This window comes from Rousettus aegyptiacus, unplaced genomic scaffold, assembly GCF_014176215.1.
Source record: "Rousettus aegyptiacus isolate mRouAeg1 unplaced genomic scaffold, mRouAeg1.p scaffold_m13_p_6, whole genome shotgun sequence".
In the NCBI taxonomy this organism is placed as follows: Eukaryota; Metazoa; Chordata; class Mammalia; order Chiroptera; family Pteropodidae; genus Rousettus; species Rousettus aegyptiacus.
This window is the reverse complement of record NW_023416309.1, coordinates 12,426,258-13,446,957: the sequence shown is the minus strand read 5'-3', so window position 1 is coordinate 13,446,957 and position 1,020,700 is coordinate 12,426,258. Positions and strand designations below refer to the sequence as shown.

The window sequence follows — 1,020,700 nt, the reverse complement described above, 5'->3', positions numbered from 1 at the left end:
GAGGCAGTAAAGGTAGAGCGTAGTTGTCTCAAGAGTGAACTTTGGAGTCAGACTGCCTGGCTTGGATTTCTGAGCAACTCCCTGACAAGCTGTGTGACATTTGACAAGTCATTAATATTTCTGTGCTTCTATTACATTATCCAAAAACTGGGAAGAATAATAGTATCTGCCTCACAGGATTATGAGTATTAAGTGGGCCTAGTACCAGGAACCTAATTAGAACAGCGTTAGCTATTATTATTTGTTTAATATTTGCCTTCCTGCTAAAATTGTAGGCTCCAATAGGACAGGATCTCTGCCTCCTTTGTTCACTGTTGTATGTAAACTGAGCTCCAAACCCTCAGTAAATATTTGCGGAATGGACTCCTTGGGGTCCTGACAGAGGGACATACCATCCCTTCTTCTGTCTCCACTGTAAGAAGATGATAGGACCCAGGCACATAACTGTCTTGGTGGAGGAGAAACGGGCTGAGCAGGTTCCTGACCAGCTTGGGCCTCTGTACCCCAAGTAGGGACCAACTGGGCAGAGTGAGCTCAGCCAAGTGCTGCAGCTCAGTCTCGATTACAGCAGGACACCCTCTGGGAGTCATGCCTCCATTGTCAGCAGGCTGGCTCGCATGGAGAAGGCAGCTAGGAGGCTGAGAGGCATCCTAGCCTTCCAGGGCACCTTCCTGAGGGGGTGGGTAGACCAAAACTCCTTGAGAGTGCTCCCCTCCTTTCCTTACCCAACAGCTCTGGAAAGCTGGCCCGAGAACCAGACTGTCCAGTAAGGGTGATTAAGGGACTAGAAGACGAAAAGCATTAACAGGTTGCCTGAGAGGAGGGCAAAGAGGGCCAAGAAGGAAAAAGTTGAGGTGGCAGAACACCATGCCCCACCCCTCCCCAGGGCAACAGGAAGTAAGGTGCTGGTGAGCAAGGCCACTTCCTATCTTGAAGCACTGGTAAGAACCTGGTTACAGCTCCCGGCATGGGTCAGGGCAGAGAGATTGTATATAGCGGGATAACAGTAAGTCTTGAGTTTCCGTCATCCACCTTAAAGGTAGAGTAACAGCTAACCTGCACTCCAGAAGTAGGGGCTGCATATTAATTAATCGTCACTGTGCCCTTCCCAGTCCTCAAGGCAATGTGGTTCCTGACTTTCAGATGCTGAAACTTATATTCATTATCATAGGGTAGAATGGGAGAGAGGTCAGAAAAGCACAAGCACAGTCAAGGGCTGTCATGGAGTCCCCTGGGGTGTCCCAGGAGAAATGTAAAAACAGGACTATATCCCTGACTTTTCTCGTGTGCCCACTGTGGGAGGGGATATGTTCCCAGCTGGGGGTGAGGGCTCTATACTAGATATTTTAGAGTAACCATATAAAGCACTTTGCATCTTTGCATTGAGTTTCTTGGTAAAAGGATAAGTGATGAGAAAAATATTGGGGAGAAGCCTCGGGGATGACTCAGAGTACTGTGTAAGTGGAGCTAGCCTCCTTTCAGCAAATATTTATCACCTACCTACTATGTGCTTGGCACTGACCCTTTCTGAAACATCCAAATAGAGTGGAAAATTAGAATTTACACAATTAGAAGGAAACTCAAATCATTCTCACCTTTTTCCTTTCTATGTCTACCTTACTCTCTCCCTCCCTCACTTCCTCTCTACAGCTCAGACTGATGTGGCTGCAGTAGTAATTTGGGGTCTATAGACACCTTTGTGTGCACACAAAAACACACACCCTCACACATCCTCCTCGATCCCCATTGCTATAGCACCCACACAACCTCCAGCTACCCCACAGCAATTAGAGGGAAGATATATTTAAATAATAAGGGAGTTCACTAGCTCCCTGAGCATCAGTATCCATGGCAACCTCATGGGGTCTGGGAGCTGTGCTGTTCCGGTTGCAGCCAGTCCCTTGGGCAAAACCAGCACTCAGGCTGTGCCCATAGAGCGGGGGGAACAGGGAAGTACACAGGAAATAGATGCACTGATAATCACCAGACGGCCCCACTGGGTGGGATCCTCCATCATTTTGCTGATCTTTCTCTTTGATGGCTCTGAAAATTACACCATGGGATTGCCCCTTGAACGAGAGAAGTTTCCCTCCCTAATTTTGGAACACAATTTTAGAGTATGAAGGTACTTATTCTTCAGACCTGAGGAAAATGGGGCAGTTGAAAGTGAGGTATTTAAATGCAGGTGGAGTGACGCTCTTGGAAACAAATAGATACTTGCTTGTTAGGGGGTGTCGTAAAATGAATTCAAAGAGAATTCGATCTTGTACCCATGAAGGGTTTTCAATCCATAGTGCACAGAACCCTAAAAGTTAAATCATCACACCTCAGCAGCTGCTCAACATATATATTTATTGGGGTTCCACATAAGGTTTTATTGAAGAAAAGAGTCCCTGGCTTAAAAAGATCCCCGAGAGAAGTTTGAAAGCCATTGGACCAGTGGCTTCTGAAGTTCCCTTCAACTCTGATTCTGTGACTAGTTTTGGAGGATTCAGGATGATGAAATCATGGCCTTCAAGGACTCTGAGAAAATTATTTTTGGTGAGGCATTTGAAACTAGTGAGACGATATGATAAGGGGGGTAGGAAAGAGAGGGAAAGACAAATGAAGCATTTCAATAAGCAATTTCCAAACTAGGGGGGGGTGAAGGATGTCCCCCTCTTCCTTAGAAGACACATCAAGTCACACCATGCAAAGCAAAATTGATATGCCCTGTCCCCAGTGAGAATGACTCCCGTTGTCCTTATTGGGAGTGTTTCCCCATCCCTCTTGTGTCTAAGAGCTAAAAAAAAGTGGGGGTAGGGAGAAGGGGGTGGGGTGGTGTTAAGAACTACAGATTAAATCAATGACTGTGGTATTTCTTGAAAAAGAAATTGAGATATTAAGGTAAGGAGCTGAGGTCCTGAAGGATTGGGCATAGGGGACAAGATTTGGGGGTGAGAGGCTAAAGATGTGGGGTGAGGGCTAAAGCATTTGATGTGAGGAACTAAGGTGTTCGAATAGATTAGTATGTTTGAAAATATTAGTCCCTCATGGAATTTACATTCTTAGAACTTCAGGTGATTTGTAGGAGTACGTACAAATATGAAGAGAATATGAGGAGCTAAGGCATTTGGAATGATGGGCTAGAGGCTGGCAGGGAGGAACTCCCTTCCATTTTCTAGGTGGAGGGCTGGTTCTAAAGGGGCAGTGTGATTCCCGCCTTCCCACCTCTAAGTCCAGGTAAAGGCTCCCTCTGCCTCTGGACCTCTCCACCATGCCCCTGTGGACTGTGCACTCCTTGAAGACAGAGGGTACCTCATCTTTCTAGTTTCTTCAATACCTAACACAAAGCCTGACATGTAGTAGGTGCTAAATAAGTATTTGTGGAATGAATGAAGAATTGAGGGCAAGAGGCTGAGATATTTGGGGTGAAGAGTGGGCACTGGTGGAGAAGTGACAGTTGTCAGAGGAAAAAGGGAAGTACTGAGGTGAGGGGCTGGCTGTCTGCTGGAGCAGGAATGACCAGGGCAAGAAGAGCAGTGTGTGAGGCCCCCTGCTGGGCAGACCAGAAGCGCACTGAGTGTTGTGAGGCAGCAAGGGGAAAGTAAGACTGTGAATGAATGACAGAGAGGTGTGGTGAAGATAAACCAGGGCTGTAGCTAAAGTTTAGGGAGCGCTTGCTATATGCAAGACACAGGCACTAAGCATCCTACCTCGGCTATTCCATTTAGCCCTCACCACCACCTGGTGAGTATAGGAGCCTCAGCTCCATTTTACAGAAGAGGAAACTAAAGTTTAGAAAGGTGAAGTAGCTTTGCTAAGGGCAAATAGCTAATGTGTAGTAGAGATAGGGTGAGGTAATTGAAGGGAAGCGAATAGAAAGAAATAAGGGAAGAAGGCTTAAGTGGCATGGGGGTTCAATTCAGATGTGTTTCTACCATCAATGGGATCTAAACCCATTGGGTATTTATCCCAATCTAGTTCCAGTCCTGAATCCAGGCACTTAGTCAGAGGGGACAGACACTCACTCATTCATTCATTCATTCATTCATTCATTCATTCATTCATTGCATTTTATTGAGCACGCCCCTATTCCAGTCACTTAGGAAACAGAAGAGAACAATCTGACAAAATTCCTGCCTTCATGGAACTTAATATTCTTGTAGGCAGGCAATGGATCTAGAAAGCGGTCATTTTAGACTAGAGTAGGTTCTACAGAGAAAATAAAATAGAGCAATAGGATAGAGAGCGAGGGAGATGTGTGGCAATAGAGAAGTCCTTTAACTGAATTCTCAGACAGGGCTGCTCAGAAGCTGACTTTTAGGGAAGACCTCAGGGATGTTAAGGAGGTAGTCATTTGAAGATCTGGGACAAATTCCTGGTTGAAGAAACAGCAGCAAAGGCCTGAGGTGAAAATGGTCACAGTAAATTTAAGGGGTGGAAATAAGGCTGGTGTGGCAGGAGCCAAGTGGACAAGGTAGAAAGCAGGAGGAAAATAGAATCTAGAGGCTCTAGTAAACCCCATTGTTCTGGTACAAGCACCCTAGTGCCCCTTCTAAGCTCTATAGGTCACAGGGCGCCCACGAGGGCAGGCTACCTCCATGCTCACAAAGGCATGAGACCTGAAACCTCAGCTCAGTGCCAGAAGGGACTATTATCAAAGGCAGACATAAATCTGGGCCTGGAGCCAGAAGTGATGCTGTTCTTTGGCTACAACAAAGGAGTGTGGTGGAGATGGGCTCAGGATGACCTCTCAGCTCTCCTGGAGCTCTGGGGGCGGTGTGCTGAGAGATTCCACGGACATAGCCAATGTCCCTTCAGTCTCTTTAGATGACTACCTCCCTGCTCTGGGTAAGCTTCAGTCCTAACTCCTATAGGGAATCTTTGCGCAAATGACTGCCTCCCCTCTGCCTATCCTCCAATTCTCTCCTCAGGTGTCACTTACTCATAGTAGCTCTCCCTGGCTTCTTGACCAGATCGGATCCTGGTAAAAATCGCCCTGAAGGTTCCGTCCACCACTTCTTCAAAGCACTTGTCCCAAGAGTAATTATACATGTGTTTCTGTGGCTATAGACCTCACGAGGGTAGGGTCTATGTCTATTTATGTTCATCCTGGTATTATCCTAAAGTACTTGGGTTGTGGTAGGTACCGTAGAGATTCAGAACAGGTCACTCCCAGATGTGCCTCTCTGGTATGCGGATTATTCTGAGCTAAAGGCAACTGAGATCCTGGGGGCTCAAGAGAAACTTCTGCCTCACCCCTTAACTACCTAGAAGAATCTGAATTAGAGGCTTTGCTCATAATAAGATATTATCAGAGATAACCTGTTTTGACCTATCTTTAGGGCAGGGCAAACTACTAATTACTGAGCATCTGGACATCCGGTCTCCTGCAATGACCCTTTGAAGCCCAAGGCACCTTACCTCATCCTTAGCTCAGAATGCCATATGTACCTCATTTTAACTTTCTGTCCCTGAATCTCTCATGTACATGAGTGGGATCTCTGACTCATTTTTTGTGGGATTCTCATATGTATGTATATAATTAAATGGTCATTTTCTCTTGTTAATGTCTTTTTAAATTTTAATTATTAGATCAGCAAAAAGAACTTTGAAGGTAGAGGAAAGCTTCTTCCTCCCCCACAGTACTCAATAAATGTATGGACAGTAAAAACAAAGTACTATGGGAATTTTAAAGGGGAAGCAATCAGATAACTTGGAACAATCAGAAAAGACTTAAAGGAGAATATGGACGGAATGAAGGACATTGGCAGATGGAGGTGAAGGTAAGCAGGCACTGCTGGTAGAGAAGAGAGTGTGAATCAGGCCCTGAAATACTGAGGACTTGGCGGGTATTTGGGAAACAGTGGTCAGGGGAGCTGGAAGGCAGGGTATAGAGAAAGGGAGACACAAGACATAAAGCTGAGAACCAGCCAGACATAAATAATGTTTGGCTGTGAGTGGGCTTATAGGCCAGGCAGAGAGGCCTCAGGAAGGACCAATGTCCAAACTTCTGGTTTCAAGTGTAGGTCCAGAGGCTCTTAGATCCAAGACTCAGATTAAAGGTGATTACCTACCAGATATTACCACTTGAATGTCCTGTTGTTCCTGAAATTCAACACGATCTAAATCTAAATTGATCGAACCGAGAGGCAGTATAACATGGTGGTTAAGAATACTGCAGCCAGTCTTGGCTCTGCCTCTTACTAACTGTGGGAAACTGCAAGTTTCATAACTTCTTTGTGCCTCAGTTTCCTCATCTGTAAAATAGCAGTAATGATAGTACTCATCTCACAGGGTTTTATGAGGAGTAAATTATTAGTACATAGGAAGAGTAAAACAGTGCCGTGCATAATAAGGCCTCAATAAATACTAACTATTATAATTATTCCCCTTGCTCCCCTTGACTAGTTTTCTTCTCCAGTTCTTTTGGTTTTGATGGTGGCACAGCTATTCTGCCAATGACCCAGGTTCAGAATCTTGCAGTCAACTTTGACTCATTCTTTATCTCACTTAGGGGGCAAAGCTAGCCTTGAATTTTGCTGCTTACTAGTTGTGTGGCCTAGGGCAAGTTACTTAAACTCCCTGAGCTTCATGTTCCTCAACAGTAAAATAAAGATGCCATAGCTTTCACTATAGGGCTATTATAATAATTTAATGATAATGTTTGTAGGTGAATGTCTCAATGCTTGATGCTAAGTAAATAATAGTTATTATTATTACCATCCTGTATATCATTGGGAACCAATACCAGGATATTTTCCCCTTTAAATGTCTTTGTATTCATTTCATCTTTTCCACTTCCCTTCCAGCATCCTAGACTAGGCTTACCTCACCCTTCAGAGTTACTGCAGTAGCCCTCCTAACTTTGTCAACTCCATTTTATGTTCCCTTCCTTCCTTCCTTCCTTCCTTCCTTCCTTCCTTCCTTCCTTCCTTCCTTCCTCTCAAGTAATATTATTTGAACACCTACTTTTTTCAGGGCACTGTCTCAATGCTGGAGGTAGAGCAGTGGACAAAATAGATGCTGTCCCTGCCCTCAGGAAGCCTACCTTCTGGTGAGAGGGACAAACTATAAGCAAATAAATACTTCATATGTGAGGTGGTGATAAGTGCTATGAAGAAAATTAAATCAGGAGAAGGGGATGGAAGTATTATTTAATATAGGGTGTTCATGGAAAGTTCTTCTGTTAGGGTGAATATATCTTCAGGAAATAATATCGCTTTCAGTAGGTCACATCTTTGCTGAAATGCTGTTTCCTTTATAATTGAGTATAAATGCTCATGTACAACTTTCTAGATCCTCCGCAATTTTAGTCAATCTTGTGATTTTGTACCACTCCCAGAATGCTCCTGCTTCTGCAGCCATGCTCAATGTGCTTAAGGATGTACATTGTTAGATTAATAGTACTTATGTCTGATAGTGGTATTAGTGTGAATGTTTTTCTCTTCCTCAAATGTGCTTTCTAAATTTTTTTATAACGAACATAGACTGCTTGAATAACAAAAACAGTAACAACATATTTTCTCCCCATCATCCTATTTTAATCTGTATTTATATAACCCTGCAAGGTAAATATTATTAACCCCATTTTACATATGAGAAAACTGAGGCACAAACAGGTTGTGCTGATTCACTGAGCTCAGCTCTTCTAATGTTTGGCAACTGATGATGAGCTTGCTGTTTGATTTTTTTAATTTTAGTTTTGTCTTCTCAATTAGATCATAGGTTTCTTAAGGACAGAACACTTGTCTTATTCTTTTTTTAAAAAAATTAAATTTTTCTTTATGGTGACATTGGTTAATGAAACCCAGTAAGTTTCAGCTGAACATTTTAACAGTAAGGCATACATATATTTACATTGTTACATCCCATAGTTAGATTTATTTCTGTCACCACATATTTGACCCCCTTTACCCTGTCTATTTCCCACACCCCACGCTCTAGTAACCACTAGTCTATTGTCCATGTTCATGCGTCTGTGTTTGTTCGTTTTGTTCATTTGTTGCTTTCAGGTTTACATGTATAAGTGGTATCATGTGATTTTCAATTTTTTCTGTCTGGTGTATTTCACTTAGCATGATTATCTCATGGTCCAACCATGTTGTCACAAATGGTAGTATTTCATCTCTTCTTATGGCTGAGCGATATTCCATTGTATATATGTACCACTGCTTCTTTAGCCAATCATCTATCTTAGGACACTTCAATTGCTTCCATGTCCTGGCCACTGTGAATAATGCTGTTATGAACATCAGTGTGCCAATATCTTTTTGGATATGAGTTTTCAAGTCTTTGGGGTAAATACCCAATAGAGGGATTGCTGGATCATGTGGTACATCAATTCTTAGTTTTTTGGAGGAACCTCCATGCTGTTTTCCATAGTAGCTGTACCAATTTGCAGGCCCACCAGCAGTGTATGAGGGTTCCTTTTTCACCACATCCTCTCCAACATTTGTTATTACTTGTCCTATTGATTATAGCTATTCTAACAGTTGTGAGATGGTATCTCATTGTGGTTTTGATTTGCATTTCCCTAATAGCTAGAGATGTTGAGCATCTTTTCATATGTTTGTTGGCCATTTGTATGTTTTGGGAGAAGTGTCTGTTCAGGTCCCTTGCCCATTTTTTGATTGGATCATTTGTTTTTTGGTGTTATTGAGTTGTATGAGTTCTTTGTATGTTTTGGATATTAGGCCCTTATCAGAGGCATTGCTTGCAAATATATTTTCCCATTCGAATGGTAGTCTCTTTACCTTGTTGACAGTTTCTTTTGCTGTGCAGAAGCTTTTTAGTTTGATGGAGTCTATTCATTTATTTTTGCTTTTACTTCCCTTGCCTTTGAGGCCAAATTCATAAAATCCTCGTTAAGTCCAAGGTCCTTGAGTTTAGTTCCTATGTTTTCTTCTATGCATTTAATTGTTTCAGGTCTTATATTCAGGTTCTTAATCCATTTTGAGTTAATTTTGGCATGTGGTGATAGGTCTTGTATTCTTCTTTTTTTAATAAATAATTCCTGTTTTATTTTAAATGTTTTAATCTTTAAAATTTTATGTATGTATGTATGTATTTATTTTTAACACCTATAGCACCTGGTATTCCTAGGTGGTCTTCCATGTAAGTACCAACCAGGCCCGACTCTGCTTAGCTTCTGAAATCAGATGAGATTGGGCATGTTCAGGGTGACATGGCTGTAGACTTGTCTTATTCTTATATCTCTCTCTCCCCTCTCCTCATAGTTTTCATCGGAGTACTATGTACCATATATAATGGATGCTTTTTAATGGGTTGATCTGTTGTATGGCTGGTCTATTGTTCTGATGGCCTATTATCTTGCTGATAGTGCCATCTTGTATGCTCTTGACCCTGGGTCCAAGGATGGAGACCCTGGGAGCAAAAAGTTAAGTAAGTGGGACCTCCCCCCCTAAAAAGCAGTGATTCTTCTTGGCCACTAGAGGCCGCAGTAGGCCCGGTTTTAGAGAGCAAACAGGGTTGTGGATTACTCAGGGGACCCCACCCCAGGAGTCATTCCAAAGCCAAGTCTGTCATAGACCCCAAGGCTCCAGAGTCAGCCTATCACTGTCCTTGACTTCAGTTTCTTCCAATAGATCATCAGATTCCCAGACTTGGAATGAGTTAGCTAGATAGCAAGAGTATACTGGCAGGTTCCAGATGCCCCTTAATTAACCAAATCCACAAATGTGCATGGAGCACCCTTCTGAGAGCCTGCTATGTATAATGCAATGAGTTAGACTCTAGGACTAACTAGGTGAACAAGGCAGGTTCTGTTCCTGCCTACCCAGCTCTTATGAACTAAGGAAGTATTGTATTGTGTGTTAAGTGGCTGACATGATTTCTGTTCCAGGGTTAGTTCTCCTTGGATCTCATTTTGCTGGGAATTATTCCATGGGATAACTACCTGCTTTAGAAAAATGCAATAAAAGAGAGAGGCAGAGAAAAGAACTTTGCCCACATTTGGAGAATCATTGCAGAGTCCCCTGCTCTCTTGAGATGGAAGAATTCCCAAAGGCTCCTGGAAGATCTGAGGGCATCTGGGGTTGGGATGGGTGCCAGAGGCAAGGAAGTGCTAGGTCACTTCACCACAGCTTTTCTGCTTTCCTTTCTCCAAGCAGTTGGGAGCCTTGCTTGGGAAGAAAAGCGGATTCCCCAGATTTGGGGATGTGACCCAGACTGCTGGCTTTCTCACTGTTTCTCTTTTCTTTTTCCTTTTCTTTGTTCTTTTTTTTTTTTCTCAGATCATCAGTCAGTCAATATATTTATCAAATGTAGGTTTAAGGTAACCTTTTTATACCCAGAAGCATGAGGTTAAGGTAGTTACAACAGTTGGGGAGATAAAATAGAGAGGAGTAGAGACAGACTGGAGCAATGCAGCAGACAGTCATTGCTGGGATGGATCCCTCGGGGCTGAGGTAGTCTGGGAAGGCTTCTTTCCTGGAGGAGGTGACCAGGGCCTTCCAAGATGAGCCTTCCATGTGCCCCATGGAGTGTTTCTCTGGAAGAGGTATCTTTGGAGATGAAAGAAGAGAGTAAAACACCTTCCATGTCCCAGCTGTTCATTCCACTGTCCCTGGACAAGGGGCTCAGAGGCCCATGTGCTCAACATTCCTGAGAAGCAGCTTCTGAGTCAGAGCCCCAGAAACAGCTGAGGCAGCTTCAGGCTGGAGTCTTGGCTCTTTTTTCCCCTTTTCTATCCAAAAGCAACTCCCTCCCCAGCTATTTGGATGTGACCAGAAACCCAAGCAGAGCTCTGGGGTGGGAGCCTGGCTCAGCCAGTCTATAAAGTGTATTTGGTCCCTGCATCCCCCTCCTGGGGTGCAGCCTTCAGGTGAAGGTGTGTACCCTATACCGTTGGACCAGGAAGTCCAAGGAGTGAGGGAGACTCACCTGTGCTTACAGCTCCCAAAGCAGCCATTATTGGGCTGCCTCCAGGAAGGGGGTCTTAACTAGGACTTGGCTTGAGTTGACAGCAGCATTCCTCAGGCAGTCTGCCAGCACCTCCTCATTGCCTGGGCGTGGGGCCCAGGACATGCCAGGGCAATGCCAGAGAGCTGACTCAGGGGGCGGCATGAGGGGAACAGAAAAACTCTTTGCACCCACCAACTAAGAGAGGAGATAAAGCTGCCCTAAAGTCTGCTGTGATCTCCCTGTAGTGCTAGACCATGAACAGGATCTGTGGATGGGGCTTCCCACATATTTTCTGGAGCCACCCACAGAAAGCCAAGGCTCCCCCTCAGGTCTCCCTGAGTTCCCCTTTGCCAACAAAGACTTCTAGGTGTGCAAGTCTAGGCTTGCAAACTTATGTCTATAATCGATTTTGGCCCTGCCATTGGCACTGTCTTAAGATTGTGACCTTGGGCAAATCACTTCCTGGGGTATCTTAAATTCCTTACATTTAAAGTGGGATGAATAATACCTGCCTGCCTCATAGGACTGCGGTAAGGATCAAATGAGATCATGTCTATAAAGGTATCTTGTATATTATAAAGCACATTTATTATAAAGTATTATTATTGTCATGGTTATTCCTGAGACAGGAATTATAGCTGCTGGCCACTGAACCTCAAAGTCCTCCTCTTTGTCTCTTTGTCTGACAAGTTGCTCTGAAGCCAGTACTAGAATCCTAACTCAAACCTGAGCCTCACGAGCATTCACACCAGGCCCTCCTGCCTGGAGCTACGGTGCCAACTCAGAGAAGAAATTCCCCACACCCCAGCTCTGTTAAACCAGTTCTTTCCCTTCTAATCAGACTCCTCCAGTCCAGTTTGCCTGCAGTGATGACAAAGGAACCTAAAATAGCACAGGCTCTGCAAACACTGCTGGAGAAAGCTTGGGGCATACGGTGCTGCCTGTCACCCGTGGGCCTGTCTGGGCACTTCAGCCAGGTGCAGCCCTCCATCCACCAGGGCCTGGCATGTCTTCCTCTCTGCAGCACCAGGATGACAATGCCTCCTGTCAGCACTTTGGGTGGCTGAATTGGATGACTACCTAGAAAGCTGGCTTGGCTCGAGGTGTGGCGGGGTACTCATGGCGCCCCCCACCAACTCCTCACATTCATGATATTGGGACCTTTCCTGGCACTAAGAGGCTAAGCAAGGGGCCTAAGATCATGCAGAAGAGCAGGTGTCTCATGGCCCCAGGAAGGGTTGTGGACTGGGAACCAGAAAAGTCTGATTCTGAGGACCCTGCAGCATGCAGGCCTTGGCTTGTCACTCTTGCTGCAGAACCAGTTTGGTGTGGGCGGCTGCTGGGTCTGTCTGGTTCTGAGACTTCCCATGGGGCTTTCATGTGACTTACCCGGGTGGGAGTGGTGGCTGCTGAGGTCAGATTCAAAGGAAGAGGCTTGCAGCAAGGAGCCATTGGTAGGGCTGTCATTCTTGCAGTAGCATTCATCATTGCTCGGTTGCTCTAATTCCTGTATTTTAAGCAGTGATTTCCATGTGGCACGAGTCTCAATCCTTAAAACTTTCTCATTTAGCTCCTTTAGCAAATTTATTGCTCAGAAAGACAGATAAAGTCTTAAACTATGCCAGGAATCCCAAACTGATGGTCCATTGGCCAAACCAGCCTTTAAACCAGTTTCTGTTGACATACACCATTTTAATTGGGAAGTTTTAACATAAAAGTTAATCTAGATTTCAAATATTTCTTAATTTTTTTTTTTTTGGTCCAGCTGGAGCTTAATTCCCCTGGGGATAGTAGGGAAACAGTGTAGAACATTTGCCTCAAATTTATCTCACCTGAAAGGCAAAGGCATTCACATATTTATGCACCAAACCCATCAGTCATTGGTTGGGAGCTGCTGCAATGTGGGAAAGGAGGGGTAATAGTGGTGTTAATTCCTAAGGAACATCCAGCCTGCTGCATAGTGGGGAAGAATGGGCTCCAAAGGCCAGAAGAAGCTAGCACTGACAGCATCTGCTACAGTATGGAAGACCTAGCAAAGCCAGTCCTCAGTTCCCACTTGGGAACACTCAGTGGGAGCTGAATAGCAGTTGCCCCTTTAAACAAGATAAGAGCTCTCCAGTCTGGCCCGGTCGCTACTCCCTATTTCCTACATTCAGCCTGCTTTAGTATTTACATTACCTGCTTAGCCTCTAGGTTGTTTGTGTTTGTGACCCTTGATTTATGTTTATATTTATGTGTAGGCTACACCACTATAGCTGTGAATCCCATTCTCTCTGTTTCCAGTAACTAGTTTCTACTCTTCTTTGCATCCCATGGGGCAGCTAGTCCTGTGATTCCAAAAGATGTTGATTGATTACTTGTTTCTTTAGCCCTATCCTCTGAATTATTTAATTCCCTTAGTCTCAGACCACCTTACCTTCATGTTGTTACATACAAGGCGTCAGAATACGTGGAATAGGTCCTCACTTTGGGGACTGACTTGGGGAGCCCCTTTGTATATATCTTTGACATCCCCAACCTGATTGGCTTTCAGTTCCTGAGATGCACTGAGCTCCTTTCTGCCTCATGTCAATTCCTTTGCGTGGAAAGTTCTTTTCCCCTTTATGAAAGCCTATCTCATATTCACCCTTTAGAAATCAGCGTAAATATCACCTCCTCAGTGCAGCCTTCCAAAGCATTCTATGTCCCTTCATTGTATGTTCTCACAGTACACTCTATTCCTCCTTAAAGTATTTTTTAAAGATTTTTATTAAAATATAGCTAACATAAAATATTAGTTTCAGGTGTACACCATAGTCAGTCAACATTCATATACCTAAATAAGTGATCACCATGCAAATCAAGTGGTCCAGCAAACCACTTGACATGGTACGATGCTATCACAATATTATTGGCTATATTCTCTATGCTCTACACTACATCGCCATGACTTATTTGTTTTATACTTGGAAATTTAAATGTCTTATTCCCCTTCACCTTCCCCACCCCACTTTTTGTTGTCACAATTACAGTTGAATTCAATATTATTTCATATTAGTTTCAGGTGTATAGCATAATGATTAGATATTTATATAATTTTTGAAGTGATCCCCCTGACTAGTTTAGTACCTACTTGGCACTATACATAGTTATTACCATATGATTGACTATATTCTCTGTACTTTACATCCCTGTGACTATTTCATAACTACCAGTTTTCCTTTAATATTGGTATAATTTGCATTTACATTGGACTTCCATCATTAATGCAGTTAACTTATGCAAAGCCAACTATACACAGTCAGCTAAAAGAGCAAGAAACAACAAAAAAATTCCTTTATTTAAAGTCACATTCAAGCCAGATCTTGACATCTACTGCCCTAAGGTCGCACCCAAAGTACAAGGAGAATGATGTTATTTCTTGTCTTTTGTGTTTCTAAATGCCACGGTCCTGGTGACTTAAAGGATTTTTGAAGAATAATTTTGTAATCTTTGCCTCGTGAACTGATTTCAGAATCTACTACCACCACCACAAATATGCACACATGCAGAAGATGAAAACTTACTGTATTATCTGTCTCTCAGAATGCAAATCCATGAGGACAGACGACATGCTGACCTACATCATTGCTGGACCCTCAGGGACTAGCACAGTGCTGGGCACATAGTAAATACTCAATAAACCTTTGTTGAATGGATGATGATAGATGACGGGTGATGGAGGACGGATGAGGAGAGCTGTGAGAACCAGCGCTGCGCAGGATGCACCTGGAGATAGGCTGATACTTAATGTGACTTAGTTACCTACCAGATTGGAGCAGGGTGAGGGGGTGAAGGATGAAGGAAACGAGGTGGCTGAACTACTGCAGTTGGACTGTCTGCCTAAAGGACTGCACTTCTGCAAGTCTCTCAGGACTTGTTAAGTCTCAACTCTACTTTCTCCGAAGCAAGAGCTCTGGATTAGAGCCGTATGCCAGGCAATGCTGCTGCCTCTGAGTCACTGCACAGCGCAGTTGTATCCCTCAGGGCTCAGACAGTGCACACTATCCTCTTGGATTCCTAGCCCAAACCAAAACCCCACCCGAACCCCTGCTGTGACCCTGCTCATAATTCCCTTCCTATATTGGCCAAAACTTTGCTTTAACCCCAATGCCAACCCTGATCTTGATCACAATCTTTTTTACAGCCCTGGCGCTAATCTCTGCCTTGAGTCTCATCTTGACTCTAACCGTAGCCCAGATACATCCATGCTTCTGATCCTGACTACATTATTCATCTGTATTTATGTTGTTGTTATTATTTGTAAAGCTTTTATACATATTTAATTTGACATTTACAACTCTGTCATCTCCATTTTACAAATGAGAAAACTAAGACTCAGTGTGAAAAATGCCCAAGGTCACACTGCTAAACTGGGGAGACTAGATCAGATTCAGGTCTTTCTGTTCTAAATCCAGGGCTACAGGAATCCGGGTTACTGAAGCTCCAGATATAGGTCTCCACTGCCTTTGTGGCAAAGTGATCCTAGGTAATCAAAAGATCTCAGAGTACTAATAATAGTGGTGATAATAATAATAACCTTAACTTACTGTGCAATTTCTTTGTAACAAACAAAAATGCTAAGAAGCATTTTAATACATTATCTCATCTAATCCCCCCATGGCTTATCTGGAGGTTAAATAACTTGCCCAAGGTCACAAGGCTTGTAAGAGGCAAGCCAGAATTTAAACTCAAGTATCTTTAACTTTAAATGCAGTTCACGTCAACCTTTACGAAGAACTGTGATGGTAACAGGAAGCAGCTAGGATCCTGGGTCTTGCAAACATGTTACCACCATACTTTTTGAGCTATAGTGCCAAATTCCAGGGTATTGTGTTTAATTACCAAAACTGGGTCAAAAATGAGTCAAGCCTTCATAGGACTGACTCACTGTGGTGTCTCTCAGCTCTAAAAGGAGACAGGAAGACTCAGAGGGCAACAGCTAGCTGACCACTGCAAAATGGACGAAGGTCCCAGAAACATTCATCACAAGCACTGTGGAAGTTACACACGGAAACCCACATGCCTACGAAAGGAAAGACCCAGATTTAGGACTCATTTGTAAAATTAGACCTGCCAATCCTCATTTCCTTCTCCATACTTAGTCCTACTCCTTATCAGAGTTCCATTTGGGTCTCGGCTTTTCTGTGTCTCCTTTCTGACTCTCACACTTTAAACTTTCCCTCATGGACAGGTTTTGTTGTCTCTATCTCAGTCCCCCATCCCAGTCTCAGCTCATGACTGAATATTTTTGCTTCTACCTTCTCACGGCCTAAGTTTCTCAGTCTTTTTTATTTGATTTTTTCTGAGTCTTATTCTCAGCGCCTGGTAGATCCCTTTGTCATGGGATTCCTCCCCTTTTTTGGCAATTATTTTTTTTTTGTAAAATATACATAACATGGACCATTTTAACCATTAAGATATTTTTTTAAAATTTATTTTTCATTGTGGTAAAGTACGCATAACATAAAACCTAACTTTTTGTATTAAAAAAAAGCATTTATTGGGAAAACAAAGACCACTTATTTGTTTCATAGTGATGACATAATTGTGGAGAAGAACAAAAGGGGACTAGACTTAAATCCCTTTGGGTGGAAGGTTCAAGCTGCCCAGAACCCTTTGTCCCTCCCCACTTTGGGCACTTGGAGGTGGGGGTGGAGGAGGGAAAAGGAGGAGGCAGGGCCATGACTGATAAAGCTGATGAGTAACAAAAGGCACTGGTGGATTTCACCTTGGACCTGCAGGAGGGGCTCTTTGATATTCAGGCCTGGCTGCTTGTCCTTTCCCTTCTGTTTCTTGGTTTTGGCCTTGGCTTTGGCCTTGAGGGTGCTGGGCTTAGTCATGCTAAGGTCTCCTGGCCTGGGCATTTACCGCGCCTCTCTTAGGGTGTCTTGGTGAGCGTTGGTGCCTGAGCCCTCATCGCACGTCCCCGGTTCTCAAACTTGTACTTGTACTCAGCTCCAAACTCCTTCCAGTGGCATGGGCACCCTGCACCGGATGCTCTGAGTCTGGGCCCCACAGGCACCTGCGTGGAAGCCCACACGCAGATGTTGATGCTGGGGGTGCGGGGCCCCCAGGTCCACTCTGGGCTCTCCCTCTCCGGACAGCCTTTCTTCACTCTGTCTTTCTTTTTGGCCACTGTGGAGGTGAGCCCCCGCTGGGGGAGGAGGGAGGAGGGCAAGGAGGGTGAGGAGGAGGAAACTTCCATGCTACATCTTGCTTGTGCACCTGCTCCAGGGCCCCAAACCCACTTTTTAACCATTTTTAAAGGTACAGCTCTGTAGCATGAAGTACATTCACATTGTTATGCAAACATCACTGTTATTTATTTCCAAAACTTTTTCATCATTCCAGACAGAAACTCTGTTCCTATTAAACAATAACCCACACCCATCCTCAACCCCAAGTAACCTCTATTCTACTTTCTGTCTGTATGAATTTGCCTATTTTAGGTATTTCATATAAGTGGAATCATATAGTACATGGCACTTTGTGTCTGATTTATTTCACTAAACATATTGTTTTTAAGGTCCATCCATGTTGGAGCATGTATCAGACTTCTATTCCTTTTTAAGGCTGAATTATATTCAGTTGTGTGCATATGCCATATTTTGTTTGTCCATTCATCTGTCCATGGACAGTTAGGTTGCTTTACCTTTTGACTATTGTGAATAATGCTGCTATGAATATGGTCATACAATATCTGTTTGAGTCCCTGCTTTCAATTGTTTGGGGTCTATATCTAGGAGTGGAATTGCTCAGTCATATGGTAATTTGATGTTTAACTTTTTGAAAAACTGCCCAACTATTTTCCACAGTGGCTGCACCATTTACATTCCCATCAGCAGAGCACAAGTGTTCTAACTTCTCCACATCCTCACCAACACTTATTATTTTCCATGTTTTTGACAATAGCCACCCTAGTAGGCGTGAAGTGGTATGTTGGACCCCTTTGGAACAGCGTTTCACAAGCCCAGCTGTTCCAGATCTGCGGGGTCTGCTCCACCCTCTGGGCAGGAGCCTTCCCTGGCTCTGAGAATTGGCATTTCCCTGTGACAGAGAAACCACCATGGCTGGTGAGCAGCCAACACACTTCTTTCTCCTGTACCCTCTGGTCTCCTTTCCAGGCCCTGAAGAGCTGCTGCCATCGCTCTGCCATTTGCTTATGAAGAGTTGGACTAAGAAATAATACAGACTCTGGGAAGAGTACAAATTCAATTTCTTTAGGTCTACAATCTTGTGAGCTCCTTTTTCCATGTAGTCTTCCAGAGACAACTGTGCTGACTCTATGGGGACCAACTTTATGGCTTTGACCTGCCGCTGACCCCAGAACTAGAATAGCATCCAGAGCCTAGGGGAAAATTGTTTCCTGGTCTCATCGAGACCCAACGGCACAGTTTATATGCTAGCTATGACCCCCAAGCTATTTGAATCAAGCCTCCCTCTAGCCCCTTCCTTTGGTGAGGTTTACATTTGGTGGTTTAGATCTCCGAGACAGATCCTGGGTGTGGTGATTCACCTCCTTCAGGAACCTCATGACTCTTCGAGGGGAACTTGGAGATCTGGAATTTTGGTCAAGATTCCCTGTTCATATTCCCAGAACCCAGACTCTCTGGGGCAACATTTGTTTATCTGATTTAATACTTACGTCCTCTCCATGGATTTCTGATGTCAAGAGCAGGGCGAGTCAAACCTGGCCCCTACGTCCTCAGACATTCTGGGCTTTGCTTCAGCCTAGGCCTCACTCCTTTGCTAAAAGGTGCCTGATGTAAATTTCTTTATCTTCAGCCACTTCTGTCTTCTGCAAAAGCAGGTGGAAAAAAGTCTTTCTGCATTCTATAAAAGAGAAAACAGAGGCCGACAGAAGGAAGTGACTCACCCAGGATCACAGATAGAGTTAGTGACCAAACTGAGAATGTGGCTCTATTCTCTGACTCCAAAACCATAGCTCTCACCACAGGCAGTCACCTCTTCCTCAAGAAAAAGCTCTCAGCTCATACTCAGAGATGTGGCCTTTGTACTTGACAGGTGCTACTGGGATTGGGCAGTGGGGCTCTCTACCCTTAGTGTTCCCATTCTAATCCAAGAGATTATTGGCCTTCAAACATGGATTTCATGGTACAGCCCCGTAATGGAACTTTCTAAGGCTCTTTGTAAAGCAGAACACATGACCCTGAAAGTTTGGAAAAACAAAAGCCCTTAAAAAATATGAACAAAGACAGCTGTGGGAGCCTTTATCTATTCCCTCGCATTGTCACTTCACCTCTGGTGTCCTCTCATTTCGATTCTGACCCTCACTAATGTGCCCAGCCCCAGGGGTTTATCATTTTCTCATTCCCTCCAGCCCAAGCTTTACTCATTCTTCTTCTTGTGATGATGTGAGATGTGATGAAGTGAAAGGATACAATGCCCGCAAGATGAGGTGAAGCAAGGGAAATGACATAGGCATTGTGATATAGGGTTAGGCTGCCACCAACCTGATGATAAGGGTTGCTCAAACGTAAGCACTGTGATGCTACTAAGTGACTAACGGAGGGTAGCATATGCAGCCTGGAGATGAAAGTGTGATTTCCGACCCAGGTGGGACAGAGTGGGACCGCTTGAGATTTCATCATGCTACTTGGAATGGTGCAGAACTTAAATCTTATGAATTGTTTATTTCAGGAATTTTCCATTTAATATTTTTGGACCCTATTTGACCCCAGGTAACCAAAACTGCAGAAAGCAAAACTGTGGATAACAGAGGGACTACTGTACGTTGGATACCTCTCTATATAAAAGCATAAATAGAATCATACGGTTTTTGTCTTTTTGAGCCTGGTTTATTTCATTTAGCACAATGTCTTTGAGGTTCACCCATGTCGTAGCATGTGACAGAATAATTTTCCATTGTGTGTATAGACCATATTTTGCTTATCTATTCATCTGTCAGTGGAACTTGGGTTGCTTCCTCTTGGCTATTGTGAATAATGCTGTTATGACAGGAGGGTGCAAATATTTCATCAAGACCCTGCTTTCAATTCTTTTGAATATATACCCAGAAGTGGGATTGCTGGGCCATTTGATAGTTCTATGTTTAATTTTAAGGAACTGCCGTACTGTTTTCCATAGCGGTTTGGACTATTTTACATTTCCACCAACAGTGCACAAGGGTTCCAGTTTCTCCACATCCTTGCCAACACTTGTTATTTTCTGGGTTGTTTTTTTGTTTGTTCATTTTTTATAGTAGCCGTCCTACTTAATGGCTTTTTAATTGTTTCGTGTCCATTTTATTTGTCTTCCTTACGAGATTTTAAACTTCTTCTGGGCAGGGATCGTGTTTGTTTTGTGTGCCCTTTGGGCCTAGCTAGGTATGGCTTAGGTATTTGAAAGTAATTTTTAGTTGGTTGACTAAAATTAACAGTTTGTGTTGAGCTCAATTCTTTTACTTTTAGAATTGGGGTAGAATTTTCTTTACAAATGGAAGAGACTGATTGCCATGATACAGAATGAATAAATCTTATTCTATGGAGCATAGAATCTGCATAGGGAGAGTATCACTACTGCTTTCTACTTGACAAGAAATGCAAACATCGTTGTCACACCACGGGCTGCTGGGTCCCTTATTGTTGGGGGCAATTCCCATCCTCCCTGCAAAGGGGAAATGCTCTGGAAACCCAGATCTATTCAGGTGGAATCAGAAGATCCTAGGGAAAAAATTAAGAAGCTTGGGAAAAGCTTTTTCAAGCTCAGAAGGGGGCCAGTACAGGAACTGTGAGGAAGTATCCCAGATAGAAAGGTACTAGTAAGTACAGGTATTCTCAATTCTTCTTTGTTCTTGTCTCTACTCAGCTTCTCCCAATTTGCCTGAGGTCTTGAGAAGCCAATTCCTTATTCACTGCCCTAACTTCGAGGGTTAACTTTGAGGGTTATCTGATTCTCTAAGCTCTTTTAGTCTCTTTATGGAAAATTCCCTCTATTAGCCATCCATTTGGCATTTTAAAAATGAAACTATCACTAGGATCTAAAAAAGGAACAACTCCAAAAGTGTTGAAGCAATTAATTCAGAGAACAGAGCCTTTAGAAAAGTCGCCTCAGGGTGGCTAGGTTGGCACAAGGCTCTCAGGTGTACATTCCCTTCTTGATTCATCCCTGTCTGGGAAACTCTGCCCAAAAGTTTGCCTTCCAGCCCTGGACTTTTCTCACCCCTATATTCTCCTCTGGCCCCTATCCCAAAGATGGGGTTGGAGTAGAAGCCCCATCTTCAGTGAATAGAAAGTTTATAATTTCATCGGGCATTCCCAGGTGAAAAAATAAACCAACACTCTCTAAATATGCATTGGCTGACATTTCCACAAAGCTTGTTTGGTGGTAAGAATCCTCTGGGATGCATCTAAAAGATCCGATTCCTAGGTCCCATCCTGGACGTAATGAATCAGAATTTCCAAGGAAGTAATCTGAAATTCTGTATTTTTTAAACCTTCAAACTAGGTAATTTTATTATCAGACAAGACTGGAAAAAAATAACATTCATGAGTACTTGTTGGAACAGATTCTGGGACCTAATCAACAGGGTACTTCCCCCCATTCCTCCTCAGGAGAGGGTAAAGGGAAAACACTATCATAGTGATTATCAACTCAGGATTTGAGGTCAGAAACTTGGCTTTGACCTACTGTGTATTGGCTTGACTGTGTGACCTTAACCTCTCAGAGCCCTGATTTCCTTACCCATAAAGGGAGATGATATTTTACCTCCCTCATTGAGGGTTAAATGAGATAATGCATACAGAACTGTTACTCAATGCCTACCAAATAAAATGCACACTCAACAAATGGACACTATTGTTATTTTCCCACAGAAGAGCCATAGGGTATCCTAATCATACAAATATGGGTGAATAATGGTGTGAAAAAGGAAGACTGGCCATTGATGATTTGAAGGATCCACAGAGATAATAAAAGTGTAACCAGAAGACCACTTCTCTGACTAGACCCAGCAGACAGAACATTTTTATCAAAGTCTGGCTTGAGCAGGATAGGTGGGAACCAACACAGACATAACTTGGGGTTACCCAGGGATGGCACCATGGGTTAGAAGTAGGATGATTCCCAGGTATAAGGACAGGCACCCTCATCTTCCTGACTGAATGCAATACTGCCTCAGAGACAGTTCTCCAATTAGACCTGGTTGATTCCTGGAATCAATTAGACCTGGTTGATTCCTAACTCTGTCATTTACCTATAGTGTGACCTTGGGCAAACTGCTTAAATTCCATGAGCATCAGTTTTCTCATCCCTAAAATGACAATATTAATAATACCTTCCTTAAAGTTTGTTGGTAAGATTGAAAAAGAAAATTAAAAAGAAAATAAAAGTTGGCTATTATTATCTATCTTTAACAAGGGATAGATTATAATATCCTGTTGGGAAGAACAGACTTCCTCTACTTTAATTCCTGTCACACTTCCCACCACCACTGTTCTCAAAGTAAACAGGACCTCCTGGTTAGATTACCTACATATTGTTCCTCCAACTTATTCTGCATATATACTTATCTCAGGGGGCTCCCTGCTATGTCCCTGTTCCCTGTTCCTACAGACTTCCATCCATTTCGTCCTAGGCTACCTTTGAAAAGGAGACTGACCTCTCCCTAGGGCTTCATCACACTGCTATCAGTCTCTGCTTGGAGAAAGGAAGTACCTTCTGCAGGTGGGTAGGAAGTAGGAAGACAAAGAGACTGAGGGTGGGGATTGAGGGTGGTCAGGAAGGGAGGGGTAAGGATTCAGAATAGGAGGAGAGAGGGTGGAAATGTGTCATGAGGTTCCTCAAAATCGGTGATTTCTGAATCTCATCATTTTCAGTGAATGAACACAGATGATTCACTTCCCTTTATTAGCCCTCTATTTTCCTCTCTGTGCAATGGAAAGGGAAGTGCTTGCACTTGCTTTAAAAACAGAGACGCAAACAGAATCCAGCTTGGGAGAGCCATGAGCGCATGAGATAACATCATATTGGCTATGAATGTTATGTGGTTTTCTTCTGAACAAATTTTTGAGACTACTAGCTCTTGGTTGATTGTATTTCCTTAAATGTCCTTGATTTCTTGGTAGTTTTCAGCAAACCCATCAATTTCTGGTTTCCCATTCCAGCCCTTTGTTCAGGGTATCCCCTTCAGCTTCCAGTTAAACAGCCATTGTCATCCAACATGGTAACCGGGGCTCGAGCAGAGGTTCTAGGGTCTGGTCTTAGCTTTGGTTCCTAGTGGAGGACTCAGAATCCAGAAGGTCTGGAAAGCTGTGACCAACACTTCTTTCAGGTAATAAGTTCCTGACTTAGTCAGTAATTGGGTTTAGGCTAGGAAGAAAGAAAAATTTGGCCAAGCTTAAAATATTCATGCAGAGGTCTGAGCTGACCAGCCTGGGTGGGGTTAGAAACTGGGCCAGAGATGGTGAGGCAGGAAAGGGAGAGAATGCGTGGGGGGTGGGGAGCATGGTTAAAACTGTAGGGACCAACTTGGCCCCTCTGTTCATACTGCTACTGATGACAGAGTATAACCTCAGGATGCAGCCTCTGGGCTCTTTGCTTTCGATGAGTAAGGAAGCAAGTATGTGGCTTCCCCCGCCTCACTCTTTCCACAGGCCACTGGGGGCCTAGCAGCTCCAGCAGCTCCCTATCATGTTACAAGCCCAAGATATGGCTTTCAGTGCCTGCTGTGACAACAGCATCTTCTCCCTCAGCATTAAACATGCAGGGAGGAGTCCTCAGACCTAAAGAAGCATTCTGTGCCTCCTTTTCAGAACTACAGAGGAGTCTGCCTGCCCCAGGTGTAAGAGGGAAAGAGAAGAGCTGCTGGCCACAGACAAGGGAGAAGAGAGGGAGGGAGAGAGTAGGAGCGGGGTGGGGGGGGGGGGGTGAACAGTACATGCAGCTGGCCAGTTGCTGGGAACTCTTTCCCAAGGACATAGCATCCCCGCTTAACTGGAATCCTGAGATGGATTCCAGAGAATGCCCTGGTCTTCTGGGCCAGTACAGCCACAGTAAGGAAGGCAAGGCAGGCATTTTAGGTAGGAATTATAGTTTATGAAGTTCATCCTTCTATCTCTAGCATCTAGAAATGTGCCTGGCGCATATAGGTCCATGATAAATATTGAATGAATAAAGGAATGAAGGAATGCTTTCACCACATAAGCATGATCTCATTCAATCTGCAAAGTGAGGCACAGGCAAGGCAGGCTTTGCCTCATCTTGCAGATGGGGAACTGAGATCAAGAGAGTAAGTATCTTGCCTAAGTTCATTCAACTTAGATGTGACAGACCCGAAGCTAGGTCCCGTGCACTTTCTGTAGTACCATGCTGAACAGTCTTGGTATGGCAACCTAGGAATGCATCCCGTGAAAGGACGTGAACTTCCTTTTGAGCCGTGCTGGTCAGAAAATAGCCTTTCAGGGGCTCGGTTTCCTGGACATGGTCTCAGGACCAAGTTCTGACATCCTGGTTTTCCTTGCACACCTGGTATCCGCCTGTTATTTTGTGAGCAGCTCCAGGGAAGGGGCCCCCTCCATTAGTCTCCGTTGCCACATCTGACTTAGGAGGTCTAGACATAGAGGTAGGGGGCTGGTGGTTTTACTCTGGGAGTAAGGAATAGAATGAAATCATATATATTTAGTTCCTTATTCTCTCACTCTTGATAGAAACTTCAGATAGTCTAGGCCACCAAGTTAGTTTCTGGAACTTGGGCAAGCAACTAACTCATATATATAGCAAGGCTTTCCAGGAGCTCATAGCTTGACAAGAATTTCTGGAAGGAGATCTCCAAAGCCAGCAGAGGGCTCCCCTGAACTTCAATATCTTATATCACCTTGCCCTTCTCTTCACAGCATTCTGTCTTGTACTCCTCTCTTATAGAGGCAGTGAGGTATAGAACACAGGAGCAAGGATCAGAAAACATGGGATCTGATGCTGGCTTCGCCATGCATCAACTATGTATCTTCTCTCCACCTCATTTTCCTCATCTGCAACATGGGAATAATGATCCCAGCTACATAAGGCAGCCGTGAGTTTAAAAGGGAATGATTTGTATCAGTGTTTTTTGTTTTTGTGTGTGTTTTTTTTTTTTAAGCATAGGACAGAAACAATGCTAGTACTATTTTTATGGCAAGAAAAAAAAAAAAAAGACAGAGGAGGGAAACTTTCAAGGTGCCCCAGAGCTCTCTATTCCCATTTGTTCACTGTTTCATTCGTGATACAGCACCTACGTGAACTAGAGACGCACACGTGCTGAGGGAGAGACAAAGATATTTAAGATGTAGTCTCTGCCCTCAGTAACTGAAAGACTAGCACAGACTGTGCACCAGAAGATGGACACAGAGATTTCAGATAGTGAGAGAGATCAGAGTGGAAGGGAAGTTCTGTGAAGAGTTGAAGGCTCTAGGATTGTTCAACCAGGTGAAGAGGCCTCAGAGGGAAGGAGGGGGAAGAAGGGTGTCATGCTGCATAACGGTCTCCAAGCCTCTTTGTTGGGGAGGAAATGAAGTCATCCTGCTCTTGAAAATCAGCATGACGGCCTCCAGCCAAGTAATCTGGAGTCATGAGAGCTGCTAGGGGGAGCTCTGTGAATCATGAAAGTCTGCTGGGAATTTCCTGATAGATAACCTAGGAGTTTCGGGGTAAGTCCTCAGGCTGTAACATCTCTGTTTACATTTTGATCACGTTTATTTACAATTAATGAGTTCTAAATCCAAACAAAACATTCTAGGCAGGCTCTGGGACTTATAGCACCTCTGACTCAGTCCATCCCCTGGGAGGCTGGCAGCTCAGCCAGACAAACTCTTGAAGGACAATGGGTACCTGCCTCCCCAGAGCTGGATGGTTAACTTGCACTTCCCCCAGGCAGAGGCTGGTATCCTGAGACCTCTGGCTAGAACAGAGCAAAGAGGCTCTCCTCTTTTCTATCCTCCTGGCACTCTCCCTGCCCTCCTGGTCCTCTCAAATAGACCCAGACCCAAGGTCCAGGTTTCCTAGGCAGCAAAATGCTGTAGGCCTAGGCAGGGAGAGAGCTCAAGCCTTGCACCCGGCCTTGGCCCCCTAGTAAATTACAGCGACTCGGCCTCTTCCCCACCCATCAAGGAGGAGAGACTTGCTGGGTGGAATCTAAGTGACCCCAAGTCCTGATTCCTAGCACTAGGGGAAAGGGATGGGGGTGACTGAACCCCAGAATTCCTGCTGTGATTTTTCAGCTTATGCCTGAGGGACGTGTGTGTACATGTGTGTGTGTACACAACTGTGCATTCATTATCAGGCAGGAAGAGTGGGTTGAGTCCTTTACATATGATCTGTCTTTCTGGAGGCCTGTCTTATTAGAAACAAGGCCCCGTGATGAAGTAGAACACTAAATACATATGCATTTAAAAATCTGTAATTATCTTTTTTGAGTGGATGATACAAAATGTGTTTTTAAAATTTAAACAGTGTCAATTCTTTTCCTCCAGCTCCCCAATTCCTCTCCTCAGAGGTGAAAACAGAACTTCCTACTCCTCCACAGCTTACTGTTTGTCTTCATTAATAAGGCTTTACTATTGCTTTGTTTTTATTAACTAACTGTACTCTAGCCAAGGCAAATGAATGGATCGTTCATTACAGGAACTTTCTGAAAGACCTATCAACGCTTCAATAAAAAGCATCAAAAGTTTGTGCCCTAAGACTTTGTTCTCACAGTACTACAAGATTGTATCACGACCCTTTCTAATCTTTATCAAGCTCTCATTTTCAAAGACTGCCTTTAAACCAAACTACAAATTCTTGATAAAATCTAACTTCTCCTTTCCCCCTTTCCCATACACTACCAAACTCGTTTAAGGTGGTAAGCAAATTATCTCAGCTTTGTCTTATCCACTGGTTGTGTTGTTGATTTTTGGGGAGCTGGCATTTGATAGAAGCAGGCCCCATTAGCAGATTTCTTGTCTGTATTTTCAATGAGTATGTGTCATGTGCATTTTCACCTTGAGAAAAAGATTTCACAGCTATATGAGCTGCGGACTGTACCTCTATACCCGGCACTAGAGGAGCTGAGGGTTCTCATGCGCTCTCCTAGGCAGTTGCGGGCGGAGGGTTGAAAGATTGGGGAAGAGCCGATTTGGGGCATCTGAGGGGGAGGCATCAGAGCTGGACCTCGGAGAAAGTCTCCCCAGCGCCTCTCCACTCTGCAGTTGGGTGGGTAGTGGGTGGGCTGCACTGGAGCGGGCCCAGGCCGGGAGAATGGGAAGAGGGGCGGGGAATTTAGATGCTTCTCTGTCTCTCAGTTCAGACTTCGTTTGTCTCCTTCGCTGGGTACTGCTCAGCTCCACATTCTTAGTCTTAGTTGAAGAAGCACGCAGGGTCCGGTCGCTGCGAGCTCCAGAGAAGGGGAGGGAAAGGGAGTGGACCAAGCGATCCCCGGCCGGGGCGGGGCCAGGGCGTAGGCGGGTCTTAATATACAGCCGGTGCCGCGGGCTAGCAGCACAGCGCGGAGACTGCAGCTCCAGACCCCTTCCGAGAGCCAGCGTGTCAGCCTGTCTCGGCCACGCCGGCCCCGCGCCCCTCCCGCCGCAGCCACTGGTGAGTGCGGGGAGCCCTCGGAGCTCAGGGCGGATGCGCAGCGGTTCCCAACCTTGCGGGCTTCCGTTCCCCCAACTCTGGTGCCCCGACTGTACAGCCACTGCTCCCCGAGTCGCGGCTCCGCGTACCCAGGCGTCCCGCTGCGGGTGCGGGTCCAAGCTGTGCCGCGACCCCTAAGCCCCAGAGAGGAGAGACGACGGCGGGCTCGACTCGCAGGTGACCTAGGGGCTGCTGCCCTGAGCTGCAGTAACCCGCTCGGCCCGCCTTCTTGCTCCTCCGCTTCTTCCCCTGACTTCTCTTTCCCTTGCAGGGCCGCTGTCTAGAGCTCCAGCCTCGCCACCATGAGAGTCCTGCTGGTGTGCCTGCTCCTTTGTGCCCTGGTCGTGAGCAATTCCAAAGTGAGTGTCTTCTTTGTTTTGATTTATGGTGGCGGGAAGGGGCTTGCAAGACCCCTGAACAGAGCCAGGGGAAGAAAGGGACTGCATAAGGAGCTGGAGTCCTGGATTCCATCATTAGCAGGGCTAGACTCTCCGGGGAAACGGGACAGGTGTGGCAGTGGGGCCTTGAGAACCAAGGGAGTTCGCACTTGCGGCAGGGGAGGAAGAAGCCCCTGGGACTGCGCCACCCTGCTGGCGCCTGATATGTAAAGCTTGCTTGAGTCAAGCTATTTCTCCTTGCTGGAAACCTATGATCTTTCATTTGCTGGCTAGTTAGATCTGAACATGATAAAGGGAAAGGGAGCTGGAGTAAAGGATGAGTTTTGGGATTAGGGCCAGTTTATCTTACCCTGGAGTCCCAGGAGCATGGGACCTTTGATGAATTTTCCCTCTCCTCCTGTCTTTTCCAGGGAAGTCATGACTTTCATAGAGTGTCTGGTGCAAGTGAGTATTCACCCCTTACACAATACCTGGCTGCATAGACATTTTGTAAAAGCCTCAGGAGGCAGCCCTTCCCTGTGCCTGCTCGCCCCTTGCCTCCTCCCATGGCCCTTGCTTACCCCTCCCCCACCTTTGTGCTTTTCAGAGAACTGTGGCTGTCTGAATGGAGGAACATGTGTGTCCTACAAGTACTTCTCCAACATTCAGCGATGCAATTGCCCAAAGAAATTCCAAGGGGAGCACTGTGAAATAGGTACGGGGATCCTGTCTCTAACCAGGAGGAGGGCACACCAGAAATTTGGGGGCAGGGAGAGAAAGGTGGGATGTAAGGGCAGGTAGGAATTAAGAACTGGAAGTAGAGTAAGAGACGTCTTCATCCCCATGTGATGCACACAGTCAAACACACACATTGTCTCATGAAGCTGTGGCTGCACAAATGTGTGGTAGGATGGAAGGAGACCCTTTCTACTGTCTTCTGCCAGGTCCAAAGTCATATGAGGTCTGGCAAGATCTCTAAAATGCCTGTCTGAACTTCCTTCTATTTCTAATCTCTAAACCTCACACTCTTCCACAGATACATCGAAAAACTGCTATCAGGGGAATGGTCACTCTTACCGAGGGAAGGCCAACACCGACTTCATGGGCCGGCCCTGCCTGCCCTGGAACTCTGCCAACGTCCTTCTGAAAACGTACCACGCCCAAAGACCTGATGCCCTTCAGCTGGGACTGGGGAAACACAATTACTGCAGGTGAGGTGGAGGCAGCAAGGACCTTCCTAGGGCCTCATAGAAGGCCTTATTGCCATTCTCTTCTCTTCCAGAGTGCTGACTATAGCACAAGAAAAGCAAGGCCTCTAGTTGAGTCTGCCTTGGTGGGGAAGGATGCAGGAAACGCATTCGGTGTTGAAATAACCCCCTCCCCTCTATGTTGCCAGGAACCCAGACAACCAGAGAAGGCCCTGGTGCTATGTGCAGGTTGGCTTAAAACAGTTTGTCCAAGAGTGCATGGTGAACGACTGTTCTTTTGGTGAGTGTCACTGACCTGTGTATGATGGTGGGTAGAAGGGGACAAACTCATATGTCCTTTTATTCCATTATAGAAAAGATGAGGAAGGAGGCCTGTCTGGGCCCCCAAAACTGGGAGGTCAGAGAAGAAGAGAAGGGATATTTTATCCTACCTGCCACCCTACAACATTCCTCTCTTTCTCCTCCAGGAAAAAAGCCCTTTTCTCCTCCTGGAAAAGCAGAGTTTCAGTGTGGCCAGAAGGCTCTGAAGCCCCGCTTTAAGATTATTGGGGGAGAAATTACCACCACCGAGGAACAGCCTTGGTTTGCAGCCATCTATAGGAAGCACCATAGAGGACCTGACGCCTATGTGTGCGGTGGCAGCCTCATCAGTCCTTGCTGGGTGGTCAGTGCCACACATTGCTTCATGTACGTCCCTCTGTCTCTTCTCCCTGACCCTCCTGCCCTACCCCAAACACATCCCTTTCTCCTACCTAGCAAAAGATTCCACTTTAATTCCTCCCCCTCAGCCCCTCTCCATGTGGGTATCGCCTTGGGGACAAGTCATGCTCTGAGGTCACTGTGGTGGAGAGGGAGAAGTGACAGGATCTCGTGAAATCAGACTGTCTGACAGTAATTACCTTCCCACAGTAATTACCAAAAGAAGGAGGACTACATTGTCTACCTGGGTCGGTCAAAGCTCAACTCCATTACACCTGGAGAGATGACATTCAAGGTGGAAAAGCTCATCTTGCATGAGGACTACAGTGCTGACACACTTGCTCACCACAATGATATTGGTGAGTGGGAAATCCTCATCTGCCATCATGATGCTGCCTGGAGGAAGAAGGGTTCGAGAAGAAACTCAAGTGGGAGATTGAGATTATAGGGGAACTTGAAGACACTACACAACAAAGGGAGAGGTGGGGAAGGGTTCAGAGTGACATACATGAGGAGCCTGGTGCTCCTCTGTAGAGTCTCTGAATTTTCAAACAGGTAGCCTCCTCAGGGTGGCATTGGCCCCATGGGGCAGATGGCTTGGGTTGAAATGCTTCTTCTTTTGTTGGATGTAGACTCTGTCCCAGGACGTAGAACCTGGAGAGAGCATTGGACTGGATTTTAGCCCAGGTACCTCAGCCAGGGCTTTTTGCAGGAAAAAAAAAAAAAAAAAAGTACAGCTGTATGCAGTAGCCCTGGCTGTCCAAGCCTTTGTCAGAAACTGGAACAAAGCCCTTGAGGCATAGGACAGGGGAGGCTTGTTTCAGATGACATCCTATCAGAAGACCTCCCAGGATGACTACTGACCCTAACTGACCTAGGGATAGACAGCCGTCTCTCAGCATTTGGAGGGGGAGAGATGGTGACCACCTGACCAGGTGGTGATCTTTATCCTCTGACCCCTTCCCCCTCCCCCAGCCTTGCTGAAGATCAGGACCAACTCAGGCCAGTGCGCAGAGCCATCCCGGTCCATACAGACCATCTGCCTGCCCCCAAAGTATGACGATGCTCGTTTTGGTGAAAGCTGTGAGATCACTGGTTTTGGAAAACAGAATACCAGTAAGTGACCTTCGGGGATGGCTGAGAGTGTCATGGGGGAGCGCTGTAACCTGGAAGTGAGCTAAGCTTGATCAAGGGAGCATTGTGGAGGCAGCAGATGGGTCCAGGAATGGAGTGTGGAGCATTGTTTAGGGAATGATGGGCCATAAAGGTAAATAAATGGGGAATGAGGGACTATAGTGGGGTAAAAACTCAGATTTAGGTGGAAAAGGAATATGGGCTTTCCCCAGTATGAATGCTTTTTGGTTCCCTTCCTGGTAGTCCCATTGGAAAAACTGGACAGACATATCTGAATGTAAATTCTTCAATGTTTCTTCCATCTAGCTGACTATTTCTATCCAGAGGAACTGAGAATGACTGTTGTGAAGCTGGTTTCCCACCAGGATTGTCAGCAGCCCCACTACTATGGCTCTGAAGTCACCACCCAAATGCTGTGTGCTGCTGACCCACAGTGGAAAACAGATTCCTGCAAGGTAAGAGTTCTAAGTATCTCCTTTCATTAATCCCAAATCTCCTTAGGGCTCTTGAGCATGTTTCTGCCAGCTTTGGGGAGTCTCTCTCTAGCCAAAGCCCCAAGAAGCCAGAATCAGAAGCTCAAGTTTTAGAAAGTTTAAACCAATCATTAAGTCTTTGCCAAACGTTAGACATGAGCCTGTGTCTGTGCTAGGCACTCCAGACTGGGGGAGAGAGGGGGACTAAGAAGAAACAATAGGAAATAATACAACTCAGTGCTCAGGGTGTGGTGTGAATTATGAATGATCAGCTGTGTAGGAGAGGGAGGTGAGTGACAACTAGATGATCATGGAGGGGAGGTTTTAAAGAGAATGTGACTCAGTACGGATTTGAGGAGGCAGAGGGAAGAAAGGAAAACATTTCAGTTGCAAGATACAAAAATGAGAAAGAGCACAGCATATTCCAGGATGGGAGGAGAAGTAGGGTCTGAGAATGTAAGTGAAATAGTTAGTGGCAGATAACAGGGCTTTGAAAACCAAGCAGGGGATTTTAAACTTCATCAGGTGGTAGGATCAGATAGCCCCCTCCTAACTTCTCGTAGAGCTCACCTTTTATGTCTTCGCTTAACAGGGAGACTCGGGGGGACCTCTGGTCTGCTCCATCCACGGCCGCCTGACTTTGACTGGGATTGTGAGCTGGGGCAGTGGATGTGCCATGAAGGACAAGCCAGGGGTCTACACGAGGGTCTCACGCTTCCTCACCTGGATCCACACCCACGCTGGGGAAGAGAATGGCCTAGCCCTCTGAGGGTCCCTGGAGGCCAGGGGAGGAGAGGGTACCTCCCACGCTGACCAGTCATTTTCACAGCAGGGCCATTAGCATCACCTATGTACATGAAAGAGACTGAGGAAGATAGGCTCTGCAGAGATGGTTTTGCTTGTGCTGCCCGCCAGGGTGAGTGACAATAGCTTTACCCTCAGATACAGGCCTGGGTGCTGGGCGCCCAGATCCCCTCTGGCCAGGATAGAGAGATGGTCCTGACCCAGGATGGTATGGACCAGTAGTTTGTCTTATTCTGGACTAAAGCCTCCTGGAAATAAAAATAGCATCTCCTGTACATGGGTGGAAGGAGAGCCAGCTCCCTCAACAGTGGGCATCCATGAGACCTATTGTTGGGAAATGAATCATTTCCCAATTAGGAAGTGTAACAGAACTGAGGTCTCTTGTGGGAGCTTGGCCAATGTGGGAACAGGGGTTTGGGGAGTAGGGACACTAATAACTTGAGGGAAGAGCTCTGACATTCCATGAATGTATCAAGAGCTATTATATATACATGTGTATGTTTGCACATTTGTGCACAGGCTGTGAGTAGTCACTGTGAGTAAGTAAGAACTTGTGTTCCTGTGTCTGGCTGTAAGTCTAGATATTTCCCTAAACTGTATGAACTGTGGTACCACATAGTATGGTCTGTCAGGAAGACCCTCTTGGGTCTTCCATGTGATGATGCCTATGAATGTGTCATTCTGGGGCATGGCCCATGACCAGCATTAAAATTTGTTTCACTTTCACTTAGATGTCCCTTTCTTGGCCAGTTATCCCTTCTAATGTTCCAGCTAAGTTCCTCCAATCCTCACTGAGTGGGGCGAGGACCACTCCTGTACACTGAATATTTAATAAGTCTGCTATTTTTATTTATATCTATTTTTATAATTTTGAATAAAGATTAATAAAATGTGATTTTCCTGAAGATGTTGTTCCTTCTTAACTCGTATGAATTAGGAAGCACAAAAAGTAGAAAATAAATGTGGCACACACCATGTTTGTTTCTTGTAGGGCTGCATCTCTGAACTTACTGGGGCTTTGGGAAGTGGAAGCTAGGAGAGTTCTAGGTCAGGCCCTGTGCACCACATAAGGTGCAAAAAGGTGCTGCAAGCCAGGGGCTTGTGGCTTGGTAAGTGGTATGCAGGCTGGGTGTCGACTCGCAATTCCCTCCTTAGCCTCATGCTTTGGTGCAGTGCACATCACGTACAACTGTACATGGTGACACTCTTTAGGATTAGTTTTCACTCTGCCCCCAACTATCCCTGGGCTGACCTCAACCAAGAACACTTGCATGAGTGGTAATTTCTGATCCAAAACCCAGCCCATCTTTGAATCTGTGGCATTCAGAGAGTGGAAAACAATTTGCCATTATCTGTGTGTGATGCTGGTGCTGAGTTTGCTTGATTGCTAATGGAGCTCACTACCAGCCATTGCTATCCCTAATGTCAGGCAGCTCAGAAGCTGCAGTTGGGTGATATTCTAGTGGAGGTGACCATGTAGTTTGAACCAAACATCAGCTTCTGAAGAAAGGTGTGGAAGACAGGCTAGGAGATATAGTTAAATGCCAAAATGTTGGAGTTTCCAAGCTAAGTTAATGGGTTTTGGCAGTGTTTCTTAACCAAGTCACCTGAGGACCTTTTAAAAATATCTGAATGCCTATGCTCCACCCATAGAAATTGTGATTCAGGTTTGGGCTGGTACCAGGGCTCATGGTTTTAGAAAAGCTCCTCAGGTGTTTCTGATAAGCACCCCTGATTAAATATCTTTTGGGGACAATTGGCCAGATTATGTGAAGGGCCCAGTAAATTCGAGATGTGGTCAGCATGTATTCTCTGCATGAACAATTTTCTGAGTGGCAGCTGTGGTGCAAGGTCTCCTGAGCTTTCTGTGCAGAGGCTCGCTAGATCATGGGCCCCTGGAGAACAAGGACCCAGAGTATTCAGCTTTCAATCCCATATTCTAGCACGTCGTCTTATTCAGTATGACGCAGTGGTTTCAGAGCATGGATTTTGTTGTCTGGTATCCTGGGCTAGAATCCTGGCTCTAACACTACCTGTGTGACTTGGGAAAGACTCTTTACCTCTCTGCGCCTCAGTTTCCTCAGCTGTAAAAAGAGATAATATCTAACTCCCAGGATCGTTATAAAGATTCATGAATTCATAAGGCTCTTAGCATAATCCTGGTACCTAATAAAGGCACAAAAACAGAAGCAATTATTACAAAACCATGTACATTCTTGTAGAATTGAATGGGAACCCCCTCTCAACTTCCACCCCAGGACTACACTGGTGTGTTTTGTGGTATCTGAAGCTTGCTACAAAAGAAAAGACATAATGTGAAGTTAAGGGGCCCAGCCCAGACTGAGTTGCTGCTCGGCCTCTGCCTTCCCTCCCAAGGGCCAAGAAAGATCTGTTCCAACATGAGCAACTCCAGCATCAGGGCTCGCAGACACCGAAAACAGGAAATATGAGCTCCACTGCCAGGGTTGAGCAATGACACTACTAACTCTCATCAGACCATTTCCCAGCCACCACCCTCGACCCCCAGTCAGCTGCTGTCTTTTCTCCGAATTGTAGATTTTACAGAGATCAGCCACTTCCCCAGAAACCAGTTTCACGGCTCCAGATTACCTTGTCACTCACTTTAGGGATTGTCCTCTTCACATATTATCTGGTGTAATTCTCATAACAATCTATGAGAAGGGTGCTATTATTAGCCCCATTTTACGAATTTGTGTGTCATCCTTGCACAGGAGCCATGCTAATCTTCTCCGTATCATTCCAATTTTAGTATACATGCTACTGAACCAAGCACAACTCCATTTTATAATAGAGAAAATGGAGGCACAAAGAGATCAAGTGACTTGCTCAAGGCAATGCAGCTGGTCAGTGCAAAGCCTGGTTCCCAGGCAGCTATACCTAGGCAGCTGGCTCCCCAGGGCACAGGCCCAGCACTATGACTTTCGATGTTTCAGCAGGGCCTAAGGAGAGCAGCCCCCCTTTCAAACTCCCTACTTCAGGGATACTGGGTGTCCAGGGTAAGTTTATCAGAATTTTGACCTTGGCCTGGATTATCGTTTTTTCCTCTTCAAAGATTCCCAGACCAAGTGAGGAGACCATACTCAGCCACCAGTTTCAAAGTAAAACCACCCTTCTCAAGCTAACCTCAGCCTATTTTGCTGAAACCTGGTTTCATTGAAGTGGTTTCCGTTTTCACCAGAACCCTTCCTTCTGAAATATTCTGTGGCCCATTCTATTATCAGGACCCAACTTGATTTCCACTTATGCTCTGCCTTTCTTAAACCAACCCCCCATAACAACCACACCTCTGCATATACACCTCCACACTCACCCCTGTGTGTCCACCATCCTCAAGGGCAGAAAACATTTGAGCCTTTTTTTTGAATCAGATACAGTGAGAGGACTGGCTCAGATGTTTTTTAAATACTAGGATATAATTCGCATACCATAAAATTCACCCATTTAAAGTGTATAACTCAATGATTTTTAGTATATTCATAGAGTTGTGTAAACTTGCCATTATCAATTTTAGAACATTTTCATCACCTCAAAAAATAAAACAGAACAAAACAAAGCCCAAAACCTATACCCATTAGGTGTCACTCCCCTTTTCTCCCCAAACCCCTCAAACTTTCTGTCTCTATGAGTTTGCCTATTCTGGACATTTTGTAAACATAGAATCATATATATGTGGTCTTTTGTGATTGACTTCTTTCACTTGCTATAATATTGTTCAGTTTCATCCATATCGTAGCATATATCAGTACTGTTGCTGAATTTTAAGTAGCAAATTGGGAGAAAAGATAGCCTAGGCTCCGTTCTGAACTTGTAGTCCTATTGAGGGTCATTCTACAACTTCTAAAAAAATTTTTTTTTAATAATACCTATACACCAGGCACTGTTTTAGTTGCTGAGGATAAAAGAATAAATAAGATTTATTAGCTTATCCTAAAAATAATGTGGAAAAAAAAGAATAAATAAGACATAATCCTAGTTCTTGAGGAGCTTACAATTTGTGAAAGAGACAGAACTATGGCCATAATTCAGTGTGATAAATGCTATAATAAAATTATGTATAAAGTGCATGGAACAATAATGAGGAAGCAATTAATTCTGCCTTGGGAAGTCACGGAAGACATTACAGAGATGATATTTTACCTGAGCCTTCAAAGATGCAAAGAAATTTGCCAAACAAGGAGAAGAAAGGCATTCTGGGCATAGAACAAATCATAGACATGAAAAGGCAAGGAGTTCATAAGAAATGATGGATAAATTTCTGGGGTAGAGAAAAGAATTTGGGGGGCAATGAGCAGGCAGAGAGTTTGGGGGCGGGGAGTTGCTGGTGATATTTAGCTGGTGAGGACTCTTAGGCAGGGTTGATACTTAATAGCAGGCACCAGTACTGCTCAATCACTAAGTAGCTGCTGTCATAAAATCCTCTCCATGTGACACCTGCCACCCAGCTTTTCTCTTCTTTACAATTTAGCAGCCATAGGGTTAATGCCTGGCAGCGGGCCCCCAGCAGGGACCTCTGAGACTCCTACTTCCCCTAACTGCCTTCAAAGTGTTGGTACACTGAAGTCCTGCTTGTTAAATATTTAGGATATCACCTCTTTCCCTCGAGTACTATTTTGCAAAATCTAGAAAGTTAGTTAAAGTCAAGGAGTCATAGAAAGTTTTTCCTTAACTAGAAATTTCCACCCAATTGTAAAAGTAACCATGAAAATAAAATGTTTCTATAGCATTCCCCTGCCATTTTTAAGAGTGGAGTCTTGATGGGCAAATATGGAAGGGAGAAATGACTTCTGTCTCTGAGCAGAAAACAGAGCATGTGCAAAGACAAGGAAGAAGAAGGAAGCATGAGGCACTCAAGGAACTGTAGGTTGTTCAAGTGGATAAGGTATAGGGTTAGCTTTGGAGAGGTGATTTGGCTGGTGGGATAGTTAAGGGGTGGAACCTAAGGGCCCAGAGGACCTGGCCTGCCATGTGAAGGACTTTAGAATTTATTGTAATGGGGAGTCATTAAAAAGTTTGTAGCATGTGACAGCAGTGTGAAAGATTTATTAATAGAAGACTCTTGGGACTTTTCCACGTGGCTATGAATACTGAGTTCCCCAAGGCCTGATCAACACCCTGAGGAAAGAGTAAAGGATAAAATGGAGTCACTCTGGTCAAATTGCTAAAATTACTAAAACCAAGTAGGTTGAGGCATGAGATGATTTTACTCTTCCTTCAACTAGCAAGAAACTTACTTTTGAACTCTCCAGTTATGCCTGGAGATATCTTGATCTCTATCTCGACCTAGATATAGGTATCTCCTATAGATAACCCTCTGATTACTTGCCGAAGGACTTAGGAAAACAATGTTCACATATTTGAACTGCCTGATTGTCATTATCTTGACCACCAGACACATCTGGAAGATTGTCATCTTGCACCAATCCAGAGGCTAAGAATGCAGGACTGATTCTTCTTAAGAATGTACTTTTTACTATAACAACTCAGCTTTTCTTTCTTCTGCAAGACACTCTGGGTATTACTTAGGTGTATTTTCAGTTTGCAAAGCCCAAGACCCTGGAATAAGTCTTTACCATTTATTTCTAGCCAAAGCCTCCTGACTCTCTTATGACCTGTCAACAACCTTCTTCTCTTCCCACCCTAAACTTTCTCTCATTCAGTTTCATTCACACCCAGGCCTAAATTACCACCAACAAACAGTTGACTTACAAGTGTTTATTTCTAGCCGGACCTCTCATATGAACTCCAGATTCTTATTTTCCATTGTCTACTTGACATATCCTATTGGTTGTCACATATGGGGCACCTGCCCCAAATAGGCCCCGTCTTCAGGCCCCAACCTGATGGACTTCTTCAATCACTTTCTGTCTCAGGTGATGGCACCACTTCCATTCACAAATAGAAACCTGGGAATACTTATGATCCTCCTCTCACCCCCCTCATCCCATCCATCACCAAATCCTGACAATTTGCTTAATAGCTCTTGAAGTCTTCCATTTATCTCCATTTTTACTACCACCGTTAGTTACGCCCAATCCACAGACAGCTTTTGCCTGGACTACCACAACAGCTTCCTAATTGGCCTCCCGCATTGACTCTCTCTCCTTCCTCTCCCGCATGCCGCCAATCCATTCTGCTCACTAAAAGGAGAAATCTTTTGAGAGTACAAATATGCTTAATAATTCCCTTTGCTCCCAGCTGGATGGCTTGGGCAGGGTCTGGCCCCTGCCTCCTCTTGATGCTAGCTCTACTTAGCATCAAGCTCTCCTAGTCTTGTCCTGTTCAGCCATTCTCTTACTCCACAGTCCCCCTCTTATACCACAGGGCTCTGGTTCACGATGTTCCTTCTGCCTAGGACTTTCTCTTTGACTTTCTTTAACTAGTTAAGTTCTCCCTCTTGCTTCAGAAATCACTTCTTCAGGGAAGTCTTTCCTGGGCTGCCTACATTTATACAACACCTTATTATTTTGTCTAAGTCTCGTTATATTATGAGACTATTACCTCTTTAATGTACTTGTCACTGTTGCAAATTTACCTTTGCTGCATCGTTAATTAATATTTACTTTACCCCACTCAATGAGGAACAGTGTGTTTTTGATCACCAGTTTATCCCTAGCATCTAGCATGATGTCTAGAATATGGCAGACATTTAATAAATATTTATTGAATGAATGCATTCTGATGTATTTCTTTCCTTTTTTTTTCTGTACTGCTTCTTTTTTTACATAGTTGTATGCACCCTCCATGCACAATTTTGTATCTTGTCCTTTTCCTTTGACTATTTTGTCACTTTTCTTATGTATTACAAATCTCTTCAAGCCTTACATGTACAATGTAGTTAATTGTGACACTCATCCAACCTACCTTTATGGATTGAGGCATCATAGATGAAATATGTGAAAGTTCTTTATAAACTATATGTACATATGAGACAGTATTATTTGCATTTGAAAGGAAATATGGGTGAAGTTTGCCCCTGGTGCCCCCTCCATACTTGTCTTTATACCTCTTTTCCTTGGGCATTTTTCCAGTGCCCTTATTCTGTTTCATCACCTCGTTATGGTCTAAAACAACTCATTAACTTTAATATGCTACCAACCCAAGGACATTTGCACTTTTAAAAAGGATTTCTAAAAGAAAGGCATTCAGGCTACGTTGATGAAGTTTGGGGACTCAGGATATTCATCAATCATTGATTCATCCTTCACTCATTCAGGTAACACTCATTTAGAGTTGGTCATAGGCCTGGCACTGCACTGTGTACTGGTGTGGAGATGAAAGCCCCAGTCTCAGCTTCAGTGGGCTAAAGGTTAAGGGGGGGGAACAGACAAGCAAATGAATACATTGAGAACATCGCTATGAGGAAGGTGTGCAAGATCGGTATGGAGAGCTAAGAGTAGAGTCTTGATGGGCAAATATGGAAGGGAGAAATGACACTCAGAGCAGAAGACAGAGTGTGTGCAAAGATAAGAAGGAGGAAGCATGAAGCACTCAAGGAACTTCAGGGTGTTCAAGTGGATAAGGTTTAGAGCCAGATTTGGAGAGGTGATTTGGCTCATGGGACGGGCAAGGGCTGGAACCTAAGGGCCTAGAGGCCTGCCTGCCATATGAAAAACTTTAGACTTTATTGTGATAGGGAGTTATTAAAAATTTTATAGCATGTGACAGTTGTGTGAATGATTTATTAAAAGCAGACTCTTGGGCCTAGATGAGACTATGGGCAAGGAAAACAAGTTCAGAGACTATTAAAACTAGCCAAATAGGAGCCGAAGTGTCTGAACTAGGGCAGTGTCTGCGGAGTGGAAAAGGAGGGTACAGATATGGGAGCTTTTGTGGAGATAGTATAGACTTGGCGCCTGGCTGAAGGTGAAAGGAGAAGGAGGTATGATTTAGTTTAGCCTTCTGGCTTCAGATAAGTATAATACTGCATAATTTTACAGTAGAGGTTCTACCATAAATGATTCCCCTAAATCCATGTCTAGTAGGTAGTTGACTAAGCCAGTTACTACTGGTGAAATTTTGGGCCACCCATACCTTGGTGACTTCCCCCTGACGTAATCATCAAGTAGTGATGTCATCCAAACCTTCGGGGATTTATGCTTGTTCCCTAAACATACCAGGTTTACTCAGCCCTGTGACCATAGTTTTGACTCCCTAAATCTCCCCTCAGTTCTATTATCTACTGTCAGTAATTTAGTGGATTGGGCTGCAGCATGTATAAGAAGATTGGCAGACACTAGATCTAGCTGTTTGCCTTATGGCTTCCTAGAACTGAGAAGTGACTTCTGGTGTTTGAGTAGGTCATATGCACATAACCAAGTTCCACATGCAGGGTGGGAAAATAAAGTGGACTTTGTAAGAACTCTGGCTGGTGGGCTTAATCTCTCCATCTGCCTTTTCCATGGTCTTTGAACTGCCCACAATTTTATTCCTTCTTATTATAAAAAGAAAGGGAATGACTTTCCTCTCTTACCTGGCTCTTCTCATCTTCACTTTTCAGTCTCTTTAGCTCTGTCTCCAGAGCATGTGTGTAAGCTGGTATCAATGTATTCTATAGCTCCAGCTTGGCTTTTCCCATAATTAGCTTGGTGACAAGGGTTGGCCCAAACCTCTGGTTTTCTCTTAATCCTCACTATACCTGCACCTCCTTCACCATCGCAGGCTAAAAGGCTTGCGAGGGAAGCTCTAAGTAAGCTCTTGAGTCCCAGTGGGGATGGATGTATATGTTGAGTTAACAGCTATCAATCAGATAACTTGTATCCTCTACTGGAATTTGGCCACCTTCCCAAGCCTTGGAGTGCTATTAGAATTATGCCAGGATGCCCCAGTGGTGATCTTATCAGAAGCTCTTCTCTGACAGCCCCTTCTGCAGCCCTTTGTTTAGAACATAAATTGGAAGTATGAAAGCACAAAAGACCCCAAATTGCCAAAGCCATTCCAAGAAAAAAGAACAAAGCAGAAGGTATTACACTGCTTGACTTTAAATTATACTACAAAGTGACAGTAATCTAAACAGCATGGTATTGGCAGAAAAACAGACACACAGACCAGTGGAACAGAATCAAGAGCCCAGAAGTAAACCCATATTTATATTGACAAATAGTTTTCAACAAAAAAGCCAAAAACATACAGCGGAGAAAGGAAAGCCTTTTCAATAAATGGTGCTGGGAAAACTGGAAAGCCACCTGCAAAAGAATGAAACTAGACTATTGTTTATCACCACACATCAAAATTAACTCAAAATGGATTAAGGACTTGAATATAAGACCTGAAACAATTAAATGCATAGAAGAAAACATAGTACTAAATTCATGGACCTTGGACTTAGAAAGGATTTTATGAATTTGATCTCAAAGGAAGTAAAAGCAAAAATAAATGAATGGGACTGTATTAAACTAAAAAGTTTCTGCACAGCTAAAGAAACCATCAACAAGGCAAGCAGCTGAATAGGAGAAGATATTTGCAAACAACGCCTTTGAGAAGAGCCTCATAATCAAAATATACAAAGAACTCATATAACTCAATAACAACAAAACAAACAATCTAATTTAAAAATGGAAAGAGGACCCAAACAAACACTTCTCCCAAGAAGACATACAAATGGCCAACAGACATATGAAAAGATGTTCAACTTCACTAGCAATTAGGAAAATGCAAATCAAAATCACAATGAGATGCCATCTCACACCTGTTAGAATGGTTATTTATCATCAACAGGAGAAGTAATAACAAGTGTTGGAGAGGTTGTGGGGAAAAAGGAACCCTTATATACTGCTGGGTGGGATTGCAAATTGGTACAACCACTGTGGAAGACAGTATAGAGGTTCGTCAAAAAACTAAGAATTGAATTACCTTGTGATTCAGCAATCCCTCTTCTGGGTATTTACCCAGAAAACTGAAAACATCTATCAGAAAAGACATATGCACCCCGATGTTAATAATAGCATTATTCGCAGTGGCCAGGACATGGAAGCAACTGAAGTGTCCTACGATAGATGATTGTATAAAAAAGATGTGGTATACATATACAACGGAATTTTACTCAGCCATAAGATGAAATACTGCCATTTGCAACAGGATGAATGGATCTTGAGATAATCATTCTAAGCAAAGTCAGACAGGAAAAATTGAAAACTTCATGATATCACTCATATGTGGGATATAAAGCTTAAAGCAACAAACAAACATGACAAACAAACAGAGACTCATAGACATGGACAGTGGATTAGTGGTTACCAGAAGGAAGGGGCTGGTGGGGAGGTCAAATATTTTGTGACGGAAAGAAATCTAACTATGGGCGGTGAATACACAATGCGATATATGAATACAACATACTTTTGAATTGTACACTTGAAACTCATTGGATTTTGTTAATCAATGTCATCCAAATAATTTTTAATAAACAAACAAACAAACAAACAAAAATAACGCGGTGTTTCTCCAAGTATGATTCTCAAATCAGCAACTCCGACATCATTTGTTAAAAGTGAAAATTATTGGGCCTCACCCTAGACCAACTGAAACAGAAACCATGGGGTGGGGCCCAGCAATTTGTGTTTTACCAAGTGATTCTGTTACACATTCAAGTTTGGGAACCAGATTTCACACTGAAGTCTGAGGCATTGAGTCTCAGACTTCAATATACATCTCAACCATCTAGGGAATTTGTTAACCATAACCTGGTTAAACAAAACTGGACTGTTGTTTGGGCAATTGTATTTTTGGCAAGCTCCCTAGGTGATTCTGATATTCATCAAAGATCAAGAATGATTGATCTAAGGAATTCATAGTATCAATTAGCTGAGTCTCCTGGGGAGGGAGCAGAAAGAGGGCTGTGGAAATGTCTCTGAAAGTTCCAAACACCACCTGCATCTTAACCTCTGGGGAACTTGTTAGAAACTCAGAATCTGAGTATCAGATGTATTGAATCAGATTCTCTGGGCCTGAGGCACTGACCTTTAATTCTCCAGGTGATTCTTATGCATGTCAAAGTTTGAGAACCTTTGAGCAACAGATTGGCAGGTGTTCCCAATGATGGATGCACCTGGGGACTTTTACATTGCCCTAATACCTGAATAAGCCCTTCCTCCAGAGAGCCTGATTTAATTGGTGTGCACTGGGGCTTCAATAGTTTTTACAAGTTATCCCTTAATTCCCACCCAAGTGATTTTAATGTGTGGTTCGGAACCATCAGGTAAAAGGATGATACAGCTCTGGAAAGGGTCAGGAAACAGGAGAAAGTGAAGGAGTGCCAAGGAAATAATTGACGGAATCCTGTGTGAGAGGCTTGTTAGAAAAGTCAAATTGGAAGCTCAGCCAGAGGAGAGAGAAAGGTAGAAGAGACCTCAGGTGCATGAGTGAGTAGGTTAGCTTGAGTGATGTGGAGCTTGGGGTAGGAAGAGAGCTAGTGCATTTTATTTCCTATTGCTGCTGTAACAAATTACAAGTTTAGTGACTTAAAATAACACAAATGTATTATTTTACAATTCTGGAAGTCCAAAATGGATCAGCAGGGCTGTGTTCCTTTTAGAAGGTCTAATGGAACAGCCATTTCTTTGCCTTTTCCATCTTCTAGAAGCTACTCGCATTCTTTGGCTCATGGTCCCATATCTCTCTAACCATTTTTTCTGTCAATTTAGTTCTCATTCTATTTCCCTCTTATAAGGATCCCCTTATATATTGTGATTACATTGGTCCCACTGAGATATTCTATTACTTTCCCCATCTCAGTATTCTTAACTTAATAACACCCGCAAAGTCCCTGTTGCCATGTAAGCTAGCATATTCACAGCTTGCAGGAGTTACGATGTGGATATTCTTGGGCATCATTATTGAGCTTACCATAATCTGCCCTCTGGGCCCCAAAGATTCACATTTATCTCATATGTAAAATACACTCACCTCATTCCAACATCCCCTCAAATCTCAATCCATTAGAGCATTAACTCAAAGTCTAAAATCTCATCTAAATCTCATCAGTTTAAGAGTTCCAAATCTCATCATCTAAATAATGTAGTTAAATTATAGTTAAGGCACTGGACGTAATTCATCTTAGGGTTCATTTCTTCTCTGTGAATCTGTGAAACTCTAAAAACAAGTTATCTGCTCCCAGGGACAGGCATAGAATAATACAGACATTTCCATTCAAAAAGGAAGAAAATGGAAGGAAAGAAGTCACTGGTTCCAAGAAGTTTCAAAATAAAGCTGGAAAAACTCCTTTAGGTTTCAAGGCTTAGAATAATCCCCTGTGGCTCAAGGCTCTGTCTTCTGGACTTGCCCCTCTTCTCTCAGAGCCATTCTTCCTTTTTCTTGAAGGGTGACTAAAGTTTGCAGTTCAGTAAATTTTTCATCCTGTTTCCTGTCTATGAAATGTTTGGAGTCTGACAACCTTCTTTCATTTTGTCTTCCTTCTGCCCCCTTCGACCTAAGCTGGCAGTGTTTCCACTGGTATAAAATTCTCCAGAACCTTGTGGGTCTCCTGTGTATGTCACAGGCATTCACTCCATTAAACAAGAGGATCCTCATATTTTTCCTGGATGATTCCATCTCTGTTTCTGGATTCTGCTGAGATGGTTGTGGGGTTCCGAGTCACATGCTTAATCTCTTCTAAGAACACACTGTGTGAATGAATGAATACTCTGAATCTTTTGATCCTCCCAAGACATAATCAAAAGGTTGTTCAGCCACACATTTGGCTTTTTTTCCAACATATTCTTTCCTGACAGTGAATCTTCTAATTTTATCATCTTTCCAATCTATATAGGCTGAGAATTTCCCAACTCACTAAGTCCTGGTTCCTTTCTGTTTATAGTTTATGCCTCAATTTATCTCTTTCCTCTCACATTTTACAATAAAGAATAAAATTAAACCAGGCTTCACTTTCAACACTTTGTTTGTAAGTCTCCTATGCAAAATATTTAAGTTTATTCCTCATGAGTTCTTCTTTCCGTGTAACTGCAGGATACAATCCAGCTTAGTTGTCTGCCACTATATAACGAAGATTTCCCTTCCCCCAGGTTCCAATAAAATATTCTCACTTCCTCCAAAGCCATCGCCAGCAGCACTTTTAAGTTCATATTTTTACTAACATTCTGTTAAAGATGATGTAGGTATTCTCTAAGACGATGTAGGTTTTCTTAATTTCTTGTCATTCTTTACCAGCAGAGTTTTTAACAACCACCGTTCTAACACTTTGTCCAAGGTCATCTAGGCTTTTTCTATCGCATTTAAAAAAATTCTTATATATATTGCCCACTGTCCAATTCCAAAGCCACTTGGTTTTTAAGGTATTTGTTATAGCAGCACTCTATTCCTGGTACCAAAATCTACATATGTTTCCTAGAGTTGCTGTAACAAAGGACCATAAACTTAGTAGCTTAAAATAACATAAATGTATTAGCTTATATTTCTAGAGATCAAAAGTGCAAAAGGAGTCAGCAGGACTGGAGGCTTTAGGCAGAATCTGTTTCCTTGCCTTTTCCAACTTCTAAAGGCTCATGGTCTCACATCACGCTGACCTCTGCTTCCAACACGACATCCCCTCTTTTCACTCTGGTCATTCTGTTTCTCTCTTATAAGGACACTTGTGACTACACTGGGTCCACCTGGATAATCTAGAATAATCTCCCCATCTCAAAATCCTTAACTTAATCACATCTTTGCCACATAAGGTAATGTATTCATAGATTCCAGGTATTAGGGTATGGATATCTTTGGGAGGCCATTATTCAGCTTACTGCAGTTAGCACAGCTTAATGGGAGTGAGAATGATTGCTACAGGAACAGTGAAAGTCATACAGAAGTGAAGATCACTAATCTAGAATCCAGCCTCTCCTAGGTTTGGGTTGGTCACCAATGGCTGGCTTCAGGAAGCCCTTGGCATAATGAGATGTTTGGTCAGCCACCGAGGCTTCCTTGGGATCAGCATGTTTATTGGTGCTCCTCGGGCCCTGGGGTTTCTCTTCAATTCAGAGAGAGAAGGGAAATAACATTTGTTGAGATTCCACCAATTGTCTGGGACAATGGAGGCTTTACCCATGCCCCCTCGGCAGGGTTGTGGCTTTGCCCACTGAGGTACTGGGAGATGCAGGCCAGGATGGCTGGTTCCCCATGGGTAGAGGTGGTTGAGAGAGGAGAAAGCAAAAGGTTTTAGACAAGCAAAGGAGCTCTGCACTCTCAATTCTTCACTCCAAAGCCTTGCCCTTGGCCCAGGACTCCAAAGCCCCTTACAGAGCAGCAGGGGTTCTTAGGACCCAGGCTAGGACTTGTGGTGGTCATTATAGTCTCCAACGGCTAACCTCCTTTCTGGGCAGACAGATGTGTCGTGTCAGGGCAGCACCTCTCTCTCCCTGGCACCTGGTTGGTGACTCAGACTCCCAGGTAAAACCCAACCTATGGGAAATGACTAAGCACTCAAGTTTACTTCCTCTTATTGGGGAGGAGGGAGGAAGCCTGAAGCTGGGCTTGACCCTCTCCCTCTCTTAGATTTCTTAATGTAGTGAGGGAGAGGGTGGGGCTTTGCAGGTGACAGTGCTCCAGGGGACGTTCCCTAGAGTGTCCTCACAGCTTCTCCTTTTACACTTTGTGCATGCATGCATACATGTGTGTGAGCATTTATGTGTATGTGTGTGTGTGTGTGTGTGTGTGTGTGTGTATGTGTGTGTTTGTGTAGATAGTTTAGGAGATTTAGGGATGGTGGGCATGCTGGGATCTACCAGATTGTCCTCTTTCTGACACCTCTGTCCTCTGCCACCTCCTACTTTGCTGCCTTTGAGGACAGTCAAAAGTTTGTTTCCTGCCTCCAATGAGTTTATTTTCTTAAGCATGAAAAGTGGAATTTAAGAAATGGGGAGGGCTCTTACAGACTTCCCATTCCTGATGGTGGGGCAGCACTTAGGAAAGCCCATTACTAAATTACAAAGGCTCCATTTAACATTCATAGTTAGTCTATCTCTGGAAGGTTGCATGGTACTGTAATTCTTCCAGGAAGGGAAACTCGGTGGCTGGAGGATGAGAAAGGGAGACTTACTCTTTGATAACTTTTAAATTTTATTCCACTTGCAAATACTATCTATTCAAATGGAAAGAATACATGGTTACCTGGGAAGAAGAGATAAAGAGAGTTCTTTTCCATATCAGTTCTAAAGCAGTTTATAAAGTTAGTTATTGACTGAACAAACTATAGAGTCCTCGTTGGACGTCAGGCACCATGCTAGATTCCGGACATTCGACCCTGAGTAACACAATATCCCTTGCCTCACAGAGATCCCAGTTGGGAGAGCGATTCAGCCAGAGAGCCAGGCAGTGACTACATAGTGTCGAAAGCATGATGACAGGGACCAAACAAGCTGCAAAGGAGGCTCTTCTGCTGAGATGCAGTGGGGCGAAGCTTCCTGGACTTGGTGCTATCCAAGCTGAGCCTTGAAGGGTGCATGGGAGTTAGCTGGGGTAGGGAAAGTGAGTTCCCGGCACAGGAAACAACATGACATTTGCAAATACTGCAGGGGCCATAAAATTTTGGCTGCTTTCCTGAAATTGCAAGCAGTCAATAGGTCTGGAACATTGAGTTTGGAGTGGGTGTTGGGGAAATGAAGTTGGATAAGTAAGGTCAAATTGTGAAGTGTCTTACAAGCAAGTTTAAAGTCAGATAGCGGTCACATTGAAGGAAGGTGTAGAGCCCTGGGGGGCAGGGATTAATAATAACCCACAGGTAGTAGAATGCTCTTTTGTGCCAAGCACTATAATTGTTTACATGAGTTACCTTATTTAACCCTCCCAACAAGCCTATAAGGTATTTACTATCATTTTTTTCTATTTTATGAGTGAGGAAACTGAGGCTCAGAGACGTTAAATTCAGTCAGCTTTATTGCAGGATCACATAAAAATGGTAGAGATGTCTAAATACATAGCAAGACCATGGTGGAACAGAAGTCTCCCGTAGGCACTCAATCTGCCATGATACTTCGCCATTCAAACAGAGCGGTGGTTCTCAACAGGGGTGGGGATTTTGCCCCTCAGGAGACATTGGTAGTGTCTGGAAACATTTTTGATTGTCACACTGGGAGGATGCTACTGGCATCTAGTGGGTAACATCCCACCAGGTACAGGAAAGCTACACACGGCAAAGAACTATCTGGCTCCAAATGTCAATCATGCCAAGGTTGAGAAATCTAAGCTGTAGAGAGCAGACACAGGGAGGTAGTCAGAGGGTCAGTGTGAGAGTTTTGGAAGGGACATTTTGAAAAAGGCCTGTACTTAATGTACTTATAGCAGCAAGACACAGGAGTCAGCTATAGCAAAGCCCAGGATGGACTCAGCACATCCTTTGCCCAGCATGGTCCTGCCGCTCCCATGCATCAGCTTTAGGAGCTCAGAGAAAACAGCTAAGGAATTATCCTAGAGTTATTTAAGCTCGAAAGAGCTTCTTGTCACCTAACAGGCCCAGGACTAGCCAAGATGGTCACCTCCTTACAAACATATTCTGACAAGACAGGGCTCCCAACTCTGGTCCTGCTTACACATGGTACCCAAATCCAACATTTTTGGTCAGTGCATAATTTTAACAAATGATAACATCCAGTGATCAAGAGGCCAGAGATACAAGAAATATGTTGGATACCCTTATTGCTTGAAACTGCTATTCTCAGAAGTACCTTAGAGTCCCTTCTCCCTGGGTCAAGAGAGGACATCTGGTGGGTTGGTTGCCTGCTCGCTGACTTAACACACCAGCCAAGAGCTCTCACTTATTTTTCTACCTGTAAACTCCACAATGGGTGCAGATCCTTACAGAAAGCATGTAAAAGCTCACAGGATGAGGCAAAATGTTGCCTTAGTTTCCAGAATTCTTTGTGTTGTGTACTTGGACTCTTGAGTGCTTTAAATTCTGCAAATCTCTTGGTTTCTGATCTTTAGATGAAATTTTAACCATTTCCCTCTTGGTTCTTGTCTGGCTCTCTGGTTAGACTCTTGACATATGTGTCTGTCCTAATTGGGTTTTCCATCATGTCTTGGACCCACATGAACCATTGAAGTCTTGCCTCAGTCTTTGCTATTCTAGCTTTTCATCTTGCCCAGAGTCTTAGCCCTGAGACTAAGGAAAAACTGTCAGTAAGGCCCATGATCTAAAAGCTCTGAGGAAGAGTCACCCCTTTCCTACATATGAGAGCCCAACGTTAGTTAAATTCCTTAGACATCCCATTATCCAAATGGAAATTTTGTGAGATGTTAATGGACATAAAGTGGAACAAAGGTTTAATAGCCAAATAAGTTTGGGAAGGCTCTGTGAGGTTAGTTTCTCATCTACGACAAGATTTCTCAGAGCCCTTTAAATGCTATGGACAGGATAAATTTTCATTAAGGGGATTTATACATTTCACAATCTAGTACCCCAAATCCTTGGGACCAGATGTATTTGGAATTCAGAATTTTCCAGATTTTAATAGGGTAACATGGTGAATATGCTGTTTATTCTATAGCATCCCCAGCAGAATGAGATAGGCCCTGTAATCACGTATTTCTGCAGCAAAGCATATGTTTATGCACACTAACTAGGTTCAGTAAAGAATCTGAAAAACTGCACATCTATTTAGGTCAGGTTTTGCCCCTGAGTTATAAAAAAACTTTTAGTTTTCAGGACTTTTTGCACTTAAACATGGTGGATAAAGGATTGTGGATCTGTATATGGTATCCCCCAAACATATTTGACCACAGAATCCCCTTTTTCAGGAGCCTTCAGTAGAACTAGCTCTCCTTAATTTCTTTAGGACACCCTGAGCTGTTTGTCTATAATGCAGTCTTCCCAGGAGTCAGAACACACTGCAGTCCTTGCCAGCCATTCATATTAGCCTTATCATCTCCCGTGACACGCAAATGAGATGGGGATTTTGACAGTTGAACAAGGAAGAGGAGATTGAGAGCACCGAGCACTGACTAGAAACAGCAGATCTGGTTGGGAAATCACGATGCTCAGCCTTTAGGTCCTGGGTAAAAAAAAAAAAAAAAAAAAAGGGACATGAAGAAGAGCAGCATTGTGAAAATAGGGGTTATTGTTGTTTTCTTCATAGCACTCTTCCACATTTTCAAATATTCTTAAAAACTTCAAAATTTTCCCCATTATGTTGTTTTCTATACTGAGTGTGTCTGAGGAGGCGAGGCAGGCCCGGGGCTGTTGCCCACCCTGAAGGCAAGATGCTGGGCCCTGGGAAGACAGCTTCCTGTTGTTCTGGCCTTGGTCACCCAGCCTAGAGCTGAGGTGGGGTAGGTGTGGTGAGGTGCATGCCTAAGGGCAGTGTCCCCTGGGTAAGGAGGAGGATGTTGAATTTCTGGAGGACTTCCAGGAAGACTTCCTGCTCTGACAAAAACAACACAAATACAGGAAAAGGCTCTGGGACCTAAAGGAAGGGAATAATGGACTAGAGTGGAAACTTTGGAGATGAGGCTCATACAGAGTACAGCCAGGAGCAGAGAAGCCTCCTTTTCACCATTTAGATAGCTGAGAGCATTTCTCCCCTTAGGTTGACAGGTTGGGATCTAAAAGAAGGGGACTGGTAACTTTTGAATCCCCCTTTCTTCTTCTCCACTCTGTACTTATTGTTGTATTTCACTGGGGCCCAGTCCATGAGGGTTGGGGGTAGAGAGTGGGCAGTGAACAAGGAGGGCCATTTGGCTAGGGCCTTACATTTGCAAAGGGTCTTAAACACAAACCTTAAATGTATGGGGTTGAGTATCCATCAGTAAGCTACACATCCTCACTTACTGGAATCAGCAGAAGACATGAACCCAAATTTGCCCCATTACCAGACCATGCCAACTGTAGTGTGCTATAAATTATTATTTTCATATAGCTTGCGAATTGCACCATTATGTTGCATTTGTGTGTGTGTGTGTGTGTGTGTGTGTGTATGTGTTTGGTTAGTTTGTGTGTGTATGTGGGGGGTGGGTCATAAAGCTTTAATTTGCTACGTATAAACATTTGAAGTAGACCACAATTTTAGTAACTGTCTTTTGACATTTAAAGAAAAACCACATCAGGAGCCTTAACATAAGTAGTAAACATATTTTTAAAATAATAAAATGAATATATTCTCCCCCTATCTCCACCTCTGAGAAGGTTAAAGAGAGCTCCAAGTGGGAGGCTCAGAGTGCCTGCATTAGCTGGGTGCTAGCTTCAGGGCTTCTGAAGGACAGGGTATTATGCCTGCCCCTGGGCCCTATGGGAGCCCTCTCTCACTGCTCCTGCAGACTCTGGTTTCATCTGCATCACTTTAGCGGCCTCTGCTGGGCTGGGGGTGAAAGGCGATCCAGGATGGTATAGCACCCAGAACTCTGGCTAGGAAAGGAAAGGCTGGGTGGGATGGTCTGGTGGGCAGTGCGAGGACTTTGCCATCAGAAGGGACTCATAGAGGACAAGCTCTGACTACCTCAAGGTCGTTTATGCCACACTCTGGGTTTAAGAAATTGTTCTGATAGTGGTGATGAAGAAGTAAGGCAAGTCCAGGTCTGAGGGCAAGATGACTGAGCCCAGGGAGAAAAATATTCAATTGTTGGGTAGGAATTAATGACCCAGGTTCTTCTCTTCTGCTTCCTGCCTCGATATGGTGATCACAAAGGGCGTGGACTCTCTGAGAAGGGCAGCCATCCTCCTCCATGCAGCCGGTTGGGTCATGAACTCTCTGAATCAGACAGAGGGAAGAGGAAGCCTTGATGAGAACTTCTGGTCACAGCTGAGTTCTTTGACCCAGCTTTTACTCAAGAACCTTGTTCTGAGGGTGTGCAGGCGCCTTACCCAGATAGGTAATAAAAACTGCTTCTTCTTGCAGTGAGGGAGATGGTAGCATTCAGTCCCCCAAACTCTTCTCTGAACATACTGGTGACCCAGTGGGTCCCAATGAATATTTGGGATAAAAATAACACACGGGAGCCCACAGCTTAGTGCAGCTGCTGTGGCTAGTGACAGGGGCTGGTATCAGGTTATTGGGAAAATAGAACTTTTAGAAAATAGAACTGGTGAAGGCTCACCTCGAACAGATGGAGGTTTTAGTTGTCATGAGTAAAGCAGTTTATGCCACCACAGCTTGCTTTTTCCCCCTTCACCCTGTTTCTCATTCAATATCGCAGGTGGAAAATTTAAACTGAAAAAGCAGCTTAGTTTCATATGGACTAAGAACACTTATTTACGAGTGGTAGCAACCTCCCCAAATTCTGCCCTCTTTCTCTTGTTTTGTATGTTACCCATGGTCTTTGGAGAACTGTGGCAGAACTAAACCTTTAGGTTCATGAAGGAGGTTCAGGGGTTCCTAAAAGCATGACCTCCTTCAATTGTGTGCCTTGGTCAGCCCCAGCTGGTTGATTGACAGGCACTTGTCAGGGTTGTGGATTTCACAGGACAGAGGTTATGGCTCAACAACAGGGGAGTGGTTGGTTTTATAAATGGACAGTAGAAAGGAAAAGCAGCTTTTTAATCATTAAAAAGCCCATTTCTTGAGCAGACTATGTCTAGGAATCAGGTTGGCTCAGACTCAGAGAGAAACTGGATTTGTTTGAAAAATAGGTTTTGGTCTTGCAATCAGAGGGGTAGTGGAAAAATGAAAGGTAACTGAAAGACATATTTTAATCTTTTTATTGTAAAATAAAACACAGAAAAAGAAAACCATGCAAATAAAACATATAGCTTAATTGATTATTTTAAGGCAAAACCACCCAGGTTAAGAAACAAATGTTTGCCAGCCTCCTAGAAGCTCCTCCATGTGCCTGTCCCTATCACAACCCCCATTCTTCTCCCACAAGCAACCACTAGCTTGAATTTTATAGCAACCGAGATGGATATTTTAGAGGACAGTCTAGACAGAGAAACACAACCTAATACTTTTAACAAATGGGCTCACACAAAAAGGGGATACTTCAATTGTTCCTGGATCAGGGAGGGTGACCAAGGCTTGAGAGATTTAGAGGAGAATGAGAGGCTGGATCTCAGCAAGTGAATTTCATTGAGACCCTGAGAGCGAGCTCAGGCCCAGGAAGATAGGCCCTCTCCAAGACAGACTGTGAGGAGATAAGTGTAATGTCTAAAGCTAGCAAAGGATTTATATCTGGAATGTACAGGAAACTCCTGCACAGATCAACCATAAGAAAAAAAAAACCCCAAAAATTCAATGGAAAAATGAGCAATGGATAGATTCGAAAACAGAAGGGAAATCAGAGTGGCTGACAAGTGTGTGAAGAGAAGCTCAGCTTTAGAAGCACTCTGAGCAACACAAATTAAAACACGATATCACTCTATGTTCATAGATTGGCTAAAGTTAGACAAGTCAGATATTACCTACCAACTGTTAGCAAGGATGTGGGGGAAAGGGAACCATTATTGGTGGGAGTGTAAACTTGTAGAGCAGTTCTAGAAGCCATCTGACTCTATTTCATGAATTTAAATATGCTATTCCCAAAGATCCAGCATTCCCACTCCCTAGTATGTTGTCTGGGGAAGACTCTTACACAGGTCTCTCATGGGAGATAAACAAGCATATTTGTCAGAGGACTGTATGTGGAGGCAACGGAGGTTTTTATCACTGGAGAAATGGAGAAATGTAATGTGTGGACACATGCTTTGCAGTGCTGTGCAGCAGTCAGATGCAACGGACCAGATGTGTTGAGCCACACAACAATCTTAAAAGCATATGTCATATAAAAAGAAATACAATAAGATCTATGGTATAGGACTATTTATGTAGGCTGAAGGCTGAAGTCACATCTATCCACAAAACAGCACTGTTTATCTTTTAGAAATGCTTATATACCTGAGGACAGACCTTAAACGTATTCTAGCAAGTGACTCTTATGGGGTAGGGAGAAGGATAAATGGGTAGAGGGAAGAATAGGAAAAAAATAAGAGGGCACCTACTTACCAATGATGAAATGTTGTACGATGAACTGAAGAGATTTGTCCGACTTATCTGAGTCAGAGAGGGAACTACGAGCAGGATTTGTTTGACTAAAGCAGTCTTTGGAGAGATTTCATTTCTATGGGTCCCCCAAAGCAGTCTATGGATAAGCACATAAGAAAAGCAAACATTAGCCTGAAAGCAAGGAGATAGAAAAATGAAGGGAGGCACTCTGACACCACATTAGTGCTGGAGCTACTTAAGAAATAGGTGAAATTTGTGAAAATTTATTTGCCTAAATGCAACAATATATCCTGGAACAGAAAAAGGACGTAAGTGGAAAAATTCGAATAATGTCTGTATTTGGGTTAATAGTTCTCTACTAATGTTAATTTCTTAGTTTTGACAAATGGATCATTTTTACGTGTTTGCAAGGTGTTAATATTAGGGCCAACTGGGTGAATGTTATATAGGAATTCTCTGTACTATCTTTGCAACTTTTTTGTAAATGTTAAATTAGTCCAGAACAAAAAGTTGATAAAAGTAAAAATCAGCTATAGCTCAAAGACATTGAAAAAGAATTAAAAATAGATCAATATATCAATCAGGTGTATATAATATATAAGATGCGCTCGTACAAATGTGTTTATATATGTGTGAATTTTAAAGTTTGGAAGAACTTATGTCAACATGTTATGTGTGATTGATCCTCTTCTTTATATTTTTTGTATTGTCCGAATATTTCACAATAAAAATGTGAGTTTTATACTTATGAGAAGAAAACTCATTGGGGCCTGCCTGAAAGAACAGGGTGCCAGACTCAGAGGACTCCTGAAATCCCACACAGATTAAAATCCCTACTGGTCCTAGGCTCATTCTCTCCCATGGCCAGGTTTGAGCTAATATCAGGTTGATGAGCAGCTTTCTTCTCCCTTTGAGAGGTCCACAATTAACAAAAATGTGTGGGCCTGCAGGTGTTCAGGGGAAAGCTTGGATGCTGTTACCGGTGGTCAGGGAGCTCTGAGCATGTTTGTGTGACACCTGTTACTGTGCACGTGTGCATCTGTACGGTATGGACTGTATGTATCAACTGACAGTATTTATTCTTCCTTTCTTTTTGATTTTTAGTATTTCTTAATTATAAAAGTAACTAATATATGTGTACTGTAACAAATTCAGAAAATATGAATGTGTAAACAAAACGGTTGAAATCTCTCATATGGCTCAAGGGCTTTTTTTTTTTTTTTTAAATAGACTTCTTTAAAGACAGTTTAAGTTTACAGCAAAATTGAGTGGAAGATACAGAGATTTCCCATATACTCCCTACCCTCTTATACACACAACCTCCCCAGTTACCAACATCGCACTCTAGAGTTGTACATTTGTTACAAGTGAAGAACCTACACTGACACATTATTATTACCCAAAGTCCAGAGTTTACATTAGAGTTCACTCTTGGTGTTATATATTTTATGGGTTTTGACAAAGGTATAATAACATGTATCCATCATTTTCATATCACACAAAGTAGTTTCAGTGCCCTAAAAATCCTTTGTGCTCTGCCTATTCATCCCTCTCTTGACATTTTTCATATCAGTAAATGTATATATTGCTCATTCTTTTGAATGTTACATAGTATTCCATTGAATGATGTACCATATGTAGGCATTTTCTAAATATTTGCTAATACAAATAGTGTGTCCATGAATATACTTGAACCTATATCTTATTGCAGTTCTGCTATTTCTGTAGGATAGATTCTTTCAGTAGGATGGCTAAGTCACACAGTATCACATTTACTATTTTGCAGAGATTGTCTTCTACAGGCATTCATTCATTCAACAAATATTTATTAGGTACTAATTTGTACTAGACATTTACAAGGCCCTGGGAATTCAGCTATGAACAAAACAGACACGGTTCCTAGTGGAGGATAGTATCACTAAACAAACAATCACAAATCATATATTATTGCAGTTGTGGTAATTTCTCTGAAGGAAAAGAACAGTGCCATTGGAGAATGTAGACAGAGGAACCTAATTTATACTGGGCATTCAGAGATGGCTTCTACTAAGCTGAGAATTAAAAAATGAATAGGAATAGACTAGAAGATTAGAGCTCTGGGGGATGACTTGGGGAGCCTTCCAGACAAAGGAAAGGTGTTTGTGGAGGCCCTGAGGTAGACAGTTGCTGAGTTGGGGAAACGCCAGGGCCAATGTCAGGGAGAAAATTGGGAAGCAAGTCTAAAGAGGAAGGCTGAGCCAGGTTGCACTTGGCCCTCTAGGCTGCCTGAGTTACAGCCTCCTCAACAGAGCAAAAAGGGTTCTATTTCCTGCGCCTTTGAGACCAGCGATACTTAGAGGTGTTTTCTTCTCTCCATTTTATTATTATTACCTTGTGAACATTTTTCGATTGTGGCCATTCCTTGATTTTCAATAAAAGCCTTTTTGAGGAGTGTGTAACAGCTCATATTGAGGTTATCAGACTCAAAATGTACATAAAATTTACTTTACTATGTTAACCAAATTCACCAAATCCCTGTGCAACCCAGCATATTTCTTCTATTTTAGGACTTAAAGTATGAGAGAAATTTCCTGTTTCTGCAAAATCAATTTGTTCATCTAAAGAAAACTGCTTGCTTCATTCAGTTCACATTCTGGAAGGTCCCTCTAGGGTCCTGGATCCTGTCTTGTTCTATCCAATGAAATGCAAGGCCTGGGTGGGAGGGAAAGTTCTGGGAAGCTGGCCTTTTAGTTCATGCTTTCCAGTTCCACCCTCAATGCTGTGGGCGCTGTCAAATACAGGCCACCCAATCTCTGTGCCTCCTCTGGGCTCCCACAGTATCCTGAGACGAACTTGTCATTGAGGCTCCCATAGGAGCTCAGTAAGTATTTATCAAATGGATAGTGAATGAGGGTTAGAAAACATCTAAACCATGGTACATGATTCAATGGAATACTATGCAAGCATCAAAAAGAATGAGGTAGATATATATTTACTGATATAGAAAGATGTCCATGTACTATTAAGTGAAAACAGCAAGTTATAGAACACATACAGTAGTCTTATTTTTTTTAATTGTATATACATATATACACACACATATGGAAGACTTCTGCCTTATTATTTATACATTTTTGTATTGTCTGAATTTGTTATACTGCACAATGTGTTATGTTTGTAATTAAAATGAATGAAGGAGTGAACGAACATGGGACATTTTAGGGTTCTCAGAGGGGTGAATAGAGAAGTTTTTTGCCCTGACCTGTTTACCAAGTCGGAGATCTGTTCTTTCAACTCATATTTGAATAATGATGATGGTAATAATTATAATAATAATAAACATTTCCAAAGGGTGTTCACAATATAAAAAATAAAAAAACAGGTTCAGAACAGTATGATCCCATTTTTGGAAAAAAATGCGTATGTATAAAAAAAGGTCTGCAAGAAAGTTGCTAATGGACTATCTTTGGGTGTGGGGTAGAATAGGGGAAACCTCTACTTCTATTGCTTGAATTTTATAATATGCATATATTTCTTTTACTATCAGACAATAATGAAGGCTTAATTTCATTTTTTACTATTCCTATATTTCCTTTTCATTCAATATTTATTCATTCATTCAATATATGTGTTATTGAGCAACTGCTATCAGCCTGACACAATACTAGAGTTTTTCTTCTTAAGAAACCCACAGTCTGGTGGGGAAGACTCACGAAAAAACAAGGCAATGTGAGAGGATAACACCACGTAGTATCAGGCCGTCCATCTTCCAGGAGAGCTAAGGAATCGCCAGGGAAGACTTCACAGAAGAGATGTTGCTTATACACGTAGTCTTGAAGAATGAAGTGTTTGCCAGTTGGATTATATGAGGAAAAGAATTACAGAGAAAGAGAATACCTTGAATAAAAACATCTTTTATAAAAATACAGGGTGGAAAAAAAGACACCCTGCTCTTGAACATTAAATAGGTCAGTGTGGCAGAAGCATAGGGCACATGTGGAGAAGATGGGCCAGAGAAATAGAAATCCTAGTAAGAAGCCTTTGAAGAACCTTATGGGAGAATGCAGCTCAGACATTGTTGCCCCATTTAATAGCTGGAGAAAACTGAGTCACAGAAAGATTAAGTGACTTGCCCAAGGCCACAGTAGGGGATGAGGCCAAGCTGGAACATAGTTCTAGAATTTCTGTGCTTTAGACCACAGTGCTCTCTGGGCTAGGCTGTGTCGTCGAGAGCCCTCTGATGTTCTGGCTTGAACATCAAGGGCAGACCTCACAGTAGGCTCTGATCACACTGGCCACACACTTGGCACATCCATGTATCAGAAGCCACACAGAGAACTTTGTGCAAAAGAGCTTTTCCTCATAAATGACATATACACACTCAATCTTGAAGTTAGTGGGCACCCTTAGAAATGATGGAGGAGGCAGATTTCCTGGCACCAAGCTGTTCTGGGAAGCCACTTTCCATCCTTTGCTGCCAGCATGTGAGTGGTACTTCAGCTACTTATTCCCATCCAAGGCAGAGAGCCATGGATATAGGAGGATCCTACATTCTTGAGAGCTTTATGATTCTACATAGGCTTTGGAATCAGAAAGAGCTGATTCTCAGAATCAGTCTAATGGATAAAATGAAAAGACTGACAATCCATGTCTTGGCAAGGATGTGGAACAACTAAACTGTTTGGTAGTATTTTATAAGGTTAACATATTCTTACCTAAGAAGAATGTTCATGGCAGGGTTATTCAAAATAGTCTAAAACTAGAAACAACCTAAATATCTATCAACCATGTGGACAAATCCTAGATACATTGTATCAAGCAAAAGAAGCCAGATAGGAATATGATTCCATTCATATGAAGTTCAAGTATATGTATGTAAAACAAATCTACGAGGATAGAGTCAAAATATTGGTTATCTTAGAGTTAAGGGCAGTAGGTATTTGCTGTAAAGGGGCATAAAGGAACTTTTGAGAGTGATGGAAATGTTCTAATTATGATCTGGGGCGGGGGGTGGTAGCCACATGGGTGTGTACATATTTAATGTATATAAGCGAGCCCTCAATAAAGTACAGAGAGAAAGAGAGAGAGAGAGAGAGAGAGAGAGAGAGAGAGAGAGAGAGAGAGAGAGAGAGAGAGAGAGAAGCAAGTCTTGATTTTGGTTCTCAGTTCTACCACATAACCCTACCCCACCCCTGACACACACAAATTACTTAACATTTCTGATTCCCTTGCCTCATCTGTAGCATGGGGATAATAACACAACCTTTCTCATAAGGTGTTTTTTAAATTAAATTTTTATTTTCATCTTATTGTGGTAAAAACATTTAACATGAGGTCAACCCCCTTAACAGGTTTTTATGTGTACAATACAATATTGTTAACTGTAGGCATGGTGTTGAATATCAGATCTCTAGAACTTATTCATTTTGTGTTACTGAAACTTTAAACCTGTTGATTAGCAACTCCCCACTTCCCCCTCCAGTCTGTTCCTGGCAACCACTATTCCAAGCTCCGCTTGTATGAGTTTGACTATTTTAGATTCCCCATATAAGTAGAATCATACAGTATTTGTCCTTCTGTGAATGGATTATTTCACTTTGCATAATGTCTTCAAGGCTCAACCATGTTGCATATTTTTAGAATTTTCTTTCTTTCTTTTTTTTTTTTTAAGGCTGGATAATATCCCATTAGGTGTATATACCAAATTCTCTTTATCGATTAATCCTCCGATGGTCATTAAGGTTGTTTCCACACCTTGACTATTGCGACCGGTGAAGCAATGAACATAGGAGTGCTAATATTTCTTCGAGATCCCGATTTCAATTCTTTTGGAAAAATACCTAGAAGTGAGATTGCTGGATCATATGGTAGCTCTATTTTTAATTTTTTTGAGAAACCGCCACACTGTTTTCCATAGCGGCTGCATCATTTTGCATTTCCACCAACAGTGTGCAAGGGTTTCATTCTCTCTACATCCTCCCCAACACTTGTCTTTTGCATAAAGTGGTTTCAAGAGTCATATGGGATAGTGCACAAAAATCTCTTAGTCCAAGAGGCTGAAAAATACTGAGAGTTCGGTAAAAGTTATTCTTGCTGTTGGTCCCTCACCTACCACCTACGCCACTGGAACAGGCCTCACCCTGAAAGAACAGTTCCATCCCTACATTATGTCAGGTCTTCAGGTGGAGCTCCTAAGCTCCACATCACTAAATGTTGTCACACTTGCAGGATCCATGAGACTACAGCGACTAGAAAGAAGTTTCATAGAATTCTGAACAGGAAGCAGCAGTGGCAGCTGATAATCTGTGACCTGAATATAGTTATCCACTATCTCATTGTGGTTTCTTGTTTCCCTGACAGAGGAAACACCCACGGCTTTCTTGAAGTTATTCTAAACACTCAGTTCCTTTTTTAGCTCTGGCAGGATACTGTTACCCCTGGCACTCCAGTGCTATGGGCTGTGGCCTCCCTGCCAGGCTGGGGCACCCAGCTCAATACCCAACATGTGGGGTAAATGTCCCCTCTACTTGGGGGGAGTGGAGTGACAGAAGCATACCAGGAAAGAGGCCAATGGTATCTATAGCTGTTGGAAGAGAAAAGAAAATAGAGCAAGAAACCTTAACTATAATATTCACTTTTTGTTCCTCTTCAAGGAACCAGCCAGGCAGAACTGACATGCTGGGACGAAGTGTATCACCAGTGTCTTCTCATCATCCCTAGTTCCTAGTACACTCCTTCTTAAGTTACTTCTAGTTTTGGTTCTGTTCTTCTCAGAAAAGCAAAGCTGCCCTCCTAACTGGTCCACCTTTCAGGAAAGGAGCATGGCCCAGGCCCAGGCCTCAAGTTTGAGCAGAAAAGCCCTGTTAACTCTTGTTCTTGTAAAACTCAGAGAACAGAAGGTCTCAGTCAAATTGCAAAGTAAGCAAAGTTTGTGTTTCGCTTCTCTCCCTGGCCACCGCTGCCCAGCCTGCTCTCTGCCGAAGTGTTTTATGATACCAGATCACTTATCACTGCATCTGGGGAACAGTTTCTTCTGAAAAATTAAGGATTGTATGTGTTACCTCTCTCAGTGGTACCAATATTTTAAAAAAGAGTTCTTGAGATAGTAAGGCTTAAATCAAAGAACTACATCTCTAATTGGCATGTGGGGAGCTGTATTTGACAAGAGGCCTTAGGATTCTCTCTGGCCCCCTGGTGGCCATCGCTTTTCGGTCAGTTCTCTGGATGTAGATGACACCGCATGACTCCAGCTTTAAAAGACTTTTCTTCCTGAAGAGGAGCAGCAGAAAGATGGGACTCCTGAAATTTGGTCAGAACAAAATGGGGAAACTGTAAAAGTAGGTGGCTGCAAAGCCCAGGAAAACGTGTTCAAAACCTTCTCTCACAGGCTCAGAACTTGTGCTCAGAGCAAGAGGGCGCCCAGGAAGGATGGAGGAATAAAGGGTCACTCAGGGATTCTGAGATGCAGTGAAAGTAATACCAGATTAACAGGGATGAAACCAGCCTTCTGAAGGCTCTACTTTGCCACTAGCTAGGAGAGCCCTGGGCAGTCTTTAATCTCCCCAGGGCTCATTTCAACTGAATTTTCAACTGAAATTTCCAGGCAGAAAGAATGCACATCGAAATGTTGACAATGATCCTCTCTGTGTGTGAGATTACAGGTGAATTTAGTTTTCTTCTTAATGCCTATATCGGTCAGGGTTTAATCAGAGAAGCAGAATGACAGAGTAATGACAGAGTAAGGTTTATTACAGAGATTTGACATTTATGCAATTTTGGGAGCTGGTTAAACAGCTTGTATGTGACTGTTGCTTATGCTTCTGGTGCTGGACCTGAAGTCTGGAGGGCAGGTAGTCAGGAAGGAGGAATATACATGAAGTATGGGAGAGCAAGGGCAAACTGGAACCTGCAAGAATGATGTGATGCCTACAAGGGTGAATTGGGCTTACATCAGTCTCTTGCTGCCTCCAAAACCTCCAGCTTCAATGATGTGAGTAACCTGCAAAAGGAGCTGCATCCTTTTTCATGTAGCTAAACTTGGCCCAGGAGTTGAAAGCTGAAGAATGAGATCTGAAGGTGGGAACTGAAGGAACTATGGGCCCAATTGCAGTCCCATGCCAACAATGTGAGTCGGTGGATTTGAGTTGCAATTGCGCCTGACTCTGTACAAACCTTCTAAGCATAAATAATGCTGCTTTGTTCTGCCCTCCAAATCCTGAGAAAAATTTTTTTGTGGTCAAATCTAGCCCAGAAGCAGACAAGAAAAGGAATTTTGAAAAGCATAGTTTCAGTTTAGCTAAATTGACATAGCATAAATCTATCATAATTCCTTCTTCAACTAACATATATTACATTAATTACTGGGGAAAAATGTAAAAGCCCCTAGAATATTCGAATGGCTAATGAATTTATGAAAAGTTACTCAGTTCACTAATCATCAGGAAAATGCAAGTGAAAAGCACAATAGGATATTCCTACACGTTCACCAGAAAGGCTGAAATAAAAAAGACAGACTACACTAAGTGATGGTGAGGATATGGAACAACTAGAATGCTCATACACTGCTAGTGGAAGTATAAATTAGTACAACCACTTAGAAAAACTGGCAGTATTGATTGAAGTTAAACATATGCATACCCTGTGACAAGTGATTACATTTCTAAAAATACACATGTTTGACAAAATACTATTCATAGAGGCCCAAGAATATTCTTAGAGGCACTATTTGTAATAACTAAAAAACAGAGACAATTCAAATGTCCACCAACGATAGACTGAATAAATAAATCATGATGAATTCACACAAGGGTGGGAAAAAATAATCTATAACTACATGCAACAATAAAGATAAATATCACAGCTACAACATCAAGTGGAAGAAGCCAGACACAAAAGAGTACATACTAATGATTCCATTAATGGGAAGTTCAAAAACAGGAACAATTATTGATACTTTCAATCTTGGAATAGGGATTACCACTGAGAGACTAGTGACTGGGAGGGATTGCAAGGGGGCTTCTAGGGTGCTACTGATATCCTGCTTCTTCATTTAGGTGTTGGTTATACGGGTGTATTTGCCTTTTGAAAATTTATAGAGCTATACATTTTTGATTTTTGTACTTTTCTGTATATGTAATACTTCCAGAAAAAGTTAAAAGAAAAAAGTTAGTAATTCCTGATTTAAAGAACAAATTAATGATAAGCACTTTTATTGCAAATTGAGGGGATCAAATGCAATAATGCATATTACAGTGCTTGGGGGGAAAATCCTGAGGAATATATAGACATAGAAATGAAGAGAGAGAATAGAATATTTAACCTGAGTTGGTATTGTTAAAATTGTTATAAAATATGTATAACATAAAATTTACCGCTTTATAATATCTTAATTATATATATATAATTATATGTGCATATATATATAATTAAATATATATATTTAGAGAATGTGTGTGGTTGTGTGTGTGGCAGGGCAGGTGCTGGTTAGCGGTAGGTAGGAAGAAAAAAAAGGTTTCCTGAGTCCCTCTTAGCTTTTGTCACGGTCTGCCTTGATATGACCATTGCTCTGATGGCCAGGTAAGTTCTCATGACCAAGCAGAGAAATGTCACTGCCCCCAGACTCGGTCTCTTCATTGGCTCTGTGTGATTCTGCAGCTCCCTGAGATCTGGCTGGACCAGACGACAGGAGCTCCTACAAGTTCCAGAAGTGCCACTGAATCTCGGTCCTGCTCTGCTTCCTCTACTCTCACAATACACTCATTCAAGCTCATCTGTAATTATCTCCGCCCTCAAACTTCTCTCCTCAGCAGCCATGAGAAAGATTAGGATTACAAATGCAGCAAGAGCTTTAAATGACAGTCCTGGGACAGAAGTAGTAGCATTAATTTTGCTCCTCAAAGTGAAGACATGTCTGCACTTCTAGGCTCATTGGGGCAGTTGGTTATTTGGCTCCAACACCAACACCAGCACCAGCTGGGGAGAGAAGGAACCACACAGCTCTTAAATACCTACACTGGAGCAGTGGCCAAGGATCACAGAAGAATCTGTCCCTGACAATACCACTGGGGCAATTAATTGAGTGTCTATAGTGTGCTTGGCATGATGGTCCCAGCAAGACACCAAGCCTTTTGGAGACAAGAACAGAGGGCTCAGGACTCAGCCAAGTGCAGTTTCCCTGAGCTTGAGCTTTTCAAGGGAAAGAGAATTCTGAATAAATGATATTGGGTGACTCATTCTTCCTTTTCCTAGAAGCCCAACTAACCCCAGATTTTATTTTACTAAAATTATGTTAAAATAAACACCATGCACATGTATGTAAAAAGAAATCTGGAAGGACAATAGCAGTGGTTATCTTTGAGTGGTGGATTGGCGTTGATATTTCTCTTTTCCTTGTACTTTTTAAGGCAGCATATGTCATACTTAAGCACATAGTCTTTGAAGAGCAAATACTTAGGTTCAAATCTCACCTTTGCCTGGTACTAGCTATGTAACTTTGGTCAAGTTACTTTATCTGTATGAACTTTACTCTTTATGTCTGTAATCTTTAATTGTTATCTGTGGATGATAATAAACTTACTCCATAGGGATACTATGAAGTTTGAATAAAATGATGCACATTAAATGATTTACTATAGTGTTTTATGGAGAAAAAATGCTCCATAAATGGGAGCTGTTACTGTAACATTTTTTTAATTAATAATCTTTTATTTTTCAGTTATAGTTGGCATATAATACTATATGTTTCAGGCGTACAACATAGTGCTTAGACATATATATAACTCACAAAGTAATCACCCCAATAAATCTAGTGCCCCTCTGACACCGTACATAGTTATTATAATATTATTGGCTATATTCTTTATGTTATACTTTCTATCTCCCTATTTTGTAACTATCAATTTGTACTTCTTAATCTTTTTCCCTTTTTTCACTGACCCCTAACTCCCCTCCCATCTGGTAACTCTCAAAATGTTCTCTGTATCTATGAGTTTAGTTCTGTTTTGTTTATTTTGTTCTTTAGATTCCACATATATGTGCAATCATATGGCATTTGTCTTCCTATATCTGACTTACTCCACTCAGCACACTACCCTCCAGGTCCCTCATGAAATATCTTTTTCCAACCCATTACTTTTAGGTTTGTGGGTCTTTTCATCTGAAGTGAGTCTCTTGTAGGCAGTACATGTCAGGGTCTTGTTTTCTTTTTCATTCAGCCACCCTAACTTTTGATTGGAGATTGAATTCTTTTTCATTTGAAGTACTCGTTGATAGCTATGTAGTTATTGCCATAATTTATTTAGATTTTTGATACATAGTTTTTTCTTCCTCTTAAAGAAGTCCTTCCAACATTTCCTATAATACTGGGTTGGTGGCGATGAACTCCTTTAACTTTTTCTTGTCTGAGAAGCTCTTTATATGTCCTTTGATTCCAAATGATAACTTTTCTGGTAAAGTAATCTCGGTTGTAGATCCTGAGTTTTCCTCACTTTGAATATTTTGTGTCAATCCCTTCTGGCCTGTAAAGTTTCTGTTGAGAAATCAGCAGACAATCTTATGGGCATTCCCTTGTATGTAATTAATTGCTTTTCTCTTGCTGCTTGTAAGATTCTCTCTTTGCATTTAACTTTTGACATTTTAACTATGATATGTCTTGGTATAGCCCTCTCTGAGTTCATCTTGTTTGGGATTCTCTGGACTTCCTGGGGTTGTATGTCTATTTCCCTCACCAGGTTAGGGAAGTTTTCTGTCATTATTTCTTCAAATATGTTTTCAATTTCTTGATCTTTCTTTTCTCCTTCTGGTGCCCTATGATGCAAATGTTGTTAAGCTTGATGTTGTCTCAGAGGCTTCTTAAACTATCTTCATTTTTTTTTTGGATTTTTTCTCTTGTTGCTGTTCCACTACTCCGTCCTCTATGTCATTGATGTGACCTTTCGTTTCATCCATTCTGTCGATCCTCTCTAATGTACTCTTCATCTCAGATATTGTAGTCTTCATTTCTGACTGACTCCCTATTATGTTTTCCATTTCCATTTTTATGTTTTTTTACCTTTTTGTTAAAGTTCTCACTAAGTTCATCTACTCTTCCCCCTAAGTTCCTTGAGCATCCTTATAACCAGTGTTTTGAACTCTGCATCTGGTATATTACTTGTCTCCATTTTTACCATAACATTTCTATACTATATATTAAAAAAACTCATATATATATATTTTTAATAAAAACAAAGATTTTTTTTTTTTTTAAAAAAAGAATAAAGACAGCCCTGAAGGGGAAGAGAGTTTGTAAGTGGACATATGGAATGTCAGGGGGATATGGGCAGAAGGAGGGAGGGGTTCAGCCATGGAGTGGCAGTGGTGAACAGGACTGTGAGGCCCCTCCCCTTTTTTTTTTTGGCTTCCTGCTTAGGAGCCACCTCTTTCTACTCTGGGATACTGTTCCCTGCACTCTTATCTCAGACATGAGTTCAATTGCCCCAATTAGCTCTACCCTGGCAACATTTCTAATTCTCAGAGAATCCTGTTTTTTTTTTGTTTGTTGGTTGGTTTTTTTGTTTTCTGTTTTTTGTTTTGCCATGATCTGGGTCCAGGGTGACCTGACCAGCTCAGCAAAGGGCTGAAATCATTTCATCTCTTGTTCTGACATGCTGTGTCCGTGAGCACTGCTCTAAAAGCCTCTAACGGCTGACCCCTTGATGATGTTTCTCTTCAGTCCCTGGAGCTGGGGATGCATTTTACTTTCAATGAGCCATTCACTGCCATGACATCATCATAGAAAAGGGTCATAGTCCTTAAGAGTTGTGGCCTGCCTCCCCTTTCCTGAGTTGTTCCTTTTCCTTTAAGTGGATACTGGCTCTGGCTCTCCAAGCCTTGCGCTCAGCATATTCCATGGCTTTTGCCTTTTGTCATACTGAGCTTGCCTCCTGCAACCGCGGCTGAGGCACACATTCTCCCATATTTGGGAGTAAGCGGAGACTCAGCGGCATGTGGGTTTCTGTTTAAAATTCCAAAGCCAGCAGGGCGTATATTATCCATTTCCTCAAATCCAACATGCTGTAAAGCATGAGTCAGAGTCAGATAAGCTTCTTCCCCAGGGAAGTGTGTCAGTTGGTTAGTGGATGTAATTAAACAAGGATAATGTTCGCTGGCATTAGCTGCAGATTAATGCAGAGGAAAACGAAATCTCCATCTTGAGTTTACAATATTCCTGCCCAGATAAGACAACTTCCCCAAGTATCCCTGATCACAGAAGGTAATTCAACCTTAATATAATTTGAGAGGCACAGGAGACCTCTCGATCAATAGTCTCCTTCCACATAAATGAATAATGCAGATATTAGGACCTTTGAGGAGGGAGCATGTATATTCTGATTATTATAAGGCATTTGTGTAAAAGGGATTACATGTTAGCAAATATCAGTGAAGTTTATTTTATCTGATTTAGCCATCATCACCCAGGGCCAGGTGATTGAGGGGAGAACAGATTCTGGGAGAATGAAACAAGGGACAGATAAGATTTGATGAGCACTGGGGAAGATATCGGGCTTATTGTGCTTTGCATAGTGATGGGTCCTTTGGGAAGTGACTCCAGGAAGCCAGGAAGAAACACTAAGGCCCTGAACTCCAGAAGGGCTGAGGGCATGAGGGTACCAGGAGGGAAATTGGGAAGTGAGGGCTAGGTATAGAGGGCATCAGAAACCCATGGTTTCTATCACACACTTTAGCCTAGACAAGCCTTTTTCACAACAGGGAAAACATAAAATTGAAAGCCAGTTCTGGAAAGGTCATTTAGTCCCTCCCCTCCTCAGTGAAGAACAAACCGATGTCTACCCAGAGAGGTTAAGTAAATTGCCCAGTTCACCCAGCATTTAGTGGCAGAATTGAGGTTTGACTGAAGTCTCCTCTTTGCATCTTTCTCCTAAGCTGCTGCCCGCAGAGTTTCCAGAAATGACAGGAATCAACACTCAGGCTGACCCCACTGTCTTATCCTGCAAATATCTCCATGGGCCTGACTTCAGGTATAACCTGTGCTCAGAGTGAGAGAAACAATGCTAAACCATATGTAAGAAAGTATATTCTCCTGCCACTCAGGTCCTTCCCAGTTTCAATAGCAAGAATAATTTCAAAATGTGTATTTTTCTTAACTCTATTTAGTAAGAAGTGTGCTAAATTTTATATAACAGATTAGAAGCATATTGCTAACTAGCTTCTGGGGTTAAAGGAAAAGGGATTGGTATGAACGTTCTTCTAACTCTACGGTGAAGCATACACCTCCACCTGCCCCACCCCCACTGCCTTGCACTTGAGCAAAGTATTTGAAATATACTGATTTTTTTTTTTTTTGGAATTTCTATGTTTTTTTGGTTTCAAGTGGCCCATCTGATGTAGGTCAAAGCATTTTGTTTTTCTTAAATGAGAGATTGTATTCTTTCTGCCCAAATAGGATGGAAAAGACTTTTCCAAATAAGGAAGTTTTGCTGGAGTGCGTGTGACCCAGGCAGCAGCAGTTGCTGGAGTCCTAACTTAGTCAAACGCAGTAGCTCTACCAAGCTGGGAAGCATTTGCAGACTCATTAGCACTTCTGCACAGCCAACCACTGGGGGTCGGGGTTTGGGGTTGCTGCCAGCAAGTGGTTGTGGCAACCAGGGACATACTAAAAATTTGTAGAGAAGACGAAGTTTGACTTTGGTACAGTCTCTCCTTCCCAACCGCCCCTGCCCCTCCCCCGTGTCTGTTCTCTCTTCAGAAGAGAACCAGGGGCTCTGATTTTTTTTGGACTCAAATAGATTTGAGTTAAAATCCCAGATTTCCACATACAATCCGTATGACTTTCAGTAAGTTACTTAACTTTTTGAACCTTTTTCCTTTCTTTTAAAATAATAGTGTTTACCTTATGGAGTTGTTATGAGGAGTAAATGGTGTAATAAATATAATGTATGTACTATGTCCTAAATTCCCTTTTTTAGGCTCTAAAATTACTCCTTTTTCATCCCCTTTTTAGTACCTCCTCTACTATCAGAATATCTTAGTTTGAACCAATGTACTTGACGAAGGGCTAGGAGGAAAGTGTGATTGTTAAAGTAATTTGTGCTAAGATGTGAGTGACTAAATAAAAATTTTTTAGATCATATGAACTTCTGACTTCTGTAACCAGGGGTTTTGTGAAAAGAAGAATTTCCTTGTGATAATATGGACATGTTTTCTTTTACAATTCCCCTTAGTTTATACCATTACGCCTTGCTCCACTGCCCCTAAAACCTACTCAGGCTGTTAGGGTGAGAAGAAGCAAGCGTTCCATAAGAGTCTATAGAATTCTGGAGATTTGATAAATATTATTCTTTTTCTTTCCAGACAGAAGAATGCTAATAATCTTATTTTAAAAACTGTTGAGAATGCAAACCCTTTTGATGGCTAAGTTCGGATCATAATATAGTGAGAATCATTGACAGAGGTTTCTTACCTGAATGACAGAGGCCTGTTCCCAAGGCCATACGCAAATGGAACAACAATTAACCCCATACCAAGTAGATCTTAAGATAACCTTGATGTAAAATGGCGCAATCACTTTGGAAAATAGTCTGGCAGTTTCTCAAAAGGTTAAACATGGAGTGAGCATGTGACCCAGCAATTGCACTCCTAGGTATATACCCAAGGAAAATGAAAACATAGGTTCACACAAACACTTGCACATGAATATTCGTAGTAGCATTACTCACAGTAGCTAATAAGTAGAAACAACCCAAATGTCCATCCACTGAGGGATGGATAAACAAAATGTGGTACAATGAAATATTATTCAGCCATAAAGGGAATAAAATACTGATACATGCTACAACATGGATGAACCTTGAAAACATTATACTAAATGAAAGAAGTCTGACACAAAAGGCCTCATATTTATCACATCATTTTTATGAAATTTCCAGAATACGCAAATTCATAGATACAGAAAATTGATTAGTGGTTGCCCAGGGTTAGGAAGAAAAGGGGAGTATTGTTAATGAGGTTTCTATTTGGGGGTAATAAAAATGTTCTAAAATTGATTGTGGTGATGGTTGCACAACTCTATGAATATACTAAAAACCATTGAATTGTACACTTTCAATGGGTGAATTATATAGTATATGAACTAAAGCTCAATAAAGCTGTTGCATATAGACACAAAAAGATAGCCTTGAGTACAGTACTTGCTACCAAAAATGCAGCAGTAGGTACTTTCAGTTTGGTGAGTTGAAAGGCTATGGGTCTCCTGAGGTCTGGAAAATGGCCTTGATACCCTGATTGGAGATCCTGATGAGTGGCCACTCGTTGAATGCAAGCATGGATGAGAGAAGCCAGGGTGAAGGCCTCATAAGCCCATCGTTCTGTACTCCTGTTCTGACCAGAAACGTGAATAAGGCAGTAGAAAATAGGCCAGAAAATGGTTTGTCGAGTACATTTTAATAATTATTTCTAGTATTGCTATTTTCTCTTAAAAATCTAATTTCTTTTTAAGCCCTATAAATAGAACAAGATTTATTGGAAGGATATCATTGTTTAAGATAGGAGTCACTAGAGAAATCATATAGTTACTAATTCTACGGGCAATAAATTGAAATGGAATGCTCTAATCAGCTTTAGGGAGAGAAGACAGGATCTTTGGCAAGATGCTGGATTATTGAAAGTTCTTTAGTACTAAAACCAAATGCCTTGAGGGTCAAAAAGAAATTTAGTTAGAATTGCTTTGCTTCAAAGATCCAAATGACCAATGGAATAATAAAAGTAATTCTGTGTAGACTAGAAAATTTAATATTGTTAGTATTTGTTTTAGGATCAATTTCGGTTTAAATGGCACCACAGCTTCATGATTTTTTTTCTTTTTTTGCACTGAAAATTCTCCCTCCTTGATTTATAAAATGCAAAAGAGTAACTAAAGCCAATTGAGACCTTAAGTCAGCAGTCTCCATTTCCTCAGTTAATCTAAAACACAGACACCAAGGAAGCAGGGACAAATCTCTATTTTCCAGCTTAAAGTATGATTTTAAATGTGAGAATGTATTTAAAGTGGTAAACATGCAAAATTAAGGTTGACTTCATATATTTTTAATTATTTTTAAAATTTCAAAAACAATGTATGTTGTTATAAAAATGTAAAAATTCAGCAGTGTATAAATTATTGATAATAATTACTAACAATATACATTTACAATGTGCCCAACACTAGGGTTGGAGGTATCTAATTTAATCCCCATAACAATTTTATGAGGTAGTTATTGTATTTTCCTCAAGTTGCAGATAAGGAAACTGAAGCTTAGAGAAGTTAAGTAACTTGCCTAAGGTCATATAACTTTTAAGTGGTAGAATCAGGATTTTAAACTATGTAGTTACACTTCAGTGTCTAAGCATTTAAGTTCCTTTATACTCTGAGTAAAGGGCTCTTCAGCTTCTCTAATCCTCTTCCCCTAAAATTAACTATTATTTACAGTTCACTATATATTAGAAAGACGAAGTTTAATTACTGAAAAATAACCACTAGCTTTCTCATAAAAATATCAATGAATCAGGTATATTATAAAATATATTAAATTAATTAAACATATAAATATTGGAATTATATAATAACTAATTAAGTATATAAAATCAATTAATATATAAAATCAATATATTATAAAATATATTAAAATATTAATGGACCTGAATATTAACCCAAGAAATGAAAACACATGTCCATACAAATATACATACATAGATGTATATAGCAGCATTACTAGCGATAGCCAAAATATGGAAACAATTGAAATGTCCATGAACAGCTGATTTGATAAACAAAATGTGATATACCCGTGTAGTGAAATATTTATTATTCAGCAATAAAAAGAATGATGTACTGATACATGCTACAACATGGATAAACCTTGAAAACGTTATGCTAATCGAGAGAGGCCAGCCACAAAAGGACCATGTATTATATAATTTTATTTATATGAATTGTCCAGAGTAGGTAAACCAATGGAGACAGAAAGTAGATTAGTGGTGCCTAGGGCAAGGGCTTGGGGTAGTGAAATTGAGAGTGACTGAAAATAGGTAGCAGGTTTCTTTTTGGGGCGATGAAAATATTCTAAAATTTATCGTGAAACAAAAATTGATTGTGGTGATAGTTATACAACACTGTACACATATGAAAAAACATTGAACTGTATATTTTAAATATATGAATTTATAGTATTTAAATTATATCTCAATAAAGCTGCTGAAACTTCAATTCATCATAGTGGAAGAATATTATGATCAAAATTCATTTGGTTATTTCAGCCTATCCTTGAAATCTACAGGATTAATAAAAATATAATCAAGAACACCTTCATAAATCAAGGTAGCTAGTCTACTGCTCACATCTGACAAGGTTATAATGAGAAGAGAGAGCAGATTTTTAAAAACCACAATAAACAATCACAAAGTTACATACTGGTCAGATAGAGGAAAGAAGAGGTAACTTAAATAAGAATCTATAGAGACTATAGCACATCTCAGATTTAATCTATTTTACTTTGGTTCATATTTGGTTTTTAAAGACTGCTTATTGAATATGATTTTAAAATATAACAAATTTCTGGCAAGGAGACAGGTAAATTAGCTATGGTGGCATGGTAGCTAAGCTCCAAAGGTGGCCCTCGATACTGTTATTCATGCTTTTTTGTAGTCCCCTCCCACACAGAATCTGGATTGACCTTGTGACAAGTTTTTAAAATTACTAATAATTTAAATTAGATTTAAAATATCATACAAAATTTTGAAGATGGATAATGGGTTTATGAAAGCTCATATACGTTTTGTATATTTGAACAAAACATATAATGAGATGTGCTATAATCTCTATAGATTCTTATTTAATTTACCTCTTCTTCCATGTGACCAGTATATAACTTTGTAGTTGTTTATTGTGATTTTTAAAAATCTGCTCCCTACTTTTTTGTTTTCTTTGTTTCATTTTAACCAATAAAATACAGTGAAAGTGGCATTGGACAGGTTCTAGACCTAAGCCTTAGGAATACTGTAGTTAAGTTTTGGGTGAGTCAAACTTATACATGGATTTTTGACTTCATGGGCGGGTCGGCGCCCCTGATCCCTGAGTTGTTCAAAGGTAACTGTACTTGGCAATTTTGAAAAGAGTCCTAAACTGCCATGTAAGAAGCCTGCTTGTCCCGCTGGAGAGAGATCATGTGGAGAAGTGAATTAAAGAGACCCTATAGAAAAGAGAGACCCCGAAACTGCATGGAGAAGAGGCCTGGCCATCCCAGGAGCTGATCTAAGCCCAGGCTTCCAGCCATTCTCACCAAGGCACCAGACATGTGAGAGTACCATCTGATAACATCACGTGGAGCAGAACTGCCCAGCTGAGGCCAATCGATCCATAAAATCATGACAGATAATACGATGAATTCACTGAATTTTGCAGTGGTTTATAATGAAGCCATAAATAATTGAAATGAATATTTTTGATTTGTTTTCCCTAACCTTCTAATCCCATAGGTGTTTGTGGGCTTTGCTGTTCTTAGAGCTCTGTGGAGAAGAAACTACCAGTTTTTCATGTTTAAACTTTTTATTTGGAAATAATTTCAAATTTACAAAAAAAAGTTGCACAACAGTACAGAGAGCTTTCATATACCTTTCATCTTGATCCAACACTTAACTATTATTTAGAATCATTTGAGACTAAATTGTAAACATAATGCCCTATTACCTTTTAATGTTTCAGTTTATATTTCTTGAGTGCAAGGATACAGTACAATAATCAAAATTAGGAAATTAACATTGATCCAGTAATATTATCTAATCTAATTTAAAGGTCAGCTATTGTCTCAATTTTGTCTCTTACTGGTCCTGGATTTGATCTAAGGTTATGTGTTATGTTTAGTTGTCATGTCTCTTTAGTCTCCTTCAATCTGGAACCGTTCGTTACTCAGTTTATCAGTTATCTTTCATGACCCTGATGGTTTTGAAAAACCCAAGCCAGTTGTTTTGAGAACGTTCCTCAATTATGGGGTTTTGTTGGATATATCTTTATAATTTATACATTTTGGCAGGAATATCACAGTAGTGATGCTGTACTAGTTTCCAGGCATATTATATAAGGCATATTATGCCAGTTTGTTTCGTTAAGGTTGATGTTAACTTTTACCACTTAGCTAAGAAGATGTCTGCCAGGTTCTCCATTGTAAAATAATTAATAATTATTTTGTGGAAAGAATCTTTGAGATCATGTGAGTATCTTGTTTCTCATCAAATTTTCACTAGTTTTAACATACATTAATGATTCTAACTTGAATAAATCATTACTCTGATGATTACCAAATGGGGTTTTCTAATCCTATCATTCCTTCTAGATTTATTAGGTAGGATAAAGTTTTCCTTTCTCCCTAATTAATTAATTAGTATCAGTATGGACTCAAGATTTCTCTATTACTCACAGGATTACATTTTGTTATTATTAGTATTTATTTGGATGTTCAAACTATCCTAAACTTGGCCAGAGGGTGCCCCTTCGAGCTGGTTACTATGTCTTATAGACATGTCCCCATCATTCTTTGAGATCTTTTTTACTTTCTGATGTCATAAAATGTTACAAACACATCTTGTATTTTCTCTTCTCCAGCTCTGGAGTCAGCCATTTCTTCAAGGAGCCCTGGTTCATTTTTTTTTTTTAATTATTATTATAAAAAAATTTTTTTAGTTTTTTTTTTTAGTGGATAATGGTATCTATAAATAAAGATCTAAATTTGCTCATTGCTATAGGAATACATAATTGCTTCTAGACCCTCTCAGTAAACAGAGCTAGAAAATACACACACACACACACACACACACCACTATATTTGTCTATCTAAACAGACCATGATACTGATTTCATTAATTACTATGTTACACTCGGTATATTCTAGACTTCCCAGTTTCCATAGCTGTAACTCCTTTCTCTGACAGTGAGAAATCTGTATTTATTTATTTGTTTAACCCCAGAAACGCCTCCCTCCACCCCTTACTGTGTACCAGTGGAAATCTTGGCTCCAGTGAAAGGGAAGATGAGAAAAGGCTTTTTTTTTTTGGTATGTCAGAAACATAAGCAATATACTGCAAACATTTATGTATATTCAACTATTTTGACCAAGCAGTTCACAGACCATTCATTTTCCTACATAACAAAAAGGAAGGATAAGCAAGTTTGTTTAAAGCTCCACATATTATCATTAACAAAGATTTTAGCAAACTAGTTTTTCAGTGGCATCTCTGAGAGCAGTGGAAAGACGAGATCATGAACTAGAAGAAGCTGCTGGGTTTAATTTCTGTCTCTAAGACTTAATGGAACGACCTTGGGTTAATTCCCTAATTTCTCTGAAATGCAGTTTCCTCTTCTGTAAAATGGAGATAAATGAAAGACGTTATTGTTTTTAGGATTAAATGAAACAATGTATGTGTAATGGATTGTCTTGATACAGACTGAATTTTGAGATTTTTAAAGCTGGATAAAATCTGTTACCAAAAGTTACAACCAGTTTTTTCCTGCTAAGAACTGCAGATTTCGATACACATGAAGTCCTTTGCTCTCTGTTCTGGAGAAACCACCACTTTGCTTTTAAATTATGCAAATATAATTGTTCTTGGGAGAAAACTGAATACAATAAATGAATTCAAATATACTGGTTTTAGATTAAAAAATTATGTGTTTGATCATGTAAATTGGGTGTATCTTTTACTGATTTAAAAGGGAAACCTGTTCTTTCCTCTGTGAGGTTAGGCTGCACCATGCCCATAAATTATTGCTCAGCAATGTCAGAGAGTTTCCTATCTATGTTTTCTTCTAGAAGTTCTATAGTTTCAGGTCTTACATTTGTCTTAAATCCATTTTGAATTTATTTTGTATATGGTGTAAGAAGATGGTCCACTTTCATTTTTTTGTATATATCTGTCTAGTTTTCCCAGCACCATTTGTTGAAGAGACTGTCTTTACCCTATTGTATATTTTTGCCTCCTTTGTCATAGATTAAATGACCATATAGGCATGGATTTATTTTGGGCTCTCTATTTGTTTAATTGATCTATGTCTTTTTTTATGCCGGTGCCATGTTGTTTTGATTATTATAACTTTGTAGTATAGTTTGATATATCTGGTAGTGCAATACCTCCCACTTTGTTTTTCTCTCTCAAGATTGTCATGGCTATTTGGGATCTTTTACAGTTTCATATAAATTTTCAGATTATTTGTTCTAGCTCCCTGAAAAATGCCATTGGTATCTTGATAGGGATTGCATTGAATCTATATATTGCTTTGGGTAGTATGGCCATTTTAATGATGTCGATTCTTCTGACACATGAGCATGGTATATGCTTCTATTTATTTGTATCTTCTTCAATTTCTTTTTTCAACGACTTATAATTTTTTGAGAACAGGTCTTTTACCTCCTTGGTTAATTTGATTCCTAGCTATTTTATCATTTTTGATGCAATTATGAATGGGAAGTTTCTTTAACTTTTCTAAGTAGCAGGTGGCTTTAACCAAAATCTACATAGGCAAGAAGAGAGAATAAAGGCAATGGTTCATGGTTCTCTTATTGACTTTATCCTTCTTGACCTGGAGAACAGAACAGAGATAGAAAGGAAGAGGAAAGGAAGGTAGACATTTCATTTGCTCTCCCTTCTTTGGCTTGCTTAGTTTTAATGAAAGAAAGGAGTATTCCATGGGTGGTCCAAGAGTTCTGAACAGCTTTGGGCTGAGCGGCCGACAATGGATAAGTACTCGGGTACAAGTGTCTAGTGAAGCTGCTCCTTTTCAGGTGGCTTGTTTGCATCAGTTATGCACTCAATAGAGAGTATCCACAAAGAACAGAATCTTGAACTACTATAGGTCCTAGATTCACCTAGGGTTGTGGGAGCAAGTGTCCTATCCCTCCAATCTGTCTGTGAGACTCTGTTTTTTGCTTTGGGCCCCTGCCCTAATAAATGGTTCTTACATAACATGACAGATAATTTTATCCCTTGGGCTTCATCTCAACTCCAAACATATGCTTAACACCTTTAGTTAATATCTCATGGCAACACTGTTAGTTGGTTAACCTAACCACCATTCTTAACTACTCTTTCTTTTACCTCCCTCCCATTACAGAGGCTGGAAAGCAAACTGTACTCACTTTACAGCCTCCCAATTCAGCTAAAAGACTTAAAAAGAATTCTCCCGAGAAGCTTCTGGGAAAGTTTTCCCCTCACTAACACATGAATAGAAACATTTTAAGAAAAGACCTCCTTGAGGCAATAAACATCAAGATGAAAAGTTCAAATATCAAGTATGGCAGAATGGAGATAGAAAAGAGCTAGAACCCTTGAAGACTGATCAGCTGAATTAAAGTCACCCACTATCAATCTCCAATTATTTTGTTATGTGAGGAAAGTAAATTCCTATTTGTTTATATTTTCCCACATATTTACAATACAGTTATCCCTCAGTATCTGCAGGGCTTGGTTCCAGGACCCCCATGGATACCCAAATCCTCAGATGTTCAAGTCCCTTATATAAAATGGTGTAGAATTTGCATATAAGCTACGCAATCCTCCAGTATGCTTTAAATCATCTCTAAATTGCTTATCATACATAATACAAGGTAAATGCTATGCAAATGGTTGTTATATCATATTGTTCAGGGAATAATGACAAGAAACAAAATCTGTACATGTTCAGTACAAATACAACCTTCATAGGCCTAACTACATAGTATATAGCACATGTCAGCAACTATGTAACACTTTTTTTCTGAATATTTTCAATCCATGATTGGTTGAATCAGTAGATATGGAACCCACAAATATAAGGGGCCAACTATACTCTTTATTCCTTTGTATAGATATCATTTCCTTCTGTCTGAAAAACTTCCTTTAACATTCCTTGTATGCACATCTACCAGTGAAAGGTTTTTCAATTTTCATGTGTGATGAAGTTTTTATTTTGCCTTCATGTTTTATTTTTATTTTTCATAAAAATTATTGGGGTGACACTGATTAACAAAATCAAATAAGTTTCAACAGAAAGTCATATATGTTGCATTGTGTGTTCACCACCTAGAGTTAGGTTTCCTTTTGTCACCAAATATTTGACCCCTTTTACTCATATTTTAAAAATATGGAATGCTTCGTGAATTTGCGAATCATCCTTGTGCAGGGGCTAATTTTCTCTGTATCATTCCAGTTTTAGTATATGTGCTGCCGAAGCAGGCACCGCCTTCATTTTTGAGAGGTGTTTTCACTGAACATAGAATTCTATGTTGATAGCTCTTTTTTTTTTTTTTTTCAAGTAAAGATATTACTCTACTAATTTTTGACTTACGTTGTTCCCAATTTTGATGTTATTCTTAGCTTTGTTCCTCTACATAAAGTTTAATTTTTCTCTGGTTGCTTTTAAGATTTTCTCTTTGTTACTAGTTTTAAGCAATTTGAGTATCATGTATCTTGGTATAGTTTTCCCTATATTATTTTTACTTGGGGTTCATTGAGCTTCTTTGATCTGCAGCTTTATAGTTTTCATAAAATACGGAAAAATTTTGGCTTTTATTTCTGCAATTTTTTCTGTGCTTCCCCCCTTATTTCCCCTCCCCATTCTCACATATCCTTCAAGGATTCTAAATATACATATATTAGGTGGCTGACAGTGGTTCCACACCTAACTGAAGCTCTCCATTTACTTTGTTTTTAGCCTTATTTCTCTGTGTGTCATTTTGGATAGTTTCAGTTGCTATGACTTTAGGTTCACTTCAGGTTCTTTTTCAGTGTTTAATCTGCTGTTAATCCCATCCAGTGTATTTTTTAAAATCTCAGACACTATATATTTTTTATTTCTAGCTATCTGTTTGGTCTTTTCCCTGTTATCTTCCAAGTTCTAAATTAACATGATTATGTTTTTCTCTACTTAAGTTTGTAGATTATAGTTATAGTAATTGTTTTAATAAGTTTATTTACTAATTCTATTATTTATATAATTTCTTGGTGGGTTTCAATAAATCGATTTTAGACTTTTATAATATACATTAGACATTTATGTAGAAGGTGTTCCATTTTTCAAAGAAATTTTCCCTATTTCCTTGCCTTTGCTAACTTCTTCAGAGCACTAAACAGTAATTACTACTTACATAGATAAGCTGCTCCATGCGTTGAGAAGTAATTATAACTTTATGTTTCAAGTCAATATCATTTCCACAGTGTCCCTTTAATTTTATTGCACTGTCTCACTGAATTGTTTCACAGTAAAATTGTACTCTATCGAAATTCGAAGAGCCTGAACAAAAAAGCTAGAGGCCCAAGGATGTTTAGGTACTAATTTAGTAACACTGTCTACTGGCACGAACCTTTTATTTATTCATATTGTTAAAACTTCAATAATAGAAATAAAGCTACTTTAATTGAAAAGGAACTCAGGAATGAGATCATTAAGTATAACTAAATACATTTTAAATATAAATACCATGTACTTCCTGATTAGTATCAGGTGAATGTTTAATTATCTATCCTGAATTCTGGTGTCAGAGAAAAAGGTCAGAAACAATCACAAAGAAAGTGCTTCAGATTATCAGGTCCATTTTGAAAACAATGAAGTACTCTGGGACAATAACTTTGGTCTTTCTTTTTATCAGAAATTTTTGTTGGTCCTTTTGTTGGTAATCCATTTATGTCTGCATCCTTATGGTCTACTTTGCTTTTGCTTTTATCATTGGATTCTTGTATTGCTTTTCTAGGCCACATACAACTAACATAGGGGAAAATCAGAAGGTAGATATATGGCTCCAGGAACTTTCTGTAGACCCAAAGCAGAACTAGAATGACAGTACAAGGAATGCACACCATTGTCCCAGGCTTGAGTTCCTCAACTGAGACCACCAAGCCCAAATGGTGAACTGTTTTTGTTGTTGTTGTTGTTATCATTGTTGTTATTGTTCGTTTTTTAAATAGGCTGTATTTTCCTGCTTCTTTGCATGCCTGGCAATTTTTTAAATTAAATGCTAGACATTGTAAATTTTATCTTGTTGGTTGCTGGGTATTCTTGTTTTAATTTTTTTTTTTGTGTGTGTGAGCTTTGTTCTGGAATGCAGTTAAGTTACTTTGAAAGAATTTGATCCTTTCAGGTCTTTCTTTAAGTTTGTTAACAACTTAAGGTTGAACAACCTTTAATCTAGGGTTAATTTTGGCTCACTACTGAGGTGATACCTTTTTGAGTATGCTACTTGATGTCCCGTGTATTATGAGATTTTTCCATTTTGGCTGTTGGGAATATGAACTATTCCCAATCTTGTGTGAACTCTATGAATTATTCCACCAGCCTTCGGTAAGTTTTCTCACATGTATATTCTGAAGAGCAGCCAGATGAAGAAGGTCATCTTCTGTCATCTCCAGGGCTCTCTTTCAGTGCAGTGGTCTCCTTTCTCATACTTTTTCCTGTGAATTGCAGACTCTTTGACTTCCATGTACTCACAGTAAAATCTTCTCAACTCAGGGAGACTGAACTTTTTGAGTTCCTCCATCTTTGGCACTGCTCCAGGTCATGTAGTACCAGTTATCCAATATTTGAAAATGTCGTGTTATGTATTTTTTTATCTTTTTTTTTTTTTTAGTTTTTAAGCAAACGGGTAAATCTGGTCTTTATTACTCTGTATTGGTCAAAATTAGAAGTTAACCTTCTATTTGTTTCTGCCATTCTTAGGATTTCTCTTATTTTCAGTTAAAAGGTTTCTTAATAAATACATACCTCTCTGTAATCATTTAGGTGGCCAATTTTCATTCTGACTAAAACATAATCTTTACCATTTATCAAACAAAGAGTTAAATCATTTAATTGGTGTCATATTAAAGTAATTATCATTAAAAATGAGATGACTATCATTATCACTATATATGACATACTGAAAGTTTTAGCTAACACAGTAAGATAAAAAAATAAAGTATATGAAAATAAATATTGGAAATAAAGTGGCAAAGTAAATTCGATCTTTTAAATGATATGATTGCACAATAAGAAAACCTAAGAGATTATCAAAAATAAACCTCATTAATGATAAACCTCATTTATGATTAAAAAGATAATTTATCTTATGGTAAATTTAAGAATGGTTTTTCTTTAAATTACAAATAACTTCCTGGAAAGAGTAATTTAAAAAAGTCATTCTAGTTGTCAACAAACTGTAAATACCTAGAAATAAATTTAATAAGCCAGGAATATCTGCATGTGAAAAAATAAATACATTTTATTGAAAGAACCCAAACAAAAACTTTATAATAATAATCAGAGCATTCTGTGTGGAGCCTAGAAATTTGTATTTGTATTTTGATAGAGCTCCCTTTAGACCATTCTGAGGTATAGCCAAATTTTAGAACTATTGACCTAGATGTCTAGAAGACTCCATGTCCCTAAATATTTTGCCTGTTGCCCTACCACAATACATGAAATTCTAATGTTACACTTAAATTGATGTGCAAATGTTATTAATGTATACCAGTGACAGAGGCCTAACTTAAACAAACTGGCTAACACAACTGAGAATAGGGAGGGGAAATTTTTCAGTTATGGCTTGCTCCAATGATTCGAATGATGTTATCAGGGATTGGGTCTTTTCATTTCTTAGCATACTCTCTCCAATTAATGGGTAAGAAAGCTGTTTTCAGGCTATAAATCACAATTGTGAACCAGGTAGGGAGAAGAGAGAGAGGAGAGAGAGAGAGAGATCGAGAATTAGAATTTTCTAATAGATTAGCGTAATAGTTTCCAAGAATCTCTTGCCAATCGTGGGTCACATGCTTATCGCTGAGTAGGAAAAAAGGTGTGGTTAGCCTCACCTGAATCATCTTGAATAATTTTTAGAAGTGTACAGAGGTCCTGAGAACAAAAAGTTTGAGAACTGCTGGCATATGCAAAAGTTAGCTATTATACAATTTTGCTATGTAGTGGTTTTACTTACTAGGGTTAATCTGGGATCTGTAAAAACATTACTGAAAGAAGTATTCTGTGCATAGAAATCTAAAAGGACTTAAAGTTCCATTTGATGGATTAAGAAAACCCATGGGAATGAAGGATATACAAAAAAACCCTCATCTTTTGTACAACTAAGAAAATAGAATGTCCTCTGATTATTCCTTTATCATCATAAGTACTTAAAATGTACTAATTAAAGTTTGTTGAGAAATGTTTAAAAGATATAATTGAGTGTTCAGTTATTTTCAAAAGAACAGCAGGACAAGATAATACATAAAATAGAGTAGGTAGTAGCATGGGAAAATTAGAAGCAGCAAGACACATTGCATTAAATAAATGGATTCTAAGAAAAATGAGTATATATATTCAACCAAAAGACATATATGATTGTTCATAGATGTTTTATTTATGCAGCCATATTTTTGAAAAAATTAAATGCCCACCAACAATAGAAAAGGTAAATTTTTGTATATTCATGAAATGAAATACTATACAGCAATAACAAAGGACAGACTATTGCTAGACGTAAGTATACAGATGAATCTCACAGATATAATGACTAGTGGAAGAAGCCGGGCACAAAATATATATTCTGTATGATTCCATTTCTGTAAATTTCAGGAACAGGTAAAATTAATCTATAATGGTAGAAATCAGAGTAGTGGAGATTTATGGGGGAGGGGTATATTAGATATCTATTCTGTGTAACAAATTACCCCAAATTATAATTGCATAAACAACAGAAAACATTTAGTATCTCATATAAAATTTCTCTGGGTCAGGGCTTCAGGAACAATTTACCTGAGTGGTTCTGGTTCAAGATCTCTTATGAGGTTTCAGTCAAGGTATCAACCAGGCTGCAGTCATCTAAATGTTATGTTTAATAACATTTTTTCAAAAAAACAATGGCCTTCATACACATGTTGCTATACTGGAAGCTCTGTCTTATTCATTATTTCTATGTACCTGGCATATAGTCTGACACACAGTAAGTGCCCTATGTCAATTTAGCCTCTTTTGATTGCAAGTGAAAGAAAATCCAATCAAACTGGCTTAAACCACAGGAGAGTTTAATTTGTTCCATATACTGGTTTGTGTCAACTGTAGGGGGCCATGGGATGCCCAGACATTTGGTCAAACATTATTGTGGATTTTTCTGTGAGGGTGATTTTGGATGAGATTAACATTTAAATTAATAGCCTGAGTAAAGAAGATTGTCTTTCTTAATGTGCGTGGGTCTCGTGCAGTCAACCGAAGGCCTGAGTTGAACAAAAAGGGTGATCCTTCCCTGAATAAGAGAATTCTTTACTGCCTGACTGCCTTCCAACTGGGATATCAGCTTTTTTCCTGCTTTCAGACTACAACTGAAACATGGGCTTTTCCTGGGTCCTGAGCCTGCCAGCCTTTGACAGGAATTACACTGTCAGCTCTCCTGGTTCACAGGCCTTCAGGCTTGGACTAGAACTAAACAATTGCTTTCCTGAATCTCCAGATTGACAATTCATCCTGTAGATCTTGGGACTTGCTCTCTTCCATAATGTCATGAGCCAATTCCTTATATACCTTTGGTTCTTATTGGTTCTGTTTCTCAGGAGAACCATGACTAATACACTCAGAAATTAAAAAATCCTGAGGTCTGCCTGGCTTTAGGTGAAGATTGAGTCTAAAATAAAAATTTAGATGTCTCTCACCTGCCCTCATATAGCCTGCAAATTCGAGCTTCTTCTGATGTTCCTCAGAGCTCTGGACATCCCATTATGAAAGTAAAATGGCTGCAGATTCTTCCCATTTTCACATTATACCTTGAGGGGAAGAGAAAGCATGTCTTTGGTAGCTCCTACGCCTGGGGGTCACTCTTTCTCAAATTGGATCAATTGCTCATTCTTGAACCAATCACTATAAGCAGGTGGATAGACTATATTGATTGGCTCATGCCTACCAAGGACTACCCCTGCAGTTGTGCTCTTGTGCATCAGAAACAGACAAGCACAAACATCAGGAAGATGAAAAGTTTTTAGGTCTCTTAGCTTAGTTTTATTGGGTAGAATTTATTACTTGGTTATCATAGCTACAAGAGAGCCTGGGGAATTTAGTATATTTTGCTTGAGTCAGATAGGAGGAAGGGGAAATAAATTTTGGATGGACAGCTGGCAGTGTCTTCCATACTAACAAGAAAGAATGAGGTGACTATACAGACAAAGCATCGTTCATCCCTTAGGTTTGGGTAGGCGGCCACCTTCTCTGATAATGTTTGCCTCCTCTGACAGATTATATTTTCCAAATGTTCTCTTTAAATATGTGACGTTGATACTCCTCCATCAAGTAATGGGATTTATGTTCCCTTCTTGGAACCTGGGCAGGCCTGTGTATGACTCAGGTGGGAAGTAATATTGTAACTTGCAAAACTAAGTTAGAAAAGGTGATACAGCTTCTGCCTAGCTCTTGATCTCATAGGAGATGTACTTTTGGAGTTCTGAGCTTTATATAAGAAGTCTGGTTACAATCAAGCCTGCATGCTCGAGAGACCATGGGAGGGACCCCATAGAAATAGAAAGAGATGCTTGAAGAGCTCCATCATTTAAGCCCCCAGCTCTTCAAGTCTTCCCAGTCTGGGTATCACACATGATTAAAGAAGCATTCGAGATGACCTCAGGTATAGCTGCCATCTGACTGCAACTTCATGAGAGATTCTGAGCTAAAACATCTCAGCTGAGCCTCAGAAAACATGAAAGAGAATAAAGGATTATTGTTTTGGAGTAATATATATGCAGCAACAGATAACTAATATACTTCTCCAAAATGTCAGATTCTATAATCTAAGGATGAGGAGAGAATGTCTAATAAGGAGGCAACCAATAGTGTTTGCCCCTCTCATAAATAATAAGTATGTTAAAATAATTCAATGCCTATAAAAATAAATATGTGAGGCTATTTTTCAAAGCATTATTTATAATAATGAAAAGTTAGAGACAACCTGAATGTTCAATGAAAGCAAGATGCTTAAATAAATTGTGATTCTTGTACACTTCGAATGTAATATGGCTATAAATTTTGTATAAAAATAAAGTTTTGAAGGTTATTCAGTGTCATGGGCATATGTTCTTGATATAATAATGTTAAGGTGAAAATAGAAGACATAGAAATTGAATATTATATTTTAAAAGAATGAATTTTAAGGTATGTAAATATCTCAGTAAAAAATATGAGGAAAAATTGCATACGCACATAAAAATGTACATGAACAGGAAAAAGGCTGAAAAAGGATATATTAGTAGCTATCTCTAGGAGATGGAATTTTACAAATAATTTTTAATAGTCTTTGTAGCTTTCTTACACAATGTAGAAGGTTGAAGTGCAATAAAATGTGAGAAAATCGGAAAAAAGTGTAGAACTGAAAATAGCTTAAATCCTTATAGAAGTTTTTTTTTAAAAAATATTTATTTTATGTTGACATTGGTTAATGAAATCCAATAAGTTTCAGCTGTATACTTTAACAGCTGTGTTCACCTCCCATAGTTAGATTTCTTTCTGTCACCACCTATTTGACCCCTTTTACCCCCTCTACTTTTCCCCTCCCCTCCCTCCCTTCTCCCCCACACCCTCTGGTAACCACTAGTCCCTTGTCCATGCCCATGAGTCTCTGTTTGTTTGTCCTGTTCGTTTGTTGCTTATGAGTGATATTGTAGTTTTCAACTTTTTCTGTCTGGCTTATTTTGCTTAGCATGATTATTTCAAAGTCCATCCATGTTGTCGCAAATGGCAGTATTTCATCTCTTCTTATGGCTGAGGAATATTACATTGTATATGTACCACCTCTTCTTTAGCCAATCATCTATCGTAGGACACTTTGATTGCTTCCATGTCTTGGCCACTGTGAATAATGCTGTTATGAACATCGGTATGCCAATATTTTTTTGGATATGAGTTTTCAAGTTTTTGGGATAAATACCCAGTAGAGGGATTGCTGGATTATATGGTAGATCAATTCTTAGATTTTTGAGGAACCTCCATACTGTTTTCCATAGTGGCTGTACCAATTTGCAGTCCTACTAGCAGTGTATGAGGGTTTTTTTTTTTTCCTCCACATCCTCTTCAACACTTGTTATTACTTGTCCTGTTGATTACAGTTATTCTAACAGTTGTGAGATGGTATCTCATTGTGGTTTTGATTTGCATTTCCCTAATAGCTAGTGATGTTGAGCATCTTTTCATATGTTTGTTGGCAATTTGTATGTCTTCTTGGGAGAAGTGTCTGTTCAGGTCCTCTTCCCATTTTTTGATTAGATCATTTTTTGTTGTTGTTATCGAGTTGTATGAGTTCTTTGTGTATTTTGGATATTAGGCCCTTATCGGAGGCATTGCTTGCAAATATATTTTCCCATTCGGACTGTTGTCTCTTTACTTTGTTGATAATTTCTTTTGCTGAGCAGAAGCTTTTTAATTTGCTATAGTCCCATTGATTGATTTTAGCATTTACTTCCCTTGCTTTTGAGGTCAAATTCATAAAATCCTCTTTAAGTCCAGGATCCTTAATCCTCATTGAATTTTTAAAAAAGTGGTCAAGGAAGAAGAGCAGAATCATATGGTAGTTCTATTTTTAATTTTTTGAGGAACCTCTATACTGTCTTCCATAATGGCTGTACTAATTTATATTTCCAAAAGTGTATAAGGATTTACTTTTATCCACATCCTTGCCAACACTTGTTATTTGTTGACTTTTTGATAATAGTCAATCTAACAGATGTGAAGTGGTATTTCAACCTGGTTTTGATTTGCATTTCCCTGATGATTAGTGATATTGAACACCTTTTTATGTAACTGTTGGCCATTTGGATGTCTTCTTTGGAAAATACAATCCTACTTTTGAGCATATAGCCAAAGGAAATGAAATCTAGATCTTAAAGAGATATCTGCACTCCCATGTTCATTGAAGTATTAGTCATAACAGCCAATACAGGAAATATCCTAGGTATCCGTTAAAGGTTAAAGAAAATATGGTATATGTATACAGTAGCATATAAGTCAGCCTTAAAAAAGAAGGAAATTCTGCCATTTGTGACAACATGGATGAACCTGGAAGACATTATGCTAAGTGAAATAAGCCAGACACATAAAAATAGATACTGCACGATTTCTCGTATACGTGGAATCTAAAACATTTAAACTCATAGAAACAGAATAGAATGGTGGTTTTCAGGGCATGGGGGCCTGGTGGGAGAAAGGGAAAGATGTTGGTCAAAGGGTAAAAACTCTCAGTTATAAGCTAAATAAGTTCTGGAGACCTAATATACGGTATGGTGACTATAGTTAATAATGCATTATATACTTGAAAATTTCTAAGAGAGTAGATCTTAAGTATTCTCATCACACACACACACACACACACACACACAAAATGGTAACTATGTGAGGTAATGAATGCATTAATTAGCTTGATTGTGGTAATCATTTCACAATGTATATGTTTATTAAATATCATGTTGTATACCATATATAAACACATATACACATATAATTTTTATTTGTTAATTATACCTCAATAAAGCTCAGGAGGGAGAAGAAAAGAGCCACGTTGTTTTCAAAGTGACAGGGGAAGTGGTTGTGGTTTTGGGTGGGGGTGGAGAGTGGAGTGTGGTATACTTGCAGCATCTGAGGAAAGAAAGGAAGGGCTACTGATTGAGCCACTGTGCAGTTCCGATGTGGGGACAGTGTGGAGAAGGGGCTGGTGAGGTGGTCTACACACAGAGAAAGTACATCTGTGGTGAGTGGGGAATGCAGTGTGTGCATGTAAGGTTTAGACTCACCCACGTGGGCTTGAAGTGTACTGGAGTGTATTGAGAAGGTGGAATTCCTTAGACACATAACCAAGATAAAGCAGTCCAAACAGTAATCAGCAGAAGAGCACAGAAACTGGAGTAAAACTGGAGTATATGTAGTTAGCATGCCAACTAAATATATAAGACTCAGGTTTTATATTCAGCTCTATCCTTGACTAAAATTTCCACAAACTGCATTCACACTGATAGTTGCTATGATGTCTCAATTTCCTAGTCTGTGTAATAAAAGAGAACTATATTTCTTGTTTTCCACCTACCTCAGAGAATTGCTATGGACTTAAAAAAATCGAAAGTTTCCTATGTGTATAATGATTGTCATTATCAAAAACTCTTCCTCAGTTATTTCTGACTGAGAATGCTAATGTTTTTTTCTTCCTATTTTACAGTGTTTCCTATCATTAGCGGCCTTCAAACTAATTACATGGCAAAGAGTAATGTTGAGTTAGCCACAACCACGAGCAAATGTCACACTGTCTTTACCTCTGTATGTTATAATCTTGTGGAAAGTTACCTTTTCATCCTTATCTTTGAGTTGTGTGAATATTCGCTTCAGTCTGACTAATTTAATCACTGTTCCAGGACGTACTACCACCTCCAGGAATGTCTGCCTTCTCTTGTCTGTCTAACCAAACATTATTCTTCTTCTGAGGCCAAATTTAGTTTCACTGTCCCACGAACTCTTTCTTATCCTCAGCCCATGGTGATTTTTTTCCTGCTTGGAATTCGACCACTTGGGCTTCACCACATTATTTGTGACTTAGTTCTATGATGGTTCTTAGTTTAGTGCGGGCTATAAATTGACCTCTATCTCTCTGGTAACTTTTTCTGAATACCTATTATGTGCTAAGTCCTTTCTATTTAATAAGATTGAAACATTATTATCTTCCCATTTAGAGATGAGAAAATTGAAGATTTGTAACTTGCCATGTGTCAAATCGGAATCATGTGGCTAAGTGCCCAGGTATAAATCTGGGGTTCTATTACTGCGTAGGAAGAGCAGAACAGATATTGAGGGGCATCTAGCATTCTCTGTCATAGACAGACAGGGGAGAAATGTAAAATGGTCACATAATAGAAAGACAATTGTGATAAGTGAAGGAGAAAGAATTTATATAAGCAGTCTTAGCCAGGGCCTTGTAGTAAGAAGTCAGAGATAAAGGACTAGAAGAAGTGAGCCTAGAAGATATATGTTTTAATATTCTATTGATATGCTTCTATCGTTTAAATTACCTCACAACACTCATTTATTATTTTGCAAGAGTATAGATCAGAAGTTCTGCATAGTATGCCTTGGTTCTCTGCTCAGTGTCATGAGGCTGAAATCCAGGTGTCAAATGAATTGAGTTCTCATCAGAAGACTCTGGGGAAAAATCTGTTTCCAAGATCATTTTTCTTGTTGGCAGAATTCAGTTCCTTGCAGCTGTAGGAGTGAGGTCCATGTTTCCTGCTGTCTGCCAGCCAGGGGCCACCCTCCTTTATTCCTTGACATGGGGACTCCTGCAACTTTAATTCAGCAATAGCTTGTCAAATCCTTCCTGTGCTTCTAATTTTTAACTTCCTCTTCTGTGACCAGTTGAAGAATATACTGTCTGCTTTAAGGGGGCTAACGTGATTAGGTCAGTCTTGTCTGGGTAATTTTCTTATCTTAAATTCAACTATGTTACATAATGTCATCTAGTTACAGAAGTAAAATCCCTTATATTCACAGTCCAGGGGATTATACCAGGGGTGGGAAATCTAGAGAGACATCTTAGACTTTTACCTACCACAGTAAGTGAAATTTAGACAAGCAGAGAGGTCTTTCTAGTAGGGCAGAATATAGGCAAAAGCTCCATAGTGGAACTCCATTAGGGATTTTTGGAGATTGTGAATATGTCTGTGACTGCTCTATCAATAATAATAATAATAATAATAATAATAATAATAATAATGAATTTTACTCAGGGTCACCTGGGTGCTTTATACAAATTCATTCACCAATCCTTACATCAGCTCTATGAGGGTCATCTTATTCCATTTTTATAAAGAAAGTCAGGTAGAGAGAAAAAAAGCCAGTTGTCAGAGTTCTATCTCAATCAAGTTGGAAAGTTGGAGTATAGCTTGAGCTCTGGATGACCCTGAACTTGTCCTCTTTGCACTGTTTAACCCACCTATCTGTGGGTCTGGTTGGGGAAGCAGAAAGTAAGGTTGGTCTGAGCCCAGACTGTGGTGGGCATTGATGTTAATATGTGTTAACAAGTGCCACAGAAGATTTTAAAGGGTACATGTGAATGTGTTATTGGGGGACAGAAGTGGATACGGATGTGGATAGAGGGTAACACATGGCCTGGACATGCAGTGTGGTACAGTAAGTTTTCACTTAACATCACTGATAGGTTCTTGGAAACTATAACTTCATGCCAAAGGACCTATAACAAAACCAACTTCACCATAGGCTAATTGATATAAATTAGAGTTAAGTTTCTACAATATATTTTTGGTCACAAAAACATCGCCAAACTTCTAAATAAAGCCTCTAATATTTAACATTGAAATAAATGTGAACTCTACATATATTTAACAAAGATTAATAAAAACAAGTAAGATAATGATTTTCCAACCTGCTTATTCAGGTCAGGTTCATCGGCGAACACAATTCCAGCAGCTCAGGTTCAAGACAGGAACCCAGCCACACATTCATGCTCACTCAGACTGGGACAATTTAGACATGTTGAGTAACCTAACTTGCACATATTGGGGATGTGGGAAGGAACCCGAGGATCCAGAGAAAACCCACACTGACTTGGAGTGAACATGCCAACTCCACACAGATGGTGGTCCTTAATGGAAACAATTTTTGTTTCTCAACATTGTAACAAAACAACCTTGAATGAAACGATGTTGTTCAAGGACACGCTGTATTTTAGGAGGTTAATATGGCCAGTCATGAGGAGCCTGGATTAGAAGACTGGAGGCAGGGGTAATGTTACAGCTAAAAGACTGTATGATCAGTTCTCTGAAACTTGTTGCCAATTTATAAGAAATACATAGGACAGAAGACCATGTTAACCTGCACATATGTATATAATCAGCCTAGTGGAGGCAGAGTGAAGATTACAGGAAAAAATTATATATAATTCCATCACCCAAATATTACTACATTTGTACCCCCCTATCCTTGGGGGATATGTTCCAAGACTCCCCAGTGGATGCCTGAAACCATGGATAGTAGTGAACCCTATACTATGTTTTTTCCTAAGCATACATACCTATGATAGTTTAGTTTATAAATTAGGCCCAGTAAGAGATGAACAACAATAACTAATAATAAAATAGAATAATTATGAAAATATACTGTGATGAAAGTTATGTAAATGTGGTCTCTCTCACAATATTCTATTGTATCATACACACCCTTCTTCATGACACGAGACAATAAAATGTCTATGTGTTGAGATGAAATGAGGTGACTGAGACATTAAGTAAAATAAGGGTTACTTGAATTCAGGCACTGTGATACTACTACAGTGGATCTGATAACCTTCATGGCTACTAAGTGACTAAGAAGCAGGTAACATATACAGTGTGGATACCGGACAAAGGGATGATTCATGTCCTGGGCAGGAAAGAGCTAAACATTGAAACATTGTGAGATTTAATCACACAACTCAGAATGGTGCACAGTTTAAAACTTATGAATTGTTTATTTCTGAATTTTTCGTTTAATAGTTCAGACCTCCAGTTGACTATGGGTAACTGAAACTGTAGAATGCAAAACCGCAGATAAGTAGGGGGACTACTGTATTACTAATTGAAACAATGAGCATAGAAAACAGCTTTGGGAGCCATGACGGGACTAGCCAAAAATTGCATTAGTTTTGAGGAGAATCTCCAAAAGGAATGGGAGTTCCTAGGGAGCTGTTAAAAAGTTAAGAGTCGGTCATGGTCACACCTGAGTTACCAGCTATGTAACTAGGGCAAGGCTCATGGGTGCATGATCAGTTTAGTTAGTTATACAGGGCCTGCACTGAGAAGAGCTTCATATTTGGGGTCTAATTCTCTGCAGTTGCTGTCTTCATTCTTAATAATTTTAACTTTGACTTTGTATTTTAGAAGTCCAATAGAAAATGACGCATACACTGAGGACTTGGAGCCTCAGCTTTTGCATGGTCCTGCCTCTAACCATCTCCCTTGGATGGGTTTTCAGTTGCTTGCTCCCCAACCTCTAGCTCCTGACTCTGACCCGCCTAGTGACCACTGTTGCCCTCTGCTCTGCCTTGGACAGGGTTCCATGTATACTACCAATGGTATCCAGGGGTAAGGCATGGAGGTGGCCACTCTCAACCCAAGCTATCAATACCACAGCATTTTTTGCAGTTGACTTGATGTGGGTGAACCTCTTGTCCTCTCTCGATGCAGTAATTGAGAGAGTCTCAGTGTGAAGGCTACAACACCTTAGGCGATCACCTCTTTGTTGTGGGGTGGGGAGGCAGGCCTGCAAGAAGAGGAGATGCCTGGTGTGGCTTTCTTGTCCCTAGCAGGGCACAGCATGTGGGTCCAGTAGTGGGCAAGAAGGGGCTCCAGGCAACCAGTGGTTCCTGGGCCCCCAAGTTCCTATAGGGGGTGGTATTTACCACAAAAATATTCCCCTGTCCAGGGAGTGCCACATTAAATAGCAAATTAAAAAATACCATGACAGGTTGAGAAAAAGAACACCAAAGAAAGGAACAAGCTTTACATTTTAGTATCTTTAACAGCATGCTTTCTTGTTTTTTGAATAAGAGGATTCACATTTTTATTTTGTGTCAGGCCCTACAAATTGAATAGTTGATCTTATGTGTAATCGTAAGATCAACTAGAACTTAGTAAGTACTAAATAAATGTTATCTTCAAATGGAATTATAGAAATCCATCGCCTATAAGACTGGAAGCAATTAACAAAAAAGTGACAGTATTATGAAAAGTACAGGGTTTGGCAACATGAACAGCAGAAACAGGAGATACATACTACTAGACAAGAATAGTTTCAGAAAATATACAGGACAACACACATACAGTTTAGCCTCTAGCAAAATGTGGGCCCTTGAGAAATATTTTCATTTGACTTGAGCATCTTCTGCTTGGAGGTATTATTGAAAATGCTTCATCTTGGAATGTGGAAGCTTGGGCAAAAGAGAATTTAAGGTAAGAAAAATAGTAAGATGTCTTATACAGAGTGCACTGTGAAAGGAATAGGTAATTTAGTTTCATTTATCAAAATATAAAATGTATATACTTTTGTTGCATTTTCACTTCATTTCTAGGCATCTGTCCCAGATAAATGAACATGTGCACAACAGAGTTAAGTATGATGATATTCACACAGAATTTTTTTTTAAATGGTGAAAAATAGAATCCAACCTAAATGTCCCCTACTATGAAATTGTTCGATTTCATTTAATGGAATACCATGCAGCCATGAAAAAGAATGAGGTAGAAAGATAATTAGGGAATTTTAATCAGGAGGAAAAAATATCAAGTTCCAGGAAAATGTGTAATTTTATTTAGAAAATACATATGTACCAGAACACGAATAGGCAAAGGTCTTCAAGACTATAACCAAACTGTTAACAGTGACTATCTCTGAGGGGAGTGGGTGGAGTATGTGAATCAATGGGACACTAAAGTGTCTTTGTGCACTTCTGTTCTTTAAATGTTTTATTAAAAACGTTTCCATGTGTCACTGAAAGAAAATGGAAAGAGTATTCTGAGGGTGTCGTGTTAAGGGAAAAGTTCAGAGGGTACAGGGAGACTCATGGCTCCTAGGTTTCATTAGACTCTAGCGTCGCTGGAGGTGAGACTCCGCCCAGCTGAGGTGATTCTGCAGAGGGGCGGAGCTCGGCAAAGCCGAGGAAGGAGGTGGCCCCAGTGGGCGGGGCCACCGACTCGAGCCGCACTCTCCGCTCCCACCATGCCCGTATAAGGAGCGCCCGGCGTTAGGGCTCGGGAATCCAGTCGCGATCCCGGCGGCTCAACTCCAATCCCAAGCCCCTCCCTTGGGAATGGGGGCGGGGCTGGGCGGGGGCTTGGCGGCGCGGGGGCGGGGGAGGAGCATCTCGAAGTATCACCAATAGGAGTGGCGGCCCGGGTCTGAAAGGCGCTGCCATTGGAGGCAGTGACGAGAGGGGGCGGGGCACCAGCGAGGTGGTTACGCCGAGGGAAGCCCGGACTCCGTAATCGCCGCTTCGAGTCCGTCTGTTTGCGGGTTTCCGACTCCGCCGTTCCCGGTTCTCTGTAGCTCGCGGTTCGCCGCCCCACTCACCGCCACGATGCCGGTGTTTCATACGCGCACAATCGAGAGCATCTTGGAGCCGGTGGCGCAGCAGATCTCTCACCTGGTAATCATGCACGAGGAAGGCGAGGTGGACGGCAAAGCCATCCCTGACCTCACCGCGCCCGTGGCCGCCGTGCAGGCGGCAGTCAGCAACCTCGTCCGGGTGAGCGCGCTGGGCCTGGGGTGGGGAGCAGGACTAGGAGCAGGAGAAGTACTCTGGGTCCCGGTCCATGTTGTTGTTCCTCTTTGCGGGGTTGCTGCCTGTGGCTTTGCCCGTGAGCTCTGGAGCAAGGCGGCTATGGGTTCGAATCCAGACACCACTCGCGCTGTGACCTTGAGCATGCTCCAGAGACTCACTGGGTCTCAGTTTCCTCATCTATAGCATGGGGTCAATCATAATAGTGCCTGCTTGTGGGTTTGTTGTGAAGATTCAACTAGGTCGTATTATAAAGTGCCTAGCACAGTGTATGACCCATAGTAGGTGCTTAATATACGATAGTTGTTTGGATGTCTGATGGCCCTTCTCCCTCAGCAGGCTGTCGCCCCTCGCCTTGACATCCTTACTCTCAGCACCCTTTATAGGCCTCCCGAGTCTGGCCTTTGGGCTGACGGGCTCCCCTGCAGATTCCTTGCCTTTCCATGCAGGGATTTTTATTAAGCCACGTTGTTCTCCTTTCTAATACATCTGCCCCTTATCCTTAGACCTACCTCACTCACCCACAACCCTTTCCTGCCTCCTTCCTCCTTCCTGCGCTCCCTCCTTCCTGCCCTTTTGTCCCCTTCCTTGTCTTACTGGCCATCGTCTTTCTGTCTCCTTCTCCCTTCCTGGGCATTCTACTTCTGCTTACACCTCTGGCACTCCCAAATACCGGTAATTTCTTCATGTGGTAATTTATGACCACAAATCCCTCTTCTCCTTCCTCTTAACCCCAGTGCCTTTCATTTTTTTCCTCTCCCATGAAGATTTCCACCTGGTTTTACCTGCTGTCAAAAGGCTTCCCTCCCACTGGGGCCTTAACAGACTGGGTGTGTGTGTGGGGGTGCTTCTCTGCCACTCCTCCTGGCAGAAAGCAAGATGGAGCTGCAGGGAGAGGCCTGTGGAATCTGGGACCTGCGGCCCCTGCCGGAGAGAAGGAGGGGCAGTCTTCTCCCCAGCCCACAACTTTCCTGCGTGGCTGAGTGGCTCTGCAGATCCCTGTAGCCCGCAGCTGTGACTAATAACTGAGGTGATTGTAGTAGGAGGCAGAGCCCACTTTTGAAATGGGAAAAGGGGTGCTGTGACCAGTCTTCTGACACTCCCCTGGCTAGTAGGCTAGTATCACAGTTTTTTTTTTCTCATCCTGGGTGGGTGACTCAGACTGCTGCTGCCTGTGAAGTACAACTTTGGGAAAAGTTCATATCGCTCCCCCACTGAGCTGTGTAAATAGTGTGTGTCAGGGTAGTTGGGAGGCAACTGTGGGCCTGGGTGGGGTTTGGGTTACTTATCTGATTAGAGCACTTTAATGGACTAGAGGCACTTCAGCAGCTGAGTCTTCCTCAGTCTTCAGGGGCCCCTCAACTGTGTAAGGCAGTTCAAAAGATTGGGAATAAAGAAGATGGGGAGAGACACTATTGACTGACTGGTTTCTGATCTGCCTTCTGTATAGATTTACTAATTATTCAGTAAGAATACTGTGTTCTTTCAAAATGTCTGGTTCTACATTGTTCTTGTCCTTTATATGACTAATTTTAATCTAAGACTCCAGAGTACATTCTTGTGTAGTGTTGTCTAACATGGCTGCATTCCAGGCCTCCATTTTTCAACAAATAGGAAACAATGTAAAGAGACAAGGTAATAGTGTCCCTCCAAGGAGTACTTCAGGAAATGAAATCTTAAAACCATATGTTGCACTTGGAACAGAACTAGTGTAGTCTAGGGGTTGATATCTGGTTAGACTATTTAGACAAAAGTTATTTATGAGCTTCAATGCATTAATAAGAATTGAATGTCTGCTGTATAGGGAACATTGTAATAAATCAGTGGTTCTCAGATTGAGATATGCATCAGAATCACCAGTGGGGCTTTTGAGAAATGAAGATGTCCAGCTCCCACCCCAGACTTACTGAGGAGCTTTCCAGGGGGTAGGATAAAGACCTTTGTATTTTTAAGGGGCTCCATAGGTGGTTGAGATACACCCCCTCATTTAGGAAACACTGTTATGGATACCATGAGACAAATACTAAAGAAATAAGGTTAGTCATAAGCCGAAAAAAATTATGTATAGTTACATACTTCCTGACACATACAAAAGAAGAGACTTGAGATTGGTCGTAGATATGAATTAGAAAATGGGGAGAATTATGATGACAACTAGTCATGAATAAAGATACTCGTAAGTCACTTCCAGGTTATAGCTAGTAGATTGTCTTGATTAGCTCAGGAGGCAAATTGGAGAGAAACTGGAAGTGAGTGGGTGCATGGCATATGTGCAGTTTAACAGAAGACCTTATCCAACAAGATGAACAAAGAGTGGTAGGAAGAGGATGACTAGTATGTGAGAGAGACTATAGATTAATATGTGTTTTGGGGAGGCCAGAGGACTTAACCATTGCTTGGAATTCTTGGTGTCATTTGTGGCCCTTATATGTATGCTGCTGAGTGTTGTGATCAAGTCAAGTTCGCAACTAGATTGGTTTAGGAGAATGGGGCCTCGTTTGATATTTATATGCTCCTCAGTTCCTACCCTCAACATTAGTGCACAGGACGGCTCCATAAATATTGTTGAAGGAAAGAAGGAACTGTGGGAAGGGAGATAAATTAGGAGACTTTTTAATTTGGTTGGTCAGGAAGAAAATGAAGGTCTGACTTCGGGTGTTGTGGGAAAAATGGAGAAGGAATTAGTACTATATTAGAAATACGGTAGAAGAATTAGTAGTACTTGATAATAAAACTCTCAGGAAAAAAACATATGGTGTCACTATAAAATAATGAAACTGATTTTTGAACAGATATTCTGGAATTTATATCATTCAGGTTTCTTTCAGTTACTCTGGGCAGTTATTTCCTTATTCCAGTGCTTTTGTTTCAGAATTTCTTACAGATTATTTACATACGTATGTCAAATCAGTCTTGCTTTTATTTTGGTTAAGAAAATTTTATCCGAAGTGAGCATTCCTTAAACCTCCTACTTCCTGGACCATTTTTGAGTTTAAATGACTTTTGGATATTTCCAAAATTAAAATTTACAAGCTGAAGATAAAATTCTCAATTGTTAGACAATCATCATCCACTTGTCAAATAGATATTTGTGGAGGCCCCTTTTAATGTCAAAAAATAAATTGATACAAGGCAGACTAAGTATAATGCTGGATCGAAAGTTCAGAGTGGCTCTGTGGAAGTGAAGTACCATGGAAGTTCAGAGAAAGGTGAGATTACTTTTCATCAGAACATGGGAAAGGCCTTGTACAGGACGTAACATTTGAATTGGCCTTAATGTCAGGTGAGAATTGAACATTTAAAAATGTGGTAAGAAAGATTTTATAAGTAGAAAGAACTATCTAAATAAAGGTACAAAATTATTTAGACTCTGAGGACTAAGTTTTGACTTAGGGCATCATTAAGGTAACTACTTTTTGTGGGGTTGAGACTCATTTGGATTTGTAATTTAATGTATATTTGTTAAACAAGAGTAGTCTGGTCACTTTATATATGTATCTTATCACAGCTGACTTATCCCTTTTATTCCATGCTTAGGTAGGGAGGGGTAGTATGGGATTGTTTGTTTAGATGTACTTTTTTCAATTTAGGATCCTGAACAAGATTTTTTTTTAAATAGCCGCGTTGAGTTGTAATTCACGTAACATATGATTTGCACATTTAAAGTGTATAATTTAGTGTTTTTTAGTATATTGACAGAGTTGTACAATATCACTACAAAATAATTTTAGAACATTTTATCCCCTCAAGAAACCGCATGCCTTTTAGCAGTCACACGTTCTCTCCCATCCCCACCTCCCTAGCCCTGGACAGCTACCAGTCTACTTTCTGTCACTGTAGATTTGCCTATTTTGGACATTTCATGTAAATGGAATTATAAAATATGTTGCCTTTTGCATCTGACTTCTTTCTCTTAGCATAATGTTTTCAAGGTACATCCATGATATAGTATGTATCAGAACTTTGTTCCTTTTTGGAGCTAAATAATATTCCATTGCATTGAATAAGGCCATTTTATTTTTATTGTATTTTATTTATTTTTATTATGATGACATTGGTTAACAAAATCCAGTAAGTTTCAGGTGTACAATTCAACAGTAAGATATATATATATATATCTATATATATATAGATATATATATATATCTCGCATTGTGTGTTCACTGCTCATAATTAGATTTCTTTCTGTCACCACATATTTGACTCCTTTTACCCCATCTACTTCCCTCCTTCCTCCAACCCTCTGGTAACCAGGAGTCTATAGAACATGTCCATGAGTCTCTGTTTGTTTGCCTTGTTTGTTTGTTGCTTTTAGGTTTATATCATACATATAAGTGATATCATGTGGTTTTCAACTTTTTCTGTTTGGCTTATTTTGCTTAGCATGATTATCTCAAGGTCCATCCATGTTGTTGCAAATGGCAGTATTTCATCTATTCTTATGGCTGAGTAATATTCCATTGTATATATGTATCACAGCTTCTTTAACCAATCATCTATCGTAGGACACTTCGGTTGCTTCCATGTCCTGGCCACTGTAAATAATGCTGCTATGAACATTGGTGTGCAAATATCTTTTCAGATATGAGTTTTCAAGTCTTTGGGATAAATACCCAATAGAAGGATTGCTGGATCACATGGTAGATCAATTCTTAGTTTTTTGAGGAACCTCCATACTGTTTTCCATAGTGGCTGTACCAGTTTGCAGTCTCACCAGCAGTATATGAGGGTTCCTTTTTCTCCACATCCTCTCCAACACTTATTATTACTTGTCCTGTTGATTACAGCTATTCTAATAGGTGTGAGATGGTATCTCATTGTGTGTTTTTTGTTTTAGGTGAGGCAACCCTTGGTTGACCTCACAGATTGCAAGACCTTGTCAGCTTAGAATCTCTTATTTTTTTATTTTTTACTTTTTACGCCTACAGCACCTGGTCTTCCTAGGTTGTCTCCCATCCAATTACTAACCAGGCCTGACCCTACTTAGCTTCCAAAATCAGATGGGATCAGGCTTGTTCCGGGTGGCATTCATTGTGGTTTTGGTTTACATTTCCCTAATATCTAGCGATGTTGAGCATCTTTTCATATGTTTGTTGGCCATTTGTGTGTCTTCTTGGAAGAAGTGAATAAGGCCATTATAAACACAGATTCTAATGTGATAATAAAACAAGGAGAGGGGCTAGGAGAAGAAAGAGTAGCAAAATAAAAACAGATGTACAAGAAGTTCCAAAGACGGGATTCAGTAAGCAGTGTGAAAAAATCAGATGTCTTAGGCTGCTTGTCTTGTAGTATGATATATAAAAATTTTTTTTCCATTGAAGTGGCCCATAGCAATCTTACACTCATGCCAGTTTTGTTAACAGGGCTTTAGACACTTTGCTTTCTCTGTTGCATCTGAGGGCATGTGTTGTAACTACTCCTTGAGTTCATGAAATATTTATTTCGGGAGTTTTTGTGGCTTTGACGTTTATGAGCCTCACCCATATATCATACCCTGTTGGGACCAGCTTTGGGACACATGGCAGCATTGTTTTTAAACTGATGGGAAAGACTGTTCTGTTCTTAAAAAGAGATCAACAATTAATTTTGTCGTTTATAATTATCATTGTTAACATCTGAAAGTACTTTTGCCTTAACTTCTTTTGGTTGATGTTATATTTATTTTGGTTGAAATAAATAACAACAATGTTTGGGTGATAAGCCTGTGGGTGATTTTTTTTCTTCTTAATAGTTTTCTGCATTTTCCAGTTCTTAAAATGAACATATAATTCCTATATGAAGGAAAAAAATCAAATAAATAATAAGACCATTTGTATAATCCTTTATTGTTTATAAAATGCTTTCGTATATATAATTTCATAACAATGCTTTAAAGTATTGTCCTGATTTTACAGGTGAAGATAATGTAGATCAGAGAAATTAAGTAACCTGCCCATGGTGGCACAGCTAGTTAGTGATGGAACTTGGTCTCAAAATTTGTTTCTCTTACTGTGGATCCTCTGCATTTTTCACTCCACCATTCTATAACCACTTAGAGCAAAGTTGTGAAATATCAGTGTAATTGTTCCACCTAGAATCAGAAGCAACAAGAATGCTATTAGTCATAGAGTTTTTATTTGTCCTAGGCCTGGCAAGATTATTTGTTTAAAGCCTGGGTTTGGCATGGCCTACATGAAGGGCCTATTTGGATTTTAATACTTCTTGTATATTTGTTTAAAAAGTCATTTTATATATTTATATAATTACTGATTACTTATATATGTATAAAATGCTTATGTTTCATATGTGTCTCAACTGAGAAGTTCATTATTTTAAAAGCCTTCTGACAACTTCTTGGTCTTTTACTGCACACTTAGGAAGGGAGTAGGGTAGGAATAATTCTCATTATCCACAGCCTACAGCCCAGCACAGCATGTATATACTCTCTTGTGACATTCATCGTACTTAGTATTTGTCTTCTCCACTAAGTTGTAGGTTCCTCGGTGGCAGGGACCATGTCTGTTGTATTTACTCCTTTATTTCTAATGTCAGGCTGGTTATGAGTATGCAATATAACTTATGTTTTTCTTTCTTTCTTTTTTTTTTTAAAAACAATAAACATACACATTGCATTCATTTTTTAGGTATAAAATCTTGTAATAAGAATTGTTTTGCAATGAATATTTTCCATCCATAGCTTTCAAACATCTGGTACAGCCAAATTTAAACAGTCTCATCAAATTTATAATGAGCTTTGAAACAAGTAGAATTTGGACTAAGAAGGAGAAATGAAGGGCTAACTGCCCATTGTTTGAGATAACAGTGTTCAGGCTATTTTGGGTTGTGGTTCTCTGTTTCAGAGTCATTTCAACTATGCAGGCCACTTACTAAATTCATAACACGAGAATATATTGCCTCCTGTCTGAAGGTGGCATTGGGATTTTGTATCCTTTTTAAATTAGGAGTATTTTTTTTTAAATTTAGCAACTTAGACCAGGTGTCAATATATTTATTTGAAGCCCTGCTGGTTACAGTGCAGTATCATACTATGATTTATGAATTCCTCATTAAAAGATCTTTACTTCCTTGAAACACATGGCAGGAGACAAAAATAAGAGGTTGATCTGCTTTTTTTTTTTGGCTTTCTGGCCGATCTGAGCCCAGCCTTCCCATTGAACCTTATGTCATGGTCATGACAGTGGGGTATATTTTTACATTATAAGCCCCCATTAGATCAGTATCAAAAGAAGTAGCAGTCCTTAATGAGCTCATGTCAGAAATTAGCTGATATCACAGCAAAGTTTCTCTCTAGAATAATGTTCTGTGACATTCATTATCAGGACTCTTGCTGAGGAAGGGTCATTCTGTCAGTTGATGTTACTTTCAGGAAGGTCTGCCCTTAAACCTTCCCTATATATAGATAAGACTGGATGAAGAAAACATAAATTTAAAGCTTTTTAACATTTTTTACACCTACCGCACCTGGTCTTCCTAGGTGATCTCCCATCCAAATACTAACCAGACCCAACCCTGCTTAGCTTCCAAGATGAGATCGGGCACATTCAGGGTGGCTTGGCTGTAGACACTTAAGGCTTTTTAAAGCCTTCAGTGCTATGTAGTATAAATATTTCATAGTGAACTTATTTAAGGGGTAAAGTTCACATCTGTAATAAGACTCTGAAACACTCAGAGAAGTTGATATATTGATGAAAGGACTTCCTATCAGAGGCTTTCATCTGTCTTTCCCTTGTGCACTGTCTTACCTGTTTCTCCTTAACAGTTTACAAAAAGGTTTATTATGGAGGGAAGTTGAGGTTAATATATAAGTAGGGAATCTTTATTTATATATTTATCATCATTAAAATGTTTTATCTTTCATATAACACTTAAAACAATTTTTATTGAATAGTATACTATTAGTAATCACTTTTTGTCATGCTGAGCCTTCACAGTCTTTCAAAAAGAACAGAATTAAACTTGTTACAAAAGTACTACGTTTTTATTGTTGCTATTTAGAAAGCCTGTCTTTAGTCACAATCTCAGTGTTTCTCAATCTTTTTCAGTCTGCTTGAACTGGGTTTGTCTTTTACTCTCTTCGTCCATTTTTCTCTACTCCTATTTCTGTTTCCTTGGATATTACTACAAACAACTATATCTTTTTCATCATTAAATCAACCCCCCAAACTTCCTCCACCCCGCCCCACTTAATTCACTTTTCTGCCGAAGAATTTCAAGTAAAAGTGAGGAAACCCAGTCTGTTACAACATTCAAGACTTTATCATGTGCCGTTAGGGAGCTATGTTCTATTGAGCTAACTGCTGTTTCAGTAAGTGTGAAATGAAATAACTTCAAAATAACTTTTGAAGAACTTCTAATCCTGACACACTTATTAAAATATGGGATCTTTAAGTCGATTAAATATATTTAACTATGCTTATTATGTGCAGACAAAGGAATAGAGTATGACAGAGTAATGGACAAAAGGAGACATATAATTAGACATAGAAGTTGAGGACTCATTTCCTTCCTTCCAGTCCCTTGGTAAAAGCTTTGTGGATTCTGTGTTTTTGCATGCTAGGTCATCAGTTTTGGGATGATTGATTTGATTGTAGCTTTTCTTTCCCTGCCCTCCCTATTCTCAAGTATCTCCCTTTAAGACTTGGTTTCTGAAGGGCAATGACTGGGTTATATTCTTCTCGATGTTCCCAGTTTTGGGCTTATCCCAGTCCTTTGCTATTGGTATTCCTTCCATATGCGTATAGTGTTTTGATACTTGTATTACCAGCTAGTCATTCTAGGCTATTACATGATGAACGAGTGGTGATTCCTTTTTTCTGCCCTCAAATGCTACTGTATACAAATGCCTAAGTAATCACAAAGGAAAAAAAGATTCATAAATGATATTATTGTTTGGTTACATATTGAGACTTTTAGATTTCAAAAAATTCTATGTCACTTATGTTAGAAGTCAAGTCATTCATTAGATTGGTATGAGTGTGGGATGTGTGTGTGTGTAGAGGATGGCAGGTAGTGAATCTTAGAACTAAAATGTTTTACAAATATCGTTAAGTTGCAGAAAATAGTCTTTGGCCCTTAGAGAATTTCACACTGATAAGATTTCCAGTTGCATGAGTTTTAAGGGGAAAGTGGCTGAATTTCATTGCAGCTGGCCACAATCCAAGTTAAAGTCATTCTTTCTTTTGAAACATGCTTAACTTATTCCCACAAGTAAGCTTTCTGTGAAGAAAGAAACAGCACATTTGTTCTTAGAGTTGAGAGTTGAGGAATCTCTATTATCTAGCTTCTCTATATTTCCAGGCCTCTCTCTGTTCCCAGCCCCATCTCTGGAGAACTGAACTGGCTAATCTTTAAGATGGATAATATATTTTTATTCATACAGTTACAGTAAGTAAGGGTATATGAATGGGCTAATAAATCTTATATAGAAAAATGTCGTCTAGGCAAGTAACACTTAAATTCTTATCCTACGTCTCTTCTCTCCGAATAGCAAAATTAGTTATTAGACTCTAGCTGTTCACATTGCTAGGTGTTCTGAATTATAGTGGGATACATAATGGTCTCTGGCCTCAAGTTGTTAAAGTATAGATGAAAGTTATAATCTTATGATTTATGTTATCTATATCCTCTCCACTAATGAAATTATTGCAGAATTTAAATTAATCATTTTAAAGGGCTATGTGATAGTACTGTAAATACAGTTTTTGTTCCTTGGAATCATGGAGAAAATGTGAGCAGGTCAGCAGCAGAGTGAGCAGGTCATGGGCCGCATAGTTAGAAAAGATCTTTGAGCATTGACCTCAGTTGCCCTCTTCTCGCGGTAGTCCAGGCACAGCGGGTTTTCATTTCTTTCAAAGTACAGTGCTGCTTGTGGGCCTTCACACATGCTGTTCCCTCTGCCTCAGCCACTCTTCTGCACTTCTTTCCTGGGTAATTTCCTCTAATCCTCGACTTCCATATTAAGTATCAATTTTCTAGGGATACCTTCCCTGATTCTTACCTCCAAAACTAAGGGAGGTCCCTCTGTCATGTGATTTCTGCATTTTTTTCTTGTTGTGCTTGTCACAGTTGTTCGTAATTATTTGTGTAATTATTACTTGTTTAACATCTTTCTTCCCGCTAGAGCCCCAGGGGCAAATATTGGCTCTGATGTATTTGCTCTTGACTTTTCAGACCTGTCATAGTGCTTGGCACATAATAAGAGTCTTGAGGAATATTTGTTGAATGAACAAATGGGAAGACCATTTGCTGCTTCCCAACCAAAAACTGTTTTATGCTTCTTTGGAAAAACATATTGTGCTGTGGGTGAATCTTGGTGCAACTGAACTGCCAATTAGGAGAGTAGCTCTAAATCATTGCTTAGCACAGGGCATTGCCTGTAATAGGACTATCCAGTTCATGTTTCCTGAAAATAAATTCCAGGCATTAAGTCCTGGGATGCAGATGGGGATAATCCTGCCCAGTAAGGACTATGCAGAGTATGTAAGTGTAAATAAAAATATAATATGGATTTGGAATCTCTATTAGTTTTGATTTTTCGCAAATAAATAGAATAGCCATTTTTGGCAAAATGCACTAGTATGAGTTATGGAATACCAAAGTCAGACTTTAGATGTAGATACAATGCAAATTAGCAGACAAACATGACAAGACTCTTGGGAGGCAGTAGAATGTATTGGTTAAGAGTAAAGGCTCTAGAGCTAAACTCCTTGGGTTTAAATCCCACCATTTATTGACACCTGTGAGGTATGTAACATTGGGGAAGTTATTTAATCTGTTTCACACTGTCCTCTGTAAAACAAAGCTAATCTTAGTTCTCGACTCATAGTGTATTATTGTAAGGATATATGAGTTCATAAAGATGTGTAGAACTATGCCTGACACATAGTTAGGAGCTCAATGAGTGTTAGACATATTAATATATTTTCCTATGATTTTAAGTCATATTTTAAATGTTAGTCTAATGAAAAAACAGTGTTGATATTTTAAAAATGTCTAAGCATAACTTCTAACTTTTATTCAACAAGGCAAAATGCCAGTGAAAGCTTTCAGTAGAATTCCATATGTTGTGGAATATACAGTTTTAACAAATGTGGGAAAAATATCACTCACAGTTTAGATGCCTGAGCGTTTTGATTGCCAGTTTCTCATAATTAAAATCGAACATCTAAATTTTTCATTGATAACTCTTTTGTTTGTGAGGGGAAACGTGTATTTTTTTTTTCAATTTATAAGCAAGGATTGGGGGTAGGATTTGGGATTTATCCCAAGCTTCATTGTTCTGTTTTCTGAAAAAGAAAAAGAAAAAGGAAAAGAAAAAAAAACTGAAGGGGTAGTTAGGCCACTCACTAAAATAAATAAGATGGAATCATCCTTTCAGGTAGAGTTGAGAAGTGTGATGCATTTGTGAAATAGAATTCATCTTTTCCTGGAACAGCCAAATTAATTTAACAAATTTTTAATGACTACATACTGTGCCAGATACTGGATGAGCTTAGTATCTCTCGCCTGAAAGGAGGGTTAGACTGCCTCTCAGATGTGCTATCAACATAGGAGTAATAGAGTTAAACGTGTAACTTGTTTGGAAGGTATACCTATTATTTCTAGTCTTTCAGAGCTTTTCTGGAAAATTTGAACTTGCATATTTAATTTCAGAGTCTTTAATTAGCATCTTTACTGTCTTCCTGGGTAATACAAAGATTGTAAAATACTGCTAGTTCCATTGTCCCCTTATATGTGGTTGTCTAACATTTTGTTTCTGTCTCGATTTTTTTTTTTACTCCATAAATTAGACATTGTTGTTTTCTTATACAGTTATTTTTTTCCATTTACCCACCTTTACTATTTTTCTTTGAGATGTTAGAGAAATGATTAACAGAACTTCCCTTCTTGATAAATTCCCTTTCTTCTTGAAGTCCATCCCTTGCCGGTATCTTTAGTGGAGTCTTTGAGTGGAATACACTCTTACGTTCTTATTTCTCTGAAGAAATATTTTGTCTTATTTTTTGAAAGATGATTTCATTGGATATCTAAATCAATCTAGGCTGATAGTAATTTTTTTTCCAGCACTTTGAATATATTGTTCCAGTGTTTCTGCATTCAAATCAGCTATCAGCGTAATGATTATTTTGCTATAGATGACTTTTCTCCCTGGGGTTTATAAGACCTTATTTACCTGTCTTGGGCTTTTTTGGGCTCCCTAATTTTGAGGGTTGATTTATCAATCCTAAAACATTTTTAGCTGTTATCTTTTTGAATTTTGCCTCTCCCCTTATTTTATTCTTTCCCTTTGGAACTCTAATTAGAAAAATGTTACACTTTCTCGCTCTTTCATGTCTCTTAACAGTTTATATTTTCCATTTGGTAATTTCTCTAGCTCTTCCAGTTAACTTATTTTAATTATACAAATGAGCTCACTTTTACATGCAAGGCAGAAGACCTAGAGTCCTTATCAAATCTAAAACATGTCAACAATGATTTTATTGAAGTTGTGTATTAAATAAGTCATGCCCATATCTTTTTGATCTCATGTGGAAGAAAGAAAAATTAAATATGGTGGCTAGTAGCATGGATCCACCTATAGAGATCTTCGAAGAAAAAGGAAAGATCAAGTTGAAGCAGGAGCTTGAAGGAAGGTCTGTAAGGGAAGGGCTGTACTTATTCATGAACTCAGGAATGCCAGTGCTTTTTAATCTTTCCAATATGTATTCCAAGCTGGCATGGACAGAGAACTATGCTGTTAAGATGTTATGCAAAATGAGTAGGGGGATATGTTTAGAATGATCCATTTTGTATTATCCAATATGTGGAAGAGCATATTACTAAAATGTGGTAGGATTGAATGGTGGGATTTCAGGTTAAAATTTTTCTTTTTTCTTGTCATAATTCATATTATTCCTCTCACAATGAACATATACCACTTTTGAAGTAAAAAAAAGATAAGTCCAATATTTTCCACGTCCTTTAATTGTTATTGTTTGCACTATTCTCAGTGCCTGGAATTACCCTTCCTCTCTTGTTAAAATGGGCCCAATGTTGATGTCACTTTTTTTATGGAGTTCTTTCCAGACTGCTCAGTTAAAATTATTCCCTCTCTTTGCTGCATTTTCATAAGGCTTGACCATATTTCTTATCAGATATTATTATGAGTTAGAACTATAGATGTGCAGGTCTCTTTGCACCCCTCTTTCTTCTGACCCCAATCAGCTTTCAAATTTGAGTTCTAGAAGGCATGTAGCGGCTCCCAAAGAGTGAGATTACTTGTACTTGGTAGATATTCTAAAGTTGAATAAGTTGTATTTGCAGCACAGCAGTTTTTTTCTTTGTTAGAGCAAGAAAAGATAGATATAAATTCTGAGTCACAGTCAGCAGAGTTATTTTAAAATTCCGAGGGCAATGATATATGTATGTACACCAGATGAATACTTTTTCCTAATTGAGAAGGCTGCCGAAAATTCTCTGGCATAAAAGGAGCAATAAATAAATAAACATCATCTCTAAAACTACCATCTATTGCACCTCTAAAATTAAAACATGAATGCTACATTTTACTTGACATATACCATAGAACTCTTATCCTTAAACTGGAAGCTCCAACTTGGGCTGTTTGTTCTAAAGCTTCCATAAAGAGGCAAATTCCCCTATTAGTCTACTGCAGTCATATACTGTACTGATGGCACTGAGAAGTGGGGGTGCAAAATCACCTTTTCCCCTCTTCTTGTCTGGAAAGTGACTTTTTAAAAAATTAACTTTGCCAGATAAATAAACCTTTTTCTTTTCTTTTTTTTTCCAAGTAGCATTTTGTTGATCTTTCCTTCCATATCTTTTTCTTCTCCTTCCTTGAAGCTACTAGTCTCGATTGGGCTTGAATATTATCTTCCATTGATGGTTGACTACTAATCTCACTCCTATCCATTACTGCTAAGTAGATCTAAGTACAGCCCTGATCTCAACCTTTTCTTGCTCAGAAACCTATACCTCCTTCCATTGTCTTCTAAATTAATCTACATAGCTCTTTAAAAAAATTTAATATATTTTACACATAATATTGTATACATTTAAGATATACATGTTTCTTTGACTCATTTAAGATATACATGTTTCTTTCTTTGACTCATTTATTATAATATGATTGTCATTGTTACAATATTTATCATACATAATTATGATACAATATTGTTTACCTTATTCTCACTTTTGAAGGCTATCACAATCCTTTCTGTTTTCTATGGAGTGGAGAAGTCAGCTAACTACAGCTGGTGAGCCAAATTTTGTGCTGCCTAGGAGCTAAGAATAGCGTTTACATTTTTAAATGTTTGAAAAAAATCAAAAGAATAATATTTTGTGGCAGATGAAATTATATAAAATTAAAGTTTCAATATCCATAAATAAAGCTTTATTGGAACACAGTCATTCCCATTCATTTATATATTTTCTATGACTGCCTTCAAACTATAATAGTGTTGAGAAGTTGTGGTAGAGACCATACAGCCTGTGAAGCCTAAAATATTTACTTAGTTGGTCCTTCATAGAAAAATTTTCCAACCCTTGTCCTAGAATTATAAATTTATAAAGTTGTAAATAGACCTCAGAGATGTTCTGATCCAACTCTCTCATTTTAAAAATGGGAAAGTGTATTCTCAGACATAATTAACAGTGTGTCTAAGGCAGCTACCTTTGGCAATGGAAAAGCTAAAATGTGAGTTCGTCGCTGGTCCTACCTCACCATAGGACCCCTCCCACAAAGCTTATACCAGCCCAATGGGATTACTTGGCATTTCATGAATAAACTTCATCCCATACCACTTTTGCTTCTATGCACATACTGCATTTCTTTCTATCTGAGATGCCTTCTTCCCAACAGAAATTTTACCCATGCTTTAAGGCTGAGGTAAAATACTGAAGACTGCCCTTATCTCAGCAACTCGTTGAGCTCTCTGTCCACTGCTGATCTTCAGTAGTGCTAAGTTATATCTCCGTGTTGGCAACCATCAGAGTCCTTCATATAGTCTTGATGCACCTTTGTGTCACCTGAATAAGTGTCATCTGCACATTGCCCTACATACAGAATTCTAAGGACATAATTTAAAGAATGAGTTAATCTAAAGATGTCAGGATGTAAGAGACGCTGTCAGGATCTCTAGTTTACTTCTATTAAAGAAAATACAGCACCACTGAGTAATATTTTTGGTAGAATCATCTGTACAGATGAATCCATAGGACGTTCACCTACACCATACACCCTGGGAAGAGAACTTGGATTTGTCCTAAGGGGATTACCTAATTGTGTGATGATTATTTAAGCCTATTTATCAGTTGCTAGGCTTATAGAACTTTGCCTGCTAAGGAAGGGATTTACACTTTAAAATCAAATTCAACAATGAAAACCTTCCAGATTCTCTTAATCTGCAGTTACATCTTTCATATAAACTCTAAATTTGAGATGGTTTCATTTATGAGCAAAATATAGACTTGTGTTCTGATAATGAGTCATCAGGAGTGAACTTGACATTTAGTAAGGACTGAAGATGAAAGGGTTGTAGTTTAGTGTTTAGGTGCTTTGCCAGCATTGTCTTTAATATTTAAAACAATAACAATAACAAAAACCTAGATAGATGATTGGGCTTTCATTATAGTGTGATTTCCTCAATTCTAATTCTGCTTCATCCTTTTTCCAACTAGAAATAAGTTACCTAAGATGGTAGAACCAGAACTTACTAATGAGTTTAGTTGTCTGTGGCAGCTGTTCAACATCTAGACTGCAGTATTGTCATTTCATGTTAGTAAGCAAGTGAAGCAAAGGAAATAAAAGTCTTTCCTGATTAGACCAAGTTGTGTCTCATCTGTTTATGGTATATGAAGAGCAGTGATGAGATACAATCAGCAAAAGGCACAAACACAACTAGTGTTGCTGGGGATTGTCAACAGCTTTTTCTGTCTGTACATCTTGGTCAGTTTGGTCTGGCTGAGTTTGGTCTGGCTGTGCAGTAGCTGTTCTCTCATTTCATTTTTCAGCAAGTTTAGTACTGAGTCTTTACTTGCCCATATCTAGTCACACTAAATTACATATGTAGTAGTTGAGAAGACAAAGTAAAAATATTAAGAAGCCTAAAAGTAAAACTTTCAGGTTTTTTATAAGTATAGGTATCATAAAATAAGGGGTGTTTTTTTTTTTTTTTTGAGCATTTTAATTGGCAGTCTTAACCATTTGACACATTAATATTACATAACATTGTATTTCCAGTTCTGAGTGCTTGTAAGTAATATATTTGTAGCTTGAGCTAGGAAATAGTGATTTTGCTTATGTCCCTAGTTTAATGGGTTAGAGTGTCTAGAGCCAAATTCCATTACTGCAAGGAATAACCTCCAATTGATTGGCAAGCAGTATGCTCCCAGAATTAGTAACAATACTTAAAGTCTTCAAGTGAGCCTAACCCAACCCGACTATAGGAACCTTCCAGCTTCTGGGAAGGGAAACCAATTGTACATTGGTTGGTTAGACTGCATCCTGATGGTTTACATTTGTCTATTGTGAGCTTGAAGTTTTTCTTGTCCTTCTTGCCATCTGACAAAACTTTGGATATCATTGAATTATTCTCTATATTTTTAAAACAAATATAGTAAAGTGGCTAAAGATTAGAGCATGAGTGTGCCGATGTCAACATCACTATCGAGTGATTTTAGGCAAATTAGTTAACCTCTGTGCTGCTATTCTTTATCTGTAAAATGAGACAGTAATGGTACCTACCTCTTAGGGTTGTTATAAGGATTAATGAGATAATGAAAAGCTCCTGACTTAGAGCATGTGCTAAGGGAAAAATACATTTTTAAAGGAGAAAATGGAATTTGCAAATGACTGCAATATTCTGCAATGACAGAGGGAAAGAAAAAGGCACTAATGTTATTTAGCACCTTTTATCTTCCAGGCTCAGTTTTAGGTGATTTACATATTACATTCTGAGAGATTTTACTTTTCCCATTTTACTGATAAGAATTTGCCTAAGAATACAGAGATAGTAGTAGCAGAGCAAGGAGAGGTTCATTCTGAAGTCCCAGTTCTCTTCCCCTTACTCCATATTACCTTCAGGGTAAGGTCTAGGTACCAGTTTTCCTAAGATAAAAATGGATTGCTTTTCAAACATTCATTTACAAATTGGTTTGGAGTTATTTTTCTATAGGGACAATGTTACAAAAGGTGGTTACCAAGCCTTATCTGTAAAAGCTACAATGTAATTGAAATTCTGCCTATTTGTAAACTAAAACTGTTAAGAAAAAGTGTTTGCAATTTAACCTATCAAAGCAGAAAAACAAACAAAAGGTATCTTTAAGTTCTGTGGAATGATAGTACTTTGAGAAGAGCAGATTTGGTTAGAACACAATGAGGAAGAAGATGGAGACTATTTAGATGCTGGTGGGGCCCCGGGATACTTTAGTGGACTAAACATTTATATAGCACAGAGATATCCTATATTTGATAATACTTTATGGTGTACAAAGCACGTTCACATGCATTATTTCCTTATAATCATGTATGACACCGAAAGGACAGATGGTAAAGTCGATCTAATTTCCCTTAGCAATATTTAGCTTTTATTCATGTTTTTATCCATGACTTTTTAAAATGACCTTTGGGAGCCCAGCTAGTCACCTTATAGAGTCACAGAGGATTAGTGCATAGGTGTATTGAAGAAAGAATGAAAATGAAAGAATGAAGGTCTTCCTGAGTTATTTGTGCAGGAATAGAAAGAATTAGAATGGAGTAAAGAGTATATGTGAACAGATATGAAAATGATAGAGTTAAATGTTAACCTATTTTATTAATTATATTTCTTTATCATTTACTTATTTCAGTTGGCACTTATTTTCTGGGCGCTTATTATGTGCCAGTCACTGTGTGTCATGGCTATGAGGGAAAGAAGTTCAGACCCTACCACTAAAGAATTTGTTCTCTACTTGAATCATCTACTAAAGATTTTATTCAGATTATGCAATGATCTTTTCCTTCCACCAGTATTTATGAATATGCAGTAGTTATTTAATTATGAAATTAGTGGAACTAATACTGAATTCCCAATTAAGTAACCTTTTTAATAACTAAAAAATTGAAATAAAAAAAAAAACTAAAGGAGATTGAGTGAAAACCAATCCTTTTATTTTCCCATAATTATTGCTTGAGTTTCTGGCACTAAAAGTAGAATTAAATGGTGAGAATTGGGGGACCTTTTTGTTCTTTTATGCAGCATTTATTTATATATGTTTGAAACCAAAATGAACATCACTTTAAATAGGGTTTGATATACTCTACATAAATGTAGGAATGTTTGTCACTTAACAAAGTATTGCTTGCAGATTAGAAGTGTACCTGGAAACTAAGGAAGTGGAGCCTTGAGGCTGGGATTCAAATTCTAGTTTTGCAACTTTCTTAGATAAATACCTCTCTGAGCATCATTTCTAAAGAATTTGGATTAGATTGCCAAATTCTTTTCCCCTCTGAAATTCTCCATGAAATGGAAGTAGTTATATCTTGTCTTCCATCGAGAAAGATAGGGAAAAAGTGGGTGGTGGAGATAAGTTCCTTGTATTGACTACCTGCTTTATCGTTGAATTGGTAGCCATTCATAATACAAGTTTAAGTGGTTATGAAGTCCACAGAAGAATCCTGAGTTGAGGGACAGAATGAAGTATACACAAATTGGAGGACTGCCCATAGAATCTTCATAAATAGAGATCTTGTGAGTAAGGCTACTCTGCTAACATTTATTTAGCCTTAACTGATACCCTATATCTCATATGGGGTTAGAGTAAACAGCTGCTGCCCAGGCAGCTTAACACTGGTTCTAAGGAAAGTATGTTGCATCAAATGAGCTTATAAAATTTGTCACTTACATGGTTCATCTTCTGTTTAACCCATCCGATTGTGTTCTCATTGATGTCCATGTAAATTGTTTGGCAGTTGGTCAAAATTTGAACCTTGCAGGCACGGGTGGTTTCTCATTACTTACAGATCATTTACTAAGAATATTGTTGATACATTTTAGAAATTTAGTCAATATTTTTTTACTATAAAGGCAATGCACACTTACTTTTTTAAAAAATAGGAAGCACAGAAAAAGATTAAGGAGAAAATAAAAATCATCTGAAATTTGACTTTCTGTGTTGTATTTTCTTCCAGTTATTTTTTTTCAATATGGTTAGGGGAGAGTGGGATGTGAAATTATTAACTGTTAGTGAAATAGCTGAGGCATATGTAAAATTTCACATGACACTCATGATATTGGAGAATTTGCCTAATGCACTGTGCTAATTAACATTGAATCTTTTCGTTAAGTCAGGTGGCACAAACTCAGATGCTTGTAGGGCCAAATAATTAATAAGTGAATCTGGCCAGTTATAGGACACTAGGGAGTGGTAGAGACTGTCTGGTAAATGAAAAAAATGCAGGCTGTGATTGAAGAAAATCACTGCTACCTGCAACTTATTGTTGCCGTGTGGAAACAGGGCTTCGTGTTACCAGATCTTCCTGATATTTAACAAAATCTAGAAATCTTTATTTCTTTTGAATGTGAAATTTCCCATTTAAAAAAATACTGTGCAGGTCAAACAAAATAGATCTGTGGTCATTTGGTCCATACACTGCCATTTGGTCACTCCTGGCATAAGTACTTCTAAGTCTTTCTCACAGTTCTCATAAGAAAAGTATATTTATAAAAGAAAATACTTAGGAGTTTGATAAGAAATTTCCAGGAGATGCTGCAGGAACTTTTTACTCTGTATAAACACTGAGAGGGTTGCCTAGTATAGGGATGACGCTCACATTCCCACAGGGACTGGGCAGTGACGTAAATGAGTGAAAGGGTCTGGATGCTAAGATTATAGTGAGTGATGCAGAGAGTACATTCCCCATGTGGGACATTTGGGTTCTAGCAGATGGTTTCCTTGGTGGAATACAGATGATCTGACATAACCAAATCTTTTGATATTTCAAGAGTTGTCAGAAATTTGTATCTTTGTGAAATTTCTTGAATTTAACAATAGAGGGGGCAGGATACAAAAACCACCCTTGGCCCAAATGCTGTACAAAGACCAAGTTTGTAACTCGGCATAGATCACTTTTTCTCTAAGTATATTCTACAAATCCTGATTACATCATAGGTTAATAGGTGTTGTTAATAAATTAAAAATTCGGGGATTCTGGGAAACATGGGGGAGTAAGAGATGTCCTCAGACCTCTCTCCTTAAAACAACAATAAGCCAGATGTCTAAAACTCAACAAAAAACACCCAAACTGCACTCCTGCATGTCTGAATATGAAATCTGTGCATAAGAGTTACCACAGGTTAGAACTTCAGGTATTGGGTGGTGGACTGGGATAAATAAAGAAACTGCCTTTTGCAGCCGCCAGAGCTCCCTGCAGGAAGAGGGGGAAGGAGAGAAGGTGAGGCAACTTTCCTGAACAGCCCTGCCCAGAAGTGCTGTGAGTTCCACGCAGCCGGTAGCAGGGCCCAGTCATCAGGGCAGAAGGCAGAGAGGCAGGATGGGACCGCAGAGAAATAACAGTTGATTTTTACTGGCTGTGGTTGCAAAACTGAGGCTGAGCCACAGCACCCAACTCCCAACCCAGAGGGCTCCTCTCCCCATACACTCTGAGACTGATCACCGCGGAGCCCCAGGGGAATCTGAGCAAATGCTGCCGAGACCGTAGCCAACACTGACAGGGACTGATACTGAGGATAGTGACTGTAATTAAATATCTATGAGAAAATGAAAAAGGCATTATTTAGGCTTTATATAAAGCAGGGACCCAAGAGGCTTAGATGCTACTTACTGGAACCAAAAGAAAAGCACCTTCTTGGCAGCAGGCTAAAGAGAGACCTTTACATTTCCATTAAAGCCCAGGTGGAGAAATAGTCCATTAAACACCATCATCAACCAAGGTGACAAGGCATCTCAGAAAGAAAGAGAAAAATCTCCAGAAAATAAGCTTACAGACATAGAAATATGCAACTCATGTGATAGAGAGTTCAGGATGGTATTTCTGAAAAAACTCAGTGAGTTCAGAAACAAGTCATATCAACAATTTCAGGAATTGATAAAACAACTAGATGAGCAGAACAAGGAGATTGAAACACTCAAAAAGACCAGAATAGATATTCTGGAGATAAAAATCACATTGCAAGAGTTGAAAAATGAAATAGCAAGCTTGGGAAATAGAGTCGACCAAATGGAGGAAAGGATCAGTGACATCGAAGACAGAAATCAAGAAATAAATCAGAAGGAAGAAGAGAGAAACCAAAAATAAATAAATAAATAAATAAAATATTGAAAGAGAAATATAAGAATTAGCTGATACCACCAGGAAAGGAAACATAAGAATAATGGGCATTCTCGAAGGGGAGGAAAAGGAGCAGGGAATAGAAAGCGTTTTTAGACAAATAGTGGATGAGAATTTCCCAAATCTAAGGAATGAACTGGAGCTTGGAATTCGAGAAGTCAACGGAATATCCAGTTATCTCAGCCCAGAAAGGCCTTCACTAAGACATATTGTATTAAAGTTATCAAAAATCAATGGCAAAAATAGAATTCTCAGGGCAGCCAGGGAAAAGAAAACGGCAACGTATAAAGGAAAACCCATTAGGTTATCCTCAGACTTCTCAGTGTAAACCTTTTAAGCCAGAAAGGAATAGAATAAAATTTTAAACTATTAAGTGAAAGGAACTACCAGCCTAGAATAATGTATCCAGCTAAGCTCTTCTTTAGATATGAAGGAGAAATTAAGACCTTTCCAGACATACAAAAATTGAGGGAATTCTCTACTACAAGGCCTGCAGTACAGGACAGACTGAAAGGGGTCAGCTCACCTAAAACAAAATGACAAAAAACAAACAAACAAACAAAAAACTCAAAACATAATTAGGAGTAAAGTGTGTATCAGGCAAATAGAAGCAGAGCAGTGCAGTCCTTACTAAGAACAGGACATTATAAGCTAAAATAGAGGAGAATTGCTATAGCAAGATAGTAATGAACATTTAGGATACATAGGGACAAACTGAGATAACAATGACTGAAAAGGGGAGGATTCAAAGATCCAAATTCACAACGGGGATGAAGATAAGGCACGCACAGAAGAAAAGGGATGACTGTATCTATGTCTATATGTGTTTATGTGTGTGTGTGTGTGTGTGTGTGTGTGTGTAACCTTTTCACATTCGTAATGGTAACCATGCACCAAAGATTCAGAACTGAGGTATATAACATAAAACAAGAAAAACCAGAGGAAAAATCCACAAAGCCAACCAAAATAAAGAAAACAGAAACACAAGGACCAGGAAGCAATGGAAACACCAAGCTACCAGAAAGCAAAACATAAAATGGCTATAAGAAGACCTCATATTTCAATATTCACCCTAAATGTGAATGGACTGAACTCAAAATACAAAGGCACAGAGTTGTAGATTGGATCAAAAAACAAAACCCAACCATATGTTGCCTCCAGGAGACACATCTCAGTTCCAAAGACAATATAGACTCAAAGTGAAAGGGTGGAAAATGATATTTTAAGCAAATGGCATTCAAAAAAGTGGGAGAAGCGGTATTAATATCAGACGAAATAGATTTCCAAATAAAAAGGTAAAGAAAGATAGTGAGGGACACTTCATAATGGTAAACGGAATCATGCACCAAGAAGACATAACACTGATTAATATCTATGCTCCCTCTCAGGGAGCTCCGAAATATGTAAAGCAATTACTAACAGAACTAAAGAGAGAAACAGACCAAAGCACTATCATAGTAGGAGACCTAAGCACCCCACTGTCGGATATGGACAGATCATCCAAACAGAAAATCAATAAGAAAATAACATCCTTAAATGACACATTAGATCAGCTGAACATAATGGACATATACAGAGCCTTCCATCCCCAAATAGCTGCTTATACATTCTTCTCTAGTGCACATGGAACATTCTCAAGAAGTGACCACATATTGGGACAGAGAGCTAGCCTCAACAAATACAAGAGGTTTGAAATCATACCAACCATATTCTCTGATCATAATGCTTTGAAACTGTAGATCAACTGTAAAAATAAAGCGGGAGGAACCACAAATACATGGATATTAAACAACATGCTACTGAAGAATAACTGGGTCAGAGAAGAAATAAAAAGAGATCAAGAAATACATATAAACAAATGATAATGATAGTACAACATATCAAAACTTTAGGGACACAGCAAAAATGGTCTAAGAGGAAAGTTCATATCATTATAAACCTATCTCCAAAAACAAGAATGATCCCAAATAAACAACCCAATACTTCATCTTAAAAAATAAGAAAAGGAAGAACAAATGAAGCCTAAAGTCAGTAGAAGGAAAGAAATCAAAATTAGAGCAGAAATAAATGAAATTGAAAACAAAAAACAGTAGGAAAAAATAAATGCAACAAAGAGTTGGTTCTTTGAGAAAGTTAATAAAGTTGACAACCCCTTGGCTAGACTCACTAAAGAAAAAAGGGAAAGGACACAAACAAAATCAGGGATGAAAGAGGGGAAATTACCGCTGACGTTGCAGAAATACTGAGGATCACACAAGAATACAATGAAGAAGTATATAATACCAAATTTAATAACCTAGAAGAAATGGACCAGTACTTAGAAAAATACCATCTTCCTAGACTGAATCAGGAATTGGAAAATCTAAATAGACTGATTGATCAGCAGCGTGGAAATTGAAACAATTATCAAAAACCTACCAAAAAGTAAAAGTCCAGGACTGGATGACTTCACCAATGAATTCTACCAAACATTCAAAGAAGATTTAATACCTATTCTCAAACTCTTCCAAAAAAATCAAAGAGGAGGCAATACTTCTCATTTCATGAGGCCAATATTACTCTGATACCAAAAACCTGGTAAGGATAACACAAAAAAAGAAAACTGCAGACTAATATCTCTCATGAACACAGATGCAAAAATTCTAAATAAGATACTAGCTAACCAAATGCAACAACATATTAAAAAAGATTATACACCACAATCAAGTGGGCTTCATCCCAGGGGCACAGGGATGGTTCAACATATGCAAATCGATTAATGTGATTCACCACATAAACAAATTAAAAAGTAACAATCATATGATCATATCAATAGATGCAGAAAGAGCCGTCGACAAGATACAGCATCCATTTATGATCAAAACTTTACAAAATCAGTATAGAGGGAAAGTACCTTACTATAATACAAACCATATATGACAAGCCCTCGGCCAACATTATACTTAATTGTGAAAAACTAAAAACCTTTCCTCTACCATCAGGAACAAGGCAAGGCTGTCTACAATCACCATTGTTATTCAATATAACATTGGAGGTCCTAGGGAGTGCATTCAGACGAGACAAAGATATAAAAGGCATCCTAATAGGAAACGAAGAAGTCAAACTGTCATTATTTGCAGATGACATGATTATATAGAAAACCCTAAAGTCTCCACAAAAACACTACTAGAAACAATAAGCAAATACAGTAGTTTCTCGATACAAAATCAATGTTCAAAATTCCGTAGCGTTCCTATACTCTAAAAATGAAGTGTCAGAAAAGTAGAAAAAATAATTCCTTTTACAATTGCACCAAAAAGAATAAAATAGGAATAAATTTAATGCAACTTGCGAAGGACCTGTATAATGAAAACTACAAGACCCTATTAAAAGAATTTGAAGAAGATACAAAGAAATAGAAAGATATTCTGTGTTCTTGGATTGGAAGAATCAACATAGTTAAAATGACCATATTACCTAAAACAGTATGCAGATTTAATGCAATCTTCATCAAAATCCATTGGCCTTTTTTAGAGAAGTAGAACAAAAAAAAAATCATCAGATTTATATGGAAGTATGAAAGACCCCAAATTGCCAAAGCCATTCTGAGGAAAAAGAATGAGGCTGGAGGCATCACTCTGCCCAACTTCAAATTATACTAAAAGTAACAGTAATCGAAACAGCATGGTATTGGCAGTAAAACAGACACACGGACCAGTGGAACAGAATCAAGAGTCCAGAAGTAAACCCATATTTATATGGGCCAATAATTTTCGATAAAGAAGCCAAAAACATACAAGGACAGCCTCTCCAATAAATGGTGCTGGGGACACTGGAAAGCTACCTGCAACAGAATGAAACTAGACTATTGTCTATCACCCCACACCAAAATTAACTCAAAATGGATTAAGGACCTAAATATAAGACCTGAAACAATAAAATGCAAAGAAGGAAGCATAGGAACTAAACTCAAGGACCTTTGACTTAAAGAGGATTTTATGAATTTGACCTCAAAAGCAAGGGAAGTAAAAGCCAAATATAAATGAGTGGGACTATAGGAAATTTTCCGCTCAGCAAAAGAAACTGTCAACAAGGTAAAGAGACAACCATTCAATGAGAACATATATTTGCACACAACGCCTCCAATAAGGCCTAATATCCAAAATATACAAAGAACTCATATGACTCACTAACAAGAAAAAACCAAATAATCCACTCATAAAATAGGCAGAGGACCTCAACAGACACTTTTCCCTAGAGGACATACAAATGGCCAGCAAACATATGAAAGGATACTCAACATCACTAGCTATTAGGGAATAACAAATATTGGAGAGGATGCAGAGAAAAAGGAACCGTTATAAACTGCTGATGGGACTGCAAATGGGTACAGCCAGTATGGAAAACAGTATGGAGGTTCCTCAAAAAACTAAGAATTGATCTACCATATGATTTAGTAATCGTGCTGGGTATTTACCCCAAAGACTTGAAAGCTCATATCTGAAAAGATATTTGCACACTGATTTTCATAACAGCATTATTCACAGTACCTTGCTTGCTTCATAATCCATATCTTATTTCCTGCCTCCTTTCCTTCATCCTATCATGCTCAGTTTTATCCTATTTAAACAAAATAATAACCCTTATACCTTATGTAAAAATGAACTCCAAATATTTTGTGGACCTAAATGTAAAAGTAGTTTAAATTCTTAGAATAACATATAGGAGTAAATATTCATGATGTTGGTTAGGCAAAACTTTCTTAAATACTACAGCCATGTGACCCATAATGACATTTTGGACGGTGATGAACCAATGATGGTGGTCCCATGAGGTTATAATGTAGCTGAATTTCCTATAAGAAATAGATGTGTGGTTTGCTAGAAATTTTTTTCTTTGACAGGAACAATATCTGCCAGTTGTTTTTGTTTCACTCAGCATTTTAGTTTTGAGTGCACAGATTACATCCCAATCAGTCAGCCACTGACCTGTTTCAGCACAGGGGAGCTGGTTCCCCCATCAGTACATTTTCAGAGGGTGCTATAGCCTTCCCAGATCTAGTTTGATAGTCTTCAGAGTATATTGCTATAAATACTTTGTTGAGGACCTCAGATCCTGTACAAGGACCAAGGTCCTCAGGAGCTACCTTAACAAGTATTTAGTACCACTACCACTTTAATAAAAGCTTTCTGTGGTGGTATGGATCTATCCTGTCCCTATACTTTTAAAATATTTTCAGGTCGTAATGACATAAAGCATAGATAAGTTTTATTTCTTCCATCAGTTCAGTGCCAAAGAGAGCCTTCTTTGCCAGATATAATCAATAGAACCAAAACCATATTTGGAAAGTCAAAATATTGAGTTCTCTGTTCTACACCCTCTCTGTTAAACACTGCTTTTTAAAAATAAATACCACAAAGTTCCATAAATTAACCACTGCTCTAACATGCAAGAGTCAAAAACCACATTGCCATGACAATCCCCTGTGTTTCTTTATCTCATCTTGTTTTCTTATTGCTGCTAATCCTCAGGCCACCTTTCACTCCCTCCTGACAGTCACTATTAAGGTGATCTATGCCTTATCCAGTCAGTTAGTTTCTCTTTGATATTTCCAATCAATGTGCGCACATCCCTGTCATAGAGCAGCATTGACTTCTGACTCTGTAGGAAGGAAGGAGGGGCGGGCTGTGGGGCAGTATTCATAAAGGCCCCAGTAGTGCACAGTAATGCCCTAGGGCTTCACATTCACTCAGCACTCAGTGACTCACCTAGAGCATCTTCCAGTCCCACAAGCTCCATTCATGTTAAGTGCCCTATACAGGTGTGGCATTTTTTATGTTTTATACTGTGTTTTTACTATATGTTTTCCGTGTTTAGATGTTCAGATATAAAGATACCATCATATTACAGTTTCCTATAGTATTCAGTACAGTAACATTGTGTACAGGTTTGTAGCCTGGGAGCAATAGGCTATACCATATAGCCTAGGTGGGTAGTAGGCAATTCAATTTAGGTTTATGTAAGTGCACTCTACGGTCTTTGCACAACAATGAAATCACTTAATGATACATTTCTCAGGACATATCCCCATCATTAAGCAATGCATGACTGTATACCAAAAGTACAAGCAAAAAAAAAAAAATAGATAAATTGGACTTCATTCAATTAAAAACTTTTGTACTGTGAAAAAATACTTCAAGAAGGTGAAAGGAGAACACATAGAATAGGAGAAAGTATTTGCAAAATACACATAACCTAATTAAAATATGTGTAAATTATCTGAATTTCAAAGGAGATATACAGATGATCAATGAGCACGTGAGAAGATGCTCAATATCATTAGCTGTCAGAGGTATGCAAATCAAAATCAGGGTGAGACACCAATGTATCTAGGATGGCTATAATTTAAAAAGAAACAAAACAGATAAGAACAAGTGTTGAAGATGTGGAGAAATTGGAAACTACATTGCTGGTGGGAATGTTAAATTGTCCAGCCTCTTTGGAAAATAATCTGGCAGTTCCTCAAGCCATTAAGCAGATTTACCATATGGGTCAGTAATTCTACCCCAATAGACATGAAAACATACATCTACACAAAAATATATATACTAATGTATAAACATTCATAACAGCCAAAAAGTAGAAATGATCCAAATGCCATCAACTGATGAATGATAAACAAAATGTGGTATAATCATACAGTGGAATATTATTTGGCAATAAAAAGCAATGAAGTACTGATACATGCTACAACATGATATAAGCCAGTCACTAAAGATTGCTTATTATATGATTTCATTTATATAAAATATCCAGAATAGGCAAATCTATAGAGACAAAGTAGATTAGTGGTTGCCTGAGGCTGGATGTAGGGGGAGAAGGATTAGGAATAAGAGGAGAGACTGCTAATGGGTTTCTTTTGGGGGTAATAAAGAAGTTCAAAGTGATGATTGCACAACTCTGTCAATGTATTAGAAACCACTAACCTCTCTCTGGCAGTTGACATTATTGACTGTTCTTTCACTTTCTTTAAACTGTTTCTTTGGCTTTCGCGAAACAATTCTGCCATTCCCTCTGCTTCTTTCAGATATTTCTTTCTCAGCTCTTTTCACCAGCTTGTTCTTCTACCATCTTACTCTCCCACTAGCTGGTTATCCATTGGTGGTGGTGGGTCTTGGTTTCATTCATTGTCCAATATTTTTAGAATCACCTTATTGCTTGTTACTATCCAATCTATTTGTTCAGCCCAGGAAAGTAAACTGAGGAACCATCTATTTAGGTGCTTATTGAACATTTACTTATTTACATCTAAATATTCTATTGAGTACTAACTAGTTTTCTTCTCAGATAGATCTGGTGTTCCTCCTGTATTACCTGTACTACCAAGTCACTTGAGTCAGGAGCCTGGGAGTCATCCTAGATTTCTCCCTCTACATGGAGTGAGTGTCACAAAGATACATCTCTTACATCTACCTTCATTTCCATGTATACTGCTTCTTTAGTTCATCTTCGGTTTATCTTTCACTAAGACTCTAATCTCCATAAGCTCAGGGGCCATGTGCGTTTTCTTCACTGCTGTCTGTAATTCCTGGCTCATGATATGTTATATCAATATTTGTTGGTTGACTAAATGAACTAAGAAGTAAACTTTTTCTTCCTACCTTTCTTCCCTCTTGTTCATTCTTGCTGCTGAATTTTTCTTGTTGAAATGCAAGAAAATAATGTTTTGCTTAGAATCATTAAATAATTTCTCATTGCTTAGAGAATAAAGTCTAAGCACATTGCATATCCTTCTTCATGTGTCCTCCTTCTGCTTCTCCAACTTCCTTTCTTCTCCTCCTCTCCTCTCTACCCAATACCCTGTGTTCTAGTCATGTGCATCTGTATTCCCTTAACTGGCCATTCTCACAAATATGTTGCCCCACTACTCCTTTCTTCCCCCAATCCTATTACTTCTGGAGCACTCTTATCGGCCTTCCTAGAGTATCTTTTCTTCTGTGAAACCTTCCTACCTCACTGATACAGAGCCAAAACTTGCATGTAACTCTATAGTATGCTATACTCAGTAACAATAATTTCAGTGTTTTCTTGTCCGTGAAGGGCAAGGACTGAGTCTTGTTTTTGTATCCTCATCCTCAGGGTTGTACACATTTCCCACCACATAGGAAGTACTCAGTAAGTGCTTGAGTAAGTGAACAAGTAAGTTGGAAACCAGAGAGGTTAAGAATCCTTGTTTTTCTGGAATGTGGCTTTTTAAACACCTGACTCTGGCATATCATCTGTGAATGATCTGAAAGGTACCAGTGAGAGGGTGGATGGATTACAAGTCTATCACCACTGCAGGAAAACAAAGGCGTTGCTGATAGTAGGTCACATACATTATTACTCTTGTATGGACACAGTACATATCAGAATGGCTGTTCAGTATAATGGATTGATCAGCTTCATACTTATGCCATAAAAAACATTGATTTGAGCCAGACTGAGTACAGGCAGATGGATACACATTCCCTTGTCTGGTCACAATCAATTGGTCACAGTCAATTTGCCCTGTAGCTTGGCCCACTATAACTTTAACTGCGAGTTAGTCTTGTGTTTTCATTATTTGTATCTTTTGGTCCAAATACATTAAAAACTCTATTGATTACCATCTCCCTGCCACCCTTCGAATATACTGCTCTATAGTTACCACTTACACTGTACAAATTGGTAACACAAGTCCTCCCTGCTGTGTTTCATCTTCCTGTTTTTTTAGTCTAGCTAAGGGAGACATCTATATTAACATATTTTTTAGTCCAGATAGTGACTTGAATCAGCCAAACTTTTTTTTTTTTTTTTTGCTGGAGAGAAACCAAACCTCTGTATATTACTGAACCAAATCAAATAGATTGTAATAAAAGAAGTGATAATAACAACAGTGGATGACAAAAAGCCTCTCACAGAGAATTTTGAACTAAAGTCACAAATTGAACAAAAGCTATTTAGATTAAGCGCGGAACAAAGTAAGAGCTCTTCAAAAGGAACAGGGCTTCCTGCCAAGCCCCTAGAAATGCCCGCAGGCCTCTTACTCATTCACAGTCATTATTTCAGTTTATGTCTAAGGATGGTTTATTTCTTGTATCATTCTCTTCTCACCATCTAGCGGGCACATAGTTGGCACTTGCTGGCTCTTTATTGAGTTGAATGGAATTGGGCTCAAGAGTGAGAGGTAATTTTCTGAAGAAGAAAATAAAAGAGGAATAATGTTAGCAGTGAATAGAATCAATAAATCTGAGTTTCAGCAATGGAATAAACTTTGGAAAAAAAATAAAATGAATCTGCTATAAAGTTAGATTTCTTTGAAAGGGTTGTTCTTAAATGCTGACCTGGAAAACCTGCTCAGAGCTTAGACTATAACTAAGATCTATATGTCATTCTTCTCCCTCTCACCCCCACTGCCTCACCCCGCTGTGTGTATTGTGTGTGTGTGTGTGTGTGTGTGTGTGTGTGTGTGTGTGTGTGTGTTTTAACCCTTTCGTATAACAGACCTTTTTTTTCAGAGGGAATAAGATTTATTTTAAGGTTCAGGCATCTAGTTTCAACTTACAGTCATAAAATGTAAAATATACAGGAATTAAGATCTTTTAAAATTTATATTTATTAATCATTTTATATGTGTTCTGTTTCCAAAAAGAATTTAAGGTAGGAAATGAGGACTTAAGGTAGAAAAGGTAAAGGTGAATTTCCTTTATCAGAGAGCTAAAATGGAGTGTGGTCAGCCCACAGTAGTTAAGTGAGGAGACACCTAAAGAGGTCACATAGTGTAGAAGAAATATTTGAGTAATAAATAATTTATGGTCACAAGGCCATTTATTAGCTAGATTGAAACTAGAAACCAAGTCACCAAATTCCCATGTGTGGGCTCTTAACATGTATGTAGCAAAAAAATTTGGCTTAAGCAGCTAAGCGTTTTGATGACCTGGTATGGAACAGGTTCAAGAACCATCTGTCAAAATTATTATCAACCTGCTTGTTTTCAGAGTTGTAATTTTTTAGGAATCATATGCTCCTCTATACCAAGGCTGACCTCCAGAAATAATGTTTTTCCACAAGCCACGAAGATTGCTGCTAGTTAACAAAGAGCATTTTGTAAATTAATCCCTTTCTTAATTATTCTACTCTTTTTATTAGGAAAAGGTGAATGCTATAGATGGTGTGGGGAGGGAGGAGGAAAGTACATTGCCTGTGATCTCCTGGTTGATGGCTTAAAAACATGAAGATTGTCTTCTGCACTCCTAGATATGCTTGGCCACGTGTTCACAAAAGAGAAGATTTTCTGGTCCTGCTGTCTCTAGAAACTGGCTTCTTTGGAAGCTCTTGACTTGATACTTCAGTGATAGAATACTGAATTGGAAAACTCTAGAACAGAGGGTAACAGCCTTTGAATAAATGGGCAGTTTAAGTTATGTAATTCTCTCTTCCTTCATTTGGCATAATATAGCCCTTCCCAGGCTACTCAAGCTTTCCTTTTGAGCCTCATTTCCTCTGCTGAAGCCACACCAGCCTTTCTTTCTTGTCTTGTTAATTATGTGCTCAAACACATCTGAGCCTTTGCCTGTGCTCTTCTTTCTGCTTGGGCTGTCTGATCCCTCTTTTCTACTTGACAACTCCTGCCTTTCCAGGCTCAGCTCCTTTCTTTTATGAAGAAACCATGTAGCAAAGGCAAAAGTGAAAATTAATCTAGCAGCTGTGTGAAGAGCAGATTAGAAGAAGGAGATGTCTAGAGGCAGCAAGAACAGTTTTAAGAGACAATTAAAGTCCCATAGACCTGAGCGGTCCAATATGGTAGCCACTAACCACATGTAGTAATTTAAATTAAAATTATTTGAGAGAAGTCAATCTGAAAAGGCTACATACTGTATTTTTTCAACTATACCACAATTTGGACAAGGCAAAACTATGGAGACAATAAAAAGATCGGCAGTTATCAGGGGTTTGGGGACAGGAAGGGATGAATAGACAGAGCACAAGATTTTTAGGGCAATCCTCTGTATAATACCATAATGATGGGTACATGCCGTTATTTGTCAAATCCATAGAATATACAGCACCAAGAGTGAACCCATCATAGTAATGTAAATGATGAACTTTGGGTGAATATGATGTGTCAGTGGTAGGTTCATCAGTTGTAACGAATGTACTGCTCTGGTGGGAGATGTTGATAATGGGGGAGGTTCTTGGTGTATGGGGGCAGGTTCTTGGTGTATGGGGGCAGGAGGTGTTTGGGAAATATGCGTATCTTCCCCTCAATTTTACTGTTAACCTAAAACACTGTAAAAAATGGTTTTAATTAAACAATTTTAAATTAATTAAAATTAAATAAAAGTAGTTCAGCTCCTCAGTTGCACTACCCACATTTAAAGTGCTCAATAGCCACATGTAACTAATGGCTACTGTATTGGGTAACACAGTTTAAATAGAACATTTCCATCATAACAAAGTTCAATTGGATAGCATTGCCAAAAATCAACTCCACAAGTAAAAATGGCATTCATTCTACGTAATCATGTTTATGTATTGTATTTTAAAAATGGGACCATTCATTGTACTTGACCTAATTCTATACCGAGTGTATTGAAGATTGGAGCATTTGTGGATATTGTCACTGCAAGTATGAATGTGGCTTAGAATAATAAATCAGAGTTAGTGCCCATTACTTAAATATTTAAAAATAGCTTTTAAATAGGTAGCCCTTGAGTATGTTTTATTATCTATTTCTCTTTACCTCTGCCTTTACAAAAAAGACAAAGTAATTAAATAAAATTCATTCTTTAGTGATTACCTCTACTGAAGTCAGAATATTTGCTATTTGCAAAATTGTTTTAACAGTTTTGCCTAGTGTACTCATGGTGGTTGTATTTTTTCATGAAAAATCTTTGCCATATATTGACCATCTAGCATTGCTGTCTTTGCAGACATTTTATTTAATTGACCTGCAAGTTATTTTTTATTTTTCTTTCCCTCCCAGCCCCTGTCTACTCCCCAGGCCCTATCCCACCCAGCCCAAGAGCAAGCCCTGTTCTTCCTCCAAAAGAACTAATTCTCCCTTTCTCCCCTTTCAGGTCTTACTTTAAGTCACTGTCACCTTTCCTCTGGATGACTGCAGTAGCCTCCTAACTGGTCACCCTGCTTTCCCTTGCCTACTAAGATCACTTCTTGTCACAGGCAAAATGACCTTTTAAAAAGAAAGTCAGATGATATCAATCTCTTGTTTAGTACTCCTGCTTCCTATTGTACTTAGAAAAGATTCCAAACACCTTAACTTGGCCTAAAAGGCTCTTTGTGTCTGGCCTTTGCTTTCTTACCCAACATCATCACCATACTTTCCTCCTCACTAAGCTTTAGCCATGCTGGCCTCTTTAGGGTTCCTTGAATATGTATATGTGTTCGTGTGTGTGTGTGTGTGTGTGTGTGTATGTGTGTGTGTTTGTGTGCGCGCACGCGCGTGTGTAGAAATAAAAGGACTCTTCGTGTATCTAGATGTGAATGTCCCTCTAGGCCCTTTATACTTAATGTGAGCTAGTGACTTTGTTGCTGAACATTATTTTTTACTTCATGAAATTATGGCCAACAGCTTTTTGGTTGATTTTAGTTGGAAAATATGGTGAACAATGCATCTGGAAATATTCTGTCATGTTTTGATCTGAGAAACTACAGAACCAGCTGCTGATTTAAAAGGCTTTTATTGTGATACAGACAGTCTGTTGTCTACAAAAGCACTGGCTATTACACAGTGGTATATGTGTGTTGCTCTTTTTCTGAGCTATTAAATTGAGAGCAAAAAACTTGTGCTCAATAACTTATGCATGACTTGTATTCCCTGAGAATAGTTTATTGTGTTATTTAGTTGCTTTACTGTGCATTTGGGGACTTGTTCTTACTTTTTTCTTCTTTAAACTTAATCAAAAGTTAAATGGTTAAATAGTAGGATTTAGAAAATTTCACAGATTTCTGCATCAAATGTGGTTTATATTTATCATTTAACACTCTTAGGTAGCTTTATATTGATAAAATTGTGACTTTCATCATTCACTATATTAAAGTTTACTTTTTCTAGAATACTTTATAACATGTAATATAGTGAAAGAAAAATTGACCTCCAAGCCTTACATAGGAATAATTTTGAAGAAAGTGTGTATGTGTACCATTTGTAGTATAATAAATACATGTGCACATACACACAATCTGGTTTAACTTTTAATATTTAAATATATTTTTAATTTATTATTTTTATTCCTTTTAAATGAAATATGTCAGAAAATTTCCCATAGTGCCGTCTTTATAACCATTGTTTTAATGGCCCCATTGTACTCAATCTAAAGAGACATCTTAATTTACTTAATTGTTCCTCATTGTTGGATATGTTATTTTAAAAACGTCTTAGCTTTCATAACTAACATGATAGTGAATACTTTTGTAAATATTGTTATTACCACATTTGGTATTATTGCTTATAGTGTGTAGTTTCATAAGTGGAATATCTGGGAAGATATGACATTTTTTATGTCTCAACATGCATTAACAAATGATTTTTTAAAGAGAATATACCAGTTTATATTGCTGCTAGCAGGGTCTAAAACTATTTTGTTGCAGCATTTAGCATTATATATTTTTTCTTTTTAAATTGTTCTACAACTAGGGAAAAAATTTGTTGATTACTAGTGCAGTTGTGTATTTTCATATGTTTGATTTTAGTTTCAGAGTCATAATTGCTTCACATGTCTTTCCCAGTTCAGTAACATCAATTTTTTTCTGTATAGACATTTTAGCCTACCCTACTTGATTCAAGTACTTCATGTAGTCTTTTAGAGATGTGGCAGTTTGTTAATTAAATGTACATACATCACAGATACATAGTCTCAATGATGAATTTTTTTTTTTCACTCACTGTATTCAGTGATGCCTTTGTATTAGTTACTCTGGAGAAGGGTTAATGCACTGTGTTTACTCCATATTGTTATCCAGGTATTTTGTGGAAGCATATATGGGAGCAATCTTGGTAATTTCAAAATATCCAGAAATTTTATTTGAATCTAGAAACTTCAGTGATAGAGTTCCCATAAAATGTATGTTTTAAATATGTCGAAGTAATAGTTTTAAGAGTCTGGGAATTTATATTCGAATTGCGAATCTTTCTCCCCTGTAGGTTGGAAAAGAGACTGTTCAAACCACTGAGGATCAGATTTTGAAGAGAGATATGCCACCAGCATTTATTAAGTGAGTAATTATAACATTTTTCTATTGCTAAGCAGAATAATCCTCTTCTTAAAAAAGAAACGTAACTGATTCTGAGAGCAGTTGTTGTTTTTTTTTAATGTAAGGCTGTGTTTACAATTGAAATTTCAATTTTTCATCTTCCAGCATTTAGGTTTCTTACTGTTGATTTTATTCACTGGTGTCAGGCATTTTAAACGTAATTATTTTTAATAAAACCATGACTTCTGAGTTGTTTTCCAGAATGGAAAGAATTCCGAAATATTCTGATCTTAGCATGCATGAATCTGAATTACATACTAAACACCTTTGCTTGGTGATAAGAGATTAACAGTTGATAAAAGCTTTAAAAAAACAGTTGCATTTTAAATTTAAATTAAATTTACTTATCACCTAATTTTCCTACAAATAATTTTCAGGCATTTGTCCTATCCTGTATATAGGTAGAGATACTAACTTTTGATTAGTTAAAACTCAGGTTCTTGATTATATTGTGTTTGATTAATAGCTTTGTTCTATATGGCAGTCAAGTCCTAAGTAAAAGTAAAGTCTGATGCGTAATTCAATTAAAAAAAAGTAGAACCTCTACAGGTCAATAAGAATGAGGTAAGTATTCAATTACAAAAAGGGGGCAAAAGATTTTTATAAGCAGTTCAAAAAAGAGGAAATCCAAATGACCAATAAACCTATGAAAAGGTAGCCTATCTCATCAGTGATCAGCAAAATGCAAATTATTCTATTATAAGCCCCTAAATTATGAAGTCTGATAATATCAGTTGTTGGTGAGGATATGAAGCAGTTGGAACTCTCATACACTGCTGCTGGGAATGTAACTTGGTGTAGCCTCTTTGGGGAGGAGTTTGGCATTAATAAAGTAGAAAGTCAATTTCACTCTCAGTTATGTTCTGTAGAGAAACTTATGTCTATGTATACTAGGATCCATATAAGAAAATATTGATATTGCTGTTGTTCATGTTGACCCCACTGGTCTATCTACAGTAGAATGGATAAAAACAGTCATGGTGTGGTCATAAATTGGAATATTAATAAAGTAATAAAGGAATGAGAATTTTTTGCTTTTGAATGATTAAATGAATTTCATTTCAATTAGAAAAAAATGACTAAATCTCGAAAAAATTGATGGTGATAGGTTCCATTTATTCAAAGTTCAAAAACATTGTAGAAATGAACTGTGTTGTTGGGGATGTCTATTTATTTGGTAAAATGATAAAGATGGGTAAGGAAATAATCATCATAAAAGTCAGGGTAGTGATACCTCTGGGAAGAAGGAAGAGGGGTATACACAGAGAGAAGAAGCACACAGGCTTCTAAATTGGTACTAATGTTCTATTTCTTGACTTATAGTGTTGAGTTACATGAGTGGTTGTTTTATAATTATTCATTATATTTTACATTATAAATATATTTTGTGTGATATTCTGTATGTTATATATCACAATTTTAAAGTGAGAACTGTTCCTTTATTTTTATCTTCCTTATGTTCTATTATTTTCATTTAACAGATGCAAAATTTCACTCATATTGATGTCTTCTTATTTCTAACTTACTTGAGTGGGTGTTTCTATAGAACCATGTTTCTGTTAGTTCTGCAAAATGTTCTTGTGTCAGGAAGTAAGGTACCAGAAGCATCTGCTTTTTGTAGAGCCTGTTTTGTGGGAATATCTTTTTCAACTTGTTTTCATTGAACTTTGTGACTTCCAGGGTGTCTTATAGTTCTAACCAATACGAACCTATTTTGTTTATATGCCATTTCATCAGGATGATAACATTGAGAGGAATCCTATATCAACAAACATTTGAATTAAACTTGTATTTACCTTACATGAAAAACACAGCTTCGGCTTGTACCTGTTTGCCCCTCATCCGCTGGAAGGTACAGAGGGTGGTAAGATAGCATACAGGAGGTTTTAATATCAGGTGGGAAGTTAGACTACATGACTCTACAAAAACTTCTTTTAACTTTGACATTCATGTCTATGAATATCATTGGATTGGTAAGTGAATTTCTTCAGTAAATTTATTCTGCTCATTCCCAGAGATATACTCTTAAAATATGCTATGTGCTCTCATAGGCTTCCTTGGGGACTTAGAAAAATTAGGAAGTGTGCCCTAATTGTGATAACATCTTTCAAAAAGTAGGTAACTTTAAAACAAAACAAAACTTCATTGATCACCCTTGGTGGTAACTAAGACACCAGCCTCTTATTCTGATAATTAAAAAAAAAGAATTAAGCATTTATCCTGCTTTTCTAAAGGTTCATCAAAAAATTTAAAATAGAACTACCATATGATCCAGCAATTCCACTTTTGAGTATTTATTCAAAAGAAATGAAATCACTGTCTCAAAAGATAGCTGCATCTGCATGTTCATTTTTTTTTTTTCTTTTTAATAATAGCCAAGGCATGGACACAACCTAAGTGGTCCATCAATGAATGAGTGGGTAAAGAAAATGTTATATAAAAAATGGAATATTATTCAGCCATAAAAATAAAGGCATTCCTATCATTTGCAACAACGTGGATAGACCTTGAGGGCATTCTGCTAAGTGAAATAAGTAAGAGAAAGACAGATGCCATATGATCTCACTTATATTGGAATCTAAAAGAACCCCCCCCCCCCCCCCCCCCCGCCAAACTCATAGATACTGAGAACAGATAGGTAGTTGCCAGAGATACAGGGTGGGGTGTAGGGTGTGTGTGGATGAAGTGGGTGAAGGTAATTAAAAGGTACAAACTTTCAGTTATAAGATGAATAAGTCCTGGGGATATAATGCTCAGCATGGTGACTGTTAACAATACCGTATTTGAAAGTTGCTAAGAGAATAGATCTTAAAAGTTCTCATCACAAGAAAAAAAATTTGTGTAACTATCCTGCCTTTTCTGTACAGACTATATTTCACTGTAGCCTAATAGCCCTAGTTGATGAGGGTAATTCTTACCACTAAATGTGGAATAAATGACAGAATTAGAAAGTCGTTATTGTGCAACTTTTAACAAAACCACTGATTTTGGTAAGTGTCATTGATGGATAAAACTGTTCTGAGGTTTTAACCTATATCGTACCATGAGGAAAACCCTAGTTTCCTTGGGGAGTCAGGGAAAAATATTGTTATGATAAATTAAAATTTTACTGAGCAGTGTTTAAAAAGTACATAATATGCTATACTCTGAAATGTTACCTGGAAATAGCCTTGAGTACAAAAACGATATGGCTGTTGTTGTCAGACATATCTGGGGGCATAGAAATATTCTGCAATTTAAAACATGATGGCTCTTAATGCTTTTCTTGCTTTTCTTTAGAATGCAAAATGGAGGAGAAAATAACTTTAATAGATGCCTTGACTGGGAGGGGGAGGGGACAGAGGGGAAACAGATGGAAGCAATTAATGACATCCTTGGAACTGTTGAGTAGGACATTCTTTTGGGCTGTTTGGTTGATGTTTGGCAGTTTCCAGGGCAAGACAGACTGAAGCTTCCTCTGTCATCCACTTTTACAAGGATTTTTAAATAGTGTATGCTTTGGCAACACTAAAGAATAAAATAAGTTAAAAATTTTTATTCTTAGATTAATCTCAACTCCTAGAATGTTAGAATGTCTGGGCTACAGAAAACAGAAGACTTGTGATCTGCAAATAGACTCATACCTTAGAAATCTGACATATGATTTAGATACTTTTTAGGAAAGGTTATGACATTTTCAGAAATTTTGACATTTTCAGGATTTGCAGGGGGTGGTCTCAAAAATCTATTTGTGTGACTGGTAATTAAGGACATTTTGTAATGTTGGAGAATGGTTTAATATCAGTTAAAGATTACATATTTGAGTTGTAATTGTTGATAAGGAACTTCCAATGCTTGGGCAATTTCTTATTGTAAAAGTGAGAGCCATTTTAATATAGAACGAGATTTGCATGTCACAGGAAGATTTTTTCTTGAGGGAGCAAAAGTTATCTGATCCCTGACTGCACTGGCAGATCAGAGTTTTCAGTTTACTAATTTTACCCAAGATTTCATTAATAGCCACACTGTTGCACAAGAGGTGTAGGATTGCATGATGATTACTGTAGAAACTGCATCAATCTTCATAGACTTCAGGAGTGCTATATTATTAAAATATTGGTTTGACTCATCCTATAAGAAGTCATTTGTTCCTTTAGAGATTATCAGCAGGGGATTCAGCTACTATACTCCATGTTTGCATTTTGCAGCATTATCATTGATCATCATCAGGCAATAGCAGTAATATTTATATGCATTTGATTGATTAATTGCTTTCTATGCGTTTAGCATGCTAAGTGCTACGTAGAATAGCAGTTCTCAGCAGTATATTATGAATGATCACTGGTAGCTGTATTTCAAGTTATTTTTTAATAGTAATAAGTGCCAAAGTTTGTAAATGTGTTATTTTACTTTTCTAAAAAATAAATTGAGCATTTTCAAGGTCACGTTTATAATAACATCCCTCTCATTCCCAGTCTCTAGATATTTTTTTCTTTTAATTTTTACTGAAATGTGATATATTCATTGGCTTTTTATTATAGTTTCTTTAGTGGGAGAAAAATTAGTGGAATTACCGTTGTTGTGGCTAGAAATTGTGCATAATCCCAGGTACACCTGTGGGGGTATGCCATATATGTGAGTTTTATTCTTCTGTGTATCGTGGAGGAGCAAAGGTGAAAAACTGTTGCTGTAGAGAGATATTTTAAAAATCCCTTAAGAAGTTTCAAATTAAATAGCTGTAATACAGACTAACTTTATAACAGGAATTCAGAGAAAGGGTGCTATCATCGTAGGTAGGAATAGTAGTAGAAAGAGGCTTTGCGTAGGAAGTGGGATGATAGATGCTGGAAAAAAGAAAAAAACTTTGGGTGGGGAAAGGTATGAGGAGACAGGAAAATACTCTGGGTGGATGAATGGCATGAGCAAGTCATGGGGGCCTGTGAGGAGAGGAACAGTCAGTCATGTTGGGGAGTGGCAGGACCTAAGATGGGTAGCTTGGGCCAGGTGATAAAGACTCTTGAAAGCCAGGTAGAGGACTTGGGCATTGGGCATGAGAGAAGCTTTGCATTTCTTGAGCAGTTGAATGACAAGGTGAAAGTGGTTTTTGAAGAAGATTCATAACCAAATACAAGATGAAACAGGTGCTAGTGAAGGAAAATAAACTATATGTCAAACTGAGCAGATTAATTTCTGTCAGTGTGGATTTGTGTCAGTTTGATTCCTCAGAGGTAAAAATGTTTATGGCAAATTCTTTGCCTTGGAGAAATTGCTATTGCAGTATGCAATGCAATTTCATTCTTATGTGGTGGAGTAGAAATGAATAAATAGAAAGCAATTCTTGGATGTTATTCAAGGGTGTTCAATATGTGAACATATCAAAAGGTGTCACTTGTGAGGTAGTCTTATGGTATGAACTCAAAAAGGGCATAATGTGCTTTGTCTGTTGGCAGGCAAATGACAATTTCATTTAGAACTGTAAGTGTTGTTACTTTGTCTCAGTGCTGCTATGAACAGTCTGCTTGAAATCATGAAACTTGGATTGATTCACTGCTTGGACTATTTTTGAAACATATTGTAATGTCTAGGCCTATCGAATAAAAGAATGTTCCTAAAATACTGTGTGAAAGGGTGTATGTACTATTGGCAATCTACATAATTGCTCTTTATCATATTTCCTAGGAAACTGCCTTGTTTTAACCCTTAAACTTTATTAGTTAAGCATAGTTACCTTATATATTTGTATAATTTTCATCTTGAATGATATTCATGTACAAAAAATAAGTTTAAAAAAGAATTCAAACATGCTTAATTTAATTTAGATCTCTTTTGACCTAAAGTAATAGTGTCATATTTTTAGATCACTAGCTCTTATATTTAGCTTTTTCTTTTCTTATGTCTTGAATTCTCAAAATATTTTGTGATGAAAGTTATATTTTTAGACACTCTTCTCTGTGAAAGTGCCCAGAATACCGTTTTTTTTTTGTTTGTTTTTTTTTGAAATAATTCTTTGTTCATATCACCACTAAATGGACTTTCCTTGTGTGGGACTAATGTGTGATTCTGATTTTTTTTATTTGTTAATGAGTTTTTTGTGATCCTTTACATTGCTATTTTTGTCTCTTAACTTAGATAACCAAATTTCTGTGAGATAATCATTCACATCTGGCAGCTGACGTGCTGCATTTGTGACCTAGAGTAAGCACTCGAACTTTTTAAATTGTTCACCTTTGAACTTACCACATTATACATAGTTGGGTAAGACTGTTTTTTTACAGACTTTCTCAAACAAAAATGATTTGTTAAGTTTTGAGTCTTCTCAGTGATGACTCTAAGTCTTTTTATTAACTTGCAGAAAACTTCTACGTCGTTCGGCAGGAAATTAATTTTTAGTTTACTCTGTTATACCCTTCATGATTAATAAATAAACAAATAAAACATTAAACATGCAATACTTTGGTTTCCATTATCTACAATGTAATCAAAATCACACTATTGAAAGGAACTCAAGGGGCCAAGGGAACTCACGTTTATTGAGTATATATTATTGGGCCAGGTCCTTATATATTTTCATTTTTGGATATAATTCTGGGAACACAAACATATAGGTATTAATATATTGTATTTTACAGGTAAGAAAACTGAGGTTTTACAAACTTTAACTTACCCAAAGTTGCTCAGCTAATAAGTGGCAGGACATGTTTCTTGTTGGTGGTCTCCTGGCTTTTAAGTTGATGTTTTTTCCATAGTTTGACCTTGCAAGAAATCATATAGTCCAGCCCTTTCTCTCCAGACCGTACTACCTTTATATCACTCTTAGAGGATAGCAGTTTACACTTTTCCTAAGTATTCTCAAAGAAGGAATATTACAAAAATACTTTGTGATGTAATTCAGTGTCTTGTAACTATTAAGCTGTAAAGAAGTTAAAATCATAACATTTTAAAGTTAAAAGGGATTATAGAGATTATTTGATCCAACTGCTTTATTTTATAGGAGAATTAGGGTCATTTGGCTGCCCTAATCCTACCCTGCAAAAATGAAGAGACACTAAAAGTAATTAAACCACAAGTATTTCCTTAATTATTACTTTGACTCTTCTCATATAGGTCCAGTCCCAAAATAAGAAGTTTCCAAGGTTAAAATTTTTCCCCCCATTTACTTAAGTCTTAATTGTTCTTTTGTTAGTAGAAGCAAATTAACAACAACAACAACAAAAACAAAACATAAAACTTATTAAAGCAGCTCCATTTCTTGAATACCTTTATGAGCAGGGTTACTTACATTGCACTGTTTTATCCACCTCATCTTGGATATGAGGAAGCTAAGACTCAGAGAAGCTCAATAACTTGTTAAATGTTACCTAGTAATCAATGGCAAAGGTAGGATTCAAACCCTGAACTGTGTGACTCCCTGGGTGGTGTTCATTCCATTTGCTAAGACTCTTTCTCACCCTTCATTATAAGAATTTCTTCTTGTAGCGTAATAGTTATTGGGAGACTTAAACAAGTGAGATAATGTATGTGAAAGAACCTGAAAAAAAAAAAGGACATTTCGTGGTTATTAGCTTCCTTCCTTAGCTTTGCAATCTTTCCTTAATTGTTTTCTTCAAATTAACTCAGTTAGTTTTTAAGCTTTTCTCATAGAGAATTTCCCCCTAATTTATTGTTTCCTATTGGAAGAATTTTTATATTTTTAAATTATGATTGCTGCTTTTATTTACTGCTCTTTCTGTATCTGTCAAGACGATCGTGCAATTTTTATCTTTTACTCTGTAAGGTAGTCTCTGGTCTACTACATGAATATAGATTTTTTGATCTTTGCATTTCTAGGATAAACCCTATTTGTCTGTGATTTAAAAAAAGGACATACAGTGCTAACTTCAATTTGCTGATATTTTAAAGGATTTTGCTTCTTTGTTCATGAGGGTTCTTGATATATAAATTTCTTTTGTTTTGTTCTTATCCAATTTTGGTGTCAAGGTTATTTTGACCTCGTAAAAAAAGATGTTTTTCTAGTCTTTGAATAAACGTTATCTGTTTTTGAAAGTTTGACAAAACTTGTATCTAAAACTCTCTCGGTCTGGTGTCTTTTGGAAGAAGCAACTTGATTACTCATTCAGTTCCTTTTATTTTCTAATAAAGGTTTTAAATGAATTTAGAGTCACTTTTGATAATCTGATACTTTCCTAGGAGTTATCCCTTTTATTTATCCTTTTTTGTTTGGTATTACTTATTTCTGCCTTTTTTCCTTTCTTATCACTCTTTTAGAGATTTATGTTGTATTATTTTTTTCCCCTTTGACTTTTCTCACAATGGCAATGACAGGAGCAAAGCGTACTGACTAGTACTGTGATGCCGCAGAATGAATCTACTTCATTAAATTCGTCTCATATTTAGTATTTACTTTCTTAAATTCGTTACTTGAATTCCTCATTTTTAATATTTTAATCTTTACGTTTAGTCTTTCTTTTTTTTAAATAATATATTTTAGACTCTTAGTTTTGCTCTAAGTCCTGCTATAAGTTTAGAAACAGCTATGGGTGCTTTAATAGTTGTTCAGCCCAAAGTATTTTGTAATTTTGGTTGTGAATTCCTCTTTAACCATATGTACTATTTAAAAGTGCTTTTTAAAGATTACAAAATTCTTTTTACTGTTTTTATTGTTATATTTCTAATTTAATTACAGTGCGCTCAAAAGGCATGGTTAGTATATCAATTCTTGGAAATTCTTTTGTGACATAATAAGTGGTCAGTTTTGGTAAGTGTACTAAGAGTGTTTGAAAAGAAAGTATATTCTCCTTTGCTTTGGGGTATAGGGTTCTTTTTATATTAATTAGGTCAACATACAAATATTACTGATTACACTTTTTTATAGCCCTATATTTTGTCTGTTTGAACTATCAGTTTATGATTGAAGTATGTTAAAATGTCTAATAATTATAGATTTGTCAATTTTTCTTGTAATTGTTGGTTTTAGACATATTTCAAAGCAATTTTATTAAGCGGTTACAAATTTATGATTCTCCTGCATCTTAAATGCTAATTATTTTGTTGTTTATTACTCTTTTTTAGAACGACTGTTGATTGATGTTAGCCTACTTGTATCTTCAGATTTTTTTAACCATATCCTAGTTTTTGGAAGTTTTCTTTGTAAGGAAAATATTCTCTTATGTGTCTGTTCCACTTTATTTTGTGTTTAGATATTCACACCTTAAACTCATTCATTACATTCTGCTGTAGAACAGTGATTGTCAACTTTTTGCGGTATGAGGACCTTCAAATAATAATAGTGAACTCTTTATTATTAGTTGATTAGGAATGTATAAGAACAAAAGAATTTGTAATGTTTTAAAATACATTTTTATTTTGTTAAGCAGAACAGTGTCAACATACATTTGAAAACTACTAGCATCTATAAGATACACTTGGTTACACATTCACCTGGTTCTGTTGTAGCCCTGGCATGACATGGGGGAAGGAGTATAGGAACTGATGGACATGTAGGTACCAGAGTTCTTGGTTGAACCTTGCAGGCTTGGACTCTCCTCTCTCTTCACAGATGCCAGATTTGAATAGGGGGTGAAGGAAATGGAGAGAAAGAGACAAAGGTTGTAACTCATACTCTACCTTTCAAATAAGTTGCCTTCCAAGACTTGAGGAGCATATAGCTTGGGCAGCAGTCGCACTTTTAACTCTCTCATTCCCCATATGCTACTCCCCCTTTAGTTTTCTCTTAGCTCTGGCAGAATTTTATTTTGTTTGAAGGTGAAGTCAAAACTGGCTGCATACCCTCCTACTCTCATCTGAAATAAAAGAATTTAGTGAGCCCGTGCTGTTTGTGTGTTTTAGCTTTGTTATCTTAATGTGCATATCCTAACAAAAAGAATTTGGCTTTGATCTTACAGAGTTTCGAATGATTCATTCTGATTTTTAATTTTGGTTTTGGGTATGACATGCAGTGTCCTATACTATCACCGAGTTAGGACAGGGTAAGGAATTTTGTGGATGAGTCCTGCAGGCTCTTTAAATCTAGGAGCATAGGCTTGGAACAGCATGTTTTAGTGTTATCACAGTGTACACACAGAATTGGTGCTCTACACTTGCTACTTGACTAGATTAAAGCAGGACATTGTACTCTGTGTTCCTTACTCCTTCCTAAAACTGTAATTGCTTGCGGCCTTCACTCAGGTTTCTAGATGACTAATGGCTAAGGAGCCTTGACCTTTCTCAAAATGGCAATGCTGGGAGCAAAACATATTGACTAGTACTGGAATGCCACAGAATGAATCTACTTTTGCTATTTTAAAGTAAAGTAAAAAAGTCTTTATTTTTACACATCTTCCTAGTCTTTTGAAATCTTCCCATATATTGTTGTTATTATTTTTAAATCATATGTCAGAAGATATGAGGGTGGCATGAATTGATTATATTGTTTCCTATTTGAAGGAAACAAGAAAGGCTGAACTATCAGTTGCTGATTCCTGAAATTTCGCTGGAGCTCATTTCTCAGGTTAACAATTTAAATACTTCTTCGTAAAAGGGGAAGTTTTGAGGTCTCAGTAGTCATTTCACTTATCAGACTTTTGGCTAAGTGTAGGCTCTAAATTTGGGAAAGCAGAGAGAGTTTGAGGGCCTGCCCCTTCTTCCCACCCCCTGGCTTCTCACTTAGGCCTGGGCTTTTATGTTATCTTCAAATGATACCATATATGTAATTATAGAGAAAAAGAGGGAGTCTTAAGATCTCTATCATGCAATTAAAATGATTAAATATAAACACCTAAGTTTACCACCATGTTTATGACCCTGTTTTGATACTTCTTCATTTTTAAATATGATGGGCTACTCAAATGTGGAAGTGATCCAGGCCTTTCTTAATCTCTGAGAGATCCCGCCCAGATAGGAAAGGAAGAAAAGTCTCAGGCAAGGGTTACAAAGAGAGCAGGAAATAGCCCTGCCAGTCAGTTTTGCCTGCCAAGTAATTATACCAGGGCCAGCTTGGTTGGAAATTGGAGGTGCTGGGTTCAGTGGCCACAGTGGGGAAGGTCTTATCTTCCAGCTGATTGTGTTCTCTTTCCTCTTTCCACCTGTTTCCTTCCCGTTTCCCAAGTGTTGTCTGTGCTTTGATCAGATATGCTTGTGGTTGACCAACTAACTCTCTTGAAAGGACAGGTCCCAACACCTGCTGCTTTGGGTATGCTCCAGGGTTTTTCTGTAAATCCAACTTTCATGAAATCAGACTTTCAGGTGTTCTATTCCATAGCACTTCAGTCTTCAGCAAACAGAATGCCCCTTTTTTTTTTTTTTGGTGACAGTATTTATAAACTAAAAGGCTACACTGTCTAAGGTCAGGTTTTATTAAATTAGTGAATTTGATATAGGATAGCTTCCCCCACCCCTCTAACGTATTTTTGCGGTGGGGCAGGGTAAAAGTTTAACTTGTTGAATGTTTTAGAGAACTTTACAGTTTGAAATTTTGGAGCAGTGTAAGTCTAAACCAGCCTATGAGACTATCTCCTTTACATACTCTGTCCAAGCTCGCTCTCCTTTCCTCAACTAAATCAGTGAGCTGAGATATCGTGGTTGATTTTTATAGAAGCAGATTGAGATTGTTTGGTTTCAGAGTGAGTGAGTTACCTGTACATCGTGATAGTAGACTGCCCTCCCTAATCAAACCGGGACCATTACTAATGCATGTTATTTTTCACAGAAAGGACTCATGTGTATGTGTGTGTGTGCATGCACGTGTGTACATGTGCATGGGCGGGGAGGGAATTATTCCATTGGCATAATCGAAGAGATACTGTGAAGAGAATTATCTTTACAAGTAGTGCTGAGCTTCTGAGGGCAGGAGTAATATTGTGTTCACTTTCTCCCTCACAACTTTCCTAATCTCTCACTTAAAACGACTACTCCCGCTTTTATGTCCCCTTAGCAGGTTCTGAATGCATTTATAAATACTAATTTGTATTTGTTTGTTTACATGTACACCTCCTACCATGGTGGTAACCTCTTAAAGCTAGGGACTTTAAAAAAGGCCTTTCTATTTCCAGGACTCACATAGCGTGTAGTAGGTGTTCAAAATGTTAGATCAGCGGTCCCCAACCTTTTTGGCACCAGGGACTGGTGCTCAAAGAGCATCTAATGCCTGATCGGATCAGAGGTGGAGCTGAGGTGCGGCTGCACATACAGATGAAGCTTCTCTCGCTGGCCCGCCACTTACCTCCTGCTATGTTGCCCGGTTCCTAACATGCCATGAACTGGTACTGGTCTGCTGCCTGGGGGTTGGAGACCTCTGTGTTAGATGAACAAATATATGAAAGGATTAAAATAAAGGAATTTAAGATTAGTAACTCACTTCTGGATGCAGTCTAGAAGAATGTTTAAAAATGACTTGTGGCAATCAACCTTTATAACCTTTGGATTGGTTTTCTCCTTATTTTTCTTAAATAAAAATTTTAGCATAGGCTTGTTTCTTGATTAGTGATAATTGAAGTCACATGGAGCCGAATTTGGAAGCTTTATATCTCTTAAATTATATCAAGTCATATGTGGTAATTCTAGGTAGAATCGATTAGTAGATTATGAGTGAACATATTTTGGGTCCCATGAGGCTGTCATTGGGCCATTGATCTAAACTATTAGAATTTTCTATTAATTTAGGTTGAAGACTCAAAGGCAGAGAGAAGCCTTAAGTGGTGCTAGTTGACTGATTTAAAGTATCTAAATCAATATTATTAGTATATAGCCAAGATATATAATTACTTATGAAGTGGACCTTATCCCTGCTCTTGTTTTTAAAAATGCTTTGAAAAAAAAAATCAGAGGTGTTAAAAAATAGAAGATCATTTTAAGAGGCTAGGCAGCTTCAATGTTTAAATAAAATTTCATTTTCTATAGATAAGACAGACTCCTTCCAGCTTCCGACTATTGGTTAGTCATGGTGGGATTCGTTTGGCTTTTATGAATGACATTAAATTTTAATGCACATATCAGATGTCTTATTATGGAAAAAAATGGTGCAGGGTCTGTTTTGGTCCTGTCATTTTACCACACAAAGCAACCATTAATGGAGAATCAAATTAATTCTTGTAAAGCTTTTCCATTTCATCTTTCTTTGTTTCCTTTATCCATGATGACTGTTCCTAACTTTAATTTATTTATTTATTTCCACCCCCAAATTTGAAGCACTTGTGCAATAACTGGATCCTTGCAGATAGGTGTAATGCAGCAGTTGCATTCTGTGATGCTTATGTTTGCTACAATTTAATAAAGGTTCGTTTTACTTGGAAATGCAATCAAGTTTGTGACTTTTTAAAGTCACTGTTTTCTATGGGCCAGATGATTTAATGATTAATTGTATTTGTTAAAAATTCATTCATTCGAATATTTATTGAGCATTTATTATGTGCCAGGCCTTCTAGTCTGTGAATACATTAATGAACAAGATAGACAAGGTCCTTGGCCCTGCTGAACTTACAGTCCTGTGGAAGAAAGAGAAAACTGAACTGGAAAGGTGTGATTTATCTCATGAGAACACAGAGGAGAAGTACTCATTGATTTGAGATCGTTTCTTCAAGGAAGAGGCATATAAAAGCGGAGTCTAAGAGAACAAATAGTTAAGCAGAAGAGGGAAAGAGAGGGAGATGTTTCAGTTAGAGGGAATGGCTGTAAAAAATCTTGAAGCAAGAGGTAAGTGGTCTTCAACTAGTGGTCCTCGATGAGTGACTGACTATTCCTAAAGGGCTTTTGAACTACTTCTCTTGAATATTGCAAAGCTTTCAATTAAACGCTTTAAAATCATAAGTTTAGTTGCAAAGCATATATTTTGTGCCATGTTGCATATTATATACATGTTGTAAATATGTTTCCATGTGAATTTAGCTCATTAAATTTATAGAAAACATCGTCCATAATCATTGGCAAAGCCAGTCCTAATTGTCCAACTTACCCTGTCAAATCAAATTTACTTTTTAAAACTTCATTTAAAAAAAAGTTCTTGCTCCAATCAGTCAATTATATTGTAAACATATTTAAATAATAAGGAAAAAAGTATTTTTATATTTATCTGTGTAGAATACATTTTGTGTTCACTGCTTTGCCCCACTTTCTGGCTTGCATTGTTTCCAATGAGAAGCATGTTGTTATTCTTATCTTTGTTCCTTTGATTACTCAAGGGTATAGGGTGTTTTTCTGAGGTGATGAAAAAGTTTTGACACAAGAAAGAGGTAGTGTTTGTTCAATATTGTGAATACACTAAATGCCACCGAATTATACCTTTAAAATGACTAAGTGTATGTTATGAGAATTTCACCTCAATTAAAAAAAACTATTGATAAGAAATTTTGGTCTGTTATATTGATGAAAATACATATGTTTAATTACACACTGAGCTGTTGAGGCTGTGAGGAAACAGATACTCTTACCCACTGTGGTGGGGATATAAACTAACTTCAGTGGATGGCAGTGTGGCATTTGTCAAAATTACTAATGTCCATACCTATGACTCAGCAGTTCCATTTCTAGACTATATCCTACAGATCTACACATTTAAAGATGACATGTGTTCAAAGTGATTCATTGCAGCAGGTTAATAAATTATGGACTTGTTATGTAGCTATATAAGAAAATGAGAAGGCTCTTTATGTATTTTTATTAGAACATCTCCAAGTTAAATTAAGTGAAAAAAGCAGAATGCAGAGAGTATGCATTTGTGTAAAAAAGGTAGAAGCCTGTTTGTTTTATATGCATAAAGTGTCTTTTTTTTGAAGAAAACAGAAAACTCATAACTTTGGTTACAAGTAGATGAAATTTGAATACCTAGAAGATAATGGAGTGAAGGAGATTCTTCAGTCTATGCCCATTTAGTTTTATTTATGTGTATATGTTTATGTCATATATGTATATATATGTTATATAATTTAAATAGAAATTTTGATTCGTCAGTTAAAAAGGAACAGAAAACAACCATTCATCTGAGTTGATCAAAAGCCACATCAATGAGATCTCGCTCTTCACGGATATTTATTACATACTGCCTCATACTGCTAATGTTTGTGACCCAGCTTAGTAAAGTATGCATCTTGAGATTAGTGGTTTTTTTGCATCTCTATATGCACACCATAGTGTTTCTAGCCCAATGTTTTTTCCGTAGTTTCAATTCATGTGCTAGTTTAATTCTATTAAAAGTGTGACATTGTTTTATACTTTAAAGGCTTACATTATTCATTTGATCCTCAAAACAACCCCATGAGGTGGGCTTTTATTTGCATGTGACATTTTAAGAATGTATAATTTTGGCTAAATATTTTAACTTTAAGTGATTTGTTCCATGTCTTTTTAAGTTATAAGGTAATAGCATAATGGGTTTATTGAATATAAGATTAGAGGAGATGCTCTGTTAGGTCCTTTTTAATTCTGTATGGATAAATGAGTGAATAAATGAATGAATGAATACATTTTAGTAGTACAAGAGGGTCAAGGGGAATTCTTGGTGTATGCATTTGAGGTTCTTCTTTAAATGAACTCCCTCCTCCAAAAAAAAAATTACACCTTTGGGTGATTAGGTCATCTATGTTATTAAACTCCATTTATGTTAAAACTGTTAATAACTGGTTCAGTTATTAATGCCAGTGACATTTTAATTAACAACATAGTTTTGTAGTGGTGTTTTCAAAGAGTCCAATGGATTTGTCAAACAATTCCATTTAGCTAGATGAATGAGAAATTTATGCATTACCTCATACTTTCTCTTTGTGTTTCTTTCTGTTCCTTTGTTTCATCTGGTTATTAAATTTCACTTAACACAATGCTTTGGTATTTTATTTTCAGATGCTAAATCTGAAACTGTTGTCAAAGATTTCTGTTCTTGGCGTAGTATCTTTTAACGGCAATGCATATAGGGTGAGGAGTAAGGAAACAAAGGAGTAACAGAGATATAGCAACCTCAAGTGAAAAGTCTAAAATGTTTCCTCATCATTTTTTGTTGCCAGAAAGTAATGAAGAACAAGGGCTTGGTGCAGTGAATTAATAAATATGCTACCCTAAAATGTAAATAAAAGCTAAAAACTTAGGTTCTTTTATAAATTGGTCTTGGCTATTTTCCATGTGGGGAAAAAAAATGTGAATTTACATCCATTCTTTGCATTTTGCATGTGATATTCTTCTGCTTGGTTCTGCCAGTGAGATAACTCCATGTTCCTCCCCACAGGGTTGAGAATGCTTGCACCAAGCTTGTCCAGGCAGCCCAGATGCTTCAGTCTGACCCTTACTCAGTGCCTGCTCGAGATTATCTGATTGATGGGTCAAGGGGCATCCTCTCCGGCACATCAGACCTGCTCCTCACCTTTGATGAGGCTGAGGTAGGCAATCTGAGGTCCATGCAGCACCTCTTCCAGGCAAAAGCCTGTTTTGTTTTTGTTTTTTGACAAAAACCTAGTCTTAAAGATAATAATAGAGGATTAATAATTGTTCAGAATGAAGAAAATGTTGAATAGCTATACATCTTAATTACCATATTTTCTGCTTATTGTTCACTCAATTGACTGAATACTCTAAAATATATTTCCAGGTTCGTAAAATTATTAGAGTTTGCAAAGGAATTTTGGAATATCTTACAGTGGCAGAGGTGGTAGAAACTATGGAAGATTTGGTCACTTACACAAAGAATCTTGGACCAGGTTAGTCATATCCAATTTTTATAATAAAATTTTTATAGATTCTCCATGTTTGATTAAGAGGAAAGGGGCATTTCCCTGTACTTTTTTTGTAGAAGATAGGTAATGATGCATTGGACTTTATGTGTCTCTACTTTATTGATGGAACCTATGCTGTGCCTCTACTGAGAAGAAATCACTGTCTCTGAGAGCCAGATTGACTTTCTACAAATCCTGGCCCTGTCTGATGAATTAAACTAGACATTGCAAATGTTGTTGGAGAATGTAGGAAATACTTTTCTATGATTGTAATGCTTATGGCCACCCTGAATCCTGACCTCTCTATTCCACGTTATACAGCATTCCTTCACTGTCTGCCAGCTGGCCTGTAGCTCTTTATGACCTCTTAGCTTTCTAATTAACCCGCCTACTATTATGGATTCATGCCCTAGCCCGAGGCTGCATAATATAATCAGACCTAGAAGGAGAGAAGAGCTTCTATGCCTAAATATCATTTTGAAATGATTGTTTAGTTATCTGAGAATTGAAAATTCAAAATACATAACATGTACAAACTTTTGTTGTTACAGACATATAACATGAACTTGAAGGTCCTTAAAGTATGAATGAGACAAAGGACAAGATACATCATATGTTTAACTTGTCAGTATTAAAGGTCACATACCACCTTATCAAATTCTTTTGTTTTATGTGAAATGATTTTTATTTAACAGTATTTTCATGAGGTTCCATTGCACTCATTCCATAGCTTATGGCAGTTAAAAATTTTCCTGATCCATCACTGAAGCTTTAGAGCTTGTACTCTTTAAATTTTCTCATAGCACTGGAAAAAATTTTATTTCTTCAAATGAAATCTTATGCAGAATCTCAACGTATAAAAGACAGAAATGGAGCTTTACTCTGGATGAAGCAGGGGCCACCCTATCTTTTCTACCCACCTTTTCCATTCCCTTTTAGTACTCCCTAACAGTCTGTGAAGCTACTTAAGAAATCCTAAGAGCAGTTTGAAAATTCAAAGCTTTAGAGAATCACATAGCATCTTTGAATAATACCCAAAGTAAACAAAAAGTGCTAGCAGGCTGATTCCAAAACACCAGATGCTTTCAAATGCTGTCATCACTATAATTATTTTTATAATATTTCTATTTGTTTCTAATTATAAACATCATACATGCTTATTTTAGACAAATTGAAAAGTACAGAAAACATAAAGATGAAAACAAAACACATTATTTTAATTCTTAAGATTTTTTTCAGCAACTGGATTCTTAGTACCAAGCTCACACAAGATTCTTACATAGGCACAGTGGCCAAGTACATGGTGTGAAACCTGTAAAAATGGTAGCCAGGCAAGATATGTTTCCCCTACTTGTGAAATTAGTTTTTACAAATACTTTTTTATTTGTAAACAAATATTTTATTCATTTTGACCTTTTAAAAAAATATTTGTGAATGTCTTTATGTCAAATATGTGGCAATTATGTCACATTTAGGATTAAGATTTAATAAGTTACTTTTAATGAAAAAGATAAAGTTGTATAGTTATAACTGTGCTGAAAAATTCTCTATCATAAATGCTAGAGTTCATTGATAGTGTCTGTTGCTTAAGTGGGCACTGAGTTTGGACTTTCATAGTAATTCATAATGGTTTTAGGCTCAGAAAGCCAGACTCTGGACTGTTTCACTGCTCACCCTGCACAATTTATTCCTTATGCCCCAGGAATGACTAAGATGGCTAAGATGATCGACGAGAGGCAGCAGGAACTGACTCACCAGGAGCACCGAGTGATGTTGGTGAACTCAATGAACACAGTGAAAGAGTTGCTGCCAGTTCTTATTTCAGGTATTTTCTACCAATACTTTATCTTACAGGGCGGCGGGGCGGGGGGGGGGGTGCGGTGTGGAAGTTAACATGTTTTAAACTCTGATGTTCATTTTCTTTCATTGCCTAGTTGCATATCCTTCAACCTGGGTAAAAATGAGACTGGATAGATTGCGTATTACCTGACGGCTACAGCTGATTGGCTAAGAACCAGTGTTTGTCTTTGCTAATGCTCTCCTGTTCTTTGTTTGAAACTGCCCTTCCTGTTGCCTTGTTCTGTTCTCTGGAAGTTCTACTTAGCCCTTTTTCTGGGCTAAGTAGAACTTCCAGTTCTACTAAGTTCTACTTAGCCCTTTTTCTAGTTTTGGACATATGGATTTTTTAAAAATGCCTACAGCACCTGGTCTTCCTGGGTGGACTCCCATTCAAGTACTAACCAGGCCCGACCCTGCTTAGCTTCTGAGATCAGATAAGATTGGGCACGTTCAGGATGGCATGGCTGTAGATGACTGTATGGATTTTGACACTTTTACTTGTGTTATAAAAGAATGGTTAGGAGCTAGAATGGATATTGTAGAGCACTGTGGGATGAAGAATTGAACCCAGAGCCCTTTTCAGTGTTGTGTTAACACAGTATTTTTTTTTTTTTTTTAAATATTTAACTGTTCTCTACATTGTATAGCTGGCACTCTTTGCCAATTGGGACCACTTTCCCATTGGGCAGAGCCCAGAAGTGCAAACATGGTGGCTCTTCTCTCAACTAGCAGAAGGGAGCTGCTCTTATTAAGTATCTAGTATGTACCAGACACCTTATGGTTTATGTAAGTTATCATAATTAAGTCACAAGTTTGTTAAAGTCTCAGGAAGCAGCTTTATTTTCAAAATCTTATGAGACATGTCACTGTGATTCCTAGCTACTGCCTTCCTGCTTTGGTAATAGCAAAAAAAGGAGATATGAGTGTAAGGGTTTAGAAAGCTCTTATATGAACTAGAAAACAAGTGTTGGTAAGTAAGTCTTGTAATCTCTGTGGGAAATATGTTTTTGAGCCCAACTGTCTGATGTGGCAGAAAGATTGCTGGGAAGAAGATTTCTTTCTAAACTACGTAACTCAATAAGGAGTTGATGAATCTTTGTTTTTACAATTTTAGTTATTTTATAGGAACATATTCTCTTTCTACAGTGCTTTATATTATTTATTTATTTATTTTTCACTTTTAGGGGCTAGAAAGTCCTTTCTACATGTCGAGAGAAATTCTGGCAGATAAACTCAACACTTTGGGGTATTCCATTAGGATTAGGGGCAGCAGGATTCTCCAGTTGCAGTTTTACTGTTTTCTTCTTGTCCCATTAGGTTTGTGTTAGGTGAGGCCAGTGTCTAACTAATTTAGAAGGATAAATTGGACATTTTGTGATTGTGGGTAATCAGTATATGCATGTTAAATTCGTTCCCTGATCATGTTGTGGTGATGTTTTGTACCTTCAGCTTTCTTTATAGTGAAGACTGCTGATATCTGAACTTGACTGGCAGATTTGCAGAGTTTGTTTTCATATATTTTTTTAAGACCTTAGAAGCCCAAAATGTGTTCAAGGTGTGGAACATCTTGTGTGAATATTGTTATACAGCAAAATTCAATTCCTAGTTTAGTTTGTAATCTTTTGTTTATTTACAGCTATGAAGATTTTTGTAACAACTAAAAACTCAAAAAACCAAGGAATAGAAGAAGCTTTGAAAAATCGCAATTTTACTGTAGAAAAGATGAGTGCTGAAATTAATGAGATCATTCGTGTATTACAACTTACTTCTTGGGATGAAGATGCCTGGGCCAGCAAGGTAAATGTTATTAGGAGATAAATAAGCAAAATCCTAAATTCTCCCCTCCTGGGAGTTTGATTATCTCACATTTTATATTGTAACTGTGTAGCATAAGACTACTCAGATATTGTGAAAGTAATTTCTTCTTCACTTTTGTTTCATGGGTTACTTGCTGCTTTTCCTTTTTTCCAAGGTAAAACAATAAATAGGGATGTGGGGTGAATGTTGGTTGAAGGCTGAGATGTGTAGCTTTTCCTTCAGGCTGTAGTCTCACTGATGGGGCTGGTGGAGAAATTCTGGTGTGGTGTATACTCCCCGCATGGGAACCCTGCCTTTTATGTGGGCTGTTGTTGCTAGGAGACTAAGTAAGAGACATAATATGCCTATGACTGAATTTTATGGAAAACTTTTCCCATACTGACCTTTGACCCAGAGAAATCTACAGAGGAGACTTGGCATTTCTAGGTGTATGCCTTAATCATTTCATTTTCCCTAAGGAAAGCTTAATTAAAATACTAGTTTTCACATTTGTCACTTAGTTTGAGTGGTCCTTTCACTCTTCAGAATTTAGTCTAGAATTTCTTCTAGACTCTTGAAAGTTTGGTGGATTTCTTCCATAGCCCAGCAGCAGTGGTTTTGTGCTACTGCTGCTCTAACCTGCTTGTCCCTGCCTAGTGACTGTTTTGGGGGGACAGAGACACTTGGGTTTATACTTTCCTTGTAAGAGCCCAAGGTACAGGCAGTAGGGAAAACACACACTCCGGCATTTGGCTTCTCCACGTGTGACACAGATGTTGTCTCCAGGGCCAGCCAGCAGGCTGGTAGCAGACTAAATGGGGGATTTTGTAGTGTGGCTTCCACTGAGTATCCAGTAGGCCTGTTTGTCTTCCAGGTCACCTTTAAGGTAAGGTCAAAGCTGGGGCCTCAAATCACCAGCTCTCTCTTGTTGCCCAGAAAATGACTAAATATGCGGAAGAAATTAGTCCGCTTATCTTAATTATCAATTTGTTTACACAGGTACAAGATTCTTGAATAAATTCTAAGACTGTATTTTAAATCTGTATGGTAAAATCATTTTAAGTCTTTGATTTTATACTTAATTTTGCTTTTGCATATTTGACAGCTTTCACTTCCCTGTTATGACTTCTTTATGCATCTTTTTTTTGTTCCCTTGTTTGTTTTATTCTTTTTTTCCCTCACGTTTAGAAGGTAAGCTTTCTCTTGCCCTCTAGTTTTTTTTTTTTTCTTTCCTCTCTCTTAAAAAGTGAAAAAGCATGTCTGTGAGGTTTTCTTGTGCTGTGTGCCATGCCTTATTCCGTGTGCCGGTGTGTAACACTGTGCTCGAATATGCGTCAGAATGTGATTTAATATGGGCTTCAGGGCTGTGCTGGGCAGACTGGTTCATCTTGAGCTGTTTCTTTGGGGAAAGCAAAAGGAAAGACCATTACTGTGAGATATCAGGCTTCCTATATGTAGTGAGTCCTTTCATTTTTTTGGGTAGGCTCCTGAGAACTATTTTGGTCTGGTCATTCCTACTCACTTCATTTGAGTGATAGGTTTCCCCAGGTAGCTGGGTGACCCCTAAGTTATTTGTGGACCCCACTCTTAGGTAAGGAAACTTCTAGCTGATGCTGTCTCTGTATTTGCTTCTCTTACCAGTCTCCTTTGCAGGCTCTGGAATTTTGTTTTTGGAGGTGTGTCATTGAGGTTTTAAGGTGTAATGAAAATGGGTAGGCTAGAGAGTTTAGATGGGAATGTTTGTCCTTAACAATACTCCTAGCCTTCAAAATCAAAAGGAAAATAATAAGGTATATCTAAAGTTCTTCCTAGCTTCGGTCCATGGCTCACTGCATGTTCTGCTGTCTAAGCCGTGAATCAGCCATAGTTCTCCATGACCTCATGTTCCCCTAACCTAATCTCCTTCCTTATTCTCTCCTCTTTGCTTCCAGCAGATGAGAAATAGTAAAAAGGAGGAGCAGCCATTGCAGGCTTAATGTTTCTCTATTTTCAGAGAGAAAAAGTCACCCATCATTTAGGAAATAGGTGATACTGAACTTTATTTTGTGCAAGTGTCATTGAGGGCTACTTTTTAAAAAAGATGTGGTCAGTTGAATTTTTCAGGATGAGGATTAGGCACTTGGGGAAATAGACCTGGTTTACTGTGTAGGCTGGTCCAGTCTTACAGCTAGCTGTCTCAATTTTATGCTGATCTGGAAGGAACCAGACTGTTAGGATGCTGCAAAATTATCAGAATGAAAGAAAGTAAATAAAATTAGTTCGGCCAAAAGAAGCTCAAGAACATTATAATGACGATGGAATGAGCAAGAAATGTTTTATTTTTAACTTCATTTTGCTTTTGTTTTACATTTACCTGGTTCAAAAATCAAAATGCTATAAAAAGATATACATGGCAAATCTCACTCCCAATCCCATCCTCATGTACCTTACCTTGTCTTACCCCATAAGACATAATCATTTTTATTAATTGCAAGAATATTTAGAAAAAAATTTTACCTCGGTAATGAGGGTTTTGGTTATTTTCAGTTTAGTAGCATTTAGCATCTTTCATTACTCAACTGTAAGCAGTGATTTAATCAGACCTTGTGTCTGTCTGTGACCCCTGGCTTCCCATTCTGTTTAATATATATGGTATCTTTTACCTCCTCCTCCCCCTACAAATAATTAACTTTGTCTTACCATACTTGTTTCATGCTTCCCCATTGGTGCAGTTTTCTTCTGGAAAGTGATGGTTCCTCTAGAAAAGTGGGGGAAGAAAGTAAGTGGAAAATTCTTGGTAAAAGTACGTCTTACTGAATAAGTTAAGATTTTAAAGAGGCAATGCAGGAGCTGATTGTTTTACCTCTGTACCCACATTCAAATTGCAGATTTACAAACTTAAAAGTACTTTGACTTTAAACACTTCATTTTATTTTGAAAGTAAAAATTTCCCCCTCTGTAAATCAACAGCCATCTTATAAATAATAATTTAAAATTATCTTAGCATTTTTCCTGAGAATTCATTATGAAACAAAAGAATTTTTGAATTAAACACAATTCTAATTATACCCCTTGTAAATTTAGCAATCTCTCTCTTTTTTTAATATTTATATTACTTATATTTTGATGCATGCATGCATGCTGAGAATTAAGAGGAAGTGAGAAAAATTTTAAAAGCCTTTTATTGCTAAGAATTTGTGAATTCACATTGATGCTCCTGCAACTGCACCTTGAGCCATTAGATACTATTATTCAGAAGTAGTTCCTGTGGGAGGTCTCCTCCTACTGTGGTAATGGTTAAATGTAGTGACTGACTCAGATATCTTGCTCTTCTCAACCAAAGGAGATACTGGTTAGAGCAGTGGTCCTCAATCTTTTTGGTACCGGGGACTAGTGCTCCTATGAGAATCTAATGCCTGATGATCTGAGGTGGAGCTGAGGCGGTGATGCTAGTGCTGGGGAGCGGCTGCAAATACAGATGAAGCTTCTCTTCCTGGCCTGCTGCTCACCTCCTGCTGTGTGGCCCAGTTCTTAAAAGGCTACTGACTGATACCAGTCTGCGGCCCCGGGGGTTGGGGACCCCTAGGTTAGAACATGCACTCCTGTAATACTTGCCCTTACTGCAGACTATTGGAATTTAAGGGTTGATTTTTATTTCATTTTTGAAAAAACAAGATTGTGTGTGAGCTTTTTTGAGTCTTTTAGTGTTTTATTTTAGCAGATGATATAACAAAAAATTGATCTCTTAGAGTTTGAGAGAGTTAGTTCAGGCATTTATGATATTTTATTCCCTTCCCCCAAACAGAAAAGCCCAAAATGTTAGGAATTGATGCTTCCCTTCTGATCCCGTTGATCTAGGTGGTACATGTGATTGTACACTCATAGATGACAGAATTTTAGAGCTGGGAAGGTGTTCTTAGAGATGAGGAACTGAACCCTGTGGTAACTTACTTGAAGTCTCAAGGCCAGATGACTTTCTGTCATCACTTAAATATAGTTTGTAAGGCTTTGTTCTACTGCCCAGTTTATTCTTTCCAGAAATATCTTTGCTCTTAAAACATTGATTCGGGGGTGGAAATGTGGTCAGGCGTGGAATGGAGCGTTAGTGGAAAAAGGAAGAGTAGGTCGGGCAGTGAAAGAAAGGGGGTCCTTAGTTCCATATTTACAATTTTCAAGAGCCTGGGATTGCAGTACCTCACTTTTTCTACCACAGTTCTTGATTGTCTACAGGAGGAACTCAGTGGTACTCATCATTATTTTCTGTTCCGTAGATCTAACTTTATATTAAATTTCAGGAGTGTTTCAGTTCCTGCAAATGCATGTAAAAAGGAATTCTTTTAGTTTGTCCTTCCACCTTTTGGTATGTGGGGGAGAGTGCCAGGGCACTGTGGTTTTTCATTTAAAACATGAACTCATAAGAGTTTCACGGTAAAAGAGACCAGAGTGGAAGGGGACCAGATCCCTGCCTGCTGTCCCCAAAGTTACATGACTAGATCTGGCATTTTTAATACTCATTCTTTAAAAAAAGTAGCCAAAAAACTCAGAGAAGAGATTAGTGGAGACTTTTCTCTTTCCCAAATTTGAGGTTTGATAGAGATAAGTACTCAAATGAAGGTATAGTTTTTTTTCTCTTCTATTTCACATCCAGATTATACTCTGGGTACTTAGATTTACATGACAAGGCTTAACTAAAAGTTTTGTGGTACATAGTATGGTTGACACAAGGTTATGATTATTTTTACCCTTTATAAATATATCTCTAAAGTGACTTCTAGTCCTAATTGTTCAGTGAATTTGTTTATATCACATGTAGTGTTTATATACTTATGTTGTTTATGACAGAATTAGAATTCTCTCAATTCCATAATAAGTACTGCCCATCAGAAGAAATATACATGAAATTCTTAGGAGACCAGAATAATTGTTCCCATAAACATTTTTGTTTTTAATAGATAACGATATTTAAATGTTGTATTTAAATGATTATTTAAAATTGCCCTTTTCCAGAAAGAATTTAAGGTGGCCCTTTCAGTGACTATTTTAAATTTACAAAATTGTTTAAAACTCATGGTTTTAAAAACTTTAGAAACTAATTGAAATTTCCAGTTTAAAAATGCAGCTTCATTCTAAATTTGCCATTAATTCTTTTCAGGGGAAATGAGCATCTCTTAATTTTCACTTCTTGATGTCACATTTCCCACTTAGGAATAAATTACTCACTTTCTCAGAATTAGATTCTTTCCTTAAAGTGCAGTGACCATGCTTTAATATGGAGAAAAAAAAGCATTGATTTTTGAGGATACTAAATGGAGCAAAGCCAGTTTTTGTGTTTGAAATCATTTTTAGGCAATGGAGAATAAAAGCAATCGTTTATGTTAGAGAGGGTTATGAATTTGATTCTAGAACTTACTTCTTGAACAGTATGGACCAAAGCCAAAATCGATGAGGCAAAGATATGCTGATGACTGTTACGGCAGGTTAGTGGATTCTTTGGCAACTCTTTTTGGTAAAAGAAAAAAGGTCTTGAGTTTTATTCAATATAAAATAATGAGGTTTGTTGTCAACAAACCTGAGACCAAATTCAGTTTCTAGGATGAAGCCCCTGTCTCTTAATTTGTAAAATTAAATTACATTTAGCTTTGAGGTTCAGTTGAAGTAATGAGGGGGAAAAATGCCTAAAACAGAACCTAACATGCAGGAAATGCTCAAAGTTAGTTTTATAACTAGTAGCCTTTATTGCTAGAGCAGACACTAAAATTTTTTTCTAATCTTCGTTTCCCCATGAATTTAGACTTCTGAACTGTAAGAAATACTATTTTCACTGAAATATGTGTGTTAGAGAAATGGTTATTAATAGATTTTTAAATGTATTTTTACATGGGTCTGTCTCTTTTTCAAAGTGTGCACATACTTCCTAGATGAGAGCTTGTGAATTTTTTTTAAAAATCTGTATCTAGACAAAGTCTTATCACTTGTGTTAGACCCTAAAGGCTATCTAGCTCTCTGAGGTGAGGAGTTGTTTAAAACTCCCTTTGAAAAGATGTTGATTTGGGCCTTGCTAGTTTGGAATTAAGCTCAAGTGACCTTTGTATTACTTTTCAAAACAGGGTTTGCTGTACAGATTAATGCACAACAAGGTAGAGAAAGAGCAGATATTTAAACCATTTCAGAATCAAAGGCACTTTAAAAATGTCACTTGTCTACTTGTACTAATTACAAATGGATTTTTGAAATAGATCCTGTTACGACTCTTTTATTGATAGATAGCTACCATAACTCCATGTAATTTCAGAATAAAAATATTTTATTTCCATTTTTTTCAGTTTAGTTCACTGCTCTTTAGTTGCTGTGGCTGAGAATTTGCTCTTTTAGAGACTTAGATAGCTCAGGTTGCAACAGGAGAATAGTCTATCTGCTTAGATGGGGAAGGAGAGAATCCGGACCTGAGAGGCCTATAATTTGAATAGGTAACTTTGGAAAAGTGTGGGATCATGCTTCTGACTTTAAGCCTAATGATGAGAGAGCTCTAAGTGCTTATTTGTACTCCTGCTGAGTCTTGCTTGCATTGGAAGTGGTGGTGGTGGTGGTGGTGGTGGTGGTTGCGGGGCGGGGGATACTTTTGGTGCCCCCATGTGGAAAACTGGTGATACAACACCTTTAGAAGCCAACTTTTGCAGACTGGAAATTGAAAAAAAAGGGATTTAGGACATTGCCTAAAATTTCAAAGTCCTGTACTTTGGTGGATGAACTCTGTAAGAGTCAGTTCCCTAGAGCAAAAAGGATATAGGCTGTCTTTTCAGATGTTAAATATAGACTTAATAGGTGGCCGATCTGTCAGTTTTGAGAATGGGTACATGGGTATTGGTTATATTGTTCTCCGTGTTTTCTTATATTTTAAAAACTTTATTAAAATACAGATATACTTTGAAAGTGACTAGTCTGTTGTTTCACTATCTTATGATATATCCTGGGAGATTTTATGCTAGTTTTATGTTAGTCATTATGAGTCTTGATTTTTTGTAAACAATAAATTGAGACCCACTTATTTTATCCTGCCTCTTATCCATTAGCGATGGTAAGGGAACTAAGGATGAGGAGTGGCAAGAAAGGCCAGAAAAATGCTTCTTTCTTGTATTACATTTGGTAGTTTATTTGTGAAATTAAAACTGAATTGCTAGATTAACATTTTCATTTTTTTCCCAGTCAGTCATTTCATTTTTCGGAGTAATTTAAAATAGTGAAACATTATCCAGTGTGTATGTGTTTCCAAATAAGATGTAAAAGAAGTGTGATTTGTGGCACCACATGCTAATGAGGCTTCCCTGAAGCTGGGAGGGCTTTGGCAGGGCTGCAAACGAATGTTGACTACTGCAAGGGCTGATAATGAGGCATGCGACAACAGGGCTTTTTCCTGCTGAAGACATTAAACATCTTTTGGCTTGAGCAATTTTACCAGTTTTCACAGTTTAGCAATAGGGAGATCAGGAAACAGAATAGAATTAACTGAGGATTTGCATGCAAGATGCTGCATTTTGAGAGAAATAAGCATTATGGTGTGATGAGAATATTTTTAAGGCTTTGTAGGACTACCTTAGTTATTGAATGTTAATGCTGTCACTTCTTTTCTGTCTTACTTTGTATCATAGTTACCTCAATTTTTGCAAAGAAAATAATTGTATTTCTCTTCAAAAGGACACCGAAGCCATGAAGAGAGCATTGGCCTCCATAGACTCCAAACTGAACCAGGCCAAAGGTTGGCTCCGTGATCCTAGTGCCTCCCCAGGTAACCATCTGGTGCTACTTTTCTGATCAATATAACAGAAAGCGAAAAACCCAGCTAACGAAAGAAAGAAATCTTCCCAGAATATCATAATCCTGAGATAACTACTGCAACATTTAGGGTCATATACCATTCCATTAGTTTGATGAATTCAAGCATTACTAGGTGTTAAAAGGATGAAGAACACAGATTAATCACCTCTTGTCATGGAGAAATTAACCAAGCTGAACTGGGTATTCTTTGCCAGATTTTTGGTTCACCTCTTCCCTGAACCAGAAAGATGATTATTTGAATAAAAGCTTTTCTCTTCTTATTCTCATTGGGCATATTTCCATTTATGTCAACAAAGTAATTAAGCAGACTAAATGTTGATGCCATTAAGAATTGGAAAGCAAAGGTATCTAATATAAAGATCCAAATAGATTATTAAGCCAGGCTTATGGATTTTCTAATCTAATATTTATTCAGTTTTAGATTAACATTTGAACGAATATGAAAAGCTTAATGGAGAAGTGCTAGGGACTATCAAATTGGTGGAGCCTATTTTCGTCCAATTCTCACCACAAGCTACTTATTATCTCCAGATGGCTATGGTTCCAAGGATCTTATTTTAGATGTATCTGTGGTTGAAACCTCACCCTAAAGTTGTAAGGGCACTGCTTGGCTGTAAGCTATCAGATGTATTGCCTTCTATTTGCTTGTCTTGTTCTTTTGAAATCATCTGTTCCTTCATGAATGAAATGACTTGTAAAGTATCCTCTCTAAATAATTAATGTGTTAACAATGTAGATATTGGATATCTCTTTATTTTAGGGGATGCTGGTGAGCAGGCCATCAGACAGATCTTAGATGAAGCTGGAAAAGTTGGGGAACTCTGTGCAGGCAAAGAACGCAGGGAGATCCTGGGAACTTGCAAAATGCTAGGGCAGATGACAGATCAAGTGGCTGACCTCCGAGCCAGGTAAAATTCTTCTGCTCTTACCAGAGCAGTAGTAGGTAACAGATAAAATCTCGCTCTTGACAAAGTGACTCAGAAAGCAAGTCTTCTAATTTTACTGTGTTCTCTTTGGCTAATAGATAACATAGATATTATATTCTATTAATTTTCTGTTTTTGAGGATGAAATGAACTTTTCCTTTTGCCAAACTTTTAAAATGTGCAGGTGCCTTGAAATAAAATCGAAATTGAATTAGAAATCTGATATCCTATCTTAGTTTCTAGCCATAAGCTCACAAAAATAAGGGGCCTTGGTCTGGCATGGGTCGATACCTTTTATTGAAATTATTTCACGTCATTTTAAAAATCAGTTAAAAAATCAGTTAAATAGGTTATTCTTTAAGTTGGTCATTTCTAGGCTCTTTTGAATTTCTATTTCATCATTATTCATTTGGTTTCATATTTCTTCTACTTTTCTTTATTATACCGTAAGTCTTGGCTTTTAGGACTTTTTCTCCTATAAATTAGATATATATAGTTTACCATTAAGAAAACTTGGTATAGGAATTGCTTTGTAAATTATATAAATGTCTAACCACTATGCTGTACACTTGAAACTAATATAAAATAATATTAATGTCAACTCTAATTGAAATAAAAAAAGAAAACTCAGTATAATATAGGTTTGTTTAGAATCCATCCATAGAGTTAATGAAGTTCTTAAAGATCTGAGTTTTTATTGCATTTTATAGTATGGACATTGAGAAAAATTGAAGTATGATGAGATCCTAGTGTAGATGACGTTTAATTTTGCTTAGACAATGTCATGAAACATCTTGAGATAATTGGATGTACAGGGTTTCCATACAAATGGGCCTCAGAAACACACCTTAACATGTTGCACACCATGACACCCGGTCTCGAATGTATTAACATAGTAGATTGAACGACGAGTAGTTCTAAACCTTTTTTGGACCAAGATCATTTTTAAAGTCTGACAAAAGCCATTAATATCTACTTAAAAAGAGGCATAAACAATATTACACATAATTTCCAGAGGTTTATGGATTCACTGCAGCCCTGGCAGCTCTAGGGGCTTCAGGTTAAGAGTCTCTACTTTGAAGGGGGCACAGAACAGTATAAATAAATGTTAGCTCATTGAACTCAGTGAGCCTTTTTCTCCTGCTGCGAAGCAGTGTCCTTTGTCGTGAGCATGACAAGGACTTTATAGAAAGGACAAAAAGAAGTTCTGTTCCCATTCGGAGAAACGCCAGTGCAGTTGGACAAGACTCCTGGCTCTTCAAATTTCTCACTGCTGGCTCTTTTGTCTGCAGCCTTTCACAGCGTGGCAGACAGTCTTCACTTGGAATTCTCAAATATACAGTTGTATGTGTTTAGAAAAAGATGAATTTGAGCAAAACAATGAGGTAGTTGCTATGTAGATGGGATCGACCATTAATCAGTAAAGAGAAAAGGCCAGGACAGTGATGAGCAGCTTTGCCCCTGCTTCACTCTGGAGCTTGCAGTATCCCCTCACAGGGAAAGACGAGAAAGCCACTCCCTGTTATTCTTTCTTAAATATGCCCAGCTGTCTAACATTTTAGTGGCTAGAGCTCAGTAACAATTTTCTCTTTGATATTCCTCTGTTTCAGTCGCCTAGGGTTTCAAGGTTGTAAGTATATATCCCCCCCACCCATGGGACTCAGTAAATATTTTATTTTTAATAGGAAAAACTATGTAATCCATAAATAGTTTTACTTTTTCAAAGTTACACTCTTACCCAAGAGATTCCTCATCATAAATTGGTATATTTGAAGGAAAAAAAGCAAATTCATAAAAAGTATGTTTTCCGAAAATCTTCCACTACTCTGCCATATAAAAGGAAAGCCTCAAGTACAGGTAAAAAGTATAAATATCTTTTATAAACCTTGCATTAAATATTGAGTTCATTACATCAAGTATTGGTTTAGGTGAAAAATAAAGATAATTTTAAAAAGAGGGTGGAAAAATGAATGACAGATCCATACTATTAGTAAGTGAAGCAAAGATTCTTGTAGTTTATCCTAAAATCAGAAACAGAGATTAGCATGATCAGCCATGCCATTCTTCTGAATGATAAAGTTACCACCCCTGTCATTGAGTTTACAAAATCTGAGCTGGTAGAAAAATGGAAATTTTTTATTTTGTTATAACTTGGAAAGTGTCTACAAAGGGAAAACAGACTTCTACTAACTCACATTATTTTTTGTAGTAGTAGCAGCCTACCACTTCTCAGGAAAATAGTGAAATTAGTCTTTAGGAACTTGATGAGAAACAATGGTTTCTTGTCACCATGTGCTTTTTCCCCCTCAGTACTAACTGTTTTTGATATTTATAGATGGTATAGGAATAGAAGATGGACATTTAAAATTCTCAGTAGGTTCATTATAATAATAATAATAAATTTAATAATAATAATAGTTATATATGTGTATCGCGTTATTGCCAAAGTGTTTTCAAACATGTCTTTTTGCCTGAAGCCACACCATTTGATAAGCAAGGCAAGCATTGTTTATTACCTACCCATCCCTCATTCTATAAGTAAGAAAACTGAAGCCCTAGTGAAACAAGGTTTCATGGGTACCTGGAGCCATAATTTGAACACAGATCTGCTTCGTCCCATTGTGATGTGCTTTCAGTATGCATACTACCTCTTGAAACATTTTTAATGTATACTTGTCCATAAAAAAGAAAATCTAATGGGTTGCTTATTTCTAAAGCACACATTAGTGTGGTAACAAAACCCTCCAAAGCAATAAGATCACAAGCACATTTCCCCCCTGAGGTTTAGATTTGATTATGTAATCACCACCAAGCGAAGAATCATTATTACCTAAATTCGCTGGTCTGGTCTTTAAAATGTTTATGCACCTCCACAAAGCTAATGTGAATTTTCAAAAGCAAAGGAGAAAGTAGATGGTTTAGGTGTTTTGTTTATCTCTTTGTTTTCTTGTGTTATCTCAGACTTAACTGGAGAAAAGGAAAAAGACAAGCATGTTAACAAAAATGACATATCCTATGCTTTTAGTAATATTTTGCTATTAAGTATTTGAGAAAGTACAATGACAGCATCTGTCTGTTTTGAGTAGAGGACAAGGAGCCTCACCTGTGGCCATGCAGAAAGCTCAGCAGGTGTCCCAAGGTCTGGATGTACTCACAGCAAAAGTGGAAAATGCAGCCCGCAAGCTGGAAGCCATGACAAACTCAAAGCAGAGCATTGCGAAGAAGATCGATGCTGCTCAGGTAGTAATGATGGTTTTTAGGAGGGGTGGGAAATAAAAGTGAAAGAGAAATGTCCTATAAATACCCTGTGTCCATCTCTATCTCTCTTCCCCTCTCTTCCATTAATGTGGGTGGATGATGGGTGTTTCTAAGTGATGACTAATTTCCCAGTAGTTATCAACATTTACAGCTCCTCTACCGCCACAGATTTAGACTAACATTTATCTATATTTTGAAATAAACAGCTTAATTTTGAATACTTCGATTAGTTAAAAGTAAGCACTCTGAATACCAAGAGAATCCTAGTTCCTGATATAGATTACAGTATACTAAAACTATTCTTCATCTCAAAATTCACAACTGTATCTGGCAATGGCAGTGTTAAAGGCCTAAAGTTTTCTGAACCTACTCAATTGTAAAATGATTTCATTTCACAAAGAAACACAAACATTTGAGAAGCTGAAGAATGAATGAGATGCGTGTGCTTCAAAGATGAGATAAAGCTTGTGAAGATATTCTAGTGGGAAAGAAAAAAGCATTTTTAAAAAGATGAGGGATTGATTGGATTCTACTTGAGCTAAGAACATATGTTAAAAAATAGTGATCAGCATTATAAAAACAATTACTGGTGTGTCTTGTGGTTGCTTTTAAAATATTTCTGATAGCCTTGTTAAGTTTAATATAATGTGGTTCATGAGTAGATCACAGCGTGCTTCTTTTCCATTTCTATATGTGTAGAATTGGCTTGCAGATCCAAATGGTGGACCAGAAGGAGAGGAACAGATTAGAGGGGCTTTGGCTGAAGCTCGGAAAATAGCAGAATTATGTGATGATCCTAAAGAGAGAGATGACATTCTTCGTTCTCTTGGAGAAATAGCTGCTCTGACTTCTAAATTAGCAGATTTACGAAGACAGTATGTTATCATTTAAATTGCCCTTTAATTTGTCTCTTCCTCACCAAACATATATAATTGAATTCTGTAAGTTAATGAATCTCATTGATTCCCTGTGACATGATTAAGTAAGATATTACTCTATTTTATCATTGGCATAACTGAAGTTTAATGATTTATTGCTGATCGTATAGTTTTAAATTAATTTAGGTCGATAAGAACACCTTTTTTGAGATCTATACTTTTCATTTCTAAGGTAGGCCTCTTTCTGGTGCATTGTGTTTGTGACGTATCTGTTTCCCAGGTCTATGAGGACAGTAATTTTTGTGTGTAGGTATGATGTTTCTTGGGGGAGGGGGAGAATTGAGGGAGGCATATGAAGATACTTTCTTCCTTCCCCAGAAATGTTATTTCTTAAGTAGCAGCTATAAGACATGGCTAAATACAATGTCCTCAACCACAGCTTCTCTTAAAGGCTTTCATGACTCCTACTTTGAGTATATAAGAAAGAAGTGTTGCTTTTTTTCTTTTGAAAGATATTTTTCTTTCTCAAAAAAACGAAAGAACCCTACAGCATATGCTAAGGGAACATGAAGAAAGGGTACAGCGCCAAAAGTAAAAGTTGCTTCTTTCCTCCCTCAGTTTTCCAGCCACTTCTCCAGGGATAACCATAGTTAAATGTCTTGTGAGATTCTGTTTTCATTTAACTTGATTGTTTTGTTTCCTGTTCTTTCATGGGCAAGTGCCTAACCTTTTTCCAGCGAGAGGTGCTTTAGAGTTCTTTCAAGTCTTATATTAAGAGGGTAATGTTGGTTAAGAAAGCAAACTCTTGCCGAGGACTATGAAATAGGAAATGGGTGGGAGCAGGGTAGACATACTGTAGGCAGGAGGTTGTGGTGATAGAGATCAACTGAGGTCACAGCTGACATTTGATTGTATGTCAATCTCAATCATTTGGGGATCTCTGTTTTAGGCCCAAATTTTGAATTATTTAGGTTGGGAAAATGTATAATTCGATATTTGTGAAATATGATGTCTATACAGTTAGATCAATGTTTACTAATATTAGCCCATTATTATAGTTTGTTTACATGCATTAGATTTTAAAATAACCAAAGGTTGGGACTCTATATTCTTAGCACCCTAGCACAAGTCCAAATATATACATTGCAGGCACTCATTAGTGTTTCTTAATGATACAGAATTAATGGTAATGGTGAGAATAGCAGATCCTCCTGTGTGGTCACTCATGTCATTATTACCGTATCATATGTATGTACATATACATATGTACACATACACAGTCATGCCGCACTTAATGACGGGGCTATGTTCTGAGACGGCATCAGGTTATATGATATAGCCTATTGCTCCTAGACCTGTATAGCATATTACTGTGCAAAACAACATAAGATTAAATCAAGCATGGGAGGAAATGATGCGATCAAGATCTGAAGTAAACGAGATGTATGAAGCTGCTGCCAGTGTAACAGGCATACTATTTTACAACAAATTTTTATAAGTTTTTTAAAATAAGTACTACTAGTTCTACTATAACTACTTCAGTGACTCCTATACAATAAATATGGCTACTTGGGTCCACCTAGTTCCTGAAGACACTAGTGTTTTCAGAGGTGGCAGGCTGACTTAGTGATGGTTGATTGAGCTCAGTCTACCAAATGGTTGAGCTTGACTGAGCTAGACTGACCCAAACTCATATTTCATGTCTTAACTGGGAAAAACTATCTGAATTTAAATGATTAATTTCTTATTTAAGGGCCAAATAGATAAACTATACTTCTTTCAAACCAAGTTAATAATAATCATTAGCGATTTGACATCTCACTAGCATTTGTATCAGCTGTTAAGTCATCCCAATATAAACAGTGTCTGTGTGTACCAGGGTGGCTGTTTTTTTTTCTGCAGGGGGAAAGGAGATTCCCCAGAGGCCCGGGCACTGGCCAAACAGGTGGCCACAGCCCTGCAGAACTTGCAGACCAAAACCAACAGGGCTGTGGCCAACACCAGACCCGCCAAAGCAGCTGTCCACCTGGAAGGCAAGATTGAACAAGCACAGCGGTGGATTGATAATCCCACAGTGGATGACCGGGGAGTCGGTGAGACTATCAGTGCACTTAACTCTCATTAAACTCTGTTCAGTGAAAATAAACAAGCTGTTATAGAGATCCTGTATCATTTGTAATTAGGCGCAGAAGGGATTCTTCAGCTTCTGGTGAAGATTTCTAAATGTAGCCAAGATTTCTGTGATTTAATCAAGGAGTCTTAGTAAATAATTTTACTATGAGCAAATAGCAAGGCCCTCAGGTTGGAAGTGAAACTTTGAACTAGTTATTTCCAGCCTATGTATACCTCCATTCTGTTATATTTCTGTTTTACAGCCCTTAGAAAGTACCCAGTTAAATATAATTTTAGAAAATAAGCAAAAGACACTTAACAACCAAGGTTTTCTTTTTAGTTGGGAGGGTTCTTGTATTATACAGCCACTAGTAAAATTGATAACCTAAATTTTTCAGTTTTTGGAGATTTTAGGAATGAATCTATAAGAATATAAGTCATATTATGACAGCAAGCCTGCCGAAGCTGAAAGAGCTATTTACTTCATTTATTGTATTCACTGGATAAAAAGATAACTTTAAATGATTACTTCATTTGTTGTATTCACTTAAAAAGATAATTTTTTAAGTGTTGGGGAATCAGTCGTCAAATAATGATTCTTAGTGTTTGGGAATCAGTCAGACATATAATTTACTAGTGGAGGAATAAATTGGTAATACCGAACTTTCTGACCGACAGTTTGATATTATGTGTCAAGAGCTTTAAAAAAGTTCATACCCACTGACTCAGCAATTTGAATTATAGGAATTTATTCTAAGAAAGAACTAGAGATGTTTCTAAGGCATTACATACAATAATGTATGTAACAGAATAAATGCTAAATAACAAGTAAATGGCCAAATAATTATGGAATAATTGTGGTTAATAATATAAAATATCACATAGATTTTAGATCATGACTTTTGAAGAAAATAATGTGGAAAAATGGTCATCTTAAATGAAAAGAAGCAAGGAAAAAAGTTAATGTATTGTATGATCTCAGTTTTGTAAAAGAGAAGTATTAGTGTGTATAGGAACATGCAATGCAGTGAAAGGCACTGGAAGGAAATAATCAAATATATCAATCTCTGAGTGAGGGGATTATGAGTGGTTTATCTATTACTTATACTTTTCTGTATTCCCCCCAGTTTTTCTATTGTTAAGGGAAATAAAACCCCACTAAATATTATTTATTATTAAAACAAACAAACAAACAAACAAACAAACAAACAACTTACCAGATGGCTCTGCAGTTGCCTTCTCCAGGTCTTTGTGAGTTTCAGTGTCTTCCTCTTGGTCCAGGTCAGGCTGCCATCCGGGGGCTTGTGGCCGAAGGACATCGTCTGGCTAATGTCATGATGGGGCCTTATCGCCAAGATCTTCTTGCAAAATGTGACCGAGTGGACCAGCTGACAGCCCAGCTGGCTGACCTGGCTGCCAGAGGGGAAGGGGAGAGTCCTCAGGCGAGAGCACTGGCATCTCAGCTCCAGGACTCCTTAAAGGTAGAACTCATAGAACTCAGAAGCACATATCATTCATTACATTTCTTATGCTGACTATAATTGAAAAACTAAGGAGGGAGAGTTTCTTAAAATATGTAATTTTTTTAGTCTAGAGAAAGTGAAGAGTATGACCAAGGGTATAAGGAAATTCAGAACTTATTAGGGAAAAGCTCACCAGTGTGTGACAGCAACTAAAGTTGTGTTTCTTGTTTCATTCATTCAAGAGTTCTTTCAGGATATTTGCCCTATTTATATATCACCTGCACTTTTTAGTCAATATTTTTCTTAAAATGGATTCCATTTATTTATTTATTTATTTATTTATGTATTTATGTATTTATGTATGTATGTATGTATGTATTTATTTATTTATTAAAAGCCGACAGCACCCGATCTTCAAAATGGATTTCTTTTTTAAACTTAAGTAAATTTATTTAAAAGAAAACTTTATAATAATCCTGAAATCATGAAGTTGATGAACTACTTATATTTTCTCTAATCTTTAAAAGAAACATAATTATTAAAATAATCAAGTATCACCAGCCAGTACCTGCCACCTGCCTTGAGAAACACTGGGTGACTGAGACTTCTTTGGGTAAATGCAGAAAATTTAGATTGGACTAAGTGTGATGACTATGAAGAAGAGTTTTTGAGGACTTCTAAGAATTCTATTCTCGAGACCCATCATGTTAAGAAATGGATACGTACATTGATTATCAAGTTTTTCTAGAAACTCATTTGTAAAAATCATGTATAAAAAAATTTGCTTTCTTTCTTTCCTTTTAAGAAAATGCTTAGAAATTTGGCACTGCCTCTACCAAACAATCCTTTCAGTTACTGTGATCATTATCAGGCCCCTCCAGCACTGGGAATAGTCAGGAACTCTCTCAAGGCCTTCTTAGGGCTCAACCTCATGATTCTCACTATCATTTCTTAGAGGCCACCAAGAAAGGAAGTAAGATTCTTGAGTGGATAGAACAGTCTCTAGGGAAATGTGGGTCATGTGTTACCTCTTCTACTAGACACTAATTGCTTTGAGGACAGGATTCATATCTTACATCTACCTGTTCCATGCTAGCTTAGTGCTTTGTACATAGTTGGTACTCAACAGATTATTCAATGAAAGACTGAATGAATGTATCAGTGAAGTGAGGACATTGGCAGATGTGATATTTAGTAGATATTTTTGGAAGTTTTCATTTGTAAACAATGTTTTTAAGGATCTGAAAGCCCGGATGCAAGAGGCCATGACTCAGGAGGTGTCAGATGTTTTCAGTGATACCACAACTCCCATCAAGCTGTTGGCAGTGGCGGCCACTGCACCTCCTGATGCACCCAATAGGGAAGAGGTAGGTATTTGAGGTCTTCCATTTCTTCTCTTGATCAGACACACACACACACACACACACACACACACACACACACACACACATTTATTTGCTTGTAAAGGTAAAATGTGATCACAGTATACATCAGGGGCAGTGGTTGGGATACCATGGTTGAAAGGTGGAAGGGTAGGAGAGGGAAGGTCCTACCATGTCTATTTTTAGTCAGAAAGTATATCAATTAAGAATGTCTTTAGGACATGTTTTTAGTTGCAAGCAGTAGAAGACCTGCATATCAGAGATGAAAACAGATGGGTTTTATTTTAATCACACAAAAAGAAACATGGGAGTGGGTAGCCTTGGCATTGGCTAAGCAGCTTGACACCATGAAAGCTGGCATCTCTGTGATTTTCTTGGTCTTCTCATGGTGTGAGATGGCTATTGCAGCCGTAGGGATCATGTTTAAGGCAGTAAGAAATAAGGGATGGGGACATTCCTGCCACAATTATCCCTTTATTAGGGTACTTTATTCTCAACACAGAAGTAAGAGTGATCCTTTAAAATCATTTGATGTTCTTCTATTCAAACCCTTCTGATGATTCCTTCCTGACCCAGAGCGAAGCCAAAGTCCTTAGAAAGAATAACAAGGCCAGTGATTTAGTTGTCCAAGAAAAAGCCCCCCAAAACAAAAATCCCTGATTCATAATGTTTGTTGATTTCCATGATGTAAATACTCCCGTCATGGCAGTTTTAATGTGAAGTCTCTGAAAGTAGAGTTGGGAGGAGATGGGCACATTTGGCACTGGTGAGCTGGGGTGAATTGGTACAAACGGCTTCAGCACACCACAGCATCTAGGCCCCCATGTACTCTGACCTCATTTGCCAGCACTCTTCCCTTCATAGTTCTCTGTCTGCTCTGACCTCCTTGCATTGTATTCCCAGTATTGCTTGTTTACATTTACATGTTCTAACCTTGGAGCCTTTGTACCTGTTCGTTCTGGTCTTCCCATAGGTATGTATTATTCACTCACTGTTTTTAGCTTTTTGCTGAAATGTCTGTCTCTTTTGGGTCATCGCCTATGATAGCAACCCCACTTCCACTCCGAGGGATTTCCTAATCTCTATATCCTACTTTTCTCCTTAGCATTTATCAACATTTGAGATATTTTTCTCATTTTCTGTTTGTCTTTTCCCCCTCACATTAGCATGAAACTTCCATGTGGTCAGGAACTTTGTTTGTAGTTACTTTATTCTCAGTTCTTAGAACAATGCCTGGTACATTGGTGCTGAACGAATGGAAGGAGGGAAAGGAAAGGAAAGGAAAGGAAAGGAAAGGGAAAGGAAAGGAGAGGAGAGGGGAGGGGAGGGGAGGGGAGGGGAGGGGAGGGGAGGGGAGGGGAGGGGAGGGGAGGGGAAGGGAAGGGAAGGGAAGGGAAGGAAAGGAAAGGAAAGGAAAGGAAAGGAAGGCTTTCCCAGAAATCCTCCAGGAGACTTTTTCTTATGTCTCGTTGGCTAGAATTTGTCACATGGCTACCCTAGATGCAAAAGAATCTGAGAAAGCAGGTATTTGGTTTTCTAGCCTCTCACACTGGCAGCAAAGGAAAAGGAGTTGGGTCAGGTACCTAAGACAGTGTAGAACTTGTGGGTGGAAGTTTGTGTTATGTTTATTTGTTAATGACCTCTATTTTGTTCTTTTGCCTAGATTACTGGGTAGTTCAGCTCTTGGTCCCCTTAGGCCAGGGTGTTTGCTGCTTTTTTATTCCCAACATCTCTGAGTTTCAGACTGGTAGATCTAACTATCTGCTGGTCCTCTCCACCTAGATGTTTCATAGGTACTCCAGAATGTGTTATCCTTTTTCTGTTCTTTCTCTTGGAAATTCGTGAGTTACCATTGACTGTTTCCTTTTATTCATCTTCCCACACCAATAAATTATGGCCAGCTAATTTGATTTCACAGATATTTTTTGAATTCTATTTTCCATTCATGTTGCTGCAGCTCTAGTTCTTTATTTATTTTTATTTTTTTAAATTTTTTATGCCTGTAGCACCTGGTCTTCCTACGTGGTCTCCCATCCAAGTACTAACCAGGCCCGACCCCGCTTAGCTCCCGAGATCAGACAGGATGGGGCTCGTTCAGGGTGGCATGGCCATAGACACAGCTCTAGTTCTGAACCTAGTCCCCTGCTGCCTGTATGACTGCTCAGCCGTAGTCTTCTTTGAATGTCACTAGGCCACAAATAAAATAAAAATATAGATCTGATCCTGATATTTCCTTGCTTAAACCTTCAATGGCCTTTCCCTTTTACATAGGAGGAAGCCAGAGCTCTGTGATCTGGCTTCTAATACTCTCTCTATACCTGTTTTCTACAAACCACTGTTTCTCAGTTCATGTCCCAGCTATGCTTAATTGCTTATAGTTTCCTGCATATTCTTTAGTTTCTCCCTTCCATGTCTTAGTTCTTTTTGTCTCTCTGCCTAATTTCTTTCTTCTTTTTCAGTTAATTCCTATTTATCCTTTATCTCATTATCCCTCACTTCCTAGATAGGTTAAGGCCTTTCCTTTCATTCCCATGATGTCAGTGCTTAGCTTTAGTATTGTTCATAGCACACACTATTATGAATGTCTGCTTATGAGCCTTTTCTATTTTACTTGGGTATGAACTCCTTGAGATACAGAAATTTTATCTTATTTGTTTTTGTAGCTTCAGCTCCTAGCCCAAGGTCTGGCATGTGGTAGGTGTTCAGTAAATTTTGAGTGACAAGAACAGTGAGCTAAGCAAGCAGTCAGTTTAATCAGAGGCAACAGCAGACATGGCCTGGGATTGAGATGATCAACCAAGGGGGACAAAAGCTGTGTAGATCCAGAGTGTGGGAGACCAGCCAAGGAAAGAAAGAAGAACTAAGGCTAGGCAAAGGGGATTAGGAGAGCAGAGATTTAGGCAGATATTCTGACCATTAAATGGCAAGAACCCAAGTAGCTGAATCCAAATAAGAGGCCAGAATGGGGAAGAGACTTGAGTGGGTAAACACAGAACCTTGGCAATGAGAATGGAGCCTGCTATTGAACCAATACCTTTAGGAATTATCTGCCAGAACCAGGACTAGTCGGTCTCTAATTATGGGCAGGTAGACCCTCATGGAGAGGCAAAGAAGAGGATGGATTCTGCCAGGCAATTTCTGACATGTTCTGTATAGTATAAACCTGTCCCAGCATTGTCTGGAATACCTTGGCTTTTCCAAGCATCAGTTACAATAATGTTATTCAAACAAATGACAGAAGAGCTTTTGTCATTTTATCTAAGTTGAATCATCCCCTTATGGTATGCAACCTTGCATAATATCCATGTCAAAAGAAAAGTTAACTATTAAAAATTTGAGAGCCTAATGAACTGTTCAGTAAATGTTTTTGCCTTTGGCAGAGTAAGTCAGCCATCCTTATCATTGTGTCAGGCCTGAGTGTGAACACCAGCTATCATTTTTATCCCATGGAGGTCAGGGACAGAGTATTTACACATGAATGGCAATGGGGTGCATGAAGGATGCTGCCCTGAGGAGGCTGGAGTTCTGTTTAGGACTCTGGATATTCTTGGCTTTTAATGTACTCAGCCACCCACACTGGTGCCTGACGTGGGTTTGTCTGTCTTCTTTAAACTAGAGGATAAGCCATATGGGAATGGGGATTAAGTCTTTACATTCTGTGGAGTTCTTGTACTGCATGTTTTGTTTGCACTTGGTAAACAGTGTTCGAACTGAAATTGAAGGGTGCAGGGATGCATGTACATGCACACACATTCACCATATGATGCTATGGCCAAATCACGGAGGAGATATAGCAAGGCCAAGACTGGGCATTTGTTGTCTTACTAGGGTTCGATGTCCTTTCTAAAGCTTTTGCTTGAGCAGCTGCTGCCTCTGTTTAAAGAGAGACTTTTTTCTTTGGCTGCCTGACCTATTTTATGGAAATAAAATTTCTTAATGTCTTTGTTTTTTTCCTCAAGGTATTTGATGAGAGGGCAGCTAACTTTGAGAACCATTCAGGAAGGCTTGGTGCCACAGCAGAGAAGGCAGCTGCTGTTGGAACTGCTAATAAATCAACGGTGGAAGGCATTCAGGCATCGGTGAAGACGGCCCGAGAACTCACCCCCCAGGTTGAGTTTTGTTCACTTTTCATCATCTTAATACTCACCACATAGTATTCAGTAAAGAAGGGTAATTACAGAAGTTTATATACATTTTTGAATACTTACTGTAAAATGTTATGAAAAAGCACACATACCCATAGAGTCAAAATCATTTCATATTGTTTGAATTTTTTACAATGATAGTAATTTAGTTTTGAAAGCAGCAAAAACTAGTAAATCCAACACACACACGCACACATGCTCACGCACACACACACACACACACACACACACACACTTAAGGAAATAGTTGGATAATCTTGAGAGCTTGCTTTGTTTTGATTTTAGAACTTATGCCTTTCCCCACATTCCTTGGAGGGAATTTTTAAAAAATTCTTTTGTGTCCGTAACTTGTTTTCTTTTTTCTACTTAATTTTATAACTAAGATATATAGCTAGTATGTTGTGAACAGTATACTGGAAGAGTGGAAATAAAAGAGAACAAAGTGGACAGGAATTAAAGTTCTAATAGGTGATCTTAAAAAATATCAGTTCAACATATTTTGTGTGATGTTTGTGTACTTTTTCTTCTAAGCAAATTATAGAAAATTCTTTATTTTTTCATTCATTTACTCAGCAGGTGTTTACTGAGTGCCAGTGATACATTAGGAACTGTGCTGGGCTTTTACAAATCTATGATACTTGCTTTGGTGGGAACCTGCAGGGAGAGACAGGGACTAAGCATATCTTTTAATTGTCCAGTGTTTGTCCACATGACATGTTAGCAAGTTTGAATCTCTCAAAAAGTCACACTTGTCCAACTTTTTAAAAAAAACTTCCATAAAATATAAATGATTTTCCTTTAAAAAATTTCTTAAAACATGGAATATAAAACACAGGATTTTCGTATAAAACTAAGATTTCTGAAAAAGAGAAAACTACATAATTCAGACAGAGAAGGACAAATACCATATGATTTCATTTATATGTGGATTTTAAAACAAAATGACCAAAACAGAAACAGACTCATAGGTATAGAAAACAAACTGATGGTTACCACATGGAAGCGGGGCTGGGAGGCTGGGTGAAAAAGGTGAGGGGATTAAGAAGTATAAATTGGTAGTTACACAATAGTCAAGAGGATGTAAAGTACAGCTTAGGGAGTATAGTCAATAATATTATAACTACGTATCATGTCAGATGGGTACTATGGGGGGGATCACTTTGTAAATTATGTAAATGTTTAACCAGTATGCCCTACATTGAAACTAATATAATAGTGCCAACTGTAACCATAAAATAAAAATTAAAAAAACAAACACCAACTGTAGACTTTGAAGTGAGGTTTTAGAGACAAATCTGGAGTTGAATTTTCTTTGACCTCGAGTTTACTTATCTGTAAAATGCAGATAATTCCTTCCTAATGGATTGTTTTGAGGATTAAGATGATGAGTGAATAGCCTGTAACTTAACCAAATACTCAGTAAATGTTTATTCCTTCCTCAAGTGCTAAAAGTGAGTAAGTGGGAACTCTTGAGCAAGGCACTTAAATTTCTGAGTCTTGGTTTTTGCAGCTATAAAATGGAGATATTGCCTGTCTTGTCTATATCACAGGGTTGTTGTAAGGACTCAGTAAGATATTATAGTTATGAAAGCACTTTGTTAATTGTAGACAGTTTTTATAAATATTCATAAACAAATTTTGAGTAATTTTTGATATTTTAATGGTGTTTCTTAACATGGAATATTTGACACCAAGGGCTTAATATATGTCTGTTTCATGTATATTCTGAAGTATCAAGTGAACACCCATTTACTTTGTTACTTTTTTACCTTCAAAAATCAGGCTGTGACTGGTAAACCTTTTGCCAGGGCCCATCCTAGGGACTTCTTGATGAGACCCAACCTAATGTGCTCAGTCTGAAAAGAGACTTGCTGATTTTTGACTTTCTAGTGCCATCTATAGGTAGAGATGAAAAAGCTTCCCTAAAGGTTTGTATTTGGGTGGAAGGGTGCTCTGGTTAAAGGTTGTTTTGTCATTGTCAGGTCGTCTCAGCCGCTCGCATCTTACTTAGGAATCCTGGAAACCAAGCTGCTTATGAACATTTTGAGACCATGAAGAACCAGTGGATCGATAATGTTGAAAAAATGACAGGTAGAGTTGTATGCAAAGTTCTTGTCTCACCCATGAGGAGTGAGTTCTGAGAAACTCGAGCAGGACCAGTTATGTTTCTCAGCTGTAATTGGATAAGGGACAGTCATGTGCTCAATAGTGCACTTGGCTCTGATTAAGGCTGCTGGACAGCAGCGGCTTCTCATTCAAGCCTTGCAACTTTGTCCGAAAAGAGACTCTTTGAGTCTCTTTTATTTTAACGCCGCCCTCCCGGTGTGATGTTTATTGTTACAGCTCCTATCTTCTCTTTGAATAGTGTCTTTGCTCAGGCTGAGGCAGAGTTTGGTTTCAGAGGCTAGGAGGCGGTGTTTGTGGACACAGTAAGTGTCCCTGTCATTTTCAATGGGTTCGCATTTCAAGGAACCACAATAGCTACCATTTAGTAAAACTTGTCTCAGAGTTTCCTCCAACTTATCAACTACGTAGTTTTAAAAAAAGGAGAAACCAGCCACCTACAAACCTGTGTCTGTGCAGCTGAAGTGGTACCTCGGAATCTTCTTCATTCTCTGGAAGGAGGGATAGAAGCAGAGGGAAGAATGTAGGCTCTTTCGCTTCCCTGCAGAGCCTGCTGTGACAGGGGTCCATAGCAGCCAGAGATGAAAGCAGAGCTCCTGAGGTGCCTGAGGAGAGGTAATAGAAACAGGAAACAGGCTGTTAGAGTTATTGGAATCCTCCGTGTGGCTCATCTTGGGTACTACAAGCTGCCAACAAGCAACAGATGGCTGGGGAATGAGATGGAAAGGCAGAAACATATAATGTGGTGAAGGTTTCAGACACAATTCTTGTTTCCTCCTGATGTTGCTGCATTTTTGGTTGTTTGTGGTAGATAGAAGAAGGCTAGTGACCACAGAGGGTATAAATGCTGTGAATCCACGTGGCCTCCTGGGTCACATCTTTACTTTTTCTCCTGTTATATTCACCTGGAAGCTTTTGATTGTATAAGAAGGACTTTAAGCTGAAGGAGAGAATTCTGGGTATTGTACTTCCACATGAGAAATTTGGACAACAAGGTTTTGGAATCTCTGTTCTTCTAAAATAGAAACTAAATTCCATTTCTGTTCTTCTGACAGGGCTGGTGGACGAAGCCATTGATACCAAATCTCTGTTGGATGCTTCCGAAGAAGCAATTAAAAAAGACCTGGACAAGTGTAAAGTTGCCATGGCTAACATTCAGCCTCAGATGCTGGTCGCTGGAGCAACCAGCATTGCTCGCCGGGCCAACCGGATCCTGTTGGTGGCTAAGAGGGAAGTGGAGAACTCTGAGGATCCCAAGTTCCGTGAGGCTGTGAAAGCCGCCTCTGACGAACTGAGCAAAACCATCTCCCCAATGGTGATGGATGCAAAGGCTGTGGCTGGAAACATTTCTGACCCTGGTAAGCAATGCATGGTGTGGTTCACCTCAGCTGAGAAGTTAACTCAGGAATCTGACAGGGTGATGAGAGAATATGCACCCCACAACCACCACATACAAAGTCTGGGCACAGAAGCTACAGATACTTAGCTTGAGAATGCTAGATTAATCTTTTTCTGTCCAAAATAATATTGGACAGAATATTTTCTGAAATATTGGCAGGTTCATTATAAGTTAATTTCTCTGGACCAATTTCTCTGTACTTTCTGATGTCGTCTAACATAGCTCCTGGCCCTGTTTAGTCATTATTTTGGAAATCTCTCAAAAGATGCATGATAACCAATCTTCCAACTCTTTAGCTTATGTAACTGGTGTAACTTCTGCTTTTCTTAAAATGCTTTTTCTCTGTAAAACGTTCTTTATTTCTGTCAAATCTGGAGGGTTTAAATAGACCTTTGGGTCTCCTGGTCCTACACCAAAAAATATGTTTTTTTTTTTAACTAAATTTTTATCATATTTTCAGCACCACTGAAGATGTTACCACTCCTTTGGTTGGAAACATCTGGATTCCTTTTTGTTTTGAGCATCCAATGTTTCTAGCCTTGTCTACGAGTGGAATCCTGCCAGTGTGAGAGTGGGCAGGAGGAGCTACCCTATTCATCCCTCGCCCAGGTGGAATCTTTCTAGAATCTTCATCCCACCATAACTAAGATTGTGCTCAGTTTCCTAGTTGGAGTTTCTAATAGTTTGAGTAGATTCCTGAATTTGAGGTAGCCGGACACAGTAGTGATGGCTGCTCAACATAGGGGTTAATAGGCTGAATGCCAGATGGGGCAAAGGAGTAGGGAGAAAGGTAAGAAGTAATCCAGGGAATGTATGCATCTGACACTGACATCTCCCCTGTTCTGAGTTGGGCAGGCTTATCTCTTGACTGCTTTATCAAAAGAAAGGTGATGAGCACCAGCTGAGCCCACAGTGTTCATGCCCAGGAATGTCCCGAGTACTTTTCAGTTGTAGAGGCAAGAAGGCACCCTGAGCACTTACGGGGAGCAGCTAGTTGGTGACACTTCTGACTCTGTGCAGGCCCCAGGGCATCTGCCTTGCTCTTACCTCCCTTACCCTTCAGTCACTGCCTGCGATGCTTACTGGCAGCTTCACATCCAGCTTTTGTTAATGTAAACCAGTTCTTCTGCTGGACAGACTGTGCTTCAGGGCACTGACCTGCCCAGCTGAAAGTGAGGGCATCTTGTGTTTAGGCCTGCAAAAGAGCTTCCTGGACTCGGGATATCGGATCCTGGGAGCTGTGGCCAAGGTCAGAGAGGCCTTCCAACCCCAGGAGCCTGACTTCCCACCTCCTCCGCCAGACCTTGATCAGCTTCGTGTAAGTAAACTCAGAGAGATGGGGAGCATCGAGCAGCAGGGAGCGGGACTGTAGCAAGAGAATGGTAGACTGTGTTCTGGAGCCTCAGTCACCAGGTGCCTGTATGCAGCTTTTACTTGACGCTTAATCAGAGGCACCACTTGATTTCAGTCCTAACCCACTGCTTCTGCATAGGTGTGCTGGGTAGATGGGGGTCTGGGGTGTTGGCCTACTATGATGGGGAGTAACTGGAGCAAAGCAGCTGGCTTTGCTAAGTGTGGATGTGATGAGTGATGAGTTAATGAGGAGTGGGAAAGTAATCTGCACAGCTTATGGTGAGATTTTATGTGTCCCCAGTTGATAATAGCAAAGCCAAGGTGGTTAGAATCTTAGTAGGTTCTTCTTTTACTTTACTTTTTTTTTTTTTAAGGTGAGGCAATCCTTAAGACGAGGACCTTGTCAGCTTACAATCCCTTGTTTTTTATTTTTCACTCCTACAGCACCTGGTCTTTCTAGGTGGTCTCCCATCCATGTTCTAACCAGGTCTGACCCTGCTTAGCTTCTGAGATCAGACGGGATTGGGCTGTTCAGGGTGGCAGGGCTGTAGACTACTTGACTTTTTTTTAGTAACAACACTAATACAGTCTTTTTTGTTTTAAGTTTTTTCTCCAACTATAATTTAAAATCTTCTGAGGCCCCCCAAAGAACCATGAATTTATCCTTCTATAGGAAAATGGTTTAGGAGGCTAGCTGGGCAATATCTTACAGATGCAAATCCTAGAATCAGAAATAGTGATTATTTTTAGACATTTACTCTAACAGTGTTGGAAATTGCTTGATCTTCGGAATAGCTTATCAAGGCAACAATTTGATTTACTCTCCTCAATTTACTTTCTCATATTTAATGTCAGTAAAAGATGTAAATTTCTGAGCCAATTGAGAAAATTGAGTCATTGTGAAAATTGAGTCATTGTGCCCATAGCTAAGAAACAGAGCTTTCTTAGCCTCTAACACTTCATTTGATTCTTTCCAGCTGGGTTGTTGGTGGGTGGTTAGGGCCAGGGAGAGGTCTGTTTTGGGATGGCTTATGTGATCAGTAGAGTCATGACATTTAGAATCAATATCTTAGAGGTCATCTGGTCTAGCTAGCCCCCATTTTCACAGGAGGAGTTATTTGCTTATGCAGCTACCCCTCAGCAGAGTCAGGATCAGAACTTAAGTCTTCTTTGAGAATCCTTGGTTTGGTGGTGCTATGTGTGCCTCCGTGGGATATGTCTAAAACAGTAGTGGCTAGCTTTTTGTGGAGAAAAAAGGAAGAAAATATGCTTCTGTTGAGACCAAAGCAGGTGGTCTTATGTGGAGTGAATGTAAGTGGCTTTTCTGGGGATGCTTTTTAGAGGAAAGGAAGAATTCTAGGAAGGGGGGAATAGTTCCAAGGGCTTTACTTAGAACCTGGTAATTCTTTCTTAGCTGACAGATGAGCTTGCTCCTCCCAAACCACCTCTGCCTGAAGGTGAAGTCCCTCCGCCTAGGCCCCCACCACCAGAGGAGAAGGATGAAGAGTTCCCTGAGCAGAAAGCTGGGGAGGTGATTAACCAGCCAATGATGATGGCTGCCAGGCAGCTCCATGATGAAGCTCGCAAATGGTCCAGCAAGGTAAGTAGTGAAGTTTTTTGTTGTTATTGTTGTTATTGAGAAAGGATGAAGAACCATGCATAACACCCAGGAAGAAGAGTCTGTCTGGGAAGCCACCCCCTTTTTCTGCTTTGGTTCTTGTTGTTGGCAATAGCATGATCCTCTTAGCTGTCGTTTAGTGAGATGTTCCTGGTACTCGATGGTTTCTTCTAGCAGCAAAAGTGAGAGCTAGAATGCCTATGGTTTGAGAAGAGGTTCTGTCCACTAGAATATAAGGTGCCTGACACTGGATATTTGGGGTCTTTTAGAGATTGCTTTTCTTTCTTAGGATTTCTGAATGTTTTTAGATGCTTTCTTGCTAATTATCAGCTCTCCAAACATGAAAATGTCTTCTGTGGGCTCTGCTACAGCTGCATGAAATGTTTACATTTTCCTTCTATTTTTTCATAAAGGCAGGTAGGTTGTATCTTAGGAGCCATGTGCTTTTTCCTTTTCTCAGAATCTTCTTACCTCTCAACTCAAGACTGCTCCAGGCTAACTCCAGCTCAACAAATCTGAAAGTATAAATATTAATGTGGTTGGTGAAAATTTGGATGCTGTCGTAGCCATGCCCCATAAATAACTTTTGCCTATTTTCCCCTGAATGATGAAAAGTGTTATCTAGCTTTTCTAGATAAGAGCTAAATGTTATTGCTAACCTTGCAGCGAAATATAGTTCTAATTCAGTTCTAAACTCTTTCTAATAGGACCCTAGATCTTTATTCCCGCCATCTATTTGCCTTTGTTCTATTCACATCCTCAGCCATCTCAAGCTCTTGCACTGAATATAGTTCCCCAGGGTCCTACTGCACTTGTAGCCAATCTTGTTTTTTTCAGGCTGAGAAATTGACCTTGGTTTTTAACTCTGTATTTTTCTGAACTGTTAGCTCTGAGCCCAAGTGCTAAGAAGGAATGGAATGATGATCTTGCTGGTGTTGGACCTGACCTGTGGAATTATTTGTAATAGTATCTCTCCAACTGGGGCATGCACACCCCTGAGACCATTTGCAGAGTGTTAGTGCACGTTGGGAGTGGTGGAGTGGGGATGACCATGAAGGTTGGTTTTACTTAAACATTTTAAAGGGAATTTAAATTTTATTACATTAAACCCAGATTCATTGTGCAGCAGAACATAAAATATACTTGAATTGTAAAGATAAAGATAAAACTAGGGGGGCAGAAAGTATTGGCCTACATGTGAATGCACTTCACCATTTGTGGCCAGAATTCCTTAGGCCTGACTCTCTTTGGAGGTTTGGAGCATCAGGGGATTACTGACTTTGACTTATGTCAGCTCAAGAAGTCAGGAGTTACTTGAATCATGTGTATTTGGTGTGGTGGTGGTGGTATGTGTTTGTGTGTTTGTCTGTCTGGGATTCTGAACCCCAGCAGCAGTGATCTGGCCTCTCCTCTAAGGCATGGGGATGAGTCCTGATGGAGACAGAGTGTAGGCGAAAGGATCTAGATGGTACTCAAACCTTATGTTTTCCCTTAATCCTCCAACTTTGTTGTCACTTTCTGAAGATAGGTTTCTTGTGCAGGATAAGACTTAGGAGTAATAGCAACCTCAAATAAAATTCTACACAAATTCCTATTTTTTCTTGGTTAGAGATGTTCGATATAATTGATCAGGTTCACCATTCTTTACTGAGGCAATTCTTTTTATTCCCCCCACCGCCTTAAGCCTGTTTTCAGTACCTGACTCCCCTACCTCTTCCCCTGGCATTTCAGAACCCCCATCCTTGGTAGTAAATTCATTCTCTCCCTCTCATGGGTCCTGTTCTCTCAAGGCCACCAGTTTGGGGCTCCTCTGAGCTCAGCCTGGGTCACTCGCCAAGTCCATGCATTATCTTATCTGTGAAATATGTAAATTGAGTGTGGAGTGAATGAGAACCCTATTTTGCAACAGGAGAGATTTAGGTTGTACCCAAAGAATGGCTTCTAAGTTAGTATGAGCAGTGGTTGCAGTCTGAAGACTTTGAGGGTTAGAGAGAGCTGGTCTGAAGTGTGGGCTTTCCTGAAGATGGGAAACTGGATAAGGTGTCTTCTAGAGATTCCTTTCAGCTGAGTGGTTGTGGGATACTTGATAAGTCCTCTTTACTCCCCATTGTGTTTATTTTCTTCCCTCTTTCTGATTTGATATCCATTGCCTCTGCCGTGTCATTTTTAATTCTGGGATATTAACTCCTGAAGGAAATATTAATCTTTGTGTGGCCGCTGCAGAGCTGACCTAAGTCACCTCCGGTGTGCAGGATGATATGGAACAGTGTCCATATGAGCCAGCAGAGTGTTCACTTTGTCCCGTTCAAAGCGGGTTGTGTGGCTACGTTTACCTTTTCTTTCTGGATTCCTTTTAAAGGTAATGATTGTCTTGTTTGGTAGTTTGGCTCCTCAACAATATTCTGACTTGAGAATTTCTCTTGGCAAGTTTAATTTTGGTAGTAAGTGTATAGAGAAGGAATGCCATTTGCTTTCTTAGTGTAAATATTTCTCTGGAAACCCTTTGCCACTGGAATGAGTTTCTTTCCTTTACTCACTGTGAATAGGATGTCTTGGGCTGGTGCTGGAGGCTGAGAATTCTCCCTTCTGTGGAGCTCGATTCATCTGGCTCCTGGAGAGTATGCCATTTTCCTTCCCATCCTAGGCAAGCTTTGGTTACTAAACCAGCTGCAGCTCAGTTCCCCGAGTTCTGCTGCTCTTACTAACACTTTCCCTGTTTCTCATCCTTCCTGCCATCGTTAAAGCTGGGTAACCCAGCTGCTCAGGTGGGTATAGGTGTTGTAGCTGAGGCAGAGACGGCTGATGCTGTTGGGTTCCCTGTCACCCTTGACATGGAAGACGATTACGAACCTGAGCTGCTGTTAATGCCATCCAATCAGCCGGTCAACCAGCCCATTCTGGCCGCGGCTCAGTCATTGCATCGGGAAGCTACCAAGTGGTCTAGTAAGGTACTGATTAGCACCCCCATTGGGGCTGCTCCATATGCATCCGGCCATGTGCAGCCTTGACACATTGCATCACTCATGATCTGTGCGGGTCCTGTGAGTCTGGGCAGGGCGGGCATCTGTCTTGCTGCACCTTGATGTTAGGGCTGGCTTCACAAGTTTGATAGGTCTGCTAATGCCAGATCAATGGGATTGCATTTTACGTTTGGGGACCAGCGAGAGATGGGGTCACTTTTAGAAAGGATTCCTTTTCTTGCTGACTTTGTGGTCACTATTGGAACCTTATACCCCTTGGAAAGCTATGGATGTGTCTCTAATGACTCGCAGGTCAGGAACCATTGTAGACCATTAAGAGGTCACGTGGCCTGACCACTGAGCTTTGCATATATCCCGCCTTCCCCCACTGACCTCTCACTGATGCACTGATGGCTCAGCAGAGTTGATCAGGGTGAGTGAGAAGCAGCTTTATATAGTGGGGTCTCTGGGGAGGGCTGCTTGCTGTCCTGCACTGGGCTGTATGGCAGATGCTGGCCTTAATGAGAATCCACAGGGAAGGGGCTTCATTGACTGCTTGTCCAGGTTTCAGTGGGAGGGGATGGGGGCGTGTTCCAGGCTGTAGGACAGGCAGCAATAGAGCTTGGGCCTTGGATACTGAACCAAAGTTAGTTTGGGGTGTGGGGGATGGGAGTGGTCACTTTTTTCCCTTTGAAGGTGGCATGTTGCAAGAAGAAAGGGGTTGAAGAGTAATGGGTAATAACTAACCCTGGCACTACACTGTCTTCTAACCAAAGTCATGAAGTTTTAGAATAATCCTAGGTCTACACTAGAAGAGATGGGCCCAGATGGCCTTGTCTAACATACCCCTATTCTCATGACTTCTTCCCATGTCTGTATTCTCTCTGGCCTCAAATATTGCCTGAGATGTTACACGCCTTCTAGCATAAATGATCAGCCACTTCATGGTGCCTGTGGAGGTCTTTCACAGAGTGCCCTGCAGTGGCATGGTTTGTGTATGCCTCACTGCATTATACAGAAATTGAAAAGCATGAGGGGAAAAATGAGTATGGCCTGGCCTTTTGGGTAGTTTTGAACAGTGCAGCTATTTTGGGGTATTTTCAGCCAAAAAATAAGCCTTTTGAGAGCATATGGTAAATTACTTGTACATTTCTTTATTATGACCCATGAGGGTTTTAATGAACCAAAATGCCAAATCTCAGATAAACTGCTGTTAGTTGGAGTGCGGGTTCCACTTACAACTTGAGTTTTATTTTCCAGATACCTCCCCCAGCATCCTTTTAGCTGAAGGTTTCTTTAATTGAAGCAATTTATCTGAGGGGGAAGAATTGATTCTTGGCCTTTTTAAATGTGAAAAATTAAAATAATATGTTCCTTTACGCTGACTCAACAGACAAGAGGCAGTAGAAGTCTAGGTCACAAACTATATATATATTTATCAAGGCCGATAATGATTACTTGGGTTTTAAATTCTAGTTCATCAGAGACAGTCCTTCGCTGCTATTTGCAACAAGGGTAAGGATGAAGAGGATGATTTCAGCATCTGGAAGGGCTCCTCCATATTTTTCCCCTCAGGCCAGGTTTACTTGTTTTCCCCTATAGAAAGGAAAATGCCTGTTTAACCAACTTCTTGGCCCTGTCCCCATTTTATTGACATGATTAACCTGGACATGCTGAAGTGCTTGTTTAGTGCTATGCCTGGGGCACACACGTTGCCCTTTCAGACTAATTTCCAGTTACTTGTTTTTCAGTCAGGTGATATTTCTCGATATTTCTCTTCCCCTCCTCTCTCCTTCCCTCCCCTCTTCTCCCCCTTCTCTTCTCTTCGCCTCGCCTCGCCTCTCCTCTCCTCTCCTCTCCTCTCCTCTCCTCTCCTCTCCTCTCCTCTCCTCTCCTCTCCTCTCCTCTCCTCTCCTCTCCTCTCCTCTCCTCTCCTCTCCTCTTCTTCTCCTCTCTTCTTCCCTTTGTTTCTCCTGTGCTATCCATATCACTCAAGAACAGTCCCTTTATCTTAATCTTATCCTTCCAGAGGGCTGCTAGAAAGCAGCAGGTTCCCTTCTCTTTTCTCTGTGCTTCTCCATCTTTCCCTAACTTGGCCAGAGTGTGGGTTGAGCTCACACTGTATATTTGCTTCTCTCTAGGGCAATGACATCATTGCAGCAGCCAAACGTATGGCTCTGCTGATGGCTGAGATGTCTCGGCTGGTAAGAGGGGGCAGTGGTACCAAGCGGGCATTGATTCAATGTGCCAAGGACATCGCCAAGGCCTCAGATGAGGTGACTCGGTTGGCCAAGGAGGTTGCCAAGCAATGCACAGATAAGCGGATTAGAACCAACCTCTTACAGGTACTCAGAAGTATGTGCGCGTGTGTGTGCGTGTGTGTGTGTGTGTTAGAGTTGGCGGGAATGTGGGAAGGAGAAGAGCAGGAGAGAGAGAAGTAAATAAGCAAAGAGGAGGAGGAGGCACTTCAGAGTAGAAATAAATAGCAGAAAGGGGAAATATACGTATGTATTTGGAAAAGACAGATTCAGGAAAGTTTATTTCTCAATAAAATGAAAGAATTTTAATGCTTCCAGTTTTGGACAAAGAGAATATACTGATCCTTAGGAGAAAACAAGTAGAATCCTGCTACTAATTTGTTGAGTGCCTTCTGCATGCTAGCCACTGGGAATCCAGAGATGGGTAAGTCTTGCCCTCAGAAAAACATAGAAACATAGTAACTTAAACTTTCTTTTCAGGTATGTGAACGGATCCCAACCATAAGCACCCAGCTCAAAATCCTGTCCACCGTGAAGGCCACCATGCTGGGCCGGACCAACATCAGTGATGAAGAATCTGAACAGGTATGTGCCTGTTGCTTCTGGTTTCTTACCGGCAGCTTTGGTGCCACTTTATAGCAATTTATTTCAGCTTTAGGGAAATTTTAACTGTGAATCAAGGATTCAGTATGTGGGATGGAGTCTTCAAATCTTTCAAAAGGGCATCTGTCTTGAAGAGATACATCGGAAATTTAGAAGGGCATGTAAAGCTCTTGTGCAAGCTTTTGTCATTTTACAGCTAGGAGATTGAGGCCTAGGGAGGTTAAGGGTCTGAACCGGTAGCAGTTAGGACTCTACTCAATTATTTTCCTCCTGGTAATAGGTTTGGCTCCCTCGAGGCCTCTGGTGCCTGTTCAGTCTTGCCTTATTTTATCTTTTTGGCTGGAGAGAATTTCTGCTTCTTAGCTGTCTGGGTGATAAGTACCTTAGGGAGGATGACTAGTATAGGCTTTCCAGGGACCTGTGCTGAAGCTAAATGAGCTTAGAGGAGGTACTTCTCTTTTGGCTTCCTTGACAGGGATTAAAATAAAGATGGTGGGAGGATTCTCTTGAGCAATGCTTCTTGTATGTACCTCGGCAACCATTTCTTAGAGCTTATCCTCCTTCCCTGCCTCCTGAAAACATCACCCAGGTCTTTGGGAAAGCCCTCATTTGAGCACCTCATCCTCTCCTCATCTCCCCACTTGTAGGCTTTCCGTAAGCCAGAGTCCCAATTTCTTCTTATGGTAGGTAGAATATCTTTTGTCCAACTGCCCAGACAAGGCTCATCACACATGGTGGTATGTGTGTGGCACTGGATTAGGCACTATATAGGAGAGTTTAAAAAATAGACACAATCCTTCCTCTTAGGCAACTCACAAATAGTTTAGGAGACTAGGCCAGGGGTCACTTTAGAGGAAACAGGAGGCTACTCTTCTTGGTGCCCGTAGTGCTGCTTTTACTAACATGTTTTAATCCAACAGCTCTCACCCTAACCCTATCTTCTCTTAAACCATGGGAACTAGATCTTTGCCCCTAACTTTTTTGTATTCTAGGCAGGCTTTAGACACGGGGCTGTTTCCTGTCATGTGATCTCTTGTGCCCCAAGAAAAAAAAAGTGGAAAAAACAGGATAGGAAATATAAGGCTCAGAGTTTCAGACTTCATCATTGAGTTAATCAATTAACCAATAAAAATGTATCCCGGGAATATCTAGTATGTTCTATAATGTTCCAGTAAAAAAAAAAGGTAGACACTGAGAATGTGGTAAAATGGAAAAAACACTGGATTGCAAGTCAGAAGTTATGAGTCCTCATCTTATTGTATGAATATGGTTGGCAAGTCTGCGAACCTCTCTGGGCCTTAGCTTTTTGTTGACCAAGTGAAAAAATTAACTGTTTAGGAATTCTAGCCCATAGAATTCAGAGCCCATGAACCCTCTGAAATTGCATGTACAAATTTTGTGCACGTGAGCATTTTTCTGAGGAGAAACCACTGCCTTTATCAAATCTTCACAGATTCTGTGGTTCAAAAATAGTTAAGAGTTAAAAAAAAAATTGTGCTAATGGAGCAGTAAATCCCCTTTCTATGGTGGAGTACCCATGTGCTCCCAGTCCTGTCTGTTTGTATTTATATTTACTTAGATTTTCATAGATTTATAAGGTGGTTGGTTTGTTCATTTAATTATTTTTTTTTTATTCACTAATGAAATATTTATGAAATACCTCATATGTGTCTAGCACTGTCCTAATATTGAGGTACAACCGAGCAAAACTGGAAAAAATCTCTGCCCTCATGGAACTTAAATTTTAGATACGATCAGATAAAATATCAGATAAAACAAACATCCTAGGTAAAATGTATAATACAGTTAGCGATGATAGGTTCTATGATGGAGAAAAATGAAAGAATTGGAACGGGAGGAATGCTGGGAGTCGAGAAGGTGATTTAAAATAAGGTGAGTGGGGAAAGCCTCGTCAAGGTGACAATTGAGTGAAGATCTGAAGGAGGTGAGGGGCGAGCCATGGGGACCTGGAAGAAGAGCATTTCAGGTAGAGGGAACAGCAACAGCCAGAGGCTGGAGGTTGTTTGAAGACTGGGAAAGAGTATGTGCTAAAAGTCAGTAATGGATCAGTTTTGGGTTCTTTTTGGTGATCCATTTAAACCAACCAGTCATATGACAAGGATGGGAGATGCCAGGTACAGGTAGGGGAACTGCAATCCATTCTTGGCTTAAGCCAGTTTTGGAGGCAGGGCTGCTGTGTCAGGGACTGTGAGTAATTGGAGAACTCCTCTTTCCTTGCAGGCTACAGAGATGCTGGTTCACAATGCCCAGAACCTCATGCAATCTGTGAAGGAGACTGTTCGAGAAGCAGAAGCAGCTTCAATCAAAATTCGAACAGATGCTGGATTTACACTGCGCTGGGTTAGGAAGACTCCCTGGTATCAGTAGGCACCTGATTGAACCTGGCTGGCACAGAAACCCCTATTAAACAGAATGAAAATGATCAGAGTTCCAGGAGCCACCCAGAATTGCTGGGGGGTTGAAAGCCACATCCTGGCTTGACATAACAGAAAGGAATAGGGCCTCTGTGCATTAGAAAACATTTATACTCTTATCATGGACACTTTGAAATGTGTCTGTATTCTCAAACACAGTTATACTTGTGCACACTCTCCCAAGAGGCAGATTGGGTTTCTAGCCCATGAACTTCACATAAGCTCAGAATCTAAAATTGAACACTAGCCAGACACCCTGCTCTGCCCCTGTTCCTTAGGGGACAGTTCCCTCTCTGTGTCCTTTCCTAGCCCCCCATTCTCCTCACCAGACTCCCAAGACTCAGGGCCCAGGCAAGTCAGTTAAGAAAATCACTGTGCCTCCAAAATTTGTTTTGGGATATCCATGTTGCTGCTGACCCTGCCTGCCTTCTTTGGCTGTGTTACCTGGGTCCCTTTCAGAAGTGAGTTTCACTTCTGTAGGGGAAGTTGGCCTCTGGGGGAGCCCCAGTATATGGGGCCTGGATTCACTTCCTGCTCTTCTCCAATTTATACCTTCTGGTTTTCCCACAGTATAAAACCAAATTTCAATTTGCCAGGAGGAAATCACAGAATCCCATGATTCTGTCTTTACCTTGCCCCTGAGCAATGTCTGTGCCAGAGAAACTTCCTGTCCCATTTCTTGCCTCGGCCTGCTAAGGTAGCCCTCCCATGAACACACTGTGTGTCCTGGTGCTCTCTGCCACTGGAGGGGCAGAGTAGCTGGGGTATCGCCTTGCCTATCATCCCAGCAGGGCCACTCCCAGGCACTTTAGTGCTTTGTCACTGCCTGCAGAGGTCTGTGCTGAGGCCTTATCACATTCTTAGCTCTTATTGTTCTTTCTGAGCTGAAATGCTGCATTTAATTTTTAACCAAATCATGTCTCCCATCCTGGCTTTTGTATTCATCCCCACACCCTCCCTAAACAAGATTTTTAAAGATATATGTTTGTTCATCTGTAATTTTGAAAGAGCCTTTTTATCCTTTTGCAGTTCAGTCCTAAGTATTGGTGCTTGCCCCCCAAGAATGTTTAATGGAAAGGCAGTCCTATCTGAAGGACACTTCCTACCTAAGGGAGAGTGGTACTTATAGACTGGAATTCTGGCGCTGTTGGGGATGAATCAATGGTAAATAGTCCTTAGTAATTCCTGCGTCCCACAACCAGCAACAACCAAGCCCCTTGCATCCTCTATCCCCTCCCAAGTACTTTGTTTAAGAGAGTAATGAGTGTAATATTTAATTATCATCATGTTTCCTGTTAGCAAAGTGAGAAAGACAATTTTCCCCTTTTTTGGGCACTTATCACTGCTGTCTAAGCATTCCCCAGCACATGAAAGCATATTTCTTCCCAAAGCCAGAACTGGATGAGTAAAGGAGTAAGAACCCTTGCCTGAATGTCCTTCCTTCCCACCTCTAATGTGTGTTAGATCCCAACATCGAATGTGTAAAACTTGTCTTAAGTTGGTACTTTACACTCAGGCTTCCTCTGTTTCTTTTAAACTGATTACTTTCAAGGCCCTCAGCATATTTGTATAGTTGCTTACCTGATATAAATGCAATATTAATGCCTTTAAAGTATAAATCTATGCCAAAGATCAACTTCTGTTTTACTAAAGATTACTTAGAGGAAATAAGAAAAATCATGCTTGCTCTCCAAGTTCTTCCAGTGTTTTGAGACACTGGTTTACACTTTGTGCCGATGTGCTTTTCTTTAATATCAGTGCTCAAGACACAGTGAAACAAATTAAAAAAAAAAAAATCCCTGAATGATAATTAGTGACATTACCACTAAAACTACATTTATAAGCTAGGATTTGTTATATGCAAATATTTTCTGCCTCCTCTTTTGTTCTGTTTAAAACAATAAAGTGCATTTGTATAAATAATGCTTTAAATCATGGGTATGTTCTTTTAGTTAGAACTTTTAGATCAGTTTTCTCCTATGTTTTGAAGAATAGCCAATAAAACTAAAGATTTTTATTTAATCCAAATGTTGTACTGGAAGTAGTAGAAATCAGCAGTAGTATACTTAACAAAGATCTGTGTAATAAAGGACAATTTTGGGTATTGTATACTAGAAGGAGCAAAAGTGACAAAAGTTAACAGTATGAAGCAAGCAGTCGGAGGATTTGGATCATCCTCTGGTTGAAGTAGTCTGTCATCATCTTAGAAGATGCTAGCTATTCGTGGAGACCATCACTATCCCCTAAAAAGCTGTAGCTGTTACATGTGTGGGAATACCAAAGGTCTAGTTTTCGTAATCCAAAGCCCAACATAGGACAATAAGGTTTCAGGGATCCACTAGGGCCATGAAGCAGAGCTAGCTTTGGGGGACATGTTCTTGCTTGAGGAAGCACTCACTAAAAGAGTAGGAGCAGGTTCTTGAAGTACGAGTTGGGACATCAGTTTTTGCCTGATTTTCTAGGTCTGAAAGGGGTAAATATCATTAAAAGGTGATAGTGTTGCTTTAATTTAGAAAAGTTGCTGAGTAGGGAGGCAGATTTAAGTCTGTTTTAAGTTAAAAGGGAATAGTCAAGGCTACTGAATTAACTAAGGAATATCTGAAAACAGTATTCATGGTCTCATTTTTGCAACTCAGCCTATGTTCACTGGTGCTGCTTTCCTGCTATATTAGAACTTAGCAGTTTTCTCAAATTGTATGACTCTGAGGACAATAAGACCAGCATCTTACAAGGGTTCTTCTGTAGCAGCACTTAAGGAGTGAACCATCACATGAATCCCCTTTGAATAAAATGGTGACTCCTTCAGCAGAAAATGAACATCTACTTCATTTGCTCTTGAGAGATACTCCTTTAAGAATTTAGAAAACAGCTATTCTGGGATTAGCTAGAATTCTGTGCTTGAAAAATATTCTAATGTTAAGTATTGATGGATGTTTGTTATTAATAGGCGGTGGTGGTATTAGGGAGAAGAAGCTTTGATCAGTCTTTGGCCAGAACGGTGATGATTAGAGAATATATACATGACTGTTACCATACTGAGGTTAAGAGAGGAGGAGCACTTGGAAGTGCTTTACAGCAACCGTCACACCTCATAATACAAAACAATTATCTGATCATGTTCTGCCTGCTCTGACAGTGAGGCATGCCCCATCTGAGAATGCTCAATCAATAGTCAAGCTAAAAAATCAACTTGTTGGTTTCATCTTTTATTGATAGTATAGCCAGAGCTAGTTTACTGGATTCAATCAAATTAATAAATACAATAATTTAATTATAAAGTGAAATTATCTACTTGGAAGTTTTAGCAGAAATTGCTAGAGGCATGGGACTCTTGGCATACAATCTGCTTGTTTATAAGAGAAGACAGCAGAGAAAGAAAACTGGATAGTCCAGGTACAGATGGCTGATTAGGGATTTGTAGAAGTAAAAGCAAAAGTACTGATTGCTATTTGAAGTATGAACTCTGAAGAGTAAGACATTAAATATGAAAAGCAATTGAAGTGGGTAACCAATCTTAAGCAAAGGGAATAAATATTTGACAACAACTTGATTTTAGCTGCCAAGCTGATACTGGTTACCCTAGAAATTTCAAAGTTGCAGTAAGCGACCTTTCCTCTAAGATGAAAGGCATGCTGTGTGTCCTAGGCAGGCAAAGGTAAGAATGTTACTGTAAAGTGGGCTCCCTGTACCAGCACCAACCACTAGTCCTTGACAGCAGAATGGGATGAGTGTCAAGGCTATCTTTAGCATGATAAGGGAAAGGGAGTTATAAGCTGAGGAAAATGAAAAGAATGGAGTCATAAGAAGAAAACTAATAGCATAAGTACAAACAAGAGGGAAACATAAAGAACACACACTTGTATTTAACTTTCAGCCTTTTTCCATTCTTCATGTCTAATGAAGCAGAATAACTGGGCAAGGACTTCTAAGCCAATAAAGTTGAGTAAAATGATACAACCGGAGACTGACTTGCTGACCACGATGATTAATAGTTTCATCAGTGTTACCAAGGATTTTGTTTCTGCCTCAGTATAATGTACTTCAACGTACCCTGTCAGTACAGTATAGGCATTTTAAGTACTCCAGTGACAATTACAATAGTTCCAGGAAGGAATCTATTGCATATAGCCTTGGGAAGCACACAATATGAAAAGGAAGCTCCCCCTGAAGACAAGGTATGCAGGCAAATTCAAGCCCTTAAGAACAGGAAAAAAGAGGTGAATACGCAGGCATGTGTTCCTCCTTTTGCTGAACTAGGGCATAAGGCCTTTAGGCTAACTATGATTTAATTGGTGTTGCATAAGCTTTATAAAACATGAAGATGGCAAAGTTCACTTAATCTCTTTTACTTCTTTAATTTGCTTAAAAATCTCAAATGCTCGTACTTGCAATAACTTCCTAAAACTAGTAGTGTTCCCTTTTATTATCTTAATAAAGCATTTGCCCCTTTGATACAAATGGTTTTTACTGTGCTATTGAACAGCTGAACTGATGGCACAAAACTGAGATGGTACTAACTGCAGCAAGGTCCCGGTAAATCAAAATCTGAGCTTTACATAAAAATCTTATTTATAAAAAATATAATACCGAGTACAGTGAGAATGGAGCTTGGAGCATCAGTGCTCCTGGCCAGAGCCATGTGTAAGTGGCTTTTGCTACAGTGCTTGCTTAATGGCACAAGTGAAAAGCTGAATAAGGCAAACACTTGAAGAGGCAGTTTTTTTGTTTTTGTTTTGTTTGTTTTTTTGTAAACTTCTTGGAGTGGGGGGAATTTCTTCTGTTGGGACAGATGCTGACTTGGGATGGCTAAAATCAGGTGTGACATTTAGCTGCACTTGATACATCATATTACAGATTAAGAAAACTTCCTGCTGGCTGAGACCAGTTTACTTGTTTTAGGAGAGAACTTAACACTGTAGCCTCTGCCTTTACTGTTAAAATGTGCAGCCTCCAAAATCACCTCCAAAATCTTCCTAAGTGAAAAGATACAAAATAAGCCAAGTCATTCAAAAGTTACCTTAGCTTTAAAGCTCCTTAAGAACCCTATGTTGATTACTAAGCAACTCTGTTAGTGGTGCATAGCTCCACCCAAATACTTTAACTAGAATATGTGTTCCCACCCACTTGGTACCTAATCGTAATAAACTTTAATTAAACACTTGAAAACAGACGATCTTGAGAAATTTTGGCCTCTTCTCATGTCCTCACTTGGAACTTTCCAGCTTTTGTGACATATTTGACTCCTTTAAATGGCTTATATTTCTCCCCATACATGTCCAAGCGGTTTACTTTTAAGCCTGTCAAAAAAAATAAGTGAGGAAAGGGATAATTATTATTCTGGTCACACCAATACAATATTTGTTTAGCAATGAGCACTACAGAGTAAATTTGACATTAACCAGTGTCCCTTCCATCATTTGGAAGCCATGTCCCTTTACCATTCACAAATTATAGCACTGTGGGGATATGATTTTAGTTCAGATTCCCATGTGGGCAAGGAATATCTTTTAAGGATAATTCCACTTTCTGTGAGTATGAATGATGCCTTCTTTAGTGCTTGAATGAGGGGTGGGAGACGGTGAAGGGAAGCTGTGTGAAATAGGGTGTTCTCCAAAATCACTGTAGCTGAGAGGTTGGCTCCATATACAGTGTGAAAGGCAAACTGGAGCTGTTGCTTTTTCTAGAGAATAAATACTACTCTTCTAAGCGTCTAGTCATTGACCTCAGTTTAATTACTCTTAAACACAAGTGAAACTTATTCTTACCCGAAATGGCAAGCTGCTGGATCTTGAACTGTATGTTGAGGCTTGGATTCTCTTCTGGCTTGGGTGCTCCAGACTGTAAATTTACCAGTCCTTTAAGACTTGGGAGCTTTTGTGGAGTAATTTTCCCCACATCCCATGTTAGTACCTTAAAAAGACATTAAAAAAACAAAAACAACCTTAACCATTTAATAAAGACAAATGTTCGAAGACAAGGTTTAAAGACACCATAAACTTCTGTACAAAATGAAGCACAGTGTCTTGGAAATGAGACCTGGGATATTCATTGAATTTACCACTAATTAATTCTGTGACTTTGAATGGAGAGTGAATAGAGAATGAACATCTACTTTTGGATATAATATGCACTGTGCTTAGCACTATTTGCATGTTATCTCATAGCAGTCTGTGATTTAGATTTTGTCTTCTTTTTACAAATGAGGAAATTAAGGCTCTGAGGTCAAATGACTCACTCAAGATCACACAGCTGGTTAGTGACAAGACTGGGTTTGATCAAACCTAAGTCTATTTGATTTTAAATGTCCTTTCCATTATACTACCTTCATTGTTTCTGTCTGGGCCTCAGTTTATTTTTCTATAAAATGAGAAGACTGACCTAAACTGGTATTTTTTAAAAATGTTTAGCTATGGTACCCTTTGTTCAAATGAAATCTTTAGTGTGGAAACTCAGTAACAGATGAGAAAGTGAAGCTATTATAGTTGAAGCTGGGGTGAAGGGCCAGGGATCTGGAGCCCCCTTCACTTCTCAGCCCTGGGTGGTCTCTGGGGAGTTTCCTCGACTACTTAGAACTGGGTTAGATGATTTTTAACATTCTGTGACTTTTCTTTAAGAATATGCCTTTTCATTTTTCAGGCAGCTCAATGACTCTAGTGTTGAAAAGAATATTTTTCACCCAAGCAGGAAGCTAAAAGAAAATCATTTTTTATAGTTTCTCTAAAAAATCCCGATAGAGGCACATTTATCAAAGGGTGGGGAAGCAGCTTTCCTAGCCAATACCCACTATGGAAAAGTATGAAACAATGCCTTTAAATTAAAAAGGAAGAGAAAGGTCTTAATGATCAATTCCTACAGAAAATTTAACAATAGACCATTATAATATCTTTTTATATCCACATAATACTTTTAAAAAAAAGCTTTCATATCTTCTTCCTCATTAGAAAATGAGTGGGTCTCTGAATTATCGATGGATTAGTAAAAGCATTCTGAAGTACAGAATGAGTCTTTTGTATTGTTACACACAGTAGCAGATGCAGGAACCCTTCACAGTCAGTGGCAGAAGCACAGCACAGTGTGCTCTCTAGGTTTTGTTAGAAACTAGTTTTAACCAAGACACTAAAATCTTCCCTCTACCCTCCCTCTGACCAAATCACAAAATAAAGGTTGCAGAAACACTTGCTCACTCTTGATTTGAGGTAGTTGTACCTTGGTAACTGGATCAAATGTATAGCTGCCTTGTGTTGGTGTCAGGTTCATATTCAGCACAACTTTTGGCATGTGAACTGTCACTGTGATTCCTTCAATAGTTTTTCCCATATTCTGTTTTGGTCCAATTGTAATATCAAATCTGCCACAAGAACTGTTCTCCTTAAAGCTGATGCTATGTTTCACATACACTGGTATTGCCACTAGACTAAAAAGATAAAGAAAAACACAAAAGCACAAACATACCAATTAATGACATGAGACGGCTCAGGAGGTAGCTTTTGAGAATCTCACACTAGAGTATCCTACCCTGCCTTTAACTCCACTATAGGGCCCTATAACTCCAGAAATGCAGACTCTGCATCTGCATCAGGGGTTGGGGTATGGGGAGGTGGTGAGCATAGCACAGTGTTCAGGTACCACTGCACTAAGAATTACACAATTTCTGAGCAATAAGTATACAAATCAAGATAGAAATCTGAAGCTTAACTAGTATAAACAATTAGGGGCAAATAGCCCTGGTTTAAAGACAGGAAATTAATATACCACAGAAAGATAATTTAAAATGATATGAACTAAATAAAACAGTTCCTATATGGTAAGAGCCAAGAAACAATTACTTCGCGTTCAGTCCTGTCCTGATGTTAACCAAATAACTTTTGATATTTTTCAAGGGACAAACCAGCTACAGTTCACAACACTAAATCATTCATTTACACCTTAGTGCAGAGAAGAGTAACTTGAAGCCAGTTAGTTGAGGGATGTCTTGGGAAGCTGTAGGTAGATCTGTCTCCTTTTAGCTGAAGTCTACAGACTACAGTAAAATTATGAGGTAGGTTCATGGTTTTGCCCAAGTTATACACAGTCTCAGATGCTTGCTCTCAGGTACATATTTTACTGTAGTCTCATTTACTACAATTTACATGACACTCTTAGATTCGAGGTACACTGATTATTTTAGACACATAGTTTCACTAGTTCTTGGTTCTCTAGGTGAACCATGGCTAACGGGAGCAATGATGAATTCAAGTATCCAACTGTAAGAATAAAACAGGGACAAGTCAGTTCTACCCGGCACATTGATATTTGATGGCAGTATCTGCTTGATGCATCAACATACTTTTGTGAGCTGACACGGTATGATATGAGTCGGAAATTTCCATCTGGAGGAATAAATGACAAAACTCTTTCAGATTCCCAGCGCTTGAACCGGATGCAGGGGTGGAAGCTGACATCATCTAGAAGCCTTGGGTTCTGCCAGGAAAACAGAACACAGCGATATTCACAAAGTATAATGAATATGGCAACTCTACTCATATTATGAGAAATTAATATGCTCCCTAAAGATGCTCCCTAAAGATAAAGCAGTCATCTAAGAGTTTTTAACTATGACTACATCAATATAACCTCATAATTTCACAATTCTTTAAAAGTTTGTAAATTTTTATATATCTTAATTTTATTTGAATTTTAATAAACTGCGAGGTAGAAAATATAAGTAGTATTATTTCCATTTTATAGATAAAAAAACAAAAAACAAAAAACTGAGTTTCAAAGAACTCAAGTGGCAGGACAGCACCAGAACTCGGTTCTCTTGATTGTTCTTAGTAGTGTGTCATGCTGAGTCCAAAATGATGCAAAAGATCAGTGCACTTTCACATCAGCAAAGCAAATAATTCAGTAAAAATAACAATGCAGATTTGCAGAAGCCAGCCAGCCATTTAAGCTACGTCTAGCACACCTAGGCAAAGATCTCTCCTCATCCTTTCTGTAAAGACCATACTCATCATGTAAGCTATTTTCTTGGGAGGTTGTGCAAAGAAAATTTCTTAGATAATTTTTTGCAATCTAAGATACAAATGTGTCTCAGTAGTTATCATTTCATTTAGTACTTCATGCAAGGAACTACAGAACAGGAGAACAAAAAAAACCTACCATGAAAGAAAGGGAAAGGTCAGGCATTCCAGATAGCTTAATACAAGCATCGATGACCCCCTGAATTTCTGCAAAGACTGTAGATCCTGAAGAGAGAAAGAAAAGGCTGTTAACATCACTGAAATCTGCATCTTTACTAGAGCTACCACTATATTTGAAGTAATGGAGATACCTCCTGGGTGTCAAACATACTTGAAGCTTTGCACATTAACTGGTCAGTGGACAGAGGTCCATTACACCAGTTCAGACAGTTTCTTCACTGAGTGCCATGGCCCATACCTAACTCTGGCTGGAATATGATAATTCTAAGGAAAATTAAACTTGTCTAAATATAGAGTCAAACCTGTAAGACTGCTGGATATGAAGTTAAAATATTTTTAACAGAATTTAAAAATGAAGCAAGTTTCTCACAAAATGGACTAAGCAACCTATTTTAAGAAATAGGAGCCATTATTCTGTAATAATATAGCTATTATTCTGTACGATGGAATTTTATAATGAAAAGGGCACTTACTGAAGAAAAAGATATTGGCTATAATTCACAACAACTCATTTTCACATACCAACTAGCTGTGTTATCTTGAGCAGACTACTTAACCCTTCTGAACTTCAGTTTTCTTATGTATAAAATGTGAGGGCTGGACTACATGTTTTTTTAAAAAAGTATGATTCTAATAGAGTACTGTTGTTTTGTCTGGGGTCTTTACTAGAAGTACTGCACAAAGAGTGGTAGCAAAAGTATGGTGTATGATAGATATAAAATGTTGGAATGAATAAATGGCAAGAGGGAGAGGTATGTAATGTAAGACAGCATAAGATCTGATTTACAAGGTTTGGCAGATCTCAACTAGTGGTTATGAAAATTATATATAATTTCTGGGCAAAATAAACAGATTTTTAAACAATTAGAAAACAAATGCCTTTCCTCTGAAATCATACTGCCAAGGGATTTCAATTTTCTATTCAGCTTATGTCAACTGAACTGTTTTTTCCCCAAATAAGACCACATGCACACAATTACCTGATTTGTCTATAATTGCATCTATTTCTTCAACGACATCAAAATAGGCTTCATTATTTGTGTATTTTACTCCTGCTCGGCGCCACGGGATATTGGATAGCTGCCCAGTGGGGAGTGTGTCCCCAACATTACTACTGCCTAGAACCCAGAAAAAGAAAACGCAAAGCTAATGCATAAAATGATCATCAGAAGAGCTATTAACAGAAAAAAAGAAAAAGAAAAAAAAAAAAGAATGCTTTAGCAGCTTCTTTAATGTTTGGGGTTTTCTTCATTAAATTTGTGGACTGTTCCAGAATTGCTGGGGACATATCCATACCAACATGATCAAATTTCTAGAAGACAGAAATAGGCCATGTGGTCCTCTATCTGCCAAACCAGGTTAAATTCATTTACTTATCTTTTGCTTCCTGTGTGTTAACAGTGACCTAACCTAATTTTAGCTGGCTCAACAGAATCTCATCCTGCTGCCACTGATGAAAAAAGAGGCTGGTTGTTTCAAAACCTTCTGCTGATAAAAATGTCTCCAGTGAAAATACATAGTGATAACTAGGACCTTTGGTATTCAGCTTAGATTCTACATGAGATGTTGCCAAGTAGGCCTCAGAGGAGTAACTGGAATGAAGAATATACTCTGGCCTTTCTCCATTTCAAGGTCAGCATACCCATCTGGTTACAATACAGCTAATGTTCAATAGCTGGCTAATTTCCTGGTAAATTGGTATAGGTCTGAAAGTAAACCTGGTTGTCTAAAACATATATCCTTGAGCTATGATATATTTAACATTTTGGCTAATTTATATTTCCAATTGAAAAGTAGTACATGCTTAACAAAAACAACACTTTCTAGTGTGACTATATCATCTATAAAGTATGAAATTGCTTTAAAAAATCTTATACTGTTATTTATGTATTTTAATTTGTTTTCTAGTCCCCAACCCAGAGTGTAAGTTTTAGGAGCACAGACAATTCATCTTATCTTTCCTTGAATTTCTCCTGACACTTAGCCTTGTTTAGAGGATGAATAAGAGCTATGGAATCATTTTCTTACATGCCTCTCTAACCCCATTTTTAGGTCAGTGAACTTGGAGAGGCATTTACAATGGTGGACAGTGTAACTGATGTGGCATGTAACATTTCATAGAAATCTTCTTCTAGAAGTCTTTAATAATTTCAAAAAAAATATTGTCATCTGACTGTACCTAATTTCTAGCTCTACTGAAGAATTAAACCAAAATTGGAAACTTAAAACACAAGTACAAGGCCCACAAAGCAAGAAATTTCACAGACTAATTTCCTATCTTTTTGTTTTATTACATTTTTTACATGTATAAAACAGAGTTGGGAGGAGATAGCACATATTATGTGGTATAGAGTTTTAAATTTTCCATACTTTAGTAATTGTAGGGTAGCAAGATAATGTCAGTTTAGTAATGCTATTTTTTATTTTCATTTTTTCCAGCTTTATTAAGTTATAATTCACATATAACATTGTGTTAAGTTTAAGGTATACAATGTAGTGATTTATGTATATAAATGATTACTACAATGAGTTTAGTTAACATCACAATATTGGCTTCTTTAGGATTAACTGGAATAATTTATTTAGTCTTATTATTTAGTATTAAATAATAGTAATAATGTTGTTGTGGTCTTGTAGAAAACCTATAATAAAAAAGTAATAAACAAAAGCTCCTTATCATTTACAACCTAGCTTCTTCTCAAGAAAAAGAAGTATACTACCCATTTTAACATTATTACTAACTTTAATTCTAGCCAATTGGACTACTTTAATAATCTGACAGATTGTATGCAACACTGAGTTGTTTATAAAGTTTTAATTGCTCAGTCCTAATAAAGTATGTTTTCACTTTACCTGTAATAGAGTTGACGACAGAACGTAGAATTGTTGGTGGTTTAATCAGTTCTTTCAAAATGTTTGATTCAGTAGCCAGTGGGAATCCATTGTCTAACATTTCTTCCAAGAGCTCATATACTATGACCACATTATCCTTAATTGCAGCCTCCGAACACTCACCAAAGTAGTCCTAACAAAATGTACATAATATTGCACAATGGAAGGCATGAAGAAAGGCTGGCTAAATACTTTGTTATGAAAGATAAACTTACAGTAGAATAATTCATTGTTTAAGATGAATGTTAAAACAGGAAAAAAACCACTTGGTAGTTCTATATACTATTCCTCAATATTTTCTTAATGTTTTTAGATTGATTGAATTACTATTACATATCATGCCAGAAAGTACATTGAAACATTAAATTAGAATGTGAACTATAAACTTCCTTTGCCCTGATTTGGTGTTCCACACACACAGATAAATTTTAAATTATTTGGTATATTTGGCAATACAAGAGAAAATAATGAAATGTAAATATTAGAAGACTTTTTAACCAATAAAAATCTTGGGACCACTTAGAGAATTTTATGTGGAGGGCACTACTATTTCCTGATGACATAATCTGTAATACATATGAAAAATAAGGCTTCATGACTATGAGGCTGTTCAGTTCTCCTAAACAGTGAGTGGAGCAGTCAAGTGTGCTATTGTACATCCTACAAAAAAGGGTTTATGAATTATGCTTAGTAGAAAAGAAAGAAGAGAGAGCATACCAAAAGCTGGGTAATTAAAAAATATAATAATGTGTCCCATCTCCAACTAATTTGGGTACATTAAGTTCAAAAGAGTTGATGAAAAACCAACCTGAAAAGTGTCAGCAACTCGATGTAAGAACTCAATTACAAAGAGAGGTGGCACTTCAGTCTGTATGACAGAGACAAAGAAGAGCTTATCCCGGTAGATACTGATGAGGTAGTGGTGAGGTGTTGAAATGACAGGTGGCACATTTTCAACATCAGCAGCTTTCTCTTGAGCTTCAAAGAAATAATCACAGACAGACTGGCTCACAACACTCTTCCAGTGCTTCTCTAGAAATATGTCACCGGAACAGTTTATGAGAAATAGACTGTGGATCATTTTCTGGGGAAAAAAAGTTTAAATTTAGTATACATCAAAATGTACCCTTGTATTATCTTGACACCAAAATCAGACAAAAGCAATACAAGAAACTATAGACCGTTATCACTTAAGAATGTAGAGGCAAACATTTTGAGCAAAATACTAGCAACTGAATCCAGCAATGTATAAAAAAGATGTGAACTATAAACCAAGTAGAATTTATTCCAAAAATGCAAGGCTGGTGCAACACATGAAAATCAATCAACATAATACACAATCATCATAAAAGACAAAAACATAATTCCAAAAGGTACAGAAAATCATTTGGCAAAATCCAACACCCTTCTATGATAAAAAAAAACCCTTCACAAACTAGGAATAGAAAGACACTTCCAGAAACTTCCTCAACCTGATCAAAAGCAACTATGAAAATTCCATAGCTAACATCATATTTAATGGTTAAAGATGAAACGCTTTCCTCTTAACATTGAGAACAATGATGTCCACTCTTACCACTTCTATTCAACTAACGGTTCTAGCCAAACCAATTTGGCAAGAAAATGAAACAAATTGGAAAGAATTAAAACTAGCACATGCGCATGCACGCACGCACGCACACACAATTAGAGCTAATAAAAATGAGCAGCAAGGTTGCAGGATACAAGATAAATTTAAAAACACTGTATTGCTAAACATTAGCAATGAATAATCTGAAAATAAAATTTGAGAAAACAATTCCATTTATGAGTAACAAAAGTATGAAAAAATTTAGGATTAAATTTAATAAAAGTGCAAAACTTATACACTGAATATTACAGAACATCATTGAAAGAAATTTAAAAGACCTAAAAAATGGGAAGACATTTCATGTTCATGGATTGTAAGATGTAATATTGTTAAGATGGCATTACTCCCCAAACTAATCTACAGATTCAATGCAATTCCTATTAAAATGCCAGCAACTTTGCTTTTTTTGTAAAAACTGACAGGCTAATCATAAAATTCACATGGAGATAAAAGAGACCAAGAAAAGTCAAAACAATTTTGAAAAAAAAAAAAAAACACACCGAAAAGCCTTGGAAGTCACACTTCCTTATTTCAAAACTTATTACAAAGGTACTGTGTGGTACTGGCACAAGGATAAACATATAGATCAATGGACTGGAACTGAGAGTTCTGAAATTAATCTTTATGTATATGGTCAACTGAGTTTTAAAGAGTGCCAAGGCCATTTGCTGGGGGAGAGAATAGTCTTTTCAACAAAAGATGCTGTGACAACTGGATTTCCATATGCAAAAGAATGAACCTGGATCTCTACCTCACACAATATAACATCAACACAAGATGTATTGAAGGTCTAAATACAAAGCTAAAACTATAAAACTTGAAAAAACATATGCCTAAATCTTCATGACCCTGTATTAGAAAATGTTTTTTTTTAGATATGATACCAAAAGCACAGCAATAAAAGAAAAAAAGATAACCTAGACTTGTATCAGAATAAAAAATTTCTGTGCTTCAATGGACATTATCAGGAAAGAAAAAATCAACCCAAAGAATGAGAAAATATTGGCAAACCATTTATTTTACAAGGGCCTACTACCGAGAATACATAAAGAACTCTAAAACTCAAAAATAAAAAGACAAATAACCCAATAAAAAAAAATGGGCAAAGAATTTGAAAAGATATTTCTTGTACATATAAACAGCCAATAAGCACATGAAAAAATGCTGAACATTTTTTAAAAATATAAATCAAAATCACAATGAAATAACATTCCCTGCCTACTAGGCTAGATATAATCAAGAGGCAGACAGTAAGTGTTGCTAAGAATGTGGAGAAACTGGAACCCTCATAATTGCTGGCAGGAATGTAAATTGGTACAACTGTGGTAGAAAACAGTCTGAGTTCTCAAAAAAGTTACAGAATTACCAAATGACTTAGCAATTCTACCTCTGGGTATATACCCAAGAGAACTGGAAACATGTCTATACATGCATCTCTCAGCATTAATTCATAATAGCAAAAAAAGTGGAAACAACCCAAATGTTTATCAACTAATGAATGGATAAATAGTAAATATCCAAACAATGGACTATTACTCAACCATAAAAAGGAATGAAGAACTAATACATGCTACAACATCGACCAACTTTGAAAAGATTATACTAAGTGAAAAGAAGCTAGCCACAAAAGGTCACCTAGTATATGACTTAATTTATATGAAATGTCCAGAATATTCAAATCCATAGAGATAGAAAGTAGATAAGTGGTTGCTAGGGGCTGGGTAGAGGGGTAGGAATGGGGAGTTGCTGGTTATGTTTGGCATTTCTTTTTGAGGTGATAAAAATCTTCTGAAAAGAGACGATGGTTACACGACTTTGTGAATATACTAAAAACTACTAAATTGTACACTATAAAACGGTGAGTCTTATGGTATGTGAATTATACCTCAATTTAAAAACAGTATTCTTAATACCTTATGACACACAAATCCATTCCCAGGTGGATTAAACAAAAAATGTTACTATGTGCACCAAAAATATGTATAAAAGTTCATTTGTAACAGTGAAAACCTGTAACAACTCAAATGTTTATTAATAGTACATGGAAAAATGGTAGTGTATTAGAAAATATCATACAGAAATGAAATTAGTAAACTATTGCTACATGAAACAAATATGGATGAATCTTACAAAATCAGTATTGAACAAAGACAGACACAAAAAAATACATGCAATACGATTTTATTTATATAAAGTTCTAGAACAAGTAAAACTATGCTTGAAAGATCAAATGATTTATTTTATGGAGGAAAGTGGGGGTAGTAACTGAGAAGGGGATTGGGGTGGTCTTCTAAGGTGCTGGTAATATTTCTTGATCTAAATATGGTTACAAGCTGTGTTCATTTAGGGATAATTCATTGGACTTTGTTATGACTTGTATACTTTTCTGAGGATTAGTTATGCTTCAAATAAAAAAGTTTACTGTTTTGCAATATGGGAGACAGTGGAAAAATATCTAATTACTTTAACTTGCTCTTTTATATGGATAACATCAGTATCACGTGTTTAGTATAGTGGTCCATTCATTCAAAATGATAGTACTATATGATAAATGTAGCCTAAGGAGAAAGAATTTAAAACCTATGAATACAGTTTCTATGCATGTAGCTATATGTCAAAGAAGAAAAGAAGACTTTCCAGAATGGATTCATTCAATTCTATTGACACAGAAAACAATGACATCAACCTCATCTGTTTTTTTAGAGGAAGTCATTTTATGAAAACAGCTGACATTTAGATTAGTGATAATTTCTCCTTCCCATTTAGCCAATGTTCAATAGCTATCAAGTAAATAATACTAATTACTAAGATGTGTTTTAGTAATTACTGTATTAATAAGGTTATGAATGCTGTTAATAGTTTAGGGTTCCTATTTATTAGAAACAATATTTCTTTGTTTAAAGCCAACTGTTTAGCAAGCAATCAACTTGAGTTGGCAGCAATAAGCCCTAACATCTTTGAACCTACTAAATTTTTCTAGATTAATACCTGAAACCTGCTAAATTTTTCTACTTTATCTAGTCAGATGCTTTGTACAGTACATTTGCTTTGTGTTAGCCTTACATTTTTATTTGGGTGTTAAAACAGCCATTGGAATACAAAGACTTGCTATACAGAACCTACTGATATAACCTCTGCTGATAGTTTTCTTTTAAATGAAACAGGATATCCAGAAAGATCTGAAACTAAATTTATATTGATACCTTTCCTTAGAATAACTACGTCATCTGAAATAGTGTGGTTTAAAGCGGAACACTGTAATAAATTCAATGAGACCCTAATTTGCGCACTTCATGTGAGCCAGCTATTGAATATAGCATCCTCTGCAAAAATTAATTTTACATGTTACATTGGATTGGGCAGCAAATATGCTGTTTGAGCTTATAATTAAGAGGAAGAGTTGGAGGATACCTTTCCTGTTAGAAGCCAAAATGTGTTCTAATAAATTATTTAAAGCAGAAATTCTACTTAAAAAAGCTGACATTCATTATCTTTCTCAATCACTCATCCTGTAGAAAGTTTAGTTCACAGGATCTGTAGCACACCATTGCTATAATACACTCTAAAAGAGCTGCCTGTTCTTGAAGTCAGTGACTTCTTAGTGTATTTTTAGAAGCCAGATTCTTACTCATCCTCTTAAGCTGGTGAAAAATTCTTTCCAGGAAAAGTTTCCATCAAAGTTGTTTTCATTGGCAGTAGTTCAGGTCTCAGAATACAGTAAGTTAAACTGGCCATCTGGATTTATTGTTGTTATCCTTAGTGCTGAGATGAAAGTATAATACCACTTGTAGCTTTCAACAGTGCTTAGCTTTAAAACCCATCTTAACCTTTTATTGTAGGAAAAAAGAGCTTACTTCTTCTATTCATATTATGGCCAAGGGCCTGACACATATAACAATTATGTAAATACCACATGCAGCCTGTTTCTTCAATTACTTAACCTTTTAGTAACTGTGGTTACCTCGTTTACTATTTGAATTAACTTCTTGAGAAAGCTACACACTCACCATCACAACTATCTTTTTGTTCTTAGTGACTTTTGAGTCAGAATTCCCCCAGCTTATTTTAAAGCTGTTTGAGAAAGTATTCAGAGGCAGTTCCATCAGAGCTTTGACTGCAGCTTACATACTTCATAAATCACCTTTATCAAATATTGAACATACTCATGATTCATAAGCAACACACTCAAAGTAGTCACAATATCCTTAGAAAATAGTGTCTAAAGAAATAAAATGTGTTCTTTCTGTATGTAACAGAACACAGGCATGGGAGGCAAGAGGTGCATATACAAAGTGAGAGAATGCGACCAGAAAAAAAATATAACTCTCCTGATTCTCAGTCAATATTTTGACCATTTATTTATACAAGTAGTGTGAATATGTTTTATATATTAAGCAATGGGGATACAAGGGTGCACAAATTAAGAGTCCCTGAACTTACAGTGTTTAGAGTTCAACAAAGGCAGCAAACAACTTAGTACATTAAGGTGTAATTCCTATTTTGATAGGGGAAACACAGTGTGCTGTAGAAATTCACGAAGCTTTGAGGGGAGAAAGAACAAAAGACAAAGAAATCTGGTACAAATTTGGCAACTTTAGAAGGTTGAAGGAAGTGGAGAGATGAGACTAGAGAATGAGATAAGCAGAGATTGGTTCACTTTGAGGGCAATGTAAAATCATTTTTCTATGGTTTTATGCAGGAGATTCATACAATCCAATTCCAGTTTTAAGAAAGATTGCACTGTGGAATTTGCATAATAGGGCAACTAGGTATTGTGACATCAGTTGAGAGACGTGTGATTGTGGTGACCTGAACTAGAGTATTTACAGTAGGAAGTAAAATGAAAAGATGAGGGAAACATTCTGGCTAGAAGAAAGAATAAGGAGGAGGGTGGAGAGGGAAAATTCTGACCCAATTCTGGATATATTTGACCCAAATGGATATATTCAAAAGATTATTGTATATATAGGCCTGGTGCTTTAGAGAGAAGTCAAGTTGGAGATAGATTTGTGAGTAATCATGATTTTTTGTTAATGGAAACTGTAACTATCGGAAGACTAAAACTACAATGAGAGACTGTGCATAGTAGAAGAGAGCCTGTGGAAGAAATTCCAATGGTTAAGAAAAAATTATTTTATTAGCTTCAAGTATACTGTACCTTTATTAGACATTTTTATAGTTTATAAAACGATCCCCCTAATTGCTCTTTCTCTCCTCTGGCTCTCCACCTAGCCATTAATGATAACTGCATTCCCTATGCTGTGCTCCCTATCCCTGTGACCATATATAAGCTTCTAATTTGTACTTCTTTAACCCTTCACCCCATTCTCTCAGCTCCCCAACATTCCCTCCCCTCTTGCTATCACAAGATTGTCCTCTATATTTGTCTGTTTTTGATTAGTTTGTTCTTTTTGAGGAACTCCAACATTTGAGTAGCAGCTAGGTTAAGTAAGTGGGCCTAAAAAAAAAACTGATAAGATTTGGCTGAAGAGGGATAAAAAAGGAGGGTGAGGGTAATGCTTTCTAGTAACTAGAGTGTATTAGTGTGTTGCTAGAAGAGTGGAGTACTAAACATTTTATATGACACAAAGAATTCAAGCTACAAGAACTGAAAATGTCTATTTAACAGTTACTTAACTTTCTTTTTATTACTACCTGCTAAAAGGGCTTTTTCAAATTATCCTTCAATCATTTCTCTCCCTCAGATAATTTTAATACTACATAATACATATCTATATATACCTTTATGTACTGTAGATATATCTATGGTTTTTATATATAGAGTATGATTTTTTTTTTTTTTTTTTTTTGCTTCATAAGAGGCAATTTTTGTCCCCACGGAGAATACATGATTTAACACATAGAAGACATCAGTGATCATGGTAAAAGTAGTTTCAGTGGTAGTATGAGTGGAATATACAGCAGTGAGTTGAGAAATAAATAGCAAGAAGTGAGAAAAACAGAGATAAGGTGAGTGGATGATGCATTTAAGAACTCCAGCTCTGAAGGGGATGAAAAGACAGGAGAATAAATGGCAGTAGTTCATAAAGTTAAGAAAGATATTTTTAAATGCTGAATGAAAGGTGTGGGTAGAGGGGGAAAGGCTGATAATGTAGGAGAGGGAATACTGAAAAAAAGAAGACCCTTGAGACAGTAGGAGGATAGTATTGGGGGACTAGGTGAAAGGATTTGCCTTTCATAAGAAGGAACACTTTTTCCTCTTTAAGCAAAAGAGGTCTGTAGTTGGTTGCAGGAAGTTGGCTTTTATTTTCTGTGTGTAATAGGAGGGAAGGTCATTTGAAGAGGGAGAGAGAATTCCACTCTCTCCCTCAAAATATCACTAGCTACCCATGAATTGAGATATTATTGAGCTACATAAAAATATCTAGTCTGTAAGGAGCTCCAACAGTGTATTATCGTGAATGTTTAGAAACACTGTAAAAATCCTAAGATCCACTAGGAAAAGCTAACCTTATCGCAAAGAGAGCTTTCTTAAAGATATGTAAGTTTCAGGTAATTCTTCATTTACCTTATTCTTCTACTTTTGCTATGGTTTCAATTGAGAGTGTCCTCCTTCTTTCCAAAACTAATTCCTCCACTTTTAATTCTGATGGCATTCCCTTCCCTCTCTTCCTCGGTCTTTATCACTTCTTTCTTAAATCTTTACTCTTATACACTGGTTACTTGCTTGTTGTACCAAAACATAATGTGTCCTGTATTCTTTAAAACAAACAAATCTCAAACTCTTAAGGAATCTTGTCATCCTCAGCAATTTTTCGCTTCACGCTCCAAAGGAAGGATTAAGTCTGTACTTGCTCTCTCCTCAGTAACTGACTCTATTAAAGGAGCTCTCTCAAATGGCCCCTTAACTTCCTAATCATCAAATCCAACAACCTATTCTCAGACTTTGACCCTTGCAGCATTTCATGTCACTGATAACATTCCCCAAAACAAAATGAATACTTCTTACCCTATTATATGAAACTTGTTTTGGTTCTTACCTCGAAAATCTCCGGTTTACTTCCCATGCTCCTCCCCCCTCCCCTTTAATCTTTCTATCATTTCTTTAAACCACTATTTCAAACTTCATATCTCCCAAGTTCCACAAAATTCCTCCCCAACCTGCCACATCGCTCATTACTTTTCCATATTCACTCTCTTCTGAAAAACTGCAACGCCCTCCTCTCTGTATTCCCCACCCCAGACAAGACATCAGCTCAGATCAGTCAGGGGTTTTGCTCTACAAAAAAGCCTGGAGTCATCGGTACTCCAGCTCACTGTGGGTGACAAGACCTCTTCCCCTGCGCCAGAGAACGAAGAGTGGCCCCAATGAGCTTGAACCTCTCGGTCTTGCGGCCTGAGAACACTGGGAGGCAGGTGCACCGTTCCCTTCCGGCCCTGCTGGCAAGAAAGCCCGGAAGGCCGAGGGAGGCGCAGTGCCGGCCCACAGCACTGGAGACGCTCCTGCAGCTCATGCTGAAGTCCGGAGCCCCAACTATTTAGCTTACTCCCCAGTTGTCGAGCTGTAAGCTGACAGCAGACTCCTCGCCCCTCACACTCACCCCGACACCAGGGTCTGTCAGTGATTCGGCGCCGGGTCCTCTCCGGACCAAGGCTGAGACAGTTGAGAAGGCAGTGAGGACCCCACAGTTCGAGTGTCCAGTACATTGCCTGACTAACAGCTTCAAAAGAACCAACTAGATCTACAGATTTGGAAATATTAAATAAGCGGGAAGACGTTGAATGAGAAGAAATGCGTTTCTTGAGGTTTAGAATATAAATCGTTTAGCGCACCCAGAATCTAGAAGAACGGGGAGGGGATTTCGCACTATCTGGACTCAGGCGTTAATCCGCAGCCTAACTCAGTCTGGGGTCCCCCTATAGTCTGATGGGCGGGATCAGGAATGTATGTATTAGCCAATGGGTCGAGCCGAGGGGTAGAGCCAATGACTGTGGGTGGGAGAGGCATGGACTGGGAAGAGTCTGGAGGGCGGGGTTTGTAAAAAAGGAGGCGGTGAGACAGGGAAGGGGCAGGGCTAGATAGCTGAAGGGGTGGGGCGCACGCTGGAGCCTAAGTGGGGTGGGATCGCGAAGATGGCTGCGACTGAGGAGGAGCCGAAGCCCAAAAAGCTGAAGGTGGAGGCGCCGCGAGCGCTGAGGTGAGCGCTACCCTACGTAGGGTGGAGGGTTACGGCGCCTGCTGCTAACCAGGGACCGCATGTAGTTGCATAGTCCCGGCGCTGGGTGGTGCCCTCACTCCCGGCGTGTGGCCAATGCGCAGGACCCGCTGCTCGGGGAGCTGCCTGCACGGCTGCGACCTCTCGCCGGGTGCCCGCCCAGTTTGGCGGAGTCGCCTCATCTTTGGAGCGGCTCCGGCCGCCCTTGACCAATCAGAGCGTCGCCTGAGGGTGGCCGAGCCGGCTGTGGGCAGGCGCCACGTGGGAGCACTCCTCAGCTGGGCTGGTGAGACCCCGAAGGACCTGGCCGAACCGGAGCAAAGTCACACGCGGTCATCTCCTTTTCCTTGGGGGTTAACGAGGAGGAGGTCCAGCGATTGCTCTGGGGGCAAAGACAGAATTCTTGGGAATTTTTCGTAAAATGTCGCGGAAGGGCGACTTGACCTTATTTTTCTTACACAGTCCGTGTGCTGGGACCTTTGAAGACTGCCAGGGACCCAGACCCAGCCTCCGAGGCTTGGCGGGGGCAGTGTTTGGCTGAATGAATAGGAAAGGCCGATTTTTCTTTTTACCTTTTAACTCTTTGGCAGCAGTGGGGACAGTTGTACGCCTAACACCTGCCTCACATGTGATTGATGTTGCAACTTTATAAGAAGTTGTTTGTTAAATATTCCTTCCAATAAATATAAAGTGCAGTGTGCACAGTCCTTGATGATTTTGCAACGTTCCTTGGAAGGCAGTGATTTTTCTAAAAATAGACATATCAAATTGATTTAAAACTGTTGGGACACTCTGATTATACAAATCTCATTTCTTCCAACATCATACTTCTTTACCTCCAAAAAAATAAATCATTCATAATTGAAAAGAAAAGGTCACTTACAGGCTTGGTGGTGTGTTCATACTGTTTTGAATGGATGATGACTAAATCCCTGCCTTTAGTGTATTTCTACTACCCTCTGAGGGTTAGTGTGCCTACCTCATAGGAAGAAAGTAAACATTTTTTTTTTTTAACAACTCAAGATGTTCATTTTTATTTTAAGTTTTCAAACTATAGAGTAAAGCAGAGACTTTTGACTCAGACCTATCTGGGTTCAAGGTATGTGCTTTCCCTATTCAGCTCATTCTAAGAGTATTTACTTAAAGGGCATCTCCTTCACAAAGTTTCCTCTACCAAAGTGGAAGACAGATGCAACTTTTCCCTACTATCCTACTAAACATACTGCCCTTAGATTTCCTTATGCTAATTCATTTTTAAAATGCTTTCCTATTGTATAGATAAGGAAATCGAAGCCCAAATGTAACAGTTAAGGAACTGAAATATGAACCCAGAGCATGTGGGTGCAAGTTCATTGTTGTTTGGCTCTACTGTGCCTACTTTTATACAACCACCCAAGATATACGTCTCTGCCTATGCATCCTTAAAACTAGTGATAAAGAATGTCTAATACTTAAGTATATATGTTCTAGACACTATTTCAGTATTTTACCTTTTTTTTTTTTTTTAACTCATTCAATCTCACAGCAACACTACCAAAGAGGAAACAGGCATAGAGAGATTAAGTAATTTATCAAGGTTACCTGTCCAGTAAGTTATGGGGTTGTGATTTTAATCTAGGTAGTCTGATTCTATGTCTGTATGCTTAATTACCATGCTACACTTACTAACTTAAAAGTATTTATCCAAAAATCCTAGTGACTTGTTAATTCAGTTTTTCTCTACTAGTTTTGCTTCTGTTTTATTTATTTATTTATTTATTTATTATTATTTTTTTTGTGGTTGTTGATTATAACAATGTTGTTGCAAATATGTAGGCATATGATACAAAGTAATTCTTAAATACATAATGTATTTTATATGTCATTAGTGGCTATTTAAAACTTGTAAAGACTTTAGGCAACTAAAACTCATTTTGTATATTAGTTAATGTCACCTGTAGACTTGAAATTAAAAGATTAAACACTCAAGTACTGGAACAAATCAAATCTCTTAATTTCGTAAAGATGTTTTGGGATTGGCTGTTCCTACCTTCATTATATTAGTTTGGCTTTAAAGGTCACAGTGTGATAATGCACTGAGTGGTTAGATTGTGTGCGTTATCTATGATGACTTGTTTGACAGTTCAGAGGGCTAGCTACCAGCTTTGGTTAACTTTTAGGAAAAATGACTGATAAAGTCTAAGATTAAATTAATGTAAGTCAGTGGGTAACAAATAAATTTATGAGATATTCGTAGATGTCAGGGAAAGGATTTAGGCTTTTGTGAGAATTTCAGTTAGCTCTGGAGTAGCAGTTCTCATCTATTAAAACACCCTGTAATGCTCAGGAAGCCCCCTGCAACGAAAGAATTATCCAGTCAAGATTAACAATAGTGTCGAGATTGAAAAAACTCTGCTCTATGGAGAATGACAAGTCTAGCCTCCCTTTCTCAAATGGCCATTATTTTTCTCAGCTGGATTGCTTTTCAGGGTATAGCAGTTAGCAAAGTTGCAAAAAAACAGCCACTCTAACATGTTTTCACATTGAATTTGGGAACATTAATTGAATGCTGGACTTTATACTAGGTGGTGCTTTATATATGCTCTCTCAATCTTCACGACAACCTGTGAGGTAGGAATAATGATCCCTGTGTTACAACTGAGGTATTTAGGACTGAAAGAAGTCGAGAAGAATTTTCGAGAACTTCTCTCTAGATGAAGATGTTCCACAATGATTACCCATATTTAGGACCTATTCGTTTTCTTTTTTCTCCTTGGAAATCTCATCCAAGTTCATTTCTTTAGCAGTCACCTCTAAGAGGATACAATTCCTTCCAAAGCTTGTGTTGAGCACACGCCAAGTCTGTTCTTTCAGTCTTTCAAGTGCCTGCTATTTTTAGTGTGGTGCTAAAAATTAGCTACTCGTGTATAGAGAGGGAAGACCTAGGTACTGTCCCTCTTGGTGGAAATGAGTGGAGTTTGGGAAAATGATACCTGAGCATTCTGAAAGACGACAAGAAGTTAACCAGGTGTGAAGTAAGGTGTCTGGCTTTATAGGAAAGTTTGTTTAGAGGTGGAGATGGGAGAGAGCTGCCTCTTGGAGAACTACAGATGTTTTGGTCTGGCTGAAGCAGATGGTGTATGGGGTCCAGGCTTTGTACTGGATGCTTTCATATGTGCGATTTTTCTCTTTATATCCTTTAGTTCTCAGACCCTAATTTTGCTATCTGCTGAATATCTCCTTTTGAGTGTCTTGCTGACACTTCAAAGTCATATATATCAAACTAAATCCATCTGTTGCCTTAAATCTGCAGTTTTTCCATGCTTCTGCATCTGTTAATGCCACCACTAAAGTCTCTTTCTCTAAAGTTTGGAACCTAAATACTTGATTCACTTTCCATCCACATAATGTTATCAAAGTTGGTCTTTTCTTCCTCAGTAATATCTCATAAATGCCTTTCCTTTTCATTTCCTGCTGCCACAACTCAAGTTTAGATTTTATCTTTCTTAGACTTTGTATTGCCTCCCAACTAGTCTCTCTACCTCCACTCACAAGTTGTACCTCTTCTTCTTCAGGCTTAGCTCTACTTATTCATCATAGCAAATATTTGTAAGCTCTGAAGTTGGTTAGGAAGGGTTCAATCCTGAGAGCCCACATTGTAATTCTCTCTGAATTAGCAATTACAGATTTTTCCGGGTCGTGACTTTGAATAATATTAAAAGGAAAGAAATGACAATTTTCCGATCAATGAATATTGATTTTTTCTCAACGTATTGCTTTCTAATCATTTCATGTTCATGGACTCCTTTTATTCTCTCAGTCCATCTCCTCATTAAAGATCCCGTGTTTTAAAATTGCATAGTAAAACTAGGAAGAAAAGTCAATAAGTATATTAGGTAGCTAAGCAGTAGCTTCAGTAACCCTTTCTAAAACATTTATTTCTCTTTCTGGAAAACAAAAGTCTCCTGAAGTACTTTGTATGAACACCTTCATAAGATCCTTTCCTGGGCATTGTATACTAAGGTAGAGCAAGGATGGTGAAGAGCCAGAGGAAAGCCTGTAAGGCTGGTCCTGGGTATCTAAGGGCAAGCACCAAGTGCTTGGAGCCCAGGGAAAGTGGGATGGGCTCTGGGTAAAAGAGAGGTATTGAAAACTGTGTTTCTGATTTTAGGTATAGGCCTAAACTAAATAAAACGTGAGGCTGACAATGCTATTTTCTACCTAGAATATGGCTCTACTTCCTTTTCATCAATTAAAATCTTGCAACATGTTCACAGTTAAGTAGAAAAAGAAAAAGAATTAAAATTATAAAGAGCATTCTGGTCAGGATGGAAGCCTGAGCACTGGTTAGGAGCATGGTGTCTGGAATCAGATATGTGGTTTGACTCTCGGTTTTTATTAATTGGTGATCTTAGGAAGATTGCTTATTGGCCTCATGCCTCTGTTTTTTCACTTAGGAAATGGATGTATAATAATAGAACCTATCTCAATAGATTGTTGAGAGGATTTAATGAGAAAAACCAACAGAATTGGCACATAGTAAGTCTTCAACAAATGTTAGCTGTTATTATTATGATTCTGTTTATTCTGCTTCTGGCTCCCCCCTGCTCCAAATGCAGCAATTACAAATTTAAAAAATAAAAAACGATGTAGGTATATCCAAGAACAAGATAAATATTTCCAGGGACTAAAATAGAAAGGAAATATACAGCTAGACTCTGGGTTCAGGAGCTGGTGGAAATAACTCTGTGCAGGGAAACTGGAGTTAGATACCCTATATGAAACTGGGAGCTGGACTGGTGTTGGATAAAAAGAAGGCTGAAATCTTCTGCTCTAAGCTGTTGCTTTATGAAGCTCCAAACCTGAAGTGGTGAAACAGAAGTGGCCTAACTGCTCAGAGTTGGGAACCATAATTTCTCCACTGTCGCCTAGTACAAGAGCACTGAGCTTGGAAAGGGTGTGGCCAACCTCAAAACCACTGGATAAAGGAAGAGAAGTCTGAGCCTGCAAACATATGAGGAAGACCATTACTTACAAGATAAACACAAGCACCAGAGGATATAGATACTCAAAATCTAATGGAATTATTAGAGCAATTTCAAAATGACTTTACATATTTTAAAGATCTTAAAAAAGATAAAAGTAATAATAGCCATTAAAAATATGTTATGAATAAAAAATCAGTAGATATGAAGTAGGTGGCTTTGTAAAGAAAAAATAGAATTATTGAAATTAAAACAAAATATATGTTGGTTAAACTCTAGGCAAAACATATTGGAAGGGAAAATTAGCATATTGAAAGATATCCCTGAGTAATTCACACAAATGTAGCACAAAGAAATAAAGAGAAATTAAGAGATGTGAATATAAATTGAGAGGCACCAACTTACATCTGATTGAGTTCCAAAAAGAGGAATTAGTGTGAATGGTGGAGAGGCCATATTGGAAGAGATGATGGCTGACAATTTTTCAGACTTAGGAAAGATCAAAGTCTTCAGGATGAAAGGGTATTCCAGGTACATAGTAAGATAAAAATAAAAAATCCACACTAAAACTATGGAGATTTTCATCCTAATTATTATATTAATGTGTATAGACAAAATCTGAACATTTAGACACCCCAAATTTAACAGTGGTTATTTATAAATGGAGGGATTGTAGGTTATTTTTATTTTATTTTTTATTTTTGTATTTTCCAACTTCTCTGTATTGAATATGTATATTAGGACTCTTGATTTTAAGCTGGAGAATCCTGATGTTCATTGAATACATAATTTGGCTGAGTACTGAGTGGCTAAATATCACCATTACAAAATATACCACTAAGCTACTAAGTAAATCTGGGACTTTGTAAAAAAGTATTATGATGTTATTATATGTTATAATTTTTTTCATCTATACTTCTGAAATCCCAAAAGCTCTGAAAACTGAAAGTTTTTAAAAGAAGTTTGAGGTGAATTAATTTGATAGCAAAACTTGTACTGATATGAGACTCTCTATAGTATTTATTTGTCTGACACAAATGTATATGTTCTGCTGTAAAAAAATCATCTATTAGTTTATTTGTTAATGGCATGCTGCATGAAACCCTCTTGGACAGTTTATAAAATATAAAATATACCTTCCTGAAATCCATAAACTTCTGAATTCCATAAAATTCTGGTGCCAAAATATATCTTTCCCCAAGGAGTCAACAAAAGGATGTGATATTTATTAAAATTTTAAAGTCAGTTTTTAAAGTTTGCTATTGTACATGAACAATAATTTTTCATCAGTCATCGGTTGCTCGATTTTTCCTGCAGTACCCATTCTACATTTTTGTGATACTAAATATATGCTAATTTCAAATATCTCTTTGGCTAGCTCTACCATTATACTGTTACCAGTTATGTTATTGAATTAGTAGGCTTTTCTTCCTCTCTACTAGTAACTGACTAAGGTAAAAAAGTTCACTTCAGCTTTTGGACAGGAAGATTGGGAAGGCTTTCACCGAAGTGGTCTCACAAAGTGAAGTTTCACATAGTGCTTGAGGAGGATACTTTTTGAATATTTTCTGAGGCACTTTTGAAGTTATTCCCTCACATGTTTTATTTCCAATATTTTTGTTAGTACCTTTTTGTACTTGTGGATTCATACAGTTTCTTTACAAAACATGTTCATCTAGAAAGCAACGTAGATGCGTTCTACATGAGTTTCCATTTGCATTTTGGCTTTCATTGCATGCATACTGATTTCAGCATATTCTCTAGAATAAGAAAATATATGTATAGCAGTTACATAAGAAATTCTTACTTTCTCAGGGTACATCCATTTGGTTACTTTATTAACAGGGTCTCACTATTCTGTCAGCAAGCCACATTTATTTACTAGGGAGTCCTGATAGTTTGCTATATTACTTGCAAATAATAAGATAATAGTTATGATGGTAGACAATGTGATCATTGATCACTGACAAAATTATCAGAAATGATACCGAAGGGGTTACTTGGCTATTTGCCTTCTAGAGGCTGAGGCTGGACTTTGATGCATCATTAGTAGAAGCATTTCTAAGTCTCTGAGAGACTCAATTACTAGCATAACTGGGAGGTCCAGCCAAATATGACTCATCTAGGAGTGCCTGTCTTGCCTCTGTTGTCCTCTGGCATTGGATTTATTTCTCACATAGGCCATTTCAATGTAACAAGAAAGATGGCATTTCTTAACCTCAAGCCAAAGTTTCATGAACTCGAAAGGAGAGACTTTCTATGTCCATGCATCGGTTTTGAGAATACTCTCTGGTCCTACATACCCAGCACTGAACTAATTACTGTATCAGAAGTGGAGATTTTGGCCAGTTACTCCTCATCGTGTGTTGTGTGCGTGCACACACATGCCACTGTGTGGGTGTGGGCGTGGGTAGATGTGTGAACCAATGGTATTTATATATGTGAGGGAGTAGGTGGTTGTTGGGGGGACACTATAATCACCAATTCTACCAGGACCTTGTAGAGTAAGGGAGGTGGTATCATTCCCTCAGCAAGAGAAAAGTCAGTCCCTTACAGCATTTATAGAAAATGTTTATGAAATACACAGTTGCCACACTCAAAACCTCATTCCTCAAGGTCCAGCCAAAGTTTGTCTTTATAAAACTTTCCTGGCTGTTTGCACTTTATACTTTGCATTGTTGCTACATATAGTACAAACATGTTTTATCTCATCTACTGCTATGTGAAGCCAGGAAACTAGTTGAGTAACTCTTGGTGCCTCATAATGACTTTTTTGCAACAGAACAGGTTCTAAATTTTTATTAAATGAATGAATTCTTAGCTCTTTAAAGATATTCAAAGTTTCGTTTGTACTACTCATTGGTGCAAAATGGTTTCACGTATCAGCTATAAATTCTTATCTATTCATAAGTTAATCAAAGGAAACTTTTCTTGAAAACACATCTTGTTTCTTGGACTTTTCATTTTTCTCATTACATGGAATGAGATTGTATGTGAAATAAATCTGATAGTGGAAGAAAATAGAGGCAGGAGATATAGTCCTAGATTGCATTTCTGTTCTTGTGACTATAGTGAGCTTTGACTATAATAATCATTTCTTGCATTTATGTTATCAAACAGTAAGAGTTTGTCCACCCAGTGCTAGCAGAGCCAAACACTAAACACTGAGAAATGCAGTGGAGTAAAATTGGCTATTTTATTATGAATGGTGCCACCCAGAAAAATGGGAAGCTAATGCTCAGAAGCCCAAACTCCCCAATGGCATATTGGTTACAGATTATATAGGGCAAAATCACAAGACACCATGGGTTAGGGGGTTCAGGTCCTGCTGAGAGCTGATTGGTCAGAGGTGAAGGGTAATAAATGATTTCTTCAGGTCTTGAGGACAGTTCTAAGGTCTGCTTCAGTGGTGTTCCTCTGTCTAGTTTCTTGGGAAAGTAGCCAGGGAGTTGTTCCACCAGGAGCTGAAATATAACAGGTCAAGATGTTATCTTTAGACTACCAGAGGTACTGACCTTTTGACTATTAGTTAGGTCCCAGCTACTGTCTTCTGCATCAGGGGTTGTTGATTATACAGGGAAAGGCTAGGTCTCTGAGGAATGTCTGTCTGTCTATCTCTATCTATCCATCCATCCATCCATCTATCTATATCTATTGATAGATATATGTATATACAGAGAGGGAGAGATGATTTCTGAGCTAGGAGTTAAAGCTAAATTTAATCAAAGTCATAAGGACCCTCGATTTCATTTGTCCATGGGGAAAATTCCCTCAGGATAAATATACTTCTCATATATGAACAGCAATATTTTATTAAGCCCTGTGGTCAGTGTTTTCTTTTTCTTTCTTTTTCTTTTTCCCTTTTACAAATATATTAGAATTGCTTATTTGATAGGGGAATAAATTTTCTTAATTTACAAAAATCACTGTGACCTATCAGAATGATGAATTTTTTTCCTGTGAATTAGCAAGTTCTTAATTAGTGGGGCTCCTTGCAATGTAATTAGAATTCCAAAAGCATTGAAAGTCAGTAATAATGTTCTTAATTTTGTAGTGTATTGTGTAACATAATTTACTAAGTTACCAACAGATAATACCATAAAATGGTCTTTTAAAGAAATTTATCTCTCTTGACTCATCCAGGAGGGGTAACATGAAAACAAAATATAGCAAAAAAATCAAATTCAGAAGGCTTAGGTTTTCTCAAATTCTTTTAAGCTAGCTATGGCAAAATAAACTGTTTTACTCTCTGAGCCCTAGAGCTGAAGTCTGAAAAACTGTGTAAATTTTTGACTAACCAAGTTGAAATACAAGAAAATTATCTCCTTTAAAAATAAATGGTTGAAGTGTTTTGTCTTCACTTCCCCCTAAAATAGTTTTTCAGAAGTTCTTTTTCCTAAACTGAGCCGAGAACTTAGTTGTCATTTTTAGTTCTTAGTTTTATGGAAGATTAAAGCTGTAAAGCTTCCACCTTTGGTTATGTCTGTGTCCTCACACACAGGATGAACTGATTATATTACATTTTAGCATGTGATAGCATGTTATTGCATGTTAAAGTATGCTGAAAAAATTTTATTTGTTTTACTTAGCATTTCTTATCCAAATGTATAGAACTGGATTGTTTAGATTTGAAATATTACAATAAACCATAGTTACATTGAATTCAGTAAATAGTACTAAATGTTTAGTATTAAAAATAGTGTTTTAGTAAAAAAATAACTAGAAAGATTTGTCTTTTTTCAGGGGAGATATAGGTTCTTCTCTGCATGGTAGGTTTGACTTCTTTGGGTGTATTTATCCCTTAGTTTGAATATTGTAAGGATACTCTGGACTTTCTAGACTTTTACTTATAGGTCCTTAGAATCGGGAGGGATCTTAAGTTATCTTTGCCTAGCCTTGAGTTTCTTTAGCACTCTTCTTTTCCTATTTGTGTAGCATTCCTCCTCTAGATTCAGCACAAATAAGGGAAGAGGAGTTTCCACTAATGTAAACACACACACACACACACACACACACACACACACCTACCTTTGACCTCAGTTCTGTGTGAAGCTTGAATAAACTACATTCCTGAGAAGACTTGTTAGTATCCTCTAGATAATCAGATTCAGAGCTCTTTAAATGATTTCTTGTTGGCCAGGATGTTGCTTTTTTGTATTCATAATACATGTTAAAATAGTCTCTCCTAGCCTTTCCCTTTGAGAAACTACTTTGGTATTTCTAGACTGTGAATGCTGGTGGGAGTCAGGGTAGGAGGAGGTAGGGGGAGATGGCTAAGAGAGTGCAAATTCCCAGGTAGGGTGGGATCTCCCAGAGTTGAAGTATCCTGCACATCATGGAATTAAGGTATGAAAACAACAGCAAATTTCACCATCAGCCAGATGTAGCTTTCAAATGGTAGTTCACAATTTCACAATTTCATGTGATTTTTGAAAACTGAGCATGTTTTAGACTCTAGCTTGTTAGTACCTGATGAGGTACTTAAAATCAGAGTCTTATATTTACATTGTATATTTGAGAGAATTGAAGCCCAGAGAGGTTAAGTGGTATCAGTCAAGTAACACAGCTAGCTATTTAAAGCTATTAAGTATCTGAAGTGAGATTTGATTCCAAGTCATATAACTTCTCATTGTACTATGTTCTGGATCAAGAAATGAAATATCAATTTTCTTCAAAGTTTTTTTTTTTTTTAAAGATAACTTTTTAAAAGAATATGTCAAGCATTTTCACTTAGCTTTTCTTATTGAACCTCACAAGAAAGTGAGGAAATAGAACCAGAGAGGTTTAGTCCCTAAGTAGTGAGCACTCCTTTCACACCCAGGACCTCTGACTCACATTTCTTGCTGTTTATATTACATACACTATGAAGACACAAATTGAGAACTTGTCAGAATGAATTCTGTATGTGCTAGATAAGCACACTATTTAAAGAAAATCTGTGGCAATGTGTTTAGTAACCTTGTTTAGATTTTTGTCGTTCAAGTTCTCTTATTCACACATATGTAGTTTCCCCTTCCAAGAATAAATATTTTCTCGTGGGGTATATTTAATGGTATGCTTTGCAAATGGATTAACTCATCGAACTTGAACTTTGATCAGTTTGTGTTTTCTAATTTTCTAATTAAAAGCCTTGGGCAAACCAATTTTGCTTATGTTTAAGAGTTAACACATTCCAGTTAAGAGGACAATTTCTAATAAATTTTAATTTACTTTGGAGATTTTGTGCTTTCTCCTGATACTAATAATTTGAATCTTATGACTTTAGTGTTATTATAATGAGATAACCATAACTATTCATAGAGTTTAATGTGTCCATCCATCCTATTTTTTACACAGTAAGTGAAAGAAATAGGATTCAAACCTGAACTGTCTTATTTTAAGTTTTTTAGTAATTACCTGCAATGTTGAGGTATTGTATAAACGACAGCAACAAGAATCAACACTAATTCGTATGATTAAAAAAATTAAGTAGGACTTTGGCTAAAAAAGTATTTGCATATCAAACACGAAACAATTACTGATTAAGTAGCTATAAATCTTTTAATACTATTTATAATTTAAAATCCTACAAAAATGTTCTACCAGATCTAAGATGGCAGAAATAAGAACTTTTTTTTTTTAATTAAAAATGACCTATAGTTACAATTAGCCTTGGACCTCATACAAATAATAAAAACCAGCAGCCTTTTTAAAGAAATGATGAAATATTCAGTTAGCCTATTTTAAGAGTAGGACTACAGCATTTCATTAAAATTCAATTGATGGAGGTATTCCTTGCTTTTTGAAAGTTTGCTTTATAGCACTTTGCTTTTACGAAAGACCTACGTTAGTACTTGTTTTTAGCTAACTGAAGGAAATCCAAAGAGGCTTTTCACTTTTATGGAAAAAAAAGACAAAAAGCAAAAATAGCATTCAGAGTTTGTTTTGCAGCGAGGTGTTCTAGAGACAGCACACCGAGCAGTGAGAGTGGTACTGCCAAGCTTTTTCTGGAAACTATACTCAGCATCTCGGCATCAAGCCTTCATAGCTTTGAACTGTGTCTGTGAGCATTTGTGCTTTATCTGTATTTATTTTGTATATCGATTAGCAGGTTGTATCCTAAGGTAATTGCTTCTTCCCTTTATGCCATTTCAGCTTATGAAAGGTTTCATAGGAAAACTCTCCTGTTGGATAGCAGGGAAACCTGTATTTAAAATCTCAATTTCATAATGCTAGATAACCACAGGAAAAAGAAAGTAGGGGGAGGGAAATATATATTTGTAAACAGGAAGGGAGAGGTAAAAGGAAGTGTTAAAAGGAAAAGGCTCAATTCTTGTTAGCTATTGCATAACCTCCAATCAGACATCTCAACTTTTCAGCTTTTCACTTAGCGCTGATGTGTGTATGTGAGTTTGTGAGAAACTTGTTATGAACTGTAATACCTATGGGCTTTTAGCATGGTACAAGGAAAAGAGCTTTGGACTAGCAATCAAGACACCTAGGTCCTTTTAAATTTGTGTCTAGATGTGTGTGCACCTGTGAAGTGAATAGTATAGACTAAAATACTTTTCAGACTACATCATGAATCAATTTGAGTGAAGCACATCTGGTATTTTATAAAAAGAAAAGAGAAAATATAAGTGCACTGAATATGGTGAAGGTATTTCTTTGTGAAATATTGTTTCAGTTATATATGTATAGAGTACTGGGTTGCAATGCAAAATGTATTTTTCACAGTGATTTTGGTTTTCTATTCCAAAATTTAGTGGCTTAAAATATCATTTTTTTTATAGTTCATGATTTTGTGGGTCAGAAATTCAGACATGGTTTGGCCAATTGATTCTTCTGTTCCAGGTAGTATTGACTAGGATCACTTGGAGATATTTAGCTGATAATATGTCTGGTCTTTACTTACTTGCTTGGTACTTTGGAGAGAATGGCTAGAAAGCTTGGCTTAACTGGGCTTCTCTCCCTCTCCCTGTAGTTTGAGGGCCTCTCCATATGGTTTCGGGTACTTTGACTTCCTACATTGCAGCTCAGGGCTCCAAAAGACCAAGGCAAGAGTTGGCCAGCCTCTTAAATGCTAGCCTGGAATCTGACATAGCATCACTTCCATTATATCTTATTGGTCACAGGAGTCATAGGCTAGCCTAGATTCAAGCAGAGAGGACATGATTCTTGTCTCCAAGAAACTGTAATTTTTAAAATGCCTGAATTATTTTGGAATGATGGTAAAATAATTTGAAAAACATGACTAAATTGTATATTGAAGCTTTTAATTCTGTTATTGTCCTTTGAAAGATGAATACTTTTAATAATCCCGGCATTGGAAAAATGTGTCTATTTTTGGTTTAAAAGTTCAGAGTTTAATTTAAACATATACATCGTTTTTGTCAAAACTGAGGGTTTTCACTATGCTGCACCCCTGAAACTATTATAAAATAATATTGAATGTCAACTGTAATTGAAAAATTGTGCTGCTGAGTAATTCTGCTTTGCCTATGTCTGCAGACAAATGTTGTGTTTTTTAGGTAAAACACAATGCTCCTTCACCTAGGAAGACATGAAGATAGTCAAGATTTCTTTCAAAGCATTTAAGGAGGAGAATGAACAAATAATAAAGGTTTAGAACGAAATTCTGGGCATTTAAATGCCAGCATTTTAAAATAAATATTAAAACATACCAAAAAAGTAAAATGGGAATGAGAGAACTTAAGTGTATTTTAAATTTATAAATAGACATTGTGAGGATAAATATCCCAATTTCTAGCAAAGTGATGTTAAGTTATAGATGCTTAGTTATACCAAAATAACAATTTTTGGAATAATATTACATATACATACATATAGACATACAACATGTACACAGTATGAACACTAATTTGGTAGTCCCTTCACATTGCATTTCTCAGTTAATGTTTTCTGTAACCATTGAGGCAATCAAAAATTCATTTTTAATGTCTTCATGTATGATTCTCTCAGATATGTAATGAATCATTAGGAAATCTTCATTGCAACACACCCCAAAAGCTAATGACCCCTTTTTGACTAGAGACTATATGATCCCATCAGGGAACTATAGGGTGAAGTAATCCATACTGACAGTACTCTAAGGAGTGCTGTAATGTATATAATATATACTATATTAATATCTATAATTTTAGTTTACTTGACTTAGAATGTCTGTTATGCTACATAAGGAAAAACACTTCAAAGATTACATTTTACAGTTTTTGTGGGCTCTTCCACTTCTTTCCCTCCATGTTTCCCAGTAACACTGAGACTACTGTCACTACCACCTTCACCATCATCATCACCATATAAATCTCCAAGTCTTTCAGTTTTAAATACCTAGTCATTGCAGAAGAACCAGCTACCTTATTTCCATATATGGAGAGGCTTTGCTCTAAATATGTCAATCTGTTTCTCCCTGTACCCTGAAATCCAATTTCTGGTCAGTCTTTAGGCAGATATGTCAGTGCCAATCTGGGTCCTGTCCCACAGATTGTGAGAGAAGATGGGCCTCTTCCCAAGTAGAATAGTGAAGATAAGACTCTCAAATCTAGGTCAGTCCTCATCAGTGGAGACTATGGAATTGCTGGTTCCTGCTGTTACCCTCTCAAGAAAACTAGAAACAAAACCAAAAACATTAAATAAAACTTTTTAGAAACTAGCTCTATCATTCATAAAACAATCATGTAGAAATGATTATTAGGATATTTTTCAGATAAAACTATATATTCAATTTGAGAACATTTTTATTTTTATTACTATATAGAAAATGATAGGCACTAGGAGTTAGAAAAAGGATATACCCAAGGAGTACTTAAGTAGTTGTTCTTTTTCCCCCCACAGTGGAATTTTTTGTCAATTTTGTGATTTCTCCTTGAATCTTGAAAGATTTTGATACGAAATAATTTATAATTTTACTGAAGCCTAATGTTGATTCACACAAGCTGAATGCTAGGATGGAAGATTTACTTAGCTTGATAGTAGAATTAGCTACTTGTTACTTGTTCATCATGTGCCCCTAAATTCTTACGCAGTGGTAGAAAAATGTTTTTTATTTGTCAAAAATCATGACTCTTGTGATTTTTGACAGAAATGAAGTTGAAATTTTAAAAAATGAAGAGGTTTAAGTGATTCTTGGTGACAATTAAGAGTTTTGGCTAAATTAAAGATGAAAATAGTATATTGATTGGCTGCTCAGATTTAATCAGTGAATGAGCATATATAAAAATAAAAGAAGCAATTTCTGAAAGTATTTCCTATGGAGCTCCAGCTAATCAGAAAACTGTCATGGGTGACTATATTTTATGGGTGAAATAGTGTGGTGTTCTGAAATTTCAAATTTATGAAAATCTCAGACTCAACATCAGACTACCTTGGACTTACTCTAGTGACAATGTGTAGAGTAGTAATTAGTCTCATTTCTGGAGTCAGACTATCAGACTTTGGATTTTTGTTCTGTAATATGTGATTTTGGGCAAGTTATTTAGCCTCTTGGAGCTTCTAATTCTTCATCTGTAATATGGCAATAATAAAATATCTCCTATTAGGGTTGTTGTAAATTCCAATGGGATAGTACTTGAAAGATACATAGCATTGGGGCCTAGCACATATTAAGCACTCAGTTAATTTTACCTACTCTACTTACATACTTACCTGCTAGCAGCTGACTGCTGAGGCAGAATAGTTCCCCCCTTAGAGTGTTGTTCAGATGAAATTACATATACATTCTGGATGTTTATTTTTAGTCTATTAATAGAAAACAGTAGGCAAGAATAAGAAAGAGTTCAAAGAAAAATTTGTTTCACGTGCCTATCTCCATCCTGATGTCTCCTAGAACTCTTGCCTTCTCCATTTATCTCAGTAAATATTAGCAGTATCCTTTACACAATTTAGTTCAAAATCTAGGAGTTACTCTTGATTCTATTCTTTCATTAGTACCCCATATCTAGTCCATTAGCATGTCCGGTCATTCTACCTCCAAAATGTCCATCTATTTCTATGTCCACTACTATCTTCATGGTTCAAACCAGTATTATTTGTCTTTTGTATTACTACAAAAGGGTTCTAATTTGGTGTTTCTGCTTTCATGATCCTGTAGTCTGTTCTCTACACTATAACCAGGGTTATCTTTTAAAACAAAATTAGATTATGTCATTCCTCTGTTTAAAACTTAATTACAGTGGCTTCCTGTCATAAAAGCTGAGGTGATCTGCTGCTTGCTCTGACTACAAATCTTTCTTCTCTCCCTCACCTTTTTTCACATTGGCCTTCCTGTTACCATTTTAGTGCTGTCTGTCAGAAATGCCCTTCCTCCACCTGGCTCTTCGTGTCATTGAGTTTTCTCCTGCTGGAGGCCTTCCCAGACTACCCAATCTAAAGGAGACTTTCTCTACTTTGATCTGCTTTTTTAAATTCTTTGTGTAGTACTTAAGATCATTTGATGTTATTTGTTTATTTGATTACTCATTTATAACACCTCAGTAGAATGTAAGTTCCATAAGGGCAGTACATGTTTTTGATTTTTGTTGAATCTGTAGTGTCTTGAGTAGTGGAGTAGATACTCATTAAATATTTGTTGAGTTAATGACTGAATGATTCCTGAAAGCTTGTTTGTGAAGTACTATAGACCAGGTCTGTGGTGAAGTAAAAATAAGAAAAATGTTACAAAGAAAATATACTTCATAAGATTACCAGTACCAGTGATACTTTGGGAAGGTCTGTTCTTTATTCTGTGATGCCCTTCATACATTTTTATGTTCAAATGTACTTTTATGAAATGATAGTGATGTTCAATTGTATAATTTAAAAATATGCTCTTGGCAGCATAAATAATTAGGAAGCACTGTTATTCTGTACTTTTAGATTGGAGGTTTTCTTTGAGTTTTAGAGATTTGTAGTTCGCTGAAAATAAAGCAGCACTGTGTAGGTGTTCCTGGGAGGGAGTTTTTCTTACTAAATAAAGTTCAGTCAATCAAATATTATTATATTCTTCAAATTCTCCTGGTGGGTAATAAATTGTCAGGTTCCATTTAAAGATTATATTCCATTTGAATATGTAATGTTAAAGTAAAATGTGACATAAGATTCCACAGATAATAAAGGAAATAAAAACAGTAGGCCTCTTATAATATCTTTTGGAGAAAAGGATTACTACATTTAGCAATGTTTCTGTGAATAACCTTGTCCATAATGAAAGCTAATTCAAATTACATGTGTTAAAACTGATCAACTCTATTAAACAACCCAGTTTATATTGGGACACAGGTAGTGGGTTTTTTTTTTTTTTTTTTTAATGTTCAGGAAGAACCAAAAGGGACCTGGGATGTCACCTATAACAAACTCCCTGTATTTCAGATAAGGAAACTGATAGACAAAGACCATAATGTTATTTGGTAGTTTCGGTATTAAAATTCCAATCTTATTCCCAGGTTCTTGAAATTTATAGTATGACACACTACTTATTTTAGGGAGTCAAGTCTTAAGAAAGTTCTCTTTTTGGAGTATGAAATAGATTGCTTTAAAATATTATTTTGATCAGTACTTTAATTCATATGAAATAAGGAGATGTATTTTTTAAGTAACATGCTAGGAAGACATTCCACGTTCAGTGTTGTGACAGCTGGCCTCTTAAAGGCTATGCAAAGCTCTAGAAGTGGTATTGATGCTTTTAACTTTTGTCGAGATTTAAAATTAACCAAGAAAATCATAGACATTTTTATTATTTCTGTCTTAAAGAATCTTTACACATGAAAAGATGAGACATTTATAAAATAAGCCCAATTCCTCTAAAAATAAGGATAGTTTTGATGTTGTGATTTAAAAAAATGTTTTAATAAAGAGCAAGAATAATTTTTACATTTTTAAAGCATTTCAAAAAGAATTAAATTTTAATAGTAATTACAAGTATTTTATGCTAAAAAATGATATATAGTAGAAAATTTATAAGCTAGATCAATATAAATAAGTAAAAATTACATATAATTTCACTTGCCAGAGAAACCAATAATAACATTTTGGTGTGTTTCTTACCAATCATTTGTTCTATGCAATTGTGGTGCATATATATATGTGTGTATGTGCGTATATATCTAATTTTTTAAAACAAAGTCAAGATCATACTCTATTTCTTTTGTTTGTTTTGCATTTTTCATTTAACATTATATCATGAGCATTTTTGTATATTCTTAAAAAGTCTATAGAAACATTTTGTAATTGCTCTATAACATTCTTATGTAATATATTTAACCATTGCCCTATTTTTGGTTACTTAGGATATAATAAATTTTTGCTGTTATTAATGCTAAAGTGAGTATACAAAATCTTTGTTCACATTGTTCTATTTTATTTATATTTGCCTAAACAATGAAATTGTTGACACATACTGTTGCAAAGCTTTCCAGAAATGTACTAATTTCAACTCCTGCTAACAATGCATGAAAGTGCTTGTGTTATTGTGCCCCTAACAACAACTGGTTGTATTTGAAAAAGACTTTGCTGTTATTCTGGGACTTGAAAAGATTAGTAGGATAGGTCCACATGTTTGTTATACTCTCCAGAGGCACTTAGCATTTTGGGTTTAGCTATCTTTGTTTTTACAGTGGTAGACTAACTGCATGATTAGATAAAGTAGATAGAATATTTTCTTACCTATCTTCCCAAAATCAAATTATTCTCACTCACTTATCTTGATTCAACTATTTCAGTTGTAAGGTTAATCAAGTTTAAAAATTTCAATTGCTACTTTTCCCTAAAGTAAAAAGAGTAGAGTTGAAATAAATTGCTTAAAAATTGATCAGTAGAGTTTAAATAACAGTTACTTAGTAGCCAGCCAGTGTGTGTGTGTGTGTGTGTGTGTGTGTGTGTGTGTGTGTGTGTGTGTGTGTGTTAAGAAAAAGCATGACTGGCTCAGGAAACAAAGGTTCTGTGAATAAAAAGAACTTCTGCCTTAACTTGAAAAAACGACTTCATTTTTGTCTCTATGTGATTAACTTTGAAAGAGCAATCACACATGAGCCCTGTTTGCTGAAATAACATTTTTGTGTCTATACCTGCTAAAATGAACTAGTACTGAAATACATTTTAAAAAAATAAACTTTTTGCAAGTTGTGTTGACTGGTTATGTAAAAAGTACTTGAAGTTTTAAGTTAGATGCAAAGTGTCACTTTTCAAAATAAGTTGTTTTTTAAATCTTTGAATGTGATATGGCTTTGATTAAATACTTGAATAGTGCAGGACCTTTTCTTTCCTTAGTGACACAGAATTTAGTATATATATTATAAAAATAAAGATTCGAGTCTAGCTGTTTTGGTACCAAAATTAGTTAAAAAAAAACTTCCTTGTTACAAATCAAAAGTGGGAGTTACTAGTATATTAGACATGAGCAAAATGCATTTATTTTTCACAGGGCCAAGTTCATGTTAGCTATTGTATCGTGCTTCCCAGAGATGTAATTTTACTAGCGTGATAATAAGAAAGTAATAATCACGCCATGTGCCAAGGACTCTGTTAACACTTTACTAGAATTAAATTTAATAAAAAATAAAAATAAAAAAATGTTAATCTTCACAATGCCCTGAAAGTATGTAATGGGTAAACTGAGGGACAGATAGCTTAAGAACCAGCCTAAGATATTAGTTAGTAGTAAGTTAATGGGGGGGAGGGGGCAGGGTTCCAAAACCATGCATCTTGCTACCTTTACAACTTTTGCTACTTTCCTTTACAACTTGCTACTTAGCATGGCCCACAGACCAGAAGCAATTTGTGGGATCTGGGTACAAAAAGTACAAATTCTTGGCCATAGAGACCTATTGAGTCAAACCCTTATTTTAACAACATCCCTCAAGTGATGTGTATACATATTAAAGTTTAAGAAGCACCATACTACATCCCATATTAAAAGTTACATTGAGGTTTTAAAATCCTTTCTAAGGATTATTCCTGGTTTGACTTTTAGTTCTGTGTGTTATCAGCATTTTTCATAAGAGGAGGGAAACTGCTGAATTAGTCAGTGTCTCCACCACTTCAAATTGCTATTCTTCTACTTCTTTGATTTAGATCCTGTTTAAATCCAGAGGAACAAATGACTAATTCTGCTTGTTGATGCTTGATCAAAGTCGCAATCAGCTAAGTGTAAGCTGTTTTTTAACAGCTATTCCTCATGGACGGAACACTGTCAGATTTATAGTTCATGGTTTCATTTTGGATAGCCATTTCCTAAATTAAAGAGAATATGCTTTTAAAAAAAATAAGCTTTTTGAAGGAAACTTGAAATCTTTTGAAATATTTGATATTTTAGACAGTAAGGAACCATAGATCTGTATAAATTGGTGTCCCTAATGATTTCATTTTGTGGATATAATTATTTGGTTACAGTGCAAAGTAAAAGAAAAAGCGAGGCTAACTTAGTAGAACAGCAATATCCAGTAGAAATATAATGTAAGACACATAAATTTTTCTAGTAGCCACATTAAAAAAGTAAAAATATCATTTAAATTAATATATTTTATTTAACCCAATATAGCAAAATTTTATGCCAATATATAATCAATACAAAAATTGTTAATGAGACAATTTATATTTTTTTTGCACTGTCTTGAAAAATCTGTTATATTTACATTGCCTCGGTTTGGATTAAAAAATTTTCAACAATTAAAAGGTGAACTGTAGTCCAAGGAAAACCAAATTGTGTTTAGGAAAAATATTTTACATTGCTTTGGTTTTAAAATGTAAGCAAATTAAAATTAAATAAAATTAAACATTTAGTTCTTTTGATCACAATAGCCACATTTCGACATCACCTGATGTTGGGTTGCGCTTCTGTGATTTCAGATCTATGGAATTGATCACCATCTTCTATAGTCAGTAAAGTAATGACAATGAAGGTTAGAGTATGTTGATAGAAATATTATTGGAGAATAAAAAGGGGAAAAAAGAAAAGCTATTTAGGTAATAAAGCATTTACTGACCCCTCCTCCTTTCCTTCTCACAGTTGGAATGAACTTACCTGTCTTTTATTTGTGGTTCAGAATCAGTTTATTAACTCTTTAACCACACTAAATTGTGAGAGGACTAGGAGTTAGGTTAGAGTACTTCCAGCTTTTCCCCCCTATGGCGTTAGACGCTTGCTCCAGAGCGCTGCACACTTTTGAGAAAAGTGGGTAATCTGACAGGTGTGGCAAGCAGGCTTGTTTGGCCAAGAGCTTTTGAAGGTTCGCTAAAAATGCCAGGGTCCAGGCCTCTTCTAGCTTCTGAATTACAAAATTTACAGTGAGTCACGGACACTTTCATATTCTTTAACTGTTCAAAGTGTTTCTGAAGTCCAAGAATGTTTGGAGACCACTGGATTCAGCAATTGACAAAGACTGTATGTTCGAATTTAACACGTGGTGCTGCTGTTTCTACACGTTTTATTTTCCCCGGGCTGAGATTTCCCAGGCGGTTGCCGCTCTTCTGCTGATGGGTTTTGCGAGCTGTTAAACCCCATCTCCGAAGGTTGCCCTGATAGCGTCCTTGTCCCAGGTCCCGCTAAAGCGACCTGAGTTCGCCGAGGTGGACCATGGCCATGTGACTAATACACCACTTGCCAATCGGGGCGGCCATTTTTGAGGCGGGCACCCGACCTCATGCCCCGAAGCCGGGAGTAGGGGAAACGTTGTTACCAGGACTCAAGATGGCCCCTGCGCCCGCTAGCCAGCCCGCTAGCCCGCGCGCTAGCGAGCGGGCACAGGACGCTTCCGCGGCTCTTCATGGTCCGCGGACCCTGGCGCTCATCTCCGGCCGCTGGCGGGGAGCGGAGCGTCCGCCCCCTGCGGGCGCGCCCAATCAGCGCGTGGGGCCGACAGGGCGGGGACCGCCCGCGCACGGGGTGTGTGAGGACGCGCTTCTGGTCGCTGAGTGCCTGAGCAGAGGAGCAGTTGCTGTGGTACCTGCTGCTGCTGCTGCTGCCGCTGCCGCCGCTGCCGCCGGTGCAGACGCAGAGCATCGGTCGCGAGTGCTGTTGCGTGGGGCAGGAAGGTGAAGCCATGACGTCCGCCAGGTAATGAGGGCGACAGCCTAAACTGCTCGCTTTCTGGGCATTAGCCTCCCGATTGCCTTAGAACTGTCGCCCCTTTCCTTGGGTAGTCTGGAGCCTCCCTGTGTCACCTGTCTCCCTCATGTTGCAGGTTATCTCTGCACTTTTCATTTGGTCATTTCTGCTTTACTCAGAAGTTTTTGGGTCTGTGACACATGGCGGAGTCTTGTAAGTAGCCGCACCACTGCGGTTATCCTCGCCCGGATTCCAGGGTTTGAAGCTTGCTTGTATGTGCAATGAATTTCTCATAAAAAATGTAGCTACTTTTCCCCCAGGGGTGACCTAGGGCCTGAGGAAGTGCTCCGTGCTCCGTGCGTGTCCATGCCTGCATGTCATGCCTTTTGACAGAACTTCATTGGTGGCCATGAGCAGACCTGCAAAGTTGGCCCTTCTCTGATGCAGGTAGATTGTCCCCAATTTACGAAATTGTATGTTTCTAAAATGTTTGCTTGTGACTGGAATTAGTAGTCTGATTACCGAAGGCACCATCTGTTTACCTACTTTTTATCTGCCAGTCACAAGTGAAATGAGTTTAGTCAGATAGTAGGTATGTAAGGAAAGCAGTGAACAAGAGACTCCCCCTATTCCAGAGTTTTGAAGGTTCTTCTTTGTTAATGGCGACAGGATAATGGGCCTATCCAATTTCTGCGTGTATCATTGAATGTTTAACTTATGCTAATACAGTTATTTATAAAAAGAGATAAATTGCCACAGTTGCACAGTATTCTGACCTCCCTCTTTTAAAGTAGACCTTGGCTTTCATTGTCCCAGAGAAAGGGAGGCTCCAGCACAAATGTGAAGAGAATAAGTTAATGTTGTTTTGGTCTAAGCTTCCGGCAGCCTAAGTCTTGGTGATTTAACAGGTTCTCAGTGGTTATTTTGACTATACAATATTTAAGAGATGACTTGAGAACCTCACTCTCAGGTAAGATAAGGTAAGATGCGACTGTGCTGAACTTGGATGCAGTTTCTTTCTTAAATTGCATAATTCTGTCTTAACATAGACAAAGAGTACTTACCTCATGCAGAAGGAGAAATTCAGATGCTGAAACAGAGAGGTTTTACAGTAAATTATATTGAGATATATAAATCTAGCTTTTAATGCTAGCAGTATTTTAGGATGAGTTAGGAGTATGCTGTTAAACCAAGTTAATTCCCTCTCTTTCCACTTCCATTTCCATTCCCATCATTGGAACTTGCTGCTAGTTAGGTGTGTAGGTCAATTACTTTTTATGTTAAGAATTAATTCTTATGTGGCCTCAATTTTAATTGACGATTGTCTTCCTGGCTCCTCTTCATTGGAGAAACACCCAAATCTCAAGGTTCGTCTGCTTGGCAAGTGAGAGTAGGATGCCTCTTTAATGTAGGGTTTGAATGATTGTTTTGTTCAAAAGACTGATTGAAAGGTTTACACCAGCCTTATTTGACTGATTATGGCAGGATAGATAACTGCTAATAAAATTATATTTATGCTTCTTGCTTCTTTCTTCAGATGTTAGCAAAACATTTTACATATGCATTTTACATAGTCATGTCACTATAGTGACATGAATTGAAAAAAGATTTTTAAATGTTATCCAAACCAGCTCCCACATTTTACACCTAAGGAAACAGACCAAGAAAAGTGGAGTGCCTACTGCAAAATCAGTTAGTGGCAGGGTTAGCAATTGAATCTAAATGTTCATGATCTGTTTCTCTGTGTTATGCCTTTATAGAAACAAGATACTACTTAAGCCTCCTGAAAAAGCTGCTTCTATGGATAAAAATTCTGAAGTATTGTGAGAACTGCTGTAGTAACTTTTTTGCTTTCCTCTAGTTCTCCAAGGAACTTGATAATTTAGGTTTAGGAGTAGGCAGGGAGACTACTGAAGCTGAAGCAACTATATGTGTGGTGACAGTTTTGAATGAGTTGCTAATCACCAGCCAGTTTCCAGTGAGGACTGCATTTAATGAAATTATGTCATACTTTAGTTTTCACAATTATGTTAGGCATGTTCCTATTTCGTGCTCAGTCGAATAGCCCAAAAGATAGGTATTAATTGACCCTATTTTACTGATAAGGAGAGTGATCTAGGTTACATATAAGTTAACAAAATCTGACTTCATGTCTAATGTTGTTTTTCACCCCAAACTTAAAACAGTTGTTGCTAAATATAGTATTATGTGACTCTTTGCACTGACTGGGACAGGACACAGGATTGGAAACCAATGAGGACCAGTGGTCAACATATCTGTATTCTAGTTGAGGGTCTTTTCCTGATCTTCTTTTTCTCTACTTCTCTGGACATTTCTTTAATGAAATACTCAGTGGTGGTGATACTAGTATAGATACCACAATGTTTTGAGTAGGTATGAAAGTACTTTTAAATTTTAAGGCATTTTATAAATGCAGTATTCTCTTCTTGTTAAAAGCAAATTGAGCCCCTTAGAGAATGGTGTCATCTGAAAAGAAATGTTTAAATCTTAAATTTTTATACAGGTAGCAAATTTACCTATTCAGTTCTCTCATTTTACAGTTGAAGAAACTGAAGCCAAGAGATATTGTGATTTGTTCAAGTTCACAAAGATAGTTGCATGTCTTGAACTAGAACCTTGATCTGTAGACACCTGGTTCAATGCCCTTTCCAGTGTAGCACTCAACTATTAAGAATTACTAGGTAATGATTTAAATCAAAAGAGATGTTTTTTGTTTTTATTTTTTAACTTAAGATCGGAATTTGACTGGAGATAGTCTCTCTTTGAATTTTTGTTATTTGTATTCTTCATCCTTACTAATGAAGAGTCTAATTTTCTAATTTACAGCCTCTAAAACCAATTATCCATGAATAACAACTTTTATCCTTTGGCATGTTAGGTCTTCATTTGGGAAATGATAGAACATATATGATAAATTGATGTTTTTATCATTTTTAATTAGTCCAGCAGGAAAGCTGGTGCTTGAGTTAAATACAGGAGACATGAAAATGTAGAATGAGAGGACTAGAAGAGAATCTTAGCATTTTACTTTTTCTTTATACTGGATCTTGAGGCCCAACGTGAAATGAAATGTCATAGGCAGTGGTAGAACTTAAGATATGTCTTCTGACTCCTATTTTATGCACTTTTCACTAAGCAACAGTATTTCAAAATATCCCTATGAATGTTGTCTTGTTTTTTTAATGTCTGGTTTTGAGTTTTGCTTGCAGCTTGAGTTTGTTCTGTGGAAGACTGTGAAAATGAGGTAGGCAGACAGGGAGAGTGTTTGCTGTAGAGTTGAGGGGCCTTATCCTTTGGCTTGCTCAGACAGTTCAGATTTGGTCAAAGACTATTCTGGGACTGGACATGACTGTGCCCTACGTTATGATTCTGGAACCACTTCTGTGAGTTGGCCAACACTGGAAAATTTATGTGGGCTGTGGGTGGGGTCTTGGGGTATTTTTCTCCTAACACTCAAGACTTTTTGAGGTGCATCCAACAAGATCTGCCAAGCCACTCAGATGGAGAACATTCATATGGAAACCAGAATCTGGCTAAAATTGAAACTGCCTTACTTTATTGAGTTGATTTCTTTAGAGCCTTTAAACAGAATTTTCAAAGTAATTTCAGGACTTATGTCTTTTGCAAGAATTTGTAAATTTTAATTACTACACAAACTTTTTTATGCTTTGGAACTTCTTAGGCAAATGAACTTTTAAGATAAAATGAAATTGTTTCATTTATGAAATATTTTGAAGAACTAAAACAGGAATCCTTCTCTTACAGAACTGTGCCATGTTGTCAGCTGTTAATACTCATATTTATAAATAGGTCATCTTTGTTTGAAAAGCATTCAAGTTTTCTAACTCCAAATCTTGCCAGCCACAGTATTGCTACATTAAGCAGAACTGTCAAAGATAAAATGGGTACCAAAATGATTATCTAGACTGAAAGTTAACCCTTTCCTGTACCATTGGTTAACAATCATGTCTCTTTACCTCTTCATACCTCCTTGTTTTAAATTATTAAAAAAAATACTGTAATAAACCATAAGTTTGGATTCTTATTTTCAAATAGCAAAGTGAGCTTATAAATAGGATGACCATATGTCCCGGTTTACCCAGGACAATCCTGGATCATGCCTGTTATCCTGGCATAATTATTAATAGCTCCTCCTTTACTCTCAAAAGTGTCCTGTTTGGATAATAAATCATCTGGTCACATAGTTATACGCTATAATAATTTTTTTTGCAGTAGATCTTGGTTGTTGAAATGCTATTTCATTTTTTATTAAGAGAATTCTGAGTATCTAAATGTAGTGTATTGAATAAAAAAGCACATACATTGAAGTTAGAAATCACTTATTCATTGTTTGACCTTTGGCAAGTTATAAAACCTTTCTGAACCTCTTGTTTTTGTTAAGCAGAGATAATAGGAGTACCTACCCTATAGAGTTATAGTGAAGAGTTAAAGGCGATAACATATATAAAAATATTTTATAAGCTGCAAATTACTATATAAATGTTAGTCATTATTATGTCACATATGTGCTCCTGAAAATTGAAATTAAAATTTAGATTAAAATGAATAATTTTTATCGAATTTAGGGGAACTTGCTTTTTAACAGAGCATAGACAGTGTTTTAGAAGTGTTTTACTGTAATGGGGAGTGGGGAAATAGTATTTGGAATGTATGTGGAGTTGAGGTTTTTGGGGGGAGAAGGGCTAATATTTCAACATATTTGTGTGCTGAAAAGAATGATCCAATAGGCAGAAAAAATATATATAATGCTGGACGGAGAGATTTTTTTTCTTTGAGTATTCAAGAAGGCATAGGATCTAGAATACAAATGGAGGGATTTTTAGCCTTACATAGACACAAATATTTTCCTAGACTGTTAAATTAAAAAAGTGCTAACAATATAATTTACATACAGTAAAATCATGGATACTAAGTTCACTGAGTTTTAAAAAAATATCAGAAAAAAAAATTTATGTAGTTATAACCCAGGTCAATATACTACACCTGTTCATCTCCCCAGAAAGTTCTTTCTTATCTCTTCATTCCCTGCTCTACCCGTAAACCCTTTTCTGACTTCTCTTGGTAGCGATTAGTTTTGCCTATTCTAGAACTTCATGTAAATGGGATCATGCAGTGAATACTGTTATGTCTGATTACTTTTATCTGTTTACTTTTGTTCAATAATAATTTTGAGATTCATCCATTTTTATGTGTGTATCAGTAGTTTGTTTGTAGTCATTGTTGGGTAATAGTCCATTATATGGAAATAGCAACAATTCTCCTGTTGATGGACTTTGGGTTGTTTCTAGTTTTTTGGTTACTATAAATAAAGCTGCTATGAACATATTTGTATAAGCCTTCATGTGGAGTCGGGTAAATAAATACCTAGGGTTTGGAATTGCTGTACCCTAGGATAGAAATCATCAAACTGTTTTCCAAAATGGAAAACTAAACACATTTGAATTCCCACCAGTGATATTATAAGAGTTCCATTTATTCTACATTCTTGACAATGTTTGCCTTTTTTGATTTTACTCATTTTGGTGGGCGTGTAGTTACATTTCATTGTGGTTTTAGTTTGCAATTCCTTGATGGCTAATGATGTGATTATAAGTCATTTGCTTACCTTTTCTTTTGACTCTATGTTCAAGTCTTTACCTATATTTCAATTGGGTTTTTTATTATTGGTGATTTGTAGTTCTGTTTATATTCTAGATACAAATCGTCAGATTTTACACCCAGACAGACAGACACACACACACATACACACACACACACACACACACACACACACAGTTACATATGTAGCAAATATTTCTCCCTATCTAGCCATGTCTTTCTGTTTTCTTAACAATATCTTTTGGGAGAAGTTTTAAATTTTGATTAAGTCGAATTTTGATTTGATTTACTTTGGTCTGATTTATTTTATGGTTACCGTTTTGCGTTCTTAGAAATCTTTCCTTACCTATATCCCAGAGCTGTGAAACTTATGTTTTTTCCTAGAAGCTTTATAGTTTTAGCTTTCACATTTCACATTTAGTTTTTTGCTATGAGGTAAAGATTTCTCAAAAGTTTTCTCAATCAATTGATTAGAAAGGTGTAGGACTTTTCTTGGACTCTGTTGATCTGTTTGTATATTGTTATGCCAGTACCACACTAAATTATTGTAGCTTTGTAGGATTGGTACTGTTTATTTAAATTTTTGATAGAATTCAGCATTGAGGCCATCTTGACCTGGAATGATTTTTGGGTGAAGAGGTGGAAGGTTTTAAAATACAAATTAAATTTCTTTAACTGATATATTATTATTCAGATTTTTCATTTTTTGTGTGTGTCAGCTTTAAGAAGTTGCATTTTAAAGGAAACTTGTTCTAAATAGCTGAATTATATAAAATTGATCATAATATTCCCTTAATATCCTGTTTTTGCCTGTAGGAACTGTTTTATGCTCCCCTTTTCATTCCTGATATTAGTGCCTTTTTTGTTTTATGAAAACAAACAAACAAACAAAAAAATCTTTTCAAAACCCAGATTTTTGTTTTGTTAAACTGTTATTTTGGAAATATATTTTCTAATTTATTTTGGCTATTATCTTTATTTCCTCATTTCTACTCTTTTAGATTTAATTTGCTCTTTTTCAAGTTTTTTTTTTAGTTAGAAGTTTAGATCATTGATTTTTAAACTTTTCTTGTTTCTGAATATACATTTCATATATGAAATGTTCCCTTCTAAGTTCTTTTTTAACTGTATCTTAAAAGTTTTGATGTGTATGTTTTTTAAATTATTTTCTAATTTCTATTGTGATTTCTTGGATTCACAGCTCCTTTAGAAGTTTGTTTTTTAATTTCTAAATATTTGAGGATTTTTTAGTTATTTAGATTTTCAATTAAATTCCATGATGTTTGGAGAATATATTGTGTATACATTGTAAACACATCTGTTTTATATATGTGTGTGCGTGTGTATATACAACACACACAGAATATATTGTTTATGGTTTCATTCCTTTAATGTCTACTGAGGTTTGTTTTATGGCCTCGCCTGTAGTCTATTTTGGTGAATGTTACAAGTATTTTTGAAGTCTTTAATTTTACTCAACAGTATTTTGAGGTTTTCAATGTAGATGTTTTGTACATCTTTCATTAAATAAATGAATATTGTAATTGTTGGGTATAGTGTTCTACAAATGTTTGTTTTGTTTACTTATCTTTTGCTAATTATTTAATTGAGATATAATTCACATACCATAAACTTTACCATTTTAAATTGTGCAGTAGTGTGATTTTTAGTTTATTCATAAGTTTGTATAACCGTCACCACTATCTAATTCCAGAACATTTTCATTACTTCTAAACAAAACCTCATATCTGTTAGCAGTCACACTGCATTTCCCCTACCCATCCCTGGCAATTGCTAATCTACTTTGTTTCTGAATTTGCCATATTCTAGACATTTCATAAGTGGAATCATATAATATTTGGATTTTTGTGTCTGGCTTCTTTCATGGGGTATAGTTTTCAAAGTTCATCTGTGTTGTTGCATGTTATCAGTTTTTTCTTATGGCTGAATAATATTATTTTGTATGTATATACCACATTTTGTTTATCCATTCATCAGTTGATGTATATTTTTATTTTTACTTTTTGTCTTATGAATAATGTTGCCATAAACATTCATGTTTAAGTTTTTGTGTTGTCACATGTTTTCATTTCTCCTTGGTATATACTTAGAAGTGGAATTGCTGGGCGAAATGGTAATTTTATGTTTCTATTTTTTTTTTTTGAATTGCTGCCAAACTTTTTTTCAAGCTGGCAGATGATTTTACATTTCCAATAGCAATGTATGAGGATTCCAGTTCCTTTACTTTCTTGCCAATACTTGTTATTGTTTCCCGGTCTTTGCTGAGAGGCTCCATGTGCTTGGTTAGTCATATCTTCAGTACTCAGCCAGACTTAAAATTCTGCCATAGTCCTTATTTCCTGCTTGTGCAGAGCCTCGTGCTCAGAAATGATTGTGTAGAACCTTTTCTAGTCTTGAGCATGCCCACAGCCCTGGGCACCTGTAGATGGCATTCTAGCTAATCAGGAATATGCAGAACTTTCAAAACCCATTATGGACTTCTTATGTCCCCACTTTTCCTTTTAAACTTTATTTTATTTTATTATTTTATTTCATTTTATTTTATTTCATTTCATTTTATTTTTTTATTTTGCATTCGGAATCTTTTTAATAACAAGGCGGGATCCAGGGTTCATTTTTTTGTAGCCTCTGGCTCGTTCAAATTCCCAGCCCTTGGAGGGAACATAGTATTTGGTGTGGCTGTGCAGGGTTTCAGGGGCATTGCCGAAATGCTTGTACACCTCTTAGCCCTTGCTAGGATCAGAGAGCAGGACGGTGCCACAGCCTTTGGGGGAGTCCTGGGCCAGCTTGGTCAAAGGTGAGGATCTTGCCCTTCACTTTAAGGATGTGGCTCCGGGCACGGCTGCTTACACGAAGAGCACCCACCTTCAGTTTGGGGACCGCCTGGACACGCACGTCATCAGTTACTGTCCCTACCATCACAGAAGTTTTGCCCTCTTGGCCAGGAAGCTTCATCTTCTGGATCATCCAAGAAAGGGACAGAAGGGATCTGTTGGTGCAACTCATGAACAACCCCTTCAGCACCACCTGGTTGAAGGTGGACATGGTTCATCTGGTTGGAAACCTGTACAACTTGACCAGCAAGCTTAGGTAGATGTCTGGGTTCTTGGGCTCCTTTCACGGAACCTTTCCGTCTTTGTTGTGGCAGATGTCGACTCCCATGATGGCGCCTTCTATTCCACCAGGTCCAGAAAGAGCCTTTTAAAACTTTTTGGTTAGGTTCTTTTTTGCTCCAAATGCTTCAGACTGCTGGGATGTTAAACAATAGCAGCTGATTATTTCTGACAAACACCACTGGAGAAAACACTGTTAGCACTGGGAAATTCTGAGTCAGATCAAATAAAGAGAAGCCTTGGGAGTGGGGTTTTTAGGGAACTGCCAGTAAGCTCAAACAATAGCAGTTCTCTGAAAATGGGGCTTTGAAAGAACTCTAATCCTGTTCTGATCCCTTCAGGGGCTGCTAAGGCTCCTGGTTTCACTGTGTTTGTGGGTCATTGCTTTTTAAGGCTACCATGGAGTTGGGAAGATGGAGATGAGATAGAGCAAGTTAAAATGCCACAAGGCTTGCTCTTTTTACTGAGATTCAGCCATTAAAAAAATATAAATGCTCTTTGGGTTGTTGCAAACATATTGTTTAATATTTAGAGTTCTGAAAAAGTTGGTTTTACATTTTTTTAGTAATGTTTTTTTATTATGGAAGAGAGGAGTTTTGGAGGACCCTTATTCCACCATTCCTGGTGATGTCACCCTGATTGTTTTTTAAAACTTTTTTATATCCTTTTTCTTTCTTTGGAAATACTTTAAGACACACAAAGTTGCAAAAATAGTATAGACAGTTCCTGTGCACTCTTCACCCAACTTCCCCCCCATGATAAACTTTACATAATCATAGTATATTACCAAAGCCAGGGAATTGATTTTGGTACAGTAGTACTAAGTAGACTACAGATGCATTAGAATTTCTCTAGTTTTTGCATACACTTTTTTATTGGTGTGGTGGTGGTGCATAGTTCCATGAAATTTTATCATGTCCAGATTCATGTATCTATTAGCACAATTAAGGTACTAAACTGTCACCACGAAGAATCCCCTTTGTGTTATCCCTTTAAAGTCACATCCACCCCCTAATCTTAACCCCTGGCAACTACCGATTTGTATTCTGTCAATGTAATTTTGTCACTTTGAGAGTTTTATATAAATGGAATTAAGTAGTATGTAACAAGTAGCTAAGGCTTTTATTTTCACTTGTGATACATGCAAGTTGTTTATCATAGTTCAGTCCTATTTATTGCTGAATATCAGTCCATTGTATGAGTATGCCACAGTTTGTTTGCCTATTCACCTGTTGAAGGGTATTTTGATTCCAGTTTTTTACTGTTACAAATAAAGCTGTTATGAAATTTGTGTACAGGCTTCTGTGTAAACCTGTTTTCATTTCTTTAGGAAAAATATCCAGTAGTGTGATTCCTTACTTATTTTTGTATTTGTCTGTTTTACCAATTATCGAAAGGAAGGTGTTAAGATTATGCATTTATCTATTTCTTTTGTTTTTCTTGTTTTATTCTCCCCTCAAATAATTTTTCCCCCATTAATTCTTGATGAATTGACCTATTTATTTTTATGAAATCTTTTTCATATCTAGTGATAACCTTTGTCTTAAAGTCTACATTGTCTGATATTACTATAGCCACTGCAAATTTCTTATAATTATTGTTCACATGATGTAACTTTTTATCCAACCTTTTATTTTCAAACTCTGTGTCCTTATATTTAAAATGTATCTCTAGTAAATAGCATTTTTTAAATCTAGTTGGATAATCTTAATCTTTTAATTGGAATATTTAATCTGTTTGCATTTAATGTAATACTACTGTGGTTGGGTTAAAGTATACCATATTTTAAAGTTTTCCATTTACTCCGTATGTTGTTTGTCTTTCCTGTCTTTTTTTCTAAATCAAGTATATTTATATTTTTTATTTTTACCCTCTATTGGATTTTTTAGCTATACCTAATTGTATTATCATTTAGTGATTGCTCTAGGAAGTGCAATATTTATTTTTAACATCACACCTGTCTTGAATTAGTGCTCTATCATTTCACCTTTGATATAAGTACCTTTAAAATCTGCTTTACTCTAGACCCAGCCCTGATAAATAGGAGCCTGACAGAAGTAGCAGTTTATTGATAGAAGAGGTCAGAATCTGGAAACAAGATCACCCAAATCCCATTGAGAGTACAAATGTAATTGATTTAAAAAAATCTTTTTTTTATTATTATTTATTATTATTTATGCCTACAGCACTTGGTCTTCCTTGCTGGTCTCCCATCCAAGTTCTAACCAGGCCTGACCCTGCTTAGCTTCCAAGATGAGACATTGGGCTTAATCTGGGTGGCATGGCCATAGACTATGGACCTTGGACCTTGGCTCCACTGGGGCATGAGATTTTAAAAAATCTTTACACTTTATGTCTAGCTGATTAAGATGAGTTGATTGAAATAAAGTACAAAGCAACCCCTAAAATCAATTAAAAAGTTCATCAAAGAACTTATATAACTTTGGAGGAAGGAGTGAATAAAGCTTTGGGAAGGAGGGCAGCAGTGACTTACTTACTACACAACTCTAGGAGCTCTCTTTCACATTGTGAACAATGCTTTCTGGAGTTATGCAGGTGACAGCTTGTGCAGCTTTACACTGGAACTGTTGGGTAGAAGTTGGGCAGAGAAGATTTCCTAGGAGAGGTTGCATATGAGAAATTTTAAAAAGATGAATGGGAGTTTGCCAGGCAAAAGAAGTAGGGGAAGAACTTTACAGTCAGAGTCTTTTTTAGGGATCAGTGAGGTATCCTGATTAGAAAATAGATCGTCTGTATTAGAATGATGATAGATATAGTTGGAGATGTTTCAATGATTTTGTAATATGCACATTTCTTTCCATTTTAACATCTCTGAAATTAGCATGCATCTTACTGTATCTTGCAATCACCATGAAAAATTGGAATGAATCTTAAATAGATGGCACCTCAGATTTGATGAAATCTGATAGATTTGAGCTAGATTCAATGTCCTTTTGTTAAAAAATGTAAGGCCTTTGGATTTTATTCTATACATAATTGGAAGCTAAGCTGACTTTAAGTAAAAAATGTAATCAGATTTGTTTTAATAAAGTAATTCTGATGATATTGTACAGGATTCATTGTGGCTAAAAACAATTAATAGCAATGTAGGAATTTAGGCAAGGTCTCTAGAGGGTCTAGTTAAAGGCAGTGGCAGTGGAGATGTTGTGGCAGTTCCTGGTACAAGAACTGTGTTATAAAACCAAGAAGATGCAGATACTGGGAAGGTAGTGTTTGTTGATAGAGAAGAATCACATAATGAAGCTAAGATTTCTGGATTTAAAGAGAATGAATTGGTATAACAGTTAAGGACACTCATTATTAGTATTCTGTCACTGTAGTGTAACTGAACATTTCTGCTGGCCAGAGGGCTAATTGACATTAATATATCAATAGCTAAGAAAACTTTTTCTCAATATCTATATTGACTGGAGGCCTGAATTATAAGACATTTAAAAATTATAGACCAAAAAAAAAAAAAAAAGGATCATTTGGAAATCTTTCACCCTAGCATTCATTTCCAGCATTCAATGCAAATATTTGCAACAAACATAGTAATTTCAGTATGGGTCAGTCATAGTTTTCGGCCATAGTATACCCCAAGTTGTTCACATCTAGTAAAACAGGATCAAAATAAATGCTTCCTTATATAGTATCTTCATCATTTAAAAAAGGTAATACATGTCTTAGTAACTGGTTTGGACATTATAAGTATTTGTATTTAAGAAGCTAACCAGTTAAAACCATTTTTAACAGTTCATTCATTAGAATGAAATTATATAGTATTTTCTCAGTATGTACAATGATGGAGAGGAAACATGAGTAGTTTAAAGTCATTTGCTTTTATAAATGTATAATTTTTACTTAACTTACTGTATGAAGACATCTCTTATGTGCTACTTTAAATTCCATTGTCCCTACCTCTTACACAGCCACTGTTGCTATAACAGGTTCCACATGGGCTTTAGACAATTGCAACTTGACACCATCTCTAATCAGGGCCCATGCTGCATACTTTTTGCAATGGGGGACAGTAGTCAGTGTATAAATTCTTCCTTTTTTGTCCTTTAGACATCCCCGATTTGAATCATATTTTATAAGGTTTCCTGAAAAGTTTGAGTACTATTCACCTAACATATATTTCTTACTATAAATCACAGTATCACATCCAGATATGGAGTGAGGGGTGGTAGATATGAGCCTCCATGTCTTCTCTGGGTCTGCCATGCTTACAACACCTAACTGTGTTTAATTAAAGTTCTGTACCATCCTGTTATTTTAGGTTTATGTTAAAATTTGATTTGCATCTGCTAGTATGTTGAGTCATTCTTGGGGAAGTAGGCTAGGTGTGCAACACAAGAATTAGAAATTATAAGTTAAGACACAGGAGCCTGTGGGTGTGAATAAGTCAGAATTTAAGTATATAAAACTCTAATATTACCATTTATTAGAAGTATACAAAGCACATGTCAAATATTGGTTGAGCATAGTTTCCAAGCTCCACGTTTCTCTGACAGTAAAACTAAAATTCATATAACCCTCCCCACCAAGGAGAAGAAATCAAGAAATCTTCTTGAGAATTAGTAAGTTAAAAACTTTAACCTCAGAGGAACTTAAATTAATGGAACGTGGATTCATAATGCAAATACTAACAACCTCGTCTGTATTATAGGTTTATAATGAAAATCCAATACAAAAATAAAACGTTCACAAAATGAAATATGACAATTTGTATTTGTTAGTATATTTTCAGTTGTAAGTAATAGAAAACCAGCCTCAAATTGGAATAAACAAAATTATTAACCTACAGGTAATTGAAAAGTCTATAAAGAGGCTATTCAGGTAAAGCTTAATTCAGTAATCTGACAACTTCATTAATGACCAGGTTTAAGTTTTTCCATTCTGCTTTCTGCAGCGTCAGATTTATCCCAAGGAAGCCACCTTGGGACCTTGAGGTATTTAATGCTGTGAGCACCTTCTGCACTTTATTAAGAAGGAAGATGTTCTATATCTGAGCATTTCTAGAAAAATGCTTGGGTTCATTCTGATTGAACTGGCTTAGGTTACATGCCCATCCCTAAATGGGTCATTAAGGATGGAAAAACAGCTTTGTGTTGATTGGCTTAGGATTCGCTGTGCTCTAAGGTTAAGCTAATAAGACCTGCCCGCCCCTGCTCCCCATGAACTGGGGTCGAGCAATTCCTCCTAGAACTCTTGGGTGAGGAACTTTTAAGGTGAAAGAAGAAAGATGGAAAAGAACAGATGAGAAGCACACAATTTCTAGTTTATTATGAGCATGCCTTTAAATGACCTTAACTGAATTGTAATATTATTTGGTAATAACAAGTTAAACATTGTATTATTATTTACTTATTAACAATCATAAAAGAATAATTTACAGTTAAAGTTTTTCTAATCATTATTCCTAATAATAAATATTATTTCTAGTCTTAAGTTTGAGCAATTTAGTCCCAGCAGATTCTTATTCTTTATATAAATATATTCTTGTTCATTTACATTCAGAAAAATCTTTTGCTGGACAAATAAGTTTAGAAATATAGTTTAAATGTGGTTACCGTGTGCTCATCTTTCCTCTATATCTCTTTGACTATAGAAACCGTAGGCCCAGAGAGGGTGCATTAATTTAATAATACTGTCTTTGCTAAATTTTCAAATGGAGTGCAGTAAACTATTTTTGGGAATGCAGGAGATGTTCACAGGATCGATTTCTTAAAAGTTTCTCAATTATAGTCCTTAAAACCAAGAGGGGATCAGTTGGGGGTAGGGAGATTGACATGGAGGGCAGGAGGATCCTTTTTTGTGGTGATGGAATTATTTCATATTTTGATTCTGGTGGTGGTTACATGACTATCTATACATTGAACTGAACACTTAAAATGGCGAATAAAAAGAAACAGCCAACCAGTGCAGTAGCACTTCCCTCCTACTTAAAAAAAATGTTCTAGGAATTTTTATTTGAATAATGATACACAAATTAGGCTGAGAAGTTTCTAACAAAATAATAGTCAAGTTTTTCTGTATCTGCCTGTTGATTCTTCATCTTCTAAGTACTTCAAAGTATTTTCTTTTTTATATCAGACTTAATTTTGATCATAATGTGACATCAGTGTGAATAAATAAATGTATTATCTTTTAACCCTTTTACATCTAGCTTTCTTTAAATATGAAAGGGACAAGTGTCTGTTGTATATTCAGTCATACTTGCCCAATCTTTTAATAAGAGACTGTAATTCAGTCTCTTAAGTCATTGTAGATTATAATTGTAGGCTATATCTCTTTGTCTGAAAGAAACCCTGAGGTATCAGCCCTATCGATGTTACTGATAATTTCCAAATGGTGAGGATGATAACTTGTTTGGAGGCAACTGGAAGAGATCTTTAGCAAACTAGAGACCAATGGGAAATTACAGAGGTAAATTTTATTGAATAAACTAGAAGAATACTTCCAACTGAGGCTGACCCAACCATGGCCATAGGTTCATTTCTTGCTGTCAGTTGGACTCCTGTTTAAGACATCACTTGTAGTGGGATCTTGTCTTTCCCTGTTTTTTTTTTTTTTTTTTTAATTTCTTTTTTCTTTTTTTTTAGGTAAGTTTATTGGGGTAACATTGGTTAATACAATTATATAATTTTCAAGTGTACATTATAATTTGACATCTATATATTCTATTGTGTTTTCCCTTGTTTTTGAGACATATTATGATCAATTATGTAAAACAGACTTCCTTAAAGCCTGTTAAATGTAATTGAAAATTACTCCATTTATGATACTTATTGTGAAAGCCCCACCAAGGTCACTTATAATTTGTCAAGTGTAGGACTCTTGCCTGGATTCCTCCAGAACTTGTTTCATGCTCCCTAATAACTTTTGGTAGTTGAGTATCTTACTAGAGTTTATTTTTGTTTATTAGAGTATAGAACTTTGTCATAATAGATCTTTAAAAATATTGAAATTAATTAACTTCAGTTATTAGCTGTCAAATGTTCTGAAAAAAATCACATGATCTGGTTTCTTCTTTTGTTATATTTCATCCAGTTGAAGAATCATCCTTTCTGAGTGGTTTCGTGCTACCTCTAAAATATTGTCCTACATTTAATAGGCAAATCAAAGGTTTAATAAATTAGTATGTAAAGTATATTTTCAAGATGAAGTAAAGATACTCGTGTACATTATGCACATCAACTTTCAGAAGTATTTCTAACTTGTACTTATATATATATACATATATGTTTTCGTTTTTGTTTTTTAGTGAAAATATTCTCTTTGGAATGGGAAATCCTCTTCTTGACATCACCGCTGTAGTGGATAAAGATTTCCTTAATAAGTAAGTATTAAACTTTGTGAAACATATTTGAAGAGAAACTGATGAGAACTTCAGAATTGAATTTACTGTCTAACACCTTCAATGAGAGGAAAACTTAGGAAATTTAAACCTGTTAATTGCAGGTACATTATCGTTATTTATTGAGTAATTGACCACAATTTCCCCTGGGAAAACTCAGGTACATTTGTTCATCTCTGCTGTTATTTTCACTTAAAAGTTATTTTTTATTTTTTGCAAGGAAGAAGTATGTATGATTTACCTAATGATTTAATTATCAAATTTCAGATTCCAGTATTCCCCCAATATTTAAATTACTGTCAGTGAACTACATCAATAATGGTACTGTAACATAAATGAGAGAAGAAATAGGGTTAAAGAGGACAGGAAGAATATGCAGGACATAATTCAAAGGCCATGAATATCTACTCTTTCCCCTTACTAATGACTTTTGATGTTGTTAACTTAGCTGAGAAACCAGTTTGTGTTTATTTATCTGGCTTTTTGAGACCAGTTGGTACTTGGAAAAAATTTAGTAAAAAAGCATTAATAATTAGAAAGTAACAACCCTTTTCCCTTGCACACCCAAGTTCTGTCCCCAGGGGCAACCAATTTTTTTCTTTCTTTTTCTTTATCTTTTCCTTTTCCTTTTTCTTTTCCTTTATCTTTTCCTTTCCTTTTTTCTTTTCTTTTGCTTTTCTTTCTTTCTTTCTTTCTTTCTTTCTTTCTTTCTTTCTTTCTTTCTTTCTTTCTTTCTTTCTTTCCTTTCTTTCTTTCCTTTTTTTTTTAACCACTTTTGGGGTAAAATTAACTTAATATAAAATTCGTAATTTTAATCATTTTAAAGTCTACAATTCAGTGACTGCCAGTAGATTTGCAGTGTGGTACAACCATCACCACTATTTAACTTCAGAGCGTTTCATCACCCCCAAAGAAACCCATACCCACTAAGCCCTGATTTCAATTTCCCTGCTTGTCTCCTCACTTCCCCCATCTCCTGGGAACTGTTAGTCTGCTTTCTGTTTCTATGAATTCACCTATTCTGGACATTTTATTTCATATAAATGGAAACATGCAATGTATGGCCTTTTGTATCTGGGTTATTTCAATTAGCATGATGTTTATTTACTTTGTAGCATGTATCAGTACTTTATTCCTTTTTATAGTAAAATACTATGCCATTATGTGGATGTACTGCATTTTGTTTATCCATTTATTGGTTTATGTCCAATAAATGGATAATACATTTATTATCCATTTAACATTGGGTTGTTTTTGTTTTTGGCTATTATTAACAATGCTGTTATGAATATTTGTGTACAAATTTTTATGTGGACGGATTTTCATTTTTCTTGAATATATGCATTGTATTAGAATTGCTGGGTTACATGGTTATTCTGTATTAACTTTTTGAGGAACCACCTGTGTTCTGTACTGCTTGCATCATTTTACATTCCTATGAGCAGTAAATGAAGATTCCATTTTATTGCCAGAATTTTTCTTTTTTAAATTATAGCTATCCTAGTGGGTATAAAGTGATATCTCATTGTGGTTTGACCTACATTTTTCTCATGACTAGTGTTGAGCTAGTCATTTGTTTGTTGGTTTTTGCAAAAATGTCTGTTGAAGTTATTTGCCCATTTTTTAATTGGGTTGTTTGTCTTTTTGTTGTTGAGTTGTAAAAGTTCTTTATATGTTCTGGATACTAGACCCTTATCAGATACCTGATTTGCAAACATTTTCTCTCATTCTGTGGATTATTTTTACTTTCTTGATAGTGTTCTTTGATACACAAATGTTTTTAATTTTGATGGTTCACTTTATTTTGTTGCTTATGTTCTTGGCTGTGATATCTGAGAATCCTTTGCTAAATCCGGGCTCACAAAGATTTATTCCTATGTTTTTCCTCAAAAAGTTTTATAGTTTTAGCTCTTAAATTTAGGTCTTTGATTTATTTTGAGTGACCTTTTGTAGAAGACATGTGTTAAGGGTTCAACTTCATTATTGTTCATGTGGAAATCTAGTTGTCCTAGCACCATTTATTGAAGGGACTATTCTTTGACTCACTGAATGGTTTTGGCACTTTTGACAAAAATTGATTGAGCACAGGTGTGTGGGTTAATTTTGAGATTCTCAATTCTAAAAATATCTGTCCTTATGCCAATGCCACACTGTTTTGATTACTGTAGCTTTGTTATATTATAAATTAAGGACATGTGAGCCCTCCAGCTTTGTCATCTTTCAGGATACTTTTGGCTATTTGGAGTCTCTTGCAAACCATATTAATTTTAAGATCAACTTTCTGTAAAAAAGGCAGAATTTTTATTGGGTTTATATTGAATCTGTAAATCAGTTTTGGAAGCATTGTCATATTAATAATTTTAAATCTTCTAATTCATGACCAAGGGATGTTTTTCCATTCATTTAGGTCTTCTTTAAATTGTTTTAACAGTGTTTAGTACTTTTCAGTGTACAATTCTTACATTTCCATGGTTAAATTTAATCCTATGTATTTCATTATTTTTGACACTATTGTAAATGAAACTATTTTCTTAATTTCGTTTTTGGATTGTTCGTTGTCAGTGTATAGAAACACAACGGATTTGGGGGAGGGTATAACCATTTTTAACAGATTTTGTTTTCTAATGTTTTTGAGATTGCTTCTATAACTTTTTGGATAAACTTATTTCTATAACTCTTTCTTGGATGGACTCAAATATTAGAGGATCAGGTGAAAATTTGTAAATATATAGATTTGGCTTGTTGTAACAGAAAATGGGTTGCGGGGCCTAGGACAAACTGGAGGATGTGTCTTAGCCTAAAAAATTCAGCTACAGATTTTGAAAAAAACACTTCGCCAATCAGAAAACATTCCTGCATACGATTACATTAATGATCTCAGTTCTTTTGGTTACCTTGTACTTTTAAATAATATACAAAAATTTATTAGAATTTGTTTTACCGACTTTCAGTAGAATCCTTTTGCTTCTCATTATGTAGGATGAAGTTACCAGTGTCCCTATTCTTCCCTTGGTTACTTCTTCCCTCTTTTTACTTCCTAACTTCTGTTTAAATATATTTTTTTCTATTAAGGTTGATATTTTTCATTCTGTTATCTATAATTAAATCTTACCAACTTTGAATACAAAGTGATAGTGAAAGTTGAAAATCACTTACCCACATTTGCACTGCTATCATTGTACAGATTCTCCTTGACTTATAATGGGGTTATGTCCTGATAAACCAATAGTTAATACTTAGAAAATACTCTAAGGCAAAAATGCATTTAATACACCTAACCTACTGAACAGCATAGCTTAGCCTACATTAAACATTCTCAGAACACTTAGATTAGTTTCATCTCAAGAGTAGTTTCCTTTCTTTTCCTCTTCCCACCAAAAGCAGGAGACACAGATGGGTGGTTTGTAGATATGGGATGTGAAAACACAAAACACAATATTCAAAAAATGCTGGCAACATGGTACACTGTAGAGTATTGGTTGTTTACTCACTGCCACTGCCTAGTATCACAAGAGAGTATCATACTACATATTGCCTATCCAGGAAAAGATCAAAATTCAAAATTTTAAGTATAGTTTTTACTGAATGTGTAATGCTTTCATAGATAGCATCATAAAGTTGAAAACTTCTAGGTCAAACCAGTAAGTTGGGGACCGTCTGTTTTATCACTTATTGCAGAATTAAATAGTGTACTAGGAATTTAGAATAGGTTTAACATTTGGAATGTAGTTAGAGTAATAATCACTATATTAACAAACTAACCAACTAAAAAAAGACATCCTATAATCATCTCAGTAGCCACTGCAAAACCATTTGCCAAAATATAATATGTTTTCAATAAAATATAGTAGTCTAGGAATAGATGGAAATTTCCTTAACTTCATAAAGGTTAGGTTAGAGAAAAGCCTACTACTAACATAATTCTTAATGGCAAAAGACTGTATACTTTCCCTTAAGGTCAGAAATAATTCAAGGATGTTAGCTCTCATCTCTTCAAAATGTATACATTGGTACTAGATGTTGTAGTCAGTGCAATCAGGCAGGAAGAAATAAAAGACATCAGATTGCAAAGGAAGAAATAAACTATTATTTCAGAAGATATGATCATCTATGTAGAATATGTAATGGAATCTACAAAAAAGCTGCTACCTGATTTTAAGAATTATTATGAAGCTATACTAATCAAAACAGTGATATTGGCCTAAAGATATTGTTGGCATAGAAAAGAAAGTCAGTGAGTTATTGTTTATTACTTTCAGTTTTATGTCCCACGTATGAGTGAAATCATATGGTTCTTGACATTTTCCATTTGGCTTATTTCATTTAGGGTGATATTCTCAAGATCCATCCACATTGCAAATGGCCATTATCTTCTTTACCAGTTATCTATTAGAAGACACTTCAGTTGTTTTCATGTCTTGGCTACCATGAACAATTCTATAACAAACATAGGTTTTTTTTTTTGGGGGGGGGGGTAGATACCTAGGAAAGGGATTGCTGGGTCATATGCTAACTCTATTTTTAATTTTTTTTTGTAGACACAGACAGCAGTGTGATGGTTACCACAGAGAAAGGTTGGGGGAGGTAGAAGAGAGTAAAGTGGGTCAAATATATGGCAACAGAAGGAGACTTGACTTTGGGCAGTGAACACACAATGCAATATACAGATGATGTATATAGATCGTACACATGAAACCTATATAATTTTATTAACCAATGTCATCCTAATAAATTTAATAAAATTTAAAAAGTCCAAGTAGACCCACACATAGATGGACTGATTTTTGACAAAGGTGTGAGGCAGTTCGGTGGAGAAAGGATTGTCTTTTCAACAAATAGTGCTGGACAATTGGATACCCAAGTGCAAAAAAAAAAAAAAAAAAAAAGAATTTGGATCCATATTTTGTATCATATACACAATTAACTGAAAGAATTAATTTTATAGTCTGAAACTATAAAACTTCTAAATGATAACATAGAAAATCTTGGTTTAAGCCAAGATTTCTTGTATAATGCCAGTAGCATTGGTTAAAACTTGATGAATTTGATTCTATCAAAATAAATTTCTGAGAATTAAAAGACAAGCTACAAAAAAAAAAAAAAATGGACAAGCTATAGTCTGGGAGAAAAATCTTAGCAAATGTATGTTTGATATAGGACTAGTAGTCATAATATATAAGGAACTCTCAAAACTCAATCAGAAAAGAAACAACCCAATAAAAAGAGTAAAAGATTTAAATACTTATCAAAGTTACATGAATGGCAAACACGCACATGAACCTCTTTAGTCATTAGAGAAATGTAAATTAAAGTCACATGAAATAATATTCCACATTTGTTATGGATAAAGTTTTAAAACCGAGCATGCCATGTGTTGGCCAGGATGTGGAGGAACTGGAACTTTCTGCTTATGGTAATGTAAAATGCTGCACTGAGTCTGACAATTTCTTAAAAAGTTAAACATCCATCTAGTATTTGATCTAACCATTCCATTCTTAGGTATTTAACCAAAAGAAGTGAAAGCATATGTCCATGCAAAGACTTTGTTTTCATGGTACCTCTGTTTTTAAATAGTTAAAACCTGGAGGCTACCTAAATGTCTATGAACAGATGAATCATTAAACATATTATTACCCGTACTGTGGAGTACTAGTCAGAAATAAAAAAGAATGTGGTATATGGATTGGATGAAACTCAAAATAATTGCGTTCATTGAAAGAAGCGAGACAAAAAAGAACTCATATTGTATAATTCTCATATATACTCGTAATTTATATGAGATTATAGAAAATTCAATTTAATCTATAGTGACATAAAACAGATCATTGGTTTCACATGTATTGACCTGGGTGTGGTGGAATGTGGGAATATTACAAAGGGACAAGGAGCTTTTAGAGGTGTGTTTGTCATTTTGATTATGTCATGATTTCATAAGTATATACATATATCAAAATTTACCAAATTGTATACTTTAAATATCTATAGTATATGGTTTTTCAGTTTTACCTTAAGAAACCTGTGAACAAGAAGTAAAATCAATTGAACATGAAATCATGGTTTTGAAGTTTGCTTTGTTGAGATATTTTGTCCAGGAAGTCAACTAATTGATGGTCACTATTTAAAAGAAAAATCAAGTACCAGATAAAAATACAAAGAGGAACTACAAAATTTGAAATTTTATGATACATGTAATCAGTGTTACTATTTTGATAAACATGCCTCCAGACATATCTTAGGCATATATAACCTAGAGAAATATGTTTGTGTTTATGGGATAGTACTATGTGTAGTCTTAGGTAATTTGCTTTTTTCCCCACTCTGCACTATGTTTTAGATGTTAGTTCTTAAAAGTTCATTCAAACGTGATCAGAATGATTATGATCTGGCAGCTATATGGTGACACTACTGGGAGCTCAAGTAGTTTCTTTGCTTTTTAGCTGCTACTCCTGAATGGCCAGCTGAATTTCTATTTATTTTTTATTTTGGGAGTGTTTTAATTTTTAACCATGATTTTTGTAATCAGTACTTGGAGACAAAAAGTGAGTTTTTGGTTGGACTTTAACTCATAGTAGGTGGAGACTTCTCTATTCTTATATCCTTGACCATTTCTTCCAAAATACACTAGCAAGTGTTCCTTATTATTTCAATAGACTGTGTTTAGCTTACATTTTAGACCATATTTAGATAAGTGTTTTATTTTTGAACTGTGTGAAAATAAATTATCCAGGAATAGTTTGTTAGGTACTATCAAAAAAGAAATATATACTTATTAGTATGATACTATGAAAATGAGTTCACTATCAAAATTATTTTGATAAAATATTGTTTTTCTGTTCTGATATTTTTTAAAAAGCATTTGGCTTTTTGAATAAAAAATCAACGTAAAACTAGTATTAGTTAAAAAACAAGCTAGTATTGAATGTTTGTAAGGAAAAATGTTGGTCTTTTGCTGCATTTTCTATCCCTGCCCTTGCATTTTCTGTTCCCCGTAAATACTGTTTTTCCAGAAGAAACCATTTTTAATTCTGTTGCCTGTTTTTTCCTGGTTTCTGCTGATTTTTAAATAATATTCTAATACATATTGCTATGTATGATTTTCATAAGGGTGATTGGACAGGCAAAGACTAAATGTTCCTTTAATGTAAGGAAAAGATACAAGAATATGATTCCTTTAGGATGGCTTCCATAACAGAGGACACAGCACTTCATGTGGAGGGACACACTTGGTCTTCAAGTCCCTATGGGGAGAGATCACCATAATTGTTAAAAACTTTTAACAATTATTATCTGATAATGATAACATTTATTTGACATGTATTAGGCGTGCTTTTATATGGTATAAGTTTAGTCCTCATGACAACTTTATGAGGTAGGTACCCTCAAAGAATAATTTAGAGCTTAAGAAATTTGTTCATAACCAAAAACATATCAATTATAGTACAGAGATTTGAAATACAGGTTTTTTTTTTCATTGTGGAACCTGTATTCTTTATTTTCTGCTACCTTAAAATGGAAATATTAATTTAAAAGGGAAAAACTCATATATCTAGACATTTTTGGTATAAATTATGGTAAATATGAAAAGATTTATAAACTTAAAGAAATTCTATTTTTCAGTTATAGGTATGGGTAAGTGAGAAAATGTGTGTAATTTGCTCCAAAAATTATTAATATTTAGTTTTTTAAAAAAATCATTTATTTTAATTAGTTTCAAGTACACAGTACATTGGTTACACATTTATATAGTTTATAAAATGATCCCCCTAATTCCTCCTTCTCTCCTCTGGTTTTCCACCTAGCCAATATATTAATGCTAACTGCATTCCTTATGTTGTGCTCCCCATCCCTGTACCCATCTATCAACTACTAATTTGTACTTCTTTAACATTTCACTCCATTCTCCCAGTCCTCCAATCCCCTTCCTCTTTGCCGTCATCAAATTGTCCACTATATTTGTGAATCTATTTTTGATTAGTTTGTTCCTTTTTGTTTCTTAGATTCCACATATAAGTGAAATCACATGATTTTTACCTTTCTTTGACTTATTTCACTCAGCATAATAAGTTTTAAATAGTGTGTGAGAGTAGATTAATAAATGCTTTGTGAGAGATTGGAAGACTCAACAGTTCTCTTCTTGACTAAGTTTTCAAAATAATGCTCCTTGTGTTGCGTGGTTGGCATGTTCCTTACAATTGACCTATTTCCAGAATAGAGCAAGCATTGCCATAATTGAGAACTATCAATTAGATAATTACTTACTATTCAGTTTAATTCAATTTGATAGGGATGGAAAAGGGAGAGAAGGAATATGTAAAACAAGTTTGCCTTGATTTTTTCTGGTACCAGATAAATACCATTGAAGTGAAAGGAATGAGAAGATTAATGAAATAGTAATTGGGAGATAGCCATCATTAGACATGAAAATACTCAATTTTAAGAAGAGAAGCTGGAACAGTTGAGGAAATATATGTTTTTCTCACAGATCTAAATCTTTAATAATGTAAACATACAAACCGGAGGTAAGTCTTAATTAATGTAACTGTGTATGAAAGATATTAGTTAATATTCACTTTAAAAATACTCAAAGTAATGATAGCCAGTTAAATTTTCATGCTGATTATTCAGTGCCAAAAATATACAGTAATGAATTATTTGTATAAATTAAGATGAATTACTTCTTTTAATGAGTGGATATTAGGTTTGAAGGGAAACAATATTTGGAGTGTCAAGTGAGACTCGTTATGTAATGTTAAGAGCTATAATTGTTTTAAAACTAATTGTGAAATGCTCTGACACTTTTGTAGTTAATTTTTTATAAAGCTATTCTGAAATATTTTCTTCTACAAGTTTTAACATTTTGCTTCATATATTTAGGTCTTTAATTGACCTGAATCAATTTTTGTAAATGATATAAGGATCCAGTTTTTCAAAAAAAATTTTTTTTTATGGGGAATCAACTCATGTCACCATATTGTGAATAATTCAATCTTTACTCACTGATCTGCAATGCAAATTTTTATTTATCTACAGCTCAGTATCTAGGTTGTTAGTTCTTTTTGCTGGTTTATTTGTCTTTGAATTAGCGCAGCCCTATATTTATTTTAATGCCAAAGCTTTACAATAATTCTTGAAAGTCTAATAGGGCAAGTCCCTATACTTTGTTCTTATTCAAGAATTTTCTTAGTTATTTTTGGGTTTTCTGTACATAAATTTTAAATGAGCTTGTCAAATTCTATAAAAATTCTCTCTGGATTTTTGTTTAGAATTGCATTACATTTATGGATTAATTTAGAAAAATGAGATTTTTCCCATGGGATTTTTAAAAATCTATGTATGTATTCGTCCATTTAAGTATTATTTTATATATTTCAATAACACATAGGCTCTAAGAACATTAAATACAGATTAAATACAGGGTTACAAAGTGGTTAGGTTTTTTTTTTTTAACTTACACTTATGTAGTGATTAGTGCCGAATGTTTTAAAAATTATAAAAATAAATGGTTTTTGGGAAAAAAACCATGTAGAAGTGATTAAAATAAAAACAAAATCTCAGATTAGTTTTTATTTTTATAGTTGTGCTGTATACTAGAACTTTCTGTGATGATAGAAATGTTATGTATATGTGTTGTATAATATGGGAACCAGTAGTCAAATTTAGCTTTGAATATTTGAGGTGTGGTTAGTGCAATGGATAAATTGAATTTTAAAATTTTGTTCAATTTTAATTAATTTAAACTTAAATAGTCATATGTGACTAGTGGTTAAAATATAAGAAGACAAGGCAGCTTAGGTCTTATTGCAAAATTTTATAGTTTTCTCCTTAGGAGTATATTTCTTTGTTAGGTTTATTCTAGGTATTTAAAAAATTATTGCTATTGTGAGTAGAATATTTTTTCAACATTTTCTAGATTATTGCTAGTATTTAGAAATATTGCTGAATTTTGAATATTTAATGTAGTTCCTTGTGACCTTCATTAAAAGAAAAAGAATTTCTGACCATTATGATTCTCCCTTTTAGATTTAAAAACTGGTATTTGATTCTGAATCTTTGTATTTCAAATATGAAGTGATTGGTCTTGAGTTGTTCTGGAGCTTCCTTAAATAAGACCTAAATTATGGATACTAAATGACCACAGACCCATCTGTGAAATCTTCACTTTGCCCTAGATATAGTTAGATGGTGTCCTTGTAGATTCTCTAATGTTCAGACCTAACTTTGAATATTGAGGAAAATGGTATTCCTAAGGTTTACCTAAACATGGATCGATTTTTAACAGTTCATTTAAGATCATTACATATTTTTGGGAACTTGTTTTGTGGTCAGCATTTTCCCAAGTATTGGAAATACAATGTTAAGTAAGTTTCTTGCCTTTAAGCATCTAGTAGTCTAATTGAGGAGACAGATGTAGAAAGAAGTCACTTTATTACTGTGGCATTATAGAATAAAGGTTAATTAAGAGTGTGCTTTGGAGCCACTTACAGTTGTGGGACCTTGATTATGTTTCTTAGTTTATAGAAGCTGTTTTCTTGTGAATAAAATAGTTGTATTACAATAAGAAAAATAAATATTATAATGTGAGCATTGAATGAGCTAATTTATGTATTTTCCATATGTTAGCTAATATTATTTAGCTACTAAGAAGCTTTAATATCTCTCATGTTCCTGTTATGGCCAAGAGAGTTTAAGTAGAAGGATGATATGGTTGGATTCATATTTAGTGTTATATAGATCACTATGTCTGCAGTAGATCAATGAATTTGAGAAGGTAGATTAGAGGAGGCTATAGTGATAGGCCTATTGAGAGATGGTGACCCGATCATTGTGGTTTGAATAGAATAGTTGGGAGGAAGTTAAATAATATTTTACTGTTATAAAGGTAAGACTCGATGATCAATTTCACGAAGAGGGCAAAGGAACCAGGGATGATATTGCAACTTTTGGTTTTGGTGACTGAGTGGATAGTGATATTTACAACCCAGAGAGTATGAATGGAGGACATGTTAGAAGGGATAGAGAAATCAAGTTCATTTTGTTTATGCATGAGATGAATATATGATATTTAGGTGGGCATATTTAAAAGAGAGTTTGACTTATGTTTTTGGTGGGTAGAGGAGTCATGGGTGGAGAGATGTATAATAAATGTTATATTTAATTGTAATTTTACACCATGCCATTCAATAAATGTTAGCTGCTATCATCATCATCATCATCATCATCATCATCATCATCATCATCACTGTATAGGTGGTATTTAAAGCGACCAATAGATGAGCCTTTCTAGAGAAAGGATATAAAGTCAAAGAAGTGGGCTAGAAGCTAGAACATTTAACGAATAGATCGATGAATTTTGAAAGGAGATGGAGAAGAAAGAGAGAACTAAGACAGGGTCTCATGAAGTTTAGTGAGTTTGTATGACAGAGAGGTTAATAATATTAGATGTAACAGATGTCTGATAACATAAGGCCTACAAGAATCCAGTGGATTTGACAGTAAGATGTCAGTGGTGATCTCAGCTAGGTAAATCACAGTGATGTGATAGGGACAGAAGCCATATTAAAATGTATTTAGAGGTAAATGGGAGGTGGCATATAAAGTGAGCCAGTTCTCTTGATGTGGCCCAAGAGCCAAGCAGTGACATATCACAAGTACTGAATTTTTAAAAATTCTTTCATGAAAATACATGGCTAGTTCAATTGAAATGATTATCAGTTTTTAAAAAATTGAAGGCATAAAGAAAAATTTAAGAATATAAAGTATAATTCTGTTTGTTTAGGTTTAAATCTAGTTTGTTTTTCCTTCCGTTTTCTCTAATTGAATTTTTTTTTTTTTTTTTTAGGCGAGGCAACCTTTGGTTGACCTCACAGATTGCAAGGATTTTGTCAGCTTACAATCCTTTATATTTTATTTTTTATGCCTACAGCACCTGGTTTTCCTAGGTAGTCTCCCATCCAAGTACTAACCAGGCCTGACCCTGCTTAGCTTCCGAGATCAGATGGGATTGGGCTTATTCAGGGTGGCATGGCCATAGACTCTTAATTGAATTTTAATCCTCTTCTAATTTACTAATGAGAATTTAAAATATAATTTTTTTATAATCCATGTACTTTTGCTATTATTTTCATTCTAACCCTGTAGTTTACTCTTAATCTGTTTCTTTATAAGCCTCTTAAATTTCAGCTTGAGTATAAAACATTGTTATGGTGGTTAACACTTTTGGTCTCCTCGTTCTTCCTCTCTAGTATGTTTTAATCAACTTTTAGTTTTCATTCCAAGAGCCAATAAACATGTTTAAAATATTACTGCATCCACACTGTCTACCTGGTAGATTTTGCCAAGTCTTTAAAATTTTTCAGGACACTATTAGGATTCTTTGGACTATGTGGTAATGTTTGTAGATTTCTAGGAATTTTACTTGTTTAATTCTCAGAAGGCAAAATGAATTGCAAATACGTATGGAGTAATTTATTCTCACCCTGCTATGTAGCAAGTCTTAGCTTGGCATTAATATAGTGGTGAGTATGGCATTTCACTCATGACAGGGCTGTTTTTGGCTTCACAATCTCTTTAAGGACATTTCTAGGCCTTAGATTCTATGTTATGTAGATTTTCAGAAAAATAACACATTTAAGTAAATAATGTTTGTCTCAGTCTCTTATAAAAGGCCCAAACTTTGTTTTAGTACTTAGTGTACATTACTGCTGTCCTAGCATATCTTAATAGTTATCTACAATGTATTAATGCATTTTATTTATGTGCTCTGATATTAAATTATAAACTTGAATAACAATAACATTTTCCCATTTCCCATGGTGGGAATGCCATTAATGGATTTTACTCTTTATTTGTTATTTATTTATTTTTTTGGCTTCAAGCGTGTCTTACTTCAACAGCTCAGACTAGGTTGAGAAAAGTACTCCTTTTTCTCCTCTTCTACTTCTCTACTCCCTCCTTCCCTCTCCCCTTTTTCCTACTTGTCACCTGTTGTTGTCAATATTTATTCAGTAAAATATTTAAATTAATTTAAAATTTTTACACAAGAAAAGTTTTGAACTAATCTTTGGAGGCTTACATGTTCATTGGTTGCAAGCTTTAAATGAGAACTGTATCCAGATGAATATTATAACCACATTCTAAAGTGTTACATGTTTTTGTTTTTAACATATTTTTCTAATTTCAAAAATAATTTATTATTTATGTTTTGAAAAAGCACAAAGAAGAAAATAAAAAGCATCTGTAATGTTACATAATATTTTTACATGTATGTTTCCAATTCTTTTTTAGGAGGTTATTGAGATTTTTTTTTTAACTCAATATTGAATCATTTCCCCATGGTTGTACTATAATTTGTTTATGCAATCTGCTGCTTTTTGGATGGTGTGCTTGTTTACAATTTTACTTTTTCATAAATAATGCTCTAATTGACATCCTTGTATACAGCTCTTCCATTTTCTTAGTGGAAATTTGTAGTCATGCACTTGTTTCCAGACAAGCAAACACTTTAAACCCCCCTCCTCCAATTTTGAACTAATCGAATTATTCATTTTACAGAAGTAGAAGCATTCCAAGAAAGGGGGGAAGGATGAGTATTTATTACGTGTATATGTTTGGCACTTTTCATATATTATCTTTTTTGATCCATATGACAACCCAGTGACATAGGTAGTTTTGATTTCCTTAGAAAAATTAAATCACTTGCCCACTTCAAAAAGCTAATAATTAACGGCAGAATCAGGACAATAACCCAGGGCCCAGACTTTCACTCTAACATTCTTTCATTCCCTCAAGAGATTCTCTTCCTGGAGGCTAGCTGTAGGATAAAGAGGGCCCTCCTGGTGCTTTCTCTTGCTTTCTCATCTTCTGCTGTTTGGAGTATATGTGTTTTCCCTCTGATAAATTCAGGCAGAAAAAAGGTTGAGGACTACCACATTTTAACTTACATAAAATTGTTTTGATAAAGAATTATTTCCTCACTCATTAAGTTAATATTTATGAATTTTTATTGTAATGGTAAATAAAACTGACAAATCACTCTTTTAGTAGACTAAATAGCATAGTGTTCTAATTCCTATCATCCATTTCTAAAAATACGTGAACATGCTTTTTTTAACATTAATAAAATTATGTCTATTTAAGTTTATATTTCTATTACACTTTGCTCCACCAGATTGTATCCTTAAGTAATGTATTTTTATGCAAGAATTATATTTTGCATATAATATATTATGACAGTATATTTTGTTTATTAAAGTCTTTCATGCATATCAATCACCCTATCATGTCTCTTCAACAAATATATATTAAATTCAATTAAAAAATTTCTCCTAGTCATTAAATTGTAATTAGCAGTAGTTAATAAAGCAACATAAATGTATTAAAATGTTGTTAAATAATTATGAAACAGAAGAAAATAGTTATTGGAAATACATCTTTTGATGACATGAGTGAAGCTAGTCTTTTTTTTTTTTTTTTAGCCCAACCTTTCATAGATAAATAATACTCATTGTTACAATAAGACAATGTTCAGCATCATTTTTTTCCCTTTTTTCTTTTAGAGGTGTAAGTGCTGAGAAAAAGTTCACATAATTGAATGGTAATGGACAGATTTTTGTTTGACCTGTGCCATTCAATTATTTGAATTCCTCTATCAAATGATCTGTCATCAAAAATTATTTTTATCTGTTAGCTGATAATTTGATTAGGTCCTTCATTTTGTTGGAAACAAAGAATTGGAAACCACCCGACTTGCCAGTTATCAGAGTCATTAGAGACATTCTGGGAAGTATACCAAAAAAAGCTTTATTAGGGCTTCTTAAATAACTAGTAATTATATCTATTAGCATTTTACTTATATGTTTACCTTAGCATTTCAGGAGGTGCTAGAAAAAGTTAAATATTGTTAATTTTAATATGCCTTTTTCAAAAGTATCTTTTTTGATAATATGTATTTATCAAGTGTCTTAAATATGTGTTAGTCAAAGCCATTTATTCAGTTTAAGGCCCTCTGCCTTGGACCCTTATTGGCAAAACTGGTCTTTATTGTCAAACCAGTCAGATTTATTTTCATTACACAAAGTGTAGCCTCATTTTGCAATTCAAATAAATGGTTTGATTCATGTTTCTGTGACAACCGTCTCCTGATATTTAATCTGTGGTAAATGAAGTGCAAAGAGCCTTGTTTTAAGTCTGTTTCCTGGAATAAGTAAGTTGACAGTATCTTTCTTGTTTCTTATTGGAAACTCTCTTTGCTTCACAATACTCTTCCTGAAAAGTAATACATTCTTTGATGATGATCATGGGATGGAAGAGATAAAAGTGTTTAGATGAAAATTATAATCAACTTCTGTCCCATTCTATAATGTATCTGCAAATAGAACATCCTGTCACAGTTCCCCATTTATAATTTCTGGCTTCATTCTTTATAGAAAAAAATGTATACAACAGCAATGTGCTCCTGTAGTCTGTTTGTGGTATTAAAGGCAGGTTTGCAGACAAAATATGAATCCTTGTCTAGTACTTCAGTGGTTTTTACACTCTAGGCAGTACAATACAGTTCCATTCAGGGTGGGTGATAGGTAAACTGTTCTTTTTATAAAGTGGGTAAAGACACTTATGAAAGAGGAGGCAAGAAAGGAGAAATCTATGTGGTCTCTTTAGTTGGACCTCTGATCCGTTGTCAGATAGGTTGGTTTTAGGAAAGTGTTGAATACAGGTGGAAATTAAAGATTGCAGAATTGCTCTCTTTCTTTTTTCTTTTTTAAAACATGTTTTAGCAGTGTATTCCTTAGAAAGTCTGTTTACCTTCAGCAGTAATTTGAAAGATCCCTGTTCTAATATTTATAGCAACCTCTAATTTATAGACAGGGAAACTAAGACTTAGGCAAAATAATTTTCTGTGGTCATTAAGCAAGTAAATAGTTCAGTCAAGAACTTAAAAACTTATTTTTTCTCCTATGTCACACTAGTACATAGTCTGGTACACAGTAGGTGTTTACTATGTGTTTAATGAATGAGTGACTGATTTTTTATTAACTCTTAAATACTTACCATTGTAGTAGTTTTCTGAATTTTGATCTGCTGGGTGAGAGGAACATGTACAGATGATTCACTACAGAAGACTGAAGGTATCTTGTGTTATCTATCAAAGCATGGTCAAATTGATCTCCCTCCACTTCTTGGGGTGGTGTGTGGGGTAGTGACTAATGGAACAGCAAAGAACTTGGGCATTTTTTATTTTATCAATTAAAACAGACCTGTAACAGTATTGTTGTGCTTTTTGATAGTTGTCAATTGCTGATACTACAGTCAGATGTCCATGAGGCAAATGTATTTGTATATGACCTGTATATTTTTGTTTTGTGTTATAGATATGCTCTTAAAGCAAATGACCAAATCTTGGCTGAAGACAAACACAAGGAACTGTAAGTGTATAAAATCCGAGGTTGTACATAGTTTATTCTGTTTATGGAGTAGATGTGCATAAACAATCTGATTTTCAAAATTATATGAAATATAAAGATATAATTAGCACTATGACTTTAATTCTAGCAGGATTATGATATTTATGTTACATAAGGATAACACAAGAAATAAGTGTTCCTATATGTACATTAACATATATTAGTATTGTATTACATTATTTAGACTAAGGGTATATTGGGAAATATGTCATTTCATTTTCCCCTAGATAAAATATTAAATTGTCAGTGTTAATTTTTGGCTCTTACTTAGTTGACTTCCCTACCCTCATGCTTAAGGTAGAGAAATATAATTTTGTTTTTTGTTGCTTTATGAGAAACTAAGTGCCTAGTTATTGTTTAGCCATAAGGTAAAACACTTTAAATAAAAATATTGAAATGGGAATAAAATTTTGTTCCTTTTTAAAGTTTTAATGTTTTGGGGGTTCTATCTTCTAGATAAAAATAATTGTATAGATGGTTCTTGGATAGCTCCATTGCTATTTTTCTGCTCTACACTAGTATTTAAAAGAAAGAATACTGTCTCATAGAAGCTGTGGAATTTTTAGTTAGAAATTACTGGGTTGAGAGTTCTTTAAATTCATTTGAACCTTTTCAGTATCATAAGATTGTCCAAAGAGGGAAGCTAAGAAATTTTTGTATGTTTTTATTTTCCAGCTAGTCCACATTTTCCCCCTATTGTGGTGTAAGAAAGTTCTGATAACCTTAATTATTATGCAAACAAAACACCTCATGTCGGATAATACTGTAGAAAAGAATTTGAGGAATTTGAGGCTAACTATACCTTTAGGTTGGACCACACTTGATAATACTGTAGTCCTACCTCATCCATGGGGAATACATTATAAGACCCCCAAACCCTTATATGTCATGTTTTTTTTTTTTTTCCTGTACCTATGTACCTCTGGTAATGTTTAATTTATAAATTAGACACAAGAGATTAACAACAACTAATAATAAAATAGAACAATTATGATAGTATAGTCTTAATAAAAGTTACATGAATGTGGTCTCTGTTTCTGTCTCCTTCTCTCAATATCTTATTGTACTATACTCACCCTTTTCTTCTTGTGATAATGTGAGATGATACAGTGCTTACATGGTGAGTTGAAGTGAGGCGAATGATGTAGGAATTGTGACATAGCATAGGCAGGCACTGTGACATAACATTAGGCTACTGTATGGGTTACTTGAACACAAGCACCTTGATACTGTGACAGTTGATTTGGTAATCAAGAGGGCTCTAAGTGAGTAACAGGCGGGCTGCTATACAGCATTAGTATAACATGGATATGTTGGACAAAGGGATGGTTCACATCCTGCGTGGGATGGAGCTGGATAGTGCAAGATTTCCTACTACTATGCAGAATGGCATGCAATATAAAACTTACAAATTGTTTATTTTTGGAATTTTCCATTTCTATAACCAGAAAAAAGAACTTAATGAAATAAATTCTGAATTCACTAAATTTAAAGTATTAATATCCTTCTTTATTACAAGCTGAATGTTTTCAACTCTATAATCATAACTGGTGGACTAAGTGAGAAAACATAATGAATGTCTAAAGGTTAAAAGAGCACTTTTCTTTTTTTTAGCATAACATGAAGTCTCTTTCTTCTTAATAACTAGTGTTTACATAGCAAGGTTCTTACACTCTCTAGTATTGCCACTTGATTGATTTGGCATTAGTTGATTTTTCTTTTGGCTGCTGGCTCTCTGCCTAGTAGTTTTCAACCTATACACTAAAGAAAACTAAGTTGAATATGCCCCCATAAGAATAGAAAAGAATATTAGAAAAATTCAACCCTAATCCTTCATGAAAGCTGCTCATAAGTAATCTCATTTGTATCTTTACCATTAAAGTAGCTAAGATCTCTTTGTGGTCAAGACCAAGCTTTTTAAAATATGAGATATAGCTATAAAATAATTTAATTATACAATTAATAATTTCCCGCTTTGTTCTGATAAAACATTATTGCTTCTTAATTTTAATTTATTAAACAGTCTTGATTCATCATAGTATTGTAAAAATGTATTGTCACCAACACATTTTTGAAAATGTACCTTAATTCTGCATGTAACAATAAGATTACAGTGATAACTCTAATTATCTTGATAATACTTTATGTGGTAAATACTAACTATATTCATTAAAAATATTCTTAGTTCCTAACATGTGATGATTCAGATTCTGTATACACTTAAGTCACTCTTGCTTCACAAATGTACTTATTATTTCTCTGTCTGGGGAAGACTGACATGCAGCAAGAAAGATTGGTCAGCAATAACAGTGACACTTGTTTCTGTAAGTAGAATGGTTTTTCTCAGGTTCCTCTTTTCTAATATTCTACATGCTGAAGATTCTGGTGGATGATTTTAGGTAAGGGAAGCCAAGTAATTAGATTTTTGATGGGATTAATCCAAAACTGGAGTTTATGCTTTGCTCTATACACAGTCCAATAATGAACTGGTTTCATTAGTATTCTGTAGATTTTTCTCAGTTTATCAGAGTTTTAGTTTTTTAAATGGAGTAATTTAAAATAAATTAGGAAATCCTCACTGTTTTATTCAGTAAATATTTTTTTCACTCACTTATCAGTCACCATACTAGGCACTTTTTAAAGAAAAGATACTTCATTTATAAATGGAGACTTAATCTCCAAATTAATATCACTTTACATTTAAAAAGTTTCATGATTGGAGATTTTGTAATTATGGGTTTTCTTTTGGACTATGTACAATTATAGAAGATAGAACCATTTTGTTTCCATAAATATCTGTTCACTTTATAAATATCTAAATTATATGTTACCTTGAATAGGATATTAAAACCAAATCATAGAGGTTCAGATAAGGAAAGTTAAAAGTTGACTGAAGTTAGGACATATTCTAAAGGTAATATAAATAAAGTCAGAAGTATCCATGCCACTTAACACTGAAGTAACTTGATACATAAGGATCTTTCACGGTTTGCAGTATTATGTAAGGAGTGGGGGAAGCCTCTGTAAAAGAGATTCACATTTATTTACTTGGCTTTTCAAGATAGCTACCAAGATAAAGGTGAATTTTTATAAGCAGTGTATGTTGTTCTAGATATGAAGTATATTTTTCCTTCTGATGTTGAATGAATTCTCTTTAATGACTCTTATGTCAAAAATTATTTTGTCAGAATTACCCTCTTAAATTTAAAAGTTTTGCCTTGTAATTATATTTAAGTTTTTGTTAATTTAGGATCCTGATGACATGGGAGAAAATAAATGAATGAATTATACAAGGAATATGAAGCAAGAGTATTGGAAAGGACACTGTTAGACCTTGATCTTTGGTTCATTGTAAAAAAATTATAATTTCTTAGAGAACAGTCCTCAATTTCTAAACTAGCAGGGGAGATTTATAAGTGTTTAAGTGATTGTTTAAAAATATGTTAAGAACAGTAAGAGATAATCAGTAACAACCGATTATCATTAATGTTCTTACTAAGCAGTTCTTTGTAAACATCAAGATTGTTTTGTAAGAATAATATAAGAACTCATTGCCTTTAAAGCTAATAAATTTTGTTTATGGGAAAATGTATTTACTTAATGCAAAAGAGGAAAAAACTCAGTAAGCAGAAAATGAAAAATTGAAATAAAGAATATATAGGAGAAGGTTAAATGGTTAATATTTTTCAGTATTAACAAATAAGGTACAACATTTAAATATGGACATTTCTATGTCCTCTTTCTCAAGGGCCAGTTTATTTCATATCTTTAAAATTACAGAACTTTGATTATAGAAATGAATTTTGGAACTGATATCTGTATTTTATAACGACTTGAATGAGGTTCACAGTGATAAAGTGACTTGCTACAGGTTACACTGCTATTTAGTAAACCATGCTGGACCAGAATCCAGGTCTGTTGATTTCCATTAAAGCGCTTTTCTGTTGTACCAAACATCTCCCTAAGGATGCAGTGATTTTTTTTAAATAAAAGTGATTAATATCATTGCAAGACTCAGTAATTGATTATAATGAACTCAATAGCTATATCAAGACTCAGTAGCTGATTTATTTCATAATATTGTATTATGGTTTTAGCAGCCACCTCAAATCTATAGTTTCTAATGAGTGAATTGAGGAGAATTATCAAATACTATGTTTGCCTGACTTCCAAATGCAAGACACTTCCCATTCTTCCAAGGAGAGGGTATAAATACAAAGATTTTTGGCCAACTTGATTCTAAAAGCTTTTAGAGATATTTATGAAATAAGTTATATTTATACTTATAATTTAGTTTAGTTAGGTAATACTTTTTGTAACCACATATGTGGAATAATTTCTAAATACTTTTTTTTACCCTCATTTCCTTGAACATTCATAATCTTTATCATTGCCATCTTTGTCACCACTAGAACCCTTTTCTCTAGAACACAACAATCTGTGATCTAAGTTGTTTGACTCCATGTACGACACTTTTATTGGACATTTCCTCCAAAGCCAGGGGTCCCCCAACCCCCGGGCCAAAGACCAGTACTGGTCTGTGGCCTGTTAGAGACTAGGCCACACAACAGGAGGTGAGCAGTGGGCCAGTGAGCGAAGCTTCATCTATATTTGCAGCTGCTCCCCAGCGCTAGAATCACTGCCTCAGCTCTAAGTCAGATCATCAGGCATTAGATTCTCAAGAGAGAGCGAACATTATTGTGAGCTGCACATGCGGGGGATCTAGGTTGCCTTCTCCTTATGAGAATCTAATGCCTGATTGGTCTGAGGTAGAGCTGAGGCAGTGGGGCTAGCTAGCTCTGGGGAGTGGCTGAAAATACAGATTAACATTAGCAGAGAGGTTTGACTGCACAGAGACCATAATAAATCAGTCACTTGCAGACTCATATCAAAATTCTATTCATGAGTGGCAAAAGACAATTAAGCTGCATGTGGTGGTAGGCTTAATAGTGGCAAGTGAGTTGATGTGCTTCAGTTGTATAGCTGCATCTGGTGGTATCCGATTCTATATTATGGTGAGTTGTATAATTATGTATTACAATGTAATATTAATAGAAATAAAGTGTACAGTAAATAAATGTAATACACTTGAATCATCACAGTCCCTGACCACCACCCCGGTCTGTGGAAAAATTGTGTTCCGCGAAACCATTCCCTGATGCCAAAAAGGTTAGGGACTGCTGTCCTAAGGTACAAATGCCTTACTTGAGAAAAGTTATTTTTTTTATTTTTATGTATAGTCTGATCTTTGGAAGGTAACTATTAACTATATTGCTTTTTAAATTGATCTTTAAAAAGCTCTTTATAATAACGTTCATCATTTTTGCTTATGGGGTTGTACCTCCAGGAATAAGTACTAAATGTTAGATTTCTTTGCTCCATTTTAAACTAATACCATAAAGTGACTTCTTTGAGAACCTCAAACTAGCATTGACTTAATTTTTTTCAGGTTTTTATACAGATTCCATAAATGCTTCTCAAGTAGTCTATGACCAGAGTTCATGCTTTTGGGTGGACTTTTGACTATCCTCCCACTTTGAAATTCTGGGACTTCAGTTTTTTTTCTTATTACAACTGGATTATGAAACTTCTCAAAGGTTTGAGTAGATATTTTATTGTTTAAAAGGAAATTATTAACCCCATCATAAATTAGAACTCATTACATATTCATGCATATATGATAAATGAAAAATGTATGTCCTTAGTGGTAAATATTAAAATTCTTAAAGGATTTAATCCTAACTTGCCATTTTCTGCTTTTGAAGACATGTATGATGCCTGGACATTAGAAGAAACTTAGTTTATTTATGAGTTTTATCACAGACTGTAAGCTTGGTGTATCAGTTAGGTTTCAATTCCACTACGAGTATTGAGAAATAAGGAATTTATTAAAGGAGTTAAATTTTATTCATTGTGGGAAAAATTAAGTACAGGTCCAAAAAAGATCAGAGAAAAGTCACTAACTACTCCTGGTATAGGTTAATGAATTTTAGAAACAGCTAGGCATGTCTAACTGCTGAAGTGAACTGTGAAGGAGGTGGGCAGGTTGTTGGCTCTTTGCAGCTACCACTTCTATGGGTTTTCAGTGGACCATCTGGTGATAGGCTTGAAAAGTGATTTGGAGGTGGAGTGGGGATAAGTAAGGACACATTGGAATTCTGCCCATACTTTTCTATCTTTCACTATCTCTAACCTATAATTATGTTTGGAGTGAAATGTCAGCTGCTTCGCTTGTAACCCCCAAATTGTATACAAATTTTTCTTGTTAACCCTAACCTGAAACCATATAGGAAAGGAAATTCTGGGAAATGTAGTTCTAGTTAACACAGTATCAGACTATATCACTTGGTTTAATCACTTAATCTTCTTAATTTAATGTCCTTATTTGTAAAATAGTGATAATTTTATTTTTTCTTATTAGGTTTAATAAGGATTAGATGAAATTATATATATGAAAATGTTTTGAACTACGAAGAACCATGTAAAGGTTAGTTGTGATATAGGTTTTTGTGAACACAATGATGTTTATTAAAAAACTCTCTTGAATTGTCTTTGCTCTTAGAAATGAAGTCTGTCAGATATTGTGGGTTTAGATTAATGTTTTGCTGTTATCTATTAAGCAAATGATTTCTTTAACTACTTCTCTTTTAGTCTGTTCAGTAATCCCTATGAATATAGTTCCTGAGTTTCTGGTATAAAATTCCTTAGAAAAGAAAAAGCGTAATGATCTTTGCTCTCTACCTCTGATTTTTTTTTGGGGGGGGGGGGAATTTTTAGTCTTTATTAACAGCTGATCTAATTCTTGAAAACATTTTCTCCATTGATATAATTATTGATTTCTTTTTTTGAAAGTATTGAACAATTAAATAATATATTAAAGAACAAGAAAAGAGCATTATTTTAATTGCTTTTATGCTCTAATTTTCACAGCAGCCTTTAGAGGTAGATATTATTCCCATTTTATAGGAAGCAGGCTTAGACTCTAGCTCGTTTTTTAGTAAAAGATAGACTGTAATTTGATTTCACATCTTTTTTTATTGCTTTCCACTTTGCCTAAGTTCAGTGACTTGGGAAAAAGAATATTTTTTACTTTTTTTGGAGGAATGATACTATTTAAAACAAATACACTTCACAAAATGTTTAAAGGTATTTGAGATGGACATTATATTTTATAAATTTTAATATGATTTACTAGAAATATGCCATAGTTTGTAGGTAATACTGTGTTTTGGGGAAGTTGGCTGATGGTAAAATCTGAGCTCATGTTGATGAATAGAAAGCCAATATTTCCAACAGACTGTCTTCTTTTGAAGTTCTGTGTTACAAATTTATTCTTTGTGGTGCTAGCTCCCTCTGTAGAATTTCATTAAGATTGCAACTTGGTTTTTTAAATTATTTACTGAAGTGCTTGAAACATTATCTAGAATAGGTTTTAAATTTTTCTTGTAGAATTTTCTTTATATCTTAATAACTTCCAAGAGTTTTTCTTGTGAAAATGTTACCTTTATAAAAATGTCTCAATGCATATACTAAATTTTAATACTATATGTGAAATGAAACCACCTTACTCAAACATTCCTACTACTTTAATGCTTCGTTTGGGAAGGCCAGGGAGACCTGCGATTTCTAGGTCAGTAATTCTGTGTTGAGTAAGACCAGAGAAGGTAGAAAAAGCCTGATGGGAAATTAAAAAAAAATGTTTTGGAGTTTAACTGGATTCTATATATCATATTTAAAAACTTCCTTTTTTCCCTAGAGTTTTTTTTAAAAATGGTGAGTTGGATGGGAAAATGTTCATTAATTTTTTCAGAAAAGGGACAGAAAATTTCTGCATGGTAGAAAGAGCAAAAGAAATATTTTAGCAAGATCCCAAAACTGAACAAAGAAATGCAGAAAAAAATGCTTCACTTACACAATTTGCATAAATTTATGCTCTTGCAAGGAAAACCCTTTGTTACCAAACCCTACCACCAATTTCCCTTTGTGGGAGTTTGGATACTTCTTTTACCACCAGTTTTTCTCTTTTCTCCCCCAAACTATTTTGTATTTAAATATTAAATCATGTAATTAGCTCTTCGAAGATGTTTTCCCTACTAGAATGAGGGCAGATGGTTTTTAGAAAAATGGGCAAACTGATGTCAACCATAAAGCTATGGATTACATATAACATAATTGTGAGGATAGACAAGAACTAAAGTTTACATCCCCTTTTAGTTTATAAAAATTAATATTCTTTTCTAAGTAGGATTGAAGGATATTGTTAGGATCATGGCATGAATAGGATTTTAAACAATTTTGTTAGATAATTTTTTTGAAGTCTTTAAAATATCATTTATTATTCTGTTAAAGTATGATATAGTTTACACAAACACTGGCATGCATTATGGTGGCAAAATAATTCAAGGATGATTCTTATTTTTATATTTGTTGACCTTGACTCTGATATCAAAGAATTGTTTAAAAGAATAGAATGGAACCAGTTTTTATAAAATATATATCCATCCTTCATTATTTTAAAGCAAGTATGTCCTTGAAATAGTAATATTGTTTTCTTTTATCAGTAAAATGTTTATATCAATAAATATTTTGCTTATAGTTTTTATTATTTAATCAGTTACCTTCTCACAGTCTTTAATCTATCTTGCATTAGGCTCTGGAAGAAAGCTAGAGCGGACTTCCTTTACATTATTATTGGCTACTTAAGTCCATGTCATTTTGAATTTGGTTTAACCTACATGTCACATGTATAGTAGTGAATCCCAATGTTATTATTTCCTATAATATTTAAAGTTTTCTTTATGTTAACTTAAAAATTAGCTTCATCTTATTAATACCTGTGAAACCATGAGTTTTATAAATTTATTTAAATATAAAACTATCAAAGTAAAAAATGGTTGCCACTTAAAATTGTCTCAAGTACAAGTTGACATATGCTTTCTGATTTGATGCACAGTATAGTATTCTTACCTAAATAAAAGGGCAAATTTGATTGAGAGGGAAACATTAGACAAACCCAAATTCAATGAAACAGCTGGCTTGTACTCTTTTTACAAGAGTTACTATCGTGAAATATTAAGACTGAGAAACTTTTCCCAATGTAGAGACACCAAAGAAATGTAACAACTAAATGTAATGCATGATCCTGAAATCCTGAATTGCATCCTGGGAGGAAAGATGGGTATTATAAAGGGCATAACTGATAGCTGGCAAAATTGAATATGGACTATAGGTTAGGTAATAGTATTGTAAAAATGTTGAATATCCTGAATTGATAAATGTACTGTGGTTATGAAAGACAGTAGTCTTGTTTTTAAGAAATACTACATGGGGTATTTGGGGGTAAAAGGTGTTGATGTCTGCAATATACTCAAATGGTTCAACAATAACAATGAGTAATAATAAATTATTTATTATTAGAAATAGTAATAAATAGTTTATTATTAGAAATAGTAAAAATAAATTTGTATGTTTTACCATTTAGTGGGTTATTCACAATAATTTTGATTATTCTTGGTTTTAAGAATAAAATAGATGGTTAACTAAACAGTCTTTTGATTTTTATATCTAAGTTATGTCTTCATCAGTGTAAATCCAATTTAACAGTAGATTCCTTTAAGAAAATGAGATAGACTCCTAAGATACAATTCAGTGCCTCTTTCATTATTTCTTAAAAATTACCAACTTAAGTTTTCTTAGCAAAGAACAAAATACTTTGTTTTTTCTTTAGTATTTGGGTTGACTATGTATGAATGCCTCTAATTCTTGGAGCCACCTAGTGTTAGTGATTAAGTTTGAAATAATTTCTGTGACTGCCATCTTAGGCCTGGATTCTGGGAGAATTTTTTTTAATGCCAATTTTAGATTTTTTTTCTTTTTAAGTATGTAGTAGATGAGAGTATAAAATTTTTCAGAACTAGATCTCTGTAAAGTCAGGAGATTTATATATTACTTGTATTATGATGCCTTTGTAACAGACATCTAAAACAAAATAATCTATAAATGGAAAATTTTATTATTTAACACAATCAATCTGTATGTAAAGGTTGGTTAATTCAGTGTTCCAGGAACATCATTGGGGAGCCCTGGATCCTTCTGTTTTTCTGCTTACCATCCCCAGTGTTCTCTTAGGCTGGTACTCCTCATGGTTACAAATGGCTATTGCAGTTCTAGAGGTCTGATGTATTTGACAGTATCTGGAGACTCAAAGGAAAGTCTTTTTGTGGTCCTTTTTAAGATCCAGAAGAGCTTTCCCAGAAATAATCTGGTAGATTTCTCCTTACCATTAACTTTCATTATATCACCTGACCATTTCTAAACCAGTGACTGGCAAAGACAATAGAATTATCATGATTTGACTTATTCTAATAAAGAATCATTCCATGGGGTAAAGCAGAAGGCCCTTTAATAACTGCAAAATTTAGAGTTCTAATGGAAAAGGGAAATGGGTGTTGGTTTGGGAACTAACTCACCATGTTTAAATAAAATGGTCAGATTTCCCTAAGAACACAGCAACCAGGGCTATACCTACAAACTAGCTCAGTGAGAGATTTCCTAAAACTATTTTCTGTTATCTTTATTCTTTATTATTGTGCGATTGAAGGAAATTAAAATTTTTTAAAATTAAAAGTTTAAATCCATTCACTGACAGTAACCAAGATATAAAAATGTGTGAAATTGAACTGGTATTTTTTAAAGCATGGAAGATTTTTGCTCTCTTCAGATTGAAAGGAATGTTTGCATTTATGTGGCCTCATAGGGGATATTGCTTCCTTTTGTCTTGACACAGTTTCCAGCCTCTTCTTTGGTTTCATCTTCAACAACCTAGCAGGATACCTTTAAAAATAAACAAACAAAATTATTTACTGCCTCTAGACCAGGGAAGGTACAAAAATACATTCAGAAGAATTGTATACAGTATAAACTGCTGCTTTGGTTAGTACTTTATGTTTGAGAAGAGATGCTGCATATTTTTAGGGGATTACAGTGGGGAAGCTGGTCACATTTCTACTGCCTCCTATCAACATCATTGTAGTACAGTAATGTGCCACATAATGACAATGATGTTTCCATCAATGATGGACTCCCATACACAATGATGGTCCCATAAGGTTATAATGGAGCTAAAACTTCCTATGGCTTAGTCACATCGTAGCTCTTGTAACATGTTACTCAGGTTCGTGGTGATGCTGGTAAAAACAATCCTACTGTGTTGCCAGTTATATAAAAGTATAGCACATACAATTATGTACAGTACATAATACTTAATGATAATAAACAGTTATGTTACTGATTTATATATTTACTATACTTTTAAATTATTTAAAAATTTTTATTTTTCAATAAGAGTTGACATTCAATACTATTTTGTATTAGTTTCAGGTATACAGCATAGTAGTTAGACATTTATGTAATGTATGAAGCGATCTCCTTGATTATTCTAGTATCCACCTGACACTATACATAGTTATTACAGTATTATTGACTATATTCCCTGTTTTGTACTTAATATCCTTGTGATTATTTTGTAACTACCAATTTGTACTTAATCCCTTCACCTTTTTCACCCAGCCCCCCGACCCCCTTCACATCTGGCAACAACCAGATCGTTCTCTGTATCTATGAGTCTTTTTCCATTTTGTTTGTTTATTTTGTTCTTTAGATTCCATATATAAGTGAAATCATATGGCATTTGTCTTGCTCTGTCTGACTTATTTCACTTATCATAATACCCTCTAGGTCCATCTATGTCATTATGAATGGTAAGATTTTTTTATGGCTGCGTAATATTTTATTGTATATATGTACCACATCTTTATCCAATCGTCTGTTAATGGGCACTTAGGTTGCTTCTGTATATTGGCTATTGTAAGTAATGCTGCAGTAAACATAGGAGTGTACATATCTTTTCAAATTCGTGTTTTGGTTTTCTTTGGGTAAATACCCAGAGTGAAATTGCTGGGTAATAAGGTAGTTCTATTTTTAATTTTTTGATGAATCTCCATACTGTTTTCTATAGTGGCTGTACCATTTTGCAGTCCCACCAACAGTGCACGAGGGTTCTCTTTTCTCCACATCTTCACTAACACTTGTTTTTTGATTTATTGATTATAGCCATTCTGACAAGTGTGAGATGATATCTCATTGTGGTTTTAATTTGCATTTCTCTGATGATTAGTGACCTCGACATCTTTTCATATGTCTCTTGGCCATCTGAATGTCCTCTTTGGAGAAATGCTTATTTGGGTCCTTTGCCCATTTTTTAATTGGATTTTTTTTTTTTTTTTTGGCATTGAGTTATAGATTTTGGATACTAGCCCCTTATCAAATATATCCCTGGAAAATATCATCTCCCATTCATTATGTTATCTTTTAAATTTTGTTGATGGTTTTTTTTTTGCTGTGCAAAACCTTTGTAGTTTTATTTGTTTATTTTTTCTGTTTTCGTTCCCAAGAAGATATGGTAGAAAAATTATTACTAAGAGCAATGTCAGAAAGTTTAGTGCTTATGTTTTCTTCTAGGAGTTTTATGGTTTTGGTCTTACATTTAAGTCTTTAATCCATTTTGAATTTCTTATATATGGTGTAAGATATCTGGTTTGATATTCAGTAGTGCGATCCTCTAATTTTGTTGTTTTTTTTCTCAAGATTGCTGTGGCACAGGGTTTTTTATGATTCCTTACAAATTTTAGGATTATTTGTCCTAGTTCCGTGAAAAATGCCATTGGGATTTTGACAGGGATTGCATTCAATCTATAGATTGCTTTGGGTAGTCCGGACATTTTAACGATGTTAATTCTTCCTATTCATGAGCACGATACATGCTTCCATTTATTTGTATCTTCAGTTTCTTTCCTCAATGACTTATAATTTTCTGAATATATGTCTTTTATCTCCTTGATTAAATTTATTCCTAGGTATGTTATTATTATTTTTTAATGTAATTGTAGATGGAATGTTTTCTTAATTTCTTATTATTTTTTATTGGTTAACGAAACTCAGTAAGTTTCAAGTGTACAATTCAACAGTAAGGCATATATTAATTTTTCTTTCTGATAGTTTATGGTTGGTGTATTAAAGTGCAACCAATTTCTGGCTATTAATTTTGTATCCTGTTACTTTACATGATTCATTTATCAGTTCTACCAGTTTGTGTGTGTGTGTGTGTGTGTGTGTGTGTGTGTGTGTGATTGTGTGTGGAATCTTTATGGTTTTATATATATGGTAGTCTGTCATCCGCAAATAATGAGTTTTCTGCTGTTCAAATTTGGATGCCTTTCATTTCTTTTTCTAGTCTGATTGCTGTGGCTAGGACCTCGAATACTATGTTCAATAAAAGTGAAAGTGGACATCCTCGTTCTATTTCTGATTTTAAAGAAAACACTTTTAACTTTACCCTATTGAGTATGATTTAAGCTGTGGGTTTGTCATATATGGCCTTTATTATGTCGAGGTATGTTTTTTCTATTCCTACTTTGCTAAGAATTTTGTCATAAATAGGTGCTAGATTTTGTCATGCTTTTTCTGCATCTATTGATATGATCATATAATTTTTATTCTTCAATTTGTTCATGTTGTGTATCACTTTAATTGATTTGTGGTTATTGGACCAATCTTGCATTCCAGAAATAAATCCAACTTAATCATGGTTTATGATCTTTTTAATGTATTTCTGAATTCGGTTTGCTAATGTTTTGTTGACAATTTTTGCATCTATGGTAATCAGGGATATCAGCTTATAATTTTCATTTTTTGTAATGCCTTTTGTTTTGGTATCAGGTAACAGTGGCCTCATAAAATGAGGTTGGGAGCCTTCCTCCTCTTGAAATTTTGGAATAGTTTGAGAAGTATATGTCTTAATTATTCTTTGAATGTTTGGTAAAGTTCACCTGTGAAGGCATCTGGTCCAAGACACTTATTTGTTGGGAGTTTTTTTGATTACTGATTCGGTTTTGTTAGTATTAATTGGTTGGTTCAGATTTTCTGTTTCCTCTTGACTCAGTCTCTTGGTAGATTGTATGTTTCTGGGAATATATTTATTCCAGATTGTCTAATTTGTTGGTGTACAATTGCTTGTATATTTTCTTATAATTCTTTCTGTTTCTGTGGAGTCAGTTGTCACTTCTCTTTCATTTCTGATTTTATTTATTTGGATCCTCTCTCTTTTTTTCTTGATGGATCTGGTTAAAGGTTTGTCACTTTTATCTTTTCAAGGAACTAGCTCTTGGTTTTATCGATATTTTGTATTGCTTTTGTAGACTATTTTGTTTATTTCTGCTCTGATTTTTATAATTTTCTTCTTTCTTCTTACTTTAAGCTTTGTTTTCCACTCTTTTTCTAGTTCCTTTAGGTGTAAGATTAGATTTTAAAAATATATTCAAACGCCTTTACCCATGTCTATCCTACTACTCCCTTTCTCTCTGGTAACCACCAAGCTGTTGTTTGTGTCTATTTTTGTTTATTTGTCATGTTCATTTGTTGCTTTCAGTTTTATATCCCACATATAAGCGAAATCATATGGTTCTCAACTTTTTTTAGGTTGTTTGAGATTTTCTTGTTTCTTGAGGTAGGCTTGTATTGCTGCTATGATTTTCTTTCTTAGGACTGCTTTCAGTGTGTCCCATAGATTTCAGGTTGTTGTATTTTTTATTTCTTTCAACGTATCTCTTGATTTCTTCCTTGATCCATTGTTAACCCATTCATTGTTTAGCCTCCAGTGTTTTTTTTTTTTTTTTTTTTCAGTTTTTTCTTGAAATTGATTGTGGTCAGAGAAGGCACTTGGTATGATTTCAGGCTTCTTAAATTTACTGAGACTTGTTTTGTGGCCTAACATGGCCTATTTTGGAAAATGTTCCATGCGCGCTTAAGAAGAATGTATATTCTACTGCTTTGCGGTGAAATGCTCTAGAAATATCATTTAAATCCATCTGGTTTAGTGTGTCATTTAAAGCAACTGTTTCCTTGTTGATTTTCTGTCTGGAAGATCTGCCTATGGGGTGCTGAAGTTCCCTGTCATGACTCTATTACTGTCAATATCCCCCTTTATGTCAGTCAGTATTTGCTTTTCATATTTAAGTGCTCCTGTGTTAGATGCATAAATGTTTACTAGGGTTATAGTCTCTTGTAGGATTGGATTGATCCCCTTATCATTATGTAATGTCCTTTTTTGTCTCTTATAATAGCCTTTGTTTTATTGTCCATTTTCCCTGATATTAGTATTGCTACTCCAGCTTGTTTTCCATTTTTATTTGCATGAACTATCTTTCTCCATCCCTTTCAATCTGTTTTTCGATCCAAAGTGGGTCTCTTATAATAAGACAGCATATATATGGGTCTTGTTTTCTTATCCATTCAGCTACTCTGTGTCTTTTGATGGGAGCATTTAATCTATTTACTTTTCAAGTGATTATTGGTAGGTGCATAGTTATTGCCATTTTATTATTCATAGTTATGTTCCCCCCACTTCTTCTTAAAGAAGTCCTCTAACATTTCTTGTAATACTGGCTTGGTGGTGATAAATTCCTTTAGCTTTTTCTTGTCTTGGAAGCTCTTTATTTCATCTTCAATTTTAATTGATAGCTTTGCTAGATAGAGTAGTATTGGTTGTAGGTCCTTGTTTTTCATCATTTTGAATATTTTGTGCCAGTCCTTTCTGAACTGCAGTTTCTGTTGAGAAATCAGCTGACAGTCTTATGGGAGTACTTTTGGAAGTAACTAACTGCCTTTCTCTTGCTGCTTTTAGGATTCTCTCTTTGTCTTTTACCTTCGTTGTTTTAATTATGACATGTCTTGCTGTGGGCTGCTTTGGATTCGTCCTGTTTGAGACTCTCTGCACTTCCTGGACTAGCATATCTATTTCCATCACAAAGTTAGGGAAATTTTCAGTTATTTCCTCAAGTAGATTTTCAATCCCTTACTTTCTCTCTTCTATTCTGGTATCCCTATGATGCTAATGTTGGTACACTTAATCTTTTCCCAGAGGTCCATTAAACTATCCCAATTTTTTTGTCTGTTCCAATTGGGTGTTTTCTACTATCTTATCTTCCAAATCACTGATTTGATCTTTCGTTCCAGCTAATCTACTGTTGATTCTTCCTAAGGTATTCTTCATTTTTGTTATTATATTCTTCATTTCTGATTGGTTCTTTTTATACATTCTTTGTCTTTTTTTTATGCTTACTATGTCTTTTTTAAAGTTGTCACTGAGATAATCTATTATCCTCCTAAGTTCATTGAGCATACTTTTAATCAGTGTTTTGTACTCCATATCTGGTAGGTTACTTGTCTTTATTTCATTTAGTTCTTTTTCTGGAATTTTCTCCTGTTATTTTATTTGTGACATGTTCCTTTATTTTCTTATTTTGGCTGCCTCTCTGTGTGTGTTTCTATCCAGTAGGTAGATCTGCTACATCTCCTAGTCTTAGGTGAGTGGTCTTATGTAGTAGGTACCCTGTGTGGCCCATTGGTGTAGTCTCCCTGATCACCTGCATCAGGTGCTGCAGGAGCGTCCCTTGTGTGGGGTGTGTGTGCCTTCCTGTTGTAGTTGAGCCTTGATTGCTGTTGGTATGTCAGTGGGTGGGATTGAGTCTCAGGCTGATTGCTTGTGAGGACTGCCATGCCCACAGTGTATGAGCTGCTGTGTGTGGGCTGTTCCTATACAACAGGATTTATCTTAGGGTGCTCACATGCCTGTTGAGGCCACCTGTTGGATGTGCCACTTGTGGGGCTAATTCGGTGGGGTGCTATTGAGTCTGATGTCAACTTTTAGGCGTGTTGGTGCTGAAGTCCCTTGGGAGGGGCTCCCATGCAGGCCAAGGTCAGCTGCTACCTGTGACTGGCTTGGGGCTACCTGGTAGGAACTACAGAGCTATCTGCAGTTGGTCCCTGCCTGTACTGGACTTGGAGACATGTGGGAGAGGCTACATGGTGGCTGGAGGCCCGTTGCCACCAGTACCAGGCTTGGGTCAGCTTAGCAAAAGGCCCAGGGCACTCCAAGGCCTGAGGCTGCCTGCCTGCTGCCTGAAAGACTTAGCAGCTGAAAGGTCCTTGGGTGGTATGCAAGTTGGATGAGGCAGGGTTTCAGGGAATCATCAGGGTGGTGCAAATTGTATTTCCCATCTTAGTGCAGATGCAGATTTGGTGCCAGTACTGAGCTTACGACCACTTGCATTAGTTTCATATCACACCAAGGTCAGCTGCTGCCTACTTCGGACCCACAGACCCCTGAGATTTGTTCAAAAAATACTGAAGCTTCAGTTGGGGCTAGTGGCCTACCACCAAAAGTGTCTCCTGAGGTACATGAGCTGAGGCCTGTTGACTGCTGCTGAAGGAGCCTCCTGCCACTGGCAATTCACAAGTTGGATAGAGTAGAGTCTCAGGGATTCACTGGGTGGAGGGAGTGGAGCTCACCAGGCTGGTGCAGATTCAAATTTGATTCTGTAGGAGGATGGCTTAAAACAGGTAAGATGGCACCCGCCTGCAGGTTGCACAGGAGGAAGAGTCAATACAGGGATAATGGTGACTGTTCCTCCAGCCCTCTCCCTAAAGCCACACAACTTATCTTTCCCTGGCTGGTTGGTATCCCCACTGATTTTTATGGCCAGATTTTATGTGGACTCCTTTTCTTGGCATTGGAACCCTGGGATGAGGAGCTGTAGTGTGGAGCTGGGGGCCCTCACTCCTTCAGGGGGACCTCTCAAGATCAGATATCCCTCCAGATGCTCAACCACGACATTTGGGTGTTGGACCTGCCTATTTTGTGTCTTCACCCCTCCTACTAGTCTTGATGTAGACTTTTCTTTATATCCATAGTTATAGGAGTTCTGTTCAGCTAATCTTCAGATGGTTCTCCAGATTAATTTTTCTATAGTTTAGTTATAATTTTAATGTGGTCATAGGAGGAGGCAATCACAGCATTTACCTACTTCTCCATCTTAGGGTTCTTACTTTGATCGTTATTTTATAGTGTAGCCTTTCTGCTTATAAAAACAAGTTTGTAAAACAGTATGCCATGTTATACATCTTGTGTTTACTGCATCTCTTGATTGCATACTTTTCTCTTGTGCTTGATTTAATCTCATGTTATTTTGTTCATCATGGACCCTAAGTGTACAAAATTCACTACTAATGCTGCCACTATGGGGCCATATTGAATGATTGACTTGGAAACAAAATTCAGTGATTAAGGACTGCAAAGGTGGAAAATCAGAGATGGTTATTGCTTGCCAGTCAGGTGTGTCCCATTTCACTAAGATTAATTTATTATTGAAGAGAGAAAATTTTTTTTTATAAATCTAGTGTAACCTTAGTATATAGTGTTTATAAAGTGCACAGTAGTATACAGTAATGGCCTAGACCTTCTCATTCACTAACCACACACTGATTGACTCACCCAGAGCAACTTATAGTCCTAGTCTTGCAGGCTCCTTTCATGGGAAGTGCCCTATACAGGTATCTCATTTTTAAAAATCTTTCGTATCATATGTTTACTGTATCTTTTCTAGGTTTAGATATGTTTAGATATACAAATATGTACCATTGCATTAACCATCACCTACAGTATTTGGAAACAATAAGCTATACCATGTAGCCTAGGTGTGTAGTAGGTGTGTAGTAGGCTGTACTGTCTAGGTTTGTGTAAGTGCACTCTATGATGTTTGCACAATGATGAAATCACCCATCACGTTTCTCAGAACTTATCTCCATTTTTAAGCTACATACACATGACTATATAGTTTATTTGTTGTTCATTTTTTATTTAAAATCTTAGTAGTTTGGGGAATTTTATTTCAGACTATTATAAATTATTTGTCAGTAACTTCTTGTTTGGAATTATTTTATTGAGTCACTCAATAAAGATGGTGTTACATCTTTTCCATAAAGTGAAGAATATATCTCCTGTGCAAAGAGGTACAGGTTAGTCATGGATGAAAGTGATGACTATGGGTCCAATCAACCTTGAAGAAAGAATAAAAGCATTATATTCTTATATTCTAGGACTTATTATGTTTAAGATTGTTTAATGTTAGGTGGTTATATAATTAAAATATTCTAATTAATATATCTGTCAATTAGTTTGTAATAACTAAAACAAAAATTCAATTTGCTTTGTATATGAAGAACATTCTAAGTTCTGCCTTAATTTTTATAATATTTGTGTATCTTTATTCTTTTTATTTCTCTGCAAAGCTTATTTTGTTAATATGTGAGACCCGGAAAATAATAGTATTAATGTAACAATTCCTTAAAGATTACAATACTATCTAATTTTACAATATTCCTGAGGAGTGGCTAATTTTAGCCTCTCTTCAAGACTATCATGTTATTTTTAACTGTTATCATTTGTATCTTTCTTTTTTGTTTCTCTTGTTTATTCTAATTATGCCCTCAGGAATTAACGTAGTATAAATTCATAATTTTTTCTATGGGACTCCTCATCAGATATTTGAAGGTGATTAAACATTTTTGGGATAGAAACTGTCCTTTATATTTCCAGGACTTAGTAAGCCCTTATATTTGTTGACTGACTTGATTGAGAACTTAGTGTATAATATTTCACTGTCTTCCATTAGTTTATATACCTGAAGGAATTTTCTATTTTTACTTTAGATTCGTGGTCTGTAAAGTATACTCTAAAATTGTATGTATTTTTTTCATAATTGTTTTATCCAGACCTATGTAAAGTAAGTGTTTATTTTAAAAGTGTATTAATTTAGCCTTGTAAATCCATTGTTATTTGGAAAAATGAATATGGTATGATATGAAGCACCTTTATTGCTGTTTTCAGGTTTCAATACTGGGAAAATGTTAGGTAAAAGTATAGGTCTGTTACCTATCTTCTTTATTGTGTCTGAAATGATTTATTGATATTGTAAAAAAGACATCAGTAAGACTGTAGGATTCTGTAGAATTCTGAGAATCATCTCAGTAACTGTAACTGGTATTGTTGACAGCATTGTTACTGTTATTAATTATTATCCTTTGAACATCCACATTTATTAGGCAGAGTAAATAAAGCCATTATTACATTTAATTTCAAAAATGGCTTAGCATACAGTTTAATGCCAGTCTATAGGAATTTTGTTTAAAACCTTTGTTTTTAAACTTAGAGTATTACGGTTCTAAGGCCCCCTGCTTATGACCATTTTATGTGCAAAATTATTGGCAATAAAAATGGTGTTTTATCAACTTCAAATGAATGATTCCATTTCTCATCTACAAAGTTATTCAGAAGGTATTATTTAATGCTTATTTTATGCCTTTCTTCTCTTATAGCAGTAATGAAAATGTCCCTTAGGTTCCTGAATATTCTCAGCTGTAGAAAACATTTAGTATCATTCCTTTAATTTTACTAATGAATAAGATGAAGCATAGAAATCACAATTGGCAGGGAAAAGACTATTGCTTAAGTCTTCTTTTTAGTCCATTGTTCTTTTCATTTCACTAAATCGTGTTTATTTTCCCAATATATGCATTATAGAAGCATATTGAATTTTGAATTGATTTGCTTGTTTTCAAAGAAAAGGATTTGTTCTTTATTTTCCAACCGTGGCTTTTTAGTTTCAATACAGGTTGAGAAAGCTTTTATGTTAGAAGAGTTATTAGATTGTTTTGTAATTCCCTGTTTAGTTTTTGTTTGTCTCCTCTAGATTATGAGCTACCCAAAGGCAATGCTATTTTTATCTTTGTATCATTAGGGCTTGGCGCTATGCCAAGCATATTCTAGCAGCTCAGTACATTTTAAACGAATAAATATTATGCTTAAAGTCTCCAACTCTGCTCATTCCTTTTATAATTCTTCCCCAGATTGTTATAGTAGCACCTCATATGCTTACCCTGCCTCCATTCTCACCCCTTCTTCTATCTATACTTTGCATTCTTCTTTTAATGTTTGTTGTGTTTTTGTTTGTTTCTATCCTACTGATTGTCTCCCTTTCTAAAACATCAATTTGTCCCATCACTTGATCAAGTTGTTAAAACACTTTAATAGTTTTCCATTGGTTATGGATCAAAGGGGTTCAGAACAAACCTCACCAAAATGTGCTACTTCGGCATGTGGAATATTTTGAGCTGAAGGTAATCAAGACCTGGTGGGCTCAAATAAAACTTTTACCTCTCCCTTAAAGAATTTAAATTGAGGGGCTTGCCCATTATAAGAGCTATCACCAGAAATAACTTTTTAAAACCTATTTATAGGACAGGAAAAACATTTAATTTCCAGACATCTGCCCTCTTGTTGTCCTGTGAATTATCCTTCTCCCTGCTGAAGCCTCAGGTGCCTTACCTCATTCTTATGCTATATAGACCTCATTTTTACCATTCTATCTTTGAATCTCTCATGTATGTGGAGTTCTCATACATACGTGTATAATTAAATTTGGTTATTTTCTTTTATTAGTCTCATGTAGATTTAATTATTAGATCAGCTGAAAGAACCTAGAAGGGTAGAGGAAAGTGACTTCTTCTTCCACCACAGGATGAATTTCAGATTTATCATCAGCGTGAGTTGGAAGCAGTTGGTGGTCTAAATATGGCTTTCCCTTTTAACACCATCCCCTGCCAGTGGCCTTCTACCTTGAGCCCCCAGTAAGGCCTAATTGCTTATTTTTGTACGTGTCTTTTCATGTGGCTGCCCTACCCCTTCTCAATCTTATCTGCTTGATAACTTCAAAACTTAGCTGCTTCTTCCAAAAAAAGTTCCCTATCCACTTCTCATAAATATGTTTCTGTTGTTGTTAGAATTAGTTCTTCCATATTAGATCTAGCTTCTTGAGGCCTGTGACTATTTCATATCCAGTTCTTCTTGTGTATAGCACATAGATCTGTTGAATCAAATTAAATGCCTGTGAATTATGGGGCATTACTTAAATTGGAAGATAAATTTTAAGAGAGTGATGTTTTAGGAATTTTAGGAAAATGATGTTAGCTTTTAAAACATAAATCAGAAATTTCTGAGTCTTTTGGCGGTTCTTCACATAAACTGATTTGCTTCTTATTTCTTTCTTCTCTTCCTCTTCCTCAGGCTTTGGTTTTAGATTTTCTTTTTCAGGCCATGGTTTTCAGGTTAAGCCATAAGCATTTCTGTTATTTTAAAGACTTCAACATAATATGGACATTTTTCACCAAATGTACTGTTGGGAGTTTAACGTCACTTTAGGGCAAGGGCAGAGATGAACTTTGCCTTACATCTTTTGTGTTAAAGCAGAAGTTAATAATGGTCAGCATATTTGGCACATGTACTAATTTTTCAATTTATACAATTCTTTTACATGAGAAGAAGTGCTGCATCTGTAAGGTGCTAGTAATGGGGAAAAACGAGAGCTACATTTTAAGTTCCAGAGAGAATGGATTTATATCTTTGTATGTTTGTGTTTGCTTTCCGTTATATACATAGTGTAACATAGTGTGTGGTTAATCAATAATTATGGGGAAAAATAGTATGTAATTTTCATTTTAGATAAAAAGGCATGCAAGAAGTATGCTACCTTTTTTTTTGGTTTTAGTATTTTGATCCTGCTTTCCTTCTGCATTTCACCTTTAAGAGACTGTTATGAAATTTACCAAAATCAATAACCTTATTTTTGATTTTGTCTTTAGTTTGTTTATATTCTTTTTCATAATTTTACATGTTTGTTTAGCTCATAAAATTATAGCCTAAGTTATGTTTTGATCATTATCCAGCATACCATTAGTACTCAGAAAGCTTTTATTGTTAATAAACTTGAGATCAGCCTTACTAATTTCAGTTGATTATTTAGACACACCTATTAAAGAAAAAACAACCCCCAAATAAACAAGTAACAGACAACACTATCTTTGTGAAGCTTATGTTCATATCTCATTCCATTATTGAATTATATCAAAAATATGTTATTTTTGTATTAAAATTTAACATGTCTTTTTTTAAGCTTAGACCACAAGGTTAAGTTCTGAGGAGATTTTATCTTTAATGCCATTAAAAATGTGGTTAATTTCTCAGTAATTAAAAAACAATGCTGCAACTTTGGTTCAGTTTTTAAGTATATATATGCTTGCTAATCTAGCTACTTTTCATTTATTAATTCATAGTACTTTATAATAACTTCCTATTGTGCAATTTTAAAGAAGTACTAATATAGTAAATGTAGAATATTATTTTATAACTAAGGTGATATCCACCAGATGGTGCTATTTAACTTGTTTTGTCTGTGGAAATAAAGAAGATAAATGAATAAAGAATTTTAAAAACATGTATGGAAGATCTCCTAATAATTTTGGAAGTAATGGAATTCAGTGGAAAGAAGTATCAAAATGTAAACTTATATTCAGTACTGTGTGTTTACCTTAATAAAGATAGAGTCCATTGTTAGAGTTAATAGCATGGTGGTGAATCTTTTATTTAGTCTAAAAATATTAGAGATTCTTCTTTTTCTTTTTCTTTTTTCCAGCTTTATTGAAATATAATAGACTATAAGTTGCTCATATTTACATTGTACAATTCAATGTGGTTTTTTTTTCCAGTTATAGTTGGCATACAATATTATATTAGTTTCAGGTGTATAGCATAGTGATTAGAGATCTGTATAACTCACAAAGTGATCACCCCACTAATTCTGATACCCCTCTTCCCCCTTATGTATTTATTATAACATTGTTAACTATTTTCCTTATGCTAAACTTTAATCTCCATGTCTATTTTGTTACTACCCATTTGTACTTAATCCCTTTGCCCTTTTTCATCATCACCCCAAACCCCTCTCATCTAGTAGTCCTCAAAATATTCTTTGTATCTGTGAGTTTGTTTCTATTTTTGTTGTTTATTTTGTTTTTTAGATTCCACATGTACATGAAATCATGTAGTATTTGTCTTTCTCTGACTTACTTCATTCAGTGCAATACCCTCTAGGTCCATCAAAACAATATCTTATTTCATTCTCTTTCTCTTAGTCTGTGTGTGTCTTTTAATCTGAAATGAGTGTCTTGAAGGCAGCATAGTAGAAGTCTTGTTTGCTTATCCATTTAGCCACCCTATCTTTTGGTTAGAACGCTGTATTTTTTTCCATTTGAGGTACTTGTTGTTAGGAATGTAGTTATTGTCATTCTTTATTCCTGTTTTGATACATGTTTTTTCTTCTTAAAGAAGTCCGTCCATTTCCTGATAAATTCCCTTAGCTAATTTTTGTCTGGGAAGCTCTTTATCTGTTCTTCAACTCTAAATGATAGCTTTGCTGGATAAAGTATTCTTGATTGTAGATCTTGGATTTTCATCACTTTGAATATTTTGTGCCAAGCCCTTCTGTCCTGCATAGTTTCTTTTGAGAAATTGAAATGTTCAGTTCATTTACACGAGAAGAAGAAATGCTGCATCTGGAAGGTGCTAGTTAATGGGGAGAAATGACAGCTACATTGCAAGCTCCATAGAGAATGGATTTATATCTTTATATGTCTTATGGGTGCTCCCTTGTAGATAACTAACTGCTTTTCTCTTGCTGATTTTAAGAATCTCTCTTTGTTTAACCTTTAGCATTTTAATTATATTGTGTCTTGGTGGGCCTCTTTGGGTTCCTGGGGTTGTATGTCTATTTCCTTCACCAGATTAGGGAAATTTTCCATCATTATTTCTTCAAGTAGCTCTTCAATGTCTTGTTTTCCTTCAGATACCCCTGTGACATGGATATTTTTACATTTAATCGTGTCCCATAGGTTCCTTAAATTATTACAGTCTTGGCATCTTTTTTTCTTTCCATTCTGATTGAGTGTCCTTGGTTTCCCTATTCTCTATATCGGTCGTTCGATCTTATTCTTCATCCACTCTATTGATTTCCTCTAATATACCCTTCATCGCAGATAATATATTCTTCCTTTTTGACTGGTTCCCTTTTATAATTTCCATTTCCACTTTTTTGTTTTTTATTTCTTTGTTGGAATTCTCACCGAGTTCATCTACACTTCCTCTAAGTTCATTGAGCATCTTAATAACCAGTGTTTTCAACTCTGCATCTGTTAGATTGCTTGAATCCATTGTTCCTGGATCTCTGTTCTGTTTTCTCATGGTTTCTGCTTCTTTATCTTCCCCTTTTGGCTGCCTTTCTTTGTCTGTTTTTATGTACTAATCAAAGTTCCTAAGACTCCTAGTCTTATTAGCATGGCTTTGTGTAATAGGTGTCCAGAGGCACAGTACTGAGAGGGGTTCAGCTGCAGGCCAAGTTTAGCCTGCCCCAGCTTTTGGCCCTCTGGGTCCAATTGGTTAGATTTAGCAAGCAATCCACAAATGCTGTGCTTATAGTTGCCTCAAGAAGCAATGACAGAAACCTAGACCAGCTGCCACCAGTGTGGGTCTTGGAGCTACTTAGCAAGACGCACTCGGCTGACCTAGGATAGAACTGGATATGCCTTGGGTAGGGCTGCGATTTGGGGGAGACAGAGTTTCAGGGAATCCTCTGAGCGGAGGACTTGTGTTATCCAGTCTGATGATGTCTCAGCTATGGCAGTGTTGCATCCACACACTGGGAGCGGGGACGGCTCAACAGAGGAATGATGGACACCTTCAGTACTTCTGCTCAAGAGAAAGCCTCGCCTCTTGCCCTGGCTCCAACAACTCACTGTTCCCCTGTAAGTCCCTGGTACTCCCAAAGCAGCTGACCTGGTGCTGGTGCTCAGAGCAAGCGAGTCTGTCACCGTGAAAGTCCGGTCATGGACATAGCCCGTTTAAGAGAAGTCTGCAGCTGCTGGCTGCAGCTGCTGTAGCCTTGTCCCACTCAGCCACTCAGGACTAGACAGCTTCATATCTTCACCCCCATCTTGCCTCCTTCTGTTGCAGGGTGATGTCTTATTTCTTTCCCTAGTTGTATTGCTTCTGTTTATCTAGACCCCAGGTGCCTCTGCTTGCTCTTTGCTCCATGTTTTCATTACAACTTTGATTTGGTTGCAAGAGGGGATGAACAAAGCCTCTATCATCTACATCATTTTGCCTGGGCTATAGATAGAGATTCTTTTCAAGGTTGACATAATACAAATCCTATTAAATATCTTAACTCCATATGCATGAAAAATATAATTATTTTTAAGAGAAGGTATGTTACCAAAAGTCATGTTTCAGTTTTATTTACATTTTTAAATAAATAATACTAATATTATAATCTGAGTTACAGTTATTTACAAATTAAGGGAAACATTGATTATTTTATGTGTTCTTTAATGTTTCTCAATTAAGGAGAGAAAATTAGGCTTGAATTCATTATTTTTAATAAGGGAAAGTTGCTCTTCTAAATTTGTATATTAGGAGGAAAGCAACTATGTGGTGCGCTATTCAATTACATGTTGCCGTTGAATGACTGACCATCCATTATATTAATATGGATAAATAATGAAACATAGATACTTTTCAGTGAAGAATGAAAGCTTCAGTCAGTGTTGCTAAGATTTTAAAGTACTTACTTTTTTTGATCGTGCTATCACTCCAGTTGTGGTTGTGTCTAATCATGAGATTGATGCCTAGTGTTAAAATTACTTGCCAAAGTCATTGTCGATAGTGCCGATAACGATTTTATTGCTATCTGTGAAATTAGAGATTAAATTTGCTTTTATTTCATACATTTGAATTTTTCCTCTAGAAAGGTACATGTATTACTTTGAATTCAGTGAATGAAAGATATCTCTATAGGCTAGTATATATAAAGATATATTTTCTTGTGTTCCTCAACTTTGTGAATGAATAGTATAATCATAATTATATTAACATCATCCTCATGACACTGTTAAGATTATGAAACACCGTACTGCTTTATCTTGTTTCATAATAGTTGTCTTTTTTTTTTTTTTTTAACTTTATATTATAGTTTCGGAGTATACATCAGATCTCTCCTGCAAGACTGAAGTTTTTCCTGGTTGGTTTCCCTCATTCCATTTAGCATAGTACTTTACTTATAGTAGAAGAGCAATTTTGTCATGCCAAATATTATTAGTAGCGTTATAATACAAAGGAAATTATTTAGATAGCTTTTCCTCCTTATAGAAATTTCATAGTAACAAAGAGTTATCTATATTTTTTATCTTATACTTTACTGAGATGGCTTTTTATAGTTTGTTTAAATAGGACCATCTCTCACTGAAATTTCTTGGAATCAGAATAGTGACACATTCTGTCTTGGTGGAGATAAGTGTTTAAATTTTTTAAAAGTCAGAAATCTTGTCATCTGTCCAGTTTCATACGGATCTTGAGAATTAGAGATGGCCTAGTCCAGCAGTTCTCAAAATGTGGTTCAGGGTCTCTTTGGTTTGTGGGGGTTATGGGGTGGGTTCATATGACTTTTTCAGGGGATCTGGGAGGGTACAGCTATTTTCAAAATGATACCAAGACATTGTTTGCCCTTTTTATTCTCATTCTCTCATGAATCTAAGTAGTTTCCAGAGGTTATATGACTTGTGATATTGTTGGGACTGTGTAAGCATAGGGGAATCTAGCTATCTTCTAGTAAGCCAGACATTAAGGAGATTTGCAAAAATTATAAAACAATGTTAACTCTTATCGCTAATGTTTTTTAGTTTGGAAATAGTTATTTTTTATAAAGTGTTATTTATGTTGACATTTAATGGTTCTATTATTTTAAAAAATAAAAATGCACATTTAACAAAATTTTTTTAAGCTCTAATAAGGTAACCAGAAGTAGATATAAAAGTTTTTTGAAGTACTTAATACTTTTTTTAAATCTAAAGAGTTCCTGAGATCAAAGCATTTGAGAACTTCTGATCCTAATTCTTTATCTTTATTTCACAGATTAGGGTACTCCGAGGCCCAGAGAGGTTAAGTGTTTTAGTCAAGTACACTCAGCCAGTTTTTGGCTGATACTTGTATCACTGACTCTGACTGCTTTGATTTTACTTATTGTTTCACTTTTTAGATATTCTGAAACTTAATACCAACTCCGAACTCCTTAAGCTGTTTTCAGTTTGATATTTTAACTATATACTTATAACTAAGTATGTGAATAAATTGAGAATATTGACCTAATTTCACCTACAAGAAAAAAAACCCACATAAAATGTCTAGTATAACCTTACTGTAAAGTATAAACTTTCCAGCAGGAAAAGGGAATTAATACGTGAATAGTGTAGCCTTAGTGTCAAAAATGTAAAGTTGAGGGCAAAGAGGTAGCCTCATATTTTACAGACTTATTTTTACTATCTTATTTACCTCCCCCCCTCCCCTTCCAATCAACATTAAAACATTGGTTACAAGCTTCCCTGGACATATATGGTAGTCCACTCATAGAAGAACAAGGTATCCTATTCGTAGATTGCATAAATTAAAAGGATAATAACTCCATAGTACTCTTTTGGTGGATATGCATTATTTCTCATGTTGAAACTCATGGTTGACAGAGTGGATTCTAAAACATTCCCTTATTATTTTTTTTAATTATTAATGGAATTTAAAGCCAAGTCATGAAGACAGATTGAAAACCAGATAGTTTTAACTTGAAGAAGGAGAATCAGGATATATATGATAGCCCTCTTCATTTGAAGGCCTTCCTTCATATGGAAAAGAAATTAAGATTTATTGAATTATTTGTGAAACCTCAGGGATAGAAGAACCAGTATGTAGATGAAACAGACTGAATAATTTTAGCTCAATAAATGAAAACTTTCTAGAAATAAAGAAATGCGAGAATAGAATCAGATTGTTTTAGAAGTGTGAGTTCTCTTTCTCAGGAGATGTTAAAGTATACACTGGATTACTTGGTAAGAATATTGGTGAATGAATCAAGGAGGTAGGGTTAATTGGGTTAGATGACTTTTAAGATTCTTTTATTATTATGTGTTTGAGTATAACTTGTTGACAATAACTATTTTCATGATAAGAGTTTATTTTTCAAAGGCAATTGGTTTACCAGGTATATTTCACTTTTTATATCAACTAGTCAATAAACCTGAAGACTTTATGGATCTATGGACCCGCCATGAGGAATATAATTGATTCTCCTAGGAGTGTGTGTTTTGTTCCTTTTCTTGCAAGAGATGATGGATTGGTAGCAGAACTTTGGAAGAGAAAGGAATAATAAACATTAGAAAGGAAGTAAAGAGCCATTTTGAAGATACACATTGAATAGATGATGTTTTGGGGTGTATTTTCTTATTTGCTTATGATCACAAATATTTTCTGCCTCTAGTTCCCACTGTTTTCCTGCCTACTCCTTTTCCATATATTCCAACAAAGTAAATTATTCTACAACTAATATTTGTGTGAAATTTTCCTCAGTTGGTAATTTCATAACTAGTAGGGCCCTTTAATATAATCACTAAAATGATGACTGCTTTAGAACATACCATATTGTATAACTTATTAATTTAATAGAATGTTTACAGGGAGGAGGAGGGAAGGATCTAGCCTAATATCTTAAACTCTTTTTTTTTGGTATACAAGAGGGAAGTACATGTTCTTACTATTACTAAAAGTAAATGGATTATAGCAAAATATTTGGCTTTATTTTCATTTGCTAGTGGGTGTTTGTATTTATGTGCTTATACATGTATCTTTGTATATCATTTATATTCTTAATACTTTAAAAAATTATTATTGTATACACACACACAGAGTTTTATTTGTTCACCAGACATTTATTGAAGGCCTAGCATAGGAGTTAAGTTAAATTACCACAGGTTCAGGAAGGGAAGAAATGAATGAAGCCCTGTAAAGTCTATTTTAGATACTGGAGGACAGATCAGACAGTAATTTTCTTTCAGTCATAGTTTACAGTCTTAGGGTGAAGACAGATTTGAGCATTAAATTTCTTATTTGATAGGTATATTGAAAAATGTAAAAAAGCTTAGAACTTGGAGTTTTATGACTTGAGTTCTTATTCTGCCACTATTTATTCATTAAGTTAATGATAGTAAATATTTATTATACATACCAGAAATGTAGAGATTCATATGATATAATCCTCCCCTGAAAAAATTCACTTTTTCCACTTATAGACAGACGAGCAATAACTAGCTATCATACAGTGTGATAACTGCTATGAGTCATAGAAGGAGAGTTAGGAGAAGGAACTGCATGTGTAGGTTGTAGCCAAACTGTGAGTGATTTTATATACTAAGCTAAAGTTGTTGGATTTTTTACATTAGAGGTATGTGGGACCTGTGGAAAATTGTTAAGCAGGCAAACATACTTAGTTTGCATTTTACAAAGATAATTGATAGAATACAGGATGAAGCGGAGAGAAGTTGAGGCTGGAGGCAGGTATATTAGTTTGAAAACTCTTCATAATAGATATGAATGAGATAGTGAGGATCTCTTATAGGGTAGCAGTAATGACTTTAGAACTGGATTCAAAAACAGTTCAGAGTCTATGGCCACGCCACCCGGAACGTGCCCGATCTTATCTGATCTTGGAAGCTAAGCAGGGTCGGGCCTAGTTAGTACTTGGATGGGAGACCACCTAGGAATATCAGGTGCTGTAGGTGTAAAAAAAAAAAAAAAAGAAAGAAAAAGAAAAATAAATATATATATATAAAATTCAGAAGTTGAATTGACAGGATTTAGTGACTGATTGATAAGAGAGGGCTTCCAAAATCCAGGAAGATTTTCAAGCTTTGTCTTCGGAATCTGTATAGATAAATGGCGATGCTACTAACTTTTGAAAGAAGCAACATAATTTGGGGGAAGTAATGAATTTAGTTCTGTGATGTTGAGTTTCGAGGAATAAATCTAAGGGAATGTTGGAGATATTTAAGTTGTAAGTGGAGGAAATACCTGTTAAAGAGAAGACTTAGAAGAGATAGCTATTAGGTATGTCATGAAATCTCTTAAATTCTCAGCTTGTTATTTATAAAATATGGGAGGTGGAATCAGTTGTACTGGTTTGGAAATAAGCAATGTTTTAGTTATTACAAGTTCTAAAGTAGTAGTATAAAAATTACAGTAATTCTGTAATTGTAGACTAATAATACTTGTTAACATTGAGTGAGTTAAACTTTATTGATTGCTTCCTATGAAGCTTAGCTAAAATGCTAAGCATTTTACATTCATCATCTTATTTCATTCCCGAAGCAGCATGAGTTAAATATTACTGTTATCTGGATTTTCAGAAGAGAGGGTGTCTTGATCAAGATTTTACAGTAAATAAGTGGCAGAATGGGTATTTAAACCCAGGTCAGTCTGACTTTAAAACCAGGTTATTAACCACTATGCTTTTTGCTTGTCTTATAGAACATGAGAGCCGTAATGGATTTAAAGACATCATCTAACCTGGCCCTATAATCATAGCTAAGTTAACTTAATTAATATCAAGATAAGCTATCCAATTTACTTAATACAAAGTTTACCCAGCAGGCATTCATAACCGCTGTCATCCTTGTGGGGGATCCTTCGCACGTGTGTGTGTGTGTGTGTGTGTGTGTGTGTGTGTGTGTGTGTGTAGGGCAGGGCAGGGCAGGGCTTACTCCTCTACCGTGTGACTTGAGTAAATCCTGATTAGTTGAGGCCAATCATAGTTATCCCATTTTTTTTGTGCTAGTAATCAGCGAAGACATGGGCATGTGATTCATATCTGGCCAATGAGACATGAGGGGAGATTTGATGAGGACCTTCTAAGAAAGGGATTATTTTTTCTATTTCTGGATGTTATCCATCTTGGTGGATGCTTTGAATTGTGGGAGCTATTTTGTAATCACATGAGGGCTGGTTGAATTTAAAAGAAAACACTGTATGGCAGAATAAAAAGATGAAGAGAACCTTTATCTTTAATGATTTTACTGAGCTGCTAAATTACCCAATCCTAAAGCTAGCTACCCTGCTTCATGACTAAGTCTTACATGAAATTAGAGGAAATTTCCTAGGCTGTGTGAAATAGGGAAATTTATTAGGCCATTTTGAATTGGATTTTTGATTTTTTCATGTTTACCACTGAAAGAAAACTCACTGGAATCTAAAGTGTTTATCCTCGATCTGAAGTACAATGGAAAGCCATCATTAGGCTTGCATTACTGTTAAGTTATAACTAAAACAGGAATAGTAGATATTCTTATCTATTCATAAATTCATTCTGATTCACTGCATGCAAGAACAATGCAACAAATTCATGTGGTACACTATTGAACTTGTTGCTTTCCTATGTTTTTAATTAAATCAAGTTTGAAATTCTTCTTCATCCTAGTAGGTTGTTGTCAGTGGTAATAAGCTCTTTCTATTTAACAATAGAAATTTCTTTCTGGTCCTAATCTAAAATAATTTATTCTGTTTGGGCATCAAATTAAATGTAATCATTAATTCACGGCTTAAAAAATAGAAATTTTATATAAATGTTTTCCTTTAATGTTTCACATTTCAGACATTAATCATGAAATGTTTTTACACGGATAAATAAGAAGTTTAAAACTTCAAAACTTTTCATTAATCATGTTTTCTTAAGTAAGCTTGGGAACATATAGTAACTAGGGTGTTTACTTTTATGTTTTATTTACTGTAACATTAATGTCTTTTGATATCCTTGGGTTTGTCTGACATATTAAAATATACCATTACTTGTTCCCTATAAGTTTCACATTCTTAAAGAGTATTGGAAATAATCAAATATGCCTATTTTGTCCCTCAGTTTTTCAACATTATTTGCCAGATGAGATTTTTATTCACTTGAATTTATTCATGCATGTCATACTATCCCTTCTCCTTAATATTTTCTTCTCAACAGCAGGAATGTACTTTAATATTGTATTCTTTGTGGGTATGTTTAGTTCCAATCTCTGAACAAAATATTTTAGAAAGTCGGCTATTCACTGAGCTTCCTTTCATTACATTAACAGCTATTATTACATCTTACCCTTGGGAGTCGGTGGAATTTCTGTGCTAAAGCTTTATTATATAAAACAGTGATTCCCACCAGCTCTTTGTTAGCAGCCTCCTAATTTTTAAGATTATGTCTACTCATTTCCACTCATATTTGCTGTTCCATCACTTATAATCCATGTAAATATTTTTTACTTTATATTGCTCAGCAATGCACATTGTCATTCGATAAATGTATTTAAACCAGTTGTATGGGAGGTTAGAATTTCTACAATACAAAAATCTTACGTTAAATGGTTTCCCCACATGTATCTGACATAAGTTGAAAGAATTCCTATCAAGTTGGGTCATGAAATTTGTGCCAGACTAAAACTGAGAAATAAACACTTTCTTGATATCCTGTAGTAGTACAGATTTTATGTAATAGTATATCATTGCTGGAAGATACTGTGTTTAATTTATCAGCACTTTCATTATTTAAAAAAATGTACTTTCAAAAAATTACATTCTCTGTTTCCACGTTGCAAAAATTAAAAATATGTTCATTGGCTATGTGAGTCATTTTCTTTAGCTATGAGTTAGGCAACTAAATGATAACAAGAATGACTTAGAATTGAGCTGACTTTGTCTTTTTCCTTTCTCTGAAAATATTTCAGGAATGTGGAACATGCTGTTTTTCCAAGTGTCTTTACTTCTGAAGATTTAAATCTTTCATTTACAAAATATCACTATAATAATACTTAGTTTATAATTTTTATTAATTTTTTTGCACAGTATTTTCAGTATTTACCCTTACAGATTCAACAACTGAATTCAAATATACCTCTTTATTTTTTACTTATTTTTTCTTAAATCTGATTTAATGTCAGTTTGCTTTTGATTAATTAAAATGTTTAATGTTAAATTGTTTTGAACTTGAAAACTGTTACTCTATACTGCACTTCAAAAAAAGAATTTTTAAGGCAAAACACAGTTGACGCTTTTATGCCCAATGGATAATAATTGTTCCAAACTTTTTATAACTACAACGAATTTTGTTACGATAAAACTACACTATCTAGTATTAGCCCTCCTATTATGGTGATGGTAAAAGTGAACTACCAAAAAATTAGATGTGACATCAGTGATCAAAATATGAACAGTATATTTTTATCTGATGTATATATCGACAACATTTCTATTTACTTAATGCCACCCCTAGAACCTTGCAAGCTACTGGAATTAAGTAAATCTTAGCTGAATAAGTCTGGGGAATGAAGGAAGGAAAAATGAACTGAATGTCATATAACTTCAGTTTTATTAGGATTGCCATCAACTAATTGACTCTAGCTTTTAGATATTAAAAAGAATTCATTGAGAAAACTTTTATTGAAATTATACCTTCATGAATTGTCTGGAGAATTATTCTTCATTTATCAAAGCATATTTTTTTTTCTTTTAACACCACTCATTTGGCACTATGGAATGTTATTTATTTTTCTAGACATTTATTTATTTATTAGCCACTAAATATCCAGTGCTAGGGATTCAGAGGTGAATAAGACAGTGTCTGCTTTTGAGGAGCTCATAATCTAGTCAGCGAAAGAACAGTCATTGGATCTGTGGAATCAGTATTGAGGGAATACAGAATTCTTTGGGAGTTGTGGTGATCAGAGTCAAAAAAAACTGCATAGTTGAGATGATTATAAACTGAAGTTGAAGGAAGAGCAGTATTTCATCAAGTGGAGGTGGCAGAGAAAGAACTGTGGTGTGGACAGCATGTGAAAAAGCAGGGAAGCCTGGGTGCAACATATTTATAAGTTTTGTCTTCCTGGAGCATTTTGTAAGTTGTTTTGAGTATTCTGAGATGACAAAAAAGCAGGCAAGGGATCATTTTATGGAAGGCAATGATAAGAAAATTAGAAGGTTTTAAGCATGATTATTCAAATTTACAGTTTTGAAAGGGTACTTGATATTATCCTGGTTATACTTTTGGCAGGTTTGTCAAGAACTGATTGTTTTGATTGATAATTAATACAAAAAAGGAATTTCGAATGCTGTTCATCTTCAAAGACCTTCATGAACATTATCTAACCTATCTTTGTAACCTACTTAGTGAAGTAGATATCTTTGAGGAAAAAAATTATTTTTGAAGTTTTAAAGATTTAAACTTTGCAAGGTTTAACTTTTTCAGATAATTGGGCTAATGAATTTTGAGCAGAGATGAAATGTGTTTTCCTGGGTGGGAAGACCATCCAGAGCTCTCTTTTTCCATCTGCTATGATGACTGGAAGAGTGTGAGATGGTAATTGCTCCATCATCTTGGGTGCTGAAATGAAGAGACATGGAGTAGAGCCTGTTTAGATAACCCATGAACAGTGTAAGCCTAGAACAAGACCTTATTGTTTTAAGCCACCGAGATTTTGCAGTTTCACCTGAACCTTACCTGAACTGTTTTCATTGATGTAATCTGCATATTAAAAGTTTTAGCTTAGAAATAAAATTATTTTAGAAGGAATCATTGTAGAAGTATAAAAATTTATAGAAAAAGTTTATCTGATTTAATGATAGTGAAGTCACAATTATTCATGTATATAGTGATGTAAAAGTTTTCATACTATATGTACATTATGAGATGAGTTATTGCAAGTATCTATAAGTAAGTCATTTTCAAAGACTTAAATTACCTTATCTTTACTTTGTTAACATAAATACAGCAAGCATGATATAAATTAAGTACAAACTGTATAAAAATTGAAGACAACTGCATTTTATAGGTCGCTGAATTTAATCTTACATTTGATATTATTGTACATTAAGTATTTACATAATAAAGAACCTAAGTGGATCATTTATACTTTCATATTTAAATTTCCAATATAACTTGTATGTACACTTTTAAATAAGAAATGTGGTGACATTAAACTTATTTGAAAATATGAGTTACTAGAGCTATTTGTAATTTATTGATATCGGTTAATCATTTTGGGTAATCATCATTATCCAATATCATTAGGATAATTATATCAATATAGGTACCTTTCTACAAGACATTCTTATGATACTGTATCATTATAACTAATTATGAATAAGTAAAAATTATGCTACAAGTGTACAAGCCAATATATGCTTAAGATTATCGTTTACTGATAGTAAATTAGATTTCTACACTAAATGATTCCTATTTATCTAGGCAATAAATTTAAACTAGAAAAAATGCAGTGTAACTTGTACTGTAAATAAACTATTAGCAATGAGCATCACAGTGAGAGCTGGTAGTATATGAATTATTCACTGCAAACTTATTTTCTCTGTCATTAGCATGTAAGATAATGAACCTAATTACCATGGCTTTAAACTCAGGGGAGTTAGCAATTTATGTGTGGAACTTTCTAGTTTGTAGTTACCACCCACAAGGGTATTGAGAGAACTAAAGACATTACTTCTCTGTTTTGTTGCTGAGATACTCTTTTTTTTTTTTACTTCTTTGTTGTAAATTAATTTTTGTTTATTTTTAGAGTAAGACTATGGGATTTTCCTTTGTTGGAATACTTTTTAAAGGCCTCATGAGAAATATTTAGTATTTTAATGAATTCTTTTTAGTGTATTTTAGTGTCGTAGATAGACAAAATATTATTATTTTTTTTAAATTAAGTTCTTGGAGTAACATTGGTTAATACAATTATATAATTTTCAGGTGTACATTATCATTTGACATCTGTATATTCTGTTGTGTGTTTACCACCCAAAGTCCAATTTCCTTCAGCTACCATATGTTTGATCTCCTTTACCCACTTCACCCTGCCCCTAACCTCTATATTTGACATCCTTTACCCCATTTACCTCCTCCCTCCTCCCCCACCCCACTAGTAACCACTAGTCTATAGTCCATGTCCATGAGTCTCTGTTTGTTTATCCTGCTCATTTGTTACTTTTAGGTTTATATCCCACATGTAAGTGATATAATGTGATTTTCAACTTTTTCTGTCTAGCTTATTTCACTTAGCATGATTATCTCGAGGTCCATCCATATTGTTGCAAATGGCAGTATTTCATCTCTTCTTATAGCTGAGTAATATTCCATTGTATACATGTACCACAGCTTCTTTAACCAATCATCTATCATAGGATACTTTGGTCGCTTCCATGTCCTAGTCACTGTGAATAACGCTGCTACGAACATTGGTGTGCAAATATCTTTTCAGATATGAGTTTTCAAGTCTTTGGGGTAAATACCCAGTAGAGAGATTGCTGGGTCGTATGGTAGATCAATTCTTAGTTTTTTGAGGAACCTCCATACTGTTTTCCATAGTGGCTGCACCAATTTGCGGTTCTACCAGCAGTGTATGAGGGCTCCTTTTTTCCCCCGTATTCTCTCCAGCATTTTTTATACTTGTCCTGTTAATTATAGCTATTCTAACAGGTGTGAGGTGGTATCTCATTGTGGTTTTGATTGGCATTTCCTTAATAGCTGGCAATATTGAACATCTTTTCATATATTCATTGGCCATTCATATGTCCTCTAGGGAGAAGGGTCTGTTCAGGTCCTCTGCTCATTTTATGATTGGATCATTTGTGTTTTTTTTGTTGTTATTGAGTCATATGAGTTCTTTGTATATTTTAGATATTAGGCCTTTATCGGAGGTATTGCTTGCAAATATATTTTCCCATTTGGGTGGTTGTCTGGTTGTCTCTTTACCTTGTTGACAGTTTCTTTTGCTGAGCAGAAGCTTTTTAGTTTGATGTAATCCCATTGATTTATTTTAGCTTTTACTTCCCTTGATTATGAGTTCAAATTCATAAAATCCTCATTAAGTCTAAGGTCCTTGAGTTTAGTTCCTATGTTTTCTTCTATGCATTTTATTGTTTCAGGTCTTATGTTTAGGTCCTTAATCCATTTTGAGTTAATTTTGGTGTGTGGTGACAGACAACTGTCTAGTTTCATTCTTTTGCAGTTGGCTTTCCAGTTTTCCCAGAACCATTTATTGAAGAGGCTTTCCTTTCTCCACTGTATGTTTTTGGCATTTAGTTGAAAATTATTTGCCTGTATAAATATGGGTTTACTTCTGGACTCTTGATTCTATTCCACTGGTCGTGTGTCTGTTTTGCTGCCAGTACCATGGCATTTTGACTACTGTTGGTTTGTTATAATTTGAAGTCAGACAGAGTGATGCCTCTAGTTTCGTTCTTTTTTCTCAGGATGGCTTTGGCAATTCGAGGTCTTTTGTGCTTCCATACAAATCTGATGATTTTTTGTTCTATTTCTTTAAAAAATGCCAATGAGATTTTGAAGGGGATTGCATTAAATCTGTATAATGATTTAGGTAATATGGTCATTAACCATGTTGATTCTTCCAATCCAAGAACACAGGATATCTTTCTATTCCTTTGTATCGTCTTTGATTTCTTTTCAGAGGGTCTTGTAGTTTTCATTATATAGGTCCCTCATATGTTTTGTTAGATTTATTCCTAGGTCTTTTGTTCTTTTTGTTAAAATTGTGAAAGGAATTAGTTTTTCCACTTTTTCTGACACTTCATTTTTAGAGTATAGGAATGCTATGGGTTTTTGAACATTGATTTTGTATCCAGATACTTTACTGTATTTGCTTATTGTTTCTAGTGGTGTTCTTGTGGAATCTTTAGGCTTTTCTATATAGAGAATCATGTCATCTGCAAAAAGTGACAGTTTGACTTTTTCGTTTTCTATTTGGGTGTGTTTTATCTTGTCTGATTGCACTTGCTAGGACCTCCAATGTGATATTGAATAACAGTGGTGATAGTAGACAGCCTCGCCTTGGTCCTGATCTTCTAGGGAAAGTTTTTAGTTTTTCACCATTAAGTATAATGTTGTCTGAGTTTGTCATATATGGCCTTTATTATGTTAAGGAACTTTCCTTCTATACCAATTTTGTTGAGTTTTTTTTTTATCATAAATGGATGCTACATCTTGTCGAAGGCTATTTCTGCATCAATTGATATGATCATTTGATTCTTATTTTTAAATTTGTTTATGTGGTGAATCACATTAATTGATATTTTGAACCATCCTTGTGCCCCTGTGATCAAGCTCACTTGATCGTGATGTATAATCTTTTTAATATGTTGCTGTATTCGGTTTGCTAGTATCTTATTTAGGATTTTTCTTCTGTGTTCATAAGAGATATTGGTCTTTAGTTTTCTTTTTTTGTGTTATCCTTACCAGGTTTTGGTATCAGAGTAATATCGGCCTCATAAAATGAGTCGGGAAGTATTGCCTTCTCTTCAATATTTTGGAAGAGTTTGAGAATAGGTATTAAATCTTCTTTGAATGTTTGGTAGAATTTTCTGGTAAAGCCATCTTGTCCTGGACTTTTCCTTTTCAGTAAGTTTTGATGATTGTTTCCATTTCCATACTGCTGATCAGTCTATTTAGATTTTCCAGTTCTTCTTGATTCAGTCTAGGAAGATTGTATTTTTCTAAGTACTGATCCATTTCTTCTAGGTTATTAAATTTGTTATTATATACTTTTTCATAGTATTCTTGCACGTTCTTTTGTATTTCTGTGATGTCAGTCATATTTTCCCCTCTTTCATGCCCCCTGATTTTGTTTATTTGTGTCCTTTCTCTTTTTTCTTTAGTGAGTCTAGCCAGGGGTTTGTCAGTTTTATTAACCTTCTCAAAGAACCAGCTCTTCGTTTAATTTATTTTTTCTAGTTTTTTGTTTGTTTGTCTTCAATTTCATTTATTTCTGCTCTAATTTTGATGATTTCTTTCCTTCTGCTGACTGTAGTCTTCATTTGTTCTTCCTTTTCTAGTTTTTTAAGATGAAGCGTTATGTTGTTCATTTGGACTCATTCTTGTTTTTGAAGTTAGGCCTGTAATGATATAAACTTTCCTCTTATGACCCCAAAATTTTGATATATTATACTATCATTATCATTCATTTCTATGTATCTCTTGATCTCTCTTTTTATTTCTTCTCTGACCCAGTTATTCTTCAGTAGCATGTTGTTTAATCTCCGTGTATTTGATTCTTCCTGATTTATTGTTTGCAGTTGATCTCCAGTTTCAAAGCATTGTGATCAGAGAATATGTTTGGTATGACTTTAGCCCTCTTATATTTGTTGAAGCTATCTCTGTGTCCCAGTATGTGGTCAGTTCTTGAGAATGTTCCATGTGCACTAGAGAAGAATGTATAAGTAGCTGTTTTGGGATGGAAGGCTCTGTAAATGTCAATTATGTCCAGTTGGACTAATGTGTCATTTAAGTGTTATTTCCTTATTGATTTTCTGTTTGTATAACCTGTCCATATCCAACAATGGGGTAGTTAGGTCCCATATTACAATAGTGTTTTGGTCTGTTTCTCCCTTTGTTCTATAATTGTTTTACATATTTTGGGGTTCCCCCATTGGGAGCATAGATAATAATAAGTGTTATATCTTCTTGGTACATGATTCCTTTTATCATTACGAAGTGTCCCTCAGTATCTTTCTTTACCTTTTTATTTTGAAGTCTATTTCATCTGATATTCGTACCGCTACTCCCACTTTTTGCTGAATGCCATTTGTTTGAAACATCATTTTCTGCCCTTTCACTTTGAGTCTATATTTGTCTTTGGAACTTGGATGTGTCTCCTGGAGGCAGCATATGGTTGGGTTTTGTTTTTTGATCCATTCTGAAACTCTGTGCCTTTTTATTGGTGAGTTCAGTCCATTCACATTTAGGTCTTCTTATAGCCATTTTATGTTTTGCTTTCTGGTAGCTTGGTGTTTCCATTGCTTCCTTGTCCTTGTGCTTCTGTATTCTTTATTTTGGTTGGCTTTTGTGGGTTTTGCCCTCTGGTTCTTCCTGTTTTATGTTATATACTTCAGTTCTGAATCTTTGATATGTGATTACTATTACAAATATGAAAAGAAAAGTTTTATACACACACACACACACACACAAGTATATACATCTATTCATCCATTTTCTTCTGTGCGTGCCTTATCTTCATTCCCTGTTGCGAATTTGGATCTTTGAATCCTCCCCTTTTCAGTCATTGTTATTTCAGTTTGTCCCTATGTATGCTGAATGTTCATTACTATCTTGCTATAGCAATTCTCTTATTATTTAAGCTTATAATGCCCTGTTCTTAGTAAGGATTGCACTCCTCTGCTTCTATTTGCCTGATAGTCACTTTACTCCTAATTATGGGTTTTTTTTTTTTTTTTTGTCATTTTGTTTTAGGTGAGCTGACCCCTTTCAGTATTTCCTGTAGTGCAGGCCTCATAGTAGAGAATTACCTCAATTTTTGTATGTCTGGAAAGGTTTTAATTTCTCCTTCATACCTAAAGGAGAACTTAGCGGGATACATTATTCTAGGCTGGTAATTCTTTCACTTAATAGTTTAAATATTTGATTCTATTCCTTTATGACTTATAAGGTTTGTGCTGAGAAGTCCGATGATAATCTGCTGGGTTTTCCTTTATAAGTTACTGTTTTCTTTTCCCTGGCTGTCTTGAGAATTCTCTTTGTCATTGATTTTTGATAACTTTCATACAGTGTGTCTTGCTTGGTGAAGGCCTTTTGGGTTGAGGTAATTAAGTATTCTGTTGACTTCTTGAATTCCAAGCTCTAGCTCATTCCTTAGATTTGGGAAATTCTTATCCACTATTTGTTCGAAATGCTTTCTCAAGTCCCTGCTCCTTTTCCTCGCCTTTGGTCATGTCCTTTATTCTTATGTTTTCTCTCCTAATGGTATCAGGTAGTTCTTGTATTTTCTTTCATTATTTTTCATTCTTTGGTTTCTCTTTTATTCCTTCTGATTTGTTGCTAGATTTCTATCTTCTATATCACTGAACCTTTCCTCCATTTAGTTGACTCTATTTCTCAAGCTTGCTATTTCATTTTGCAACTCTTGCAGCGTGTGTGTATGTGTGTGTGTGTTTTAATCTCCAGAAGATCTATTCTGTTCTTTTTGAGGGTTTCAGTCTCCTTCCTCTGCTCATCTAGTTGTTTTTTCAATTCTTGAAATTGTTGATATGACTTGTTTCTAAACTCACTGAGTGTTTTCAGAAGTACCATCCTGAAGTCTCTGTCATTTAAGTTGCATATTTCTCTGTAAGCTTATTTTCTGGAGGGTTTTCTCTTTCTTTTTGAGATACTTTGTCACCTTGGTTGTTCATGGTGTTTAATGGATTTTTTGTCCACCTAGGCATTAATGGAAGTGTATTCTGCTGTTTTTCCGGAAAGAAGGTTTATTTTATAAAGGTCTCTCTTTTGCCTGTTGCAGAGAAGGCGCTTTCCTTTTAGTTTCCAGTAGGTGGTGTCTAAGACTCTTGGATCTCTGCTTTATATAAAGCATTAAAAATGCCTTTTAAAAAAATTTTCTTGTAGATATTTAATCACGTTCACTACCCTTAGTTTCTTTCCCTGTCAGTGTCAGTGACAGTCTCTGCAGCGTTTGCTTAGATTCCTCTGGGCCTCCGTGGTGATCCCTCTTGGAGAGTATGGGAGGAGGGCCCCTTTGGGTTGCCAGTTGGGTGCTGCAGCTCAGCCTCGGTTTTGTAACCACGGCCAATAAAAATCAACTGTTTTTCTGTCATCCTGTCCTGCTTCTCTGCCTTCTGCACTGATGACTGGACATTGTCACTGGCTGACCGTGGGGAGCTCATAGCTTTTCCAGGCAGGGCTGTTCAGGGAAGTCCTGGCACCTTCTCCCCTCCCTCTCCTGAAGGGAGCTCTGGGGTTGTGAGAAGCAGCTTCTTTGTTTCTCCCAGTCCACCACCCGACACCCAGGGTTCTAACCTATGGTATAACTCTTATGTGCAGATCCCATGCTCAGATGTGCTGGTGTTTAGTTTGAGCGTTTTTTTGTTGAGTTTTAGATGTTCAGCTTATTGTCGTTTCAAGGGGAGACATCTGGAGATGTCTCTCACTCCACCATTGTTTCTGCAAAGTCCACCCTTTTTGCTTAGGGTGTTTTTTTTTTTAAGGAATCAAGTTAAATGAGGCTGTGAAAGCCCTTTCTAAGCAGAAAAACACTAGATGTAAAGTATTCCAAAATATATAACAAGGAACATGAAGGTATAAATGTGTGGTGCATTAATAACAATTGACTCTTATTAGTAGTCAGTGAGATAGCTTGGAAAAATGTGGACTTTCAGGTCAGACCTGGATTCAAGTCCCCATTCTACCATTTAGTGTTATTGTTATGTACTTTTTCATTTAGTGTAAATTATCTGTAATTACATATTCTAATTAAAGTTAGTAAATCTAGAACTGTTTCAATTATACACTAATCACTTTTACACTAATTTAATTCTACTTAGCAGGGTACAATATATCTTTAATTGGTTTCAGGCTTAATACAACAGATTTAGAAGTAATCAAAAATTGAAGCATTATATTTAGCTGGGAAAAAGCGAATGATTATAATGTCAGGTAATTCACCTATCAACTTGGGTAAACTTAAGAGGTTTACTTCTTTAAAAATGAAGGCATACAGCTGCTGTTTTTGTTCATTTTGCGTGCTGTGGGCTCAGATGGTGATTTTATAATATCTTTAGATATTAATAATAATAGTTTTATATTCTACCTTTAAAAAAATGTTTCTTTTTAAATGTTAAAAACCAAATTATTTCCCATAGCGTAGTTGTTTAACATATATCCCAAGGATATACTTTGATTCATTCTCTCGTCATTGCCCGCACAGAATATTTATTAATAGTTTGTTTTGAACATGTAAATACATGCTTAAGTGCATTTTTTCCATAATTATGTTAAAGAAATAGGTTATTACATGTAATTGACTTGAAAATCTTTAGCAAAGTGATCTTTTGTTAAGGTTTTATTTTTGTTGAGGTGGTGACTTAAGTATGCCTCAATATTCTTAGGGGTGCATTATGAACTCAATGTTATAATTTTTTTGAATTAACTGATCTTTAAATTAAATGATTTAGATTAAATTTCATTATTCGTTTTAATCTACAAGTTTATATTATTGGGAATACTCTGCCTTGCTTAGCTTTCTTCTTAATAAATTAGTATTTTTTTGTTCACCTATCTTGTATTTCTTTATAAGAATGTTCTAGATGAGGGTTTTCTAGGTTGTGAAACTATATTAAATTCATTTTACCCCTTTGAGAAAGTTATTTTTGGTAACAAGTTTCAAGGAGCCCCACCGGCTTTTGATCCATTTATATCTCTGGGCCACTTTTTAAAAAACTCAAAGGTAATGTATGCACATGGTTAAAAATCAAACGGAACAGATGGTCTTATAATGAAAAACAAGAGAAATCCTGCCCCACATTTCCCTTTGCCACTCCCCCAAAGGCAACCACTTTTAACTAATTCTGTTTTGAATGCTTAATGTGGTTATCTCTACATATAGTAGGATTATGTTTCTTTATATTTATGCTCTTCTATGTTCTTCTATGATTAGATGAATCTTCATCTCATACCATCTTTACCTTTCTTAACCCTTCTTAGTTTTGATCATTTTCAGTTCCTACATTGTCTATTTTATATCTCCAAATAATAGACACATATTTCATGTTTTATTAGCTGTGTTCCCTGCTAGTAAGCTGTCACTCAGCTTCTTTTAATCTTAACATCAAAGTTGGTAACACTAGGAACTTTTTTGTATTAAAGTAATTATTGCATATGAGTAAAAAATCGATTATTGCCAAAAGATTTATAATAAAAGCAGTCTCCTGCTCTCCCTTCAGTTCTCTAGAAACAACCACTTTCAATACTATTAGCTTCTTTCTTCTGTACCTTATTTGTAAATAATATGCGTATTCAGCCTTTCTTGATTAAACAATTTAGATGTTATCTACTGACCTTTTCATGGCAATTCGGGATTCATATTGTACACCTACTCCTTGAGTTTTGAAAAGTTATATAATTTGATTAAATCTATAAATAATTTATACTTAATATTTACAGTATAACAACCATGTAAGTATTAAATAACAATGCATTATATTATATTCATTTACTTAAATTTTGTGTCCTACCTTCCTCTCATGTTATTTATTGCCTCACTTATTCATTTCCTTAATTTTCTATGGGCTAAATTGCTAATTTCCCCCTCTGTTTGAACAGATCTCTCAGGTACTGTTCATTAATTTTTTTCTAAGTGCTTTAATATAGGGGTAAAAGTCAATTTATCCTTTTTTTCTGGAGAATTCTCTCCCTCAACTCTCTATTCTCCCTCAGTCAGGGGTCTCCCCCCCCACCCCCCAGTTTTTTACAGTTTTTGATCCCATGGCTTTTCTCTCTTGCTCTTTTGTTGGATTATTTGCTTTTTGGTTGTTTTCCTTCTTATTAGTTTATTCCCTCATTTTACTGAAGCATATTCTCCAGAGATTCCTGAGAAAAGAATGGCTGGAAAATAAAACTTTCAAGTATTTGCAAGTCTAAAATGTCTTTATTCTGCCTTCACATTAGATTGGTATTTCAACTAAGTATGGAATTCTAAGTCGAAAATAATTTTTCCTCAAAAATTTGAAATGTTTGCTCCATTAGTAGCCAGTGTTGCCTATGAGAAGACCAATATACTGATTTCTGAGCTTTTATATGTGACCAATTCCTTCTTTTTGGAATCTCTTAGAAAAGATCTTCTCTTTTTCTCTGGTATTTTGAATTATTTTTATACGATTTTTGTTTTTTTAAGTATGGCTCCATTTTCATTGTGCTAAGCATGTTATTGACACAATTTGGAGAAGATAGTGTCCTTCCTACCATTTTTGTTATACATTTTTGGTAATTTCCTTTCTAAGATTTTCTCTGTTCTTTCTCTCTAGAACTGTGAATTATTTTTATTAACTAATTTCCTATTAATAAACTCTTCAGATTTTTCTAGATTTTCACTACCAAATCTACTCATACTTATCATCATTTAAAAAAATTGCATCAGTTTTTAAATTAGATATAACTAAAAGGAATATACATTTTAACTTTTGAGAGATTTCAAATTGTCTTTTATAAATGTTGTATTAGTTACTTATGATAGAATATAGTAGTATTTATTTATACAAGCTACCAGTGTAATAAGTAGAAGTGTGATATTTAAAAGTTATAATCCACTGTCTTTCCCTTCATTATTACTGAGGTTGAGAGCATTTTTGTTTTATAGGCATACCTCATTTGATTCTGTTTCACTTTATTGAGTTTTGTAGATACTGCATTTTTTACAAATTGAAGGTTTGTGACAATGCTGGGTTGAGTGTCTGTCTGCACCATTTTCCCAACAGCATTTGCTCACTTTGATTCTCTGTGTCACATTTGGTAATTCTTGCAGTATTTCAAACTTTTTCATTATTATGATATTTCTTATGGTGATGTTTGATGTTACTCTTGTAACTGTTTTGGAGTGCCACAGACTGCTCCCATATAGGACAGTACACATAATGGATAAATGGGCGTGTTCTAACTGATCCACTGACTGTCCATTCCCCCATTTTTCTCCATATCCTCTGGCCTCCCTATTCCCTGAGATACAACAACTGAAATTATGCCAATCAATAACTCTGCAATGACCACTAAGTGTTCAAGTAAAAGGAAGAGTGTCTCTCATTTTAAGTCAAAACTAGAAACAATTACACTTAGTGAGAAGGGCACGTCGAAAGCTGAGATAGGTCTAAAGCTAGGATTCTTGTGCCTTATAGTTAAAGTAGTGAATGCAAAGGAAAGGTTCTTGAAGGAAATTAAAAGTGCTACTTCATTGAACACATGAATGATAAGAAAGTGAAACAGCCTTATTACTGATTCTATAAGCTGTTCTAGTGGTCTGGATAGAAGATCAAACCAGCCACAACACTTCCTTAAGCCATAGCCTAATCTAGAGCAAGACATTAACTTTCTTCAATTCTGTGAAGGCTGAGAGAGGCAAGGAAGCTTCAGTAGAAAAGTTTGAAGCTAGCAGTTTGGCTTAAGGAAAGAAGCCCTCTCCATAACATAAGTGCTAGATGAGCCAGCAAGTGCTGATGTAGAAGCTACAAGTTATCCAGATGATCTAGCTAAGATAATGAAGGTAGCAGCACCAAACAACAGATTTTCAGCATAGGCGAACAGCCTCATATTAGAAGAAGATGCCATTTAGGACTTTCATAGCTAGGAAGGAGAAGTTAACAGGTGGCGTCAGAGCTTCAAAGTCCAGGTTGACTCTCTTGTTTGGGGCTAATGCAGCTGGTGACTAAGTTGGAGCCATTGCTCATTTACCATTTTGAAATCGCAGGGCCCTTAAGAATTATGCTAAATATACTCTGCTTGGGTTCTATAAATGGAAAAACAAAGCCTGAATGATGGCATATCTATTTACGACATGGTTTATTAAATATTATAAACCCACTGTTGAGATTTACTACTCAGAAAAAAAGATTCTTTACAAAATATGACTGCTTATCCACAATGCTCATGGTCACCCAAGAGCTCTGATGGAGATGTACAACAAAATTAATGTTATTTTATTCCTGCTAACATGGCTTTCATTCTGCAGCACACAAGTTTTTGATTATCAAGTCTTATTATTTAAGAAATACATTTCATAAGGCTACAGCTGCTATAGATAGTGATTCCTCTGATGGATCTAGGAAAAGCAAATTTAAAAAGTTTCTGGAAAAGGTTCACTATTCTGGATGCCATGAAGAATATTTGTGATTCCTGGGGAAAGGTCAAAATATCAACATTAACAGGAGTTTGGAAGAATTTGATTCCAAATCTCCTGTATGACTTTGAGTGGTTCAGGATTTCACTAGTGGGAGTAACTGAAGATATGGTGGAAATAGTAAGAGAATGAGAATTAGAAGTTAATCTTGAAGATGTAACTGAATTAATGGACAAGGAATTGCTTCTTATGAATGAACAAAGAAAGTAGTTTCTTGAGATGAAATCTACTCTTGGTGAAGACACTATGCAGAATGTTGAAATGACAACAAAGGATTTAGAATATTACATAAACTTAATTGATAAAGCAGCAGCAGGATTCAAGAAGATTTACTTGTACTTTTGAAAGAAGTTCAATTGTGGGTAAAATGCTATCAAACAGCAACGCATGCTACAGAGAAATCGTTCATGGAAGAAGTCAATTGTTGCGGCAAATTTCAATGTCTTATTTTAAGAAATTACTACAGCCACCCCAGCCTTCAGCATCCACTACCCTCATCAGTTAGCAGCTGTCAATATCGAGGAAAGACCCTCTACTAGCAAAAATGATTATGACTCACTGAAGGCTCAGATGATGGTTAGCATGTTTTAGCAATCAAGTATTTTTTTTATTAAGATAGGTACATTCTTTAGACATAATGCTATTACATACTTAATAGTCTATAGTATAGTGTGAACATAAACTTACATGCAGTGAGAAACCCCAAAATTCATGTGGCTTACTTTGTTGCAGTGATCTGAAACCAAATCACTATATCTCCAAGGCATGCCTGTACTAGCCGTTTGTAATCATATATTTTGCAAAGGCTCCTTTTGTACTCATTCTACAGGCAGAGCTTTTTAGCCATTTTCTCTTACATTTATAGTCTGATATTGGTCTTTGCAATCTTAGCATTCTAATGGGGGAGAAACAACATGAAAGAATTAATTCAGGGTTAATGGGTCAAGGAGAAAAGATCCCTTCTCCTTTAGGCTGTGAGTGGCTGGCCCCAAACCATTCACTTTAAGCCTTTCTCCTGGCTTTGTTGGCAGAGGGGTTGTTCTCATGCATAAGTTGCACTAGCCAGATGAAGCACTGAGAGAAGTCTTTGCCACAAGCCAGAATTTTAACCTTAAAATCAGAGTTTGGATTTCACTCTGTTTATCATTGATTTATGAGAGAGATGGAGGGTTGGGTATGTAAGGCAAGGGGAGGAAGAAGCTTTGAAATTCTCCTACTTGAACTTCAGATTCTGGTATGAAGCTCCAACATTAAGTTAGAATTGCTTTTTAAAGCATGTTTATTTCTAGATTTTTATATTTTCTCTTATCAAGTCACAAAGCATAACAAACCAACATGGAATGCATTCGATACTGATGCTAAGTTCATTGATCATTTACTTATTCATTCAGTCACATTGTGTTAGTCTTTGGTGAAACAGTCGTGACACTATATTTGCTCTCGTGGAACTAACAGTCCTAGGGATTGGTAGAAGTATAATTGATGAAACATGTATTTTGTACTTTTCAACAATAGAAAGATTGACTGATTCATGAATCAAAGACAAAGTTTCTTTAACTGGAATGTGATGTTTGCTTGTCTCTATTTTTATGAACGTTTATTAGCTTTGATTTTTAAAAGTAGGAGGGAGCAGAATGTCTTGGCAGAAAGACCTAATATGCCATTCTTATGAGTTCTTCAATTGTTACAAAACATAAACATTTAATAAGGGGTTCAGCAAAGTAAATTAAATGTTATATAAAACATATGTCATAGTTGACCTTATGGCTAAATGGTCTGGTTCAGGAATCCATGAATTATTCCAAGGATAATTACTATACATTAGAGTTTTTGTTTTGTTTCGTTTTTTTTTTTTTTTTTTCTTCATGCTGAAATAGTTGATTTTCGCAAATACTGCATGGGGGAATTGAATAAGAAGTCAAAAAGTCATAAGAAAAAGAAAAATCATGCCTTTTTACTGCTTTTACTAGGAAGTAGAATACAACTATTTTTAGTGACAAGCTATGCTTCATCATGAAAATACAGTTGGGTATTTTAGGCCTTCACAAATTTGATTTTATTCTGTTTGGTGATGTTAGTAAGCTGAGTGAGATGGAGAGAAATTAAAGAATAAAAGGGACTCTGAAACTTTCAAGTGGTTGTGTTCTACAGTTTGTAGCATGGATTTTCTTGTTTTTAGATTTTTAAATTAATATTTAAAGTTTATAGAAAAATTCAACAATACTAAAATAAACACATGTACCCAATATCTTAACACTGTTATATTTGTTGAAAGCTTCACTGTGGTGGGGACAGGGAATAAGACATTATAGATGTAGTTAGGGGCTTCTGTATACCTCTCTGCGGTCCCATTCTAACTCTTATTGCAAAGGTCACTAGTATTTTTAGCTGTTTTTGGTGTTTTTAGCTGTAATACTTTTCTTATTACTTAGACTGTGTGTGTGTAATCAAAAACTATGTGAGATTGATTTGCAGGTTCTAAAACAATCTGTAAATGCTGTTTTACTGCGTCTATCCATGTTGCTTTTTTCATGCAGTGTATATATTTTTGAGCTTCATATATGTTAATATATAAATGTATAAATGTATGTGTGAGTATATATACATAAATTTATACTGTATAGTACTATTTGAAAATGTCACAGTGTATTCTTTGGTTGAGGACTTAAAAGTTTTTCATTATTGGAAACATTACTGCATTAAAGTTCTTGTATGTTTATGTAAAAGATCTCTCTAGGATTTTGCTATTCAATACAGTAGCCACTAGCCACTTTAAGTGAGTCTTTAAATTTAAATTAATTAAAAGAAAAAATTCATTTTCTTGGTTGCACTAGCAACATTTCAGTTACTCAGTAGCCAGATGTAACTAGTGGAAATATATTGGGTATTATAGATGCAGAATATTTCCATTATTATAGAAAGCACTGTAGGACATTGCTGCCTGGGATTTGTACTTGTGTGTGGAATTGTTGGTCATGCATTTCTTGCATTACAGATATTGCTTGTTTTTGTCAGCAGTATCTTAATGTTCCCTTTCTTCATTGTCTTGCTAAGAATTGGTATCAATAGAACTTTTAGTTTATTTCTGTTTTGATAGATGTGAAACACATCTAATTGTGGTTTTAACTTGCACTTTAAAAATGTTTGCTGAGATTGAGCCTATTTTCCTATATGTCTATTTGCCTAAAGGCTCCTGTTTTGGTATTGCGTCTTAGTGTCCTTTGCTCATTTTTTTCCCCTATTAGAATTACTAATTTATAGACGTTCTTTATATTTTATGGATACAAAGTCTTTGATTGTACTTATTGCATATATCTGTCCTCTTTGTGTTACTTATCTTTAACTTTGTGGTGTCTTGTTTCATAGAAGTTTTAAACTTTAAATAATCAAATTTATCCATATTTTTAATTTTATGTGTTATGCTTTTCTAAGAAATATTTTCCTACCCAAGGGTCAAAGAATTTCCTGTATGTTCTGTTTAAAGTTTGATCTTTCATCCAGTTGAATATAATTTTTTTGTGGGTGGTGTGATGTAGAGTTGGAGGCTGAATTTCTTTGCACAGGGATAACCAGTTATCCTGGCATAATTTTTTGAACAGTTCACTGTCATATATTGGATTTTCTGTGTACGTTTGAGTCTTTCTGGGCTCTAATTCTGTTCTATTGGTCCGTTATCCTTATACCAACATTTCATTTGAGCTTTCTTAAAATAAAAATAACAATAGTAGATAGATCTAAATTCTCCTCCGAAATTGATTTAACTGGCTTGGGCTACATACCTACTCCTGCAATTGGAGATGGAATTAGCACTGCTAGAAATTTATAGATTAAGTGTTGGAGGGATGGTTCCCCAAAAGCAAATTTGGAGTCTTGTAATGGGAATAAAGAATGGTTGTAAAATGACAGTCATTTAAGAAAATTGTGTTAAAAGTACTTCCATTACTTTGATTTTATTTTACTAGAATTTGTTTTTACTTTGATTTCATCTCTGCTACTTATTAAGATTGTAATTAGTAATTCAAAATATTAGAAAACGAAGTATTAGTACAACCAGCAGAAGTGAAATAGAACTTTTTTTGTGTGTTATGGTATTTGAGGAAATCTTGGCGTAATTTTTTGAGTAAAAAAATGGGTGATAACTTTTTGAAAGTCAGAACTTATAGACACTTTTAAGAGGTGGATTGAAACTAAATTATTTTAAAATCTAATTTTCACCTTAATGCCATTTGTTTTCTCCTGAGGTATAGCTGAATCACTTATCACCATTTTTTAAAATTGTTTTTGTGGTTTGGCCATAGTATGAAAAGAAGAATTAAGAAAAGGCAGCAGTAGTCTTATGAGTAGTAATTAAGCAAACGGGTTTTGGAGTCACGCTTCCTGTCCAATGATCCGTGATCTTGGGCATGTGAATGGGATGCTCCGTACTCATAGTAGTAACTTTACAAAGTGCTTGCTACATTAAGCACCAAGTATATGGCAAAGATCAAGGGCATACTAAATAGGTATTCCTAAAATAACTGGACAGTTGTTGAGAGAGAAATGGGAGGGGATTTAGGACAATGTATATACATATGAATAAGAAAGTAATGGATTTTGGACGAATTATTAAAGACGGAACAAGAGGAGACTACTAGCCTGTGTTCATTAGCAGCAAAGGGAGGTAGAAGATAGAATCAGAAAGTGACCAGTAGAGGACACTAGGTGGTGCCATTAGCCTGGACTGCTTATTCGATGTTGTAGGAGGCCTCAGGGTAGAAAGAAAGATAGAAAGACAGTCACAAATTAAGGAGTTTGTCAGGAATTGTTTGGGTATTAAAGGTATGAATTGTTTTATAGAGCCATTTCAAAATAATATGGTTCTTGATATTTTCTCTTCCAGAGATCATTTTGAAAACTTTCCTGTTTTAAAGCAGTTTGTCCACCAAATTATATTTTAAAAGTAACTGTGTGTTTCTAATTTAAATTGAAAGATTATATATAAAAATGTATTTCAATTTCGAACCCATATTAAAACAAGATAACAAAAACTTTTCATGTTGAAATGATGCAGTCGGAGGAACTTGTTTTAATAAGCTATAGTGGCCTTATCCCAGATCGGTGTACAGCTCCATTAAACTTTTTGAAATACTGAAAATTGTTCCTTGATCCTGTTAATGTTTTTTATATTACTGATTGAGAATAATTAAACACATAATTTGATTTCTAGAGATGATTTACACCACTAAAATTTTATTGATGGGTGCATTGCACAAATGTCAGAAACCACAACTCAAACCGGCTTAAGCAAATGACAGTTTATTGGATCACATAATTAAAAAGATCATACTATGGCTGTTTTCAGATGAAGCTTGACCTAGTGGCTCAAATAATGCTTTTTGGACTCTCTTGAACTGTTAGCTCAGTTTCTTTTGGTATTGGCCCCTTTTGCAAATAGGTTCTCATCTCCTGGAGGTAGAGTAGCTGTCAGCAGCTATAGGCTTATATCCTTCTCACTTTTTTGCATCTGTTCTAGTGGCTCCAAGAAAAGTTGTGATATTAGATCATATTAGATCTTGCTTGGCTTGGGCTACATACCTTCCCCTTGCAGTTGAAGATGGAATTTGCACTGCTGGAAACCTATGGATTAAGAGTGTTGGAGGGATGGTTCCCTCAAATCAAATTTGGACTCTTGTAATGGGAATAAAGAACGGTTGTAAATGACAGTCATTTGAGAAAGTTGTCTTAAAATTGTTTTCATTCTTTTGATTTTATTTCACTAGGATTTGTTTTTACTTTAATCCTATCTCTGTTGCTTATTAGTTGTGTGACTTCTCAGAATCCATTTCCTCATTGGCAAAAGTGGGGATATGACACCAGTTAACACAGTGTGATGATGACAAAATAAGATAATATACGTCTTACTGTCTGGCATATGTTAAATATTCAAGAAATGTAAGTTTACCTCTAAACATGGTTATTAGCCAGATACTTTGGATTTTATCACACTTGCTATGTGTCTTTTTAGTCCATAATCTCTGAATATCATAAGTGTAACTTTATAATAATAAACTTTTTAAATATTAATTTGTTGATTATCACCTTCAGTGCTTAAAATGACTGTTGATAGATATTGTCCTATTTATGATTTACCTGGATTTTCATATTTGCAATCGAATTAGCTCATGCAAGGTTTTTGTAATTAATCTATGTTGGGAAATATAAATTATCTTTAAAGACAGCAATAAATATAGTGAAATTATGATAAATGGTTTTATTGTTTGGGGAAATATTATAAACTGCTCCATGTGTCTGAAAAATAGAAGGGAGTTGGCAGCAAGAGAGAAAGATGAATGATTAAATATGGTTTAAACTTGTTTTTTAATTAAAGTACTTCATTGCGGTGTACAATATTCAGAAATGTATTTTAAATGTAACATTACTTTTTCAATTATCATTCATCTTTATTAAAAATATTGCTTATATTTATCATAATTTATTTTACCAACTACAAGGCTTTTATAATCCATTTACGTTAAATTGTGTATAATCCCAAGGAAGAAACCTTCTTAATGGTTTTTAAACTATTTGAACATTAGATATTTGATAACCTACATTCCCAATAACCAGTAATACATATGAAACTCTTGATAGCAATGGAATAGAACTAATTATTTTCCTTTTAAAATAACATAGTAGTACATCATTATTTGACTTAAGGCGTATTTAAATGTAGCTAGCTACAAGCTGTGTTATACTGGTATCTTTTATTCAGAATTGATATATATCAATATAAAATAAAAATCCTTTTTACTATTTTTCACCACAAAATTTTGTAAACAAAAATAAATCAACATCAGACCAAAGAATGTTGTAAACTGATATGGCCCTTCATTTTATTGTTGGTTAGTATGTTCATTATTTCGTACTATGTTTGCTCTGTTTATGTTTTAATTGCAATCTATTTATTTATTGTAATTTATTTTAAAGAATGCTGTGTTATATAGATATAAAAGCAGTAAGACTATGAAATGCTAATAAGAGAGTTAATCAATCTGATGGTAATTAAAAGTAGAGCAATTTTTTTAAAAACTGAAAATGGTGAAAAGTCAGTATGCAACAACAGGAATTATTTTGAAGACAAAGCCAGTGATTAAACAAATGAAAAGTAGTGTTCCTGTGCCTCAGAGAGAGCTATTGCTTAATGGGTTATAGCTATTGGTATTTACCATATCAGAAATTAAAATAGAAACATTTGAAAATATTTATTAACATATTTAAAGATAAGTGTAATAAACCCATTCTATATTTATATAACATATTTTTGTGAAAAATAACTGTATTTTCCAAAACAAAAAATACTGTAAAAAGAGTAGCAATGTTTTATCTTTTTGTAAATCTCTTTAATGTCTAACTTAATAGAAGGCAGATGGAATCTCATCTGCTTCTACATTCAATCTATTGCAATATATTGTTCTGATTGAAGCATGTGAATGAAATATGGCTTTGCACATATGTGTAGATTATAGCAGGTTTAGGTAGTAAGAGCATGGTAGAAGTACCAAGAACAAACGTATTTAATCTTTGAAAACATATATGTTAATACCGTAGATCTATTACCTTAAAAAATTCTCAGAACAAAAGCAAAATGTACAAGCATCCATTCCTTTAGCCACCAGAGCGATGTCATTACATTATATAGCCTCTAGAAATCTGCGCTATATAGTTCTGCAAGAATAACATTGTAAAAGGCCATGATTTTAACCTGTGAATTTCCTGAAAGAATTTTAGGGCCCCTTGTGATTCATGGGCCACTTTGAGAACTGCTTACCTACACAATTGAATGTAATCCCTAAGAAACAATGGTAAAAATACTTTTGAAGAAATGTAGTAGAGTCTGAACATCAATATCAGATGTCTATGCACTTTATGTTAAAAGACCAAGAGTTTGAGAATTTCAAGTCTAAAGCAATGTGTAAGCACTGTTGATCAAACTTGTCACAGCCAGAAATAGTTGTGTAGGGTTAAGGACTTTTAAATCCATGTGATACCCAAATAAGTGTCAGGATAGATACCATAGCTGCTAAAAGTTTCTTATGACTCCTGCAGAGATCATCAAAAAGAATAAATGATCTCTCATTGCTAATTTTTAATATAGACAAAAACTAAAATATTTTGGAGAAAGAAGACTGGTGGACTGCATGTACCAGTAAGTTAGGAATAGAGGATAGCAACGTAACCAACTATTTGACTGGTCTGTATAAAGGGACTGGTCACCTTAGACCAAGGGGCAAATGGGACTTAACCTGCTTATAAATAGGGGTTTCTATACTGAGAATTTTTCTTAGTATAATATATATTCACCCCAGTATAAAGTGTGGAGGTTTTTGATACTTTCAAGTTAGCAGTTGTTCAGATGAGGCATGGAGACAGGACAGACCTTGATTAATATCTTGCAGTAATTTTCATTTCTAAAGTTGGGAATTTTAGCTCTAACACTTAGTCACTTATGTTTTCATGCTTGAAGATTAAAAGTATTTCTGTTTTTATTATTATTCATGTATATTTTGAAACAGTTTTGTTTTAAATATGCCATTTATTTTTCTTTATAATAGTGTTTATCAAAACTGTAATTATTTGGTATAACAGACACTTGGTGTTGTCATATTAGCTTAAACTTCTTTAATAAGTCCAGCAAAGAAATACTTGTTTTTCTGAGTAGAAACTAACCTATACTTAAAATTCACTGATAATAAACTATTTACTGAGATTTAACATGTAGGGAAGCCTTAATTATTCAGAATATACTTATGCTATGATGTGAGGATGATTTGTTTACTGTTTCTAATAGGACTCAGTCAAAATATATGTAGATATTTGCATAAAGGGGAAGTGTTACTAACATCTTTTCATTACTGAATGTTACATATAAAATTCATTTTTCTTGGATGTGAGAAATTTTTTGATTCCTCATTTCCGTTACTTTAATTTTTGTGAAAATGTAGATTTAATATTCTTATAAAATGAGAGAAGTAGAACAAACGATAGGAAGCAGCATTAATAACTGGCCAAGTGTTTGCTTATCAATATTTACATAACTCTCTAACAGTGAACAACAGATTAAGTAGGAGGAAGAGTTATTGATCCTGACATTGACACTTTGTAACTCTTACCTCATGTTAGAGCACTCTTGATCACAATGCTTCAATGACACTGATCTTTGTTTTGTTTCTTAAACAGGAGCTCATTCCTACCTTGGGAACTTTGCATATGTTGTATCTTCCTTCTGGAATGCTCTTCCGTATGGTTCTTTTAGACTTCTTGCAGTTCTCAGTTCAAATGACACTCTTATCATAGCACTGACATCTGAAGTGACTTTGTTTCCTTGTTTATTATGTCTTTTCTGACTAGAATGTCATCTCCTTGGTGGCAGGAACTTTGTCTTGTTGACTTCTATATCCAGCTCCTAGGAAATGGCACATAGTAGTAATTTAAATACTGTTGTATTAAGGAAGGTTATATTTAAATAGTGTATGATTGAAAACATTAAAAATGTGCCTTATTTGCTAATTTTGATTATGATTAAAAAGATGGTATTATAAACGCTTGATTTTATAGCCCTTAAGTAGTGATATTTTACTGCTCCTTGTGGTGGTGGATAAATTTTGAGCTATCCTGTGTTTAATTACAGTAGAGTTGGTGGAAAAGTCTGCTGTTTACAGAGGTTTGCTGCTAGATCATTTTGTCAATTATTCCTATGTAATTACTTATTTCATACAGCCTTAGCTAGCAATTTACAAATAAACTTAGGTCAGTAGGACTTCCTGTTGCTCTGAATGGGACTCCTTCTATCCATGTCCAACTTGTTTGTCCACGGTCTATAGTGCATCTCTTGTGAGGTCTTTACAGTGCATACCTTCTCTGCTACAAATGCTTAGGCTTTTGCCTTAAGCAAGCACTTTGGTACAATTAGAAGTAGAAAAGAGGAAAACTAGAAAGTCAAAGAGCGGAGAGAATTTTCTGAATTGATGAAACAGATCTTTAAGTGAAAATGTGGTAGTCATGGAGTTATGCAGCTTAGATCCTCCTTCAAGAAAAAATTGCAGCCCAGCTGTGGGAAGGAAGGTAATCAGAAAGCGTTCAGTGCTTTCAAAGTTGCTCTCTGCTACATAAAGTCTCTTTGCCTGAGGTCCCTCTTTTTCCCTGGCAGCTCTCATCATGCAGCTGATCAAGATGGAGATAGAAAGGTCCAGCCATTTTGTCCATACCTGATACAAACTCTGACAAGTAATGTACCTCCAAAGATCCCTTCCAGGTTGCCTGAGGCTTTGTGAGGCCTGTATCACAATTTGATTTACTGCTTTGCAATCCTACTTTTCCGTCCTTCCTCTCACATGGATTGATCCCTAATAAACACCTTGTACCTCACATTGTCTCAGTGATAGTAATTTCAGTCAACATTCAAGTCAAAGCTCTATTGATATGGAAACATTTCTCTTCAATGACAGAGCAATTAAATACCCTGGCAAAGGCCTATGCTGCTACAATGGCTCTTGGAAGCTTGGGAAAATGATAGCCCATATTAAATGAAATAGAGATGTCAGAGCTGCATGGTAGACAGTGAAGCAAGGGATCAAAAGGCTGAGAGAAGTGAGCATGGTAGAATGGATCTACTGTATAAGACAGTCTTTATCAATAATGCTATAAGGAAATGCAATAGTGAAGGGAGCACCACTGTCAGAGAAACCTCAAGAGTGGCTGCTTACTGTAGATAGGGGCTGATGGTAGAAGATGCTTTTATAAAACTGAACTCTCTCATAGTAAAGGGGATGATAGGATACTGGAATAGTTAAGACTAGGGAACAGCACTTAACTGTCAAAAAGGAGGGTATATTAGTTTTCTGTTGCTGTCATACAAATTGCCACATATTTGGCAGGTCGAAACAACACCCATTTATTATCTCATGTTTCTGCAGGCCAGGAGTCGGTATAGTATGTCTCATTCAGCTGGTTCTCTACTTTAGGTTTCACAAAACTGAAATCAAAATGTTGGCTGGACTGCATTCCCCTCTGGGGTTTCTGAGGATGAATTCTTCTACACTCATTCATAAGTTGTTGGCTGAATTCAGTTAGTTGGAGTCATAGGACTGGGGTCCCTATTTGCTTGCGTGCTGTTGAGCATGGATCTTTTTATCTGTTTAATTTCTATTCTGTCTGTTGTACTTATATGTATACTTGTGTTTAAATAGATCTCTGTGGTACCTTTGCTTTCTGTTTCATTGACTTTTGCTCTTATTTCCTTCCTTTTACTTTTTTGGGGTTTATCTCTTTCTTTTTTGACATCTTAATATAAGCACTTAGCTCACTCATTTACAGCTTTTTTTTCTTTTCTAATATTTGCAGTTTTTCTCAAAACACTTCTTGTGTTCTATCATCTGGATTTTGAGAGAAAGTTTTAATTATCATTTGTTTCTAAGTATTTTAAATTTCTCTTTGGATTTTTTCTTTTTGACTCATTAATTGGGAATAGTTTTAAAATTTGAAATATGGACTTTAAAAGAGTTACCTGTTTTTAAATTTAATTGTGCATATGGTTAAAAAAACAAGGTCCATGTGATATCTGCTCTTAGAAATTTTTGAAATGTCTTAAGTACCAGTACACAAGTATTTTTGTAATGTTTTATGTGTACTTGATAAGAATATGCATTTTCTAATTGTTGGATGAAGAATTCCACATATGCCATATGTTGTTATATGATCCACTCAGAATCTGCCTTAATTACTTTTGCATGTAATTTTTTTACTTATATGTTTGGTCAATAATGGAAAGAGGTGTATAGAACCCTATTGTGGTGCTAGATTTCTCAATTTCTTTTTCAGATTTATTTTTACTTAATATAATTGAAGACTTTTATTAGATGTGCATGCTTTTAGAATTAATGTGTCTTCCTGGTATACTGAACTTAAAGAAATCATTATGTGTAACCTTTTCTATCTTAATTGATATCTTATTTGGAAGTTTATCAGATAATAATTACAGTTAAACTTTTTCTTTTTGTTAACATTTGACCAGTATATCCTTTTCCTCCTTTCACTTTAGAAAATTAGGTGTCTTTTTACTTTTGATATATTTTTTATAACAGCTATTAGTTAGATATTTTCTTTATTTAATTTTAAAATCTTTCTCTTTTACCACAGTTGTGGTTTAAAAATTTTGTTTGTCCTACTTTTCTCTTTTGTTCTCTTTTCTTGCCTTAAGAAAAAAGTGAGTGCCTTTTACCTGCAGTCTTTCCAACAGAGTTGTTAAACTTCTGATTTTTTTGCCAGCTTGATCACTAAATAATGGTCTTTCAGCCCACATCTAGTTTGTATTTTTTTTTAAATGAGTTAAGTTGAGGATGTCTTTTAAAAAACATTGGCTTTTCTCTGTACTGTGCTTCCCTTTTTAGGGAATGGATGGTGTTTTTTGTGATTTCTGAGCACTTTTATATGTTAGCAACATATACCATTTGTGAGAAGAGTTGTGAAGATTTTTACAAGATTGTAATTTGGACCTTTCCCCTCTGCCCGCTGATTCCACTTCTATTATATAATGGAATTTGTTTTTTTCTTTTAAGATTTCAAAATTCAGTGTTTAACTTGTAAATATTTGATCCATTTATAATTTATCCTCTTACATAGTATAGTATGTAAATCCTACTTTATTTTTTATAGCTGGTGATTCAGTTGTTCTATATTGTTTATTGACTATCCATCATCTCCTCCTCATTATTGAGAGATACCACTTTAATCATATGTTACTGTCATATCTAGATTTCCATGTTTATTCTGATTTGTTTTTGGACTTTCTTTCATATTGCATTGATATGGCTTTTTATTCATGTGCCAGTTTAATTATTAAAACATTATAATAGTTTTATTCTTAATTGGCCTATTTTCTCTCATATTCTATATATTTTTAGAGCTTCCCAGGTTATCCTTATTTATTTATTTTTCTGTACCATTCATCCCACATAAAAACCTGAAACCTGTTGCTCTTGATATGATTTTTTCAAGTAAGGAATTAACTGAAGGCAAATTCACATCTTCATACTGAGTTTTCTAAGCAAGAACATGGTTTATCCTTTCATTGCTTCAAGTCTTCTGCTAAAGCCTTTAGACATGGTTTACTTTTATTTTCCTATAGTTATTACATGTTTTTAAAGTTTATCTTCTATATTGTTTTTTGAATCAAGATCTTTAAACACTGGTCTTGGTTTATATACATGAAAGTTACTGACTTTATATATATATATTTACTTATTTACCTTACCACCTTCTTTTGTTTGTAAATTTCCTGTTACATATTTTTTGAAAAAACTTTTTAGCTGTGCAATAATAACAATTTCAAATAGTAATAATTTACCTTTTAATTCAGAATATTTATACCTCTACTTTCCTTCATTTTGTTTAATGACATTGGCTTGTATGTCAATATGGTGGTGTTAAATAGTAATGATGATAGGGGAATTTCTTATCTTATTTCTAACTTGGCAAATTAGTGACATAGTTTTGTAATACATGGTACTTCTCTCACCTTCAAAAGTATATTTTTACAGGGTTTTTTTAGTGAATATCCACCACCAAACCCTCTTGCCACACTTCGAATTTTTCTTATTACATGGCAGATGCTTTTGACAGAGCTTACAGTCTACATTTATAGTTGCTCCGTGCCATCACTGATTATTCCATCTTTTCCTTATTAATTTGCACTACCTACTGACTATATTTGTCTCCAGATTTTACTGAAAATAAAGTACTATTTTCATTATTCTTAATTTTTACATGTTTTTCAGTAGAAGGGAGAAAGTGTTCCATGAACATTAGAAATTCTACTCAGAGTTTCAGATTGAGAGTTGGGAGCATTCTGAATTAAACCATGCCTTCATTTTTCTTGTTCTCTGTATAGAATGGAAATATTTAAACTTGTTCAGATTTGAATGATCTTACTCCTCTCTTAGGGTACTGGCTATTGTAAAATGTGCCTACTTAAAGCAGACATTTTTGGTGCAAAGCTACTCTAAGTCTCAGTAGTGTGTTTTATTATTTTTTTATTTTAATTTTTTTTGCCAAAATTACCCTTGTATTTTCAAGGCAATGCTTCATTGTGTCTTAGCTTTCAGTATTGCTGTGGTGAAATCTGGTACCATTCTGATTCTCTGTCCTTTGAACCAATTTTTTTTTTTCCCCCTACGAAAACCTTAAAGCTCTTTGTCCTGATAATGCATATGTATGGGTCTCCTTTCATCTATTTTGCTGGACACATTGGTGGGAGATTCTTTTGGTATTGATCATGTACTTCAGTTCTGAGAACTTTACTTGAGTCATATATTTGATTTCTTCTTATTTTCTTTGTTCTCTCTCTTTCCTTTTTTGGAACTCCAGTTATTTGGGTATTGGACATCTTCGATCCTCTAAATAATCTTTTCTAATTTTATTCTTTTTGAGAAATTTTGATTTTTGCCATCATATTTTTAATTTTAAAGGGTTCTTCTTTATTCCAGTACTCTTTTTAGTAGGATCCCTTCTTGTCTCATGGTTTCATTATCTTCTTTCATCTCTCTGAGGATAAAAATGGTAAGATAGGGTTTTTTCTCAAGCTATTTTCCTAATGCATGTCTTCCTTTTCTCCATGTTATCATTTTAAAATTTTTGTTTATTTTGGCCTCTTTCACAGTAGAGATTTTCTTTAAATGCCTGATATTTGCCTCTGCTTATTTTTAAGGATGAGAAATTGAAAGACAACTGTGCATGGGTAGGATTGTCAGCTGTTTGTGTCACTGTTAAGTGATCTGGCTGGGCTGTTTTATAGCAGAATTCTATGTTGATATTAGATTGTTTCTTAGATCGAGTATAGTAAGGCTCCTTTTCTAACTTTATGGCTTCTGGAGCCAAGAAGGAGAAGAAAATTGGAGGTCCCAAAGTTTAGTGTGTCAGCTTTCAGTTAATCTTCATGTTTTCAATATGTTTTTCCAGCTCTCTTTTTATGCTCTCTGAAAAATAGATCTTCAGTTTTCTGCCTGGATGAGAAAGAGAGGTATGTGCCCTAATGTGCAGAGTACAGGATAGAATCTGGAAGTCTCGCTGCTTCTTAAATTAACTTTGTGCCCTACCTTTACTACCATTCCTAGAGATTCCTAATGTTAATCAGCACGATGCCTTTTGGGGGAATGGCAATGTAACTTTAATTGCTTCCCAACTTTCTTCTGTCTTTCTCCACTGCTGTTTAGGATTCAACTTTCTTGGATTGTTGAGTTAATCATTACTCCTCACTCTGCTTTCCAGTACCCCAATTTTTGTCACTGTTGTTTCTTTTTCTGTTATTTTTGTCTTTGATAGTAGTTTTAGTCAGGGTTCAGGAGGAATCAGAAGTTCATGTGTGTATTTAATCCCTTGGCTTTTATTGAAAGTCTGACATTTATTTTTAATTATTGCTTTTACTTTATTTGTCTTTCCTAATTTAGATGGAAAGTTATGACATTATATAAGTAAGTTTTCTAGTGAGATGTTCAGTGTATCAGAATTGAGATATTAAGGATTACAGAAAAGGATTTGCCACATTGGTGTATATAATGTTCATTTGAAACATATAAAGACCGTTGTATATTATTACATGCAATGTATGAAAATAGTGTTGATTTGATGCTGCACTTTTGATACAGTGGATTTGATACTTTAGTTTTTATCACTCATTAGATGTCCATGTGCTTTATGGGAACCTAGATTCTTTACCTTAAGGGGCCGAATCTGAATTAATCTAAGCCAGTCATGGTTATTCATACTCTTTGCCAGTGACTGACTTAGTAATGAGTGGCCAGTTGCACTGAGAAGTTTGAGCAGTCTCTTATCTAATCTTTGGTCATAGTAAAGTGATACTTGCAGCTATTAAAGGTATTTTGAACTGTGAAGGAACAAAAGTCATACTAAGGATGGCACAGGGAAAACTTGGAAAGAACCTAGGCCCATGATGATGTTGTTGAGTCATGAATTAACTAATCCTGGAGCTGCTTTAGTTCCAGACATCATAATTTCTCTGATTGTCATAAAAAAAAAAAAAAAACCCAAAACAGTTAACATAATCATTACTTGGAGCTGGCTAAAAAAATTTCTAAATAAATGAACATTCTAAGGCTCAAATTACATAAATAGTAAAGCTCAAAACTGCAGGTTTCTGAGACTTTAGTGATTATTGCCTTTCACTAAATTAAACTGAATTGGAAATCTGTATCATGTTCTTTCATTATTGTTGTCTTTGCCCATAATTTGTGTAGATCTGACATTTTAGTTGTTTGGTAAAACTAATAATTTTAATCTTTTGTTTTGATATGATTCAGGTTGACCTGACATTTTAATAAATATGGCTCCTAGAATTGATTTAAAAAAATCTTATTTGTTGAAATATGTACATTATTTTTCTGAAATTGTTTTTTTTTAAATTTGTGATTTGTCTTGCCAAAGCTTTTGAAACGTATGTTTTTGATATGTTATATTTTTTAATTAATATTTTAGATGCAAAAGGTGACAGTTTAAAAGATTGTTTTGTTAGTGGCTTATTCTTAAAAGCAAATGGCATTTGGTTTTATTTTACAATAGAAACTAATCTTACATGTTTTTTGTTAAAGTAATGTTAACCAAAAAATCTCTTATTGAACTATTTGTGGCGAGCTTTTTAAGGATGTTTAAGATTTCACATGCAGTTTAACTGATCACAGATGAAGTTGTAAATTAATACCTCATGAGCATATTTGCCTGCAGGGCATTGTTTGTGAATCAAAACTGCTTTGTTCCTGTAAACTGTGAAAGAGGTTTAAGCAAATGGATTAAAATTGCATGGTGATACCAGTGTACTTATGAAAAGACACCGTAGTTGGATCATTTAAAATGTACTAAAATATTATGAATAGCCATCAATTGTAATAATTCCCTTAAGCTTTTAAAGGGTTGTAATATTTAGTTTTATTCCTTTGTTGGATTTAACTACCTTAATAAGAAATTATTTTGTTGCTTTTAAAGCTGTACATAGTAATAAGAATAACCATTGATACAGTATGGTTATAAGAACAGCAAAAGTTTCCAAGAAAATGTATTTTTACAGAAGTGTTCACAGTTGTGAGCTTTTTTCTTATTTTCATTTGAGTCATTCTCTTACCAGAACCTATGGAATGAATAATCATTTATTGATATCTTCTAGTATAAGATTATTAGGTGTGCTTTGTTTAGGGTAAAATTAGATTTTTTTTTTTGCCGTTATTTTCGTTTTACAGTATATGAAAGTCACCTGATATAGAATGTACTCTACTTGCCATGATAAGCTGTATCTATTGAAACGAAGTTCTAGAAAATAGTCAGGAAAGTCTTGTTCTGGAAGACCTCTGTAAGTTAGAGGAAGCTGAAGCAAACTTTAATTAACTTCTTTAACCAATAAGGCAAACACGAAATCATGATAAGGAAAGGTTGGGAAGTTTTTGGAGTGTTATCCTTTTAAACCCCTTCATATTCTTTGAAAATATTGGTATATGTTTTACAAATCTTCTATTTTCTGCTATCTTCTTAGCTCTCATGTAGATGGCGTTTCCAGTACCAGTTTTCATACTGCCTTAAACTCCTCTATTATTAAACTACCTTTACTTCCATTCCACTTGATTGACCCTTTTTTCATATTCTAAATCCAGTTTTTGCCCGGAATTGCTTTAAAAAAAATCTGTCAGCCTTCTGTTTAACTCCTTCCTATTTTCACATTACTCTTTTTATCTAGCTTGAGTAACATGGTCAGTTATTTCAAACTATATTTTACCATCATAACCTTCAATTCTCTCTCTCTTTTGACACTGCCAGTTTCTAAGCCTGGATCAGTTTAATTGTATGCTTTGCTTTTCAACTTTTTATCACAATTATCTTATTTTGTCATACCAGACCATTCCAGCCATCTTTGCTCCTACTCCTTAAAGCCTTCACAAGCATATTATTTGCCAACACTTATTACCATTTGAAATGGCTCTCAAATCTCTTTGCTGTTTTCATGTTTGTTGCCTAAATCATCATCTCTTGCATTAAATACTTTAGGCCTCTCCACTCTGCTTTGATTTTTCCAGTGGTTCTTTCTTTCCACCTATTTCTATCTCAGGAACACATAAGGAATTGGGTCCCCATCCAGTCATCCCCTCACCCTCTTAAGAGAAGCTTCCTTTAGCAGTAATTCTCAATTGAGGCACAAAATCTTCTGGGTCTCTGTATAGTGTATATTTGGTTTTGAAAACAGTTATTCTTTTCCTTTCTGAGGATCAAAGGGTCTGTTGTAGGACTTTCTCAATTCCATCTTCTATAGTGCTATGGGAGTCATTTTTCTGAAACATGGAGTATTCACTTTATAAATGTATAGTAACTTATTTTTTGTCAAATACTGGATTACCAGCAGGAGTAAGGAAGATGAATTGATACTTCTATATAGTAGTCTTTCTGTCTGGATGCTATTAGTGATTATACAGATGAGCAAACTGGGTTTCAGAGAATTCTGGGTAGTCACAGAGGTAATTATTTAATGTGATAAATGTTATGAAAAATACTCGAGAAAGTACCTCTGAAAGCATAAAGAAGGGATATCTAATTTAGAATTGGGAAATCAACAGTTAAAGTAGGCTTCATAGAGTCTGAGTTTTTGTTTTTCTGTTTGTTGCTTTCAGTTTTATATTCCACATATGAGAGAAATCATGGTTCTCAACTTCTGTCTGATTTTTTTCACTTAGCATGGTAATCTTAAGATCCATCCATGTTGTCACAAATGGCAGTATTCCTTCTTTTCTTAATGTTGAATAATATTCCATTGTATACACCTACCACATCATCTTTATCCAATCATCTATCAAAGGGCACTTTGGATGTTTCCATGTCTTGGCTACTGTGAATAATGCTGCAGTGAACATGGGGTTACATATATTTTTATGGAAAATGTTTTCAAATTTTGGGGGTAGATGTCCAGGAAATGGATTGCTGGGTCATATGGTAATTCTATTCTTAATTTCTTTGAAGAACCTCCGTACTCTTTTCCACAGTGGCTGTACCAATTGACATTGCCACCAGCAGTGTATGAGGTTTCCTTTTTCCCCACAACCTCTCCAACACTTGTTATTGTCTTGTTAATAATAGCCATTCTGAAAGGTGTGACATGGTATCTCATTGTGGTGTTGATTTGCATTTCCTTAATAGCTAGCGAAGTAAAGTATCTTTTCATATATCCGTTAGCCATTTGTATATTTTCTTGGGAGAAGTGTGTGTTTAGGTCCTCTCCGCATTCTTAATTAGATTGTCTTTTTATTGCTCAGTTGTATCAGTTTTCCAAAATCTCATGGGAGGTTTTGTTTGCACATATCTTCTCCCATTTGGTTGATTGCTTCTTTGTTTCGTTGATGGCTTCTTTTGCTGTATAGAGCTTTTTAGTTTGATATAGTCCCATTCATTTATTTTTTGCTTTTACTTCCCTTGCCTTTGAAGTAAAATTCATAAAATTCTCTCAAAAACAGTTTAGTGGCTACCAGAGGGAAAGGGGGGAGAAAGAATAAAGGGGGTTAAATATATGATGATGGAGGGCGACTTGACGTTGGGTTGGCGAACACACAATGCAGTATACAAATGATGTCTTATAGAATTATACACTTGAAACCTGTATAACTTTTTAAACCAGTGTTGCCCAAATAAATAAGAAAAAAAGGTAGGCTTCACAGAGGAGATGATGTCTTAAGCAGAGTCTTTAAAGACAGCTATGAAGTTAGTTAGCTAGAAAGCAATAGACAAGTAGGAAGCTATGTGTGTGTGGCTTGATTATAAGAACAGTCTTTGCAAAAGACATGCAGAGACAGGAGAAAGCGTTTTATGGTAATAGCGCAATATAACTGAAGGATAGTGCATAAGTTGGGACATTGAGAGTTGATTTGAATAGATATGAAGGCATTGAACCAAGTTTGTACACACACACACACACACACACATATGTATATATATATACACATAAACATATATATATATGGAGTTTAGATTTTTTTTTCAGTAGGTAGTGGGAATGATTTTAACTAGGAGAGTTAATTGATTAGATTGTGTGGAGAATGGATTAGGGGAAGGCCTTTCTGTCAAAGACCCTTTAGACTGTAGGAATAGCCCAAATAAGAAATGAGACCCTTGAAATGTGATGAGATTAAAGGGGAAAGAGGTGGAACTGAAAACTATTTGGAGTTGGAATCAGCAGACTTAGTGGTATAGAAGTGAATGAGAGAAATGATTTGTTAGGTTTTACTCAGCTTGGGGGAGTGGATGTGTCTAGCTGAGAGAAAGCATATTAATAATAATGCTTTATGATGTATATGATGTAGGACATCCTTAAGGCCTTAATGGACTCTGAATAAATATTTGTGTAAGCTGTTTCCTAAATTGTCTCCCAGGTTTTTATTGAAGTGTGTTTTTTAAATGCCTTGGCCAAATATGGACATCAAGACCTTTTCATTTATCAAACCTTAATTGAGTGCCCCAATAGCCAAGTTGCATTCTGGGTCCTGGGAGTTGGGTACAGTAGAAGTTCTAGGACTTACTCATCTAGTTGAACTTCTTAGTTTAAACAGCTTCTGAGCTTCCAGTTTTCATATTCTTTAGCACTGAAAACAAACTTTTATTAGAGATCATGTAAGTCAGTATTGTGGCCACAAAAAAAAAAAGTGACCATAATATACAGAAGTGAACTTTGAAAACTTCATTATAGACTCATTCACCCAAAAGTCTCATTGTTTTTTGCCCAAATTTATAAATTATTAAAATATTGCAATGAAGTTAAGCTATATTAGAGGACCTCTGTTACATACCTTTGGAGTGAAACCTTGATAACTATTTAATACAGTAGAAAATAAGATCTAAAATGGGTAACATTGTCACTTTTCTTTCTTAATACCCATGAAAGTTATTTTGTCTTAAATTACTTAATAGGTTATTTATATGAAAAACAAGTAATGTTTTATAAGCCTGTGTTGCAGCTGATTGAAAGAAGGTGGATACTTTGAAAATTATGCCTGTAAGTCGAAATGAAAATCAGAGTGAAGCAGCCCATACTTGGTTTTTGAAATGAACCATAATGTGTGGCATAAAGCCTGGATTAAGCCAATGGTTATTGCAACTCAGACATCACACACACACACACACACACACACACACACAACTGTTTAAACAAACATGCATCCACTAAAGTCTTTCTATGGCTACTTTTTGTTATGACACATTGCAGATATTTGATAATTATTTGTTGAATTGAACTAAATAAACATTTCACATCTCAAAACTATATGAAGATGAAACCTAAGGAAACATATCCTTTGAACCATGATGAAGGTTAAATTACTTGAAATGTTCCCCAATTTAAAAAGTAAATGTTTCTTGCTGATTGTTGAGAATTTTTAAAATACATTAAAATAAAATTAAAAAATGTAAAGATCACAAGTAATTCCACCAAGAATAGAATACTCCTGTTACCATTTTGTGTTCCCTTCCAACTAATGTTTCTGTTAAAAATGGTGCACTTTTTAAAAAAGAGATGAGTACTTAGAAAAGTTCCTATCAGTTTACTTTCTTAAATTGATGCCTTTCAGAAAAGTTGCCTCTGAAGTGATCTGTAGCGAATCTTGTTTTGATGATTTTTAAATGTCCCCACTACCCCCAAAATAAAGGCAAAAAAGTTCTCCTTTGTGGAAAAAAGGAGAGAAGGCGAAATGTATGTTGTCATAATACCCCCAGAAAACTGATGCATTTCTGTAGATATATGGACACTTAGTAGTCTACTCTTTCTTAAAATATTTTTACACTCTTAAGATTCTTGGCTGCATGTGACAGGAAACCTAAGTAGGACTAGCTTTGGCTAAAAAAGGAATTTAGTAACTCAAGTTACTAAACTGCACATACACCAAGGTATGGGTACAGTGGGGCCTTAGGGATGACTAAATCTGAAGACTCAAAAACTGTCAGATTTTTCTTTCTTCATTTCTTTCCTTTGTCTGTCTCTGAGTTACCTTCAATTTTTCACACTGCCTCTTTATGCTTCTTCCTATCTTTTTTTTACTTTGACGTACTGTGTCTGTAATGTTACAGTCTTGTGCTAGCTTTTCTGGCTTATTTGAAAAACTATCAATACTATTGATAAACTAGTAATTTCAGATGTTTTTGTTTTTATTTTATTTATATACAAGGTAATTATAAATATATATAAGAAAAATAATTTGTTTTAATATTTTTATAAGATTTATTATAAATTTCACTATTCTTTTGAGAAAGAATAATCTCAGATGACATAACCATGACTGGATTCTCATATGCTTAATGGCTGAAAAAACCTTTCATTTACACAAAGGGCCAGTAGATAAATTTTAATATTTGTGACCAGTATTTCTATTCTAAGGTGTTAAGTGCTTTTAGGAAAGAGATAAGTGTTTTACCTAAGGAATGAGGAAAATTAATTTTTTTGTGTGATTTACAAAGTTTTCTCCATTTTTGCTGAATGCTTTTTAAAAAACTGTACATTGTTCTAGGTTTTCTTGCTGCTCACCGAATGTGCTAAATGTGTTTTGTTAAGGTGACCCTTTAAGATTGTTCTTATAGACTAAAGAGAGGCACTGAATTTTCTAATGTTGTAGAAGAGGTTATATTTAGCTGTTGGTATTTCAAGTTGGAACACTTCATTCTACTGTGCCTTTAGTTAATGAGTCATCTGGAGAAAATGGGCTGCCTCTTGCTTTTAGGAAGAGTCTGTAGCAAATAATAAGTTAAACGCTGTGGGAGATTTTCTGCCAAATAACAAACTTAAAATGGAAAATGTTTTGCAGTACATTTTATCGCCCATATGTAAAATATATGCTAAAAAATATAGAAGCATTTTGTTCATTAATATCTTCAGCTGATAAAAACAAACAATGATAATAATCCTGTTACATAATAAAAAAAAGAAAGCATTTTCTATTTAAGCATTGTGTAGATTGTTATGAATTACAGACAAGTGGCAAGCCAGCATCAACTCTGTGAAATTCTTTTATATACAGGATATACAACAGTGGTCAAATCTTAATAATTGTCAGTAACTGGGAAAATGTGGTTATCAAAGTATTAATTTTTAAAAAATATTTTTTATTGCATCTGCTTAATTTTTTCTCAGTATTTTTAAATGTGATAAAACACATGTGGTAAAATTTATGTGGGAACATAAATTTACCATTTCAGCCATTTTCTTTTTTAAATTTGATGACCTAATTGGCTTTATTTCAGTGAATTGGGCAGTATCCCATCTGGTACCTAGAAGGGTACTCCTCCATCTTAACCATTTTTAACTATACAGTTCAGTGGTGTTGAATTTATCCATAATGTTGTGCAACCATTATCACCATCCATCTCATAACTCTTCTTGTAAAACTGAATATACCCATTAAACAGTAACTCATCTTTTTCCCTTTTCACCAGCTCCTGGCAACCACCATTCTACTTTTTGCATACAATTTTTACTCTTCAGGTACCTCATAGAAATGGAATTATACAGCATTTTTTTGTGTGGGTAACTGGCTTTTTAACTTAGCATAATATCATCAAGTTTATTCATGTTGTAGCATATGATAGAATTTTCTTTCTTTTTAAGGCTGAAAAATATTCCGTTGTGTGTATACACCACATTTTGCCTATCCATTCATCTGTCGATGGTGACACTTGAGTTGTTTCCAGGTTTTAGCTACTGTCAATAATGTTGCTATGAACATGAATATACAAATATCTTGCTGAGACCCTGCTTTCAGTTCTTTAGGGTATATACCCAGAAGTGGAATTGCTGGATCATTTTGAGGAACCACTATACTGTTTTCCACAGTGGCTATACCATTTTACATTCTCTCCAACAGCGCACAAAGGTTCCAATTTCTCCATATCCTTGCCAACACTTGTTATCTTCTGTTTTTGTTTGTTTTGCTTTTTAACTTATGTCCCCTGCCAGGTAAGTATTTTCAGGTTTTTTTGATAGTAGCCGTCCTAATGGATGTGGATGTGAAGTAGTAGTAGTAGTATCTCATTATAATTTTGATTTGCATTTTCCCAGTGATGATTGATGTTGAACATCTTTTCTTGTGCATTTTATCCATTTGTTTATATTCTTTTGAGAACTATTTATTCAAGTCCTTTGCACCTTTTTAATCAAGCTGTTAATTTTGTTGTTGAGTTTTGGAGTTCTCTATGTATTTTGGGTATTAATGCCTTAGCAGATATATGATTTTTAAAGACATATTTTCTCCCATTCTGTGGTTTGCCTTTTTACTCTGTTGATATTATCTTTTGGTGCACAAAAGTTTTTAATTTTCATGAAGTCAGATTTGTCTGTTTTGTTGTCGCTTGTGTTTTTGGTGTCATACCTAAGAAATCATTGCCAAATTCAATGTTGTGAAGCTTTTGCTTCGTGATTTCTAATAGTTTCATAGTTTTTAGCTCTTAAATTTTAGGTATTCGTACATTTCGAGTTACTTTTTGTATACGGTGTTAGGTAAGAGTCTAACTTCGTTCTTTTTCATGTAGTTGTCCAGTTTTCCAGCACCACATGTTGAAAAGACTCTCCTTTCCCCTCTGAATGATCTTAGCACTGTTGTCAAAAGTTTTTTGACCATACATCTGAGGGTTTATTTCTGGTTTCTCTATACTTTTTCATTGGCCTGTATGTCTGCCTTTATGCTAGTGTGCACTGTTTAGAGTATTGTAGCTTTGTAGGAAGTGTGAATTCTCAGCTTTGCTCATTTTTATTCCAGGATTGTTTTAGCTATTTGGGGTCCTTTAAGATTCCATACGAATTTTAAGATGGGTTTTTCTGTTTCTGCAAACAAAGTCATTGGAATTTTGATAATGTGCTAAATTTTTTTAGTTTGCTACCTCATATTTAATTTAGTATGGAAGCTGTACAATATGAGAAACTCTTTGATCCACAGTGAAGGGTTTGCTGGAAGTTTTCAAATGGGGAATGTGAGAAACCACACAATAGAAACAACTCTGTTCCATTCTTCTCAGATCTACTGAAAGTTTTTCATGGGTTAACCTGTATGACTTTGAGAGAAGAAAATCTTTATCCTCTGCTTACTTTGTACTGAATTTGGACATTCGTTCACATGCTATATAATATCATCATCATTATTGTAAATAATAATAATAACATTTAGGGAACTGCTGCCCAATAACTCTTTTTTTAACTTCTAAGAACTTGCACAGTATAATATCTTCATCAATGAAATTGAGATTCATGTATTATTCTCTTCCATTTATACTCATGCCCTTAACCAGTAAGGTATGAAAATGGCAGTGGGAATTATTTTTCTTAGGAAAAATGGAATTTTAACTTTTCTAGCATTCCTCTTTATCACCCTAAAAATCTAACCCTATCTTCTAACTTGGACCAACATCTATAAATGATCAAATGAAACAATACCAAATGTACAAGTTAACATGACCATTCTATGTAAGGAGGTAGTAGTGGATTGCTGTACAAGGTTACTATGATGATTTCTGTTAAAAGTTTTTCCAAAATCAATATATGCTTTGAAACTTCTGAGTTATTCCTGCTAACAGTTTGGTTATTTATCAGCAGGATACCCTGAAAGACTAAATTTCTGTTTTAGATGCCTGTTTAAGTTATTTATATTTTCTAACTCATCAAATCCTGTTAAGAATTCTGCAGTATAGTTACTATTAATTTCCCCCTTTTATGAATGAAGGAAGTGTAGCACAAAGACATAAAGTAACCCAAAGTAATACAGATCATGGTGGAGGCCAGGATGCCAGTGAAGGAAGGCTGCTTCCTGCCTAATCGAGGAGCCAATGTTTGTGGAAGGGTGTGAGGAACTATTTGAAGAAGATGCATCTGGGTGTTTCCTGTCTCAAATGCACTGTAGGAAAATTCCCAGGGAGAGACTGCAGTGCTCATTAGAGAAGGCAGAGTTTGCATTAGGGGTGAAGGGCCTGTAGACAGGGGCCAGCAGCATCCTGCCCTTGCATGAATGGACAAGAACAGGAGGGCACTGAGATCTGTCCTAAGAGTGTTGGCTACAGTCCAAGGAGCTTAATATATTTATTTCTCAGTTTTGTTGTTATCGTTATGTCCTCATTTAAAAAGAGGAGGAGGAGGAAGAGGAGAGAAGGGGAGAAGGAGAAGAGGAAGAGAAATTATTTGAGAGTGGACGATTGGCAAAGGATGTGAAAGATACTAGTTCTAAAAATTTTGGTGACCTTTATATTATATATGTCACAATGATTGCATACTTTAGTTTTCCAATCTGCATAATATTTTGTTCCTTATGACTTTTCTTGCGGAAATGAAAGGAGATAGCATGGAGTGAAGAAAAGTATATCATACTAAAAAATAGGAAATTTTAAGTTATTAGAGTTCCAATTTTTTTCCCCCTCTTCTACGGATGTTGCTATTTCCCCTTAAGAACTGTATCTCTGAAGGCAGGGCGACTCCTCCCATGCACTCAGGGTGCGCACTGGGGGTGGGGGCTGGTGGCCCCAGTGCACTGGGGGTGGGGAGGGCTGGCACACCCGGGGCATGGCGTGTGGCTCCACCTGGGCTGCGAACTCAGGACCTTCTGCATGTGAAGCAGACATGTGAACCACTACACTATGGAGCCACCCCAGAGTTGAGATTTGTGATGCAAGATGTCTGTTTTGAAGTAAACTTACCAGGTATAGAAGACCATGAACTGCAGAACTTTTTTCTTTTTCTCAAATTTTTTTATTTAATATGTATCTATCTGTCTCTTTATATCTAATCTCGAACTATTGCAAGTTTAGTGTTATCTGCTATAGCAAGAACACCAGTTCTTTATTCGTTGTCTTCATTTACAGAGGTCATATGGAATATACTGGAGTGGAATTTGGGCCTTCTGGTTTTGCCTTAGTAAGACCTGTATTTTGGTTCTCCCTGCACATGACAGTCAGGATATAGGCCAGTTTCTGCCATGACATGATAGCACCTGTTGTGAAGTCTCTTTTTTGCAGGTCTCAAGGAATCATTTCTTTGCAGTGAAATGGAGTATGTCCTATGGTATAGCTCTCTGTGTCCTTAATCATAGCAATTTTGGAATATTGGAGAATCAGTCATGTTTGAGAGATTAAGTGATTTGTTCTTTCAGCATTTATTAAATGAATGAGCTTGTATTTTTAATATCTTAAGCTTACATTTCCACAACTGAACTCCTAATGTTTCCCCCCAAACTAGTTCTACCTGCAGCCTACTCTCTTTCCCTTGATGGCAACTTTATCCTTCTGGTTGTTCAGGCTAAAAATCTTAGAGTTATTCTTGATTCTTCTATTTTTCTCATAGCACATATCCAGTCTTTCACACATACTACTGATCCATCTTTGAAATATATCCAGAACCCAGTAACTACACCCCTCCAGTCATTTGTACTTTGTGCCACCATCATCATCCTTTGCCTGAGTTTATCACAATAGCTTCTTAACTAGTCTCTTTCCTTCCACCTTTGCCACCTATATTATATTCTGAGCACAGCAGGCAGGTTGACTTTTTGAAAACATGTCAGATTACAGCACTGATAAAAATAAGTAGGGTATAGAAATGATAAAGGAAGGAAATATTTCCAGGTGAAATGATTATATTTTTGTAAAACTTAATTTTTCATTAAGCGGAAAATAATTAGAGACAGCATTTATTTGGTGGGTGAGTATAGAATATACACAAATGTATTTTTTATATTTTTCTGTGTGCAAAGAGCCACAAATAATAAATTGACAGCAATGGAAACAGAATACAGGCACATATCAAGAGACTAGTCTAAGTGAGGTTTATTCCAAAATGAAAGTATAGTTTAGAATTAGAGAATCTGTTAATTTAATTTACCATGAGCCCTATAACTGCTTCCCATAGGGTTTTTCTTGTTCACTCAGCAACTCCAGACCAGCTTAACCAATGGATTCTGCTGTCTATTATTTGAACCATACCTTCTCAAGTGAGGACTGATCTTCTGCAAGATTTTCCTTCCTGGGGTACTCTTCAGTCAGCCCTAGAGTACTGTATGGAACTTTCTTATATCCTACAGATATTCTTTTATCCTAGTTAATAATTCTTATATGTTAAATTCTATTTAACTTACCGTGTGGTTTTAATCTTTTGATTATATCATATTAATAGATTTTTGGAGAAATTTTATATGATTATTTTCATAGATGCTAAAAATGCATTTGCAAAATCTAACATTCATTCTTATTAACTTTTTACGAATTGAAGTATAACACATAGAAAAGTATACAAATCATAAGTGTACAGTTGAAAGAATTGCCTCAGAGTAAACATACTTGTTTAACCACCATCCAGTCCTAGAAATAGAACTTGGCCAGCAGCCCAGAAGTATCCCTGCCCCCCATGCCCCCTTCCTGAAAGGTATCCACTGTCTTGACTTATAACACCAGAGATTAGCTTTGCTGTTTTTGAACTTTAAATCCTATAGTGTGTATTTTTTTGTCTCTGGCTTCTCTAGCTTATCTTTGTGTGATTTATCCACATTATTGCGTGTGGTAGTGCCTTGTTCATTTTCTTTTCTATGTCCTGTTCTACTGTATAAATCCATCTCAATTTACTTTTATATTCTGCTGTTGATGAATATTTAGGTTCTTTCTAGTTTGGCTCTTTTACAACAAAGACTAATAATGAACAGTCTTACATGTGTCTTTTGGTGTTTATATGCACACCGTTCTGTTGGAGTTATATGTAGAAATGTTAACACTGGGTCACTTGGTAAGCTTGTCTTTAACTTCACTAGATACAGTGGAAAAGATTTCCAGCATTTTGTGTTCCCATCAGCAGGGCCGAGAGTTCCAGTTGTTCCACTGGTATTTTCAGTCTTTAAAATTTTTGTTTAGCCACACTGGTGGGTGAATAGTGGTATGTCATTATAGTTTCAATTATTTTCTTTACCATGACCACTAATGAAATTAAGCATTATCTTACTTCTTTATTGAACATTTAGATATGCTTTTTTGAATTGCATGTTTTAAGTTCTTTTTCTTAGTTTTCTATTGGGTGTTTAATAATTTTTTATCGATTCACAGGAATTCTGTATATATTCAGGTTATTATCCATTTTGATGGCAGATGCCTTTTCTGACCCTGAGGCTTGCTTTTCACTCTCTTAATGGTATTTTTTTCATGAATAGATGTTCTTCTTTTTAATGTAGACATTCTTTGGTTTTTCTGCCTTTTTTAATCTTTGGATGAGGTTGCTGTCATTTCTACCTTGAACACTTGGCGGGATTCACTGATAATTCTGTCTAGATTTGGATATTTCTCTGTGGGAATATTTCATAAAAAATAGTTAAAGGACTATTTAGATTTTTCAACGTATCAGCTTTGGCAAGATTTCTATTTATAAGTATTTGAATATTTTGTCTAAATGTTAAAATGTATTGGCATACCCTTATTCATAATATTTTCCTGTGATCTTTTAATATGTATATTATATACAAAGATGTACTCTTTTGCATTTTTGCAAAGTTATTTGTTTCTTCTTTGTAAGGGTTCCACTAGTCTTTTCAAAGAGCCAGGTTTGGCTTTGTTGTTCCCCTGTAGAACATTCTTATTTTTTTATTTCTACATATTCACCTCTTCTCTTTGTTATTTTCTTCTTTTTACTTTCTTTGGGTTTAATTTGCAGTATTTTTTTTACATTCTTGCAATGGGTGCTTTACCATATATTTTTTATATGTGGCAAAAAGTTTACTTAAAGTCAGAAGACCATTTACAAACTGATAAAAGTAATTGTCAATTGCATCAGAGTCCAAATCTTTTTTTTTATATGTAAAGAGCTAGAAATCAGTAAGAAAAGAGCAACAATTACATATTAATAATGAGCAATTTCTGTGAATCGGAGATGGATAAAAAAGTTAGTATTAATGGTACTTAAACATTTGAAATAATTCCTTTAATAAGAGGAATTCAGAATAAATCTGTTACAATAATTCCTACATATTATATTGACAAGGGTATAGAGAATAGGTGCTTTCATAATATTATGGGATATAAATGTGTCACAACCTCTTTGAATGAACAATTTATTTCACTTATCAATATCTTAAATGCCCTTTGATCTCTGAACTGTATATGTGGATAATATTGTTCCCATATTACCTGTAAAAGCAAAAAAAAAAATTAAAACCTAAATGTTTATTCTAGAGATAAGGTTGTAGCTATATAATGGAAAACTAAATAGGCACTAAAAAGAGGTAGACTGTAGGTGTTGATTGTTTTGGAACAAGCTTTAGGAATGAATGGTTGCTGAACTATATATTTTATTAAAAGCGTTTGTAGTCGAAGTGTTTGTATTTTATATGTGTATGAATTAAATGTGAATTTCTGAAGTGCCTAACTGTGTATTTCGCACGGGTAAATGCTTAGTGTTTGTTTTATCATAATTATGGAATTGGATTGACTTCTGGTATTTAACAGAGGCTATTCAGTATTTCTTTTGGTTATATTATGTTTTTGAACTTATATTGTAAATGTATAGAAAATAAAAGATATGGATCATGTTATATGCTTATTTTGTGCTCTACACTGCCAGGCATAGTACATTCAAAATCTTATGAATGTAAAATAGAATTAGTTGACACTCATTTGTTTTACAGTTTCAGAACCTGTTCACATATTATCTTTGATGATCTTATTCATAGCCCTCTGTGGTAGATAGGTACAACAATCATAACTCTATTTACATGTTACAGAAGTGTGAACTGAACTCAAGTGAATAACTTCTTTAAAGCAGGGGTTGGCAGACTACAGCCTGTGGGCCAAATCTATCCCACCATCTGTTTTTGCATATTCTATGAGCTAAGAATGATTTTTATATTTTTTAATGATTGGGGAAAATATTATTCTATGACATGAAAGTTATACCAAATTCAAATTTCAATGTTCATAATTAAAGTTTATTAGAAGACACTCATGCCTGTTCATTTAAGTATTGTCTATGGCTGTTTTCCCATTGCTGGCAGAGTTGAGTAGTTGCAACAGAGATTTGATGTGGCATTCTTGTTGCTTCATTCACACTGTTGCTTGGCACACTATACATCCCATGATGCAGTTGTAATTTAATAGTGTTTCAAGTGTCATATGTATTGCTGTGCCATAACACTTTATATTTTATTACTAGTGCATACCCATCATGTCAAAACAAGAAAAGGAGAGAAAAAGAGACTTTGAATCTCATAGTTTAAGGGAGAGTGGGCTGTGGATTATTTTATTAAGTTATATAGTTAGACCTAGGTTTTATTATGCTTTATTAAAAGAATACAATATGCATTGCCATTACCAGGCTAAGTAAGCACCTACAATATTCAAAACTTATGAGAAAGTGACTATAATCAAAATTAGAACATTTAAAACATATCTTGCCCAAGCAGAATTTTTTTCTCAAATATAAAAAAAAAAAAAGTAAAAATGAGGATGCCCCCAAAGTAAGGTTTGGTGTGGCTTATTTCTTAGTCAAACAAAGTTACCAATGGTGAGTTAATAAAACTTTTATTTTAGTAGCCAAAAAATATGTTCAGAGAAAATAAATTTTTTAAGGCTCTTAGCCTTTAAGAACTGAAGACATCGGTAGCAACATCAATAGTTCATTAAAGAAGAAGATAATGATTTTGAGTGATTTTCTTTGGCTCTTGATGAGTCCAGATGTTTACTGATACTGCTCAATTTGTATTTATTCAAAGAGGTGATGCTAAGTTTCAAGTAACTGAAGAATTTTCATGAAAAGTCTGTGTAAAACAACTGTAGGCAAGGTTATTTTCAAAGAAGTTAAGACAACACTGTTTCAATATATGTAGTCTGAAGTGGAATCTGTCAAGATGTGTTACAGCTGATGGTGGTAAAAATACATGTGTAACATTAAAAAAGTTAATTGGACACATTTAGAAGGTTTGTGAAAATGTAAGTTTTTTTTAGCCTATGGTTATTCTTTGTATTATTATAATTAAAATAGTAGAAAATATTCAAATGTGTCACTTATTATTGAACTGGTAATAGAAACAGTGAACTTCATTTGAGCTTACGAAGAGATAGTTCCATAAGTTTTTGTCAGAAATTTGAGCTACTTGGCTTGACCTACCAGCTATCAGTTTGATTATTGCAATTTTTTGAGCTCATGGTCAAGATCTAATTCTTTCGAGACAAGAACAATCTCCTTTAACGACTTTTATGTAACACTGAATGGCATCAGAACTTTCGTTTCAATCTTTATATTGTTTCTTAATGATATAATTGATATTGTTTCTTAATTGTGGGGAAAAACAGCACTTATGTATCAATCTTATTTATACTATGGTAGTCATTTGACAGTAACTAAATGTAGTTTGAATCACAAGTAATATCAAGCTACTTTATATAAGTCTTATTCTGTCAGAAGTTAAAACAAGAAGTGTTATCTCCTTCTACATACATTTGTAGCAGATATATTTTTCATGCTGAAACTACAGTTCCAGCAGTATTTTTCAGACCTTGATGGAAGTGCAAAGGAAACTTTATTTCAAAATCCTTTAAAAGTGCAATTGAGGAGCCTCCACCTAACCTTGAGTGGAAAGTGATTAATCTACAATGTAGTGACATACTAAAAGGCAAATATCAGGAGACCACTGTAATAGAATTCTATAAATGCCTTCTAAGTGATGAATATGCTCAATTAAAATCATATGCTTATGGATTGATATCAGTATTTGGCAGTATCTATCTGTGTGAAAAGACATTTTCAAACTTGAAATATGTAAAATCTCATTATAGATCAATGTTAACAGATGAACATTTGCAATCATTTTTGATGCTAAGAAATGGTAACTTTGAACAGCAGTTAAATAAAATGTTAATACTCCCAAACGAATTCCATTATTCTTTTTCTTAGACATGAATTATGAACAAAAGTTACTCAATATTTTTAATTTCATTAGCAAATTTTTTTTTAAAAAAATTGTTTTCTCTCTTGTTTGAAAACTACCTAAATAATGACCTTGTTTTTCTTTTTACCCTAAAATCCTAAAACATTTACTACCTAGCCTTTTACAGAGAAAGCTTTCTGATCCCTTTTCCTTCTGAAAGAATAATAGTATGTCTAATAGAAGACAGTTATACCTTGGACATGGGTTTGATTCTCTTTTATTTTCATTTTAGCATCCTTGGATTTAGAAAATACTAAAAATTTCAAAATTTGGAGAAGGTTATTGTCTCTATAATATAATTTAAATCTTCGAAGTGTTGGAAAAGAGATTGATTGACCTGAAAATTATTTGTTAGTAGAGTATATCTTGTAGGATATCCTACAATAAACACTTTTCTGTAGTAGCTGGATAACTTTGGAATTCAGGATGTTGTCTTTTTAACTTTTTCTGTTTGCTTTTGCTTCCAAATTGACTGATGATGGTTTGCTCAAAGTTTTTTACTTTTGGAATACAATATGTATTGAAAAGAATTCACATTCTATAGTGTATTGAATCCAGTGTTGGTAGCTGTTTTAAAAAAACAGTGAAAACTTTCTTCAAATTAATAAGCTTCATGGGCAGTTTTATTTTAAATTCTGTGGGAAATAAGAGTTTTATGATGTCATATTGTCTATTTTGGCAAATAATCTTTTTATGAAGTAAACTTTTGCATTAATATTAACTTGATGCAAAAGATACATCTTCAGTTGTTTTTAATATTAAGTAAGCCATTTATTCCTTACAATTGCTTTCTGGTAGTTTATTATCTCCTGAAAATTGACAGCTGGGAAAACATCTTTCATAAAAGAATATTTGTAATCTGAAACTATCACCCAATATTCTTCAGTTAGCAATTACAAAGGATTATTGGCAGTTACTATCTGGTTGCTAATACCTCTACAATCATTATATTCTCATTATTTTAGAATTAAGTCCTATATATTTTATAATTGACTTCTAGTGTTTATTTTTAAAGTTTTCTTTTATGGAACATTTTTGTCTCTTTGCACGTTGCTCCTAAATTGTTTCTTCTTTTTTCTTTTTTTTTCTTCTAAAGTCTGTTTATATTCAGTGGGATTAAAACCACACTTCCACTTTTAGAGCAGATTTATCATCCACCCTTCAGGCTGTTCTTTAACATGAAGCTCTTAAGAATGAATATCTTAAGATATTCTCCAGATGTTTTAAACTTTAGCAAACTTTGTGGTTTTCTTTATTGTAATCTCTGTTTGTAGTATTTGAAAGATGAAAGAAAATATCTCCTCAGTATCTAAACACTTTTCATATTGGTTTTAATGTCTCTTGCTGCAAAGACATACATAAGATAAAATTTCTATACTGATGCATTTTCAAAATCCTGGCTTTTAAAAGATACAATTAAAATGAGAATTGCATTAACAATGTAAAAATGATTTTGAGTGCTGTGAATCATGTGGTTAGTATTTGTATAGCTGTAACATTTAGTTAATTGTTTAATGGGTTATACAGTAGATTTTATTCTTTATCACTTAGTAAAGTAGGGATTAGAATGTTTTGTATTAAGTGTTTTCCAAAATGTTGGGAAGTTTGAATAGAAAATTTTAAAGATGTCAACCATTTAGGTTTTTTTAATTTTTAGATAGCCGAATTGAATATGCTCTGCAAAATCAACAACTAAGTTATTCCTCAACAGTTATAAATATAGTTGTTAATATTTATTGAGTGCTTGCTATGTTCAAAGCACTGGCATAATCCTCACAACAGAATGATAATCTTTCGTATTAATTGAAAGATAAGGAGTCAATAAATGAAATGAAAGAGTGAAATAGTGCATCTCACACACACACACACACACACACACACACACACACTTTCTCATCAAGAGTTTGTTGTAAGGGAGACCACAGTTGTTTTTCATAATATGATTTTGGTTTTTCTCACCAGGTAACAGTGTATCAAAGTGTTAACTTAAATTTTATATTTTATAGCTCTCTAAAAACAATGTTCTATGTTCTTGTTTTTTGAGTTCCTTTGCCTTAATTTTCTCTCTAGTGTCTAGTAGGTATTTGGGGCATAGGCAAAATCCAAATCAATGTTAAATTCTTAAAAAAATATTTTGTTAAGATGTATACAGATAGGTAGTCTGCACTTAGAAATCCAACAACACCAGCAGCAACAGGGAAGATTCTCATTTAATCTCACCAAAGTTTGTCTCTTCATCCATTCACTCATTCAGTGTGTGTGTGTGTGTGTGTGTGTGTGTGTGTACCCAGTATCTGTGAGGCACTGTGCTTAAATACTGTGGAATGCAAAAACAGATATGGTCTTTCATACCATGTTTTACAAATGAAGGAACTTAATCTCAGAGAATTTAAGTTACTTGTTTCATGTCAGACCAGACAATTAAATGAACATGAAATTAAAGCCAAGTCTGTCTGACACAAGAGCCTTTGCCGTCTACTCTGGTGACTGGTAATATGAAATCATATTTTGATCATATTACTATCACATTTGTCTTATATGTTCTTAGTAAGGAATTGGGCTATGCTGGATATTCCATCCTTCCTGAAATCTCACTTTCTCTGTTTTTGTTTTTGTTTTTATGGATAGGTGGGTGTTTGTTTCCTTGACTCTCTTCTTGTACCTTTTCCTCTTAGATATTGATTGATATACCACTCAGTTCCGCTCTCTGGGTTCTTCTTATGGTCATGGATTTCTTTGGGTTTATTCTATTTGGGGTTTCTGAGCTTCTTAAGACTACTGTAATATTGTGTCTTTAATCAAAGTTGGGACTTTAAGCCATTATTTCTTTAGAATTTTTTCTGCACTGCATTTTTTTTCTCTTCTGGTATTCTGATGGCATACATGTTAGGTCTTTCAATATTATTTCTTAAGTGTCCGAATCTTTGTTCATTTTTTTATAGTTTCCCCCTCTGTTGTTCAGACTGGAACATTTTTATTGATCTCTTTTCAAATATACTGAGACTTAATTCTGTCTTCTCCATTTTTCTATTGAGCCTGTCTAGTGAATTATAAATTTTAAGTTATTGAATTTTTATTTGGTCTTTTTTATATCTTTTATTTCTTTTCTGAGTCTTTTTTCCCCCAGATATTTCAAGAGTTCTAGTTTTTCGTATTTCCCCAGAGTTGTCCTTTTTGGTCCTCTAGCCGGAGAACTAGGGCTGTATTTTCCCAATTTTACCACAACTTCCATGACTGAGCCCATGGCTGGCTAAGTAGTAGGAATATGCAGAGAGAATAGTTTAAACTTGTTCAATAAATTTTTAAACTTATATCAAATTATTCAGCTCTATATGTTTATTTTATTCTTTTGTTATAATTTCAAATCTTGAAATTCTCTTCTTTTATCTAGTTTATGCATCCTTTCCATTGTTTCCTTAAAAATATTAATCATTGTTATTTTGAAGGCCATTTCTATTTCTATTGTCAGAATCATTTCTGAAAATGATTCTTAAATCATTTGTTTTATCCTTTTTGTTTTCAGTCAAATTATTTTGCCCATTTTTATAAATGTCAGTCATTTATTGTTTGCCAGACACTTTATTTAAAACCTGTAAATCCTTCAGATTTTATCTTCTACCAGAGTATACACTCTTTTTTTTTTTTTTTTTTTTTATGAGGCTGATATGGAGTAAGGTCTTATCAACTTAATAAAATCAAGGATTAAGCTAGGTCAAAGTTGATGTTCAGTTTTGAAAGATTCAGTCTACCTTGTTTCTGTTTCTAGAACCCGTCCCTTCAGGACTTTTAATTGAGACCATCAGGTCTTTGCCTCATTAGCTCTGAAACAGTCCACCAGAACAAGGGTACCAGAACTGCTCTAAGAGGTTTTTAGTTCAGTTCTCTTTCCTTCTGCCTGATTCACCTTCAAAATTTGGCAAATATTTCAAGTGGGAAACTGACTTTTTGTTGGTTTAGGCCCTCAGCTTCCAGTTGTATCACTTTAGTTCTGTGTAATGGCAGACATCACTAATTTTTTTTTTTTTTTTTTTTTTTTGACTTTCTTGGCCTCCACCTCATCCCAGTATTCTGCTCAGCCCTCAAATCTGAATTTTCAGCTTCTGGATGTAATTAGTATAGATATATGTCTTTTCTCAGTCCCCAACGGACAAGTGTCTGTGTATCTTTAGTTTTTACTCTTCACTCCTAGGGCTTTCATTTCTTGCCTGTTATGTTTTTAGTTCTTTTATCCTGGCCTGTCTTTGTTTTGTAAGCAGTGCCAGACTGGGAGAACTTTCTGCTTTTCAGGTGATTCTGGTTAACCTTCTTAGCTTATCATTCAGTTTCAGAATTTAGCAAATGTGTTATGGGGCAAACCAGCTGTGTATTTGAGGTCCTCGATATGTCAGATTTTGTCTCTCTAACCCTGTGCTACTGACTACAAATTTGGACAGGTTGAGCAAACAGCTGCCCGTTCTAGCCTGCCCTGTGGATAGTCTTCACTTCTCTGGAAACTTATTCATTTAGTCCTCGTTGCTTCCATAGCTCTTTGGTATCTTTAATTAGTTATAATTTATGATTTTTCTAGTTTCGTCAGTAAGAATACTGACTGTATCCTGCAATATGTTACTCAGAATTAGAAATTCCATATATTATGTTTTGACAAGAGATTTAAATGTTTGATCATTTCTGATGAATGGTATATATTTTAAGTTTGGTGAAGGAAAATGAGTAATTATTGCTTGAATACTTTTTTCCATATTCATACAAATGTTTCTAGAATTTTTCTATCATCAGAGAAACTAAGCCAATCACAGACCACGGATTGTGTGATAGAAATGTCTGAAACCAAACCAATATAGGAAGACAAAGGTATAACTTATGTTTTGGAACTGACTATGGACTTATTGATGACACTTTAGGTTTACCAGGAGACTTCACAGCTCCTTTTGAGAACCATTGTCCTGCAGTATTTCTCTTTTCCTCGTATATGGCTTTTTCTTGTATGGTTTAAAAGTAAATGTCAAATGGTTTTACTATTTAATGAAAATTGTTAATTGGTTTAGTGAAATTTTGTTGTGCCTTTTTATCATGGATAGAAATCTAATGCATATACCATGCATCTGAATTTAGGAATAATTCATTTTATTGTAATCATCTATACTTATATGCAAAGTACTTTTCAATAGTATTTTCCATATCTTATGTACAAAAACTTCATTCATCTTCACAGTTATAAATGGGAATAATTAAACCTTTAAATGTTTTAGAATTTAATAAGGACTTATCTGAGTAACTCAGGCTTAAAACTGCTTTCTTATTGAAGAAAATAAAGTAAGAGGTTGGAGAAATACCTTTAAATTACAATTCTTATGAACTAATAGCTTAACCTTAGTTTTGAATGACTGTTACTTTTTCCATCCTTTTAAAATATGCTTAAATATAAACACATGTGGAAAATGTTCTTTTGGCTTTTATCAAACTGACATTTAAGTGAATTTTTTCAACCTCACTAAACATTTGTGGTAAAAGATTTCAAAAGCTTTGAAATCTTACAATTTGCCTATGGATTCCCCCCTTCTCCATCCGCCCTGTGTTATTCTATTAACATTTGGTCTTAATAAGTATAACCTGTTTAGAATTAACTGATTTTTTTTTCATTTATTATTTGTTTAGATGAGAAGTTCAGGAAAGAACTTCATCAAAAACACTACTTGGCAGTTATGAATGCATTCTTAAGGAAGTTAAGTTTTTTGAGGTTTACTGTAAAGATTTTGCTCGTGTCTTATCCCTCATCTGTCTTCCTTTATGAAATGTTCAAAACTGTCGGTTTGTTTCTGTGCTATGGTAATGTTAGTACAATGTGAGATATTCTTTATCTTCTAATGTATGCTAAACTCTCATTTTTCCTCCAAGACTGGGATAAAAAAGGCTTTAGTTACTGTGAAAGTGCGAAGCAATTGCCCTAAGATAGAACTAGAAATTGTGTAAGGGATTGTTTTCTCTACATTTTCCTGTTCATAATTCTTCTTATATCTTCTTTATAAGAACTTTTAAACATAAGAATAACTGGTACTAGGTTATAATCATGAAATCTTTCTCATTTCGAGTAGTATTTGCTTCATATCAGATAGTTAGAAAAAATGCACATTAAAATTTAAAGAGCTATTTCTATTATTTAATTTTTCCTCTCCCTGTTTCCTTCTTTATCATTTTCACTTTCTTTTCTGGCTTTTCAGAAGGCATATCCTTGAGGCATCTTAAAAATATGCCACAACTGTCTTTTATTAAAAAGTAATGAATTTCGTTTCAGGCCATAAGATGTTTTATTTTAAATATTCTTATATTTATTTTATATGATTTTAATGTTTTCTTAATTATTGGGTGGATCTCCCGGTCCTTAGTCGGCCACTTAATAATTGTGAGAAATTCATCGAAAGTGACTTACATTACACTAGGCTTGGAAGATAATGAATCTGAATATCCTCATCCTTCTTAAAACAAGGTATACAATGGCTGGAAGATAGAACATACTAAGAATTCAAATTTCTTTTAAGTAGAAGAAGAAACATCATATTCCAATAGAGCTCTTACTGCTTCTATATGTCAATACTTTTGGAGAAAAGAGGTGGCTAGTGGGAGGGTTAAGAGACTGTGAAAAAGAAGGGAAATGTGGAGAATGTAGTTCAATAACAGACATAATCACTCCTGAAAAGAAAAAGTTTAGTGCAGGTCTCAGACCTCTGTTTTGGACATACAGCAGGACCAGGCAAGCCCTCTTCTCAGTGTATTATTCCTAGTATGTTTCAGTTAGAGTCTTCTTTGCCCTGTAAGGAGCTTGTCTAGTAGGGGCACTGAATCCTGTCCTGGACCTAAGAAGGAAATCTCACTGTGGAAGAGGAGAGACACATAATGGAAAGGGAGATGACAAGAAATGACAGAAGACAATGGCTTTGGATCGTATTGGATTAGAATTGGACATATCCATACTAACCCATAAAATTAAATGGTTTTATAGATACAAACTTCATCTTCTGAGGACGTTTACTGAGGTATTACAAATAATTAAAGTGCATTATATATAGAACCTACTTTAAAATGATTTGGAATAACTAGATATTTATCTATAAAGAAAAAGGAAAAATGTAAAAATTGATGTATCTTGGCAAAAGATAAACTGGTGTTCTCTATATTATTCTTGCAGCCTTTTCATAGCTTGAAACTATTTCAGAATAGAAAGTTTAAAAAATGAGTCACTAAAACTCTAAATGTGTCTCTTTACTTAGAAGATTGGGATAATTATATTAATCTTACTTATAGAATTATTTTGAGTTTCAGATGTACTTTATATATGTCTTTTTGTGTAGGTAAGCAGGAAGATATGTACATATGTATAAAGATACATGCAGAGAAGGAGAAGTGGTCTTTAGGAATTTCCTTGATTTGTTCCCTAGATTATGTGTGCTATGTGTATGTGTATTTAATGTCAGATTTATTGAGGTATCATTAAGGTAGAGTAAAATTCATCTTTTTTATGTGTAAAATGTTATGAGTTTGGACAATGTATACACCAAAATAGAACATTTCCATTGCCCTCCAAACTTGTACTTCTTTATAGTCAATTTCTTCTTTATCTCTTCCTTTGCTGGCAGCCATTACTCTGATTTCTGTCCCTGCAGCTTTGCCTTATCCAGAATGTCAAATAAATGGGCTCATATTGTAAGTAGCCCTATTATGTCTGGCTTCTTTCACATAGCATAATACTTCTGAGATTTATCCATGTTCTTGGATGTATTAGTTGTTTCTTTTTATTGCTTAATAGTATTTTTTGTATGGATGTACCGTAACTTATTCACTAATTGGTAGACATTTGGGTTGTTTGAAGTGTTTAGTGATTATAAATAAGGCCATTATAAACGGTGATATATCTGAGTTGTCTGGTAAGTACATGTTTAATGTTTTAAGAGATTGCCAAATTATTTTCTAAGGAGGTTGTACCATTTTTATTTCCATCAGCAATGTATGAGAGTTTCAGTTGTTCCACATCCTTGTCAGCACTTAGTATTGTCAGTTTTTTAAACCTTTCTAATAGATGTATCTTCTTATGGTTTTAATTTGGATTTCCCTAATGAGTAATGATATTAAAATCTATGCTTATTTGCCATCTTTACCTTTTTTTTTGGTTACATTTTATAAATCTTTTGCCCAGTTTTGCATTGGATTGATTGTTTTATCATTATTGATTTTTTAGAGTTTTTAAATATATTCTGGATAGTATATCCTGAAAGTTAATATTTATAGTAACTTAAAAAATGTTCCTATTACAATAAATATAATTTTGAAATTGTAGATTAATCATGTTTAAATCAGAAATTATGAACAATATTTTAGTATCTTTAGTTGCTAGGCTCACTATGTCATATTCAGACAAAGCATAGGATGTCAGGCTTGTTAGGAATTAATTTTATGTAATATGAAAAAATCATAGCTTGGTAAGTCAGTTTTTTCAGGAGTATCAGAAAATAAAAAGTTTGTATTTCTAAAATTTTCTATTAAATTTCTCACATTTGTAAAACTTTGCCATTCATCTTGCCAATTTATATCATTGGTTGGATAATTTATGTAAGTTTAAAAAAGAGGTATTTTGGAAGAAATTTCTTAACCTAAAAACCAAGGATAGGAATGGAATTCAAAATGCTTTAGCTTTTAAACTTTCTTTAAATCTTACCTATTAATCTAGACCATACTTGATCCTCTGATTATAGGAGTAAGACTTTTCAATTCAGTTCCTTATGTGTGGAGCTTAGTCACAGGAGTTTTGTGATGATTTTTCTAAGGTATAATGAATATACATTGTTATATTATTATTTTCTAACAATTATTTTCTCCTTTTTACACTCCTGATTTTCTTTACTTTTGTGTGCCAGATATTTTTTGTTCTTGAGTGCTAAATTGTCAAAGCAGAGCAGGCTTATCACATTGGATGTATTGTGTTAGACTGATTATTTCTGCTATTATTAATCTACCTCTTAAAACTCATTCAAAAACTTTTTATTCTTTATAACTTTATAAAGTGGAAATTAGTTGGAAATCTTATGAAACTGTCAATACACTTTAATGACAAGCAGCAAATTCTAGTACTCTCTCTTTAATATAGCACTGTAATTCTTTCATTAAAATTTTCTTTCCATACCCTATCTGCCCATGTTGTAGGTAGTATAATAATTATTGCTTTTGAAAAGGTGAACTCTTGGTAATATATCATCTTGTATTTATTTCTATTAATACTTGCAGCTCAATTTTAGTGCCAAAAGGACTTATTTTTCGAGATGGATTATGTTAGCTTGCATGTGTTTACTTTGGTCATTTAGTCACTGTCCTGCTCTTCCACAATTAGATGCTATTTGGTGCTGCTAGCAGAATACTTATGATCATCAGTATTATTTTTATTTTTACCAGAAGTCAATGTTATCGTTTAGTAACCTTTAAATTTCCATATTTGATTATTTCATTTGATATATTTTCTTGTGCATAATACTAGTTTGAGATGGTACTGTATCTCAAGAGATGTAATAGTAAACTAGGATCAAAAGACTAGTATTTAGTCACAGATTTGCCTGCTACATTAGTGTTTGATAGCTTCTCCACTTCCCTGTATTTTATTTTTCTTCTCAAGAGCAAAGCAGTTATGTAGATAGCCAGCGTATTAATTTTCAGAAATTCTCAATTGTTTATAAAGTGTTTAATAATATGTGATGTGAGAGTGGACAGCATTACTTAGAATTTAAATTCTCCTATACACTATCAGAACAAGTATTAAAACTTCTTCAGAAGTATATGGTATATTGCTTTTTGCATTTTTCCATAAGGTTAGTCCTAAAGAAATTTTGGATTACACTCCAGGGATATTGATTTTTATTTAAAAGTTTTTCTTCATAAAAATGCTTTTATTGTAAGATGAATATAAGCACATGATCAAACTGTAGGAAATATAAAAAAGGAAAAGGTTTATATAAAAAATACTTTGGCAAATTAATTTATTTCCTTCTGGTCATTTTTAAATTTTCTAAAGAAAACTACCAAACATGTCGAATACATTTTTATATTCTGATAATGCCTTTGAACAATAAATATAAGGACATTACATATTATATTTTGGTTTTCATAAACTACAAATATTCATGCCTTACATTTTGTATTATGTAAACTTCATCTTAATTTGTTACCTCTGTTTTTAATGTCATTTTCATACATTGGTTTAATATATTTATTCACTTTGTATTATAGATATCTTCTTAAGCAGTCTTATTTTAAATTAATTAATTAATTTTAATTAGTTTCAAGTATACAGTACATTGGTTAGGCATCTATATATTTCATAAAACGATTCCCCCAATTGCTCTCTCCCTCCCTTGACCTTCTGCCTAGCCAATATATTAATGCTAACTTCATTTCCTGTGCTGTTCTCCCCATCTTCATGAGCATCCATCAGCTACTGATTTGTACTTCTTTAACCCTTTACTCCATTCTCCTACCCCCCCAAACCTTTCTTCCCTCTGTCCGTCACCAAACTGTCACCAAATTTGTGAGTCTTTAATTAGTTCGTTCCTTTTATTCCTTAGATTCTGTATGTAAATGAAATTATATAGTATTTATCTTTCTCTGTCTGACTTAAATACCTTCTAGGTCCATCAAAGCAATATCTTTTTCCATCCCCTTTCTTTTAGTCTATGTGTGTCTTTTAATCTGAAGTGAGTCCCTTGTAGGCAGCATGTAGGGGTCTTGTTTTCTAATCCATTTAGCCACTCTACTTTTAGTTGAAGCACTTAATTCTTTTCCATTTGAGGTGCTTATTGATAGGAATGTAGTTGTTACCATTCTTTATTCCTGTTTTTGATACATGTTTTTTCTTCTTAAAGAAGTCCATCCAACATTTCCTGTAAAACTGGCTTGGTGGTGATAAATTCCTTTAACTTATTTTTGTCTGGGAAGCTCTTTATCTGTCCTTTGCTGGATAAAGTATTCTTGGTTGTTTATCCTGGATATTCATCATGTCAAATAGTTTTTGCTAAGCCCTTCTGTCCTGCACAGTTTCTTTTGAGAAATCAGCTGCCAATCTTCTGGGTGCTCCTTTGATGGTAACTATCTGCTTTTCTCTTGCTACTTTTTAAGATTCTCTCTTTGTATTTAACCTTTGGCATTTTAATTTTGATGTGTCCTGGTGTAGGCCTCTTTCGATTCCTGGTTTTTGGGATTCTCTGAACTTTCTGGGGTTGTATGTCTATTTCCTTCATCAGGTTAGGAAAATTTTCCATCGTTATTTCTTCAAATAGCTGTTCAACATCTTGTTTTTCTTAAGGTACACCGATGAGACAGATATCTTGACCTTTAATAGTGTCCCATAGGACCATTCAATTATTTTTATAGTTTTGGCTTCTTTTTTCTTGCCATTCTGATTGAGTGACCTTGACTTTCTCATCTTCTATATAGGTCATTTGACCCTCTTCTTTACTCACTTTGTTTATTCCATATAATATATTTCTCATCTCAGATAATGTGTTCTTCATTTCTAACTGGTTCCCTTTTAAAATTTCTATTTCCATTTTTATATATATTTTTTAATCTCTTTGTTGAAGTTCTCACTACACTTCCCAAAAGTTAATTGAGCATCTTTTATAACCAGTAATTTGAACTCTGCACTTGTTCAATTACTTGACTCCATTATTTCTGGATCTCTGTTCTGTTCTCTCATATGGTTTGTGCCTCTTTGTCTTCCCATTTTGGCTGCCTTTGTGTATCTGTTTCTATGTACTGAGCAAAGCTCCTGAGTCTCCCGGTCTTATTAGTGTGGATTTGTGAAGTCAGTGTCCAGTGGCACAGTCCTGAGAGGGGTTCAGCTACAGGCCAAACTTAGCCCAAGCCTCTGCCCCTGTGGGGCCATCTGTTAAAATTCGGCAAGCAATCCTCAGATGCTGTACTTATAGTTGCCTCAAAAGGCCACATCAGAAACCGAGGCCAGCTGCCTCCAATGTGAGTCTAGGAACTGCTCAGCAAGGAGACCTGACTTCCTGAAGATACACCTGGATGTGGTTTGAGTGGGGAGTTGGGGGAGTTGGAATTTCAGGGAGTCCTCTGTGTGGAGCAACCTCTGTTCTCTAGTTTGATGACTTCTAGCGGTGGCGGTGCTGTCTCCATGCACTGAGAGTGGGGAGGGCTCAACAGAGGAACAGTGGATACCACCGGTACTTCTGTACAGAGCGAATCTTGCCTAGGCCCTCATTTGGACATTGTCTCCCTAAGTCCCTGGTGCCCTCTGTGCGCAGCTGAGTCGGCACTGATGCAGAGAGTGAGCAGGTCGGTCACTGCCAAAGTCCCTGCACCGACGGGGCCCCTTGAAGAGGCTTCTGCCACTGTTGCTGCCGGAGCTTCCATCCCTCTCGGCCGGCCACTTGCAACCAGCAGCCTCACATCCTCTCCCCATCCTACCTCCTGCTGTTGTAGGGTGCTTTCTTAGATTTCTCCTTAGTTGTATAGCTAAGGTGATTTACCTTGCCGTTTGCTCCTTGTTTCCGTCACAACTTTGATTTGGTCTCCAGAGGGATGAACAGAGCCTCTATCATCTACGCTATTTTTTCCCCTTGCCTTAAGCAGTCTTAAATTCTTTACTAGAATAATATAGCATTTAAGTAATTATTATATAAACTTTTATTATATTTCTTCCAAGATAATTATCATAATTTACTTAATCATTCCCCTATTTTTTGAATACTTATGTTGTTTTTACTTTATTATATATTATTATAGGATGAGCAACTCTTGCATATAGCGTTATTTATGATTTGGATTACTTCCTTAATGTAGAGTCCTAGAAATGGAATTTTGTGATAATAGCATATAAACATTTTTGTGATTCTTGATATGTATTGCTAAATTAATTTCCAAAAGAGTTCTGTCACTAGTAGTGTATAGTTATGTTAGCTTTTTCACATCTGTGCCGATGTATCATAATTTCCATTCTAGACTAATTCAATGTGGGAAATCTCCATTTATATATATTTGATTACTAGCTGATTGTTTCTCAACATTTATCATTTTTCTTTTGTTTATTGTTCATTTACCTGAGTCATATTTTTATTTTGTGTGAGAATATGAAAATGATATTTTAAAATACATTTAATAAAATCATTGAAAATTAAATTAATATTAAAATGTATAATATTTAAAATATTAAATGTATTTTTAAGTGAATATAATAACAATTTTTTTCTATTAAACATTTTTATGTTAAAATTTATTTGGTCTTATTTAGATATAGAAAAACTTTACATATTTTTATATTATCAAATATATGGTTCTTATTCTTTTTGTCTGTCAACTGGAAATTCTTATCCAGAAGTTCGATAAGCATCCAGTTTTTCTCTAGCATTTTATTTAAGTGCCATGCCTTCTGGAATTTTTTTTAATATCATAAAAGTGGTATATTTTATTAACTTAGGTTTTACAGGTAGATTGGTAGTAGGAAAATAGTTTAACTGCTGCCCTTTCAATTCTGTCAGCCTTTTGATTAAGGTGTTTCATATGCCCACTGTATTTAGACAAAGTAGTTCAACCAAAAGGAGAAAGTAAGAATGAATCTATAAAGTATAAAACTGCCACACTTCGCTTTTATAGAAAAAAATCACATAATGGAAATATTTAGAAGGTTTCTAAACTGTAAAGATATCAAATAGCTCTTTTATCCATAAACAACCTAGAAAATAGTTAAGAATTTTATGTAATCATAGTTTGGAGGTTTATTAATGTTTTAGCCTGAACTTTTTCTTTCTTTCATTAAAGATAACACAGTCCTTTATCTTTTCTTGGCATTTTCCAGTAGGTACATTGATAATTTTGACACAGACAAGGTAGACCATTCATAGACAAACAGAACATTTTTGTATCAGCTAGAAAATATACAGAGAAAACAAAGACATGATTTATGTGCCCAATCCATGAAAAAGACTGAAGGGAACAAATCTTGTCTCATTGCAGTTTGTTCTAAACAGAAATGTTTCTTGGTTTGTTAGTCAATTACTTAGGATTTTCATTTGCTTTATAGGTTTTTCTTCTCTCTTGTATTTCCTCTTTTAACACTATCCAACTGATCATCCAAACTAGAAACCTCACAGTTGTCATCCCTCTGCCACATTTTCCATTTCCAGTTATCACATGCTCTTTCTTCAACATCAGAAATAATTCCTTAGCTTGATCATTCTCTCTTGACCCTTAGCTCAGCATCTGATTTTCTTTGGTATGAGCTGTTTTAAAGGCAAGCAGTCTGCCTTTCTTTATTCTACCCTGTCCTCCAGACAGCACTATCATCACTTTTAAAAATCTGCCTTTTACTTGAAAACTCAAATCCAAAAAGATATTTGCACATCGATGTTCATAGCAGCATTAATCATAGTGGCCAGGACATGGAAGCAACTGAAGTGTTCTACAATAGATGATTGGCTAAAGAAGCTGTGGTGCATATATACAATGGAATATTACTCAGCCATAAGAAGAGATGAAGTACTGCCATTTGCAACAATATGGATGGACCTTGAAATAATCATACTAAGAAATAAGCCAGACAGAAATGTTGAAAATCACACGATATCACTTATATGTAGGACATAAACTTAAAAAAAAACAACAAACAAAGAAACAGAGACTCATGGACATGAACTAGTGGTCACCAGAGGGGAGGGGGAAAGAGAAAATAAATAAAATGTTTAAACAAACAAACAAACAAAACATTTTTTCAAAAAATCTGCCTTTCACACTAATAGTAAACAGATTTTAACAATTCCTAGTTGCCTACTGAATATATAAATTTATTAGCCTGGCAGAGTGAGTAACCTACCTTTTCTTTGTCAGTTTTTACTACTTTGATATTGACCTATATTTTAGTATGTGTTTAACTTGTTTTTTCTGAATATGTCATTTTTAAAAGTTTACCCTGAACTCTGAATATTTTTTTCTCCCCGATATGTCAAATTCTAGTTTTAAATGTTAAAATTTCCTTGCTTCTTTCATTTAGAATCACTCCTCTGCTTTGTGCTTTTTATTAGGTTTTGTTCTATATGTAATTCTTTTTAAATAATTGTATGGCAAATTACTACGTTTTTTTCATTATAGAATGAAGTAGACTTAAAAAATGTTTTTATTACAAAATAGTTTATATGCTTATTGCTTAGACAATTAAAACAAATGTATGTAAGATCCATAATTGCTTACTACTCCTGGGTTGTACTCTTCCAGGTCCTTTTTAGTACACATGTGTATGAGGTAATTTTGTAAGCAATATACATGTGTATATTGTAATTTTATTGGGTTATATTGTGCATCTACTTTGATAACAAGATTTCTAAATTGAAATATATGGAAAATATTAGTAGAAACAGGTCTATAAAATTTAAAAATTTTAACTCTTTAGTAGAAGCAATACAAACACTTAGTTCAAAAAACTCAGAGTGAAAAGTTAAACACTTCTTTCGAAGACTTTCAATTTTGGTAAGTGAACCATCTTGTGATTCATCAAGATTCATCAGGATTTATCAGGCCAAAATTTGGAAAAGACTAAGTTTGCCCATGACCACCCACTGCTATTTTTTTTTCTCTATGCATGTTATACTATGGCTTCTACTTTCTGCACTAAGGCAAGAAAAGGAGAGAAAAAAGTTGTCGCTTTTCACAAATGATAATTGTGTATGTATGGCAAAAGCAGATAAATCATTAGAGTTAATTAGAGATGTTAGCAATTTGGCTGGAAAAAAAATTGATATAAATAATTATATTTATAAATACCAGCAACAAATAAAAATAAGGTAAAACAAATATCACTTATAGTAGTATTAAAACAGGAAGTATGAAGAAGGGACTCTCAAAAGATATGCAGGCTTTATGGCAAAATTATGAAACTTAATTGAGAGATATTAAAGACCTAAATAACTAAATAAATACACTGTGATTATGGATTGGACAATTTGATATTGGAAAGATATTACTTTTGTGTATTTGTGTACATATACAAAATATTAATGCAATCCTAGTCAAAATCCTGACTTTTTGTTTTTAGACATCTAGTTTATACATTTTTTTTTGACATCTAGTTTATACATTTTTATGGAGATGCAAAAAGACCAAGAATAGTCAAAGCACTCATAAATAAGAACGAGGCGAAGGCACTTGTTATTTCATTAAGACTTACAAATCAGTAGTGATTAAGATAAAATGGACTTTGTGCATGGGTAGACATACAGATAGAGATATAGAGTCAGAATAAAGGGCCCAGAAACGGTCAAGCATATATATATTGTCTGTCTATCTGTCTGTCTGTCTATTTATCTGTCTATATAGCTGTGCTTCATGATGGTAGTTAGGTGTGTACTTTATAACTATAGCCATGTACTACATAATGATGTTTTTGTCCATGGTGGACCACATATACGATGGTGGTCCCATAAGGTTATGATGGAGCTGAATTTCCTTTAAGAAATAGGATATGTGGTTTAGGAGGATTTTTTTTCCTCTGACAAGAGAAATATCTGTGGGGCTTGGCAATAGATTCTCTTTCACCATAGCACCTTAATTTTGAGTACAGATTACATTCAAGTCAGTGAGCCACACTGACCTGTTTTAGCACAGAGGAGCTGGTCTCCCCCATCAGTACATTTTCAGAGGATGCTATAGCCCTCCCAGATCTAGCTTGATAGTCTTCAGAATACATTGCTGTAAATTCTTTGTTGAGGACTTCAGATCCTGTACAAAGATACAGGTCTACAGGAACTACCTTAACAGTACTAAGTGCTACTGCCCCTTTAATAAAAGCTTTCTGTGGTAGTGTGGAGCCAGCCTGTCCCTGTACTTTGGAAGTATTTTCAGGTTGTAAGATGTGAAGTATAGATAAGTTTTATTTCTTTTATCCATTCAATGTCAGAGAGATCCCTTTGTGCCACATAGAGTCAATGGAACCAACAAATTTCCCAAGTCAGGATATTGAGCACTCAGTTCTATAACCTCTCCATGTTAATCATGCTGTTTTTTAATCAGTACCACAAAGTTCCTTAATCAGACCATGGCTCTAACATGCAATCACCAAACAACACATTTCTCAGAAAATATCCCCATCTTTAAGTGATACGTGACTGTGTTTTTAAATTGACATTTATTTTTGATACCCTTAAGAAATTAATAGAAAATAACACTAAGCTAAAAAAAATTAAAAACTTCTGCTTCATAGAGCTGCAGACACTAACAGTTCTTGTTCTTAATTTGCCATTATAAATCTAAGTAATGTGGTTATACCCATTCTTGAATTAATAAATTTACACATATATTGACTCTTATCTGAAGGATGAAGAATATAGTGCAGTTATACTATTTTATCTCTTTTTCTTTCCACATTGCCTTATTTACATTATTTTATATACTTAAATTTTTCTACTTTTTGGCTTTAGGCAATATACTTAAAACCAGTTTTTAAAAAGTTAGTTATTAACATTTGAGATACTGGCTCTTTTCAGCTAAAAGAGAAAGAATTAGGGTGCCTTTCCTTTCACCTCCACTCTCCCTTCAAAATGTCAATGTTATATATAATGTTTTTTACATTCTGTTTCACAACTAATTAAATTAAATGTTATATGTTTCACATCTGCATAGATTCTAAAATCAAAAATGAAACATAATTGCTAAATAACTAGGTAAACATTATACTTTGTAGAACCAAGTAGTGTGATTGTTTGGATTCATTGAAAATACAGCTCTTCGTTATTAAATTTTTTGCTCCTTAAGAGAGAATTTTATATGTAATAGGTTTAATGGTTCCTCTTTCAATTGCTTTCTGGATTCCTTGTCTTTTCCAAAGTCATATACAGTTCTCACTGTTTCATTTTTTAAAACTCATGCCATCTTCTTTTTGATATTTCTTTTTGATTGGTACACCTCCTCCCTAGTAATATATATTTTTTCATATAGGGTAAAGGATAGGGAAATATTTTTCCTTTCCATTGAATTAATAATATGAGTGGATTTTCAATTCTACTTTTAAAATTCTTTTTTTCTTCTGTTATAGAATACAATATTTCATTGCCTTTTAGCATCCTATATCTTTAAGAAGTTTGATGTTATTTTGATTCTTATCCTTTTAGGTAATTTGTTCTTTCTCACTCTAGAAGCCTTTAAGGTTTTTTCTTAATATAAGAGTTTGAATATTAACAAGTATACCCAAGTATGGATCCTAGTTCCCACTCCTTAATAGATTTGCTTGTTATTTGGACAAATTTGTAGATTATATATATATTATTTTTCTTTTTTGAAACTTTTTTCTACTATTTCTTACCCTACATTATCCCTAGTCTCCCTTTCTGTCATTTTTTATTAAATGGATCTAGGGCCACCTGATCCATTCTCCATACCATTTAATTTGTCTTTTATATTTTTCATCTCTTATATTTTCTATCCAATTTCTGGGTATTTTCTTAACTTCAGCTTATTCTCTTCATCTTATTTTTTATCTATCACCATTTTATTGCTCAGGTCATCCATTCACCTATTGAATTTTTAAAAATTTTAACAAGGGTAAGGTTAATTTATAGAAATTATTATTCTCCAGTTGCTCCTTATAAATATAGCAATTAGGCAGATTTCCTTGTATTGTCTTTGAGAAAAAACTAGGCAGGTAGTGGAAAACAGTCTGGCAGTTCTTGAAAAAGTTAAACATAGAGTTAACATTTGACCTAGCAGTTACACTCCTAGGTATGTAATGAAGAGAAATGAAAATATTATGTATACAGAAAACCTTGTATGTGAATGTTCATAGCAGCATTATTCACAATAGCCATAGGATGAAAGCAACCCAAGTGTTCATTAGTGGATGAATAGATAAGGAGAAGTGATATATCCATATAATAGAGTCAGCCAGAAAAAGGAATAAAGTATTGTTATATGCTACAGCACATACAGACCTTGATAACATTATTCTAAGTTAAAGAATCCAGTTAAAAAAACCATACACATATATGATTTCATTTATTTGAAATGTTCCACATAAGCAAAATTACAGAGATAGGAAGTAGATTAATGATTGCTTCGGGTTGGGGAGAATGACAGTGATAGGTTTTGATAGCTGAAAGGGCATGGAGGTTTCTTTTGAGTTAACAAAAATGTTCTAAAATTGGTTGTGGTGATGGTTGCACAACTATGAATATATTTTAAATAATCGGATTGTAGACTTTAAATGGGTGAATTGTATGGTATGTGAATTATATCTCAATAAGGCTGTTACCAAAAAAAAACCAAAACAAAACAAAAAGAAAGAAAAAATATGACAGATAAGCTAGGAATCTACACAATGACCAGAATACAGGGAACTTTACCATGACAGTTTGGAACATTTAACCCATTTCTCATTTAGAAAAAAAATTGCAGTTTGCTGTCAGCATTAATTTAACATCACATGTAGAAATGCTACGTTTTCTAGGATTTGACATTTTTAGTGACTGAGAATTACTATGTTTTGTAAATGGAAATACCACTAATAAAAACTGAATGCTATGAATAGAATGAAGTCATTTGTTTCCAAAGACTATTGATATAGTAGAGTGATGTGAAAAGAATAATAAAAGTGAGATATTTTTTGACAAACTTTAGGGGTAAGGTTAAGACTGTAATCCATGAATTATCTCGGCATAAACGCTGCAGGTGCAAGCTCCACTGGCAAGTATTCTCAGAGCAAAAAGGAAATGGGTTAAACAAATTTCACTCTTGTGGTGTGATAGGAGTGGTTAGGCAGAAACATTGGTGTTCCAAATATAGTGTTTAAAGAAATCACTGTTACTATAATGTCTTCTATCACTGCTGTGTCAATTCTATTATATTTCCTTTCTGTTAAACTAGAATTTGTTATTTCGGAAATTTGTGGTCTGCATGTGGCATCTTTCCATGCTTTTTGGTGGTGGTATACTTTTGTTTATTTTTACGTATATAAAACATGTTTTTTGATATCCAGTAAGACTTAGAAGAAGAAGATTTCTATCTGAAATGTGAGGAGGTTCTATAATTTTTACACCTCTTGAACTGATAAGATTAGTAAGCAAAATTTTGGTTTTTACAGAAAACTTTTAGTTGACTAAATGAGGAGAAATACAGAGATTTCTGTGTATTAGTGACTAACGAATAGTTCTGAGACTGTGGTCCTGATTTTGACTCACTGGTATGCCATATATGACCTTTGTGTGGCAGTCTACTCAGGTACCCTTTCCCCATTTGTTAAGTGAAGGCATCTGTTAGGTGCTTTTCTTCTCTACAATTGATCATATTTACTGTTTACTTTGTTTTTGTTATTGAATTTTCCCAGCACCATCTAACAGAACTTCTTTTGTAATAGTAGGAATGTTCTGTATTTTGTGTTTCTAATATGAGCCACTAGCTACACATGACTGTTAAACACTTGAAATGTAGCTAATGTGATGACTGATAAACTGAATTTTAAATTTATTTCACTTTAAATTAGCTTAAACTTGAATGTCTATAGCCACATGAGGCTAATAGTTACCTTATTGTACCACTGCAAATGTGATCTACAACCTTTGAAAGTGGAAGGACCTCAAAGAGCCTAAAAAGTGATCACTATATGTTTACTTTGTCCATTCACCCTCCCTTTCTCCTCCAATCTCTAACATCATTTTTAGCTGATATTTAGTTAAAAAAGTAAATAGAAGAGAATGCCCTCTAAAACTACCAAAACTGCCCACCTGACTACATCTGTGTACCATATAGTTTGCATTCTCTATTGTTATTACGTCAGTAATATTACCGTATACAAATATTGCTGTCAGAAGTTCTGGGCAGGTTTGGTAATTGTGTTCACTGGCATCTCAGGGTTGGCAATTGGAAGTGTGGGACTGGCAATAACTCCATTTTCCCTACCCCTAAGGTATTTCTAAAGTTATCTTTTTTTGTATATTTTGAAATGTTTGAAGAATTTCACTTGAATGACAGGATCTACTTTTATACTTACAATTTTGAAAATATTTCCCAAACTGAAGTCTTCCTTGAATGTTGTACTTACATCCCAATCTCTCTCTTCTTCTTCTGATCTCTTGTTGTTGTCTACATTACATACATTTTGTTATTTGACAACTTGTTTTTTTCTAATTTTCTCTAGTTTCATTCTTTTGTCCCTCCAAAGCTTGTAAATCCTTTGAAATTCAAGCACATACTTCTACCCCTTGGATATCTCCAGAGCACCTAATATGTTAGAGATATGTAATAAGGAATATTGATTTGTGACCCAGATTAGTAAATGCCATCTAATTTGAGACTTATTTAAATCAGTGTCCATAGTCCTTTGGCTGGAGGTTTGTAGTAAGAGTTATTCTTCATACAGTATTTTAATTGATTTATTCAACATAATTATATAATTCAAAAATTTCACTAATTATGATTTAATGTGCTTTTAATCAGAAAAATCTCTTCATGACAACTAACAGATGCTAACTTTTTCTACTGTGATTTCCTTATAGGTTTGATGAACTTGTAAAAAAATTCAAAGTTGAGTATCATGCTGGTGGTTCTACACAGAATTCAATTAAAGTGGCCCAGGTTAGTAATTATTTTTAAAGTTATAAATAAATGGATTAAAAATAATTCTAGACTTTTCATCATTGTGCATAACTGTTTCAATCTAAATTTTGTTGCTATGGAATAGTTTCATTGGTTTTGAATTCGGATATTAGCAGACATTGCCCATTTAATCAACAAAAATTATTTTAATTGGTATTTCTTTGGTTACAGGTAAGCTTAAACATCTTTTAATGTGTTTCTTGTTTAATTAGATTTTTTCTTAATTATTTTTCAAGTCCTTTGGCTATTTTACAATTTTTCATATTATTATTTTGTAGAATTTCCTCACATTTTATGGATAGTATTTCTTTTTATTCCATAAGCTTAAACTATTTCTTGTTTGTTATTTGTACTTTAACTCTACTTGTAAAGGCTTTACTATAGCATAGTTTTTAGTTTTTTAAATGTAATTAAACCTTGTGGCTTCTACATTTCTTATAGTGCTTAGAAAGAACATTCCTATTATAAGATACTAAAGTTTTCTTGTATTATATATAGGAACATATATATCTGTATACATAAATAAAGGTATGTTTGTATTTAAGTATCTGTATGTCTATATCTGGGTATATTGTTCATATACATTTATACATATATAAATTTGTATATATATAGTATGTATAAATTTATATACCTACACCCATTTCTATATCTTCCAATGAGTAGTAATTGGATAAACTCATTTGACATATACTCTTCATATCACCAGCCTAACCTAATCTTGAGTGAAAGAGTTAGTATTCTGCTGAAACTTCCAATTATGAAGGACGTGAAAAAGCTTTACATACTTCTGGTTCTTAAACTCTGCGATTCGAAAGCTAGCTCAAAGTCCCACTCAGTACAGTCATGTCAACTCTGATGGAGTCAGGTCAGTTTCATTGATAAAAGCTTTCCCTTTGAATTTTACTAATTTTAAGGACTAAGAGAAGTGGAAAATTTGCAAGTAATGGTTGAACAACTTCTGCGTTTTGAATTAACCCTTAGTTGATTTAGGCACACAGTGTAATTATCCTCCATACTGAGGAAGCTCACATTTAATCATAGAGTTAAAATATTTTAGGTTGTAAAATTTAATTTTTAAGGTGGTCATTTGTGTACAGTGTCCTGAGGAGAAAGTCTTTGTCAGTTGATTTGTATTGTTGTAGAACAGCCTTCAGGTCACTTTGTGAGCTCAGGTTAATACTTTTTGTCCTTAGATAATGTAGTAGTCCATTCAGGCTGCCATAATAAAATAGTATGGACTTAGCTGGCTTAAACAAGAGAAATTTATTTTATCATAGTTCTGGTGGTTAGATGTCCAAGAACAAGGTTGCATCATGATTGGTTTTTGGAAAGGTCTCTTTCCTGGCTTGTAGATGGCTGCCTTCTCATTGTGTCTTCACATGACTTTTCTTCTCTGTCCACATAGAGAGAGCTATCTTTGGTGTTTCTTCCTCTTATAAGGATACCAGTTCTATTGGATGAGGCTCTCACCTCTTAGGACCTTATTTAACTTTATTTCCTTAAAAGGTCCTGTCTTCATATGCAATCATGGATTTAAGGCTTCAACATATGAATTTTCAGGGTGGGGACACAATTCCGACTGTGAAAGATATGTTATTTTTAATTTAATTTAATTTTAAATTAAGTTTATTAGGGGTAACATTGGTTAATACAATTGTATAATTTTCAGGTGTACATTATAATTTGACATCTGTATATTCTATTGTGTGTTTACCACCCAAAGTCTAGTTTCCTTCAGCTACCATATATTTGATCCTCTTTTCCCACTTCACCCTCTCCCTGCCTCCCTATATTTGACCCCTTTTACTCTGTCTACCTTCCCTTTCCTCCCTCATCCTCTACCCCCCGGTTAACCACTAGTCCATTGTCCATGTCCATAAGTCTCTGTTAGTTTGTCGTGTTCATTTTGTTGCTTTTAGGTTTATATCCCACATATAAGTGATCTTATTTTTAAAGCCTCAGTCTATCAAAGCACATTCTACTACCTTTTCAGTTGTTTCTCCTTCTAGGTCTGGGAGATTATTAGAAAGATCTCTCCTTTCTTGAGGAAGTTTCTGCCTTCCCAAAGCTTATTACTTATATAATTAATATCAACACCTACCTCCGTTGGATTTCTGCCTGATAATTGGACTCATTATTAAAACAACTAACACCTGTTATTATTTGTGCAATTTGTATAGTACTTCATGTGCATTGTAACAGTGTATCCTAGTAATGGTTTATTTGTTTCTTTTTTTTATCAAGGAAGTAAATGGAATTTAAAGTTTTGGATGGCTCATCCATTAGTTTTTTTATTAGTAGTATATTTGTGGTTAAAATCCTATCATAATTGTCAGACTAGCAATCTTTTTTTTATACCATAAGCAGAGCAATTCAGTTCAGTTCAGCCAACATGTATTGATATGTATGAAGCTCTATGCTATATGATAGACACACTGATAAACACGAAGTGTTCCTAGTTTACAAAATTCTTGCTTACATTTTAAAACTTAACCATTTTTCTTCTCTTTAACCACCATTCTAACTTCTCTTCTAACCTTTCTTCTTTGTTATTTATTAAATTCCTACTCTGTGCCAGCTAGTCTGTTATATGTTGGTGATGGAAAAGCTAATAATCAACTTAGTCCATATTCTTGAAGCTTCATTATAGTGAAAATGTATTTGGGGATAGGGGTGATAAAGTGGAAAGAGAGAACTATAAACTATGAAGTACAATATAATGTTGTAGGAGCAATCCTCTCCACCCCTAAGAGATAAACAAATTTATAAGAACCAGAATGAAAATATATCAGTACTCACATATGTGGGTTTTTTTAGTTTCTGAAAACAAAGGCAGAACTCTATATCTTCTCAAGTACACCTCTAAAGTGATATTCAATTCCTAGTTGAATCACCATAATTCCCATTTTCTCAATAAGATTTTTATCTCATGTCCTAGATTTTGGGATGTTTTAAGTTTGAACTTGGAAAACTAAAAGAAATAACCCAAATAGTTTTCCTCTACCCAACTTGAACCTCCATCCCCTGGCATAAAACTGGTGTATCGGTCTATCCTAGGTTTTTTTCCCCAAAGCCATTTATGGAGCCTCTCATATACTATTTATAAGAGCCTCACAGGGAGGCAAGGATAATGCTAGATTTGTTCTAGACCTTTTTTCTTTTTTTTTTTTTTTTTGCTTTCAAGGCAGAGCAATTCTGCTTTTTTTCCTACTTTATATGTTAACTTTAATGTAAAATGTAATTTTTTAAAAGTTACACTGCTCACTTTACACCCATTGGGATAGCTACTATCTCAAACATAAAATAACAAGTGTTGGCAAGGATGTAGAGAAATTGGAACTCTGTACACTGTTGATGAGAAGCTAGAATTACGTAGCCACTATGGAAAACAATATGGGGGTTCCTCAAAAATTACAGACAGAATTATTATTTGATCCAGCAGTTCCACTTCTGAGTATGCTATGAACTGAATGTTTGTTTCCCCCAAAATTCATATGTTGAAACCTTAACCCCCAGTGTGATGTTACTTGGAGATGAGGCCTTTGAGAGATTATTATGGTTGGATGAGGTCATGAGGGAGCCCCATCTGAGTGATTATAAAAAGAGACTCAGGAAGCTTATTCACTCACTTTCACTTTCCCTTCACATGAGGACACAGAAGGGGGTCATCTCCAAGGCAGGAAGAGTCCTCAATGGATTCTGAATTGACTGCACCATGATCTTGGATTTCTTACCTTCACAACAGTGAGAAATAAGTTTTTGTCATTTAAACCAGCAGTCCCCAATCTTTTTGGCACCAGGGACCAGTGCTCCTATTAGAGTCTAATGCCTGATGATCTGAGGTAGAGTTCAGGCAGTGATAAATACAGATGAAGCTTCGTTCCCTCGCCTGCTGCTCACCTCTTGCTTGTGGCCCGGTTCCTAATAGGCCATGGACCAGTACCAGTCCCATGGCTGGGGGTTTGGGAACCCCTGGTTTAAGCCATTCAGTTTATGGTATTTTGTTATGGCAACATGAGCAGATGAAGACAGGTACATATTCAAAAGAACTGAAAGCAGGGTCTTGAAGAGATATTTGTATACTCATGTTCGTAGTAGCATTGTTTCTAATAGCCAAAAGGCAGAAGCAACCCAGGTGTCTTTCAGTGGATGAATGAATAACAATGTTGTGTATACACACAGATGAATATTATTCAGCCTTAAACGGAAATTCTCACACTTATTGCAACATGGAAGAATCTTGAAGGCATTAATGCTAAGTGAAAAAAGCTAGTCACAAAAGCACTAATACTAATGATTCCACTTACATAAGGTACCTGGAGTAGTCAAGTACATAGAGATGGAAAAAATAATGGTGGTTGCCAGCGGGGAGGAAAGTTTAATGGGGAGTTAGTGCCTAATGGGTATAGAGTTTCAGTTTTACAAGATGAAAGAGTTCTAGAGATGAATGGTGGTGATGGTTGTACAACAATGTAAATGTACTTAATGCCACTGTACTTGTACACTTAAAAAATGATTAAAAAGGTAAATTTTGTGTTATATCTGTTTTAGCACAATTAAAAAATAAATAGATTGTAGAGATGCTTTGGTAGTGAAATCAGTCTACTGCATTTACAGATTTTATTTGTTTATTCAACAAATAATGAGGCAACATAACAAATGAGGAGCTTGGGCTTGCTCTTTGGACCTTAGGAGTCCATTTAAACTGGGTTTGAATTCATGCTTTGTCACTTTACTGCCTATGAAGCCATGATCAATTTACTCTACTTATCTGAGCCTTTCCTATATAAATGTGGAGGGTAAAGCTTCTCAGATGGATGTTGTAAGAATTAATGAGATAATTGAGTTAAAAAAAGTATAATATTTTTTAAAGAAAGTTTGGAAACCACCTGGGTTGAAGGCTTTCCCCTCCAATTTATCTGAGTTTTCTTCACGGTAACAAAACTTACCTATTCATGGACAGAACAACTGGATTTGTGGCTTTCATCCGCTTAAAAGTACTTATTTCAATCTAGCCCTTAATTGAACATCTTGTTGTAATATTTTGAGAATATTTTTTCTTTCCATCTGTTTGATGATCCAACTACATAATTGCCAAATTGTTAATTTATGATGAGGATAGCCACACAGTTTCGAAAAACATTCCTTTAGAAGGAATATTACTCAGATTTCATTGGTAGTCATTAATAGGAAGAACTGATTCTTTTGTATATAAAGCACATATTTATTGAGCATCTGCTACATTTTAGCCATTGTGCTAGGTAGTTACTGGTAACCTAAGTTGTCTAAATTTTGAGTGAAATATGAAAAAAATGTTTACAGTCTTAGAGTTAGAAAACCTTATATATTAGTCTTGGTGTATTTAATGTGGTGAGTGAACGAGGACATTGAATTTGGACTTAAAGCTGTCTAAAAACTCCAGGCAAATGGAATTGAAAGGAGTTGATAGGGACAGCCCACCAGGGAAGGTGCTGGATTTTGTTCGTCTTAGTGTGTTTGGTTGATTTGGGGCTATTGTTGTCTTTTCTTATCCGCTTGAATTATTTTAACCCCAGAAAACAACTGGATTATAGCTTTCCATTTCTCTGTTACTCTAGATTATTGAAGAAGCAAATTTTGGGCAAAAATATTAGTCCAGTAGAGCTACACTAACTGAATATCTGTTAGATACTGTGAACCGTAGATATAAAATAGAATAAGATCTATAGTAAGAATTCAATCATCATTCAATTATCCATAATTATTTCATATATATATATATATATATATATATTTGGTGTATACCGTGTGTAATATGTGTTTTCTGTAGTATATATTTTGAAAATATTCAATGCTTATGTGAAGATAAGGAAAACAAACAGGATGGATAAAATTTATAGATAGTAAATTGGTAGCTTCAAAGATAGTCAAAACTCATGGGATATTTTAAGTATAGATAGTAAATAAGCAAGTAGTTTGGAAAGCAGGCATATTCAACAAGATGTGTTAAATACTAACAGCAGCCAAGTTTGTAACCTTGTCTAGTTGCTAAAGATAGAATAAAGCAAAAGTGTGTTGTAACAAACAAGATTATTACCCATAAATAGAAAGGGATGGAAAGACCGTATCATGATCATGTACCACTGGGCTGACAGTTATATTACCCTCAAACTGATCACTCATCAGTGACACCTAGTTTGTTCTCATTCTGGCCCCACATGCATTATACCCAGGAGGAGCACTTTATAATGCAGAGCTCATTCCTTCAGATCTTACCAACAATCATACTTGGATACCTCAAGTGATTGGCAAATTCTGTCAGCATGAAAATGCTCATATTACTCTTAGATACTTTGATTCGCTAAATAACGTTCTTGAAGAGTTTAATGAAACCACTGGCAACATAAAACAAAATATTGTTCATATCCTGTCCAAATACAATTCTATACTTTTCTTATCTGCATATTTGACAGATTACAAATTTAAATTTTGGCAAATTTCATTTAGTGTAAACTTCTTATTAACGAAAATAAAATGATCTTATCTGCTAATTATCCTCTATTCCTTACATAAAACACTGTGGAAAGGAAGTGTGATTTGCTACCTACGATATTGATGTTTTTGTGTTGAACGCTTTGGTCACTTTTCAATTTTTTGAAAATATATAGAAGTACTTAATGTGATTTTTGACTTTAAAGATATGGAAAGAGATAGCCTCCTTGGACATGGCCTAAAAGATGGCTATACTTATTACTGGACTTAGATAAGATGTCTTGCAGGAAAATAATTTTAAAACAGGAGATGAGAAGAATGTCTTTGTCTAATTTGGTAATATGTTGAAGATGACAATGGGAAAAAAGACTACAGTAAAAACAAAAATTTATATACCATTTCTTCTTAAGTGTTTGATGATATTTGAATAGGCCCTACGTAGGCTAGGAAAAAACTCATACAAGTGACTCATTTTTGTGTAATATGACTGCTGTATAACTTAAGTGGGGGGAAAGGTTGCCACAAAAGGGCAGGCAAATTAAATTAGGCTTTCTCCGTTTCTTTACTAAAACTGTAACTTATTTGGAATTCACTTTTGACAGCAAAAATTGAATTTACCCATGTGCTTCAGAGTGTTTTGAAATGATGTTCATTTCAGAGATGGATAGCATACATAATGAATCTATAAATGTAAAGGACATGATTGATAAACAGTTGGAATATCAAAACAAGCATTTAGATTCAAGGTAGGTAGATATTTTGTAGAGCTAGAAACTAATTCTTATTATCTAAATACCAGCTGTTGCTAGTAAGTAAAATTCTAAGTATTTCATTCTTAAATGCTTTGGTTGAAAGAATAATTAGCTTGATGTCATCACATTGGACTGACACCAAGAATGTGGACTTGATAAGAGCAGAGCTGTAAGTCAAAGTGAAATTTTCATTTTACTGTATTCAGTTTTACCACACATAAAAGAAGGATGTCCTAATGGTTCCAGTCACTTCAGAGAAGTACTATTCGAAAGGAAACACAGTAACACTATTCTGTTATGTCATGGGAGAAATGAAAAATGTCGTTATTTTTCACTAAATATTGGTAATATCTGTTTAATCCAACTTTACTTTTATTTTAAAAAATCTTACATATATGTATGTTAAGAATACACAATATGGTCTAAAATTAAATATTCAATAAAGAGTTAAGAAGTTAAAATAAGTTGTATCTATTTTAACAAAAGAAACAGTGATTATTGTATTTTCTCATAGATATTATTTGTTTAATTAGTCCTGCTTTTAATTATTAGTAATTGCAATTAACTGTTTCTATTGTTTTATTTAACTAATAGCACTTATGTAACAGAAAAGTAAATAATACAGAATAATATTTAATTTCAAATGAGTACTATATTGGTTTGGTTGGGCCACCACAGCAATGCCAGATTGAGTAGCTTAAGCAAAAGAAATTTACTTTCTCACAGTTCTGGAGATAAGAATTTGAAGATCAAGGTGTCAGCAGCTTTGATTCCTTCTGAGTCCTCTGTGCTCTTGCTGCCTCTTCACATAGTTGTCCCTCTGTGCACAGCCCTAGTGTTTCTGTGTGCATTCTTACCTATTTTTATAAGGACACCAGTCCGATTGGATTAGAGCCCACCCAAAGGGCCTCATTTGAAATTCATTAGTTCTTTAAAGGCCCTCACTATTAGATTTTCTTTCTTATTCATATATACACAGTAAAATCATCAGTAATGGACTTGGTTTTTTTCTCCACATAAGCATTAAACATTTTGTTTGGACTCTTCTTTAATTCTTAGATCCTTATTTCTATCTTTTAATTCCTAACCTTGTTCTTTGATCACTGACTTTCCAATCTTCCAGTTTTTCATCTTCAAGTTAGATAAACCTCCATATGTGTGTTTAACTTCTAGTGAAATTTTAAACCAAGTTTTTGTTTTGGTTTTTTAAATTAAATTTGAGAGGACTTTGTAAGTACTAGTATGTTTATGTTTTTACACAGGATTGCATGGGGGTAGAAGATCAAAATCTGTAATTAGGAGCATAGTGTCATCTCTACTAACTAAAGAAAAATGGAGGAGAGAAGGCTGTTTGGCAGGAAACACATACAAATTTAAGGATTTCCATGAAACGATCAGGAGTCTTCCAAAGAAAGAAATATTATTTTATCCCAAAGATCTAAAGATCTTTGCTTTAAATAGAAAAATATACTTTATTTAGAAAGATGACAATTATTAAAGTAATAGGAAAATAGTTTCTCTGGATTATCTATTTGAAAAGCCTTAGGATTGCATGGGGAGAAGAGTTATTTGTTTTTTAAATGCAAATGTCATGTAATGAATCATTTTTCAGAATTCTGTTTTAAAGCTTTCTGGACCTCTGTGTACATTGAGTTCCTAAAAACATTTAAAAAACATTTAAAGAATTCTGTTTGAGTCAATAAAAGCATGTTGAACCAAAAACTGTAAAGGTGATATTTCGAGAACCATGTAGCAAGCATTTCTAATTGAGTCATAGTATTTAGAAATTAAAATTGATGAAAAGGAAGAGCCTCATCTTTCTTTTCTAGACCTTTTTAATAAAATATACAAGATCAGTTAATTTGTTGGTTTTCCTGTATTAATAAATATTTCTTATTATCTCTTTTGTGACCTATTTCACCTGAAAAAGTTAGTTATTAAAAGGCTTTTTTATTAGACATCCCTCTGGGAATCTGGGAACAGTTCAGACTGCTTAGATCTAAAAAGAAGAAATGGCATTGGAGTGATCAAAGAGAATTCTCTGATATAATGCCTTGCCCCTGGAACAATTGTAGAAATGTCAATAACACAACTGTATTTATAAATATCAGAGCAGGATGTGGCAGATGGTGATACAACACAGGGTCTCGTGAAACTGTTATGTCGTTAAAAAGGAGGTTCCTGTTAGTACCAATGTTAAGATTAATGAATAATTTTAAGTAACTTAGGTCTTGCAAAATAAAGTTGACTATTTATATTGTGATTTCTCCTTGCAGTTGAAAAAAATATAAATATGAATTAATATCTCCCTTTAGTACTTTTTTTCTTTGTTGAATTAGATTGTGCGTGAGAGACTTTAGTAGCTAAAATAAGGTGAAGAAAGCAGTGTTTTGTTTTTCTAAATATTTTTAATGTGTGACATTCTTCTAAGTAATGTCAGATTCTTTAATGTTAAGCAAAGTTCCATATTTTATATTTTCCTTCCTACTCCCCTCCCTTCCTTTTTTCTCCCTCCCTTCCTTCTTTCCTTTTTTTTCCAGTTTTTTTTGTCCTTTAAACCTTGTTTTATACTTTGTATTAAAATATTCTTTTGCCACTATTAGTAAAACATACTTTTAGTTTTGTCTCAGTGACGCGATGGTTAAACTCAGTGGACTGAGGTTATCTAGTATAAATCTACACATACATGTTATAATTATCCACTTTATTTTTAAAAAGGCATACTTTTACCCCTGTGAACCTTAATGTGGTGCATTGTCCCAGGATATGCCATTAAATCTGTATACAATTTGAGATTGTGGCTCTCCTGCCTAGCAGCAAAGCTAGAAGAGCTTCAGTAGGAGTACTAGATGTGACGGGACTTAATTTCAACCAGAGGATAAAACTCACCTTAGTTCCATTCCTTTTCATTATATTTTGGAATTAAAATTTAGAAACTTAAAAAAAGGTCTTGTAATTAATATTCGTTTTATTAAACCGAAAAATAAAGTCAGACTTCTGGGGAAAACACATCTCATTTGTTTAGTTGATTGGACTTTGAGGATGATCTTTACCCATTAAATTATATAGTGGTCCTGTCAGCTGCTGTGTTTTTTAAAGAAAAGCTTTTCTGGAGTATTCTATGTTCTTTGGTACTTTTGGGGATGAGATACGTGAGATAACAAAGTAAGAAACCAAATAGTCTAAATTTTAGCATAGCATAGTGATGAGGGGCAAAGAGGATGTGCTGTGGAGTTAAGCAAAGCAGTGCAAGTATAAACTTGGGCAAGTCACCTAACCTCTTCAAGTTTTAGCTTCCTCTTTAAAATAGGAATAATCAAAGTACTGTTACAGGCTAATTTATTTTAAAGGGTAAAATCATAAACTCATAGGTATAAAATGAACACAGGTCAACAGTTTCATGTAATTCATAATTAATGAGTGAACAGTAAGCTGTTACAGCTGATTTAGAGGAGCATTCAAAGATGGGAGACCTGTGTGGTTCATGAAATTAACCTCCAGATGTTACAAAACTGACTTTGTGTTGGATGGCAGATTTCACTAGTCTCTCTACAGGGTCATTTTATTTATGGATTTATAAGTAAGGATTATTGCTATAAGTAATGTATAATTTGTAGACTCATAGAAATAGCTCAAACATGATAAAAATTGAGTAGATAACCTAGAAGGCGGTGTCTGCTCTAAACAATGCTTAGGTCTCCACTGATGATATCTACAATCTTTTTGGTTCATTTCAAAATATTTCACAGATTTTTTTTTTGATGGCAGCTAACCCAATATGGTGTTGTTAGAATTAAATGATATAATATGAACAATATATAGTCCAGTACTTAATAATAGCTTATTGAATTGTAGCTACTATTACATTCTGAAAAATGTGTATGGCAGATATTTTCCATTAATTGAATTAAGCTGGATGTATATTTTCAACGATTTGATAAGAATATGTTTAAAGCAGTAAAAGATACCAGATTTTCTTTCCTTCACAACTATTTATCTCAAAACTATTTTTTTCAAAATTTGAAAATAAGGTTATAGGGCCGAAAACTGGTCAATGGATTGGTGGTATTAGAAGTCGAATAAAATTTCATCCCTTACTGAGTTCCTGAACATTTTATTTGGTTAGCTAGTTCGTTTTGGTTAGTGACTTGGAAATTCTTTGTTGTCTACTGTTGTTGGAAGATTTGTTGGTTGGCTGGGGTTGACAAGGGTTATTCATTCATAGTTGTTAATTGAATGTAAAAGAAAGGAATTGTTAGTCTCTTCATATCTGAGTTTGGTATTTATTATATAGATGTAGTTTACATATATTTTATGTTATTTATATACTAATTTAAATGTTCTAAATAAGTTTTTATTTAAGGAAACTTAAAGTAAATTCCTTTGTAAAGAAACAGTCTTTTAAAGAAGGAAATAATGATCAATCTCTAGTTATTCACCTAAGGCAGTTTTGTAAATGTTTATTTTCCATAGCACATTCCTAATTCTGTAGTGTATATTTGATAATTTTCCTGAATTTCTTCTTAGGTTTTCATGTTAGCATTTAAGCTAAGTAAGTATCATAAAAATTTCAGAGCATGTTGTCAAAACCAGTTTTGACCCTAATCAGCCTCTTTTTTCCTCCTGTGGGCTAGGTCACTAAAAATATATAGAGTGCTCTGATTTCTCTGGATGCCAGTGAATCAAGAATGGCTCCAAACTTCACTGTGCCTGGCCTTGTCATAGGTAAACAAGGGAGGCATCCACAAGTCTCATCTAGCTATATGGGGAAGAATGGTTTCTTGCAATTAACTGTTTCAGGAATTCAAAGGTGTGGAACAGGGGGTTCTTGAAATATTCTTGGTTCCCAGCATAACAGGGCTTAGGGTAAAGTTCAACATTGAGAGGGAGTATCTGGAAACATGTTTCTAATTCACTTGTGTTGGTTACTTCCTCCTCCTCTTTATCCTCAGCCCCAATGCCTTCCCATGCCACAGAGAAAAATGAGAAACCAAAATCTCTCTGATTCAGAAGATTTTAAATTATTGCTAAAATATTTAGTACAGGTGGTTAAACACCTTTTTTTTTCCTACAAAATTTTATTTCCTACTTTTGTTTGTCTTTCTTCAGGGTGATCTATAAAATCATTTAATCTGTATTTTTAAAAATCCTTCTGGGGTTTTAGTGGAATTGTGTACAATTTATAAGTTGGAGATAACAGACATTTTTATGTTGTGTTTTGATCTAGAATGACATATCTCTACTGTATCAAATATTTTTTTTTAAATTACCCTATAGAGTTTCATAAATTTTTTAAAGGTTCTGACACTCTCATGTATATTCTAAGTATGGTATCATTCTTATTCTTGTTGTTATTCCTATAACTTTTAAATGACATTTTTCTTTTTTTTTTTTTTTAAACTATGCTTTCCAGGTTGTTATTACTGGTATAGAGAGATATATAGTTATTTTTTATTCAGATACAGCATTCCTTCGCTGATTCTATTACTTTTTAGGTAATACCTTCATTTGAATTTCTAGATATTTATTTATATTCCCCCCAAATTGCATTTGTTTTCTCTTCCTTTATTTTGTTTCTTTTTCATATCCTACTGCAGTATTAAGAATGTGAAAACTCTTTGGAGAATTTTAGTATCGGCTTTTGGTATAAGGTATGTGCTCCAAAATAGGGAAGAATTATTCTAATCCTGGTATTGTCACAACTTATGTTAAGAATAGATTTTGAGGTGTTGAATTTATGAAGATGGAATACCATTGATGCAAATATGAGCGTTTACAATAAAATGTTTCATTAAATAAATCAGATTGTTTTTCAGTTCTGTTATGAATAGTAATTATTCATATTAAGTGACCACTGGGGGCTTGTGCTTTATGTAACAGTTGTTATCTTAAAAATCAAATCATATGTTCCTCAGGTAGACTAAAATAATTTAGAAAACTAACATATGAAATAACGTGAGTTATTTAAATATATTGGATAACTGAAAAGTTATATCTCTGTCAAGTATTCATATAAAGGTGTCATGTATTTTAAATGATGAAAAAAGTTTAAACTTTTAAATATAGAGAGTACTTCTTTAAATAATTTAAAATAGGCCATTTTCCCTTCTCAAAACATAATTGTAATTCTACCCTGAGGAAAATTTTACCAAATGTGAAAGATAATAGTCACTAATAGCTAAGATATGGAGGCAACTTGGGTATCCATCAGTGGATGAATGGATAAAGAAGAGGTGATATGTGTGTGTACACACACTGGAATATTACTCAGCCATAATAATGAATGAAATCTTGCCATATGCATGAATGTGGATGGACTTAGAGGATATTATGCTGAGTGGAGCATGCCAGACAAAGAAAGACAAATGTATGATTTCACTTATATGTATATTCTAGAAAACAGGATAAACAAATAATCAAAACAAATAAGCTCATAGATACAGAGAGCATTTTGATAGTTATCAGATTGGGAGGGGGTTGCGTTTGGGTGAAGAGGGGAGAGATTAAGAGGTAAAAATTAGTTTTTACAGAATAGTCATGGGAACGTAGAGTATAGCATGAGGAATGTATTCAGTGGTATTGAAATAACTACATACGATGTCAGATGGGTACTGGATTTATTAAGGTGATCACTTCATAAGTGATATAAATGTCTAATCTCTGTGTTGCACACCTGAAACTAATATAATGTACATCACCTGTAATTGAAAATTTAAAAAATATTAAAAAAAAATAAAAGAGGAGCCTAATTTCCCTTTGTTTAAATATGGGCCAGACTTAGCTACTGTCTTCTCACAAACAGAATGTGTAGCAAAGATGGCATTCTACTTCTGAGGCTAGATCATTAAAGGCGTTGTTTCTTCCACATTATTTTCTTTTGGAACACCCATAATGGGAACATCAACTGGATACTCAGTTATGCCTATGGAGAGTCCTACGCGGGGAGGAACTAAAGATTTCCACCATCAAACAGCATTAACATGCTAGCCAAGTGAAAGAGCCAGTCCCAATCAAATCTTCAGATGATTAGAACCCTGGCCAACTTATTCACTGCAACCTACTGAGGTATCCTGAGCCGGAAGTGCTCTGCTGAGTCATTCTCAAGCGTCCGACCCATAAAATCTATGTAGAAGTTATTTTATTTTAAGCCACTGTGTTTAACAGGGAAAAATAGAGGTTTTTTTTTTCTTTTCTTCCCTGTGCCTATCCTTTACTGGCCCAGTTCATTTCATTAGATGTGATCCCTATGAGTGTCTTCTGTATGCTTCTAATCTATTTACAACTATGCGCATACCTATTAATGTGTGTTTTATGTATACATTATATATAGTTTTATATCTCGGATTTCTTTTTGTTAGTGTTATATTTTGGAGATTGTTCCATACTAGTACCAAATAGATCTGGCTAATTCTTTTTAATGGCTGTGATGGTCCATTCTATAACAGTATTGTAATTTATTTAATGAGTCCCCTATTTGTGGTCATTTGTATGGCTTACAAAGATGCTTTAGTGAGTACCTTAATAAACATGTCATTTTCCATATGTGCAAGTGTATCTTTATAATTTATTGCTAGAAATAGAATTGCTGGTTCAAAGAATACAGCTGTGTTAAATTTTTATAGAAGTTGCCAAATTATTCAGATAAACATTTTACCAATTTTTATTTCCACAAGAACTAAATAAATGTGTTGGCTTTAATACATCCTCATAAGTGTTCTTTATGCATATGATATGTGAAAAATAATATCCCATTGAAAGTTTACATTTACATTTCTCTGATAAATAGAGCTACTGGAATGGTATTACCCATTTTCTAGTAGAAATAAATTGCCAAAATTAATTCTAAAATTAGAAAACTCAAATGGAGTGATGCTCATGCAAGAAGTAGAGCATATTATCAAAGAGCTTCCTTTCCACGAGAGTAATAGTTCTAGGTGACTAAACTGGGAAAATAAGCAAAATGTATGAAGAGCAGATAATTCCGAGATAGTTCTAAACCATTGAGCAGAGTAGGAGAATAGAGGCTCCAGAATCTTTTTTTCCAAGGTGTTTTCCCACATTGATACCATAACCCCACAAGGATAGCATATAAATAGACTGTACAAACCATTAACCTCATTTACAGTAGCATTCCTGTTTTCTGTACTCCGCCCATTTATATTTCCTGTTTCTATTTAAACTGTCTTTTTCTCTCCTCTTAGTTTTATTTCTCTTTGTTTTCTCTCTCTAACCTGCCTTTGTCATGTAATTTTATATATTGTTTTGAGCTACAAGAATAATTTAATACCAGAAACATTACAGACTACAGTATTACAATAAATTCAGAAAATACACTTAATTTACACATTAATATTGTAGTTTAAACTGAAAAGTACTGAAATGACCTACTCTTTGGCTAACGTTTGCTTTTTACAGAGGCAGGGAAATGCTTAAAATTTAATTTTATATACCTCAATGTGTTTGGAAAGTTTTGAAAACCACTCTTGATATTTTATTTCTCACAAATATAATACTCTTAAGTAGAGTCATAAATAATTATACAAGTCATTTTATTTCAATTGAAATAGCAAGGCCAGAATAATTTAATTGTTTCCCAGAAGAATAACAAAATAAAAATCAGTGACAATTCTATATAATATTGATCAGTATTTTTATTTATTTAGTTTCGGATCATTTTTATTTATTTAGCATTCAGGTCATGCTATTAAGTGGACCATATTTCTTGAGTTTTACTTTAATAGTAATTTTGCTAATGTAAAAATTACTATGCAGTGTGTTTAGTAATGTCATATTCTATCAAGTTGATGCTCTGTTAAAAATGTTGGTGATACCAATATAAGATGAGGGGTGGGTGTAGTTATGAAAGACCCTCCTAAAAACATTGTATATTTTTTAATTTAAATATGGTCTATATTTGTATTGTTTCTATCACCAGACTTTGTTGAATGGCATAGCAGAAGAACTGTATTATGATGGTGAGACTATGAAAAGGTAAATTTATGATTAGCTTCCAGATCTGTTCTAGAGTTTATTGCCATCTGGTCTCTTAGGAGACTATTGTAATTATTCATGGGAATGTTTTCAGCACAAAAAAAGCATGGTTTATATATTGGCAGAAAGTAAAAAAATACCAGTGGTTTAAGCCATATGTAGTTTTCTTAGAGTTAGGCAAGGGAAATGAACCGAAGAACTAACTGAGAATCAACAGTAGTGATGTGGTTGATCCCAATTTTGTCAGAATCTGTTCTTAATGAACAAAATATTGCTCAAGAAAGACTGAGGTAATAGAAATACAGCAACTCCATTTGGCATATTATTTTATCTTCATTTGAATCAATGAAATGTAAGATGGTTTTAGATAAATCTTAGTGTAAATCTTAGAAACAAAATGAGCACTATATATCAAATTTTGGGGACTTTTAAAAACAAAAATATATGTTCAAATAATTTTAGAGTTGGACATTGGAAGAATGCCTTTTGTAAAGGTATTTGTCTTGAATTTAATGCAAACATTTTAAATAATTTTATGTGTGTCATGGACTTATTTACATTACTCTTAAGAAGTAAAAATAGTTTATAGTATTTCTTAAGTTGGTTTAATAGTAAAATGATAAAAACAAATATCTTTTCACTTTTCCACTCTAACAGTTGGAAAGAGATCTATAAAAAATGAGATGACAAATCAAAAAATTGAAATCATCTATTTTTATTCAGCTGTTTTAAAAGAAAAATGCCTGGTGGGCTGGGAGTATACAGGAAATTTAAATTTGTGATTGAGAATAAGAAATGCATTTGTGGTTTAAAAAGAAATACCAGCATGTCACATTAAAGTTATGGTATATATAGTATTGTAAAGTTAACAGGGAAATGTATTACATCAGGGGGTATGTTGCACTTTAGAGGACTAGTGTGGGGATACGAATGAAGAGAATAACTCCATAGAAGGCATGAGCATTAATAATCCAGTCAGAGAGGAAGAATTTTGCTGTATCCCATGTAACGTAAAACAGATGTTACATTCTATTAAAAACTGTCTTAACTAAAATGAATGTTTACATCACTGGTCAATAGGAGAGACATAAAAAATGGCAATTTGATGATTTTGAAAATTTGTTTGTCAGTTAATATTGATAGGGAGGATGAAGGGAAGCTTGCCAATTATTGTATTTTTGAATATCTTAGAAAGCTGAAAGGCAACTGTAAACTATATTAATTTTTATTTTTGTTTACCATATTTAATCTATTTTCATTCTCAAAAATTATAAAAACCAAGAGATTTAGAAACTGTGAGTCCTAATGTAATAAGTTCGAATAGGTGGTTTATATCTAAAAGTATAATTGATTAACCTTAAATGAATGCTGGAAACATTGTAAAGTAATTGGCAACTGAAAGTAGGGCCACTGGGGATGTTAACACAAGTTCCAAAGTATCTTTTTCTTTTTTTAAAAGATTTACTTTTTTTTCCCAGTATTTTTTTTTCCATTAAAAGAAATTAGGTATATTTACATACAGTTAAATTGATCTCTTAAATGTATAGTTCTGTGAGTTATGATATATACATACACAGTCGTGTAACCAGTACCAGAACCAAGATTAGAATAGTTCTACTACCCCAAAACTTCCCAATGCCTCTTTGGAGTCAACCTTTACCCCACCTTAGCTCCTAGCAATCACTGCTGTTCTGTTTTTGTTGGCAGAGAGTCCTCCTTGGTTGGTGTGCCAAGACTGTAAGGCTTCTGACTTCTCTTTTTCCTGGGATATTTCTGAGTGTTATTTATACAGCTGGTGGACTTAAGATATGAGGTAACTGCCTCTCCCAAGACAAAGAGCAGACTTAGTTACTGTTTGCTGTAAAATTGGTAGATTCGCCAAGCTTGATATTCCTCACCTGCCAATGCAAACTCACTGCATGCATAGCATCTATCTGAACCATGTCGTCTCACCTCCATAGGACTTAGGGGAAGGGGAACTTGGTACAAATATGCTTGTGTTCTTGTGCCTTGCCATGAGTAATAAAGTCTTTGACCCTAGAGTATCAAGTCTTCTGTTCTCATCCATGAATTAGTAACAGACTTTTCTGTTAGCTTTTAAACAGGGTAAAATCAAATTCCATATATCATAGTTTTCCGTCCCTATAGTTTTGCCTTTTCCAGCATTTCATATTGAGGAATCTAGCTCTTGGCAAAAAACTATGTGTGATTTTTTTCAGGTTCAGTCACAGGCATTTACAAAGGTTTTACCTGGCGGGCTTTATATGGGAAAGCTGCCTTCCCTACATCAGGCTTGGTGCAACGCCAGTTCATTTCAGTCTCTGAAGGGACTTGTAGTCAAGGACTCAGCACCCCCGGCCAGCATGCTCTTATGGACATCTGTATTTCTAAACCAAGCACCTTCATTCAGAGGCCTTTTTATCTGGGGCTTTTATTGAGGCCTCCTTAGATGCCTCTGTCAAGACATAATTATTGGAGAGTTGAGGGGGAATTTTGAAAAGACCTTTCTCTACTGTGACAAAGTACTCAGTACTTTTCTACCCCTAACTCTCGCCCCTCTACCTTCCCCTGGACCCAGGATCAGAAAACTGGGGGAGCTTTTTGTTGGGGGCTCCCTTGACAGTGAAATAGCCCCTACATCTTTGCTGATCCATCTGATCTTTGACTAGTGTCCTGGTCCTTGGAAGAAAATGGAACTCTGGGAAGCTGGGACTTTTTCTGGTTTTGCCTCTTTCTTGTAATATCATAGCAAGTGATGAAAGACTTGACTTTTTCAATTTGGCTTGTTATGATTGACTACTTTGAAACCTGGCAGATCAGCTCTTTCCATCTCACCTTAATTCCTGACACACAGAAATGGAACCATACAGTGTATAACTTTTCAATATGGCTTTTTTCAGTTGTCCTAAGAGCATTTGAGATCATCCATTTTGTTGCGTTATCAGTAGTTTATTTCATGGTTGAGTAGTATTCCGACATGTTAATGAACTGCATCTTTATGTCCATCCCCAGTAGAGGAATATTTGGGATGTTTCCAGTTTGGGCGATTAAGAATAAAGTTGCTATAAATATTTGTATATAAGTTTTTGTGTTAAAATACACTTTCATTTCACTAGGAGAGGGATTGCTTGGTCACATGGTCATTGTGTGTTTAACTTTGTAAGAAACCGCCAAACTGTTTGCCAAGGTGGCTGTACCATTTTACCTTCCCACCAGTAGTATATTAGAATTTTAGTGGCTCCACATTCTTGTCAGCACTTGTATTGGCAGGGTGTTATTTGTCCATTATTATAGGGGTAGAGTCATGTCTCATTTTAATTTACTCTTTCCTAATGATGTTGACTGTGTTTTGTTTTGGTTTCTTTTTGCTATATACGCTTTCTTTGTAAACATGTATGTTCAGATCTTTGCCCCTTTTAAAAAATTGAATTGTTTCTTTTCATTATTAGTGAGTTTTGAGAGTTCTTTATATATTCTGGATACAGGTCTTTTATCAGATATGTGGTTTGCAAATATTTTCTTCCAGTTTTTTCTTGTCTTCATTTTCTTAACAGTGTCTTTCAGTGAGCAGAAGTGCTTACCAGTTTGTTCTTTATGCTTTTATATGATACTGAAGAACTCTTTGCCTAATCCAGAGTCAGAAAGATTTTATCCTATATTTTATTCTACAGATTTTGTTTTACTTTTTATATTTTGAGTTAATTTTCGTGTGTGTAGGGTGAGATATGGAACAAGGTTCTTCCCGCCACGACTCCCCACCCCCACCGCCCTCACTATATATCCAAGTATTCTGGCTATTACCCTTTCCTGAAGTCTTTTTAAATTGCTTTAATTGCCTTTGTACTTTTTTTGAAAAATCAATTATATGGTTGTATTTCTATACTCTGTATTCTGTTCCATTGATCTACCTGTCTGATGTTTCTCCAATATTATACCGTCCTGATTATTACAGCTTTATAATAATCCTTGATGTGTTTGTTTTTGTGGTCTTTATAATCATGTTAAATTGAATCTGGAAGTGAAATTATTACATTTTATATGTTGAACATTTTTTACATTTATAGTCATAGACAACTATAAATTTTCACTATTGTTGAATTTTGATGTAATGTATAATTTAGAAATTATGTTTTCAACATGAAAAGGGCTGTTAATTTACAGTTGAAGAGTTTTGAAATAGTAACTAATATGCTGAAAAAGGAAATAGATGGAAAAATAGAAAGCTTATTCATCTTATTAATTATCATTACATTTTTCTTTTAAGCATTTTAATTTTAATGAGACATTTTATTGTGAGATGGGGTTTAAATTACATAGGTTTTCTCAGCAGAATCTAAGACAAGGATTTTAGAACAAATAGCCTATTTGGGAGATGTAGGTAACACTGGCAAAGGTGGCAGGAGGTGATTCAGGGAAGACAATGCAACTAATAAAAGTTACTAAGTTACTACCATGATAAATTGCTAGAGCTTTGTCTTGGGAAAATTTGAGGAAAATCAGTATCAAAATTGGCTTTAGAAGTGTGAATTTATTTCCTTTTATAGGTCGTAGAGTGCAATCTAGAGGACTGTGCACTTGTCTAGTGCTCAGGTTGGCATAGCAGGTTTTGCCTATTCGGGGGAAAAGTCCTTAGGCATAGAGAGGAAGATTCTCACTGTTGGAAGTAACCTGGAGCAAGGGGAGAAAGTTAGGTCCAAAGGGTGTGAGAGGGGCACTGACAGCATTTGATGCCCTATGACTTTTAAGTGCCTTTCTTGGGTTATCATAATAAATAGCTTTAATCAAATCATCCCTACAGTGATATTTTATAAATAAATTAGATTTCATATTCCATACTTATATTTATCTCCACTTTTTATTCACACAACTTTTTATATAATTATCCCTGTTGTCATACTATTTAATTACCTAGAAGAGCTTATTAACTGCATGCTTAGAGATACTATTGGATATTCCCTCTTCAGGTCATATATTTTAAAACGTTAAATGATAAAAGAGGATATGTAAGATGGCATATAAGCATATAAAACACTTTCAATATCTTTAAGCCATCAGAGAAGTGCAAATTAAAACCATGAGAAACTATTGTATGTGTATTTGAATAGCTAAAATTAAAAATGCTGACAATAACAAGTGCTTGTGAGAATGTGGAATGACTGGATCTCTCATACGTTGCTGGTGGGAATATAAAATGACTGTGTGGAAAACAGTTTGACATTTCTTATAAAATTAAACATACATTTCCATATGACTCAGCAATCATGTTCCTGAGTGTTTGTTATAGAGAAATGAATACTTTCCTCCAAAAATACTGTTCCTGCAAAATCCTACTACACAAATACTTATAGCAGTTTTATTTATGATTGCCTCAAACTGAAAACAATCCAGATAACCTTCAACAGGTGAATACTGTGAAACTACGATAACATCTGTAATGGAATACTACTCAGTTTTAAAAAGGAATAAAGTGTTTATACAGACAGTTTGCATGGTTATCAAGTGTATCATACTGAGAGAAAAAAACCAATCTCAGAAGGTGGCAAATTGTATAAATCCAACTACGTAATGTTCTTGAAAAAAAAGTTGTAATCTTGGAAAACAGAATAGTAGTTGGTTTAAGTACAAAGGGGAACAGGTGTAGGGTAACTACAAAGAAGTTGCACAAGGGGGCTTCTTGATGATGATGTAACAGTTAATGTATCTTGATTGTGCTGGTGGTTGCACAAGTCTGTGCAGCTGATAAGAATATGTGTAAAAACTAGTGAAATCTGAATAGGGTCTATAGGTTAGTATTGTACCGACATTAAGTTCCTGGATTTGAAAATGGACTATGGTTATGTAATATATTATTATTAGGGGAAGCTCGGAAAAGGCAACATGGGAGCCTTATGTACTATTTTTGCAACTTTTTATGAATCTAAAATTAGTAGTTGGTCATTCAGTAAGTTCTATTTATTCATACATTTGCATATTTATATCTAAGCTAATTTTTAATGACATAATAATGCCATTATAGATATATATTTTTTTAAATAAGCAAACTTAAAAGACTGAAACTAATTGCATGAACATAGATTTTGTAGACTATTTTCCCCTTGTTTGTTACTTTTATAACCTCTTCACAGAATTTCAGAATTACAAGTATAAATAAAATAGTTTTATTTTCAAAATGATCCACTTATATCACAGACTACATTAGAGGACACTCATAATTTCTTCAGAATTCTATCCTATAAATGGAAACTTTTGGCAGTCACCAGTTTCTCTGGTATAAACATAAAATCTCTTCTGCCTATAACATTCTTTTCCTTCATTTGACCAATTTGTAGCCGTTTCATATGTATCAGCTTAAAAACCACTTTCTTATGGCAGTCTTACCTCTGACAAATCTGTGTTTGGTGCCGCTCCTGTTTGCTACTATCCCAAGCTAGATTCATTTTATAGATGTACAGAGTGACCAAATAATAGGCAAGTTAATAACCCAACAGAAATGGTGGCATTTGGTATAAAACTTCAGAATACATTTTGAATCTTAAATGTGCAAGTAAATTATCAAAACATGAGACCACCCAACTTATTCTACTGATGTTAAACAGAGATATATTTGTAACTGGTAGAAGAAGAATCACTCCCTAGGTACAAGATCAATTGCTGTTCATTTTATTCACCTGAAGATAAATTACTTTCACAGATTTTGCAGACTTCTCATTTTCCTGAAAAAATGATTTATTAAAGTGGAGTTTTCTTTACTATATCAATGCTGGCTTACTCTTTTCTTTTGTAATATGTCTTCTACATTGAAGGAAGCCAGAGGCCAAGAGTAGTCATCTCTGTTTTGCTCTTTATTTCATTGTTATTTTAAAACCAGCTGGTAGAATTTCCTTCTGTTTTGAAGGGCTGTTTTTCTCTTATAATATATGAGGGAATTTAAATTATTTGAGCTGATATTAGTGTACTCTATTACTGTAAATTGTCCTTAGTTTGATTTTAAAATTATACTGATTTATATTCATTTAGTATAATTTTAAGACGTGAATCTATTGACAAGTAAAATAGTGTTTTTTGGTGAGTGTGTGGGGAAGGAAAGGTTTTAGAATACTGGTTGAAAACCTAAGGAAATGTTTTCAATGTTTCATCATTTTGTATTGTTTATATGATGTGAGAAAATCTTGGTTGTTTCCCTATATTCCATTATACTTTTTGACAGTTGGAGTACTATGACAGTTTTCATTTCTGTGCCTAGAAACTTTTGATTTTGAAAATATTTTCTAAACCAGGTTTCAGATGATGTATTCTGGTACCTAGTTTGGGAACTCTGAATGTTACTATTCAAAACTGTAAGCAAGTACATCTTTTTTGAAAATGAGGGCATATGTACCATTTTTTCAATGAAGAGAATAAAAGTCTGGACTCTTCTGTAAAACCTAGATATGTAGTTTCAAAGTACATATATTATCTAGGTATACAGATTGACAGATCAGAGGATTTGAGAAATAAGCATATATAAAAATGGAAATTCAGTAAGAATATATGTAAAATAGCAGCCAGTAAAAACTGAGGAATAATTGCTATTTGTGGGAGAATTGTTTTCTACTTTATGTGTTTTCTTACTGTTTTAATCATTTTTATAGCATGCAGTATATTACCAATTTTAAATAAATAATTTTGAAAAATTAAAATGGCTGGCTAGTTTATATGGGAGCAATTTATTTAGTCAATATTTAATAATTGTTTATTTGCAAAATATAATTATACCAAGAATAATAGTATGATATGTAGAACATTAGACATTGTTTTTCAAATACTTTTTTTTTTTTTAAAAATCACGAACTTCTTCCCTAAGAAATATTTCTTAATGATTGGTATAATTAATTCTACTCATTAGACATATGCCATTATCCTTATGTCAAAAATTTAGAGTGAAAGAAATTTTATGACTGGACTGATTGATGAACACTTGTTCTCATTTGCTTGTGCTATAGCCTACGACATCTAAAGTTATAGTTTTCTACTTATAGTTATTTTTTGGTCTCCTTCATAGTATATAACACAAGTATATTCAAAGCTATGTCTTGAATTTGTTTCACATTTAAATTTTATTTTTACTGTGCTTTTGCCAGGATTTCTTATATATGCCATCGAAAGGATTTTTACAGTCATTACCCTTGCTTCTTGCTGTCTCTGTTTTTGTTGTTTATTTGTTTTCTCTTGCCAGCTTTTATGACTTCTCCAAAGTTTTCTGCGTTTGGACTTCCTTAATCCCAAATCCACCACATGTTGGCTCTCATGCTAATTCCCCATTTCATGTAGTTGCTTACATAATACAAATAACTTCTTGGAGTTTTGTACATATATTTTTTTGCTGTCATATTGAAAACTGTTTGACAATTGTTCATTTATGAATTTCCTTAGTACAGAAATATGCAGCATAAGACTAGCATGCTTAGATTTACGTTTTATGGTTAATGGTTGCTATATGTGTATTTTCAAAATTTTAAAGACTTAGAGAACAATCAGACATGTACTTAGCACAAATATCACCATTCCTTTGTACCTTTAAACTATAATTTTAAGTTTATTCTCATGCTACTTAAAAAAAAATAGCTCTATTGAGATAAAATTCACAAACCATATAGTTCATCTATTTAAAGGATGCAATTCCATGGTTTTTAGTATATCATAGATATATGTAACCACAACCATTGTCAATTTCAGTACATTTTCATTACCACCAAAATAAAACCCTGTACTGCTGGTATCCCCTCTCCCTCCTTCCCCATGTCTATTCTAGGTCTCTTGTAATTCCTTATCAGTTTTAGAATCAGCTTGTCAATATCTACAAAGACTACAGCTTGGATTCTAATAAGGGCCAATATGGGTAGAATTGGCTGTGTTAATAATGTTAAATCTAATGATCCATAAACAAGGGATATTTTTTCATTTATTTAAATCTTTAAATTCTTTTAACAGTGTTTTGTAGTTTTCAGAATATATATTTGCTTGTTAAAAATATATTTCCAATTTTTTCTTTTTGATGTTATTATAAATTGACTTGTTTTCATAATTTGACTTTTGGATTGTTCATTGCAAGTGTATAGAGATACAATCGATTTTTAAAGTATTGATCTTCAACTTGCTTATTAGTTCTAGTATTTTTCAGTGGATTGCTTAGAATTTTTGGTATACTAAACAAGTCATCTACAAATAGAAATAATTTTACTTTTTTTCACTCCCCAATTTGAAAGACTTTTAGTTTTTGCTTAATTGCCTTGACTAACACCTTTAGTATAATGCTGAAGAGAAGTAGTGAGAGCAGACATTCTTGTCTTGTTCTTTTGGAGGGCAAAAGCATCCAGTCATTCACCATGATATTTACTACGGGATTTTCTTAGATACCTCTTATCAGATTGAGGAAGTTTCCTTCTATTCCTAATTCGTTGGTGTTAGTTTTTTGCTGGATGCTTTTTCTGCACCTGTTGTGATGATTGTGTGATTTTTGTTTTGTATTTAATTAATACGATGTAATTTTGAGATGTTAAACCATCCTTGCATTCCTGGGATAAATATTACTTGGTTATGTTATATAATTTTTTATATGTTGCTGGATTTATTTGCTAGCATTTTATTGAGTATTTTTGCATCATATTTCTAAGAGATATTGATCTATCTCTCTTGTATTTTCTTGCGATTTCTCTGTCTGGTTTTGTTTTCGTGCTATGGTGAGACTGACTTCATAAAATGAATCGGGATGTGTTTCCTTTTTTATTTTTAGAAGTGTTTGTGGAGATTTGGTACTAATTTTTTTATAAATGTTTGTTAGAATTCAGTGGTGAAACCATCTGGGCCTCCGCTTTTCTTTGTGGATAGGTTTTTTTTTTTTTTTAATTACAAATTCAGTCTCTTCTCTTGTATAGGTCTATTCAGGTTACTTATTTATTATTGTATCAGTTTCAGTAGTTAGTGTCATTCTAGGAATTTGTCCATTTCATCTAAGTTACATAATTTTTTTTTAATGTCTATTTTGCTTAATACTAGTATAACCCCTTTAGTTCTCTTGTGGTTATTTGCATGATATGTCTTTTTTCACTTTTTTACTTTCAATTTATTTGTAACTTTTAATCTAAAATGAGTCTCCTCTAGACAGACATAAATGTTTTTTATCTGAAATTATCAGAACTTTTGATGCGAAAATGTGAAATTTGTCCTATTAGCTTATTTTCATAGGATAAGCATAGTAGTCCATAAAATGTCTTCTGTTCTTTATATAAACCCCAGATTGCTTTGATTAACGTTTTCGAGAAAATCATTTGAATAAGCTTACGTTTTCTTGCATTTAAAAACCTCTGTTACCTGAGTTGAAAGTTTATGTTTATTTCCCTTATTTTCATGCCATGGCACATATCATGAAAACAAGTAACAAAAGTGACTTGTAGTTCTATGAATCCTGAATTTTAATCCTATTGAATAAGGGGCATAATAATTACATTTTATAAGGTTATCTTTTGGAATGAAGTAATAAGTATTAAACATAACCATAATTTTTAGTTACGTTTATATGCTACTTAGATTTTTCTCTGATTACAATTTTATATTGATAGGTCATCGCCATTTAGAATTACGTGCCACTAGTGATATTGATAAGTACTTTACAATTATAATAGAGTATAATTATAACACGGGAGGGCCTCATCCAATGTAATCGATTAATTAGCTTGTAATTAACACAAATTAAATTTTCACTGATTTCTAGTTGCTAATCAGTCTGACTTGAGTTATGTTTCTTATTTTTTTCTTAAAAATCTGTAAAGTGGAAAGAAAACACTAAAGTCATTTGAATGCAAAGTTAAAAATGTTTTATAATGTAAAAAATCAATCATGTTTTTGAAATGTTCAGTTTATTTGATTTGGGGTATAGAGTTCCTTAGGAATTTAAAAAATACTTTTCTGAATTACAAAAAATAAAAAAAGGGCATAGAACAGAAATAAAGATTTAAAAATGCTCCAAGTTTTTTTGCATTAAAATTCTTTTTTAAAATATCACTTTAAAAAATAACATTTAAAAATATGTATTCAATCAATTGGTATGTGAAGTGTGATATAAGCCACTAAACCTGTGCCTTTGGTTAGTTTCTCTCCTGATTACTAGTGTTGACTAGAAGTTTCTTATGGGAATAGGAAAAAGTGAGCTCATCATTCTCTTGAGCATCTGGAGTAAGTTCCTGCCAGAAGCAAGATAGTAATTTTTATCTTCTTATCGGTATAGCAAATCCTGTGCTGCCCTGAAATGAATCACATGCACAGCCTTATTGAGCCTCACAGAAATATTCTAGTATCTGTGTGAATTTTCTTTTTCTGGAAAAACTGCATCTTCGTGGTGCCTACACAATCCCTTTATAGGTAGTAACAAGTTGTTTCTGCCTTTTGAATGACTGTTTCGATTTGTTTGAGTATATGCTTGGGAGTTTAATTGCTGGGTCTTATGGCAAAATCTACATTTAACTTTAAAAGAAACCCCCAAACTGGTTTACGTTTGCTGTACCGATTTACGTTTTCCTCAACAATGTACGAGGATTCCAATTTGTGCTCATACTTGCCAACATTTATTATTTATTTTTTTAAAATATAGCTTACCTGGTAGGTATAAATTAGTATTTCATCGTGTTTTTTATTTGTATTTTCCTATTAACTGATAATAATTGAACATCTTTTTAAGTGCTTGTTGGCCCTTTGTGTATTCACTTTGGAGAAACGTCTGTTAAAACTTATTTAACCATTTTTTAATTTGGTTGTTAGTCTTTCTGTTTTTAGCCCAGAAACATCTCTTAAGTGATCAGATCTAGATTCTGGCTAATTTTAATGATTATCAAAGCAGAACTACATTTTGACCTTTAAACTCTATGTTATTATAGTCTCATTTATAATTACTTGAGTATTATCAGCATCTCTGTACAGACTCTCTGTACTTAAAAAGCAGCAAATTATTTTTTAATCTAAAATCTGCAGTACTTTTTGAAATTTTTAACATATAACACTTCCACTTAGCATTTCTTCATACTCTTAATATACAATTATTAAAAGGGTATAATTTACTTTGTCAGTTAATTAGCTGTCATTGGTTAGTGTTGAAGTAATTGCTGGTATTTTTCTGTTTACTTTTTTCTCTTAAAAAACATTGCTTGCTTCCTTATTAGTATTCCATATACATTTTCCAGGTAGCTGTGTCAGTTTTAAATCAGATTTAAAAGTGTTTTTGATAGTTAAGGTTTTTCTTTGAGACTAAAGTGATACTGGATTACAATCAACATTTTTAGATATTTCATATGTAGAGAACTAAATAAAATTATAAAGATGAAGTAAATAACAATTTATTATGGAACCTCACACTTTATGTGTTCAAATATCAAAATTGGAGCACTTTAAGAAGCAAGAAGAGTTCTCTAAATTAATTTTTGTATTGCTTTTCTGCTTATGTTCTATAGGTTTTTTTTTTTTTTTTTTAAATAGCAATTCTGCAAGAAAGGCAAGAAAAATTTGCTCTGGAAAGTATGAAAACGCAAATGCATTTTATCCTCTATGATACTGTATAGTCTATCTAGCTGCTAAACTCTAGTTATTGTTGCATTATGTATTCAGAAAATGTAAGATGATGATAGGTACAACAATGACTATTTTTTAAATATGATGAGTTAAGCAATAATTGAAATCTAAAATGGTTATCAAGGGATGCTTTAAAAATTCTTTGCCTACAAACCTCTAAAGCTGGCATTTTTAAACTGTGGTTCATGGATTATCAGTTGGAATGGGGATCCGTTTATGGGCCTATAGGAGATTAATAAATCCACAAAAGAATCTGAGACTTGAAAAATAGTCAAGAACCATAGATTTAAAATGTTAATAAAGGCCTCGGTGGATCTCACTATATACAATTGATCCATATTATTTGTAGATTCCGTTTTTGCAAGTTTGCCTTCTCAAAAATTTATTTGTAAATCCAGAATCAGTACTTTGGGTAATTTTGCAGTCATTCACAGACATAGATAGAGCAGCAAAAAAATTTGAGTTGCCTGATGTGCACATTACTGTCTGGGCTCAAACAAGGCAACATTCTGCTTTGTTTTAGCACTCATACTATAAACAAGTGTCCTTTCTGTGGTGTATTTAGTACTATGGTTGTTTGTTTGTTTTTGCATTTTTATACTTTTTATTGTCTAAAATGGCCCTCAAGCATAGTGTTGAAGTGTTGCCCAGTGTTCCTAGGCGCTAGAAGTCTGTGATGTCCCTTACAGAGAAGATAAGTGTTAGATATTCTTCGTTCAGGTATGAATTATGGTGCTATTGCCATGAGTTCAAAGTTAATAAATCAAATGTAAATGTGCATATATTTTTATATGTAGTTATATATGTAGTGTTACCTTTATCTGTCTTATAGTTATTATCGCTCATCATGCAGTATATTGAAATATAACATCATTCTTTGCTATAGGATATTGGTAAACATTTAGGTTGAGTTTACTCATTTTATCTAATGACCTATTCATAATAGATGGAGAGTTAGAAGTAGATCTTTTTCTTACAAATATGAGCTGTATATTACAGTTGACTGCATTTATTGAATCAAACTATATTTTTCATTATTAAAAATTAAAGGAATTTTCAGTTCCCTCTTTCTAATGTGATAGTGTAACAAATACTGGATTTACCCTCCCACCTGAAAGCCATCTGATCATGTCTATTGATGCAGAAAAAGCATTTGACAAAATCCAACATCCATTCTTCATAAATCACTCTCTAACCTGGCAGAAGAAGGGAAGCTCCTCAACCTGATAAATAGCATCTATGAAGAACCAATGGTAGCATATTTATTATTGAAAGACTGAATGTTTTCCCACTAAAATCAGAAACAAGACAAGGATGTCTGCTTTCACCACTTCTAGTCAACATTGTACCAGAGGTTGTAGCCAAAGCCATTAGTCGATAAAAAGTATTTAGATTAGAAAAGCAGAAGCAAATCTGTCATTCATCAATGATATGAGTGTCTATGTACATTATCCTATAGAATTTAAAAACAGTATTAGAACTAATAATTGAGTTTAAAACATTTACTGAATACAAAGTGAATATTTTAAAATCAAGTATATTTTTCTTTACTAGCAACAAAAATTTGAAACTGAAATTTAATAAAAGTAATGTTTACCATAACATCAATAATTTAAAATATTTAGGGGCAAATCTGACAAAAGATATACAAGATCTATATATTGAAAACTACGAACTTAATTTTTTAAAAAAATGAAACTACAAAACAGTGAACAAAATTAAGCAGATAGATTTCTTAGATATGACACCAATAGAATGGTCTACAAAAGAGAAAATTGATTGTGTATCAGGTGTATACATAGGTCAAAACTTAAACAATTTTACATTGTAAATTTGTATAGATAATTTCTTATCATTTAAACCTCTAACACTATTAAACCAAACAAAAAGATAAAGAAGATGTAATATATATATGTAAAAAAATATATACATTCTCTCTCTCTTTCTCTGTCTCATTACTCAGCCATAGGAAAAGAAGTACTGTCATTTGCAACAAAATAGGTGAATCTTTAGATAATCATGCAAAGTGAAGTCAGGCAGAAAAAGTTGAGAACCATATGACTTCAATCATATGTGAGATATAAAAGAAAGCAATGAATGAAAAAGACACAAACAAAACCTCATAGACACAGAGACTGCAGATTAGTGGTTACCAGAGGGAAAGGGGTGGGGGAGATATAGATAAGGATACAAAGTATATGGTGACAGAAGGAGATTTGACTTTGGGTGGTGAACACACAATCAATATATAGATTGATGTATTATTGAATTCTACACTTGAAACCTATATAATTTTATTAACCAATGTCGCCCCAATAAATTTGATAAAAATAAATAAGAAAAAAACTAAAGGAATCTGTGTCCATCTACCACTAAATAAGTGGTCTAAAGTCAACCCAATTTTTAATTACAAGGAAATCAATCTCTAAAAATGAGCATCACTGAACAAAAGTTAAGAGTGTGATATAGAGTGTTACCATCAACATTATTTCTTCGGAATCCAGAACTAGCTTAACCTTGACTAACTTGTTGTTAAATACATTTGCCTACCTTATTTTGGGGGTTAGTACTCAAAAATCTGAGCAAGCAACATCTTTTGAACCTTTTTGACTCTTTTTTATAATTTCTTTTGCTATATAATTGGTCCAGTAAGATTATAGTTAGAGTTGAGTTGGGGATTTGTGTATTTAGAAGGACATATGGGAAGATATTTAAGAAGAATTTATTATTAAGAACTTTTGATTAATACTTTCAAAGTTTATATAGATTAATTTTGAAGTGATTTCAAAATAGTCTTTTGCAATTCTTCTCAATGAAACATATGTAATAACAATTACAACTTTTGTGTTTGGAAGGGAAAAATTAAAAGCAGCCACATTTACATTTGGAAAAATCACAATCTAAAATTTGCTCTTCTCCCAGCCCCCAAAGAAAAAGTCAGTTCCCCTGAACTTTCTGAAATAGTTTAGATTAGATTTCCTAACATGTGCATTTTGAAAGGATATGTATTTATTTTGACTTACATTCAAGAAAAACTGGAAGTTTTAGCCATAATGCTGACATATTCATTTGTAATCAGTGTATGAAACAGGATTAGTTTTTGCAAGAGAGAAGTCATACATCCTTGGTATCTAAGTAAGTATCTTGTTATCTTCAGGTTTTTCGAAAATGTAAGAAAGCTGACTTCCAGTATTTTCCAAGTGAAATATTTGTTGAGTTTACTTTACAAACTTATTTGAATACCTATTCTCTCTTATTGTATATAATTTCTGGAAATTTAATTGCAACCTATAATGAGGTATATGTCTTAGCTATCAGAAAGTTTCCACTGTCTACCAACTACTTCTTGGAAATGGGTAATCAGTTACCCTGGAACAGAAATATTCTATTTTTTGTCTACAAAGTAGCAGTTTCTCTGAATAATAACCTTTTTGTGGATGTCTATTAATATGTAACTTTAGATACGGTTGGCTCCTGGGAGTCCATATAGTGTTTGTAGTTGTTAAATGTTAACCACATGAAGAATGTAATTGTTAAAGTAATAGTTGCCTGTCTTTTAAGCTAAATTTTAATTTAGTGTCCCTGTGATAATTTGTTATTCTTATTTAAATCATTAACTCTGATAAATTGGACATTCAGGATAATCGGTGTTTTTTAATAAAAATTCCATTTATATTTTCAAATCAGATGTACTCAGTCATTGTTTTTTTTCCTGGTCTTCTCAGAACAATGAGTTTATATTAAATCCCAGCATGATTTTGTACACATGCTCAGATCTATATTGTCAGCAGGGATTTATTGAATGCTTAGTATTTCTTTACAGCATTGATTTAGGATCTGTTTATGTTTCTTGATTTTTAAAATACTGTTAAATCACTCATCTGAATTTTGAAGAAATAAGGCATTTTAGTGCTTTTATTTCAAATTAATAATATTAGAAATTTGAAAAGCTAAGAATGAAATTTGTTGTGAAGTGGCAATCCTGCTCTAATATTCCTTTTCAAGACAATTTTAACATTTTGTTTTTATGACAGTCATTTAAAATTGTGTATTTCCTATAGGTCCAACAGAAGCAGGATAAAAATGCAAATTTAATGAAAACTAAAGCCGATAAAATTAAAGCATAGTATTATGCACCTCTTTTCATCTTTGTTATAATTTATATTTTTATAATATAAAGATATTTAAGTAACTTTTATTGTGGCTTGTATTAGGGTCTAGCAAGGATTCCTCAACTAGAAGGTAAGGAATAATTTAACTAGTAGTCGTCTGACTTCATTATTATAACCTGGTCATCATCCTACCTTCAGGGTTTATTGAATTTGGTTCTTTTTAAACCATACTCTATGGTGTCTATATTATCATCCCTTAGAGTCTATATATGAAATCTAAAAATATCATATTTTACTCTTATCCTTTTAGTCTTTCCCTAACATTTCTCCTGTTATTTCATTTCTTTTATTTCATAAAATTCTCCTAGCCCTTGTACCTCTAAGTTTTATTCACTACTGCCAAAACTGCCATTTCACTGCACTTAGTGCATTTGACTGCACTTAAATTTTTCTCTCAATTTTTTTGTTCTTTCATTTCACAATACCTAGTCACCAATTCTAGATTAGTCTAACCATCCACCACTTGTATATCTTGGGTATTGAGACTATTCGATGACAATACAGTGATAATATTGTATGGACGCATCCTATTACAAATTCCTGGCCTCCAAACCCTCATTTAGCTCTTCCTATAGTGTTTTTGGAAAGAGTAGGTTTTCTTTCTAGACATTATTTTGAAGATTAATATAAATATTTTATAATTTTAAGTAATACTTTGTTACTTATCTACTTTGAAGTTTCCCATCTCCAAAATATAAATACATTCTTGAAAGTTAAAGAATATAATTAATAAGTGAAAACACTATTCTGTTTTTCACTATACTTAAGAGTGGAAATATGTCCTTTTAATTATCACTTGAGATGAATAGCAACAAATTATGTCAGAAAACTTTTGCAGTAAAAATACTACTTTATGAAACAGGAGATTTTTATGATATGAAGGACAAACACTTCAAAATATAAAATCTATTTTATGATTTTGATAATCATATTGTTATATAACATGTTAATATTAGAGAAAGGTATATGGGAATTCTCTATTGCAGCTTTTCTATAAGTATAAAATTATTTCAAAGTAAAAGGTTAAACATATAAAACTATTAATTATTGTTAATTTTTAAAAATAAACATTATTTGAAATAATTTTAGCCTTACAGAAAAGTTCCAAAGATAGTACAGAGAATTCTCATGTAATCTTCACCCAATTATCCCCTGGCTTTAGTTTATTAATCAAAAAATCATTTTCAGAGTACATTTAGTAGTTGAATATATTTAGTGGTCTTCATTCTAACTGTATTTAGATACAAGTTTTACCATTGATTAGAAATTTTAGTTCTTTTTACTTTTGTTTTTATTATAGAAATGACTACTATAGATATTGAATAAATTAAATTATATCTTCTTGGAAAATCATGTCACAGTGTAATTATATTAGTATACTGGTTTACATGAAACATGTTAAACACATAAAAACTAAATTTTTTAGAGCATGTATATTTTTAATTATACAAAATTTAGTAAATTATGTATATATTCATTTAGTCTGTCTATGTGCAAGGCATTTTTCTAGGCATTATAAGGGATTCATACATGTCTACATCTACAATATTTTCAGTTTCTATTTCAATTCTCATTTTCCTTTGTGTTTATTCAGATTTTTCTCAGTTTTCTGTACCATTTTACCCTCATCTCAGCAGTGACCTCATATTTTTCCTATGAATATAATGGAAATCATCAGGAATCAACTTCTTTACTTTCTCTCTCCATTGTCTTCAAACTTGTTTATATACTATTGCCTTTTTAACTCTCTTCCATTTCCTTGTTTCTCTAGAACCTCAAACTTATTTTTTCCTCCCTTCCCTTCACTGCCAGATGTCTAGACAGAGTAGCATGCATTCATTATTACCAGTGTTTCACCTCCAACTCATTTTTTATTCACTAACCGCAAAGTGGGACCTCAACTTTTTCTCTTTTTGGAAACATTTTTTGCAAAAATCACTAAAAATGTAATTGTCAAACTCAGTGTTTATTTAAAAATCTTGATCCTAATTAACCCAATCAATTTTCTTCCATTAGCTTTCAGGACAGATAGCACTTTTTCTTTGTTCTTTTCTTGTTAACTCGTTGAATCATCCTTTCCCTGTACCCTTTACTGGCTTACCTTTCTCTGTTCATTTCTTATTTCTTATTGTTTCTAATCTCATAACTCATAAAGATTATGTACATAAAAATGCAAAAAAAAGTAAGCAAAAGACATCATAGACAAAGATGAAATGGAAGAAAATGTTTGCAAGATATATCAAAGAGTTAATCTCCCAAGAATAAACATATTCTTGGGTTCTTGACATTATTAAGAAGAAAAGGAAAAAAACAATTGAAAAAGTAGACAAAGGATATGATGGGTAATGATTTACCTTATGACCCAGCAATTCTAGGCATATAGCCCAAGAGAAATGAAAACATATGTTTGCACAAAAATTTCTACATGAATGTTCATAGCAGTATTATTCATAATAGCAAAAAAGTGGAAACAACTCAAATATCCATCAGCTGATGAATGGATAAACAAAATGAGGACTATCTGTATGATAGAATATTGGCAATAAAAATAAATGAAGTACTGATCGATACTACAATATGGATGAACCTTGAAAACATTATGCTAAGTGAAAGAAACCTCTCACAAAGGTTTACATATTTTATGATTCCGTCTCTGCGAAATGTCCAGCACATACATATTTATAGCTTCAGAAAATACATTAGCAGTTGCTTAGGGCTTGTGGCAATGGGGTTTGGGGTGTGATGGCTAAGTGATGAGGGGTTCTTTCTAGAGTGTTGAAAATGTTCTAAAATTGATGTAGTGATGCTTGCACAACTCTGAATATATTAAACGCCATTGAATTGTACACTTTATGTGAATTGTATCTTTACAAAGCTATTATATTAGAAAATATATATGCATTGATCTGTTTAACCCTGAATGGATCTTTAACCCATACACGAATCTTACTATGATATATTGGTTATTTGCAAAGTTTTTGCTCATTAAATTATGCACATCTTGCAAATGTAAGATGTTTCATTGGTTAACTTCACTACTAGTCTCAAGAAAATGGTCCTTTATATATTAGGAATCTCACTATGGTAGATAAGAGTTTTACACAATTATAAGTTTAAGTTGAAAGCTCAAATTTTATTATTAGCAATAAATCCTGACAGTTGTTTTTTTGTGACAGGCTTACTTTTTTTTTCATTTTCAAAAAAATGTCTGCCAGATACCCAAATCTGAATATCATTTGTCTGTCATTACTTCAAATAAAAATCGTTTTCCGTAAAAAAGCGGTTCATATAGAAACTTAACTGCTGCACGAGTGATTTTCCTCAGGAAACCATTATATTTCATTCATACTTTCCATTTCCTTACACAGAGTATTAAAAAGATGCTTATTTAATTGTTAATATTTAATAAAAATGAATGATTTTGTTAGCTTCAAAAAATTACTAACTTGGTATCTTTTTAATTTGAGCACAGGGTCATGAAGAATTCAATAACTACTAATACACCTTGGTTCCATTGCCTTTATTTATCCTTAGGTACCAGCAGTTTTACCCACTGCCGAATTTGTACTATGAACACAAGTGTCAACACAATAAAAAATGCAAATAACATCTTATTGTGAAAATCAAGTTGACTTTGTGGATTCCCTGAGAAGTTCTCAGAATCTTTAGGGATCTGTAGACCTTCTTCAAGAATAGGTCAATGCTTTTTCTCTATTCTCGACCTCTTCAGGAACTACAAACTGATATTTCCAAGGTTCCAGGAGATATCTGCAAAAATATCCTCATAATTCCACGTTCAAACTCAACTCACAGTTCTCTAGCTTTTTACATTATACTTGAACCTATATTCTTAAATTATCTTTCTCTATTAATGACGTAACTGGCCATCAGTCATTCAAATGTAAAAATTATAGTCAGACTCAAACTATTTTCTACTTCAGCCAATGAGTCCCCGATCTTGTGCTTTTTTCCTTCCCCTCCACACCAATTTTTTTATATCTGTTTCCTCCTTTTCTCAGAATTTTTTTTTTTAATGCCTATAGCACCTGGTATTCCTAGGTAGTCTGCCATCCAAGTACTAAACCACACCCGACCCTGCTTAGCTTCCAAGATCAGACAAGATCAGGCACATTCAGGGTGGCATGGCCATAGACTCAGAATTCTTATGGTTAAGGTCTTTCTCTCTTTTTTATAAGACCACATGCCCTGGTGATTGGTCTTCCTATGTCCTGTTCTAGAACTCCGCTTCTTTTTAAAGAAGTCATCTTCAATAACTGTACAATATCTTGGATTTTACCCCACTTGCAAGCTAACAAACTAGTCTACTACAGTTTCGTAGATGCTGGCGGGAGATAAGAGCCTCCTGGGTCAGAGAAAAGGAATTTTTACTCAAAACACAGCAGGCAACATGACTTTCATATTCCCATTGGTTCTACTTGCATTGTCACTCATTCTGGAGCAATGTGGACATTGATGCAGGTGGAAGCTGTGCTCACAGAGTATACGTCATAATTGAGGAATCCTGAACTTAGATAATACCTTTTAACTTGTAAGAATGTTTGCTATATAAGCATCCTTAAAAAGAAAGAACAAAATCTGATAAAAAGCCTACAGAGACATGATAGATCCATGATGAATTGTTTCCCAACATTTTTTGTTTAGTTTTCTGAACATTGTTGCCAAGCTTATCTTTCTGAAATACATATTTTCATGTAACTCTTGGATCCAGGCCTGACTTTCAGTGTTATGGACTGCTGGTCCTTCATAAAATATGCTGTTATGACCCCACGTTTTACTATTTCCCTGAGTAAGCCATGAACATAGTATCACTCTGTTTTTGCACATTTTTTTTCTGTATATAATTTACTTTTATTTTTCTTGATTTCAGCCTTGTAAAATCTTCAGCCTTCGAGAACCAGCCTATTTATTGTCATTTTCCTTTTGACTTTTTCATAACTCCTCAAACTTCATGATGCTCTCAGAATATATTGTATATACCTCTATTATAACACTCATTGAATTTGAATTTCTTTCCATGCTGCCTCCTGCACTAGACTGTGAACTCCTCAAGGCCTTTTGCAAGATCATATTCCCTCACAGGGTACTTTAGATATAAAAGCTTACTAGGAGTTTGTTGGATTAACAAGTACATAATTCCATGGCGGGTGCCCAGTAACAATTTTATTGTGATGATGTTTTGATTAAGCTACTAATAAGATTCTCTTTGAGCTCTACATGTAAATATTTTTTCCTAAAAGCTCTATACATTTAAGTTATCTGATGCTACTGTGTAATTATCTTATGTTACTGTGCAAAAAAAATACGTATATTTATTGTCCATTGCTGTTTATTTTATTGTAAGAATAGATACAGGCTGGCTAAATTGTGGGTCCATCAGATATGGATATGCCTTGGAAATTGTCCTTGGTTCACCTGGCCTCACAAACCAGCATTCAGAACCATAGTTGTCAACACTTATTTATACTTGGTGGATAGGCAGGCTCAAAGCAAAAGTCTCTTATTAGAGTCAGTCAGAAGGGGTCCGAATGGCATATGCACCTCAGCAGTACGATAAGAATGGCAAAAGGAGCTTCTTGAAAGACCTTATGGCATCTTCACTGTGAACAGGAACTAGAATGAACAGTAGCATCCTTAAAACAGGTTGGAAAGCTGGAGAAGATTTCTCTTGTATTCGCAAAGTGCTGCTGATTTTCTTACTATGTACAGCCCTGTCAGTATGTTAAATGCTTGTATTCTTTACCTGTATTAAAGGAATATGTGTATTATTGTCTGTATCTTTGGGCATCATGTTATCGAGCACCACCATTTCTCTGACAACCTTGCAGACCTTTTTCTTACAGATTTTTGAGAGTGCTTCATCTATTAAGGATACTGACTTCCCTCACTCCCTGCTACATACACGACTTCTTTTTCCTGAACAGTGATCTTAAGTTTACATCTAGTTGCTGCTATCAGTAATTTCCTTTATATTATTTGGCATTCATGCCACGGTTAGGAAACTTGTCTCTGTTTTTAAAGTTATTAAAATGAGTAGCTTAATTTCCTACCTTTCTGGTTTTAGTTTTTACATTTTTGGTTAAAGCGTGAGGTGAAAGTACACCCCCCCACCATGGCTATATACTTATCCCAGCCCAATCTATTGAGTAATTTCTTCTTTTGCCATCTCCGTACAATGTCATCTATATCCTATCCTGTATTGCCAAAGGAATTTGGGTCTGTATTTGAACTCTATTTTTTTCCATTGATTTCTTTCTGTACCAGTACCAAAATGTTTCAGTTACAGTTGCTAAATAATACATTTTAATACCTGGTAGTAAATTCTCCACTCCCCCCATCACTATTACTCGTCTTTTTTCATAATGTATTTTCCTGTTATTCTCAGGTGAATTTAAGGATCATATCAATGTTTTCAAAATATCACATTGGAATTTATAGCTTCATTGGGGGAAAATAACATTTTTATAATATATACTTTTAAGGTAAATGTTTACCTTCTTTTTGTCGTGCATCTGGATTTTTTATTTTAATTCCCCATTTTATATACATATATATATATATTAAACTTTTATTATAGAACATTTCAAACCTACACAGAAATACAGAGAATAATATAATAAACCCCATGTACCGATTATCTGGCTTCAGTAATTTAACATTTTGCCACACGAGTTTTATCTCTTTCTCCTATGAAGCATACCTTGATATCTTGTCATTTAATCTATAAATCCTTCAAATTATCTATTCAGCAATGACACTTAAAAAATACTACTATCATACTATTACCTTAAAATATTAATTTCTTAACATTAATACCCAATTTATATTCAAATTTTAATTGTTTCAAAAATATTTGTGATAGGTTTATTTGAATAAGGATCTAAACAAGAATTCAAATACTGCATTTGTACCTTATAACTTTGACTTAGTTATTATCCTGATTCTCCCTTTTTAAAGTGTCAGTGACTTTTTTTTTTTTTTTAAGAGAAACGGGGTTATTTGTACTGTAGACTATCTCACGTTCTGGATTTGGTCAGTTTCTTCACGTTAAATATTTGCTCATAGATCTAAGAGGTTTGGTTGGATGTAGCTTTTATTTCTTTAGGCAAGAATCTTTTAAAAGTGCTACACTCTGCCATTTCTTTTACATCTCATCTGTAACCCTGTAACCCATCACATCTGGTTGTTCGCTTTTAGTGATGCTAGGAGTGATCAATGGTTTCAAGTATGGTTTCTGCTTGCTGCTATTGTATGCAGACTTTTCTCTTAAAATTTTTTCTAGTTTATTGAGATATAATTGACATCACTGTATGAGTTTCGGGTATATAGTATAAAAGTTTGACTTTTATATATCGTGATGTTATCATAGTAAATTTAGTTAATATCCATCATCTCATATGTGTGTGATAATGAAGTAGAAAGAAAAGAAGAAACCTTTTTCCATATAATGAGAACTCTTAGAATCTATTCTCTTAACAACTTTCATCTATACCAGATAGCAATGGTAACTGTAGTCATTGTGTTGTACATTAAATCTCATTACTTTTCTAATACGTTCTTATTGATATATGAGGTTTTTAAAGCACATGTTATAGTAACTGAACATCTTAACAAACTCTTTACTATTTCTAATAATTTTTTAGTGTATGTTCTTCAGTCACTGTTACAGAAAAGTAGTTCAGTTTTGGGCTTTGTTGGTAAATGTCTAGATTGAAGTTCTGGGGAGCCTGTTTACTCTTTCTGTGCCTCAATTTCTTCATCTGTGAAAGGGATGTTAAATGAGTTATTTCTCATAATGTGCAGAAAATAAATAGATTTGTTTTTAAAATTTACCTCTCTTTTGCAGACTGTGACATTATCTTTTCACTTTTTCAATATTTTTATTGCTTTGTTTAATTTTGAATATAATTATACTGGCCATAACACTTAAATAATCACAGTGGTAACATGAATGTTTCATTAATATTAACTAATATTTATTGAAGTATTGAATTATTTTATTCTTGTTTTATAATAAACGGTATGTTTTAGGAATATGGACAACACCAAAATAAATTTTGTTACCGATCTCTATTATGGGATCTATTGGTATGTTAATGAAATGTAGTTCATCAACTACATACTGGTTATCTATCTACTATGTGTTAAGTGCTGTGGATGCATTGGTGAGAAAAACAGATAAAAATTCCTGCCATCATGGAGTTCATATTATAATGGGAGGGATAATTGTAATGAATGTAGTACACAAGCAACTTAGAAGGTGTTAAAGTATAGAAGAATGTGGTTGTGGTAGTGAGATTGTTGGAACAAAATGAGTTCTACCCTTCTAGGTTCTTTGGCTTGTCTAATAATTAAATTGACAGAATACATTAAAGAAGAAAAACAATTTTAATTTTGTACATACAGGAGTCCCATAAAAATATGAGACCCAAGGTCAAGTCAGACAGTTGTGACTTCTATGCAATCCTGAATTAAGAACAAGATATGGGTCTGGGGATTCAAAGGGGAGGTAAGTAATTCACAGGACAATAAGAAGAGCAAAGGGCAGACGTTTGGTAATTAGATATCTCTGGTAATAGCTCTCTTTCTGAGCCAGGCCCTCTATCTAGAATTTTTTAGGTAGTTAAGGGATAGGTAAAAGTTTCTCTTAAGTTGACTAGGTCTTGATTGCCTCATCTCAAAATGATCCACATGCCAAAGTGGCAGGTTTTGGAGTGGCATATTTTGTTCCCCTTCAGAACTAATATGCTTTCTAAAGGACTGAATGTGAGATGTGAATAACCCTCTCCTGATTTATCTCCTTATTGCTTCTTCTTTTATATACAGTATTAAAATACTTTTACATGTAGTAGCAAAAGTGATCCTTATCTAAATTTGATAATTTCACTTTCTTGTTTAAAATCTTTCAGTGACATCCTGTTGTACCCTGAATAAAATATATTCTCCTTACCATATGCATGATCTACAACCTCCATATTTCCCCAAACTTATCTAGCTACTCTTCATCTCCCCAACCCCCAAGCTCATTCTTTGTATGATGAGATCATTTGCATATTTTGTATCTTAAGTTAAATATTCTTAAGCCTATTTAAAGTGATTTTTCCCTTGCCCCTCTCTCCTACCCATTGTTCTTCCCAGCCATTTGTTTTTCCTTCATGGTGTCTCTTACAATTATTTTATTTCTTTATTTAATACTTTTGTTTTATTTGCTTTGTATTTTGTTTTATTTGGAATCTCCAATAGATAGAGGCAATGTGACTTGTTCAACTTTGTGTTCCAGTATTGGCATGGTGCCTGACCCATAGAACTATTCAATAAATACCTTTGATTGGATTGACTAAATTAATGAAAAAATGAACAAATAAAATATTTACGTTATCTACTAGAGTAGCAGAGCTGGACATTACATCTTAGATTTCAGTTCAGTCTATTTTGATATTCTCCTTCCTTAATCATTCCTTATCACTTAATATAAGATGGTCATAAGTAATTCTTTATCATTAGAATATTTCCTAATTGAAATTTATTCAGCTATTAACATCTAGGCAGTTTCTTATTTTCAGCAGATAACTATACTTGTACAGTTATACCATTATGGAGATGTGTCTAAGGAAATTGAAATAGTAGCTTTAAAAATGTCCCCTATCTCCACCCTGTTTTTTCCTTAAAGCTATTATAGTAAAAGAAGAAAGGGGAAAAAGAAATCTATGGTGTGAGTTCAGATTTACTACTGTAAATGTTTGAGAAAGGGCCCTGTTACCATAACAACAGATGCATGGATTTCAAGTGGAAAATTTTCATCATATGCGACTGATAAAATTGTAGCATCCCCCTTAGAATTGCTCTTTGTTAAGTTAAAAAAAATTCTGCAAACCTCTATTAAAATTAAGTTTTAAATGTTTCTATAATATTGTTTAAGTCTTTTATTATAACTTAAAACTATACCAAAAGAATATACTTTCATAGATCTGTCATATAGAAAGTTAAGCATGTGGTTTGACATTAAAAATTACTTTCCTAATTTGTTCTAGATCTTTGCTTAGATGGTAAATAAAATGCTAAATAGTTTAATGTGTTGGGAGTTTTTGACAATAGAAAACCACCTGCCACTTTATAGATTCCTTTGCCTTAAATGCTTTCTAGCTCCAGTGAGGAAAGCTCTTAAGCTGTAAGTGCTCTGTCATATTTTCAGGCTTTTATACTAGAGAAGAACAGCAGTGAGCAATGACAATGGAAAATGATGGCAGGTAGACTTAAAACACCATAAAACACAGACGATTGTGTGTAATGCCTTGAACTGAATCCTTTTTGAATGAAATGATCAGCCATATGTGCCACCCTTATGGACCCTGTAAGAAGAGGAGAAGAAATGTGCCCTAATGCTAACTGTGCATGAAATTGCAGTGTTAGGAGATATTGACCAGATGTTTCATTCTCAACAAATAGCTTGTTATATGACTGAGTGAAAATATCTTTGCTGCTTTGATCACATACACCTCGAAGGAAGAGGTAATTTAATAGAGGCTGTCATAGTTCATCATTGTCAATAAACTTTGACTTGACCTTTGCCTTATATTTTTGATGTCGTTTCTGATACGTGTTGATGGGCAGATGTTTACTGCCTTAAGGGATTTTACTTTTTATAACATGGATGCTAGAAATAGTGAAGGGAGAGATTTTTTTCAAATTTTCTCTCGCTCCTTGGTTATTAGTTGGCATGCTTCTCTGTGGATTTTGAAGAATTTCTGGGTGAATGCATGTTAATGACATTTTTAATTCTCTACAGATCATTGTGGTTTTTCTCTAAAGGTTTCTTATTCTTTTCACCTCTCTGTCCCTGTTTTAATTGGCCACAATAAACTTTTATGGTGATTATTTTCTCATTTATATTCTTCTATTTTTTTTCTTAGCTTGAAGTGATGTCTCTCTTAGAAAATCACCACAATTTCCTGATTTATACATTTGAGGACAATGATAGCTAGAGAGATTAAGTTATATATACAGGGTCATACAGTTACTGTTTTCCAAGCCAGCTGTATATCTGAGGTCTGATGATTCTTAGTATGATTGTCTTTACTTCCCTATCTTTTATCATATCTAGAGTAATGATTGAGTCCATACCTTCTAAAATCATACAGACTTGAGCTCTGCCACTGACCTACTTTCCTCACCTGTGAAATTAGAATAGTATCCATCTTATGCTTGGTGGTTCAGATTGAGATAATGCAGTAGATAAAGGACTAGCATAATGCCCATCGTATAGTGCTTACTAATTTAGCTCTTAATTATATTGTTGTTTCTAACTCATCCTCAGCTAGTTGTAGTATTTTTTCACTGAATTTTTGGTTTGTTTTTGGTTTTAGCACAATGTTTCTTAAGTTGTTAGGGGAAAGTATTTGGAGTATAATGGAAAAATGAAAAAATAATTTTTTGAAATTATTTTAAAATTGTGATAAATATATGGATGAATAAAATGTCCTTTAAACTAGAGCAGCCATTGCTACCATCTCCTTTAACTTGAAGTTGCTTGAGAGTGGTAGGGATGGAAAAAGTTTTCCCCAATTCTCTTAGTGTCGCTGGTTGGATCTCAAAATTAAACTGACAACGCATGCAAACTTACTTCATCTAAGTTTTATGTGACATGGGTGCCTTCATAAGAGAGTGAAGACTCAAACAGTTTGACCTGAGTATTTTTATGGTAAGTTCATTGAAGAATGGGAAATATTGTAGAAATATGATAGGTCAGAGTATGAGGCAAGTGTAGGAAACTAGGTGAACTTTTGTTAGGATTCTTCTTGGCATCCTTTTGTCTTTGTGTTAAAGATGTTCTCTTCCTCCAGGTTACGGGGCAATATTCACATGAGGGTTTTTTATGACCTGTTTCAAGGGAGAAGGGAAGGAACAGTTAGAGTAACTTCCTGCTTATGCCCTTTTCTCAAAACTTTTCAGCCTCTGTACCATAGTTTGGAATACTGTGACTTGATCCCCATCAGTGTATTCCCATATATATTTATGTCCTTTCATTATGTAAAAGAATTTATTTCAAATAATATTTTGGAAGTGCTATGTATTACATCCTGTTTCTAAAGATATTTTCTAGAAGGTTTTTTTTTTTTTAAAGATCTGATTTCTATTTAAGAGACCTCTTTTTATTCTAACCTAAAAGAAAAGCTTCATTGTGTATAGCAAGAAACTAAAAGTCAAAAGTAGGTATGATTTTTTTCAAATCTTGGAAGAACATAGATGAATATATATATTATCCATTTGATGGAAATCTTGTTCCATACGGCTTCTGGTGTAAGTCAGATTGAGTTAAAACCTGAAACCTATTATTATAGCATATTCAGGTACTATGCTATTTTTTATCACCTAGTTTTGGAGACTTTTGGAAATCTAGGCTACTTATTTTTGATAATTAAAGAAATTAATTGAGTAACAATTTCAGACAAGTTGTTTTTAAAAACACACAGTGTTTTTTAATTTGGATAAGTAACTGTGGATTAAGTGGTTTTCTTGGTTAATTTGGTACAATCCTATAACCTGCTACTCTTCTGCTTAAAAGGAAAAAGGCTTCCTTCCTGGCTATAGCTATATTCTCTCTATACCTTTCCCCCACGCCCACCCTTTTGGAGTGGGTGGCCTAGTCACTTTTAGGAATCTGATGAAATCTGTGACTCCTCTCCCCTGAAAAATACATCAGCATTTCCTTGTAATTTCAGGGAGTTCAGGGATTCCTCCCTTCCTCCCACACATACCTTTTTGGTCTAACAGGGGCCCGTGGATCTCAGGCAGTCTATAAATCTCCTTAGAAAATAAAATTCAAACTCCCTCTTATTATTCTAAATATTTAACAGTTTGCCTTAGAAATAACAATGAAATAGTGTTATTGATACCCATGTAATAATTACAATAGTAGTAACTAAATAATAATAGTTACTATATGCCAACCTATGCCAAGTCCTATATTAAACCTTTAACCGGGATTAATGGTTATATTATTAATGATATCTCCAAGTGGAATATTTTCTAAGGCATTTATTTTGTACCTTCAAAAATATTATATCTTAAGAATACAGATTTAAGAAAGAGATTATCGTACTTTGATTCTAAGAGCTTTTCTTATTAATCTTCATTCATTGCATTTGTGAAGTACTAAAATCCTTTTTGGAGTACTGAATTTACTTTTAGTTCTCTCATTCCAAAGTCTCTTTTTTGTTTCTAAGCCTCTTTATCATACTTTTTCTTCTGAAAATTAACTATCCCACAGAATACCCACCGTATCCCTTGATATCTATAAGTTTCAGCGTAGACATAGTTCTAAGTATTTCCCTAGGTAATTTGCTTTGGACACTCCCCAGAGTCTAACATAGTTACCACTCCCATGTGCTGCAATAGTATGCATGTACTCTCCATATATGTGTGTGTATGTCATAATAAATAATAATATACTTTTATCTGTAATTTTTATATAACCCTAAACTGTATTACAAAGAAAGGAATATGGCTTTCTTGTTTATGCATTTAATTGACAAATTTTTATTTAAATACATAGAATTTGGCAAGCATTCTTCTGATGTAGAATGTACCCTGGAGCTCTTTCAAAGAAGCCAGGAAAAGTGTTTTGAACAGTAAGTTACAATTAAGTGGAATTAATTTAACTTTATAATGGGATGAATACACTTTGCTCTTGCAACATAAAACATGGGCATATACCCTAGTGTTCATAAACACCTTACCCAAGAAAGTCAGCTATAAACCCTACGTAGGAAGCTAGAAAAAACATAAGACAGAATATGGATGGAATAAAGTATTCAATGTACTGAAGCATTACATTCAGGAGAATGAATACCATAGGATGAACCAAGTTGATGGTTCAATCATAAGTTATGTTTTAACTTTAAGAGAAATGTGTTGCTATTGAAGGACATTTTTGAAAGATCACTCAAACTGCCTTGGATTGGAGGGAAATAGAACTGAAGGCAGGGAGATGAGTTGAAGCTTTTGCAAATGGTTGTAGAGTACAGTAGTGTGAGGGGAAGAACGAATGATTACTAAATGACACAGGCTCTTTTAGGGGTGATGAAATGTTCTGGCATTAGACAATGGTGATCACTGCACAACCTTGTGAATATACGGGGAACAACTGACTTGTCACTTTAAAGTGGTAAATGTTATGGTGTATGAATATGTTTCAACAACAAAAAATTTTTTTTAAATTTTAAAATTAGATTTATCAGGGTGACATTTGTGAATAAAATTGTAGGTTTCAAATGTATGATTCAATAATACATCATATGTCTATCGCATTGTGTGTTCACCAAACAAAGTCAAATCTCCTTCCATCACCATATATTTGACCCTTTGTATCCTTATCTATCTTCCCCACCCCTTTCCCTCTGGAAACCACTAAACTGTTCTCTGTGTCTATGAGTTTTTGTTTGTCTTGTTCATTTTGTTGCTTTCAGTTTTATATCCCACAAATGAGTGAAATCATACAGTTCTCAACTTTTTTTTGTCTGACTCACATTGCTTAGCATAATAATCTCAAGATCCATCCATGGTGTCGTTAATAGCAGTATTTAATCTTTTCCTATGGCTGAGTAATATTCCATTGTATATATGTAGCACCTCTTCTGTATCCAGTTATCTATCGAAGGGGACTGTCGTCGTTTCCATGTCTTGGCCACCGTGAATAATGCTGCAATGAACATTAGGGTGCATATATCTTTACAGGTAAATGTTTCCAGATTTTGAGAATAGATACCCAGAATAGGCATTGCTGGGTCATATTGTAATTCTATCCTTAATTTTTTGAGGAACATCTGTACTCTTTCCATAGTGGCTGTACCAATTGACATTCCCACCAGCAGTGTATGAAGGTTGCTTTTTCTCCACAACCTCTCTAACACTTGTTCTTATTTGTCCGTTTGATAGTAGCCATTCTAACAGGTGTGAGGTGGTATCTCATTATGATGTTGATCTGCATTTTACTAATAGCTAGTGAAGTTGAGCATCTTCTCTTATGTCTGTTGGTCGTTTGTATGTCTTCTTGAGATAAGCGTGTGTTTAGGTCCTCTGTCCATTTTTTAATTGGATTGTTTTTATTGTTGAGTTATATGAGTTCTTTATATATTTTAGATATTAGCCCCTTATCGGACATATTGTTTGCAAATATCTTCTTCCATTCAGTTGGTTGCCTTTTTGTTTTGTTGGTTTCTTTGCTGTACAAAAGCTTTTTAGTTTGATATAGTCCCATTCATTTATTTTTGCTTTTACTTCCCTTGCCTTTGAAGTCAAATTCATAAAATCCTCTCTAAATCCAAGGTCCATGAGTTTAGCACCTATGCTGTCTACGCAATTTATTGTTTCAGGTCTTATATATTTGAATCTTTTGAGTTAACTTGGATGAATGGTGACAGATAGCAGTCTAGTATCATTTTTTTTTTTTTACATGCTGCTGTCTAATTCTCCCAACACCATTTATTGAAGAGGCTTTCTTTTCTCTATTGTATATTTTTGGCTCCTTTGTACAAATTATTTGCCGATATGCATGTGGGTTTATTTCTGTACTCTCAGTTCTGTTCCATTGGTCTGTGTGTCTGTTTTTCTGCCAATACCGTGCTGTTTTAATCCTTGTCACATTGTAGTATAATTTGAAGTCAGGTAGTATGATACCTCCAGCCTTGTTCATTTTTCTTAGGATTTCTTTGGCTATTCAGAGTCTTTTGTGATTCTAACCAAAGCTGATGATTTTTTGTTCTCTTTCTTTAAAAAACGCCATTGAGATTTTGATGGGATTGCACTGAACCTGTGTATTACTTTGGGTAATATGGCCATTTTAACTAAGCCGATTCTTCCAACCTGTGAACATGAATATCTTTCTATTTCTAACAACAACAAAAAAAATTAAAGAAGCTTTTGCAGTAGTCTAATTGAGAGGAGGTGGTGGAATGTACTGGAATGGTAGCAATGGAGATACAAGTAGAAATGTTAGCTCTGGTAGGTAAAATAGGGCTCCTAGGCATTTTGATATTAGATTTAGTTATATGAAGACAGGTCTGAACTAAAACTAGAGGTGAGCAGTTTCAATGTGTAGATGGTAATTGAAACCATGGAAGTATATTAGATGAGATCAAGAAGAATTGTATAGGGCGAGAAGAGCGGGTAATCCTTGGATCCAGGCCTACGGTACACTAAGGGATAAGGAGAAGAAAAGAAGCTGACAAAAGAGATAGATAGATAGATAGATAGATAGATAGATAGATAGATAGATAGATAGATAGATAGATAATGCTTTACCCATTATTTATTACAATAATGTCCAATAAATGGGACATGATCAAAAAATATTTATGAAATGAGTTGAATGAAGTTAGACTAAAAATTATTTTATCATAGCTCAATGTCCTATTATCATCACCATCCATACTCTTTATCAGGCACTGCTTACTTTGTTTTATTCAGTTGTCACAATAATTCTGCAAGACATATAATCACTGATGGAGTATGTAATTTACCATCCCAGGACTAGATGAATATATATCTGAGCCAAAGTTTCTTTTTTTTTTTTACTACTAGGCCAAGGTTTCCCAGAATTTCTTCTGAGAAAGATTTTCACAGGTATTTAATAACAAAAATAACAAGAGAACCATTGTCGAGATAATAACAAGATTATTGGGAACCAATCTTTTTTAATAGGGTGCTTGCCAACAAGGAAGATGGATCAGTTTGGGCAGGAAAGGAGCATAACATAGTAGTTACTGAGGGAGAATGGATTCTTAATATTTATGAAAATTTTGTGTTTCACTTTGTCTTACTTGGTAGCATAGCAATCCTCTGAGAGAATCAATCCTTTAAATTATGTAATGTATGCTGTTTTCCTAACCACTGCTTGAGTTTTGATTTCCTCATCACCCTTTGCAATCTGCTTGTTGCTGTTATTGCCCAGTTTTGACATTTAATTTCTTTTCGTTGTGCTTTACTGTTTTCTTGAAATGTCTCATTGAGTTTTCTGGTATAAAATTATTTATGTTTGGCTTATCTTGCTACCATTTTATTTAGTATCTAAGAATCATTCTTTGTCATTCTGTTATGAATTGAATTAAAAAATATAACATTACTTTAGAAGTGACTGACTCGAGCCATTATTGTAATTTATATAGTTCTAAATGTTATATTTAGGTGACAAAGAGGAGATTCATCTGGAAGGTGAAGTTAATATTAATAGAAATCATTCCATATGTTGTTCAAGACTCTTGATGTGAAACTTAATATGTCATTTATTCAGCCTCTATTTAAATTCAGTTATAAATTTTCTTCTCATTCCTTAATGAAGCATCATCTCTTATCTCACTCCTTTGCTCAAAAACTCTCATTTGTACCCTTCTATCTACAGAATGCTGCCTAAACTTATTAAAGTGGCATGTAATGATCTGGCCTGGATCTACTTTTCACATTAATCTCTCCTCCCACATAGCGCTTTGTCATTACACTCCTAGTAGTCCTTTATTTATTTTTTTCATTGTTTTTGTTAATACTATATTCCTTTATTTCCCAAACTGTGTGCTAAAACCCCTTGAGGCTGCAGCAAACCCACATTGATTCTGCAGGTTATTTTAAATTTTCTAGGGAAACAGTGACATCTATTAGGTAGATACAGCATGAACCACCAGTTCCAGATATTTCCATTTTAACATTAGATTGCTACATTCCTTTTGGTGATATCATATACTTTGGAAAATATACTGGGATTTTGGTGGTTTCTCTGAAAATAAAAAGTAATACACAAAAATCAGTGTGACACAGGAAATGAGAGTGGTGGTGACCAGTCTGATTCCAAGCTTTGAGAATTTTTCAGTGTACAACAAATATTAAATTATTAGGAAATAAATATTTATTAAGTGTTTGAAACTAACTACTTAAATAGAATTTCTTTTACCTTAGGAACACCATGACAAAATTCCCACGACAAGAAGAAGCATGTGTTCTGTGCCTACTTTCTTTCCAGTTTGTAACTATTTTTGAAAATTACACCCATCCTTCAAAGACTAGTTGATAATGTCACCCATCTCTGGAAACCTTTTCTGATCCCCTTGGCTGCAATTAGTCTCCCTCCTTAGTGTTTCCTGGTGCCATTCTGCCTTAACTATTACTTTTAAAATTGAATTCAACAATATTTATTTAAAGTTAACCAATTATAACTGTGGCTTTCTTGTTCTGTTAGGTGTAGTTACTTGCAATATAGTGCGAGCTCTTTTATTCTCCGTATAAAAGTGACCCAATTGTAATAGGTCTTTTTTACTGAGCTAAACTGCATTATGGTTAGTCTGTTTCTAATTTTTCAAATATGCTTACAAGATCATTGGTTATATTTCAACATTATATTTGAAGGAATTGGGATTTAGCAATGTTGGTTTCCGTAACACTGACATACCTCATAACCCTTGCTAGTCTAGTTTGTTTTCCTTTTACTGTTGATTATAGAATCAGCTTTTAGAAATCCTATTGAGATTTCTATGGGAGTTGCAGTAAATCTATGAATCAATTTGGGGAGAATATTGAGTTTTCTAATCCACGCAGATAGTATAGCTCTCCATTTACATAGGTTATTTTTCCTGAACAGACCTCAGTAGTGTTCTGTAAAAAGGTTTTACATGTTTTCTTAAATTTGTCTGGATTTGTTTCATTTTTTCATACTATTGTAAGTGACATGGTTTTCTCAATTTTCAACCGTTTTTGATAGTATGTAGAATTACATTAGCTTTGTATATGTTGATCTTGAATCCTGAGACCTTGATAAACTCACTCTTTAATCCTAGAGCATTTATGTAGATTCCTTATGATCTCATATCTTCCTTAAACGTGCACAGGTGAGTATCTAGCCAAAGCCTCAGGAGTTACCGTATATAGATTTCGGTTCATCTCTATTTCCCTATTTCAGAAAGAATGCCAGGGTCTGTTTGGCTTCTTCCTCTCTGCATCATAGTCTGGAAATTGCCTCCTGTCAGAAAGCCTGCATGATGTCAGGGTTCACCTTGTTTCTTTTCTATCAGAGACTACAGTCTTGCCCTGCCTGATGTCCAGTGTCTGAAAATTCTGTAGTTGTTTCCTTTGGGTTTTGTTTTCTAGTTATTCACAGCACAGGGGCAATTTTGGACCCTGCTACTCCCTTAGGACTAGAGTAGAAGTTAAAGATAGGTGTTTAAGGATGTATTCTTCATATAAAAACAAAGAGAGACTGGGGCAATTTGTTTTAGCTAAATAAAACCACATAATTGAAGGCTAAATCTCTTTTCTGGAAAATCTGAAAATGTTATGGTTGTGACTTTGTATTAGGGCCACTGTCAATTTCATCTTTTTTAGCCTCTAGTGGACATACATTAAATGTCTATTGACTGGATGTCAGAATGGTAGGAAACAGATTTGTTAGGTGTTGATAACACATTGTGTTTGAGATTAACATTAGAGATGTACTAAAATTTTAACAGAACTCATAGCACATTAATATATAAACTTAAAAATTTGATGTTTTTAATCTATTTCAACTTTCTTGATTATAACATCTCTACTTACTCAGATAGGTTATTAAATGCTTTGAAGAAGTGAATATAGCTTCTATTTCTTTTGCGTGTCTACTTTGGCTTACTAAAAACTTTCATTTTATATGGACTAACTTTTGAGTGGAAATCACTGATCAAAAGTAAAGTTCTCACATTTTGGCAGTGTCCTGATGTGCTGATATCAGAAATAGACAGAAAGTTAGTTAGTTTCCTATGATGAAATAATCAGTAGTGGAATTATATATAACAAAACCTGAATATTTCTATTATTTGTCCATTTTTGTGTTACAGGTTTAAGTGATATTGATTTGTAATGGGAAGCATTTCAGTTCATTTAAATACTGATTATAGAAGTGTTATAAATCATATTTAAGCCTGATAGTGAGTTGATATAGTCCCTTTTTCAGACTATAGTTTGAACATGTCAATTTTTATTATAATTAGGCTAAATTACATTATGACTTCATTTTCACTAAATGAAGTTTCCTATTAGTTTGATGGCATATTGTTATTTAAAAAATCATAGTGAAATTTGTTATTGCTGATTTTGTATTTTACTACATAAAACAGACATGGTTGATCATTTAACCATGCTTTCTACATGAATAAAAGTAATGTGTAGAGTAACACATATTCTTGACTGTTGAACTTGTACTTTCCTTAAGTCTGGTTTAAAGTATTTAAAATCTATTAGGCATTGATATAGATGTATTTCAAGATGTTACCTGCTTCATGTGACTTACTCATTTAATAAATGGATTGATAATATTAAAGATTGAATAAATTAATTTAAAATATTGTTATTTAAACAGAATGATTGATTTAGTTGCAATATTTTTGGTGTACTCTTTAATTTTGAAAATGTTCTAGCTTAAAGAAAAGTAGAAAGAACAGTAAAATGAATTACTTTATAGCCTTCACATGGTTCTACCAATTGTTAAAATTTCAGTATATTTGCTTTCTTTTTCTTTATATATTCATATTCATACACACACATTTATGTAGATCCCTGAACCATTTTGAATTATTTACCCTCCATTTGATAAATTTAGAATTGATAAAATACTATTTTCTGATATGTAAAAGGTAGTATTACAATTTCGGCAGTTAATCTAATAGTATCCTTTATAGCTGTTTGAGTTAATTGTCAATTAAGGAGTAAGGATTACAAATTGCATGTATTTATCATATTTCTTTAATTTACTCTGATTTGTAACAGTCCTTTCACCCACCTTTTTTGGGGGAGAGGGGGTGTCTTTCTAGGCATTTCTTTCTTTTAAGAGTCCTAGCCAGCTGCCTATAAAATGTGTCATAATCTGAATTTACCTGATTGTGTCCTCATGATTAGATTCAGGTTAAACATTTTTGGCACAAATGCTACATAAATGATACTGTATATTTTTCATTGCATCACAGCAGGAGGTATATAATCTTAGTTTCTTGCTTTATTGATGATGCGAAGTTAAATTATTTGTTTAATATGCTGTCTCTCAGATTTCTGGCTTGGAACCTTCTTCTCTTGCCCCATTCCATATTTACGTTGCCCTCCTACAGGGCAGGTTTGCTTTCCAACAGCATCAACTTTACATTTATTTGCGCTGTCCTGCAATACATATCAAATAGTTTTATCAATAGCATTACCAAATATATACTTACTATTAAAGTTTAAGATTTTTGTTTTTTTGTCTTTCCTTATATTAGTATGTTGAAAAGTTAAAATATTTTAAAAAGTTATTTGTATTTTTCTATGTGATTATGTGGTATTTAACTCATTTATTTTATTGCATTCAACTTTATCATTTTTTCTAATCAAATTTGAAATTTAAATTGAATCTCATTTTTTAAAATGTAAACTTTTAATGTTTCGAAAGTCAATTTTATGTGAAGTATTATATTCAGAGAAGTCTTCTATCCCTACTCCTGTTTTCCATTCTCTACCACCCACTTTCATAGAAAACCATTTTCTTTAGTTTCCGGTTTATTCTTTCTGTATTTCTTAAATAAACAAACAATATGTTTGTTTATTTAAAAAATACAGAAAGAATAAAAATACAGTTAGAATTTATATACAGTTTAAGTGTGTTTATTTTGTTTAAATAAAAGAACATTTATTTTGTTCAAATAAACAAAATAAACAGACTTAAAACTATATAAATTCTAAAAGAATATGTGTATATACTAAAATTATATGTGTTCATTTGTTTACACTTTCAGTGATATTTTATTCATATACAAGCATACACTTTATGTATAGTAATCATTATTATTATAATTACTTTACAGTAATGGTAGCATAACTTGCAGTGCTGTCAACACTTATTTTCTTAGTGATCATATCCTTAAAACACATAGTATTCCTTGGTATAGGTTGACTAGATAGATCTTTTAGGTAATGAGTCTATATTGACCACCGTTCAGTTTATAATCTTCTGTTCTTACAATGTGGCAATTGATATTCTTAAATAACACACATTTGCACACAAGTGCAATATAAGATAAATTCACAGAAAGTGAGATTTCTGTCAGAAGATACAAATTATATTTTTCTAAATATGGGCAATTCGTTCCTAATACAGATTGTAGCAATTCATGGTCCCACAAAAACTATGAAGATACTTTATTTTCTTAAAGCGCGCGCACACACACACACACTTTTGAACCCTGCTCTTTTTTTTTTTTTTAACTTCACAAAATATCCTGGCATTTACTGCAGGTTAGTGACTTATTTTCTACAGCTTTTCCTTGTTCTTTTTTCTTTTTCTTTTTTTTTTTTTTAAATTGCTTTGTGGTATTCCGTTGAATGGCTTTATCATAATTTATTCAACTAGTCTTCTATGGATGGATATTTAGGTTGTTTCCAACATTTTGTCCTCATAAGTAATGTCTCAAAGAATACCTATCCATCTGTTGTTTTATATTTGTAGACATGTATCTTCAAGATAAATCCCTGGAAGTAGGATTGATATAGCATCATATAGTTACTGTATCTTTATCTTACCGTTTTCTCTGTGCTACCTTTTGTTTCTTTCATCATTTCTTTAACTCACAAATATACATGCATTTTTTTATACACCAAATATTTAAGAATGCAATAAGATTTTGATATATTTTGACTTGGTATGTATTGAATTTTATTTAACTCTAGGTATTAGAAACAAATAGCGGCTTTAGAATAGCTAATTAGAAACCTTAGGAATTTGAGCTAATTATGAAAGATAACATTTCATATCAGTGAAAAGTATGCATTTAAAAAATTCACTATATAGCAAAGAAATTAAAGTTTATAAGACTAATTAAAAGATAAGATACTAAAATTAGAATTTTTAACACTATTTCTGAATTTTTAAAAAATCACTTATTACACATGAACATACTTTTAGTTTGGTTTATATATGAATAACTGCAAGTATGACAATAATAGTCACAACTACAGCTAATAAATATCATTTACTATGTGCAGGATAGTAGACTCATTAATACATTTAAATTAACTTGTTATTTAATCCTTAATAACCTTATGAGGTGTATTTATTTACAGATGAAGTAAATGAGGCATAAAAGTGTTAAGTAACATTGTCTTTCTCATATAGCAAATAAGTGGCAGAGGCAAGATTGGAACCCAGACAGTCTTCAGTATAGATTCTTGGCTTTTAATGACATTGCTATGGTACTTCTATTGGGACTCACTATTGTTTTTCTGTATCAAGCCAGCATTGACCTAAGGTCTATTTGACTTTAAATTCTGAGTTCTTAACTACTGTTCTCTATTTCTTTTCCCAAAAATAGTATAATAAGGTTTTATGTGGTTGTTATAGCAAATTTGTTATCATAAGTAGTAGTACAGGATTAGAATTCCATTCATAACAGCCACAGCTTCTAACAAAGTATCCCTTTTATGCCTCTGTCTATGGCAGAATACTGGACTATGTATACTATTTTTATGACCTACTGAAATTATTTATGTTTCTGTTTTTCAGTGGATGATTCAGCAGCCACACAAAGCAGCAACATTTTTTGGATGCATTGGGATAGATAAATTTGGGGAGATCCTGAAGAAAAAAGCTGCTGAAGCCCATGTGGATGCTCATTACTATGAGCAGAATGAGCAACCAACAGGAACTTGTGCCGCATGCATCACTGGCGACAACAGGTCAGTGTAGTTCCAGGGGAAGCCTGTACTAATTGGCTGTTTAAACAGTGGTAAAATCTGAATCCAATATGAAATTTGGATTTAGACCTTATGTTTATAATTGCTTTTAATATTTAATAAACTCTTCTTCCTTTTATCTTTTTTTTTCTTTTTTTTTAATGGCCTTTGTTGAGCCCGTTGTCTCCATCAGGCATAATGGAATGACAATTTTGAGATTATCTGGTCTAGTCTCTCTTTTTATAATTAGGATCAGAAAAGGAAAACATTTTATTCAATGTCTTATGTTAGTTTCTTCCTAACTGGGATTAGAAAGAAATATTCTTTTCATCATATCCTGAGATTGGAATATATGTATTTTTTTAACATATATAAAATACTACATTATATCCAGTCTCATAGGAATTAAATAATCTAAAGCATTTCTGGCAAATAGTCATTCATCCATATGAAACAACAGTCATGGGTAATGCACCACTCAAGGAACAACCCATTACATTTTTACACAGTTTTACTTTTTAAAAATTCTTCTTTATATGAATTTTGGCTATATCTCTCAGGGCCCTCAGTGCATTCGTTGGTTGTATTTGTGCCTTTTGCAGCTACATGAATTTCTTCTTCAGTACATTCATACATTGCTAACAGCATTATTACCATATTGCTCATCAGCATAGGCTTTTTCCTCCTTTGCAAGGGAAAAAACAACCTAACTTTTCTAGCCATTATATTGTTAGAATCGCCAAAGATGAGCCCTGTTTAAATAGTAATTCACTAGGAATTTTACATTCATTATAGCTAGCAATATTTAGTCTGTCTTCCTCCAGTCCCCGTCTCCCTTTCATTGCCTCCTTTTTTCTTACCTAATTTTCTTCTTTTGTTTCTTCCCTTCTCTCACGCTTGTTCTGTTCTCCTTTCTAATCTCTTTCATTTTTGCTCACTCTTTGACCTCCAGCAAACATATGTTAAGGACTTGACACTACTCCGGGCAGTAGTCATCAAATAACTAAAATACAACTTTCAAAAATAATTAGAATGCCAAAACCTTTTAAACCTGTCTTGTAACTTTATTTTTTGGGTGTAGGAACATGTTACAATTTTGAGGCTTCAATAAATAAAGCCATCCATTGTTCACACATATTTGAAATTTACTTACTTAGACCTTTCCCCTTTTCAACTTCTCTAACACCAACATTAATATTCAGGTGCAAAGTTTTGCCATTAGAGAGAAAAGGTCAAGTTTTACCTCTGACATCACTCAAGCTAGAGTAAAATTGACAGATTATTTTTGTATGCTAAATTGCTATTTTAAAGAGCAGTTATTATAATATTAGGTCCTCCAGATGTCAACAGCTTAATTCATACACTAATTTTGTGGTTATGATGATCAATAATGTTGAAATGATACTGGAAATCAGAAACTGGAGGAAACCCCCCATATCTAACTCATTATCCAAACTGTGGAACCTAATAGATTTGGATAAATTGTTTTAGAGAGGGCTGGTAACTCCCTCAGTACCACTATCCAAAACTCAGGAATCAAAGAGTTTAGATAATGCAATATTCTTCTTAACCCATCTTCTCATTCTCTAGATTCTGACCCAAATACATTTGGATAGTAAGAATACTTGTGGGTTTTTTTTTTTTTCGAGAAACTATGTAGTTTCCTATCAAAGAGTAGTTTTATTATTAAAATAGAGTTTAGTAGCTGGTACCAGAAGTGTTTGCTTTTACTTTATAAAAATTTTGCTAGTCATGATTACTAAAATATTTTTTATAAATTAGGACTAATTATTCTTAACTTTAGAATATAGTTATTGGCATATGCATATATTGATGCACATTACTCTTCATTTGTTTAATTGAACATAAACAGATGTATCTTCTGTAGTCAACTGGCATGTGGATGAGTAGAAATATGTTTTGGAAGAGAATCAATTTATTCTTTTCTTAACAGAGGAACCAATCATAGTACCACAATCTCAAATGATGATATGATATATTTGGATTTTTTTAACCAAAACTGTTACCATTGATTACAAAAGTGAAAAATTGTCAAGTTATTTTTTAACTGGAGTCAGGATGAGGAGGGCAGATATTTTTTATTAATTTGTATATAATGTAAATGATTATTTTATTAAGTTTAATCACTAGGTAATAACAAAAAGCTCTAAGTGATACTTGTAGCAAGATTTTATTTTTTTAATTTTTTAAATTTTTATTTTTTTACTTAAATAGCTTGATTTATTAGACATATATATCTATCAAATTTATTAAAATATGCACATTCTAGTCAAATAGACATTAACATTTGTAAAATAACTAATATATGTTTAATTTTCTAGTCACTCTAAGCAAATATAATTAATATAATGCAAAAGCAAGATTTTAAATATAGTATCCTGCATAGATTTTTCAGCTGCACAACTGTATCAGGGCAGGGAGTTTTCAACTGTAGGAACTAATTTAAATTTATTCCAGTCCTTAAAATATAATACTTTGTAAATTAACTTCACATACTAAATATGGTCTATATTTATATGTATGTTTTGTAAAATTAATCTCGTACCTGACTTTTAAAGTCAAGTAATAATAATAAATGCATAGTATTTTGCTACTCAAAAACTGTTTTTTATTTGCATATTTTTAATGTAATAGCATTGTAGCTTTTATTTCTTAACTACATTTTGAACTATTAAATTGTAGAAAGTAGATAATCTTATTTAAGTATCAAAAGGAATCTTAAACGCCACTTTCTCAAAATACTGGGTGGCATTTAGAACAAGGATTAACATCTCTTTATTTCAAAGGCAACATAGAAGTCTCAAAAGTTCCCAAAGCAAAATTTTATATATATTATTTTAAGAATTAAAAATGTAAAAAATTTGTGAAAAATTTGTTAATTATCTGTATAGAAATACATGGCAAGTTTGCAACAAAAGGAACAAACTATGCAAAAGAAAACATACTTGCTTTTTGTTGTTGTTTTAGGTCCCTTGTAGCTAATCTTGCAGCTGCCAATTGTTATAAAAAAGAAAAACACCTTGATATGGAGAAAAACTGGATGTTGGTAGAAAAAGCAAGAGTTTATTATATAGCCGTAAGTGTTTACCTAATTCAAATTTCTTGTGTGTATTTATAAATTATAGTTGTTTGCTGATATAACTTTTTAAATAATTGTCTTTTATCCTGCAAGTTATTTACACATCTCAAAGCATATGTTAGGTTCACTATTACAAATACAGACGAGAAATATGATCATTTATGGAAACATAATTTGTATTATTTACTCTCAAGTCTACCTCTTTTTGGATACATTATAAATAATTTGTTAACCAAGTATCGAATTCTGTATTAAATCAGTTTCTTAAGATCTTTTGAAGTAATTCCGCAAATTTATATTTTATATTTTTAGGCTACTTGTGTGGGAAAATATTAGTAGTATTAAATATTTACTGTAAACAATTTGAGCTTATTTGCCTAAAAAAATCCTAGTTGCTATTTATTCCATAGTAATTACCATGACACCTTTTAATTTAATATTTCAGAAACATTGATCGTGACAAATCTCATAAATCTAGGAATGAGGGCAGCATGTAATTTGAATTATTAAGTCTTTTGGCATAAAAATAATTGGTTAAGAATTTATTTCCAAAATAAGACTGTACTAAAAATCCTCCTGAATTAACCACACCATGAATACCTTGTTTTTATTTAGTATGAGTTAAATGTGGCTAATCACAAATAAGTAGATACCTATGAAAAATCTAAAGCACCTCATATGCATATAATATATGGTTTCGATATAATAGCTGCTGCTATTTACTACCTGAGCTGTGAAACAGCTGGTAAGATGTGTAAAAAATTGATTATCTAGTAGGAACATGCTTATTGAAAATATAATTATTTCTTGCAGCCTGGTGTTAATATCTCCTACAACATGTTTATGTGCACTGCTGTAGGCTTTACAAGGTTGTTATTGATTCCTCTGTATAGCAGACCCTGCCCTTTTTTATAACTGTCATAAATGCTTACATTGAGAGGGTTATGTAGAGGAAAGACATGTTACCTACACATTCTTGCCTGTATGTGAGAAAACATTTCAAAAATTAAAATTTTTTCTCTCAATTATCTTCTATTTTATTTCTCAAAATGGTCTCTTTTTTTTTTTCAGTTAATATCTTGGTAGCATGTTTCTGTAGTATGGTGCTTTTTGTACTATTTTAAACCATCTTACATTGAAAGTCTGATTTTCAAAGAGCACATAGCTTAATTTTTGCATTATTTATGTTATTTATATTGACTATGAAAGGTGACAATATATTATGATGGAAAAGTATTTTTAACTGTTACAATTCTGTGTATTTCAATGTATAGTAGTAATTGGACCCCAAATTATAAACTAACTTGGAAACAAGTCATAGTTTTAACAGTTATGCACATGTAACCCATTTAGCCAAGTTTGGGTGAATGGAATTTTTATAGCAGCATAGACCCAACTTGCAAACAACTCATAGTTTTAACAATTATGTGCCATATAACACATCTAGCCAACTTTGGGTGAATGGAATTTTTATAGGAATATTAACTATACATGTGCCATTTTGTATAATGTGTGAAGTGATTAGTTTTGGTCAAATTAATAAAGAAAATTTAATTATTTGTTGAAACTTGCATAGTATATTCAGCCAGAAACAAATATCAAAATAGATTCTTATTGATGTCTCTGATGATAGCTGTTAGCTCTTAGCTGCTATTTCAGAAATTATATTAAAAAAAAAAGAATGCTCTTTTACAAGGCTACGTAAATCTATATAGTTTGCTCAGAGTTTAGCTATTTTAAAATAGTTTGAAAATAGACTCATATTGGATACCTGGGATTCTGTTATTCTTGGTGGACGTTCAACAACTATTTATTTTGCTAACAACTAAGTGCATAATTTTTTTCATTAAAATCTGTGAAATCTCTTCTGAAATGTAATGTTATTTTCACAAAGACATTCTACAATTCTTTTAAATCTTTAATTCCCTTTGAGCACGGAGTATCCAGTCTGGTCTTAGCATATGCTGAAACCAAAATTTTAGGTCGAATAGATATATTTATACTTATTTCATCAAATCCTGTATACTTTCAGATTCTATAGGGTCAGCAATATTCTCACATCATCATGATAAACTTCTGAGGTTTAACAAGTTGAAATTCTGGGCACTCTTCAATTACAAAAAGTTCTTGATCAAACGAAGCAATTCAGTATATTGATTCAATAAGTTTCCAAATTAACACATTTGTTTGCATTATGTAAAATAAACCAAATCCTCACATTCAGCAATCCTTCTCCCCATTATTCCATAAATTAGTAATGCTCATGAGCATTAAGAAAATTCAAAACTTTAATCATTTTCTTTGTCATATAATACAATGAGCCTACAATGGAGAGTTCACATCTTTCCTGATATAAAAAAACAAATGGAGTATGCATATACCAGCATTCTCTTTTGGTTTAAGTAAAATGTTAGCATCTTTTTTTAACCTTTATAGCAGGTGTCCCATTAATGGCATATAAACTCAGTTTTTCACTTTTCAACCAAATTTCTTGTTAGGAGATGATTAGGGATTACTGGCTATGTGATAGATAATTACATTATTGAAAATATAAATCTTGGGCACTCTTCATCTTAATATCAGATTGGGCATATCTTTCTTATAAGAAATATTTTTTACAATACCCTTTAAGACTGATATTTAAGATAGGTTTATGAACAAGGTTAGGAAATCAAGAGACATTAATTTTTCTAAACTATGTATTTCCTTTTTTAGACAATATTAATGTGCCATGAAAAAAGAGAAAATTAGCACTCAATGTTTCAACCTGTCTCTTGATTTTTCATAGTTAAATTTTTATTTTATTTTTACATTTTCAGTGTTTAAACATTTGCATTCTTTTCTATAATCGTAATTTTTACAGTCTTAATTCTTCATTTAAATGACTTAAATGCTTACAAAGTACTTTACCCCATTTCCCTTATTCCTTTACTGTTTATTTTAACTGTCCCCTAATTGGCTGCATTTTGTCTTCAAGCATTTCTACCCCAAGGAAAGAATCAGAGCTTCTTTCTTCTTGAGTTTTTATTTACTTCTTGTTGCTTTTGTATATATAAAGACAACATGTCTGGTATAATATTTTGTGAAACTAAGTACTCTATAGACATGGTTTTATTGTCTTGTAGCACATTTTGTGGGAAATCTAAGCCCAGGTGATTTTTATTATCGGAGTTCTTTTGTTTGTTTGTTTTCTTTTTTCCTGCTTACTTTGGATTCCTTGTGCTCTTCTCTTCCTTCTTCTCCTACTCCCAGCCCCCACCCCTCCACCTCCCCACCTCCCTACAGATTTCTTTATTTCTTAAAGTGGAAGAATAATTCATTGATTTGAGGCTTCATTGCTACTATAGATGATTAGTGCTATAAATTTCTCTAAGCATTGATTTAGCTTCCTTCCACAAATTTTGATATTTCATATTTTTATGTTCATTCAGCTTGTAATACTTTTTACTTTTTGCTTTCTTCTTTGACTTATAGGTAATTTAGAAATGTGTTGTTTTCTAAATATGGATATTTCCCAGAGATCTTCCTTTCACTACCATTATGAATTTGTATATTCCTCATTGCAATGCTATCAGACTTTTCAAGTACTTTCTTAGTTTAGTTTTATTTTTTTCAATTATATTTGACATACAATATTATATTAGTTTCTGGTACACAGCATACAACACAGTGATTAGACATTTGTATAACTTATGAAGTGATCACCCTGATAAATCCAATACCCACATGATGCCGTACATTGTTATTACAATATTACTATAACTGTTTTGTAACTACCAATTTGTATCTTTTAATCTCCTCCCCCTTCACTCATCCTTCCACCCCACAATTTGGCAATCATTAAAATGATCTCTGTATCTTTAAGCTTGTTTCTGTGTTTGTTTATCCTGTTCTCTATATTCCACATATAAATGAAATCACATGACATTTGTCTTTCTCTGTCTGACTTACTCCACTCAGCACAATACCCTCTAGGTCCATCTATGCTGTGGCAGATGGCAAGACTTCATTTTTTTTTTTTTTTTTTATGGCTGAGCATACCATTTTATATATGTACTGTCTCTTCTTTATCCATTTGTCCACTGATGGACACCTAGGTTGCCTCCTTATCTTGGCTGTTGTAAATAATGCTGCAATGAACGTATGAATTCACATGTCTCTTTGAAGTATTATTTTGTGTTTCTTTGGATAAATACCCAGAAAAGACATTACTGGGTCCTTCTTTGTCTCTTGTTAGAGCCTATGTTTTAAAGTCTGTTTTGTGTCGTATGAGTATTGATACCCCACCTTCTCCTGCGTGCCCCTCCCGCCCCCTCATATTCATAGATTATCTTTTTCCTTCCCTTTGCTTTCAGTCTATGTGTGTCTATTGATCTGAAGTGAGTCCGTTTTAGGCAGCATTTGTAATCGGTTTTGTTTTCTTCTCCATTCATCTATCCCGTGTCTTTTGACTGGAGCATTTAATTCATTTGCATATAAACTAATTGTTGCTAGATATGTAGTTATTGCCATTTTATTATTTCTATTTTTGATTTTTTTTTTCCTCTTAAAGAAATCATTTTAACATTTTTTGTAATACTGACTTGGCATTAATGAGCTTTATCTTCTTATCTGAGAAGCTCTTCATCTGTCCTTTGATTCTAAATGAATATAGCTTTGCTGGGTAGAGTAATCTTGGTTGTAAGTCCTTACTTCTCATCACTTTGAATATTTCCTGCCAGTCCCTTCTGGCCTGCAAAGTTTCTGTTGAGAAATTAGTTGACAGGATCTTATTATTTTTTTTGTCATTGGGATATTTATACCATTCCAATTTAATGTGATTAGTGATATGGTTAGCTCTGAGTTCATCATCTTGGTACATCATCTCTAGATGTAACATGGCAGACACCTCCAACTTTGGCTACTTTTAAGATTTTCTATTTATTACTGTTTTGATCATTTTGATTATGCTGTGCCTTAGTGTATTTTTCTTATGCTTAGGGTTCGTTTAGCTTCTTAGAGCTGTAATTTTATAGTTTTTATTATGTTTGGAATATTTTCAGTCATTATTTTTTAAAATATGTTTTCTGCCCCAACACTCCTTTTGGGCCTCAAATAACACATATATTATGTCTCTTGAAGTTGCCTTGTAGCTCAGAGATACCTCCTTTTTCATTTTTGTGAATTTTTTTTTCTCCACGTGTTTCATTTTTGATAGTCTTTTGCTATGCCTTCTAGTTCACTAATAGTTTCTTCTTTAATATCTGACCTGTCATTAATGCCATCCAGTGTATTTTTTTATTTCATTTGTTTTTTCATATCTGGAAGATTGATTTACATATTTTATTTCTTCCTATCTGTACCTAACTTTGGACATATAAAATACAATTAAAAGAACAGTTTTAATGTCTTTTCCTGTTAATTTTAACATCTGTGTCAATTCCAGGGTAGTTTAGAGTAGTTATCTTCCTCCTTAAGGATTCCATTTTCCCTCCTCTTTGTATATCTAGTAATTATTGGCTATCAAAACTTTTTGAGTGCAGGATATCTTTGTATTATTATAAATCTAATTGAGATTTTTTCTGAGATAGGATTATGTTACTTGGAATGAGTTTGGTGCTTTTGGGTCTTTCTTTTGACTTGTTAGGTGAGTCCAGGATAGTGCTCATTCAGTAGCAATGGTGATTTTGACCCTTAGGAACATTTGGCAATGTCTGGAGACATTTTTTTTATTGTGATGACTGAGGGTTGCTACTAATAGATATAGGACAGGAATATTGCTAAGTATCCTGCAAGGCAAGAGGCACCACACCACAACAAAGGATTATCCGTTATCAAATGTTTATAGAACCAAGGTTAAGAAACCCTGGTCTAAAACAAAATATTCCCTACTACCAAAGCAAGACTTTCCTATATTCTATTAAATGAGCCATTAATTCTAGGTTTTCTGCTCTAGATGGTGGAATCAGACACTATTCTCAGAGATATGTGAGCCCCAGGTACTGTTCCTTCAGATCCTTTTCCCCCTAATACTTTTAGATGATGGCTGATTCCCAGGCTCTGATTAGGTAGTGTTTAAAGAGAATCCTCTGCAGATTTGAGGGTCCTCAGTAAAGCTTTCTCTGCTCTGGTTTTCTAGCCTCTCAACTCTTGTAACTCTGATCTTCCTAGGTTTATTTCTTATTTCCTCAGTTCACTGGTTTCTACTCCAGTTCCTACTTCTTGTGCAATAGCTTGGAACTTTCTCAAGGCAGTAAGCTAATTCAAGTTTATGCCCCCACTAGGTGGTTACCTAACTCTCAAAGATTACTATTTTTCATTTTTGATGTTCACTGTCTTGAAAATCATTGTATCATTCATCCTGTCTGTTTTTGTTTGTTTTTGTTGTTTTAGGCTGGAGGATAAATCAAGTTCCTGTTTGTTTACTGTCTTCTGCCTTGCATCGTTTTTTGAGAGGAAGTCTGTTGTCATTCTTATCATTGTTCCTCTTTATCTGATATATCTTTTTTTCTTCTGTCAGCTTTTAAGATTTTCTCTTATTTACTGGTGGTAAGCAATTTTATAATGATGTACCTTGATGGAGTTTTCTTTATCTTTCTTGTGATTGGAGGTCATTCGGTTTGGAAATTTTTCTGTAAATAAATTTTCTCTGCCCTCCTCCATCCACTTTTGAGGACTCCAAGCCACTTGAAGTTCTCTCATGACTCAGTGATGCTCTTTTCAATTTTTTTCTCTCCTTTTAAAAAAATAATTACTATTGCTATGTCTTGACATTTACTAATCATTTCTATTGCAATGTCTAATCTACCATTAATCTCATCCAGTGTTTTCTTTTTTAATCTCGGACATAGTTTTTATCTTTGGAAGTTTGATTTTTACTCCTGCCATGTTTATTTTACGTATGCAGGTTGCCATTTGCCACATTTAACTTATGAAATATAGTTAACACAACTTTTTAAGGTCCTTGTATACTAATTGTATCACATTTTTTTTTTCTTCTGATTCTTACCTTGGCGTTGGGTTTTTTTCCTTGTGCACATATGCTGAAGATCCAGGCAGATTTCCAGAGTTCTCATTTTGTACCTCTTTGTTCAAGGCAGTTCTCTCCTGTTCGTATTCTGCCCTTGCATGTGTTAGGCATCTTGGTCTCACTGAGTGGAGACTACTAGACTCTGTTTAGGTTCTCTCTGCTTGGAAACTCTCCAGGGAGTAAGTTTGAGTAATTATAGAGATCACCTTATATTGTTCCTCCTGTGATTATTGTCCACTGTCTGAATATTGTTATTTCATATGTTGCAGTCATTTTTTTCTAATATTTTCAGCCATCTCTTTAAAGTATTTTACATTACATTGTGAGTACAGTAGGATTTCACATGGAAATTTATGCATTATTTTTAATAACATTTTTTTTTCATGAGAAGAAGTTTTCAAGTTTCAAATATACCATAAAGCACAAATCGGCTTCGAACTTTAGGCTTATTATAGGGAGAACTTTAAACTTCGGAGATTAAGCAGATATTTAAGAAGTAGGTTTAACAAAAGCTTTCAGTACTTTGTGACTTACTTTGCATAAACTAAGTTAGCTGTGTGTGTACCACCTTTTTAAAGAGTAAAAATTAATTACTGTAAATGATAGAATAGTAAATCATAGTTTTTCATTAATTGTCTGAGAATATGGAACTTGGAGTTTGAATTTTCCTTTGGCACCTATACCTATTTCCTTCTTTCTGTAAATTTTCCCATTCTCATGGCTTAGTACAGATCTTTTTACCTGTATTTATTTTATAACTCCATCCTGACTGCTTTTATCTCTTTTCAGCCTAGAATCTTACCATTTTGGGAAATATGGTTTTTATGAGGGTAGGATTTTCAACTGTGATTGATGTTTGCTTCTGGGATAAAGGGAAGTATGATTATAGATGAGTAGAGGAAATATAGTTTGGAGAAGTGTATAATCTTGGAGGAAAGGAATAGAGTTTATGCTTGGAAAGAAATATGAGTATAAAGAACAAGTAATAATCAGTAATAACTATTTGTGTTTTATAAATCTCACATTGTTGGCCTGGTTGGGTTATCTATTAAAATTTTTAATGACACCATGTATAATAATTTATCTTTGTAGAACTGTTATTTAGAATCAGTTACAATTAAATATTTATGTCAGTAATCTGAAAGCAATAATTAAAATCCTTAAAATGAGCTATTGTAAATTGTAAGAAATCTAGTCTAACAAATCATATATTTGAAATGTACATGTTAGAAATGTTTTCTGAAACATTGAATAACAAATTAAAATTATTGTATCATGAAATATGATTGCTATTTTTTTAGAATTTGGTTACCTTTTGCCAATATTTACTAAAAGATATGCTTATGTAAAACTCAATTAGAAATTACAAAAGATTATTTTGATGATGCTCAAAATTTAATATGTGTCATATGGTATGATAAGCTCTATCGTGAAAAGATTTTTAAAAAGTTTTAGGGAAAGTGAATGAATTTGTCTTCTAACGATAACCTAATAGAAATTAGAGTCATGTAAAAAGAAATGAAAGGTAACTATTAATATATATATTTGAGATTTACCACCTGTCTAAACCTCATTTGTACAATTGAAGAAGTTTTAATAACATATGGACAATTACTTAAACTCATTGCCTTAAACCATATTAGACCACAGCAAAAGCCTTTGTAATGTTATCCTTTGAAAGCTGTATTTATACACACACACACACACACACACACACACGCACACACACGCACTCACAAACACACACACACACACATTATGGTGACATTGGTTAACAAAATCCAGTAAGTTTCAGGTGTACAATTCAACAGCAAGGAATACATACATTGCATTGTGTGTTTGTTTGCCACCCTAGTTAGATTTCTTTCTGTCACCACAAATTTGACCCTTTTACTCCATCTACCTCCCTCCCCACCACCACCACCGTGGTAACTACTAGTCTATTGTCCATATCCAGGAGTCTGTTTGTTTATCCTATTCATTTGTTGTTTTTAGGTTTATATTCCACATATAAATGATACGCGGTTTTCAACTTTTTGAAAACTGTATTATAATGAATATACTTTGTCAGAATAAGTAAACTAATACATATTTTTAAAAATGTCAGCTATTTTGTGAATGACAACTGTTTTAATAATGTCACAGTTGTTTGTAAAACATTTAGATAGAATTTAAAGCAATTTTGGAATTTATTAATTACTTTTTCTAATATTCTTCTGAAATTATTAAGAGGTAACATGGTTGAACTACTTCTGACTTTTCATTTTATCAGTGTTCTAAATGCAGTTTTCGAACACTTATATATTGGAACTCTTGTTGTATTGGTCAAATGAGTGATCACCATTTGTCTTTGTGCCTGTATTTTTGCTCAAGGTTTGGACCATCCTGTTCTGGACTGCTTCATTGACTTCATTAGGGATTACCTATGAATCATTAAGCCTTTGAAAATGTCCTTACAGGTGGCCTTAACTATTACATTTATAAATAATGAGAAGAAATATGTGTGGTTTTATAATTTTTTTCTATCCGGAGCATTTCATGTTTGTGTATAATTCTTGGCACTTACAAAACTGTCATTCAGGGGTTTAGATTTTTGTGTGCCAATTTGACATCCCTTCAAGTAAAGCCCAAAATTAGAGTTTAATTTGTAACTAAAAAATTTTTCAAGATGATATTCAGTAAATTACATAAATGGTTATTGTGCTTCTTCCTCAATAGGGACAAGTTTTTTATTCTTGCTAGAAAATTTTTCAAATGAGAGTGTGATTATAAAGTTCTATTTGAATTCATTTCCAGTTTGTTTAGAATTTTTTTTTTTTCTGGCAGGTTAAATTCTAACAGTATCATTTTTTAGTATACTAATACTTTGTGATTTTTATAGATGTATGGTTTTATCCAAGTCAGGTAATTTACTCCTATATTCCTATAATTTTTCTTAAGTCTCTTTTTTGGCAGCTATCAAAGGTCAAATTCTACTAAAAAGGGGGAGTCTGTGGACTATTGAAGATTTTTTTTAGTTAAACAGAATTATCTTTTTACTTACCTAACAGTAGTAAGATAGTATTGGTGAAAGAAGCTTTGAGTTCAAAAGATAAAGACTAGAAGTTTTTGTGTTTTAGACTTACAGCAATATAATGAAGGCTTGGAATTTTATGTGAAGTTGGAAACCACACTATGTGCTAATTGCCTTAGAATGGTAAGAAAATAAACATATGTATAGCACTTAGTTGTTAAGACAGTAGGCCCTTATATAGAGCTCCAAATGAATTAACAAACCATCTACTGAGATATTTCCACTTCCATTTACTTTATTTATATATTTCAGACCAATCAGCAATTGTTGGGGAAAATGAACTGTTTACCAAATCTCTTTAATAAACATAATTAAGAGAGGAAAAATTTATAAATATTATGATGACAGTGTACATCTTTATATGCTAATTGTCGTATCTTTGAAATTGTATACAAACTGGACGTAAACAGTCTAGTATCTGTAAAAGTCTATCTGTTTGCCAACATATTTACATTACGTATTATAGAATCTCTGTAGGTTAATATGGTTTAACCCATTTGTTCTGTCTTCTCTATCCTTCTAGATAAATAAAATTAGATTTAATCTTCCTATAACAGCTTTATTGAGATATTTATATACCATAAAGGTTACCGTTTAAAGTATATAATTCGATGATTGTTAATATATTTACAGAGTTCCATACCCTTTACCCTAATCTAGTTTAGACCATTCACATCTCCACAAAAAGAAACTTTGTATGCATTATACGTTACTCTCCATGGCCCTGGATTCAGTCTTGTAGCCACATCTCATAGTAGTTTCAGTGATATCCAGGTATTATGGCTACAAATGATATAATTGTTTCTAATTAGACAAATTATGAATTCACATTTGTTGCCATATGTCATGGAAGTCATAAATCTTTTGATTTATTGCTGTTACCTATTTCTCTTTTATACTTTCTCTAAAGAGGGTTTTTTAAGCTTTTGTTTTATTTGTTCTCGATATAATGTTTTTGGGTCAGTTCTTGAAAATGTCAGTTTATTTTTCTGATTTGGGCGGCTGGTATGTAGTGGGTGAAGTTTGATTTTTTTAAAGCATTTGGTAAAGTAGATGAAAAATTGAGAAAACAGATTTTTTTTCCTTTCTAGTACTTACTTAAGGCAAGTAGATGTACATCCATATTTGCCAATACCTAATTTCAGACAAATACAGGTTTCTCAGCTATGCAGTAGGGCTCGTTTGACTCTAATCTCTTGTGTCTAACATGTGTTTTCTCTGTACCCCTTTGAAATAGCTTCTGGAAGCAATGGGGAACCCTTTGGACTTACAGGACACATTCATATTATTATTTTCACTGACATTGTCCTGATATAAATTAGGAACATTAGCAAATCCTAAATAATTGAAGATGTTCGAAAGATAGATTGGCACTTTTCCAAATTACATTTCTCTTGTCCTCTGTACAGATTTCTAGTATAAGTTTTCCTTTAATTGTGATAACTCCTTGAATACTTTTCTCTGTAACTCTCATCTTCCCCTGTAATAACCTTGCCCCAAATATCTGATTTTTGTCCAACTTCCCAATCCTGACTAGTTATTTTTTTTATTCTGAGTATTTCTTCATTGTATAAAGAATTTAAGATCACCTTGCATTATTACATTATTTCTAGGTTTAAGGGGCTTTACAGAAACAGTCAAAATCAAATAAAATATAGAATAACCCACCAAAGTTTTTAGTTCATTTTTTCCAGAAAGATACACATATAATAAAAGCAAAAGAGCACCATGTATTCCATTATTCATTCTTAAAAAGTAATTTTTTTATTGATACTTAGCTTCTTGTTAACATTTATTTAACTTGACAGCTAAAATAAACTAAATCGAATCTTTAAAATATAATTTTACTTATGAATGTCAACTAGTATCTCTCAGGTACATCGATATGCATACTGTAGTGGTTTTTAATCTTTTCTCAGTTTTGAACCCTCCCAGAAAAATTTATTTACTTATGAAATTTTCATATAGTTTTTTGACATTGATACATTTCAAAAACTTTTTTGCTGATTTCTGGAATCTAGGTCAAGAACCTCTGTAATAGTAAGTAGCGAATTAAATTGAAATATAATTCCAGTTGTAGTTCCATATTAGAAAATGCCCATTCTGGATTTTTGATTGTGAATGTATATTTGCATTTTTGTATCAACCAAGAATGCTTTTTATAAAAATATGTTAAAGTGGGAAATCAGATGCAATGGCGAAATTATGTGTTTTAGTGCCAGCAATAAGCAGAATTCTATAAAATCATTTAAATATCTTTAATTCATTTGCTCTCTTCTAAAAATATGTGTTTTTAACTATCCAAATATAACCAAAAACCTTTTAATGCTAGTACTTTTTTTTTTATAAATATTCCCTAAATGTCATTTTTATTTCAGCCTGTCAAGGTGGTCATTGTGATGTTTTCTGGTAGACTGTAGCATTTCACTTCCTCAGATGACCTGAATTGGGGCTATACTTTGTGGAAAGTTTTTTATACAGTATGTAGACGTTGGTAAGAATCATAATGTCCACTGACTTATTAGTTTCACAGATGCTTCCATAATACTTAGTGTACTCTTGGGTGTATTAAATTGTCATATCCTGACAGCAATCTTGAAACATGCCAGTCTTATAAAGCCATATTTCTGAGAACTAAAGCAAGGTATCAGTGAACCATATCTGACATGCCGTGTTAATTTCCATAACTATCATTACTGGGAGTGGTAGTATTTCTAAGGCATAGAGAATCTTGATAAATCTACCAAGTAAAAAATGGCAAAATAGCTACCTTATCACTAGGTTTCTAATTATGTAGTCTGATTTCCTTCAATTCCAATTGAATTATTTTAGAAATAATGATAAGCATCTTTTTTCTCTTATCATGGATTATAAAATAGTTATTTAAGTGTACAGTATATCAAAACACAATATTTTGTATTAGTCTGTTTTCATAGTGTCTAGTGTTTATGTTGTGAATGAAAACCTCATTCTGCCATCTCATAGAATATTTACATATTCATATGATTTTTGCCTTAAGTAGAAAAGAAACAGCTGACAGATACATAGGTTAATTTGCTTTTTAAAATTGCAGCTAACTGTTCTGTGATTCTTTTGTGTGTTTGGGGCTATTTCATAGAGAAAGAATTTATGAAGCAACATTTGAGGGACATTGGCCTTTTGTACCCTTTTGTAAATAAACTTAAACAGAAACCCATCAACTCGAGAATAAAATATTTCTGTGTATATTCTCACCTGCAAATTATTGATAATGGAAGGAGCACCTTTTCAATCCTTATATCCCCTTTCTCCTCAATACAGCTTTTAGATTGTAGATAAACTTCCCAGCTCAGTAATTAACTGAGCTCAGTCATTGCACCCCATATCATGTGATTTTTTTTTTTCCAGTGGAATACATTATTAGAGCACTTACACAGCCAGTCTAGCTGCAGCAGCCCAGGCGGCAACAGCAGTGCCATTTTTCACAAAGAAAATGTTGAACAGGAGCCAAATGTTTGGTGGCAGTCTGTTGCTAGGAAATCAAGGTCCTGAGGCGATTAATGACAAAGCAAGCAATAACAAGAAGGCAGAATTACAGATTTAAAAGAGAAAAAAGTGGTTGGTGTTATAATTACCCAAAGAAATCCGCACTCATTAAATTGGCTGTTTTTATGATTGACTTTAATTGGAGGTTAGCTCAGATATTTAGCTCCTTTCCCACCCCTTTAAACACACACAGGCACATAATCTGTAGAACTGCAGACTTGTTTTTCTAAGCATTGAGAGGAGCTTGCCCTGTAATTTGATCCCCACTGACAGATGCATTTTCTATGCTGCCATTTTGAATTAACCTATTGTAGAACAATTTTCTTCAGCCCTGTTGAATAAAACATCCAGTCTGATTACCTCCGATGGATTTGATAGAGTAAAAGAATGTACTTCTCATTGAAGTAGATTGTTTGCATGGACTCTACTGATTTTGAACTCTGCCAATAAGCACAATCATTTGTAATAAATTTTCAAAGAAATTTGTGGGAATAAGGTAATCACAGTCACCCTTTTATACTTTAATATTTGGGCATATGCATCAAAACAGTATTATTCTTACATGACAGTGTTATTTTTTCTATCAGATGTTCGTATGCATTTAAAATGTTTTTTTTTTTCTTTTCTGAATCATCATTTAGACTGTTGATAGTTTTAGGAATAGAAAAAATATATATATATATATGCTTAAAAATGAACATTCTTCCTCCTTACCAAGAGTATTTTAATTATAGGACTCAATATGATTCAATTTTAATTATAGGACTCAATATGATTCAAAGCCCCCATTGTAAAAATATTTTTAATATATAAAACATTTAACTGAAATGATTTTAAGATCTGCCTGTTTGATCAATCTTTGGTGTGTTTTTCAAGGAAGAAAAGAATTATTTAAAATTTCCAGGATTTGATAGAGCATATTACCAGGAAAGCATTAATCAGTCTTTCCCGTACAATACCAGAGAAAGCATCACAGTTTATTTACCTTTCTGAAGCCTTAAGAATAAAGTTACATGATGCCACTTTTCTCCAGATTCTAATCAAACCCCAGAACAAAAGCGCTAAGCACATTCTATCTGACAATACGCACACTGCTAATCAGATGCCAATGCCAAGCTGTCTGCTTTGTTAAATACTTAGTTTCCTAGAGGCAGAAAGACAGCTGCTAGAAGTATGATGAAATTTGGTGGTTCAATCTATTTTTACTACCCTTGGGCTACTAAGATACTGTTAATTTAGACCACCCCAATTGGTACACTTTAGGGAGTTTTTTAAAGAGTTTGTAATTAAAATGATAAAACATCATTATTACATTGAAGACCTTCTGTAAGTTTTACATTTGGCAGATACCTACTGAGATAACCCCAGCATGTAATTTACAATGATGTAATGGTTATAATTGCATTTTAGAAAAAAAAAAAAAAAAAGGAACTGTAAGAGACAAGTGCTTTCTTTAGAATAATTTTGAAATCTGCTTCTATTTCATTTAAATCCCAAAATTGCCTACCTATAATTGACTGTAGGAGCCATAAACATTAAGATACTATCCAAGTGTTTTTTAAAATGTTATCATCACAGACACTACCACGGGGGCGGGGAGCTAAACTTAAAGTCCTTAACGGATGGTGATACTTCAGCAAGTAGATTGTGCTCCTTAGACCTATCTAGTTAACCACCTTCCCAGATGACACTGTCTGTGGAGACATAATTCTCAAATTGTATGTGAAATATGTCCAGACTTAACACACTGTTTAAATGTAAATAAAATGAAAACTTCCAAACGTCATGTTATATGTGTGTGTTTTTTTAAAGTGAAAATAAGCAACCTGAAGATTTTTGTTCTTTTCTTATTTCTCAATATGAGGAGCTATCATTCTGTAACGGACTGCTTTAGATCTATGATACTGGGCAGCTATCATTGAAAGACCAAATCACATAATTGACATAGCAAATTAAATAACCTATAAAAATAGTTTTTTAGTTTATTTTTACAACAATGTAAATTTTGCTTTTATTACTTCTCTAGTAAAACATTAAAAATTCAATCCAAAACATTTGAGCAGGTTTCTTCTTTGGAGAATATTTTATAAATACAGAAAATAAATGTTTGGGACTAGAATTCAACTCTTTAATGAACAACATTAAAGGTGATTTCATAGTCTCAGATATTTTAGAATAACACCATGGGAAAGCTAATTAAAGAACTTAGGTATCTTTTTTCCAGTCTAGAACCCTAAAGTGATAGATGGGGTTTTTTCTCTGAACTGATTTTTTAACATTTGCAGCCTAGTTTTTAATAATTTCAGATATTAAAATTGCAAATGATAAGAAAGAAAAATGGTTGATTACAAAGAGGACACATAGGTCCATTTTAGGGGGATAGAAATGTTCTATATGATACTGTCATGGTGGATACATGATTCTATGCATTTGTTAAAGTCCATGAAACTACATCACAAGGAATTAACTTTAATGTATGCAAAAGTTTTTAAGTGTTGAAGATCCTTGGATGTAGTCCATACTGTGACAGGTGAATCTACCTGTGTTACAAATATATAGCGTTACCTCTATGAAGGGGTGAAGTGGGGAAGGAGCTGACCTAAGTTACTTTAGAAAATAGTGTTTTGATTGGAAAATGTAAAGCTAAAGACAAAGGAGCACAACGGAAACACCGTATTCTAATTGGTAAATTTGTTTCTTATAGGAGTATTGAGTTAATAATTCTGAACTTGCTTCACATATAAGCTGGGATTGAACAAATATTTAAATAAATGATGAATAACGGAGTTCAGGTTTCTCACTGTCAGGAGGGGATGTTATAAGATAAGCATGGGTGAGAGCTAGAATAAACCCTGTGGTACTGGATTAAAGTTGGGATAATAGTATGAACTCATGTTTAGCTTAATATGTATAAATGGGTAGATGCAGAAATAATTACAGATATATCTGTATACGTGGATTATTATACATATACATATTTCCTAGCTCTGTCCACTGAGAAGGCTTAGAAGCAGTGATACTCCAGTAGCAACAAATACACCCAGCACCTAGATCTGGATTTGTAAATACTTTCTTTAATAAAAAGATCCAGGATTCCTTGGAGAAATGTCAGATTCTATGGCTAGTGTAGGGAAAACACAGCATGAGCATGAAGTATCTTGTCTTTTTCCCCTAACTCACAGTCTCAGTCAGATGATGAGGATAACATCAGACAAGTCCAAAATGACAATAAAATACCTAAAGAATACTCCTTAGAACTGTCAAGGGCATGAAAAACAAAGAAAGGCTGAGAACTTGTCACTGACAAGAAGAGACTAAGACATGACAACTAAATACAAAGTGCTTTCCTGGACTAGATTCAGAACAGAAAAAGGACGTTGGTATCAAAACTGGTTAAATTTGAATTAAGTCTGGACTTTAGTTAATAGTAATGCACCACAGTTAGTTTTTTATTTTGGTAATAGATGATGTTAACATTAGGGGAAACTGGATGAGGGGTATGTGGAAATTCTCCTTATTACATTTAGAGTTTTTCTATAATTCTAAAAGTATTCTCAAATAATAATTATTTAAAAATAAAAGACCTGAGAACCCACCACCCATCTTAAGAAACAACATTATTGAACAGGACAAGCAGAGACTCATGAACATGGACAATGTACTAGTGGTTACCAGAGGGTAGAAGATAGGGGAGGAGGAGGGAAGTAGATGAGGTAAAGGGGGTCAAATATAGGGTTTAGGGAGAGGGTGAAGTGGGTAAAAGGAATCAAATATACAGTAGCTGAAAGAAACTGGACTTTGGGTGGTAAACACACAATCGAATATAGAGATGTCAAATTACAGTGTGCACCTGAAAATTACATAATTGTATTAATCAATATTACCCCAATAAACTGAATTTAAAAAAATAAAATATACAAAGAAACAGAACATTATCAGTATCTTTGAATCTCTGTGTGCCCCTCATGATCCCATGTCTCTCTCCACCCCAAAGGTAACCATTATCGCAAATTTTATGATTATTTTTTCCATGCTTTTCTTTATAGTTTAACCACACATGTATCCTTAATCATTCTACCACATCTCTTCACCTCTTAGGTAGTTACCCTGTCTTTGTCTTCTTTGCTAGATTCCTTATGATTTCTTCAGATCTACCTTTTAATGTTTCTAATTGTTTACAGCAGTGTCTAATATTGTTTTATTTATTCATTGAGTTTTCTTATCTTTTACTTTATTTTCATTTTCATTTTTCCTCTCAAATCTACTTCTCTTTCATCATTGTGATAAACTCTCCTTTCTCCTATTTATAATCCTTTCTTTTATTTCTTTAAATATATTAAACTTACTTATTTTCTATTTTGTGCCTCATCAAGTATTTAAAACTTAAGCAGTTCTGATTTTGTTATTCGTTGTTTTTGCTAGCTCTTACTCAGGTTGCCTTATTTTTTGTGTGTGAGCTCATATTCATTATTTGTGTTAATTTTTGAGGCTGAAATGAAGCTATGTTTCCAAAGAGAGGATTTGCATTTAAATCTGCCAGAAGCCTGGGGATACTGTCGACCTGGGAACACAGTGATATAAATTTTAAACTTAAAGTTTTGTGACATACATCAGTAGCATGAGTTCCATTTCCATAACTTTCATAAGTGTGGGCTTGTAGTTAAATTTTCAGGGAAGATATTTTTATCTCCACACAGCATCAAGTTTGAAACAGATGAATTTCCTTGCTGATTCTTTCTCTGGGATAGGCATAATTCTATTCCACTCTTACACTAAGCATGCAGCTATGTAGAGTCCTAGCTTTATGTGGAGATCTGCAATTAGATTCCCTATACCTAAGATTCCCTTCTAAATCTTGGGCTTAGTAGTGTGCTGGTTAATATTTTAAAACTGGCTCTGCAGAGGGGAAAAAAGTTCTGATTTGTAGTACTTCCCAATTTCATATTATGACTGATTTCAAGCTAGAGACATAAAGTCACTGAACATAAATTTGGTAAAAGATACGTATAGTTAGCTTTCACAAGCCAGCTCCAACACACCACTGCCTTCTCTGTAAATGCTGTGAAAACTGAAGCTCATTTCATGGAGTTTGGCATATCCCCAAAATGAAAGACATTTGAGTGTTTGCTTACCTTCCTGTATTTCCGTTTTTACTTTGTTTTTGCTGTCTGAGTATTCTGTGTCAACCCAATAATATATTTCAAAACAAAAAGTTTGTTTTCTTTTTATTTTAACTCTTGTTTTCAGCAAGAAGGCTCTGTTATGGTACCTAAGTCAGTTCTACTGCCAGAAGTAGAATTCCTCCTTATTGTTTACAAATATAATTTATTGGGTTTTTTTATTTTAAACAAAATACATGGTGATTACATTAAACTTGAGAAATATAAAGTACAGAAAAGAAATTAAATCACACGTTTATTTTTTACGCATATGTGTGTCTCTGAGTTTTTATGTAATTTGTATCATGCTGTATCTACTATTTTGTAACATTTTTCTTAATATTTAATGTTTGCTCATATTATTAAATATTCCTCCACATTATCCCCCATACCCAATTACACATGAGAGTAAATATAAAAATCTGCACAGATGGAAGTTAGTTTATCTAGGAATCCAATTCTTGTTTCATATAAAAATAATTTTGCTAAGATTATTTATTGCAACATTATCAATAATTGCAAAATATTAGAAACTATATAAATAACCAATCATAGGAGATTGGTTGAATAACTAGATACAGAATGATTTCTAGGAGATATTATACAAAAAGGAAAGCACAAAAGACCACATATAGTGCTACTTTTTATGTAAGAAAAAGGGAAAATAAAACATGAAGATACACAGGAAAGATAAAGCAGGAAAAAAATCAGTAACCTACATGTATTAGACAAGAACTTGTGGTGGAAAAATGTGGGAGGCTATGGCACTTATTAGAGTATTTTTCTTATATAGTTTCACATTTTGATAGGATGTTAATATGCCACCTATTCAAAAGATTAAATAAAAACAATATCAGTAGGATAGAGGACAAAAAACCATAAGCAAACTGAAACAAACTTAATTGTCAAAAGTCAAATACAACCACACCGAATATAAAAAAGAAGTAAAGGAAGAAAAGGGCTAACCCAAGTAATTTAGGAACATAATATTAGACTGTATATCCTCAGTTTGGAGCAGAGTAAGAGATGAATAAAGCATTACAAACAAATCCTGAACTCTTTAGTAGGTGTTCATTTTAATGGTATGGGAAAATTCCTAAACTATTTTAAGCAAATGAGTGAGTTGATAGTGTCAGGAACCTGTGTTCTCTCTGTGGAAAAAGACATGAAAATATAGAATGGGCGAAGACAGGAAAGAACACTGTGGGGTTGGATTGGATTAGAGGTACCTGTGTAAAGATATACATTTATGTGTAAAAGCATATGTGTATATATTTGTGTATGTGTGTATGTATATGTGAATATACGTGTATACATTTCCAAATGGGCAAAGGAGCAAATTTACTCAAATAGTAATGACACAGCTAGTACCATTTCCCACTCTCTTAGTTTACTAGGGCTACCATAACAAATAACCACAAACTTAAAACAACAGAAATTTATTCTCTCACAGTTCAAGAGTCTGGAAGTTAAAAATGAAGATGTTGGCAGAATCGGTGAATTCTTCAAGGGGCTGAGGGAGAATCTGTTCCATGCTTCTTTTCTAGTTTTGTTGCCTGTAATCCTTGGTCTTCCTTGGCTTGTGGCAGCATAACTCTACTCTCTGTCTCCATTGTCATGTGGGATTCTCCCTGCAATTAGAGATCTGCAATTAGAATCCCTATACCTAAGATTCCCTGTGAGTCTGTGTCCAAATTTATTTCTTCTTAAAAGGACACCAGTCATTGGATTAGGGCCCACCGTAATCCACTGTGATCTCAGTTTGAATATGTGTACAAAAACCCTATTTCCAAATAAGCCTACCTGCACAGATATCAGGGTTTAGGCCTTAAACATATCTCTTTGTGGGATACAATTCAACCCACAGCACCCACTAAAAGGAACCAGGACTCCTCATTGAAATGGCTGGCTCCCGGTTTAGGGTCAGGTAGAGACAAGATGAATATCCTGTAATGTCACAAACTGCTCAAAACAATGATGGGCGGTTTATCATAACTATATGCGACCTAGTTTGAAGGGTTTTCTAATGGCCAAATCTGGGACAATTTGAGCATTGAAATAATTAAATACAGCAATGAATTATAGTGCAGTGAGGAAAAAAGAGGTTTATAAGACTATACCAGTAATAAATGGGAAGGAGGGGGAGAGAGAACGGAAGGAATCTGTTTACAGTGCAATGCTGAAGGTTGATTGCAAATGTGGAGGGTGTGCGGGAGTTGGAAAAGATATCAAAAACAACAATGACAACAACAAAACATCAACAGCTACCAGGGTAAAGATTAGATCAGGCAAAAATCATCAATGGATGTAACATCTAAGAGGACATGTTGATGAACAGGTTATCTGTGTGATCTTCAAGTATCTCCCCAAAGAATGTTTAGTAATTGTTGAGGAGAAGAGAAAACAACAGGAATACAGAGAAGTCAGGCAACACCTGACCTGAAGGTCAGAGGGTCATGGTGTGCTTCCAAATGAGGTTCCTTGAGAAGGAGACATTAACCTGCTTGTAGTATTCTGGCTCAAAACGCATAACCTCAACCTAATCACAGGGAAATGTTAGAAAAATACACATGTAAATAGAGCAAGACAGAGTACTGGCAAACACAATAAAGGAAATGGGAGAATCTGGGTAAGTGCGTATTTATATGGATGTCCCCTGTACTATTTTTGTTTTTGGAAATAATGTACACTTGAAATTATTTCCAATTCAAAATTTAGATAAGTTGTCCTTTAATTGGCGAGGAGAAAATGAGGAGAAAAACTTCTTTAAGTGGACTCATAGTCTAAGTGAATATTATTCATAATATTCAGTTAGGAAACCAATTTTGTGTTAATTGTGAAATGTCTTATTACATTGACTTTATGCCTCTTACAGCATTAAATTATGTTACCCAGAATCACTTTGAGATTTTACAATAGTGGTGTAATATGTAGTTTTTTATATATACATATATATATATATTTAACATACATTATGTGTAGTTATAGTTAATATATAGTTATATATGATTTATAGTTAATATTTAGTTATAACTTGCAACAAAATATCTTAATTCTGAACAATTTTTATATGCATGAAAAAGAATTGTTCAAAGATACCTACAAATTCTTCAGACAAGTCACAATATTACCAGAATGCATATGTGTAGTAGAAGTAGGGAAGGAAGATATTAAAAATACATCCATCAGCTCTTTTAATCAAGTTGGATGTAATATTAATGGATTTTAAACGAAGTTTTAAGTTTTCATGAGCAGGGAAGTAAAGGAGAATGAGGAGGAATTCTCTAATACAGAGAAAAGTTTTTGTGGTCAACCACAATCAATTATACAAGTACAACAAAGTTTGACTAGTGAAGTTCTCTAACATGGAGGTTCAGAAGAGTGATTTTATTAGTACACTAAAAGCCAGTACATCTTTTAGGAGTGTTCATTTGTTCATTCAACAAATACTTATTAAGTGCTTATCATGTGCCAGGTAGTGTTTTAGGCATTAAGAATATGCCTGTGAATAAGGATCATATGTTATAAAAGACAATATTTTCTGAAGCATTACGCTAATAGTTTATATATTAGTTTACTCTGTGCCACACACCATTCTAAAATTTTTATATAAATTAAGTAGTTTATCTAGAAAAACCTTATGAGTATAGGTACTCTTATTGCTTTCATTTTATATATGAAGAAACAGAGACATGGAGATGTTAATTATCTTGCTCCTGGTCTTACAGCTATTAAATGACCAGCCCAGGATTTGAACCCATCAAGTTGGTTCCTGTGTCCAAGCCTTTTTTTTAAATTAAACTTTTATTTTGAGGTAATTGAAGATTCACATGCAGCTGTAAGAAATAATACAGAAAAAGCTCATATACCTTTTACACAGTTTCCCCTAAAGGTAACCTCTTAAAAAAATGGTAGTACAACCTCACATTTGTTAAAGTAATTTAGATACCAAACATAACCATTACAAGAATCCCTCATTGTCTTAGTTCAGGAGCTATAACAATACCATAGACTGTCTGGCTAAACAATAGAAATTTCTCCAGTTCTGGAAGATCAGGGTGACAATATGGTTGAATTCTGCTGAGAGTCCTCTTCCTGGCTAGCAGATGGCTCCCTCCCTGCTGTAGCATTACATGCTGGTGAGAAATGATCATCTCTCTTGTTTCTTTTTATAAGGGCACTAAACCCAATTAGGAGGGCTTTACTCTCATGACCTAATTAACTTCAAAGACCTCCATTTCCAAAATACACATGTTGGGGTTTAGGGCTTCAACATAGAAATTTGGGGGGAGGGGTACATGAACATTCAGTCCATGGTACCCTTTATAACCATACCTGTTTCTTTCTGTTCCACCACCACCCATAACCACTGGTTACCACTAATTTGTCCTCCATTTATATAATTTTGTCATTTCAAGAATGTTGTATACATGTAATCATGCAGTATGTCACCTTTTGAAATGGCTTTTTTTCACTCAGCGTAATCTGAATTGCATATATCAATAGTCCATTCCTTTTTATGGATAAATAGTATTCCATGGTATGAGTGTACCATGATTTGTTTAATTATTCATTCATTGAAGTATATGTAGGTTGTTTCTAGTTTGAGGCTATTACAAATAAGCTGCTGTGAATATTCGTTTATATTTGTTTTCATTTTTCTGAGATGTTTCTTAGCTTTATCCATCACATTCTACCATCTCTCAATAAATAGAATAGGGAATGAACTGCTGGTGGTAAGGTGACTTTGAGAAGAGGCCTGAAGGAAGTAAGGATAAAAGCCATGTAGTTATTTGGGGAACATTTCGAGCACAGGAAAAAATGCAAAGGCCTTGAGGTAGGAATATGCCTGGAGTGTTTGCGACACAACGAGGAGGGCAGCGAGACACACAGCAGGGAGGACAGAAGGAGATGAGCTCTGAAAGGTAGCTGCAAGTCAGATCTATAGACGTGTAAGATTTTAATTTTTCCCAAAGTGAGACAGGCAACAATCGAAGAGTCTGAGTAAAGAAGTGGCATACTCTACATCATATTTTAAAATTACTGTAAAAGCTGTGTAGAAAATGGTTGATACTTGGGCAAGGGAGAACAATTAGGAGGCTGATAGAATAATCCATGCAGTGCATGATGGTGACTTACACTAGTGGTGGAGGTATTAAAGATGGGTCAGATTCTGGGTATATTTCGAAGTAGATCTCACAAAAGGTTTTGATGGATTGTCAGATCAGAGAGAAGGAGAGGAGGCAAGGGCGATTCAGTTGACCCAAGTTCAGAATGATGTATGAAAAACAATAGGCCACCTTATTCATTTATCGTAGGAAATGTAATTATCACATAAACCCAAATATTTGTATCTTTTTGATATGTACATTCTCTGTCTATAAACAAATTTGCATTGGAAGCTAAATATTTTCTTTGTGGTGACATGGAATCAGAATAAGTGGACTTGAATAAACTAATCTTCAGTAACATCTGAATGTGATACATTTATCTTATCAATACAGACCTAAAAAATTAAAGTCCATTGACCAAGGCTTCCTGAGTTCTCCATTAATAGGTAGTATTAACAGTTGCCTTTCTTCCTGTTTTCCTCTTTCAACAACCTATGGACACACCACTCCTAACCTCATTATTATCTTTCTCTAGATTTGTTAATATAGTCACACAGGCCATTTACATACCTTTTCTTACTTTGTTGTTTTATGGTTGACTAAAAGGTAGTAATAATAGTCTTTATTTCCATGTTATTGAGGGTTGTCTAGCATTGCATCCTTCTACTGGCAATAGTGACAAATGACTGTAGACAGTTTTTCTTTCATTTGTATAAGTTTTGCATTGCTGTTAGTATTATTGAAACTTTGTTTAGTGATATATTATTTACCCGGAATTGTTAAAGAGAAGAGTGAATCTTCTTTTTTTTATTTTAGATTTTTAAAAAATTTTATTTTTCAGTTAGAGTTGACATTCAATATTATTTAATATTAATTTAAGGTGTATAGCATAGTGGTTAAATAAACATTTATATAGTTTACAAAGTGATCCCTCCAATTAGTCTAGGACCCACCTGGCACTTTCTGCGTAGTTTTTACAATTTTTTTGACTATATTCCCTATGTTGTACTTCACATCCCTATGAATATTTTGTAACTACCAGCTTATACTTCTTAATCCCTTGACCTTTTTCACACAGGCCCCCAACTCTCCGCCCATCCCAAAATCACCAGTTTTCTATATCTATTAGTCTGTTTCCATTTTGTTCGTTCATTTATTTATTCTTCATATTCCATATGTAAGTGAAATCATATAATATTTGTCTTTTTCTTATTTCACTTAGCATAATACTGTCTAGGTCCACTCATGTTGTTTCAGATGGTATGATTTCATTTTTTTTATGGTTGAGTAATATTGTATGTATGTACCACATCATCTTTATCCGATAGTCTGTTGATGGGCATTTAGGTTGCTTTCATATCTTGGCTATTGTAAACAGCACTGCAGTGAACATAGATGTGCATATCTTTTCAAATTAGTTTTTTAGTTTTCTTCACAAGAATACAAAGAAGTGGAATTGCTGGGTCATAAGGCAGTTCTATTTTAATTTTTTCAAGGAACTTCCATACTGTTTTTTATAGTGGCTGCACTAATTTGCAATCCCACCAATGGTGTACAAGGGTTTCCTTTTCTCTACATCTTAAATAAATGAAATATTAAGTGGAGCCTTCTTTAAGATACAGATGTGGCTATGTAGAAATATTTCAAATACATAGTCTTATTTCTTCATTGATTCCTTGACTATAATTCAGTTTTTCTTCATGTCTCATGATCATCATGTACAATATCTATTATTTATTGGGCTGTTACATGGGCCTATTCTATAGTACATTTATTTGCTTTGATTTTAAGTGGCTCGAAACTGCTATATATTTGAGTGCATATAGATACTTGTGATAATTTTATCATATCTGAAGCTGGTAATGTATCAAATAACTTCTTTTCTTATTTCTAATTTTTTGGGGTGTGAAAAATCTAGACAAGGGCGCATTTTTAGAAAAGAGTAAATAAGCTGAGTACTAAACATTTAGGCATTTGACTACTTTGGGACCTTTCTGTTTCCTGATTCTTTTTAGTACTCTGCATGGCTAATATTTATTTTCATTAAGTGTAAGGCTTTACTCTACAAGGCAATTCAGCAGTAACAGAGGACTTAGTTGGAAGTTCTTTGGTTCAGTGCAAGCAAACGCTGTCCATTAGTTAGCAACCTGATGTATTAGGTGAGAACATCAGCAACATGGATCATCCGTAAGAGTTTATACTGCCAGCAGTGCATCAGAAATGTCACAATCTCATTTCATTAAGAAATTTACATACACATTGGATTTTAGAGTGCTCATTCATGATGAACGTCTACTTCCACACTGTTTGTGTTTGAAAACATTCAATAGCTGGTCTTGAATTTAAAAATTTAATTGAATGCTTAAAAAATTACAAGTGTTCCTTTCCTTAGCTCTAATGCTAACCAGAGTGCTTTTCTAAACTGCTGAGAATGGACTGAAGATTCTGCTGAGGGCTGTAGATACTTATCTGCCTAATTGAGCCATCATTTGTTGACATGAGGAAAACCACGTGATCTGCTTAATGCATTTCTTAGTAACAGCGGGAGGTTAGAATGTAGTTCATCCAAGAGTAAAACCAGCAGCAGTATTATTAGACATGTGAAAATAACATTGGTTATGAATAATTTTAGTAAAAGAAGAGTAGTAATATAAAAGCATATAATTACATAAACAGTATAGAGAATGATTTTTTTATTTGTAAAATTATTTTGAATCCAAATGCCTTAATCATTTATGTTGTTCATTCAGTAACTACTTACTGATGTTTACAATTGCTAGCTATGTTAACGGAATTGTTGACTTGTCAAAATTGATTAGTGTAAGTTAGCAGTAAAATTTGAAATAAGTGCTATAGTATGGAGTGCTAAGGCAATGAAGTATTTTTGAAAGTTTTTGAGTAGGTAGTGAAGTAATATGATCAAAATTGTTTTGGCTCCATTAACCTGACCTGGGGTGAGAGCAATTAGTTACAGGGATATGAATTAGGAAAGTGTTACCTTAGTCTAGGTCCAGGTAAGAGAGTATAAACAAAAGAGGTGGTGGGAGGGAAACATAGGAGAGAATACGTGAGCCTTTGGAAAGGAATATATGTGGCAGACTAAAACAAGTTTGGGGTTTCCCTCTTGGATGACTTGAGAGAATCAAGGTTCCATTTCCAGGGAAAGAAATGATTGTCTAGATACATAATGAGCTTGATTTAGAACATGTTGAAATAGACATGCCCATGAGATATTCATAGGTAAACTAAAATGCAATTCTGATTCTTGGGAAGTGAGTCAGTGCTGAAGATTCAGACTTCGTTAGTCAGCTATATGATAGATTTGGTAAAGCTTCTGGAGTATTGAGATTACCAAGGAGAAGAATATATGAATGCTTCCTGAATGGCAAAAGAAGAAACTAAAACTAGGAGGGGAGATAAAGAAGGATGGTTCTGAAAGATAAGTGTTCATCACAGAGTGAACCAACTAATAGACTTTGATATGCCATTTGTGACAGTAAAAAACAAACAAACAAACAAAAAAAAACAGCCTTAGAGCAAAATGTGATCTGGGAAACATTTGATCCCAGTCTGCAATTTAACTCATGTTAGTGCAGAAATCTGGAGCAAGTATTTAGAAACTTTTTAGCAAGTTGACCTTGGCCCCTGACATCCAGTGCATGATTACCAGATTCCTCATTGAACAAGGAATGGACAACTTCAAATGTTGGGAAATAATTGCAATGAGTTTCTTGTGATATAGTTTGTAAACAAGTCATGCATAGTAGTGCCATTTATGGGTTCATGCTGAACTAGGTTAAAAACTCAATTTGTCCTGCACTATAGAGAGTTTGAGAACCTCTACACCAGAGAGATGGTGATAGTAGGCTGATTATATAGGGTTAAAGAGTGTTGGGTGACAGGGGAGGTTTGCTTATAAACAAGAGATTTGGGTTTGTATATTGACTGAAGAAGATATGATAGAACAGAAGAGTCCGATGATGCAGTGTGGAAGAGTAATTAATGGATAGAATGAGATCAAAGGCATATCAATAAAAGCTTTACCCTTCAGGAAAAATTTCACTTGATATTTTGTGTTGTTTTTGCTAGATAGCATTTAATTTGGTCCTCACAGGAATCCAATGAGTTAGGTAGAGTATAATTGGTATAATTCATCCTCCTTTACATGTAAGGAAATTGAGGCAAATAAGTTTAAACATCTTATTCATGAACCCATAGTTAAAGAATGGAAATATTTTCATGCCTAGCTCTATACTATAGTTACTATCATTTCTGAAAATAAGGATAGAAAAGATATTTGAAAAAATAATGGCTGAAAACTTCACAATTTTATTTAAAAAATATTAATCTACATATCCCAGAAGCTCACAAAATGCCAAGTAGGATAATGCAAAGACATAACAGTCAAAATGTTGAAAGACAGCAGAGAAGAGGAAATTGTGAAAGCAGCAAGGAAAAAAAGTCATCACATAATAGAGAGCACCAATAAGATATTTTGCTGATTTCTTATCAGAATCAATGGAGACCAGAAGGCAGTGGTATGACATATGTAAAGAACTGGGGGGAAATTATCAATAAATAAGCTTCTGTCCAGCAGAAACGTCTCAAAGTTGAAAGTGAAATATTTTCCTAGATAATCAAATCCAAGATAATTTGTTGCTAGCAAATCTTCTTTACAAGAAATAATAAAGTGCTTTAAGCTGAAAGTGACAATAGACAGTAATTCAAATTTACATACAATAAAGAGCACCAATAAAAGTAATTATTTAAGTAGATATAAAAGACAGTATAGTTGCATATTTCTTCTAACTCATCGAAAAGCACACAATATGTGCATAATTGTATTGTTAGCCATATAACATCAGAATGTAATATATATGACAGTAACAGCACAAAGGAGGTGGATGACAACAAAGCCAATTCGAAATAAGAAAATGACACCAGATGGTTACCTACATCCACAAGGAGAAATAAAGAGAACCGGAATGTTAAATAAGAAGGTTGATATAACAAATTCTATAAATACATACTTGCTCTCTATTCTTTTCTAAAAGATTATAAAATTATATAACATAATACATTTAAAAATGTATTACTGGGTTTGCAACATACATATAGACCTAATAAGTATGACAAGAATAGCACAAGAAGGAGGAGGCAATTGACCCATATAGGAATAACATTTCTATATTTTACTGGAGTTTATTTGAATCTGATTATGATAAATTAAGAGTTGTATATTGTAAGCCTTAAGACAACCAAGAGGAAATAACTAAAAATTATGGTTTAAAATTATCAAAGGACTCATATAAATTTGATCAATTAATTTTTAACAAAGTACAAAACCAGTTCAATGAGAGAATGACAGCCTTCTCAAAATGTCGCCTCAGGAATTGGACATCCATATGTCAAAAAATGAACATTGACCTAAACCTCACACTTTATACAAAAATTAAATTGAAATGGATCACAAATTTAAATGTAAAATACAAAGTATTATTTTTAGAAAAAAACTTGGAAGAAAATCTTGATCTAGGGCTAAGCTGATTTCTATTCTACATTGTACTAGAGGTCCTAGTCATAGACATTAAGCAAGAACAACAAAAGACATCTAGATTAGAAAGGAAGAAATAAAAGTTTTATCTAAGTAAAAGTCTATTTGCTATGGACTGTTTGTATCCCTCTCAAATTCATATGTTGAAACCTAAGCCCCAGTGTTATAATATTTGGAGGTAGGACTTTTGGTAGGTCTTGAGAGCAGAACCCTTGTGAGTAGGATTAGTGCTCTTAAAAAGGAGCCCTGGAGAGATCCCTTGCCCCTTCCACCACATGAGGACACAGCGAAAAATGGTCATGAAACTGGAAGCTGGCCCTCATCAAACACTTGATCTTGGTCATTTCAGACTCCAGAACTGTGAGAAATAAATTTTTGTTGTTTACTAGCCACGCAGTCAATGTTATTTTTGTTATAGCAGCCTAAATGGACCAAGACACATATTTGCAGACAACAAAATTTTGCATATAGGAAATCTTAAGGCATTCCCTAAGGGAAAAAAGAGGGAAGAGAAATGATAAATATAAATACAGAAAGTTTCGAAATAGAAAATGAGACAGACATTAATCTGAAACCTGGCTTTTTAAATAAGATTAATCAAACAGACATAGTACTAGTGAGAGTCATGAAGTGAAAAAAGAAAAGGCATACATTAACAATATTAGAAATGGAAAGAATGTTTAACCAGTTAACAATTCTAGGAAGAAATTTGGGCCAATAAATGCAAAGTTTGATACATTCTGAATTTTCTCATTTATTTATGCATTGTCGTTATAGTTGATCTTAGCTATACTCATGGCTATAAGTACCATACATAGGGTGATGATTTCCAAATGTATTTTATAGTGCAGACCTGTTTTCTCATCTCCAGTGTAATGTTCAACTGGTTACTTAATTAAATACAAACAGAAGTCTTGAAGTACAGTGTTGATCCTGTTTCTCCCTCATGTCTAGTACATCTCTGTATATGGCATTTCTGCAGAGTTTGGCTCAGGGCTCTGCAGAAACCCTAGGAGTCATCCTTGATTATTCCTTTTTCTTCAGGAAGTTTCTAGCTTTACAATATATCTGGAATCCATTTATTCTCTTTTTATCAGCAATTACTATTCTAAGACATTATTATTTTACTCCTGGCCTACTGCAATAACTGTTCTCCATATTTATATTTTTTAATTCTTTTCAAGCCATTCTCCACAGAATAATTAGAATGATCTTCTAAAAATGCAAATCAACATTAGACATTTTGGTATTTGAATCCCTTGCATATCTGCCAGTTGCTCCTAGAATGAAGTCCAAACTTCATGCAGTGATATATAATACCCTACATGTGTTTTGGCTTTTTCTCAGTCATATCATCTTATTCTACTGCCTCCCTCATTGACTATATTTTAAACATTCAAGCTCTTTTTCTTTTCAAGTTCTTCACTCAGATTCCTTCTTCCTGGAATACTCTTGACCCAGATCTGTTAAGGATTGATTCATTCACACCCTTCAGCTTTCAACTCATATACCATCCTCTTAGCAAGACTTTTTCCCGTCATCTACCTAAAATTGTTTCTCCTGCTCTTCCATAAGCTGTTGTAATTATATACTTCCAGCCCACTCCTTACCTGTCATATAACCATGCTTATTGCCTTTATTGACTTAACTCACTTGGTAATTATCTTGTCTAATCCCTCCTAGATTGCTAGCTAGGTGAGAAGATAAAGAAAGTTCTTGTCTGCCTTATTAACCACATTACTTCTACCAGCTAGCCTAGTGCCTAGTATTTAATGTATATTCAGTAGTCATCTGTAGAATTTTATATTTCTTTTTATATATTACATAGTGCTGAGCACGTTGTAAGCAGCCAGATGTATATATTGTTGTATTTCTCTTGATTTTCTTTGTTGTTTTCTAAGTAGGCCCATTTCCTCCTTTCTCCTTTCTCTTTTAGATCATATAATCATTTGTTTTATTGTATTTGCTTTCAATTTCATGTGGGCATGTTCAAATGCATACCTATAGCCAGTATTCTTTTCTCCTTAATTGTGTATCTTTTGTATACAAATTATCACCTTCATACCTTATCACCTTTTTAAAAACTCTTTTATGTGTTCCATATAATGCTTCCTATATTTTTGATGTTAGGTTAGACTGCGCAATTAGGTGTCAGCTGGATTTGCTCATTCTGAATCCAAATTTAATTCTAGAGCTTTGAGTCAGCAATCTTCCAAATGTGTTAAACTGTAATCTTTTATAAAATGTTATATGTAAAATATTGAGCAATTTCGTATGTACTAAAAGCTGAGAAAGTTATTACTTTAGCTTTCACCAAGATGACTTAAAGAAAGTTTATCAAAAAGGATTATAGAAAGAACAGATTTATAGCAACTGTCTGATATATGACCAAAATCCCCATGTTTAACTAAAACAGACTTGCCCTAGGCTTTCTAGAGCATAATGCCCTTAGCAAGTAGCTTTCAACAGCTTTTTCAGGAAGCAATATTTTCCTTCAGTAAAAGGGTCACTGTACTGTTTTTCTTTTTCCTTCTCCTGTCTTATCTTTTGAGTTCAGGAAGTACTTTAAATTTACAGGCTTTGAAGGCATGAAGCAAGTTCAGCCCCAGAAGTATTTCCTGTTATGGCATTAATCTAATTCCATGAAAGTAGAGCTGATTTTTCATCTGTAAAGTAGATAAAGTGCCTAGAGCAGCCGGTCATTATTCTGGGTTATCATGATAAAGAGGCTTAGTTTTGACACGAAAGAGTTTATCAGCCTAACCAGTGGAAGATTTCATTCTTCTTGTTGAAAGATATAATAATGGATTATAATCTGTTTTGGCTTTCAAAAGAAAGTTTGCCTTCATATTGAAAATGTTTACTTAAATCAGCAAATATAGTTTTCATGTTTATAAAATGTGTAATATACAATAAATCAAGTAAACATTCATATAAAATTAAATCTCTAATGTTAAACTATTTTATGTTCATTTAATGTTCAAATTAATTTCCTAATTTGAAATAATCATGAATTTGCTTTATAAATCAACACGATTTAATTTCAATATACAGATATGCACAATTTCCTGTAAGCATATATGTTTGGTATTATAGCCCATGTTACTAGGTCATATAAACTCTTCTATCTACTTATAGTACAGAAATAGTTTTCTTATAACATTTCTTTTAATAGTCAAATATCAAAGTTATTTGGTTATGTTTTGTGGACTTATTTCGAACATCATAATATATGCAAATAAAATGTAATTCAGAAGGTACACATCATCTTTTTCTTATTTCTGTCACTTAGTTCCTTACTCAGCTAAGACATTCATTATAATTCTAGTGGTTTGGTATAGTGTGAGGAATTTTTTTATTTGAAAATTGTTTTCACGTTGGCCATATTTACAACATTTCCTTGAATAATAATATCTTACTTCAATATATTCTAGTACATTACATATTTAGTCCCCTCAATAGCCCTTTGAGTTAAATTCTGTTACCCACTTGAAAAATGCAGGAACCGAAGCTCAGAGAGGTTAAATAATTCACTCAAGGTCGCCTAACTCATAAGTGGTAGATTTGGGACTGGAACTCAGGCCGTCATTATGGGTTTATAGCAGTAAATAGGCATTCCCTAATTCTGCGTCTTAAATTTGAGAGAAACAAAATACTCCATTGATCACTTATTTCACAATTAATGAGAAAATTAATTAAGCTTTACCATATCCTAATGAGATGATATCTAGTTTTATGTTTAGTTTGTTTAAAATAATTGAACTAGCTATTCAAGTTCATAAGCCAAAATAAAGATACTGCTTTATTATAGATATGAATATTTTAAAACTTGGATTGTCTGAACTTGAAAAATTTCTGGCCTAATCAAAGGCATACTGAGTACTAAATTTGGGATTAGGAAACTTGGAGTTTTGTAATATTCTTACTAATTCAAGGCATAATGGTGTATGATCATCATTTTCAAAAGAGAATTGAATACTATCAGTCCATTCTATCTTAGAAGGGGATTTGTGAAAGTAATATGAGGTCACATGTTAAATTTATTAAATATCATTTATTGAGTCTGTCTAGTGTGTGTATTAATGTGACAGGTACAAAGAAAACATGAGTGCTGTCTTTATTGAACTACCAATCTTTTAGGAAGAATAATGTCTATTACAATATAAATTAGAGTGATAAGTGCTTACTTAGTATATGTGAGGGTCTCCTCAGCTAAGCTGTCAAAGTTAACAAGTAAACTGTGATTTCATCACAGTTAATCTTATAGCTTTACAAACTCAAGAACATATGTCCACTTTCTAAAAATGCATACATACACATGTACATGAAGCGGAGGTGTTAATATGCACATGAAATGATGCTCAACATCATCAGCCATCAGAGAAATGCAAATAAAAACCACAATGAAATTCAACTTCTCACTCACTAGGATGGCTGTAATCAAAAAGGCATAACAAATATTGACAAGGATGTGCAGAAAACTGAACCCTCATCCACTGCTGATGGGAATGTTGGGAGTTACTCAAAGGCTAAACATAGAGTTACCATGTGACCCAGCAATTCCACTCCTGGGTATATATTCAAGAGAAATGAAAGCCTATGTCTACACAAAAATTTGTACATGAATGTTCATAACAGCATTATTCATAGTAGTGAAAATGTAAAAACAACTCAAATGTCCATCAGCTGATGAATGGATAATTAAATGTATTATATCCATATGATGGAATATTATTCAGCAATAAAGAGGATGGAGTACTGACACATGCTACAACATGGGTAAACTTCGTAAACATTATGCTAAGTGAAAGAAACCATTTACAATGGGCCACATATTCTATTATGCCATTTATGTGAAAGTCCAGAGTAGTTAATCCATAGAGATGGATATTAGATTGGTGGTTGCCTAGGGCTGGAAATATTTGGCAGTGGGGAGGCAGCAGAAGATGTGGAGTGATTGCTAATGAGTACAGGATTTCTTTTTGGGATTAGGAAAAATGTTCTAAAATTGATGGTGGTGACGATTGCACATCTTTGTAAATATGCTCAAAACCACTGAATTGTATACTTTAAATGTGCGCGTTGTATGGTGTATGAATTAGATCTTATAAAGCTGTTATTTAAAAAAAAAATGATGTTACAGACCTTTCAATCACTTTTAGACTAGTAAAAACAAAGCATCCAAGAAATTAATACTTAGAAGTATATTTATTTGTAGTATTAAAGGCATGGATTTAGAAACACCTTGAAAAAATTTATATAATATAAAAGGATTATTATGCTTGTTTTATTTATTATTTTCATCAACTACTGTGGTTTTGTTAGCTTATTTATTCCACTCTAGTCCCTCTTGGTTAAATACATTATGGTTTTGAAAATGAAACTTAAATGTTAATAATCTGGTGAGGAAGAACAAATATCAGAATGTTATAATCAGCTGTCACTCACCTCTATTTCATATATATATGCATCTTACTTATTAATATGATTATCTCTTTGGCACTTCATCAGTCCTTTGCCAGGCCATCCAGTGTGAAAAAATGAGCAATTTGCCCAAAGTTTATTTGTAATTAGTTATTTGGAGCTGAAGACACATTTCCCCACAGAAATTACACCATGTACAAAGGCTGGTTGGTTTCCCACAATATTCCATAAATGCTTAGCACTTAATGTAGCTAAATTGAAGCATCAGGTAGGAAGCAGCAGACCTTTAGTGAAAGAAGAAAGGTATCTTTCCTGAGGATAAATCCTAGCCAGAGGTTTTACATTTTTAACGGGGCATATTTGTCTGTTTTGTGATAAACACATAACTTGGGAGTTAGTAGACTTGCTCATCTTCTGTTTGATCCTGATCATATAACTGATATGAACCTTTAAAGAGTAAACAGCTTTAAGTTGTTCTCTAGACTTCCCTGTTAATAAAGAAATGATTCTCACTTTCTGGAGTATTTTGAAGTGTTTATGAAAATAAGTAGACATGGCAAGTAGCGAGGGATAAGGACAACTTCTCCCTCTGGTGATAGATCTCTGTTGTATAAACATATGATTTATAATGTGGAAAAAAGAGGTTTGGTCATGTAAAGAAACCATTCCATTTTAATTCATAATTAAAGGGTTTAGATCCTTTTTCTTCAGCATTCAGCAGTGAGTTCAGGGGTTATGGTTATTAATATCTAGATCCATTACTTTTCATAAAAAATATGATTTTTCCTCTGTAATGGTTCATCTGTCTGAGTGGTTTATTTCCCTCCAGAAATCACAAAATCCATTTCTTGTGACAGTATAATAATTTTCACAATGTCTGATTATAGTGGCACATAAAGAAGATTAAAGATATAGGTCAGGAAAGAAATATAAGAAGACATTGAGAATAAACATCCTGGTAGAATTTATTTTTTTAATCTTATATTCACCAATTTAGAAAAACAAATACAAAGAATGGATTGTAAGTAGTTCATTCAATATTCTCGTAAAGGATTCATCACATACACATTTAGTTTTTAACACTTGCCCAGAAATTTTTCCAAAATATTTTTTATTTCCCTATTCTGCTTGGTTCAAAAGACCTTTTGTTATAATCAGCTGCCAGTAGCTTGACAAATCTTCAATATTTAGTGATTAACATGTTAATAACAAGTGTGAATGTTATTAATGTATCTATAATTAATTTCATTATTAACACCTTATGTTTCTTAGTATTCATTCCTCAAATAAAGAATTTTCCAGTTTACAACCAAGTGGCGATTATTATATAATTTTTACTTGATAAAATAAAGGATAATATGCTGCTGATAATATTATTAATTCTCATTTGTGCTTATAACATGCTTTCATACCATTCCTATGTATATTTATCTACTATTATACCATACTTTTAAGTGCCTTTGAGTGAAAGAAAGTGATTGAAATGTAAAAGAAGCTACTTGGAATGTCTGTAATATCACATGTCTTCGTATGTTTACACCTGCTTGAAGGAAAGAGAAAATTATTTCCTGAGAACCCCACAGTTATATAGCTAGTTCCACCTCTGATCTGCTCTGAGGCATTTAACCTCTCTTAACCTTGGTTTCCTTATTTAGAGGAAGTGGCCGTTGAGCCTTACCTAAATCATAAAGTGAGTGCAAGTAATTGTTTACTGAAAATTCTAAGAAAGGGTAATGGAAAATGTCAAGTATAAATGAAAGAGTTATACCTGCTCTCCTCTCTCGAAGGAATTGCAATTTACTTATTGAACTTCTATCATTTTAAAAACTTCTAACTTAAAAAAAAAGCCATTTAAGTATAAATATATAAATGAATATATATAGTGTTTTGATTTGTTACTTCAGTAGCAATTTTGAATTAATTGAAGCATACAGCTTAAACATATTTTTTTATTATGTTTAAATAGTAAGTTAGCCAAAACTCAGTAAATAATTTTGGAATAGATTCTGCCAAGTGAATGCTAACATGAATCTTACATACTTTAAAGGGCTTAAACTTTTTCTTTTCTACTGATTCAAGACTGATAATTTATCTCCTTCCTCATTCTAATTGAACTTGGCAAGGTGTGGGGGTTGCCACTAATTGTGTAACCCATGTGTAATTTACTTATTTTTTCAGAAATCCTTCTAATCTACCTCTTCCCTCTAATAAGCTGATGTTCATTTTGAATTTCCAAGAGGGAGATATTTCATGCAGCTTTAAAATCTATTTGCCGCTCAAGCTTTTTTTTTTTCCCAAAGAGAGTTTATTAACCTCGCCTGTGGAACAGATTGTGAAATTCTAAGCTAGGTTGCATGTGGAGGAATGGTGAGAGAAAAGCAGAGGATAGTAGAAAAGTAAAAAAATCAGAAGAACTTTATATTCCATGGTTAGGAGTATAAATTCTATAATATAAGCAGTTGGGAACCATAAAATCTTTTTAAGGAGTGTGATATAAGAATATAATTTGGAAGAATAGTAGTGAGAGAGTAGATAATTATATATTTACATTTAACCCTTTATGCTAGCAGTTCCCAGGTACATATAGTGAATGAAATATAGAAGGCAAAGATCTTAAAATGTTCCTCAGTTTCTTGTTGCTTTTAGAGATTGAAAATCTGAGTAAATTTGTTTCATCAACTGTATTAGCTCTAATTTGTATATTGCAATGAATTTAAGCAAACTTTTGCATTGATTTTGTAAGCCAAAGTGTATCTGATTAGTCTTAAAGCATCCCATGTTCCTCACTAATTGATTTTCACTGAGGAAACTTTGGGGCTTTGTTTTTGTTTTTTAATGCTTTACCAATATAATTTCAGGTCTTCTACCCTTCCAGTAATAACATCTATAAAATATCTTTTATTATGTTCACATTGATTGTTAAATTAGTTCTATATTATTTGCTATATTTACTTAAACGTCCCTCCAGCAAAAGGTAGATTGTCTGCAAACTACTCCAGATACCACAGAGCTGAATTAAGATGATCCTTAAGCCTTGGCTGATATCCTACAACTCTGTGTCAACTTCCCACCTTAGTTTACTCATCTATAAAATGGAAGTTATAATAGTACTTACTTCAAAGGGTTGTAAAAGGTCAATAAAAAATAAAGTGTATAGTTAATGGTCTAGCACATGTAAGTGCTCAGTAATTGTTTCATTATACTGTTAGGGAATCATTTTCTTCTAAGAATCTACAGTGTAGAAGAAAGAATTGGAGCTTTAGAGTTAGATAGGCTTGAGTTCAAATTCTGATTCTGTTGCCTATTAGCTATGTGACCTTGGGCAACTCTATGCCTCAGCTTTCCTATCTGAAAATAGGAATAATAATGTTTATTTCATTAGGTTATGAGGATTAAATGAGCAGCATGTATATAGTGTCTGGCATATGATAAATATCGTGTTATCTCCTCCTCTATATATACTTTGTAGGTATCTTGCCCCAGTATGTCAAGCAACTTTTATGTAGAACTATGTACTTGTGACACTTCTTAATGCCTAGTGAGTGTTCTGTTCACAAAGAAAGCCAAGTATATATTGACAGACTGTTTAGAACTCCACTTTTTTTAAAGCTGGGGCACTTTCATTGAAAACTAATGTTTAGGCCAAGAATTGTTAAAATCCCTACTTAGATTTATCCTAGTTCTCACTTTCCCCTCAATTTAAACTTCCATATACATCTTATTTTATATATTCATATACAATAATATATACTAAGTTTATGTAACCAAAATGACCACTTTTCCAATTAAAAAGCAGGGGCACACATTCTTTGAAAATATATTTGTAGAATAATTATATAATTGAAATAATGAGATTGTATCAGTCCGGGTTCAGAGAAGCAAAACCAATAGGTGAGACACACACACACACACACACACACACACACACACACACACACACAGATTGATTGACTGACTGATTGAGAGACTGAGATTTCAAGGAATTGGCCTACATCATTATGGAAGCTGGCTAAGCCATCCAAAAACCATAGTGCAAACAACCAAGAAGGGGAGATCACCAGCAGGCTCAAACTCTACAGGGTGGGCCAGAGCTATCTTCCATAGATAGACTTGATTTTGTCAGGGAAACCTTGGCTTTGGTTTTAAGGCTTTCTAACTCGTTCAGTTTGGCCCTTCTAGATTATCCAGGATACTCCCTTACTAGATGTCAACTTATTAGGGGTTTTAACTATATTACAGCAACACCTACATTAGTGTTTGATTAAATAACTGGAGTCTGTAGCTTAGCCAAGTTGTCACATCAAAAACACCATCACAGAGGATAAATTTTTGTGAAAGAAATAGCAACCTTAAGGTATTTGCTATTTATTTTTATGTACTGTGCGTGTTATATCATGTAGGGTTCTTTTTAACTTTTAATTTTTTAAGAATTTATTATGCGCCTAGTATTTTGCTAAGAATTTAAAGGAAACAGAAGGAATCTCAAGTGTTTTTCAAATTTTAACATCTTAGAGTTCAAACACTTTGCCTGAAATCATTGTAAGGATGATAAAAGAGGTAGAACTTGAATTGTAAATATGACTTAGAAATAGAGTAACCTATTCCAATGTGTGACTAAACATAGATTGAGGCACAGATATGTATGATGACTAAGAGGATAAAAAGATGATAATATGAAGAATACAACTAGACTGTGAACTTTTTAAAAGCTGATATTGTATTATTTATCCTTGTATCACCATGTCCTTGCACGTTATCTGGAAAAAAAGTGTTCAACAATCATTTGTTGTTTAAGTGGATTAAATAATAAACAAGAACATAATTTAAAACCTATCTGTGTAATGGTGTGATCCATCATATGCATCCAGATCTGATTAATTGTACTTGGAGTCAAAGCACCATATCTAAATTAGTATTAAGAATCAGTATAGTCCCAATCCTTTAATTGGAGAAAGTAATTTTCTAACACATCATCTCCCACAAGAATGTAAGCCTTTTGAGGGAAAAAATTATAATGTAATTTTGGATCTCTTGGCAGTGCATTATTGCTTTGCATTTGTAAGATACTTAATAAATATTGCTCGATAAATAAATATTTATATTGAATTAATTTAAAACATCATACTGAAGAGATCCAAACTTAGCTTTGTAATACGTATCCTTTGAGACTAAAAAAAAAAAAAAAAAAGCCAAAATATTTGAAATACATCATGTAATTGAATAAGGAATAGGAAACTTAATTTTTTCAGTGTTCTTGTTTTTATGTATTTAAAGTTTATATTTAGTTATTTCATCTTAAAGCATTATAAAATTTTTCTGGTTGGGAATCTTTCAGTGAACAAGACATCTTTATAGCCTTTCTGTGAAACAAGGCAAAGCAACTGAATATAAAGGAAAACTGTTGTAGTTTTATCCTACTGAGTACAAATATTTGTTTGGAGGATTAAAGGTTTATTAGATAAATGGTTTAAAGACTAATTAACAATCTTTTTACCTTCTTATCTCATTTGTAAGTCAGTAGTCTATTAATACATAAAAATTACTTTATTTCCTGCTCTATTTCCACTTCTAACTACATCTAAGAAAAATGTCAAAGGAACAACTGGATATCTTTTCTATTTTTTGTGCTTTTAAAACTTGTAAGAATTATGGCTATGCTTATTTTTCTATAGTTACGTTAATTTTTCCTGGGATTTTTGTGAAAAAATAGTAAAATGATAGTTCTTATTTATAATTTTCTTTTCAATTTATCCTGATTTTATAGTACCTAGTCAACCAATGACATGCAGAGATTTCCTTGTGGGGAGCTGGAGGGAGCAAAGAAAAATAAACATTGCTTTATTTTACATTTTAGCCTGTAAGTTGTCTCCAAACTAGGTACCAAAATACAAAGCAGTGTATTTATTTTTCTACTTTTTCAAAAGAGACAATAAAAGCAGCGTTTCAGTGGAGCGATTTGCTAACTGCCTTTTTCTTGGGGAGTGCTGTTAGCTTTTACGCATTATTATATAGTGAAACATGTTAATGATGAAAGATGAGTATAATTTCTGTTCCTTGAAATGTAACTAAAAATTTAGAAATGAAACCTATCTTTCTTAGGTGACATCCAGATTTTTGGTTCATTTTCATCAGATGATCTAAGCCACTTTTTCCAGCAATTAAGAAAAAGTGTGGGGCGTGGGAAGACTAATATATAGCAAAGCTACTACAGTGACTATTTGAGTATTTCATTCCATCTGTCAAAGCTTTACTGGGATTAAGAATTTGGCACAGGTGGATGTAGTTCATTCTCTTTTTTACAGAGCAGTAAATGATAGAACAAAATTGTCTTAAAATGAAGGAGTAAAATGTCAGAGTGAAAAAAATAGCAAAATACATTATTTTTTAAAGGAATAGTAATTTGAATCTTAATGTAAAAATAATGATTATGTTAATGTCTGTTCACTTATTTCTTGTATTTGATATGTCAGAAAAGGGGCTTGTAAGAACTTGCGATCAGAACCAATATATTGATTAAACATGCCTGTTTTGTTTGTTCATGGTCGACCAGCTATCATGAATTGTTCAGAGTGTAAACATGATGTGTTACACAAAAATTAGGCTACATATAATCATGCATAATTAAAAGAAAGAGAGATACCTTACCTTGAACAAATTGTTGCTTTAGTAAATTTGCAACTAAGAAAACAGATTTGATTGACAAGAAAACATGAAATATATTTTAGATGAGTGTATTTAAATTTTTCAGATTAGCCTATAATTTTTTTGTGTGTTTGGATTATGTCATTAGCTAGAATGTAGAAAAAGGCATTCATTCTTATTGACAATTTTGAAAGTACTGAACATATGGTATAAAGCTTTGTGGTGCTGCCTCCTTTCAGCTCTTAATGATTTGCTGTTTCTCACAGAATTTTTGAAGTCATTTCATAATTGATTAAGACAAATGTGGGGAGAAATGAGGTTAGGCATACAAGCTTTATTTTTATTTCAACATTATAAATCCATGAATTTATAAATATATATAAAAACACAATCTTTTGGATTATAACAGGAAATTTATAAATGAAAGCTTTACATTGTTACTGAACAGTGATAATAAGAATTCTATTCAGGTGTTTTCTAGAATAGTCTTTCATAGCAAATTGATTCATATTGATTCTAGTTTATCTCATGACCAGCTACACATTTTTAATATAGACATTTGATTTTAACTACCATATACACTTAATGGTTATAATTAGAATAGATCTTAAATGGAAAAATTTATTTTGAATAAGTAATAGACAAATTTCTGGTTTGCTTCTTGTCATAAACTATTGTGAATTTTAACCAATTTTTAAGGTTACTATAAACTCTAAAGTTTTCAACAATGATCATTGGTAATGTAATATCCTTACAAAAAAGAAAGTGTCTAGGTTTTACTATTATAAAAATTAAAGAAACTTATATAAGCTTCTTTTGAGAGGTGTATAGATATTTAATCAGATGTACTGATTTTTAAACTGTCTTCATTTTACAATTATTTTACTTTCTGATTATTTGCACAAGCCATGGTTTAACATATGGCCAAGTGATTAGTCTCGTGGTAATAGAAATATTAACTAAGATTCAAGCAAATCTTATAAATCTTTCTGAAAATCACACAAATGAGATGATTTCTTAAAGGATAAAGTGTTATTAAATTTTAAAAGTATAAACACCTGATACCGTCCACATGTTTTATTGATTTTTTTTTTTTAAACAAAAGTCTAACTAGTGAATAGCTAATTTGCTCAGCATTTAAGATGTGTTTCTTTAGGACTAAGAACATGCATCCCATCTCCTTGACTGTGGCTCTAATTACCTCAGCTTGGACTGATCAATATTTGATCTTTTTCCCACTGTGCAAACATGTTACTTTGACTCTGTCTCTTTCTCTTCCTTTTGGATAATTTGCAGCCATGTGAGAATGGTTCATTTTGTTTGTTCTCCCTGGCTAGAGGCCAGGGGTCTCTTATTAGTATAATGCAGTTCATTGATGTGAATTTGTTGATCTCCTGGGTAGTTTTTCACAAATTTAAGGCAATTAAAAGCTTTTATATGGCATTTCACTTGAAGTTATTAGTGGTCTTTCAATGATTTTGCTTTTAAAAATTACTTCATCATTTTATGGTTATTTCCTTTCCTTCTCATTTCTCTCCTGTCCCCAACTTATAAAATTCCAGAAAAAAGGATCGAAACAACCATTTCATTGATTAATTTCATAAAAAGTAACAACTTATAAACTTGTAATTCAATAACTTAATAATATTTTAATTAACACAATTTTTAAAGGACTAATGAAAATTCGGGGTTGTTTTATAAGATCTGTTTGTTTTAAGCTTATGGATATTCATGCTGGAAGCTATAATGAATTTGGAGAACAATGACAAGAATTGAATCTAAAGATTATTTAGTAATTGCTATAGAACATAAAAAGTGTATGGATTTTTTTAAGTTTTTGGGTTTTTTTTTTAGTGAGGCAGAACTCTTTCTAAATTGGAGCTTTATTACTATCTTAAAATTTTCTCATAGCTAACAGATGTCCATATGTTTGGTTTCTTAACTTTTGCAGTGAATGGACCTTTCTTTAGCCCATGGGAAGTATGAATGTTCATAAAGACCACCTAAGTCTTTAGAAATGTTACAGTGTTGATTAGATAAAACTCTTTTGGCTTCATTTGTACATATTGGAAATTATTGCTACCATTTCTCTATTCTTTCCCCATTCTAAAAATTGTTTATTGGAGTTGTTTTCCTTGTGTTTGTCAATGGCATACTTTAAATTACAGTACTTGATTCAATTTGTTTCTTTAGTGTACTTGATTATTGTGAAGAAATCAGTAGAATGCATTCAAGGTAAATTGGAAAAGTTTTAAATTATCACAGGTATATGAAATGTCATTAATTTATAGAAATTCTTGATGTTTTACAGTTTTTTATTTTAAAATGTGTAAAAATGATAAGTATTTATTAGGAACATAACTTCATGTTAATATAAAAGCAAGGATATGTTATATTGATTAAGAGGGAATGCTGTAGAATTAAACAATCAAGATATAATTTCAAGTTTCACTATTTACAAGCTATTTGATCTTGGGCAAGTTAACTTTTAACCTCATTTTATCTGCATAAATGGGAATGATACTAATACCTATCTTATAAGGATAAAATGAGATAATATATGTTAGTTGTTAGAAGCGTGTGGCTCACCAGAAACACTCATTAAACATTATTATGAAGATATTGTTATTATTTGCCGGACTCTATCTTAAATTTTATATATGTTTATTCCAAAGTCAAGAGAATGTCAAAAAGAGAATTTGAATCCCAGTAAAAGAAAAACTGTACATAAAAGAACTGACATATTTGTTAAGTAGTTTATTTGGTATAATAAAAACAATTCTTTATAGTTCATTAGACTAGAACTGTGTACAAAGCAACCTCACAATTTCAAGATAGTTAATGTGTTCATTTACGATTGAGTTATATTGAGTAAATAGCATCTGTCTGTTCCTTGGCTGTTCAGGAACACCTTAGAGAGCTGACACATTTTCATTTATACAAGAAGTAAAGTGATATGTTAATTCAGACGATATGTTCAGAAGCTCCAGGTTTGATTCTGTGATTCATAAGTGACTTTTATTCATGTAACATAGGAAATACTAACTTTCTTTTTGAAAAAATATTGCTTCATCTTAATTAAATGAATATTTCTGAATGATTTTTATTATCATGCACTGAAATGGCCTAGCTCTAAGGCACACAAAACTATTCTCCGCGTCTTCCTCCAAGCAAATCTTTAAGAGAAAATTTAATTTTAAAATCTTTTTGACTTCCAAAAAAGGCCTTTTCTTGTCTGGTTTCTACCTGCTTCTCTTGCCTGTCTTCATATGGTGTTCTTTGAGCTCCAGCCACTCTGGACTTCTTTCAGGTTTTCTTCTTCTCTGCTGGAATAACTCATATTTCTATCTTCCTTTACCTAGTTAACTCTATAGTTTGACCAGATTTTGTCTCAATCATCACTTCCTGACTTGGTCAGTTCTACTTAATATACTCTCTTTCGTAAGTCCATGTGGCATTTACAGTTTCAACAACAAATATTAAGTGATTCTATGCTATATGCTAGATAGTATGTGTACTGCAGGAACAAAAATCCTTGCTTCCAGGGACCTTTCTAGAGAAGTAGAGGAAGGGGGCAAAACATAATAAACAATTATATATGTATTAAGTACTTTATGGAAGTCAGGTGGTGGTAAATATAGAAGAATAAACCAGGGAAGTTGATTAGAGCTTGACAGACAGAGATTGAGGGGTACTCTCTTTTAAAAGGGTATTCTTAGAAGATCTCTTCAAAGAGAGGACTTTTGACAGAGACAGAAATTATTTCAGGAACAAAACATGTATATATCTGATTTGCCAGTGTTTCAGGCAAATGAAATGGAGAATACAACATGCTTAATATTTTTGAGGACCAAAAAGCCTTTGTGATGAGAGGGAAGGGAATGTTTTGTGGCCCTGAAAACAGTGATTAGCATATAATGTGTGATCAGTAACTATTGAATGACAGACTGATATTTGAAACATTGGCCCAGATCATTGCATTACTTTTTTGACAAAACAGTTTATTTATTAACTCTTCTCTTGATTGTCCTAAACCCCTGCCTTACAAACTGGCTTAAAATATCAGGTGTGTGTCTCATCTTTTTGGATGCAAAATTGGGAGTAAGTAATTTTTAAAGTTTTGTATGAAAACATTTTATGTAGAATTCCCATGGTTCTTTAAAATAGATGACCAAGGAATTTTAAATGAAGCTCAGATCCCTTGTGTTCTCACCACGCCCCTTCTCTTTCCTATCATTCAGGAGTGGATATTCTGAGACTGATTCCAAAGAAAAGTTGTATGTTATCATTCAGTTTGGGTTTGGAAATTTTTTAAATAATTTTTTTATTTTTTGATTATAGTTGGCATGCAACATTATATCAGTTTCAGGTGTACAACATAGTGATTAGATACTTATATAACTTACCAAGTGATCTCCCTGAAAACTCTAGTACCCATCAGACATAATACATAGTTATTATACTATTACTGACTATATTCCTGGTGCTATACCTTACATCCCCATGACTATTTTGTAACTACCAATTTGTACTTCTTAATCCCTTCCCTCCTTCACCTACTCCCTCTACCCCTCTCCCATCTGGCAACCATCACAACGCTCTCTGCATCTATGATTCTGTTCGTTCACCTTGTTCTTTAGATTCCGCATGTAAGTGAAATCACAGGGCACTTGTCCTCTGTCTGACCTACTCCAGTCAACACGAGACCCTCTAAGTCCATCCGTGTTGTCACAGGTGGCAAAATTTCATTTTCTTTTAATGGCTGAGTAATATTTCATTGTATTTATCTACCACCTCTTCATCTACTCATCTACCAAGACACTTGGGCTGCCTCTATACCTTGATAACTGTAAATGATGCTGCAATGAACATAGGGATTCATATATTCCTTTAAAGTGTTGTTTTGGGTTTCTTTGGATAAATACACAGAAGTAGCATTACTGGGTACTTTTTTTTTTTTATCTCTACTTGTCTGGTATAAGTATTGCTAACCCAGCTTTTTTTTTTTTATCATTTGCATTTTTATGAAACATCTTTTTCCATCTCTTTACTTTCAGTCTCTTTGTGCCTTTTGATGTGAAGTGAGTCTGTTATAAGCAGCATATGTAAGGGTCTTGTTTTCTTGTTCATTCAGCTACCCTATGTCTTTTGATTGGACCATTTAATCCACTTACATTTAAAGTAATTATTGATATATAGTTATTGCTATTTTATTATTCCTATTTTTCATTTTTTTTCTTAAAGAAGTCCCTTTAATATTTTCTGTAATACCAGTTTGGCGGTGATGAACTCCTTTAGTGGTGTTTTGTTTGTTTGTTTGTTTGCTTTTTTGTCTGGGAAGCTCTTTGTCTATCCTTTAATTCTAAATGATAGCTTTGCTGGGTAGAGTAATCTTGGTTGTAGGTCCTTGCTTTTCATCACTTTGAATATGTTATGTCAGTCCTTTCTGGCCTGCAAAGTTACTGTTGAGAAAGCAGCTGACAGTCTTATGGAAGCTCACTTGTAGGTAATCAACTGCTTTTCTCTTGATGCTTTTAAGAGTCTCTCTTTGTCCTTAACCTTTGCCATTTTAGTTATGATGCATCTTTGAGTTCATCTTTTTTTGGGACTCTCTGCACTTCTTTGGTTTGTAAGTCTATTTCCTTCACCAGGTTAAGGATGTTTTTGTTATTATTTCTTGAAATAGGTATTAAATTCCTTGCTCTCTTTTCTCCTTCTGGTACCTCCATAATGTGAATGTTGGTATGCTTGGTGTTGTCCTAGAAGCCCCTTAAACTATCCTCATTTTTTTTTGGATTAATTTTCTTTTTGTTATTCCGATTGTTTTCTGCTATCTTCTCTACTAAATCACTGATTCAGTCCTTTCTTTCATCTTATCTATTGCCAATTCCTCCTAAAGTATTCTTCATTTCAGTTATTATATTCTTCATTTTTGAATGGTTCTTTTTTATGTTTTTTATCTTTATTTTTATGTTTCCTATGTATTTGTTAAAGTTCTTACTGAGTTCATCTACTCTTCTAAGTTCATTGAGTGTCCTTATAACCAATGTTTTGATCTCTGTATCTGGTAGATTGCTTGTCTCCATTTTATTTAGTTCTTTTTCTGGAGCTTTGTTCTATTCTTTCATCTGGAACATGTTTCTTTGTCTTCCCATTCTGGGCCTCTGTGTGTGTGTTTTATTGTTTGTTTGTTTTGCTTTTTGTTTTTTTATGTATTAGGCAGGGCTGCTATGTCACCCAGTCTTAGTAGAGTGAATTTATGTAGCGGGTGTCCTGTGGGGCCCAGTGGCACAATCCCCCTGGTCACCTGAGCCAGGTGTGTTCTTTGTATGGGTTTTGTGTGTCCTCCTGTTGTAGTTGAGCTTTGGTTGCTGTTTGCGTGTCAGTGAGAGGGGTTGACCCTCAGGCTGATTGGTTGTGAGGATTGGCTGGTGACTACAGTGTAGGAGCTGTTGTGCAGGAGCTGATTGTTTGGGTTTTGTGAACCTTAGAGTGATTTAGGAAAGCCCACAGCATGAGCCAAAACAGATTTTTTTGTAAGGAAAAGCTACTGGGTCCTCAAATTGGTGGGGTAGGGTCACAGAGAGTCACCAGGGCAAGCCAACCAGTGTTAGCCAGGTTGATGGAGACTCAGATATGACAGCTACCCATATCTGATTGCCAGAAGTGGGGAGGGCTGAACAGAGAAACAGTACTTCTGCCAACACTTCTGTCTGGAATAAAGCTGCCCCTCTAGCCCTTTCCCTGAATCCGGACAATTCAGTTTCTCCCTGGATATCCATAGCACCTCTTGAGCTGCTGCCTCAGCGCCAGAGCTCAAAGCAGGTGAGTTCATCAGCAGGAAAGTTTGTGCACCAGGCCTTTAAGAGGACACATGAGACTCTCCTAGCCCTTCATCTCACTCAGCTACACTCTCTGCTGATTTCACATCCAGATTTTGTGGAGACTCTTTTCCTGGTACTGGAACCCTGGCCTGGGAAGCCTGTTGTGGGATGGGACCCTCCTCGCTCCCCCAGGGAACCTTTGCAGCCTAGTTCTCTCTTCTGATTTTCAGCCACCACACACAGCCTATGCTGTGTCTCCACCCCTTCTACCAGTCTCAAGGTAGTCTCTTTGGTATGTCTTTAGTTGGAGGATTTCTGTTCATCTAGACTTTAGGCGATTTTCAATGGTAGTTGTTCTGTAGTTGTTCTATAATTGTGATGCTGTCATGAGAGGAGGCAAATATAGCATTTACCTACTCAGCCATCTTGACCAGAAATCTCAAAATATCGGAAATTTGTTTTTGACCCATACTTCTAGTAAGGTGGTACAGACCTGGTTTGGTTATACACCTGTCCTACCAGCTTCCACTTATCTCAGCCCCACCAAAACAAACAAAATTAAATAGCTTCTTTGCTGTATTGCTTTCTGAAATACTCATCTACCTTGTAACATTTAGGATCAGCTCACAGACCACCTAGTGGTTCTTCTCTAACCATAGAGTTCTTTCATCAGTTAAGGCTTAGTATGGGGAAGAACAAGAAATAATTAAATAAAACTGATTAAAATATTTTTTTTTTTAAATGTACACATGTATACCCTAACAACATCTGGTGAAAAGCAATTTTCCCGAAATTATATTCCATGAGAAATAGTTTCATTTCCAAATTATCTGGAAAATATAAAGATAAGCAATAACTGAACAGATTTCTTTGCTGTGGGACAAAACTTTTTTTCACAGAACATCTTTTTACATCTAAAGGGACACTAGAGTTCAGAGGGCACAGCTTGGAAAATACTAGTACAGAAAATCATGTCTGTCTAGTCAAGAGTCAAATATTTTCATTACTAAAAAAAGTCAATTTTATTTTTTCCTTTTTGCTTAATTACATACTAACCTTTATTGGTTCTTATCTCCCAGTGATTTATAAAGGAAAAAAATACCTAGATATGTTCTCACACAACCCTCATGATCACTTTGTGTTTTGAACTTCCTTCTAAGAGTATTTCTACCCTTAATTACACTTGCATTTAAGAAATTGAAGGCAGTCTTTTATTTTTTAATTTTATTTCTTAATTTCAAAATAGAAAAAAGATTGGGTTTGGAAGATTGTTTCTGTCTCTAGCTACCCATTTTTCTACTCCAAGGAGTAAATACTATGAAAGAACACCTGCTATTGAGGGTGCTTTGAACATTATTCTTCCAGGCTTACCATAGATAAAACACTTTTTAATGGAAAAACAAAGTTCTTGTTGTGATACATCTGTGTACCAAAAGATTTTTTTTCACATAAGGTATGTGATACTAATACACACAACATCCTAACTCATTTTGGCTGTTGAGGGTGGGGAATATGGAGCATATGAGTCTGCTATTCTACATTTGTGAAATTTCAGACATTAGTATGTCCAGTTTGTAGGTTTGATTTTTATTTCTTACCTCATACATGTATAGGGTTGTTATTTAAAAATATAGTTGCATGAATGTAAAAAGACTAGTTTTTCAGATGTTCCTTAACTCCATTCAACTTTTTATAATGTAAATATTGAAGAGATTCCTATCCAAGGATGCTTAGTTTTTTCTAAAACTTGTTATAATTTTAGAGTTAGTGTAATTGGTTCCATCTCACTGAGAGTGGCAGATTATCATATTTGCTTCATCCCCACTATGTACAATTAAGATATTCTGCTGCAAACTGCAGTATTAGCAAAATTATCCCTGACGGACATGAAATCTGCAAGATTTTTGTTTGACTTTTTTTCTTGTGAAGTTGTTCCTTCAGGATGACATGACATGATGTGGATGTTCTAGTGGCATTCCTTTTTATTCCATGAATTACAAAGAGCTTAAGAAAATATTTAAAATAAAACTATAATGATTAATCCTGGTAGTCTCCATTTTACTGAGAATGCCTTTGTCAGAAATTATGTCATCACAATGGACTGTTAGCCAGGAAGTTCTGTCTAGCAGATGAATGAATTGGGAATACTGAGTTTCTAATAAAAGACACTATTGTAATATTGAAATACTGCTGATGCGGTTGCCAATTTTCTGTCTTTAAATTTACAGAGCATGTTTTGTGACTAAAGTAAGGCATACTTAGAGTAAGTCCTTAGAGTAAACCAACTATAAGCTTGAGAAACCAGAAATAGAAATATTTCCTTTTAACAATGCCATTTAAGTTCCCAACTTCTCTTGGTTCAACTGCCAGACACTTGTTCTTTTTTCTCAAAAATTGTTAGCAAAAAACAATAAATATATTTACTGCTTTACTGGGCTAACATCTGATTTTATCTACACATTGATTCCATTTTAAAACTTTTCTCACCTACCTTGTGTGAATGACTTATGTATGCAGTCCTCTATTGTTATTATTGTAAGAACAGAGACTTCGATTTTTTATCTTGGAAAGGAAGAAAGTTCTGACAATACTATTTGCACTTCATTTAATTTTTTCCTTCTGGTTTAAAACATGGAATATTTTAGATATATATCACTCATCTTTCCTTATCTTAACACTAATTTTTTTGGTAATTCTGCATGCGGTAGCATAGCATCTTGAAAACATGTATTCCCTTTATGACTGAAGTAGAGCTTTACATATTCAATATTATTAATGATGATTTGAAACTCATACATTGTCTAGGCTAATATAACTCTCCTGCTATTTCATCTAGTTTCTTAGCTAGATTTATTTTAACAGTTACAGACTTCATCACTTTTTAAGTTAATGGTAAATTCAGTATGCATTATTTTCTATAGTAAACAGAAATATTTTTACAGTATTGCTCCCCAAATCTTAGCTTTCTAACTAATAATAAAATATTTTATCTGGACTAGGGTTTTATTGTACAGTAAATATAGCTTTTTCATGTGCTAAGTCATAGCCTGTTAACTAAAAATAAACGGGTACGTAAAATGGAAAATGAAATTATCCTGTTACTTGAAATATCTTAACTCAGGTTTTATTACAGGTTGCATATGGTATCTGTTAGAACTTTGAACCTGTCTTGGTTGTTGAATTATTATGTGGATTAACTGTTGCATTTGAAAGTTCTTGACTTTAAAAGCATATGTCTGTTTTAAATCTTATAAAAATGCCTTACAGGTTTTTGAGAACAGTCTAATCTCTTTGTAGTGTGTCTTTTTGTTTGTTTGTTGTGTTTTTATGCCAGAACTTCCAAATCCTAAGCACTAGCAAATATAGAACATTGCTTAGGATAGTTTTATAATATCATTAATAAATTTTTTAAATTACATACAATCTATTAAATTATTGACCTATTGTAGGGAACATGAAAAAAATTTTAACAATTTGGAAAATCTAGAAGTTATGTAGCATATTAAGAAAAATCTCTTTTATCATGATATCTTTAGGAAAAATAAAACCTTTTTAAGAGTACATATGAAAAGCTTTTCTAAAATTCTGTAGATTAATCTGCAGAGAAGAAAGTATAGAAAAAAAATGTTTAAGTATTGAAATACCACAGTTTCTCCAAAAACCAACCACTGAAGTTTCTGAAAGTAATTTGATAAATTACTTTTGTGTTTTAGCCATCAGGTAGAATCATATAGTTTAGTCATAGTCGAGTCATGTATTTCAAAATGAAAGAACAAGACAGTACCTTGCTATTCAGAAATGTAACTTTCATAGTTTGACTTATGTTTGCCATGATCTTAGGTAGTGAATGAGTCTAGTCTAATACCCAACATCCGATGTGACATATTCTATTATTCTCTATAGCTTATGAAAAAGTAGTTGCTCTTCTGAGATGGTAAGAACTTAGATTCTTTCTGAAAACTTACCTTTAAATGAAAAGAGAAACCTATAATAGGGATAAAAAACTGATTCACTTTAAGTTTAGAGATACACATAAAAAAAGATGACTCCCACATAAAATTTAGTATAAAAACAGAAGTTTTGATTAGCATATTCATAATTCATGCATTTAAAGATTTGTGATAATCTCAAAGCTGTCTTCTGGAATTCTAAGATAATGATGACTCAAAAGTCATCAAATAAACATGGAAAACTATAATTAAAGATTTTGATTAATATCCATCTAATGTGATTATATTATGTTTTCGTATTTTTTAAACAAAGAACCTCTGTATACTGTTTATCCAGATTTGTAGATTTTCACTATATATTTCCTTTTTCTCATGGTTATTAGAAGGATAAAAGCAAATCTCTGTTGTACAGCTTATGGCATGCTATTAAGGTTTATTCTGTTTTTTTTCTTCTTTACCACTAACTTTAAGACCTGATTTTGTCTTTTTTTTACAAACTTCTAAACCACCTTAATCCTCAAGGAATTAGGCAAAGTGTTAATAAAATACTCATAAAACTTAAGGAAATGTTCTTAGAAAGAAATTAGATGGCTATTTGAGAACAACATATAGATCCTAAATGTATTTTGAGAGAAAAACCATAAACAAAACTTTCTAAAGGGATGTTTACTGAACTGGAAAGGACTGTTGCTTTTATGATTAATCTGAATTAGTGTATTCTTGTAAATATCCAAAGATTCCTATACATATGTATTACTTGTGTGCTTCCAAAATTATACATATTAAGCATTTGTACTAAAGAACAGTGACTACCAAGAAAAATTTCAGGAATATACCTAAGCTGTATTTTATACATAACACTCAACTTTTCCTATGTCCTTTGGGTTCTAGTTTCTGGAATTTCTCATCTTTGTAATAACAGCATGTATATGTGCTCCTCATCTGTTAAAATAATCTACAAACAATTCATGAGATGATACTATTTTAGAGTTTTACTGTGTATTTGTTTCCATATACCTAGAAAGACTATTACATGACCTTTTGATCGTTTTTACTCAAGAGATACAGAAGCATAAGTTCAGAAGTTAACTTACTTTTATAAAGGTACTTAAATTTAAAAGTCTTTACTTTTACAGTTTTAATTGTATGCTTAATTCATTCCTATTAAAGACTTACTATGTGCTTGGCATTTTTCTAGGTGCTGAAAATGTAAGTGACTGAAACAAATAAAAATTGCTGCCCTCAAGGAGCTTATGTTTTAGTGGGTAAAGACTTTAAACAAAATATATAGTATATTGGAGAATGATAAACACTATGGAGAAAAATAAAACAGAACAGGATAATAAGGAGTGCTGGGGCCTGGAGAGAGGGCTGATACTTTCAAATAAGACCATTAGGTAAAGTCTCCCCTAAGAAGGTAATATATAAAGAAAAATTTGAAGAAGTTAAAGGAGCCAGTTATGCATATATTAGGGAGAAAAACAATCTAAACACAGGGGATAGATACCAAGTACAAAGGCTCTATGACAGCGAATAGCATACTTAACAAACAACAAGGAGGCTAATATAGCCTGAGTGGAGTGACCAAGAAGAAAAATAACAGAAGATGTAGAAAGAGTTGAGGAGCAGATTGAATAAGGCTTACAGATCATTGTAAAAACTGATGTTTGTTTGTTTGTTTGTTTTACCTTCAAATGTAATAAAAAGCTTTTAGAGTGTTTGTGTAGAGAGGAAAGATAACATGACATATGTTAGTAGGGTTATTCTGGCTGGTATGTGAACAAGGAGCTGAACGGGCAAAGGTAGAATTAGGGAGATTGATTTGGAGACCATTGTAATAATTTGGGCTAGAAATATGGTGACTTGGACTAGGTTATTGGCAGTGGAAGTTATGTGAAGCTATCAGGTTCTGAATATGGTCTGCAGGTAGCTATAATAGAATTTGCTGTTGGTTTGAAAATGAGGTATGAGAGAAAGAAATGAATCAAAGTTGGAATTTCCATTAACTGAGAAGGGGGGAATGGGGAAAATTTGGTCTGGTTTTATGTAAATTATGGAAAGTTTTTGTCTCATAGCCCCATATCTTGTGTCTAACATAGTCCCTTCTCCATGGTGAGTGATAGTATAATTGACTAATTTAATATTTCTCTTTGTCTCAGATTTGATTTAGACTTAGACTTTGATAAACTTCTATGTTTATAATGAATGAATTGGTTTCTTTTTAAGTTCATCGATTTCATTATTTATGTTTTATGATGGATTATGAAGTACACTAATGGAAACATAACTTGAAGTTCTTTACTTACATTTTTAAAAAGCACATATAATGTTTTTTTTTTTTTTTTTTTGGTCTCACTAACATATTTATACACCCTCCCCCCACTTGGCAAACTTGTTTGAAAGTATAGTATTACACGTTATGTCATGGGTATACTGGAGCACATGTGTTCAATACAGTTTATAAATGGAAGCAGCTGGTTTCCTGTGCAGTTACGAGAAGGTATGCATGCAGCTGAGATCTTCGAAGTTCAGAATTCATTGGATTCAGTTTCTATCTTGTATAATCATGCCGTGATTTCAATTAGTACAAATGTGTAACAAGCTACCTTAATGGCTTAAAAATTTATTTTTTTTCAATAGTTGAACTGCTAAACCTGATTAATGTTCTGTCCCTGCCCTCTGCTCCCCAATCCAGACTCACCCGTCCTACCCTTAAAAAGAACATTACACCTATAGTCTTAGTTTTATACTCGATTCTGAAAAGGCCTTGGCAAGGGGGAAAAAGTTATCATCTCAAAGGGAAAAGCTGAATTCATACACAGGAACTGCAGGATTACTTTGGCATTTTACTAGTCCCTTGTAACCCTAGCAAGTCCCATAAATACCTAATGGAAAAACAGCAGAAAATGAGATCTGCAGCAGCCTTTTGAGATCGAATTTATGTTGCTGAACAGTTTTTAGAGGTTGAGTGTAAAGGTCAAAAGAAAGTGGATAGATTAAAGTTGCTGATTTTTGCAAACTTAAGGCCACATTTAAAGGTTTCTCTTTCTATAACAAGAAAATTTCAAGATAAACGGCTTTTCTTCATTAGCTGAAATGTCATGTGTTCATTTAATATCTGTTAAATGAGATATTTAGTGATTTGGTCATATTTACATGCAATGAATAAAGTCTTTAATTCAATTTAACAATTCTAGATAAAGAAATTAATTTATGAAATTCCAGATCTTCCTAAGAAGACTATGATGATGAATAACTGTATGGTTGAATTACTGTGTATGTAATATTTTTAAATGATTAATTTTAGATATTTTTGGAAAATATGGAAGGAAAGATAAAACAGTGTTTATCCTTTTGTAAGTATAGGTTGTTGATCCAGCAATATAATTATCCACCTCTTTTTTTCAATTATTCCCTCTATTAAACTATTTCAGTGAAAGTAAATAACCTCAAAGGAAGGACAGTGGCATCTTTTAATATTAAAATAAAATTGATCAATGCTTTTACTGGTCACTGTACTTTCTAAATAACCTTCTAACACTATGTAACTATTGTAAGTCTGTATCAAAGAAACTGAGTTACTGTGGAACTCACAACTAGGTGCAACGAAAAACGTCGAACTGCCATTTCTAGACACCTCAATCTTGAGTTAATAATTCATAAATCCATAAATGTTAACCTGAATTTATTGATTATTTAATCTCAAGGACTTTCATTATATCTTTGATTTCACAGTTCAGATTGCCAGTCAGTAACACTTAGAATCCAAAAGAATGAGGTAATTTTTTTTACTTGTTATATTCAGTGCTGTAATAAATAAAAAAATATAATGGAAATTATCCAGATAATTTCATAGTAGAATAATGATATATTAAATCTTTTATTATAGCAGTTGAGAATAGTAAAACTACATTTTTATCTCTAGGAAGGGAAATTCTGAGCAACTTCATACTTTCTATTTTATGTTTTTTGCTACTTTAATTTTTCATCAATTTCTTTTATAATATTCTCATATATGTTAAACATTTACCAATCTTGCAGTGTCCTGGAATCACAATTTATATAAAAAGTTATGTTTGTATGATAGTTGACTTTGCAGTCTCAATTCATTTATATTAAATAAGGTAACTATCATGCTTATGTAACTGGATAGAGGCCACATCTCATTCATTAGTCACTGACAGCCAGTTCTCAAACCAAGGTACCCTATCTTTTGTCCTTTATACCTTATTTTCGTACCAGTTCTCACAACACTGTGTAGACAATTTCCTCTTAACATTTTGTATTTTATTACATTGCTAAAGTACAACTATGCTTCTCTTATTGAGTGCCCTTTTACACTCAGTACCGTTTCTGTTCAAGGATCCCAAGTGGTCAATGGTTCTGATGAGGGAGAAGGAGATTGTGATGAGGGAGAAGGAGATTGTGGTGTTGCGACTGGTGATATTAAAAGGCCCTTAGGAAGTAGGTAGATGTACAGTTTTGACTCTAAAAGAGAGCATTTTCTCCCCTTTGCCTCAGGACAAAGGATGTGCCTTAGCTGACTTATCACCATTTTATCTTTGAGGCCACCCATTAGAGACATCTTTGACTATTTTTAATGTGTTAACATGAGGAACTCAAATAAAAATGAACCAAAAGTCTTTACTTTTACAGTTTTAATAAAATTACATTCTCCAAACCTTTGTATGTAATGTCAGATGATCCTTTCAAATATGACATGCTGTCATGTCATTTTTAAATCATAATTGGTAATAGAATGATTTTTAATATTTTAGATAGCTACAGAGATAATCAGTAAATTTTATTTTATGTATCCTATGTTGATTAATAGTTTTTATGAAGGAGTCAGTGCTGTGTGCTAGATAGAGCATTAAATAGCAAATCGGGTTTCAAATATTAATCATAGTTTTGTCACTGATTTATATAATAGTTATTTAATAAACATTGTGGGCCTACACTTTCCCTCATAAAATTGGAAGATGAATAGTATTATTCTTTTGGATATATACCCAAGGTGGGATTGATTGATCATATGATAATTCTACTTTTAATTTTTTGAGAAGTCTTCATAGCATTTTTCATAGTGGCTACATTTTACATTCCCACCAGCTGTATAACAAAGGTTCCAATTTGTCCACATCCTCACCAACACTTAAAAAGTTTTCTTTCATAGTAGTCACCCTAATAGTTGTGAAGTGATATTTCATTGTGATTATGACTTGCATTTTTTAAATTATTTGCATTATTGAGCATCTTTTCAAATGCTTGTTGGCCATTTGCATATCTTCTTTGGAGAAATGTCAGTTTAAGTTCTTTGCCTATTTTTTAATTGGATTGTTTTTGTTAATGTTGAGTTGTAGGAGTTCTTGATATTTCTGGATATTAATGCCTTATCAACATGTGGTTTGAAGTTGATATAGTCCCATTTGTCAATGTTTGCTTTTGTTACCTGTGCTTTTGTTGTTAAATGTAAAAAAATCAGTGCCAAATCTAATGTCATGAAATTTTCCCCCTATGTTTTCTTAAAGGAGTTTTGTAGTTTCGGGTTTTATGATTAGGCCTATACCTATTTGAGTTAATGTATATGTGGTGTAAGGTAGGAGTCCAACTTTATTCTTTTGTATGTGTATAACCAATTTTTCCAATGCCATTTGTTGAAGAGACCATCTTCTCTCCATTATGTAGACTTGGCACCTTTGTTAAAGATCATTTGACCATACACACGAGCGTTTGTTTGTGAGTTCTCTATTTTCTTCCACTGGTCTATATGTCTGTCTTTATGCCACTACCGTACTGTTTCATTACTGTAGCTTTGAATATGTTTCAAAATCAGGAAGTGTGATGCTGTCAGTGTTTTTCTCGCTCAAGATTGTTTTGGTTATTTGAGGGTCCTTTTAGATTCTATGTGAGTTTTAGGGATTTTTTTTTCCTATTTTTACAAAAAAATGCCATTGGGATTCTGATAGGAATTACATTTAATCTGTAGATCATTTTGGGTAATATAGGTATTTTGATATTAAATCTTCCAGTCCATGAACATGGGATGTCTTTACACTTACCTGTGTTTTTTTTAAATTTCTTTAAGCAATGTTTTTATAGTTTTCAGTGTATAAGTCTTTCAGCTCCTTTGTAAAAATCATTCCTAAGTATTTGTTTTCTTGCTATTGTAAATGGGATTATTTTCTTAATTTTCTTATTAGATTGTTCATTGTTATTGCATAGAAATGCAACTGATTTTTCTGTGTCGATTTTATATACTACAACTTTATATAATTTATGTATTCTAACAGTCTTTTGTGGAATCTTTTGGTTTTTCTACATGCAGTATCATCTCGTTTGTAAACAAAGATAATTTTACTTCTTCTTTTGTCATTTTGGTTGCCTTTTATTTCTTTTCTTGCCTTATTGCTCTAAGACTCCAGCACTATGTTGAATAGAATTGGGTATAGTGGGCATTCTTGCCTTGCTCCTAACCTTGTCAGAAAACGTATCAGTTTTTCACCACTGAGTATGCCGGTGTGGGCTTTTCATAAATGACCATTATTATATTGAAGTAATTTCCTTCTCTTCTTAGTTTGTTGACTGTTTTTATCATGAATGGATGTTGAATTTTGTCAAATATTTTTTCTGTGTCAATTAAGATAACACCTAGTTTCAATGTCTCACAAGACTCTTCTGTAAGAGCTTTTTCTTTCCTTCTCCCCTCTTTTCTTTACATGCCATTGATTTGTCAGAAATGCCAGGTCATTTGTCCTGTATAATGTTCCATATTCTGGATTTCGCTCAGTACTTCCTTGTGGTGTTGTTCCTCTATCATCTCTATTTCCTAATGAGATCTAGAAGTGCACTGTTATTATAGTTGTTGCTAGTTACATATGGCTATTTACATTAAAGTGTTTTTAATTCAACTAAAAATTAACTTCTTCCATCAAAGTAGTCACATTTTAAGTGCTAAGCAGCCACATGTAGCTAGTGGTTAACTATATTGGACAATGAAGAGGAGCATTCCATCATTGCAGAAAGTGGAATGATGTAAGAAACTGGTATGATAGTGTCTTTTTTCATACTCCATTTAATTCTTTTTCATATTCTTGGTATCTAAACATCAATTTGAGGTGTTGTCCAACTTTCTAATTTTCTCTAATTCTATTGTTTCTAATTGGTGATAACTAATTGTGGATTTTTTTAAATAGCTTTATTTGGAAATAATTTTAAGTGTACAGAAGAGTTTAAAGATAGTACAGAACAGTTCCATGTACTTTTCTCCTAATGCTGACATCTTACATAACTATGAGAACTTTATCAAAATTACATTAACATTGGTACAATACTATTAACTAAACTATATTCTCTATTTCCCCAGTTTTTCAACTTATTACCGTTTTCTGTTTCCAGTGAGGATAACAATTGGCATTTAGTCACCATGCTTTCTTAGTCTCTTCCAATATAGGACAGTTGCTTTGTCTTTCCTTGTCTGGTTTTTTATGACTTGGACACTTGTGAATAGTAGTGGTCAGATAATTTGTATGAAGTCCTTCAATTTGCATTCATCTGTTTCCTTGTGATTAGACGAAGGTTATAGATTTGGGGAAAGAATACCACTGAGGTGATATTGCCTTCTCAGTGTATTACATCAAGGCATAAATAATATCAACCAGTTTTGTTGTTTTTGATGTTAGCCTTGATCACCTGCTTATGAAGGTGTCTGTCAGGTTTATGCCGTAGAAAGTTACTTTTTCACTTTTCATACATTCTTCATTAAAAATGAGTCCAGGCCGCATTCAGCCAAAGGGAAATTAGGCAATTCCTCCTTGAGGAAGAAGTATCAAAGAATTTGTGGACCTTTGTTAAAACCACCACAGTAATTATAAAATATTCGATAGGGGAGATAGTGTGAAACTATGCAAATATCCTGTTTCTTTTGTTTGTTTGTTTTGAGCTCTGATTTTAGCATGTATCAATGGATCTTGTCTATGGTAATTATAATAATGGTTTTCTAATCATTGGAATTCTTTTTAAAGGAAGATTATCCTCTTTTCTCCAATTTTTAAAGTTATCCAATTATTATTTAGTTAACAATAATATATTGCATATTTGAAAGTCGCTAAGAGAGTAGATCTTAAATGTTCTTGGCACATTCAGAAAAGGCAACCATGAGGTGATGAGTATGATAACTAGCCTATTTTAGTAATTATTTCATAATATATATGTGTATCAATTCATCAGTGTTGTACACCCTAAACTTATACATTGTCGTGTATCAATTATATCCCAATAAAATCAGAAAAACCATTATATCATTATGGTCTCATGGATATTTATTTAGTTCTTTGTATTATAATCCAATACTGTATTAATTTTTATTGCTCATATTCTGGCTTTGATCATTAGGAGTTTTTTCAGTTTGGCTTCTGTATACTTGTGACAGACTGCTACCCCTTTTTAGCACTTTCTTACTTTCTGGCAATACAAGATACTCTAGGCTCGCCATTACCCAGCCTGTTTCTCCACGGAAACCTGGTTCCATTTATATAGAATGATACTTAAAAACCAGCATCTGGAGACTTGGTGTGTTTACTGCTACGGGCTGTCATTGCTTTTAGGTTTCCTCAGCAAATAGAACTAGGAAATATATTTATGTCTGCTTGCTTATAGATACACATAGTATATTTATTCCTTTCTCTCTCTGTGTGTAATCATGATTTCATAATGGTATCCCTGACTAATTCAGCACCAAAATTCATTCTCCCATTTCTCTTTTGCTTATTTGTAACTTTTTTCTCTGATTATGAGAAAAACTGGTTCTCATTAGTTGACACATATGTACTTACTTGCTTAACCCTGATATACCTGTAGTTTCAAAATTGCTGAATTTTACTCCTCTGATAAACAGATTTTCCAACTAAAGTACAGTGTTTGTATACAATTCTTTTGTCTTTAGCCTTATAATATCTAAACAATGTACTGTTTGCCAGTTATCTAAGTTAGCTCCTTTCTTCCCTAACACCTCCAGTAAGGTTGTGTCATACATATGAAATATGATTAGACTAATTTGTCACAGTTGGCATTTCATCCTATGTTTCCCCAGCATCCTAATTGAAATTTAAAATTTTTCATTCCCTAAAAGTAACTCATCATGGTGTACAGTTCTCTAGGTTTTGTCAAATACAAGGGGTCATGAACGCACCAGTACAGAACCATACGCAATAATTCTATCACCCTAAAAATTCAAAGGCATGGTTCCTTTAAAGATAAGCCCTCTCCCCATCCATGACCCTTGGGAAACTGTTTTTCATCTCTACAGTTTTGTATTTTCTGGAATGTCACTTATGAGAAATTATACAGTATGTAGCCTATTGGATCTTGCTTCTTTCACTTAACAAATGTGTTTAAGATTCATTCATGTTATGTGAATTAATAGCTCGTGTTTATTATGTAAAATATATAGGTAATGCAAATATTTTGGGACTGAGTTCTGTCAATTTATATTATGCTTTCTGTTTTATGACGTTTGTGTTTGTTTTGTTTTTATCTTTTACTGTAGTTTCCATCTTCACCCTTTGGTTTATGTGTATTTCTTCCAATAATTTGTAAGCCTTGTGTTGTTGTTGGGTTTTTTTTCCCCCTAATGATTACCTTTAGATTTATAAGCGTGTAAAATAAGATTTTTTGGATGTTAATTATTGATCGTTTTGAGGAATTTCTCATTCCACTTTGGTACTAAGTACTTTTTTTCTTTCATACTTTTAAGTAAATTTAGACTGCAATTTCTCATTTATCATTTATCAGCTTTTCAAATCTCCTTGGCTCTGAGATATAAAAGATGAGGAAATCATACTCTCATAGCCTCTTACTTCTTCTCTCAATTACTGTATTTTATATATATATCTTTATCGCCAGGGTTTATAACATTAACATTCTATATGGTTATAATTAACATTCTATAATCATAAACATTATCACCTACCTACAATTTTTAGTTTTATTCTTAACAGTTAAAAAGAATCATTGTTCCATGTCAAACCTTTCATAATAATCAATTCCTCTCTGGTTTGCTAAAGTTTATTCTCAGTGATTTCTTTAGAAACTATATCCCCAAGTTCTTTTATGTTAATTTCTTTTCTACTTACATGGCATTTAGTCAGATATAAAATTCTTAGGTACACTTTCTTCACTGAAGGAGATGATAGACATTGCTTCATTGTCTTATGGCTTTATACTGATGCTTTGAACAGTCTGAGCATTCACATATATTTCTTCCCTCTTCACTGATAACTCTTCCCATATCTGATTTTCTTTTTTTACAACCTGGCATATACATATTCCTTGATTTATTTTTTTGTTGTCTCCATCTAGTAGAATGCAAACATCAATAATAAAGGAATTTGGCCTGATTTGTTCATTGATGAATTCCAAGAGCCTAGGTTGGTGCTCACTGTTTAGTATATATCTAATAAACATTTGTTGAATTAATGAGACCAGACTGATTCTTTCTCAGCCTTCCTCCTAATACCTTGAACTTTTTTCTAGTTCACCAAAGAATTCTTTTTAAATTTTGAATTTCTGTAACTTTACTAGGGTATGTTTTGTTCTTAACCGTTATGCATCAATGTTGCACTTTTTCCTGTTTTTCTCATATGTGACTGTCCTCAGGATTTCATCTTCTCTTTTCTTATTGTTCCCATTGGCCTGGTTTATCTTTCTCTTATTCCTTTTAGCCACTTTAAATCACTGTTTCATTGTGTCTTTGCCAAACAGAAGAAAGTTTTATTTTGCTTCCTGAGACAATTTGAAAATTATTTTCTCTCAATAGGCTGCTGGTGTGTTTGGCCTCAACCCTTCCATATTATTCTATGTTATAATTACTGAATGCATCATGTATACTGTTTTTCTCTCAGTGTGGTATGTTTTCTTTGCTATTTAATTTTAGTGTTTTGAAAGGTTTATATTTCTTTCCTAGTATTAACTTTTTGTTTATACCTTTCATAGTGGCCTTATTCCTCTTTTTTCTTAACATTTTACTATCTAGTCTACCAGTTTTAAATGGTATCCTTCGATTCTCACTTATTACCCATACAGTAGTCAGTGATTTTTTTCTACCTTTTTCTTTATCCTTTATCTGTTTTTAAATTTCAGTATTTCTACTTTGTCAGAGTCTATAATGTTTATAAAGTATTCTTTCTTCCATCCTTTTAATTTATATTTATAGGTCTATAATTAAGTATAGTGAATTCTCTTCAATAATAATAATAATTGTTGTTGTTGTTGTTATTATTATTATTATTTTGCATTTTCACTGATTATCTCTGGCTTAGATGAAGCTCACCTGCAATAGATTTATCCAGAAGGGGCACATGTGTATAGTATTCCTTGTGTTCTCTCTCTCTTTTTTTTCTATAACTTTGATACTTGAAGGACACCTTGACTGGATATAAAATCTTCGACTTGATTTCTTGAATACTGTTCTTCTATTCCCTTGACAGCCTAATTTTCCTCTTTTGGTAAATAATTTTATCTTTTTGCTCAGAGATACTGAGAATGTTTTCTTTATTGTTAAAGTCTAATAATTTTATCAGGATGTCTCACATTTTATTGCTTGTGATCAGTTCTCTCCAGTACACAGCGAGTATTTTAAATACGTAGATTGACTTTTTCTTTTACTTTTGGAAACTTTTTATATTTTAAATATTCTTTATATTCAATCATTTTATATTTTTTCTTCAGGAGATCTACTTGTATATTTGGGTCTTCTTCGCGTGTCTTCCATTTCATCCACTTTCTCTGAAGTTTTTTCTCTCTTATTTTTATTCTCTTTCCTGTTTGCCTTCATTTCTTCAGTGTCCTATAGTATGTTTTCATTTGACTGTATTCTCTCTTGGACACTTTGTAATTTATTTTTGGAGTGATTTTATTATTTATTTATTACATTTCTTTCTTGAATTCTGTGCTCTGCTTATGCTGAAGACATGGTCATGTGTTGTATTTGCACTCCTTCTTGATATTGTGGTTTATTAGGGGGATATGAATAGAGATTTGGTTTAAGGTGAATGCTATTATCTCCAAATACATTTTAAACAAACTATTTTTCTGATCTATTTTATTACTCTAACTTGGATATCATTATGTTACATAGATTTACAGTTCAAAATTTCTTTTCTGTAAATTCTGAGTTTGTTTATTTTAAAGAGTTTTTTAAAAACAGTTTTAGGTTCACATCAAAATTGACAGGAGGCCACAGAGATTCCCATATATCCATTACCCCCACATATGCGTAACTTTCCCCATTATCAACATCCATGCCCTAGTGGTTCATTTGTTATAATTGATGAACCTACATTGACACATCCTAGTCATCCAAAATCTAAAGTTTACATTAAGATTCACTCTTGGTGGTGTACATTCTGTGGGTTTGGAGAAATATATAATGATATGTATTCATCATTATAGTATCATAAAAAGCATTTTTACTTCTCCCCAAATTTTTTTTCCTATCAGTTTCTTACTAATTTATTTAATTGCTTTTATTAATTCCCAAATCATTTTGTTTATTTACCCAGTCCTGACCTCTGTTTTATTTACTGCATTGTTAGTAATGACTTTTGTCCATTTCTATGATGGTTCTATTTCTATTTTATATTTCTTCTTCGAACCCAGTGTATATTTCACCTTCTGTTAATATCTTTAAGGGTATCTTCTCCAAGCTTTTGCATGTCTGATTAATAGGGATATTTGCTTCATGAAATTTTTCTATATATTTTATAATTCTTATGTTAAATTGCTGTATATTTTTGTTAAATGTCTTTCACTGGTCATTTATTTATCTATTTTTTATTTATTTTTTCTCATGTACAGCTTCTAGGCTGATTCCCTTTTGGCTTCTTCTGTTTGAATAAGGTGGTTTTTCTAAGCCAGTTATTTTATAAGAAGTTCGAATAGGAGAGGGTTTAGGGATGTGTTTCAGACTAGCAGGAATTTTTCTTATTATACATATACACCAGTTTATTTAATTATCTGAGTTCAGTAGAATACAAATAGCAAATAAAATAGCAAGTAAGTTGTTTTTTTTTCTTTACCACTATCCTCAATCATATTCTTGTTCATTAAGCTTTGGGGCATTGTTTTTAGTCTCTTAAAGCTATTAAGGGAATATGCTTATTTTTGGTTATTAAAATTTTAAGTCTAATATCAAAAATATCAATCTTATACCATGCTCATAAATTGAATTTTTTAATGTGCTTAAAAATTTAGTTCTCATTACAGTGAGTCATAGACTATAATACTATTGTAATGTAATGTGATATAATGTAATGTAATGTAAATAGCACCTGCTTACATTCTTACTGAAAATACTACAATATCAGACATTCTGTGGAACATTCTACAAGAAAATGGCCTGAAATCTTAAAAAATGCCACTGTCATTAAAGGAGAGAGTGGAGAAGTTGGGAGGAGAGACTTGACAAACAAATGTAATATTTGATCCTTGATTGAAATTGTATTGAAAGATTTTTAATTGAAAGAAAGGAACTTCCTATGAAGAACAATTTGAGACAGTTGAGAAATTTTAGATATGGATTATGTATTAGATATTATTTTTCTGTTGTAGTTTGTGTTCATATAGGTAAATGTCTTTGGTCTTAGGAGATACTGAAGGATGTAGGGGTCATGATGTTTGGAACTTATTTCCCAATGATTCAGGAATAAAAGATATATAGGACATGTTGCAATTAGCGAATATAGTTAAATGCTCGAAGAATGTTCATTTCACTGTTCTCTCAACTTTTTCTGTAAGGTTGTTATTTTTCAAAAATTAAGAGTTGAAGAATAACCTACAAGGAAAAACACATTTTTAAATAGGGAAACAATTATAATAAATTCATATGCTAAATATATATTTTGTAACTTTCATGAGTTATCCTTTTCAGGATTCTTGTTTATTGAGATAGGCAGAGTTTTTTCCCTCATGGTGCTTAAAAAATTAATAGTTTTCCAACGTTTAGATACTAGAAATGGAACAATCTAATAAATGTTTATTTCTAAATGCTAGTGAAAACTGGCCTTTTAAAAATTAAAGACATTTAATCCATCTGACTAGGATTCAATGTTTAGCTTTGTTGAACAAATAGATACATATTGAACATTTAGGTACTCTGGTAAAGTGGCTAATCTTATAGGCCCTCTACTGTCCGGATTTATACCCTGCTTCTACCACTTACCTACTTCATAATCTTGAAAGAGTCATGTGATATATCTGTGCCTCAGTCTCCTCAAATATCAAATGGGATAACAATAGTACCTATCTCTTAGGATTTTAGTAATGATTAAATGAGTTATTATATTTGGGAGACTTAGGAAAGAGCCTGGAACATATAATGTTCTAAAAAGTGTAGCTCCTGTAGCAACTGCTGCTGCTGTTATTGTTTGTGTTGTGTCGTCGTCGTTGTCGTTGTTGTTGTTTTTACCTAGACCTTTGCTAACAAAAAGTAAGGCAATAAGACTGGACTGCCATTGAGGACTTCACAGTGTAGTAGTTTGACTCTCAGACAAAGTAATTACCCATTTTTTATTAAAAGAATGTTTACATAGAACACTTTGCTTATATAGTCATCTTTTCAATTAGATACGAGTACCACAGTATGGAAGGTAGGTTTCAGCTCAAGAGACACATAAGAATATACTTAGCAGAGAGTTTATGTGATAAGTGTCAAAATACTACTCAGAGAAATTAGCAAATTTGGATCCGTAAGGGAAGGTCATAAATTTTGGATAGAGATTAGAGAATCGAGCACAGGAGACTTATTCCCAGCTGGGATAATGACTTAAGGAAGGGTACAATACATGTAGTATACCCATTGGACTACACAGTGTGTGTGTGTGTGTGTGTGTGTGTGTACATACGTGTATATAAAAAAAATCTTTGGAATATTTTGATTTGAATAAAATCTGATTTTAAGAATTCATTTTTCCTCTGCCTACTTTTACTCTATATACTTTTTGATACTGTTCTGTTTCCTTAGGCATACTTTAAAACAGATATATCTAGTCCTAAAAATGCTGCTATTATTGTACCAGACTCAGGCAGATGGGATAATTTTCTAATTATCCTCCAATTGGATTGCAGTATGATGGCTCAACCTAAGTTCTGTGCATAACTACTAAATACTAACTCACAGTATTAAACAAATTTCCATTTTATCCAGTTAAAATGCACAGATTTTTTTTTTTTTTACTCCTAAGACACAATATTGTATCTAATTTACTGAAACCACCAAATGTCAGGGACAAAAAAATTCATGTGTGAGTAGGAATAATATCCTGGGGTTTGAAATTATCTTGTAAGAGATTCTTTAAAAACATCTAAAATGATTGACTTTTTATAAGGTTGTCGAATCACAAATAGCCCACATCAATTTTACCTTAATAATATTTAAGCTCATTTTTTTTAAAGCATTTCACTATTTAATCAGTAGTTCTGAAAATGAATTACTTTTTTCCTTTATTTCTTCTTTTCAAATTCCTGTCACCCAATTTGGAAAATATTTTGATAAAGGGGGAAAATAGCATTAAAAAAATGGTTTAGAAACGATTTTCCAAACTATAAAAAGTTTGAGGAAATAAAAAAATTTTTATGCATTCATTGCAGTTTTGATTCCATCAATGTGTTTCTGTAGAGATACTTACATACTAACTTTGAATAGGTTCAACATGTGGTATATATTATATAATTCATGATAGTTTCGAACTATGTTACCCACAAAATATTATCAGGGATTTACCAACAGCCGCAATTTAATTATACAGAAGAAAATTGCAGTTGAAAATGCAGTCTTTTGTCTTTTTCCGTTCTCTCCCGATATCTAGATGGTACCAGAGATACTGTGTCCCTGTGAAGCATATGATTTGCAGAATACATTGCCACAATTGGAATAAAGCTTCAGAGCCTAATTTAAGCTTAAATCATTATAGTTATTTCCATAGTGCTAGTAAATAAGAGGAGGAAAAAACTTTGATCCAGTGTCTTAGCCTAGTTATCTTTATTTAAATGATGCAAAAGTCAAAAGAATTTAGTACCATTCATCTCTGCCTGATAACAAAGTTATTTTTAAAAATTCTTACACAAGTCAGTTAGTTCATCTTCTGGTAAAATTGAACAAGATAATCCCAAAAGCTTCTTCTAGCTTGAAATTTCTGTTAATTTTTCTCTTACTAACTCACAGGTTGCTTTTCAGAGTAGAAATAGTGTTGTACACAAAGTATCAGGTGTTAAATCATATTTGTACCCATAGATTCATGATTATTTTAATTTTTATCTGTTATTTATAAGAACTGTGTAATTCTCTGTGGAATGTAAGGTCTTCTTTTTATTTCAAAAATATATTAGAGACGCCCACTATTATGATCTTGTAGAATTCTAATAGTAAGATTTTGATAATATATAACTAATGATCAATTAAATATTAAATACTGAAACAGCATAAAACAGACACAGGGGGGGAAAAAACCTCTCTTTACTACTTACACTATATATAAATCAGTTTTGATATTCCTAATTTGAGATAAAGATCACTAGTGCCTTTTTTCACAGTACCTAGTAGATAGAAGATACTAAATGAGTGTTGAGTGAATAAAATGTGTTTATTTGGTGCATCTTATTTTCTTAAATTTATTTTGTTGCAAAAGTTTTCAAGCATATACAAAGTAGAAAAATAGTATGATGATTCCCCATCTACCCATCACTGAGATTCAACAGTTAAAAAAGAATTTACCACCATGTCTTAAAAAAACATTTTCCCACTGAAAGATTTGCTTTAAAATACTTGACCTCGAGAGGATTGGAGGAAACATGGTAGAGTAAGAGGCATCCCCAAATCTCTCCCCTTGAAACAACAAAGAGCGAAACATCCAAAATTCGACAAAAGACACCCAAACTGCACACCAGCACGTCTGAGCGTGAGATCTAAGCATAAGAGCTACCGCAAGTCAGAAACCTGGATGTTGGGAGGTGGGCTGGGAGAAATAAAGAAGTTGCCTCTCACAGCCTCTAGAGCTCCCTGGAGGGGGAGGGAGGGGAGAGAAGATGTGGCGACTCCCCTGAACATCCCTGCCATGGAGAGTTTGTGAGTTCCACACAGCCAGCAGCAGGCCCAGTCATTAGGGCAGAAAGCAGAGAAGCAGATGGCAGAGAAAGAACAGTTGATTTTTACCAGCCACAGTGGCAAAACCGAGTTAGAGCTGCATCCCCCAACCCCCAATACAGAGGGCCCTTCCTCCCATACGCTCAAAGACCAATCCCACAGAGCCCCAGGGGAATCTGAGTAAACACTACTGAAACTGTTGCTAACACTGACAGGGACTGAAACTGAGGATACTGAACATGATTAAATATCTACAAGAAAATAAAGGCATTATATAAAGACATTATTAAGGCTTTATATTAAGCAGAGATCCAAGAGGCTTAGATGCCACCTACTGAAAACGGAAAGAAAAGCACCTTTTTTACAGCAGGCTAACGAGACACTTTTACATAATAAATGTTTCTGGAAAAGAAAAAAACAGAATACATTTCCATTAATGCCCAAACGGAGAAAAAGCTCAGTGAACACCATGAATAACCAAGGTGACAGGGCATTACAGAAAAAAAGAAAAATCTCCAGAAAATAAGCTAACGGACATAGAAATATGCAGCTTAACTGACGGATAATTTAGGATGGTACTTTGAAAATATTCAGTGAGTTCCAAAATGAGTCATATCAACAGTTTCAGAAATTGAAACTAGAAATGCAGAGCAAGGAGATTGAAACCCTCAAAAAGAACCAAATAGAACTTCTGGAGATAAAAAACACAAGGCCAGCAAGAGTTGAAAAATGAAATAGGAAGCTTGGGAAATTGAATCAACCAAATGGAGGAAAAGATCAGTGATATCGAAGACAGAAACCTAGAAATAAATCAGAAGGAAGAAGAGAGAGATCAAAGAATGAAAAATAATGAAAGAGAAATACAAGAACTAGCTGATACCATCAGGAGAGAAAACATAAGAATAATGAGCATTATCGAAGGGGAGGAAAAGGAGCAGGGAATAGAAAGCATTTTCAGACAAATAGTGGATGAAAATTACCCAAATCTAAGGAATGAGCTACAGCTTGGAATTCAAGAAGTCAACAGAACACTTAATTACCTCAACCCAAAAAGGCCTTCACCAAGACACACTGTATGAAAGTTATCAAAAATCAATGACAAAGATAGAATTCTCAAGACAGCCAGGGAAAAGAAACCGGTAACTTATAAAGGAAAACCCAGTAGATTATCCTTGGACTTCTCAGAGCAGACACTACAAGCCAGAAATGAATGGAATCAAATATTTAAACTAAGTGAAAGGAACTACCAGCCTAGAATAATGTATTCAGCTAATCTCTCATTTAAATAAGGAGGAGAAATTAAGACCTTTACAGACATACAAAAATTGAGGAAATTCTCTACTACAAGGCCTGCTTTACAGGAAATACTGAAAGGGGTCAGCTCACCTAAAACAAAATGACACACACACAAAATACATAATTAGTAGTAAAGTGACTATTAGGCAAATAGAAGCAGAGGAGTGCAATCCTTACTAAGAACAGGGCATTATAAGCTTAAATAATAAGAAGAGAATTGCTATAGCAAGATAGTAATGAACATTCAGCATAAATAGGGACAAATTGAGATAACAATGACTAAAAGGGGGAGGATTCAAAGATCTAAATTCGCAATAGAGAGTGGAGATAAGGCACGACTGTATATATATAACTATCCTTTACATAATCGTAATGGTAAACACTCACAAAAGATTCAGAACTGAAGTATATAACATAAAACAAAAGAACCAGAGGGAAAACCCACAAAAGGCAACCAAAATAAAGAAAACAGAAACAAAGAACGAGGAAGCAATGGAAACACTGAGCTACCATAGAGCAAAACATAAAATAGCTATAAGACCTCATATTTCAATAATCACCCTAAATGAAAATGGACCGAACTCACCAATAAAAAAGCACAAAGTTGCAAAATGGATCAAAAAACAAGACCCAACTATATGCTGCTTGCATGAGACACATCTCAGTTACAAAGACAAATATAGACTCAAAAGTGAAAGGGTGAAAAATGTTATTTCAAGCAAATGGCATTCAGGTAAAAGTGGGAGTAGCAGTACTAATATCGGATGAAGTAGATTTCAAAATAAAGGTAAAGAAAGATACTGAGGAACACTTCCTAATGATGAAGGGAATCAAGTACCAAGAAGACACAACACTTATTAATATCTATGCTCCCAATCAGGAAGCCCTGAAATATATAAAGCAATTACTAACACAACTAAAAGGAGAAACAGGCCAAAACACTGTCGTAATAGGGAACCTAAATACCCCACTGCCAGATATGGACATATCATCCAAATAGAAAATCAATAAGGAAATAACAACCCCCCAACTGGACGTAATTGACATTTACAGAGCCTTCCATCCCAAAACAGCTGCTTATGCATTCTTCTCTAGTGCACATGAAACATTGTCAAGAATTGACCACATACTGGGACACAGAAATAGCTTCAACGAATATAAGAGAGGTTGAAATCATACCAACCATATTCTCTGATCATTATGCTGTGAAGCTGTAGATTAGCTGTAAAAAGAAAGCAGGAAGAACCATAAATACATGGAGAGTAAACACGCTGCTGAAGATACCTGAGTCAGAGAAAAAATAAAAAAGAGATTAAGAGATAGAAATGAATGATAATGATAGTACAACATATCAAAACTTTTGGGCCATGGCAAAAGTGGCCATAAAAGGAAAGTTCATATAATTACAGGCCTATCTCCAAAAACAAGAACAAGTCCAAATAAACAACCTAATGCTTCATCTTCAAAAACTAGAAAAGGAAGAACAAATGAAGCTTAAAGTCAGCAGAAGGAAAGAGATCATCAAAATTGGAGCAGAAATAAGTGAAATTGGAAACAAACAAACAAAAAACGATAGAAAAAATAAATGCAACAAAGAACTGGTTCTTTGAGAAGGTTAATAAAATTGACTACCCCCTGGCTAGACTCACCAAAGAAAAAAGAGAAGGACACAAACAAAATCAGGGGTGAAAATACAGTAAAGCTTCTGGATACAAAATCAACATTCAAAAATCCATAGGGTTCCTATAATCTAATAACGAAGTGTCAGAAAAAGAAGTGGAAAAAATAATTCCTTTTTCAATTGCAACAAAAAGAATAAAATACCTAGGAATAAATTTAATTAAACAAGTGAAGGACCTATGTAATGAAAACTATATGACCCTATTAAAAGAAATCGAAGAAAATACAAAGAAATGGAAACGTATTTCGTGTTCTTGGATTGGAAGGATCAACATAGTTAAAGTGATCATATTACCTGAAATATTATTCAGATTTAATGCAATCACCCATCAAAATCCCATTGGCATTTTTTAAAGAAATAGAACAAAAAATCATCAGATTTATATGGAAGGACAAAAGACCCCGAATTGCCAAAGCCATCTTGAAAAAAAAGAACGAGTGTGGAGGCATCACTCTGCCTGACTTCAAATTATACAATAAAGCGACAGTAATCAAAATGGCATGATATTGGCAGCAAACCGGACACTCGGACCAGTGGAACAGAATCAAGAGTCCAGAAGTGAACTCATGTTTATAAGGGCAAATAGTTTTCGACAAAGAAACTAAAAACATACAGTGGAAAGCCTCTTTAACAGATGTTGCTGGGAAAATTGGAAAGTCACCTGCAAAAGAATGAAACTTGACTGTTATCTATCACCACACACCAAAATTAACTCAAAATGAATTAAGGACCTAAATATAAGACCTGAAACAATAAAATGCATAGAAGAAAACATAAGAACTAAACTCAAGGACCTTGGACTTAAAGTGGATTTTATGAATTTGACCTCAAAAGCAAGGGAAGTAAATGCTAAAATAAATCAATGGGACTACATCAAACTAAAAACTTCTGCTCAGCAAAGGATATTGTCAATAAGGTAAAGAGACAACCATCCAAATGGGAAAATATATTTGCAAGCAACGCCTCCAATAAGCGCCTAATATCCAAAATATACAAAGAACTCATACAACTCAATAACAAAAAAATAAAAAAATTAAAAAAAACGATCCAATCAAAAAATGGGCAGAGGGCCTGCCTGAACAGACACTTCTCCCTAGAAGACATACAAATGGCCAAGAAATATATGAAAAGACGCTCAGCATCGCTAGCCATTAGGGAAATACCAATCAAAACCACAATGAGATACCATCTCACACCTGTTAGAATAGCTATAATCAACAGGACAAGTAATAACAAATGTTGGAGAGGATATGGAGAAAAAGGAACCCTCATACACTGCTGGTGGGACTACAAATTGGTACAGTCACTATGGAAAATAGTATGGAGGTTCCTCAAAAAACTAAGAATTGATCTACCATATGAGCCAGCAATCTCTCTATTGGATATTTACACTAAAGACTTGAAAACTCACATCCAAAAAGATATTTGCACACTGATATTCATGGCAGCATTATTCACAGTGGCCAGGATATGGAAGCAACCGAAGTGTCCTACAATAGATGATTTTCTAAAGAAGCTGTGGTAAATATATAAAATGGAATATTGCTGAGCCATAAGAAGAGATGAAATACTGCCATTTGCCACAAAATGGATGGGCCTCAAGATAATCATTCTAAGCAAAATAAGTCAGACAGAAAAAAGTTGAAAATCACATGATATCGCTTATATGTGGGATATAAACCTAAAAGCAACAAATGAGCAGGACAAACAGAGACTCATGGGCATGGACTATAGACTAGTGGTTACCAAAAGGTAGGGATTGGGGGAGGAGGGAAGAGGTAGAAGGAGTAAAGAGAGTCAAATATAGGGAAGTAGGGGGAGGGCAAAGTGGGTAATGGGGATCAAATATATGGTAGCTGAAGGAAACTGGACTTTGGGTGGTAACACACAATAGAATATACAGATGTCAAATGATAATGTACACCTGAAAATTAGATAATTGTATTAACCAAGTTACTCCAATAACCTTAATTTAAACAAACAAACAAACAAATAAATAAATAAAGTACTTTACCTCTTGCCTTTTACCTTATGTGTATTGTATTTTAAAGAAAGTAGTAGTAATTTTTTATTTTTTATTTTCTGAAGTCTTTGCTTCTCCGGGCTTCATTTTTGGCTCTAAACTTTTATCATCCTAAGATTCTTTTCACTTCTGATCTTTGTTGAATGCTCGGTTTTAAGAATCCCATGAGTTCTTCCTTAGTTTTAAATTCTTGTTTTGAAGGCACGCATTCTCTATTAACTTTCTAAGAATACAGAGCAATCAACATTTAGAGATCTAAATGTCTATCCTATCCCAATGGTCTACCAATGTGCCAGTAGTACATTATCTAAATTAGAAAACCGTAAAATGTTTGGATATATGGCAGGATATGTCCCAACTCCAGTTACTGTGCTTCTTGAGGAGTATCTTGATTATTCTTGGCATCCTGCTGTATCATGGAAACTTATGGTAAAGTCCCTATAATACAATAGTATTATATTCTATGACTTACTATGGTGAGAACTGAAATTTTTATAGACATTAAAAAATTCAATTTATGAGCATGGTATAAGATTGATTTTTTTATATTAGATATTATATTAGACTTAAAATTTTGATATTAGACTTAAAATTTTAATAACCAAAAATAAGCATATTCCCTTAATAGCTTTAAGAGACTAAAAACAATGCACTAAAGCTTAATGAACAAGAATATGATTGAGGATAGTGGTAAAAAAAAAAAAAAAAAAAAAACTTACTTGCTATTTTACTTGCTATTTGTATTCTACTGAGCTCAGATAATTAAATAAACTGGTGTATATGTATAATAAGAAAAATTCCTGCTAGTCTGAAACACATCCCTAAACCCTCTCCTATTCGAACTTCTTATAAAATAACTGGCTTAGAAAAACCACCTTATTCAAACAGAAGAAGCCAAAAGGGAATCAGCCTAGAAGCTGTACATGAGAAAAAATAAATAAAAAATAGATAAATAAATGACCAGTGAAAGACATTTAACAAAAATATACAGCAATTTAACATAAGAATTATAAAATATATAGAAAAATTTCATGAAGCAAATATCCCTATTAATCAGACATGCAAAAGCTTGGAGAAGATACCCTTAAAGATATTAACAGAAGTGAAATATACACTGGGTTCAAAGAAGAAATATAAAATAGAAATAGAACCATCATAGAAATGGACAAAAGTCATTACTAACAATGCAGTAAATAAAACAGAGGTCAGGACTGGGTAAATAAACAAAATGATTTGGGAATTAATAAAAACAAATAAATTAGTAAGAAAGTGATAGGGAAAACAATTTGGAGGGAAGTAAAAATGCTCTTTATGATACACTGAGAGTGATTTTATTTATTTATTACATTTCTTTCTTGAATTCTGTGTTCTGCTTATGCTGAAGACATGGTCATGTGTTGTATTTGCACTCCTTCTTGATATTATGGTTTATTAGGGGGATATGAATAGAGATTTGGTTTAAGGTGAATGCTATTATCTCCAAATACATTTTAGATAAACTATTTTTCTGATTATTTTATTACTCTAACTTGGATATCATTATGTTACATAGATTTATAATTCAAAATTTCTTTTCTGTAAATTCTGAGTTTGTTTATTTTAAAGATTTTTTAAAAAGCAGTTTTAGGTTCACATCAAAATTGACAGGAAGCCACAGAGATTCCCATATATCCGTTACCCCCACACATGCGTAACTTTCTGCATTATCAACATCCATACCAGAGTGGTTCATTTGTTATAATTGATGAACCTACATTGACACATCATAGTCATCCAAAATCTAAAGTTTACATTAAGATTCACTCTTGGTGGTGTACATTCTGTGGGTTTGGAGAAATATATAATGATATGTGTTCATCATTCTTCAAAGTCTTGCCATCATTTGCTCTCACTCTAGATTAATATTTTGGTCGCATATGGAATTCTATGAAGAATATTTTGTTTGGAATTTTGAAATGATTACTCTTGTATATTCTAACCTCAGAGATTCTTTTTGAGAAGTCTGCCTCCATTTTTTTCTGAGCCATTTTATATAATCTGAGTTTTCTCTAAAAATATTTGAGCTTGAGCACTTATCAGGAAAAGGGTCCGAAGGGCTTTTTGGTATACAGATTGTCACATAACCACTTCAGCCTGTTTTCAGTCTAATAGTTCATCCTGAGCCCTATTCTCCTTTATGCTTGTTGTCCCTGAGTCTGAAGCCTTTCCAGTTCTTTCTTAGCCTACCTTCTCTCCATTATCCTGTAGAGGCAAGGTAAGGGTATTTATCTGGCTACGTATAGGATGTGAGGGGAAATCTGGAAGTTCAACTTTTTATCATCACCCCTAATTTTCAGTCCCACTAGATACCTGATACTATCATTTTCTGAACTTCCCAGGGTTCTTTGGATAAATCACCTTGTTTCTTATTGGGCTCTCCTTCTGTTAGCATTTATACTTTAGCTTTCGTTACTCTGTTGAGCATGTTACCACTTCTCTGTACTTTCTGCCTTCAGATATAATCCATGATTGTTGGTATCTTCTAGTTTTATTAACAAAAGAGTTTGCTTTAGTTTCTCATTCTCTACATTGTTCTCAGATAATTTTTGAGAAGAGCATGGCAGAAATGTCTATACTCCGGCATCAGAAATGTTATCTTAAAATCAACTCCATATCTTTCAATATCTCTCATTGAAATCTATCCATAGTTAGAAATAGCTATAATAAATTAAGTTTTATTTAATCTCTGAATTTTAAGTAGTCTAATCCATTTAAGTAAGAATCAGCAATCAAAAATATTGTATGGTCTGAGATAGGTAATATCCTATTTAATGACAGCAAAAGCTTGGGGCAACTTTTAGCAGCATTTCTAGATTAAAATAATCACCTACTATTATTAACATTTTGCCAAAAATATTCATCTCATTTCCATATATACTTATTATTACCTGCTATTTGCCAGAAACAGTGATGTTCACTGTTCATTAAGCATATATAGTTCTGTTTAAAGACAAGAGAAATGACCTTCTGAATGTTTTAACTTAGTTCATTCATCTAGTTCACCTGTGAAAAACAATTCTGTTTTTAAATCAAAACATAAATATTTTTCTTTGTTTACTGAGGAGGGTTTTAGTTTTGACTTAGTGGTTACTTTTATACCTACACCTTTTCTGATGTCCTTTTTTAAGTCCTTTGTTATTTTATTTAACTTTTTGCTATCTGATATATCTCTTTTGGTTGCTATCCTTTAACTCACATCTGTTGTATGTATAACAGCCCTTAAGCTTATTTTCTTTTCTCCTCTCTTTCCCTCCCTCCCCATCAATTCTTCCCCTTTTTAGTTACATTATTTCTATTTTGTCCCAAAATATTAAATTTGTATGTTCCTTTTTTCTTACCCCTATTTTTATTTTAATCATAGATATACATGTATATATTTTTAATGTTCACCATTATTTAAAAACTCCTCCTCTAATGGATTCCTCAAAAATACTCATGGGTACAGAATTCCCTAAATTCTGTGTTGAAAACTGTTTTTCTATGGTCTCGATATTTAAAGTACGGCTTGGCTGGATATAAAAATCCTTAGTTAACTCTTTCTTTCATGGTTTTTAAAAACTTGCCGCTCCATTGTTGCCTTGCTTTTTATGTTGGTTTTGAAAAGTCTGATACCAGTCTAATCATTTGCCTTTATAAGTTGTTTGATTGTTGTATCTGGAAGTCTGGAGGACTTTTACCTTTATTCTTGAAATCTAATAGTTTTACTCTTATATATCTGTAGCTCACTTATTGTGAATTAATTTTCCCAGGTAACTGGCAGCCCCTTTGAATGTCTAGATTCAGTTCTTTCTTATTTTTTACATGTTTTTTGGGATTATAGTTTTAAATAGTTCTGTTCCCTTTATTTTGTAGGAACTCAGAAAATATGTGTTATTCCTACTTTCCCTTTCTTCTATTTCCATTATTTTTCTCTGACTCTTACTTTTCTTATTTTATTCTCATTCTCTTTTAGTTTCCTGCCTTTCTTTAGTCCCCATATTACATTTTCATTTGAGTTTATTCTTCTTTGGGTACCCTGTAATTTATTCTGTGCTAAGGTGGTTTTATCTTTGTCTTCTTTTTTATTTTCTGAGTTCAGTCAATCCTCTTTTGTTGTTTTATTTCTTGATTTAATTTTCAAATTTCAGATTCATGATTGGTTTTCATATCTTCAAATGTTTGTTTATTTAATTCCATTTGTGATGCCATCTTATTTTGTTTCGCTTCATGTTTGGTTTTCCTTGGTAGAGTTATCTTCGGTTGATACGTATTGATTTTCACTTCTGATGTTTGATAGCCTTCTGTTACTCTTTCTCTTGTTCAGGATGTGTGTGCTTGTGTGTGTGTGTGTGTGTGTGTGTGTGTGTGTGTGTGTGTGTTTGTGTGTGCGTGTCTGTCTATCTGTGAGTGTGTGTTACTGTGGCATTTTAAATGATTCCTGTTATAATAGTGCCTTCTCCTCTCCCATCAGTATATCAAAGTGCAGATGTTTTAGTAGATTTGTTTTGGAGGAATGGGGTTAAGAGTTGTTTTTAGTGGATTTAATGGGGAGTGGGGTTAGAGATTATGACTTCTTCAACTTTGTGCTCTCTTTCAAAACCCAAAATTTCCCCCGTTTTGATTCTTTTCCTCTTCAATCACCAGAAGGACTTCCGTTTTGCCTTTTTCCCTGCCTCAGGAAGTATGCATTTCACAGAGTGCCCCTTCAAATTTTTGTACTTTTAAGTTCCTCCTCTCATCTACCTGGATACCTGTTAATATTTTCATGTTTAGAATAGATGTCATCTTTCCGACAGTGATTTTAGATTGACATTTGGCCTAGTTGCCAGCTTCTTTCTCTTTACCCAACAGTTTTTCTCAAACTACCTTTGCTCCCCACGAGGTCCCACAGTGGAGTGGAGGGTGGGACATGAATATAAGAGATCATACAATAAAATTTGGTGATTTTTCTCTTTTTACTTGTTATTTTGAAGGTTGGGCATTGTTTTTGTCTTCACGTTATGCCGAAGATAGAGTGTTTTTGTAGATTTCTTTTTTCATCCTCAATCTGTATTGTTTAGAGGGAGACAGGACTTCGGTGGCAACCATTGCTTCAGCTACCTGGTATACTTCAAATTAACTCGTTTTAACGTTGTACACCATCTCTTCTTTCACCCTTTTCTCCAACCTAAGTAGACTTGTTCATTCAAAAAATATTTTCAGTACTTAGGTAACTCTTACTTTTTGCTTGGGCTTTCAAGAAACTTAGAATCATATTCAGAGCTAATTCAAGACCCTTGTGTCATATATGTCTTGTTCCTGCAAAACTTATCCTATTCCGAGTTGTACTCTTTCTGATTATTTAAGTTGTCTCATTGATTGGGGAACATTGCAGGTATGTGTATAAATAAGTAAGCAGACATATGAGTCAGTGCACTGGAATTCTGGTTCCTCTTCAAATGATTAGATGCATGACCTTGGGTAAGCAGAGCAACCTCCCTGGGCTTTAATTTCCTTATCTGAAAAATTGGTTAGTAGAACAAATATTTTTAACTTCAGAACTGTGTTATCATGGGAAATAACTTAGAAACCTAATACATAAACCAAATAATAGCAGAATGGCTGTGTGCAGGCTGATGCTGTAGTTGCAGTGAAACTAATTCTAATTTTTGATCTAGAAATGTTAGAACAATCTCTTATAACAAAGAAACACAACCTTTTTTTCCTCTCTGACAGCCAAATTTTATATTTGTAGTATTCCCCTCTTTTGCTATCTTCATAAAGATTTTGAGTTTCTCTAGGTTGGCTAACAGTCTTAAGGATAATGAATGGATATTTTATTCTAGATCAGTGTTTTTCATACTTTAACATGCATCAAAATCACCTGGAGGGCTTGTGAAAACACAGATCGCTATATCCCACCTACAGTTCCTAATTCCATAGGTCTGGGGTGGGACAAAATATTTTCATTTTTAGTAGCTTTCTGGTCATACTGTAGCTGCTAATTTGGGAATTACATTTTGAGAACCACTGTCCTATATCAGTGTTAAAAATACATTTTAGTTTCTTTTCTTATTTAAAAAATTGTATAAAGTAGTATAACTTAATGGCCAGAAGATAATGTCTAAGAAATATGTGATATCTGAAAGGTAATATTTAATTAACATACAAAGCTTCCAGTGTTATGAAGTTTTCATATCTATTGTCAGAGGGCATCTATACCTTTTTGATTTCTTGTGCTACTTTTGTGAATGGTTAGATGCTAAACTGGCAGCAATCAGAGTTGGCTTCAGCAATAAAGAAATTATTCCAGTTTGCAAGCGTCTCTTTTGACTTGCTGGCAACACCTGAGAAGAAAATATCAGGGTCAGTATAACTGCATTTACTGACAGTTTAGCTCTTTTCTATGTCACAGAAAATGGTTTGAAATTTGGCTTTTATGAAAATCTGAAACATTGACTACTTGGAATAATAAAACAATAGCTTTCAGCTTAGTCATTTTCCATTTACAAAGTAATACTTTCATAAAAATAAATAATACAAACTTCAAAAAGCCATAACAATTACTTAGAAAAATAGTTACATTTTTGCCATTCTTGAAGTCAGACTTAAAACTAATGTGTCCAGTAGCATTGAGGAGAAATCACTTTTTTGCATTCCATTAAGTAACTACTTAATAAGATCACTTCAAGATAAATATAGCCAAAGAGAACAACCATCTTAGTGTAGGTTCTTAAAGATCATTTGTGTTCTCTATAACTTTTCTTTCAGTTTCTGAACTGACAGAGAAGTTATTTTACAAACTTTTTCATGATAGATAGAATTTTATATTTTTAAAGTTTGCACCAATTAGTTATTAGCACTATGCATCAGAAGTTATAACTAGTTGCATTTCTGGCTCACTGAGATTTATCAATTTCTGGATAAAAGGAACTCCCTCCTCAGAATATCCCTTCAAATCTTTTTAAAAATATACTTTCAATATGTTCATGTTTTGTTATTTTTTGCTTTTAAAAATATTATGCAAAAAAATTGGTTGTGGAAATAAGCCAGATGTCTATAACCGGATAGATGGATAAACCACATTGTGATATATACATGCAATGGAATATTATTCAGTCATAAAAAGAGATAATATACTATATACTACAATGTGAATGAACTTCAAAAATGTTATGCTAAGTGAAAGAAGCCACACATAAAGATCACATAATGTATGATTTCAATTATGTAAAATATTGAAAATAGGTGTAAATCTATAGAAACGGAAAACAGATTGGTGGCTGCGGGGGGCTGGGGGCACTGTGGAGTAACTTTTTAATGGGCATGCGGTTTCTTTTTTGGGATGATGAAATATTTTGAAACTAATTAGGGGTAATAATTGCACAACATTGCTACTGTACTAAATGGCACTGAATTGTTCACTTTAAAATGGTTAATTCTATTATGTCAGTTTCTCCAATTTTAAAAATTAAGTTAATTTTAAACCTAACAAAATTCTAGAATTTTTGAGATGGAAGAGCCTCTCAAGATCATCCATCTAATCTCCAGTCTATTTGTTATAAATGAAGAAACTGAAGTTCATCAAGATTAAATATATCACCCAAATGTTTCAAAGTAGTTTGTCTAAAACCTAGATCAGAATTTGAATATCTGAATTTGTAGTCCAGTCATTTTTAAAACTATCACATGCTGCTTTATTATCTGCTTTATTATTTTTGTTAGGAAGACATACTACTCCCATTGTTATTTTTACATAGAAAATAACGACAAAGAAACATAGCTTCATTTGTGCCCCTTATTTTTTAAAAAATGTAGGAATAGCAGATGTTTATTTCAGCAATTTGCCAAACAGCAGGCAAGAGTTTGAATTAAAAGAACATTATTCTCTGCAATACCTTGGCAATCAAAGGAGCCACCCTCTATTTTTGTTTTAGTCCACAATTGCCTGGTTTGTAAATCCCAGGCTTCTATCATGATTATGATTAATTTTTAAAAACATAAAAATTATCTTAAAAAATATGTTAGCTTTATTAGCACATTCGACCTCTTGACATTTTTTTTGTTCCTTTCAGTAGACAAGAACACTGAGGGTATAAAAGTTATATACGTGTTCCTGTCCTGCTTATGAAAGCTAGAGGATCTGTTTCAACAGTTATCTTCAGAGGCATCTAGGGAGAAGCATTGAGAGGGATTGAGGGCTGGAGATAGAAAGCAGCAACTAAAACAAGATAACATAGTACCTTCTGGAAATAGGGTGTTACACTCAAATGTAAAGGATTTGTGTTGATTTAGTGTTAGTCATGGAAGATAGATATTCTCATTTCAAGAGAGGACATTGCGAAATATATAGTTTTCTTTTATCTCAACCCACTTTAACTTTCAAATTCTTCATGCTCTTTATTATTAAGAGGAAACTAACTCTGATTACCACCCTACATTGGCTTTCCTGTTAATATTCTCTCTAACATTCTTTTTGTCTGAGTGGCTGTTTTCATTTCTACTGAGTAGTATGTATCTCCTTATTTTCCTTTAACTCAGAGGTCAGCAAAATATGTCCCATGGGTCAGATTTGGCTTATTGCCTATTCTTGTGACTAAAGTTTTATTGGAAGACAACCATGCTCATTTTATGTATTGTCTGTCTATAGCTGCTTTAAGTGCTATAACAGCAGAGTTGAATAGTTGGAATAGAGATCATATGGCCTACAAACCTAAAATATTTGCTATTGCGCATTTAACAGAAAACATTTGCCAACCCTTGCTTTTCTTGACCAAGTGGAAGGTGAAGAGCAGATTCTAGTATGAATAAATATCACCAGCAAAGGAAAGGATCATAGGTAGATATCAGATCATCAGATCTGTACCTACTTAACACGAACTAGAAGCCCCATGTGGTCAGACTAAGAGTTTCATGAAGGTGAATCATTGGAGCTAATGTAGGAAAGATAGTTTACTGTCAGATTCAGAGGATTTTTAATGCCATGTCAGGAACTTGAGATTTATTGTTTAGAAAATGAAACATTTAAGATTTTTGAGCAAAGGAGCTTTGCTAAAACAGGAAACCTTTGTAATAGTGTTTACAATGTAATGAGGGTTGTATTAATGGGAAATTAATACTAAAGTATTACTAGGAAAGGTGATATAGTTGCAAATTACTATAGAGTTAAAATTGATAGGATATTAGACATAGATGTGGAGACAAAGGTAATAATTCTTAGATTAAAACTTCATTGAGAAGAAAAATAAAAATTATTTTCACATATTCAGGAGGTGAAGAGCTCACTTTTATGGAAGGTTTAAATTAATGGAGAGGAATTATGACACTACTGATTTCTAGGTATCAACATACTAAAGTTGTTAGAGCATCCCAACTACAGGCAGTTTTTCACTGTCTGTATTTTACCTTTAGGGAACCCCGCTGCCATCATCTAGTCTGGGTCCATCTCTTTATAAAATCCTCTCACCTCTGCTCTCCAAAATGCCACCCTTATACTCAGATTTACTTTTGCCATCTTATGCAGAGTAAATTACTTCCATTGTCTAAGTACAAGAAGCCAAGAAGGGTTTTAGCTTTCTTAAGTAAAAATGCATATCAAGGTATTTTCTTCAACAAGAGCCATGATTCCAAAACCGTGCACTGAGACACACTAGAGTAAACTTGCAAGAATGCTATAGGAATATTTATCTCAAGGTAATGACAGTTTCAACATTAGATTGAAGTACATTTCTTGGGTATGGTGTCCTATCTTTGGGAGTGATTGCTGTGATTTGAAAATATATATATATATATATATATATATATATATATATATATATATGTATATATATCCTGAAAAGCAATGAAGAACAGGAAACAAGGGTTCATTTAAATCCAGTATCCATTAGTAAATATCATGGCTACTTTTTTTGAGGAGAGTCACTATTGATGGCAAATACTCCACATCTGTGATCCTCTCCAGTCAGAAGTTCTTTGAGATGGTGCCGTTGGCCCAGTGGGAGAATAGTCAGTATCGACTCCCACATCCTGTGAATGTTCCCACAGATAGCGTAGGTTTTAAACTGGCCATTGAGCCTGCCTGTCACCTTGTCAACCTCAGCCACATCCATCTGGATAGATGCGTGGTCCTTAGCGCCAATGATGTGGTTGATGACAGAGCATTTCCATGGCACATACAGATCCATGAACTTGCTGGTGTTGTTCTGCTTGTCAAGGGCACACCTGGTACCACCATGATGAGCTAGAACACAGAAAGTGTATTGTGGTTATTTTTAAATGAAGTAAAATTTTTTTTTCTTATTTATATGTATTTTTTTACCTGGGTATTAAATCAGTAGGATTATAGTACTTCTTAAGTTGTTTGGACCTGACCACCCCCCCCACCAAAAAAAAAAAACAGAACTGTTGGGTACTTCTTAGAGCGCCATAAAAACTTACTAACGGTGATGTGAACTGAGAAAGTTTCAGATCCTCTGAACTTGAGAGTTCTCCAACTCTAAAATGAATATACTCTTCCTTTAGCACGTAAAAAATCCAGCAGTCCTATTTTCTTATTTATTTGTTTGTTTGTTTGTTTGTTTATTAGACAGCATTTTATTTACATGGGAATATATCGAGTCTCGATACAAATTTAATCAGATAATTTAAAATATATTGTGTTTGTGCTGTAGCAAACATAAAAATAAAAGATACTCTTGCTCTTAGGTTTACAGTCAAGTTAGGGAGGTAAGACAAATGCAAGTTGCTTATTAAGTAAAACAAAATAAATACTATTGATTATTTCATAGTATTACTTATTATGGAGGTTCAAAGGGGAATGAGTGCTGGTGGGAATGTTGGTGGGAATGCAGTTAGGTCTTTGTGGGATGAAAATTAGAGTTTAAACGGGCCTTGATGGAGGGGTAAAATTCCAACAAGTAGAGGTAGTGGATATTTCGGATATATGGAACAATAAAGACTGAGATTTATTTTGGGAGAGGCAAATCATTCTGAATGATTGAAGCAAGGACATATGCTGTGGACTAATAGAGGTTATAGTTGGTTTACTATGTAAGTGGGAATATATTATAGAGAGCTTTGAATGCTGGGGTGTGAGGCATTTGGATTTAATTTACTAGGAAAAGAAGAATGATTAGGGTGATTAATCTGTCAGCAGGATATAGGATGATTAAATCAAGGAGAGAGGGGAGGCAGGGAGAGTTTTTGGAAAGGGAATGATGGATTTTGTTTTATGTATTTGTATTTCAAAGGAAATACCAATCCATATATCGAAATTAAGAAACATAACTTTAGTTCAGCGTTATAACTAACAGCGATAACATAGAACTCAGCATTCATGGAACAACAAAACAAAACTTTCTAATGTGCTTGATATTACTACAGAAATAATATTAATAAAATATGAATATGTATGTAGTGCATATTACATGCCAAGCATTGTATTAAGCATTCATTTAACTCTCGGATGACCTTGTTAGGTATTAGGATTCTCATTTTTCAGGTGAGGACAGTGAGGCCTAGAAGAGTTAAGGAGCCCAAAGTCACATAGTTAATAAATAGTCAGGTTAGCCTAACTGTTAAAAATAAGTATATTTGTTTAAACTCTCTGGTTCTGAGAACTGAATGATTCCTTCTTAGATCTTGTCAAATTAGTATTTGTCTTAGGCATGACTCCTCTTTCATTATTTTATTTTTCATATCATTCCTGATCCCTAATCCCATTCCTCTCCCCACCATGGGTACACTCATGTGTTTGATATGAGTCCTGTATTCTTGAAAAATGTATCTTGTTTTAGATGCATGTACATGTGTTTGCATTATACATAGTGTATAAAAGTATGAACTATATAGATTGTGCTATCTGATGTATATATTTCTAGTTTATTGCTACTAATCTCTATAGAATAGTGTGCATTCACCACATTTTCCTTATCTTTTCCCTGGGAAAGAGACTTCCAGAATGCCTCACACTCCCTTTCACTTTCAGGAAAGCTGTGATAGATATACTCCAATGTGTCCCCCTAAAATTAGCCCCTCTTCTTTCCAATATGTTATGCTGCTTTCTATTACATGCTTTTCGATGGGGTTATTTGGGATGTAAGAAAAGCTGACTTCTATGTTCACGGTACAGTTTACATTGCAAGTATTTTAGTCCTTAAAAAGATTAAAATATATGTGGAATAGGTAATTTCATTGATGTTTCCAAAAGCTGCCACATAGACAGGAAGATCTAAGTGAATTATTTTATTCCATTGATGCATTACATTCCATCAGTGGTAACTTACTGCTTTATAGCATTCATTAGTATATTTGTTCTGACTTTCTTCTTTTAGTGAGTCTATTGCTGTCATTGATATGAAGTGCTATATATCATATCATAATATTGTAAATGATTTATACATTATCTTAATGATTGTCAAAGTAGTGTTTTCCTTATAAGCAAATAGGAACTATGCTTTGTCATAATTCATATTTGATTCTCCCACTCCTACAAGAAAATAACATTTTACACTCTCCAGGAGATTCACAAAACATGTAGAACCCATTAAGAGGAAGAAAACATACTATATGGTTGTTATATTTGTTTTTTTGGGCTTCTCATTTATTCATTCTCTCAACCTCACTCTCTGACTTGTATTACTATGGCATCTTCATTATGGCATGGAAAACAGAGCTCATTATGTTCTTTGGAAGAGACAACAGTGGTATATCTTGAGACACAGCATCTGGTACTCTCAGCCCTCCCCTGTCAGTGCTAATCTAAGTTTGGTGGGGCTCTTGGTTGTCCAAATATTTTTTTGTTACCACAGATCCATCCTAATTTTCTCTTTTGCTTTTTTGTATAGTGATTTTATTTACCAGAGTCACTAATCTCATTTTTAGTTTGTTCCTTTTCAGCCATCTACTTGAAAAATGTAGACTTACTCCCAGGTGTTTACCTGCTTTTACTCATTTATTGAATTAAGATTCTCACCACTTATAAACATCTTTTGTTTGTTAGAGATTTATTTATGCGAACACACATAATATAAATATGTTTATATTTAAGCAATTTTTATCAGAAGAATAATTGAACCACATTACCAAAATTTGAAAGATTAAAAAATATTTAAATTATTCATATTTTTCAAATTCAAATTTAACCATTTTTACTTTTTCTGTATTCAGAAGAGAATAGGAAGTTTCTTTTCCTATTGATTCATGTAGTTTATAACTATATTTTACATACACTATTTGTATGTCTTATGTCTCATTTAACATTTATGTTAGCATAAATATTTTCTGCTTTGCCACCTAGTTTTCATAATCAACACTTTTAATATCTTCAAAGTATTTTTTAGAGCAGCACTACTCAAAAAAATATAATATGAGCTACATATACAATTAAAAATTTTCTCATAGCCTTTTTTAAAAAGTAAAAAGAAACTGGTAAAATTAATGTTGATAATATATTTTTAATTTTTCACTTACAGTTGAAATTTAATATTATATTAGTTTCAGCTGGACAGCATAGTGGTTAGACATTTATATAACTTATGAAGTGATCCCTCTGATAAGTCTTGCACCAACCCGACACCATATATAGTTATTACAATATTATTGACTATATTCCTTAAGTTGTACTTTACATCTCCATGACTGTTTTGTAACTGCCAATTTATATTTCTTAATTCCTTCACCTTTTTCACCCAGCTCCTAATGCCCCCACCCCCTCCTACCTGGTAACCATCAGTGTATTCTCTATATCTATGAGGCTGTTTCTGTTTTATTTGTTCATTTTGTTGTTGCGTTTTAGATTCCACATATAAGTGAAATCATATGGTGTTTTTCTTTCGCTGTCTTATTTCACTTAGCATACTTTTTAGTCTACCTGTGTTGTTGCAATTGGTAAGATTGCATTTTTTATAGCCAAATATTTCATTTTATATATGTACCACATCTTTATCCATTTGTCTTTTGATTGGAGTATTTAATCCATTTACTTTTAAAGTGAATATTGATAGGTGTGTAGTAATTGCCATTGTTTTCTGGTGAATTTTGTAGTTCTCTGTTCTTTTCTCATTCTGTTCTCTTATGTTAAATGTTGATGCCTTCCTGTAGTGTTGTGTTTGGATTTCTTTCTGTTTATTTCTTGTATCTCTCTTTTAGATTTTTGGTTTGTAGTTACTATGTCCTTCATATATACCAAGCATTCTAATAGCAATCTATTTTAAGCTGGTGGTCATTTAAGTTAGGACATATTCTACAATCACTATCTTTTTTACTCATGCCTCATGTTTATGTTTTTGTCATTATTTACTTCTTTTGTGTATATGTTTGTGTGTATTCCTTAATTTACTGTTGTAATTATACACAATCTTCCTAATTATGCCCTTTAAGCTTTGTAGTAGCTTTAGTATTGGTTTAACAACTGCTTTTATTATGGTTTGCCTTCATCAGTGAAAATTTTTTTCTTTGCAATATTTTCTTATTCACATTTTTTATTTTTTTCCTTCATAAAAAAGTTCCTTTAACATTTCTCGTAATACCAGTTTGTTGGTGATGAACTCCTTTAGCTTTAACATGTCTGGGAAACATTTTGTCCTACAATTCTAAATGATAGCTTTGCTGGGTAGAGTAATCTTGGTTGTAGGTCCTTGCTTTGCAACATTTTGAATATTTTGTGCCACTCCCTCTGGCCTGCAGAGTTTAAGTTGAGAAATCAGCTGACAGTTTTATGAGAGCTTCCTTGCAGGTAACTAACTGCTTTTAAGATTCTTTGTCTTTAACTTTTGACATTTTAATTATGATGATTATGATGTGTCTTGGTGTGCGCTTCCTTGAGTTCATCTTGTTTGGAACGCTGCACTTGCTGGGCTTGTATGTCCATTTCCTTCACAAGGTTAGGGAAGTTTTCCATTACTATTTCTTGAAATAGGTTTTCAACCCCTTACTGTCTCTCTTCTTCTCTGGCACCCCTATGATGTCAGCATCGATTTGCTTGATGTTGTCCCAGAGGCCTCTTAAACTGTCCTTATTCTTTGGATTCTTTTTGCTGTTCCGATTGGATATTTTCTGCTACCTTGTCCTCCAACTTGCTGATTCAGTCCTCTGCTTCATCTCATCTACTGTTGTTTCTCTCTAATGGATTCTTTATTTCAATTATTACATTTTTCATTTACAACTCATTCTTTTTTGCTGTTTACTTCCATATTTATACTTCCTATCTTTTTTTCTCACCGAGATCATCTGTTCTTTCCCTAAGTTCACTGAGCAGCCTTAAAACCAGTGTTTTGAACTCTGCATCTGGTAGATTGCTTGTCTCCATTTTGTCGAGTTCTTTTCGGGGTCTTTGTTCTTTTCTTTCACTTGGGACATGTTTTTTGTTTCCCCACTTGAGCTTCCTCCCTGTTTTTAATTCTATGTATTAGGTGGATCTGCTATGTCTCCCAGCCTTAGTAGAGTGGCCTTATGTAGTAGGTGTCCTGTGGGGCCCAGTGGCTCAGTCTCTCTGTTCCCCTGAGTCAGGTGCTCCAGGTGCATCCTTTGTGTGGGTGGCATGTGCCCCCTTGTTGTAGTTGAGCCTTGATTGCAGCTGGGTGATATCAGTGGGTGGGTGACTTTCAGAATAACTGGCTATGAGGACTGGCCACTACTACAGTGAACAAGCTATTGTATAGGGGCTGACCCTGTAGAGTAGAATTTGCTTTAGCAGGACTCCAGTTCTATGGAGTCCACCTTTTGGGTGTGTTGTTTATAGCACTAACTGGGTGGTGCTCTGATGTGGTCTGAAGCCTGCCATCAGGTGTGTTGGTTCTGGGGCCTCTTGGGAGGAGCTCCAGTGCAGGACAAGTCCAGCCACTGCCTGTGTCTAGCCCATGGTCATCTGGTAGGAGCTACAAAGTGATCTGCAGTTAATAACTGCTTGTGCTGGGCCCCTGGATTGGTTATATTGTGAACTGAGGCCAGCTGCCACTAGTGCCAGACTTGAAGCTGCTTGGCAAGAGATACAGAGCACACCAAGGCCAGCTGCTGCTTGTTAGGGATTTGTGGACCTTTGAGAGATTTTAGGAAAGTCTGCAGCACAGGCTGAGGCTAGCTGCTTGTGAGGAACAGCAGCTGAAAGAGGTTCCAGTGGTGCTCTAGTTGAGTGGGATGGGGCGTCTCAGAGAATTACCAGTGTGGAGCAAGAGTGGTGTTATCCAGGTTAATGGAGAGTCAGGTTTGTTGCTTGCCTGTGCCTATCTCTTTGCAAGCTATGTTGAGGCAGGGCTCAGCAAAGGAACAATGGTGCCCCTCCAGCCCTCACCCTGAAGCCAGACAACTGAGTTCCTCCCCATATGTCCCTGGCACTTTTCAAGGTACTATCTTTTAACTGGAGCTTGGATTGAGTTGTTTGTGAGTCTGTGGTGAGCCCATTAAGAGGACATCTGGATCTCCAGCAGCCTTTCATCTCACCCGGACTGAGTCCCTACTGATTTCAGAGCCAGCTGTTGTGAGGACTCCTCTCTCCAGCACTGGTGCTTCGGGCTGGCGAGCCTGGTGTGAAGCTGGAGCCCTTTGCTCCTCATGGAGGACCTACGTAGCTGAGATAGCCCTCTTGATTCTTATTTGCCACATATAGGTATAAAAACAGCTCATTTAGCATCTCCACTCCTCTTACCAGTCTCAATGTGGCTTCTTCTTTATATTCTTAGTTAAAAGAATTCTGTTCAGCTAATCTTCAGGTGATTTTCAAGGGTGTTTTTTCTGTAATTTAGTTGTAATTTTCATGTGGTCATGGGAGGAGGTAAGCTCAGCATTTACCTACTCTGCCATCTTGACAAGTCTCAATGGTATATCTTATTTAACTTAATATATCTAAAATATTTTATTTCAATAGGTAATCATATAAAACTTTTACTTTTAACATTCTTTTAATAATACTAAGTCTTTAAAATGATGTCTATTTTACATTTATGACACAGTCACTAAATTGATATGGTCTCAATGAAATTTAGTTTTACCAAAACTATAAAATTGTGTTTAGGAGAAAAATATTTTGCACTATTTTTGTTTTTAAATTAAATTCAGTTCCACGATCACAGTACACATTGCATGTGCTTAATTAGCTACATGTGGCTTCTTACATTTAAATTATAATTAAATAAAACTTGAAATTCAGATCTTCATTTGCACTAGCCACATTTTAAATGATCAATAGCCAGGCTTAGACTAGATTGTGTGTGTGTGTCTGTGTGTGTGTATGCCAGTTCTTATGTGATTATTCCTCTCTCATTGAACATTTACATTGTTTCCAGGTTTTAAATGGAATAAATAATACACTGATATGTACATGAATGTATATTTTTCCACATTTTGGATTATTTCTTATGGTAGACTCTCAGAAGTAGAATTATCAGGTCAAAGAAAATGAATTTATGTTTCCTTTTGTGTATTTTCAAGTTATTTTCTAAAAAACAGTGTCAGTTGTACTCCTACTAATAGTATTAATGTATTAATTTCACCAACATTTCTTCATCATATAAACTATTTGTCTATGTATTTATTTACTTGCATATTTCACTTACTCTTAATGGAATGCTTTTTCATATTCTTGGCTCATTGTCCTAATATTTGTTTAATTTTTGATTCATTATTAAAATTCTTCATAGACTAAATAGATTAACCCTTTCTTTACTGTAAACATTTCTCCTGGTCTTTGTTTGCTTCTCCCACCCCCTCCTGGAATTGGAAGACCACCATCTGATGGTTTTAACTTTTCTATATCAAATCTTGAAATAATTTTCCCTCTCTAGACTTGAAAATCATTCCCACTCCAGAAGTTTGATATTTCCTTTTATTTTATTACAGATTGTCTATGTTTTTAAAAAAGAAAAAGAAAACTCTAATCAAACTAGAATTTATGTGGTTCTATATTCTCAAGAAAAGAAACCAAATTATAAGTTCTTGACCTTCAGTCAAATTCAGTGCTTACTCTTTGTATATACATGAGCCTCAAGGGATTGCTGACCAACTCCTGCTGCCACTGCATGTAAAATTTTATGCATTTGTGTATTGACATAGAACCAAATAGGTTACAGTCCACTGGTATGAATATTTTTAAATAATATGATCTATTTTTGCACTGTTATATTCTGATCAGTGTATTTTTCTAAACAAAACCTTTTTCTTTATCACTACAAATTTATGATTGACTGTTACAGGGCATGGTAATGCTACATAGCTTTATTTCCTTTTAAACAATATTCTTATACTTCCAAGATTATAAATACCTAAAATTTACATAGTCATGTACACACACACACACACACACACACACACACACCCCTATTCAGATAATTTTTTTAAATGGGAAACCATTTATTTTCAAACTAATTTATTATTTTTCAATCCAAATCTTTCTGTGAGCCCTAGCCTCAGATCATTGTTAATGGAAATAATAAAAGTTTTGCTATTACATAAGGACAATTAAAAAGAACCCCAAATGATCACACTGAATTAAGATAACCACTGGTAAAGAGCAAGAAAAGCAATTTCTTTCTTTCCTTTTCTTTTAGTATATTAAGCAACTTAATTTCTTACATTCACCTGTATTTCAACTCCCCTGAGAAATCCTTAGAGTGGTTGAGTGACAAATCTATGTATTTGAGATTTCCAAGCTTTAAGTCTGACTCTGCTAAAATGGTTCTTTGGGCTCTGCTGTAATCTTTCTCTATCACTCCTACTCTTGCCTTTTTTGTTTTTGTTTCCATTTTAATGGATAAAATTGTATTGCTTCTCAGTTTTTGATGAATATTACCAACCTCTATGTGTTAGAATTCACTTTGCTTTTAGTTGCTCATAAGGACAAAGAGTAGCAGAGTTAATGTGTAGACTGAAATCCCTATTTTAAAAAAATCACAGGCATTTCTTGATTACACAGAGTATTTTTTTAACTATAGTTATATAAAATATTGGCCTTTTTATTGCAAATCTGACACTTGAAAAAAAATTTTTATAATGGTACCGTTTTTATTTTCAGTGATACTACAGTCTGGAACATGTGGCCTAGCAAAGGATATAAATCTAGGAAGAAAAATTATGGTTGGCATCAATTTTAAGTCTTTGCACTCTAACAGAGCATGAATCCTAAATTGTTTAAATACTAAATATTTACTTAAAGAAAAACAAAAGACCATTCAAAAATGGAATTAATTTAAATTGTGAATTTGCCTCATTTAAAAGCTTATAGTTTTTTGTATATTTTTTTATAAAATTTCCAAAATGGAAGTTATACTGTCCACATCACAATACTCTTGTGTTGCATTTTAAAGTAAAACACACATACAACATGCACACATTTGGAATGAGGCCAAATTTAGACTCCAGGGGCATACTGTTCTGTACTGTAAATTACAATCAGATGTATTTTAGCACAGATCAAATTTTCAGTCTGAACTTGGTGAGAAGCCTAATTATTTGACCAGGTTACTATTTATGTAGACCATTCTATGGCTGTCTGTGGTTAATCCACAGCTGGCAGAATGCTAGCTCTGGGAGGTTTTTATTTCATGCTGGAACACTTTGGGGAGAAATGGTGGTGGGGGGCTTTAAAATCTCCTCATTAAATGAAAGACTAAAAAGTAAGTACATACATATTACTATGGAGACAAGATGCTATATAAACTGTTCATTTTAATTTTCCAAGTAACAGAAATAGCAAAGGAAGCAGCTTGAGTGCTCATAGTTTGCAAGTGACATGGTAATTGGTTAAAAAATTAAGATAAAACCATTTAAAAGACAATGTTACTTAAGACAAAGACTTGTTACCTTTTATAGCAATTGAATATTGATATAAATTAATGGGTTGGAATTTTTAAATGATAAAATGCTGTTGTGATAGGAAAACATTTTTATTAGAATTTTATTAGCCATACTTTAAAATAATAAAAGACCAGTATAATGTAAAATTCTCTCAATATCTCAGGATTTATATGGGGAATAAACCCTTCAAAGATGATTTCCAGTACACATACTTCTGCCAAAATTTTTTTTTTAGGATTCTTTTAATATTCAATTTGAAAATTGAAAATAATAGAAAAAATCTTTTTCTTTTTAAACTTTCTAAAATTTGCATCGTGGTTAATTCCTTAGTTGAACATGAATATTTCAATAGCTTTTTTAAAATAACTTTTAAAAGAAGTTTTCTTTAGATTTTCAAAGTTACTTCTTCCATTTATAGGCTAACTCTTCTCCCTTCTGGTTTCTATTGCCCTCACTTCCTCTGGTTCCTTGCTCTGTCTAATTATCTTTCCTCTCTTGCTTCTTCATTCTTCTATTTCTCCACTAGATCCTTTTCATTGAAAAGTAAAAAGGCTCATTCTTTGGTCTGTCTTTCTTAAAAAAACTCTCCACTCCTCTTCCCCAACTAAAATATCTTTCTGTTATTTTCTTCTCTATTGGCTACTCAAGCTAGGAGCATTATCTCTAGAGTCATTTGAACCTAACCAAGCTTCATCACATATAAGCTATATGACCTGAGGGATCTTTCTTTTTATTTTTTTTTGAAATGTACTTTATTTATTTTTTCAAATTTTTGCATCTTTATTGAAATATAATAGACAATTAATTGCTTGTATTTACATTGTACAGTTCAGTTAGTTTTTTTTTCAATTGTAGTTGGCATACAATAATACACCAGTTTCAGTTGTATAGCAAGCATAGTGATCAAAGATACACATAACTTGAAAGTGATCACCCTCCTGAATCTAGTGCTTCTCTTCCCCCTTACATATTTATAACATTATTAACCATCTTCCCCATGCTACACTCTACATCTCCATGTCTATTCTGCAAATATTCATTTGTACCTCTTAATCTCTTTGTCTTTTTTGTCCCCCCAACCCCTCTCCACATGTACATGAAATCATACGATATTTGTCTTTCTCTATCTGACCTATTTCATTCAGCACAATACCCTCTAGGTTCATCAAAGTTATATCTTTTTCCATCCCCTTCCTTTTAGTCTGTGTGTGTCTTTTGATCTGAAGTAAGTCTTTGTAGGCAGCATATGTAGGGATCTTGTTTTCTTATCCATTTAGCCTCTCTGCCTTTTGGTTGGAGCACTTAATTCTTTTCCATTCGAAGTACTTGTTGATAGGAATGTAGTTATTACCATTCTTTACTTCTGTGTCCCTCCAGTTCAACCTGTTAAGATTCAGCAAGCGATTCACAGATGCTTTGCTTCTAGTTACCTCAAGAGGCCACACCAGAAATCGAGGTCAGTTGCCACCAGTGTGTCTTGGAGTTGGCTCAGCAAGGAGCACCAGACTCACTGAGGACACAACTGGATGTGGCTTGGGTGGAGCCCTGAGTTGGGTGATGCAGAATTTCAGGGAATCCTCTGGGTGAAATAACTCTGTTATCCAGTTTGATGACATCTCAGCTATGGTGGTGCTGAGTCCACACACTGGGAGAGGGGAGGGCTCAACAGAGGAACAATGGATACTACCAGCACTTCTGTCCAGGAGAGAGCTTCATCTTTGACCTTGCTCCAGCAACTCAGTGACCCTTGTAATTCCCTGGTGTCCCCCGAGCCACACACTCGGCGCCGATGCTCAAATCAAGCAAGTCTGTCACTTTGAAAGTCTGCTCATGGACACTCCCCTTTAAGAAGCATCTGCCACTGCTCGTTGCTCTAGCCTCTGTCCCTGTCAGCTATTTGGGACTAGGCAGCCTCACATTTTTGCCCCCTCCTACCTTCTACCATTTCAGGGCGATTTCTTATTTCACTCCCTAGTTGTAGTACTTATGTTCATCTAGATCCCAGGTTACTTTGCTTGTTGTTTGCTCCATGTTCTTGTCGCAAGAGGGATGAACAAAGCCTCTATCTACGCCTATTTTTTTCCTAGTGCCATCGACAGTAATTGGCTCCAATACACAATTTAAACAAAGATATAATGTGACTTTCTGGTTCATAGCAATACAGCAACAAGGAAACAACTGTACACAGGATGGTCCAGAGCCATACAGCCTGATGTTTGCTTGGTTGCTGGTAGAGATGTTGGAACAAAAAGAGCAGAGACCTGGCTTTTTGCCCCTGGAGTAGGAAAGCAGCTGTACTTATTCCAGGCAGACTATGTGGCCTTGGACAAGTTACTTAACCAATCTGAGTCTCAACTTTCACCAGACACACTGGTGGCAACTGACCTCGATTTCTGGTGTGGCCTCTTGAGGTAACTAGAAGCAAAGCATCTGTGAATCGCTTGCTGAATCTTAACAGGTTGAACTGGAGGGACACAGAAGTAAAGAATGGTAATAACTACATTCCTATCAACAAGTACTTCGAATGGAAAAGAATTAAGTGCTCCAACCAAAAGACAGAGAGGCTAAATGGAAAAGAAGATAGTTGTATAGGCCTCCCTGTGTGGCTACACTCTGCTGAATTGATATGAGGCAGCCATCCCATGCTTGATAAATCCTGAGTTTACTCTCTTGAAAACCCTCAGCATCCGGCAAGCTCCTTTGGCCTGAGACTGACTTAGAGGCTTCCTTAGGTCCCCGGAGTCCTTAAGTCTAAGGTCACTTCAATTATCCTACATTCCAGCCTTCAGGGAAGTTACTTTACTTCATGCTACACTTTCTTAGCTGGGGACCCTGCAAGGCAAGACCCTGAGAAGCTATTCCCTGCCAGGGGCCCTGTGGATGCCAGCTGCCTTGCTGTAAGTCATCACCTCTCACTCTGTCAGCTGCTCTTATCTTTTGGCACTTTAATTATGATGATTATGATGTGTCTTGGTGCGCGCTTCTTTGAGTTCATCTTGTTTGGGACTCTTTACATTTCCTAGGCTTGTATGTCCATTTCCTTCACAAGGTTAGGGAAGTTTCCCATCATTATTTCTTGAAATAGGTTTTCAATCCCTTACTGTCTCTCTTCTTCTCTGGCACCTCTATGATGTCAGTGTCGATTTGCTCGATGTTGTCCCAGAGGCCTCTTAAACCGTCCTTATTCTTTGGATTCTTTTTGCTGTTCCGATTGGATATTTTCTGCTACCTTGTCCTCCAACTTGCTGATTCAGTCCTCTGCTTCATCTCATCTACTGTTGTTTCTCTCTAATGGATTCTTTATTTCAATTATTACATTTTTCATTTACAACTCATTCTTTTTTGCTGTTTACTTCCATATTTATATGTCCTATCTGTTTTTCTCACTGAGATCATCTGTTCTTTCCCTAAGTTCACTGAGCAGCCTTAAAACCAGTGTTTTGAACTCTGCATCTGGTAGATTGCTCGTCTCCATTTTGTCGAGTTCTTTTTTGGGAGCTTTGTTCTTTTCTTTCACTGGGGACATGTTTTTTGTCTCCCCACTGCCTCCCTGTTTCTGATTCTATGTATTATTTAGATAGATCTGTTCTGTCTCTCAGCCTTAGTAGAGTGGCCTTATGTAGTAGGTGTCCTGTGGGGCCCAGTGGCTCAGTCTCTCTGTTTTCCTGAGTCAGGTGCTCCAGGTGCATCCTTTGTGTGGGTGGTATGTGCCCTGTTGTTGTAGTTGAGCCTTGGTTGCTGTTTACATGTCAATGGGAGGAATTGACCAATGAGCCGTTTGATTGTGAGAACTTGTTAGTGAATACAGTGGAGGAACTGTTGTGTAGGGGCTACACAGCGGGATTCACTTTAGCAGGGCTCTGGTACCTGTCCAGTCTGCCCTTTGGGTGTGCTATCCTCAGATGCAACCGTGGGTTGTACTCTGGCTCTGTCTAAAGCTGGCCACTTGGCATGCCATCCCTGGGGCCTCCTCCTGACCTGGGCTTGGAGATACCTCAAGAAGCCAAGCTGTGAACTGAGGCTGGCTTTCACATGGGGCTGCTTAGCAAGAGGTATGTGGCATAATGGGGCTAGATGCTGCTTGTTTACGGTTTGTGAACCTCGAGAGATTTTAGGAATGGTCATAGCAGGAGCCAAGACAAGCCTTTTGTATGGAAAAGCCACTGGAAGCATCCTGGGTGGGCCCACAAGTTGGGTGGAGCGGGAATCAAGGAATCACCATGGGAGTGTGAATGATGTTAGGTTGATGAAGATTTAGAAATGATATCTACCTGCATCTGTACATTGGTCAAGGGAGGGATCAACAAAGGAACAGTGGCTTTTCCAAGCACTTCTGTATGGACAAAGCTGCCCTTCCTGCCCTTGCCCCGAAACCAGACAATTCAGTTCCTCCCCAAATGTCCCTGGTGCCATTTGAGCTGCTGGCCCAGCACTGGAGTTCAGAGCAAATAAGTCTGTCAGCGAGTAAGTTCATCTGCAGGCCCTTTTAGAGGAACACCTAGTACTCCAGCAGCCCTGCATCTCACTCAGCCACCATGCCCCCTGGTTTTCATAGCCAGAAGTTGTGGGGACTTCTCTTCCTGGTACTGGATCTCTGGGATGGGCAGCCTGGTGTGGGGCTGGGACCCCTTGTTCCTCTGCGGGGACTGCTGCAACCAAGATATTCCTACCTGTTTTTAGCCACCACACATTAGTATGTGGCCAGCTCTTTCTGCATCTCTGTCCCTCCTAACAGTCTCCACATGTCTTCTTCTGTATGTCTCTAGTTATAGGACTTCTGTTCAGCTAAACTTCAGGTGAGTCTTTGTAATGGTTTTTCTGTAGTTTAGTTGTAATTTTGATGCAGTCATGAGAGGAGGTAGCACAATGTTAACCCACTCCACCATCTTTACCAGAACTCCTCTTAAGTATCTTCTTGAAATTTCCCATGTTGGACTTCTCTTTTATCATTTCTACTGTCCTCATTTGCCTTCCTCTTGTCCTATCTTTTCCTTTCTTCTACCTCCTAATGTTGGTTTTTCTCCACTCTGTCCTTTGCCCTCTTCTCTTTCTACATTTTCTTCCTTGGTAATTTTAACTCCTTTTTACTGTCACTTTCTGTCGTGGCCTTTCTCCTGAGTCCAACTTTGAGATATATATTACAGTGTCCCTTAACACTTCAAGTGTAGTATAACTACAACTAAACACTATTTCCATCTAAGCTATGTCTTATTCTGGACTTTTCTATTTCTATTTATGTTAGAACCAGATTCAAAATCTCAGTCATCTTCTGGCTCTTTTATCTTTTGTTTCCCACATCTTATACAATTGCTAAATCCAGAATGTAATAGTCCTAGTATCATTTCCCTTACAGAGCCAAATGCAGGCTTCAATTGACTATTGATGATTAGTTGCTGTCCAGACAACAAGTTCCTTTAAATTTTCTTGCTAACTTATTACTCTTTTCTTTCAAGGAAGACTTCATCCATCTCTACCCCATTTAATAGACTTCTAACCTGACACTCAAGGCCCTTTGTGTGAACTTAGTTGGCCTTTCTTTCCAACTTCATTGTGTTTCCCTTTATGTACTGTTTCATCCACTTGTGTACTGTTTAAACCAATATCCTATATAAGCATCCATGTTTTTGTTTATGCTTTCTTCCATTTAGGAAGCATAAGTATACTTTTTAAAGACATATCCATGTTTAAGATATAGATAAATAGTATTTTAAAATATAGCTTTTCTGACATAAAATTTTAATTTACATGTTTTTCATTTCATTACTGAATTATCTCTAATTCAGAATCTTTCTAAAAAATTCAGTTTAGATGTTTCATAATGTAACATACTTAGTAAACTAATTTTATTTTTAAACTAATTTTATTTTTCAATAAATATTATGTCACCTATAAGAATACACAGTATTTCTAAGAAGATAGAAGGATCCAGACTGCCTTTATTACTGTTTCTTTAATTTAAACATAATTATTGTCATGAATGAGACCTTTCAGATATTTTTTCTTACGTAGATTTCCAGAATTCTTTCAGTATTGAGTATACAAATCTAATACAAAATAGTGTTATACTGTGATATAATGGCACATATTAAGCATATAGTATTCATATGAGAAACTTTTCTTGTTATCAAATGTTATTTTCTGCCTTGCATTTTATAACTGTGTGTTAAAATTTGTATGTATATATAGGCTTTTGGTTTTTGTATATTTTTTTTTATTCTCACTGAAAGTGACTCTGGGGAAATTGCATTTCTAATTTCCCCTCCTTTTTGTCTTTATCCAGGGCTTTTTTCTTACAGTTTCACCTGAATCAGTGTTAAAAGTGGCTCACCATGCTTCTGAGAACAATAGAATTTTCACTTTGAATCTGTCTGCACCATTTATTAGTCAGTTCTACAAGGAATCATTGATGAAAGTTATGCCTTATGTTGACATACTTTTTGGAAATGAGACGGTGAGTTACTCTTTTTTTTAAAAGTACCTGGATTTTTTTTGGTTTCTGGTTTGCATATAAGTTTAGAAATATATAAGGGGAAACAAAATGCTTCATAAATATGTTTGAGAATTATACAACAAAACTGCCTCTATTTGGGCCACTCTAATTCAGTATTTTCAATATTTTCTTCAGTATGTGCTAATTTCTCACATAGTAAAAAAATGGTTTTTTAAAGGGTTAGGTTATTGAGTTTTATAATTTACATACAGTAAAATTCACTTTTTTTACTGTACATTTCTGTGAGCTTTTGCAAGTGCATGGGATCTTTCACATAACCAGGACCACAATCAAAATAAAAACTACTTTCATAACTCCTTTTCATCCACCCTTTCCTCATTCTGAGCCCTTGAGATCAAATGCTATGTTTTCTGACCAGTAAAATAGTGTTTTCCTCTGAAATTTTCATAGATTAAGGTAAGAGACATACAGTCTAAAATGTTTTATGTTAAAGTTAAGTATCTCTTCATAGCGTGAGTTAGTTTAATAAATTATCAATAAATGTTAGTATATTGTAATTGTTTTAAACTTCCTTATTAATACCAACATTTTTGCTAATGTTCTTATGCTATATTTGACAGTGATGAATGGAACTTTTGTAGCCTTTTACTTGTAACAAGAATATACTTTTATTCTAAATTAGAATAAAATAATTATTTTTCTTATTTAGTATTTATGGCTTCTGTTTAGCCTATAGAATTTAAAAATTCATGAGACAGAAAAAAAAGAAAGCGAGACCTTCGTTGTATCTTCATTTGACCTGTGCAGTATCACTTAAATTTCATGAGTCTCGAGGCCTTTATATGTAAAGTGAAGGTGTTCTATTAATTTTTCCAAAAGCCTATTCTGATTGTAGTTCTGTAGTTCTAACATAATTTTATTGTATTCACTGATTTTGTATCTAAATGAGATAACTACATTATCTGCTTAAAATAACATAAAATTTGACATGGAAATAATTTATGAGCTCAACTTGGGTGATTTGTATTAATAATATAGTGTGAATATTTTCAAAGGTACTAACTAGTACTGCATTTTTGATGATTCACAAACTGAAATATTGGTAAAAACCTGGAACTTCTATTTGTTGGAAGTCTTAGATGACTGAAATATACATCTTAGATTTTCCTTATTGCCAGTTTTATTTTCTGAAGAGTAAAGGAAGTAACTAGGAAAAGTGCTACTCTAGCTCTTTAAATAACATGAAAGGATTGATCATCAGTGTGGTGGTTTGAGAATCCTTGAGAGAAACTAATGATTGAATTCAGATTTTTTTATAGTCAGGAACATTCACACTGGCAATACTTAAATATATGCTTTAGACTTTAAGAAGACAAACTTTAAAACTCTTTAAAGAGGTAAATATGATTCCAGAGAATGAGACTTTGGATATAAAGACAACTTGAGAGGACTGAATACTATAAAAAAATCATTTCTGATTTTATCTTGAATGACCCTAAATAGTAAGAAAATGGGGAGGAGCCTTAAAAAAACATTGCAGAGCACACAGAAAACTCTAATATGAGCTCACATTTGTAAAACACAAGTAAAAAAGATGGAAAGCAATTATAGAACCAGAGAACAATGCTAAAAGTTTGGCAGAGACATAGGAGAATAGAAAAGAATAGAAGCCTAAAAATGATTAGGTTTGTAGAAAATGCTAATGATATCAAAATGGTCTCCACTTTTTGAAAAAGGACACCAAATGCATAGGCAAGAACTGTAATTGGACTTCACCAAATTTAAAGTTTTGTTCATCAAAAGACACTCAAGAAAGCAAACAAGTCAACTGATAAAATGGAAGAAAATATTTGTAAGTGATATATCTGATAAGGGATTAATATCCAGAATATATATATCTCAACAAGAAAACAGTCAACTCAATTCAAAAATGGTCAAAGAACTTAAGTAAACATTTTTCCAGAGCAGATATATAAATGTCCAGTAAGCACATGAAAAGATGTTCACTATCACTAATCATTAGAGAAATGCATGTGAAAACCAAAATGAGATACCATTTGGCACCATTGGGTTGTCAAAAATGAAGAAAAACAAGTGTTTACAAGGATGTGGAGAAATTAGAACCCTTGCACATTGATGATGGGAATTAAAATGCTGCAGCTGCTGTGGAAAATAATTTGGTGATTTCTCAAAAAGTTAAACAGTTAAACATAGAATTATTACCATATGATCTGGCAAGTCTACTTCTACATATATACCCAAAAGATGTGAAAGCAAGGATTCAAATACTTGTACATCAATGTTTATAGCCACATTATTCACAATATCCAAAAACCGGAAACAAACTAAATATTGTTCCTCAGCATATGAATAAATAAACAAAATTTGATATGTACGAGTGATTCTTGAATAACATGGGTTTGAACTGTGTAGATCCACTTTACATGGATTTTTTCAATAAATACATGCAGTACTATAAATGTATTTTGTCTTCCTTATGATTTTCTTAATAGCTCTTTCTCAAGCTTCCTTTATTGTAAGAATACATATAATATACAAAATATGTGTTAATTGACCATTATCGGTAAAGCTTCTGGTCAACAGTAGTTAAGTTTTGGAAAAGTGAAAAGTTATACATGGATTATCAACTGCATGGGGGGTTGGTGCCCTTTACCCCTACATTGTTCAGTAGTCAATTGCACATACAATGGAATATATTATTCAACATTAAAAAGAAATGAAATTACAATACATGGTACAACATGAATGAACCTTGAAAGAATTATGTTAGGTGAAATAAGCCCTATACAATCAGACAACTATTGGATTTTTCTATAAGAATTCCGCTTAATATGAGGAACCTAAAATAGTCATATTCTTACAAACAGGAGAATAGTGGTTATCTGGCACTGGGGGAAAGAGGGACTTGGGAGTTATTATTAATGGGTACAAAGCTTCTTTCTATTTGGGATGACAAAAAGTTCTGGAAATGGATAGTGTTGATTGCACAGCATTGTAAATGTACTTAATATCACTGAATCGAATACTTAAAATGGTTAAAATTGTAAAAGTTTATCTTGTATATATTTTACCACATCTTAAAATTATTTTATAAACCTTTAAAGTTAAAACTTGACTAGAACTTAGTATAGAACATTAAAGAAATCATTTTTCCTTACTTAGAAGAGGAAGTGGTAAAATTAAGAGCTGCTACATGGCTACAAGTCATATCATGTTTTACTTTTTCGGTGTGATTACTATTCATTTGAATTCATTTAAACAGATATATAGTACCTATTATGACAGACCAATAAGTAATGGACATATACTATATTTGAGACAATCCATCATAATATGGATTATAGAATAATAAATATTGGATACAAGACAATTAGATATATTTAATATTTTGGTTGAACCAGTTTCAAAAAATTTGCTGATAAATAGATTTCTAGTGATATACCTCAGTGTTTAAAATAGATTTCTAGTGATATACCTCAGTGTTTACCCTGAGCTTTGCTCAAGTAAATGATCATTGATTCAGATAAAGCTGTATTTACAGCTAATGCAAATGCAGAGAATGCAAATTATGCAACAAATAAGTCGAATGTCAAAATGAGACTTAAATTTTTTAATAATCTGGAAATATTAGTTGAGTGATGAAATTTAATAAGAATAAATAAAAATGTTACCATATTTGATTATAAAAAACAAATATGGCAGTATGACTTTTATCTCTTTAATCTCATCTCTAATTGTTCTTCTCCTTGAATAGTCTAGTAATAATAAAATATCTTCAGTTCTTCAGCAGGAAAAAAACATTTCTAAAATGCAAACATAGTATAAAATATACTTCTCTGGGAATACATATGATTGTTTAGTTTTTCTCCCCACCCCTTCTCCCTCCCACACACAAAAAATATCAGATCTACTGTGCTAAGTATAAATTTTCAAAATGTGAACACTTATCTAAAACCAAGGACAGTTAGCTCTTATTTTCTACCTGATGCTACCTTCTTTTTTCAGAGGGTCATACGCTACTAATGATACTTTAAAGCTTTTCTGATAACCTTAATATTAAAAAATTCCGTGTTTACCAAGGCTACCTTTTTACAAGTAATGAAGGACAGTGATCCCCGTGAGACAAGAAATAAATGAGATGAGCCCTATGATTACCCTAGTTTACTGCTTAGAGAGAATTTTCAGTCCACATCACAGAAAGGGGAACCTTCTTAGCAGTCTCTTTTCAATTGAGGACATGGAACTGGAAGTTCAGGAACTCTAATAGCTGGACAGCTAGAGTTTGCAAGTCAGAGTACCAGAGAGAAAAGAGCTACATATAAAACACAGGAGATTTACAGAGTTCCACCCAAGTCTTTAGCTGAGTAGGAATCAGCACTTATTTGTGAAGGAACTAATTAAGAATGGAAAAAAGAGCCACTTGAAAAGATTAGAGAGAATAATCCTCAGAAGACACCTAGAGCCTGTAACCATTCTTATTCTAAGTCAAAGTGGGATACCCTTATAATTTCATGGAGCTTCAGATAGTGTTCAGAATACTAAAGGGGCAAAATTAGTCTAGAGTGGAAGATATTGTGGTTCCTCCTAACAATATTATTCTAATATAACTGACAACCTTTATACAACAGACAAATTTCTTGAAAGACATAAAGTACCAAAGTACACTCAAGAAGAGACAGAATAAGGGCTATTCAGGTTATCTATTAAACAAATTGAATTTTTGGTTAAAACCCTTCCCTCCCCCCCAAAAAAAAAAACCTGAAGGACCAGATTATTTTAATGTTCAATTTTACCACACATTTAAAGAGGAAATAATGCTCATTCTATACAAACTATCCCAGAAAAAAATTAAAGAAGAAGAAATATTATCAAAACTAAACAAAGAATTAAAGGAAAACTACAGACCAATTTTCCTCACAAAGGGGAATGGAGATAAGGCAGATGCAGGAGAAAATGGATATATGTATATATGTGTATATATATATATACACACACATACATACACACACATATATATAACTATCCTTTACATATTTGGAACCGTAACCACATGCCAAAGATTCAGAACTGAAGTACATAACAAAAAACAAGAAGGATGAGAGGGAAAATCTACAAAAGCTAACCAAAATTTTTAAAAGCATATAGAAACACAAGGACAAGGAAGAAATGGAAACACCAAGCTACCGGAAAGCAAAAGACAAAATGGCTATATGAAAACCTCATATTTCAGTAACACCCAAAATGTAAATGGAACTCACCAATAAAAAGGCGCAGAGTTGCACTGGATCAAAAAACAAAACCCAGCCATATGCTGCCTCCAGGAGACACATCTCAGTTCCAAAGACAAATATAGATTCTAAGTGAAAGGGTGAAAAATGATATTTCAAGCAAATGGCATTCAGAGAAAAGCGGGAGTAGCGGTACAAATATTGGACGAAATAGACTCCAAAATAAAAAAAAGTGAAGAAAGATACTGAGGGACACTTCATAAAGATAAAGAGAATCATACACCGAGAAGACATAACACTTATTAATATTTGTGCTTCCAATCAGGGAGCCCCGAAATACATAAAGCAATTACTAAAGAACTAAAGGGAGAAACAGACCAAATACCCCACTGTCAGATATGGACAGATCATCCAAACAGAATATCAATAAGGAAATAACACCCTTAAATGACACGTTCGACCAATGGACATAATTGACATTTATAGAGCCTTCCATCCCAAAACAGCTGCTTATGCATTCTTCTCTAGTGCACATGGAACATTGTCAAGAATCGACCACATACTGGGACACAAAAATAGCTTCAACAAATATAAGAGAGGTTGAAATCATACCAACCATATTCTCTGATCATAATGCTGCGAAGCCGTAGATCAGCTGTAAAAAGAAAGCGGTAAGAACCACAAATACATGAAAATTAAACAACATGCTACTGAAGAATAACTGGGTCAAAGAAGAAATAAAAAGAGAGATCAAGAGATACATAGAAATGCATGATAATGATAGTACAACATGCCAAAACTTTTGGGACACAGTAAAAGCGGTCATAAGAGGAAAGTTCATATAATTATAGGCCTATCTCAAAAAATAAGAATGAGCCAAATAAGCAAGCTAACACTTCATCATTTAAAAAGAAAAAAAAAGGAAAGGAAGAACAAATGAAGCTTAAAGTCAGCAGAAAGAAAGAAATCATCAAAATCAGAGCAGAAAGAAAGGAAATTGAAAACCAACCAAACAAATAAACAAAAAAACAATAGAAAAAATAAATGCAACAAAGAAGTGGTTGTTTGAGAAGGTTAATAAAATTGACAACCCTGGCTAGACTCATTAAAGAAAAAAGAGAAAGGACACAAATAAACAAAATCAGAGGTGAAAGAGGAGAAATGATGACAGACACTGCAGAAATACAATACACTGCAGAACACCATGAAAAAGTATATAACATCAAATTTAATGACCTAGAAGAAATGGACAAGAACTTAAAATGATACAGCCTTCCTAGACTGAACCAAAAAGAACTGGAAAATCTAAATAGACTGATCAGCAGCATTGAAATAGAAACAATCATCAAAAAACTACCAAAAAGTAAAAGTCCAGGACTAGATGGCTTCACGAGTGAATTCTACTAAACATTCAAAGAAGATTTAATACCTATTCTGCTCAAACTCTTCCAAAAACTCGAAGAGGAGGCAATACTTCCCAATTCATTTTATGAGGCCAATATTACTCTGATACCAAAACCTGATAAGGATAACACAAAAAAAGAAAACTACAGACCAATATCTCTCATGAACACAGATGCAAAAATCCTAAATAAGATACTAGGGAACAGAATACAGCAATATATTTAAAAGATTATACACCAAGATTAAGTGAGCTTCATCCCAGGAGCACAGGGATGGTTCAACATACACAACATTAAAAACTAAGAATCATATGATCACATCAATAGATGCAGGAAAAGCCTTTAACAAGATACAGCATCCATTTATGATCGAAACTCTTAACAAAATTGGTATAGAAGGAAAGTACCTTAACATAATAAAGGCCATCTATGACAAACCCTCAGCCAACATTATACTTAATGGTGAAAAACTAAAAACCTTCCCTCTAAGATCAGGAACAAGACAAGGCTGCCCACTATCACCACTGTTATTCATTATAACATTGGAGGTCCTACCAAGTGCAGTCAGACAGAGAAAAATATAAAAGGCATCCAAATCAGAAGTGAAGAAGTCAAACTGTCATTATTTGTGGATGACATGATTCTCTATATAGAAAACCCTAAAGGCTCTACAAGAACACTACTAGAAGCAATAAGCAAATACAGTAAAGTCTCTGGATACAAAATCAACGTTCAAAAATCCATAGCATTTCTATAATCTAATAATGAAGCATCAGAAAAACAAGTGGAAAAAATAATTCCTTTTGCAATTGCAACAAAAAGGATAAAATACCTAGGAATAAATTTAATGAAACAAGTGAAGGACCTATATAATGAAAACTATGTGACCCTATTAAAAAAAAATTGAAGAAGATACAAAGAAATGGAAATATATTCCATGTTCTTGGCTTGGAAGAATTGGCACAGTTAAAATGACCATATTCCCTAAAGTATTATACAGATTTTATACAATCCCCATCAAAATTCCGTCAGCATTTTTTAAAGAAATAGAACAAAAAATCATCAGATTCATATGGAAGCATGAAAGACCCCAAATTATCAAAGCCATTCTGAGAAAAAAGAACGAATCTGGAGGCATCACTCTGCCTGACTTCAAATTATACTACAAAACAACAATAATCAAAATGGCATGGTATTGGCAGAAAAGCAGACACATGGACCAGTGGAACAGAATCAAGAGTCTAGAAGTAAGCCTATATTTATATGGGCAAATATTTTTCAACAAAGAAGTCAAAAACATGCAGCAGAGAAAAGAAAGCCTCTTCAACAAATGGTGCTGGGAAAATTGGAAAGCCACCTGTAAAAGAATGAAACTAAACTGTTATCTATCACCACACATCAAAATTAACTCAAAATGGATTAAGGACCTGAATATAATACCAGAAAAAATAAATTTCCTAGAAAAAAAAAAAAAACAGAAAATAAACTCATGGACCTTGGACTTAAAGAGGATTTTATGAATTTGACCTCAAAGTCAAGGGAAGTAAAAGGAAAAATAAATGAATGGGACAACATCAAATTTAAAAGCTCTGCAAAGCAAAAGAAACTGTCAGTAAGGTAAAGAAATAACAATCTAAATGGGAAAGCAACGCCTCCAATAAGGGCCTACTATCCAAAATATACAAAGAACTCATACAACTCAATAAGAACAAAAACACAATCTAATTTAAAAAATGGGCAGAGGACCTGAAAAGACATTTCTCCTAAGAAGACATACAAATGGCCAACAAACATATGAAAGGATGTTGAATATCACTAGCTATAAGAGAAATGCAAATCAAAATCACAATGAGATACCATCTCACACCTATTAGAATAGCTATTAACAGGACAAGTAATAAGTGTTAGAGCAGGTGTGGAGAAAAAGGAACCCTCATACACTTTGCTGGGACTGCAAATTGGTGCAACCACTATGGAAAACTGTATGGAGATTCCTCAAAACAACTAAGAATTTATCCACCATATGATCTAGCAATCCCTCCACTGGGTATTTACTCCAAAAACTTGAAAACATGTATCTGAAAATATAATTGCACACCAATTTTCATAGCAGCCTTATTCATGGTGGCCAGCACATGGAAGCAACCCAAGTGTCCTACAATAGATTGGATACAGAAGCTGTGGTACATATATACAGTGGAATATTACTCAGCCATAAGAAGAGATGAAATACTGCCATTTGCGGCAACATGGATGGACTTTGAGATAATCATGCTAAGCAAGATAAACCAGGCAGAAAAAGCTGAAAACTGCATCATAATCATCTATATGTGGGATAAAAGCCTACAAGCAATAAACAAACATAACAAGCAAACAGAGACTCATGGACATGGACTATAGACTAGTGGTTACCAGAGGATGGGGAGAAGAGGGGAGGTAGATGGAATAAAAGAGGTCAAATATGTGGTGACAGAAAGAAATCTAACCGTGGACAAATACATATGTTGAATTGTACACTTGAAACTTACTGGATTTCATTAACTGATGTCACCATAATTTTTTATATATATATTATATATATATATAATATATATAATATACATATATAAATAATTACTTTGAAAAAAGTCACCCATATCAGATGTAGGAATAAAAAGTATAAAAAATTAAAGGAAAAAAAAGCTATAACTCTACACTCAGGAGTGCTTCATGGATGTCTTTAAGTTTTCCCTCTGCTTTAAAGAAACTGAAACTGTAATTCATAAACTATGAATTATAGATCTGTTTCTATAAGAAAGACTCACACTAAAAGTCTTGACCCTATTTTAAATATTAACAAGTGATATATCTTTATGTATTAATAAACGTTTAGACTTTTCTTTTTAATTAAATTGCTGATTTATTATCCAATTACTGTTCCCTCAATTTACTCACATGTAAAAGGGAGAGATTTATGTAAGTGATCTTTCAGATTTTTTCTTGTAGTTTAAAAATGTTTTTAAAAAACCAAAGATTCATTTTCTCAATATTCTAATGTTCAGTAATACTAACCAATTTTAGTATAAATCAACAAGTCCTTGTTCTGAAACCTAAAATAATGTAATGGCTAACATTAATTTTAGATAGTCATCCTTTTTCATCATTAGTGTTACAGGCTCAACTGTAACTAATGCCTTTCAAGCTAGATCTTTCCCATCTCACTCCCCACTACTACTTTGTTTGATTTGCCCCGGGAAAAGGATATTCTTCGCTAAAGAATATTGAAAAATATTTGGTTGGGCACATCCTGAGATAAATTAGTCTCCACAGGAATACCATTGCTACATTAATGTGATTTAGAAAAACAAGTTATTGAATATTATAGTTTACTTTTTTCTTTCATTGTACTAAAAAATATATAATATAAAAATTTACTGTTTTTAAGTAGACAATTAAGTGGCATTAACTACCCTCATGATATCATGCAACCATTACCATTATCCATTTTTAGGACCTTTTCATCATCCCAAATAGAAGTTCTGTACACATGGAACAATAATCCCCCACCCTACCCCCCACCTCAATCTTGATAACCAATATTCTATTGTCTGTTTCAATGAATTTGCCTATTCTCAGTACCTCATATAAGTAGGATCATACTTATTATCAACTTTTTAAATAGTTGTGTGCTTGTGTCTGGCCTCTTTCACTTAACGTAATGTTTTCAAGATTCATCCATGTTGTAGCATGTATCAGAGTTTCATTTTTGTTAATCTACTCATCTGTTAATAGATATTTGGTTTGTTTTCACCTCTTAGCTTTTGTGAATAATGCTGCTGTGAACACTCGTGTACAAGTATCTGTTTGAGTCTCTGCTCTTAGGACTCTGGATTATATACTTAGAAGTAGAAATACTGGATTATATATATGCTGGATGACAATTCTATATTTAACTTTTTGAGAACCCACTGAATTATTTTCCACAGCAGCTGCACCATTTTTCATTTCCACCAGCAATGAACAAAAGTTCCAATTTCTCTATAGCCTTGCTAACTTAACATTTGCCATTTTCTTTCTTTTCGACAGTAGTCATCCTAATGACAGTAAAGTAGCATCTCATTGTGATTTTTATTTGTGTAGTTTACTTTTAATCGAGATGTAGAAATACATGGAGATAAATTTATATGTTGCCTCAATTAAAAATTCTTGGTAACCTGTTATGTTGCATTTTGTACTTTTAAACAGAACATCTGAATTTATTGGCTGGCTTGTTAAGGTCATTTTTAAACTACTTTAGTATATAAATTATTTAAATGTTACATTGTGTTTTTAATTTATTTCTGACATTTTCACAGTTTAAAACATTTTCCTTTAGCTACAACCATTTGTTAGCTAAACTCACATGTAATCAGCTTAATAAAGGACATTCTGCACGCAGGTAATTATATCCATTGATGCCTGCTAATGCAAGCTGCTTTGTAGTCATTACCCACCAATACATGACTAAAGAACTTGATTATTCTTCTTGTTTTTCATTTTTATTAAATTAAGAAGTTTTTTTTTGAATAGCTGCTTCTTGCAAATGGTTCTTGCAAATGGTTCTTAAGAGTAATACCTTTCAAGGCTCTATAATCACTAGATAATTAACCTGCCAGGATTAAGTACTCTCAACTTTGCCTCAGGATGCTTAACTCTCAAATACAGTCAATTATCTCATGATAATAACTGCTTTGTCAAGAGTTATCACTTAATTCCACAGTGAAACGTCACATCACCAGTACAGTGCATTTCAAGATAATTTAAATAATAAAATACAGCTGGAAAATTGGGCAGAAGAATTCGGTTTAATTATTTCAGACAGGTTAAGAATGATACATTTTAGATAAAACTCCCTCTTATAGACTTAGTATTTTTGAATCTCACAGATGATTTCTATTTATAAAGATTATATATTGCTCTGTTTCATCAGTCCTTTTGCTGGCAGTATTCCCACATCGTATATCTTCTTGCAGGGAAATCCACTTTAAACCTATCGACCCTACAGAGGATTAGATATATTAAAAATCTCTAGTACATACCAGCAAAATTGAAATTGCTGTTTCTTTTCGTAGTGATGATTTAACTTTTTAAAAAATATTTATTTTACCAATGAATGAATTATGAAACAGTGAACAAAATTCTGTAGTTCATTGCTGTGTTTTTGTTTTTGAGTAGCTCTTCAGTCATATTAGGAGAGTGACGTACAGCCAAAAACAGGAGTGCTACTTGTCACATCAGAACATTTTGAAAGAAACATAAAATTGGCTGTAGGTATTTGAACCCACGTTTTCTAAACCTGGTAATGACTATATCTCCTTATAAGTAAACCCTAACACCTTTTTACCAAACCAGATGGAATCAGTTAGCTTTTTCTTCTTCTTTTATATATTTTTTTGGGAAGGGAGAGACCTTATTGATATTTATTATTTACACTGTCAAATCCATTTTAATCTTTCTAACTGCCGATTCTTTTTTAAATGACAATGTAAAAATTAATAATTTGGAAACAACAAGAGTGCTTCTAATTGTAAATAACTTTTGATAAACTATCTTATCTGAAGTATTTTGTCAGTTTTTTATGCATCTGAAAGTGGAGGTAAGTCATTTGCTATTTAAGTATGAAAATTTGTGTAAATCTTTAAATTATGTGTGCCAACATGGATAAGTACTATACTTGCATATATCTTCATTCAGATAGTCTCTCTTTTGTTAGACATTCTGTTCTTTGTAAAGGTATTATTTTTAACTTTTGAAAACAATTTTATAAGTCTATGCACATTTTATCATCAGAGAATTCCTTTTTGAATTTTTACATCTTTTTGTCAAATCTAATTCCTTAAAATACATAATTTCAAAATTTTCAGAGAACCAGGATCTGTCACCCAGATCCATATTCTGACAATAAAAGAGATGATCTTTCCAAGTATCACGGTGTTCCCAATATCAATGGTAATTCCACCCTTTTAAGTATTTAAAAGTGCTGTGTTTCTTCCAAGGAAAGATGGAAGTCACCTTCCAGAGACTGTTAGTATAAATCTTTGTATTTTCTCTTTCTTTACTCTTAAGCAGTAAAAGGAGCCTATGATACAGACGCAATCTAAGATTGTTGTAAGATTAGTCAAGGAAGGTAGAAGAGATTTTTTTTCAGAGAAGATACATAACCTCTTCAAAGAAATAGAAATAAAATACTTATGGTGTTATAAAATTCTGACATATTTATATTTTCTGCTGAGCGTAATGAAATTTCAATTAAGACAGGGCTGTGGCATCATAAGATTGCTGCTTAGCTCCTGAATATAGCTGTCTCCTTAGGATCTTTCTGATATACTTTACTCATCTGAAAAAAAAAAAAAATGAGATTCACTATAGCTCAGAGAGACTTCCAATGGCACTGGCATGTTGTAAAGATGTGCTGTCAGGAAGGATTCGGAAAAAGTCAAAGGCTATTTAACTATATGCTTTGCATCTCTCTTCCTTTCTACTTTTTTTCTACTTTTCTCTTTTTCTCCTATAATCTTCACCAATCTTCCTTCCTTACTCCCTTCATCTCCCTCCCCTTACCAACTACGTTGCCTCTCTAAAGATGAAAGGTTTTTAAATCATTCCCAAACTACCATTCATGATTGGTAAAAAGCCTTGTAATTTGAAATGGTTTGAATTGCTATGGAGATAATCCTATTTTATGCAGTAATGCCTTTCCTTGTTCAGTATTTCAATTTGTCTTTTTATTTATTTGCTTGTTTTAGTTACTGTACTACAAATTTGTGACTATTTTAATATAATTTGTCTAGTATGCCATGATATGAAAGTAATGAGTTAATATTTAAAGTTATTTAATGCATTTAAATTTTTTCTTATTGAAATTATTTAGTGAAATTAACTTAAACTTATAAATAAAAACTAAATTTATATGACAGTAGTACTGGAATATATTTAGAAAATCTAATTTTTGACTCAGCTCAAATTTTTTCTGTGCTGTTCTTCTTTGACATTATGAGATAATTGGCAAAATTTAAATAGATTCTGTAGATTAGTTAATAATATTTTATCAATAATAATTTTCTAGCTTTGATGATTCTACAATAGTTATCTAAAATGTTCATATTTGGAAAACTGTCTTTTTCTGATCCAGATCCAATCCAGGATCCTACACTGAATTTAGTTATCATGTTTCCTTAGTGTCTTTAATCCGGAACAATTTCTCAGTTTTTCTTTGTCTTTTATGACTGGTCAGTTATTTTGTAGAATGTCTTTCAACATAGGATTGACTGAAATTTCCTCATAATTAATGCTTTGTTGACAAGAATACCTCATATATGCTGTTGTGTCTTTTTTCATACATCGAGATTTCATTTTGCCTTATTACTCATGGTATTAATTTTGACCACTGGGTTGGGATGTTGACCCAATTTATGTATTTTAAAGTTACTGTTGTCCCTTCATAATTTAATTAATAAGTATCTTGTAGGGAAATACAAGAGACATTGTAACTATTTTTCTTTCATTATAGTTTTCATCTACTACTTTTAGCATCTACTGATGATTCTTGCCTCCAATAATTATTGTGTTATTTGCCAAATAGTGATTTTTTCTATTTTTATCATTTCTTCTACATTAATTAATTGGAATTTTGTGTAAGGAAGAGCTGCCACTGGCTCACATACCGTAATTTCTTTTAGCACAAATTAGCAGCAAAATGTATATCTCTTATATCCCATTCTTTGTAAAATGAAGTATAGCACATTACAGGTTCTATTTGCACTTAACTTTTTTCTTCTTCTTAAGTATATCTTGGAAATCATTCTGTAAATGCTCATAGAAATCTTCATTTTTTTATAGCTGCATTATACCCCATTATGTACATATACTATAGTTTATTCAATCACTTTCTTGTATATGGGCATTTAAGTTGTTTTCAGTATTTTGCAGTTAAGAACAATCTCTCAATGGATAACCTTGGGCACTCATATTTTTATGTTGTTAGCGGTAAATTTCTTCAGAGTAAATTCCTGGAAGTGGGATTATTGGTTCAAAGGATAAGTGCATATGTAGTTTTATCAGCTTTTGCCAAATTCCTCTCCAAAAGAGTTATAACTGTTTTCATTCTCAAAAGCAATGCATGTGCATGCCTGTTTCTCATGGGGTTATTTTAATGTTTGGTTATCAACAGTTTATAAGGCACTATTAAATAGTGCCTTATAAATTCATTAGAAGAGAAAATTCTAGTCTTCTTTTCAAAAACATAATTTCAGCAAGAATGAAGCTGAATTAAGACTGTAACGTGGTTTAGCCCCTATCAGCCAGTTCATTTTAGCACAGTAAAAATAATCCAAGAAATAAAAAGTAATCGTTCTTTAAAGTGTAAACTTTAAAGACTCTTTCATCTCATTTTTGCTTGATGGTTTAAAAACATTAGATAAATATGCATGGATCTCCATTATATACTCTTTAGTTTGATTTTCTGGCTCTATATTTTTATTTTTATCTCCTACCCTTGTCCCACAAGCATCTCTTTCTCCTGCAGTACATAACTTTTCATGTTTTCCAGAATACTGTGTTCATTTCTTCATGTCTTTTCATATGCCAATCCTTCTATCTTGATCCTCAGCCTTCTCCAATTCTATCTGGCAAATTTCTTCTTATCCCTTAAAACTCAGTTAAATGTTACCTCCCTCACACATTCTCCCCTGTTCCCCTCTCCATCTGCATTTACTTAGTTGTTTTTAGGGTGTGATTCTATGACATTTTATATGTAATTATAACATTTATATTTTTTAGTATTTACTTATTAATGTGTTTTGTCTTAAACTGGAATGTATTCCTTAACAGCAGACTTTTGTTCTCCATTATAGTACCACTGCCTAATAATATATAGTTATTAAACACTTAATAAGTGAACAAATGAGTTTTTTCCTTTGCTGTGAATGTTTGGATCTTTGCAAATTACAGAGAATAGTTGTCTTTACAAATATAATTGTCCCTACTTAATCACCACTTTTGATCTTAAATTTAAGATTTTATCTTAAAGCTGAATCTATCAAACTAAACTTTATAAATACTTTACATTTGGCATATTTAAAATATTTTAAGTAATAAAATATAGACCCTCATTTTGATAGTTTTATATTTCCTATGTAACATAATTTTGCTATGTAGCAAAATTAAAATTAACCTGTAGCTAAATAAAATGTGAATGTTCTCTTCACTGCTGACTCGTACCTTTCTTTTCCCATTACATAGGCCATTAGGTTGGCTCTTAAATATGAATGACAACCCTAAAATTTATAACTTTGGGAACAGTATGAAGGAATTCTCTGTACGTGTATATGAAGCAAAACTGAAAAATACTCAGCCCTATCATTTTTGTGGTTTAAAAATGCACACATTTTTTCTGCTCTCTAGGCACTAGCATTAGGTGACAGCATGTATGTTTATGTACTTTGCTTTTTTCCCCTTGATTATTACATTTTTTTCTTAGTTTTGTTTCCACAGCAACTGGGTGGACTACAGTTCAATTCTGACAGTAACTACCTACAGTTAGCATCAGACTCCACAGGTTTAAGGGCTCAGTTCTCCTGTGTGCTGCCCTTGCTTCAAACTCCATCTGAACTTTGGGGGTCCCCATGCCACCTATACTTCTGACCAACTTGGCTGCCAGTTCAGAAATTCCCACAGTTCTCTCAGGCTTGACAATCTTGATAATTCACCTAAATGCCTCATAAAACTCAAGAAAGAACTATACTTACAGTTACTATTTTATTATGGATACCACTGAGGAACAGTCAAATGAAACGATGCATAGGGGCAGGTCTGGAAGGATCCCAGATGCAGAGCTTTTTTATTCCCTCTCCCCTTAGAATGAAGGCATGTCACTCTCCTAGCACATCAGTGTGTTCACTCTCCAAGAAACTCCACTAAGCCTTGGTGTCTAGAGGTTTTATTGTGGTTTTATTATGTACATGTGATTGAGTAAATCATTGGCCACATGATTAAATTCAGTCTTCAGCCCTGCATCTTCAGAGGCTGGTCTGACCCCAAAGTTCCAGCCCCAAACCTGAAGCTATCTAGGGGCCCACAAAGAGTCATCTCATTAGCATTAGAAAGACATTCCTATCACTCATGAAATAGCAAAGATTTTTGTTTTTATTTTTGTTTTAAGTATGCTCGGTATACAATATTATATTAGTTTCAGATGTGCAACATAGTGATATGGAGCTCTGTGCCAAGAGCCAGGATGATGACTAGCGACGTTTCAGTATTTGTTTTTTACTCAAAAGTTGTGTCATTCTTCATATATTTTTAAAATTTTTTTACCTTCTGTTTCTCTTAAGACACATTTTTTTTCATTTTTTATTATACCACATTAAGAGTGTAATGAATAGATTATTATTTACATAAGCTTTATAATTGGGGTACAGAATCATGTAATCTAATCAGTAAAATAAGAAAGTACAAATACACAAAATTTTAAATTACAGAGGGAAATAATGATGGAAACAAAATTTATAAGAAAGTGTATTTCAAGACCACAACCTGGTTGCTAGGGATGTGTATTTCTGCAAGATTGTTTATTATTTGTAGTTCTGTTCAGTGGACAGAGTTAGGAAATATGTGCGCAATGTATGCATGCTCACATATGCATAAATGTATATGTATATATCTGTATACATGTATTCATTTATACACAGACACCTGTATGTATATTTAATTTTTTAAATCTAACTCATGAATTTAAACTGTTACATCCAATTCGACTTTATGGCTGTAGTATTTTAATCTAACCTCTCCTATAATATATTTTTTCTTCCCTTTCTTTCACACTTAGAATGCTGATTCTTTAGGACATAGGGCATGACAGACATAGAAATCCACATGCTTATTCATTTAGTTTATTCCATAGGACATAAACAACAGTCTCACAATAATATTCTTTATACTACCACTACCATTATGATTATTGAAAACAGTTTTAACTTTTTTTACTTATGTTCTTCCATTTTTTAAACTTTTATTACATTTTTAATGTAAATAGTCATTATGTATGTTATTCTCTCCCTGTTTGCTTTTATTCTTTTTTCAAAATTTTTAAATTTAATTTCAAGTATACAGTACATTGGTTAGACATCTATATAGTTCATAAAACAATACTCCCAATCACACCGTCCCTCCCCTCACCCTCCATTTAGCAAGCGTATTAATGCTAACTGCATTCCCTATGTCATGCTCCCCATCCCCGTGACCATCCATCAGCTACTAATTTGTACCTCTTTAGCCCTTCACCCCATTGTGTGTTTTAAACATGTTGCTTTATTTTCTTTGCTGTCAAAGTCTGATGATAATCTAACTTTCTGTCATAAGTCTCTTGCTCTTTGTGCCTTTTGTGCACATATTTGTTGACTTTAAAACCATTTCATACACCATGTCTTGGTGTTCATTCTAGGTCAAAGTTCTCAGAAACGTAGTATGTATGCTTTTTCAATGCATAGTTTTAAATCTTTTTTTCAGGAAAGTTTTCTTAAAATATAGTTTTGGTGTTTGTTTAGTTTTCTTGCTTTGGTTTTTTCTTTTTTCAGGCACTCGTACTCACATGCTGTATCTTCTTTGCCTGGTTTCAGTATTTGTTTTTTACTCAAAAATTTTATGTCTTTCTTCATATATTTTTAAAATTTCTTTTTTTACCTTCTGTTTCTCTTAAGACACAATTCGTTGTATTTAATTGTGTGTTCTTTCTAGGTTACTCTTCATTTTTGAAATACTTTTTAAATTTTGAAAATTCTTTCCTAAATTGTTATTTTGTGTTTTTTTCTCATTCTGATACATTTTGTTTCATTTTTTATGTCATTTTCTTAATGACTTAGCGTGTTTTGAAATAGTAGATTACAATTTGTGTGTTTTGTGAGCAGTCTTTCTGGCATGCTTTCATTGTGTGTAGAGATTCTATTCTAGTGTAGGCAGATATTCTATTCTATTTAGTCATTATGTACCTTTTGTTGGACTGTGCACCACCACCTATTAAAGTCTTGGGGAAAGATAAAAAACCTTGAACTTGAATCTGTGAACTCTCTAAATCTAACTACTACGGGAAAATAAGAGCCAGAGGAACATTTTAACTAACATCACAGAGGTGTATTCAATAAACTCTAGTCTCAGAGACATTCTACAGGACAAATAATTCAGTTTATTAAATCGAAATTTTAAGAGAGAGAGAGAGAGATTCTATAGATCACGAAAGACCTACAATACATCATCCAATGACAAAACATGAAATTTGTTTGGGGTCCTGATCCTAATTTGAAACGAATTGTGTGGAAAAAACAAATTTATAAGGCAATTGGAGGAGGTATGAACAGTGGTTGGATTATTTGTTGCTATTGAAGAAATACTGTTAAATTTAATAGGTGGATAGTGGTGTTTTGGTTATTTTTTAAATAAATTTTATGGTGATGGAAAGAAATTTAACTTTGGGTGGTAAACACACAATGCATTTACATATGACATATTATTGTACACTTGAAACTCATATAATTTTATTAACCAATATCACTCCAATAAATTAAAAAAAAGAAAAGTGAAAATAATTGAATAAAAATTTGAACTTATAAATAAATAAATTTTATCTTTTAGACATTAAAAAATATCTAAAAACATATATATGAGATGATCAGAGAACACCTCACTGAAAATGTGGTGTTTGAGCAGAGATCTTGAGGACATGTATCTGACAAAGAAGCAGTCCAGGCTAATCAACAGTAAGTAAACTTTGATGAGATCACTGTGGCTAGAAAAGGAGAGTAGTAAGAGATGAGGTCAGAGCTGTATGGGGTGCTACATTATTCAGGGTTTCGGAGGCTATTTTAAGGACTTTGGTTTTGACTTTTAATTAGGAGGAAATTGGATGTGGTTTTAAATAAGGGAGTGAAATGATGTGATTTACCTTTTACAGGCATTACTCTGGCTACTCTATTCATTAAACAAATACTTTTTGAGCGACTACAGTGTGCTACCTACTGTACTGAGTTCTGGGAATACAAAACACAAAATTTTATGCCTTTGTGAAAGTGATGCTTTAGCAAGAAAGAATACACAATAAAGGAGGAAAAGGCAGAGGCAGTGTCACGTTATTAGGTGATGGCAATAATCTAAGCAAAAGATGATACTCGTTTAGGTAGTAGTGGCAAAGTAGTAAGAAGTGTTTGTTTTAATTCTGGGTATTTTTTGAAGATAGAGCCAACAAGATTTGCTAATAGATTGAAAGTGAGATTGAAAGAAAGAGCAGTCAAGAATAACTACATCTTCTTGTTAAAAATAATACATTTTTATATTATTTTCAGTTGTCATTTTTTCAGAGTTAGGAAAATATCATGAAGTAGGATATCTGGGGCTTACTTATCCACATTGGTCTTGGTTTCAACTACAGATAATAGATTTCCAAATTTTTATCATTTCCATTTAGCCTTTCCCTCAAGAGTTAAATGGTATAGATGCACTTACTAATGCTTTGTCTCTATGCTACATGCATTCTTCAGTATGATATGGTTATTAGAATGCTCACCAGGAGTCATGGGACCTCTGATCTGCTAGCCAGTTAAGCCTTGTGGCAATGACAAGCCCATTTTATGTCTCTAGCCCTTAATTTTGTCATGTGAAAAAAATGGTAATAAGTATATTCTGTTTTTGTCACTATTGAGTAAAATATGTGAATATGATTTCAGGAACACAAGGCGATGTAAAAACAAGGCAGTGATATGATTACTCCAATTTCTATTTACTTCTCTCTGTTACAAGTAAAGTGGAATCTGTATAATTTTGAGCACAGACATAAATATAAAAGAATAAATAAATATCCTTCACAATTTTGGTAATAGCCAAATTGTGTACTTTGGTAAAGTAATAAATATAAAAGCAGAATAATTGGGTGATAGATTTTTAAAAGAATAGGATTGAAAATTTTATTTTAGCTTCTTCCTTTTAGTTTAAGGCACTCTCTTGGAGATTAAATGTCTTCAGTTTGACTATTTAGAGTATATTCTGTGTAAGGCATTGTGCTCTGCACTAGGTATTCTAAGATCACTAAGAATGTTAACACTGCTATTATACAGTCAGTTACTTATCACAGTCTCTTTCCTCTCAACTTTTTCCAAAACAGGAATATCTGATGTATTTTTACATATAGAGTTCAGGTCCAAACTAGAGGTCCCAGCTAATGTGAATAGTTTTAAAGGCCTCAATTTCGTGGTAACCCTGTACTAATTTAATAAGCCCGGGGCTTTGGTTTCCACCAAAAGTATTTTGTCAGCCCTCCACCTCTCTGGTGTTAATACAGAGTGTTGAGAAGGAAGACGAGGGGACTGGGTCTTCTCCTCATTATTGTCATATTTGCTACCTAAGAAACAAAAGGCTTAAATCAATCATCATTTTTTATATATTCAAGAGCAGATTGGCTCCTCTTTTTAATTCTTATCCTTGGAAGGTTGTTTAAACGTTCATTTAAAAATATGGCTGCTCATAGGATTTGTGTTAGATATTTTCAAAGCCAAAAAGATGTGGTGTTCCAGCTCCTGTTGTTTTATTGTTAAACTACTATTCCTTTTTGGCTGTAATGAATAATTCATTTTGAGAGACAAGGTTTTCAGTAATTGACCTGAATAAAACTAAATATTGAACATGGTGACACTGGTTAATAGCATGAATATGAATAGTAATTTGTTCAAATTAAGATAAAATTCTTAATTCTTAATTTGATAAATAGAATTATTTTATTATGGCATCAAGCCAATTTGGATTGGTAGTTTATAAAAAATTAATTTCTTACAATATGGGGAGTTACACGTTTTCTCTCTCTTAGCATGGTATTAATTCAAAAATGACTTCTTCGGTCGTACCTCTTCCAGGAAAGAATTCTGAATTCAGAATTTAGTTTACTGCTTCATAATCAAACTTTATATTTGTTATGCTGAAGTAAGAGTTTATATTTCTTGTTATGTGGAACCCAGAAATGTACCACAAGGAATACAAAATAAGTTAGCAAAACTTTTGCTTATTGTTGAGGACATTTAGAGAGCTACAAAATGGGTGAAAAAAGATATGAATCTACCAAGCCATGTTATCAAAACTAAATAGTACTTAGTGCTATTTTTCAAATAACAGATTGAAGAGATGGAATATTTATGAGACTGGAGCACCTTTAAAAATATGATTTTAATGTCTTAATTACTCTGTGGCAAGGACATTGTAAGAGGCAAGCCTTTTCTAAAAATAGTCTCATCTGTATTTCTTTAGATACTCTCACATAGATTTATATTATGTTTTCATTTTTTTCTTCTTTATTCTAATGGAAAAATACCCCCAAGGGGCCACTGATTTAGTTATCAGATTTCCTTTATCTCTGTGTGTAATAGGTATTGTGAATACAAGGAATATTTCTGGAAAGGTTTTCAAACCTAGATCAATTTCAAGTTAGAGCCTTTAAAAATTACCTGTATTATAAGACAATAGAATGTCTTGGATAATAGGGTAGAAAAGTAGAAGGGTAGATGGACAAACTTATTTGATACCTTTTGGTACCTAATTCTTAGGAAAATAATTGCAAATGTAGTCAGTCTTCTAATTTATTTTATAATGATCATTTAATAAAATGTTAAAAATAATTTCTTGTCCTGGAGGTTTATAAGATCCCTATTAATATGGAATATCAGAATAGTTAAATTTGACAATTTATTGAGTTGCGGATTATAAATGTCATCAAAGTACATTTAAGTGATTTTTTAAAAATTTTCAACTATAATAATAATGCATACTCATTGTAGAGAATGAACAATAAAAAAATGCAAAGAAAAAATTAAAACCAACAATCAACATATCATCCAGCATTAACTACTCTAAAAAAAATTCGTGTTTTCTTGCAATATTTTTTCCGTACACATTTTTTAACTTTTTGTTCTGCAGTGATTTTCAACTTAGAGAAGAGTTGTAAAAATAGTACAATTAAATTTCTCCCCGTGCATTTCTCCTCTCTTTCTCTCTCCATCTCTCCATATATATGCCTAACCACAGTACATGTTCAAATTTTTCTAGTCTCCTAAGAATGTCCTTTCTAGCAATTTTGTTTTCCTACTCCAAGGTCCATTCCAGGATCATAGATTGCCTTTACTAGTCATAGCTCTTTGGTTTACTTTATCCAGAACAGTTCGTTGATCTTTCTCTCTCTGTTATGACAATGGCATTTTTAAAGAGTATAGCTAACTGTTATATATGTGCAGTTTTAACAGAGGTAAATGATTTCCATTATTATAATTTTATATCCTTTTTCCCACTTAATATTTTCAGCATTTTTCAATATCAATTGGTATTTTAATTATTATTTCCGTAGCTGTATACTATTACTTGTTTTCACTAGTCTTTTATTGTTGAGCATTTTTATTGTTTTTAATTTTTTCAGTATTGCAAATACAGTTGAGAAAGACATCTTTGTAAATAAGTCTTCATTTTAATTTAAATTTCTGAATCTGTATATCAAGTATTTAAGTGCGTACAACATGGAGCAACAAAACAAAAATCCTACTGAAGACAATAATTAAATGTTAATCTCTATAATTCTGAATATAATTAGAATGGAAATGTGAAAAAGGGGGAAATTATCAGATAACAAGCTTGCCAGATTTAACAAATAGAAATACAGGATTTAAATTTGAATTTCAAATGGGACACACAATATTTGGGATGTACTTACACTAAAAAATTATTCATTGCATTTCTGAAATTCAAATTTAACTAGGCATCTTGTATTTTATCTAGCAATCCTACCAGAGGATTTGAGTATTCAGGACAACTTCCTAGCAGAGGAGATAGAAAGATGTTTTACACAGAAGGAATGGCTTGAGAATGCCACTGAAGCAAAAATGAATATAGTTTGTGTGAAGTATGCTCCATGAGGATAAGGATTTTGTGTCTTATTCACTGCTATATCCCCAGCCCCTTACTTAAACAGTACCTATGTACTATAGACAGTCAATATTTTCTGAAGGAATTAATGAATTTGCACTATTAATAAAAGCAGCCCTTTTGGGTCAAAGGTTACCTGTTTTAACTAAGTAAATAAAGATCAAATTTCCATGAGCCTGGAAAACCTGGCAGAAGAATTTGGACTTCCTGCCTTCATCTATTTATTTATTTATTTATTTATTTATTTATTCATTCATTCATTCATTCATTCATTCATTCATTCATTTATTTAATTTATTTCATAATGATTTATTACATGTCTGCTATGTATCAGATATTAGGGATACTTTAGTGAATAAGAACAGACATGATCCCTACCCTCATGGATTTTACAGTCTAAGGAGAGTGAAAGACATTATTTAATTAAAGCACTCATTTATTCATTATTACAAATAGGTGGGTATCGTGAGGGGAAAGTGCTTTGTTCTGAAATCATATAAAATGAGGATGTAATCTTAAAAACCTGACTACACTGCGGATGAAGTCATATTATGTCTTGAGAGAGGGATTCAGTTCCTTCTATGAAATCTTCATTCATTCATGCATTTTCCACCTGAGTTTATAGAACACTCATTGGGCTATCACACTTGTTTCTTATACAGAATTGTTTTTTTATTTTTTCACATGGGAAATTTAGTTTATATAATATATTGTATATTCTTTGAGAAAAGTGAGGTTAAGGTAGACAAAAAGGTGTTTAGAATTTACTTTTATTCCCTGTAGTTCCATGGATATAATAGGTATAAGTTATTTGTATGTTGACTCATTGAAATAATAATGGAGTTTTTGATAGCTATAAACATAGCATCTACATTTAACAGACTATTTCTGGATTCTTTGAACATCTTGAAGAAGTTTACGATGTGTAGTTGTCATTCTAAGTTTACAGATGTGGAGTGGCAATTTTAGGTCAGAGACAGATGTCCAGTGATTTGTAGTTAGGGAGCTTTGAAAACCATTGTCAAGTATTAACATCACTCGAAACAGTCGCTTTTGGAAGGCAGCTGTGCTCACCACTATACCACCAACGCTAAACAATCGCTTTTGAATCTGCCTTCGATATATATTGAAAACCTGACTACTTCTTATTACCTCTACTACCTTTCTTCTAGTTCATGATGCATTCTTAAAGACTTTATTTTCTTTGTAGTTATTATATAGGCCCACAGATATTGGTAGTTTTAATTAATTTATATCATTTTGCTTATTAATATACATTTGAATCTTAGTTTATAATATGCTATACTTATACACTGGACTAAGATGTAATTGAATTACTTTTTAGTAAACTTTGTAATATATCAAGACAGTCTTTAATAACAAGAGTAAGACCGTGGGATTGACCTAAGGATAAGCTCATAGACAAAAGATAGAGTTCAGAAATCTACCCACTTGTGTAAGTTGTACCTAACTTACAATAAAGGTGCCACTGGCGAATAGAGAAAAAGGGATAGTGCTGGGGTCATATGGAAAAAAATTAACCTTGACCCCTACCTTACACCATACACAAAAAAATTAATTCTATATGGATAGTACATAAATATAAAATGTAGAATGATAAAGCTTCTAGAAGAATTCATAAGAAAATATCATCATGGTCTTGGTTAGGCAAAAATTTCTTATGAAGGACATAAGATGCTAACAAAAAAATCTGACTTGTTAAAATTAAATTTTTTTCATGAAAAGACATCATTGGGAAAGGGAAAAGGCAAAATACAAAGTGAACTTAAGAATTATAAGAAGTTCAGCAGGGAAGACTTGTGGAAGGAAATATAGTTATGCAGGTTCTTTTTTACTACACTATAACAAATAAATTATGTGTATCTTTTTTAAAAAAGAAAAATAAATCCTGCTTCTTTCTCTGTTTTTAGAAAAAGTGAGAAAACAGTTTTATTTAACGTTATTTTACACATGTTTATATATGACATACAAATTGTGAAAAGATTATCTAAACAAATTGACTAAAGATCCTCTAGGAAAAAGAGCGAATCTTTTGCCTTGTTACATGCTTTTATATTGAATAAAACAAAGGTGATTTCCCATTGTAGCGTCATGTAATCTGTTCTCTTACTCTTTCTAGTAAAATGATAACTATGATGTTCAGCCCCTGGAAGGGTAATGATACATTGAGGTACTCTCTTTTTCTTTTCTCTTGTCCTTCTTTTTCCTTTTATTATGAAGTATTTATATCAAATAATGTATGTAGCACATATGTGTTTCAAAGGGGATGCCTCTGCCTCTCCCCTCTTCTGAAATATTTAAAGCTCTTGTCAGTATCCTGCAAAGCTAATACCTATTCTATTTTGTGTTTTCATTTTCTTGTATGTATGTTATGTGTATCTATATATGTGCATATATATATTTCTTGCATATGTACATGTGTACATATATTTTTATACAATATACTGTTATGCCTCTTTTTTAGCTTTGTAGAAATGGTATAAGATGGTATGTAATTTCCTGAGTTTTGCCCTTTTCATTCAATAATAGCTTTCTGAGATTTATACATGTTGCTATGTGTAGCTAAAGCTTATTAATTTACATTGTTATATAATATTCTATTGTCAAACTGTTGTTTTTATTTTTGGTCCCTTTTCCTTTGGCCTCTTCCTCATCTTTTGACCCCACTTGTAGCAGTAGTTAAATCAGCAAAATCATCAGTGGATTCACATGTATGTAGCATTTCTAGTAAAGAGTTGAAATTATGACTTAAAAATATAGGTACAATTGAAATCCCTTCTATTTCTACAAGCACAGTAAGCTGTATAATTTGCATTTTTATAGTAGGGTATGAACTATGTAGTTATAATGACAGCTGCAGGGTAGAAAGTTTTAACACACTAGAATGAAATGTATCTTGGAGACGTTCTTCATATCTGAAGATCAGCATGTTCCATATGGTGTTACTGAACCAATGAATTTGCAGAAAATATTCCTATTGCTGAAACAGCACAAAGAATGAATTACTTTTTTGTGCACAAATTTATTGTCTTTCCAGCTTAATGTCTATATGAATAATTGTATGCATAAAGTATATTGATTGTAAATATAATCTGCTTTGTTCAACATGTAATTTTTCTCTAAGTTCCAATAAAATGATAGTGAATTTTCTAAATTAGAAAATTAAAAAAAACTTTCCAGGCCAAAGTTAATAGCAAGTTATAAGATATGGTAAAACTTAGAACATTATCATTCACTATAAAAATATAACCATAATTGTGATTTTTTTCAGTAGTCCATTTTGATATTAATATCAATTGTAGTGAAGCAGCATTTTATTTTCCATAGAATATGGTTCATTATAAAAGAACCCCAAAGTATTAATTATATAAAAAAATAATTTTGTGTACGTGCAGATATAGCTTATTTTCTACATAACCATAGCGTTACAGTGATTTTGGTAAGCCATTTATTAATGTGACCACAAGCTTAAGGTAAATTATTTTAGGGGCTGACCTTTCTCTGTATTTGTAACTCATTCAACTGATTGACTTTTTTTTTTTTAAGTGATTGCTATCAGATCTCTTTAGCTGTCTCATAAGTCAGAATCATGGATCAGAGGAGGTTTAGTGAGGAAAGAATTGTCAGAAAAACTTGTTAGGATTTCTGTTCATAAGTGACATCATATAGAAAGTTGAAAATTTAATGTATAATATTATAAATATCATATTACAATACAGAACAATCAGAGACTAATCTAAAAGTAATTAAGAATAATCAAATTGGGAGGCTCTTGTTTCTAGGTTGCCCTGTTCGGATAGCACCTAGAAGATTGAAATAACTCTGGTGCCAAATCAAAGATTTCTCCTCCTAGAATCAACCTAAAAATCTGACTGAGCTGGTCCTAACAGTAGACTCAAACTCCTAGATAAGATAGAGCATTTTTCCTGTTGACCAAAGCAGAGACTCCATTCATCCTTATATCACAATAGGACATTGCATTTTTTTAGAAGCCTAGATCTAATACTAATAGTAATTCTCTATGAAGCAGCTGAAACTCTGGTTATGAAAGACACTATTCATTTGTTTTCTTGAATGGGGAAGTCGTTATGAGAAGTGAGGGCTTATTAACTGCATTTGAAAAAACAGAAGAGGTAGAATTTATTCTAGTAAGTCATGCAACAAGGAAATTTAAGTTATTGCAGCTCCAGGGCAGCAATTACTTAGATATTGACAACTTATACATGTTTTACAAGCCTGTTTGCTCTCCTGTTCACTACTGAAATGTAGTTACCATAGCAATTAACACATCACATGGTTCCTGTGCTAGTTCTAAAATAGAGAATAGCAATATGCCATATGAGCCATGCTTATTTTCTACATAAGGACTGCATATACAACTTGAGGCTATTCCATACCCTTCTCCGTATAGATAGCTAGCTTATCATTGATTTAGAAGCTTTCAAAGTAGAAAGCAATTGGCAGCAATATATTTCAAGTCTTCAACATCTCTTGTACTATATGGTATGTATTCTTTGCCACTGAGCTGAAAGAACAGTTCACTAGCTTTGACCAGCAGGGGCTCTGCTATTGTATATTTAACCAAATACCTTCTATTGGAATATCTACCACTCAGGAGATTTGGCGGGAGGGGCGTATATAGTATTCATGGAAACATTTTTTCAGTCTTATTGACCAAGCCTTAACCAATTTTAGCTTTTCTCCTACTGTCTTCTTTTATATATCAACTTGAAAGAATATAGGAGTCTGCTTTAGAATTCAAGTTAGAGGAGGATGCCAGGCACAGCTGGAGGCATGTTATTAGTTCCCTTTTAGAACCATTATTGCTCTGTAAGATTTAAGCGTAGGTCACACAGCAGTGTATCTATAGAAAAGAACTTCAGATTTCTGCGATTGGTGCTGTCAGGTCCCTACTTCTGCCTTCTTCTTGCATTCTTTAAAGTATGTAGTAGGCTATGATACCTCAAGAAATAAAATAGGAGCACAGCCCTGTTACTGTGGATCTTATCAGATATTTATTTGAAACCGTCCAAGTCCTATGACATATAGAGAATGGTGCTACTCTATAACTACTTCTAACATGTATAAAATAAGCAATAAATTTCAGTTTGAGCAGCCAGCTACACTATACCTGTTGTCACCGGAACTGCAAATTAAAATATGTAAATATTCTTCATTGAGACTACTAGAATTATGCCATAGATGATGGAAGAACGCATCGCTTTATTTTCTCATTACCTTCTACTCTTGACTCATGTTTGTAAGAGAGGAATCTCAGATGTCTTCAAATACAAATTAGTAAATTTAAGAAGCTAAAATAGACACATATGTTTGACTGGCTACTACTGTTGGGGATATATATTGAATTATAATATTTGAGTTTGCATTTTCATCTACTTTATAATTTAAAAACCCTTGAATATAGTATTACACAAACTAGATAATATCAGATACCTCTATATCCAAATAATTTATAACAAGAAAAAACAAATACCAGAGATGTTATTGCTATCATGTACTTGAAATTTATTTTTTCTTGGTCATTGTTTAAAAATTGGACATTACAAAAATAGATAATGCAAGAAGAAAACTCTCATAATCCTTCCACATCTCATGGTGAGATAATCTCAGTTATTAGTGTTGAATATGTCCTTCTAGATTATTTTTTATTGTAAAAATTTTAAATATTCATTTTAATAAGATTATACTATAATTTTACTTTGCAGCTTTTTATCTAACAAAATACCTAACCTCTTCTGTTAGTACAGACTCATCTTCCTGATTTTTTATAACAAACACTGTAGTTCTGTTAAAGGCGATTGGGTTGTTTTCTCATTTTTGTTTTAATAAATAGTGCTATAGTGTAAATATGTCTATGTCCTAATGTGTAAATTTTTATAGGCTCAATTTCTAGAAGTAGAGCCGCTGATTCTTAGAAAATGAATATTTTAAGTTTTGATATATTTTGCCCTCCCAATCATTTCTGTGAGTCAAATTCCCAATTTAAATGTGTTTTTAAGTTTTGCCAAAACTATAAAATTAAAATGACATCTCATTGTTTTAATTTGCATTTCAAGAATTATTGTTGAAGTTCTACATCTTTTCATATGTTTTCAAGCTATTTGTATTTTCATTTTCGGTTATTTTCTGTTTTTTTCCTTAAATTTTTGCTAATTTTTTTCAGATAGTTTATTTTTTTCCTACCAGCTTTCTTCTCATGTTTTTCTTTTTCTTTGTGTATTAGAGAAATCAATCCCAAGCTGACTTTTAAATGTTTCTCTTATTTTGTCTTTTGACTTTATTTTTAGTACTTTCTTATATATGAAAGTTTTTAATTTATATATAGTCAAATTTGTTAGTCTTGTCCTTTATAGCTTCTGACCTTTATTAATATCAATTATACATTTCACATGGTCTACTTATAGTCTGATTATTTGAGTTCTCTAATATACTAAATGTCTGCTGAATGATGGGTCCACTGCTTGTATACTCTGAAGAATGTAATCATATCTGCAACAGTAATGCTTTAGCCTAGAAATGGACCAAATTATCTAGAATGTTGAGCAACTACTTCTGAATATTGCTGAAAAAGTAACATGTAAAGTGCAAAACAAAAGTAAAAGCTACATGTAACAAACAAGTAGTTTGTCCTTTTCTGAAATTTAGTTAGTCTTTTATGTGTATTTATGTTTACTGTTAGTTTTATGGATAATATGTGGACATCTTTCTAAATTATGCTATTATTATGAAAAGCATGGCTACTGGCATTTCACACAGAGCAGAAAACATTCCTTTCGATAAAAGTCAAACCACAATTTTCTTCATTCTAGAAACTGTTCTACAAATTATCAGATCAACAAGTACTTATTAGGTGGTGGAATGTTTTTGTTTTTGTTTTTTAAAGGTACAATTTATGAGCCTATCTTCAAAGAGCTCTTGATCTAGTTTGGAATACATGGCCTAAATACATGGAAAATTAAGTAATAAAACAAGTGAGAATTACCAAATGATGTATAAAGACCTCCTCCCAAAACCAAAGTAAAACAGAACAGAAAAATCTCCATCTCTTCTGCAGCAGCACTGTCTGCTAAGGAAATGTTATTGGTCAGGAAGCTTTAGCTACAATAATTTCTAGAATGTTAAATGAAGAGATGATTTTTAAAAAACTGAAGGTGGCCACTTTGCAAGAAGGCAGGAAAAATGGTTATCTAAGACTTCACGAATTTAAGTCTACCACAATATACTTATCTTCTTGCTTATTCCACCATTTGCCAGTTACTTCTTTGTGTTGAAGGTTATTAAAGTAGAAGTACCTCCTGGACATTTTAGCATACAAAATATTGTCAAACATTAATACCACAGTGTGAATAAATTTAACATCCTTTCCTCATCTGTTTTGGATAGGGAAGGAAAGAGAAGACAAGGAGTCTAAGGTAAGGGGGAAAGATGAACAGTATGAATTTGGGGACAGGACCTTTATACATCTCAGAGTTTCATCCAAACAGACTTCATCTGCCCAATATACATGAGTCTACTCTTCACATCCATTCATTTCATTGAAATAAATGGGAACAGTTAAAATATTTTAAGATGTTCACTGTTTATAATTGAATAACATTATTATACAAATAGAGTTAAACCAGAAAAGCAGAACCAGTAGAACCATGTAGATATAGATATGGGGATTTTTTACAAGGTATTGGCCTAAGTAGTTCTAGAGTATGGCTAAGCAGGCTCAAAGTCCAGTCAGGAAGAGGTGATCATGAGCAGACTGAAACACTGTGGGTATAAACTGTTGAGAGTCTCCCAGCTCAGAGAAAGCCTAAGCCCTCTTTTAAAGGGCTCACCTAATTAAGTCAGGCCCACCCAGGATAATCTCCCTTTAGGTTAACTTAAAGTCAGTTGATTAGGGACTCTAATTACATCTGCAAAATTCCATCACAGCAGCAACTAGATTAATGCTTGATTGAATAACAGGAGAAGATAGTTTAGCCACACAATTACAAGGGTAAACAACCAATATTCTACGGTATATTCATTGTGTTAAACTATTTTGCTCAACTATAGACTAATGTAATTGTTCTGAGTATGTTTAATATAGGTTAGGCTAAGCTGTTTAGTAGGTTTTGTGTATTAAATACATTTTAAACTTACAAAATTTTTTATTTACGATGGGTTTATCTGGGCAAGGTTTATCTAGCACACCTTTCCTGACTAGCCAAGTTGACATATCCCCCCTTAAAAAAAATTATAATAATTTAAAAACAATTTAAACAGTAATTCTTTTCTTAACAGTAATTCACACTCAAAAAAGTACTTCCCTACAATGGTAACCCCCACAGATCATTTTCAGTTAATGTAATCAAACTCCACTAGCCCAAGTCACACTAAGAAAATAAATTTGCCACTGGTCATCAAATAAGGATTAGAACTAGAATGGTCTCCTTAAGAGGTCATCTCAATCTATCCCTTCATTTTATAGATCCAAAATCTGAAGCCCAGAAAAGCCGTGAAGTTTTTTTGTGTGTTTTTTCAATACAAAAAAAAGGAAATTTCTCATTTAGGGATATATTTTTGCTGACTTGGTCTTTCATCTGAGGCCCTATGAGATTGATCTGAGAAGTAGGTAGAATACTAAAAGTACTCCATTTTTAGTTCACTTAAATTAGTTGCTGCTTTGTGCTGCTGTTATATGTGAGAGACCCTAGTATGTAGAAATATGTTACTATTTACAAAAATACTTAGGATGTAAAACTGAAAATCTGGATGTTTAATGAACTTTGAAGGGATGGCTTTACAAGAATGAATATTGTCTTCTTTGGGGGGTTCAAAACATTCTAAGAGGTCTCATAAGGATTAGTGACCCAATTTTAGTATTTCTCCATTGCCTTGCCTCTCAACTTTACTTTATAATTTTTCATAATGGATCCTTAGAGTTTACCTTCTGATATAGTCAAGAGTTAAGTTTAAGTGAAATTTGGTTGTGAGGGTTTTGTTTTGATTACTTATATCTGGTGCTCTTGAGCATTTGGACAGCTGTCTCATCAGTAAAGATTCCTAAAAACCATTTATTAATTCAAGAAATATTGCCTGCTACGTACCAAGTACTTCTCTTGATACAATGGTGAGCAAGATAGGTGTTATAGTAAGAAAATGAGACGGGAGAATACCAGCATTAGTTGTGGAAAGTATCATTATGGGAGAATTATAAGGACATTATTCATGTTTTTCTCTTTATGGCCCACTACCTAACACATGGTAGATAGTTAATAAGTGCTTTTGGAATAAATAACGCCTATATGGCATTTTTAAAGAAATATGAACTTTAAATATTATATATATATATATATATCTGTCTGTCTGTAGTACACTTGGTACAGAACTAGGGTAACTGAGGCAGGTAGAAAAGCAATGGAAGGTTCTGATTTGGGGATGAATTCAGGGACTTGGGTATATTGTAATGGGTATAAATACACTTTAATTGATTAACAGTTTATTTCATTTTCTTTAGAGATAGTCTTATTTTCCTTGTTCTTCACCTCTAACCTCTGTTTGAAATTAATACATCAGTTCATACTAATTGCAATTGCCAGTGACCAAGTGAATATGACATATCTATAAAAGAAGAGAGAAAACGAGGTCCTTATTATGTTGCTGCATCACTAATCCAGGCTTTCAGCTAAATGCCAGAATATAAATTAGATTCCTTATCTAATGTGGCACATAAAATTTTAGGATCTTTTTAGTGTAGTACATGTGCTTTCAATAAATGCCTGCTTTGGCAAGAAATTAAATCAGAGTTCTTTGTGTCAAGTATACTTACATTATGCTTTATGCTCTATAACTTTAATATTGTCTTTGTGAACCAGGTCAAGAGCAAAATAAAATTTGGTTGCTGGATTTGGCATTACATTTAAGAAATATCATTTTTTCTTTAGTTATTTCTGGGTATTTATTTTATTTTGTTTTTTTCACTTAGGACAAAATTCAAAATCCATATAGTGCATCTTCACTGTTCTTTAGCCACACTGGCTTATTTTCAGTTTTAAAAACCTTTGAACTTTTTTTCTGTCTTCTCAGGCTCTGCGCATATGATGTTTCCTCTGCTTTGACTCATTTTTACTCTTTTATTTAGTACTATTCACCTAGCTAACTCTTACTCATTCTTTAAGTCTCAACTTAAATATCATCATCTCAGAGATTCCTTCTTCATTCACACCACCGAATCTGTTAGATTCTCCCTTAATAATCTTTTCTATATTAGTTCCTAACATAGTCCCTGGCACATAGTAGGTCTTTGTTGAGTGAAAGGATCAATTTAATATGTTGAGCACTTACTAGGTTCTAATCACTATAAAATGCCCTCAAGGAACTTCCTTACCTCTCAGTTTCAAAGGACTATGTTATTTTGTAAAAGCTATTCTTAGTTTCACTTTATGGGATAAAATTAGCAATTTCAAATGAAATAAGTATAAAAGATATAAGAATTTATATAAATGCATGTATACATATGTCTGTGTGTGGCAAGCTGCAAAGTAAAGTGAATATTTTACTGTGGTTGCTGTCACGAAACCTTGAAAGCTACTACTTTAGTGGATACTGTTGTATAATAATTTCCTAACAAGTATGTCTAGAAAACAACCTGTTTCACTTGTCAACTTCTTCAAGCATCTCTCTTCTGTCTACATCTTTGACTTCTAACAGTTCTTTCCTTAGAGTCAGAATCCAGAATCTCAGAAATCTCTCAGGAAGATCATTTAAATTAAATGAGCCTATCAAGATTTGGAGGAAAGCCACTCGAAAAAAAGAAAACACTATACAGACAGTCTGCGACTTACGCTGGTTTGACTTATGAGTTTTTAATTTTATGATGTACAAAAGCCGTATGCATTCAGTAGAAACCATACTTTAAATTTTGATCTTTTCCTAGGCTAGAGTATGCTGTATGATACTCTTGTGATGCTGGACCACAGCAGCAAGCCATAGCTCTCATTCAGCCACACAAATCACAAGGGTTAACAACCAGTACTCTACAGTGTATTCATTGTGTTAGATTATTTTGCTCAAGTGTTCTATACATGTTTAAAGTAGGCTAGGCTAAGCTATGATGTTTGGTAGACTAGGTGTACTAAATGCATTTTCAACCTAACAATATTTTCAGTTTGCGATGAATTTATCTGGATGTAACCCCATCATAAGTCAAGGAGTGTTTGTATTACATTCTACCTTTAATTTTCAAAACATGAAAAACTTTCTCTAGCTCAAGAAAACTAATGTTATTTCATCTATTCTCTTTGATGTCACATGTGCCCCAGTCTTGTGATTTTCTGAGCATTATGTAATACATTTTGCTTTTACTCCTTTATTCTTTTTTTAAATGTATTGGGGTGACATTAGTTAATAAAATTACATAGGTTTCAAGTGTACAGTTCTATAATATGTCACCTGTATATCGCATTATGTGTTCACTACCCAAAGTCAAATCTTCTGTCACCATATATTTGACCCCCTTTATCCTTATCTACCTCTCCCCTTCTCTCTTTCCCTCTAGTAACCACTAAACTGTTGTCTGTATCTATGAATTATTGTTTGTCTTGCTAGCTCGCTTTTAGTTTTATATCCCACATATAAGTAAACTCATATGATTCTCAACTTTTTCTGTCTGACTTATTTCAAAATAGGCGAAATATGCCTTCATTCTGTTTTTCTTCCCAGGATGTTCTTTCAAGGTCCAACACAAAAATCCTTTTTGTCTAACACACCTTTCTTAACTAACTCTATTCCATTTTTTAAAATCCTTTTACTTTTCTCACCATTTTGGTATGTATTTCTCAACTTTTGTATATTATCTTATTATATACTTGGTCATATGTATATTATTCTGCATTAGAAGTAACCCTTTTAATGTGTGTCTCTTGTGTCCTTGCCCCTTAATCGCATACATCCCCAGACCCCATTAAAGTCACTTTACTATTATTTTCCTTAAATTAAATGAAATGCAATTTTAAATCACTTCCTGTGAAATTAAGTATGTTGTTATTAGGGTACTTCACCTCCCCAGGGTTCTTAGGCAAAGTAAAACATTTGGGGAATTACCTTTTTCCTCCATCTTATGTCCACATTGGCTCTCCTAGATGCCCACTGTTAGCTTTTAATGTTCAATGACTGCTGCTTCCCGGAGCGTGAGAATCTTGGCAAAGGCTGGTAGCTCCAGATATAACTTCCTATGTCGGATATTTTCTGCTGGTCCTTCAAGGTTGGCTTTTTACTCTTCCTTTCCTATTGTGTGCCTAAGGACCCTAAGAAAATTGCTAAGTATTAGTAGCATGAATAGAAGAAGTAGATGGAGCTTGTGAGGCCCTAAATTATTTAAAATCTAGTTTTGAAGTCCAGGAGGCCAGAAGGTTGGGTGAAAGTGTAAGAGTCCAGAAAAGGGAAGTTAGAGCCCAAAAGGTCAAATCGTAGGTCTTATAATTCAGCCTAGCTACCAACAGTGCTCCAGAAATATTATTGTAGCCTTCACATGTACTTGTTGAGTTGATGAAACAATATTGGCATAACTGTTCCCTAACAACTGAATGAGAGATTTAAATATTTTAACAATTCAAGATTGCTGTCTACAATACTGGCTATTTTTAAACAAGTGGTCATTTCAAGAATAAAGTGTAAACATTGTTTTAGGAAGGGAGCAATGGAATAAGACCCTACTTACAATTCTGTTTTTCAGATTAATGAATATAATTAAAATTAAGATGGAATAAAAATTTTAGAAGATAGTTGAATAAAATCCAAATTGGATGTGGAATAAAGGCCAAATTGTTATTTTCAGTCATGTGGTGCATATTTCCATATGTGCTAAAAATCTTTAAGAACTTGGCACAAAGTTCTGCTGAAATAATTTCTGCCTCTTAAATGACAGGTTCCTCATCTTTTATTGTAGTATTCAGAATCTCATCAATTAAGAAAGTGCATCATACAGAAGGTAAATTTATAAGCATTTGCCTCCAACTCTAGCCACAGAATCATTACTGTAGTACATTCAGCCTATTTCCATATCCTTCCTCTCCTTCATCTCTGGCCTCCTTATGTCTTTATTTTCTCCTTCTTTTCGTCTTAACCACAATCACTTCTCTATCAGATGGTTCTCGTTTCTACTTATGAATACATTTCAATTTCATTTATAAAATAATAAATTCTTTTATTAATTTATGTTTAAACCTAATGAGATTCAGCAGTAGTTTGAAACTTCAACATAATTATTAAATGTGGGTTTTAATACCAGGGATGATTCATATTTTCCAACCTCTATATTTTATAATTTGTTTTTCTTGGCCAGGGTTTGTTTCAAGTATCCATGAATAAGGCAAAAGGTTTCTTGAATTTTGGCTTCTAGAAAGAAAGAATGAATCTTTTCCTGTCTTCTAAAAAGTTACTTTACCTTTTACGGAAAGATATAAGCAGTGGAAAATGACAGATATTTAAATCTACTCTGATTTAGGCCAGTAATTTTTTAATAATAGAGCCTTTGCTTTTTTTCGTAAAGGACCCTCCCTAATAGTAGGCTGTCTGTTGTTAGGTACTTTCTAAAAATTCATTTTTATGATCACTGAATTTTAGACTAGGACTTTAGAAAATGTTATAAGCCTCTCATTTTCAAGATGAGTAATCTAAGAAAGAGAGTTTGTGTCTTGCCGAAAATCATACTAGAGGGGAAGTAAGAGGCAAAGTAAAAACTGGAATGCCAGCTTCTTGATTCCAAATCGAGGACTCTTTCTTTTTATTCCATTATTTTATGGAGCATAGAAAGCAAGCTGATTGTTTGCCTAAAATTCATTATATTGTTTCGATCTTAGAACTTGTCATTTCTGTAGTACTTCGTTCTTTGAATTAAAATATTTTGTGTTTATTACCTTTTTCTGATTTGTTATCTAAGAATCTTCACCTATCTTCCCTTTTACATTTGGTCTGTATACTGCTGCTAGATAATCTTTCTAAAGTGTAGGCCTAATTGTATCACTTACCTACTCACAAACCTTAATGTCTCTCACCCCTTCCATCTGCCTACCACATAGTTAAATAAATTAAATCCAATCTCCTAATTCATTACAGACGAAATCTACCTTTCAAGTCTTAGTGATTTTCGCTCCTCAGCTTCTCCGGCAAAATTAGACCAATCATTCTCAGGACATACCTTTAATTCTCTGTATCTCTGTGCCGTTCCTTATGTATATCTTCACCTAAAATTTTACCTATCTTTCTAGATTTATATCAAATTTCATTTCCTTCATAAAACCTTCTTTTGGTTCCCTTTTATTTTCAGTTGCAACATACTGTACTGATTTAAATTTTTGTTTTCATTTAAATTCTTTCCTTTTTTTTTATTAAGTCTCATAGAGAGTCATGTAACTATGGAAATAAATGGTATCTAATATGTTTATTGGTTGTTAACATTCTTGAAGCAGATAGAAGACAGTTATTGCTACTTTCTTTATTCCTACAGTAGTTTATCAAAAATCTGCCCAGGTCATCACAACCAAGAAAAGTCTTACAAGTATCATGCCTGTCCAGCACTCAGTAGTATCTGACTGACATTATCACAGTAGTTACATGAAGACCAGAGATGTTCATCAACTATTTAATGCCTGCTCTGAATCTTTTACAGTTACCAAATCTCACAATTTAAGCAAACCTACAGAATCTATAAAATGTAGGTATTTTGCTTTGAGGATACTGAGAGTGTATATTTCTCTTATACAATTACATAGAAAATTATGTCATCTTCTGTGGCAGCTATTTTCTCAGACACCATGCCTGATAACATACTCAGTAATTTAGGATGCACCTTAAAAACTTTAAACTGGAGACTGTTCACATTCTCTTATATATGCAGTCTATATAGTTTTTTTTTTTCTCTCCAGATTATACTGTTGCTTTATTGAGACTCTTGACTTTCCTTGCCGTCCTTTCAAAATAAGAAAAATAGAGTACCATCACCTATTGATTAACGGGATAATGTGAAGGTGGCAGGGCAGAAAAAGAGTTATCAATAACTGAAAATCTCTTTAATAACAAAATCACTGTTAAGTGTTGGTTATCCAGGTGAAGGTTAACCGTGGTAATGTTATAGTGAGTTGTTTTGTTTGAAGCGAAGGTGGGAGACATAGTAGCCTTCCCTATAGCAACCCACTGCTAAATCCAAGCTCCTTGCCTTCAGCCCTGGTATGCTAATCCAGTACTACCTAATTACCAGGTTCTACTGTATTGGCGAGCTCATCTCAGGACCCTGTTATATCTAAACCATATCTAATCTACTCTGGCTAATCAAGAATTGACTTTCCTTGTTTGTGAGGTACAGTTCATATTAATTAGAGATGTAACTCGCATCATTCCCTTCACAAGGATTTTATAATTATTACCATTGCTCCTAGATTCTATTTCCTTGAGGTTCACTATGTGAATCAGATCGTGCCCTTAGAACAATGAACACATAAGATTAGTTTATAATATATAATCTCTTCTTTTTAAGTAAGAAAATTTAACAGTGGGTCTTGAGCTACACATGTGGTATGTGCACGGGCAGTGAAAAAAAAAAGGCATAAATTGCATTGGATATATGTTAGTATTTATTTTCTAGAGGAAAAAAATGTGTCATTTTAAAGTTGTGAAAGTACTGCAGTGGGTTATTGCTGGTTATAAGCTCATTTAGACTTATGTTTCTATCTCACATGCTGTAAATTTTCTAATTATCTTGCATGTCAGCAATATAAAATAGTAGTGTACATAAAATTGTTCTTTGTTGATAACTTACCAAGTCCTCAAACTGAGTCAGGATTTACTGTTTACCCCTGTTATTTAATCTGTATGTAAGGTGTTGTTTTATGGGATTTTTAAGTTATTTTTATTGGCTTATTTTTGCTCTTCTTGCTACTTCTATCGTAAATCTTTTGGCACTTACCCTTGTTATTGTGCTCTATTGTACTGTTTGATATCCAGTATCTACCAGTGATGTCTGGACTACATATACCTTTGAAAATATAATTTTAAAATTCAGAGTAAAATGTTCTTCCAGGAAGACTATTTTCCTGATTATTTGTGTGATACTTGGAAATAAGACAAATGCCAAAATCTTTTATGGTAACTTCCCAGAGCAGCACAACTGCGTATATGGCACAAGATATGGATTGTATAAATGCTCTCACAGAAGACATCAGACCAGCAGTTTAGTTAGTTTTGAGCTAAATGTTAGATCTCATTCTGGAACATCTTACTACACATAAGTAGAAAGATTTTTTTTTTTTACATTTTCAAATAAGATTCTTTTAAATTAATTAGTTGAACTCATTCAAATGCACATTTATTTAATTCAACTATGTGTAAGGCACAGTTCTAGATATGATATAAAAATTAGTTCCCAAAAAAGTTCATAAAACTGGGGAGAGAAATAGACCATGTGAATAAATTATAACGCATTATAAGAAATAGTGTAGTAGAGACATATACAGAGCACTAAATTGGTCCATTCTGATCCCAGTAATGAAGTTTGAATCACAAGAAATCAAGTCATTGTTAATCTAATTCCAGAATATGTCTTCGCTTAATGTAGGTGAGTGCTTTGTCCTTATCATTTGGCAAATCAAAAAGGATTTATTATCTATTCTGTGCAGACCAATATGTTAGATGCTTTGAGGATATAAAATCAAAAAAAAAAAGTGTTTCTGCACTGAGAATTTATAATCTAGAAGTAAAGATAAGCTATACAAGTAACTGTGTTTCCAATCTGTACACAATTGCCATAAGGAAACCTTTACAAATTGGGCAAAACTCTTTTGCAGTGCAGAAAGTCACTTCTGGAAGTAGGGAGAGGAGAGGCCATGAACACTTCAAGAAGGCTTCCATTAAGCAGAAGATGGCTGAACTAACCCTGGAGGGATTGGAAGGATTTTGACAAGGGTGGTTGAAGGATATTCTAATTCATTTAGTGCCTACATGTGCAAGGTGGCATGAAGGCAGAAAAGCCTGGGGCATGTTCAGAGAATAACAAGTATTCTAGTTTGAATGGCATCTGGTACATGTATAAGAAAATAGTAAAAGATCGGGCCAGAAAGAAAAAGTAGGGCCGCATTTGGAGGACCTTTGAAAGTCAGGCTATGGAACTGAGACTTTTATCTGGAAGCTGTAGGTAGCTTTTTCAGCAAAGGCTAATCAGAGTTGATATTTAGGAAAATAAATCTAATGGTTTTGTGCAAGGAGGTATTTAAACTGACTGTGACTGGTACCAGAGATTGGTTAAGAGACTATAGCAGTAATCTAGGCAACAGGTCAAACCCAGGCCTAACCTAGGTTTATGTCAATAGGAATGGAAACAAGGCTATTGACGTTATAGGCCTTATGCTTATAAAATATATTTAGCAGAACTTAGAAGCTGTCCAATGCAAAAAGAAAGAAAGTGTCAAAGGGACTCTGGAAGTGAGGCAAAATATCTGATGCTAACATCAAATGACAGGAATAAGGGAAATTACCCCTAAGATGTAAAGAAAGACAAGATTGACAAGTCTATAACTGAATTACTAGGGAAACACTGTAATTAGTGAATTTAACAAATGAGAAATAAGACAAAAAGAAAGATGATAGGGAAAGGGAAAGAAGGTATGTAACAAAAAAAGTAAGGAAGAGAGCTTCTCGGAGATGGCGGGAAAATTCGAACTCTAAAACATCAATAAAGTCCCATTTCTCACCTATTAAATTATCCATTGGAATTGGAAGATCCAAATGATAGAGCTTGACATGCAGGAGTTAGTGGGAAAAATCAACTAAAGACCCAAAGGACCAAAATATTTACTCAGCAAATGAAGAGTTGTTGGCAATACAAAGAAATTTTGAGAGTGATTGAAATTAAACCTATGAAAGAATAAAAGGAAATGAGTACTCATTTTCATATCTTAAAATAATTGTTCCTAAATTTTCCACTATGCAGAAATCCTTCCCTTGAGAAAAGAGATCAAGTCCTATTCAAAAAGGTCAAGAAGAAAGGCTGAGATTGATAACCAACGAAAAAAATTCTGAAATGGATGTGGGCGAAAGCCACTTGTAATACTAAGCACAATAAGTCAGAATTATTATTACAAAATCTCATCTGTTAGCCCAATCACTTTATAATGTTCAGGATAATAAAAATGCCAGTATGTTACTACTTCTGTGCCGTTACCTTTAATTTCCTATGTACTCTTGATACCCAACCTCATCCTTTGACGTGGAGACTTCAAAACACCTAGGGCACGTAGTAGGATTGGTTAATGTGTTGTCTCAGATTCTAACAAGAGGTTTAAGAGGTAGACAATTCTTGATTCTAGTTTATAGACTGAAATGATTGGCTCCCATTTTATTATCAAATGCAGTATGAGCTTTTCAGAAGTATTCACTCTTTTCAACTTTAGCTCTTTTTCATACAGCAAGGGTAGGTGAATCATGCTTTCAATTTAACATTTATTGAATACCTACTACATCTTTGTTGGGTGTTTTTCTATCACCTTTCTGTGATTATTTTTGTAATAGCCTGACTTGTACATTTGACTGATTTCTTTTTCATAAACATTAGATTTTTTCCTTTAACTTTTTTGTAGTTTCATTATTGTTGGTTTTTTTTTGTTTTTGTTTTCATTTTGTTTTTTTGTTTTGTTTTGTTTTTTCCTTAAGAGACCTCTGTTAATTGTGACTTCCATAGCTATCCTTGCTACTTCCTGCTGGCCATTGTGAAAATTTTAAGATGGTCTATATTGGACTTGTTTCTAAGACAGCATTACAATACACTCTGTACATAATTATTGCGAGTCAACTGTCAAGAAGGAAGAAAAGAATACTGAGTATTGGTGATATTTTGATGGGATGTGTTATATGCATATCTATAGGCTAAAATTCTGACCTGGGAGAATTAACTTTTTTTTTCACTAGAGGTAGGAGACTAGGTGCTTCTGTTTTACCATATTTTCTTATATTAATAAATTACAACGTGGACCTGTAAGTTTCTTTTTTTATTGTATCCAGTAATATTTTGGACTGTGAATATTGCTGGGATTTCTAATTCTGTTAGCTCTTCTCCCTCAAAAGACCAAGGGACCCAAGAAATAGGGGAGCTTTGAGATACGTTCTGCAGTTAGAGTCAAAACAACTAGAAACTGAAACTCTCTTTTTAACATCTGTATTCTGCCATATCTCATACTTTACCCTTGCCAATTTTCTCACAGTAAAGTGTGAAAATAAAAACTATATGTTTGTCCACTTCTGTGTTTTATATATTTTTTGTTCTCTTTTTGTTTTTACCTTATTTTTAAGAGGTAATTTTACAAGACTTTTAGGCTAGAATAAGGGCCATTTGAAAAGTGAGGTTTATAGTGTCAGTGATTAGCACACCCTGACAACTTGGGAAATACTGTGCATGGCATATGGAATATATAAAGGATATTGTTGCACATTTGAACTAAGAGAAAGGAATTATTAGAACGGAACTTAGCAAGAATACTGATCTCTCCCCATCTGAGATCTTCCCTTCCTGTTTTTGTCTTAATGTTTTGCACTTGTCAGTAATGTTCTCATTGTCCCACCTAAACATGAATCTAAACTGATTATTTATCTTGTCTTTTATTGTCTTTTTATTAATATAAGTGATTTGGTTTTTAGTTTGTTTTCTTGTTTTGTTTTGTTTTGTTTCTCAATGAATGAAGGAAATAAGACCCATCAAAAGATATACATTTTACTTAAGGCTAGCAGTTGAGAGCCTGCTCTCCATAGAACCTTCACTGGTGACTCAGTACAGAAGAAAAAAAGTCTATTTTGAAACTTATAATATCCTACTAATAGCATAATGCAGGAGTTGGCATTATTCTATTAGTTTTAAACTTTCTCTATAAAAGTCCAGGTAATATGATCTCTGTTGAACTATTCAACTCTGCTATGATAGCACAAGTACAACATAGTATGCAAATGAATGTGCATTGCTGTGTGCAAGTAGAATTTTATTTATAAAACCAGGCGGTGAACTAAATTTATCCTGCAGGCTGCTAACCCCAGGCATAATGTATTGATCATATTGTAGTAGAGCCATCTGTTCGTTGAAAGAAAGGACCAGACAAAAAAATGTAAAGATTTTATTAGCTATCTAGAGCTTTCTAGTTAGTAAGACAAAAAGCAAGAAAATGATAAAAGTATAGGTTATATCAAGTATTAGAGGGTTTAGAACTGAGTAGAGTTCTTCAGAGGGTTTCAAATATAGATTGCTGGTGAAGTAAGATGTGTATGATTGAGTACAGCAGCTATAAATAAAGAAACTATATCCTTTGTTCAGTAAGATATAAAAGCAATGTGTGAGATGCTTAATATAACTTGTTAATCTATCTTGTCTTTGCCCTGATAAATAAGCTTTTTTAACCAATAAAGAGAGATTTGTTGAATGTGCCAAAATACTTTAGGATCTATACTTTAAGATGGATCCACACTGAACTTCTGCTGGAAATAATAAAGAAATAGGGCTAGATTTATCTTCCCTCCATAAATAATGTAAAACCAGACCAAAAAATAGAACAACAGTTTCCATATACTATACAACAGGCGACACAGGAGGGTGATCCCTGTGAGAAAGGAAACAAATGAGGGAATCCTCACAATTGCCATAGCATTCTGCTTAAACAAAGTTTCCGATATACAGTAAAAAAAGGGGGATTCCAAACCCAGTGGTCCAACTGAATTGAAACAGAGTTAAGACTTTAAGAAGACCAAGGTGACTAGAATTTGCAAGAGAAAGTACCAGACAAGAGAGAGCTACACAGAGACAGAGCACACACACACTAAATATCTGTAGAGGGTCCTCTGGAGTCGTCAGCTGAATACTGATAAGCACATGTATGTGAGGAAATTATTCAAGGCCAAGATTCAAACCTTGGCAGAGTATTCCTCAAATTCACACAAGGATGATAATAGTTTATGTCTCCAATAGCCAGAGTGGAGAAATCTCTAAAAAATGGAACATTTTATTTAGTAATATCAGAAAGATATTAATATCAGTAGGAAACCAAATTAGCTCTAGATTAAAGGCTACTCTTATCTCACCCAACGAAGCTTGAAAATAGCCTGGAAAAGATTAGACTGTTTCCAGGTAACCTAACTGAACTTCAGAATAAACCTCAAAAATATAGAAAGAAACAAAAACTCCAGGACCCAAAAGCACTAAATTTATAATTTCTAGCATCCAGTAAAAAATTACCAGGTGAGCAAAGAAGCAGGAAAATAAAACCTATAATGAGGAAAAATATCAATCAATAGAAATGGATTCAAAAATGGCACAGATATTAGAATTAGTTGACAAGGATTAGCATTTCTAAATATATTCTATATTTCAAGAAGGTAAAGGAAAGCATAAGCCCATTAAGGAGAGATGTGGGGAAAAAATTTAAAAAGATCCAACATCTACAGATCAAAATTGTATTGAATGGGATTAGACAAGAAGAAAAAAATAGTAATTAGCAATCTTGAAGACATAGCAGTAGAAACTATTCAAAATTAAGCACTGAGAGGGAAAGAAACTTTGAAATCAAACAGTAACAAACTTGTGACAACCTTAAGTATATATATTTGGAGTTTGAGGGAGAAGGAGAGAGGACAGAAAAATAGTTATAAAGGCTGAAAATATTCTATTCTAAATTTGATAAAATCTATAAACCCACATATCCAGGATGTTCAAGGAACATCATCAAATTACATTAAATCAATGATAAAGAAAAAAATCTTAAAAGCAGCCAGTTTTTTTTAAAGATACATTATATACAGAGGAACAAAAATAAGAATGACTGTAGTCTTGTCATCTGAAAAAAAACACAAGGTAGACCATGGAGCACTGAGAGAAAAAAATCGTTGATCTAGGATTCTATACCCAGCATAAATATCTTTGAAAACAGAAAATGAAATACTTTTTCAGACATATAAAAGCTGAAAGAATTCATCAGTAGCTGACCAACACAGACAATTCAAAAAGCCTCAGATCCAAATGCTAGCTATAACAATTACCTACTCTGTGGTCTCGGACATACTATAATCTCTCTGAATCTTCAGATTTCCATCTGTGAAATGTAAAAAATACCTATTTTATGTAATTTCTATGATAAATAAAATCAAATGATAAAGAAAATCAACATTCATCGAGTGCCTCTTTTGTGTCAAGCACGTTATCTCATTAAAAATGAAAATAAAATACCAAATAAGAGGACTACTGCTCTGAGAATTTTCTTATGCTATTATCTCTTTTACTGAAACTGAAAAACTTGAGTTCTAAAAGTTAGCCTGAATAACTATTCAATCAAATTTTGATGAATTAAAATTTTTTTCTAACTTTTCCTTAGTTACTACCATTAAATATGCTTAAAGGTGGGAATGAACATCTCTCCTTCCTATAATACACATCTCAGCTAATAAATTACTTTGTGAAAGGGTTAAATATATTCGAAACTAAACCTAATTTTTTTGGCTTGTGTTTTGGCTGCCTAATGTTCTTTTTAGTCACATTTATTGAAGTATAATTTATATACTGTCTATCTAATTTTTATTATAAACCTATTGGATAGGGGCCACGAGTGTCTTTATAGCTTATACATTGCCCCACAGATTTTTTTGGCACTCAATAAATGTTAAATAATATTTCTATTCAGTATTCTGCAGACAGGAAGCATATGGTAATAAATGTCACAGCACAGATTGAAAATCTCCAAAAAGTTGTATGTTATATTCCTTGGAAAAGCCAGTACAGATATTTTCGTGAATGAAATTTATTTTTTAAAAGGGCTCCCAGGCTCATATTTTACTTAACGATTTTCTCTAGTCTTCATTTACTTTATTTACAAATTAAAAACTTTTCCTTATTAGAAATAGTATATTGAAAATAGTATAACACTAATGCAGTCCCATAAGAAAGTATATAAATGATTTTGTAGAGAGCATAAAGAAAAGATAATTCATAGTCAGAAAGACAGCATGAGGAAAAATTTAGAGGCTTAAGTAACATCTTTTATGATATATTGTATAAAAATAAATATTAAATATTAAATATCAGCATGACTTAGAGGTTTAACACTACTTAAATACCTTACTCTAATCTCAGTAAGATACAATTGCTTCCCAATAACAAAAGACATTGTAAATTAAAACTAAACTTGATGCCAAAAGATGAATTTTGTGTAAAAGATAATATATCCCAGTTTATCTGTATTGAAGAAATAGTTAACCATAATCAATTATATAAAACTAGATAGTATGTATCTAAATTACCTTTTCATATTTGCTCACCCTGTGATCGATCTGTTGACCATGCTTTGATTTTGTGAGGATTTTTTTAAGGATTAACATAATTTGAATGAGAAAATATCTGAATTTGGCTGTGTTACTAAGTCTTGGGTTCTTCATATATAATATGTGGATAGAGAATCCAGGCATAGTTTAGCTTGGTGCCTCTGACTCAGATTCTTTCATAATACTATCATCAAGATGTCAGCCAGGGCTGTAGTCATATTGCTGATAAGAGAGGTTTGACTTCCAAACTCTCTCACGTGGTTATTGGCAAGCCTCAGATCCTCACTGGTTGTTAGTCATGAGGTACTCATGACTAGAGGTACTCACAACATAGAAGCTTATTTCCCCTAGAGTGAGTGCTGAGAGAGATCATGTAAGCAAGGGGATGGTTGAACAAGACATCACTTTTGTCATGTATTTATTAGAAGCAAATCACTAGATCCAGCCTAGTGATAGGCTGAAGGAGGGAATTGTATAAGGATTTGAATACTGACAGTCAGAGATCATGGGGAGCCTATTTAAAGGCTGCCTACTATGCATATGATCCACATATAGGCCAAATCATTGAATGTATTCTGGTTATCTGGAACTTATTTGTTTAAACTATCCAGAGATCTTACCAAGAACTTGAATTCAACAGGCAAAATGACTTTACAGTTTCACATTAAATATTTCATTTATTCCTAGCAACAGTCCAGCGAAATAGGTATTGTTGGCCTCAATTTCATTGACATAAACTGATACACTGAGTGACTTGCTCAAGATTTCATAACAAGTGAACTGTAAAATTGTGATCTTTAGCACAGGTCTTCTGATTCTAGGCCCTTTTTGTTTGCCTGTAACTGCCTCCCGACCACTACTATCTTGCATTTAAAGCCTTTCAAAGAGAGCATTATCCGTCTCAATGTGTACTAATATATGAATTTTATGTTATATATAGAGATGTTTATACATAGATTTATAGAGAGCAACATTCTGCCTTGGACTCTCATCTATACCATGCCATTTAAGATTTATAGTATTGTTTCAAATGTTATTGAATCAAAGTCTAATAGCATTGTAAGATCTGCAACAGCTGTAGCAGTGAAATAGTATCTGTTATCCTAAAACTATACTTCGGAGTTAAAAACTTATTGTATAGAAAGATGAACAGACAAAACAACAGAACTGTTTTGGTGTCTCCATTCCCCTTTGACTTTTGCCAAAGTTCTAGAATCATATGAATTGAGTAAGGACCGTGGGGATTCACAATGAATTTTTTGCTTCCTCCTTGCATTGGAGAAAAAGTAGTTTGTTTTGGATGAATGGTTTTTTCTCTATGGATAGTCAAAAGTTACCTTTCTTTGGTCCTAAGTTGGACCTTTTCCCTTTTTGCTTCAGTTCATTAAGTTTTTGCCTCCACACAGGAATCCTCATGTCTGAGATTACAGAGTAGAGTGTTATAACATAAGCAAGCAGATAATAGTTCTGTGTTCAGTAGTTCAGACCAGGAAATGAGAGGGCAAGGGTTATAAGATATGGTAGTGGTGATAATTAGTTTATACCTTTCAGCTCACCCTGGAAAAAGAGGTGAATTTTTTAAAAGGCATTTGCTACCTTCTCAAAATAACTTTGTGGTGTAGTAAGCAGGAAGATAGAAAACTACTTTCTTGACAGAAGCAAAATAATAGTTACTACAACTAATTAAGTGAATTTAGCAATCCAGGATACAAGGTAAATATACAGGAATCATTCATATTTCTGTAAAACTGGAAATAAATCATTGGAATTGAAATAAGACTATGGATGTTATGGTTTTAGTTTAATATTGGCTACAGATAATTCTACTTTGTAAATTAAAACTGGGATGTTATCAGACAAAATGTAAATAAAATAGGTTTCTCCTCAATTGAATGCAGTAGTTCTCCTTATCTGAGAAGGGTATGTTCCAAGACCCCTGACTGATGCCTGAAACCATGGATAATATCAAACATATATACTATATAATATATACTGTTTTTTTCCTATACATACATACATAACTACAACAGCTTTAATATATAAATTAGGCATAGTAAGATTAACAATAACTAATAAGATATAACAGTTATAATAATATTACTTTAATAACAGCTATGTGAATGTGGTATTATTAAGTAAAATAAGGATTACTTGAATGCAAGCACTGCAATACTGTGGCAGTTGATCTAATAACTAAAGTGACTACCAAGTAATTAACGGGCAGGAAGCCTATACACGATGGACAAGCTGGACAAAGGGATGCTTCCCATATGGATTGGATGGTGCAGGACCTTGTAAGATTTCATCATGCTACTCAGAATGGTGCTCAGTTTGAAACTTAAGAATTTTTTAATTCTGGAATTTTTCTTTTAATATTTTTAGACTGCCCATTGACCATGCGTAACTGAAACCACAGAGAGCTAAACCGTGGGTAAAGGGGGAACTACTCTAAAGGAAATATTTGTCTTTTATACATATACATAAACAAGCACTTAACTTTCTCCATTCTTAAAGAAAAAGAAATCCAACAAAAAAAAAGGAAAAAAAAAAGTTTCTCCATTCTTACATAATCTGAGAATGTGCTAAAGAATGGTTTGCTAATCCCTTTATCTAAGCTCTTAATGTAAATATCCCAGGGTTTTCATTAACCGTGAATTTCATCTTTTTTTTTAAACCTGCACTCAAAAAAAAAAAAACTATACTTGGTTATTGTTTCACTACTACCTTTTTTAGCCTGATTGGTGAAGCAGCAAGCCTACTGCAAACCCTAAATAGCGTGGTGTAGATGAGAGTCTAAGACTTTAATTATATGTCATTTTATTCGCAATACTCAATTCCAGGAAAGAAAAAATGACTTTGTTGTTGTAAAAGACATATTATGTGAGTATCATTCATTGTAAACCAAAAATGATACTGTATGATAGCATAGATGACAGTGGGAACTGATTCTAAAATGTGACCTGAGAAACTGAATAATAGTGAAAGTTATCAAAATGGAAAGAAGTATTAATGTGAAATCCCGCCTTCGCTGAAGTACTCTTTCCTGGCCTGTTTGATTTTGCCTTTGTTGCTTGTCATGCATGAATGAAAGTGCTACTCTCTCAGGGGAGCAGGAAAGCTTCTGTGTCAGTTGTTTATTTCCTTAATCCCTCCTTCTTTGTGATTTTTGATGTCAGATCTAAAATGGAAAGCCTGTAAATATAATGATTATCACATGGATAATCACCTGCATTAGGAACCGCCCTGCTTCTGTACTCTAACCTTAGCTGTTCTCCACATGTCACATCCACTCTGTGGTTGGATTTTAACCTGACTGCTTCATTAGATTTGTGAAACTCAGTACGTGGCGCCCTGGGGCAGCACAGATGGGGACTTGCTTGTTTTCTTTTCTCACTTTTATTGCAAAAGGCACACTAAAAAGTCCTTTTCAATTTAGTGTGATCAGTTCACTTGGAATTACCCCTGATATTTGGAATGTGCCTTACTCTTCTGCCCACCATGTATGCCCCTTTTTTCTTCCCTACTTTATGACTTTAATGCCTTTTCTTTCTGTCATTCCATGCAGTGAATCCGAAGACTAAAATTCTGCTTAAAATTCTTCTGGGTCAGGCTGTTGCCCTATATTGTTTTATTTGTTTTGCTGAGAGAGAAAAATAAATGTTCCATCGATGTATCTGCAGACACCTTCAGATCAGAGGTTAGCTGTGGGAAAGTCTGCAGTGATGTGAGCCATCTGCCTTCTCTAATGGAGCGACTTGGGGGCACCAGTCCAAGATCAAAGGAGGAAGGTGGGAGGAAGTTACGAGATAAGATCTTTTTAGCCATAGAGCAAGTGCTTAGCTTTTCAGTGACAGGGCACAGCTTTGCGAACCTGTGTGAAGGGGCTCTAAAATAGAAAATGGAGTTGACTTTTCTTCAGCATGTCCTTTCTCAGTCAGAAATATGCTGGCACTTGGGATAGTTTACAGATGGGGAAGTGTCCTAGGGCCTGGTTTCCTTAAAGAATAGCAATCTGACATTTCTATGTGTATCTTACAATTAGTCAGTTCTACTTTACCATAACAGATCACAGTTAATTGCTGCTTAGATTTCTATGAGCAAAACTAGACATTAAAAAAGCAATAAAACTACTATATGTGAATTTTGAGTTTTTGCGCCTTAGTGCAATTTTAGTCATACTGATTCTTCACACTGGAATTCTTTCATCCCTCTGAAGGTTCCTTATAAATAAGTGGTTCCAGCTGAGCTTTTCAGTTATCTTTTTCATATAAGAATTAGCTTGGTTAATTCTTGAATTGGACAGCTTGGAAAAAATGCTACCTTGATATCTTTTGTACCAATATTACTGACTATGTGGTAGACACGGTTCTATTGTAAATAAATTGTCAAAGAGGCTAACTTTGCTTGCACCAGTTGTCAAGACCATAATTGAGATTTTTTATTTAATCTACATTACTGAGGCTAACTCGATAGCCTGTGCTTCTCTAGTGAACAACCTAAGGAGTTGTACTTTCAGTTCATCACTTTCTATTAACTTCCATCTTCAGCTATAATCATCTATTTCAACCTTTTTAAACCCTCAAAATGGTTCTTTAAATCTTTGTTATTAGTGTATTGGATCATAATTACATACTTACTTTTCTCCCCAGTGTTTTCTTTAACATGTAGATAGTACCCAAATTTGTGCTAGAGACATCGACTATACTTTCTGCCTTACATGGTTGGGTACAGCAGTCGTTTTAGCTGGGTTGGATCTGCTCACTACTCGGGCTCAAATCCCATCCTTCTATTAATATCTCTTGGCAAAGATAATTCAGGAGGAATGTAAGTTAAGATGTAGAGGCTCTTGACAGTTGTCTGCAGTTTTTTTCATTTTCAAGGGGGAAGTGGAGTTGAAAAGTAATATTGCCTCCATTTTCTGTATCAGTCCTAAAATTAAAATATATGCACAAAGCAAAAGGTAAAGAAAAAGAAAAGATTTATTTGCACAGATGTGTTTTTGTCATTCGATAGCCTGTTATAAGGGCATTATGGTACGTAATAATGTTCATCAGCTTGTACCCTTAAGATATTTAATATCTAGAAAAACATTGTGTATTAAAAAACTTAAACTATCTTTTTTAATGTTCACCTTTTGTTACCCAGTCATCTTATATCAAAGGAAAAGAGGAGTTTGTTTAGATTGTTTTTTATGGTAATTTCAAATGGACAAAAAATGGAAATACTGAATATGTCTAGATTTAAAAGTTAACATTTTGCCATTTTTACTTCACTTTAATTTTTTTAAACAACTTATAGAGTTAATTACATATATCATGCCATTTTATCCCTAAATATTTCAGGATTAACTAATAAAACTTAAGGACATTTTTCTTACCAACTTGATGACTCTTGATCTTATCTTATTCCCATTTCATATCCAAATTTCTCCAGTTGTGCCAAAAATGTCTTACATAGCTGATTTGTTCAAAACATTTTTCCTCTCCCCACTTTATTGTGGCATTGACTTTTTGAGGAGACCAAGCTCTTTTTCCTGTAGAATATCCTACCTTACGAATGTGTCCATTTGCTTTCTCAGTGTATCATTGAACTTGTTTCACCTATCCTCTATGTTTTCTGTAGACTGCAAGTTCTTGAATTAAAGTTTTGATGAGTTCATTTAAAAAAATTTTTTTTGGTCAGAAAACTTTATATGTGATACTGTGTAGTTTATACTGCATCATCACAGGAGGTACAAAATATTTGGTGGTCCCACCATTAATGATAAGTGATAGGATCAATTTCTGAGTTAAGGTGATGATGGCAGCTTGATCCTTCTATTATAAAGTTATTCCCCATGACCAACATGTAATCTGTGATGTTTTGATTTCATGAAATACCCAGTTTGCCATCATCTTTTCACCTAATGAATTTAGCATCCATTCATGACCCTTGCCGAATAAATCTCATTAGAGATTACAAAGTAGTGATTTTTCTGAATCTATACATTTACTAGCAGGCATTCTTCTCTACAGAAGAGCTTTCTGAAAGGTATTGTTTTAATTAAAAACATAACCACCAGCATGTTCCTTAGGTTTCAAATGATTGTCTTTCTTTTTGGGGGTCAAAACACCTGAACTCACTGTGACAGCTACAGTAAAAACATGCAGTACGTCTTCTTTATTCCAACTTGTGAAGTGTGTTGACATTATGCTGCCCTTTTTTTTATACCAAGGAAAAAAAGAAATCTTTTTTGGTGTAAGAATAAAAATTGAACTATGCGAGTATATTGAGATAATTGTGTAAAAAAAAGACTGTTTGAATGAGTTTCAAAATGGACTATTTCTTCATTACCTAGCACTTTATAATTAACTGTTCTTTTTTTTTTTATTTCAGGAAGCTGCCACTTTTGCTAGAGAGCAAGGCTTTGAGGTGAGTTAACCCACAATTGCACACTAAACAGATCCTAAAGGTTTTTTCTAGCTGATAATGAAGTTCTTTTGGACAGTGATTGATGTGCTATTATACTCTCAGAGCCTCGCAGCAGTTGCCATGGAAACTTGGCAGTCGTCATGGTTTCTTTGTTCTGCCAGCACAGTGTTATGACGCACTCTGCTAGGTCTGCACCCAACATCGCCTACAGATGTTATTTATTGAATTTTGAAAAGCCTCTTGGGAAGCCAAGAGGTTGGGCACGGTTTCAAGCTGCCTCTGCAGATATGGGGCCTGTCAGTTTGTTCAGTTAAAAAGCTACCTCATTAGCTGCATTACATTTTATAAAGATTCACTGCTAAAGCAATGGTGAAGCAAGACTAAATAGTGAAATATAATGTCGTTTAAATAATTTCAACCCTACCACACGTAGATTATCATTATGCAAATTAATTTCCAAAAGGTCGTACTTAACAGTTGTTAGGCACTGATTCATTTAAATCTTGCTCATATAAACTTCCTGTTTGAATCTTGTTTTTTTCTTTTGGGGGGGATTGAGGGGAATGAGAGGGTTCATGAAAACAATATAAATTTTCTGAAATTAAATATTGATAATTGGCTTTAATTTCCAGGTCCTGATTTTGTTTTTCTGATACGAGTGTTATTCTGTCAAGATTCAAAACTCCATGTGGTTTCTGTTGGCAAAATTAACAGACAAAACCATGTTTTTATCTATAGAATATCATCTTCTAATCAATTGTTAGAAAACACTGAACCCAGGTTAATTGATGAAATTAACTGTTTATGAGTTTTATGATTATCATATTTATTGAGCCAGCACTATGTAGAATGCTGTGTTCTATACTCCAACTTGGAATGTAGCACAGTAGTTATTTTTATAAAATTTAATCTGACTAGAGCTGAATATAGAAACTCTTTGCATGCTCAGTATCGTCTATCATCTACAGAAGCTGTGAGCATCGAATGGATATATTATTAAGCTCACTTTGAACTCTTTAGAGAAAGGTGTATGAATTTGTGCTGGAACTATTATTTAAATATACTAAAGGCGGATTCATTATTGAGCAACAAAATAATACACATGCACGTTATCCATGTCATAGGACTAGACAACCATAGAGCTTCCTCTTCTTGGAGGAAGACAGTGAACATGTGGTATAAGTATTCTAGTTTCAAGATTCTGTGAAAAAATATATCAGGGTAGAAAACATTGCCTCATAGTACTTGATTATTGGAAACTACAATAATTTCTTTGAAATTTGCTTTTTTTTTTTTTTTACTATATGTATTCTCGTGAATATAGGGTTGAGTCACAGATAGAAGAAATAAAGATTTCCAAGTATTTATTTATCTAATTTAAATTTGGCTTTGTAATTTTCCAAAATGACAATTGCTATACAAGACTAATGTTAAATTTTAATGTTAAGAAATTGATATTCTCTGTTATTTCAATTCTTCACAGATAAAATATTGTAGAACGTAAATTTTTATCCTGTTTTCTATGCTAACACTAAAAAATGTATTTTGATTCTAGAAAATAACCAAATTTATAGATGATTAGAAATATAACGAGTTACATAACAAATGATCATGATTCTGTAGTACCTAGAAAATAATTTTTAAAAAATAGTTTCTGAAGGCTGACTAATTCATACTTTTATTGACCCCTTGAGCTACATTCTTTAGGTATGCCTGGTTTAAATTCAGTCTTAGCAACAAACTACTTTTTTTATTTTCTGCTAAGCAGCACCATATTAACACTTCCATTAGTTTTTATATATTGAATCTAAACTTGTTTTTAGATTGGGTTATAATGGTATACATTATCTCCTGACATAGCTAAACTGCTCTGTTGATGATGTTGACAGTGATATGTTAGATTGGATAAAACACAATGTCTTGATGTGTCTGTCCCTAAAATATAATAAGCCTTGCAGAATATATGAGTCATGAGTAGAATAACTTAAAGTAAGTATAGTTAATAAAATATAATCCATGTATGGAATGCTGTCTAGAGAAATTCCATGATTTTTAAATGCCATTAAAGATTTTTAGTTCATTAGATAGTTATATGAAAACATTGGTTCGAATCTTGGTATTTTAGAAAATCAAATAAAAAGCACTATCTTAACAGTTTAAGGTCTATGGAAGTGTGTCAGTGCCCTCAAGTCTAGTGTGACAAAATAGACAGAATCTGCATTTTATCACTCCCAACTTTAATTTTACCTCTGAATTTTGAGCACGAATCGGGGTGGGGAGGGAATGAAAAGATTAAAAAAGGAAACATGAGCATTTTTTTTCCCCGCCAGCTAGGCCATCCTGCACTGATATTCTGTTGTATATCGCAGTCAGTTCCCAAAGCCGCTGAGTATTGCCATTAGTGATCTGTCTGCTAACAGACCAATCCAGATGCCTCTAAAAATAACCAGTGTTTATTCATCAGGAAGTTATCCTCTGAGGCATTGTTTATGATATTCTGGTTAACTTCTCTGCAAATTTTAGATAATCTTTCTTTTAAAAAATATTTAATCTTTAAAATGAATTGGGTAATTTTCAGTAAGAAGAGGCAGCACAGGAGGGCACTGGAGAATGAGATAAAAACTGAAGCTGGGCAGAGCACAAAGCAGAAGAGAGAGGATTTTATATATATATGATAGAAAATTGCATAGTGTCTGATTTAAATGACAGACCTGCTAAGAATTTAAAATGACAATTCTTGGGGCAAAAAGTTTCATGAGGCCTTTTATTATTCTGGAAAGTCAGTTCAGACTGCAATGTGTTTTTAAATCTACTTTATCTTGAACTGAACTGATTAAAGGTTTATATTTTTAGAACCTAACTAAAAATAAGGTACTTAAAAGCATGTTTCATTATGAAGCCTTTTAAAAGCTGTATCAAAAATTCATTTAAATTAAAGAAATACAAATATTCTCTGTATTTTCATTCTCTGTGCAAGAGTATGTGCTAAACGATTAAGAGAATTCATACTTTCTCTGCTGGATTATTTATTCATTTTTATTCCAAACAACAAATTTCACTTCCTTGTTTCATATGTCTAAGATATAGTACTTCTGACTTCAGAGGAAACAAATCAATCCTTGTCTCTTTTCCAGCTTTCTCCACAGACCCTGATTCTACTCAGAGGATTCCAGACTTGTAGTCTTTCTCTGACTAGTAAATACTCTATCTTACATGACTGAGAGAGAAAAGTATTCAATCGTGCTAGCCAATACGGCACCCACTAACCACACGTGGCTATTTAAATGGAAACTTATTAATATTAAACACAATTTAAAATTCAGTTCCTCTGTCTCACTAGGCACATTTCAAGTGCGCTGTAGCCTGTAAAGCTAGGTACTACCACTTTGGACAGTGCAGATATAAAACATATACATCAGAGAGTGATCAGCATGGGATAGAAAGTTCCCAGGAAGTGTTCAGGAGTTGTTGATTCCCTAAGAATTCTTCAGGATTTTTCTAAAGTTTCTGTGTTCTTCACAAATATAAAGAATACAGTGAATATCACCCAGAGTTTCTGTAAATAAAACACTAAGTCAGGTCCTACTGGCTAAGAGAGTGCAATGCTGTTTTCCCAGGTTACTGCATCCCAAAAGAGGACAGTTTTAAAAGATTAAGTGAAAGAGAAAAATTAGTCTTCCAGTTCTCTTCATTTAATCATTTATTCATTCAATAAACATATACTACTGAGTACTAGCTATATACCTAACATACCTAAAACTACGATAGACCCTGAAGGCAAGGCAGAAATGACCAGTAGTGGACTGTGAAAGAGAACATGGGAGCGGTTCCTATTTTGGATATGATGGTCATAAAACAACTCTCTGAGGAAGTAAAAACTGAAAACTACAATTATCTAGCTATGACAGAGAAAAAAGCAAAACAGGGAAACAAATTTCAAACAAAAGGAACAAGAGTAGAAGGCCCCCAAACAAGAAAGAACATAATATACTATGTACTCCAAGAACTGACAGAAGGCCAATGTGTCTGGAATGGAGTGAGTAAAGAGGAAGTATGAGATAAGACTGGAGAGTAACACATCATATCAACACCATAATTATTATAGGAGTTTCTATTTAGAAAACAAAACAATATGGTCTGGTTAGGTGGGGCGATATGTAGGAACATCAGAATTGGTATTCTGTAGGAGTAGGTAGATTGTTATACTATGGTTTAACATTTGCATTACCAGTTTGTTAGAAATGGAATTAGGAGAGTATACTCTTTAATTTGGAAGACAATGCTAAATTTAAGATGTGTAAACACCAGTGACAATAAAAGCATAATTTAACATTTATAAAATACTTTGTAATTTATAAGACCTTATTCCATATTTCATTAATTCATTTAATATTCACACAAACCTTTGAGGATACATAGACCATGTATTGCCATGTAAATGCATAAAATAAAAAATAGCCTACACGAGTTCTACAAAGTATAAGCTAATACATAATGGAGCCAGAACTAGAGCTCAGCTCTCTGAGTTCAGTACTCTTTCCTATATAAACTACACATCTTTCTCTCTCATACTCTAATGTGTTGGAAGAAGAGGCTAGATTTCCAAATGTCCTTGGAAAATGAGAAATATCTTGACATTCAAAATATTGATATTCACTAGGGTAAAATACAAGCCAGAATAATTAGAAAAAAAATAGCAAACTTGAATACGAGATCAGTAATGACTTGTGAATGTAACAGAAAAATAATTTAGGATGAATGTGCTATTGTTTGTGATGACAGCAGAAAGCACATTGCTAAAATTCATAGAAGTAGTTAATCTGTAGGTAGTTTGGAATAGTGGCTAAGAGTGTAATCCCTGAAGTCAGACTTTATGAATGCTAGACCTGGCTTCATCATCTAGTATACTTATGACCTTAGGAAGTTACTTAACCTCTCTGTGACTCAGTTTCCTCATCTGTAAAATGAGGATGTAGTACTAGTACTTATTACCAGGAGTAATTGAGATTTAATGAGTACTTTAGAGCTATATACATGGCTCTTGGTTTCTGCATCTATAAAATAGGCATATAGTAATAATATTCACTGACTAGAGAAGTTAGGATTTAATAAGCACTTTAGGGCTATATACATGGCTCATAGCTTCTACTTCTCCCCCATGTCCTTTTTATCCCCCTTATTATAGACCATAATTGAATTCTCAATACTTAAAGCTCTTGAGGCCCCTTTCTGGAGATTTGAGGGAGAACTCAGGATGTGAAAGTTTTGGAGAGTATTAAAATGATTTTCAGTAGAGGAAAGAAATTAATATTTATTAAGTACTTAGCATGTGCTAAATATTACATTAACCTTTTTCACTTGCTTTATTCTCTTTCACCCTCACAATTATTTTTAACTCTTTATTTTGAAAAATTTTAGACTTAGAAAATTTGCAAAAATAGTACAAAGTTCCCAGATACTTTTCACTTCACTTCTCCTAATCTTAACATCTTACATAACCAAGGCATAGTGATCAAGTGTACTTGTCAGTCATTTTGTAGAATGTCCCTCAACTGGGGTTTGTCTGATATTTTCTCATAATTAAGTTGAGGTTATGCATTTTTGCTGGAAATACCACAGAAGTGCTGTGCCCTTCTCAATGCATCATATTAGGGATGTATATGATGTCCCGGTGTCTTATTGTTGGTGATGTTGACCTTGATCACTGAGTTAAGATGGTGTTTGTAGTTTATCCTCTATAAAGTTACTGTTTTCTATTTTGGATACAATGTGTGAATATTAAATGAATTAATGAAATGTGGAATAAGGTTTTATAAACTACGAAGTATTTTATAAATGTTAAAGTTAAAATATCACCATATTTTGAGACTATTCAAATATCCTGTTTGCCCACTAATTTTAACATCACTAAATTTGATCACCAAAGTAAAGTGATATCTGTCAACTTTCTCCACTATGACATAACTACTTTTCCTTGTGTAATGAATAAATATTTTAGGGGGTGGTACTTTGAGACTATGCAAATATCCTTATTGTCTTCAAACTTTTGCCCACTAATTTTAGTTTATTTCTCTCCAGTATCTTTTACCATATTTTCTTCGTATTGTATGTGAGGAAATGGAGCCTCAGAAAGGTTTATTTACCTGCTCGAGGTACACAAATCCAAGTATATCATACCCTAAATCTCTACTAATTTCACTATTCTTTTAAGATAGGTTAGCGCAAGTATAAGGGGGAAGAATCTATTAGTGGGAGGGAGGGAGTGATTACAAAACTAGAAATAAGTAGCTTTGGGAAGAAAAAATTGAGGTTTTAAGAAAAGTTTTATACTAGATGAGGATCAACAACTGAGGGCAAGCAATGGCTTCTCAAGGCAGAGTAAGATATTTAGATTTGGTGCTCACTGCTGGTTACCCCAAAATAACAGAGGGGTTTTGTATGAACTAGATATAGATACAAATAGAATAAAATGTAACCATCTATAAGGATTTATGTTTTATATTTGGAAAGTTTATTTCAATCTTGAATCGCCAGTTTTATAAGATTTGAGACATAAGAAAGTTTTCTTTGATTAGGTTACCAAAGCTCCATGAAAAAATATATCTTTGCACAGGATCGGTAGAAGGCAATCGTGGAACCTCATTCTTAATTTATTTCTCATACTACGTCGAAGAAAGACTTCTATTTTAAAAAATGTCCAGTACATGTGTAAGGTGCTGCTCCCAAGTTGATAAAGTGAATCTATTCCTGGAGTTTGCCTCTTATCTTTATTAAATATGAACTGTACTCAGTCATAAGCAAAAATCTTACAGTAGTAAAAATATATGTTGTAAGGAGGTTGGGAGAATACATGTGAGTCATCTTAATTAAATATATACATTAATTTGAGAGAGTGAATACATTGTTAATATGGCATTTTTTTTATCCTTTCGGCTGTTACTAGTCATTTGGATTTTTCTTTTCTTTCGTTTTTTTTTTTTTAACAGGTCATTTGAAATAGTCTATCCCCAAAACTGAGGGAATTTCTTTTCTCATCTTATCTGAGTTCAAGCTTAGTTCTGTTTTAAAATAAGCAACCAAAAGTGGAACAGTCAGCATGTTTGAAAGGTCAGCAGCATTGTCCTACCACAAGAGGCTATTCTTTTCAGAAACAACACCCCCCTGGAATTATATCATGTTAGGTGTAATAGAAGCTCAGCTTCATGTATCATCTGTGATTTCTTAAGTATTTAGAGAACAAACAGCATAAAGGTATTTCACTAAAGATTGTCATACCTTTAAAATTGTCATGGTTTCTGATGCTGTTTGTAACTGTTATGACTTGTCTGACTTAACAAAATTTTTCTGTCCTATATATCCTAATTAATTTGCTTTATGCCACTCAGATACATTTCCCCTCTGGTACGTGTTTCTCCATAACTGATGCATTGCACAATGATAGAGTACTAACGAGTAAAACCATGGGCAGTTTTAGAAGCCCACTGAAGTCATATGTGGATTTTTAAATTATCTAAAATTATTGAAAACATAATTCTAAAATTCCTACCATTAGCTTAAGAGTTAGATTTCAAGTCAATAACATTTATGATGTAAAACTTAGTGGTCACTTCATACACCTAATGTGAATAATAGCATTTGGTCTTCTAGAATTAATTTGTAATTTTTTAAACTTTAGCTTTTAAAATAAATTAAGTCTGTAGAAAATGGTTAGCATCTCTTTCATTTTACTTCTTCGAAAAATTTGACATTACAACTGTGTTATTTCCAGAGTCAGTATAATTATGCTCTGTAAACATTTAAAATAATTCAGTATTCTTTTTACAAATCTTTTATTGGAAAATCGAAAACTGACTAGATATTTGCTGATATTAAGGAATTAATATTTATTTTTAAAATTATGATAGTTATATGGTTATGTTTAAGTTGTTATCTTTCAGATTTACAGATGACATTATATAATATCTGGGATTTGCTTCAGAATAATATGAAAGGTGCATGGATGAAGATACAGATGAAATAAGATTTATCATAAATTTAAAATGGTTACAGTTTGATGGTAGGCTCCTGAGAGGTTATTGTACTATTCTATTTACTTTTGTGTGTGGTTAAAATTTTTAAATAATAGCTCTTAATAGATGTTCAAGCCTCTGTTATTTTGCACCTAAGAGGCTAATCCTGAATGTACTAATAAAGCTTTGCCTTATTGTACTGGTTTTGAGATTTTTTTTCTCCTTTCTATTAATAGACTGAAGACGTTAAAGAGATAGCCAAAAAGACACAAGCTTTGCCAAAGGTGAACTTGAAGAGGCAGCGAGTCGTGATTTTCACCCAAGGGAGTGATGACACTATAATGGCTACAGGTACATTTGCAAACAATGTGCAGATTAATCATTTATAACAATTCTATATTCTTTCTATTATAATTCATTCAAAACAAGGTATTTTTTTTACCATTTATTTTACCATTTTTACCATTTATTTTTCATTTATTTTACACATACACACATACACACACACACACACACAACCACCAATTTGTTCTCTGCATCTATGAGTTTGGGGTTTTTTTTAGATTCCACGTGCAAGTGAGATCATACATTATTCGTCTCTTTCCATCTGACTTATATCACTTAGCATAATGCCCTCACTGTCTATCCCTATTTTCCAAATGGCAGTATTTCCTTCTTTTTTATGGTTGAATGATTGTTCATTTTATATATATGCTACATTTTTTTTTAGCCCTTCACCCATCAAATGGACCACTTAAGTCGTTTCCACGTTTTGGCTGTTATAAGTAATGCTGCAATGAACATGAGAGTGCAGATATCATTTTGAGTTAGTGTTTTCATTTCCTTCAAGTAAATATCCAAAGTGGAATTGCTGGATCATATGGTAGTTTTATTTTTAATTTGTCGAGGAAATTCCATACTGTTTTCCATATTTGGTGCACCAAATTACATTTCCACCAACAATGCACAGGGTTCCCTTTTCTCCATGTCCTCGTCAACACTTAATTCTTATCTTTTTGCTAACAGCCAATCCAGCAGGTATGAGGTGATATATCATCGTGGTTTTGGTTTGTATTGAGTACCTTTTCACATACCTGTTGGCCATTTATATATCTTTTTTGGACAGATGTCTATTGAGATGCCCTGTCTATTTTTTAACTGGATTGTTTATTTTTTTGCTATCGAGTTGTATGAGTTCTTTATATATCAGATCCATGATTTGCAAATATTTTCTTCTATTCCATAGGTTGCCTTTTTGTTTTGTTGGTGGTTTCCCTTGCTGTACAGAAGTGGTTTTTAGTTTATTGTAGTCTCACTTATTTGTTTTTGCTTTTGTGGCCTTTGCTTTTGGTTTCAAATCCAAAAAAAAATATTCATTGCCAAACCAATGTCAAGGAACTTACTAACCCTGTTTTCTTCTTGAAGTTTTATGGTTTCAGGTCTTACTTTTAAGGCTTTAATCTATTTTAAGGTAGTCGTTGTGTATATTGTAAAATAGTAGTCCAGTTTCATTCTTTTGCATGTGGCTGTCCAGTTTACCCAACACCATTTGTTGAAGAGACTGTTCTTTCCCCACTGTATATTTGTGGATCCTTTGTCATAAATTTATTGACCAAAATGGTGTGGGTTTATTTCCAGGCTTTCTAGTCTATTCGATTGATCTCTATGTTTATTTTTATGCCATTACCATACTGTTTTGATTACTATATCTTTATAATATTGTTTGAAACAAGAAAGTATGAAACTTCCAGACTTGTTCTTTTTTCTCAAGATTGCTTGGCTATTCGAGGTCTTTTGTGGCTCCCTATAAAATTTAGGATTGTTTGCTCTATTTCTGTGAAAATGTACCTTTTATAGTTTTTTATTTTAATAAATATATCTACCTTCTATCTTAGCAAAAAAATTTCATTTTCAAGAAGATGATTTATGAAAATTCAGTTGAGTAAATTTACTTTGATTTAACTTATTTACTTTAATATTTTGGAGATATTGTCAATCTAGAAATGTCTTTTATGAAAAAAATAAATTTTAATTACCAAATACCTATGCTCAAATAAAATGAATTTGTCCAGCTATGAACAAATAAAATCCAGAAGTAAGTTACTTCCTCAGTTTTAAATTTGAAGAAGAAACCTCACTTCAGTTTTTTTTAGCCATCTATTTTATAGCACTCATAGTCATAGGAATTTCATCTGGTCAACAAATATTTTATAGATTAAAGTGATTAATATTGTCAATATGATGTTACCTACTGTTAAAGCCAAAATACAAACCTTTTAATTCTGCCTGAACCATTAAGATAAAAACCAATCAATCAGTTAATTAATAATTATTATAAACAGCAATTATTATCTTTGTGTTTATTCAATACTCTGCTAAAATTTCAGGTATGAGCCTTAAAAATCTAACTTGGAAATAAAATTAATATACATCGATATATGAATGAAAAGAAATATAATTATACTTCTTAGTTATCGGTATAGATTGCATGGGTTGTATTGACCCAGAGAAGGAAATCAATAAAGCTTGACAGAAGCTGTTATAGTTAATTTTTGTTGAATTAAATATATAAGCCTGAAAAGTGTCAAAGGAGAAATTATTGTCAAATTTTGGAAAGTAGGTACCCCAGAATTAATTCATCCCAACTTTTTTAGAATTGTCAAAAGCAAGATTCAGAGATTTACTTCAAAAAACATTTGTCTCAAAATAATTCAGTGAGTGGCAAACAGTGAAGTGGGGTTACAGATGAAATGAGATTCATCACGAATTAATAATTGTAGAAACTGGGTGATGGATAGATGGGGGTTGGTCATTATGCTATTACCTCCACTTATGTATATGTTTAAAAATCTTTCCATAATTAGAAGTATAAGAAACAGAAAGACAGAAAAGTAAAAATTAACTTTTCAAATAAGATTCAGAGATAAGTGGGTTTCCAAAGATATATTGATATCCTTGCTAAGCCTTGAATTCTAGGAAAGATTTAAAGAGAGGAGGGCAATCCAGTCAAAGAGGATCATGTGAGAACAGGCACCAGGTACTATACAATGCTTTTATTGTGTGACAGCGAAAGCCAACATGTTAATTTGTACAAGAGAGAAAATAAATAAGTCATGAAAAGATATCCCTGCATTGATAAATATCTGAATTGCTGTCTTCCTATAATACAATTACTATAGTCTGTGCCCTATTCCTGTCTTAGCAATGAACGCCATTTGAAAAAGTGAAAAACATCCAGACTTCTTATCTTATAGAAACTGTCATACTGCCTTCAGAGTCATAAAATGCTGTTCAGTTGCTCTTTATGGAGGCTTTTATTTTCAGGCTTTATTCTAGATATACATATTGTACCAGTGTCTTCACTGTGAATTTGCACAAATTTCGCAAAATTGAAACCTGTAAAATTAGCCTTCCCTTCCTGTGACTGAATTTCCTTATCAACTCATTTTCTTCTTTATTAAATGTATTAAACCATTCTTAGGAATGCTAATCAGCAGGAATTTATTTGAGGAAAGACACTAGCTAATCTTTGCTGTTTCTACTGTATGAAAATGAACTTAAATTAGAGGATGCACTATATCTGCAATGCATGATAAATACAAGATGGATAGAGAATCTGTTCGGTGGTGTCAGCTACAAAAGCAAACATGATAAATGTTAATGCAGTTTTGAGCCCTGGGATAAGCTATTCAGTGCACAAGCATAGCTGAATCTCTTTGCTATGTTGTTATTCATGGCAGCCAAATAAATGTCAATAATAAAAGAGAATTAAAGATTTTCATTTCCCAGAGGCAATCCTCTAATACGGCTTGATCTTTCATTTCATTTGTAATTCGTTCTCATGTCAGGATGCAATCATTCGCCAGGCTCTGGGTGTCATGTTAAGTCATTTAATAATGATTAAGAACATAAAAATGCTTGGCCTGTGGGGCAATCCACAGAAGAGATGCCAATTTGTTATTGTTTTTCCTTCTTTCCTCTTGAATATGGATCAGCTTTTTTCCATCTTCTAGCATTAAAATACTAATGGAAAAAGGGGTCCCTTAATTTACCATAAGTGACATTCCAGAATAACACAAGGCAGTGCTAGCACACTTATTAAAACACTAATTAGGAATCATTGTCCCTTAAACCTCACACTGTAGAGTATTTCTAAATGATCAATGCTAAATTTGTGGCATTTAGCAATAATACAACAAAATCGGGTTCCTTGATATTTAATTCTAGAGACATTTCTTCTTTCGTGATATGGTATCTATAAACCACTTTCTCTTATTTTATAAATGTAATTCTTTGACTTTCTCTACTCTAAGTTGCCTGTGAATCTTAAGTCTTTTCTACTTACCCTATTTTTTTGACCGTCGCTGTTTCTCAGTTGGGTATGCGTCCTCTGTATCTATCGAACCCAGTGGTTTTGTCACATATCATTGTTTCATTGCTTGCAGACTAAATGAACTCCAAGTCTTTGGGGGTTATGGGAGGACCCTCTAGAAAGTAATAAAAGTAAGAGTCTGGGAGTAAAGGACAAGAAAGAAAATATGATTCTGTTCATTTTGATCCTTTTAATAAATGTTGAATAAACTTGTTAGGTCTGATGAGAGAAGGGTCAAGGAAATCATATCTATGTCTACATCTTATTATATTAAATATTGTACTGAAAAAATACACGTACATAAACATATACACATATATATACATATGTTTTTATAGAAGGTTTATATTTCTCCTAGTTTCTGTCGTTAGTTTGTACACTAACAACCAGAAAAACAATAAGAATTTTATTCTAAATTGAAAATAATACATTTCAAACAGTGGTTCTTAGGAGAAAATGAAAGAGGTCCATTGGAGAATAAATTGTAGACTTTTCTGAATACTTTCAGAATTCTTTCTGAGCTATTTGAGTTGTAATTTTGCTCAAAGGGAGAAAATAGATTAGGTCAGAGGTTTTCAACTGGAAAACTGGTACAATTATATCAGAATCACCTAGTGAGCTTTTGATAAATACAGCCCTACAACACCTTCCCCTCAATCTGATACATCTCTGTGAAGAGTGTTCAGATACACACCCTCAAGATGTGTGAGAATGGGGGTGGTGGAGTCTAGGGGAAAACATGTGTAAGGTTGTGTATTTGTTGAAAAAAAGCTCCCTTAGGAGCAGTTCTGCCTATTCTTCACCTCTCACTTTGAAAACCATTGGATTAGGCGATCTGATAATGTTTCCTCAACTTTTGTGATCCTGTGATATGATGGAAGCAGAACCTTTTAGCAACTAAGCATCTGTTACTTCAACAAGACAAGCCTTGGTGAATGCTTGTCTTTCTCATTCAATCACAAAGTATCAAGAACCCATCCACTATGACAGGTAATCTATGTATTACTTTAAATAGTCTCCTGCCTTTGAGGAGCTTATTATTTATGATAGTCACATCATAGTGCCCTTTGTCATTTCATTACAAGTAAATAGGGTTATTGAAATTACTTGTCCTTATGTTCCTAAATCCTAAAAGAAATTTGTCACCCCATTTGCTAGTTAAGTTGCTGTGCTGTCCATTACTCTACAAGATAAGGTCAGTGTGGTTTGCAATTCTGATAGGCATAAAGCCTATCAGAAAATGCAATAGGAAATGCAAACTATAATGGAAAACAATCTCAGCAGCCTGTAGAAGAGTGTCTACACATCATCACAATTCCTACTGTTACAAAATGTTATTATAAATCATTTTGAAAATATTTTCTCTACTATGTCCAAACCAACTTCAAATGATGATCTTGTTGGCATAGGTTTGTGATGGTGTGGATAGAACAAATCAAGTAGCATACTTTTAGAATGTTTGTGTATGGCATTCATAGAGAAAAGTTCTTACCAGATGAGATTTTAAAGAATATATATTTCTTAACTATGAATGTAAACAACCCTAATTAATTATTAATTCATGTTACATTTTTAGATTTTTGTAACTGCAAAAGACAGTGTTATTTATTTAGCCGAGGAGTCAAAAATAATTTAGATTATTATTTGAAACATATGTGAAACTGTCATATGCCTAACAAAATAATATCTAGGGGGCATGGTTTGTATGGTTTAGTGATCTCACGTCTGTCAAGAAATGAGATTTTTTTCAACTCCCACCTTTCTATCAAAACTAGAAAGCAAAATGGAATACAGCCTACACTAGGCAAATGTTAGCCCTGTAATAGTATTTCTGAGAGGACCTTTAAGTTAGATTTATTGAGGTATGGATTACATAAAGTAAAATGCACACACATTTTACTTGGTAACAATGAACAACCACCATAATCAAAATATAATATATCTTGTGTACTTTGTTTTGATGTATGATATGCATACAGAATTGGCACAACTATTTATTAGGTGAATACACCTTTGTCACTACCACCATATCGAGAAATGGAACACTTCTTGCACTTTAAAGCCACCTCTTGTGCTCCTTTCCTAATCATTATTCCCACCAAAAGTAACCATTATTTTGGCTTCTTCTGCTAACAATTAATTTTTACTTTTTTTGAAATAGAATCACCCAGTATATAGACTTTTTTCTTTCTCTGTCCCCATCCTTTTTTGAGCATTATCTTTTTGACAATACAGAATTCTCTAGGCTCTTGTATTTTCCCTGCTTTAGTCCTACAATCAACCACTTCTTCAAATAACCCATGTTTCTTATACTGGCAAATGTTATTTAGACACCCAGGTCTGAGTTCTAGAAATGCTCATCGCTCTTGAGTATCATTACTTCTAGACCCTCTTAGCAAATAGATTGGCAACATATGTATGTATAATAGCCCATGGATACATACCCATCTATATTTATTTCTATAGCTATCTGTTTATATATATAAATTCTATGAGGTCAAACTGATACCTTTGATTCCAATCTAACAACACAGTGTTCATTCTAGCCTTCTCCCTTTCCTTACTTACAACTTCTTCCTCTGACATTGACCATTCTGGCTCTAATTACCTAAAATATATTTACTTGTTTATTTCACCCTAAAGTATTTTTTTATTTTTTACTTGTTTATCCATGCCCTTGTGAGAAGCACATTTTTTTACTAGAGTACAGTGTTTGTTTATAGCTCTTTTTGTCTTTAGCCCTATAATGTCTAGTCAAATACTGTTATCCAAAGTAACTTTAGGTTAGTTCTTTCATTTCATCTCCTTCAGTATGGTTATATTATTCATTTGTAATACAATTAGGTTAATTTGTTAGAGCTCGTATTCCATTTTTGTTTCTTTTTATCTAAGTTGTTTTTTTTAATAAGTAAAATTCACTCTTTACAATGTTGAGTTCTGTGTGTTTTGACAGATGCATAAGATCTTGTAGCCACCGCTATAGTAGTGATACAGAAGAATTCCAGTTTTCTAAAGTGATGGTATTAATTTTTACTCCCACCAGCGGCATATAGAATGGCTTTTATTGTTCCACATCTTCACCAGCATTTGCTACTATTCATCTTTTACATTTTTGCCATCCTGGTAATTATTTACTAGACTTTCATAGTGATTATAATTGGAATTTTTCTCTTACAATGAAGTGGGGCACCTTTTCATCCGCTTATTAACACTTGAACATCTTTTGTGAAGAACCTTTTGAACTCTTTTGCCCATATTACATTGTCTTATTGATTTGTATTCTTTTTACAGTCTGCTTACAAGTCTTTTGTTAGAAAAATGTAATGCAAATATACTCTCCTACTCTGTAGCTTTCCTTTTCACTCATCATGGTATCTTATGATAAATAAAAGCTCTTAATTTTAATATAGTTTAATTTATGATATTTTCCCCTTATGGGAAGTACTTTTTGTGTTCTCTTAAAGAAAATCTTTGCATATCCCAAGCTCATGAAAATATTTTCCTATTTGTTCTTTTTTCCCAAAACTTTTTTATTTTTTACTCTTTTCCTCTAGATCCACAGTTCATATTTAATTAAAATTAATTTTTATATATGGTGTGGGATAAAAGGCATGATTCATTTTTTCCCATATCACTAATCAACTGACCCATCATCATTTATTACAAGGAAGATTTTTTCCCTAACTGCACTAAATTGACACCTTTGTCACATTTCAGATGACCTTAATTAGTGAGTCTTTTTCTAGACTTTCTATCCCAATCTTCTCTTTATCCTTGTATCAGTTTACGTTCTTTTAATTACTTAGTTTATAATCAGCCTTTTTACCTGGTATGGTCTTCCAATTTTGTTCTTCAAGATTCTCTTGGCTCTTCTTGGCCCTTTGCATTTCTACATAAATTCTAGAATGAGCTTTTTAAAAAATTAAAAAATTTGTTTTAATCCTTACTAAAATTTTTATTCAGGTTATATTGAATCTGAAAATCAATTTGGAGAGAAATGACATCTTTACAATATTGTGTCTTTCAATCCATAGAGCATTTCTCTTTATCAATTTAGATGGTCTTTAATTTTTCTCAAAATGTTTATTGTTTTCAGTGTAATGGTCATGTGTGTGTGTGTGTGTGTGTGTGTGTGTCTGTGTGTGTGTGTGTCTGTGTGTTGAGAGAGAAAGAGAAAGATTCCTAATTATTTGTTTTTGATGCTATCCAGTTTTAAATGGCATCCTTTTAGATTTCAGTTTCTGTTTGTTTTTTATTGGTATATAGATTTTTTTATAATGACCTTGTTTACACTAATTAATTATAATAATGTGTCTTGATTCTTTTGAATTTTCTATGTATATAACACTATCATCTGTGAATAATGAGTTTCATGTCTTTTCCAATATTTTTTCTTTTTTTACTGTACTAACTAGCACAGTAAAGCACACTGAATATGAGCAGCATTAAAATGGTTATAGTGAGCATCTGTGTCTCATTCCCAATCTCAGGTGAAAAACCTTCAGTATTTCATCAAAAAGGACAATGTTTACTAGTCTATTTGTAAACACATTATCAGATTAAGGGAGTTTCCTTCCAGTCATAGTTTGCTAAGACTTTTGTTGTTGTTAAGATTTTTTAATCATCAAAGAGTATTGAATTTTATCAAATAGTTTCTGCATCTATTAAGATTACTATATGACTTTCTTCCCTTTTTTCTTCTAATGTGTGAATTACAGCTTGATTTTGCAGTGGCAAACCACCTCTGCGTTTTTCATATAATCCCACTATAGTCATGATATATTGGCCCGGTTTGGGTTATATTTTGTTTTAAATTTTTACATGTTGTTTATGAGACTATGTCTGTAATTTTCCTTTCTGTAATATCCTTGTTAGTTTGGGTAGGAACATTATGATGACCTTATAAAGTGAATTAGAAAGTGCCTTTTTCATTTATAGAAGAGTTTTATAAAATTGATGTTATTTCTATGTAAATATTTGAAAGAGCTCTCTCATCAGAATATCTGGGCTTAGCAAATACTTTATTGGATAGTTTTTCATTACAGATTCAGCTTCTTTAATTGAATAGCAATGTTGTTTTTTCTATTTCTTCCTATACCAGTTTTGATAAGTTGTATTTTTCTAATTTATCTAAATATTCAAATTTATTAGAATAAAGTTATTTATAATATTTTCATCTTTCTAATTACTGTTAAGATCTGTAGTGATGTTTCTTTTTAAATTCCTGATTTGGGGATTATATTTGTGCTCTTTCTCTTTTCCTTGATGACTCTTCCTAGAGGTTTAGTTTAGTTTGGATTTTCCAACAAGTAGATGCCAAGATGAGGTTAGACATTCAGATTTACTGAAGGAAACACCTGTGAGGGAAAATAGGGTGAGAGCCAGAGAAGAAAAGGAGATCTGTTAAATTGCAGTACAGGTCTGACCCCTATGATGTAGAGAGGGGAGGAAAGAAGGTTGGGCAGTAAGAGGCTTAGATTGCAATATAGTTAAAATTTGACAAGGCCAGTGGGAAATCCTCAAGCCAAAGTTGCCCATCAAGCAAAGTTGCCCAAAGGAGCCCACATCTCCCAGGAATAGATCTTCATAGTATCTCTTCTGTGCTCATAGCTTCAGCGTGAACACAGTGGTAGATTCAGAGCACAGCTGGGGCCATCAGTCAGTAATGCTCCACATGGCAGATCTGAGAGCCACAGGTTTATCAATTTTATTAGTCTTATAAAAAACCAACTCTGCTTTTGTTGATTTTCTCTATTGTATGTTTATATATATTTTTTTAAATTTCTGATATTTACTATTTTCTTCTCTTTTCTGTTGTTTAATTTGCAACTTTTGTTGTCTTAAAATTTTTAAGTTATTTTCAGTTTAAAATATTTTCTAATTTTGTCATTTCATTTTTAATCCATAAGTTTTGCTGAATTTCCAAATATCTGGAGATTTTCTTATTTGTTTTTAATTTTTGGTTTAATTCCATTGTATTCGAACATGCTGAATGATTTTAGTTCTTCAAAATTTGTTGAAGTTTTGTCTTCTTGCACACTGTATGGTCAATTTTATACATGTTCTTTATGCATTTGAAAAGAATGTATATGCTGACATTCTTAAATATGGTCTTTGTATATGCAGTTAAGTTTGTTGTCCAGATCACTTAGACTCTTGTTTAGTTTTTGTCTGCTTGTAATATCGGTTGTTGAGAGAGGTTTATTAAAGTGTCTGGCTGTGATTGGGATTTTCATATTCTCCTTTTGGTCTGTCAACTTTTGCTTTATATATTTTGAAGCTATCTTAGCACATGTATATAAGTTTAGAATTCATATGGATTGAACCTTTTATCATTGTGAGATATCCTTTACCTCTAATAATGCTTCTTGCCTAAATATCTATTGTTTCTATTAGTATAACTGTACCAACTTTCTATTGGTTAGTGTTTGCATGGTGTATCTTTATTCAACTCTATACTTTCAACCTTCTTATATTCTTAAATTTAAGATTTTTTTTTTGTAATTGGCATGTAGTTTTTGTTTTTAAATTTATTCTAACAGTCTTTATTTTTTAGTTGGCATTCATTTATGTTTAATAAATATTTCTCATAATTAGTTTTATGCCTTCCATCTTACTTTTTTAATTCTGTGTCTCACATGTTTTTCTTTTTTTCTCTTTTTTTTCCAGCTTCTTTTTGATTAATAGAATGTGTTTTATTCTCATTTCCTTCTATATTAGCTCGGTAATTGTATATCTTTTTAATATTTGCCCTAAATATTACAAAATAAATTCTTAATATTAAAGTCAAATATAAACTACAACTTTTTCCAATTCTCATGCAATAGTAAGATCTTAAAACGTAATTCTGGAATTTAAGCCTTCCAACCTTTTGTATTATTTTTGTCAGTCACCAAAATTCTACATATATTTTAATGCCTTATAATGACAAAATGTTATTATTATTTTGAGCATTTGAATTTATTCTTTCCATTGTTTTTCTTTTTTCCTGAATTTCCCTGTTTCATCGAATAATTAATTGTGAGATATTTTGTAATTTTTCTTCTGCCGAAACAGCTTCCTTTAGTCTTTCACTCAGTGTGGGAATTCTCTTGTTTGTTTGTTTGTTTTTTAAATGTTTTTATTTTGCCTTTCAATGAGTATAGAACTCTACATTGAGAGCTATATTCTTAAAGATGACCTTTTATTATCTTTTGGATTCTCTTTTATTTGTTGAGAAGTCAGCTGTTAATCTTATTCTTGTTCCTTTGAATACAATATTTCCATTTTCTCTGACTGCTTTTTAGAATTTTCCTTGACTTTAATTCTGTACTTGGTTCTGGTTTTCCTTTTATTTATCCTTCTGAAGTTTTTAGTGCTTCTTAAATCTACAGTTGATGACTCCAGTTTCAAAATATTCTCAGTCATTATCTCTTTAGGTATTACATTCATCTTTCCAATTGAGACCAATTATATGTATTTTAGGCCTTTTTCTTGTGTCCCATATGTCTTTTATACACTTTTGTATTTTTCATTCTTTTTTTCTCTCAAGCTTCAGCTGATAATGTTTTGCACTGACCTGGCAGTTAGTTCACTAATCCTTTCTTTCCTGCTTTGCCCAGCCTGCATTTTAACACATCTATTGAGTTCTTTATTTCAGTAATCATATTTTTCATTTTCTAAGTTATTTGATTCTCTTTTTATTGATCATGGTTCTATAATACAATCCTCTACTCGGTCATTTTTTTAACATGTTAATTGCAATAATAATAAATTGCATGTTCAGAACTATAATATCTCAGTCATCTGTGAATCTCTTTTGTCTTCTTTTCTTTTGGTGTTATTTTTAGGTTTGCCAGGTAATTTTTTATTAAATGCAAAGCATTGTTCATTATAAATTATAGCGTTTCTTTGGTGATATTGTCTACTTGTAGAAGGCAGCTAGTATAAAGATAGATCAAGGACTGAGCCAACTCAAGCTTGGGTCACAATTTCGTAAGGCTCAATCTACTTCTAATTTGTTCCCACTCCTATGTTATTGCTCTCCTGAAATCCTGGGTGTTCTCTTTGGTGGGTTCCTTAGTGATACCATACAACTACCAAAAACACTACTGTGCCTTTTAGAGGTCTTCTGCTTAGTGTCTTAGTCTCTTATCCTGCTACCTTACAAATTTGACAAGTTACCTCAAAGAGGTAAACTCCTGAGTGTAAGGCTTCCTGCACTGTGTTCCTCTTCTCTTCAGGATTATGACACCTAAATTCTGACTGCATTGGTAGGCCCAAACTCAAATTTTTGTTTCACAAGCCCTGGAGACTGCCAAAAGCTCTCTTGGCTTCTCTGCTACTTAGTAAGAATCCATTGTCTAGCTCCTCAGCCTTTAACCCAGCACCAAGAATTTGTAAATGCCCTGAGGAGAAAATTTATGGAATATCACCCTAACCCTTTAAGGTTCTTTTCTCTCAGGAATCTTGTCCCATCAGGTCTTGGCTACACTGGCAATTCTCTCATACCTTAATTTATTTTTAAAAATATTTTTATTTTTGCCGCTTTTATTGTTTATGGCGTAAGAAGGGATTTTTAGTTGGTTTGTTAAGCTATGGCATTAGAGCCTAAATTTAAGTTCCTAGTCAATATTTTTTATTACAAAATAGAGAAATATGTGGCCCAATAAAGTTAAGTGGGCTCATCTCTTTATTATATGAGGTTCTTAGCAATTTAGCAATGCTACCCTCCATAACCCACTTGGAGGAAGGTTAGATTAGGTAATTTCTCCAATTTCCCAACATTAGAGATAAAAACAGCTGGATTAGAACCCTGCCTCTTTAATCCCAGTCTAGTTTAATCTGTTTTATACATGTCGCTTCATTTACTTACAACAGCAGTTCTCAACCAGCAGCAATTTTTACCCTCACTTTTGGTTGTCACAACTGGGTAGATGGTGGAACGTGGGGGAATTCCACTTGCTTCTAATGGATAGAGGCCAGAGATGGCTACTACACATCCTATAATGCACAGGACAGTCACCCACAACAAAGAATTATCTGGCTAAAATTATCAATAGTGCTAAGGCTGGAAAACCTTGACTTATCTCAGAATGTATATTTAAAGTATCAGTATCTTCTTTCTCATTCCATTTAACCATAAGACCAATACCAATAGACTGTAGTGGGATAAATCTTGTAGAATACATCTAGAGGCCCCCTGATCCAAGAAAACGTCCATATATGATCTAGTTCATACTTGGTTAACTGTATTTCTCAGAGTTTCTGCCAAACCATCTCCAGTTCTAAGACTTAAGTTAGAATTCATTCAAGTGGGAAAACAATCTGATGTGGAGGTTTGTATACATATCTTATAAACTCATTTTGTATATGGGAATGGATATCTAGATTATAGCTAGATTTATCTGCACATTTATTTAGACAGACATATATACATACACACATATATACATACAAACACACATTAACTTAAATAGTTCTTAGAGAATGTATCCCTCTTCTTTTAAAACTCTAGTTAATCAATTTTTATAATTGAAAGCTCTTGAAAATATGATACAAATGGGTATTTATCTAAGAAGTATATTAACTAATGTTTTTCAAAATAATTGTTTGTATGCAGGAGTAATTCTTCTGAAATTTAATTAGACTTTACAATTAATTTTTCAGAGCATTACAACTTAGTGGCAAATTTTTACTTTGGCTGAAACGCTGCATGCAGATTTTCAACTTAGATAAAAATCTTTGGAAATGTAGCAGAAAAGTCTGATTCAGATAATTGAATAGCAAAATTTTACTTGGTTAAAAGGAACAAAATGCTTGCCCATTGAATATTAAAACCTGTACTTAAATGAATACTTACTCCTCTTGCTTATTCCTTTTAAGCCTTAGCCAAGATGGTTTATCCTAATTAAACTTCTTTAGAAGCTCACATCATTTTTGACTCATTGATTTTTAAAGTAGCCCAACAGAAGCCAGCATTCCTGAGGAATCCCCCTACCCTGTATTTAATCTTGGCACATAAAGTTTATTTAGGTTCTTTCTGCTTTTGTTAACCTATTTTAAGTTTTTATGTTTAGAAATTTTCTGGTTTAATAAACAATCTAAAGTCTTAAGAACATGTCCTACTTTTTTGTCAATTTAATAATTTTACACTTAGCCATCTATTCATTTATCATAATAAATTTTGCCTGTACTCATAATCATTTCCTTTAGTTCTAGAACACCACCTTTTACCCACCTATAACAAAGGAGAAAATTTTTTAAATGTTTTGTGAATAGACAATATATTTACATGGTTTAGAATTCAAAAGATGCAATAATTAGAGCTGTTTGGCTATCTAATACTCGTGAAGAAGTAAGCAGTTTTTCATTAGTGGGATGACCATAAAACTTATCATCAAAACCCAGATACTTTTGAGACTGAAAGGGGATGCCATCAATTATACTAGGACTGTCTTGGGCAAACCAGTCCACATGGTTGTGCTAATCATTACGGATATTTAAACAAAGGCATTTGGTAAAATGAATTCTTACATTGGTCGAGGTTTTAGACTGTGTTTGTAACATTTCTTCCAACTCAAAATTTTTTATTGTGTTCTAAGAATATACCAGGTAATATTGAATTTAAAGAAGTCTAAGGATCTCTAGTCTCAAGCAGGACCATCTCAAGCAGGACAAGATGGAGAGCAAGACGCTAACAGTACAAATAAATTCAAATCAGTATGGTTTTATGGAGTACCTACCATGTGTCAAGAATTGTGGTATAAAGATAAATAAGACAAAAAACTCCTTTTCCTGAAATGTAGAAGAGACATAATTCACTAATATAGTGGTATATGATATTTGTGAGTGGTATATGATGTTTATGAAGTAATTTTTATAGAACAGAAGGAACAAGAAGTTGAGAAAAGTTTCACAAAAAAAGTGATGTTTGAACTAGGCTTTGAAGGATACTATGATCTTGGCAAATTGAGATTACAAAGGAATGTAAGTTAGTGGAATACGATCAAAAGGCAGAGAGGCCTTAAAGATGTGATCTGTCATATTACAAAGAATGTCAAATATCAGGGAGAGTGGTGTGGGTAAGCATGAAATGGTAGGTTGTGATAAGCCTTTGAATGCTATGATGGGTAGTACCTAATTAAGTGCTAAAAGTACGTGCAGAGAAGGAAGAGATCATTTGGACTACAAAACATTTTGTGGTCAGTTTATTATAATTCCATAAAAGAAAAGACCTGCACTTCTGTTTTGTTTACAGAGCTTGTTTCAGGGAGATCAACAAATAGTAAAGATAAAGGGTTTTTTTTAATTAAATGCCAAAGAATTAAAGCTGCTGCAATAATCCTTCTAAAAACAATATCAGCAATGAACAATCCCATGAGGTTAGAGTAAGACAAATTTGATAGGGTTAGAAAAATTGTGGACAAAAAGAGCTATATATAAAATGTGGTAAAAGCACTAGGGAAAATGCCTTAGAAAATTAATAAAGATTGCTTTGGTTTAAAGATAAAAACTAATGCAAAAGGCTAATGAATTCAATCATGGAGAAACTTTATGCTAAAGTGCTTTCTAAAAGAACTGCTGCTGGACAGACTACTGGCTCTTACTTAGTAAGCCTTTTTATTTATTTATTTTTTTATTTGCCTTAAAGAGAAAGATTAATAACCCATTAATAAAATTTACAGCTGATACTAAATTAAGAGATTATGATAGCTGTTGATAAAATGATAGAAATTCTGATAATGGAAGTTCAAAATGTTTAAAATAAACTATATTTACCCCATTTTTAAATCCACATAGAAGCAACAGGTAACAAAGAAATGTCTCTATTTCCAGGGACTACTCCTAATGTAGGAATTAAAAATGGACAGTTAAGTCACCTAAAATTTAGAGCAGTAGTAATATGTCTTCACTGAAGAGTTTACATTTATACAATGTGTAATATGACTAATTTCTATGAATCAAAGTGGATTTTTATGAAAATTCTCACATAAATCTTTGTGATTGAATTTTCTATAGAACTCTGTTCTATGATTCCAGTTTAATAAAGGAACTGTTTTAAAATTGGCCTATTCCTCCTTCCCTCTCAGATCAGGAACAAAGCAAGTCTGTCCACTATCACCACTGTTATTCAATATAACATTGGAAGTCCTAGCAGGTGCAATCGGACAAGAGAAAGATATAAAAGTCATCCAAACAGGAAACAGTGAAGTCAAACTGTCACTGTTTGCAGATAACATGATTCTCTATATAGAAAACCCTAAAGAACACTACTAGAAACAATAAGCAAATACAGTAAAGTTTCTGGATACAAAATCAATATTCAAAAATCCATACTGTTTCTATACTCTAATAATGAAGCATCAGAAAAAGCAGTGGAAAAAATAATTCCTTTTGCAATTGCAACAAAAAGAATAAAATACCTAGGAATAAATTTAATGAAACAAGTAAAGGACCTATGTAATGAAAACTATATGACTCTATTAAGAGAAATCAAAGAAGATACAAAGAAATGGAAAGATATTTTGTGTTCTTGGATTGGAAGAATCAACATAGTTAAAATGACCATATTACTTAAAGCATTATAAAAATTTAATGCAATCCCCATCAAAATCTCATTGACATTTTTTTTTTAAGAAATAGAACAAAAAATCATCAGACTTGTATGGAAGCACAAAAGACCCTGAATTGCCAAAGCTATCCTGAGAAAAAAAGAACAAGACTGAAGGCATCATTCTTCCCATTTTCAAATTATACTACAAAGTGACAATAATCAAAATGGCATGATATTGTCAACAAAACAGACACATGGACCAGTGGAACAGAATCAAGAGTCCAGAAGTAAACCTATATTTATATGGGCAAATAGTTTTCGACAAAGAAGCCAAAAACATTCAGTGGAGAAAGAAAGCCTCTTCAATAAATAGTGCTGGGAAGACTGGAAAGCCACTTGCAAAAGAATGAAACTAGACTGTTGTCTATCATCACACACCAAAATTAACTCAAAATGGATTAAGGACCTAAATATAAGACCTGAAACAATAAAACGTATAGAAGACAACATAGAAACTAAACTTAAGGACCTTGAACTTAAAGAGGATTTTATGAATTTGACCTCAAAAGCAAGGAAAGTAAAAGCTAAAATAAATCAATGGGACTACATCGAACTAAAAAGTTTCTGCTCAGCAAAAGAAATCGTCAACAGGGCAAAGAGACAACTATTCAAATGGGAATATATATTTGCAAGCAACATCTCCGATAAGGACCTAATATCCAAAATATACAAAGAACTCATATGACTCAATAACAACAAAACACAAATGATCCCATCAAAAATGGGCAGAGGACTTGAACAGACACTTCTCCCTAGAGGACATACAAATGGCCAACAAATATATGAAAAGATGCTCAGCATTGCTAGCTATTAGGGAAATGCCAATCAAAACCACAATGAGATACCATCTCACACCTGTCAAATAGCTATAATCAACAGGACAAATAGTAACAAGTGTTGGAGAGGATATGGAGAAAAAGGAACCCTCATACACTGCTGGTGGGACTGCAAATTGGTACAGCCACTATGGAAAACAGTATGGAGGTTCCTCAAAAAACTAAGAATTGATCTACCATATGAGCCAGCAATCCTTCTACTGGGTATTTTTCCTAAAGACTTGAAAACTTATATCCAAAAAGATATTTGCACACCAATCTTCATAGCAGTACTATTCACAGTGGCCAGGATATGGAAGCAACCTAAGTGTCCTACGATAGATGATTGGCTAAAGAAGCTGTGGTACATATATACAATGGAATATTACTCAGCCATAAGAAGAGATGAATTACTGCCATTTGCAACAATATGGATGGACCTCGAGATAATCATGCTGAGTGAAATAAGGCAGACAGAAAAAGTTGAATATAAACCTAAAAGCAACAAATGAGCAAGATAAACAAACAGAGACTCATGGACATGGACTATAGACTAGTGGTTACTAGTGGGGTGAGAAAGGAGGGGAGAGGTAAATGGGGTAAAGGATGTCAAATATAGAGGTTAGGGGCAGGGTGAAGTGGGTAAAGGAGATCAGACATATGGTAGCTGAGGGAAACTGGACTTTGGGTGGTAAACACACAATAGAATATACAGATGTCAAATGATATTGTTCACCTGAAAATTATATAATCGTATTAACCAATGTTACCCCAATTAGCTTAATTAATTTAAAAAAAAATTGACTTGTTTCTTCTTGATGTTTTTTAAATATCTAGAGAGTTTCTAGGTCTTAAGAAAGTATGGATGAGGAACAATTAATAGAGGCCTGGAAAAAATGGTCTAGTTCCCTGGAACAATTATATGAATCCCTAGCAAGGTTTACATTTCTGTAAGAGGCTGGTTAATCTGAATATGCCCATGAGTCCTAGAAAGTAAACTATTGCCTTAACTTTCTGTGTCTTGCAGTAAGATTTACCATTTTATTTCTACTATAAATTAGAGATTGTAGTATGATTACTGTGAAAGATCAACAGTACTAATTGTTATGATCAAATAAACATAGTTTTGCAGTCAGCTATTCTGGGATCTGTTAAGCATTTAGACCTTAAGCTCTCATAGCAAATCCATTTAGATCTAAGATTTTTAGAGCCTTGACTCTATCTGCTTTGAGAATTTGACATAAAGGGTAATCAAAAAGCTTTCTTTTAAAATGACCTCAGGTTTATCAATTTCTATTTTTATATTGCTCTATAAAAGATATTGATACAGATTTCTTTTATTGGGTGTTTTGTAAGTACAAAGAACAGTTGGAAAAAGAGAAAGAGAAATTCATGTATATATACATATATATGTATGTATGTGTATATATATTATTTTTTTAACCTTAACCAAACAATTGGCTGCCATAAACTTTTAGAAACCTGATTCTTGGTATGTCCTTATAGGAAGTATATCATAAAAGAAGTCATTAAGTTTCTTTAACACGTGATAGCAAGAACCCAACCCAGCATGCCACTTGTAAATTTATCTACAAAGCATAGAGGCATTTGTCACCATTGACAGTACTGATATTTAATCTGGGATCTGTTTGCAACTCAGCTGTCCATGTATTAGTATGTATTTGGTGGTCTTAATTCAGCTTCAAAGCATAGCTACTTTTTCCTTCAAATTATTCTGAATTTTATCTTACTGAAAAATATAAATATTAAATAAACACTTTAGGGATGGTAATTTTTCTCCAGATCAGTTATGCCAACCAAAAAGGTTCTGTGTGTTGACCTTGTATGCTATTTCTATAGTTCATAAGCCAAGCTGTGATAAATTAGATTATAGTAAATTAGGTTAATAGTCTTGGAAGGAGATATAGTGGTTTGGTTAAATAGGTAAGTCAGGAAAGTAAAACCAGCAGGGACTAAAATAACTTAACCCAGGTGACACAGATGTTGACTTAAGATGTTCTTGATACAGGAGTTGTTAGCAACAATTTAGATATGTACCAATAGGGATTTAAATTAGAATGGTAGAAAGCTGATTAAAAAGAATTATTTATCCCATATATTGGGATTCAGGACCTACTATGGTCCAGGCACTGAGTAAGGTACTGCCTATGTAGAGTCTCTATATTTAAAGATCTCACAAGATATGAAATACGTTTGTAAAGAAATAATCACAATTCGTTATAATAAGAGCTATAATACATGAATGTTTGAGGTGTTAAGGACCCAAGACGAAAGGGCAAGTAATTGTATGCAGGAGCCTAAAAAGTACTTTATACAAGATTTAACATTAGATGGGTTTGAAGCTTTCAAAGCAAAGAAAGCAAAGAACATTCTCAGTAGGAGAAATAGCATGTGCAAAGGCATAAGCAAGAAAAGTTGAGCATTGTGCTTTGGGGGACGTGGTTCAGTATGTCAACATGTGCAAGCTGAGTATATGTACAAGAAGTTCGAAAGATCACATCACTAAAGGTAAAAGACATAAAAGAAAGTTTAATAGGATTTAGTAACTATAGGAAGACAAATAATTCTAAGGTTTTGTATTTAAGTGACTAAAAGAATGATAATGCAAAGAAATGGAAACTCCATATTAAGAATTATGTAGCCTATAGATATTTTTCATCTGAGTGGACATAAAATACCTAGGAGGTCTTTTTTATTTATTTGTGAAGATAACATTAAATGTGTTGCATCATTGCTATTCTGAATATCAAATGCTCATCAAAAGATTCTTAAAGCTAGCCAGCAACCTAGAATTGATTATTAGCTATTGGCACAGTTTTTTCAGAATTACAAAGTGTAAAAGAGTAGAAAAATAACCTGAATTAATGTATTTTTTAACTCAGAAGAAAAAATGTAAATACATATAGGATAACTGAAGAAGAAACAGAATTGCTATGAATGTTCCAAATATTTGGTTCTAAATAATCAAATTAATTCCTCTTTCATTTGTTTTAAAATACTGTTGTTTCAAGAACCACCAATTATCAGCTAATGCTGGAAGTCTGTAATTATGTGTTAATGTATGACAAGGCTGGCAATCTCCACAGAAGACTGGCACTTAGCAGAATACTTGAAGCTGCTGTTGGTCCAATGAATCTGTAGCTCAGAAATTTTTCTTGACAGTAACTTCTGTTGTTCAAATTACATATCATCTTATGTAGCTAAAACTCACAGAGAGTAGACAATATTACTTGAATCATTACAGAATAATCGGTTAGAAATCCAAAACAAACTTTGATACTGTAGATCCAGATGAATGTTTGCCTGGACACTGAGAAGCAGGAAGAGGTGGGAGCTTACTAAGAAGCACGAGGAAATTTTTAGAAGTAATGGATATCTTCATTATCTTGATTGTGATGATGGCTTCATGGATGTATATGTATTCAAATTTATCAAATCGTAGTCTTTAAATACATGCTTTTTATTCTATGTCAATCATGCCTCTGTAGAGCTGTTAATAAAAAGATGAATTTAATCTTAGAATGGACAGGTATAATATTTAGAGCTCTGCACTATTATCCATATTTTTAAAAAGCTAGTCATTTTTAAATATGTATATACAACTCAAAGCAACCTAGACTAACTGAATTGTGATGAATTGAGTGTAGTGATTTTAACTAGCCTTAAGGTAGTACACTTTATTAAAATACATATTTGTGTATGTGTGTTTGTGAATCTGTGCTGATTCTGAGTGATTATTTTTCTTGAGAGTTGCTATCCGTGGACTGGTTGTTAAACTGGCTGTAAAGCAGCTTTTATAATATTAATACCACATAGTTTGAATATTTTTTCCTTATGAGAGATGTGGAAAGATCAATATCTAAGCTGCCCCAGGTCATAATAAATATTTTTAATAATTTTTTTTGCCTTTGTACACTTTTGCTTTTATTAACGAGCTTTTCTTTTAGAAACAGGCTATTAATGGCTTTCTGACAATGTCATCCTGGCCGTGGTTAAAACCAATGTGAACTCTCTTATTAAAAACTAATTCTATAGGTAGAATCTAAATATGTTAAAAAACATAGAGATTTTAATTAAAATTTTCATATTAGGATATGTGATGTAGGAAAATCTTTTAAAAGAATCGTTATTTGACGGGGTGTGGTGAATCAGATGCCCTTATGATATTGCTAGAGTACAAATAGGTGAAAATATTCATACCCTCTTATATACTATTTTCACTTCTTAGAAATTAATCTAAATCAGAAATGTGGGAGCAACTGCATGTGAAGATATTCAATGGCATGTTTATATATAATAATAAAAATTAAAAGCAACCTTAACATAATTGGTAAAGTATATTATCTATTTGATGCTATCATTAAAAATAATGCAGCAGTTTGAGACTATATATATTATGTTAGATGAAAAATAAACCGACACAAGGGTTTTATTCATTTTGTGAAACTTGATTACTTAAAATTTGAGGACTTTTCTGTAAGTATAAAAAATCAAAATGTATAATTGCCTGCCATTATAATAATAATAGCAAGAGTGATAACTTAAGGGGTAAGATGATAAATACTATGTTTTCCATATCTCATTTTAAAATCTTTAAGAATTATCAGTTTTTAAAAGGACATACTCCTTTTAATTAACTGTACAAATTTAGCTACCCTAAAGTAGCATAGACTACTAGTGGCTGAAGCTCTAGGGTTTCATTAGTACAGTGATGACTTAATTAACAAATCCTCCATGAACAAAACCACTTTCCCCAAGACTGGCGTTGGTGCAGCAGGCATGTGGGAAGGATCAATTTTCCCTGAGCTAGATTGGTGGCAGCAGGGACTAATGAGGCAGGGCCTTGAAAGTAGCTCGCTCTCAAATCTAACTCCTCAGGGGTTGGCTAGAGCTGATGCTGAGGGCACTGCTGCACTCCTGGGACCTGCACAGCCTGGTTACCCAGGTGTTGAAAAAACAATTTCTGTGCCAAGACCATATGTGGCTTTTAAGAGACTCGGCAGGACTCTTGCTTTAGGCAGAGCATTCCTAGTATAGAATGAGCAGGCTAGAAAACAGCAAAGAGGGAATCCCATGTGTTAGGAAGTTTCCACTTGTCTTCTGTGTGTGTTCAGTGTACTGCTTTTTCCATTTTCTGGCTTCATTTTATTCGACTATAAAATGAAAGGACTTACTAGAAAATCTCTAATGTATCTTTCAGTTCTAATGGGCTATCTGTCTGGATCAGGAGTCAGAAACTTTCCGTAAAAAGCCAAATAGGAAAGCAGGACATGCAGCCTCAGTTACATTTGCTCAGCTCTGCCTCTATAATGTGAAAGCAGTCATATGTAACAATACAGAAACAAATGGGTGTGACTATGTTCCAATAAAACTTTATTTACAAAAATAGACTGCTAGCTAGATTTGGCCCACAAGCCATTGTGGGACAAACTCCTGTCTATATTAGTGTAATGGAAATATCATTAAAAGAATTCTTTGGGGGATAGAATATAAACCTTATTTCCGAGGGATTATTCTCTCAGACTTTTTACTTTTAAAGATTAGTCAAATATAAAGGTATTTTAATGTCAGGGTTTAGCACCATGCGGAAAAGGATAAAAATATCCTGTTACCAAACTGTTGTAGTAAATTCTCTGCAATAGAGAAAACTGTGCCTTCTGATTAAGGAGGAAAATGGTGTTTACAACACTTGTGTCTGGATTCTTTTAAGTCTTCAAAACTCTTTAAGGCTAGTAGGAGACAGGATCATTGGCCTATTAATTTGTTTCTGAAAAAATTGGCTAAATCATGCCTTTCATGGTAGAGAGGGCTGCAGACTGTGTGTGTGTGTGTGTGTGTGTACATGTTCGTTCCAGAAATAGGTAACTGCCATGCAGACTGTGTGTGTCTGTGTGTGTGTGTCTGTGTGTGTGTGTGTGTACGTGTTCGTTCCAGAAATAAGTAACTGCCATGCAAACTGTGTGTGTGTGTGTGTGTGTGTGTGTGTGTGTGTGTGTGTTTTCCAGACAGGGGCAACTGCCATGCAGGCAGACTTCAGATCTCCATCCATCTTGGATTGGGTTTATAATTTGGTTTTAATTTACAAGGATTCTAATGTGGAGATCAGTCTGTCTGTACTTTAGAGATCTCTGTTCTCCCACGTCAGACCTCAGCTATTCCACTTTGTCCACTGTGTTTATACCATACTTTACTTCTGTTTGCTATAACAACAAAGCAATCATAGGTTGGGGTTATTAATTCAAAGCTACTATTACATAATGGGATCAGTGCAGGTACACTGTATCTGCCTAGAGGTGTCTAAAATCTTGTTGGCCAGCTTATTTTCATCTAAGCACTGTTTGTTATCTTTACTTTCCCAGATGCAGAGCATTAACTCTTTACTGGCCTATCCCATTACACACAGCTGTGAGTGTAGCAGAACTGACATTTTCTTGTGTTTACTGCTTATCCAGAGGGAGCAGGTCAACCATCCAGCATAGTGACAACTATAGCCTTCCTTTAATATAGCAGTTTTCAAAGTGTGGACCCATTCGTTGGATGTCTCCAAGACTCTTCTGTGAAATTAAAACTATTTTACAATAATGCTAAGACATAAGTTGCCTTTCAACTCTATTTCTGTAGGGTTTTCCAGAGACCACATAATGTGTGATATAGCAATGGATTGAATACTGAAGCAGATATGAAAATCCAGCTATCTTTTATTAAACCAGACATTAAAGATATATCCAAAAATGTAAACGCCACTCTTCACTAATATTTTTGTTTGGAATTTATCATTATTTTTCATAAAACTATGTTAAAATGCAATTGGTTTATTAAGAAATATTTTTAAGTTTTTAATTTCTAATACAGTAAATATTGATAAATATAACTCATAAAAGCTATTTTGGGTCCTCAACTTTAAGAGTATTATAGGGGTCCTAGAACCAAAAAGTTTGAGGACCCCAATTATAATATCTTTATTTGCAATGCTCTGATCTCATGGTTACTGATACCATCCTCAGCATATTCCCATATGTAAAATATCCAAAGAAATTCCGTCATTCAGACATAACAGTTGTTAACAATTTAGTGATTGTCTTTCAAACATCTTTCTACTGAGTGCTTGCATGCATACATTACATAATTTTACATACATGAGATCATATTATACTTTTCCAAACTTTTTCTAACGAGACACTTCAGTTTTTCTTCCTGTTAACTCTGAATTCTTACATAATTCTAAGGTCTTAAAAAGAGGATAGAGATCATCTTATCTCATTTCCAACTCAAGTCAAGAATCCTTTCTAAAACACTTACTACCTATCAAATCTATTCATTTCCGTTTTCTAAACTCTAAATTGCTAGAAAATTTTTCCTTCTTTAGAACATCAATTTTCCTTCTTATAACTTCTGTTTGTTCGTTTTAGTTTCAGGAACAATGTAGAATACGTCTTATCCATCTTTACTGCGCTTCATTATGGATCATTATGGATGTTTTCTTCTGACCTGTCTTCCAATTCACTAATTCTTTTCTAATAGGTGTCTAAGTTTCTGTTAAACTATCTATTGAATTATTTTCAATTTTCATTTAAACCTATAGAGTTCTTAATTTTCATTGTCTATAGTTTATAGTCCTCTGCTGAATTTAGTTTTATTTTTAACTCTTGATCAGTAAACGTAGTTATTTCAAGTTTCTGTTTGATAAGTTCAATATCTGGAGCCACTTTGAGCTACTTTCTATTATATAATTTCTGTTGGTTTTAATTTCTTGCTTGTCTCCTTACCTTACTATTTTTATTGAGCAATACATTGTATTTGGAAAGTTCTTTGTAGAAATAATTTGAGGCATAGGACAATTCATGTTTGATTTGAGGAGGCACAGGAACTCTGGCACACTAGAATCATCTTGATCTAAGTTTAGGAATCAAGATGATTGGAAGCTTTGCTATAACCCATTGCCTAGGCCTGTCCACATCCTATTCACCACTAAGCCTAAGTGCAGCCTTTTGGGTTCCCAAACTAAGATGAAGGGGTTTTACTAGGGCCATCTGTGTTGACGGGCACTAGATTTCAAATTTTGTCCTCCTAGCACTAGCAAACACTAGACTCACCTCTCTGGACGCCATCATCCCTTATATCCCACCCTGGTGATTTTTTAATCTCTTGTTAGGCCTTCAGTACCTTCAAGCACATTTTTTAAAGATACATTTTGCCAGATGTTCTGTTCTTGTTGAGGCAGTTGGTCTAAGTTACCTAGTCTGCCATTATCCAAAAAAGCCCCTGGAACCTACTTAAGTTTATATTGTTTATATTAAATTTATATTTCTCTGTATTTCTGAGTTGCACAGAAAGCTGTTAGGGAGCAGGGATAACCATGATCAAGGCATCTTCATGGGCACATTGTATCATGTGTACCACATTCATCCAGATGCTCTTAAAGAGTACTTCTTGATTCTTTAGTCTAATATTACATTTTGGTTCAGACAAATTGAAGCCATTCTCAAATTTAAATGAGCAGTTATTCTATAGCCTTCATCTCATAATTTTGAATTCTGTTAGGATTAAAAATCACAGTGTTTCCCTTTTTTATATTTATTAACCTGTTATACTCAGCCTAACAAATAACTCTTAAAATCTTAATGACTTTCAATAATAAAAACCATATTTTCTCTTACATTTCTGTTCCTCACTGGGTTAGCTGAGGCACTGCTCCACGTTTTCTTTATTCTAGGACCAATACCGATGGGCAGCCCCAATCAGGAGCGTGCAGGTTGTGTCAGACAAGAAAAGACGTGATGAAAGGGCTACACAGTAGTTCTTAGAGCTCTTTCATCACTTCCCCTCACATTTAATTAGCTCAAGTCAAGTCGCATGGCCAAGCTCAATATTAATCAGATAGAAAGTACAGTCCTTATTGACAGATTATGGTTTTCTCAGTAAGGAGGGGCACTGACTGCAATATCAGAGTGGCTCCATTTTCTTTAACAGGTTTATTTTCTAGTCTTGAAATAAAACTAATGCTTAGAATGAAAGGTCTCATTGTAATTTAGGATTTAAGCTAACCGAAAACCTCAGAACAAACTTTGTCTAAACCTTGAATTAATCTGAAGAACCACTCTCATTGCCCTTTAAAGCATTAATTCTATCTATGCACAGTTTCTTTAATCTGGTGTTTCTCTAAATTCCTTTACCCTATCTCTTATCCAATTGGTCATATTGGAATCTGCTCTTTGGGAAGTTAAATTTTTAATATTGACCTCTAGGCATTACAGGGCAGTCCAATTGTGTTTCCCATTTTATATTACACCTCCATTAACATTAAATTTTCTATATTAGCTTTTCTAGAATTTTAAGATTTTTGTAAACTTTAAATCACATCCTTCCCATTTGCAGTTCTCTCTTCTAACTGTTTAATTATCCACTCACTAAAGATATGTTTACTGTCTCTTATCCTTTCATTCATCATCTATGCTCATAAATTTTAAACTTAGAGATTCCCTTTTCTCCCTTATAAGTTGGTATTTTTCTAGTTGGTCTCCTATTAATGTGCAAAATGTCTTTGGAAATGTATTGGGATTTTCTTCAATGTTTGAGGTTCTCTAGTGTGTCATTTTATTTTCATTCATCAGAGCTATTCCTGCTATTCTTGAATGGGGTCTCTTATGTGATGATTTATTTTTCATGAGTGAAATACAATATTGAGCAACATTGAAGTTTTTTTATTTCTTAACCTGAAATGTAATAGTTATGTGGTTAATAATGAGATGAAAACATAGGTTTTGTGAAAGGGAGAAGGTGTTTCTTCCAATAAAATTCCTGTGTCAAAAAGCTGCAAGTGCTACCTCTGTTTGTGACCCCCGAATGATGTCTGCTCTCTTTGTACTAAATCTAATAGTAATTGATCCCAAGGAAGATCACAGAATTCTCTCTTGTTAGCTTTAGAAATGCATCGAAGAGTACCTTGTTTGATGGGATAAAAGCTTCAATAAGTGATGCCCCCACCTGAGTGGTTAATTTCAAAATATTTTTTGTCTAACACATTGTTGTCCATGACAACCGAACAAGAACTTTTAGAAGCAGTTGGCTGTCCAATAATGGCAAATTTCAAGGCTATGCAAATTGTGTCAGTTCAGCCCAGCTCTTTTCTCTATTATCATATCAATTGAGTCAGTTCATAGTAGACAAAGCGAGGTTATGGGAACCACCTAGAGCATCATGCACCATTTAACATCAATGCAGCATGCACGAACATCTGCAACTTCAGTCTTATTAACAGAGGATAGAATGGAAGGCAGTAAACAGCTTTCTTCATCATTTATTTGCAAAATAGTATTTCCTAGTGCTTGCATTGTTTATCAACAGGAACTTCATCAATAATTGTATAATTATGGTTGCCTAGATTACAGTGCCCTCATGCATTTTGTCATTTATTATAGAGAGATCTGAATTTAATCTGAATTTGAACACATGACTCAAGACTAATAATATTAAGTCCCTTGAAATGTGATTTGCATAATACAGATATTTTATATAGTTGGAGAATGGCAGTTTATGATTCTTCACTTTAGGGATGAAGTAAACAGGGGAAAACCTTTGAAAGGCAGTGAAAAATGAGAAGAAGCCACTAGTTAGATTCAAACATAGACCCACTGAACATGAGAGTAAGTTATGTTCTTTAGAGTTAATCATAAGTAATTAAATGTTTACTTTAGACCAAAATTGAGCTGAATTAAAACAAGATTACTGTATTGAGGTCTTCCCCTCAGTCTCTATATTTTTAAGGGAGAAAATGGGAGAAAACTACAAGTATAGTGAGAAAAAAACTATGCTGGCCAAAGTTAGAAATTCAAAATACAGAGGAGAGGCTGGACATATCAGTTCATCCTTACTTCTCTTATTTCTGAAGCCCAATAATGCTAGTATTCCTAACTGAGTTAGAATTTGCAGTAAGCAGCCAAATGCATTCTTCAGGCTCTGTGGCAACAAAGAGTTTATCTTGGCACACAGTGCAAAATATCCAAGAAAAATGAAGAGAAATAATATAAGCTCAGTAACAAATATTGGTGTGGTCGTCGGAGTTGTCTCATAATAGAGCAGGAATAGGAAAATGTGAAAAAATAATGACTTATTTAAAGAAAGTAAAAGTACTGGTCTGAAAAGTTCATCTCTTTTAAACATGAGAATCTTATATTTTAACTTAAATCCATTTTATATTTAAAGAAAATTTGAGTCCTATTTGTGAAATTGCATTTGAAATATTTTTATAAGTGATTATTGGTGAAAAATTAAAAGTATTAAACTGAATGAGCCCCATTGGAACTGGGCTGTTTCTTCCCAATTAATCAACAGTCATTTCCTTTTTTTTAAAAAAAAGTGTAGAGTTAGAATATTTTCACCCCTCGAGTGTTCTGTATTTATGCCCTTAATAATTCTCCATACATTTTCTAGCTGCAAATTTTTCTTCTCATATTTTTGTTCAAGATCACATAAGGAAGAAAAAAAATAGCTAGAACAGCTGCTATAATAAAGTATCCACAGAGTAGAGGAAGATACAGATTTTTTATTCCTACTTTTGTGGTTCTTGAATATAATGAACATAACAGAAGCTTTGTTAACATAATAGTTAACCTATTATTTCCTCTTTCTGAGGGATGCTAAGAGCTGGTTTGTCAGAGATAATAATTTGACCTGTCATTACTCATTATGCTAAAAGACTTTTTTAAAAAAATAATTACGACGTCTACTATAAACTTGAAAAATTCTAGCTATGTGCAGAATAAGGTGAAGATTTTATATACATACCTAAACATATATATGCCTCTCACCCGAATAAATGTGCAGCACCAATTCTGATACATGTACACCTTTCCTTTAAAGAATTTATATGCAGACATTATTCGAGAACCTTTTCTAGGAGCTTTTTGTCAAAACTGCTATGATAATAACTTTGTACTAATGATTCCCAGTCTCTGTTGAGGAAATAATCGATAAACTACAAATTAATGTTCCATAATTCACATTACAATGCACATGTAATTATTTTGAGATGAGGCAAACCCTATGCATTTAATTTACAGCTGTAATTAAGTAAACTCATTTGATACTAATTAGGTGAGCCTTAAAGGATCATAGGTTTGTGTATTTAATTATCAAAGTACAATCAGCAACCATTTTCTGAAAAGCTTTCCTATCTTGAGCTCAACACTGATCTTTGGCCACATTACATTTTTTCTTGAATCTTCAATAAATTAAAATACATTGTGAATTGTAGAGAATCCTTGGTGAGTTAGCTTTTTTGGTAATTTGTAATTCTCCATCTGAAAAAAAAAATGGGCTTAAGAATACAAAAGTTTTATATCTGACAAAACTGTCCATCAGAAATGAAGGCAAAATTAATTCATTTCCAGTAAAACAAAAACTAAAGGAGTTCATTGCAAGTAGACCTGCCCTGTAGGAAATGCTAAAGGGAATCCTTTAGGCTGAGATGAAAGACGCTAGACAGTAATTCAAAGCCATATAAAAAAATAAAGAACTCAAGTAAAGATAACTACATAGGTAAATGTAGTAGCCAATAGAAATGTAAGTTTGATTTGTAACTCCTCTCTTACATTATGTGTGATTTAAAAGACATTAAACAATATTTATATGTTAATCAACACACATGTATAAAGATATGATTTATAACAACAACATACAGGGCGAGGAGGGAGGGGAAAGTGCTATATAGGACCAGAGGTTTTGTATGCTGTTGAAGCTAAGTTGGGATCAATTTAAATTTGATTGTTATATATTAGGATGTTAATTGTAACTGCTAAGAAATATCTAAGGAACACAGAAGTTTTCTCTGTTTTGTTATAACAGTATATGAAAATTAGTTTATCAGAAAAATATAATCGATTTCCAGCTTAAAAGTCTTTTAAATTCTACTGTCAATCAATCACTAAGCATTTATTAAATACCTAATATAATGGGCTTTCTGCTAGGTTTCAGTAATTATCCCCATTTCTTCCCACTAAATGTGTAAATATAATCAAGAAAGAAGACTTATCTGATGTCTAGAGTGACTTCTTAGTTTTGGAATGTAAAAGCTTGTGCTTTATGACTTTCCCTGAAAGTATAAAAGATTGTTTCTGCCTCCATGCTTTTAAAACTAACACATCTTCATGTAAAGAGGAGAAGGCACCGATGTGGTCCAGTATATATGTCTTCTTCATTCTCAGGTATTTAAGGTATTGCCATCACTATCAGAAAATATGAACCTTACCCTCAGGTGCTCAAATTCCAGGCTTTAGGAACATGCTAACCAAAACATGGGTTTATTTGTTTTTTTATTTTTTCATCAGCAGCCATATGGTAAACTAAAAGTAATTGCCAGTACTTACGTTGTGTATTACAGCTCGCATAGAACATTTTACTTATATTATCTAAAATGAGGTATTAAAATAGATTTTAATGGGGGGGGTATTAGTACAGTTTGTCAGTACATTAAAAATAGAGCCTTCCCTTTTTATTATTTTTTTTTTTTGGCATTACTTTGTCTTTTCAAAGGATTAACTAGCACAATGCAAATTTCTTCTGTCCAGATGTAACCAACATCAAGACTTCACATACTACACAATTAATGACAGCAGCCTTGTTGCACTTCTAAGCGTGATCAGTTTGTATATTGTCTGTGTCCTCTGAGGAAGTATAAATAGTATCGTGGTCTATGAGTAGGCCTAGTCTAGCAGGTGCCATTTACATAGACTAGAGTATAAGTGGTATTTTCTAAAACTGTACAACATGATGTTCCTAAATTGAATTATCTCCCATCTTCTTCCAGTTTCATGAACAAAGATACTGATTCAGATATCATTTAATGGAAGAATTATTAGTAGTGCAGCATAACTAGCAAAGTGTGAAGGCTTGACACCTGATGACTTCTGTTCTTTCCGAGGGTGAGAATTATTTGGTGGCTTGAGAAGACATTTGAAACGATGCTTTGAGGAGGGGAATGGAAGCACCAATTAGGGATCATTAGTAGGACCAGTTCTGAGAAGAATTAGCAGTAATTGGCTCAGTATTGGATGATGAAGACTGGCCTGCTTTGAGACAAGTCTTTATCATTTTTTTATGCCACCGTGCCATTATTCTTAATCTCTGGATAGGTATGTGTATGATTCTTAAACTCTTCCTGCAACCAAAAAAATTTGTTGCCACGACTTCTAATCATAAAGAATAAAGAGGAGGAATACACCCAAGCTTTCAAAGCAATGTAAAATATTGTACTTGAGAGGTTTTTTAAACAGGTAATTAACCATACGTTTACACATTTTAATCTACTTTTAAGTGCAAAAGAGATTGGCAAATGACTCAATAAAGAAAGTGTTTTGTTTAAATTGGATAAAATGGTTCTTTACTGGTGTTTATCATTTTACTCCAAGTAGTGGAGCGATATGTGAATCCAATTTAGTTTATTGGACAATAAATAGTACTCATAACTTTTATCAGTGTTTGTCAGGACACCCATTGAAATGACTCCATACTTTGGGTAACTTCAATTTTATTGTACACTATAGAATGTTTAAAAAATATTTTTCTTTCAGTATAAACCTGTGACACTACATTGAGGCATTATTGTCCCTGCAAACCACTAAACATCAGTGGTATTTCAGCAGTACTTTCTTGCTCTAAGATTTCTTCTAATCCATAAAAAGAAAAAAGGAGCCATTATCCTCTCATATCTAATGCAGTTTTTCCTTCATAAACTTTGTAAGCATTTGCCATTGCCACCATCAACGATTCAAACAGAAATCTTACTGAGGGAAAGTCCGCAATTAGAAGTAGTGACATCAGTAGTTTTTTTCTTGAATAACAGAGAAAATGTGTGTGTGTGTGTGTGTGTGTGTGTTTATATATGTCCATTTTGAAAATCTTTACTGTTGCACTCAGAAGGAAATACATAACTTTAAGAAGTGGTACACTAAAATACTAATAATGTCTTGTACCCTATGAATACAGTGATAAGGACTAAACCACAAAAAAAGTCAAGAAAGCTCTTGATATTTGGTCTCAGTTTTTTCCCACAGCCATGATGCATTGTATCTAATAAGTTCTTCCAGTTTTTCCAGTCCTAAGAGTCCACGGTGTCTTTATAAGGATGGATCACATGCATAAATATGATATGGTATCTTCATGAGGTGATCCCCACCTGTGTCAGTAGCATCCATTTGATTGCCTTGGTTTGATTCAATCCAAGTGTTAACTCAAAGTCTCCACATCAGAGCCTTCTATCTTTAAACAGGATCTAAGTATAGGTTCATTGAGTCATAAGTATCTTCATATCTGAATGATGAAAAGCAACATGCTTGAGGGTACTAATCAAATCATCTTTTCATTATTTCTCCAGGGTATCTTCAGTACAGTTAGATCTGGGAAGGTTTTTAGGATAAGTTGTGCAAGTTGAATTTATTCACTCTTGAAACAGCACATTACTCTATGATTTTCAAGCAGTAGTATGATATCCTTTTCTACAAGTATTTATAATGCTACATTAGATCATAATAATTCTAAAAAGCTGGATCATTGACAGCTAAGCTCTTTGGTTTACTTGGTTTGCTAAACTAACCTAGAGAAGTGTATTATAGTTCTGTACCACTTATTCAAGATCATTTAGAAAATATATTGTAAGTTATACTCTACTGGATGAAACAGGGACCAGCCTTAAGGAATTTAAAATCCAGTAGGCCTAATCATTCATTCCATAATAAATGTTTATTGAGCACCTACTGTATACAAGGTGTAGAACTAAGCTGAGAATAAAATTAAGTCATAATTCCTACCCACAAGGAGCTTATTCTTTAGTAGAAAAAATTCTTATAAATAAATTATTATAAATATTTTAAGTGTTTTCTTAAAGATACACGAAGGTTATAAGTGATGGTATAAAAGAGGAAGTAATCAGTTATGCTTCTAAGGATAACCCTGAGAAGTCAGGGACTACATCCAAGAAGACAAGCCTTATCTGGGATTTGGAACTAATGGTGAAAGACAGTCTGGGCAAGTGACTTTGTATGTACACGGGGGAATTAAAAAAAAAAGACACCCTTGAAAAATGAGTATGACAAAAGAACAGTCACAGGTCAGGGGATGGCATAAGATGAGGTTTGAACAGTAGGCTAAATTCACGTCCTAAAGTTAAGACTTCAGTAGAGAACCATTAAAGGATTTTTAACAGGAGAATAACATGATCAGATTTGTATTCATAAAAGTTTTTCTGTTTGTTCATTCAACAAATATTTACTAAACACCCTATAATGTGCCGAGCATAGTTGTGGGTGCAAGAGATTGTTAGACAAATTGCCTTTCCAGTAGCCCCTTTTACCTAAGTAGTCGGTGTTGTGCCATGAGCCCTTGATCCTTCCCTGGCACAGCCGATTGAATCAGGGATGGGAACCTTAAAAGGACAGATAATTCGTAGATGGCCAGTGATCTATGAGCTAAGCCAGCAGAAGAAACCAGTTCTTATAGATATGAGAATGGAGCAAATGCATAGACAGAAGCAGAGAAAGAACAGGTTAAAATTAACTGCTTTGTGTACGATTAAAGTAATATGCTTCATTTAGTGAAACTATTAAAGGTATTGGATATCTCTTAAAGAAAAAATATGTACCAAACAAAGGGGAAATAAGGTTTTAGAGCAGCAATGCCATCTATCATTGTTTTCTTGGTCACTTTTCATATTCAAAGTAAGTACTCATTTATTCTCTTATCTGTCTGCATTCATCACTGAAGACTTTAGCTGGTATTTACTTGAAACATTTGCAGAAAATGAAAATAAAACATGAACAAACTAAGAGGCTTTATTGCAAACAATGATAGTAGTGCCTGAGGTCAAACCCATACCTTCAGGATTAAGAAGTACGAACTGGTAGTTAAAAAATAGTCATGGGGATATAAAGTACAGCATAGGGAACATAGTCAATAATATCGTAATAACCATGTATAGTGCCAGGTGGGTACTAGACTAATCAGGGAAATCACTTTATAAATTATATAAATGTCTAATCACTATCCTGTATACCTGAAACTAATATAAAATATTGTTGAATGTCAACTCTAATTGAAAAATAAAAATTTTTAAATAATAAAATAAAAATCCACCCTTTCCCCTCAAAAAAAAATCCATGCCTTCAGAAGCAGCAGTTTTAAGTGAGACATGAATTCCTGTACCTGTTTTATTTTAAGATTAATAATATTCTTCTCCCTTTATTCATTAAATGCCTACTATGTACCAATTTTTGCTCTAAGTGCTTTAAATATATTAACTGATTTAATGCTCACAAAATCTCTAAGAGATAGTACTATTATTATCCCCATTTTACACCTGAGAAAATTGAGGCATAGAGACTTTAATTTGGTTACGAGTGAGTAAATGGGAATTTACTAGTAACTGGGAATATGAACCACAGCAGTCTGGTTCACGTTTTTAACGACAATGTTATATAGCCTCTGTTTTCTAGAGAGTATTTAGTCGAATTTAATTATCAGTACAGGACTTGGAAAGGGAATTTATCAATTAACTGCTGTATACTGCTTGGTCAAAATCGGGCTTTTTCCATAATCACCTTTTTTTAGAAAATGGTAGCAACATTGCTGGAATGACAGCTTTGGAATCACATTTTACTTTTCTCATTCTTTTTGTCCCAAAGTCCTACTTTGCCGTGGGATCCTGGGAAGTTGACAATCTCTGTGAGCTTCAATGCCTTCGTTTATATAATCAGGTCAATAATCCTTAATTTATGGAATGGCAGTGAAAATACATGAGATGAAGTATATAAAGTACTTGGTGCAGTACCTGGACCACAGAGAGCACTTGAATGTTACATTTTTTTACTCAAAAACTACAGTTGCATCTCATTGCCTGATGTATCAAATTCAAACTTTTGTCCCTTTCAAAGTCTCCTTAGTGATGGCCGGACCCCGCCCAACTTGCGTTATTTCTTCCCTTACCTGACATATAAACTTTCTTCTTTCTGTATATCTCCTGGGACATACAACACCTTTCCTTTCCTGCCCCCTTCACTATCCACAGCTTCAAGACCTAGCTTAGGTTCAGTCTTCTCCATGAAACCATTTCCAGTTAATTAAACTCAAATTGTTCCTTTCCTTTGAACTCCTGTTGCAGTTGTATTACAGTGTATACTTAAATTCTCTCACATGTGCTAGATTTCTCTTTCCATGTAGAGTCTAAGTTCTTTGAGAAGACAAATCATGTCTTAATATTTCTCCTGTATCTCCCTCAAAGGATCTAACAGAATATGAAGAGCTCATGTCAAGTTTCAACAAATCCTTGTTGCCTGATTGAAGAAAATAAGCTCTTAAGAACGCCTTATAAATTTATATAGGTCTTTATGTTTGACAGGGCACTTTCATAATATTGTTAATACTTACTCCATGTAATAGTCACAGAAAGTAGTTAGAGCAGGTGTTATCCTCATTTTTTAAGTAATAAAACTGAGTTTAAGTTACACTGTGACTTACATAAAAAGGTCTTCTGGTAATTAGCATTGGCTCTACTCCCAACACCCACCATTCAGTACTGTTCTCTATAAGACTGCCAGAATAATCTCTTTAAATCAGAGGTGGGATCATGTCATTCCCTCGTTTAAAATCTTCCAATGGTTTCTCATTTTACTTGGAATGAAATTCTACCCATCCCCTACCCCACTCACCCCACACACACGCTCTATATTCTAGTTACATTGGCCTTCTTAACTTTAAACAGGCTTAGCTTACCAAGCTTGTTGCTAACCCAGGGCCTCTACACTTGAATATTCTACCCCTGGATCTTTACATGGTTGTCTTTCTTGCTCTCGAAGTCTCAAATCAAACATCACTTCCTCAGTGAGGAAGTAACACCCATCTAAATTGACGTTCTTCCCCGGTCATACTTCAGTTTATTTTCTTTGTGACATTTATTATCTCAAATTATCTTCTTCACTTTTTTGGTTACTTGTACATTGTCTCTCCTCACTAGACTGTAGGTCCCGTGAGAACAGGGCTTTTGTTTGTCCTATTCACATCTGTATTCCAAGTCTCTAATAGAGTGCCTGACACATGATAAGCTCTTAATAAGTATTTGTTGAATAAAGTAGTCAAGCCAAAATCATGAGTCTTTTGAGTCCTAATCCAGTGTACTTCCCACCATTCCATTTATCCTGCCTTTCATGAAAGCTCTTCTGCCTTTGGAACTACAAAAAGAAATGATGTTCAGAATAATGACATTAACTGTGCTGTAGGATTCTCTATTATCAAAGAAAAATTTCATTCAGTTCAATAAACTAAACTAATTAAAGCAGGGATGTCATGGTATATTATTATATTATAATAATACATTTAGAAAGAGTTCCAACTAAAAAGACTTTCTGCTTTTTCTTTAGTTAACCAAAAAATTAAATTAACCCAGAGCTCTTCATTCCCCAAAAGTCCTTGTTAATTAGGATTGTTCTATAAATCTCTATTATTAGCAGCATTTGTCATTTGTTTCATTACCGTGTTTATTAGGCCAGTCTGAGCAGGGTGTCTTTGCTCATATTCTGGCATGTATATCCCAGTGAAAAGGAAAATATTTCCTGGATTCTCTTTTTTTTCCCTAATCTTTGACACTGGCATATTTCATGCTGTTTGTATAACAACTTAGTTTTCTTGTGTCAGTTCCCTATATAAAGTAGGAATTATTATTGACTTGGTTATTAAGTAAAGTAATTAAATTTAGGGTCTTTCAAATAAAAGCATTAGTACTTTGCAACATTCTTTGCAATAATTGAAAACAACCTAAAGGTCCATAAATACAGGACAGCCTAAATAAATTACAGTATATTTATACAATGAACTATTATGTAGCAACAAAAAATAATGAGGATGTTGTCTGTTTACCAACACGGTGAGATCTCCAAGTAAAACACACACACACACACACAACAGGGTCCAGTAAAGTTTGCACAGTATTTTTTATTTGTTAAGAAAGAAAGAAAGAAAGAAAAATAATGATGTGTTTTGCTTGAATATACACAGAGAAATTATGGAAGGATATTAAGGAAAGCAGTAACAGTGATAACCAGATTAGAAAGTAGTAGGACTATAAACTGATTGAATAGGAGATAAGTGGTAAGAGGGAATTTTTTTTATAAAATACCTTTTCATATATTTTTGAACTATATATATTATCTATTCAAGAGGTTAAATTTTTAAAAAACAACCACAACTAAAAGCAGTATATGATTCTGGACTGGATCCTGTATGGGGTGAAAAAAAAAATGCTGTAAAAGACATTAGGACAAAATGAACCATCAACAAAACAAAGAGGCAACATACAAAATGGGAGAAGATATTTGCAAACACCACCTTTGATGAGGGGCTAATATCCAAAATAAGATGACTGATTAAAGATGTGGTACATATATATACAATGGAAAATTATTCAGCCATAAGAAAAGATGAAATACTACCATTTGCAACAACATGGATAAAACTTGAAATAATCATGCTAAAGCGAAGTAAGTCAGAAAAAGCTAAGAAGCATCTGACTTCACTCATATATAACATCAATTTTATAAAACTCTTCTATAAATGAAAAAGGCACTGAAACAAACAGGACAAACAAACAAACAAAAATCCTCATAGACACAGGCAATAGTTTAGTGATTACCAGAGGAAAAGAGGGAAGGAGGTAGATAAGGGTAAAAAGGGTCAAATATATGATGACGGAAGATTTGGCTTTGGGTGGTGACCACGCAATGCAATATATAGATATATTATAAAATTGTACACTCAACACCAATGTCCCCACAATAAATTCAATGTTTAAAAAGCAACTGAAAAAAAAAAGACATTAGGATAATTAACAAAATTGAAATATGGAGTATAGATTAGCTAAAATAGCAATATTGAGAGTCTTTTTAATTTATCAACTATACCATAGTTACCTAAAAGAATATCTTTTTTCTTAGGACATACACACTGAATTATGAAGGAGTCAAGGACATAATATGTGCAACTTCTACTCAAATAGCTTGAAAAAATAAATAATAATATGCATATATGCATATATGTATGAGAGGAATGATAAATTGTGGCAAATTATTAAAAACTGGTAAATCTATATAAGCATTATATGGGAGTTCTCTATTTTTCTTCAAACTTTTCTGTTAGTTTAACCACATAAAAGGTTGATATAAAACAAGCAAACAAAACCATTAGTACTCTAGAAATTACCTCAGGATAAGGAATGGCCAAAGTGCAGAAGCCTCTTTAAAGAAACTTAAGAGTTCCTGGTTTTTACCTCATCATGCTTTTCACTTTCTGATGCAGTTTTTGCTTTCCATTCCTAGTGATGCTTTGTCAGAGATAGCAGCATTAGAGGTCATTAGAGGTGGTGATTGCAGTTTACCTTGAGGTTGAAGAACACCTGCCTATTTTATCCTGTTGTGTATCTTCTTCAATTATATCTCCTATACAATTTAGAGGTGCCAACACATGGCATTTTAAAATACCTTGAACAAAATTTTCTAAGGATATTAATTATCATAAGGTTGTGTGTCCACAGTGCTAAAATACATAGTTAACTTAGCAGTGGTAAGGCTACAGAAACATTTAATGAGTTTGCTTATCATTGAGTGACTGAATTTTTTTATTATTATTTTTCAGTTAGATATGTGTCATTTGTATAAACCATGTCTACTAAAGTTGACTTAGCATTATAGATTAGTGAAGATGTTTCAATTCTAGCCAGACTGGCCTCTTAAGTGATTAGATAATGAATTTTATGTGACAGGAAAGTGAAAAGTAAAAAGTAAATTATTTGTTTGTACAAACTGTCCAGAGATTGTTTGAATTTTACTATTTTGCTTTTTAAATAATATTTTAATAAATAATACCAAACAAACCTGGTATCAACTGAATTCTTAGTGTTTGTTTCCTGTCTGTTTGGGGAAGCTCATGATTTTATGCTGTTATGGAAATCAGGAAAATAGGAATAATAAACACCCCCAATCTTTTTCCTTCTCACTTTACAAAACATTTGGGAATAATTGAGAAACAATGGCTCTGACTTTAATCTCTCAAGTATACATACTTCATTAGAACTAACAGTGTCGTTTTTCTACAGCTAAGGCAAAATGCTATTTTTGCTACTTGTTCCCACAACTCCAAGCCCCTTTTACACCTAAGAAAACTAGGTCCCAGCGAGAGTCATTTAAGTGTCTCGGGCTTCATTGGCTGAATAATGCTCATGCCTATAAGTGTGCCTTAAGATTTAGTGAGGTACATCATAAGTTCATACAGTAAATTATCTAGAAAGCTGTGGAATAATAGGTCATGCCCATGAATACTGTTTAGTTAGTTGTGTGGAGTTTTTTTTATAGCTCTGTAAACCAGCTTAGATCAACACATTTCCAAAAAATCAGAATGTATGAAAAATATAATTGAACTTAAATATTATTGAACATTGTTTAATCCTTTTTAGAACAAATTTCAGGATCTTGCAAATGTGCAGAGTCATTATTTTGAAAAGTGTTCTCATAATAAAGCTCCCTAAATACAGAAGATAATAGAGACTGGACGTGTCTATACTGATTTATGACAGCTCTTTTACATACTTGATATTCTCATATATTTGTTTGTATTAGTAAGTACGGACGGTGGAAAAAAATTCTATTTTATGTTTCAGGAAATTTAACTTCACATGACACCTAAGGATAAAGCATCTCAAGTATCTATACATATATTCCGAAAAAATAGTGTAATAAATCTGCATTCATTTAGAATTTTCAGTAATTAAGACCAAAGGAGTCATGAGTCTTAAGAACAAAGTTCAAAATAATCTCTTCGATTGTAAATTAGGTTCTATTCACAAATAAAGATTTATCCGGCCAAAAATTAATAACTTTTCAAACAAAGAACTCAAGGAATTATATCTAATTGTGGCTTATTTACCATTTATATATAATTATTTTCTAATTTGTAATCTAGTAATTAATTCTTATATTAATTCTTATATTACCTAGAATGTGTTATAGACATATTATTACATAATGTAACCCTATTATAAATGATAATGGTGTGTCATTAACTTAGGTCGTTTTACTTATTTAGTGCCTGTTTGTTCTTAGTTTATAGTTAATTCCCTTTATAGTATGACTTGTACTTGGAAGTAATAAAACCAGATTTCTTTATAAATATTTATGGTACAGACCTTTTCCTAAATCAGACTGTAGGCCTTTCCTAATTATTTCCAATAAAATTTGCTTACATCTTTTTTTCTTTTTTTTTTTTTTTTTTTTTGCCTACGTAGCAGTAGGTACTGCATACTTTGTAGAAAACTTAATCCTAGATATCTATTTCTCAACTTCCAGTTAATCAAAATATTGTTAACTGCCATGTAGTTTCTGGTGTTTAAATATGTGGAAAATTAGTTACTTGAAGAATTTAAATAGTTGCTTCTGGTATGGAGTCTTAGCATCTACAGTCATATGGTCAAAATGGATCACTAAGTGAATGAGTCCTTTCTCTAAATATCAGTCTTTCCAGGAGGATCTTTTTTTCATTATCATATCTATGCTTATCCCTTGTTGAAAGTATTCATTAGTAGCAGGTAGCAGAAGTTAGACAGAACATGCTTTTTGAGAAATTTAGGTTCTTTATTAAGATCTTAAGTTCTCAAGATCTTTTTCCTTCCCCCTTGACCTTAGTTGAGATTCAAGTTTATAAATCTTTGACCACACCTGTCCCCATAAGGGATGCAAATTGTGATTTCAGAAGTTCCAGCTCCCAGTAGAAAGCTCTATCCAATCTTTTGCTGATGTCTTCTAGGCCAGATTTCATCACAAATAACTTCATTTCACCGTCATGTGCCAAGTTTAAAGTACTGTATTAGGTTACTCTGTAGTCAAAACAACGAAGCCCCGGTCCAGGCTGCTGTAAGACAAGAGGCCATTGCACTGCTGCTTTTGTTCTGGCCATGCATTCAGTGGTAGCTTTCTCTTTTGCTAGTTGACAGTTTAAAGGAAGTAGTGACTCCTTAGTAAAAAGTAACCAGATTAGGTTATTTGTAATAAGTCAACTTAATCCTTAACATTGGCATGAATAGTAGTTATATTTTTATTGTGTCATTGTGATTTTCTGCAGAGAAACCCCCAAAAGAAATCATTATTTATATTTCTTAAATTTACAGCTCTTAACAGTATAGAAGATTTCATAGCCCAGAATGTAGTCAGGCTCAAAGCTTAATTAGAGATCCATGATCCAGTCCTTACAAACATTTCCTTTGGCTTGTAGTTTCTGCTCAAGTATTTATACTGTCCAAAAAGGTACTGCTTCCATTTACAGTTGTTCCCCCAAAATGTGAACTACCTAGGTATAAAAATAACAAAACACATACAGGATCCATATGCTGAAAATTACCAAAAAAGTATTGCCTACAGATGGCTTTGCACCTTGGTTTCCAAGTGCTCCTGTACAGAATATGGAGTTTATGTTTTCTCTCTCTTTCTGAATGGTGAGTGATAACGTAGCTTCAGCTTTACTGGGTGAGTTTGTATATTGAGTATTACAAAGAGAAGTCAGTCTGCATTTCTTTGGCTCTAATTGCAGAAAGTGAAGTCATTGCTTTTGCTGTCTTGGATCAGGACCAGAAAGAAATTGTTGATACCAATGGAGCTGGAGATGCATTTGTTGGAGGTACAGACTCATTTATTTTATACTTACTTGTAAGTTAAACATTTCCTTTAACTCTTGTCTCTACTACATAGCCAAGATTTATGAATTTAATAACTTTTAATTTCTTTTAAATAATTAACTCCTAATGTTCTTTCCATATGCTACTATCATTGTGAGTTCTAAGAGCGTATTTTACTACAGGAAAAATCTGTATTTTTGGCTTAGAGATAATTTGCTATTATGCTATACCCTAGTCATTTTCTCAAGATTAATTGTCTTTCAGAATATTATATAAACAAGCTGCATCAAGTACAGTATATAGTATATTCATAGCCCTTCAGGCTTAAATGCTAATACATTGTTCTTTAAAACAAATTGTGCTGAATATTAAGCAGTATACTAATAACTAAAGATGATGTCTTTGGATTATATCATTTGGTTAAAGCATCTGTTTCTCACAGTAGTTGAATGTTTATTATGTTAGGTAGAGTTAATTTTTTTGTCTGGTTCAGGCTCAGTAAGAACTGGCACAATTTATGAGGACTAAGTCATTTTTGGAATGAGTACTCAAAAACAAGATCAAGACAGGAGATTCTGGTTTAATGACTTAGATTGATCTAAAATCTGGTTCAAAGGTTCTTTACATATGTCTAAACTCCTTCTAGTTCAGTGTAGTTAAGCTAGGTTTAACTACTTTCTGGAAAGTTTTAGACTCCTGAATGATAACCCAGAAGAGTCCCTCCTGATCTCTTCATTTCTCATAACTTCAATCATGACAAGGAAGAAAAGGCAAATGGAGCTGACCATTGTCTTCCTTTCCTTGGAAAATCATTTGAATCATGGAAAACTTATTTAAGAGTAGGTGATGGTTTTAACAGTATAGTTTAAATTTATTTGTTATTTATTTATTTATTTTCAAAGTCTTTTTCACCAACATAAAGTTTTCATATTTCCTTCTTAAAACTATTCATGCCTAGTCTTAGTCTTAAATGAGCTGTTAATCATTAGACTGGTAGCATATCCCATGTCCTATTCTTTGGTAAGAGTATACACCACAGATAACATTCTATGTTACTGTCATACTTGCATCTTTTATTTCTTCGCTCTGAAAGTTTCATCATTGATTATTTTAGAACTGTATTTCCTATTTCATACTACTTTAGAGCTGTAAATTCAGATAAGCTAAAAATATCCAGGATTGGGCTAAATTCTATTACACATCAAGGAAACCGTGATTTTCTGGTTAGAAATTGTTTAACCAGGAATCTTAGTACAGAAACTTTTAAACTTGTATGCTGTATGTGCCTTTTTAAATATTTAAAACAGTAAGTATTCTATTTCCTTGATATTTTGTAGGGTATATTGTAAGAGCATTATAGATATGATAGTAACCTAATTAGCCACTACCTCTGGCCCTGGGACTTTGGGATACCTGGCCCTGCGTCAGCAGATTCCCTTACAGACAGACACCTAGCCACCTATTAATGCTTCTAGTACTAGGTCCAAACATGTAGACTTTTTGAGGGAGAGATAAGTCATTCTTAGAATACTGAAGTAGGAACAGCTAGCTACCTGTTTATATTGTAGTTAGGGTGATAAATGAATTATTACCTCATCAAAGTACTTGGGTTCTTTGTTACAGGATTTTCAGCCTCCTTTTTATCTCACTCTACTTACTTCGCCTCATTATATATTTATTGTTGGGGTACAATAAGGTAAATAAAAAGGAAAGAGTGTGTAACATGGATCCACAGACTTTTCATAAAGACCCAGACATATTTTAGGCTTTGCTTTTATTATATTTTCTTGTTGTTTTGCTTGCTTGCTATACTTTTTGTTTTGGTTTTGTTTTTTTTACAACACTCTAAAAGTATAAAAACCCTTTCTTAACTCTGCAGCTGTACAGAAACAGGCTTCAGGCTAGATTTAGCCCCCAATCTATAGTTTGCCAACCCATTGTGTAATACATGGCAGCTTCCTCACTTTATTCACTTTCAAAATACCCTGGATCCAAACACTGGATTTCACTACAAAGTGGAAGGCAGGCTGAAACTAGGCAAGACTTTACTAGCAATACCTAAATTAGGTAGCCATTTTTCTCACTCTAACCCTACTCTGATCCGTTCTCACAATAATGAGATCTTGAAAGACTGAGTCATGCAATGAGATGAATACTCTAATGTCATTTTAGCAGTGGTATACTTTAGTATGTTCAGCACATTCTGTCTATTTAAGTCAAGCTATAGTAATAGCAATAGATAAAATATATATAGCATCTATTAGGCAATTGATATCTTAAGCACTTTACATATATTAACTTATTTAACATTCATAAAAACTACTTGAAGCGGATTATTTTTAACTGCATTTTACTGATGAGAAAACTGAGACATAGAAGAGTTAGGTAATTAGCTCAAAGTCTTATAGCCAGAAAGTAGCAGAGCCGGGATTCAAACCAGGCAGTCTGGTTCCAGAGTCAGTATTCTGATTCACTGCACTATACTGCTTCTCTAAACTTTTAGGGAAATCTCATCATTAGGACTAAGAACTATAGGCTAGCCCTACTAACAAAAGCTGGTTTTGCCAAAGAGAATCTTCCTATTATCTGAATAAATGACATCATTTATTGAACAGGAGCTTTTGTTATCTGACAGGATTCTCAGAACTCTAGGGTAAGAATGCTGCAGAAAGAAAGAGAAAGTGAAAGGGAAGAGAATCGAAGAATTGTAGTCCCCGGTGAATTTGAACCAGGAGCTTTTTGCTAAGCAATAGAATTGATTGCACTACAGAGATACAGAAAGCCAGGTCATAAACTTGCTTTGTCAGCATGGAATCCAAATACAGGGAGTTATATGTTATCAACTGTTTAATAGCACCAGGCTGATACATCCATCTTACAATAGAGGTTGTCTTGTTAGTTGAAAATACTCAAAAATCCATTGGTTAAAACCCCCTACTCCCATCTCTATGGCAAAGAAAGCCTAGATGATTTGAAACACTCCAGCTTTTGAAGCACACCCCTCCCCCTCGAAAATGAATGAAGAGGCAATGGCAACTTTTACATTTACTGTGCAGTTTCTTTTTCTTTTCTCTATTGCCTGATTAACATATCTCCTTTCTGATTGACACATTCTATCTTTAGATAGTTAATATATTCCTCTTATGACTTTCAAGTTTTATTGGCTTAAGAGTATTTCTGTCTTTTGTGACTTTGCATCACTATATTTCATTCCCTATTCCAAGTTATTGGATAAAGTACCACTTCACCTACCATGTGCTAATTACATGTCTGAGTACCAGAGTGCCATGTGTTCTTATTAGCCATAGAAGATATATATGACTACATCATAGATTTTCCACATATAATTTTAAAATGAGTACCCCAAATGTATACAAATTAAATTTATAGTTCCATCTCAGAGGTTTAGTGACAGTGACAAAGCCCTTCAGCCTCTACAAGCGTAACTCCTTGTTCTATTTGCAGATCTAAGCACTTTATAACATTTGCCCTTTATTTGTCACTAGCCAGCCCTGATGGAGCTACCCTTTTCACATTTTCCCTCAGAAGCCCAAGTACCACGATCGTACCCTAGGAAATGGAGACAATTCTATAATCTCTAAGTATGATTTCCTAATTTCCCAGGTCAGGAGAAAATTTCTTCCTCTTGTCCTGCTGTGCTTTGTCACAGCAGGTCTGCTTTTTCATTTGGAACCCTCTTTGTCACTGCCATAGTAACAAATGGAAACATTGAGAACATTTTGTGACAGGCACTGTCATTGTTCCCAGTGAAATCTCTTCCCTTGTGTCTTCTCAGTAAATGAAACTGAGGAGAAAAATCATAACAAATAACTTGAAAGGAGATCTAATCAATATGTTCCCAGTAGGCTGTCAATACCAGCCTGTGTTAATCTAATATGATTTAGTCTTATGTTTTATGGCAGCTGTAGGAATATAGACTAGACCTACAAATAATCTTTAGACTAAAAGTGCGTACACTTTTGACAGATTATACCCAGGTACGTAGATATAACTCTCAGATAAAAGACTAGAGACCTTACCAAGGACCAACATTTTTAGGACTTAAAAAACTTCATTAAATATAGTCAAGAGCCATACATAGCTTAGAACAGTTTATTGTGAAGGAACTGTGCTGCTTTTAATAATTTTATTTTTAAATTTCTCATAACAACTTTAGCAGGAAAAATGTATTACCCAAAGTAATATTACCCACAATATGCAAATGACTCTTAAAGCCACTTAGCAATCACAGTGTAAATAATTGTTCTGTTTCCCACCTAATAAAAAGGAACCTTAATTTCACTTTCTAATTCATGTTCAGAAAAGAATTTTGGTTAAAAAGAAAAGGAAAAATGATTTAAGTTTCCAGAACAGGGGCATTACTTCCTTTTCATGTAGCGCCTGTCTATACTTCTCTAAATTATTGAAGAGTCTCTAAATTGTCATCATATTTTCTGTTCTCACCTTGTCTGTTTATTCCCAAACATTGTAGCTTACTCTCTCATTCTTTTTTTTTTTTTTAATCAGGAAAGTGCAAAATTTATTAAACTGAAAGTACACACTCAATGGCGGGGAGTAGGAGGAGTGCAGACTTACTCAAAAGAAAGAGAGCAAGCCTCCCATTCTTCTTAATTGTGCTATGAGGAGAAGAGGTGCAGAATTCTCACGATTTTTTTTCTGCACCACCTCTTGCCTTTTCTGTCCAGCTCGGAGACTAGAAAATAACTTGATGCATGTTAAATATATCATTTCTCACACTTCTTCACTCAAAAACCAAAATCTTCATATGACCCACTGCATGCAGAGGATTTTCTTGCTGATGACCAAGATAAGCACTGCTACCCCACTCCACAGCAGCAATAGATGTCCTTTTAACTTTTAACTTTTAAAAGGACATCTCGGTGTTTTATTTCTAAGGCAGCAATTTTCCTTAAAACCATCAAATGATGCATGGAATTAATTTGGTCATTAGGAATATGAAATTCACCAAAGACAGCAGCTCAGGTTCATGCAGGGGGAGAGGAATAGCGATTCACATCTTGCACTGTCATAGGCCACTTTATAACATGCTACTCTAGTGTTAGACATCCAGAGATTAAGGTAAACTGACATTAGACCAGAGCCATATTTCAAGAGCCTTGCCTAAGATTATTTAAGCCTACGTTGATTAAAAGAGGTAAAGATTATCCTCAAGCCATGACATAAAAGAGGAATAACTTTGGCTCACATTAAATACAGGATGATTTTAGTGCAAAGTCTGGAATTTCTAGCAAACATGAATGTTCCCTCAAAGATCTAGTACCCTGGATGGCCTCCATCTAGAAGGAATTATAAGTAGATAATGGAATTCAAAGGACTTTATCTTGTAGAGATTTGTATGAGATAAAGATAGTTGAGCCATGTAGGTTATTAAACCCTTAAACTCAAATATTAACCTCTTAAGTTCCTGTGTTTGCAGATAATTGAAAAATGTTTATTCTAAGAAAAGGTTGATTTATAAGATTTTATTTAGTTGCAGAGGGCCAGACAAAATTTCATTAGCAAAATTTATGAAGTTAATTTTCTTAGAATTTCGTCATGACAAAATATATGTGTATCGGTTTCCTGGCCTAGAATATTTGTGAGTTAAATGGAACTAATTGGAATCCAGTAGTGGTCCCAGCTGCTATTATGTGGATTTAGTCAATTTTACCTACCATGTTTGTCTTGCTCATGTAACATGTATCATTCAGCTTTTGCTGCATAACAAACCACCCCAAAAATTTAGTGACCTAAAACAAGAACTGTTTTTTTAGCTCCACAAAGCTGTGGACTGACAGCTGGGCCTAGGCTCAGCCGGACAGTTCCTCTGGTTTCAGAGGTTCAAGAGATTAAGTAATTTGCCTACGGTCACAGTGAAAGCCAAGATCCAAACTCAAAGTTTGATTTCAGAGTTCTTGTCCCTAATCATTTTATTGTACTGTATTCCATTAGTATATCATCTTATCTTCCCCTTCAAATGAGGAGGAATAGCCACAGTGGTTTTCTAAACACTAGTCTCTAGACTAGCGCCAGTCTGTGACCTAACAGAGATTTCCTCAGTCATTAATAGCAAAATGAAAAAATGTAGGAGCAGTATATCAAGTTTTCATACAACTAAATGTATTGAATTTTAAATTTTGTCTCAATGTTTGAATTTGTTACAATGAGCCTTTTTTGGCTTTGCAATTAATGTAATCAAAAATTAAAAATCATATGATAGTGATGCTGATACATAGCCTGACCAATCCTGGGCCCTAGCAAAAAGTCTTAGCCATGGTGAATAAGTCATTAGAAACAACTTTCCAAACTATGTTAAAATTTGTACGAAATGTAACCTCTGATGTTATAATGCTATTTACTATCAACAGAGGTCTGAATAAAACAAACAGAATTTAGCAATGTGTTTACTAAGTTCAAAGCTATTCTCACTTCAAATAGATGAGTTCCCAAACCTGGAGTATGAACACAGGCTCTTATTTTTCATTTAATTAGCCAGTTATCATTGACATTTTATAGAGTTAAGATATGTATGTTTTATTTCTAGCCCATGAAATAAATGGCAAATTTAAACCAGTTTCTGTCATCAAATGCTCTTAAAATTTTAGAACCACCCTGCTGTGAAGAATTGTCGGTTGACCAAACACAGGTTTTTGATTTGAATTAAATAGTAACAAAATTAGTTATCTTGCTGATCATTTAGGGCATAAATAAGCACACATAAATTAGCTTACTGTCATTTCCTTATTCCAGCAGCTACAACTTTGTCCTGATGAGTCTCTTTGTTTTTAACTGTATTACTTAAAATGTTACTGCCAAAAGGGAGTAATTTTAAAGATCACATTTTCAGGTTTTAGAACTGTTTTCAGTAGTGAAACTACATTCAAATAAGATCTTATCCGAATCAGAGTGAAATGAGATTAAACAAATCCCCATGTGGCCCTATCAACATTTTATCTGGTAGCTCATAAAGCAACTCCCTGGAATGAGTTGATTAAGTATGAAAACCACATCATGTTCAAAAGTCCCCATTTGATGGATGAAGAAAGTGAGGCCCAAAGAAAGGATGTTAATGGCAATGCTAAAAATCAGATCTCTTGGTTCATTAATTAATGATCCAGTAATTGTACATGTTCGTAACCCAAATGAAAGTTGTCAGTTAAGAAATGGGTTATGTAGGCCGCTTGGAAATAATATAGGTCAAGAGTCAATGTCCCAAATGAATAGAAGCCTTTGATGTAGTTTTTCTTGGCATACGGGTATCCAAGACGTTTGACTTTAACAATAAACAGAAGCATATGCAAAAATTTTATTTTGGGAACAACATCAAGAGATCACACATTAAGTTTTAGATTCAGATTCTAACATGATCTGGTATATTTTTGTTCCATGAGGAGGAATGATCTTTAAAGCAGTACTTTGAAAGGAGTTCGGGTGGAAGGGCACCTTATCTGTAAAATATACTGCTTAGTGGTACTCTGTAGGAGCTTCTTTCCTAAATTTGAGGCATTTAAAAGTTTCTTTGATTTTTTTGCTTTTTAAAAATTTAAATGTAATGTCCCATGCCATGTTAATAGAATTTGACAGGTTCCATTTTCAACCACCAGAAAGAGGAAATAAGTTATCCTCACAGTTATAGCACTGACCACTTGCCTATATATTATACCGTACAGCTCAATTGCTCACTTTGTGTGGGAGGTTATGTTGGGCAGAGCTATTGTAGAGGAACCTTTGCTCTGAATTGACTTCCTGTCCATGTCAGTCACTGCACCATCTGACACCACTTAGGCTTTGGTTTTCATTATGCAAATACCTGCTAGGTCAGACCTTACCCTGGCAGGCACAGCAGCTTTTAAGTTACTTCAAATTTTAATGTTTGATTTCCTTTTTTCCAGAAGAATCTGTGTTGTTTAACATATGGGTCACAAGTTGTTATTTTGAGTTCATGACTAGTTGGTAGTCAACATGAAGTCAAAGCAAAACAAAACAAAATTTCACTAACTAGACTACATAGAAAATGGAAAAAAAAAAGTTTATATCTGAGAACTTTTCAGCAGGGGGAAACCATTACTTTGTCACATCTGGGTAGTCTAAGCTAGCCAAATTGAAGTGGGAATTTCCTGCCAGATGTTAGTCTTTTGGGAGACCTGTTAACATCTAAAGGAGTGGTATGTGAGTTCTTACTTGGTAGAGCTGCAGCCACTGTGGAGGCTTGCTCCTAAAAGATGCAGGTATTTCTATGTACTACCACTAGTCAGGAGGTTGTGCATCCTGTTCGAAGCTAACACTTTTTGCTCTTGTAAAATGCATAAATATGGAAGGCCTAATTTGGAAGGCAAAATATCAGGTCTCACAGAGATTACAGCCATAGTGACACTGCATTGAAATGACCTCCCAAATGTAGATGACGAAAGTTTCATTTCATTAATAAAAGGTAAAACCGAATCACCACAGGTATTCCAGGTAACTTGAATAATAATTTTATAAAGTCGCTGCAGACCAAAGTAAATCTCAAAATTATGAAGGAAAATAAAAAATTTGAAATGGCAGGAAGCATACTAAGTATTTACACCAGCTTCCTTTTCCAGATGTACATGGGACTTAGAAAAGTAAAAATTTCATTTGGAAGAGTTGTGCACAAAAAGTAGAAATGCTTTATCCAGTTGAAACAAGAAACATTTTTAGGAGGAAAAAAATAAAAGACTTTCTACATGATCTCACTGTTTTTGTCATCCTCTGTAAGGGAAAATATTGACATTTACCAGACTGTTTGCTACAGCTTTCTGATCTCCTACAGTTTATTTTTATAACAGCCTTATCGATGGGCCTCTTACCCAGCTCTCTAGGTTTAACTGAGTTGAGTCAATTTGTTACCACAGCTTCAAGTAGCTGTTACAGAACAAGCAAGACATCCTAATAAAGCTGTAAACGTGTTTACTCAAACAGAGTATTGATTTTACTTGGAGAGGGAGAAGCCGGTGGTTAGCACAGTGTCGGGGTGGATGAATTTCACTGCAGTTTTTCAATGTTATCTGTCATGGTTGTGAAACACTAAGTAAAGCCATCAGAGGATAATTAGAAGTACCAGAAATTTAGCCCCTAAAATCAGTTAACTGCTTAGGAGTTTTGTAGTTTAATTAGTTTTTATTAAAAATTTCCTCTAGTAATAACAGTCAAGCATTTTTAATGGTGCTTTCAGGTAGAGCAAGATTTCAAGGTTGAGACTTGTTAAATATATGAATTTAATGGCTAAACGTTTTTCCGACCTTTCCTCACTCCAGTAATTAGGCTAACACTAGAACACAATGCAAAGAGAGCGATCTTGTACATAACATATAACAACAGAAGTAGTACATGATTTTTCTGAAAAAACAATTTTAAGGAAGTAGTAGAACAATTGTAAAATATTTAAAACACATTTCTTTGTAGAAAAAAAAATTCAGTTTGCATCTTTATTAAATATTTTCGTAGCACAACATGACCTAGACACATAAAAGTGTCAATGCCACCCTTATCTCTAAATAAACTTCCTTCATTAAAGAAGAATCTAAAATATTCTAACCTGCCATAAGTTAGTCATCATCTTAAAGATAAAAGTTGATGCACATATGTGCAAAAGACAAGGGTCAGACTGAGGGTTGCTTACCTTCTATAGAAACTTAATTAGCTATTGAACTTGATGAAAGATATTTATATAAACTCTCTATCTGCCTTCTTTCAAATGGCTAGAAAAATATCACGATTAAAAAAAAATCACTCACCTAAGATGATAAACACAAAACTGAAAATTTATTAAAAATAAGTGTGACTGTTAATGTTCAAAATTAGTCTTCTTCCCATATCAGCAATCATTTATCCAGTGCCTTATAGTAAGCTTCTTATGCCTTCTTACGCTATTGCCCTAGCCTGCCTCAATGACTAATAACGATGATATCTGAGATATAACCAATTCTTTGTTCTTTCATTTTTTTTTGGAGGCAGGAGGGAAGGCATTGCTTTAAAGTAACTTTATTTATCTGTGCAGCGCATACTTTGGGCATTAAAAATGGGTTGATACCACTGCTGGAAAACTACTTGTAGCAATCATCTCCCAAGTTTTACATTTTAGCCTTGTACAGTGTGATGATGTCTTTGTAGACCCTGAAATAGTTCAGCCTGCAATCATTACATTCTAGGTTGATGCTTTATGTTTGCAAAACACCTGGATCTAATGGTTTGGGGGTATTCTTTCTATGCCACTGGCACCAAGTGATGACATTGTCCCCAGTTTATAATGATGAACAGGTTTGGTGTATTTGCAGACCCTCAGCAACTTCAAAGTGATGACCGATCTGGGGCTACATAGTCAGTTATCTGCAAGGTCTAAGAAGGTCTAAGCAGGACAGAGCTAGTCAGGGCAGCCACACTTCTCCTTCCTATCATGGTGTGGTGAGCCTGCCAGTCAAAGATGCAGCAATTCCACATGTACACTTTGCACTCAAGGGAGCCAGGCCTTTACTCCAGGGCTCTGAGTACTCTCCAGTTTCTCGGCTTTCGGTCTTTGTTTCTGGGTATTTCATCCTTAGTCATCTGCAGGTTCCTCCAAGTTATCATGCCAAGACATGGGCTTTCTCATGATAGTGTGAATACAATAAAATCCTCCGGGTCCAAATGACTTTTCATGTTAATCCCCCAAGAGATCGGATTAGGTGCTTTCCACTCTTCAGTCTTCTCCACCTTCTCTGTCACCAGTCTTGTTGTTTGGTCTGTAGTCAGAGACCAGGTTCCATGGAAAAGCCAGTTACACATGCAGAGTCTTATGCAGGCTGACTGATCAGCCAGGAGATAAAAGGAACAGACTCTCTAGAAAAGGGAACTTGTTAAAAGTGTCTCTGGCACCCTCCGAGGTACATGTTGGTTGTTCCATTATCATAAATTTCCTCTGCCCTTCAGGTCAGGCTGCCAGCAATCCACAGTCCTTGAAATTCTGAGCTGTACCAGAACTGTCCCACTAGTAGGAAAACCATCTCTCCAGGGTGATATTTGTGAATCTTCAAATCTGGTTGCGATGGCTGGAGTGTTGGCAATGACCAGGGTCCATTGGGCTAGGAGGAAGAGGAGGGGCATGGATAGAGAAGAAATAGGGGAGGTCACCACAATGAACAGGGTGGCAAGTGGGTGGTCTAAAAGGGGGCTTGAGTTTAGATAAGGAAATTCGAGGTAGCTTTTTTTGTCATTTTTCTAGAGTGTTACTCATCTAATAAAAATGAATAACTGGTCATAAGTTCCAACGTTTCCACCATTTACCTCACACACTACCCCCTACATCATCCTATGACATAATGCCCATCATGAAATGTACATACACCTACCTTTGGGGCAAGTCAGTGAGTTCCACCAGCCAGGAAAATGGTCTCAGTTTATAGGCTGAAGAGTGATCATGGGAAATAAATAGAGGAATAACCAATTCTAAAGACTAGGAGTAACAGACTCTGTAAAAAAGAATAGTGGAAGATGGGTTTTCTTTGCCTTTGAAATGTTATGTAGGCCAAATTCTACGCTAACGTTAGTCCTTAAGCCATGCAGTAGCAGATTGTAAAATTTTGTTACATAACAGGGCAATACCAGAACTCTTTCTTTTAATTTTTCAGACGGTAGAAGAGGAGATTGGTTTTTCATAATTGTATTTGTATCTTCATTCTATATTAAAGTATTCAAAGACAAAGGTAGAAAGGATATGGGTTTATTATTACATCATCTTGGTTTTTACATGTTTATTCTAAAATTCCCACAATACAATAGTTTACTTTGGTCTATTCAGTTTTCTTAAGAATGACAACTATGTGAGGGAGCTTTAAAGCATGGAAGGCAGAGCAAGATATAGTCAGACAGCCATACCTTGGCTTTAAGGCACTGTTTCATCTGACTCCTTTGGTCAAAAGGAACAGGAACCCATTTCATCTTGCTCAAGATAAGGAATTTTTTTAAGGAAGCACACAAGCATTAAGGGAGACATTATAACATAGTGGTTAAGATAATGGGTCAAAATATATGGGTTTGCATCCTGGTACTGTCATTAACTAGTCATGGGACTATGGACAAGTGCCTTAACATCTCTAAACCTCAGTTTCCTCACCTATAAAAATGAGGATAATGAGTACCTACCTCATTGGCTTATTATGAAAGTTAAAATGTTTGTAAAGCACAGTGCCTGACACATACATAGTAAAGATTCACTAAGTATTAACTATTATAGAAGCAATCTCAAATAATAGCCAAAATTGGACAAGTTCTTACTGAAAGTGGAGCCAGGTGGGGATTCTAGATTGGAATCAGTTCTAGAGACTCCAACAGCAGATGTTCATAGATATTCACTACAGAGTTTACACGTTAATGCTACTTAGCTACATTGCATATCTGCTTCCTCCTACCTCACAGTCAGCTTCCTGGTCTATATTTGCTTGCATTCTGGTTCACTTCATAAGTAGGGCACTGGAAAAACCATAAGTTGTTTGCCCTTGGGTCAGATGCCCTCGCCTTGGTCCAGTAAGTAGCAAGCGCTGATTTACATGGACAAAACATATCAACTGACCCCCTTAGCAATGCTAGAGGTGAGGTGATTTTTCTTTAAAGGGTAATGGGTCATTGGTGGGCTCTATAAACATGCATGTTTGCATGTGTGGTCTATGCTCTTTTCCCCATATTTATGGTTCTAGAAATGTTCCCTAAAACATGATCTATCCATCATACAGTATGTGAAACATCAACATTCTATATCTCAAGCTGGAAACCTAGGAGTCAATCTTGATGCCTTCCTTTCCCTCTGTCCAAACTTTCAGTTAGTTCTTTTGACTAAATTTTAAGGATATATCTCACATCTTCTCTCAAATCCATCTGCTTTTCTGCTATGACTTTAGCTCAGGCCTGTTTGCTACTTACTGCAATAGCTTCCTAACTGATCTCCATACTTTCATCCTTTCTTGCACTCCATTCCATTTTCTACACAGTAGTGAAAACAGACATTTTAGGAAAAAATCGAATTATTTAATACCCATGTTTACAACCCTTAAGAGATTTAGAATTGTACTTAAATCGAAAAACTGAACTCCTGTTGTGGCCTAAAAGAATCTGTGACCTTCTGTCGCTGCAATTGTTTCTCAGGCTACTCTCGCCTGTGATTGCATGCTCCGGCTAGACTCGTCTTCTTCAAGCCTTAGATACTTCATCCATGGAGTTCCCTTTGCCTAGAATGCTCTTCCCCTGCTCTCTTCATGGCCATCTCTTCCTCAACCGCAGTCTCAACTTAAAAGTCACCTCGTCCTAAGTAACATGGGTCTCTTTACTATTATTCTCTACTGCTACACACAGTCCTTTTCCTTAATAGAACTTAATACCATCTGGAATTATCTAATTGACCTATTTATTATCTCATCTAAATTACTAATTTATTACTTGCTTTTTTTTTTTATTTCCCCCATTAAAAATATAAGCTTCAAGAGAGCAGGTGCTATATGTGTCTTATTCACCAATATGTCTCCAGGACCCAACACAGTGCCTTGCATAGAGTAGATACTGAGTAAATATTAGTTGTATGAATGAATAAATCAATCAGTCACATTCTTAGCTGCAAACAGACTTGCCCCCTACCATCAAATAAAAATCATTCTAGTCAGTATATCTAAGAAATTGGTTATTGAAGGCTTTTGTCAGAAAGGGTGAAGCGAGTCAGGAAATAGCAGAGTAGGCTGTCCTATAGTATCAGGTCACCTCGATTTAAGATTATTCCATACTAGCATGTATATGTGACTAATCCACTGACAAAGAGATGACTGATCACAACTACGTTTTTCTTACTCTTACATAAGAGATAAATATGGGGAGAATGCACGTATTAGGAAAAGAGGCAGCATCTAATATCCATTGTCTAAAGTACCAGTAGTACAAATATGAAAACTAATTCTCAGGATCATAATGTCAAACATCACTTCCTGCTGTAATAGGCAGTGGCATACAGGTAAGGGGCTCCAATAGAGATTTCTCAAAATATATTGAAGTTAACCAGTAGATCTCTGAATTTGATTTGCCGGAATGACTAGTGGAAAGTCCAGTGAATCAAAAAAGAGCACCCTTGTCCTGTCCTATCCAGAATCTTTACTGCTATTCCTCCACTGACAGGTTCAGGACTAGGGTAAAAAGTAGCTCCTCTACAGAGAAGGCAGTTAGAATCTAATGAAGAACACTTTGACCTGAACTGAGCCTGGGACATACCCCATGTTTCATTTTCCACATAGTTTCCTAAGCTTCGAGCCACAATTATTCTTAACTTTTTAACTTTTATTAGCACCCACATCAAATCACTAAATCTGTTTATTCTCCTTCCTAAACTTAACATCTGTCACCTAGGGCAGTGGTTCTCAAACTTGAGTATACATCGGAATCACCTGGAGGACTTGTGAAAAGAAAAGTTACTGTGCTCTATTCTCAGAGATTCTGATTCGTTAGGTCTGGGGTAGAGATGAGGTGATGCTAAAGCTTCTGGTTCAGGGACCATGCTAGAATATTGCAACAGACTCCTCTTTGAGCCTCTCTGCCAGTAATCTCTTTTCTAGTTATTTCATGCTCCACACTTCTGCCAGGATTATTTTTAAAGTATTTTCATGGTTTTTTCTCCTAAAACTATGAAATCCTCAAGGACAAACACTATGTTTTATCCGTCTTTGAATCCTTTGATGTGTAGCACAGTACCTAGTAATGATAGGTAGTCAATAGTCATTGACTGAATAAATCAAAGTACTTTGATAGTGCTTCTAGGTTTTTATTTTTCATTTGCTTCTTGCAATAAAAATCAAGTATAGGTCTGGTAGTGGCATGAGTCTGGTAAATTGAGGATTCAGATTAGTAAAGTTTTAATTTATATCTTTTTCTCTTTTTTAAAGCAGGTACAGGTAATAAAAAAAATAGCCTTAAAAAAATATTCTTTAAGTTGACTTTCTCATGTGCCATGTGACAGCATGTATCTAGTAATTATTGGGATAAAAAGTATGGCAGTCCAGTCTAAAAGAGCACATAAATCATTGCTAAAGTATAGATATTTAAGAAAGATGGAAAATAAATGAAGAACTGAAAAGTCAAATTGACCCAGAAATGACAGGGAAAATTTTTTACAAGGGGAATATAGAATTCAACGCTGTTAGTTGCTGCAAAATATTATATCAGGTTTGCTTTAATTACATGGTAATGGCTCTGAGAACAAAGGTAATTACATGATAACTTATGTTACTACTCCCACATTATCTCTTAATAACTATGTAATTAACTTGTCACTACTATACAGTGTGTAGTTCGATATTATTCAAGTATAAATAACATTGATAACTTAAATGAATGAGCTGGGGTGGGGCCAAGGATAGAGACAGTAGGGAAATCACAGTATTACAGCAATCAGGAAGGCAAATGTTTCATTAGATCATTTACCCAGTCCTCCAGGATCTGAGCCAAAGCCATGGAAAATATCAATAGAGTTTGAGGTGAATCATATAAGGAAGAGAAATACTGCGATGGAAAAACAGATAAAATTTGTCATCAGTTTTTGAAAAGAAGAAATACAAATGGCCACTAGGCACATGAACAAAAAAATTTTCAACTTCCCTAATGAACAAATAACTATAAATTAAAACAAGATTTTGCCTTTCACTTAAAAATTATCAAACAGAATTTGTTTATAGCAAGAAAGCTACTTGGAGTATACATTAATAAGATCTCTTTGAAAAGAAGTTTGGCAATATGATGTTAAGCCTTAAAAATTATTAATTACTTTTAAGAAAATTTACCCTGAGGAAGTTTAAAATGTGCACAATGATTATTGTTATAAGAATGTTATAAAGATATTCAGCATAGTGTTATGTTATTTATAGTAGTAAAAAAAAATAGAAACAACCTAAATATCCAATAATAGGGTTAAGTAAATTATGCTACATCCACATTTAAAAAGTGTAATCTTTAAGAATATTTAAAGGTATTGGAAAGTGTTCCTAATATACTTTTTATTGCAGAAATAATATCAGTAAGCAGTAGAAAATACAACGGTACAAAAAGGATATGTATATATATTAGAAGTATGTGTATATAACGAAAAGTAAACATTACTCCTACCTCAGTCCTCGAATTCCCCTCCCTAAGGAGATTTGATTACTAGTTTTTATTGAACCAACCCAGAAATGCCTGTGTCTGTACAAGTTTGCATATACATACACATCCCAGTTTTTAATAAAATGAGAGTATACTGTGCTTACTCTACTATACCTTTGATTTTTCATTTACTCCTCCTATCTTGAAGATTGTTTTATAGCATCACATAAAGACCTACCTCATTTTAGTTAAATGCTTTATATAATTCCATTTCATGGATCTACTTGGGTCCCTTCTTCAAATCGCTGATTTTTTTTCTACCATAAATCATATAACTTTTATAAAGAGAAGTATAGCTGACATTAATTTAACTAAGTGATCAAACTTAGTATCACCAAGGATGTGACAAACCAACGCCACGTACCCCCTGTTGGGACACCCTAAGGACACAGCATTACTTCTGTGATACTCCCACCAAAATTGTTAAACCTAAATATAAGCACGAGGAAACATTAGACAAAGCCAAACTGAGGGACATTATGCAACTTATAGGACTCTTCAAATATGCCAAGGTTGAAATACTGGAGCAGCAAGGAGACTTTTCTAGATTAAAGGAGACAAAAGGAGCATGACAACTAAATGGAACCTGGATTTGGTTCTGGAGGAGGGAAAAAATTTATAAGGGCCATTATTGGGATAATTGAAATTATTTTTTAAATGGACTATATATTAGATAATAGTACCACATATGCCTTGTACACGTATATGCATGTATGTGGCTTCGATGCCACTTCTAGTTCTTAAAAGTGGAATTGCTGGGCTGAAGGCTGTGTGCACTTCTAATTTTGATAGATACTGCCAAAGTGCCCTTAAAAAAAGAGTGCTAATTTTCACTTCAGGATGTAAGAATGTTCACTTCTCTTTGATAATATAGTATATTAAATATTTTTATCTTTGCTAATCTCTTACGTAAAAGATGGTATCGCATTGTTTAGATAACATACTATTAAATGAAAACAACAGGCTATAAGACAATACCCATAGTATGATATTGAGATATATGTATGTATATATACACACAGAAACATATATACACATGTGTATACATATGTATGTATATGTTTTCATATACATATGAAAAGCCTGGAAGACTATACAGAGAAATAGTAAATGTAGTTGTTTCTAATGTTTTAAAATTTTGAAATGGCACATTTTATAAATATAGAATAATATGTATAATATATAATCAAATACAAATAATAATAATGATGATGATGATAAAAGGAACAGTCCTCTACCTACAATCCAGGTTGAGAAATAGAACACTTACTAACACCTTTGAAACCCTTTTACTAATATCATTGAAGCTCCCTTATAACCCACCCCAATTAGGTCTCCCTGTACCAGAAGTAACTATTTTCTAATTATTGTTTGTTTACTTTTCTCTTAAATTTACCACTATTTAGGTATTCCTAAATGATGTGAGAATTCACCCATGTTCACATATTTACTATATTCCATTGTAGAAATATGCTAGAATTACCTGGTTTGTGGTGATGGATACTTGAGTTATTTCTAGCTCTTTGCTATTACCAGTGTGGCTATGAACAATCTTAGACATGTGTTCTAGTGGCGCAGGAGTTTTTCTGGGATGTATGCCAGAAAATGCATAGTTGACTCCAGTAGGTAATCCCAAATCTAATTCACTGTACCAATGTAAACTCCTATCAGCTCTGTATAAAGATTAAAAGGTATCCTCATTATCAAGTGGCTTTGCCATACTTTTAAATTTTTGCTAATCCAGCAGGTTCATAGTAGAATCTCATTTTGGTTTTAATTTGTATTTTCCCTCATTAAAATGAGGTTGAGCATGTTATGTTTTACTCTTGAAATGCATGTTCAAGATGATTGCCTATTTTTCTATTGGGTAGTTTTTCTTAATTTCTAGAATATCTTTACATACTCTAGAGACTTGTCCTTTATAAGTACAATGAAATTGGTCACTCTTCGTAGAAGAATTCTCAAGAACATAAAGATTTTCACTACTTTTTCTACTCTTAGTATCCAGAAAACAAATTTGATTTGTTGTTTTCCCCTCTTTAAAAGGTATCTTTGAGGAACAGGGGTTTTCATTTTAGCATAGTTTTTCCTTTATAGATTAATGTATATATAGTTTAGTATAGCATTTTACTTTATACTTTGTACTTTTTCTGTCTTATTTAAGAAATTCTCCTTACTTCTATGACATAATATATTCTTTTATTTTCTTCTAAAAGTCTCACAGTTTTGCCATTCACATTTAATTCCTTGATATATATGAAATTTTGTTTTTAATATGGAATGAGATCATTTTATTTTTCCAACTCAAAACTAGTTGCCTAAATACTATTTTCTAATAAACCATCCTTTCCCTATGGATTCATAATGCTAACTCTATATTGGCATAGATATGTTTTGGACCTATTTCTTCTTTTCCTTTGTACTTTTTATCTATATGCCAATACCACACTGTATTTATTATTATAGTTTTATAATGTGTTGAATCCAGTAAGGCAAATCTTTCCTCCTTTTTTTTTTCCAATAGAAATGTTTGAGTATTCTTGATCCTTTGCTTTTTCGTACAGATTTTAGAACCAGCTTGTCAAGTTCCCCTAAACCTCGAGACTTTGATTGAATTTCATTAGTCTTCTTATCCAAGAACCTGGCATATCTATTTATTTTGGTCCTTTAGAATGTCTTTCAATAAGGTTCTATAATTCTCTTCCTCAGAGACTGGCATAATTTGTGTTGCTTTTGTATCTTTTTCAAATTACTTCCCTTTTAATGTTGCTGTTGTATGTATGTGTATAATTTCATATATGAATAATTTTGTATATTTCTCTTATAGCTAGCAATCTTTCCATTCTCTCTTCAGTCCAACAATTCATAGATTCTTTGGAGTTTTCTATTTATAATCCTCTTAACTGAAAATAATGACAATTTTTTTTCTTCCTTTCCACTTAAATTTTTTTAGTCTTATTGCTCTTATTAGGATCTCCAAGATATATTAAATATCATTGATTATTCTTTGTAATGGGACTATGTGTGTGGTTTATTCTTCTTTTTTATTTTTTACATTTTTCATACAATTATTGGGTATTTTTCTTACAATCAGGAAAACATTTTTTTCCTTGCTTTTTCCATGTGTTTGTGTGTCTGTAAGTGTGTTAAATGCATGCTTCCTAGCTCTCTTTGCTGACGAGATTCAGACACCTGCCACCGACATCATGGTCTCTAATATCATCCCACCCTGACTAAGTGTACTTGGAAAAATGGCCGATTCCAGGGCTGGGGTAGAGTGGATATGAGATGAAACCAGATCATTATGCCAGAAAGTAAAGACGTGTTCAAAAATAGTGTGAGGGCATGTCCAAGGACTTCGGAGCCAGCTTAATAGGGCTCCCACTGGCAAAAACTGAAACATTTTGAGTGCCAAATTAATTAAGGATTGTAATGAATTATAAACCACTGATTTTAAAAAATCTGTTTCCTCTTGATAATAAATAGATTTAAAATAATAAATGGGAGGAGTAGTCTCTCGCATATAGTAGAATGCCAAGAGCTGACTGTAAATGTGAAAGCAATGCTGGAGTTGGAAAATCATCACAGTATAAGTTGCTTCAGTTTAGAATCATGAATGGATTCTAAATCTTTTGATGAAGGATAGAATATATGGTCTTAAAGTGTCTATCAACAGACTGCTTGTTGAGGAAAAAATAATAAGTTATTATTATAAAAAATAATAACTATATGTATAATGGAGAAGTAGGACAACACCATGATCAGGTGATCAAAATTAACATCACCAGTGAATGGCAGCTGGACATAATGTGCCTCTAAATGTGATATTCTGAGGACACAGCATAATTTTTCTAGTATTCTGGAATCTCTCCCTCCTTATTGATAATGGAATGCATAATCTGAATTTAATCATGAGAAAATATCAGACAAACCCAAAATGAGAATCACTCTATTAAATAGGCAGTAGAAGATGACTGTATTCTTCAAAAAATGTCCCTGTTATAAAAGTCAAACAAAGATTAAGGAAATATTCCAGATTAAATAAGACCGAAAATACAACAAATCCTAGACTAGATTCTATCCTAGAAGAAAAAAATGCTTTAAAGGACATTATTAGGCCATTAACAAAAGTAGAATACAGATATTAATTTAGATAACAGTATTATAACAGTGTTACTAAAGTTGATGACTGTGGTTATATAAGAGAATAGCCTTATTCTCAGGAAAGATATACTGATGTATTTAAAAGTGAAGAGACCTAAGATGACTTTTTATATGACTTTCTGATCCCAAAATTATGGCCAGAGGGATATCAAGGTCACCAAGAATAATTTGGAGGTTGCCAAGGACTCGTTTTAAAGTGTTTTTCGAGTCTGACCGAGAACTCTGACATTTAGAAACAAAAATAAAAAAATAAAAATCAAAGCAAAGAGACCTGATCAATGCCACTTGCTCTCAATAGTTCAGGGTGTTGAGGGGAATTGTATAAAGAGGGAGTATATGTGCACAAAAGGAGCAAAATATTAATCAATAGTAAGGACATCCAGATGAAAGGTAGTATGGATACTTTTTGCATTATTTTTATTCTTGTAACTTTTCTCTGAATTTGAAATTATTTCCAAGTAAAGTTTTTTTAAATACACTTTAGACTGGCTAATAATTAAAAATATAAACTTTAAAATTATATTGGAAAACATTATATTAAATGAAGTAAAATAAGCCAGAGACAAGGACAAATATTGTGTGATCCTACTCATGAAGGTACCTAGAACAGGCAAATTCACAGGAATAGAATATAGAATATCAGTTACCAGAGCCAGGAGTAGAGCAGAATGGAGAGGTATTGTTTAATGAGTATAGAGTTTCTGTCGGAGTGATAAAAAAGTTCTGGAAATTGTTAGAGGTTATGTTTATACAACATTATTATACAACATTGCAAAACACATTAATGCCATGAATTGTACACTCAAAATGGTTAAAATGGTAAGTTTTAGATTATGTATATTTACACAGTAAAAAATTATCTCGGAGATGTTTATTCATAGTATAAAAGGTTCCCTATCATTCTTTAAATATAAGCTCCCTTTGTTTATTTAAATCATTTTACACAACTTTTAAGATTTACATCAGCTACTTTATGAAGGTTCCACTTATATTTGATTATATAACATCTGTAGTTCATCTCAGTTGGTTTTTAAAAATAGATTATTGAAAAACTGATATTCACCTGGGTCAAAGGTCTTAGCTTTTTTTCTGCATCCAGGTTTTCCACCTGTCAAAGCAAATGTCTTTTCAGAGTACTTCACTTCAGTCATCAGCTAGATGCTTCACAAAAATATTTCATAAACATGAGCTTTTCTTTTTCTCACAGAGATCATCCAGGAGGAATGAGAAAAACAGATGTTGCTTATAAGGCTTCTCTAATAGATGTGTTTCCATTGTAAGCTGATCTGACTCTGAATTTGGCATCTGCTCCATTCACTGTGTGGGCTGAGCATTTTAGTCTCACAGTTTGGCTGAAAGTTAATATTGACCTTTGACTATTACCTGAAAATGCAATGATAAAATACTCTTATTAAACTCTTAAGAGAGTGATTTCACATTCTAAGAAATGTCTTCAAAATACATCACTCCATTTACCAAATTAAGTTTATTCTTTGGGAATATGTATTTATTTTATCAGATACAGAGCATTCCCCAAATCTTACAAGGAAAAGCCTGTGTGGTCATAATGGTGGAAGAGAAAGGACATAAATCTCTTACAACTCTCTCTACAGGTCATTGTACCACAGCTTCTCAATTAACCTTCACCCCACTTCCCCCGCCAGACTGTGCAGGGGCTAGCAGGGAAGGCCTAATAACAGTTTCTCATTATCATCTGTTGTTCCGAGTATGTGAGCACCCCTGCAGCAGCTCAGGTTTCCCCTAGAGGGGAAGTAGCCCTAGATCCTACCTAATAAGATGTATTTTATTTGGTAGAATGTAAGTACAACACTTTTTTTTTTTGTAGTTTTAATGCAGCATAATTGACATACAAAAAACTGCACATATTTAAAGTATACAATTTTACAAATGTTGACATATATAAACCTGTGAAACCATCACTATGGACAGAGCCGTTACTCCCATGCTCTGTTGTAATCCTGCCCCTTCTCATCCCCATTTGGACTATTTCTAGTTTGGAGCTATTAAAAATAAAGCTACTGTGAACATTCATTTACAATTTTTTGTGTCGATATATGCTTTATCATGGGTTAAATACCTAGAAATAGAATAACTAGATCATATGGTAAGTTTGTATTTAACTTTTGAAGACACTGACAAATGGTCTTCCAAAGTGATGTTATCATTCTATACTCTAATAATCATTATATGACCATTCCAGTTGGTCCACACCCTTACTAATATTTGGTTGCTCAGTCTTTTTAAATTTAGTCATTCTAATGGGTAGGCAGTGGTAGATAATTATGATTTTAATTTACATTTCTTTAATAAATATGATGTTGAGCATCTTTTCATGTGTTTATTTGACATCAGTTTATCTTCTTTGCTAAAGTATTTGTCCAACAATTTGCCCATTTTTTATCAGGTTGTTGTTATTAAGGCATAAAAATGTTTAATTGCAAAATTAAATTTTTTTTTCTTTCATAAAAGTTTACTTTTTATGTCTTATGTAAGAGAACTTTGGCAAATTCAAAAACACAAAGTATTTTTTTTGTTTTTTTCTCAGAGTTTTCTTGTTTTAGCTCTTACATTTAGATCTATGGTCCATTTCAAGTTAATTTTTATACAATATGTGAGGTAAGGGTTGAAGTATTTTTTTCTTCACTTATGGCCATCCAGCTGTTCTGAGATCATTTGTTTAAAAGATTATTCTTTCTCCATTGAATCTCTTTGATACCTTTGTTAAAAATCACTTGACCATACAAAAGTAGATTTATTTCTGGACTCTTTGTTCAGTTGCATTGACCTATGTGTCTATCTTTGTGCCAATGCCATAGCGTCTCAATTATTTTGGTTCTATAATATGTTTTTAAATGAAGCAGTCTTCTTTTTCAAAGTCGTTTTTGACTAATCTAAGTTCTTTGCATTTCCACATAAATTTTAGAATCAACTTGTCAGTTTACATAAGAAAAGCCTGGAATTTTGATTGGTATTTTGAATCAATAGAAAAATTTCTGCAGAGCTGATGATAATAATCTTCTGATCTATGAACACTTTATATGTCTCCATTTATTCAGACTTCTTTTATTTCTCTTAGCATTGTTTTGTCATTTTCAGTGTGCAGGTGTACACAACTGTTGTCAGATTTATCCCTAGGTATGTCACATATTTGATGGTATCACAAATAGTATTTTAATATCAATTTCTCACTGTTCATTGCTAGTATATACAATTGCTATATATACACACATTACTAGTATGGAAATTGAGTTGGTTTTTGTATAATGATCTTGTATCCTACAACTTTACCAAACTCACTCAGGAGTTTCAGTAACTTCTAGATTCCATAAGATTTTCTACATAGACCAGGATTTCTCCAATCTTGGCATTTATTGACATTAAAGGACATTTAGCAGGATCCCTGGACTCTAGATGCCAGTAGCATCTTCTGCTTCAGTTGTAACAACCAAAGGTGTCTCCAGACATTGTCAAATATCCTCTGCAGGGCAAAGGTGCCCAGTGTTGAGAACCATAGACAGGGACAGTCTTGCCATCTGCAAATAAAGAGTTTTGCTTCTTTATCAACCTTGATGGCTTTTATTTAATTGTTCTATTTTCCTTGTTGCACTGGCTTGAATCTTAAGTACGATGTTTAAGAGCAATCATTCCTTCTCGCCTTATTCTTAATCTTAAGAGGAAAACATTCCATCATCCACCATTAAGGACAGTAGTAACTATAAGTTTTTCATAAGTGCCCTTTATCAGGTTGTGGAAGTTTCTTGCTATTCTTAGTTTCCATTAGAAATGGATGATAGATTTTGTCAAATGCTTTTTTAGCATCTATTAAGATGATCCTTTTGTTTTCTTAGTTAATATGGTATATTACATTAATTGATTTTTAAACGTAAACCAAACTTGCATTCCTAAGATAAACCCCACCTGATCATGATTTATTATCTTTTTAAATTTACTATTGGGTTTGATTTGCTAAAATTTTATTCAGAATAGTTCTATCTTTTTCTGCTTTTGTTATCAGAGCAATCCTGGCTTCAAAGAATGAAGAAAGTATTTCCTCTATTTAAATGTTCTAAAGCATTTGTATAGCGTTGATATTATTTTTTCCTTAAATGTTTGATAGAATTCACCAGTGACACCATCTGGACCTGGAATTTTCTTTATGGGAAGCTTTTTAACTACAAAATCAATATATTTGATAAATAAAAGGCTACTCAGGTTATCTCCTTCTTCCTGAGTGAGCTTTGATAATTTGTGTCTTTCCAGATTTGTCCAATTCATCTAACTTGTCACATCTATTGGTATAAAGTAGTTAATGATTCTTGTAATGTGTAGATTCATAGTGATATTATCTCTCTAATTCCCAATATTGGTAATTTATATCTTCTCTCTTTTTTTCCTGACTAGTCTGCCTAGACGTTTAATTTTGACCTACTTTGACTCCCAATTCCATCTTCTCAACTCAGACTCTGCCTGGGGTGTTCATTCTTGTGGTATGGCCTGGTAACTCTCTAGATAGTAAGCTAGAGCAATTTTACAGTTTACCTCATTCATTTCCCTTCTTTCATGAATCTTTTGTGCCTGATGAATGATAACTGAAAAAACTTTGTTTATATATTTTGTCTTTATGTCAGTGGTTTCTGGATAAAGGTCAATCTGGTTCCTTTTATTACATCTTTGTCAGAAGCAGAAAACCTCAATACTATTTTCTACCTTATTATATTTATTTTACTATCAAGCTGGTCTGTTGTACTTAACTATAGAAATTATTTCACTGCTATTACTGGGAGTGAAAAGAAGACATACAATCTTTCATAACTTTTCAGTTCTCAACTTTGTACTCGGAAGGACATTCAGATGATAAAATTTTGTCCAAAATAATATGCTAGGAATAACAACGGTACAGAACAAATCCAAAGAAATGGAGAGGGGGATAACTAATAAATTCACAATTGTAAAGACCCAAGAAAATATTATTTGACAAGTATTTCTTACAATCTATTAATCTCAGAGCTAAAGGAAGACATGATAGTTTAGGCATAGAAAAACTAGACTGACTTCATATTAAGTTGTCATGTCCCAACTTGAGTTATGTAAAAGAAACATTAGGGAAGCTCATGATGCTAGGGGGACAACTTCTCTAACCCTTAAGGATTAACACTTACTATCAGACTGAAGAAAGGAATAGGTGTATAGACCATTTTTTTAGACCAGTTTTGGATCTGACCCAATATGACATTTCTGATGCTGTTACACAATACTTACTTTCTTCCCTTTTGTCTGTATTTCAGGTTTTCTGTCTCAACTGGTCTCTGACAAGCCCCTGAATGAATGCATTCGTGCTGGCCACTATGCAGCAAGCGTCATAATTAGGCGGACTGGCTGCACCTTTCCTGAGAAGCCAGACTTCCACTGATGGTAAAGCAGGAAACCCAAGCCCATGAGGACGAACACTGCCCTGATTGCCTCCTGAGAATTCCTATAGTAATAAAGAAGAAAACCATCTGCCATCTTTTCCTACTGTATAACGTTCATTCTTAATTTAGAGAGTATAGTAATGCTCAGTAGAATCTTTATTCTCTCAACAACAAACTAAAAAATTGTTTATTTCCATAGTTTGATAGTGCCACTGAAATGTTAATTAAACAGGAATATAACATTTCAATAGAAATTTTTATTTAATTTTTAGTTACTTTGTAAACTCATGAGTATTTAGCAAATTGATCAGGTTTTTTTGTTTTTTACATTTCTGCTTTCAATGCAGGTGCAATTTAATATAATAGATTTTTAAAGGAATTAATTCTAACATCTATCTTTAGCTTTTTATACAAGTATATTTAATTTAGGAATGTGTGTATGTGTGTGTACACATACATACATTCATACATATATGTACCACATATATACATGACAAATAGTCAAATAGGTACATTTATCAAAAATGTTTATCTTGCCAAATTATGCCAAATAATCTCTTCAGTGCATACGCAAATATATAGTAAACTTTGGATAATTAAGTAATTTGCCAAATTATAAGTTATATTGCAATATTTAAATATAATCTTATATTTACTTATGGTACTCTGTAATTTGATACAAATAAAAACTTATCATGTGGAATTTTTTCTGTCTTTGCCCTGTGCTCAACAAACTAAGGAAGAAAGATCATTATTGAATACTGGGGCCTGAAATGATATCTAATTTATTAATGGAGATAGAAAGAACAACAACATAATACATAGAAAAATAATATTGGATACCAATAAGTCACTATTTTAAGGAAGACAAATGGTATAATAGAACCTTTGGAATCAGACTTAATCACCTTTATATGACCTTGGACAAATTACTTAGCCTCTTCAAGCTTCAATTTCCTTTCTATAAAATGGGATAATAACCCCTTTGTACAAGGTCATGAGATGATTTAAGAGAGAATACCAAATATAAAATACTTGGCACAATGCCTAATAAGTGCTTAATAAGTGCCTGCTATTTTTATCATAATGATTATTGTTGTCGAAGAAGAAAAAAATAATGTAAAACTGAATTTAAATCATAGAAAAAGGTTCAAGTTTTTGTTTTATGTTTAGGTAAACTTTAAGGTCACCTATACTTTCTTGTCTTTTTTTATATTATTGATATATAATTCATATAACATAAAATTTTCCATTATAAAGTATGCAAACAGTAGTTTTAGTATAGGCACAAAATTGTGTAGCCATCACCATTATCAAAATCAAGAACATTTTAATCATCCCCAAAACAAACCCTGTACATCCCAGTTCACTTCATTCCCATCCCCTGGCAACTACTAATATATTTTCTGTCTCTATAGATTTGCCTAGTCTGGACAGTCATAAAAACATAGTCATAAAATGTGTGATCTTTTGTGTCTGGCTTCTTTCACAGCATTTTTTCAAGGTTCATCCATTTTGTAGCATATATCAGTATTTTTTTTTGGTCAAATAATATTTCATTGTGTGGATATTCCATATTTTGTTTATCCATTTCATTATTTGATGAAAATTTGGGTTAACACTTTTTCGCTATTATGAATAATGCTGCTATGAACATTCATGTACCACTTTTGTGTGTATGTTGACATATCTTCTCAATTTGGGGGAAAATATACCTAGGAATGGAATTGCTAGGTCACATGGTAACCTTATATTTAACTTTTGAAAAACTACCAAATTTTTTTTCATTCTCACCAGCAAAGTTTGAGGGTTCCGGTTTCCTTACATCTTTGCCAATGCTTGCTGTTATCTCTGTTTAATTATAGCCATCTTGGTAGGTATGAAGGAATATCTCATTGTGGTTTTGCATTTCCCTAATGACTAATGATATCAAGCATTTTTTCATGTGCTTTTTGGCCATTTATATTTTTCTTTCGAGCAATGTCTATTCAGATCCCTTGACCATTTTTTTGATTCAGCGATTTGTCCTTTAATTATTAAATTGTAAATGTTCTTTATACATTCTAGTTATGTCTCTTATCAGATATATGATTTACAAATGTTTTCTTCCTTTCTGTGGGTTGTTTTTACTTTCTTGATGGTGTCCTTTGAAGCACAAATGTTTTTAATTGATATGAAGTCCAGTCTGTCTGCTTTTTCCTTTTGTCACTCGTACTTTTGATTTCAGATCTAAGGATCATTGCCTTATCCAAGATCACAAAGAATTACACCTCTGTTCTCTTCTAAGAGTCCTATTGGTTTTGCTCTTCATTTAAGTCTTTGATCCACTTTGAGTTTACTCTCATATACATATGAGGGAGGGAGTTTAAATTAATTCTGTTGCATGTGAATATTCAGTTGTCCCACTCAACTCACTTAATTGAAAAGATTATTTTCTCCACTGTTGATTTGTCTTGGCACCCTTGTCAAAATCAATTGGCTACAAATGAAAGGTTTTATTTCTGGACACTCAGTTCTATTCCATTGGTCTGTATGTCTCTCCTTATGCCAATCTAGACTGTCATGATTACTGGAACTTTGAGCAAGTTGTGAAATCGGGAAGTGTGAGTCTTCCAAATTTGTCTCTCATGCAAAATTAGTTTGAGTGCTAGAGTATCCTTATCATATTAAAAGTACTACAGAATGTCTTCCTTAAATAAGTAGGAGGGACCCTGAGAAAACTTTTTCTACACTTTTTTTTTTTATGAGAAACTCTAATACCCCAAGACTATTGATTAAGTACCACTCACCAGCTAGGCTTTTTTGTTAGTCACTATGTATAGGAGGTTCCAAGTGATGCTATCTGGTAGTACTTCTATGCACACAGATCACATAACTTTCTTGTAAAAGGAAATAGTTGTTGGGATGTGTGTATTTTGTCCTTGAGCTTATGGCATACTTTTTTAGTTCTCTGTTTTGGTAAAGGACAAAGGAAAAAAATGGCTTACAGACTGGGTCTCAGGAAACCTGCCTTTGACTGTTAGGCATTCCCCTCTGTGGCCTAAGTTCTTCCATCTTGGAATGAGGAGTAGTTAACCTGGTCCCACTTTATAGCACCTTGGTTTATCAGATATTTGAGGGAGGACATGTAATATGGGAGAAGATTAATGAAGTTGTCAAGACTATGTGGGTTCTGGTCCAAGGTTGGCTTCAAATAGCTGTGTGACCCTCTTATTCTATGTTATTCATAAGCTATTGATTCTTTAGTTGTGATATCCCTCAAATATAGTTGTATTATGGACCAGTGGTTTGAACAAGCTTGCTTCCTTCTATGTGGGAAAAGGTGGTTCTTACCTGAGGAGTAAGCCAGAAAGACAGGTCATTCATTTGTGTGTCACAGGCAAATAAGGTGGGCACAGGAGACTGATACCTCAGGGGCAGCCTAGGTGATCTGGAGAGTCAGGACATTGAGGTCAGTTTAGTCTCAGCAAGGTGATCAAGGTTGCCAGAAAACTGCTTCTGTGAGGTAGAAAAAAGGGTGGTACAAAGCATTTGGAGACAGGCTGAGTGCCTGAATATTAATATAGCCGAGTAAGAGAGAAAAAAAAATAGAGTGACTATTGTGTTTTCTTCTAGTTGTTACACCTGTCTTCATGACATGTACCTTTAAGTACTCCTTTATTTCTCTTAAAGAATCAGAAAAGGGTAAGACTTTCTTTTTAGATCAGAGTAAGGGAAATACATTCTTTATCTGAAATACAGTCCAAGCAACCTTGGCTAAAAACTATGATTTTTACCCAATTTAGGGAAGTAAGTGTTGTAATTTTTTACTCTTTCAGAACAGATATGTATAATATAATGATGTTTTAGACATACACAACCTGCAAAGGAAGCATTTGTTTGGTTGTCAGTCTAAAAATATTACCAGTGTTGAAATATAAACGTATACACTTTATCATTTCTTTTACTCCATCACATTCATAAAAAGTGTCCATTTAATAATATTTCCACTGGATAAAATAAGTTTAAAATGTAAGCAATTTCTTTATGATTCAATAGTACTTGTATGTTCAAGTCCTTGGCTTTGTGTACCTTTGGACAAGTTCTTAAACTGCTCTGAGACTTAGTTTTCTCAACTGTAAAATGAGGAAACTATGTCCATCCCCAGTGAGGGAGTAGTAAAAAATGTGTAAGTAAAAATAGTTTATAAATAGTAAAATGAGTTTAAATATGAAAAAGGGTGATATTTTACAAAGGCACCAAAGCGACCCAATGGGGAAAGGAAAGTCTTTTCATAGATAATTTTATAACAACTCGATATCTATATGGGGGAAAAATAAATCTTTGACCTTTACTTCATACAATACATAAAAATTAGAAATGAATCATGGCTATAACACAAAAGCTAAAACTATTAAGGTTCTAGAAGAAAACAGAAGAATATTTTCACAGCTTGGGGGTAGACAAAAGTTTCTTAGGACTTTGATAGCACTACCATAAAGGAAAAAATATTGATGAATTGAACTCCAAAAAAAGAGTACGATTTTTCTTCATCAAGACACCATTAAGACTATGAATAAACAAGCCACAGTACAGAATAAAATATTCACAACACATATATCTGACAAAGAACTTATATCCAGAATGTACAGTAAATTCTCACTTAACTTCATTGACAAGTGGTTGAAAACTGCTACATTATTCAGTTTTACCATAGGCTAAGTGATCTAAATAACAGTTACGTTCCTAAGGCATATTTCTGTATGTCAGTTAGCCTATAGTAAAATTGGTTAACATGCAGTTTCCAAAAACCTATCAACGATGTTAAGTGAGGACTTACTGTTTTAAAAACTCCTACAACTCAAACAGATGGCCTTACTAAAGAAAATATATGAATGACCAATAAGCCATGATGAAGTATTGTACATCATTATTCATGAAAGAAATGAACATTAAAACCTCAATGAAAGACTACTGCACGAAAATGACTAAAATTTAAATGATAACACCAAACGTTGGAGGGGATGTGAAGCAACGCTGCTAGGGAAGCGTAAAATGGAACAACCACCTTGGGAAAAGGCCTGGAAGTTTCTTACAAAATTAAATACATCTATTCTTTGATCCAGCCATTTCACTCCTAGGATTTACCCAAGAGAAATGAAAGCGTATGTCCACAAAAAGACTTGTATTAGACTATTTATAGCATTGTTATTCATTGTTGCCAAAAACTGGAAATGGGGTAGTTGCCCAACGGCAGGAATATAGATAAAAACTGGTAAATTCACATAATGGAATAATACTCAGCAAAAGAAAGAAATTAACTACACTGATGAAATAACATGAACCAATCTCGAAAATATTTTACTGAGTGAAAAGAGCCAGATATGAAAGAGTATCAACTATGAGATTACACATATATGAAATTCGAGAACAGGCAAAACCAACAAATAGTGAAAAGAATCAGAGCAAGGGTCGGCTTTGTGAGAGAGGAGAGAAGGGGAAACTGGGAAGAGAAATGGGGTTTTGTAAGCTGATAGTGATGTTCCATGTCATAATAGGGGTTACACAGGTGTGAATCTGTCAAACTCAAGGAATGTTCTACACACACAACCCTAAGCAAATACTGAACTCTAGTTAATGATACGTATATTGATAGAGATGAAGTGTATCAATGTTTTCAACTTACAATGAAGTGCATCAAAAAAATAAGATGAATGAAAAGATAAATAAATGATAAGGCAAGTACAGCAAAATGTTAATTGTAGAATCAAGATATTAAAGAGATGAATGTTTGCTATATAATGCTTTGTACTACTTTTCAACATTTCTATGTGGTTAAAATTTGCCCTAATGTTGGGAAAAATATAAAGAACTTAAATAGGAAACCCCATTAAACTTGATTGATATCAGCATCTCATAAAGAAAATAAAATAGCAAATGACATAAAAAACATATCTATTTGTTTCGAAATGTAATTTTGTCCATGAATTCTGTGACAACATTAGCCAATCTTGAGCTGCTACAAGTTTCTTGGTGTTACCACAATCTCTAAGCTCCTCTTCTGAGTATGAAACACCCTCTTTTTATCTCCCAATTGACCTGGCAATTGAAATATTCATGAACTACCCCTGCAAACACCCACCAGACCTCTCCCAACCCAGACCCCTCAACTCCCTGCAATCTGCTTCGGCCTCATCTGAAGCATTCCTTCTCCTGCCACCAGAAAGTTTCTGTCAAATCCAATGGCCAGTTTTCATTCTGTACCCTACCTCATCTCTTCTCAGTAACTGACAGAGGACCATACCTTTCTGAAACTTACTCCCTTTTATCAAAACACTTTTCCTCTATCTTGCCTCCTTTACAGCCTCTCCTTTAGGAACACCTCCTCTGTCTTCTTCAGTGTTGAGGCTCCATGCCCAGAAACTTTTTGTCACATTTGGCTCCTCCTAGATAACCAAGTTTACTCTCAGGAATTCATGTATCAACTGATGACTCTCAATTCTACTCCTAACCCTGATCCCCTTCTGAGCTTTAGGCTTAAAACCTCAAAGTCATCCCTTGGGATATTCTGCAGACACATTGTCAAAACAGACCTCATCTTTTCTTGAACACCAAGAGTCAGGCTATTCCTCCTACTTTTTCTGTCTTCATTAATAGAAATAATTCTTCTCGACTTTTTTCCTTCCTCACCCATATATCTCACTGATCACGAAGTTCTGTCAGTTCTCTTCTAAATCTCTTCTTTGTCTCTTTATCCACATAGCTGTAATTTAGACCTTCATCATGTCTAACTAATTTCCCCAACTTAGATTCTTTTTCATTAGTCCCCCATCACCATGGGAGATGACTCACTAAAGTAGAAACACAATCGTATTCCCTGGTCTGTTTAAATTCCTTGACCATCCACCCCTTAACCACTTTAACACCCTTCCTATTGCTTTTCCTCCTTGTGACTATGCACATGCCTCTACCTAGATTGCTGTCTTCCTTCTACAACTACTAATGTTCATTTCAAAAGTTAACTTCTTTAAAAAGTTGTTGCAATTGGTTACAACTCCAGTCTTTTTTTCTCTCGAAGTGCATTGCATATTTCCTTATTGCAGTTTATACAATCATAGTGTACCATACAGTTGTTTATTGGTGTATTTGTCTTCTTTTAAGACAGGACTATCTGCTGCCCCATAGAAGATGCTGAGTAAATATTTGCTCCGTAAGGCCTTACGTACTTCTCCAGATCTCAGCAGTGAGTTAGAGGCTTAGGAATAGCAGGTCGCCAAGGATTTTAACTGTCAGAACAGCTATAATTGTTCAAATTATCTAGTTGTACTTCTACTCACATTCTCCATACTCGAACTCTTCCTTCTCCATTCTTAGAAGTCTGTCCCGTAACTGGGCAAGAGAAAAGGGTACCCAAGTTTCCGTAGCTGGACCACTTTCTTTCCCTAATCACATAATCAGCATGCACATAAGTCAAACATGATCATGTGGGATGGTGTAAACTTTTATCCTTTGTGGCTTTAATCCTTTTTCAACTCAGAAAAAGCTATAGTGTAAGGGACGTGGAATTCAAAAACTGAACTCTAGTCTAACCAATCCCTGCACTAACAATCTAGGAAGGGCGGAAATGATTTTACCACTCTGAGCTTCAGCTTCTCCTCTTTAAAATCACTTGGTGCAAGACACTTGTAAAGACCTAGCACAATATATAAATATGTATCAATCATTCATTTATTCAACAAATATTCACTGACTGCTTACTAAGTTTCAAGTAATGTGCTAAATACAGATACAAATATATAGCACTCAATAAAAATGTGGGTTTGTTTTCTTGCAAGTGTGTTCTGGACTTTCTGATGTTTTAATATTCTGTTTAGTGCTGTTTCCTCCTCCACCCTGTTCTCCGTTGGCCAAAACAATTTTTCTCTGCATTTCTCCCTTAAGGTCTGCTAAGTAGCATAGAGTGGTAGTTAATGGCCTAGGCTGTAAAGCCACACTTTCAAGGGTTGAATCCTCACTTGGTCACTTTTTAGCTATGAGATACCTGGTAAGTTGCTTAAATTCTTGATATTTTGCTCTTTGTATCTTTAAAGCACATTAATACCTACTCCATTAGGTTGTTGTAAAGAATAAAAATGTTAATACATATAAGGTGAATCTTAAAATGTTAAGATAATAATAGCTACCACTTCTTAAGCACTGGCGTTAAGCAAAGTGCTTAAGAAGTGGTAGCTATTATTATTTGCTACATATAGTTTGTAGGGTACTTACCTTGCTATAAAAATCAGTTCTTGCCCAGGTACAGAAAAGTGTTTAAATTAGAGATCTAATTTCTCATTTATATTCCTTTGAATAACTTGTTTTTGAAATTTTCTGATAGACTTGCATTGTAAGTATGGTAGCTACTAGCCCCATGTGGCTACTGAGCATTTGAAATGTAGCTAATTGGAAGAGTAGTGTTGCAAATATAAAGTGAACCAGATTTTAAAGACTTAGAGGAGAAACATCAGTGAAAATAAAAGAGTAAGGAACACCAAAACTGCACCCATCTAAAAGAGCAACTGAAAACTGGCAAAAGCTGTTAGAACCAACTTTTTCATAACTCTGGACAGTAATCAAAAGCTTGAAGCAACTTGGAAAACATTTTTTCAAGAGAAACAGCTGTGTCTTGAACAGTGAGCTCTGTGGCATTTTAACTTGCCCTAATCCCATTTACCATACTCCAAGGAAAACAAAAAACAAGAAAGTATGGCCTATATATGGAGACAAAAGCAAGCAACATAAAAACTGTCCATGAGAAGCCCAGACATTGGGCTTACTAGACAAAGACTTTAATCAGCCATTTTATGTATGCTCAAACAGCTAAAAGGAAACTCATCTAGAGAACTAAGGGAAAGCATAATGTCTCACCATAGGAAATTTCAATAAGGAGAGAGAAAACATAAAAAGGAACCAAATAGGTATACTGGGGTTGAAAATTACACTAACTCAAATGAAAAATTCACTAAAGGAGCTCAGCAGCAGCTTTGAATGTGTTGAAGAAAGAATCTGAGACCTCGAAAGTCAGTCAGATGAGATTATCTAATCTGGGGAACAGAAATAATAAGAATGAAAAAAATGAACAGAGCCTAAGAGAAACATGGGACACCATCAAGCAGACCAATATACGCATAATAGAAATCGCAGGAGAGAAGAGAGAGAGAGAAGCAGAAAGAATGTGAACATAAATATAACTGAAAACTCCCCAGATTTGATGACAAACGTTAGTCTACACATCCAATAAGATTAACAGCTCCAAGTAGGATAAAATCAAAGAGATTCACATAGAAACATATTAAATCAAACTGTCAAGAACAGACAACAAATTCTAAACGCAACAAGAGAGAAGCAACTCATCACATATAGGACATCTCAGTAAAAATAATGGCTGATTTCTGATCAGAAATCAAGAAAGTCAAAGTCAATGTGTCAAAAGAGTGAGAAAACAAGGCACAGACTGGGAAAAAATATTTACAAAAAATATATCTGATAAAGGACTGTTATCCAAAATACACAAAGAACTAAAGACTCAACAATAAGAAGACCATTTGATTTTTTTAATGGGCCGAAGACCTGAACAGACACACCTCACCAAAGAAATGATTATATAAAAAGATGCAAATTAAAAACTATAACTTCACATATCTTGCAATGCCCAAAATCCAGAACACTGACAACATGAAATGCTGGTGAGGATCTGGAGCAACAAGAACTCTCATCCATTGCTAATGGGAATGCAAAATGGCACAGCATTTTAGAACACTATTTAGCAGTTTCTTCGAAAATTAAACATACTGTTATCATATATGTTCCAGAATCCATGCTCCTTTTATGTACCCAAAGGAGTTGAAAACTCATATCGATACTAAAAACCTACGCATGGCATTTTAATTCATAATTGCCAAAACTTGGAAGCAGCCAAGATGTCCTTCAATAGGTAAATGTGTAAATAAACTGTGATACATCCAGACAATGCAATATTATTCAGCACTAAAAAGATATGAGCTATCAAGTCATGGAAAGACATGGAGTAACCCTAACTGCATATTAGAAACTGAAAGAAGCCAATCTGAAAAGCCTACACACTATATAATTCCGACTACATGTCATTCTGGAAAAGGCAAAACTACGAATAAAGTAAAAAGTTCAGGAGTTGCAAGAGGTTATGGGGGACCTAGGGAAAGAATAAATAGGTAAGGTACAGAGGATTTGGGAAGCAGTGAAACTATTCTGCATAATACTATAATGGTGGATACTTATCATTGTGTATCTGTCCAAACCTATAGACTGTACAAAACCAAGAGCAAACCCTAATGTTAACTATGGACTTTACGTAACGATGTGTCAATGTAGTTTCATTAGTCATAACGAATGTACCACTCTGATGTGGAGGAATGTTGATAACGGGAGGCTGTGCATGGGGAGGAGACAGGGTATATATGGTAATTCCCTGTGCTTTCCACTCAATTTTGCTGTGAACCTAAAACTTCGCTTAAAAATAGTCTTAAAAATAAAAAAACTGTGGGATGACAGATTCAAAGTGCTGACAGAAAAAAATCTATTAACAAAAATTCAGAAAAAAAAATATCCTTCAAAACCGAAGGCAAAATTGAGACATTCTCAGAAAAATAAAAGTTGAGGATGTTCATCGCTGGCCAACCTGCCCTGAAAGATATGCTAAATGGTATTGTTCAGGCTAAATAAAAGGATATTAGACAATAAATGGAATCCACACACAGAAATAAAGAACACTGCTAAGGGCAACTACATCAGTAAAATATAAAAGATTATATGGGTAAATATAGAAATATGTAATGTATTTTTATTGTAACTCTTCTTTTATCTTACCTGACTTAAAAGATAACTGCCAAAAGGAATCATTATAAATATAGGTTGATGGGCATACAAGATATAAAAATATAATTTGTTGCAATAGCATAATGAGGGGCAGACAAAGCCCGTATAGGAGCAAAGATTTTGTATCCTATTAAAATTAAATTGGTAACCACATGAATCACAGAGACAGTAGAATTATGGTTGCCAGAGACTGGGAGAATGGGAAGGATGGGGAATGACTGCTAATGGTTAGGGAGTTTCTTCTTGGGGATGAGAATGTTCTGGAATTAGTGGTAGTGGTCTGCACGATGTGAATATATTAAAAACCATTGAATGGTACACGTTAAAAGGTGAATTTTATGACGTGAATTATATCTCAATAAGAAATTACTTTGAAACAAACAAAAAGATAACAGGAAAGAAATTGAATTTGTAGTTTAAAAAACCTTCCCACAAAGGAAACTTCAGGCCTCTATGGTTTGTTTCACTCATGACTTCTACCAAAAGTAGTAAGAATGCCATTCTACCTATATTCTCCCCAAAAATATTGAAGACAGAAGAATTCTTTTCAAACAATTCTCTGAAGCCAGTGCCAAAATCAGATAAAGATATTAGAAGATAACAGCAAACTAACATCCTTCCTGAGCATTGATTAAAAATTTTTTAAGTTTTTTTTAGCAGATTGACTTCAATAATATATTAAAAGTTTAATACAGCATGATCAAGTGGGATTTATCCCAGGAATACAGGGGTTTAACATTCAGAATCAATCAATGTCATTCACTATTAAATAAACTAAAAAAAAAAAAAAAAAGAAAACTATATGATCACCTTAATAGACATAGAAAAAGTGTTTCACAAAATCTAATTTCTATTCCTGATAAAAACTCTCAATAAACTTGGAATAGAAAAGAACTTTCTCACCACGAAAAAGGGACACTCAAAACCACACAGCTAGTTTCTCCCTAAGATCAGAAACAAGACACGGATATCTGCTCTTCCCATTTCTAGTCAACATTGTGCTCGAGATTCTGACCACTGCTCTCAGGCAAGAAAAAGGAAAGAAAGCAGCCAGATTGGAGAAGTAAAATTCTATTTGCAGACAACACAAGTGTCTATATAGAAATCCAATGGGATCTAGGGAAAAACAAAAAACAAAAACCTACAGTCTCTGTCACTCAATGATGGGGATACATTCTAAGACAGTAGTCATTAGGCAACTTCATCATTGTGCAAACATCCCAGAGTGCACTTACACAAACAAACCTACATGGTGTAGCCTATACACATCTAGGCTACATGGTATAGCCTATTGCTCCTAGACTACAAGCCTGTACAGTATGTTACTCTACTGAATACTGGGACACAATGGTGTGTATTTATCTAAACATATCTAAACTTAGAAAAAGTATAGTAAAAATATGATACAGAAGATAAAAAAAAATGGGACATCTATATAGGGACATCTCTATAGGGCACAAATGAAGTCTGTAAGACTGGAAGTTGCTCTGGGTGAGTCAGTGAATGAGAAGGCCTCAGGTATTGCTGTGCATACTGTGGCCTTATAAACACTGTACACTAAGGCTTCACTAGATTTATTTTTTAAATATTCTCTCAATAACATTTTTACTTTAAAAACGTTTCAATTTTTTAAACTTTTTCGACTCCTGTAATAACACTTAGCTGAAAACACAATCCAAACACATGGTACAGATGCACAAAAAATATTTTCTTTATTTATATCCTTACTCTATAAGCTTTTTTCTATTTTTAATTTTTAAAAATTTTTTTTTTTATTTTTCAAACTTTTATGTTAAAAGCTAAGATACAGATACAAACGTTAAATTTCCTAGGGCTACACAGGGTCACTGCTTGTCCCATTGAGTGGTCTTCAGGGGCAGTAACACTCATGGAGCCGTCATCTTCTGTGACAGTGCCTTCTTCTGGAAAGCCAGATCACAAAGGGTTTCCATGTGTAGGCTGCAACATTGCTTCCAAGCAAGACTGTTATCCTGTCCTTAAAAGGCTTGAAACCTGGCATTTAGTTGGCCTCCTTATGGATGAAAGTCCTTCCAGGCAGCTGTTTCCAGAATAGGGAGTTTTCATCCATATTGAATATTTGCTCTGGCAAGTAATTTTTCTCCACAATCAGCTTATCTAGAGTTTCCAAAAATTCTTCAGCTGCCTTCATGTCAGCACTTGCAAACTCACCACTCACATTCAAATCATGTGATGAATAATAATTCCTGAATCGTTTAAACCATTTAGAGCTTGCAGTAAATTCAACATTGTAGTCGGGGCCAGGCTTTTCTTTCAACATCACAAACAAAATTTTTGCTTTGGCTGTGATCATCATGGTTCTGAGTGGGATATGCTTCTGTGTCTGGTCTTCAACCCAGGTCATTAGAAGTTTCTCCATGTCTGATACAAGCCCTTCTCAAATTTTTATGTCTTGTTGCCTTAAGTGAAGCAGATCGTTTAATAGCTTCCAGCACTTGGTTCTTATTTTCTTCAAGATCATAGCCGTGGTGGAATGGGACATCAGTAACCATCACTGATTTTCCACCTTCACAATCCTTAATCACTCTTTAATTCGTTTCTGGGTCAATCATTTGACATGACCTCTTATTGGCAACATTAGCAGTGGATTCTGCTCACTTAGGGGCCGTGATGAATAAAACAGCACAAGATTAAATCAAACACAAGAGAAAATGATGCAATCAAAAGATGAGGTAAGCACAAGATGTATGAGGCCACTGCTTGTGTAACGTGGCATACTGGTTTACAGTATGTTTATTTTTATAAATAGAGTACACTCTAAAATAATGATAAAAAATATAGTGTAGTAAATACATAAACCAGTGACATAATCATTTATTATCATTATCAAGTATTATATACTGTACATAATTGTATATGTTATACTTTTATATGACTGGCAGTGCAGTAGGTTTGTTTACACCAGCATCACCACAACACAGGTGGGTAACGCATTGTGCTATGATGTTAAGAGGGCTATGACATAACTAGTGATAGAACATTTTCAGCTCCATTATAATTTTATGGGACCAACCTATAGGTGGTCCGTTGTTTACCAAAACATCATTATGTGATACATGACTGTATAACTAATAAGTGACTTTAGGAAGGTTGAAGGGTACAACATACAAAAATTAATTGTATTTCTATTTCTATAGTCTAACAGTAAAAAAAATCAGAAATTAAAATTAATAAAATGTTATTTATTAAAGGATAAAATATATGAAATATTGGGGATAAATGTGAAAAATATGTGAAAGTTCTTTACACTAGAAAATAGAAAACACTGCTGAGAGAAATTAAAGAAGATATAAATAAGCAGATATACATCCTACATGGGTTGGAAGACAACAATGTTAAGATATCTGTTGTCCCCAGATTGATTTAGAGATGCTACGCAATCACAACAAAGATAACAGCAGTTTTTTGTGAAAACTGACAAACTGATTCTAAAATTTATATGGAAAGACTTAGAATAGAAAAAACAACTTTAAAAAAGAAGAACAAAGTCAGAGGTTTTATATTACCCGATTCAAGACATATTATAAAGCCACAGTAATTAAAACAGTGTGGCACTGGCATACAGATAGACAGATAAGTGGAACACGATAGCATGTCTGAAAATAGAACCATATATATATGGATGAGTGGTTCTTTAACAGCTTTGTAAACTATAATTTACAAACCATACTATTCACCCATTTAAAATGTACAATTCAATGTTCTTTACTAAGTTTACAGGATTATGCAATAATCATCACAAGCTATAGATAATTTTTGCCTACCTATAAAGAATCCCTGCACTTACTAGCAGTCACTCCCCATTCCCCTTCAGCCCTAAGCAAATACCAATCTATTTTCTGTTTTAATCTACAAATCTGTCTCCAGAATTGCTTATTCTCAACATTTGGTATAAACAGAATCATACGATATTTGCTGCGACTGGCTTCTTTCACTTAACATAATTTTTTCAAGGGTTCACTTATCTTGTAACATTCATCAGGACTTTATTCTTTTCAATTGCCTAATAACTTTTCATCATAAGACTATATCGCATTTGGTTATTCATTCATCAGTTGATGGGCACTGGGCTTTTCCCCTTTTTAGCTACTGTAGATAATTCTGCTGTAGATGTTTGTGTACACATTTTGCATGGACGTGTTTTTATTTCTCTCAGATAGATATGTAGCAGTGGAATTGTTGGATCAGATGTAAACTCTGTTTTACTTTTTAAGGACCTGCATGGCTGTTTTCCAAAACAGCCATAAAATTTTACATTCCCACTAGAAGTGTATTGTTTCCAATATCTCCATATCCTTGTCAACACTTACTATTGCTTATCTTCTTTAGTATATCCATCCTAGTGAATGTGAAGTGGTATCTTATAATTTTTTTTTATTATGGTAAAATACATATAACATAATGCCATTTAAGTATATGACTTAGTGGTACTAATTATATTTACAATGTTGTGCAACCATCTTCACCATCTATTTCCAAAACTTTTCCATCACTCCAAGCATTAGGCAATAAAACCTCATTCCCCTCACTCATAAGCCCTGGCAACCTCTAATCTACTTTCCGTTGCCATTAATTTGCTCATTCTAGATATATGTGGAATCATACATTATTTATCTTGTCTCTAGTTTATTTCACCTAGCATAATCTTTTCAAAACTTACACATGATACTATTCCATTTTATGTATATACTACACTTTGTTTATCCATTCATCTGTTGATGGACACTTGAATTGTTCCCACCCTGTAGCTATAATGCTGCGTTGATTATTGTTATACAAGTATCTGCTTGAGTCTCTGTTTTTAATTCTTTTGAGTATACAATTGGCCCTCTGTATCAGCAGATTCCGCATTAAAAGATTCAGCCAACCACAGATCAAAAATATTAGAAAAAAAAATTACATTCTTGCTGACATGTACTACAATGACCTATGATGGTTACAACTGTACTAAACATGTACAGGCATTTTTTTCTTGTCATTATTCCTAATCAATACAGTATAACAACTATTTATATAGCATTTACATTGTATTAGGTATTATATGTAATCAAGAGATGGTTTAAAGTATACGGGAGATTGTGTTTAGGTTATATGCAAATAGTACACCATTTTGTATAAAGGATTTGAACATCCTCGGATCTTGGTATCTATGGGGGGAGGAGGGGGTCCTGGAACCAATCCCTGTGGATACGGAGGGACAACTGTATACTTAGGAGTGGAATTGCAGAGTCATCTGGTAATTGTATTTTTAACTTCTTGGGAAACCACTAAACTGTTTTCCAGGGTGGCTGAACCAGTTTATATTCCCACCAGCAATGTACACGATTGCAGTCTCTCCACAGCCTCATAATCATTTTTTATTTTCTGGCTATTGTTTTTTGGTTTGGAGGTTGTTGTTGTTTTATTATAATAGCCATCCTAGTGGGTGTGGTGTGGTAACCCATTGTGGTTTTGATTTATATTACTCTAATGAATAATGATGTTGAACATCTTTTCATGTGCTATCAGCCATTTATATATATTGTTTGGATAAATATATTTTCAAATACTTAGCTCATTTTTTATTTGAGTTAATTGTCTTATGGTTAAGTCGTAAGTGTTTTTTATATATTCTAGATAGAATTCCTTTATCAAATACATGTTCTGCGAATATTTTTTCCCATTCCTCAAGTTGTCTTCTTCACTTTCTTGATGATATCATTTGCAGCACAAAAGATTCTAATTTTGATGTAGCTCAATTTATCTGTTATTTTTCATTTATCACTTGTAAATTTGGCGTCATATCTAAAAAACTATTGTCTACCGCAAGTTCACAAATATTTCTGCATTTCCTTTTCAGTGTTTTACAGTTTTAACTCTTACATTTAGGTCTATGATTTACTTTGAATTAATTTTTGTGTATGATGTGAGGTAGGAAGTCTACTTTTATTCTTTTGTGTATGAATATCCAGTTGTTCCAGCATTTTTTGCTGAAAAGACTATTCTCTCCTGAGTAAACTGCCTTTATACACTTGTCAAAAAACAATTGATCACAATTGTGTGAGGTTATATCTGAAATATTATTTCTGTGTCAACTGACTTTTGTCAAATGTCCAAAAGCAATTTAGTGGATAAGGGTAGGTTTTTTTTTTTTTTCAACAAATGGTGCTGGAACAAGTGCATAGTTCTGTGCCAAAACAAACAAACAGACAAACAAAAAACTGTCAATCCACATCTCACAATCTATATCTGGTATATCTCGTATATAAAAGTTTTCTCAAAATGAATCATAGACCTAGATATAAAGCCTAAAACTGTAAAATTTCTACAAAAGAAACAGGAGAAAATCTTTGTGGTCAATTTGACAAAAAAAAAAAAAAATGTTTAGATATGACACCAAAACATAATTCCAAAAAGGACAACCAATAATTTGGACTTCATCAAAATTAAAGAGTTCTGCTGTTCAAAAGACACTATTAAGAGAATGCAAAGATAAGTCCCGAATGGGAAAATATATTTGCATAAACACATATCTGATAAAGAATTTGTACACAGAATATATAACAAACTCTCATAACAATTTTTAAAAGTTTTATAAATAAAAATTCGAACACATACATCACCAAATAAGCACATGAAAAGATGCTTAATATCACTGGTCATTAAGTAATTGCAAATTAAAGCCACAAAGAGGTATCTCTTCATAACTATTAGAATCAATGGAATTTTTTTAAGTGACCATATCAAGTAATGGTGAGAATGTGATAAGTATAATGGTCCCACCACGCTGTCTATGCCTTAACCTCTAAAACTTGTGAATGTATTATGTAACATGGCAAAAGGGGCGCTGCAGATGTAATTAAGGTTACAGATTCTAAAATAAGGAGATTATTCCGGATGATCTGGGCGAACCCAGTCTAACCATATGAGTCTTTAAAAGCATTGAACTTTCTTCCATAGGAAGCAATAAGGATGAGGCAGAAGAAGTCAGACAGATTTGAAGCATGAAGGACTCAGTGCAGCATTGCTGGCTTTGAAGATGTAAAAGCAATGTGACACAGAGTACAGGAAACCTTTAGGAGCTGAGAAGGGCTCCAGGCTGACAGCCAGAAAGGAACCAGGACCTGAGCCCTATAACCACAGGATCTGAATTTGATGAACAACTGTAACGAGCTTATTAACAGATTCTTCCCCCAGAGCCTCCAGTAAGGAACAAAGCCCTGCTGACACCTTGATTTCAACATTTTGAGACCTGAAGGAAAGCTCCTTACCAAGCCCACCAGACTTCTGACTACAGAACTGTGAGATAATAAATGGGTGTTATTTTAAGCTTCCGAGTTTGTGGCAATTTGTTACACGGCAATAGAAAACTAATACAAGAACTATTGGAAAGAGTTTTAAGAGCCCCATGTGCTTAAAAGTTTCTGAGAAAAGATAAGAGAGAAGAAGGTGTTTAAATTTTAAAATGGAAAGACACATTCAGGGATCTAAATAAAAACATTATAAGAGAGATTATATTATATCGCAGAACTAGGATTTAGAACTCACAGGTTGGCCCTGACATTGAACTCTGCAGCAGGCACAAAACTGGCCTGATAGATTTAGCTACAAATGTACAAATTCAGAAAGACTCAGAGGATGAAGACAAGAAGTAGTAGGTATCTTGTTTATGTCTTATTTACATCTGGTGTCAGGAGGTTCTATGAAAAAGGAACGACAATTGTGCTGTTTTTGTCCCCCACTTGCTGAGAGTTGTCCCCCACTAGTGACAGTTTTCTACTCACCACATACAAAGCTAATTGGACACTCCTGCCTCATAGCATCGGCTCAGTATTACACTGGCTGAGAGCACTGAACAGCTCTAGGATGAGGGTGTACTTGGTGTCCTCCCTGGAAAAAAAGCCAGTACTTTGAAGAAGTGAACATACCAGGCCACTATTCCGACGTGAAGGGACAGGATCAAAAATATATATATATATATATATATTTTTTTTTTTTATCATCTCACTTGTTGTTGTATAAATCTCCATTCTGTCTCATTTCCACGAATTCTTTAAAAAGGTCTGAGATTCAGGAAGCCCAAGGCCTTTTCTCAGTTCTAGTCTTCTAGTTTGTACTTTATGATTTGACACGATTGTCAAGAAATAAGAATGAAACATTTACTTCCAATGGAAGTAAACTATGGAAACAATGGCAAGGTTTCCAATTTAGTTTACAAAGCAAACATAACCACACACACGCACAACACAGGCGTGACCAGACGAGTCTCGCCTAAGCTATTTATATGCAATTTATAACCACATACTGTAAATGGAATACTACCAAACCTAATCCATCAGTACAGTGTATTAAAATAATAATATTCCATTACCCAGCAGGGCTTGGCCCACAAATGCAAGGATGTTCAGTATTTTAGAATTTAATAATACTATATACAGATTGTCTGTTATGTACACTAGCATGGTCCTGGCATCTAGCACAGTATCTGACACACTGTAGACAATAAGTATTTGCCGAATGACTAAATGAATAGTCACTGTCAATAATCCATTTGAAAATGAAAAGAGAAGAAAAAGATTTTATCCAAGTGACACTTATAGAAATTTTATATAGATACATAAAAATGTATATGTGTATGTTTGTGTGTGTGTGTGTGAGACCCAGGAATGAACAAAGTTTCACCAAGCTGGATAAAAGAAGATAAATTCATACACGACAGCATGAATTTAAGTATACTAAGCCGTATACTTAAAATTCATACACAACAGCATGAATTTAAGTATACTAAGCCGTATACTTAAAATTTGCTAAGGGGGTAGATCTTAAGTGTTCTCACCAAAAAAGAAAAAAAAAGTAAATACGCAAAATGACAGGTGTGTTAATTACCTTGACTGCGGTGATTATTTCAAAATATATTTGTATAGCAAATCATCAGATTGTACATCTTAAATATATATGATTTTTAATTGTCAATTCTACCTCAATAAACCTAGAAAAATCAAGATAATTTTTTAAAAATGTTCCTGAAAACAAAAAATTAAACGTGTTACAATTAAAAATATATATGTATATAAATACATGAGAGACATGGTATAACCCTAAATAAGAAAATGCAATATTATAAATATGTTAGTTCTTTCAAACTAATTTATAAATGTAGTGAAGTTCTTATTTAAATGCAAAAGAGATATTAGGAGAGGTGAGTCAATGAATTTTTAGAAAAAAATATGAGAGGATGTTTGCATAATTAACTATCAAAACCTATTACAAAGTCAGAATAATTAAAACAGTGAGATTTGGCATAGAATAGACAGATCGGTAAAACGCAATTTTTAAATTTTATTTTATTTGCATACGAATATTTAGTATATGATGAAAGTAGCATTTAAAATCAGAGGGGGAGGGATGTAAGCAAAACAGATGAAGGGAGTCAAAATGTACAAACTCCAGGTATAAAATAAGTCACGGGAATATAATGTACAGCATGGAAACTATAGTTAATAATACTGTATTATATATTGACAGTTGCCAAGAGCATAGATCTTAAAAGTTCTTATCACAAGAAAAAAAAATTTTGTTACCGTGTTTATGAATGTTAACAAGACTTACTGTGGTAATCATTTCACAATATATACAAATATCTAATCGTTATGTTATACAGCTGAAATTAATGTAATGTTATATGTCAATTATATCTCAATAAAAAAATCAGAGAAAAATATTATTCAGGCAAATAGTACTAGGATAATTGATTTCTGTTTGGGAAAATTAAGTGAGCATTTCCACTGCATCAAGGTAAAGTTCCAAGTATATGAGTTATTTTTTTAAATACCTTAAGCAAAATAACTAGACAATATAGAAAGTGTTTATATAATCTTAAGTCATACAGGTTTTTCAAAGTCTAATGCCTACAGCAAATATGTAAATATATAGTCTCCTACATAAAACTTTAAAACTTACATTTGATTTTTTAAAAAAATTAGAAGACAAATTACAAACAAGGATAAAGTGTTGGCAGTATGGAAGATAGACCAAAGGCTTAGTATCCTTAATTTAAAAAATACTCTTGCAAAACAGAAGGAATAAGACATACGATCCCATTAGGAAAAAAAAAAATGAACAAAAGGCAATTCGTAAAAGAACACAAATTTTAAAAAAAGAAATGTTTATCCTCATTAAGAAAAACAGAAATGCAAGTCAAAATAAAAAGGTATCTTTTTATACCTTCCAGACTGTCAATGATTTAAATAATGAAAGTACTGAAAAGCAAAGACTTCATGTACCGTTGAAGACAGTTAAAAGCCTTAACAACATGACCTGGAAATGCTCTATCTAGAATTTTTCTGAAGAAAAGATCAAGTGATGTATGTAAAGATTTATGTCCAAGGATATTCATCGCAGAAATCCTTAAAATATTTTTGATGGAAATAATTAAAATTTTCTGCAATAGAAGGCTGCTTTAGTAACTTATGGTCCATGTATACAACGAAATACCAGAGAACCTTTAAAAATCTTGTTGAAGAGTGTGTTTTGATGTGGTAAATTTATCAGTGTTCAAGCCACTGCACTCTGGAGTCAGATCTGAATCTAAACTCATCTCTTCCCAGCTTTGTGTCATAGAACAATCTGTTTCACCCTCTAAGCCTCAGTTTCCATAGCTGCCTTTTAAAGTTGTGGGAATTAATCAATCATTTTACATGAAGGGCTTATAAACACAGTGCTTGGCATTCAGTGAATATTCACTATTCTTTTTTGTAGCATGATTGGATTCTAATCTTGAAGTCAGTGATGCTGGCATACAGAAGACATTTAATAAACATCTTTGAATAAATAAAATATGATGAATGTGGTGAGGGATTGGACTGAGGAAGCTGGATTTGGGCCAAAAAGATGTAACTATAAAGTAATAAGACCTTGGTTTTATATGACTTAATTAAAAAAACTCAGGAGGAAATGCCAAAAGAGAGCTTTTGAAAGTATTTTGAAAAGAACAGCATACTGAAATAAATGTATGTAGCCTCGGAAGGTGAGTTCTTTGGAAGACAAGACTCATTTAGATGTAAATGTTCAGTTAAAATGTATGTTGTTTTGTATGCTGTAACTTGATAGCCATTGCCTAGATGGTCCACCTCAAAATACCTTTAGTACTACATTTATTCGGCGAATACTTTCTGAGCACCAGTATGTGCTAAGCACTGCACAGGCTCAAGGTCTTCGCCCTTGGGAGTTTTTATTGTGGTGTAGTCTTACCTTCTCATGGGCACTTCAGAACATTCCCAGTGCTCTGAAGAACCTGGCTCTTGGTCAACAGGGAAAAGCTCAACCTTAGGTCTTAAGGGACTAAGGTTCTGCCTGCCACACACCCAGCTGTGTAACGCTGGGCAGCTACGTTGGGACTGTGGACCTCAACTTCTCCATCCACAAAATGAGAGTGTTATAGGAATGACTTTTGTTCTTTATATATGTAAAGAACACACACAGGCACACACATACCACTGAAAGATGTTTCACAAATGCCAAGGCCACTTCCAGCTCTGAAACTTCTGTTTTTCTAGTGGAAAAAGGTCTGGCAAGGAAAGCAAAGCCCTGGTTCTAGGCGGCTGCCGGCTTTACAGGATCTTAGGCGAATTACTCTACCTCTTCAGGCCCTTCTCTAAGAAATCACCTTCTTGGCCTAGGTGATCTGTGAAGTCCTTCCATGTTTAAAATTCTGTGTCGTGCTCTTTCGCTTCTATTCAACAGTCATCACTGAGCATGCTGTGCCAGGCAGGTCCTTGGCCCAGGGGAATGACTCATGGACCCCACCATCTAACGACTCACTGCCTGATTGAGTGAGACAGGGTGCGTAGCACAAAGATGTAAATGGGTATGAGTGTGTTGTTCCAGAGTTTGTTTATAAATGCTTGAAGGTCCTTAATAAAACGTCATGATCTGCCTGTCTTCAATGTGGCCTCTGCCGCTTTTGTAATCCAAAAAATGGGCAACGAATACTATGAGTCACCACAGTGAAGGAAAGGAGTTTCAAGGGGAGAGCCTCTGTCTGTTCTCTGTGGCTAGAGTTGGCTCATGACAATCTCTGGTGACAAGGACAAATGTGCTGCATGTTATAAAGGACAAATGCAGAATATAACATGTAGCTAAATACTGAGTTAATTATCTTAATAAAGTCTAAATGTTTTTCCTCCCTCACTTCCCACCCTGTGAGTTGTTTACTTTTATCAGATTTTTTAAGTCAATGTCATGCAAAACAAAATTATATTTATAGCAATCCAAAAATATTTCCTCATTTAAGACCCACAGCCATATCTGTCTGACCACTTTCCATCAGAAGATACTGTTTGAATTGCCAGCTCAAAAGCTCCCTCTGCCCAACAAGGCCAAATGCCAACACACACACACACACACGCATGCACACACACACACACACACACACACACACACACACACACACACCATCCAAGCCAATCAAGTTTATTTCTAATGCCAAACACAGCTTTGAAATACAGGTTTAGACAGCAGTGAACTGCTGGTGAATAATTGCTTCAACAAGATCAGGTCTTTAAAGGCCAAGGGAGTAAACATGATCTTCCATGTGAATAAATGTCATGGTTGTGCATAGATGAGACAGAGTGAAGGTTTACCTTCAGCTGCACAGGCAGAAGTAGACTCTCCTTGCTCGAGTATGAAAGCCCATCTATAAACTGCTTTAACTGCTCTGTGGGGCCAGACAATTGGACCATTGAAAGACAGCACTGGTAAGTGCTCCCCATTTCCAGGGATTGTTCTGTGGGCTCAGTCAAAAAGTAGGGCGCTCTGTCCTGCTTCCCCTTTATGTGAGTAGGAGCCCCTGCTCCTTCTCTGTCTCCTGCTGTTCTGGTTAACCTTAGCAGCAATGGAAAGGCAAAAAGAGGGCAGCATTCTCTCTCTAGGAACTGCCACTGGTTGCAAACCCATTACTCAGAGTGAACTCAGGATGGTTTGAGATATAGTTTTTCTGGGAAGTGATAAAGTCATCCAGAAAACCATTGGAAACCACACAATCCAAAAATGTTCACTGAGACCTAACAGATGCCAGCAGGTTCCAGGCCTGGGAAAGGGCTCTATTTACCCCAAGTCCCGTCTCTCATGGAGCACACACTCAATGAGGCAAGGGAGATAGTAAATAACTAAATCCTACGTCAGGTGGTGTTCCAGGCAAGAAAGAGAAAACGGGACAGGAGGGAAGATGCTATTCTAACTGGACCCCTCAAGGAAGTTTCCTCTGACAAGGCAATATTCTAATGAAGGAAGAAATTAAACTATGCACATATCTGAGGCAAGAGAGTCACAAGCGAAGAAACAGCAGCAAAGAAGCCCTGGGTAGGGGAGTGCTTGGCATGTTTGAGGCCCCATGTCTGAGGACCAGCTGGGGAAGGTGGTGGCAGAAGTTCCTCCTGGGGAGCCTCTTACAGGAGACATTGAGTTCAACGCCAAATAAGGGGCTTCTTACTAAAATTGCTAGTGATAATCTCTCCATGTGAACAGCGGTTGATCCTGCCCCAAATGGGAGCTCGTATCTTCTGATCCCTCCATCCAGTCTCCTCGACATGTGTTTTATAAAAGGTCAAAGCTGCTGAAATCCAAACAGTTTCACAGGCAGAGCCACAACAGGATAAAAATGAGGAAAATAAGTCGGGTCTTAAAAATAATTGCAAGAAAAAAATTTCTGGTTATTTTCTGTTGATCATTTACTAAGTTACAAACACTTTACATATTATCTTGGATGTGGGTGTGATTATCCTCATTTACCCATGAGTAACCTGGGTCAGCATTTGAACTGACTTCAGAGCCCATGTTCTTTCCCGCTGCAGAATATCGCCTCCTGTGCGCTGCAAGCACGTGCATTGGATACTACGGACCCAGTGCTAACCCAGTGGTTCTAAATTGTTATCAGGGAAACAAACAGACTCACAGACGCGGACAACAGTTCAGTAGTTACCAGGGGGGAGGAAGGAGGTAGGCAAGGGTAAAGGGGTTGAGTGTGTGGTAATGGAGGAAGATTTACTCTGGGTGGTGAACACACAATGTGACATGCATCTGATGTATTGTTGAATTGTACACTTAAAACATATAATTTTATTAAGCAATGTCACAATAAATAAATAAATAAATAAATAAATAATGGATAGATAGATAGATGACAGATAGATAGATAGATGATAGATAGATATAGATAGATGATATAGATAGATAGATGATAGATAGATAGATAGATAGATAGATAGATAGATAGATAGATAGATAGATAGATGATAGATAGATAAAGTGCTGTCAAGGAGCAGACTTCCAGATTTGCTTTGAGACTGCAACAATCCTCTATTTTTCGAGTTTGTATATAGTAGCTGTCATTAAATTCGTCAAAGTCTATGATTCTCCTAAATGTGTGCCATGTCTCCACTGCAAATTTGGCCATGCCACAAACCTAGGAGGTGGAACAAAATGTCATCTTCAGCCCATCCCATACATGAAGCATCACACAGTGAGTCCTCAGATGGTGAGACTAAGGCAGGGAATCCTCAGCTTGCAGAGATAGTATCGCCATGTGTTTTCACAGTTAATCAGTGCTTTCTTCTAAATTAGCACCATATGTACAGCTCTCGCACATGAAATGGCAAGCAAAGAAAGGTTAATACTCATTTCCCTTCCTCCAAAGAGATTTCTAGTACATGGAGTCATGCAATGCGAAGGTCAAAATGGAGCTGAAGTTCTTTGAGAAAGATCATCCTCTGATATTTGCCATCTACTGCTCCATCTTTTTGCTAAGTGGTCATCCTGTTCATGCTTGAACACTCCGATTTCCAGGACAGTTCAGGGCAGGTTCTTTACACAGTGCCAATATCTGTCCTTCCTCAGACCCAATGCTGTGAAGTTAATCTGTGTTCTTCCTGGGAGGCTATGCAATATACCTCTAATCCCTGCTACAATGAAGCCCAACACTTCTATACACTTGTGTTAATTCATGTTGAGGTTTTCATCAACTAAAAGTTGTGGGGCTTTGGGTTTTTGTTTATCAGTATTGCAACATATCCCTATGCCCTCGCTAGTACGGTTGATTTAATGAACAGTTACGAGACTTTACATTTATCTCTATTAAACTTTCATTAGATGCACATCTGTTGACTAAATACTTCTGGATCCTGATGCTATCCATTTTCTTGCTATTCCTCTCACTTTCACGTCACCTGTAATTATTTAAGGAAGCGTTTGTCAACAGGGTCTCAAAATTCAATACCTATAGAGACCAACAAGGTAACGTGAATGGGTCCACGGGTCTGAGTGTAAGCGCACACTTGGAGTGAGTGATGTGGGTTCTGTGAGCAGGGGAGCAGAAGCCACTTGGCGTGGGGGCAGCTGCTACTTACATCAGCCGACTATTGCTCTGCAGGAATACAAATCTTCTATTGCCAGATCTCCGACTGCTATAAGAGAATCTAGAATTATGGATATATTTTTTTAAATCACTTGATTTTAAAACATCGACTTTCTGTTTTAACAGCATGTGGGGCAAAATGTCTGACAAAAATGTTGGAGCCTGTGACATACACTAGAAACCACCTTACAAGGCTTTCTGAATTCATTTTCTAGTGCCCTCTGGATGTGGTCCTTCAACCACCTACTAACCACCTCCTTGGGTTAACATCCAGCCTCCCATCTGCCATCCTGCCCAGATACACTAGGGACTGCTCCACAGAGGAAGTGCCTCATCTCACAAGGGGGTATAGCTTAAGCTCTGGAGTCAGATAGTGCTGGGCTCTCATCTTCCCCCTGCCACTTCCTGGCTGTATGATTTTGGGTAAATCCCTTCACTTCTCTGTGCTTTAGTGTTCTCATTCATAAAATGGGGATAATAATAATATCTATTTCACAGAATTGATGTAAGTATTTTACAAAGTAATTCATATAGAGTGCTTAGCTCAGGGTCCAGCATATAGGAATTAATCAATTTTACCACTACTTATTATTTTTATGGTTATTATTATTGTGAATCACATTATTACCTCTGATATCTACTGCAGATGGCGACTGGACAATGAGAAGAGCCCAGTGAGCACAGAAGGAATGAGCGTGGAAACACACCCAATCTTCTTCCTTCAGTCGTGACCTCTTCAGCCTGGTGAGAATGGAAATCCCAATTTCGCCTTCATATGACGCATACCAGTTCATGTAGCTCCTCTCAAAATCTTTCAGTGAGTGTTCCTGTTTCTCACAGAATAGAGTTTAAACTTTTTTGCTTGTCATTCAAGGTCCTCTCCCACGTGTCCCCTGCTCACTTCTTGAGGTCTTCCCTCAGGAGACCCTCCCCACCTTAGGGAATCCATACCAACACTTCTTGTTCTCTGGATCATTCCAGGTCCCTTCCATATCCATCCTGTGAGCTCTTCTCCCAGGTGAGGAGCCCTCACCTTGCCCTTCACTGACTAAATCACATTCATCCTTCAAAGCCTTGTGGACTTCAAGGCAACTATGAGTTATTCTTTTGAAATTCTTTAACATTTTCTTTTTCTACAACTTATTTAGCTTCTAGCATATTCTGCTTTCTATTGTTGCTTGACTGGTAAGCTACAGAATAGGGTCTGGGTTTGGTCTTTTTTGTGACTCTCCCCTCAACACACACACACACGCACGCACACGCACACGCACACACACGCCACATAGCACAAGGCTGAGAACACTGAGAATGCTCAACAAAGAAACATTTTTGGCCTGACTGAATGGCCTGAAGGACTGTTCCTTTCAACAATTATGACCCAATAAATTATATCAGCATTGCCTCCTGGAGAGAAAGGCCATGCCAAGGTTCCCGCAGATGGGGAAACTGCTCCGTCTGCCAAGACCCAGAGGCGGGGCAGCCTTGGCCCTCCTGGGCCGTCTACCTGAGTCTGGGTTCGACAACTTGGCCTGCAGTTTTACAGCCTGAGTCACCAGGACCAACACAGCAGCAGGAGTGCTTTGTCCACATGTCGGTGCCGGGTATTAAAGGAGCTGACTGGCTGCGGTGGCTCACCCAGCTTGGGGAGGGTGTGCCTGTGTCCCAAGCTGTGAGGCCGGCGGGGCTTATCTGCAAAAGGAGCCTTCCTCTGAACCCTTGACAGGAAAAAAGAAATGGGAGAAGTTCGTAGCATGAGGATCCTGGGCTGGATGCTGCAGGGGGATGTGCACTGGGGTGGAGGTTGGGGTTGGGGGACATGGAATGACCTTGAAGGTCAACTGAACTGGACAAAGCTGAGAACGATGGCTTGGACTCAGATTTTGTTTCCATGGTTGTAAGAGTTGTATGGTCCCAAGGAGGTGAAAGAGTACAGAAATCCACCAAATGTAAACCTTTGGAGCTGAGGTTGTATTTCTGAAGAGCCGAAGAAATGCAGTGTCCAAACGAGTGGTATAAAGGTTGAAGACTTCTGTGAGTAGGGGTTTGAAGGGTCTCTGGCTATGTGAGCATTCCCTCTTTGGGTTATGAAGTTATTGGTATGGCGACTATAAATAGAGTTCATGGCAGTGGTGTGCTAGTTAAGGTTTAACAACCTGTTCAAAAAAGCTCCGAATTGTAGCATTTGCAGATTTCCATGGTGTAAATACACTCCCCAAGGCCAATTTCAAACTAGTGATGTGAAGCGCAGAAGGCTGGACTGAAGGGAGAACGCACAGCTGGCCCTTGCGAGCCTGTGTGAGTGGCCAGCTCCCGCACACACTGACTCCTGCATCCTGTCAAGGTCACCAGTGAGAATCCCGTCGGCAGCCCGCTTCTCTGGCAGTTTTGCAGCCCTAAGTAAGTCAATGAGGCAACCTTAAAAATTATATGAGAAGATAATTCCAAAAATTGTGTGAGATATTATAACTCCCTTAATGGATAAGTATATTTTAAATCTGGTATGATTTAGAATTAAATATGGAAATGTTTAAAAGAAGAAAACTCATAGCACTAATATTTTTGAGTTAAGATATTTGTACATATTCAGTTTCTTATGTACTTACAATGCTTAAAGGAATTTGGCCTGTTAGTATAACAGCTCAGCCTTGTGGCTTCAATTTTAAACTCATAGTCAAGCTCTGCCTCTCTCTTCTCTTCCTTTCCCTTTCCTGTCAGTCTGAAAGCCATTAGATGAGGCAAAGTAGACTCAGTCAATGTTCATTATTTGTGGATCCCATATTTGCAAATTCACCTACTTGATAAAATTTATTTTGTAACCCCATAATACTCTCAATGCTTTTGTGGTCATTCACGGACATGCACAGAGCAGCAAAAAATTTGAGTCACCCCAAGCGCACCTTTCCAGCTGAGGGTGACCATGGCGATGCTCTGCCCTCTTGTTTTAGTTCTCATACTATAACCCTTTCTTAGCCTGTATAGGGCCATGTTTTTCACATTTTTGTCTCTTTTTTTCTGATTTTGCTGTGTAAAATTGCCCCCAAGTGTAGTCCTGAAGTACTGTATACTGTTTCTAAGTGCAAGAAGGCTCTGATGTGCCTTACAGAGAAAATAAGTGTGTCAGATGATCTTCATTCAGGCCTGTGTTACAGTGCTGTGAGTTCAATGTTAATGAACCAACGATATCAATGTAAAAGGTGCTTTAAACAGAAATACACATGAAATAAGGTATGTATTAACAGTTGGCAAAAATGTTATGACTGGAGGCTCTCAGGAACCTAATCCTATATTTCCCTTAGGAACAATGGTTCAGGATTCACTAATTCAGTGTTTGCAACAACTTTGTAGAACACAACTACCTTGAATGAGAATTGCTTGTATCTTCAGAAAGAGGGAGGAGCTGCGGTGGCCCAGGGCAGAGTGTCAGACCCCAAGCAGGATGAGGTGAGGACCTATGCAGGGGGCGCTCAGAGTGGATGTTCAGGGTGCAAGCAGGGAAAAGAGGGTGGCAACCTAGATGGGAGGGTAACGATTCATAGGTATTGATCAAATAAATAAACACATTAGGGTAATGGAAGCCAGGTTTCTCTCTGTTTATATCTACTGAAAGGACTCAATGGCAATAAGCATACCTAAAGCCCAGGCCTTGGCTTCCAAATACAAGTTTCCATGGCTCATTGGAGAAACGGGTGGTTCCAGCACTAGGACAGGGAAGTACAATATAAACCTGAAACATCTATTGTTCCAGAAAGCAAAGGGGTGTTCAAAAAATTGTGGGTGTATGTCAAAAAGAACAGTCTAGCTTGGTTAGAGATAATATGAAAATCAAAATAAAGAATGATAGTAATGGACTATAACCCATTGAATAAAATAGGAAACATACAGACATAAATAAGTAAATGGATATATTGAATGTTTTATTAGAGCTTTTCCAAAAATGGGATACTTACATGGCTTCAAAATACTGACTAGTTACAGAGGGGCTAAAAAGTTTGCAGTGAAGACTGGGAGACACCACCTTAATCAAGTGGTCTAAGTGAATATGATCAGTAACAAGAAAAACTAAAATCACACACCAATTGATAGAATGCAATATGAACACATTTTTTCCATGATATTTCTGCCCAAGATATATAGCCTAAACCTAATCATAAGGATTAGACATACTCAAACTGGAGAATATTCTGCAAAATAATTGGCTTGCAACCTTTAAATATATCAAGGATGTGAAAGTCAAAGAAATGTTGAGGAATTGTTCCAGACTAAAGAAGAATAAAGAGACATGACAAGTAAATGAACACATGATTCGAACTTGATCCTTTGCTGCAGGAGACATCATTAGAACTAGAGACAAAACTTTAATGGAGTCTGAAAAGTTAATGGTACTAACATATCAGTGTTAATCTCCTGACTTTAATAACTGGGTCGTGGTTATATAGAAGAATGGCCTTGTTTGTAGGAGAACACACACTAAAATATTCAGAAGTGATGACATGGTTTGGAGAGAAGTTCTTTGTGCTATAGTTATGACTTTTCTATAGGTTTGTGTTTGTGTCAAAAATGTGTAATTAAGTAATTGATTTAGATTTATGATTTTGAAGTAGAAATCTTGCCAAGTTTATACATCAGTAGGAAAACATTTTAGAGAAACCATAACTATATGTTTAATTTATTAAATTTATAAAAATTATTTAAGTACTTAAGAGGGTTTGTCAGTTAGACAATTAAAGTACTGTTAAAAGGAAATACAATATATTACATTTATAAGTGCCATTTTAAATGGTTAAGGTATTTAACCGAATCCATAAATTGAACCAAATTATTGTTTTAAAGTCTTAAAAATAATTGCTAAAATTTTATAGACTTAGAATAGGGCCTTCAACTGAACTTAAAGTCTAATGAATATTAACTTTTTTAAAACCAAAGTAGATACAGACAATGTTATCTGAATAATATAGATTCAACGATTAACTAGTATTGTTTCAGAACTGATTTTGTACCTAGAGCTACTAGGATAAAAAAAAAATATAAAACATAATTCCTGACCTGCTGAGATCATGACATGAGATCAACACAGAGGAGACAACAACAACAAATAAAACAAAATGCCAAGAGTCGGAAACAGATTATGAGGCATATCCTTGTTTATAGTCCTAGGAGGCAGAACTCCAATAAATGTAGGAGATTATAATATTCAGTTTTAACACTCAGAATAGGATAGTCTACACTGCAAGAACAAACAAAGCTTGAACTCTCAGAGGCTTAACACCTAAAAGTTTGTGTCTCGCTTGTGCAAAATTAAGTGCAGGCCAGGGTAGCTGTCGGCTATGTCGTGACTTAGGGATTCAGGGCATCTTTGATCTTACAGCTCCACCATCTCTAATCATTGCTTCCAGGTTGCTGCAACAGGGAAAAGAAGAGGTGGGAGAATTCATACTTGCTCTTAAATGTCTCAGCCGGGAAGTTCCACTCATAGCCAGTTGCCTAGAAATGGTAATGTCGTCCCACCTAATCACAAAGATGCTGGAAAATGTGACTCTCCTGTGTACCCAGAAAGGAGCAGAGAGCCAAATCTGTTCCTTTACCACAAGCACATGTTTGGGAAGGGTATAGTAATTAGGAACACAGGCCTTGGAGTCAGGTGGACCTGGTTTAAACCTAGATCTACACAGTTAAAGTAATGAATTGGTACAGCTACTGTGGAGAACAGTATGGAGGTTCCCAAAAAAATTAAGAACAGAATTATCCTATGACCCAGCAATCCCTCTTCTGGGAGTCTACTCACAAAATTTGAAATCATTTGCCCATAAAGATATATGCACCCCGATGTTCACTACAGCACTAGACATGACATGGTGGCAAATACATGAAAACAACCAAAGTGTCCTTCAACAGATGATCGATTAAAGAAGGTGAGGTACATATATATACAATGGAATGTCATTTAGCCATAAGAAAAGATGAAATACTGCCATTTGTGACAACACGGATAAATCTTGAGATTATCATGCTAAGTGAAATAAGTCAGGCAGAAAAAGTTAAGAACAATGTGAGTTCACTCATATGTGAGATATAAAACTGAAAGCAACAAATGAACAAGACAAACAAACAAAAACTCATCGACACAGATAACAGTTTAGCAGTTACCAGAGGGAAAGGGCGGAGGATGTAGAAAAGGGTAAATGGGCTCAAATATATGGTGACAGAAAGAGATTCGACTGGGTGGTGAACACACAATGCAATATATAGATGTATTATAAGTTGTTCTTTTGAAACCTATATAATTTTACTAACTAATGTCACCACAATAAATTTAATAATGAAAAAGTAACTGCGTGTGTGACTTTGAGCAAATAACTTCTCTGTGCTTCTCTGTAAAATAGACTAATAATAACCACTTAGAATTATAAGAATTAAAAGGAGATGATATATCTTAAGGACTCAAAAAATAGTGGTTGTTGTTGTTGTCATTATTATTACCAAACCATCCACGAATTGAATTGATTCTGTAAAAAACAGTGAGTTTCTCTTACTTGGAGGTATCTAAAGTGAGATGGGGCAGCAATTGATCCAGGATCCTGTGGAAAAGATTTAAGCCTCAGAGAGGGGGTCAGGCTAGACCTGTAAGGCTCTCTTATGGAGAGTCAGTTCTATTCTAAGTGCACTAGAAGATGAAGGAAATTGGTGTGGATTGGAGGAGGTGAAACTTGAAAGAGTGACCCTTGGTCAAGTGGCCACAAAGGAAGAACATGGAGTCAGAAGGCTTAGCCAAAGAAGCTCTCTTCTGCCCTTTTCTACCATAGCACTTGCTTCTCCATTACGAGCCTGTGTGCTGTCACTTCCACAAACAGTGCTGGGATTGGTTACTGGATAGCCACGTGGCAAAAAAATGAGGACCCCTTCCTCGCATGTACCGTATGCAAAAACTAACTCAAAATGCATCAAAAAGGACCTGAATGTTAGGGCCAAAACTATAAATTCTCTGAAGAAGACATAGATTTTAACCTTCATGGCTTTGGATCAGGCAATAGTTTCTTAGATTTAACACCAAAGACACAAATGACAAAAGGAAAATTGACAAATTAGACCTCTTCAAAATTAAAAACTTTTGTGCTTCAAAGGACACGATCAAAAAAAGTGAAAAGACAACCCACGGAATGGGAGGAAATGTTTCAGTTATATATCTGATAAGGGTCTGGCATCCAAAATACATTAAAAAAAAAAAAAAAACTCTTACAACTAAATAACAAAAAGGAAAACAACTCAGTTTAAAAATGGGTAAAGTATCATAATAGGCTTTTCTTCCAAAGAAGACATACAAATGGCCAATAAGCACATGAAAAAGATGCTCAACACCATTAGCCATCAGCGAACTGCAAATCAAAACCACAATGAGATGCCACTTCACACCAACTAAGATGACCAGAGTGGAAAAGATGGATAATAGCAAGCGTTGATGAGAATGTGGAGAGATTGGAATCTTCATACACTGGTAGTGGCTATGAAAAGTTGTGCCACCATTCTGGAAAATGGTTTGGCAGTTCTTCAAAAAAACGAAACAGTGTTACCATATATCCCCCAACAATTACACTCTTAGGTTCATATCCAGGACAAATGAAAACATATGTCCACACAAAAACCTGTACACCAATGTCCATAACTACGTTATTTATAACAGCCCAAAATTAAGAAAAACCCAAATGTTCATCAACTGATGATAAATGAGTAAACAGAATATGGTCTACCCGTACAATGGAATATTATTTGGCCATAAAAAGAAAGAACGTTTTGATAAAAGCTGCAATATGGATGAATCTTTAAAAATTATGCTAAATGAAAGCCTATCACAAAAAATCATATATCATATGATTCCACATATGTGCAATGCTCACAACAGGCAAATCTATAGAAACAGAAAGTAAATTAGTGGTTGCTAGGCCTAGAGGTACTGGGGGGAAATGGGGAGTGACTGCTAATAGACATGGGTTTCTTTTTGAGGTGATGAAAATGTTCTAAAATTGATTGTAGTCACATTTTCACAACTCTGGATATACTAAACATCGTTTTTTATACACTTTAGAGGGTGAGTTGTATGGTGTGTGAATTGTATCTCCATAAAGCTGTTATATTTTTTAAATATTGCAAAACACACACCTGATGAAGGAATCAAATCCAAAATATACAAGGAGCTCTTAAAATTCAGCAGTAAGAAAATAAATAACCCAATTTTTAAAAAAATGGGCAAAAGATCTGACCAGACCCTCACCAAAGAAGTTATGCAGGTGACAAACAAGCATATCAAAAGATGCCACATATCATATGTCACTAGGGAATTGCAAATTAAATAACTACATACCTATTAGAATGACCAAAATCCAAAGAATGGACAATACCAAAGGCTATCAAGGATGTGGAGCAACAAGAACTCTCATTTCTTGCTGATGGCAATGCAAAATGGTACAGACACTTCGGAATACAGCTTGGCAGTGTCACCGTACAATCCACACGGCACTCTGAGGTATTTACCCAAGTGACTTGAAAACTTACGTCCGTACAGAAACCTGCAAATGAATGTGTATCACAGCTTTATTCATGACCGCTAAAAACTGGAAGCCACCAAGGTGTCCTTCAATAGATGAATAGATAAACAATCGTGGTGATCCATACAATGGAATATCATTCAATGATAAAAAGAAATGATCTATCAAGCCACAACAAAGCATGAAGGAACTCTAAATGAATAGTGCTTAGTAAAAGAAGCCAATTGGAGAAGGCTACATACTATATGATTCCAAATATATAATATTTGGGTAGAGGTAAAACTATAGAAAAAGAATGAGTGGTTGCCAGGAGTTCAGGGGTGGTGAGAGGAGAAAGAGATGAATAGGTGGGGTACGAAGGATTTTTAAGGCAGTGAAACTATTCTGTATGATACTGTGATGGCAGATACATGACATTGTGCAAAAAATTCATAGAAAATATACGACACCAATAGTGAACCCTAATGTAAACTCTAGACTTCAGTTAAAAATAATGTATAAACACTGGTTTATCGATTTTAACAAATATACTACATTAATGCAAGATGTTAATAATAGGGGAAACTGTGTGTTGGGAGGACATATAAGGGAAATCTTCCTACTATCTGCTCCATTTGGTGTAAACCTAAAACTGTTCTAAAGAATAGTCTATTGGTTTAACAAATGAAGTGAAAGAATATGGCAAACAAGAAGGCAGATAAAAAGCACACAAGACTGTAACACAAATTAGGCCAAAAAAAATTATGAACAAATGGTACTCTTTAAATAAAAATAATTTTTAAAGATATTTTTTAAGAGTCAGTGCGACTGCCAACTATGATGTTTCCTCCCTTGCAAAGGACAATGTCATGGCACTAAGTCTCACTTACTGCTTCAATGTCCAGAACAAACCAGTGTCATGGGCCTCAGACACTCTCCTCACAGCAACAGAGAGCCGGGGAGACCTCTGCTCTGAAATTTTAATTAGGGCAAAGAAACATGCCTTCTGCTTCCATCCCAAATTTAGTAGTCACTAAAAATTATTCTGTATCACCATAATTTGTGTTCTTTTTGGTATGTGTCCATTTAGAGCACTTAGAGAAGCAGCTGTCACAGGCTCACACAAGAACCAAGTCCATTTCTTTGCTCTGCCAAGGCCACGGGAGGGATGCTGTCCCTGATAGGCAGTAATAAACCAGAACGTGTTTGGCCACTTAGGTCCAAACTGAGAGAAGAGTAAGAACTACACACACCACCAGGGAACTCGAGACTACGGGGCAATGTCTCTCCACGCGGCTGTGCTTGGACTCGCTCAGGGAGCCTATCAAATCACAGATAACTGGCTCCACCCTATTCATTCATTCCACAAATATTTATTAAGCATCTTTTTTGTGCCAGTCACTGTTCTGTTTACTCAGATACAAGACTGACCAAAAAAAAGACAAAATTCCCTGATTTTGTGACACCCATGTTCTAGTGGAGAAACAATAAACGCGATAAATTAGTAAATGATATGGATGTTGCAAGGAGTTAAGTGCTATGTAGTAAAGATGTAAGTAAGATAAAAAGGGTTAAAGAAGGTGAGAGGAGCTTGTTGCAATTTTAAATTTAAGGGGCAAGGTAGGCCTCACTGGGAGGACTACATCTGAGCAGAGACTGATGATGGGGGAGTTAGCTGGCAGTCTTCAGGCAGTGGAAGCAGCATCTGAGGCTGAGGGAATGAGGCCTGGTCCATACTGTAGGATCTGTAAAAACTGGCCTTGGCTGGAACCCAGATGTCCATCCTCTGCCACTCAAAGATGGTCCTACCTGGTTTCCTTTTCTCTATCCTGGGGTTTTGGGGGTGGGTATAGCTTCTACAGGATCTTCTAGCTTGAAACTCTGATGGCAGGTTGGAACGGGGACACCAGGGAAAACACCATTTCTGAATTGTCAAAGTGAGTGACAGTGGAAACCAAGGTGCTTCAGGCGACCTGGGTCCACGAGAGTCAGAAGAGGTCAGCGGAGTGTGTGCTGCAATGGCAGAAGCGGCTGCAGCTTACGGCGAACTTGACAGGAAGTGTGGTCCCAGCCTAACTCACACTAAGTGTGCAACATAACTCTGATTTCACACAAGTTAGGTTTGTGTAAAATATGCAGTATCGATGTGTATATATTTTCAACCATTATTTAAAGAGAAACCTATAGCTTTAGAGAATTTTATCTACAAGGTTCATAAAAATGGATATGTCAGTTTTTTACTTATAGGGACAGAATGCATGCTTGAAATACAAAAGGTGCTAGATATGACTTCACACCACACTAGCAGGGTGCTAGTCAGGGTAAGATACTGTGCAAACAGCTCAAACCTTAGTGGTTTATAACTGTTAACAAAAGTTTCTCTCTCACTCGAGCTATGTGTCCATCATGAGCAGCTGGGGCCACCACTCCATGTTTCCTCATTCTAAGGCCCAGGCTGCAGAAGCAGCTGTCACCCAAACATTGCCAGTCCCTATGGCAAAGGGAAAGAGTTCTCAGAATGATCATACACTCACAATTAAACGCTTCAGAACAAGCACAGTACTCAGGACTCATGAGCTAGAACGAGTTACAGGGCTCCACCCGACCACAAGGGGGCCAAGAATGCAATTCTACCATGTCCCAGGAAGGCAGAGAACTGGAAATGTTTGATTAATAGTAGGAATGACCATCCTAAACTATCGGAGCTAACTGGTATTCAGACAACTGGCTACGAGCAAACCTAACCAATCAGAGCTCGGCCCGCAGCGCCCCGTGTGGTCGTTGTGCCACCTCTGAAAAGTAAGCTACTAGCCAGGGCGTTGATGTAGCACGATAAAAACAATTAACTATGAGTAGAGACAAATAATAGAATAGTACGGTGGTGCTCGTCACAGAAGAACATCTCTAAGCAGGAGAAAACAGGACAAGAACAATTGTTTATCACGCTATGTAAAAAGAGAAAAGCAAGTGGCAGCCTGCCTCCTACCAGCTCCAGCCTAAGACCTCCGGAGGATGGCCTCTATCACCTGAATGTCTCAGGGGAGGGGACTCAGAGGAGAAACACCCCGTTCTGTTCTTAATGTGCCAAATTTTGAGGAAACAGCAGAATGTCTGTGGAAAGCTAGATCCATCAGGTGGGTAGCAATGCACATCAGTGAAAAAGACATGGCTTAGAGATACGCATTGAGAAGTCATCTGCATCTAGATAGGAACCAAGCCAGGAGGAACAAGGTAAAGGTCAAGGACCAAAATTTGCCCATGTTGTTGGATGCTGAAAAAAGAGACCAGGATATCTGAGGACGAGGAGGGTGATCGTCTTAAAAGCCAAGAGAGAAGACTGTCTCCAGGAGGAAGTTTTGGAGGGGAAGGGAGCCATGTGGAGTTGGTCTCAATGGTTCAAGTGAGTACATTCAGGGAGAGGGAAAACGTGAGCAAATGCCAAGTGGCTCAGTTTAGGTATCACAGGCCTGGAAAGCCTCCTCTGACATCTCTAAACTGCATCGGCTTCCCCTCCGCCCACTGCTGTGGCATGCCCTTCCCTCTTCTCTATCCCTCTCCTCGGACCGTGGACTTCTTGGCACTTGGGACAGTGTTATGTTTACTGTGACTTCCCCAGTGCCTAGTGTGCCTGACACTTGGAAGGCACATGATAAATATTTGTTCAACAAATGAAGAGTTGAATGAATAGAAAGAGAAGGTATATCAAGAAACTAATGAAGACTGAAGCGAAGTGTTCAGATGGGGACAATAGAGAAAATAAGGAAACAAAGTAGATGCAGTATGATTTAACTCAAGAAATAATGTTCTCAATCCTTCTGGGGAGGGTGGGGGTAGGGGAGGATACAGGATGTCAGATGTCCTGTTTTCAAGATGCACACACAGCCCAGTGGGTAGAGACCACAGGCCACACGTAACTGTACTATTACAGAGTGAGGAAAGCTCTAGAAGAATTTCACAAAGTGCTATGGACGTTTAAGTAGGAAGAAATGAAAAAGCAACCTGGATGAGATGGCATTTGATATGGGCACTTGGAAATAAAGATTGGCTTCCCAGGGAGTAGATGAAATGGAATAATAAAAGGCACCAGCCCAGAAAACATCAGACTCCCCAACACATGGGATGCTGGCAACCAGAGTTGGGAGAAGCAGGAATTACTGAGGCATTGACCAACAGACTATGAATTCCTCTTCACGGGAATTTTTCTGCGTGAATTCAAAAATGTTAGCACATGGGAAAGACTCAGACCCAGAGCAGAGTCTCCGTTGTCCTTTGTGTGGTCACTGAGGTGCTGTCGCAGAGGAACAGAAATGCTTGAAAAGACAAAAGCAGACAGGAGGTGTCAAGAGGCATCGTCCCTCCTCTTCACACCCATTTGAGAAAAAAAAACCACCCTAGCACTGACTTCGCTGGATCCCTAAAAGAAACACTTCTTTTAGCTAAATTCTTCTGGCTAATATTCTTTCAGAAAGTCTGAATGGAATTTTAGTGATTATTAGTGATTTATTTGCCACAGGCATTTATCATTTGGGGACACTGGCAAAGTAACCAGCCACTCAGATTAACCAGCAGACCTGTCCCTCTCAAAAGGGCCCCTAAAATTCTTCTGACCAAATTCTGCAGAAGGAGAGGACAAAAGATGCTGACATTCGTGGCCATTTTATGCCACACTGAACTGTGGTGACTGCAGCTGGTGAGCAGGGGCAGAACCTATGGGGACTTCACCTGTAGGTGAAAGACACACCTGCCGGCAGGCTTTGGCTCTTCCTTAGCAGAGCACAGGACAATAGGTGCCCAGCTCTGTCACCTGGCAGTTCTGCCCCTCAAAAGAAGGACCTTCCAGTTTTCAGCATTACTTACCTATGTGAACAAAGGCAAAACCCCCAGTTTCTCCTTGTAAAACAGCCTTCTATAACTGTGGGAAGTGGCAGAATCAAAAAGTGTCTGTACCCTCTCCAAAAACAGACCAAAATTCCTCCTTGATCTAAATAAAGTGACTTAACAATTGAGAGAGGATTTGCATCCAATTTGACAATCTACTGGCCAAAACGGGACTTTATGGAACTATAACAGAGTTATGAAACCTCTCAGCAAACTTGTTTATAATTGAAATTACAAATCGGCACCTATGATATAATTATGAAGGATATTTTATAAGAAAAAAATTTCTCCTAGCATGTTTAGAGATACTTTATGTTTTATAACATAAAACACAAATTCTGGACTAATTGAAAACAATGACGTATGTAATAATGACACGTGGGCCTTAATCTTAATCTTTCTGGATAATTAGCTTAACAAATCATAAAAATCTAATGCCTTGTGCTCAGAGGGAAGTGGAGGCTCACTCAGAGGTGGGCACCAAAGGGATGGAATAAGAACGATAAAGGGCCAAGCTCCAAGGGCAGCAGAGTGCACACTTGATGGCTCTGCTGGATCATCCTGAGTTGACCTCAAATAAATTCAAATTAAGTAAAACCAAAGAAATCATTTTCCATAGGACACAGCATCTCAGCCCTTGGTAAGAGAGGACAGGGAAAAATTAGAAATTCCCATATGCCAAGTAGTTGACCAGTGAATTGGATGAGAAAAGTGCTGAATGAGAAGTGATGTTTCCCAAAGTATGGTACCCCAGATGACTTTAGGGGACTCCCAAAGGAATCTTTTTTTAATTTAGAACAATATGTGTGTGTGTGTGTGTTAATGAATAAAGAGAAGTGATACTGACTTTTCTACTTATGATATTGATATAAAATTTCCCTTTTGACCACATTTCAGCAAAACAGCAAGTTCATGTAAATAAAACTTTTAATAAGTAATAGTTAATAAATAGTAGCTAATGATAAAACAATGATTCTGATATTTCATTGTGAAGTCTGGGAAACACTGAGCAGAGACAGGTACCTGGGCCTACTGGGCACTTCTTTCTGTCCCAGAGTGGGACATTCATTCATTTAACTTTCAGTAAGTGTTTATTGGGTCCCTGTCACATGCCAGACATTGTCCAAGGCCTTGGCAGCTGATGGTGAACAAGATATGCTTTTCCTGAGGAGCTACACATTAGCAGGGGCTAGACAATTAAAAAGACAGGGACCTTCTGACATGGTCAGTGAGCAAATCTTAAAAATTCCCATCACAAGAAAAAAAAATCTAGAACTACACATGGTAATGGACGTTACCTAGACTTATTGTGATAATTTTGCTATATATGCAAATATCATCAAATCAGGTTGTATACCTGAAATGAAACTAATAAGCCTTAATTTTAAAAAAGAATTTCAGCTTAAAAAAAAAAAAGAAGAAAAGAGCAAACTAATGTATAAGCAAGCAGAAGGAAATAAATAATGAAAATTAGAGAAGAAATAAATAAAATAGAGTATAGAAAAATAATACAGGAATTAATGACCCAAAAGTTGGTTCTTTGAAAAATATCCACAAAATTGATATTTGACTAGACCAATCTAGAAAAAAAGAAATAATACTCAAATTATTAAAATCAGGAATGAAAGGATATTGTTACTAATTGCATTAAAAAAATAGTCTGTGAACAATTATATGTCAACAAATCAATCCAGTTGAAATCAACAAATTCCTAGAAAGAATAAACTACTAAAACTGATTCAAGAAGAAATAGAAAATCTAAATAGACCTGTAACAAGTAAATAGACTAAATCAGTCATCAAAAACCTCCTAAACAGGAAAAGCCCAGAACCAGATGACTTCACTGGTTAATTCTACTAAGGTGTTTAACGAGTTAACACCAACCCTTCACAAAGTTTTTCATGAAATAGAGGAGGACAGGTTGCTTCCCAACTTATTCTATGTAACCAAATTTACCCACGTAACAAAAGCAGACCTAAAAAAACCCTACAGGCTAATATCTTTTAAGAATACAGATATAAATATTTCAGCAAAATACTAGTAAATAAAATTTAGCAACATATCAGAAGGATCAAACTCCATAACCAAGTAGGATTTATCCTAGGAATCCTAGGTTGATTTAACACACAAAAATCAGTCAGTGTAACTTGCCATACTTATAGAATAAAAAACAAGAAACAAATGATGATCTCAATAGATGTAGAAAAAGCATTTAACAATATCCATCATCCTTTCATGATACAAATACTCACCAAACTAGGAACTGTCTCAACCTGATAAAGGGCATCTATGAAAAACTCACAGCTAACATCACACTTAATGGTGAAAGACTGAAAGCTTGCTCTCTTGTATCGGGAACAAGATAAAGATGTCTGTTCTTCCCTCTTGTATTCGACATTTTACTGAAGGTTTTAGCCAGGGCAATTAGGCAAGAAAAGAAATAAAAGGCATCCAGATTTGGAAAGGAAGAAATGAAACTATCTATATCATAAATAACATTATCCTGTATATTGAAAATCTTACAGGTGCTTGCTTTGGCAGCAATACATTAAAATTGAAATAACACTGAGATGATTTTTTTTTTAAAAAAAGAAAATCCTATAGAATTCATCAAAAAACAATAAGAACTAATAAGTTCAGAAAAGTTTCAGAATACAAGAACAATATACTAAAATTAATCATATTTCTATATACTATTATTGACCAATTAGAAAATGAACTTCAGAAAACAGTTAAGTTTATAACTTACAATTTTATTCAAAAAGAAGAAAATATTTAGGAATAAATTAACAAAAGAAGTGCAACCATGATACATCAAAAACTACAAAATATCGTTGACTTAATAATAAAAAGATAAATAACCTAATTAAAAATTAGCAAAAAATCTGAATAAACATTTCTCCAAAGAAGACATACAAATAGCCAATAAGCACATGAAAACATCGTTAACCATCATGCAAATGTAAATCGAAACCACAGTGAGATACCACCTTACACCTACTAGGATGGCTATAATCAAAAAGACAGATAATAAGAAACATTGGCAAGAATGCAGAGAAATTGAAACTCTTGTACATTGCTGATGGAAATGTAAGTGACACAGCCACTTCAGAAAACAGTAACCATATGACACAGCCACTCATAAGCAGTTATCCAGAGAAATGAGAGCATGCATTTACATAAAAAAACTTGCACATGAAGTTATAACAGTATTCTTCATCATAACCAAAAGATAGTTTATATATTTAATGTAAAAAACAGTGTTCTTTACATGTAAGAACTCACAAATGCAGGTAACATGTCTGATTTTGCTCATTATTGTATGTCCTTCATGAACCAGAGAGCTCAACATAGGGGAAGCAGTCAATAAATAGTTGTTGAATTAATGAATGAATAACACACAAAGAATGGAATACCCAAATAATATAACTAGTACTTTCTCTCCCTTAAGAGACTAAATCCTATTTGGAAAGTTGGTTGGTGGCAAAGAAACAAAGGAAGCTAGTTATGTAAATAAGATATTTAATTGAAAAATTTTAGATTGACATATAACATATATACAGGATTCTCTTTGACAGAGTATAAACTAAAGTTGGAACAAAACAGAGATTAGCATAGTTCCTGCTAAAGTCATGGAACACATGTACATGTAAATGTAAAACTCAGAACAGTATAGCTCAATGAATTGTCACAAAGTGAACATAGTCTTATAGCTACCCACAGTCAAGAAGTCCAACAATCCTGTTTCCAAGAAGCCCCCCACCGTGAACCCTCCCAATGACTACCTTCTCCTTCCTCCCCAAACTAAACACTTCCATTTCTTCTAACACAGAGATTTATTTTGCTGGTTTTTAACTGTATGTAAATGAAATCATATAGTGAGTATCTTTTTGGTGTCTGGCTTTTTTGGCTCAACATTTATCTGTGTTGTTGTATGTAGTTGAAATTAATTTATTTTCATTGCCATATAGTACTCTAACATGAATACACTGTAGTTTATGCGTCTGTTTTTCTCTCAATGGTTGTTTCCAGTTTGCCACTATTGTGAATAATGCTGCTATGAATATTCTTGTACATGGTTTTTGAGGTCTTACATGTGTGTTTATTAGTTATATCCCGGGGAGTAGATTTGCTGCATCAGAGGAATGATCTGTTCAGCTTTAATAATGCTGACAGATGTGTGACATTGCCAATCACTTCACATCCTCCCCAGCACTTAGCAGCCTTTAGCAGCTCAATATTCAGAAACCGATGTCTCCCTTTTAGGATAAGATGGTCTTAGCTAAAGGCACTGCAATGATTTCTCAGTAGAACAAACTCCTCTCCAGCACTTATTCATGGCCAACCTTACCTTTTTGACTTCGTTTATTTCTTTCTTCTAAAGTTATGAAATATTTCAAAGCTACAAAAAGAAAACAACAGAATTGATACCACATCTCACCTCTTAGCTTTGTCAAGTCTCAAGATTTTGTCATATTTATTTCAGATAAATTTTTTTAAACAAAACATTAAAAATCAGTTGTAATTCATCCCTCTTACCTCAAAATCAGAGATAATTACTATCTTACATTTATTATTCCTTTAAGTTTCATACTGCTACTACATACGCATATATTTATAAACAATATATAGTACTGTTCCATGTCATAAAACTTTGTATAAATAATATCATACCATAAATATGCTTTTACATCACTATTTCATTGGGTAATGTGATTTTGAGATTTAGTCACGTTCATTTGTTCTTGGTGTTTGGGATACATCTGTAATCAAAGCTGACAAAAATCTCCGCTGCCTTCATGAGACTTATACTTTAGCACGGAAAGATGGAAAGTGTGAATTATATCATATGTTTCAAAGGCAATCGTGCTAGAAAGGAAAAGCAGAGCATCAAGGAGAGAGATATTTGTGATCATGAGTTGTTAATTGAGTGGTTGTGGAGGGCCCTGCACTGAAGGTAACAACTGACCTAAGACTTGATGGAGATGAAGGAGGGAGACATGCAGAGCATTTCAGGTAGTGTCAGAAAAATAATATGTGGGGTAGGGGATGCCAACCATAGAGGAACCTGTAGGCCATTGTGAGGATTTTATTTTCACCAGAAGGAAATGGGGAGTCATTGAAGAATTTGGAGCAAGGCAGAGGATCTGACTTACATTTTAAAGTGTTGATACATATGATGCTGATTCATTTATTGTAACCTTCGCATGGCATTTTATTGTAGGATCATATATTTATTTATTTACTCTGCTATTAGTGGACATTTAAATTGTCTCTATTTTTATTAAACACAATGCTGCAGTGGACATTTTTGTATTTGTCTCTTGGAACACGTGTGGGAGAATTTTTCTAGGAGAGGAATTACTGGATTGTGAGGTATTTGCCTCTTAAATGTTATTAGCTATTGCCAAATTGCTCTGCAAAGAGCATGTCCCACTTTACACTGGCATCAGTGTATATAGAAGTTTCATTTGCTGCACAGCCTCGCCAGCCCTTGAAATATCTTTTTGTGGTTTTAATTTGCATTTTCACATTCGTGGTAAGGTTGAACACTTTTTCACATGTTTATTTGTGGTTTGGGCTTTTCTTCTAATTGCTTATTTGTGTCCTTTGATCATTATTCTGTAGAGATATTCCTTTTTTAAAATGGATTTTTAGAAGTTCTTTGTACTATACTTGAAATACTGATCTTTTGTTGATTATATGCAATCTGTTGTTGATTATACGTAATGCAAATATCTTCTCCCCTTCTGTGGCTTGTCTTCACTTTTTTTTCTTATGACATCTTTTGTCGTACAGAAGTTTTTCATTTTTATATAGTTGAATATTTGAATCTTTTTTTTTGTTAAGGCTTGTGTTTTTGCATCTTGTTTAAGAAATGCTGCTCTATGCCAAGGTCATAACATTTTCTTCTATTTATTCTTTCTTTATTTTGCTAATACAATCAATTCAGGTAGTGTTAAGAGGGTAGAAGAAGACAGCTCTGTCCCTTTAATGGTGACATATCTTGCCTGGGTTCTTTAATATTCTTTAATTGTTTAATGCTAATTTCATGGTTTAACTCAGTGGGCAGTTGCATTCTTATTTCCAAGTTCCAGAAAGGCTTTACTAAAACATTCAAATCTTAAACAGATTTTTATTTAATGACCCTTGGGTGGGGCCCAGGAAACTGCATTTTGGTATGCAACCCAGGTAATTGTGATGCAAGAGGTCACCTTTCAAAGTATTGGGTAGTACTTAACTACCCTTCCAGGTGGCTGGCAACTTGGGAATGGACCCACTTTTCCTAGCTGATGATTTAGCCTCACACTGCCTCTAGTTCCTTTTTGGTAAAAGTGCCTCCCTGGAAGAGTTCTTTCATAAATGGTGAGTCCCATGATGAGTCCCATGTGTAAAGGCTTAGCCTGAGCCTGGCACATGGTAGGGTTCAATAAATGGTGGATGTTCATTAACCCAGAATGTCCCAATCTCTGGGGAGAGCTGGCTCGCCTTGCCTCCTAGACTCACATCTCCCCATGCTCCCCATCTTGGGCGAGTCACTTGATCCTTCAGAGCCTCAATCATCATCTATAAACTGGTATTACTAATCCTTGCTTTACGAGGTTGTTGTAAGAATTAGAAACAGAATGTAAAATGCCCAGGATAGTGCCCAGTACGTGGTGCTGTTATAGCGTCTGTTTAAGCTGAGCAGTTGTGTTTTTAATTCTGGGAAAGCTGAGACTTTAGCTGTTCTCACTGTGAAGCTACAGTCCCTGGTTAGTCCTAGGGCATCTTCTGTGTCCCCTTCTAGTGCCTAGAATAATCCTGGACATAACAGGCTTTCGTATGTAAAGTTTTGATAATTAATGTTTCTTTCCAGCATAATACACAATACTCACACTTCATTACCTCCTCCAAAAAAGCCACAAAACTGGAAAATCCTTTGTTGTCCTTTTATTTAACAGGTGCTTTACAGAGCTTACAATGTGTGAGGTCCTATTCTAAGTGGTTTACATTAATTAACTCATTTAATCTTCATAGCAACCCTGCAAGGTAGATGCTATTATTATTCCCATTTTTAGATCAGTAAACTGATCTAAGGAGCAAAACTTTAGAGAGTGAATTGAACCCTCTGGGTGGCGTTGCATTCAGTATAGTGATATTAGATACCTGGAAAAAAAAAAGGTGATTCAACTGCTGGTCCTTCCCAAAGCTTTCTGCTTATGATTGCAGTAGTTTAATATAGGTAGAAAAGAACTTTTTGAATTGACACTCACATGTCCTTGACCAATATAAACTATAAATAAATTTTATGTTTTAAAATCCTTCCTACCACATCACACCCATTAGGATGGTTACTATAAAAACTAACAAACAAACAACATAACAGTGCTGGCAAGGATGTGGAGAAATTAGAACCCTTGTGGTGAGTTGTTGATGAGAGCCACACGAAAAACGGTATGGCAGTTCCTCAAAAGATTCAAAATAGAATTACCATATGATCCAGCAACCCCACTCCTGAATATATACCCAAAGATTAGAAAGCAGGGGTTCAAAAAAATATTTGTACGCCCATGTTCACAGCAGCATTATCACAATAGTCGAAAGGTAGAAGCAACCCAAGACAATGCGGTATATACAGTTGAGCTTTGACAACACACTGACCCAACAGTTGAAAATCCATGTATGACTTTTAACTTCAAAAACTTTACTGATAGCCTAGTGATGACTAGAAGACTTACTGATAGCAGTCAACTAATACATTGTTTTGATGTTGTCAAAACAATGTATTAGTTGACTGCTATCAGTAAGTCTGATATACTGTGTTCCTACAATAAAGTAAGCTAGAGAAAAAAGTTATTAATAAATTCATAAGGAAGAGAAAATACATTTATTATACTGTACATATTTATTGAAAAGCATTCACATATACGTGGACCCCTGCAGTACAAATCTGTGTTGTTTAAGGGTCAACTGAATATACAATGGAATGTTAATTCAGCCTTAAAAAAGAAAGAAATTCTGACACATGCTACAATATAGATGAACCTCTAAAACCTTATGCTAAATGAAATAATCCAGACATAAAAAGATAAATACTGTATGACTTCTCTTATATGAGGTATCTCGCATAATCAAATTTATAGAGACAGAGGGTAGAATGGTGGTTGCCAGAGACTGTGGGGAGGGATGGAATAGGAAGTTATTATTTAATAGATACAGAGTTTCAGTCTTGAAAAGAAGTAAATGTAATTAATATCCCAAAACTATACACTTAAAAATGGTTAAGATGGTAAATTTTGTTACACATACGTTGTTGCCACAATAACAATAATATTTTTAAAAGAGAAAACAAACACCCAAAACTATTTATGTGATGGTGGGAGAATGAACTAGATTCCAGGAGACCAGTGACCTGTCTATTCTGTTCATTATTGTGTGTACTCAAACAATCCTGGGCGTGGTGTAGGTACTTAAAGTTACTGAATGAATAAGTAAATATTAATAATAATAAAAAAAAATCTCCTTCTAACTCCTATAGCCAGATAGGGATCCCTACAAGAAGTGCAAAAAGGTGTTGGGTAGAAAAGAGAAAAAAGAAGAAGCAAGGTAGAGACCATTGTTCAAGCCCCACTTGAGCTAAGCAAGAGCTCACTGAAAGGTAGTGAGGCCCGAGGGTTCCCCAGGGACAAGCGAATGGAATGTGGCACCTAGAATGTGGCTCCAGAACCTGATCTCTGTGACTGTTAATGGCCACAGCCTCCTCTCAGGACCCAGATGTTACTTAGGACTCCTTTGTCACATCCTCACTCCCCAACAGTTGCCATGACTTTTTCATACAACCTCCATCTCACATCTAACTGACCTTTGCTTTCTTGCTACTCCACTGTAGCGCACTGACTTGTAGTTGGTCTCCTCATTTCCATTAACAAATCTGAAAGGCTCTGAAGCCAGAAGAGACTTTATTCAGGTAACACTTTGTAAATGAGGAGACACAGCCTCGGGCAGAAACCAAAAGTGTGCTCCACCAAGACACAGACAAGGTCACCTTTCATAGAGAATTTTCCTACCCATAGTTCTCATTTTGGTCCATTTCTTATAAATGAGGTTTCCAAATTATACAGTTCCGATTGGTCTAAATCGTGCAGTTCTAACTGGTCAGTATATGCAAATGAGATATAATTTGTGTAGTTCTAATTGGACAAGGCAGGTCTCAGTCCATTGGTCTAAAGATGAAACCAGGGCTTTCCTGTAGTGGTTGACTCAGACCACTTAAATGAGCAAGACGTAGTGCAGGAAGCAGAAGAATTCAGTCTGAGAGTCTTCCTGGTATACAAAGTGTGTGAGAAGACCCTGTCAGGAGATGGCCACTAGGCTCTTATTTATAAAATTTGGCCTGTCGGTTGAACGTGGGGAGTCCATCTCAGCAGGTAAAATCCTTCTTGAGGTTCACATCAAATGAATCTTTCTTCTCGGGGTCCGCGCCTCTAATCCTTCTCCCTTGCATCCCAAATTATCCAAAGTAATCCTTCTAAAATAGTTTTCAGTAATAAGCTTCATTCTCTACCTACTAAAATCTAAACTTAGACATTTTAAAGACCTCTGTCCTTTTTCAACTGATATATAGGCTGTACTTCCTATTTCCTTACCTGTCCTAGGTTTTTTTGCAGGTTTTTTTTTTTTTTACTTTTTAATTATGGAATAATATACAAAAGTGGTGAATACAAGGAAGCTCTTTGTACCTCTCCCACAGCTTTAACAGTTGTCGATATTCAGTCAGTCTTGCTGCATCTGGACCCCCACCAACTCCCTAACCCCACACAAACCATTGTTTTTGACCCTTGGGCATTTTTAATCTTTGTGTTTTTTTCTGATTTTCAAATAATATTTCTTATAAAAATTTCAAACATCACAAATGTACAGAATAAAGAATGTGAAAGCCTCCCGTAATCTCACATTACTTGTTCATAGTTTAGTGTAGATTTCTTTCAGATTTTTTTCCTGAGCACACATTAACATAAACTAATTAATATTTTCAAAATATTAATAACCAAATTTAATCTTTTAATGCAAATTGATTTTTTCATTTAATAATATATCTTGGATATGTTCCATATTAGATCATGCCGATCTACCTGCTTTTTGTAAGAGCGGGATTGTATTACCCTTTATGCTGTGCCCTACTCTATTTAACCAGCCCCCGTTGGTGGACTGTTGAGTGATCAGTTTCCATTTTTCATTGTTACAAAAAGGTTAAGGTGAGCATGCTTTTACGTGTTTCTTTCTGTTCTTCTGCAAGTATTTCTGTAAGAGTCCCAGAGGTGGAATTGTTGGGTCCACAAGTAAAGGGATCTTAAGTTTAAACAGAGGCTGTTAAATGTAGGAAAAATATGCACAAGTACTTCTTTAGCCCTGGGTATAGTTAATCTATCTAATCTTTACCAATCTGATAAACTGATATTTCATTATAGTTTAAATTTGTTTAATTTTTTGTGAGTTTGAGCCTCTTGCCATCTATTAATCAAACATCAGAGTTCTAGAGAAGGGGTGGAGAAGGCTGTGTTCTGACAGAGGAACAATAGGGAGAGAGAGTCTGAGCCTGGTGAGGCAGACTGGATCTTCACAGCAAGTGCCTAGAGCATCAGGCTGATGTGGCTGGACCATATTCAAAGCTAGAAGGTTTAAACCAAGGAGTGACTAGGTCAAATTCTCTGCATTCAGACTCAGTGTCCTCCAGAGGCAGAGCCTGAAATCTTGCTTCTGCCTTCATTTTTGGGAAGAGACTTCCCCTAGAGAAACCCAGCTTTAGATCAAACCACCACCCCACCCCACCCGGACTTCCTCCTTTAAATGCGCCAATGCTCAAGTAGGGTTTCAGTCAAAGATGGTGAACTTTGGGATAATCAAAAGATAGAAACACTTAAATTATTAGTAGACATTTTTGTGAAATTATAACACCTAAGTTCCTATACTTCTCAATGTGTACAGTAATTAATAACAATCAAAATTATTTCCTATGTGGAATCTGAACTCAAAAAACTCAGTGTGTAGCCACTAAAATTTCATTCACTGAGTCAACCAATGTTTTCTAAAGGCTTCCTGAGTGTTGCCAGGTACCGTTGCTAGACAGAGTGATTTAAAGGAGAACAAGAGAGGCTTAGGCCGGGGGCGGGGGGCAACTTTTTTATTTCAAAATAAACTGTCGATATCCAAATGTTATAAACAGACACATAAAACAAAACAAAACAAAACAAAACCAGATCTGATAAATAGTGAGCCAGCAAGGGAGGCACACTGATCTTTGTTCAAAAGAAAAAACACTAAATGTAATTGGGTAAAATGCTCAGTCTCTCTGACTCCATCTTGTTCAAATCTGCTTTGTTCCCATGACCTTCAGACTAATAGCATCTGCTTAGTCTTGCATATAGACATACTCCTAGTGGCTTAAGGAGCTAAGGGAAGTATGACCGGACTCACATCAACTAGGATCAACAGACAAAGCACCATCTTCCTCAGACCATGGCACCCAGATGTCTGCGGTTGTCAATCACCTCTTGTCCCTTCCATTTGACATAAAAGAAGCCTGAACTCTGTACCTCTTAAAATGGATTCGAGGAACCACTAGATTTCCCATCTTCCCATCTTCTCAGTTGGTGCCTTCTCAATGAATTACCCTTTCCTTACCCGAATCTTTGACAATTTGAGTTTTGGCCTTTCGAAGCATCAGGCACACGGACTTTAGACAGGTAACACAAATGCAAAAAATTACCATGTTTAAAGATTATCAAAGTAGATAGTACAAAAAAGGAGAAAATAATGTATTAGAAATAAGCCATAAATGAACATAAACTATAATGAAAACATTCTTTCAAAATGTCACTTGTCTGATAATTTAGTTATAATACACAAGAATCATGAGTAATTAGAAATATTTTTTATTAAAAATGCAAAATTTGAATCTAATCATAAGGAAACGTCAGACAAACCCAAACTGAAGGAAATTCTATAAAACGACTAGCTTGTAATCTTTAAAAACATCAAGGGTATAAAGACTGCATTGAGGAACTCTTCCAGATTAAAGGAAATTAAGAAAGCAAAACAACTAAAAGCAACCATGATTAGGCCCAGGTCTGGGAAAGAAAAAGCTATAAAGGACTTTATTGGGACAATTAGTGAAATTTGAATACGAACTGCAGATTAGACAACAGTGATTTAACGATGTTAAATTTTCTGAATTTGATCATTGTACTATTATTATTTAAGGGGTTGTCCTTAACATTAGCAGCGAAGATGGAAATATTTGGGGGTAAAAGTCTACAATTTGCTCTCTAATAGTTCATTAAAAAAGATAATAGTATATATAGTGTGATAAGGCAAATGTAGCAAAAATACAATTGGTGAATCTAGGTGAGGAATATAAAGGAGTCCACCAAACTGCTTTTGCAATTTTTCTGTAAATAAAAGTTAAAAGTAAAAAAAGCCTTTAAGATTTGTAAAAATATAAAGATATTTCGGATATGTCTGGTACATTTGGAGACATTGTTTAGAGTGGTTCCATCATACTTTCCAGGAAGGGAGAGCTTAACCACACGAGTAGAGCATTGTTAATGCTTGAATATGGCCCTTCCGTTACACCAACTTTCCTTGTTCACGGAATGTGACCCTTAGAGAAAACAATACCAATGACCGAGCTCCAAAATGAAATCGGCTTTGGGGACAAGATTTAACTTTGTACCTAAGCCCAATTTTGCTCCTGAACAGCAAGCAACATATGAGACCTTGGCAACAATGGCTAGCCTGGCCAAAATCTGTTAAAGGCTGTAAGTTGTTCTGTACTCTCTTCCTTTTCCTTTTTTGAATTTGAATTTTCTTGGCTCTTCTGGGTGAGGCCAGGAATGCTCTGAAGTTGGGTCACATATACTTTACTGTTATAAAGGAAATTTCCTTTTCCTTCTAGGCCCCTGAGAAGACAAACTGAGGATCTTCTGAAGCTGTCTAGGCCCGGTGGGTGGGAGTTTGCCCTGTCAGCCCACTCAGTAGGGAGCCAGAGCACAGTGAGTCTGTGAGAGGATGGGAGAGAGTGCCAGATGTGGGGCTGGCCTGGGGCTTGGTAGGATGGGAGGCTGGGGGTGGACTTATATGCTCTCACATGCCCTTGAATGTTGAAGTGGCTGACCTCTGAGACTGGGGTAATACCCTGAAAGTTCACTACATTTTGGTCACAAATTGAACATGACTGTTTTGTGGCAGAGGTTGACAGAACACGAGAATGTTTTTTTCCTTGTTTACTATGCAAATTTACCTACTAGGCCACAGGTTCTTGGCACTCACTCACAAAGTGGAACTACATTCACTGAACTATTGGGTGCCAACTTGAGGTTCAAGAGATAGACTAGGTAGTCGTGGTCCCTGCTCTCAAAGAGCTCAGAGAGAGCAGGAAGAGTCAATAGATTAGGACAATACAGTGTGTCCCAGCACAGAAAGAACAATTGCCTAGAACCTAGAGAATATGTTTGTTGTTTCTTTTTAAAGCTAAATGGCAAAAAAAAAAAGAAAAAAAAAAGAAAAAGAAAGAAAGAAAGAAAGAAAGAAAGAAAGAAAGAAAGAAAGAAAGAAAGAAAGGACCAAAAAAGTTAAAAGTGATAACCTGGAGGGGAAAAAAATTTGCATATGTGTCAGCTGAAGGGCTAAATCAATGCAAAAAAAAAAAAAAAAAAAGACCTACCACACAATAGAAACGGATGCCAAAAGAACTCCAGCAGACAATTCAATGAAAAGGAAACACAAATGGCTCTTAAACATATGAAAAGGTGCTCAACCTCACTCACAAAAAGAGAAATGCAAATTGAAATTTCAATGAGATACCACTTTCACCTTGGTCAAGAACAAAGGTTGGTAACACTGTTATGGAGAGCTGAGGAAACAGGCTCTTGGAGATATCTCTGTAGGGAGTATGCCTTGGAACAACCTCCCTATGGGGCAAGTTGGCCTCAGCTGTCGATATTTAAAATGCACATTCTTTGACCCAATGCTAGGCACTTATCCTGAAGACACACTTAAAACTTGCAAAGTGTCATACTTCTATGTAAAAAGGAGCAAGATACAGAACAGTGTATATCATCATATGCTAACAATTGAGTTTATATATAAAACAATGTGGCAGTATCACAATTTTCTTAACCGTCCCTCTAATGCTAGGAACATTATTTCCATGTTTTTATTATTATAAGTAATGCTGGATAGATATCTTTTGTACATGAATTTTGTCCACATCTCAGATTATGTTCCTGTGACAGTCCAGATTACTGGGTTAAAGAAAATTCATGGTAGCAACCACTACAGTGACTGTCACCATTTGTTAAATAGCCTCTATTTTTTCTCTTGATCCTCACAACAGCCCTGTGAGGTAGGGAGGAGGATCTCCATTCTCCTCATACTTGAGTAAAGGCGCTTAAAGGAGACAAAATGACTTGTCCTTGGGCACACAGCTGGAATGGTGGGGATCAGAACTCATATCTGCTTGGCTCCCAAACCCTGCTTTAGAGCTCACTCATCCGCATGGGGGCATCTTTAAGGATCTTAATAAACATCGTTGAGTTACTTTTGTAGATTAAAAAAAAAGAGTTGGTTGTTGTTGTTGTTGTTTTCATCTGGAGAGTAACCTCGCAGAATGATCTGATCATAAATTCCTAACTGGGCCAGTCATGGTAGGTAGTCACGCCCCAGGCATATATAGAACTTTTTAATAAAAGGTTTTTCTTTGCTTTGAGCAAGCCCTGTCCATTGTTTCTATGTATGTCGGTTAACACACCTTTGAAATGCCCCCTTTCGTGAAGGCCCCTCCTCCTAATACCTGACCACCCTTTCGGACCCCTCCTAAAAGTCTTAACTGTCCTGTATTTCATTCCCTGCCTTGCTTTCTACCACCTTCATGTAATCTTCCTAACGATCCCTCCTTAATCGCAAATGTATAAGAAACTGCAAAAGTGTTATTCTTCAGAGCATTTGAGATTTTGCTTCCCAGCATATGTCATCGGTTTGGCTCAAATAAACTCTTATAAAAATTCTCTACAGGTTTGGACATTTCTTACCTCGACACTTTCCAGAAACCTCCTATCAGTTTACACTTCCCTCTACCCCAAAGTGCCGAACTTGATCAGTGTGGGGAAATTCCATATTTTCATTTTCCAGATTTGGAAGGGAAAAAATAGAATCTCACAGGTCTTCCATAACTAGTGATTCTGACTATTTTTGATGTTTATTAGCTATTTGTACTTTTCCTCTTTTGTTAAATGTTCATGATGAGCTGTGTGTCTGTGTGTGTGTGTGTATTTAAATATATAAAACTTTCTTGAAAATTTAACATGTCATTTTTTATAAAGTCTCTGTAAAGCCACTAGGTCATGTGGATAAAAGCAGTAGCCGAGGAAACCAGACAGGTCGCCCCTGCTCTCCTGTCTTTGGCTTTATGCTGGAAATCCAAGTCCAGAAAGCTTGGGACTGCCTGGGGAGAAATCAGGCACATTCGGATTGAGAAAAGATTGCAGCAAGGAATTGAGTGAGATGCTTAAACAAAATCAGCACTAAGGTGTACCATCCATGTACTGCTTTCTGCTAGAGTAACAAATGTCTGGGGCCATCATCACTGGAATGGCCCTTTCCTTCTGCTGGATTGTTGATCAGGCTGCTGGTTGGGACCCCTGGAGGCAGGTACATTTTCAGTGCCAGGCACAGCTCCTCCAGGAGTGAGCCTGTCAGTTTCTAAGACTTTCTGCCTGATTTCCCCTGCTTTCTTCTGCAGGCTGCTAGTGTCATGCCCCGCCAAGAGCCAAGAGCGAGTAAGGCTGGGTGTGGGCTCCCAGAGGGCATGCCAGGCCCAGGCCTGGGCCCTGGCTGGAAGGTGAGTGGCTGGAAGGGAGCGGGAATGGGCCCAATGAGGCAGGAAAGATGGTGTCCACTCCCCCAACTCCCCCTCATGCTCAAGTTTCCAGGAGGCAAGCCTGAGGGGAACCAGGACAGGGGGAGAACTAGCAGGAAGTTGCTGTCAAAGGCTGCTGTTCACTGTATTTTGTGTGCCTGACAGCGGCCCTTCAGCAAGGTGAATTCTTTCAGAAAGGGTCTCATTCAGATACTGCCAAGACACCCACGACCTATTCTTGAATTCACAGAAAAATTAAAAACAAAACAGCCTGGCTGATTTAGCAACTTGTGAGATGCAGCTGGTGATCCTTTGCAGGCAGAACAGGTCCATCCTTCTTGCTCCTTCCTTGGGGTGGTCTCCCCATAGTTATTTTGTATCCTGCAGCTCCAGTCCTGATTGTGACAGCTGAGTGACTAAGCTGGCACCGTGGGATGCAGAATGACAAAGGCGCAGAGCTTTGCCTGGTGGCGGGGGATGGTGAGAGCTGGCAGGGGGCAGGGCACGCCAGGCTGGGGCTTGTACCAATGAGCCCCTTCTCCAGCAGCTGTCTGGGGGAGCAGCTATGTCCCCACTCCATCCTCCTCTCTATAAAAAACATTCTTGTGACAATTAAGTGAGAGGTTTTTCAAGCCCCAAAATGATTATTGCAGTGTCCTCACAGCCTGCAAGTGGTTTAACCTCATACATCCCCAAGGCCTGGCCTGGGACAGTTCTTTTCTCTTTTGCTGCCAGCAGCATCTTCTCTTTCTCTTTTCTATCAAGTGCCAGGACTCCTTCCTTCTGCCCCGGAGGCCCCTTAGCCTTCCCTGGCCTCCTGCCTTTGTGCCTTCCCAACCTTGGTGGTACTAGACTCCTCTCTTGGTGCCAGCGTGAGCTCATGGATGCCTTGGGGTTGCTTCTGGTCTATAGACACCATCAGGGTAGCATGGGGATGGCAGGTTACCTGGACTCCTGAATGGCCCCATCGGGTCACCCTCATGGAGCAGTGACTTCAGGCCTGGGCTTTGAGTTCAGATCTCATCGAGGGACAGATAGAACGTAATGATGAAGAGCTTGGGTGGAAATCTGACCTGATCTGTGGCCAACTGCTCAATGGCTCAGGGCTGCAGTTTTCTTGTCTGTAAAATGGGGGATAATAGCAGTATTTAAAAGGAATTTTGTGAAGATCAAATGAGCTAATTCAGGGAAATCACTTAGCATTTTAAGTTCTACATAAGTGGTAGCTATTATGAATAACATTGTTACACCCAGCACTCTAAAGCCATGTTCAGTAAACTCATTTCACTTCAGCATCCTGATTTCCCATGCTATTTATCCCTAGAAGATTTGAGCGGAGCCACAGAATTACACAACATGTACGACATGAGTCCCCCTACTCCTTTAATTGACAGGAATAGAATGTGCTTCTCCAAGCCGCCTTGCAAATCAGCTCCTACATCATTTGTCATTTCTTAGAGCTCCCAGACAAGGCTGAGAAGCTGCTAAAAGGGCACCGAATGAACTGGGGCAGAATTTCTTTCTCTCGTGAAGCAGCCATATACCCAAAAACATCCATTATTTCCAAAAACCTAAAATTATGGTGGTGAGAAAGCTAATTATTTGGAAGCCAACAAAGTCACACCGAAGTACTAAGGTGATTCCAATTCCCTTTTCTCCCTTTTCTAAGTAAAATAGAGTAGATTCCAGCCTTGAGGATGACACTGCTGCCCCAGGCTTTGACAGCTTTTATTCACATGGAGAATCCGATCCACTTTTTAATTCTCTCTATCTCACCAATAGTTTTACTAAAGTACTATAGGGAAGGTCCAACATAATATCATATATCTGATACATCCATCACCACCAATGGGCAATCAGCTGGAGTGCTTGGAGAAAAGGAAAATTAGTGGGGAGGGAAGTGCTTTGACCTCGATGACACAGTCACTGAAATTTATGGTATTTGTAAAATACTACAGTAAAGAAATATGTTATTTTAGATTATACAACACTACTACCTGCTATAGTAGACAAATTTCACCATCTCTTTGGCTTAACATGACAAAAAGCTATTTCTCCTGTTACATGTCAAAGCAAATGGCAGGTGGGAGGTGTTTGCTCCTTTCTGTCACCCAGGGGTCCATTCTAAGATTGGCCCTGACAACTTGTAGTTCTTCATCTGGCACACATGGCTCCTGAGGTACTTCGGAAAGAGAGGACCTTCCTGATTCTTAACTTCCTTGAGCCAGAAGTAAAAAAATATCACCTCTTCTCATCGTCCATTGGCTGAAACTACTAGTCACACGGTTTTATTAAAAAGGAAAGCTGTGAAATGTGAGGGAGCATAGAGAATATTTGGCGAACTCTAATTTTCCTGCCATAGACTAAGATTCTATGAACTCCAAATAAACTGAACTTGGAGGTGTTATTTCAGGTCATCAGTTATGAGTCAGGAAACAAAATCCAGGAGCCATCATAGACTGTTTACTAAATGTTATCACTTGATATGTGTGACATTGCAATTGAAAGATAACAGATCTCAGTCCGAGTTAGAAAATATGCTAAGATTTATATCAGCCATTAAAATGAGGCACATGAACTGGATTAACAGGCTGCAAACTCCAGGAGTGGGTAGCTAAAACAGTTGTGGGAGGAGAGAGGAGCTCCTCAAAGTGTGGTACTCTTGATCTAAGAGAGAGAGAAACTGAGATGGCAGTGGTTCCAAGTCTATGTATATACATAGTAGAAAAAAAAATGTAGTATATAATAAATAAAAGACACCCATTGGTCAAACACTAAAATGTTAAATGTTTTTAAGACACTCCCCAACAGACATACATAGCTTAGAAAAAGTGGTTTTAGTTTGAGTAACAGGAAGTACTATTTTACAGTGGTTAGGAAATGTATTTACCCAGCCTTCATTATATTTAACAAATGCCTATGATGTATAAGACATTATATAATAAATCTTTAAGCTTATGAAGTTTCTAGTCTAATTTATGAATTTAAAAAAATAGGCTTTAGATAAGGAGGTTGATAACAGATCTTTAATCTTTTATTTTACCCAAAAACATTCATTACTATACTATGCAAGGCAATTTGGGGAATATAAAGATGAACCAAACCAAGTCCCAACCTGAAGGACTTTCTGGTCAAGGTCGTTATGATCAAGCTCAACCATGTGCTCCCACAAGCTGTCTTTGTCTTTGGTTACTACTACCAGGAAAGGTATCAAGCTAGTAAAATGGCTCAACAGTCTGATCCCCTTGGCCTTCTTTGGGATGTTTTAGACTTACTAATTTGAATGAGGAGATGTTGAGTGTATTGACCACCTTATAGGTGGAAAGGCTAATTCATGCCTTCTGCAAATTGGAAACTTTCCAGAAATGGAATGATTATGATACATGCAAATTCCCTGAGGAAGCTCAATATTCTAGTAAATTCTAGTAAGTTACTTTTTACTATCCTAGTTTCCTTAGCTGAAAAATTTATCCTAACCTTCAGTCACAATAGAAATACTGACAGATTAAAAAAAAAATTAGAAGAATACATGCAAAAATATCTTTCAGTGTCAGGACCTCCAACAAATTTTTCTCTTTTTCCCCTCTTTTTCTTTATTATCCACAGTTTCTATGACAAATATGTATAAAATTTTTATAATTAAATAATATAATAGAAAAAAACAAAGTTATTCAGAAGTTTCACTCTTTAATCAATTCTTTAGGTACTTTACATACAAGAATGAGGTTTTTTGTGAATCACAGGGAGAAATTTGTAGTTTACTATTTAAATAAGTTGTGGGATTTGGAGCTTGTCTAAGACTTTAGAGATGGTGTAAAATAACTCCCTGTATTGAATCTATTCATTAATTTAACAAATATTTATTGTGTATCTATTATGTACCAGGCACTGGACTAGACTCTGAGGACATAGCTGCCTATAAGAGGCTTATTGTCTCATAGGAAACCTAAGTTTTAAGACAATGCCTCTCTGTTTGACCGAGAACACATATTATTAGATGATGGCAGACATGTATAAAAATATGGTGCCTTACTTTTAATGGCCCTCTGAACCGTGTATTTTCTTTCTGTATTGAAGATAGAATAAGAGAAAATCATCTTTGATTAGCTGAGCACACTGAGTTGGGCATTTGGAGAAATTTATTAGTGGTTAGATTGAACATGATTTATACTTATCCCCAGAAAAGCATAAAGTAGTTCAGTGATTCCTAAATGTACTCTGGTCAGGTAGACAAATTTAAGATAAAGTTTCACAGTCTGCATTAAAATAAAATTTTTTAAAAATAGGAAGAAAATGTACATGTTGATGTAAAGTTGCCCACTTTCCTTTCATGGGAGGGGGTACCTTTCACTCAGAGAGTATGTTCTTTTTACTATTTTGAGGGTTAGAATGTTCCTTCTTTTTGAAATAATACAGATAGTTATTTTTTATTTTTTATTTTAATTTTTATTTTTTTTTAGGCGAGGCAACCCTTGGTTGACCTCACAGATTGCAAGGACTTTGTCAGCTTACGGTCCCTTATTATTTTTTATTTTTTATGCCTGGTCTTCCTAGTTGGTCTCCCATCCAAGTACTAACCAGACCTGACCCTGCTTAGCTTCTAAGATCAGATGGGATTGGGCTTGTACAGTCCTTTTTTAAACATCCTTATCAAAATTAAAAGTTGACAGCTGTGTCACTTTCCCCCCAATTTGAAAATCCTGATGATTCAAAATCACTAAATTAAATGTTAGGGTTTAAAGTTTTCTTTGGGATAGCCTGGTGCTAAAAACTGACTCAGGACCCTAATTATGATTAGTGAAAGGCCACAACACCCTTGAGACTCAAAACAAAAGCAAAAAGATCTTTGAGAAGATCTTTGAGAACTGTGATCTCTCAGCAACATTTAATTGATTATATCATCTTTTACCACCCTGCTTTCTTATTCCGAATTTCATTCTTAATGTTGAGGCATCCTGATTTATATAAATCAATGGTTTTCCTACTCTGCACAGAGTGCTTTCAGAAAAAGCACTGATGAGTGGGCCCAGCTTCCAGATATTCTCATTTAAGTGGCCTCAAGTGGGACTTAAGTACTAGATTGGTTCAAAAGTTCCTCAGGTGATTCTAATGTGCAGCCAGGGATGGGAACCACAGGTATGGATGGTGTTTCTTTGTTAAATAGCTTCTATGTGTCAGGCACTAGGGCAGTTATACAGATGAACAAACTGGTCTATGCAGTAGAAAAGCTAATTAGTAAAACACAGGCAAAATGTGACAAATGTGTAGTAAGTGCTTTTATTTGTTCTCTAATCTAACAAATATTAACAGAGCACTTAACAAACACCAGGGCTGGAGTAAAGGTATGCTTAGAGTCCTGCGGGCTATCTGCAAAGACCAGAAAAACTTCCCAGAGCAAGAGGCGGCCAGGCAAGGATTTGGAGTTATTTTTCAAGGTCTTCATCAGATAAGGTAGGGAGGGCAGGGATGGCTGCAGAGGGAACAGCATGTGCTGGGCTTATAGGAGTGTCCTCTGCTGGGAGAAGCTAGAGATGAGCTATTGGTTGGGTGTAGAGATGTGTATATCCTTAGAAGTGGACCAAGGAGTTTAGATTTGATCCAGAATGCATTTAAGACATTAAAGGTTTTTTAGCAAGTGGGGTGTGGGTGCAGAAAACCTGTATTTAAGATAATATAGGCTGTTTATACACAGAGCTATTGCTTGGACTTGCTAGCCTTTTAAATTTTATTTTGCTAGCCTATGTTAAATGAATGTTTTGACTGATCATCCTCTACCCCCTCTGCCCTTGACTGATGTAACCAGACACTGTGACGTTGTAGGGACACAGTGACCAGTCAAAGCTGAGAAAGGATTTCGTGTGGCAGTTGAGAAGGGGGTGCAGATGAAGGCTTTTTTAAGTGATTAATTGAATGTAATAGAATTCATCATGGGCCGAGGTCTGGACAAATCAGTTCAGGTCCCCGCCTGCAGCTTCCCTATCCAATTTCCTTCAGAAGGACTTATTAGTGTGTCTGTGGATATACCTTTTATCGGGTTGTTTGTCTGACTTACTTCAGAGCAAGTGAAAAAACTCCAAAGAGCAAATCTTCCAGGTTTCCTTCAACTACTGAGGCCACTCTGTATTCTTTTTTATCCTTACTTAGGACTAAGGTCAGACCATGGAATCATCCCAGCACTCAAGACTATATAACCTTCTGGCTAAAACACTCACAGAAGAAACATTCCTTTCCAATTGGGGAAGAAGATTCAGCTAAGGCCAGTGCTCCTTAAATTTAGTGACAATAAGCTTCAAGTCAAGCCATAGGCTAAAAATGTACATTTGGGAGCCCCTCTCCAGACCTACTGAATCAGAATCTCTGGGGTTAGGCCAAGCAAACTGTTTTAAGCACTTATTCCCAGATCATTCTGATGCCAGTGATCTGTGAACTACACTGAGCAATAGAACTGTAGTTGTCAGTTGTCCTGGCCAATAGTAGCCATTGGTAGTGGTTTGGGGGAGGACTGGTCAGATGAACCCTAAATTCATAAGCCTTCACAGTCAGCTTGCAAATTTTGCACAATGCTTGGTTTTCAATTCAAGTTATTTCTAGGTTAACTTCTTAATTGACCTGTTTGGCAAAGGATGTGATGCCAAAGATAAGAAAGAGGTTTAGGAGTAAGCATTAAGTATCTCTGGCTCTGGCTCTGTTGTCCTTTCCAGTCACAGTTATCTGAAGAGCCAGAATTTCTCAAAGTAGCCTTAGAGGAGAATATCGATGGAAAAGCAACACATTCCCTTTCTTAGCATGTCCCTGTTAGAAAACTTTATTAAGAAAAGAACCTAAAAAAAAAAAAATCAAGATATTGAATAAAAATATTTCTCTTTTCTTTTTGCCAGGTCCTGAGAACACAAATTTAGGCAAACAAGACCTATTTCTCTTTAAGGTGTCTCTTCACTTCTTGATGCACTGGAAATCCATGTGGCTAACTCATTAGTGATAACGAGTGTTAGATGCTCATAAATCTCCCTCAATTCATTGGCTGAAGACATCTTAAATGTGGACTTTTTGGCTTTTATTGTCTTTGGTTGCTTCTTTAGCATACTTTGGTTTGAGAATATATTTGGGGTTTTGAAACTTGCTTTTAATTAAGACATGGTTTATTTTTATTGCTTGAGATAAAATGCAGTCTGGAGGACTCAAACCTAAGTTACAAAATAAAGGGCATCTGGACAGACTACAGAAAAAAAAAAAAAAAAACATAAAGGCTAAAGTGTTTGCCAGGAGTCTTAAGTTTACTTAGTAACTTCTTGGAAAATAAAAATTCCAGCACCTGCATTATAAAAAAAAGCACACCTTATAAATGTCTTTCTCTTTGAAATAGCTAAATGAACTAGACCAAATTATGAACTAATAGCTTGTAAAAATTCACCTTGAGCCAGCCACTGAAGATACTAAAAAAGGTAGAGAGAGACTGAGGGAACCCAACCTGCTGTTTGTTTTATCAGTAATGTAATTCAAAAGTAGCCAAACCCATGGCGGATGGCAATCTTTCCCTCTGTTTTCGTTCCTCTAGCTGAGCCTGTGAATGCCAAGATTTAATCTAAAGAAGTTTGTATTTTAAAAACCAACAACCAAGTAATAAAACACCTATAAAAGGGGTTTATAATGGAACTGGTGACAGTTTTGAGTGTAGTATTACAACTCTTCTGCTCTCCCTCTCCTTTTTCTATCCTTTCATCCAACTCTGTGCTCTTTGTCTTAGCTCCCTTCTCACCTTGCTGCCAAGAAACATATAAGTAGGGGAAGGCAGCTCACACCCCAAAGCAGCAGCAGACCATCTTTAAAAAGAGAAGTGTGTAGTGTGCTCCGCATTTGACAACAGGGCTGTGCTGCTTATTTTGAGATAAACTGCTCTAGCAAAGTACCTACCTAGTTTGCACACTGGTTTCTAATGGGAAGTCCAAGATGCTGTTGCAGTGTCAGTGGTATAGGGATGCTGGAGTCAACCAGGTCAGGAAGCTTTGGACCTTCTCTTCCTGGCACCTTGCATCACCCCCCCAGGGCCTATGTCCGCCCTTCCTGCTGGGACAGACTAGAGTCAACAGGTGGTTTTCCACCCAGGCCACCATGCCCGAAACTTGGTTCTTTTACAAAGCCATAGTTCTCCTTCCCCTTCCAAAGAAATGGCGCCTGGGAAAGAAAACTTAGTACTCAAACTCTGTAAAAACCATTTCTTTAACAGAGCCCACTTTTCCTATTTTCTGAAGTTTCCTCTGTCAGCATCCCACCATCTCCGGGAAGAACTCTTCGGAGTCTGGAGGGCGCTGGTAGGCATGTGGGCAGCGTCGGAGTGGCCTCCCCTGGGCGGCCAGAGGAGCCCCCAGCCTCCCTCAAATGGGCCTCAGGAACTCGGGGGGCCCAGGGGAAGCCTGGAAAACCGAACTTCACCATCAGCCTTCTTTCGAGCGCTAGCTAGAGAGGGGGAAGGGCCCCCCAGCAGTCTTCTCCTGACTCTCTCCGCCTCTCATCACCTCTGCCATCCGGCTGCACCGCCTTAGAAACATTCAGAACGCAGCTCAGAGCTCTCCAGCTCCTCGTAGGCCGGCAGAGTGCATCTCGAGGGGCAGCTTCCCCCTCCAGCCCGCGTCTGACATCCCCACTCCCACCCAAGGATGCCGCCGTGGTGCCCTGTCCGCAGTCGCTGAATGTCACTGCTCCCTCTTCCTCGTGATCAGGGTAGACACAGCTCCTGAGGCATCCCCCCACCCCAAAATTGCCGCGATCGCCCGAGGGTGCAAGGCCCGGGCGGAGGACGAAGTTTGGGGCCCACAGCGGCGGGAGGGGGGCGCGTTGGCGAGGACCGCACCTCTCAGTCCCAGCCCTAGCGGGCACACTCTCCGCCCCAAACGGCCCAGGCGTCCCCATCCTCCCGCGGACACCGGCATCCCCGCCCTCCCCCGAGGGCGGCGAGCGGAGCCCCCCAGGGCGGAGGCAGGTACCCCTGGGGCGGGGACTGGGGCGGGCGGGGTCCAGGCTGCGCCCCCGGCCCGGCCTGGCGGGCTAGCTGGCGGCGCGGGGGGAGCGGGGCTGGGCGGCGCTGCCTCGGGCTCTGTGCGCTGCAGCCCGGAGCCGAGGAGGAGGAGGCGGAGGAGGAGAAGGAGGCGGCGGCGGTGGGTCCCGGGCGGGGGGAGCGCGGCGCTGCGGACCCGGGCGGCTGGCAAAGGACGAGGCGGAGGCTGAAGAAGGCAGCGGGGAGACCCAGGCTGCAGCACAAAGGGCAGCAAGCGATTGGCCGGGCTGCAGGCGAGGTTAGCCGGGGACCTGGGTGGCTGGAGGCAGCGGCGAACGGTGCACGTGCTTGCAGACACGGGCGAGTGTGGAGCCGGGGGGTGCACGCCCGGCGGGTAGGGGTCTTGCTCCCCCTCGGCATGGGATGGCAAGGAAGCTGCAGCGACATCGTTCAGCCTGCACCCGGCCTGGGGCTTGCAGGCTAAGGGGTGTGTGGGGGGTAAGGATGCGAGCCAGGGGGCGGGCGAGTAGTCGCCCGGGACGGGACAGGAGAGGGTGGAGGAGGGGGCGGGATGGAACGCTCCAGGCGGCGCGCCCGTCCGCGCGCTCCACTACCGGAGCTGGCGACTGAGAACCTCGAATTTTAACTTAGCGTGCCCGCCCGCGCGCGCCCGCCCGCGCCCACCCCTAAATCCTGCGGCCGCCGCCAGCGATCAGCTCTCACACAAACTTTAGCTGCGGGCTAGGGGGTTTGGGGTGAGTGGGGGAGGGGAGAGGGAAAAAAAGGCCTTCTGATTGGCGTTATCTGCAGCCAATAAGGCCAAGCGCCTCTGCTGTGATTAGACCCAATCCATTTCCAGAGGCAGAGGGGACGGGTAGGTGGAAGTAGAGGTGGCGCGGTGTCTGGGAGAGAGAAAAAGGGTTGGACCAATAAGTGTCCAGAAGAGGCGGGCCCAGCGGTCTGTTGATTGGTACTGGCCGTGGACCCACCCCCGGGGTGGGGCCGGAGGGAGGATGCTGGGTCGAGGGGTGTGTCTATGCGGACGCAAGATGACCGGCAGGAACCTGCCCCAATGGGCTGCAGAGTGGTTAGTGTGTGGGTGATGGACAGACACACAGGCCAACGAGTGGCTCTAAGTGTCTGCGGTATTGGCCAATGGAGCAGCGCTGGGGCGGGGCCACGGCTCGGGTTTAATGAGACTCCATTGGGCTGTAATCAGTGTCATGTCGGATTCATGTCAACGACAACAACAGGGGGACACAAAATGGCGGCGGCTTAGCTCCTACCCCTGGCGGCGGCGGCAGCGGTGGCGGAGGCGACCGCACCTCCTCCAGGCGGCAGCCGCAGCTTCTTTCTTAGGCAGCGGCAGCGCCCCCGGCAGGCGCGGTGGCGGTGGCGCGCGGCCAGGTCTGTCACCCACTCCGCGCGTTCCCAGGGGGAGGAGACTGAGCAGGCGGGGGGAGAAAAGAGGGGGATAGGGGGCTGTGATGCCCCTCCCACAGGCCTCTGCGCGAGGGTCACCGTGGGGCCGCTTGGGGTCAGGTTGCCCCTGAGCGTGACGGTAGGGGGCGGGGGAAAGGGGAGGAGGGATAAGCTCCGCCTCTCAGCAGGGCCTCCAGGGTGAGGGGCGGGGCTCGAGGATGGAGGGGGCGGGGCGATATCTTGGGTGGGGGTGGGGCTCGGGTGGTCGGAAGCCGAGGGCTTGTAGGGGTTTTCTGAGTGGGAGTGGCCTGGTAGGAACGGTTGGGGGCTAGCTAGTGTCTGGGAAGGATTGGTGAGGGCGTGGAGGGGAGGAGAAACTGGAGGTGTGCAAGCAGGTGCAGAAGAGAGAGTGGGGAGAGGTGCTGTATCGGAGATGTGGAAGGGGGCTGAGGGGTATGTGAGGGCAAGTGAAATGATGCAGAAGTGTGAAATTGCAGTTAGGGGGGCGGGGCAGAGTAAGAGAGGGCTGGGTGTGGTGGATGTGGAGTAGAGTTGAGAAAGCAGTGCAGAGTAGATATTGGATTGGGGGACTGTGAAGAGCAGGTACAGTTGCTGTGGTGGAAATGTGTTGGAATGAATCGGCATGTTGGAATAGAAAGGTTTGGTGGCTTTGGGGTATATGAAGCATTAAAAAGATATGGAATAATGCTATGGATATACTTGGGAGAATCTCTGAAAGATAAGACAGCAGAACCGACATAAATATTAAGGGAGACTGCTTAGAACTTGCAAGGTTTATCTGTGGCAGAAAATCTCATGGGTCGGGGCATTCAGGATGGTGGGAAGAGGCGGCAGGTGTGAAGAAAGATGGGTGGGGTTGGGCACTAGGCTGGGCAGTAGGTCTGGGTAAATGTCATTTGGTGCACTGCACCATGACTGAGGATGGGGCAAAGAAATATGTTAGTTTGGAATAGAGGGTTGTTCCATAGGCTGGATTTTTTTGGATGAAACTTGAGCTGGAGTCTTGAAAGTGGGGCAGGAGAAAAGATACCAGTCTCTGGAACACTTTGGTATGGGCAGAGTGCAAGGAGTGGTGGGAAACTACAGGCAAAAGTAGAGGAAGGGCTAGATTAAAAATGCCCGTGAAGGAGTTTAAGCCCTGCATGTTGGAGAGAGTATCGGAATATGATAAACCAATGAACCAAGTACGTTTGGGGTGGAGGTAACCAAGAAATTCAAGGTAAATAGCATAGGAAGACTCTTCCATATGGACAGAATATGCAAGTAGCATGTGGGATTTAGTTAAGTTGGGATAGTGTTAGGTCTATGGCGTTCAAAGGTTGTGTGTGTGTGTTGTGTTTTGTTGTTTTTGTTTGTTATTTGTTTTGGCATGACTGAGTAAAATATTCTTCCTAGTCTTATTTGGATACTCTAGATTTTCTGGGATAGTCCTGAAGTAATACACTCCATTCTTTAGCTATTAATAAATTCTTCACACATATGTCAAAATGGATTGAAGACAGTTTTTTTGTGTGTGTGATTTTAAGAAGGAAAGATAGCATTGCATATTTCATTAAAGGAGAATATTCTTACCTGAGAACTTCTACTTAGGGTTGAAGGTTGGGGAGGTGAAATGATAGTTAAAAAAAAAAAAAAAAGGAAAGATAGAGATGGGTTTTAATATTAAAAGAGGAACTTAAAGGAATGACTGGCAGGTAGTGATGACATGGTCAGTAGATGTTTTGCCTACCAGTCATACCCAGGCGTCTGAGTAGAGTGGATGTTGTGTCATTGCTATTATACCAAATGTTTCTCTCGCACACTACTTTTGCAGATAAGGCGGAAACTGTTAGATGTAAAGCATAATGTGGAATGAAAGGCAGATAGGGTGAGTATTGGAAGATAGTAAATAACTTAAACTTTCATGGACTTTCACATACCAGTTGGAAGAAAACTATTTGATCTAGGTTTGTTAAACAGGCGACTTTTTAGTCTTTTAGATAGTTCTTTACAAAGCACCTTCAGTTTTCCTGTATGCAGATGCCTGTATTTCCATAAGGTGAGAGAAAAGGAAATTGTTTTATGAAAGTAGAGATAATGTGAGCTATAGTGATCAGTCTTTGCTTCCAGAATAGTACATGGATATGAGAAGTGTGATGAAGGGACTTTTTTTCCCCGCTATAATGCTTTAATTTGCATTTCCAAAGCTCCCTTAGACACCTTTTTATTGGACTCCCATAATCTTTCACAATTTTTGTATTATCCATTCCACCGTTGCTAGATGTTTGAGTTGTTTCCGGTTTGGGGAAATCGTGAACAAAGCTGCTATGAGTGTTTCCGTATCTGTCATCTGGTGCACATGTGTATAAGTTTTTCTAAGGTGTACACCTACGAATGGAATTGCTGGTTCATAGGCAAGGTGACCATTTATCCCGGCTTATGCTTGTTGTCTCAGTGTAATTGTTAATAAAGCACCCTTAATTCTCAAAAGTGTCATTTAGATGATGAATTGTATAGTTTCCCTAGTTACGGGGTTATGCTTACCTTCAGCTTTAAGGTACCAAACTGTTTTCCAAAGTGTTGTATGAGGTTACACTCTCTCTGGTTATTTATGAGTGTTACCATTGCCTCTTGTCTTTTCCAACTCTCAAGTCTTGTTAGCTTTTCAAATTAGCTGATCTGGTAAACTTTGTATTTACCTGGTTAGTAACCAGGTTGAAGAGCTTTTTATATATGTGTTGGCTATTTGGATTTCTTCATTTGTAAAGCTCCTATTCAAGTCTGCCCCTTATTATTATTATTATTATTATTATTATTATTATTATTATTTTTAAATCAGGCTTTGCATCTTTTATTGCCATTTAGAAGTTCTTTATTTACTCTGGAATCAAGTCCTTTGTCCTGTGTGTATGTTGCAAATGCCTTCTTCCATTCTGTGGTTTGCCTTGTCACTCTCTTTATGGTGTCTTTAAATGAACAGAAGTTCTTAATTTTAATGGAGTCAAATTTATTGGTCTTTTCTTTATGGTTAGTGCTTTTTTGTGTCTTGTTTTAAGACTTTTCCTACCCTCAGGTCAAGTAGATATTCTCTTATGCAGTATTATCTTCTAAAAGCTTTATTGACCTTGAAAGATATATGATTATGAGTTACATATACCTTTCTTGACCCATCCTCACCATTACAGATCTTTTTTTTTTTGCTCACTTCCTTCTGATCTCTGTCTTGAATTTTTACTTCTCCGCATCTGTAGCTAAGAGCCAGGTGCTGACTTCTCCTGTCTCTTAGGAGAAAATGGTTATATAGGCAGAAGTACAGCCAGATTAGATTTTACAGGTCTCCAGCTGACTGTATTGCTCTTTTTCCTTTTATGAGCTAGCATTTTATTGTGTTCCTGCTATGTGCCTGCCACCATCTTTGGTTCTCTCATATTTACAGTTCTGCAAAACTGGGATGTATTCTCATTTTACAGATGAAAAAACGGAGGCATACATTTATTACAAAACATGTCCAATATTCCACAGTTTAGGAAGCTACTAGCAAAGTGTGGACTTGATCCCTGAACTCTGGATATATCCCACCATAGCACAACTCCTCATTTAATAAGATTTCAGAAGCCTATTTGATAATATCCAAAACCAATGAGAATAACTTTCTTATTTTTAATGTAACGTGTCCTAATTAAAGTACATGCGGAGACATAGAGATAATTCATTAGAAACTGGATAAAATTATTGACCTCTCTGTGTATAAAAAAAATTTAAAGTAGATAAAGTTAGAGTAGACAGTGGGCCTTAAGGGTCCTTGAATGGGTGATAGAGGTTTTGAAAGCCCTTGAAATTGTATGCAAAAGTATATGTAGATGTATTCATTTTTAAAAATAGATCTGTAATTTTTTGAAATTCTCGAAGGGGAACCCTAATTTGTTTTCAGGCTCTACTGGATATCCTGTTTGAAGACATCTGTGATAAAGTTAAATGATTTGTGTTTTCAAGATAATCTTTTACAAATGCAGATGTCAGATTTTTTTCTTAATTGTTTTTAGTCTTTGTCATTAAAACCGAGTTGAAGCTGATTTGTAATTAGGAAGAAATCTAGGATTGAACAGAAAAATTTTAAAGGCCAAAAAAGACATTCTAAATTTAGTTGATTATTTCTTAAGTGAAAGTGCTTAGTTTTAATATCATCATTACTAATCAGTGTATCCTGGCTCCAAAGTCCTGATGACTTCAAATGACTTTTCATCTTGTCTCTAAAATCCTCTGTTTTACAAAGGATCAAATTTCCTGTGAGGTTCCTAACAGTGTGATTAAATTTAGAGGCCTGAACTATTGAGCACTTAAATGCAGGGATGACTTTGCAAACCTAATTCGTGGGATTCACGGGGAGATTTGGGACATGTCTCTACTAATTTATGATGATGATGTTGAAACTAATCTTTGCTAGGGATTATGGAAGCCATAATAGTTTATTGATGGTTCAGTTATTTGTTGAAGCAGATTTACACAATTATAGTTTAATGACATAACAAGGATATTGTCAACTAGGAGAGCATGACATGAAAAATTAAACTTCCAATTAATATAAAATGTATTAGTTGAAATGATCATTTTCATAGTGATTTAGCCTCTTAGAAATCCTTGGAAAACATTATTAGCTTATGAATTAAAAACTCTCTATGTTAATGAGTAGTGAGAAAGAACTTCGTATTATTCTAAAAAGATGGGGAATTAAATATTCAATTCAGCTAACATTTATTGAGTGCCTACTCTGGGCTTGCCGCTGAGTCAGACTCATGAATATAAGTTGAACCAGATTGATGTTTGGAGAGAGAAAATACTGGTTGCTTTTGTTTGTTTCTTCAGTCATCCTTCCCTCCAACCTATACTGACAAGATGGGTACCATTCCCAGAGTGATTCAAATATTAAACAAATTTGTGTGTGTGTGTGTGCTTGTGCATTCCACTGTGCCTTATTGTTTCACTAATCCTGCAGTGGCTTCCTATTCATCTGTCATGTTCATGTGTCTCACCCTAGCTTTTGTCATAGCCAACTTTATTTTTTATTCCTCTTCAACATATACTCTCTTTAGGCATGCACATGAACTTGGTGTCCCTTTTGTCTAACAGCTCATGCTTAACTTCTGTACCTTCTAGATTCCCTTCATTCACTCACGGATGAATTCATTTAACAAATAGGCATTGAACCCCTCTTATATTCAGGTTGTGATCCTGGGAAGTCTTGAGGGTATACATACAAAGATGAATCAAACATGAATCCTGTCCTTAAGAATTTCACAGTCTAGTAAGGGAGATGAGGTCAGTACACAAATAAGCATAATACAAAGTAGGGAATGAATACCAAAATAGTAAGAAAGCTTAAAGCTTCCTGTAAGAGGAGTGGTAAGGCTCCTAAGAAGATGTCCTTTGCATTGAGCCATGAAGGATTTGAATTTGGGTGGAGAGACTGGGCAGTGATTCAAGTTCTGCTTTGTCTTTCAAGGTCTAGTTTAAGTTCCATCTATCCAAGGGTGGTTCTGCCCATCCCATAACCAGCAAGGTATAGTCACAGTTGTTTCCAGACATTTTTCTTTCTGTAATCAGAGGAACCCTTTCTTTGAAGTGAATCTTAGGGAGAAGCCCGCTACTGTGTGGAACATTTGAGGTGGAGGTGTTTTGTTTGGTGCAAGGGATTATGGTGGCCCTACTCTTTGACCCACAAAGGGCACCTGCAGGTGACACCCAAGATACTTTATCACAAGAGATCCAGGGAGCCTAGTTTGAAAACCAATGGAGAGATAGGAAAAGTTTAGGTTTTAGCATTTGAATTAAAATCCTTTATGATTTAGTGGTCTGAGGTCTTGACAAAGTCAGGGGTCAATTTTCTTTTTGCAAAATGGGGCAACAATGTAAGTCTACAGGGTTGTTTTAAGGTTTACTGATAGTCTATGTAAAATGCCCGGCCCACGGTAGTTGTCAGAAAATAGTTGGTATTATAGTAAAGTGCTTTGTTTCTATTTTTAAAAAAATTATTGAGGCAAAATTCCTCAATAATTTTAAAGTGAATAATTCAGTGGCATTTAGTATTTAGTACATTCACAGTGTTGTGTGACCACCACCTCTATCTAGTTCTAAAACAGTTTCATCAATCCAAAATAAAATGCACCCCTCCACCACCACCCCAGCCCTACCAATTCATGTTCCTATTATGGGTTTATCTATTCTGGGTGTGTCATATATAGAGAATTAAAAAAATATGTTATCTTTTGTGCCTGGCTTCTTTTACAGGATGTTTTTGTGGTTCATCTACATTATAGCATGTATCAGTACTCATTCTTTTTTATGACTGAATAATATTCAGTGTATGGCTATATACCACATTTTGTTATTCCTTTCATATTGATGGACATTTGGGCTATTTCCTCTTTTTGGTTGTTGTGAATAGTGCTTTCTTGAATGTGTGTACGTGTACTTATTTGAGTACCTGTTTTCAGTTTTTTGGGGTCTATACCTAGAAGTGGAATTGCAGGGTCATATGGTAATTTTATGTTTACGTTTTTGAGGAATCACCAAACAGCGCTTAATTGCTTCTTATCCACATAGCACCTACCTTAGAGGTGCACACCCAGAACAACATCTCACTAAATATTTGTTAGCTGTTCTTTGATTAGTATTTATAATCTCACCTTCCAATTCTCATGTTTTGGGCCTCAAACATTAATTTTAGGGAAAATAGATGCATCCAGGACTTGTAAGCCAACAAATATCACCATCTGGATGATATTTGATGCTGTCAGACAGCAGATATTTGTTAACTGAGGATGCTATTTTGAGCAGCTATGCCAATTGTCTGTGCCTGGGTGGTTATAGAGTAAAAGAAGTTAATGTCCCTTTCTTAAGTAGTATATGTTCTGTTTCAGAAGATACTGTTAAGGTTTGTGGATCCTCACTCAGTTACATAATAGTCTGTGAAAATATCCAGGAGCTTATAAAAGTGAGAGAGCTAAAAATAACTTATTAAAACTCAGGAAGACAAAAGAGTAAACTCTATTATTAATCTTTATTTTTTCTACCACATTTTGGCTCATCCATAATCTCATGACTCGTGTTATGACATTAATTTTGAAACAACACACAGCTTTAGTAAAAGCTTAGAGGAGGCTTCACATAATATTTATGATCCAGGATATTTTGACTCTTATGCTGACATGAATATTTCTGATAGTGTTGATATTTATATAATACTAATCAAGCCAAAAGCTCAGTGTTGGACTAAGCATTTCTCTAGATCTGTTTAGAATAGTTTGTAATGAGTGATGTAAATAGTGTTTTATTATAAGGCTATATGATACAACCATATAATTTATTGATATATTTTGTAGTTAAAAATAAAATGATTTAGAACCTCAGAAAATAGCATAATTTAATTATTCTATGAGTCCCCAGAATTAATTTGGAGCGATTTACTCTCCTTTCAGTAGCCTTTTAGTCCAACTTTCAAGTTTTTAGAGAAAAAAATGAAAAGAGAATAATGATTTTTAAGGTTGTACTGATACTGTCCTATTTATATATGAAATAAATCCTAGTGCTCTGAAAAAGAGAAATGGTGTGGGTAATTTCGGATCGGGGGGAAAAAAACATTTCTTTTTGGCTTTTGAATTAATTATGCATTTATTTCCTATAGATTTCTTTCTTGTTAGATACTGCTTAGACTAAAATTAAATTGGTTTTCAATCTGTTCTCTTAGCGTATACCAGTTTATGGTGGGGCCAGTAGGATGTCAGAAACAAAGCAGCCTAAGATTAAAAAATTTGCAGTAGATAATATACAAAGTGGATAATATACATGTGTTTAGTTGAGAATTGGATACAGATAAGAGACTTCTGATTTTGCTCCTCTCCTAGCTGTGTATGTGTTAAAAAAACACTGATTCTGCTTGTAGCAGAGAGCTGCTGAGTTACATCTGCTTCTGCCTAATTAACTCTGTTGGTTGGTGTCAGATGAGAGCTAATTTTGAGATTATATTGAGGAGTGGGATGTGTGTCTGTGCCTGGGGAAAGGGAAAAGAAGATCTAAGGTTGCTTGGTTGTTTTGGATAAGATCAACATGCAGTTATTTACAGTGTTTTAAATTTATTTTTTGCCTTTGAAATAAAAATGATCAATATTCTAAAATTTGACTTGTATCAGCACATACTTACTATTGTGGAAACTGGTCTATCTTTCTCTTAAGTACAGTTAGTTATTGGCTGTATCTTAATAGTCCAGTCAGTACCTAGGTGCCAGGTGACCTTTGGGACAAATAGTGAATATTACCAGGAAAATTAATATTGACTTTTAAATGTTTCTTTTCTTTTTTCTCTTTTTCTTTTTTCTAGATACAATGTTATATTTGCCTGGCTATCTGAGGAATGGCGGATTTTTTTTTTTTTTTCCATGATGAGATTCTTTTTTAGACTCACAAACCTGAATTTTAATATTTGGAGAACAGTTTTGGCCTTAAAGAAGAACAAAATTTAACCTCTTTAGTTACTTGCTTTGGGGCTTCAGTCCTTGTTCTTAAATACTCTTTAGTGCCATGAAAGAGTTAATATATCACCAAATGTAATGTACTGATAAATTCATTGCAGCTGTTGTGTATTGAGTAGTTGTGGAGAGCCATAGATGGTTGCTGAATTTAAGGAAAGTCTTTATGCCCAAATTAACATTTACTTTTTTTTTTTCTTTTGGCAGATTTGTCTGAAGATCTGGACAATCTTTTTTGTCATGGACTGTTAAAATGTTTGGCGTTCCAATCCTGGTATTTTCCCTTATTTTATTTTTAATATGTAAAATATCAGTCTTTTGATTGTGGGTAAGGATTGTGGTAATAGCTTGTCATGAAGGTATATTTTAAGTATTTATTTCTTCTGAAATGCATTTCGTTTTAATGTATATTCATTTGCTTGTGTAACCATGATTCCTGAAAGCAGCTTTGCAATATTGGATACTTTTCTGTGACCTCTTTTCTTGCTTCCTATGGTTGTGTTTTGTGCAGTCAAATTAAATTAGTTGATTCATCTTGAATAAATGATGAAAGATGAAATAATTACTTGGACACAGTGAAATGTCCTCTAATGAAATTTTGCCCCAAACCATTTTACTTTGGAAAGATCAGCTTCCTGTTCTAAACTTTCTAACACAGAATGATTCCTGTGTTCTATCTTGAAAGTGGTTGCACTATGAAAGCTAGTGATTTCATTCCTAAACACATCATGTTCCAAGTCTAACATTTTTGTCAGTGATCTGTATAATGACACAGAGGGAAGTGCTTATTTGATTTGCAGATGACATAGATGACAGAATCAGAATTTAAAACAATCTTTAATAGATTGGAAGATAGACTCAAACCAACAAAATGAACTTGAACTGTAATAAAATTTAAATCCAGCATTTAAATTCGTACAAGAAAGGGAATGGAAAGACTCAACTTGACATCCTTTTTATGAGAAGATCTGGGATTTTGGGTTAGACTGCTTTGCATGAAACAGTTGTGTGGCAGGGCTGTTAAGAAAGTTCATGTAACCTTGGATTGCATTTATAATTAGATAATGCCTAGACTGCCATATTTTAAGATGGGCATTAGTTACTAGTGAGCAACCAAAAGGTGGTGCTTGGAAACCATGTGATAATGTGGAATGGTTAAGGATCTTGGATGTAAATAGTTTAAAGTGGGGCTAGAGGTAGAATGGGGTTGATTGTAGTGGTTTTCAAAAGATACTTGTTTTCAAACATTTGAAGGCCTGCCATATTAAATAATTAATAAGAATTTTTCACAATTGTTCCATAGGAGCTAGGACTAGTGGGTAGAAGTTATGGGAAGGCAAATTTTTGCTCCTGTGAGCAAGAAAAGTATTACAATTAGAGGTGTCCAATGATGAAATGAACTGCCTCAAAAAGGAACAAATTCTCAAACACTGGAAGTATTTTGAGACTTTATGACCCTTCTTTTGGGGATATTGAGCAAGGGATCTTTTACTGGATAACTAGAGGTTGAACTGGATGACCTCTAAGGTTCCTCAGCCCCAAGTTTGTGAATCTGAGAGAAAGAAAAATGGAGTGAATCTATAGTTTACTACTGATCACAAGGAAGACAGTTCTTTTAAACTGTCTCTTTTAAGTTGACTCAACAAATATAGTTCAATGGCCCAACTGTTTTTCAGCAACAGAATCTTTGTGAATGAATGTTAGATTCTTTAGGATATCTTGCTAAAGTTTTAAGGAAAATATTATTTTCCTTTTATTTAGGTAAATTAAATTAAATAACCAGAGATAACTTTAATTTTGTATATTATGAGATATTTTTCAGAGTGTATAGACATCATCATATTTGATGGAACTGATGACTGTCTGTTGAATATTAGATACTGAGTTCACTTAATTCTTTCAACAATCCTGTGTAGGATGTATTAATATTGCCTTACAGGTAGAGTGATGAAACTTATTACTTACCCAGGGTTTCTCAGCTAGACATTGGTAGAGGTGGCATTCATACCATTAGTCTGATTGTAGAGGCAGAACTAGCTAACGCAAGCAGTTGTGTCTCAGGTGAAGATAGTGCTGGAGTTAAATATTAGAATAATGGCCTTTAAGCCTTAAATCTACTGACTGTTACCTTGAATGATTTCCATCTTTCCCTGAGCCTCAGTTTACCTATAGAGTCGGCCTGCAGATTAACTGACAAGTTATATGTGAGCATGCTCTTAAACTTTAAACTATAAAAAGAGTTAAGATGTGAATATTACAGTGCAGAAGCAAGATTAGAGCCCAGATTTGACCCAACTCCCAGGCCAGGGCACTTTCTCCTGGTGTTCTTTGCAGGTGTACTCACTACCAACCAGATTAGAGATCCAGGGTGGTTTTTATGTATACCAGGAGGCTCTTGGAGAGCAATACTGCTGCTGCCTACCTGGAATCAGATTTGTATGAACCTTCCTTGTATTGAGCAGTTTTCAGGAGCTAACTAGGTACTAAGAAACCTAGAATGCTATATTATTTAAAAGGTAAAGGGTTATGTTACTATATTAGTTTCAATTTTCCAACCTGTTGATTATAGAGAGTGTCACAGACCCTTTTCAAAGGGATGGGAGGATATAATTCTATAGAAGTGGCTAGATGGGAAATTTTCTTAGCTGTGAGACCTGAGAAATATAGTATCTAGTTGAAACAGAAGAATCAAGATTATTCTTTTTTTTCCCTTAAGTTTAAGATTTCTTAAAGTAAGTTTAATGTACTTATATTAGATTTTTTGGATTATTTACTAATTCTTTGATGTTTGTTTTTATGTTTATGATAGATGTATTTTGAACCACCTTCATGTAATTTTATTAATTTCAATAAAGGTTATCCATTAAATATAACTTAGACATGATCTCTTAAATGCCCTATAAGTGACTTTGTATAAATAATAAATGAAAAATCCTAAAAAAATTCTTTCTCAGACTGAGACCCAATTTCTGGTTGGAAAATATAGTCACTGTGGCTTTGTTACATAATACTTTCCTATCATTACTTCTGGGGTCTTTTTACATCAGGAAAAGTAATACTAAAGAGTTTTTAAATTTATTTTTAGAGTTCCATTATTAAGAGCCTTTTCCCCCTGTTTATCCTTTAAGGTCTTGATTTCCTGGTTCAAGATGTTCTTCACCTAAATGCAGTCTTTCCGGTTGGTCAAAATAAGACAACTGTCAACATAGCCTGTTTGTCTTCTTGTTACTCTGAGGATGGATGTTTGTAAGATGTTGCTTAATATGGTCTGGAATACTCTTCCCATTTATTGAATTGTAAGTGACTTTTAAATGTGCAAGTTCTGTTAAATACAAGGAAAACCTCTATGGGTAACTTTTGTATTGAAGAAGTCATTTATCAACCATGGTAAAACTTGCAAACCCACTTTATACAGAGTGGATTCTTGAAGCTATACAGAAAATAAAAAAACAAAAGCAAAGGCCCTCTGAAGAGAGAATCTGCCATGCAGTCAGCACTTCCCATGGATTGGATAAGAAGACAGTCTCTGAACAGCTGGAACTCAGTGTTCAGGATGGCTCAGTTCTCAAAGTCACCAACAAAGGCCTTGCCTCCTATAAGGACCCAGACAACCCTGGCCGCTTTTCATCAGTTAAACCAGGCACTTTTCCTAAATCAGCCAAGGGGTCTAGAGGAACATGTAATGATCTCCGCAATGTGGATTGGAATAAACTTTTAAGGAGAGCAATTGAAGGACTTGAGGAGCCAAATGGCTCCTCCCTGAAGAACATAGAGAAGTATCTCAGAAGTCAAAATGATCTCACAAGCACCACCAACAACCCAGCCTTTCAGCAGCGGCTGCGACTTGGGGCCAAACGAGCAGTGAACAATGGGAGGTTACTGAAAGACGGACCACAGTACAGGGTCAATTATGGAAGCTCAGATGGCAAAGGGGCTCCCAAATATCCCAGTGCTTTCCCGTCCTCTCTCCCACCTGTCAGCCTTCTACCCCATGAGAAAGACCAGGTAAGTGAAGAGAGAATGCTAATGTATTCTAAATGTTGCCCTTTTCATTGGTACAGTTTAAGTTCTATTTTATGTGGACAAAAGTTCTGAATAAATAGAGCAGGCTTTTATATTTTAAAATGTATATATTGTTATGTATATAAAGTGTTCTATATTGATTTACAATGAAACGAGGGCTGGCTTCCTTATTGGTTGACTGGGAATTTAATGTGATGATTATGTGATTTGTTTTTTAAACTCTGATTAACTGGTAAGTGCTTGAAGGGACCAAGATAGAGAAATTTAATCCTCCTTAAGGGCAAGATAATATATATTTTAAAAAATCTAAAAAAGGCCGCTGTATGTTTTTTTCCCTTTTTATTTTTTATCTTTATCTTTCAGCTTTATTGAGGCATAATTGATATTTTTTATCTTCATTATTATTTTTAGAGAAGAAGAATTTATACACTGATTATTTTAATACTTGAATTGTTTTGATATGTGACCTAAATCCTGACTGCTTCAGTTCGAAATAATTTATTGTCTACTTCTCAGTGGGTGAAAGTGAATGTTTATTTTGTCTCATACCATATCTTTTCTTATACTCTTTGGTTTCCCTGGGGCTTATGTTATTTCTGTAGTATTTATACATATATGGCAGATTTCTCCTTAAGTTACTGCTACAATTTTAAGTCTTTGGTTGAGTAGGATTTTCCTTTGTTTTGTTTCAAAGCTACTGAAATTACTGCCCAAACTAAAACCAAAGTAGAGCAACAGCAAATTGTTTATAATAATCGAGGCTCTCCAGTTTTGGGCCTTATCGTCTGTCCCTTGGGCAAGTGGATACATTGATATCAGTTAACTTTACATCTTGTAAACCATAAACCATTGTTGATAGAAAGGGTGGTTGTATGTGTTAACTACATTTTTAGAAGTGTTAGGAAAAGTTGTGCTCCTGATGGTGTTTTTTCCCTCTTTGGATACTGCCAGCTCTTAAGATAGATCCTGCTTTCCTTAGTGCTTTAAGCTGAATAGGGACCCAGCTCTAGAAACTGGGTAGGACCAGGTGGTTTTCCTTTCCATGGGCTAATTGGAATGCTAGCATTTATATCTTAACTGTATTTTTAGGTTACTAGTTTTCCTTAACATTTATCTTGTCCTTTGGTGATGTTTATGTCTGTATAACCAGCCCTCAATTTTTTGAGAGAGAATCTGGGCATAAAGAAAGACGTAAGTAAACCTATGCCATTTTCTTGTTAAATAATATTTATTTAAAAAATAGTAATTCAAATCCTAATACTTGTGTCTGACACAGCCACACTAAGCACTTCTGTTTCTCATTAAATATTTTTATAAATGCTTATACCGTGAGGAAATTCCTTAAGGGAATATAGAACCATTTCTTGATGGATTTGGATATCTTTGTTTTTAAAAGATATATACTACCTTAAGGTATATTAAGGTTTCATAGTCATCAAGTACATGGACTAATTCAGACAGCTTTAGGCAATTTAATAATAGTATGTTTCAGTAATTTTGTGATCCAGAGGATATTTTTACTTGTGATAGAGGAGTCAGTACAAATTTTCCATAATCTCTTTCCTATCCTCTTTCACCTTGCTCGCCATTTCTTGCTAACCTTATCATATTTTTTTTTCCATACAGCATCCGTATGGAGATATTTTTAGTCTAAAGGAAAATTCATGTCTAAAAGTGTCTAGGGTTGAGAACAGTGTAATTTATTGCTTAGCATGCAATTGCTACTGCTCTTTTTATGATGCTAATCTTTAAGTTGTCCAGTTAGCATCATCATATAACAAAGAAATCTGAGAAAACATGTCTTAGAATTTTTACTAGGTGAAATTTTGAGATCAGTTGCATTGAGTAATCAAAATCTAATTCTTAGAAAAGGACAAATAAAGATAAATGAAAATCAGGTCAACTCTGGGTATAATGTATTATATTGTTTGTATTGTATATTACAATAGCATTTTTTCCTTAAAAAATGTAATAAAAACTACATCACGATATATTACCCTTTGAGATTGCAAATGGTAAATAGTTTAAAACTATGTAAACTTGCTAAGTAAATGTAATAGAACTTCTTAACCTGGGCCCATGAATGGGTTTGGGGAAGGTAGGCCACAAATCCCTTGAAATCAAACAGTGATATGTATTCACGTTTTTCTAGGGTGAGAGTGTATAGTTTTTATTAGATTCTCAAAGGGATCCAAAATGTCAGATAGCTAATGTGACTATTTTTTATACTGTAGAAAATATTTTGAGTTTCTTTCTCTAAAACCATAATATGTTAATGGTTATTCTTGCTTTAGCTGCTGAACTGGATCTGTATGTAGATTGGTTATGCTGTAGTTTCTTGTACACGGGGCTTTTTCTAACATATTTGAAAGGCAGATTATCATTGTTCTTGTGCTAGAAGTCTGTAGAGTTTGCATTATGGGAGGACATTTATGATATAAATAGCAACTGTTTGTACAGAGATACAGTAATCTCAATTACAGTTTAGTTAACTGATGTCTTCCAAAGAAGCTGTTATTCTAGTTACTTTTGTTGAGCAGTTTCATGTAATTGTAAAAAAAAAATAAAAATAGTAAAAATAATAACTAACATTTCTTAAGAGTTAAATGTTGGTACTACTCCAAGTACTTTACACTTATTAACTCCTTATCACAGTAACTGCGAGGGCCATAGATTATTATCTTTATTTTACAGATGAAAAACTGAGGATCAAAGCTTAAGTAATTTGTCTAAAGTCCCTTATAGAGCTGGTGAGTGGTGAAGCCAAGATTCTAACAAGATAGTGACTCCAGACCTCTTTACTGCTGGGCTGTATGCTGGTCAATAGTGGTGGCTTTCCATTAACAGTAAAAGTGTCTCTTGCAGTTCCACAAATGTTTAGAAGCAGTTTTTCTCAACAAGTAGATTTCCGGCATTTTAAATTTGGGAGCTGCAATGAGCCTATTTCAGTTTTTAAAGCACATACTATTTATAATATTAGCAATATGGGAAAGCAGTGAGGGAAATAGTAAATCCATGTCTAATTAGATTTAACATCATCATCATTCCTATGAATGACTGCTAGGCGGAATACAACGCACGTTCAAATAGAAGGGCTCCTTTCCTTTCTGAAATGTAATTGCACATCTTCTGATAGTCTAGAATTCAAATTGGATATTACCATACTGGCTTCTTAGCATAACTTTTTTGTATTTATTTAAGAAAGCTTTCTTTGGTGAGGTGATATGGAAATGAATTAAACCATTGAAGATAAAACTTTATCTTTGACTTAGTGAGGGAACTCCTAAAGGATAGTATTAGTGTTTCTTATTAAAAGTGGTAAAGCTCAATTAGGTCAGATTATGAGGACTTTGGAAAGTCAAATATTCTAAGAGGGACTTCAGTTATCACCACAGACTCCATAGCATTAAGATTCCATTAGAACACTTGGACTTCAGCATTTTTATAAAACCAGTTAGTTCAGTTTTAAACAGATTCCTTGGTATTTCACTTTATTGGGAATATCTTCCTAAAATTTATTAAGTGTCAAATCTTGGTATGTTTCTAGTGTAGTACATAATATATGGGAACTCATTCTAGACTAATATAATTGGGAAAGGAGACAGACATTTCTAATGTCAGGTAGGGCTTTTGATTTTTTTCTTTCTTTCTTTCTTTCTTTCTTTTTTTTTTTTTTTTAAAGAAATGAACTATCAGAATCTAATAACAACATTTAAACATAAATCCAAAAACAATGATGCTGTCAATAAGAAAAATAAATAAGATGAGTTTTAAAAGGAGCACGGCTGATTAGAAATGCTGCTGAGAGGCAAAACTAGGTTTTGTCTCTTTTCGTGGTCTTGGCTTATTCAATTGTTTTTTCTATTTGTTCCCCATTATTTATAGGGAGATATTTTATTAAGGTTTTTGTCAGTGTTATTGGACTGAAATATTTTCGTAAATTAAAGATTAATGTACATCATACATCAGTTTCTTGTGTTGAATAAATGTCATAAATTGAAGAACTTTATTTTTAGATTTTACTTTCTTCATTTTTCTTCACTCTATCCTCTAATCACCAAGCCCATTATCCCTGTCCTAGGGAGACCCTCCTCATCTCTCTGGGACTTTTCCAGTCACCTGTATTTTGCAAAGGACCATTCACTCATCCATATTGTTCTTTGATGAGGCAGACTCCCAGAAGTCTCTCAGCCCTAGGGGATTCGTTCATAGTTTCAGACAACTCTGCATCTTTTTGGCAGAAATGTGTGTAATTTTTTTTTATTTGCTCATTATGGAGAGTCCAAATGTCCTCCTCTCTGTTGGCCTTCTTAGTTTTCCTTTGAAATGGTGTCCTTTGTATTGCAGATGTCACATTTCCCAAAGAATGCTTAGCTAAGAATATTTAACTGAAAGTTGGATAAAGCTCTAAATATTGCAAAATATACTCTTCCATATAATCTGAATTTTGGAATTGATATAGATGAAAGTCAGTTTTAGAATGACTGAAGTCAGACAGAAACCTATTATAATGTGAAAGAATAGGTGAATCAAATACTTGCTATTCTAGGGTCAGAGAAGGAAAAAGATCGTAGTTCATGTTAATTAAGCTTCAGAAGTTCTTCAAAATAGCAGACTACTGTCAGGACTGCTTTTGTAAGCAGACAGTACTAGTTGTTGAGGCATTGTTGAATGAGTACTTGGATTGTCTCAAACCAGTTAGTGGGGTCAAAGGAAATAAAAAATGAAGAGTGAGAGAGTCTTTCTATTGCACTCTGAGGCATGACAGCTTGTTCCACTTTTGAGTTTTTATCAAGATGGGATCTGTCTAGACTTCTAATGAAATAGGCTTTAGGTAAAGTAGAAACATGATGTCAAAGGATCTTTGACTCTTAAAATAAGTGTTAAACATTCTTTTTAACTCTTTGGATCTTAGATATATTTGATACTGTAGCTGCCTTTTCTACAACACATAATCCTGACATGAGTGATACATAAACATAGATCAGTTTGTTTTCTGATTTCCTAATGGTATTTTCTTCCAAGCATTAAGGATGCTAAGGGTATGGTTTCCTGATTGATTTTGGATATTTTCAGCAGTGTTCAGGAATTTACTGTTGTATTCCATATACCTATTGGAGTATAACAGCTACTATGTTTGTATACTTTCAGTACTAAGGAAATCTATATTATATAGCTTTAAAGTTATTTCAATTAAGTGCTATTTGCTGATTTATTTTGATTGTAACTTGGATGGCAAAGATTTTATTTTTCCCTTTAAACTTTATTTAATAAATAGTACATTTTAATGTTTCTTAGAATGAAAGTTTATATTCTTTTTATGTATTTTATCTTTGTACATGATAATGTACAAAGGATACATGAGAAAATGTGATTATTTTATCACTGCAATAGCAAACTTTGTAAAATTTATAACTTTTTTATTTTTGTAAACTTAGTTTTCTTGGTCTGTACTTAAACAACAATGGATTTCATAAAACTGTTCTTCTCTAGTTACACCAACATTTCAAATCTGAATCTTTATTTTCTCAGGTACTTTGATCTTTCCAATCTTTTAATGTTTCTAAGTACATAAACATCAATTAGCTTACTAAATTGAAGTTAGCAAATGAGTCAGCCACATAATTTATGACATTTTAAATCAGCAGAGCCATGAGGAAAGTATGTTTTTGTGTGCGGGTGCGCTTGTCTCACTGCCTTCAGGTGAAGGGGAGTTTATGTGTATAAGGAGGTATGGGAATGCACATTGTGAAATGCTACTCACTATTGTTAGGCTTCTACTTGGGACTGGACTACTTTCCCAGAAAAGTCTCCAGGAGTTGCAAACTGTATACTGTTGTTTTTCCTTTTATAAGTGAACCTTTTAATTAGCAGAATATTAATGCAGAACATAACTTTTTTGGTTTCGTTTTATGAAAGATAATATTTTGAAAAGTCTGCAAAATGAACTATATAGACAGAGTTCTAGAGTGAATAAAATTAGATTTAAACTGTGACGCTGGGCTCTACAAAAATATAAAATAAATACTAATCAGTGGTCTAAGCAAAATCCAGGAAGGATTTGTGTTAATTTGACAAGTAGGTTTAGAATTCTTTAGCCATTATTTTTTAGAAACCAGCTTTGTTCGTACATCCTTTCTCTAATTTGCTTCACTTTTGATCTTTGATAAAACCAGCTGCAATTTTGTTTCATTAACAAACTTAACTGGTTAACAGATGTTTGTTTTGGCTTGATTGTGTCCTTTCTATTAGAAACAGTATAAGCATACATAGAAACCATGCTGGGTCTTTTCCTGTCTGTAGCTTCACAGGCATTTCAGAAGAGCAGCTTAATTTTATTTACAAGTTCAATTTTTGTTCCTCCGTACTATTGTAGTTATATTGTAGGTATATATACCAATATTTTAGCTCTTTGTGCTATCAGGGAGGTCTTTTGTTCTTAAATCTTCCATCTGTTAGTCTAGAAACCTGCCCTTCGCTTTTTTTTTTTTTTAACATTGTAAAATCTTAGCATTCAGGGAAAAAGGTACCGTACAAGAGGTAATTGAGATATCAGTGACTCTTCCACAGTTCAAGGGAGGGAATGGGACTAACCTGCTGAATTTTGATAATTTCTTACATCTTTTTGATGTCAGTAAGTTGCCATATGGAAAGCAATGAGGCCTACAGTAAGGAGGTGATCCTTGGTCTGGGCGGCCTGTGATACTCAGAGTGATGTGGGCTGGGAGCCAGGGGCAGCACTTGAATGTTTCTATAATAGTTTCTGATGCAACTGGTCCTGCTTTTTGTCCATGGTTTACTGCCATGCTGTGACCCTCTCAGATCATAAATGAGTATGATAAAGTTCAAGAAACAGAGGAAAGATTATATAGGGTAAGAGAAATAATAGTAAGAGAAGCAAAGAATGCCTAAGTTAATATTCAGTATTGATATCAAATGGTGATTACTGTTTGATTTTCGATCAACTTATTCCCAATGCTAGTATTTTGATATCATGTAGAAGCTTCTACCTTATATCAAAACCCAACCCTAGCTGTTGAGCTTTGAAATATGAGTAAAGCAGCAGAAAACAGGAACTGCTAGTAGAAGAGAATGGGGCTGTTTGAAGAACATAAGCTATGCTGTCTAGTTAGACTGCTGGCAGGATGTGAGGACACTGGGAAAGGTAGGCAATGGGGGAAGCCAGGAAGATAGTTCCCACTTAACTTTGTGATTTATAAGATTGTAGTATTTCAGAAAAGTTGAAAGAGTAGTACAATATGTGCTGTATTTCTTTTACCTAGATTCACCAGTTGTTAACATTTTCCCACATTTGTTCTTTTTCTCTCTCCCTTGTATATGTGTGTATGTTTTTATATGCATATGTATTTATACATATACACATTAATAATTTTTGGTTGAACTATTTAGAAATACATAGCTGACATGATATTAAGATATTATGGTATTAAGTTATAATGATACTTAATTACATATCAAGGAACATTCTTCTATATAACCACAATACTATTATCTCATGTAAGAAATTCAATAGTGAAACATGAGTGCAATCTAATAGACAGTCCATATTTTCCCAAATGGCCGCAAAATATCATTTATAACTTGTTTTTGATCTGGGAGCCAGTTAAGGATCACACATTGCATTTGGTTGTTATATCTCCTTTAATAGAGAACAAGTTTTCCTTCTTTTTTTTTTCCCCCTGTCCGGCACATTTTTGAAGAGTCTAGGTCCGTTGCCTTGTAGGATGTCCCACACACAATTAGTATTTGACTGTGTCCTCATGATTACATTCAGGGTAAACATTTTTGGCAAGAATATTGCATAGGTAATATGTATTTCCTCTTTTGTCATATCAGTAGATATATCCTTTTCAGGTTATCTTGTTACTGGTAGTGCTTATTTGATCTGTTGGTTAAGGTGGTGGTTGCCAGATCTCTCTTACTAAAGGCACCTTTTCCCTTTTGTAGTTAATAAGTAATCTGTACAGTGATACTTTGTAACCATGTGAGTAACCATTCATTCAGTGGGTATTAGTTTTCTATTACTGCTGCAACAAATTACCATAAAATAGTGGCTTAAATAAAACAAAGCAAATTTATTGTCTTAACAGTTTTAGAGGTCACAAGTCCAACATGGGTCTCACTGAGTTAAAATCACATTGTCAGCAGGGTAGCATTCCTCTGGAGGCTGTAGGAGAGAATGTTTCTCACCATTTCCAGCTTCTATAGGCCGTCTGCATTCCTTGGCTCACAAGCCCTTCCTTCCATCTTCAAAACCAGCAACATCACATCTCTTTGACCATTTTTCCATAGTTACATTTCTCTGACCACAGCCTAGACAGATTTTAAAGGTTTTATGTGATTAGATTTGGGCCACTTAGATAATCTAGGATAATCTCCCCATCTCAAAGTTCTTAACTTAATCACAGCTGTAAGGTCATTTTGACATGTAAAGTGACAGATTCACAGGTTTTGGGCACTAGGAAGTGGATGTTGTTGTGTATGTGTGTGTAGGGGGTGAGGGCAACAATATTCTGCCTGCCATACAGTGGTTTCACCTAAATCATCTTTTGCGTTGGAGGTTGCAAATCTGAAGGTGTTGGGCCTATGATGTAACATAGTCTAAGTCTGATTACAAAAGAATGAATTACAGTTTATGAAAGTAATGGTCAGTGAAGGCCGGGAGGTAAGAGGCCTGGGTTCTAGTTCTCATGGTATACCTTGAACTATTTCCATGGGGACAGGAGCAGGGACTCCCTTCTGCTTTCATTTAGTGTTTCTTTACTCACCCACCAGTTGAAGAACTGAAGAATAGATTTGGCAGTGATAGCTTGAGAGTTTTTAACAATTGGAGTTTGGATATCTAAAATGTTTTCTGAGAAGTGCACTTAAAAGTTGTAGAGAAGGGTGCATGAAAATATGATGATTTAATAAAATAGGCTCTTTGATGACATTTTAAAGATTTATGTAACATTTGAAGAATTTTATGTCTGTTTAAATTTGAATCTTCAATTAGAGAACTTTGGATAGGCTGAAAAATAAACTGACTTATTTAAAATAATATAATTCTTACAATGTTATATGTCAATTATATCTTAATAAAGTTGGGCAAAAAGGAAAAATACCAGGCAAGTAGGATGTATATTATATTTTTTCAGGTCTTAGTAAGAACTCAGAAAAAGTAAATAGCAAATCAAGATATTCACAAGCAGTTAACTTCAAGAATCCTCCATTTCCTTTCATTTCACAGTATTTTAGTAGAATCTTCAGCAGTAGTAACTGCAGTTAGTTGGAATGCTTTGGATATATTGATTATTCCAATTGTTAAAGAATAACTGTTATCAGCCTATAAATGTCCTTTCTAGAGCTTATAAAAAAAAAGATGATCTTTTCATCTGATGAGTCCTGACCTTCTGTGAACCTTACAACTTATCTCATTTTCTACCAGCTACTGAAATATAACAAGATGCCAACAATTACATCCTCATGAAGTATTTATATCAACTTATAAATTCACCTCTTTATTGGAAAATTGTGTGATATCTTGATTTCAATTTAGCATGGTGTGTTGGTTAGTAATAAATCTTGCTAGAATATGAACACAAGTCCACAGGCAGTTTGCAGAACATTGATCAGGTGCAAATTGTATGTATTTTTCTAGCTTCTAAAGATTTAAGAACAAAATGAACTAAATATCATCAAGATCGCCACTTTTTAGGTTGTTTTTAAATCTGACATAATAGAACATCACCACGTATCTTATGGGAAGTACCTTGACTCTCCTAAAATCCATGATTTGTGTTTGTGACTATTTAAGCCCTCCATTTTGTCTGTGATATAGCAAAAAGCAAAAGAATATGGTTAAAACAGGTACTTATGCCTTGTGCATAATAAACAGTTCATTTTAGATTTGAAGGTTCTACATAAAACACGCAACAGATATCACTGTCATCTTTACTTTGTGCTTCCTATATACCAGGTAATGTTCTACGTATTTAATACATACAAAATAATTTTACATGAACCCTGAGAGATAGTACTGTTAATGGAATTTTACAGATGAAGAAATGGACCAGAGAATGTATCTTGTCCAGTAGTTCACAGGAGGTGTTGGAGCTGGTGTTTCAATCCTGCTACACAAGTTGGAGTATAGCCACTTCACCACCTACTAGGTGTCTCATTTATTTGGATGAAATCAACATATATCTATTGAATTCTTGTAACGTATAGAGCACTGTACTGGGCATTATAGAAGTTACAAAATAAAAACCATATTCAGATGGTAATTAAAATGATCAGTCAAAACATGCAGCTGTGTGATTCTTTCTCAAGTGACCAATGGTGTGATCTTCATTTTCAGAGTGATTGAAATTTTCTTTTCTTTAGGAATGAATAACAGCCAGCATTTATATATTGCTTACTATGAGTCAGGCACTACTTAGTGTTTTAAATACGGTAACTTGCCTGTGAGGCAGTACTTCTTTTCATTCTTAGTTTGCAAAGGAGGGAACTGAAGCCCATGAGGTTAAAGGTCTTGCCCCAAGTCACATAGCTAGTGTAGTAGAGCCAAGATTCAAACTCAGGCATCTTGGCTCCATAGTCTGTGCACTTAACTATTATATTACATGCCCTCTTATTTTTCTCATGAAGAAAAACTTCTTTTAAAGAAAAGACATTGAAAAGAATTATACATATGTTCTTATAAACCTGGACCTCTAAGTGCCTTTTTAGTGTTTATAATAGGAGTTACTGAAAAAACTTGTTAAAATTCATTTAAGATGGCTTTTCCTAAACAATATTCTGAGGTAGAAGGAAGTACAGTATTCTTTAAGACGTTAATGATGCTAATAATGTTCTGAGATTTAAAGTCCCTGAGAACTTCTGAAATTTAACTTGCTTAGCCTGTGGTTTGCTAAGCTGATTTGATGATGGGCCCTCTCCTTTCCCCTTCTTGCTACAGCTGTTCTCTTGTGTAGAGATCTTTGCATTTGGTTAAACAGTTTGGATAGTGCTGATATAAGGTTATATTGCTAATCCCTTTCCTCAATACACATCCCAAAGGAAACCATTGATTAATTGAACTTGGAGTTTGTGCTTCAGAATAGAAAGCCAAAAGTTATCAAATTCATTCCTTGTGTCTGTTATGAATTAATTTAGTAAAACTGTTGTATGATAATTATTCTTGTAGAGTAACATTTTAGAGTCGCAAGCAGTCATTGAGATTACCAAATTCATGAGTTTTAAGCTAAGGTTCAAGCACTCCATTTAGGGGGTTTGTGAACCCCTGAAATTGTAAGCAAAATATTGGGATTATGTATGTATATTTACCAGCATTTTTCTAGAGCTTCTCGGGTCTCCCTTTCTTCCATAGGTCCTTTGATTCAGGCCAGTGCTTCCTAGACTGCTGCACATTTGAATCATCTGAAGAGCTTTTAAAAATTCCAATTCTCGGGTCACACCCCATACCCATTAAATCAGAATGTCGGGGGTGGAAGCAGGTATTAGAAGTTTTCAAAGATCTCTGGGTAATGCCACTGCACAGCAAAAGTTTGGGAATCACTGCCTGAGGCTAACTTTCTTCTTTTATATATGAGCAAATAGGATCTGTTTTTGTGGTCCAGGAAACAGGCTAGATGTGTTAATTGGGCCGAGTCCTAGTTCTTGCTAAGGGAGATCTTAGAGATTGTTACAAAGAAGTCTTAGGAGGAAATGGCTCTGGAGCTGGAGTGCTTAGTTTCAAATCCTGACTTTTCTACTGAGCAAGTACAGTCTGTGTCTTGGTTTCCTCAGCCGACAGACACATGGAGATAATAACAGCATGGACCACATAGGGATAGTTTGCTACAATCACAGGGCCACGAGATAGCGAGGCAGTGAGCTTTTCCTGGGCCCTGATAGAAAGGCAGCTGGGCGGAGTCCAAGGCTATGGGGGGGGGGGGCAGTAGCCCCTGGCACTGTCTCTCCCCGACCCCCACTTCCTTCTCTTGAAGGAAGAGTATAAATTGATGTCATTGTCTCCTAATGAAGACCTCCTCTCCTATTGGAGACTTGTTCTAGTTAGAGTCCAAGAATGGCTAAAATTCACAGTTTTTTTTTTTCTCGTTTGTATTTAAATAATCGGAAAAAGAGTCTGTTTTTAGAGTAACACATGCTCATTGTACAGACTGAAAAATACAGAAAGGTTTAGGGGTGATATACTGTAACTGCAAATTTCACTCCAAAGATAACCACTGTTAAAAGTTTGTATTTTCTTCCAGTGTTTGTCCTCCTACCCGTATGTATATTATATTTGAATAAATAGCGGAATATGTTAGTCATATAATTTTGTAGTTCACTTTCTACGTTTAAAATCTGTTGTGAGCCTTTCCCTGGATTCTTGATTATTGTTTGAAGTGTGACTTTTTTGCTATTGCAAATAATACTGCTACTAAAAATTTGTGTATGCATGGATAATTACTTCTCATAAGATAGATTACTATAGAAGATATACTGGGGCATAAACATGAATTCTTTTTCTAAGACTTTTGGAACATACTGTCAAAAAGTGTTCCAAAAGGTAGTATCAATCTATACTCTTAGGCTAAGTATGAGTGCCTTGGGCATCTACTTGCTTCCTAACCCTTACTTTTTATCTTGCTAATGTGGTAGAGGGAAGAATGGATCTCTGTTACTTTACTTTGCATTATTAGATTATGAATGACTCGAACATTTTAATTAGTTTTTTTAAAGTTTTAAAATCACCTGAATTTTTTATAGTTCGAGAATATGTCATCACACACACAAACACACAACACACACACACACACACCGCATTGCATGTTCACTACCCAAAGTTAAGTTTCTTTCCATCACCAAATATTTGACCCTCTTTACCCTTATCTACTCTCCCTGCCACAGTAACCACTAATCCACTGTTTGTGTCTCTGAGTCTCTGTTGCTTTCTGTTTTATATCCTATCTATGAGTGAAATTACATGGTTCTCAACTTTTTCTGTCTGATTTATTTTGCTTAACAAGATAATCTCAAGATCCATCCATGTCGTTGCAAATGGCAGTATATCTTCTTTTTTATGGCTGAGAATTATTCCTTTGTATATATGTACCACCTCTTTTTTATCCAGTGGCTTGAACATTTTTAATGTTTAATGGTTGTTACTCTGTAGCTATAGTGTTGTGGTTATCTCCCCATCCTTCATTCCTATGCCCTGAAAGCAACCATCTTCATCTCTTTAAACTACATATAGTTAGTTGTTTCTTCTGGAAGTTAGAGTTCTGTATTTTTAAACTACATACTTAAAATGCTCTTTCTTGAATTTCAATTTTAGACTATTGACTTCTTGCCAAGGGAAAAAAGGTTAAAGGTCTCTTATGCACATATACCCTCCACTTTCCCGTTTTCCTTCTTATCTCAATGTAATTGTCTTCATTTTTGTTAGGTCAGTTTTTGTATTCAGTGTTTATATTTTTATGAGTATGCAAATATTATTCATTTGACCCATGAAGTATTCTATTATCAATTTTTTGATCTTCCTTGGTTATTTTTAGAAAGTTCTTCCTTATCCTGCGTTCAGAGAGATATTTACTAATATTTCCTTCTAGTTTTTTGTTTGTCTTTAGTGGTATTATGCCTTAATCCTTAAAATTATCTGCAGTTTTTATTTCAGTAAATAGTGAGAGGATTCTTTTTTTAATAGCTGAGTTTGTTTCAGGATTGTGTATTAAAATTCTTACTTTCTCCACTAATTTATGATGCCTTTTTTAAAAAATCACATAATTTTATGTCTACCAGAAATCTAAATCTCTCTTAATGTTCAGCTGCACTTTTGCCTTTGAAATTTTAATTCAATTAACTTTCCAACTTTTAATTCACTTAACCTCATTTAACCTGTGGAGCTGTCTCTAGTTTTGCTTTGGAATGTCCGGGAGGAGGGAGGAAGCAAATGGCTTTCCATTTCCAAGGATTTCTGGATAGATCACTTGAAATCATTTGCTCCTTAAATTTTGTGGGTCTCTAGTAAGTCCTACCTCACTCTGTGGATCAGCCTGTGTTTTACTAAGCCTTTATGATCATTCTGTTAACTTGAGGGTTCAGAGTTTATTTTAGCCAATTAGTTATTGGCTTTAATGACATATAAGTGCATTTGTCAGAGATCCTTCCTGTATTGAATCTGACACAGCTGGAAGAGGGTTTCCTATTGGGCATGCCTTGAGCTGTTGCCATTAGACTTTGGCCCCTTCCTTGCCATCTCACCTCTCCAGTTTGGCCCAGGTTTACACTGGTTGTGCATTTCCTAAATTTACTTCTGTTACCAGTTTCTAATTTCATTTCATCGTAGTAAGAAAACAAAATTTGCATGATTTCAACACTATTACATTTACTGAGGCTTGCTTAATGATCTAACATGTGATCTAAAAAAATGGTCCATGTGCACTTGAGAAGAACGTGTTATTCTGTTGTTGTTGAATGGAGAAATTGATAAATGTTAGGTCTAGTTGGTTTGTAGTGCTGTTCAAGATTTATGTTTTCTTGCTGATCTGCTTGGCTATTCTGTTACTGAAAGTGCACACTGTTGAAGACTCCAACTGTTGTGGTTGCATTGTCTTTCTTTCAATATCATCACTTTTTTCTTAGTGTAGTTTGAGGCTCTGTTTTTAGGTGCATATATATTTATAATTGTTACGTTTTCTTGATGTATTGATCCTTTTGTTATTATACATTGTTCCTTTTTGTTTCTAGTAACAACTTCTGTGTTAAAGTCTTTTTTCCCCCTGATATTAATGTAGCTAATACACCTTTCTTTGGTTACTGTTTGTGTGGTTTATCTTTTTCCATTGTTTTACTTTCATCCTATTTATGTCTTTGAATCTAAAATGCATCTCTGTTATAGACAGCCTAACAGTGCTGCTGTGAACACTCCTGTAAAAGTATTTGTTTGAATATGTGTTTTCAATTCTTTTTGAATATATACCAAGAGTAGAATTGTTAGGTGTGTGATAATTTTATGTTTCACTTTTTGAGGAACTCCCTAACTGGTTTCAACAGTGGCTGTACCATTTTACATTTCTACCAGCAATGTATGAAGGTTCTAGTTTTTCTATATTCTCGCTAACATGTGTGATTTTCTCCTTCCTCTCCCTTTTCTTGGTGGGGTTATGCTCTCTTATTTTCTTTTTCAGAATGTTCTTACCTAATCGCGCTTGCTTATTTTTCCTCATAGACGTTAGAACCTGCCGATTAGTGCTCAAAAGATCTTGTAATTTTATTGGAGTTTTCAATGTGTAGAATGGCATTCCTTAATAACAAGTCTTATGTTGAATAGCAAGTATATCTTTCTACTTTAAAAAATCTATTATTTTTAATTGTGGAAAATTTTAAGCATGTGTGTGAAAAGAGCAATGCTTATACCTTTACTGGGTATGATAATAATTACCTCATGACCATTCTCTTTTCAGTTAAATCACTACCCACTCCCCCAGCTCCTGCCACTACTGAATTATTTTGAAGCAAATTCCAAACATTATATCATTTTATGTTTAAATATTTCTGTAATTAACCATTATCATCCATTTAAAGTCTTTCGTAAATGAGCATAGGTATGTGTAGAGTATGGGTAGCGTGTACTGAAGAATCTTAACTTTTTGTTTAATTTCTAGGTGTGATCTTTTTGGATTGCTATTGTAAATAGTATCTTCCATTACACTTTCTATCTAATTGACTCTTTTTTTAATATAGGAAAGTTACTGATTTTTATATATTTTGTGTCCAGCCACCTTACTGAATTTTTTGTTTATAATAATTTTAGTTGATTTTCTTTAATCTATGCTTTGATCTGCAAATAATGATCATTTAAATTTTATTTTTTCCTTATATATCTTAAATCTTTCTCTTGTTTGAGTTTTATAGGCTCTAGTACCTCCTTGATGATGTTAAAGAATACTGGTGATAAGGGATATGTTTTTGAGGAATTCCTCAATATCTCCCCATTAAAAATGATGCTGGCTTATGTATCTATCATGTTAAAGAAATTTCATCATGTATGTTTTTTAAAATTTATTCAGTGCATTTTCAGCATTTATGTAGATATGATCTTTTTCCTTTGATCTTTAATATGATTAATTATAATAACTGATTTCTTAATATTTAACTTCATACTTTCTGAGTATGAATCCCTCATATTTATGGTATATTATTTTTTTAATGGGTGATATTCTTTTGAATAGCAAAATTTCCTGGTCTCTTTAAAAACTTCATTCTTAATTAATGCACCCACAACATTTTAGAAACAGGTCTACTCAGTAGACAAGTGTTCTTATTAGTAAGCTTATTTCCTGGTGCCATCCTTTCGCTGTGCTTGGATTAAGTGGACTCTGTGTGTGTGTGTGTGTGTGTGTGAGAGAGAGAGAGAGATGGGGTAGTGAAGAGAGGAAGGAGGGAGAAGAACACAACCTTGTGCAAGAGCGATAAAGCACAATATTAGGTTTTATAAGCTAAAATGTAATACATTCCAATGCATGGTATACCAAATTATTGTAACAAAATATAGTTTTTTACTAAAATAATTTAAGTATTTTTTTTTATCATTAAATTAAAACCAGGGGGATGATAATACTTGAAACATACTGGTGGCAATATAGTATGAATAAAAGAATATAGGCATTTTAAGTTTAAAAGTTGTACTTTTTGACTTTTAAGAAGTTACAAAAGTAATACATATCTAATGTCAAAAATTTAAACATACAAAGTAAAAAGTAAAAGTTGTACCTCATTGGCCCTGCCTGTTCTTTTCTTAAAACAGCTTTCCAAAGAGTTAGTGATTTGTATGTATTCTTCTAAGCCCTTTTAAAGCACTTGTAAATAAATGTCATACAGATGTTTGTATGCATATTTCAACAAAAACAAATTTATACTTTTTGTATTTTTTTATGACCTTTTTTTTCAGATATGTAAGAAATGTATAAGTACATTCTTTTTGAAAAAGTTCTAAAAGAAAACAAAGGCCTGTACAAATTCTTAGTCTTAGTCATCTCATCTGTAAAATAGGAGTAATAAAATATTCTTCTTAGGGCTGTCAGTTAGGATTAATGACATAATGCATTTAAGACCGAGCACAGTGCCTGTTTAATAAAAGAGATGAACTAGTTATTTTGAGTACATATCAGCTCTGGAATTTTTAATGAAGCACATTTTGGTATATAACCATACAGTCTGACAGTGATCTTTGGATTTAGTCTGTCCTTTTTTTAGGCCCTTTAAAAAAGAGAAAGTCTTAAATGTTTTTCTTAATAGCTCTGTGTGCTATAAATATACATTTAATTTAATAGCAGAGGGTTTTTTCTTTTTCTTTATTAATTATTTAGATTACTTCCCCCGTGCTCCCCTCAAACCTTTGGTTAGCTTAGTGTTTTTCAAATCAAAGTGTGCCTCCATCACAATTTTTGCTGGTTTCATATGTCTATATTAATTGTTTTCTTAATGTTTTCTTCTTGATTGTCCTACTAAAGAGACATAACAACCAAGTGTCATGCATGAACCTTGGTTGGATTCTGTACCAGAAATTGGGGAAGATAATTAGGCACATTTGAATTTGGATCAGATATTAGAGGAAATTAAAGCATTAATATTAATGTTCTTCATATGATGATGGCTTTTTGGTTATCTAAAATTATGTCTTTATGAGTTAGCAAGTGCCTCCTGAAGTATTTAATGATGACGTGTCTTGCAGCTGCAGCTTACTTTCAAATAGTTAAGCAACTGAAACCAAAATTGTGTGTGTACAAATATAGATGAGTATAGATAGATACAGGTGTAGAAAAAGATACAAGGCAAAATGTTAACAATTGGTGAATTCTGTAGGCTCGAAATTTTCAAAATGTAAATTTTGAAAAATAAATAATTAGAATACTCATTAAAAATTAAATTGCCTCACTTCTTTAATAGATCTACGGAAAAGTAAACTGTATCATCACCATAGTGGAAAACAAGTATTCCTTGTCAAAAATAGACAGTAACTGTAAAGTTACTATTTAAAAAAGTTATATTAAAGTGTGATGGGATATTGTTATCTGCCACGGTTCTGAGCCTGAGGTCTGTTCTCTCAGAAGAAGATAGCAAACATTAGCAAGGTGTTAAAGACATATTAGCATCAAACTGAGACTTTCTCCTTGACTTAATGGGAAGGTAAGAGAAAGCTGAAAAGGGAACAGCTTTCACACTCTTATTCAGATCACCTCAAATCACCTCTGGTCTCATCTCAAAACTTGAATCCCACACCTTGGGAAATACTGTATGCATTGATTTAAGTGTAATGTGTTAGAAAGAAAAGAAACTTCTATATCGAATTCTGTTTATAGTGCCCATTATGTCTTTTTTAAAAACCGTCAATATTGAATTATCATCATCATCATCATTTTATAGTTTTGATCACTGCAGATGCATATTTAGCTGAATGGTATCCTGGCCTAAGGCAGAGGTCAGATTTTGCAGTATAAATTGTTACTGGTTTCTTACTCTGCAGTTGCTTTTGTAGTTGAGTTTTTGCTTTTTTTCCCCTTTCCTCTTTCTCTTTTCTTTCCTGCTGTATTGTTCCTGCTGTTATTTGGAAGCCACTAGGTCGCTTTGCCTCAAACAATGAAAGGATCTCTAGATCGTGCCTGTCTTATATTTTGTTATCCCAGAACAAGACTTAATTGAATAAAACATATTACCCATCTGGCCTGGAAATCTCAGTGGTACTCAAAATAACTTACTAACAAGTTGTTGAATGATGATATCTTGAAATTTTCTGAAAGTTCAGCTTCTTTTTAGCTGTTGCTAAGAGAGAGAAATTTCATTGACATGAGGGACACGAGGACATGTCTGCATGCTGCCAGTTGTTTTATAGACATTTGGCTCTGCCGCCTTGCAGATGGTTAGACTCTGGGTGGTGGGTAAATGTGTGCTGATTATCTTATTGAATTAAGGTAACCTTTTGTCGTTCATTGAATTCTGCAGACCAGTTGGTCAGTGAGCAGCTGCTCTGTGTGGCTTGGTTTGCGTTTTGAAGTACACAAAGACTATTAAAGGGTGGTCAGTCTAATCCAGGTATTCAACAAAGCAATAGTGAAAGCCTCCTTCCTCTTTTGACAGTTTTCTGCTCTGATGGAAGTGAATGAACAAAAACATTTTTACTTTTTATTCAATTAACTAAATGATTTATAGCAATGGTTTATTGAGTGTTTGGATGCATGCTTGAAAATTTTTTTACCTAATGTTTTAAATTGAAAATATCCTATCATAATATTTGATGTTAGAAGCATTCTAATTTTATGGCAGAGTTCTGTGTTTGAAAGTGCACGACAAACTAATAGAGTTGTTGTTTTCTTAGTTTATTTTTACAGATATTTTGGAAACTAAAAGCATGCTTTAGTGCTATCATCTCTTGGCAAATTCCAACTGTATAATTTTTGTTTGTAGGGCTATTTTGTTTAGAATCTGCCATATTTTTATATGGATTCTATCTTAATTTCTGGTAATTGTTTTAGGAGCTTCATTTTTAATAAAGGGGTTCTTAATTGTTTCCAGTAAATTGCCAAAATTGTGTGGCTCATTTCTCCCTTAGGAGAATTTTTCTTGGACTGATCTTTTTGGTTTTACACTGTGTACATTGTAGGTGGCCTCAGAAAATGACTGTAGCCACTAGTTGATTTGCTTAATGTAAGAGAGAAGTCATTTAACAGTGATTGATGAGGAGCCATCTGATTTCTGTAGTTTGGTCATCTGTTGTACCCGGGAGACTTTTGATTCAAAGCCTACTTTTTTTTTTTTCATCCAGATTTATATGCTAGTAATAATCATAACGTCTACCTACATTTATTAAACACATTTATGCTGACCACTGGATTTGGCCCTTCACATATGGTCTTTCATTTTATCCTCACAACTTTATGAGGCAGGTCTTATTAGCTCCATCTCAGAGATGATAAAACAGCCTCCCAGGGCGGCTAAGTAACTCGTCCAACATCACACAGCTAATTAGTGCCTGGACCATATTGGAGTCCAGGGCTCTCAGCCTCCAAGGCTCATGCTCCATTCTGCTGTGCTGCTATTTTAATGACGAGCAGACTCATTACTAAGCCACAGTCTTTTGGTCAAGCATAAGAGTAAACTAAAAGTTCTCCTTTAGGACTTCAGACTCTGTGCTTGTAAAAATAACAATATAACAACATTAAAGAAAAATTTTGAAATATGAACACTGCTTATAATCTTATTACACTAACAACTGTTGTTTTTGTTTTTTCTAGATTTGTCTCTGTCCCTTTATACAACTATAATCTATAAGGCATATAGGTTAAAGCATATAATATATAACTATAAAGCATGTCTTCAGCTGTCTATTCTGTTTTTAAAAACATATTATTTCATAAATATTTTCCATTTTAAATGTCATTCTTTAAAAAAGCTTTTCCTAATTTCTTCGAACCTCCCAATCAAAATAAATCTCTTTAGTAAGTCCAACAAAGTACTCTATTTTTTATTAGAATTTATTACAGTCCATAATTATATATTTATTTGTCGAGTTATTTTTGAACTTTGGTTTCCCCCTCTAGGCAGAAAAGCTCCACAAAGACAGAGAGAGACCTTATCTTTTTGCTCACCTCTGTCGAATTAGTGCAAGTAGTTATGTTATTTGTTAGCTAAAGTTAAGTTTCCATTTGTTACTCTATTGCAGAAACACACAGACTGTCCAGAAGCAGTTGGACAGATTTTTACCAAACTTGGAGGGTTTTTGCATGATCATGTTCTGATCCTGTGTCAGAGGTAATGTACAGTGATTTTAAAATGACACTGAAGTTGAAAGTCCTCAGGGCAGGTTATCGAAATTGCAGACCTTGGTTTGCACTTTAGAGTTGAGTGGCTTGGGTTACTCCATATATCTGTCTAGGATGTGTGGCAACAAGAATCTAATAATGACCAGTGACTCTCCCAACCAGATATCAGCTAACTTCAGATAGATCCGTTTAATCATTTCATTTTCATTTTACCTGTTTAAACATAAATTATCTATTGGAAAAGATAATTTTAATTGCCATTTCTCTTCTGTGAAACAATTTTGTGAGCTAATGAAACAAACAATACAAATATATATAGTAATGATGTAAAAGAAGAGACTGTGTATTATACATAACCCTGTGGGACATGCAGTGATTATTAGGAAGGTCTAAAATTAAACATTTTAGGTGTATAAGAAAGCCAACTGCCTGGTGTTATAAAAAATCTTACTAAGATATATGTAGACATCTGCAGATGGAAAAAAGTAGAAAGAGTTAAATAAAAACAAAATTTGTTTTTAATCTCTGACATTTTAAAAACTAGTTTTGTATTTAGGATTAGAAGATTTGCTTTTGGGTCCTTGGAGAGCAAATGGAAACTGGAGTTAATCTCCGTAATCACTCCCCTCTTTAATTCTGCGGTCTTTGTTCTATGTACACTCTGCTCCCGGAGTCTTGTTCCTCCTGTAAGCTCGCCCCTCTCGTCCAGCTCCTATAAGGTAATCTTCGGCAGTCCTTCCTGTCTCCTTTGCACTATCCTGTGCTATCTTGCTCTGTGTAGCAAAATGTTTGCCAAGTAACCATATGCTTTTGGAGCCTGTGGTGGACAATAAAGCAATAATTAGATATGCCTCCTGTCTTGGAGATGTCATTACATGGCCGTGTGTGTCACGTCAAGGCCAGAACCAGCAACATAAGAAAACTACCACTAACGTTAATTAGAGGATACACGCCTTAAGTAGCCATGTGTTACACAGCTATCACCTCCTAGCAGACTTTTCACCTCTTCTTTGATAGTCTCCTAGCCTCTATTAATTTCTCCTCCTCTGAACCTCTGTAGAATTATGATCTTTATTGTCTACCTTGCTCATTAGTACTATCTGTAACTCTTCAATTCTGTGGGCTTTGACATTCAAGGTTGGTTGTTAAGGTCCTCGGAGATAGAGACTATGTCTTAAACTTATTTATATCATCCACACTGCCAACCGTAGGGACATACTTAATTCAGTTTTAAAAATGGTAGAATCTCAGCGTTGAAAAAGACCTTATGGGTCATAAAGCTGAGCCTGTGCTTGAATTGTGGGTGGAGAATCCTCACAGGTAGCTGTGCATCTTCTCTTCCAGCTGCTGCAAGGATGCCCACGTGCCTAGAACCAGCTTTTGTCTTTAAGGTTCTTTTAGCATCTACTTGCATATTTTGAGCTGCTCTCTGCTCTGGGTCCAGATAGGGCTGAACAGGCGTAAGAAGGACACTACTGAGTGCCTAGTCTGTGCCAGACACCATGCTGGAAATTTCACTTAGGTTATTGTTAGTAAAGAATAGTTTATGGTGGCTCAGTTGTGTGCCACAATTTACTTCCTCCTCCTTCTATTCAGGAGCCTATTTTCCTTTCAGTTTTAAAGGGCCTGCCATCTACTCTTATATGGGCTAAGGGGAAGGCATTATCCTTATTAAACATAGGAGGAACTTGAGGCCCAGAGAGAGTTAGGGCCATATAGATGGCAATCAAATGCCTTCTTTTCCAGAACCAGTCCTTTCTGTATAACACTGTGGACTTTCGAGATGAGAATATGTGTCTTTCTAGCACTCTAAGCTACCTTATTCTGGCATGCTAACCCATCTTGTTCTTGTACGTCTTGGTAACCTTCACAGCGCTTACCTTAGAGTAAGTGTTAAGTTGAATGCACCTGCCTGTGCCACAGTCTGTGCTGTTCCATGGAAGAGGAGAAGCCTTACTGACGTGTACCTCTTGGTGTGCAGGCTTAAAATGATGTCATTGATATGACTACTTTTTATTTATGGTAGTTTATTTATTAATTTTTTCATTTATTCAAAAATATTTACTGAGTGCCTATTCTGAGCCAGACACTGTTCTCAGAGACACCCCCACTTTGATGGAGTTTATATTCTACTGCAATAATAAGTAAATAAACCAACAGGGTAATTACAAACTCTGCTAAGCGACTGAAGGAAATTAAGAGTGAAGTGAGAGAGAGAAAGACCAAGAAGTCAGCTGTATATATTGTGCTCTGGAAAGTTTCTGAGGAGCGATGAAAGGATGAGAAGGGGTCGGCTGTGGGGATAACTGAAGAGCTCAGTGAGGAAAGGTCCAGGACTAGTGTTTGAGGAAGATGAGGGCAGCTCATGTGGCTATAGCAGAGAGAACAGGGAAGGAGCAGCAGAGAGTTCAAATTTGTAGAACCACAGCACTGATTTTTTTTTTTTTTTTTTTTTTTTGAAATCACTTCTAGAGACATGGCAACCAAAGGGGAAATATCTAATCTTGAGTTGTGCTCTGGAAAAAATAGTTGCTATAAAGGACAGTATTGGGATAGATGGCAAAATTTGAATATGGACTGAATATTAGATAATAGTATTGTATCAATGTTAAATTTCCTGAATTTGATAACCCACTGTGACTATGAAAAGAATGTCCTTTCCATTAAGAGTAGTGAAGAGTTGTGATCTTTGCAACTTCTCAAATGGTTCAGAAAAAGAGAGAAATGAGAGGTAACAAATCATTGAGAGCATATGGGTGTTTATTGTAATCTTGCAACTTTTCTGTAGGTTTGAAATTTATTCAAAATAAAACTTTAAAAGTCACTGAGGCTACTGTGTGTGGGAGGAGTTATTGGGAGCAAGAGGAGAGTCAGGCAGGCCTGGGAGGAGGCCGTTGGGATGATGGCGGCATGGACTGGGATGGAACAGAGGCAGTGGAGAAAAGACAGATCTGAATTATGTTTTAGAGGTAGAACTAATGGAACTTGCTGATGGATAGGATGTGGTGGCCAAAGGGAAGAGGAGATAAAAGTTGCCCTCTGCAGCACACCGATGGTTACAGACTAATTCCAATGGAATCTTCTTCCCAAGGTGCTCTCACCCCCTATCTGTTCTACTCAGTTCAGCCACTCTATGAATAGTTAACACAGGGATTTATTTTATAGGTGAGGTGAGGGTCAGAGAGATGAAGGGACTCATTAGAAGTTATCAGGTGTAAGCAGAAGTTTTACTTTCTTTATCCAGAAAACCAAATATGTAGGCACAGGACTGTGTTTGTTAAACTTCAATGATTCTACAACTAGTTGTTTGGAAAATCAATGTAGTAGGTTGCTACCAGCAATAAAGGAAAAAAAAAAAAGGCAGTAAAAATACGATAGCATATGCCATGTAGAAAGGATATATAATACTTAATGAAACTTCTGTTTTAGTTAAATATACACATATGTATATTCTAGGTCATGATGTAAAAGGTATTTTTTACTTTGAGTTACCATCAAAAGTTGGAAAGCCATGCACAGGATTATTGGAAACAGAGGTCTTGCGGTCCCCCTGGGAATAAGAAAGCAAAAGATAAACTCACTTGGGTGGCTATTGTGGGCTGTCCTGTGTTGTTTATTTCTCTGATAATTGATAAGCTATAAGTCAGTCTTTCTTAGTTGCCTTCATGGTCATCTTCTATGTCCAGTCTTGAAGTCAACAAATATTGAGTGCCTGCTGTGTGCCAGGCACTGTTCAAGGCAATAGCAGTGAGCAGAACAGACATGACCCTCAAGGAGTTTAATTACTCTTAAACATGTTACCAAGTGAAACTGTATGATTTCCTCAGTTTATTAAGTGATAGGTGCTCTAAAGATTTATTTAGTAGGACCGGTCTGGGATGCCCTCTCTGAGAAGTTGACATTAGAGTTCAGACCTGAGCGAAACTGAAAATGCAGCTTTGTTTCTGAGAAGAGTGTCCCAAGCAGAAGCAGCAGCCTGAGCAAAAGCCCTGAGTTGGAAACAAGCCAAGGGTGTTAAAGGAACAGAACTGTAGTGTGGGGGGTCAAGGGAGAGTGGAGGGAGAGGAGGTCAGTTTCAGGATATTTTTTGGAGATAAAGCTAAAAGGACTTGACCATGGAAAGGGTGTACAGGGACACCGGGATGAATCTGGGTGAATGATGGAGCCAGTTACTGGTAGGGAGGGCTGGAGGCTGATGTAGAAATGTGATTTGGGAGAAAAAGAAATAAGTAGTTCTATTCCTGGCCTTGAGTTTGTGAGGCCTATTGGACATCCAAATGGAGACCCAGGGTGGTCAGTTGGATAGTCAGGATCTCTGGTAAGAGGTCTGAACTGAACATACAAATCTGAGAGCCATCACTGTACAGCTGGTAATTAAAGGAGTGAGACAGGATGAACTTATTTGGGGGAGAGTGTGGATCACAAGAGCAGGGGCCCCAAGACCAGAGCCCCAGGGCAGTTAAGAGAAAGAAGGAGCATCAGTGAGAAAGGAGGGAAGCCATGTGGGAGCCTTGAGATGTTATGTGGAGGGGTTAGAAAGGGCCCAGTATCAGTTTCTATGGAGTTGACTCTGTTTTTGAGTCTTGGACCTATTAGTAAGTAGTAAGTTAAGTTACTTACCTTGTGAAGTTACTTCTCCGTGTGAGATATATGTGCTTTATTTGATAAATTGAAGATACTAGTACTCACTTCACAGAGCTGTTTGGTAAAGTAAATTAGTTAAAATATAGGGTAGTACTTCAAGCAGTCGCTGGCACATAAGCACTCAATAACTATTAGTTTGTGGCAGTGGTGCTTATTATAAGAAATCAATTCAGACTTAAGTTCTATATTCCAGGTTAGTATAGAAGTAAATAGTAGTAGTAGTGGCTGTTCATCTGTATGTGCTCTGTGATAATAGATTTTTGTTTAGCTAGTCTTCCAAGCAGCATATTAAAACTGAGAGGACCTTGTTACTAGATTATGAAATCTCCTTTCCTTCCCAGGCGGAACTTGTTGAACCAATAAAATTCAAAATCCTAATTCCCATTCCTTTCTAGTATGCACCATTTTATTAATCTCAAATAAATGTACAACCTCAAGCATCCTGCAAGGCAAATAGATTCCTTTTTAATTAGTGGTTCAGTATACAGAATATCATCATCATGAAACTTACAAACCAGGAAGGGAACAAATATTTACACTTGGAACTTCATGTCAGCATTGCCCATTATTTGAAGAGCTCTGAAAATGTAAATGTATATCACATTTTTTTACGATGGTGATAGAAAAATAGGCTTCGGCTTCTTAGGAGCATGTCTGCTTTGTTATATGTGGAATGTGGAACATACATCTAAGTGTTCTTTCTTTGTGGCCAGCGATACTTTTTTTTTCATACAAAGACGTTTTATTAAAAGCTAGTCTCCAAGTACTAAAGCAAAATTTTATTTTGACTTATTTGCTTTGGTAGTTAGATAGAATTATTTCTCAATTTAAGTAGACCTTTATTTAGGGCAGAATTTAGCCAACCACAAGGGTTTCTGGGAGCAGAATAATGTCGAGCTAAGGTTTTGTGTGTCACTGTGGACATTCTGACGCTTTACGAAAGAAGATTTTTAATGATGTTTAATATGTGATGGTTTAAAGATCCCAGTTGAAATAAAAAGCTTGTTAAACTGCATTGAAATAATTTAGAAAAGGCAGATGATTTTGCCAAGATTGGGGAGACATTGTTTTATTAAAGTCTTTACTGCAGTTTTGGTGCTGTGGAAAGTGGCTCTGTCTAATTTCAGCTATTACAGATGGGGGTTGTACTAATGCCAGCATCCAAAAACGATTTTAAGTCACTTAGGTTATTAAAATATATTTAATATACTAATATTTTTTCAAAGCATCAAAAATAATTAAGATGAAAGAACAGATAAACTCTATGTCTAGAATGAATGATTTAGTTTTAAACATTATGGAAGCCAAGGAAAAAGAAAGTTTGGTTTATAAGATTCTCATTGTCGGTGTGGAAGCATAGAAGTTTGAGGAAAGAGAATTTTTTTCTCGCTTTTTCTGAATTTAAGGGTTATTTATTTTGGATTCTAATCCTGTATAATCAGCAATGAGTAATGACACTGACAATCTTTTTTTCTCCTACTCTGTTCTCCCCCAAAAGGGAAATACCTGGTGTAAAAATAATGCATGCCAGTTGTAGAAAAAGAAAATTAAAAACAAATCAGAAACTTTGACTGGTATGGGCAAAATTAGTTAACTGAGAATGCACCTACCCTCAAAAATCTTCAAGGTGGAGGCATATGACTTCTCATCTAGGGACGGATGCTACGCATGCCCCAGCTTGGAGTAGGAGGGCCTGGGGAAAGAACAGGGAATTCGTGCCATTCAAGATGGGAGGGAGAGAAGGAGAACAAAGAAACCCTATGGCCCATATAAAAACCCCGACCCTCAACTCCTTGGGGCCCACAGTCCTCTATTGAGGTGTCTGCTTGGACTTTCTTCCAAGTTACTTTACTCTGCCTTCTTAATAAAATCGCTTCTCTTTGCTAAAACAAAAGCAAAAAGCAAACCAAAAAAATCAGAAATACTTGTATCGAAATGAAGTTTTTCTGAATGATATTAAACCCCTGTCCCAATATGTCTGAGAGATGTTTCTCATTTCTCAGTTCACTGAAAGGAATGGCATTAAATCACAACTCAATGGAGACATTTTTGTAAGGAGTTGTGATGATATTGAGTTTAGCAAATGTTTTTAGGGCAGCTCAGATTTGCTGGTGTTAGGAATACAGAAATGAGTAATACAGCACTCTTTCCCTTATGAAACTCAAGAATTAATGGGGTTCACTCATCAAATATTTCATACTCATTCATTTACTGAGTACCTATTATGAGTATAGTACATAGTTGTTAACCATGGAGACTCTAGTGGGGTGCATCAGTAACTATACAACTAATGCTAATGTTGTATACTGAGTAATTGGCCTTGAGACCTCAAAGAAGGAGACATTTGTTTTCCTGGGGAGGGCTTTGCAGAGGGAAGAATTTTAAGTTGAGATAGTGTCATTGTATACCAGACTGCCCCTAAGTGGGGAAGGCATTCTAGAAAGAGTGAATAGTGAGCCCAGAGTTTTGGAGTTGTGATCCAGATTGCATGTTTGTGCAGTGGCCAGAGTGTATGGCTCAGAGTAGAGGAAGTGTGATGGAAGATGAAGCTGTGAAGATGGTAGAGTTGTGTCCAGTAAAGAAATTTGGACTTATTCTGTAGGTAGGCTCTTGAGCAGAGGAGGAAAGATTTATATTTTAAATACACAACAGGTGAAAGTGTGAAACATAGATTGTGGGTTACAGAGACTGGATGCAGGGAGTGATGCACTAATTGAGGTAAGGAAGAACTGTGGTCTTGGGTGTAGAGCAGTGTCCATGAGGGCTGAGAGGTCCGATTGAAGCATTGAGGCATTTCTAAACGAAGTTGTGTGGGATGAGAGAGAGAGGAGTCTGAGGGACAGTGGTGGCAGAGGAGAGGATAGGCTTCTCAGATACTGACTTTCACAGCTTAACCCAGGAAGTGGGCCTGTTCTTCATATTACTGGGTATTCTGAGCAATTTTACTTCTCATTTTATTCCCTGTAAGTGGTAGTGGTATGAAAAAGTTATTTAAAGAAATTACGATGAAGTTTTATGTGCCATTATGAAGAGCCTCAACTTGTCTTCTCATTTAGGCAAAGCGCTGCATTTATCAAGGTGCCCTAGTCCATTCCCCACATCGCTGGGGCAGAGGCAGAGCCTTTGAGCTGGTGCTGGGTTTGAATACGGGCTCCTCTACCTTTTAACTGTGTGCCTTTGGCCTTTTAATTTCATCTCTAAGCCTTAGTTTTCTCATCTCTAAAGTGGAAAGATTACTATCTATTGAAGCTTTAAAAGAAAAAATATTTATTGATTCAAAATAGACTGTCTCCGAGAAAGCTACATGACTTTTTGAAGAGGTTATTCTGATGTTGTAAACTTGACATTTACACCATTTCCCAGTCTGGAAAACAAACTGTTAACCTTTCAGCTTAAAAAAATTAGTTATATACCCAACAACATCCCTATCCTGTGTCTGACCCAAGCCTTATACCATCCTTGAACTTTTTTTTTTTTTGTAAAACATACATACCTGCTATAAAAAATGAGAACAATTTACTCTTTTTAAGTTGTTTCCTATGACTACTTTTAACCCTGGAGTGACCTGCTGGCTGTTTCTTAGGAAGTTTCACAGATAGAAGTTAGGGATATGTTCAACTCAAACAATGGAGAACTTCAGTGGTACAGTTCTTGGTCTCTGGCAGCAGTCAGGGGCAGGCAGTCCAAGGCTGGTATAGCCAGCTGCCCATGATGCCACAACACCATCAGCACTCAGGATCTTTACATCTTTTTCTTCACCATCCTTAGCACAGAGGCCTTCATCATTTTCTTCTCAATTTCTCATAAAATCACTTCTTCATGTCTAAGCATCACTTCTTCGTTCCAGTAGGTAAAAGAGAGAAAAGGCCAAGAGTAACAGCAAAAGCTTTTTCCTGGTGAGCCTTTGTCTTTTTATTCAGGAAATGAGGCAGCCCTGTACCCTCCAGGGGTTTCTGCTTATGTTTCATTGCCTTGAGGTGATTCACAGCTGCCAGTAGTGTGAGAGGTCAAGGATTTAGCTTTCCAGTCTCTGGTTAGAAGGTAAAAGAAGAAGTGGTGGGAATAAGTTTACATTTCATCAATCTACATAATATCTCCGCTTGTTAGGGCATCATTAACTTGATATAGTTACCAACTTGGAGGAGGTCTTATCTAGAGTGACCAACTGTTCTGGTTTGCCTGAAACAGAGAGATTTCCCAGGACATAGGGCTGTCAGTGCTATAATCTGGACAGTCCTAGGAAAACAAGAATGATTGTTACCCTAGACTTGCCATATTCTCATTAGTCTAAAAATATGGAAGTGAGCCATCTCTTGAGGATGGGGCCACCTTGACTGGGCTTAGAAAGATTGAAAGGTGGCTTAATTTAATTTTAGTAACTTAATAATAGTGAATAGTAATTTAATTATAAATTGTATAACTTATTAAACTATTAATGATTTAGAATGAGAAATAAGTGACATTGGATCAGTGGCACATACTGAAAGCAGAACTCTGTGAAGCTGCTTATTGTGTGGGATTTTGACAGGGGTTCTTAGGTCTACGGTGTTAACCAGCTCTAGGGGCTCTGTACACAGCCGCCCGAGATTAATTCTGTATTGCTCACGCTGCTCAGAAAACTAGTGGGACTGAGCCCAGTGTTCCTATCCCTCTGCCAATGAAGCTTCTCATCTAGACAGTGCCATTTTTGTTTCCCCCCCTTCTGTGCTTTTGTTGCTGACAAGTCTCACCTTCTAATAGACAGTCTTTGGATATATCATTGTCTTCAGGAAATTTTTTTTTTAAATTGAGGTATAATTTACATATCATAAAATTCACCCATTAAAGTGTACAATTCATTTGTTTTTATTTCAGTGTATTCACAAACCCATGCATTCTTCACCACTACCTAATTCTATAATATTTTCATGACCCCAAAATGAAACGCTATACATATTAGCACTCACTGCCCATTCCCTGATGCCCTCAGCCAGGAGCAGCCACTAGACTACATTCTGTTTCTCTGGATTTGTCTATTCTGGATATTTCATTTAAATGGAATCATACAGTATATGGCCTTTTTTTGTGTGTCTGGCTTCCTTTACTTAGGATAATGTTTTCAAGTTCATTCAAGTATCAATACTTGATTTTTTTAAATTGCCAAGTAATGTACCATATTTTGTTTATCCATTTATAAGTTGGTGGACATTTAGGTTGTTTGTTCTTTCTGGCCATTTTGAATAATGCTGCTGTGAACATTTGTGTAAGTTTTTGGGTAGAACAGGTTTTTCACATCTCTTGCAATATACCTATATTCTCCTAGAACATACCTAGGAATAGAATTGCTGGGTCTTCAGGCAAATCTTACTCAGATTTTTTAGAGAGACTGTGAATCTCTGATTTCACTTGTTTTATAGTTTGACTCACTGGACATTGTTAGTTTTCCAAATTTTGGGGTATGTATGCATTAGAGCTGCTCTCAATTGACTTGTTCCATTTCAGCCATTGGGTTATCGTGAAGCTAAACTAAGATAAACTAGTATAAAATGAGATGCTGGATGGCCCGTAGCTGTGTATCACTTGATAGAGGCCTTTCCACTTTCCTTAGCTTCCTGCTTTTGTCTCTGACCAGCTTCAAACACCCCATATGTTCTTTCTCTGCCTTTTTTCCTTCTACCCAAACATGAGAATCTGACATTATCACTGATACTTTTGATTAATTGACTATGCTAAAAACAATCGTATGTTAGGTAAAATTTACATGTTAAACCCTATGTTGCCAGCATATTCTAGGTAGCACACAGGTAGAGGTAGAGTTTTAGACACCAGAGGCTTTCCTGTCACACCAGGCTTCCTGCTGTGAGGTTGACCTGGAAAGCCTTAATATAGACCCTTGGTGGGTGACATGGGATGGGAGAATAGGGTAAGAAAGAACCTTTGCTCCCTTCCCTGCCACCTTTGCCTGTGGTTGAGATCTGTACTGGATGTGTCTTCTGGAGCTACAGGAGTCAGGGTCCTCCTCTTCAATTCACTTAGAGCCTGGAGCTCTGCCCCTTCTGTTTGAACCAAAATTCTTATTTCTCATCTTACTGTTGAGTTACTCTGGCTCACTGCCTGTTTTCCTTAACCTCATCCTAGATGCATATTTTATATTTCTTTGCATGTTTCACTTTTAGTTAATATTTAATGATAATTTCATTCCGCACCCATCCTCTTATCTGATATCCCTATGCTTCTCAATTCTAGTCTCTGATAATTAAGTTTTGTGAAAAAAGAAATGTAATATTCTAATATATTCTCTTGCTAGTAAAGGTATTACTGAATGAGACTAATGCTGTGCATCTATAACAAGTTGTTCCACTTTGTGAATACTAATGTAATTTAGAAAGAAACCTTTCTTTGTTAAAGGCTTCTTCTACATAGGCCACATGTTTTCAGACCTATTTCATAGTAATTTGCGGTTTTTTAGGTATGTCAGTAGAGATTCTGTAACCAGCATGCCTGGATTCTGTTAGATAAACATTTTGTAAAATTGCTTACTTTTAAAAATTATCTTTGTTTAAAAAGTTAATTTCTTCCCTAATGTTCCAGTAAAGAAGTTTTTTTTAGTAAATCTGATAAATTCTAGTTAAAACATTTTGTTTTTAATGTTTTAAACCCTTTAAACCTTTTTTCTGTAATGCTTTTTGATCCACATACTTTCTTCTGAATTTTAAGAAATCTGTACCAGAATCTGTAATATGCTTGTGATATACTTTTGATAATCATAAGGGTTTTCTTTATTAAAAACAGCTAAATGAAAATTTGAATGAATGATAGTGCGCATATGGTAATGTGTTCCTCATCATTTATATGCTACTGGGAGAGTGACTCATGCACTGTTTTCTCTTGAGGTCCTGAGAGTTTATAAAAAAGATTATAAAAATTGGCAATGGAATTGAAATAATGGATGTGTAAAATGAAAGTGAAAAGTTTTCTCATTTGTTCCTCTCTTGCTTGATGAAATTTTTACCACTTAAAATTTTCCAGTGAAGTCAAGGTTGGTATGTGAGCCCACTATGGGTCTACCCACCGTGGTCTAAAATTTCTTGTCACAGAACATGTATGTTCTCAAAGGAGAAAATATAGTTTGATTTCATGATGATAAATAGCTCTTCAGGACACCAGAGTCAGGTATAAAAGGATGTTCGCCATTTTAGGACTGTGAGATGGTGTGGAGGGGGAAAGGGTGACATCACTGAGCTCCAGATTGTTGGCTGCCCTACCTGATATCTCCAGCTGTCCTCCTGGAAGTATTTGGGGATGTATTTCCTTTGACCTTTCTATTAGTAGGAAGTCTTAGGCCTTACGATCCAGCGGACAGTTGAGCCTAAACATAGTCGAGTTGTTTGTGACCCAGTTGTTTGTGACCTGTTTGACTGGAGATGACTTAAGATAGAGCACATCTCAGTAAGAAACTAAGAATGACTGTGGGTAATTAAAGCTCCATTATAAGACAGTGTGGTGGACAGCCCGATGAGAAAAGAACATCACAAACATTTAATAAAAATGAGTGAAATTCAGACTCTAATATACTTCTTTATACCTTGACACTCCTGGGTAAGTTATTATCTTTGTTTTTTACCTCCAGGCTTCCCCTTCTTTCTGTTATTATCCACCTAGGTTTTTGAGTTATTTCTCATTGTGTGTTTCTTATCCTTCTCATTAATTCACTGTGGGGGGAAAACTTTTCTATTGCAGTGCTATAACTTCACTATCTCGGACTTTTACCTTGAAGTTTCAGTGTTCTAAGAAATGTATAATAGAAATGGAAGATCCCTTTTCTCTTAACTCCTCATGTGTGTATTTTATCTGTTAAGGAATGTTAGCATTTAATTGGGGGTGGGAGGGGGTATGCCCCACATAGATGCTTCCTGTGTTCTAATTTACATACTTAATGTATTCATTGCAGCCATTCTCCTAGCTTCAAATTCTGAACTCTTAGAGGATGTAGATATTTTGGTTTTGTATGCATACATTTTGAAATCCCTGGGTTGAAAATTTTCTAGTTGTTTACATACTCTGCTCAAGAGTTATATAAAAATTAGTTTCCTGCATGACAATTAACCAGAAATTTTATTTGTCCAGAGAGAGGATTCATGTAGCTCCAAGTATGCATTGCCTTCTGCATAGAATATTAATTTTGGTGATCAGAGATAGATGAGAGATGCCACATTAAAAATTTTTCATTGTGGTGCGATAAATCTATTATTATAAAAGCTCTACTCATCTGTGAGAGTGTTTCCTTTTGTTGTTTTAATTAAAAGAGCAGTGTATTTTAAAATTTAATTATGGCACTTTGATAATCTGTTATCTACTGGAATTTTTGGAGTTTTCAAGATTTATAATGCACCTTGAGCAATGCTGACCAAAAGAATTATGGACATGTGCCACATCTACAATGTCCAATATGTAGCCACGTGTGGCTGTTGAATGCTTCAGTGTGGCTAGTGAGACTGAGGAAATAAATTTTAAATTTTCTTTAAATTTAAATAGCCACATGTGGTTAGTGGTTATTATTGGATAGCACAGATCTCAAGCATGTAGAAAATTTCCATTTAGTATAATGGCATCCTGGGCTCTCAAGCTTCCTTGTTTTGGTTGGGAAGTTGAGGCTGGTTAAATTTGAAGTATATAGTGGATAATATTGCTCTTAGCTATAGGGAGAGACAGACTTCTTTAGCAAATGTGTAAGTTTATCATAATTAAGTATATTAGAAATGAACTTCTTTGAGAAGGCAAGTATTCATTCCAAAAATAATTCCAATATAATTAATTGAACAAATATTTAGAAAATATTTGCTATTTTTAAAGAACTGTACTAGATGTGGAGGCCAACGATGAGTGGAACTTAGGTCATCTTGCCAAGGAACTTTCTATTTGAGTCTTCCTTGAGAGGCTTTGATAGGCCAAGGGGCATGTTCTGCCCAAGGGGATACCTCTCTAGCACAGAATGCCGAGTCCGGCATTGTCTTCAGGCTGTTAATATCAGGATTTGGCATCAAGTGCTTTGCGGGAAGGTTGAGACTATTACAGCATGAGGAGGAACTATTTACATCCAGGAACATAAAGTTACCAATCAACTCTGACATGCAAGATAATTTTGGGTGATAGAGGGTTGAATTGGGATTGGGATTTCCCCAGGTATTCACTGCAAGTTCTGCTGAGTGCCAGATGCGTTTGAGCAGACCCCTCAGGTCTTCACCAATTCTGGGAGATAGGCTTTCCCACGACCCTGGGAAGCTGGAAGCAGAGATCTTGAACATGGACCCTTCCCCACACACATTCCCTCACACTTAGGTGGGGAGGAATTCTTGATAATGCTGCATTTGGTTTGACAACTAGCGATGTCTAACATATATAAATATTCTCTTAAATAGAGATTGTTAGGTAAGCTAGGTTTTTACAAAGTCACGGCGAGAATTCAGCTTTATTTTTACCCTCAAACTGGCGAGATCCCACCTGAGTTCAGTTGGGTCTGCTTTTAGTTAGAAACCCAGGGGCAAAGGAAAAGTCACAGAAAAGAGGCTGCATTTGCCCCTACTCCGTACAACCACCTTACTTGCCCACTAAGTTCTGTGTTGTTTGCTAAGTAGTTCATGAGCTAATAGCAGTGGAGAGTGTGTTCTTACCAACCTATGACCATCTACAGCTCCATGTCGATGGAGCCACTAACCAGAGCGCACTTAGCACTGTGCAAAGTCAGGGAACTTGGAACCTAACTGTTCTGGGCCCTCTTTCTGGCAGTTGGGTGAGTCAGGAGGGCCTGAAAGGCAAAACTTAGGCGGGAGCAGTAGGTTATAGAGTAAGTGAGGGAGATCATGTAAGCACCAGAGAGCTGAACACAGAGGAATTAATGATCTGATCCCATGGTGCAAATGTGAAGGGAGAAGAGTCAGCCTTTTCCCATTGGCTCCCTGGGGATAGGGGACTGTGTCCCATGGACTGTGTCTTGGCAGCTGGGCCTGTCACAATCTATTCACCAGAGTTATCCAGTGCTCTGGGGTTTGCTTTTACCAGGTCAGGGATGCAGTTACACAGACAGTCTATTACATCGGAAACTGAGAGAGGCAGGTTTCACACAAGGCGTCCAGACTCTTCCCAGGGGATGTTTGCCTCTCTGTGTGCCTGGTCCTTGGTCTCTGGTCTTCGGCCATGATGTCAGGCTGACCAGGTCAGCACACATAGCCTAGAATGGGTTAGGCTTCTGCCTCAGATTAAGGAAGGGAACTAGCTAGTCCTTCCTGAAATAGTGCCCACAGGCTGACAGAGCACCGACTGCCACCTGCTCTTTTCAGAGGTGGGCTGTGTGGAAATTCTCCAGTGTGTGGCTTGTGCAAGTACATCTCATGTTCCTCCCAGCACTGCCAGGTCAGAACCCAGTGGAGTTTGCAAAGAATGGGTCAACTATTAGGAGAAAATATTACCTGCATGTGAGTAATTTTGCGTATAGATGGGAAATGATGAGTAAATTGACTTTTAAAGATCTGAAATGTCTGGGTCATCAAAGACAAAACCACAAATATAATTAAAAGACAAATAAGTGACTAGGAGAAGACAGGCCATGTGTAGTAGACAAAGGATAAATATAGAGAACATAAGGAACCTTCTGCAGAACCATCAGATAGGATTTTCTCCCATTAGATTGGCAGAAATTAAAAAGATTAATAATATTCTGTTTTGGCAACAGTGAGGAAAACTGGGTATACATTACATATAGTGAGTATAAATTGTTCACACCTTTTTGGAGTGTAGTTTGGCAATATCTGTGAAAATAAAGTCATATACCTTTGATTAAGTAATTTTGTGCTGAGAAAAATGCACACAGGCACACGCTTATTCCATCATGTTAGTAATGGTGAAATATTGGAATATTGCACAATGTACAGCCAGTATATGGAATATTGTGCATATTCCTAAAAAGAGTGTGGTAGATTTATATGCGGCTGATGTGGGAAACCCTCCCAGATCCCTTTTTAGAGAGAAAAAGAAATTACACAATTATCACATTTATGTGAAAAAGCTACTCAGAAGTAGATATGTTTCTGTATGTATTACATTTTATAGATTCTTTATGTATTGTACATATGAAATCTATGTAAAATAAATTCATTTCTCCTCTAGATATATTGTATTTCATGGATTCTAAAACATGTTTTTCACATTTTAACATTTCTGAAGTCAAAGTATTTCATAATTGGTGGCATAGAGAAGCATAATGCATATTATAAGTGAAAAGATATTAGCTATAATGAAAGATGATATATAAATGCATTTAGTTCTTTATAAGGACTTAAAGGACTATAAGAAAGGAATAGGATGAGATTGAGGAGGTGTCAGTAGAGACTTCATCTGTATCAACTGTATTTTGAAATTTTAGCAATGAAATTGTATTCACTTACTGTGTAATAAAAAATTATAATTTGGAGATAGTGTTGCCTGGACATCTGTGTCATCTGAGCCATTTCTCCACCTCTTCCATTATACTTGATAGGCAGCTTCACCTGAGAATTTTTTAAGGCCTGAATGGTGGAGAGACTGTTCAGCACCTCGAAGTTAAGTAGCTGTGAAAGTTCAGTGAGAGATCATTGTGTGCTGAGATCCAAGAGGGAGCAGGACTCTAGAGCCCAAGGCCAGTTGCCCCATTATAACCTTTATGTTTGCATGAAGAGCTTGAAGGTCTCAGTCTACAAGATGGTACCAGATCAGCCAGGAATAATTACTGCAGGGTTATTTATCCACCAACTGAGACTTCCCTGGGGCAAGTCTGGTCTGTGGTGTCCTTCCCACTGTTTGGTTAAGGGAATTGTATGGCGAGGCAGAAAATAGGGCCAACCAAGAGCATTACCCAATGCTATTAAGAGGAAAATGCATTGTTCGGGTAGAGAACTAAGCCCTAGTGAGAAAGAGCCAAAGGAGTAAATGGCCTTTTAAATCTGATGGGGTTAACAAGGCAGGTTAGAGGCTTGTCCTGCTGTGCTCTGGAGGCCTGACCAGAGGATCTTTGTATGAAAACTGGGCACAGAGTGGGTGTGTCTCTATGAGTAAGAGTACAAGAGAAACACGGATAATTTATAGTGACACTGTAAATAAAGATGACTCTTAAAAAGGTATAGAATGTAGCTTATTGTAAGAGGACAGCCAGGTCTGTTGGAGCCAGAAGAAAGAGAGAGCACTCCCTGGGAAATTCAGGAAGACTTCTTGGCCAAGATGTCATTTTGGGGTAGTAGAATTTGGACCTATGATTTTAAGGAGGCAAAAGGGAAAAAGAAGGGTTCACCACTGTGAACAAAGGCACAAAGGAGAATGTGAGGGACTGTAAATAGTACAGACATATATACAGGTATGTAGAACAGATATGGAAAAGGGAAGCAAAGCATTAGGAAGTATGATTTAAAAAGGCGGGTTATGGCCAGACCATGCAAAGCTGAGAATGTCAGGCTTAGGAGTTTGACCTTGATTCAGTAGGCTTATGATTTATGTTTAATAGTTTGGTTATTAAGTATTTTTGTTTCATCAGTTTGATTTTTTTTAAATTTGATCACTTCATTTATTTTCTTAGGGTTTTATGATATATATTCGAATCTTGTGTTAAAAGTATATAGAGCACAGGCTTTTTTTTGGATGGGGGCATATAAATGTTTGAATTTCAAAATTACATTTGTGCTATATACTTTGTTTTTACTATCTGCCTGCCAGCATTTGCAAATAACCACTTCTTTTTCAAAGGAGATCATAGGAGATCATAGTATTTATCCCCATTCGATGAAAGTAAAGAACTGAGCCCTGTATGAAGAGATGAAATTGAACACAAAAGATTTACTGAGTAAGATTAGTGGGAGTTGAAAATGGGCGAACATCCTTTAGGGAGAGCTGTGATCCTTGTTAGGTTTGTTTGCTACAGTAGATTTGGAACAGCTTTTCCTGTGCTGGCAATTCCTTTCAGCCTTTCTTTTAAACCTGGCCACCTTTCCATTGCCAGCTCAACCTTGATGTTAGCTGGTGCTGCTGCTCGAGTGCTGCTTTTGGCAGGAAGCCTCCAGTCAACTTTCTGGGTTCTGGTTTTGGCTCCCAGGCGCCTTCCTGAGCTGAGCCAACCTTAGGAATTTGAAATGTGTAGGGTCAGTTTGGGATAGGGAAATGTTGTAACAATTCTTGCCTTTTCTTTCATGATGTAACTTATCAGGTCCTCTTGTTTTTCCCTAAATGGTAGAAGGTATTGCACTGAAATGGTCATTAATATGTGTCTGTGATGCTTTAAAAAATAATTTTACTAATATGTCACATGTATTATTTATTTTAGTAAATGAATTTTTAAACAAGCAACAATTTATAAATTTAAAATGTGACAATTAACATGATTTGCCATAAAAAATTAAATAATCTCCTGGTGTCTTTGTCATCAGCATTGCATTAATGATTTTAGAGCTTCTGGGAGCTTTCATTTTTTTGTTGACTGACTAATGATGGCAGATTGTGGTAGTGATATGCTTTTATAAATTATTTTTCAGTCAGGCTGATATTGGCACTTAATGTGGACCAGCAGAAATTGTTAATCATTGCCAGTGTGGTTTGGACTTATATTCCGAGTTCTTTAAGGAAGATGATAGGGACTGTCTAATGGATATTTGCTGTCCACTGTAGGTTGCCCATTGGTGGGCCATGGAGGAATCTGTCTTCTGTTTGGGAGCTGGTGCGGGTCAAATGGGCATCTCCTGCTCTTGCCTCCTAGGAGTTACAGGGGTGGACACACTCCTTAGCTCAGCCTGCCAACTACTTTCATCCTGAATCTGAATCTGGAGAGAATGTTAAACACAGGGACAATTAGTAGTGGCAGTAGAGTTATCAGAATTACCAAGATTTCCTTCCTGGATTGTCCTATGTGCATGTACCAATATTAATATAGGTGGGATTAGCATTTACTTTTGTACATTTTACCCTGATACCTCTGACCACCTTTTGTGCATGTCATCAGAACTTTAAGCATTGGGTGACAGACATTTCAAGCTTTTGGATAGTACTGCTGCCTGCCAGCCAACAGTTTGGGTTCAGCAACGTTGACATCTCTTTCTGTGCAGCAGTTTTAGCTATGCAGTTATTTAAATATTTAATGGAGTTGAATTTCAAATTGTCCCGTGAGGAATTTTAGACTTGTTGGAGGTACCTCAGGCACCTGATAACAGAGTACCTCGTTGAATATAGCCCTTATTATTTTTCTACCCTATTATTATACAGATATATATAACAAGTTATATGGGAGTTTTCCTGTTGTCTAAAATTTTGTCCAAGGTCCCTAAGCTGTAGCCAATAGGTGGAAGCATCCATTGCAGGGCTCCTCAAGAGGCGGCCAGATGGGTCTAGCAACGATTACCCCTTCCACCCTATAACTAATCTGTCTGAAAACCTAGAAATGGGTTCCATGAAAGAAACTCCTAGGAATAGATAGCGCTCTTCCCTTAGGGAATTAAGAGTTTCTCCTCTCTCTCCTCTCCCCAGTCATTTGAGAAAGGATGTAAGAGAATAACACAGAGATTGGGGTTGCTTGCAAGAGAGAACATCTTTTTGAACAGTAGTCACCAGCCAGGTGCTGCTATGAGATTAGAGTAGAATCCCGAGAAAGAGTTTTTGGAGTGTGATGTGTCTCTCCTGAAGTTTGGAGACTTCTGTGAACACAGAGACTGGTGTCTTTCTCTCACTCTAAAGCAGCGAGTGTGGCTGGAGCTGGTGGGAGGTGGGATGCATATTGTGTGGAGAGGGGGTAGCAAAAGTGTGTCATTTCCTGTTGGCCAGCAAGTCTGCCTGGAGGGCAGCAACTGTGAGTCATCCTGAGACACCTTCCCTACCTACAAAGACTGACAGCCAGTTGTAGGACTCCAGGAGAAGGAGGCTGTGGGTGAACCATAGAGGCAGGAGTTGAGAGGAGGCTGTGAGAGATGAGCCAAAGGGCCCCCATTGCCTGGCTGTATCAGGCAGTGTAGCAGTCCCAGTGAAGAGGATCTCACTACAGAGATCTGGCATTTGGACTCCTGTAGTTGGCAGATGTTTTACAGGACCACAGACAAGTGGGTAGAGTTTTTAAATATTTGTTTCCTCACATTTGCCTCTTCACTCTCTGGCCCCACACCCTTTCCTCACTGCTGGTCTCAGGGGAAAGTTTTACATTGTATAAAATTAGTTTTTATTTGGATTTTGTAATACCTGCTTTTATGAATTTAAGATAATGATTATTTTAAAACTCTAGCTATATATCAGTAGTTCAGATTACTGAGTCCTGAAAAAGCCTTCCATGGTGGCACAATCGACAATCTCAGCCACTGTAGACGAGAGCTGGGTTTTATAATTAAGCACAGTTTCATTTGTTTTATATCCTGCTGATTTCAGGCATACAACTTACCAGCAATTCCTATGTCATCTTAGAAAGCTAAAATTTCACTATAAGCTGAACGCGGTAAATTTGCTAACTCTGTACACAGCCAATACAGGTCATGTCTCTGTGTTGGCATTAGGGACTCCTTGTTGTCATTTGTTTATTTTTTTGTTGTCATGAAAAACTTAATAAAATTTACCATCTTAGCCATTTGAAAGTGTGTGTAAAGTACACAGTACAGTACATTTTAAAGTGTATAGTACAATAGTGTTAACTATGTGCAACGTGCACATTGTTGTCCCCCATGCCCTCTTACCCAGCCCCAGATTCTCGGCAACCACCGGTTTCTAAGAGTTTGATAACTTTAGATACCTCATATAAGTGGAATCATGTAATATTTGTCTTTTTGTGACTGGCTTATTTTACTTAGCATAATATCCTCAAGGTTTATCCATATGGTACCATACTGTAGGATTCCTTCTTTTTTCAAGGCTGAATAATATTCCATTGTATGTATATACCACATTTTCTTTACTTATTTATCCATTGATGGACAGTTGGGTTGCTTCTACATCTTGACTATCATCAATAATGCTGCAGTCAACAAGTGTGTACAAATATCTCTTTGAGATCCTTTTTACAATTTCTTTAGATATATTCCCAGAAGTGGCATTGTTGGATCATATGGTAATTCTATTTTTAATTTTTTGAGGAACCTCCATACCGTTTTCCTAGAGGCCACATCCTTTTAAATTTCTACCAACAGTGTACAAGAGTTCTGATTTGTCCACATCCTTACCAACATTTGTTATTTTCTGTTCTATTGATAGTGGTCACCCTGATGGGCAATTTTTCACTGTGCTTTTGATTTGCATTTCTCTTAAGATTAGTTGTGTTGAGCATCTTTTTATATGCTTGTTGGCCATTTATATATCTTCTTTGAAGAACTGTCTATTCAAGTCCTTTGCCCATTTTTTCATTGGATTTTTTTGTGGTTGTTGAGTAGTGGCAGTTCGGCAGTTCTTTATATATTTTGGTTATTAACCCATTATCAGATATATGGTTTAAAAATACGTTCCTTCACTTGTAGGTTGCTTGTTCACTCTGTCATTTCATAATTATTTTTTTGCAGTTAAAACATGAATTATATTTATTAAATACTTTAGAATACTGAAAAGTTTAGGAAATAATATGACAGATTTGCTAAGGTTTACACTTTCTTCCCAATAGGCTCTATTGTGTAAGGCATAATGCTTGAATTAATTCCATAGGCTGACAGAAATGTTCTTCTTCCATGATCTTTTTCAACCTTTCCAGCTTTATGTACCCCATCATTCCTCCCCCTCTCCTCTTCTGTACAGAGATTCCTTAAAACTATTTTGTTTGATCCTTTTATACCCTTTCACACACTGTTGTGTTTTCCCCCCCTGTGGAATATGGAATATTTTACTTTCCCTCTTGCTTTACCTAGTTTTTCAGGCTCATTCTCCTTTTTCTTTAAGACAGCTCAGATGTGAATATTTTCCAGTCAACCAGTCAGCCAGCAGCTTTCTTCTCTCATAGCTTCTTACCTCCAGCCAAGTTAGAGCACTTGTCTGGAGGTATTGTGAGGATATTTATAACCTCCCTCCCCTTCACCCCAGCACTGTAAGCTTCTGGTGCACCCAGCGTGGTTTTATCTTTTTATCCCTTCGTTCCTGTAGACCTACTACAATATCTGTCTCAATGATTTGTCTACTTTAAATGATTACGGGTAGATAGAAAGACCAAATGCCTTTTTAGAAATAACAGAATTTTTTTACCAATTGTGCTTCTAAATATCCTTTCTTTTCTAATTTTATCTGGTAAGATTTTGGCAGCTAATTGTAGATTTTATGAACTTACATTGAGTTGCCTTTGTCTTCTGTTATAAAAGCAATAATTAGAGGAAATGATCCTTTTGAGAGGTTGCTTAATGAATTCTGCTTCTTTTAAATGTGCTGCTTTAAATCTTATTTCAAGTAAACTGCACTAATGCCTACATTATTTCATCGTAGATCAGTATTGAACCAAAGTATTATGATGATTAATTTCCTTCTGTTAAATTTCTTATAATCTTTTCTTCAGTTGTGGTGGTGGGGCTCAGCAATCAAAAAAGAATTTATTGACTTTACATTTAGTATGGTTTACTCTACTTAATTATATCGTTCAAGTGAGAATTTGTGTAGTATAAGATTATGCAGTATTGGAATTCTATTTTCCGTTAAACAAATTGCTTTGTGTTTTATTAACTACTGGTGTTTAAATTTAATGGTTTAAGGTTTCAAAAGCCTTTTTTTCATAAGTACGCAAATGCTTTTATTATAATCCTGCAGCCTAACCTTCTGGTTCCACTGTATCCTTCTCTGCCCTTGAAACAAGCCCAGGCATAGACACACACTCTGTCAGATACCCCAGCAAGCCTTTTCTTCCTCCTCCCCTCCTCCTCACCCCAACATGATATGTAACATTTTTCCTAGAAATAATCTGATGTGTACCTAGAGTAGTGCACATACAGTGGTGGCCCAAGCCTAGTAGCCATTGTGTTATAACTCCCCTTCGCACTGTGGTGGCCCCACAGGTATGTGTCTTATCCCTTAGTTCCACTAGATTGATTAGTTACTTTTACTTACATTAAACCTTGTGGGCAAGGGAAGTCATTTTGTTACCACCTAACAAGGCATGTTACTTGCATCCTACAGAATCTCAAAGATGAGGTTAGCATCTAATTTGTGTCTTAGTAGTGATCTTCATCCAAGATGGACTTGATTTTTAAGTGATTTCATCTTGCATCATGTTTTAAATCACAAGTCAGGAAGTTTCAGCTTTTCTATTAAAAAACTATTATAAGCAGGGATCTATGTTATTGTTTGACACCAAAAATTGAAAATTTGGGGCTATTTTGTTTCTCAGAACTTGAAAACACCATAGGAAATGCACTATGATTTAGTTACAGATGTTTTTGCCATGTTAAATTAGGATTTTAACCATACCAAGAATAGCAGACAGATACTTTGAAACTATTTTGCTCAACAAAACACAATGGCTCCTTGTGTATATTTGCTGGACTTTTTGGGGGTCAATATAAATCTGTATGTTTGTTTAGTAAAAAAGAACAACAATGAAGTGCTTATTATAGAACTTTTATCTTCCCAATAAATGTGAGAGGCATTTTTAACTAAAGGCAAAGCCACCTGCAATTTGGATCCTCATGAGTCAAGTTGTGTAGCTTGCTTGTTCTGTGGTCACTGGAGGCAGGGTTGTGATGGGAAAACTGTGGGCTGTGGACTGACCTGTTTCTTGTACTCAATTTGTGAATTTGTGCAAATTAGGATTAACCCCTTTGAGGTTTGTTTTCTCAATTATAACATTGGAAGAAGATTAACATCATATTAGCACATAGCACACAATATTAACTATTTTCTTTTCTCTAGGCAGCAACTTATATATGTTTATGTATTGCTTTCAGACAATGCTGTTTTATTCTTTTTTTAACTTCAGTCTTCACTACCCACTTATATGGTAGGTAAGATAGGCATTACTCTCATTTTACATCTAAGAAAACAAGTTTTAAGAAGCAGCAGAGAAAACGAGAAGTAGTGTACCTTGTCGGTTTTATCTTCACATGGCTCGTTAGCGACAGGGCAAGAACTCCAAATTGGGTCTCCTGGCTCCATGTCCCAGGTCAGAGAAGAGAAGCATAAAACAGTTTTCTTTTTATAGTCACCTTCATTTTTCAATATGATTATATCTTTGTGGAAAAATAATTAACCTTTGATTTTTCATCTTTCAGATCATTGCTTTATTTATAGTCGATTATACAAAGAAAGAAAATGTTTTCATGTATATATGGAAGCAACTGCTATTTCTATGAAAAACTAGATAATATATCACCATTCTAAATGGATTTTAGTAACTCCATAATCCAATAAATAGTTCTTGAATAATTTTTCCTTTGCCTAAAGTATATAAGTTTGATTGTGAAGATTTTACTCATTGTAACCACTCATATTTGTGTGTGAAATTGACCTGTACTCCTGAGTTAAGTGAGTGATCATCTCTTTTCTTGAAAATAAACCTGAATATATGGAGTATGGTAGTTTCACAATGAAACAGACTCCACAAGTAACGCATCTGCATCAGCATTGTATTTGTGGTCAAATACCACATAGCTAAAATTTATCATCCTTACTCTAGTGTATATTGAACTAATTTAAAATATCTTAGACTTCAACAACCTTTATATTCTTTTTAATATATAGATAGCAACAAGAGATTTAAAACTTTAAATCATTTACACATATGAAACAATAAGAAAGCAGGAGAAGATAAAATCTCTAGGTAACGTAAAAGTGGATGTTCTGTAGAACTTCAGAAACAGGAGATAAATAGGATCCTTAGAGGAAGTGTGAGTTTAGCTACACCTATATCTTATTGCTAATATCTAACCACAGGTAAGTCTGACATTAAATAATGTTAATATTATCTAGAATGTATAATGTTCAAAAGAGGTGGATTTGGCTCACTTGGCTTCATCTCATCAGAAGTTATGGTCAGGGCTATGTTTCTGCATCTTGAGCTCTGCCTCCTCTGTATATGAGCTCGTTTTGCCTGTTGGCTCTCTCTTTGGCGATGGGAGAATGGCTGCTTATACATCTGGCAGGTGAGCAATTCCAGCCCACAAAGAATTTTCTCTCCCAACACGCATATAGAAATAGCCCGCCTAAGGCATGTGTCCACCCCTTAGATCAGACACTGTCACCAGAGATCTAGGGAGTATGGTTTAGAGAATGAGCCCCAGGCATGTGGCTAGGGGGCAAGGGCCCTGGTTAACAGTTCTCTAGGCCCAGGAGTGGAAGTGAGGTTCTCCAGAAGAAAGGGGGTGATGTACCAGAGGAAAAGGAGAAATATGCCAGCAGCCACAACTAATAGCTATCACAGTCTATGGCATAGAGAGTACTACAAAACAGTTTTTAAATTGTTCACTGGGTTCAGGTTATGGGGGCATTAAACACAGAGAAATACTCTAATTCTAGACTGTTTGTCCAGGTGTCATTCCCTGTTATAGGAGTTTTTAAAGTACCAAATCTTCAACTAGTCTTTCACCTAATACACCATGAAAATATATACTCTGAGTATCCCAAGTGTTTGTACTTTGAAATATTTATATGTGCCTTTTATATTTTTGCTTTTGTAAGTAGAAAATGTAATTACTATGGTCATCTATTTGGATGGGACAGCCCTCCATTTTATAAGATAATTACTGTTGAATCAAAATTTTTGCTCAACGTGTGCTATCCAGTTACTTATCAAAGCCAACCGAATGAATGATTAAAAGGTTCAGATCAAAAGCAACTGGCTCAACTTCATGGAGGTTTTCATCCTTTAATTTAAAAAGTGTCTATGTCTAACTGATTATCTCTCACATTTTATCAAGAAATATCAATGTCCTGTAAAGTGTACAGTGACCTCACTTCTGGCTGTGTGGACAGGTTTCACTGCGGGCCTCTGAAGCATTGATATTCCTGTAACCTTTGAGGCAAGATATGTGTATAGCGTATTAATGAGCTGGTTGAAGTGATGTACAGTAATTTCATCCTTGGGTAAAAACAGATGTGAAAGATTCTGTTTTAATATTTAATCAGCCTCCAAGCCTCTGTTGGCTTGTTTAAGTTGACCTGACAGCATTATACCTGGAAACACTTTGAATTAAACTCTGAGTGCTTGACCTTGTTCAAACAGTTGTAATTTAATAAGACTGCTGTCTTGGTGGAGATAGCGTGGCTAATTGGCAAATCCTTTTCTGGCTGGGGTTGTTCGGTGTGAGTGCTGTGAGGTAGGGAGATTCCCAGATTCCCAGATTCCCACCAGCCTTGGGGAGGAACTAGATTGAAAGAGATTTCAAAAAAAAAAAAATCTAAATTAATAGTCTTTTAGAAGAACATTAAAAACTTGTCTTTTGTTTTAATTTTTAGGCTTGTGAAAGTACTGTTTTTAATGCCATTTTAGTTGGGGCTCCTTTGGGTTGAAAGAAATGAAAGATCATTTATTGAAAAACAGGGCTGGAAAATTCTTGGTTATCAGAAGAGCCCTAGGAGAACTGGATGCTGCTAGCTCTGGCTCTCTGTCAGTCTATCCATTCCTTTGTCTGCTCGTCTGCCTGCCCACCCACCCATCCACTCTCCTATTGTCCTCTTTGGTCTCTCTGTCTTTGCTCCTCTGCTCACTTCTTGCTCCATTCTCTGCTCTCCTGTGTGGCTTCCTCACTCTCTTCTTTTCTACCCCATAGCTTCTGTATAGTCATCATTTCTGTTCTCTCATGCCATCAGTTTGTTTTGGCCCTTATTAGTTTCACCTCTCTTGTTGCTGCAGTTAACAAGTTCGTTTCCTTGTTCAAATTTCAGATAGCAGGGGCTCTACTAATCTTTTTTTGCATCATGTCAACACTGCCTGCGTTTTCTAGAGCAAGGGGCTGTGCACAGGTCAGGATTTGGCTTGCAGGAATGGTTGCTTGGACCAAATGCCATGTCTTGCCCAATTTAAGTTCGCGTGCGCGCGTGCGTGTGTGTGTGTATTTTTGGTTATAAAAGTGCTATATGCTTATTGGAAAAATGAGAAAGTTTGAAAATTAATGAAGAGGCAATTAAAATAATCCTGTGATCCTGCTATTCAAATAGCTAACCCCTTGGATATATTTCATCTTATATATTTTCTTGTTTACATGTATTTTTGCACATTAAACATCTTCAAAAATTTAGAATTATTTCAGTAAATTTTAAAGGTCTTCATATCTACTTTTCACCAGTGACATTTATAGGAATACTCAGGCTAGGAGACTGGTATTAAAAGCTGTGCAGTTTACTGTGGATATTTTATTCATTCTTGGCCTTCTGACTAATATTAAGTGTGTCATCATTACTCATTTTATATCACCTTCTCTTTGACTTGCATTATTTATCAATCCCTTTGAGAGAAGTTAACTTGTATATATTTCCATCTTTTATAGTGCTTAACATAGTGCTTTATACTAAGTAGATGTCCAGTAAATATTTGGTCTGTTCTTTTTAATTTTTATGAAACTTAATTTCTGCGTGCTCAAAATACAATGGTAAGGTTCCAGCTCAGAAGAAAGACGAAGGAACAGTATGTGTCTCTAAGGATATGGAAAAGAAATAGGGAGATATCCTAATTGCTTAAAACTATGGGAATTTTGACAGTCCATGTTGTATGTGATGTATCTCTTGTAGGAAGCTGGCTGGTTCTTCTCTTTCAGGAGCCTGCCCAGGGTAGCATTCATTACCTTGTCGGATTTGCCATGGTCCAGTGTGGTAGGCAGAATTCTAAGAATTACCCCTAGTGATCCTTGCCCTTTGTATAATGCCTCCCCTTTGGGTATGAGTGGAACCTGTGAGTGTGTTAAGACATCATTCACTCCCACAATGATACTACCTATATTGCAAAAGGGATACTAATCAGGTGGGTTAATCTAATCACACAAGCCCATTAAAACTTTTTTTATTCATGGCTAAAGAGAAGAACGAGATTCAAAGCATGAATAGGATTCAATTCAGTGTATTATTACTAGCTTTGAAGATGTAGAGAACCATGTGCCAAAGAATGTAGGTAGCCTCTAGAAGCTGAGTGTGGTCCCCGGGTGACAACCAGCCAAGAAATGGGGACCTCAGTTCTACAATGACTAGGAACTAAATTCTGCTGACAATCTAAATAAGCTTGGAAGTAGATTCTTCCTAAGAACCTCCAGGTAAGGGCCCAACCTGGCCAGTACTTTCATTTTGGCTCTGCAAGACCTAAAACAGAGAACCCAGTTGAGGTCACCTGAACTTCTACCCTACAGAACTGTGAGCTAATAAATGGGTGTTTTTTGTTTTGTTTTGTTTTTAAACACACTGTTTATGGCGATAGAAAATGAACACAGTCCAGGGTCTGGATGACTTTTAGCTTTATCGAATTTTATTCTGATTGTCCTTGCATATCAAGGGCAGAACTCTCTTGAAGGGACAGATTCACATTAGCCTAGATAAAGAAACTGATTTATGAAAGTCAAGGGGCCAGTAAATTTATTTGTTTATTTGCCTGAGAAGTAATTGTCCAGGGACTGAGAAAATAAGTTTGAACGTTTAGTGTATTATCTCCCTGAAGGCAGACCTTTGTAGAAGGCAAGCTTATGTTAGTGAGCATGGCATCTTAACCGAAAGAGTTAGATGATTACAGTTTTTCTGACTCACAACAAGAATGGCCTTCCCTGAACAGTGTTTGGAAGGTCACTGTCAACTTAATCTGGAGACTCACTGTATTAGTTTTCAATTGCTGTGCTTGCTAACCACCACAATTTAGCAGTTTAAAACAACACATTATCTCCCAATTTCTGTGGGTCAGCAGTCCAGTGCAGGATTGCCGGATTAGTTGGGTCCTCTTCCCAGGGTCTTACCAGGGTGAAATCAAGGTGTTGGCTGTGATCTCATTTGAAGGTTGGGGTCCTCTTCCAAGCTTACTGAGTGTGGATAGTGTTCAATTCTTTGTGATTGTAGGACTGAGGCTCTTTGCTCTTAGAGGCCACCCAGCCACATGGCCCTTTTCACAACATAGCTTTTCGCTTCTTCAGGTCAGTTTGAGAATCTCTCATACATTTGCCATCTTTCCAATCTCTGATCCTTTTAAAAGCCTCCATCTGATTAAGTTAGGCCCACCCTGGATGATCTCCCTTTTGGTGGGCTCAAAAGCAATGGGTTTGAGACCTTAATTACATCAAAAAAATCCCCATCTTTGACATAACATAACCTAATCATGGGAGTGAAATCCATCATATATTCAAGGTCCTGCCCATATTTTAAAGGAGTGAATTATACAGGATTTACATATTAGTAGATCATATTAGGATTCTGCCCGCCAGATTTGCCTTGGTCTCTCTATTAATTGCTGACTGACCACCTTGCTGTCTGACACCTTCTTTCTTTATCTGTGTTAATCTATCCAGTGTTTTGGAAGTCCAGGCTTGGAAGCGATTTTGCTTCTCTTAAAGTGGCTACATAGTTCTTTCTGCTCATTGAGTATGTGTTCATTTTAAAGTTTACATTTTCGAAGGCAATTTTGTTTCTCTTACCTTTTTTCCCATTAGCAGTTGGGGGAGAAAAGGAGGGGGAGTGTCTTCCCTGCAGTTTCCAAGGTCTTGACAGCAGTTGTCTCTGTTTATAGTTTTATGGTCTAAAGATGTTAGATTATTAAAGAAATTTACCTTCACTGAATTTCTGAGGATTGTAACTTAACATTATACTTAATAGATGGAGAAAGTGTGGAGAGGAAATGAGCTGTTTGCACAGCTAAATTATTAACCATTGAAGAAATGCACTTGTTTCTGACTTATTTATATCCTGCATTTTCTCAGTATGATGACTTCCAGTAAAAGGCATAGTCTAAAATTAAAGCAATTAAGAAAAAATTTCTATTAGAGGGATTTTGACAGTCTATAAACATAGATGTCCTTGCCCATTAAAATGAATGCTAAGGGGTCTAGAATGTTTTCATGAGGTAGATTTTTATCATTGCCCATCTGTTGTGAGAGATCATTGCCTCAGGCCACAGTGGCCAGAGATGTGGCAGTTAACCTGCCTCACTCCCTAGGGAAACTGTCAAGAAATGGGCAATGAATTAATAAGTAAAAGATGTTCTCTGAGCTATAGGCAGTCAGTTGTTGATTGACTGTTAGAAAAGATAGGAGGCAGGCTAATGGAAGATGACATTCAAATTCAGCTGTTGACTTGGCTGAGCTGAACTAGGAGTTTCTGCTGCCTTTTGCTCATTTTCCCTGAGTGGTAGTAGCTTGTAGGTTAAACATGCACACCTCAGAATCAGGCTGCCTGGGGTAAATCCTCATTCTCTCATTTACCTTAGTCTCCCTTGCCTCTCTTTTCCTGTCTGTAAAATGAGAGTTAAAACAGAGTCTCTGTAAAACACTTCAGATGACACTGAGCACTAGTACTAATGGTGGACCAAGGAGAGGTAGCTGAGATGAGAGCCATCAGCCCCAGCAGGGGGAATTGTCTAGAATTGCCAGTGTAAGGTGATAATGAAAAGCAGACTGACGTTATTCAGTTTATTACTGTTTTTAAATTCTCTGTAAACAAGGTATTCCCTTATTGCCTGTACCCTGGGTGGACCACTCCTTCCATCTACTCATTGAAATGCCATGCTAGTGCTCAGAAATGTATGCTGCTTTTGCTCCTCTCACGCCTGAGCTGAGGTGTGTGTCTCCATTAGAGAGGAAATGCTAGGCGAACATGGTCTAATGACATTAGTGATAGAAATGTAGAAAAAATGATATAATAAAAATAATGACATTTTTAGTATGGTTTGTAAGCCATTAAGAGTAAAATGTAGCGATATCTGAACTGAAAAATAGAAAAATGAAGTAAACAACTAACTGATTAATCAAAAGATGTTTTTGCCTTTTTCTTTCTCTGGATCCTGAACATCGTGATATTTCAAACATATACATGAATATATGAAATATCCTCTTCACTTAACTTCAGTCTTCCATTTTGTCCATAACTATGCTGAAAACAAACAAACAAACAAACTATAATGAACAAACCTACAGTGTAAACCTGAGCTTGGTAATCAAGAGGATTCTCAGCCTTGGCCTCAGCCCAGTTTCCCTGACTTATCACCCAGACTCTTCCTTCCAGCTAAATTTGTCTCCTACTCTTGCTGGGCTTTGTCTTGAGCTTCAGCCCCTGTAATTCTCTCTACTCTACCTGTCTCAAACTACCCATCCCCAACCTACGTGGTCAAAGTTTTGCAGTCAAAGTCCCTTTAGCTCAGTGAAGCCTTCCATTTCAGACCACTTTTCCTGTATTTTGGTGATGCTAAATCCTTCCTTTAGTTTACAGCACTTAACATTCTTTCTTCCTGCCTGCAGATGTTGGTTGAGATTTCACAGTGAACAAAGCAGAAGGATCTCTAGTTTCTGCAGAGGTGGGCCAAAGATGGTGGGAATGGTCATTTTCTTGCCTTCTGAATTTCTCTTGTCCCATTCTCTTTTTAGGATACATTCCTTTCACATCTGCCTATCTTTTCCACTCTTAGTACCAGCAGAACGCAAACCCACCAGAATATGCTTAGACTAAGTGAGCAAGAACTTATAGAATATTTCAGAAGAGATTTTAGAGGCCACCTAGTACAGAAGTCTCTTGAGAGGGAGTTACCCTGTTGAATTTGCACACCTATAGTTCCTGTTCTGGCTGCTGTTTTTCAGAGGTGCATCCTTCAAATTGAGCCTAAAGCTTCTCTTCATTCTAGTTCCCTCCAGTGCAGTTACACTGAATAAGTCAGTGTGTTCCATTGCAAAACACTGGAATAGTTATTTATTTGAACCTTATAAAATTGCTCATATTCAACTGTTTTTGACCTATAAAAATAACAATTTTATATTGGCCAGCCTAATACATTCCTCCTGATTCTTTGCTTTTCCGTTTATATATTCTTCTAATTTAAATAATCTCTTATCACTGAACTTGTTAATATAATTATTTAGTTTCTTTTTTTCCTTTTATATATATATTTTTATTATTTTATGTTTATCTTTACTCCAGTAGGCCCCAGGAACTTGGCCCACCGCAGCTCTAGTTCTGCCTTGACTGCTCTTCCCTAAATCAACTGTGAATTCTTCCCCAACGTCTCTCCTTTTTGGATTCTGAACCAAGGTTTCTGAATCACAATATCACCATGTATATATACACAGTGAGACTGGTGGGGGGAGTAAATCATGGGGACATGAGAAATCTGAAAAGTACCAGTAAAAGATAGTTACTTGGCCTTATTAAAATGTAAATGTGGTCAGGCCCGTTCCCTAAAATCAGTTTTAGAGTTTATTTTCTGGATTGCGCAGAAGAATTGTTCCTTGTCTAGCTCTTTATTGGCCGGATACCAGGCTGAACTACTCAGATTTGGGTTCACCTTACACCAAAACTGGATTCCCACATTTCTCCTGGATAATCTCCCTGCTTAGTGGCAGAGCTCCCCTAGATCACCTCCTCGCACTTGTGGCTGTGTGCTTCCTCCTCTCTGCTCTCTTGGGTTCTCTATGGATAATGGCTTTCTGGATGAGAAGGAGGTTCTGTGGTGAGAGGTGCTTTTTAACTTGACTTTAGACCAGCTTTGGTTCTGCAGCAGACCATATTTCTTTCTCCAAGTTCTTTGTGCATATTTCATGGAGTACTCACTGCTTTTTCTCTGTTCTTTGTTTCATAGGAAATTTTGTGGAGCAGTTGTAGTATTTATAGGATGAGCAGAGTGCCCAGCTTCTAAGCCCCACCTCAAACAAATCTCAAACTACTTGAAGGGAAGGAGGTTAATATGCTTTTATATTCAGCTGTGTCTTCTTTCCCCTAAGGTTCTCACTATTTGACTCTCTTTTATCAAGGTCATGTACCTACCTATTGAGTAGGATGGGGCAAAGGAAAGACCTCCCATTGTAATTGTTCTGTTAATCCTTCTGCTTTGATTTTATTGTAGTTTTTTAATCGATTCGTGAATTTGCCAGTCTTTAATTTTTTTCTCTTCTCCATACTTATAACATGAAAAGAATTTGTCACCTGCCTTTTATATCTGTGGCATTTTCTGTGACTAAGTGTCCAACAACTTTATCAAGGGGAGAAATGAATTGGATTTGGAGGTTTAGTGTTTCGTGATGCCATCTTGGCTTCTAAAGATAATTCACTTGTGGGTACTGAGAAGTAAATCTGTTTAATTTTTTTTCTAAAGTTTTTGCTGAGGGTAAGTGTGGTATTTTCTTGTCTGATTTTTCTTCTTTTGCTTTTTTTAAATTTTATTTTTATTTTTTGGTGGCATTTGCTCATATTCAGACTTCTCAACCAGTATCCCTTACTTTTCAAACTTAACGATCTATAGATATTCATCCTCTCTCTTAAGTCTTGGGAGACTTACGAGGAAGTTTGTCTAGGCCTGGAAATTTGAGTTGTACAAAACAGATATCACCACTCATCTTTTATGGACAAAGGCAGGGAGTAAATACAGATACACCCAGAAGCCATGTCCTCTCTGACCATTTCTCCCCAATCTTGGGCTTGAGTTGTTTTTGTCGTCTGGCCTACCCCTTGCCATTTCCAAGATCTTTTTCTTTGACTCTTGATAATGGATCTTGTGTGTTTTTCTTCATTCTTCAAAGGATCTATTTTAAAAATATATTTTGAGATTGGGTATTTTATTTTATGAAACATCTTTCCTCTAAAATCTTCCAAATAACTTTATTTTTCTTTGATATCTATGGGTAGCTAACAGTATATGCATGAGGATATTTGATAAACACTGTTCTCATTCTTCTGGAATTCGTGCTCTTAAAATGTTGGAATATATGTGTATGTGACTGTGTATAGGTGTGAGCATATTTTTTAAATTGAACATAATTTTTAACTGTTTTCGCTTACTTTAGACTTTAGTCTGCCTGCTATTCCATGCTGTTTTGATAGAACCATGTTATTGGTTTCTCCTGATACTGTCCCTGTCTTTCTTCTCATCGTGATTATTATTATTATTTTGTAATATTTGAGATTCTTATATCCATTTTAAATTAACTTTAAAAGCATTTTCCAGAATGACTATATAGGTATTATGTCTATAACCTGGGGGTGGGGGGAGGACATATTAAGTGTTCGTGATTACTTTTTAAAAAGCAGATTCTGTTTTCCGAAGTTATATTCCCGTTTATGTTACAAAAGATTTCCAGACAGGTTTCCTTCTCAGCATATCTTTAATAGCTATTTGAGTTCAGCCTCCAAGTCTTCTAATTTCTACGCTGTTTAGGCATGTTACTCAACTGTCTTGCATACATATGTGTGATAGTTAAAAGTTGAAGGGGATAGGATTAGAGGAGGAATTCCAAGTTTTAATAGATTTTCTATTAAATCATCATTCAAAGGTATATAACTCCTATATTGTGACTCTGCAAAAGTTTATCCATGAGTCTTGTATTTGCCTCTCTGCCTGTATTGTAGAAAGATTATTTCTTATGTAAACATTTTGATTTTTTCTGTTTCTCTTGAACAGCAGTTATAACACCTGTGAGTGCAGTTTATAACATGGGCAGCCATATCCAATTTTTAGGCTTTCAAAAAATTCCAAGTGCAAAGGAGGCGATGATAAATTGTCCTGTATTTATACATATACTAGGACACTTTCCTTCATTTCTTATTCTGTAGTATTGCCTAATTACAGTCAAGTTTATTAATGATCAATGTGATTTAGTGCTCTACCTGATGATGGGTCTCTGTGATGGAGCACAGTGATCTCATCACATTATGCAGACGTGGCAGGACTTTCTGATATGGTTCCCCAACATGGGCCCAAGGGGAGCCAGTAGCTGGAGCAGCCCCCTCCTTTTGAAGTAGAGTGTCCTTGTTGTTCACTCAAGTGTGAAAAAATGGGTCTAACCAAAAATGGTAGTTATATGATAATCTGGGAGATGAGTAAGTGTCATGTGAAGCATTTTGTTAGGGAACCCTGAGATATCTTTTGTTATGGAAATAAAAAAATTATTTGCACCTCCCTGGTAAACTTTGCAATAGATTTTTAAATACTCTCATAAATATTAATTGCTTCTAGAATTCACAAGGATTGAATTGGACTTGCATATTGCTAAAGAAGCACATTACCTGATATTAGTCAAGCAACAGCTCGTATTTTCAAAATTTGCCCTTTGAGGTGCAAGTACACAAAGGTGAAAGAAAACGTGTATGTCCAAGGCCTGCTAATAGATTTGCTTCCAGAAACATGAAGCGACCTGACCTGTGAGGATCACTTAGGGCTCCCCCAACCGAGAGCTGTACCCAATGCCTGCATCTCCTGCTTATCCAGTTCTCATAGGCAAGTACTGTAGACCAGTCTTCAAGCCAGGCAGGCAAGGGTGTGTTTATTTAGCAAGTCTGTAGCATTTTCTTCATATAATGGATCACTGTACTTCCTCAAAGTTTAATTAGTTAATTCAGAAGTTAAAAGTCCTGTGACAGAAAACAGATGTTGTTCTCACAAAAAATGAGAAATAAAATTCAATCAGATTTATTATTTAAATGATTTTTTTAAATTGTGGAATTGTTGTGTGGGTAGCTTTCAACATAATTTTCTTAGTATTAGGTGCTTAGAACTAATTTGGATTTAGTTAATTCCATATTTATCACATTTAATTCTTATTTGCTGCAAATGTTTAAAGTAATTTATTTCTTCTGAAAAATTTTAGGATCTTATGAGTAATGGACTTCAGCCAAAAACTGGCAACTTTTTCAAGCAGCTGGATCTAGAAATTAGGAATTTCTTTAATAATGAACCATCTTTTTAAATTCAGCAATTTAAAAGGCCTGCATAGTTAGGTTATAATTCCTGTGTATACTTAGTGCAAATTAATTTTTTTCTGTTGACACATTCTACTTTGTTTTCAAAGTCTACTTTATACAATTTCCTTAAAAGCAAAGAAAACCTCTTTAAAAATGTAACTTTTCACATAGGGAATGTGGTCATTCTTACAGTAGTAACTGTATAGTGACAGGTGGGTACTAGACTAGTCAGGATGATCACTTCATAAATTATATAAATATCTAACCACTATTCTGTATACTTGAAACTAATATGAAATAATATTGAATGTCAACTGTTATTGAAAAATCAAGAAAGTAGAGGGGAGACGAAGGGTAATAAGAGTTCAGACTTCCAGGTATAAAACAAATAAGTTATGGGGCTGTGGCATACAGCATAGGGAATATAGTCAGTAATATTGTGACAGCGTTGTACAGTGTCAGGTGGTTGCTGGATTTATGGTGATCACTTCTTTAGGTTTATAAATGTTGAATAACTATGGTGTACACCTGAAACTAATATTGTATGTTAGCTATATTTTAATAAAAATCTTAAAAATATAGCTTTTCATTTAAACATATTCTTTGGCAAAAGTAGTGATAATCATGATAAAATATTATTACATGTAGTCTAAGAGAATCAGTTGTATAAATCATCCAGGTGAGTCTTTATGTGTTTTTGAGAATCATGCTACAGGCTGATAAAGGCATATTCTATCCATCTCATTTTTTTTTTTTTTAAATTTAATGCCTACAGCACCTGGTATTCCTAGGAGGTCTCCCATTCAAATACTAACCAAGCCCAACCCTGCTTAGCTTTCGAGATCAGATGAGATCAGGCATGTTCAAGGTGGCATGGCTGTAGACAACTCTATCCCATTCTGAATTTTCCTCACTTCCTTGAATATGCCATGCTCCATGTGCTTTCAGATCACATGAGGTGCCTCACCAAACAAGGACTCCGTTTTACACTTGCACACTTAGAGAGTCAGTCTCACTAACTCTCCCTCATCCTTTTGATCTCAGTGTAAATGGAACTGGACTCTGGGAGGCCTTCCCTGACTAAATTTTGAGCTTCTGTTGCCTCTTGTTTTTCACTAATATAACATCATCACAGTTATTAGTATTGTCTCATGTAAACTCCACCCCAGTAAGTCACGATATCTTTCTGTATCACCAACCAGCATTACCACAGCGCCTGACAGTAAGTTGTGGTGAATATCTGTAGAATTAGTGTTTCCTTCATCATTAGCCTTTCAGATAAAGAATTATCTAGTTACCTTTGTCTTAAATTGAAACAATTACAAAAGGTTACATGTACTGGCAGATGAATTAAAATCCACCACACTAATATTGCTGCCCATTGCCACTGTTATTCAGGTTCCAAAGATGATTTAAAATTCTTCTATATTGCTTATGATAGTGGTACTTAAAATCTATAATTTTTGTACAGGTGTTGTCATTGTAGTGACCCCATGAAACATCATAATGCCCTTCCTAATGGTAGCTTGTTTTGTAGATCACGTTTGCACTTTACTTATATCTATAGTTCTAAATTTTTTATTGAATTGGTGTTGTCTTTGATAATTTGATATTTTTTCCCTAAGTTAACTGATCTCTCACATTTGTATTTTTACCATCCAAACAATTTTATCAGGGACATATTTTTCTATTCTATTCTATAACATGTCATGGTGCTTTATATAGAGCTTGGTTTCATGTGCAGTGATGTGTCAGAATGAAATATCTTCCCAGTAGTACTGGATTTCATGTATTATGATTTACATGTTCATGTGTATATCACTGAGTTTCATATTATCCAGAGAGTGCTTACAATGGTGGCTCAGAGTTAGGTTTCTTTATTGACTGCTCTGGCCATAGACATATTTGCAGTTATGTTAAATTTGCTTTGTACTTCTCACATAATTTATTTGCTTGGCTTTATTTCTAATTTTATTTGATATGCACATACATAAATCCGTTCTTAGTAAAATTAAGTTTATATAGATATGGAAAGGAATCCTTTGCCCCATTATTTATTTGCATTGTATATCTGAGCATTTTATATGAAACTGAACGTTTCTTTGTGACGTTTCTATAATTTGGTAAAATAATTCAATCTAAATAGGTTTTAAAAACGGATTTTGAAAATAATACAGAAAAGTTTTGCAAAAATAATACCATTTATATATGCCCTTTTCCTAGTTTAACATTAACCACTTACATAACAATAGCACAATAATTAGAAACCAGAAATTCATTTGTCCAATACTATTTACTAAACTACAGTCCTTACTTGAATTTTACCAGTTTTTTACCTAAGCGTTTTTTTTTTTTGGTCCCAGGATCCCCATTATCTTTAGTTGTCGTTTCTTTTTTGTCTCCCTAATCTGTTATTCATCCTCATTCTTTCTTTGTCTTTTATCACCTTAGCAAACAGGTTTGAGTATTTACTATTTTCTAGTCACAAAGATTGGTGCTTGGGGGTAGGGAGATGAAAGAAGACATCATCCTTACCGTCTAGCTCTTATGAAGTAGACAGCACATACACAAGGAGTGTCCATATGATGCAGTAGCTTCTATAAAAGTCCTTTACACTATTTGAATAGAGAGGAGACGGTTACTAACTCACTGGGTAACAGTGTTGAGGCAGCCTTTTCAGAACTTTTCAGAAGATGACATTTGATCTAGGTCTTAAAGAATGACAGAACTTTTTTCTTTTCTTTTGAAAATGAGTGGAAGAGAAGTACATTGGACAGAAGCAACAATATTTTGCATGAGTACATCAAAGACCTCAGTAAATTTGTAGAGTAACAGAATCACTTAATAGGGACGGTGCATAGTGGTGGAGAGCATAGTGAGAGATGAAACTGGAAATGTAGTTAGGAACCACCTGTTTTCATTTGATTTTTAATAAATTCATCCTCATACTTATGTGGAAGTTTGGGCCCTCCCCAGCTCATTCAAGTTAATCATGCTTGTGAACATGTAATTCGTAATGAGTATTTCTAATTTTAAAATATACAACATTAAGATTTTATTATCTTTTTGGAGAAACAAAGGGACTAAGTAATTATATTCAACTGTTATAGTAGCATCTAATACCTTTTTAATTCTATTAATAAGAATATGAATTCATTTTATAATATTTTTTGAGCATCTGTTATAAACAGAAACTCTTTTGAATAAGGGACATATCAGCAAAGAAAACAGAAAAATTCCTGCTCTCTTGTGCAAATACATTCTATTGGTTTAAGTTGTACTATATTTGCGCTAATATTCCAAATAAGTTCAGCAATCATTGTATCTAGGTTCTCAGAAGATGCAAAATAAATAAATATATGATTGTGTCTTGAAGGAGAAAATGAATATCATCGAGTACAGGTTTTCTGACACAAATAATTATATATTCTTCATATTCATGCTTGAAGATTATTTTTCTAGGTATAGAATTCTGGGTGGTCATTTTCTTTGAACACACTAAAGATATTTTATTATCTTCTGACTTAATTTGTCAGTCTAAGGCAGCTACTTGTGATTGCTTTTTAAATTATTTTTCTTGGTTTTTATTTTTGAAGTTTTGCTATGATATTTCTAAAAATGGATATCTTTTATTTATTCTGCCATGGATCTGAGTATTGGTATCTTCATTAGTTCAGGAAAATCCTGAACCCTTATTTCTTCACCTATTGTTTCCCCTTTATCCTCTTTTTTCTTTCTTTTTAGGTTTCAAAAAAAATTGTCAGAATGTCTCACTGTATGCCCTATGTCTCTTACCCTCTCCTGTATTTTTCATCATTTTCTCTCTCTGAGTTGTACTTAGAATTTCTTTTCACTAGCAAATTACGAAGTCTCTTCAGCTATATCTAATTTGCCATTAAACTCATTCATTGAGTTCCTAATTGCAGTTATTGAATTTTTATTTGGGTATTTTTCAAATTTGTCACATTTTATAGTTGACGATTTCTTGCAATATCTTTAAGCTTGGTTTTTATCTCTTTGAATATGGTATTAAAAATCTTTGCCTGTATTTTCCATATCTGAAATTTCTGTGGGTCTGATTCTGTTGTTTCTTATTTCTGCTAGTTCTGTGTTAAATATTGTTTTTGAAAAGCTATTTATAGAAATAATTTGAGGTCTAGAATTTTCATGTGCTTCTGCTTTCTGCACAGTTGAGCAGTTTCAGGACTCTTCAAGCCAGGTTCATGATTCAGGCAGGTATTGTGAGTTGGACTACAATCCATGTGTAAGCTGGTTACTTCCTCCCTTATATGAGGACCAGCTTGCAGTAGGGGTTGTCTTACCAGAGACCCCAACTTATTGGGCCCTACAGGCTACCAAGATTTCATCTCTGCTTCTCCTGCAGGATTGGTAAATAACCTCAGGACACATGTGACTCTGCATGTTGGGCCTATCTTTTTGGCCTCCGGTCCTCACCAGGCTTGGACAAATAATTCAATTCTGTCTCAATAGCTCTTTGGTGCTTTTTTGAAGACACGTTATCCAACATTTTACATCGTCTTAGCAGTAGGATTGCTATGAATTGCTTATTTTGTCATCACTAGAAGAGTACCTCCAGCATTTACTGTCTAAACTAGATAGTTCAGTGTTTTAGTTGGATTATTATTTTTTTTAACATTTGTTAATCTTAGGTTTTCAACCATATCATACATAAGCTTTGTGGATAGGCCTTGATATTTCTTATCCATCTCACATAGTATTTAATATAATTGTAGTGGATAGTTGCTTCTCTACAAGTATCTCTTGGTCGATTGACTGGTTTAATCAACCTATGGTGATTTCTCCCCTTTGTTCATAAGGCTGCTTTTGTCTTTCAAAGAGAGATTTGTTATAATTTAAAAGTTGCCGTGGCCATTTTTCTCTTCTCTTTTGCTGTCCACCCCAAGGTGAGATAACCTCAATTAAACTGACCACTAAAACCCTGGCATAAAATGGTACCTAGGGAGCTTTTCTTAATATCAATGTATGTGTATTCTAAAAGGAATAATTATTTGGATATTTTGAAAATCCAAAATTTGGGTATTAAAGATATTCATATAATGATTTATTCTGAACTTAATTTGCTGTGCATTTATTTTTTCTTGTGCCTTAAGAGTAAATGGTTTTGTAATGTAAATAGATAACTGTGACCTATTTTTAGACTATACTTTTTAAAGGTTTTTTGAAAGCAGTTTTTAAAAGCATTTCTAAGTGCAAACTGCCCCTTGTTCTTTTTTTGTGCATCCAGGAAGTATATTCTAACCATTAAATAAAAAGGGTATCACTTAGGATGTTGTAGATGTGCTTTTCTTCTTTTATCTTTTGTTAATGCACTGAATACCTGGTATATTAAAAATGTACTTGCCCGTTATATTCTCACTTCCCTTCCAAATTCATTCTTGCATTGTGGTGACAGGGTGAGGGTCCCCAAAAGCAGGACTGTAAGACCCTTGTAATTCCTCCTCACCACTGGTTCTTCTGTATTTGTGGCAATTCTCTAGTGGCTGTTTGAACTATCGGTTGTCAGACTGACCTGATTTGTTTCACTTGTAAACAAAATGGCTTAAGACACTGTTGATTTTTGTGGCAGCTCAGTTGCTTAGAGCAAGGTGCTAATGAGACACAGGTCATAGGTCCAGGCTCTGAGTGGGTTAGTAAGCTTTGCTCTGGCCCATGGCCACAGACTCTGCCTCCCCCTTGCCAGCTGTCATGCACATGTATGCCATGGCTCATTATGGGGACAGAGCAGGGGGTATAGATAAGACAAGGCAAATCTATCATCTCTGCCAGAAAAGACAATTCTTACTGATGGGTCAGTAACCTTTTTGTTGGAAGAACAGCGCATTGGTATTAGCTTCCATAGATGTGTCCATGTGAGTCTTTTTCTTAAAACAACTCTTGTGATTGTATGGGTTGTCTGCAGCAAGTTTAGAATACTGCTCACATTTTAAAACATGTTTGAATGTAAGGATGGCTTTTTAGTTTGTAAATGATCATTGTTCTCAGTCAGAGAGTCTTAATAATATTTTCTAAAATAGAAAAGTAAGATTTAGAATTCAGATTTGATAAAGCACTAAAAAACTGCAAATTTTATTGTAAAGAAATCTGTCGGGTTTAGAAAATGGCTCCCAGGTTCCTTCACCCCAACTAACCCCCTCCTAGAAGAAAAGAAAGGGGGGAGGGAGGGAGGGAGGGAAGAAGGGTAAATAGATAGATAGACAGAATGGTGCTCAGAAAAAGAACTTTTCTAGAAAAGCATATGTTTCCTTTTTACCAGAACATTTTAGTAGTAGACATTGTCTTGCAAAAGGACACAAAGATAATTAAACAGATTTTTCCCCCTCCTTCAAGAGCTTAGTTTTGGTGGTCTAAATTAATCTGACCAGGAATTTAGGCATTTCTTCATCATATATTTTAAGTCTATAGATAATCTGATTCTGTTGTGACTTAAATTCTTAACATGGCATAAAGCAAAGTGGGGAGGGGGGTAGTTTGTGGGGGGAGGGAGGGAGGGAGGGAGGGAGAGATAGAGAGAGAGAGAGAGAGAGAGAGAGAGAGAGAGAGAGAGTGTGTGTGTGTGTGTGTGTGTGTGTGTGGCTTAAATCAGTGAATCCTAGAGAATGATATTGTACCGGTGGTGGTAGACTGCAGACAAATACTTTATTTCTGTAATCACCTTTTAATACCTATTTGGAAGAAAAAAACTGCTTCAGACCTTCCATTTCTTGGATATTATTGCTTAAAATGAGTTTTTTTTTACATACATTTTAAAAAGAATAAAAGTGAGCCAAGTATTTAAAAAATAATAGCACAGATGAAGCAGAATTACTGAGGATGGTCTTGGAATGATTGAGGATTGTGAAACACTATCTTAATTGTACACTGTGGCAGGAGAAACTTCACACCCTCAGAAGCAGACTATTGGGATGACTCAGGTCCCTACTGTTTAGCTAGAAGTTAAGTAAATGGTTTCTTAAGTTCCTGTCTATTTATGGATATGGGCTCAGGTAGGAAATGAGTTAGTTTAACATCTTTGAGAAATAAACTCAAGACAATTTTATTGATGAGTCATGGGCAAGTAATATTATATTTAGAATGAGTATGGAGGAGAGGGAGAAGTACAAGGGAGAAGTCTGACATTTATTAATTTATTCATTGATTCAACCAATATTTCCTGAGCACCTGCTGTATGTTAAACACTGTTGTACGAGTTGGGGATATAAGAAAGAACAAAATAGACAGATCTCTGCTATCATGAAATTAATTTACATTTTAATGGGAAGAGACAGGTAATAAACAAGTAAATATATAGCATGTTAGCTGGTAATAAATGCTACAGAGTAAATGCTATGGAGTGACAGGGTTGGAGAAGCAAGATTTCTCTTTTAAATAGTTCAATTAGGAAAGGCCTTCCTAAGAAAGTGACATTTGATTCTGAAGGAAGTGAGGGTGCATACTGTGCATGGGGAAGGAGTGTTCCAGATAGAGAAAATAGTTAAGTACACAGACCCTGATAGATGAAAGTGTGTTCCGACGTGTTTGAGAAACACAAAGGAGGCCCGTGTGGCTGGAGTGGAGTGAGAGGTGAGGGCAGAGAGGGGAAGGAAGGCTCCAACTTCATGCCAGCCCTCAGGAGCAGTGTAAGGCCTCTGGCTCTGCTGGGAGTAAATGAGAAGTGTTTTTCAAGGTTTTGAGCAGATGAGGGACCTGAGCTGACTGACTTATGTTTTAACAAGGTATTCTGGCGGCCTTGTTGAAAATCAACTATGGGATAGCACCAAGGAGGCCAACAAGGAGGGTATTGCTATAAATCAAGCAAGAGATATATGATGACTTACACTAGAGTTGATGGCAGAAAGAGTGGTGACAAGTGGACAGATTCTGGATGTATCTTGAAGTGTATCCAGTAGAATTGATAAATAGACTTTGATGTACAGTGTTAGAAGAGAAGACTTGAAGGTAATTAATTGGCCTAAGTAACTGGTAGAATGAAGTTGTATACTGAGATGAACAGAGAAAGTAGCAGGGGAGCAAAGGGGAAAGATGGCACATGGCAGAAGGTGAACTATCCCTTTAAATTTTTAAAACTTATATTTATTTCAAATAGCCCCATTCCCTGCTCCATTGCACACAAAGGACCTTTACTGGTTTTTATTCTGAATTTGTTACTGTAATTTTTCTGGAATACTTTCGAAAACTATAAATAAAGTATCCATGGTATAGCCTATTTTGCTCAGATTTTAACTTTAAACATCCTTTAAAGAAGCCATTGGCATCCACATAGCAATGCATTCTGCCAATGTGGTGACTAATTGGGTTAGAGGTTAATAACAAGACATTCTTATAAACATCAATGGGAGTGGTATATCCAAAAGAAAGCTTGTATTCGGCAAAGATTCAAAGAACGGGAATGTTAAAAAACATGTTCCAAGCCAAGTGAATATTAAGAGTTTTAACTTTGAAAGGAAGAGACATTATCCTTGGAAATAACTATCTTAGTTTGGATGTTCTCTTTTTAATTCCCATGTTTGGTGTGTGTTTGTTTGTTTGTTTGTTTTTTAATGAAAAGGTATTCATTCCTATCAGAATGTCACTTCTTAACCATGAAATTGACTTTTTAAAGTTGGAAATTCTATGACTTGCTTCCTACTCTGCTGACTGGCCATTCCTCCTTTTGCAGAAAAATAGGAAGTTGGATTTTGTGCCTTCCAGCCAACAAAACCACTTTTCTCTTGCTCCATAGGCCAGCTGAATACCTCCCCCTGCTCTTTGATGAAATCAGATGATGGCCTCTCAGTTTGCTCTATTGAAGTGTTATTTTTTTTTTTAAACTTTGTTTTAATTGAGCCTTTGGTATGTAAAGTATTTCTTAACATCTGAAAGTTAAAGGTCTAATATTGGAATTTATAGGATCCTAGAGGAGATCTTTTAGCCTCTGTATCCAAACCAAAATGTAAAATCTCTTTTTTTATTGTGGGAGAATCATTCCATACTTCCCTTCTCTCTTAGCCTCTCCACTCCCCCCATCCACAAAAATTTTAGTAAAGTAAGTTTCTTAAGTTTAGGGTCAGTCTTGTTCCAGTCTTTCTTTATAGTAACATTTCTTTTTTATAATCTTCACAAAGGCACTGGTAATCACAGTGGTTGGCATAGAATACAGCATTTTGTAAAACCTATACCTGGAAATTGATTCACTCTTATTGCTTAAATTCCCTTCACAGAATAACAGAGCTACTGTTGGATGAGTATTTTTGTTATAAAAGCAAATTAGTAAGAGGCAGAAACTGTCTATACAAGGTGATATGTAGGAGGATATCTGAAGTGGATTATTTCTCCTCTCTCTGTGTTTTCAAAGCTCTTTAACAATATTACACTCATTACATAGCATTATCATTAATTTTTAGGTGTTATTTTATTCTGTAGAGTGGGAATTCTTTTATAACACAGTGCCTGATAGAGTACATTCATTCATTGAAAGAATGTATTGAGTGTTCATTATGTGCCCAACACAGACATGGCATATGCGCAGGAGACAGAGCAGCAAGCAGAACAGATGCAGTTCTTACCACATGGAGCCTATAGCCCAAGGCAGGGTGAAGGGCAGTGGGGCCAGTAAACAATTGCACAGATAACCATGCAGTTACAATGGGATAGGTGCAGGCACAGTGAGGAACTGGTATCTAATATTACATATTAATATATATCTTGTGAATACTCAATAAATGATTATTGAATTTGATTTTGAATTTGGATAGACACTTAAGGTTTTAGACTAGTCAAAAATGGAATTAAAAAAAAGAAAAAGCACCGTCATATCTATATTGCCTATAAGAGAAAAATGTAGAATACTTTTTAAATTTTATGGGATTTTTAAAGAACCTGACCCAGGTCGATTCTTGGGTCCATGCCTCTGCACATGTTGCACTATTCCTAGTCTTCTTCACCTAGCAATGCCTACTCACCCTTCAAGACCCAGCCTAAATGCCACCTTGTTCCTTCCATGTCATCTCACAACTCCATTAGCACAGAGGACAGTGTTATATTTATCTGTGAAATCCTAGAACTTGGTCTACCACTTCACATGGCAGCGTCGGACAGAGAGGTGTGTTTAATGAGTGAATATATCTGTTCGCATGCCTTTCTCAGTGCACACTGGAGATCTCTGTGTGGCTCTCCCAGGAAGAAGTGACCTGTGGTCTGTATCCCATTCCTTCATTTAGAGATTTTTGTTCTTTCTCTTCTCATACAGGGTTGTAAGGGTTAAATGTAATAAAAAAGTAAGAGTTAAGCATTTTCAATAAATGTAAGGCAGTGGAGTTATCATAATCAACATTAATTATTATTACACTACTCTTGTTCCTTAGAATACAAATTTCAGAAATACAGAGTCTTACTGAGGACGCCAGTGTTCTTGGGTTTGATCTAGATGTTGAGGTAATAAACAATTCTCTACCAATTAGTGTGTTGGCCCAGTATAGGTACTTGACAAGGCCCCTTTCAGGCTTCTGTACATCACTTCGACCCCCCACCCTAAGAGTACAGACTGCTAATGAATTAACAGTCATATTTCTCTACTGCGAAGGGACTGCCTAGAGCAGATCCCTGTGGAGTGAGACCTCACTGTTTCTGTGGATATAAAGAAAACCTCTTAAGAGAGCCTGAATGATTCAGGAAATCTGAACTTAAGAGCCAGAGGCTCAGCAGGAGGTACCACTTCTTGGCTGACTAGAGAGCCTGCTGTAAGAAACCCTATTTTTTGGCTTTGACAGACTTGTTGGGGAAATTGAAAATCTCCTTTTTAAAAAACAGATAATTTAAAATTCTTTGTGATTCACAATCTATCTCAGCAAATAGTGATGGGCTGGATTATTCCCTGGTGGGGTGGGGGAAGGGAGAAACCTCAGGGAGCTCTGAGTTCTCTCAGTAGCTCATCTCCCTAGCCTTTCACCCCCTCACCCTTCTTCAGGCGTCTTTCTCCTACTGTCTTGGCGTAGACCCTGTTTTTCCCACTCGGTTGCCTTTGTTGATGTCCTTTGCCACTTGCAAGCACCCAGAACCACTTCAGTGCTGTCAGGAAACTGTTTGGCAGTTCCCACAGTGAGCTCTGCCCTTGGACCCTATGCTGTCCAGCCTAGGAAGTGTGCGGACCAAATGGTCATGTGCTGATTTCCAATGCTGGTAGATAGAGGAGACCTGTTTAGCTGCCCTAAATTTGAGAAGACTCCACCAGCTTATACAAGCTAACCTGGATCACAAGTCAGATATCTGAACTCGCCAATAAAGAGTGCTCTAAGGAAAAAGAAATGGCTCGCCTGGCGTTTCATTATTTGGAAATTTAACTCACAGTCCGGTTTCATCAAGGGTGAGGATATACAATACAAAATTCAAGGAAAAGTAAATCGTGTTTTGTATAGCCGTAACATCAGAATTTTTACTCTGCTCACAATTTGTGAAATTGTTAATCCTGCCCTATGAACCAGGATATTTGAATAAAGCAAAGTATTCCATTGTTTTCGCAAGAAGCAAGAGTTTACTTTCTCTTTCCCTGGTTAAATGATCACTACTTAATAGATATGATGTCATTTTTTTTTTTTTTGAAAGTCTGTCATATCCTGGTGGTTGGTACATTAGTCCCTGAAGAGGATATAAAAAGTGTAAGGACCTCTTCTCAAGAAACTAATGGTGAAATTGAATGATTGAGATTTGAGATTTATGTATGTGAAACGCAGAATGCTAGATATTTGGAGTAGTAATCAAGTGCAATAGTGTATGATTTCAGTTTTAAGTACCATGCATGCAAGAAGGGAGGGAGGGAGATGAAGAACAAAATTATTTAGTAAAATCCACTACTACAGAAGGAATATGTATTTGTAATATTTTTTATTATGTCCAGAACAACTTGAATCACTGATTTAATAATGGGTTGAGAGCCTGATGTTTATTCTGTACCTTAAACTTCTTAGCTCCTTTATGTCATTTGACATATGAACTTAACCTTTTTGGAGAAAGAAAACAAAGTTGTTAAAATTTTAAAGGTTTCATAGCCCTTTTCTTGAAAAATTAAGACATCAGCTCAACACGTATTTATTGAGCACCGACCTTGGGCCAATGCATGTACATTTTTTAGTTTTTAGACAGCAGCAAAGTAACCCTGGAATAATGCCTCTCAAGATGACTTTGATAAGTACAAGATGCTGAGCTGAGCTTTTAGCCAAGAACCTTTGTTTTTCTTTGCTGGATATTTTTCTCTTTTCTTGTGTAGTAGAACTTAAGAGTTAGAAATGTTCAGACTGTTTCTGTCCAAGCTGCATTCTCATCACTGCCAGGATTTGTTTAGTGATTTATAATTAATTAGATAAAAATTTGCAAAGCTTTTGGGACTCTATAATGGGGAATGTTACATAATATGAGATGGTGGTGGTTTGGGCCTCATCTCTTAAATTTGATTTGCCTTTCACGATTTTATGCCTATATCTACCAAACAGATTCTTTTCTCTTCATGGAATTCGAAAGTGCTCATTTATCTTGGATGAAATTCATTTCTTCTACCTATTGCTGGAGAATTTAGTTTTCTAACCAGAATGTCTGATTTGTTTTATGTGCTTGCCAAAAAATTCCCAAATACTGGCCGCCTGAGTTCTGGCTAATGTTTCCAGGCGCTCTGTTTTGAAAACATTCCGTTTCTACCCTGTGTTACAGATGCTCTTGCATACAGTGAAATCCTGTGATAAATATTTTTCAATGAGCATAAAGTATTTGAAAAATAAACGAATGGCAGTGTTATCATTAGTCATACATTGACTGAGCGCCACCAGTGTATTCATCATCATGTTCAGGACATAGTCCAAGACACAATTCCTGTTTAGTGGTTTTATAGTCTAATTATCTGTGAAATGGTCATGTCAAAAAAAAAAAAAAAAAGACCCATGAGTTGGGCAAATTATTTACAATTACGATTAATAACCTGCTCTGGGTAATTAATGGGAAAATACATGAGGCTTCTCCTGGGCTGCTAGTTTCAGATATTTAAGCGGTAAGTGTATACCCAAATAATTCCCAGTAAATAAAATAATTCTTGTTAATACATTCAATCGAAGTTTAGTTCTTACCTATGTTTTAACCTACTCAAGAAAAGTGTGAGCACAAGTAAGTTTTCAAATTTGGTCAATAGTAAATTGTATTATTTAGAAAATTACTGCTTTTTACAGACTGATTATCTTTGTAATATTTGTTCTTTCTTGATTATTTGAAGATACTTTTGAAAATACTCAATATCTAGACATTTGTGCTTGATATGAAGTATTCATTTCGCATTAGATAAAATGAAAATGAAAATGTATTAATGTTGGGCCTACACAATTCAAATATTGATTTCAATTCAGTGGATGGAGTTTGCAGGCAAAATATTTTGCAAAGTTTTTATTTCATTTACTTGTTATTTTAACTCACATAGATTTAGTTGAAGTGAGACATAGTGAGTATAGACCTTAAAATTTATGTATTTGGATAGGATTTTCTCCACCTGTATGCAGGTGCAGTTTTTTGGTAATTTTCTTTCAAGAATGATCATATGCTACTTGAGTTCATTATGGTAGATTTTTTAATTTGATGTGAAAAAAATTTGTTGGTTCATTTAAAATAGTTGCTTAAAAGTAAGGAATAAAAATGATATAAACATTTTATTAATATTTAACTTATAAGATATGGCATATATATGTGTGTGTGTGTGCGTGCATGTGCCAGTTGTTTGGTAGAAGCTCCAGTCTTATCTTTGAGCATGGGTTGGAGTTTCTCATCTTTTTACGCAATGGTTTTTAGTCAGTTTCTTTAAAGGCGCTTGTGAAGCAATCTGAATGCAGAACTCTTCTAGGCTGTAAATTCTTCCAAACTTGGTATAGTTTTTTTCACATTAGTCAAGTCTATCTAAAAACATTCAACTAAGTGTCCATAGAGACTACAGCTCTTTTTGTACACATATTTTATTGGATGTTGGATAACAGTACAGTATTTAATTAAAGTACTTAATTATAGTAACAGGCATAACTGACATAAACAGATTTGAAAACAAACACAATTAAGCACAGAACTCAGCAGGTGGAAGCAGAAGTACATGGGTGTCCTAGACAATAGCTTATTAGCTCCCAGCCGTGAGCATTTTGTGGGGAAATAAAGAGCTCTGGACTGGTGAGGCTGTTACGTAGTGGTCAGTTAGAAGAGCCTTTTTGTTGTTGTTGTTGTTTGTTTTTTGTTTGTTTGTTTGAGGCTCTTGCCAGGTTGGCTCTCCATCTAATGGACTCCCTTTCTTTTCCTGTTCCTGCATGAATCCTCGCTTAAGTCCATTTATTTTAATCGTGATGGCTGCCAATCCTCCCCTTTCCAACCATGTCTACTTCCCTTAACTTGGGCTGTTTATTTCTACCTGATGTCTCTCCAACCTTTCATTGTGAAATTTGCATCAAAATTTACCTCCTTATGGAAGCCCTATGGATTGACCCTACTCATCTTTTATATTCCTATTAATAATTTGTGTTCTATCTATACAGCTTTAATGAAGTAAAACTTCAGAAAGCTGAATTTTAGTATCAAATATAGGATCCTGTATATAAATGTTCAAATATTTCTTTAGCCATATGAACTCATAAAACAGGACAATTCATATTTTTTCCAGCTTTATTGAGTTATAAGTGACGTGACAATTCTTGTTTTTTAATTTATATATTACAGTGACATTGGTTAATGAAATCCAATAAGTTTCGTGTTCAGTGCAACAGTAAGTCTCATATACATATTGCTTTGTGTATTTACCACTTATAGTTAGATTTCTTTCTGTCACTGCGTATTTGATGCCTTTTACCCCATTTACTTCCCCCCGCCCCTGACATGCAACAATTCTTGAGATGCTTAATTTTCAAAACTGTTCACCATACTGTTTAAAAGAGATAGAGAAATTGGCCTTTTAGAATGTGACTTGCCACCTTTTCACAGAATATACTATTGAAGAAAGCAAGAAACAAGTTCTTATGGTATTATGTTGTTTGAAATCATGTTCTTGAAATGTATATGTATGCTTTCTCCCCATGTAATTTGTAAACTCTTCAAAGCATGGGCCATATGTCTTCATTCTTTGAATCTTTTGTGGCATAGTGGATAGTGAGTCTGAGCTCTTGTGCAGTCGAAGTAAGTAGCAGGTGCTCAAAAAATGTTAATTGGCCAAAATTCTCAGTGAAATACAATAACAGCTCATAGTCACTAACATCCTTTGAGCAGTTACCACATGCTATATACACTGTCTTAAGTGCTTTTTGTATGTGATCTCATGCAATTCGCACAACTATTGTTATTCCCATTTTATATATGTAAAGGAGAAGTCAAATACTTGGCTGAGACAACACAACCAGAAAGTGGTAGAGCTAGGAATCAAACCCAAGGCGTCTGATTCCAGATTTTGTCCCTTCATTTCTTTACTACAGTGTGGGTCAATAATCTTTCAGAAACTTTCTGTAAGAAGTTCTGAAAACTTAGATGAAATATGAATTTTCTTTTAACCAAACTAAATAGAAAACTAAAAAGTAATCCTTAGATGAAGTAATTTATACTAAATAGGAAGCCTTGGGAAGGCCTCATTAGAAAATGAGAGAATAGAAAACTAAGCATGGTATTGTCTGATGACTAGTGAGAAGAATATCTCCTTATACTGCGAACCCTTTATTTTCTGACACATGTAGCACCTGAATGAGGATGGCGTATTTCTCAAGTTCTCACATCTCATTGCTGGGAGACATCAAGGAGCTCTTTTTTTAGGATAGTTGTCCATCTGTTCTCCTCCAGGAGCTCCTGGATCTGTGCCACCGCCACTTGGCTTGCTGGCTCTAAGAGAGCCTAACTCAGTGAGTTGCTCACACCAGGGAGAACAAACAGGCTCTTCTCCTTAAAGTGTCTGTAATTATATGACCATAATTAGAAATAAAACCTTCTTTATATAATTTCAGCTCACAGGGAAAGACTTTCTGCTTACATACTATTTTCCCCTCTATTGTTTCACATGTTGTTGGGGAAATGGGTTATTTGACCTAACAATACACCATTGAATTGAGTGGAGAGATCCAGAGTCCCACCCTCCTAATTTTGCTGTTTGGCCTTGGATTTATCTCCTGTCCTTTCTCAGTTTTTGGGTTGTAGTGTTACATGATGTGGCTAATATAGTCATATAGGAAATGTTGCATGTGACCATCTTAATTCCTGCTATTAGTTCCTTAGAAATAAGAGATAACCTAGAAATAAATAACTCTTGAGTAGAGACATTAGTTTTGGTGCTTGCGGTTAGGATTTGAGTTTGTTGTCATCATCCTAAATGATAATATTGTTTGGGTGGTACTACTGTGTTCAAAGAGATGTAGATCACTGTTGATTTTTGCCTGATGGTTTGAGTTTGAGTAGATATTGATTAATTCATGAGCCCCAACTGCAAGTAAGATGTTCAGTATCGATTAGACATATGCCTCTGGTTGTATGCTGTTAAAAAGGACTCAGTTGTGAAATACTCCTAAAGCTAAATCAATAAGCCAGTAAAGTTGTTTTCCTCCTATACATGTTTGTATCCCTTTAACTAAATGGGAAAGACTTAGGAATTTCTGTGATCTGAACTGTAAGAAAACTAGCTGTATCCTTGAAACAGTATACTTATATGTTAACCATTCCAGGTGAGTATAAGTTATTCAGATGTACATTTTAGCGGAGGATAACCCTGGCTTAATCAAGAAGACAGCATAGTAATTTTCTTGGGAAAATCATCATCTTTTATTCTGGTGATATGAATAGAGAACTTTGTTTAGAACATGCCAAACAGTAATAAAAATTGAAGGGTTTTGAGACATAGTTCCTCATAGTGTAAGAGTTTAAAAATATCAATATCTGTTATGATCATGGCCAGTGATTGTTAAGCAATTAGCTGTACTGACAGAGTCACTAGGAAGTTTTCTGTCTTGACAATTTTTCTAAAGACTTAATTGAACTTAGAGTAATTTCTGGTGCACTTTTTTCTCTCAGCATACAGACTTGTCTGGAATAACAGTAGTCTTCCTGAAATCCACTAAACTCAGTAACTTCTGGGCCTGCTGTTCTCTCCTTGCCTTCTCTTCCAGGTTCCTAGAATGGTCTGTTACCTCCTGCTGTGTGGACTTCCTGGCCATGCCAACCCCTTCCTTAAATCTTTATGGTGGTTTCTCATTTCCTTTTGCATCTACTCTAGCTGTTTGCCCCATACATCAAAGCCAGTCACCAGCAGGCTCTGGATTATCTCATTTCCCTCATCTGCTGCTTAGGTCCCTGGCCTTCTCTTTCTTTCTTTCTGTTCATTTTAAGTTCCTCTAGGTAGCACCTTCCTCATGAACTCATTACATTAGTATTTTGAACCTTCCCAAGCACTATCATTTTTTTTAGATTTTCTTTTAACAAACTGTCCCTTTTCTTCTATTCTAAATAACTCCTGAAATCCTACCTTCTGTAAAAGTCATTTTGAATTAGGAGAATTGCCGATGGTCTCCTCTTCATGTGCTCTGACAATAATAGACCTCCCATGGCTTCTTCCTCTAATATCCACTCCCATTATAAACTCATCTTCACTTCCCACTCCCAAATGACCCTTGCCCTTGACTTATGTATAATAACAGTATCTCCCATCCCGTTCTGGTTACTGCTCCTAATTTAGAGACTCACACAGGGGCAAAGGAAGCACATTCTGAGGTCAGCCACCTGACTTGGAGTCTGAGCTCTGCCACTTGCAGCTGTGATCCTTTGGGCCCATTATTTAGCTTTTCTGTGTCACAGTTTCCTCCTTAATAAGACTGGGACAGTAATAACAAGTACCTGAAATTGTTGAAATAATTTAAGCACTCCGTATAGTACCTAGCACATAGTAAGCATGCAATAAATATTAGTGTTATTATTTATTAACTGGAGTGAGAGAATGAAGACCACACCCATAATATATATATGTATATATACATGTACACACATATACATACACATACACACACACCCTTACACACCTGCACATACATCTCCATACACATACATAGTTACATAGTTTGGGAAAACATTTAGAATTGTGATATTTCTTTTCTAGAAAGTGAAAAAAAATGCATATTTTTAAATGTAAACCCCACAGAGTAAAGTTGAACAAAATCCTGGCTGGGAAGACAAGGGTTTAAACACCAGTGGGGAAGAACTGTACCAGCTACTTCTGCCCACCTACTAAGGGTCTGGCATCAGTGGATTCAGCTTTGTTTGAAGGCACGGGGCTCCGTGTGTGTGTGTGTGTGTGTGTGTGTGTGTGTGTGTGTGTGTGTGTGTGTGTGTCTGGGCACTTGGTGCTCTGGCGTGACGATGATTAGGGCAATATGTTTTCCTGAAGGAAGTTTAAGAAGCAGGCAGTAATCCACCTAATTTTAAGTAAATGAAAGAGAAATTAATGTTTTTAAAGGTTATGATGAAGGAGAATACCCTTTTTAAGTTGACTCTAGAAGACTGACTACTTAGATAAATCTGTCATGAGTTTATGCCATACCCTCTTTAAACTTTGATATAGCTTCAGAACAGTCATTATTTAGCATGAGAATAATTAATTGCTTTTATTTTTCTACTTTTGTTCCTAGTAAATATTCTGTTAAGGAATTTTATAAACATACTGAAGGTAATTCAGGTCTGATGGGTATGTTTTCTAAACAGAACGCTTACCAGGCTTATGTTGATTATTTATATTTCAAAATGTTGACCATGGATATTGGTGGATTGGTTTCAGATTAATCACTTATTCCTGATTTCCCAGGGATGGATCAGTGAAATATTTATTTGGAAAACAGAAATAATTTTAGATAGGGAAACAGAATCTTTTTAAAATAGTAAATGATTTAATATACTAGTGTTTTTTGTGTGTATAGTATCGGAGGACACAGAATTATGCAGTGTATGACTTTATATATTTTTTAGTTCCACTAATCATATCTTAGGGGTTGCTACTTGTAGATGTAAAAGTTACTTGAATTTTTCTGTTTTCACCTATTTATGTAATTTTACAGCTTATATCATTTTAGGTCATTTTTATTAATGCTGGTTTTATAATATATAAAATTATTAGAAATTATAAGGAAGGGTGGCATGAAAGAAGTGACCAGATTTATACTGTTTTATGTTTCTGACTTTCATTTCTTTTCAAGTGTAGATTTATTCCTAGTGATACAAATTGCTGTTTTCTTTGGCAGGCATTAGAGGCAAGTCTATGTGAAATTATGTAATGTCTGAAAAGTTATATTCATGATTAATTGGCCTATCCTAGAATGGTATTTGTATGTGTGGAATAAGGCGATCATGCTTTTTATTTGGCAGTGAGTTAAAGTGCCCCTGCTCAGATCGGGTTACTCTACAGGGCTTTTTGAGTGAGAACTGTATATTTAGCTTGATCTCTAAAAAGCATAAAATGTAGCTTCAAAGCCAAATATGCTGGAATTAATATTGTAACCAAAGTTAGTCTTCAAATACCTTCAGAAACACACCTTAACAAATAAAGTTAACAAATAAAGCCAAGAGATTTATAACAACAACATTATCATTTCTATGGCCTCTGAAGCACAGCAGGTCTTGATTATCCAAGGGTAGATGATTGTCTGTAGTGTCAAACAATAGTTTTAAATTCTTCCTGACCTTGACCCAGGCAGATCGGTTATAATAGTCTATTTATTTATCTAAACTGGATTTTATAGGAGTTAGAAAATAAGGCCTTTAAACAATTGTCGCCTCCTGTCTTTACTTGAGAAATGATGAAATCCATTACAAACAATACAGTGATAATGAACTCGATAATCAGGGAAAGGATGCTGCAGTGGTTCTGGAGTGTAATGTCTTGAGAAAATTAACTTCAGTTTTCTCATCTGTTATATGAAGATAATAGTACCTAACATCTGACATTTCAATGATTAAGAAAGAGTTTATCTGAATCTCTGCTCATAGTAAGTGCTATTCCAATGTTTGCTGCTGCTACTAACTATTGCAACTGCTACCAGACCAACTACTACTCCTACTATTATATAAATAGCTCTTCCTGCAAAGCACTGACTCCAAGGTTTTGCTCTTTGGTAAATTATCACATTGAAATGATAAAACATATCCCAAAGTTGGATATGGGTAATTGTGGTGTTACTTTTAAAAAGTATCTATATTCTCATTACTCAAAGGCGTAGTAGACCAGAGATCAGTGGAAGCTTATTAGAAATGCAGATGCTCGGGTACTCTCCCAGAACTACTAAATCAGTTTGCATTTTAACAACCATCTCCAGGTGTTTTGTTTGTGTATTAAAGTTTGAGAAACACTAATTAATCTGCATCATTTCCTAATCACTACCAGCAGTGGACTACTAGTAGTACCAACTGAGCCAGGCCTCAGAACAGACATGTGGTAGGTAATGGGAAAGGAGGGAAGGTGGAAAGAGGAAGGAGGAAGAGAGGAAGAAAAACAATAACTGACAATACTGATATTATAACTCTGTAAATGGGTCTATGCTCACTGATTTCAGATTGTCCTTTGTTTGACACTGAATATAGAAAGGAGGACTGAAATTTTGTGGGCTGGTATAAAATTCCTGTGACACTGTAAGTTCCAGTGGTCTGTCAAATTTAATTTGGAGAGTTTCCTTTTAACTTAAAAGGTATTATGCATCTCTTATTTTCTTAAACATGCATACATGCAGTCCTCTTATAATCATGCTTTAATTAACTTTTTCGGTATAAAGATCTGTTCTTAATGTTTGATCTTAAAGATCCTTGAATAAAAGAGCAGAGTTTTATTTACTGTTTTCTCTGTCCTTTGACTAGTGTTTCTATCTTTGTGTGCTTGTTTCCTCCCATGTAAATGATGTAAGGATGTTTGATAACATTAGTCTTTGATTAAACGTGAGTTAAGGATGGTTGTGGAGGCACATACTAGGAGATAAGGAAAATTACTCCTTTTTGACTTAAAATATAATCTTCGAGTCCATTTTTTAGAAGTTGTTTGGAAAAATAGAATTAAGTTAAAATGTGGTATAGTTTTCAACTAATAAATTGACAAAGAAAATATTTGATAAAATATGTTAAGAGTATACAGTGGCACAACTTTGTGCAGTTAAAAATGTTCATGACCTAGCAGTTTCATATGTAGGAATTTATCCTACAGACATTTGTACATGCAAATGCATATCTGTGTGTTTTTGTAGAAGGAAAAGAGTGGTAATAACCTTAATATCTATTGGAATGAAACTGGTTTAGTGTATCTCAGTTTTATTTTTAAAGATATTATATGTTTATATGTGTCAGGTCTGTCAATGAAAGTGTCTCTGCAAGCCTTGGGGAAGGAGATTAGAGTGTCTAGGGGTCAGGCATAGAAGGGAGACTTATTTTCCATTCCGTATATCTTTGTATTATTTGAATTTCTTTAAAACTAGGTGTATATTATTACTTTAAAATAAACAAAATAGTCATTGCATTAAAGAGACTTAAGCTATGTCCTTAACATTCACGTTTTCTTTCTCACTTTTAAAGTACATTCATGTATATAAAGTCATTTATGTTTCCGGGGCCCTCAGACCCATGGTTACTAAGAGTAGGCAATGACTTCTCAGTAGCCTCACTACTCTGTATTTATTCTCCCACTCCTTAAGACTCTCCTGATGTCCTAATTATTCAGAGCTATGATTCTCGTTATGGGGTACCATCAGAATCTTCCCAAAACTTTTGGAAAAATTAATATGTCTAAGCCAATCCCAGACCTGTTTAATCAAAATCTGTTAGGCATGTGCATTTTTAAAAAGCTACTTAAGTGATTCTGCTGTTTATATCTGGTTAAGAACTACTGTCTAAAGAGCAGTTTTTGAAAGGGTTCCTTTTCTACTAAATGCCAGCTATTACCCCACCATCACCACCAGGCTCCCAGGAGTGATGTAGATGTGGCATCAGAGTGGAATGAATGGACCCTCTACTCTACACATTCAAGGAAAAGGGAGTGTTACTCTGAATAGCCACATGGTTGCTGTATTAGAATGATAATGATAATGACGGTGATTATGATGATAAATCAGATTTCTGAGTTGAAATCAACATTTTCTGCAAATAAAGATCATTGACATTAAAGAGTTAATTCTTTGAAAAAATAGTAAAATTCAAAAAAAAAAAAGAAAAGAAAAGAAAAAAGAAAACACGAATTACCAATACCAGGAATGGGAGAAGGGATATCACTGAAGACATAAGAACAGTAATAAGGAAATATTATGAGCAATTTTATACCAGTAAATTGGGGGACTTAGGCAAAATGGGAAAATTCATTGAATGCCCAAATTACCACAACCGACACACATAAATAATCTGAATAGCTCTATATCTATTAAGAAAATTAAATTCATAATTTAAAACTGAGCGACCAAGAAAACTTCATGTTCAGATAGCAGGCTTTAATGATGAAATCTATCAAACGTTTAACAACACAAATGTTAAATTATTTCAGAAAGTGAGAGGAAACACATTCGAAATTCATTTTATGAGACCAGCATTACTTTGATACCAACACCAACCAAAGACATTGTTAAAAAAAGGAAACTATGGAACAATAGTTCTCATAAATATAAGCATAAAAATCTTTTTAAAATATTCACAGTTCAAACCCAGAAACATATAAAAAGGATAATATTTTGTGAGTTTTATCCAGAAATGCAAAGTTGATTTAATATTCTAAAATTAAGACAACATATGATTATCACAATAGACATAGGAAAAGGAATAAACAAAACTAAAAATCCATTCATAATAAAACCTCTCAGCAAACTAGGAATAGAAGGAACTTTGTCAGCCTGAAAAGACATCTAAAAACAGAAAAGGTATAACTAACATTAATAATGGTGAGGGATCAAATACTTTCTTGCTAAGGTCAGGAATAAGACAAGTATGTCCACTTTCATTGTTGCTGTTCAGCATTGTACTAGAGTTTCCAGCCAGTGCAGTAAAGCAGGAAAAAGAAATGAAAATCATACATATTCAGAGGAAGAACTAAAACTGTGCCTCTAGTTTCAGACTACATGATTATCTAGATGGAAACTATTAAGACGTCTTTAAGAAAGCTACTAAATAAAACTGTAGTGAATTTAGGAACGATAGAAGGTTGATATACAAAACCCAAAATTATATTTCTACATAGTAGCAATGAACAATTCACAAGTCGAAATACCACTTACAATAGCATCAAACAATATGAAATATGTGAGGATAAATTTAGCAAAATATAAACAAAATGTGTGCTCTGAAAACTATAAAGCATTGGTGAAAGAAATTAAAGAAGACCTAAATAAGTGGAGAAATGTCCATTTCATAGATTGGAAGATTCAGTAATGTGCTAAAGTCAGCACCCCTAAACTGATCTATACAGGCAACATAATCCCAGTAAAGATCCCAACTTGGAGGTGATCACTTTGTAGTATATATAAATGTTGAATTATAGCATCATACACCTAAATTTATATAATTTAAAAAAAAAAAGATTCTCGGTGGAGTTTTTTCTAGAAGTTGACAAGCTGATTAAAAAATTTATATGGCAATGCAAAGGATAGCTAAAAATAATTTCAAAAAATAAGACCAAAGTTGAAGGACTAATTCAGTGAAAAGAAGAAAATCTTTTCAACAAATGGTCCCGTATAACTAGATATACATATGAGAAAAAATGAATCTTAATTCATTCCTCATTTCATACACAAAAATTAACTAAAAATGGATCCTAGATTTAATTTAAAAACTAAAACCATGAAACTAGAAGAAAATGTAGAATAAAAGCCTTCGCAACTTTGGAATAGGCAAAGATTTCTTGGACAAACAATAGAAAAAACTGATAAATGAGACCTTATAAAAATTAAAACCTGATGTTTTTCAAAATAAATTATTAGGAAAATGGAGAGACAAACCACAGAATGAGAGAAAATATTCATAATACATATATATTTTACGTGTAATATATATTTTAAAACTCAGTAAGACAACTTAGTTTCTCAAAATGGGTTATGTTCTTCAGGAAGCAGGCACTGAGACAGTTTCACACTTAGAGTAGTTTTAAGGGGTGCCATTACCATTACCACTCTTGTGGGAGGAGAGGCAACAAATCAACATAGGGTAAAGGGAAGAGTTGAGCAGTGATACAGCTTAATAACAGTTGTCGCTGACTTTACGCATAGCTCCGTAGCTGGATTGGCCTTCAGCGTTGGGACAAGAGTTGGGCCAAGATAACCAGGCCTTTATTTTCTGCATCATTCAGTACCACTTAGATGTGGGGCCACCCCAGGAAGGGGCATGCCCTTGGGATGACATGATTTTGTGCAGCTGAAGCAATTTCTGAAATGAGTGACAACTGAAAACTGACTGCCTGTAGCATTCTCAGTCTGTGGGGCAACAGGTTTTTCACTCAGAGAGGATCTGGCAATATATTGCAGTAAACCATAATGATGGGCAGAAGAGTACAACAGGAGCTGTACAAAAGAAGGTGCATGTGAATGGCCATTAAGCAAATGAAAACATATACAAAATCATTAGCCATCAAGGGTGTGCAAATTAAAACCACAATGAGACTTTAATTTTTTTTTTTAAAAAAACTGGCAATACCGGGTGCAAATGAGAGTGTAAAATGGAAAACACTTTAACAATTTCTTTTAAAGTTAAATGTACACTTATACATGACCCAGCAATCCCACTCCTAGGTATTTGCCAAAAAGAAGAAAACATGCATACAAAAAGACTTACATGAACATTCATATTAGCTTTATTTATACAAAACTGTTAAGAGTGCAAATGTCTGTTAACAGGTAGATGATAATTTGGATATAATGATATAATGAGATACTATGTTGCATTAAAAGAAACTATTCACACATGAACAACATGGATGAAGCCACAAAAGAGTAGTATGTCCTGTATGAGTTTATATATGAAATTCTAGGACAAAACATAATGATAGAAAGCAGATTTGTAGTTGGCTGGACTGCAGAAGGGCTAGAGGGAACTTTTGAGGAGGTGAAAGCGTTCTGTTTTTTAATTGTTATGATAATTATATAGGTGTATATGTGTCCAAACTTTAAAAGGGTACATTTATAAAATATATAAATTATTACACCTTAGTAGATTTTTTTAAAGTCAGATTCAAGAAGAAAAACAAATGGGAGTTTATGTTCATGAGGGATTTGGTGGTTCTTTTAACTTTCTTTTTTTGTAATGTTTTCATTTGATTTTGACATCAGAATTATGCCGACCTCATGAAATTAGATGAGAAATATTTCTTTCTCTGTTTTTTTTTTTTTTTTGAAATAGGTCATATAAGATTGGTGGTGTATTCTTCACAAATTGACCAGCCAAGTTATCTAGGCCTGGGATTCTTTGTAGTACAGTTTTAAGAATCATTTTCTTTAATGGATTTAGAGGTATTCAGAATTCTATTGCCTCTGGTTTTAGTTTTGTTAATTTGGTTTAACAGTGAAGTCGTTTGTTTTATCTACGATGCCTAATTTATTGGTATAAAACTTCATAATATTTGTCATCATTTTAATGTCTTTAAGCTCTGTAGCGAATCCCCTTGTTACTTCCTGATATCGGTAATTAGCATTTTTCTTTTTCTTGATTAATCTAGCTAGAGTATTCTAATAAAGTGAAACATCTACCTACCTTATGACTTAGCATTTCGACTCCTAAGTGATTTTCTCAAGAGAGATGAAAAGACATATCCACAAAAATACTTATACCAGAATCTTCATAAAAGTTTTATTGCTTTTAGCCTTAAACTGAAAATAAATTTAAGTGTTGATCAGCTGTAGAAAGAATAAACAAATGTTTGTGTATTTTACAATCAAATAATACTCAGTGATAAAAAGAAATGAATTATTGATATATGTGACAGCATGAATGATCTGGCAATTCAGTGAGTGAAAGAAGCCCTACACAAAAGAATCAGTGTCTGGTTCCATTTATGAAATTTTAGAACAGACCAAACCAAACTGCTGTGGTAGAGATAAGAATAATGGTTGCTTGGGAAGGAGAGTGGGAAGAGACTGACCAGGAAGGAGCAAGAGAGAACCTTTTGGTTATGGAATATTCTGTATCGTAATAGAAATGTGTGTTACATGACTTTATGCATTTATTCAAAACTTTGAACTCTACATTTCCTTGTATATAAAATATACCTTAATTTAGTTGTACAACAATGTGAATGTACTTAGTGTCAATTAAAAATGATTTAAATGGTACATTTTATATTATGTATGTTTTACCTTTAAAAAATGTTAGTGGGTGGATGTGAAGGTTCTAAATGGGCAAACATTTAAAGTATTTGTTTTCTCCCAACCACGTGCCATTGCATTGTTTGTTTATCGTTTATATAATAAAGACTATAATTTAGAAAATGATGAGAAAGTAACAAATATGAGAAATAGTATTACATTTATATATTCAATAAAAATTTATTGTTTACAGTGTGTATGACTTAGCATTTCGACTTCTAAGTGATTTTCTCAAGAGAGATGAGTTCATTGTGTGTGGTAAAAGATAAACCAAACAAGTATCTATCTACAAAGAGCTGACAGGGTCCTGAGCTTTGAGTTAAAATATGCAAAAAAAAATATTGATTTCACAAAAATAAAGAGCTTTCTTTCCCCTACTGTATACCCTTTAGTAGGCTTCTATGGACTGTTAAAGCTCTAGGAAATTGAGTTTAAAAATCCTTGCCCTGTGGGGAAAGCCTATCACATCTGGTATTCTCCTCCTGGCTTTGCTGTAGCTTGCATTAGTAGGGGAGGGGCTTACTTTTTTTATTTTTTCCAATTCCCACACAGCCTGCAGTAATGCTGGAGCACCAGAGATCAGAGTGTCACTGATAATGTTCACTTAAGTGCTGGGATGGTGCCTGTCCTAAAGCATTCATAGATATAGAATCTCCACAAGGAGTTTTAGGGCAGAGTCCAAAAAACAAGGTCAGAGCTCCTGACATTCAGGTAGTAATTATCTAAGCAATCCTCTTTGCCTACTGCTTATGGCTATTGTAATTGAGAGGGTCAAAGGTAGTCTGGAAGTGAGGAAAACAAAAGCAGAAATGTCAGGGGCATGGAAATTCTGTACACCAGATGGTTCATATGTCCACAGGGCAATTGAGAATTAAGTGTGGTAATGGAATTACACTACTTTTATTGATTGTGCGAAGACAAGTATTTGTAGTACCAATTATATTCTTCTTGGCATATTTGGGTGCTGAGTAAATATTAGTAACTTATTGAATAGTACAAAGCATCTCAAGTGCCATGTAAATCTCTGTGAATGCAGAATATTGTTGAGTTGTGGTGGTGATAATATTATTGAGAAAGTGACTAATGTGACTTTTCTAGCTTGTTAATATCCACCTACCTATGTCTCATCTCTCATACTTCCCTATTTGGCTCTAACTGCAATCAAGTCAGTTGCCACTGTCTCCTCTGAGCAGTTAATGCAGGTTTCTCTTGGTGGAATTGGTAATGAGAATATTTGCATTCACATCATGCCTAGGTGGGGTTGTAGGTACCATATCTAGATTAAAACAGATGCCTTGGGGCAACTGAGGAAGCCAGCTATATGATTCCAACTATGATATTCTGGAGAAGGTAAAACTGGATACAGTAAAAGAAAAGATCAGTGGTTGCCAAGGTTATGGGAGGGAGAGATGTATAGACGGAGATGCATTGGCTTTTTTAGGGCAGAGAGAATGCTCTATATGATAAAGATGCCATAATGGTAGATACATGTCATCATAAATTTGTTCAGACGCATAAAATGGACAACGTCAAGAGAGAACCCTAATGTAAACTATAGACTTTGGATGATAATGATGTGTCAATCAATGTATGTTCTTCAGTTTCAACAAATGTACCACTCTGCTGAGAGATGTAGATAATGGAGGAGACTATGCATGTGTAGAGGCAAGGGCATGTGGGAAATTTCTGTACCTTTCAATTTTGCTGTGAACTTAAAACTACTCTAAAGAAAGATAAAGTAAAAAAAAAAATTTTTTTTTAAATTACAGAATTGTGACACTTGAATATGAATCGGTTTTAAAATTCCATTTTTCAAAATCTAGAGTAAAGTTTATATTATTTGCTAATATTGTCACATACTTGCCAAAAAGAATAGTTTGTAAATCCTAAGCAGACCTCCCGTAACCATGCCTTGAATTTCCAGCTGTGTTGAATCAGACTTTGATCCCTCTTAAGGAGATAAATGCAATATCTGCAGTTTCTAATGGTAGGGGTAGAGGAGAGACTTTCAGATGAAACCTTAAAAGCCAAGTCCTTGTCCTCATAAGAAATTAAAGATCCTGGAGAAAGCAGTTTTTTATTGCCCCTCTCCAACTCCCCAAAACGAGTAAATAAGATGCTATTGTTAAATGCCGTGTACAGGATTAGATTTGTTTTATTCCAATAGAATGACTTTCCTTAATCAGCACACCTGCCTAATGGAACAAGTTCTAGGCTATAGAACTTGCTTATTAACTCCATTTCAGTTAACTCCACACAATTGATAACTGTTGTGGCTGATGTTCTCAGAAAGTCTTCCTCCTCTCTTCTTATTCCTTTGCGGCTAAGCTTTTATTATTTTACACTTCTGAATCAGCCTTCGATTGTGGGAATTTCCCAGTATGTGGTCATTGATAATGTTTTTTGTTTCTAAGTGATTCTTTAAATGAAAAAAGTGATGTATTTATGGATACATATATGGAAGCTTTTAAATATTTTTTATTTTATTAGATTTAATTTACTTGTTGTCACTCTTAAAATACAGAGAGCCCTCTTCACTGTGACAAGGAGGTAAAATACAGCAGTCACATTCAAGATCTCCATACATTAGCAATAATAAATCCTTTTGCCCAGAGTAATACAGAAAACTCAATCCAGAGCCAGTGGGAATGATATAGCGCTCCCTCACAGAACCAATTACCCACAGAGAAGTATAATGAGCAGGGGAGGTGATACAATAAAAATCTATATGGCGAGAATAAAATTACGGTAAAATTGTTGCCTGTGAAATGTCTTATAATAAGCATATCTCCAATTATCTTCTGGAAAAATTTAGGCCAAAATTCATGAGAGGATTGCAAGAATAGCTTTAGAATAAAACAAAAGCATGCATGAGTGTAGAGAAAATAGCGACAGACATGTTGTAAACAGAGTCCTGTTGTGCCCTGAAGGATCTGAAGTAGCCCCGAGTGCTGCTGTGAGGGAGCACGGGTCGCCAGCCTGCCCACAAGGAATGACTGATGACTGACCTTACTGCAGTTTCAGTACAAGCCAATGGGAGCAAGATAGTGCTCTTAAAAAATAACACAGTTTAGACCATCATAGGAATTCTCTACTTTGAGAGTTAGTGTTTTTCCAAAGACCACATCTTAAGCAGATTGCTGTAAAGGAAAATTCTGAGTGTGTGTGCTCTATGTCCTAATTAGGAGTGGGCTTGATCTGTTCAGACATATCAGTTTTGAGTAAGTGGATTAAGTGGCAAGAAATGAAGTCTGGTTCTTTATTAAATAAGTGTCCTGTGGAGTGGTGAAGTGGCAAAAATAAAAAGTATGTTATCCTTAAAACAACACAAACAATTTTCAACCTCTCTTGTCTCAGTCCTTTCAATTGCCCCAGGGCTATTAGTTGTGCAGTTTGTGGAAAATAATTCATTACTAATAATAAAGCATCGAAGTTCATAAAATGTTTTTTAAAAATGGATTGAACAGATTCATGTTCTTATTTTGTTACTCTCACTGCAGTGTATTTATCTTCCTTGACTACTTTTATTAATTTTTTTTTACTTGTATTCTTTCCTGAGCGGGATGTAAGGGGGCGAGAGGGTCATAATTAGGTATGGCAACTGGGCGTGTCCCCAAATGTCTTGCATGCAACCTGTAGTGACTATTACTGAGCGAGTCCTAATAGTTAATACTTGAGATAGTAGTGGTGAGATAATTTTCTTCTTAGTTGATTTTAAAATTTTCATTCTGTCTTGTCAGATTATATCCAGGGAAGAACAGTTATGTCCAAACATAAGTATCGTTCATATAAATAGTCAGAGAAGAACAAAAGCCTTCGGATTAGACAGCGATGGAACCCACCTTGCCATCCATGGTTGCTTCACATGTCATCTTGTAGTCATTAAGGACATAACATTAAAGTAAAGAAAGTAGTCACTGTTTGAGGACCCGTTGAACTGGAAGAACCAGTTCCTAACCTGTTCATTCATTTATTCAACAGATGTACTTTGAGACTGCAGCTATAGCAATGAACAAAGTCTCTGCCTTACCGATGGAGCTTTTATAGTTTCGTTAAGTGAAATAAAATAGACAAATAAATGATACACAATATGTCAGGTAGTGACTACTGCTGTGCAGAAAAATAAAGCATGGTGCTAGTGGAATGCAATTTCAGAGAGAATGGTCAGGGATAGCCTCTCAGATAAGGCGCTATCTGAATCAAGCTCCAAATGAAATGAGGGACCAGCCATGAGAAAAGTGAAAGAGCAAAGAGCTTGGAGTCACCTGACTGGGGTCCCTCTGACTTAATAGCTTTGTGACCCTGTGGAGGCGTTTAAATAACTTACCTGGAAAATGAAGACGCACTGAGCCACCAGGCCTGTCTTAGAGGATTTGTGTTTGACACAAGTGAGACACTTGAGAAAAGCATTTCGATAAATAGGCAAAACATTCCTTAAACTTCAAATTTCAGTACAAAATGATAAAGGCGTATAAATTAAAGAGAGACATACAGAAGAGTCTTAAAACAGCCCTTTTATTAATTTGTTTTGGAGTTATTGAATTAAGTTTTCTGAGCTAAAATGTAGAGAACACTTTCCAAAGATGAACTGTTTGATACTTGGTGTAAAAGATTTATATTCTTCTTTGTTCACTCTATGGTATTATTCATTTATGATTTCATATTTGTGCTTTTCATTCTGACATCTTTTTGTTTTACATTGAGCATTCTTTTTATTAAGCCAGTTACAGTCCTCTTGAATTCTCATTGAGGCATTTTTCTACCTTGTTTCAGTACTCCCTAATTAATTCATTTTTTCAAAAAAAACCTGTAAGATTAATATTTATCATGGGGGTTCACAGAATCAGTCTTTTATAGAATAATTTTAAACTTCAGAACAATTCATTTGTGCTGATATTTATTAAGAACTTGTAGTTGGTTGGCTGTTTTTATTTTTACAGCCAAAGCGAATTTTGCAATAATCCTAACAATGAATAGGGCTTGTATAAAGTACTTCAAACACTCACTCACACTTGAACTTTCTTGACCCTGAAGCTAGACATCATGGACATTATTGTGCCCTTTTACAAATGAGGAAACCCGAGGCTCAGAGTACAAAATTTAAATCTAGGACTTTTCATTATACAAGTATGAACTGATGAATGAAAAATGCTGAATTATTTTTAACAGTTACTGAAATGGTATGTTTTATAAGTAGATTCAAGAAAGTTGTTGATAACTCGAAGATGAATCCACAGGGAATATGAAAAAGAGGGGGATATACCTGCTCAATGTGAATGGAGACAAAACCTCTTTTTTGTGTGTCATTTGAAGAAAGAGAATGGAGAATATGAGCCTGGATATCCCTGATTCTGATCTAGTTCATGAGCTTTCATTTATTTTTGTCCAGTTACTTAGACTAACAAGACTAACAGACATGTGGTTTCCTTCAAGGCAGAAACAAAAGCAATCATAAGCAAATATAAAACTTCTTAAAAATGCATCATTTTGGATTTAAAGAATGTTTCTTCAGAAAAGGTTATTTTATTATGAGGTCAAGGGTCCTGAAAACTCTTGAAATGTCTTTTTAAGTATAATAGAATCAATAGAAAAATTATACCTGAGCTAGGGAGGGCCTTAGAAATTATCCAGCCATGGAACCATTAAAATAGTTGATCTGGAAAGGAGCTTTGAAAGATCTCAGATCCCCAACTTGTGCGAGGCTCCTTTGTCTGCTGTGGCATCCTCACCATTCTGATGGGACCATTCAGCCTCTCCACGGTCTCTTCTGATTACTAGGGCCTCCAGCTGCTTCAAGGACAATCCATTCCATGAAGACTATGTGATTCCACTTACATGAGCCTGGGACTGGGGTAGAGGGGAGCGGAAATGGGGAGATAGTGCTTAATGGGGACATTTGGGAGGATGAAAAAGTACTAGAGATGGATGGTGATGATTGTTGAACAATAATGTGAATATACTTAATACTACTAAACTGTGTACTTAAAAATGGTTAAGATGGTAAATTTTGTGTTATGTATATTTGGCCACGATTTTAAAAATGAAATAAATATATAAAGGAAGCAAGGAAAAAAGTCTGTTCTATTGCTGAATAGCTCTGTTGGAAAGTTTAACTCTAAATAACCCCTGTTGGTTTAAGTTTTGTACTCTGGAGCCACGGAAAATATATCTGACCCTTTTCCCTAAGTGAAGACACTTAGCTTGTCCCCTCCTAACAGCCCCTTTAGGGCTAACTAGCCCCAGTTCCTTTAGTAGGTAATGCAATTTTGTTTTATAGTTTATTTGTATCATGATCAAGATAGGGACCATACATTATGATGGGCTGATAAGTCTTCCTCACTCACCCTGTCTCCCTTTAAATTTATTTGTTGATGAAACTGGGTCATTTGTCCCCCTAAGTTTTGGTACATGCATCCCTCTGCTATACAGATTGACACCTTCCTCCGTCCTCTGTATTTCTTGTGAGTCGGTGATTGGATTGTTATTTTATTTTATAAATACTTGATATCTATACAATAATTCATTTTAGTTCTTTTCTTTTTTTCCTTTTCTTTCTTTCTTTCTTTCTTTTTTTTTTTTTTTTTTGAGTGAAGGAAGTACTATTTTCTTTCCCCCTCAACTTTTTGTTTGGAAAATTGCAAACATGCAGAAAAATGGAAAGAATGATTTAATAAAGATACCCAAGTACCCTTTACATAGATTCACCAAGTTAATGTTTTGCCACATTTGCTTTCTCTTTCCCTGTCTGCACACACACATACAAATAGACATAGGTTTCCCCCTTCCTTTATCAGTTAAGCTTAAGTTATAGACATCATGGCATTTGTTCCAAAATATTTTTTGCACATAACTCCTAAGAACAAGGACATTCTCCTGTATAATCACAATTACATTGACTCAAGAAATTTATGATATATCTAGCTTCTATATTATCTGCTAATTAGTTTATATTTCCATAATCATCCAAATAATGTCTTTTATAGCTGAGAGTTTTTATGTCTTTTTTAAATTCAAAATCCAAGCAAGGATCACAAATTGTATTTAGTTTTCATGCTACTTCAGTTGCCTAAATTGCTTCTGTCCTTCTTTGAGTCTTACATAACATTGACATTTTTTGAGGAGTCCAGGCTAGCTTTACAGAATGTCCCTAAATCTGAATTTACCTCATTGTTTCCTTATGATTAATTTCAGCATAAATGTTTCCATCAAGAATACAGCATAGGTAGTGCTGAGTCCTTCAGTGTAATACTCATGAGGTACATCATGTCAGTTTGTCCCATATTGGTGACAGGTGTGATCACTGAGTTAAGGAGGCATCTACCAGATTTCTCCATTAAAAAAATACCTTTTCTTCACTGTAATTAATAATCTATAGCATATTAGTGGTTACTTTTTAAATAGTTTTAAAAACATGTGCCATTGATAATGGGAGAAATTGGATGGAATAGATTATGAGAACATTAGTAAAGAGTTATTGCCGCTGAAGGAAAGATAATTTTTAAATACTTGTTTTCCTGAGAGAGGAGAGATGAAGAGAGGGGCAGTGCAGGTAAGGAATGGGCTTTAGACTTGAGTTTCAATCCCAGCTTCATAGTTGAACCTCTGCAACTTTAGAAAAATTATCTAACTTCTCAGATCCTCAATTTCCTGCCTAAAATGGGCATAATAATATATATATATTCATGGCAAGATTATTCAGATGATTAACTGAGATAATGTATCAGTGGCTTGTAACCTAGCAGCACCCCAGGACCGTTTCATGGGTAATGAGAGCTGCTTCCTAAGCAGTTTGCAGAGTTTAAATCCATGGGCGTTAATTCTCAGGATTAGCTTGAAATATTCAAGCATGTTGATAAGAAAATGTGATCAACAGGTTAGGTGACTTTGTGACATGAATTAAGAATTTTTTTCCACCTCTTAAATATGATTTGTCTGTAGTAGACTCGTGTAAAACTGAGTTGCCATTTATTCAGACCTCTTTCTGACTGCAATCCATTTTAATCTATTACCAGGGATTATTTTTGAAACAGTTTATATGTAGTCTGATTGAGAATAGTGAATCATAATAATTCCGTGACCTATTTACATGCATTACTGTAAAAATTTCATTTTGTACAAGTGACGATTTTTTAAAGTTAATTAGACTCGGCTATACTGAGGTTAGCAAAAAGTGCTTTGAATTATCAATAATTCAGTAGGGCGGACATTTCTGTATAATGCAGTGGTTTTATAGAGTATTGTGAGATAGTTATCCCTAAAATAAATGGGTGTGAGCATTCATCAACGTGGTGGGGTTCACTTGAATGTAGCGTGAAGTGATAGCATCTATGCTTTCTATTATTGAGCAGAGTGTGAGACATTAGTCTTTCTGGCCATGAACTACTAGCAACCTTTGTCCTTTGTGTTACCTTTAGTTAAAAACGAAAAATGAGCATGAATGCTGGCTGATGGCCATGCCTTTCTTACAGCTAAAAATTCATCTGGGAAAGAAAAATGGGATCACAGATTTGGATTTGTTTCATTGAATGAATGATATGTGACATTTTGTAAATTATTTATCACAGCTAGAATGGCAGCAATGGCTTGAGCATTGTTTTATCAAATGAAAGCAGGAATCTCATTAGTACAAGGACTGGGTTTTAGCTAGAATCTATCAGGGGAATGTTGTCATTTTAAAACCAGATTGTTCTTTTAATTGCTATTTAAAGGAACAAAAGTGTTCCCAAGGTACTGCAGTTGAGCAGTTGCAAGTAATAACTATGGATCCATAATTATGCAGTGCTGATTATCTGGCATTTAAAAAATTGTGACTGGAGTCAGTGACCAATTTGTCGTAGCTTGCCTTTTTTGGTTTTTCTAGTACAGTTTTATACTGTTTTGTAACTTAGGCCTCAAAAATATATTTGCATAGTTACCTCAGAAAGTAAAGCCTGCACATATTAAATGAACAAATTAAACTGAAAATAAGGATAAGATAACAAGTATTTACATTGTAAGATAAAATTAACAGTCATATTGGACAATTTTACAAATGCTTGGTCATAGATGAATTGTTTTTTGATGACATGTCACAGCAAACCAAGACATTTGTTGGAATCATTATAACCATTTGAAATATTATCTTTGAGATGAGGGGTTTTTTTATAACTAGCTTATGTTTCTTTCATTTACTCATTTAGCAAATATATTTTGAGTGCCTACCGTACATCAGGCAATGTGTTAGGCATCTGAAATAGAGTTAGCCGAACAAATGCTGTTTATTCTGTGCTGATGTATATTTAGAAAAACCTAGCAAAATCTGGTTTTTAATTTGCATTAAAATTTTGTGATTATACTAAGTTTCTTGCCCTTAATTTTTGATTCATGGGATTCAAATATAAATATGTTATAGTTGCATTCAGATGACTAGCAGACAACATGTGTGAAGGCTTGGAATATGCGGTAAAATTTTAGTTTTCATACAGTTTTGGTGTTCAAAATAAATGTGACCAGATCTGTAGGCACAGCTATTCATATGGATGGGAATACATATGGGGACTGCTGGTAGTCATAAATAACAGTGGAGACACGAAATGTATGCAGATTTATACATTGTTCAAAGCAATTTCCTTAGTGAGAATTAAAGGGTGCAAGGGGGGTAGACAAATGTTTTATTATTTCTTTTATTAGTGGGAATGTCAGAGATTGAAGGTTTATCTCCTTTGTGTGTCATGGTGTGGTTTACTATTGAAGATCTCTGGTGCCAGAAAGGCCTTGATCTTCTCAAGTGATCCCACAGAACTTTAAGGTTCTTGTTTAGTTCTAACTCTGTTACAATGTCACCTAAAAACATACCAATATTTTATGTCAAATGCTTAATACATGAATAATATAGTAACCTGTACTGAAACATTTGATAAAGTTTAGCTGAATAATCTGACCTGACTAGATGATATTCATAATCTATAGTACCTGAATACATAGACGAATCAATGTCATATGCATATAGATTATGGGAACAATTGAGATTTCAGTTGAATCCTTAAGTATTCATTTATGGAAGATTATCTAATATATAAAGGTCTTAGATTTTATTGGTTTAATAAAATTAGTTCTGAATCTTATATATTACACCTCAAAACATTATTTAGGTAATATTTTAGAATAAAATAATTTAAGAGATTTTTTAATTAACAGATAATATTTATTTGAATACCTTATTCAGCAGTTTTTCTTCGTTAGAGACGTATGTAAGAAACTTGACTTCAACATTTTGTTTTTAATTTTGAAATGGAAAACTAACTATGTTTTTATTTTAATTGTCACAGCCCCGTGCCGATCCCATTCCAATATGTAGCTTCTGTTTGGGGACTAAAGAATCAAATCGTGACAAGAAACCGGAAGAACTCCTCTCTTGTGCAGACTGTGGCAGCAGTGGTAAGTTGGTGTTTGTTATACATTACGTGTGACTACTCCCTGTTACAGCTACATGCGATTTATCAGAACTGTATTTGTTATTTAAAGCAATTATTTGGTAATAGCATAGGTTTGAAATTTAGATACTCAAGGCAGGTAGAAGGGGAAAAAAGTGTGAGTATATTAGCACTGACATAAAGATATAGGTTTATATCATACTATATATTAATATTTATAATTAACTTTGATTTCATACTGGTAATTCAGCGTGGAGTATTCTACATTGCAGGCAAATTCAGTGTAGGGAATTCTGAGTTTTCAAGCTGAATACAACTAGAATCACATGTTTTCTATAACCTGAAGTCTCAATTAAGAGATGTTTGAGTTGGAATATACAAGTGTTACAGGTCATGACACCTACTGGTAAAATATAGTATTACAGCCCAGCTCTGTGTGACTCCGAAAGAAAGGAACAGTATATTGGAAACTGCAGTGATAGAATCAAAAAATGATCAGGCATGAAAGAAATTCAAATTGCCTAGGATAAGATAGGAAAAGAGTATAAAAAATGATGTTGAAATAAAGGAATGCTGGGTAGGGATGCTGGACGTTTGGCAAATTACAAATCCAGAAATGCTTTCAAGATAGCTGTCATTTCTGCTTTTTTCTCAACAGAAGATTTGAAGGCCACACCTCCAGTTTTATAATGGAAATTAAAAGTCAAATTGTGCTTACATTAAAAGAATTGTCTTAACAAGCTGGTCTTCCTTCTTGTTAAGCTGATGATGGTTGCCTAGCTGAGATATATACATATGTAGCACACACATACAGGCACATATATCAACAGATTGAGTGACATTTATTGATTTTTTTAAAAATTAATCTTTTTGTGTTAATCTTTAAATTTTTTTCCAGCCTACTGAAACTTTCCCCTCCAAAGTGCTATATTCGAATTCATGATCAAGTAATATCTCTAAAAACAACAACAAACCTGCAAAACACCATAGCGTACTCTCATTGAGGAAGTTGTTGTCATATAATGGTTAAGCAAACTTGAGAGCATGCCATTGCCCAGCTCCTCTATCTTGAGATAGTTACTTAACCATTCTGAGCCTCAGTTTCCTCATGAGAAAATTAGATAATGGTAGCACCTACTTCTTAGGTTTTGTTGGAGTTAGATGAGAGGACATAAGTACATAACCTAGCACAGGGTCTGTAACAACTAAAAATGCCAGCCATTGTTGTTTGGCATGTTCGATGTTGTAAGTTAAAATCTTATCACCACTTTGACAGTTGCTTGATAGTTGGATAGAGGAAATGTTTCACACTGAGGCGTGACGTTGTTGTGTAATGATTCTTCTTCCTCTTATGAAGGTTGAACTCGATGGGCTCTGTGTGGTTCCACAGCTTCGGGACCTGACTAAGAGGGAAGAGCCCTGGAAATAAGACACTGCAAACTCTGCTTGAGAAATGCATTCTGACAGTCTTGTTGATGGGCTTTACAGATCTATTAAAATTATTTTACCTGCCCATGGTATCATGGATAGTGACAAAAGGGCATGGAAACATTATCCGTATGTTCAGTTTAATAAATTTCAACCCTACAATCTCCCTGTTTTATCCTGGTGAGGTAGTGCCTCACTCATCAGTTCTGACTCTAGTTATCTTCTGGGTTTTCTCACAAGGCTCATTCTGAATGAATTATTCTTTTGTTTAACTGCCTGATCAATTCAGTGGCGTTCACTTGTCCAGGGTCTACCTTTTGTGATTTTTAAGGTGGTGCTTTAAAAACACTCTCTACTGTTTTATTTCATGAGTATATATTTGTCTGGGTACCTAGACAGATTAAGGACGCATTTAAGTGTGGGAAGAAAAGTTCCCTTCATATATTTCCTTACCTCTGGTGATACGCTTACTTGAGTTGATAAGGAATTTGAGATCATTATCTTCTAGATCATAACTTCAAGGCCTCCTTCACAGGGTGTAAAGGCGTAATTCTAAACAGGCAGATCTTAGATTTTTTGATGTAATCAATCTCCCTTCGTTTTCCCCAGTTTGAAGACCTGCCAAGGGAGAGGTTTAATCTCCTTTATACTTTGAGGTCACTTAAAGCTTCTTACTTCTCTAGGGTATGTAGGTATAGTGTTATGTTTTCTCTTTTTAAGAACACTCTGTTTTCTCTTTTAACAAATAGAGAAGAATGGATTGAGGATATTGTCTAGATCTAGAAAGTTTGTATAGCCAGAGTCATTTTGTAAGCCAGTTATTTCCCCTCCCTTCAGGTAGATAGAGCCAGGGGCTTTGGAGTCCAGGTATGAGTCATGGCAGAAATTCAAGCCCTGGGGTCATCATGTCCCTTTGTTAGGAATAGAGGATGGCTCAGAGTGCTTCTCTGGACTCTGTAATGGGATCCAGCTCATGTGTTGAAGTTCACTTAATTTTCCCTTACTTGTACTGTGCCATTCTGGATTTAGCTACATTAGTAAAAACAAAACAAAATAAAACAAAACAAAAAAACGCCATTGTTCCTAGTTCAGGGAGATGCATCGTAGATAGTTACTTCATCTGGTAGATCAGGTGAGGGGACTTTTGTTTTTTGCTAGACTTTAAATGGAAGGATCAAACTAAAATATAGTTCTTCTTAGAGAGCATTGTTATAGTTATAAAGCTTTGTTGTGATCCCTTGGTAATTATAGGGAAAAAAGAATAAAATAAACTGGCATGGCTCAACAGTGACCTCTAATAATGGTGAGAGCCCCATCATCACGGTCCAGTCCAGTTTCTCGAGTGGGAATTACAGAGTGGTTCATTCCCCTAATTGACCTTGTGGAAATGGCCATTGTCTGACACTCACAAGAGTCTGTTGGTTCTAGGATTGGATTGAGACCCCTTGTAATGATCAAAGGAACTCCTAATGTAAGATGTTTATGTAGAAAAAAAAAATACCCATAGCAGTGTAAAACCAAAAAAAGGAAATATAGATGGCAGCCCATAAGGAGGATCATTCTTAAATGTGGTTCCCATATGTGCCTGTTGTTTTTCAGTCACCTCTATCTGAAGTACCATTTGAATGATGTCATGTATAAACTCTGCTTAGATTTCATAGTCATGAGTAATAAATGTTTCCTTCTGCTTACATCATAAAGTAAAGCCAATTAGAAATTTTTCTATTTTTAAGATGGCTCAGTGCTGCAAAGGGGCAGTATTTTCTTTAACTATGTTTTGCCTGCTGAAAGTTCTTTTGAAAAAAGGATTCAAGTTTGCAGGTAGTAAAAATGTGAGTGAGGTACATGGAGCCCCACATGTTGTGTTCCAGTTCTTCCCTGCTTGCCGGCTGTGTAACTACAGCTTTCCATATCTGTAAAATGCAGAGGGTGATGTCTATACCCTGCCTCCACGGGGCTGTAGTGAGGATCCAGTGAGATAATGATATGAAGATTATCAGTAACTATAAAACTTTTCACAAATGTGAAGAATTATTCTAACCGCTGATAGGAATATGGGAATCATCAGATAGTCTTCAGGACTGTGGAAATGTTGGGACTAGGAAGTGATTTTACTTGACTTTCATGGATCAGTCTACTTCAAAATTAACACTGCTATATTCTCTGTGCCTCATTAAGACCAAATTATCTTTAATTAGCTTCACATAAGTATTAGATATTATACCAAATGAAATTTTGTGTCTGCTGCTCAGATTGCTGGGTGGTTAAATCTTACTTACAGATGAGTTGTGTGCATGTGTGTTTTCAAATTAGCAAATCTAAGATAAGTGTACAGTTCAAAATTACAGCATCATTCTAAGTGGAAGCTCATTGAAACTGGAGACAGAGAAAGGCTGCTGTGATATAGCTGGAAGAGTAAGAAAACTCACCTTTGTACAGTAAAGGGAATAACAGCCATGGGGTTAAGTATCAGCCGTCCTCAGGAGACCTGAAGTCTCTCCTGGGTTTGTCTTTATTTGTGTGTTAACCCTGAACAAAATGTGTTTGCCCTCTGTTCCCACAGGGAGCTGGCAGGGGCAGTATACAGATATTCAGACACATAAAAAAGTTCACTAGTTTCCTCATGTCACTGGGAGAAAACTCCCCCCTGGGATTGGTTGATTAGAGTCACCCATTTTACACTGACTAGGCACAAATTGAATTAGTTTAGGAAGGAGACAGACCCTTGACTATAAAGAAACCTAAAGCTGGAATCCAAAGAGAAACAGATAGGGATGGTGAGGAGGAAGGATAGGTGAGCCCTACCATCCACAGCCCAAAGTGAGGTCCACCATCCAAGTGGAGAAACAAACAGGAAACAGAAACCTTGCTCCTGGCCTGTTATTTCACTAAAATCGTGCCTCTTGGGATTAACAGTGGTATATATGTAGCAAAATCTAAAGGTCACTTTTCAGTCTTTTTCAAATTTTAATGGACAGCTTCAGTGCATACCAGATATTACTGTCAACCACGTTTGACCTGTGGAGAGTTGTTTTCCTTGAAATGTTCTCTTCCTTTGGTTTCTGTGATATCATATTCTCTCTGTGTTCTTTCTATCACTTCCCTCCACATCTTCGTTGGTTCCTTAGCCTCTCTCCATCTCCACAGTGTTTCTTCAGACTTCTGTCCTTGGCTCTGTGTCTTTACTTTGCTTCCTAGCTTCTCCTGAGCTCGAGATCCTTAGATTTAAGTGCTTCCAGAACTTCTCCACTTGGACACCTCATAGGCTCCTCAGAATTAATATCCAAAGCAGCTTATCAACCTTACACTGCTCCCGCTACCCAAAAACAACAATAACATCAGAAATCTCGGCAAACAAACAACATCTTGCTTCTCCTCAGGGATTTCCCATTTCAGCAAATGGCACACCACCAGCTACTCATTTACTTCCACAGCTGGAAATTTGGAGCAATCCTCTGTTTTCTCTGACACCAAGGAATCACCCCAAATGCACTGATTCTTCGTCCTAATATATACCCTATACCCTCAATATATTCATACACCTCTGCCAAACCCACTCAGATCTGCTACTATAATAACCTAAATCTAATCTTGACCTTCTTTTCTCTCATCCATATTTTATACTGCAGCCTAAGTTATTTTTTTAATTGTAAATCTGATCACAGAATTTTTTAGTGACTACCAGTTACCTTTAGGAAAAACTCCAAATTATTTAATATAGCCTGCAGCACTCCTCTGGATTGAGCTTTTAACTGTATTCCACATCACCATCCCCTTCGTATTATGTACACTACTTATATTGAGCCTCTCCTCTCCGTGAATGTACCATGTTCTCTTCTCCCTCTGCACATTCTAGCGTCTCCCGCCCCGCCCCTTCTCTGTCCCATCTAATCCCACTTGACCTTTTTTGTCTCTTCTTTAGAAAGACTGTCCTCTAACAATTTGCTAGATGCTTCCATAGCTCTGAGCTACCCCATCATCATGTGTCAATCTTAATTCTTATTTAATGTCTGTCTTTTCTGCTAGACTATATAATCTGAAATGTTCTTCCTTTCCCTCACTGTCTCAGATGGACTCGTGGTTGGTCAGATAAGCAGTTTGAATGACCCAGTATCTAAGTTTTATTAATGCTGTGGCAAATTAGCACAGAGTTGTTTGGTTGTTTGTTTGTTTTAAGTTTTCCATTGCTGCTGTGACAAATAACTACAGAGTTGTTGACAAAATTTAGTTCCTTATGTTCGTAGGACTGAGATCTCCATTTTCTTGCTACGTGAATGGCATTCCCTGCTTCTAGAGGCCACCCATATTCCCCGGTTTGTGCCCCCACTCCCCTTCTTTTATCTTCAAAGTTTAGCAGAGTTTTGTGTAGTCCTTCTCCTGCTTTAAACCTTTCCTTCATTCTTCTCATCTTATTAACCCAGCTGGAAAAAATTCTCTGCTTTTAAGTACTTGCGATTAGATTGGGCCTACCCAGGTAATCCAAGATAATCTCCCTGTCTTGAGGCCTGTATCCTTAGTCATGTCTGCATCCCTTTTGCCATGTCAGCTAATGTATTTACAAGTTAAAGGGATTATGGCACAGACATCTTTGGGGGGCATTAGTCTGTCTACTACTTGGCCCATGGTTTTTCCTCCCACAATAATTCCTCCAAAAGTCATTTCTACTGGTTTGTGGTCTCACTGGTACTTGTTTAAACAGTATTCCTTTGGCTTTGCTAGATAAAACTGTTATAAGCTACTAGTGCTTAATATGTGTTTGTAGTAAGAATGAGTGAGTGAATATGTTATATTATGATCTCAAATCTGGCAAATTGCAAACCACAAAAGTAAACTAAACTCTAGAAAGGCAAACCATCATGAATTGTGTCAACGGACAGAACCCAGATTTTAGAGGAAATTGTTGAGAGGAATGGCTAAATGGGAGTAAGGGATTACATTATCAATAGCATTGTCCTTTATCTAATTACTATAGACTATGTAGTAGTATATATCAGGACTCAGTTACAGTCTTTTGTGTTATTTTCAAGTTGGCCATGAGAAAATAAAAATAGAAATGTTTCTTCATCCCTCAGCATCCTTTACTAACTCAGACATTTAGAGCTGGAAGGGGGAGCTGTAGTCAGTTCTCCTGCGCTAAACAAAGGTAAGATTGCTGCCTGAAGGAAAAGCAGGCTGAAGGTTTTAGTATTTGATAGGGTAGCTTAAATGGTAGCAGTTAAGATCTAATATTGCTTAAAGTGAGCGAAAGCAATTAGAGGAAGACTATTCCTTGCTCTTGATTGACAGTGGCTGAAATCCATTAATTTTCAAAAATGTAATTATCAAAAAGTATTTTCCATAGGATATCTGTGAGAATAGCAAGCTATAAAATGATGTGAATTACCATAGTTACTGAATGTTAAGCTACAAAAAACAAAAGCAGATTTTAATGTAGAGAAAAATTTAGTGCATGAAATTGAGGTCATATGTGCTAGTGATGTATGACTTACAGGAAGTAATAAAAAGGGGGAAAAAGAGAAGTGAATGCTATACTTTTAAGCTGATGGGACCCATTTTAAGGGTGGAATTTAAATTGCTGTTCTTTAAAACTTGAGTTTTTACCCCCCTCACTATGTAAGGGGGTGGAGGGACCCTGATCAAAGTAGACCTCCCCCCTCCCTCAGAGTATACTTCTTAAAGTTGACAAGCAAGCTGTCTTTGTTTGCTGTTTCTGAGCAGACAGAGGTGATTGATACCATTTTTATATATTTAAACTTTTCCCTCACATTTATTTGAATGAGAGGAGCCCTTGTGAAAGAATGATGGCACAGGTTAAACGCATCTGCCTGGGTGTCTCTCCCGCCTGGGGTCGTACTCCTGTGACCACATTTTATTTGCTTAACATCTTAAATACAGATGTTTAGGGGTTTTTTTCTTTTCCTTTTTTAAACTCAGGAATAGTGTGCTTTTATTAACGATATTGATGATTGATTTTGAATGTTTTTACTTCAAAAAGCCAAATCTCCTGGTGGGTGGAATTTTATGAAGCACCTGTTAAGCTTTAGGGAGGAGGACCTTTTTGGCAGCAACCCAAAATACATATTTAAACAATGAGCCTGCCAAAGTCAGGAAATTATAAAACAGTTTTGAAATTGCAGAATCTGCTTTTTTTTATTACCCCTCAGGTTTCTTTTGCAGCTTGGTTATAAGTTCTTTCACATGGGATTTACTAATGTTCTTACTATTTTAAGAGCAGATTTAGAAAAATAAAATCAAGTTTGGAGATCTCAGGTTTATGCGATAAAAGACCATCAGATTTTAAAGTGAATTGCCGTCCAAAGAATCTAGACTCACACTCCCCAGACCTTTTGGAGGAATCTATTATTCAGTGTAGCCTGGCTGACTTCCTTGAATGACATTGCCCCTCGGGGTCTCCAGTTTTCCTGTGTGAAGTGAGAGCTGCTTGATGAAAAGTGCGTCTAAAACAGTGTGGAAAAGCTGAACACTCATAAAAATGGGGGAAACCTGCTGAGGGTATGCTTCTTGGCATATTCCATTTGACCTGGATCTTACAACCTCTTAACTTAAATTCACTGTTTCTGCTCTTCTAGAATTTAAATTTAGGGACTCCCGGGCAGGATGGCAACAGTATCTTCTTTGTATATCCCTGCAGTGGGATATTCTTTATATACTATTGGATTTGGGGAGTGGAATTTATACTTGTATTATGTTAAGCAGCCTCAGTTTATTTATTTAGCTAACTGTTGTTTTTTAAGTTTTATGCTTTTATCACAGACAACAGAAATTGTTCGGACTTCAGCACTCCCGCAAACTAGAAATCTTTGGGTAAATAAATGGGGGTTGATGATAATAGTGAGGGCAGGAGTTCTAACAGAAGGCACAGACATGAGAACCTGATCAGGGCATCTGTTATCTTCGTATTCTCCAAGACTTGTGATTAGAATTGATGTGAATTTTCCAAATTTCACTTAGGGAAAATATTTGTACAGACACTGTTATATATGGGAGCGTGGGAGGGAAGGCAGAATGGGATGTATAATTTGGATTCTCTGATCTTTTTGTATTTTCAAGTTCTTAAGATTCTTTGGCGGACATCATCACTGTCAATTAAATATTAGGAAATGGGAGTTTAAAAAAATCTAATGCACCATTCCCATAAAGCAATTTCTTTTATATTCTTATAGGACACCCATCCTGCTTGAAATTCTGTCCTGAGTTAACAACAAATGTAAAGGCCTTAAGGTGGCAGTGCATCGAATGCAAGACATGCAGTGCATGTAGAATCCAAGGAAAAAATGCAGTAAGTATGACTCTCAATAGTCCATCTCTAGGTAAATTGTTAGTTTTCAGTGTTGTTGTTTTGGTTTTTTTTTTTTTGTAGACTTGCTGTTTTCTTGTCAAAGTTTTAAATACACAACTGTCATTTCAACAGGGCTTGTGGTGCTTCATTATATTTTATTACTGTTAATCGGATAACATAAGGATTTGTGTAATCAATTGAGACAGTTGATTTCAGTCTCAATTAGTCTCTAATATGTTATATTACAGGATAATATGCTTTTTTGTGATTCCTGTGATAGAGGATTCCATATGGAGTGCTGTGACCCCCCACTTTCCAGAATGCCAAAAGGTGAACTTTTAAACTATATTTAAAATGTGTTTTATTGCATACTTGTTACCCTTGTCCTGATGTCTGACAGCTCAGAGGTATATAGGTTCCTTAAGCATTTTTTCATCTTTGCCACCTTCCTTATACTTGTGGATTTGGCATGGTTATGAACAAAGAAGTGTAAAAGCATTTAGTGTGAGGGTAATGTATATAATAAAGACTCTAATTCAGATACAGGGATAAAAAAGACCATTTCTTCCTGAAACTACTTCCTTATTGGAATAAGTTTAGATTAGGTAGGTCAAAAGTTTAGAACACTCTTCATATTACTTAGTGTACCATGTTCAGAGGTAAGAAATTACCTATTTTTGATGATGATGATGATGATGACTCCAAAGTCCTGTGGAAGGAGCCGTGACCCACCATTTTCTTGGCCATCAGTTGAACATGACCATGTGAACTATCTTATATGGCTTTATCCATATGGGATAAGGATTTTTTGTCTCTATTTATTGTGTAAGTAAGCCTAGCTCAGTCTCCTTTTTCTCAGCTTATAACATGTTAAACATTACAATAACTTGGTATTCTTATTACAAAATTTGTACCTTTTTTTCTTGTGAAAGATTCAGAAAACACAGATTGACAAAAAGGAATAAAAAGAACAATCAGAACTTCCTTCTCTGCTCCCACCCTTTTAAAAAGAAATGAAACATTCTATACATGTTTTTGTAAGCTTACTTTTTTTCTCCCTCCTAACAATAGATTCTAGCATTCCCACATCATTAAATGTTCTCTTAAGCATAGTTTTTAATGAATATGTAGAACTCCATAATAGAGAGCAAGAGTTACAAACCTGGTGAGTGTGGGCCACAGGTTATGGTTATGCTTTGTTGGAGATATATATATAATTTTTAAAGACCTCTCTGTGTTACAGAAGAACTGGTACAATATTTTTTAATTTTTGAATTTGAATCCTTTAAGTAGAGTATGTGTGCTCCAGTTTGCCCCAGTCTCTCTGTTTCCAGTTGTCTTATATTTTAGCTTGCTTCAGTCACATATATTATTACCTGGGTGGTTCCTGAACATATTCAATTTTGCAACCCCATGTGTAAAAAACCCCATAACTTATTTAACCAATCCCCTATGGTAGACATTACAAATGTTTCCAATTTTTTTCCATCTACAATTACTGCCTTAAGATAAATTCCTAGGGGAGAAATTGCTGGATCAAAGCTATGTACATGAAAGGTTGTATCAGTTTTCAGACCCACCACCAGTGTATGAGAATAACCTGTTTCCCTATATTATGACCAACATTCACCATTACTTTATGACATTGAGTCTAAGACATACTTTTGTTTTTATCATTATAACATCTTTGAAATCGGATGCATCTTGTAGTCAATAGTGTCTTACATTCAGTGAAATGTTATTTTAAATTTTTGCCAATTTGATAGTAGAAAAAAAAAATGTCTAATGATTTTTTTCTTTAAGTAGTAAGATTGGACGTTTTTGTGTTTGGTTATTGGCTCTTTGTATATCATCTTTGTAAAGTGCCTGCTTCATCCATTAATTTCTATTGGGCTTTTCACTTTTTTCTCTGATTTGCAGAAGCTTTTTTTTTTAAAGCTTATAAACAACAGAAAAAGCTCATATATTTTTATTCAGGCAAACCAATGAATCTTTTTCTTTATGGCTTCAGTCTTAAATGTCAGTCATGCTTTGACTATATAAATATCTACATATTTTTCCTGGTACTTGTAACATTTAATTTTGTCATATTATAATATTCATCTGCCTAGAATTTATTTTTGTAAAGAATAGGAAATAATTCTTTTCCTACCAACCAGATAGATAGCTGTTTGTTCCATTACCACTTACTGAATTATTTCATCCTTTCACCACAGATTTGAAATAAGACCTTTTTGATATGCTAAACTCTCCCGTAGGCTTCAGTGGTTCTGGTCTCTCAATTCTTATCCACTGACCTATTTCCTTATGCCAGATGTATAGTTTTAATTATTGTAGCTCCATAGTCCTGAAAATTTTTGAGTTTTAATTTAAAAATTATATTTTATACTGAGATTTTTTTTTTTTTAGTGTAGGAGATTTCCTGAAAGAGATGATAAAACAAATATTTTTTCCAGATGTTCCAAAATCTGATTGACTTGAAAATGTCTTCCTCAGAGTTATCATGTGTGTTTATGCGTGGAAGGAGGCTTTAGTGACATGTTGAGAAAAGCCTTATGGAAAGGTTCTGAGGCAGGCAGCTCTCTGTTCTCTCCACCTTGACAGGGGAAATTGACCTTTAATGACGGCTTCCTGAAGAGAATGACAGAAGGGAATGATCCACCTTTTGGTGTTAAGCTCTGCATACAAGCTCCTTGGACAGCTTATTACAGCTACAGTTTATGTTTAATATCTCTCCTAAGATGAAACATTAAACATATTTTTTTCATATATATATTAATTCAGGGATGTGGATTTGCCAAGTCTGCAGACCAAAGAAAAAGGGAAGAAAACTACTTCATGAGAAAGCTGCACAAATAAAACGACGATATGCAAAACCCATTGGACGACCGAAAAATAAATTAAAGCAACGATTGTTGTAGGTTGAGATCTTATCAAAAGAAATCTTTTATGTTGTGCTTTAAAGTATAGGTGATTGTAACCCCTTAGATACCGTTAACTATTTACCATCATTTTTACAAACTCAAGGGATGAGAAATATTTCTCCTTTTGCATAAGCTGTGGAAATTTTTTGAAAACAACATTTTTAATTGTAGTTGGCATTTCGGGGTCTTCCGTTGGCAGTATCTGTGATGCTAAGTGACATTTTTCAAGCAGCAGGATGGAAGCAGAATGTAGGAACTGGAAACAATCATTCAGCCTACTTTATTACTGGCTGAGCATTAGAAGAGCTTAATTATATAAATATTTATATGGAAATTTTAAAACAAGAGAGGGATTTGTTCACATCTTTAGTGAATCTCTTTTGTTGCTCCAGATAGCTGTGTTTTAGAAAAATACTTCTCTCTTCTGGTGCTAATTTAGTATTACAACTTTTTAAGATCCCTTTTATGAAATAGGAGCTTCTGAGAAATCTGCAAATGACTGTCCTCATGTTTGCCTCCAGAGAGTTAGGCAGGACCGTTTGGTGTGTGCATGTGTGTGCAGACACATAGTACATGCAAAATATATTTGCTGTGGCCTGCTGATCTACTCTGACAACCCCATTTCTACTAGCTTTATATAGTTGCCTTAAAGCCCACAGAACATTTAGCAGGAGTTACTTGGAAAATCAGAGAAAAAGATAAGAGGTGAAGTGCATGTATTTTTTTTAAGCCTATACAGAGTACAGATTTGACTGTCAGCGTTAAATAAGTAACGTTAAATAAGTAACGCGTGTACAAATGAAATCAGTAGACTTGCATATCTGAAGCTCTCCTATGGATAAAACCGTTGACCTCCCCCTGTAGATTTAGTGAAAGGGTCATTGTGATGGAGAATGAAATGAGTAGGCGCTCTACACACACTCTGAACAGACACCACAGGCATTACTTACTTAATCTTGTCCTCCTAATTTCACTATATTACTTGCTCTCAGAAAAACTGTATCCTGAACCTTTATCCCTCAAAGGAGAAACAGAAAATGCATGATCCTTTGTAGAGTTTTCCATGAAACTTTATGAAAACTCTTTTAACTGATGGACATTTTTAAATGGATTTTTTGCTAATTTCTGGAAGCAAACATGAAACATTTATGAATAAAATCCTTCATATTAACATCATTTGAAGTAGAAATTATATGTTTTTCACACTCTTCCTGTGTAAGCATTGTTCTCGAAATGGGACTGTATCCTCAGGGCCCAATTAAAAAAACCAAATTAGGATATAAACTTTCTAAACAAAGGACACAGCTGAAAATTGCATCTGGCACCAATCCTAACTTTTTGTTTGTCCAAAATTGTCCTTTGAGCTTAGGAATTTTTAAGACAGTCTAGGGAGTTTTCCTTTGTACATGCTTTATAAGCGTATTATCCTTTCTGGGCAATCGATTCCAGATACAGTCCAAATGCCGCATTCTAAAATGAAAGATTTTAGCCTGGACGAGATGTTTATTGGTAACCCTCACTGTGGCACTAGAGATCTGCAGTGTTAACCTGATTTGGCTGGATCAGTGGCATCAGGCAAAGCTCCTGGTGGTTGAGCCGCCCCATATGAGCCCAGTAGTTGGTCTGCACCAGCTTCCCCTTCTGCGAACTGCAATCATTCATTAAATCTTTATGTAGAAGATGACCACGAAAATGTACTCTTCTGTTTGTAATTACTTAAGATATTTTTGTAATTTGATATCATTATCATTTTCAGGCTTCCATTTCTTCATTATTAGCCTTCAGCTAAAGTGCTAATTTTTAAAGTGCATTCTTGGGCCCCAGCACAGCCATAATTCACATGCAAATATTTCTATTGTATAAAATTCTGCTGCAAAAGGAGTAGCTTTCCAAGCACTAGCCTGAGGTGAAGGCAAGCAGCTGCTGTTCCTGTAAGCAGCTGTGTTAGTGGAGTGACCTCCAGTCTCTGTTGGCCACACAGCTGTACGGGCAGAACCAGCAACAAATGAACTGAAATAGCAGTCAAAACCACCACTGTATAAAGATTCTGACGCCAAGTGTCTGATAATGACCATGGTAAATGTGCTGCTTCTTCACCAGACTTTTCATGTCATGTCTGACCCGCTGTAGCTTTTCTTTAATCATTTCTTCAGTTTTTTGCTATTGTTGTCCTTTTTCCAGCAATATTTTATGCTGTAATTGATTGTCTTCTTTACTTAGAGAGTATTATTGGTTATCTTATCATCTTAAGCATAAACTGCTGAGAGGAAGAGGGTATCGTTTAATACTTTCTTTAAAAAACTAATTTATAGACATACCCAAATTCTATTTATATAAATTTTCAAATTGAGTTAAAATTGCTTCCAACTAGAGATTAGATAAGCTTATTCTTTCACTTCTAGATAACACATGCGACTTATTTCCTTTAATACTTTTAAAAAGACTTCAGGAAATCATAATTACTTGTGACAACACAAGGGATAACATTTTTATTTAATTAAAATGAAAGACTTGGATGTTCTTTTAGTCTCTTCAAAAGTTTTCTTATATTGATTGCCCTCGGATCCACACGGATTCTTTTAGTTCCTGTTGGATGGGCCCTGGAAGAATCATGACGTGCAAATATAGTTGCTGCTAACTGTTTCGACAGAGAAACGTCTAGGTGGAGGCACACACACACAAACAGTTCTTAGGGTTGCAATTCATTTTCTTAAGTTTAAGCACATTGAATGCATCTAGTTGCTATAAATTTGTTTTAGGTACCTTTATAATTCTATTATTAAATTCTGATACTATTCTCTAAATTTTTGCCTAGGTCTGTAACCAGTGATGAAGGATCCATGAATGCATTCACAGGAAGGGGGTCACCTGGTAGGGGTCAAAAGACTAAAGTCTGTACCACACCTTCATCTGGTCATGCTGCATCTGGGAAGGACTCAAGCAGCAGATTGGCTGTTACAGACCCCACTCGGCCTGGTGCCACCACCAAAATCACCACCACCTCCACCTACATTTCTGCCTCTACACTTAAAGTTAACAAGAAAACCAAAGGGCTCATTGATGGCCTTACTAAGTTTTTTACACCATCACCTGATGGTCGCAGATCACGAGGTGAAATAATAGACTTTTCAAAGCACTATCGTCCAAGGAAAAAGGTCTCTCAGAAACAGTCATGCACTTCTCATGTGTTGGCTACAGGTACCACACAAAAGCTAAAACCTCCACCTTCTTCACTTCCACCCCCAACTCCCATCTCTGGTCAGAGCCCCAGTTCACAAAAGTCCAGCACTTCCACTTCTTCTACCTCTCCCCAGAGTTCTTCCAGCCAGTCCAGTGTGCCCTCCTTTAGCAGTCTTACTAATAACAGCCAGCTGAAGGCACTCTTTGATGGACTCTCTCATATCTATACTACTCAGGGACAGTCTCGAAAAAAGGGACACCCAAGTTATGCACCACCCAAACGTATGCGTCGTAAAACTGAATTATCTTCCACAGCAAAGTCTAAAGCCCATTTCTTTGGAAAAAGAGATATTAGAAGTAGGTTTATTTCTCACTCCTCCTCCTCTAGTTGGGGGATGGCTAGAGGACGTATTTTTAAAGCAATTGCTCACTTCAAGCGAACAACTTTCCTTAAAAAGCACAGGATGCTAGGCAGATTAAAATATAAAGTGACCCCTCAGATGGGGACCCCCTCACCAGGGAAGGGGAGCTTGACAGACGGAAGGATTAAACCTGATCAGGATGATGGTAAGCAAAAGGTCAAAGCTCCAACCAAACCTGCGTCCCGTCCCTTTCTCCCCCAACCCCCCCAAAAATAAATCAATCAGTTCCTATTTGTCACATAGGTCTTAGCTATTTCTCTTGTTCTCACTTCACTTTCATACAGAAACAGTGAAACTTTGACCTTTTTCTAATGCTGACTAAACCTCCAAAATGTTGTTTTTCCAACTAATACTCTCCCACCTATTATTATTTATTTCCATTCGTAGTGACACTAGGACCCCCAGATGCCTTCATAGCGTTGCTTATGGCTTTGTAGTCCCGCATGAGTAGCCACTGTCACGCTTCTGCCATGTCCTTTCCCATGCTGCCTCTTCAGCCACAGCGCTGTTTGGTCATGCGCTGTCAGTGCTTCCAGCGGGGGATTTCAGCTCCTCGTTTCCCTCTGCTCCATTGCTTTCTCATGACAAAGTCCATCCTGCTTCCTTCTCAACAAAGCCTGATCTGTGATTCTGTGAGGTGTGCTTTCGGATGTGAGTGTGTCTGTGTGTGTATTCACCTTAGGGAGAAAACTGATTTCATAATTTCATTTAACAAATCGGCCCGTTACATTTGCTACCCTTTATAGAACAACAAAAAAAAATGTGTCATTTGGACCAAGTGGTAGATTTTATTTTCTCAAAAGTGATAATGGGAATTCTGTAACTAGACATTGATATCGTGGTTGAAAAATATGATTTCACTTTGTGTTGCTCTTACTTTCCCTCATTTATTTATTGGAGCCATAAGAAGATGACAGTGATCATTCAAATAAAAATTTGGGTACTGCAGGGAAAGGGTACTGCTGGATCTTTGAGCGGTGCTTAGATGTAAAAGCTTATAAAGCTTTTTTAAAAAAAAAAAAAAAAAAAGATCCCTATTTGTCCACTATGCTAATTTGGTACCATTTTGGTAATATACGGTGGTTACTCATGATTCAAGTCGGTGAATACACTTTCTGCTGGTTTTAAATGACAGATACTGAAATCAAAATAAGCATCAAACAAGAAAGTACAGATATAAATGTGATTGGAAACAAGGATACCGTTACAGAAGAGGATTTGGATGTTTTTAAGCAGGCCCAGGAACTTTCTTGGGAGGTAAGGCTAGGATACCACACTGTGGTAACAAGGATAATATTTGATTGTTTTTCGTGTATGATTATTATGGAATTACTGCTTTGATTTTGTAAAGAATCCTCCTCAAAATTCTTTGTGGTTCTTTGTTATCATGATCATTTTTGTTAACTGTACATTCAAAAGCATGACTTTCTATTATTTTTCCTTTGGCTAAGATCAAAATTTCCCCCAGTCTTTGAGATTTGAAGTCTTTAAATGCTACCTTTTTTTTTTTCCCCACCCTACTTCTGTCATTCATAGATAGACATGATAAACAACAGGCCATTATCTGAAAGAGACTGTTAAACGTAAAGCTCTTTCTTTCCAACACGCTAACACTGGCTTTTTCATTCAAGAACATTTCTTGTCAGTATCAGGCACTGTGCTAGATCCTGGTGTTCTACAGTGAAGCAGGCAGAGTTCTTAAACTTGTGTTGCTTATTGCACAGGAGTAGGGGGAGTAAGAGGAAACAGGTATTAACTGCAGACATCACAATCGATTATTTAATTATAATTCAGATAAATACTGTTTTGTAGAGGAGTAGGTGACTCTAAGGGTATATAGTGGCCTCCCCATCTTATAATTTCCTCAGTTTTAATACATTGCAACAGATAGACATTTTTATGTATTTACATACTCACTTTCTAACTTGGTGATACTGTTTTTTTAGTTTGTTTATATGTGAATATCATACAAACATTCATGTATTATTTCAGAATGCCTATAATATTTTTTCAGCAACACGAAAATTCACAATTAAGATTAATGTTCTGGTCTTGATGGTTTTTCATATCCACTGGTGGCAAAGCTAAAACCTAAGTGAAGAAATCCTCTTCTAATACTTAAATTTTATCTTTTCTTTTTATCTGACAGAAAATAGAGTGTGAAAGTGGAGTGGAAGACTGTGGCCGGTACCCTTCTGTAATAGAATTTGGAAAATACGAAATCCAAACCTGGTATTCCTCGCCTTACCCACAGGAATATGCAAGGTAATGGAATAAGCCCGGCAGGTATATAAATATGTAACTTTAATTTTGTACCTTTGAGGAAGGAAAATTCTCCATTCTAAAGCAGGAATTAGATGACTTTTAGGACATAAATTTCAATAGTGGATTCTAAGCGCTTCCAAAACTATTACTTTTGCCAATATCTTTTATTAGTATTCACTGTTCTATGTAAACTCCTAACACTCCGTAGTTATACAGGCATTGTAAATTTTGCCTTGTGGCTTCCAGACAGACCATGCTTTCTTCCTTTGGTTAATTAGGAAAATGTTGTTTGTATATGAAACCAAATCAGGAAAAAAAAGTTAGCCGTTATAAAATATTTGGTAGTTTGTTCTCTGTTGCCTTTTCATTTTCCTAGTTAGTTTAGGAAACTGGTTAGTCTTATCTCTGATTTCTGGCATTTTATTTTCAAATTTTTTTGTACTGAAATATAGCAGAAGAAAGAAAAATGGAAGAATGTAGGTGGGAATGGGAATCCTTAAGAGACCCTTCCCCAAATCTTTACTTTGAAGCCTATTGTGACTAACTTGTTAAAACTGAAGAGAAAATAATGATACTAGAGTTTTCATTTGTATTGAACTAAAATTAGCTGTGAGTTTGTCTTGAACTAACATATTTTAAAATGAGTATCTTGTGAACAGATTTTTCTTTTGTACATCAGGGCACACTTTATTAGTATCTTCTCAAATTTTTTAGCTCGCAGAGTTGATGGTAATCACATACTTCCTTTGTGTCTAGAATAAATATTTTTGTATTCTCTACTGTGTGGATGTCTGGTCAATCATCTCACCAGAGAGAATGAGGAGGGTGTTAGAAGTAAACTGTCAGGAGTCTTGGTTTCTCTTCCCAGCTTATATCGCTTGGCTCTCTGTTCTTGTACAATTTTTTAAAACACACCTATGAGCTTTAATTTGTATGGGTAATCATAAGTTATGTGTTCTTAGAACTTTGAGTAAATTTACATGTAAGTCCAAGATTTGAAGTTATTATTATGAGTCTGTATCTAACTCTCTCCAAAATCTTTCTCCCCATTATTGTACCCCAAAGACATTGCAAGTGCTTCAGAACATTTTTTGGTAAATCCTAGCAGTATTCATTTAAGCATGATAGGGGTACAAGTAAAAAATGTTATAAAGTTACCTCATCCATAGATACAAATGGAAACAACTAAGTTCTAAAACTCTTCTGCCTTATAAGTACACAGAGCATTTTATTTATTTATTTATTTATTTTTATTTATTTATTTTACACCTACAGCACCTGGTATTGTACTAACCAGGCCCAACCCTCCTTAGCTTCCAAGATCAGATGGAATTGGGCGTGTTCGGGGTGGCATGGCTGTAGCCCAGAGCAATTTTAAATATAATGAATTCACTTCTTTCTGGGTAAAATATTATTATAGGTACACCACTGACCATATATTGAAACTATGACATTAAATCTGAAATTTGAAAAATATGCTTGATTACTTGAGAGGGTGCCATCCTCATTGTTGGTTTTTAGAGTATTGGTTCCGAGTCTGAAAACCTTTCTTTCTATAGGCCATTTTTAAGGAAACAAATGACTTGTTCACAAGGTAAAGGCCACAAATATCATTATGGTAAAAAATAATGTAAGGTTTGTACATTCTCTTTACTACTGGCTTTTCTCTTTTTTTTTTTTTTTAAACGAATTCTTTCAAATGCTATTATACAGCCTTTCCATGACTTAGAAAATATCTAATAATATTTAATACTTTTCACCTAAACAGTATAATCAATCTGAAATATTCTTTGATTTTAAAATTTTAACAGATTACCAAAGCTTTACCTGTGCGAATTCTGTCTTAAATATATGAAAAGTAAAAATATTTTGTTAAGACACTCAAAGAAATGTGGATGGTTTCATCCTCCAGCAAATGAAATTTACCGAAGGAAAGACCTTTCAGTATTTGAGGTAAGCATGTATAAACAAACAAACAAACAAACAAAATCCAGCTTTTGAAACCTAGAATTTCTAATTGTTATTATATACTGAATTGTTTCTAGAAGGTGCGAAGTATTTTCAATTTCGACATTGAAATTCAGACTGCTCTTTAAAATATCTCCATGTTTTGGAATGTTTAACCATATTAAGCAACCATTTAGATTGATAATGAATTGCTATTTCATCATGTTAACTTTTCGTCTTCCCCAAATCCCTGTCTGCACCAGATATATTCACCAGTGAATTTATGATCTCCTCAGCTCTTTGTAAATTCTACTTTCTTTGGCAGGAGAAATTAGCTTTGTTCAGCAGCTCCAGCCAGTGTCTGGCAGGTGCTCACTCTTCCAGGGAATTGAGCAGCTGCACATATCTCCTCAGTACACAACCACCTGTGTTTCCATCCATTTCTTGGCAGAGTTGATAATCCTTTTGGTGAGATCCCAGCAGATGTTGGGACTCTCCCCCCGTGCGGGTGGGTGACCACCCCTGGAGAACTCTGCTGTTCACAGGAACCCCTTGTGGCCATATGTCTGTCATCGTGGGTTCTTGAAGACATTTTGTGTTTTCAGAATTAATTTAGTTGCAGAAGGTCATTGCCTCTACATCACTTTATTGTTTATTCATATTCTGCTATCAGTTTAAGGGATCCAGTTTAGCTGAGTCAGTTTTACCTCGAGGAGACCATACCTTTCTTTCACATTATTGCCTATGCACAGGGCTTCTTAATTCTCTCCGTTATTTTCTTCACTCACTCCAGTTGAGTACTTCCATTGCCCTCCCTTGTTTTCTTTTCTGATACCCATTTGGTGCATAATTTTCATTCCTGGGTACTGTACAAGCTGTCTTTGTACAATAGACATGATAGTTTCTTTCTCCGAAGTATACAGTTTTACTTTAGGATTGTCTTTTTCTGAATTGTTCAGATTCAAGTTTATTATTACTCTGCCCCACATTTCTCTTTAGTTTTGATCTATAATTCTTGCATTGTATTTATGATATAGGGAGCGGTTTTAAAAGTTACTCCATTTTTAATAATTTAAATAATTGGTTATAATCAGGCTCTTTCGGCAAGCTAGAAGGAAGAAGGTTGTTGTCACTGAGAAGATTGGATAATTTGTTAATTCTTACTAAAGGGTGGGCAGAGGGTTTCTCAACTTGGGCACTATTCACATTTCAAGCTGGGTAATTCTTTGTTGCAAGGGGCCATCCTGTGCATTATAGGTTGTTTAGCAGCATCCCTGACCTCTATCCACTTACATACCAAAAACACCGCCACCCCCTCCAGTTGTAACAACCAAAGATGTCTTCAGGTTGCACATGTCTTTTCCATGGCAAAATCACACCCAGTGTGGACAACTGGTCTAGGGGGAAAACCAAATGCAAGTTGGTTGTCCTTCCTGTTGTTATTCTAGGGATGCTCCCCAGCCAGCCCCAACCAGTTGAGACAACAGAGCTGTTCTCAGTTGAGGCTTACCTAATGTTACAAGTTCAGCTTTCCTTTTGGCTTCTTCCTTGATGCCTTGGATCCTTTCTTCTAACCAAAATAAAATGAAATCACTGGTTCATTGTTTCCCAAAGGACAGAACAAATTGTAGGCTTTAAGTAATTTTTAATAGATCAGCATGAATCTGCCTGTGGGGTTGAAGCTTTCATAAATCCAGGAGCGTCTTCTCAAGGGTAAGAGAATTATTCTTGTTAGGCTTATAAGAATAGTCTGCTATTTCAGGGCAGGTGCTTTTAGACCATACAGAGATGAAAGGGGGAAAGAATCAGAAGCAGATTTGTAAAATTTATGTATCAAAATAATTGAAGGAATTGGACCGGATACTTGCCATTGGTCCCTATTCTATAATCTGAGTTAATACTTGGAGTACAGCGTATAGGAAACTTCTCTTAGTAGTTTCCTAAGTGTCTTCTAAAATAAATGAAGAATAATCACAGATTACTACTTTTGTATCTTCATCTATCACTCTTGAAAGCATGCCTGTTAGACCTTTCAAAACTGGTAAGAATTTTGCTTTGGCATTGTGGTCTCTATTTTTCTGGTTTACAGATAACATCTTGGTCTTTTCTTTTTGTAATGCACTGCCATTTCCAAAAGGACCGTACTCCCAAGTACATAAAAATTTCCTTTAATTAAAGAGAGAATTGTATGTATCCTCTGTGCCCGTTGCCCATATTTGATTTTGTTGCTATGTGTGGGACCTAGGTTTCATCCAAGGGAAATAGTTATATGAAGTCTAAAAATAATTTGTGCAATATGAGAACCCGTATGGTTCACAGGAGACTCAAGAACAGTCAAGTTCATTGTTAAAGAGCTCTGGTTAGCAAATTTCCATTTCCCCTAAGAAAAGTGCTGGGGAAATTCTTCTTGAATCTGCTGTGATTTTTGTTTTCAACAAGTAACTACATTTGATCAAAGAAATTGGCATCTGTACTTAGCTCTTGTCTATAACCATCAGTATCACAGCTTGATTCTTTTATTTTGAAGAGAAGTAGACTGTAATCATGGTACTTATTGTAGGTTGAAATTCATCTCACTTTCTCTGTAAGTATTCCCAACACAGAAATTTTATCTTTTCCAATTATATTTAAAATGATGCTTGGGATAAAACCAAAATGGAAGCCTCTTTTGCTGATCCTCACTTCTGAAAAATCAGAATAATATAGTTCATTTATTTTATTTTTATGTGAAGCCTTTTTGAAAACAACATAAAGTTTAACTTACTTGAACAGTATTTTGATTTGTTTACATTTCTTTAATTCAGGTTTGCTTGGTTCAGACAGAGAGGACATGCCTGATCATTTTTTACTTGTAATAAATTGGAAATCAAAGTTATTCCTTTGTTAGTGGTTTGGCCTTTCTTCAGGTAGCTTAAAGAGAAATTTACGCTATCTCAAATTTACCATAATTTAAGAGAAAAAGGTAGAATTCTGATTTGCCAAGTGACAGCTATTTTCTGGTTAACTTTATACTTGATTAATGGAGTGTTTTAATCTCTCAGTTTTGGAATTTGGAAATAAAATGATAATGCTTTTCAAATACCATCCTTTTAAAAGAACAATTTTATATTGAGTGGTATTTTTATGTTAAATAATGTTGTCTGTTTCTCTTTGCTAGGTTGATGGGAATATGAGCAAAATTTATTGCCAAAACCTTTGCTTGTTAGCCAAGCTCTTCCTGGACCACAAAACGTTGTATTATGATGTCGAGCCATTTCTTTTTTATGTACTTACAAAAAATGATGAAAAGGGCTGTCATCTGGTTGGATACTTCTCTAAGGTAAAACAAGAGCCAGTATGACCTTCATTTTCTTTTTTAGAATGTTTTTGGTAGAGCCCAATTTTTTGAACAGGGCTTTTTTATGACTATAATTTGAATAAGTGACACATGTTTCTGTAAAGCTCCGATTCTTGTTCAGAGCTCATTAAAAACAAACAAACATCGTGCCTAGGAAGTGTGTAAAGACCTCAGCACTGTTTGCTATTTTGATTGCCAGCATCCACATAATGTTGTAATTGCTGCCTTGCAGACCACCTAGCATAAGTGATTTTCTAAATGTTAAGCTTATTTCCCTTTTCCCCTAAGTGATGTCAACGTGAAGGTTTCAGTGTAATGTAGCATTTAAGCGATAATTCTCATTTCTCCTCGTTGCATTCCCTCTGTGGTTATCAGTATCTCGGTGAATTGGAATGTTGGCATTTGGACAGTCAAGCTGATATAATGACTGGTTTTACTCTTTCATCTCTTATTCTCTGTGCTATTGTTTTAAGATCTAAAGCAGCCTCACCTTTAAAAGGCCTAAGTATCTCCAGCTGTTAACATAGGGCAGCCTTTGCTATATTGAGTGGATGTATTCTGTCTTTTTTCATTGACTCAGAGCGATTATCTCACATTCTTCTGCTCAAAGGCTTCTGAGAAACAATAACTTATATGTAATAAAGGAAAGCTGAGTTTGGATATATTTACAGAGCAGTGACCTTAACTTTTCTTAGACACCTAGGGAATCGATTAAGGTGCCAGGATGGTAATTATGAGACTTCCAGGCAGAAGGTAAATGATCCAAACTTTGTATTTTATTTCTTTTATGAAACATTTTTTTCATATTAAGTGATAAGTGAATTTTAACGAATATACTCTTACATAATATAGATGGAATATAATATAGAAATGCCATTTTCATAAAAGATCAAAGGATAGAATATATATGAAGGTCAAACTGGTTTTTCTAAATTTAATAACAAACCCAAAGACCATAAACAAAAATTCTAGTAAGTAACAGCCATCATGGGAAACTGTCTCAGTGTTTTAATCCACATGTTTGGTAAAGCTTTAAAATGAAAAAGAAGAAAATTAATTTGCACATCGCAGAATCAGAAGATGACAGAGCATCAACACAAAACAATAAATAGGAAATCTATTTATAGAATTTAAAAAACATCTTACCTTTTCTATAGGTACGCAAAGACCTTTTTTTCCCCAAAGAATTACAAAGAATAGCGGTCATGATTGTCCTTCCTGTTAGAAAATGGTGTTTCTTTACATGTATGTGAGTTTAAATGTAGGTGCTTACTGGTGCCTGCTGTCCCTGTCCCGCCTTGCCTTGAGTTGGCCTCTGGATCCAACAGTTGGTGATGACCCTTGCAGTATGTGTCTGTGCCTCTTCCTTGCAGCAGGTCCACGTTTTATTCAGCTAAACTTTTCTCATTTTTGTCACAGTTTCTTTTATAGTATGACAGCAACTATTATCATTTCTTACTGTACTCTGAATACTAATATTTTTTGGCAGTGTAATAACACAAAAATTAATTTAAAAAATAACCATGTTAAAAAGACTAGATGCAAATACCATATTCTAATATGTCAGTTGTAGGTGAAGCACTATGGCCCTTTGGAACTTATACTTAAACCAAATTCTATAGGCTATAGCCAGAGAATGGCCAAGATGATCTAGAAAAATTCTGTGTAAATTATTATATTCATATGACTTTCCAAGCATATAATAGATGACACTAAATAGGAAAGAAAGGAAGAGGAGTTATTTTAGCCAAAGATTAGGAGTTAGGTATAGTAACATGTGTCAAGGGGAGGAGGTAGGGAGGAAGAGGATCACTGTTGGGTTGGATTTGAAAAAATCTAGGAATGGTAGGAATAGATCAAGGATATAGGAAAGAATAGCATCAAGGATGAATCCTTTTAACCCAGGGTACATTTCTTTTTACATAGAGTGACCCATTTGTCTCACTTTGCAAAATAGGCTAATTATTTGAATCTTTGCCATTGATATGCACACTCAGTGATAGACAATCCTGCTTCTTAGGAAAACTGACACGTTATTTTTTCCTCCTCATTTCTTAGAGACTCCATAGACAGCTACAAACGTGCAAAAGTTGGAAGCACATCTTTTTCACAAAGAAATCTTTAATTCTGCCCTATAGGGTTTTTTCCACAGCCATTTTCTATGATCTTTCAAATAGGTTCATTAAAGATCTGGGTGTTCTGAAGTAATTCTTTGATGTGGTTATTGCCATTTATGGTTAGTCGTATTTGTGGTTTATATTTGGCCAGAGCATTCACAACCTTAAAAGACTTTTTCAGATCCTTTCTGTGTAGGTTTTGGCAACTTTTGTGTACTCTGAATAAAATATTGCTGCTCTAATGCCACATCCCCCCCAAATTGCAAATTCTTCCTTAAGAACTGTTTCCCACCATATTCTTCCCAATCTTTCTCTTGGTTTCAGGGTGTTGGTAATATCTTGCCTCACTTTTGTTTGCAGGCTTTGGGGTTTCTTGCCGCTGTTGTCTCTTTTGTTTTGTATTCCTGGTTCGAAACGCAGATTAATTATTTCTCTAGCTTTTTTACTTTGACTTTTTATTCATAGGAGAAATGTATTTGTGCAAATCTACCCACACACGTGCTATTTTAGTTTCACTTGGGTGGTTGCTCAAAGGCAATAGACAGATTGCTGCTGCAGAGTTGTAAGTCACTTAGCAAGGTAGCCGGCTCAGTCCTAACTTACCCTGCTGGGTGACTCCCTGGATGGCTTCTTCTCCCCTCCCCCACCCCAAAGTTGTTTGAACAAGGAAAGCATTTCCTCCATACAGTCTGTGTTCTGTTTCATTTGGCTCATATTTCCTCAGATTTTTTATTCATATTTTATGGTACCAGCTTTCAAGAATAAAAGCATAATTACGAGGCATGCCTGGGGTTGATGGTTTCTCGTTAACTAAAGGTTTGCTTGATTAACGGTAGGATTATTCTGCTTGATCCTCACCTAACACTGGCTCACCTTAGTGGACTATTGTACAAAGACAGTGGCAGGTGCAGGGAATTGCCCACTTCAGCAAAGCTCTGACATACTTGATCTGTTTCTCCTTCCCTCAGGAAAAGCTTTGCCAGCAGAAGTATAATGTCTCCTGCATAATGATCATGCCCCAGCACCAAAGGCAAGGATTTGGACGGTTTCTCATTGATTTCAGTAAGTGAAGCGCTTTATTTACTTTCATGATCCAGCAGGCTGATGGCTGTTAAAGGGAAGAATAACACATAAAACTTTATTTAACCTACTTTGTTGTTTTTACCAATAGATAATGCATTTTCTATTTATATTTACATAGCTCAGAAAATCTTTCTCAAGTGAAAAATTTGCTGCTGCTCACTTACTGTACTCTAGGAAATTGAGACTAGATCTCTCAGCAGTATCACTAGCTCACAAAGCCATTACCCTGAATGAACCGGCAGAATTGCATTCCATTCCATGCTGTTCATGCTCATTAGCACCAAAAGAGGCAATTATTTGCGATTAAAGCTGAAGAAAGTGTTATTTAAAAGGATTTTCAGCTTTCTAAAATTCTGCCTCTAATCATACAGTACAGAGCAGGAAAGGAATATTTCTCTTTAGAAAAACAATTCTGTAGGTAACCAATCCTTTGAGCCTCTTCGGTAGAAATAACTATCTCATTTTGTTAATTTCCCTTTTCTGTTATGGAAATTATTATAATGTTTGTGTCTAGAGGTGGCCCAAGAAACATTTTTATACACACTTGTATCTTCTGAGTCTCCTCAGTTAAAATTGCAATAATATATAAAAGTATGCACAGGACAATGTAAGAAAAATGGTTGTGTTTTTCTCTTTGTTTATATTATATTGGATATGTTAAGGTTACACTTGGAGAATTGATTCAAAATATCCAGATAACACAAAAGCCAGGTATCTGGTGATAATAGTCATTTCTGACCATGTAAAGATCTGTCACTAGGAATAGTGTGTTTCTTCATTACCAGACTGTAGTTGTCTGATTTTAAACTGAAAGAAGGAAAACTTAGGAGATTTGTAATCTTCATAAGGTATACCAAATGCAAAAACCCACAATGTAATCATGCTCAAGGAAAATCATGAAGAAATATGTTAAGTCTAAATCTTTATTGTTAGATATTGGAATGTTAAAGTCTGGGTATAAAATAACTATAGCAGTTTTGAACTGATGGGTACAATCTATTGACATTGAAGGACATTCAGATAACATTTCTAGTTATGAACTCATTACCCTAGTCTTATCTGTTCTTTCCTGCTCTAGGTATCCCATGGAGGGCCATCGTACCTGGAGTTCACCATTTTTATTTTACAGAGTTCTAGTAGTAATCAGTTCTAAGGGAAAATCCAATTGTCTTGTTCTGGAGGTTTTTGTGGCCACCACTCTTAAGTCGTTTATAAATATTATAATTTCTGGTTACGCATAGCCTACATTCAAGACTTAAACTTTTGATAGTATCCACATACCTATAGAATAAGGCAAACACCTTATTCAGTGTTCAAGATCTGCCAACATCTGCTTCCAGCCTGTTTTATAGGCTTTTTCATCTACTAATCCGTTTCTTCAAATATTCCGAAAATGTTCCCGTACTTCCATTCTTCATCTCTGCAATCCCTTCCCTAACATGACCTTCCTCCTTCCCCAACCTCTGTCTTTTCAGAATCCTACCCATCGTTAAGAGCCAGCTCAAGAGCTGCTTCTTTTTAACCCCACCTATGAGAATTTCATCTCATTCCCTTCTTGGCTCCATATCTCTGTAGCATGGCACTTAGACGTAATTCACCCTTTCATGGTAATTATTGAGGTGTCATATTTCAATTTACTGTAAACTCCTTGAATACCTTCTTTGTATTCAATAGGACAGTGCACTCAATAATCTGCATTTGAAGTATTTTCGTTGATTTGAATTGAATCTCCAACATGATATGATGATCAGTGCCCACAATAATTTTCTAACTAAAATTAAAAAGGTACTGGTACTTACCAGGTAAAAATGCAAGTCTCCAAATTCAGTAGCATCTTATTCATACAGCACCATCTGATATTGAGGCCTTTTATGTAAGAGAACAACCCAGGAACGAAGACATTTCACTTCAAATGCCAACTTTTATGTCAGCCATTTTTGTAAAAACTATTAGAGTCTACCCTATATTTTTAGATGTGAACTATGGAACACAGTAGAACCTTTCTGGGTGGCTCAGGGGCATCATGATGGATGCCATCCATGAGAGTGTGTCTAAGCAGTGCAGTGCGGAAGGTGTAATTTTAGGTTTTCCCTGCCCTGTACCCTTGGCATTGCCCCTATACTGTAGTGGGTTAAGGAGTGTGTTGAATGATTTGAATAAAATTGAAAAGGGATCGGTGTTATTCCTTTAGAGGAGACCAGGGAAGAATTTTATAATATTCAAAGAAAATTGAAAGTGTTCTAAAACCAATAGAAATTCACTTTAAAGCAAAAAAAAAAAAAAAAAAAAAAAAAAAAAATTCTTGGCTACAAAGGTTTTAAAGAAGATAGAGTATCAAGCTAAAAAAAATAGATAGCATCTTTTTGGAGTTACCTAAAATAATAATAGATAAGTACTTTTCTAGAACGATTTAGATTTAGTCTATTGCTACAGGAGGAGTTAAATGCCAGACTTCTTATAATCCTTGTCAACCTCATAATTCAGAACTCGGGGCAAAACAGATAACCAGGATTATGAATTTTCTAAAATCTGTTTTGTTAAGGGACATTTAAATGGTTATATTAATTTTATTTTTATTTTGTACATGAGCCTGAAGGACTTTTGGTCAGAGAATGTATTTTCAGTATTTCAATAAAAGTCGTAAGGTAGAAAAACCTTTTTGGGGAGGCAGAGTCTATAATAATTGCTAGTTTAGGAAGCTGAAGATACTTGCCCACTTGCACAGTGGATCATAGACATGGGTGAAGTAGAATGTATCATGTGCATTTAAAGACCTGTGAATTTAAGGTTTGAACACTGTTCAAAAGAGGTGGCCCGTCAAAAGAGGTAAATGGCCTTCCACCCGACCAAATGCTAACCTAAAATTGTCTCTCTCTTCCTGGGATAGCTTGTCTGGATTTGTCGGAGCAGGGCTCTCTAGGAAGTCATTTGCAGAGTTTAGCCAGAGTGACTAAAGGGTACCAACTCCCAGCCTACTCATAAAGCACTTCATAGGCTTTGGGACCCTTTACCCAAAACTTAAATGGGTAGAGGAAAATGTAACTGTCACATGTTGAAGCTGATAGATATTATATATTTCTCTGGGATTCTGAGATTCCCTTTCTTCCTCAGTCAGAAAATTTGAAGTCGTCCCCACCTCTGTCTACACACACACACACACACACACACACACACACACGTACGTGCGCGCGTGCTCTCTCTCTCTCTCTCTGTCTCTCTCTGTCTCTCTCTCCATGTTATCAAGATCACATGATAATTTGTTAAGAAGATACTTTTGGGTTATCTAAGTATCCTGTTTTTCATCCAGTTTTCACCTGTTTTTAGCTTTCATTTATGATTCTTATCTAAAATAGTTATTTTAGATAACTATTAGAAACCGTAGTTCAAATTTTGAATTTTGATCTTTTCTCAGGCTAGCAGTATGTTGTCTGATACTCTCTCATGATATAGGGCAACAGCAGAAAGCCGCAGCTCCCAGTCAGGCACGCGATCACAAGTACTGATAATCCACAGTGTACTGTATCGTCAGCATTTTTTTGGAAATTGTATTCTGAGTACATGTAAGGTAGGCTAGGCTAAGAAAGATGTGTATTTTCTAATTTCCTTTCCTACATAAAAGGGTAGCATACTGTAGATAACCTTTTACATTTTGCTTTCTTCCACTTAATGATATATCCTCGAAATGACTCCATACTACTTTATAGAGATCTTATTTTCTTCTACAGTTGCAGTATACATTGAGAGCTCACAAGAAGTTGAAGTGGAGACATTCCGGTGTGAGGGAACCAGTATATTCAAAAGCATGACCCCGTGAGGAAACATGTTAGACATTTGGGTAACTACAAAAGAAACTCCAAGTAGATTAAACACTTAGATGGTTAACAACACACACACACACACACACACACACACACACACACACACACGTTTAAAAAGTAGAAGAAAGGATATATAATTATTTGTCTGATCTTTGGATGGTCAAGGACATCCTAAGCATTAAAGCAATGAAAGAAATCACAAAAGAATATACAGATGGGCTTGCCTATTTAAAAATGTAAGACTTCTACATAGTAAAAAGTATTAATATTTAAAAGCAAACATAATGGGAAAGGTGTTTGCAACAAATAAGCTAGGCAGAGGTTTGACATCTCTAGTATTTACACAAATATATAAGGAAAAGTTTGATAGTGTTAAAACATAAACCCTGATAGAAAATGAGCACAGGGCATGGACGCAGAATACACAGAAAAAATCACTGATGGTAACAACACTGCTGATGTTTCCTGAGTGCTTAATATGTGCCAGCCACTTTGCGAAGAGTACTGACTCGCTCAGTCTTCACAGTGGTTGGCATGTGTGCTTTTAACTTCATTCATTCTGTGGGCGAGGAAACTGAGGCACAGTTACATAAATAAGTAGCATAGCTACAACTTGAGTCCAAGCACTTTGACTCTTAGCACAATACTGCAAAGTCTTGTCAAGTACAAATGACTAATTAAAATGCAAAACAAAAATTGTTGGTGATTTAAAAATGCAAATCCAAATAACAAGAGTACAATTTTTTGCCTACCAAGTTAACAAAAGTTTTAAAATGTACCCAAGTCTAACTAAGTTGACATAGACAGGCAATGTTATATTTATACTGGAGAAAGTATAAATCGGTAGACAGTTCAGAATTTTGACAGTGTGTGTCAAAAACACCTAACACTTATTTTTGAAAGGAAATTATTCTAAGGAAATCAACATACTTTAATTAATATGCATTAATTTCATACTTAATATAACATCAGTTTTTGTCGTGCAGTTTAATTTTTCAAATAGTGGTCTTCCCTTTCCCCTTCATCCCCTCCCCCAGTTATAGCAATATAAACTCATAGTAGAACATCAGAAAAGCATAGACACAATACCAAGAGAAAATGAAATCCCCTACAATCCAGTCACTCATAGAGTTAATGTTTTGTCCTTCAGTGTCATTATCTACATAGAAAAAAAAAAAAATAAAAGCCTCAATATTCAAAGGTAAGAGAGAACCACTCCCCCAAGAAAATTATGTTATCTCCATGTAATGGAATATTATTAGCCATTAAGAATTATATTTTGAAGAATTTTTAATAAAAAGTGGCTTCCAAAATTATATATATAATGTTCTCCATTATGTAAAAAGTATATGCAAAGAAAGGAAGAAAATACATTTCCAAATTATCTCTAGAATTAGAATTACAGGCAATTTTTATTTTCTTCTTATTCATACTTTTTGCTGTAACTAAAAAGAATTTAAGAAGCAAGACTTGATGAAGGCTTGACCTAGAGCAGTGGCAGTGAGAATGCGTGGAAATGAGTTCTGCAGCAGTGAGAACTCTGCCTGGTACCTCGTGGTGCTCAGTAAATACTGGTTGAATGAATGAATGAACTGAGTTTGGAAAGATAGTGCAGCTTTGGCCATGTTGCCTTCACTGTGATTTTGGACATCCCCATTAAGCTTTCCACGGCGTTAGAGCCCAGAATGGTTCTGGATGAGAGGGAGCTGCTGGGAGTCATGAGCAGGCAGTAGTGGTTGAAACCACAGGTGGTTGAAGACAACCCAGGGAGAGTGTTAGGGAAAGGGCTGAGGATAGAGTGCTTGGAATTCCAACACTTAAGGGGGTAATAGAGGATGAGGAAGTCATCAAGGAGATTCAAAAGTATCCAGAGGTAGGAAAAGAATCGAGAGAATTGTGTCAGGGAAGCCAAAGAGGTCAGCATTTCAACAATAACAATGTCATAATCATAGCTGACATTACTAGAGCACTTGCTATGTGTCAGGCTCTGTCACCTGAATTATACACATTAACTTGCTTGGGAGGTAGGTTACTATTTATTATCACCTCACTTTTGGGGACACAGAGACACTAAGAAATGGCTAAGATCAGCCCCCCAGTCAGTACCTCAGAGAAGAAGGTTAAGATAAGGTGTAAGAAGAATACGGTGGAGGAACAATGGTATAAGTGAAATTTAAAGAATTAAATTCAAAAAGCTCTACCATCCAGCTAGAGAGACAGGGGCATTGGTGGAGAGAAAAGAGGGGAGCACTGACAGAGAAAGATTATAAGGAGAGAAAAAAAAAGTGATATTTACATGGGGTGTTTATTACAAATTCTGAGAAGGCATTTGATGAAACTCAGCATTCTTTTCTAATTTAAAGTAATCAAACATACTATCTAAATTTATAAGAGTTCTAAATCTTATATTAACTCTTTGTTTCAGCTTCGTCTCTAAAGGGTAGATGACAGTTGGGTTCAAAAGTCTACAAACTTATATCTATAGTTTTTTGAGACTAGTATACAAGTGACAGGCTTATCAATTACATAAAATATTAGTTCACTGTTCATTCAGGTATTTTTTAAATCAGTGCCTACGTATTTGTAAACTAATCATAAAAGTTTGTAAGCGGGTTTAATTCTTGTTTTTAATTTTAGAATTTTCAGTTATACTTGATATTCAGTATTATATTAGTTCAGATATTCAGCATGGCGGTTAGACATTTATATAACTTAGGAAATGATCCCCCCAATAAGTCTTGCATCTCCCTGACACTATACATAGTTACTGCAGTACTATTGACTATATTCCCAATGCTGTATGTTACATCCCCATGGCTGTTTTCTGACAGCCAATTTGTACTTCTGAATTCCTTCACCTTTTTCACCCAGTCTCCCAACTTCCCTCCCATCTGTTGACCATCAGTTTGTTCTCTGTACCTGTAACTTTGTTTCTGTTTTGTTTGTTAGTATACTTTATTTTTTAGATTCCACATATAAGTGAGATTATATGGCATTTGTCTTTGCTCTGACCTCTTTCACTAAGCAAAATACCCCTACGTCCATCCACATTGTCGCAAATGTAAGATTTCTTTTTTATGGCTGAGTAATAGTCGATTGTACTTATGTACCACATCTTCTTTATCCATTTATATTTTGATTAGAGCATTTAGTTCATTTACATTTAAAATTATTGATAGGTATGTAGTTATTGCCATTTTATTGTTTTCTGACAGCTTTTGTAGTTTCTGTTCCTTATTCTCTTCCTTGATATTCAGTATTATATTATATCTCTACCTAGAAGGGTATGATTTTGAGAGGCTAATCCACTCTCTCAAAGAGAAAACTTATTCCCCATATCTTAGATGTTAGCCACTGGCTAAAATGATATCTATGCTATCTAAATACAGGAATATATTTTACAGTAGTTCAGGTTGCCAGCTAACAACTTCCAGTTTTAACAGTCTCCTTTCAATAGACTACTTTAAAAGACCTTCCATTTACAAACTTTTTAAAACACAAATAAAACTTAAGACTATTTTTAAGCAAAGATTTAGAGTGGTTTCATTCTACCTGAAAATTGTTTTTTGTTTTTTTGAATAAATTTTTAATACTAACTGGCCTATCTGCTGTAGAAAGTAGGACTTTTAATTTAGAAATTCAGTTAATCGGGTTCTAGTAAGTCTGACTGTTTTTCCTAACTGTTGGTAAATGCTAAGGAACCAAGACTAAGGGGTCACTAGGTTTTCTCAGAGGGCAGGTTGAGCATATTGTCAGAGTAAGCAGATTCTCCCCAGGAGCTGGTTCCTAGCCTGGAAGGCCCTGGTGAGACACACCATTTCTCTAGCAGGGGCATCTGGGCATCTGTGCACTGTTGTGGTTGACTTAGGGGGCTGCACTTCCCAATGGGTGACTCAAGAATGGATACAAGTGGTGCTACCTTCAGTCCCAGGGTGGCCAGAACCCTGGTGCCTATCACCTTGAGCAGTTTCATCCTTTTACCCTAGCAAGACATATGAATTCTATCTTAACCACGACGAGGTTGAGGTCATAAAGTGCTCATTTAGGGCATAACTTCTTTCTTGGGTGAGCTGTAGGATAAATATTTCCCTCACTTACGAGCCCTATAAGCCAAGCACCAAAGGTGAGTTTCGAGGGACCGTGACTGTCTCTTAGGGACACGCTGTATGACTGAAACACTCTGGCTTACCGTGAAGAGTTAAGCAATTTTAATGAAGGAACTATAAATTCATCTTGTGGTATTTACCTACGTATGCAATTTTTATTTAATAATTTTCTCTTTTCAGTGGCACAGACCACAAAAAATAATGCTCTAGGCTGAGTAAGTGCAAAATCATTTAGAAGGTTGCATACGTCTTTTATATATTTATTGTTTATTGTCCATCTCCTCCACCAAAAGTGAGCTTCATGGGATGGAGACTTTGTTCTCTGTTTCAGTCTCACTTCCCTGAAGAGCTTGGCACTTAGTAGGTTCATACTGTTTGTTGAACAGATGTTAAATGAATTGCCACGGAAAGAGCTTTTTTAATGTACTTTCTCTTCTCACGTATGATTTTAGGGAATAGAATTTTTTTCTGAACATCATCAGCTTGCTTACTTCCAAATGGTTTTGGGTGTGCCTGCCTTTTTTTAAGGTCTGGCATTTTTGTTCAAGTGCAGTCTCTGTCTTAGGATCATTTAAGTTGCATCAGAAAGAAGATTGTCATTATCTGTTACAAGGAGAAAGGAGAGCTGTGACAAAATTCACATTTACACACAGTTGGTTGAAGAGACACTTATCTTTTCCTTACTTTTATCAGGTAATTCATTTCTTCATGCATTTATTTTAGAAGGAAAATTCTAACTTTAGTCTTAAGAAACTGTCAGGAAAGCTTCTCACTTTGCATAGCTTTCTCAGCAGCTGTTCTCCCTGGGCGAGCTCAGTCAAGGCAATCATTAAAGAATAATAAGTTACGCTTTTGAAATGGCACTCGAATCCTTCCTTAGGAGCCTTTTCTAAGATAGGGACCCCTCCCCCCAGCTCCACCAAGACACTTGTTGGAAGGTTGGACTAGCAGTGTATCCTCAGACTTTTTGCTGCGTTTTGGAAGACATGTTTTGATCTGTGTAATCGAGTATAATGATGACATGTTTTAATAGAATTCTAGTTTATAATATAATAAGGAAAATGACTATTTTTCCTTGTTTTCTCATTTTACTATGTTGTACTAAAAGCCTTTGTCATGACTGTTTTATTACGTTGGGCTGAAATACAATATATTTTAATATGATAAAGATAACATCAAGGTTGAAAATTGAGCTCTGTGATTTATTCAGAGGTTGACTGTTACTGAATGCATTGAAATGAGTTGCATGAAGCAGTGTAGCTAACAATTTATTTATGTATCTTTATTTTAACTAAGCTTGTCATAAATAAGAACAAATAAATAACTCATAGAATAGTTTGTATTCATTGCTTCAATGAAAACATTGCAAATACGAAACATACGGTCTGTAGCTACCGTTTTGCCTTACGCAGCTCAAAATTTTTTGAAGCTTTGGCATGCAGGGGGATTTTGTTTTTACACATCTTTTGTCTGTTTAGATTTCTAACATTGACCAGCATTTGCAGTGATTTTGAAACCCGCTATTGGGCAAATTCCATGCACTTAATTGGCATGATTTAGCAGCAAATGGAACCTTAACAATGCTGTCATGAGGGCCAGTACTGTTCACTGCTAAATTCCAAGCCATGAGCACTGTGCCCGGCACATAGTGGGTGTGCTCCAGAAAGGTGTGCTGAGGGAGTAAATGAATAAATGAATGCCCAAATCTAGTCAGTCTTATTTGTGTCCCTGACAACACCTGCCAGATTCATCCCAACTTGCTCATGGCAGAATTGGTGCTAGATTTCAGATATCTGCGCAGTCTTTGTTTTTTCACTTATTCCTTCATCCCTTCCTTCAGCAAACGTGCCTTACATCAACAATGCCAGGGTCAGCCTAGGGGATGAAACCATACGGGTATGATCCAGTGCTTGCCCATAGAGTCTTGGATGGTCAGAACCCAGAGGGTTCATCCCTGTGCATGAGAGGTGCACATGGGGCTCTGCCAGCGCAGAGGAGGAAATGCGCCTCTCTTTTCTATTTCCCAGTTAGATATATGCAAAGGAAGCATCTTTTCATCATCAAAACAAGATCAAGAAGGGTTTTGTTCTCATTGGTTGAAATTAGTGCTATACTTGGTTTTGGTTTCAAAGGAACTATTCCCATTAAACACATTTTCCTGCTTGTTATTGAGTCATTATGTTTGAAGTAGAATATTCTAAGGTAAAAACCTCCTCTCATAATGATATTTCTAAACAACACAATTAAAATTTCAGCTAGTTTCAAGGTAGTAATTTTTTTACATTAATTTGTTTGAGTAAAGCAAAAAATTTCCTTTCATTTATTTAGAATTCTGTTAGGAAAATACTAGTTAGGAACCTGATTTTTTTTTTCCCCTCCCATAGGTTTATGGTTAAGATGTTTTTACTCTAATATTAGTGCTATATTTTCATGTTTACCAATATAAAAACCTCTGTTTTCTAATTATATTGACTCCTGCTTTGGGTTAACAACATAAAGGAACTCCTTTTTTCACCAAAATTATTTTAAATTAATGTTTATAAAGTACTTAAAATAGTTGAGTGGATTAAAGGTAACTCTGTTATACATGTAACCATTTGTCTGTATTGAAAAAAATATGCAGTATGATTATACAGTAGAAGGTTTTGAAAAAAGTATTACTAAAATTTTGAGAAAATGTAATACAGATAGACCTTACTTTACACAATATTTTGCATATTTCCTTTTTGAGGGGGGAAATTGAATTATCATTTAAAATGAAGTAGATAATTTGTTCTGTAAAAAGGAATGTTTCTTTTTCATACTAGACAGCAAAGAGGCAAAAATTATTAGGGTATTGATTATCAAAAGGACTTGGAATCAACTTGAAGAGGCTCCCACTAGACAATAAATACAATAATAAGATAATTGCAGTTGATCGAAACTCATCAAATGTTTAAACTCACATGTTCATAATGATATTTAAAGACAAATTTAGAGGATAATAGGAACCAATTCATTATCTTAAAAACTAGTAAATGAATCACTTAACCTACCTTTCCTTCATGGACGGTACCAATAGGTAACCAAATAATAAATGAAAGGAAGAATCTTTTTATAAATATATTCCAGCTAACAAATAAAATGGTAGACCTAAAACATCAGCATTTTGCAATTCTTTGAATAAATTAATGTACGTAGACATTGAACAGCAACAGCAGCAAATATTGCAAAAAGGGGAACAACCTAAAATTATGTGCTTTGTGTACTGCATTGCTAGTATGCAATTAGCAAAATTCAGATTGTGGAGATCCTATAGGTCCAGTGGCCCCCAGTCCATCAACAGATAAATTATAAGAAAAAGGAGTGGTGGAGGGGAGACTAAAAGAGACTTAAATGATACATACCATAGTGCCTGGGGATATTTTGGTGATAAAAGTCAGGGTGGTGATTACTTAAGAGGGAGAAAGGAGGAATTATTGGGATGGGACAAATGGAATGGTTTGAGATAGCTGGCAAACTTGGATGTGTTGATCCTGGGTGATGGTTATAGGATAGTTGCCTTGTAATAATCCATTAAGCTATATATTTCTTTAGTGTAGTGTTCTATATCTGTGTATTACTTTTGTTGTTTTTTGAAGACAGTAATGGTCTTAGAATGAGAGGTCTCACTCTATGGTATCTGACGTAGAACTTAGATTTTTGTAACTTTTAAAACTGAAAAACTTTTTTGATTTATTGGTGGCATTATATTAGTGATTGTTTTTGAAAAAAGAAATACAGCGTTTTACCTTTACTCTTTTAAGGTCAAACAAAAATGTGGGTACATGGATATTTGATGTATTGGCATCAACTCCATATCAGACTTTGCAGAATCGAATTCATGTGAAAGAGGTGTACTGAAATTTATAGAATCATGTCCTCTTAAATGTTGAGTCTGATCCATTAATGAACAGTATTTCTGTAAATTATGCTTCTACTCCTAAACCTAGGAAAACATAATTGAAGGGTTGTATGTTCACAGAATGGCGATAAAAATAAATGATTTCGATAAGGGATATCTTTGCAGAATAGAGATAGACTAAAGAACAGAGAGACCAAAGAGATAAAGAAGAGACACTGCAGGATTAGAACTTTTCTTGGTCATTGGCTTCCTTCCTTCCTTCCTCCCTCCCTCACTCCCTCTCTTCTCTCCCCCCTCTCTCTCCCTCCCTCCTCCTTCCTCCTTCCCCCTTTTTCTCCCTCCTCCCTTTTAGCCAAAATGAGGAAAAGCAATGCTGGCAGATACTGTAAATATGGGAAATTGCTCTTCCTTTCTCCTAGAATGCTGAGTGTTCAGCAGTTCTGATATTTGGGGTAGATCTTTAGGAACTAGAAACCATGCTTCTTACAGAAGAAAAAAATATAAAAAGTTAGATTTTAAGAAAGGGAAAGAAAAAAGCTAGAATGTCCTTAGAATGTGCTGAAACGAGGTTCTGCTGATTATTTACTGGAAAACTGGCTTTCTTCTTAAGAAGATGATTCTCTGTTCATAGATTAGAAGTCCTGCCCTGTGGTTTGCCCAATTTTGGAACTTTCCCCCATGAATTTAAAGAAGTTAATGAGATTTTTTTTTCTACCAAAGCAGAAGATGTATCTGAGAACTCTGACAGCCTTCTACCCCTACAGCTTTTCAGTTGTATCCAGTTAAAAACTTGCAGACCATAATGAATGTTTTTAGAGAGGAAATAAAATGAATGACACTTGCAAATTTGTTTTAAATGTTGTTTATTTTACCAAATAATTTAGATAAATTTTTCTCGAAGAGGAAGAGAACTCATTAGGTTTCATTAATAATCTGGAGCCTCTCAGAGGATTACTTTAAAACAGCTCCCTGCCAACTTTTCATAAATTAAGCATAAACTTTCTTTGACCTCATCACACATAATTAAATAGTTACTGAAGGGTTAAAACCAACTAAAAAGCGATTCTGTATCTCGGTCCCCATTCTGTAAAATTATACAGGAAGTTCCTTTTGGTTCCCAAGCAGGGTAATTACAAGAGACAGTTACATAATTTACAGTTTCAATCTGCTTGTACATAATCACACACTTCCACCTAGTTGTATGTACCCCCATGAGTATCTGCATTATACTTTGATTTGTAAATGATGATTGCAGCATGATTGATTGTTTGCATGTAGCATATTGAATTGATTCTTTAAAAAATGAACTTTAGCTGTTAACATGTCAATTTGAGTTCCTGTTATTTACGTAAGTTTATGGTTCTTGCCTTCAGCAGTTGTATACTAGTTAACAAATTAAACTCCCAGAGCTTTTTTCCTTATTAAATTTGGAAAATGGAGTGTCTGTATACAACCTAACTAGAAAAGGGCCTAGAACGCGGTACTCAACTGGTGAACACATTACTTACTAAAGCATTCCAACCCTTTGAAACTGAACAGAGCTTCTTTGGTTAACACTGACCACAGAGTGTAAAAGCTCGTGGGGATAGCTTTACTATATTGTGGCAAAAGGTGTACTAATTTTAACGCATTGTTACTGATGTCTCAGCTCTTAAATACTGCCAGTATTAAGGGGCCTATCTAAAAAGTGGACATCAAGAAAGGTGTCACCTACTAACTGAAGGAGTAGTAATTGATATGTTTTTTAATACTGCCAGTGTTGAAATTTCGTATGTTTTTCCAACAGCTAACATCTAACTGTAGCCAATTTGGACTTTGACTATAGGATTAAAGGCTAGATACCTACGTGACACCAGCCCCACTGGCAAACCAGCTAGTCACTTAATTGAACACCTCATTTCACCTCAGCCTGCACCCCCAACCTCTATGTGTGCTTGCACGCCTGTCAAACTGTGCTCATCAGTAACCCTGTGGGGACACCATCCTTTATTGCCGGAGGCTTTTTTTTTTTTTTTTTTTTTTTACCTCAAATCCTGCTTGCCAACTTATGGAAGATAAATTAAAAATAAGTGAAAAGAGTTTTCGATTTCTGTATACCAATGACATAGGACTGTTTGTCTAGATGACCTGAGGACAACTAGAGATAGTTTTCCTACCTTATATTTTCATTAGTTGATCAATCAGTTTGGGTGATGAGGCTGTGCTTTGACTTTAGGAAGTCATCTCAAAAACTGACAGATTTCTTTTAGAAATGTACTTTGAAAACAAAGAAAAATTTTAGAGAGATTTTTACTCTTACATTTTTTTCTTCAGTCTTGCTATATGAAAGCTCGTCATACTTTGTCCTGGTTTTGAAAATTACAGCTGACACACACACTATTTTCAGGGGTTGTGGGAGAGCAAATAGAAAGGCCAGTCGCTCTTACAATTCGCCACCTCCCAAAGCTTGGTCCTGAAATCAGTGGCAGTGTCTACGCTGCTGTGAACACGCCCGCTCAGACCGCTGGGTAGGATCAGGCCAGACGACTAGCTGGGTCTTTTCTAATGAATTATCTCAGCTGCCCCCACAGAACCTCAGATTTATAAAAGTGGGCAAAAGAAATGCCAGTTTTTGCTTTTAGTAATTTACTTAAGGAAAAGGTCGACTGTAATGTTTTAATAACAGAAGAATGGTTTTACAGGTGAAGCATTATAAGAACATGCAGTTAACTCTTTGGAGCAGATGCTTTATTTGTTTAATGCAGTGTTTAAAATCTTAACAGCTTTTCATGGTAAATTACCAGGAATTTGTAATTAAAATGTTTATACAGGTTTATACTTGGAAGAATTAAATTAAGTTTCTGAAATAGTTTTTCAGATTGAATCTATGGTCTTTCGCCTAATTATAAGAGAGGAAGTAATTGTAAAATGCCAAATAACTTCACCTTAAAATTTTTTTCTTTATAAATTTGTTTTTCCTAAAGCTTTCTGGAATTTAAAACTGGTTTGAACTGTGCAAAATTTTAAAAGGTCAAAGAGGAGGACATTATTCTGACATGTCTTTCTAACTTCTGTCACTTCAAAGGCCACAGTACTGGTACTTTACCATTACCTAACTAGAAGTGCCTCTGTGTGACGAATCAAAGCTTTACTTATATTTTTAATAGTCGGTGGTCTTCATAAAGAATCTGATTACTTCCCAAATATATTTAAGGACAGATATTTTTTTAAGTCCTTGCCTCACCCAAATGATTTTAGTTTGGGAATAAGTGCTGTGGACAAAATATAATCTCTCGTTCCATGATCATTTTATCCTTGTCATTGTTCTAACAAGAACATTGAGAGACCAAACCTATTTCATACGTGGTCATCTTCTTAGAAATAAAAATTATATATTCTTTGATTACACTAGACCAGGACCCTGCTGATGTGGTGACACGCCACACATACATAAATATTTCTCAGTTAAATGTTTAAATAAATGAAACTTCTGTGAAGCCCGTCACAGAGCTCTCTTCACCGAGTGACCATCTCTTCCCTAGCCTCACCTTTTACCTGGATCTCTCATTAGGTACCACTGCTACTACTACAACCCTTGGGGTGGCAGAAATGGAGGAATGGGATTGATATTGCACTCCCATTTACCATTCTGGCCAAGGTACAGCCTCATGACCCTTTGTTTAATATAACCCGTAATACATCCGAGCCCATACTGGCCTGAGGTAAGCAAGAGTTGATATTGGGTGGGATTCAGACATTCAAAGTTTTTAAAAGCCCCTGAGTGATTATAATGTGCAGCCAGGGTTGAGAACCATTAGGCTAGACTAGAGGATAGAAAAAGAAAAAGAGGCATTCTCACTGAATTACTTATCAATTATAAAAATACTATTGACTCGTCTTTGGCCTTGGCTGTCTTACAGGCTCTGTCTCTGGCCCTGGTCACCACCAGCCCTGGAGGAACTCATTTACAGGTGTTCACCCTCCTCAACACAAGGGTCCCACAGAGGGAAGAGGGTCCCCTTTTCTGCCACCTGATGCCCTATTCGTGAATTCATTTTGGGGGGTTCATGTAAACAAACACCTACCTTTTCTCTGGATGGCTAACTCACAGAATGACCACTCCTTTCAAGGGAGTCCCCACCCACTCACAAAATCATGGAACTCATCTGGTGAATTCCTGGCTGGCCTGTAGGTTTGTAATTCAGTAAGAATGCACACACATCCCATAGCAGCAGGGGAGTCATGCCCCCACTATACACCTTCTACTTAGCAGAGTTGAGGGAATCCCAGTTCTCTCCTGAGTAGACTTGAGCAGGGGGAGGAGGTTCAATATGAAAGATCAGTGGCCCCCGTGCTTAATTGAGAAGGAGCTCAGCACTGGAGCAGTCTACTGAGGGGCTCATGCGATCTTTGAGAAGGAAGATATTAAAAAGGAGCATACTTAGGAAAAGCTTGGTACGTGACCCAGGGCAGCCAGCCTTTCTTCCCCAAAGACTCGCTGTCTCCATTCTCTGGGTTTCACTGGCTCGGGCCATTTTCCCAGGGACACACTTGGGTCTTGTAGGATATTTAGGTCTTTGTTTCATCTGCCCTGGGACTGTCTCTGGGTTCTGCTGAAGCCCTCAAGCAGTCATTGTTCCTGTGGTTTGACCAGCTTGCTGTGTCTTGAGGGTGGTCCTTGAAGTTAAGGACTTTAGGGCCACAGGGAATTTGAGGGGCACAGAACTGTGCTTGCTGGAAACTTTCAGTCGCCAGTTTTTTTAGGATCATTCCTTTAATTTTCATGGCTTCTTCCTTTAATTTAATTTGTATTTGGATGGTTAGCTTGGGGGTGGGGCAAGGATGGGGGAACTTCTCTCTGAGGCAGTGGAGTGAATGGAGTGGTTTTTAGGTACCTTAGGCAAAAGTCGGAAAAGAAACATACCCCTTCTCGGTCTGACTCTGTAGAGCAGTCTATCTCCTTCCTTCTGTCCAAATAACTGCTTCTTCCCCCTACATAAAGATACCTAGACACCCAAATGATCACCTGGAGATTTCGTTGATTCACTGTATTGAATAATAATACGTGGGGTTGCTATAATAGGCCAAGCACTGCTCATGCTTTTTATTAATTCATTTAATTCTTACAACAACCTTATGTGATAGGTGTGATTATTCTCCACATTTTACAGATGAGGGATCTGAAGCACAGAGGGGTTAAATAACTTGCCCAGGGTCACACAGCTGGTATATGGTGGACTCTGGATTCCATTCCAGGTAGTCTGTCTCTAGAACCAGAATTGCTTTTAAACAACGTATAGTGCCTCTTATGATCTGTCATACTGTATTCAATAAGTGCCATATTGTTTTAAAGTGCTTGTGGCCTTGTTGCCCAACTTTTAAAAATTCTTCTCATCTTTTATTTAATGCAGATGATTTCAAAGTTTGGTCTAGAAACTCCTGGGGAATCCCTAAGGCCCTTTCAGGTAGTCTCCAAGGTCACAGCTGTTTTCAAAGTAATGCAAAGATACTGTTTGTCCTTTTTAGTTTAATTCTCTCATGAGTGTGCAGTGGAATTTTCAGGAACTTTCATGACCTGTGATACCACAGTAGACTAAATACCAATGCAGATATGAGAATCTACCTGTTTTCTGTTGAGCCAGATATTGAAGAAAGTTGCAAAAATGTGAAACAGTGCCACTCTTCTCACTATTTTTTTTGTGTGTTTTAGACAATGTATTTTTTTTCATAAAATTATGTTGATACAAAATGGGTTATTGGGTTTTTTAATGAATTCATAAATGAATATTTGCCACATTCCTCTATAAAATTAATAGATATCTAGCCCTTATATATGGAAACTCTTAAGTAAATTTTTTTAATGTAAAGTGGTCCTGAGACCAAAACTTTTGAGAACCACCAATTGAATATATAAACCTTGGCTCTTCAAGTGAGGTCCATAGTATAGGAATTTGTTAGAAATGGAGAGTCTCAGGCCCCACCCATATGTGCCAAATCAGAGTCCAGTTGTAACAAGAGGCAAAGGTTGAGAAGAAGGGGCATGGAACTTGTGGACAAAGCCACTCAGCAACTCAGTGACCTCTACTAAATTTCAGTCTGGTGGGGCTTTAGAGATTCATGTTCCTGGTTCTCTACCACAAGGAGCTAGGCAAGGTCTCCTCACCAATCTGAGATTCTTCAGCTGTATTGTCTGTTGAGTAGCTCTCCTACTGCACAAGGCAGTTTCCACATCCTCATCAAAACTAACAAACAGTTCCATAGCAATGTTTATAGCAGTGATCCTAAAACTCATATAAATCAGAATCACTTAGAAGGCCTGTTAAAGCATAAATGCTGGTTACTGCCCCCAAAGTTTCTGGTTCATAGGTCTGAGAATTTGTACGTCTACCAAGTTCCCAGGTGTTGCTGATACTGCTGGTCTGTACTCTCCCTTCCTGGAAACCCCAGGTTTATAAGTGGACTGAGAGATCTGTTGAGAAGTCAAGCAATATTTATTCAAGTTATTATATACTTACTTCAAGCCCATAGAATTATGAGAAAATGTCTTAAACGTACAAATTTTCAAAACCAGTCTCTGAAAATAGAAATGATCTCCCTCATTTTTGCTAGGAGGCATCTATATTTTTTAATAAACAGCAAGCAGTTAAGAATTCTGGTAGGTCACAGGTAACTTAGAACAGTAGTCACCAACCTTTTTGGCACCAGGGACCTGGTGCTCCTATGAGAATCTAAGGTATGGTGATCTGAGGTGTTGCTGAGGCAGTGATGCTAGTGCTGGGGAGTGGCTGCAAATACAGATGAAGCTTCACTCGCTCACCTCCTACTGTGCGGCCCTGTTCCTAACAGGCCATGGACCAGTACTGGTCCACAATCCAGGAGTTCTGGACCCTTGGCTTAGAACATTCCTGTTCTCTTAAAACAATGGAAAGGCTAAGGTCCAGCTTCCTTCTTTAATTACAAAATCACAAAATATCTACAGGAAGACATAAATAGCCTGTTAAGTTCATTTATCATTATTTAAATTGATAACATGCCATTTATCCACTTGGTCACAGAGCTGTTTAACCCCAGAAACCAGTAATTGATGATTGTAGACCAGTGAATTTCTGTCCTCAATCACCAGGTACATGGTTAGAGTCATCAGATTTCCTCTGCTCAAGAGCCGCCATGAATTCCTGGCCTGGTATCTGTTCCCAGGCTTGCAAACAGTGCTGTCTACTGATACTGAACCTTTCAGCAGGGTTTGCTGAGATAAACAGGTGTCTGATGAGAGGTGTGTAATCATTGAAGATTATCTTCCCCCCAAAAGCAGCTAGTTACCCTAGAGTCACATAATCCAGACACATGGCAGTTGGGAATAGCTTGCCAAAGTTTATACTTTTTTATGTGAGGAAGTTCATATGGTTTGGTTCCAGGTGGTAGAAGATGAAGGTCTGCAAGGGTGAAGGGTGGCTGCCTTTGTGGTGGTAAATTCTTGCCTAAGAACATTATTCCCCTTCCGGTCCAGTCTACGATCTTGAAATATTACTAGCTTAAGAGGAAAGAATGTCATGTTTTAAAAGGGTTAACCTCGCAATTAAAATGCTGGGAGTTCAGTTAATTTGAGAATTTACGACCGCAAAAACAAGTCTTACCTTGTCTAGATAGTTCCTTCTAACAGATCTGTCTACACGTGAAAGCAACTTTCTACCACTTTTTTTTCCCCTCCCTCTAGGAGAGAGTTAACCATTTCATACACAAGAGTTCAGAGCTAGTTAACATGACAGTTGATTCTCTTCAAGTGGTTCAGCCTTAACGGAGGTGAGATGAATTTGGGTCTCTTGCAGTACAGCTTGGAAATGCTTACTTTCTGCAGACATCACTTTGTGTTTACTTAACTTTTCAGCAAACACCCTGATAATCTTTTGAATTAAGTATGTGGTCCATACCCTGAAATTCAGACCTCACCTTCTCCTGGGTTAGTAGTTCAAGTAAAGCAAATGAGGGAGCCAGCTTTCACAAGTATCAAGATAGTTGATGTGGGTTTCCAGGGCAGTTAGCTTTCAATTACAAGTCTCTCGATTTGCAGAGTGCTGGTCACCAGCACCTCTGGCTCACAGACAATTTAAAGGGAATAATTTCACCAGCGATTAATTATACCGCAGCTACTAGGATTTAGCCTTCAAAAATCACTTTGTTTTTTGTCTGAACAGCCAGGTTTCCCCAGGGATAGTTCAGGTTTTCTGATTGAAAGTATCCTGAGTTAGGGAAAGGTGTTAGAGCACCATGGGAATCTATTCACCAGGGGTGTATTGTACTTGTTTCAGATGCTTCAGGATAATACATCGGCTTCCAAGATAAGTGCTTTTTATTTCCCTGCATCTTAGATCAATTATTTGGAATCTTTTTGGTAAGTTAAATTTAAAAGCTGTAACTACCACATCTCTCTAATTACTCAATAAGTAAACGTTCTTACCAAAAATTAGTCTGTTGATGGGATATATAGTAATTATTATTTGAGGAGCCTAGAAAAAGTAAAAGGAAACAAAAGATGGCAAGAAATTATTCTTTAAAACATTCCAAGTTATGAAGGTCAGAGTAGTGAAGTGCCACCAGCTACAGCTTTTTGAGGGAAAGTGCCCGCTGCAGGTAAAATTTAAATTATACATTACATCGGCCTCATGTGCAAATGGATTAGAATAGACATGACACAGCTTTTTCTTCTCAGCTATATATTTTAACATATGACAAGTGATTTCACTTAACTAGTAAGGAATCATAAATTTATCCTTGGTTATTTTGATTGTTGAAATTTATTCTTTTTAAACCAAAAATGTCTCCAGAAGGAAACGTTGTAGACTTACAGATGGCTCTTAGCATTAGTGTAAGTTCATTTCATTGTTGTATTAAGCTCCTTGAGGGTCAAAGTGGAGAAGGAAAAACTAACACCTTTGGACAGTGGCATTGTGTGGTCTGTAATGTTGGTGCATATCATCCCAGAAAAACGGCTTGATGTTTTCTGGCTGGAGTTTGGATTTGTGGTTTTTTCTCACCAGCACCCAGGAAAAGTATCACTTCCTGGCAGGGGTTGGTAGCCTCCCTGCTTTGTAGCATTTGCTAGCACAGTTGCTGTGAAAGTCCAGTGGGCTCTGTATGCATGCTCGTCGGGGCTCGTTGCCCAGCTGCTCACTCCCCTGCTTGCCTCAGGTCCCAGTACTCTTCCATGATAGTGTCATTCATAGACTGCGGACTGTGTCCAAGGGAGTGTCCCCGGAGACAGCCATTTAACATAATGCAAGTAGCCGATGCTGAAAGGTTTGTGACTAAATGCTCTCCACAGACCCAAAGTTGCCTGATGGTTCCAGTGGCCTAATCACTTTTGGCTCAGACCCTTCAATAAGGTGTATTCGTGCCACCTCTAGATGTAAAAACATGAACAGCTGTGTAAAATATGTTTTGGGGAGATTCTGACTGCTTCCTCTTAGCCCAGAGTAGAGGTTGTGGGAAGAGAAGATGGAACAAAGAAATACATGTGCTTGCTGGATAAGGTTGCTCATCGTAGTGGGGGACGTAAGGTAGGGAGGGCACATGCCATCTTCTGACTATTTTGGTGGTACTGAAATCTTTCTGCTAAGCCGAGGGAGTGTGGGACAGGGGGAAGTCGGGGAGGGGGGCTCTTTCTGTCCCCGATGCTGGGGCTCAGATAAGAACCAGTGAAGGGGTAGGGAATTTTATAGTCACTGCAGGGGACTTTTAATTGTGGGATCTCATGGGCAAAAAGGGGCTAGTTCCACATCCACGGTACTATGGTTCTCTTCCCCCCAGGAGTACAGAGCTGGGACCTCCAGCCGACTGCGTAAATTTCTCAGCATGCTCCAAGCACTTAGAAGGCAGGTGACGGATGTGCCAATTATCTGTGTTCTGAGGTTTGGGCACCCTTTGTACTCTGGCGACAGAGAGTTTTTCTCCATATTGACAGGGCACTACATGGACTGGATTCGGCACAGTAGCCATCACTGTTAGCATTCCTGACACCCTGCTCTTGAAAGCCTCTGTGTGCAGCCGAGTGATGTGTGTATAATGGTTTGACTGTAAAATTTTGTGGTGCTTGTTTGCATTCAATCAAATTCTTTGCACTTAAACAGGAGTTAAAGAGACAAATAAGTCAAAAGATTTCAGCAAAACTTAAAGTTAAATGTATGCCTATTCTTTATAATGGCATTCATATTAAAACTATCAAAATGCAAAATGCTGTATTATACCTCTCTGAGCTCAGGTTGGATTTTTCATTCTGTATTTCTGCATTATTTACAGTGATTTGGAGAGGCAGGAAAATGCATCAGAAGCATTTCTCTTTCTGACAAAAAAAAAATCAAAACTGAAAAAATTCTTGAGCATGCAGCCATTTTGGAAATGTAGATAAAAAAAGAAAAATGCTGAAGATTTGGGTGGTTTACAGAGCAGCATGATTTTGTAATTGCTGCCACCTACTGTATGTGGTAGATGTTTGTTTAAATTTAGGAAGTTCATGAAGGTGAGGCTGTTGAAATAGATAATTACAGCAAGGTAGACACCATTAGTTTATAGCATTTCTTCTCTGCTCCATAAGTGGCTCTTAATTACCGAGACAGTCGCTAGCTTTCATTCATTACCCTTCAAGTGGATTTAAAGTTTTTCTCATTTTAAAGTTCCTTTGCCAAAGAACCTTCACAGGAATGCTGTAAAATGCACGTTCTAAAGCTTCCGTGCTCAGGGACTCTCTGAGTATACATAAAACAGTGTGCTTTAAGGAGGTCATTTTGTTTCATTTTAATTTGTAGAAACAACATTCTGGGGTTGGATTATAAATTAATTTCCATGAAAGAGATGAAAATAGAGCTAGTGGAACTGATGTGAGTTGCAGCAGGACTTAAAAGACATTCCTTCATTAGTCCTAAAACAAAGCTTCAGATCAGCCTGCTAGTTAAATGTAACAAGCAATATAGAATTCGAGTCAACAGAGGCCCTTCTCTTTATTAAGACCCAGCTGTCAAAGGGTCATTAGGTCTTTCCTGTGGAAAACAACTTGCCCATTAATGTTTGGGGTGGTCCCTCAACAGGACTTCTGAGCAAGTGCCTGACATTTACTTTTTGAAAGAATCTAAAGCTGATGGGAAACTCGGATGTTGAGACTTATCAGAAGTTATATCTTCATTTGGTTTTGTTAAGCACGTCACCATGTATGTTTGGAATACTGCTGTTAGTTGCATGAATTGACTTACAGTGCCACCGTAAAAGATTCGGGAGCACAAACTTCATGGAGATCAAATCACTATAAGTGAGAAGAGACTACATACATAAAATTTGTGCTCTTCTCTGATGCGATATTTTTACCTTGATGCTACTTATATTATTTTGAAGGGCCCCTGTTCCAGTGTCTGAAAATACCACAGCGAGGTTGACTTTGCTTTTTTTGCCCTAGGCTATTTGCTTTCTAGAAGAGAAGGCCAAGCAGGATCTCCTGAAAAGCCCCTCTCTGATCTGGGCCGTCTCTCCTACCTGGCCTATTGGAAGAGTGTCATCTTAGAATATCTCTACCACCACCATGAGAGGCACATCAGCATCAAGGCGATCAGCAGAGCTACAGGCATGTGCCCACATGACATCGCCACCACCCTGCAGCACCTCCACATGATTGACAAGAGGGATGGCAGGTGAGTACTGGTGCCCTGGGCAACCCAGCTGCCTCTTAAGTGTCTTACAGCAGGAAGGATCCCTGGAGTCAGGCAGATTTATTCCAGTTAAAGATAAGAGGTTTCCCAATGGCATTATTAAAAACTTTTCTCCTAAAGGAAACAGGAAATGACACTTTTTTGCTGGTCAAATTTCAGTTTGCTGTACTTCTTCATTGATGAGCTTTCTGATTTTTCCTAACCCAGGTAATATAGTGCTAGCATATGTCATTATGTGAAGGTAAAATGAAATTTCAGCTTTTGATTGTACTTTGTTCTGCCTCATCACATTACAGATTTGTTATCATTAGAAGGGAAAAGTTGATATTGGGCCACATGGAAAAGCTGAAAACCTGTTCTCGGTCCAATGAACTTGATCCAGAGAGTCTGAGGTGGACGCCAATTCTAATTTCTAATGCTGCAGTTTCTGAAGAAGAGCGAGAAGCTGAAAAAGAGGTAATGAGCAGCTTCCTTGGTCTAAGTTGTGTGACCTCAATCTTGTAGTATTCTAAGCTAAAAAAGTCATTTAACATCATCGTCAAAAGCTTGGTTATGTAGAGAGAGCTCGTGAAATGATATGGCACTAATTTATCTAACTGAGGTTGCATGGTAAGACATGATAATTTTATTGAATTGAGTATGAAAAATGAAACATTTATTATTGATCACAAAGCAGCATTTTTCACTACTGACAGCATGTAATCAGATCAAATTTGGTGCTGAGCTCCAAGGCTGCAGTGTCAATCGATTCTTTGTGTTTATGAACTTGCTTAAAATGCTCCATGCCACTGAGCATGTAATGTAGTGATAAAGGACTCAAATCAATTCGCTGCATCATTAATACTGCTAAATATCCCATGAAACCCAATCTTCTTTGATTTGTTATCCTAACTGATGTCAAGGAGTCCTAAGATGATGCAGCTGGAATATTGCTTGGCTGGCTGTTCTGATCAGAAATGACTTAGAGATCCTTTGCCTTTGCTCCCTAGAGGCTCTGGCTACATAACTGCCCTCTCACTGGCCTGCCGTTTTTACTCTCCCCCCCCCCCCCCGCCCCCTTTAGGCTGAGCGGCTAATGGAACAAGCGAGCTGCTGGGAAAAGGAGGAGCAAGAAATCCTGTCATCTAGAGCTAACAGTAGGCAATCACCTGCAAAAGTACAATCGAAAAATAAATATTTGCATTCCCCGGAGAGCCGGCCAGTGGCCGGGGAGCGAGGGCAACTGGTTGAGCTGTCTAAGGAGAGCAGTGAAGAAGAGGAGGAAGAGGAAGAGGAAGAGGAAGAGGAGGAGGAGGAAGAGGAGGAGGAGGAGGAGGAGGAGGAGGAAGAGGAGGAAGAGGAAGAGGAGGAGGAGGAAGAGGACGAGGAGGAAGAAGAAGAAGAGGAAGAAAACATTCAAAGCTCTCCTCCACGACTGACCAAACCACAGTCGGTTGCCATAAAGAGAAAGGTATGTGTCTGTTTAGCGTTTCAGTCTTGGAGTCAGTTTCAATCAAATCTTATTTGTCATTACAAACATTCTATTAGTATTTGTTTCACTTCTTATTCTTTAGATGTAGTTTATTTGTATCCAACTTCGCAGATCATGTATCATCTTCGTTTATCTTATGGTCATGATTGTGTTTACTTCTTGAGGTTTGTTAGTGCCTGCAACAGGAAACCAGGGACAGGCTGGCTTTCTAGTCTGGTAGTTACTGCCACCTGCTGGTTTGTGGGATCTGAGTAAGTCAGGCTCTGGGAACAGAAAAGGGCCCTGGAGAGCATGTAAACCACCCTTTGAGGAATTTTGATGAGAACACCAAGGCTAGAGAAGCTAGGAGACTTGTCCAAGATAACACAACTCATTGGAAATGGAGCCAGACCCAGATGAGTGCTCAGACTGTAAGCCCAGGGCTCCTAATTCTATTTCTTTTTCTTATTCTCGACATAGAATTGTTAGAAGGTACTTGAGGCCCTTCATTAGGATGCTGATATTTTGCATTTGCAGCCAAGTACACATTACCGAAATTTCTCATGTCTTAGTAGCCTGGTGGTTACTCTACATGCACACTGCGCAGAAGGTAAAGAATCGATAATGTCTTTAGGTAATTGCTCAACCCAGATCTTCTATCTTTGTCTTCAGTCTCTGTCTCTGACATAGGGAAGGGGCCAGATAGTGTTAGTGTAGCCAAGACTAATAGAGATAACACAGTGTAAGTTAAGACTCTACCCAAGGCCATCCTATGTGAAGTCTGTCAAAGATCTTGCTGTCCCGACTCCCAGCTCGGTGCACTTTCTTCAAAGCCTGGACCCTCCTAGTGGAAGGGCAGCTGTGGGGCAGTGCTAGAAAGGAGCATCCCATAAAGTGGACTCCAGTCTTATGAATAATGTTTCTATTTCTTACAAGGAAAAGGTATTCATGTTTTACATATATAACAAAAAGAAATTTGTTTTAAAAACATGAAAAATCCATATCATCCAAGGCATGATATGGAATACTACCATATTAATGGACCTAGCCCAACAAAAACCAGCTCTTTATATTGGCTGTACTCACGTTGGGAAAATTCTTGTGTATTAGGGAGGGCAGGCCAATTGAGAGATTAATAACCATAAATGTTAAATTATAGGAATGACTTTCAGGCTTATATGTGCACTTTAGTGAACATTCAGAGAGTTAAAAAAATGTGAGACAATAATTCTTGGGTGCAGTTTCCCTGGAGTTTGAGTTTTACCCATGCATTTCATACATTTCGAACACTTCTTTGCAATGTATTTTCAATAACTTCGGGGGCCCATTATTGACAGATTTACATTTTAGCAGCAAATCTTCCTGTTATTCTTCTTTTTGATTTTTGTATCATTAAATCCTTTTTGCTTGCGAAAACATGTTTCATAATTGAAGTTATGGGGAGTCATTTGTGTCAAACTTCAGTGCAGTTAGAAATAAAGTTTACATTTTACATAAATAAGACCAACCTCACATATCTTTTATTTTATGTGCCTTCTGTATCGAAATATTTTGTAAAATTTGCTGACATCTCTGCAGCCACCAATAAATGACTCTGTTAACATTTGAACAGTAGAGTAATCTTTTCTTCAGTACTCTTTCCTCTTCTCTTTTCATTATTCCTGAAGTCTTATGAAATGGGAAAAAGGAGGCTAGTCTTATATGCCATCATCTTTCCTAGAGTGCTTTGCATGTAGTAGGTGCTCCTTGAACAGTTATCAAGTATAAAATGGGTTACCCAGTAGCTAGTTAATTATTGCAATATTTATAGAAACATTGGTGTCCATGATGGCTTAATAGCTATGATACACAGTACATCAAAGTAAACAAGTACCATTGGAAAATATATGCTAGAAAAAGCAAACCTTAGCTTTTAAAATCTACAGTTAAACTGCTAGGATCTGCCCTCTCAAAGCATCTGCTTGAGTAAACAACTGTTTTATTTGGAAAATATTTACCTGTGTAGTTGGAGCCCAAGAGGGATGTTAAACATCAAATGGAAGGTTAAGTACAAAGACAGTACAGAAATCTTTACATGTAAGATTCTCAGACACTTGTTCAGTACATGTTTGCTGCATATCAACTCCACCATTTAATTTCTCATGAGCTCTTAAGTATTATGTTTGGAATTAATTTCAGAGGCCTTTTGTACTGAAGAAGAAGAGGGGTCGTAAACGCAGGAGAATCAACAGCAGTGTAACCACTGAGACCATTTCTGAGACTACAGAAGTACTGAACGAGCCCTTTGACAATTCAGATGAAGAGAGGCCAATGCCACAGCTGGAGCCTACCTGTGAGATTGAAGTGGAGGAAGATGATGGGAAACCAGTCCTGAGAAAAGCATTCCAACATCAGCCTGGGAAGAAAAGACAAGCAGAGGAAGAGGAAGGAAAAGACAATCATTGCTTTAAGAATGCTGACCCTTGTAGAAGTAAGTGGAGGAATTATAAAAATCTTACCCTTCTGAATCTCTGTACATTACTGCCAAAAAGCAGGCACCTGGAGTCATGCCCAAAGGCATCTCTGAGGATGTACGGACCCACCAGAAATAAGTGCTCATCTGTCCTTTCTCATTCATAAAAGGTTCTATCCCTTCTTCCTGGAATTGGATTTTATGTTAAACAACTTCTAAGGCCAGAACATTCCTCTAGGTGGGTTCATCTTACTTTCCACAAATTGGCTTATCCTCACAAACTTTGAAGTCTGTCAATAAGAAACACACTGCATTTCTTGATTCTAATATGTATTTTTTCCCACATTTAATATTTCCGAAATCAGGGTATATATTAATATCAATGTGAGCATTGAATGCAATATTTTTTTCCTTGAAAAACAAATATTAGTAAATTAATAGTACATCTTATAGTCAGTCAGTGGTGTCTTAAGATACATGATTATCAGGAATCATCTAAACTTACACCATCACTGTTAGCTTTGTTAATACAGATTAATGTAGAAATCAGGAAATTGTCCTTTCTTTTAAGGTGCTATTTTATAGTTGCTGCTGGCAGGGACATCCCACCCTATCTTTTAAAAAAATAGGAAAACACCAGTGAATGGTCTTCGATGCCCTGTTTAAAAGCAGCCAGCCCTTGCCTGCTAGTCTGGAAGCTTGTACGCCTGGCTGAATCATGAGGATGTGTGGGGCAGGCTCTCTACTGCTGAAATGACTCTATTCATAAATTTACTTCATTCCCATCTAGAGAACAGGCCATCTCATCTCTCTGGGCACCAGAGGTTATCACTCTCAGTTTGTGAAAAGCCACGATTTTAAGAACATGAGCAAACATCTTCTTGACTTTCTTAATTAACAGGAATACTATTGCTGCATACGATGTTTTGCTGAGGGAATGGTATCTTACCCTGGGTATAGAGAAACCAAGCCTTGTTCTTTAGTTTTTTTAAACAAACATATGAACAAACAACAATAGCAAACTTCAGCAAAAGATCTTTTTTTATGGAAATTAAGCCTTATGTCCACTTCTTAGCTGTCTTCTCAGGAGCCTGTAAATGAATCATCGCTGCCGTCATTCTCCACTTTGTGCCATTCGCCTTTAAAAATTCTAAGTGATATTAAACCTAATTCCTTTCAGAACCTTCTTTTTTAAAAAAAAAAAAAAAAAACAATTATGAGAAAACTTGTCTTCTGATTTAGAGAAGTATTCCCAAAAAAGCCGGTAGGTCCAGTAGCATGTGGAAATTAAGAATGTGGAATCCAGGGGCATTGGCATGGCTATTACCTGCCCGTGGGACTAGAAATGAAACCATTTGTGAACATCTCGAGATATCTGTTAACTGGGTATTGTACTTTGCACTTCGGAAGGAATTCGTCCACATCGCATATGTGTTCTTTTCAGCTAGCCAGTTTGCATGCAATACTTGCAGGTAAGTTTATATATAATCTTTTTATTACATATATGAGCTAAAAGCTCACACTGCTTTGCACTGATTGGATTAGAAATCACTCCACTCTGGCACAGGGATCTCTGTTCCACATTGATTATTAGATGTTATTTTTGTTTTCCAAAATAAGTTCTCTAAATTTTGTTCTCCTAATAGGGCTGTTTCTCTTTGTAAAGCTTCTCCTTTAAATTGACCCTTCCAGAAGATCAGTATGATCTTTTAATTTTCTAAAGATCTTAAGAAGATTTGGATGGTTTTTATTTATATTTATTTGTATATTCATTTGTTTGCTTTATATATTGTACTCCTGGCTGAATCATGAAGATGTGTGGGGCAGGCTCTCTACTCTACTCTACTGCTGAAACGACTATTCAGAAATTTACTTTATTCCTATCTCAGGAACATAGTGCCATATGTTTGCTTATATTTATATAAATATATTTACATATTTATTTATATTCATATGTACATACATTTACAGTAAAAATAGTATTAGATGAGCTAAAATTAACTTGACAGTTACGGTTTGTTTCTTATTTACTGTAATATTCAAACCATACATTTGAGCAGCAAATTGATCCAAAATACAGTCTGGACAGAATTAGTGATAAAAGGAATACCTGTGTTTTAAATGTTCAGTAATTTCATGGTAAATATATTATATTTTGTGTCATGATGGTCCCGCAGTGGATCACAGATGCATTTGTTTTTTGGCTATTTAGTTATTTATTCATTTGTTTCAGAGGTACACAGTTTATTTTTATGCCAGAGAGAACATTCAAATCAAAGTAAATAATGTCATCTGAGATCACTTCAATCCAGTAATTGCCCATGAACCGAAGTTCACTTTTTCAGGATAGATACATGAGTTAGGCCTCTATTCATTTCTCTAGTATAGAGGTGATTGGATATGAGCTAGTAGTATTAACCCTTTCCCCCTATATTTTCTAATTTGTAAATGTTCAAATGTTTTTTGTTTGTTTGCTTTTTTTTTACATTGTAGTATTCCAGGCTTTCACATCAGAGAATTTCTTGTTTTTTAAACTCAAATAATTTGCCCCTATACATGTGCTTCCTATAAAAAGCACAACTTTCCCTTGAGACTGTCTGTGTGCGTGTATATGTGTGTGTAGCATATATTATTTCCCCAGGCCTAGGTTATTTACTCAGTTTATACCATGATATTATTCAGCATTAGTCTTGATTATGTCTTTACCATCAACTCTTAAAATGCTAAATTGAAAGCAGTGCTTGCTAATTAATTTAGAGGAATGAATTCAAGTTGTCCATGGTATGCTTTCTAAGATTTTGTTTTTCTTCCTCCCCTTTCTCTCTGTCTCCTTGCTAAGACAATATGGATCATAATGCAAATAACTTGAAAGAAGGCAGTAGAGACAATCCTGAACCTCTAAAGTGCAAGCAAGTGTGGCCAAAAGGCTCAAAGCGTGGTCTGTCTAAGTGGAGGCCAAACAAAGAAAGGAAGACTGGATTTAAACTGAACTTGTACACCCCGCCAGAAACACCCATGGAACCTGATGACCAGGTAACTGTGGAAGAGCAGAAGGAGACTCTGGAAGACAAAAGCAGCCCCCCTCCCACCAGGAGTGAGGAGGAGATCAAGGATGCTGTGGAACCCCTGCTGCCTCGGGATGAAAACAGAAAGGAGGAAACATGTGCACCTATAAGTCCAAATAAATCACCGGGTGAAAAACCAGAAGACGATCCAGTCAAACGTGAGGAGGAAGAGGAGGAGGAGGAGGAGGAGGAGGAAGAGGAAGAGGAGGAGGAAGAGGAAGGAGATGTAGAGAAAGACCCCGGTGGTGCTAAAAGTCAGGAAAAGGCGGAACCAGAAGTCTGCACAGACAGAGAAGACGTTGCGCATTTGGAGGAGCACGAGGAGGAGGAGGAAGAGGATGAGGAGCCATCTCATAACGAGGGTCACGATGCCGACGATGAAGACGACAGTCACATGGAGTCTGTGGGAGCAGAGAAGGAAGAATGCCCCAGAGAAGCCTTCAAAGAAGTACTGGAAAACCAGGAGGCTTTTTTAGACCTTAGTGTCCAGCCTAGTCATTCGAAACCAGAGGTCTTAATGGACTGTGGCATTGACCTTGCAGCTTCATGTAACAGTGAACCCAAGGAGCTTGCTGGAGACCCCGAAGCAGCACCTGAATCTGATGAGGAGCCCCCTGAAGAACAGGCACAGAAACAGGACAAAAAGAACAGTGAAGAAGTAGATTCTGAGTTCAAAGAGGGACATACAGCAACCATGGAAATCGACTCTGAGACCGTCCAGGCAGTTCAGTCTTTGACCCAGGAGAACAGCGAACAGGACGACACCTTCCAGGACTGTGCCGAGACTCAAGAGGCCTGTAGAAGCCTACAGAACTACACCCACGCAGACCAAAGTCCACAGATTGCTGCCACTCTGGATGATTGCCAACAGTCGGACCACAGTAGCCCAGTTTCATCCGTCCATTCCCATCCTGGCCAGTCCGTACGTTCTGTCAGCAGTCCAAGTGTCCCTGCCTTGGAAAACAGCTATGCCCAAATCAGTCCAGATCAAAGTGCCATCTCAGTGCCATCATTGCAGAACATGGAAACCAGTCCAATGATGGATGTCCCGTCAGTTTCAGATCATTCACAACAAGTCGTAGACAGCGGATTTAGTGACCTGGGCAGTATCGAGAGCACAACTGAGAACTACGAAAACCCAAGCAGCTATGATTCCACTATGGGTGGCAGCATTTGTGGAAATGGCTCTTCACAGAACAGCTGCTCCTATAGCAACCTCACCTCTAGCAATCTGACACAGAGCAGCTGTGCTGTCACCCAGCAGATGTCCAACATCAGCGGGAGCTGCAGCATGCTGCAGCAAACCAGTATCAGTTCCCCCCCAACCTGTAGCGTCAAGTCTCCACAAGGCTGTGTGGTGGAGCGGCCTCCGAGCAGCAGCCAGCAGCTGGCTCAGTGTAGCATGGCTGCTAACTTCACCCCGCCGATGCAGCTGGCTGAGATCCCTGAGACCGGCAACGCCAACATCGGCTTGTACGAACGAATGGGTCAGAGTGATTTTGGGGCTGGGCACTACCCACAGCCGTCAGCCACCTTCAGCCTTGCCAAACTACAGCAGTTAACTAATACACTTATTGATCATTCATTGCCTTACAGCCATTCCGCTGCTGTAACTTCCTATGCAAACAGTGCCTCTTTGTCCACACCGTTAAGTAACACAGGGCTTGTTCAGCTTTCTCAGTCTCCACACTCCGTCCCCGGGGGACCTCAAGCACAAGCTACCATGACCCCACCCCCCAACCTGACTCCTCCTCCAATGAACCTGCCACCGCCTCTTTTGCAACGGAACATGGCTGCATCAAATATTGGCATCTCCCACAGCCAAAGACTGCAAACCCAGATTGCCAGCAAGGGCCACGTCTCCATGAGAACCAAATCGGCATCTCTGTCACCAGCTGCTGCCACCCATCAGTCACAAATCTATGGGCGCTCTCAGACTGTAGCCATGCAGGGTCCTGCACGGACTTTAACCATGCAAAGAGGCATGAACATGAGTGTGAACCTGATGCCAGCCCCAGCCTACAATGTCAACTCTGTGAACATGAACATGAACACTCTCAATGCCATGAATGGGTATAGCATGTCCCAGCCGATGATGAACAGCGGCTACCACAGCAATCACGGCTATATGAATCAAACACCCCAATACCCTATGCAGATGCAGATGGGCATGATGGGGACCCAGCCATACGCCCAGCAGCCAATGCAGACCCCGCCCCACGGTAACATGATGTACACAGCCCCCGGACATCACGGCTACATGAACACGGGCATGTCCAAACAATCTCTCAATGGGTCCTACATGAGAAGGTAGGCAACATGGGCAGTCACAAAAACCCCTGGACATCACTATTGGATCGACCTGCACAAATACCTTCGAAGAGTACGATTTCAAAACCAGCAATTGGTGTGAATGCAAAAACATTTGTTGGCACCATTTATTTAAAAAAAAAAAAAAAAAAAAAAAAAAAAGCTGTATGCAGCAGAAAGCCTTATACAAGTTGTTTTTTTTTTTTTTCTTTTTCTTTTTTGGTACCTATGTTTCTGTTACTTTTATATGAATTTCTCTGCAAAGGAAGGCCTCTCTTTGGACTATAATTGGAGGCAGCCACTTGTTGTGCCTGCTTCCATTAAACAATGTGGATATCAAGCCCCCCGCCCCCAATTATCTGTTTAAATACTGAACCTAGAGCTTTTTTTTTTTTCCTGCCCTGTCCACTCCATGTAAATGCCTTTTAGCATTTCAGTTATTGTATATTTTGTTTAAGGTGACACTTCAGCATGCCGCTAATGTCTTTGTTAGTGACAGTGCATTTTGTAGTACTGTACAAGTGTTGTGCTAACAGTAAGCCATTTCTTAAGTTTTTTGCCTTGATTAGGGTGCCCTAATTTGAGGGTTTAAAAAAAACTATATTTTTGTTAATTATAAAACTGTAAAGAGCTATAAAAGCTATTCCCATTTGGTTAGTCAAAAGGGTTTTATTGCTAAATGTTTGGTGTAAAGTTGAGACCCTTTTCCATTTTGGTGACAGATTTCTTTGGGGAAAAAAGGCAGCTTTCTGTTTTATAAATGCAGACTTCTGTTTATTGAATGAAGCATATCTCAGTGTTTATCTGTCAGGTTTTGAAACATTTCATATATGTCCAAATACTTGGCAGGATTTAAAAAAAATAGTGAATTTGGTGTAAAGTTGCTATTTTATGGAAATGCCTCTAACTTTACATTTTCATTCCATCTGTAGATTTTTCTATCTTTATAAAATATTGGAGTTATTTTTTAAGGAAAAATAGAGAAGTAGCTTGTGAATAGCTCAAACTAAGCTTACAAATCGCATGTAAAAAAGCAAAAAAGTTATTTGTGTCTGTTTATATTGCTTCCTTTTTTGTAGCCTTTGTACCTGTCCAGGGTGACTGTAAGGGCCACGCAGGAGAGGCGTAACCCTTGTATAAAATAGGAGCCAGCAACACTCTTGTATTTATCTGTTCTCTTTTTAGTCAGTCACTTCAAAAAAAAAAAACAAAAAAACAAAAAACAAAAAACAAAACAAAAAAAACAAAAACAAAAAAAAGCTGTACATTTTAACATAAAATAAATTATGATGAGCCATTTTTAGCCTCTTGTGTCCTGTCATATTATGATTGATAGAGAATGACCAATTGAACTGTATCATGTGTCACATCTCAGAACACACACATTTTGGGAAAATAAATTATTTAGTGTAAATTGGAGTTAAGAGATTTTCTGATTTGTTTTGACTTTGGGGGAGGGGGTTGGCAATAAATAAGAGTAATATCTAATAAAACCATCACATATACCAAATACCTATTTAATAAATTAATTTATAATGGATTTTAATGCTTTTCATGAAAGTTTATTTTATGCTAGTGCATACCTTCTGTATGCCAATCATTGTCTTTAAAATAAAGTGAATTTGTTTTTTTCTTTTTGACTTTGATCTTCATTTGCAAAGGGATCCTGCACAAATATCCAGTTGTCTCATTTGTACAGCCTGTATAAACTCCCCTCAGGACCTAGTACAGTGGTAGCAAGCTTCATTTTTCTAAAGATTAATACAAAAAAAAAACAATTTGGGATTATATATTTGAAAAACCATTTTCTTATAAAAGGTGTGAAAGTTTTGCTCTGTTGTGAATGAGTGCTTGGATGTTTTCTTTAGCATCTAAAGTTTAGACCCCACCTCCCACCTCCAAAAAAAGTCAGTGACCTAAAACATTATTTTATGGAATTCAGAGACAGTTTTGTCTGACTTTTAAAACAGTTGATTTATTCAAGCAACAAGTCGAGAAATGAATGCTTGGTTCGGCGGCACCCCTGTGAAACTGGCCTGTTACGCTCTAAACGTGGGTGCTCACAACCCTCCCATGAAGCCAGTCCGGACTTTTATACCTCTAGGAGGAAGAACGTTGCTTTTCCACCAGTGGTTTAACACACACAAAAAGTCAAGTGTTGTACAGATCATAGACACAAACCTTAAAGTAGACAGAATAAAAAGGCAGGATTGTGCACACACCCCAGAATCATGGGCATACAGAGGGAAGCTGCCTGGCGGGCTTTGCCTTCTGTTTCACCCTTATTCTTTTTCTCTTATAAAGCATTCTGGGCTTAGTGTCAAGAATTTATCTTTTGTTCCTTTCCTTCAACAACTGGACGGTCAGCAGGGGGAAAATCTGTAGTGGCTGAGGGAGGGCGTCTAAGAAGACACTTCTTCAGGGGCTGCCGTCGCCAGGAGTGGAGAACGTCTCAGGTGCTGTGCTGACAGCAAAGGAAACCTCTAATCCACCTTCAGAGTGGGACGTGATGGTGTGCCAATTGCTTGCATCAACTGTTGTGTCAGTTCCGGAGCAGCCAAGAGTCTTAGCAGCCCAGTGGGTCCCACACATCAGGCAAGAGGCTGTCTGAGCCTGGGAGGTGGGATAGGGGCCTGCTAACAATCCGATCAGAAGCTCCTGTGGAACTTCCCACAGACCTCACTTTGAAACCTTTATATATCTGGTCTCTTTGCTCTTGTGTTAAGATTTTTTGGGGACTGAGATTTCCCTCTGTGTTCCCTTTGCCAGTGGCTTGCTAATCACTCCTTATGATTTGTGTGATGCCTGAGCTCCATCACCCCCACATCCTGCCCGCCTCCCAGTCCTCCAGGGAGCTTGTAGATAAGTCCCAGTCACTGCCCCAGACTTGCCAGGCCAGGATCTAAGAACAGGACTGGGGAGCAGCTTGTGTTTCACAGGCTCCTATGGAACCACAACACAGGCAGGTATGGGCGCCCCTCTGCTGGCCCCAAGTCCCAGCACTCATTGACAGAACAGAAAGGCTTGGCAGAGGAGAGAAACTGCTGATCTGAGGTGACCTCAGAACACCTTGCACTATCCTTTTCATTAACTCACTCTTACTAGAGAAATCAATTCAGACCGAAATGAGATCTCAAGAATCCTGGGAAATAGGAACTTGGAATCACCAGGACTGAAATATAGTCACCATTAGGTTGAGATTCGTTAACAGGCCACGTCTTTTAAACCTGGTAATGTGTCTTTGATTTATAAGTCCTAACCAGTGCTTGTCAGTTGCCAACCTTTACTTTTTAATAGCTCAAGTGGTGCCTACCTAGGGGTGAAAGCATTTGCCTTCCCTGCCAACATTCCGTTTTAGAAATATTGACTCATAATATTGTTACAGAGCTTTAACAAACAGACCTCCCTCGTAATCCACACACCTGCCCTGTGCAGCAAATGGGCTAGTTGCCTGCAATTCACAGATGAGGAGATTGAGGCTCAAAGAAGCTAAATTGCCCAAACTTACTCAGCTAAAATTTGTGAGCTGAAACAAACTCACATCTCTCCAAATCTCAGCTCTTTTTTCCTAGAAAAAAAGTTTTACTCTGTGAAAAGGCCATAACTTGTCATCTCCCTGATTTGAAGACTTAGCTTATAAATACATAATGTTTTTAAAACTGTTAGATGCTGTTTAAATACAGGTTATTTTGTTGTTACAATTAAGTGTTGGTCTACAGTCAGTACTCAAGAGTACAACAAGTACCATTACATTATGAAACAATACCTTCAATTTCCTTGTAACAGGCTTCCATAATTCCACACTCCTGTTTTTTCTTTTCCCTCCTCTGTCCTCTTTCCTGGATTCCGTCTGCCATCCAGTTCTATCTCTAAATGTTGATAGACACACTCAGGCCTGGGACTTCCTCAATTTTCTCTCACCTCAGTATGATGACTTAAAATTCCTCCTCTATAAAGACAACACCAAGATTTATACCTCTAGCCTGAACTCTCTCTAGATTCAAGGACAAATGACTTGACACCTGTTGTGTATGTCTTACAGATATGACTAACTGGCAATCTCCAGGCCCCCCGCCCCGCCCCTGCACCCATTTCTGCCCTAGTCAACCCATCTCACTATTAAGGCACCACCAAGAAACCAAATTGATATCTTTCATTTCTCCCTCCTATATTCAGCAGGGTCTGTCAATTCTCCAGGATAATTCCAAAACAATCTTGAGTACTAGTTAGTCCCTTGGTGCTGTGTTAGTCAGCTCCCCTTCCTCTTTCCTATTAACAATTCCAGCAGCCTCCTAACTGGTCTTGCTTCCCTTCTTAACCTCCTACAGTCTGTTCTCCATACTTCAGCCACAGTGAGTTTTTCTTTCCAGAGTGATCTCCTTAGAACATAAGTAATACCATTCCCCTGCTGAAAAACCTTCGGTGGTTTTTCTTTGCACTGGGAGTAAAATCCAGTCTCTCCACCTTCCACTCCCTGCTTGTCCCTTCCACCCCCTCCCCGCACAAACTCTAGCTTCACTGATTGGCAGGTCCTCAAACCCAACTTAGGGTGTGTTTCCTCAGAAATACACTTCTTTGCCACTAAGGGGCCTTCGCCTACGCTGTTTCTCAGCCTAGAATGATCCCTCTGTATTTGGAAATTGTGCTCCTTCAAGTCTCAGCTCACCCCATCTCCTCAGGTCTTCAACCACAAGGTCTGATGTGGGTTTCTCCCCCAACCTGTCCCCAGTTGTTCGGCACCTCACTACCTGTTTCCCTCTTTGCGCTTTGTCACAACATGGGTTTTTGGTTTTACTTTTGGCGTCCTAACCCAGTTTTTGGTGTGTAGTAGGTTTTCAGTAAATACTCATTGACCAAATGAATACTTTACTTCTGAAGACTTGAAACAGCTCTGCGAAAACTTCCGTTCCTCTTTTATCCTACCTCTGGCTCCCAGGAGCCATCTTGGAGACCAGACCTCCAACTTCAAAGTTCTGTGCTTCTGCTCTCCTCAGCAGGACTCGTAGCCCTGCAAAGAGGTGGGAGCATGTAGGAAGGTGTAGGGACTTGAGAACACCAGCAGTGGACATTCCATCCTTTCCACATATGGATTCATGTAAATGTAAATTTTTTTAAAACTGGAAATACTGATTTCTCTCTGGACAAGGAATATATCAGACCTAGGAGATAAATGAGTTTCAAGGGAATTATTAGGATCCTGTGATGTGGAAGTCTAGGTAGGGCCCACTATGACCCTAGAATCCCTATTGGTCTGTATCTCTTTTCCAAGAGCCTGTGTATGGCTCCCATCGCACCCAAATCTGAGTCATTATGAGGACCCAATTCCAAGGTGAGTCACCCAGAGCAGATTCTCGGCAGTTCCAGGAAGCCAGACCAGCCACGGGGCCCAGGTCACAAGTCCTCCCCACTGACACAAAAGCAGGGCAGCCCGCCAAAGCTCTCAGGGTTACTCTTGGGTGGCTTTGCACAGCTGCTGAGCCCCTGGACACTATCCTCCCTCCATCAAGAACTTCCTTTTTCACTCTGCTGAAAACCACAACCAAATTGGAGGACTGGGCCCCCTTTTCACGTTTTCCCCGTAGAACTCTATCACACTCTGCTTTCCCTAGGCAGTTTTGGTTTCTGGTCTTTGCCACACCTCCACAATATCTCTCTTTGGGTTCTTTCCAGTTTATGATTCCTGGTTCTAGAAGCCATCTCTACCTGTGTGCCTGCTGCTGTTCTTTCCTCAAGAATGAAAATGACAGTCATGGTGACGGGCATAACTCTCAGAAGTGGGGGAACTCCACACCCGGGCTCAGCCACTGCCTTGTTCTCCCATTCCAGAGCAAACACATTTGCAAATACTTTCTGGTATGACTGAAAACAAGAATCTGAATGAAAGGAGCTTCCCTGAGTTCTGGTCCCCTACAGAACTTTTTTCTGAAATTATAGTCAAACTCTTATCTGAATTTACCACAATTTATTGAATTTTTCTGAGTAGTGGCAGCTCTGGCTAAGATTCTGAAGAGCTCTAGCTCCCTGAGGAAGGTGGGGGAGTCCAAAGCAGGGGCCTCTGTGCAGGGGCTCAGGACACTCACTCCCACTCCTATCAATACCCGAGGCTGGGGAGCTCATCAAAAAGAGGATGCGGGAGACAGTAAGGAAATGAGGATCCCCTAGAAAGCAATGCACTAATAAACCGTGCAAGCTCCCCTCCAACACAGCTCTCCCAGGCACTTTTCCACACATTTTCAAATCCTTTTCTGCTCCCATCTTACCAACAGGGGAGAAAAGGCGCCTTTATGCAGAACTGTGTGCTCATTTGTAAACGACTCTACTGGGAAGCCCGTCTACCCCATTTTGCTGTGAAGCCAAGTTCTGGACTAGTCCAAAAAGCAGCCTTGAATCCTCCCCGTTCATCAGCACACACCCCGGAAGTTTAAGATTATTTGGAAGAGGTCAAGCTTTGGTTTCACTGTCCTTTCTCCATGACAAACGAAGTCACAGGTCAAAGCTATTTCAGTCTTCCCTCCAAATTCCCAAGAGTCTCTGCGAGCCCATTCGGGGCCCTACAGCTCTTTCTCACGCCTTCTCACCGTTCTCACTGAGCTGTGCCTGTCTCCTCTGCTGCACCAGCTGCTTGTCTAGTTCCCGGAGCTGCTTCAGAAAGCCCCGGTTGGGTAGGACACAGCGGTTCTTGGCCACCTGTTGAATGGCGTCCACCAGGGTCATGCTCCTGTGGATCATCAGGTAGGCCAGGACTAGTGTTGCCGACCGGCTGCGGCCCATGGCGCAGTGAACCAGGATCTTATCTGAAATGGAGTGGGGAGAAGAGGCACCAAACTGTGCTAGTAATCATTGCATTCTTCACCACCATGCGCTCTCGGGGGTGGGGGTGGGGGGAAATGCCAATTTCCCTTAAACATATCTTTGATGAAGCAGTAAAAATTAATTTATCAAATTTCAGCCGTTGGTCGCACTTCTTAATATTCTCTGTGATGAAATGGGATATTTGCATGAAGCACTTGAGCTGCATACCAAAGTATGATGATTATCTCAAGAAAAAGCACATGGGAGACTGAGTCGTAAGCTGAATTAACCACTGTTTCATGAAAACATCATTTTTACACAGAAGAATGAATGACAGAAAAGCCATGGTAATTCAAACTTGGGTATTTGGCAGACTTTTTCTCAAAAGTGAACAAAGTGGGCCTGTCATGTCAAAGAAAACAACTGACAGTATTTATTGCCAGTGATAAAGTGCAAGCTTTTGAACAAAGATTAGAATTTTGGAAAACTTGTATCTGTCACTGTCAAGTTGACAGTTTCCCAATACTTTTAAGATTTTTCTGTTAAGATCAGTGGTGATATTAAAAATGTGGGTATTTAAAAAATAATGTACAATGAAACACGTCAACATTTAGAGAATCTACATAACTTAGTAAATCAATATTTTCCAAATGACCAATGAAGGACATGACAAAATAAAGAATGGGTGAAAAATTCCATTTGAAGTGCAAGACAGGCAAATGAATTCTCCTGTGAAAGAGTATGAAGTTTATTGATACAGCTTCAGATTCTACATCACAAATAGCCTTTAAGAAGCTGCCATTTGTCAAGATTTTGTGTAGCAGCAAGAAGAATAGCCACAATTATCTGAAAAGGCTATTAAAGTATCCCTCCCTCTGCTAGTAATGTATCTGGGTGAGGCTAGATTTTCTTAATATATATCAACCAAAACAATATATCACAAGATATTGAATGCAGAAGCTGATAAGATTGCAACTGGATTCTAATAAGCCTAGCACTTGAAGAGATCTGCAAAAATGTAAATTAATGCCACTCTTCCCCCTAACCTTATTTTGGAAAATATAATTTTTCATAAAATATGCAATAGTTCATTATTTTTGAATGAATAAATATTTTTTAATTTTTCAGCTTTTCTAATAGGGTAAATATTGATAGATATAACCTATATAAAAAGAGCTCTTTGAGGTCTTCAATAACTTTTAAGAGTATAGAAGGAATCTGAGACCAAGATGTTTGAGAACCACAGATCTAAGAGTCTCTATCTACGAGGGAGAAAAGCTCCCTTTGGCCACTACCACAGCAAAAGCTGGGCTCAGCTGAGAAGCTGTGATGTGGAGCAGTTTCCTGATCCTTCGGTCCTCCATTTGGTGGCGATCTAGAGCTCACATAATGAGCATCAACCTACATTTCATCTTTAATACAACCTTCAAGGTTTCATTGTCATCATCCCTGCTTTGCAGAGAAGGAAGCATGCCCAGAGAGGTGGAAAGACTTGCCAGAGGTCACCCAGAAACTGATGCCAGCACTAGAAATCATTCAAAGCAACATGTTATTAAGGCCCTACTGTGTGCTGGCCACTGGCCACTGTGCTCTGGGGACAAAGTAATGTGATTAGGCTCTCTGGCTGTCCCCACCACTGCCAACCCGGGATCCACTCTCTCCTGGTGGGATCTCTCTCCTGGAGTTGAGCTATGTGACCCCCCATGTTGTCTCTATTCCTGAGTCTCAGGCCGGAGGCCTTTAGGATGACCAAAAGACACTCATGGACATCCTTGGGTTTATGGAACATCATAGGGTACGATACAGGTTGGAAAGAGCACGTGTGAATGAATGTGATTCTCCTATGTCCCTCTCACCTTCCTCAGGGGACCATGTCCAGGGCAGTGGTGATGGTTGGCAGCCATAGCAGCATGACAAATCCAAGAGGCCCTGAACACCGGGCACCAGGATTCTCTCTCTTCACCCACCTTGGCTGGAGAGGCTTGCGCGCAATTCTCAACAGTAAGGACTCTACTGATGGTCTCTTCACACATAGGGCTGGCACAGAGAAGTGCTCCATGAAGAGCTTTTAATTTTATCACAATTCATTTTCACGAAATTCCATGAGGTAACCAGATGACCCTCCAATCCCTCCCTTTGTGTTACTGAGCTACAAGAGTGTGGCCACATGCCTTTTTCTTGTGCACTTTGGCCAGCAAGGAAGGCAACAAGCAGGGCTGGCTTCTTTATTGGGTTTGGGGGAAGCTGGCCCCGGCATGACTGTGCTCCTGGAGTGGAATGTCTACCTCTGGCATTCTAATCCCCACAGACTGTTCCAGAGGCTGCCTGGCCCCTTGCCAGCTCTGCTGATAACTAAAGCGTTTCTTCCTCTCCTGGAAAAAAGGGTAATTCTTTCTGTCATGACTAAATGCTTGAAACAGACGAAAGCTGTAGTTCATTAAGTCTTTCAGGAGCCTGAAGTCTGTTAAGTTGGAGGAGGGGGGGGAGGGAATGAAGGGGAGGGAAAGAGAGGGGAAGGGAGAGGAAGGAAGAGGGACAAAAAGCAGGAGAAAGGAGAGGGGACAGGGTGGGGGTAGGGGGGTTGCTGAGCTCCAACAGGAGTTTCTGGAATGAAATTTTGTTTTTATGACAGTGGCATTAATGCCATCAGCCATGTGAGCTTGGTAGGTCTCCCTTGGGGAAAGGGCCTGTCCCCAGGCTCTCAGGGCACTTCTCCCTCTTTACTCTGTGGCTCTGCTAAGCACCACCCTTATAGGCCCAGCTTCAGGTGGTTAGAAATTGCTCTCAGGAGAGTTCAGAAGCAAAGGCAAGAAAAACTGCATTTGGCTTTTTTCCAGCATGGTCCACACCAGAGAGACTAAGAGGTTCCCTGTGAGTGAGACACCAGCTGGGTTGGGGCCCTGATCGAAGGCAGCATTATCAGGGATGGCATTTTCTAGATCAGTGGCTTTTAAACTTTTCTGTATGGGCCTCGAAAACACTATATAAAATTCACAGCTAATACGTACATAGCCTCACCTGGCCCCCATATTTTCCCAATATGTTTTTGTGTATTTTATCATAGTCCTCCCAACAACCTGGTGAGGTAGATAAAATTAACATCTCCATTTTACAGGGGAGATAGCTGAAGTGCAGAAAAATGACTCATCCAAGTCGCACAGCTGGAAAGTGGCAGAACCATGATTCAAGCCCAGGCCACCTGACGCCAGAGCAAAGCTCTTAAATGCTGTGTGGTATCACAAGTGTGTGTGTATCAGACAAAACTGTCACAAAATAAGATGTACTTTTATTACATGCAATGCAAGATGATGTTTTCTATTCTTTTCTAATCTATTCAACTTCTTTAAACATGCTAGTTGCACCCATTAGATTGTTTTTATGACCCAGTATTGATCATAAGCTATGTTTGAAAAATGGTGATTTCAAGGAACTATTTTCCCTTAGATCTTTACCAAACAGTGAATTCCCATAATCTTATGAAGAAAACCCAAATCCGGAATTCCTACTGTTCCTCAATTGCATACTTTCACATCTCACCACAAGGTAGGCCTCTGTCAGTCAAATCAGATATACAGGCCAAGCCCCCCAATTCCACCTCCCTAACTCTAACCTCCCACCCCAACCCCTCCAGGGTGCACTCTCTAAGCAACCTCCTTCCGAGGTTTCGGAAATGCCCTTTGCCCATCTCTCATTCACTACCTTGGAACTTGCCTTCCTCTCCCCAAACCGTTCTGGGTATGTGGAAGTCCTCAGGAAAAGGGTGTGTGGGGTACTTCGAACTGCTGAGGTGGCCCAGCAGGCCTGTGTGTGCTGCAATGGGGCAGGAGACTCTTAAAACACCTGGAAAGTCTAATCCGGTTAATGCTTAGAAGCACTAGAGAACCAACCTCCTGCTCAAAAGCGGACTTCATTTAATTATTCGCACCCACCTTATCCATGATAGTTTTTAATATTGCTTCAAAAGGAGGCTATGGACTGTTTGTTTAAGATAAAGAAAGAACAGACAAAAAAGAAAGAGTGGTGATACTAAAATCTGCTCTTTAGAGCCTCATGGTAACTGCCCTGGGATTTCTTAAAAGATTTTATTAAATTAAAACTACACTAATTCAGCTCTGAGAATGCCGTGCCAGGAGTAGTCAGTTAAGGCAGTCCAAACGGGGTTCCCCTGGCAGTATTTTGTCGGTACTTCTTTTTTTGATGAAGAATGACAAGTTCAATTGTTTCAGATCCTGTAACCAGCTAGAATATGTCACCTTCCATACCTCTTACACAGCAAAGTCACCAGGTGCTCAAAATAAGGTCAAAGGGTTTTTCCAAGAAGCCTGATAGAAGGAACTCTCACTGGCCTCTAATTAGCTCTGTGACCCTGGGAATAATGCTTGGTATCTCTGGGCTTCTGTTTCCCCAGCTCTCAGGGGAGGCAACTGGACTAGATTACCTCTAAGATTTTTCAAGAGCAACTGAGGTCACCAGGAGAGTTCTTTCAGAAGGGTCAAATTAGGATTGGGTAGGGGTAGGAGCGAGCCCCTTGGGCTGATTACAGGCTGTGAGTACAGCTCCACAAGCAATGCTTTTCGAAAAGAGTGAAGAAGACCGACTGTGAGGGGCAGCAGTGGGAAACAGTGTATACTTGGCTGAAACTAGCCAAGAAAGAAGAGGAAAGACAAGAAAGAGGAAAGAGGGATGCCTTGCCTTACAGCCAACTCTCTTACGTCAAGAGTGTGATAAGAAACATGCAAAGGGGCCTGGCTCTAAAATGCTACAGTTGTGGCCCTTGGTTTTCCAATGCATGACTAGACACAATCAGCTCTCTCACTGCATGTGGCAGGCAGGCCGGGCGCATGCCATCTCCACTGTCTGCAGTCTATGATGATGTCATTGCCAAACTAACCAGCACATCATTTTGTTACTTTGACTACTCAGGGCACAGGTTACAAACTGACAGCCATTGTGTTTCTTCTGTTTGGACTTTGTGGCATTTTAAAAATTTTTTAGTTTGTTGCCAACACTTAAAAATTGAGTGACTTTACATTAAAATCCATATTGGAGACATTCCCTGAAAAGTCAGATCGACTACATTTGCACTGATTCTCACAAGACAAACATTGGCTGGGCCTGAGTAGAAGCTGCCCCTTTTAGGGGGATATGGGGCTCTCCGTTAGCCACAAGCACCCCCTATCCACACTCCACTGCTTTACATGCAGCCAGTTCCATTTGTTCATGCTCTCTGCCTGGTCCCGAAGAGTTGAGCCCTCAACCTGAAGAAATATTTAGATATTCAAGTGCAAAGGGCTCTGAGACAGGACCCCAGCCTCCCATCTGGCATACGGTAATGTCCTGCATCCTATCTCAAGCCACTGGTCTAGTCCCCCACCCTGAATGTTCTCTAATCTGGGTTTATACTTTTCCTCTTGACCTTTTCTTTGCCAGGTGCTCTTGACAGGATCCACATCGGTCACGATCCGCACCCACCTGACCTCTCCACATCAGTGCTCTGTCATCTGCCCAGGCCTAAACAGGACTTGAGAGGCCCATTCTTTCCTGATTTGGCAGTGGGGGCTAACTCTAAAATCACGTGCCAGGAACCAAAAAACAAGCTGTCATGTGAGTATATCATACTAGTTCAAAGTTGGAATGTCTTTTTTCCTTTTTTTTTTTTCCTTTGGGGATTGGAAACTTTATTATGATGATGTGCATGTGCTGGTGTGGTTATGTGTTTCGTGGTGCACGACCTCTCTTTATCAAACACATCTGAGAGCCTGCTGCATACCAGGTTCTATGCTAAATGTTTTATGTCGGTTACTGCTGAGCCTCATTATAACCTTTCAAGGTAAATATTTTTATCACCAGATGGAGAAACCAAGGCTCAGGGAAATCACATTGCTATTAAGTTATGCGGCATGAATTTGAATCCAGCCCTGTCTTCTCCGAAGCCTGCCAGACCCCTTCTATTAAGGGAAAGGTCAAAGGTACGATAATGGTCAGTGAAACTGAAAAACTGGGTGGTTGCACTGTAGCTTTTTGTTTCTTCATGTCAAACATGTTTTTAGTTAACTTCAAATACTCTAAGGAGAATTTTACCTCATGGTGATGAGTCAGAGTCCAGTTGTTTTTTGATCCTGCTTGGAAAACCAGAATGTGCATAACAGAAAAGATGGCCCATAAATAGACTCATAAAAGAACAACTGAAATGAGGCATCCTCGAATACAAGCACTTCAGCTCCATTGGCTTCTCATTGTGACATTGCTTCATGAACCAAAATAATGACAAATTGTTGGCGCCTGTGGCTGGCTGTGAGGCCAAGTCCACTTTGGGACAGCCATCAAGGTCTGGGACTGTTCAGCAGACATGGCCTAGGTCCACCCACCAATTGCAAGTTCTTAAAGCAGGCCCATCAGTCTGTCAATGAGCCTTGTAATCCCAACCTCTTGTGGTGAAAAAGGTTTTCAGTATAGTAGTCCCTCCTTACCCACGGAGGAGATGTCCCAAGACCCCCAGCGGATCCTGGAAAACAGATAGTACCCAACCTAATCTACTTCAACTCTGCCGGAAATGTGGCAGCACCTGCTTCATCCACAGATGAAGCCTCTCCAGGATTTTTTTTTATTTTTCAGTCAACCTATTCCTGAATCTATGTAATCATCCCTTACTCGCGATAAATGGTTTGGTGTCACCCATTTCAGGGGATCCCATGCTGAAGTTTTCATGCAGGCTCAATCCTTTCTGGTGCAACACATTGCCATCAATCACAATGCATTTTTTGTTCATGTCCACCACCCAGAAATTTAATGCTTTTTCCATCTTAACTAAGCACTTATCATGCACTGCAGCAGTAACTTCTGCAGTTTAAGATGGAACAGTAAAGCTAGCTTAAATTTCTTCTCACTTCACAATTTCACAGATAGAAGATTCCTTTGCAGTAAGATCTTAGCAACTTCAGCATATGATTTTTTTCTTATTAAGTCAAGAACTTTGATCTTTTTACCTAAAGAAAGCATTTTACAGCTTCTCTTTGGCGTATCTGAATTGCCAGGATCACTACTCTTGCACTTTGGAGCCATTAAGTAAAATAAGGGTTACTTGAACTCAAGCAGGTGATACCAAGACAGTTGATCAGATAACCCGGCCGGCCTGACTAATGGGCAGGGATTGTATACAACGTGGATACACTAGACAAAGGGATAATTCACATCCCTGATGGGATGGATGGGACATTTCAAGATTTCTTTTTAAAAAAAAAAAAAAAAAATTCAATTGTAGTTGACGTTCAATATTATTTTATATTAGTTTCAGATGTACGGCATAGTAGTTCAACATTTATATAATTTATGAAGTGATTCCCCCTAATTAGTCTATTACCCACCTGACACTATACATAGTTATTACAATGTTATCGACTATATTCTCTATGCTGTACTTTACATCCCCATGACTCTTTCATAATAATGTATGCTTTTTAATCTCTTCACCTTTTTTACTCAGTTTCCTAACCCCCCTCCCATCTGGCAACGAACAGTTTGTCCTCCGTATCTATTAGTTTCTGTTTTGTTTGGTTTTGTTCTTTAGAGTCCACATACAAATGAGATCATGTGGTATTTATCTTGCTCTGTCTTATCTCATTTAGCATAATATCTTTTAGGTTTACCCATGTTATCACAAAAGGTAAGATTTCTTTTTTTATGGCTGAATAATATTCCATTGTATATATGTACCACTTCTTCTTTATCCACTCATCTACTGATGAGCACTTGGGTTGTTTTCATATCTTAGCTATTGTAAATAACACTGCAATGAACATAGTGGTGCATATATCTATTTGAATTAGTGTTTTGGTTTTCTGTGGGTAAATATCCAGAAGTGGAGTTTTTGGGTCATAAGGCAGTACTATTCTTAATTTTTTGAGGAATCTCCAAATTTTTTCCTTAGTGGCGGTACCAATTTGCAGTTCCACTCATAGTATATGAAGGTTCTCTTTTCCCCACGCCCTCACCAACACTTATTTGCTGATTTATTGATGATAGCCATTCTGACAGGTGTGAGGTGATATTTCATTGTGGTTCAAATTTTCATTTTCCTAATGATTAGTGATGTTGGCCATCTGTAGGGACACGTTGAGATTTCATGATGCTACTCAGAATGGTGTGTAATTTAAAATTTATGAATTATTTATTTTTGGAATTTTCTGTTTAATATTTCAGACTGCAGTTGACTGCAGGTTACTGAAACTGCAAATAAGGGGGACTGCTGTAACTGGATACCCCGAATTATGTGATGGCCCCATAAAGGGATGCGACACATGGGGCTGAAGTCAGAGCACAGATTAGGGAGCTGAAGTCTCTTTGGCCTCTGTGGAATGCCACTGAAATACACTCTGCAGCAATAACTGCATATTATCTTTCCTGACACATACCTAAATGATGCTCTTCTCTCCAAAATAGCATTGTAGCCTTTCCCTGGATTAGGGCAGCTAAAACTACATTTTGAGTGTAAAAACTAGTTCTGTGATTTAAAAGATGGATAATTAACTTTGGGAAACGTGGACATCACCGATGCAAAGCTCAGTCTCAAGTAAAGTTTGCCACTTATTAAGGCTAGGTTGTCAGCTTACTACAGGAGGCCTCATTAGACCTAGGAAGGCTATGAGCTTCGTGGGTTGGCAAGAGAATTTGAAGTTTCTGCACAGATTCCTACTCAAGTCGGCTAGTTGCCTGAGGGCTTTCTGATATCAAAACCCTTGACTTATTAGTCGGGTTTGGGCCCAGGCACAATTTGTGTCTCTGCGGCATCATGGCTTTGAGTGAGCCCAGACCACTTCTTGCCTTTGGAAGGATGGCTAATGTCCCTTAAGGAAGAGAGCTTCCCGCCAAAGGCCCTTTCTGAATCCTCCCAATGGGGATTCAGTCAAAGCCGGAACTCCACCAGCAGCACACTCATTGAGGCTCACAGCAGCACACTCAGGGGCTCAGACATTTCCAGCTCAACCACATGCAACCCTAGCAGGGCCAGCTTTCAGAGGTTGGCCGACTTAGAGTGCACGCATCACCCTTTCAGGTGGGAGATGGGCGTGGTCTCAGGCTGTGGGGCGGGGCCACGGGCGGGACGCAGGTCTCTTACTGTGATCCGAGCGGAGCGCAGCGTCGATGAAAGAGGCCGCAGTGTAGAAGAAGACGCTGAGGTCGAAGGTGGGCAGGTCGTCAGCCTCCACACCATGGTACTCGATGGCCATGTTCCGGTAGTAGTCGGGCCCTGTGTCCACGTTCCAGCGGCCATGGGCTGCGTTCAGCACGTGTGTGAAGCCCGCCTTCTGTAGCCCATAGCGGTCCAGCGCCGTCGACCTGGGTCCAAGGGAGAGAGGCTGGTTGGCTGTGCGGTGCCTTAGCCTGGATCTGGGGGGAAATTCGGGGGCCACCCGCAAGTTGTTGCCGTTAATTCTGGCTTCCAAGATAAGACCTATTCCTTGAAATTAAAGACTTCCCTAGTCCCAAGACCCGCTGTTACTGACCTCTTGGCCACCTGTGCCATTCATGTATCTGGCTCTGCCCCTTCGAGGAGGAACAGAGTTGGAGAGTGGGGTAGGCGAACTACTCATTCGTCCTTTCATTTTTTTCATCATTCACTAAATACAGAAGAGCTTGGTACTGGACACCATGGTGGTTGTAGGAGTGCCAGATCCCCTAAAAGGCCACCGGAATAACCTGTTCATCAGACCAAGTTGAATGTAAGGCAAATCCTCACCTTCACAGAGCCTCGGGAGGTCCTCTAAAGCAGCCTCTCCTTCGGATGTATAAACTTCATAGGGTTTGGAGGTCGAGGCTCAAATGAATGGGTTAAGACAGGTCTTTCAGATTTGATTGAGATCGGGCAAAATTCTTAATATTGATGTTCATGGGATTGGTGCATATAATGCAAAATCTTTGCTTTCATAAGTGAATCGTTGCCTAGTTGGGCAAACCATTGTTCTGAGGAGAGCTAGGTTGTCTGATGTCGGGAGTTCCTGAAGCCAACCGTGAAATTATTTTTTTAGTTCATAGCTTTATCTTTCCAGGCAAGATTTTCTAGGAATGAAGAGAAAAGTCACATTGAAGTAGGTGGCCTTAGAACATGGGACAGAAGAAGCACAGGTTCTTTCTGCCAGGGGAGACTTTATGGGAGAGGGTCCTTTGAGCCTGCTTTACTACAAATGTCAGCCCTTCGCTATGGAGGGGAAGAGGGGGGCAAGGGCATGTGAAGCCAAGGAAACAGCACAACACAAGGGGTGGAAGCTGATAATGAAGGCCTTTCAGAAAATGTTATTTCCTGTAAGCCATCATTTATGCCCAAATAATGATTTGGATTCTATTGTGTGCCCGGCACTGTACTGGTTACTGATGCAGCAATGAACAGGTTAGTTATTGTCCCTCAGAAAACTTAGATTCTAATAGGGATAGCAAATAAACAACCAATGAATAAGCAAGATAATTTCAGATAGCAGTAAGAGCTGTGCAGAACGACTTGTTCTAGGTAAGGTGGTCAGGGAAGGCCTCTGTGAGAAGGCGGCATTTAAGCTAAGAATGAGGGATGAGAAAGAGCTAAGCAGGGGAAGAGTTGAAGGAAAAGTTTTCCATCCAGGCAGAGGGAATAGCAAGTCCCAAGAACAGAAGAGAAACAAATGAGGGGGGTGGTGGTACAAGAGTAATTTGGAATGGTAGGCAGGGTTGGGTCCTGGTGGGCCCTGTAGGCCATAGGAGGCAGAGTTTGGATTTTATTCTAATTGTGGTGAAATGCCACATGCCTCAGAAGACTTTAAGAAAAGGATGAGCATTATTTACTTTTTTGAGGATCAGTATGGCTGATGTGTGGAGATGAATTGCAGAGGGGCAAAAAATAGAAGTGGGGAGCTCTTTTGGAGGCTGTCGCAGTTGTACAGCCAAGAGAGGAAGGCAGCTTGAACTAGAGTGGTGTCGCAGCCAACTTGCTGGCGTGTTGGGAATGGGGGCAGAGAGGAGGGAACTGGTTTGGCCAGAGCATAGGATGTGAGAGGAGAGGGGAGGAAGTATTGGGGAAGGGGTATGGGATTTGATCATGAGAGTGCTTGCGTTCCAGGATCTGTATTTGGGGGTCAAGAGCTTTTGATAGTGTTCGAGGAGGAGTAATCCCATCTGTACTTTAAGGTGGCATCTCTCTCAACAGTACAAAGACCAGTTCTATAGCTCAGGGGAGAGGTGACAAGGGTCTGGAACCATAATAGTAAGAAGCTCAAAGTGACACTGTGCTCCAGCTGAGGCCTCATCTCAAGGTCACTGGTAAAAGGACATGGACAGAAGTGGCTGTATTGGATGCCAACATAGACCAACACCCTTGGCCAAGAGGTCCCCTGAAGGAGAAACACATACCATTGCTCCTCAGCGAGCACTGCCCCCACCCCCTCAGTTGCAGGTTTCCTGGACTTTTTTTTTTTTTTTTTTTTTTTTTGCCATGAGAGGAACTACAATGGAGCCCAATGTTTAGGAAACAGGCATTGAGCTTTTAGAAACATTTGCCAACAGTCAATTAGAACTGAGGCATCGGGAGGTAGGGAGTTCTACCAATCCCCCTAGCTGGCCTTTAGTGCTGCCATCCTGATTATGGAACACATTCTGCTTTCAATTTTTCCTCAGAAAAGTCTGCTTTTCATTTTTCTTCTTGTCCCAAAGTATGTATACAACAAACATTATGCTTTTGGGATATAGATCTGTGCTCAATTAAAGCCTCCACTAATGTGGTCCATCTTGCTGAGTAGCAATCAACCTCACTTTGAGGTTGAGCTCAGTGGAAAAATTTAAATTAACTGTCCTTGACAGGAAGTTTCTACCCACGATAAAGACTGCTCTCTCTGGGTTCAGCAGCTGGGTTTCAACATAATCAAATGGCAGTTTGAATCAATAAGTTTGCACTTTGCTGCTTTTAGGGTCAAGGATCAGGGTAGATATGCAACAAGACTCATTGCATGACACCTCCACATTCACCCTACAGAGCTGATTTTGTCTGTTGTCCAAAGAGAGAAGGGCTCATGGGGAGGATTAGGCCCACTTCAGGTTGTCAAGGCTCTGTGGCTACCTGGGCTGGGAAGGGGAGGTTGCGTCTTCACACACCACTCTGGGGATTTCCCCCTAGCTTGATTTACTCAGAGTCTGGTTGAGGGCTCAGAAGAGTATCCATGGCAGAATGGGGATCTGCAAATCGGTAGTGATTCTTAGTACTCTTAGTGGACAGGGTCTGTGATGGAGGTGGATCCACAGTTAGCCATGATGCCTAGCTCAGCAATTATTGGGAGTGGAGGGAATGGTAATAAAGAGTGATGTCTGGCACTGCATTATTTTTGTTATTGTTGTTTGTGGGTTTTTGTTGTTGTTGTTGTTGTTGTTGTTTTAATTTCAGGCCACCTGCTCAGATATATTGTGTGGGGAAGAGACTAAGAGATGTGTCTTTGTTGAAAGAGAAGACCTCAGAAGAAAAACAGATTTAGGAATTCTAGAATCTAGATGATGCAGGAGTCTTTTGTTTCTGGTTGTTTAAGAAAAACCCTAGATGTAAGCACTCCATTCATTTAAAAAATAATATATTATCTAATTATAAAAATAAGACATAATCAATGCAGAATGCATAAAACATAACCCAACCCATAAAAAAATTACTGTATTTCTACCCTCTAGAGATAAAATCATTGCTTTTTGATACAGGATCCTCAAGTTGTTTCTCTATGCATAGATTTATATATTTCATATAGAGATTTGTTTGGGGATACAATGTTATATAAACAGTTTCAAAAACTTTAACGTGGTGACATATTGTAAACATCATTCTATGTCAACATATAGACTTCAAAGCTGCATGCTAGTCCATTCTATAGTTAAAAATCAGTTTTACCTTACCAAGCTCCTATTTGGGGACATTTATTTCCTCCACCTCTATTTCTACTTCTATCCCTGTCTCTATCTCTATCCCTAACTCTATGTCTATCTCTGTCTCTCTCTTGGAGGGTGATTGGCAGATAGTATAAGAAACACTATAAACAAATAACTTTGCTGTACTTCTTTGGGCACATCTCTAATTATGTTCTTAGAAGAGATTTTTTTTTTTAATGGAATTGCTGAGTCCATGGGTATGGACCCATGGACCCACTTGATACTTGTTACTAAATTATCCTCCAGAAAGCTTGCTCAAGTTTACATTCCAATTTTTTATTCTTTGCTAATTTCATAGGCAAAAAAACAAAACACCAACAACAATATGGTGTCTCCTTTTCATAAATTTGTTTTATCAATGAGGTTGGGCATTTTCTCACATTTATTGGACTTGTGCAGTGTATTTTTGTAGAACTTTGTTATATCCCTGTTTTTGACCCAGTTCTCTAGCTCTTTTCGCCTAGTTCTGGATTCTAACACCAGATTGGGGGGCCAAGGCAGTGACTTTCTTCTTGCATGGTAATTTCCTCAGTAAGAAAACTTTTCTTCCTTCCTCTTTCTCTACCCTGGCCCAACCTCCTTCCAGCCCCTCTGGGGTTCCTCCTGGAAGCTTGCTTCAACCTCTACTCTTTAGGAATGGCAAATAAGAACACTCTGAATGAGGCAGTCTCCTTGAGCAGAACTTTTGACACTCCATTTTTGCAGACCCCTTGGTGCCCTCCTGATTCCCAGCCTACATACCTCAGCATCTGTCTGAAAGCTCATTTTTCCCAATGCAGAGGGGAGGTGGGACATGCATGTACACATCTATATAAGCCTCCCACCAGCCTCCTGGCAGTGGGAAACTAGCTGCTCCCATGGTTGCCAGGATTTTGCACTAGGCATTGAAGAAAGTCCATTAATGATTGGGCATTTCTCCACACTATCATGTCTGTGAGGACCCACTGATTTCTCACACCTAATTATGTACTCCTGTTTGCTTATGGCTTGTATCCTGTAATCTGGCATCTTATTTATTCTGATGCGTGTGACACTGTTGTGGTCTCACATCATTTCATGGATGTGACCCCAATGGTGATCATCTTCTCCCTTGAAGTATTAACCACTCCTACTCCTTGCACATGAATTTAAAACAGCAGGTACATTTGGCTTTTGATCCTGGTCAGTTTACCTGATATGAAGCAGTATTCACTGGTTTTATAGTTTCTAAGGTGTTCTTGTTATTTGCTACTGATGAAGCTTTTCAGTTTTGAGGCTCCTCAGAAAACACAGAGCTGATAGGTGTAGTTTATAAGCTTAAACTGCCTCATAAACTAAACAACTGAACCTCTGGGACCTTCAGTTTTCTTTTTTGTTAAATAGAGTCTGGAGAAATATGGCAGAGTGAGAGACGTCCCCAGATCTCTCCCCTTGAAACAACAATAAGCTAAACATCTAAAAATCAACAAAAAAAACATCCAAAGCTCAGCAGCACGTCTGAGCATGGGGCCTGCGCATAAGAGCTACCACAGGCTAAAAAGAGATCTTCGTATAATCTTCTTTCTGGAAAAAAAAAAAAAAAGCAGAATACACTTCCATTGATGCCCAGGTGGATAAATAGTCCATTAAACACCATGAACAACCAAGGTGACAAGGCATCTCAGAAAGAATGAGAAAAAATAAGCTTACATAAATAGAAACATGCCACTTAAATGACAGAGAATTCAGGATGGTACTTCTATTTGTTAAATAGAACCGCTTATACTGGCAATACTTTCCTTACAAGATTCTTAAAAAGTTGAATGATGCAACATTCAAGTTTCTTTGAAAGGTTAAAAGATAAATTCAAGAGAAAGAAGCAACAGGAAAATGTATGATACAATGTGATCAGTGATTATTTCTGAGTAATGAGATTATGGGTAATAGGAATTTTAATTTTCTTCTTTTTGTTTATCTGTGGTTTGTAAGTTTTCAGTAATGAACGTGTCATACATTCACTTGATATGTAAATGCGTACCATAGTTTTATTGATGTTATTTCCTTAGTTCTCAGAAGAGACTGACTATTGCAAAGACATAGGTGGCATTGGCATTTTTAATTCTTGTTAGAAATCTCTTCATCATCTGCCTATGCCCCCAGACTCTAGTCCTCCAAGGATGGAGGCTAAGAGGGGAAAGAAGATATCCAAGATGCCTAGTTTTGAGAAATGATGTTGTGTTCATGATTGGACTAGGCATTTGGCTAACCATAAAAGGAAATGGTTGACATAGCTTGATTTGCTGAAAAGCTGTCACCCAGTATGAGAAGGCCCAGCCTGAGGCCAGGACCTCTAGCATCTCTCCTCTGTCACCCTGCCAATGACTGGTGCCTGTTTGTACCTAAGTCACCTTCAGTGCTTGGAGGTTCAGAGTCCAGGTTTTCTGATTCTTTTCGATAACATTCAGCACGCTAACTTGTCAGCCTTGGCTGTGTTTTTGCTGCATCCTAAACTAGCCATGGCCATGCTGGAAGCAGGTCAAGTTTTAGCTCTACTCGGTACCTCAAGGCTGAATCAGTTCCCTATTTTGGGGGAAAGAGGTTGCTGCTCTTTTGGTGTGCCAGTGAGAGTCCCTGTCTCAAGCTGAGGACTGTCTCAGCTGATTTTTTTGCTTTCACCTCACTTTTTAGTCTCCTCCAGGATGGGCCAGCCTTGGAGATGCATCTGGCTTTTGAAGCTATTGGTCTAGTTGGGAGCAGAAAAGCAGAAAGGGCGAGAGAGAGAGAGACTCCTGAAAAGCAAGCTCAGGTTGGGTGAGGCCGGCCATAGGCAAGTAAAGAGTCAAGCTTTATGGGGAGGGACAGCTGGCTCTTGATGAACCCAAAAGTCAGACTCTGGAGGCAATTGTGGTTTCATTAAAAATGAGTAGCTGCTTAGGGCCCCCACCATTCAGCAAAGCAGCCTAACAGCGCTTCGGTGATAGTGAGAGGGAAGAGAGATTTCTCCATTATCCCGTTTCAGCCAAGCCTTACTATTGGAGGCTGTCCTGCAATCACTTTGATAGTAGCCAGGATATTTCCCCTCCTGCTGACTACAGGAGGGAAAAAAAGAAGAAGAAAAAAAAGATTTTGCTAAGCAAATGAAAGATGTGAATGAGATTAAAGTGAGAATATTTAAATTACAGAAACTTAGTGCTTTCAAGCATACTCAAGCACTTTTGAAGGACCCATTTAGGGACTGCTGATTGATAAGAGGCGATGAATTATTCTTATCTCATCATTGACGCCAGTCTCTGGCTCTCTGGAGGGCAACACTTGGTTAACCTAATTTGAATCTAATTTGAATGACTTAAAAGTAATAAAACAAGTATGTGCTTGAATCTAATAAAGCCTAATTTATTTAATAGAACATTTCTTTTTTTTTTTTTTTTTGGTAGAGCTGGAAGAGACCTTTGAAATCATCCCTTTATTTTACAAATAAAGAAACCGAGTCCCAGAACAGTAAAATGTTTTGGCAAAGGACATACATAGTGGCCATCCACACTGGGGCCTTGAAAGCTGGGCCCTGAATTTTGCTTGATGGCTTTTGTTCTACTTCTTGCTGACCCTGTAGTTCCCACTTGTGGCAGATTAAGACTTCCTACCAAGTTGTGGGAAATGGGTGAGGGGAGGGTGGCTGTGCCTCGAGGGAGACAGACTTCCCCATGAGAGCATCTGAAAGGTGCTTGGTTGGCCTGGCTTGACCTCCTCCATGGACCCAGCACACTGGACACCAACCACTTCCCCCTCCTGCCCATGGCCTCTCTTTACTGGCTGTGATGGTGAAGCCACCTCTGTCCTCCCCTGGACTGGTAAGCGCTGGGGACTAATCCCCTAACGATAGGCTGAGGTTGAAAAATGCTTTAGAAATTCTTAAACCCACAGGCCTATGGGGCTTTGACGTGGCAATGCCTCCTTAGGCCTTAGGTCACCTGGGTCCCTGGAAGGCTGGGACATTGTCTGTGGAGGGAGCTGGAGAAGGCCCATTAGGAAGGACCTTCCTTCCAACCCGACCTTGGGCTCCTGATAGCATCTCATGGGAGAAATGTAACCAAGGTTACTTTGTGTCCCAAGGCTGCCCTTAGCACCGAGGGACACTGAGTGGCACAATATGGTGACCATTCTTTACTTTTCTCTCACAGTGTGAGTCAAATTACCAGAACCGGCCTGATCAATAATAGTTCACACTTACTGTGTGTGCCAGGCACTGTACTAAATGTCGCTTGTATTAACACATTGAATCTATATCCTATAGGTGAAGAAAATGAAGTTGAGAAAGCTTGTGTAACTCGCTCAAGGCCACATGGGAACCAGTATTTGACCTAATCATTGTGTCTCCAGAGCAGATGCTCAGCCATTCTGCCTCTCTCCATAAAGACACCATTGAGCAGAGAAGAGGGGGAAAGAGTGAGCTGCTTTGTCAGGGTAAGTCTGGTCCCCAATGGGTTCCAGACATCACTGGTCTAAGTTCTAGGAACAGCCAGTGGCTCTGGCTGCCCCAGGATGTCCTTCCTCACTCCTGGGTACTGATCGCCCTAACTCCCAGAGCCTTGATATTCAGCTTTCAAAAATCCTAGATGCTTTTAGGAAAAGGAAAAATTCAACCTAAGTGCAAATATCAAATTAAATCTGAGGCTTCATGCATGAAGAACCAGTTCTGAGCTTTTTGATGTTGTGGGCAACACCTATAAAGATACCAAGGAACACAGGCCACCATCCCTGCTCTCAGATAGGTTATAATCTCTGTGTGGTCGCGTTGGCAGCGGGACTGATTGTTCTCTCATTAAGCATCTGTGAGTCTCATTAACTTTGTGAAATGAATGTCTAGGAGGTACCCTGAACAGAGATGGGGACGAGCACCACGTCATGCAGACTTTAGCCTCCACCCCACATTGTGCTCACTGGTCAGACACACTGACTTTGGAGCTTGCCTATGCTGTGCATGTGTGTATGTGTGTGTATGGGGGGGGGTGGCTCAATTAGGCAGAACTGGATTGATTTTAAAGGGCAGTGACATTTTCTTGGTGGGAGTAAGCAAGGTTATGGTCAGATGTCAAGGAGGCAAGCATATCTTACTGCATCAAACCCTACTGTCTGGCACTTTATTAACTAGAACACGTTTATCCTGCTCAGACACACTCAACGGCTTCCTGAATAAAGTCCCTCGACTGGCATCCAGGCTTCCATAAGCTGGCCCTGACCTACCTTCCCAGGTTTCCATCTCACTAAGTAACAGTAATAACATTTTCATCTATTGCTTTAAAATTTACAGAATGCTTCCACATTCCATATTCCTTAGACTCTTCTCAGTAACCATTTTTAGAGGGAAGGACATAGGACCAGAGAGGTCAAAAACCTGCCCAAAGCCACTACACCTGCATCTAGAATATTTGCTGCCCCTCCCTAGAGGTAGGTTACATTTTCCTGCCCCATCTACATGAAGCTTTGCATGAACTTGCTTTGGCCATCAGCCTGGGTCCTGAGTCCTGGAGTAAAGAGGACATGCAGCCCAGTTAGAAGTGACCCACCATGGTCATGTCTTGTGAGTGGGAGATAAACCATTGTTGTGGGGTCACCTGTTATTACAGCACTGTTGTCTAAGCTGACCATACAGTGGTAGAATCTGGGTTAATCCAAGACCTTCTGAAGGTCCCTTTCTACCACATTCATTCCCTATATTCCAGATACATCACCCTGTGTCTTCTCACCTCCATGCCTTTTCTAATCTTGCTTCATCTGCTTGGAATTCTGTCAAAATTCTACCCATCTTCCAAAGTCAAACCCAGAATGCACCTCTTCTGTGATGCTGTCTCAGACCCATAATACCATGCACATAGTAAGCATTTACTTTGTGCCAACTTCTACTCTAGCACTTTACTTGTTTTAATTCATTTAATCTTCACCCTATGAGACAAGCCCTATTATAGCTGCTATATAAGGAGAAGAGAGATAAAATAACTTGTCCAAGATCACACAACTGCCAATTGGCAGAGCCAAGACTCAAACTCCACACCCCTTTCATCCCACTACATGCTTCTCTTTCTGTTCTCTGTTACGTTTCTGCACATTCCTTCCCCTCAACTGTAAAACAGCTTCTTTATCTGACTGATCACATTTTCTTGATTTAGGTTTAATAATAAATTCTATTACTTATTGGTAGTATGACCTTGGGCTGGTCACTTAATTTCTCTTCATATACTCACAGCTCCTAGTAACGTGCCAGTAAATACTGACTGACTGACTGACTGACTGACTGACTAAATAAATGAACTCTACGAGCCTTGGTTTGCCCATTTGTAAAATGGGAGTAATAAATAATACCTCTTTCCTAGGGTTGTTGTAGAGTTGAAGTGCTTAGCACAGGAAATGGCACATGGTAAGAATCCAATACAACTTACTATTATAAACTACAGGAAAGATAAATATAGTCTATAATATACAGAGAGAAAAAAAACTTCTCATTATAGAGACTGAGGAAAGCTAGCTTCATGGCACAAGTAACTTAAGTAGACTTTGAAGAATGCATAGGATCTGGACACAGAGATGAGGTGAAGGAAAGGGTATTTTAGGCAAAGGCAACAGCATAGATGAAGACAGAGACAGTGTAAGTTTTAAAATCTTAATCCCCCTCTCCCCAGTTATACCATTTTTAAGGTCAGATCTAAGGAAATAACCCTAAATATTAAAAAAATTATGAATAAAAATTTACATGCAGCATTATTTATATAAGAACATGAAATAACTGATATATCCAACAATAAGGAAGTGATTACATAAATGATTTTCTATTCATCTGATATAGTATTATACAATATAATTAATGTTATAATAACATTATTATAATTAATGAAAAATATGTAATAAAGTCAGTATGATTATGACTATGTGATAGGAAATTTTAAAACCAAAAATAATATATAAGAACCTAGGAGGAGATATACTAAAATATAAATAGAAGTAGCATTGGAGTAGTGGGCTTTGGTGATTATTTTGAGAAATTAAAAAGTTTTCTTCCTTACATGAATTACTATTTTATTATAGCTAACATTTATTGAGTACTTACTAGATATTAGGCACTGCACTGATATTTTACATATATTGTCTCACATAATCCACACCACCCTATGAAGAAGGTTCTCTTGTTAACCTATTACAAATAGGGAAACTAAGATTTATATATTTATACAATAAGCATATATTCCTTTTATAGTAGGAAAACCATGTATTTATTACCTTTATTTAGTATTTTATTATTAAAAGATAAGAGGTTCAGGTAACCCCTTCTTTCTTTGCTGCTTTGAACTGTTAAACATTGTTGTACATATTTCTTTATGTATTGGTACTCTTATTTCTGTAAATTATTTCTTAAAGTAATATTTGGGATCAAAGTATATGTATAACTGTTTTATTTTTAACTAATTTTAGACTTACAGAAAAGTTGCAAAAATAGTACAGAGATAATTTGGCAATAAAAAATAATAAAATACTGATACATGTTTTCAAGGAACCTTGAAAACATGCTAACGAAAGAAACCAGTCGCAAAAGACCAGGGATTATTATTTCATTTATATGAAATGTCCGAAATAGCTTAATTCTTAGAGACAGAAAACAGAATAGTGGTTGCCTAAGGCTGGGGGAGGGTGGGTACTAGGGAGAGATTACTAATGGGTTTGGGGGTTCCTTTTGAGGTGATGAAAATATTTTAATATTAGATAATAGGGATGGTTGCACAATTGTGAATATAATAAAAACAGTGAATTGTATTCTTTAAATGGGTGAATTTTATGGAATGTGAATTATATCTCAATAAAGCTGTTATTTAAAAAAACAGTACGGAGCATTCCCATAATTTCTCACTTAGGTTCCCCTGATATTCACAACTGGAAGATAATTTGATAAGTTGTGGTATAGCTATACTATGGAATTTTAAAAGTGCAGAACAGTGTAATATAATATGATTTTTTTTCTAATAATTGTTTAAAAGAAACAAAAACCCTTTATATGTGTATATGTGTATATGTTTCTTTATGTTTGCAATAGTACACATAAAGTAGAAGTATGCAAGTTATACCATGGTAGAATCAAGAGAGAAGAACAAAGGAGATTATGCAGTTTGTTTTTATAACCCTCTATTTAGTTTAATTAGTCTAAAAGGGCATGCAATTTTTATAACTTTGTCAATTTAAAAATATTAAGGAAAAAAAAAACAATAGAGGCTGCTCCTGGATTTTCCATGACTAGACAGTTATCTCTAGGCTTTAAGCAGCAAGAGGTGTATAAAATCACACATGCAGAGGCTCTGAGCCATCTGCTCTTTGGAGAGAGAGAATACGAGCTAGAATCATGAGGATGGAGGGAGGAGTTAAGATGAAATATTCTGGGTTTGGCAAAACTGTATTTGAATCCCAGATCTCTGTCACCTACTGGGTGTGGACCTTGGGCCAGTTAACTGCTCTGTGCCTTGGCCTCCTTATCTTTAAAATGGGAGTAATTAGATGCCCTCTATCATTGAGTTTTAATGAAAATAAAGTGAGATCATGCATGTAAGATGCTTAGCATAGTACCTGGCACATAGTATTCAATGGTCATAGGCATCATTGTTATTAATATTATTGATAGTAGGAGTTTCTCAGTCCATAGGTTGATGTGGTCCTGTGCCATCAACCTGAGAACTGACTTTATTCGTGCTGGTATTATACCCAGCTAAAATAAAAGACTCTATTTCCCAGCCTTCCTTACAGCTATGGACAGGGGAAATCTAGGATGGGACTTCCCTTTGGAAAGATGCTCTGTTGCTCTTATTTCCCCTCTCCCTTTCTGCAGTCTGTATCCTATAGATGATGGCTAGAGCTCTCTCAGCAGCCTCTGCCCACTCAGGGACCTTGAAGAAGAAATCCACACCCTCTGGATGTTGGAGCAGAAGCACAAGAGCCTGAGTCGCTGATAACCCTGGAGACCCCATGCCAGCCCCAGCTTGCCTTTCTTTGGACTCCTTTCCCATCAGAGAAAAATCAATCTCTAACTTGCTTAAGCCCCTTTCTTGAGTTTTCTGTAATATAAATATAAACCCAGTCCTAATAGAGTTCTCACAGTACAACTAACCTAAAAAGCAAAATTTTATGGTGAGAAGGTGGCAAGGGAAGTGACTTAGGGAGGGGCTGGCTCCCTTCTTCTGGGCTTGGCCTGGGCACTTACTCGTCCCCGATGTAGAGATTGGGCCACACCTCGTTGACGTGGGTGTACCGGGGACTGCCCTTCCAGAAGAGACGCTCCAGCTCGAAGGCTCCGGGGGTACAGTAGTCCTCCTCTTCCTCCTCCGCCTTCGGCAGCAGCCTCTGAGCAGATGGGTAGGCATTCTTGAGGCTTGTCTTTGGTTCTCGGGATGTCATTTTGGAGCCAATGGATTTTCTTTCCTTTCTGCAGCTGGTCATGAGAGAGGGTCAGGATTGAGGTTAGCAGGGGACAGAGGTAGGGAATGGGCCTTCAAAAAGAGATGGAAATAAGCTGATCTCAAGATCTGGCAGACATTTCCCAGGCCTGCTGTTCTGCTTCCTCTTCCCAGGCCACAGACGTAAACAGAAAGGTCATGATGACAGTTAAACAACATATTCCCAACATTCCAGTCTCTCCAGGGCAGGAGTGCTGGGGCCCTCTGACGGGTGGAGGTCGATTTGCAGCAGACCCACGACAAATCCCTGCCGGCAGCCACTCCTTGCCTCCTTTCTTTTAGATTTTACTTCTTTTGTGCCCACTTTTTCCTTTATCTGACTGGAATCTGCTGGCTTAGGCCATTTTGAACTGAATACGAAGGCCCAGAATGTCCCTGACATTCCAGGCCATGGTACTCATCAGCAGTAGGGAGCCGGTGCCCATGGGAAGGGCACACTTGTCAATCCAAAGCCTATCTAGTCTGGGTAGCCATACACGTTCCCAGGGTTCCAGGAGCCTTGGGGTGGAAGGAAACGACTGTGTGAGGGTCCATCAACCTGTTAGGACAGTCGAAGTCAATGTTGGCAGCTTTCACGCTAAGGGGTTGACAGGCATGTTAACTCACTAGGGGGTCAGAAGAGATGTTCCTAGCTGGAGAGCTATGGGTGCAGAGTGCCCCCATATTTGTATGGGGTGCACAGTGTGTGTTTGTAGAGATTGTCAAGCTCTCCAAATGGAATGCAGGAGGAGAGTTCCTGTTGTCCCCAAGGAAAGGAATTCACTGTGGGATTGGGCAGCATTTATTCCTTAAGCAGAGTGACCAATGCGTCTGCACTCAGACGGCCTGGAAATGGAAGTTATACTCTGAGATTGGAAGGAGAGAACAGGGTGAAGTGACTGAGAAACATGGTGGTTCATGACAGGGAGGGGATGTTATCTATCTATCTATCTATCTATCTATCTATCTATTTACTTACTTACTTACTTACTTACCTAGCACTTATTTTGTGGCAGATACTATTCCACGTGCTTTACAATGATTAACTCATTTAATCATCTTAATAGCTCTATGAGGTAGCTGCTATTATTATCTCCATTTTACAGATGACGAGAATTGTAGATTGAGAATCTAACGCATGGTCTTAGTCCTTTAAGAAAATAATAACTGCTGAGAGGACAGAGGTAGAGGTAGGGAATGACTGTGAGGTGTAGCAGACCATGGCTAAAAAGGGGCTGGTAGCTTCAAAGACTAGTAGGATCATGTCAAAGGGCTCAGAACACAAATCGAAGGGGCTCCCACTTGTCAAAAGTAAGAATTTGAACATGAGAAAAAAATAACTACAGTGGATTGAAACACATTAAAAATTTAAATTATAATGATACATAAAACAATTATTCACCATTGGAAGTGCTAGTGAACCAGTTCATTATTTTGATGACAGTTAAGTAAAGGGAAAGAATCTGGCATTTATTGTTCCTTTCTGATATAAACCATACTACTGGGTAGATGGGGAAATTTTTCTTTTATAAAGTGTTCCAAATAATAAAGAAGGAAGGAAGCACCATTTTGCAACACATGATGAGCTAGTAGGTGTTGGCATTGAACGCTGACTCCTAGCCACATAAGAAGATAAAATCAGATGTCATGGGCCTTTTGATGGAAGAACACACCACCATCATGAAAGCAGTCTTGCCAAAGGAAAACCTGAATCTTTAATCGGAGTGCTCAGAGCCTAGATCTAACATCTAATCTGCAGAAGATTTAGAGGACAGTTAAATTATACCATACTGCCTGCCTTGTCTTTTAGAGATACAAATGAAATAATCACAGATGAAATAATATAATGTCTAAGATTTGCTTCAAAAATTATATAGTTGGAAAAATATAATAATACATTGTGTGTAGGGGTGGAGGGTATAGATGGAGGTATGATGAGGTAGGATTTGCCATGGATGTTGGTGGTTGGGGTTAGATAACAGTTGTAAGATACTTTCTGTTTTTCTTTGCATGTGTTTGAAATTTTACATTAAGAAAAAAGTTAAAAAAGAAAAGGAAAGAGCTGAAACCACTGCTCTGGGAAATTTGATTCACTCGAGATCTTAGTAGGTAAATTAAAGGCTCACTAGCTAACAGCATGTGTCTTTGGGGATTGTGGGAAGCCAGATTCTGTGACTTTCTCCTGCAAAATCCCGAGTTGGGGAATGAGAGCAATGGGCAGCAAAGGGGACCCTTCTTTGTAGTCTGTCAAAGTATGATCTAAAGACCTCTTCCCTCAGAATCAGCCAGTACTTGTTAAAAATTCCTGAGTTTCACCCTGCACCGGGGGTAGGGGCCTAGGACTCACAGGTTTCCAAGTGAGCCTGATGCTCACCAAAGTTTGATAATAATTGCCTGAGTGTACCTAGAGAGTCAAGGAGCTGTTGCCTCAAAAGAAGAATAGCAAGGATGCTCAGTATGCTCTCCTATCTTCTCACTGAAGTGGAGACCAGCTCTTTAGCCCAGAATAAGGGTTCAGTATTGAGAAGAGTGAGAGTCTAGACAACCTTACTCTGGGCTCCCTGAAGATGACTCCTTAGCGGTGTTTATCTTTGTAGCCTCATGTCTGACATGGAGGAGGTGCTCAGAGAATATTTGTTGAATGAGGGAATGATTTAGTGAATGAATGAATGAATGGAATGAATGAATGAATGAATGAATGGGTAAATGTATAAAGAACAGTGAAGCATGTGCTGCAGACTCACCCAGAGCTGCTGAGGCAGGACTGAGCCACTGAGCTAATTGGGAGAAGGGGCCAAGGTGAGCAAAGTGCAGAATCCAGGACAGACAGACCCCCTGTAGTGGGTGGTAACTCAGGCCTGAACTCTGCTCTGGGGCCTGCCTGCTGGCATTTTCGGTCACCAGGGAAGGAGTTGTTTCAGGGGATGGCCAGAAACTTCTGTGGTGGTAACCAGCACAGACACTTCAGTCTCCTGCAATTATAGATCTCCTTGTAACAGGCCCACAAGTGCCTTAATTTTGAGAGGTCGGGAGCTTAGCCTGTACACAGCACAAACTCCTTATTTCAAAGTGAATGGAAGCTGGGTACCATGTCCCTAAATTGGAGGTACAGGCCATTTTGAACCCTGCTTGCCACTAAAGGAGTCTTCAGAAGAGGTGATTTCAGGGAGATGCTTGAGTAAATTGCATTCCGAAACCCTTTGATTTCTGACGCTGACCTCACCCTTGCTGAGGCTGTTCCTCCTTCATTATACTATGGAAGGAGCCATCCCCAGCCCCAGCTCCGTGCTGAAAGCCTCGGCTGGATTTCCAGACAGAAGAGGAAGTGGTGCGGTCTCCCCAGAGCAGCTTGGCACGCCGAGGAGCTCTGGGATCCATTATCCTCCAGCATGCAGATTTGATGGGGGACGAGAACAAAGCGCAGAGCCGGCCAGAAACCACAGACCTGTAATCTTTCCAAATCCTGAAGGCAGCTTTTGTGCATCTCTCTCTGCGTGGCTCCTCAGTCTCTGACTCTCAGAGAAGCCTGGAGCGTCTGTTTTCCAGATCACAGCCAAAATGGAAGGGGAAGACAAATCTGTTCTGTTTGGTTTCCATAGATTCGACCCAGAGATTAACTGCCAAGGTCTCAATGACACACACAGTATCAATCACAGGCTAAATGTCATAATGAGAGCTGGGCAGGTTGTCAAGAGAGGCCTCCAGGTTCCTGTTACAGCTTCATATTTAAAGGTTTGGTCCCAGGAAACCAAATGCCAACTCGAAGGCTGCTTGGCCTATGTACAGCATCAGCCTGTCTCTTCCTCAAAGGATACCAAACTCAAGACCCCTCCTAGAGGGGCCAGGCACGTTACACAGAGGAGGGAAATGGGTTGGGCGTTAAAGAATAAAACAAGCAAAAACCTAACTGTTGAACTCAGGCAGGAGACATCAGGGAGTGGGAGGGACTATGGCACACTGAGAAGCAAACGCCCCCTCTGAAGGGGGCAACGGCTTGCCACTCCAAGTGGGAAAGCAAGCCCAGATTCTCTGATCTTCTTATGAGAAGTCAGAAAGCCAGAGTTTGGTGTGAAATCTGTAGGTTTTTAAATGTAGGCAGCTGTAGCAGATACTATCCTTGTCCTGTCTCATTCCTCGGCTCAGATCTCTGCAGCACAAACAGGCAGTGCCCTTATAAACAATAGTCTGCCTTTCTCAAGCCCTTGTAATTCCTTGCTTAAGGGATTTTTCTGGTATTTGCACTGATCAGGCCTATAGTTAGATTTCTTTCTGTCACCACATATTTGGCCCTTTTTATGGGCCCTTTTGGCCCATCTATCACCCCTTTCCCCTCCCCCTCACCTTCTGGTAACCACTAGTCTATTGTCCATGTCCATGAGTCTCTGCTTGTTTGTCCTGTTTGTTGCTTTTAAGTTTATATCCCACATATAAGTGATATCATGTGGTTTTCAACTTTTTCCATCTGGCTTATTTTACTTAGCATGATTATCTTGAGGTTCATCCATGGTGTCATTAATGGCAGTATTTCATTTCTTCTTATGCCTGAGTCATATTCCATTGTATATATGTACCACAGCTTCTTTAGCCAATCATCTATCATAGGACACTTCAGTTGCTTCCATGTCCTGGTCAGGCCTAAAGTATGGGGAATTACCCCAGAAGTCATTGGCAAATGAGGGGCAGGAGTTAGGAGATAAATACCCCAGCTTCCTTCACCCTGAGTGGGACCGTTTTGAAATCTTTCTACATAGTCTTCTGAAGGCTCGCCGTGTGCTCGAGCCCCAGCTGCCCAGAGTGGCGACCTGCTCACTCACATGTCCTTTGCTGGCTATCTTCCCTCCCAGTGTCACTTGTTCACTCCACATGGTGCTTTCTGGAGCATCTCTCAAATAATCAACTTGCACACAATCCCTGGTCTCAAGGTCCACCTTTGAGGGAACCTAAACTAAGATACGGGTAATTTAAAAACATTTTTTAAAGATACTGTGACAACAGAGAATGCAGAAGCCAAGTGGTACTTGACCACTAAGGCCTGAAGTGGTATTTCCCACTGTGAAACAGTGGCCTCACCTTTGAGGAGCTATTTCCAGGAAGAATCAACACAGGGGACCTTTATTAGTTCTGACTCCATTTCAGAATTTTGACAGTACAGCTTGCATTTGGTTAAAGGTTTCCTTTGCCCAATGAAGAAAGGCTTTGATTTGAATTCAAAACTATAATTTTGATGCCATGATTTGACTCCTTGTAAAACAGACAAAACCAAAAAAAAAAAAAAAAAAAAACCCCAAAAAACTAAAAACTAAAAATCCCTTATATAGTTTTTCTTTTTTAACTAGGGAAAAAAAATCAAAAATGTCAATAGTGTGGGCAAGTGTCAGGACTCAGAGAAGTTTTTCTTTCCTGTATTCTAGTATGGGATTCATCTAGTAAGTAATTATATTTTATAATGAATAACCATGTCTTTATTTTTTACCTGCGCTAGTCTGAGCAGGAAGCTGCTTATGACTTCTGATTTGTGATTTCCATTCTATCTTCCTTGCTTCTGGGACCTGGCACTTTCCTGGGGCTCCTCTACCTCTCTGTCCCTCTCTTTCTATATTCACTGTCTGTGGCCCTTCTCTGAGGACTCACAGGTTGACACATCTCATCTTCTCTGAGCTTCATTTCTTTCTTTGATAAAGTGGAGCTATAACAGACAAACAAACAAAAAACCCAACCTGAAGTCTTTTGCTCTCTAAGGTGGAGAATGGGAGAGGCCAGGTCAAGAGAGGCATCATTCATTTCAGTGGGACAATTAAATCTCTAAGTGGACCCCTCGAACCTGCAGAGACTGTTCCAGTAGCCAGGCCCAGGAATGTGAGCCACAGAACAGGCCTCCTGCTTAGTAAAAAATATCAATTGAGGATCCTTTTGATGAGAAAAGATAAGTCCTGAAGCATGACTCAGAAAGTGGTGGAGTGAAACACAGGGAGCCAAGGTGTCCTGTACACAAAAGCAAAGCAAGTTCTGAGCCTCCTAGAACATCCCCAGAGGGGGCGTGAAGGGCCCTGCTGTGGGGTGGGGGATGGAGGGCTAGGACTAGAGACAGCCAGGTGAGGAGTGTCCAGGGGACACAGCTGCAGGACTAAGAACAAAGTTTCCCAATGCTCAACTCTGCAGCACCCCACAGTTATGCCAGTTCTCTCTCTGTTGCCCTAAACCTTGGGTGAACCTGTTAGACACAATGGACAGCCCATGTCTGTGGTGATTTTGAGAAATCAAAGGGAAAGAGCCTTGTGCCAGTAGAGAGAAGAAACCAGAAGTTTATGAAGCAGCATGTACAGAATGATTCTGTTCTTTATAAAAATACATTTCACCAAAATAGTAACACTGGCTATATACTTATTTTAGGATGATGAAATTATATGTGATTTTTCTTCTTTTTAAGGAACCATCTTTTCTAAAACTTCTGTGATGAACAGGTACTATTTGAGTATGTGAAGAGGGGGTGGGGGAACCTGTGGAAGTTCTGTTTTAGAGTGGCTCCAGGCATAATGGATGCCCACCCCGAGCCTGTGGGCTGAGGCACAGGAGGGGTGACCTTCAGGAGAAGGCGTACTCAGGTGTCTCTTACATCTTGAGTGGCGTAGCTTCTCAACGAGTGTGAGCTCCTCTAAAGCAGAGGTATGTCCCCCTTGAGGCCTCTGGGGGCAGCAGCCAGGCTTAGGTCATATCAAAAGGTCATTCCAGTCCTTCAGTGCTTCCCAGGAAACTAGAGGAGAATCAAGTTTTGTGAGTCTCGAAGCTTATACAATATCTTTAAGAGAAAGAAAACCACATAGGTACAGGCCCTTGGAAGATACCAGGGCACATGTGGGGTTGTGAAGCTTCAGGGTAAATCCGTGTCTGAGGAGGACTTCCCCTCTGACTGGAGACAGATGTCAATTGACAAGGGCAGCTCTCCTGCCGCCGCCCATGAGGTCGGAGCCAGTGTCCTTGACTTGCCTTAGTCTGGTCTGGGTTTCAGGCTAAGTCAGCCAACATCTGGGTGCTCTGGTGGGTCACAAATAGGGATGGTTCCTCTTTGATTTCACCTCGGAAGTTAGGCCTGGAGCTGCCTCCCGCACTTACGAGCTTACTCACACACCCCTCTCTTAAGAGCGAGAGATGGGCTGGGCCAGAGAGGCCTCTGCCTTGTAGAAGTGTTTGTTCTAGTAGAGTAGTTCCTAATCTTATCTTTAAAAAAATTCTCCTCTCTCTTTGAAGGTATTCTGTATCCATGTATGTGTGTATGTTGCGTATTTACATTCCTGATGTATTAGGATCACAGGGAAAGTCAGTCGCTGTTTAAATGCATGTACACCACATTCTTTCCATGACACCACCCAAGGCGGTCTTGGAAGGTGCCTTGAAGGAAGGGGGAGACTAAAAATGTTTTGTGGTTGGGTAAATGACTCAATTAGGAGAGTTATACCTGCTTCTGGGGCATATGGGGGTACAGGATTTGGCAGCGGTGTACATATATAAATATACATGTTTTTAATTCACTACAAGTCAGTGCTTGTCTTTATACATTTTAAATCTACAAAAAAATGATCCCAACCAGGATATAAAAGTTGTGGATTTTTTAAAAATTAAAACTTGGATGTGAAAACCCAAGAAACTTTTGTTGCCTATAATTTAATTCTTAATGTATCAGACACAATCCAAGTTTAACAGATTTTTTTTTCTCTTGGATTCTGGCAAGTACATTAACAGGAGGCAATTACGTGAATTAATATAAACTTATTTAATTAAAAAAACAAAAGCCTTCATTTAAAAAGGTAATTTAATATTCCTTCTACGATGGCGTTGATGTCATTAACTTGTTTGATTAACTCTTCAGATGGTTTCAAAGTGCTGCGGGGTGGTAATTTACGAGCTCCTAATTGATTTCCCCAATCTCGGTTTGGCAGGGTTGGGCCTCCCGGAAACCGTGAGGAGGCTGGAGGCCCACACTCGGCTTCCTTCTCAGACCCAGGGGCCGGCTGGGATGGACTTTACCTCTGTGGCCCAGGCCCTAGTTGGGGAGAGGAGGCTCTGGCATGGGAGCCCAGAGGCTCTGACGTCTGACCAGGCCAGTTGTGGTTCCTGACTCCTGAGCAACTGGGCCTACGTTTCCTCTGAAGATGTGTGGGGGCACTTCAGGCAGTTGCACAGCTTGTGAATTCAGGAATAAATGGCCTTTTATTTCATGTCTTTCGAGAACCATTTCCTGCTGCGCGTCCCCTCAGAACATGAGGCTTCTTTGTGCAGGGAAAGATGAAAGAGGGTAGAGTATGGTGGTGTGGACTTCACCAGGGGCCCACCACCCCTTCATTTCCAGTCCAGGCCACTATTCCTCACTAAGCCAGTCTCTCGATGCTGCACAGAGGAGGCTCTGGGCCTTGGTGGGGGTGGGGGACGGGGCGGGCTGGAGTTGGCCAAGCACCCACAGTAGCTGCCACAAAAGCACACTAAGAAATCAAGGCCCTGGCAGGACTCAGAGAAATGATATATGGTTGGTTAGTTTTACTGTATGCCCAGCGATTATCTACTCTCAAAACCTCCTAAACAGGGAAGAGCTGCCCCCACTTTACAGATGAAAACAACGAGAGGCAGAGAGGTTAGTAACACGATGCCAAGCTAGCAAGTGGTGAGGCTGAGACTCAACACAGGCAGCCAAGCATCCCAATCCACGTCAATAGATAGGTCACTCTATTCTCGGTCACAAAGTGTATGTTCCTGAGGGCAGGCCTGGGCTTTCGTTCTGTATGCCCTCCTCCCAGATGTTAAGTGCAGAATGGTGTGAAATCTTGAAAAGAACTCACTGGCCTCAGCATCTCACATAGGTGGCCTTTAGCTTCCTTATCTGTAATTGGGAATAATGGCCACCTCCCTGGTTGTTGGATGAAATGAGATAATATAAGTTCTTGGCACATCGACATGGGTTCAGAGAATGTTTCATGAAGGGGAAACAAGGGAATGGGGCAGGGGTGCGGGGGGGTGGGGAGTGAGGGGTGGGGGAGATGGAGAATTCCCAACTGTTGGGAGCTAAGTTCTGAGTCAAGAGTAGGCAAGAGTGAACAGAGCAGTTTAGCCGGAGCTGAGTCTCTGGGGGGTAGTTGAGGCAAATGTGATGGGGCATAAATAAGTCTGAACATTCTCCTGCAGGTGATGGGGCTCAATTGCTCCTGTATGAGGCATAAGTGAGGCTATGGGAGGAAGAGGAGGACTCTTACCAGCCTGTTAATATCTGCTGATGGTGCCACACGGCTATAAGACTTGTCCTCCTCTTTACTGTGGAAGTGGCGGGCACAGTGCCATCAAGGGTCACTAGAAGTGAAAATTCAAACACTCTCTGCTCTGGAGTCAGGCTGAAGAAGACAGATGGAGCTAAGACCTCTGGCCTGCAGTGAATGTTTCTGGGCCTAGGACCCCCAGAAAGTTTCAAAGCCACTGATCCCCACCTAACTCCTCAGACCCCTTTCCACATCCTGCTGTCACCCCCATGCCCAAGGCTCTTTCCCCGTACAGGACTCAGCTCAGCAGCCCTTCAGTGTTGCTTATAAATGTCGTTCGGTAGAACCAAAATGATTTCATCATGAAGAGAACAAGGAAGAGGCCCCGAGGGAAAAGTCAGAGTACCAGGGGTCCTCAGCTGCTGGGGCCTTAGGTGAGATGGCCTCTCCACACGTTCCTCATGTCCCTTCCATCCTTGCTCAGAGTTTTTCCCTTGGAATGTTTCAACTTTTTTGAACAGTAAGAGCCTCCTGCTCCCAACTGCTCTTGGGTTCCAGGCCCATGAGACACCACTGGAGCCACGAGACAAGGGCACCAGGGTCTGATGGAGGGAGACCTGGTCTGACGCAGGATGCCTTCCCACCTTCCTACTTACACGCTGCTGTCTTGATCCCTCCATGACCCAGTCTCCCCGTATTACCAGGGCATCATCCCCAAACCCATCCTCCCAACCAGGACTAGAATAGGCTTCATAAATAGTCCCTGCGTCCAAAAGATGCTTAGTGTTACCCGGACACAGAAAGAATGCTCGTGGGTGGGTTTTGAATACTTACTTGTGATTTGTGTTGCTCTACACATGATGAGAGTCACTCCGGCATCTCTATCTCCTGCTCCCATTGAGATTTTTTTCCCCTCCACTGGCTAAATGGACAAATATAGACCTTGCTGGAATGTGATACAAAGCATCCAATGCCTCAGAAGGTCCCAGTGAGCTTTAACCCGTCCTAATATCCTTTACAAATGGTCATTGAACTGAAAACTCAGATTTGGAGAGAGGAAAGGAGAGAAAATTCCACAGTCTCTAGAGAAGGACGGGCAACAACAAAAAGCCTTTCCCACTGAAAGGATGTCAGCTGTTCACTGTCTCTCCAGAAACAGGATAGAAAGGGGGCTTCTAATCCCTATACCCAGGCCCCCTAAGGACATTTGGCTGGACCCAAGAAGTGCCAGCCTCACCACCCAAGGGCCTTCCTTACCTGTGTGCGTCGGGGCCTCGCCAGGTCAGGAGGTGCTGGTCTGTGGCGTGTGTGGTGCCGCACACCCGGCCACCCAGGCTGGCATCTGAGAGCCTATTTTTAGGGTCAGATCTGCTGACGCTGACCTTCTGTGCTTCCCAGTCTGAGAAGGGACCTGTGGCATCTGCTTGCAAAATGATTCACCAGTGTGACCTGAAAGCCTTGACTTTGGGAGCCCTGTACCTAGCGCCCAAACGCTTTTTCTGTCCAGCCACTGAGGCAGGACATGTGGCTGCCAAAGGGGAGGGGAGACAGGCAAAGGGACTTTATAGCTTTGTTTTCTTGGGATGGATGAGGCCAGGTGTCTGCGGGGCCCTGCCCTTTGGCTCTGTCCTGAAACAATTGGAATGGGGGAGGTTTATGTGCTGTTGCCACAGAGCTTGGCCTGAAGGAAAACTCTCCATTCTAGTCTTTTCTCAGGAGTTTGTGGAGTCATGTCTGGGGGTGGATGGAATGGATGCCACATCATACACAGCAATCAGTGTGTGCCTTGTCAGTGTCACTTCCTGTGAGACCTCCAGCAAGTGTCCGACCCTTCCGGGCTTCAATGGAGAGAATAATCATAATGCCGACCTCTTATGTTGTTATCAGGATTAAATGACATACAGTATGGAAAGTACTTAGTGGCACACAGTGTGGAAAGTACAGTATGCTAAACATTTAAGAAATGCTTGATGATATCAAGATACCAAAAATATTCCCAACTGTCGTTCCCAGGTCTCTCTTCTTGCCAGTTCCTTCTCTCAGCCTCCCGCCTCTTTGGCTCCAGGCTTCTTTGCTCCAGGATCCCCCCACCCAAGCCCTACTACTGTGGCCCTTCTTTTTTAGTGTTGAGTGGTGTAGTTCTGTCCAGGTGTCTCTAATTTTCTAGTACAATATTTCCAGGGCTTCCTACAGTTTCTTCCCACCCTTCTTCATCCTCATCACCCCTTTCGGGACACACTTTAATGTGCGAAGGATTGGGTGCGGGTAGGGTGGGGGTCACAGTCTTCCTGCATCCTTCATTTAACAGGATCTTCTTGTTTTGGGTCATTATATTATCCCCGCCACTTTGTATTTAGCAAACAAAAGATCTTCCTCAAAATTTGCTAGTTTAGCTCCCACCGGTTTTATTTAGAGTGGTTATTTCTAGTAGTATTTTTTATTGTGAAACTGGTCAAAGACTTTGCTTCCATTGATTTCTCGGTGCAAAGAATATGCAAAATGCAGACTCAAGATCTGAGGGTACAGGAGGTCAAAATGTCAGGGTCCACATGTCCCTGCTGTCAAGTGCTATAGTCAGAGCAGCTCAGTAAAAGGCCCTTCTGCAACCACCTCAAGAACGATAGGAGTCAGAGCTCCTGGAACTGACAAAGACTGAAGAAAGATTTCTGTGTAGGTGGGAGCCCAGCCCCAACCCCAGCCCAGCTCAAAGCTAAGGAGGCAAGAGGGTCCTCTGAAGATGTAGGTTCAGCAGGGGGCAAAAATCAAATATCTAAAGACCTCTGAAGTAGATGGTTGATAAGAGAGAGATAATAGTTCATTACACTGTGTAGGAAAGTGTTCAAGTAAATAAAGCCAAAAAAAAATAATCAGTGGGTTGCTGGATTATCACTTCCACTAGAGTAGCCCCAAAATGTGATTGACCAGAAGACTGGTGACCTGCCTCTGACATCCCATATGCCTTCAATACATCACACATTAAAGTATGCCCCAAAGAGGGCGATGAGGATGGGGAAGGTTGGGAAATGGCAGCATTAATTATGAGGAACTGTAGAAAACCTTGGATGATTTTTAGAAAAGAGTGGTGGTGGTGGCAGGAGACATCTGGTCTGTCTTCCAGTAGCTGAAGGGCCGACCTGTGACAGAAACAATTGCTTTCTCTGTACAACTCTGAAGGCAGAACTTGGGCCGTGGGTCGATGCCCCAAGAGCTGACTTGTGTGGGCGCAGCAAGAGCACCGTTCTGACAGGATGGGAGTGAGCCAGCCAACCGTAGGCTACGCTCAGACACGTCGCCATCTATTACAAACTCCAAGGATGTAGTCCGCCAGGACTCTGTGCAACAGCAAGCTGTACTAATGCAGGTAAAGTATGATCTGTAGAAACAGCTTCTTAGGAACTTACCTGTGGCAGCATTTGACATAGTTTTCTTCCTGCCATTGCCACTTCTCTGACCCATGTTATTTTCATTAGCAAACTCCTTTTTCCAGGAATCTCCCTCTACTTTTCCCACTTTCAGATATAGGTAGATACTGCTCTTTGTCCCGGCTTCTCTGGATCAAAAGCCCACTTAGGGGTAAGGTGTGGAAGACTATACTCCCTCCCACCAAAGAGATCCACATCTTAATCCCTGAGACCCATGAAGGGGGATTAAGGTTGCAGATGGAATTAAGATTGCTAATCATCTGGCCTTAAAACAGAGTATCTTGGATCATCCAGGTGGGACCAATGTAATTACAAAGGTTTGGGGAAGAGAGAGGCAGAAGAGGAGGTTGGAGTGAGAAGGACTCAGCTCCTCGTTCCTGGCTTTGAAGATGGAGGAAGGGTCACAAACCAAAAAACAGCCTCTGGAAGCTGGAAAAAGCAAGTAAATGGATCCTCCCCTAGAACCTGCAGAAGGAATGCAGTCCTGCCAACACCTTGATTTTAGCCCAGTGAGACCCACATCAGATTTCTGACCAAGGGAACTGTAAGATAATGTGTTGTTTTGAGCCACTAAGTGTAAGGTAATTTGTTAATTGCAGTAGCAAAAGGAAACTGATACATGAGATTTGACTAATACATGACTTTTCTGGGTCCAAAAGATCCGAGGGTTTCCAGTGCTTCCGTGGACACCTGAGATTACATGGATGCTGAGTCCAGCTAGAGCCCAGGGGAAAGGGTGTCCTCCCAGATGGACCCAGAGAGCTGAGGCCACATCTGTGTGGCAGATTTGTGGTTTGATGGCTATAAATCCGCTGCACTCTTAGAGATCTCTTTATGCATATATTTAAAAAAAAAAGAAAGAAAGAAAAAGAAAGACAAGGCAAACAGGCTGAAGACGCCTTTCTGCGGAAGCCCAGGGCGCTCCACATCTCAGTCGCAGGCAGGATGGCTCTCACGTCTCCTGTCTGTTCCGCTATAGCCTTCATGCAATCTCTACCCTCGAGCACACCCTCTGGCCTCTCCTTCAACCTCTCACTCCTTCAACCTCACCCCAAACCTGACACCATCCTCTTCTGCTCTTCCACCAAAGTGCCACCCACCTAACACCATTGTGTGTGGCAGAGGGGACCATAGTACAGAGCGGGAGACAACTCCAAATTTAAGGTCTAATCTTCCCATTCTGAGAAAATTGTTGGCTTTGCCCTGTCCCCGGGAAATTTCTTCCTCCAGAGACTTCTGTCCTTGTCCCTGTCATATTCATAATTCTTCTCTATCCATATAATCATCACTGTTTTCCTTTATCTCCATTCTTGGCATCTCACACTCTTCTCTAGAGCTGAATCCCTCAAGAGGCTTCGGATTCCCCTTCTCTTATAATTATGTGGAGCATGTCAACTTCCTCTTAGTCTCCAAATCCCAAGCAGGCTAAGCCTAGGGACTTCCCTCTCTCATCAAAAAGCCCACCAAGGCATTTTCCTGGGTAAGTCATCAGTCCAAGAGGGGAATTTGTTGACTCCCTTAGGCAATATCATCTACAGACCCTGAAAACAGGAGCCCCTGCCCTGAGCTTCTTTTTCGGAAGTCCCCACATATTACAAACATAGACAAGAACACTGAGAATGGCTAAAAACAAACAAACGAAACTCCAACAGTATCAAACCCTGATAAGAATTTTCAGATTTGCTGGAACTGTTCTGTATCTTAGTCATGGTGGTAGTTGCACAGTTACATACATTTGTCAGTAAAACCAGGAAGAATGAATTTTAGTACATGTATATTTAAAAATAAAAAGGATATATGGGTGCCCTGTTCACTTGGGACCTGGCTTTTAGCACTGGCAGAATGTGACTGGTAACTCTATACACTTTTATGACTAACACCATGTAGGTCACAGAGAATGTGTTTTCTCTTCTCTTGCTCTGTGTCCTCAAACAAAAGGTAACTGAGTCTGAATTTTGTGATAGTTGGTGGGTTGCATTACTGGTAACCTTGGCACACAGGGAGGATTTGAGCTGTGCAAATGCCTGGGTGAGAGAAAAGACAGCTTATTCAGCCTATCCAGTCATCTGCTCAGAGAGTGAAAAAACCTGGGAGTGCTGAGCATCTGCTGTGTCTCTGTGTTCAGCTTCAGGGCCCTGGAGGTGATCTGGAATGATGTGTGATATTCTCAATAGTTGCACAACAGCTGAGAAATATGTTGGTATGTTAAGCAATTCATAGTATTCTTTAAAGTGAATATATGTCGGTCTAGATGTAGTACCTGTGAAGCATAATGCCAATTCTTTACAATGACCACTAGAATTGTCAGTAGTTTCATTTTTGTAACAATAGTTTATAAAATTTATCAAAACTTTCAAAGGAATGAGTTAAGATTCTTAGGTTCATTTATATCATTTTGATTTGAAGCTTTTCTATTTAATAATCACATGGTCCCTTTCATTTTTAGTAGAAACTTTGATTGTTTTAGAAGAAGAACTCTTTAGAAAATATACATGGTAATGATTTTAATTTTTATTGTTTTCATTTAATTTACATTTGGTAAAAATAATATTTACATTTGCTCATTTTGAATTAAATTACATTCTATTTTTGAGCCTTCAGATTGGTTCCATCCAATAGGAATATAATGCAAGCCATGTATGCAGTTTAAAATTTTCTAGTAGCCACATTAAAGAGTAAAAAGAAACAGGTGAGATTAAATTTAATAACATTTTTTATTTAACTGACTACACCCCAAATAATATCATTTCAACATGTAGTCAATATGAAAAATCATTGAGATTTTTGGCATTCTTTTTTCCATACCAAGTTTTTGAAATCTGTGTGTTTTATACTACAGCATATTTCAACTTGCACCAGCCACATTTCAAATGCTCAACAGCCCCCTGGGGCTGGTGTTTCCCATACTGACAGCTCAGGTCTAGATCACTGAGAGTGGGCAAGTCGGTGTGGCAACTGGAATTGGGATGGGGGTTTCCATTTGTCCTCCTGCCTAAACTTGAACTCTTTCCCACTGGATGACCACAAACCTTCTGTCCTCCTCAGCCTGGGTTATCCCCAGTTCTTAACTCCTGTTATGTTGGTACCTTGATTTCCGTGGCTCACCCGGAAGTTTGCTGGCAGCTGACCAGGCCACATCTGTTGTGGAGCTGTCACTCTTGACTCTAATGGCTCAGCAACATGAGGACATTGTGTTTGGAGAGAAGGCCCAAGGGCGAAGAATGTTTTTCTGAAATTGATACCTTTGTGGATCTCCCAGGCTGTCAGAATACTGGGAGTGCCTGCTGCCAGCCTCCTGCTGTGGGCTCTGGAGCCCTTAGGACCCAGGGGATGAGCTGTGGGCAGGGGTCTCCTCAAAGTACCCCTGTCCCAGGAGACTGAATGCCATTTGAGTCCTGCTCCAGTCTGTCAGTCATCTCAGCAAATGGGCGAATCGTGTCTCTATTAGCACCTCTGTCTTCCCACCAAGACTTCTTTGCTTTCTAGATAGATAGCAGTTTCCTCTTCATGGCCTGTTAGTGCATCAAAGTGACATTGCTGAGGCTTGATAGAGTGACTAGTCTGTGTGTGGGAGGCAGGAGAGCAGAGAAGTGAAGGGTATGCACTTTTGAAACACAAGGTCTTGGGTTCAAATCCTGCCTCTGTCACTTAGCTCTCAGCTGGTTCAAGTCCTTTAGCTTCTTTGAGCCTATCCTCTCATCTGTGTATTGGGAATAACAACAGGATCTAGCTATAGGGTTTTTGTGAAGATTAAATAAGATAACGCATGTAAAACTCTTGGTTTGGAATAAGCAACCAATCATACTAGTCTTCGCTGTTTTTTTTTCTTACTCTCCCTCAACTCTGGTTAATCATTGTAGCTCCCGTAGGATGGATTAAGACATCCCTAAACAGACCATAGGGTTTGGGAGCTGAAATCTCCCTGTGGATGCAGCAGGTGAGGCCTTACTTTGTGTCCAGGCCCTGTTCTAGAAGCAGGCAGCAGGAGACTGGGCCTGTCTTGGGTGTGCGTACTCACTATCCAGTGGGGAGACAGACCTCTAAGCACACCCCAGCAGCTCAGTAAGTAAGGTTTGTGACAAGGGAAGTACAAGAGCTGCTGAAAGAGCCAGGAGATTCAGTAAAGACACGCGGAGGAGGCCTACTTTGTCAGTGGAGGAAGAAGCTGGATGGGAGTATCAGGTGATAATGCATCATCCATGAACCCAGTAGGCCCTCAACAAACACTGTACAAAGAGTAATATTACTTCAAACTGCCGTCGACATTTTATTTCAATGATAGGCATTACCCAAACCTTGATGGTTTAGTCGTGACAGGTACCTTGAGCCAACTCTGGTTACATTTCAGGGACATTGTCTGACAAGGAAAAAGAAAAAAAAAAAAAGATAACGATAGGCTGGACTGAGCTCAAATTTAGGAAAGGGCTGACTTTGACACGTTGTGTAGTAGACCCTGATCAGTCAAGGTTCTACATGAGACAGAATTCACCAGGGATGGTTTTAGTGAAAATATGTTAATGAAAGGACCACATACAGAGTGTGAGCAGGGGACAAACAAGAAATACTGAAGCACCCAGGAAGTAGAGACGGTGGAAAGCCAGGGGACACAGATGTGTCTGTGAACCAGCTTCAACCCAACAGACAAAGGCAACACTCTCAGGAATGGTAGGGCAATGAGGTGGAAGGAGCCTGGGTCCCTCCCTGCATGACCTCTTGGAGCTAAGTGGCCTTGCCAGTCTGAACTGCCCACCTACCGCTCTGTACAGTACTGTGAGAGAGAGATATATAGCTGTCTGTTTTATGCCACTCGATTTTGGCGTCTCTGTTATGGTAGCCTAGCCTGAACCCTAATACACTCAAGGCCAGTGTGGTTGCAACAGAGCGAGTAAGAGAAAAAATTTAGCAGATGAGAACCTAGATCCCATGGAGCCTTATAGCCAAGGTAAAGAGTTTGGGTTTTATTCTAAGAAGAATGGTTATATGATCTGATTTGCATTTTAAAAAGAATATTCTGACTGGTATCTGGAGAATGGAACTTGCTGAACAAAAGTAGAGGTTGGGAGCCCAGCAAGGAGGCTATTCTAGTTGTCTTGGGAAGAGATGCTGGCAGCTTAATCAAGGATGGTAGCAGCAGATGTGAAAAGTGAGTCAGATTCTGGATATATTTGATGGTAGATTATAAAGCATTACTTGATAAATTTGACTTCGAGGGGTTTGTCTGTTTAAGAATAAATGAAATAATACAAAGTGCTTAACACAGTTCCTAGCACCTAACTATTGTTTTAATAAAGGCTTTCTGACTCTGATGACATAACCTTTCCCCCTGCACAAGACAATGATGGATTGAGTTAGGGAAGAAACTCATACGTTATTAAGCTACTCACTGCTTTGGTGTCTGTGCAAGTGGTCTCAGACTGTCCTCGAGGTTAGTATCCAGAAGGCAGGTCAGTGAGCATGGCTGGGACCCAAAGGGACCCTCATTGCTGCAGTCAGTCTGGCTTGGAATGAATCGCTAGCTCTACCCATCCCTCTACAGCACCTATAATGTGTTAGGCACCGTTCTAGAAACTGAGGGAAAAGTAACAAGATGTACCATGTCACTGCCCTCATGTCGTTGCTATTCTTGTCACTAGGAGATACAAAAAAAGTGTCTATTTTTCTTTAACTCTTCAAACCTTTCCCACAGACCCTACCCCACCCTGCTGGGGATTGGGGACTATTAAATTCGATAAATAACAACATCCCAATCTCTTCCCAATTAAAAGCTCAAGCTCTTAGAATCCTCTTCTGCCCAAGATGGATTATGGGTATAAATCAGGGTTTATTGCAAGAGCCAAGGTAGGAGGCAGGCTTGATGCTGTGGGGCTCTCTAAGTCTGGCTGCTGCTCATGTTAGACAAAATAATCTTCCAAAAGACTAAACAGGTAAAAAGCAAAGCTTGTCCCCCCTCCACCCCCACCCTCCCCCTCTCTCTCATGCACTTTTTAGTTTGTCCTGGGGACATTGTCTTAGAGAACAAAGCTCACTACCCATAGGCCTCACTGTAAGCCTCCGCCTCCTCTATCCATTTCCTCAACCACCCACTTTCTTTTCCTTTATTACCAGAATATCCTCTGAGCCTCCTCCTACAGGATTTGGCCTCCTTTTCCCATTTTTCAGGGGCTGTAATGGCAAAATGACTTCCAGGTATGGTTAACTGATTTGCAAATACATTTTCAGTATAAGTATGTCCTCTGAAACATTTGGGACATATTTATACTAAAAAATTATTTGCTTTTTAGCTGAGACTCAAATTTAATTGGTGTCCTATATTTTATCTGGCAACTCTATTTCTAAGGAACTTGGTTATGGGGGAGAGGAATGAAAAACATAACCATTTAATATTTTCAAAATATTGTGCCTGATACAAGGCTTAGCTCCTGCTGGCTTCTTGGCTGGACAGACTTAGAGGGGCTTTGGAAGGAAGGAGGCTGTTCACTGCCACTTCCCTAGTGTGGGCTGTTTCCAGTCCCTCAGAAGAGCCCATCACGTGTGTTGTGTCAGGGGCAGGGGGGATGGTGAAGGAACCCACTTTGGCTTCCTGCCCGTCCTCCCCCAATCACACTGAGCAGGCCTCCCTGGGATGTGGGTAGCCCCATCCTGCTGGCAAAGCAATTGCTTACCTAGAACTTTTATGAGGACATTTTTATTGAGCTGTAATTGAAAAGGAAAAAAAAAACTCCAAGACGTTCCAGATTTTTCTCATAAGCCCGCTTCAGGCGTGCATGCGTGTATGTGTGTATGTGTGTGTGTGTTCCTCGACTAGCCAGACCACACCAGAGTTTTTGTTGGAAAAATGAGGAGGTTTTTGTGTGTGAGAGAGACATTTAACTTTTCTCTCTTCTTCCCTAAATTAAGGACCAGCATAAGGATGAGCTGGGAGTCTGGAGAGCCTATAAAACCTCTTTTCATTAAGCAAATATTCCAGTGTTTGGAGAATCAGGGTTTTATGTAAGAGGGCTGCATTTGTCATTACAGTCTAATATCCTAATGTAAGTTTACAACCATATTTAAGAAGCCCGTAATCGAATGCAGAGCCTCTTATATATGTAAAACTACTTGGCAAAAGTTTATAAATCATATACATCTACTTAAAAGAATGTGAAAGTGAATCCAGATGATGGCCTTTTTTGAAACAGGCTGGTGGTGAATGCCCTGTTGTGCCCCATTGCTGTTCTGAGAAGCTGCAGAAAAAATTGAGTCTCTCCTGGTGTGTGTGTGACCGGTCCTCTCACTCCCTACCCAGGAAGGATGGAGATCCAGATCTTCCTTCCCAAGCCCCTGGTTGTCTCAGCAGGAAGGAAAGAAACTCAAGCTTTTGTTGAGCACCTACCATTTGACAGGCACCCAACTGTTTCTCTAGTTCCGTCCTCAAAGTGGACCCGTGCAATGCTGTTATCCTTCCATTTTTATTCTTGAGGAATGTGCAGATCAGAGGAGTTAAGCTTCTGCTCAGGCTCACACAGCTAGTTAAAGGATGGAGTCTGAATGAAAACCTGAGTCCCATGTGTCTAAGGCTCCTGTTCTTCCTGCCACTCCGTTCCCACCCTGAGCTTGGTGGTAGGGATGGTGGTGTATGTTATGATCCCACGGGCTAGAGACATATTGCTACTTCTTAAGAGGGACAAAGCTCGATTAAGAGTGAGATAGGTCAGACCAATCACTTCTGTATGATGACCATTTCTGAGACAGGCCTGATGTATTGTCTGCCAGAGGGTTTCATTCTTGTCAGGCAATGACTGGTCTGATTGAAGTTTATGAAATGAATAGATGAGGTTGTTTAGGTGCCAAAAGAGAAGACTCAAAATCAAGTGACCTCAGAGATTCATTGTAAGAACACACTTGGAAACAAGAGATCTCCCGGGGATTGGGAACGTCTTCTAGGATATGCCATGATGCCAATGATCAGGCTAATGCAGGGTCTCGTTGGATGCAGGCTGCTCCTCAGGCCAGAGCTCTGGCTCTCTTGGGACAGGGAACTCAGCTCTTCTCTGCTTGGCCCCTGAGATTCCTGCTGCTACTAGCTGACTCCCCTTGCTTCTCCACGTGGAGATTTCTGCTGCCCACGACTCCTGCTTCCTGACCTCTCTGGGTGCCTCCCCACCCATCCTATGGCTTCCAACTCTGATTTCCACTCAGACTCTCCTCCAAGACAGAGGACCTCATTGGGTTGGCAATCTTACCCAGAAAAGAGCACCATCAATAGCAGCCTCTTACATCAGACTGCCCCACAGGCTTCTGGCCACCTGCGAGTCAGGGGATGTAACAGCTAAGACTGGGTTTGGTTGCAAGTAACAGAGACTTGAAAAATAGTGGCTTCAACACAATAGACATTTTTTTCTCTCTTGTGTTAAGGAAGTGTGGATGCAGAGGCAGTCCAGGCCTAGCAGGGAGCCCAGCCAATGCCATTCACACTCCAGGCAGCACCATGAAGAGGGGATCAAAGGACATACCCCTTCCCTTTTAGAGAGACTTATCAGAAGTTCCTCATAATTATATCTCATTGGCCAGAACATAGTCACTTGACCACACTTACCTACCAGAGGTTGGGAGACGTTCTACCATCAACGCACCAGGCTAACAACTGAGGTTGTGTTTTGTTTCATTTTGTTTTGTTTTGTTTTGTTTTGTTTTGTTTACAAAGTAGAAGCAGAAAGAAGAGTATTGGGAGCAAGTAGAAGCCCATGCACAGGTGTCCATCCTGATGTAACCATCTGTGGCCAGGACAGCAGAGCCAAGACAGAGAATGTATGCCCCCAGGAATCATTCAGAACGGGGCGCCGGCATAAAGGGGGCCGTGTAGGGATGCTACAGAGTGCACATCTATGACTGTGAAGTATGATATAAGAGGAGCTAGAAGGTCCCTTCACCTCACCCCAAAGTTTCAATAGTCCTGACTGCAGATTCACCATTCAAGTGAAGCAGTGCCTTCTTCAGCACCCCCTTTAAAGCACGCACATGATCCTGGGGAAATTAAAGATCCTCAGTTCTTTATACTTGCATGTGTATTTTCTCAAATCTCTCTAGTCAGCAACCCTCCTGCCTAGTCACTACCAAAGTCAACAGCACTAAGCTGGAGCCTTGGGAAGCTCGAGAGCTAGTATGATGGGGTTCCAGTTGTAGGTCTCAGTAGGCCCAGAGGGTACGGTGGACCAAGCCAGAATACCTGCACATGGATGCAAAGGGGAAGGGTTTTGAGGGAGGGTACACACTGGGCTAATGGAAGGCTCCGAAGTAGCAGCTGGGGTGCAGGAAATCTCAGAGGAGAGGAGATTCTAGCAACTCCCAAGGGAAGAGGACCAGGCTGACAAGACATCAAATGGCTCAGGAAGCATGTATAAGGAGATTAATGCAGAAACCTGGGGAATGAACTGGGAAGACTGGAATGATCTGAAGACAGGAGAATAATGGGAGCTGGTTCCTCCTGCTGCGAGGGAGGGCAGTACCTGGGTAGGCAGGCATGGGTGGGACATTTGCCTTTGAGTTGTCCTCAGACCAGGGTCCTGACTGCAGACTCCATTAGAAAGCTGCTCTCCCAACCCCTGGTGTGGGAGAATATGGAGGAGGCAGCTGTCAAGGCCAGGCTGAAAGCTAGAGGCCAACAGACCTTCAGGGACCTCCTGGTGGCCAGGAAATCTTGTGCTGCTCAGTAGGAGTCTGTTGGTCTGGAAAGGAGAGCAGCTGGAGGTAGGACAGAGCTTGGGAGAGAGCTGAGGAAGGGGTCGTTCCCTTTCTGGCAGCTTCTCCACCTTACTCAGCTCAGGGCAGGGCTTTTAATCAGACCTGGCTTTGCCACTGTGCTGGTTATCTCTTTATATGGCACAAACTATCCTAAAATTTAGTGACTTAAAACGAGAGAATTTTCTTTTATGTCATGATTTTGTGGGTCCTTAGTTCAGGCAGGCTTGGTGGACTGTTCTTCTATTCCACATGGCATTAACAGAGGTCACTTGGTGGTATTTAGCTGGAAGATGTGCTGGTCTGGAGGATCCAAGAAGGGGTCACTCAAATGTCTTGTGCTTTGGCAGGGAGGCTGGAAAGCTGGACTCAGCTGAGACTGTCAACCAGTTTGCCTCTCTAGCATGGCGGTTTTGGGGTAGTCAGACTTCTTACACGATGGCTCAGGGCTCCCAAAGAGAATGTTCCAAGAGACCCAGGCAGAAGTTGCAAGGCATCTTATGACCCAGCTTCAGAAGTTCCAGAATGCCACTTCTGCTGAAAATTGTAATGGCAAGCGAGTCACTAAGACCGACCCAGAATGAAGGCTCAGGAAGTGCTTAAGAACATAGGCTTGCTGACTATGTTTGTAGTATGATTCTACCACTGCTAGCTAAATAACCCTGAGAAAGTTTACTTAAATTCTTTGAGCCTCAGTTTTCACATCCATAAAATAGAAATATTAATAATAGCATCTGCCTCTTACGGCTTACGAGAATCAAGAGATTGTTCATGACTTATAACAGTGCCTGCTGTTGAAACGCCTGCCTGCTCATGATCACCAATATCTGTAGTTTCCTTTTCTTTCTGGGCACCCTTGCTAGACTACATTTCCCAGCATCCCTTCACTCAGGTGTGACCATGTGACTGTGCGTTGGCCTATCGAACTAGAAGGAAGTGACATATCTGGCCTCTTATATCTCCTAATGCTTGCTCCACATACCCATCAACCTGTGTAGTGAGAGAGAAATAAAGTTTTGTTTGTCAGAGCCATTAAGCCTGTCATGACTAATACACTGGCACTTGATAAACTCAGTTAAAGTTAGCTATCTGACCTCTCTGCACCTGTGTCCTCATCTATATAATAGAGAGACAGGATTAAATGAAATAACGTATAATTTTACTTATGGGCTTAGCTTCTCTTTGATCACAGCTATTTCATCTAAACACTATAGACTGGGTTATCATTACCCTTTTCTTGAAGCAAAATTATCTGTAATAAAGCCTCTTGAAGATTTTGAAAGGATAATGTGAATTTGCAATACTTTAGGCCTGAAGCCAGTAATAATGGTATCATTTTATTTCAGAATACATCCTAAAATCCATTTGATGGTAGGTTTCAAAATGTACATATACAGATTAGGATGTTTCTAATTTTTAAAATAAGTCGATTTATTTTTTATTTTTAAAATTAGAAAATATTTTTTTAAATACAAAAAAAAAGATATAACAAACACCTACATTCCCACAACTCAATATGGTCAAATCTTAACATTTGGCTATATTTGATTTATGTTTTTCCTAAAGAAATAAAGCATCACAGATGAAACCTAAAAAAAGAAAAATAAATTATGTATCTAACGCACTTAGCATAGTGCCTGGCATTTGCAAAGCAGTCATTAATTGTCAGCAAACTTTTTAACTTTTATTTTGAAATAATTTTACAATTACAGAGAGTTATAAAGATAGTAGAGACATTCTTTGTATACCCATCACCCATCTTCCTCTAATGTTAACTTCTTACATAACCATGGCATATTTATCAAAGAAATTAAAATTGATTTAACGCTATCAACTAAACCAAAGACTTTTTTCAGATTTCACCAGTTTTTCTACTTAGGTCATTTTCTTGTTCCAGAATCCAATCCAGGATATCATGTTGCATCTAGGTCAACTAATTTTTAATCATACATTTAATTTATCCAACATACTGAGAGCACTACCAACTTTTAGTCCAAGACTGGGGGGTCTGAGTAGCAGATGATGCCAGGAGCTCCTGTACTATGTACCATGACAATAATCACAGCTCTCATTTTTGAAAGCTCACCACATGTTATACAAATTTTATATCCCCCGCTTAATCCTTACAAAAATCCTATATGTCGGCTATTATTAGTCCCACGTTACAGATGGGGAAACTGAGGTATGGAGAGATGAACTGAGGTCACACACCTGGAAGATTAACAGAAGTAGGATTTGAACCCAGGTCATCTGGCTCCAAAGTCCAAAGTCACGCTCCTAACGGTACCCCACTCCTTTCAGGAGGCTGCTCTAGAGAAGAGGGGGAGTAGATGCATCATCACAGAACTCTCAGGGCAAGTGTGGTGGGTAGGAAGGCTTCCTGGCAGAAGTACCCATCTGGAGCTCAACCTCTGTTTCCTTGGTGCTCTGAAAAATGTTTGGCTTTCCCACTGCCTGCCTTCTCAGGGCTTCCCTCCCTCTTTCCCCTGTAGCCCTAGATTCTGAGCCCGGCCCTCAGAGCCCCAAGAAGGTGGTGACCTGCTGAAACTCAAGCCCCAGGGTGTGGCTTTGTCTCGGCCCCTGGGCACCCCACGCCAGCCAGCCAGCAGAGGCAGGTGGCCCATACTCAGTAGACCTCGATGTTGATTTAGAGATTGGCTTCTAGAGCCACTATTTTGGGTCTCACTGATGGTACATGAGCAAGAAATATCAAAAAGGGCTGAATGGTCAGGCAGAGAGGGGATCTAAGAAAATCAAAGGTGGGCAGGTTGGGCTACTAGGTTGGGACTAGCTTTGCCTGCTCTGGAGAATTATAGGCCTCAACAACCTGAGGACAAACTGAGAGTAATTCTCCATCCTAGATTGTGGAGGGACCCTGCCTAGTCGGGCACAGCAGCAACAGCCCTTCTGCCATTTTCTGGCTTTGGAAAAGGCCCAGAGAGCACCTGAGGCAGCCAACAGCCAGCTGGGATTTGGGCCAACCAAGTGCTGCAGGGAGGACAGCAGAGGAGCTGACTGGGCAGCACCTGCCCTTTGAGCCCAGAGCCCAGACACAGGAGGCAACGTTCGGCCCTATTTCATGTTCTCTGAGCCTCAGTTTGTTCATCTGTAAAATGGAGATATTACTTCCTACATTGCAGAGAAGGCGGCATATGTTTATGCAGTTTATGAACTGCAGAAGGAATGAGTGGGGACTAAAACACAGCCTGCATTCAGCTCACTCGGCCGAGTGCCCTGACTTTGAGTTATGTCTCTGCTTGGGAGCACGGGACACACCTTTTCCTTCACCAAGTCCAGGGGTGCTTCTGCCTGAGAGGCTGGTTTGCGCAGAGAAGGCACCTTCTTTTGATTTGCACAAATGAAAAGCACTTGCCCTCTGGAAATAGACCAGGTGGCAGGAAAGGGCCAAAGTTCCTCAAGCCCCCAGGAAAGGGCAGAGCTGGCCCCCGGAGAGCCTTGGTGGGGAGTGAGGAAGGGGTTAAATGTGGCCTAAGGGGGCAAGACGAGCTGGGAAGAGAGTGTTAGGGTGACCAAATGATGAGATTCCTCATGCAGGTAGAGCTAGGAGGAGAGCAGCTACCCTCTGGGGTGGGCCTAGTCCTGAGGCTAGCTGGGGTCCACACCTCCTGGTGGCCTCTCTAGAGAGGGCGGAGTGGCAGTGGTGCCAACCTGTGGCTGCTGGTCCACGAACCACAGAGCTGTGCCTGATGCAGGGTCATAACCAGAGAGTTTGGGGGCCATGAGGATATTGAGCCCAGGAAAAGCGTGGTCAGAGACAGCCAGTTGGAAGAGAATGGCAAAGTACCAGGTGATTATAATTTGGAGTGCTGGGAATACCACAAGGGGTGGATGGACCTTTAGATAGCCCAAGGAGGAGCACTTCTCTCAGGTTGGGGGTGGGGGCGGAAGGCGTCTTAGAGAGGGCCTCCCAGAAAGGACATCTAAACTGAAACCTCAAGGAGGCCCCAGCAAAGAGTGTCAAGAGGGGTGCATTCAGGTGGTGCAGCCTGAAGCATACGCAGGTTACAGAGGCAAGAGAGAGTATTGCATGCTGAAAGCTGCAAGTGGATTTATTGTTTCTTAATGATGTGGTGTGTGTGAGAACAGAATTGAAGGAGAAAGGCTGGAGGTATAAGAAGTTCTCAGACAATGAAGCATCTTTAGACTTTTTCAAGATGTTTGTACTTTCGGATTGTAAGCAGGGGAGTGACATGATCAGATTTTTTAGTAAGATGTCTGTGTGGAGATTGTGGGTGCCAGGCTAGAGGCAGAGAGACTCTCAGTGGGCTGTTGCAAGAATCCAGGTGAGAGGTGAAGGTGGCTTGAACTTGAGTAGTCACAACAAAGATGAAGTTAGTGCGCAGATCCAAGTGGTATTTAAGAGATAGAATTGATAGGTCAATTGGATGAGAGGGACACCCATCACTGACTTGAGTAACGGTGCCTATCAGACTAGGAAGGGGAGTGAGGTCTGGGTGAGGGGGATGAAAAGTTCAACTTAAAGTTCAAGATCAGTATTCAAATGAAGGTAGCTAGTGGGATACGAAGGCTTTGAGCTCAGAAGAGAATTGCACCAGCCATAAGCGTTTGGGAGTCATTGGCCTAGAGAGGTAAACTGAGGCTGTGGGAGCAAGAGGATCCTCAGGAGTGTGGGGACACCGAGGGAGAGAAGAGGCAGAGGACAGAATCCTGAGAAACCTTGATGTTTATAGTTAAGCTGGAGGCGGCAAGGGCCAAATAGGAGCAGCCAGAGAGGCAGAAAGAAAGGCAGCCCATTTAATCCTCATAATACCTCATACCACTTACAGGTGAGGAAACTACAGGCTTTTATAGTGTTTGATTAGGGCACAAATGCTAAAAAAACTCAGAGTAAATGTTTTCCTCTATCATATAACTGCCCTTCGCTAGGATTTCTGGGGTATCTCCTCCCCAACCCTTATCTTCTTGTTTAATGCTTCTGTTTTTTAGGTGTCTGTAATTTTAGTCAGTCCTTTTGAAAGTAGAGTGTAACTTAAAAGTTACCAGATGCTACTTGTGTACGGAAAGTTTTGTTTGTCAGTTTTAGATAGGGTAGGCATGGAGAGGATGATGATGCCTCAAACCTTGGTCTTTTTTTTTCAGACGACCTAGTTCTTGGGTGATGGTGTGAGCATAAGATAAAGAAAAGGTCGGCTCATTCTCAGGACTGGTACCCCACTCCTCCCTCTTGCAGCCGAGGCTGGTGTCACTAATTCATCCTCACCTGCCCTCCTTCTTCATGAAGCCTTGACAGGGACTCAGACTCTTAGGCTGTCATCTTGCTGCATCAGAGCTGGCAAGCCTTCTAGAACCTTGTGCCATCCCTGGAGTAAGCCACCACCCCCACAAATTACCAGAATGTCTCCTGTCTTTATTGCGACGAACCTTTTATTATAGAGACAGACTGAACTCTCTTTTGCATAAAGAATCTCTGGATTGGGTCAGGAAAATTCACCTGCTAAAGGTTACCACCCAGCTCTCCCTGCCTCTGCCTCAGCTAAGCCCCCACTTACTATGTACATCTCAAGGTCACTGGAAACAGCAGAGGCTGCTGTTCCCAAGGCCAGGCTGGTTGGGTCGGGCCATGCTGGCTGGAGGGTCAGGGCTTCTGGCTGCCCACCAGCTCAGAGCCGCCCTGTCTCCTGCCCCAGTCGGTTGTCCAGAACCTGGAGCTGCCGGAGGAAGCCTGCGTTGGGGCAGATATCACGGTGGGCCTGCACCGTCTGGATGGCCTCCACCAGCGTCATGTTCTCGTAGATCATGAGGAAGGCAAGGACAACTGTGGCAGAGCGGCTCACCCCCATGGCACAGTGTACCAGCACGCGGCCTGTGGGAAGACCCAACCTAGCATCAGCTACCTGCCCTCATACCACCCGCCCTTTTGAGAATCACAAATCCTTCTGGCCATCCTTCAGTGTACCTATTCCAGCATCCTGACTCAGTTTTCACTGTCAGATGAAGCAACTGGGACCCAGAGACAGAAAGGACCTGGCTCATGGTCACACAGCAAGTGAGCGGCAGAGCTAAGGTTAGCAGCCGGGATTCCCTTCTGTTTGTTCAAGGTGCTTCCTCTGGCAACTCTGGTGGGTTAGTGAAGGGTTGGTGGGGGGTAGTACTCCTGGAGACTCCTGGGGTTTTGGCAGATTACAGGGAGTGTCCATCTCCTTCTCCTTCCCCCCAATTCTACCTTCTCTCCTGCCACCCTATGCCAAGCCTGCTCAAGAGCCTTGGCTAGGTCCTGTACAACACCCGTCTCTTACTGACAGATACTGATGACCACACTGGACCTTAGTTATGCCTGTGACTATTGGTTTCTGGGGTGCCCCCAAAGGGGATGCTCACCAAATGGTAGAAACTGTTTGTCCCATAGGGTGGGAGGGTTGCTGGGGAGGTTTGTGGCCCAGGACACTCCATCTATCAGTGCTACTGCAAAAGCGGAGAGCCCCAGGCCCCACTCCCACCTTTGCCTTCACCCCAGTCTTTTCCCCAGGAGCTCACCTTGGGGAACACTGAGGGCAGTTCGGATGTATCGAGCAACGGGAAGAAAGTAGACACTGAGGTCGAAGAAGGGGTTGTCATCCGCCTCTATGCCATAGTACTCCAAGGGCAATCCGTGGTAAAACTTGGCACCTGTGTCCACCTGAAACTTGCCCGCAGCGACATTCACAACATGGGTGATGCCCAGCTGAATCAGCTTGCTCTTGTCCCGGGCTGCGTACCTGCAGAGAGGGCACAGGGGGAGTTGGGAGGTGGGGGTAGATCTCGCTGGGTCAGCTCTGGTTGGGCTGGAACTTGCCCCCTTCCCTCCTCTGCCACCTCCCTCCAAGGGTAGAGTTTGGAACCAGCGAACTGGCCTGGGTTAGAGTTCAAGACTTCCTTTCACTCAGGCTGACTTTTCTGAAGAATAGTTTGACCACATGTATCAAAAGCCTTAGAAATGTACACATACTTTGCCCAGCAAGTCTCCTTGTAGGAACTTAATTAAGAAAGAATCCAAACTGTGTTCACAGACATGTAAACTGGATCTAATGATATTTAAGATGGTGAAAAACCAGGGGGATCACTAAATATCCTGTAATAGGTAAATGAAGTACTATGCAACCACTAAGATATAGTAAATAGGTAAACAAGGAAAGGCGTCGGTGTATATTGAGAAATATGCAGAATACAAAACTGAAAAATGCAGAATACAAAACAAAAGTTGTTTAAGAATGTTTTAAAAATATGTAGTACGACTCCATTTAAAAAGCCTTCTACATAAAGCACATTATAAAATGGGACTATAAAAAAATGTGAAAAAGCATGTATGTATGTATGTATGTATGTATGTATGTGTGTATGTATTTTTTAAAGTCAATGAGGGTTTTATTACTGGTTATCTGTAGGGGGATAGCATATTTGCCATATTGTTAACAAGATACTGGTCTATATTTCCTAAATAGTAAGGAAAATTTCTAAAATCCACATCTATTGGTCTGTACGTTATAAATTCTACGAAAACCTTTAGGGAAAATGACTCACAGTCCCACCCTGTACATATACTCCCTCGAGAAACTCATGTGTGTTCCCAGGACACATGTACTAGAATGTTTCTAGGATCGCTGTTCATAATAGCCTCAAAGTGGAAACAACTCAAATGTCTATATGAATGGATAAACAATAGAATGGATAAACTATGGTGTGTTGTACAGTTGAATAGTATACAGCAATGAAAATTTTGAGCAAATCATGCCAGGCACAAAACACACACTATGATTCCATTTATATAACTTTAAAAGACAGACAAAATGAATCGTTAGGTACTTAAGTGGTAAAACTATAAAGAAAAACAAGAAAATAATTCTTTCAACACTTAGTGGTTATCTACAAGGAAAAGAGTTACAATGAAAAGGGTTCAGTGGTGGCTTCTGGGGCACAAGACATGTTTTATTTCTTGACCTGGGTGGTAAAACTGTTAATATAAGCTCTATGCACTTTTCTTATGTGTGTTCTACTTCCATGATTAAAAGAATAATATAAAAGGGGAGAAACATGTACAAAGTGATCGTGGGAGGTGAGCAGGGGCCGCCTGTGCCCTGTCCCCCAGCAGCTCCCCTTCTGTTCCCTCCACCCTCCTACGTGGGCTGTACTTACGCATCGCCCAGGAAGAGGTTGGGCCAGACCTCGTTGATGTGGCTCAGCGTGGCGGCCCGTCGGACCCACAGCAAGCGCTGCAGCGAGGACAGTGTGGGCGGCTGGTAGGGGGCCCCTCGGACTGCCCCATGGATCTTGGGCCTTCGGAGGTCCTGCTTCTGCAACGAGTCCATCCTGCAACACAGTGGATACCACGGTGGTTGGAGGCAGGCTCCCCAAAGGTGGTTCCGGCTGACCCAGAAGCCCAGGAGCAATGCCGAGCCCAGGCGTCCCTGGGGCAATAAGGGAAGGGCCTCAGCTAGTTTGCATGAGGTTATTAACCAGGTCAGCTGAGGCTGAGGCCTAGACCCTTTCCTAAGGAACAAGGGAATCAACCACTCCTCACCGCCGTGGGCTTGAGAAGCCCTCTCTCCTGCCCTCTCCAGAGGCCCCTGAGGTCGGAAACTTTGGCCAAGGGGTCCTTGGAGTTTTCTGTTTGTGGCGACAGTCAGTGCAGACCTCACTCCTTAAGTTGTGGGTCACTTGAGACTTTGTAGGAATGGAGAGACCTCAGATGACTGTGGCTCTCAATGATTCAGGCCACTCATCTCAAGCCCCCTTCTCTGCTCCTTCCAGGTCTGGTCCTCAGGTCCCCACCCCCTCCCAGTTCCAGGTGCTTGGAGAGCAGAACCTATCTGTGAAGTGAAGGGCCTGGACTATGAACATTCATTAGCATTTCCGTAGTGGGTGAGCTGATGCCTCATGTGGTAGGTCCCTATTTTACATAGGAGAAAGCTGAAGCTCAGAAACAATTTTTTTTAAGTGATGCCCAAAGCCATATGGCCGATGGGTAGCAAGGCTGCAGTTTCAATCTAGTTTTGTGATCCTGCATTTCTGTCCCCAGGCCTTCCAGTTTCCATCTTTGGGGGCTCCAGAGAGTGGTCATTAACCCATTCATCTTTACAGGGGAGCCTGGTGTTGCTGTTTCACATCTACCTATAGATCCTGGGAATTTCCTCCTTACCCCCACGACTCAGGCAAGCGCTGCAGGTCAGGCCTCGACCAGGTGGGGCGGTTTGCCTCAGGAAGCAGCTGGCTGGCGGAGTCCGGGACCCTGCAGAGCTGGGACGTCGTTGGCACCAGAACACGAGTCTGCTGCCGTGCTGGGAATGAGTTCCTGTCTTGACTAACTGTCCCTGGCCCCCTCAACCAGTGACTGGGGAAGGTACAAACTGGGAAAAACATCTTTCCTCTTTGGTAGGCGGTGCCAGAACTGGAAAGAGAAACAGGCACCCAGGAGGCCACTGGCTTGGCCAAGCTCACCCAGTGGGCAGCTGGTAGACAGGGTGGAAATGAAGACCCAGCTTTCCCCTTCATCCTCCACTATGACCTCTCAGGGCAGGCTGAGTAGCCTGCCACCTACCTAGGACATGATCTGGGACCTAAAGTGGGGGAGTGGGTGTAGGGACAGGACTTAGCACGGGAGCGGACAGGGCCAGGAGCAGGTTCCGCCCAGAACACAAACACTGTGAAGCGGCTAGAATTCCAGGTCCTCCCCTTGGAGCCGGTGGGGGTGGGGCCTGAGAGCAGACCTAGGCCACCAAGGAGGGAAGCACAGTTCTTCCAGGCCCCTCGCTGCTTGGCATCTCTTTGGGATTAAAGGCTCTTGGGCCTGGAACTCCCTACTGAAGTGAGAAGCTACTCGAAGTAGTGGGAAGAGAACTTTAGAGGGAAGGAGGAAAGCCTGGCCACCATCCTTTCTGTGGCCTCAAGCAAGTCTTTGCTCCTGTGCTGGCCGCATTCCTCACATTAAAGATCCTGGCCTTTCCTGACTGAGGCGTCTCTAGAAGTCTAATCTAAAAATGAGAGAGTGGCTGGGTATGCAGCAACTATGAGTTAGAGAGTGATATAGAGTGTTGGAGTTGGGTAATCCCTGAGGCCCCAGGTTGTCCAAAAGCCACACTGGTCTGGAGCCATCAGCTGGGGCTGCTTGAGCCCCAGCTGGGCCAGACTTTGCAAAGCCTGGCAGGACTGAGTTTGCCATAGGGTAAGGCTGCCCCCTGGTGGCCATTGGGTGTCTTGCAGCCCAGCTCTGCCTGGGAACAGGCAGCCAGGTTCTAGTTGAGCCAGCTGGACCTTGCTCCTCCTGGAAGCTCCTGGGCAGAGGAGGTGATGGCAGAGGGGTCAGGCCACAGCCCCCACCTCAGCCTCCCAGGAGACCCAGGCCCAGGTCTGGAGAATGCGGCTTTTCCCTTGGACTAAGGGACCCTTTCCCTTGGACTTAGGTGTACTGCTTTCAGGTCCCATCTAGGGCCTCACTCCTGATGCTCATAGATGCACCCCCTACCTGCCTGCTTCATTCCACTGATGGCCCAGCCTACCTTGCCAGCCTGTGTCAGGCCCAGCACCCTACCCAGTGACTCATCCTTCAAGTTTCAGGCACACCCAAGAAAGGGGAGTTACTGGTTACAGCAGTAACCCAGGTCTGCTGGCCCCAAACCTGGCTCACAAGGACACTGCCTGACAGTTCCTCCCACATCTCTGCCCCCAGAGAATGAGGCAGGGCCCAACCTCCAGCAGGGACAGGGCTGGACTGCTTCTTCTCCCCCAACTCACTCTAGCCCTCATTCTGCCCCTTTCCCGTGTCTCCCGCTAAGCTGAAAAGCTGCCTCTGTTGTCAGCAGTTTTCCTGCTCTTATGTTGCAGCTGTTTGCAAGTTCAGACAGTTGTTTTCTGTCTGTGTGTCTCTGCTCCTTCTACATTGCTCTGCTGGCTTCCTCTGTCTCCCACCTCTCACAGGAGCTCATGCTGCTCCACAGCCTACGTACTGGTGGCCTTGGGCCAAGGCACAGGCCTTCTCAGGGCGGAGGGGCAGCTGTTTGCCATCCACCTCCTTAGTTGCAGCTCCAGGAGATGTTCCCCTTGACCTTCCCTCCGACCCACTCTCTTTGCCTCTTCCAACCCCCCAGGCAGAACAGATGGGACTGTGGCCACAAAAGAGGTGGGACCCAAGATCTCAGGGCAGGACAAGTGAAGAGTCTGGTGAAAGAAGCCTCGCCTCGAGGAGGGTGGCAGGCTAGCTGCCAACAGTGAGATGCCAGTGGGTCTGTGCACTCAGTGTTCCTGCCTTAGAGGAGGGCAGACCTGGGCAGGGTTCTTAAGTCTGGTGCTTGTATCTGTGTGGGCTTCTCTGAGCCCCATGCTGTGAGAGTCCCAAGAGATAATAAAAATAGGGCACTTCCCACAGGGTCTGCCTCATGGTAGATGCCCGATAAATGGTGGGTCTTACTATTACTGTCACTACTATTATTACTCTTCCCCTTTCAAGCCTCAGCCATATCCTGGATAGAAGGTAACTTCCCCACAGGACAGCGAAGCTTGTTCTTTATTTCTGTGTTTCCTGATGTTTCTTTCACTGTCTAATGATGATTATTATATTCACCACTAACTAAAAATGTGCTATGTTCCAGACAGAGCTAAGTGCTTACATTTTCACATTGAACCCTCATAGTATACTTATGAAGCAGGTAATATCCCCATTCTACAGATAAGGAAACTGAGGCTCAGAGGGATTAAGCAATATGCCCAAGGTCACACAGCAAATAAGCATGGGAGTCAGGATTCAAGCTCAGATCTTTGACTCTACTGTGCTTTGCCTGTGCCTCTATCTCTGACCTAGTCCATCCCCCCGTGTAACCCAATCCCCTCCCTGCCCCCACCACACACACACAGGCACAGGTGTCCTGGCCCTCATCAGCCTGCTCTGTACCCCTCCCCCCCAAAAAAATTGGGGCACTCACCCACCTGTGGGGGTTTCTGGCCCAGGCTGTGGTCTTCTCTGACGAATACTTCGTGCCGCTGATTTCCAGCTGCTTGTCTCTGCACACTTGATGCTGTTTCTATTTTTTGATTTGAGTTTAATTATAAAGCATGATGTGCTGCTCCTCTGTTGTGGCCTCCCCCTGCCATTCCCCAAGCCCAGCCAGGCACCTGACCGTCCTAGGAGGAGAGGCGGCCCAGCAGGGATTTGCCTGTGGTACATGTGTATGTGTATGTTGACTGTGGGGCAAGGAGAAGGAAGATCAAATAATCCATTTTTATAGCTCCCTTGGTGGTGTGGGAGCAGGAAGTTATAGCTGGAAGGATCTTCTACGGAGAAGGACAGAGAAAAATATAGCTAAAATCATACACACACTGGTGGCATCGCCAACATCAGAGCTCAGGCCCAGGGCCCTTTAGTTGGGAGCCGAGGATTAGAGGACTGGCCCAGGATTAAGAGCTAGAAGACTCCGGCCGAGGGAAGCATGGGAAGTCAGACAGACAAAGGTATAAGTGGGGTTCAGAGTGGGTCTTTAGACCAGCCCTGACCTGCAGTCAGAAGCTGTGTGTCCAGAAGCCACTCTGCCTTCCACCGAGCTCCTCCTTTTCCCAAAAGGCATTCCTGGACCAGGTCCCACTGTCCCTTGAGGCCAACGAGATGGTCTTTAAGATCCCTCCTAAGTTTAACCGTGATCAGTTAGGAACCTTAGATTTGAGCCTATTAAGAACCCTCCCTCTTCACGTACCCAAACTTCAATACTCTTCCCCACTCACACTCCCAGATAACGGATGCGCACAAAGACATATGCGTACCCACAGCCACTCACATGGGTCTCCGAAGTCTGAGCTTTAGGGAGTAGGGCTCAGCCCTTGCTGGAGCTCCCTGAGCCTTGGGGAGAGCTAGTAGAGGCAGCTGTGGCCAAGGGTTACATGAACACTTAGAATTCCCCCTCATTCTACTCCCATGTTCCACCCAGCCCCTCCAAGGGAAATTGGGGTCCCTAGCAAAGGACCGTTAAGGCTCGGCTGAGAGGGCAGCCCATTCCCACCTGTGGGGACTGCAGGTAGTGGCTGAGAGGGAATGCAGGCAGCCGGAGGAAGCGGATGGAGTAGCAGGCTCTAGGGCGGACTCCGCACTGGGCTCTTACCAACTTCTGGATATCCGCCTGGGCCACAGCCACCAGCAGGGCCAGTGCCAGCGTGGCAAAGTGGCAGAGCCCCATGGCAGGGAGTAAGGACCAGCTCTGGGGGAGAGATGAGCTCCATGTTACAGGCAGGTAAACCAAGGCCCAGATTCCGTGGGGCCACATCAGTAGGTCAGGGGTGAGAGCCGCCACCGAAACCTGTTTCTGTTCTGAACCCTCTGGGTAAGGTCAAGTGGGTATGGGTGCTGGGAGAGATGGAGAGGCAGGTTTGGGGCCCAGGGCTCATGGAGAGTGATGACCTCTTCCCACGGCCCCCTCATCGTTCAGAGTCCTCAGCCCCAGGGCTGCTGTTTAAGGCTGCACAGGGTGTGCACTGTACAACTCCTGGGACTCCAGTCTCACAGACAGTTTGGTGGATGGCACCCCTGGAAATTATGCAATGCTGTAGGCCAACTGACACACCCCCAAAGGCAGCCGCCTGATGGGAAAGATGCTGAGGTTGGAAGTCAAGGTATCTTAGAGCCCCAGGCCAAGGAAGCGGGGTGATTGGACATGATCAGAGGTCTGCTGCTCTGCCAGGTTCCTGAAATCTGCTTAGAGAGAAGACAGCAGGGTGGGAGCATGCCATTCCTGCCCTCCTCTTGGCTCCCCATACCCACAGAGCTCCCCACAATAGTTTCCCAACCAGCTCAGCCCCAGGCCTTATTCCAACCCCAGCTGTAACCCGAATTTTCTTCCATTACGCTCATCCCCAAACTCTAAACCTAGCCCTCTTTCCTGTCCTAATCCTCATCCTCAAGATGCTCATTCTCCTGACAGCATGTGAGAAGGGGTTGGTATTGCTAAGGTGCTCCCCTTGGTTGGGTTGGCTATGCATTCAGGCACCAAAACAGCTCCTCTGGGTGGAGGGTGGGGAAAGAGTCAGGCCATGCGCTGAGAAGCTCTTGGCAAAAGGAGAAAGCTGTTGCTCTTCCAACTTCCAGGAGAGCCTAGGCCCAATCCCACTGGGAATCCCTATGAACCAATGGGTGCTGTGGCACAGCCAAAGTCAAGGTTGAGGAGAGCTGAAGGAAGGAACAATATGTGAAGCAGGAGCTGGAGGAGGGGTCAGAGGAGTGGAGAGCAGCTCTGGAGAGCCCCCCCCCCCCCCGGGCAGATGGTCCCCGGGGAGGTGGGGGATGTGAATGTGAGGAAGGCGGGCTGTCGGGGCCAGACAGGCACAGACCCAGGCTGGATGTGGTGGGAGAAGAAGGGCAGTGGGCACTCTGCAGCTCCCTCACAATCCTGGTGCCTCCCCAGGAAGAGACGCTCCTGCCTCCTCCCAACTGAGCCAGAGGAAAACACAGGGCAATGGCCAAAGAAACTGAAGCAGGACCTCGGCAACCACTTGCGGGCTGGGAGCCTGAGAAGCAGTGTTGCCACTGGGGCAGCCCATCTTCTGCTGGGTAGCTGGGGGCATGGGCTTCCAGCAGGAGGGAAGTGGCTTGGGGAGAGGGGTTATTAGGAACCTGTTCCCCTCATGCTATTGTTCCAAATGCACTGAACATAGAACAAGAAGCTGGGGATAAATGGAAGCAGAAAGGAGTCTGAGTAGACTTCAGTATGTCCTTTGTGTCCTAAAGGGGTCACCAGAACCAGCGAGGAAGGGAGGTTAGAAAGGGTAGGTACTCTGTAGGTCTCTGAGATCAGATTGGGTTGGGGGCAGGTAGGGAGTGGGGTGCTGGGTCTAAGCAGAGGACTGATTGGCGTGATGGCAGAACTTTACATCAAGCAGGGCTGTGCAGGGTCATGGCTGGTGACAGGAACATCTCTTCTCTGTCCCCATGTGGAAAGGATGAGGCAGAGCTGACGTGAATTAACTAAGCTTGGAGAGACAGCTGCAGCCACTCTTTCCCTCAGGGCTGTAGCTGGGGTCCTGACCTGAGGGGAAGTATACAGAGGTATGGGAAAGTCCAAGACCATCCACGGGTGCTGCTGCCTTGCCGGAGTTTAGGTGTGCCGCCATAGTCTTACGGCTGAGGAGGAAGGGCAGCTGCAGGACTAAGTGTGAAGGCCTCACCTCTTCTAGTTTATGCTTTCCACCCCTTTCTTTTCCCTAGTCTTTTCATCCTCTGGGTGGGCTGGGAGAGAGAGAGGGTCTTACTAGAGGGTTCCCTTGGCCAGGCCCTATTAAGATCTTGGGTTGGTGAGGGGAGACCAGCAGGTTGAGGAGTAGGCCAGGTCCCCTTTGGCCCTCACTACCAGCCACACACAGCCTGGACAACCAACTTCTGACCTGGTCCCATCCCATGTCCCCTGCCAGCCCACACCTGACCTTTCACTTCTAGCCCTCCCTGGCTTCCTGCTCCATGTTCCCTGCCCAGCTCTCACCTGACCTCTCACTTTTAATTGCACCCAGCCTTGCCCCTCCTTGCCCCCTCACACCTGGCCCAGCCCTCACCTGGCTCCTCAGCTCCGGCCTGTGCCTCGCAGCTTCTGGTCCAGCTGGCAGAGCTGGTGGAGGAAGCCGCGGTTGGGGAAGACCCATCGGTGCTGCCTCACGGTGATCACTGCCTGCCGCAGGGACATCTGCTGGTGCAGCATGAGGTAGGCCAGGACCAGTGTGGCGGAGCGGCTCACACCTACCACACAGTGCACCAGGACCTTGGCTGAGGAAGACATCCTGGTGAAAAACCCTTTCCTGCCAGCTGGCCCACCCAAGGACTGGGGTAGGGACCCAAGTTCCTTTCCCTGTTCTGCCTTGGGTGTAACAAACCCTGAACAAATCATTCAACCTTTATGGGCCTCCGTTTCCTGATCTGTCAACTACATAGACCAACACTGATTTTGCCTATCCTTGAAATAGGGTCCAAAGTCCTTAATGAGGCTGCTAAGACCCTCCATGAGCTGATCCTGCAGCCTCATCTTAGGCTGTACCACCCCAAGCCTCAGCTCTAGAAACATGGGATACCTTTCAGTTCCCCGAAGCTTTTGTGGTCTCTGGCCTCCAGCCTTAGCACGTGCTAGTCCAACTTCCTGTAAAACTTGTCCTCTGTTCTTGGTCTGACTAACATCTACTGCTCATTTGTCAGGGTGCAGCTGAGACATGGCTTCCTCGCACAGGCATTCCTGACCCCTCAAGGTATCGCTTGAATCACAGAGCAGCTGATCCTTTTTGCCTGTGGCCCAGTGAATACTGTTGTAGAAGGAAATCCCCCTACCTCCCTGATCCTCTGAATTGAGCCCCCTGTCCTGTGCTCCCATAACTCGCCACATTTGCCCACTCACGTAAGTACCACTCATAATACTTTACATTTTGACTGCTTTTCACCAAATATGTAATAAGTGCCATGAGGGCAGGCACCCTGCTCTATCTAAGTGTGAATTCTCAGTATCTAGCTCAATGCTTGGCACAGAGAAGATAATAAATAGCTGGTGAACGAATGGATGAAGAACAAATGGATATTAAGAAGTGCTACGAGCCACAGTCTTGTCTCTCCCATCGCACAGATGAGAAACTGAAGTCCAGAGAGAGCCACTGGCTTGCCAGGGTCAAGTAACAGCTCTCACCCAGAATGAACACAAAGTAGGGGCTCAGCTCCCCCCGGGTCCTTTGTTGTACCCTAGGTCTTAGAAGATTTTTCCATTTGAAAATATTTTGAGACAGAAACCAGACATCTAGGTACCACCAAACGGTGATTCCTCAAAGCTGAGGGATGCAGAGAAAGAACTGTTTTGCCGTTTGGGAGACCTGGCTTCCTAGGGCTGCTCCTCACTCGCAGCATGGCCTTGTATGCTAGGCCCCAGTTTCCCAATCTGTGAAGCAGCGTGGTTGGATAAATCACTGGAGCACAGAGCAGAGGATTTTTAAAAACCTGATGGCTTTTTAAAAACTCGGGATGGGAGGGCACTGATGTTTGAAGGGAAACTGGACATCCCCCAAGACTGAGCAGGATGGGATATGAGATCGGACCCCAAGTCCTACCCCCAGGTGTGCCGAGGGCACGGTGAATGAAGTCGGCGGCAGAGGAGAAGTAGGCACTGATGTCGAAATCAGGGAGGTCATGGGCTGGCACCCCCAGATAGCTCACACTGCTGCCGTAGAAGTCAGGGCCACCCTGACAGTAGAGGCCCCCATGGGCGGCGTTCAGCACGTGGGTGATGCCCAGCTTCCATAGCTCAAAGCGGTTATTTGCTGTGGCCCTGGGGAGGGGAAGAAGGGGGCTAGATGCTGGCTGGGCCAAAGGGTCCAGGAAGGAGGCTTTGTCAGTCCCCCTACTTCAAAGGGATGGAGCCATTAGGGTCCAAGGGAACTGGAAGGAACACAGCAAGCTTGAGCTGGGATCCATGGCTCACGACCCCACCCTCAGAGCTTTGTGGTGGGAGCGGTGCTAGTATAGGGAGTAATCTTTTCTTCCAGAGGTGATCTGCACCGCCCCCGCCCACCCACACCTCCCCTCCCCCCTCCCCTCCTCCTCCCCCACCCCCTCCCCTTCCCCTCCCCCACCCCTCCCCTTCCCCTCCCCCACCTCCTCCCCCTTCCCCTCCCCCCTCCCCTCCCACCCTGCGCCAGGACAGGAAGGAAAGTATTGCTTCACTCCTGGGACCTGGCTGCCTCTCCCTTCCTGCCCCATGTCTCCCCACATATTTCTGGACTTTCCTGGCCACTACTCATACTTACTTCTACTCTGCGAATGTTTAGAGGTGACACCTTTCCTGATTCACCTTTAGTCAGCCTTCCTCACCCACTCTGTGTCCAGAGGAAGGAGGCTGGGACCAGGAAGATACACTCTCTGGCTACTCCATTTCATACCCCAAATTACCATTCCCCAGACCTCTGCCGCCCAAACTCGCCAATTGTCTTGGCTGCGCCAGAAGACTCCAGGAACTTCTGGGAGCGCTCCTCTTTGAGGCAGGAAAAGTCCGCGCTCCCCCCTGGTGGCCATATCCAGTCACTGCACTCTTCCCTGTACACAGGGGTCCTGGACAAAGTCCCTTGCTTCGGCTGCTCAGAGCAAAACTATTTCTCCTTATCCCCCATCTCTGGTAAAGCGCCAAAGAGAACTGTCTTTCCTTGTTCCCACCCTCACACTCCCTCGGCCAGCTACCACTTACGCATCTCCTATGTAAAGGTTAGGCCAAACTTCATCCACCCGGTTGCAAGAAGAAATTTTCCCTGCCCTCAGGAGCTCCTCCAGTTCTAGGATGCTGGGGCAAGGTGTGGCTTCAATATCTCCCCTCACCTCCGGGAGGGAGGCCTCAGCCATGGGCCAGCCCACCCACCCCTCTATCTCTGCAGTCACTCCTCTCTGCCTCTCCAATGTCATTTCATCCTTCCCAGAGATTGGCAGGGACAGGTGGAACAGGAGGAAGTGACTCAGCAAGTCACGGGGGCCTCCAGAGAGAACAGGACATTTTCCTCCCCAAGTCACTTCCTTAACCCCAAACTCTGTGACCACATGGACTCGAGACATACCTCTATAAGTCACTTTACTGCTCCATCTCAGTTTCTTCATCTGTAAAGTAAGAATCATTTCACGCACCCTAAAGAATTGTGAGGATTAAATGAAACAAAGGATATTCTGTCTCTAACACATAGTAGTTGCTTAAGAAACATTTTTGAACAGGTTTAGAGCCCTAAGTAGGCTATTTGGTTCTGAGGACTGAGGTAGAGGTCCAAGGTAGAGAGGAGGTGGTTGGCTCCAAGGATGAATGATAGAAAAAGCTCTGCAGATTTGAGTGGGAACCATATGGCCGTTGAATGAATTTCTGGATTATAGAGCTAAGGGGAAGTTTCCTGAGTTGTAGAGTCAGAAACTGTGGAGAGATGGTGTGGAAGACCTCATCTAAAGGGTGCCCACAGGGTTCATGGGTGATAATCTGAACAATAGTTCTATAATGAAGATGGCTGATTTCTCAAAAAAGAAGTCTGAAATGGGCATGTATACTAAAAGGGGAGAAAGGAGATGAGTATTGCCCCAGGCTTTCTGAAGAGCCCGAAGGTAAAGCTTTCATCAGAAACATTTTTGAGTTGGGAAGAAGATTCCTCTAATTATAAGGGCTTTTGTCCCTAGAATAAAAAGGTCTCTATTTGTCCTACCAGAGCTAGTAATTGGCAAAAGAGGTGAGATGTCTTGCCCACTCTCAGATGACTTCACGAAGGCCCTGATGGGACTAGGAGGAGTATGAGCTACAGTAGGAAGCTTCTCAGCTGCCCCTGGCCTTGAGTTAGTTCGAGGCTAAAGTCCACACAAGAAAATCTCATGTAAGGGGTCTGCACTAATATCCACCCCAGAACTTGTCCCCACCTTCATCAGAGCTGCTGAAGTCTGCCTTGCACTGCTTGGGGAAGCAAGGCCCAGGCAGGGCTGGAGCCCAGATCACAGGTGGTTTTGGACTTGGTTTATGCCAATGCTAAGCATAGGTTGAGATTTCTTTAAGGGTGGGATAGTATAGTGGAGTGAGAAGAGCACAGGTTGAATGAAGTTAGGCAGATTCGTGTAGGAACACTGGCTTTGGCACATATTAACTGCCATACCTCTAGCAAGTTTCCTGGCTCTGTAGAGCTCACACGAGGATTAAGGGAACTATAAAAATGGCATGTGGCATAGCCATAACTGTCAGAATAAAGGGGAAATAAATGAAACAACAATCATTTTGAGTTGGATCCTGGATTGGAGTTGGAACTCTCTAAAGTAATTGGGGTAATTTCCTCCCGTACTCAAATCCCATTTACTAATCGCATAGGCCGCGCCCGTTATCAGTTTGCTTTGGGCCTGAGGCATGCGCTCTTCGGTTTTCTTGCTGCGGTTCTCCCGCTCCCATCCCGAGCTCCGCGTCTCTTCCGGTTGTGGCCCCGCCCCCGTCCGCAGGGCTCCGCCTCCCATCCGCGGGGCCCCGCCTCCCGAAGCAGTTCCGGTTCGGTTTCCGAGTGGCTGCGGGATCCGTGGAGCCGCGGCAGGAGCAATGCCAGCGCGCAGCCGTCATCGACCCCGCCTCCACTCTGGCTCCCCGCCTCGGGCTCCGCCCCCACTTCTCGAGGCGCTGCACTCCGGGGAGGCTCCGAGGGCCCCGGACTCCGACGGCGGCTCGGACGCCGACTCGGAAGTGGGTCCGGCGAGCCCGACTTGGACGGCGGAGGTGAGAGCGACCTGAGGCTGAGGGGAGGGGAGTTTGGGGGGCACCTGCAGCCAAGGGTGAGCGGGGTGTCAGGGTGGGCGCCGGGGGCTGCCGAGGACGGAGATCCGGAGGGGCCGCGGGAGACGGTTGAGCGAGCCGGGGGAGTCAGCTCTAGAATGGAATCCGAGGGAAATGGAGGTTGTTGAGCCGAGGGCCTGAGGGGAATGACAATGGCCAGAAGCGGAGAGGTCAATAGAGCCTGAGGGGCAAGACGGAGTGGTAGCCTGAGGGAGACGTGGCCTTGAAAAAACAAGCGCCTGGGGGTTTTTGAAAGCATGGTAGTGAGAAGATCGAAGAGGTCCCGCGGGAAGGTGGGACCGGAGGAAGAGATGCTTCTGGATTTGGCCGTAGCAACGAGTGATGAGAGAAGCAGGACCAAGGTCGATGTTACCGTGTGGTGAGAGAGAGGAAACCGATTTGGGACTGACGAGACAGTTGACCACAGTGGGGGTGGTGGTAATTAGGGGAAGGATTTAGGTTTGATTGGAAGCGGGGGGATCTATCGGGTGGGAGGCCGTCTGGCCCAAAGGGCCAGAAAATGAGAAATGGAGTCCAAAAAGAAAAGGAGCCCTAATTAGGGGATCTGATTAGGACTTTGACGTTTTCACAGGTGTCTTTGGAAGCATCGAAGATCACTCCGATAATATACTTGGATTATGAGGCTTTCTCTTTTGCAGACAGTGGGTCCTTTTAAAATCTGGGGTGGGAGGAGCGGTGTTAAACATTGATTTGCCCAAAAGATTGGGGGAAGTGTGAAAGGGAAGTGATGTTTGGAAAAGACAGTGAAAAGAGTGATTCCGAAAATAAAGATACCTTTGGATTTCTTCTAACAGTATACTTATTTTTTCTTTGCATTTCTTTTTTAAATTTAAGTTAATTTTAAATACCAGACAAGTTTAGAGCTTAAAAAATATTTAATACATTACCTCTAAATTTAAATAATTAGAAAAATGCACTCTTAGGTTTTACAGATATTAAGTAGTGATTGTTCTACTTTGACAGCTCGAGTTGATACAAATTTACCACGAAGTAAAAATATGCTCAATGCTGGTGTCTGGGTTGAAAGGATACATACAACTATTTGTAAAATCACTACAGTCCAGGAGCCTACCATATCTTCCTCTTACCCATAACTCATGAAAATTGTAAGAGTACTTTTGACAAGAATTGTAGGACCAATATTAGTGCAACTTTGTGCATATTGTATGAATATTTTTAAAAGAATGATCTAGAAAAATAATTGAGGATGCTTGTAGTTGGCAGTTAAGAGAACTGGAGTAGGAGGGCACACAGGTGCTTTTTATAGAAGACATAGTACTAAAACCATAATTGTGCAGAAAAATAATGATCGTAATATTTATAATCACTTTAATAGAAATTTTAATTTTCTTTTGTAATTGCTAAATTATAACATGGCTTCTTGAAATCTTTGACTTTAGCCACTTGTCTCATATGTTGTTTTACTTTTACAACTTCTTATCTGGTTGTAAATTTTGCGAAGTTTTTGACCATTTCAAAAAAAGTTTTCATCAAGCATTTCTCTAAGCAGGTATCTATTGTTTAATCTTCATGAGAGGATAATTTACTAATTGCTACAAGCTTTTAAGTTTATATATAGAGACTATATATGTCATATCATCAAGTGCTCAGTGGACTAGTAGTTAGCTCCTCAAAGGAGAGATGAATTCTTAGCTTTGTTTTTAGCTGTTGTAAAAAGATCAATTCCCTTTTCTTTAACTTAATACAAATGATCTTTAGTTGAAGAAGTTTGCATAGTATTTCTATTGTTTATTTATGTTTCAGTTTACCCTCACCAGACTGAGATTCTTTAGAGACCTTGTCTTCATACTTGGCTCTAAATAAAAAGTCTTGGCATATAAAATTTTTTTGCACTGAACTGCTGAAATACAAGAACTCTCTGTTAAGGTTACATCTTAATGTTACTGCAAAATTAAATTGTTAGATGCCATTGTACAATTAATATATTAGCATGCATAGTAGTTATTTTATTTTTGTTTCCCTTTAACAGTTTTCACAATCACTTAGTTGTAAAAAAAAAAAATTAGTTTTATGGTATAGCAGTGTCTCTAAGGCAAGAAAATCTATATTACTCTAGAAGAAACCATCATGACCGTGATGGCAGAACATGCAGACATATTTAGATGAATCAGTTTTGATTTCACTAGCACTCATTTCATTCTGCAAAGATTCTTATGTTGAACAACTACTTGTAAGCATTTTTATTTTGTTAATCACTAGAGCCTCAAAGCTTTTTCAAAGCTGCCATAGTTTTGCTGATTTAGAGACATTTTCACGATGTTTTGGAGAATTGATTTTTGAACATTGTTTTTGAGAAACTGTTGAATCACAGATGTTCTAATGACTATCATTACTATTTTGTCTTATAAGAATGACCATATTAGCTAGCTATTCTTTCAAAATTCTTATCTCTAGGCCTGAAGTAACATTTAGGGTGTTCCTAGCACAGCCATTAACATGAATGGAAATCTTCCTGTCTTCATTCTTTATATGGTGGTATATTTTTAGTGAAGTTTGAATTCATTTTTTTATTTTAAAACTTTTATATCTTTGGTTCTTTTGGTACATCAAACTGACTCATATGAGATATGAATACAAATCCACATTCTGCTAAATTACCAAGAAGCTCTTTTGCAAGATTGTGGTATTAGTAGAAAAACACATCATGAGCTAACCTTAACTCTTTAAATTGATATAGGTTACAGGGAGGGACTACACTATTGTGCCCAGATGAAATGCTTTACTTTTTACAGATATTGGGGGGAACTTAATGTTTTCCCACTTTTTTCTTAGGTATTTGTATTTGCTTACAAATAAAGTATTACTGATTTACATAATGCTGCATTTTGTGTTATTAAATTTTATTTGCATGTGGTTTTGGAAACTTGAAATCTAGGTTTTGGGTTTTTTTTCCTCTAATGGTATGATGTAACACATTGAGGGAAATAGTTGTACAAGAACAGAGCCACTTGACTAAACATAATCATGACAGTGATTCTTACTTTGGGGCTTGTGGTTCTCTTGGCTTTGAGAAATCAAGAAGTTAACTAAAATTAGGAAAGCATGAGCCAGGCACACTTGGAGAACACTTCAGTGTTTACTTGCTGCCTCTGGTTAAGTCGCCATCTGAATATGTGGCTGTGGATTTGTGACAGACCTGTGGTGTGAATATCCCTGCACCCTTTCCATACACACAGCACCATCATCAGTGGATTTTAAACTGAGTCTAGACTTCATACTTTCATGTTGAAAGCTCAGTTACTTCACCACACATTGGACCCTCTCAGTAATATAATCACTTCAATACAGAATGTAACATGAGTATTGGCTCTTGCTTAGGATGGCAGAAACTAGGAAAGCTTGGTTATAATAGTTTTATCATAGCACTTCATTATAAAAGGATGTTTTATGATATGTACCTCAAAAGAGTGTTGTGAAGGCAGTGATCTATATTTGCATTTATTTTAAATTTTAATCGGGGTTTTCATTAAGCTTTTGAATTATGGCAAAGGATGAGAGAGGTGGTAATGTGTCTATTATCTTGACCCTTTTTCTGTTCTCTCAAAATTCTTGACAGGAAATTCTAGTAGGAAGATAGAATGATACAGTTTAACTTACAGGAAGATACTAAATTAACACAAATTATGTTAATTTAGTATCTTCCTGTAAGTTAAACTGTATCATTGAGTTATTGGAAATGCCAGCAAATTGGTTTTAGTTTGGAACTTTGAGACAAAATTAAATTGATGTCTGTTTCATCAATATAATAGTAGCATGAAAGTCAAAGGCTGCCAAAACCATACATCGTTTTGAGTCCAAATGCAATATATTTTCACAGTATTATAATGGAGTTCGAAGTCTTAAGCCAGTTTCATGTTTTCCATTATGTTGATTTGATTAGGGGGTATAGCACATTTAAAAATTATTTTTACCAATCAATGTGTCAGACTGTTAGCCTTCCCAAATATTATTTTAGTGATTAGAATAAGAATTATAATTTTATATGCTTGACTTCTTTACTGGTGTGCCCTGGCATGCAGCCAGGTGAATCCCTTCCTCAAATTTATCACTAAATTTTGATCATTGTGTAAAGACTTTAACTATAACTCAGAATGTAAACTGGACAGTGTTGTTTATTAGATTCTTATTCATTGACTTAGAATGGTTCTAGAAGTTGTATAGAATTAAGTGCAACCTTGATGGTGGGAGTCTTAGTTTAAAGGCAAATTGGAGCCTGAAAAGTTTTATGCTCATTGGTATGCGATATAACTTTAAAAAAATACTAGTATGTTGAGTGCGTGGTCCTGGCAGGGGGGGGGAAAAAAGTCCCAGAATGGAGGTACAGAATGATGATGTAACTGAGGAGGCTATTTGATTTCTTCAAACATGCTCCCCCAAATTCTGCTCAGAAGTGGGACATGACAAAACAGTAGAAAATCACTGCTAGAAGTTTAAAAATGGATGGTACGAATTGAGTCTTGGAATCTGTTTTGTAATTATAGCAGATTTCATAGATATTTTAGAAACAATGCCCTGTGCTTACTAAGAAAAACTAATTTTTGATAAACGTCAAGAGAATAGTTTTTATTTGCTCTCTGAAAATATTTAATTTAAGATTAAAATTAAAAATGGAATTTAAAAAGCTTGATAGTCTGAAATACTACAAACTGTAGAGCTAAATGCCCAAAGTAAACCTTGTCCTCCTACATTGTAGTTCAGGCTTTTTGCTTTTATAAAAATTACTTTTATGCCCCAGTTTACGGATCTACATACTAGTGTAAGTTGTCTCTATTATGTGCATATTAAATAAGATTTTAAGGTAAGATTGAATTAAGCTTATTTAGCATGAGTGCAACTGTAATGTATATTGTCCTAAGAAAAATACATTGTCACTTACTTTACATAATTTTTAAAAATTTCTTCCTTTTTTTTTTTTTTGCCCAGGGATATGGATGTTGTTCTTTAGATTTTATACATCACTTAGAAATGATAAATTTTTAAAATTTTAACTGCGTACCATATCAGAAGAAACTTCCCAAAACAGCACATTTTGTATTTATGAATTGAGATTCATCAATAGTTCTAAATTCCTTTAGGGGCTTTTGAATTATGGTTTTTAAAGTCAATGCATGGTTTTTAAATAGCACAATTGCTTCAGACAGCTATACTTTAGTATTTTAGAGTATTTTATGTATACACGCAACATACAGACACACACGCAATCAGGTAGACTCCAAGAAAAAATACAGCATATTTAAATCACTTATGGTCACCATCTGAGCATGGACGTTGATTCTGTAAAACACAGAGAGAGTAAAGTTTCACTGTATTGATATATTTTCTGTACTTTAAAGAATTGGTGCCTGTCACTTTAGGAAATTTTCCTAGTTCTTCCAAAATTCTTAAAGTGTAGATGTACTTTTAGGTATCAATAATAATCAATAGCCTATGACCTACTTTTAAAAAATGTTGGTGATTGCAGTGCTTCTGTTGAAATACTTTTATTTAGTTAAATTTGATATTAAATAAATCTTTATAAGAGAAACCTGTGATGCTGTGTAGAATTCTGCATTCGTTAACTAGAATCACTATTGTACTGCTTGCTATTCTGTTTCTTGGTTAGTGTTACTTGATTACATTGTTTTGCTGAAAGGTGATTCTACTCTCAGCAAAACCTCCGTAAGATTTAAAAGTTGTTTTTAAATACTCATTTCTTTTGTATTAACCCAAAGATTTCCTGAGTGAAGAGTGGATTTGACTATTAGTCAACCGACAGATGACTATCCTAATAATTTAATTTCAGGCCTTGGGCAACACTAGCAGAAAGAATCCATGATGGTGGCAATACTAGCTTACATTTACTGAGCAGTTTCTATTTGCTAAGCGTTATTTTAGATGCATCGAATCTTTTGTTACATGTAATTTTCACAAGATAGTTCCTATAGTGTAGGAACTAGTATTCTCTTCATTTTACAGGTAAAAGCAAAGAGGCCCAGGGAGGTTAAGTAACTGCTGCAAGGTCACATACCTGTAAGTCGTAAATCCACAATTTGAACCTAGGCAGTTCGATTCCAGAACCTATGCTTTCTGGGTTTTAGATCAGATTCTGTTGCTGAATACCTATTTGAAATTTAGCTCTCTAGCCGTAGTTTCTTCAAGTATAAATTAAGGAATTGTACTAGATTTCCCAGGTCTCTTCCAATTCTAACACTAAGAATTCTGTCATCTTAATTTACAATATGTGATATGCTTAATGTCTCTGGTTAGTTTCTGTTTGTAACCTCTTGGTCTCAAAGTATAAAGGTTAAGTAATTTTCCGAAGTCACGTTGTTCTTTGGGAGAGGGAAGTTTATCTATAATATCTTCTCTTTGCCTTTTTGGCCTTGCTAGTTGTCTTGCTATTTCTTATCTTTTATTTAGTGTGTCTATGCATACATGGGGTAATAATTACTTGAATTTAGTTGGTTTTCTTAATTTCTGTTCATATCTATTTAAGTATGATGTGCTTCAATGAAAAATAATATTATTTTTATTTTCTTAAAAGGACCTTTACTCTTTCTGATAATTAAGCATTACATGTTCATTGTGTAACACTTAGAAATTTTAGAAACATTTAATTTACAGTGAAAGAATCTACTAGAGGAGTAACTATTAATAGTTTGATATTTTATTTAGTTAAAAATATGTACATATGCTATTTTTAGGACATTTTGCTCCTTTTTAAAAAAACTTAAAACTTTTTATTTAGAAATAATTATAGATTCATAGGAAGTTGCAAAGTTAGTACACAAAGACCCCATGTATCTTTTACCTATTTTCCCGCAATGGTTACATCTTACATAATTAGACTACAGTATCAACACCAGGAAATTGACAAATTTTTTAACCTGTGTGTAGTTGTGTATCATTTTATCATGACTGGATTTGAGTAACCATTACCCCAATCAAGATTCAGATTTATTTTATCACTCTAAAGATCTTCCTTCACCTACCCTTTTATTGTTGGCCTCCAACCTCTGGCAACCTCTAATCTGTTTTCCATCTGTATAATTTTGTTGTTTTGAATATGTTACATAAATGGAAGCATACAATAATATAGGACCTTCTGAGATTGGTTTTTTTCACTCAGCATGATGTCCTTGAGACCCATCTAAGTTAGTATGTATATCCATAGTTTATTCATTTTTATCACTGAACAGTATTCCATGCTGGATGTACCACAGTTTGTTTAACTCTTTACATATTGTGGGATATTTTGGGTTTTTCACACCTTTCAGCTATTACAAGTAATACTACTATTTGTTTAGAGGTTTTCGTTTTGACATAAAATTTCATTTCTCTGAGATAAATGTCCAAGAGTACAATTGCTAGGTTATACAGTAAGTGAATGTCTCATTTTTTAAGAAATTGCCAAATTATTGCCAGCATTTCGTATTGTCACAGTTTATTTTAACCGTTCTAATACCTCATCATAGTCTTAATTTGCAATTCCTAGTAGCTACTGATGTTGAACATTTTTTTACTTGCTTGTCTGCCAATTGTATGTCCTCTTTGGTGACATCCCTCTTTATGTCTTTTTGCCCATTTTCTAATTGGATTTTTTGGGTTTTACTATTGAATCTTGGGAGTTCTTTATGTATTCTAGATATATGTTGTTTTTACAGATATGTGGTTTATAGATATCTTCTCCCAGTCTGTAGCTTGTTTTTGCGTTCTTTTCACAGGACCTTTTGCAGAGTAAAAGTTATTAATTTTGTTCAAGTCTAATTTATCATTTTTTGATTTGGTTTCTAGGTTTTTTGTTTTTGTTTTAGGTTATGCTTTTGAGTGTCATGTTTAGGAGCTCTTTGTCTTAGGTCCTGAAGATTTTCTTCTATGTTATTGTCTAAAAGTTTTGTAGTTTTACACTTTATATTTAAATCTATGATCCATTTTGAATGAAATTTTACAAACGGTGTGAGATTTGGTCAAAGTTTATTTTTGCCTATGGATATTCAGTTGCTCCAGCACTAATTTTCAACTACCCACCAGTGAATCACTTTTGCACCTTTGTCAAAATTCAGTTAGGCATAATTGTGTGATGCTATTTCTGGGTTCTCTATTCTATTCAGTTGATATATGTGTCCATTCTTCTGTCAGTATCTTGTAGTCTTGATTGCTGTAGCTATATAAGTCTTGAAATTGTGTAGAATGATTATATTGTTGTTCAGAATTGATTCAGTGATTCTAGTTTCTTTACCTTTCCATATAAATTTTATCTACAAAAATACATCTCTAGTATTTTCATAGAAATGTGGTAAACTTATATATCAATTTGAGGAGAATTGACATCTTCACTATGTTGAATTAGCTAATCCTTGAATGTGGAATATTTCCATTTATTTAGGCCTTTAATTTCTTTCATTAGAATTTTTAATATATGGATCCTATACATGTTGCTAGATTTATCTAAATACTTCTTTTTTTAGTGATTATAAGGGGTATTATGTTTTAATTTCTTTGTCCATGTGTTCATCGCTAGCATTCAGAAATACAACTTATTTTCGTATGTTGCCTTTGTATCCTACAACCTTACTGAATTCACCTATTAGTTCTAGGACAATTTGGGGTTTTCTTCTTGCAGATGCCTTGAGATTTTCTATGTAGACTGTCGTGTCACCTGCAAATAGAAATATTTTTATTTCTTCATTTTTAATATGTACACTTTTTATTTCCTTCCTTGCCTTATTATGCTGGCCAGAACTTCAGTACTATGTTGAGTAGCAATGCACAGAGTGGACGGACATTCTTGTTTTTCCTGATCCTTGGGGGAAAGCATTCAGATTTTACCATTAAATTTGACGTTAGCTGTAGGGCTTTTTTATAGATATTCTTTATGAAATTGAGACTTCCCCCTCTATTTCTAGTTTTCTGAAAGTTTTTTTTTTATCATAAATGTGTGTTTTGTCAGATGCTTTATCTGCATGAATTAATATAATGTGCATTTTTCTTCTTTAGCTGGTTAACATGGTAGATTACATTGTTTGATTTTTGACTATCGAACCAGCTTTACATCCCTGGAATAAATTCTGCTTACTCATGGAGTAATATTTATATCTTGCTGAATTCTATTTGCTAATATTTTGTTAAAGATTTTGCATCTATATTCATAGAGAATATTGGTCACATACTGTAATGTTCTACAGGCACCACCTCCTTACTGCACAGGTAGAGGTTCAGGTTTTTCTTTCTAGTGGCTGAGAGAGGGACAGGGATGTCATTATTATTCTTTTGGGAGGAGTTGGGAAAGTGAGAGGATGACGTATGTGCTTGGCCTCCTTGCCACTGAGCACCACTGGGCACCACTGAGCAGTGAGTGGTGTTAGTTCTAACTCTGCTGGGCCTTCTCTGACAGTACCTCAGCAAAGAGCGGGGAGGGGTGCTTCCTCAGTGCTGGGTGGGGCCCAGGGCCCGCATCTGGTCTCCACATTAACAATAGGGAGGGACTTATTCCTACTACACAATTATGACAGACTGCTTCTTAGCTTGCCTTCTCTGATATCAACCCAGTAGCAAGGGAAGGAGGAGATATGGCCTGACAAGTCTGACAAGGTTGAAAATCTAGGCTTTCTGCTCTGTCTTTGCTAGTGGAGGTGGGGCCATAGTTTTTTTTCTATGATGTTTGGTTGGAATAGAGCAGTTATTGTTTAAAAGTTTCGTCTTGTTAGGCGGCCTTTTTTTTTGGTCCTTCGGCTAGAGAAAACAGGCTTTTCTTGAGACCCTTTTTGCTTTTTGTCTACACCCATTTGCATTTCCAGATTTCTTCTGGCTTCTCCAGTATCTGGTCTAGGGTGTTTGTGGCAAAATAAACAAAAACATCCAGACAATTCACCACTGTGTTTTTTTCTTCTATTCCAAGCAAGGTACCTAGCCAGTCTGCCTTCCGCTCTTTACCTTTCAATCTTCTTATGTTTGTTTTATACACAGTGCCCAGGGAGTAATAAGGAAAAGTATACTTACTCCTTTTTCCTGAAAGCAGAAGTCCATAATGCTGTTTTTAAAAAATGTACCTGTCATAAAGTTTAAAGAGTGCCAACAGTAGCGTCTTTTCATCTGCTATAGTATTTCCTTCATCCCTTGCCTCTACTTTTTAGAAGCTGTTTCCTTCATTCAGTCTGTCATTCCTTTTCATTCTACCTGTTTTATACTCTCCTGACAATTATTCTTTCTAAAGCACACTGATTATATCATCCTCTTGCTCAGTAATCTCCAGTGGTTCCCCATTGTCTGTTAAATACCCTTAACTTGACAATTAAAGGTTTTAATGATCTGGCCTCAATTTATATTTTCAACTTAATATCCTAATTCTCCCTTGTTTCCTGTGGTTCTCCATTGTTTTCTGTTTTCATACCTTTGCTCATACAATTTTCTCTGCTGGTATATTTTTATATCTCTATCTCTCTCCAGTTGCACACCTCCTTTAAGACTTAGGTCAAATATCATTTCCAAGCACTCTGATCTCACAAACTGGAAATAACCTCTTTTCTCCAACTCTCTTAACTTCTCAGTTTTTTAAAGCAAGTTACAAAAGTAAAAGCTTTATTAGTGTTTTTTTGAGGATTGAGTAGCTAATGTTAAGAACTAGCAACAGTAATTTCTTTTACCTTTTTAAAATAACTTTAATATTCCTTCCTAGACTGTAAAATCATTGAGGGTAGGATCTGTTTCAGATTCATCTAAGTCAATGTCACATTGTCTAGTACAACATCCTTCATATATTATTTACATAATGAATATTTAATAAGTGAATAAATGTAACATGAGAACTTCTTAAGACTGTCACTGGCAAATGCCTTAGTATCTGACATCTGTATATGGTAGACAGTAAATGTTTGGAACTGAACAGGGCATACTTGTGATTGAAAAAGCTTTCATTAACAAGTAGTCTCATTGATATAATCTTTATCTAATACAATTGAAGACCTTTGATAAATTTCTTTATTGATAACTAGAAAGTATTTAATACTTACGAGATTCATCCCTTACGTAAGTACAAGAGCCCTGAGTTCATGTGAGGTGGTGTGATGTAGTGAGTGAAAACATGGACTTTGAAATGAGATTGCATGGGTTGAAAATTAGTCTGTACTAGTAACTAGTGCAGGTTCATCTTAGGTAAGTTGCTTAACCCATCTGTCCAGTTATCTGATCTGTAAAGCGAGGAAGATAATATTACTTACATTATATGGTTCTTGTAAGGGTGATTTGAGCATGTAAGTAAAACACTTAGAACAATTCTTGGTACTTTGTAAATCCCTTAAGTATTAGCTAATTTAAGTATTACCTGTTGTTACTTTCTGGAAATGTACTGAACACACTTCAGTAATTTAAAGAATGTGTGTTAGGATATATATTCGTTTTAAGAAACAGCAGTATGCAGACATCAAATATCTTATACCTGCACATCCTGCCCCCTGTATTCCTACACCAGAAGATGTTGGTTAGATAGCTGTTAATCCTCGTTGCTTCATTGTGTTTATCATACAAAAGTTAAACAAATCCTTCTGGAACTTTTTAGCCTAGAATAGATTAACTAGTTCACATTGAGGAACAATATGTACTCTTATAATCTTCCTTTGAAGGATATAATAAACTTATTAGTTCTGGTTGAATATGCTTTCCTATTTAGTACAAAAACTCACCTTACCTGATATGCCCTTATTTTGTCTCCATGAACAAATTAAAATAACTATTAAACATTTTCTGGCATTTTAATCTTAAGTCTTTTTTTTATCAATTTAACAGTCCTCTAAGTTTCTTCAGATTAATCTGGTTTAGACTTTTTTTTTATAGCAGGTGAATTTTGCCATCTACTTTTGTATGAGACTTAAAGAATACATACAGTATGATTTCATTGATATAAAATACAAAAGCAGGCAAAACTAAACTATATTGTTTATGGATACATGTTTAGGTAGTAAAAGTATAAAGAAAAACAAGGGATTATCTCAAAGATGAACCCATGTGATTATGGGGAGAAGGTTATTGATTGTGAGTATATACAGGGTACTGGGCTGGTGACCTGGTCATGGTTATAAAGTTGAAAAGAGATGAATAATTGCAAGCTTGAAATGGAAAGGTTTAGTTTTTGTCTAGCTCTTTGTATCCCATTATTAATACATGCATTTACCTGCTTTTGGTACTTAAATAGCACAGATTTCCTGACAAACATTGAGGAAAATGTATTATTTCTATCTAAGAAAGGGTCTTTAGCAAAAATTGATACTTTTATTAAAAAAAAGAAACGTACTTTCTTCCATAATCCTTTTTTGTTACAAATCAAAGGATTTTAATCCTTGTTTTATCCTCTTTTGAACTTCTTTAAAGTTAAAATGATTACCTACTCTCCTTGACATCTTTAGATTTGAATTTCTCATCTATATAGGTAAAAGATTGTCTTAGGGATAATAAAAAATGGTTTATTTATACAACCTGATGTATATAGTAGGTAAAGGTTAAAGTAATGCCATTAATGTTTTAAGAAACGCTTCCAATGCCATCAGAATAGTAACATGAATCCTTATCTTTGGAGATCTGTGTTAATTTTAGCTGTGATCTTAAACCTTGACATCATAGTACAGTGGTTAAGAGTAGAGAAAATTAGTAACCATCTAGGCAAATCCAGAATGTAAGTCAAACTACAGAAAAACTGCTCTGAGCTCAGCTCTTCTCCCTCCTTCCCCCAAAAGATGGGGTACTGTTCTAGACTAAAAGAGACTAGAGAAGTAATGACCATATAGAATGGGTGAACCTAAATTGAATTCTGATTTCGGAGGGAAAACAGATATAAAATACATTCTTTGAGTGATAGTATGGTAATTTTCTTAAGTGTGGTAGTAAGTATTAATAAAGGAAGTTGTCATGGAGATGCATGCTGAAGTAAATTTATGGTGACTATCTTATCTTCATAGTAAGTGATTTAGCAGTGTGTGGGTATGTGTGTAAAGCTAATGGGAAGGGAAAGGGAGGAGAACTAGGAGATGTGAGCAACCTTTTCAAGATAGGTACTCTCTGTATGGCACAGATGTTACATTAGGTCTCATTAGAACCTGGATTAAATTTTCCTTAGGATCATCTGCTTTTCTTTGCTCTGATTACAGGTAACATTCTTATTATTAAATTAGCTTCCTAGATACTTTAAAATTGTAAAAAGGTGTGTCTGAGACAAGATGCTTGAGCATTCTTTTTAGACACTTAAGTGTCCAGTATTGGCATTCTAGTTTATCACTACCTTGTGAGTTTGCCGTTAGTCTCTCTTGGTTTGATCCACTCTGGGGTACTGACAAGATCAAGTTTTCATTGTTTGGACCTGAATACCAGGTCCTGATTCCTGATGAATTTACCAAATTAGTGACCAGGGGTTATCTCTTGAGAGTTAGACATTATAAATTTGTTGCTATAAAACTGTGTGAAGCCCTGAAGAGTTTGTAATAAAATTTTTTAATTAAAAATAAAGATAAATAAATGGAAACTTGTAATAAAATCTTTTAAAGAATGTACTTCTAAGAAGAAAATAACAAGGGGTTTTGTTTGTTTTGTTTTGTTTTTAGTGAACTGAGTTTAGGGAAACTGGGTTATTATTTTGGTTGCTGCTTTTTTTTTTTTTTTTTGCACATTCTTTTAATAATTATGCTTGTTGAGAACTTATTATGTGCTAATCGTATAGGCCTTAGTAATCTTAGTTATCCCTACTGTCTTCTCTAAAAATGAAACAAAAATAGCCTAACAGAAAACCCCTAAGCTAGCCTGCTACTCTAGGTGCTAGATACTTTTAAATATATATATATTCTTATTTTCCTTTTTCTCCCCTTTCATTTGTAGTGTGGTATTTGTCTACTTTCTTATTCTCGATACTGATGAACCTACTTAATAGATGAAATGGCCGGATCAGAGCCTTTACGTTTTTTAAATTATTAATGGGACATTTTACTACTTAAGTCTTTTTCCACTGACAGATATCCTTAGTTGAGGAAAAAAAGTAGTTGTATGACTTATTGAAATAAAACATATTCATTCCAAAGATGATATAATAGCATATATTTTTAATGAGAAGAGAGGATAAAAACCATAATCTGCTTAATTAATTTTCCAGGAAATTAAAGGAAACAACATAAAGTAGGAAAGGCATCCTCATTCAGGGGCAGACTTGGAAGACGGCATTTGGATACATGCTCTGAAGGCCAAATTCAGCTACAGAAGTGTTATTGGTTTGGGTTTGTGCCTATAAAGGTGCCCTCCAGTTTTCTGGCCAGAAAGCTCCCACGTTTCTAGTCCCTGAATGACTGACTCAGTTCAGTGGTGAAACCAGCAGGGACAAGCAGGCCTCCAGGTGTCATTGCAGCCCCAGCCCAGAGCACATTTTTCCATTCTACAGATGAGCTGGGGCCAGTTTGATGGCTCGTGGGAAACTTCAGCAAATGGTGCTCTTTTATGTAGCTGCTGTTCATGTTACCCTTGCCCCTGCTCCCCTGCTCGTGTCCTAATCTGTCAGATCAAACACCCCATGTTAGTTGCCATAAATGGTTCAGTTTTTACATGTACTCAAGCACCATACCCATGGTCTCCTTTTCTCTCTGAAATTGTTGAGCAAGTTGAGAACCAGCTCTAAAGGGTCATCACGCACCTTCCCCCAACCCCCTTGTGGCTGTTAGTCATGGTGGTTTTTTAGGTTACCTTGGCAATGTGTACATTGCTTTTTTGGCTTTTTATTGTATAGTCAGTACTATAAATTTTCTGGTTTTAGTTTTTTTTGTAATGTAGCATTTTAGGTAATATTGTATTTGTACTTCGTTGTGTAGAGTGAAAGGATTGTCTTAAATAAACCTAGGAGTAGAATAGGAAAAAAAGAAAAAGACAAAGGATTTGAATAGACATAGACATTTCTCAAAAGAAGCTATACAAATGTCCAATATGCACATGAAAAGATGCTCAACATCACAGATCAAATCAAAGCAACAATGAGATACTTCTTCACACCAATTAGAATGACTATTATTAAGACAACAGCAACAAAGAAAAAACAAAACAGATGTTGCAAGGATATGGAAAAATTAGAACACTTGTGCATTACCGCTGGGAATGTAAAATGGTGCAGCTACTTTGAAAAATGGTGTGATGATTCCTGAAAAAATTAACTAGAATTACCAAATGACCCAGCAATTCCACTTATGGTTATATACCCAAAAGAAGTGAAGACAGGACTCGAACAGATATTTGTACACCCATGTTTATAGCAGCATTATTCACAGTAGGTGGAAGTAACCCAAATACCCACTGATGGATGAATGGATAAACAAAATATGTTATGTACATGGAATGTAATATTATTCAGCCTTAAAAAGGAAGGACATTCTGACACATGCTGCAACATGGATGAACTGTGACGATATTGCGCTAAAGGAAATAAGCCAGACACAAAAGGACAAATATTGTATGATTCCTTTTATATGAAGTATCTAGAACAGTGAGATTCATAAAGACAGAAAGGGGAATAGTGGTTGCCAGCGGCTGGAGGGAGAGAACAGTGGGGAATTACCGTTTAATGAATATGGAGTTTCCATTTAAGATGATGAAAAAAGTTTGGTAATGGATGGTGGTGATGGTTGAAAACAGTGTGAATGTACTTGAATGCCACTGGCATGTACACTTGAAAATAGTTAAAATAGTAAATTTTGTTATGTATAGTTTAACACACACATAGAAAATGCCATCATATCTGTGATACAGGTATTAGGAAGCCAGTACTGCTTCTCCACAACTACAGCTGACTCCTGACACTTAGAAAGTTAGTGAGTTAAAATTGATGTATTATATGCATGCGTGCGCACACCACACACACACACACCAGCATTTTCACAGTCTTTCTTGTGGGATAGCTAAAACTTCAGTAAAATGCCCCAACTTTCTACTTTCCTCATCTCATGTCAGAAAATCTAGTTGGCTGAATTTTATTTACATTTAGAACCCTACTTGCAAAGGATCCTGGGAAATAATTTTTACCTTTCAACCTACCTAGTATCAGGAAACAACCAGAGGAAAATTGGAAAGGTTACTGAGTACCAGTTCATCATATTTGTCACAGATTCTGAGTCAGTAGTGACTCATAGCAGTCATAAGTAATGACCCCTTTAGTTAAGTCATCATTTCTAGTAGTGACCAGATTGTTCAGCTGCTAGTCAGGCACAGAGGTATGGTGGGGCAAACAGTAAGAAAAGTGTTTGTTGATAGTCATTATCTTCTTTTGCAATTCTGGGTTGATTGTGCTTAGTTAAACCTAACATACAGTGTTTGCAGCTTTAATATGGTAGAGAACAACTGAATTATTTACATTACTGTGAAGAGATATGGGTCATTCTACGGGATACTCTAAAGGCTCATTGATTAAAGAATAGCTATGTTAATGTTAAGGAACACCAGATTTAAAGTTCTTATGCTTATGATAAGCTTTTTCATTTTCTTAAGAATAGAGATAAGAACATCAGAGGAAATATATTAAGCTCTTGCTCTCAAGCTGCCAAAATATCTAATATGGACTAAATTTGGAAAGAAAAGAAAGAAATTTGCTAGTAATAAATAGAAGAGTTGATATGCTAAAAATTATATTTTTTGAATCATTTTCAAAAATTTCTAACCACAGTCCACCCAAAGGATAAGATATCGTTTGTTCCGCTTTGTACAGAGCAATCAGATACTTTCGTTCATCCATTATTTATGACTTGGAACTAAGTTTGAATGCCCACTGATAGTAAGATTCTGTGTGAGTGGACTGTTCTCTCAGTGCCTTGATAATACAGTATTGACCTTTGATAATTAAGTATTTCTTAATTGCTCATATTTCAGAATAAAATTTTAAAAATTTTATCTCAAATTGAAATGTTTTCTTTATACATACCAGTTAACATTTTGGACAAGTACCAAGCTTTGCATGCAGTGCTTTTTAATGTGGATCAGACTTTAATGACATACCTGGTAGTTGTCTAAATCAATGGTCCCCAACCTTTTTGGCACCAGGAACGGGTGCTCCTATGAGAATCTAATGCCTCATGATCTGAGATGGAGCTGAGGCCAGTGATGCTAGCACTGGGGAGCGGCTGCAAATACAGATGAAGCTTCTCTCCCTTGCCCACCGCTCACCTCCTGTGAGGCCCTGTTCCTAACAGGGCCACGGACCACTACTGGTCCACAGCCTGGGGTTTGGGGATCCCTGGTCTAAATAACACCTTAGATTCTTTAATACAGTTTTCTACTTCTAGAAATCTAACTTAAGGCACTGCAGTACTCTTTGTAATAGTAATAAAATTGTGAACAATTGCCAACAATGGGGAGATGGACAAATTTTGTTACTGTAGAGGCATACAATGGAATGTCCTTTTGAAAGGATAACTTAATAACATTAGACATGACTTAATAACATCAGTCCCCTACGTAGACAAATGAAATCCATTATCTATTTGTTCTTTGATGAATTTTGCCTTTGGTGCCATGTCAGAAATCTTTACGTAACCTAAGATCAGAAAGATTTTCTCCTATATTTTCTTCTATAATTTTCCTATTTTTAGGTTTTACATTAGGTCTGTGATATATTTTGAATTAATTTTTACATGTGTTGCAAGGGATGAATTGATGCTTTTTATGTATGGATATCTATCTCTTCCAGTTCCATTTGATGAAAAGAATATTCTTTCTGCACTGAATTGCTTTTGATTTGATGTAGACATTATGAATTGTACATGTTAGGTTCTGAATACTTTCATATTCCTAATTCTTGAGCTTTGTTATGAGCTGTAGTTAAATTACTTAAAAACAATTTGATCCTTTTGGGTTTTGCTTTTAAGATTTGTTTGACTGGACCAGAGACGTGGTTAGTGTATAGCAGCATTTCTCAATATCAGCACTATAACATTTTGAGTCAGATAATTCTTTATTGTGAGGGGCTGTCTTGTGACTTGTAGAATGTTTAACAGTATCCCTAGCCTCTACTCTTTAAATGACCCCTCAGTTGTGAGAACCAAAAATGTCTCCTGAAATTGCCAAATGTTGGTGGGGGGAGTTGCAAATCTCTCTCTCTCTCTCTCTCTCTCTCTCACACACACACACACACACACACACACACCCATTGAGAATTACTGCTTTAGGGTTAATTTTGCCTCAGTACTATGGGAAGATCTTCCTGTGTACTCTACCCAGTGCTCTATGAATCATGAGGTTTTTTTTTTAATTCAATCTGGCTGTTTGGGGTAGACACTTTTATTGGCCCTGTGTGAGTACTGAGTTCTGTTTTCTCTAATCTTTCTAAGTGGTTCTTCTTTCAGTCTTGTTTGGTTTATTCACATATACACGCTGATCAGCATTCAGCTGCATATTCAAGGGAGACCCCCTGCAGGTCCTTGGCAGTTCATATTAGTCCATTTGGGCTGCTATAACAAAAATACGATGGGTGGTTAAATAACACAGATTTCTCACAGTTCTGGAGGCTAAGGAGTCCAAGATCAAAGCACCAGCAGATTTGGTGTCTAGTAGATGCCCATTTCCTGGTTCATAAATGATCATCTTCTGATTATGTCTTCTCAAGGCAGAAGGGGTTAGAGAACACGCTGGGGTATCTCCTATAAAGGCACTAATTCCATTCATGAAGGTTCTACCCTCATGACCTAATCACTTCCTAATACCATCTCAATGGGGGTTAGGATTTCAGCATAGGAATTTGGGGGAAAGGGGGGACACAGATATTCAGTCCATAACAAGTTCTCTGTCTATACAGCTTTCTGCTCTCCAGTATTATATCCCATGAACACTAACCACCTTGATCTCTTCAGACTCTCGACTCTATCTCTTCAACTTAGGAAGTCCGCTGGGCCTCATCCAGTTTCCATCCTGTGCTACTCATGGCCTAGAAACATTCAAGGCAATAAGCTGGGGCAGTAGGGCTCATCTTGTTGCCTGTCTGTCAGAGATCTCCTTTGTTGTTTGAATCCCAGTGTCTTGAAACTGTTTTGTTTTGTTTTTCTTTTCTCCCATGTATTTTGTCTGTTTATTTGGTGGTTTCAGGTGGGAGGGTAAATATGGTCCTTCTTATTATATCATGGTCAGTAGCAGAAATCCCTTTAACTGATAATTGATTTGTATTATTTACTGGTTAAAGCTGAAAGTGTTCTTAAGCATTTACTAACCTAATTTCTTTATTTTGTGGATTTGCATGAGACCTATAGCTGTCATAGTCTTCATTCAAAGTCTCCTGTTCCCTGTACTTCCTCTGGCACAACATAAATATTAAATTGGCTCTAAAGCCTTCTATCATCTTTTAATATACCTCTTTACTGCAGGCTTTCACAGTGTTAGCTAAATATGGGCCCCTAACTATACGTAGTAGCATACGATTAAAGGACATGCCCTGACCTGGTGAAGCACAACAGCGAAATGCGTCATGGTTTTAGGGCATTGGCACAGCAGGCTCAGAGACTTTCAAGAGGCTTGTTTATATGATAACTCATATTTTCTAGCACCACCATCAAAGCCTGTTTGTTAGCCTCATTGAGGGTGTAAAGAACTGGTGATATAGGACAGGAGGGAAAAAAACGTGAAAGAGAAGATCATTTTGAGCAGTTTATGACATGAAACTGTACTAAGGAATAATGCTACAAGGATGGGAGTAACTTGGAACCCATTGATGGTAAGCTGTTGGAGAAACGAGAAAGGTAGCAAAATAGAAATAAAATGACAGAAGAAAGAGGACCTTGTTATGTATGAGATGAGCTTCTTAAATCTGCTACATCATAACTGCTGCAGAGTTTGTAGCATGCGCTTGTTGGATATTCAAAGGTGAAATAATTTGTTCAGAACTTACCTTGGGGAAAAGATATGTATGTAGTAGGTAGAATGAAACCATCTGGCTATGTATATAAACTAAAACATAACAAAATTGTATTTTAATGGAATTTTATATATATTTATGTAATCGATATACATTAATGTGTATAAATTCCATATGTTAAAATGAATAAATCATAATTCTTTGGCCTTTGGGATGTGATGATATGCTGTAGCTAAAACTGTATGTTAAGAATTTTTTAGACTTTTAAAACATGCAGATAACTTATGGTAGATGTGCTGTTAATTTTCTAAGACTGAAAAGCTGTTGTATATGGATAATATTAAAAGCTTGGTTTGGAAACAAAATGTGATTTAAGCCTTCCAAAAACTAGGATTGCTTTTTAGTAATTAAGAAACAAATATTTAATGAGCATGTTTCTTATTTGCTGAATATTTTCGATGGTGTAAGTGGTGCTTATGTAGTTAAGTATTTGCCTTTTTCAAATGATTATAATTCTTAATGGCAAGAGTTTGTGTGAATGGAGGAGAATGCAGAACAGTAACACTTTTTTACTTTCCTTGGCATAAGGAAGCATGAAAACTTTTTCATAGCCAGAAATGCATGTTATATGGGAAGGGTAAACACTAGAATCAGAAATTATTATTACATCTGGTAGGAGAGGAAGGGGATTCTTATCAGGGAATGACAGTTACTTGTATCAATGTTTTTTATTTTTAATTAATTAATTTTTTATGGTGACATCGGTTAACGAAATCCAATAGGTTTCAGCTGAACACTTTAACAGTAATGCATATGTATATTTACACTGTGGGTTCACCTCCCATAGTTAAATTCCTTTGTGTCACCACATATTTGACTCCCTTTACGCCATCTACCTCCTCTTTCCTCCTCCTCTTTTCCCCTCCCCGCTCCCCTCATTTTTTTTTTTTTTTTGCCTTTTGAAAGTAAACTTATAGAGAAAAGTATAGATTTTAAGTATATAGCTTGATGAATTTTCACAAAATGAACATACCAAATAACTGATACCCAGATTAAGAAACAGAACATTTGTATGGAAACTGTCTGATTTTTTCCAAGCTGAGTAATGGCATATGTGTGTTTCCTGTATTCTTCTTCTGTTTTTTTTTTTTTAATGCTTTAAAGTTTGCCTAACATTTTTTTTTTTTTTACCAATCATCTCAGAAGGAAATATGGTCTTCAGGGATCTGGAAAATGTCAGAAAACCCACAAGCTCTAATAATTGAGAAAATACTGCAGGCAAATAGGTTTTTTTCTATGTAGGCCTTTGTCTCCCATGTATCTGATAGTTTATAAACCTGATTTTGGCTTAAGTTACTGAAAGTTTTAAAATAGAAAAAGAACATAGTGCGATGTGGGATCAAAGTAGTAAAAATTATTAGCACTTTTTGAAACAGTACATTATTAGCCTTTCATATTTGCAATATGAAGTTTGGGTCCTCAAATTTATGGGTACATTGAAATGACAGTTTAGGAAGGAAATTTCCTTTCAGTTCTATAATGGAACATTCAAAGTATAGAAAGCACTGAGCTATTAAGATATTTATATCTAGTTTAAAGGCTTTATGTCTATTATAGGAATTATTTGTATAGTATATAGAAGTATACTTCATCTAAAGAGTTTCCTGAAATTAGTTATCTGTTTGCCTTTGTGGTGTTTTTTTCTTTTTAGAGAAAGGGAAGACAGTTATTTCATAAACATAAAGATTTCTGAAATTTATTTTTACATATAACAAATCTTTCTATATATCCCATTTCATGAAAAATATTAATATGGGATTTTTTACCATCGTTCTCAACAGTAGGTTTTATCTAATTAAGTTGTGGCCACGATGATGTGGAAAAGCCATTTGTAAATTAACGTTTTATAAAAATGTTTGGTCTTTAACTTTCTGCTATTGAAGTTATGTGCATAAAATTACTATTATTGAAAACCACTTGAATAATTTTTGTTTCTTTTACTCTCTTCTTGAAGCCAGTAAGACAGCATTGGTAAATTATTGTTTCTGTTATGTTTATGTGTATTTGGTTTTCAAAGGAGTTCTTAGGACACACTGAAGTTTTTGTTTTGTTCCTGTTTTCCCTTGACAGGCAGTGGAGAAGGAAATGGCAGGTCCTGATCAACTCTGCATCCGTCGCTGGACTACCAAGCATGTAGCTGTTTGGCTGAAGGATGAGGGCTTCTTTGAATATGTGGACATTTTATGCAATAAGCACCGACTTGATGGAATCACATTGCTAACTTTGACTGAATATGATCTCCGGTCTCCTCCCCTGGAAATCAAAGTCTTAGGAGACATTAAAAGGTTAATGCTCTCAGTTCGAAAATTGCAGAAAATACATATTGATGTTTTAGAGGAGATGGGATACAACAGTGACAGTCCCATGAGTTCCATGACACCGTTCATCAGTGTTCTTCAGAGTGCAGAGTGGCTGTGTAATGGGGAGCCTTCACACGACTGTGATGGACCCATCGCTGATTTGAATTCCGATCAGTACCAGTACATGAATGGTAAAAACAAACATTCTATTCGAAGATTGGACCCAGAGTACTGGAAGACCATATTGAGCTGTATATATGTTTTTATAGTATTCGGGTTTACATCTTTCATTATGGTTATAGTCCATGAGCGAGTGCCTGACATGCAGACCTATCCTCCACTCCCAGATATATTCTTAGACAGGTAAGTTTTATTTCTAGTGCCAAGTTTGTAGAAGATTGCTATAATAGCAATAATAATATATTTATGATAATTATGTTGTTTATTGTTGGTTTGGTTGATGTCTACTTTTCATTTGCTTTATCTGGTAATATAGAAAGATATGCTTTGAAATTGCTTCTTTATCAAAGTAAATTAGACCTTAAGCCTAGGTGACTGGGCACTTATCGCTCCCTGGGCACTTTAGATTTTTAAGGGATTTCCTGGAATGTTGTTTGTAATAAATGGAATGTGGTTACTTTTTTAAAAAAGGATTGAGGGTCCTGCTTTTCCAAAGATTTGGAGAGGTCTCCTGTACCACCAAATAACTTGAAATTATCACAAATAGTACAAACTGATTCACTGATAGTATTCTGTTGTTTTTACAAAATACCTAATATATGCATAATAAAGAATATAGTATATGTATATGAAAAATAAGATTAGAACAAACCTCAAAACTATTTTTATATTTGTGATTTTAAAATATCTTTTTAAAGTTTATAGTGCTTTCTTGTATATTTTTATAAAAGGTTTGCCCTCCTGAAAGTACCTTATAATATATTTTTTAAATGAAATAGATTAAAATGTCCACGTTAAGATGGCAGAATAACATCCATATCACATTTTGTACCCTCTCAAACCCCAACTAAGAGAAAACCAACAAGGATGTGGCAGATGGGAGAAAACAGCCATACAGTTTTGGAAGTTTGAAAGCAAATAGAAGACCTAAAATAAACCAATTCTGAAACAGCAGTCGAGAAAACTGAGAACTAACCCGATCTATCAGATTTCTCAAATCTTTGGACATTGAAGGTGAAAGGGTGGCACTAAAATAAGAATTGAATTAAAATTGTCTAAGAAGCTGTTAGATCCCTATATCTCCTTCTCTATTCTTAGTTTTCCCAACTGTAAACAAAGACCCCAAAGAAGTAAGGAAGAAAGCATGTGGCTATCTGGGAAAGCATACTCTGGACAGAGGAAACAGCAAGATGCAAAAATCCAGAATTGGTAGTGTGCTTTAGCATGTTTAAGGAACAACAAGTAAGAAATGGGAGAACTGTTGTAGATGAGGTCTTACAGAAGACAGGAATCCAGATTGTGTAGGGACCATTGTAAGGACTTAAGCTTTCATTCTGAGTGAAAGGAGAAGCCATTGAGAACTATTTAGGAGAAGAGTCATGTGAACTAATTTCTACTTTAAAAGATCCCTTTAATAGTTGCATCAAGAACAGCGTAAGGGTGGGGGTAGGAAGCAGGGGTTAGTTAAATTATTGAATTCATCTAGGCAAAGATGAGGTGAATTTTAGGATAAGGATAGTAGTGGTAGAGATGGTGTGAAAGAGTCAAATTGTGTGTGTGTGTGTGTGTGTGTGTGTGTGTGTGTGTGTGTGTGTAATTTTTTTTTTGAAAGTACAGCCAACAGATTTGTTGATGAATTTGTATGTAAGGTGTAAGTGAAAGAGAAGTCAAGGATTATCCCAAGATTTTTGACCTGAGCATCTGGAAGGATGGAGTTGCTCTTTACAGAAATGAGAAGACTGTAGAAGGAGTTGATTTGGAGAGAAAATTAAGGGTTTGGTTTAAGACATGTCAAATTTGAGATACCTTTTGCAACAGTCAGGTGTCAAGTAAGAGCTAGAAAGATGAGTTGGAATTCAGAGCAATCTAGGGCTGATTTTAGGGAGTTACCAGCGTAGTTGAAGCCGTAATGTTTGATAAGTTCTCTTCGGGAGGAAGAAGGGAAAAGAGGATGAAAGATTGAGCCCAAAAACATTACAACATTTAGAGGTCAGAGAAGTAAGGCAAAACCAGCAAAGAAGACTGAGAGATAGTAGTCAAGGCAGAGAGATAGTAGTATCCTGGAAGCCAAATTTAAAAAGCAGTTTAAGAAGGCAGGAATAATTAATAATTAGCTGTCAAGTGCAACTTAGGGGTCAAGTAAGATGAGGATAACTGACAATTGGATTTAGCAACTATTTGGTGACCTTGACAAAAGTGCCCGATTGTAATGGGTTTAAGAGAGCATGTGAGACTTACTGGAATTTACCTAAAGATATATCTCCATAAATATGAAACAACATTTGTACAAAGTTATTTGTTGTGATGTTATTCATAACAATTATGAATTTTGGTAATAATCTAAATGCTTATCCATGGAAAAGCTAGCTGAATATACTATGGTACATCTATACAATAGAGATGGTTTAATCATAAAAGAGAATGAAGATTTTTATGAACTGATATGAAATGATTTGCAGGAAAAACTCAGGAGCAGTGAGCAACATGAGCATCCAGATCCTGGTTTCTAAATACCAATCCCTAAAAGGAAACTCAGACCAAGGCTTCTTAGAGAAAGGGTTGATTTTAAGTCTGGGACAAGGAAAGTGAAAAATGAGCCTGAAACAGATCTTGTGCCATCAAGCAAGGAAGTGCACAAAACCAATGGAAACACGTCAGAAGGACATAGGAACAGGTTCCAAGGGGCTCCCACTGATCAAATTAGGACAATTATAACATCAAAAAGAATAGCGACGGTAATGGATTATAATATGTCAAGTAGGAAAAAGAATCCATAGTGATAAAAAAAAAAAAAACAAGCAAAATGTGGCGGAGTGAGAGGAAAAGTTCTTCAGGAATAATATAAATAAATGTGGGTGGCCTGACTATTTTGCAGCCTCCAATGTAATAATTGATTCAGGCAAGTGGATGCTAAAATTAGGGGATGCTAAAATCTATTAGATGAAAGGCCATTGAGGGGCAAGATAATCACATGATCTGAAAGTATCATCTCACATACAATGTGTCACTGTAACCGTATGATCAAATGTAGCACCACAGTGGGACAAACTAATATTATGTACACTGGATGTAATGTTCATAAATCACCTATGGAATAATCTTGCCAAAAAAAAAAAAGTATCCTCAATTTAATCATGAGGAAATTATCATACAAATCTAGAACATGGAACATTCTACAAGGCAGCTGATGTAGACTCACCAGAAATGCTAATGTCATGTCAGACAAGCCAGACAGGGAGAATTGTAAGGGAAATTAAAGAGACGTAACCAAAAGCAAAGCATTAATTTTAATTAGATCCTATATCGAGAAAAAAAAATACTGCTAAAAAGGAGATTTGGGGGACAATTAGGAAAATTTGAATATGGACTGCATATTAAATGATGTAGTTTAACACCAAATCAGTGTTACAGTTCTCTGGGTTTAATAGTGTATTGGATTATTGAAGAAGATATCCTTGTTCTTAAGTGATACACATTATTTAAGGGAAAAGTGTCATAATGTCTGCAGCTTACTTTGGTGAGAGGGGATAAGTGTCCTCAGAAAAAAATGTGGGTGTGTGTATGTGGGTATTTATAGAAATATTGAAATAAAGCAAATATGGAAAATGTCAATTATTGTAAACAATTGATAGATTTAGGTGAAGAACATAAAGTGTTATTCCTTCAACTTTTGGTATGATCAGAATTTTTCAAAATAAAAAAGAAATGACAAAGAAATGATAAGAGAGAAAAAGAGAATGGGAAGAGAGAAATTGGAAACAATCGAGTCTTAGAAGTTTTCCTTTAAGGGCAATAGAGAAATGAAGCTGTAGCTTGGAAGAAGAGGAAAGGATATGGAGTGAAAAGGGTTTTGTTTTGAATGGGCTGTATTATAGCATGTTTGCTATATGCCCCAGTTTTGAGGGAGGGAGATGATGTTAGAAGGAATAGAGGGTACACTTGTTGGAGTCATGTCCTTGAGTATATGAAAAGAAATAGGACCTAGTGGGTGGGAGAGGCTGATCTTAGGAATATGGACTGTTCTTCTATAATGGAAAGATAGGAATGATGGAAACAGGTAGAAGGTTGTTAGATGTAATGGTGGAACATAAGGAAATGCTCTCCTGATTGTTTTTATTTTCTCTTCAAACAAAGTTAGAATGGAGAAAAGGTTGGGAGTTTGAGGAGAAAGGATGAGATGTAAAGTAGTTAAGAGAGTGAATAGACTTGTGTGATATGTAGCAGCACTAAAGGCCTCCTTGAGGTTGGTAGTCATGTTGGCATTGTGTGTGTTACCACTCTCATTCAACTGCACAGATACAGGTATGGAATAGTTGGATAATTGTCTTTTTAGCAGGGTTGAAGTTTTTCTAGGTGGTAAAATGAAAGAAAAAGAATCAAGGGAGTGATTATAATGACTGACTGTGGACTCAGATGGATAAGGAAGGATGTGAGGATATGAGGTAGATGAAGGACAGTGAAAATATTATAAGATCAATGGATTTTAGGTCTCAGAATTATCGAAGTTGGAATACTGGAGGGAATAAGCTGGAAAGACAAGATGTAATGGTCAGTATAGATTCTTGAAATCGAGATTATGAAGAAGAATCTTGGTATTGACAAGATCCAGGTTATAACCATGGGTGTCGGTTGCCAGGGTCATAGTAGGAGAAGTTAATAGAGAAGTGAGTGAGAAGCACACAAATTACGACAGGAGAAGTTTTGGAGAAAGTGACAGTGAAGCAGAAATTAAAATCTTCAAGAAATGGGAGAATGAATGCTGAGGGTCCATAGATGACTATGACAATGAATAATGGGAGAAAAGAGAGAAAATGGTCTGGAAGAACAATGAGGATTTTATTTGAAAGTGTACAGTTCATTGGTTTTTAGTATACTTTTAAAAAAGTGCAGCCATCACCACCAATACCAGAACATTTTCATCACCCCAAAAGAAACCTGTATCCATTAGCAGTTACATCCCATTCCCTTCTCTCTCTACAAATCTACTTTCTGTTTCTGTGAATTGGCCTATTCTGGACATTTCATTTAAATAGAGTCATACAGTATGTAGCCTTATGTACAAAGTTTTGTACAGACATATGCTTTCAATTCACAGTGGGAATTTGGAACCCAATTTTCCCCAACTGCGAAGCTTCGTGGTATTAAGTATCTAAACTTTATTCATAGGAGAGTGGTAGCAGATGCTGCAGTGTTCTTCCTATATCCACTCAGATCTCTTTTTCATTTTCTTGCGCACTGATATTTTCAAAATCCAGCAAATGTGTCTCTTTGTTGGAGAGCTGCTCGTGGGGTGCTGGAACACACTTGCCTGATTAAAAAGGGTGCCAAACTCTTTTAGGTCTTTGGATCTACACTGTCTCCCAAATTCCCCACAGGATTGAGCCAAAGTTACTCTTGCCTGAGTTCCCCACAGACCGTGCTTGAGTCTCACCCTTGCCTTGCTTCCTTGCCTTCCTGATGTCATTTCCCCATTGTTCTATAGTTTTCACCCTTCCTTGCCTTCCTGATGTAATTTCCCCATTGTCCTATAGTTTTCACCTGGGGACACTCCTAATCATTTTGACACTGACCTTTGTTTCAGAGTTTGCTTCCGAAGCTTATTTGACACAATTCCAAGAGCTTCAGCACAACATAAACAGAAAATTAGGAGATAGGAATGCTTCTAGAGGCCCACTTACAGCAGTGAGAATGGGGAGCTGATGACTATAATAGCAAGGGAGGAAACAGAAGCACTATAAAAAGCAAACATAAATAATGGAAAAACCACATCAATCTGGGATTTAACTGCCCTTCGTTTCTCAGTAGTCCTTAAGGTCATTACCATGTTCAATGTAATAATCAGTGTTCGCAGTGATGACTCTGAATTACCAAAGAAAATTGAATTCTATCCAGAAAAAAAGGCATGTGTATGTATAATGCATTTTAGAAAGCTTTACATCATAAATATGAGATACTGAATACACTTTTGACAGTTTCCTCATTCCACTAAAATGACAGTAAATGGGGGGACCCTATAATTCCATGAAGGCAAGAATAGTGGTAATAATGAAAAAATGGAAAACTAAGTGCTTGTTGTGAGATTGGGAGTGGAAACTAACAGTGCCTAAGAGGTGAGTTTATTTGTATTGCAGAGCTCTAGAAAAACTCAAAACAGGAGGCACCAAGCATCTCTCAAGACCAGCTATATAGATAGGAGCAAAATATAGGAGATTTGGTTGAAAACCAATTTAAGAAGGTTTAGACCTGCTGTAAACCAACAGAAGACAGGTGATATATTCTCCAGAGTAGCTGAATGTAAGGGACTCTGGAATTGGGGATATCAGGCCCACATAAGAACAAAGGTGCACATTTTTCAGTATGTTTTCAAGAGAATTAACTGTAAATCTACCTATTGATCACTGAAACCCCCAGCTTCCTTTCTTAACTAACCAGACTTATTTCCTGTCCCCACTCTCACCCAGCCCCAGTACTCCAAGCAGGAAAACAGATTCTTCTCCTTGGAAAACCCGCACAAGAGAAAAAAACTGTAGATACTGTGGTAGCCCTATTTCATCAACCAGACCTCTGCTCACTCTACAGTGAAACCCACAACTTGACAAGCTCAGTTCATATACACAGAACATCAATTTTTTTTTTAGTACTTCATTGTCAGATATGAATGGTCAGTCAAGAATTACCAGACATTTGAGGAAAACAGACCAGTGCAGATAGAAAAGAAGCAAACTGGGAAAAACAAAATAGGGAGCAGAACAACACTTAAAAAAAAATAACCATTCATATTCTCACAAATAAGAGATGTTGCAGCCTATGAGAGAGTAATAGTAGGTGATGAAAAAGGAAAATTTGGAGAAAAAAAGTTTTTGGAAAATAAAAGTGAAAGTAGAAATTTAAAATCCACCAGGATAATTGGAACATAAATTTGATGAAATTGCCCAGCATATAGAACAGATGATGAAAAGTGGAAGAGAAAAAGTAAGATCAATCCAGTTAGTCCAACAGTGAACAAACAGGGGTTCTTATAAGGAATACATAGAAAAAATGAAGGGGAAGATATTATCTAAGATACAAGGAAATTTCTCAGAACCAAAGGACATGACTTTATAGATCGAAAGGATCCAGTGAGTAGCCAGTAGAAGAAATGAAAAATTTTAGAATACTGGGTATAGGCAGAGGATCTTAGAAACTTCTTAAGAGGCTAAACATATAACATACAGAGATTGGAAATCCAAATAGCATCAAACTTCTTAGCAATAGTGGAAGCTAGAAAACAATGGAACAATGTCCTCACATTCTGAGAGAAAATAATGTCTAATCTAGAATTCTGCCCATGCAAACTACCAATTAGATATAAGGCTAGACCCAAGGATATTTTTAAATTTGCAAGTCTCAAAAAACTTACTCTCCAACCGCACACCTACTAGAATGGCTAAATTGAAAAAAAAAAAAAAAGATAATAACAAGTCCTGATGAGGATTCAGAGCAATTGATACTCATACATTGCTGGTAGAAATGCAAAATGACACCACAGCTTTGAAAGTAGTTTGATAGCTTCTTAAAAAGTTAAACATACATTTAACATAGGACTCAATTGTTTCACTCCTAAGTGTTTGCCCAAGAGAAATGAAAATATATGTTTATGCATAGATCTGTATGTGGTCTTTATTCATAATCACCCCAAACTGAGATTAGCCCAAAATATCCATCAACCAGTGACTGGATAGAGCAATTTTAAATAAAGAATTATACACACAATAATGTAGATCAATCTGAAACATATCCGTACTGAATGAAAATAGCCAAGTATAAAAGATACTTGGATAAATACTGTGTGAGTGTATTTTTATACCATTCTGGGAAAGGCAAACCTGTAAGGGACAGAAATCAGGTTAATGATTGTTCCAGGGCTAGAAGGGATTGACTGCAAAGGGGCACAAAGGAACTTTTTGGGGTGATGAAAATGTTCTATATATTGTGGTGGTGTTACGTGACTGAATATGTTTGTCAAAAGTCATTGAACTGTATAGCTGAAGAGGGCAGATTTTTCTGTTTGTAAATTAAACCTCATATAAATCTGACGTTAAAAATCAGTTTATCCTCTAGGCCCTCTTTCTCAGAAAACAACTGGAGGATCTACACCCCATCAAAACTAAGGAGTAAACCAAGGAAGAGGAGGACATGGGATTCAGGAAACAGAGAATCCATTATAGAAAAGAGGAATTCCCAAGATGAGGGTTCAATTTTATTCTAACAAATAGCCATGCAGGAGAACTAGAAAATGATAACCATTCTAGAGTGGAACAAGAGGGAAAAAGGAAAAGATTGAAATTGATAGAATATAGAATATTTTGGAGATGAATTGGTGATAGGCAAACAAGAAACAGAACAAACTAAAAAAAAAAAAAAATGTTATTTATTAGCTCCAGAGAATTATTTAGAAGTTGTTCAAGAAAGGGATTTAATCATTGTTCTCTGACTCAGCTATGAATGATATTTACAAACTTACATTAAGTAAAAACAAAATCGTGAAATAGTATTGAGAGCGTGGGGAGATGGGGATAGAGAGAATATCTGAGTATGCATATGTGTGTTTAGTGGGCGACTAAAAGATATAATGCCAAATAAAACAGAAAAAGTGAAAGTGATCACCTCTAGGGAGCAAGAATTAGGTTTAGGTTAGGGGTGTGGCAGATCAATGGAAAAGATAGAAGGAAAGAGGGATAGAAAACAAAGAGGGACAGAGAAATAAAGGAGTAAAACAGAACAAACTTTACTGTTCCTAAAACAAAACCAAATGTAATAGTTCCCTCTTATTTAAGGTTTTACTTACCACAATTTATTACCCACTGTCATCTATGGTCTGAAAATATTAAATGGAAAATTCCAGAAATAAACAATTCATAAGTTTTAAATCATGCACCATTCTGAGTAGAGTGATGAAATCTTGCACTGCCCTGTTCCCTCGTGCCCTTAACAAGAATCTTCCCATTGTCCAACATATCCATGCTGTATATACTACCTGCTTATTCGTCATTTAGTAGCTATTTCTGTTATCAGATCAACTGTCACAGTATCACAGTGCTTGATGAGTTCAAGTAACCCTTATTTTACTTAATGTCTCATTCACCTCACTTCATCATGTAGGCATTTTATCATTTTATCGTCTCACATCATCACAAGGAGAGCAAGTACAGTACAATAAGATATTGCACAAGAGACCACATTGACATGACTTTTATTACAGTAATTATTGTTATAATTGTTCTATTTTATTATTAGTTATTGTTGATATCTTACTGTGCCTAATTTATAAATTAAACCATATTATAGGTATCTATGTGTAGGAAAAAACAGCATATATAGAATTTAGTACAATCCATAGTTTAAGGCATCCATTGGGAGTCTTGGAACGTATACCCCATGGATAGGGGGGACTACTCTGTACTAAAGAAAAGGAGTCAAGTTCAAGCTCTGCTTATCTGGATTCTGAAATTAGCACATCATGAGAGAAGTGAGACTTCCTTCCATTGTCTTTTGTGGGCAGTCCTATATCAAGATCTATTGTGCTAGATAGGGAGGGAGAAAAAGGTTACTTCTCTACAGAGAACCATGACTGGGAATCACATACTACAAAGAGGTCCTGGTGAATAGGGTACTCTATGAAACATCCTCCCCCTCCCCCAAGATTTTTCAAATATTATCTCTTAAAAAAGGTAAAAGTTATAGAAAACAATTTTAAGGTCATTATTTGAAGAGTATCTTATTGAAAAGAGTGACATCATTTATGCACATTATCTTCTTGTCAGCCCAATATGTAATTTTTTCTGTTCTAGCGTTCCTAGAATCCCATGGGCCTTTGCCATGACAGAAGTATGTGGCATGATTTTGTGCTATATTTGGCTCCTGGTTCTTCTTCTTCATAAGCACAGGTACCTTACTTATTTTGTTAAAAGACTGAAAGTGTTTTGACTATCTTGTGTAAAGGTCATCAAAGCTGTTTCTCCCTTTGCAGTTTCTTTGTTAATTTCCTTCTCTAGTCATTGTGGCATTGTACTTATTGACATTGGAAAATGGGGCTTTATCAACAAAAGAGTCAGCCTAAGGTGATACCCACATATTTACTAATATTCTGAACGTATTTTGCAGGGAAATATCACAGCAATATTCAATCACTGGCCAACCATTGACATCCTAGCCTCATCTTTCATTAGAAACAAAACAAAAATGTCACTATGTAGAAGGATAGAAACTCCTCCAAGGACAGTCTTTGGTCAGATGTTCGGATGGAAGATGTTCTCTGCTTGGAGGAGGCCCATTAAAAGAAGAGATTATTTTGCACACACCATGCACACCTAGTCAGTGCGGTTTACTTCAGATGGTATAGGAAATTGCTGAAAAGGGAGAAAGTTTCTTTGGCACTTTCATCAAGAAATATAAAGGGAATAATTTTTTCTCATTAAAAAAGAAGAGAAGCGTAAAGGGAGGCTCTGTTCCTACTTTAATGAGGGGAAATTACTTGATTTAAATAAAAAATAAGGCATAGTGAAGAAAAAAAGAACTAGAAAGTATGGATCTCCTATTCATTGTCTTTGGACACGGAAGAGGAATAGGGTTACTTTCTTGATTTTTTGATCTTTTCTCCTCACCAGGGAGTTCTTGAGGTAAAACCACAGTGATAGGCTTTAGATCCTAAGCAGCAGTTATTTTGGTGCTTTGAAGGTGAAGAGAAAGGTTGATTGTTGCTATTCTTGTCACACTTTTAGGCCATGTTGGACTTCTTTCTCTCCTCTTCGTAGCAATATTTTTAATTGGATTGCTTAAAACCAGAGGTAGTTAAAAAAAAAAAATACTTGTATTACTGCTGCTTTCTGGTTTAACTTTGTCTTGTAAGACTCTGGATTTGAGTTTATTCATTCTTCAAAATAAGAGTTTACTTTATAAGAAACCTTGGTAGATTTAGCAAATCAGAGCAGTGGCCAGTTAAATGCAAATTTTGATGTTTAATTAGACAAAGAAAGTATTTCTCAAAGTGTGGGCTTTTTGCCATTTAAATTAGAATCACCTGGGCTGTGGTTAAATGCAAAATTCTAGGCTCCATCCCAGATCTACACACTGAAGTTCAAAACATAACATAACCTTGCGTCCTTTGCTCTTTATAAGGGTGGGATGAGCATTCGGAAAATATGTAAAGCATAGTCCCTGTACTTAAGAATAAGTCTGTTTTGGTTTAAGACATTTTAAAAAATAATATAACAGCACAAGTGACGTCACAATACAGTTCAAAATTTTTATTAGCAATATACTTCAAGTAAAACAGTATTTAAAAAACAGTATTTTATAGTGTAAGTTTAAGTTAGGAGAAGTTAGAGAATGTTTATTAGATAGCTACTATCATTAACAAACTTACAATGTTATAACAAACAAAAAAATCTCTACAATCACATTTAACTTTATACCTTTCAAAATAATTTATGAGCAACATATGAGTAATAGGACTAACTCTGAGCTGAGAGTCATATGAGCAACGTATGAGTAATAGGACTAACACTGAGTTAGGTACTAATCTTCTCTTTTACATAACTCTTGCTTTCTCTTAGCCATATTTTCTTATGCTCTCTGATTCTCTTAGGTCTGCACAGTCCCATATTACAGGTACTGGCCTCATGTGACTATTTAAATTTAAATTAGGGGAAATGAAATAAAATTAAAAGTTGGCTCCTCGGTTGTACTAGCCACATTTCCAGTGCTCAGGAGCCACATGTCGATAGCTTGTTGAACAGTTCAGTAGTGGAACATATTCATCATTACAGAAAGTTCCACTGGAAAATGATGCTTCAGATTGTCTCTAAAATTTCTGTCCTCTATAAAGAGTCTAGTGGTTTTCCTCCTTGCTTTCCCTTTAAGTAAGCATTTGATGCCTGGGGTGTTTTGGTTCGTTTTCTGCTGATCTTTCTCCCTTTTTGGTCGCTCTGTTCACAGGTCAATACTTCTGCGAAGGCTCTGTAGTCTGATGGGCACTGTGTTCTTGCTTCGCTGCTTTACCATGTTTGTGACCTCCCTCTCCGTGCCAGGACAGCACCTGCAGTGTACTGGAAAGGTAGCCTGCTACCTTCTTTATCTTTTTTTCCTCTTGTTCTTGGTAGGTTGATGGTACCATATATGCAGTAGGGCTAAGACTTTGCTTTTAATATTAAAATGTACTTCTCAATATTTCCAATATCTGTGATAAACCTCCAGAAATAATTTGGTAAAAATTTAAAGGCAGAATCTACCTCCCTGTTACTTCTATCTATTGAAACTAGTTCTATACTGTGGAATTATAGAAAAAAAGTTTCTTTCAATCATCATTCTCCCTTTCCCACCATCCTCAGCATCTTTAGTTCCTCTTATCACATGACTCTGTTCCCTTTACTGTCCTTATCAGTCCTTTTTTAAAAGTGTTAAAGTTTGACCATATTCCATACTCTTTGTGGGGTATACTAAATAATGGCTGATTTTTTGTTTTTGTTTTATACTTTGTAGCTTATTTGGTACACTGTAGACATCTCTTCTGGTTAAATTGAAAAGAGAGATTATATACATAGGAACAAAAGAACTGGGTAATGGATAACTTTAAAAAAATTTAAAAAGAAAACAAACCTTGTACTTTATATACAAAATTGACTATTGTAGCTTGTTAAATTTGGACAGAAGAATTTATTATCCTGCTTTTCTGAGCCTCCAGGATTTAGTAATATATTCCCAGATATTCAAATGTATATATTAACACCTTTGTTATTTTAATGTTGTTTGTAAAGTGTGAAACAAAATTAAGTGTCAGTTCTTCTACTGCAATATAAATAGCTGAAATGCCAGCAAGGGAAGGTTAAGCAGCCAGAGGAGATCAAGAGCTAAAAATACAGTCCTGAGCCAAAGGGTGACTAAAGTTTCTCCAGGTATTAGGAGACTGAACAGTAAGAAAGGGGGAAGGGTTATATGACATTTAGGATTTACATAAAGGAAATGTTTTATTTTTAAGGTAAAAGCTGGGTTTTTTTAATAAAATAAAGTAATGTTTTATAATTATAAAGTTATTTGCCTATTAGAAATTTTCAAATTTTATGGAAATATATAAATTAAAAAATATATATAAATTAAAATAAAAGCTCATATAATTTCCTCTTCTTTCACCCTACCCCATAAATCAAACAGTTGTGCATGCTGTCACATAGACTATTTTTAAGCATACTTAACACATTCAAATAAGTTTATATAGATAGGTACTTTTTTAAAAAAAGATAGGATTATACTGCAGGCATAGTGTTTTAGCTTAATGTTTTATTTAATAGTATGTTGTTTACTTTTTTCTGAAGAAATACACATGTAGCTGTACTTCTTCTTTTTAATAGTTGCAGAGTGTTCCATTGTATGATTTACCAGTCTCTAAATGATGTACATTTAGATTTTTTCCGAATCTTGCTATTTATAAATAATGCTTTCATAAATATCTGTATATACTTATGCTTTTTCACTATTTAATCATCTCCTTAAGGTAAATTCTTGGAAGTGGAATTAGGAAATCAAAAAACACACACTTAAAAAATCGTGATATGTATTGCTCAGATGTCCATTAGAAAAGTCTAGTTTTCACTACTGCCAACAATGTAGGCACACCAGTTTTCCCACCCCTCAGCCAGCACTACTTATCAGTCTTTTGAGTCACTCCCATTTTGATTAATGAAAGATGATATCTAAGAATTTTATGGGTCTTATGTTTTATATTTGAATCTTTAATCTATTGAATTTCTGTACCTGGTGTGAAGTAGGGATAGAACAATTTCCCCAAATTGTATGCTAATTAGAAGAAATTTAAAAGACGAAAAATGTGATCTTATTACACTGAAGAGAGAGTTTCCTGTAGCTGAAATATTTAATTGTGGGTCAGCCACTAGAGAGAAAGATATATGTGCATAGGGCTGCAGCATGTGCTACAAAAATAAATTAGATATCATCTTTCTACAGTATGGACAGCCCTTTTTCTGTCGCTAATGACCACTTTTCATTACCAGCTAGTTATATATGGACATTTCTATTCAAATCTGACCTAAATGTTGTTAATTGCTTTGATTTATAAGATAACCTACTTATTGACCTACATTATTTTCAGCAGTCATTGAAAATTGAAAGTTAAGGTGATCGTAACAGCAATCAAATCCCTTTCAGTGAACTTCCGTAGGGCATTTTCATTGTCACAAATTAATTGCTTGTAATCTCACTCCTAGAAGTAAGAGACTTGGGGATAGAACCAAGAATATACCTGCTTTTGAAATTAAGTAATGGATTCACCTTTAGTATAGAAATACTTAAAGCAGATTTCTACACCTTGTCACATCAAAGCATCTTATCCATTCTGTTGTGTTACAATTTTTATTTTTCTGGAAGAAAATTTGGGATATTTAAGATCATAAAGGATAGGGAGACGAGTAATTAAGCAATAATTGCTCCCTTTTGACTGGCATCACTTGTTTCTCGCCTTGGCTGAGACTTTCTCCTAGCAGTCTCTGTTCACTGCCTGATTTTTATACTTTAGTAGAGTCATATCTCTAACCCCATTCCCATGAGAGGTCACAGAATAACCAAATCCCATGTATTCTAGTTCCTTCTCTCCTTTTCTCTAATAATAAATTCATTTTCCTCTCATGCCCTCAACTAAGGCAGAGGCAAAAAGGTGTGTTGTGAATAATCAACAGGTGAACGTCTAATGAGATTGTGATATCTAACGAGGATGTTTTGTTACCAAATAAGGAGTCTACCCATTCCTCATGCAGCAAGGCAGAACACCAAACAAGTTGGAGCCATTTATTGCCATGGCACCATGCCAAGAAAATGGGAAACTGTCATGTTAAACCCAAACTCCCTCATGGCTTTTGATCAAAGGTTTTTAAAGGCAAAAATTGAGGTTTAGGGGTTAGGGGCTGAGGGTGAAGCTGATTGGTTAGTTCTTATGCAAGCTTCAGTGGTTTTCCTTTCCTATCTCAGTTCCTGACATCATCTTTATCACTGTGATTGAGTGATCTAACTGGTTAAAGGACTAAGGCTCTGCAAAATATCTCATAATTATTTGTCAATGATGTTAACTTTTTTTAAAAAATAAATTTATTTATTTGAATTAGTTTCAAGTATATAGTACATTGGTTAGACATCTATATTGTTCATAAAACAATTCCCTTAATTGCACCCTTCCTCCCCTGGCCCTTTACTTAGCCATGACATTAATGCTAACTGCATTCCCTGTGCTGTGCTCCCCATAATCATGCCCAACTATCAACTTCTAATTTGTACTTTTTTAATCCTACACCCCATTCTCTCAGCCCCACAACCCACATCCCCTCTGTCTGTCACCAAATTGTCCACTGTTTTTGTGAATCTGTTTTTGACTAGTTCGTTCTTTTCGTTTCTTGGATTCCACATATAAGTGAAATCATATGGTATTTATCTTTCTCTGACTTATTTCACTCAGCGTAATAACCTCTAGTTCCATCCATGTCATTGCAATTGGTAAGATTTCATTTTTTTAATGGCTGAGTAATATTCCATTGTATACATGAACCATAGTTTCTTTATTATCTGTTGATGGACATTTAGGTTGCTTCTATATCTTGGCTATTGTAAATTGTGCTGCCATGAATATTGGTGATCTTTATGAATTATTGTTTTGGTTTTCTTTGGATAAATACCCAGAAGTACAATTGCTGGGTCAAAAGGCATATCCATTTGTAATTTTTTGAGAAACCTCCATGCTGTTTTCCATAGCGGCTGTACCAATTTGCAATCCCACCAACAATGTATGAGGGTTCCCTTTTCTCCGTATCCTCACCAACACCTGCTGTTTTTTGATTTACTGATTATAGCCATTCTGACAGGTGTGAGGTAATATCTCATTGTGCTTTTAATTTGCATTTCTCTGATGATTAGCGACCTTGCACATCTTTTCATATGTCTGTGAGCCATCTGTATTTTCTCTTTGGAGAAGTATCTGTTCAGGTCTTCTGACCAATTTTTAATTGAATTGTTTGATTTTTTGCTGTTTAATTGTATAAGTTCTTTATAAAGTTTAGATATTAACCCCTTGTCAAATGTATCATTAGCGAATATCTTCTCCCACACAGTTGGTTGTCTTTTTGTTTTGTTAATGGTTTACTTTGCTGTACAAAAACTTTTTAGTTTGATGTAGTCCCATTTCTTTATTTTTTTTTCTTTTGTTTCCCTTGCCCGAGGCAGTATCTCTGAAAAGAAATTCCTGTTAGTAATATCAGAGTTTATTGCCTATATTTTCTTCTAAAAGTCTTATGGTTTCGGGTCTTACATCTAAGTCTTTAATCCATTTTGAGTCTATTCTTATATATGGTATAAGAAAATGGTTCCACTTCTTTTTTTTATATATGTATCTGTCCAATTTTCCCAACACCATTTATTGAAGAGACTATCTTCACTCCATTGTATATTCTTACCTCCTTTGCCATATATCAAGTGAGCGTATAGGCGATTTCTGGGCTCTCAATTCTGTTCCATTGATCAATATATCTGTTTTTATGCCAGTACCATGCTGTTTTGATTCCTGTAGCCTTGTAGTATAGTTTGATATCAGGTTGTGTGATACCTCCAACTTTGTTCTTTTTTCTCAAGAGTGCCATGGCTATTTGAGGTTTTTTATGGCTCCATATAAATTTTAAGATTATTCATTCTAGCTCTCTGAAAAATGGCATTGGCATTTTGATAGGGATTGCATTGAATCTATAGATTGGTTTGGGTAGTGTGGCCATTTTAACAATGTTGATTCTTCCTACCCATGAACAAGATATATGCTTCCATTTATTTGTATCTTCTTCCCAATTTCTTTTTTCAATGACTTATAATTTTCTGAAAACAGGTCTTCTACCTTCTTGGTTAATTTGATTCCCAGGTATTTTATAGTTTTCGATGCAACTGTAAATGAAATTGTTTTCTTCATTTCTCTTTCTGAAAGTTCATCATTGGTGTATAAAAATGCCACTGACTTCTGAATATTTATTTTGTAACTTGCTATTTTACTGAATTCATTGATCAGTTCTAACAGTTTTTTGGTGGAATCTTTAAGGGTTCTCACTATATAGTATCATGTCATCGGCAAATAACGAGTTTTACTTCTTCCTTTCCAATTCGGATGCCTTTCATTTCTCTTTCTTTTCTTATTGCTGTGGCTAAGACTTCCAATACAATGTTAAAGAGGAATAGTGCAAGTAGGCATTCTTGTCTTGTTCCTGATCTTAAGGAAAATGCTTTTAGCCTTTCTCCATTGAATATGATGTTAGCTGTAGATTTGTCATATATAGCCTTTATTATGTTGAGGTATGTTCCCTCTATTCCCACTTTGCTGAGAGTTTTTATCATAAATAGATGCTGGATTTTGTCAAATGCTTTTTCTGCATCTATTGATATGATCATATGGTTTTTATCATTCAATTTGTTAATGTGGCGTATCACATTAATTGATTTGTGGATATTATACCAGCCTTGCATCCCAGGAATAAATCCAACTTGATCATGGTGTGTGATATTTTTAATGTATTGCTGAATTCGGTTTCCTAATATTTTGTTGAGGATTTTTGCATCAATGTTCATAAGAGATATCAGCCTATAGTTTTTTTTTTGTTTTTTGTTTTTTTGTAATGTCTTTGCCTGGTTTGGGCATCAAGGTAATGGTGGCCTCATATAAGGAGTTAGGGAGCCTTCCCTCTTCTTGAATTTTTTTGGATAGTTTGAGAAATAGGTGATAATTCTTTGAATGTTTGGTAAAATTTGCCTATGAAGCCATCTGTTCCAGGACTTTTGTTTTGGGGAAGGCTTTTGATTACTGATTTGATTTCACTGGTGGTAATTGGTCAGTTCAAATTTTCTGTTTCTTCTTGACTCGGTCTTGGGAGATTGTATGTTCCTAGGAATGTGTCCATTTCTTCCAGATTGTCCAATTTGTTGTCATATAATTGCTCGTAGTATTTTCTTATGATCCATTGTATTTCTGTGGAGTCTGTGGTTGTTTCTCCTCTTTCATTTCTGATTTTATTTAAGTCCTCTCTCTTTTTTTCTTGATGAGTCTGGCTAAGGGTCTGTCAGTTTTGTTTATCTTGTCAAAGAACCAGCTCTTGATTTCGTTAATTTTTGTATTGTTTTTCTAGACTCTATTTTATTTATTTCCGCTCTGATCTTTATTATTTCCTTTCTTCTACTCACTTTGGGCTTTGTTTGCTGTTCTTTTTCTAGTTCTTTTAATTGTAAGGTTAGATTGTTTATTTGAGCTTTTTCTTGTTTCTTGATGTAGGCCTGTATTGCTATGAATTTCCCTCTTAGGACTGCTTTCGCTATATCCCATAAATTTTGAGTCGTGTTTTCGTTTTCATTTGTCTCTAGGTATCTTTTGATTTCTTCTTTGATCTCATTAATAACCCATTAATTGTTTAGTACAATGCTATTTAGCCTCCATGTGTTTGTATTTTCCCCTTTTTTTCTTGTAGTTAATATCTAATTTCATACCATTGTGATCAGAGAAGATGGTTGATATGATTTCAGTCTTCTTAAATTTATTAAGACTTGATTTGTATCCTAACATGTGATCTATCCTTGAAAATGTTCCATGTGCTCTTGAGAAGAATGTGTATTTTGCTGCTTTGGGGTAAAATGCTCTGAAAATATCTATTAAGTCCATCTGTTCTAATGTATCTTCTAGGCCCATTGTTTCCTTGTTGATTCTTTGCCTGGAAGATATGTCTATTGATGTCAATGGGGTGTTAAAGTCTCCTACTATGAGTGTATTACTATTGATCTCTCCTTTTACATCAGTCAATAATTGCTTTATGTATGTAGGTGCTCCTGTGTTGAGTGCATATATGTTTCCTAGGATTATGTCCTCTTGATTGATCGATCCCTTTATTATTATGTAATGCTCTTTTTTACCTCCTATTATGGCCTTGTTTTAAAGTATTTTATCTGATACAAGTATTGCTACCCCAGCTTTTTTTTTTTTTCATTTTCATTTGCATGAAATATCTTTTTCCATCCCTTTACTTTCAGTCTGTGAATGTTGTTTCATCTGAGATGGGTCTCTTGTAGACAGCACATGCATGGGTTTTGTTTTCTTATCCATTCGGTTAACCTATGTCTTTTGATTGGATCATTTAATCCATTTACACTTAAAGTGATTACGGATAGGTACATTGTTACTGTCATTTTATTATTTATATTTGTTATTTCTATTTTCTTTTTTACCCCTTCTCTTTTTGCAGAAGACCCTTTAACATTTCTTGTAATGCTGGCTTGAGTTGGTGATGAATTACTTAAGCTTTTTTCTGTCTGGGAAGTTCTTTATCTCACCTTCCATTTTGATTGAAAGCCTTGCCAGGTAGCATATCTGTGGTTGTAGATTCTTGTTTTTCATAACTTTGAATATTTCTTGCCATTCCCTTCTGGCCTGCAAAGTTTCCATTGAAAAGTCAGCAGACATTCTTGTGGGGGTACCCTTGTAAGTAACCAGCTTCCTTTTTCTTGCTGCTTTTAAGATTCTCTCTTTGTCTTTGACCTTTGGCATTTTAATTATGATGTGTCTTGGTGTAGGTCTGTTCAAATTCCTCTTGTTTGGCACTTTGTGCTTCCTGAACTTGAATATCTAATTCCTTTGCCAGGTTAGGGAAGTTTTCTGTCATAATTTCTTCAAACAGAGTCTCAATCCCTTGCTCTTTCTCTTCTTCTTCAGGCACTCCTATGATTCGAATATTCTTACGCTTCATGTTGTCCCAGAGGTTTCTTAAACTATCCTCATATTTTTAAATTCATTTTTCTTTTTGTTGTTTTGATTGAGTGAATTCCACTACTATGTTTTCCAATTCGTTGATTCGCTCTCCTTCATCCAATCTACTGTTGAATCCTTCTAGTGTGTTTTTCATTTCAGTTATTCTATTTCTCATTTCTCTCTGGTTCTTTTTTATGGTTCCTATGTCCTTTTTAATGCTTACTATCTCTCTCTTGAGGTTCTCATTGTGCTCATCCATTCTCCCCATATGTTTGTTGAGCATCCTTATAACCATTATTCTGAACTCTGTGTCTGGTAGGTTGCTTGCCTCCATTTCATTTAGCTTATTTTCTGGAGTTTTCTCTTGTTTCATTGGTGGCATGTTTCTTTGTTTTCTCATTTTATTAGCCTCTCTGTGTTCATTTCTGTGTGTCAGGAATATTTGTTTCGTCTCTCAGCCTTGGCCAGATGTCCTAATGTGGAAGGTGTCCTATGTGGCTCAGTGGTGCACTCTCCCTGATCCTTTGTGCAGGGAGCTCTGGACATGACCTTTGTGTGGGTTGTGTGTGATCTTCTGTTGTTGCCAAGCCTTTATTGTTGTTAGTAGATCAATGGGTGGGATTAATGTTCAAACTGACTAATTGTGTGAATTGGCTGCACCCTCAGGCTAAGAGTTGTGGTGCAGGGGCTGACCTCACTGAATGAGACTTGCCCTGGCAGGCTTGTGTACTTGTTGCAACCACCCCATATGTGTATCACTGCTGGAACCAGTCAGGAGTTGTTCCATTGTGGTCTGGTGCCAGTCTCCAGATGCGTTGGTTTTGTGGCCCTTTGAGAGGGGCTCCCCTGTAGGCCAAGGTCAGCCCCTGCTTTTGATTGCTCAGGGCTACCCGGTGAGAACTACAAAGCGATCCACTGATGGTTGTTGTCTATGCTGGATCTATAGGTACATGGGAGAGACACCCTGTAGGCAGCTCTCCTTCCCTGACCTAGGGCAGTTTAGCAGAGGGAGCAGTGCTCCTCAAGGCCTGATACTGCCTATCGGATGCCTGTAAGTGTCTGAGACTAAATGAGCTTCTGGATGACTTGTGTGTAGGGTGGCACAGGGACCCTGGGTGTCTCCCGGGTCTAGTGAGTAAGTTTATCCTTGCTGCTACAGTGTCAGTTTACGTGTCCTCGCTGTCTCTATGGCTTGCTGTACAAGTTTCCACTTGTAGCAAGGTCAACTGCTGCCCACCCTGGGCCTAAATGCACTACGCCAGAGCAGGGGCAACTGCCTATCAATGTGCAGAGGTCACTTTGTGTACTGGATGGGGCAAGAACTCAGGGAGTCAAGGACCGCCAGGCCAATATAGACCCCTGCAATTCCCTTAACAGATAACGCAGCTCATACAGACAGCAGTGGTCTGTCCACAACTGTTTTCTTCAAAATGCTCTCACTGCGTTGGCCAAGGTCTGTTGCTTGTGCTAACTGCTCAACCCCAGAGCCAAGCAGGGCACAAGAAGCTGCTTGTCAATGGGCTGCAGGCACTTTGTGGCTTGTGAGAAGTGGGATCTCAGGGAGACAAGGTCTGTTTGACCAAGACAGCCTCAGTTTTGCTGCAACTTCTGTTCCTGGGCATTCCCACTGTAGACAGATCACAGTGAGACCAGCTGCTGTCAGGGATGTTCCCACAGACACTTGTGCTCACCGGACACAATATTGCAACTCTTGCAGGCAGCAAAGATCTGCCTGCCTTTGATTTCCGAGCAGTGCCCACCCTGTGCCAGCCAAAGTTTGTTCCCTTTGTGGATTAGGCGAATGGGGGAGGGGAAGGGCAAGACTGTGTCAATTCACTATCACTAGGCCACCTGGGGCAATTTGTGGGCAGGGTGGAGCAGGGTCTCAGAGAGACAATGGAAATCAGATCAATACAGCATCAGTCTTGCTGCAAATTTGGTAACTGTTGTGAGTTCCCGCAGAAGACTCAGATCACAGCAAGACGAGCTGCTGTCTGGGACTGGCCCACAGGTCCCCAATATCCACCCAAGTTCACTTTGGCAGCAGTGATCTGCCTAATCTACCTCTGAAATGCGACTCAGAGAGCTGGTTGCCCTCTGAGAATGGAAATGTAGCTTACAGAGCTGGCGCTGTTGCTGGAATTCATGACTTCACCCCTCCTAGTGGCTTCATTGTGGCTCTTTGGTAACTGTTGTGAGTTCCTGCAGAAGACCCAGTTCACAGCAAGACCAGCTGCTGTCTGAGACTAACCCACAGGTCCCCTATATCTGCTCAAGTTTGTGTTGGCAGCAGCGATCTGCCTGACCCTATCTCTGAAATGTAGCTCACAGCAGCCACATTACTGGGATTAGAAACACTGCTCACAGGGGTTCCAAATGGCCCTGTGGGAGGGGTCTGTACAGTCAAGGTGGTAGGTCTGTAGATTGCCGGGTAGGGGGGCCGGACTAAGGCACAATGGTGGCTGCTTTTCCAGCCCTCATTCAGACACCAGGCAGTGGAGACCTTTTCAGAATGAATCCTGTGCGAGCCTTTGACCCACCGCCAATGTCCCGGGTGAGTGTCCGCAGGTCAGAAAGCCTTGGTGCGGGTCCTTCAAAGGGACATCTAAGGGTTCAGTCGCCCTCTTTCTCACCTAGACAGCGGGAATCCCCTCTAGTTTCTACAGTCAGAGTTATTGGAATCTCCTCTTCCCTGGGCTGGGACTCTGTGCTAGAGAGCCCCCAGATGAGACCAGGAACCCCCTCTCCCTCAGGAGAGCCTCTGCAGCCTCATTCTCCCTCCCGGTGATCCCCCACCACCCGCAGGTGCGGGTCCAGCCCAATTCACGACTTCACCCCTCCTACCGGCTTCGATGTGACTCTTTGTTATTATCAGATGTAGGTGTTACGATCAGCCAGACTTCAGGTGATTCTCTGCATTGGTTATTTTATAGTTTGATTGTAATTTCAGTGCGGTCCTGGGAGGAGACGAACCCTACTTTTACCTGGTCCACCATCTCCCCTCTATCAATGATGTTAACTTTAAAGCAAAGAGCAGAAGCTGAACATCTGGTGACTTGTTATTGTTTAAGCTGTCGTTGTTTTGTGCTTACTAGCTTCGTTTTCCTATTATCTCAAGCACAGTGTACTTTTACTTTTCTGGAACTTGCTTTACAGGTGGGCTGTCAGGATATGACTAACATCCTTTATAATCTTTGACTATAAATGACTAACATATTTTCTTAATCTTTAACTATAAGCTGTGTGACAACCAAAACAATTGAAACATTTAGTTAAAGCCTATACCTATATCTCTAGACTGTATGACCTAATATCTAAACATGTTTACTGTTAACTGCTGGTTTGAGCCCCTTTTGTCCCTTAGTCATAATAGGGCTTTGGAATTGGACTCCCTGGGTTCATATCCCAGTTATGTTACTTACTAGCTGTGTGACCTCTCTCAGTCAGTTTCCTTATCTGCACAATTGAATTAATTCATACGATTGTTGTGGAAATTCAGTGTAATAACACATAAAGTACTCAGCGGCATGCCTTGCACATAGTAAATGGACATAAATTTTAGCAAGTTTTTGTATTATGTGTCAAATGCCGTGTGTGTGTGTGACTATTGCTCAAACTCTTTCTCAAAATGGATTGCATTTTTAAATTTATGTGTGGGAGTTGGGATTAAGGTTGGCCTCTAAGAACAGGAAGTTCAAGATGGCTATGGTTTAATAAACAAACAGTGGCTTATTCTCTCTCAGAGAGAGTAGATATTCCAAGTCAGATATGGAGCCATCAAAGACATTTGGCTTGCATCCTTAAGGCCATTTTGTGGTCCAAGATGGCTGCTAGAGCTTCAACTATCATGTCCAAGTTGTAGGCCAGAAGAAGGAAAGATAGAAAAGACTTCCTCTGAGCTGTTGTCTCTTTCCTTTATAAATAGCCTTCCCAGAATTCTTTTACATTTCCACTAAGATCTTCTTATAAAGAACTTAGTCACATAGCCATACCTAACTGCAAGGGAGGCTAGGAAATGCAGTGTTTCGGTTGAGTTGATTGCCATTTCAAATAAATTCAAGATTCTTTTACCACCGAAGAAGGCAAGAATGGATATTGAATGGCTGGCATCGTTTCTGTCATAGCCTATTACTTATTGGCAAGAATAGCCAAGCAAATACTACTTATTATATTAAAAATTTGGAAATATTTTTGTGTTATAGGAACCTTTTTGTTATAAAGAAACGCCTAGTAGAGACATTTGAATTACACCGATGTCATTTAATTACCAAAATATTTCTGAGTATAGTCAAGCTTTGATCACCCATTCTTGATATCTGGAATTATTTAGACTGGTAGTCCCATTGCTTTTACTTAGATCTTATTTTGAAGTCATTCAGCATTTGAATTTCAATGGGAATGGATGCTTGCAAAGCTCCTACCTTCCTAAGCATTTGAAGCACTAATTCATAGCTTTCCTTATAGGTTTATGGCAGTGTATGGGAGAAACTACACCGGGCCTTTGCCATTTGGAGTGGCTTTGGTATGACCCTAACCGGCGTTCACACTTGTGGAGATTACATGTTCAGTGGCCACACAGTCGTCCTAACTATGCTGAATTTCTTTGTCACTGAATGTAAGTATCTTTTTTTAGTGTTTCTATGCGTATCAGATGACTAACTGCAGAGAAGGCAGCAAGAAGGGTATCAAGTGTCTACGAAGAATGGGAGAAACAGACTGACCTAAGAAACATGACTGAGAAGCATTGGAAGGAATGTGGTTTTAAACTAATCTTTCTGTTCTTTTCCCAGATACACCAAGAAGCTGGAATTTCTTGCACACTTTATCCTGGGTTCTCAACCTCTTTGGAATCTTCTTCATTTTGGCTGCCCATGAACATTATTCCATTGATGTGTTTATTGCCTTTTATATCACAACAAGACTCTTTTTGTACTATCATACTTTAGCTAACACCAGAGCATATCAGCAGAGTAGGAGAGCAAGAATTTGGTTTCCTATGTTTTCTTTTTTTGAATGCAATGTTAATGGTACAGTACCTAATGAATATTGTTGGCCATTTTCAAAACCAGCAATAATGAAAAGACTAATTGGATGAAGACTATCTTTGTGATGGGTTCATGATTAAATATACCGTATGTGTTGAAAGTGAATAACTTTGCTTTCTCCCCCTAGGTTGTCCCTGGATGCCTTGCTTTTTGGCTTATATGTTGACAAAGTTAAGTTCCCTGTTCTGAGCAAGGCTGCAATTATAGAAAGCAAGAAAGAAAAATCAAGAGTCCTTATATATCTGTTTGAACAGAGAGCATAAGTCAATGTTTTCTGCCCCTTCTCTTTAGGCAGAGGTAATGTAGTGATTGAAGTCAGACTGTTACCCTTAGCCTGTTGAATATTTGATTATTGAACTTAAGAAAATCGATTTAAGCAATTTGCTGGTTGAAAAAAAAATTTTTTTTTATTTTCAGTAGCACTCCAGTCAGGAAATGATATTTTTTGAAACTCTTTATTATTTTCAAAGGAAAAACCCCTGCCAAGTGAACAGCACTTGTTCTTTGAACTAGTTTCTATGTCTTTTTTAAAATGCAACTCTGGAAAGTGATCCGTTTTACTAACAAATAATTTTCATCTTCGAAACCATCTTTAAGAAAAGTATATTGAACATACCAGGATACCTGAAACAAGAAGAGAAAGGGGCCATACATGAGGTGGAAAAGTACAAATATAGTCCTGGCATTTTTTACCAAAGATGCAACAAAAGATACAGTTTCTATTTTGTCCTGAGAGTTTAGTATTCATGAGGGGGAAATGACCTATAAATGTAAAATTGGCTTAATTTTAGTGATGCAGGTACCTGGAATAACTTTGTGCTATAGCTGTTAGATGACAGCCCAATTTTAGGCTTTTTAATGGTAATATTTAATGAGCAAAATAGTCGAGTGTTTTACCAGATGTTAGATAAAGTTCTTATGTCCTTAAGTAGGGAGATATGCATGGAAAAATTTTTTTCTCTTTCTGAAAAGAACTGTATAAAAGGGTGCAGACATAATGTAACCTTTTAGTTTTTGAAATTTCTTATTCTTGACTATCAGAAGTAAGCAGTCACAGACATATATGGATATGAGAAGATTTTGTTTTTTATCTTTACAAATACAGTTGTGTACATACATTCTTTCTATTTAGTCTTAATTTGGCATTCAGGAATTGATATAACTTAGTTGCTGTTTACAACACTAGAAATTAGTACCTTATGTAATTTAAAATTTGATCTGTGTGATAACTTTTGTCACTTCACTTTTAATGATTTTATAAAGTAGTTATGACAATAGGATGATTGTATAATTAGAATTTGAACCCTAACTAATGAGTTTAGCCACTTGGAATATTAATTGTGTAGTTTTTACATTCCATTTTAAAACAAGGAGTTAGAAAAGGTGCTGGCATATTGAGGTCTAAAATCAGGTCCTCTTAACAGGAGCCTGCTCCTTATATGGGTAAAATATTTTATTTTTGCACTTTGAGTCATATTCCCATCCCTGTATAAGCTATGGAGGAGCCTTGAATGGTTTGGGCAGGAAAGGAATATTATGTGAACAAGTTTAGCCAGTGCTAAATGACCCCAATTTGGATCTGCTCTGACCATCATTTTTTATTTCTCACTTGAGAAATGGCACAAGGCAATTTGAGTTTTATTATGCTTTTAAATCTCATACTCATAATCTTATAATATCTTAAATTGTCATTTCTATTACATGCTAGGGAGAAACATACCAACATTTCATCTAAGAAAATTGCATAATTATGAAGGGTGAAGTATTCTTCCTATGCCAGTTAGAGTAGTTTGACCCTTGAGGTCAAAAGATGTATTACTGACATTTTTTTCCAAATGACAGAACAGGACTGAATTTAGCTAGAGAGGGATTAATGTTGGCTTTTGGAAAAATGTTTGAAAAAAATCTGTGGTGATATTAATTCGAAAATGTTAAATAGCTACTTAATAGTAAATATCTTAACATCAGTCCTCTTTCCTTGATATGGATTCTATTCTAGAACAAAATAGAAAAAAATAGATTGAAACTAATTTGCAGAGCTGTTGACATTGCGAGTGCCTAACTGCAGACTGCTGTGAAGATTGTAAAATAACTTTTCAGCTTTGCATTTATCATATTTGTTTTGAAGAAAAGGTAAGCTAGACTTATAATTTATTATTACAACTCTTACAAAGCAGTGTTTACATAAATCAATCATCTCCAAGTCTCTTTCTTGGAAATTGAGACAAATTTTTTTTCCATTTTTTTTTCCTTGATGTGAAATCTGTATTTTACTCACTTTTTGTTTTGTCCAGAAATTTCCAGACTTCGTTGTTGTTGTTTTTTCCTTGTTAAAATCGAAACCACAATGAAGGTTTTTACATTTATATTTTGGGGATGAATGTGGCTAGGTAGAGAAGCTAAACGCCCTAGATCAAAATGTTTTTTGACATTATATTAAGTTCTACAGTTGCAGACTTGTGAGAGGCTTATATCATTAAACACCAAGACCTCAGTATAGAAGACACCAAGAAGATTTTTGGTTTGAGGAGATTATATTGAAAGTCCTTGATGCATTTTCTATGTCCCTGGGGGCAGTGTGGACTTTTTCTTTTTTTTTTTTTTTTTTTTTTTTTTTACAAACCATTGCAGTACAGTGTTTTACTGAAGGATAATTGAAGGTCATAGGGAGTAGAATGTTTTGAAGATGGCATGTTTGCTGTTATTACCAAATAATTTGGGAGGTATCTTTTATTGGCTATACTACAGAATTCTCAGCATGCCTATCCTCTCCTTATTCTCTGAGTAAAATATACAACTTTCAAATGCTAGATCTGTTCATTAGTATCCTTTTGAAGCAGAAAGCAATGAGCTTAGCCTTAGAATCAGTCAGCTAATAACTGTGGACTGTTCACCAGAAAAAAGCCATTGACTGAGAGACCTGCTGGTAGTGTAACTTTGACACTGCAAGTGACATTCTTCTCTACTCTACACATGCCTGGTTGTTGTTACTTAGAATTCCAAAAATTCTTTAGCTTCGAAATGGAGAACAGGAGAACCAAATGCTTTTATGGCTGATATGGAACAATCTGTTTTAGGGGCATCTGTTTGGAAAGTATTATTTATATATTCAAAGTCATCTTAATAACACTAACTGTTTTGTATTCAGCAAAAGTCATTTTCACCATTATGAAACATCAAACGGTTTCATAGTAAACATTTTTAAGGATCCTAATCCCAAAATGCTTGAGAACATGAACTATGTTCTTGTTTTAAACTCCCTGACCTAATAATTATTTGTTAGTCTTTTTGTAGATAAATTATCCTTTACTAAAAGTAACTATGGTAATAGTCATTTGTCAGATCTTTATGGTGTGCAGGCATTTGAGACAAGAAAGCTCTCTTTTAGAATAGTTCAATAGCTTTCTTAAACAGTATCAGTTTCATTTAGATAGTTTTAATGCCAACTTTACTTGATATTTAAGACAGTTTGCATTTGTAAAAAGTTTAGCCTGAATTATCCCTATCGCTCTGTAGAGAATTATTAGTAACATCAAAAGTCAGGCTGCTTCAGGTGACCAGTAAGAAAGGAGAGGTTGAGGTTCTTTTCCCCTTTCTGACATTAAGTGGCTTTGAATGACAGAAATTACTGTGGAAGTAGATTTTGGTCCCCCTCTCATCCCCAGCAAATGCCACAGTTTCAAGGAACTAAAATGTAGCCTGTTATTTTGTATCAAGTTAAATAAAAACATCTATGAAATCTATAAGCCATAATTCAGTTACCAATAAAGTTGGTTTTTAGACTATGTCCTGCCCTAAAATAACCAAAGGACTTTTTATTCAGTGTACTCCATGTTTAAGCATAAGAAAGCTTTGTGCCAGATATGAAGAGAGAAAGAGTACTGTTAATTTCATCGTTATTTCAGGTCTGTTGGAATCTGAATTACTGGGTTGTCTGTACCTAACCAAGCAATGTTATTAGTAATATTATCTTTCAAATGCTTAATTTTAACATTTTTTTAAATTTAGAGAATCTATGGATTGTTAGGATAATTGAAGTATTTCTGATATGGAACAAAGGAAGTGGAAACTGGTATATGATGGGGGAAGCAAAATTAGCTTGGATTAAAGAGGGCATGGTTCAAGAATTCTACCTAAATGTCACCCTATCCACAGAGAAACTAGTATTACTTGAAGATGTGAAAGTTCCTGTGGTAGCCATATCTTGAAGCACACACAGTATTGTATATAAGTAAATATCTTGATTCTAAATTAAATCTAGATTTTAACTAATATATGTTATTTTATATCTTTGTTGTATTAAAATGTTTTAAAACACTAAAAATAAAACATTTGAAAGTTGATTTATAGTCGCTTATTGTCTTTGCATTATTAATGCAGCCAGCCTATTTTTTATACAGTGAATTTTTATTTTTGCAAATGGTTAGGCCCCTACAACTTTGAATCCAAATGTAGTATCTAGTCCCTGGCATTTTCTAATTCTTAGTTGTTCCTTAGATAACCCATTTTCCCTTTTCCCTTTCTTTTCTGTAAACTAGGCGGGGGAGGGGGTGGAGGGGGAGTGACCTTCCTAAGGATATTAGAATATTAGTAAATTAAGTTGAGAGGGAGCAAATAACTATTCCTGGACACATTAAAGTTTTTCTTTGCTATTTATTTATTTAGTTAGTTTTTTTATTTATTTTAAGTGTAGATTATATAGGAAGATAACCATCATCCTGTCATGTCAGCTTTGGAGATAATGATGAACAGGAAAAGGGAAGCATGGAGAAGTGGAACCCTAAATGTCACTGGTACAGGACCACATGCGCTTAATCCACAATTGAACTTGTCTTGGTCCCATAGTGTAACGGTTAGTACATCTGCTTTACACAGTTGAACTTGTCTTCACGATTACTAATAACTGTAGCCTCTCTGGTGCTGGCCCCAGCTGGTCTTTCTCTCAGGAACTCTAGAAAAGAATAGTCCAGAACAGACCTAGAGGCTGCTTGGTGGGGAAGAAAATGCACTGGATTTAAACTCTGAGGACCTGGGTATGAGTTACATCTCTATCGCTAAGTAAAGTTGGCCTTTTCTACCAGCCCCACTTAACCTTATGTGTAAAATGGCGGGGGGCGGGAGTGGGGGGAGGAAATGCCTACCTCACAGATTGTATTAGGGCCAAATTATGAAAGTACTGTAGGCTTGCTGGCCCAGTATATGGTACATGGTGCTGAAATAGTAACTGAATTTAGGTCAATAAAATAGGGCTTATATCCCAGAGAATTAATAATCTACCTGGCAAGATGACATAAAGGGGTAGCTAACGACATTCATTGGTGGAATAGACCAGCATTTTAAAATTCCTTGGCTGAACATCTTCAGGGGGAAGGGAAGGGAGTTGGAGCTTGTACCATTTTCTCCCAAAATTGGCGTTTTACATATTTGACTTTCCTAGTTTAAAACAAACAAACAAACAAACAAAAAAGGTGTGTGTGAGGGGGGTGGTGAAGGTAGGAGAAGGAAATGTTTGGAAATGACTGAGACAATAGACAAATTTACTTTCTTCATTTAATGGTAGCTTAAGAGAGGAAGGGCTCACTGGGAGCTGAGGATCCAAGAATTCACTAAGCATATAAAACTTGAACCAAGCCCTCCTTGAAGGATAATTCATAAGAATATAATGAAAAGTTCAGAGAGTTCTAATTGTCATGCATTTTTTGGATTTATTTCTGTGTGTATTAGGGAACCGTTGACGGGGAATGTGTTTGATTTTATAATAAGTGGAAGTATTGGGAATGCTCGTTGCTAGAGTCTAAATTGTGGGGACAAGTATAAGTAGTTCCCTAAAACAGGAATTGGTAAAGAGCAGAAGCATAAGTCAAAAAGAGAGAGGTAAGATGGTGAAAAGTACACAAAAATAACTGGTGATGAAAGGAAGGCCGGAGACCCCAAGAGAGGATAGGTTAAGGAATCAGGACCAGGCACAGCTTGTAGGAGGCCTTTGCCCCTAGTCAAGGAAGGTCGGGACACCAAACAAATGAACTACCAACTGCTACTGGCTGGTGTGATATAAATCTAGGATATATAACTACGTTGTATCCAGAATTGTCTTTCTTGTAGTCGTGTGCCTAACCGACCCATCAAGTGAGGTGGGAACCGGCTCTGGTGGAGACTTGAGGAGGATGCTGGGGTAAGAGAATGCCTCAGGGGAGCTCAGTTATCACCTTCAGCTCTAACTTTGAAGAAGACCAGATGATCGCTTTAAGACCTCTGCTAGGATAGCATGATATTTAAGTGCTATATGTTCTCAGCTCACAGGGCTCCCTATGAGAGCCAGAAATACAAAACCACCATGACCTGTTCTATCCTTAAGAGCCCTGGATCCACTCTGAAGAAAATACCTACACCTAATGGTTTTAAAATACAGACTAATCAGCAGTCTTCACTAAGACATCAAAGTGCATGAAATTTGATCCTATTTTTCCACAAGAACTGATTTTGAGGCTTAGCTGGAGAGCATTTTGGCAGTAGTAATGTAACTCGAGGGACTGAAACATGGTTGAAATTTCACACGTAGAAATTTGATAAGCCTAACTGTCTAGGCAGGATTCTGAATTTTCTTCACTATTGATTCCACAGTGGTACTAGTTATTCCTACTATATTTTTAAACAGTTATTAATTTTAAGTAAATAATTTATGAACATGGTAACAAACAGTATATAGTGAAAACTCTTTCCCTCTCACCCCTGTGCCCAGGCCTTTCGTTCTTGCGAGAGGCAACCATTTGAACTTGTGTGTTTTCAATTGCATATACAAACAAGTCTTTTAAAATTTTATTTTTATATATTTTACACAAATTGCAGCACACACGTACATGCATATAAATGCACATATATACATGATTCTGCACCTTGCTTATTTCACTTAACGTGCTCTCCCCTCCAAGGACACACTTGAGTTGAGTTAGTTGAGTTTATTGCTCATTGCCACGAGGAAAGAACACACACCATGAAGAATTATAGGGCATTTCAGTTGGACAGTGTTGGAAAGGACTTATTATAATTTGGGTTTAGATTAGATGGTTTAGGGGCAAAGTTTCAAGGAAGCATGGATTTGCTCTGGATTGGATGCTTTCAGGATGCTGGGGGCAATTCTATGATTGTGTATCTTAATCTTAGCAATAAGGTAGGAGGAATGAATCAAGGCTAATGTTAAAATTGGTAAAAAAACAACAGTCATATTGGCCAGGATAGAGGGATATTTGGTCATTTTTGCTGACTCGGTAGTACTTATGTTTTTATCTGTGTTCAGACATGATTACTGAGTAGTCTTGTTTTTGTCTTTATCACAGTCACAGATCTCTTGTCTGATGTTGGTGTTGTGTGAATTTTATGTCAATGGGAAAACAATAAGGCCCATCTGTGAGTGCCAGGCCAGCCTCTAGAAATACCTCATTGTGGCTAATGGTACCAGGAGCTGCTTTTCTCTTTCTCCCATGATAAATTAGTGTTCTCTCCATTCAAGTACATAAGGAATGAGATTTGCTTCATTCTTGTTAATGACAGCTTGATATTCCATTGTATGGACGTCATAATTTGTTACTCATTCCCTGAAAGATGGGCATTTAGATTGTTTACTATTCAAATAGTGCTATTATAAATAACATGTTACTTTGCATGTGTACAAGTTTATCAGTAGAATAAATTGCTAAAAGGGAAGTTGTTGAATCCAAGGCTCTGTGCATTTTAAATTTTGTCAGATATTGTCAGATCAACTTCAGTAGAAGTTGGGCCAATTTATTCTTCCACTAGCAATATATGGGTTTTTCTGTTAATCCACATATTGCCAAACAGTGTAATTACTGAATTCTTATTTTTGCCAATCTGATAGGTTTAAAAATAGTATCTTAATTCCCTTTCTACATAAGTAAGCTGCAGAAATATTTTTATTTTATTTTTATTTAAAAATTTTTATTAAGTTTATTGGGGTAACATTGGTTAAAACAATTATATAATTTTCAGATGTACATTATAATTTGACAACTATATATTCTATTGTGTGATTACCACCCAGAGTCCAGTTTCCTTCAGCTACCGTATATTTGATCCCCTTTACCCACTTCACCTTCCCCCAAATCCTCTATATTTGACTTCCTTTATCCTGTCTGCCTCTCTCCTCCTCCCCTACTCCCTACCTTCTGGTAACCACTAGTCCATTGTCCATGTCCCTGAGTCTCTGCTTGTCCTGTTCATTTGTTGCTTTTAGGTTTATATCCCACATATAAGTGATATCATGTGATTTTCAACTTTTTCAGTCTGGCTTATTTCACTTAGCATGATTATCTCGAGGTCCATCCAGGTAGTCGCAAATGGCAGTATTTCATCTCTTCTTATGGCTGAGTAATATTCCATTGCATATATGTACTACAGCTTCCTTATCCAATCATCTATCGTAGGACACTTCGGTTGCTTCTATGTCCTGGCCACTGTGAATAGTGCTGCTATGAACATCGGCGTGCAAATATCTTTTCAGATATGGGTTTTCAAGTCTTCGAGGTAAATACCCAGTAGAGGGATTGCTGGATCACATGGTAGATCAATTCTTAGTTTTTTGAGGAACCGCCATACTGTTTTGCATAGTGGCTGTACCAATTTGCAGTCCCACCAGCAGTATATGAGGGGTCCTTTTTGCAGAAGTATTTTTAAATAGTAATATAATAAAGGAATGGTGGAATGGTTACAACTTTTCATATGCAAATCATTCTGAAGATTTAACTGAATTACAGATTCATATTTTGTAAAAAACACATGACTATAAGATGTTAAATGGGAAAAGAAGGTAATTTAGCAAATCAAGGACTGTTTCTCCCATTTTATTTGTGGCATAATCTTTAACTTGCCCATCTCTTGCCATTGGAGAGTAGTGTTTTTTTCTGATAATTGTCTTCTCTAAGCACGCAAAGGAAGCTAAGTCCTGTCTGGTCTAAGGGAGAGTCTGGAGAACTCAGTTGCTCTCACTGTTTAAAGTTCTGTAAAGGGTAAGTGTTAATACCTGTCTGCCCACCAGCAGCTGGCTCTGGTTGGCTCTGGCATCACCTATGAGACATTCCAAGGACCCAAGTTTACCTGTCTCAGGTATAGGGCTCCATTATAGATGTGTAGAACCTGAGGTATGAAAAATGTTTTGAAAGAATATTTAGCACATTTATTAAACACCTACTATAGACCAGGCACTATTTAAACATTGGTACATTAGTGGTAAACAAAACCAAGTCCCTGCCCTCGGGAAGATTACTTTTGAGACAATAAACAAATATATGAGAAAGAAAAAGCATCCCTGACAGGCATCAGCTAGTAACTGGCCTAGTTACAGTGGTGGTCCCCTACTGAACATAAACAGTGTTATAGAATATCAGTAAAGGAAGAAGGTTCTGCATGACCATGACAGACCAACTTCACTTGTAATCAGGCTTGAACAGATACTGCAACTCAAAAATAATCATATACCCCTCTCTCCCAATTAATATGTGTAACTAAGGTGCTGAATTGCCCCAGCTTTCTAAAAATACCCACTCCAGAAGAGCACCCCACTTTTTACCTGAAAGCACTAAAAGGCCTTCAATGGAGGTGGCATTTGAGCAGAGGGTAGAACCATGTGGATATCTAGGGGGAAGAGCAAGTGCACTGGCCTCTGGGGCATGTTCTGCAAACAATTTAGAGGCCAGTTTGGCTTAAGAGTCAACAAGGGAAAGTGTGATCGGAAGTGAACTTAGACAAGTAGCGGGCTGCAATCACGCAGGCCTCAAAAGTCCTGATAAGGACTAGATTTTGCTTCACAATGTTCTAGGAAGCCATTGAGAGATTCTGGTTTCTTGTGGGGGAGTGACATTGCCCTTAGGCTAAGGCAGAGGAGGCCTCATCCCCCCACCTCCTTCGATGTGGGGAGAATGCACCATGATCTCCCAAATGCTGTGGTGGAATGAGGCAGCAGTGGATATCATAGGAAACAGGATTTTTCTTAACTTTAATTTACTTGAATAAAAAATTAACAGGCCGACATCAATCTAGAATTATGAGAATCCTGTTTTTGCTTGAGGTTGGCTTTTGCAGGTGGGTACCAGCAGAGGGTGCTACAAACCTCTAGCAGCTGGTATGCCTTTGTCACTTAGGCATAGAATGAACTACGAAGTTACTTTTTTGAAAAAAAAGTATAGTGTGCACAGCAGAATCACCTGGCTTGTTAAAACACAACTCTAGACCCTACCTCCTGAGTTTGAGTACGTGAATGGGAGGAATTCTCATTTCTAACAGGTTCCCAGGTGATGCTGATATTCCTTTTCAGATTGGTTCTCTCTCTGGAGGTGATCAGAATCACCTGAAGAGCCTTTCAACTTGTCTGACGCACCTTCCCAAAGGGCATTTCAGAATGGGGTGGAGTGAGAATGCAGATGTTTGCAAAGTGCCCTAGTTCACTCCTCTCTCCTCTTAGGTGGCTGAGAAAGTACTCTGTAAATTGAAGCTCTATGCAAATGATTACCTAAGCATAATACTTAGATTTTTTATTCCCCTATTCCATCTTTTAATTTTGGTTTCCAGTTGTACATTACTAGTGTATAGAAATACAATTGATTTTTGGATGTTGACTGTTTATCCTGTGATAAATAGTCTATATTGCCAAACTTATGTATTCATTCTAGAAGTTCTTTTGAAGATTCCTTAGGATTTTTTATGTAGTTGTAGAAAATCCCCTCATGTGTGACTAGGGACAGTTTTATCCTTCCCTCAATCCATCTTGAACTCTTGTTTCTCTGGCGGCCAGAACTAGATCTGCTGACCCTATTCTGTCAAGATATTCATGAGCACATAACGCACCAATTCACAAAGCAATTGGCAATATTCTGAATCCTAAGTGACCACTGAGGACACTTGGGGGGAAAACATCTGAAATGTGATAAGGGTGTTGGCCCTAAGATGAGAGAGACCTAGCCTTGATGAAATATGTTCTCATTGGCGAAGCTATCCTAGCTGAGCATAGTCTCCATCTGACCCACCAACTGATGCAGCTGTATGAGTAAGCCTGAGAGAGACTAGGAAATGAACTGTCAGTCACTGTGCAGAATCATAGACATAACTTGTTTTAAGCCACTATATTTTGGTATGGTTTGTTAGGTGACAATAGATAACCGATATACCTAACATTTTATTCCTAAATCCCCTTCTCATTGGTCTGTATATATTGAGAGGCCTGGCTCTACTTCTTTAAGAGGTCAGAATGTGTTTTTCCAGCTTTCTTGGCCAATATTCAGTTTCATAATGTCCTGAATGTTTTCACGAGGCTGGTCTTGGCTCTGGGGTTGTTATATATTAAATGCAGTCTGCTGTTGAGTCACTTGTGCATTCTCACTTGGCTTTGCCTGGAATTAAATGGACCAATACATAGGCTTTTAAATTTTTCAGTTAAATCCCAATGTTAGACTCCTGCCAAAATGGAATAATAAGGGCCAGATTTACCTTCCCACTTTATTGATGCTCCCTAATTTGTCACCATCATCCTAAATATGATACTCTGGATGTGATGTGGGTCCAGTACTGAGGACAGCCAGCCCAGGCTCCTCTTGATCTGGACTCTATATGTCTACAGTTTCAGGCTTGTAATTTCGTGAAGGATGTAGAACCTGAGCAGGGACTGTCTATAGTAGGTTGTGATCTGGTCTCCAGCCTGCCCTTGCTAGGCAACCTCTCTTTCTGCTATCTCTTCCTCTAATATTCCATCAGTTGTAATTTCCATTCTTGCCATACTATTTGCAGTTTGTTGGACATGCCATGCTGTACCATGCCTTGCATCTTATGTGCTACCTTTTTCTTCCTTGTCTGTTGCACAAACACATCCTCCATTTTTAAGAATCTGTTTAACTCTGAGGCCTTCCCGATGTTCTCAGGTTGAAGTGACTCCGTAACGCCACTGTCCTTTGTTCATATAGCAATCCTTATGCCTATAGAACATGACAATACTTATTTGTGTTTGCCCCCCTTTCTAGATCATAAATCTCTAGGTCAGTATACTAGTTGCTTAATAAATATTTGTAGAAGAAAGCAAGAGAGGAAGAAATCTGTGTCACAAAATCTGAAAGAACAGAGATTGCCCCCTGGCTGGAAGAATAAGCCCATACAAAAGCTGATTGTCCCTTCTGAGTAATGAGTACAGTGAATTTGACTTCATGCTAACAGAGTCACTGAGGCATTAATTAGGACTTAACTAATTTTGAAGGATTAGCAAATTGGATAGGTTATACCATTTATAAACATAGGGTTTGTCCAGCTAAAATACTGTGATATAAACAAGACTAAGTATTTAAAGTAACTTTTAACACCTGACAAGTAACCCTTTCCATATAAAAAATTGATAGACTGAATTAGAAAATATTCTCATCTGTTCATTAAAACAGATTTCTCTTAAGACCTATACTGAGGAGCAATTTATTAGCATAGTTCCATTAGATTCCTGAAGGTAATAAAACTGAATTTCTTTTAATATGCTTTATGAGTCAGTCAAAACAACTCTTGTCAGTTAGACCTAGTCCATCTGAGTTAACTATATTTGAAGTCCTTGGCACTGCAGAGAGCAGAATGATTCATTCAAAGGGTGTGTCTTTATAACTTGTCTCATAAAATTGCTGGAAACTCAGAAAACTGATGCTGTTTTGGAAGAGATGAAGGAAGTGTTCCTAGTGGACTTTGACCTCTAGATTTGAACCTCATGAGCTTGGTGACTTTCTTCTTGTAGGGGAGCCGTAGCAGCAGCCTTGACTCTTAACAGGCATCCTTCCAACCTTCCCCTCCTAAAAAAACAAAACAAAACAAAACAAAACAAAACAAAAAAAACAGAAACAAGAAAAGAAAGAAGGAAAAAGCTCACTTCTATATACATATCATACCCACAGAGCTTCCTTTGGCACATGGGCCTAAAATGAAGAAAAACACAAACTGGTCATGGAGGGTCATCCCGTGAGAACAAACAGTGTTACTGAGGGGGAGGAAGCCTTGCTACACATGAACACACTTGCCTATAGGGAGAGCACAGAGTGCTGGTCTGTGCCTGCCAACCAAGGCCTTAGGCATTTGTTCCAGCTATGACTTTTCTACTCTTTGCTAAAATGTCCTGGAGCTGGGGTTTGAAGGAACTAATGAGGCTTTGGGCAGAGCTGAGGGGAGAGTGAAGGCCTGTCCTGCCACTGGAGAACAATGTCAGGCTCCTGGGACAGCCAATGTCTTTCCTGAGCCTCCCCAGAGGCAAAGCCATAGGTTACGCATATAGGCAGAATATCTAGGAATTCCAGTAGCTTCCTCTTGCAAAGACCTACATCCTGTTACTTTGGGGGCCACTACTGCTATGCTATGGTTTCCCCCACCAAGTCAGACTTCATGAGAAAACCCTAAAACCGAGGTGGCCTGACACGGTGAACTGAAGGAGAAGGCAACACTCTGAACTAGGCAGACGGTCCCTGGTTCTGGGTGTTCTAATTGTGTCCCATCGTCGACACATTGTTTCTCACCAATCTTGGCAATTGCCTTCCTTTGCTTCCCTGCCATTGTTTTTTCTCGTTGCACTAATCTTGGTATGAAGCTTTCACTGCTAAAATAGCCCTTCCAGGTTGTGTTTACAGGGCATGCAGTGCCAACTTCTGCAAAAGGGCCTGGAGGTACACCTTTGGTATTACTGGCCCTCTTCCAGGCAGTTATTTCTGAAATCGGATTATTTTATATATTTAAATATATAATATATAATGTAACTATAAACATTTTCTATTTTATACAGATATTATATATTTTGAATATTTATTTACATTTCCTGTACCACTGGCTGACTCTCCTGATTGGCTCTTCTGTTCTTCTTCTCGGAGATGCCCCTTTCTTTCTGCAAATTGCCATTTCCCCCCCACTCAATTGAACAGCTGTTTGTCAGTCTACTATGAATAAGATCTATATTTCAGGTCCTTCAGGGTTGAGTTAAAGATGAAAATTACACTGTCCCCCATCAAGTTTATGATCCAATAGGGAGAAGTAAAAAATATATATATACAAATGACTGTAAATAATCATAATCATTGTGTTTATTGAGCACCTGGTATATGCTCAGTGCTTTAAATGTGATATTTCATTTAATCCTTGCAAGCCTTGCAAGATAATGGTATCATCCCCCATTTTGTAGCTTGGAATTCCTTAAGGTTATAGTGCTAGTAAGTAACAGAGCTGGTATTTGTGGGCCACTGTCTTCCAGAATCCATGAGCTTCCCTACTGTAGTTCCAAGAGGCCTCACACTGCAGACCATAAAAATCATGCCATAAAAGTGATGTGAGGCTCCAAGGAAGAGCTGGATGGATCTACAAATGCTTAGTAACACATTTAAGATAGGTGTACTAGTTTACATCCTCCTAGGAGCAAAGGCCAAGATGGAATTAAACGTGCAAGAGACTTATTGAGGGATATGCCTATGATGGACACAAGAGAAACAGTAGCAGCTTTAGATTTCAATACAGGATGGAAGCAAGATTAAGTAGGAAGACTCTCAGATGGCAATGCAGTTCTAAGAAAATTTCGGCTAGGCTGAAGGGGTTTCCTCAAGCCAAAGTCATCTGTTAGAGGAATTGCACGTTTTGTAGGGATGGACCTACACGAGTGTCCTCGCCATGCTCGCTCATCTGCTGGGAGCAGCCTGTGTGGCTTCACTGGATCCAGAAGGGCAGCCCCTGGAGCAGTGAGTCTGCTGTGCTCCTCATAGCAGCAGATCTGAACAGTGCATTTTCATGGCTGCCATGATGGGCTTAAAAGAATTGGCTTAGTTTCAGGGTTAGCTATGTCGAGAATGACATTTGAGATAGCACACCTTCTATGGAACACTAGTTTCTCAATATCCTTCTCGAAAAAATTGGGAACATATTGCTTTCTCTTCTCCAAGACTCATCGTGCACAGTAATTCAAGGCTCTGAGAAGTTCCACTTTAAAAAAATAGGTTAACCTTGGTTTAATCCAACAGTTCCCAAACCCATTCGATCTCAAAGCTCCTTCTATATATTAATATTAATGCCCTGTGTAATTAATATTCAACAAAACTCTGTGCTTGCTTACAAAATTAGGTTTAGGCCATCTTCTGGGGGGCTTAAGCATGGACTTAACCTGGTTCATGGATTCCTTCATAGAATGATTCTGAAGAGAAGTTTCATTTACACAGAGTTGTGCTATCTGGCAGTGATGTATAGTGGAGATTGGAGCAAGAGGGTGGCCCTCAAAGTTAATCACTGATTACTTACAGCTATAACCAGCCCTAAATTGCCCCATCTCCAGATATAGCATGTGAATCATTTGAAATCCAATCATTTTAATTCCAACCAAAGGTCTAGGAGAACTTAAATTGCTGGGAGGGATGGTAGGTCACCCAGTACCAAACTGACCAACCTCCTACAGCCATAAATAATGGCCCATTGTCCCTCTGGCTTCCTCATCAGCTTCGCTCTGTACTGAGTGTCCAGGCGGCTGCCGGCCAAACTGCCCTTGTGACTTCTCCAGACCTCAGAACTCTCTCTCACCCTCTTTCCACTGACTCCCACAACAGCCCCAGAGACACAGGGCAGCCACACAGTGGATGCGGGCAGCCGTGGGATGTGAGTCATGAGACATTCTCAGCAGTAACCTAGTGACAAGTCGGAAGAAGCCAACTTCTCTTTCCCTCAGTGTAGGGGCTCATGCCCTCATCACAAATTTACCAGGGGAAAAGTTTGAAGGCAACCATCTCT

At 36.3% G+C, this 1,020,700-nt stretch overlaps 9 protein-coding genes, 2 non-coding genes and 9 pseudogenes across 25 annotated transcripts; 6 read left to right on the top strand and 14 right to left on the bottom strand.

Moving 5' to 3' along the window:
• Positions 1-16,485: 16,485 nt before the first annotated feature.
• Positions 16,486-17,141, bottom strand: LOC118604039 (annotated as a pseudogene).
• Positions 17,142-27,345: 10,204 nt separating this feature from the next.
• PLAU (plasminogen activator, urokinase) lies at positions 27,346-33,137 on the top strand. The gene is made up of 11 exons (XM_016120830.2): positions 27,346-27,498; positions 27,809-27,896; positions 28,346-28,379; positions 28,522-28,629; positions 28,951-29,125; positions 29,311-29,402; positions 29,590-29,809; positions 30,032-30,180; positions 30,797-30,937; positions 31,262-31,410; positions 32,021-33,137. The coding sequence occupies exons 2-11, from the start codon at positions 27,840-27,842 to the stop codon at positions 32,195-32,197; spliced, it is 1,302 nt and encodes a 433-aa protein (XP_015976316.2). The 5' UTR covers positions 27,346-27,498; positions 27,809-27,839; the 3' UTR covers positions 32,198-33,137.
• A 1,782-nt stretch (positions 33,138-34,919) lies between these two features.
• On the bottom strand, positions 34,920-35,026 carry LOC118604398. Its single transcript, XR_004951712.1, has one exon. It is a non-coding gene; the product is annotated as a U6 spliceosomal RNA (small nuclear RNA).
• A 43,232-nt stretch (positions 35,027-78,258) lies between these two features.
• On the bottom strand, positions 78,259-78,360 carry LOC118604400. Its single transcript, XR_004951714.1, has one exon. It is a non-coding gene; the product is annotated as a U6 spliceosomal RNA (small nuclear RNA).
• Positions 78,361-79,670: 1,310 nt separating this feature from the next.
• Positions 79,671-79,979, bottom strand: LOC107503012 (UPF0729 protein C18orf32 homolog). Its single transcript, XM_036222385.1, has one exon. The coding sequence runs from the start codon at positions 79,977-79,979 to the stop codon at positions 79,671-79,673; it is 309 nt and encodes a 102-aa protein (XP_036078278.1).
• A 14,146-nt stretch (positions 79,980-94,125) lies between these two features.
• VCL (vinculin) lies at positions 94,126-188,976 on the top strand. 2 transcript variants are annotated; one of them, XM_036223570.1, is made up of 22 exons: positions 94,126-94,390; positions 129,916-129,986; positions 146,209-146,359; positions 146,569-146,677; positions 148,395-148,517; positions 150,168-150,328; positions 158,000-158,090; positions 158,901-159,048; positions 162,152-162,305; positions 163,023-163,198; positions 165,104-165,294; positions 166,595-166,794; positions 168,015-168,143; positions 172,118-172,267; positions 174,286-174,394; positions 175,483-175,785; positions 177,020-177,144; positions 178,594-178,779; positions 181,542-181,745; positions 183,899-184,102; positions 184,496-184,600; positions 186,860-188,976. In XM_036223570.1, the coding sequence occupies exons 1-22, from the start codon at positions 94,223-94,225 to the stop codon at positions 187,004-187,006; spliced, it is 3,405 nt and encodes a 1,134-aa protein (XP_036079463.1). In that variant the 5' UTR covers positions 94,126-94,222; the 3' UTR covers positions 187,007-188,976. The 2 variants fall into 2 exon arrangements, with proteins under 2 accessions (XP_036079463.1, XP_015986308.1); XM_016130822.2 differs by lacking the exon at positions 181,542-181,745 and having other exon boundaries at positions 94,148-94,390.
• On the bottom strand, positions 148,885-149,003 carry LOC118604684 (annotated as a pseudogene).
• On the bottom strand, positions 170,156-170,274 carry LOC118604626 (annotated as a pseudogene).
• Positions 188,977-190,246: 1,270 nt separating the features above from the next.
• On the bottom strand, positions 190,247-208,528 carry AP3M1 (adaptor related protein complex 3 subunit mu 1). Its single transcript, XM_016130824.2, has 9 exons — positions 208,320-208,528; positions 199,936-200,211; positions 199,089-199,260; positions 197,216-197,353; positions 196,195-196,280; positions 195,380-195,513; positions 194,260-194,467; positions 192,819-192,963; positions 190,247-192,350 (listed from the first exon to the last, which is right to left on the bottom strand). Exons 2-9 carry the CDS (start codon positions 200,206-200,208, stop codon positions 192,250-192,252), a joined length of 1,257 nt encoding a protein of 418 aa, XP_015986310.1. The 5' UTR covers positions 200,209-200,211; positions 208,320-208,528; the 3' UTR covers positions 190,247-192,249.
• Positions 208,529-208,803: 275 nt separating this feature from the next.
• On the top strand, positions 208,804-657,074 carry ADK (adenosine kinase). Of its 5 annotated transcripts, XM_016130817.2 has the most exons (13): positions 230,760-230,924; positions 231,052-231,128; positions 231,236-231,362; positions 246,960-247,034; positions 263,420-263,473; positions 365,400-365,478; positions 422,040-422,212; positions 425,198-425,306; positions 525,780-525,950; positions 579,286-579,321; positions 587,567-587,681; positions 629,746-629,832; positions 655,486-655,846. In XM_016130817.2, exons 4-13 carry the CDS (start codon positions 246,979-246,981, stop codon positions 655,608-655,610), a joined length of 1,005 nt encoding a protein of 334 aa, XP_015986303.1. In that variant the 5' UTR covers positions 230,760-230,924; positions 231,052-231,128; positions 231,236-231,362; positions 246,960-246,978; the 3' UTR covers positions 655,611-655,846. The 5 variants fall into 5 exon arrangements, with proteins under 5 accessions (XP_015986301.1, XP_036079462.1, XP_015986303.1 ...); XM_016130820.2 differs by lacking the exon at positions 231,236-231,362; XM_016130815.2 differs by lacking the exons at positions 230,760-230,924; positions 231,052-231,128; positions 231,236-231,362 and adding an exon at positions 208,804-208,916 and having other exon boundaries at positions 655,486-657,074.
• LOC107503015 lies at positions 239,141-239,738 on the bottom strand (annotated as a pseudogene).
• Positions 258,967-259,085, bottom strand: LOC118604296 (annotated as a pseudogene).
• On the top strand, positions 293,835-293,953 carry LOC118604661 (annotated as a pseudogene).
• Positions 402,520-402,639, bottom strand: LOC118604186 (annotated as a pseudogene).
• LOC107503011 lies at positions 509,676-512,615 on the bottom strand (annotated as a pseudogene).
• A 62,690-nt stretch (positions 657,075-719,764) lies between the features above and the next one.
• Positions 719,765-887,523, top strand: KAT6B (lysine acetyltransferase 6B). 5 transcript variants are annotated; one of them, XM_036223578.1, is made up of 18 exons: positions 719,765-720,179; positions 730,346-730,412; positions 733,267-734,143; positions 827,030-827,138; positions 835,747-835,862; positions 836,111-836,192; positions 838,647-838,779; positions 841,602-842,533; positions 843,524-843,645; positions 844,538-844,653; positions 846,465-846,606; positions 849,758-849,919; positions 853,023-853,116; positions 876,364-876,595; positions 876,910-877,069; positions 877,677-878,063; positions 880,242-880,533; positions 883,355-887,523. In XM_036223578.1, the coding sequence occupies exons 3-18, from the start codon at positions 733,523-733,525 to the stop codon at positions 885,892-885,894; spliced, it is 6,240 nt and encodes a 2,079-aa protein (XP_036079471.1). In that variant the 5' UTR covers positions 719,765-720,179; positions 730,346-730,412; positions 733,267-733,522; the 3' UTR covers positions 885,895-887,523. The 5 variants fall into 5 exon arrangements, with proteins under 5 accessions (XP_036079471.1, XP_036079470.1, XP_016015731.2 ...); XM_036223577.1 differs by lacking the exon at positions 719,765-720,179 and adding an exon at positions 720,390-720,492; XM_016160245.2 differs by lacking the exon at positions 719,765-720,179 and adding an exon at positions 721,248-721,601.
• Positions 791,144-791,262, bottom strand: LOC118604150 (annotated as a pseudogene).
• Positions 887,524-892,162: 4,639 nt separating the features above from the next.
• DUSP29 (dual specificity phosphatase 29) lies at positions 892,163-925,591 on the bottom strand. 2 transcript variants are annotated; one of them, XM_036223214.1, is made up of 4 exons: positions 925,525-925,591; positions 914,797-915,024; positions 901,798-902,018; positions 892,163-892,684 (listed from the first exon to the last, which is right to left on the bottom strand). In XM_036223214.1, the coding sequence occupies exons 2-4, from the start codon at positions 914,988-914,990 to the stop codon at positions 892,455-892,457; spliced, it is 645 nt and encodes a 214-aa protein (XP_036079107.1). In that variant the 5' UTR covers positions 914,991-915,024; positions 925,525-925,591; the 3' UTR covers positions 892,163-892,454. The 2 variants fall into 2 exon arrangements, with proteins under 2 accessions (XP_036079107.1, XP_016015730.2); XM_016160244.2 differs by lacking the exon at positions 925,525-925,591 and having other exon boundaries at positions 914,797-915,062.
• Positions 925,592-942,792: 17,201 nt separating this feature from the next.
• On the bottom strand, positions 942,793-955,807 carry DUSP13 (dual specificity phosphatase 13). 5 transcript variants are annotated; one of them, XM_016160238.2, is made up of 8 exons: positions 955,595-955,783; positions 954,465-954,682; positions 952,941-953,148; positions 950,405-950,599; positions 949,341-949,435; positions 945,558-945,731; positions 943,923-944,143; positions 942,793-943,251 (listed from the first exon to the last, which is right to left on the bottom strand). In XM_016160238.2, exons 3-8 carry the CDS (start codon positions 953,025-953,027, stop codon positions 943,049-943,051), a joined length of 975 nt encoding a protein of 324 aa, XP_016015724.2. In that variant the 5' UTR covers positions 953,028-953,148; positions 954,465-954,682; positions 955,595-955,783; the 3' UTR covers positions 942,793-943,048. The 5 variants fall into 5 exon arrangements, with proteins under 5 accessions (XP_016015724.2, XP_016015726.2, XP_016015725.2 ...); XM_016160240.2 differs by lacking the exon at positions 952,941-953,148 and having other exon boundaries at positions 954,465-954,757; positions 955,595-955,807; XM_016160239.2 differs by lacking the exon at positions 952,941-953,148 and having other exon boundaries at positions 955,595-955,799.
• Positions 955,808-957,495: 1,688 nt separating this feature from the next.
• SAMD8 (sterile alpha motif domain containing 8) lies at positions 957,496-1,009,269 on the top strand. Its single transcript, XM_016160246.2, has 6 exons — positions 957,496-957,619; positions 979,674-980,266; positions 989,914-990,009; positions 992,060-992,177; positions 1,004,346-1,004,496; positions 1,004,672-1,009,269. Exons 2-6 carry the CDS (start codon positions 979,689-979,691, stop codon positions 1,004,974-1,004,976), a joined length of 1,248 nt encoding a protein of 415 aa, XP_016015732.1. The 5' UTR covers positions 957,496-957,619; positions 979,674-979,688; the 3' UTR covers positions 1,004,977-1,009,269.
• The last annotated feature ends 11,431 nt before the right edge of the window (positions 1,009,270-1,020,700 follow it).

Bases quoted from the DNA above. Each gene is read 5' to 3' on its own strand.
- PLAU (XM_016120830.2), top strand. From the start codon at position 27,840: ATGAGAGTCCTGCTGGTGTGCCTGCTCCTTTGTGCCCTGGTCGTGAGC. The intron at 28,380-28,521 runs GTGAGTATTCAC...TGTGCTTTTCAG, and splicing joins TCATAGAGTGTCTGGTGCAA to AGAACTGTGGCTGTCTGAAT. The intron at 29,810-30,031 runs GTACGTCCCTCT...ACCTTCCCACAG, and splicing joins AGTGCCACACATTGCTTCAT to TAATTACCAAAAGAAGGAGG.
- LOC107503012 (XM_036222385.1), bottom strand. From the start codon at position 79,979: ATGGTGTGCATTCCTTGTACTGTCATTCTAGTTCTGCTTTGGGTCTAC.
- VCL (XM_036223570.1), top strand. From the start codon at position 94,223: ATGCCGGTGTTTCATACGCGCACAATCGAGAGCATCTTGGAGCCGGTG. The intron at 150,329-157,999 runs GTAAATGTTATT...TCTCTTCAAAAG, and splicing joins AAGATGCCTGGGCCAGCAAG to GACACCGAAGCCATGAAGAG. The intron at 184,601-186,859 runs GTATGTGCCTGT...CTTTCCTTGCAG, and splicing joins GTGATGAAGAATCTGAACAG to GCTACAGAGATGCTGGTTCA.
- AP3M1 (XM_016130824.2), bottom strand. From the start codon at position 200,208: ATGATCCACAGTCTATTTCTCATAAACTGTTCCGGTGACATATTTCTA. The intron at 199,261-199,935 runs GTTGGTTTTTCA...ACATTTTGTTAG, and splicing joins GAGTTGCTGACACTTTTCAG to GACTACTTTGGTGAGTGTTC. The intron at 196,281-197,215 runs GTAATTGTGTGC...TTCTCTCTTCAG, and splicing joins TGCAATTATAGACAAATCAG to GATCTACAGTCTTTGCAGAA.
- ADK (XM_016130815.2), top strand. From the start codon at position 208,852: ATGGCTGCGACTGAGGAGGAGCCGAAGCCCAAAAAGCTGAAGGTGGAG. The intron at 208,917-246,959 runs GTGAGCGCTACC...TTTGTTTTTTAG, and splicing joins GAGGCGCCGCGAGCGCTGAG to TGAAAATATTCTCTTTGGAA. The intron at 247,035-263,419 runs GTAAGTATTAAA...TTTGTGTTATAG, and splicing joins GATAAAGATTTCCTTAATAA to ATATGCTCTTAAAGCAAATG.
- KAT6B (XM_036223578.1), top strand. From the start codon at position 733,523: ATGGTAAAACTTGCAAACCCACTTTATACAGAGTGGATTCTTGAAGCT. The intron at 836,193-838,646 runs GTGAACTTTTAA...ATATTAATTCAG, and splicing joins ACTTTCCAGAATGCCAAAAG to GGATGTGGATTTGCCAAGTC. The intron at 877,070-877,676 runs GTAATGAGCAGC...CGCCCCCTTTAG, and splicing joins AGCGAGAAGCTGAAAAAGAG to GCTGAGCGGCTAATGGAACA.
- DUSP29 (XM_016160244.2), bottom strand. From the start codon at position 915,032: ATGACCAGCTGCAGAAAGGAAAGAAAATCCATTGGCTCCAAAATGACA. The intron at 902,019-914,796 runs GTAAGTGCCCAG...CCTTGGACCCAG, and splicing joins AATCTCTACATCGGGGACGA to GTCGACGGCGCTGGACCGCT. The intron at 892,685-901,797 runs GTAAGAGACCTG...ACTCCATTTCAG, and splicing joins TGCGCTCCGCTCGGATCACA to ATAAGATCCTGGTTCACTGC.
- DUSP13 (XM_016160238.2), bottom strand. From the start codon at position 953,027: ATGGGTCTTCCCCAACCGCGGCTTCCTCCACCAGCTCTGCCAGCTGGA. The intron at 950,600-952,940 runs GTGAGGGCTGGG...TCTCTCCCCCAG, and splicing joins GGCCGGAGCTGAGGAGCCAG to AGCTGGTCCTTACTCCCTGC. The intron at 949,436-950,404 runs GTGGGAATGGGC...ATCAAAAAATAG, and splicing joins ACTACCTGCAGTCCCCACAG to AAACAGCATCAAGTGTGCAG.
- SAMD8 (XM_016160246.2), top strand. From the start codon at position 979,689: ATGGCAGGTCCTGATCAACTCTGCATCCGTCGCTGGACTACCAAGCAT. The intron at 992,178-1,004,345 runs GTAGCCTGCTAC...CTTTCCTTATAG, and splicing joins ACCTGCAGTGTACTGGAAAG to GTTTATGGCAGTGTATGGGA. The intron at 1,004,497-1,004,671 runs GTAAGTATCTTT...TTCTTTTCCCAG, and splicing joins GAATTTCTTTGTCACTGAAT to ATACACCAAGAAGCTGGAAT.